We start from the raw sequence: 1,093,780 nt of genomic DNA, 5'->3' as shown, positions 1-1,093,780 counted from the left end.
TCTCGCCTTAATTATGGCCACATCTTTTGCTCGAAATTGCTGATTTAAGATACTAAATGCATTTAATCCTTCCTCTTCCATCAAGCAGGGTGTTCAGTCGGGTGAAGTGGGTAGAGCATGAGATATTGGCAGTTAATAATCTTGTCTATGGGGAAGACGCAGATCCAGTGGAAGCTTTCTTTTGGGGGCTCTGAGAAAACTAAACTGGGAACCCTAGGGGACTACTTTGGAGATGGCATGTTTATACCTTTTGTGTTGGTTCTTTTCTTATCTTCTAACTCAAGGCCATAATGGTAGAACTCTGTCCTCTCCAAGAAGAGGGTCCATATCCAAGCCTGTGTCTCCGCTGCCTCAAACAACCTGGCCGACCTCTTTAAAATCTGCAAGGAGGTTGTGAAACTCCACAAATCTATCTTTGGCCTAGCCCTGCGTGGGCAACATTTGTTGAAATGCAACTATCTACCCCAGGGGGAGGTGGACCAATCTGGCCCCCCTGCAAAGATATCTCCACTAATCTATCTCAGGGCAGTGTTCACTGTGCGCTGTTACTACAAAATATGTGACGTACACGACAAACCAAAACACTAAGAAATTACACGAAATGAAATCACAATAACATGAGGCAAAGAAAACACAGGAATCGATTCAACAATAAAAACAATTTTATTCATGCACAGCAGTGTGCAGGAATAAACAGTACTACCAAAGCATGGGTGCAATCTACTGGCTTCTATGCAAGGAATCTAATAAGAAGTATCCAGTCCTGCTGGATCTGCAATGCTAATAACAATGCATGCCTAGTAACAACAAATACGGCCTAGTAACAATTTGCAAGCGTCAGCATTTCTCTCTCTCTCGTCACCACACATCGGCTCTCTCTCATGAAACTGCGTGCGTGCGTGTGTGCGTGTGTGCGTGCGTGCGTGCGTGTGTGTGTGTGTGTGTGTGTGTGTGTGTGTGTGTGTGTGTGTGTGTGTGTGTGACTATCCTTGTGGGGACTTGGGTGTGTAAACATGCACACGCTGTGGGGACTTGATTTCACTGTGGGGACCTAAACCCAAGTCCCCACATGGTAATGCCTTCCAAATGACTTAAAACAACTTAAAAGACATCTGTGCCAATTTTTAGAACTTTTAAAAAAATGGCTTTGTGGGGACCTGTGTTTATTTTGGTGTGTTGATTTTTTACTCAGCTCTGCCCCCGCAGGCTGGGTGTGGTATTGCAGTCATCAACACACGGACAGGAATTTAAACACACTTGATAAATCAGATGCCCTACATGCTTAGGCAGCAGATTCATGGGAACCATTTATACACAAATTCAATTGTGTGTTAAATGGCCTGAACTCTGCGTTTAAATGTAAAAGAATGAAATTAAGCTGTTTTTTGTGTAGTTTGTATGTTTACAGAATTTAATATAATTGATACGCAATATAAGTCTTCCCTCATTGCACAACACACTTCCAGATTCATTTTAAGCATTGGCTACTTTGTAACAAACCAATCACAATGTGACTTACTTTAGTTCCTTATTTTTCTGTGATTTTGTTGAAGTCCCCATAGGGGTGGTGTGTGATGATATTGAATTCCACACTGTGAAGACAACACATTATGTGCACTGATGTCATCTTGCCTATAGTCTAATATGTGAATTAATTGAATGTTGGCATCACATTTTGTCTGATTACACAAACATATTCACAGGATTAATGTTTAATTGATACTAATTTGGTTTCATTACAAGTTCATCTCTAAGGGTCAAAGTGGCTGCAGTGGAATTGCCGCCACTTTGATCAGTCTGCTGATATACGGGTTATTGAAAATGGACGCTAATTCCTCTGGTGGAATTAACCCTGAAGAAATTAGCACTGGAGGAATAAGCAATGAAAACCAGTGATAATTCCCCCGGGGATACATCCTCCAGTGGAATTAGAGCTGGAAATAAAAATGCTAATTCCATCCCATCTTCAGGTTAAAATACTGAACGAAACACAGCCAAAAATAGTGGCCGATTTTAACCAAAAATACCCAAAAGGCGAAGGAAAATGCATTCAGGTGATGCAAATGAAGCCACAGATGCACCCAATTGGCCATACAAGGGTATGTGAATACGAATAGTATGGCATGATGCTGAAGTCCCCATAGAGCTGATATGATGGTACTGAGTCCACCAAAAGGATGGTGCGTGGTCATGTTCAGGTCCCCACTGGGATGTTGTTTGATGACAAAGAGGTCCTCACAGGGATGGTGTGTCATGGCATATTAGGCCCCATAAGAATAGTTTGAAATTATGCTCAAGGTCCCATAGAGATGGAATGCAATGATATTGAATCCTCCAACTGGATGGTGTGAGCTGATGTTGAGGTCCCCACAGGGTTGATATGTGATCATATTTAAGTCCTCAAATGGATGGTGTGTGCTAATGTTGAGGTTCCCACAGGGTTGATATGTGATGATATTGAAGTCCTCACATGGATGGTGTGTGCTGATGGTGAGGTCCCCACAGGGTTGATATGTGATGATATTGAAGTCCTCACATGGATGGTGTGTGCTGATGGTGAGGTCCCCACAGGGATGATATGTGATGATATTTAAGTCCTCACGTGGATGGTGTGTGCTGATGTTGAGGTCCCCACAGGGATGATATGTGATGATATTGAAGTCCTCACGTGGATGGTGTGTGCTGATGTTGAGGTCCCCACAGGGTTGATATGTGATGATATTGAAGTCCTCACATGGATAGTGTGTGATGATGTTGAAGTCTCCTTAATGAAGATGTATAATGATATTAAAGTTTTCATACGTGGGCTCTTTGACATTACATGCCTTACAGATATATTATGCTTCAAGGAAGAAAAAGAGAGATTTTGTGAAGATGTTGAATAATTTAAGAAAGTATTTATAGGCCCGAGTGTGTTTTATGTTAATTTGAACTCATGTAATGGTAACGTTACATCAAGCTCTGCTTAGTACATGACCAAATCAGCAATCAAACGAAATCTCACCTGACAATGGGGGTCATTACGAGTTGGGCGGTATTCTGTCTGTAAATCCACTGGACTTTCGGTTACTTCCACTTGGTCTGGCAGATTTACCGCTGGATTACACGTGGTGGTGTCGGAGTATGTTTCCATTTTTTCACATTGGACTCTATGGGGCATTTTTGGCAGAATTACTGCAGAAGTAATTCTGCCGCAGTAATTTCACTGAAAATGGGTAGAAAGTCATCAGAGTTAGCTCCAGTTCATAGCTGGAGGTGAATCCTTTACATTTCTGCCAAACTTCTGCCACATTTCACCTACTTCACTGTGCCCATTTATTTAACATGAAATTCACGACTGTCCTTCTTTACCGGCGAAGGAAAAGGCATTCAGGTGATGCAAATGAAGCCACAGATGCACCCAATTGGCCATACATGGGTATGTGAATACGAATAGTATGGCATGAAGCTGAAGTCTCCATAGAGCTGATATGATGGTACTGAGTTCACCAAAAGGATGGTGCGTGGTCATGTTCAGGTCCCCACTGGGATGTTGTTTGATGACATAGAGGTCCTCACAGGGATGGTGTGTCACGGCAAAGAAGGCCCCATAAGAATTGAATAAGAATTTGCATGGCATGGCAAAGAAGAATTGGCATATTCATAAGAATTGAATAAGAATTTGTATTGTCATGGCAAAGAAGGCCCCATAAGAATCTTTGCAGAGCTGAGCGGGTGTGAGCGGTCGCCGCTAGCCCAGACTGCCGTTTCCAGCCCAGCACGGGCCCCGGGCCTCCAGTGAGTGTTTTTTGACTATTTATTTATTTTTATATATTTTTTCAAGGCTTGCGCTCTTAGCGCGTTGTTTCTCCACCCTCCCTCCCCCCTGCAGCCACTTACTGGTCCTCCCTCCCTCCCGCCTACCGGCCCGCCCCCCCCCACTCTGATTGATGGCTTGTTGTGTCCCTCCTGGACTAGTCGACGGCTGCTCTCCCCGCTAGCTTCTTTGCAGAGCTGAGCAGGTGTGAGCGGTTGCCGCTAGCCCAGACTGCTGTTTCCAGCCCAGCACGGGCCCCGGGCCTCCAGTGAGTGTTTTTTGACTATTTATTTATTTTTATATATTTTTTCAAGGCCCGCGCTATGAGCGCACTGTCTCTCGACCCCCCCCTCCCCCCTGCACCCACTTCCTGGTCCTCCCTCCCTCCCTCCCGCCTACCTGCCCGCCCACCCCCCCTCCCCTCCCTCCCCTCCTATTGGGTGCTTCTCTGGTTTAAACTGTCCCTCCTGGGCAGCCCCCCTGCCTGACAGCCCCCTTGACTAAGGGCCCCTTAGGCAAAGGGCAGCTCCCTGACAGGCGGCTCCTGGTGGTGTCTGCAGGTGTCCGCAGGGGACGCCTGTTGCCTGTTGTCACCCTGCTCATTGGTCTGGTGCCCCCTGTCCACTGTGTCCACCTGGTTTGACCAACTAACTCAGCTGTGCTCTCACTGTTTCAACTATGCACTGTCACCGTATTTAAAGTTGCTCTGTGAAACCTAGGCCTTTTTCTCCCTCTTTAGGATTCTCAAATTTAGGTCTGTCTTCTTTCCTGTCTTAGAATGTCCTGTGCCTCTCTTGCGCTCGCCGCGTAAGTACCGTCGTCCTGTGCCACTCTCCTGCTCACTTGCCTCTCGCTGTCTTGTCTGCCTACCCCTTGGACCCCCTCCTCTCCCACCTACTCTATGGTGCTCTCTGTCTCCCCCATCTTTTCAAACTGTTTCACTATTGACTATCCTGCTCTTTTCACTAAGTCTGGTAGGAAAAAGTTTAAAAAGGACATCCTGGTCTCCAACCCAGGCCTCCCTATCGCTGACACCTACATCAGTGCCTCCTCCAAGGAAACTCTCACTGACATCCTCTTTGTCGTTCCTTCTCCAGATCTATGGACCCCACATATGGTCTCTGTTCTCTCGCCTTTCTCCTCTTCTCCCATTAATGGTGGTACTCGTTGGGATGCCCTCCTGGCCTCCTTCCTTTCCTCTAAGGTCATCATTAATGTCTACTCTAATGGAACCATCTTGGTCCAAGGCCCTCAGGCCAACCTTCATCTCTTTGATAGACGCTTTCCGCGCCTCATCAACTTCCTTTCTTCTCCTGCTGTCCCCTCCCCCCTTTCCTTGGCTACCTTGCCTTCCCCCTCTCTCTCTGCCCCCTCTCGGGAGCTTTCTACACCTCCGCAGGGCGTACCTCTGATCTGTACCCCTCCCCGGAAGTCCTTCAAGGAGGGCAACCTTCTCCACATTGCCACTCTTAACTCCTGCTCCGCTGTCAAACACTCCTCTGATATCTGCCGCCTTCTTGAAGAACTTGACCTCGATGTCCTCGGTCTCATTGAGACATGGTTTACGGCCAGCTCTGTCACTAGCTTTGACACGCTCCTACCTGATGGCTACAAGATCCTCTCCGCGCCCAGGCCCAACCGATCTGGTGGGGGCGTAGCCCTTATCTTCCCTGAGTGGATTCCTGCCTCTATCATTCCTACGCAGGCCTACTCCTCTTTTGAATGCCTCGTCTGTAGGCTCTCTCTCTCGCCTAGCCATTCCCTTACTGTGGCTACTATCTATCGGCCATCTGGTCAGGTTTCTTCCTTCCTCTCTGAGTGGGCAGACCTCTCCTCCTCACTCCTGGCCTCAACCACTCAACTCCTCCTTCTCGGAGACTTCAACATCCACCTGGATGCCTCCTGTCCCCCTTCTGAACTCTTTCGTGACCTCTGCGACTCTCACTCACTATTCTCCCCTCTGGCCCGACTCACTCTGCAGGGCACACTCTCGATGTTCTGATCTCTTCAGACCTTCCCCTCTCCATCCCTCTCTCCACTCCTCTCTCCTGGAGTGACCACTTTCTCCTATCCTCCCACCTCACCCTCCCTACCCCGCAGGCCAAGCCACCTCCGTCACTGCCACCCACCTTCTCGGTCACCCGACCCATGAATCGCGTGTCAGTTGAGGCTTTCGCTGCCACCTTCTCACCTCCTCCTCCCCCCCTGGCTGACTCTCACCCTGACACAGCCCTCTCCACTCTGCTATATCTGATACTCTTGACATCCTTGCCCCTGTCATGAGAATCCGCCTGAAGCCCAAAGCCAAGTGCAACTCCTGGTATGACTCAGACCTCATCAGCCTAAAACGCAAGTGCAGGGTTGCCGAGAGGAAATGCTGTGCTTCAAGTTCATCCTCTGACAAACTGGCCTGCCGCCTGCTGCAAAGGCAATACCGGCTCTCCGTCCTCATCAAGAAGAGAGCTCATATCCAAGCCTGCGTCTCTGCGGCATCTAACAACTCGCCTGAACTCTTTAAAATCTGCAAGGAACTGGCCAATCCTGCCGCAGTCTCTACCTCTCCTGTCCCTTCCCAGGCCCTCTGCACGGCATTGGCCTCACTTCATTTCTAAAACTCAGGACATCCTGTCCTCACTCTCCTCCTCTCATCCCCCTCCCGCTATTCCCTGCTCTTCCTCTGGCCCTTCTGCTGCCACCCTCTTCCCTCCTTCTCTACCTTTCCCCTTTTCTCTCCAGACAAGGTTTCTAGACAAGTCCGATCTATGAAAGTCTCGTCGAAACAGGTTCACCCCTGTTCCTCCAAAACTATCAAGGATCACATTGACTCCCTGGCTCCTGCCCTGGCGGATTTCTGCAATCACTCCTCCGCCACTGGAGTCTTCCCTTCCCCCCTGAAGCACTCCCTTGTGCACCCTCTTCTTAAGAAACCCTCTGCCGACCCCTCCTGCCCGGCTAACTATCGCCCAATCTCCATAACTCCCTTCCTGGGCAAGCTTCTGGAGAAACTGGCCATCTCACAACTGAATCTCCACACTGAATCTGTTAGTTGTCTTCATGACCATCAGTCTGGCCTCAGAGCTGCCAGAAGCACAGAAACTGCTCTCCTGAACATCCGTGAAGACCGGCTCTCCAACCTCGACTCTAACACCCCTTTCATTCTTATCCTGCTTGATCTCTCTTCTGCCTTTGACACTGTCAACCATGCCATCCTGCTCAACCGTCTCCGTGACAACCTGGGTATCACTGGTCAGGCTCTGGCGTGGCTGACTTCTTTCCTCTCCGACCGACTCTGCCCGGTCAAACTTGGGTCCTTCCTCTCCGACATCTTTTTCTCTACCTGTGGTGTCCCCCAGGGATCTAACCTCTCTCCCTGGCTGTTCAACCAATACCTGGCACTCCTTGCATACCGCATCACCGCTCTCTGTCCCAACTTTCAGTGCTATGCGGATGATACCCAGCTCATTTTCAGGCTACCCTCGGCCTCCTCCTCTCCTTCCCTCATCTCCGACTGTCTGTCTGCCATCCAGGATTGGTGTGCCGCCAACGACCTCTGCCTTAATGCCAGTAAGACTGAGATTCTACTCATCGGCACACCCACTCCCTCCTTCCCTGCAGCTCTCTGGCCGGCCTCTCTTGGCCCTCCTCCCTCTCCCACCTGCAAGGCAAAAAACCTTGGGGTCATCTTCGACTCTGCACTCTCCTTCTCCCCTCACATCTCTGACGTTTCTAAGAGGTCACACTACCAGCTGCACCTCCTTAGAGGTATTCTTCCTTTGCTATCCTGCCCCCAGAAGCTCACTGTCTCCAGAGCCCTGGTCCTCTCCAAGCTGGACTACTGTAACAGCCTCTATCTAAATCTTCCTGCCTCCACTCTCCGCCCTCTGCAACTTATCCAGAACAGGACTGCGAGACTTGTCCTTGGCCTCAAGCCCAGGGATCGTATCTCTCCAGGACTGAAATCTCTGCACTGGCTCCCAGTGGCTGCGAGGATTAAATTCAAAACCCTCTGCATTGTACACAAGGCCTTCTGGGGTCTGGGGCCGCAATACCTTCAACTCTCTCTTCCTAAATATCTTCCTTCTCGAACTCTTCGCTCATCTGCCTCCAACTCCTTCAGGGTCAGTCGCTTCTCCAAGCAACGAGTTGGTGGCAGATCACTCTCTTCGGCAGGGGCCTCTCTGGAACAGCCTTCCTGCCTCCCTGAAACTCGAGGAGAACCACCTCCGGTTCCGGAAACACCTCAAAACCTTCCTCTTTGCTTCTGCTTTCTCTCCTCCCCTCCCTTGCTGAATTCCTGACTGAAATTGCACTGGTTACCTGGCCACCCTTTCTGATCTCTGGCCCAGGCCCTGTCAACTGCCCACCTGAACTGCCTCCCTGGCAACCTCTGCACGTGGGGACCGTTTTCTGTATCCCTTCAGTCCCCTTTCCAGCACTTTGTCCGCACTTCCTTGCACTTGCCTGTTTTATGTGTTTTATTTATCTTATTTATTCCACTTCCCATGTACTGCACTTATCCCTCTCCCTTCCTCCCTCGCACTTTTCCTTTCCCCCCTTCCCATGCACGTGCGCGATCTGAATGACACCTGGCCTAGTAGGATCGCTGTCTGTCCTCCCTTTGTTCCCCCCCCCTTGCCTCGTTGCGCCTTGAAACACTTGTGTATAGGCGCGTTATAAATGCCATATCATATCAATAGTATGTAATTATGCTCAAGGTCCCATAGAGAAGGAATGCAATGATATTGAATCCTCCAACTGGATGGCGTGTGCTGATGTTGAGGTCTCCACAGGGTTGATATGTGATGATATTGAAGTCCTCACATGGATGGTGTGTGCTGATGGTGAGGTCCCCACAGGGATGATATGTGATGACATTGAAGTCCTCACATGGATGGTGTGTGCTGATGGTGAGGTCCCCACAGGGATGATATGTGATGATATTGAAGTCCTCACATGGATGGTGTGTGCTGATGGTGAGGTCCCCACAGGGATGATATGTGATGATATTGAAGTCCTCACATGGATGGTGTGTGCTGATGGTGAGGTCCCCACAGGGATGATATGTGATGATATTGAAGTCCTCAACTGGATGGTGTATGCTGATGGTGAGGTCCCCACAGGGATGATATGTGATGATATTGAAGTCCTCACATGGGTGGTGTGTGCTGATGGTGAGGTCCCCAGGGGGATGATATGTGATGATATTGAAGTCCTCACATGGATGGTGTATGCTGATGGTGAGGTCCCTAATGGGATGATATGGGATGATATTGAAGTCCTCACATGGATAGTGTGTATTGATGTTGAAGTCTCCTTAATGAAGATGTATAATGATATTAACATTTTCATATGTGGGCTCTTTGACATTACATGTCTTACAGATATATAATGCTTCAAGGAAGTAAAAGAGAATTTTTGTGAAGATGTTGAAATAATTTAAGAAAGTATTTATAGGCCCGAGTGTGTTTTATGTTAACTTGAACTCATGTAATGGTAACGTTACATCAAGCTCTGCTTAGTACATGACCAAATCAGAAATCGAACGAAATCTCACCTGACAATGGGGGTCATTACGAGTTGGGTGGTATTCTGTCTGTAAATCCATTGGACTTACCATTACTGCCACTTGGTCTGACAGATTTACCGCTGGATTACACGTGGTGGTGGCAGAGTATGTTCCCATTTTTTCAGAGTTCATTGGAATCTATGGGGCATTTTTGGCAGAATTACTGCAGCAGTAACTCTGCTGCAGTAGTTTTGTGGAAAATGGGTAGAAAGTCAGCAGATTTTCCTCCAGTTCATAGCTGGAGGTGAATCCTTTACATTTCTGCCCAACGTCTGTCACATTTCACCTACTTCACCGTGCCCATTTATTTGGCATGAAATTAACAACTGTCCTTCTTTACCCGCATGTTGAAGCTGTCCCTTACCTCTCCATTTAGGAGATTTCTTGTTGCTTCAGAGACCACAGCCCAAAATTCAAAAGATAACTTGGCCAAGGTGCAGGATGCATTTAGTGCTTTCAGAGGAAGGATGCCCGTAGTTAATATCTTGTTCCCGTAAGCATCCAGTCCCTTGCTCCCCCTGTCAGGAGACAAAAGGGGGAAAATTTGGTTTGGAAGCTAGCCATCATGACCTTCACCACCAAACATTATGGGGATGCATGGGTGGAGCGCGGCAAGACCAACCCACTTACATTTCTTGGAGGCACTGCTGAGCTCACCTCTGGTGTGCCTATACCTATCCTACCCTACCTACTGACCTAGCCATGCATACCTTTTCTCTTCTCGGGGTTAGTGTACATATTTCTAGTGTAAGTCCTCACATGGATGGTGTGTGCTGATGGTGAGGTCCGCACAGGGATGATATGTGATGATATTGAATTCCTCACATGGATAGTGTGTGATGATGTTGAATTCTCCTTAATGAAGATGTATAATTATATTAAAGTTTTCATATGTGGACTCTTTGACATTACATGCCTTACAGATATATAATGCTTCAAGGAAGTAAAAGAGAGGTTTTGTGAAGTTGTTGAAATAATTTAAAAAAATATTTATATGCCCGAGTGTGTTTTATGTTAACTTGAACTCATGTAATGGTAACGTTACATCAAAAAAAAGTCAAACTTCCTACTGCACCTCCTCAGAGGTACTTTGCCTTTCCTCTCCTTCCCTCAGAAGCTCACTGTCTCTCAAGCTCTGGTTCTCTCTTAGTTGGACTTTTGTAACAGCCTCTTTCTAAATCTACCTGCCTCTACTCTCCGCCCTCTGCAACTTATCCAGAACAGGACTGCGAGACTTGTCCTTGGCCTCAAGCCCTGGGATCGTATCTCTCCAGCTCTGAAATCTCTCCATTGGCTCCCGGTGGATGCAAGGATTAAATTCAAAACCCTCTGCATTGTCCACAATGCTTTCGGGGGCCTGGGTCTAAAATATCTTCAGCTATCCCTCCGCAAATACCTCCCCTCTCAAGCTCTTTGCTCCTCTACCTCTACCTCTAACTCCCTCCGGGTTAATCGTTTTTCACAGAAACAAGCTGGGGGTAGATCTCTATCTTCGGCTTGGGCCTCCCTCTGGAAAAGCCTCCCTGCCACTCTAAAACTTGAGGAGAACCATCTCCGGTTCCGGAAGCACCTAAAGACCTACCTCTTTGTTTCTGCCTTCTCTCCCCCTCTCCCCTGCTCACCCGCTCTCTCTTGGCACTGTGCACCTGGCCATCCTCTTTCCTCTGGGTCCAGGTACCACCCTCCTGCACTGCCTCCCGGCCACCCCTTGCACTGGATGGACTGTATCTGTACCCATACAGCCCCCCACCCCATTTTCTTCTTTTCTGCACTTATCAGACTTACCCAGTCTTTCGCCATAAACACAGCACTTGCCACATGCTGGCTCACTGTTTATTGCCTCCTTTCTATTTTTTTTAAATTATTTATTTATCTACTCTCCTCTGCTGTGCACTTTCTACTCCCCCCCCCCCCTTCCATGCACTTTCTCCCTTTTCCCCATCCCATGCACTTGCGCGTTCTCAATGTCACTGGGCCTCGTAAGATCGTTGTTGTTTTTGTGTTCTCCCTTGTTTCCCGTCCCTTGCCTAGTCGCGCTCTGAAACACCTGTGTAAGAGCGCGATACAAATAAAATATATCATATCAAGCTCTGCTTAGTACATGACCAAATCAGAAATCGAACGAAATCTCACCTGACAATGGGGGTCATTACGAGTTGGGCGGTATTCTGTCTGTAAATCCACTGGACTTACCGTTACTGCCACTTGGTCTGGCAGATTTACCACTGGATTACAAGTGGAGTTGGCGGAGTATGTTCCCATTTTTTCAGAGTCCATTGGACTCTATGGGGCATTTTTGGCAGAATTACTGCATCAGTAATTCCGCCGCAGTAATTTCACTGAAAATGGGTAGAAAGTCAGCAGATTTACCTCCAGTTGTTAGCTAGAGGTGAATCCTTTACATTTCTGCCAAACTTCTGCCACATTTCACCTACTTCTTGTGCCCATATATTTAGCATGAAATTCACGACTGTCCTTTACCGGCTGTTGAAGCTGTCCTTCAACTCTCCATTTAGGAGATTTGTTGTTGCTTCAGAGACTACAGCCTAAAATTCAAAATATAACTTGGCCAAGGTGCAGGATGCATTTAGTGCTTTCAGGGCAAGGATGCCCGTAGTTAATATCTTGTGCCCCTAAGCATCCAGTCCCTTGCTCCCCCTATCAGGAGACAAAGGGGGAAAATTTGGTTTGGAAGCTAGCCATTATGACCTTCACCACCAAACCTTATGGGGATACATGGGTGGAGCGCGGCAAGATCACCCCCCTTACATTTCTTGGAGGCACTGCTGAGGTCACCTCTTAGTGTACATATTTCTAGTGTACGTTTCCATTTTTCTTTCGTGCATATAGTTTTTTTGTGCACATTTGTGGATAGGGGTTTGTTTATATTGTTGTAATAATTGTGATTCGCCACCACAGCAGGTAGACAGGCACTATCTTCAGAAATCAGGTTCCACTAGCCAGCTGGGCTGAGCGTGAGGGGTTTAAGACTGACCATTAATTCATTATAGGTGATGTCGCATGCAGCACACCCCTACAACAGGTGCTCAAAATTGCGGTGTCCCTAGAGTCCCTTGAGTCCCTCACAGGCTAGGTCAAGTGCCTGGGTAAAGACCTTGGCCTAGCAGGGACCAGCATCCTGGTCTGCCATGGCCCTAAGAAAGTTGACCCTGAGACATTGCCCCTTACCATCCACAGGTGTGACTCAATAGTGTCCTATCCTCTTTGGGCATTAAACATCTGGCCAGTGTTAAAGGCTAGCCTATCATCCACACCAGCTATGCCTAGCTCAAGCCCTGCCCTGCCTTGACCAACACTGCATGCATTCACCCTGCAGTGACCACTGTAGGTGCCATCATAGCTGCACCCACAAGCAACCCTAGAACACCTGGGTGTAGCATGCACCAGTTCTACACCAGAGGAAAGAGGCACTATACTGAACGCTTCCTCCATGGCGAATGTTTTCAAGCATATGTTGAATGAGGTTATCATGATGCCAGCAGAACATGGACACTATATCTGCCTGAGACCCTTCTCAGGTGAGAAACCGACCCCGAGATGTGAAGAGGAATATCGGTTAAGGGTGAACCAGATCAACCAGATGATCCATGACTGGTGAGCTCCTGACAGGGAGACAAGGCATTGCACTCTTGAGAGTCTCTGATGTCTTGCCACACACCCAAACCCCACATCAAAGGACATTTTACATGCTGGATGGAGTCTTTGGAGCCACTGAGTCCGATGCAGAGCTGACATTTAAGTATTATACCAACCACCTCCAACACAGTGAGAGTCTTTCAGAATATCTGTCCAGAACTGAACCGATTCTGCGGCTGGCTTTCAAGCAGAAGGAGGTTGAGCCAAACAACCTGAAACTGGTCAGGCTGCAACACGTAATGTGTGTAGCAAGATCAGTGCTGCTGCTGCTTCTGCAGCTACGACTCTGAGAACGGATCCCGAAACCACCTTTCTTTGATGAACTGGCCCGGAAGGAGAGATCAAGGACACAGTGTATAGTCTACCTAGTCAACTAGTGTCTCCTTACACAGCCCCAGGATATGACCGGAGACATCAAGTGGTGAAATTGCATCAGACCCTCTTGGTGATGCAGCTGCAGAGGGCACCAGCCAGGATACTGCCTTTAGGGTCACCCATGCTACCAGAGCTTGGAAGAGACTCTACACTATCCTCCCAGGAGAGGAAATGCCAGCTCTTCAAGCTTAAGAGCCACGGCTGCCCCAAAAGTACCAACAGTGAACAGCACCGCTGCAGTCCGGGCAGTTCTGCCAAAGGTGTGGACAGCAGAGCAGCACTGTATGTGCACAAACCCACCAGATCACATCCGAGTTGCAGAGAAGTTCCAAGCCTTGAACATTCCAACATGTGCAATGGTGGGAAACACCAGTGAAGACCAGAAGGGGGAGCAGCTGAATCCTCACAATTATTATGCACTGACAGTGTAAAGACAGATAACTGTAAGTCTGTGCCACCAGACAGGTCCAAAGCTGCAGTGGCACCACTGGTGGGCAGGTCATCTGAGAACCAGCATCCACCCAGACTGGCTAGCCCACCTGAGAGGTAGATCACCTGTAATCTAACTACCATCAAAAGCAGCACTGGAACACTTTGGGGAGTACCTAAAGGGCTCACATGACCACCAGCCACTGTGACAGTTACCATTGATGGCTAGCAGGCACAAACGCTACTGCAAAGTGGCTCACATATGACCATTGTGTATGAATGGTTCTATAGAAAACCCCTAACTGATATCCCATTGGATCCCTTGACTGGACTGATCCTCCTCTGCAAGAGAGACCACCCCTGCAAATATCTGGCGAACCTCTGATGCAGGCTGAAATGTCCATGCAATGTAGCTGGAGTCAGCACCTCCATCATCTCCATGGTTTTGTTGTACAGCAACCAGAATGAGGAACCCACTCACTGGTGCTGATTAGAACCAATTCCTCGATGTTCAATGCATTGGCTGCACTATGCCGGGAGATGGCTGAACCACGACATGTCAGCACATTGTCCATGCACCCTATGTGCCAGTAGGCATGCTTGCAGATAGATATTCAGTCTAGAACTCTACCTGATGGACCCGTTGGAGATGTTGGCAACAACTGGTTCGGGTAGATCACAATCCTGGCACACATCACAGTGTGGGGTTCCTGCCAGAGTGTGACTCAGCGGGAAGAAACGCCCAAGATGTCGGCTGATGGAGGCACTGGAATGTGGGGAGATCCCAGTGGGTTTACTAGTACAGGAGACCCTGGTGACAATGGATAGCATGGACCTGTAGACCATCAAGGTATTGGTCATTAATGTGGCCAATAGGACCATTTGATTACCAGGGTGCACCATCATCATACAGTTACACCTGACCCCTTCCGTAGCCCCAGCAGGTGTTGCTACCAGCCCATCTGACACGGTACTGGATTTGAATACCTTGGACTTTAGATACTCCCTGATCTCAGAAAAGGACCAGAACCACCTGAGAGAACAGCTTGCCATGAGCTTCAAGGCTTTCTCCACCAGGGACATCGGCAAGGTCCAAACAGTGGAACACCGGATGAGTGTGAGCGACGAGACACCGTTCAGGGAGCGATCGTGATGCCTGGCACCAGGAGATGTGGAGGATGTACCACATCACCTGGACGATCGTCTGAAGGCAGGGATCATCCCACAAGTAGAGCACAGTATTATAATACAAAAGACAAGAGTGTAGATACAGAGCATGGAGATAGCATTTCAATTGGGGTTTTGCCGGTTCTGGGTCTGAGTCAGGTTTGGAAATATTTAGCCTTTTGGCTACAATCCTTTTTTGGAGGGTGTCTATTTTGTTTGACAGAGCATTTTGAATGTCGGTGCACCATATTTTATCTTTGGTACAAGGATCTTCAGTGGCTATGGGGTATTCCAGTTCCCTTAGGTTCGTGAAAAGATCCTTGGTGTTGAAACTGGCTTTGCTGGTCCGGTTGTTGTTAGTTTCTCTTTTAGTTTGAAAGATTTCAGTTTTGTATTTACTTGCTGATTCGTTTAAATTGAGTTTATTTTCTTTGGATGGGAGATTTCTCCATAAAACTTCGAGTTTTCTTTTTTCTGTGTGTATGATTTTTAACTGGGGGGTGGACCAGGTGTTGAGATGGGGTTTGGGTTTGCTTTTTCGCAGTTTGAGAGGCGCGATGGCATCTAGCGCAGAGGTCATGGTGGCGTTGTACATTTCAACTAGTTCGGCTGGGTCTGCTGATTCTGAAGTATCCTTCACTTCTTTTATTTTATTTATTTAATTTATTGCATTTGTTGTATGCCCAAACCCTAGGGTATCATGGCGTAGTTACAGACATCTTTCAGTTGATTCGGAGGCATTCGCAGTACATGCATAAACAAGGTAATGAAGCAGAAGATTACATAATGTTGAATATTGGTATTAGTTACTTAAGTCATATCTACTTATTTACATGGTTATCGTTAAAACAGGACATATTTACTTATTTATATCAAAGGGTAATGGTCTTCATTACGTTGGCATCTATATAGAGGGGAGGCTGGAGGAATTGTGTTGGCTACGTATCCGCAGGCTAATATTGGTTAAATAGCCACGTTTTTAGTGACTTTTTGAAACACTGCAAGTAATCTTCATTTTTAATGTATGACGGGAGTGTGTTCGAGTGTTTAGGGGCCATAACTGGGAAGCTGCTTCCCACTGCTCTGGAGCTTTTGAAACACGGGACCTGAAGGCCGAGTTTTGGTTGGATCTAAGCGTTCTATTAGATTCTTTAACTGTTGAATTATTGATGTATATGGGTGCTTTGTTTGCAAGGCATTTATGTGTAACACACAGTGCTTTGAAAATGATTCTAGCCTTGATGCGTAGCCAGTGGTTCTCTCTCCTGATGTTGGAAATGTGGTCTGACTTGTTTAGTCCTAAAGCTGCACGGAATGTTTTGTTTTGCATTAGTTGCAGTTTGGCCAGTTTGGAGTTGGAGGTACCTAGTAAAGGCACATTACAGTAATCTAGCCTGGAAAATATCAGTGCCCTGGCTAAGGTAGTGCAGTTTGTGGGCGTGAGGAACTGGAGACTTAGTGCAATTAGTTTGGAGGTGTATGAGGTCGCTGAGGATAAGGCACTTACATGTTTCATCATAGTTAGACTGGTGTCTAAACACCTGGGGTTTTTACCTGTTTAAGTACTGGAATAGAAGTACCATCAATGTTGATTGATGTGTAATCCGAGTGGAGGGTGTTCATTTTGGTTGGGGAGCCCACGATGAGGATCTCAGTTTTCCCATCGCTGAGGCATAGGCTGTTTATAGCCATCCAATTTTGTATTATTGCATACATTTTATTGATGAATAAGGTGTCCTGGTCATAGTTTCCTGAGATCGGGATGAGGCTCTGGGTGCCAACCGCAAAGTTAGTGTAGATGACACCCATGCCATCTAGTGCTGCAAATAGGAGCTTGGTATAAGCATTGTAGAGGGTAGGCGAGAGACCAGACCGGTGAGGTACCCCTGTAGGGACTGAAATGGGGTCTGCGGTCCGCTTACCAATGGATACTCTGGAGGGGCGCTCAGCTAAGAAGGATTTCACCGAGAGGGTGGCTTCCCTTGAGAATCTGAAATCATTCACTAGTGTAGCACAGAGTTTGTCATGATCCACTAAATCGAATGTGGCAAATAGATCAAGTCAAGGAGTGCTGTTTCGGTACTGTGGTTGGGCCAAAAACCCGATTGTCTAGCTCCCAGGAGCTGGTTTTGTTTGAGATGGTACTGAATTTGGGTGTAGGCTATTTTGTCTATAATCTTCAGTAAGAATGGGACCGTTGTTATAGGTCGGTAGTTTGTAGGTACTGTCGCGTCCAGGGATGTTTTTTTTTAGAAGTGGGGTCACCCAAGCTTTTTTTTATACTGACTGGGACCGTATTTGTGTTGAATGAGACATTAACAAAGTAAGTAAAGTTAGTAATGATGGGAGTGAGTGTGGGGGCACATCATTTAACTAGGTGTGCTGGGAAATTGTCACCTTTGCAATTAGAGGCAATTGGAGGCTTTTAGTTTTGCTATGGTGGCTAACACTAGATCTTGGGTCACCGGAGTAAAATGGAATAGCACTTTGGTAATGTCGTTGGTTGTGTTGAAGGTGGAGGATGGAGTGTTTTTGTCAGCTAATATCTTTCTTTTTGTGATAATCATTTTTGTAATAGTTCAATTTTGGAGGCTAGCGTGTTTTGGATGGTGGAACACCATGCTTTACTAGAATTAGTCGGAGTGGATGCTGGGATTGGATTTTCCAATTCTCTAAGAATGGTAAAGAGCTCCTTGGAGTTCGAAGCGGCGTTGCTAATGTGAGAGTCAAATGCTTTTGCTTATTGAGGTATGATGGCTGCTTTGTAAATTTTGTTGGCAGCTATGAATGCATTGGCTAAGTCTATTGTAAGGGTTTTCTTGTGGATATTTTTAAGGGATCTTTTAGTACGTCTGAGTGATACTAATTCTTCGCTGTAACCAGAAACTCGTACGTTTGTCAGCATGTCATGTTTTATTTATGATGGGTACAACAGAGTCAATAGAAGTTGTGAGACACTTATGGTAGACATCTGCGAGGTAACTGGGGTTGTGTGTTGGTTGAGAGGGCTTCACTTAGGATGGGGGAGAGGTTGTCTGCTGTTAGCTTCCGGATGTTTCTTGCTTCATATGTGTCCACTATCTTAGGCATAGGAGGGCATTTCTCATTGCTGATTAGTGTAAAATTGACAACGTGGTGATCAAATATTCTACACTTATTGTGGGTGGGGGCATTCACTAGTTGTGTGAAGTTCATATCTTTAAGTGCAGCATGGAGGGCGTCTGTTTTATGATATAGTTTATCATTGAATCCTAAATTAATGTCACCAATGATAATGAATCTGGTGTTAGGTTTGATGTAGGGGGTTAGTAGGAGAGGGATATCTAGATCCGGGTGGGTGTTATTATTGGGTGACCAAAATGTTGGTGGTAGTTTTTAGGTTGGATGAGATTTTGGCTATAAGAAGTTTGTATCCTTCTATTTCTTCGAGGGGGCAAGACCTAATTTGCACGTTGGTTTTGGCTATTATAGCCACGCCACCTCCCTGTGCATTAGATCTATCAGTCCTGAGGATATTAAAACCTGGTGGGATGGCAAGAGCTAGTAGTGGGCCAGATGCTTGGTGCAGCCAAGTTTCTGTGAGGACTAAAAGGTCCAGTTGTCGGTCAATGATGAGATCATGTATCTTGATGGCATGGGCTCCAAGTGACTGTGCATTAATGAGCGTGCCTTTAAAGTTAGGTAAGAGTTCTGGCGGAGGCAGGAGAGGTAGGGTTGTGGTCTGTGCTACTTTAGTACTGAAGGGTTGTTTGGCCGCAGCTGGAGGTGGTAACTTATTTTGTTGGGCGTCAATGAGAGGGTTGGGTCTGTACTGTTTTTGCATGGCCGGAGGAAGGTTAGACCTTAGATGGAGGTATTCGGTACGTGACCTTAATCTACTCCATCTAACATTCCCCTGAATGGGATTAGTGGCACAGGTGTCCATGTTGGTAGGTTTCTGTTCTCGTGTCGTCATCATAGTAGTGGTGATTGGCTCTAGATTATTGATGATCTCCATAGATTTTGAATGCTTTTAAGGTCCTGGATGGGCGGGAAGGGTGGGGTAGAGGGTAGGAATGGGGGGGGAAACAAGGGATGGGATGGTGGCAGTAACAGCCCATTCTGGCGAGGCTGTTTGCTTGGGTAATAAAGGAGCTACCTGTGCAGAGTAAGGAGTCTGTTACTATGCAGAATGGAAACATGATGGCAATAAGAAAACTTAGCATGATAATATAGTAGGAAGGAGTGGAGGTGTACCAAGGTGGGTCTCATAAATCAGAGAGGGCCTCTGGTTAAGGTGTACAATACACATGCATCATTATATTAGGCTAACACTGGGAATTTCATGTTGAGGAATAGGATGAGAAATTAGTACAGTACATAGCAAGTTGAAAATAAAATCAGGCTAGCACAATGCTTTCACTATTGATGAGTAGAATAACATTATTTTTTAATTTTCTATGACTTGGCCTATTTCCTCCCTGGTGCTGATGATTTAAGTCATGTACATTTCTTTTTAAGTTTGGTTTCTAGTTCCGTGTGACCCTTCCCTTCCTGGGTTGTTCTTTTTGACTGTTTTCTTCCCCGGGTCCACGTTGTAGGGGTTGCCCATTCTTGGTTACTTAAAATTATCACAACACATTTCTCGTTGGTATAAAGATCAGATTGATGTTGGATGATATGTGTCCACAGCTTGGGTCTGTATATTGATCCAGTGGTCTGTACACCACAATGTTTCAGCTTAGAATAAATCACATTGAGTGATTAATGGGATAGGTGCTGGAGACTGAGCAAAGCTCTGAGTAAGGCACTGGTAGGATCCTAGATAGCGATCCAGCCGACTATGCTGGGCACACTAATTACACTATCCAGGTGATGCAAATGGTACAATGGGTTGCGCACTACAGCGTGTTAGGGAGAGTGACTGGAATCATACAATCTCTCTAAATATAATACATCATGAGAGTAAGGAATGCGTTATTTGGTTTGGACAGTTTCAGCCGACGGGCAACACGCTAGTGAAGCGGTACAATGGTGCAACAAAGCTAATACCATTGGCCATAATGCCCTTCACTTAATCAAAGGCAGCGACATACATAGCCAAGTCATGTAAGCAGGCAGTGTGAATAGTGCAAGCTACGACGTACAAAATGGCAGAGCGAAGTACCATGGGCAGCGTGGCACTCTGCTTACATCACAGCAATACAGATATGAATCGATCCAAGCACGAAAGTCTGTGTGCTATGTTAAACAGCTATGCTCGTTATTGACGAATGCATTATAGGGTGCTGTTCAATACAGAATAGGGCTGAGCAAAGAGACGTGTGATTCGACAAAGTTCAGTAGATCATGGCGATGCATTCGGTGGCTGGGTTGGCTTCGGAACTATTGGTCTTTTCGTAGCGCACTAGTGCAAATTAGAATAGTATGGGGGTGTGAGATAATACAGTGGGCTGGGTGTGGGTCCGCACGGTCGGGGGCAATGTACTCGCAGTTTATAGAAGCAAGAGGAAAATGGCAGCATGTCTGGCCGACGGCCAACGGACCATCACGGACAGGCACAGACCGAAAGGGGCCTTGGGCTCTGTGGGCCTTAGGCAAGGGGGGCCAGCTTCCGCCTCTGGCTCACCCTACAAGCCTTAAGGCTTGTTGAGGGATAGGTTGCTAGACAACCAGAATACATAAAAACAGCTGTGCATGGTGGCGGCCATCTTAGGGATTGGATCCCCAGAGCAACAGCTCCACAAGGAGGGAATTGGGGCTGGGTGCACGGTGCTGCCTTATAGACAGGCCAGGGGGCCTTATCAGGAATGCTGTCTGTGTGGGTTGCAGTCAGGTGCAGGATCTGCTGGATCGTTGCCGCACAGTGCTGCTATAGCTGGTTGAACCAAGGTCAAGCAAACATGAGTATATTCCTATGCGGACTTCGCTGGCGAGCAGCTAGGCAGCTACTTGGTGTTGCAGCTCCTGCCCTGGTGTGGGGTGTGCGGAGGGCACATACAGGAAGGGGCCTTGGGCTCTGTGGGCATTAGGCAAGGGGGGCCTGCTTCCGCCTCCGGCTCGCTCTATGGCCTCAAGGCTCATTGATGGAGAGGTTGCTAGGCAACCAGAATACACATAATCAGCTGTGCACAGCAGCAGTCATTTTAGGGATCAGCTCCCAGAGCAATAGTTCCACGAGGAGGGGATTGGGGCAGGGTGCACAGTGCTGCCTTATAGACAGGGCAGGGGGCCTTATCAGGAATGCTGGCAGTGTGGGTTGCAGTCAGGTGCTGGATCTGCTGGATCGTTGCCGCACAGTGCTGCTACGGCTGGTTGAACCAAGGTCAAGCAAACATGAGTATATTCCTAAATGCCAATATTGGCATGTATAGGTGCAGCCAGCATGGAAATCTATGGGCGCAGCAAGTGTGAACATGCTTTTTGTGGCAACCTATATTGTGGGGACAGGCATCATGAAAATGCATTGGAAAATCCTCTTGTGTACTGTTCGTGACTTGCATCTATTGGATTTTTTCATGTGTTGGCCTATAAAAAACGATTGCAAACTGGCTTTTCACACAATTATTTACAGAAAGTGTGCTGTTTAATGCACCACTTTGAACATTCAAAAAAAGATTCTCAGGGGAGGGCCTCCCCACCAAACTCTATTGCTTGATTTGGGCTTCCTCCCTATGCTCGGTGGCTCATGCTTATTTGTGAAAAATATGTACACCCCTCAAAATAAAAAATTCACTAGCAGCAACTGGCCATAATTAGTATTATGTTCAGTTGCTCTGAAATAGAATGTAACTACCATTTTGTGCAATTCACTTCCTTTGTTACTACATAATCAGACCAATCATATGGCGTTCAACAGGAGCTTACAAATGCGGAGTGCCAAATATTTTAAAAATCACAAAGCAACCTGCCCAGTTCTGTGATTCAATACGCATAGTAAAACATTTTTTCAAAATAACCTAACAGAATATGGTTGACTTTCAATAGGACTGTATGAATTTTGAGATTGTGTTGAGCAAGCTGTCCACTTAGTTGCTTACATTTAACCACCATCATGTCACAAAAAGATGTCTAGATTTTGCTTTCAAAATAAATCCTGACTTGACCTTGCCAACTGCTTTTTCCTTCTAACTTGACTTAGTTTGGCTCGAAATAGGTTTGCCTTAGCACACCCCTGGTCTGAGCAGATCTGTTCAGTGAAAAAGAAACTCCTGCACTAATAAGATGCAAACACACTTTCCTCTTTCATTTTCTCTACAAATTGCTTAGGTTGCTAGGCACACACATTTGTCAGCATAAAACAGCGTTCTTTTAAGCTAACACGTGTGTATTTTGCGCTCTGTAAGAGTCATCCAAAGAATCATTAGTCCACTGGAAATAGCACATATTTATATAGCAAAATGAAAAGGTTTGTAATTTAAAAAAATATCACCACGTCTCTTAATTCCATCCTAATACTGTGTTTGTTTGCATTTTGAAACTGAAACTGTGCTTGCTTAAAATTTTAAAACATTCTACATTCAAGATTACCCTTTTTCAAGTGTTCAGTTTGTAAGCTAACGCATGAAAGTAGCTGAAGGCTTGGGCTCTGTGCTCACATTCCAGCAAGGTCACGGCTTTTGTTATGCATCCTCATTCGCCCTGAAGTGTTTAACACCTTGCCACGGGCAGCGCTCTGTTTCCCTGGTGATATAGGTGGAGGAGGGGAGATGCAACAGAGGCCTCTGGACTACGAAATTAAACACATTATCCTGTTCTGAAATACACATTTGTTGTCTTCAAACACACATGCAAACTCGATGTGTGTCATTTGACTTTCTATTTAAAGCTGGTCTTCTTTATTTTAGATCCGCACTGGATTAGAAAAGTATTGTTAAACTTGTTTTAAGGATAAGACATTGATTCTGCAGCAGAGCTACATTAATATGTGGCCTCTTAAAGCAGATTGTTGCTTATCACCCAAAAACTTCATGTTGTTTGACGTGATGTTTTAAATAATTATCTGTATGGGCTCTGAATCTGCGGGTCCTCGATAAATAAATAAACAGTGCTGTAAGTGATTAAATAGCCCTCATTGCTGCAGGAGTGCTCATGGGGAGAGAGTTTCACCTAAGATATAGGTGACACAAGCCTAGAGCATCAAGTCCTGCTAGGGGTGGATTCGCCCTTCTGCCTGCACTGTGAAAACTCAACTTTTCCATAGATGCCAACTTTTCACAGTGAGCTTGGTGGACATGTTTGTTACACCCTGACGACCCTCTGCACCCTACCAAAAATGTGAATTTTGGGAAACTTTGCATAACTCGGTCCACCAACCTAAAAGGGCATATTAAGAAACATCCCTCTCGCAAAACAATAGCAGAATCATGTCAAGATAAACTTTACACTTGACAGAAAACACAATATGAAAGCTGTTTATTTTCCCCCGAATCAAGACATCTGCATCAAGGACCCACCAGCATATTTCACCTTCATTGATCTTTTTTAAATAGTGTAAATACAAAATAGAACTGACTTTACTTACTTCATTCACATGCTGAAGTCCTAGAGAATTGTACACGCTGATGTACACACACAGCTGAATTACTGTTTCAAGCGTTCTGATTTACAATGGTAGGTCAGAGGCGCACTGCAGGAAAATGTTATTTCATCTTTTAAGCTTCAGCATGTAGCAACTGCTAGGTGGGGTGCCACAGAATAGCATGCAGGTTAAGTGTTGGCTATAGCAGCAGCACAACATTCACAAACAAGCACTGGCAAAGCCAACAGTGTTGACTTTAATGTTGGCATGGGAAAGGCATTTTGCAGACCCTACCATAATGGTGCTATTGGGCCATAGAATGACAACAGATGGCAAATGGTGTTGGCAATTTGGTATGGGAGGGCTGGCCTGAGTAACAACGGCTATAGAATTGTAGAGACAGACTAGCATGACATATGGACAGAGAGGCTTGGGACAGCTTTGTGTCATCCCGAAACAAGATCACTGTAAGGAAGACATTTATCTAAACCTTGGAAGACACACAAAACGAGTGTGCCTCTTTTCAGACAACAATGCTAATAACCAACCCTACTAAAACCTCACCCCTCTGCATACACATCTCAAACTCTAACTACACACAACCATACCTCTTAAACAACAGCATCCCACACGCACTTCACTACAACAACAAACAAAGCACACATAGCTTCACAACAGCACACAACGGATACCGACGCGATACCACACCAAAAAGCTCAGCGAACAGTGTTAACCGAACTGAATCTGCCAACAGCACATCAAAGCTCCCTGCTCTTTCTCCTAACTTTGTCCTACTAACGTATCCCAACTGAACCCCTTTTATATCCTCCAGAGTGCCAGAGGACCACTCCGGTGGTGATAGTGCGCGGTATAAATATCCTTTAACATATTATGACAGTGCCTGGTAAATGTCTATTTAATGCCCATACAAGAGCCAAAACGTTTGTCTTCACCAATGCTGGCCATCAACAGGACTTCAGTGTAAGGAACAGATGCAAGGACACACATATTGATTATGAAGGCACACTAGTTTAAGACATTTTTAATGATATCATGAGCTGATTTTCATTTGCCAATATGCATTTACCTTACAAAAGTTGGCTAAATAATAACATAGGCTTCGCCATAAAATCACAAAGCTAGTGGAATGAGATCCTGTGTGAAGAGTGTTTTAGATGGGGAGGGTAATGTAGTAGGTGAGAATGGTGATACGAACTAGCATGGGTATAGGTGGTCATTATGTGGATAAAAATCCAAACAATACCCACAGCATGTCTGTCCCCCTTCACATCCCATCTGTCTCCTGGGGTGTGCGGGAAGTTTCACACGCGAATGGGCTGGGTACGTGTATTTCAGGGGTGCGCGGGAAGTTTCACACGCGAATGGCCTGGGTACGTGTATTTCAGGGGTGCGCGGGAAGTTTCACACGCGAATGGGCTGGGTATGTGTATTTCAGGGGTGCGCGGGAAGTTACACACGCGAAAGGGCCTGGGCGAGTGGGGTACGTGTATTCCTGGGGTTCGCGTGAAGTTTCACACGCGATAGGCCATGGGCAAGTGGGGTACGTGTATTTCAGGGGTGCGCGGGAAGTCTCACACGTGAATGGGCTGGGTACGTGTATTTCAGGGGTGCGCGGGAAGTCTCACACGCGAATGGGCTGGGTACATGTATTTCAGGGGTGCGCGGGAAGTTACACACGCGAATGGCCTGGGTACGTGTATTACTGGGGTGCGCAGGAAGTTTCACACGCGAATGGGCTGGGTACGTGTATTTCAGGGGTGTGCGGGAAGTTTCACACGCGAATGGGCTGGGTACATGTATTTCAGGGGTGCGCAGGAAGTTCACACGCGAATGGCCTGGGTACGTGTATTACAGGAGTGGGCGGGAAGTTTCACACGCGAATGGGCTGGGTACGTGTATTTCAGGGGTGCGCGGGAAGTTTCACACGCGAATGGCCTGGGTACGTGTATTTCAGGGGTGCGCGGGAAGTTTCACACGCGAATGGGCTGGGTACGTGTATTTCAGGGGTGCGCAGGAAGTTACACACGCGAAAGGGCCTGGGCGAGTGGGGTACGTGTATTCCTGGGGTTCGCATGAAGTTTCACACGCGATAGGCCATGGGGGAGTGGGGTACGTGTATTTCAGGGGTGCGTGTGAAGTTTCACACGCAAATGGGCTGGCTACGTGTATTTCAGGGGTGCGCGGGAAGTTTCACACGCAAATGGGCTGGGTACGTGTATTAATGGGGTGCGCGGGAAGTCACACACGCAAATGGGCTGGGTATGTGTATTTCAGGGGTGCGCGGGAAGTTTTACACGTGAAAACGGCCTGGGCGAATGGGGTACGTGTATTCCTGGGGTTTGCGTGAAGTTTTAGACGCGAAAGGTCCTGGGCGAGTGGGGTACGTGTATTCCTGGGGTTCGCGTGAAGTTTCACATGCGTTAGGCCATGGGCGAGTGGGGTAGGTGTATTTCAGGGGTGCGCGTGAAGTTTTACACGTGAATGGCCTGGGTACGTGTATTACTGGGGTGCGCGGGAAGTTTCACACGCGAATGGGCTGGGTACGTGTATTTCAGGGGTGTGCGGGAAGTCACACACGCAAATGGGCTGGGTACGTGTATTTCAGGGGTGCGCGGGAAGTTTCACATGCGAATGGGCTGGGTACATGTATTTCAGGGGTGCCCCTGACTGCTGGGGGGTGGGGGTGCAGGGGGACGTGGGTGGGGGCCTGCTGGCAGGTGCCCCTGACTGCTCGGGGGTGGGGGTGCAGGGGGACATGTGTGGGGGCCTGCTGCCCCCCAACATGACATGAAGATGCACAATCATGGGCCTCATGTCCACCAAAATACCACAGAACGCCACCCCAGTCTTGACACGCAATGATCTTCCCAATCCACCCCACACTGACTTGGCCATCTCAAGACAGAAGTCAACTATTTACATCAACACATGTCCGTCACACACACACACACACCGGTTGCCATTGATACTGTAAAGCCACATTTTGACATGCATGAACCCAATGAGCAAATCACACACATGGAAGTAAAATATAAAAATGTATTATGACCAAAATCAATGTAATGAAATGAAATCATAAAAAAAGTCAAACATGAAATGAAAAGCAAGTAAAAAAAATAAGAAAATGAAAAGTATAAGCAATCCAAAGAAATCCTAATGATCCATTGTCCAAACTCTCCGTCCACCAAATCAAATCCAAAGGAAACGTAAAAAGTAAAATCCATTGCTCCATGGTGAAATCCAAATAATAAGTCCACATGAATCCAATGTCCAACTATTTACAAGCAATGTTCAAGGGTCCATGAGCCCAACGAAAGAAAAGAAACCTACCTAAGAAACTACCTACGAAAAAAACTATAGACAAAAAGGTGGGGCATTGTCCAAGCGCCCCAAATGAAATGAAAACCAAAAGGAAACCTAACACTAATTAACTATATACAATGGCAGCGGGCTAGTCCGACGGCTCACTTCCTGATTTCCCGGGCCAGGGCATCATCGAACTCCTGCTCGACGTCCCGGAGGCGGTCCACTTCCATGGCCCCGAGGGTTCGCAGGGACGATGACATCCGGACCCCCGGGTCCCTGTGAATGACCTCGAGGCACTCGGCCCGCCTCAGGGCCCTCCGCATGGAATTCTCCGCCCTGACCATCGTGAGCCGTGCCTCTTCCGCCTGCTGCCACTCCGCATCTATGGCGTGGCCCAACCGCTGCCACACGGAAGACACTTCCCGTCCTGGGTCCTCCTGCCCTCCGGCCGATGCCTGCCCCTCCGATGTCGAAGGCCCCGAGCCATCATGGCTCCCACCTTGTTGCCGCTGCTGCTGCTGCGCCTGTGCCTGTGCCCTGGCTCCTGCTGCCTGCACATCCTCCTCCAGCTGGGGTGCAGGTGTTGAGGTGGCCACCCCTGCTGGACGTCCGACTCCCGACTGTGGCAGGGATCTTTCCTCCACCAGCCTGGCCGCACGGTCAGAGGCAGCTCCACAGGGCACCCAGGTGATACATGGGTGGGAAGATGGCACGGAGGACGACTGGCGCATAGGGGGTTCAGGTGAGGAGGGGGTCGAAACAAGTTCCAGTAAACAGAGGAATCCGGCCTGGGTGACCTGTCCCAGTAGGCTGATGTGGTCAACGAGCCATTCGAGATGACATGCAGTCTCCCCATGAAAAGACTGCAGGTCACCTCGCATGGCCCGTTGACGCATCGCCACCCCACCCAGGACAGGCTCAACCCGGTCCCGGATAGCCACGTCCGCAGAGAGAGGAAGGCCAGTTGTTGTAAGCTCATCCCCTCCCTGAAAACGGGTCTGGACGGAGGCATCCCTGCTGGTGCGGGATGATGCAGTCACAGGATTGGGGACAGGATAACACACAGGCACCTCTGCGGCGGCCTGTGCTGCCTCCTGTCCCTGCGCTGCACCACTAGCACCAGTGGAATCCCCACCTCCAGACCCCGTCTCTGTCCCTTGCATGGCCTCCTCCTCCACCAAACCCCCCACCAACCTGGATGACTCTGTGCCATCTTCCGCCGTCGGACCCTGTGGGGTCTCAGCTGCCCCTTCTGCTGCCGAGGAGCCCAACTCCGACCTCCGCCTCTTGGACCTTCCCTCGGCAGCTGCGGCCTGGGACGCGGCACCGGACTCCTCACTCCCCGACAAGATGACAACATGGGAGGGGAGCCGGGCCTTGCGTCTCCGGCTGGTGGTGTGATCCCCGCCACTGTGCTCCACAGCACCCTCTCCGCCCTCTTCATCATTCGATGCTGCAGACAGGGAGAGATAGGAGACAGGCATCAGGACACTGTAAAACGGACTGATACACACATGACAGTTGCACATGAGTGGCAGTGTCAGACTTCAGACATGGCATCACAATCCCCAACACACATGGCATGTCAACTCACACACATGAGCAATTCCACAGCCATATGGCAACAGCCAGCAACATCCATACACATACAACAGCATGAGCAGCCAAAGGTGAGCCAGACATCACATGAAACACAGGGAGTGCACTAGACATGCACACACGCAACCACACCTACATGCATGTGTACACCTCCACCAACTGTCGCAGTGATGAGATTTGCACCCATGCCACATCAGGCAATCAGTCTTCTACATATCAGTGTCCCAAGCATCCATGTTGCATCACTGTTGCACCCTTGTGAAATACACACACATGCACATGTACACGGTGCAGATACATGCAGCTGGAACCGACATCCATGTGTGACTCCACAACCATGACAACTTACATACACAGTTATTCAAACATGTGTGCTCAGACATCTGCATTTGGCATGCAAGCTTACACACACATGCACCATCCATGTGTCTCACACAAGAGAGGACTCGCATGTGTTAGCCCCACGGCCTTGTACATACACATCCATACATGGCCCTCCAAAAACGCATGTGCAACCTGCACACTACATGCACACCACCACACGCACAGCTTACAATCAGTATGCATGTACACTTACCGCTCAACTCCAGACGGGACTGCCTCTCAAGGACCTGGACATGGAGCGCTGGGGATATGCGTTCCAGGACCCTCATCTGATGTTCCGACAGGTGGCCCCGGTGCCCCTTACCATCCACTGGCTTCATGAGTCGCCGGGCCTTGTTGAGGGTCCTAGACCTGAAGTCCTCCCAGCGCTTCTTGACATGTTCGAAGTCGCGGACTGCCACCCCCTCCGCGTTGATGGCAGTCACGATGTCCATCTAGATCCTGGTCCGTCCTTCCTTGTCAGCGCGCAAACTTCCGTAGAGGGCATCATACTGCCCCAGGACTTGCTCCACCAGGACACCAACTTCGGTGGCACTGAAGCTGGTGGCCCTCTGCCTCTCTGGCTGGGGGTTGCCAGTGCTGCCAGATGGTGTGGTGCCCGACATGGCAACCCCAGAGGCAGGAGTGGGTGAGCAACTGGGTCCTGGGGCTGGGTTGTGGAGCGATGTAATCCCAGTCGGGAGTCTTCAGTTCCAGCAGGGGTGGTCACAGCAACTGCACCCCTGGCTGATGTACAGGCAGCAAATAGCAGGGCACGTGGGCAGCAGGCAGTCAGGCAGCAGCAGATGGCAGGTGGGAGCGTGCTCGGGGCTCTGGGAGGCAGTAATTCGGCCTTCTGGGCAGGAGCGTGGTCTTCCGTGTGCTTACGCGTGGCCAGCTTGATACGGAGTGATTTGGCACGTGAAAATCTTGCACATCAGCGTGTAATTCGAGGAAAGGCCCTTAGCGCGTAAGCGCATCAGCACACGTACGCGATTTCATTGGACCAAAGGCCCTTAGCGCACAAGCGCGTCTGTGACATGCGCGCACGGGCGTTTCCCTGAACCCGGGTGCATGTTACACGTACAAGAACTGCACGTCCGAGTGTCAGCTCGTGTGATTGGAGGAGCGCATATACGCGGAAGTGACGTTGGATGTGGGCCGGTTCAAAAGGTACGTGTAGGACGTCATTTCCTTGTACGTGCTTTTCGTGGAGAGCGAGTGGGTGAATTCTGTACTTCTTGTCGGTTCACACACGATTTACTTCACAGCGTTCCTAGGTCGTACTCCCTGTTACCTCTGACAGCTTTTTTCTGATTTTCTGTTGGGCCTGTTTCCTCAAACAGCGTTCACTTCTTCATTTGTCCTGTCTCCTCAGACAGCGTACAATTCTTCTTTTGGCGGGGGTGTTGCCAACGCGCACACGCGCGTATTTTTCACGCTCTTTTCCCAGGCAGACGGTGAGTCGCGCACGTATTTAACAACTGTGCTTGCCCCGTGTGTCGCGTACCCCTTCAGAGGTCATTGTAGGCTGCGTGTAACACGCGTACGTTCATTTTTGTGTTTCTGGGTGCCACAGCGTAGTGCGGGTTATTTTTTCAACGCACGTGGTCTACGAGGGGTTGCGTGCACGTTATTTTCTGTATTTGGGGTGCCTGTGCGTTGCGTGACCGTCATCTTTCCCCAGGGTCACAGAGCCTTGCTAGAGCACTAGGGTACGAATTCCATCTAGTACCCTACCCCTTTGACCCCCAATTGCCCAGGACAATAGTTTACTGCAACTCCCATACGCACAACAACATCAGTGCCATGGTTGGGAGGCAACCAAGTGGTAAGGGTGGCAAAGGTGGCCGAGCCTCAAGAGGTGGGCGTGGTGGGCGCGGTAGGGGACGTGGCCAGGATTTGCAGGGTATCCCTAGCCCCCCATGTGTGGAGGGCCAGTCAGGGACACCCATGCTCCCCCCCCCCCCCCATGGTTGAGGGAAATGTGGCTGACACCATCTCTGCTCAGCCCTTGTTGGACCGGCCCATTGCGGCACGTGACCTGGCACAGGGTGACTCCCAGGCTGACTTCCAGGTCGCCAAGTCTAGGCCACGTGTGGCGGTGCAAGTTGGTGTCACCAGGCCACGTGAATCTGGGGCAGCTATGTCATCTGCTGCCCCGAGTAGGCAGGGTGGGGAGGCTGCAGGGGCAGCTGCAGCTCCATCCGCCCCAGCTCTGACTCTCCCAACCAGGACAGTGTTGGTCCCAGTCCATCTTGCTGACGTTCCCCCTGACTACATCACACTTCAGCCAATGCCTGCACCAAGTCCCTTGGTCAGTGTGCATTCCCACACTCCAAATACCCAGTCCACCGGTGCTCCTGCCCCTAGTGGCCAGAGCGGCGTAGGCCACTCAGGATCCCCACCACCTTCCAAAAGAAAAAGGAAGAGTGCTCGTCCAGTACAGGCTGAGGCCCCAGACACGGCTACGCAGTCCGGCACGCCAAGGAAGCCTAGCTTCAATGATGCCGAACGTGATGCACTTGTGAGGTATGTGTCCGCACATGACAGCGAAATGTTGATAACTGCAGGGTACAAGACCACACCTGCTCGACGTCAGGCACACTGGCAGACCGTCGCGGACCTCATAAGTGCCCTTGGATTTGTGAGGCGCACAGCTGGTGAGTGCTACAAGCGCTGGAATGACCTTAAGCGTAGGGCAAAGAAAAAGCTGGCCTCAAGTCATGCCGCTACTCTGGTGACTGGAGGTGGGTCTCCACAATAGGACATTGAACTCACTGTACATGAGTATGTTGCTGGGACCTAAGTCACAGAGGAACAGATCCAAGGTGTGGGAGAACTTCCAGATTATGAGGCATTGTCCGGTGAGTGCACATGCATGTGTGTGTGATCCATGTGTATGTTGTGTGTGTGAGGGGTTCTGATTGAGTGCCAGGTGAGGCTGTGTGTGCCTGAGTGGTTCGGGTCACCCATGTGCTTCATCCAAAACATTATGCGCCCCTGGATTTGGGTATTACAGTATCCCTTCTGCCCACAGTAGACATTTTGTGAAACATCACGCCAGTTGACCTTGAAGTGGCATCTTGCAACAACATTGTTCCGTATTCACCAGTGTTCATTCAGGCTGATTGTTTCAATTCCCCCACTTTTAGTACACATTTCTCAGCCCTATTGTCACATATGTGACATGCCTATGGTATATGCCATCTGTGTGATGGCATGTGTCATGTATGTGGATTGGACATGCCACTCACAGGCCAATGTGTGATGGCACTGCTAGCCAGCATGCAGCTAACGTGTTGCTCTTCCATCTTGGTGTCATCAGTCTCTGACATATTCCTCACCTTCAAACTCAGTGCATGCATGGGAGGGTTATAGTCATGTGGGACATGTGTCAATCAAGTACTGGTTCTGTAGCTTGTCAGGCCCAATTGTGTGCCATGGTGCTAATGCCTGTTTCCATTTTTTGTCTTTCATGTTTTTGCAGGGGATGACGCACTTGATGCTGTTGAGGGTGAGGAGATGGTGCAGAGCCTGGAGGGATCTCCGGCACGACCGGGTACCATTGGGGGACGGTGTGTGGTGGTGGGTGAGAACCCACTCTTGCTGCAGACCGTTCTCTCAAGGGGTGTCGCTGTGTGCACCTCCCCAGACATCTATTCAGGTGTTGATTCGGATGATGAGACCTATGTGGCTTCGCAGGTAGGTGTTTCTGTAAGGGATTCTGTTCTGTCCGACCCACCTGCACCAGGGGTACAGCCCACTATGGGGATGTCAGTGTTGGTAGGTCCGCCTTTGGTGGTTAAGGATGCAGGGCCACACTCCGCAACATCTGATCCTGTTCCTGGGCCAGCAGATCAGAGGGGGAATGCAGTCCTGCAGCCTCAGGCAGTGCCAACACAGCAAGGCGCAGTTCGCCTTGCCCCAGACAGGTGTGGTGCCCGCCAACGTGGTGGCCGTACGCCACCAGGCAATACCGCATGGGAGCAATCCATATACGGTATGGCAAACCAACAGGCAGCATCATCTGAGATGATGGCTCTGGCAATGGAGAGGGTGGCCACTTCCATTGTCCCCACAGAAAGGCAGACTACAGCAGGCAACAGACTCCATTTGCCAATCACTCAGGGAGGACATGTTGGCGTCCAACAGGGACAGATGGGCGGCACTGGAGAATCTACGCCAATCGATATCATTAGAGTCCCAGGGCCACAGGGAAGCCCTGAGGGTAGAAGTCCATCACCTCAGGGAGACTCTTGTTGACCTTGAGGCTTCCACTAACACGAGGACAGAACAGCTGCTGGAGCGGGTCACACTGACGCTCTCAGCAGAGATGCAGGCAACTCGGGAGGAGGTCCGGGCATCACGTTAGGTGGTGCATGGGGATCTCCGCACCATATTCCTCCAGAACAAGACCTTCCACACCCACATGCTTGCTGCCATGGAGGACCAGACTAGGGCTTTGCGTGGGCTGCCTCCTATAGCACCACCACCTCCTGTGGCGGCAGCAGCACAGGGTGATGAGAGCGACCACAGCGATTCTGATTCTCTCACGATAGCGTAGCCGTGCAGGCCATGAGACCATGGAGGTGTTTTTTTTTTTTGCAACATCCACACAGGTGGCTGTTGGTGTGCATCCTGGCCTCAGACCTCCTGGGTGGCCTCCCCCACCCCCCCTGGCTCCCACATGGCCATTTTTGATTTTTGATTTTTGGTACAGTGTGTTACCTTGTGTGGCTCCCGTGGGCATCCACTGTATTCCGGCTGGGCACATGCAGGCTTGTCCTGAGTTTGGGTTAAATGCTTGGGTTCGTGAGACACACACCCCTCCTGCTTCCCGTTTCCATGGGCTTGCAAAGGGTGTGCCCAAGTGACAGTGACTTACACAGTGACGTTGGACTCCCATGACATGTGTGGGCAGTCTGTAGTCAATACTGTGTATACATTCCTAGTGCTTATTGTTGTTGTATTGTACACTGCATGGTGTATTGATGTGTGCTTGTGCATCCATGTCTCCCTCCTAATTTGCAGGTTAATTCCTCATGTCTTCACAAGGCCGTCTACTTTGGAGATGGAGTTCATGTTGTAAGCAGTACACTTCCAGATTTGCGTGGCACCAACACTGTACAGTTGGAAGTGGTCGATGTGCTGGCATCACCAGGTTGTAAGACTACGTATCCTTTACCTTAGTACTGTCATGTTTATGCTATGTTTGGGGTTGGCTAGCTGCATTGTATTGTGGTAAGTATTTTGTCATGTGTGTTGTTAGTTATGCATTAATGGGAGCATATTGTGTGTGGCCAGTTTCCATTAGGGATACTGTACTTTGTGACACTTGAGTCATGTTTTGGGGATTACTTTGTTTGCTCTCACATAGCATGACATGCCATGGTGTGTTGGGTGGAGGTGCTGGGGAGGGGTTGGGTGACATGGCACAGTTGCCATGTTGTATCTTGCATGGGGGTAATGATTTTAGCAGCATAGAAGTGTGTCTTTTGATGACACAGCATTGGTGGTGTTTGTGTAGGTAGGGATGCACACAATGGAACACTGCCAGGTGAACAATCTCAGGCTGGTATGGTTGCGACAGTTGGCTGTCACTTGACTCATCATCATTGATTGTCAGCTGGTATGTGCCAGGGCTGTGTGCACTCCACAGGAGTGTGATTTTAGGTGAAGTAATTAGCCACCAGCTGCGTACGGGCTGCCTCCCCCCGTGCCCTTTCCCCTCCCATACGCAGCGGGCGTGCATGTGGTTGGGGATGTGGGGGCACCACCATGTCCACGGCCAGGCCCCGGCGTGTTGCAACGTTGTGCAGGAGACATGCTGCCACTATGATCCTGCACACTACTGGGGGAGCATATAACAGCTGCCCGCCAGAACGGTCAAGGGAGCGAAAGCGTGACTTGAGCACTCTGAATGTGCGCTCCACTATGCCCCGGGTTGCAATGTGGGCTGTGTTGTATCTTACCTGGGGTGGCGTGGTGGGGTTCCGAATTGGCGTCATCATGTGGGTGCTCAGAGGGTAGGCACTGTCCCCTGGGGAGGTGGTGATGGGTATCATTAGTGGTGTTGTGACATTACTCAGTATCTGACATGCATGCATGTGCAGTGGCATTTATACTCACCAAGCAGCCATGTATCGCCATGCCGCCCAGCTTCTAGGTCCCGGTTTAGGGTTGACATTCTGTAAATGAAACTGTCGTGGGTGGACCCTGGAGAGTTGGCATATACTGAGGTGATGATTCCCTTGGCATCACATACTACCTGGGCGTTGATGGAATGCCAGTGCTTGCGGTTTCTATAGATGTGCTCAGATGCCCTGGGGGGACGTAGAGCCACATGGGTGCAATCAATGGCACCTAGCACTTTGGGGAATTGTGCCACCCCGTAGAAATCCTGGGCGGCAGCCTGCCTTTCTGCAGGTGTTCTGGGCAGGTATATGTGCCTGCGGACTGATGGGCGTGTAGTGATGATGGCCAAGACCTGGTGTAGGCAGCATGACTGCGTGGCCTGTGACACCCCCCCCCCCCACTATGGCACTTGTTCGCTGAAATGATCCAGTGGCCAAGAAGTGCAGTACATTAAGGACCTTCTCCAGGGGGCTGAGTGCTTGGGAGCACAGGGTGGGTGATGTGAGGTCATCCTCCCACTTACTGACCAGGTCGAGTATTATGTGAGGTGGAAACCTGTACCTCCCATACACGTGGTCATCAGGCATCCCAAAAAGGCTGGTTCTGGGTGTAAAAATTCTGGCCCTGACTATCCTCCTCCTCCTCCTGCGGTATCCCACGGCCACTGCTGCTAGGAACGGTATCTGGCGTCTGAGCTTGTTTGTTGTTTGCGCGCACTTTTATGCTGCGCGGGTCGACGTACGCTTGCGTCCTGCTGGCGTACGTGTTTCCGGATTGGGCCATCTTTTTTGGCGCATGCCTTAGCCACGTTCGATTCCATGAGAACGTGTTGTAGGCGAGTGTGTGAATCTTCCCGCGCACCCCTGAAATACACGTAGCCAGGCCAATCGCGTGTGAAACTTCACGCGAACCCCTCAAATACACATACCCCGCTCCCCCAGACCCGATCGCGTGTAAGACTTCCTGCGCACCCCTGAAATACACGTACCCCGCTCCCCCAGGCCCGATCGCGTGTAAAACTTCCCGCGCACCCCTGCAATACACGTAGCCAGGCCAATCGCGTGTGAAACTTCACGCGAACCCCTCAAATACACATACCCCGCTCCCCCAGACCCGATCGCGTGTAAGACTTCCTGCGCACCCCTGAAATACACGTACCCCGCTCCCCAAGGCCCGATCGCGTGTAAAACTTTCCGCGCACCCCTGAAATACACGTACCCAGGCCAATCGTGTGTGAAATTTCACGCGAACCCCTGAAATACACGTACCCCGCTCCCCCAGGCCCGATCCCGTGTAAAACTTCCCGCGCACCCCTGAAATACACGTACCCCGCTCCCCCAGGCCCGATCGCGTGAAAAACTTCCCGCGCACCCCCGAAATACACGCACACGCTATTTTTCACACAGCGGGTGTCCGTGTTTGTCGCATACCCCTTTGCACGTCATTTGTCCTAGAGGGCCACAGTATGGGACATTCATCAGAGCTGTATATTCGTGCTTTTTGTTAGCGCACATTTTGGTGCACATTTTTCTCCTTTGCAGGGCCGCTACCGCCTGCCTTCGTGTGGCGGACAGGTTTGGGTCTGTGCGCGTCTTTGCCCATGCGCTGGTTTGCCCTATTCAATTCCATGAATACGTGTTGTAGGCGAGCGTGTGGGCGTTCCGCGCACTTGCCTCCTGTACTTCCCCCGTGACGCCCACATTTTCACGAGTTGTTCCCCATTCCGAGTGTTACGCCCCGTGTTCCGCCTACTTTTGTTATGTGCGCCGCGCTATGTGTGCTTTCGCTGTGGCCTTAGCGCACGCTGTTAGATGACCTGTGCGCCGGCATGCGCCGCGCACTTTTTCAGCGCACATCCCAGATTTTGCTCGCGCACGGACTTCCATGAATAGATGTGCGCTGGTTTCCCTGCGATATTCGCACTTGCCCTGCGATTTTCGCTCTTTCACTGAGAATCGCACGTTTTCGCACACTTGCGCCGTAATTTTCAGCGCACATTAATTCCATGAATCGGCCTGTCTATGTTCGGGCTGTGCCTGTTTCCCTTTAATGAATAGGGTCACTGCTGGCATAGTAGTAGTGTGGGGCTGAGTAGAAGCTTAGCCACTCATCATCCCTGTACTCCTGCAGAGCAGTAGTCATTTCATCACACGTATGACACTCCTAATGTTTTCTGTGATGTCACTTCTGATGATGTCAATATATATGGTTCAGAGCTTTCAAAACCTCAGACAGTCCTGAAGAATAATCTAACAGGCTAGTGCCCCATATGCATAACAGTCCTACAGTGTTATTTTTGAGTTGAGTGTATGTGTTTGCCATTAATATTACCATGAAAGCGGATGGCGGGAGAAGGGGCAATAACATTGCCATACCTAACCATGCAAGCCACAAACAGTTTCCTCCTTATCTGCTAGTGCTGGTGATATCAGATCAGAATTATGCTACTTATTTAGGCTATTGTCTGATAATATTGTCATGCTATGTGTAACTATGGTTCAATGAAATGTGTATGTATGAAACTTGTACGTAATGCTTTCCTCACCAGGCTGTATCATTTTGCTTTGTAAAATCAATTAAATGTAAGTTACAAAAAAGAATGATGCTCAGCATGTCTGGGGTACCCAACCGCCAAAGAGGATATCAATCCCAAATACAAAGAAAGGTGCTCCACAGCCCTATTCTGCACCTGATGCTGATTGTCACCACACCAGGTACAACACCTGTAAGCACTGGTGATCATGAACTAAGTACCAACTACTGCCAGGCTGTTACCAATGCCACAGGCCACTAAGGTGATCACTGTGCATAATAGTCTTTTATTCCTAACTTACTCAAAGCCCTAGAAACATCAGTATCAGTTGAAACACAACACTGAAGCTTGGCAGTGAGAAGCTGAGGCTAGCACTTTGAGAATGACAAGCGGATTCCACTGTGGCAAAATGCCAAGCTGTTCCCTGATACCCACACGGTCCTGCAGCATCAGACAACTTTGTCACAATTATCCCATTGATTAGCCTTGCTATGCTAGATATGTGTGAAATCTGGGAACCAAAATATAGGAATAACGAAAGGCCAAATGATCAGCCTAATTTTGTTGAAAATGTAAATTGCACCATCAACATAAGCATTTATGTGCTGTGGGGTCCCCAGCATGCAATTTAAAAAAAAATCACCAGCCGGAGGGAAGATGAAAAAATAAAAATGGAGGCAAACTCGGTTTTACTGGTTACATCTCGTGAAAACGTATACTCTGATTGCAAATATGCTTTGCAGGTGGTGTTTACCAATGGATTCCTATGGAATCTGCCTGTTTACTTCTAGGTGCAGAACCAGGGTGGATCTTGTAGGAATCTCTTTGTTTTGTGCCTGCATGAAAATGTCATACAGGCATAAAGCTAAGTGCTCACATAAAATGGAGGTGGTGAGCATGGCGAATATCTTATCTCCACTCTGTGCCCCTCTGTGGTTGTCTCAGAAGGTGAATGGGATAGAGCGGAAAGTGGAGGTGTAAATGTATTATGCCTCGTATTTACGTCTCCATTTCTCGTTCCAGCCCATTTAAAATGAGGGTGTATTTCTTAATGTCTGATTACTGCTATTTTATATATCATGTTTTGACTCATCAACTGCACCACAGCATTTTGGGATGCACAAGTGCATAAAATAATGACACCCTGTTTGCAAACTCTGCAATAACAACATTTACAGAATGCACATAATATTATACTCCATAATTGAAATATACTGACAATCTATTTTTAAAAATGTCCAGGTAAGAGATTGCTAAATCAAGGAATTCAAAATAAAACAGGAATAAGCATGGTTTTCAAACCAAACACTGTGCTTGCTGATGATGGCAATTGTGGGTCTGCTTGCTTTCATTCATTAAGCTGTGATACAAACTTTCATATGGATAATGTACCAAAGTTCTAAAACTATACTAGCTTATGCATATACACCCAGCACTCAAAACTGTGAAGATGCAAAATAGTTTTGACTTTCCCATTGTATTGCTGATTGTTGTTTTACCAGTAAATCTCAATTGGGATGGCACATTGGCCTAGACTGCCACTTACTAAACAAACATGCTGTTGCAAGGTATGTTTTAACATAGCTTTCAACTCACATGCTTTTGACGCGTGTCACCCACCATTCAATCAGTTCACTTACCTGCCAAGCCACTTCAATGGACTCTCAGGCACCAAAAACACTTGTGTGTAGGCGCGTTATAAATGTCATATCATAAGTGTTTTCACCTGCCAAGGATACTAAAAAGCTTGAGAGCTATGGCTTTCGTTTAAAAAAACATGCCTTTCTTAAGGAACATGTGAAGTGTGGGATTGCAAATTCAGAGTGTGGGCCTCATCACGAGCTGGGCGGTATCCCAAATGGAATACCGCCCAACTGTATTTGTGTTACCGCCCAACCCTCTGTCTGTAATACTCCCGGATCACGGGTTGGGCGGTAACTGTAATTCCCAATTTTCCGCGCAAATAGCGCAGCGCTAAATGTGCCTGAAATAGGAATTTTTTGGGCGCATTTACCCCCAGCTTATAGCTGGGGGTAAAAGCTGCCAGACTCATGTTTGTTTATGCCTAGTTATTTATTTATCATTTCACCACTGGATTGGATTACAACTTTAATGCTGCTGCTGGGAGATGATTATCTCTGAAAAGATGCAAAAAGATCAATTTCTTTTGCGTACCATAATGTATGTTATGTGAAATGTGGTTTTGTTTTGAATACTTTAAATACTGTACTTGACTTTTAATTAAATCATTGTTTTTAAACTCATGCCGTACATCGCAATCGTTTTACATCCTTTTCATGAAGTTCATTCATGGCGCTTTCTGGCTTGCAGAATCAGGAGAAGCTGGGGTGGGTGATGGGGCCGTGATATGCGCAAAGCTCAAAGCCTTTGTCATGTAGAACTTGACCGGCTACCATTCGAACCTCTCTGCCTGGTAACCATGACAATTTGAGTTTGTCTGCTGCCAAGGAGGCACACCCAGCAGATCAATCAAGGGCAGGAAGGGTCACTCTGAAGTGGCCTGCCAGTTTCAGTACTTGCAGATTTTACTAGACGTGAGGCATCTTGCTTTTGTTTGAAAACGGCCAATGTTTTCATTAGGTTTTCCGAAGTTTCAGAAGAGCATTTCTGAAATCTGACCTGCTTCAAAGGAAAAGCGCTGAATCGTAATGACACGCTTTTAGTTGCAGGGAGTAATCACACACAACTCTTTAGTTGTCATTTTTGTTTGTCTATTTGAAAACATTATACAAATGTATCTGGCATAGACTCCTTTCAGCATGCGTGGGATATCAGGAAGGGGAACACTATATGACGAGCTGCGTGCGTTGTTAGAGCTGTGTTTGTGTGTGCTCTCAGTGTCAAAATGTACAGATGCTGTAGGTAACAAACAGGACAAGTAGAAAAGATATGTTTTCAGAGAATTAGATGGCAAAGCTTTTCAAGGTTGAGGTGCATTGAAAGAGATGTGTGTGGTCCAAGCAATGGAATACATGAGTGCTGCCTGTCATAACAGAGTTACATTGTTACATTGGTGTGTGCATTTGTTGACTGCTTTGGTTACTTTGCCTTGTGACGATTGGACACATAGGGCCTCATTACGACCCCGGCGCTAAACCATGGTGCTATTAGCACCATGGTCCATGCCTGGGTCCGCCATGGTGAATGGCGGAATTACCGCCTCATTCCAAGGTTGGCGGGGCGGTAATTCCCCATTCACCATGGGCCCTTCCCCATTCCCATTTTTGCCCCATAGGGCTCAATGGGAATGGGGAAGGCGCCAAGTACGGTGCCGCAAATTGCGGCACCATACTTAGCACCAAGGTTCCTTTGCGGCACCCTACTTTAACGGCTGGTAAAACCAGCCGTTAAGGTCGGGTCCCGCAAAGGGACCTCGTAATTAGGCGCTAAGTGTTTAACGGCGCCGCAGCCTTTTACGGCGCCGTTAAACACTTAGCGTCTGGGTCATAATGAGGCCCATAGTGCAAGGGTAAGGCTCATGCCGGGTGCTGAGCGGCACCACAACGAGGCTGAACCTCGTTTTGATCCGAAAACATCCGCCGGCAGGCGGAGTCGCAGGCGGCCAGCCCGAAGACCATACAAAGGCCCTGTTTGCGCCGCAGGTCCCCCACTTCAGCCATCCTCATAGAGGGGTGAGGGCAGGAGCCCCCCCAGCCCAGAAGAGGATCCGTGCACCGAGCGTGCTGCAAGGCAAGTTGCTGCCTCGACGAGTAGGGCCTGCCTGACCCTGTCCCCATACTGTGCCTGACTTGCTCATGCCGGGCTCTGAGCGGCACCACAACGAGGCTGAACCTCGTTTTGATCCGAAAACATCCGCCGGCAGGCGCAGTCGCCGGCGGCCAGCCTAAAGGCCATACAAAGGCCCTGTTTAGCGCCCTGTTCGGCGCATGGGAGGCACGGCGTGGCCTGCTCCCTTGATCCTGCTCCCTGAAGTTTGCTGCAAGGTCCCTGCCCGCTGCCATGATGGACTCACATAACCATGCTCCGGCCCGTCGACCAATATCACTGGCAAAAAATCTGTGAGTACACTACCGTGTTCCGAACCCTTCCTCCTGAAGCTGCGATTACGCATTTAGTGCTGTACCCGCACCCTCATACTGCACCGGCACTCACCCGCTGCAAAAAAAATATAACACTCACTAATCTTCTCCCCCTGCTCCAACCCATCACTAATCACTCTAGCCAGTCCTCTTACCCTAACGATCTAGTCGACCTGTACAACAACACCATCAACTCGGCGATCGACGCCATTGCGCCGCTGAAACCCACTAAATCAAAACCTATTGCCCATCTGAACACCTGGTTCACCCCAGCCCTAAAAGCCTTACGCAAAGAGAAACGACATGCAGAAGCCTGTTGGAGAAAAAACCCCTCTCCCCATAACAAAGACCTTCTCACTGGGCTCACTAACAGCTACAAAAAACAAATCATTCAGGCTAAAGAAGAGACCTTTAATGACAGAATCAAAAAAAGCAAATTTGAATACCAGAGAAATCTTCTCCATTCTGAGAGTAGTTGGGATCAAGGTCAGGTTTCTTAAGGATGTGGATGACAGTTGCAGACTTGTACAAGTCTGGAAAGCTGGCATGGTTTAGAGAGGTGTTGTAGAGGGAAGGAAATAGTGGAGTAACATTTGGTGCTATGATTTTGACCAGATGGAGATGCAGGATGGATTAGACCTGAAGAGGAGGGTAGGAATTTCTTCTGCATTTGTGGGGGTGAAGAACAACAGGATGGCGGGAGAGGAGGGTAGGGGAGTAGAAGAGAAGTACATGTGGGGGAGGAGGCCAGATACGTAGTTAGGTAGTTTGAATGGTGGAAATTGTCTAGGCAAAGTAGGTCGCAAGATCAGTAGCAGATAGAGTAGATAGGATGAAGCAGGGCTTGGGAGGAGAGAGAATAGATGTTAGTGATCTCTGGGGCAGCTTAGGTTGAGCAGATTGGGATGAAATCAAGTTTGACCGTGATGAGAGTAGAGGTGAAGCTTTGGAGAGAGATGAGATAGAGTTGGAGATCAAATGGGATGCTAGTCTTTTGTCAAGTGTAAGGTTTTTTTTCTCATTGTTGTTTTCAAGATGCAAATGAAAGGTTTAATGCAAGGACGAGGAAGGGAGGCTTTAGGAGTAATTGTTGATAGAGGGAAGTGAGAGGAGAAGGGAGCATGGAGGGCCACGTTAAAATGATTGAAGGCTTTGTCAGTGGTCGGTGCCCTTAAAAGAGGAGAGAGAGTGTTGTAGGCCGGATAGGTATGATGAGAGTTTGGAGGAGGGAAACCTGTGCTTGGTAATCATAACAGTGGGTTGGGAGAGAGAGGAGAAGGTGGTAGTGAAGACAGAGGCAAAGACGATAGTGGTCAGAGATATTGGAGGCAGAGAGTTGGGAGGAGATGAGAATAAGGTTGAGGGAGTTGCCACTAGTGCAGGAAAGCTGTGGGGAGACACTAGTGCATGGCTGGAGAGGCCAAGGCTAAATTTCATGGACAGAGTAGTGGAGAGAGAGGATAGGTTGAAGTCACCAATGTTTGAGGTGGTGGTTAGGCGGAGGGAATCAATTAGCTAGGAGATGTGATCAAAGAATAGACCAGGTGAGCCAGGTGGCCAAAAAAGGGAGATAACATGAATTCCATAGGGGTAGTGGATAATGTGAATTCAAGAGAGGGAGAGACAGCAGACAATGGAGGAGTGGTGGAGATGGGTAGTTTGTAGGAAGAGAAAAGTCCTATGCCACCACCCTACCAGTAAGGCGAGGAGAATTGGTGAAGGTGTATGCAGCGTCATGAAGGGCAGAAAGTGTAGCAGAGTCAGAGGGAGAGATCCAGGTTTCAATGATGGGTAATAAGGTCAAGAGAGTGGGATTGAGAACGAAGGAAATCAGCGCTAAAGGAGGTTTTGTTGCAGACACATTGAGCATTTCAGAGAGGAATAGAAAGAGAGTGAGACATAGAACCATAGAGATGTTGAGATTGGGAGGTGAAGAGATGATGCCGGTAGATGGGGAAGGGGAGGGTACTTGGGATTAGGGAGGAGATGAGTGGTGGATAGGGAGAGCAGAGGAGAGAGAGGAGGGGGTGATGTCGAGCAAATGTGGCGATGGGAATCCGGAGGGAGGTAAACTGGTAATGGGCAGAGGAGAGAAGTAGGAAGCAGAGGAATGGGTAGGAAGAGCAGAACATGGTGATGGTAGGGTTAGGGGAGAGGTGCAGGTATAACCTATAGACCAGTTGGAGGGTAGAGTATAGCAATAGCCCGTAAGCAAAGAGGCTGCAGGAAGACTGGAATAATGTCCCTTAGATGTTGGACCTTTGCTGGAACACCCCAGGGCTAGGGTTGCCCCAAAGGTAGGAGGTAAAATGGTAGGAGTGATGGGGAGCCGCCAATGGGGATCTGGGTTTCCAGCAATAATGCGACCCTGGCGGTGCTGGAAGGCAGAAGCATCAGTCTGGAGTGACAGTGCAGGTGAGACTGGGAGATGGGGTCCTATGGAGTCCTATGGCGGCTCCCCTGCTCAAACTAATTGTGTTGCAGTTGGTGGTGGGAGTGGGTTGCTCTATGTGCAGTGCCAGCGGGGGATGGAGGTTGAGCGAGGTCACATAGGGGTAGAATGGGGAGAGCCCCACCACAGGGCTGGTTGTAGTTGGGGGGGGTCAGAGCAACAATGCAGCCAACAGGGAGCTGGGTTTGCCGGTGACAATGTAGCCAATGGTGGTGCTGGGGTTCCAGCTATGATGCGGCCAATGGCGGTGCTGGGAGTCAGGAGCAGCAGTCTGGTGTGATAGAGCAGGGGAGGCAGGGAGATGGATTGTTGTGGTGGCCGCCCTGCTCAAAGCTCACAAGGTTGCTGTCGGTGGTGGTTGCGGGCTACTGGATGGAAGATGCAGTACCCATGTGCTGGCAGGTGCCAGTGGGGGATGGAGGTCGAGTGAGGCCACTGAGGGGCAGAAAGGGGAGAGCCTCATGTCGGGGCTGGGGTAGTTGGTGGGGTCACAGCAACAATGTGGCCACTGGGAAGCTGGTTTTACGTCGATGATGCGGCCAACGGCAATACTGGGAGGCAGAAGCAGCTTTCTGGAACATTCCAGCAGGGGAGGCTTGGCGATGCAGTCCTGTGGCGGCCACCCTGATCAAAACTTAGTGTTGTGGTCGGTGGTGGGAGCGGGTTGCTGGATGGTAGATGCAGCGCTCGAATGCTGGTAGGTGCTAGTGGGGGATGGAGGTCGAGTGAGGCCACGGAGGGGCATAATGTGGAGGGACGCCTATTTAAATAGTGCACACAACATGATTTGTATCTTGATTCGACTTTGTCAAAGTGACATGTGAGCCATGGCCATCTCGTCTATAAAAAAAAGTGTAATATGGAATACATGGTATATTACACTGTTTAGTAAATTTTGTATACAGAATGTATTTACCATAGCTCTCAACCCACATGCTTTTGGTGGGTGACACGTCTTGCAATCAGCTGACTCAATTGCCAAGTTTCCTATACAGCCATTCACTCCAATGGTCGCTCACCAACCCAAAAAAAAAAATATTGGGTGTTTTTTACCACCTTAGCGACACAAAAGGTGGAGAGCTATGATTTACACTTAAAAACAAGCACCTGTCTTCAGCAACAGTTCTTATTGGCATGTGCCCCCACCACCACCCAACAGATTTCTTTGACTTCCTAATGTGTTCGACTAAACTTGATATACAAAGACAACCCGATGCAGTACATGCTCTCTGTATGTGCGCAGCGTTGTCATTGTTGATGTTGCATGTTGTGTACTTGATTTTTTTGAAGAAACAGTTGTTTAGCCATTGATGTCAGCAGATGTCCTACACTGATGGATTATACTCTGCAAGGAAAATAGTAACATATATTCCAAATAGATAAATAGATCCTAAATACACAGGTTGAATGGCTAATCTCAATTGCATAATGCATTTTACAATATGCCCGTTTTCACAGCATTCACTGGTGCACAGTAAATAACAGGGATTACAATCAGTCGCCAAAATTGCAATTTGTTTTGAAGGACCTGGAAAACTAAAACATAATTTGTTAAGCAGCTGGATTAACTTGATAAGATAGCTCGTTACATGCCATCATAGAAAAACATTTCTTTCTTCAAAGATGGTGCCAGGCGTCAATGGCAGAGTAATTGTCACGGCCCAAAAACACAGTGATCGTCTTGGATTTCTTAGTGACTGCACACTTTTCCTTTAAATGTATGTTTCTGGCCTAAAATGTTAGTGGTAGACTTTCTTAAGGATATGTCATATAATACACAGATATACACGTTATTTAAAAATAAAAAAACACCTCTGCAATTGTAATTCTAACTAAACTTTAACCTCTTGTAAATGCGTGGGACTGGAATTCTCTTTTGAATGCTGACCACGGAAAGAAACGGGTCATTTTATAATTCAAAGTGAGGGCAAAGTGAAAATAACTTTACATCTATGCTGTGCTGTTCCATAGACAAAAGTGGAATTGTTGGTCAAGTGATTTCCTGTTGATGAAACAAAGAGCCAGGCTTTCTACAAAGGACTCTGTTTACATGGCGTGGCTGCAGGCAACTTCCAGGAGACACATTTTCACACCTCCTTAACAAGCCATTCAAATTCAAAGCCACAGGAGCTGGTTGCAGAGCAACATGCACCAGTATTCCTGCATAAGAGCAGTAAATACTTTGGTAATTTACTCACAGATTGTGCAAAATCTGTTTAGGAAGTTTTTGTAAAATAAAATAAATAATAAATCACCAGTTAACGTATTACTAATGCTCAGCCACATGCACCTGAATCACTGTGGGCCTTGTGAACAATGCTCTGGGAAGGGCTCTTTCCCTCCCCCTGCTTCCCTCATGTTTAAAACGGCTTCAGCCCTACTCAGAAAAAGAGGCAGGTGAAGGGGGAAGGGAGCAGTATGGAGACACACAGCAGTATTGGTTCGTTTGAAAAGTGAACATTTTACAATTATTCTGAAGCGCTTTTGATAGTGTGATCATCTAAAACGGCGTACTGGTGTGCATGTAAATCCACCATAGTAAATCGTCTAATCTGACAGTTCTGCATTATATTTTATGCGAGGGGAGAGAGGCTTTGTTAGAAATGCTGCAAATTCTTTTTTTGTGAGAGGTTGCCTTAGCGGTGCCATACACGAATGCATTTTAGCATAAGCACAAGATTTTAAACTTGCTTCTGACGTCCATCCACCGAGTGCAGAGAGTCATTTTAGATATAATCCATTTGACCTGATGTGACCAGTGGTGCTGCTGAGTTCATTAACAGTTGTAGTTTCCTGGTTAATCATTGTAGCTGTCAAGATGGTGAGGTAAGTGCTCACTTAAATCACCTGCATTCAGCATGCCGATAGTTTGGAATTCTGGCAGGCCTGACTCAGTCCTTTATCCTTCTGAAATGGGTAAATTGAGTACATTTACAATCTGTTATTATAACACATGTTATTGGAGCACTCCTAAGTGGGAGGGACCCAGTATAAAGGCTATTTAAAAATGTGATATTATTATGTGCAAGACTGATCGTGAGTTCAGCAGTGAAAGCCCTGGGTGTCAGCCCCTTTGTTTTAGTCAGGGAACAGCACTAGATCTAATTGTGTTGGCCAAAGCTTATACTACTAAGAGCATCACTTTTACCACCTACCGTAATAACAACTAGGCGATGTCTATACTTCTGCTGAAGACATTTTCGGTGCTTGGTAAGCAATCCATGCTGCTCATACCACTGACCAACGATTGATGTACATGCTTTCAACTAAGACATATTAGGCGTGAATTCCCTCCTTGTGGATAATACATTCCTGAAACTGTTATTAATGTTAGGACAAAAATAAGTTCCCAACATAGGAACTTACGTCCCCTGCACACTATCTAGTATCTGGATGACCAGACCAACATTTATAGAAAGAGTAGTAAAGTAACTCTATGAAATAAAGTCTTAATAAAGGACGTGTTGGTATGAAAAAAATACAAATTCTTAAAAAAGGACAACATTCAATCGTTTAAGGTCACAAGAAACAATCTTCATTATTTATTCTTGATAGTGCAGCTGTGGTAGGCCCAACGCGTTTCGAGTGAAACAGACACTCTTCATCAGGGGCAAAAACAATGATTCTAGGAAAAAATATGCATAATATTTAGTATAGAATAATGTATAAATCCAAGTGAAAACTTTTTACCAAATGTCTTTTCTGACTCGACAAAGCAAGTGGTCCCATGATTTTGTACAGTAATTAAAAACCTTAGAACATTCAACATGTATGAGATTTGCTGGATACAGAAGAGTAACTGACAACAAGTAAATACTTATTCATATATTTTGGAAAAAACAGACATTAATTGTTTAGATAATATATAGTGTTAATGTGGATCACAAAACAGATAAGTCACAAAAGCATGAAGAAAAAAAAGGGGGAAAGAGAAAAATCTAACCTTGTATGTTTTATATAAAAAAAGGGGGACTGGACGGGGACTGTGACAGGAAACCCAGTCATTCATGTATGCAAGGAACCCTTTATCTGAAAAAGTAGAGCATAACAGAACTCAGTTCAGTCAGAAGTGAGTTAGAGGTCTGAAACAAGTCAAAACATGGAGATACACTTACATGCTTAATTGTTCATCCGGATGGGGGAAACCATCAATTGAAAAAATAAGCGGATAAGAAAGCAGAGGGTCTTGTAGTAGTGCAAGGGCTTGAACACTATGGATAAAAGTCCAAAGACAGAAAGTCAGGGTGAGGAAAACTATATGGAAGGAAAAAAAGCGGGTTCAGCAGAACCCAAAGGTAATATAACTTACCTAACTTACTACAGCGTTGCAGACAGAGGGCAGGAGACCGGCAGGTAATCCGATTCCACCTACAACTCCGCCGCCATTTATGTACTATTCGTTAGTATGACGTCACCATGCGCATGCGCGTGATCCGTCATTATTAGAGCTGCTGTGAAAGCGCAATAAAATTATGCGAAAATCGATGGCATTGCCCCGTATACGGAACGGATAGTGCCTTTGTCTAGAAAAAGCGAAAAATAGGTATAGATGTGTGACTACCAGTTTGGGAGTGTTGATACTCTGACGTCATCACGCAGACGCGTGCATGACGCCACTTGTAAACAACCAGTTGGTATAGGAAAAAACAGTTTAGAGAAGAGGAGGTGCTATGTTCAACAAGGCCTAGAAGTTGTCCAGGAAGTAGCATGAAACGATCAAATGTCAAAATACTAAGTTCAAGGAATCGCTAAAGATAAGGTATGAATAGAGCATTACCTAAGGAAGGGCAAAAGCCGAAGGAGGCGTAAAAGTGTACGTCGGGGAATTAAAGAGGAGCTCACTGCAATCTGATGACTTAGTAGAGACAGTTAATATTAGATGGTATAATAAAGGTGTTTCACAGGATTGACAAAGTCCAGAACTGCAGAAGGACATTAATTCAAAGAAGCATGGAAATGATGACAATAGAAGTATTAATCAAAAAATACAATTGTTATAAGGTGCCTAAATACATGTTCCATTAGGTAACATCTTAACAACATGTCTCAACATGTTAACATCTTACATTAGGTCACTTTTTAAAAAAGAGTGTCTCAAGCCCAAAAAGGCAATCTGAATGCACCACCAGCGCTATTGTCTAACTTTCTATGTAGTCAAAACATAGAAAAAAACACTGCCCACAAATGTGGTTCACATACTTATGATTAAGTTATAATCTATTTAACAGAGAAACCACATATATGGAAATGTCAGATGTGTCTACATGAAATCTTTAAACTGATAGACATTTTGGACAAGTGTACCCTACAGATGACTGCCAACAAGCTGCCCCTTGGAATGGTTCACAGTCTTTAGGTTAGGATCTGGTCTTCTCAACTATCATTAGTTGTGGAAGAATTTGCCTAATATTCACATGGAATAATCCAGGTAAAAGGAAGAGTAAGGAATAATATATGCTCAGATAAATGGGCCTAGGTAGTAGTCCTCATTGAGCCCAAGAGGGGCCATTGCATCTAGCCTATGTATCCAATACAGTTCCCTTTGTGCCAGTAGTTTTGGTAAGTCACCACCTCGTTGGAGGGGATGTACCACTTCTAGTACTGCAAATCTCAACTGTGAGATGTTGTGTTTATGGTCTCTAAAATGCCTGAAAACCGGTGATTTGACATTTTTAGTTCTGATTTGGGATTTATGTTCAGTCCACCTTTCCTTCGCTTTTCTACTGGTTTTCCCAACATAATATTTCCCACAAGGGCATCTGATGGTGTAGATGACATTTTTGGAATCGCAAGTAGCAAAGCTTTTTAAAGGGATCTTGTTGCCATTATTCGGGTGCCTAATATAATTGCCTTTAATGATGTTTGAGCAATGCTGACAATTTAAGCATGGAAAAGTGCCATTTTTTAATTTTGTCAATACCCTTTGGGTGGATTTTTTAGGTCTTTCTGCTCTGATTAACGTATCTCTGAAGTTTCTTCCCCTTTTATACGCTAACATTGGAGGATTTGGAAAAAGGCGGTTGAGATTGGGATCTGATTTGATCAGATCCCAATTCTTCATAATGATTTTTTTGACTTGATAACTCTGTGCAGAGTATTTCAATGTATAGATCAAATTCGATTTCTTCTGTGTGGGTTGTTTGTTAAGAAGTTGATCACGAGGATATGATTCAGTCCTCGTAATTGCTTGTGTCAACACTTCCTCCGGGAAGCCTCTTTCTAGGAATCTTGATCTCATAGTGTCAAATTCTGTCTGAAGTCTCTGTGTGTTGGAAGTAATCCTTTTCGCACGTAGCAGTTGACTGAATGGTAAATTTTCTTTTAAGTGTCTCGGATGGAAGCTATTGAAGTGTAGGGAGCTATTAACATCAGTCGGTTTTCTAAACATAGATGTAATCAAGACCGTGTCTTGCCATTCTACAGTTACATCCAAAAAATTCACACATGGTGAACCGATTTCCATAGTGAATTTGATCCGGGGGTTACACTGGTTGAGATATTGCCAAAAATCGGTCAGCTCTTGTTTTGTGCCTTTCCAAATCCCGAAGACATCATCAATGTATCTTAGCCAACAGTGTATTTTATCTTTCCAATGTGGGTGGTCTAGGACATGCGTCATCTCGAAATGGAACATAAAAATGTTCGCATATGAGGGGGCTACTGCTGAGCCCATAGAGGTGCCTGCGATTTGAAGGTAGTACTGTTCATTAAATCTGAAGTAGTTGTTATAGAGTATCAGATTAATAAGTTCAATGGCGAAGTTTTTTTGGATCTGGATTTCGTCATGTCTTAGAATGAACCATTCCAGGGCTGCTATGCCCTCATCGTGGGGGATTGAAGTGTAAAGACTACTAACATCCATGGAGAATATTAATGGATCATCAAAATTGATCTGAAGGTTCTTGATACTTTGAAGGAAATGTGTAGTGTCTTTCAAATATGTAGGTATTTTTTGTACCAGTGGTTGTAGAGCCGTATCAAGGTATACAGCCAAGGGTTGGAATATGCTGTCAGTGCCAGCAACAATCGGTCTAAATGGGGGGTCTTTGGAGTTTTTATGAATTTTGGGTAATCCATAGAACACAGGAATTATTGGATTGCTTTTAATCAAGAATTCTTCGGTTTTATCTGAAATCCAATCCATAGTACTAGCTTTCTCTACTGCTTGTTTGATAATAATGCTGATGTCATTTGTGGGGTCATGGTCCAATGGTAAGTAGGTCTGTCTGTCTTCCAAAAGTTTGAGACACCCAGTGTTGTAAAACATTGTGTCCATAAGTACAAGTGCACCCCCCTTGTCAGCTTGTTTAATCGTCAGGGAGGCGTCATCAGCAAGCTCCTTGATAATTTTTAGTTGATGTCGCCGAATATTGTGTTGGGTAGATGTGTCGTATTTAATTTTCCTCAGATCACGAGTAGTTTTAGTTTTGAATAGATTGATGAGTGGGTTGTTAATTTGTGGATGGAACGTGCTCGGATTCTTCATCTCTAGAAAGTCATGTTCTTTAGCTGGAGGTAATTGCCCCAGGTTATCAAAGAAGATCTTGAGTTCCATTTTGCGTATTAATTTGAACAGATTGACTTCTTCTTCGAATAGATTCGTTGAATTTGTAGGGATGAATGAAATCCCTAAACTCAGAGTGTCAATTTGAGCTTTAGAGAGTTGTCTAGAGGAAATATTGATAATCAGAGGAGAATCTACTTGTTCTTTTGGCGTGGTTTTCTTTTTCCCTCTTCTGGTCGGGCGTCTCCTAAAAAAGGCTGAACAGGAGTTGCAGGAATCAATATATCAGTTAACCTTGGAGTGGGTATGTCACTTTCTATTGTTATGGGTGTGGCAGTAGGATTAGATGAGCTTGTACTAGGTCGTTCTTCTAGTTCCCCACTTGTAATGTCACTGCTGTCAGTATTATTATTCAAGGATGGTTTCTTTAATACTCCAGATGGTCCAGGTCTTGATCTGTGGTTGCTATAGTATTCTTGCCACGTGTATACTATTTCTCTAGCGTAGTCTAATGTGTCTCTTCGAAATTTGCGTATCTTACGTTGTTCAATATCGCGTTTGTAACTGTCCAACTTGTTGTTGGAATCTTCTAAGATTGACTGTAGTTCAGATGCAGTTTTCAGCTTAAGAAGTTGCGTGGAGACCTCTTCAATCTCTTGGTTAATTGTATGGAGTGATTTTGCAAGTTCCTCTATGGTTAATAATATTAGATCAAGGGAACATTTGTTCAAAATATGTTCCCAACGTTTGACAAATTCTTTATTTTCCTTGCAAAGTGTCGGACGGAGATACACTCTAAGTCCCCTCGGGATTCTTTTGGCCTTGTAGTACTGCGTAAGCGTGGTAGCGTGGAGTTTCTGTGAAATCTCCCTCCGAATGAGTCTTTCTAATCGTTGAATAAGTATTTCCGGATTTTCTCTATTAGTAGTTTCTGTACTGGTGTCTTTGATAAGGCCTAAAATCCTAACAGCTTCCTCATCAGTGAAAGCTAGAGTGGTCGCTGCTTTGTCAGTTAAGCTGTTGATTTTTGAAAATGACATTTCTAATAGGACGGGGTGCTCTGGTCCAGGGTAAGGTGTCAACCCTTCACAGGGTAACAATACATGGAAAGAGGAGAATAGGACCCATAGGCACACCCTAGTAACAGGAGTGGTAAATTTGAGAAGATGGGGTAGGTTTCAAGTTTGTTAGGAAACTAAGTAAAAAGAGGTAAGAGGTGCAGAGGAGAGAAAGGCAACCTTGACACCTAGGTTGCACAAATAATAGGACAAAAGAGGCAGGTGAAGGGGGAAGGGAGCAGTATGGAGACACACAGCAGTATTGGTTCGTTTGAAAAGTGAACATTTTACAATTATTCTGAAGCGCTTTTGATAGTTTGATCATCTAAAACGGCGTAGGGTTCTAGGGTTTTAATTACTGTACAAAATCATGGGACCACTTGCTTTGTCGAGTCAGAAAAGACATTTGGTAAAAAGTTTTCACTTGGATTTATACATTATTCTATACTAAATATTGTGCATATTTTTTCCTAGAATCATTGTTTTTGCCCCTGATGAAGAGTGTCTGTTTCACTCGAAACGCGTTGGGCCTACCACAGCTGCACTATCAAGAATAAATAATGAAGATTGTTTCTTGTGACCTTAAACGATTGAATGTTGTCCTTTTTTAAGAATTTGTATTTTTTTCATACCAACACGTCCTTTATTAAGACTTTATTTCATAGAGTTACTTTACTACTCTTTCTATAAATGTTGGTCTGGTCATCCAGATACTAGATAGTGTGCAGGGGACGTAAGTTCCTATGTTGGGAACTTATTTTTGTCCTATTATTTGTGCAACCTAGGTGTCAAGGTTGCCTTTCTCTCCTCCGCACCTCTTACCTCTTTTTACTTAGTTTCCTAACAAACTTGAAACCTACCCCATCTTCTCAAATTTACCACTCCTGTTACTAGGGTGTGCCTATGGGTCCTATTCTCCTCTTTCCATGTATTGTTACCCTGTGAAGGGTTGACACCTTACCCTGGACCAGAGCACCCCGTCCTATTAGAAATGTCATTTTCAAAAATCAACAGCTTAACTGACAAAGCAGCGACCACTCTAGCTTTCACTGATGAGGAAGCTGTTAGGATTTTAGGCCTTATCAAAGACACCAGTACAGAAACTACTAATAGAGAAAATCCGGAAATACTTATTCAACGATTAGAAAGACTCATTCGGAGGGAGATTTCACAGAAACTCCACGCTACCACGCTTACGCAGTACTACAAGGCCAAAAGAATCCCGAGGGGACTTAGAGTGTATCTCCGTCCGACACTTTGCAAGGAAAATAAAGAATTTGTCAAACGTTGGGAACATATTTTGAACAAATGTTCCCTTGATCTAATATTATTAACCATAGAGGAACTTGCAAAATCACTCCATACAATTAACCAAGAGATTGAAGAGGTCTCCACGCAACTTCTTAAGCTGAAAACTGCATCTGAACTACAGTCAATCTTAGAAGTTTCCAACAACAAGTTGGACAGTTACAAACGCGATATTGAACAACGTAAGATACGCAAATTTCGAAGAGACACATTAGACTACGCTAGAGAAATAGTATACACGTGGCAAGAATACTATAGCAACCACAGATCAAGACCTGGACCATCTGGAGTATTAAAGAAACCATCCTTGAATAATAATACTGACAGCAGTGACATTACAAGTGGGGAACTAGAAGAACGACCTAGTACAAGCTCATCTAATCCTACTGCCACACCCATAACAATAGAAAGTGACATACCCACTCCAAGGTTAACTGATATATTGATTCCTGCAACTCCTGTTCAGCCTTTTTTAGGAGACGCCCGACCAGAAGAGGGAAAAAGAAAACCACGCCAAAAGAACAAGTAGATTCTCCTCTGATTATCAATATTTCCTCTAGACAACTCTCTAAAGCTCAAATTGACACTCTGAGTTTAGGGATTTCATTCATCCCTACAAATTCAACGAATCTATTCGAAGAAGAAGTCAATCTGTTCAAATTAATATGCAAAATGGAACTCAAGATCTTCTTTGATAACCTGGGGCAATTACCTCCAGCTAAAGAACATGACTTTCTAGAGATGAAGAATCCGAGCACGTTCCATCCACAAATTAACAACCCACTCATCAATCTATTCAAAACTAAAACTACTCGTGATCTGAGGAAAATTAAATACGACACATCTACCCAACACAATATTCGGCGACATCAACTAAAAATTATCAAGGAGCTTGCTGATGACGCCTCCCTGACGATTAAACAAGCTGACAAGGGGGGTGCACTTGTACTTATGGACACAATGTTTTACAACACTGGGTGTCTCAAACTTTTGGAAGACAGACAGACCTACTTACCATTGGACCATGACCCCACAAATGACATCAGCATTATTATCAAACAAGCAGTAGAGAAAGCTAGTACTATGGATTGGATTTCAGATAAAACCGAAGAATTCTTGATTAAAAGCAATCCAATAATTCCTGTGTTCTATGGATTACCCAAAATTCATAAAAACTCCAAAGACCCCCCATTTAGACCGATTGTTGCTGGCACTGACAGCATATTCCAACCCTTGGCTGTCTACCTTGATACGGCTCTACAACCACTGGTACAAAAAATACCTACATATTTGAAAGACACTACACATTTCCTTCAAAGTATCAAGAACCTTCAGATCAATTTTGATGATCCATTAATATTCTCCATGGATGTTAGTAGTCTTTACACTTCAATCCCCCACGATGAGGGCATAGCAGCCCTGGAATGGTTCATTCTAAGACATGACGAAATCCAGATCCAAAAAAACTTCGCCATTGAACTTATTAATCTGATACTCTATAACAACTACTTCAGATTTAATGAACAGTACTACCTTCAAATCGCAGGCACCTCTATGGGCTCAGCAGTAGCCCCCTCATATGCGAACATTTTTATGTTCCATTTCGAGATGACGCATGTCCTAGACCACCCACATTGGAAAGATAAAATACACTGTTGGCTAAGATACATTGATGATGTCTTCGGGATTTGGAAAGGCACAAAACAAGAGCTGACCGATTTTTGGCAATATCTCAACCAGTGTAACCCCCGGATCAAATTCACTATGGAAATCGGTTCACCATGTGTGAATTTTTTGGATGTAACTGTAGAATGGCAAGACACGGTCTTGATTACATCTATGTTTAGAAAACCGACTGATGTTAATAGCTCCCTACACTTCAATAGCTTCCATCCGAGACACTTAAAAGAAAATTTACCATTCAGTCAACTGCTACGTGCGAAAAGGATTACTTCCAACACACAGAGACTTCAGACAGAATTTGACACTATGAGATCAAGATTCCTGGAAAGAGGCTTCCCGGAGGAAGTGTTGACACAAGCAATTACGAGGACTGAATCATATCCTCGTGATCAACTTCTTAACAAACAACCCACACAGAAGAAATCGAATTTGATCTATACATTGAAATACTCTGCACAGAGTTATCAAGTCAAAAAAATCATTATGAAGAATTGGGATCTGATCAAATCAGATCCCAATCTCAACCGCCTTTTTCCAAATCCTCCAATGTTAGCGTATAAAAGGGGAAGAAACTTCAGAGATACGTTAATCAGAGCAGAAAGACCTAAAAAATCCACCCAAAGGGTATTGACAAAATTAAAAAATGGCACTTTTCCATGCTTAAATTGTCAGCATTGCTCAAACATCATTAAAGGCAATTATATTAGGCACCCGAATAATGGCAACAAGATCCCTTTAAAAAGCTTTGCTACTTGCGATTCCAAAAATGTCATCTACACCATCAGATGCCCTTGTGGGAAATATTATGTTGGGAAAACCAGTAGAAAAGCGAAGGAAAGGTGGACTGAACATAAATCCCAAATCAGAACTAAAAATGTCAAATCACCGGTTTTCAGGCATTTTAGAGACCATAAACACAACATCTCACAGTTGAGATTTGCAGTACTAGAAGTGGTACATCCCCTCCAACGAGGTGGTGACTTACCAAAACTACTGGCACAAAGGGAACTGTATTGGATACATAGGCTAGATGCAATGGCCCCTCTTGGGCTCAATGAGGACTACTACCGAGGCCCATTTATCTGAGCATATATTATTCCTTACTCTTCCTTTTACCTGGATTATTCCATGTGAATATTAGGCAAATTCTTCCACAACTAATGATAGTTGAGAAGACCAGATCCTAACCTAAAGACTGTGAACCATTCCAAGGGGCAGCTTGTTGGCAGTCATCTGTAGGGTACACTTGTCCAAAATGTCTATCAGTTTAAAGATTTCATGTAGACACATCTGACATTTCCATATATGTGGTTTCTCTGTTAAATAGATTATAACTTAATCATAAGTATGTGAACCACATTTGTGGGCAGTGTTTTTTTCTATGTTTTGACTACATAGAAAGTTAGACAATAGCGCTGGTGGTGCATTCAGATTGCCTTTTTGGGCTTGAGACACTCTTTTTTAAAAAGTGACCTAATGTAAGATGTTAACATGTTGAGACATGTTGTTAAGATGTTACCTAATGGAACATGTATTTAGGCACCTTATAACAATTGTATTTTTTGATTAATACTTCTATTGTCATCATTTCCATGCTTCTTTGAATTAATGTCCTTCTGCAGTTCTGGACTTTGTCAATCCTGTGAAACACCTTTATTATACCATCTAATATTAACTGTCTCTACTAAGTCATCAGATTGCAGTGAGCTCCTCTTTAATTCCCCGACATACACTTTTACGCCTCCTTCGGCTTTTGCCCTTCCTTAGGTAATGCTCTATTCATACCTTATCTTTAGCGATTCCTTGAACTTAGTATTTTGACATTTGATCGTTTCATGCTACTTCCTGGACAACTTCTAGGCCTTGTTGAACATAGCACCTCCTCTTCTCTAAACTGTTTTTTCCTATACCAACTGGTTGTTTACAAGTGGCGTCATGCACGCGTCTGCGTGATGACGTCAGAGTATCAACACTCCCAAACTGGTAGTCACACATCTATACCTATTTTTCGCTTTTTCTAGACAAAGGCACTATCCGTTCCGTATACGGGGCAATGCCATCGATTTTCGCATAATTTTATTGCGCTTTCACAGCAGCTCTAATAATGACGGATCACGCGCATGCGCATGGTGACGTCATACTAACGAATAGTACATAAATGGCGGCGGAGTTGTAGGTGGAATCGGATTACCTGCCGGTCTCCTGCCCTCTGTCTGCAACGCTGTAGTAAGTTAGGTAAGTTATATTACCTTTGGGTTCTGCTGAACCCGCTTTTTTTCCTTCCATATAGTTTTCCTCACCCTGACTTTCTGTCTTTGGACTTTTATCCATAGTGTTCAAGCCCTTGCACTACTACAAGACCCTCTGCTTTCTTATCCGCTTATTTTTTCAATTGATGGTTTCCCCCATCCGGATGAACAATTAAGCATGTAAGTGTATCTCCATGTTTTGACTTGTTTCAGACCTCTAACTCACTTCTGACTGAACTGAGTTCTGTTATGCTCTACTTTTTCAGATAAAGGGTTCCTTGCATACATGAATGACTGGGTTTCCTGTCACAGTCCCCGTCCAGTCCCCCTTTTTTTATATAAAACATACAAGGTTAGATTTTTCTCTTTCCCCCTTTTTTTTCTTCATGCTTTTGTGACTTATCTGTTTTGTGATCCACATTAACACTATATATTATCTAAACAATTAATGTCTGTTTTTTCCAAAATATATGAATAAGTATTTACTTGTTGTCAGTTACTCTTCTGTATCCAGCAAATCTCATACATGTTGAATGTTCTAGGGTTTTAATTACTGTACAAAATCATGGGACCACTTGCTTTGTCGAGTCAGAAAAGACATTTGGTAAAAAGTTTTCACTTGGATTTATACATTATTCTATACTAAATATTGTGCATATTTTTTCCTAGAATCATTGTTTTTGCCCCTGATGAAGAGTGTCTGTTTCACTCGAAACGCGTTGGGCCTACCACAGCTGCACTATCAAGAATAAATAATGAAGATTGTTTCTTGTGACCTTAAACGATTGAATGTTGTCCTTTTTTAAGAATTTGTATTTTTTTCATACCAACACGTCCTTTATTAAGACTTTATTTCATAGAGTTACTTTACTACTCTTTCTATAAATGTTGGTCTGGTCATCCAGATACTAGATAGTGTGCAGGGGACGTAAGTTCCTATGTTGGGAACTTATTTTTGTCCTATTATTTGTGCAACCTAGGTGTCAAGGTTGCCTTTCTCTCCTCTGCACCTCTTACCTCTTTTTACTTAGTTTCCTAACAAACTTGAAACCTACCCCATCTTCTCAAATTTACCACTCCTGTTACTAGGGTGTGCCTATGGGTCCTATTCTCCTCTTTCCACTGTTATTAATGTTACCATTGTCTGCCCCCAATGCTAGCACTTTTCCATATGGAAAGTGATCTTAAACTGGTGAGTTATTTTATTAAGTTGCAACCTATTTTATATTGGGCGGCATTATGGACCTCCCCAGGTTTAGCTTGTTGTAGAGATGCTCTTATGTATGCTATGACTCTCAAAAGCTCTTGTTCCCTTCAGTGGCTTAAACATGCGAAATCCTGGCTCCTGGCTTTGAATCTTTGGCACTTATGGAGGTCACCGGAATCCATGACCACTGAAAGCAAGGAAATGATCAAACGAGCGAGTGTTTCATCTTGTCTGTCTATGGAGGCAGCCTGTGCTAATCTTAGCACTGGACGTCTCTATTTGTTGATCAAGCACGATTTTGGTTATGAGGCCTATCTGGATGTGATAAGGCCTCACTTTGCACACTCCCTCTACCTGGAATTCCGTCTTGGCATTTTGAAATTGACATCATTCAAACAGAACTGGTTTGAATATAACAACTGAGTTTGCCCAGTCTGTGGGGCAAGTCCATCATTATTTTCTTGTTTTTTTGTGAGGGGTACAAGGACCTGCAAGAAAAATACCTAGTCCCCATTCTTAGGCTGGTTGGCATTAGTCAAGTTGACTTGGCAACAGTGAACTGTAGGAACACTTGTGACTTGACAGTAGTTCATTTTGTTGCAAAGTTTATACATGGAACTTGGTTGAAGAAGCCTAAAGTGTTAATGTTATGTTAATGTTAAAGGATATTTGTACCGCGCACTATCACCACCGGAGTGGTCCCCTGGTGTTCTGGCGGCTCTGAAAAAGGGAGGAGGGGGGTAAGTTAGTGGGAATTAGCTGGAAAAGTGCAAGAGAGCAGTGATGTGCTGTTGGCGCTATGTGCTGTTGGCGGCCTTGGGGTGTTTTATGGTCGGTAGTCATCATGTGCTGTTGTGCAAGTCTATGTGTGGTTTGTTTTGTTGTAGCAATGTCGTGACATTTGTGTGGATTGCTGTATTTAAGTTTGTGGTTGTGTTTGGTTAGAGTTTGAGAGGTGTGTGCAGAGGGATGAAATTGTTAGTGGATTGGTTAGTTGGCATTGCTGTCCTTGCAATTATGTCTAGGTGTGATGATTGCTATCATTCACCATTTCATCTGAGTGCAGCATTTGCTAATCTTCAACATCCTGTCTAGATGAGAGGCAGACCAGTGACCACGATTCCATCCCAGTGTGGCACTTGTCATTGTGCACAGTATCATTTAAGTGTGGTGCATGCCAACATTCCCATTTCTATCTAGATGTGGTGAAAGCTAAGGTTAAGAATTCCATCTAAGTGTGGAGCATGCTAACATTCATAATCATGTCTAGATGCGGCGAAAGCTAAGGTTAAGAATTCCATCTAAGTGTGGAGCATGCTAACATTCATAATCCTGTCTAGATGCGACGCAGGCTTCTCTTGACTGTTCTCTGTGGGTGTGGCACTAGTTAACATTGGCTAGTATGTGAATGTGTAGTGCAATGCAGCATTTACAGTCTAGCCAATAGTGGATTTTGGTTGGTGGTCACAAATCTCAAGTATGCATGGTGTAATTCTATGGCAGTCTACGTTATGGAAAGGTAAGATAGAGTGGCGAGGGCTTTCTGGAGTAGAGTAATTGCTCTACACCCCACCCATGCCACACTTAGTTTTGTTGGTGTCTGTTGTCTTCCTTTGCTTCCCCAGCGGACACCTGCAGACACGTCTTGGAGCCGCCAGTGTGGGAGCCGCCCTTTGCCTTGGGGCCCTTAGCCGCAGGGGCTGCCGGGCAGAGGGCTGCCCTGGGGGGGGGGATCACGATATGGAGAGGAGGGACCAATCATGGTGCGCGGATGGGGTGGTTTAATGTTAGTCCCCCAACTGTAATAGTGATGTTTAGTCACTAATTTTGGCAATTTGTGCATGGTTTATTAGCCCAATTGGAATTTTATGTAATGACTTTTATTTTTATATTTAATTGTTGATGTTTGTTTAATTGCTTGTTTTTACAATTTTATGTAGAGAATGTGTTGGGGCTTTCTTCTTTGAATCAATTTGAATTAACTGTTCTATTGTTAATTGTACGTGTTGGAAACATTTATAGCTAACGCCCCAATAAAGTTTGAAAATGATTGGAGCAAGTAGCACTCTATTCTTGACTACCCCATTCCTGACTCAAGTTTGGTAGTCACAGAATTAACCTTCTACAGTTTTACTTGAGGTACAACGTATAGAAAGACCCAGGAAAATAAGCCAGCAAACGTACAGGATTGCTGGAGCCGATTCTCAAACCTTTAATGCTTCCAATATTAAACTTTGTACTAACTTACAATTCTTTAAAATCCCATTAGAAACACAATCCAATAATCACAACAATGTAGGACCTATCTGCTTCCTCCCTTTTCTACAACTATGGGCATAACATGCACATATGCCATCTCGAAACATTGCTACCCTGCTGCATGCCTCCCTTTGAAAGATCTACTTCACACGTTCCCATCGTCTTTTCCTTGCCCGCTCTAATTTCCATTCCTCCAGGAGAATAAGGTCTGGATACCCCTGGTAGGGGCTCATTATGCCACTGCACAGTCAAGCCTATAGGCCTCATTACGAGGAAGGCGGTAGGGGGTTAACGGTGCCAGTAGAGCTGCCAGCGCCGTGAAAGATTTACCCATGGCACCTGGAGATGTGGAAAACTACCTGTTTATCAGGTAAAAACTACAGACCTTTTTATAAAGATTTTTGTGTCCTGACCGCCAGGCATCTTATGTCCTCCTATTTACTAGTAATTTCACACATAAAATCTATAGATGCATGACAAACGTATTGCTTCATAATATCTTTTCTATTCTCCAATTGCCTCTCCCTGTTTTGTTCTCCCAGAATCTCTTGTGCACTTTTGCTATTATTGCCACACTTTACTTGTCTTTGGTCCCAGGATTTTGTACCCTTCCCCCCAATCTACTTAGATACTTGGAATGTACAAATGACTGCAAATTGTTACATAGGACTTAATTACAATATTAGCAGTAATTATGGTGTTAATTCTTCCAAATGTAATTATTGTTACCACCCACCTAAGTGTCCAATGGAATTACCATTGTTTTACAGGCCCATGGGCATGCAACAATCGGCCTGGCAGTAACTTTAATTACTTCTTGAGGAATAAGTATCAATTGGAAGATTTACCGTTACCACTAGCTGTACATGGAGGAATTACTGAGTGGTAATTCCTCCAAGAACTTTCAACATTAACCCTTGGTATTCCTCCATTGGAAACGGGAAGCTGAGCAGCAAACATCTTTAAAAATAGAATCCATTGAATAACCACCCATTTTCTGATGCCATCTATGGGAGAAATCCACAGCAAACATGTCAGGGGACAAGACCAAATCCAAAATCTCAGAAATTGGGCTGAGGAAGCCAAAGTTTACTGAATGAGAGCTCACTGTAATGACTTAGGAAGATCTGGCTCATGTGCTAGAGGTATTTGTGGCACAAGGTGGAAAAGCACACACCAGAGGAAGTCTGCCATCTGAATATGGCTGCATGAAAAGGTGGTGGCAGTTGGGGCGGTGCCAAGGGGTGCAGAGTGTTAGGCAGAATCATATGCAGTACCCTTTGGGAACACCACACACAATTAAGACTACAAGTGACAGTACAAATTCACCTTTGGTACAAGCCTGTACTACACAGTAAAGTGGTAGCGATGGCTGAGCAGCCAGACTTATCTCAAGAGGAAAGTGAGCAGTATCAGAAGTTACACAAAGGACAGAGGTTACTATGGTTCAAGCAAATACTGACTCAAGGTTTCTGAGTAAAAGAATATACATTTATGTACACCTCATTTGTAAAACAGCTCACTAAAGTAAAGTAGTAGAAAATCACAATCTTAATACACTACACCACACTCAATGAATGCTGGACAAGTTAAGCTCAAAACGAAGTGTGAGCAAAATGGCACTCCAGTAATTTAAAAAGGGAGGGAAAGACAAGGTTATTCACAATTAAGCAGCACCAACAAGTGAGTAGGCAGGGCAATCTAGAAAAGGCTTACTACAATGAGGATTCAAATCAATAGGCCTGGGCCAATGTCTGTGGTTCAGGGTCTTTGCAGAGGATCACACAGTTCAGAGTAGTTTGCGGTTAAGTCTTTGCCAAAAGTTCGAAACGAAGTTGGTCAGAAGAAAAGTTACTTGAAAGAGTAGAGAAGGACAAGCCCTCGAATTGGCAAAAGATTTTAGACACTTTCACCGCGGTCGGATGAAACGTTGTAGCTGAGGCAGAAGTTCCTGGCAGATCCTGCAGGCTCACGGTTCCTGAAGCGACTGTCGGACTGACACGAAGAAGGAAGAATGGAGGGTCCTGCACTGCCCAGGGAAGAAACCAGCAGCAGGGCAAAGCAACAAATAAAAGGTGCGCTCTTTAAAACCCAAGCAGGGTCCGGTCCTCCTGGCTATCCGGTTCACTGTAGCTGTGCACAGAAAATTCGACCTGAGGAAGGAGGCCTGGCTTGGAGTTTGGTGAACTGGTTGGTCCCACCAGCTCAAGGGAAGAAGACAAGAGAAGAAGATTCATTGCAGATCTTCTCTGTCGTCGAAGTTTGACGATTCGGAACCGCATCGGGGCTTCACCGGGAGGTTCAGTCATGGTAGTGGTCCTCTTCCTTCAGCTTCTCTTCGGTTCTCTCGATCCAGTGGCGACTCTGCCTTTCAGTCCCAGAGACCTGGTTTTTATGCAGTTTTCCCCCATTCACACAGCCTGCCTGTCAATCACACAGCACGGTTGGTTTCCTGGTGGGACAGTCACCACAGCCAATCATACAGAATGCGACATGGGTTTCCAAGGAGACCCTGTGCAGGGAGTCGCAAACCCCTCCCTCACATCCTGTCCCCCTCAGACATTCAGAAGCCTAAGGAGGGCTTCTGTGCTGAAGCCCACCAAAGGACTGCGAACAAAGGAACCAAACCTGGTTTGGCGCGCAGAGTAAATGACCTTTACAAAAAGAAATGGTGAATAAACCCAGCTGGAACCAAAATAAAATAAAAGGGGTCCAGCGGATTTAAGTTTGAGGCTACTAACTTAGCCGAAAACAGTACCAAGGCTATTTACATAGAAAAATAGGGTAGATTCCACTGCCACCAGCCAAATCTTAAAGAAAGGGGAACGAAATAACGTTCCCTGAGAAACAGACAAAAAGGGATAACTATTAACCCTTTCCAGTACTCTATGTAAGATAGTTTGTACTGGGTCTGTGAATATAAAAAGACTAATAAAGTCAATGGCAACTTTACATGTTCTGGGAGACAGTAGTCAGTCCCAGAAAATGGAGTTTAGAGTGGGAAGTCTGAAAAAGACAACCCTGTGTCACTGCACTAAAGGTGCTGTGTGACACACAGTAAAAAGATGATGCCTATGGAGTAGGGGAGACTCCAGAGTCTATGAACACAAAAAACAAAAATGTAAAACACACAGCAAAACAAATGTATGAGTGGGAAAAAAGGCTCACACTCTGACCAGGTGAAAAAATGTATCCTAGAAATCCAGCAAAGCTGCTGAGGCACTCAACAGGTAAAGGAAATTAGCCGTTCTGGAGAATTCTCCCTAACACAGAGGAGATCAAGAAACAGTGAATTTATCTTAAGGCCATGGTCTGTGATCTCTTGGCACTCCACCACAAGGAGACCACTAAAGTGACTTACTGGGAGGAGACGTTCAGCAGTATCCTTAATACGGCTTACATGCGGGGTGAAGAATCTGACTACTGTAGGTTGGCAGCAACGTTCATGCTTATGAGTACATGATTGTTCATTTGCAGGTTGGACATCCCACAATGAATGTTACACTGCCTGTTTTCCTGTAGAATATGGCTGGCAATCACAAACACAATGGAAAAATCCAACTATCAAGGCCCACAGACCACGGTAGGTCATATTCAGGAAAGGAGTCAAGTGTAAAAAACACATCTACAAAGAACCTAATCTGTCACATTAAGGGTGTGTCATGTATCCCGCATTGCTCACATTAAATCAGCTCCTTCATCTCTGCTTCAGACATCAGCTACAAATTCCAGGCCCTAGTGCTCACCAACCTGGATGGTTGCCATGCCCCACCCCCACCCGTGTCGCAACCGCTATTCTGGCTCCAGAAAGCCGTCCAGCATGCTGCTGCTTGACTCATTGCAGGACAGAAGAAATTCAGCCACATTTACCCCACTCTAAAGGAACTACACTGGTCTACCCTGAAGCCTGCATCACCTGCAAGACAGCCTACATCACTTACAAAGCTGTAACCTCCAAAACAACATTATACTTCGCTACAAAGATCCCCCTCTCAGGGTGTCAATGTTAAACCAGAAGCCAAGATATCAGCAGACTGGAATACAAGAGGTGTAGGAACGAGAAGACCAGATAAGAAGAATTCTGTGCAATGCTACCACAGTCTGGAACAACTTTCTTGCTAACATAAGTCTGGCTCCCTCTCTCCTGCATTCCTGGATAAATCTAAAAATCCTATTCTTCAAGGAACACTTAACCAACCAATGAGTGCCATAGACTGACAAGATGATCCTATTCCACTATGCTCCACTCCCTAAAATAGGTACACACTATATTAATGACCTACATACATACATACAGGTCCAGATAAGGAAAGAATGACAGTTTATCATTTTTCTAAGGCTAATAAAAAAAGTACCCTTGACTTGGTATAACCTTCTAAAAAAACAGTTTAGTTCCTACTGACTGTGCGAGCTACAGACCTATCTTCAACTATTAATTTCTTGTGGAAATGATGAACAAGATTGCCTCCCTTCAGTTAAGAAAGCATTTAGCGCAGTTAAACTAGCCTGGAGATTGCCAGACAGGTTTACGTCCAGGACGAAGCACAGAAACAGCTCTCCTCGATGTCACCTATAGCCTTACTAAATTGATAGCTACTTCGTATAAGCAAGACTCTTCTATCTTTTGGAAGGAACTCAATATACTCAGCTCACAAAATGACATTCATCCTCTTTCAGTGTAGACCTCTAACTATGATAAGAGCTCTCATTATTTACTTTTCATCTTCCCCTCTTTGATTCTTTCTGAGGTATTTGGTACTTAGTGCTTTATAAACATCAATAATGCATATATTCAATGACTCTTAATGATAAATAGGGCAGCAGGTAAGTCTGAAGCAATAGCCAAAAGGACTGAATTAGGAAGCAAGCATTTAAATGTACTAAATTAAGCGGTCAAAATAAGACAATTGTCAGTTTATTACAAAGGACATTTTTTTTTCCAGAAAGGTCCATTTGGGAATGGGCACATGTGAAAAAAATGGGTTTATGAGAAACCTCCTAAAACCACTTCACAAAGAACATTGGGGTAATAGATATACGTGAGCAACTGTATTCAAAGAACAAAGGTCATTGATATGTATATCCAAATCCCAGTCTCATTCTGCTGCTAAAAACACTTCTTAGAAGCATCCATATTATATTCACAAACTTTGATTTATTATGTAAACTGGGAATAAAGGTCAGTGAATTAAGCACTCGTCTTTGAAATCTGTTTAAAATGTGCAGTCACTGGCTTGAATCCCACCAGGACAGATTTAACCTTTCATATTACTGCTGTTGATAAATTGAGCCCAATGGGATTGGGGTAAAATAATATCATCTGTTGGGCAGCACTCAGATGCTGGATTAACATGGTTGGAGGTGCTATTTCAAAATTAAATTATTGAAACATAGGGACAGAAAATGTGATCACTTTCTTTGGATCAAACCTCCCATGCTCTGATATTATCATCTTTCAGAATATGTTAAATAAGTACCTGGCACAAGAATAGTTACTATTTCTATGTTGCGAGAGATGTTTTAAATTTGGACTTAAGTATCTGCCAATATCTGTGGATAAATGTGAGAAACCAATCCCATTGATTGATTCTAATATCTAGATATAGAGATTTGAATCAGCATGCCAATCAGTACCGTCACAAACCATCTTTGGAGATACTTTTGTAATACATTTTACCCCATGTGATGCTAGCTGCACAAGGAACAAGGAGGCAGTGTGTTGCACAGTCCACAAGAGGTTATTTCTGTCACTCACAACCCTGAATATTACCAACAAACAATGTTTGATCTTATTCCAGCATTAGTACCTTCTCTTGTGTTTCAGGGTGGACACGGGACACGCAGGAAATATCACGGTATGCACACAATTCTCCCATCATTATACATATGTATATAAATAATTATGGACATCTTCGAGAAAGAAGTCATACAAAAGTATGCGAGTAATGGTATATTTAATTTAAATGCTTTTTAAAAAATTCTCTCTCTCTCTGGGACTACAAGTGCACAAATACTATATAGGAGTTAAAAGTTATTAGCAATATTATTTTTGCAAAGTGGATGGATCTTAGGGTTCACCATAACTGTATATATTTTATACAGCAATGTTTGTCACCCTAAGATAAGGGTGAACCCTAAGATCCATCGGCTTAGATTGCTAATAACGCTTGTCTCTTTTGATGTATCTGTGTGAAATTTTCCAAATATGTTTCCTACCACCATCCCCCTAAAGTTGTTTACAAATTCATCTAACGGTTTAAAAGATGTAAAGCATTGAAGAAAGGGGTGCTTTTCCTCTTTTGCATTAAACAGTCTCAGAACCCAAAGAGCTCCATGGATTTGCTTAAAATACAAAACAGGTTGGGCAGGAAGCAATGCAGTTGTACCTCGTGGTAGTTTGGTACAAATCCATCCAGTATTTTGTTTAAATATGGATATTGGGGTGCTCCTGTATCTGTACATATCTGTATAGAGCGCCTGAGTGTACAGAGCGGATGGGTGTACAGAGCGGATGGGTGTACAGAGCGGATGGATGTACAGAGCGCATGGGTGTACAGAGCGGATGAGTGTACAGAGCGGATGAGTATAAAAAACAAATGAAGGTATAGAGTGGATGAGTGTAGAGGGCAGACGAATAGATAGAACAGGATTACTGCCTACTAGCGAATGACTTTATAAGGCCGATGAGTGCATGTTGCTGTTGAATGCGCCGGGGAGCGGATGAGCGACGGGGAGCGGATGAGTGCTGGGGGGGGTGAGTGCCGGGTAGTGGATGAGTGCCGGGGAGTGGATGAGTGCCGGGGAGTGGATGAGTGCCGGGGAGTGGATGAGTGCGGGGAGCGGATAGCGGATGAGTGTTACAGAGCGGATGAGTGTACAGAGCAGATGAGTGTACAGAGCTAATGAATGTACAGAGCGGATGAGTGCACAGAGCGGATGAAGTATAGAGCAGATGAGTGTAGAGGGCAAACGAATGGATAGAACAGGATTACTGCGTACTAGCGAATGACTGTATAAGGCAGATGGGTGCATATTGCTATTGAATGCGTGGAGACCAGATGACCGCGGGGAGCGGATGAGTGCGGGGAGCGGATGAGTGTCGAGGGCGGACGCGCGTGGAGCGCAAATGTGCGTGGAGAGCTGGTGAGTTCCGGGAGCGAGCGAGTGCGAGGAGAACGTGATTGCGTCGGGTGGATGAATGCATAGAGCAGATGAAGGTATGGTGCATACGAGGGGATAAAGCGAACAAATGCCTAGAGCGGAGGAGTTACATAGACCATGTGAGTGCGCAGAACGGATAAGCATGTAGAACCGATGAGTGCGGAATGCATGCATAGTAGATGAGTATATAGAACAGATGAGTGCCGGGAACTGATGGATGAGCGTAGCGGGATGGATGAGCTGAGCGGAAGAACGTATAGAGTGGAGGACTCCATAGAACAGACTAGTATGTAGGGCTGACAAGTATATAGAGCAGACGAGTGCATATGATCGAAAGAGTGCATATGAAAAAGGGGTGCGTAGAAGGAGATGAGTGCGTAGAGCAGATGAATGCGCAGAGGGGCAGAGTGCGCAGAGAGGGCTGAGAGCGCAGAGAGGGCTGAGAGCGCAGAGAGGGCTGAGAGTGTAGAGGGGGCTGAGTGCGTAGAGGGGGCGAGTGCGTAGAAGGGACGAGTACGTAGAGGGGACGAGTGCGTAGAGCGGGTGAGTGAGCAAAACAGGTGAAAGCATAGTGCGTGTGACGGCATAAAGAGGACGAGTGCCTGGAGCGAACGGATGCCTAGAGCGAACGAGTGACTAGAGTGGAACGGACGTGTCGGATAGTGCGGAAGAGTTGCATTGAGCGGATGAGTACATAGAGCAGCCGAATGCGTGTGAGGGCATAAAGAGGACGAGTGCCTGGAGCGGACGGATGCCTAGAGCGAACGAGTGACTAGAGTGGAACGGATGTGTCGGATAGTGCGGACGAGTTGCGTTGAGCGGATGAGTACATAGAGCAGCCGAATGCACAGAGCGGATGGAACGAGTGAAGTGGAGTGCATGTGGCAGACAAGAATGAATGTGTGGGGCAGACAGGAGTGCATGCGTGGAGCAGACGAGTGCATGCGTGGGGCGGACTGGAGCGCGCGGGGCGGACTGGAGCACGCGGGCGGACTGGAGTGCATGAGTGCGTCGAGCGAACCAGAGTTCCTGGAGCAGATTAGGATGCATGGAGTGGATAGGAGTGCATGGAACAGACTGGAGCGCATAGAATTGCGTGACGTATATAGTATGGTTTGGAATGCAGAGATCGTTTTGAAAAAGCCTATAACCCATCATATCTCACCACCATGCTTACTCTCTTCTTTACACCACCACTCAACTAGAACACAGAGATACTATGACACCATTTGGTATAACTGTTTTCATACCAATATCCGCCGCTTACTACACATCATTCTAAGTAAACACTGCTGGTTACGCACCCCCCAGCCAGGCGTTCTCCTCAGGCCTAACGCAGCCACACTCGGTCTGGATAAATCCTGCCAGAACGATCACATATTCCTGATCTCTCAACCACCGCACCTACCGCTAAGAAGCAGCTACTACACGAATACCGCACCAGCTGCACAAATACCCGGTGCTCACACGCACCGTTGACTCTCTCTCTCTACTGATCTGAACTTCGGTTCCCAAGGGCGTTCAACCTACCAGCACCTTCAGACCATATCCATGGTATATAAGGCGCTATATAAATGCAAAATAACATAACATAACAGAATATCTCCCGTGGTGCGTTGAAGCAAGAAAGACTTTTCAGAAATGAAAAGTCACACATTTGTTCCTTCAGTGTGAGAAATTTTCGCAAGAATTCCTGCAAAGACAGAAAAAGAAATGTGCTTACAATGTTACTAGGAATGAAGTAAAGGAATGTATTCTTTCAGGGTGGATGAGGAAAGGGTGAAACCGGTCTAATTGGTGAGTTAGGAAATTAAGGAGGATTATGAAATATGTTTAGTTCCTAACTTTTTTGTTGCTTTGTATGTACTGTTTCCACTGCCACTTCACAAAAACTGCAGGGTTCTCACAGGAATTGGATGTGCATCACAAGATTAAACATTCTTAAAATGATATTGGCAGATAGCCTGGTGGCACTTTGCCTTCAGGATGGATCTGGGTAGACAATAAAAGAGGATGTGTGCACATGTAAAGTTTGAGGAGTCTTGTAAAAAAGTATAATTAAGCCAGGTTGTGGCAATTCTCATAGCAATCGGAAAACACAATTATAATCTTGATATTTACTTGTGGTTAAATTCCATGAGTAAATCTTGTCAGAATAAAAAAGCGGGACACAAGGAACTCTTTTCTAAATGTCTGCTAGAACACAGCCAGAGGAGCATACACATTAGTCCCAATCACTAATTGCTGCAAAGTGGCCACATTCCATGGCCAATGGACCATGGTGTCTTAATACCACAGGCCGAGTGAGATGTAGCATAACAACACCATTGGAATAAAGACGAACAACTTAACTGTCTCATAACTATAACATTTTAAACAGCAAGATCTGATTGAGGATGAAGCAAACACTTGCTCTTGGTCTGAAGTATGTTGTAATGAATCATGCCCCACACCCATCATGGCAAAATAAAAGGGGTGATGGCTGGAAGGTTTAGAACTAACCTTCACCTCTGGCATTGCTCTGAGCAACCCCCCAGACCATCTTTCTTCGCCTGCCAAGCCATTACAGAAGGGGAAAGACCATATGCAAAATCGGGGTTGGTGCCACCCCAAAGGGGGCAGTCCAGCCTTAACGGCTTGGTCACATCCCTTCTGCACGAGACCACGAGCATCTGCAAACATGTTTCAGCCGTGTTGGGTCTCATCAGCGAGGAGTTGTATGGGTCTCTAGGCCCAACAGGCACGAGACCCATGTCTGGGCGTACCTGTCCCACTCACGGTAACTATAGCAGAACAAAAGGGGTGATGGAAGGTTTAGAGTTAATCTTAACATCTGGCATTTCTCTGGGCAACCCTCCAGAACATCGTTCTTCGCCTGCCAAGCCATTACAAAAAGGGAAAGCCAAATGCAAAATCAGGCTTGGCCCCACACCAAAAGGGTCAGTCCAGCCTGAACTGCTTGGTCACAACCCTTCTGCATGAGACAAGCATCCTTCTATTCAAGGAAAGGACCTCATGCCATTAATAACGGACAATGGCATCCCTTTTCCAGAGAGGAACTTCTCTCATGTTCATGTGTGGTGATATCCAGATCGGAAAGGGCTCTTAGATGTTTGCCTCAAGCGCCAGAGTACTTTGTAGGCTCTGACATAGTGTGACAGGAAATAACACATGAAGGACCACAAGGTCTTGACACTATGCACTCAGTTCACAGACCAATAATGTAAACATTACAATATTGCAGTTCTCATTGACATGTGTCCAGAAAGCTTGTTCACTCAAGAGGCTCCACACATGGTTTCCTGCAACACAAAGTTGCCACAAGCTGACAGGAAACCAGTGCCATGCTCCAATGTTTTTTTTAGTCATTGTTTGCCATTGATATGCCTGTTCACTGCTCATAAACCTGGTCTCTGGAGAACAGCCACATCCAGGATGTCTGCAGTGTGGCACACAAAGCGAACGGGTTTTGAAGATGGGTATTGTGTAATATTCAAACTTTACCCAATCTCCCAGGTCCCCATTTGACTCAGGTCAATCATGTAACACCCAATCACAGGACTTCAGCCAATTACCCATTGGATAGTGTTTGGAAAAATTGGAGGAGGGAGAGCCACTAGAGGAGGAGAAATAACAGCATGTGTGGTTTGAGGTGAACAGCAGGAGTTGGCTCGAGGTGTACGGCATGAGATGGCTGGAGATGAACAAAAGAAAGCGGTTGAAGATGAAGAGCAAGAAGTGGTTGGAGGTGTACAACAGGAGATGGAGGAAGAAGTTGGTGATCAGGAGGAGGCAGAAGTGAAACATTGGAGGAGGTAACAAAGGGCATAGTTATACAGCCTATGAAGGACAGAGTGGGAGATCTTGGCCCAAGGCAGGAGGTAGGGGCAAATCCCAGTCTGAAGGGGTTAAACCCATGGTGAAAGGAGGAATGAGACCATTGCACAGTAATGAGGAGGTAATGGTTAAGCAGAGGAGTAACGATGAGGGGCAGGAGAATAAGGCTTGCCATCCGAGAGGTGCTCCAACCCAGTGTTTCTTGACCACATCTGATCTGAGACACTCCACATGTACCTGTTTACTTGGGCAACAATTACAGACAGAAGATCAGAGAACAAAATTGCCTACTGGCAGAATGTGGGAACCCCATTAAAGCCAGATGAATAAACCTTGGCATTGACCCTGTGGTAGGTGAAGAAGTGTGCTTGGAAACTCTTAAGCCCGAGACTGTGATTCAAGAGACTTAACTTATATGTTGTTATTTTCCTTATATTTTGGCTGTGTAAATAAACTTAGTTTAACTCAAGGTGTTGGTGCTTTCTCTTTGTGCATAATCCTTTCACATCACTAATATGACATAGTATATCTATTTTGAAATGTAACTAACATCAAACAAGTGCTGCAAATATGTGGTCTACTTTCTGTGGTAGAGATGGTTTATTTGCTCATTTGATGATAGTGGATCACTGAATCTTGACTTATACTACATTGTTCTCTTCTTTCCTGTTATTACGCTCCATACCTCTTGTGACACAGAACTCCTCAACTCGCTCAAAATCTCTGTTGAAAGTTTAACATCAAGATAATCACAAGCTATCAATGCAGAGAAATCAAAACTTAAAACACCATGTTTGCAATGATTTTGACATTACCATTATCACACACTATTCATTTGAGGACCTGATCACCATTACTATCACACACCATCTCAGAGGGAATTTTAACAATATTATTATCACATTCAAGGTATCTGGGGGGATATCAACATTGCCATTTTCAATCACACTGGCTCTGTGAGGGCCGATACACCCTCTCTGTGGGTTCCTTCACATCATCATAACCACATACCATCCCAACGTGGACTGTAACACCATTTTCATCACAAAGAATTACTGTGGGGATTTCAACATCCTTATTAACAAACACAATCTCGGTTGGGACTGCAACATAACCAAGAGAAAACATTTTTTGTCTAGGCTGTAACATCATCAATGTCATCATCACCCCTTTTCCAAACCCACACAATTCTATGGAGACTTGTATGTCCTATTTTTAACACACTACCTTTAAGGGAGACTTTAGAATCACCATTATCACACACCATCTCTGTGGGGACCTGAATATCAGTATAAGGACACAGAATCTCTATTGGGACTTTAACATCCCCAACTTCACACAATGTCTATGGGAACCTTAACATCATGAAAATAACACACTGTCTATGTGAGGAAACTAACATCATTATCACACACACCTTTGTGGGAACTTTAACATAAACCTCACACACCATCTATGTGAGGACCTGGACATCAGTATCATGACATACAATATATATTGGTACTTCAACATCACCAACATCAAACACCACATCTATGGAGACTTTAACATCAAGATAATCACACACCATCTCTGTGGGGACTTTAACATCAAGAAAATCAGACATCATTTGAGTGGGGACTTTAATATCATTATTACTACATACCATCACTGTGGGGACTTTAAAGTTATTATAAACACACACCAGCTCTGTGGGGACTTTAACGTAAATAACACACCATCTCTGTGAGCACCTGGAGATCAGAATCCTGGCATACAATATATATTGATACTTTAACATCACCAACATCAAACACAACATATCTGGAGACTTTAACATCAAGATAATCACACACCATCTCTGTGGGGACTTTAATATCATTATTATCACATTCCATCTCTGTGGGGACTTTAGCATCAAGATAATCACACACCATCTCTGTGGGGACGTTAACGTAAATATCACACACCATCTCTGTGAGCACCTGGAGATCAGTATCATGACATACAATATATATTGGTACTTCAACATCACCAACATCAAACACAACATATCTGGAGACTTTAACATCAAGATAATCACACACCATCTCTGTGGGGACTTAGCATCAAGATAATCACACACCATCTCTGTGGGGACTTTAATATCATTATTATCACATACCATCACTGTGGGGACTTTAAAGTTATTATAAACACACACCAGTTCTGTGGGGACTTTAACATAAATATCACAAACAGTCTTTGTGAGGACCTGGTTATCAGTATCATGACATACAATATATATTGGGACTTCAACATCACCAACATCAAATACCACATCCATAGAGACTTTAACATCAAGATAATCAGACACCATCGTTGTGGGGACTTTAACATCAAGATAATCACACACCATCTCTGTGGGGACTTTAGCACCAAGCTAATCACACACCATCTCTGTGGGGACTTTAATATCATTATTATCACATACCATCACTGTGGGGCCTTTAAAGTTATTATAAACACACACCAGTTCTGTGGGGACTTTAACATAAATATCACATACCATCTTTGTGAGGACCTGGATATCAGTATCACAAAATACAATCTCTGCTGGGACTTCACCATCACCAACATCAAACACCATGCGTATTAGTACTTTATCATCATGTTAATCACACACCAACTCTGTGTGGTCTTTAACAACAGTATTATAAAACAACATAGGAATGCCGTCTTAAACACGATTATTCGTACAAACCATCTCTGTGAGGATCTGAAATCAGTATCATGACAGACAATCTCTATTCAGACTTCAACATCACCAACATCAAACACCATTTTAATGGGGACTGTAACATATTCGTCATCAGACCAATCATAGAGAGATGTTTCAGTGGACAAGATGGTGACTGTGAAACAATGAAACCTGTATTCAAATCTCTGCTTCTCCACCTGACCACATTGTGTGATGCTGAGCCATTCACCTAATATTTCAGTTCCCCAGTTCTCCTTTCTGACACACTGAGTTTTTTGTAATATGGTCGCATGCCAGATTTAGGAAATGTTTAGTGAGGTTCTTATGGAAAATACACCACCATTACAATCCATCTATTGTGTATACCTACAGTGTGGGTAGGTACACATATGTAGAAATAGAATTGTGCAATTTACAAAGATGCCTATGAAACAAACATTTAGCTTTTGCATAGGGATACATTCAATTCCAAATAAGAATAATTAAGTCCTCACAAGGATGGTAACACGCGTTCAGGTCCCCACAGAGATGGTACCGGACATGCGATTAAAAATTAGCATTTTTGCACATTTGAAGCTGGATCCTATATTAGCATTTTTTTCTGAATATATTTCTGCTGTTAGCATATTTTTAAAACATTGGGAAAGGTTAGTCCCCACAAGGCTGGTTTCCACACATAGTCCCCACAAGGCGGGGGGGGGGTGTGTGTGTGTGTGTGTGTGTGTGTGTGTCTCCCCCAACAAACCAGTCAGTTGGCCCTAAACTCTCAGCAATACTCCCCGTTTGCATGATGTGATCAATCTGCGCCCAGCACGACTCGTCTGTCTCTTCTCCAGCTCCCTCGCAGCCAAGCTCCCTGCACAGCCTTGCGCTGGGCCTCTTTCTCTTGGCCTCTCAGTGGTCTGGTCTCCCCTTCGAACTGCTCACTCGAACTGCCGTGAGCCTCTGCAAAGCTCATCTGATCTCCCAAAACGCTCTCGAGCTCTGCTCTCATCTGCATCCCAAAATGCATCTCTGCCAAAGCTCATCTGATTCTACTGCAAAACCCTTCCCCTGGATATACTATGCAATGATGTACATACATCTCTATGGTAACATATCTCTTCCGCAAGCATTCACTCTTTCTGCATGCAAGCGAGCAGACAGTGCCTAAAGGTCTATCAATGTCAGTCATGTTCTCTCTAGCTCACTATGTTCTTTGTCATCGTGACATCTCAAAGCATAGTACATGTCCTATGGCCTTCTCTGTCTTGCAAAATCATGCTCTCCCTCATCAGCTAAAAGCTGGCTTTCACCGCAAACCTGAGCAAAAGTGCTCCATTCCCCCACCCTTCTCTGCACTCCCTGCCGCCCACCTTTCTGTCTGTCTTCCTTCTGCGAACAAGCCAAGGTCTGCATTCTTTCTGCTAGGCCAAAAGCTAGGGCCTTATCTGTCTGCCTTTCAGCCTTTGGTTACATTCCAATCCTTTTGCGCACAGAGTGGAGCGGCTAACTGTGCCTCTCAATGAAATGGGCTTCAGAATGGCACAGGCCTCCTGCATTCATTCTAGCACTTAGCGCATTCTCTCAAACCCAAGCGCTATATAATAGACTCAATGTGTTCATACCTAAGTGCACATACATGCGTGTCTAAGTGCATACATCACAACATGTGTCTAAGCAAGGCCTCTTTATGTGGCAGGCCTATTTCTCTTCAAATGCATACACAATGTGGCTTTCAAATGTGGCATACCAATGTGGATATAATGGATAACTTAATGTCACTAATATAAATGAATGATGGGTAAATGAATTACTAATGATAACATAACGGCAAGCATACATAATATCTGGTTTTACAAGGTGGCCAATCCTACTGCAATCTCCACCTCTCCTGTTCCCTGCCAGGCCCTCTGTATGGCTCTGGCCTCTCGTTTCACCACTAAAGCTCAGGACATCATGTCCTTGCTTTCCTCTTCCTCTCCCTCTCTCAGGCCACCTCACCCTCCTTTTTTCCTCCTCCTCTCTGACAACACCCAACAATGCCTTTAGACCAGTCCGATCTATGAAAGTGTTGTCCAAACAGGTACTCCCCTGCTCCCCCAGAACCACCAAGAACCACGTTGCCACCCTTGATCCAGCCCTGCCGATTTCTGCAATCACTCTTTCGCCACTGGATCTTTTCCCCGCCCTCCTCAAGCACTCTCTTGTGCACCCCCTCCTAAAGCATTCTGCCGATCCTACATGTCCGGAAAACTATTGCCTGATTTCCATCACTCCTTTCCTGGGCAAACTCCTGGAAAAGCTGCCCATCTCCCAGCTTACCATACACACAGAATCTGTTGGCTGCTTCCACGACCATCAGTCCGGCTTCAGAGCAGCCAGAGGCACAGAAACTGCTCTCCTGAACACCCGTGAAGATCTGCTCTCTAATCTTGACTCCAGCTCTCCCTCCGTCCTCATCCTCCTTGACCTTTCCTCTGCTTTCGACACGGTCAATCACGCCACCCTGATCAACAGACTGTGAGAACCTGGGCATCACGGATCAGGCCCTGCCATGGCTGACCACCTTCCTCCTGGACTCTCCCTCCCAAGTCCAACTTGGATCCTTTCTCTCCACCTCCTCGCTTTCCACATGTGGTGTCCGCCAGGGCTCTGTCCTCTCACCCTGGCTCTTCAAAGTCAATCTGGCCCCTTTGGCCATCTGATCTCCTCCTTCTCTTCTAACTTTTAGTCTTGTGCAGATGACACTCGGCTCTTTTTGAAGCTTCCCGCAGCCTGCTCTCCTCCCTCGCTCATTCCTGACTGTGTATCCGCGATTCAGGATTGGTGTGCCTCCAAAGATCTTTGCCTTAATGCCAACGAAGATCCTTCTCATTGGGACCCATGCTCCCGCTTTCACTCTCACTCTGGCCGCCCTCCTTGGGCCGTCTTCCCTTCGTCTTCCAGTGAGGCAAAAAACCCAGGTGTCATCTTCGATTCCACTCTCTCCTTCTCTCCTCACATCACAGACCTTGCCAAAAAGGCCCTCTTCCAGCTGCACCAATTCAAAAGTATTCTACCTTTTCTCCGTTTCTCCCAGAAGCTTGCTGTCTCCAGAGCCTTGGTTCTCTCCATGCAGAACTAGTGCAACAGCCTTTCTCAATCTGCCTCTCTCTGTCTGTCTGTCTGTCTGTCTCTCTCTCTCTCTCGTTCTCTCTCGTTCTCTCTCCTTTTCTTTCTCTCTTTTTCTCTTTCTCTTTCTCTCTCTCTCCTTTTCTCTTTCTCTCTTTTTCTTTCTCTTTCTCACTCTCTCCTTCTCTCTTTCTTTCTTTCTCTCTTTCTCTCTTTCTTTCTTTCTCTCTTTCTTTCTTTCTCTTTCTTTCTCTTTCTTTCTTTCTTTCTTTCTCTTTCTCTCTCTCTCATATGCATTGACTGGTTGATGGGTTCCCTCAGTGCTGCACTGGGTACCAGGCCCCCCTACATGACCTGTCTTTCTTTGCACTGCCTCCTGGCCTTCGCGCACTTGCACAATCCAAATTATACAACTTCAGACAATAATTCAGACTTACAAAGTCCGGGGGAGACAGCTTCCAGGTCCGAGCAGCCCAATTATGGAACTCTCTGCCTCACCACTTACGCGAGGAGCGGCCCTTTCTGAAATTCAGACACAACTACCTTAACTATCTGAAGGCTGCTAATGACTAACCCATTAGCTACTACCCTACTCCCTAGACCCCGGAGACACGCTATCGACCCGCCTATTTGCTGCCCTTGTATATATTGGCACCCTCCTCCCCTGCTAGGGATTCACGCCTTAATGGGGCCTGCACGTACGTACATATATTGTCCCTATGTATTCTGTTCATATTTTGCCTGTATGTTTTCTGTGTTAGATTGTCTATGCCCTGTATATATTTTGACCTGCCTGCCATCTGTTTTTCTGTAACTCAAGCCTTGCATAACCTGTACTGCTGCGCCCGGCTACCTTCGGGTTTGGTGCGCATTATAAGTGCATAAACAAACAAACAAGACCTAGTAGGATCGCTTGTCTTATCCTCCCTATGTCTTTCCTCCCTTGTCTTGTGGTGCCTAGGAACACATGTATACAGGCGCATTATACATGCCATATCATATAGTATCATCATAACAGCAGTCCAGTATGACCACTCTGGACCCACTTGTAATGTGGACAAACCTATAGGTCGGTCACATCAATCTAGGGGGTGGAGGGGTTACATTGATGAGGCCGTACAGCGAAAATCAGTGTTGTACTTGGGTCCAAAACCATGAATGCAGAGTTGATGTATATGAAGATGCTCCTCAAAAATAATTCTGCTGAATATGAGGACTTGGAAACCAGGCCGCAGAGTAATAATATCAGATGAGAGTGAATTGCTGAGTCCACTAACACCGGCAACATGAAAAAGTGTAGATGTCCGAAAAACCCTTTTTCGTGAAGATGCTCTTGCCTGTGTTTGCAGTAGAATTGCCCAACAGTCATACACACCAAGGCCGCTCCCGGGGCACCTCCAATGCCAATAATAGCTAGACTCCTGAACAAGTCTTTGCTTTGTCTCTAGTGGGGAAGAAGAGAGGTCTGTGCTACCAGGACGCAATGTTGTCAATCTGTCAGGACATTACATCCTCTATCCAAGCAGCACAAAATGAATAGTCTGAAGTTAAAAAGCTTTGTGGCAAGCAAATTAAATATGCCCTTCCAAACTGAGAATGATCATGGTAATACTCGATTCTTTTAATCTCCTGGACAGTTGGAGGGGGTTGTTCAGGATCTCGGCTGGCATCCGATCCTGAACAAAGCTCCAGTCACACTGGGGGGCGGGAGGGTGTTGCTTGGGCCTTTATGGTTTGGACGACCCTTGTTGATTCTTCAGACACTGCTGTAAGGTAAAGCCTTTAGTGACTTGGGTGGTCTTGAAGCCTTTATTCTGAAATGCAACAACGTTTTTTCTTTTGTAACTTCAGCTGTATATACCTTTTTTAGAAATGTATCTTTATTTTTTCCTTATTTGAGAGCGGATGTTCTGTTTGTGTTTTTTTTGTTTTGCATTAGCTGGGTGGTCTGCTTGCTGAGGATGTACTTCTACTAAATTATCTTGCTGGTTTTGAGGACTGGGAAAGATTAAGAAGTTTAGCGATGTGTTGAGATTGTTGCTTCAAATTGACCAACAACGGGCACATGCACAGAACCTTGTTGACTGGGCTGCAAATCAAGACGCTCTGGCTGAGATAGCACAGATCTGAGAATTATTTTAGTCTCGGGAGGACAGCTCAAGGGCAACGTGCTCGCCTTTGAAGACACAGAGCACCACAGGTTCAATCCCCGGATCCGCGCTTAGAAACTTCTTGGTATTAAGCGTGTTATCATATCGTAACGATAGGGGTTTGAAAAACCCCATTAAGGTGTCTAGGCACACACATAGATATAGCCCTCATACAGGAATTCCACCTTGCACAATCTAATCGTGCTTCCTTTGCCACAATATGTGGATTACATATTTACTTTCCCTCCTCATCACATTCTCAAGTCGCTAAAGTTTCGATTGCATAGGGCATTACAGGCCAGGGAGCAGAGAGCATTCATTGTCTCGGAAGCTATTGCACATCATATTACTTTTGTTAATTGTTATAGCCCAAGTACAGATTCCCCCCTGTATATGATTAGCTATGCACCACCGATTCTACAATTCAGTGACCCTACCTTGGCATGGGGTGCGATTTTAATACTATTCATGAAGTTCTAGGTCTACCACAGTGCCTCATCGCGCCAGATCGCAAGGAGAATCTGGGATATGATGAAGCTTTTTATTAGGGAATTTGACCGCTCTTCCAGAAGCAACAAAGCGCTTCACCAGAAGATTGATATTTGCCAAGAAGAACACAAACTAGACTGCAGCTTTACTTTCTATTCATAATTAAACTCTGCAGCTTATCTCAATGATTATATTTTGATATTACAATGATGTCCTCCTATTTCCTATGACTCCTTGGTCCAAGTCTGTCTCCCCTCCTCGTTACACCTCACACTGCAATGGGATTGAGCAGCATCTTTAACAGATTTGGCATTCAAGATATTGTTGAATTCTTCTCATTAAACGACAGCTCTTTCAATTCAGCTTGGTTTCTAGTACACTTTCAAGGTCTATATTTGTGGGAGGTGTAGTGCTAAAGAAGCAGGTGTGGGCTACACCATTAGGACTGATCTTAAGTGATTTGAAATAAACTTGGGGAGGCACATTCTGCCTACATGGAATATGCCCTGCTATCCTTGTGGAACTATGGAAACTACTCGATTAATTTAACGTAGTACCTTTGAGGGTTGTAACTTAGTTAGATTGCCTGCCAAATGCCTGTCCCAATGGGGAAGGCCTGGCAACACTGTCTTAGCTAATGAGAGGTAAACTCAGAACTACTGATATCCTGGAGGATGGTTCTTTACTGGCCGGATTCACTTAATGAGGCATTCCTTAAACAATACAAATTTTTACTCTTCACAAGTAGATTTCGATACCAGTGGAAACACTGCCTTCCTAGATACACTCCGACTCCTCGCAACATCTTGGTAGGCTGATTTCAGAAGGGGGGGTGATATGATTGGCAGTGGAAGATATGGTAGGAGATGACTAATTGAAGGAATTTGTCCCTTCTCCCCAAGGAGGAGCCCTCCCCTTGTGAGGCTAGGGAGGTGAGCCTCCTCCCCCCGCAACACTCCCTAGGGGTCGAGGCAAGTGGTACCTCGCTGGTAGAGACTCCCCCTTTTGGGGCAAGGCCTCCCGTTCCTGTGAGGAACTCCCTTCACCAGTAAGCCTAATGACATACCTACGATTACCAAATCTTGTCAAACATAGACTGCGCTGATGAAGATGCTGAATGATATTATTCTTCATGAGAAAAAAGAAAATATCGCTTTAATGAAAACTGACCAATCCACTGAGAGGGAAACACTTGTCATATAAGGAAGCGGAACGAGTTCAGAGAAGGAGAGCAGTACGTCTACATGCTGCGAAAGTACCCAGCTGACGTAAGCCTGAGAAGAGACGAGGGATCGCGTGAGGCGGAACCTGCAAAATCCAAACTTGCTATCGGGCAAGTGAACGAATGTTGAACTGTCAGCGTACTGAAAAGCTGGAGAGAAGAAGAATCTGTGGTGGCGTGACCCTGGAAGAATCGGGGTGGGCAACAGACCTGTGTGCAACAACACCCAGACCATTGTAGGGATGCTGCCAAAGAGGACGGCGGCACCCTGGTGAGATACCGAAGAGAATACTGCAGGTGAGGGACGCCGAGAATACCAGCTTGCAAGCACTGCAAAGAAGTGGAACTGCTCCCAGACCCGTAAAAGTCCCAGGACCATTTCTGAAGAAGAGGGAAAATCCTGGGGGACCACAGAGGCACGGGAATAGTAATGAGGGAAATAACATGGAACAAATAACTTCTCCCAGTACCAAAGAAGAGTTACGAACGTTGATGAAATAAATGTAATACTTAGTGAAGGAGAATTGGATACAAAAGAATAACCATTGTTAAAGGTGAAGAGGGATAGTTTATGGAAAGGAACACGATTATTCCCTGGATGGGAAGAAAGTAGAACTACAGTACATTTACTAAATCAGTCATTTATATAGCACAGGAAGACCTTCACCATTGGAATCGGAGAGCTAAAATGGGAAGGATTGAGAAAATCTAAGCAAACAAGTCTTTAGAAGTGTTTTAAGATTAAACTCCTGAATGTTTCAGAAGATGGAGGAAGAGAATTCCACAATTTTGGGCCTGCCCCTGATAACGCATGCCCGTCACATCGCTCCAGACGATAGTTTGAGACTAAAGAGATCAGGAGGCAGAGCGTAAGGGTTGGCCCAGACAGTAAATAACATTTCTTTCTTTTAATGCTTGGCGCCAGTGTATAATACAAAGAGGCTGGATCCGGACCACAACTGGCAACCATTGCAAATTATATTGGGCTGAGGAAACTGACATACCATAAGGAATGCCTTTTGCCTGGCAGACTGCTGGATTTCACAGCACTTGTAGCCGGCTAGTAGATATGCTAGTTGGGCTAGAAAAACAGCATTGCAGTAGTCCTGGCTTCCATTGATCATGGCAAAAACGGCCTCGGCATGAAAGCGAATGGGGATATAAGGTAATATCTTTTTAAATTGTTTCAATTTGAGGAAAACTGGTATGGCAGACAGAACTGATGTGGGCCTCCAAGGAAAGAGATGCAGAGATCTTCACCCGTAAGATTTGTACTACTTTCACTGGGTGGACAGAGGACCCAGGTCTGATGGCCAGTTTTTCCCCATTCAACTTTCACCAGTTTAGACCCACCCAGTTAATAACCACTTCCAGACAGGTTTTCAGCCGGTTAGCAGTACCGTCTTGTTTGAGATCTAACCAAAATATAATCTGTGTATCGTCTTCGTAACCAAAAGATTGAATAAGGCAAGCCAGTGGCTGAACATAAATATTAAAAAGAAGAGAAAGTGCTGAGCCCTGAGGAATCCCACAGGGACAGCCACTGGAGACTATCAAAACTTAGGAAGATAAGGAGGCAGATTGCCGGCACGCATCCAAGAAAGATTTAAACCATTCATAGAAGCTGCCGGCAATGCCAGTATTTTGCAAATCTGGACAAAAGAATAGCATGGTCAATAGTCTCAACGACAGCAGACAGGTCTAAGAAAATAAGACCTGCCACTCCGCCTTGATCCCTGATCCGATCTAAATCATATAAAACTGAAACCAGCAAAGATTCCGTGCCTATAAGCGGGCGAAAACAGAGTTGTGAGATTTATTTGTCTAGACCACCATCAGATATTGGACCCAAGCTCCAGCATTGTCATTCAAAAAAAGGAAGTAAGGAAAAGGAACGATAATTAGACAGTGGAGCAGCATCCAGAATCGGCTTCTTCAGCAGTGGAACGACCAATGCATGTTTTAAAGTTGCAGGAATTAAGCTGTACATGGGGGTTGAATTCCATGCTTCAGAAAAATGTCACCCATATCCTAAACTATCAATTTAAAATGAGAAAGGGGAATCTCATCTAGAGGAGAGGCTGATTTTAAGCATTTACTACTTCCGATGAACTAATAGGCTAGAAAGATTCAAACCTAATTAAGGCAGGAATGACCTCCGAAGAATGCGAAGATGTCTAATGGTCTTACTCTTTTTAACAAAATAAGCAGATAGATCATTACACAGCTTTTGGGAGGGTGATGCAGTGAAAGCCAATTTAGAAGAAAAAAGATTGAAATTATTGTTTTGAAGGGTTTGTAACAGATTGAATAGTTTGCGCGCTATTTACGCTCTGCTCTACGAACTACTGCCTGCAATATGCAGAGTTTTGAAGAGAACCAAGGGGCTGAAGGATGCGTAGATTTTTGTATCAGCTTTAAGGGTGCAGATACTCTGCATTGGCCCAGCAAGCTGCAGGAAGCCGGGTTGGTGTCATTGGCAGTGGTAGAGGACCACCTGTAAAGACCAGAGGGGGGGTCTGCACTTCCGCTCTCTATATGGAAGAGGGGAGGCACAGAGACCCCTGCCAAGATTCTCTATTATTGGTAGTTGTGGTCGAGCAATCAAGGTCTAGCTTCTCGGGAGGTGATGCGAGCTGGTTCTTAAGTACAGTGTAGTCCCCGAGCACCCACGAAGGAATGTCCACACACTGTATCGGTTAAAACACAGGCTTTATATAATTAATATTCAAGGTCATATACACGATCACGATAACTCACTTTGTACTCCGAAAATCAACAATGGTAAATATGTACAATTCCACGTTAGTAGATCTTATTCAAGTGCATACAGTCAGGATGATACACAGATCAAAATAAAGAGGAAACCAGCAGTAGAGAGAGGAAGGAAAGCAAGATGGTCAAGCAATTGGCAGAATACTGGCCCTGTACCACTAGACACAGTTCTGTGTGGAGATCCCCCCACCTGGGCAACCTGTAGAAGAAAGATACAAGCCCAGTCCATATATTGTTCACACTAGACTTTCCAATAGTTCTGCAACCCCAAAGTACTTGGCGTTGTAGCGTTCCTCGTTGGGGTAATCGACAACCCTTCTTGAGTGTCCTCCCTTTCAGGCAGGAGTCACGGGTCATCGAACGTCCTATGGAGAACAGGTCGAGCTACGACGGTGAAGTGGCTGCGTCGTTCCTAACGGTGCTCGTTGACTAGGAATCGTAAACATCCTGCAAGGAAGAGGCGTGCGGGGCACCTCGGTGTCAATGGTTCTGGACCGCAAAGAGTTGAAGAACTGTGGCCCAGCAAGGGCGTCGAGTCGTCGGCGTCTCTGTGGTCTTTGGGTGGCGGAAAACCCACCGGTGGATGCTCCTCGGTGCGTCGACGGTTAGGCCTTCTCCAGCAGGATACAGCGGCGACGATGCGGACGAGAACGTCCTTGGATCAGGAAGTTCTTAGGCAATGGGAGCACGGCGGCTCCAGTTGGCGACGGTGGTTGGCGACAGTGGCGGACAACAGTCCGTGCGCTTCTCCTTGGAGTTCCGCAGCAGTCCCTGTATCGGGTCGGCAGCCTGTCGAAGGTATGTCTACCAGGGAGCTTAGGCAAAGATCAGCTGTGCACAATGGTCCCTCATAGCTCGGGAAGAGGGCGCCTTACCAGGTCCTCTCTGGGTCAGTTCTTGAAGCACAGTAGCTTTCAGATTGCAAAGGAGAGCAACAGCAATTCTCCTCGTCCAGCAGGGCTTCAGGATGAAGCTTCAGTTACTCCAGTTACTCGTTGTAGTGGACTTCAGCTTCTGAACACGATTCCTAGCAGTGAGAGATCCCCAGATATACTGTTGATCTCCCATTCATTCCGCTGGGTCTCACTCAAGCATCCAATCACGACTATGGGCATTCATGCAGGCAGGTAGCCAATCAGGCACACAAGGTATTCAGGCCATTCACTTCTCTCCAGACACTCAACAAGTTATGTGTATTGGGACAAGTATCGAGCCATTCAACTCTCCAAGCTGCATTCATATCGGTTTCGGGCAGGGCTGTCTCAACCATTGTGTCAAACACCAGATACTAGACAGCCACAACATAGAATGTATATTCGTCACACACTCCATTCACCCAGGTCCCACCCACAGGCGTAACCACAACATACGGTCGTTGAGAAGGCTCCAGTCAGTCTGGTAGGCACTTCCCCACACTACCATATACAGAACTTCCACCCAACAGCCAGTCTGGGGAAAGGGACAGAGTCGGGGCTTCCCGGGACTTCGGAAAGATCAAGGTAACAGGTGATGGAAGGCAAGAGGCCATGGGGGCCTTTTTGTCTCAATCTGGAATCTACTGATTCCCAATGACAGGGCCTGGGCATCCCAAAATGGAGGACGCTCAGGGCACCAGTCATTTCAGCACGGAGCTGCCACCAGCCCGTACCCTGCTCTGTGGGTCACACACAGGTGCCCAAAAACATACACTAGGGGCACAGGGCTGTACCCCTACCCATGGGTGCCATAAGGGTATCCCACGGGCCTGTTCACCAAACCAAAAGAGAGAGAGCTGCACTGCCAGGAGTCCCACATGAACTCCTGCGCGGAAAACATGACAGACCACACGATAAAAAGCAGTAAAGGACAAGGATACGGAGGCCCTGTCCCTCTGATGCATTTCCAGCATCACACCATCCTTTTAAGATCTGGTAATTTAGAGTGATTTATCATCAAAATATTCTTTCGGTGTAGTGCGATGAAACACCATAAAAATAAATATACATGCAAACGGGTAAAATTGCATAATAATATCATGAATGAAATGTTAAAAATCAAAATGGATACTGGAAAGTCCATAAAAGCAGCAAATTAATTAACTTTAGAATATAGAGTAAAATCATGCTAAAAACAAGTCTGAGGCATGTTATAGCACCATTAAGTCAATCGCAGCCCCTTGCACAAGCAGGGGAGTCAATATGGTGAACTAGTGGGAAATTTCCGACCCTACATGGATTTGTTTCCATTAGGCCCACAGACCGGAGCAAAATGAGAGTAATAACTCGATTATGTGCAGAAATCCTACATCAAATCTTGAGTCTTTTGCACCATGCCTGATAAACTTAGCCACTGATGTAACAACATTCAGGTCTAGGGTGGAAGTAGGATAGCTCAGTGCGTCAGTGACAGTTGTTACGCCAGCCTCCATTAGGGTGGGCTTCATATAGAGGCACCTCAAACTCCTGAGACTGGTGCAGAAGAACCAAAAATGGCAGACTGTCTCAGCATCCGAATTTTAAGGGGCATACATCCTTTCTATTAGAGCGCAAGGTTTCGTGTATGAGCCTAGCCTCAATGTGCCGAAACAGAAGTTAACCTATAAGGCTTATGATGGTTCAATATAGTCTAAATATGCCTCAAAGCCACATTTTGAGCTTCCTCATAAGATATTTGTCTGCCAGCCTCAATTTATTACAATCGCTGATCATATTTTCTCTTTTGAGGGAGATTATGGCTTTCTTGACCCTGGTTAACGCGACTTTATTGATGAGCTTGGGATGTATCCAAAGATCTTGCTCATTCATAATAGCCAAAGTTTTCTTCATATGGGTGGCCCATGATAAATTAAGCAAATTAACAACATCATCGCAAAATAACTCCAACCCCGGGTTGAACCACAACTGTAGCCAATAAACCACTGGTTTCATCGTAATTGCATTGGCAATTGAAGCAAAACCGACCTCCATGCAAGATCATTAGGGCTCTCTCCGGATAACTGGTACAATATCTTCAGGAATGCATTCTCTGCAATAATCATGTTTGGCGTACTTGTGTAGCCCCAGATTGCTGCCCAGTAAGTGGCAGACAGCACAGTGTGCTTCCTATATAATTCAATAGCAGAGGAGGTGGCTCTCCTACCATGACAAGCGTGGAAACTCAGTATCCCACCACAGTATTTGGACAGATGAATACATGCTTTGTCCACTTGGGAAGACCTAAAACCATTTTCATTAAATCTGACCCCCTAATAATCATAAATTTCACCTGCTCGAGCAAGCTATAATAGCCAGGCCCTCAACACTGGCTATTATCCATTGTTGTTTGGCAAACCTAGGTCTGAATACCATGGATTTGGTATTCCCTGTGTTGAGGGAAAGCCCAAGCTTGCCACACCTCTTCACAAATGACGCCAAGATCACCCTGGGGAGAGGTCTATGGGAGAACTGCATCATCCACAAAGAGTGCCGGTAGTTTGTCTAAACCCAACTTGGGAGGGGGAGTTCCAGGCATTCCTCAAATAGGGTCTTAACAACTTCATCAATGAATATGCTGAACCAGAGGGGGGCAAGTATGCACCCCTGCTGAACCCCTCAGCCCCCTGGACACTTCAAATTGTGGGTGGTCTCATCTGCCAAGCCATATCGAAATATGCTTTATTGTTGTGGTAGAGTCTCTTTACTATCAACAGCACCTTGGCAGGTATATTTATTTGCTGCAAGGTCTGCCAAAGCAAGTCACGTGGTGCCCCATCCAATGCCGTTTTGAGGTTGACAAATATGGCGCATAGATTCATCCCCCTCAAAATGGCATACTTTTGCACCAAGACAGGCAAGGAGAAGCACTATTCTACGGTGCCCTTACTTTTCTGAAAGCCTGTCTGTATTCTGTGAATTATAATGTAATTGTCAACCCATGCTTGAATGGGATTTAAAATTGCCTTTACAAAGACTTTTATCATACTGTCCAGTAAAGAAATTGGGTGATAATTAGCCGTGTGTTCTTCCCGCCCTTTTGTAAATTGGAATTCCATAGGGCGGTTGCCCAAATCAATATTTCATCCTTAAAGATGTCAGCCAGAATGCACTCGAACCCTGAGGCTTTTCCCCATTTTCGGGTAACGATAGATGTAACATTTTCCTCGAGAGTTAAGTGAATGCCTTCCTCCCTAATGAGCATATCCTGCCTGAATTCAGATGCTTTAACTATCCTTGTACTTTGGGATTCTTCCCTGGTATGGAGGCTTGAGAAGTGTTCACGATATTCATCTGACAAAATCCTACTTTCTATATCTGGGGGCCCATTTGCCTCCGCTCCCACTAGCAATTTCCAAAAGGCGATTCTGTCCCCCTTTCCCAGGGCGATGTTAAACTCTGCCACTCCATATTTTATGGACTCTTCCTTGATACATTTTTTATATTTTGCCATGGAGGCTTGCTTTCTCAAACGGGGGACCACTGGTTATGCTGTCCTGCAATGCCTGCTTTGCAGAAGAGCAATCATGATCCTACCAAAATAATTGGCCACTGCATGATTTTTGTCCAAAGCTCTACTGCAGGTTACTAACTGTTGTATGATGCCCACTAGATTCCCAAACTCCCTTAGAACAAAATCATCTAATGCCCCCTCGGTTAGTATTTTGGTTACATTTGACAGCATTATCTCATAAAGTGGTGATTTTCCTTTGCGTTCCACCAGCCTAACCCATTTAACCGCTCTTGAGTGTGACCTGTGATGTGATAGAGATGGCCGGTCACTGCTAAAGCAGCCATTACATGCCCTTGGGTCCAATGAGTACAAGGCATGAGCCACATCAACCTCTAATTTGTGGGTCCTTAGTGGTCTGGAGGACATTAATCTGGAAATGTTGCAGGCTATAGCTTGCTCCTCCTACAAGTTGAAGTCCCCAACCACCAATGTGTGTACTTCATGGTTAACTCAACCATCACTTGCACCCGAGTCAACCAGAAAATAAATTGTAGCCATGGTGTTGGGTCTGTTGTACACGTTAAACATAAGGAAACAATAACCCTCAGGTGTTGTGGCCTCAATTGATTTTAAATCCAACAAGCCTGTATCTTGAACTGACAATCTCCAGTTCAATGAGAAATCAAACCATGCAGACAAACCTCCATACGATCTTCCCTTGGGTTCCTTACATGCTGGGATTTGAAAAGATTGGTATCCCTGGAGATCTATTAGTGATTTGTATTACAAGTACAGAGGATTCAATAAGATTCCAGCATCTCCGCAACATTTTTGGCTGAGCAGTCTTCCTAATACGGGAGGGAAGGAAATTCTTAGAAGGGATCAGATGATCTGTCCATGGTAAAATGTGACTCATAAAAGCACATAGCAACTGTGGCGAAGCAAACATTTTATTTAAAATGTGCCCTTTCGTATGCGTAGGTTCCATAATTAGTAAAGGCAGAGATGGACTGTCCATACAGAAGAGAATAGAAACTACTGGCATGCAGTCTTTGGAGTCGGCCCACAAATTAAAATCTCCTACAAAGTAGAGATTATTATGTGACAAAACTATGGCCGATCTAATCAGGAGGGGAGGGATATTTTCAAATAAAATCAAATTAAAGGAAGCAGGACGATATACTATCAAAAAGTGCAATTTTTAAAGGACGGAGTAACCGATACCCTTACTAACATAGATTCCATTTCTATATTGGGAGTCCATGGGAGAAGGAAACAAGTTAAAATGAACCTTTCCTAGAGAAGAACCCGTGTGAGAGAGAAACCTTAGAAATGTGAATACAAGAGGGAGAGAGCCTGAGAACCAAAAGAGCCTCAAAAAAGGCACAACCCATGAAACATATTTCGATTTGGGAAAGAAAGAAACTGAGATACCCAAAGCAAAAGGATGTCGCATAAAGGGAAGAGCATATCAAATGTTAAAGGCATACTTGGCATATACAAGCAAACAAGATAAAGAATTGCCTAAAGTGGGATATAAACTTTATACAATGAGTAAAAAACTGCCAAAGAAAAGAGCATAAATCAAGAGAACCAGTGCTGAGAGCATGAAGCAGGGAGAAGGGAGTCATTCTCTGGTCTTTATTTTTTTTAAATAAGTGATAGTGTCAGATAGTCGTTTTGCATGGTAGACTGATTCTTTTTGGACATTGAGAAACATGCGACTGATGAGCACCTTAGTTGTCCTTTAGGTAGGGAACACCCCATAGCTACAGGGATAACTAGGCCTTTCTGATTTAATGAAATCTGCCTACAAGTTGTTTAGAGTCAGCATCCTCCTTCTGACCCGTCACATATGGTGTTAGAGGTGGGATCTGGGCCACCTGATAAAAGTTGGGGACCCGTGCTGTTCACTAAACTAAGTCTCAAGGATCACACCCCTACAGTGGCTACAGCAGAGTCCATAGGATTTGACCTGCAAAGTATTTTTGAGATTCTAATACCCGCTGGTGAAAGATGCCTAATCCCTACAGGACTCATACTAACCACTTCTCAAGGAACCTATATTAGATTAGCCAACAAATCAAGCTTGGCTTGGAGACATGGGTTGAACATTATGGTGGAAATCATAGATCTGGATTTTCAGGGTAACGTTAAAGTACTCTTATATAATAGCAGAAATAATCCCTATTTTGTTAAGGAAGGAGAAAGGTGGCACAGGGGGTCCTCGAAAAGGCATTGTTCTCATCTCTATAAGAAGTAGAGGATCATACAGAAATGGCTAGAGGGGCAAACTAGTTTGGAGAAGCAGATCTCCCAAAAGATGTGAGAAGTCCAGAAGAAACCAAAGAGGTTGCGCCGTTTCCCGATCAAGCCTTTGCCCACAGGAATGATCCTGTTATTTCAGAGGCCTTTGGAAGAGTAACCACAGATGAGGCTGTGTATAATCTATCCTGTGCCTTCTTAAAAAGGATGCTATTTATCCGGGTGATAGATTGCCTGAAGAGGTATTTTGAATCAAACTAGTGATTCCTCGTAGTCATGGACTTACAGTACTGGGGCTCGCCCACTCATTTAACAGCAGCTCATCAGGGGGTGGGAAAGACTCAAACTCAATACTGAGATTTTATTAGCAAGGGACATTTGCAAATATCAAAAACCTTGTCCTGACATGCAAGATATGTCAGACTACCACCATTGCATGCCAAGAGCCCTATTACAACCCTTACCCATCATGGATGAACCTTTTTCGAGGATTGCAATGGATATAGTGGAACCATTGGAGGCATGTAGTTTAGCATCATCGCTTTATCCTGGTAATAGACTATGCCACTCGCTATCCTGGCGCTTTTGTTTTGCATAACACAACAAATCCATAAACGCATCCTGCCCTTTCTTCAAGATTAGGGTTTCCGAACAAAATCCTCACCGACCAAGGTACCACCGTTTATGTCTCTGTGTAGGAGGGGAAAGAGATGCTTAACATAAAGACCATAAAAACATTGGTGTATCATCCCCAAACCGATGGATTGGTTGAGCGCTTTAATCAAACATTGAACAAGATACTCCGGAAACTGGTAGAGACAGATTGGAAAAATGGGGACATACAGATGCCATGGGCCCTATTTGCTTTGAAGAAAACACCACAAACATCCCTGGTATATTCCCATTTGAACCTCTCTAAGAGGGAACCCCAGGATGTTCGACATGTTGAAGGAGAACTGGAAGAGGGAAGAAGCCATTTTGCCAATATCTCAAATCGCACAAAAGTTGAGCAACCACATGACAGCAGTACAAGTGGTTGTTAAACAACATCTAATGAATGCACAAGAACAGCAAAAGGTGGCATATAACAAACATGCTGTAACCTGCACGTTCTCCGTCTGGACAGCCTGTCTTCGATCATCTATCCACTTCAAAAATCAGAATGGTTTCCAGGTAGAATGGACCACAAAAAGTCTTGGAGAAAAAGGGACTTTTACATTACCTCATTTCCCCAACTTTATAAAAGGCAAAAGACTCAGGTTCACCATAATCAACCTGCTTAAAGAATGGATGACAGACCACACTAAAAACACACACAAACAGTAATTGTTCCACCTATTGAATGCGCTGCTAGCTCACAAAGTAAGAGCACAAAACTAGTAAGCAACTACGAATGTCACAATTAGTCCAAATAAATATGAAAGAGTGCTTCTCAAAGGAGACTCAAATGAGTATTAGATTGTATTTTTTTCTGTAGGTATTCCGTTCTCAGAGTGGTTTGCCAACACATGTTTCGACCTCCACAGGTCTTTTTTCAAGGCAAAGCTCTACACTCAACGAAAACAAAATTAAGTCATGTGAATACATAAAACAGTAATTTCATAAAGTGATCAATGCATACAATCATAAATACCCCAACATAGGGGAACGAGGGCATAGATTACAGGGAAAACATAAACCAGAAAAACAGAACATACATTACCAAGTCCCATAGTAAACAAGTAAACAGGAACATAATATCATGAACAACAGCCCCATCGCACATGAAAAAGAAAGGAAAACGTGTGCACATTAAGCAAGAAAAAGACCTGTGGAGGTCGAAACACGTGTTGGCAAACCACTCTGAGAACTGAATACGTACAGAATAAAATACAATCTAATCCTCATTTGAGGATTAGATTGTATTTCCGCACTCCGGAAAGAAAGACAACATTTTTTTTGCTTTGGTCCTATTGCATCTATCCAACCTAAGACCAGTGTCCATTAATTGGTGGATTATAAGAATTCCTGGTTGGTATTAATTCTCATAGAGCCTTGTGACCGGTCAGAAATGTGAGCTAGATGACTTTGTAAAGAGTTTTCAAAATTCGCCATTTTATTAAATCAAAAAGGTTGGATAAACGCCTCACTGTCCCTACCCTAACAAGGATTTCCCTACCTAAAGTAACTAACTGAAACTCTAACAAAGGATATCCATCCCTCACACTTAAACATTCAACAAATCAATAAGGAAATTCATGGCAGTTCAACACAACAAAATAACATCACTATTGAACCTATAATATGGCTACAGTTCTGGCTTATGATCTGGGTGAATCCCCCTTCTCCAGATTCAACCAGGGTTCTTGTTGTACAGTTCAAAAGAAAATAAAACAAGTCCTGGTTGGCAATAAAGTTCTAACAGTTCTTTGCAATGTCCACTGGTCAATAGAAAGTTCCAATACTTCAAAATAAAATGTTCTCTCTTCTTTGTATAAGAATGAACCTCAAAATAATCTTCACAAGGTAAAGATATCTTTGTCAGGATGATTTTTGCCATAACTGAATGCTTTTAAGAAATGTAACAGCAGGATTATACAATACCTCCTTCAGCACCATAAAGGATAGAACATAGAGTATCAGGACCACAGTTCAGCACTTTGTCATTTACTACCTGGCCTATTCCCATGCCAGGCCTGCTACCTCAAAGGTTTGCCATTTGGGTACACTCCCCTGCCCGAACAGCTGCAAAAATAGAGCTTGCTTCAGTGGTAACCTTTAAATTGAACAACTTTGCAACAACTTCACAATGTTCTTTGGTTAGCAGCATTAAACATTTATCAACCTTTCAGGGAAACAATATTCACCTTTTTGTTCTCTTTAAGATTCCTCTGCAAATGTATGCTTCTCTCCCTGTCAATAACCTTCTTCAGAAGGGCAGCCTCTTTGCCGCTTTTGTTTCCCCACTGCACCAGCAACCAAATATTGACAAGGATACAGATGTGTTCTGCTTCTTTCTTGGCTTTGGCAATGTGTGTTTATGTTGGAATAACAGACATCACAACCCTGGGGACTTATATTACTCACCTTTCGCCTCTGGCAATATTGTTTGGACTTGTATTGCTTAGGTTTTACATTCTCTTAGGTTGGTAATAGTTGTAGACATTAGCTTTTGATAATGTTGCCTCCCCGGGTTGCTGGACTTTACATAAGCTCACATGCCCAATTGTGCAGTTACTTCGCTCCTTAATATGCCACTTTGCTGTTTTTTAAGTTTGTTATTCAAAAGTATTGTTGAAACTTCTTTCACTCATCTGCGAGTGAAACTGCCTGCCTCCACCACGCGAGCAGTATCGGAGCGTCCCAGAGTCCCTTTCACACTGTGAACTAACCAGGTAGGTTGCACACCTCCCATCCTCTCTGCGGTTGCATGTATTCAGCTGCAGTGGCTCCCTACGACCCCTGGCGAATGCTCTTGTTCTGCCTTCGCCCACGCCACTTGTTGCTGGAGCCTTTCTGGCTCCTGAGAATTTCTGGTGCACGGCAGCCACCGGAGACTTTTCCAGAGGGAAAATGTCCCTCGCTGCTTTCACGTTCCGCTGCGCAGCCTCTGCAGAATGAGCCTCCAAAACGGCAGCGTTCCCTCATCACGCTTCCTGCTGCACAACCTCTGCACCTGGGACATCTGGAGACACAGACCCTCTCCAGACCAGCCACAGTCTTTGGATTTCCAATGGTCTCTGCATCTTTTCTCTCCAGTCTTGATCTCGGCTGCATACAAGGTCTGCATGGCCCCACCTGCTCACACTGCTCTCCTCCTGCTTTTTCCACTGTTTGCAGCTAAATGGGGCTTTTTAGGCCTCCCAGTCTCCCTCAGGTGTGGGTTATTTACATTCATTAGTTGCCCATTCATGCACTGCTCCGCTTCAGCCCTCTTCCTCGTCCCAGTACTTAGGTGACTATGGGGATTGAGGTCCCTAGTAACAGTTCATTTTTTTTTCTTCAGTTTTGCAATAAGCCATTAAATTATTGGGGTTTTGGGGAAAGTTAAATAAGGGGGCATCCCCCTCCTCCTGACCTGTTCCCCCTCCCCCATGTGATCCTCCCACAGAACACCACCCCCATGGTTGGCATCAGAAAGTACCTGCCTTTCCCTGGCCACATGAGAAGGGTCCCAGGCTAGGTTTTCTGGGGGAATGATTACTGAATGATTGCTGATTCATCACAACATCCACCACGTCTCCCCAGTATAAAACTATTCCAGAGACCGGCACCTCAGCAGCTGTGGCCTGTGAAAAGCAGACTCTCTGTCCTTAACGTGTTCTAGAAAGGGTGCCCACACACAGGTGTATTTAGGGACTGAGTTGGCCATCCATGCATAAATTCTTCCCATGGATAAAATCTCCCTTACCTTAGCCCACCAGTAGCCATGATGGGGCCCTCCTGCATTTTTTAGAATTTTGCTCAAGTTATCTTTGCCGCCATTAAAAGTTGAAAGGTTAGTTCAGCCCTCACGCTCAAGATAGGGAAAGGAGCCATCCTCCAGAGCGTCACCTACAATTACCACAGCTGGATCAAGAGGTAAAAGGTAACCCGTGATGTCTTTAGTTTCACCAGGATTTCCTTCCAGTAGTACTGTATTGTTGGGGAGAATTTTCAAAAATGTGCTCATTCCCTCCACCTTAGAGACCCCCAGCAACTTTGCTGGATTTTGAGGACTTGATTTTTTTTAACCTGGAGAGAGTGAGACCCTTTTTTTCCCCACTCTCTCATGTATTTCAATGTGATTTCTGAGCTTTGCGTTTCTTTTGGTTATGGAGCCCGACAAACTCCATAGGCATCATCTTTTACATCGTGTCACACAGCAGTGGCACAGGGGAGTCTTTCATATTCCCCCAAGGTTTAAATACCTTCTCTGGGATAAACTACTATTTCCCAGAGCAGTAAAGTGAAATTGACTTTACTTGCCTTTGTAACTTTCTAGACCCAGCACACACCATCTTACATAGAGTGCTGTAGGGGTTACATAGTATCCCCTTTGTCTAGCTTCTCGTGTAACAATTTTATGTTACCCTTTTCTCACTGAATGGCTGGTGACAGTGGTTTAATTTTAACTACTGTGGTGTGCCTTTACCGCGGGCTGCGTTCGCAGCTGCAGTAAAGCACCCAAGGGTGCAATTTTTGTCAAAATGGTCCCGGGCTTCTTTTTTCAACATTTCTTTGTGGAAAGGTCCTTCTTGAGATTTACTCTACGCGCCAAACCAGGTTTGGTCCCATTGTTCGCTTTGCCTTTGGCTGGATTCACGAGTTGAGCCCGCCTCTGCCTCCAGGGTGTCTGGGGTAGGCAGGAAGTGAGGGAGGTGCCTGAAACTCCCTGTGCTTAGTCTCCTGGGAGACCCAAATGCACTCTGTAGTGATTAGCCGGCTGACTGTCCGGCAAGGGCAGCCACCCTGCTGAGTGAGTGACAGCTAGGCTGGAATGAATGGGAGAGAACTGAATAAAAGGCAAGGTGTTTGGCTTGGAAGGCAGAGTCGCCCACTGGACGAAGGAACCGAAGAAGAACTTGAGAAGAGGATACTTGTTGCAACTCCTGGACCATTGGTTTGCCATCCCAAAAGGGTCTTTTCTGATTTAGAAGCTAAGAGTGTACAGTATTGAAGTGTATTTGTGTGTTACTGTTATATTGCTCCTTTCTGAGAAAGGCTTATTCTAACTGTCAAATTAATAATTGTTTATTCAAGAAACCTTGAGTGTAAGTGTTTATTTGAATACTTGTCACTGTGAATCTTTGTGTAACTCCTCTACAGCTCACATTGACCCCTCTTGAGATGAGCCTGGCTGCTCAACACGCTACCAAAACTGTGTAGTACAAGCTCATACCAGAGGTTGGGTTTCCTATACCTGTAGTCAGAGTTGTTTATAGTGTTTCCATAGGGTGCAGCATACAAACTTTGCCTAACAGACAGCCCTTCCACATATGCGCTATGTCCCCATCCTGGCCACATTCGTGCCAATAGCAGTCCGGGCAGGTCAGATATATTTTGTCTAGCTTCATGGGGGGCATATACCAATGGAAACAGTTTGATGGTCCCTTCTTTGATCAACGTGCACTTGGAGCAGTGATGAACTCTTGAGCAGATTCATTGCCAAGACTCCCATGGACTATCCTGTACCAGTTCTTGCTTCCATTTAAGCATGTAGGGCCGTTTCTCCTATTCTGTTACAGCTTCTAACAGTTTATCGGATTCCAAGATGTTTTTTGTTCTTCTACCTTTGTAGATCGTGAGTTCTAAATCCGTGGGGGTTCGTAGTATTCTCCCTTTTCGCTATTGCATTGGAGACCGTGTCTGATTTGATTGTATCTAAAGCGTACCATTTCTGGGAGCAAGAATTTGCCTTTGTATTCTGAAAAAGTTAAGGGCATCCCTTCCTTGTATAGCTCCCTTAACATTAATAGATTAATAGACCTCTACTTCCCAGTTTATGAAAGTCAGTTTGTCCATCTCTGGGGAGAACGCTGGGTTCTGGATAAGTGGCGAAAGGGGGCCCAGCTTTGTAGTAAACCCCAACCAGCGACTTGCTCTGTCCCAGTGTTTTAGGGTATACCCCGTTGTTGGAAGGAGTCCCTTCTGAGTTTGTCTAACGCCCTTTCCCAAGAAGGGGAGGAGGTGTAGCGGGAGATCCAGAGCAGCCACCTCAATCTCCTTCCATTTTGGATTCCTCATCGCTACTGGCCAGTCCAGCATCAGGGCTAATTACGCGCACAGAAAATATCTATTTAAGGAAGGGACATCCGCTCCCTTTGACCTAGTTGGTACCCTTCGGTGGACCTTACGGGGTTTATGGTACCAAATAAATTTCCCAATCGGTTTCTGAAAATCCTCCAGCTCTTTTGTTGTGATTTGGATCCGAAGGGCCTGGAAGACCAAGACATTTCGGGACATTTTCAGAGCCTGTATTCGGCCTAGCCAGGAACTTTCTTGAAGTGCTCAGCATGTTAATTGTTCCTTGGACTCCATCCAGAGGTCGAATATGTTCACTATGGTCTATGCCTCATATGTTTGAGTGATTTTTATTCCCAGGTATGTGATCTCTTTCTATTCCCAGGTATGTGATTTGGTACATTAGAGGTAGCTTTGTCTAATAATCTCTAGGTTCGCCTGGGTCTCTGATATATTAAGGCCAACCAATTTATCTGTATTCATCGAGAAGTCCGATATCGCCCCAAAATCATCGAGCATGGATGTTGGTTTCGGCAGGGAGCTAAGCAGATCTTTTAAGAAAGCAAAGGATATCTTATCATCCATGCATAATGCTATTTTGTGCCTGGAACTCTTGTATGTTATACTCTGGATCATAGGGTTCTATTGAATATGGTGGGCTAACGGCTCCATTGCCAGGGCGAATACAAGGGTGATAGTGGGCAGCCCCATCTCGTACCCCTTTCAAGCAAGAGTAGAGGCGTCCATTGACGTTGATTTTGGGCGCTTTAAAATTGGCCATGATATGAAAATCGGGCCAAAATGAAACTCTTCCAGTAGCGCTTTGAGGCATTCCCAGCTCATATTATCTAAAGCATTATGTGCGTCTAAAGATAATATCGCGAAGCACTCAGAATGCAATTAGGTCAACTACCTTCCTAATATCGTGCGCTCTATCCAATATGAAGCCTATGTGATTGCAGTCATTTAGTGTTGGGAGGACCCCCATCAGTCTTGATGCCACTATCTAACTACATATTTTTGCATCAGAATTAAGCAGTTCAATTGGTCTATATGCTGTGCAGTCCTCCCGATTTTTCCATGATTTCAGAATCTGCATCGTTGATGATTTAGCCATCGACTCCAAGACTGATCCTGTTCTCAAAAAGGAGTTATATAATTTAGTGAGGTGACGGCAGTGGTATACAGGTTTTGTAAAAAAGGTTGGAGAAGCCATCTGAACTGGGTGCTTTCCCTGTCGGCAGGGCTCACATTGCCTGTTGGACCTCTCATTCAGTTATAGGGGCTTCAAGAGGTTCCTGAGTTTCAGTGGTGAGTTTAGGGAGGTGAGCTGTGGTTATAAAGTTTGCCCTTGTCTCTGGGTAGTCAGGGATTCTTGGCCCTGCCTCTCAAATAGTCCCCCGATGCTGCCAGTTTCCCGCACTCTGAAGTACTCGAAGTCACTGTTTGTCTCCAAGCGCATGAATATAATTACGTGTGGAGAGTTTTTGCAATTTGGCAGCAAGCAGTCTGTTGGCCTTGTTGCCTTTTGCTTCGAAATGTTGCTTTGTGTTTAGGATTGCCTGGGAATCTTTCTCGGCCAAGTGGGCCTCAAGCACATTCCTTGCTAAATGAAGTTCTCTAAGTGATGTACTAGAGTTCTTGCATTTATGGGCCTGCAGTGCAAATATTGGGTACTTCCACTCATTTATATTTTTATCCGGGTGGCCAGACTCAATTGTGGAAGAGGTTATACAAATATCTGTGGGAGACTGGTTACCCCTCCCTTACTACTGAAGAACACAAATGCTCACACTTCCTGGATTGCACAGCCGTCAGCTATCACTTGTGCTTCCGGCTCAATAGAAAGAACATACCCCACCATCCCGGCCTTCTATCTTCTACCTCAGATCCATAAAGACAGCACACACCTTCCTGGAAGACCTATAGTATCAGCAATAGGCTCCATTCTTGAACCCCTGTCAGTCTATTCTGACTTTTTCTTGAAACCTTTTGTGTGAACAATGCAATATTTCGTTAGACACAACCGAGATGTTGAAAATGTTGGTGAAATTAGAGATCGGTACACATGATCTTTTAGTATCCCTCAACGTGGAAGCACTCTACACGAGTATACCACAGATGGACAGTGTCAACATCATGAAGAAATACCTTGATTGCCGATCGACTGATCAGGTCCCCACTGACTTTATACTGGAGTTTATCTGACTGGCACTTAGAGAGAACTACTTCTTTTTTAATGACTCCTTTTACAACCAAAAGCATGAGACAAGTTTGGGATCCACTTTCGCTCCAGATGTAGCCAATCTTTACATTCACCACTTCGAATCAATGACAATATACCACAGTGATAATCCTTTCACTGTACAGATCATCTTATGGCACAGATACATTGACAATATCTTCATGATCTGGTCAGCGAGCAAGCGAACCTCGACACTTTCCAGTTGGCTGAACACTCAAGATTGTAACATCAAATTCACTATAAGTTGTGATGCAAATCAAATGTCCTTCCTAGATTTTCTGATACAAAAAATCCCCTACAGGGACTCTGGAGACCTCTCTGTTCCGCTAAGCAACTGACTAAAATCCATTGCTCCAATTCGACAGTTTCCACCCACTGAGCCTAAGAAACAACCTTTCTGGCAGGCCAGTTCTTGTGAGTTAGAAGAAATTGCAGGTCCAGTTAGGAATTCGAGAAGCATACTATAGAACTGGGCTCTAGACTAAAACAAAGAGGCTAGCTACCTAAAGTAATGTGCACTGCCCTTAAGTGAGCCAAACATGCAGCAAGGGCTGATTGTCTAATTGCTCATGAGAGCTCCACATTGGACGGAAAAATGACATGCATTACCACCTTCAGCCCCATAAGTAACAATCTGCGGAGAACCATCCTTCAAGGAATGGTTTGGTCAAAAAATGTTATTGCCCCTACTGGTCGGCCATGTGTTTTTAAGCCTAAATCGCTCAATTTTAGAAAAAAATTTCATATGGACCTTACCCGAGTTTTCGTCCATTAAACGCACGCGAAAACAGGCAGTAGGGCGCCGCCGTTTTGTGATAATCCTATCACTTGCTGCATCGCCCTGGCTGACCTGCTTTTGCGGCACTAAATCATATCCCCCGCCCCTGAGCCTGTCATCAGCAGACGCGTACCGCCCATTTCACAACGCCAAAGCACGTCTCGTGTCAACATTCGCTGCGCTTCAGCAAATGACGTGTCGCCATGGAAATGGCAGGGCGCCTCTTTCCTCAATAAGTATAAACAGACCGTTTCACAACACACAGCAGCAGATTTTTGATTCCATTCCTCTCTCTGTGTTACTTTGAGTATTCTGTGACTCGTTTCTGTGCTCTGAACACACAATGGCTACAATAATGCCCTACATGTACGAGCCAGAGTATACCGAGCAGGAACTACTGGAAAGGGAAACACGCGAAAACGATGGGTCTTCGGACGGCAGTTGGGAGGACGATTCAACAGCTGAAGAGCCTGGACCTAGTTGCATGGACAGTGTTTCCACCTGGTGCACATGCAATCGGTGCAAGCTAATGCCAACCGAGGAGGAGAACTGCTGCTGCTGTGAAAACTCGGGATGCGTGGCCTACATTTCAGAAGGCGAGCCAGGACCGCAATGCATCACCAAGCTGCCAGACTTCATGGCAGCCTGACTCACATGGTCCGTGTTGAGGATAATGATGGTGCTTCTGCACGAACTTCGCGCAACTGTTCGTCCTCGTAATCCGAGTAACGAGTAAGTATACTCTGCTTGTCATGCCACTCTTATTTCATGGTCTTCTACTATATCCAAAATTACTTATACATATCATTGTAGCGCACGAAAGTCGTTCAATAGTGTGCAGTGTCTAGGTAGCGTTTGTCCGAGCAGAATGCCATTAGTTACAAGAATTGTCATTGACAACAAACGTTTATTAAACTTATCTTGGTCATTTAAAAACAGTTTGTTTCATTTCTTTTCACAGGTGGTACAGGCTGGTGGCCTATCGTTCCTTTACATGGTGGCCTCACGGGAGGCTTGGACACCGCGTTCGAAGAGTGCCGTTTGTGTCATAAGAGAAACGTTCCCGAGTGACAGCGGTCAGTGCAGGGGATTTTCTCTCGCTGTGCTGCAACCTGAACTGTACAATGTTTAAAGTCTTGTATTTTTGTGTCATCAAAATAAGATACAAAATAAAACACCACATATATTTTAACAACGTTTGTTTCGATTTTTTAAATTAATCAAGTGTGTCTGCATTCAAGGATGGACGTCAGACATCTGTGCTCGGAATGGGTGAAGTTCAGGCCGCTGTGAAGTGGGGTGGTCACTATCTAAGCTAACATAATATATTATCAATAATGCATGCACTAAATAACACTTGTTCAAAGTCTTTCAGTCGGTTATGTCTCTATAAAAGTCACACATATATCTATACTATCAATTAACATTGGATTCTACAGGCCTTAGGTCAAGGGTCTTGACCACTATAATACACTGTTTGAAGTGTGGGTCTGTGCTCACAAGAATCTCCGGTATGTGGCATTTGTTATTGATAGGCAACGATATACAGCAGTAGGGGTCAAATGTTAGTTGGGGATCTGCTAGGTGGGCATCATGGCGTGGTCAGTGGTCTGGCATATGAAGAGAATACCTTGCAGGGACACAGGGTCAGAATGGCAGTAAGTTTCCACTGGCGAGGGTGCATGGGCAAGGACACGTTTGTGAAGATGAACGAGCTATGTGTTTGGTTCAGGCTGATTCACATGCAGGACCGTGATCTCAGAGGAAGAGTGATGTGTTACATTTATTAGCTGTTGCAAATACCTCTAGAGTTTTCCAGTCAGAGTGGGAACGAGGGTGTGAGCCATGTGCTCTGCGCACTGTACTATCACAGTGAGGCCTGGTCACCAAGATGAGTGGAAAGGGGGTACAAAAATGGATGCCCCGTGTCCTGCTCAGTGTTCCCATCTACGCGAATGTCATCCAAAGTAAACATCACATAAGGGCAAGGGGCGAACCCACTACTGGAGGAACTTGGTACGAGTTTCTACTGAGAAGTAAAGGATGAGAGGGGCCTGATGGCCCCTCGCTCCCACACACTTGCCTGCACGCCCCAGGCCCATCCATCCATCCCACCCCCTTTATCAAAGGCGGTTCGCACCCGGGGATGAGCGCTGGCATGGGGGGCTGTCACGGGCGCAAACGGCCAAGGTGCCAAACAGCATGTACACTTCAAAAGGTATCCCACTCCCAGGGGCCATCGCTCACATGGCCTCCTCAGACCCCGTGTCTCCAGGCAGGCCTCCCCTGAGGCAGGCCGCCGCCCTGCAATCCACATAAGTGTGTCTCCATTCAGCAGTCTTCCTGTACCTTATCTGCACGCACCAGGCCCATCCATCCCACCCCCTCTATCAAAGACGGCTCGCACCCGGGGATGAGCGCTGGCTTGGGGGGCTGTCACGGGCGCAAACGGCCAAGGTGACAAACAGCATGTACACTTCAAAAGGTATCCCACGCCCAGGGGCCATCGCTCACATGGCCTCCTCAGACCCCGTGTCTCCAGGCAGGCCTCCCCTGAGGCAGGCCGCCCCCCTGCAATCCACATAAGTGTGTCTCCATTCAGCAGTCTTCCTGTACCTTATCTGCACGCCCCAGGCCCATCCATCCCACCCCCTCTATCAAAGACGGCTCGCACCCGGGGATGAGCGCTGGCATGGGGGGCTGTCACGGGCGCAAACGGCCAAGGTGCCAAACAGCATGTACACTTCAAAAGGTATCCCACGCCCAGGGGCCATCGCTCACATGGCCTCCTCAGACCCCGTGTCTCCAGACAGGCCTCCCCTGAGGCAGGCTGCCTCCCTGCAAACCACATAATACCACGACCTACACACATCATTCATTCACAAACACACCCGTTTCTAATACTTTATAAACCACTTGATATGTCTCATGAGAACATCTTTGTGCTTTGCAAGTCAACTCCTGAACCTTCTACCTGAAAAGCACTGAGATCTATGCTAATCTGCTCGTCATCGTGCTATCTGTGACCGCTTCGAGCAAACTCGTCAGTGGGCTACCTGTGGCCATCTACCTGTTCTCCTGCAACATACTGATCGGCCTGCTGAATCCAACTGTTTGTTGGTCGAGGTAAACGCGGAATTTGGCATAATATGTGTGGAACATTAAAAGTCCACCTTGAACCATTTAGGTTGTAAGGCGGTAACTACAGCTTTGCCGCATAAAACGACCAATTGAGACACATCGTGTTTTTTAAGTATACACCCCTGATGAATTTCCCCTGACTGCGTGTGTATGAAATGAGTGAGGAATGAAACATGTCGGGTTAAATGGGTGAGAAGTCGTGTGGTAGTTATTAGTTATTTCAGTTGTGTGATATATATTTTTTCTAACCCAATCACTGTGGTTAGGCTTAGTAGTAACATATTGATTTAAACATTTTTTATGCTTATTGTAATCTTTGACTGTGTGGTTTTTTAGGTTTACACGTACACCTCCGTCCCCTGGTGTACTTATATTGTCACTGATGCTTTATGGTTGTCTTTCTTGTTCTTTAGTTCATTCTGTACAAAAAGTTTTTAAAGATTATGCTATTTGTGTATTAAATGATGTATTATGCCATATTGGCATTTTTGTGATGTATTCTTGCCATTGAGGGTTAATAAAATCAATGTTTGTATACCTGGTTCTATCTTCCTTGTGTAGTACCAATAATGTTAAGCACTAATGTTTAGAGTTATGTTAAGTGGGCACTGTTTACCCCTTTCCCTGCCTTCTAATCAGTGAGGTTCGATACGTGACACCGTGAGACTATACTGTGGACCATTCTTTAGTTTATACTTTTTAGGTGTTCCTAAAGTTAGGGGGCGTTTTTGGTCCATAGTTTAATCCCCCTACCTCTTTTGTGTACAATGCTGGTCGAGGTAAGGCCATGTATCCTAGACATATTTCGGTCATTTTTACATTTCTATCGATTTGCGGTTACAGTACCCAATAGAGCTATGGTCATTGGTCTCATTGCTATTGACTTGAGTTTCAATTGTTATGCTATCAATAGATCTATTTATTTTCATCTGTGTCAATTGTCATCGAATTGCATCCTTCGGGGGTCCAGTCTATAATGTAAGCATGGTTCCTTGCAAGACCATAGCTCTCAACCATTTGTGTTGCAAAGGCGGGTGAAATCACCCGATTTTGTTTTTGCCGGGTGAGACGCCCATTGGAATGTATGGGCGTGCAGGAGGCTTGGCTGGTGAGTCAGCCCTTTACAAGGCGGGTGACACCCGCCAAAAGCGTGTGAGTTGAGAGCTATGCAAGACAGAACATCCAAGGGACGAGTCACATGTTCAGAGTTTAGTCACATAATTTAAAAAATGTCTGTAACTTATGCAAATACTAAGCCGCACCTGATGAACTGGTATAGTTCCGGCGACCAAAACAAACCTTGCATTGAGAAGGTATGTTTCATTTACTTTTTTATGACATTTTTATTCATCAAGATTTTATGATAATCTTGATATTTACTTTTCAGAATTTTCAACAATGCCTGCCTATTCGATTAGTGGTTGCCCATCGAAGACCCATGCTAAATCTGAAGGCACTACGATGCATGTATTCCCGAAAACTGTTGATCGAATAAGAGAATGGGTCAGACATTGCGGATATCCACTGGATGAGCGAGAAAGTAGAGTCCAACAAGTCTTTGAGGACAAGAGGGGTGATCGATACCGCATCTGCAGCCGGCACTTTCCCTCGAACATGTACACCACATCTTGTGTAACAAAGAAGAATAAACGGCGATCGACACGAAAATTGCCCGCAAACGCTATTCCCACTCTATTGTGTAGGTAGCCGAATGGATTCATTGATATTTTAGGTGTTGTTTCCAATTTGTAATACTTTCGACATTGATATGAGTGTATAGCTTTTTGAATAATGACATTTATCAATATATTATTTTTAGATTTCATAACCCACAAACAGAAATCTATATATGGGCACAGGGAACTGTGCTATATTGCGCATTAGTCAAGTATTCTGTCTCCTTACATGGCAATTTTAAAAGTTGGCTTTTCATTATCAAACAATTTACCTTTACAACTTCTTGACTATCCCTTGAATCTGAAGCAAGAACATTCTACTTCCATCACGTGCTCGCAGTTATCAACCACTTCTAGCGCGTATCAGGTTATCATACTTGGCTATTCCGCTACAGACTTGTTTTATGCATGTCAAGTAAGAGTTTGTATGTATCGTGTGATTATTTTACCAATTGTTTGGTTAGTGCTTTCCAATTGATATACACCTTAGTTGTAGTCCCCTGGTGTTTGTTTTCAGTTATAATTTGTGTTATCCATACTAATGCAAGTACTGTCTTTCAGAGAGATGCTGAAGCGTCCACCACATTGACAACAGCCCTAGATGTTGTTCAGCAGCACGAGGTATGGATACTGACCGCTCCATCGACCGTGATCATCAGGACTGGAACACTTGTCGTTTGATTGTTCTACACCATGTTTCATTCGTGGTTAGCCGTTGATCTGTACCTGTGCGGTCGACCGCAAGCGTGTGTTTCAATATTGTAATCCTTACTAATGCAAATACTATGTTTCAGGCAGTTGTTGAATCGTCAACCCACGCACTTGATGCGGAGCCTGACATTCAAGTAATTCCGGTGGAAGTGGGACCATGCGGATACGAATCGGCGCAACAGCTTTCGGAAGTGCGCACCACATTGACAACAGCCCTAGATATTCTTCAGCAGCACAAGGTATGGATACTGACAGCTCCATCGAACGTGATCATATAACGTGATTCTATTTGCTATACTTTCTCCCTATTAACGCAAGTACTGTGTTTCAGGGAGACAGTGGAGCTTCCACTACAATCACAAGATCCCATTTAGATGATGCAGATGTAAAGAAATCGGAGAAACAAGTCGATTAAATCTGATCATATTTAAATATTCCTTGATTCTTTTAGACAATGCAACATTTGCGGTTATCTCTTTATATGTACCTGTGCCGTCGACCCCAAGTGTGTATTATGTTTACAATATTGAAAACCATACTAACGCAAGTACTGTGTTTCAGGGAGTTGCTGATGCCTCCTCTTCAATACAATCATTCGTGGCAGTCCATGCAGAGCCAGAGGTATGGATACCAACAGCTCCATCGAACTAGGTCATCAGAGCTCGAATACTTGTCGTTTGATTGTTCCACACAATGTTTAAATCGTGTTTGGCTATTGAGATGTACATGTTTGTTCGTCCTCAAGTGTGTTTTATGCTAACAATATTTTGATACACAGTAATGAAAATACTATGTTTCAGGGAGTCGATGGAGCCTCATTCCGTGCTGTCTATGCGGATACAGAAAATATAGTCGTTGCAGCACAAGAGGAAGGGGAGACATGCGGATACGTATCCGAGCAACAGTGTGCAGATGTTGAAGGTCGAGTCAAAAAAGTTGCAAAGAAAAGAAACAAAAATAAGGTTAGTTACTAACCGTTCATAACTTTAGAACATTTTTTGTGCTGGGGACTATTTTATGTTTTTTTCAAGTCAATTGTACTATACTTGATCTTGTGTTTAAACTGAACATCCCTTTTCCAATCTGTCCTCTAGTTACCCGTGGGTCTACGAACTATACATACACAGACAGTGAAGCGAATGAGAGATGTTGCTTGCCAGACCATTTACACTATGGAGGAACTATTAATTCAGACACGGCGTGTTGAGACTCGGGATGCTCATGTCAAATGTACAGAAAATGAAATGAATGTGTCCGGAGAATCCAGAATCCAGTAAAGTTGTATTCGACCATTCCTACAGTGCGACCGCAACAACATGATACTGGATCTATTGAAGATAGCTCTGAAGTAGTCACAGATCAATTCACACAATCTACACCCGCCAAAAAATTGCCACCAAAAAAGCTGTCGACATTGTTGTGTTCTCCCATCAATGTTGAAGTAGCAGATGTTGAAATGACAGAGAAAGAACCACCAGCAGCAGCATTCACCGACGCATCAGAACTTGATAGCAGCGATATTTCTTTCAAATGTGGTGATATGTCCTCAACGGCACAGGCCGAAACAACTTTGACGCAGGATGACAGTCTAATGAAAGAGGGCAAATGCATAGTATTTGACAGTTGTTTGATGGATATTATAAGTATGCTGAAATGTGGGCATTGCGTCAGAGGGAAAGTATGTGGGAAGCCATTGATTCATGTGACTCGTCAAAAACAAGGCAGTAACTTCACAATACATGCCACCTGTAGATTACATCATACGTTTTCATGGTCTGCACAACCGATGCTGGGGAAACTGCCAGCAGGCAATCTTCTGTGTGCAGCTGCATCACTTTCTAGTGGCTCCAGTTTTAGAAAGTTAAAGTCTTTCTTTCAGTTTGTGGGACTCCATTTCATTTAAAAAACGCAGTACTACAAATACCAACATGATTATCTGTTTCCGGCCATTAGTGATGCTTGGAAAATTGAACAATTGCCTCTAGCAAGTACATTCGAAGGCAAACGATTCAGGCTAGCCGGTGATGGACAGTGCGACAGCCCTGGATTTTCTGCCAAGCACTGCACCTACCACTTTCAGGACATGGATAGTAAGAAAATTGGGAGTTCGGTGGTCGTGCAGGTAACACAATGTACATCCTCAGTGGCCATGGAGAAACTAGGATTTATAAAATCAGTGGAATATCTGCAATCGAGGGGAATGCAAATCGACCTCATAGCCACGGACAGACACGTTTCAATTGCCAAGACAATGAGAGAGCAGTTCCCACACATCAATTTGACGTATGGCATCTTGCTAAATCAATCAATAAGAAAATCTCGGCTGCAGGGAAAAAATAAGGTTTGGAAAGTATTTCAGAGTGGTCCCAGTCTATCAGCAACCATCTTTGGTGGAGCTCCAAAACTTGTGAAGAGTCAGTGGAAATACTACTTGAAAAATGGCGGTCACTGATGCACCACTGTACCAACGTGCACCGCTGGTCAGAAAACCTAAATTTCCACCAATGTGAACATGGCCCTTTGTCCCCAGTGGAGGCACGGAAGAAGTGGTGGTTGAATCCATATTCACCGACACACAAAGCCATTGAGAAGATTGTTTTCGATAAAACTCTATCAAGAGATTTGAGGGGACTGACAGAATTCTGTCACACAGGAGGTTTGGAGGTGTTCCACAATATGTGCCTAAAGTACAGGCCAAAGCGCTTGCATTTCAGCATACAGGGCATGAGACATAGGACTCTACTAGCGGTCTTGGTCCATAACGAGAATCTCGGCCGAGAACAATCTAGGACTAAGGGTAATGTAAGGATGCCTCGCTACACTAAGGTCTTTTCAAAAAGAAGTAAGCAATGGATGATCAAACCAGTCTATGAGGAAATGGAGTTCGACTTTGTCAAAAGCCTTATTGTTGCTGTATTAGAGAAGCATAGATATGGAATTTTGAACGTTTCTGTGCAGAGCACTGATCCATTGCCACCCAACATTGCCACTGTGCCATGTCCATCCAAAGGAGAGCTGGTTGTGAAGTACAAATCCCGGTTTAAATAATTGTAATACGATTGTCTTTTTGTAAATAAATGTTATTGTACAGTGTGCATACAAAGTACGCTAACCCTAACCCCTACCTTCACCATCCTTGGTGGCGAACAACCTGGGTGTCATCTTTGAATTCTCTCTATTCACCTCATATTGCTGACCTTGTCTATATGTGTATGTATATATTTTTGTTGATGTAACTAATTTTCGCAATCTCTTCTAAATGCTGGGCACTGTTAACCGAGGGGAGGCTTGCATATTGCAAATAATAAAACAAACAAACAATAAATCTCACTTTCAACTCAACTCCTCAGGTACTTTATACTTTCCCTGACCTTCCCCAAAAAATTTAAAGTCTCAATAGTTATGGTTCTTTGGGGCTTCAAAGCTCGCAGACAACAAGGACAAAATTGGGGGCCTTAGAACGCGCCAAGCGAGCCGTTGCAGATGGGAGGCAAGCCAGTTTGCATTTGCACATTGAGGCGCACTACATAGATGGATTCGAAACTTCAAGTTCTCACAGAAGGCTTTACTACGGGATGTTGCAAAGAAAGAATGTATGCTCATTTCTAGTGAAGGTCAACGGCTTTCATTTTCAGCTTGCACCCTGAAGAGGCCCACAACTCGCACTGGCAGTATAAGGTTCTATTGTTTTTTTACCTTGAGAGACAGGGACCATGCTGAAAGAACTTCATTTGAAGGGGGGGTGCGGGGTGCAATAATGTAAGACGATAAGGCAGAACATTCTGAAACTAGACCGAGTTTCATGTTCAGTATACGAAAAATCGTTGTCAAGAGCACAGTGGGATTTACGGACTGCATTACGCAGAGACACAATGGAAATTGCAAATATAATGTAAGTAACTCTTTAGACGCTTTTATACCGGAATGAAGAATTAATGAATGGATAAATGAATGAATGAAGAGCTTTGAAAAGGTTTGTGGGATCGTCCTTGTAGCGGGCACATGGGCATGGGCATGCAGGTCCACATTCCACACGCATGTAGACAAAAAGTCGTTTCTCATTGTGTACTAACCTCGATTTATTTTGTTAGTTTTCACATTGATTTTAGAGCCAAACATACTCCATTGCACTATCCTTGAAAGCAAATAGTTTCAGCTCGGCCGTAATAAATAAAATGAATAATATTAATAAAGATCGGCTGGCGAGACTAATTATGAATTTTCAAAACAGGTATATCCTTCCCTTTTGCCACTGCCACCAGTTTCAGACACCGGCAGATGGTTTTTTAACCGCCAGCTGCAGCTTAATGTAAACAACTGCACAATCCTGATGATCTTATGGGACGATCGCCAAGGGCCCATATGCCCTTACGCGGTACTAGCGGCTAGAAGCAACATATCAACCTTTACGCTGGCCTAGTGCCTACTTGATGGAACAGCCTTGCGGTTCAATGTGCGACAAAAGTGCTTCTTTGCACGAAAACCAACACCCTGTGTACCATAAAGGAACAGCGCGTAACTCACGATAAACTTTTACGGATTTGCGGATAGAGATAAAAAAAAAATGACTTTCGGAGTTCATATGGCAATTGCTGAATATTCTATAAACATTTAATGTCAAGTAAATGTACTTTACCAAATTTACTGTGCTGCTGTTTGATTTTAAAGTACAGTTTCATGTTCCGAATTGTGGCGCGCTGAGTTGTGAGTTGATCTGTGTTGGTTTCCGGGGTCTGTGTGAAGTCGCCTAGGAGACGACTGGGCGCGTTTGCCTACGCAGCACAGAAACGTCACGGAGAGAGGCGGGGAATATGAATGTTTTGATAAGGTCAGGCTCAGGGGCGGGGGATGTGATTTAGTGCCGCAAAAGCAGGTCAGCCAGGGCGATGCGGCAAGTGATAGGATTATCACAAAATGGCGGCGCCCTACTGCCTGCTTTCGCGTGCGTTTAATGGACGAAAACTCGGGTAAGGTCCATATGAAATTTTTCTAAAATCGAGCGATTTAGGCTTAAAAACACATGGCCGACCTGTAGGGGCAATACAAATTTTTGACCGAACCATTCCTTTAAGCACTGGAAAATGATACACGGAAGACTTCACACCAATGAAACCCAGGTACGGATACAAAAGACAGAGGAATCTAAAAGACATTCTAGTACATACTTACGATGACCAAAAGAAAAATAAAACTCAACAACAAACCATATGGTCCCTGCTGCCAGTGTTAGGGCCCCATAGATGTTGTGGGTGCTCTGTGTGCCCATTGACACAAAATATGAAAGAGGTGGACCTGAATGGACGCATGTGGCATTTGAAAGGTTTTACGAACTGCAAAAGCAAGTGGGCCAACTATGGTATCAAATGTCCATGTAACCTTTTATACACCGGAAAGACAAAAAGAAAAGTAAGACAGAGGACCTGCGAACACCGGTGGTCGTCTTTAAAAAATAAGGTTGCCGATAAACCCACGGTGGCACACGTCAACCAAAAAAAACGCAAACCAACTGACATGCTAGAGGAGGTGACAGATGCCCTACTTAGAAATTCAGAACACAAGTGGATTTTTAAGTTTGATGCAGTGACCCACGGTTTAAACACCAGAGTAGAATGGGCATTGTTCATGCATTAAAGGTAGGCTGTGCAGGATACTGTGATACATGCAAGCACATATCGGTTTGCTTCAGATCATAGTCTGTCCTCATCACCACATGAGGGTGAACCATATCAGCCTGGCCACTATCAGCCAGTGCAACGCCCCTGACAATGAGGAATCCAAGACCACCCTACGATGAATGTTATAGATATGGACATTTGGTCAGATGCCCCTTTTGCCAGTCCTCACTTAGATGTTTATCTTCACTGTGATGTTTATTTATCATCATGTTCATTTTTAATTGTTAAATTTCTTTTGGTGTGCCTAACATTAAGACAGGCGCGGATGCGGGCTCCCATATAATTCTCATATATACATATGAGGGTGTAACCCGTAACCCACACGTTCTCTCCTTCAGAAGGGTGTCCGCGCTGATTAGCATTGTACTACATACATTCATAGGACAAGAACCACATCCCCATGGCAACATCCGCACCCATGTTCTGTCCCGTTTCTAAAGCTTTGGTTTCATTACGAGGCTTGGCCGCCCTGTCTCTTTTGGTAACTTGTACAAGGAGACGCATACCACTGCCACGTAGACAACCCTGTAGTTTCACGGTCGACTACCATCTGTATACGTGATACGAAACAATGCAGTAAGCCCCCCAATCTTTTAATATCAATGTATTAGGGTTTACAATCACAATGCGCTGCACAGTCTTGTTGGCAGGATTATTGTACTGCCAGCATGACGATTACATGTATCTGCCGTAGTGAGCGCACTGACCTTGGTCCACGCATAGTGGCTGAGATTATACATCAGACTTTCTTAGAATATTATCTGAACACATCTGGTGTACGATACCCACGCGCCATACTGACATAGACAAGGCACTAAGCATGTTCGGTCTGCTTTAACACAGAGCAGATGCTGTTTTCATTGAATAAGTACACCAACACGGCGATTTTATAACTCTAGGAAATTGATATAATCTATGTCTGAGAATATACATCAGTATTTCTCAGAATAAATACGTTTTTCTTAGAATCATGTCTGAGAATATCTGTTTAGAAGATTATTTTATCATGTCTGGTGTACAATACTCGTGCACCGGCACCTGTTACCTAGACAAGGCAATAAGCATAGTTCTCTGTCTGTTTATTTAATACAGATTAGAAGCTGATTTGTCTGAATGTGAATAAGCACTCGAACAAGCCGATTCGATAACTCCAGGTAATTGGTATACCCTAGGACAAGACTACGGTTAGGATACATATGGTTTCTAGAAACTTTTTTTAAACAAAATGTTTTTGTAAATCTAAACACATTGGTGCAACAAGGAATGCTGATTAGTCCAGCGTACACACAGGAGGAACTAGATTCTTCTTTTGTTTTGCCCCTGCACAGAAGCAATTTGTTGCTCCGGTACAAATAAATAGAGCTCTTGAGTACTCTTACCCGGAAACGACTTCCCTAACAAGTTCCCTACTTTCCCTTCCTTAATTCAAAGTAGCACGTTTTCTTTGGATTACTATAACATAAAATGAAGCAACTAACAATGCAAGAGAATTTTGAAACCAGTATTTGTAATGTTTTTATAATATGTTTGTGTATTGTACATTTTGTGAACAGTTTGGTCGTTATCTGATTTATTCTGCACACAAAAGTGATTATATGTCCTGAAGATGGCTCTAATAACAAGACACTGTGTATACGTGGGTATAGTGTAACACGGGCTGAGAGCCGAAACACGTGTCGACAATGTGGATAAGAAAGCTGTAGAGGTTTACTTATTCTGTGCTCTTGTAAGCGGATAAAAAAGAAACACTGCTGTAACATTAAACATACAAGAGAAGACGGCTAGACAAAGTCTTTCCACATTTCTTCTCAAAGTGTCCGTCAATATGGTACAAATATCACCTGTATACTAACCCCTGGTCTCAAAAATATTTTGGTGTGTCCATAATTGTTGCATTTACAGTGTTATGCAACCACTGTGTATGTTCTCCTTAGTACTGTGTATGTACAAGTTTGTTTTATGTTAATTGGTTTAGCTGTTTCTTAAGGCTTTTAATGTACACTAAGTAAAAAATAAAAACTGTTCGGTAAAAACAAATGACTCACATGAGCCGAATAGGTTTCACTCTTACTCTTGAGCCGGAAGCACAAGTGATAGCTGACGGCTGTGCAATCCAAGAAGTGTGAGCATTTGTGCTCTTCAGTAGTAAGGGAGGGGTAACCAGGGGTCTCCCGCTCTGGTCTTCCACTATCAGGGGAGCATATTCCGCTCACCGAAGAGAAGCTTGGTGCTCCACAAGTCTCGGGGCTAGCTCAGGGCAAATTATGCTATTTTAACCATCTTTAGTCGGACACACATTGCCAATTCTCCTGGAGCACACGGAGCATACATCTGTTTGGTCCTTTGCATAGCAACGCCCCTCTTGTGCAATTTTCTGATGTCTTCTCTGAGCAACCAGGCAGGGTTAAGGATTTTGTTCATTACATCAGAACTCCGGCAAGGAGGACTGTCAACCTTAAACCGTACCAATAATTCCAGAAGCACGGAAGAAGATGAATTGCAACAGAAGTAGAGGAAATGCTCAAGGTGGATATCATCAAGCCTTCTGAGAGTCCATGGTCCTCTCCCATTGTCCTAGTTGCTAAAAGCGATCAGTTGTGGTGATTTTGCATAGACTTTAGAAAACTCAACTGTGTCTCGGTTGTAACGCTCACCTGATTCCCGCAGAGGCGCCGGTCTTGACTGGGTGAATGCCGTATCTTCAAAGGTGATGTGTAACACACGGTTGGCTCTTTGGGCTGGACCTCTGTGCACTGTATGTCTGACTTGAAGAGTAAGATGTCTTAGGTAAGTGAACGCCGAGCTCTCCATCTGCCTCGGGGCAGGGTGCCGTAACCAGTTTCTTCACTGGATAAGGGTGCAGGCCTCTTGACCTCAGAGGACTGCTGTCCGTCGTTAACTGCACGAACGGTAAGTTCTGGGCACTTCAAATGTCTTAAAAGTCTTTTGTAATGATATCTCTTGTTTTGCAGGGTTCCGGCGATGGCGGGCTGATGAGAGTTGAGGATCGAACCCGCGTGAGGAATAGAAGCGCCTGGAAGCACGTAAGTAAGCGCTTGTAGCCTGCTTCACGATGCGCACTAACTGTCCCTTTTATCTTGCAGGTACAAGTTCGGAGCTTTAGAGAAGCTGAAGGGTGCTGGAATACCCACTGGATTCGGCGTGGGAAGGAGTAATGGCACGTGAGTAATAAAGTTGCCCAATGTCTTTAAACGCACCTTCTTTTGTCTTTCAGATGCGGGATGCAGCGCCGAAGGCCTCCGGAGCGTGCGAAGAGCTGGTAAGCTTTTGTCTTTCAGATGCCGGAATGCAGTGCGAAGACCTCCGGAGCATGCGAAGAGTAGGTAAGCCTTTGTCTTTCAGATGCCGGAATGCAGCGCGAGGCGTTGGTGACAGCCGATGGACCAGGTAAGAGATGCGCTGCCACTGAAGACCGTAGTGCTAACCTGTTCTTTCTTTGTCTTTACAGGTGCTGCTGAAGACTGGATTCCAGGATGGTAAGCCTTTGTTCCCTTAGGCCCAGGATCAGAAGCAGAAGACACGATGAGCGTTCTGCTGCAGAGAATGCAGAATAACACAAAGCAAGATTCATCCATCGGGTGTGGTTTAAATAGCCTCCTGTAGTGCTTAGGTGTCTCCTTCCACAGCCACGCCTAGGTAAGAAAAGAGTTCCTGCTTTCCAGAAGAGTTCCAGTGTTCTGAACCTAGGGAGTGGCTCCTGCCCCACCCAACAGGAAAAGTAGTCCCAAACAGAAGAGGATCAGGGGTTCAACTGGCAGGTAAGTAAGCAGCATGGTCTGCTGCAGGTAAGTCCACCCAAGCATTATGAGCCCGGCGCTTCCAGCGCTGGGACTGGGCATCTTTATGAGCCTGGTGCCACTGGCGCCAGGACATGGTCCAAAAGGTCCCAGTTGGGACTGGCTGGCACTCGGAACCGGGGTTATGGGTCTGCTTCCAAGGAAGTCGGGCAAGTCCTGATCTTTTGGAAGCAGAGATCATGACAGTACCCCCCCTCAAGGCCCCTCCCAAACCGGGCTTCTCCGGGTGTTTGGGCTTGTTAGGAAATGTTCGATGAAATCTTTTGATTAGACAAGGCGCGTGGACATATTCTGCAGGTTCCCAGGATCTTTCTTGGGGACCGTAGCCTTTCCAGTCAATCAGGTAAAATAGTTTAGATTTGGAGATCTTGGAATCCAGGATGCTTTTGACTTCAAACTCGAGTTCTCCATCAACTAGAATAGGTTTTGGAGATGTAGTTAGTCGGGTTTGAGGTTGCACGGGTTTTAATAGAGAGACGTGGAAGACCGGATGTATCTTCATGTGAGGGGGCAAGTCCAACTTGACCGCTACTGGATTTACTATGGTAGTGATGGAATAGGGACCAAGGTATCTTGGGTTGAATGTGCGTGGTCCTTTTAGAGGTAGATATTTGGTGGATAACCAGACTTGATCTCCTACTTGATATTGGGGGGCTTCCTTCCGATGTTGGTCTGCTCCTTTCTTGTATTGTTCTTTAGCCCTTTGAAGGTGAGAAACGGCTTCCTTAAAGGCTTGGGTGATTGTAGAATGCAGGTGGTCTGCTGCTGGTGTTCCAAGATCTTGGAGTGGATCCAACTCCGAGGTTCGAGGGTGACTACCGTATAAAAGAAAAAACGGGGTCTTCCCAGTTCCCGAGTGGACAGAGTTATTGTAGGCATATTCGGCTATCCAAAGGATATCTTTCCAAGTTTTTTCAGTTTGTTGTAGCATGCAGCGCAAATACTGTTCCAGAGTTTGCTTGGTCCTCTCGGTTTGTCCGTCGGTTTGAGGGTGGTGGCTGGTCGAAAGTCTCACATCAATTTGAGCCGACCGACAGCAACTTCGCCAAAAATGAGAAATAAATTGACTACCTCGATCCGAAATTAGAACTGAAGGAAAACCGTGCAGTCGGACGATGTTTTCGAGAAATTCTCGGGCCAGAGTTGCTGCTGTTGGTAAGCCTTTGAGTGGAATGAAATGCGCCATTTTGGAGAATAGGTCCACGATTACTAGGATCGTATTGTATCCGGAGCATGGAGGTAGATCGGTGATGAAGTCCATAGAAAGCATATGCCAAGGGCGAGGCGGGATGTCAATAGGGCGTAAGAGGCCGGCTGGTTTTTCCTTTTGACTCTTGTTTTGGGCGCATACTCCACAGGACATTATAAAGTCTCTGATATCTTTTTTCCAAGACGGCCACCAGAAGTAGCGCTTGATCTTTTCCGAGGTCTTGGTCATACCGGGATGTCCTTCCATTAAAGAATCGTGATAACAAGAGATTACCTTTTTCTGTAAATCTGTGCTGGGCAGGTATAACCGTTCTTGGAAATATAATAGGTTGTCCTTCACCGTGAAGTCCTTTCCCTGCAGATGCCAATTCTGTATGTCTGCTGGAGTTACCAGTAGCCTGGCTTTATCCTTAACTTCCTCTATGGATTGTGTGGCGATTACACCTAGAATTCTTTGTTCGGGAATGATACATACAGGTTTAGGATTGATCAAATGTTCTTCCACTCCCATCTGAGAAAGGGCATCAGCGTTACCGTTTTTTGTACCAGGTCGATAGGTAATTATGAAGTCAAACTTGGCAAAGAATAGTGCCCAACGGAGTTGCCTAGAGGATTGAGCTTTTGCGGTTTTCAAATATTGCAGGTTTCGGTGATCTGTAATCACAGTAACGGTGTGTCGGGCCCCCAGAAGATAATGCCACCAAGCCTTAAAGGCGGACTTGATAGCTAGAAGTTCCTTATCAGTAATAGTGTAATTGATTTCAGGAGGCGAGAATTTGCGGGACCAAAATGCCACGGGATGCAACTGATTGGTTACTGGGTCCTTTTGTGATAGAACTGCCCCCATGGCAAGGCTCGAAGCATCAGTTTCAACGATGTAGGGGAGTTCTGGGCGAGGATGTTTTAAGATCGGTGCAGAGATAAATCTAGTCTTCAAATTCTGGAAAGCTTGTTCCGCCTCGGTAGACCATTCAAAACGTTTGTTTTTCTTTAACAAGGCGGTGATGGGCTGGACTATTCGAGAGAATTCGGGGATAAACCTGCGGTAAAAGTTAGCGAAGCCTAACATGCTTTCAACACCTTTTACGGAGGATGGCGATGGCCATTTGAGAATTGCATCGACCTTCTTTGAATCCATACGCACTCCGCTAGGTGATAATATGAATCCCAAGAATTCAACTTCAGTCACGTTGAAAACACATTTTTCCAACTTAGCGAAAAGTTTGTGTTGACGCAATCTCTCGAGGACCATTTTCACGTGTTTCCGATGTTCAGTTTCCGATGAAGAATAAACGAGGATGTCGTCAATGTAAACAACAACACACACATATATGAGCTCTCTGAGGACATCGTTCATAAAATATTGAAAGGCGGCCGGGGCATTGCAAAGTCCGAAGGGCATGACCTGATATTCAAATAGCCCATACTTGGTGCGGAAGGCCGTCTTCCATTCATCGCCCTCTTTTACTCGTACCAAGTGGTAGGCTCCTCTAAGATCCAGCTTTGTATATATGCGTGCTTTTCTGACTTGGTCCAGGAGTTCAGGGATCAAAGGTAACGGATATCTATTCTTAACGGTGATCTGGTTCAGGGCGCGATAATCTATACAAGTTCTAAGGTCCCCTTCTTTTTTGGAACGAAGAACAAAGCTGAGGAAGCAGGGGACTTGGAAGGACGAATAAACCCATTCGCTAGGTATTGATCCAGGTATTGTCGGAGGTGAAGATTCTCAGGCTCGGTGAGGGCCTAAATTCTACTACAAGGAGGAGTAGATCCAGGTATCAGGTCTATCTGGCAGTCATAAGACCTATGAGGAGGTAGAGAGTTAGCCTGATCCTTCCGGAAAACATCTTGGAATTCTAGGTATTCAGGAGGTAACTGGGGAGCCTCCGAGGAAATTGCTGCCTGTGCAACACCAGGTCGAGGGTGACAAGTAGAGACACATTCTGGAAACTGAACCGTTCTTGCTCGCCAATCGATCTGAGGATTGTGCTTCTCTAACCAAGGAATTCCTAGAATAATCTGGAACTGAGGGGCCTTGATCACATCGAACACGATCTTCTCATGGTGTCCATCTTGACTTACTAGCGTCACTTCTTGGGTGGTATGCGTTACTGGTCCGGAGGCTATCTCCGTACCATCCACCGTAGTAATGACGTCCTTTACAGCCTTTGGACAAAGAGTCAGATTCATCCTCAAAACCATTTCATGATCCACATAATTGCCGATGGCACCGCTGTCGACGTAAGCTTCAATCGCATGTAATCGATCCGGATGTTCAGGGCTAATGAGGACCATAGGTATCACGAAATGCGAGGTCACTGAACTGGTTTTAACGCTCGGCAAGAGGACCTCTATTCTTGTCGGGCAAGGTCGTTTCCCTGCTCAGAGTTTGTGACCCTGGTAACTGCAGCTCCTACTGCCTTCTTGGCTGGTTTCACCGGACAGTCTCGAAGAAAGTGCCCCGAGTTTCCGCAATAGAGGCATAATTGCAGCTGTTTTCTCCTTTCCCGCTCCTTTTGTGTTAATGGTCCTTTCAGGCCCCCTATTTGCATGGGTTCCCCGGAGTCTACTCCTTTGGTAGGAGTTGGTGGTTTGGAAAATACTCGAGCATCAAACTTGGAACGATCGGCCTTCCTGTTCTGCAGTCTGTGGTCAATTTGAACGACTAAGTCAATATAGTCCGAACAGTCTTGCGGGGGATTCACTACTTGGGCTAACACATCTTTGAGCTCTCCACGTAGACCTCTATAAAACAGCGTAATCCTTTTGTCCTCAGGCCATCGAGTTTCCACTATCAGTCTGTTGAAAGACGCAATATAAGCCAAAAGGTCTTGATTACCCTGTCGCAATGAAAGGAGCTCATTGTCCAAGGCCTGCTCCTGTGAATGTCTTGCAAACAGTTTTTCCATACTGAGCTGAAAAGCTTGAAAATCATGGAGAACCGGATCATCTTGATTAACTAGAGGGATCGACCAGTCTGCCGCATTGCCACTAAGGTACGAAAGCACGAAAGCTACCTTAGCTTGATCAGTTGGAAAGGCTGCTGGCCGGCATAAGAAGTGCAACCGGCACTGATTAATAAATACTGCAAACCTCTTGGGTCACCAGAAAATCGTTCGGGCGGAGCCAGAGGTACATTCCCAGGTAGGTTGATCTGCACTGGGTTCGTAGAGGATGTTGAAGGAAGATTTGCCCCTGATGCGGGTAACGGAGTTTGTCCGGCTTGTGACTGTAGCAATTGTCTAGCGAGATCGTCTGTTCGCTCCTTGGAAATAATCAGTTCCCTTCTTAGAGCATTTGTTTCCTGACAGGCTGCATGCACTTCTGCTCTTAGTTCCCCAAGTAACTGGGCTAGCTGGTCGGTATCCGAGGTTTCCATAGCGCCTGGGTGGGAGTTTTGCGGTAGGCTTTGTGTTCTGTAACGCTCACCTGATTCCCGCAGAGGCGCCGGTCTTGACTGGGTGAATGCCGTATCTTCAAAGGTGATGTGTAACACACGGTTGGCTCTTTGGGCTGGACCTCTGTGCACTGTATGTCTGACTTGAAGAGTAAGATGTCTTAGGTAAGTGAACGCCGAGCTCTCCATCTGCCTCGGGGCAGGGTGCCGTAACCAGTTTCTTCACTGGATAAGGGTGCAGGCCTCTTGACCTCAGAGGACTGCTGTCCGTCGTTAACTGCACGAACGGTAAGTTCTGGGCACTTCAAATGTCTTAAAAGTCTTAAGTAATGATATCTCTTGTTTTGCAGGGTTCCGGCGATGGCGGATGGCGGGCTGATAAGAGTTGAGGATCGAACCCGCGTGAGGAATAGAAGCGCCTGGAAGCACGTAAGTAAGCGCTTGTAGCCTGCTTCACGATGCGCACTAACTGTCCCTTTTATCTTGCAGGTACAAGTTCGGAGCTTTAGAGAAGCTGAAGGGTGCTGGAATACCCACTGGATTCGGCGTGGGAAGGAGTAATGGCACGTGAGTAATAAAGTTGCCCAATGTCTTTAAACGCACCTTCTTTTGTCTTTCAGATGCGGGATGCAGCGCCGAAGGCCTCCGGAGCGTGCGAAGAGCTGGTAAGCTTTTGTCTTTCAGATGCCGGAATGCAGTGCGAAGACCTCCGGAGCATGCGAAGAGTAGGTAAGCCTTTGTCTTTCAGATGCCGGAATGCAGCGCGAGGCGTTGGTGACAGCCGATGGACCAGGTAAGAGATGCGCTGCCACTGAAGACCGTAGTGCTAACCTGTTCTTTCTTTGTCTTTACAGGTGTTGCTGAAGACTGGATTCCAGGATGGTAAGCCTTTGTTCCCTTAGGCCCAGGATCAGAAGCAGAAGACACGATGAGCGTTCTGCTGCAGAGAATGCAGAATAACACAAAGCAAGATTCATCCATCGGGTGTGGTTTAAATAGCCTCCTGTAGTGCTTAGGTGTCTCCTTCCACAGCCACGCCTAGGTAAGAAAAGAGTTCCTGCTTTCCAGAAGAGTTCCAGTGTTCTGAACCTAGGGAGTGGCTCCTGCCCCACCCAACAGGAAAAGTAGTCCCAAACAGAAGAGGATCAGGGGTTCAACTGGCAGGTAAGTAAGCAGCATGGTCTGTTGCAGGTAAGTCCACCCAAGCATTATGAGCCCGGCGCTTCCAGTGCTGGGACTGGGCATCTTTATGAGCCTGGTGCCACTGGCGCCAGGACAGGGTCCAAAAGGTCCCAATTGGGACTGGCTGGCACTCGGAACCGGGGTTATGGGTCTGCTTCCAAGGGAGTCGGGCAAGTCCTGATCTTTTGGAAGCAGAGATCATGACATCGGTATTCGACAATTACCCAATGCCCAGAATTGACGAGCTGATGGAGAAGTTGACTCCTGCAAAAATATATCTTGTTGCTAGTCCTGACCAAGTGCTATCGGCAAGTCCTCTTGAATCCATCAGACCATGATAAAACAGCCTTCTAAACACCTCATGGTCTGTACCAATTTAAGGTTTTACCTTTCAGTCTTCATGGGGCTCCTGCTATGTTTCGGCAACTGATGGATTGCATGTTAAAATCATACTTGGCATTCTGTGGCACTTATTTAGATGACATTGTGGTGCATAGCAACAGCTGGGTCAAACACATGCACCATTTGTACGAGATCACTTGTGTTTTAAGAAAGATGGGCCTGACAGCCAATCCACAAAAATGGCTTCTTAAATGTTGAGGGGGGTGCTTGAGAGCCTGAGCAAATAGCTGCTGGGTGACCGAGCTCTGACTAAGACAAGCTCTGGCACGAAATAATATCCTGATACTGCTCATTGAGCGCAACGCTGAAGGTGTGCACCGACAGATGAGGTCCCTGAGAGGCTGCAGAGCAATCCTGAACTCTGTCTGACGTGTGATACGGGAGATCTGAGACCGGCACCTCACCCTGGGCCTAGGCGGGTTGAGATGTGGAGTGGCTGCTTCCCTACCATCGATCCCTGCCTGCAGCCGTGGGGGTCTGAGGATCGCCGGGTGGCTCCTCACTGTTGAATTCCCCACCGTCTGGTTGCTCATACCACAGCACTGAAGAGACCAGCTGTATGACTGGGGGCTGCCCGGTGACAACTTAGGCCCCCAGCGACGATCGCCTGGTGCTCAAAGCAGGCACCATGGTCCACTGCCCACGAGATCTGCTGAGGAGGAGGGGGCGAGTGGTGATTGTGATTGGAGCGGATGCCTGGCTTCCCCGATCACCACACTGGGCCTCCATTGCCAGCTGCTCGGCCGCTGCCTGGTCTGCGGTGCAAGCCTCACACGGACCCTTTACTACAATTTATGGGCCGCTGATGGTCCGTGAGCAGACATGGCGAACAATAGAGGGGATCGCTAAGCACCCATCAAATGCTGCCTACCGGCACACTAAGATCTTTACAGCAGCTGGGGAAGGAATGACTCAGGGGGGAGGATGGTGGGGCTGGCTAAGGGGGGATGGTGGCATATGCGATGTACAGGCATACAGGAAACCCCACGACAACATCAAATTACCGGGGCTAACAGACGTTGAGGGATTTCAGGTGAGTGCTGCTGCCCCAATGATCTAATTCCATGATGAGGCACACCCTTGACCCCTGGGGCACCCCTCCTGATGTCCCGCACCCCCTCTGGGGTCACATACCCACCTGGCTGCACACTGCCATATCAGCCTATGTCACAGGCCATATTAGAGCTGCTTGAGTGCTCCGCCTAGACTGGGAGCACCCCATTGCATGCTTAACCGTTGTGAATTGGTCAAACCACAAAATTCTGGACAATTGAACTTTGAGCCAAGTCCCCTGGGACAAACACTGACTATTCCTGGTCTTGTCCGCCCACTAATTCTAGCCACGTGGGGACATGTGACGAGCACAGCTGATCACTGAATCAGATAGCTGGGAGGATAACACTCCCACTTATATGCCCTTACATCGATCTGCCAGAAGATGGATATACAAATGCACTACAAGCGATTTTAAAGGAAATTAATCTTATATGTCGGCGGACACAGGAGTCTAACGCTACCATTCAGGACATTAAGAAAGAAATACAGGATGTGAATGCTCACCGATTAGTAGCCTGGAGGACAATTACAAAACTACTGCTACAGATCTCAACAGAGTCATCAGGGAGGTTCAACGTCTGGGTGGTAAGCTGGAGGACCAGGAGAATACTTCCAGATGCAACAATCTTCGCCTGGTTGGCCTCACAGAGAACACAGAGGGTGCTGACCTTGAGGGCTATATCTTACGGTCTCCCACAAGACAATCTATGCCTGGACAACCACCCGCTCCTACATCATTGAGAGGGTGCACATGGACCCCATGCCCAAGCCCACATCTGGGGACTGTCCACAAGCTATAACAATGCGGCTGCTAAACTTCCAGCACAAGCTAGCTATATTGATGGCCTACCGAGACACTGGGTCTATGCAGGTGGACCGCGCCACCACCCGTGTTTTTAATGTCTACTCCATGGAAGTCTCCAGAAGACAGCGGTCCTTCAGTTTTATATTTGAAGCACTGAAAGGCACGGTGCACAATCACTACCTTAAGTCTCCTGCAGTGTGGTACGTGCACTTGAATTGGCAGTCGCACTCTTTTGAGGATCCAGAGGAGGTATGGAGATTTCTCAAACATGAAATAGTAGCCGCTGACTTTGCCCCGGTCTCTGATAATGATGCTTATTCGGGTGGTCCAAGTTCGGTGTCACAGCCATAGCGCCTGCCTGAGGTGGGTGGAAGAAAGCCGGGAAAGGGCTCTGTGGCACAGAGCGCAGACAGAATGGGGCTGCAAACTCCCTGCTTACATATGTAATATATGCTCTGCTGCCAGGGTGTCCTAAGACAATGACACTGATATGCTATTTCAGGGCATAACTGGATCCACCGGCCATGCCGACAGCAGCCGGCTCTCAACCATGCTCACAGGGATTGACCGCAACATAATACTCATCATCTGGAACACACCATCACCCCTTCAAGCATTCTACTTCAATGCAATTGTTTTTAGAACCTTTGCCGGTGTATCCCCCTGGGAGATACTGGAATGCGGGAGCCAAGACTGGGGCTGTAGGGCTTTGTGCAACTGTACCCTCACATAGGTCTTGTTCACTCCTAGAGTGCGTATTGGAGCTAATGTTTGGAGCTCCAATGTTGATGTTCTTATTGTTGGGGAAATTATGGATGATTTGTGGGAACAATTGTCATTACAGAGTAGACTATGTTTATTGATGGATCTGGCTGCACTTTTTTGCACAAGGGATCGTGGGCGTAGGAGGCAGTGCTTTCCTGTTGAGGAGGATCCTGCCGCTAATAGTGCTCATGACGATGGGGGGGATGACCTCACTCATCTGCATCTCTCTTAATGTACAGGGGCTCAGCCATCCCATCAAACAGCGCTTTCTGCTAAATCTCTTAAACGACCGCGGGGTGACCTCTTCTTGCAAGAATCTCATTTAGATGCAGGGAAATTGGCCAAATTATGCATTGGGTGGGTAGGGGTTGCTGCCCACTCCCCATCACATTGGAAATGGGGCATCTCAATACTGGTACAACAGCGGGTCCCCCTTACAGTGCTAAACACAGAGGGCCTCATTATGAGAACGGAGGCAGCCATGGAGCTATTAGCCCCATGGCTGCCTCTGTTCCGGGCTCAATTACCAGGTTCCTTCAATGGGGACTTACCGGGTTACTCTGATATAGGAGGACCTGGTAAGTCCTCCATTCAGGAACCCATCCCCATTCCCATTTGAGCCCCCATAGGGCTCAATGGGAATGGGGAGGGAGGTAATAACGGGCAGATTACATTATTGCCTCCCTCTTCCCCTCGCGGACCCGGAAAGCATGCCTGGTTTTACCAGTTGTGCGATCCGGTCCTGCGATGGGAAGCTTGTAATCGGCGCTCCCGGAATGAAGGGGGCCGGTACAGCACTGGCCCCCTTCATTCCGGGAGCGCCACCCTTATAATGAGGCCCAGAGTCTGATAAGGAGGGGCGATTTGTGCTGCTACTGGGCCTTCTCTTCCAGCAACCTATCGCCCTTGTTAATATTTATGGCCCCACGACAAATACCCCAGGGTTTTATGTATGCCTTTTTTCCCTTATGTGCATCGCATATGGGGTGCCTCACTCTGATAGGTAGAGACCTCAATGTAACCTTAGAACCGGACATTAATTGGTATAACCCCACACAAGCACTGGGTGGGGCCCCACCTAAGAAATGACATGCTGGAGATAGCCACCAGGGGGCGCAGAGATGTTGTAACTGCTCTGTGCAGCTCCTCACCCACGGGCCATTTTGGGACTAGAGCCTCCCCCAGAGATCCCCAGTTTGTGTTTGATAGCGACCCCCCCCCCCCGGTGTGTCACGCTTCAGTGACTTCCTGAAGCCTTTCCCTGTACTCCGGTGCCAGGGGAGAGCTGAGATATGGCCTGAGACAGCCCACCGAGGCAGAGCCTTGCTCCAGGGCCGGCCCCGAGCACCACACAAAAGGGCCAGTGAGCCTGGTGAGGCCAGACATCTGATGCCCCTCCCCGGGGCAGAGAGGTGACCTGGGAGCGCTGGACCCGCAGGTGTGAAGTGAGGGACAGACATGTGGAGCCCTTGTCATCCCTCACCTCACACCACCCGCCCGGACCAGGGCACAGCATTGGTGGTGCGGCAGCTGCCGGCCTCGAGACTGGGGGAGAGGAGGAGGGTGCCCTCACTGAGGCAACGTGTCCTGGCCCCCTGTGAGGTCTGAACTGGTGCGGCCCCCAGGTTTACTACGCCTCAGGAAAGGAAACTCTAGCCGCTGCCGACCCTGACATGAGGCCCATTTAACTGCTGGACGGGTGCAGGGGTGAGGGTGGAGGAGGATTGGCCTCCCCGAGACCCTGCTACAGGAGGCCTTGTTCCTTAAAGGCGAGATTGCATCCACCTAAGATCCGTCTGACTGCAGAGCTCTGCCTATGTTAAGACATTGGACTTGATGGCTGACAAGAGAGAACAGAAGAGCATTGCATACCACCTTCCAATCCAAGGGTGGCACAGTCCAGTTGAAAGCCTGCAGGGTCCCCTAGCCTTCCAAGAAAGTCTTGTTGCTTGCTCCTGCGGAGGCCCGACACAAGGACGTGAGGTGCATTAGACACCAGGAGCCTCAGTAACATCCATTATCAAAGTACTGCAGCAGACAAGTAACGGTACAAGAATTAGTAGATGCCAAGGAATAACCCTTTCCTCAACTACGAAACAGAAAATTACTTCATTATTCTAACTGTGAAAGCAATGGTACATGATTGGGCATTATTTTCAGTATTGAGCTTTCACTTAACTTTGCGAGTATCCCAGCATAAGGATAAGTACGCCGCTCTGCCTATAAATGTCCATGAGAGATCCCTGAGCAAGAAGAAGCACCCATTGGGGGTCGCCCCCATGGCCCCTCCGCCTGCACAGGCTCTACAGGCCTGAACCCCCCCCTTTCAGGGGCACAAAGCCCATGGCGGATTTCCCCACCCACCAGCGGGGGCAAAGGGATCTGGGGCAAGAGCCTCCCCGAGTCCAGCATAAGACGCCATCTTGCTGCCTTCCCTGGAGAGCCCTACACCCATGAGTTGGTCATCTCTACAATACCCCGGCAACCCCAGGTGGCTACGCCCTCCCCACCGACAATGGTCATGGAGGACTCCAAAACAATGAGGAAGGACATGGCAGTGCTGCTGGAGGAAATAAGGGGCTTCACATCACACAAGGCTGGACGGGCTGGACAAGAAAGTAGACAATATGGACAACAGAATCCAGGGTCTGGAGGCAAACCAAACCTCGAACGACATTCTAGAGACCCAGATCAATATGAGAATCTCTGAATTGAAAAGGCGGGAAGAGCAGTGTGCCTTGAAAATGGATGACTTTGAAAACCGAGAACGTCAGAACAACCTCAGGTTTTTTGGCTTTCCAGAAAGGGATGGAGAATCGCAAGGCGACATAATCAATAGCCATAAACTACGTCATCAGAAAAGTCTTCAATGACAACAACACCACCGAACCCACCATTGATAGAGCACACAGAGCAGGAGGGGGTATTCCAGGACCTGTCGGCCTTCACCCTGTCCCAGAGAAGACCCTGCACCCCCTAACTAAAAGACTCGCCACGAAGTGAGTGCACTACAGATGGTGGTTCCCCTTCTCTCTCGCCTTAGAGTTTGAGGGGTACAAATATATAGGAGATCAACAAAGTAACACATGAGGTGCTTGGCAAGGGCTGCCCTCTGAGGACCGGAGGGGCCGCAGGGTACAGCCCCAAAAAGCAAGTGAACTATGGACAGACACTGTGTCAAGGGGCTTTGAAAATGTAAGAAGCTAAACCTGGCACTCCCCTCCCCCCCACAATCCTGAGGGGTCAGGTGCATTTTGGCAGATTTTAGTAGGAAACCAGGGAACAGTCCAAATGTTAGGAGACTAGCATGTGCTTTACCAGCTTTGAAAGTGCTGTGAGGGCTCACAAGTCTCACGCGATTGGCTGGTTATGCTCCCTGTGTTGTTTCTGCAATGTTATTGGCTGTGTTAATCATAATGGAGTGGGGTCTACTGAGGAGGTCTCAGAGGTGGCAGTGTGTTGTTAGAAGGCCCAGGAGTGGGGTAGCAAATGGTGGTCTGGCCCAACGGTGACCCAGATGATGTTGGGAACCCAGATTCCAGAAGGGGGGAGTTGGTGCTGGTTACAGAGGGGATGGGGGGCTTTACATTAAATGTCTTAGTTAAGACCACTCTCCAGAAGGTTGGGAAACCAAAACGCAGCAATGTTGGGTTTCAGACCCTAGCTTACAGTTCAGACAGCTCTAGCATGTAGTGGAACAATGGCCCAAACACAGACCTACATGGCTAAGGGGATTATACAATGGCACTGGGCTCACTGAATGTGTGAGGCTTAAACTCCCCGAATAAGAGATCTCGGACTATGCGTGAATTTAACCGGTCTAAGTTGCACATCATGTTTCTGCAGGAGACTCGCTGGAAGAGGGGGAATGAAACAGCCCTGAGAGCCAATGCTATAGATAATGTTTTCCACGCCTCCAACCAGTCCACCAAGAAGAAAGGGGTGGCAATTATGGTGGCCAGCAAGCTTAACTTTGTTCCGAAGGTGGAATCAAAGGACCCTTGTGGTAGATATATGATGGTCAAGGGGGGGGAGTAAAAGGCAATGCGATTACACTGGTCTCTGTATACTGCCCGAATGACAGGCAAGACCAATTTTGGGACACAACAAAGGGCAAGATCCAATCATTTGTGGAAGGGTCCTTGATTATAGGCAGTAATTTTGACATGGTCCTGGACCCTGACGTAAATAGGAAAAGGGCGGATCCGCACATACCCTCCCAAATGCAGTACAAGACGGCTCTCTGCTTTCAGCAGACCAATGAGGAATTGGGGGTGGTGGATTCTCTCTCCCAGTTGAGTAGGCGGGACACCCCCATTCACTTTCTACTCGAAGGTGCACGACACGTTCTCAAGGATAGACTACCTCCTAATTGAAAGCCCGTTAAAAACAGATATCTTGGAATCAACCACAGAGCCCATACTGTGGTCAGACCATGACTTGACTTGGTCAAAATCAGATTAGGGGAATGGTTCTCAGATAAACACAACTCAAGATGGTCCTGTAATTACCTGTTGCTTAAGCATAAAGAACTGGCCCAAACACTGTTGAAGTCTATCAGAGAATACTTTAACTTCAATGACATGGCGAGGTGGGGATTCCGGGAATATGGGAGGCATTGAAGGCGACTATCTGAGGGGTCTTGATAGGAATGGGAGCCAACAAAAAGAGAGAGAGAGCAGCAAAAGAGCTAGCCCTAAGGGGACAAATAGGAAAGCTGCAACTGGGGATAAATTGAAATCGTGAATGTTGCCTGGTGACCGGGAGAAACTCCAAAATACAGAGCTGAATTGAAAGCCCTCCTGATTTACCAAACGAAATGTAAGTTGGCGTTCCTGAAACAGAAATACATGGAGATGGGGGAATGAGCTGATAAAATCTTAGCCTGGAGGTTAAGGGAACAGAGAAACGCTAGAAGGGTAGCTGCAATTAGACCAGCGGAAGCAGAAAGACTCAACGATGATCGGGTAGCAGATGAATTTCGCAAATATTACAAAACCCTTTACACAACCGAATATAACAAAGAGGGTCCCCTTATTGACCCATCCGTGTCTGACTCTGGATAATGTCACGGCATTGGAAGCCCCAATTATCCGAGGAGGTTCTTGATACCATTAGTAAAATGAAGGGGGGCACAGTATCAGGGGAAGACGGCTTCACGGTCCGATTCTTTAAAACTTTCTGCTCCACTCTGGCCCCATTCATGACCAGAATGTTTAATAATGCCCTGGAAACTGGCCTACTCCTGAAATCGACGATCTCAGCCCTCATAATTGTCATCCCTAAGGAAGGCAAAGACCCATCCCTATGCCAATCCTACCGCCCTATCTCCTTGTTGAATACGGATGTAAAGATAATGGCAAAGGTGCTGGCTAATAGACTCAATCACGCAATGTCCTCCTTGGTTCATAGGGATCAGGTGGGGTTATTCCGGGCCGTCATGGTTCGGACAATATAAGAAAATCGATTAACTTAATGTACGAGGCGCAAAACAAGCGGACAAGTGTTCACTTGGTCTCAATAAACTCTGAGAAAGCCTTTGACCGAGTAGAATTGAGTTACATGGGAAAGGTCCTGCAAAAGATGGGGTTTGGTAGCAACTTTAGGCAATGGGGTTTGGCTCTCTATGACCCAGTAGCTAGGGTAGTAGTGAATGGCACTACATCAGCCCCTTTCCACCTGACTCGAGGAACCAGACAATGCTTTCCCATCTCCACCTTGATATACGTCCTCACTATGGAGCATCTGGTCATTGCAATCAGGGAGAACCGAAAGATTTCAGGGATTCGGTGTGGGGTCCTTGAATTTAAACTCTGTTTGCGGACGGCATCCTGTGTTATTTAACAGACATAGAAAAGTCACTATCAGACACGTAGCCCAGCAAATCCGCCTTCATCTGAAGATCCAGGGGTTTGAAGTCAGAGGGCAATGTCATAAAATTGTGTTGTACGCAGATGACGTGCTCTGCTTCCTTAGAGAGGCCCACAGCTCCCTTCCTGTCCTTATGGACTTATTGGCCCAATTTGCTACGATCTACGTGTTCAAGATAAATTCGGAAAAATCAATGGGAATGGGCCTGTCGGAACCTCCTTCCACTTTAGCGACACTACAGAACACATACCCCTTTCAATGGAGGTCAACGTAGATCATGTACCTGGGTGTACGCTTGACCCCAACATATGTGGGCCTGCTGAAGGCCAACATTCCCAATCTCCTAAAGAAAGCCAGAGATTCCTTGCAAAGATGGGCAACGCAGGAGATATCATGGCTCGGACGTATTAGCGCAATCAAAATGTCCCTACTTCCGAGACTCTTATACACATTTCATGCCCTACCGATACCAACCCCGGAACGAGATCTTCTCGAGCTGCAAAAAGAGATTGTCCGTTTCATATGGCTTGGGAAAAAACCGAGACTCCCACGCAAACTTCTTACGAGGGGGGAAGCGCTCGGGGGCTTGGGGCTTCCTTCTGTCCCGAGATACTTCCGAGCAGCTCAAGTAGCGGTAATGCTGGCCTAGTCTGATCCAAATGAACTGTCACCCAAATGGCATGACATTGAGCAGACCGCAGCTTCCGCTCCCCTGAATCTCCTGCCGTTCCTCCCAAGAAAAGCACGTAATTATCAAAGCTCCCTACTGCCCACTACAGTAACTGCTCTCCGATGCTGGGTTAAAGCCTGTGCACAACAAGGATTTACAACTGGACTAAGCCCTCTTTCTCCTATTACACAGAACCCAGCCTTCACCCCAGGTCTTCAACCTAACGCATATCGACTCTGGTCAGACGGGAAGCCATTAAGATTACGAGATCTCTATGATAACAATTTTCCCCTTACTTGTACAATGTAAAGAGAAATGTAAGCTCCCTGAAACAGAGAGATTTAAATACATACAGCTGCGCCATTGTGTAACGAATCCGAGCATAATTCGAGCAGCCACTAGACCCCCCACAGGGATAGAGCTAACAGTCCTGGAGGGCCAACGGTCCCATAGAATAGCCGCCTGTTACCGTCTTCTGGAGAGCGCCCAGATGGATGAGAAATTACCCTATATGTTAGCGTGGGAGAGGGAGCTGGGGATAACGATTTTCCAGGACTCCTGGCAAAAGATAGGGGGTAGAGCCCACAGGACCTCACGATGCATGGCAGTTAGGGAGGAAGCCCTCAAACTATGCTTTCGCTGGTACTTATCACCACATAAACTACATGCATGAACCCAGAATATCCAGACACATGCTGGCACGGGTGTGGCGAGAGAGGCAACCTGGTGCACCTATGGTGGCACTGCCCGATCATACAATCTTTCTGGGTAGATATAAGATTAAGGAGATCTGTGATACATTGCTTCCAATGGACCCACAAACATTGTTGCTGGTGGATGTCCCCGAAGGTGGATCCTAGCCGATGTTGGGCCGTAGAGCCGAACTAGTCTCTCAGCTACTTATGGCCGCTCGGCTCACGCGAGCCAGCTTCTGGAAAGATGTGGAGGGTCCTCATATAGCGTATTGTTGGGTAAAAGTTTGGGAACTACTAGGAATGGAAAAACTGACAGCCATGATCGAAGGGAAGCTCTCTAAACTTACTCGCATATGGGGGCCATTTCTAGAATATGTAGCCGAAAAGGAACACATGTTTTTTCAAGCAAGACTTGTGAAATACCTGCTGAACCCGTGACAATGGTTTTGATGTGCATGATCTAGACAAGAAGTACCGAAGGTGATATGATGAATATCTTCTATTGTTTATATCTTCTATTGTTTATGTATTTTTTTTTCCTTCTACCTCTGGCTTCCTCTCTTCTCTTTGCTTCTTTTATTGTTGGAAATCCCAGTTCATGATAACCAACCCTAGCCTGTATACAGGAGTGTGACAAAGATTTTAAGAGCAACAGGTATATTATTACTTAGTTAAAATGAAATTTCGGCACAAAGACATTAGCCAGTTGTTATTGCTATATTAATGGTCTACATATTGTGATGTACTTTATGCGGTCCGAGATTTCAATAAAAAATAATTTTGAAAAAAGAAAGAAAAGTCACCATCAGAACTTCTCTCTCAAATTAAACTGTTTGGCCTGTTCTCAGGGCTTAAAATAAACATCCCCAAATGTAACATAATGCCATTGGAGTCAACAACCCTGCAACCAGAGATAAGGGAACCATGAGTGGGATGAGATACAGCTACTACATACTTGGGACTAATTTTCCCCATGGACCTCCCATCGCTGGCAGAGTGCAATTTTACCCCCATGTTGGATAAACTTAGAGCAGACCTTACACAATGGGCCCCCCTAACTCTTTTGTCGTTTGGGAGAATGGTGACAGTTAAAATGAATGTACTACGCCGGCTGCTGTACCTGTTTACTGCCCTTCCGACCCCTCTCCTGGAAACCTTCTTTGGCAAACTAAAGCAAATGATAAACAAATTCATGTACAAAGGGAAGAGGCCTAGAGTTAAACTGTCGACTTTAACCCTCCCCAGAGATTTCGGGGGCTTTGGCCTCCCCGACTTCTGGTTGTACTATAAAGTGGTCCAGATACGTGTCTTGTTAGAGCGTCTTAGAGATTACCTAGGAACATACTGGACCTACATCAAAGACCTACACACCCACCCTAAGAAAGTTAGAGACTTGCTATGGTCTCCAACAAAAGCTATCCCCGACCATATTAGGAAACACCCAACTCTGACAATAGTGTGCAGGATATGGAAGAAGGGTAAATGCAATGACCACCTCTCTTCCTGGCCGTCTTTATTGACCTTAGTGTGGGGAACCCCGTTGGAGATTGCTGGGAGGGGCTTCCACCACGCACAAAAATGGTCCAACAACGGGTCTAGAAAGAGCTGGGCAACTGTTCACTGAGGGCCACTTCATTGAGTACATTCCACTGTCTGAGACCCTCGGAGCTGATTCACTGAGTGTTTTTTGAACACCCATGCCTGAAGGGCATTTTGTCCGACCCAAAATGGTTCTCCAAGATATCTCGACCACTCACTCCCTTTGAGAAATTCATTAGCGAAGCCACCTCACGAAAGGGAATCCTGTCCAAAATATACAAAGTGATGGTAACGTCGGAGCTAGAAGGGGGGCAGACCATCAAGCAGTTTTGGGCCAAAGAATCATGGAGGGCGATTTCTGAAGTGACCTGGGGTAAAATCTATACACTAATGTTCTCTGGCAACCTTTATACCTTGGCTTGGCGATGGAGCACAACCATAAAATACCGCACTGCTAGCACCTCCCTCCCCTGAGTATTTCCACAATGTTTCCGGGATCCTCCCCTCTCTGCCCTGATCACTGGGGTCAAACTGGTTCATGGTTCCACATGTGGTGGTCTTGTCCAAAGGTTAAGGTTTACTGGTCAGAAGTCCTTAGTTGGATTAAAGATTCAGTAGGAATAGCCCCTGACCTGCTCCCTCTGCAAGTGCTCCTGGGAGTCCCGTACGAGGACAGTAATGAGCAAAGAATTCCAAATCTTAGTGTCGATATGATGAGAGCTTGGAGGGTGGTCCTAGCCCAGAAATGGAAAGACAACTCTTTACCTTCTAAAGACGACCGAATGAACAACCTCTGGGATATATATATACGTATGAGAAACTGTCGGCTATGGTTTATGACTGTGTGGAGCCGTTTCATGTTGAATATGGAACTTTTATCTTGAAATGGGGTAGTGACAGGCCGCAACGTTGACTAATATGTTACTCGCTATGAGGTGAAAGGGCTGGCCCTAAACCAAGACAACAACCACAGGGGAAGAAAAAGGGGAATGCAATGACCCGGTTCCGCCACTGAATTTTGTTCTCTTGTTCTAATATAACTGACCTGTTGTCATGTCTGGTAGAATGGTCACAGTGTGTAACTTACTGTGGGGGTGGGTGGGGTTGGGGCTGGGTGGTCGGCCGGGGGACTTGTTTAAGGAAGTTTGACAATTTTTGTGCATTATTCCTGCGAATTGTAATTCTGAATTCTTTTTAATAAACATCTAAGTTTAAGAGAAATGACACGCTCCGCTTCCTCATGACAGACCTTTGGCTGGTTGACGTGTGGAGGCAGTTGCACAGTAACGAGAGAGACTACATGTTCTATTCTAATCACCAACAAAGCTACTCTTGACTAGACTATTGGCTAATCCCAAACACTATGCTACACATGGTCAAGACGTGCTCTTTTCTCCCCATGATGCTCTCAGATCATGCCTCACTACTCATGCGTATCACCCTCCCAAATAGCCGCCACACTGCTCCCTCATGGAAGCTGAACCTCATGGCGCCGCAGCACCCCAATATAGTAGATTTAGTGGCTCCAGATGTTGTCAATTTTTGGAATCTAGTGGAAGGCTACAATACTTTAAGATGCAGGGACTCCTTTAAGGCGTTCCTCAGAGGGCAGTTTATATCGAGATGGGCCTACAAGAAAATAATTTGTGCGGATAAAGAGACGCAATTGGCCTCCGAACTATGCATAGCCAAAAGTACCCATAAGAGCACTAGCGACCCCCAAACATATACCTGCATGATTAAACTGCAAGCCTACATCACTCGTATCACCACGCTGAGGGCACAAAAAGCCTTTTCTAAATGGGCGCTTGATCTCTATGCCGCCGTGCCATGGATAGGCCCCTTCGAATGATGGCTCTAGCCCTTAAGGATACACAGCAGGGACAATAGATTACATCAATCAAACATGCTGGAGGCAATATAATGATGAGTAATTAGGCTATAAACAAATGCTTTGCTGCTTCCTATCGGGACCTAAACGCAGCCCCTTCAGAGAGAGTTATAGCCCAGTTAGTACGCTTTTTGGACAAACTAACTCTTGCCACTATGACCCAGGATGACTTGGCCCTTCTGAATGCTCCCTTGGGGACTAGCCTTGGGCAAGGCGGTAAGACCTGATGGCCTGCCGATTGATGTATATAAGTAACTGCAAGACACCATACCCACACATGTAGGTCAGATGTTTCGAGAAGCGCTTGACTCCACCACCTCCCAGTCGCCCTACTCAAAGCTAATATAATGGTTTTCCACAAGAATGGACGCTACCCCATGCTCTGCGGTTCTTACCAGCCTATTTCCCTTATAAATGCTGATGCTAAAATACTGGCAAAGGGCCTGGCAGGCCTGCTTGTTCATCAGGACCAAACAGGCTTTATAATGAATCGCCACTCCTCTGACAACCTACGATGCCTCCTGAACCTGCTAGTAGGGAACTTCCACCCTGATGAGGTGATCCTATCACTTGATGCAGAGTAGGCGTTCAGCAAAGTGCTCTGGGACTACATGTTTGAGGTGCTTCACAAACTTGGCTTCACAGGGTACTTCCTGGAAAGGATACAGCTTCTATATACGGCCCCTTGCGCTACGGTGGTCACCAACGGTGTCACATCTGACCCCTTCCCACTACACACTGGAACTCGGCCCTCTTATATGCGCTTGCTATTGAGCCCCAGGCCACCAAGTTGAGAACTGACACTGGATGGTCCTGATTCTCCAAGGGAGCAGAGGAACACAGAATTTCACTATATGCTGATGACATCTTACTGTATGTCAGTCGATTTACTGCATCACTACCTCACGTTGCCACCATCCTACAAGAGTATGGACAAGTGGGCGGCTACAGTGTGAACAGGGACAAGTCGGAGTTCATGCCCCTATGCCAAAACATCCCCTGGGATCTGGGAGGAGAGGCCCCATTTAAGCTTCAGACACAACACATTAAACACTTGGGAACCCTGATTAGTCCAGACCTCTGAGATTTAGTTGATTTAAATTGCACACCTATGGTAGCCAAGATCAAACAAGATGATTTCCTAGGACAGGCTGCCACTATTGCTCACTGGTAAAATCAACGCTCTAAAAATGAACTCCCTTCCCAAGTTAATTTACCTAATCTTTATGCACCTGATGTCTCCCACAAGAGCAATGTTCAAGGACTTTGATAAACATGTTATGCAATTCATATGATTGATTTGTTTTTACTATGAGCCTATACAAAAGTGTTTCAAGGCGTAACAAGGCAAGGGAGGAGGAACAGAGGGAGGACAAGACAACGATCTTACTAGGCCCTGTAAGATTGTGCAAGTGTGCAAACAAGAAGTGCCCTGAGTTAAGTGCTGGGAGGCTGGGACTACAAGGGGCAATTCCAGCCCAGTAGTGCAAGGTTAGCCAGGAGGCAGTGCGAGTAGGGCCAGGCGGCAAGTGCAGGGGGACTGGTCGGGGAGTCGGGGGGACCTGGTGTCCTGTAAAACTCAGAGGACAACCAGGCAGCCAGTCAGCAGATGGTGCAGGAGCAAGAGAAGGTTAGCAGGGGAGAGGGAGAGAGAAGGAAGTGGAGAAAAGGTAGGTCTTGAGTTTTCAGAACTTAAGAAGGTCCGGCTCAAGGTGGAGAGAGGCAGGTAGGCCATTACAGAGGGAGGCACCTGCAGAGAAGAGAATTATACCCCCCAATCTCTGCTTGGAGAAGCGACTCACCTGCAGAGAGTTCGAGGTAGATGAGCGAAGAACTCTAGGAGTCAGGTCCTTAGGAAGAGAGAGTTGAAGGTAGTAGGGGCCACTGCCCCAAAAAGCCTTGTGGATGATGCAGAGGGTCTTAAACGTGTTCCTTGCAGCCACCGGGAGCCAGTGGAGGGATTTCAGGGCTGGAGAGATGCGGTCCCTGGGCTTGAGGCCAAAGATAAGTCTTGCTGTCCTGGTCTAGATGAGTTGAAGAGGGCGAACAGTAGAGGTAGGCAGATCGAGAAAGAGGCTGTTGCAGTAGTCCAGCCTAGAGAGAACCAGAGCTCTGGAGATAGTGAGCTTCTGGGGAAAGGTGAGAAAAGGGAGAATACTTTTGAGGAGGTACAGCTGGAAGTGGGCCTTCTAGGCAGGGTCTGTGATGTGAGGAGAGAAGGAGAGTGTGGAGTCGAAAATCACTCCAAGGTTTTTTGCCTCACCAGAGGGTGAGGGCAGTGGGCCCAAGGAGGGTGGCCAGAGTGAGAGAGGGAAAGCGGGAGCAGGGGTCCCAATGAGAAGGATCTCAGTTTTGCTGGCATTGAGGCAGAGATCGTTGGAGGCGCACTAGGACGGAATAGCAGATGGACAGGCGAGCAAGGAGGAGGCAGAGGGTAGCCTGAAATAGAGCTGTGCGTCATCCGCATAACACTGAAAGTTAGAGGTGACGGTAGAGATCAGGAGGGCCAAAGGGGCCAGGTAGACGTTGAAGAGCCAGGAGGAGAGAATAAAGCCCTGGAGAACACCACATGTAGAAAGAGAGGTGGTGGAGAGAAAGAAACCAAGTTGGACCTGGGAGGGTTGGTCCAGGAGGAAGGATAGCCAAGCCAGAGCCTGATCTGTGATGCCAAGGTTCTTGCAAATACGAGTAATCAGGATGTTGTGGTTGATCAGGTCAAAAGCAGAGGAACGGTCTAGGAGAATGAGGGAGAGCTAGAGTTGAGATTTGAGAGAAGATCTTCACGTGTGCTCAGGAGTGTTGTTTGCGTCCCTCTGGATGCTCTGAAGCCAGACTGATGGTCATGGAGACAACCAACAGATTCAGTATGGCGTGTTTGCTGGGAGAGCGCAATCTTTTCCAGGAGTTTGCCCAGGATAGGAGTGATAGAGATCGGGCGATAGTTTGCCAGAAAGGAGGGGTCGGCAGAAGACTTTTTTAGTAGGGGTGTGCACAAGGGAGTGCTTGAGAAGAGAAGGGAAAGTGTCAGTGGCAAAGGGGTAATTACAGAAATCGGCCAAGACTGGGACGAGAGAACCAATGTTGTCCTTGATGGTTCTGGAGGAGCAGGGGGTCACCTGTTTAGATGAGACTTTCATCGACCGGACTTGTCTGGAAACATCTTCAGGTGATCCAGGAGAAAAGGAGAGGAGGGGGGGTGGCCAAGGCAGGCCTGAGAGGGGTGGGATGAGAGAGAGGAGAAGTGGTGGAGAGTGCAGACAGGATGTCCTGGGTTTTAGTGGTGAAATGAGAAGCCAGAGCCGTGCAGAGGGCCTGGGTGGGTGTAGAAGATGAGGATACTGGAGTAGGATTGGCCAGCTCCTGGGAGATTTTGAAAAGTTTGGCCATGTTGTTAGAGGCCGCAGAGATGTGGGCTTCATGTGGACCCTCTTGTTGGAGAAGATGGACAGTCTGTATTGCCTTTGGAGCAGGTGACAGGCCAGTATATCAGAGGGTGCACCCAAATCTCCCCACTTGCAATTCAGAGCAGCCAAATCCGAGTCTTACCAAGAGTTGCACTTTGTGGCAGGCTTCAGACGGATCCTCATAACAGGGGCAAGGATATCCAGAGTGTTAGCGATGGAGAGGTGAAAGTTGGAAAAAGCTGTCAGGATGGGAGTCGGATCAGACACAGGAGTAGGTGGAGGGGAGAAGGAGGAGGAGGAGGAGGAGTTGGAGGAGGAGGAGGAGGAGGACGAGACAGCAAAGGGGGCCGCTGGCTCTCACTTCATAAGTCGCAAAGGGACAGGAAGTTTCAAGTGAGAAGAGAGAAGAAAGTGGTCGGTCCAGGAGAGAGGAATAGTGAGAGGATTTGAGAGGGGGGTGTCTGAAGAGATGAGAGCATCCAAGGTGTGGCCGGCAGAGTGAGTTGGACCAGAGGCAGGGTAGAATGGAAAGGGAAAGAGTCGCAGAGGTTTCAAAAGAGCACAAGGGAGTCCAGTTGGATGCTGAGATCACAAGGAGGAGAAACTGAGAGGTGGAGGATAGGAGAGATGAGGAGAGATCAGCCCATTCAGAGAGGAAGACGGTGACCAGGCCAGGTGGCCTGTAGATGGTGGCCAAGGTGAGATAGAGGCAGGAGAGACAGAGAGCCTGCAGACCAGGCATTTAAAGGAGGAGTACGTCTGAGTGGGGATGATGGAAGCAGGGATCCACTCAGGAAAGATCAGGGCTACTCCGCCACCGGGCTTGTTGGGCCTGGGATCGGAAAGGATCTTGTAGCCCTCAGGAAGGTGTGTGTCAAACCCTGGTACAGAGCTGGCCTTGAACCATGTCTCAGTAAGAGCGAGAACATCCAGGTCCAGAAGTTCAAGTAGGTGACAGATTTATAGGAGTGTTTGACAGCAGAGCGAGAATTGAGAGTAGCCACGTGGAGCAGGTTGCCACTTTTGAAAGACAGAGGGGGAAACGGGCTAGACTTAACAAGACGGTCCTGCAGGCTGCTATGGCTGACAGAGGACTTGCGCTACCCTCCTGGAAGATGTATTATGTGGCAGCCCAGGTTGGCTGGGTCAAGCGCTGGCTAAACACTGGGGACACTACCGGCTGGCGAGCAATGGAACTTCAAAATGTTTCACCGACTGACCCCACTTGAAGTATTGGCTTTCCCCCACCCCCAAAGTACCTTCCCAAAACAATCTCACAACACCCGATACTTGGCCCTACACACACACAGTGACATCTGTCTGGTACCGACACACGGGTCACCCCGGCATGGATCTCACTGCGAGCCCTCATGACTTATGGGTCCCATGACATGGCCTACGAACAACAGCAGAACCACTGGCAGGAGGTTAGGATAATGGACCTTTTTGAGGGCGACCAACCAGTTCCCTTCGCTAATACCAAAGATATCCTAGGTCTAACTGACTCTGGCTAGCTTCGATACAGGGTCATGCACTCATCATTAACACCTACACCATCAGGGAGTATGGGGCACAGGAGCATTTGCAGTGTGATCTAGAAGGGAGGATAGCTCAAGGGCAACATGCTCGCCTTGGAAGCAAGAGGGCACGGAGCGACATAGGTTCGATCCCCAGGTCTGTGCTTAGAAACCTCTGGGTATTAAGCGCGTTATAAATAACCTATCATATATATATATCATATATAACTGGCAAGGGACCCCACGGAATACCCTTGTGTCAAAGTATTTTATACCCTGAGCCTCCACAATAATTACAAGTGCAAGATGACCTTGGCAGATACATGGGGTGAGGATCTGGGTGTGGCAGTTACTGTGGGTGACGTCTGACTACTTAACTAATATCCCACGTACCTCCTGGAATTTGATGCACAGGGAGATGCAGTTTGTGCATAGGGCTTACTTTACTCCATCCAGATTATTTTGTATGGGTATTGCTGCGACTGCAGAATGCTGACGGGGATGTGGCAGTGTGGGCGCCATGGGTCACCTGATGTGGCTGTTCCCGAGGCTGACTCCCTTTTGGTCGGGGGTGTTATGTCCCTGATTCCGGCCGAGGCGTCGGCGGGAAGCAGGGAGGGTGGGCCCGGGCAGCTAGGCCTTGCTGCGCAGCTCCCGCGGGAGCAGTAAGGACACGGACACTCTCGTGTTGCTGTCCTGCCCCGGAACTGCCTTCGTGGAGCGGGGGCGGGGCTTTTATTAGGACGCCTTGCGTCACCGCGTAGAGGGACGCAAGGCGGATATAACAGGGGGTTACCCAATGCCAAAGGTTATAGCTGTAGAAGTGGAGCCCGCATCCCTGCAATTTGGGATAGGCATCGACGATTGGCACCCTGAAGCAACGGCCCGCAAATTGATCCATGTTGCAATTTCACGGCCCCGAAGGCCATCCTTATAGACTGGAAGAATACAATGACCTGGTGGACACTCCTGTCTAAGGTCTGCGCTGCTGAACGCTCATGCTACCACAGAACAGCAGGGCTGTTGCGAGCTGACACATTTTGAACACTGGCGGACACTTTCAATTAAAACTATGTCCACTTCAACATTACAATAGTTTCACTCTCACGGATCCACTTGGTTTATCGGTCAATATGTGACAGTTGAGGTTGGGAGGGTGGAAGGGGGATTAGGAGAGGTGGGGGAAGTTTGAGAGGGATCGGTTGTTTGATGTTGGGTTGCGCTGTAGGACGATGATGACTGGAAATAATGCAGATTGTTGCTGTATGTCTTGGAACAGATTTGCTTTACACCTTGAATGCACAGTATGTTTTACTGAGTTCTAAATGCAATAAAAAGAATTTTTAAAAAAGGACATGTTGATTTCTTAAGGCGCTGTCCTCTATACATTTCAGAATGCTTTATTTAGACAAAAGTGTCATAAAATCCAACAACATCATGTAGCAATTCATTTTAGCAAACGTTAAAACATTACAATAAAAAGATGACAAGATTGACAAGCAATAAATATGGCTCACAGTAGTAGTAAAACAACCTTTGTAAAAAGGAAATAAAATATCCCAACATTATCAATGGATCTGTACCTTTTTCCATCTTGCCCCCCAGCCCACACGAGATATTTACAAGTAGCATAAACTGCATAAACTGCTAGCACCTCACTGGAATTAGTGCAGACAAGCATGGCCTCGTCAATGGTCCGACAAGCTTGAGCCAAGAGGAACGCCTTCGATAATGTTTCCTCAATGGTAGTGTGGCCGAACACGTCATTAAAAGGTGAATCCTAGTTTCATTCGTGAAGCTACATAACGGACACTTAGAGGAGACATTGTTATGGCAGAGGCTTGCAATTGGTAGGATCCCATTACGCATCTTAATGAACAGCGCTCTTTCGTATTAACATCTAAATAATCCTCGCAACCATTGTTCACCTTAATACTCCAACAGCGTGCCAGGACTGATGAAGCCGCTGCCTTAATGCAGGTGTCACAGTGCGTCTTTGTCAGCGCTGCCTTTGCGAGATTGGTTATACTGCCTGGATTATCAGGTATCCTCAAAGCCCCATGGCATCTAACAACTCCTTGACATGCACAAACCAAGGTAACGAGGATCCCCCTGATTGGGTAAAAACATACATCACTGATTCTTTGTATTTGTAATAATAGACAGGCCGCACGCGGCAGATAAGTTCAATACCTTGCATCCTGGTTTCTAAGAATACAGGTACATTTGGTATTGATAGGGGAAGTCCCAAGATATTCTTAAGGTAATTGTTTTCTACGGAAGATAAGCTACTGATGCTTACCTGCCCCCCCACAGTTCAGGCCCATAAATATCAGCATGCCTAGCTTGGGATTTATAGGCCTCCAGGGAGACACGAACTGTGCTGTTCCCTTGCTCAGTAGTAAACCATGCAAGGGCACCCCTATACCTAGCTAGTGTCACTCCTAATAATAATAATAATAATTTAGCATTTATATAGCGCTACGAACCCTCAGGTATCTGAGCGCTGCTTATTATTACCCACGGTGTGTGGTGCTTTAGGCAGGTGCATGCTACAGGACGACATTACTGCTACGCCCAGGTAATCATAAAGTCCACCTGTTCGATAGGGCGCTCACCCAACTCTAGCCCTTGGGCTTACTCTTAGTTCTTGGGCTAAATACCATCGACTTTGTCTTTGAGACGTTTAAAGCCAGGCCATTATGCTTGCAGAAATCACATAGACCTATAACTGCTTTTGCGTACTAGTAGGTGTTAGTGATATTAAAACGGCGTCGTCAGCAAAGAGTAGGGCCGGGATCTTCGCTCCTGCTAGCGTGGGGCCATCGGACAGGGAGTCCAGGATCTCTTCAATGACTCGATTAATGAAAATACAGAATAGCTTGGGGGCCTGTACGCACCCCTGCCAAACCCCTGAAGGTTTCTGAGGTGATGCCGACAGTTCCCTGTCGGACAACTGCTAACTTGCAGGAAAACAGATTCTGAATAGCATCTAGCCATTGTAACAGAATATTTAATCCTCCGAGGACCTCCCACAGACAGCTCGTAGGCACTGTGTCGAATGCTGTCCAGAGGTCTACAAATATCATGCAGACACACATTTTCCTGAGGACAGCATACCTATTGCATTTTAGTCTCAGCCGATGGCTCTGATTGACTGTGCTCAACCCCCCACAGAACCCAGCTTGGCGATGGTTAATTTATTTGGTTATCAACAATCCAGGATTCGAGGTGAAAGAGAATCGCACTTGCATATATTCCCTCCCCCCGCATGCAATAGAGATCGGGCGGTAATTTGCAGGCACTTCTCGGTCTCCCTTTTTGTAAATTGGGGCGAGGGTTCAAGATGTAGGGACAGTATCATATTTCAAGACTGCATTAAAAGGCTTGGTCAGATAGGGGGAAAATTCCAGGCTTTGTGGCATATAGGTCTATTGGAACCCTATATGGATCGGGGCCTCACGCAATTTTTGTCTATGTAGAGCTCTGCCTACTTCCTCACATGTCGGGGTGAGTTATGAATACCCGCGCACCGTCCATGTCAATCCTTTATCACCATTTCCGCTGTTAGCCTGAGAGCGGAGCCCATCTTCCCTGTGAAACACTCGACCCAAGTTGATTCTGTAATGCAGCCTTGCTGCGTGTTGCCCCCATGATTGCGCCCAACCCCCATTATGCTCCAGAAGCCTCTAGAGTCACCTTTTCCTATTGCAATGAGAAACATGTCCCAGGTATTTCCACACCAGGCCTTTTTCTTATACATCAGTAGCTTCCTATACTCCTTTGTAGCTTCCCGCAGATCTGAGGAACCAGTTGTGTTGTTTGATCTAACCTCACTAATCAACAGGCCTTTAGCATGCCTGCACTCAGCATCGTACCAAGCAGTCCTAGTCTCTGAGGATTTAAGGACCAATTGCAGGGGTTTTTAAAACATGGGCCCCAGTTTCTCAGTCAATTTCTTGTAAAGAGTGACTAGCGCTTCACTATCCTGCGAGACCGTACTGGCAAATTCCTCCAGGAGCGGAATTATATCATGATATGCCACCAGCAGGATTTTACCCTGGTCGATATTGCCCCACTTGATATTCCGTCTAGCATGGCCAGTGATGACTGGTGGGACTCCAGTCCCCGATGCCCCAACTCATTCACCTCCAGAACCAATAGATGGTGATGATTTCCTACCCTGTACTGGATGCTGAAGCTATTCACGAGGTACCAGGCTTCAACATTAACAATATTTTACTTGTAGCCAACCCATTGTCAAAGGTTGGAGCTGCTGGAGCATCCACTGAACACCGACCATTGCAAGCCCTAAGCTTGTCCCAGAGCAGCAGAGTTGTATCTTCTTGGGCCTTCCTATGTTGCCTTCAGGATTTTGTAGAACTGCGACTGCCTATACCCCAGTGGCTCTCTTCCTCATCCATTATTTCGTCCATGGTATCCAGAGGCTCAAACTGGAGATTAAGGTCCTCCATAACCATCATCCTCAATGAGTTGCTCTCCAAACATTAAATGTGCTGAACCACTTCCAATATGAGGTCAGCACCTGCGGTAGGCCCCCATTGTAAATGATTTTTTAAAAATGTATTTTATTAATTTTCAATGCAACACATAACATACAGACATGTGTAGCATTGCCAATGACACATCAACTCGTTCGCCTGTTCACAACTCCCCCAACCCCTTCCATGCCCATTCCATCTGCTGTGCCTACCTATGATATGTATTACCTTACTTGAATGTCTACCATGTCTCTATCCTAAGATTGTGATGGTGTATGTGTCTGAACTTGGGTAACCTCCTGTGTATGGGGGGGGTCAGTTCCTGTATCAGCTGTCTCCAGGCAATCTATGTTTTATATCCACGCACCGATGGAACTTTTTGCCCTAGGTTTGTGCTGGCACAAAATTCGACTGTGTTCAATATTAATGACGACCAGAAAAATACAATCAGACCTAACACCAATATGCCAAACAAATGGAGAAGCCCTTTTAACAATTCCATTCCCATGTCATTACGGCAACATGGAAATGCAAGGCATGACTCAGTGACACTTAGTCAGCAATCATAATCGTCCCAGTCATCCCTACAGCACAATTTGTCTCTAATAAGTTGGAATACATGTGTCTTTTCTCATCTGTTAAGTGTTAGTGTCACCTTTCTTGCTACATTTGACATTGTAGTGATGCAGGAAACGTGGCTTACTATGAAACCGGTGTGGCATAATTACACTATCTTATTACATCCCGCAAAAACTTCTACTAGGGGAAGGCCAGTATCAGGGTTATTGGTTGCTATTAAAAATAGTATGAATCTACAAATCCTTCCATATAAAGCACCTACTTTCTACTTGCAGATGGTCAAAGTCATTTTTCCAGGAGGAGCGATTACCATAATCAACATCTATCGCAACAGGATGGGCCTAACAGATGAGACATTTTTCAAGGACCTTGAACATCTTCTAGATAATGCATCCCAAGCTCCATACATTAAGAACATCATATTGGCTGGAGACTTAAATATGCATCTATTAAGTCCACTGAAACATACAAATAACGTGTCAAATACGAAATGGATAACTTTGATGAATGACAGAAATCTTGTGATGTGTAATGGATCTCTCCTAGGAGACATACCACCACAAAATACCTGGCAAAGAGCTCAAAACAAGTCTATAATTGATTACGTTTTTGTCGATAGAAAGACATTCAATAGTGCTACTAAATTCAAAGTAAAAATATGATCATAATGTGCAACAAAAGAAAGCTTTCTTTCATAGGGAGAAAAATGCAGCTCTTGCATTGCCATTGATAGAACGAGATAGGACTAGCAGAGGTTTGAAGTGCCAATATAGAAAGTGGGTAAGATCATACCAATCTCAACTTCAACAAGCAGATGGTGAAGCAATGTTATGTTCTATTATGAACAAGAACACTACCCGAATCTGGACTTTAATTAATAAAGCCAATCATTCAAGTGAGATGCCAGTTCAGATAAATGGAGTCAGTGAAGCTGAGTGGATTACGCATTATACTGAGCTATATGCCCCACCCATAATGAACAAGCACGTTTGGAACCCAAAACCATCAAATTATCAGGGCCTACTTATTCTGGAAGAAGATATCTTATTTTATATCAACAAATCAAGTAGCTCGAGAGCTCCGGGCCTTGATGGGCTCAACAATTGCATGTTCAAAAGTCATCCTATTCTACGGGCAAACATTTTGTACAACGTTTTCACTCAGATCATTGAATCCAATACTATACCTGACTCATGGCAGCGCTCAGTTGTAGTTCCAATTCATAAGCGGGGTGACCGGTCTTGTGCTAATAACTACAGATCGATCGCGCTCTTGGACGCCCCGGGAAAAATCTTTTCAAGATTTATTTTACGAGACTTTAATAACTGGATATCCAATCATTCCCAACACGATCCTTATCAAACAGGTTTTATTTCAGGGTTGGGTACATCTATCAATTTACTAACATTAAACTACATCATCATAACACACCAAGCAGGCACCAAACAACCTCTATATCTAGTACTTGTCGATCTGAAAGCTGCTTTTGATTCAGTCTCTAGAGAACTACTCATTCAGAAATTAGTTGATCAAGGATGCCCATTCTATTTAGTCTCATTAATTGGAGATTTGCACTAAAAAAACACCATACAAGTTCGATTGTCGCTAGATGGCAACTTAACCTCACCAACGCATACTTACAGAGGGCTGAGGCAAGAGTGCACCCTTGCCTCCGCCCTATTTAATTTTTTCATATCTGACATTGGAAATGTATTTCAGGAAATCATTGCTGACTCTCTCAAACTAGCTAAAAAGTGTTTACCTTTTTGCTGTATGCTGATGATTTGATCATAATGTCCAAAACCCCTCGGGGTTGGCAAAGGTTACTAGATGCATTAGCGATTTATGTCCAAGATAACTACCTAACTATTAGCTTGGATTAAACGAAAGCTATGAGGTGCAACATAAATCGGAAGTCTGTGGGGAAAAACCATAGATGGTTAATTGAAGGGCAAGAACTAGAGTGTGTTCATCACTATACCTATCTAGGAGTTAATATTGCAGATCATGGTGATAACGTACAGTACATTCACAGTTTGAAGAACAAATTAGCTACTGGAATATCACAAGCCGTGCTTATCCAAGCTAAGTATGGTAAATGTACAACAACACCTGCAATCATATATTAGCTTAAAAAAATTATGCCCATTTTGCTACATGCTGCTGAAACCAAACCTATCATTTCAGAAATGGTTTGGACAGTCATGGAGGGTAAATATTGGCGACGACTTTTGCATCTACCAAACTGTGTACCAATAGCTTGGATTCGACATGAGCTTGGATTAACATCATTATATGCTCGCTATATATGGCAAATAATAGCCCTATTCAGGAAATGTATTCTTGCATTACAGTCCACTATGGTCACAGGAGCTTTGGCCAATTATATATTTTCCTCAAAAGATGAATGTATCTCAAAATGGCACAGATTGGTCATTCGGACCATGGCAAACATAGAGTTAACATTATTGATTTTGATTCAGATCCCAATGAGAGTCAAAACAAAATCCTTTCAATGGGACTGGTGTCAAGCCGTAATCAAATGCAAGTCCTATCGTGATTTCTCTGAAAACCCGTTCCAATGACGGAAGCTTATATTTTGAAGTATCCTGCTATCAATCATAGAGCAGAATTTTTACGGCTACAGTTTAACTTGTGGCCTACGAAATATGTCATAGCCAAAAGCAAAATTATTGCTCAATTGGAGACTGTTTGTAGATTTTGCAAGTTTTTTTTTTTTAAAACTTTATTTAATACTGGCATAACAAGTCACAGGGATTGTCACATTTTTATCGAGACAGTAAGGTTAGTATGCATGGAGCGGGTATAGATTGGGTTAGGGTTTGTTAGACACGGAGTATGGGAGGGGGGAGAGAGAAACAAGACACAGCGGGTTAATTGAACATTAGCTCAGTTTCTAAAGTCTTCTTATGTCTCTTCCACATTCAGTAGGTATGTTCTGAGGTCGCCCCAAATGCCTTTGGGTCTAGAGGTGGTTTGGATCACTCTTATGTAGGTCTCTTCACATTCTTGTGTATTGATCAGGTCCTGGAGCGAGCCTTCGTGTGTGGGAGGGGTTTTGGATTTCCATCTCCTGAGAATGTTCCACTTGGCCACGGCTCCCCCCTCTGCAAATAGTCTGCGGGTCTTAACAGATGCTTTCCCAATGTCTCCTAACAAGTATTTTAGTGGTGTAACTGGGATATTTGTATTCAATATATTGTTTATAGTTTCTGCCACCTCCTTCCAGAATTGCTTAATTGATGGGCACTCCCAGTACATGTGGATCGTGTTTGCGGCCTTTGCACCGCACTTGGGGCATGTCTTTGGCTTAGAGGGATCAAACTTGGAGATTTGGCTGGGGCTGATATGTAGATGGTTCAAAATTTTGAACTGGATGAGTCTGAAATTAGCGCATAGGGAGATGTTTTTAGTGTATCTACAGTAGTTCGTCCAGTGTTGCTCATCGATCTCAATGTTCAGATCTCCCTCTCACTTGGTTTTCATCCCATTCCTGGATGGGGTGTTACTCTGTACTGCTCTGTAGAGCGTAGAGACGCTGCCTGTGAAGCCATCCTGCGTCAGGATGTTGGATAGGAATTTGTGAACTGACGGTGCCATTGGGAAGGACGGCCATTTCTTGCTGCAGGATGCCTTTAGCCGTTGGTGTTGTAGTGTTGTGGATAGCCCCATTCCCGCCCTGTTCTGGATCTATGTGGCTGTGAGAAATCGGCCCTCAGGGAAGAGGTCTCCAATCCTGGCCTGTTTTTCCAGATCCCATTTCATTTGTATCGTTCGGTCCATAGTAGGTTCCAGATCTGGATACTGCCATGGGGGTAGGTGTGGCCAATACGGCATGTCACATCCCACTCTCTTGAGGATCTGTGTCCATGCCCGCACTGTCGATGACATTGGATTGGTCAGTATCCTTTCCTCTGCTACCTTGGCGAATATCATGCTCTTAAGGTTCAGAGGAGATGTTGCAAACTCTTCTACATGTATGTGCGCAAATTGTTCTGCAGTATTAGTCCAGTATTTAGCAAAGTGCGTCTGTGCAGAATAGTAGTATAGAAGGAAGTCTGGGGCAGCTAGACTACCAGTATCATAGCTTTCGCATAGTTTAGGCCAGCTGAATCTGGGCATGCGTCCTCCCCAGACAAAACGAGAGGTCAGCTTCTGTAGCGTGTCGAAGAATTTTCCACCTGGCCTGATCGGGATGCCGTTGAATAGGTACAGTAGCTTTGGTACCACCAGCATTTTCAATAGGGATATACGCCCATACAGGGATAGTGGTAACTTAACCCATGCATTAAGTTTGCATTCCAGTTGTGTCAAGTATGGAACGTAGTTATTAGCGTACAGAGTCCGCTTGTCTGGTGCCATTATGATGCCCAAGTATTGTGCCGAGGTGGGGGACCAACGAAGGCCATTCATGGGTGCAGTTTGCATTGTGGACTTGGTCAGAGGGATTATTTCAGACTTGGCTTGGTTGATTTTGTATCCTGAGTGTCTTGTGAATTCCGATATGTCCCGCAGCGCAGGAGGTAGGTGAGCCTCCGCTCTCTGATGTATAGCATCGTATCGTCCGCATAGAGAAAGATGAAATGTGGGGATCCCATGATACAAATCCCTCTCCATAACGTAGGTATGCTGCCATTCCTTCTATTGTTAATGCAAAAATTAGAGGGGAGAGTGGGCAGCCTTGCCTGGTGCCTCTCTGTAGATCAAAGCTGGATGACAGTGTTTTATTAGTCCGTACTCTGGCCACGGGATTACGGTACAGTAGTCTTATGAGTCGGAGGAATCCTGGACCGAATCCTGGACCGAATCCCATTTATCCCAGTATTGCGTACACGAACTTCCATGAGATGGGGCGGTATGGCCCGATTCCATTTCCAGAACTGTAGCTTCAGTAGTTACATGGGCCCTCATTACAACTCAGGCGTTAAAGGTTTAATGTCGCCATCGGCGCCGTTAACCCTTAACGCCTGATTACAAGTGTCCCTTTGCGGGTTGGTGTTTAACGCCTGCTTTTAGCAGGCGTTAAAAATCCAACCCGCAAAAGGACTTTGGAGCTAATTACAGCACCGTAATTTACGGTGCCGTAATTAGCGCCTTCCCCATTCCCATTATGCCCTATGGGGGCAAAAATGGGAATGGGGAAGGGCAAATGGTGAATGGGGAATTACCGCCCCACTCACCTTGGAATGGGGCGGTAATTCCGCCATCCACCATGGCGGAATCGTAACCTTAGCGGCATGGACCATGGTGCTTATAGCACCATGGTCCGCCGCCAAGGTTGTAATGAGGGCCAGGGACTGGTGTTTTGTTATTTCCTTACTAGTGTGAGATGTGAGCGCCTGTCTCGCGCCGAGTTCATTTGCGTGGATTGCGGGGTTCAGGACTCGTTTGGTGCAGCCGGGATATGTTGTTCAATATATGTCATGGCGTCTTCTGGTGTCTCGAAAAACTGTGTTCTGCCTGCGTGTTGAATGCGCAATCTGGCAGGGAACAGCATTGTGTATATTATTTTCCGTTCTCTCAATGCTCTCTTCACAGGGTCAAAGGATCCGTGGGCTGTCTGTACCCCTGTTGAGAAACCTGGGTAAATATGGATGCAATAAGATTCATGGGACAGGGGGCCTTGTTCACGGGCTAGACGGAGAATGAGATCCCGGTCACGGTAGCTGAGTAGTCCTGCTATGATTGTTCGTGGCGGTGCCCCTGGTTTAGGTGGGGGGGTTAGTGCCCTGTGTGCTCTCTCCACCAGGAATTGTTTTGAAAACTGCACATCTGGGAATAGGAAGTGGAGCATGTCTTCAAGGAAGTGTTCCATGGGAACATTAGTTTTGTTTTCCACCACCCTGGCCACCCTTATGTTGTTACGCCGTGATCGGGATTCTAAATCCTAGCATTTGTTCTGGAGCATTTTGACGTCTTTTTGGATCTTTTCCATGGCTTTGCTTTGTGTAGCCGATATATCCTCCAAGGTGGAGACCCTGTCCTCCGCCTCAGAGACTCTGGCATTAAATTTTTCTAATTTGTGCTCGGATAGAGGCTATGTTGTCGCCAATGTCGTCTAGTTTAGTGTTAATTGCTGCAAATCCTTTCTCCATGGCAGCCATGTATGGGACCATACCCTGTGCAGGGGGATCTGATGTGGGGGTTCTGGGAAAATCTGCGGGTTCTGTGTCGTGGATCCCTTTTTCTTGTTTTTAGCTCCTCCCGTCATGTCTGCACAGTGGTTTTTGCTTGATGTGCCCAGCTTGGGGGGGGGGGGTATGAGTAGTAGTGGAGGAGATCTGCGCCCTGCCTGTGATATGTATTCTTCCAATATAGTGCAGGGTGAAAGATATCAGTGCAGGTTCATTAGTGTGCCCATTAAGCCACAGTGTGTAGCAGATGCTTGTAGAGTAGATCAATGTTCCCTCTAATTATTTTTCTCTATGTGCGGAACTGGTTTGCTGTTGTGCGCACATTATTTTCCATGTGCGCAACCGACTAATGAGGTAAGCCACTTTGTGAGCATGCGTATTTAGTGAACTACCGTCGCAGTAGAGAGTTTGGAAAGAAATGTCCTCTTCCCAGCCACTGCAATTCTTGACATATCTTACACTTTTTCCAAACACATAGGCTAAAATAGAATGTCATATGTGATTAAACAGAAAACTCATCAACCAGTCCAAGACTTCAACATGTGCCACAGTACCTTGCAAACGTTTTATGCCACTGGAAAATCACTCATGTGCATTACAAAACACAAATATCTCTTGCCAAAAACGGATGTGGCTGTCAAGAAATTCAGACAGAATACAACACGTGCTGATGGATTAGTGGCAATTAAAAGCAATGTGTCAAACAACATGCTGATAGGAGTTCAAGTACCACTTTAATGAAGTAATTGAAGAACCAGGAGAACATGAGTCTAATAATTTGTGTAAGGATGATAATTGAATCAGAATAACTGCACCTCAGAATATGATGATTAAATATTCCTGTGCCTCTGCTTACTATCCACATTATGTTGTCCTTTGGGAAGTGATAAAACCGTCCTTATAGCTAAGAGACATATACACCATCAGTTTTTACTCCCTAAAAATGAAAATGTGCCCAACAAAAAACGAGAAACAATGAACATTTTGTTTCTTCAACCCACAAAGCTCTGATGATATTTTTCCCGAATTAGAGACCAGCAGCAGAGCAGTGACATAGGAAGGAATCTAATAATATGAATGCCTGATCTCAACAGGAATTTTAAGAGGAAGAACATCTTTTAATAAGCAGAAAGTATCCCTAGTGGCAACGCATATTACTTTTTTACTCCCCGAAAAATCATTTGACTACATGTAGGGAGCAAAATCTGATTAGAGCCTTGCTTGTAACCCTGACATAGAAAGTGGAATGACAGGGAACATAATATAGTCTGTAGTTTTGGTCACCATTCCACACCAGAGCCTAGACAAATTAAACAAGAGCGTTATTGAGGTTTATTGTGGATCTCTGTGTAATAAAATCACATATATACGCCTTTTAAGTTAATGGCATCAAATCTCAAGAGATACAACATTACAAGGGTGGCGCTCCCGTAATGAAGGGTGCCGGTACGGGACCGGCACCCTTCATTACGGGAGCGCCGATTAGGAGGTTCCCTTTGCGGGAACCTGTGAGGATGCCCGGTAAAACCAGGCGTCCTTTCCGGGTCCCGCGAGGAGAAGAGGGAGGTAATAACGGGCCAGTTGTAATGTGTCCATTATTACCTCTCTCCCCATTCCCATTGAGCCCTATCGGGGCTCAAATGGGAATGGGGAATGGTTCTTGCAAGGCGGTATTACCGGGTCCTCCTATGTCCGAATGACCCGGTAAGTCCTCATTGCAGGAACCCGGTAATGGAGCCCGGGTTGGAGGCAGCCATGGTGCTAAAAGCACCATGGCTGCCTCCAAACTCGTAACGAAGCCCATTAAGTCCCTTCTTCTGTAACTATGGATCCCTCTTCTGTAATACTTTGAGTTAAATAAGATGCAGGGAGATGCTAGAGACGATACAGAGCACATGGTTATATTGAAAAGCCCTCATCAGCTGAGCATAGAAAGAAAACGAAGGTGCTGTTGTCTAGACGGATGCTAGAATTTCCTATTCTTTAGCAAACAAGCAACACATTTCCTTCAGTATACTGCCGAAACGTCTGACTTGGTTTTTGAAATTTGCTGCTTTGTTCATCACCCGGAAGGAGTGATGACTTGTGCTCTTCCACCCATACCCTTCCCTGGCCCCTGTGCTCGCCTCCAATACTAGTTGATAGAGCACTGTAAAAAGTGAGGGATTGTAGCAGTAAACACTCACTGGGATATTTGCAGACCCAGTTTAGTTTAGTTTATTTGTACCGCGCACCGAACCCCGAGGTAACTGGGCGCTAGAACTGGAGCGAGTGTTACAGGCATATAGGAGAATTTACAACACCACAATAACAATAAATGCAGGTCGACTGATGGTTACAGACAGGTCGGAGGTTGAAACAGTACATGTAAGAAAGTTAGTCTAGTATAACAGAGATACATACAGAGAGAATGAGCAGGCACAACATTATTGACGGCGTGTTAGCAGACCCTTAGTGTTTCTTATCGAAGAGCCAGCTCTTCACTTTGGCTTTAAAGGTCCAAAACGAATCCATTCTGAGGCTGAGGGGGAGGACCCACAATACTTTGCAAGCAAGGCACATTTAATATTCAACATATTATGTGCATTTTAAGAATGTCATGACTCTGCATGTACGCCATTCTTTTGCAGTGCATACAGGATTGTTTGCAACATACCCTACCCTCATATCATTGTGTAGGATTACACAGTTCTCAGTGAAACTGTTTTACATAGCAGCAAGTTACCATATAATGTGTGACGGTCTATGCCCAAAGGAAGGCATTCTCCTGTCTGAATATCCGGTGCCCTGATACTATGGACGAGTAATCCCAGGCATAGTCCATACCCATTATCCCGTGTAGGCAAAGTAAATGATATTGCAATGTTGCTCTCCACCTATAGTGTAATGTTAGCAGTGCTAAAGTTGGAGATACTGAGCACCACATTTGTCTTCTCAAAATCCTCACAGGGCAAATAAATATTTTAGTTTTATAATGCGTTAACCCGCAAGGGGGCCGCTTCAAAGAACTTGCACGATGTATGTACTAAGAAGAGGAAGTATGGGATAAGGTTACACATCCAGGTAGCCTGCTTACTTAGTCAGTATCCAATATTTTAGCTGGTAGTTTGATTTTATTGTGTGGGTGACGCTTTTGGTAAGGCACAATGAGTAACAGAAATTCTGGCACGTGAAAATTATTCATATTACAACAAACATAAAACAAGTGGATGTACGTACACATCTGCTAACCTTTCGCAGAGCCAAGAGAGGAGGAGTCCAGGTTGTCTGGTACTATCCTAATCTGTTCTGGGGCAGAAGTTAGGAGTCATAATATCAAAGTTTGGTAGAATCAAGCTTAGGAGTCATGGGTGGGGAGGGAACATTATTTGGTTAATGTGTGCAGGTTAGATTCTTCTGTTCTTGGAGCCAGTTTTTCATATTATTTCTTTACCTCTTATGTGTGTATTTTGCTGTTAGGGATTTTAGGTGTTTACGGTCACCCTTGCATAGCAGTGTAATGCAAATTAGCAAAATATCAAGACTAGTTGCTTATTTTATGAGAAAGCTAATTTCAATTAATTGCTGTGGCTTGTGCCTCATTAAATATTTTTGAAGAGGTGAGAATTGTCTATGTGCGCTGCTAAAAATCTTCTGAGCGGCACCCAGAAGGAAGCTGGGCAAGCGCACATGCGCACAGCTTAGAGGGAACACTGGAGTAGATTAATATTCCAGCCTGGTGTTCTGGGCCCCGCCGGCATGGTTTTAAGGCAGTGGAGCACTTGGAAGGAAAAGGAGGACTATACAGGGTGCTCGTGGGTAGTATTGAATTCAGCCTTCATATGGGGCTTGTACCAAGCGGGGAACGAACTTGCTGCAGCTCCCGCTCGGCACTCCCCACAGTGTGGGAATCGGGTTGGTGGAGGCATGGATGTCATTTAGGGGTCGCAACTGCGACCTCTGTGGTCTCCCTTGCTACCCCTAAAAATTACATGGAGGCTCTTATGAGCTGGGGCCAGCATCATCATGAAGTTGCTGGTTTTCTGATGGCTATAGCCGGTAAGATAGCTCAGTGGTTTCAGCGCTGGCTGCTGGAATGTGTGTGTGATCTGCAGGTTGCAGGTTCGACTCCCAGCAAGGTCAGCTCAGCCTTTCATACTGCTGAGGTTGATAAATGAGTACCAACACGGGTTGGGTGATATTGTATGTATATTTGTTCTATATGCAGCGCTTAAGCGTAAGTGCTATATAATGACACATCATTGTCGTTTGACTTTGGACGTCTGCTTGCATTCACAGTGATTCGGTAATATGGGCCTATACGCACTGATATTAACGATGCATATGGTGATCCATTCTTGTATGAAATGTATATCACTTTACAGTGATATCGTAACCATATTTTTGTATTGTACTCAGAAACAATGTTACATGATGTCACTTCCTGTTTTGTCATGGGGTGAAAGGTCATGTTCCATCGCTTCCCGTGATGTCACTTTGGAGTGGGGTCAAATGACATCACTTCCTGTGATGTCATCCGAGGTCAAGGGTCGTGCGATGTCTCTTCTGCTACCCCTGGCATTTTGGTGAAATATCCCCTGGTGGAGACCGTTCCAGGATCGTCGGCGGCTTTGATGTATACCGCGTGTAGCGGTCTGGGGTGCCGCAGGGTGGCCGGGCCGGGCAGGGCGGCAGACTGTGTAGACTGTCGCGGCCCAATCGGCCAGAAGATCAGGTGAGAGGGGGTTGGGAGCAGCCGGGGAGCGGGGCGACCAGGGCGCATACACCATGCTCCGTCGCTCTGTGGACACGCTTCTACCCGGTGCAGGGATGTGCTCAGCTGCTTCTGGATACCTTTGTGCTCCAGGGAGGCTGTGGGCTAGGTCGCTCAGCTCATCGGGCAGCCCTGTCCAGGTGCTACGGGTGGTCAGGATATCGCTATTCCTAGGCAACGGGGGAGCGGCACGGCCTCCACCAAAGTCACCGTTTCCTCAGGGGGTTTCGGTAGCATTTGGCCAGATTGAAGGGTTTGGTAGGGCTATAATGTCCGAGATCCATCTGCAACAGCTCGGGTCGTGCTCCTCTCTCTGCCCGATACAGGGGCTCTGACCTCGGACCAGTTTTGGTGTGAAGCCGTGTAGCCGTTAGGCAGATTTCCTAACCTCTCAGGCGATGTCTCTCAGGATCAGAAGGTCGGTTTTCCACCAAACCGGCCCTACTCGTGCCAAGAGGCCTCAGACAAACACCCACATTTGCTGTACTCTCAACAACAGCGCCGTTCCGCAGGATTTTGCAATCAGGATATATCTAGCTACAGAGCTCTCAAGTCAGGCGGCCATCTTGTTGAGCGCACTACAGAGCCCCGTAGATTTCGCAAGTTACCATCTCAGAAAGAGACTCCAAAACATTTACTGCTTTACTTGGAAAAAATAATACGTTATTTAAAGCACACTATGAAAGAATATTGAGAGGTAGATGCTGACTTTTTGTGGTTAATGATATATTGTGGCTTTTTTACACAAATAAGAATTGCAGCAATTGGGTTTCTTCAAGAACTACAACTAAATGAAACTTGATTACATCCCTATAATATGCATTGATTTCAATGAATTAAACAAATTAGTAATGGATTTAGATTATATGATGTAACTACATTTTTTTTTAATTGATTTAGAAGTGGAAAGTGTTATATTTTTTATCTTAATCTTCTTTCAATTTTCTTTTTATTGTTTTAAATATTTTGAATATAAAACGTATTGTAAAGTTGTTAAATGTCAACTATATCAATAAAACAAAAAAGAAATCTATGTTTTGCTCTTCTTGGCCCCAGCAGGATGCTTCCTGCCATACAGCAGTTTCTGCTAGTGCCCATTTCTGAAGGTCTCTCAACCACACGCTCACTGGACCATGCTGGGCCTTCCACCCCATTGCTATCCGGCGCTTCGCCAGGATGTATGCTAGATCTCTTAGTTTACTCACATGTCTGGCTTGCTTCGGTCTCGGAAATATTGACAAGCCAACTCTAGTTAGGGTCCGGGCCACCCTACCCCAATATTGGTGTATTTCCACGCAGGACCAAAACATATGTATCAGGTCTACGTTAATCTGGACACATTTCGGGCAGGTTTGTTCAATTGCATTACCAAATTTTGAAATTTTCTCTGGTGTTAAGTATGCTCTGTGTGTGACATATAACTGGATCAACTGTAGTTTCGCATTTCTGGACACTTTCTTGTGGTACCACATAGTCCTACTCCAGGCAGTGTTCGACAGCTGCTCTTGTAAACCTACTTCCCAACGTTGTTGCATCTGTATTAGTTTGCTATCCAGACGCGTCATCAGTATCTCATATAATCTCGACACTGCGTGTCCACCTTCAGAAATATGATAGAGTGTTTCTATTGTTTCATCTTCTACCCCCCTTCCCTCCAATCTTGGCCATTTCAATTTTATAATATGGAGAAGCAAAGCATGGGTTATGTGTTTCCCTGTCCACACTCCCAATTCCGAAATGACTTCGTTAAAGGTAATTGGTCGTCTATCGTTTAGTATATCTCCCAACGTCGCCACTCCTCTGGTCTCCCAGTATTTCTGGACGTTTAGCCTCAGTTGCTCATCCTCTTTCCTCAGCGTCACCGATGGGATCTGGAGTGAGTAGGGTATCCCTTTACCTAGAAAACAACAGGCCTGTGCCATATCCTGATGCCTAGCTTCAGCAGCGAGGGAGACTGGGGGGTATGGGGTCGTGCGGCACAGTAGTCCATACCATCTCTTTAAACAAACAAAATAATAATAATGGGGTGCATGCTTGTTGCAGTAAACCCGTGTCTTGAGTCTGTTTTTCTGACAGCCAGTATGTAACAAACTGTAGTTTGCACGCCACAAAGTACCCCTCCAAGTCTGGCACTTTTATCCCTCCCTGTTCATATGGTCTTTGTAGTTTCTCCAGTGACAACCTACACTTCGAGTTGTGCCACAGGAAGCTCGGGCATATGGTGTTCAGTGTCTTAAAGAAGGCTTTGGGAATGTTAAATGGAACATTCGTAAAGTAATGAAGCAGCCTAGGAAAAACGACCATTTTTTTTTTAATGTGTTTATTTTAAACCAAGGCAGGGTGACAGCAGTACAGCAAAGTAAAAAGCAAGACATGTAAAACAAAACCACAGCTCCCCTCCACTCCTCCTGCCGCCTCCCCCCATGACCGTCAGTCTGGGGGCGCTACCCCCCGGTGTGTTTCCCCTTCTCAGGAGGTGTTTTGATTTTCCATGGTCCGCCGAATGATGATGGGCTTGTAGGTCAGTGCAGGGAATTTTTGATCATACTCCAGCACAGGGGCCCAAGTATTCTGGAAACGGTGGAGGGCTACCGGTCCTTGAGCACTACCATTTTTAATAATGCAGCCCTTCCCATCAATGACAGCGGCAGCTTGGCACAAATTTTCACGGAGTTCTCTATTTTATTCACCGCCTTTAACGCATTCTGCGCATGTTCTATCTTAGGGTCATGGAAAATTGTAAAGACCGGAGGGGGGTCTGCACTTCCGCTCTCTATATGGTAGAGGGGAGGCACAGAGACCCCTGCCAAGATTCTCTATTATTGGTAGTTGTGGTCAAGCAATCAAGGCCTAGCTTCACGGGAGGTGATGCGAGCTGGTTCTTAAGTACAGTGTAGTCCCTAAGCACCCACGAAGGAATGTCCACACACTGTATCGGTTAAAATACAGTCTTTATATAATTAATATTCAAAGTCATATACACGATCACGATAACTCACTTTGTGCTCCGAAAATCAACAATGGTAAATATGTACAATTCTAAAGTGGTACCACTAACGTTATTAGATCTTATTAAAGTGCATACGGTCAGAATGACACACAGATCAAAATAAAGAGGAAACCAGCAGTAGAGAGAGGAAGGAAAGCAAGATGGTTGAGCAATAGGCAGAATACTGGTAACTACTGTTAAACACAGCTCTGTGTGGAGATCCCCCCACCTGCGCAACCTGTAGAAGAAAGATACAAGCCCAGTCCATATATTGTTCACACTAAACTTTCCAATAGTTCTGCAACCCCAAAGTACCTGGCGCAGTAGCGTTCCTCGTCGGGGAAATCGACAACCCTTCTTTAGTGTCCTCCCTTTCAGGCAGGAGTCACGGGTCGTCGAATGTCCGACGGAGAACAGGTCGATTTACGACGGTGAAGTGGCCGCGTCATTCCTAGCGGTGCTCGTTCACGGGGAAGCGTAAACGTCCTGCTAGGAAGAGGCGTGCGGGGCACTTCGGTGTCGATAGTTCTGGACCGCAAAGGGTTGAAGAACTGTGGCCATGCAAGGGCGTTGAGTCATCGGCGTCTCTGTGGTCTTTGGGTGGCGGAAAACCCACCTGTGGATGCTCCTCGGCGCGTCGACGGTCAGGCCTTCTCCAGCAGGATACGGCGGCGACGATGCGGACGAGAGTGTCCTTGGATCAATGAAGTTCGTAGGCAACGGGAGCACGGCTGCTCCAGTCTGCGACAGCGGTCGGCGACAGTGGCGGACAACACTCTGGGCGCTTCTCCTTGGAGTTCCGCAGCAGTCCCCGTATCGGGTCGCAGCCTGTCGAAGGTCTGTCTACCAGGGAGCTTAGGCAAAGATCAGCTGTGCACGATGGTCCCTCGTAGCTCGGGAAGAGGGCGCCTTACCAGGTCCTCTCTGGGTCAGTTCTTGAAGCACAGCAGCTTTCAGATTGCGAAGGAGAGCAACAGCAATTCTTCTCGTCCAGCAGGGCTTCAGGATCAAGCTTCAGTTACTCCAGTTACTCGTCGTAGTGGACTTCAGCTTCTGAACACAATTCCTAGCAGTGAGAGGTCCCCAGATATACTGTTGATCTCCCATTCATTCCGCTGGGTCACACTCAAGCATCCAATCATGACTACGGGCATTCATGCCGGCAGGCAGCCAATCAGGCACACGAGGTATTCAGGCCATTCACTTCTCTCCAGACACTCACAAGTTATGTGTATTGGGACAAGTACCGAGCCATTCAACACTCCAAGCTGCATTCATACCGGTTTCGGGCAGGGCTGTCTCAACCATTGTGTCAAACACCAGATACTAGACAGCCACAACATAGAATGTATATTTATCACACACTCCATTCACCCAGGTCCCACCCACAGGCGTACCCACAACATACGGTCGTTGAGAAGGATCCAGCCAGTCTGGTCGGCACTTCCCCAAACTACCATATACGGAACTTCCACCCAACAGCCAGTCAGGGGGAAGGACAGAGGCAGGGCTTCCCGGGACTTCGGGAAGATCAAGGTAACAGGTGATGGAAGGCAAGAGGCCATGGGGGCCATTTTGTCTCCATCAGGAATCTACTGATTCCCATGGCAGGGCCTGGGAATCCCAAAATGGAGCACGCTCAGGGCACCAGTCATTTCAGCACAGAGCGGCCACCAGCCCGTACCCTGCTCTGTGGGTCACACACAGGTGCCCAAAAACATACACTAGGGGCACAGGGTTGTACCCCTACCCATGGGTGCCGTAAGGGTATCCCATGGGGCTGTTCACCAAACAAAAAGAGAGAGAGCTGCACCGCCAGGAGTCTCACATGAACTCCTGCGTGGAAAACGCAACAGAACACACGATAAAAAGGCAGTAAAGGACAAGGATACGAGGCCCTGTCCCTCCGATGCATTTCCAGCATCACAAAGATGTCTTCCCTGAGGTATCTCAATGTATCAATTTCCCATTTAATCGGTAGCTTAGGTAACTTGCCCTCAGTCCTCCCTCTGTACCCAGCTAGGGGGAACAAACTTGACTTCTGTGCATTTATTGTGATACCTGATAGGTCCGCAAAGCGATCAAACACTTCTAATATGTATTCCAAATTGGTCTCCAGCTGCTGTAGGTAAAGAAGCATGTCATCAGCATACAGGGAGATCAAGTGCGTGCTGCCCAGTATTCTTATGCATGCATCCTGATATTCTTTTCATAGATATACCCCCAGCGACTCCAGGGTCAATATAAATAGCGTAGGAGACCAGGGGCAGCCCTCCCTCCTGCCTTTGCTCAACCTCCATTGCTCTGATATAGTGGAGCCTGTCTTGACTCTCGCCATTGGGTTGCTATATAGTAGCTTTACACATTGAATGTATGTGGGGCCCATCCAAAACCCTTTCAACACCGCTAGCAGCCAAGGCCACTGGACCGAGTCGAATGTCTTGACTGCATCTAGCGAGGTCACTGCTAGAAGCTGGGCGCTGTCTTTGGTTTGGTCTATAACACGGTGCAGACATCTTAGATTACACGTGATGTTTCTATATGGGACATAACCTGATTGATCTAGATGTATGATTTTATGAATTACTGACTTCAACCTGTTAGCCAACAGAGCCGTCAGAATCTTCCCATCCTGGTTGAGCAGCGAGAGAGGTCGGTAAGAGCCGCAATCAGTCTCGGGTTTATTGGGCTTCAATAAGGGAACAATAATTGATTCTCCTAAAGACAGCGGCGAAATGCCTTTATCCAGTGCTTCATTTAGCATTGTTAACAATGAGGGTGTAATCTCTGCCGTGAACTCTTTGTAGAACTCGCTTGGCAAACCATCCGCCACTGAAGCTTTCCCCGATGGCAACACTCTTATAGTGTGTTCCTGCACTTCTCTGGTTATGGGGCCTCAAGCCGGTCTGCCTCTTCTGCGTCTAATTGTGGAAGATCTATCAACGCTAAAGCGTCATCTATTTCTGACTCTGGAATTTCAGATGTCTCTTCGTATAGTGTCTTATAGAAATCATAAAAACATTTGTTTATGTCCTGTTGCGTCTCACAGATCTCCCCATTCTTATCTGTAACTGTCCGAATCGCGCTCCGCTCTGATTCATTCTTATACAACGAGGCTAACAGGCAACCCGGTTTGTCGCCTTCGGTGTGTTGCCTTTCCACATATTTATTATAACTCAGTTTACTCAGTCTGTGACAGTGTGCTAAGCACTCCTGCTGGAGGGCAACAGTTTCTTGGGCATTCTCACTGGTTATATCACGCTGACCATCTATGGCTTCTAATTTTATCTCAGCCTTATGTAAATCATTGTCTATTGTGGCTTTTACCCCATTCGCTTTAGCAATCGCTATCCCCCTGATCACTACCTTGAAAGCCTCCCACAGCATGCTCGCTGATTCTACACTTCCAGTGTTATGCATAAAATACTCCTTCACCCCTTCCCTTAGATGTTCCCGGAATGCTTCGTCCCTCAGCTCTCACTTCTAAGTCTCCATGTCGGTATATGTGCTCTCGGGGGGGACCCTTGCTATCAAATCATCAATGGGGCATGATCAGTACTCGTGCTTTATATTCCGCCTCTTTGAATTCCCTCATGGTATCCTCTCCCGTAAAAAAGTAATCCATCCTAGTGTGCAAGTCCTGGGGCGCTGTGTAATGTGAGTAACCCCGGACTTGCGGGTGAAGAGACCGCCATACGTCTGTAAGTTTAAATGCTTGCAACAACGGAGGACAGAGGTTTAGCTGCAGGACCGGGTGCATACATTTGTCATCTGATCTGTCCAGTTTGGGGTTGAGCGTACAATTAAAGTCTCTGCCCCATATCAATTTACCTTCTATGTATGGACTTATTAGTGGGTATAACTTGCGAAAATAAGCCGCTGTGTCTTGATTTGGTCCGTACGTATTGATAATACAAAGTTCTTTGTGTTCAACTCGCCCTCGTATTACAACCATCCTGCCCTCTTTATCTCGGAAGGTCTCAAGCACCCTCAACGGTACCGACGGTGCCACCCATACCATCACCCCGCTAGCATAGGCAGAATATGACGAGCCTAGCATCATACCTCGCCATTTTCTGGCAAGAGTACTCTGTTTCTCCTTCAGAGGGTGAGTTTCTTGCAGGAGCGCAATGTCAATGTTCTGACGTCTTATGTAAGTCATAATTCTATTATGCTTAACATAACTGTTGAGACCTCTGACATTCAAGGATAGTATTCTAAGTTCCCCCATCACATTTAACCCCTCTACTATGTTTCAATGGTACTGTGTTCAAATACATTATATACAGTGTGGACTCATAGGCTAACTCCCAAATAACTACACCAAATCCCCTACCTGCCCCCCTCAACAATTGGCCAGCTCAATTTCTCATGCTCAGGCCTCCCAACTTCTCGCTCCACGGTCTCATCCTAGTGCATGGGCGCAGTAGGCGGATACAGAACTGTCCATGTCCAAACAAATCCACTCTCAGGTGTAGGACGCTCCTGCATGATGCGATCTTAAAGGGGTGCCACGTTGTTCACTCCTGCTTCCTCAACTCACGTTTTCCTGAGGCTTCCATATTGTGGGTCTTACTGTCACTGTTCCATGTACATGTAGCCCTTTGCTACCTGGCTGCGGGCTTGGTATCCGAAGTGCGTCTACTTGGCCTCGCTCGGACCAGCTTCTGCTCCATTTGGCAATTTATGCATATCCATCCACTCACTCGTGTCTTCTGGGTTATCAAAGAAAATTGCTCGACCTTTGTGAATCACCTTCAGTCCAGCCAGGTATAACAACATGTATTTCAGATTAACCCCACGTAGCCTTTTTTTCACTGCTATGAAGTTCATCCGCTGCTTCTGCACCTGTAGGGTATAGTCTGGGTATGCAGTTATTGTGGCAGATGCTCATTGGATCGTCCCTCCTATGCGGAAATATTTGAGGATCTTCTCCCTATCTCGGTACTTCAGAATCTGAGCTATTATTGGCCTCGGCGTGGCTCCTGGAGGTGGTCTCCTCATCAATGACCTATGCGCCCTTTCAACCCTGAAGCCCTGAGTGAGGGCGCCTGGACCAATTTCTTGCTGCAGCAGGGTCTCTATATAGTGTCGGGTCCATTCCATTAGCTGCTTCCCTTTGCCTCTTTGCATTGTAGATGCCATGATCTGCTGCCTTCACGTCCTTCAGTGCCCTCGTTAGCATTGCGTCCTCAGGGCATATCAATTTATTCACTTACCGGTACGTTTTACCGACAGTTCTTGCCGGTAACCTATCGAGTGCACACTAGAGTGTGCCGGCGTATTTGTTGGGTCCGGTTACTGCCTGTTGCTGGGGTGGTTCTCTGTAACTTGCCACCAGTCTGCCTTTTGCTTCCGCTGAAGGGGCTTAGGTCCTTTTAGGTGGGACCACAGTGTACTTCTCTGTCTCGCTGTGGTTCATAGTGATAATTTCGACTACAAAAATGTTGAAAGTCAAAATGTCGAAAAAAAAATGGCGACTTTTTTTTTCAATGCATTTTTTTTTCGAAATGGGGGGTTGCCCCCCAACCCCCTTTTTAAAAATTTTTTTAAAATTTTTCCTTTTTTTAACTCCCGAACCCCTAAAATAAATATATAATTTAAAAAAACGAAAGTCGACATTTTTTTTCGACATTTTTTTGTCGACATTTTTGTCTGTCGACATTTTTTTTTCGAAATTATGACTGCCCACCTCTCGCTGTAGCTTAGCAGGCAGCCAGCAAGGGATATAGCTCTTCACCAGAGTTTTCCTACAGGATCCTCCGGTCCATTCAGTACTTTGTTAATGGGCTCACCTCCTGGTGACTCTTACAGTACCTTGATATCAGGTATGTCCCGCACCAGGCCTCTGTAGGTCTGCAGTGTGCATGTTCAAGGTTGTAGGATTACTTCATGTTTATATTTAATGTCCTGGCCACTACCACAGCACCTGCGCACGCCTCTCACTGCGTTCATCAGCTGATCCTATGGTTCATTGTCTCCGTGTGCGGGATAGCCTTGTTGATAAGGCACTTTTTTTGTTTCCTTTTTTGCTAACAGCGCCTGCACTCTTAGCAACCGATAGGGCTGCAGCCTCTTGCCGGGCTTAGGACTTGGTTTTCCGTCTGGTTATTGGAGTTGCAACCCCGCTATTAGCGTAATGTGCTAGTAATTGCGTTGCTATTGTGTTTGCTCATCCTTGTAATCTTCCTCATGTATATTCGCATATATTGATGTTATAGTTGTGTCCGTGCACAATTCTCATTGCATTGTATATTATCATGAAGTTCTATCTGTTGCGCCCATATAATTATCCAAGGCTTTCCTCTGCGAGTCTCTCCCAGCTTATTGTGCTCAATAGGTCTGCCTCTATTCTGGTCCGCCTCCTCACTTCGGTCGAGGCCAACCTGCCACCTTGCAGTCCGCCTGTCATTCCGATGCACCTCACGGGCTGGTTCCCACTGTGGTCGGCCTTCTTTCAGCATCCAGGGGAAGCTCCCTTTCTGGTCGCCCTTTTCACGGCAAACAGAGTCCGCCACTATAGTCCGCTTTATTGTAGCAGCCGAGACCTGCTCCCTCTCTGGTCCGCGTCTCGCAACAACTGGAGCCTACTTCCACTGCGGTCCGCCCCTGCTATGTTATTGATGGAAATTTTGTGCGCTCCAGCAGCACCCTAAAATATTACTGGGTGAAGGGCGCGTTCCTTCCCGAACTCATGCCTAGAATTTTACTTCGCTGTTGCTGTCACTGGCCCCCTGCCTGCTCCACATATTCCTTACCGTGGCCCGACACACGGCAGCACATCGGTCGGCCCGGAGCGCCATCCCACAGCCATAGGCAGTAGATTCGGTACCCTTTTGGGGGGCAGTCCTCCTCTGTACGGCATGGGCAACTGACCATGCCAACCTCCTCAATTGGCCTCCATTGTCGCCACACTCTCCGCTGTTCCTCTCTGCCTCAGCTGCTTCGCTGACTTCTGCAACTGTTTCAGCCACACAGCGGGGCTTTCTTGCTGTACCCATGGCGGAGTCTGTTACTGGGCAGTAACCATTGCCAAATCCGTGGCTCTAGTGGCCATGCCGATCCATGCATGGCTGGATATCCATATCGCCTGTTCCGGTACCCCAAACACCATACTCTTCCAGCTTTTGGCATTCTGCCGTCCCATTTTAATCCCACCAAGCTGGGCAAACTCTAGTCTTCGTTGTTCCACACGGCAGCTGCATTCCGTGTCAGCTTCACTCGCTCACAGTCCTTTGTTCTCGGGGCACCGCCATCTTGCGTCCGTGCTGGTGGTCCCGGTCAGGAGCTTCGGTCAGCTCAAACCTTACCGCTGACCCCTCCACAATGATAAAAATTAGTGCCTGGTTATGCCCAGCACTTTCATAATGATTATGCTGTCTCGGCTGACATCTGCACTCGGTATAGCCTCTGTAAAGTCCAGGATCAATGATGGATCAGCAGGAGCAACTCGGGATGCGACCTACTGTATGGCTGCCAAGCCACGCCCCCCCTATTGTAAAAGTTAATAAGGATGATCTTAGAATCATCTTTGGGATTCAAATGTAACTCAAGTACATCAGCGGATTGGCAGTCCCACACCTGTATTGACTTGAACAGTGATACATCTACCCACGTCACCAACCCCTCTCTTGGGCGTCCCTTGCTTCCTTTGTTTGCTAGGATTGCAATGGTTTCCTACCCTTGTATGTGAGGGGCATCAAAGGCACAAGTTTCTTGGAAACTTAAGATCCTGTGCTCCCTTATATACTCCAGCTAGTAGTTGTCTTCTAAATATTTATTCACCCCAGCAATATTCCATGATGGGGCACGCACTCAGGCCTTGGCTGATGCAAGGTACTGAGAGGGTGCTGTGGTCCATTCGCCCTTGCCTCTACAGTCTCCAGCACTCCTGTTGGCAAAGCTGGTGTCTGCCCCTGGCCGGGGTGCCCAACCCATCAATCACTGATGTCCCAGTGGTGCCCTGACTTATTTCAGTCAGCCTCTGCTGCAGCCTAGACTGCCCCTCCATAATACACAGTGGACTACCAGTGGCCTGGATGTGTGCCTCGACACTAACTTCTTCCATGGGGCTCATCTCAGGGAGTTCAAAAAGTAATTTGCCACCGACCGCACCCTGCGGCCAATGAGGCAGCATCGGGCCGGCGAGCCCACTACCTCCCCTGTGGTTGCTACTATTAACTCACCCACTGGCCCGGTCTAAGTGCAATGATGGCAGAGTCATTTTGATTGATACATCAAGACTGCTCAGAGGTGATGACCGCTGCTCCATTGCCAATATTTTGTGCACCTTTGTGCAGCCGTTCATTTGTACTTTAATAAAATCTTTACCATATGGGCCTGTTGGTCTCATACACGCCACTATATCACTGCGGATGATCGAAAAGCAGCCCCTTTTAGCCCTAAACCAATGGGTGACCTTATTAATCAAACTGTCCACCGGTTCAAGGGTTTGGGCACATTCGCCAGGTAAAAAGATTGGGATAGGCGGTTACTACCATTTGTAGTTCTTAGTTTGGGGCCTCGTTTCATGCCCCCCGCCCTTGCAAATTCATAGGAGCGGAAGACTGCACTCCCATATTCTCCTGGAGTTGTCCTTTCTTCTTACCATCCTTACTAGTGTGTAGTACCCCTATTGACTCATCCCACATTCTCAGGGCCCTTATCTACCAGTTTGGCCTTTACTAATGGGTACTCTGGTGGTGGCTTTGAGTGCAACACCAACTCTTCCACAACCCTATGGAGCTTGCTGAACTTCAGTCTCAGCTCCTCATTGCCCTTTTGCATCTTTCCTCTATACACAGAAGGGGAAGACACAAAGCTTAGGGTAAGGGTATGTGATGAATCAATGGAATTCGTCCCTTCTCCCGAATGTGAGCCCCGTCTTGTGAGGCTAGGGAGGTGGACCCGCTGTGACAAATCAACTTCTGGGGCACCCGTGATCCAGGGATGAATATCAGTTTCTAAACCATCTATCAAGCCCACACCTCTAGTACACCAGAAGGGATCCGAACAGATTGGAATACACGTGAATTATAAGACCTCCTTGTCCAATTTTGGTAATGTGGACTGAACAGCAGGCTTATCTCCACTAGGTCGTGGATCGTTGTTAAGTTGCAACACAGCAAAAATACAATTATTACCCAATGATAAAAGGGACTGTCCAGTCAAGGTTGTATACAAATATCTACTTTATTATTACTACAACAGACAGTTCTAGCACTACAAAATACAACCCACACTGTAAAGGAACACAGAGGACAGACAGTTTTATAAAGGAAAGGGATGCACTCTGGATACTGACAGGAGGGTAGTTGGTAAAGTAATCAATCTTACTGTTCAAGGTTCAAGGTTATTCGGTTCCAACACCAATAGGGCAAAGGGTCATAACTGTCTCTTGGGGCCTTAGGAGAAGAGCCAGGGGGGTAGAACCACCATGTACCTGGTGCTGAATAAGTTCTTGGTACTCGACAGCATTGATGCAGTTCCAGGGCGCTTTGTTGCCCTTGAGAGAGAGTTAGTGGCGGGAGACAGTTGCTGGTATCATGCGGCAGGCAGTTCGGTAAGCGAGGCTGGACAGAGGTCTGCAGGTTGGCCGGTGTGATGGTTCGGGGCCAAGAATCATTGTCTCTGTGCTGATTGGCAGATCTGGAATGCTGGTCTAGGCAGCTCGGACGGCTCTGATGACTGCGGCATGACAACAGTCAGCGGTGCAGCCGGTGCAGTTCGAGGACTTAACGGTCTCAAAATTGTCCTTAAGAGATGGACGCTGGTTGATGCTTGTGTGGCACTCCTCCTAGCTTCTTCCCAGGGCTTGTGTCATCCTTTCAAGGCAGACGGCCCAAAGCTCAGGAGAGTGTTGCATGCAATGGCCTTGTCCTTAGTTCAGATACTGTCCGACACTTCCCACCTAGGGCGCTTGCTGACAGAACCTAGCAGGGCACGCTGTGTGCTGGCTGGGTACTGGTTCAGGAGCTGCTGGATGGGTCCTCTAAGTCCGGTATCTCCCGCTGTCCCGTGGGTGATGTTTAAGGAAGGGATCTTGCTTTCCTCTCCGAATACCTGGCCTTCCTTCACTGGCAGAAGATGTTAGGTAGACTGTAACTTCAGATCGAGTCCAAATGAGTCCTTCTTTTTACTCCTTTCATAGTTGTCGGATGATCTGCCAAGTGAGGGGTTCAGCCCTCTCTTAAAGCCAAATGGGCCCCAGTGATTGGTGCAGGCTAAGCCCACCTTAATGAACCAATCTTGGGTCCCCACCAAAAATCTTCTGTTATACATGAGGTCAGGACCAGAGTGCTCTGCAACAGGACAGACAAGGGGTGACAACATATACCCAAGTCCCACCCATCTTCCTGTCTGTTGTAGATCAAAGTGTCTTTCTGGTTAACTGAGCCCTCTGTGACTCTTGATTAAAGAGCAGGTCTCCCTTGAAGTTTGTGATGGGAGCAAACATCCTGGCTCCCCTAAATCACATCCTTCATCCCTCGGGGTCTGCTCTGCAGAGACACCTGCAGTAACTGATGGACCCAGACAGGCCATTCACTGCCTTTCATACCGAGAGGTGGGAACTAGCTTCAAGTTAACACATTGCATATCAAAGGGGTGTTGGCTCTGCCTTCATGTTGTCTGTTCGGCAACCACGCCTTTCCACTAGGCTTGCCTCAATTATCTCTCGTTAGTATGCACTGCCACCAGCTGAACTACCACAATAGGAATGCAGATCCATGGAGCCTTTGATATTTATATTAGGCTGCCCATGGCTGAAGGAAGGTGTGCCTTTACCCTTCTTCAGATGCCTTGATGTACCCGTGGCTGTCACATTCCAGCTGAACATGACAGGGGAAGACAGCGCCTGTAGGCTGTGTCTTCCCAGAGTACACGTGACTATGCGTTTTGTGCGGCAAGCAGAACAAATGTGTGCAGAAGGGCCTCGGAGGTTGATGATCTCCCATCATTCATTTTCATTTATCAAAAAGCCCAGGCGAGCGCACTCTCCCCGTGCAGATGGTCGAATTCCTCACACCTGCTCTGCAACACCCTCCCTACTGGTCAAGACAAGTGGAACCTCACCGGAGAGACTCCCCCTTTGGGGACAATGACTCTCGTTCCTGTGAGGAACTCCCTTCATCAGTAAGCCTAATGGCATGCCTGGGATTACCAAATCTTGTCAAACAAAGACTGCGGCAAAGAAGATGCTGAAGGATGTTCTTTACGAGAAAAAGAAATATCTATTCAATGAAACTGACCAATCTACTGAGACGAGTGGACTCAGAGGAAAACACTCATCTAAGGAAGGGGAACTAGTTTAGAGAGCGAGAAAGCTGTATGTCTCCACGCAGTTGCAAGTACCCTGCTGATGTAACCCTGAGAAGAGGCAAAACCAAATTTGCTGTCAGGGAAGTGAATGAACGCTGAACTGTCAGTGTACTGAAAAGCTGGGGAGAAGAGGAATTGGTGGTGGCATGACCACAGAAGAGTCAAGGTGGTCAGCAGACCTGGGAAACAATGCTGACACCATTGAAGTGACTCTGCCGCGCCTCCCTGGTGAGATACCGAAGAGAATACAAGAAGTGTGAGGACTGCAGATGAGGGATGCCGAGAACACCAGCTCACAAGCACAGCGAAGAACTGGAACTGCTGCCAGACCCATAAGAGTCCCAGGACCATTTCCGAAGAAGAGCGAAGGGACCGGGGAGGCACAGGAAGAATAATGAGTGAAGTAACACAGAACAAATAACTCGTTCCAGTACTAAAGAAGAGTTACGATTTGTGAACTGTGATGAAATAAGTGTAACGATCAGTGAAGGAGAATTTGATGCAAAAGAATTACCATTGTCAAAGGTGAAGAGTGATAGCTTATGGAAAAGAACAAGAGAATTTCCTGGAGGGTAGGAAAGTAGAAATACAGTACATTTACTAAATGCAAACTTTGATAAAATGAAGAAGGAAAGAACAACATTCCAGAGAGGGACCTGCATGAAAGACAGAAACCGTATGAATGTGGATTCAAGAGAGAGAGACCAAGAGATCCTCAAAGAAGTGGACAATCCATGGAACATTTTTATATCTGGGAAAGAAAGGAAAGCCTGTGAGATGCCCAAAGCAAAAGGGTGTGAAATAAAGGAAAGAGAATATCAAAAGATAAGAAGGTAACATTCCCAAAGGTGTATTCGTATAAAGTATTGTATGCAAATATATGAGGTACATGGTTAATCATAAATCATTCATGAAAGAAATTCTTGGCATTCAATTTTGTTGTCACAAAAACCACAATCTTTAATGTAAACAGAACCCAACGTGTTTCGAGAAACAATTCTCTTCAGGGGTATTTTCTTTAACACGTGTTAACACTGGTTATAAGTAATAACAAAAACCTGATGTAAGTAACTAATCATTCAGATATCACAGTGATATTATATTGTGTACAAACTGTCATAAATGCTAATACACCGTAGGCTTGACAAGTCACCTTATATGTGTGAAGTTCCAATCGGAACCTTGAAAGTGGGTGTAAGGGCACTAATGAATTCTTCCAGAGGCATTGCTAGGGGCATTGCTAGGAGGGGGCTATAGCCCCGGTATGTTTGTTGTAGCCCCGGATAGAAGCTTAGGGGCTACAACCAAAAGGCTAGCTAGCCTGCGTCCCGACAGTCTCGGCATTACCGTAGCCCCGGATCTTCTCCAGACCAAGCAACACCCCAGAATTAGTCTATCATTCTTGAGAAAAACTAAAAAAGTATCTATATAAAGAAGAGAGGAACCAATATCTAACTAACAAAAAAACTAAATAACTCCTTACCAATACTTGGAACTTCTAGTCTTGGTCCAAACAGTGACATAATGTTGCATGGGTACTTCAATGTGACAATCTAAACATCCCTATAGTAGAAAACAAACGTAGTTCTAAAACCACTTGGTCATGGTATAAGGACAATAAATGTTGCCAACAAAGGGAATAGTAATAGTAAAGTGGACAGTGTCATCACCTAAGAGTATGTCCAGTGAGGGATGATAGTAGGAAATGATGCCTCTGTGAGACTCCATCAGAGGTAAGAAATAAGCCTCAAGCTTCTGAATCAGGAGAAAGTAAAAAGGAGCTACGTACTAGATTGATCTCAATAGATAAGGTCATAGATAGTCATCCCCGTCATACAATATCATACAATGCTGCAACCTGGAAAACTCAATAGAGATTATCTGGACCCCACTCAGTGTTGAGCTGTCATAGCAATGTCATCACGTCACCTGTTGAGTGTGGTATTATAAGTAAAGTGGTGCACTTGCCCTGTTGGATGCAATGCAATGTAATGGGATGTGAAACAAAGGAAATGCTTAAAAACACTGAAGGCACTGAAGGATGAAGTGTGAATGAACATTTAAAAAAATAAATCAATAAGCTGTGATGCTAGGTAACACTTTCAAAGGGGAGTATTAGTGTAGTAATGAGAGGATACTGATGGCACAATACATTTTACTGAGATATAAGAAATGTGGATACAAAATCCCTGGCAGTCTTAATGCTACAGTACCCCTATGGAGTGTGAATATTAGTAAATGAATCAGTGGGGCTGGGTGGTATACTTAATGTTCTCCAGCATGGGGTCTGGCATGGATTCACATGCTCATGAATATTCTCTGTTGTCTCGGTAAAAAGAAAGACAGTTTCACTTTCACTTACTGCCCTCATCCAATGACAGCTCTCTCCATAAGCCCTTCCTCTGGAAGCCATCTTCAGATTTTTACTGCATGCTTCATTGCGAGCTACTTCTAAGTGTTTTGTGTTTTCTCGTGGAAAAGGGTTCTATTTTTGTTCCAAAAGATCCTGTGTGCTCTTATTCCATCTGCCGTCTGCGTGATCCGTTGTCGGTGAACTTCAGCACCCCTCAAGGGAGAAGATAGTCGAAGTTTCCAGAAGGCCATCAGGGCTTACTTTGCACCCTCTGACCATGACGCAGGAGAAGAAAGAAGGAAGATCCCTCTTCAGAACGTGCACCAAGTGCGGGCTACGGAACGTGTTTGTGGAAGACTAACACCTGCAATGCCTCTAGTGTCTTCATCCGGACCACAAGGAAGGAGAGTGCAAGCTCTGCACTCTCCAAGAAGATGACGAAGGATAAGCACAGTAGACTGGCGGCGTGGCTGAAGGCCAAGGCCTCTGCCCTGTGCTCCGAGCAGGGTCATGTCTCACCCAGGACCGGTCGGTACGAGGAGCGGGCTTCTAAGTCCTTTGAGGGTGCCTCATCTGTGGAGGACCAAGAAAAGGCCATGCACCGCAAGTCCGGTTCCATCGGAGTCATCGCGCAAATGGGTCCCGCGATGGACAGGGCATGATCGACATCACCATCCGCCTCCATTGCCAGCCAGCAATTGAGCTCCTCCTCAAAAAGGAAATCATCCAGCATGGCTAAACTGCGGGAGAAGCCCGAGACGACTGGGACGGATGAGAAGACGGCTGATCTGCCCAAGAAAGCCCAATTGGCTCAGGAGAAGTTTTCGTCAACGATAGAGTTAGTGGCGGCAGCTCTTATGAATGCTCAAGGGGCTGACCCCGTAAAGGTAACACCCATGGCGCAGAAGGATTCCCTGCCTCTGAGGTGGGAAATCACTGTAGTGACTGCCGGAGAAGAGAAGGCCGTCATTGAGCCCCGCTCCAACCCCTCACGGTGGAAAAAAGGGGGGGCAAGGAGGCCCCGACCAGCCCAAGGCCGTGTCACAGGCCATGGAAGCTTTGTCCATGGACAATGGGGGCCTGGAGTCCTTCCACATGGTCCACAAGGACGTGGAGGATGATGACGGTGGCGCAGGGCTTAGTGTTTCAATCACGCCAGCTCAGCCGAGGAATATATCTCTGGACTTCCTGACCACCCTCCACACTCTGGTGTCGGAGATCCAGAAGAGGATGCCAAAAGGGCCTGTTCCAATGGTTCCTGAGGCCCCCGACCAACCGCCGACAAAGAAAAGGAAGCGCCATCCAACACCTCCATTTCAACCTCCACATATGCGTCGGGCCCCTCTCCCCCAACAGGCCCAGACACGGGGATGGATATGGCCATGACGACGGGCGACGACGATATCGTCGGAGCAGGCAGCGGATCCCCACAGCCTAGGGCGTCCCCACCTGACGAAGTGGGGTTGTTCCATTCCATGATCGCCAAAGCCTCCGAGCTGTTTCAGCTTGTGCCAGAAGAAACCAGGAAGGAGGGTTTCCTTTACAAGAGGCGCAAGGCCAAGAGGAAGACAATCATGGCAGTGACCCTCCTGGACGACATGTGGTAGGACGGCCTGACCCTTTTGAAAAACCCTTGCACAGTTCTTGCCAAGCGGGATAGGCTGGAAAAGAAGTACTGGGTCGCAACCATCGAACAGATTCAGTGGTTTTCGGCGGCTGCAAAGAAACGGTCATCTAACCCATCGTCGTCGTCTTCAGTCCCTCTGGTTGCCATGGGGAGGAAAGTGATTTACGCTGTGGCGTCCACCATCAAGGCGGCCAACATACTGGCGATCCTAGCCAGGTACAACAGGGAGCTGTGGTACAAGCTGGGTCTGATTTTGGAGTTTCTCCCGGACGACTAGAGGATGGAGGCGAACCCCCTCTTCCAGGAGGGAGAGGTAGCATCGGATCACGCCATCACAGTGGCGTTGGACGTTACCGACACAGGATTCCGGCAGATGGGGAACTGTGTCTGCCTTCATCGCCAGGGCTGGTTGAAGGCCACAAATTTCCACTACGAGGTCCAAACGAAGGTACTGGATATGCCTTTCAACAGAGATAACCTTTTTGGGAAGGTCATTGATGAGTCCCTACAGGCCATTGTTAAGACGGATTTCTGAACTCTGTCCTGGTGGCGCAGAAGTTCAGAAGGCCAACCTAATTACTTGGAACAGGGTAACCTCTGGACGAGCCAGACCAATCAAGGTAGCGATCGCGGCGGTCAAGACTAGGTCTCAAGAGGGGTGAGGGTGACTGAAAGCCCGCAATGAGCACACAAAGCAAGATCACTTACAAACTACTCCAAACAGTTGTTATATTAAAAATATATACACATTTATTTCAAGGCCTTTAAAACAATGACCGTAGCGAGAAAATCACAATATAACGATAGTAAACCAACACATACCATATCAACACAATATATATACAAATACAACCAGTCTCAAGCGTTATATGCACGAAATGTGTAGTCCACCTAAAAGGGAGGGAAAACAGGCAGTGCGCAATAATGCTTAGACCCAGTTCACCTTCAGAGGCACCTAACTAGATGGAAGTCCGAGCCCTGCGAAGAGTGGAGCCTTGTGCTCAAAAGTACCTGCACGCGCTGGTGCCAACGGGCAAAAGGAGAAGCTCTTCGAGGGAAATCAGACAGTTCAGTTTAGTGCACAAAAGAAGAAGAACACGTTCCGCGACTCAAGCGCAGCCTCCACAGTGGGCAGAAGCAGAGCGCGAGTACGGAAAAGGGTGCTGTTTGACACAGCGGGGAAAAGCAATGGGCTCCTGCAGGAGGGCGACCAGATCCTAGCTATGCTACTCACCGGTCCCCGATGCAAGCAGACCCAGGCTTCTCCGCGTCCGTTTCAGTAGCTGGCAGGTTCAGAAGAGCAGGGAACGCCTCGTCGTCGTGTTGAGTAAAAAGACGTCCCAATCGAAGAAACCCGCACAGTTTGTTACCACAGCAGGACAACGGAGCGGCCGTGTGTATCTGAGCCAAATGTACACTACTCACTTCAGACCTGGGAACGCCAAGTGTACGAAGCGTGTGAGAGTGACAAGGACTCGAAATACTACACAACCTGGCGGCGGTTACAGAGCAAGACTCCCGTGTAAGCTGGTCAGTCAGCTGGATGGCCCAGAGACGCTTCCGAAGGCTTACTGGCAGGAGATGGTGAAGATGCCGAGAATAGCTGTTCCCGCTATTCCAAGGGTCGAAGTACCAGTACAGGCCTTCTGGTTCGATCAAAGGTGAAAAGGGTTTCACAAGGCGACAGCAGTGCAGAGGAGAAGTCCTTCAGCGGGTCACCAGCGATTCCTCGGTCCAACCTCTTGGTTGCAGGATACTTGGCTCCTGTATTCCTTCGTTCGTGAGAACTCAGGAGATCGACATGGTAGTGGTGTTTCCAGCCCCCTCTTATCCACGGTTCCCTTCGCGCCAAAACGGAGGGGACCCAATGGGAGATCCGCTCATCAACACTCACACCATTCGTGGACCAATCACGGACCACGGTGGTCCCAGGCATTCACACCACCCTAGAATCTCTGGCACCCAGGATGTGTATTGGGGCCAGACATCCCAGCCCACATCCTGGAGGCACACAGAAGACATGTAGAAGCCCGCGAAAGCATCCGTGTTTCGCGGGAAAGTACATGCCCAAATAAGGAAGGCCCCGGGTCGGCTCGACCTGGGGAAGGTGAAGGTAGCAAGACGGTCAGCGGACAGGACAAAGGAGCCTCGTGGTCTGGCCATTTTGGGAGCCAGGCCACCATTTTGGGTTAAGCGCGAGAAACGCGCTTAGAACGCCAAAAGGAGCTCAAAACACAAGAAACGATCGCTGCCACCATTTCCGTCCCTGAATCACTTGCACCGATCAGATACAATCCTAAACGAGTATCTAGGGCCTGTAGAAAGCTAGAGACCCAAGAGAGCTGTAACTTAGCTTACAGTGCCCTCTTGTGTCATGTTGCACGAAAGCCGCAACATGATAAAAGAAACTACGGGAAACAGCGTTCCCCGGTACTGACTGTCTTAAGGGCATGTCAGTTTCCCCATAAGAAAGGAGCGAAAGCCCAGAGGAGTGCGGCAGAAGGCTGCACTTCTCTGGCAAAGTCAAGAACAAGGTGAAAAACAACAGCAAAAAGTTTAGGGGTTGCCACATGGAAGGAAAATTACCTATAATTACGAAATCTTTCCTAACACTCGCCCCTCCCAGACTATGGACAGGGGGAACTAATCCACCCCTGGATGAGTCTCTTGTTCAGGTCGGTTAAACATTCTGGACAACCCATCAGCATTGCTATGTTGGACACCTGGCCTATGCTCAAAAGTGAAGTCGAAGCCTTGTAGACTTATGGACCACCTAAGCAACTTTGGATTCTCCCCCTTCATGTTCATTAGCCACTTTAAGGGCTTATGGTCAGTTTGCACAGTGAAGTGGGTCCCATAGAGGTAGGGCCTCAGCTTCCTTAGGGTCCACACAACAGAGAAACATTCTTTCTCTACCGTGGACCATCTGAGCTCTCTGTCCTTAAGCTGGCGGCTAATAAAACTAATAGGGTGTTCCTTACCCTTCTCATCTACTTGTGATAGTACAGCTCCTATCCCAGTGTCAGAGGCGTCCGTCTGCATGATAAAAGGTCTTTGATAATCAGGGGCCCTGAGGACAGGGGCCTGGCACAAGGAGTCTTTTAAGCCATTGAAGGCCTTCTCACACTCGTCGGTCCAAGTCACCTTCTTGGGTTTCTTCGGAGTTGTGAGGGCAGTCAGAGGGGCAGCTATGGTGCCATAGTCTGCCACAAAATTGCGGTAATACCCCGTGAGTCCTAAGAAGGCTCTCACTTGGGTTTGCGTTGTGGGGGTAGGCCAGTCTTGTACTGCTTGTACTTTACTGGGAAGAGGCTGTATCCTCCCTCCACCTACTTCATGTCCAAGGTAAACCACTGAGCCTTGTCCAATCTGGCATTTACTAGCCTTTATGGTCAGGTGTGCTTTCTGAAGCGCCTGGAACACAATCCCGAGGTGTTTCACATGGTCTTCCCAGGTGGCACTGAAAACTGCTATATCGTCCAGATATGCAAGACAGAATTCGTCCAACCCATTCAACACATGATTCACAAGCCTCTGGAAAGTGGCAGGTGCATTCTTCAACCCGATCGGCATTACCTGGAATTGGTAAAGGCTGTCTGGAGTAGAAAATGCTGTCTTCTCCTTGGCATGTTCTGCTAAAGCTATTTGCCAATAGCCAGCAGTGAGGTCAAACGTGCTGAGGTACTTGGAGGCACCCAAAGTATCCACCAGCTCATCTGTTCGAGGCAAGGGGTGTGCATCTGTCTTGGTGACAGCATTCAGAGCCCTGTAATCCACGCAGAACCTCAAATCAGAAGTGCCTGCCTTTGGAACCAAAACCACAGGGCTGGACCAAGGACTACTAGAGGGTTCAATCACCCCAAGGTCTAACATCTTGTTGACCTCGGTCTTAATATAAGACCGTACTTTGTCTGACATCCTGTATCCCCTACTTTTGGTAGGTACACTGTCTCCTGTGTCTATGTTATGTTTGCACCAAGGTGTCAAACCAGGTGACTGTGAAAACAGGGGGGAAAACTGCCTAAGCAAACTTTTCACCTCAGCCTGCTGATCAGAAGTCAGGTGAGGGGCCACTCGGACACCCTCAAAGGAGCTATCTGGAGGACCGCTTTGGAACAGGTCGGGGAGAGGTTCAGACTCCTCTTCCTCAACATCTGAAGCCAGTAGCAGTGCTGCGATTTCGACTCTTGGGACGAAAGCCTTCAGCCTATTCACGTGAAACACTTTTGGAGCCTGTCCAGGCCTTCCAAGGTCCACTAAATAGTTAGCCTCACCCAGGGGCTCCACCACTGTGTAAGGGCCTGACCATTTGTCCTGTAAAGCTCGAGGCCTTATGGGATTCATGATCAGGACTTGCTGACCAGGTGTAAAGTTGATGAGGGAAGCTTTCTGGTCGTACCAATGTTTCACCAGCGCTTGTCCTGCCTTCAATTTATCACTAGCCAAGCCCATCAGAAGTACCATCCGTTTTCTGAGCCCTAGCACATAATCAACTACGTTGGTAGTAACAGGGGGAGTGGGCATCTCCCATCACTCTTTGACGATGGCTAAGGGTCCCCGTACGGGATGACCGAACAGAAGTTCGAAGGGGCTGAAGCCAACACCCTCCTGTGGTACCTCTCGGTAGGCAAACAGTAAGCAGGGTAAAAGAAGATCCCATTTCCTTCTCTGAGGTTCCTCCAGAGCCCCAATCATGCTTTTTAATGTTCTGTTGAAACGTTCCACCAGACCATTGGTCTGGGGGTGGTATGCAGAAGACAACTTGTAGGTGACCCCACATTCTTTCCACATAGCCTGCATATACTTCGACATAAAGTTGCTGCCACGATCCGACACAACTTCTTTAGGGAAGCCAACCCTAGTAAATATGCCAAGTAAAGCTTTTGCAACTGACTTGGCAGTTACAGTTTTCAATGGGATGGCCTCAGGATATCTGGTTGCATGGTCGACCAGCACCAGGATAAACCTATTGCCCGAGGATGTTTGCGGGTCAAGGGGACCAACGATGTCGATCCCTACCCTTTCAAATAGTACCCCCACAACTGGGAGCGGTACCAACGGAGCTTGGATTGTCGCGCCAACCTTACCAGACAACTGGCAGGAGGCACAACTCCTGCAGTGACTTTCTACTTGCACCCCCATCTTGGGCCAGTAGAAGTGCAAGGATAACCTTTGCTTGGTCCTCTTCATACCAAGGTGACCAGCAAGGGGAACTTCATGCGCCAACTGCAGGAGGAAGGGCCTAACAGCAAGGGGAACCACCAACCTCCTATGGTCTCCTTCTGTAGACTCTGTGGGCTCACTATACAGGAGTCCACCTTCCCAATAAATCCTATGCGTCCCAGGAGGTTCACCCTCAAGCTGGGAGCAGGCCTGTCTCCTTAGGCCTTCCAGAGATGGGCACTCACGTTGGCCTTTACTGAATTCGTCCCTATCAGGACCTCCTTCAACTAACAAGTCTTTTAGTTCAGGATGATCGTTGGGGTCAAATACTTCAGGCATCGCCACCTCCTCGTCAGGCCCGGGCGATTGACCAACTTCCTCCACCGCAGTGGTAGGCGAGCTCGGGGGAATATTCTCTTTCCCTCGTCTTGACTTGTCGACTCCTTTCGCCTTGGGTTTCCCCTTCGGCTGGGGCGGCGTATTGGTCTTGGCCAATGCTGCCCGTGCTTGAGACCGTGTGTGGGGTCTTTCGGCAGTGTCTCCTACGAGCCCTAAAGCTCTGAGATCATTACCTAACAAGACCTTTCCCGGGACGTTTCTCTGAATGCTCACTGGAATCCTGACTGCTGTACCATTTAAAGTAAGATTTACAGGTATTACTGGGAACATACGGAGTGGGCCGTCAGCCAACTTAGTGGGCATCAGAGTAGCTCTGGCAACTTCCTCTGAGTCTACCAAGGTAGAATCCACTACAGTGCAACTGCACCCACTATCCCTAAGAGCTGGAGTATCTACTCCATTGATCAGCACACTGTCTTTAAAGTAGTGCTTGGTATTATCCGGAATCCTAGCATAAGCCTCTGCGACTTTAGGCTCCCAGGAACCCAGGGAAACTAAAACTACCTCAGCCTCTATCCCGCTGGGAAATGAGTCTGAGGAGAAGGATGCTCCTGTAATCTCTTCTTCCTCGTAGGAGGAGAAGGCCAGATTAGCGGGAGGCTTATTGTAACCAGAGTTCTGTTTCGGAGGCTGACCTCCACTACCCTGTGAGTTCTCTTGTGTCTTACCTTTATTTTTCTTTTTGTGGCCCTTATGAGAAGAAGATTTATCAGATTCTCCACCCTCCTTATCTTTGGACTTTTTCCCTTCCTCCTGCTTACCAGGATGAGTTTTGTCCTTATGGGACACTCAATGTGACACCCATAAGTCTGCTGCAATGGCCAGCTTCTTAGGATCTATCTCCTTCGAATCGGCCAAATGCTGCTTAAGCTCCGGGGAAGAAGATGCAAAAATGTGTTCCAGCATGACAAGATTTATCATGCCTTCGAAGGTAGAAACCTTATAACCTTCGACCCAGCCAGTTAAGTTTTTCAAGGACTCAGTGACATAAGATACCCAAGTACCACCTTCCTTTTTCTTATACTCTCTGAAACGTTTCAAATATTGGGCAGGAGTCTTCCCAAACTTTAAAATGAGAGTTTGCTTTAACATTGCGAAATCAGCTCGCTCAGCCTTCGACATTTCCATAATGGCACTACAGCCAGAATGGGGCAGACTGCTGAGTAACCAGGCAATCTTATCAGCATTGTCAACTTGTTGAACTTCTCATGCATACTCAAACGCATTCAGCCAGTCCATAATGTCATTCCTTTCCTCATACACACTGAGCAGATCTTTCGGAAACCGTGGATGAGAGGAGGCCCCAGACCCATGTCCAGGACCCTTGGACCCATTTGCAAACTGAAGCTTGGCCAGTTCCAACTGGTGATCCCTGTCTTTTTGTTTTTCTGCCTGTTCGATTTTTAGTTTGGCTATGCTGAATTCAAGCTCCTGCTGCCTAAACCGCAGCTCTTGCTTCTTGAATTCAAGCATAGCCTCCCCATCAGCACTGGCAGAGGAAACATTAGACATCTCGTCCTCCCTGTCCTCGTGGTCGCGATGTATCAGTGCAGCGGCAGAACCGTTGGTTCTACCAGTGAGAGCAGCCCCACCACCTTCCGCACTGTCCTCAGAAGTTATAGCGTCAAGCTGCGCTTCTTGCCACGCCACGATTCTTTGGATCATTTCCAATTTCGTGCCTTGAGAGGAAACACCTCTCTCGGCACACATCTTTTTCAATGTTTCTGATTTGGAAGCATTTAAAGTTAACAAGGTATTTGTTTCCATACTGTTAGATAGGACTATGGCCTTTTTAAAGTTATACTACAACAATTCACTACGTGTCCTGGTTGGAATAACCTGAAATGCCTTAGTTCGTGCGCAACACTGGATACCTTCAGTCGTATCCCACCGCTGTACACCAATTTGTTAAGACGGATTTCTGAACTCTGTCCTGGTGGCGCAGAAGTTCAGAAGGCCAACCTAATTACTTGGAACAGGGTAACCTCTGGACGAGCCAGACCAATCAAGGTAGCGATTGCGGCGGTCAAGACTAGGTCTCAAGAGGGGTGAGGGTGACTGAAAGCCCGCAATGAGCACACAAAGCAAGATCACTTACAAACTACTCCAAACAGTTGTTATATTAAAAATATATACACATTTATTTCAAGGCCTTTAAAACAATGACCGTAGCGAGAAAATCACAATATAACGATAGTAAACCAACACATACCATATCAACACAATATATATACAAATACAACCAGTCTCAAGCGTTATATGCACGAAATGTGTAGTCCACCTGAAAGGGAGGGAAAACAGGCAGTGCGCAATAATGCTTAGACCCAGTTCACCTTCAGAGGCACCTAACTAGATGGAAGTCCGAGCCCTGCGAAGAGTGGAGCCTTGTGCTCAAAAGTACCTGCACGCGCTGGTGCCAACGGGCAAAAGGAGAAGCTCTTTGAGGGAAATCAGGCAGTTCAGTTTAGTGCACAAAAGAAGACGAACACGTTCCGCGACTCAAGCGCAGCCTCCACAGTGGGCAGAAGCAGAGCGCGAGTACGGAAAAGGGTGCTGTTTGACACAGCGGGGAAAAGCAATGGGCTCCTGCAGGAGGGCGACCAGATCCTAGCTATGCTACTCACCGGTCCCCGATGCAAGCAGACCCAGGCTTCTCCGCGTCCGTTTCAGTAGCTGGCAGGTTCAGAAGAGCAGGGAACGCCTCGTCGTCGTGTTGAGTAAAAAGACGTCCCAATCGAAGAAACCCGCACAGTTTGTTACCACAGCAGGGCAACGGAGCGGCCGTGTGTATCTGAGCCAAATGTACACTACTCACTTCAGACCTGGGAACGCCAAGTGTACGAAGCGTGTGAGAGTGACAAGGACTCGAAATACTACACAACCTGGCGGCGGTTACAGAGCAAGACTCCCGTGTAAACTGGTCAGTCAGCTGGATGGCCCAGAGACGCTTCCGAAGGCTTACTGGCAGGAGATGGTGAAGATGCCGAGAATAGCTGTTCCCGCTATTCCAAGGGTCGAAGTACCAGTACAGGCCTTCTGGTTCGATCAAAGGTGAAAAGGGTTTCACAAGGCGACAGCAGTGCAGAGGAGAAGTCCTTCAGCGGGTCACCAGCGATTCCTCGGTCCAACCTCTTGGTTGCAGGATACTTGGCTCCTGTATTCCTTCGTTCGTGAGAACTCAGGAGATCGACATGGTAGTGGTGTTTCCAGCCCCCTCTTATCCACGGTTCCCTTCGCGCCAAAACAGAGGGGACCCAATGGGAGATCCGCTCATCAACACTCACACCATTCGTGGACCAATCACGGACCACGGTGGTCCCAGGCATTCACACCACCCTAGACTCTCTGGCACCCAGGATGTGTATTGGGACCAGACATCCCAGCCCACATCCTGGAGGCACACAGAAGACATGTAGAAGCCTGCGAAAGCATCCGTGTTTCGCGGGAAAGTACATGCCCAAATAAGGAAGGCCCCGGGTCGGCTCGACCTGGGGAAGGTGAAGGGAGCAAGACGGTCAGCGGACAGGACAAAGGAGCCTCGTGGTCTTGCCATTTTGGGAGCCAGGCCACCATTTTGGGTTAAGCGCGAGAAACGCGCTTAGAACGCCAAAAGGAGCTCAAAACACAAGAAACGATCGCTGCCACCATTCCCGTCTCTGAATCACTTGCACCGATCAGATACAATCCTAAACGAGTATCTAGGGCCTGTAGAAGGCTAGAGACCCAAGAGAGCTGTAACTTAGCTTACAGTGCCCTCTTGTGTCATGTTGCACGAAAGCCGCAACATGATAAAAGAAACTACGGGAAACAGCGTTCCCCGGTACTGACTGTCTTAAGGGCATGTCAGTTTCCCCATAAGAAAGGAGCGAAAGCCCAGAGGAGTGCGGCAGAAGGCTGCACTTCTCTGGCAAAGTCAAGAACAAGGTGAAAAACAACAGCAAAAAGTTTAGGGGTTGCCACATGGAAGGAAAATTACCTATAATTACGAAATCTTTCCTAACAGCCATCAAGGTGGATACAGAGACGGCCCGTTCCATGGGCACCCTCCAGCAACACCGCTCTTCCTTTCGCTCCTCCAGAGGAAAGTTGGACCTGTCTTTCAAAAGATTTCTCTTCCTCGTACCATCAGCCTTCCAGATCCACAACACAGGAAGCCCACAGAGGCTGTTCCCAGGCTTACGGTGGAGGAGGATGGCATTGCCCTCACCAGCAGGGCAAGATGCCAGCGCCAAAGCAAGCCTGAACTGGCCAAGACATCAGGCCCCCACCCGTGCACCCCGGTGGGAGGCCGGCTGGCGAGGTTTGTTAGCAAGTGGGAAATGATCACTACTGACAGATGGGTACTGGACACTCTCACCCAAGGACATACCCTGGAATTTCAGCACAGGTGCCCTCGGATCCCTCCGGTGGCCCGTCAGGAGCAGCACATCCTGCAGTTCTTGGAGGAGGTACGGGCCATGCTACGAAAAGGGGTGATAGAGCTGGTTCCCCAGCAACTCTGGGGCTCCAGAGTCTATTCCAGATACTTCTTGGTAAGAAAGAAGACAGGGGCTCGAGGCCCATTTAGACTTGCGACATCTCAACAAGTACCTCAAGTCTCAGTAATTCAGGACTGTCGCGTTGCAGCACGTGCTCAGCCAACTGGAAAGAGGGGATTTCTTGATGTCGCTGGACCTGTGGGTGCCTACTTCCCCATCCTCGTTCACAGAAAACCCCAGAAGATTCTGTGCTTCGTAGTGCAGGGACAGCACCCAGTTCAAGACCCTACCCTTCGGCTTGAAGTCAGCCCCGATGGTGTTCACGAAGTACCTGGCACCGGTGGCGGCCCATTTGCGTCCACGGGCGAGTCACGTATAGCCATACCTCGATGACTGGCTCTTCCGGGCCCGCTCGCAAGTGTTGGTCATCGGGCACACAGAGGCGGACGTCAAGCTCTGTTGGGCCTGGTATTCTCCATAAATTATCCAAAGTCCTGCTTGACACCATCGCAGAATGTGCTGTTCCTGGGAGCAAGACTCAATACAGTGTCCTGCCTAGCATCGCCCTGGGACGAGAGGGTAGCGGCCATTCAGGGGAAGGTGGCTGTTGTCGATTAAGACAGCCACGGTGCCGACCATCAAGCCGTTGCTCAGGATTATGTCGTCCTGCATCCACCTCATCCGGCTCTGCAGTTTACAGATGCGACCTCTTCAGGAGTTCCTGGACCGCCGCTGGGTACAAGTGTCCGGAAACTTTGCAGACAAGATCACTCTGGGCGACAAGTTCTGTCGGGCGATAAGCTGGTGGGGCGTGTGCTCCAACATCTCCCGGGGCATGGGATTTCAGAACCCTCCATTCCAGGAAGCGGTCACCACGGATGCTTCTCTGGAAGGCTGGGGTGCCCACACCAGATGCCTGCACCCCAGAGCCCTGTGGCTTTTGGAGGAGAAGCATCTCCATATCAACGTCCTGGAGCTACGGGCAGTGTTCTCAGTTTTCAAGTCATTTTTTGCGTCTCTGAAGGCCAAGATGGTGAGAATCTTCACAGACAACGCCACCACAATGTTCTACATCAGGAAACAAGAGGGCACTCGATCCCCAGTGCTCACCATGAAAGCGCAAGACTTGTCACGCTGGGCCATCGGACAAGAGACGTTCCTCGTTCCTCTTCACCTAGTGGGAGTCAAGAACACCATCGCAGGCTCCCTCAGCAGGGAATTGCGCTCCTGCCACTAGTGGGAACTTTGGCAGGACCAGGTGGACCACATCTTTGCTAAGTGGGGTTGGCCCCTGATCGATCTGTTTGCCACGGCGGCCAGTTCCAAATGCCGGAGGTTTGACAGCAGGTTCCACCAATTGTGAGGAAAGATTTCATTCTTGTGCAATTTTCCCTCCATTTATGGACCTCCCAAACTTTTTGCTTTTGTTTGCCTAGCCTAACCTGACTTTTTCCAGTGGAGCCCAGCCTTCAGCTGAACTCCCCTTGGCTTTTGCTAACTTGTTATGGGGAAACTGACAGATCCTTCGGACTGTCAGTGCTGGTAAACTATGTTTCCCTTAGTCTTGGACTATGTTGCCATTTCTTGGTAACTTTTTAACAGTGCACAATGTACCTTCCAGTACCATGCGCTGGGGTCCTTTTTTGTTTTATGGCCCTAGATGCCCTAGAAGGATTTTTTGGTGATTGGACAAGTGTGCCTGGGATGAGCTGGTGGCAGCAGTTACTTTTCATAATGTTTTATTTCTTTTTATTGTGTTTATCGCATTTGGCTCAAGACTGTGCCCAGGTCCAAAAATGGCCGAGCCACAAAGTCTTTTGTTCTGTCCCATGGCCATGTTGTCCCTGCTTTCACCTAGGTTGAGTAACCCGGGATTTCCTTTTTTGGGCATGCAGCCTCTCACGAAAACTGATCTCTTTCGCAGGCTTCTGCCTGTCACGTATGTGTGCCCAGGAAGAGGGCTGGGACTGTCTGGTCCCAATCCACACTTCTGGTGCCAGGATGTCTGGAGTGCCTGAATGACTGAGACCACTGTGGGCCGTGATTGATCCAAGTGTTGGTCATCGGGCACACAGAGGCGGACGTCAAGCTCTGTTGGGCCTGGTATTCTCCATAAATTATCCAAAGTCCTGCTTGACACCATCGCAGAATGTGCTGTTCCTGGGAGCAAGACTCAATACAGTGTCCTGCCTAGCATCGCCCTGGGACGAGAGGGTAGCGGCCATTCAGGGGAAGGTGGCTGTTGTCGATTAAGACAGCCACGGTGCCGACCATCAAGCCGTTGCTCAGGATTATGTCGTCCTGCATCCACCTCATCCGGCTCTGCAGTTTACAGATGCGACCTCTTCAGGAGTTCCTGGACCGCCGCTGGGTACAAGTGTCCGGAAACTTTGCAGACAAGATCACTCTGGGCGACAAGTTCTGTCGGGCGATAAGCTGGTGGGGCGTGTGCTCCAACATCTCCCGGGGCATGGGATTTCAGAACCCTCCATTCCAGGAAGCGGTCACCACGGATGCTTCTCTGGAAGGCTGGGGTGCCCACACCAGATGCCTGCACCCCAGAGCCCTGTGGCTTTTGGAGGAGAAGCATCTCCATATCAACGTCCTGGAGCTACGGGCAGTGTTCTCAGTTTTCAAGTCATTTTTTGCGTCTCTGAAGGCCAAGATGGTGAGAATCTTCACAGACAACGCCACCACAATGTTCTACATCAGGAAACAAGAGGGCACTCGATCCCCAGTGCTCACCATGAAAGCGCAAGACTTGTCACGCTGGGCCATCGGACAAGAGACGTTCCTCGTTCCTCTTCACCTAGTGGGAGTCAAAAACACCATCGCAGGCTCCCTCAGCAGGGAATTGCGCTCCTGCCACTAGTGGGAACTTTGGCAGGACCAGGTGGACCACATCTTTGCTAAGTGGGGTTGGCCCCTGATCGATCTGTTTGCCACGGCGGCCAGTTCCAAATGCCGGAGGTTTGACAGCAGGTTCCACCAATTGTGAGGAAAGATTTCATTCTTGTGCAATTTTCCCTCCATTTATGGACCTCCCAAACTTTTTGCTTTTGTTTGCCTAGCCTAACCTGACTTTTTCCAGTGGAGCCCAGCCTTCAGCTGAACTCCCCTTGGCTTTTGCTAACTTGTTATGGGGAAACTGACAGATCCTTCGGACTGTCAGTGCTGGTAAACTATGTTTCCCTTAGTCTTGGACTATGTTGCCATTTCTTGGTAACTTTTTAACAGTGCACAATGTACCTTCCAGTACCATGCGCTGGGGTCCTTTTTTGTTTTATGGCCCTAGATGCCCTAGAAGGATTTTTTGGTGATTGGACAAGTGTGCCTGGGATGAGCTGGTGGCAGCAGTTACTTTTCATAATGTTTTATTTCTTTTTATTGTGTTTATCGCATTTGGCTCAAGACTGTGCCCAGGTCCAAAAATGGCCGAGCCACAAAGTCTTTTGTTCTGTCCCATGGCCATGTTGTCCCTGCTTTCACCTAGGTTGAGTAACCCGGGATTTCCTTTTTTGGGCATGCAGCCTCTCACGAAAACTGATCTCTTTCGCAGGCTTCTGCCTGTCACGTATGTGTGCCCAGGAAGAGGGCTGGGACTGTCTGGTCCCAATCCACACTTCTGGTGCCAGGATGTCTGGAGTGCCTGAATGACTGAGACCACTGTGGGCCGTGATTGATCCAAGTTTGGGATGCCTGCAAGAGAGCAGATCTTCTATTGGAAGTCCTCAATTTTGGCGCAAAGCTAATCTTGGATAAGAGAAGGGGCTCTGTGACATTCCACTGCAACAGACTAACAACACATAACCTGGCACAACAGCACATGGGAACTCGCACCGCTTCGGTGGTCTTAATGCTTCAAAACAACAATGCAAGTTGAATGTTTTGGAAAAATTCAGGGGAACTGCTAGGCAATTCTGTCAATTGAGAATGCAAAAGAACAGGGATTACCTGCAGAGGACTCATGCCACGAAAGGTATGCATCTTTATATATAAAGCTGAATGTGTGTGTTTACATGTTTGCCCGGCTATACAAATCCACACTGTTGATCCGACGTCTACCAAACTTTGCATGGATTCCTCTTTTGTCTAGGGCAAGATTGTAGTCTATGTTTGGATGCAAAAAATGTACTCGGTAGACACCCGCATATACTGATGCTCACCCCGATTCACAAAAGGTAGGTAGTAGAAGGGGGCAATATTTGGAAATGTGCCTGAAGCAAAATGTTCCGTATGTTAGTTATTCCTTTAAAATGTATTACTACTGCATACAGTTCGAAAGTGTTTATTAGAGCAATTTAAATGAAATTAAACAAAAACAAATGTGTACATTATTTTTATCACGCCACTCCAAATATGGTAAATGGCAAGTTTACAGTTTACTTAAGTTCATTCACGAGAAGAGAGCACAATCAATCAATCTTTCTTGGACATTTTCTCAAATGTGCTGAAGCCATTAAGTGACTGAAACATGCTGCACAAAAACGATCATCACTTGGAAAAGCTCCATATGATGCAAAGCGAAAATCAATATCAAGAGCTTCTGAAACACAACAACAAACAGCAGCACGTCTTCCTGACCAGAGGAGAAGATCAACTTTCTCCAGGGCAAATGAGATGCTAGAGCAAAGTGAAGCAAGACTTTCTGACATGAGAACAAGAGCAATTCCTCCAGGGCACATAAGACACCAGAGCAAACTGAAGCGAGATTTGCCAACAAGAGGACAAATGCAACATCCTCTAGGGTACATGAGAAACCACTCGATCAGGACATGGGCAATGCCGGGTACCCCAGCTAGTTGTGTATAAATCCAATTTTGGAGCTAGGTGTTTAGAGGGAAAATAAACATGCACATGTCAATGTGATAATGAGACTGTCTATGATAGTATGGTAATACACCCTGAGTAGGGGAAGATACCAGGAGGATAAAGCTTGGTGTGTATGATAAAACTAGTGAGGTTAATGAGCAAGCCTGAACAATGTTCCCATCACCGGACAGTGTTTGCCAATGTAAGCAGACAAAGGAGTACATCCTAATTGTGTCCGTCATTTGCCATTGTGGACATACTCACATTTTCCATCATTTGCGTCACGCTCAAAGATATCATCCCAATGACAGCAGTGGCATGACCAGAGCTTAGTTATAAATGATCATAGTGAACACAGCTCAAGGGTTCATTCTTTCATTATCAAAACATTGAATCAAGTGAAATTAGCATATGGATGTTTCAAACAGTTTGCTAACAGCTGAAATGAATGCAAGTACACAAGAGGCCCTACTTAGATGGGTATATATAATGTTTGCTGCTCCTATCTAAATACTGAATCTTCAAAGTGGTCTCCAATATGTTGAAAGTGGATTATAAGAAGGGTCCTAAATAAAACTCTTTGTTCATGCGGAGAGGGCAAATGGCATCCATCTGGTATATCCCAAAGAATTCCCTTTGTGACTAATTATTCCACAGGTCCTCGCCCCGTGGAGGGGGGGGGGCACCTCTAGCACAACACAACGCATCACATTTGTGCAATTGTTTGTCTCATTTCCTTAATGTCTGTAGACTGGTGACTTGACGTTGGCTGTCCTGATGTTTCACTTATGTTCATTCCACCTCTCCTTCGCTCTTCTTATTGTTTGACCAAGATAGTATTTGCTGCAAGGGCATCTTAAGGCCTAGATGACACAACTGGTGTTGCAAGTAGCTAAGTGTCTGAGTGAGATTTTTCTGCCCGAGTTAGGGTGTTTTAAATGGTCTCCCTTAATGATGTTTGATAAATGCTGGCAGTTGTGGCAAGAGTATGTCCCTTATTTAGGTTTGCGTGGGTTTTTTGATCCTTTCAGCCTTGACTAAAGTATCCCTGAAGTTGTTACCTCTCTTTAAGGCCATTATAGGTGGATCTGAGAATAGCCGATTTAATTGAACTCCAGTTCTTTTTAATGATCCTTGTCACCTGATAACGCATATATTCCACTTTGAAAGCGTTACCTAGTATCCCAGCTTATCGATTTTTTTTTAAAACCTTCTTTTTCATTCATACTACATCCTATCAGTTTTTTTAAACATTGCCTTTGTTTCACATGTCATTACGTTGCATTGCATCCAAGAGGACAAGTACGCAGCTTTATTTTCAATAACGCACGTAATGGGTGACATGATGACATCATTCCATTGCCGTGCACACTAATTATAATGGCAGCAATTTTTTACAGCCGTGAATTGCCACTTGAAAGGGCCCCCTAGGGGTCCCTCGTGATATGGAAACAAGGCAATAACCATACACGAAAAGATGCGCCAGACACGAGGTTCAAATTCCCAATGCTAGGGTTTATTGCAAGCAAGAATAGTCCCAATTGGCCAATTCTGGTCTCACGCCCCGCGACGTGAGTTTCCTAGACCTCGAGGGACGCAAGAGAGCGAATTACGTACATCAGTTACATATATACAAAATGCATATCATACAATCAGCTATGTCATGTTTAACACCCTCCTTTATTAAGTTTCTTTGAACTCGGAATGACGATGGACATTTCCAACGGGTATGACAATTATGACACTTTTGATGTCTATTCTAGTAACAATGTGCAATCTAGAAAGTGCGGAGGCATCTTTTAGTTGTTGAACAGAACATGGTGGTTCTGCTCTTGGAAGGAAGCTGCACACAGGGGAAGAACCACATTCCATACTTTCCTATCTGTGAGGTGCTATTCGTGTCCTGGGAGCCGACACGCTCTACAGAGTTTTGCGAAGGGGGGCTGTAGGAAGAGCATAATTCAAGCCTTTAGCTGTTTTATTCTAACATATTCTACCATTGTACGAGACTGGCTGGCAGCTGTGAAGTGATTACATGCCCTGCAGCTCTCCCTCAAGGCTACAGAGAGGGAGCGTGGGCATTCCTTTCTGGGCTACACATGAGGAGTTTTCAACGAACTCCTCATTCCCGCGACCTTGTCCTTTCATATTCAGACAACAATGTTAACAGTTGAGCAGAGTAAGCAGAATTCGAGAGGATTGCAATCTGCAAAGCAGCTTAAACAAAAAGCAATGAGCAATAGTTAACAAGCAAAATGGCGATTCTTGCTACGTTTAAAATGGCCGCTCATTGGTCAAGCATGGCAGTCTATATTTCTATAATTCGGTGCATAAGACGGTTGGCCTACGGCCATCAAGCTGCGTCTGTCATTCAAATGAAGGGTATTCACTTTTCCAGATTGACAGTACCAGGGACAGAGCAACACAAAGTGGGGTCCAGATAACCTCTATTGGGTAAGTTATCCAGCTCGCAAAATTGTATGACAGGGATGACTTTATCTATGTCCTTATCTATGGAGATCAATCTAGTACATAGCTCCTTTTTACTTTCTCTTGATTCAGGCGCTTGACGCTTCTTTCTTACCTCTGGTGGAGTCCCTCAGAGGCATAATTTCATACTATCATCCCTCACCAGACATACACTTAGGTGAGGACACTGTCACTTTACTATTCCCTTTTTTGGCAACATTTATTGTCCTTATGCCATGACCAAGTGGTTTTAGAACTACTTTTGTTTTCTCCCATAGGAATGTTTAGATTGTCACATTGAAGTACCCGTGTGACATTATGTCACTATTTGAACCAAGACTCAAATTTCCAAGTATTGGTAAGGAGTTCTTTTTGTGGTTAGTTTTAAACTTTTTACTTGAGATGAACAATATACAGTTGGACACTAAGCAGATATTGGTTGCTCTCTTCTTTGTAGATACTTTTCCGTTTTCCCCAAGAATTATAGAATAATTCACTAGTGGCCTTACACCCACTTTCAAGATTCCGATTGGAACTTCACACATATGAGGTGACTTATCAAGCCTGCGGTGTATTAGCATTTACGACATTGTGTAAGTGAAGGGAGTTCCCACAACTTCTTGCATGTTATTGTACAGTCTATGTGCCAAGACAGCGTTTTTTCCACTGCATCTCTATACATTATCTACTATCTCTAATTCTTTTTTTCTACACCTTCTAGAGCTCCCTAAAGTACCAAATCATAGTGCTCTGCACTGTGACACTTCCTTTGTAATATCAAAAGTTAAGGCATACTTAGCCTAAACAACCAAACAAGCTTAACAAGATAAAGAATTGCCTAAAGTGCTATATAAACTGTCTACAGTGAGAAAAGTCCTTTTGGAACTGATAAAAAGAATTTCCAAAGAAAAGAGCATATATCAAGAGAGCCAGTGCTGAGAGCACAAAGCAGGAGAAGGGAAGTCATTCTCCTGCCTTTATTTTGTTAAGATAATTGATAGCATCAGATAGTAATAGTTTTTTACAGTAGACAGATTATTTTTGGACATTCAATAACAGGTGACTGGTGGGCACCTTAGTTATTATTTAGGGAGGGAACACCCCATAACCACAGGGATAGCTAGGCCTTTCTTACTGTCATTTAATAAAATGTGCCTAAAATATCTTCTGCGTCCTCCTCCTGACCCATCACAGTGATTAGACCTAATTAGGGCCTAAACATCTATCAGCTGAATATTTTAGACATTCTACTTGAATAGCTTACTTCTGTATCTAGTAATACCGTTTGAGGAATCTATTGACAGAGGTGTACTCCCATCTATGGCCTGCAACCTTATTAATCCTTGCTTTGAAAGCAGGTAGGACCCCCTCGAGGCCCTTATCATTGATTGACGTGGATAACAAAATTCTCAAATCGCTTACTTCTTCTGATAATGTTGGTGTTGCCAGACCAGTCTGTACTCATCCCAGAATGTTCTGCCAGATCTTGAGTTCACCACATGGACTCAAGCATGTAACTCCAATGGCAAGGCATTTGGTTCAGTTGAATAGGACTTTATTTTTGTTGTATTAAGGAGGTTGGGGTTCATGTTGCGGTTCCTATCTGCTGTCCAACTTCTCTATAAGGAGTAAGTAAGTCTGGTGTTTCCTTTGCAAGGGGTTACCCATCAGGGTTGCTCCCTATCACCACGCCTTGTTGCTCCAACTTTGTTTTCATAAACTGATCATCTCCCTGTATGCAGATGATTTAGTGTGCCTTAAAAACCCAGTTTGCAACCCAGTGCTCCCAAGAGTTACTCAATTTTGGGTAACTTTCAAGTCTTAAAATAAGTGTAAGTATGAGAATTTTCCGTTGATCTATGCCACTTCCACATGATAGGATGTATGTAATTCCAGCTCCCCTCACAACGCCTTTTTGGAGGCTTAAAACCATGTTTCTGACGTGCGTTTGGACAGGTATGAGTCTAGGACTTCCAGGGATGTTCTCATTGTTGCTTAAAGGGCATGGCTTGGCTTAGCTGCCCCATACTTATGGAATTATGGAATAATCCATATTATGGCTGAGCCCAGAGTCTATTTAGATTAGGGTTCTGGTTATTCAGCGATATTTTCAAGGCTGGCATATCATCTCGGCTCAACAGTTTGAGGTCTGGGTATGTCCCCTGTACACCTTTGTACTTGATTGTGAGGTGCACTCAGCTAGTTCTTTGCATCATTTCTATCCTAGCCTATGGATTTCAGTCTTTGACAAACATTACTAAACAAGCAGGGGTGGAGGGATGTTAATATCTAGACTGTATTTTGTGTTGGGAAATACCTGGAAAGGGGTGAGTGATAAAACAAGTTCCAGATGGGAAGTAGCTTTATGGATGAGTATAATGTATATCCAGTGGAAATAGATTTGCATGTATACTAAACTGGTATCCCTGAATAATACATTTAAGCTGTTATACTTAAGTTTCTGATGCGTGTTAATCTGCTTAGAATCACATGCTGTGCATATAGTCCAACATCCAGGGCCATCATCGGATCAAGACTTGACTACTGTAACGCCCTTCTCGTCGGGACTTCCAACAAAAACATCGCCAAACTTCAGCTAGCCCAAAACAATGCTCTAAGGGCAGCCACCGGCACCGCAAGGAGAGACCACATCTCCGAAATCAGAAGGCAAGTGCACTGGCTCCCTGTTAAAGAAAGAATTGTCTTTAAAACTCTTGCCATCACCCACAAATGCATTCACGAGCTTGCCCCCCCCTACCTGACGAACAGAATCACCAGGCACTCCGCCACAAGACCGCTTAGATCTTTCTACGCCAACACCATTGTCAGGCCTACCTCGCGGAAAGTGCGTGCTGGTGGCTCCAGTTTCCCCACCCTAGCAGCCACGCACTGGAATGCCCTGCCACCTCACCTCAGACTCATCGAGTCACACCTAGCCTTTCGCAAGGCTATCAAAACCAGACTCTTTGTATGACCTCAACCTGTTTCTGCCTATATGCCTGCTAACCTGTAACTAAGAGCCTCCTGCACCCGAATGTAATCTTAAACCTGTGTATCCTCTGTAACAGCGCCTCGATGCCTCATGGGCTGCAAGTGCGCTTAACAAATGCAAATAAATAAATAAATAAATCTAGTGGTAATCGCGAAGTATTGCATCTTTCTTTCGCGGATTGAAAGGGGACGTCGACATGGGCGTGCCTGTAACACTATATCTAACCCAAAATCCCTCATGCATCGAGGTCGCTCAGATGTTTTTTTTCCACCCAACTAGTTGTTCTTCTTATGCGGAGCTCGAAAGAGTTATATTGCTAATTCATAATTTCTTTGTCCCACGACCGGTGGTCATCTTACTCTTCAACTTTCATCTTCGACGGCTGCTTCGTGGAGCCCTGCGCCAAAGACATCTGTGTCTTTCGGCGACTGGTGCATCGGTCGACACTGTCGACCGCATGGCCTCGGCCCTCTGGCCAGGCCTACACAGTAAGGAGAGTGGGGCCCCAGGGTTTGATTCTCTGAGAATGCATTTCCTTTTCCCCTCTCTTTCCCTTTCTGGTCTGGCTGCCGCCCTTTACCTCTACTATGGAGAAGACGCCATTTAAATTTTGTCCGTCCTGTAATGGAAAATGCCTGTGGAAAGACACACATCGCAAGTGCAACAAGTGTCTCCCTCGTGATCCCGACGAGCGATCCTGCAAGTCTTACAAACTTTTCCGTCCAAACACACTAAAGGATAGGCGGACGAAACGGTGGGCCGCCTACGTGATACAGGCCGAATGTGGTTCTCCCGTAGGCGCAGTTGCCGACAGCGAGGACGCTACTGGCAGCCATGGCTCCGATGTGGATGCCATAGACCTTACCGCTGAACCATCCGGTTCTCAGTTGCCTATCCCTGGCCCCCACAGGCATGCCGCTGGCACTGCTATCGGGAGATCACACCCCGGCGACAGGGGCACACCTGCAACATCAAAGGCTAAGCATTCAACCCCACAGGCCCACTCGACGGATAAGTTGAGGAAGCAGCAGACACCAACAGGCCTGTCAAAAGTTTCGACAGCGCCTACAGATCATCACGATCGGCCGCCACCCCTGCATCCACCATCACGGCATGCATCTGGGCATTCCAGCCATAAGGGCTTCTCTTAAAAAAAACACTTGGGCGCTAACGCGCCATCTAAGAGCACGTCAGCCCCAAAGGTTTTGGCAGAGCCGAAAAGCACAACGACATATGGAAGCACATCGAAAACCTCAATGATGTCTGTAGGCTCGTCGAAATCTCCCTCTCACCCACCGGAGATCTGCGAGAGTCTCGCAAACATTGTTCCGCCAGGCAAATAGACCAAGAAGCACATCCTCTCGTTGAGAAGAGTATTCACAAGGGCCTCAGCCCCTCTCTAAGACTCTGTCTGACAAATCCCTTCCTTATAAGGACCCCTGTCCTCCTGGAGAGCCTTTCCCCCCTCCTGGCCCCTCTGGTTCATCTCTGTGGACCAGAGTGAGGTTTGAGAGTTACATGGCCAAACGATCTCAGTTTGTAGACTTTTCTGAAAAGTGTATTACCCCCAGGGCTTTAAGTGGGCCGGGGCCTGCCGGGGCTGGGCCCCGGCAGGCTCCGAAATTTCGTTTTGAGGCGGGGCCCTGCCGGGGCCCACTAATCTCCCCCGGCCACTACACGAAAAGGCATTTTTTTCTACAGCCTGAAGCTCTCGCTCGTGTGCGAGAGCTTCAGGCTTCAGAAAAAAAATGCCTTTCAGCTATAATGGTGGCGCCGCACCTGCGAGGCATCCCTTTAATCAAGGGATGCACGTGGCCCGGCGCCACCATTATGGAGAAACGTGAGGCCGCTGGAAGCAGAGGCCTTGCTTTCTAAATACTGAAGCTCCCGCGGATTCGCGGGAGTTTCAGTCTTTAGGAAAAAGGCCTCTGCTTCCAGTGGCCTCACCCTGTCAGCCTTAATGGTGACGAGGGGCAGCAACACCATTAAGGCTGAATAGGCGAGGCGCTGTCCCCTGCCAGGCAAGCCTATTCAAAATAAATGCCGAGATCAGCACCCTCTCCCCCATAGGGGAGAGGGTGCTAATCTCTACAAAAGGCTGCCTGGCAGGGGTGCCAGTAGCCCATTGAGCCGGGGCTCGTCAAGGGGGCGTGGCCTAACGGCCCATCAAGACCCCGATGTTAGGCCACGCCCCCTCGATGGGCCCCGGCTCGATTTGTAGTGCCACTTAATGCACTGCATACAGTCCTTAATTTCTGGGGATGTTTTCCGGTGCTGGAGCCCTGATAGATGTTCCTAAGCACTGATACCAATTGTGTCAGATTCAGTTCAATTATGATGAAGTGTTTTGGCAACTTAATTGCTTTTAACTGTCAGTCCGTCTTAGTTGCACTGTAAGCAACAACAGGGTGAGCCACACTGGGGCTGCTGTGCTTGTTATCCATCTTGACAAGTACAACGAACAAGAAGTGATACATTGGGCACCCATCCTGGCCTGCCAGCACAATTCTGCAGACAGCACACATGGCATTTGCACCACTCCACGACTGTAATAACTGGCAGCACTGCCAAAACGGGGTGGGTGGCTAGAGCTTTTGGTGCAGGCATCAGCCAGGCAGCTCACTGAGCATTCAGGCAAGCACACACGTTTTTAAGCTGATCACTACCCCTCATCCTTCTGGTATAAAGCCAGAATGGGATGCACCAATATAGAGGTGTATGCTGTGCTGCCAACTCACTGAGTGTAAAACAAAAACTGGCACATGATTGTGATCGGTGATACACATTTAACACTGCTGTTAACCTGGCAGAGGAGCATCTGGCATAGAGAGGACAACAATAGGCTAGGCCAGTCACCAGTCAACAGTGCCAGCAGAGCATCAAGCCCAGGGAAAAGGCCATTGCCAAGGAGGAGTGCCTGTGCTGAGTGGCGACCTACAGAGGATCTTGCACAGGTTTTTGACAAACAAATTCATCAGAACAATATTGATTCTGTCTGCATGTGGATGTGGACTTCAGTTCACCCTAGAAAGCAAGCCCTTTCATTCTATTTTATGTGGATAGACAGTGAAAATGTTCCACTTTCCACTCATAGAATCAGAGGAAACTGACAGCGAAGAGGATGAGTTCAAAGAGGCAGTTAAATAATTGGGGCCCGATTCATGGATTTTTTTTGCACGGTTCAAAGTGACTTTGCACTGCTGAAAAGTGACTTTGCACTGCCGACACAAGGGCCTGATATATGGAAATGTGCTAATTGTATTTTTGCAGTGCTAAGTCAGTGCAAAGTCATTTTGTACTGTAAAAATGACTTTGTACTGACTTTGCACTGCAGAAATATACTTTGCACAGTTCCATGTGTCGGTAGTGCAAAGTCACTTTCGAGCAGTGCAAAGTCACTTTGTATTGTGCAAAAAATTCCAAGAACCGTGCAAAAAATTCCATGATTCGGGCCCTTGGTGTCTCATTTCAGGACATAACTAGTAATTTATATTATGTTGACTGGTATTTGTAAATAGCGCATCTGCCAGAGGTGTGCACACACATAACCCTCAATGAGGGGGAGTTCCATCCACACCTCCAACTATGTTGTCACTATATGGCGACGTAGTGGAAGGGGACAGCAGCAAGTGGCAAACTTCTGACCAAACATTGGGCATAGGTGATAGAAAATATAGGGTCCTGGCATTTATTTGTTTACAAACTTGCCATTGATTCCATAAAAACTGTAATAAACCTGTTCCATTACAATAACCAGGGCTTTAAGTGGGCCGGGGCCTGGCGGGGCTGAGCCCCGGCAGTCTCCGAAATTTCGTTTTGAGGCGGGGCCCTGCCGGGGCCCAGTAATCTCCCCTGACAGCCCCGGCCACTACACGAAAAGGCATTTTTTTCTACAGCCTGAAGCTCTCGCTCGTGTGCGAGAGCTTCAGGCTACAGAAAAAAATGCCTTTCAGCCATAATCGTGGCGCCGCACCTGCGAGGCATCCCTTTAATCAAGAGATTCCCGTCGGCCGGCGCCACCATTATGGAGAAACGTGAGGCCGCTGGAAGCAGAGGTCTTGCTTTCTAAATACTGGAGCTCCCGCGGATTCGCGGGAGTTTCAGTATTTAGGAAAGACCTCTGATTCCAGTGGCCTCACCCTTTCAGCCTTAATGGTGGTGCTGCCCCTCCCCAGCTGGCGAGGGGCAGCACCACCATTAAGGCTGAATAGACAGGCGCTGTCCCCTGCCAGGCAAGCCTACACAAAATAAATGTAGAGATCAGCACCCTCTCCCCCATAGTGGAGAGGGTGCTAATCTCTACAAAAGGCTGCCTGGCAGGGGTGGCAGTAGCCCATTGAGCCGGGGCTCGTCAAGGGGGCGTGGCCTAACGGGCCATCAAGACCCCCGCTGTTAGGCCACGCCCCCTCGATGAGCCCCGGCTCGATTTGTAGTGCCACTTAAGGCACTGATTACCCCTAAGAGACCTAGGGAGGAGGATTCCTGCCCTAGTTTTCCAAAGGTACAGAAGCTTTCAAGTCAAACTCCCCAGGAAGAGGTCTTTGAGTTCTCGGAACCTGAAGAGGTCTACGAGGATCCCTATGGTCAGCAAGACAACCCATTTGGCCAGGACACACAGGATCAGTGCCCAGATTGGGGTCAAGATCAGCCTGTAGAGGAAACACCTTGGCTTTCCCCCACTCCAACCCCTGACCCAGACGCCATTTGTCTGGATCCTCCCTCCTCGCCCCCACAGAGGCAAGCGTCACCTAGTGATGATCAGATGGCCTTTAATGCAATCCTGAAAAGGGCTGCGGATCATTTCCAAATGGCCACACAGGAAGCTGTACATGACACTGACTTTGTAGAGAACATCCTAAAGGAAAAAACCCCACAAGTCAGGCAATCGCACTGCTAAACTCCATCAAGAAACGCTCCGCACCTTCTTTGCTGTCCCCTTCACTTACAAGGGCCATAAACAATTGGTTGAAAAGCTGTTTCGCCCCTCTCCCTCTGACCTGTTGTACATCCGGGGGCATGCTACTCCAGACTCCCTGGTCGTCATTACTACCAGGAAAAGGGCCGGTGGACCATTATCTACTGAAAAAGCGCCACCCGACAAAGACTGCAAAAAGTTGTACACCCTCGGCAAACGCATCATCACTTCAGTGGCTTAATAGACTAGAATCGCTAACAATACAACACTTCTTGCAAGTTCTAGTGATGTGCAGTGGAACCTACTTCAGGAGGGTCTCCAAGAATTCCCGGAACCGGTACGATCACGCCTATTGGTGAATGTCTTGGAAGTGAAACAGGTAACCCACAACATCCTAAAAAACACGTTGGATGCAGCAGAGATGGCGGTGCAGACTCTGGCTCATGGCACTCTTCCCAAAAGACACTCCTGGCTCAAGAACTCCCTAATTAACAAAACGGTGGAAGACACAAATTTGTTCGGAAAAGCTGTGGATGATGCCTTAGAGATGGTGAAAAAATAGCACAAGACTTTGAAATCTGTTAATCAGATCGCTGCTAGACCCTATCAACAACGTGGAGGCAACTCTTGCCGTTCCTTTCAGGGCCAGTCTTTTTTTTCCCATTCTCCACACAACCAGTATGGCAAAGGAGGTACACCAAGGTCCTCCGGACAAGGCGCAGCTGACAGCAGCCAGTACTAGCAGAGGGGACAGCGAAGAGGCAAAGGCAGGGGTAGAAACTCCACCCCTAGAAGCTCCGGCCTCTGCTCAGAAATGACTCGCCAGTCTGGGTTCCCCTCCCACCCCTTCCCAGTTGGGGGACGTTTAACATCTTTTTTTCACACATGGGAGGGGGTCACTTCAGACCAGTGGGTGCTCAAGACCGTTGCCCATGTTTATTGTATCGAGTTCCACCTGCCACCTCGATACCGTCAACCAAGAACCGGATGCCTATCACCAGCACACCTGCAGATTCTGCTGAAAGAGGTGCAGATCCTTCAGGAAAAGGGCGCCATAGAAGTCGCCCCCATTCATCAGGTAAACAAGGGTATTGATTCAGTGTACTTCCTTGTACCCAAAAAGGATCTCGCCACGCGCCCTGTGTTAGACTTGCGCCCAGTGAACAAATTTGTTAAGCCACAAAAGTTCAGAATGACAACATTGCAGGAAGTAATCCCTCTGTTGACGAAGGGGGATTACATGGCAACACTGGATATAAAAGATGCATACGTTCATATTTCAATGTTGCCAGCCCACAGAAAGTACCTAAGGTTCATGATCGAGAACAAGCACTATCAGTTGAAGGTTCTCCCCTTCGGCATTGCCTCAGCCCCAAGGGTGTTTACAAAGGTACTGGCGGTAGTAGCAGCTCACCTGTGCAAGCAGTCCATTCCAGTCTATCCTTACCTCGACGACTGGCTGATAACCGGGGATTTGTACGGAACATGCCTATCAAATACCCAGAAGACAATAGATCTCCTCTTCAGTCTGGGATTCTCGATCAACGAGAAAAAGTCCAGCTTAGACCCCAGCCAAGTCAAACAATTTCTGGGGGCTCTAATTCAGACCAAAGACGGCTTGTTTTCCCCTTCAACGAGAGGGTTCAAAACATGCTGTTCCAGATCCCTTACTATGTAGCCAATCGCGAGGTGACTGTACACAAAGCCATGCCACTGTTAGGAATGATGGCCTCCTGCATCTACCTAGTTCCTCATGCATGTATGCGCATGTGGCCCATGCAAGAGTGGCTCTCAAGCCAATGGTGTCAAGCCAGCGGACAATGGGATGATCTAGTGATTGTCTCGGCAGCCGTCGTTCAGTCTCTGCAGTGGTGGTCAAGGGAAAACCTCTTACAGGGGAAGACCTTCACGGCCCCGCAGTAGAATCCACTCTCACCATGGACGCATCTCTGACGGGGTGGGGGGCTCACCTCCTTCATCAGATGGCGCATGGCGTGTGGTCCCCAGCGGTAGCAACCAACCACATACACCTGTTGGAACTGCTAGCAGTGTTCAAAGCCCTGAAGGCGTTCCAAACAGACCTCCAAGGGAAGACGGTCCTAGTCCTCATGGAAAGTACAACGCCCATGTATTACCTGAACAAGCAAGGTGGCACGCACTCTCCAGGACTATCCAATCTGTCACAGAACATATGCAAATGGACTCTCAAACACAAGATGTTCCTCCTGTCACAACACGTTCCAGGGGAACTCAATCTTCTGGCGGACATGCTCAGCAGAGTCTTCCCACTACCCGTGGGAAGACATTGGGGGTCATTACGAGGTTGGAGGTAAGGGATTACCGGTACTGGTAAGGACACCGGTGCCAGTAATTCCTTACCACCCTATTCCGAGGTCCCTTAGCGGGTCCCTTCCTTAACGCCTGGTTTTACCAGGCGTTATGGAAGGGACCCGTTAAGGGACTTCAGAGCTAATAACGGTACCGCAAATTGCGGTACCGTTATTAGCTCCATCCCCATTCCCATTGAGCCCTATGGGGGCTCGAATGGGAATGGGGAATGGTTCCCGGAATGGGGATTTACCGGGTCCTCCAAGGTTGGAATGACCCGGTAAGTCCCTATTTCGGGAACCCGAAATGCAGTAAGGGGGTAGCCATGGTGCTAATAGCACCATGGCGACCTCCAACCTCGTAATGACCCCCATTGTTCTCAACGTCTTCGCAGACTGGGGCTTCCCAGAGATCGACTTGTTTGCAACTCTGGAGTACGCACAATGCCCTGATTACACCCCCAGGTACCCGCACAACCGCTCCAAGGGGAACAGTCTCTGGATAACATGGTTGGAGAAATTTGTCTCTGCACCCCCACCTCCCCCCAACTCACCTACTCAACAAGATAGTACACAAGATGCACCAGGAACCAGTCACTATGTGTGGGCCCACCAACTCTGGTTCTCTCACCTGATGGCAATGTCAGTCACACCTGCGAGGAAGCTGCCATGCCCGTACAACATTCTATCACAAGAGAGGGGGGGAACAATTCATCCATGTCCACAAACTCTCAATTTAGCAGCCTGGCTCCTGAGGTCATAGAGTTCTGCCCCCTCCAACTTCCTCAAAGAAGCATGGACATACTTAGAGAAGCACGAAAACCTAACACCAGACATTGCTACTCCAATAAATGGAAACGCTTCGTCATCTGGTGCAATACCAAGAGCATCAATCCTATTGACTGCTCACCAACACATATTGTCCTGTACCTGACTCACCTACTAGATTCAGGCCTAGTTTTTAATTCCTTAAAAGTCCACTTAGCTGCACTTTCAGCTTACATCACGTCCCAGAAGAAGGTTTCGTGAAGGAAAATTCCAGTGATCAAGGCTTTTATGGAGGGGGTTAAAAGACTTCATCCCCCTATCTCCAACCCAGCTCCGGGATGGGACCTGAATGCTGTACTGACTAGACTAATCGGACCTGCCTTTGAACCTATGCATAAGGCTAGCCATAAAGCACTCACACACAAGACTGCCTTCCTGGTGGCAGTTAAATCAATAAGGAGAGTTATTGAATTGCCGGCCTTTTCAGTTCAAGACCCATTTGTCATGATCCACAAGGGTAAGGTGGTCCTGCGCACTCACCCACAGTTTGCGCCTACATTTATTTCAAAGTTCCAATTGGATCAATCAATAGAACTACCCACCTTTTTCCAGAACCCCACTAACTTGGCAGAAAGAAGCCTCCGCACACTTGATGTGAGGAGAGCGTTATATATTATCTGGAGAAAACAAAACCACTGAGAAAGATAAACCAATGTTTCGTTTCAGTGGCAGCTGGTACAGACGGGGACTCTGTCTCTAAATCAGCCATTTCAAAGTGGATCGTAAGCTGCATCACATTGTGCTACACTCTTGCCAAGAGAGATCTGCCCTTCAAGCCTAGAGCACACTCTACTCAGGGCACTGGTGCTTCCATAGCATTCACTGCAACTGTTCCTCTTGAGTCCATTTGCAAAGTAGCAACCTGGAGTTCTTTACACACCTTTACACAACACTACTGCCTAGATACACACTCTAGGTCTGACTCTCAGGTGGGACAAGCGGTGCTAACACATTTCTTTGCTACTGTTCCTTCACATATCCCACCACCATCTCTGAGTACTGCTCACTAGTCTATGCACAGAATGTGATTCTAAGCAGATTAACAAGCATCAGAAGACATGCATCACTTACTGTAATAGCATTTCTGATGATTGTATCTTCTTAGATTCACATGCGCCCACCCTTCCTCCACTCTTGGAATAGAAGGATAATAGACATCTTACAACTCTGTACTCATGCATTGTTAGGCAGAATTATATGCAGTACCCTTTGGGAACACTACGCACAATTAAGACTACAAGGGACAGTACAATTTCACCTTTGGTACAAGCCTGTACTACACAGTGATAGTGGTAGCAGTAGCGGAGCAGCCAGACTTATCTCAAGTGTAAGTGAGCAGTACAAATAGTTACACAAAGGACAGCAGTTACTATGATTCAGGCAAACACTGACTCAAGGTTTCTAAGTAAAAGAATATATATTTATTTACTTATCAGTTGAATAACGGTTCACCCTTCTAAGCAAGTTAAAATCACAATCATAAATACACCACACCACTTCCATTAAATTATAGACAAGTTAGGCTCACAAAATGAAGTGGAAGCAAAAAAGCACTCTAGCAATTTAAAAGGGAGGGAAAGGCAAAGTTATTAGAACTTAGGCAACACCAACAGGTAAGTAATCAGAGCAATTGAACAAGAGAGGCTACAAGGTTAAAATCAGATAGAAAAGGCTCAGGGCCAAAGGCAATGATTCAAAAGTTTTTTTGCTCAAGATAATAGGTTCAATGTAGTTTGCAATAAAGTTTGTGGCACAGATTCTGGACGAGGTTGGTTGGTAGAAAAGATAGTTCAAAGAGAAGAGAAGGACAAGCCCTCAGATTGGAGAAAGATTTCAAACACTTTCACTGCGGCTGAGCGAAACTCACAACCTGATTTGCACAGTACCTTGAAACGGAGAGGGGGCGGTAGCTGAGGCAGACGTTAGCTGTAGTTCCTGCAGGCTCACGGTTCCTGAAGCGACTGTCCAACTGATCAGAATTAGGAAGACTGGAGGGTCCTGCACCACCCAGGGAAGAAAACAGCAGCAGCGCCAAGCAACGAATAAAAGGTGCGCTCCTTAAAACCCCAGCAGGGTCCGACCTTCCTGGCTATCCGGCCCAATGTAGCTCTGTACAGCGAATTCGACCAGAGGAGGGGTCCTGGCTTGTAGTTTGGGCGAACTGGTTGGTCCCACAGGCTCAAGGGAAGAGGTTTCCTGGAGGATCTTCTCTGTCATCGGATTTGGAGATTCGGACCTGCAGCAGGGCTTCACCGGGCGGTTCAGTCGTTGTAGGGGTCCTCTTCTTCCAGTTCCTTGTTGGCTCTTTCGTTCCAGTGGCGACTCTGTCTTTCCAGTCCCAGAGACCTGCTTTTTATGCAGTTTTCCCGCATTCATACAGCCTGGCTGTCAATCACACAGCAGGGTGGCTGGCCTGGCAAGGCCAGTCTCCTTAGCCAATCAGACAAGAGTGCGACTTGGGTTACTAAGGCAACCCATGGCAGGGGTCCGAATATCCCTCCCTCACATCCTGCCTACCTAGATTATCAGGCGCCTTAAGGAGGGCTTCTGTGCAGAAGGCCGCGAAAAGACAGCGAACAAAGGAGTCATCCCCTGTTTGGCGCGCAGAGTAAAACACGAGAAAGACTTTAACAAAAAGAAATGGCGACTAAACCCAGCCAGAGCCAAAATAAAATGTATTTGGTCAAGCGGGTTTATGTTCGAGGCTAATATAATAGTCTAAAACATTACCACGTTATATAATATAATCGCGGTAGAAAAGTTAGGGTAGATACCACTGCCACCAGCCAAGTCTTAATGTTAAGGGAGCGAAACAATGCCCCAAGAGGGGCAGACAAAAAGGGATAGGAGTTAACCCTTTCCAATACTCCATGTAAGATGGGTTGTACTGGGTCTGTGGTTTAATGTGACTATATAAAGTTAATAGCAACTTTACCTGTTTCTGGGGGACAGTAGTCAGCCCCAGAAGAATGGAGTCAGTGGGAAGTCTCAAAGACAACCCTGTGTCACTGCACTGAAGGTGCTGTGTAACACACACAAAAGTGGTGCACATGGAGTAGGTGAGTATCCATTGCCCAAGATCACACAAAAATTAGAAATACACATAGCAAAACACAAGTAAGAGTGGGGAAAAAAGGCTCACACTCTTACCAGGTGAAAAAAATACATCCTAGAAATCCAGCAAAGCTGCTGGGGGACTCTTTAGGTAAGGGAAATCAACCATTTATGATGATGAATTGGTGGTGACATCCTGCTCTGTGCTCAATGGGAAAATCAATCCCTTGTAGGCAGATTGACCATTTTAGCAGTTTTGGGTTTTCCCCTTTCATTTGCATTAACCATCTCAAGGGTTGGTGGTCAGTTTGAATCACAAAGGTAGATCCATACAAGTATGGTCTAAACTTCTTCAGACTCCACACAATGGCAACACATTCACGCTCTATGGTTGCCCACCTTGCTTCTGGTTCCTTCAGTTTTCTACTGATGAAGCAAATGGGGTGCTCCCTACCTTTCTCATCCAGTTGAATAAGGACTGCACCTATACCTATATTAGAGGCATCTGTCTGCACAATGAAGGGTTGGTGATAATCAGGAGCTCTTAGGACTGGAGCTTGACAAAGGGCTTTCTTCAGGCTTTCAAAGGCTTGAGTGCACTCCTCATTCCATCTAACCTTTTTAGGGAATTTTGGAGAGGAGATCACATTCAAAGGAGAAGCTATGGTCCCATAGTTCTCAATGAAATTCCTGTAGCACCCAGTGAGACCTAGGAAAGCTCTCACTTGGGTTTGAGTAGTAGGGGTGACCCAGTTTTGTACAGCCTGTACTTTGCTGGGCAATGTCCTTATCTCACCTCCTCCTACCTCATGACCAAGGTAGACCACTTTACTCTGACCAATTTGACATTTGCTTGCCTTTATGGTCGGATGGGCCTGCTCAAGAGCCTGCAAAACATATCCAAGGTGATCAATATGTTCTTTCCATGTAGTGCTGAACACTGCAATGTCATCCAAGTATGCCATGCAGAAGTCCTCCATCCCATTCAGAACTTGATTAACCATCCTTTGAAGAGTCGCAGGTGCATTCTTTAGTCCAAAAGGCATTACCTTAAACTGGTAGAGGCCTGCTGGGGTAGAAAATGCAATTTTCTCCTTGGCATGGTTTGTCAGTGCTATTTGCCAATAGCCTGAGGTCAGGTCAAATGTACTGAGGTACTTGGCTGAACCAAGTCTATCCACCAGCTCATCTGTCCTTGGCAAAGGATGGGCATCAGTCTTAGTGACTGCATTTAGAGCTCTATAGTCCACACAGAACCTCATCTCCTTGGATCCTGCCTTTGGTACTAGAACAACTGGACTGACCATGGACTTGTAGAGGGCTCTATAACCCCGAGATCAAGCATCTTGTTGACCTCTCCTTTGATGTGGGATCTCACATGTTCTGACATTCTGTAACCCCTGCTTTTGACAGGTAAACAGTCACCAGTGTGAATATCATGCTGGCCCCAAGGGATGAAGCCTGGTGCTAGAGAAAACAGGGAGGCAAACTGATTCAACAGAACTTTGGTAGAGGTTCACTCTCCTCTTCCTCTTGAGCTGAAGCTAGAAGCAAAGCTCCTACATCTGGTCTCGAGACATAAGCCTTTAAATGGTTGGTGTGAAAGACTCTGGGAGCCTCCTTAGGTCTGCCTAAGTCCACCAGATAGTTCACCTCTCCAAGTCTGCCCACAACCTTGAAGGGTCCTATCCACTTGCCTTGCAAGGCCCTCTGCCTTGTTGGCACCATAACTAGTACAAGCTGGTCTTGAGTAAACTCAACCATGTTGGCCTTCTGGTCATGCCAATGTTTGACCAGAGCCTGATCTGCTTTCAAGTTATCACTTGCTTCTGCCATCATGTTTGACATTCTCCTCCGGAGACCTATCACATAGTCAGTCACTCTGACTGGCTTGAGGGAAGGAGCACTCTCCAACCCCTCCTTGATCAGGGCCAATGGACCTCTGACTGGATGGCCATAGAGAAGCTCAAAGGGACTGCAATCCACTCCCTCCTGAGGGACTTCTCTATATGCAAAGAGAAGGCATGGCAGTAGAAGGTCACACTTTTTCTTAAGGGATTCCTCTAAAGCACCTATCATGCTCTTCATAGTACGATTAAACCTCTCTACCAATCCATTTTTGTTTGCGGATGGTAGGCTGTAGAGAACTTGTAAGTGACACCACAGCTTTTCCACATGGCTTGCATGTAGTGGGTCATAAAATTGGATCCCCTGTCGGATATCACTTCCTTAGGAAACCCTACTCTGGTAAATAATACCAAGTAGAGCCCTAGCCACAGCCTGAGCTGTAATAGTTCTCATAGGTATGGCTTCTGGGTATCTTGTAGCATGGGCTACTACAACCAGGATAAACAAAGTTTCCTGAAGATGTGGGAGGGTCAAGGAGACCGACATTGTCAATGCCCACCCTCTCAAAAGGAACTCCCACCACTGGAAGAGGCACCATGGGTGCCACATTCTTGGCCCCTCTCTTGCCAGAGGTTTGGCAATTGTGACCGCTTCTACAGAAATTGTCCCCTTCTGAACCCATCTTAGGCCAGTAGAAGTAGAGAGAGAGCCTTGGTCTTTTTGAAACTCAAGTGACCAGCCAAAGGTATCTCATGGGCTAACTGTAGGAACTGGAGTCTGTTAGCAAGAGGCACTACAATTCTTTTGCAGTCCCCAGGGGTCGTCTCAGTTGGTTCACTGTAGAAGTGTCCATCTTCCCAGCTTAACCTGTGCTTTCCAACTTCTTGCCCATCAAGTTGGTTAGCAGCCTGTTGTCGAAGACCTTCAAGAGTAGAACACTCTCTCTGTCCTTTGCTAAAGTCTGCCCTGTTGGGACCACCTTCTGCCAGTAAAGACTGCAGCTCAGGATGTTCACCAGGGTCAAGATCTCCAACTAAGACATTGTCTTCTTCCAGATCTCACTCCTCAGATACTGGCTCAACCACACAAGGTTGCACTTCACACTCTGCCTCAGCAGGTGGAGTAGTCAGAGGAGTGACTATGGACAATCTTGGTGATGTCCTTGTTGGTAGCACAGGGGTGCTGTCTGACTTTTTCCTGGAGGTTTTGGGTTTCCCCTTTGCCTCTGTTTTCCTAGAAATAGCAGTGAGCAACTCCTGTGGAGTGGGAGTGATATTTTCTTACATCATCTCCTCTGGAGAGCCTCTCAAGGTTCTCTCCCTTGCAGACCTTGTTAGCTCCTGTTTCCTTTTACTGGGAGACCTGGGGGTGCTTGACACAACTCCAAGAATTTTAAGGTCATTACCCAACACGACTCTCCCAGGCACTTCACTCTGCACACTAACAGGTATCTTGACAGTCATATCATTACACTGGATGAGAGCTGGTAACTGGGGAAGCATTTGCACAGGGCCTCCAGCTAACTTGGTGAGGTGTTTGGGTGCCTTAGCAACATCCTCCACCTTGAAAAATGATTCATCCACCATAGTTATGCTGGCTCCAGTGTCTCTGATGGCAGGGGTTTCCTGACCATTCACAAGAACACTATCTTTATAATACTCTTTAGTATTATCTGGGATGGAATTATAGACATCTAAATTCTGTTTAGTTTAGTTTAGTTTATTTATAAAGCGCGTCTGAACCCTCAGGTAGCTGGGCGCATAATCATGTGCACAGCAGAGTTACATATCGTTACACAAACACCTTAAAACACCAGTCAGAGCATACATTAGTCCAGGCTCTGAGTAGTTACATACAAGAATAAAGTATACAGAGAACAGTGTACAAGATAGTTACAATGGAGAGTGAGGACCGGGTTACAGGGTGGTCCTGAATCGGATAAAGCCAGGGTGAACATTACTACATGGTGGCGAACAGCGGCTGGCCGAACGTGTCATTGAGAGATTGGATGTTTAGACTAGTAACCATGATTTCACCATGGCTCTGAATGGCCAGAATGCGGCTTCCGATCTAATTGCAAGAGGGAGGTATTTCCAGCATTGTGCTGCGAGCACTGGGAAGCTTGAACCTCCTGCTGTTTTTAGGTTATAGTTGGGGATCTTTAGTTGGTGCAGGTAAGGGGTTCTGGTGGGTCTAGTGGAGCAATGTCTAGCAGATTTGTCTGAGAGGTAGCGAGGGGCGGTGCCTGACAGGCACTATGGGTGATGACCAGGGTTCTTAGCTTGATTCTGTCGCGGATCGGGAGCCAGTGGACTTCTTTGCTGGCCGTGGATATGTGAGCCTTGCGCGGGAGGTTAAGGGCACATCTTAGTGCATTATTTTGCAGGATCTGGAGCCTGTTCAAGTTTTTTGTGGTAGTGCCTAGGTAGAGTGTGTTGCAATAGTCTAATTTAGACAATATCAACGCTCTAGATAAGGTGAGGCAACTAGAGGTTCAGAGAAAAGGCCTACAGGCATTGATCAATTTATTGGTGTAGGTGGTGGCTGAGATGGTGGAGTTTATTTGTTTTTTTAGTGACAAGGTGGAGTCGAGGTGCACACCTAGTGTTTTGACCTCTTTGGAGACTTTTATGATGTTGCCGTCAATGGTAAAGGATTGATACCTTTGGTCTAGTTTGTTGAGGCGAGCCTGGGAGCCTACGATAAGCAGTTCTGTCTTATCGTCGTTGTTCCCAGAAGCCCAGGGACACTAAAGAAACACTAGCTGAGACTCTCATGGGTTCATCAGCCAGTAGGTGAAAGTTTCCACTTGCCATAGGGACTTCTTCCTCTAGGGCAGTGGTATTCAAACTGTGGGTCGCGACCCCCTAGGGGTCCGCGGGTGCATCCCAGGGGGGCCTGAGAGCTCAGCATGAAAAAAGATTTATTTATTTATTTATTATTTTTTTTTTTTAGATTGGAAGAAATGGGCAGGGGTGGCCCACATGGGCGGGCTGAAGCATGAAACTGTCTCAGGCAACAATGAAAAAGTGGCCCACAGTTGTAAATGGATATTCATTCCTTTAGTCACAGACTGGGCCTCATTACTATTATGGCGGACCAGTAACAACGGTGCTGGTAAGCTACCGGCACCGTTGCTACCGTTCCGCCATAGTAAGAGTTGTGCTCGTGGGTGCTTGACAGCCCCCGCCAGGTCTGACCTCAGCTCGTCGGATGCACCAGCACCGTTATTAACGGTGCCGGTGCATCCAAGCTCCCCCTTCCCATTTGAGCCATATGGGGCTCAAATGGGAATGGGGATCTACCGGCACCTTCGAAAGGGCAATTATCATGTCCGCCTAACTCGGCATGACCTAGTAATTGCCCATTCGCGGGTGCCAGACCCGGATGCAACTCCAGTGGCAGCCGTGCCGGTTTTACCGGCACAGCTACCGCCAGAGTAGTTATGAAGCCCACTGTTTCAATAGTACCCAAAGGGGTGCTTTGTGTTAAAATGTAAGTAAATTGTGATATATTCAGCAACAATGGTCAACATTACTAACTGCATAGTGGCCCCTCACCCATTATGGAGGAGCTAAGGAGCCAGCCCAGTGAAACAGTGAGCACTCCCTCAGCTGCTTTATCCAGCTAATGGAGTGCTCCTGGGCTGGCTGAACTGTCAAAGGGAAACACTGTTTCCCTTTGACAGTTCAGTTTAGTTCCCCAGCCGCACATGCTCACTGAGCCATGCAAGTGCTGGGGCGTTTTGCTTCGCCAGCATTGCATAGCTCATTGGAAATGCTGGCTGGGGCACTGCATGTCTGTATGTCCGAGGGGGAGCTCCTGCGCCTCCTCGCACATACGGACAGAGCAGCTGGAGCAGCACCCACACACAGGCCAATGCAGAAGGTACGTTTATGTTCATTGTTTTTATTTAAACATGTGTATGGATGCGTTATGAGTGAGTGTATGGTGATGGATGCTCATGTGAATGATAGAGTGATTGCTGTATGAATGTGCAGCGCCTTGCATATACATAATCATGTTCATTGTGTTAGGACCAGTGGGGCCCAGGGGACAGGGATGGTATCTTTTTACCGGACATCTATCATTCAAAACCCTCTGCCTTGTCCACAAGGCTTTCTGGGGCCTCGGTCCAAAATACCTTCAGCTATTCCTCCGCAAATACCTCCCCTCTCGAGCTCTTCACTCCTCTACCTCCAACTCCCTCAGGGTCAGTCGTTTATCAAAGAAACGAGCTGGGGGTAGATCTCCGTCTTCGGCTGGGGCCTCCCTCTGGAACAGCGCCCTGCCACTCTAAAACTTGAGGAGAACCATCTTTCTTCCTGCACTTATCAGACCTACCCTGTCTGCTGCCTTAAACGTAGCACTTGCAAATTGCTGGCTGCACTACCACTGTTTGTTGCCTTTATTATTTATTTATTGTTATTTATCTGTTTCTCCTCTGCTTCGCACTTTCCACTTCTCCCCCCTTCCATGCACTTTTCCCCTCACACTTGCGCGTTCTCAATGTCACTGGGCCTAGTAAGATCGCTGTTTTATTCTCCTCTGTTCCCCTCCCTTGCCTTGTCACGCTCTGAAACACTTGTGTACGAGCGCGATAGAAATAAAATATCAATGCCTGCCCCCTGGACTCCCAGCAACAATTGCAAACTGTTTGGCTATTTACCCATTTTTTGTTAAAAGTATGCTCTACAATGCAACATTTTAACCTATTATTTAAAAAAAAATTCACAGGGGGAAACCCCCCCGAACCTCCCCTTAATGCCCCTCCACTTAAAAAAGATTCACCAGCCGCCACTGGCCCTCAGACTGTGTTGGGAACGGGATGGGGGAACCGAGGGACTATGGTGGGAGCACAATGGGCGGGAACCATGGGATAGTGATGGGAGCAGAGTGGGGAGAGCCCTGGGTGTGTGATGGGGTGGGGAGAGACCAGCGACTGGGTAGGAGTGGGATGAGGGAGCCCAGCGACTTTGATGGGAGCAGGTGACGGCGCGCAATATATACTGTCCATTTGGCATTTCTGGGGGGTCCCGACCTGCCCAAATTTTGCTCAGGGGGGCCCTGGCCAAAAAAGTTTGAAGACCACTGCTCTAGGGAGAAGGCTAAGGAGACAGTGTGGACCCCTGAAGGTTTACCCTTACATCTGGGATCCCCTTTCAAATGGTCAGTTGACCCACAAACATAACATTTGCCGAATGTTTTAATGCAGGGGGGTTTCTTCTGACCTCCATCTGGTTTGGGTCCAGATGGTGCACTAGCCTGATTTGGTTTCCCTTGTTGTTTACCCTTATGTTGATGTTTGTGGCCCTCTTTTGGATTGGAGGTATTACAATTCTCTTTGTCGTCTTTCTTTGGTTGTTTCCCCTCATCCTTTTTCTAAGTAGCCCCAGAATCCTTCTGAGTAGCCCTGTTGGCAACCCACAAGTCAGCAGCCTTAGCTAGCTTCTTTGGATCTATCTCCTTAGAATCAGCCAAGCGCTGTCTGAGCTCAGGAGAGCAGACATCAAAAATAGACTCCAACATAACAAGATTTCTCATTCCTTCATAAGTTTTCACTCTGTACCCCAGTGCTTAAAGTGGGCCGGGGCCTGCCGGGGCCAGGCCCCGGCAGTCTCCAAAAAGTGGGGCTGAGCCGGGGCCCTACCGGGGCCCCGTCCCACCGCCCGCAACATCGGCAGGATGCATTATCCCGTCGCGGCCGCAGCCGCGACGGGAGATGCATGCGCCTGCCATGAAGTCAGGCGATCTGACAAAAGTGGCAGCCAACCACAGCGACGCTGTGACTGGCTGCCACTTCTGTCAGTCATAGTAACTGCATCTGGTGACCCCTCGCGCGAGAGGTCACCAGAGGCAGTTACTGTCCCTTTGTTTCCCCAGGTCGCCGAGGCGTCTTTAACCCTCGGCGAACCTGGGGATTCCTCGACATATTTCGAGGTTTATAAAAGATGGCTTTGAAAGTACACATTTCAAGCCATCTTTTATAAAGCTTTGCCGACGGACAATTTTGTCCTTAGTCAAAGCTTTATAAAAGACGGCTTGAATTGTGTACTTTCAAAGCCATCTTTTATAAACCCGAAATGTTTAAAAAAGATGGCCTGAAAACTAGGCAAACCGTAGGGTATGCACACAAATATATATAAATGTTATATTTGTGTGCGTACCTTACTATGGTGTGTGTACTGTGCAAGCCATCTTTTCTAAACATAGAAATATGTTACATATTTGTTACATATTTCTATGTTTAGAAAAGATGGCTTGCACAGTACACACACCATAGTAAGGTACGCACACAAATATAACATTTATATATATTTGTGTGTATACCCTACGGTTTGCGTACTTTTTAGGCCACGCCCCTCCCACAAGCCACGCCCCCAAATGAGGGCCCCCCCTCGATTTCTTACCCCACTTAAAGCCCTGCTGTAACCCTTAATCCAACCATCTAAGTTTTTCAAACATGCACATACCCAGGTAGCCCAAGGGGTACCATCATGCTTTTTGAGGGTCCTAAACCTCTTATGGTACTGGGAAGGGGTCTTCCCAAATCTAGCAATTAAAGCAAGCTTCACACACTCATAATCCATCCTATCCACCTCCCCCAACTCCATTACAACATCAGACGCAACAGTGGGTAGCCTATAGAAGAGCCAGGGAAGCAATTGATTCCCTGTGAGACCTTGAATACCATGGTTATATTCAAACATTGCCAACCAATCTAAAATATCAAGCTTAACCTCATACATACCCACAATTTCTTTAGGCATACAGGGTCTCTTAGGACTGGAAGACCTAGAAGACTCTGGGAGAGAAGCATTTTCCAGAGACAATCTTTTCATTTCAAGTTCATGATTCAACTCCATTTCTCTGAGCTTAATTTCTTGGTGTTTTTGTTCAGTTTGAGTATTTAAACGTTTGAATTCCAGTTCAAGCCTCATTTTCTCTAGAGCAATGAATTCAGGACTGAGTGCAGGACCTGTGGGGTTCCCAGTGGACAAGGGTTGAGGTTCCTGAGCAGGCAAGGGAGCAGAGAGACCTACATTAGGAGACATGTCTACTTCTTCCAAGTCATCAGTAACAGATACATTATCATCCTCAATACTTTCCACATTTGCGAAGGAGTCAGGTATTTCAGACCCACTCCCTAGACTTGGACTCTTTAACAACTTTTCAACTAATTCAATCTTTTTGCCTTTGGCAGAGAGTTTCCTTTCTTTACACATGTTTCTTAAATAATCAGCAGTGTAACTCAGGAGGGTCTCCTGACTGTGGCTTTCCATATCAGACATGATTATTGTTGCTTTTTAGTGATGTAAGCCTTGTGGTTACTTGATCCAAGGTAATAGCAGCACTCTAAGTGTAATTACTATACTTTTATCCTCACCGCTGTACACCAGTGTTAGGCAGAATTATATGCAGTACCCTTTGGGAACACCACACATAATTAAGACTACAAGTGACAGTACAATTTCACCTTTGGTACAAGCCTCTACTACACAGTTATAGTGGTAGCAGTAGCGAAGCAGCCAGACTTATCTCAAGTGTAAGTGAGCAGTACAAATAGTTACACAAAGGACAGCAATTACTATGATTCAGACAAACACTGACTCAAGGTTTCTAAGTAAAAGAATATATATTTATTTACTTATCAGTTGAATAACAGTTCACCTTTCTAAGCAAGTTAAAATCACAATTATAAATACACCACACCACTTCCATTAAATTATAGACAAGTTAGGCTCACAAAATGAAGTGGGAGCAAATAAGCACTCCAGCAATTTAAAAGGGAGGGAAAGACAAAGTTATTAGAACTTAGGCAACACCAACAGGTAAGTAATCAGAGCAATTGAACAAGAGAGGCTACAAGGTTAAAATCAGATAGAAAAGGCTCGGGCCAAAGTCAATGATTCAAAAGTCTTTTGCTCAAGATAATAGGTTCAATGTAGTTTGCGGTAAAGTTTGTGGCACAGATTCTGGACAAGGTTGGTTGGTAGAAAAGATAGCTCAAAGAGAAGAGAAGGACAAGCCCTCGGATTGGAGAAAGATTTCAAACACTTTCACCGCGGCTGAGTCACATCCGCACAACCAGATTTGCACAGTACCTTGAAATGGAGAGGGGGTTGTAGCTGAGGCAGACGTTCCTGGTAGTTCCTGCAGGCTCACGGTTCCTCAAGCAACTGTTGGACTGATCAGAAGTAGGAAGACTGGAGGGTATTGCACTACCCAGGGAAGAAACCAGCAGCAGCGCCAAACAACGAATAAAAAATGTGCTCCTTAAAACCCAAGCAGGGTCCGACCTTCCTGGCTATCAGGCCCACTGTAGCTCTGTACAGCGAATTCGACCAGAGGAGGGGTACTGGCTTGTAGTTTGGGTGAACCGGTTGGTCCCACCGGCTCAAGGGAAGAGGTTTCCTGGAGGATCTTCTCTGTCGTCGAATTTGGAGATTCGGACCTGCAGCAGAGCTTCACCAGGTGGTTCGGTCGTTGTAGGGGTCCTCTTCTTCCAGTTCCTCGTAGGTTCTTTTGTTCCATTGGCGACTCTGTCTTTCCAGTCCCAGAGACCTGGTTTTTATGCAGTTTTGCCCCATTCATACAGCCTGGCTGTCAATCACACAGCAGGATGGCTGGCCTGGCAAGGCAAGTCCCCTTAGCCAATCAGACAAGAGTGCGACTTGGGTTACTAAGGCAACCCATGACAGGGGTCCGAAGATCCCTCCCTCACATCTTACCTACCTAGACTATCAGGCGCCTTAAGGAGGGCTTCTGTGAAGAAGCCTGCGAAAAGACAGTGAACAAAGGAGTCATCCCCAGTTTGACGCGCAGAATAAAACACAAGAAAGAATTTAACAAAAAGAAATGGCAACTAAACCCAGCCGGAGCCAAAATAAAATGTATTTGGTCAAGCAGGTTTATGTTCGAGGCTAATATAATAGCCTAAAACATTACCACGTTATATAATATAATCGCGGTAGAAAAGTTAGGGTAGATACCACTGCCACCAGCCAAGTCTTAATGTTAAGGGAGCTAAACAATGCCCCAAGAGGGGCAGACAAAAAGGGATAGGAGTTAACCCTTTTCAATACTCCATGTAAGATGTACTGGGTCTGTGGTTTAAAGTGACTAGATAAAGTTAATGGCAACTTTACCTGTTTCTGGGGGACAGTAGTCAGCCCCAGAAGAATGGAGTCAGTGGGAAGTCTCAAAGACAACCCTGTGTCACTGCACTGAAGGTGTTGTGTAACACACACAAAAAGTGGTGCACATGGAGTAGGTGAGGCTCCAGTGCCCACGATCACACAAAAAGTAGAAATACACATAGCAAAACACATGTAAGAGTGGCAAAAAAGGTTCACACTCTTACCAGGTGAAAACAAATCCTAGAAATACAGTGAAGCTGCTGGGGGACTCTTTAGGTAAGGGAAATCAACCATTTATGAGAATTCTCCCTAACACTCATGGTAGTCATAGGGCTCCTTCACGGAAGAAAAAACACAATCAGAGGGACCATGACGTGTGAGGGATTTTGGGTACACTACCGTCACGTTAGGGATAGTGTTACAGGCAGCCCATGTCGACGTCCCCTTTCGATCCTCGAAAGAAAGATGCAATACTCCGGGATTACCACTAGATGTCGGACTATATGCACAGCATGTGAATCTAAGCAGATACAATCATCAGAAATGCTACTACAGTAATGCATGTCATATACATCAGGCATATTACATCCTACACAAGCTACACAGGTTTTATGGGGATGGGAAAGATTATTTTCTCCATCTCATTCGAGTGGTGTCTGGTAGCTCAATCGTGGCAAAAGATATTTATAATTTTAAGTGATGCATTGGGTTTGCCCTTGAAGCCAGTGCCTTACTAGTGTTATTGGAATATTCCAGTTCTCTTCCCAAAAAAACTTTGTGGTTTTCCCTTTTAGTTCTGCTGCTGCATACCGTTGTCTGAGGGGCATGGTTGAAGGGTGCTCACCCCGTAGCCCCTCAGGTAAATCTAGGTACCTTACGAACATTTTCCTTTTTTATGAGTTGGAGGACACCTACTGCGCTCAAATACCCTCTTCTTTGAGACCTAAGGACATTTGGGCCCCGTATAAAACATACCTGGCAGATAAAGATTCTAGCACAGACTGCTCAAGCATTAAACAAGAAGATGGTTAATACCATGCCACAGCTTAGGTTGGGGGTCAATGCAGCGAGTAATGAATCACTGGGATTTGTATTTTACTGCACTTTTGAGTTTGTCAAGTCAGAGTTTTCTTTCCTTTTTCTGACTTAGTTGCTCAATGTATTGGCCTTGTGTTAGATTTATTTTAATTTACTCTGATTTAATGGCTCAATGTTTGTTGTTTAAGACTCCATACAAAGAATTTAAGGACACCACAGCGTGAGGCTTTTTAGGGCCTCTGCAAAAAAAGCCCAAGAAATCTTTGCAGGATCTCCCCCAAAATCACTTGACTGAACTAGAGATTCCTCCATCGGAGCATTGATTGTGCTAATTGGAAAAGGGGAGAAAAACGATAGCGGGAACACCATTCCAGGAGGAAGTCCCCTTCCTTCATTGTGTAACCACTCCTGCTCCTCTTCAAGAAAGATGCCAGAGACATCATTTAAAGTTTAATGATTGAGAAACAGAAGAAATCTGGTACTACTTTATTTTCCCACCTTCTCAATTCCGGAGGAATGGGAGCCTTTTAGGCTGGTCATGCTCAAGGTTTTTGAGCAGGCACCTGAAAATGTGTGAAGAAATCCATCCATGCTTCTTGAAAGGATGACTCTGGGAAGTCTATAAGGCTCCTATATGTGTCAGGTGTTGGGTCCTGATTACAAGCAGAGAGCCAGTGGCACCTACACGTAAGGGCTGTATTGCACACTCTTTAATGCACTGGTGACTCCAGGGGCGATGCCATATTCATCTGAGCCCTCTGCTTCTGCCACAAGGAGAGACACACCTTCGGAGCAGAGGTCACTGATGGAGCCTCATAAGTTGCAGGAGTCTTATCAGATCCATTTTAGTAGCACTCAGTTTAAAGGTGTTATATTTGTTTTAATCATGTATTTAAAGTTCGGTTCATGTCACATTAGAATGCAATATTATTGGCCAGTGTACATGTTGGCAAGCAACAAACAAAATACGATACAATACTCTACCTTGACATTAAGCAAAACGGTTTAGACGGAGGGGGGAATAAAAGGACAATTATAAGACAAAAATATCAGCCAGACAAGTGGCACTTTGTAGAGCCAACTCTACACCATCCACCAGCATCTAGTGGGTCATAGAGCCAGGCTTCCCGTTCAATACCGGGGGATCCATCGATCACATTGTAAATGTAGAACGCCTACTCCGACTCACCAGCTCAGTTTGCCAAAAAAGAAACAAAATGTTTCCCAGATATTCCAGGGATGGAGGCAAAGATGTACCAACATGGAGTAATTCTGTTCCATGTCACAGCTCCACGTCAGATCCTTCATCCACTCATGGATAGTTGGGGAGCAGCGTTCGTCCAGCGCAAAAGTATACATCATTTAGCAACTATCATTCACATTGACAGCAGTGTCCAATGGTCTCTGCAGAGATCTTGTAGCCTACCAAAATAAACAGCACATGGGGCCACTAGCTATAGGAAGTGAGTATTTCAGATACCATATCTGTAGCACAAGCCCAGAATTGTGCTATAGTGGGGCATGACCAAAACATATGAGTAAAGTCGTCTTCTTCCCTGCAACATTTTGGACATTTCCCGTCAGTAGTTTTATCTAATTTCTTTTGACGAGCCAGGGTGATACATGCCTGGTGGAGGATCTTGTATTAATTTGAATCTGGTTCTCCTAGAACCACCTGAATTCGCAACATACTACAAAATGAGGTTGTTGGGGGGCTCTAATGGAAATGGAGGACCATGCCCTGAAATCCATACGCATCCTAAGGTATTGAAAGGTCAGATTAAAGTCCTGCCCACTCTGTGAATTTTTCCCTAGAGAAATATTTGCCATCAGGATACATGTCATAAATACAGCTCACCCCCAGTGTAGAGTAGTTCTGACCAATTGCTTAATCGCAGGTCGTGCCTAAAGTCTGCAAGCCACATATGCACAATTGGTGCAGGTTTGAAATTGTATACCCAGTTGCTGATGCAGCTTTTTCCTTGCACCCACCTTGCTTGATACAGGGTCAAACATACAGTTGTTTGTGACTACCATATTCAAAAGAGCATGCTACAGGGAATCTATTCGAACAGAATTTTTTTCAATCCTGACATGGGGTTGCTGTGGGGCTCCCTGCATCCAATACGAGGCAAAGTGTGGCTGTGCAGTTAAAAAGTGGCGTGCAAAATGTCAGAAGCACACAGACCTCCTTGGGTATAGGTACGAGTCCGAGTGTTCCACTTGATCAATGTTTCGGGTGCCAAGTCAGACCTACCAAAGGGGATCATAATTGTTTGAAGAACTTCGTTCCAGGCCAGACCAGAATATTAGGAAAGAAATAGGAGTAATTTAGGAACTACTATCACATTAATAGCTTGAAGATCAATGAGATCGGATCTACGTGAAATTTCGAATGCAGAATAACCCGAGACGGAAATATTCGCATGGGAAATGTACGCACTACAAAATGTTCGTACATTTCACATGCAAACATCCATTTCAAAATCCTACAAACGTACACCCCCATCCACACCCACAACACACCCCCAGCCACACCCCCACCCCCACCCACACCCTACTTACCTTTCTTAGATGCGCTGTGTCCCTGCGGCGCAGGGACCTTTATATATATATATATATATTTCTTTTTTTCATGTAGCTGCAGGGGTTTCCCCCGCAACCCCCACTCACTATATTGTGTAGTATAGTGAGTGGGATGTTGCGGGGGACACCCCACAGCCCCCGGCTTTTTCTTTTTGAATTTACCGACCCACCAAAACACATACCACAAAAAGTTGGAACGGTGTAAAACCCGGAACAGGCCGGAACGGTACCCTAATATATAAAACGGCAGCAAAACTCACCTGAAAATGATGCAAACACACATGAAGAACATTTTGGAAATGGGGAAGGTTGAACAATGTGATGTCATTAACCCATTTCTGCCCAAAATCTACATTTTCAAACGAAAAAGTACCCGGAACGGGCCGGAACGCTACCCTAATATATTAAATGACAGCAAAACTCACCTGAAAATGATGCAAACACACATGAAGAACATTTTGGAAATGGGGAAGGTTGAACAATGTGATGTCATTAACCCATTTCTGCCCAAAATCTACATTTTCACACGAAAAAGTACCCGGAACGGGCTGGAAGGGTACCCTAATATATAAAACGGCAGCAGAACTCACCTGAAAATGATGCAAACACACATGAAGTTGGAAATGTTATGTTATTTTGCATTTATATAGCGCCTTATGTACCATTGGTATGATCTCAAGGCACTGGTAGGTTGAACGCCCTCGGGAACCGAAGTTCAAGTCAGTAGAGAGAGAGAGAGAGTCATAGGGTGCGTGTGAGCACTGGATATGTGTGCAGCGGTGTTGCATTCTTGTGATAGCTGCTTCTTAGCGGTAGGTATGGTGGTTGGGAGATCAAGAATATGTGTTCGTTCTGGCAGGTTGTTATCCAGATCGATTCTGTCTGCGTTAGGCCTGAGGAGAACGCCTAGGCTGGAGTGTGTGTAGCCAGCTGTGTTTTAGATAGGATGATGGGGAGTATGAGGCAGGTGATGGTATGAGAACAGCTATACCGAATGGTGTCATAGTATCGCTGTGTTCTAGTTGAGTGGTGGTGTAAGGGAGAGAGTTAGCGTGGAGATGTGATAAGGTGGTTTATATCTTGAGATCGAGCACACTCCAGTAGTGGCATGCACTTCAGCCGTTCCATGCACTCCAAGCCGTTCCATGCACTCCAAACCGTTACATGCGCTCCCACCATTCTATGCCCTCCAACCATTCTATGCGCTCCAACCATTCTATGTACTTTGGTTGTTTTATGCACTACTTCACCCATTCCATCCACACACTTCACCCGTTCCATCCACACACTTCACCCGTTCCATCCACATACTTCACCCGTTCCACCCACATACTTCACCTGTTCCATCCACATACTTCACCCATTTCGTTCATCCATTTCCCTTGATTCATCCATACACTTCACCCATTCCGTACACCCACTTTCACTTGTTCATTCTACCTATTTCAACCGTTCCTTCCGCATACTTCACCTGTTCTTTTCACCCATTTTCTTTGTTACTTCCACACATTTCATAAGTTCCTGCCACACATTTCATCCGTTCCTTCCACATACTTCATCCATCTACATACTTCACCACCCGTTCCATCCATACATTTCACCCGTTCCATCCATACATTTCACCCATTCCATACATCCACTTTCTCTGTTCCATCTACCTTCTGCACCCGTTCCTTCCACATACTTCGCTATTCCATTCACCCACTTCCCCCGATTCTACCCACCCACTTGCCCGATCCATCCACATACTTCACCCGTTCCACCTACTTCACCCGTTCCACCTACTTCACCCTTTCCACATGCTTCACCCGTTACACATGCTTCACCCGTTCCACATACTTCAACTGTTCCACATACTTCACCCGTTCCACATACTTCATCTGCTCCACCCAGTTCATCTGCTCCACCCAGTTCCTCCGCTCCACCCAGTTCCTCCGCTCCACCCAGTTCATCCGTTCCACCCAGTTCATCGTTCCACTCAGTTCGTCCGTTCTACCCAGTTCGTCCATTCCACCCAGGTTATCCGTTCCAACCAGTTCATCCGTTGCACTCACATGCTTCATCAGTTCCAACCCTATACTTCATTTCTCCCACATACTTCACTTGGTCCATCCACTTCACCCGTTCCATCCACATACGTCACCCGTTCCGTCCACATACATCACCTGATCACTCCATACTCTACATGTGCTCCACACTCTACACCGTTCCAGTACCCGTTTCTTCCACCTACTTCACTCGTTCTGTCACATACATCACCCATTCCGTCACATACATCACCTGTTCCGTCACATACATCACCCGTTCCAACATATACATCACCCATACATCACCCGTTCATTCCACATACATCACCCGTTCACTCCATACTCTACAACTGCTCCACACTCTATATCTGTTCCATTCAACATATTCGACCCGTTCCTTCTACCTACATTATCCGTTCCGTCACATACATACATCACCCATACATCGCCCGTTCATTCCACATACATCACCCGTTCACTCCATACTCTACACCTGCTCCACACTCTATATCTGTTCCATTCAACATATTCGACCCGTTCCTTCTACCTACATCATCAGTTCCGTCACATACATCACCCGTTGCGACACATATATCACCCGCTTGCTACACACTCTACTCCCGCTCCACACTCTAAGCCCAATCCACACTCTACGCTCGCTCCACACACTAGATCCGCTATACGCTCTAGACCCATTACACACTCTACACTCGCTCCACACCTACTCCACACTCTACACCCGCTCCAGACACTACATTTGCTCCACACCTTACTTCCACTCCACACCCTACATCTGCTCATAACCCCCCACATCCTACATCCGCTCAACACCCTACGTCCGCTCCATGCTATCATCTACTCCATAGCCTACCTGCGCTCCACGCTCTCATCTACTCCACGCTCTCATGCATTCTGTGCTCTCATCCGCTAAACGCTCACATCCGCTAAACGCTATCATTTTCTATACGTACTTCATCCTCTCCACCGACAATCATCTGCTCTACCGACTTCATCTGCTCAACTCACTTCATCTATTCATCATGCATTATCGGTTCAACTCATGTCACTTGTCGCACGCACTCGATCCGTCCCAAGTTCTCCATCTGTCCCATGCACTACACTCGTTACATGCACTTGAATCGTCTAGTCTATTTGTTCCACTTGTACCATGCACTTTTGCCTTCCATGCCATATATCTGTTTCATGCACTCTACCAGTTCGGTGCACTCTGTGCACTCATCCTCTCCACTTTATTCTTCTTGTCCATTTTGTTCCTCTCGTCCATTACATTCATTTAATCAATTTCATTAATTTCAGCCATTTTACTGCTTTCATACAACTTATACTTTTATCCCCTTCACTGATTTGTTCCACTTTACTCATTCTATTTTGTTTGTCCTTTTTAGTTTACATTAGAGGTTAATAGTTTTCGATTTCTCGCTTGGAATCTTGATGTTAGAATGTTATTTATGTTATTGTTATTTATGATCTAGAAGTTTGGGCTAATCGATTTGCTGTTATCCACTTTATTCCTCTCGTCCACTTTGATCTTCTTGTCCTTTACATTTATTTCATCCACTTAATTAATGTCAACCACTTTACTGCTTTTGTACAACTAATTCTTTCTATCGACTTCACTGCTACAATCCTTTTTTCTCATTCTATTTTGTTTGTTCTTTTTAGTTTACCTTAGCTGTTATTATCTTTTGATTTCTTGCTCGGTTCATGATGCTGGATTGTTATTTAAGATCTAGCATTTTGGGTTAATGTCATTGAGTTGCTGTTATCCAGTTTGAGTCACGGGTCGGTTTTAGGGGAAGAGCCATGTTTTCAATAGTTTGCGGAAAGACATGAGGTCCTCGGTGAGTCGGATGTGGGGTGGGAGTGCGTTCCACAGAGTGGGGGCCAAGGCTGAGAATGATGATCCACCTAACCTAACTGAGTTTGTTTTTGGTGTGACTAGGAGGCCGGCTGAGCTTGATCTTAGGGTACGAGCCGGGTGATAGGGTTTTAGTTTGTCTTGAAGATATTGAGGTCCAGTTTTATGCAGTGCTCGTTGAGAAATGCATAAGGTTTTGAAGGTCACCCTTCGGGCAACCGGAAGCCAGTGCAGAGTTTTAAGGGCTGGGGATATGTGGTCTCTTGGGCCAAGCGCTAGTAGCAGTTTGGCTGCGACGTTTTGTGCTCTTTGTAGTTTGTTCAGTTGGTATGCGTGCACTCCGAGGTAGTGGGGGTTTGCATAGTCCAGTCTTGATATAACAAATGATTGGACAGCAGAGAGTCTGTTGGGAAAGGAGAGGTATGGAAAAATGTGCCTTAGAGTTTTAAGGTGGAAGTGGCAGGACTTTGAGACGTTGTTGACTTGGTGCGAGAGGGTTAGGTCAGAGTTAGGTTAGTTCAGAGTCTAGGGTGCATCCAATGTTTTTCACTGAATTAGATGGTGTTGGTGAGTTGCCCATGGTAGATGGCCAGGGTAGTGCAAGGTGCAAGGGAAGGTTGAACAATGTGCTGTCATTAACCCATTACTGCCCAAAATCTTCTGCAGTAAAAAGGTAGCAAATAAGTAAACTCAAAGAGGGACTTTGTGATGACATCTATATTGTACTAGAAAATCCTCATCTCCCTAAATATACTCTAGTCACATAAAGGTAGAATTGTAACACTTTTGATTTGATTGAAATGAAGGGAAATTATATATTTGAAAATATTACTACAGGGTGACTACAGCTTACTCAGCACTAGAGGGAGCAGTGACTGTTTAGTTGTGTTCAGAGTCAGGTTTTCCTTTATCACTTCCATATCCTTGTTTCAGCAAGTGGTAACATTTCACATGTTTCTTCTTCACTTAAATGTTGCAGCTTCATCTTGTCTGTGCTGATCACCTTTACTTTCGATACAGGTCAGATTTGTGTGGTTTTTCTCTCTGCAAGCCTTATAGTGCAACAATGCATTGCTTCATGCTGACCAGAACATTTCTTATAGAAAAGCTTGGCTGCAGCAACTTTGACAAATGTAGGACCACCCTGCCTTTTCAATTTCAGAGAACAGCCGCAGCCACTAAGAAAGCGCGTCCACCAATGCAGCTATACCTGACCGATGGAACAGTCAGCAAGCAAGCGTTAGCTGACTGCAGAGCTCGGCTCGGGATGTAGGGCGAGAAGTTCGCCATGAAGTATTCCACTCCCCGACCAAATAAAGCTCGGTGGACAAGGCAAAATGCCTTGAATTGAATATGTTGAGGGGGGGGGGGGGGGGACTTGGCAAGCAAGCAAACAATGAGGACGTGAATCCTCTGTGCTCCCGGGGCTGCCAGATGAATCCTGTCAAAATCCTGTATATTATGAAGATAATTTTCTGAAATAAGCACCTATTAGCAGCGGAACACCAGTGTGATGGTACACTGTGGTGTGGACCCTAACCGGAGTGCAAACAAGGAGATATTCGACGTGAATCAAGGAGGCACTCCGCGGCGTGTGCTAGCCAAAATGGGCGACAGATCGAAGAAGTGAGGAAGAACGACATGACGGCACCAGGTGTTACGCTCACCTGATATCCACGGGGATGCCACTCAGCCCTGGTTGGATGATATGCGCCTCAAACCCTCTCCCCGATCCCGTGTGGTGCCTCCGATGGAAGTTGAGCCTGAAATACAGGAGGGCTGGATTCAAGACTTAGCAGTCTCTGGTAGGGTGTCTTCCCACCTCCCTTGGATTCAAACCTTCCCTTGGCCCTCTCCTCACCTTGTTTCTTTAGAAGGCGTGCTCTCCGTCCTGCTCTTCATGGCAGGAGTGCGTAGTCTCGTGGGGGCGTGAGCGACTGAGTTACTTCACTGGTGCAAGCCCTTTCAAGTGTCCTTAAGGTAGGTCTTGCTGCCTTACAGTCTTTGTACTCAATACTGTTCCACACGTCGGCTGGATGGCAGCAAAACTTTGAGCATGCCCAGTCAGAACCCTGGCAAGAGCAGTGAAGGAGCGGGTAACCTGACGCCCGTTGAAGCGGTCTGCCTGAGCCCAACAGCAACAGATGAGAACACCGACAGAGCGGCACCACCCGGCGCCATGCCACAGCACACGGTCCGAAACAACCAGTGGAGGGAGGGATACATGTAACGGAGGCACTCCAGGAAAGTCAGACCAAGCACAGCATTCTTCCCACCGCTCCCTCTCCCCCCCCCCCGGGGACCCTATCAACAAGCAGGAGGCACTGACGGGTTGAGATAACAGGCCAAGAGGAGCTACCTAGATCGGTTGCTCTTGGTAAACTGGCCCGCCGACTACCACAAGAGGTGAAATAGCTTGCAATATCGGAAACTCGTTAGTGACATCTACAGTGGAAAAGGCGGACAAAAACAGAACAAGATCATGGAGACATCGGTCCCAGAGGACAGAAAGTGTTCCAACCATGCTGAACACAGAATAGACTCCAGCACCAGAGACCTACAGGCTTGGTGGAACTACGCGGAACACGCGGCAACATTAAGAGCAGGCATGGCGCGAGACCTGAAGGTAAGCAGTCAGCATTGACAAAATGCTCAGTGTGGTACCAGGGTGTTGAAACTATAAGCATTAAGATGGCAATGTAAGATCTGTGAGGCTGAGATGCTATTGGGGACTATATATAACCGACATTGGATATGACCAGCGGTAGTCAAATATAACCCTGGGAAAGCGTGATGTACTACAACACAAGCTGTTTTCCTGACTGAACGGAATCCAGAACACGCCCGGGTTGTGTCCTGCCTACAACCACGTCTCCCCTGTCCTGGTCAGGACAAACGGAAGCCCCCTGACCATTTACACGTGCAACTGTCTACCCACAAGCAAAGTGAAAGTCCATCACAAGCAGTTCCCTGATTGCTGCACATGAGACGGGGTGCATGGGCGTACATGAGTCACCCAGAACTGCTTTCTATACAGAACTAGCGGCGAATACAGATAGTCCCCCCTCGACAGATCCAAGGATAAAACAACTTGGGGGCACAAGCTCAGCGCTTGACACCATGACAAGGGAAGCTCACATGTGAGAGTGTGTGGATACACCCAACGGCCCGGGAGATTCATAGAAGTACTCAATAACGGCAGTAGTTTGAGAGACTGTGCGGTCAACCTGCATATCAGCAAGATCTGACTGTGGCAAAATCACACGCAGGAATAAAGACTGGTTGTAAAGCCGATATGTATCTCAGTACAACAGTGCCGCACCCACGGTAAATGTAGCAGTACACTGCAAATACCTCACACATATACTACGCGGGGTGGGCAGACCGGCTCCAGCACTAGAAGATAACAAAAGGTTAGTGCACAACAAGAGGGACAGATACTCTGCAACCACTGATTAGCCTGGGTAAAGACCGAGTCTAAAATGTTACCACACAGAGCAAAATGGAGCAATACACAACGCCCACCCCAACCCCTCCACCGGAACACGCTAAGTCCGGTGATGCACAAAGCACAGAAGACAACATTTCCCTCAAAGATGTAATGAGCGCCATAGCGGGCTCACAAACCTCCATGGAGACAAAAATGTATGGCATAAGTGCGGAGGGTCCCTACTATGCCATGATCTGCAGAAACTTAGCTCCCACACGGGAGAGACTGAAACTCGCATATCAGAAACAGAGGACGGTCTACAAACTGTAGGTCAACAAATGAACCGGAGTACTGGAACACCTCAAAACACTGGAGGAAGGGGAAGGGAGATCGAGACGCAACAATATCCGGATCCTTGGACTGCCTGAAAACACAGAAGGCCAGAGTATGGAACTATTCCTTGAGCAATGGCTATCGGATCTGTTCGCCCCCAAGACCTTCTCAAAATTCTTTTCCATTTAAAGGGCCCATCGAGTGCCAACTGGCAGACAAATTCTCAGAGTGCCCCCACGCACAATGATTGCCAAACTACTGAATTACAGGGATCGGGATGCTGTGCTTCAGATGGCCAGAACCAAGGGATCCATGATATATAATGGCTCCAGGATTGCATTCTTTCTGGACTCCACCAGAGAGGTCCAAAAGGCAAGGCAATCTTTTGATCCACTTAAAAAGCGCCTTCAGGTACTGATGATTAAATATGGGCTCCTATTCCCTGCACAACTGAAAATATACCATAATGGTACGACCGTACACGTTACTGAACCCAGGAAGGTGTGGAATTGGGCAGAGCGACACCTGGAAGGAGACTGGAGGCCGCAAAAAAGAAATGAGAATGACAGGGATAGACCACGACCAGATGCAGCAAGAGATGCCTCATGTGGATGATAATTAGAGAAAAAAACGAACCTAATACAGCCAGATTAGGTAAAATTAGCCAGATTTAGGCAACCCAGCTGACTCCTGTCCCATAGTCACTCAAATACTGATAGGATACAGATTATTCAGTGGATTGAGAGTAAACTGGAGTAAGTCAATACTGTTTTAGATCAAAGGGATAGGAGATATAGCTCCCGAACACCGCCCATACCGAATTGAATCGGAGTGGTTCTGATATACAGGTATTCAAATTACAGCTAATCTTGAAGAGTATGTGACCAGAAACCTGTACCCGATTATAAGTAGATTTGCAGAAGATGTGTGTCATTGGGTTGCGTTACCACTAACCTTAGTGGGAAGAGCAGCGCTGTTCAAGATGCTAGCCCTTCCTTGCTTCTTATATGTCCTACAAAATGCACCGTTACACATTTCCACGGCTGAATTCCGTAAAATTGACAGGACACTTCGTAATTTACTATGGGGAGGAGGACACCCGAGAATAGCACTGCGTACCCTCCAATGTTTCGTATGGGAAGGAGGTATTGGGCACCCCCACCTACAAACGTACTACTGGGCCAGCCAAATGATAAATGATGGGCTGCATGGGAATACAGAATTACCACACATTCGAGCAGACAAAATTGCGAGACAGGGAATACCCCCATTGGAGAGTCTCCATCAGACCGTAGGCCATCCACCTCCTTGCACAATTGCAATCCACACAACACAGATATGGGTGGAAACGCACAAACACATAGGATGGGACGGGAAAATCACTCTGGTACAAACACTGTGGAAGAATAGATATCTCCCGGAGCTTAATAAACTCCTGAGGTGGCCGAACTGGGAAATAGCGGGCATATCAAAAATTGGTGATGTAATAAAAGAAGGCAGACTTGTACCTTTTGAAGATCTAGGGACCCGCTTTGATCTCCCTGTAACTGAGCGCTACCATTACATGCAACTGTCTCATGCAATTCGTACACATATACCAGATCTCTCTAGCCTGCCAGAATGTACACCCATAGAAAGAAATATTGTGCTGGACCGCGTAGATGTCCAAACCACATCGATCATATATAATGTGATTTCCTCCTTTGCCACACCGGAGCTTTGCAGTTTGAAATCCAAATGGGAAAGAGATGTTGGCCCATTACTGCCTGAAGATTGGACCATGATCCTAATGTACCCCCGGGAAAACGCTATATCCGCTAGGATCAGGCTTATACAACTTAAAGTGCTACACAGAATGTACTATCCGCGAGTGGCACTCTACCGCTGGGGTAAAACCATGAACCCCAACTGCCTGCGCTGCCACCAAAATGAGGGCACCTTCTTTCATATACTACAGGAAGGCCTGCATATCCAACAGTTCTGGCAGGACTGCTGCGACAGACTATCTGCGGTTCTGGGCCGATCCATCCCTAGAGATCCTAAATTGATAATATTGGGGGTTGAGGAGGAAGGAGAAATGACCCGCTTTGAGAAATTATTGCTTTCAACGGCCACTGGACTAGCCAAAAGAAATATTGACAATTGTGGGGTTTGGATGCTGTTCTACATTATGATCAATGGGTGGCGGACGTGGATGCATGCATAGCAATGTAACACCGAATATACACAGCCAGAGGATGCCCTGGGAAATCCCATCAAATCTGGCAAAAATGGGAGCAATGTTAATGTCAATGTTAATGTTAAGTAGAAATGGTTCTCATTAGGGAACCTTGGGTACGACTGAGCTGTGAACGGCATATATAATGTAAGAGTTCATAATGTGCAAATAACTGGATCCAAAGGTTGTGAATCATGTGTAGGAACACGTAAATTATGTATGTATGTTGCCATGTAATGTTTGTTGATGTTTGAACCAATATGACAAAATCAATAAATTGTGTTATTAATTAATAAAAAAGAATATGTTTGGCCACCGGCAGCCAATGGAGTTTGTGGAGAACAGGGGAGATGTGACAGCCACGAGGAGTAGAAGTCACCAATTGGGCAGCAGCATTCTGGAGGACTTGCAGGCGATGAAGTATATGAGCAGGTTGGCCAAAGTACAGAGAGTTGCAATAGTACAATGAGGAGGTAACCAAAGCAGACATGACAAAGACACAGAGATGCTCTGGGATATAGGGGATGACCCAACACAAGAGCCTCTGCTGAAAATGGTCCCGCTGGCACACAGAGCTGACTTGTGACTCCATGGACAAGGACGCAGTGAGTTTAACCCCAAGGTCCTTGATCATTGAGACTGGCTGAGGAAAGGGGCCAAAAGAGTAGCAGCTGCGCGGGGTGGAGGGGAAAGCACCACCAAAACCACGGTTTTATCACTGTTCAGCTTAAGCCAGTTGGAATTCATCCATTCTCCCAAGGCCTCCAGACAGGCACGAAGTCTAGCATGTGACTCAGGGCTGGAGAGATCCAGACGAACCAGTATCTGCGTGTCGTCGGTGTAGGAATAAGAAAGGAAGCCGTGAGAGAGTATCAGTTTGGTCAAAGGCTGGACGTAGACGTTAAATATGACCGGGGCGACGGCGGACCCCTGAGGAACCCCACATGATCTAGCCATAGCCGCAGGAAAAAAAGGAGGGAATGTAGAAGTTGACAACGGTCGGTGAGGAAGGAAGAGAACCAATCAAGGACGGTGCCCGAGAGGCTGGCACCTGCCAGGTGGCCTAGCAGGACTCCACGATCGATGGTGTCAAAGGCGGCTGATGGGTCCAATGGAATCAAAGCATTGACACTGCCCCCGTCATGAGTCCCCACCAAGTCATCCATGACAGAGACCAGGACACTCTTGTTCCGACATCCTGGGCGAAACCCCAATTGTGAAGGGTGAAAGAAAGAGGATTCCTCAAGAAAAGTGGAGAGTAGTGGACAGACCACGGATTAACAGTGGGATCAAAGTGGCCAGTTTAAGGGAGGCCAGGATCACTGCCACAGAGAGGGATGTATTAAATGCTTCTGTCAACAAATGAGCAATGTGAGGAAGGATATCATTAATAAGATGAAGAGGAATAGGATCTAGAGGGGATGATGACCTGAGCTTAGTAACAGCAGTGATCACCTCCAGAACAGAGAAAGTAGGAAACACAGACCATGAAGCGGCCGGCGGAGGCTCACATGGCTAAATATAATTTGCTGATATTTAAAAGTTAGCTCTTAGTACCATTTGCTGCTATTTTAAAGTTAGCAATTAGTACCATTTGCTGCTTTTTTTTACCTTGGCTGCGCCCAGTGACTACCCTGTGCTACCCCCATCCTGCCTTTCCCCATCCTGTCCCCACCCCAACCCCCTCCGCTACTCACTCTTGTCTTCCCCCTCCTCTACTACACCTATGGCACTCTCTGTCTCTCCTATTTTTTCTAACGGTTTCTCCATTGACTATGCTACCCTTCACACTAAGTCTGGAAGGAAGAAGTTTAAAAAGGATATCTTGGCCTCCGACCCTGGTCTCCCTATCGCTGACATCTACTCCAGCGCTTCCCCCAGACAAACACTCACCAACATCCTCTTTGTCGTTCCTTCGCCAGACCTTTAGACTCCTCATATGGTCTCTGTACTCTCTCCCTTCTCTTCCTGACCCATTAATGGTGGCACCCGGTGGGAGGGACTCCTGGACCCCTTCCACTCCTCTAAGGTGATCGTTAATGTCTACTTTAATGGCACCGTCATGGTCCAAGGCCCTCATGCCAACCTGCTCCTCTTTGATAGACGCTTCCCACACCTCATCAATTTCCTTTCTTCTCCTGCTGTCCCGTCTATCCCTTCATCAGCTTCCTTGTCCCCCCCTCTGCCTCCTCCTTGGCTACCTTGCCCTCTCCTCCTTCCTCTTCTGCACCCCCCAGGCTCTTTCTACACCTCCGCAGTGCATACCTCTGATTTGTGCCCCTCCCCGAAAGTCATTCAAGGATGGCAACCTTCTCCATATTGCCACGGCCAGCTCTGTCACAGACATGCAGTACAAAAAAGAAGTTGGGTGAGGCGCGCACTCCCGGTCCTGGTCAATTGAACCTGTTGCAAAAAATATTAGTAGCTGGGTCAAATCCCAAAATGGACAAATATTCACAGGGTTAGATCCCTTCTGCTGCAAATCAGGTACTCAGTAATAACAGGGTTAGATCCCTTGCTGCAAATCAGGTACTCAGTAATAACAGGGTTAAATCCCTCAGCTGCAGTTCTGTGGTCTGTAGTTGTTCTCCTCCTAGCGCTTTCTTATCTCAAATAATCATCAGGGAGGCTGTTGAGCAGGTGTGTCTAATTAGACTCAAAGGATTCTGGTAGCTGTAGTGAAAACGTTTTTTTCTGTTCAGGTGACCAGCAACCGACACCCCTCCAAAGCACAAGTCCTTCCCAAATTTGGGGGAGGGGAGAGAACCATCTTTATGATTCTCCAAAGTGGGGCACAGTCACCCCGTGGCGCTGCCTCTGGAGCCCGGGACTCCCATAGCATTCAGTACAAAAAAGAAGGTGGGTGAGGCGCGCACTCCCGGTCCTGGTCAATTGAACCTGTTGCAAAAAATATATAATAAGTAGCTGGGTCAAATCCCAAAATGGACAAATATTCACAGGGTTAGATCCCTTCTGCTGCAAATCAGGTACTCAGTAATAACAGGGTTAGATCCCTTGCTGCAAATCAGGTACTCAGTAATAACAGGGTTAAATCCCTCAGCTGCAGTTCTGTGGTCTGTAGTTGTTCTCCTCCTAGCGCTTTCTTATCTCAAATAATCATCAGGGAGGCTGTTGAGCAGGTGTGTCAAATTAGACTCAAAGGATTCTGGTAGCTGTAGTGAAAACGTTTTTTTCTGTTCAGGTGACCAGCAACCGACACCCCTCCAAAGCACAAGTCCTTCCCAAATTTGGGGGAGGGGAGAGAACCATCTTTATGATTCTCCAAAGTGGGGCACAGTCACCCCGTGGCGCTGCCTCTGGAGCCTGGGACTCCCATAGCATTCATTACAAAAAAGAAGGTGGGTGAGGCGCGCACTCCCGGTCCTGGTCAATTGAACCTGTTGCAAAAAATATATAATAAGTAGCTGGGTCAAATCCCAAAATGGACAAATATTCACAGGGTTAGATCCCTTCTGCTGCAAATCAGGTACTCAGTAATAACAGGGTTAGATCCCTTGCTGCAAATCAGGTACTCAGTAATAACAGGGTTAAATCCCTCAGCTGCAGTTCTGTGGTCTGTAGTTGTTCTCCTCCTAGCGCTTTCTTATCTCAAATAATCATCAGGGAGGCTGTTGAGCAGGTGTGTCAAATTAGACTCAAAGGATTCTGGTAGCTGTAGTGAAAACGTTTTTTTCTGTACAGCTACCAGAATCCTTTGAGTCTAATTAGACACACCTGCTCAACAGCCTCCCTGATGATTATTTGAGATAAGAAAGCGCTAGGAGGAGAACAACTATAGACCACAGAACTGCAGCTGAGGGATCTAACCCTGTTATTACTGAGTACCTGATTTGCAGCAAGGGATCTAACCCTGTTAATACTGAGTACCTGATTTGCAGCAGAAGGGATCTAACCCTGTGAATATTTGTCCATATTGGGATGTGACCCAGCTACTTATTTTTTGCAACAGGTTCAATTGACCAGGACCGGGAGTGCGCGCCTCACCCACCTTCTTTTTTGTACTGAATGCTATGGGAGTCCCGGGCTCCAGAGGCAGCGCCACGGGGTGACTGTGCCCCACTTTGGAGAATCATAAAGATGGTTCTCTCCCCTCCCCCAAATTTGGGAAGGACTTGTGCTTTGGAGGGGTGTCGGTTGCTGGTCACCTGAACAGAAAAAAACGTTTTCACTACAGCTACCAGAATCCTTTGAGTCTAATTAGACACACCTGCTCAACAGCCTCCCTGATGATTATTTGAGATAAGAAAGCGCTATGAGGAGAACAACTATAGACCACAGAACTGCAGCTGAGGGATCTAACCCTGTTATTACTGAGTACCTGATTTGCAGCAAGGGATCTAACCCTGTTAATACTGAGTACCTGATTTGCAGCAGAAGGGATCTAACCCTGTGAATATTTGTCCATATTGGGATGTGACCCAGCTACTTATTTTTTGCAACAGGTTCAATTGACCAGGACCGGGAGTGCGCGCCTCACCCACCTTCTTTTTTGTACTGACTGTCACAGACATGGTTCACAGCCACCTCTGTCACAAGCTTTGACACTCTCCTCCCCGATGGCTGTAAGATCCTCTCTGCTCCCAGATCCAACCGTTCTGGAGGGGGTGTAGCCTTGATCTTCCCAGAGTAGATTCCTGCCTCTGTCATTCCTATGCAGGCCTACTCCTCTTTCAAATGCCTTGTGTGGGGCTATCTCTCTCTCCTGGCCACTCTCTTACCATGGCTATTATCTATTAGCCACCTGGTCAAATAACCTCCTTTCTCTCTGAGTGGGCGGACCTCACCTCCTCCCTCCTGGCCTCAACCACTCAACTCATCCTTCTTGGAGACTTCAACATCCATCTGGATGCTTACTGTCCCTCCTCTGGACTCTTTTGCGACCTCTGTAACTCTCTCTCTCTTTCTATTCTCCCCTCTGGCCCAACTCACTCTGCTGGGCACACTCGGGATGCTCTGATCTCTTCAGACCTCCCCCTCTTTATTCCTCTGACCACTCCTCTCTCCTGGAGTGATCACTCTCTCCTTTCCTCCCATCTCTCCCTCTCTACCCATCAGGCCAAGCCAACTCCAACACTGCCATGTACCTTCTCGGTCATCCAACCCATGAAGCGTGTGTCAGTTGAGGCTTTCACTTCCACTTTCTCTCCTCCTCCTCCTCCTCTGGCTGACTCACATCCTGACACAGCCCTTTCCATTCTCTACTCTTCTATCTCCGACACTCTTGATGTTCTTGCCCCTGTCATGAACATCCGCTTGAAGCCCAAAACCAAGTGCAACTCTTGGTATGACTCTGACCTAGTTACCCTTAAACGCAAGTGTAGGCTGGCTAAGAGGAAATGGCAGGATTCTTGTGCATCCTCTGACAAACTGGCCTGAGCCTGCTTCAAAGGCAACAGCAGCTCCTTGTCCGCACTAAGAAGGGAGCCCACATCCAAGCCTGCATCTTTGCGGCATCTAACAACTTGGCCGTACTCTTTAAAATCTGCAAGGAGCTGGCCAGCCCTGCTGCAGTCTCTACCTCTCCTGTCGCCTCCCAGGCCATGCATGGCCTTTGCCTTTCATTTCATCTAAAAAACCCAGGACATCCTGTCCACCCTCGTGTCCTCTCCTCCTCCTCCTGCTTCTCTCTCCACTACCTTTGGCCCCCCTGCAGCCACCTCTCCTCCCTCTTTCTCATTTTTTCCTCTGTTCTCGCTTGACGAGATTTCCAGAAAGTCCAATCTATGAAAGTATTATCAAAACAGGTTATTTCCTGTTCATCTAAAACCATCAAGGACCACATCGACACTCTTGCTCTCGCCGACTTCGGCAACCACTCCTTTGCCTCTGGAGCCTTCCCCTCCCCTCTGAAGCACTCTCTTGTGCACCCTCTTCTCAAGAAACCCATAGTCGACCCCTCTTGCCCGGCTAACTATCACCCGATCTCTATCACTCCTTTCCTGGGCAAACTCCTGGAAAAGCTGGCCATCTCCCAGCTTAATCTTCACTCCGATTCTGTTGGTTGTCTCCATGACCATCAGTCTGGCTTCAGAGCTGCCAGAAGCATGGAAAGTGCTCTCCTGAACATCCGTGAAGACCTGCTCTCCAACCTTCATTCTAATATCCCATCTGTCCTCATCCTACTCGATCTTTCTTCTGCCTTTCACACGGTCAACCATGTCATCCTGCTGAATCGCCTTTGTGATAACCTTGGTATCACTGATCAGGCCCTGGCCTGGCTGACCCCCTTTCTCTCCAACCGACCCTCCCAGGTACAACTTGGGTCCTTCCTTTCCTCTATCTCACTTTCTACCTGTGGTGTTCCCCGGGGTCTAACCTCTCTCCTTGGCTTTTCAACCAATACCTGGCACCGCTCGCCCACTGCATTGCTGCTCTCTGCTCAAACTTTCAGTGCTATGCGGATGACACCCAAATTGTTTTCAGGCTCCCCTCTGCCACCTCTTCTCCCTCTCTCATCTGTGACTGTGTGTCTGCAACCTCTGCCTTAATGCCTGTAAGACAGAGATCCTCCTCATCAGCACACCTGCACCTCCCATGGCCCTCTCCCTGCTCCCACTTGCAAGCTTAGAACCTCTGGGTTATCTTCAACTCCACGCTTTCCTTTTCTCCACACATCTCTGACGTCTCAACTGCACCTCCTCAGAGGTATTCTTCCTTGCTTCTCCTTCCCCCAGAAGCTCACTGTTTCCAGAGCTCTGGTTCTCTCTAGGCTGGACTATTGCAACAGCCTCTTTCTAAATCCGCCTGCAACCACTCTCCGCTCTCTGCAGCTCATCCAGAACAGGACTGCGAGACTTGTCCTTGGCCTCAAGCCCTCCGATCGTATCTCTCCAGCCCTGAAATCTCTTCATTGGCCCCCAGTGTCTGCAAGGATTAAATTCAAGACCCTTTGCATTGTCCACAAGGCTTTCTGGGGCCTGGTTCCGCAATACCTTGAACTCTCCCTCTGTAAATACCTTCCTACTTGAGCTCTTCGTTCCTTCACCTCCAACTCCCTCAGGGTCAGTCACTTCTCCAAGCAACTATTTGGGGGTAGATCCCTTTTTCTCTGCTAGAACAGCCTCCCTGCCTCTCTGAAACTTGAGGAGACCCATCTTTGGTTCCGGAAGCACCTCAAGACCTTCCTCTTTGCTTCTGCCTTCGCTCTTCCTCTCCCCTGCTAAACTGTCTTCTTTGGCACCGGTCACCTGGTTACCCTCTGATATCGGGCCCAGATCCCTGCCCTCCCAGCCACACACCCGCACTGCCTCCTGGCAACCCTTGCACTTGGGTCTGTATCTGCTACCCTACCGTACCCATCGAAAACTTATAATACAACCATTGTTTACACCTTATTTTCGCACTTACCACCTGCTGGCCGCACTACCTGTTGTTGTTCTACTATCACGTGTTCAGCACTTTCCACTCCTTCCCTGCCCCTCGCACTTCCCCCTTCCCTCTCCCCTGCACTTGCACATTCTTAATTTCACTGGGTCTAGTAAGATCGTTGTTTTGTCCTCCCTTGTTTCCCCTCCCTTGCCTCTTCGCGCTCTGAAACACTTGTGTATGGGAGTAATACAAATAAAATATCATATCATATAAATATCAGACTCAGAAGGAAGGTGAGTAACAGCAATATGCGATTGAATAGAAATGATTTCATCCATAAAACATGTGGCGAAGGAATTACAGAGGGCCTGAGAGGAGGGAACAGGAGCCGGTAAACTAGTAGAGAGATTACGAACCACTTTGAACAACTCCCTGGGGTGATTCACAGAAGTTTCAATAATAGATGCAACGTAGACACGTTTGGCACATGAAATGGCAAGGTGATACTGGGAGGTGACCAGAGACAAGGCAAGCGTTTCCCTGGGGGTATAAGAGCGCCTCCACTTTCACTCCATCTGCCTGCATTGTAGGCGAAGGGCACGCAGCTTGTCCATGAACCACTGCTGAGAGTGGCGTGAAGATGGCCTATATGTCTTGAGCAGAGAAGGCTGTCTGCAACTGCGGTCAGAGTAGGTAAAGGTAAAGAATTCATGTCCACAGGGGACAGCCCTGAAAGTCGGGCAAGTATAAAAGAGGTCATATCAGATTTAGATACTGAGCGCCATCCACGCCGCTGGACTAATTTGGCTGGTGGAGCAGATGGCGGGCCCTTAATGCCCCAGGTGAAGGGAACAAAGAAATGATCAGACCACAGGATTTGAAAGGCCGCAAAAAGAGTGATCTCAGCATCTGCTGAGAAAATCAGGTCCAAGGTGTTACCTAAGGAATGGGTCTGTTCATGAACCTGCTGGGGGAGGGAGAGTTCTTTCATAGAAAACAGAAAGCTTTGAATCTTAAAGTTCTCCACCTCATTGACCTTAAGATTAAAGTCACCCACAATTGTAATTGGTTATTTATAACGTGCTTAATACCCAGAGGTTTCTAAGCGCGGACCCGGGCATCGAACCCCTGTGCTGCTCTGCATCGTCTTGCTACCAAAGCGAGCATGTTGCCCCAGAGCTATGCTCCCGATACAATGGCATATCATCCTGACAAAGACATTTGTTATTTACTTGAAGGAGATGAATGAAAATCCTGTTCTTACTCCAGGAGGATTTGGAACCTATCACTTCTTTTTGTACATTGTTGATACAACTGAACTTTTTATTATCAAGTTTTGAATCCGAAAGAACTGTGTTGGAACTTTGGGAAAAACAGAATTTCCTGATTTTCTTTTAACTGTGGAGCAAAACCTTGCTCAAACCTAGGGAATGGGAATTAACCCAGGTTTTGAGAAGAGGCAGTTGCCACCTTGTGGATGTGGTTTTATGTGATATATAATTGTTGGATTAAACTGCCATACATTTCCTTGTTGATTTATTGAGTATACAAGTGTGAGGGACAGATATCCTTTTGTAAGAGTATTCTCTTTAGTTTATTCTAGGCAGGAAAATCCTTGTCAGGGTAGGGATAGAGTGGTGTTTATCCTACCTTTTTATTTAATAAAATGCTAAAGTTGAAAACTCTTTACAAAGTTGTCCGCCTCACATTTCTTACCCATCACACTAGGTTCTGAGATGCTGGATGGTTGGGGAAATCCAGGGTTCAAGGCACAGGCAAGAGGGATAATGGTACTTCTTGAGAGCACTAGGGCCCTCATTACGACCCCGGCGGTAAGCGAAAAACGATGCTGGTAAATGATTACCGGCATCGTTTTCCGCTAGTTCCGATCATGACCCGTGAAAGTGCTATTAGCGGCATCGTAGTTAACGGTGCTGCTAACAGCACCAAGTTCGCGCCCACACGACCTTCCACGCCGTAAATACCGGCATCGCGCAAAGGTAGGCAAATCACAAATCAAGCGGACATGCTCTTAACGCCATTGCAAAGACCGTTAAGTACCTTACCGCCATGGTGCTCATTCCGCCATCGCGGACCAACCGTAAATGGCCATGTGCAGTGTTCCCAGCTGCCACAGGTGCACAGAATCAGCACAGGTGGAGGCAATACAGACTTACCAAGTACAAAAAGAGCACACCCCACCCCTTCCCACACTCAGTCACACTCCACAATGATTCCAATACGACTAGCAATGTTGGGGCTGGAGGACCTGATTGCAATGCAAGTGCTACAAATACAACAACAACAACAGGCAGCACAGAGGAGACGCAGGAGGAGAAGGAGGGCAAGGCAGGGCCAGCAAGCCCCACCAGCACAGCCAGTGCCACCACGCAGGCAGTCCCCGATCCCACGCATCCAAGCCAGTCCATTCAACCTCACCACTGAGCAGATCCATACCTTGTACCGTTTGGACCGGGACACCATCATCACCATCGTTCACATGATACACAACGACATCGTCAGCATGATAGAAACACCCACCGCCATCCCCCCCTACTGAAGGTAGTGTCAGTGCTCCACTTCCTGGCCACAGGCACCTACCAGCACACAGTGGGGCACTTGCATGGCATTTCACAACCATTATTCTCACGTACACTGATCCAAGTGCTCGATGCCCTCCTCAAGCACACAGACGACCACATTTCCTTACCACGGTCTGCCCAGGAGATTGCAAACACCAAAGTGGGTTTCCATGCACTAGCCGGCATACCTGGTTGCATTGGTGCCATAGACTGCACCCATGTGGAATTGGTGGTCCCACATGCCATAGAGGTACCGTACCGCAACCATAAACTATTTCACTCAATCAACGTGCAAATGGTCTGTGACTCCAACAGGGTCATCACACATTGTTGTGCCCGATTCCCCGGATCAACCCATGATTCAATGGTCCTGAGGAACTCCACAATACCACGCTACATGGAGCGACATGCAGGGCCAAGATCCTGGCTACTCGGTGAGTCTCATGTCATGGCCATGGAAATGTGAAGTGGGTAGGTGATTGACGTACCAATGCATACTTTACCTGGCTGAAAGGGGGCGGGGAATGATGCATACTTTACCTGGCTGAAAGGGGGGGGGGAATGATGCATACTTTATATGGCTGAAAGGGGGGGGGGAATGAGGAATGATGCATACTTTACCTGGCTGAAAGGGGGCGGGGGGGAATGATGCATACTTTACCTGGCTGAAAGGGGGGGAGGATGATGCATACTTTACCTGGCTGGGAGTAGCAGAGGCAATGGAGCCAGCTCATACCCTAAAGCAGCACAAACGTCAGCTGACACCTGTACACATAATGCCCGATGTAAGCAGCCCTACCATGTGAATGAAGGTGTGTCCCAACCATGACACAACCATCTGCAAGTGCATTGTACCGATTCGGACCACATTGACTTCAACGAAATGCACCTACATGCAATGACTTTAGCCAATACACGGCACCAAACACCATCGACTGAAAGGCCTGTCCCCCATAACTGCGCACAAAGGAGGCACATGACGGACAAAAACATCAATACACCACTACACAGACACCGAGGCCCCAAAAATGTCCCTATCAACATTAGTAGTGCTCAGTGGAGTCATCATGAGGCTGACAGCAATGTTGCCATGATGAGAGCGTTGATATCACAGGCCACCTGCCAGGTCACCAAAACAAACGCCATGAACGAACACAGTGGATGGGAACTCACAAGGCACTTGACCCCCCTGCATACATTGGTTGATGGCATGCAAAACTGTCCATGAGAGGAATACACATATACCGGTCACATAGTGTGAATCCATTTGTGCATGTAAAATTGGTACAAAGTAACAGTTGAATGCATGCCATGGTGGCACGTCATGTTTGGAATTTGATGTCATGACTGACACATACATTGTTGCCCACATACAGGTGATGCAGGCTATCGCCTGAAGAGGTGGCTCCTTACACCAGTCCGTAACCCACAGAACCAGCACGAGGAGGACTTCAACCGTGCACATACACGTACCCGTGTGGTGATTGAGCAGGCATTCGGCCTACTGAAGGCACGGTTTCGCTGCCTCAGCAGGTCTGGTGGGGCACTCCTGTACCGCCATGAGAAGGTGGCAAAGATCGTCATGGCATGTGTCATGCTACACAATATGTGCATCAGACGAAATGTGCCCCTGCCCCCTGACACAGAACTGCAACCACCTGACGATGAGGATGAGGCGGGTGGGGATGGGGCAGCACCTCAGGGAGGCAGCGATGCACAGGAGGGACGTGAAATGCGTCGGACTCTGATCAACCAATGTTTCTAGCACACACGGATGGGGGTGTCACATGGAGATGGCAATTGGGGCACTGTGTATGTCTGGGATATGGACACTGTGGACTGTTCACCAATAAATCACACATACACAATGAGCAATGTCCACACATGTGACTTGTGATCAAGAAAAAATTGTATTATAAATGTGAATTCAATCAACACACCCACTCCCCCCCCCCTCAACTCCCCAACACACTCACTCCCACCTCCCCCCTCAACTCCCCAACACACCCACTCCCGCCTCCCCCCTCAACTCCCCAACACACCCACTTCCCCCTCCCCCCTCAACTCCCCAACACACCCACTCCCCCCTCAACTCCCCGAAAAAGTGCGTGGATCCCTGTGTCGAAGTGCCTAATGTGGAATTGATCCACTGGGTGGCCTCTACTGGCAGCCCCCTCTGCCGGCCCCCGGGGCACCCCTGCCTGTACTCCGCAGGTTCCTGGCCGACCTGCGGACGGGGCTGCTTGGGGTAGAACTGGCAGCGGAAGAGGTACTCGGCTGCTCGCTAGGACGCATGTCCCTCATTGTCTGTACGGGCTCAGTGAGCACGTGCCGCACAGCGGCAATTTCAGCACAGATGTCCTTGCTGGAGGATTGGATGGCTGCCTTCACAGTCTCGGCACATCTTTGCATTTCAGCACTGGCACCTCCACAATCAGCCACATGCTGCGTGAGGAGTGAGGACAGTTGGTGTTGCCTTGTCAATATTTGGTGCAGCGACTGTTGGTATTTTGGGGCATTGATTGATGCAATTGGTGGGGTCATTGGGCTACTCCCCTCCTCCACACCTCCCACTGGGCTGGGAGTAGCTGGCCAGGAGTTATCAGGGGATAGCCCCTGTGTGTTATCAGCGTGCAGGCTACATAGGGACAGGTGGGGGAATGAAGGTGGGCAGTGGGGGGACATTCTGTGTCATCCTCATCATTCCCCACATCACTATCAGAGCAGGCTGCAATGGCAGCAGTCTCCCCAATTGTACTGCTTCCTGCAGACACATTCCCTTCAGTGGCCACCAGTTGTTGCATGTCTTTTGCTGGTGGTACCATGCTGCTTGCCTTGTGGATCAGCGCTGCCCTGGGCTGTGTTGTGGCAGTCAATTTTGGCTGCTGTGGGTTTTATTTGGATCCAGCAGAGGTGGAGGGTTGGTGTGGTGTTGCCTCTGGCCTGGCCTTCTTGGCAGGTGTGGTGCCAGTCTCGTCCTCGCCGGGGTCCGAATGGGAGCCTGTGGTGGAGCAAAGGAGGGAAAGTGTTATTGATGGGTCAGCGAACATTGAGCAGACATTGTGATGACTGCCATGATTTGATGAATAGATGGTGCACTATGGAGGCTGTGACATACAGGTTGTCTCCCTTTTGGGTGGGTTGAGCATGCAGGAATGTGGGTGCCTACTGTGGAGTGTGCATACTGCATGTGTACAGGGTGTAGGTCAACGATGCCTGTTGGCAGTCTTCTACTGATGTGTTGCATTAACCCTATTTGGCAACATTGTGATTCCCATGTAAGTGGACTTCAGGGAGTTTAGCATGGCTTAATTTTAGGCACCTACCTGTGTCACCTGATGTCGGGGCTCCTCTCTCCATTCCGCCGACCCCCTCGATGCTCTCGATGCCGATCGTTGTGGCACATATCTCCTCCCACAGCTCCATTTTAATTGGAGAGTGTGCTCCTCCGCCAGTTGCCATGCCCATGTTGTGGTTGGCCGACAGTATGCTCCTAACACGGAGCTGGAGGTTGTCTCACCTTTTACGGCACTGTTTGGGGGTGCGTGGTGTTGTTCCTACGGCACTGACCCGTTGTGCAACTAGTTCCCATATGGCCTTTTTCCGTCCTATTGCCGGTCTGGTCATTTCGGTGGAGAATACGATGTCCGCGTTTTCCTGGAGCGTTTCCGCCAACATTGTAAGCTCTTTCCTACTGAAGCGCTCCTGCCGCTGCCGATCGCAAGATTTCTTTACAACTTTCGGCATTGTGGGGATGCGTGGATGTGGATGAAGTTTTGTGCCAGGTCTCGGGGTCAGATGTGCACTTGTTATGGAGGATTGCAATGGGTTGTGTTTTTAAAGATGGCCGGCGTGCTCTTTCCCGTTCCGGTGCGATGGCGTAAGTTCCGGATCCGCTTCTTTACGGTCACCGCTAATAGCGATCACCGCTAATAGCGGTCACCGCTATTTGCGGCGCTCGCTAATATCGGTGGGTAGGGTGGCGGTGGTGCAGTTTGCACGGCATACGATGCCGGTAGCTGACGTTTTTCAGACGTTACCGGCATGGCGCAGATTACATTACCGCCATGGCGCAATGCTCGTGCCCGAGAGGTCGTAATTTACCGCTTTTAACGGTTCAAGACCAGCACGGACACGTTTGTTGCGCCATGGCGGTAATGTCCATTACTTACCGCCGGGGTCGTAATGAGGGCCTAGTTCTAGGTTAAAATCTGGAAAGGCTTTCTCACTGGAGTTGGTAACAGATGGAAAGAGCACCAAAAGGAAGGGCCTGACTTTATTCAGATGAGGAGTTATTTAGTACAGTGAGTTTCAGCAAGATTGGGCCGACTGATTGTGAAGGGTGACCAGAAATTGGTCAGAGTATGAGGAGTCAGGTGAAGACAGTGGCTGTAGTCATGTTTACTGCAGGTTGAATTGACAGGAGTTCAGTGGCAGAGATTTGATTAAGAGGTCTAAGTCATTGGAAAAGAGAGATTGAAGACTCAAGGAGGTCAATAGATGAGAATTATGCAAGAGGATGTGGAGCAAGGAGCTGAATACAAACGTACTCAAAAGAAAATGAGATTAAGTAATTGGGGAGAGAGATTGATGGCGTGTCTTTACTGATCAGAGGACCTCCCATCCTGCCATCCTTCTAGGATAATCAGTGAGAGTAGGGAAAGTTAGAGGAATCAGTGTGAAGGGATTCTAGTGAGGCTGCTGAAGATATGGTGTTTACCCCATTGATACACACAGGTTACTGGTTATCAGCACATAGAGACCCATTTTCGTATATAGTGTGGAATTTAGGGCACAATTCTGATAGAGGTGTAACACACCCATGGCCCTCAGGGCCATATTGTGCCTGGGTGAATTCCCCATTCGGAATATAGATTTGCTTTTTACACCAGTTTTCTATCTTTATAATGGGCCCTATTCTGCTAGAGGTGGAACAACCCCATGGGGATTTTACACCTCTAGCAGAATATGCCCAATTATAAAGATAGGAAACAGGTGTAAAAAACAGGTGTACATTCCGAATGGGGAATTCACCCATGAATTACACCTCTAGTATAATTTCACCTCCACAAGAATAGGCCACTAAGTTCAGACACGCTTCCTTTATCACTATGTCCCGACATCATCCCTTATCACTGTGTCCATTCTTGAGTACCAAATGGTTAATGACAGTATATTGGTGCACCTTTCTCTTTTCAAAATGTTCTTCATGTGTGTTTGCATCATTTTCAGGTGAGTTTCACTGCCGTTTTATATATCAGGGTAGCGTTCTGGCCCGTTCCAGGTACTTTTTCGTGATAAAATGTAGATTTTGGGCAGTAATGGGTTAATGACAGCATATTGATGCACCTTTTCCATTTCAAAATGTTCTTCATGAGTGTTTGCATCATTTTCAGGTGAGTTTGGCTGCTGTTTTATATATTGGGGTACCGTTCGGGCCCGTTCCGGGTACTTTTTCGTGAAAAAATTTAGCGTTTGGGCAGTAATGGGTTAATGACAGCATATTGGTGCACCTTTCTCATTTCAAAATGGTCTGCATGTGTGTTAGCATCATTTTCAGGTGAGTTTCACTGCCGTTTTACATATTAGGTAACCGTTCCGGGCCGTTGCAGGTATTTTTTTCGTGATAAAATGTAGATTTTGGGCATTAATGGGTTAATGATAGCATATTGGTGCACCTTTCTCATTTCAAAATGTTCTACATGTGTGTTTGCATCATTTTTAGGGGAGTTTCACTGCCGTTTTATATATTGGGGAAGCGTTCCGGCCCATTCCGGGTACTTATTTGTGATAAAATGTAGATTTTGGGCAGTAATGGGTTAAGGACAGCATATTGGTGCACCTTTCTCATTTCAAAATGTTCTTCATGTGTGTTTGCATCATTTTCAGGTGAGTTTCACTGCCGTTTTATACATTAGGGAAGCGTTCCGGCCCATACAGAAATAGTCCCTAAGTGCAGGGGTTGCCAGGCAGGCAGTGCTGGTGTGCGTGAACTGGCAAGGGAGAGACTTGGCCCGAGAACAGCGGGTGGCCAGGTCACCAGTGCAGATTCAGTTTCGGCCAGGAGGTCAGCAGGGGAGAGGAGGAGAAAAGGCCAAAGCAAAGAGAAAGGTTTTGAGATGCTTCCGGAACAGTAGATGATTCTCCTCAAGTTTCAGGGAGGCAGGGAGGCTGTTCCAGAGGGAGGCCCCAGCCGAAGAAAGAGATCTACCACCCACTTGTTGCTTGAAGAAGCGACTGACCCTAAGGGAGTTGGAGGCGGATGAGCGAAGAGCTCGAGAGGGAAGATATTTAGGAAGAGAGAGTTGAAGGTATTACGGCTCCAGGCCACAGAAGGCCTTGTGGACAATGCAAAGGGTTTTGAACTTGATCCTCGCAGCCACTGGGAGCCAGTGCAGAGATTTGAGTCCTGGAGAGACACGATCCCTGGGCTTAAGGCCAAGGACAAGTCTCACCGTCCTGTTCTGGATGAGTTGCAGTGGGCGGAGAGTAGAGGCAGGCAGATTTAGAAAGAGGCTGTTGCAGTAGTCCTGCCTAGAGAGAACCCGAGCTCTGGAGACAGTGAGCTTCTGCTCTAGAGGCAGGTAGATTTAGAAAGAGGCTGTTACAATAGTCCAACCTAGAGAGAACCAGAGCTTGGGAGACAGTGAGCTTCTGGGGGAAGGAGAGGAAAGGCAGAGTACCTCTGATGAGGTGCAGTAGGAACTTAGATAGTAAATAAAAAAAATAATAATAGACATGTGGCATCATCTAATTTTTTCCTTGGACATCTGGCCCTAGGAACACCCATACATGCTGTATGTTGCTCCCATGTTCTTTGGGAGGCTCGAAATGCAGCTGGTAATCATCTCTCTGCTGATTTGCAGAATTCCTTTAGGTAGCTTGTGCAAGAAGAAAATGAGCCTGCAAGAATCAATTTTGAAGCTGGCCTGGTTACGTGTGCTAGGCTGTGGGCACTGCAGCTGTTCTATGACAACACTCGTAGATGCATATAGGTAAATTTACTTAGGACATCTAGGCAAAATGATTAGATATGCCATTAGACAGGTCAGACCATTTTGAAACAAAAGCAGTCACAGGTTTGCAAACATTTAGTAAGATCCTAACGGCTGTCTTGGTGAACCATTTAAAGCAAGTGATCCACACGATTGTCCACCCAGACCAGACCGGGTATGTCCCAGGTAGAAACATGTCCTGGAACCTACTTACGTTGCACCTTGTCATTGATCACACAGAGTCTTGGGCGACCCCATGTGCGACAGCAATGCTGGATGTGGTCAAGGTATTTGACTCGTTGAGGTGGGACTGGCTTTATGTAGCAATGGCCAGGTTGGGCTTTGGGCAGGCGTACTTGAGATGGGCGAGGCTGATTTATACCCAGCCAATGGCTAGGGTAAAAACTGGTAGACACATTTCAGACTCTTGGGAACTTGAAAAGGGGACCAGACAAGGATGTCTGCTGTTCCCGCTGCTGTACATCCTTGCCATGGAACCGATAGCTCAATATTTGAGGCCCGAGTACCTTGAGGCGGCATTGCCATAGATGGTGTTAGCCACCTCATATCACTGTACATTGATGACACCTAGCTGTACATCCAGAATCTAGAAGACAATCTGAAATTGGTTATCGAGGGTTTGATGCTGTTTGAAGAGCTATCTGGGATAAAGATTAGTATGGATAAGTCCTCCCTGTTCACATTAGCCAGTTCAGTGGGTAGGAGTGAGCATACACTCCCGGTCTTGGCACTGAACTGGTCAGTAGACACGTTCCGATATCTGGGAGTTAATATATACCACAACACAGCAATAGAACATAAGAACATCACTGGGTGTACCTTGGGATAGATACAAAATTCCATGCGGTTTTGGAGCAGATTGCCCCTGTCGGTAATGGACTAGAGCGGCTTTATCGAAAATGGTGGTCCTGCCACGGCTGTTACAGTTTTGTAAACGCCCCTCATTACGTACCGAAGTTCTTTGTTAGGGTACTAGATGTGTTATGTGTGGGTTTCCTGTGGAAGGGAGGTAGTTCCAGGGTAGCGCTTACCTCCCTTTGTAGATCTTAGGAGGAATTAGTGTCCTGCACTCCGAGTTGTATTGCCTAGCGGGACAGCTGCAATTTGTAGTAGACTGGCTGGCTGATGACCCTAACCCTGCAACGTGGATGCTTATGAGCACTGTGCCGCACTATTACTTGAAGGAATGGCTCTGGGCCAGGAGGCCGAGAGCTCATATTGGATCACTCCTGGTGTCCTTAGGGGTGCGCTTGTGGGATCGGGTGCTCAAAATGATAGGTTTGCTGGATCCGATTTCTGCTCAGACCCCCCTGGTGTCAGTGGTATCGACCTCCAGGCAGGCGCCGCTGGAAATACGTGCCGCCTTGGAACCCTGTGAGGTGGTCATGCTAGTGGACTTATTACGGGAAACTGATTTCATACCATTTGGCAAACTAGTTGATGACACTGGGTTGCCTAGGTGCCAATATTTAGTATACTGCACAATTAAGAGGGAGTTAATGGGATTTTGGCCTGCGTGGAAGGAGTCACTGGAAAAGCATGCAGTAGTGGACACCTTCTATGACATCTCTGAGGGGGGACACTCCATATCGAGGATATATGAGTAATTGCTTATGGGAGGCCCCCCAACCCATTGCTAGTTAGACGCAAAAGGGAGGAGGACTTGGGTGCCCCTTTTTCGGATGCACAATGGAAGGATGTTCTGAGTTATCACAATAGAGTGTGCAAAGTGCTAGATTGCAATTGATTCTGCTGTTTGTGACACATAGGGCCTCATTACGACCCAGGCGGTAAGGGGTTAACGGCAGCGTTAACAGCGCCGACCCTTACCGCCTGAGAACGAGGTCCCTTAGCGCCATGGCGCTTTTAACACCTGCTTTTAGCAGGTGTTAAAATCCATGGCGCTAAGGGACCATGGAGTTAATTACGCCACCGTAATTTACGGTGGCGTAATTAACGCCTTCCCCACTCCCATTATACCCTATGGGGCAAAAATGGGAATGGGGAAGGGTAAATGGGGATTGGGGACTTACCGCCCCGCCAAGGTCGGAATGGGGCGGTAAGTCCGCCAACCACCATGGCGTAAACGTAGTTTACGCCATGGTGGTAAAGTCACGGCCCAGGCGGTAACTTACCGCCTGGGTCGTAATGAGGCCCATAGAGCCTACCTGACCCCCTTACAGATTTTGCAATTTCCGGGCACAGGCACCAGATTATGCCCGAAGAGGCGGGTATACTACATATGTTCTGGGAGTGCCCACAGTGCATAGGTATTGGGGTGATGCTGCAGCCAGACTGGAAAGGTGAGGGCTGACACTAGATGTTCTCTCGCCGGGGGTGTGCTTGCTGGGTCATTTCCCGTCCCTGAGGGGAGTGAGGCACATTCTTAAGATGAAGTATTTGGCATATATTTTGGCCAAACAATTAATAGCTATGGCATGGAAAACGCTGAGGGGCCCTAATGTGGAAGACTGGTGGAGGGACTTGACGAAATGGGTGCCGTTGTATGCTATGTATCAAAAGGAAACTAGTAAAAATTGTTTTTAAAAAAGTTTGCAAACATTTAAGGATTTTGGCAGGCAATAAACTCTTTGGGGCTACCAAATCCACCCACTCCTTTCTCCTTATAGAGGGAGATCCAAACAGTAGTCTTCCAGGAGGAGGGACAGGTGCAGCTCACAGCATCAACCACATCATCAGGGTATTTACTGCCTCGCTCTCTTATGGGCAGAGGTGCTCTGAAAAAGAAAACGCCTACTGTAGTGCTTTCGGGCCAACCAGCACCAAAACCACTTGCAATTTTTGGCTCCCATCTTTGGTTCCCTTTGGATTCAGGGAGCTTCAAAATTGTGTATTGTGAATTGTGGACCAAGGATACAATGTGCCTTTCTTGTCAAAGCTCTCCAAAAATCCCCCTAGTTTGCCTTCACCTTCTCCAGAATTGCTTCCTGCGGAATACCTATCCCCTCTTCTGTAGACCCAATAAAAGATCCTGGCATCAGGGGTGTATAATGGAAATGAATGTTATGGGGCATGTAGACAGGCTCAAGATTACCGTGAGGCTTTTGGTTTTACCTGGTATAAGAGAAGCTAAATGTGTGTTTCTCAGTGGACATTTTCATATCAACATCTCAGCTTGTGCCCTATGTTTTGGATTTAAACCACTTAAAAGTGACGAGAGAGAGAGAGAGAAAGTGAAACATAGAGATAGAGAGAGAGAGAGAGAGAGAGAGAGAGAGAGAGAGAGAGACGCAACTTCAGTTGGGATGATCATTGAATGCAAATACGTTCTTTATACACCGCTTTGGCGAAATCGCTATATAAATAACAAATCATTATCACAATTATTATTTTAGTTTGGATATAAAAGCCATACTGAACCCAAGATGGCAAAAGAACAAAAGAACTACAATAAACCCTTCGCCAAAGCACAAACCTGTACCTGTCATTCTACATCGTCAACTTCGACGGTCTCCCCGACACCGATGGCGTCAGAGCGTCGACGTCAGTGTTGAAGTTGACACCAACAAATTCAAAGTCTATGACACCAATCTAAGTCATTTTCGACGATTTCTTCAAATCTGTTGAAGCCCCCAATAACACAAGATAAGAATTTCAAACCCTTACCAAAAAAGGATTTTTACAAATGTTTAACTTCGATTTATGAAGATAATGAACCCTCAGATGAGAATACACCACCATTTAGCTTACAGTCTGGTACCGCAAAGACTTTTATGAAAACTTGTAGACAGCAACTGGTATAGCTACCACTCCAAAATTGGAACTTGATGAGCCAGATGCTTCTGACCATGATGACTCTTCATACAGACAACTGATGAGCAAGGTGGTTGAATTTTTGTGTTGGAGTAGGCCTGCTCCATCATTTGGGCAGGATGATCTAACTGATAGCATAATCTGCCACTCTCTCTCCACAGACTGGGCTTCTCCCTCAATCACAAGAAGTCCCACATGATACCATCACAAAGACTACAATTTATTGGAGCAATGCTGGATACAACCTTGGGAAAAGCCTCGCCACCCAAGGTTAGGGCTCAACACATTCTGAAGATGGTCACCAAACTCAAGAGTGCCCAGCGTCTCCTGGCATTGAATTTCTTGAGGTTGCTCAGCCTCATGGCATCCTGCATTTTCCTAGTGCCAGAGGCTTGCCTGAGAATGAGTACTCTCCAATGGGCTCTCAGGACTTAATGGTCCCATTTCTTCAGACCTTCTTCCAGTACCAAGCAGAGTCACACAGGATCTTCGGTGGTGGGCCTGAGAGGACAACATTCTGAAGGGATAATCCTTTTGGCAACCATGGCCAGAGATAGGAGTGCTTACGGATGCCTCACTCACGGGATGGGGAGCCAACGCCAACGATCTGACAATCAGCGGTCATTGATCTCCATCAGAGTCCAAACTACACATCAACCTATTGGAGCAGAGGGCAATCAGACTGGCGCTGAAGGCTGCCCTCTGTATGGGGCAAGAATGTCCTGATAATGACGGAAAACACAGTGGCTATGCACTACCTCAACAAGAGAGGCGGCATAGGGTCACTACCACTCTGCAGAGAGACAATGCTGCTCTGGTTCTTGGCAATTCAAAAAGGAATCTCCCTGTCGGCAGTTAACCGAGCCAGAGAAAACACTGTGGCGGACGCTCTGAGCCAGCAGAGCATGGTCTCCCAAGAGTGGGAACTAGCTCAGGAAGTGGGTCTGTTCGTGACCAGTGTCAACCAGAAGTGCAAACTGTTCTGCTCCAGGGAATTTCCCCCAAGAGGAGCTCTAGGGGATACAATCATAGAGGACTTGGAGTTTCCACTCGTGTACGCATTTCTTCCAGTCTCCAACATTCCTCACATGATCAGGAGGTTGAGAAAGTTCAGGAAATCAATTATTCTAATTGCCCCGGATTGGGCCAGGGGGACGTGGTACCCGGACCTTCTGGACATGTCCATCTGCCCTCCAATGTGTCTTCCACAAAGAGAGAACCTTCTCTAGCGAGAGGAGGGTCTGGTTCTCCATCCAGAGGCCAAGACACTCAACCTTCATGCATGGTTTCTGAGAGGTTGAGGTATAAGGATTGGGACTTCCCAGATGACATAATGGAGATCTTACTTTCGGCCTGAAGGCCAGCAAAAAAAATCTTTGAACCGCTGTCGTTGGAAGATGTTCAGCAGCTGGTGCAGGAATAAGAATGTGGATCCTTTTCTATGTGATACACCTATGGTGCTATCCTTTTTGTTACATTTAGTAAATCTGAGGCTCCAGATTGGAACAATTAAAGGTTATCTGGCAGCATTTTCAATTTTTAAGTGCTCTTCGGAGGAGTCATATTTTAAAATCGCGCCGATTACTCAATTTCTAAAGGGTCTTACTAATGTATTTCCACCAATTCCATTCCAAGTCCCTATATGGGATCTCAATTTGGTGTTCACATTTCTAACAGGCATTCCTTTTGAACCTATTCATTCATGCTCTTTAAGACTTAACTTTAAAAACGGTCTGGCTAATAGCAATGACATCAGCCCACAGGGTAAGCGAGTTGCAGGCACTTTTCTGTAAACCCCCATACACTGTTTTCTATCAAGACACGGTTGTTCTTAAGGTGAAACCTTCTTTTCTACCAAACGTAGTCTCTGACTTCCACTTGTCACAAAAAATGATTTGGCCATCTTTCTACCAACCTCCTCATCCAGGTAAGGAGGAGGAAAGATTACATAGGCTGGACCCAAAAAGGTCTCTCAGTTTTTATATATCAAGAATGTCCAAAATACATCAGATGACCAATTATTCATTGGCTATACAGGTTCTAAATTGGGTTTAGCTGTGACAAAACTGACCTTATCCAGATGGATTATTCTGCTATTGGGGAATGTTACAGGTTAGCCGGAAGGTTTAAGAGCACATTCTACAAGGGGCATGGCAACCTCTGCTGCTCTTCCGAGAGGTGTTCCAGTAAAAAACATATGTGCAACAGCCACTTGGTCGTCTATTCACACTTTTATGAAACACTACTTCCTGGATTCATCTTCCAGTCAACAAGGACAATTTGGGAAGGCAATCCTTCATTCAATCCATGATAACATTTAAGGACAAAATAGAATTCATACTCCCACCACCAAAGTTATTACTGCTTTGGGAGTCTATCAAAAGATAAGGAATACGTGGACGGAAACAATCCATTCAAAGAACAACTTACTTACCCATGGTAATGTTCTTAAGATTGGATGTTCTTCTCACGTATTCCTCATCGCCCCCCGTCCCCCAGTCTACACCACTGTAGAATGCATGTGTCTTTACAATTTATGCTTTCTTGAACCCTACGGTCATACCTGCCTAACCTCTGGATTTTTCCCGGAGACTCAGGAATTTTAACCATTTCTTCGGATCTCTGGGAAAGACCCTCGAATCTCAGGAATTTTGGTGGGGGATAGATTTCACGAATTGCTTTTTTTTGTTTTTTTGTTATGCTTGCAGGATTTCGCCGCCACGGACTCCCTGCCCGAGTGTGGCTATGTCTCTGCAGCAATGACTGTAACGCTTCCAGCACATTGGCAAAAAGAATGCAGGTGAAGCAAAATAACATGCGTTTATTTTGCTTCACCTTTCATTCTTTTTTGCCGACTTTGAATGCAAATATGCGTTTCTTTTGCTTTCGTTCTTTTTGCCCAGGTTAGGGTGGACTCAGCCCCATTGAACCACAGCCATCAGGTTTGCAGTTTGGACAACTCACCACTGCACTACATAACATGATGAAAAACAACTAAAGTGAAATGTCCAATTTCGGTACTGCAAAATTCAGGGGAAACCTTTCTATTGGTTCTTGGAGTTTACATGTGCACATTTTAACGTGTTGATTTTGTGGAAGGCGAATGCCTTTTGTCCTATGCAATTTGGGTGGTTGTGAAAAGGCAATTTGATGAAATATGAATATTTCAATTGGAACTGCAAATTTCTGACGTTGATTACAACAGAGTTTACCTTTTTAACATGTGGGCGCGGAGGCAAGTGAAAATGGGCGGAGTTTTTTGTGACTGTGGGTGGGGCATACATCTCAGGACTTTTGATTTTCAAATGTAGGCAGGTATGCCTACGGTCTATGGTACGCCTTGTAATTCCTCCACAGGAGGGGGGAAAACAGAACTGAAGCCAACGGGCGCTGCTTGTGCTACTTATAATGAGAACGTCGACAGTCGAACAGAGGCCCTCGAGGGACATTGTCTCAATGAGACAGCACACAGTGCCCTCTGTCGAGAAAGGTTTTCTGAAGCTGGAAAGATATTATCAAAAGATGAGGAATACGTGGGAGGAACATCCAATCCAAAGAACGGTACCACTAGTAAGTAACTGGTTCATCTTTAATCCCAAGTTTAGCAAATAGGGCCCATTGAAGTAAAATCATCTTCCGTGGATCACACATTGTAGAACAACAGTGACGCCTGGAAATTAACCCAATCTCCACTTTAGAAACTTGAAAAACATAGCTCCTCTGCTCTAGCAATACAGCTATGTGTTAATGTTTGAATTTAAAGAGCTAAAATAATACTGTTTTCATCGGATTCCTGATATTCCGGACCCTACTAAATAGCTGTGGCTGTTTAAAAAGTATATTTAATATTGTTGTTGTTCTTCTTCTTCTTAATTATTGTATGTGTGGGCGGACCCACGCAGACGCTTCCCCATCCTAAAGGATGATGTGCACCAGACCCACCAATCAATACTTGTCTCACATAAACTCACAACTCCTCCCACCGCCCCGTCTGCCTCACAAAATCCAACATCACACTGTTCCTGCTCCTGCCTCTCACCCCCGTCACTGCTCTCTTTGGGTAGAAGGGTCATCATACACTGCACACTTGTGACATAGTGCAACATTTCATTCAGCCTCTAAGTTCTAGTAATCTTGGGAATTGCTTCTTAGCATACTGCGTCTTAGTGGCATTCTCAGTGTTTAGAACATAAATGGACCATAGCAAAATACAGCAGCTGTCACTGATGTCCAGTAAAAAATACCAGGCCTCCCCCATGACCGTCCAGTGCCAATTGCAAACTGTTTGGCTTTTTACCCAATTTCTTTTTTAAAGAGTGTGATCTAAAATGCAGTATTTTTTCAAACAAATTCCAAGGGGGTAAGCCCCCCCGAACACCCATTGATTGGTTCGGGCTCCCTCGCTACACTCGGTCACTATGGCATATGTGGGGGAAATATTTATGCCCCTCCACTTAAAAAATTCACCAGCCAACACTGGCCCTGGGACTGTGCTGAGAGCAGGGTGGGGGGAACCCAGGGACTGTGGTGGGAGCAGTGGGGGGGGTAGCGGGGGAGCCATGGGATAGTGGTTGGAGCAGGGTGGGGAGAGCCCATGGATTTTGGTGGGAGCAGGGTAAGGAGATTCCATGCTCTCAGGTGGGGCAGGGGGAGCCCAGGGACTGTGCTAGGAGTGGGATGAGGGAGTCCAGAGACTGTGATGGGAATAGGTGGCGAGCCCAGATACTATGCTGGGAGCAGGGTGCGGCAACAGCGAGCGATAGTTCATAGTCATTTGGACCTACTGTCCATTTGGCATCAATTTGGCATTTTTGTGGGGTGCCCGGCCTGACTACATCTTGCTCAGGGGGAGCATTGGCCACAAGAGTTTGAAAATCACTGCATTAGAGGAAGTCTTCAAAAGGCTGGTATTCCTGTTACTTCCTGATTTCAAAGACTGACGGAGGTCTTTTTTTTTTTTTTTTTTTTTTTTTTTAAATGTTTTGTTTGACTTATCAAACTTTTCATTTGTATTTTTCCTTCTACTCTTCTTACCACTAGTTTTCATTCTGGTTTTTCTTTTACGGTTCTTTGTTGATTTCATTCCAAAACTTGATCACTGTAATGATCAACCATTGGTTGTTTCCTTGGAGCAGCATTGCCCATCGCTCTTCGGTTGTCATTCGGCGATTTGATATTTTAAAAAAATCTCTGAATAAGTCACGTTTGTTTTTTAGCCCTGGGCACACCATGATTAGATGAAATAATGTTTCTGGTTCTGTAGGGTCTTTACAGTAACGACAGATTGCCGAAATACTACGTGTTCGATCTATTAGTGACAGATATTCACGCGTAGGTAGGATGTTCAAACGAAATCGCAAAAATAAGTCACGAATTTTCGCACAAGGGAATTGAAGTAAATACGCAGGCAACACGTTAATAGCTCTTACTTCCATGTCGGCCTTCAGATGTCTTTTAAATTTTTTCTGGTCTTCTATTGTTCTTATCCAGTCGTTTTTCTGAATTTTTCGTTTAGCATATTGAGGTCTGTTTCTTAGCATTTCCTCGGTGATTTCCTCTTGTTCCATTTTTAGTTTGATTTCGCTTGTCCACTTTGTTAAAGCTGTGACTTGAAATGCCTGTTTTTTATCTTTTAAGATTTCCAGTGTTGGGATTTTTTCCTCCGAGATAATTTTTCTATATAGGTCCATTTGTTTCCACAGTACATTGGATTGAATAGATTGGAGGGCAAGTTCATAACGAATTCTAGAGATTGGAAAGGATTTTGGCAGAGCAAGGGTTTTTCTCCAGAATATAGCTTCATATCTTGGCCATTTCAATAGTTGTTGATTTATCAAAGATTCGCTCGCGTACGTCAGAATAGGAATGATTTTTTGTTTATACAGTAGGGTTGTAGGTTTTACCGTATATGCACCATATTTGCAGTGAAAGAAGCGGCCTTGTCTTGACAACGATATTGCTTTTTCTTCAATATTTTCTTGCCATTCTTTTTCATTCTTAGATGGGTTAATTATTGCACCTAGATATTTTATGGATTTGGTTGCCGCGATGTTTTTCTGATCCAGATAGAATTTTGGCGACCATTGTTTCTTTGAGTTTTCTGTGATGAGTTTCATCATTTTGGTTTTATCTCTGTTAATTTGTAAATCATTTGCCTTCATGAAAGTTTGCGTTTTATTCAGTGTTATTTGTAGACCTTTCACCGTTTTGTCCATGATGATAATGTCATCAGCGAAAATTAAGGTTTGAATAGATTCGCTATTTATCTTCGGTGGACTTGCCATAGTGTGTTTAATTTTTCGTTCAAACTCGTGGGTGAAAAGGTTGTAGAGGCATGCAGCTAAGGGACAACCCTGTTTCAGCCCATTCCATGTACGAATTGGTGCTGTTGCCTTTCCATCAGTTGAAAGTCGAACTCTAATTGACGTGTTCGAGTATAGCTGTTGAATTGGGTTCAGAATGGTTGATGGGCAACCCCAAGCAGCCAATTTGGACCATAGAAGTTGTCGATTGACTGAATCAAAGGCCATTTTTAAATCTATAAAGATTGCATATACCTGCTGTACTTTTGTGAACGCTTCATATTTTATCATATTCAGCAACAGAAGATTAACGTTGGTACTTATTTTTTTCACAAAGCCGGTCTGTCTTTTTGCTTGTTTACCATGGTGTATAGCCCAAACAGTTAGTTTTTTCTCAAGGTAGCCTGCAAATAGTTTCCCCAACGGATCTAGTAAGGCTATTGGTCTGTAATTGGCTGGGTTTTTTCTATCTCCTGCCTTGTAGATTGGTATTACAATGGCTACTGACCATGTGCGAGGAATCTCTTTCGTCTTTTCTATCAAATGTAAGAGATGTAAGAGGAATTTAGCCCAGTGTTCTGGATTTGCTTTAAGGTTGCTGTTTGCCAGCCCATCAGGACCAGGTGCCCTAGATGAATTCAGCTTCCTCATAGTGTTGGTAATATCATCTATATCCCATTTTAGGGTCCAGGGGTCAGCATCTTCTTGCAGAATTGATGTTGGTTCGAATACTGGTTTCTTATATAGGGTTTGGAAGTGTTTAACCCAGATATGTGATTCTACTTCTTGGATCAGAGTTTGATTTTTCACTGTTGTATTCATCAAGGACCACAACTGCCGCGTGTTTTTCCCATTTAGCGCCTTCAAAAGTTCTTCTGCATCGTGTTGCTTCATTGTCATTTTGTATGATTTCATTATGTTGGAGAATTTTTGTTTTTCCTTTTTTATTTCAATTTGATAGTCTCCTTTATTTTTCTTTATTTGTCCTTTATTTTTCTTTATTTGTCGAAGTCGTTTGTAGTGTTTCTTTTTTTCTAGAAAGATTTGTAAATTGAAATAATGAGTATGTGGCTGTTTGACTCTTTGTTGATTTCTTGGTGTAGAGTGTTGGTACTTCTCCAAGATCCAGCCATAGTTTAATTTAACTTGGTCCTTCAGCACTGTGTCTTCAAATAGAGTAGTTAAATCTTGTATTTGGTGATCTTTAATGCGAAGCCGGTTCAACCCGTTGTTTATTTCAAGTTCAGGGAGGTTCAAACATTGCTCGGTTGAGGGTTCAGCTGGCCAGGAGATAAAAATTTGTCGATGATCACTATCTGGGTTTGGGGAACTCGCAGTGAAGGTTGTGATTTTCCGAATACCTTCTATGGCGAAGATATAATCGATTATTGTATTGGAGTTCTCCCGTGACCAGGTCGGCAATGGGGTGCCTTTATCGTTCGTGGGTTGGACGCTTAGGCAAATGTTGCGTAACGTTGTTTCTTTAATCCATTTTCTCGCTCTGGATGACAATTCATTAAGTGCCAATTTGTTTCCTCTTTTATCAAAGAGATGGAAGTTAAAATCTCCTGCCAAGATGATTTCGTTTGTACTATTTCTGATGTTCAGTATGTCGATTTCCTCTAATATAGAATCGATAAATTTGTTGTCAGACATAGCTGTAGGGTTCCAATATATGTTAAAGATTGATAAATAAGTGTATTTTGAAGGATCAGGTGGATTGAGTTTCAGTATTGACGGAATGCTGATGGATAGGAGTTGTGCCCACGGATGGATTATTTTAGTTTCCAATATTCGCCATGTAGGTTTAATTTTTGTTAGTAAGAGCATTCCTGATGCTGGTCTCCCCTGTTGCGAGGATATGGCTGGATTCATGAATGAGCTATAGCCATCACATACTACTTCCTCTTTCAACCAGGTTTCTTGGAAGCAGATGATATCGACTTGTTCGAGTATAGATGTTTTATTTTCAAAAAGATGTCTATGTCCCCTTGTATTCCAAGAACATAGGGTTGTGTGGGATTTCGGTGGGTCTTTTCGTTGTTATAGATATGTTTTCTTTGTTCTCTGATTCACGTCTGGTCTAGAGAAGTGTCTTAAAGTTTCTCGTGACATCTTATTTTGGTCGTTTGGTCTTAGACATAAATCATTACATTTTTTTCCAGAATCTTGGCTGTAACTTTGTCCAATCCGATTTTTGGTTAAATTTTTGGAAAAAATGTCTAAGGTTCTTGTTTTCTTTTCCGCCATCAAACGAGATACCATTATTTCTTCTGTTTGAAATCCCAAAGTCAATAGATGATGTTTGTTGTCAATGACACATTGCATTGTGTCATAGTTTGAGAAATCAACATGGGCTTCTTCCATATATTTCTTATTTGGAAATATAATTAACTCAATGTCTTCTGTTTTTATGTGAGCCAATTGTGGAATTGCCTTAAACAGTCGTAAAGTATTGGATCTATTTAAGATGACCGGCTCTTCAGTGCTCGAGTTCCTCGGATATATGGCTAGTCGATATGCACACGAGGAATTTAACGGATTTTTGAAGATTGGTCTGAGGAGTTTAGGGGTTACCTGAATTGTCATGTTGCCATTGGTTTCAATGGGTCTTTCTGATTCATCAGTAGGCCATATTTCTTCAATGGAGACTGCTGAATATGCCAATGAGATGTTGATTTGGTGTACATTTTCGATGATTTCACTATGGGTGCAGTTAAAAAACGAGTCTTCATATTCATCTATTACAATGAGAGATTCGTCTTGAGAGTTTATAGAAATGGAATTATGGGCACTTATATCATCATCTGTCTCAGTCTCTGGCAGATTTGCTGGATTTGAAGCTTTGATTCGCTTTTCCTGATTGATTACCTCTTTGGGTATACCTTGAGGTTCGGCCGTTGTGTGTTTACCGTGTGCCATAACTTTCGGAGCTCTATCTCTTTTACCTGAGTTCAGAGGGGTTTGTTGATTGATTGCATCTATAAGTATATCTAGTGGTTCCGGCGTTGACTGATTACCTTGAGATGTAGGATTTAGGACTCTATCTACTTTTCCAGTGCTCAGAATAGTTCGTGGAGGAGTAGTCTGGTTATTCACGAGTGATTTTCTGTTGGTCTTTGTCTTTTCATTATTCGTTTTCTGCGCATTTAGTACCTTTCGGAGAAATGCACGTGACCCATTTTTTATGATTTTTTTGGGCTTTGATTTAATCGATGTATCCTGCCCTACTAATCCTCGTTTTGAAAGATCAAAAATATCGAATGGGGTGCACACAGATGGTTCAGTGGTGTTTTGCCACGCAGACGTCAGGGCTTGTGGAACTGGATAGGGTTGATGATCACATTGGGTTGTTTGATCTGAATTCTTCATCATCGTATTCGGTTGATTTTCTGTCTGAGTTTGTTTAGTCGTACATTGTAAGTTCGTTGTTGCTTGTGCAGATTTTTTTACTTTGTCATCCACCATTTTTTTGGTGATTGTTGAGAAAGTGTCCATTAAGTTTAGTTTATCCGCTCTATCAGCTCTCGCCACTTCCGCTAGTCTATTTTGCCATGTTCTTGACGATTCAGCTTCATATTTTAATCTTTCTTGAATGGAGCTTATTAGAGATTCGAACTGTGTTTGCTTGGTCAAGATCATTGCCAGCAATGTCGCTTGGTCTTTAATGGAATCAACCATTGCTTCTTCAATTTTTAGAAACGGTATCATAGCTGTTGATAACACTGCTACCAAAGTATTTTGTAGATCTAGCATTGTCGTAGGTAATCTTTGTTGGTATTCTGGAGAGTTACTTATATTCCCAGGGTTCACACGGTTGGAAGAATTTGTGTCATCCGGATTGGTTTTCCAAGTTTTCTTCACTGGCGAATCGGTTTTTAAGAAACCTCTCGGGGTAGATGACTCAAATTTCCCAATTTGTTTAGGCGTAGACACACCGCTGAAAACCTCGTTTTTTTTCCCTTGTAGATCCATAATTGTATCTATTTCTGTAATGTCCAGTGAAAGGCGAGCAGTTCGTGCTATGAGTGGATTTGTGGGATCGTCGTTTCTCATAACAGTCGGCAGATGCGTTGTTTGCCATTGCTGTTTAGCTGCCCTCGCACAATCTTGCAGAGGCGTTTGATAGGAGTCTTCACGTCTCGGATTGTGTCCCAGCATATCTGGAAATGTAAAAGACTTAGTAGCGTCGCGTATAAGACAAACGTGATCAGTTTGAGATATCGAAGCTGTGGCAGAACATGTGGTTCTTGTATCTAATTTGCCATGAGCAAGAGTGTGTGCTACAAAATCTGCGATGACCAGGGAAGCCTGATCCACAGATTTCGCTTTGATTGTGGTGTGTGTGATTGGTGTTTTTGAATTATTAGATACTGTTCCATCGAGGTCGCGGTTGCTGTTCATATTATGTGTAGGCGCTAACGATTCCTCTCGTTTGCCCTGGAGCCTTGTACGGGGTTTAGTGGGTTCCATATGGACTTCCGAGTCTTGTCGCCGATCCAGCCGCAAACAGCACAAAACAGCCTCGCCCTTTTCTCCACCTCGGGCTTCTCGCCACAAGGGCGCCGGAGTGCTGGTTATGAAGGCACTTCCTGTGGGCGTGTCGCACAGCTGTCAGGTGACGCGTGTCACGTGATGGGGAAGCGATGGGGAAGCACACCGCACGCTTCAACTGCTATCGGCTCCTGCCGATAGACTGATGCGAGTTGGAGCGGCGCTTCGCCTTTCCTTATTCCTGCAGGTATAGTAGTGAATCGGATAGTCTCTCAGCCGCACAGCACAAAACAGCCTCGCCCTTTTCTCCACCTCGGGCTTCTCGCCACAAGGGCGCCGGAGTGCTGGTTATGAAGGCACTTCCTGTGGGCGTGTCGCACAGCTGTCAGGTGACGCGTGTCACGTGATGGGGAAGCGATGGGGAAGCACACCGCACGCTTCAACTGCTATCGGCTCCTGCCGATAGACTGATGCGAGTTGGAGCGGGGCTTCGCCTTTCCTTATTCCTGCAGGTATAGTAGTGAATCGGATAGTCTCTCAGCCGCACAGCACAAAACAGCCTCGCCCTTTTCTCCACCTCGGGCTTGTCGCCACAAGGGCGCCGGAGTGCTGGTTATGAAGGCACTTCCTGTGGGCGTGTCGCACAGCTGTCAGGTGACGCGTGTCACGTGATGGGGAAGCGATGGGGAAGCACACCGCACGCTTCAACTGCTATCGGCTCCTGCCGATAGACTGATGCGAGTTGGAGCGGCGCTTCGCCTTTCCTTATTCCTGCAGGTATAGTAGTGAATCGGATAGTCTCTCAGCCGCACAGCACAAAACAGCCTCGCCCTTTTCTCCACCTCGGGCTTCTCGCCACAAGGGCGCCGGAGTGCTGGTTATGAAGGCACTTCCTGTGGGCGTGTCGCACAGCTGTCAGGTGACGCGTGTCACGTGATGGGGAAGCGATGGGGAAGCACACCGCACGCTTCAACTGCTATCGGCTCCTGCCGATAGACTGATGCGAGTTGGAGCGGCGCTTCGCCTTTCCTTATTCCTGCAGGTATAGTAGTGAATCGGATAGTCTCTCAGCCGCACAGCACAAAACAGCCTCGCCCTTTTCTCCACCTCGGGCTTCTCGCCACAAGGGCGCCGGAGTGCTGGTTATGAAGGCACTTCCTGTGGGCGTGTCGCACAGCTGTCAGGTGACGCGTGTCACGTGATGGGGAAGCGATGGGGAAGCACACCGCACGCTTCAACTGCTATCGGCTCCTGCCGATAGACTGATGCGAGTTGGAGCGGCGCTTCGCCTTTCCTTATTCCTGCAGGTATAGTAGTGAATCGGATAGTCTCTCAGCCGCACAGCACAAAACAGCCTCGCCCTTTTCTCCACCTCGGGCTTCTCGCCACAAGGGCGCCGGAGTGCTGGTTATGAAGGCACTTCCTGTGGGCGTGTCGCACAGCTGTCAGGTGACGCGTGTCACGTGATGGGGAAGCGATGGGGAAGCACACCGCACGCTTCAACTGCTATCGGCTCCTGCCGATAGACTGATGCGAGTTGGAGCGGCGCTTCGCCTTTCCTTATTCCTGCAGGTATAGTAGTGAATCGGATAGTCTCTCAGCCGCACAGCACAAAACAGCCTCGCCCTTTTCTCCACCTCGGGCTTCTCGCCACAAGGGCGCCGGAGTGCTGGTTATGAAGGCACTTCCTGTGGGCGTGTCGCACAGCTGTCAGGTGACGCGTGTCACGTGATGGGGAAGCACACCGCACGCTTCAACTGCTATCGGCTCCTGCCGATAGACTGATGCGAGATGGAGCGGCGCTTCGCCTTTCCTTATTCCTGCAGGTATAGTAGTGAATCGGATAGTCTCTCAGCCGCACAGCACAAAACAGCCTCGCCCTTTTCTCCACCTCGGGCTTCTCGCCACAAGGGCGCCGGAGTGCTGGTTATGAAGGCACTTCCTGTGGGCGTGTCGCACAGCTGTCAGGTGACGCGTGTCACGTGATGGGGAAGCGATGGGGAAGCACACCGCACGCTTCAACTGCTATCGGCTCCTGCCGATAGACTGATGCGAGTTGGAGCGGCGCTTCGCCTTTCCTTATTCCTGCAGGTATAGTAGTGAATCGGATAGTCTCTCAGCCGCACAGCACAAAACAGCCTCGCCCTTTTCTCCACCTCGGGCTTCTGACGGAGGTCTCTGAACCATCATTGATCTGAGACTCCTTAAAAAGCTCTGCAAAAAGGCCCATATCATATCCTCCGGGCTTGGAGCTGCATGTCTGGCTCGTGTCTGTAGATCTACAGAACACAAACTGTCCCCTATCTTTCCACCCCAGAAATCCAAAATACTCTTAGCAAGGGCTTCCCATGACAAAATAAGAGTTTGCAATGCTACCATTTGACCTCACATTGGCCCCAAGTTATTCACAAAGGTCAGCACATTGATAGTGGCTATTCTGCATAGGAGGAAAGTGCATGTCTTTCCCTACCTTTATGAATGGCTCCTGTGGGCGAGATCAAAATCACCATTCAGGTCGACATGCATTCCTCCACTAATTAGGCTTCTCCATCAACTTGAAGTATTTTCTGACCCCTCTCCAAACGCTCACAGTCAGGGATATGGAGGCAGGTATGGCCTTATCTCCCCTCAGAGAGAGTGGCCAGCAAATAGACCACAATAGCCCTCTCCCATCCAAATGAGGGCCCCTTGGCTGGGGCTTTCTGGAGTATGCTAGGGCTCATGGCATCCTGCATCATCATAGCCTCGGAAGCAAGACTGAATGCTGTCATCGGAGTGGTCAAAAGGGGCCAGTTCAAAAGGTACACTATTCTGGTCCCCCCACAAGTCTCCAAGGATATGCTTTGATGGGTGACAGGGATACTTTACAAAGCCCTCTGGTGGGGGATGTGAAATAGAGAACCAACCAGAAGGAAAGACAGACCCCTATATACTGGTAGTTGTGGCAAGGCAATGAGGCATAACCTGACGGGGGGAAGTCTAGTTGTGAGGAACAGTTAATCCCTACAGTTCTCCACAAAGACTAAACTACACTGGTATACCAAAAAATATATCAATTCTCTTTTAGGTAAGATAAGTACTTTGGGTTAAACATAGCAGAGACAACCAAGTGTATGTATGAAAACAATAATGGTCAGCTAAGACCTAACCCATTCCCAAACTACATGCGTGGTCCACTAACTGGTAGTAGACACAATAAAAGGCTAAGGAGTGGGAAGAAAATGGAACCCTAGACATACTAGAAAAATACCTTCACCTAGACATATTCAGGATCCAAAATGCCAACAGAAATCACAATAATTGCGAACCCTCTCGTACACAAAAAACAAGGGGGGTCCTGGAAGTCCCTCTGACGGACATTAGTCCCAGTTACAAGAGCCTTACCCAGAGTCTTTAGCTCACTGTCTTTCACAGAGGAGAAATATCCAAGACATAGCAGTCTTCGTCCTGCCCTGCACCAACTATTTTTGTCTGCTATGATATTATTAGACACTGATGTATTGAACAATTACTTACCCAGCACATGTGATAAGGGCTAACTAATTCAGAATTGTGGCAACCTTACTTGAGAAGGAAGGGCACCATTTCACATGAACCCCCCCACACACACAGCAGGGCCTACACAGTTCCCCACTCTCCCCCTTTTTGACCAGCGCAGTGGTCCATTCATTTTAGTGGCCTAACATTGGTTTGGCCAGGCTAGGGACAGTCTGAACCCGTCCAAACCACTATTGAGGGTGCAGGGCTGGACTCTCAGCGAGCCCATGTTTGCGCAACAGCCATTTTAGGCCTGCCTCATGATGTCCTCAAACAATGGAATGGCCAAAAAACAAAATGGTTCTAGTAGGACTTATAGTTGGTTATGTATAACGTGCTTAATACCGAAGAGGTTTTGGACCCAGGATTCGAACCTGTGTTCCTCTGGTATTGCTTCCAAGACAAGTGTGTTGCCACTGAGCTATACTACCTGTGCCTTAGAAAAATACTTAAGTGCTCCAAGAGCTACCAAATAGGCTTATTGGCTACTAATGTAGGAAATGGACATACACTCCTGGTGAAGCCAAAAGAAATGATAGCTGCCACCAGCCTACTCCCTAAACCCAAAGTAGGGTGGTAGCTGTATGTGCTACCGTAGAAACATATACTCAAAAAAGGGTTGCAGGGGGATTTCTACTTAAATCACTATGACCAGAAAAAGAGGTCCGATATCATAAAACCTAAGTGGGGGGAACAAAAAGTTTAGGGGTCCCACAAACAGGCCAGCAGAGACACCCCCACCACCTACCCATCCCACCCCACCCCCTGCCCCCCACACACAAAAATTGAATGTGGACCCTAGCATGGGCATCCACAATGGTCTCCCTTTGATAGGATGGCGAGCATATATGCATTATCTTTTAATGAGAGTTCTGTGGGACGGCCAGGACAGGGTCTTTTGCATGAACCTAATTGGAACTCAAGTAAGTTGGTCTGGCATTATGATCAGTCTTACCGTTGGAGGACCTTGTATCCAATCATGCTGGAAATGCTGCTGTGCCCCTACTGATGCAAGCAGCAGGGTGCTTCACCCTAGTGCCAAGAAACTGAACATTAGGGTTCATTGTCATAACATCGAAAAAAAAGTAGAGTCATAATATCGAAAAAAAACGTTGAATTTCTTTTTTAATACGTTTTTTATTCGAAATGGGTGTGACCCCCCCAAGCCCCCTTTTTAAAAAAAAAATGTTTACCTTTTTTTATATACGAGAGCCAAAAAATAAATATAAATAAAAAAAAAATAATTCGACTTTTTTTTTCGACGTTTTTCTTTCGATTTTTTGGTCTTTTGACATTTTTTTTCGATATTTTGACTACACACCGAACATTAGTGTCTGGCTAGTGAGAGGTTCAGGTGCAAGGATTGGGATATCTCGGAGGAGCTTCTTGGTGTGGTGCTCTCAGTGAGGCACCTGCCATCAAGTCCATCTACACTGGTCGATGATGCGAGCTCATGAGTTGGTGCTAGGATATAGAGCTTGACTAGCTGTGCTCCACCAATACAGTTTTGGAGTTCTCTTTAATCAAGGCTTGTCTCTGTGTTAGCAATTTGTCTCATTTCATTTTTAAGACAAGACGCAGACAAGGGTCCTATTTCGATTTTAGATGTATTGAATCCCTTCTTACTCCATGCTTGTATTTTCCATTTTAACCCTCATTCCCTATTACAAGCTTTTAACTAAACTGCACTTCTTGGTTATTTATTTCCCTTTACATTTTGATTTTTGGCCCAAAATGCTGTTACACTAGTTAGGTCATGCGGGTTAGGTTCCATGTGTGTTCCTACAGGTCTCCAGCCTAATGCTGTTACTTCACATGGAAATGGGGGTCGTTTTTGTTGTCACCTTTGCCCACCTGCTCCTTCACCACCTGTTTCAAGGGATATTTCCTCACCCTTGTTTCTGCAGCACCTCCACCTGTCCAATGTTATCCCGTTCAATGGACCATCTCTCCCCACAATTTCCATGACCCCTTCCAACATGCTGCACTTTCCCTGCCCCCTCCCCCCCCCAACCAGACATGGCTTAGAGACAAGTCTCCTTAAGCTTGGTAAACACCCTTGCTGTAGATGGTGACATGTTTAATACCTGTACTGCCAGGGGTGTTGCTAGGTCTGAAAAAGACCCGGGGCTACGCTAATGTCGGAACTGTCGAGACTGGGGGCTAGCAGGACTTTTGGCTGTAGCTCCTGAGATTCTATCCAGGGCTACAACCAAAAGACCAGGGGTATAGCCCCCTTAGCGCCCCCCTAGCAGCGCCTCTGTGTACTGCTAATGGCAACGTGGAAAAACGGCACCCTCCTTTTACATTAGGTCATGTTTTTTCATGTTGCACATGAATGTCATGTTGTTCTAGTGTTTTGAAGCAGCTGCATAACACCCAAAAGATAAATGATTCGGTAAGTGGAACACAGTTCATGAAGAGGACCATGATCCCACCCCCAAAGTAGACCTTCAAATTAAGCTGGCAGTAGGCTCTATATACCCGTTAGATCAAAGATCCCCTAACTGCAGCCCAGGTCAAGAAGGGCAGACAAGGCAGGATTATGCTGATCAACTCCCAGAAGAGTCTAGCCTCAGCCCAAGAGCAGTCATGTCCCGACACCGCTGCAAGCATCCCCATAAAGTTCCTAGCAGGTGTCGAGATCTTCCAGGAAGCCTGGTCCAGCACCTTGCTCCCAGAGGAGCCATAGATCAAAACTCCCGACACTTAAAAGTACTCAAGCGTTCCACCAAACCTTCCTGTCTGTAGAACCTGGTGTTCGGGGTCCAGGTAAGTGAGTAGAAGGACTTTGCTCTCCTATTCGCTTGTGTATGGCTTTCAACATGCCCATACTCCCAATGACAGCCTGGCACTATGGAAGGCTTGAATGCCTAACAACAGCTTGAGCCAAAGACTTGCGTTTGTCCTTAAAACATTTCACACAAAACGGTGCCAGACTGTCATTTGATACAGAAAGATAGACATCTCGCCTGTTTGTTGCCATCCACAGTCACCTATTCACCTTTCAGTGAATGTATGAAATGTCTACTTATGGTAGTCACAGAATAACTATTTTGGAGTTCGTTTTGTGTAAGAAATTAAACATACTCTTGTGCAATGAAAGTCAACATTCTTAAAGGGGTCATTTGGGCACATCACAAACCCATAACATAAAAATATGTAGTAGTCTGTATAAACCCCCCCCTCAAGGACATTCTCCCTACAGACCCATTTAAAATCACGCTTAACAGTTCTTTCATGTTCCAGGCTTATGGGTCCCAAACATTACCTCTCTCTATTTTACCTACTAGTTTGTCTTTTCCTTTTTGTCACCCGCTTTTTCTCTTTCTGTTGCAGACTATGATCCACAGACACCTGGTGGGGGAGCAATATACCACTTCCTGGATACGCTTGGGTGCTCGGATACTACTATGTTGGTGATTTAGAAGGGGAGGATTGCCTCACCCTCCCTAATTTGAAGTTCTCGTATTGGAAATCTTTCCTAAAGTGACTTGATTGATTTCCCTTTTTGTAATGGTTCTGTTGTTGCGAGGGTAACCAAACAGAGGGATGATGGTGCCAGTGTCCCAAAGTACAAGTTGAGTACATGAGGAGATGACATCACTTCTAGAAGGGGTGTTCGTTGAGTTGAGGGCCTGTCCTCTGAGCTACAACCTGGTGGCTATGTAAACATTTTCTGGAGCTGTCAGCATCAGGAGTGATGTCAGATCTGGACTGAGAAGGTTTACTCAGAGGAGGTTGATTCGCAGAGTGGGAAGAAGTTTATTTATTTTATTTATTTATTTTTTATTTGTAAAGCATGCAAAGCCCAAAGGCAACTAGTCGCTGGCACTTAAGGAGATGGTTACAGTTTTTCAGTCTTACAAAGCAATTACATTTACATACAGTTCACAGAGTACGATTCGTTACACCTGCAGGCACACATTCAGAAGATGGATACATTTACAATGGTTAAGTATGTGAAGAGTTTGTGTTGGTGGCCATGGGTGTGTTTATAGCAGCGGTCATAGTGTCTTTGAAGGAAGACCTGACCTAAAACGTAGGGTTTTTAGGTTTTTCCTAAAAGACCAGAAAGATGTCATTTCTTAGTTGTGTGGGGAGGGCGTTCCATAGTTTGGGTGTGATCACCGGAAAGCTTGAACCTCCCGCTTTCTGTCTTCTAAATCTAGGGATGGTGAGCAGGTTGGTGTAATAGGACCGGGTAGATCTGCTGGACTGAGTTTTGCTGATCAGGTTACTGAGATAGGCCGGCGCTTTATTGGAGACACGTTTGTGTGTGAGAATTTTCAATTTGATCCTGTCATGGACTGGGAGCCAATGGCTGTTCCTCCTAGTGGACGAGATGTGTTCGTTGATGGGGATAGTCAGTGCCACTCTGATGGCGTTGTTTTGCACGATTTGTAGCTTTTTAATATTTCTATTGCTAGTTCCAGCAAATAATGAGTTGCAATAGTCAATCATGGGAATATTAGTGCTCTGGCCAAGGTGATGGTGTTGTTAGGGGTGAGGAATGGTCTGCTGGCTCTAATCAATTTGGCTGTGTAGGCAGTAGAGGAGACTATAGGGTTGACCTGTTTATTTAAGGTAAGGGACGAGTCAATGTAGACTCCAAGGGTTTTTATTTCATTGGCGGCCATGATGATATTGCCATCAATGTTGAATGATTTATATTCTTGTGGGAGGTTGCATAATTTCGTTTTGTTTCCAATTGGAATCAGCTCTGTTTTATCTTCATTGAGACACAATTCATTCTGTGCCATCCGTGCCTGGATGGCAAGGTAGATTATGTTTAGGTTTTTTGAGTCTGTGTCCTAGCATCCGGTGATTGGGATGAGTATTTGTGTATCATCCGCGTACTTTGTGTACGTGATACCCATTTTGTCCAGTTTATCGAATAAAAGTGAAAAGCGTTGTATAGTGTTGGTGACACGCAGGATCCTTGCGGGATGCTGCAGGTCCTGGATACCGGGGGTAGGAGGTGCTGAGGTGTCCTAGAACACCCTCATAGTCTGATTAGAGAGAAAAGATTTGATCCCATTGATGGCATCTGGAGAAAAGTGTGCAGAAGTTTCAATGTGTTGGCATAGAATATCATGATTGACCAGATCAAAGGCTGCAGAGCGGTCTAGTAGGAGGAGGATGCATAAGTCACCTTTTTCTTTGTACTGGTCCATTTGCATTTTCAGGCCAAGGAGAGCTGTTTCCGTTCCATGACCTGGTCTAAATCCTGATTGTCTTAGGCCCAGGAGATTATCTTCCAAAAAATTTGGATCTGCAGAATTACTTATAAGAACACAAGTGTAGTGATGCAGAGGAAATTAGTGGGGATGGTGGGATCTAATGTGGGTTTTTTAAGTAATGGTAGTGCTAGGCTATAAAGACCGCATATGGAAACTAAGGCACAATAACCATATACTAAAATGACTCGTCAGACGCGAGGTTCGTTCTCCAAACAAGTCTGGTTTATTTCAAAGTATTCTCAATCGGCCGACTGGGTCTCACTGCCTCACGACGTGTGTTCCCAAACACTGTGAGATGCGAGAGAGAGCGAACAGTGCTCAAGCAGCAATATATATACATTAGACATAACCTTTGCTAAGGCAACTCAACCCGCCCACGTACATGTCATACAGGCTAGGGTTCAGTGATCGACAATTATGACAATTATGGCACGTTATGGCAAGTTATGGCAAGTCTTCATTCAGCCTAAACATAGTTATTTTAGCAAAGGCAACAGAGACAGCTTTCTGTTATGGGGAACATGGATCTCTGGCTCGACATGGATATTGTGTTCTTAGCAGGGAAGCATCCTTACTACCTTATCTGTGTGTTTCGGCTCATGAGCTAAGGGTCAGATAGTTCTGAAGCAGAAAATACCACTCTCCGCAAAGGAGCACCGCTCGAAGAATATAATTCATGTTTAACTGCCTTTTAGAACAGCGCTTGCAAGACAAGCCGGCACCTGGACTACTGATTAGATGCGGCTTCTGCTTGACTTCAAGGACTTAGTGAGAGAGAAAAACAATGTATTTCTGCACAGTTTGACATTCCTGTCTGTGTTAGTATTTCAGCGTTCAAGCCATGGCCTTGCACGGTGTACAAGTCTAAAGCATAGAATACATTTGCAAAGCATTTTGACAGAAAAGAAAAAAGCAAATGGCCGATATTTCAACAAATGGACACCCTTTAGGTACATTGACGATTCTAGGATTGCAATGTTTGTCACATGATGCGATTGGCTTCTGGCCAACATATTATACATATCCTTCGACTACAGGGTTGCTTTTCTGGTCTAACAGTAGGACGCACGCTGTTTTTAAATCTTCCGGGATGGTGTTAGAAGCAAAAGAGCTGTTGATAAGGTTGGTGCTGAGAGGTGCAAGTTCAGTTGCACATTCTTTTACCAAGATTGCGGGGCAAATGTCGCCCTTGCATCTAGAGGCTTTTAAGCCTGCAAATGTATTGTCCCTGTGGGGTTCTGTCAATGGATGTGTGGGGGGGAGGGAGTCTAGAGGGGATTGAGTTTAGATTTTTTTTAGAGCTATTTTTTTTGTAGCAAATAAACTTTGTCTGCTAGGGCATTTTGAATATTGGAACACCCTTGTTAATTTTTGATAGTGTAGTCAGGGGTGGGTGCTGGTGACTCCAGTGCACAGAGAATTGTAAATGGTTTCCTGGTGTTGGATTGGGCATTCGAAATTTTAAGGTTATAGACTTCACTTTTGGCTTTAATGATTTATTTTTTATAGTTGTTTGCTAAAGTCTGGAAGAGTGCTTTATTTGTCTGAGTTGGTGATTTGAGACAGTTACTTTCTGCTTTTCTTTTGGTAGTACGCATGGTAAGAAGTTCAGAGGTGAACCAGCAGTTAATATGTGCAGTAGGTTTGGCTTTTTTATTTTTCATTGGCGCTACTTTTTCAATAGCTGAGAGCATGACTTTATTTTAGTTCCTGACCAGTATTGAGGGGTCATTGTCAGACAGCGGCAGGTCCAGTAGGGGCGCTAGGAAAGGTAACATGCTGTCTAGGTTAATATTTCTCATACTTCTGGATGGTGCTGTGGGTGTAGGTATGGGATTTTTGGTCGTTCTGGTGGTGATGGTAGTGGTGAATATTATAGTGTTGTGGTGAGACCAGGGTATAGGGGTGTTAGAGAGGATGGTGGTGCAGCAATTAGTGTCTGCTGTCCAATCTAGGATGTGTCCTTTTTCATGGGTAGGTGCGCAGATTCTTTGGGTAAAGCCTTGCGCCATCATGGAGTTAGCTAAGAGGTCGGTATGGGTGTCCAGTGGGTCGTTCCAACCTAAGTTGAAGTCGCCCATAATGATGACTTTAGATTGGGGTTTCATGTGTGCCAAAAGGGATGTGATGTCTTCAAATGTAGATAAGGTGCCTGGTAGCTCGTAGATGATGTGTAATGTGAGCGTACAAGTTTGTGTAAGGGAGATTTCTAACGTGATTATTTCACCTGCAGTGAATAGGGCGGGGGGGGGGGCGGTTCAGTCGAGATTCTTATATTCAAAGCTTTTTTGGCTAGAAGGGCTACTCCCCCTCCCTTTGAGGTTGTTCTGTCCTTCCTGAATATGGAATACCCCTCCGGGATGGCTAGGGAAAGGTGAGGGCCTGAGGCATTATGTAGCCACTTTTCAGTGACTGCTAGGAAATCAAGGTAGTTAGTTTTGATGACATCTGCAATGTCAAGGGAATGGGCAGTGATAGATCTGGCATTTATAAGTGCACCTATTAGTACAGTCTCATTGATATTGTCTGTGGCCTTGGAGACCAGAGGGGTCTTTGAGAGGTGCTTTAGATCATCTGGCATGTTAGACATAAATTGGGTTGTGGTGAAGGTAGGTGATTCTTTGTCGATAACTGGATTGTAAGGGTGTAAGGCTGCTACTGCACTGAGGTACCAGTGAGTCTTCCGTATTTTAGGATTGTGGATGTCTAACATTTGTGGTCTGATGTGGCGTTGGTAGGAGCGTGAGGATAGTCTACGTTTTCTGATAGTTCCCATAACAGGACGAGAGGCAGGTGGTAGGCATGTAGCTTGAGAGTGATTTACTGCAGTTTTATGTCTAGGGCTGGCAGGTGTGGCAGCTGAGGTGTGGTGGTGTCTCAGTGCAGTTTATGCTGATAGACAATGTAATCTTGCCCGTCTGTCTGGGGGAAAGGTGGTTGGGGTACAGATAAGGGATTAAGGGTCTGGCCTTAATGCGATCTTTGTGCAGGACAGGTTTTTAGTTGTTGAGGGGGGTGTCTGGGAATGGTGCCATTGTGTTTAGGAAGGGAGTGGGGAAAGGGATAGGATGGTGATGTTCACATCGTAAGCGGGCTAATCCAGGCCTAGATGTATATAGGTGCCTGCTGAGCAAGACATACTCTTTCTAATTGAGCTGTCCATGGCATGAATACAGTCTGGACGTTTCTCCTGATGGGGACTGGAGGTGGCTATCAGTTATAGTGTAGGAAGCAACAGTATTAGTATAAAGCTAGTGAGGCCTGTCATAGTAAAACATGATAAGTGTATCTGGGCATGAATGAAAGGGCAAAGTCAGGAACAAATCGGCCAGTCCCATTCCAAGATGGTGGAGGCTTATCACAAAACAGATTGGTAGCTGCGAGATAGAATGAACGCTTGGCAGAATTTTAAACTGTCTTGTATCCAAGACTTAGATTAGGAAGGTCACAGATTTTCTGAGCTGAAGAAACCGTGAGAAAAAATCTGAAGAAAGAGGACAGAAAAAGTGATGAATCAAAGAAACTCAGAAGGAACTTGAGCAGTCCTGGAGCTAAATGTATTGTTAAATATTCTTCGCAATTTAATTTTGATATACATAGTTATTTAAAGACAGCTTTCAAAGTTCTGCACTTGGGAGCATTAAGTGCAGTAATTCATCTCAACTACTGTACATATTGTTATTGTTTGACCCGAGCAGCTAAGGGTAGTGGTATCCCTAGACGACTGCAGGCACAAGGACAGCTTTGGCACTGGAGCTTGAAGCAAAAGGAAAAAGCTCTGTTGTAACTTAAGCCCCTCCTGGGCTTCTGCAGTGTCACTTGTTAAGCACACACCATGTGATGCCTTCAATAGAAGGAGTGCACGGCTTCCCGTGCACCAGTTGACCACCAAACTCACTGACTCATGTGTGCATGCAAAGCCAGTATACAGGAAGGGGTCCGCCTCCCATAACAACTAGCGATGCCGGAGCACACCGTGAGGGAGTGCCCGCCATGCATAGGTGCAACAGCCCAAACTGGTCCCCCGTCCCCATTTGTGTACCACTTCCCTCCAGTCTTTGCTGGTCCTGCTCTTACTTCCCCCGCCCCTCCTCCTCTGCCCCCTGCAATAATGTCAACAGGACTCGTATTGTGGCTGCAGCTGCTTTATTAAGCAGCAGGTAACTTACAGGTGTTCCGTTTTAGCAGTACAGCCACAGGATTCTGCTCTGAGCTGGTGCCCTTGTACTTTTACACTTTCCCTAGGTTGTCGCCTCCTGCGACTAGCAGGTTGCTAACAATTCCAACCCATTTGTACATTGCCCCGGTGCTTTGTCCTCTTTCTTGGATCTTCCTTTCCCTGATCTCCTGTCTACTAACCCAATTTCCCCATTGCCCAGTGTCTTGCACGCTTACACCTCCTACTCCTCTCCCCGGGAACCTAACCTCTTCCTCGTCCTCCAGGCTCCGACCTTCCACCCATTCCCTGATCCTAGATGCTCTTTTCTTCTCGTTCCTATCTCCCAGGTGCTTCGACCCATTGCTCCTTCCCTGTTTCTGGACCTCTTCCGCCATTCCCCATTACCTAGGCACCTTGTTATCCTCCCAGTGCCCCTTTCCCCCGGATTCTTGTCATGTTCCCCAGTTGCTCCTGCCCTGCAGTTCCCCATGTATCCTGCCCTTGCCCCTTGTCTCTTCTCCAGTGGCTTGTAATGGTTTATGGTTTTTCCATTGAATTTTTTCCATCGAAATATGTTCCAGCGAATTCCCATACATAAAATGCAAAGTGTTTTTCCATTGAAACCGTTTTATCGAAAAAGACTTTACATTTTTTTTGCATGGAAATTCGATAGAACATAACATTACAGGGAGCTAGACAGCTCCCCGTAACTTACAATATTTATTTTTTATTGGGCGGTCTCCCCCCTTACTCCCCTCTATGGCCCAGGGTGAAAGGGGCCCCTACGGGTCCCTCGTGCTATGGAAACAAGGCAATGACCATACATGAAAAGATGCGCCAGACACGAGGTTTCAAATTCCCAGTGCTAGGGTTTATTGCAAGCAAAAGATAGTATCAATTGGCCAATTCTGATCTCCCGCCCCGCGACGTGAGTTTCCTAGACCTCGAGGGACGCAAGAGAGCGAATTACGTAAATCAGTTACATATATACAGAATGCATATCATACAATCAGCAAAGTCATGTTCAACACCCCTCTGTATTAAGTTCCTTTGAACTCGGGATGATGATGGACATATCCGACGAGTATGACGATTATAATGCTTTCGATGTCTATTCTAGTAACAATGTGCAATTTAGAAAGTGCGGAGGCATCTTTTAGAACACAGTGGTTCTGTTCTTGGAAGCAATTGTACACGGGGGAAGAGCCACATTCCAAGCTTTGCTATCTATGAGGTACTATTCGTGTCCTGGGAGCCGACGCATTCTAAAGGGTTTTGGGAAGGGGGGCCGTAAGAGAAGCATAATTCAAGCCTTTAAATGTATTATTCTAACATATTCTACCATCGTACGAGACTGGGTGGCAGCTGTGAAGTGATTAAATGCCCTGCAGCTTCCTCCCAAGGCTACAGAGAGGGAGCGTAGGCATTCCTCTCTGGGCTACTTATGAGGAGTTTTCAGCAAACTCTTCAGTCCCGCGATCTTGTCCTTTCATATTCAGACAACAATGTTAACAGTTGAGCAGAGTAAGCAGAATCCGCAATAATTGCAAGCGGCAAAGCAGTTTTCAGACAGAAAGCAATGAGCAATGGTTAACAAGCAAAATGGCGATTCTTACTATTTTTAAAATGGCCGCTCGTCGCTCAAGCATAGCAGTTCATATTTCTCCAATTCGGTGCATAAGACGGTTGGCCCACGGCCATCAAGTTACGTCTATCATTCAAATTAAGGATATTCATTTTTCCAGATTGACAAACCCTCCTTTTGGCCGTGTGCCAAACGTCTTATTTATTCATTGTATCCTCCTCTTCTGAGGAGGAGTCTGGGGTATCTGCATCTGAATCATCTCCATCATTAATGTCTATCGCCATGAATTGTTTTACTATTTTTGTTTCCTCAGTGTCTCTGTTATTCCGGCCATGCGTTTGTTTTCCTCTCAACACCATGTGCATACATCCCTTAGTACATCCATCAGTATATTATTGGTAAGCATTGTATGCAACAGCAACATGTTATGAATATCCTGAGTACCATCATTAGTATCGAAATTAACTTCCTTCCCCAAGACCGCAATAATCCCCATAACCAGGATTCTATCCCCCAAGCCCCTGCTTCAGTAGAGAGTGTGGATCTTATGACATGTAATTTCCGGATCGCTTTAAATATCGTAGGGGAGTAGTCATCTATATACACACAGCATGCAGTTTTTACGAGCTTGCAAACTCCCCCACGATCAACTAATATTATATCGAGAGCCATCCTGTTTTGGAGTGCCATCAGTCTTATTCCTTTTTCTTCTAACGTCGTATTCAATAAAATATCCGTTGTGGAATCGATTGTTTTTTGTAATATTCCAGACAGTTTTCTTATATTGTAAGAGTTTTCTATTTGGGACAAGAACGGTATAAATGATTTGGCTATATCCATTGCTATCATTCCATCCTCACTACTCCTTTGAGTTCTACCTTTTGTTTGTCTGGCTACTTCTGCTGTCTCCAAGAGGAACACTCCTGGAAACAGTAGACCTAGGTAGCATGTACCTCCCCAGTTCCTAGGTAACCATGGATATGCTTTTTCTCCACATATAAAATAAACAGGGTCTCCCACGTACACGGGTCGTATTTCATGTTTTAAAACGACTATGTTCAGGCAGTTGCTAAACGTTCCTACTTTATAGGAACCCTTTTTCTGTAGACATAGGGGAGCAGTTTTGGGGCTGTGATCCACTGCATACGCAGTGGGCACAGCATCTTTGTTCCATTCATCCCTCATCCGAAATGTCATTATTGATGTTCTTTCTGCTGGCGGGGTTGGTCTATTCTGCCTATGTAATCTATCTAGTCTTGTTATTTTTCATGTATTCTTTCTCACGGGTTCTAGTGCAAATACGCAAGTTTTTTGGAATATGGAACAACCCACAGGTCTCATGATTACTTCCTCAAATTCATTCATATTGGTCTCATCTAGCTGACCCGTATTACTCTTGTTCCATTTCCCAAAGAACATTGCACTTAACGTTACTTCACAGGAATAAATCAATGGCAATGGTTGTGCATACCAGCCTATCCCTTTCCCACCGTGCTGTGGTAAATGGGCGCAAACCCAGCAATCTTTTTTCTTTAACACCGCACGGGTCATGTTCATGATGAGCAACAATGTATTGTTTCCGTAACCTTCTCTATGTCTTTCTTCCATTGGGGGCAAAGTACCAGTGATTACATGAACCGGGCTTTCAGTAGCTGTTTTTGGCAAAAGTGTTTCTAATGGGTGTACGTACTCCAGGAACCATAGTGTAATAGCTGTTACTGTTGGTACTATCATACTTAAGAAACATAGGACCAATGTCCAAATCAGTACCATATTCCTTTTTCCATGCTTTTTCCCTAAATTTACAGTCTCTAAATCTATTATCTTTTCAGCAGGGGTGCAGGAGGAGGCTGAAACCGGTCTTGGCTTGTTCTTCATCTTCCTTCTTCTTGCTGGCGAAGTTCGTCGTGAATGTCTCTTGTTCTTGATGCCAGAAAAGTTCAACGAAAAATGTCACAGTTCAATTCTCCCAGCCTTTTCACAGCCTGGATCATTTATCCACTCCCGAGCAAGATTAGTTGTTCTTTCTCCCACTGCTCAGACGATTTCTGAACAGTTCTTTATTGATAGAGTACCATGTGCATCCAGCTTGTCCCGCTCTGGCTTAGGACACATGTACTCTATCAGCCTTAGTACTTTTGTACGTCCAGCTTGTCCTGCTCTGGCTCCTGACACATGTACTTTCTAAGCGCACTGAGGAGCCGTGAGTTTTGAATTGTCCAAGTTGCACAATTCTCACACTTCTCTCCTCTACGCCCCTGGTTCCTACTCCGTCCGTGAGTAGAACCAAAGGCCAAAAAGAAAAGCACCAAAGATCTGTGGATCACTTTGCCAGTCGAGGCCGCAGATTATATCGATTCACTCCTGCTATTGTATGATCCGTGAATAGTGCCCTTGCATTTCCAGTATCAGGCTCAGTGTCAGCCTGTGGCACAATGATGGGCAGCGATGGGCGTCGTGGCAATGATGTAGTTTCTTTCTCTGGCTTTGGTGCATTCGCGAGAACTAGTGGGCACCAAAGGGGTGCACGCGTTGTTTCTGCTCGTGTTTGCAATGCAGGGTTTGTGTCGTTCGGCAGTGAAGTTGTTTCCGCTGAGCTACGTTGGGGCACTTTTCGCCCTTCCCCCTTACTGGCAGCCTCCTCAGGCTCTGTTTCGAGTTTCACTTCTCGTTTGCGCTTTGTTTCAACTTTCACTTCTCGCTCAGGCTGATGCTGTGGCACTGGACTGGCAACAGTTTCTTTCATTTCTGAGACCGTTGTCTTTTTCTCGTCGTCTGGATCAGGCAAAGTTTTCAGTGACGCTGGGAACCTTTTGGCATGGGTAGCATGGATCCATGCCTTGCGTCCGTCCACTCGGATGGCCGTCTGTGTTGCCAAAAGTACTTGATAGGGGCCACGCCACCTGGGTGCTAATGCTGTCTTCCGTTCAAAATTTTTGATTAGCACCCAGCTCCCAGGCTCCAGTGAGTGCCCCGGTCCTGTATATCTCATCGGCAACGCCTCCTGCACCTGCTGATGAATCAAACGCAACTTTTGTATTAAAAGTCCACAGTAAGTGCTTAACATAGGATGCTCAACCTCACATAATTTTCTGGGCTGCGGTGCGCACCATACATTTGCTGGTCTCCCCATTATAATCTCATAAGGGGAGAGCCCAGTCTTAGCCTGCACAGATGTGCGCATACACAACAGCGCTAGGGGTAATGCATCCACCCAACTCAACTTGCTCCCAGCGCAAATTTTCACTATCTTTGACTTCAGGATTCTGTTATGTCTCTCCACAAGCCCGGCAGAACTGGGATGCCTGGAACTGTGGAATCGCTTCTCTATTTGCAGACCTGCACAGATCTGTGGCACTACTGCGCCCACAAAGTGGGGGCCGTTGTCTGACCACAGGACACGAGGCAATTCAAACCGGGAGAAATACTCCTTCAGCATTACTTTTGCTGTGGACATGGCAGTACAGTCTTTTAAAGGATATGCCTCCACCCACTTGCTGAATGCACAGATTACCACTAACACGTACTTGTAGTTCTGGCACCTTTCCATTTCTATGAAATCAAAATGGACCACCTCAAACGGCATAGAGGGTGGGCCGAAACTACCTGCTGGAGTCACGGTTCCCTTTCCTACATTGTGTTGCAGGCACGTGATACAATTCTGCACGAGCCTTTCTGCATTCTTTTTTATGTGCTCATTCTTCCATACTGTGGCTAAATGCTGTACCATTTTCTTTGCGCAAATGTGGGTAGGGCTATGCGCCATTATAACCATTGCAGTTACGTAACAATTTGGCAACATCCAGTTCTTTGTTTCCTTGTCCACCCAGCATCCTTCCAAATCTAACTCAACAGAGCCCTTAGCCCACCCCTGAATCTCTTCGGTCGTGGCCTCAGCCTGCATTTCTTTGACTGTGGCAACTCCATTCTCTATCAGACAAGGTACTTCCTCAGTCTGTACTGTCATAATTTTATTCCCCAAATCTGTGGCTGTTTGCTTCGCAATCCTGTCTGCAAACGCGTTTCCCTCTCCCACTCTGCATGTTACTTTCTTATGCGCCTCGCACTTTACTATAGCTAGGCGCTTTGGAAACGTGAGCGCAGACAACAATCGCACAATCAAAGGGCCATGCTGAATCCTGGCTCCATGTGATGTCAAGAAACCCCTCTCAGCCCAAAGTCGGCCAAAATTGTGAACCACGCCAAAGGCGTACTGGCTGTCAGTATAAATATTTACGTTCAGATTCTCAGAGAGTTCACAGGCTCGGGTCAGTGCTATTATTTCTGCGGCTTGTGCCGAATTGTAGGGGATCCTTCTGCTCTCTACAACTCTCTTTAGGGTAGTAATTGCATATGCAGCCGTTGATGTGCCATCAGGTAATTTAAAACAAGAGCCATCGCAAAATAACTCCCCATCTGGCTCTTTTTGTGGGATATCGCTCAAATCAATCCTTCCCTTTGTTTCTTCTTCAGTAATCATTAAACAATCATGGGGTGGTGATTCGTTGTCACCAATTTCTGCTATGGGCAGTGGCATTAATTCTTCAGGATTCAATGCGCTACACCTCATAATTTGGATGTGGGGTGCAAACAAGATGAGCTCATATCTTGTCAGTCTAGCTGAGGTGAGGTGTTGCGTCTGCGTCCTATTTAATAGAACGTCTATAGCATGTGGCACCATAAGAATTAAAGTGTGCCCCAATACCATTCCTTCCGTTTGTTTCACTGACGCAGCAGCTGCTGCGACGGATCGCAAACATTGTGGTAGTGCGTGTGCTACAGGGTCCAACGCGCAAGAAAAATAGCCGCACGGCCTATTTCTTCCACCTTGTTCCTGTGTCAAAACCGCCAATGTGCATCCTTCACTCTCACTCACAAATAGTCTGAAGATCTTTTTATAGTTGGGAGTGCCTAAAACTGGCGCAGCACACAATGCAACTTTCAATTGCTCAAACGCTTTCTGACATTCCTCATCCCACTGCAAAGGCATCTCTGCATCCTTTTTAGTCAATTTTATCATCGGCTTCACAATCAACGCAAAATTACTGATCCACTGCCGACAATAAGAGGCCATGCCTATTACTGCTCTCACTCCTTTTCGAGTTTTTGGAATAGACATACAAGAAATACTTTTTATGCGTTCTGGTGTTAATCTTCTCCCTTCTTTCGCAAGTAGGTATCCCAAATAAGAGACCTCCTTTTGATTATACTGGAATTTCTTCAAACTTGCCTTATGACCATGGGTCGCTAAAGGTGTCAAGAGTAATACAGTACTTTCTTTGCAGATCTCTTTCGTGTCAGCAGCTAATAACAAGTCATCTATGTACTGCAAGAGTACGCAACCTCTGGGTAGTTCTAGCATGTCTAGCTGCTCTTTTAGCGCTCTGCTGTAAATGCTCGGGCTTACTGTATATCCTTGTGGAATGCGTGTGAATGTGAATGATCGACCTCCTAGAGTGAACGCGAACAGATATCTACAGCTTTTATCCACTGGGATGCTAAAGAATGCGTTCTTCAAATCAACTACACTATTCTGCAGTGGCTGGTATCATTGTCAGTATTGTTGTGACATCTGGGACCAAAGGGAATTGTGAGTCTACCACTTTGTTTAATGCGCGCAGATCAATTATGAAACGATAGGGTACTTCATTGTCTCCGTTCTTGTAAACTGGAAGAATTGGGTTGTTGCACGTGCTCCCTGCAATTTCCTCAACCACCCCCAATCTCACCAGGTCAGTAACAATGCTTTTCAATCCCTTCTCACCTTCAACAGAAATTTTATACTGGGGAATTCGTGGTAGTGTTACACCTTCTTTCAAAGTTATTTTTGCTGGCTCTATTTTCAAGCATCCTACATCATTATCATGCATTGCCCACAGACAGGTTGGTACTCCACTTAACTCTTCTGGCAACTCTTTTGACATGAATTCCGTCACCGGTGCATCGTGAGGCCACATCGTGAGGAACACCCCGTCTGCCGTACAATGTATGACTGCCCCCAATTTTCTCAACAAATTTAATCCTAGCAAGTTCTCTCCACAATTTTCTGTCAAAAGAAATGGACACTGTTCCGTAAATGGTCCTATTGTAATTGGGACAGCTTCGGACATGGGGTTAATTACTGGTGTACCTGCGAACCCTACAGAAACATTCTTCTGCCCCGACAGTGGGATCTCCGGAACCAAGTGGTGGTCTATCAAACACTTCTGTGCCCCTGTATCTACAAGGAAACGGTGCTCTTTATTCCCGACTCATTTCTACGTAGGGTCCTCTCTGATTCACGGGAATAGACACTGGTTCCGACCCCTGTCGTGGGCTGTCCTATCGCGAAAATAACACATTGTCTGATGTGTACTCACCGCTACTGCTATAAAACGTGTTTGGTTGTGTATCAAAAATATTCCCATTTCCCCCTCCATGTCCTCCACTCTGATCATTTCTCTGTTGGCCCTGCCCGCCCTGATTTTGGTTCGAAACACTTTGGTTCAATGTCTGGTTTTGTTGTGTTTGGTTTTGGCCATATGATTGGGTTTGAGTACCTCCATTGGTATAGCCCTGCTGCTGCTGCATGTTACTTCTGCTTGGGCCGTTTGACCCCTGATGCCCTCTATGAGGCCTTCTCTGACCAAACCCACCTCTATTCTGTAGGAGCGGGAATTGCGCTTGCCAGTGTCCTTCCTCCTTGCAGTACGCACATTGATTTAATCCCAATGACACCCCATTCATATTATTCAAATTTCCCCGGCCTTGTGCATTACCTCTACCTCTATTGTATCCAATGACATGCTGCAGTAACACCCCTACTATCGTTTGCATCGCTTCCTTTCTCATCTCCAATGGGTAGCCATTACATATCTCACTTACTTCTTTTACTGACGTTCTTTTGTTCGACATCCATCACATTGTTTCCCCAACCCATACCTGCAATCTTTGTTTATCGCCTATCTGTCCCGGTACCGGCAAATGCTTTGTACCACCTGGAAAAACTCTCGGCCATGATTTTTTTATATTCAACCTTGACGCCTCCTTCCTACCTTTCTTAATAAACTCTCTACTATACTCAGGTGTAGCAAACATTTCAGCATATCTGTCTTCCATTTCATTTTTTACTTCAATCAGTTTGTGTACATGTTTTCTTACATCCTCATCTCTTTGCTCACTGCGTGCTAACTTATTCAAATCTAACAACCGCTGTGGCTGTAAATTCCCAAGTATCTTTTTGCATTCTCCCACCAGAATTTCCCCCATGCATTCCAACACTACCTGTCTCTCGTCTCTTCTTCGGTACCCATACAATGAGGCCAATGCTGCAGTCTCATCATTTCCTTCTATGTACATTTCTGCCTCTTGCCGTAATTCAATCTTTCTCTCATTGCTGATCGCGCTTCTAGTTACCCGTCCAAATCCTGTTCCTTCAGCCCCACCTCTTGCCTCCCCAGTCTCAATCTCGACTTCGGGAGGGGCGATGGTGCTGAATCTGTCTCTAGAGTGGGAGGTGCGGATGGGACAAGTGACACAAGTGGCATCTGTGAAGGGCCTTGCTTGGTGCTGGGAAATTGTGTGTCCGCGGTCTGCGCTTGTGGGAGTGCTTGTGCTGTGGGCAGGGCTTGGGTTAACACTTGCATGAGGGGAAGTGCTCGGGCTGCGAGAGGGGGTATGAGAGCTATTGGTTGGGCCCGCGCAGTCACTGCTGGCGTGTTTGGTTTCGATTCAGGTTTTGGGCCTTGACCCGTGTCAGTTAACAAATGTTCCATTAATTCATCTGCTATGTGTAGTTCCCGCTGCGGGTATATTCTGTCTGTGTTCATCTGGTCCCGTCTCCCTTTCCGTCTTAGACTCTCAGTCCACTCCTCCTCTTCCTTCTCTTCTGCTATCTCAAGCTTCATTTTATGCCTATGCGCATGCTTCTCTCTACTCCTTAGTCGGAGCATCGCTTCCCTCCTCCAATCTTTGACGGTCTCAAAAGCTGCAGGTTGCGCTTTCTTTCTAATCAGCACCCTCTCTAGGTTATCAATCCTCCCCATCTCAAAACTACCATTAATCGGCCACTGATGGTCGGGTTGCTTTCTAGTTTGCCTATGCCAAATTTCACAAAATATTATCGCACCCACACCATATTTCGCATACATATCATAAGCCGGCATTCCCCCAGGCGGTGCACTTTGGCCATATTCCAAGCACTGTCTACCACAGCTGAAAAGCCCCGCTAAAGTGGACAGTACTCCAGGCATGTTTCTTTAACCTTCCCCTTTGGTTAGCCACTTTTACCTGGACGTTTGAGTTTGCAAAATCAACACTCTACCAAAAATCAGGTTTCTCTTATAATCGGGGAATGACTCACCTGATAAAACAAGTCGCGTGTTCTAACGCAACCTCTCCCCACGTCGTGTCTGCGCTTCTCTGGCTTCTGCCTCGTCTCGGGACCCTCACCTCCTTTGCCCTCTGGCCTGGTACGTCGATCAGGGATCAGATGTGTGCAGATCTGCGGTAGGAATCTCTCCTCTCTTCTACAGGGCGCCCCGTACACTTCTTGATCCCGGCTTGACCGTCCCGTCCTCGCCGTTCTTCCGCCTTTACAACGTATACGATGGGGCAAGTGGGGGAGGGTCCCTATTCGGCCGCCATCTTGAAAGGGGCCCCTAGGGGTCCCTCGTGCTATGGAAACAAGGCCATGACCATACAGGAAAAGATGCGCCAGACACAAGGTTTCAAATTCCCAATGCTAGGGTTTATTGCAAGCAAAAGATAGTATCAATTGGCCAATTCTGATCTCACGCCCCGCGACGTGAGTTTCCTAGACCTCGAGGGACGCAAGAGAGCGAATTACGCACATCAGTTACATATATACAGAATGCATATCATACAATCAGCAAAGTCATGTTCAACACCCCTCTGTATTAAGTTCCTTTGAACTCGGGATGACGATGGACATATCCGACGAGTATGACGATTATAATGCTTTCGATGTCTATTCTAGTAACAATGTGCAATTTAGAAAGTGCGGAGGCATCTTTTAGAACACGGTGGTTCTGTTCTTCGAAGCAATCTTTACACGGGGGAAGAGCCACATTCCAAGCTTTGCTATCTATGAGGTACTATTCATGTCCTGGGAGCATAGGTCAAGCATAGCAGTTCATATTTCTCCAATTCGGTGCATAAGACGGTTGGCCCACGGCCATCAAGTTACGTCTATCATTCAAATGAAGGGTATTCATTTTTCACGATTGACAAGGGGTCCTCCCTCTCTAACTCCCATTTTCAAAATATAACCCTTGTCCAGTGCTGAAATCTTTAATGTATTTCAGCAGTGGACAACTCCCTATAAACTTGTAATATTTTTTGTTTATTGGGGGGTCTCCCCCCAGACCCCCCCTCTACACCCAGAGGTCCTCCCTTTCTAACCCCCACACAAACCCCCATTTTCAAAATGTAACCCTTGTCCAGTGCTGAAATCTTTAATGTATTTCAACACTGGACAGCTCCCTGTAACGTCTTGTATTTATTGTTTATTTGGAGTGGTCACCCCTAACCCTTACCCTTGCCCTAACCCTGACCCTAAAATCCATCGAAATGCATTCAATGAATACACTTTTCGATGGAAAAGCATTTCGATGAATACACTTCAATGGATTTACATTTGATGGATACATTTTCGTTGGAAAGACCAGATACCACTTGTAATCTTCCCTCTTGCTTGGTCCCCCCCAATGGTGTTGCCTTCATCCCCCTTGTTCCCCCGAACCGTTGTCCTCCTCTCTGCTTTCCTTATCTGTACGTCTCCCCTGATGCTTGGGTGCTGTCCTTTCATCCCTCTTCCTGCCGCCTCCCTGGGATTCCCCTGTTCTCCCTTTCTCCCTTTCCAACTTATTTTGCCTCTACAGCCTCCCCGAGCTGTTGTAGCCTTTTTCCGTGCCTCTTGGACCCCTGCCCCTTCCCAACCTAACTTGTTTCCTTGCCCATTTCTACCTTTTGCTTGGTAGCTACTTCCGCCCCCTGATCTACATCTGCCACTTTACCTTTATGTCCTTTGTGGTTTCTGACAGCCCTGTCAGCCTGGATGCACCATGTACCTCCACTGCGACTGTTCCCCTGTAAATTAAACAGACAATTCAACAATGGTCAAACAATCATTTCTGGTGTGGGCGGGCATACAATCACCTCTGCTGTAGTTGTCCTGGCAGAGAGGGTGCTTCCCTGTGTGTGCTGCGTTTTTTTTTTTTTAAACTCTTTTTTATTGACTTGACAGCACAAAAAAGGACCAGAGGAAGACCACAAGGCACCAGCGCAATTTACAAACAGTATGAGGAAGAAACATATACAATTGCATGAATGTAGCATGTCAATAATCGGGAATATTCAGAGAGTAATATACATGCCCCAGGATAGTATGCTATTTAGGGGGAAGCATCTGGGGATGTAGAAGAAGAGGTGGAGGGTGAGGTCATGGCAGAGATATAGTCACGGAATCTCGGCCAGATGTCCCTTGGTCTGGAGTGGGGATGTTGTATAGCACTCCAGGACTGCTCAGTATCATGAGCCCAGGTGACCGATCTGAGCCACTGGGCGTAGGTAGGCGCTCTAGGTCGAAGCCAGCAGCGAAATATACAGCGAACGGCCAGTAGCATGCAGAGGCCTGCCAATTTCTTAGCATCGCGGGGGAGCTGTGGGAAATCGTGGAATAAGCAATGCAGTGGGGTGGGGGTGATTGGATGATCTAGAATGTCTGATAATGTCTAGCCAGAATTGGGACAAATGGGGGCATAGCCACAGCATGTGTATATAGGAGGCCTGATCTGCGCCGCACCTAGGACAGGTAGGGGGGTTGGCATGAAACATGCGTTGGAGTCTCACGGGTGTATGATGGTACCTGTGTAAGACTTTGAACTGAATGAGCTTAAATTTAATATTGTAGGATACCTCGTGAGTCCGGGCGCACATCCGAGCCCACCTCTCGTCAGTTATTTCGGGATCAAGGTCCTCCCCCCGTCTGCGTCTCAGCTCGGCAAAGTGGGGGGCCGCTCTGGTCTGCAGTAAGGAGTAGAGCCGCAACACTTTACCCCTGAAGGAGAGATAGGAGCAGAGCTCCTCCACTATAGGTTAATCAGTGGGCAAGGTGCGGAAGTCTGGATAAGTGGACTTGAGATGTGCTCGAAGTGAAGAGTACTGTAGCCACACCGAAGTTTGGCGCCTGAGTAGGGGGGGGAGGTCAGACCATTCTATGAAGTTCCCCTGTTCAAAGGCATCGCGTAAAGTCAGGAAGCCAGCAGTGGCCCAGCGAGTGACTACCGAGAGTGGGATGTGTGGAACATCAGGAAGGAAATTCCACAGAGGCAGGTCCCCGTGTAACGGACGGTTTGAGCCGACCATGGACCAGAGTTTAGTCAACGCCAGAGACGTACAAGCCACCGGGTTCGCAGAGTTTAAGGAAGGGGAGATTGGGCGGAGGACCAGGGACCCGATCACTCGGTCACAGACAGCCAGCTTCTCAAGGCGAACATGAGGGGGAGGATCAGTAGTGTTGAACCAGAATGCAGCAAACTTGCTGCGTTTTTATAGACCTCTTGGAGGTGTGGGGGGCAAGTCTACCTTTCCTACCCCCTTTCATGCCCCCGCCACTAGGGGTCCCTTCGCCCCTCTGTCTGCATCTGCAGCCACTTGGCTGCTTGGGGAGCAGGGATCATTAGGGGCCCGTCGGCCACCATGGTTAATGAAGGGACCACCCAGCACTCCCTTCTCTCTGCGCGTTCCCTGGCAGAACTCTCACTTTTCATGTCGGATCATGTCTGATGACCATGAGCAAAGCTGACTGGGTCCCGCGGTGCACGGGACGCACATTCACTGGAGTCCCTAGTGCGGACTTACAAGCACCACACTGCCACACAAAGCATGTCAGGGGCTGTCCTAACAACCGCATGTCTGACGGCAAGGAACACGCACGTAGGAAAGCCCAGAGTTCCTGCCTGGGGTAGAATGAATGCAGCTGTGTCTGCAGAGGAATAAATCAATCCCTGCCTGGGGAGTGTAGATGTATTACGGCACAGACACCCTTCACCAGTGTCTCGCTGCCTACCGCCAACCCCTTACCGTAATGATGCAGTGCCATCCAGAGTCATACAGAATGCTGCCAACATGGGAGCTGCCAGAAGGTCCATCCCGAAGACCTCTTACCACTTCCTGAAGGACACTGTCTGGCCTTGCTCAGTAAAGGACAAACAGTGCTCCGGGTAGCAGATGTGGCCCTCCATGATGCTGAGTGCAGCTTTTCCTGCACATAGACAGAAAGGAGCCTCTTCCTAGAGTGTGAACTATGGACAAGGTATTGACCAAGTGTGTTGGGTCCAGTGAACTGTCTTGTGCCGTTTGAAGCTGGGATCCCGCAAGTGCCAAATGATTAAAAATGGGCACATTGAAAAGTTGGGATCCTGCGTGTTCAACATGCTTAAAGAGGGCACAGCAAAAGCTGTGTTTCCATTTATTCCAAAAATGCTTAAAATTGATCCAATATAAGCGCATGTCTGGTGTGCTCCACCTATCCAAAACTAATAAAATGTGTTGTATGTGTGTAACGGCCAGAGCCCCACTGGCTGGGTTTACAATGTATGTGATTTGTGTCTGACATCCTGCGACCATCTGCCTGGTCATAATGAGTTCACAATTGTAAGTAATGGAATGCTTTGCAATACATGTGATCAAAACTGCACCAAGTTCAAATTATGTTGTTGATTGAACATTTAAGCTTGGCTTGGTATTTTGTAACCTAAGTCCCTCCTGGGCTTTTGCAGTGTCAAGTGTTAGGCACACGTGGCACACACCGTGTGATGCCTTCAATAAAAGGTGCGCACGGCTTCCTGTGCGCCGGTTGACCACTAAATTCACTGACTCCTGTGTGCATGCAAAGCCAGTATTAGCCGTAGTCTAGGAAAGAAGATTAAGCCAGCTGGTCAGTCATAGCGTTTAAACAAAGCCTTAGTGATCGGGTGATCATCTTGATCATTTTCTTTTGTGATGCAGAGTTTCCTCTTAAACGGGCTCGGTCAGAGAAAAGCACCTGGTGACATCAGCGAGCATGCTGAAGCGTATTTCCCTGACACGATCAATGGTAGTGGATGCGTTGCCTAGCAACGCAAATCTTGAGCAGCATGGTGAGTGCAGTGTTAACAAAAGCCAAGATTTCTAATTTAATAGCGCTGGAGAGCTGTGCTAGTTTTTTGAGTAGGTGCAAGAGCACATTGAAGGCAACACACTGAATTATGATAAGCAGTGAAAAGAAAAAGACTTTAGTATAGAGAGAAGTGCAGGGAGCACGGTGATGAAAGAAGAGGCATTGTACTAACAAGCGCGAGTGACTGAGCAATTTGCAAGGAAACGAAAAATGAAGGTGTTTTAACCCTCAGTTCAACTAATCTTAGGAAAGAATAAAGTGAAAGCAATGAGAAAATGTTCGGCTTTTTAAAATCATCAGACAGTGAAGATAATACCCTTGAAGCTGATAGATGAGGCAATCAAGTCCAAGCAAATTAAACATACTTCGGATTAATCCACTTTATAGGCAACAGAATATTTTGTAAATCTAAATGCCTCCTTGTGTTTGCTTATAGATAGACAGCAGAGCCAGGGAACTCACAAAGACAGAATCAGTGAGCCTGGATCGGATGGTTTATTATTTTATCCACTTTTCCTTTCCCCTTGGAGGTGTCTAATCTACTTATGTAGATCAGAGATCACAGACGCGACATTTACGAAGGGGCTCGTGGGATTCACCATCAACCCCCACAGGACAGGTAAGCTAGGACCTCATAAGGATTTTTCAAAAGATGAAGAATCTTTGGGAGGAATACCATATCCATTAAGAAGAGAATCACAAATTGGAGTGGCTGGCTATTTATTATTGTAAAAAGTGAGGGTTCTTTTCCTTCCGCTCACCTTCATAATGTATGGGCATCTTCTTTTGGTCAGGACATATTGGAGTGCTAAGGCTGTATGTACATCTGAAGTTATATGACTTAGTATATTTATAGATATGTGTCAGAAGTCTCTTTAAGGGTGGATGGCTATCTTATTGCTTGCCCAAAGCATACGGTCAGGCATGGGTGCCTCTTCCCCCATCTGGCTTCTTTAAAGTTATCACCCAAAGCACAGTCTCTGGCCTGCTCCTCCTAAGGGTAAACTAAAGTAGCTGAGCAACAATTAATGGCCATGCTAGTAGTACTCTTGATTCTCTATCATGAAGCACATCCTGCCAGATGCTAATATCACTATCCCTCAAAAGAAACATCAGTGCCCTAGAGGCGAATCCTTTCAGATGAGGTGGTGCTGTGAAATTAGCTGCCTGTGCAGATCTAGTTGACAGTGATTTCATTATTTATTTTTTGAGCGCACTCAAAGGGTAGGATTTGGAAAAACAATTTCATTCCGGAACACAGTAACTCGCACAAGGTTCTCTTCTCAAACCTAACCCATGTAACATTTGTTAAACCACTACATTGATTTGGTTTAAATCAAATACATTTGAATCATAATTTAAAACACATTCAAGATTTTAACTGGAACTCAAACCATAACATTATATAGCACTCCCAATTTCATACAGGACACTAAAGGATTGCTCAACAAACTTCAGGCCACTGGGCCTCTACCAGAAGGAGCCATCTTGGCAACTATGGATATTGTTAAAGACTGCAATCAAGCATTCCCACTAGGTCAGTGCCTTGTCTGGGATTGCTCAAGGGAAGCCCTTATTTATATATTTTTATGACAAGTTATAATCTGGATGATGAACCCTTGTATCACGCCCCTCTCTAAGAATCCCCCTGACCCCACTGAGCCAAGAAGTAGGTTTGTTTTGCAAATTGAAAAGGTTTATTTGAAAAATTAAACAATAGATATATATCACACTTTTATAATAAATTAATATTTGATATCACACTTAGACATGACAGTGATCAACAATGGATGATGTTATACTAGCACACTGGTTTAATTACTTAGGAGTAGTATAGAGGATAAGGTAGCTGAGAATGCTTTATATGGTACAAGGAAATGCAAGGTGGAAAAGAAGCAACACAGGAATAAACTTGATATGATTTCAGCAAAAGGTAATAGAATCACTTTTCCCCTTTTGGGCAATTCACCCCCCCTTTAGCCAATTTAAGGAGGTGGAAGTAACACACACAATCTTCAGGAATACAACCACAGTACAATACAAATTCAGTTCCCCCCAGCGAGCTTAGAGGAAAACAGGTATGATTTTAAACACAGGCAAAATCCTTTTAAATGTGGTGGCAATGAAGTGAAAAATATACTCAAATTGCTTTTAATTCCCTATAGGAGGTTCAGGGTGAGTGAGAGATACTTTAAATCAGTTCAGGCCATCCCTATCAATGATTCAGGGATGGTTACCAGGTTGAAAACGGAATTCCGTAATGAAAGCAAAAGACAAATATTTTTACACGTAGTTGGAATGAAGCAAAATGTCAAATCGCGCCAATTTAGTCACGTGCGTCGAGCGCAATTACGGAGGAAGTATAAGGAGTAGCAAGTCAGAATCAGAAGCTCAGAATCTCAACTTTAAAATAAAAGTTAAATCACGCTTCTATCACAAACGGTTCAAGAGATACGGACGATTTTGTGAAAGTAGTTTTTCAGAAATGGAATTTTAAAGTTTCAAAATGACAGATGACAGTTTTGCAGCTTTGAATCAAAAGAAGGGACATGATTTCTATGATGCAGTTCTCAATAGGTTAAAATAGTTTGAATTAGATTATTTTAAACTAAGAGATTGGTTTTGCACAGTTCTGGCTGAGTACTCACACTATATTTTGGACAGGAATGCGACTTTGTCACGGATCGGGTCAGGATTAGCTACGGTTCTCTCGCCACTTGGTACTGGTTCTGCGCACAGCGATCTGGGTCAGCTCTCAGCACTGCACAGTTCTGGTCTCTCTGGATCTCTGGTCTCTCTGGATCTCTGGTCTGTGGAGATTGATGGATTTGAAGTCTGGAGTCTCCCGGCAAAGCGTCCTGCAAGAAAGTGGAAAGTGAATCTCCCTACTTGTCCTGCACAGTCTCCTTTTATGTGTTTAGAAAGTGGGTGGGTCGGCTCATTCTGCATGCCCAACCCTCTCAACTTATCATTGGCCAGTTCCTCCTCTCTCCCTTGATTGGGGTAACTGAGTTGTGAGTCAGGGTGATGCTGCCATTTACAATCTATTGAAGAAACACCCCTTTGCTTTTGCTTTAGAAAATCATTCTCATAACTAAACATATTTCCCAAACGCACAAGTGGTTGACATTACATGTACAGATTGCAGATGACTTAAGGTACATTCTGGCCCAACTCTGATCTTCCTGGGGGCTTGCATTCAAAAATGGCAACTTATTTTCGTTTTTAGTTGGTTTACCAATGTTACATCTTTACCCAAAATTACACAAATGTACACCCCCCTTCTACACATATTCCAGTAATTTACTAGGTCTCTAGCATAAGCACAGTGTCTGCAGTATTAATAATTAGCGGGGTTCGGTCCTAGGACACCGCACAAATTGGAGTTTGGTCTCAAATCGTGAGGTCCTTTTATCATTTTGTGGACCCCCAAATTGCACATTTCTGCGAGCTTAATACAAGATTTTATAAGCAATTTAATCAAACATACATTTGCTGCAATATGAATTCACACTCCAGTCTGGCCCGCCCCTAGGAACTGGGAGAGTCAGGGATCACATGTCTCTCCTACCAGGCAGAGCTCTGTTTACAGTCAACACCCAAATCAGCATATCCTATTCAATGGAAAGAGTCTATTGTGTCGGCTGAGGTCAGCAGGCCAGGGGCCACTCTGCATTTGGTTAGCATTCCCATGTGATCTCCTGGCTTCTTGTGTGGAGTTCTGAGGTGAGAAGGTTTCCCAGCCTCTTGGACTGTTAATTGAATCAGCCTGTCTTCTGTGAACAACAGGTGTTTATGAATTTTAATTAACCAAAAGGCTTTGAAGTTTCCAGCTGGCTCAGGATCCTTTGGCAACTCCTGAAGTACAGTTCTACTGTCAGAGTTTAGACCGCTAGTGCCGGTTAGTGGAAAATGCCGGTACTGCACCCATTTTTGGGATCTGTCTTGAATTAATGCATTTCAAAAAGGGGATTTTGCTTGATAGTATATGATCCTTGCTTAACATTGTTTTGATGGGAATCCTTACAGGAGAATAAAGTAGAACACTCAACCAGGGTTGAATTTTTGTTTGGTGGTTTCGTGCCCATGATTTTAGCAAATTTTTGACATCAAGAAAATGAATTCCCAATAGTTCTGGGTTGCTTTTGGCAATCAGCATTGCCATTCCCAATGGTTTCAGGCTACTGTATGTGTAGTCCAATGGTGGTTTTAGGCAGTGCCCTCCTGTGCTCACAAACATAGGCAAACATGGGTGGCAGCCTATTCTTCATGTTTTCCCTGTGTACTTTCTGGGGAGTTCTGGCCATCATGATGTTTTCAATGCCAGTAATGCACAGTTTTGTGGTAGGGCTTGGATGCATGGGTAAAAACATCCCACAATATTGAGTCACTATTTTCCAACATTCCCCTTCCATATGGAGTGGCCGCCTGCATGACATTTCCGGTACAATAAAGATGTAGACACAGTACCCAAACCTACACTGACACAAATCTACTTCAAATTTTGTAGGGTCGGAAATAATGAAAAGACATTTTAAAAAGAAATAAAAAGGAATGGCATGGGTGCTAATAGGGCACTGCAATATGCTAATAATTGTATGGCACAACACAAGTTCCTCCCCACCTGCTGTATAAAACCTCTTATCTAACTACACTACACTGATGGCATTCTTCTGATTTGGACATCCAGTGAACAGGGCCTCAAACAATTTCACAACCACTTTAACCAATAGCATCCAAATATGAACCTTAAACCCATGCACACCTCAATAGCAATTAACATTTTAGATGCCACCATCAACATGAAGGGTCAAAAAATACAGACCTCAATATTCTGCAAACCTACAGACTGCAGAGTAAAAGCTTTCACACGACACGCACACAAAGCATGCAACCAACTAAGTTACTACAAAAAGCTGACAGGGACCAAAACAATGTCCCCAGGAGAGAATTCATAAATTGTGGTTACACCCAAAGAATTGTGGAAGCCCAGCCACATAGACAAAGTGCAATAGCCTCAATACACTGCTGGACTACAAATAGAAAGAATGCAATGGCTCGGTCCCCATTGTTATCTACCATCCACAACTGGAAGCACTCCACCAGGAAGCTACCACCCATTGGCCAAGAAGCAGAAAGGTTGAGAGAATTCCCAGAAACCTCATTGCTAGTCTTTAGACAACCTAACAATTTGACACACATTAATGTCAAAAGTAGACCTGCCCATCGAACAGAATGAGAGACACAAAACGGCTAAGAAACAATGCAACACAGCCATAAATTGCATTACATGAACAGGTCTAAACTCCAAGCCAGGCTACCTGTGGCACCAAATGAAACATTCCTCTTAAATTTGACAAAGATGTATTTCATAAATATCCATTCAGAACTATTGATTTTGACAGCCTTATCTTCTCAAGCACTATTGTAAATGTACAGCATATTACTGAACCCTCTCAGAATGCATTATAGGGTTAATATGTTCACTTTAAATCAACGAAGCTTGGTACATTTACAAAAGGTATTTCTTTCTAAATGGAAAGCACAAGATAAGAGATGTTGCTCATTTTCTATCCTTGTCCAATATTCAAAATGTGTTCCATAAGAAATTATCTGCTTTGTTATTTTTAGCAAATAGCAACTTGCTTGCTTTATTATTAAAACAGAAGCAGATAGTACAAAGAATTCAAAAACACATTTGTTAAACTAAATATTTTTTGGGAAAAGATTCAATTGCAAGCGGCTAACATATCCGATGTTAATGTAAACGAAAAAAGGAAACGTTATGCACCTTACTGTACTCCTAAATCCTATGTCCCCATTCCTCCATATTTATGGAAGTTAAAGGGGACGTAGGAGTACAGTAGTCACTAAATTGAGCAACCTTTCTATCTACGTCCTATCATCTTTCCTCCATACTAATGGCAGAGTACCAAGCACTTCTCTTTACCCTGGGAGGATAGCATTAAGCTGGAGTCAAAATGTTTGTTACTACTGCCCGTCCGAATTGCGTAATTCGCTCTGGAGCTCGAGTCCAGCACATAATGCTTGCAAAAAGCAGAAGGTGATGCCGAAGTGGCAGCTTTGCAGATAGCCTCCAAGGGCACGTGGTGCTGAAAGGGTAATGCTGTGCTCTGATCTGTAACAGCACGGCAGGGAGCAAAGGTTAGAAGACAACCAGTAGGAAGTTAAAGAAATAGCCCACCTGTTGGACTACAAAAATGAGTAGACAACGATGCCGCGAGATTGGAATGCAGCAAGAAGAAATGAAAACATGCTCTAATTATAAAATAAGAATAAAGTCACTTCATTGGGTTAGAGAAGACTTTGGATCTCAATTGAATCAAACTTTACTGTCTTGACAAAGGCCGACGAGATAAAACATTCTTTCGGGATCGTACGGATGAGTGAATCCCCATGAAAAGGCTGAAACGCTGAGTGTCGACATTATATCATGATTACACCCTGTAATAATAAAGATGAGGGATATAGAACAATCAGAATCCTTTAGGCAAGTTAATAGTTAATGTGTGTCATAACAAGCATTGACAGAATAGTCTGGTGAAAACAGAAATGTTATGGACTGAGTAGTCCAGTGAGACCTCACTGTACTACCTGAAAATATTTAAAAACATTACGATTGTCAAGACCATGGCACTCCCCGAGATTAATGTTCGTTAAACGTTTGAACATTTGTGTACAGGAGCATTATAAATGACATAGCATAACATTGTATTGTGATTTGCACAACTTTCTGTGGCACTTTAAATGCATTTTCCTGCGCTTTAAAATGTGATATGTGATACATGTTGTGTGTTTTTGAAAATGTTTTTAGAGTTTTGAAATAAAAAGGTGAACGTAAGTCACCAGGAAGACAAAATGGTCCTCGACATGTTGGTGTACTAAAAGTGCTGGAGTTTGTAGTAGAATAAACTATTTAGCTGCTCAATAGAGTATTTATAGGCAAATTACAGAAACGGGAGGAGGGTGTTTTTTTTGTAAATACTTCAGTTGCGGAAAGAATACAGGCAATGTGATCTCCTGGCTCATGTGGAAATCAGACACGACTTTAGGCTAGGGCAGATGCCATCATACCAAACAAGTCGAGGTAATCCCAAACATTTAAATGAATGTCTATTGAGAACCAAAAACCATCACAATATAAGGATTGATTATTCTGCAAATATCTCTAGAGAGACAACTCTGTGCGCATTATTCACCTATCACCAGAACACTAATTTCAAGACTGTCCCCATGTTTATAAAAAGATGCATTTAATCATTTTATGTAGAAAAATATTTCATACAAAACCTATATCTAAATTACAAAATTCAAATGAACATCATAGATGCCTCCAGTAAGACTGAGAACCCTACTCTCATCCTACCAAACACACACTACTTACAATACACAAAGGAGTGTACAAAAGACATACATTTTATGTGCAAATGTTATATGGTCCACAAATAAGTATAAACCAGAGACCTGGAATTTTAACATGTTGCATAAATGTTAAAAGACGCATGTGACCTTAGGAGCACTTTGTCGTGATGAAATACCAAATATGGCTCTTCCATCAATAGGGCCCGAAGCTTGCTAATTCAGCAGGCATAAGTAATTGCCACTAAGAACGCAGTCTTCCAAGGCATGAGCTCGAAAGGCTTGTAAGTCAGTGCTGCCAAGACAATGTTGCGGTCCCATGTTGCAATGGGGTGTCTGATAGGAGAGAACAGTTGGTGAAGTAGGCCCCTAAAACACAGGGCAGAAATTCAATACTGCCTCATAGGTCCTGGTGCATGCGTTCCTGGAATTTGTTAAAAAATGGGTTTTAGGCCAATGAACCTGGAGTGGAGGGATCTGGCGAGGCTCTACGGACCCAATTGCTGAAAGGCACCGAGATTGGCTGCGCCGTTTATCCTCCGACAATGGGTGGCAACTCGACCCAAGGAGAAAAGGGCAGGAGTCCAAAGGAGCCCGGCGGCAGTGGAGGCAGAAATCTATCTGCTTCTCCCGGCATGTGTTCTGGCGTGACTGGCGATGCATCATCAGGTTTATGGCCAGTGACTGGTTCAGCAAATGCAACAGAGGATTTGCATTGAGCCATGGCCTACTATGGATACAAGATGGCGTGCCACGTTTGAGCTCTGCATCGAGTGGGGGACTAGCATCTGTTTTATACTGTTTGCATGGACGAAAGGGGTTGTATAATTAGGCATCCGTTAATGAACGGTGGGGGCACACTCTGATCAAGTCCTGGAGGTATTTACACATTCTACACCGACATATACACCGCGGTTTGCAGCCGCCAACGTGAGCAGATCGGGAAGCCGGGCCTCTGCTGTGACCCCGCCCAGCAGCAATACAGAGCGCCAACAGGAAGAACAAACACAGACATGCAGCCGGTGACTGCAGCAGAGGTGTCGTACAACACACAACAGCGCTACCTGATAACCATCTGACCTTTCACCACCGGCGGCAGAGAGGGTGCAAGAAGTAAGTGCAACATACTGGTGGGGTGCCAGTCACTGGCGGGAGTGTGCAAACGTGATTTGCTGGTGATTGGCGCGACCTGGCCATAGGAACTCATTATATTCAATGAGGCTGCTCCCCCACGGGCCCAGATCACACAGGCAGCTCAATTTGTAAGAACAGGGGTTATTCTCCTGTTCTAGATTTAGTAAGAGACAACTTGCTTAGCGTGGATAGCATCACGCACCCTCTATCCCACCCAGCCAGGACTCTGTTAAGTAAATTTGGTGGCGCATCTAGGGCACTGACTATTGATGAGATCAGACAGAGCTGGAGTTATACAGTGGCACAGATTCACAGAACAGCAATTACTCCAACATCGGAGGTACACTGTTCAACTTACATAGTTGATTAGAAGTCTCTACTGGGCCTGTGAAGTGGAACCGCCCCCAACCTCAAACAGAATCTAAACAGGCACTACCTCCTATATATCTGTAGTAAAAGTGACCACAAACACGAACTGCAGGCGCCATGACGAAAAGCAGCTTGATCGACAAGTTTACAAAACCCACCCTTAAACCCATAGAAATGGCCAAGGAGGGCTCCAGTGGCCAGGCGCTGATGGAGGGAAACCAACCCTCAGCCCCTATCAACCTGCAGGGCGTGATGACTCAATGCAGTGAGGCTTTGCAGCAATAAATAATAAGCTAGATGGGATAACATCCAACATCACGTCAATCTGTACCCAACTGCAAAAAGCAACCCAACATATAACAGAAGCCGAGAACCGCATCAGCAGCTCCGAAGATGCGTTAACAGCACCGCAGGGTAACGCAACAGCATTATTTAAAGAATGGAGTCTTGTGAAAGCTAAGTGCGAGGATCTAGAATCGAGATCACGGCGGAACAAAGTACGTATTATAGGAGTACCAGAAAACGCCTTATAGGGCCCATGGAGAAAGCAGTGCAAGAACTGCTACGAGAACTTTTGGGCAATCCCCAGTGGTCCTCACTCTTTGTAACTGAACGTGCGCACAGGGCACTAGCAGCAAGACCTAGGCCTTCTGGCTATCCAAGACCAATAATAGCCGCCTGATGAACTAATGCAACAGGGATCTGTTATTACAGGCAGCACGTGAGAAACCGGAACTAAAAATGAGATCCAGTATTGTGCACACCTTCCCGGATTACACCTCCGCTGTGCAACAAGAAAGGCGCACCTTTTCTGAAGTCAAAAAGCTCCTAAAGGATTGTGACATTGCTTACGCAATGCTCTACCCAGCTAGGTTGTGCATGCAGTTTTAAAATAAAACCTACTTCTTTACATTCCCCGAGGAGGCAACTGCATTCATAGAGACTCATATTTCACTACCGCCCGGATCAAGAACCACAGAGACTTCATAATTTAGTTGGCAACAGCCACCCGCTTTGATTCAGTTAAATGTGTTAATGGCAGCGATTTAGCTCTTTCCACGTGCCATAGACCCAACGCCCGTAACTGGGCACCTATATGGTCCTCCACTCGTAGCGGTGACTGTTGCCCCCGATGCGAGTGCAAACAAATGTTGGGTTAGTTTGGGGGATGAGGTTTGGGGGAGGGGAAGGCACATAGTCCAAATTTTGGGGACTGTGAGGGAGGGGGTGTGGGAGACGAGGGCAGAGTTGGGGAGTAAATGTTATAAAATGCACTTGGTGAAATGGTTCAAACCTAAGGTTACATGGTGGGGCACAATGTCAGGAATAAACAAAGCAACAGACACAGGATGACATCCATTGGGAAAGTGGGCTCCACTGTAAAGATGGTAAGATGGAATGTCTGGTGTCTGGGGTCACCAATAAAGACACAAAGTTATTGCATATGCGAATAGGTTAGGAGTTAAGACCCTATATCCCCAAGAAACCCACATGATTGAACGTCAAATAAATGTGGCACCGGGCTGGGGCAATCAAAAATATTAATATTATACTCCACTAGAGCTCAAGGGGTAATGATATTAATACATCGCTCCCTCGCTTTCTTACACTATAAAACAAATTGATGAACAGGGAAGGTTTGTATTTGTACATGGGAAGTTGGGTAATCACAAAGTTGTATTACTTAATGTATACGGCCTTAACATAGATGAACCAGATTTTTAATGAAATATTGTGCCAAATGCCAAACAGGATTTGTTATTTGCGGCAGGGACTTTCATACTATACTGTTTAGACCCACCCGTCCCCCCGGAAACCGCTTCACTGGCCTACATTGCCATCTCGGGGGACTGTAGACATATTCTTTCCACATTATATAAAATACTAATGGACATTACACCCCCATATCCCCCGAGCCCGTCAGAGTTGGTCCCGAGAACTAGGCTCCGAAATTATAGATAACCAATGAACTCGCATGTGTATCCATTCCCAAAAAATCTCACTGAATTCTCGTTTCAAATGTATTCAGTTCAAGCTTCTGAATAGATTATACTACACAGTGGCTAGACTGTCCAAGATGGCGCATACGCATCCCCAGGCTTGTCGAAGATGGCAACACTCTCCTGCAGACTACCTGCACATGCTCTGGGTGTGCCCTCGTTTAGAGGAATATTGGGACTATATACTGAATACAATCTCACAGGTACTGGACCATTCCACTCGAACGAGACCCCCTAAGTACACTCTTTGGCATATGGCCGACTATCACTAGCAAAACACATTGCACGTTTGTATACATGGCATGCATGATTGCGAAAAGAGCTATTCTACTGAAATGGAAAGACAAGAACCCCCCCAGTGTAAAAGAATGGCTGATTGCACTGACTTGGGCTCAGGAATGTCAGGACCTGTAGGTTTCCTCTCTTCCCCACCACTCTAGACCTCGAGATGCCTGGGCGGCCTTCCCTCTTACCTTTGTGATCTTAATGTGCCCAAACCAAATTGATACGTGTTATTTTTTACAAACTGTAACTCTGTAATGCATCCGTGTTCCTTGAGCTGTCTTGTATGCATAGTCGCCTGAACAGAATGTACCCCTACTGCCCTGTACCTGTTAGCCAGTAATAAAACAGGGTTTTTTAAAAAAAATAGTATACTGGACCCGCATCTGGACCAAACATGTATGTCAGCTAGGTATCAGACCAATGCAGCTCGCACTATTCAGACCTTGGCCGAGGATATGGGGCTTATAGATGTATGCCGAGCATTGAACACAAATCAGCGTGGCTACACAATTTATTCATCTGTACATGACATGCATTCTCACCTAGCGTTATGGTTAGTTACCCAAAGGTTGCTTAATTGGGTATTGGATAGTAAGATGCTCCCTATAACACTATCAGATCGGGTTATCCTTACACATTCCAGGTAATGTCGAAAGGAGAACACAATGGCGCTTTAAACCAGTGGCACTTGAAGACATGGGGCCTCATTACACGGAAGGCGGTAATGGTAACGGTGAGCGTTAACCATTACCGCCTTACTACGAGGTCCCTTAGCGGGTTGGTGCTTTAACGCCTGCTTTTTGCAGGCGTTAAAAACCAACCCGCTAAGGGACCTCGGAGCTAATTACGGCACCGCAAAATTGCGGTGCCGTAATTAGCGCCTTCCCCATTCCCATAGATCCCTATGGGGCAGCAATGGGAATGGGGAAGGGCAATGGCGGAAGGGGGATTTACCGCCCCTCCAACCTTGGAATGGGGCGGTAAATCCCCTTTCCGCCAAGGCAGTGCCGGTATTTTACCGGCATGAGCCATGGCGCTAATAGCGCCATGGCTCACCGCCTTCCGTGTAATGAGGCCCATGGTATTCAAGCTACAGTTAAAAAGAACATATCGCATGTCACTACGATACTAATGAAGGCTGAGTTATCACATAAGCCATATTGTAGCAAGCATTTAAGGTTTACATTAGAGGCATAGCTATTTCCACAGAACACGGGGTTCTGCAGCCTGGGCGTAATTTTAGGGGGGGATCGGGGTGATTTTGATAGGCCAGCAGCTGTGCAGCATTACAGAGAAGTAGATAGACCAGGAAAGTTGTAAGCACGTAGTCCGCTCTGATAAGGGTAGTTCTAATATCCCCTGCATAACTCGACCTGACGGCTCAGTGGCAAACGTCGACAAAGATGTAAGCGCAGTATTTTTTTTGGACGATTTCTATTCTGCACTATACACCCCGAAGGGAGAGGCCACGACTAAAGAAATTGATGAGTATCTGGCACGGAGTCCCATGACTCTTCTATCTGCAGAGGCACGCGAGTTATTAGAAGACCTCCCGAAAGGGAAAGCTCCTGAGTCTGATGGTCTAGGTGCAGAATTCTACAAAGAGTTCAAAGACGAGATCGCCCACCGCCTAATGCTGGTATGGATTGAAGCTTTGGAGGTTGGGATTTTACCTGAATCAATGCGCGAAGCTATAATTATCTTATTACTAAAACCAGGCAAAGCTGTAAACGAATGTGGGTCGTATAGCCCACTGTCATTGGTAAACACATTCGCTAAAATATTTGCAAAAATCCTTGCTTCACGCCGAATCCCACTGATGCCACACATGGTACATGAGGATCAGGCAGGTTTTATACCAGGGAGGTCAAAGGCATTAAATATATGCCGGATGTTTAACATCGTCTCACAAATACCACAAGACAGCCAGGGTGTTGCGGTCGCATTGGACATGCAGAAGGCATTAGATGCAGTGTCTTGGCCCATCCTGTTTAGAGTATTAAACAATTATGGATGTGGGCCTAACTTCATACACTGGGTAAAGTTGCTGGATTCCCAACGATATGCAAGAGTATACACTAACGGCATACTCTCCCCCACACTATTGCTAGAGGTGGGAAATAGACAGGGGTGCCCACTATTGCCTATGTTATTCGCTATAATTATTGAACCGCTAGCATACTTGACGCGCGCCCTCTTCAGCAAAGCTGGTGTTCATATAAGTGGCCAAACTGAACTCATCACATTATATGCAGATGACATTATATGTGGGAGACCTGAGCGTCATCTAGATAAAATACTAACAGCGGTGGGGGAGAATATTCAGGCTTGCACCTAAACAGCAGTAAGTCTGAAATATCTCTTTTAACTGGAGACACTCGAGAACCTAGGAACACCTGCGGCCTACACTGGTCACCTTCAAGCGTCAGATACCTAGCAATAGAAATAGTAAGCACGCCTGCCCTGACCAGAACCCTCAATTACGACACCCATATGATAAAAATAGCTACAAAACTGGAAAGATGGAAGCATCTTCCCATATCACTAGTGGGAAGGGTTGCACTATTAAAAATGATTATCTTACCCAAGTTACTGTACCTTTTCAGTAACATAACATTGTGGCCAGGGTGATCTTTTTTAACAAAATAGCTAGGTTGTGCTCTTCATTTGTGTGAAAAGGCCAAGTAAAAGTGAAATGGCAACGTCCCACACAACCATAGGAAACAGGCAGGCTCTCTGCCCCTGACCTTAAATTGTATTACTTAACAGTGCAACCATACTTTGCGACATACTGGATAGAGCAGGATTCAGGACCACTGCATGTAAAGTTAGAGAGACATAACGCCCCCCATACCCGCCCGATGGTACATTTGATTATAGGCAATAGATATCAAAGAACACACCGGTTAGACCCAGTGGAGGCTACACGCTAAGCCTGGAATAAGCTAATGTATCGCTCCAAGAATACAGTACTGTACGATAAAGCAGTGCCCATCTGGGGCCTGTCAGCCTGAACCCTCTTTGCGATAAGTCAATAGCGGCATACTGGAGCAATGTTGGTATAAGAGCGCTGGGTGACCTGTTGACAAAAGGCTACTTCATTACATGGGACATGATTAAGGCACGCATTGGAGATACATCACTTCAATGATTCCACTATTACCGGGTCTGTTCTGCGTTAACAACGTGGACGTCATTTCCGTCAGAACCCAAATCACACCCGTGCCTCACCTACTACATAATGTCGCAAAAAATGGGGAAGACATCTATATCGTTGATATACAGAATTGTGCAGACATCTCGAATACCGCAGTCTGTTAACACCAGGGACAAGTGGGAAAGATACCTGGGCACTCACATCACAGATACGTGTTGGACACAAATATGTAAACTGACGAAACAGGTATCTCTGAATTCCAGGTACAGGTTCATACACTTTAAAATTCTCAACAGAACGTACTACACACCTGCAAGATTTAAAAAGTTGTTTCCCACCCTAGAGAGCATATGCCCCAGATGTAATAGCCTGGATGCTGATATATTACACATGTGGAACTGTTCTGTGCTGGCGGAATATTGGGAAGTAATATGTTATACACTTGATGACATAATTGGTAAATCTTTAACATGGGCGCCATCAGTCTGTATATTGGGATATACTAAAAAATGGAATGTGAAGCAGCGTAAAATTGTCAAGTTGGGGCTTGTATTAGCTAAAAGAGCCATCCTCAGGCGATGGAAAGATGCTCCTTCATTAAAAGATTGGATTCAAGATATGATATAGGCCAACAATATGGAGGAAATCTATATAAATATGCAGGTATCAACGAGTCGTCCTAGAGAGATTTGGGCTGACTTCACTTGTACCTTACACGTAAAAGCAAGGGGGATAGCGGTATGGGATAATCGCAAAGTCTGGATTGTCAATATAAGATTCCTAACCATGTATACAAATATTGGTGTTATATGCAGTTAAAATGTACTGTTACCATGTGCAATAAATAAAATAATATTTTTTTAGAAGGTATGGCTGTCACCACGTGTTGACTCCTGAGGAGATCTGAGGTGCGGGGTCTACCAGAACTGCAGACCTTTGCCAGCCCTCAGGACTTAGCCTGGTATTTAGAGATGAGGAGGCCTCAGAATGGGTTCTGGTACAAAGCAAAATGCCCTCAGAGACAAGGTCCCCGGTACCAGCCATCCAGAAGGAGGCCTCGGAATGATGTCTGGTAGAAGGCAAAACACCCTCTGGAACACTGACCCTGCTAGAGGCCTTTTCAGAAACAGAGGTTCCCTCAGGCCAAAGCCCAGTTTCAGAACCTAGTGGGTCCTCGGTGATGGAGCCAGTAGGAGTCTCCACAGAGACCTTGGCGCGAACCCCTCTTGGATTTGACATAGAACTTGAGTTGCTGCGGGGGATCGTCTGGAAGATGTCCTCCCACCGCATCAGTCGACTCCTGAGAGACTTGAAGGAAAGTGCATCACAGAGCGCACAGGTATCCCAGCAATGAAGTGGGCCCAAACACTGTAGACAAAGAATGTGAAGGTCCGCTGCCCAGAATGACCTAGGACATCCAGTGCACACCCTGAAACCCACTTTACCCGGCATAAAACTGGAAGGATGCGGGGGAAGAAGGAACGAAACCAAAAATTTAAGCTGCCACAGAGAAGCACCTGAAGAAAAAGAAAAAGGAGGAAAGCTGCATCAGGCGTCCGACCCATACGATGTGAAGAGGGACGGAGGGGAAAGAGCGTGACAGGCAGGGCTGTGAGCATGGTTGAGCTACGCATATGTGGTCTGCCACTGTGCTTTCTAAAATGTAAAGGTGACGTGTGCTATGCTTGCCGAAGGCTCCAGCCCATGCTGCGCGAGAACTCCCATAAGTATGGAAGAAACGGGAGATCAGAGTACAAGTACAGGCTATTATGGATAAAAAACTAACCACGGTTGAATGCTCAACGCTGATAGTAGAAAATGTTATGGATAAAGCACTAGTCCGATCACAATGGGTCTTGGCCAAATAATAAAACACGCCAGTTCATCCTATGTGACAGATCATGACAATATTGGCCTAATTTCAAATGTAAAAACACCTAAATGTTAGGTTCTGTTTCTACTGATTACATGAATGACATTATTTGTTAGAATTTGATTGGCTAAGAGGGACGCAAGGGTGGGACTAACCCTTTATAAACCAGCTGTTTCCGTTGCCTGAGAGGAGTTTGGCATTTCATCGAAGACTACACCACTGTGGATCATGAAGAAGCAGAGCCTGGGGGACACTGCTGACCCACAAGATTTTGACCTGCCTTGGTAAGGAAACAAGTAGAAACGTTAATTTCTAGACCAAGACTACTTCTAGTCTGTGGACATAAGCAATTGGCACTTTGCCAATGGATCCAAATTCTGATTTTTAATGTTTGCTTCAATAATTTGGGGGCAGAGCTAAATTACAAAGCTGAACTGCCTTGGAGCCAGCAGCAAACCGCTATCAAATAAAGCCGGTCAAGAGGCACAGTGAGTAGAGCGCTCGCTTTGACATCGGATCCCGGCAGGGCCAAACTCCGCCTTTCATCCTTCCGAGCTCGATAAATGAGCACCACACACCGTGGGTAATAATAAGCAGCGCTCAGGTTCGTAGCGCTATATAAATGCCAAATTATTATTATTATTTTTATTTAAATACATTGTCTGAGGCGGTAAACGTTATTTTCCTAAATTTAACTTTTTTGACTGCTCCAATATTTTGGGGACTGAAATAAGAAATTTTGACCCATTATTTCATTGTATATTTTTCTTTTTTCATGGGAGGACCGTTAAAAAACACCATGATGTATTTTTGTTAGGTTAGCCCTTTCAGTGCTCCCTGTGTTGATATCCACTAAGTTTAGGTTGGTTCTGAGTGTCGACAGTGTCCGTATACAACCTGTTTTGGCCCTCATACTTATTAGCCCAATAGCCCAGGATAAGTAGATCCATCAAACGCTGGAAGGGTGAGAGGAATCCTTTGCAGGGGGATTTAAAATGTTTTACCTGTAATCTTTTTGACCTATAGCTGTAGGCTGTACCACTTGAAACCAGCTCCAGTTGATTAATCCTTTATACCCAAAAGAGAACTTTTTTCATCTTGAACAACATAGACAGATGGCAAGAAATGGTGGCGGGGGTCAATGATGGTGACTAAATAAGAAACATCCAATTTCGGGTATCTAATTGAAACATTAACAGAGTAGTTTCCAGACCCAAAGAAATAAACCTCTTTTTAACATACAACCACCAGCCAGTTCTATGAGAGAAAATGGAAGGTCAGTTTTAGGGCAATAGCTCCATTTTATTTTTTACTGTGGATGGGCCTCACCATCTTTACATTTGTTTTAACGCCTGGAAACTTTTGAAACGGCAGCAACACATCATTCTAGCAGTCCAGTTAATTGGATATCAGCCTACACACATTTGCTTCACAAGAGGGATGTAGAGGATAGAGTCCATGCAAACCGAAGCATTGACCCACCTACGTTGGGACAGTTCTGGATAAACAATAGAGAACATATAGTGGATCTACCATGCAATTAAGGTGAGAGTAGTCGGGAATCGTTTCTCCTAGTGTTCCTGTTTCGGAAGTATATAAGAGTATATTAAAGGCTAGAATTGAGAATTTTAGCCAAGGAACTCTTTTAAAACCTGAAGATGACCTGGAAGTATTACAGGTCAGTACTGAACAGGTCTGTTTTGTTATATAGTTTGATATATTTTCATTTTACAAACATTTCCCCATACAGTGGATTAACAAGGCCTAATGGGAACATTATGCAGTTCCATTTTCAGATTCACCCTCTGAATTTAACACCCATTTTTTTAAAATGACACTGGGATTACATCAAATGTGTGTATACAACTAACAACGAACACAATTTCACTGCACCACCAAACGAGGACACTGTCTCGGGAGGATAGCCCAGAGGCAACGTGCTCGCCTTGGAAGCAACATGCTAGGGAGCAACACAGGTTCGATCCCCGCTCTGGCTTAGAAACCTCTGGGCATTGCGTTATAAATAACCTATCGTACAAACATGGTAGTATTTGAGAGAATGTTTTATGCTGACATGACAGAAGATTCCTTGGAGGAAGTGAGAGTGCATACAGGTTGGCCATGCAGTGGCCGCAAAAGGCTGGGTAGTGGACGGATAGCCCAACAAAAACAGTCTATCTAAATACTCGAACATGACTGGGATATTAGGAATGGGTTGAGTGTTTAGGGCAGACTCCTGTATTGTTCTGTGGACCGAAGAGAGAAACTCAGGGATTGCTCACTCTGGCCACATGGACATCTCCAGCACAAAAGCCCTGCTCAGACCACACTATTGGCAGCCCGGATTTGATAGAGCCTAATGGAATGCTGGAAGTGCACAAGTTCAGGAAAGGGGGTTTAGCAGTTTATACACAGCCGCTGCAGTATCATGGCCTGCTGAAAGATTGTGGAAGGAGTTGGCAATGGATATCCTTGGTCCTATAAGCATGGGAAGGGGTGCTTTATAATTGTGCTGGTTGCCTGGACTCCATGTGGCTGGAGCTGCACGTGGTGCAAAAGATGGGTACTTCAACAATTAGCACATTTCTGGGGGTAATTTTCAGTTGTGCAGGTTATGCGAGTATCCTTACCGATTGCGGTCCCATTGTTAGCAAAGACATTAGCTATTATTTTGAATGATGAGCAGGGGAAGAACAAAAGGACAGCACTCCACCACCCGAATGGATTAGTCGAGAGAGTGCATAGATGGTTGATGGATGCAATATGCATGTCTGTCGAATGTTGCATGAGCAGGGAGGAAGGAGTCTTTGCTAGGGTCTAGGCTCAAAGATTTTTGCATATTGGCATCATTAGTTTGGCCTTTTGAGGTTAGAGGTGATGAGAAGGAGGACAGGCAATACCAACATGTCCCCATTGTAGGGGTGCATAAAAAGGATTATAATCTATCAATAAACAGGTATTTGACTAAAAGTATAGAAGTTGCGCCAAAGCACACTATGACAGGGGGAGGGGGTTGGTGGTGGTGTGTGTGTGTATGTGTGTGTGTGTGTGTGACTTACAATAACACATTTACAGATGGTGGAGGCATTCCCACGAAGGGTGCCTGCGCAATAAACACAAAGATGAGAAAAAGTTGTGAGGGTGTTAAAAAGGTGGACATATACCAGGGACTAAACAAATTCCGAGGTGACTTACAAAGGTAACCTAAGGGGGCAGGTGCTTAAAACTAAAGAGGAGGATGATTTAAATATACAAAATTACACTATTGGTGGGGCGTGGCTTGAAGTGCTGGCAATGCGGTCGCTTCTCTGAGAGCCTCAGTGTGGAGCCTGTGTAAGCACGCGTATGGCATTAAAAAGGGAGCCAACGCCACCATAAAAAGTAGCGGAACCGAAAGCAGAATGGACAGGGGGCATCTGGAGACAGCGGCGAAGAGATCATGTGCCCGCAAAGGGTATATTATCGAGCACGCAGGGGATCTAAGCGAGATGGCGCTGGCCCCAGAGGACAGGGGGTGAAAGCAAACGCCACCTGAACACTCGCTCAGGTAAAGCGCAAGTATGAGATCGGAAAACGGCACAGCCTCCCTATCCACAGCATGCTGACAAGGAAGTGAACCAGTGAGGCATTCAGAAGCCATCCCAGGTACTAAAAGGGAAGAGACTGAGAAATGGCTGAAGGAAAACTCTGGCAGGGCACATCCAGAGAGGGAAGAGCCTGGAGCCTAACCAGTAATTGCTGCCATATTCACAGGGGAGGAGTGGGACACGGCTGAAACGTGTTCACATCCAGCAGCCTGCAGGTGCTTCCACCCCACCACCGCCTTCTTTTGGTGGTCCAGAGTCCCCAGTGCGGAGAGGCTGAGAAAGGAATCTGAGGCACACTATTACGCCCCATCTGGCAAACGCGGCTGTGCACAGTCCATCTGTCCATCTCGCCTGGGACAGAATACATAAACAGCAACCAGGATGGCAAAAGTCGCACAAATCCATGGACAGCCACCCTGCTACAACCACATGACAAAGGGAGGAAACAAGAAGGGGGACACTCCTTGATTCAATCACCAGAAAAATCCCAAGGATCAAATGGGCTACAAAAGATGATATCCAATCGCTGCTGGCAGACATCAAATCAGAATTTCGTAACTGCATGTCAGAGATCTCCTGTAGAGCGGATGGACTGGACAACCGGATGGAGGAGATGGAACACTGGGTAAGTGAGGCGGAAGATCAATCCCTGGACCAAACAACTCAACTAACAGAGCTCCTCAGGAAAGTCCAGATTTTGGAAAAGAAGAAAAAGCCATAATGCTCAAGCAGGAGAATATTGAGAACAGGGCCCGGAGAAATAATGTAAGGATCAGAGGGGTCCCCGCCTCGATCACGTATCAAGCGTTACAGGACTATGTGAGTAACCTTCTTCAGTCTCTCCTCTCAGAACGAGATAAAGCAATGCTGCTATTAGATCAAACCCACAAGATACGTAGTCACAGAGGAGCCCCCACAGAATACCCACCAGATGTGTTTAACTGCATCAATTTCTTCTCCACTAAACAAGAGTTTATGGCTGCAAACCGCCTACAGGGCTAACTAACCTTTCAAGGAGCACCGATACAGATCTACCAAGACCTGACAGCGGCAGCGGTGCAGAAAGGCAGAGCGCTGAGACCCCCCCACCCCCCCCCCCCCGACAACTCAGATAGAGCTGGCTCTTCCCTGCAACCCTCCAGTTCACTTACGAAAGCCTGACACAGACAATCAGCCCTTTGGAAGAAGCTGAGCGCATCCTAACAGGGGGGCCCTCGACCACTGAAGAAGACCTTACAGCGCCATCACCTAGAGTGGGAGAAGATGGAGCCCCCAAGCAAAAACGCAACACCTCAGCGAGGGTAGCACAGGGTCTGAAAACGGTAAGCTCCCTGTTACATCCGCCTCACATCCCGCATGAGTGGTGACGTGTGGCTTTTGGAATAAAGTACCCGCCCTGCCGGAAGCCCGGCAGTTCGGAGACCCAACGAGCAATGGGTGTGTCGCATCTCTTACTTGCTGCTGGCACTGGGCATTACCATCTCGAGCACATCCCCCTCTGGCTATCACAGGAGGGCACTCAACACTCCACTCAACAGACATGAGCCATACTCGCAGACACTCCCAAAGACACCTCCCGCTTGCACACATCCATGAAGCACCAAACTCGACTCCCTATAACAAGGCACCGAAAGCTCCCAGGCTCCACAAGGCATACACCAGCCTAGAGGAGTGCAGACTCTCATTGACCACCAGGCCTCTAGCCCAATTTTTTTGGGGTTTCTCAGTTCAGTTATGTTTGTTTAAAAAAGTTAAAATCCTGGTTGCGGCTCCAACAGACATGGATAAGGGAACCAGATGGCATCTGAACACCACTCTGACTCTCCCCTCCCGAATGGCTTGACGGATCAACCCCTCCCCCCTCACCACATCAGAAGCTGCGGTTTGTAACCCTCAATATACAAAGCCTAAACTATCCTAACAAACGCAGAACTGCCCTACGACGTTTAAGTGACTTGGAGAGCTCTGTGGTATTCCTTCAAGAAACTCACCTGATTGAGGCAGACTTCCTACGTTTACGCTGCAGAGCTTTCCCAAAACAATACCTGATGACTAGCGGATCTAAAAAAGGGGGGACAGCAATCCTACTGGCTAGAGGAGTTCTATTCACAGACCTGGAAGTACTACATGGTCCCAAGGGGCGATACATGGGCGTCAAAGGTAAGCTGTACGGCCTGTTATACACTTTGGTACCGGTATATGCCCCTAACGAAAGACAGGAGTCCTTCTTAGCAGACTTGTAGGCTAACTTAATTGTCTTCCTAGAGGGTCAAGTGATGGTAGGGGGAGACTTCAATGGGGTCGCAAAACCCCATGGTGATAAATCCCATCAACCAACTCACAGAGACTTTAGAATTGCCCTGAGCTTGCTTCATTTTTTTAAATCCCTGGGAGTGGTAGACTCATAGAGGGTCCTACACCCAGAGACAAAAGACTTCATTTTTCTCACACGTACCACACCTTCTCTCGCATTGACCTGCTACTAACTAGTCCCCAACTCATGCCTTACATGGAGGAAGTGTCTAGTGGAACTAAGGTGATCTCGGATAACGCACCAATAATCCTCACAGCCCGGATTCACAACCCAGCTCCCCCCCCAGCCCCCGAGGGCCAGATTGAATTTCTACGACTTGATGCTGAACAATATGGCACTTAGGGATAACCTAACTAAAGCCATTCATAATTACTTCCAAGAAAACCCTGCTGGGCTCACACATCGACAGCCACGATATGGGAGGCAATGAAAGCGGTCATTAGAGGGAATTGATAGCCCATGCAGTGGCCTATAAAAAATGGCAATTAAAAACCAAAGAGTGGCTAGTGAGCGAAGTAGCAGCAGCTAAACAGAAGCATAAGAAAGGATGGTCACCAAAAGCTTCCCGAGCATTACGTATCGCCGAAACAAACTGGAAGCCCACTATGCAGAGGAAATCGCACACACCCTGCGGCGGACAAAACAAGGATATTATGCTAAGGGCAATACAGCAAACAGAATACTGGTGAGAAAACTGGCAAAATCCCAGCGAAGGAACCAGATTATAAGCTTAAAAGACTCGAGGGGTGCAGAGCAATATGCGGAAGAAGCCAAGTTACAGTTGGCTACATCACACTTAATTGACACTATGTCAGCCACCCCTGCACTCTGGCCCAGCAAGAACGTTATATCAGTGGAGGCTCCCTTTCTAGCATATCAGAGGTAGACAGGATACTCTGGAAGCACCAATCACCACAGAAGAGGTTGACTCAGAAATTAAATCTTTAAAACAGAGAGCCCCAGGCCCTGATGGATTCTCCCCCAAGTTCGAAACACTTTTCAAGGCTCTCCTCATGGGTTCCCTGACTGAGTTCTTTAACACTTTTTCGGGAGACCGGCACCACAACTCCCTCTATGCAGGTATCCTCAACCATCCGATTATTAAAACCTGTCAAAGACTTTAGAGAGTGTGCATCATATAGGCGATTTCTTTGCTCAACATTGATGCAAACATTTACTCCAAAGTCCTGGTAAATAGACTAGCGAATGTTCTCCCTAAAATTGTTAATGCAGACCAGACAGGATTTATATTGGGAAGGTGCACCGGGGACATTATCCGGAGGGCCCTCAATTTAGTGGAGGAAGCAAAATCAGAACACCGTGAACTAGCCTTACTAACATTAGACGCAACTAAATCCTTCGACAGAGTAGATTGGACGTCTGGTCCTTGAGGCATTTCATTTTGGCCCCCTGTTTTGCTAATGCTTTTAGCAAACTATAGCTCCCAAGAACAGTCCTGAGGGTGAACAAGACATTTTAGGCCCCCATACCGCTCTCATCCAGAACTCGTCAAGGTGCCCACTCTCCCCGTTGATCTTTCCCCTATCATGGAACCATTTGCCCAACGAATCTGCAGTAACACCTCCATTGCAGGGATGATAGTAAAGGGCGATCATTATAAAATCTCTCTCTGTGGACGATATAATGCTCTCTCTTACTGCCAGTCCTCCTTACCGGAGGCTCTGGTGGAGTTGGAATGCTTTGAAAAAGTGGCGAGCTTCACAGTTAACTATGCTGAATCTGGAGCCCTCGGGTGGGATTAACTGTAGAAGTGATACATTGTTTTTTTTAAACTTTATTTCTCACTGACCGTTACATCATATCTATGCAATTTGCATTCAATCAATTACAGAGTGACTTAAAATGGTTTATGAACACAGTACCATGGATGGCATCATTGGCATGTATCAAGAGCATCAGTCCCTGTCATTGCCGAGGGCTCTTTGTGGATGTCCGCTAGATAGCAGCGGAATGGGGCCCATATGTCTTTTGTCCTGCTCGTGGCCCCGACCCCCGCAACATTGCTTTCTTCACACTCATAGAAATACATCGAGTCCTTAAGCCATGCCTGGATCTTGGGCGCCACTCTCGCCTTCCAGGTCCTGAGAATGTTTCGTTTAGCCACCGCCACAGAAAAGAGCCTATGCATCTTGATTGGTACTCTACCTATATCCCCTAGTAGATATTTCAGTGGGGTGGCAGGAATGTGGGTATCCAGTATCTCACTGAGTGTGTTGGCCACCTCCTCCCAGAAGTGACGGATGGCAGGCCAGTACCAATACATAAGTATGGAGTTGGCATTCAGGGTTTTACACTTGGGGCATAATTCCTGTTTAGCCAGATTAAATTTCTTGACTTTCCCAGGGGTGATGTGTAGATGGTTTAAGATTTTGAATTGTACTAATCGGAAATTAGCATTGAGGGAAATTGATTTAGTGAGCAGGCAATATTTAGCCCATTCCGTATCATCTATTGTTATATCTAGGTCTCTTTCCCATTTTGTTTTCATCGCGTTTGAGGAAGGGGGAGTGGGATTGTACCATATTGTATATCATCGATATGCCCCCCTTGAACCTTTTTTGTGTCATAATGCTAAGTATGAATGGACGGGGGGGGCGGTTCGGCCGGGAATGTGGGCCATCTGCGTCTGCATACCGCTTTAAGGCAGTGATATTGTAGAGTTATGGTGAGTCCAGACCAAACTGTTCCTTGTACCTCCTCCAGTTTTACAAACGTACCGCCCAGTAACATATCTCCCATTGCCAGTTACTTTGCGGGATCCCATACTCTTTGCAGCATTGTATCCAATGTGGGTGCAATATCAGGGTAGTGCCAGAGAGGGCAGCTGGCACTTTATGGCTCTGTACATCCTATTTTACGGAACAGTGTGGCCCAGGCCCGTACCATGCAGACCATTGGTTCAACTTCCCCTGCGCTCCTACACGTCTTTGTGAATATCATAGAGCGTAAGTTAATGAGGGCGGCGGTGTGTTTCTCAGCCTGTATGTGGATGTAATTTTCTGTGTTCTGGAACCAGTATTTAGTGAATTGTGTTTGTGTGTCATGATAATAAAGTTCAAAATCTGGGGCAGCTAAGCCGCCTGTGTCGTATTCTTCACATATTTTAGGCCAGTTCATTCTTACTGCCCACCCCCATACAAAATTAGAGGAGAGCCTCTGTACCCCATCAAAGAACATTCGTCCAGGCCATATCGGGATGTTATTAAACAGGTATAGGAGTTTCGGTACTACGACCATCTTCAACATGGCAATGCGGCCATACATTGAAATCGGGAGTTTGTTCCACAGTTTTAGGTTGGTCTCAAGCTGTACTATGTATGTTTCGTAATTGGTGGTATACAGGGTCTGTCTGTCAGTGGCCACTATAACCCCCAGGTATCGGGCTGAGCATGGGGACCACCGGAGGTCTGTCATGGCGTTTGACTGTATGGTCCCTTGTGTCAGTGGGATGATTTCAGACTTAGCCTGGTTGATTTTGTACCCAAAGTATTTAGCAAATTCTTTTACGTCTTGCATTACCGGAGCCAGGTTAATTTCAGGGTTTCTAATGTATAGTAGGGTGTCATCTGCATAAAGCGAGATTTATTGGGGGGACCACGAATCCACACCCCTCGACATGTGTGTCTGTGTCTGAGGAGCACTGCCATACCCTCGATGGTGAGGGCCAAGATGAGGGGGGATAATGGACATCACTGACGTGTGCCTCTGTGTAGCGGGAACCCAGGTGATATGGTGTGATTTGTTCTTATTCTAGCACTGGGATCTTAATATAGTAAACAAATAAAGCCAAGGAACCCTGGCCCGAAGACCAGTCGCTCCAGTATTGCATAAATGTATTTCCAGGATACAGAGTCAAATACTTTTTCAGCATCAAGTGAAATCGCTATCACCTTTGCTTTGGGATCTATCTGGGATATTATAGCCAACAGCCTGCGTAAATGTAGGGAGGTGGATCTCGTGGGTATGAAACCAGACTGTTTGGTGTGTACCAGTTTATTCAAATGAACTAACAATCTATTCGCAATGGCTTTCATGAAAATGTTGGTGTCTGTGTTTATTAAAGATAAGGGGCGGTATGATGTGCGTTCGTGTGGGGGTTTATGTGGCTTGAGCCTGACTGTTATAATCACTTCCCTCATGGACATGGGTAGTGTGCCGATTGATAAAACCTCCTCCCAGATCTCCATGAATCTAGGGGCCATATACCATTTATACAAGTCTGCCGGGAGACCATCGGGTCCGGGAGCTTTCCCTGCTACCAGGTCCTTTATTGCCTGTCCGACTTACTCCAATGTGAGGGGGAGAACCAAAATTTCTCTTTCTTCTCATTCTAGTGTGGGGAGCGGGAATTAATCCATGTACTGTTCAAGCTCACTTATTGACACCTGGTCTGAGTTTTCTACTGTGTAGAAGTCTAAGAAAACTCTTTTAATCTTTTCGGCGTCCATATAAACTGACTTGTCGGCTCCCACAATACTTGATATTGGTCTATACCCGTGTTCTGGCTTGATTAGCGGGGCCAGGGTCTTACTCACCTTATTACCCTCTCCATACCGCCTGGCCCTCATTGGGTGTGTGATGTATAACATTTCTCAGTCTGCAAGGTCCCTGTATTTCTTTAGCTGCTCTTGTAGCGGCTTGAGAGTTTCAGCCCCCAGTGATTGTGCATGTGCATTTTCAAGGGAACGCAGGTTGAGCTCTGTAGGGGGTAGTTAAAATATTCCCATACGGTGGTCACAGATCCCACTGAACCCATGTTGCGGTCAAGGTATTCTGTGATATCCACCCTCAGGGGTTCAATGATGGCCTCGTCACGCAGCACGGCTGGTGGCATTTGCCACAGCCTTGGGTCCTGTTCTGGGTCGGCCATGGCCAGTTCCAACAGTACGGGTGAATGGTCCGACAGTGTTCGTGGGAGGATGGTGCATTCCTTTACCTGAGGTATGTATTCTGGGGAGCATAGCCAGTAGTCTATACGTGAGCTATAATTATGTAGCAGGGAGTGGAAAGTGTACTCCTCCAGGTTGGGATGCAGTTCTCGCCATGCGTCCATAAGAGGCAATATGGACATAGCCTGCAGTATTGTCAATGCCGCTTTGGTGTGCGCCCTGGGGTTTCTGGTTGTTCTGTCTATCTGCAGGTTCAGGGTTGTGTTCAGGCCCCCCGCCCCACATAACTTTGCCGTCGCCCACTGGTGATATCTGTATGATGATGTGGAGGTAAAAGTCAGGGTCGTCTGTATTTGGGCCATATGTATTGGCCAGTATTACCTCTTGGTTCCGCAGAGAGCCCCATATAATTACGTAGCGTCCCCCAGAGTCCACCATGGATCTAGTGAGTTGGAACCCTATATGTTAGTGTATGAGGGTCAGCACCCCCCCTGGACTGTGTAGAGTATTCTGTACCCACTTGTAATGGGCCCCATTCCCGAGCAAATGATTCTACTACCTCTGTATGGCATACATTTCCTGTAGCAATAGGATATCAATCTTATGCATCTAAGTATATGCCAGAATTTTCCGTGCTTTAATAGGATTGGCTAGCCCTCTAATGTTCCAGGTGAAGAGCTTAACCGTACAGTTCAGCCCGGCCACTGCCATCTAATGAATGTAGGTGCATATTTATTCATCCTGTTAAACACTCTTCACATTTTGTATTCTACCCACCGTCAGCTTTTTCAATTAACCAACCAACCCCCAATCCTCCTTATCCTCCCCTCCCACCCTCACCATCTCCCCAACTGGACAGTATATCCCCTCAACTTCCTTGTCTGCAACAGTGCGTGGCTCTGTGTGGACACAACAGGTAGCAACAAAACTCTGCCTGCAGGAGCAGCATCATATGGCTCAGGCGGAATGAAAGACCCTCATGTTGCGTTTGCCCTAAGGGCTATGCGAGTTTGAGCTCTATAATTTATTGTAGCAATTAGAAGCAACTGTCAGCCGTTATTCGGTAAAGCCGGGATGTTCTGTTCGATGTACGACATGGCCTCCTCCGGTGTTTCAAAGAAATGGGCCCTACCCGCGTGTTGCAAACAGAGCTTAGCTGGAAACAGCATGGCATATGGTAACTTCCTATCTCCGAGCACCTTCTTGACGTGATCATATGTGCGCCAGGCTGCCGCCGCCCCATTCGAGAAGTCAGGCTAGATGTGGATTTGGATCGAATCATAAGACAAGGAGCCCTTTTCTCATGACTAATGGAATATTAAGTCCCGGTCGCGTTAATTAGGCGAGCGATGATTGGGACGTTTATGGGTTTCTTGGCCATGCCCCTACTCGGATATTGTTGCGGCGTGACCTGGATTCTAGGTCCTCCCATTTGACCTGCACCGCTTTTAGACTTTTTTTAATGTCCTCAATGTCTTTGCTGTGTGTGGCAGCTGTGTCCTCCAGCGCACTCACCCTAGTCTCTGCCTCCGTGACCCTGGCATTCACCTTCTGCAAGTCGGCTCTGATGAGACTATGTTGCTGCCAATGTCGCCAAGCTTTGTTGTTCACTGCTGAAAAGCCTGCCTGTAGTACTGCCATGTATGAATCCATGTTCATTTCTGTGTGGGCTTGGCTGGTCGTTGGGGTGGTCCATTGGGTCCCCTCAGTTTCCTCCTGGGTATGCCTACTTGTGTAGGCATTCATGGGGCTCGTCTTGTTTTCCTTTGTACCCTGTCTCATGTCAACTCAAGGTGGTCCGGCTGTCTTTTATGGTAGTACATAGTGTGTGCCTGCTTGCTGCTGATCTACCTATCACTTCACCACTGTGCATTGGATGGGGGCGGTCTGTTGGCCCTGCTTTGTTCCTCCACTGGGGGCTTATGTTACTATAGAAGCAGTCCCCCCTCCGCATTCCAATAGTGGCAGTATCCTAATGTGTTAAGTCCTCTTGTGCACTTGCAGCTATGCCCTGCGCCCACTCCTTGCGGGCCTGTGATCTGGACCTGTAGTAAAGTGCTGCTACTCGTGTTAGTGCCGACTGTGCCTGCCTGGTGCCACCATGCAGGCTCCTTATGCCGTCTCCATCCTGCTTTCAGGCCGGGTGCCCAAATGTTGTAGGGCCTGTCCCTTGCTGTGTCGAGCTGTTACCAGTGTGTTTTTTAAGGCAGATTCCTTCTTGCTGTTAATGCTGCGTCCCGTGCTTTTGTCGGATGAGGCTTTCACTCTGGTGACAGAGGGGGTGAGTTGTTGCGCTCCCCGGTGTCTGTATCACTCCACCAGCAGTCTCTCTGCTGCACTGCCCCGGACCTCGAATGGTCTCTGTGAGGACCCGAGGGGGCCGGTGTTTTCAGGCTTTGGTTTTCTCCCAGGCAACACAGGTCAATGTTTTAAACGGCAAGCCCAAGTTCTGTTTAGTGAATGACGCTCAAAGTTTGCCTCGTCTGCTAGCGTATTATCCCTGCCAGGGATCCCGCTCCAGTTTCCCGGGTATTTAAGCTGTTAGTTTATGGTCCACATCCCCCTGCCCGACTGTCTTCACTCTGTGGGTGGGTTCTCCCGCCCCGATTATCGTTCACAGTGCCCGGTTGCTTCAGATGGGGCTGTGGCCAACACGCACTTTTTGCAGCCGGAGTTCGGGCGTTGCTTTGCCTGCTGTCAGTTGCCTCGTATTTCTGCCCGCAGCTGCTCGTTTCTCAGGGTGTGCGTTAAACGACCATGAGCTCCTCTCTACTTGGGTCGGGACCTCTGTGTGCCTTGTGCTGCCCTGCTTGACATTTGCCTTTGTACGGCGATCCACGGTCGCGTTGGGTTCTAGGCAATGCAGTTCAGCACCAAATGTGTCCACTAATGCACCCAGTGTTGTTGATTCATAATCTGTGCTTCAGTTCTGCAGAGGCTCATTCATTCTGCAGAATGTTGCTGGAGGATTTAGGACATGCGGAGCTCGGAACTTAAGCGGCCATCTTTGTCGGCTTACCACAGCGCCCCCAGAAGTGATCAATTCTCTCTGAAGCACTTGCCCATTGGAATGGAGTACCAAGTCAACTAAATACCTGCGGGTCTGCATAGTAGTAAACCCAAAAGACGTATGTGTGGCTAATTTCCCCAGTCTCTTTGGTGACTTGGAAACCAACCTTAAGAGATGAACAGCCCAAGAGATCTCTTATGTGGAGGATCATGGCGTGTGAAATTCATATGCTTCCCAGATTCCTGTATCTTTGCTCGGGACTCCCAGTGGAAATCCCCCTGAAATCACTCCGCCAATTACAAAGACAGGTCTCCCGGTTCGTTTGGAAAGGGGGGAAGACGCGAATACCAAAGAAGGGGATAATGGGTGATGCCAAATGGAGAGGGATGGGAGTACCTAATCTCCGTAACTACTATGCCACAACACAATTGGCAAATATGCTTGCTTGGGGCACTCACGCAACCCCACAAAAAGGGTGACTATCGGGCAATCTAGGCTTCATCCCACCCCTCAGCTCTCTGCCACATACTGCACAGTCAGCGCGTAAAAGCTGGGCAAATCTCATCTCCTCCACCAAAATCTCTGAGAATTTGCGATTGGGCATTAAAAAGAAAAGGGACCCCCAAGGGCATAAGCCCTCTCTCACCAGTTATTCAGAACCCAGACTTTACCCCAGGTATAAGTCTGACTAATTTTAGGAACTGGATCCGGGGAGGGTTACTCAAGTTCTCACAACTCTTTGATAATGGCTCGGCACTTACCTTCGAAAGGTGCAAAGAAAGGGTCACCCTGATGGAATCGGACAGATTTTCTTACACACAAATCTGCCACTGGATTACCCACCCACTCATTAAGCAAGGGGCCACATGGGAATTTAACTCTGTAGAACTCACGCTGCAGGGGGGCTCTCACGGAGGGAACATCTCAAGGCTATATAAGCTGCTGCAGGATGATATGCTGACCACCCGAACCTAAATACATGGCACTCTGGGAAGCCAACATAAGTCATCCCATAGAAGACCAAACATGGGTGGCTATTAGGTGCAGAAACAAAGCTTCCTCCAGATGCGTGACTAAGAGAATGCGCCCTCAAACTAACATGCCGTGGTACTTTCCTCCAGTACGCCTGCACCACTTTGTCAAGTAACTGGACCCCATGTGTTGGAGGAAATGCAGGATGCGTGGTTCCTACTTCCACATGTGGTGGGACTGCCCGGTGGCGGGATCTTTCGGGGAAGCAATATTCAAGGCCATTGAGGTCATTACCCATGTAGCCCTGCCAATGGAACCGCAGGTAATACTGTTAGGGAACCCACGCCGGGAGAGTCTCTCAAAAATTGGAACCACAGCTAAGCTAATCACTCATTTCCATCTAGCTATGAAAATCACACTCCCCCGCAGATGGAAATCACAAGAGGGTCCACTGTTACAACTCTGGTGGATTAAGATCTGGGACATCTTAGTAGTGGAACAGGTCACAGCAGCTAAGGAGGGAACCCTTCACCGCTTCCCAAATATTTGGGCACCAATCCTGGACTATGAGCAACACTGCCCGACCCAGACTCATCGACCACAGATAGTGAAACTCTTCCTATGGACAGCCTAGCATGGGCTACCCGTCCCTATCCCCCTTCTCCCATCCACCACCATACCTCCCTTCTCATCCCCCAAGTCCGCAACGGAACGCTCTCGCCCAGTGATGGAGTCTGGAGGAGCAGTGAACGGGTAAGATTAAGCGGGAGGGTGTAGACTCCTAGCTACCATATAGCGAAATTGATGCCAAGGTTCACCACCATCATTGATGTATAATGCAACCCTTTAAATAAAGGTTTGGAGGCAGTGGTGGGGTCAGGTTGGACGGCTAGGGTAGAGGGTAAGGGGAGCACCCTCTTTAGCAAATAAGTACAGTTTAAGCAGTGATTTGAAGCAATCCACTGTTGGGTTGGCTTTGATTGTTATGGGCAGCGGGTTCCAGTGGAGCGGGGCAAGAAGGGAGAAAGAGTTTAAGCGAGAGGAGGCACACACATAGTACGAGTGCAGAGGAAGATGGGAGGGAACAAGATGGTGAGTAAACTGAGGTACATTTGAGCAAGACCATTGGCAGCTTTGTAGACTAGGAGAAGGAACTTGACAAGGAAGTAGTTGTGCATGGAGAGCCAACCAGCATATTGCTGGTGGGTGGAAGGTGAGAAGGATATGGGTAGGCTGTAGGGAGCGTGGATAGCAGAGCTGAAGACTTTGTCTAGATGGAGTAAGGAGTAGATAGGAAGGCCAAGGGGTAGGATTGAGCAATAGCCAAGTTTGCTGAGCATAAGAGTGATTACCGTTTGTGTAGAGTAGTTTGTAAGAAAAGGACAACTTTTCTGAATGTTGAGGATGTTAATACGAGCAGCAGAGGCAGTGGATCGCAAGCCTTGGGTGAGGGAGCAAGAAGATCAGGTAGGAAGGAGGTAGATGAGGGGAGGGCAGGGATGGCATTGGAAGCTGGGAGAAAAATAACTTCTGTTTTTTGAAGAGTTCAGCATGAGGCAGCGGAGACCCATCCAGTGACAAATTACAATGGGACAGTTCATAATCGGTCTCAGAGGTTCTATGCAAAAATGTCCCCAGAAAAATGTGGTCCTGTGAAAATGTAGCCGCAAAAAGTAGTTTTTAAACAATTTAGTAATTCTATACAATCAACGCAAAGTGTAAAAATGTTGTTAGTAATAAGGTCGCCAAAAAACTATTTTTAAATACACAAAAGTACAAGACTGTAACCGTAACAGTGAGGAGGGTTGGTAGTGTCAAAAGTGGGAGAAAGTCCCAAACGGATGAGTATAAAAGAGAGTTTGGAGTGGTAAGGATTTGAGAAAAAGTTGGAGACATACACGGGTACAGGTTCGGTGGAGTATTTAACTACAGAAGTCAGATTGAAGTGAATCTTCAATGCCAATATCCTCAAGGTACCTAGTGATCAGGTCAGAGGGGGACAGAGGGAGGGCTTAGGAGGGAGAGAGCAGAGGGCTGCAAGAGTCACAAGTTTTGGAGATTTAAGAGGAAAGTAGTGAGCAAAGTCCTTAGCAGAAAGGGAGGAGGCAAGGAATATTGGCTTTGGCGGTGTGAGAAAAGATTGGAGGGTAGATGCTAGTTTGCAGGATTAATTGCGAAGGGAGGAGGTTAGATTTGTGAAGTAATTAATAATTACAATTGTTCTTTTATACCATGCTTAATACCAGCGAGTGGTTTCTAAGCACGGGATCGGGATTCAAACCTGTGTTGCGCTACGTTGTCTTGCTTCCAAGATAAACGCGTTGCCCCGAGCTATCCTTCCTCCCTGGTAGAATGGTTGGGCAGAGTTCAGTGCAGAGGTTAGGGCAGCAAGGGAATTGTAGAGTAGGATCAGGATAGGTATTTGTAATTTGCACCAGTGTCGTAGGTCTCAGCACATATTTGTTTTGAGGGTCGGTCTCAGAGGCTGCTTATTTTGGTCTGCAGAAGAATCAGAAGTTGTACTGTAGTAACAAAAAAGGGGTGGCTGTGCTGTATGGACTTCAAGCAAAAGGGAGATTTGCTGACACCTGGATGAGGTGGAATCTAGAATGGGAAGGTACTCATTTTGCAAGATGTTCTTTAGCATGTACAGCGTGAAGGAATTCTAAAAAGGACAGTTGCTGGAATTTAAGTCTCTGGGTGGCTGACGCATGGTTTAGCTCTGTACTACCAATTCTCTCTATAAAACCTGATGCCAACCAATTTACTAAGCTGGGGAGCTTTCTTCACAACAACCACAAGGCAACCAATTCTTCAAAATACGGGCTTCTTCAGTAGGACATCCACCAATGTGGTGCATCTAACTGCATGCACAAAATGTCTGCCTGGGATTTTCTATGTTGGTGAAATAAGGCTGACACTCAGGCAAAGGAATAGTGACATTTTTCCACCCCATAACATGACATCAAGTATATAAGCGCCAGGCTATTATTGAAGTCTATGTAAAAAGGATGAGTATACTCGTCCTTGGCACTTAAGGGGTTAATGGAAACCTCAAACACATTTACAGAAAAACATTTTAATGTAAGATGATGCTAGTCTTCCGTACACTACAAACTGGATAGAGTATTGGGATTTTATGTCACACTATCAAACACGGATTTATATTTTTTCTGACTGCCCACCAAACTTGAGACGTCACAAAATAAACTGGGGGAAAACGGTACCTCCTTGCCTCATATTCCCAGGTAACTACTTTTTCCTGCTCTAAATCGATCAAACATCACTCTCCCCCACAATAAGAGCAGACTTATTATTATGCACATTCTCAACAACAGGACAAGTCACATCCCACTAGCACCCGATTGTGGGTAGCTTGACTACAGCATTTCACACCTATGTGTAACTAATCTAAAACCAAAGGTTCCTCCAACACACACTGAAATGCCGCCGAAATGAAAGGATAAAAAAACATTTAACAGTATCCCTCCTTCTGCCCCCCAAATTTCGACTCCCTCTTAGATTCCATGAAGTGCTAGGCTGCCTCTTCTCCCCATGTTAACTTGTAAATCAACCTGCTAGTCCCCATGTAGATCAATTGTCCATCGCTTGTTCTCTCTTGTATATAATTATGTCTGCAAGGCAGCTGCATTTTACACCCCGTTGTAAATATAAACTATACCTACGGCTTCTTCACACATGTAAAATGCTATTGCGATTAATGAGTAAACAAGAAACTAAACCGTACTATTTATTGTTTTTAACAAATTCATATTTCCCTCTTACATACTATAACATGCAACATGACAACATTTGCACCGTTCCTATGTTCTTTTGTACTAAAACTGTTTGGCCATAAAATGAAAGGGTTTGTTTCAATTCTACCTTTGCTGCCTGGGACTATACCCTGGAGTTCTAGAAAGCTAGCCGACAGAAATATATAGAGTGAACCTAAGAAAGTTGTCATTTCTGCAAGAGCCTGTGTTTATTGCTTTTTTTCCATTACAAAAAAAACCTCAATCTTGAAACAAAACAGTACTTGGCATCACATAACATTGTACACTACGAAAAATATGGTTACGATATCACTATAATGTTATGTACATTTCATACAAGAATGGATCGCCTTATGTACATTTCATACAAGAATGGATCGCCATATGCATCGTTAAGATCAGTGTGCATAGGTCAATATTACCGAATTACTGTGAATGCATGCAGACGTCCATGACCAAATGATAATGATGTGTTATTATATAGCACTTATGCTTAAGCGCTGTATATAGATAAAATATACACCGAATATCACCCAACCTGTGTTGGTACTCATTTATCGACCTCAGAAGGATGAAAGGCTGAGTTCAGGTGTTTAAGAACAGACTAAATCAGTGACTCACCCCTGAAGTGTGCCTGAAATAAACCTTCAATGAGTCTAGCAATTATTGTGTAGAATTCCAGAAAGACACATGATTTGGTATTCCTATTCCTTCTTATTTAGGGTCAGTGCTGAAAGTGTTAGACTTGTGGCACTCCTGTTCTTATTTTTCTTCTTCTTTTTAAGGGGCCTGAACAAGAAAGCCAGCCACGAGCCACATGGTGCTGGTCACAGCGCAGGAGCTTGCATTACTGAGGTCGCAAAGGAGAACACAGAGGTCGTAAGGGAGACCTCAGAAGTCGCAGTTGCGACCTCTGGCGACCCCTAAATGACATACCTGCCTGTAGCGGGTCAGGTTGTTGTACGAAAGACCTATAGCTAAGGTCTGGTTCAAGAGTAGGACATCTAAGCCCTTTCTGCTGAGAGGTATGCGACAGGGCTGTTATCTTTCTCCATCACTGTTTATGTTGGCCATCAAACCCCTGGTATTGTGGATTCTGGGAGACCTTCTCATGAAGGGATTAGTGTGGCCGCCAGGGCAGGAAGTTTGTGTGTCACTATATGCGGACGACCTGTTGAATGTGAGAGAACCCCATAGGTCAATACCCAGGATAATGGAGATTTTACAAATATATGGACAACATGGTGGTCTTCTGGTTAACTGGAACAAATCCATTCTTTTTCCAGTGCAAGGGAGGCATTTGGCAGTCCCCAGCACCTATCCACTTAGGGTAACGTCGAATTGTTAAAATATCTGGGCATTCAGATCTGTCGGGACTCCACGACTTTCCTGGAACATAATCTGAAACCAGTGACTGATCGGTTCACAGCGGATACCAAATTATGGTCTGCTCTGTCTGTGTCCCTGATTGGAAGGCCCGGGAGAGATCAGAGCAGCTCCTATTCCATGTCAGCCCGACCCATGTCCCAGCCCTAAGAGAGGAACATACGGCAGGACCGACAGACCACAAGAACAGGGGCCGACCCATACTCAAGAAATCCAGGGCTCTTTCACAGGAAAACCTGAAACACCACTGCGTCCAGAGCCGGACTGCACTCATTGGCGGTGCTCCAGGATCAGGACAGGGAATCCCCCCAACCACACTAATACACACGCCATTGTCAGCTGGTACGGTGAGAATTATAAAATCTGTTTGGAGCAGTGCCAGAGGACCTGAGCCTCCTAGAGAACCATCACACTGAGGAAGGCCACTGTCAAGAACCTCCCCTTTGCCTCGCTCTGTGCTGTTCGGAGTCACAATTGCTCTACTCGTGCCGATTCTAGTGCCTCCTCTAATTCCTTCTATCCTGCCCATTCCCGAGACAGAGTGTTTGCTGGAGTGGGTATATATGGGGGTTGAGGGACTGTGGCTCATGTGGACACATAGGTTGGGTTAGTGTACCCCATACCTGGGAGCGCTGTCAATGGATATATCCCCTTGTATTCTGTTCATGTTCCATCTGCTCCTGCTGGTTTGTCCCCTTCATGAGTGTTCTGTGTCCCTCTCTCATTGGAGTCTTCCACGTCCTCAATCATCTTCCCTAAATCTGTAACGGTTTACGCTTGCACTTTGCTGCTAGAAATATAGTCATATGCTTACTATGGGTGCCCTGCTGTTAGGCTCACCTGGTTCCATGGGGGCGCCATCCAGCAGTTGGGGTTCAGATGTCCCTCCTTGCGATGCCCAGATGCGACTAGCGGAAGAGTTCTGCCTAGGATACAGGTAAGGTCTGTTCAGGACTGGGCAACCAGGGTAAACAGCCTCCCACCTCCCTGTAGGTCTGCGACCCTTCTGGACTTCTCCTCACCTTGTTTTAGATGTTGGCAGGTTCTCCGTCCTGCTGTCTTGGCAGGGGCGCTTTGTGTTTGGTGGGCAATGGCGATCGAGTTGCTTCACTGATGCCGGCCCGTCTTGAGTCTTTCAGGTAGGTCTTATTGCTGTGAATATTGCTGTTCTTGCATGCCTTTTAAACAATGTCTTTTTCTTCCTAGGTACGTGGAAGTCCAATATGTGGCAAGGCGGAATCTGTGTTTCGCCGGTAAGTATGGACGTTTTTGGAGCGCCTTGATGCAGTGAGTCGGCGCTATGCGCTGCACTTAAGATGCCTTGCCTTTGCTAACCTGTTATCTTTTCCTCTCCACAGGTCATGGTACTCGGCCGGAGTATGGAATTCCCCTAGTGATGCTGATTAGGGAGCGGCTGGCGAGGTAAGCCTTTCGGCATAGTTCGTTAATTGCACAATGTCTAATGCCTTGTTTCTTCTCTTTTACAGGTCCGTCGATCCGAAGCAGCGCTGGATGATGGTCGGGAGAGCTGCGGACCACTGACGATGAAGTTCAGGTAAGCTGCTGCCTTTTCTCACAATGTCTTCTCCTTTCCTTTGCAGGTGCTGTTCTCCCGAGGTTCGTGGCTGAAACTGAACACGGTGAGCGTTACGTTGCAGAAATGCAAACTAACGCGAAGCTTGTCAGTCTATTCGGGTGTGGTTTAAATAGCTTCAAGAAAGAATTCCAGGTAAAATAGTCCCCATGGTACACACTCAAAAACACTACACTGCAAGCCTGGTTTCAAGGAGCCAGGTTATGAGGGTGCCTCCACATGACTGGCATTAATGAAAAGTAGTTCCCAAGCACAAGTCCATATTCAAACATGAGCCTGGCGCCAAAGGTGCCAGGACTGGCCCCAAGAAGGCCTAGGCTGCAATTTCTTGGGTTTAGTGGGGACTGGAATCAAGACTCTCCCTGGCCCATAGGTTGGTCAGGGGGTCTACAGAGTGTGGGTCGTGGCACCCGCTCTGGCCATAAGCGGGGCATCCCCCCTCGTGTTTGTCACCCACTGCTTATGGTATTTCTCAATGTTCTCCCGGTACAAGAGCAAGGCCTTGTACATGTACCTTAGAGGTATCTCCCCTCCGATTGCAGCAATGTAGGCGCTGTAAAGCATCCCTACGCTTCTAATTGTGCGCTGCGCACGTTGCAAATGTCACATCCAAAGAATCACTTTAGTCGTTCCCTCCTCCCCGTCAGCCCACGTTACTCCCCCCCCCTCTCCTTGACTCCAGGCACTCAAAACAAGCCGCTATTCACACAACGCCCCTCCTTGGGCCTACATAACAAAAACACGAAAACAATAAGCTAAAATAACAACCACTACTGTATCCAAGCCCACTAATTATGTGGGGCTCCTTTGTATTTACTTTTCCCCCATTACACAATATAAGTGATACCACCTTCTCCCATCACCTGGGGAGGCTCCCTACACTCCTGTTTTCATTTCTGTAATATACTCCTTAAAAAATCAATAATAGATTCCAAGATGGCGGCCGGCAGAGGACGACGTGTGTGTTCGTCTCACCCACCGGGCTGCAATAAAAGCATTAAATAAAGCAACGTGGAACAGAATGAAGAAAATCCCCTCTGCCCCAGAAAAAAGAGGTGGACTGGGGCTCAATCAGGCATTCAGCGATAGCAAACGCACAGAAGGAAAATCGCTAAGATCCCAGCGGAAGTTTGGGCAATCAAGCCTCGTAATAAGGAAGTCCCGGGCAGGAGAAAAGAGAAAACACCCTAGCCCAGGGTAGCAGAGAAGACACCCCCCTTGTCATGATGCCCGCTCCCGGGGAGCCGGTTCAAGCCCGGCGTCCCGGAAAGCGGACATCCAGTCCCCAAGGAAGGACCCAGCAACCCCATATAGGGGCCCTTTGGACAGTGTCCAGGCGCCTATGGCGCCAGGCTCATAAAAGACATCAGTCCTGGCGCCATAGGTGCCAGGCTCATTATGGGAATGCTTGGGTGCACTTACCTGATGCAGACCATGCTGCAGGATCCCGGCCTCCTTGAGGCCTGAAAGGAACTACTTTACCTGTGGGACTACTTTAGCATCCGGGCGTGGTCGGGGAAGGATACATACCTGATTGGAGGAAGGATACATACCTGGAACTTCTTCCAAGGCTATTTAAACCCCACCCGAACAGCCACACGTGCTTCGCGTTGTTCTGCATCTAGCAGCTGGACGCTCACTGTGTCTGCTCCTGCATCCTGACTTCTGCCACGCCTGCCAGCATCCTGGATCACCTGCAAAGGAAGAGAAGAAGAGAACAGAAGAAGGAAAAGTCCTTACCTGCTAAATCCGCATCCCGGAGACATCTCGCCGACAATTCTGAAAAGGAAGACTTTAATTTAAAAGCTCATCGCGTCGATCGCTGCAGCGCCGCATTCCACTCACCTTCACAGGGCGCCTCCATGTTCAGCAGCGATCATCCGGATTCGCATTCACGCCCCAGCGCCTAGGGAGAAAAACACCAGAACAAAAGGTGAGAGAGAGAAGGGAATAAGGAAAGCTAAATCTCCATGTTAAGACTTACCTGTTGATTCATTCCCTCTTCATTTCGGGTCCGCGCCGCATCCTGGCATTTCCGGACCCCGGCCCCTAAGGGGAAAAAAAGACATCAGCATTAATGAGCGAATGAAAAGACATTACCAAAAAACACTCATTAAAGACTTACCTGATTTCTACAAGGATTTCACCTCTCATCTCGGGTCGGTGCCTGTTCCCCGGCATTCCGTACCCCAGCCCCTATGGGGAAAAAGACACTAGCATTAGTACATTAATGCATGGACACAAGGGGAACCTCTTATCAAAAAACTTACCTGGAAGCCAAGCAAGTTTGGTTCTCACCAATCCGAAAATCCAGTGAAGTAACTGGATACCAACGTGCCCCTGCATCAGAAGCAGGATGGAGAGCTTGTCCTTCCAGACCCTAAGGTGAGACGCTACAAGAAATCACAGAAGGGTTTCAAGGAGGGTGAGAGGGGAAAGTGGGAGGCCGATTGCATTACCCCGCAGACAGTTAATCCCCTATTTTCGCCAACAGAAGGATACTTCTGCGAGCCTGACAAGCCAGATTTGGGGGCCCGGTCCAGTCCGTCTTCCGAACCCTGCGCATCACCTTAGAAGAGGTCACAGCAGCGCGAACCAGGCCAGCGCCTCCGTGGGAGTCAGGTGAGCGTAACAGAACGCGAAGCCTTCCTACAAATTCCCACCCAGGCGCTATGGAAAGTTCTGAGACTGATCAGTTGGTCCAATTACTGGGGGAATTACGGGCCGAAGTACATGCCGCTCGTCAAGAGACTATTGCCCTCAGGAGGGAATTAATAATATCAAAGGAAAGAACTGATGACCTGGCCAGACAGCTTTTGCTAGGTCAAGCTGGGCAAACTCCTCTACCCGGTTCCGGAGGGAACCCCGCTCCTGTGGTTTCCAGTAACCCTGTGCAGATTAATCTACCTGGAAATATGCCGCTGGCCCCACCCGAATGCTTTGCTGGGGACCCCAAACGATTCGCCGTATTCATGAATCAGTGTCGTTTGTACTTCCTATGCAGACCTGGGGCCTTCCCTAATGATCAGACCAAGGTAGCCTTTGTATTGTCATATCTCAGCGGCTGCGCTGCCGATTGGTCAGTTCCACTGGTTACTCAAGATGACCCGATTCTCCGCGATTTTCAAAGGTTTCAAGCAAGCTTGGAAAGGTTATTTGCTCGACACTCTCAGGGGCAGGCTCTGGATGACGAACTTCTATCCCTGCGACAGGGCAATCAGGACCTCCTATCCTATATTGCAACCTTGAATAGACTAATTGTGGAAACGGGATGGCCTGAGGATAAAAGAGTCACGTTGTTTTATCGAGGCCTTCACGGAGAACTTAAAGATGTCTTGGCCCAAGTTGTAAATCCGCCCCAAGAATGCACAGAGTATATAGAATTAGTGGTCCAATTGGATCACAGACTTCAAAACAGAAAAGCAGATCGGTCCAGGTTTGAGACCCGGGTGTTGGTTAAGACCCATGCTAATCCCAAGGGAGTTGATGTCTCTGAGCCTATGCAAATTGGAGGGGTTAAAGGACCCTTAACTCAAAAGGAACGTGAAAGGAGGTGGCAGTTAAAATGATGTCTTTATTGTGGGAATTCTAGACACTTTCTACGAGATTGCCTGGCAAAACCGCCCCGAAAGGCGGTAGGAGCCGCTGATAAAAACCATGAAGACTGTTTTGGGAAACGACTCCGCCCGACAAGTGTAGGGGTCCGCTTGCAGAGCTTGAAAACTAACTCTCAGACCTCGCATTTCATTGTGCCAATGGTTCTCGTAGATCCAGAACAGCCAATGCGGTTGCATGCAATAAAGGCATACATCGATAGTGGGGCTATTGGAAACTATGTGGATCGTGAATTGGTCTCTAGGATTAACCTCCCTCTCCGTCCTAAAACCAGCTAAGATGTCATCACCACAGTCGATGGAACTGAAATTGCCTCTGGACCGGTAACACATTCCACTACTGAGGTGACTCTTATTGGTCCCGACGGCCATCGGGAGGGTGTTGTGTTTGATGTAATCAAGGCTCCACAGTTTCAGGTTATTCTTGGAATCCCTTGGTTAGAGACACATAATCCTCGAATTAATTGTCGAGCTAAGAGAATAACCTTCCCGGATTGTACACAAACCTGCTACCCAGAAAACCTGAAGATTAATCTAGCATCTGTAATCTCTGCCTCCATGCAACTACCTCCGGAATACCAAGACTTTCAGGACGTCTTCCAAAAGGAACAGGCCAACACGTTACCTCCTCACAGATCGTACGAATGCCAAATCGATCTGGTGCCCGGTGCACAACCCCCTTGTAGCAGGATTTATGCCCTTACCGAACCTGAGAATCTGCATTTGAGACAATATTTGGATCAATACCTAGCTAATGGTTTTATTCGACCGTCAAAGTCCCCGGCATCCTCGGCTTTGTTCTTCGTGCCCAAAAAAGAAGACGACCTTAGAACTTTTATCGAAAACCGCGCATTGAACCAGATAACGGTTAAAAACCGTTATCCTCTGCCTTTGATCCCTGAACTCCTTGACCAGGTAAAGGACGCTTGCATATACACCAAGTTAGATCTCCGGGGGGCTTATCATCTGGTACGAGTTAAAGAAGGCGACGAATGGAAAACTGCCTTCCGTACTAAATATGGATTATTCGAGTACCAGGTGATGCCTTTCGGATTGTGTAACGCGCCGGCTGCCTTCCAATACTTCATGAATGATGTCCTTCGGGAACTCATCGATGTTTGTGTTGTCGTATATATCGATGACATTCTGGTGTACTCCTCTTCGGAATCTGATCACAGAAAACACGTCAGGGCAGTACTTGAAAAACTGCGCCAACACAAACTATTTGCTAAATTGGAGGAATGTGTTTTCCATACCACAGAAGTCGAGTTTCTAGGTTTCATCCTGACACCCAAAGGAGTCCGAATGGACTCAAGAAAAGTGGATGCCATCCTCAAATGGCCATCACCTAGCTCAGTAAAAGGGGTTCAAAGCATGCTCGGCTTTGCCAATTTCTATTGCAGGTTTATCCCGGAATTTTCACGCGTGGTACAACCCATTACTGCACTCTTGAGGAAAAATAAACGTTTTGAATGGTCTGAAGAAGCCAAGCAGGCCTTTCAGGATTTAAAAGCTAAGTTTACCTCTGCACCTATATTGAAACACCCGCGTCCAGATCTCCCTTATGTCGTCGAGACTGACGCATCCAGCCTAGCCATGGGAGCTGTCCTGTCCCAAAGAGATCCCGAAACCAACCAACTGCATCCCGTAGCATTTTGGTCCAGAAAATTCTCGGCACCCGAGGTTAATTATGCAATCACGGACAAAGAACTGTTAGCCATTAAGTCCGCTTTTAAAGCCTGGCGGCATTATCTGCTTGGCGCTCGACATACCATCACAGTGATAACTGATCACCGGAATTTACAGTATTTGAAAACCGCCAAGGCTCAGTCATCACGGCAGCTCCGATGGGCTTTGTTTTTCGCTGAATTTGATTTTGTGATTACCTATCGACCTGGCTGCAAGAATGGCAAAGCAGACGCCTTATCCCGAATTGGAATGGGAGAATCTGATACAAACTCAGAACCAGTACCAATAATTCCCGAACAGAGGATTCTAGGCATGACTTCGTTACAGACGCTTGAAGACATTCAAGCCAGAGTGAAACAACTCCTGGACCCTACAACCTTACAGGAATGGATACAAAAGGGATCAGACTTTACCATAGATAATGGTTTACCTTATTACCAAGGACGCTTATTCCTGCCACATAAGGAATTACACAAACTAGTTATTTCCGGTTATCATGATACATTAATAGAGGGACACCCCGGTATTGCCAAGACAGAGGAAAAGGTGAAACGACAATTTTGGTGGCCCTCTTGGCGAAAAGATGTTAAATCTTTTGTGATGTCCTGTGGTGTTTGCGCCCAAAATAAAAGTCAAAAGAAAAGACCAGCCGGTCTCCTTCAACCTCTAGACATACCACCAGCACCCTGGCACACCCTATCAATGGACTTTATTACGGACCTGCCTCCTTGTTCGGGGTACAATACTATTCTGGTAATTGTGGATTTGTTTTCCAAAATGGCTCACTTTATTCCTTTGAAAGGTTTACCTTCAGCTTCTGTCTTAGGCAAAGAATTCCTCGAAAATATTGTTCGGCTACATGGATTCCCATCTATACTAATCTCTGACCGGGGAAGCCAATTCATTTCCCACTTCTGGCGCAAATGTTGTCAAATGGCGCAGATCGACGTAAGATTATCGACCAGTCACCACCCTCAGACCGATGGTCAGACCGAGAGGACAAATCAGACCCTTGAACAGTACTTACGGTGTACGTTACAGCAATCTGAAAGCAACTGGAAAGACATTCTTTGGATAGCCGAATACGCATATAATAATTCGATACACTCTGGAACTGGCCACAGTCCTTTTTATACTTTGTTTGGGCATCACCCTCGAACCTCAAACCTTGACTCACCTCAGAACCTCGGAATGCCTGCAGTAGAACATCTGCATTCTACAATTACCCAAGCCTTCAAAGAGGCAACTACGCATTTACAACAAGCCAAGAGAAAATACAAGGAGAATGCTGATCTACATCGGAGTGAAGCACCTCCGTATCAGATTGGGGATCAAGTGTGGTTAGCTACCAGACATTTACCACTCAAAGGGCCTCGAACTTTTAACCCAAAATATCTGGGACCTTATTCTATTACGGCAATAATTAACCCAGTGGCTGTTAAACTTGATTTACCAGCTAGTATGCGAATTCACCCTGTTTTTCATGTGTCACTTCTGAAACCAGTGGTACCCGGAAACCGACTACTCAAACCTCCAGAACCTATTCTAATAGATGGGGAGCCCGAATTCGAAGTGAAGAACATTTTAGACTCAAAAATGTTTAGGTCAAAACTGTTCTACCTAATTGATTGGAAGGGGTACGGACCTCAAGAGAGGTCGTGGGAACCCAGCGACCATGTGCATGCACCTCGATTAGTCAGGAAATTCCACCGACTCTTCCCAGACAAACCAAAACCCCCGGAGGGAACAACCTTGGGAGGGGCCTTGGGAGGAGTGCTGTCATGATGCCCGCTCCCGGGGAGCCGGTCGTCCCCGAAAGCGGACATCCAGTCCCCAAGGAAGGACCCAGCAACCCCATATAGGGGCCCTTTGGACAGGCTCATAAAAGACATCAGTCCTGGTGCCATAGGCGCCAGGCTCATTATGGGAATGCTTGGGTGCACTTACCTGATGCAGACCATGCTGCAGGATCCCGGCCTCCTTGAGGCCTGAAAGGAACTACTTTACCTGTGGGACTAATTTACCATCCGGGCGTGGTCGGGGAAGGATACATACCTGATTGGAGGAAGGATACATACCTGGAACTTCTTCCAAGGCTATTTAAACCCCACCCGAACAGCCACACGTGCTTCGCGTTGTTCTGCATCTAGCAGCTGGACGCTCACTGTGTCTGCTCCTGCATCCTGACTTCTGCCACGCCTGCCAGCATCCTGGATCACCTGCAAAGGAAGAGAAGAAGAGAACAGAAGAAGGAAAAGTCCTTACCTGCTAAATCCGCATCCCGGAGACATCTTGCCGACAATCCTGAAAAGGAAGACTTTAATTTAAAAGCTCATCGCGTCGATCGCTGCAGCGCCGCATTCCACTCACCTTCACAGGCGCCTCCATGTTCAGCAGCGATCATCCGGATTCGCAGTCACGCCCCAGCGCCTAGGGAGAAAAACACCAGAACAAAAGGTGAGAGAGAGAAGGGAATAAGGAAAGCTAAATCTCCATGTTAAGACTTACCTGTTGATTCATTCCCTCTTCATTTCGGGTCCTCGCCGCATCCTGGCATTTCCGGACCCCGGCCCCTAAGGGGAAAAAAAAGACATTAGCGTTAATGAGCGAATGAAAAGACATTACCAAAAAACGCTCATTAAAGACTTACCTGATTTCTACAAGGATTTCACCTCTCATCTCGGGTCGGTGCCTGTTCCCCGGCATTCCGTACCCCGGCCCCTATGGGGAAAAAGACACTAGCATTAGTACATTAATGCATGGACACAAGGGGAACCTCTTATCAAAAAACTTACCTGGAAGCCAAGCAAGTTTGGTTCTCACCAATCCGAAAATCCAGTGAAGTAACTGGATACCAACGCGCCCCTGCATCAGAAGCAGGATGGAGAGCTTGTCCTTCCAGACCCTAAGGTGAGACGCTACAAGAAATCACAGAAGGGTTTCAAGGAGGGTGAGAGGGGAAAGTGGGAGGCTGATTGCATTACCCCGCAGACAGTTAATCCCCTATTTTCGCCAACAGAAGGATACTTCTGCGAGCCAGACAAGCCAGATTTGGGGGCCCGGTCCAGTCCGTCTTCCGAACCCTGCGCATCACCTTAGAAGAGGTCACAGCAGCACGAACCAGGCCAGCGCCTCCGTGGGAGTCAGGTGAGCGTAACACCCCTAAAGTGGAGTGTGACGAGCCATGTGCCCAGGGGAATAATTAGTGAGGCAGTGGCACCCAACGAAGAAGGAAGAGGGGAAGGTGGCCCAGGAGGGGGAATCCACGGACAAGGCCTGGAGGACACAGGACCAGCAGACAGAGCGGAACCCCGCTGAACAACAGCGGGGCCCGGCAGCTGGAAAAGGCCCACAGATTGGAGGTGAGAACAAAGAGAAGGGGGACCCCACGCAAGGAGCAAAACCAGGGAAGCCCTGGGAAACCTAGGACCATCCGGAAATTGGAAAAGGGCCCCTCCTCAGAGGAGTAGGGATCACTGAGGGGCCAGGCTTCAAAAAGGACTGGTGACACCCTGACAAAATTAAATGTCCCGAAGAAGTTGAAGGGTGACGCAAGCAAGACAGCTACGCAAGCTAGCAACGGGGGGTAGCCAAAGGGAGAGACCCTAACGCGAGACAAAACAGCAGATCACGCTGGTGACCCAACAGACCCCTCAAACAAGGCAAGAACCGAGTATTAAGCAGCTGTGGAGCATGGACAATACAACACACTCGAAGAGTGGAGAGACCAGTCACAACGCACAGACACTAGGGACAAGACCAGAAGGAGCAATGGCGTTACACAAAGAGCTAGTTCAAAGAGTTCCAAGACCAATTCATGGCCTCCTTCCAAACACAATTTGAGACTCTTGAAGAAATTAAACAGTTGGTGCAGGAACTGAGAATTGATATGGCCAAGCTGGAAGAAAGGACTGCCACATTAGAAAAGGTGGTCTAAAATATGGATGACGCACAAAAGAACGAGGAAGCCCTGGAACATCCATCTCATCTTTCACACCATATGGAGATCCAGTGCGAGGACATAGAAAATCGTTTATAAAGATCCAACATCAGGATAAAAAACCTAGCAGAAATTCTGGAAGATAAAAGAGCTGAAAAGCACAGCCCAACAACTGTCAAATGACGCAGAATAAGCGATGCAAATAGATTGCGTGCATCGAGTAGGCCCATGTAGAGCAGAGTCGTGCGCACGTCCAAGGGATGTACTAGTGGCTATAACCTCCTACAGCCAGAAACAACATTCTGTGGAAAGCAAGGACGTCGGGTCAAGTTCGAATAAATGGGGAGGAAGTACAAATATACCAAGACCTTGCACAGTCCACGCTGCAAAAGAAGAGGCGAATGGGCCAAGTGGTGGCATTTTTGGTGATTAATCAAGTAAGATAGAAATTGACGTTTCCGTTCACATGGGAAGGACAGCATCGAATCAGGACATGCAATGAAGGAATGCAGATTCTAAATTTACAAGAGGAAAACTAAGAGGGCAGAGAGAAACAAAGGAGGAGAAAGAGGACGCAGAAAACTGTGACAATGGAAAACAGTGTCAAAAAGGGGAAACGTGGAATCAAGAGGTGAACACGAAACGAGAGCCCATGACCAAGAACACAAACAGAATGATCAAAGGGGAGAACAGACACAAACTACACACCAGGCAGGGGGTAAGACTAGCACATTTTCATAAGCATGAAGGGGGATGAAAATTGGAACCTTCAGTGGGGTTTAGTACTCCCCACAATGCCTTCTCTAGGATGTGTTGAGGGCCAGGCGCGGCGGACACATCGTCCGAGCGGTCACAGGAACCTGGGTCTTCCTCAGGGAATGGAAGGGGGGGTCTCTAAGTGGGGGGTTGTTTGGGATGTTGGGGGAAGAGGGAGCAGGGATGTGTAGGGGAATCAGGGGTGACGCCAGAAGGGAAAATGGAAGGGGTGAAGAACTGAGAGGTGGGGGGGGTCGGATGGGGAGCACTCGGATGGGAGACCATAAGGTTCTTTTACATACAATGTAAGGGGTCTGAATACCTTGGTTAAGAGTAAAAAAGTGGAAAACTATTTGCGGGGGAAAATTCGACATTCTCATGTTTCAGGAGACATATATGCAAAAAAGACAAAGGGAAGTTACGAATTAGAGGTTTCACCCAAATCTATTAAGCGAATTTGGGAGAAAAGAGGGCGGGTGTGCGGATAGCATTCCGGGACAGATTAGGGGCACAAGTCCAGGATCTAATGGTGGACAAAGAGGGGAGATATTTGCTCATGAACGTAGATATGGGTGGCATTACAATCACACTGGCCCTCAGCCTACGCCCTGAATATAGTTCAAGATGGGTTTTTGAGAGAAATCCAATCAAAATTAGAGGGCTTCCGCAGGGTGTATATTATACTAGCGGGGGACCTTAACACGGCGTGGGTCCCCAAACAAGATAGGAGTGGGACTACGAGTGAGGGAATGCGGGCCCCATCCAAAGCACCGTGGAGAATGTTTGACGCTTTAGCCCTTCATGACATCTGGAGAGTAGTGAGGAGACAAGAGCAGGGTTATACACACTATACCCATGTTCACTCCTCCCTGTCCAGGATAGATTACATTCGGGCCTCGACAGGGCTAATAGGGAAGGTGAGGGATATAGAATTGGGACCTATCTCACTGTCAGACCATGCCCCACTATGGCTGCACATAGCTACGAAAAACAAGAAAATGGGGCTATGGAAGTGGACGTTCCCCTCAGAGCTCCTTCAAGACCCGATCCAGGTAGAATCCATTAGAGAAAAGATTGAGCAATACTTCAGAGAGAACAATATAGCGAAGTGCCACAAGAAACGGTATGGGATGCATTAGAGCAGTAATGAGTGGGCCCATGATAGTGCTCAAAGCAAGGAGGGATAAACAGACACCCATGTGGGAGGAGGAACTAGAAGGGAAGCTGAGGGAGATTTAGGGGGAAATCTCAAAAAACCCAAATAACAAACTAAGAAGGGCAGTAAGACATATCCAGGGTCAACTGGAGGCACTCAGAACAAAATGGGGTGAGAAGGGATTACTATATATGAAACAATGGCACTATGTGAAAGCCAATAAAGCGGATAGACCCCAGCAAGGCAGTTAAGGGACAAAAAATTCCACAGACGATCATACAACTACAAAATAACCAAGGACAGGTAAAGACAGCAAAGCGCTTTACACATCAGACAATCCATCAGAACACGACCAGGAGGAATATCTAACGAAGCTCTCACTTCCGCAGATATCGGAAGAATAGAGGGGTTTACTTGAAGAGATCAGGGAAGAAGAGGTTAAAAAAAGGTCCTTTCTGATCTATCACTAAACAAAGCCCCAGGCCCGGATGGATACCCAGCAACACTTTATAGAAAATATCGGGATATCCTGGCTCCCAGTCTTACGAAATTATTTAATACATTTAGGATCAAAGGGGCCATTACTGCATCAATGAACTAAGCCAAACTGGTAGTGTTTCACTAGCATGGCAAAGATCCCATACTTTCAGGGTCATATCAACCAATAGCATTAATAAACCTTGATGAAAAACTATACACAAAAATATTAACAAATAGACTAATGGGCTTGCTACAAAAACTAATAGGACACGACTAATCAAGCTTTATACCATTGAGACAAACATTTGATAGTATTCGCAGAATATGCCACCTAATAGAGAAGATTGGGGTAACGCAACACTCAGCAATTTTAGTGTCACTGGATGCAGAAAAAGCATTAGACAGGGTCGAATGGTCCCTGTGGTATGTGCTATTCCGCATACTACAATACATGTGGTTCAAGGAGAAATTCATTCAGATGGTGCGGGACAATTATAATTCACCGGCGATCCGCATCACCGTCATAGGGAAGGTAACATTGGGCCGGGGTTCTAAACAAGGCTGACCCCTATTCCTGTTGCTTTATGCCATTTACTTAGCAAGCTCTACTAGCTAAGATTAGGGAGACAGACCAGCTCTGGGGAATAACAATGACGGAAGAATCACATAAAGCAATAGCATTCGCAGACGACATGCTAGTAACACTGATGGACCCGGAACAATCACTTCTGATATTAATGCAGGAAATTGACAGATATGGGGAAATATCTGGGCTAAAAATGAATAGATAAAGATTGGAAATGCTGAATCTATCGGTAGGCCCCAAAGTGATAGATAGGCTGGGAGCAAGAACGCAACAGAGAATTGCAGAAAAAGGTATAGCATACTTGGGAATAACCCTTACAAAAAAGATCAATTATATGGTGCAAGCTACCCGCAGCTGCTAGACAGAATTAAACTATCTGATGAAATGGAACACCCTCACAACATCATGTTGGTGAAGATTGACAGCAGTATAAATGATGGTCCTACCAAAGCTGTTATATAACTTTCAGGCACTGCCTATCAGAGTCCTGAAGACCACCTTTAAAGCTCTCAAAAGGGCTATATTGTCATATATCTGGAAGAAAAGACCCTCCAGAGTAGCAGTGTCCACACTAACAGCTCCAATGAATAAGGGGGGGGCCTAGCCCTCCACACACTTTTATAGATACTATGAGCCAGCTCAACTACGGATAATAAGAGAATGGTCAGCCAAAAGGCCACATAAAATATGGGCACAACAAGAAAGGGAGGTGGCAGGAACACCCCTCTAAGGGCTCCTGTGGTTAAAGAAGCAAAACAGACACACCAATGTTAAGAAACACTTGTGTATAGGCGCGTTATAATGCCATATCATATCATATTATAAAAGCATGATAATCGGGGTAGGGATAGAAAAGTGTGACTCAGCAATCGAACAAGGGATGCTCACAGTGAAACCATCCCCATTCTATCCAATGTTCGGGAATCCAGAATTTCGGCCAGGGATGGAAACGGGGGCTGCCAAAATATAAGGGATATGTACCAGGGACAGACCCTCAAAACCTTCGGGGACTGTCTGCAAGACTTGGGTTTGACGGGAAATGACCGTTCAAAGATAACCAACTGAAACACTGGCTAACTACCCAAACTATTAAGGAGGTAGCTACGAGACAGCTGAAACCATTCGAAAAATATATAACGACCCATACGGGATCAAAAGGCCTAGTGTCAAATCTCTAAAGATTTTTGAATGATTAGGAAGTACCTATTCAATGGAACTACATGAAGAAATGGGTAAACACCTTCGGGGGAGACAATTTCCAGAAAGCAACGGGAGTAACTATGGGGAGCTAGTCCAAAACTAACTTGCTCAATTCAGGTCAGAGAAATGTGAATCAAAATCCTCCTGCAATGGCACTACATGCCCGAGAAGATCCATGCAATGTTTCCCCCAGGGATCTGATCAATGTTTGAGGGGATGCAAGGCAGCAGGGGGCTGCGCACATATTTGGAGGAATTGTCCAAAGCTACAACCATTCTCGGTGGGGGTGAAAGCCCATATGCAGGGCATGTTCCAGGGAGTGGAGAAGTTGGGGGATAAGATTTTGATGTGTGGGATGTGGGAACCAGGCTCGAAAACACCCACAAAAGGTGCAAAAATTGGGGATTTATGATTTTACTAATAGCGGCATGGCTGGTGATAGCGCAACGGTGGACACAGCAAACTTCGCCCATGCCCCAAGAATGGCTACAGAAAATGTGGAACTTTGTATCACTAGAATGGGTAACATACAGGATCCAAGGAGATCAAGAAAGATTTAAATAAGACTAGGGGCTGGTACTGAGCTACCTACAAATCGACTACATGATGCAATGGCGCCCACACAAAATCAGGATACTGGACATATTGGGAATCTAAAAGAAAGACTTTACTTCTGGCGGGGGCGGGAGATGTGGTGAGGTGGGAGTTCAATGTTCCTCTTGTGGTGCACAGTAAGAAAATAAAAATATGTAAAAAAAATATCAATAATAATGAAAGCAACGGGGGCGTGGCTAAACAGCCATGGAATAGGCTGCTCTTGCCGTGTGCTCCTGCATATCCGAAATTGATCCTGAAGCATACGAAGAAACAAGATATCAGAAATAACAAATAAATAGACGTGCAGCTTTCGGAATGTGAGGGGCGTACGCTGAGCGCCTGGTGGAGCAGAACTGATGAGCGAAACTGAAGTTATGGAACCGTAAAGAAAAGGCTTGGTTCCCCGAAGTCATAAACAAAATGGCAGACGCATACAGACAAAGGAATATATGGTAGCAGTGAACTGGACACGAACAGTGGCTGCTGAACGACATGGAAAGTTTAGGAACAACCAGCGTGAGAAAATACATTGTATCTGCAGCGAGGAAACACATTGCCTCTGGCTGTCCTCCGTAACGCGCACACCACAGCGACACATTGTTTCATGCAACACACAGCGCTCCAGGAGTGCAGAGCATGAACCAACTGAAGTTCTCGCAACATTGCGCTCAGGGTCACTTTGCTAGGTGGCCCTGATGTGTGCTGCATCGACACAGTACAGTACGAGTTAAATGTATGCCAGACAGATCGTTGTGGAGACACATGCAGTGGGCAGGCGGTTCACTGCATTCAAGCAACGAGCAATTGAATTGAGCACGGCGGGCGCTGCAGTGAATCTCGAACAGTGGTGGCAGAGAACGATTGAGATACAAATAACAATTGGCTCATGGGAGGACACAGTATCGAGGGAGGCACATATGCTTGCCTGCATTACAACATAAGTAATGTGAATAAACCAAAAGGAGGACTGCCAGATACTGAAGAGCTCTCTCTAGATGGGAGGGGCACAATTGCAGGCGTGCTGGGCGCTGCCAAGGGGTGTATAGCTCCAATCAGACCTGTGGAGGAACGACCTGACCGGTGGCAAGGCGCCCGAAATGGCAGCGTAGCAGAATAGCCTGGTGAGGTGCAGAAACAACAGAGCTGGTCACTGCTCTGAGCGACGGTGGGCAATTGCAGTGACCTGGTGAGAAATCAGTGCATGGTCCAGGCACAAGACAGGACGCGCCATCTTGAATAAGAAACATGCAGAGCTGGCACTGTTGCGTGTGCAGCTGCATAACGAGGAGAGGGCGGTAGAACCCAGAAAATAGTGCATGGATCTGATATACTGCAGAAGCGGGATTAACCACTATCTCTGAGGGTGAGATTGCACCTGGATAATACTCCTCCCATCCCCCCCCCTTTGCTGGGCTCCATAATTAAGCCCACCAGTGATAAGCTGCAGGAACCAAACTGCCCTGCTGTAGCACTGTACGAGACACACAGTGCGAACTCAGGTCCAGAAGGCACGGCTCAGAAACAAGGCCCAAGAACACTGCATAGACACCAGTGCAGGACATGAACCATGCTAACCATAACAGCCAGACGCTGATGCAAGGGGCAGGTACAGAGAAATGTGGGATAATGCACGGAAGTCAATATATGAGAAGATAAGGCCAGCAACAAAAAAACAAGCTACAGCTGCTGCGGCCAGTAGGTAGTCTAATTGAGCGTAAGATACAAGGCTCCACAAGGGTGAACAGACACTCGTATGGCCGCTTGCAATACTGATGGGGAAAGACACTGGAGCACGTAACCCAAAGCTGTGACACTGCAACAGACGTACGCATGGTTCGCCCACCTCCAACCAGTATATAAAGCCCCCGAAGGGAAGTAAGCACCTAAGACAGAGGCAGGCATCTGCAGGGTTTGGGGGGAGGCAGAAGAACATACTATTAACCGCCAGTCTGCGCAGGGCAGATATATCTACCATAAAGAAGCTCCCGGTCAATCAGCGGACAGAAACCCGAGATGCAAGGGAAAAACATAGCACTGTGAAGGCCAGTGGTACAACGAGAGAGATGGCGTTCAAAAACAACAAGGTTAAAGGGAAACAACATACAATGGATATTTACACCAAACCGCCGCAGTCGCCGGAGGCGTCCACACATGCAAAAGGAGACACACAAGCGATAACCACCCCACTACGTGATGATCACCAGATCCTAGAGGCCATAGCATAGCTGAAATCCTCATGGGGGAGCAAGTTCGACACGGCTATGCCGGAATTAAAATCTGCACTGGAATTCAAAATTGACACGGTCAGTGTTGATGTGAACCTATTAAGACAGGATGTAAGAACGCTGGCAGAGCGCACGAGTGGCCTACAAAGTAAAGTGAAAACTAACACAGGAGGTCAGCACGGCCAATGCCAAGGAGGTGCATATACTGCAACAACAGGTGTTCAACCTGGAAAGCCGAGCAGAGGAGGCAGAAGGGCGAGCACGGCGTAACAACATACGGGTGGTGGGTCTGCCAGAGGGTGAAGAAGGCATGGACCCAACAAACTACATGGAAAACATGCTGATACAAGAGATAGGAGCAGGTGTGCTCAGCCAAGGGTTCACGGTCGAGAGAGAGCACAGAGCCCTACTTAGCGGGCCCCAACCGGAGCCCCTCCCCGAGTGATCATTGCTAAGATACTGAACTATAAAGATAGCGAAACGATCCTAGAACATTTCTGCAAGGGTGGAACAATAAGCAGAGTGTCAACGACTGTTACAGCATATCCGGCTACACCATGTTGGTACAAAGGCAAAGTCTACACTATGTGGCTGTTAAAAAACAGCTGCAGGAATCTGGTTTTAAATACATGCTCTGTATCCTATGAAATTGAAAGTCTTACACAAGGGCAAGGCGTTCTTCTTTGAGACATCTGAGGAAGCAGCAAGCTGGTTGGACGCACAGGGTTGCCTGGCTGAGGCAGATGGCCATGACCGGAATGGACAGGATAAGTGAACCAGCTTCCTACTGTTGTTTAGCTAGGCCAATGTTAAGTTGGTGGCTCCAACATTGACATGATCATGGGGTGGTTTTGACATCCAAAAGGGCTCACTGAGCATATAAAATAGAATGTAGATATTGGCCACTAGGTGTGCTCAGTGTGTGGACCCCTGGGCTTGAATATAATATATGATAAATGTAATGCACAGGTGGGTGCGAGATAGAGGCATGCATAGTAAACTGTAGCATTAGTGCGGGAGAGGCAGAGGTAGCGTGTTCTCACCCCAGTAGTTAGTTTAGTTGGAATACCAGTAGGGTGGTATCCCTCGCTGTGTTCCAGGGAAGGACTAGATGCGGGGTAGCCTGAGATCCAGGGATGGAGCTTATACCTATTCACCACTGCGCATGGAGCGGAGGATAAGGGAAGACAGGGGCAGAACAGGGTACGGATAAAATGGGAGACCTCAAGATAGCGACCTGGCATGTGAGGGGGCTCAATAGTCATTTGAAAAGGAATAAGGTCATGATGTATTTAAAGAGACAAAGAATTGACATTGCTTTACTACAGGAAACTCACCTGACAAAAGAAAAGTAGGAAGTGGTGGGGAGGAAATGGAGAGGGACTACCATAGGAGCAACATATCCGGTGTACGCCAGAGGGGTTATTACGTGGATAGCACCACATGTCCCGTTCAAGTTGTTACCGTCTACCATAGAGCCAGATGGGAGGATGGTGCTAATAAGAGGATTAGTGGAAAACAGAGAGCTGAGTATTATTAACATGTATACCCCGAACCAAGATGCTACAGGCTATTTCAGGACCTTATACAACAAGATCAGCCCATATATTGAAGGGGCAGTCATATGTGGAGGGGACTTTAATTGCACGTTAGATCCCAGAGTTAATAGATCAGATGAGAAGATGGAAAAGCCTACCCCAGCAGCTAAAGCCCTGAGGACCCTATTGAGTGACTTTCGTCTAGTGGACATATGGAGGATGCAACACCCACAGGATAGGCACTATTCTCACTATTCAGCCCCACAAAACCTGCACACGCGGCTACACAATATATTTGCTGCACCGGAGTTGACAGGGGAACTAGTGCGCTCAGAATACAAAGAGAGTCCTCTCAGACCACTCGCCACTGATTATAGAATGACAATAATCGCCACCCAGAGCACAGATCCCGACATGGAGACTTAGGGCCGAAGCTTTGAAAGATAGTGTTCAGGGAGGACCTGAAGAAAGAAATAGTGGAATATTTTGAACACAACACCGGGAGCGTAGAATTGGCTGGAACATTGTGGGAGGCATTTCAAGTGGTGGTGAGGGGAGCGGCAATATCTAAATCTAAACGTCTACAAGGTGGAATAACGCATGAGCTACACGAAGCAGAAAAGAAACTAGAGACAATAATGCGTAAGGGTGGACATTCCCCAGAGGAGGCTGGAACCATAAGACAATTACAACAGGATTGCAGGGAGTATTGGGAGAGGTCATGCAACCTGAACTATAGAAAATATGTGGAAAGGCAGCACGCGGGGGGAGATAAGCCGGACAGGCTGCTAGCCTTGCGATATAAGAACGAGACACCCAGACAAACAATTAGAGCAGTACGGGGGATGGATGGACAAATACTGGATACCCAAGAAGGAGTGAACAAAGGCTTTTTGGAGTTCTACCAGCAACTGTATAGGGATGTTGAAGAGGGTGAAGAGATTGAGGTGATGGAAACATTGAAGTATATTGGCCTTCCGAAACTGGGGGCATCGGAGAGGGAGAACTCAAAGGTCCCAATTACGTTAGAGGAATTAGAAGCAGTGATCAAGTTTTTACCTACTAGTAAGGCTCCAGGGGCGGATGGACGTCCTAACGAGTTCTACAAAACATACAAGGCGGAGTTGCTCCCCCCGCTACTAGCAATGTTTATTTATTTATATTATATGCATATAACAATTAAGTTTTAGATATTTTATCGCTTCATCACATAAATATTTCCATCTAAAATACATTTCATAAGAATCATCACACATCTAATAATATAAAATATCTTTCGATAGATCTTTTAAAATTTCTAAAATCATCACATAAAGAGGCCGATTCATGGAATTAATGTGCGCTGAAATTTTCAGCGCAAGCGTGTGAAAGTGTGCGAATCGCAGTGCCAGTGCGAAAATCGCAGCGAAACCCGCGCACAGCAATTCATGGAAGTCCGTGCGCGTGGAAATCCATGGATGTGCGCTGAAATCCTGTTCGACACACGCTGGCGCACACGCCTTCAAACAGCGTGCGCTAAGCGCACAGCGAAAGCGCACATAGCGCGGCGCACACAACAAAAGTAGGCGTAACACGGGGTGTGACAGGCGGAATGGGGAACAACGCATGAAAATGTGGGCGTCACGGGGGAAGTACAGGAGGCAAGTGTGCGGAACGCACACACACTCGCCTACAACACGTATTCATGGAATCGAATAGGGAAAACCAGCCCACGGGCAAAGACTCGCACAGGCCTAAACACGTCCGCCACACGAAGGCAGGCGGTAGCGTTTCTGCGCATGAATAAAATGTGCGCTAACAAAAGCACGTACATACAGCTATGATGAATGTCCCATACTGTGACGTGCAAAGGGGTATGCGACAAACACGGACACCCGCTGTGTGAAAAATAGCGTGTGCATGTATTTCGGTGGTGCGCGGGAAATTTCACACGCGATAGGCCTTGGGCGAGCAGGGTACTTGTATAACTGGAGTTTGCGTGAAGTCTCACACGCGATTGGATCCGGGTACGTGTATTTCTGGGGTGCAAGGGAAGTTTCACACGCAATAGGCCCTGTGCGAGTGGGGTACGTGTATAACTGGGGTTCGCACGGAGTTTCATACGCGATTGGCCCTGTGCGAGTGGGGTATGTGTATTCATGGGGTTCACGGGAAGTCTCACACGCGATTTCAGCAGGGTACGTGTATTTCGGGGGTGCTGGGTAGTCCTACACGTGAATTGGCAGTGTGGGTCCTCGCAGGTGTGCCCTCTACACCCTCCACGGCCCCTGCAGGCAGCCCACACCACACAGGACTACCCTGCACCCCTGGTCATGTCCCGCAGGCAGCCCATCCACCATGGGCATGCCCCCCAGCCAAGCCACATGTCACCTTGCACTACTGATCACCAACGCATGACCCCCCGCACCCTCACCCCCCAGCAGTGCAGGGCACCTGCCAGCAGGCCCCCACTCATGTCCCCCTTGCAACCCCACCCCTCAGCAGTGCAGGGCACCTGCCAGCAGGCCCCCACACATGTCCCCCAGCAACCCCACCCCCCAGCAGTGCAGGGCACCTGCCAGCAGGCCCCCACACATGTCCCCCAGCCAACACGTCATCACAATCCAGATCCCTGGCTCTTATGGCCACCCAAATCCCACCCCACGCCACCCCAGTCCAAACACCCAACCAAGCTTTACATCCACTCCAAATTGAAATCCCCATTACATGATAGATCACAAATAAGCAGTATGCGCATGAGTACAAGTCTGTCAGACCCACACAATGGCAACACATGACTGAGAAAACCCACATTGTGACATGCTTGAAACCAATAAGAGAAGACCACACATTGAAGTAAGAAACTAAAATGTATTCAAGTCAAAATGAAGGGAATGAAATCAAAACACAGAATAATGCCAATAATAATCAAAATGCAGCATGTCCCAAAAAATGAGAAATAAATAAAATGAGAATCCAAATTAATCCAAATGAAAATCTGTCCAAAGTCACCGTCCAACAAAGCAAATCCAAAGGGAAAGAAAAGCGTAATATCCATTGCTCCATGGTGAAAAAAAAAGATGAAGGAGAAAAATCCACTGTAAAACTATGTACAAATAGCAAATCCAAGGTCCATGAGCCCAACGACATAAATGAAACCTACAATGAAACCTACCTAAGTACTAACTATATACAAAAATGTGGGGCATAGTCCATGTGCCCCAAATGAAAGAAAAAAGAAATGAAACTTAACACTAATGAACTATATACAATGGCAGCGGGCAAGTCCAAAAGCTCACTTGTTGATGTCATGGGCCAGGGCATCATCGAACTCCTGTTCAATGTCTTGGAGGCGGGCCTGTTCTCTGGCCCCGAGGTCTCGCAGGGATAACGCCATGTCCACCTCCAACTCCCTGCGAATTCCCTCGAGGCACTCAGCCCACCTCAGCGCCCTGCGCATGGAGTTCTCCGCCCTGACCATTGTGAGCCGTGCCTCCTCCGCCCGCCGCCGCTCCGTACCTATCTTCTGGCCCAACCGCTGCCACACGGAAGACACTCCCATTCCAGGGTCCTCCTGCCCTCTGGCCGATGCCTGCCCCTCTGATGTAGATGGCCCGAGCCATGATGCCTCCCACGTTGAGCCTGCCGCTGCCTCCGACGCAACTGCCTCTGCCAGTACGACGGCATCCAGGCTGATGGAATCCACCGATGCCGTCGTGCACGTGCCCTGCCCGATGATGCCGGCACATCCTCCATCTGCTGGGGTCCAGTTGCTGGGGTGTCCACCCCTGCTGGACCTCCGACTCCTGACTGTGGCAGGGATGGGATCCCCACCGAACTGGGCCGTTGGTCAGGGCAGGTCCACAGGGGGCCATGGTGGCATCTGGGCCGGAAGACGACATCGAGAACCACTGGCGCATAGTGTCCACAGAGGAGGAGAGGGCCGCCAGAGTGGCCGACATATGTACAAAACCCCCGACCATGGACACTCCCAACTGGGCCACGTTGGCACGCTGCTCTTCGTGATGACGTGCGTGCTCCCCCCTGGAAGCACGCACGTCATCACAAATGTGACGCGTGCGCAACGCGACACCAATCAGGAACTTCTCCATACGGCCAGGGGTCCCCTCGTCCGCAGGTAGAGGAGTGTCAGATGACATGGACATCACCCCTACCTGCGGACGGGCATGGGATGGGGCATCCCTGCTGGTGCATGGTGGTGCAGTCACAGTGTCAGGGACAATGACATGCACAGGCCCCTCCACGGCGACCTGTGCTGCCTCCTGCCCCTGCCCCTGGACTGCACCACTTGCACCAGTGGTACCACCCCCACCAGGTCCCATGCGTGGCTCAGTAGCGGCCTCCTCCTCCTCTGTGGAAACCACCAACCTGGATGGCTCCACACCATCTTCCGCCGTTGCAAGCCCCTGTGGGGACTCACCCACCCCTTCCGCTGCAGCCGTAGTGGCAGATGCAGCACCAGTCCCCTCACTTCCGGACGATGGTAATTTCTGGGAGGGTGACTGGGCCTTGCGTCGCCGGCCGGTGGGGGCATCCCCGCCGCTTTGCTCCACAGCGCCGTCTCCGCCCTCTTCATCACTTGCCGCTGTGTAGAGGGAGACATAGAACACAAGCATCAGGGTACTGTACAATGGTCCCCTAGACAGGAAGCAATAGCAGATGAGTGGCACTGTCAAACATCACTTCCATCATGTCCCTCCACAACACATGGGTCAGTGCAGGCAAAACACATGCAGTAACAGGCATGGCGCATACTATGAACATTAGCATACATGTCCAAGGGACTCTTGAAACATACAATGCTGGTCTGAAACTCACATGCATCATGGGTCATGCCTATCACATGCACACACTTCACCGTAGTTTCATCCATCTGGTCTCGTACACCCCAGACACCGTGAATACAAGGATGAGTAGGCTGCATCAGTGAATCTGAACATTGTCACAGACATGTGTCATGCATCCATGGCATTTATAAGTCACAGACACGCAAGTCAGACACACAGGCATGGACACCAGACATGTCCATGATAGCAGCACCTATCTCTCACACTCCATCCATGTCCAATAACAGAGACAGGCATGCATTAATGTGTGCATTCCGCATGCTGCTCCGCATGTTGCATTGTAACACATGCACCAACCACGTGGTTCACACATTACTGGTCTCACATGCATGACCATGATGTCCCAGCACACACACATATGTACATGGCCTATGTCACACGTACAGGAAAGTATCAGACAACCAGCACCCTGCAACATGCCCTGTGTCACACAGCAATGCTTGGCCACTTACCGCTCAACTCCAGACGGGTCTGCCTCTGAAGGATCTGGGCGTGGAGCGCTGGGCCTACGCGTTCCGCGTTCCAGGACCCTCATCTGGATGGTACTCATGCCGCCCCGGCCCCCCTCCACGATACGCCGGGTCTTTATGAGGGTCCTGGACCTCAAGTCCTCCCAGCGCTTCTTGACTTGCTTGATGTTGCGGGTTGCCACCCCCTCCGCGTTGATGGCAACCACAAAGTCGTCCCAGATCCTATCCCGTCCTTCACTGTTGGCGCGTGATGTTCCGAAGAGGGCATCATAATGCCCCAGGACATGCTCCACCAGGACACCAACTTCCTTCTGACTGAAGCTGGTGGCCCTCTGCCCCTCTGGCTGGGGGTCGCCAGTGTTCTCAGATGGTGTTTGCCCCGACATGGCGACCCCCGAGGCAGGCGTGGGTGGGCAACTGTGTCCTGGGGCTGGGCTGTGGAGCGATGGTATCCCAGTCGGGCCTTTCCTCGAATTACACACTGACGTGCAATTTTTTCACGTGCCAAATCACTCAATATCAAGCTGGCCAAGTGAAAACACACGGAAGACCATGCTCCTGCCCTGAAGGCCATTTTCCTGCCCCCATGAGCCCCGATCACGCTCCCAGCTGCTATCTGCTGCTGCCTGCCTGCCTACTGCCCACGTGCCCTGCTATTTGCTGACTGCACATCAGCCAGGGGTGCAGTTGCTGTGACCACCCCTGCTGGAACTGAAGACTCCCGACTGGGATACCATCGATCCACAGCCCAGCCCCAGGACCCAGTTGCCCACCCACACCTGCCTCTGGGGTTGCCATGTCGGACACACCACCATCTGGCACCACTGGCAACCCCAGCCAGAGAGGCAGAGGGCCACCAGCTTCACTGCCAGCGAAGTTGGTGTCCTGGTGGAGCAAGTCCTGGGGCAGTATGATACCCTCTTTGGAAGTTCGCGCGCCGACAAGGAAGGACGGACCAGGATCTGGACGGACATTGTGACTGCCATCAACGCGGAGGAGGTGGCAGTCTGCAAATTCAAACATGTCAAGAAGCGCTGGGAGGACTTCAGGTCCAGGACTCTCAACAAGGCCCGGTGCCTCTTGAAGGCAGCGGATGCTAAGGGGCGCTGCGGCCACCTGTTGGAACATCAAATGAGGGTCCTGGAACGCATATCCCCAGCGCTCCACGTCCAGGTCCTTGAGAGGCAGACCCGTCTGGAGTCGAGCGGTAAGTGTACATGCATACTGATTGTAAGCTGCGCGTGTGGTGGTGTGCCAGTAGTGTCTAGGTTGCACATGTGGTTTTGTAGGGCCATGTATGGATGTGTATGTGAGGCTAACACATGCAAGTCCTCTCATGTGTGAGACACAGGGATGGTGCATGTGTGTGTAAGCTTGCATGCCAAAATGCAGATGTGTGAGCACACATGTTTGAATAACTGTGTATGTAAATTGGCATGGTTGTGGTTTCACACATGGATGTCGGTTCCAGCTGCATGTATCTGCACCGTGTACATGTGCATGTGTGTGTATTTCACAAGGGTGCAACAGTGATGCAACATGGATGCTGGGGACACTGATATGTAGAAGACTGATTGCCAGATGTGACATGGCTGCCGTTCTCATCACTGCGACAGTTGGTGGAGGTGTACACATGCCGGTAAGTGTGGTGGCATGTGTGCATGTCTAGTGCACTCCTTGTGTTTCATGTGATGTCTGGCTCACCTTTGGCTGCTCATGCTAATGTATGTGTATGGATGGTTCTGGCTGTTGCCATATGGCTGTGGAATTGCTCATGTGTGTGAGTTGACATGCCATGTGTGTTGGGGATTGTGATGCCATGTCTGAAGTTTGACACTGCCACTCATATGCAACTGGCATATGTGTATCAGTCCATTGTACAGTGTCCTGATGCCTGTCTCCTATCTCTCCCTGTCTGCAGCGTCAACTGATGAAGAGGGCGGAGAGGGTGCTGTGGAGCACAGCCGCGGGGATCACACCACCAGCCGGAGACGCAAGGCCCGGCTCCCCTCCCAGGTTGTGATCTCGTCAGGGAGTGGGGAGTCCGGTGCCGCGTCCCAGGCTGCAGCTGCCGAGGGCAGGTCCAAGAGGCGGAGGTCGGTGTTGGACTCCTCGGCAGCAGAAGGGGCAGCTGAGACCCCACGGGGTCCGATGAAGGAAGATGACATGGAGTCATCCAGGTTGGTGGGGGGTTTGGTGGAGGAGAAGGCCGCGCAAGGGACAGAGACGGGGCCTGGAGGTGGGGATTCCACTGGTGCCAGTGGTGTAGTGCAGGGGCAAGGACAGGAGGCAGCACAGGCCGCTGCGGAGGTGCCTGTGTGTAATCCTGTCCCCGATCCTGTGACTGCATCATCCCGCACCAGCAGGGATGCCTACGTCCAGACCCATTTTCAGGGAGGGGATCCGCTTACAACAACTGGCCTTCCTCTCCCTGCAGACGTGGCTATCCGGGACCGGGTTGAGCCTGTCCTGGGTGGGGTGGCGTTGTGTCGACGGGCCATGCGAGGTGACCTGCAGTCTTTTCATGGGGGACTGCACGTCATCTCGAATGGCTCGTTGACCACGTCAGCCTACTGGGACAGGTCACCCAGGCCAGATTCCTCCGTTTGCTGAACCTTTTCTCGACCCCTTCCTCACCTGAACTCCCTATGCGCCAGTCGTCCTCCGTGCCATCTTCCCACCCATGTATCACCTGGGTACCCTGTGGAGCTGCCTCTGACCGTGCGGCCAGGCTGGTGGAGGACACATTCCTGCCACAGTCGGGAGTCGGACGTCCAGCAGGGGTGGCCACCTCAACAACTGCACCCCAGCCGGAGGAGGATGTGCAGACAGCAGGAGCCAGGGCACGGGCACAGCGCAGCAGCAGCAACAAGATGGGATCCATGATGGCTCGGGGCCTTCGACATCGGAGGGGCAGGCATCGGCCGGAGGGCAAGAGGACCCAGGACGGGAAGTGTCTTCCGTGTGGCAGTGGTTAGGCCATGCTATAGATGCGGAGCGGCAGCGGGCGGAAGAGGCACGGCTCACGATGGTCAGGGCGGAGAACTCCATGCAAACGGCTCTGAGGCGGGCCGAGTGCCTCGAGGCAATTCGCAGGGACCTGGAGGTCCGGATGTCATCGTCCCTGCGAACCCTCGGGCCATGTAAGAGGACCGCCTAAGGGACATCGAGCAGGAGTTCGATGATGCCCTGGCCCAGGAAATCAGGAAGTGAGACGTCGGACTAGCCCGCTGCTATTGTATATAGTTAAATAAGTGTTAGGTTTCCTTTTGGTTTTCATTTCATTTGGGGCGCTTGGACAATGCCCCACCTTTTTGTATATAGTTGTTCATTAGGTAGGGTTTTTGTAGGTTTCCTTTCAATGGTTGGGCTCATGGACCCTGGATTTGTACTTTGTATATAGTTCAACACTGGATTTCACTTCATTTAAGTTTCTTTTTTACCATGGATCAATGGATGTGTCTTATTTTTACACTTTGGATTTGGTTGGACGGACAGACTCTTTGGACCCATTTGCATTTGGATTGATTTGGATTCTGCTTTCACACATTTGTTTTAAATATTTTGGACATGCAGTTTTTTCTTCATTATTTCCATTATTGTGTGATTTTGTTTTATTCATTTGGTTAATTATTGAATACACATTTATTATATACTTTACTGATGTGGTTTTATATCATTTGTTTTGTGCATGTCACAATGTTGATCTTTTCACAGTCATGTGTCACCATTGCGTGGGTCTGAGGGACATTGATTCATGGCCATGCTGATTATGTATTTTCTATCATGACTTTGGGAATTCAATGTGGGGTGTTTGGACTGGGGTGGGATTTGGGTGGCCATGAGGGGCATGGGTCTGGAGTGTGATGACCTGTCGGGGGGACATGTGTGGGGGCCTGCTGGCAGGTACCCCTGACTACTGTGGGGTGGGGGTGCAGGGGGACATGTGTGGGGGCCTGCTGGCAGGTGCCCCTGACTGCTGGGGGTGGGGGTGCAGGGGGACATGTGTGGGTCATGAGTGGGGGCCTGCTGGCAGGTGCCCCTGACTCCTGTGGGGTGGAGGTGCAGGGGGACATGTGTGGGGGCCTGCTGGCAGGTGCCCCTGACTGCTGGGGGTGGGGGTACAGGGGGACATGTGTGGGTCATGAGTGGGGGCCTGCTGGCAGGTGCCCCTGACTGCTGGAGGGTGGGGGTGCAGGGGGACATGTGTGGGACATGAGTGGGGGCCTGCTGGCAGGTGCCCCTGACTGCTGGGGGGTGGGGTGCAGGGGGACATGAGTGGGGGCCTGCTGGCAGGTGCCCCTGACTGCTGTGGGGTGGGGGTGCAGGGGGACATGTGTGGGGGCCTGCTGGCAGGTGCCCCTGACTGCTGGGGGGTTGGGGTGCAGGGGGACATGTGTGGGACATGAGTAGGGGCCTGCTGGCAGGTGCCCCGGACTGCTGGGGGGTGGGGGTGCAGGGGGACATGTGTGGGGGCCTGCTGGCAGGTGCCCCTGACTGCTGGGGGTGGAGGTGCAGGGGGACATGTGTGGGACATGAGTGGGGGCCTACTGGCAGGTGCCCCTGACTGCTGGGGGTGGGGGTGCAGGGGGACATGTGTGGGGGCCTGCTGGCAGGTGCCCCTGACTGCTGGGGGGTGGGGGTACAGGGGGACATGTGTGGGGTCCTGCTGGCAGGTGCCCCTGACTGCTGGGGGGTGGGGGTGCAGGGGGACATGTGTGGGACATGAGTGGGGGCCTGCTGTCAGGTGCCCCTGACTGCTGTGGGGTGGGGGTGCAGGGGGACATGTGTGGGGGCCTGCTGGCAGGTGCCCCTGACTGCTGGGGGGTGGGGGTGCAGGGGGACATGTGTGGGACATGAGTGGGGGCCTGCTGGCAGGTGCCCCTGACTGCTGGGGGGTGGGGGTACAGGGGGACATGTGTGGGACATGAGTGGGGGCCTGCTGGCAGGTGCCCCTGACTGCTGTGGGGTGGGGGTGCAGGGGGACATGTGTGGGGGCCTGCTGGCAGGTGCCCCTGACTGCTGGGGGGTGGGGGTGCAGGGGGACATGTGTGGGACATGAGTGGGGGCCTGATGGCAGGTGCCCCTGACTGCTGGGGGATGGGGGTGCAGGGGGACATGTGTGGGGGCCTGCTGGCAGGTGCCCCTGACTGCTGGGGGATGGGGGTGCAAGCTGACATGTGGCTTGGCTGGGGGGCATGCCCATGGTGGATGGGCTGCCTGCGGGACATGACCAGGGGTGGGGGTAATCCCCTGTGGTGTGGGCTGCCTGCAGGTGCCGTGGGGGGTGTAGAGGGAACACCTGGGAGGACCCACACTGCCAATTCACGTGTAGGACTCACCGCGCACCCCTGAAATTCATGTACCCCGCTGACAGCAAAATCGCGTGTGAAACTTCCCGCGAACCTCAGAAATACACGTACCCTGCTCCAATCGCGTGTGAAACTTCCCGCGAACCCCAGTTATACATGTACCCTGCTCCAATTGCGTGTGAAACTTCACGCGTACCCCAGAAATACACGTACCCTGCTCCAATCGCGTGTGAAACTTCCCGCGAACCCCAGTTATACACGTACCCTGCTGAAATCGCGTGTGAAACTTCCCGCAAACCCCAGTTATACACGTACCCTGCTGAAATCGCGTGTGAAACTTCCCGCGAAGCCCAGTTATACAGGTACCGCACTCGCACAGGCCCTTTCGTGTGTGAAACTTCCCGCGAACCCCTGTAATACACGTACCCTGCTGAAATTGCGTGTGAAACTTCCCGCGAACCCCAGTTATACACTTACCCAACTCGCACAGGCCCTTTCGCATGTGAAACTTCCCGCGAACCCCAGTTATACACGTACCCCACTCGCACAGGCCCTTTCGCGTGTGAAACTTCCTGCGAACCCCAGTTATACACGTACCCCACTCGCACAGGCCCTTTCACGTGTGAAACTTCCCGCAAACCCCAATTATACACGTACCCCACTCGCACAGGCCCTTTCGCGTGTGAAACTTCCCGCGAACCCCAATTATACACGTACCCCACTCGCACAGGCCCTTTCGCGTGTGAAACTTCCCGCGAACCCCCGTAATACACGTACCCTGCTGAAATCGCATGTGAAACTTCCCGCGAACCCCAGTTATACACGTACCCTGCTCGCACAGGCCCTTTTGCGTGTGAAACTTCCCACGAACCCCAGTTATACACGTACCCTGCTGAAATCGTGTGTGAAACTTCCCGCGAACCCCAGTTATACACGTACCCCACTCGCACAGGCCCTTTCGCGTGTGAAACTTCCTGCGAACCCCAGTTATACACGTACCCCACTCGCACAGACCCTTTCACGTGTGAATCTTCCTGCGAACCCCCGTAATACATGTACCCTGCTGAAATTGCGTGTGAAACTTCCCGCGAACCCCAGTTATACACGTACCCCACTCGCACAGGCCCTTTCGCATGTGAAACTTCCCGCGAACCCCAGTTATACATGTACCCCACTCGCACAGGCCCTTTCGCGTGTGAAACTTCCCGCGAACCCCAGTTATACACGTACCCCACTCGCACAGGCCCTTTCGCGTGTGAAACTTCCAGCGAACCCCCGTAATACACGTACCCTGCTGAATTCGCGTGTGAAACTTCCCGCGACCCCCAGTTATACACGTACCCCACTCGCACAGACCCTTTCACGTGTGAATCTTCCTGCGAACCCCCGTAATACATGTACCCTGCTGAAATTGCGTGTGAAACTTCCCGCGAACCCCAGTTATACACGTACCCCACTCGCACAGGCCCTTTCGCGTGTGAAACTTCCTGTGAACCCCAGTTATACACGTACCCCACTCGCACAGGCCCTTTCGCGTGTGAAACTTCCAGCGAACCCCCGTAATACACGTACCCTGCTGAATTTGCGTGTGAAACTTCCCGCAACCCCCAGTTATACATGTACTCCACTCAAACAGGCCCTTTCACGTGTGAAACTTCACGCGAACCCCAGTTATACACGTACCCTGCTCGCACAGGCCCTTTTGCGTGTGAAACTTCCCGCGAAACCCAGTTATACACGTACCCTGCTGAAATCGTGTGTGAAACTTCCCGCGAACCCCAGTTATACACGTACCCTGCTCGCACAGGCCCTTTTGCGTGTGAAACTTCCCGCGAAACCCAGTTATACACGTACCCTGCTGAAATCGTGTGTGAAACTTCCCGCGAACCCCAGTTATACACGTACCCCACTCGCACAGGCCCTTTCGCGTGTGAAACTTCCTGCGAACCCCAGTTATACACGTACCCCACTCGCACAGGCCCTTTCGCATGTGAAACTTCCTGCGAACCCCAGTTATACACGTACCCCACTCGCACAGGCCCTTTCGCGTGTGAATCTTCCTGCGAACCCCCGTAATACATGTACCCTGCTGAAAATGCGTGTGAAACTTCCCGCGAACCCCAGTTATACACGTACCCCACTCGCACAGGCCCTTTCGCGTGTGAAACTTCCCGCGAACCCCAGTTATACACGTACCCCACTCGCACAGGCCCTTTCGCGTGTGAAACTTCCAGCGAACCCCCGTAATACACGTACCCTGCTGAATTCGCGTGTGAAACTTCCCGCGACCCCCAGTTATACATGTACTCCACTCGCACAGGCCCTTTCGCGTGTGAAACTTCTCGCGAACCCTCGTAATACACGTACCCTGCTCCAATCGCGTGTGAAACTTCACGCAAACCCCAGTCATATACATACCCCACTCGCACAGGCCCTTTCACGTGTGAAACTTCACGCGAACCCTAGTTATAAACATACCCTACTCGCACAGGCCCTTTCGCTTGTGAAACTTCACGCGAACCCCCGAAATACACGTACCCTGCTGAAATCGCGTGTGAAACTTCCCGCGAACCCCAGTTATACACGTACCCTGCTCGCACAGGCCCTTTTGCGTGTGAAACTTCCCGCGAACCCCAGTTATACACGTACCCTGCTGAAATCGTGTGTGAAACTTCCCGCGAACCCCAGTTATACACGTACCCCACTCGCACAGGCCCTTTCGCGTGTGAAACTTCCTGCGAACCCCAGTTATACACGTACCCCACTCGCACAGGCCCTTTCGCGTGTGAATCTTCCTGCGAACCCCCGTAATACATGTACCCTGCTGAAATTGCGTGTGAAACTTCCCGCGAACCCCAGTTATACACGTACCCCACTCGCACAGGCCCTTTCGCGTGTGAAACTTCCCGCGAACCCCAGTTATACACGTACGCCACTCGCACAGGCCCTTTCGCGTGTGAAACTTCCTGCGAACCCCAGTTATACACGTACCCCACTCGCACAGGCCCTTTCGCGTGTGAATCTTCCTGCGAACCCCAGTTATACACGTACCCCACTCGCACAGGCCCTTTCGCGTGTGAATCTTCCTGCGAACCCCCGTAATACATGTACCCTGCTGAAAATGCGTGTGAAACTTCCCGCGAACCCCAGTTATACACGTACCCCACTCGCACTGGCCCTTTCGCGTGTGAAACTTCCCGCGAACCCCAGTTATACACGTACCCCACTCGCACAGGCCCTTTCGCGTGTGAAACTTCCAGCGAACCCCCGTAATACACGTACCCTGCTGAATTCGCGTGTGAAACTTCCCGCGACCCCCAGTTATACATGTACTCCACTCGCACAGGCCCTTTCGCGTGTGAAACTTCTCGCGAACCCTCGTAATACACGTACCCTGCTCCAATCGCGTGTGAAACTTCACGCAAACCCTAGTTATAAACATACCCTACTCGCACAGGCCCTTTCGCTTGTGAAACTTCACGCGAACCCCCGAAATACACGTACCCTGCTGAAATCGCGTGTGAAACTTCCCGCGAACCCCAGTTATACACGTACCCTGCTCGCACAGGCCCTTTTGCGTGTGAAACTTCCCGCGAACCCCAGTTATACACGTACCCTGCTGAAATCGTGTGTGAAACTTCCCGCGAACCCCAGTTATACACGTACCCCACTCGCACAGGCCCTTTCGCGTGTGAAACTTCCTGCGAACCCCAGTTATACACGTACCCCACTCGCACAGGCCCTTTCGCGTGTGAATCTTCCTGCGAACCCCCGTAATACATGTACCCTGCTGAAATTGCGTGTGAAACTTCCCGCGAACCCCAGTTATACACGTACCCCACTCGCACAGGCCCTTTCGCGTGTGAAACTTCCCGCGAACCCCAGTTATACACGTACGCCACTCGCACAGGCCCTTTCGCGTGTGAAACTTCCAGCGAACCCCCGTAATACACGTACCCTGCTGAATTTGCGTGTGAAACTTCCCGCGACCCCCAGTTATACATGTACTCCACTCGCACAGGCCCTTTCGCGTGTGAAACTTCTCGCGAACCCCCGTAATACACGTACCCTGCTCCAATCGCGTGTGAAACTTCACGCAAACCCCAGTTATACACGTACCCCCACTCGCACAGGCCCTTTCACATGTGAAACTTCACGCGAACCCCAGTTATAAACATACCCCACTCGCACAGGCCCTTTCGCGTGTGAAACTTCACGCGAACCCCCGAAATACACGTACCCTGCTGAAATCGCGTGTGAAACTTCACGCGAACCCCCGGAATACACGTACCCCACTCGCACAGGCCCTTTCGCATGTGAAACTTCACGCAAACCCCAATAATACACGTTCCCCGCTTGGCGTTTGCTCTTTGGCAGCCCTGTAAACTGGTCCAGGGTTAGCGCAGCCCTTTGCGCTGGATTGGGGATTTTGATGGCTTTTCCTCTCGCTAGGGGCTTTCTTGGGGGCGTAACTGGCGCTGCTGCAGGGTCGCTGTGCCACTCTTCGCCACGGCTGGTTTTGGAGGCGAAAATCCATGAATACACTGTGCGCGGAAATCGATTTTAGCGCACGCGGCTGGCGCAGACATTCGCACACGCACACTGTGCACCAGCCGCGTGTGCCACTTTTGTCCGAAATTCTATGAATTACCCTGAAAGTTTCATCATATAAAACATTAGATTCAAATCATTTCCTTCTACTAGCTTTTCCCACACAGTATGTATATTACAAGTATACATTGAATTGTCATATGTCATCAGAGATTGTCTCCGTATTTTAACTAGACTTTCACACACACATATGTGGTGTGCTGATTCTAAAACATTTATTCCGCAAAGGCGACAAAACCTAGTTTCTCGGGGAATACCCACTCTGGCGCCTAATATTTCTAAAATATCACAAGAATTCAATTTGAACAGCAAATATCAACGAATGGTAGAGCAATTAGGGTATGCCATCTGATATTTAGGTTTCGTCACTCTTAATGTCAAGTGTTCTACAAATACCCCACTGTTGGATTTGGTTGCCAGATTCACTATTCTTTGTTTTCGTCAATTTTGCATATTAGTTTTTTCAGTTTACGTTTTATCTGGGCAACAGAATATAACAGCCAACAGTGACTCTCATTGTTTATCAATTTGAGATAAGTTAATCTCCATCTATCTATTGTTTCGAAATCAGTTTTAGTATCAATCACCTCATATTGCTCGATCATTTGCACCATAAATGTATTATTAGCTAGCCGTGTTAGTTTCACATAGAGCATGGCTGTAGACAATTGCACTCTACTTCTTACACTGGATATCTCACATTCTAGCATTATATACTCATAGGGCAGTGTTTTTGGCATTCCCATCAATATCCTCAGCATTTTTGCCTCAAATTTGTCAAGGTCATTTCCGAATTTGTTTCCCCAGATTTCAGCTCCATAAGTCAAACATGAGACAATTTTAGCCTAGTACAATTTAACAACTGTTGCGACTGAATAAGTGCCCTGATTGCTTATGAATTTGCTTAGAGCCATGGTTGTGATCATACATTTTCTTTTAATTTCAAACCAATGTTTTTTCCACGTGATTTTAGCATCTATAATGACTCCTAGATATTTGTTTTCATTAACCACTTCAAGCAGTTGTTGGTTTAACGTCCACCCACCATTATATCTTTTCTTATGAGACGGGTGCATTTCAAACCTCATGAATTTGGTTTTTCCAATGTTCACAACAAGGTTATTAACCATAGCGAACCTTTCAAGCTCATCTAATTTTTCTTGTAAACCTTTAGGCGTGTAGTCAAGTAGTATGAGGTTGTCTGCATATCCCCGCCACCTTAACATAAGATTACCTAACTTAATGTCATTCATATGTGCATTACTAACATTTTTAAGGAAATCTGATAGATATAAATTAACAGGGTAGCAGCTAGGGTGCACCCCTGTTTTACGCCACGTGACGTCTGGATATTCTCCGATAATTGCCCCTCACCATCTAACCGTATTCTAACCAAAGTATCTTGGTAGAGCAGCTGAATCATGTATAGCACTCTAGTTTGGCCCACAGTTTGCTACGAGCAGTCGTATCAAAGGCTGCTGAGAAATCGATATAGGCTACATACACTGGCAGCCTTCGATTTTTCCAAGAATATTCAATTGCATTGACTAAAATGACTATATTATGGGTAGTAGCAGACCCGCATCTAAATCCAGATTGGTACTCCGGTAAGATCCTAAAGCTGGTTATCCACTGATTTAGTTCACCCAGTAAGACTTTGCCAAACATTTTTGCTGGGATATCCAGCATTGCTAGCATCCTATAGTTGGTTGGATCTTTACGGTCGCCTTTTTTTATAGATAGGGAGTATAATACTCTTCTTCCACGTAGCAGGAATCATCCCATATGCTCCTATCCATTGAAAAACAATATAAAGGACTTTAGCCCATTTTTCGGGAGACTGGTGTAATAGAGCATTGCAGGTGCTATCAGGGCCGGCAGCTCTGGACTTAGTTTTCTTATTATATTGGTTAGCGAGTCCACCGTATAGTTGCCCCTCCATTTAGTTCTTAATGGTTGGTATTTGATTTCGTCATTCCCTAAGGTGCCAATTGTACTGGTGACATGGGTGATCCAACTATTTTCTAACACACAATTAATTGGGATCGTCTTTTATTTTTTCTCATTAATAATATCCCACATCATTTGACTATTCTTGTTATTTGATGCATGGGCCAGCAAACACCATGTTTCTTCCTTTTGCTTCCTTAAGTGGTATTTCAGCCATCTTCGATACTCAGTTTTATAACTGCATATCTTATTTATAGCTTGCTCATCATTCTCTTTGATACAGTTTCGGATATCCTTCCAGAGGGTTTTTATTTTAAATTGTATCATTTTGGCAAATTTCTTTTGATGTTCTATGTTCCATCTTTCATTTGTTGATTTATATCTTCATTTAATGCCAATGGCTTCTCTTATCTGCTCTGTTAGTTGTTCGAACATACTTAATGTACTATTTGTATCATGCATTTCACTTGTGTCAAATGTCTCAATAAACTGTCCCCAACAGGGGTTGGGCAATAACACTGCCTTTCTCTATAGTTTTTGGATTCCATTTTATTCTATTCCCTGCTGAGTTTACTCCAATATCTAAATTTCTTTTATATTTGTCATTCTGAGATGTCTTACTAGCCAGCAGTAGATATAATGGGAGATGATCATTTTCATCTCTGCGTCCTACAGCCATGTCGTTTACCCATGAGCATGCTCTTTTGTTCACAATCATATAGTCTATGGTACTCATGCTAGTTCCAGATATCCGTGTCACATTCATCTCCCAGTCACCCGGGGTATTTCCATTCAAAACTGTCAACTCAAATTTATTTAACAGCTTTATCCATTCTTTGGCACTTTTATTGTCAACGTTTTGGGATATAGGTTCGGATAAATTTTCCTCTGAGACTACCTCGGACCTGAAGTTTATTCTTACATTAAAATCGCCTACGATGATCAGCGGCAGGGTATTACCAGTTTCAGCAGGAATTTTAGTTAGCGTAGCAATATTTTCTTTGCTGCATTTGGCATCGGAAGGATTATATTTATTTACAAGAACAAATGTACTAGCATGGTTAAATGAAGCATTGGATAGGGGGACCCTGCCGGAACTCTGAGGGAGGCAATCATCCCCATGCTTCTTAAGCCTAATAAACCATGCACAGACTGTTATCCATGCTTAATCAAGATAGCAAGATTCTTACGGCAGTGCTGGTGAATAGACTGAGACCGGTTATCAATAAACGTATACATCCCGATCAGACCGGTATGTTCCGCGCAGAAGCATATCTGACAATCTTAGAAGGCTCCATCCTGTTATAGAACAAATGAAAAAGGACCCCCAGGAGGTGGCAATAATTTTATTAGATGCAGTGAAAGCCTTCGACTTCGTCAAATACCCTTGGTTGATGGCGGCCTTGAAGGAATATCGGGTCGGCCCACGTACTTGGGGTGGGTCCAACTGCTGTACAGTACACCACTGGCTCGAGTTAGGACGGGAGCGATCATCTCAGATCAATGGCAACTCAGTAGTGGGACCAGACAGGGATGCCTGTGTCCCCGATGCTGTTTATTTTAGCACTGGAACCCCTTGCGATATATATAAGGCAACAATATGGAGAGGTAGGGATCAGCACGAGGGGAGGGCAACACCTGACATCAATGTATGCTGATGATATGCTGTTGTATTCGAGATATCCCGAGGAGAACCTACAATACATTCTGGAAGTAATGGGGCAATATGCGATGCTGTCTGGCATAACAGTGAACCCCAAGAAATCATGTATTTTTCCCCATGGTAGATATAGAGGGATACCACAAGAGGAACATCCGGGTTTACAAATACAATGGGAGACTGGGACCTTTAGACAGCTGGGGATTGACGAATATCACACTGTCAAGGCTGAATACAAACAAAACACAGAAAAGGCAGTGGCTAATATTGAAAACAGTATGAGGTTCTGGGCCAAGTTCCCTTTGACCATGATGGGGAGAATGGCATTGTTAAAGATGGTGGTGCTGCCTAGGTTGTTGCACTTCTTTGGGACTATACCATATATGATACCCAAGCAATTCTTTGTTAAACTCCAAGGTATATGCAGAGGGTTCATATGGCACAACACTAGAAATAGAATAGCACTATGGAAACTGCAAAACACGTATGACCAAGGGGGCATTAAATTGCCCAACTTTGAGATTTACTATCTGAGCAGCCAACTACAATATGTGGCTTGGTGGTTATCGGAAGACTGTACATAAGAGTCCAGATTGTTGAGGGCTGAATGTGTCCGTTTTTTCCTAAAAGAGTGTTCCCCACAAATGCCGCTAGTGGCACTGAATGGAGAGGACCAGCAATTGAGGAAGATAGTCCAGAGGCATTGTGAACCGATTGGTATAGCAACGCTGGGGGATGTGTGGCAAGATGGGAAGGCAGTGGAGTTTGACACACTGGTGGAAGACACTGGTCTACACCGGGGACAGTATATCACTTATACTAGGTTGGTGCGGAAGATAAAAGACACTTAGTCACCAATAGTGCTGGAGGGTCAGCCCGAACATTTTATGATGTATCAAATGGAGGCCATGAGGTCTCCCGAATTTACGAATTTCTGATGTCAAAAGTGGGTAAGGAGGTGCTCCAGTTGAAGCAGGACTGGGAAGAGGAAGGCATGGATTTCATGAGTGATGGGTTGTGGCTAAGGGTTCAGGGATACCTCAAAAAAGTGTCTAGGAACGTGAGGTTGCAAAAAATCCAGTTATATGTTACTCATAGACCTTATATGAACCCTCAGAAGATAGCACGGTTTAAGAATGCAGGAACACAAACATGTCCTAAATGTGGGGAGGTCAACGCGGGACAGATACATATGTTCTGGGCGTGCCCAGAAATAAAGAGATTCTGGAGGAGGTGACCCACCTTTTGACTGAGAAAGGGATTAAGCTGGAGGTGGAATCTTTGTGGGCGTGCATGGTGGGGGGGATTTTCTAGGCCACATAAGTTGAAACATGTGAGTAAACTCAAAGACTTGGCTTATATACTTGTCAAGCGCAGAAGTGCCATAGGCTGGAAAGCAAGCAATAGACCAAAAGTAGAGGTTTGGTGGCACGACCTTCAGAAATGGGTGGATGCAGAAATGGTGGTGCGGAGTGAAGCGGTTAATAGAGGGGGAGATGAAGAAGTGGAGACATTGATAGCCTGGATGCACTTAGTAGCTACACTGTCTGGGTCTACCCAGAAGAATATGATTCCTTAGGAAGAGCGGAGGGGAGAGTACCCCCAGATAGACGGGCGGAAGGTGGTGAGGTGGAGTAGGCTCGGGAGAAGGTGGGGGTTAACGGGGAGGCAGTGGACATATCATGATACTGTACTTAATACTGGAAAGCTATGATAGTTGTTCACTGTCTGGTTTCTTTTGGTTGTTTGTTAAAATCAATAAAAATTGTTTAAAAAAAAATAATAAAAGCAACAAATCACACCCACACCACACAAACCACCTCATTCTCCACTTGCTCACAATCCACACTATTTCCCATATGCCCTTCCCCTACTTGTTATCACTTGCAAGGGCATACACTCCTCCATCACAGGGTTCCAACAACGGCCTGCACTCTCTCTGGAGCCACGCACTGCTTTAAAGAGCAGACAGGAATTCTGTAAAAATGGCTCCTGCTTACCTCTGGGATTGACGCCTCAGGGACTGATCGCGGCAGGTGGCCACGGCCCCTTGGAGGAAGCAGCCTGGAAGCGTCCATCAGTGCGGGGGTCACTGGGATCAGACCGGGGTCACCAAAATTAAGGCACGCCCCTGCATGCTCATACCAGAAAAAATACAGCCCGCTCCGTAAAAAGGCCCAAGACACGCTTGCAAGGATAACAAGTATTTATTCCTACAAAATAGAAATGTATCAGCAAAGAACTCTGCTGCCGCCAAACGTTCTGAGCCCCGTAGACATGTGCTGAACATTATAAACACAAACTACGTCACTGATGGTGTAATATGGATTGGAGGAGCCCTATACATGTAGGGTCTGCTACATATGGGATGCCAGGCCATTGGTCTCTTCATCTGTCCATCTCTTTCCATGTGGGCGCTGCTGGGCTCGTCATTCGCGGCGAAGCTGACCTGACAGTTAGATACTCTGACAATGTAATTCTATCGTAACAATGTACCTGGCAGATACAGGGATAGGCTCGGGGGGAGAGCAGAGGTCACACTCACTCACATGCTTCACTCGCTCCCAGACAGATCAGCAACTCCCAAAGTTCTCCACCTTAGCTTTAGGCTATAATTCTGATGCTACTGTGCACCTCGCTGCACAAATCACGTGACCCATTTCTGAAGGCACAGTAGCCTTGCCTTCTGATCTTAGTGATCGATCGAGGGGTGCAAAGGTTTTATGGTTGGTGGTCTGGGTGGTGCTGTGGCATGCGGGTGTCATGGGATGAAAGCATGGCAAATCTGTATTTCTCATGTGGGGATCGTTGGGGCAACAGGGCCTTGCTATCTGTTTTGGGGGATGGTACTGCCAAGAGGCTCTCTGCTGCCTTCTCATGACCTGGCAGGGTTCATTCTTTCCAGGGTGCGAGGGCCTGCAACCTTCTGAACAATAGAGTATGTTGTGGATCTCTGAAACCTGTCCAGGGTGGGGCTGGTGTTCACGCTCATGCAAGGGGTCTAATACTAACACACAAAATGCTGTTTGCTGCGTTTGGGCCTAACTTCTAAGATGGCTGCAGCTTGCTAAGATGGTGTTCACACCCGCTTCTACCATAAAGCTTGCAATGCAGGCACTAGGGTGATCGTGCACCCTCTTCTATGTGCTCCCTCCACCTGGATATGCTCTCTTAGTGTTTGTTTCTCATTCGATATCGCCTGGGGTGGTGGGAAGACCTTCCGCTTTCCAACACAACACACAAGGATAAAGCCTACAACCCAACACAAGGGAAAGCTCAGGAAATCCCTGGCTGAACGAGCACGAGCTAGCGCATCAGGCCAAAAGAGCAGAGTCAGGGAGATTCTCCCAAGACTGAGGGAAAACCTTGAACCACATCAACCAGCAAGAACCTACCCTGGCAAAGCAACTAAGCTCCCTTATCTTAAATAACGCACAGCAACACCAAAAGCGGGTGAAACAACTAGAAGAATCATACCCTTGCAACAAAGAAGTTCAACAAACCAAGGTAACCGAATAGCCCACTCCCGAAATAAAGTCCACCTCGGGACAGCTACATAGGAAGAGTATGACGGCATACACAGCCGCCCAAATGACCAAACAAGGCAAAGCGAGCAAGAATGCAGATATTGCAACACTAAATCCCGCCAATCAAGACCGCACCAGGAATAATGTACACATGGTAATAGCCCAGGTCCATGAAACGCCAAACCAAACACAGAATCTAGAAGCTCTAGGCACAAAGCTTGACATGCAAAATCTTCTTGCAGACTTGAATGAGATCCTGGGGAATCTTGCGAAGCTGACAAAGTCTTGTCGCTGGATTCTCTGTTTCTGGCAGTTGAAAGAAGAATAAGTGAGGAGAAGGACATTTCCTGCAAATTCTCATATTACCTATCAGAACTGACACAGTGGGTAGAGGCACTTGAAACATGGAGCGAAACTCTGCTAACAGAACAGGAAGATCAAGAGAACAGAGCCTGGAAAAATAAAATCTGTATAAGGGGGATGCCAACATGAAGAGCAAATTGAGAACTAGAAGGATATGCCACTGCACTTTTAAAATAAATTCTACCCACTGCAGAACAGGAACAGCTCATGTTAGACCGCACAGATTGCCTGCACACCTGTCCTACCAATGAGTGAATGGCCTGATCCCAGACACCCTTATAAGGGTTCACTTCCACAAGACTAAGAGAAAATCTTAAGTGAGGCCAGACACGGAGGGGACAAATCCTACAAGGGAGTAAAATGACAGCTGTTTCAGGACCACCCATCTGGCACTCTGGTCCATCGCCGGACGTTGCACGGAGTAACTGGCAAGCTCAAATCCAAGGACATAAAATAAAAATGGGACTTCCCATGTTTGCTGCAATTTACACACCCAGAAAAGAAATGGTCAATCAGCACCCCGCAAGAGTTGGAGATCCTGATAGACTCGGACTCAACTTCACTGATGATGCACAATGATACAGAAGTACAACATTTTAAAATAAAGAAAGCGACATCAGGATCGAACTGGGCTTGAAAATCCCAGCCACTCCGAATGAACCGCGATCCAACTGCTACAATCGGGCAGGGCTGAAGCGACAGAGGAGAGTCACCTTTCCTCTGATGAATCTGGAAACTTCATCCCATCTTCCCTAGGGATGCCACCCCCCATTGCAGCTAGGGAGGTGAGCTGGCTAAGCAGAACCCTCGCTAGGGGATTGGGAAAGAGGGACCTGAATGGAATGACTCCCCTTAAGGGAACAAGTCCTCCGATTTTCACTGGGAACTCCCTATACCAAAGAAACAATCTGCCTACATGGGAAAAAGAGACTAACAGTACATCTGGATGTTAGACTCAAAACAACCCTGACATTACCTCTATCTGTTTGTCTCAAGGAAATTCTGAAATCTCCATAGGCTCTACAGCTGACAGTGAACAATACGCCCCATTTGAGGTAGCAAAGCACAAATAAAGGGCCAACAACCCTTGAATTGAGGAAGAGAAACCATATGCAAATGCAAGCCTCTGATATGTGGATACCAGTGAGGGGAGGATCTATGCTGAACAGCGTAGCCGGCTGTGGCGGAAACGGAGGCGGACAGCAACAGGAAACACTGCCAGCTCGGCCGCACAAACCAAAGCTCACCTGGAGGCGCAACCACGCCGAGGACGTGGTGGATCTGGTCCCTGCAAACTGACACAGAAAACAAACTGAGGGAGTAGTGAATCCTCCGATCTGAATGTGAGAGCACAAACACGGGAGAATGCAGAGACGAGTGCAACCTGAGAACCGCTCATGTCCAATCTGTAGGAGCAGCAGCCGTGTAGAACGCAAGTGCTGCCAAAGAGATGCACCCTCCATGGAGCGAACCCAGCAATATTGAAGGTACGCGGGATGCCCAGGTCGGAGGGAGGTGAGAGAGTGGTGAAGGAAGGAAGGAAGGAAGGATTGCGCTAACCCCATACCAGCGTCAAAGAGGCTGAGAGAAAACATGTGAGAAGGAGGATTAGGGGAGCTATAGAAACCAGCGTAGTATAGCAAGGAAATATTTCCATCTATGTGTAATTTTCCCTCCAGTTGTGAACCCCCAACTTTTTGCTGTTGTCTGACCATCCTAGCCTGAATTTTCGCAGTGGAGCATAGCCTTCTGCTGGACTCCGCTGGGTTTTCGCTCACGTCGTTAGGGGGAAACCAACATGCCCTTTAAGACTGTGAGTACTGAGAGACTTTGTTTCTCTTAGTCTTTCACTCTTGCAAGTTCTTGGCAACATTTTTACCAGTGTACAAAGTACCTTTCAGTATAGAGCGCTGGGGTCTTCCTTTCGTTTCTAAAGGCCCTAGACACCCTCAAACGATTTTTTGGTAGAAGTACAGATTTGCCTTGGATAGAGCTGGTGGCAGCTGTTATTTCTCTCATATTTTAAACCCTTTCTTTCGGTCCATATCGCGTTTACCGCGTTTGGCCCTGGATAGTGGATTGGCCCCAAAATGTCCATTCCACAAGGTCCTTTGTTCTGTTATTTGGCCATCTTGTCCCTCACTTTGCCTTCTCCAGGTTGAGCCGACCCGGTCAGTCCTTATTTGGTCATGCATGCCTTGTGTGTGTGCCTCCCTCCAGGATGTGGGCTGGGCTGTCTTGTTCCAATACACATCCTGGGTGCCAGAGAGTCTGGTGTGCAGGGAATGACTGGGACCACCGTGATCCGCGATTGGTCCACCTCTGGCATGGCTGTATGTGAGCAGGTCTCTCATTAGGTCCTCTTCATTTTGGTGCAAAGGAGATTCTGGATAAGAGAAGGGCCCAAACAACCATACCAGGGCAATCTATTGAGTTTTCACTGAAACTAGAATAGAAGCCAAGCATCCTGAAAATAAGACGCCGAGTCGAGGAACGGCTGGTTACCCACTGGAAGGTTTGGCATCCCGAGCCCGCTGTTGTTCCGCAGGACCCCCTGCTTCTTATCGAACTAGAAGGTCTGCAAAGGCTCTTCGCCCCATTTGAACAGTGGGAACAACTATTGATGGCACTGCCACCTTAACCTGCAAGTGAGCCGTTTCGGAAGGGTTTCTGGGCCAACCAGTGAATTGACCAGCTTGCGCAGGACCTTTGCTCGGGAACCGCCGCCATCTCAAGTTAACTCTTGAGACTTTGGAGATCCTAAGTACTGGGTCCAAGCCACTCTCCCGCCGAGCTGGAATTAGAAGAGTACACCTGAACCCGAGTACACACAATCACTGTGTCGCCCAGCCGTGGTGACACACTTCGTGGGTGCGCTGCGACTGTGCCCCCCACTGCCCTGAGATAAGCTGCAGTGAAATCGAGTTGATCCCATCACAGGGAGAGGAGAAATTGCCACTGTCCTGCCACAGGATCATCCCTGGAACTCAGCTGCTGAAAGTCACAGAGCTGCACTTTTGCAGCATTTGAACCCGCAACCGAAGTGGACTCGACTGGAGAAGTTCGGTCAGAGTGCGCCTTCGGTCGGTGAGTACTTGCAACCCTTACCGGTGGCCCCTGGTACATCCATCCATTTTTACGCACAAGTGTCCCGAGGGCCACTCACCTTTATTGAGGTAGCCTTTGCTACCGAGCTATTCCCAATTCTTGGAGTCTGTTCTGCCATCTTGGGGAGACCCTCCTCAAATAGTGGGAACCTATTCTTCACTGCCTCATCTGCCTTCCTGGGCTGCTACAGCCCCTGCAAGAGACCCCGGTTTTGCCCAAATGCACAATTGCGTGCATCTGCATCCGAATAGTACATTTGAGCATAAGGCTCCAAGGGACTGGACTGCCTTTCAGTTGGGGTTATTAAAGTGAAGGACTGCCTAAAGTATATTCGCACTGTTTGCTCCTTTCCCTTACACGTTGTGGACCCTTATTGTGTGCCATTCCTTTAGGCCATTGGTTCTGTATATATGTTCTATAGTAGTGTGGTTTTGGTTTAAGTATCACTGTTGATCTTTGCTTGTGTTTGATTTAAAAGGCCTTTAATAAATGTATTTACATTTTTGCTATACACCTGACAGAGTAATTTGTAGTGTCCTTCACTGTGTGTGCTCATTGTGGGCTTGCGATCACCCTCACCCCTCCTGAGACCTAGTCTTGACTGCCACCAATGCTACCTTGATTGGTCTGGCTTGTCCAGAGGATTACCCTGTTCCAAGAAACTAGGCTGGCCTTCTGCACCTCTGCCCACCAGGTCAGAGTTCAGAAATCCATCTTAACAAGTATCAACCTCCATAAAGGTCACAGGAACCCACAAGAGCAAAGAGCCATGGGGAAAGAGGGGTTACCAATAACCCAGAGTGTTATATGAGCCATTGGGACACAGACAATCCAGGGAACCAAAAGGGGCTTAATAAACAAAGCAAAGCTCTAACATGAGGGGAGCAGGGAGGAGCTCAACATCTGAACCAAGAGTTGAAAGAAACAAATAGAAAAGGAGGTCACCAATACCCCAGAAAGATAGGGGAAAGAGCAAGCCAGGGAAAAAGAAAGGACTGCCCTAAAACCCCACCAGAGTCACAGGTTCGACATGAATGAAAACACAAGATAAGGGAAAGGTTTGTGAAGACCAGAGAAACCCCAACAGTAGAAAGCTCAAGAAGAGTCAAAGAGGCCACAGAGAACTAAAAGTACTAGATGGAAAGAGAGGTCACCCCTATACCAGAGAGAAAACGGGAGACATTTGGGACAGAGAAACCGGAATCACCAGGGCCCATAAGATCAGCAAACATCAGAGGCGGCTGCTTGCTCTAGGCAGCAGTGCAGCTCAACGTCTGTAGCATGGTGGTGGGCCCTTTCCTCTAGCTCATCCTGTTTGTGAGCTTGACGGAGCTTGACGGAGGTGAGGCAGCCGCGGCAGGAACCGAGACGGTGTCAGCGGTCATTGTGCTTCTATATTACCCACATGGTGTTGGTGGGCCGAGGTAAGTCAATCAAGTGTGAGGCTTGAAGAGGGCCGAGGGGTCCTGCCTTCACTCCTTTGATTTGGATGTCCTCGCTAGTCCTGCCTTCCGGTAATTCCTAGAATCCTGGCGGCAATTTGTTGTTTTGTTTCAGGTGCTCTTCTTGTTTGAGAGTCTGCCCCGCGTGTCTGCTTTTTGGGTACAGTATGCCTGGGGGAAGAAAAGGAAAAAATGAGAATAAGAAAAAAAACTGCATACAGAATAAGTAAGAATTGTCCCCACCACAACCGACGTTGGTTACTTTAACTAGTACCCCCAAATCCTCTTCTCCAGTTGCTAGTATGGTGTTGTTGAACTCAGTGGGCTCAGCTGGGGTTACACCCTCAACCCCCCTGGATTCTGGGAGGGGTATCTATCCGAGGTCCTTGGATTAAGTACACGCGGAAGGCAAAGGCTGCACCTAGAAAGGGTGCGCTGGTCCCAGGAGGTATGTAATATGGCTGTTCTAAAAACAGCTGAGATGGCTAAAGTTGAACACTCCAAGTTAAATGCTGGGGAGACCTTTGTGCCCCCCTTGGCTATTGCAATCCCCTCCCATACAGAGGGGGCTGAAATTATCCTTGATCCACAAGTACCTTCTGCTGTGACAGATCCCTCTGTCTTGGACGATAATGTCCAAAAGAAGATTACTCCTGGCAAATGGGGGTTGGTAAAGGACAACATTAGAGAACTGAACTTGTGTAAGAACTTTAAAGACTGCTGTACTAGGATGGACTCTCTTGACAATTGTGTTGGGAATTACCACATAATTAAAATGGATAAAACATGCCAAAGAGATTAAACTTTTTCTATCATGAATAAACACTCTGGTCAATTGAATACTGGGGGTCGGGTAGCCGCACCACTGGGGAGAATGAATCAGGCCTCACACTCTGAGCAGCTGCCATTTGATGTTTTGTAGCTGGGTACTCGCTCTCACATAAGGGAGGGACCGGTTGGTGTTACAATGGAAACTGGCATAACACCAGGAGACCCAAAATCTGGGGTGGATATGCAGAAACCCAAGGAGGGGCCCTTACGGCTCCAATGTGGAAGTAGGTGCAAAACTGAGTTTCTAATTCTTCAATTGAGGGGGATGCAAGGAATCCCAAGAAAAGCCCGTGAGGCAGATCCACCCGTGAAAGGTAGTTTTTCCTCATCCATTAAAAAAATCATGTAAAAAAATCATCTATGCCGGTACTTAAGGACAAGGCCATACGACACTGTTATGCATGATAGTAATTTCATCAAAACTGATAGAGAAACCATGGGGGAAAGAACCAAGAGAGGCATTGAGGAATAAGGTCTTGGCCTGGCTTTGGCAAAGAACAGGGCTGGGAGTGATCAGATGTTCAGATGGGAAAATCCTACAAAGGCTGAAGATCAACGAGTGATGCACTAGAGAAAACAGGGTTTGCGTATTGGTGGGATGTGGGGCTACTAATCTCCCTGTTTTTCTTAGCAAATGCAATTATTTGCCCAAAGGCTCATTGAACTTGAACTGATTGCGAACTAGCCTGACAATTCAATGCTATGTTTGCAATGTTCATACCAATGATAATTGTTACTGTGCTTTTAGCCTCTCTCAATTGTTGGCCTGTTATTTATGTTTTATGTTGTAAGTAATATTTTGTTACAGCGCTCTGATGCCTGTGGGCTATAGCGTTGTATAAATATATAAACAAAAATAAAGAAATAAGCAAAGTGAGAGCAGACTGAAGGTGAACCCGGGGACACCCAACACTTGTAATAGGAAAGCGTTAGAGAGGGATCAGGGACATTTCCCTACACCTACAGAAATTTGGACAGTTTGTTTTTGCAGGAATTTAAGACTTTTTATTGTAGAGGAAAATTGAAGAACTTTGACAGACTGCCAAGAACTGTTAAATATGGAAAATGGTTAATTATGGATGATAAGTGAATCCGGGTCCAGGAAAAACTCCTGGGACACTAGATTGTGGTGAATATCCCTGTCTGTAGGACAATCTAGCTAATTTTCTTTTAATTTTCTCTAAGTGGCAGGGACAGTTTAGTGGATAGGTTTGGACCGAGGACAATTTTTCTTTTGACGATTGATGAGCACTTTAGTTCCGATAGGAAGGGAATTCCCCTTTAGCAGTAGCGTTAGTGAGGTATTTTCTTTTCAGTTAAATAAAGTTACGTGGAAACCATGTCCTCTGGCCATAGTCTTCATTCTGGCTTGCCACCCTCCTAAACACACCTCGGCCCGGAACATGAAGTTGCTGAATGCGCACTCAAGGGACAGACTAGCCCATCACAAAACCACAGACTCCGTTAAGCTGACTCCTGCACTCGTTGCGAGCCTCACTGGAAAAACACCCCTAAGAACTCTACATTCGGCATCTTGCTGCGTTGCTCACAAAGAGGGCATTAGCACTAGGTTGTGATGATAAAACTGGGGAATACTCAGGAAATTGGGTTGTACCTAGTTATAGAGCTATTACATTATCTCAGGAGACACAGGCAAAACATGGCTCCAGGCCGGCATCTCCTTCAGTACTTCGCCTTTAGTGACATCAAAAAAAGAAGGGTGTTAATTCTAGTGGCCAAATGCGTCCCATTCAGTAAGCAGAAGATTAAAAAAGATCCACAGAGCCCCTTTATAATGCTAAGAGGCCACCAGATAATGCGGATATCCCTGCATGGCCCCACTGACAGCCAAGAGGTATTCCTTAAACGAGATCTGCCCCTGAAAACATTTGTAGCTGGGTTCGTGGTCATCAGAGGCAACCTCAACACTGCACTGGATCCCCGTAATGATCAGAAACCCCCCCCTCATCCCTACTCGCCAAGACAACAAAAACGCCCAGGCACTCCTTAGTGGTCGGTATAGGGCGAATGAAACACTCAGGCGAGGTCTACACCTTCTACTCTTATGTCCACCACAGACGCTCACACATAGATCGCATGCTCATCTTGCCCACCCTAGTGCCTTATGTCCCACAGTCTGAGATAGGCACACAAACCTTCTCTGATCATTCACTGGTCATGTTACACATTTCAATCAAAGGGCTCAAACCCTCCACAAAACCCACGTGGAGGTTAAAAGCCATCCTATGGGATAGAGTCCACAGAAGCGAAATCGCTTCACTAATTGATAACTACTTTGTGACAAGCATCTCCCCAGAGGTCAGCTGGATCTTGACACGCGTTGACGGGTCCTTCTTGGACTAAACAGTGACGGGACTGGGTCCAAACTTTAAAGCATGGATATCAGCGACATTTGCAGTCCCACACAGGAAAATCCTGGTGAATGGAAACCTCACAGAACACATCAGACTCACTAGAGGCATAAAACAGGCATGCCCTCTGTCCCAGTTGCTCTTCATGCTCTTGGCGGAGACATTGTCAAGGCACATCCAGGCCAACCAGTCCATTCAGAAAGTGAGGTGGGGGGATAAAGAACATAAGATGGCATTATTTGCAGAGGACATGCTCTTTCTACAAAACGCAGCTAAATCATTGGCCCCACTGAAACCCTTCGAGGAGGTGGCAGGCTTTCAGATTAACCTAAACAAATCATTGGGATTAAACATCACAGATTCGAAAGAAACATTAGACCTCCTGACCCATCTACACCAGATTAGATGGTGCAACTCATCTCTGGAATACTTGAGCATTACACTGGGCCCAAGCATTGAAGACCTACTCAAGCTTAATATTCTCCCATGGATCTGATGCAGGACCTGGAGAAGTGAAACTCACTCGAAAAATATCTTAACTTGTTAGAATAAACACGCCGAAGATGAACACAGTCCCCAGTCTGCTATATGTTTTCAGCAGCCTCCCGATACTCATTCCAAGCTATTATATGCATACATTGCTAAATATTTTCCACACCTTCATATGGTCCAAGAAGTCACCAATGAGATCTAAAAAGGTTCTTGGAAGATCAGTACACGAGGGTGGACTGGGCATCCCCAACATGAACATATGTTTAAAACTTCACAGATTGGACACATTTAGGTGGCTGGACTTGGGATCCCTACCAAACTGGGCTAAGATCGAATAAGCCGCGGCTGCACTTCCACTAGCATAAGTGCCACTCCTAAGCAAAAGGGCCTATAACGCCAGTGACAGTCTTCCATTGATGCACAACCCGCTCACGTACTGGGACAACACAAAGGTGCAGATGCCGACACCAGGACTTGGGGTCCCAACACACCTTTCCATGATAACGCAGACTTCGCCCTAGCCAAGGCACAGGGGTTTCACAAATGGAGGGCGGTATACAAACCATGGAAGATTGTTCTAAAGGGGGGCATGCCTACTGTTTGAAGAATTCAAACAGAAAGGGGGTCTCCCTGAAACCGAGAGGTAGAGGTACTCCCAACTATGCCACTGGACCACAAGCCCCCACAATGCACCAAGCCAGAGGTAGGAAACCCACTGCGATATAACTCACGATCAGAGAGGACCCAGGTAGAGGAAGAATCTCGACGGTCCACAAATTGCCAGAGGGAAATCACAGGGGTGAGAAACTACCACAAATGACAAAATGGGAGAGAGAAATAGCGATGGGCATGTCAGAAGATTCTTGATTCCACATATGGGCACAAGCCCAGAAACATTACCGATGCATAACAGTAAAAGAGTGCACATACAAAATCCTAATGAGATGGTATTACACCACACAATGCCTTAACCACTTCACCCCTACACATGCTCCACTTTGCTGGACAAATTGCATCACCACAGGGACACTAGGACACATGTGGTGGACTTGTCCCACAGTGCAATTTTAGTAGAAGTAATTACTTCTAAGAATTAGGGGCATCACAAAGATTCAAATCCCAACAGACTCGTCAATTGTGAAATTGGGCAAAGTGGATCAGAAAGAGGGATGCGGCCAAAGTGGCGCTACCGCTGCCCTTAGTACTCAGCTTCTAAACGTAGCCAGAATATCTCTAGCCCAGGCTTAGAAGAACCCAGAGGGCCTGAGGGTTGTGGTTTGGTGGGGCAAGATGTGGGAAATATGGGTCATGGAGAAGAAATTTGCCTGTTCGAATAATGCAACTGCGTAATTCACCACTATTTGGACCCATTTCATACCCAATGTCAGAGCACGCTAGCCAGCATGTACAGGCTCCAGATACTGAAATAAACTTCTATGTATAAAAAAAAAGGTCCCATGTTTAATATCCCCGCAAAAATATTGCAATACAAAAATAACGCCATATTTTTGCAGCGATATTGAGCCATGGACATTTTTAAATGTGCAGGGAACACCACCGCAACTCCCGCTCCCACAAATTACCCCCTCTCCCCAAAAATATCACCTATGGCGAGACAGACAACCATACGCACAGCGATATTTTTGGTGGGGATAATATATAGGGATACCTACAAAAACCTACCTGGACTGCTTGTAGAGTCAATAGATTATACACAAGAGAAAGTACATTCACTAGATATTTATTCATGAGTTCCTAGATCGCCCATCAGTTCTCTCCTGAAGGTATGGTTGCAAACGTTCCATACAAAAATACATATGTATATATATATATATATATATATATATATATATATATATATATATATTCTATGAAAAAAATTTGTTCAAAGGAACGTTATGGTCACAAGTAAAACGGAAAAACCACAGAAATTCACCAGTTATGGTAAGCTAAGCAACCATAACTCGCGCCACCACCATGCACTGCTAAAACTAACACCCAGGACATCAAAGATGACATCACAAATGTACTTGGAAATTTCATCAAATATTTGGGCACTATGTTCAAAGATCTATTGTTGTTTTTCGCCAGGGACCCCAGTTTGGTGGTTCCCATGGATCTTTCCGTGCGGGTCCAATCTGCGCACCACAGTTTTTGCTTCACCTTTCCTGGGTCGGTCTTAAGTTGTTGATCACAAGAGTCGATGTCATTTAAGATTTGCCTGCAGTTTACAGATCAGATTCTCAGTACCTCTTCCTGTGTAAATCCTGGCTTCTCCTTCAGGATCTCAAATTGTGCCGGGCTGTCTTCCATAATTATTTTCCTGTAGAGGCAAAGGGAGATCCACAAAAACCTCCCATACATAAAGACCAGTCTCATTTTCCATTTTATGGCAGTGATAGGGAGTGAGTTGGGAAGAACTAGTAGCCTTTTCCAGAATAGCCCTTCTAGCCGGTCATATATCTCCAAAGATGTAGTAAGGGCCATCTCTGCACCATAGGTCATCATGGGGATAACCTTCTGCTTATAGATTAGGATAGTCGGTTATAGAGCGAATTTCCTGTACCTCTTGTTGATTGATAGTGCTTGTGCCCCCAGTGTCTTTGTTTTCCTCCGTAGTTCCACGGTTTGTCAGCTCTGTTCGAGTTGATAAACATGCCGAGCTATTTCATAACCCTCACTACTCGCATCAACTCCTCTCCCAAGCACCAGCGGAACAGCTTTTTCTTTCCGCTGAAATTTTGTAGCACTAAAAATTCAGATTTCCCTACATTGATTTTTAAGTTGTTTTGATCTGTGTATTCCTGCAGGTTTCCAAACTTCATTTTAAACCAACTGGTGTTTGTGCCAGAAGGACTAAATCATCCAACCCAAGGGAGCATCGTTCAAACTCGGAGGGCAGGTTCATGGGGTGTTTAGAGCATGCTTCAAGTCGGATATATAAAGGCTGAACAGGGGCCAACGAACATCCCTGCTTCAGCCCCTTATGTGTGGCAATCTTCAAAGACAAATGGCCGGCACTATCTAGCCTTATTTGTATCATTGTGTCCGTATGTAAAGTCATAATTGGTGCAAAAAGCTCCTCAGGATACTTGCAGTCCACAATTTATTCCATAAGATGTTCCGGTCAACACTATCGAATGCCTGTTTTATGTCAATAAATGCTAGATATAATTGTTTTCCTGATTTCAGTGCTCTGATTTTTAAGGGGTTGAGTAGTAACAGATTGAAGTCACATCCTACTCCTTTGGCAAATCCCGCTGTCTTTTATCGAACTTGCCCGATTTTAGTGCCCAACTGTTCAGTTGTTTCAATAAGGTTGCTGCAAAGAGTTGTCCCAAGATTTTCAGTAAAGCGATTGGGCGGTAGTTAGTAAGGTCCAATTGCTCCTCCTTCTTAAATATTAGGACCAAAATTGCACAATTCCAGTTAGGAGGGATTTTTGCCTCCTTCAAAACATCTTTAAATATGGCGAGACAAAATTCTGCCCATTATTCTGTGTTACGCTCACCTGGTCTCTGTGCAGGCGTTGGGGCACTGTTGAAGCCCTCCGGGGATCAGGTTGTTCGGTCCAACTTCGCCCTCTGGGCTTATGTGGTGACTGGTGGTAATAGGTAATGCTGCTTGGGACTGCTCCTGCGTGGAGAATCGGGGGCGTGAGTATGCCAGCTTGTGCGCCTATTCCCCTTCCAGACCCCTTCTCCCAAACCAGGGGTACCCGTGGTATGCACTGTCCCTGGAAAGCTCACCTGTTGATTAGTTTTGGTGAGCACTCTGTCCTGCTGCTTCTGGCAGGGGCGCTTGTATGATCTGGACTGAGTTCCTTCACTCGTCCCTTGCACGTGGTAGTCCAGTCCTGCTGTGACTAAGCCACTATACTTCAGGTAAGTGTTGCTGTTTGCCTTTGTCTTTCTTCATCTGTTTTTGTTGTATTGTAAAGTTCGTTGTCTTGTATTGCTGTCCGTTCCACTTTTGATGTTTGTTCTTTTGCTTTCTTCTCTTGCAGGTGATGTTGCCGGCCCGGCAGAAGCTGCAGAGCTTGAGGCGACAGCCGGAGGGAATGAGGAACGAAGCTGCAGGGGTACAGTAGCTGGTAAATTGTTAACGAGCGGACCCGCACGGTTCAAATGCGGCACGGCCCTAGGACGGATGTTCTTACCTTGTCTTTCTTCTTCTTCACGGGGTTCGAGTTTGTGGATGTAGAGTGCGGTGCTGCGGCGTCGGGATCAAGATCACTGGATGTCAGGAGATGAGTCGGCAGATGAAGCACCGGTTTCCTGGAGGTGAGTATGCAGGAGAACGCCTGGTTTCAAAGATAAGTAAACTGGTCCAAGCGGCGGTGAGCGTCACGTTGCACGCAAGTGCACAGTAACGTGAAGCACCGACCTTAAGGATGGAGCAGCTTATATAGCTGAGCTTCTGAAGCCACGCCCACCAGGTTCAGCCTGCCTGCCACACCTGATGAGTCAGCACATCATGAAGACCAGGCCTAGGGAGCCACAACCAATGAGTCAGCACATGGGGATGTTCTCTGGAATAAAGGCTTTCAGCTCCTGGAAAGTTCTTGTAAATAAAAGCACTCCTGCACTGAAATAAAGTGTTCCTGCTCACATCTCTATATGAGCCTGGCCCGGGCCCCTGTGTTTACAGGATCCAAAGCGACATAAGTGAGTCAAATGACCCATTGCCCCCATCACTAGATGGTGTGGTTTTTGTGTTCTGGGGCCTGTGGCCATGACATCACTCCCCCTCGAGGCCCCTTTCATGGGTGGTTTCCCCCCTGGCCCTGGTTTAGTGGGGTTATTGTGGTGGAACTGCCTGATTAATCGTGGAGCGTGGACATGCTCACTGGGTTCCCAGGTCCCATCTTGGGGTCCATAACCTTTCCAGTCTATAAGGTAGTATAACTCGGACCGGACCATCTTAGAGTCTAAGATCCTTTTAACTTCGTATTCTGGTTCTCCTTCAACTATTTCGGGATCCGGTGGAGTATCGATCCACGTACCTGGTCTCAATGGTTTTAGGAGGAGACATGAAACACCGGGTGGATCCGCATGTGGGCCGGTAATTCTAATTTCATGGCCGCAGGGTTGATCACAGCCTTGATAGTGTAGGGTCCCAGATATCTGGGACGGAATGCCCGTGGTCCTTTCAGGGGGATGTTTTTAGATGCTAACCAAACCTGGCCTCTGACTTGGTAGTTGGGAGCTTCCCTTCGGTGTCGATCCGCAAACTGCTTCTGTTTCTCTTTGGCTCTGGCAAGATACGCTGCTACTTCCTTACAAACCTGGGTGATGGTTTTGTGTAAGGTTGTTATAGCGGGCATTTCTAATGATTTGAGTGGGTCAAAAATGGATGTCTGTGGATGTGTCATGGCCACTTGCCCAGGATCACAGGAGTGGCACCATCAAGTGGAGGGAGCAGGGAGCATCATGGGTCACGCACGTCCCTTTGGGACGTTTATACATGGGGGGCCTGGTTGGACACAGTCCTGGCGCCTTTGGCGCCATGCTCATGGAAGAACTTAAACAAGACACTTTCATTATGGGCAGAAGTGCTTAGAATGGAACAGGAACTCTTATTATGGGCAGGAATACTCTCAAGAACTCTCATTTGAGTAACTAGTCTGGGTGTGGTCTCCATCTTCATCTGCACGTGCAGATTCTAGGAGTGGCAGGGTGCGGCATGCAGGACTGTGCCAGGAGGCGTGGCCTTAAGAGCTCAGCTATAAAAGCCAGACCAACCCCAAGGCACACGCTTCACATTATTCTGCACCTCCGTGCAGCGTAACGCTCACCATCGCCTGGTATTCAACTTACCTGAAGAGATCCTGCCATCTACATTCATACTCACCATCTGGAGGATCCTGCTCTCATCCGAACGCTTCTTTCTGGCACCGCAGCTCACCTGCAAACATCGCAGAGCGCAGACAGCATGATCTGGGCACCGCGGCACGACGCGCTTCATCCGAATTCACGAAAGAAAGGCAAAAGACGAGATTGGACACATAACAGACATTTGTTACAGGTGCGCTGCCATTTAACCTCGCGCCTTTCTTAAGCCATCACTCACCTGCTGCCGGACATTTGCGGTCGCATCCATCTTCCGCTCCGCGTCTCCACCGCCGTAGTTAGGCTGCATTTCCATCATTGGGAGAAAACAGAGAGGAACGTTATTCAGGGGAAAACAACAACGCTGAGAGCAAAAAACATCAACGCATCGAGAGAAAGCAGAAAAAGGGGAAAGACAAGAGACATTGAGAGAAAGAAGAAAGAGGAGCTTAGTCGCAGCTGGACTGGACTAATACTCTGGAATCAGTGAAGGAACTCGATTCCATTAACAAGCACCCCTGCCAGAAGTAGCAGAACGGAGAACTCATCATTCACACTTACCAGGTGAGCCTTATGGGCCGGTACGTGCCCACTGAAATTGCACCTTGGGTCGAAGGGTAGGGAGATACCACAGTCACCTATCAGTGCACTCACATTTCCCCATATCCACATAGTACCAGTGCACCAATTGTCGCCGCCCACAGCTGATCCGCAGGGGACGAAATCAGAAGAGGGTGATCTAATTCCAGGGAGGGCTGTAAGTGTGCCCCAACACCTCCGCAGAGACCAGGTGAGCGTAACAGAACGCGAAGCCTCAACAACTCTCTGCCTGGGCGTTATGGAAACTTCTGAGACAGATCTGTTGGTCCAACTACTATGGGAGTTATGGACGAAGTACACGCCTCATGACAAGAGACCAGTGCATTAAGGCGGGATTTTATGGTAACTCGGGAAAGAATTTATGATTTAGCCAGACCGGTGCTACAGGCACAAGCAGGACAGGCTCCCTTGCCTGGGATAAGCCACGCTGCTCCGCCACAACAATCCACACCAGTTCAAGTAGTCCTTCCTGGGGCAGTGCACTTAGCCTCACCTGAACGCTTCAATTGCGACCCAACCAATATTTATATAAATTCATGAACCAATGTTGCCTACATTTCTTATGCCGACCGGGAGCCTTTCAAAAATAATCAAGCCCAAGTGGCATTTGTACTCTCATACCTAGGGGATAATGCGGCGGACTGGTCAATACCATTAGTAACCCAAGATGATCCTTTGCTTCGGAACTTTGAGGGTTTCCAACACGAGATGGAGAAATTGTGTGCCCGACATGCTCAGGGACAAGCCCTGGACAATGTGCTACTGTCATTCAGACAGGGCAATCAAGATCTATTAACCTACATTGCAGCTTTCAATCGTCTCATAGCTCAAACCAACTGGCCAGAAGAGAAAAGGACTACACTCTTCTATCGAGGGCTATGTGGGGAATTTAAGGATGTATTGGCTCAAGTTGTGAATCCACCTGAGGGATGTGCAGACTACATAGACCTCACAGTGCAACTCGACCATAGGTTACAGAATAGGAAAAGGGATAGAGCCAGGACAGAAGGTAGGACAGTTTTTGTGTGACCCCGCGAGACCCACACCAAGCCACACGAATACTCAGAACCAATGCAAATCGGTGGGTTACGGAGCCCTCTGACCAAGGCAGAAAGAGAAAAAAGAAGACAACAACCCTGTCTATATTGTGGGAAAGCAGGCCATTTCCTCTGAGATTGCCCAGTGAAACCTCCCAAGAAATAGCCGGGGTAACAAATAAAAACAACAAAGAAGAAGAAGAAGCACCGACTCAGGGAACTCCAACACCTGGCAAATGTAGGGGTCCACTTGTCGAGCGAGAGAAAGGAATGCGTGCAGACCTCACATCTAGTCCTTCCGGTACTTTTGGTAAATCACAAGCAGCCATTAAAGATACATGCCTTGGAGGCATACATTGACAGTGAGGCAGTAGGAAATTACATTGACCAAGATCTGGCAACACAAATAGGCTTTCTTCTTCAACAAAAGCAGAGATCGGAAAATGGCACTGCAGTGGATGGATCACAGTTATCACCCGGCCCGGTGACAATCTACCGAGAAAGTCAAGCTTCTGTTGCAGGATGGGCATCAAGAATACATCACCTTTGATCTCATCGGTGCTCCTCAGTTCCAGATGATATTGGGAATGCCCTGGCTTGAGACCCATAATCCTAAAACAGACTGGCGAAAACGGGTTCTGACCTTTTCGCAAGACTGCGCCAACACCTGCAACAACAGAGACATTAACCAAAAAGCCAAGAAAAGTATTGTGCTGGGCCTCACTGGCACTTTACCACCTGAATATAATTGTTACCGGGATGTCTTCCAAAAGGAACAAGCTAACATTTTTCCCCCTGCATAGACCCTACGATTGCCAAATAGACCTCATGCCCGGATCCCAAATACCCTGCAGCCGGATTTACGCCTTAGCGCAGCAAGAAAACCAACATCTTAAAACTTACTTGGATCAGAATCTGGCAAATGGCTTTATCCGCCCATCCAACTCTCCTGCCTCCTCGCCCCTCTTCTTCGTACCTAAGGAGGAGGGGGACTTGAGGACCTGAATTGATTATAGAGCAATCAACCAGATGACTGTTAAAAACCGATACCCTTTGCCACTTATGCCCAAGCTCCTGGGCCAAGTGAAACACGCCCAGATTTACACCAAGTTGGATTTGCGAGGGGCCTACCACCTTGTGAGAGTAAAAAGGGAGACGAATGGAAGACGGCATTTAGTGTGGCCTCTTCGAATACCAAGTCATGCCTTTTGGTTTATGTAACGCCCCTGCGACGTTTCAATTCTTTATGAATGACGTACTCCATGAGTTGTTGGACATTTATGCACTTATCTACATAGATGACATTCTCATCTACTCCAATTCCAAGGAAGAACATGTCGGTCATGTCCAATCAGTTTTGGAAAAACTTTGAGAACAACAATTATATGCCAAGCTGAAAAAATGTTTCTTCGATGTGACTGAAGTCGAATTTCTCGGTTTCATGCTCTCATCGCAGGGAGTGCATATGGACACACGGAAAGTTGACGCAATCCATCAGTAGCCCTCACCAAACTCCACGAAAGGAGTAAAAAGTGTGCTTGGCTTGGCTAATGTCTACCATCGATTAATTCCTGGATTCTCGCAAATTGTTCCTCCAATCACTTCTTAGCTAAGGAAGAACAAAACATTCCATTGGTCAACAGAAGCTGAAGAAGCCTTCCAGAAAATGAAGCTAGCATTTACCACAGCACCGGTTCTTCGACATGCCCGTCCAGACCAACCATATGTAGTGGAAACAGATGCTTCAAACATAGCCATGGGAGCAGTGTTGTCGCAAAGAGACCCGGAAACAGGACAGTTACACCCGTCGCATTCTGGTCCCGCAAATTCTCTACCCCCGAACTGAACTATGCAATCATGGATAAGGAACTGCTGGCAATTAAAGCTGCATTTAAAGCATGGAGACATTACCTTCTTGGGGCATAACACACGGTCACCGTCATCACAGATCATCATAACTTACAGTATTTAAAGACCGCCAAGGTGCAATCCTCACGCCAGCTTTGTTGGGCGCTCTTTTTCGCAGAATACGGCTTTACTATTACTTATAGACCTGGCGTGCGGAATGGAAAAACAGACGCATTATCACGTATGAGTGAGGAAAAAGACGCCTTTACAGCATCCGATCCCGTGGCCATCATTCCTGTAGAACGAATTCAAACCACGATTGCTGTTGCCACATGTTTAGATGACTTAAAAACCAGTTTACAGTCCCAGATGAATCAGGTAAAACAACAGGAATGGCTTTTAAGGGGAGACCGGTACACCATCTAGAACAACCTACCATATTTCCAAGGACGGTTGTATGTCCAGGACAAGAAACTGCAAACTCAAATCATCGCAAACTACCATGGCTCATTAGTAGAAGGACATCCCGGTATAGCCAAGACACAGGCTAAGGTAAAACAAAACAAAACTATTGGTGGCCCACTTGGAGGAAAGACATTGCCCGATTTGTTACAACCTGTGGCGTCTGTGCTCAGCACAAATCTCAGAAGCAAAACCCTGCTGGATTACTATATCCGTTAATGGTTCCACCAGCACCTTGGCATACACTATCAATTGACTTTATCACAGATCTTTCTCCCTGCAATGGTAACACCATCTTAATCATTGTAGATTTATTCTCCAGAATGGCCCATTTTATCCCTCTGTAAGGACTTCCAACTGCATCAACTCTTGCCACTTTGTTCTTGGAACAAATTGTCCGGTTAAATGGATTTCCATCAATCTTCATATCGGATTGTGGAACTCAATTTGTTTCCACCTTTTGGAGAAGGTGTTGTGCAACTGCCAAAATTGACCTCTGGTTGTCCACTAGCCACCACCCTCAAACCGATGGACAAACCGAATGAACCAATTAGACGCTAGAACAGTATTTAAGATGTATGTTTCAACACTCCGAAGACTCCTGGAAGAACATACTTTGGGTAGCTGAGTATGCATATAATATACATCAAGCACTGGACAAACTCCATTCTATACTCTACATAGTAGAGGAAATCGGTCATTTCACACTGTGTCCTGTTTTTCACTATTCGTTGTCCTGTCTTTTTGTCAGCGCTCTGATGCCCGCAGGCTTTCAGCGCTTTACAAACAAATAAAAAATAAAAAAAATAAAAAAACACGGAACTCGCCCACAGACATCAGTGTTTGATTCACCCGATACTTTGGAAATGCCAGCAATAAAAACTCTGCATGAATCCATCACCCAGGTTCTTAGGGGAAGCAGCAGAGCACTTGAACAAGGCCAAAGAAAGACAAAAACTGTTTGCTGACCGGCACCGAAAAGAAGCTCCCAATTACCAGACTGGAAATAAAGTTTGGTTAGCGTCTAGACACATTGCTTTGAAAGGACCACGGGCCTTCCGCCCCAGATATCTGGGCGATGATCAACCCTGCTGCCATGAAATTGGAGTTACCATCGCACATGAAAATCCACCCGGTATTTCATGTCTCGCTCCTTAAACCCATGAAACCAAATACACTAATTGATTCTCTGCCAGAGCCTGAATTACTAAATGGGGAACCCAAATATGAAGTTAAGTCTATCTTGGATTCCAAGGTGGTTCTATCAAAACTGTATTACCTAATAGACTGGAAAGGATACGGACCTCAAGACCGAACCTGTGAACCCAGCGAATATGTTCATGCCCCTCGATTGGTCAGACAATTCCATCGTAATAGCCCAATAGACCAAACCAGGGCTGGGAGGAGGATCACCCTTGAGAGGGGACTTGAGTGGGGAGTGCTGTCATGGCCACTTGCCCAGGATCACAGGAGTGGCACCATCAAGTGGAAGGAGCAGGGAGCATCATGGCTCACGCACGTCCCTTTGGGACATTTATACATTGGGGGGGGGCCCTGTTGATAGCTGAGATCCATCAACTGCTGTGATGTTTTTCAAAACCTGCTTCTGTCGGAGAGGAAGGCCTATCCGGGTAGCCAGATCTTGGTCAATGTAATTTCCCACAGACCCACTGTCAATGTATGCCTCCAAGCCATGTATTTCCGACGGTTGCTTGTGGTTTACCAGGAGCACAGGGATGACTAGATGTGAGGTCTGTATAGTTTCCTTTTCACCGCTCGACAAGTGGACCCCTACGCTTACCGGGCGTTGGAGTTTCCAGAGCCCTGTTCTTCTTCACCCTTGTCAGTTACTCTAACTGCTTTCCTGGGTGGTTTCACTGGGCATTCTCAGAGATAGTGACCTGCCTTACCACAGTACAAACAAAGCTGCTGCTGTCTCCTTTTCTCCCTTTCTGCCTTGGTGAGTGGGCTCCACAAGCCTCCGATTTGTATTGGCTCAGACTGATTATGAGATTTGGTTTGATTCTCACGGAGTTGCAAGTAGACCCACCGTCCCTCGGATCGCCTGTGAAGCGTATTGGTGGCGCCAGGGGAACCTCCCCCCCCGGAAAAACCACCTGCACTGGCGTGGGCTGTGGAGGCACAGCAAGAGGGGCATACCCCGGCAGTGAGACCTGGCCTGCCTGTGCCTGGAACATTTGCCTTGCTAGTTCATCTGTCCGCTGCCGGTTCACAATTAGATCCCTCCTTAGGGCATTGGTCTCTTGTCTTGAGGCATGAACTTCAGCCCGTAACTCTCCCAGTAATCAGGCCAATTGGTCAGTTTTAGAAGTTTCCATAACACCCAGGCAGAGATTCAAAGAGGCTTTGCATTCTGTTGCACTCACCTGGTCTCTGCGGAGGCGTTGGGGCACGGTTGCAGCCCTCCCGGAGTGAGGTCACTTGGTTCCGACTTCGCCCTCTGAACTTATGTGTTGACTGCTGGTAATAGGTGATGCTGCTCGAGACTGCTCCTATGTGGAGAATAGGCGACGTGAGTATGCCAGCTTGTGCGCCTGATCCCGTTCCAGACCCCTTCTCCCAAACCGTGGCACCTGTGGGATGTGCTGTCCCTGGAAAGCTCACCTGTTGATTAGTTTTGGTGAGCATTGTATGATCTGGACCGAGTTCCTTCACTGGTCCCTTGCACGTGGTAGTCCAGTCCTGCTGGGACTAAGCCACTATACTTCAGGTAAGTATTCCTGTTGGCCTTTGTCTTTCCTCGTCTGTTTTTGCTGTATTGTAAAGTTTGTTGTCTTGTAATGCTGTCCGTTCCGCTTTTGATATTTGCTCTTTTGCTTTCTTCCCTTGCAGGTGATGTTGCCGGCCCGGCAGAAGCTGTGGAGCTCGAGGCGACAGCCGGAGGGAATGAGGAACAAAGCTGCAGCGGTACAGTAGCTGGTAAATTGTTAACTTGTGGGCGCGCGGGTTCAAATCCAGCACAGCCCTAGGACGGATGTTCTAACCTTGTCTTCTTCACAGGGTCCGAGTTTGTGGATGCGGAGTGCGGTGCTGCAGCGTCAGGATCAAGATCACTGGATGTTAGGAGATGAGTCTGCAGATGAAGCGATGAAGCACTGGTTTCCTGGAGGTGAGTATGCAGGAGAATGCCTGGTTTCAAAGGTAAGTAAACTGGTCCAAGCGGCGGCGAGCCTCACGTTGCACGCGAGTGCACAATAACGCAAAGCAACGGCCTTAGAGATGGAGCAGCTTATATAGCGGAGCTTCTGAAACCACACCCAACAGGTTCAGCCTGCCTGCCACACCGTGCCACCCCAGATGAGTCAGCACATGAGGATGTTCTCGGGAATAAAGGCTTTCAGCTCCTGGAAAGCTCTTGTAAAATAAAAGCACTCCTGCACTGAAATAAAGTAAAAGCACTCCTGCACTGAAATAAAGTGTTCCTGATCACATCTCTATATGAGCCTGGCACCAAAGTTGCCAGGACTGAGTCCAGCCAGGGACCCTGTGTTTATAGGTCGCAAAGGGACATAAGTGAGTCAAGTGACCCATTGCCCCCATCACTAGATGGCGTGGTTGTGTTCTGGGACCTGTGGCCATGACATTCTGGGTCCGCTTTCAGTACAGTGTTTGAAAGGCCATCTGGATAGATGCACGTGAGGCACTTGCATTTTTAGAAGGCCAAGCAGTTCGTCTCGGTCTATTCGTGCACTGTGGTCTAATAATAGGGATTTACTCTTGCAACCTCGCACCAGACAAAGGTTTTGGAGATCTGAGTTTCAATGGCTGGGGTCCAGGAGCCTTTAACAATCTACCCCTATCAATCAGACAACTGCCTTCATTGGCACAGTTTAAAAAAGCCCTCAAAACTCACCTATGCTCCATCCCTACCTGCTTCTCACGTTAACACGGTCTCAGCGCCTCTTACTGCACCTTTTTATGTCTTTTATGTTTGTGTGTTCTGTCAGCACTCTGAGGCCAGAGCTTTATGAAGATTCTATAGAATAGAATTCCATGTCGTGCCACTTACTGATTTTACTCTTAGGTTTTGGGTGCCTGAAGAACTAGAGTTGAGTGTAGTAGTGAACTCAGACATCCTCCGTGATGGGATTGCATTGCAGTGCTTTCACCTGGGAACCTAGATCATTTATAACTTCCCAGACATTTCTAGAGTTCTTCCCTAGCACCAATTGTAGCATTAAGCCTCCATCGTTCTGGATGAGGGTGGATTTATGAACTTTCAGCCAGTTGCAGTATCTTTGTTTTCTTTTCCTTATCAATTCCATTTGTGTCCATTTTGGCAGGTCTCTCATGGCTTTTAGGTCTTTCCTGAATGCTTTCCTTTGTGCTACAATTGTGGGGTTGTATTTATTCTTACTCCTTATCCATTAACAATCCAGTACAGAGCACAAACTTGGAAAAAAAATACCAAAACTGCTATTTATCTTAATGGCATCAGCTATTGCCATCCCTTCTCCCCAAGAGCCACTACCACCAGCTGGAGGACCTACACAACAAAAGAAAAACGATTACTTCCAAAGACAATGAAGAGGATCAAGAAGATGAGGTAGAGGAATTGCATATCTCTATCACCAAGAGAAAATCATGGTTTTGGCAGTTCTTTAGCACTGTTGGGAATGTACCAAAGGCTAAAGCTACAAAAATGAAATGCACCGAGCGCAACACTGTACTCAATCATTGACTACCTTGACAGTACTCCTACGGGACCACCTCCATGCGACTGCACATCCATTCCAACCACTGCAATGCTCTCATAAAGACTGTTCCTTCCTTAGCAAGTAGTAGGCTGTCTTCTTCCACCTCATCTTCCTCAACCAATACTATAACTACACAGCCTACCTCTGTGGGACAAAATCACACCAGCTACCTTGCAAGCAATAAAAGAGGCTGTTCATCCATATCTTTCGAAGACAACAGTCCTCTGTATATACTGCAACACCACTATGCAGAGAGGAGCAATTTCAAAGTGCTTTTGAAGCGGTAATCAAGGAGCATGAGAAACACATCACTCTACCTTAGATGTAACACACGTAGGTAGGAATAGGTGCAGTCAGTCTGTGTGAGACTACACAAGACTTATCTGCTTGGTATCAGGTAGCTCACATTTTGGTATAGGTGTGTACCACAAGTTGGTAGTGTAACTGAGCAGCCAGGCCTATCTCAAGAGGGGTAAATGTGCGCTGTAGAGCTGTACAGATGAAATCAGTCTATACAAGTTACCAAGTAACACTTAGGTTTCAGTTATAAATATATATTTACACAAGTTTTAGTTGAGCACTCTTTAAAAAGGCAGTTGTTTGTAACAGTCAAGCAAACTTTGGAATCACTTTACAAAGTCAATAAAATTGGTGAATACTCTTTGGATATGTGAATACATTTCTCCTACACCCTGAAGGGACTTCAATAACAAGGATATTATTGCATTTATCATAAACACCAATATGCCTTTTAGACTCTGGGATGCAGGAAGGAAGGGTTAAGGAATAGAAAGGTTAGAACATACTTTCTTATAACAGGAAGACAGTTTGAATCCTCTAATGAAATCTAGGTAAGCCTTTCCCAGCAGTAAAAGTGTTCAACAAATTACAACCTATGAAGGGACATGCCGTGCCAAAGTTAATAGATCAGGGTGCCTTTAAGGTGCTAGGACAGCCAACGTCAATTGGATAGTCTATAGTTCTGATGAACTTCTTGGATAAAAGTCTCTCACAAAGTCAGATAGTTCAAGAAAATCATTGAAGGAACACAAGGGGAGTTGAAATCAACTCAGAAAAGGTAAGCCAGTGCACTTCTCAAGTGGAAAAACACGGCTTAAGGCAGTAAGGTAAGTACCCCGCGCCCATAAAAGTACCTCTGGTTTGAAGAAAGTGGCCCTGCTGGAATTCAGTCTTGCTACAGCCAAGCAGACCCTTGTTCCTGAGCCTCAGTCATGGTGACAAGAGGGAGGACGTCTGGCGGGCTCCTGCTGCAGTACTCGGGAAAGGACTTTGGCAGATATGGGCTCTTCGATTCAGCGGCTCTTTGCAGAGTCAGCGCCTAACAAACAGCACTGATGCAGAACGAATATCTCTGGTTGGACTTTCCTTGCTCCCTCGGTCCTGGACTCTGGTGGGGGGACTGTCGATCGGGATTTCCTGCTACTGGAGTGTTCTTAGGAGGCTCCTAGAGCTTTTGGCCAGATTCGTTCCATAGATGTTGCACACGGTTATGAACACGACTCCTGGCATTGGGCTGCTGCAGCACTGTAGAGGCACAGCAAGTCGAAGATTGCGTCAAAGTGGAATTCGTCACTGAGCTAGTTGGTCTCACCAGCCCAAGGGGAGAAGTCGTTGCATCCGGAGCATCTCTGTCGATGTGACAAAGGAGGTCAACAAAGCAGCAGGGCTTCACTGGGAAATTCGAGGTGCAGGAGGTTGCAGCAGGCCTTTCTTCATGGTTTCTTCTTCAGACGTTTCGTCCAGTGGTCGACTCTGCATGTAGTCCCAAGAACCTCGCCTTTTAAGCTCGTTCTCACTCATTTACTGCCCTAGGCTGTCAATCACACAGCAGGGTGGCTGTCCTTCCCGGACACACAACTGTCCAATCAGGACTGGCTGCGGTCAGGCACACCTAGAGACAAAGCACAGGGGAGTTTTGGGTCCCTCCCTCACTTCCTGTCCTTTCAGAGACACTAGAGCCAGGGGCAGACTTCAGGGATGAAGCCCGCCAAAGGCAAAACACACAAAGCTGTGTCAACTTAGAGTAAAAACCAAGAAAGACCTCACAAACAAAATGGTGAAAAAAAGACGGGGGCCATTTTGACAAAATGGTCACCCATGGGTGCTGTACTGCAGCCGAGGGTTCAGCCTGTGGTAAAAATGCACACTGGTAGTATAAAGTAAACCACTGCCACCAGCCATTTAAAGTAGTGAGGGTAACACATTTTTACATGAGAAAGTAGGAAAAGGGGCTACTAGGTAACCCCCAGCCCTCCACATAAGATGGTGTGTGCTGGACCTACAAAGTAAAAAGGTAAGTAAGCTCAATTTCACCTTACTATTCTTGGGAACAGTTCACCGAAGAAAAGGTATTTAAACCTTAAGAGAAATCCAAAGGATTTCTCAATGACACTGCACTGAGGGTGTTGTGTGTCACTATGCACAAAGCAGATGGCTATGGATTTTGTCAGACTTAAAAAACTGTGAAAACATAAAATACTAATCAGGAAAAAAACACATGAGGGAATGAGAAAAAGGTCCCAGTCACCCAGGAGTTAAAATTAAAAAGTCTCAACTCCAGCAAAAGCATTGGAGGTGGGAGGAAATTAGCACAGAAAGGAACATATTCTCTAACTATTAGTGCTTGGTGCATCTTCCCTCATTTCCCTCTCCAACTTACGTTCTAATCTCTCCTGCAAAAAAAAAAAAGGTTCCTTTAGGAACCACTTTTCACCGTTAAAAAAATAGAACAAAAACAAAACCTTAGACTCCATCTACTTTACATTTCTAAGTAAAGTATATGGACTCAATGAGATTTTCCAACATTCCCATGAGCATTTTGTGTTACAATAATGGGAATAATGTGGCGTTCATTCCCCGGGATAACTACCCGCCAGCCCAAGTTATCAGGCCAAGCAAAGCGAGGGCGGATAACGAGGGCTCCGGACCGTTATCCCCCGTTCAGGCCCCTGCAATGGGGGATGAAGGCCATTAGCAGCCTGAGTTGCCAAAGCGGTAACCCGGGGTGCTGGGAAAACAAATTATGGATATTTCTTCCTACAGTGGGACGCGCGCGGTGTCACGCTGTAGGAAAGAAAATCCTTTTCCAAGATGGCAACCATAGAAAGGGAAGGCAGGGCTCCATCCAGAGCCCCTCTTCGTTTTACATGCCGGCCTGCAGAAGGTGAAGAGAGAACCCTATGACCATATTAGCACAGCCACATTTGTATTCCCTTTCAAACCTATCCGAATTTCGAAAACCTTTACCACATAGCCGGTTCCTGGTGGACATGGCCACTTTATCCCCATTGGTCGTCCCTCGCGGTCATGGCCAGTAGCCAGATTGACCTTATGCCATGACCCGGACAATCTGGCCACTGCCCATGGCCGCAGGCTATAACTCAGTCACCAAAAGGTAGATCACAATTTTTTGTACCTACATTATGACACTTGTCAACAAAAAAAAAGAAAGATGGACACATTTGCAAAACCATTCTGCTTTCAGGTTCTTGCCAATGCTTTTACACATGTTTGCTGGAAATCCGCCCATATTTTATTTTTTCAAAAGTGTCAAAATGTATGCACATACAATAGTCATAACTTCGCCCCCACTTAATATTCAGATTTTGCACAAATGTTCAAGTTTGGACCTCTGATCTTTCTGAAAACATTTGTCCACATTCAAACAGCAACAAAGTTATAAACCATCTAAAAATGTTGCAACCCGCCTCCAATTTAGCCCCCTCTTGACAGAATCCCACCAAACCTTACAAAAACATTTATATATAGATCTAAAATTTCTTTGTAAACTTTTGGGCAGAGTCGTCAAATGGCACCACATTTATAAGCCTTTACAATATCCCATCCTCATCGCCCCTCACCACCCCAAAGATTTTTTGAAAAGTTTGACAAGTGCAATGTGTTTTTTTTATATGTTTCAACCGCGGTGTTCGCAGACACCGACTGATGACAGTAAATCCAACATGACGTGCATTTCCAAAAATCTTACGCACTTCACCATACAATCAGCAGGCGCGGCTGATGTCCGCGGACCTCATGTCGGCCCCTGGACCAATCAGAGGCTCGTCCATGGACCAAATAGGGAAGGAGGTCCACGGACCGAACCCACATATCACCAATTCCTTTTTAGCAACTTTTTGGTCATTTTAAAAAAAACTTCTGGACAGATTTACACCAAATTTACAAAAGCACGCTTTCGTGACCAAGTCGCCGTTCCTGCCGCAAATTTGGTGTAAATCTGTCCAGCAGTTGGGGCTGTAGGCGCAAGCAAATTTGGTTTACATTGCATCTATGGGAAAAGCACATATTTTGGGACCCCCTATAACTTTACCCTACTTGATGAACCCTCACCAAACTTCGCAGGACCAATCGGACTTGGCCATATACTTTTTTTGCAAAGTTTAATGGGGGATTCCTTTGGGGAAGGGCGGGCTGGGCGAAGTTATAAGCCACCCAAAACATGCTCTTCCTATGGGTTGAGCAACTTAACCATAGCTACAAAGCTGCTACCACAGGCCCCGTTTTATATATATATAATATATATATTCCAACAAGCTGTTGCAAAACACGTAATTATTGGCTTCTTAGGTCCCTGCTGAGGGATCCACAAGGATTGTATGCAGCCACGAGGATGGTCTTCCTTTGGCTTTGTGAAACATGGGGTGGAGGAATGCATTTGCTACATGCTTTGCACAATTTGTGTTTTTTCATACATATATATATATATATTCACTAACAAAAACTTTGTTAAAGGGCTGTTATGGTTATGTTGGACTAATAAAAACCTATGAAATTCAAAGAAAAAACTTTGTTAAAGGGACATTATGGTTCCAAGTAAAACCGAAAACCCCCTGAAATTCGCTAGTTATGGTAAGCTAAGCAGCCATACCTCGCGCCACCATCGTGCACTGCTAAGACTAACACCCAGGACATCAAAGATGACATCACACATTTCAAAGGTTTTTATTAGTGCAACTTCACCATAACATCCCCTTAAAGTTTTTTCATTGAATTTCATAGGTTTTTTTTAGTGCAACTTAACCATAACGTCCCTTTAACAAAGTTTTTTCATTGGATTTCATAGGTTTTTATTAGTCCAACTGAACCATAACGCCCCCTTTAACAAGTTTTTTCAGTGAATTTCATAGTTTTTACCAGTGTGTGCTATTTTCCTACAATTTACTAATATCATACTTATCCATTATAGCAATATTTGTGTCCCATTTACAAAGTGTCCTTTTAAACTCTGCCATTTCCCACCTTCTGGAATCATTTTTAACACGTCTATACACTTTTTGCAACTAATTCAACTAGTTTTTCATCCGTAGCCATCTACGAACATCTGACTTCATAGCAGACCTTCCGGACAGTGCCACATGACCATATGCTGGCACACAACATGATGACGTGTCCGAGAACCCGTCTGCACTTCACGATAAGATCTCTGCTTCGTGGACAGTTCAGAACTGCATTTTCTAATGATCTAGGAACTTTCAACTTCAAAATTACACTTGCACAACTCCAACACCTATTCCTACTCATTATCCATTAACAATCTAGTACATAAACTGCTATTTATCTTAAAATGGCATCAGCTAAGGCCATCCCTCCTCCCCCCCAAGAGACACCACCACTGCTGTAATCAAGGAGCATGAGAAACACTCCCCCCCCTACGTTATAAATAACACAAGCGCAACATTTTCCCCTGCCCACCTGCCCCTCCATATTAGTGTTTGGTGCCTCTTTCCTCATTTCCCTCCCCACCTTTCGTTCTAAGCTCTCCTGCCAAAAAAAATCCATCCAAAAACAAAATAAATGTTCCTTTAGGAACCACCTTTCACAGTTAAAAACAGAACTAAAAAAAAAACACAGACTCCATCTACTTTATATTTCTCAGTAAAGTACATAGACTCAATAAGATTTTCCAAAATTTACATTTGCATTTTGTGTTATACTAATGGAAATATTGGGGCGTTCATCCTCCGTTCCAGGGACTGGAACGTTGGATACCGGCCCAGCAGCCCAAGTTATCAGCCCAAGCGAAGCAAGGGTGGATAACGAGGTCTCTGGACCATTATCCCCCCATTCCACCCCTGAAATGAAGGATGAAGGCCATTAGCAGTCTAGGTTCTCAAAGCGGGAACTCGGGATACTGAAAAAGAGGATTTTTCGTCCTACACTGGGACACCTGTGGCGTCCCGGTTTAGGAAGAAAAATCCTTTTCCAAGATGGCCACCATGGAAAGGGAAGATGAGGGTTCCATACAGGGCCCCTCTTCGCTTTCCATGGCAGCCTGCAGAAGGCAAAAAGAGAACCCTATGACCCTATTACCACAAGCACATTTTTCTTCCCTTTCAAATCTATCCTAATTTCGACTAACTTTACCACAAAGCCAGTCCCAGGTGGACATTGCCACTTTAATCCTATGTTTTTTCCCCTTCTGGTCATGGCCAGTAGCCAGATTGTCCGGATCATGACCTTATTCCATGACCCGGACAATCTAGCCACTGCCCATGGCCACATGCTACCCCACAGTCACTAAAGTTATACCGCAATTTTTTTAACTACATTATGACACTTGTCAAATACGAAAACACTGCCACATTTGCAAAACCATGCTTTTAGATCATTGCTAATGCACCTTACGTAAGTTTGCTGGAAATCCTCCCACGTTTTATTTTTTCAAAACTGTCAAATGAATGCACATAGAATCGTCATATAAGCTCTGCACAAAATCCCACCAAACTTTGTAAACTCATTAGCAATCACGTCAGAAATATCCCACCCATCATCATCACCCCTCACCTCCCCAGAGATTATTTCATAAGTTTCACAAGTGCAATGCTCAGAAAATATTATTGTCCTGAGGGTTCGGCCATGTATTTTTATACATACGTTGATCTATCGCAAACATTTCCAATTCACCTTACTTCATTTTTCCTCTTTTAAAAACACACACAATCTGGCAGCAGGGCGCGTCCTTATCCATTGCTGCATCTGCCCAAGGTAAACTGCCCTGACGTCACTAAATCATATGCCCCGCCCAACCCTCACATCACCAACCCTAGTGATATTCTACAGCTTTCTAGGTGACGTTCCTCTTCAGCATAGCCAAACGCGCCCATAATCACCTACGTCACGTGACGCAGAACCCGAAAATCAACACACATCCACTAACAACAAAGCATGTCACAATTCGGAATATTAAACCGTACTTTAAAAGAAAACAATAACACAGTACAATTTGTAAAGTACTTTTATTTCACACTAAAACGCTCTGAGAACATCTGACTATTGCCATACTCAATCAAATTGCAAAAATGTTTATCGTGAGGCACACGTTGTTCTTTTTGCGTACACAAAGTGTTTGTTTTCGATAAAAGAACCGCTTGGGTCGCACAGTGAATTCCAGGGCTTCTGCATCAACTTGGGCCTAGACCACCATAAAAGATGTTATGTTACTCCTAATCGCTAGTACAGCGTACGGGCACATTGGCCCTGGGCGATCGTCACAAAAAACAGTCACTGTGATTCAGGCGTTGACAACTATGTGCATCTGCCGATTAAAGAAGCCGTCAGTTGGCATCTGGAATCTATGACAATAGCAGAAAGGCAGGATGTAGCTATTTCAAAAACATAACAGAAAATGTGTCTCAATACCCGAAGTTTATTACAATGTATCTATTGACTTTTTAATTCGGCATAGAGTTTAAACTAACGATTAGCACACACATCAAACAATCTCAACAAAGAGAAAATAATGTGGAAACTGATACACAATTTGATATGGTCATACATGACATTTTAATTAAATATTAGCATCGAACCTGGGTGAACCTAGTGATGGTCTACATGCAGCTCGATGCTGGACTCCCCATAACCATGTAAAAAAGACAACTACACAGAAAGATAGTACTAGCGTTTCATTGCAATAAGCAACACAGAACAGACAAATAGAATATAACCCAAAAATCATCTTCAGATAATAATAAGTTAATGCTCGTTCCGGTATGCAATCGTCAAAATCAAACTTACATTATATTCACCATTTCCATTCTCTTGGCGTAAGTCAGACCATAACGCTCACTGCGTTCGCACCAAAGATTCTTCATGAACTGAATTTACATGTCCCTTACACACTTTTGGAAAGCATAACCTTATCAAATCTTCATTATTAAAAACCTCCTCTCATTGCATTCGTTACAGAATGGTCCCTTTCTCTCAAGGTCAAAAAACAATTGAACCTTATACTGTGTGTCCCATGCGTGGGCTTCCTTAGCTTGCAACCAAAAATTCAAAGCTGGTGACCTTCACTCAGAATCTAAATACATTCTCACTTTGCAAAAACTTTCCTCACCGCCGCCATCAGAATTGTTATTCTCATACACGTGCAAGGCTGCTCTTTGCATCAGACACTGCAGGTGGCTGCCTCAGATTCCAGACTCTAGGGGGCGGCAGTCTGACTCCATTATTATTTTAAATACATTTTAACACAGACACATTAGTCCTTCGCCTGTACTTCACACACATTATATTGTGGAACACCTCCAAATGTACTGTATGACTTTTGTGACAAAAAACACTATTTTTTTGCTTCTTGCTGCCATATCCCATCCCATCCTCATCAACCCTCACCTCCCAAGACAGTATTTGATAAATTTAACAAGTACAATGTTGTGTTTTTTAATATGTTTTTGCGGCGATGTCCACGGACACCAAACACGGATCCAACATGGCGGGCGCATCGGAACAATCTGACGCACTTCACGCTCTTCACCATCCAATCAGTGAACACGTCACATGTCCGCGGACATGACCCAACCAATTAGCCAATCGATACCTTGCCCACGGAGCAAACAGGGAAGTGTGTCCGCGGAGCGGACATAGATATCACTAATTTTTTTAGACCTACTTTTTGATCATTTTTTAAAAAACTACTGGACGGATTTTCACCAAATTTACAAAAGCACGCTTTCGGGACCAAGCCGCTGCTCCTGCAGCAAATTTGGTGAACATCCGTCCAGCGGTTTGGGCTGAAGGCGTGCGCAAAGTTTTTCCACCATTCAGTCTATGGGAAAAAAATAAATGTTGGGACCCCCCCATATAACTTTTCCCCCCCTGGACCAAATCTCACCAAACCTGGCCAAAATATTCAGAGTGCACCATATACTTTTTTTTGCAAAGTTTGGTGTGCATTCGTCTAGGGGGAGCGAAGTTATAAGCCGCCCAAAAAGTGCTCTTCCTATGGGATTAGCAAATTAACCATAACTACACAGCCACTACAGTGGCTGTGTAATACATATACACACATTGAAAAACACATTACGATAAAACCAAGCATAAAGTGCAAACATGTCCCGTGCTGCGTGGCCATAGGATTATAAACACCACCTATTACAATGTGAAAATATTGTGACTAGCTCGTAGATCCCATAGAGACTTACTTTCCCTTTATCAGCCCAGATATTGAAATATCTATCAATGAACTAAGACACCACAACCTGATGAAGGACTCAAAGAATTACATACAGAAAAGCGACAAGGGATGAATAAGGGCATAACAGATTAAATGCAAGGGGGGTAATCAAATTTTTGCCTGCATTTACTTGATCAGGTTTCTTTTTATAATCTTTTCAACTTAATTGCAATGTGATGACAGACTTAAATGAACTTACACCTTAATGTTACAGGCTCACAAATTCTATTGCAAACTGCTGTAATGCTGTAATAAATATTAAGTTATGTTGGACAATTAAAAATAAAGGAGAGTTAAAAAAAAAGGATGCAGACACCAAACAATTTATGTTTTTTATTGCGATTTGGTTTATAATTTAAACCTTTCATGTTTATACAAAATGAATACATTCAAAACAAAAAGGAACACTACAGATAATTATGACATTCAATATATATATAGTGTATCCTTCAGATCAAGTAAAAATTAATTTAAAACAAAATAACTAAAATCATTCATATAATCACAACACATTATCAAATGCCTTAAGCATTCATATATTTAAATCATCCTTAAAATACTACCTACTTAGGAACCTTAAGAGGCATTTGGATAACTAAATCATTGATAAAGTGCTACATGCATCAGAAAACAAATGGCCTAGTGACCACTGCCTCATACTTGCATAACATTTGTATATGCATATTTATTAAACCACATTTCCTAGCTTATCAAATCGCTTAGAATTCCACTTAAGCCACCCAGGGTTATCATATAAAATAAATGTATCTGGGTCATTTAAATGATCCTCACTTTATTTCATAAAAGTGTTAATATCTTATACTTTTCCATAAGATGCTATGAGCATAATTTCTGAGAATAGGTTCCCTTTCATTGTGTGCAATTTCATATTAAAGTTCAGTGTGTTACACACTTTAATGGAATGCCATGATTGTAGTCTTAATTCACATCCGATAGCCGATATAGGTAAAGAGAGGGGAAGCTTCAATACTGACCTCCAAAAACTGCTTTCATATACTTTTAACCAGTCCCAATTTGCTATGTCCAGTAATTCAAGACCATACAACATGCATGGGTTGACTTTTGTCTTATGAAAGTCCATCAGTGGTTGTAATTTAACTATATTTAACAAGGATAATTCTTGCTTGTATAATTAAGGACCCCAACGTCAAACTAAATTGGTTCTTAATTGGATTCATATAGTGTTTGTTAGTAATTAAGTAACCTAAACATTTAAGCTGGTTCACTTCAAGATAATCATTGTGGATTCTCCACTTAAAACCTATTTTGTCTGTCTGAAATTAACTTTCTTTGTTTTAGCCACGTTTATTTTCAAATTATTCTAATGCATAGTTTGCAAAAGCAAGTAGACTTCTCTGGAGGCCTATTGGTGTAATATTAAAAAAGTATACATTATTTTACGAAGGCCATCCAACCTATTTTCTATGGTCCTAATTTTGGTGGAAAGCCATTATACTTACCCAAGATATCTTGTACATCTGCAACATAAATAATTAATTAGGCACAAGGCCAGGACACAGCCTTTTTTGAAACCTCTCCTTTGAAAGGGAATCCTTACGCATTTGTTAAGGAGGATCGTTTATCAAACATTAGTAATATGTGTTTTATAGACCTGTAGGTATTTTCCTTGAGTCAAGTTTCCTCCACAATCGATATCCATGACCTCCATCAAAGGCCACTGTGAGGTCCAGAAACACTGTGTAAAGCGAGCGCTCCTTTTCTCTGAACGCATCCCACTGGAGAAGATGGTAAATTAACCGGTTACGGGAAGTGCCCATATTTTCACAAAAAAAACCCTGTTTGGTACATGCTAAATCTCCCTATTGACTATTTAGTAAGCTCTTTTAATACAAAGGCTGATAACACTTTACAGCTAGTGTAAATCAAAGACATTGGACCAATTTATAATGTCCATTCTCCCTTTTTATATATGGTGACAACAATATCTTTGGACCATGATCGTGACATTATCCCACTTTTTGCCATTTCCAAATATAATAATTATAAGTTTTCCTCACAATTCTACATCAGATTTAACTACCACATTTGACAGGCCTTCCAGCCCACAGGCCCTAGAGTTCTTTAGTCCTGCCAAACCTAATTCAAGATCATCCTTATCAATGTTTATTGGCCATGTAGCCAGACTATTCCCTGGGTTATATGGATCTTGGCATATACCTTCTCAAAATGTTGGACCCATGCATTTTCTGGGGTGCAATTAGTTTGCTTAATTGTCTGATGTACCAGTTTGTTATTTAATAAGACCCGTATACATGCAATAGAACATCGCCTGACATCTCATTTTTATATTTATATTATGCTATTAAACCCAGTTTTTATACTTTGTTTCACCAATATTCGAAGTCATATAGCTTCTTCTGTATATGTCCCTCGCTGCCTATTAATTGATTTTAAATTCCTTCTCATTTCTCCTTTCTTACTTCTAATTTCAAATTCTATGAAATTATATTTAGCATTTAGAAGTGGCTTTAAGTGATTTCCATTTTCATTTAATAGCCCTTGAGACCACTTACTGATGGTGCCTGCTTTGTTTTTACTAAGTTACCTTCTGCATACTCACCCTCAGGGGACCTATTAAAAGTAAGATGTGATTTTAGCCTCAACTTAGAATGGTTGCAAGAGTAGTTTCTTCTATGTCAAAATAAAGATGGAATCAATAGTGGATTATTAGTTCAGCCTTGAAAGAATAGCTAGTCTAGGGTTATCGCCTTTTAAGTAACTGTTTAATTTTATGATGTTCCAGTGAGCCATTGCTTCCACCCAGCACAGCCCTCTTGATCTACCATGTATACTAGTATCAGAGGCTGGTAAGTTAATAGTTTATCTATGTTCACTTCTGGGCAGACACAAAGTCCCCTGCACAGATCAAATTACGGTTACCGCCATAGTCAACCCACCATTAAGCAATGTATCAATGTTTTGTCTCAGCTGTTCACCTTCCACTCTCGGATTACAGTACAAATTATAAGTTACTCACTGTAGTGAATAACATACTCTTAGTCCTTAGTCCTTAGTCCCCTTTCCTCCATACTGCATAGGTGTCCCTTCCAAGGAACGGGGGACGGGAGACAGAACCTTTTTCACCAGAAAAAACCTTTGCCTTTAAACTTAGAGGCGAGCAGGGGTGCAGCCCTGGGAGCATGCAATGCCCTGACTCCGCCCTCTGGCGCCATACCTCAGTCCCCATAGACGCGTCGACAATAGATTAACATTGTCTAATGACACCAGTATAATAAAGGGGGTGGGGATGGTGGGACGCATGGAGGAAAGGGGACTAAGGACTACGTTGAGTAACTTATAATTACTCTTAAGTCCCGTCCCCTTTCCTCCATGCTGCATGGGCGATTACAACTGAATGTAGCCCCACGGTGGAGAGGAGAACCTCCTTAAGCAAATAGTTTCCTGAGAACCGCCTGTCCGAAACCCCCATCAGCTCTAGAGCCGGCATCCAAACAGTAATGTTTGCAGAAAGCCGAGGGAGTGACACATGTAGCTGCCCTGTTTATGACTTGCCAAGGGACAAGGCGCTGGAATGCGATGGCTGTTGCCTTGGCCCTGACTGCGTGGGCATGCACGTTTGCCGGAAGAGGCTTGTGCTGACCCTTGTATGCTTCTTTGATGGTAGAGACCAATGAGCGAGATATGGAGGCCTTATAACCTGGTCTTGCACCTCCAAACGTGACAAATAGGGCGTCTGATCTGCGGAAGCCCTTGGTCCTGTCCAGGTTGAATTTCAGGGCACACATGACATCCAGGCAATGCAGAACTCTGTGCCTCATCCTTAGGATCGGCAAAAAACATAGGAAAGACTATTTCCTTGTTTAAATGGAAAGCAGACGGCACCTTAGCCAGAAATGCTGGGTGTGTCCGCAGGACTACTTTGTCCCTGTGAAAGGTAGTATATGGTTTTGAGACGACCAGTGCCTGGATTTCGCTGACTCTGCGATCTGAGTTGAGGCCGACTAGTAAGCCCGTCTTAATGGTGACCAGCCAGATGTCCGCGGACACTATAGGCTCGAATGGATTGTTCGCCATGGCGACCAAGACTATATTTCGATCCCACAAGGGGTGTGGCCTCTTGATGGGCGGGTAGAGTCTTGCGAGCCCCGTCAAATGTTTCTTGACAATCGGATTAGAGGAGAAGAACCCCTCCTCAGAGTTCCTGTATGCCCCGATGGCTGTGAGGTAAGTGCGGCAGGTGTCCACCTGCACGCCTGAGTGGGCGAGGTGCGCCGAGAAGGAGAGCACGTCGTCCAGAGTACATGCCAGGGCGTCGATTTCCTTGGAGACTGTCCAGTGGCAGGACCTGGTCCATTTACTTTTATACTGGGCCCTGGTAGCCTTGCTCCTTGCGCCCTGTATGATCTCAAGATTAGCCTGGGAGAGGCTGAGGTCCGTCACCTGTTCAGGAACCACGCTTTGAGTGCTTGCTTCTGTGTCGCGGGGTGGATGACCCTGCCCCCCTGCTGGGCCTGTCAGAAGGTGAATCGGTGGCATCTCCAAGAGGCTGAGCAGCTCCGAGAACCATGGCGTGGCTGGCCACCATGGAGCTATTAGAATGATGTTGAGCTGGCGAGACGCCTTGATCTTGCAAATCGCTGTGAATGAGCGGAGTGGATGGGAAGGCGTAAGCTGTCATGCCATTCCACTGAATGCGAAATGTGTTGCCCAGGGAGCCGGGACCTTGCCCCTGCCAGGAGGCGAACAGAGGGCACTTCTTTTTGTGCTAGGTGGCAAAGCGATCCACCTGGGTACCACCCCACCTGCTGAAGATCTCCTGAGTAACTAGGTCGTTTAGCTGCCACTCGTAGTTGTCTGCTCCCAACCTGCTGAGCCTGTCCGCCTCCAGGTTGGATTCCCCCGGAAGGTGAACTGCCGTGAGGTAGATGCGGTTTTCCAGGGCCCACGCCCACATGCGGATTGCCAGTCTGCACAGTGGAGGGGATCTGGTGCCTCCCTCATTGTAGACATAGTACATGCTGGTTGAGTTGTCTGGATGAGGACAACTTTTCCACTGATACATGGGAGGAATGCTCTGAGTGCTAGCCAAATGGCGTTCAGCTCCAACCAATTGTTGTGCTAATCCGGTTCGTGTCAGGTCCAGGTACCATGGATCGAGAGATCATCCAGCGTGGCTCCCCATCCCCCGAGAGAGGAGTCCATGGTGATGGTGACCTGCGGGGTGGGAGGTCGGAAGTGTTTGCCGTCCGTAGGTTGCAGTCCATGGACCACCATGTGAGGTCCTGGTGGAGAGATGGAGGAATGTTGATCATCTCGGATTGAGAGCCCCGCTCCTGGTTCCATGACACCGCGAAGTGCAGTTGTATCCGCCTCATCCTGAGTCTCGTGTGCGGGATGGCTAATTGGACCACTGCCAAGAGACCCAGGCGGTGCTGGTACCACCAGGCCGAGGTCACCTCTCTGCTGAGGAAGTGAGTAATGGCCCTCTTGATGGCCATTACTCACTGATCTTGTCCTCTGACGGAAACACCTTCTCGGCTCACGTGTCCCAGATGAGGCCCAAGAATGTCAGTCTGCATGGGTTGCAGCTGCAACTCCTTTTGATTGAGCGAAAAGCCCATATCATGCAGTGTATTCATAAGAGCCTGGGAAGTGTGGTGAACTGCTTCCAGCGATGTAGCCCTGACACGCAAGTCGTCGAGGTATGGGTAGATGTGGAGGCCCTGAGGATGGCAGCCACGGTATTCATGAGTCTGGTAAAGACCCTGGGGGTCAAGTTGAGGCCAAACAGAAGGACCTTGTATTGGAAATGGTAGCCCATGATCCTGAGCCATAGGAAAGAACGATGGGGCTGCCATATCGAGACGTGTAGATACATGTCCTTCAGATTCAGTGAGCACATCCAGTCTCCCTTGCACAATATCTCTGCTATAAAAGCTGGTGTAACCATCTTAAAACTTTGTAGCGGCAAGGAGAGGTTGAGGGTGGAAAGAACCAGCACAACTGTCAGGCCTGTCTGGTTCTTTTTCTGAATGGCGAAAATCCTGGAGCAGAAGCCCAGGCCTCGCTGGGAGGCTGAGACTTCCTCCACAGCCTGGCTCTCTACGAGTGATCGAATCGCCGCCAGAAGAGTTGCTGTCACAACTTGAGGGAGTGGAGGGAAGGAGAGGCTGGGATGGGTAGGGAGTGACCTGTGGATACTACGGCGAGGATCCAGGGGTCTGCAAAATTCTGGCACCAGAAATATGCTTGGAGAGCAAACCGCCCCCCCCCTCCCGGAGACACGTGGACCTAGAGGGGGCGTGTCATGCCTTCTATCTCTCAGAGGCTGTTGCAGAGGAGGGGGACTGGAAAAAGCCCTTTCCCTCCACCCTCTTTTGTTGCTTGCGCAGATATGGAGTCGGCAAGAGTGGTGCGGCTGCCTGGACCTCCGTTCTTGGAAGCCGCGGAACCCCTGTATGTGCCCCCTTTGTCGGAGCGCTGCTGTGACTGGGTGTACGATTTGGGTGTGGTCTTTGTCAGGATGGATAAAGACTTGGTCGTTTGTGAGCTGGTTTTCTTCTTGTCCACCTCCTCGTCCATGGTGGAGTGGAACGGCAGGTCCAATATGCATTCCTGGACGTCCGGGTTAAATTTAGTTACACAGAGCCAGGCTGTTCTTCTCATGTCTGTGGCGATGCAGATGGCCCGGCCAGAGGTGCCAATGTGGGCCACAGTGGGCTCCATGATGTCCTGCGCCACCAGCTTGGCCTCAGCCAGTCCCGCCTTGAAACGTGATTGGCTCTGCATAGGAAGCTCTGGGAGGAAAGCCGCAATTTCCCACCCCAACCTCTGGTTAGTAGCTGCCAGCATGGCATCGGCGTAGGCCTGACAAAGATGCAAGGACGCGTTGGAATAGAGTTTCTTCCCGTACGCCTCCAAGATCTTCTCCTTGCCTAGCAGTCCCGCAGAGGAGGAGGCTGAGGACGACTGAGGCTTGGAGTATAGTGATGCTGCAGTGATCACCGAGGAGAGTGGTTGAGGATGGGCCGATAGCAACAGTGTGTCCCCCTCCATCTGCTTGTACTTGGCGTCCAGGCCTCAACTGACTGGCTGGACAAAGTGGGGTTTGAGCCAACCCTTCTTGGCCAGGGCGACTGAAGGAATTTGCTGAAAAATAATGAGAATTCTTGCTCTATTAAAAGGGTATACCCTCCTGCTCCAGTACTACTTCCAGAGTCATACTCTGCTGATCTTTTCCCCCTGATCCGTTCAGTATTTCTTTTGCGGTTTACTTAGGATCCCTTGGACTTTTTCTCCCAAATCAGTTAGGTCTTTTCATCATTTACTTAATTCCCTTGGTCCGAAGCCTCACTGACTGATGCTTTTAAACCTACATTCGGCCTCTCGCTGATATGGTTAAATGTTGTTTCTTCAACATTACCAGTGACAGAGTTTAGCTCCATTACTAACTCCAAAACGTTCAATGTGTGGATCATTTAAGTTCTCTGGGTCAGACTTCCCTTGATCGTTCACAACTTCGGCTATTGAGGCCACAGAAAAGAAAATTCATATATCCCTTTGAGCTCTCAATTTTTTTTTCAACATTTTCATTTTATTTCTGGTATTACCAGTTATTGGGAAGATTTCCACATCAGCAGGAGATGGAACAACTCTTTGATTCTTTTCATCCTTATTTTGGTTACGTTCCTGGTTTTAGATTTATTTTCCTACATACCTGCGAGACCTTTTGCTGGTATACCAATGATTCCTCCTCCTTCTCTAGGTCACGTGGTCTGCTGGTATCACCATTCAAAGGCTCTCCATCTTCCACTGGTGAAGCAATCAAACTGTTATGCATACTTCAAAGTCTACTAAAATCTGACGCTCCTTTTTTGCCCGGGTGTAATACCAAAGGAGAATCAGGGGTTCATAGTCGATGACTATATCAACTGTCTTTTTAAAGTGCTTATTTTCTCAGATCTCATTTAGTTGTTTTGTGTGGGACCTTACCCCACAACAGCCTATATTATCATTGAGTCTTAGATTGTAAGGCTAAAACTTTAAGGCTGAAATCGAAGAAGATCCCGGTGTTGCACCCTCAGTCACTGTGGGAAACCCAAAATTATCCTCTCCGAACTGGGTCTTAGCAAGATCTTTTCATATGTTGGAATATTACTATTATTTAGGAGATCACCTCCTCCTGTGAATTAGACGGACTTGGTGAGCTGTTATTTCCAGAATATACATCGAGACACGGTGAAGCACTCAGGTTTGTTGCTGAAATGTCCAAATTGGCACTCCTTTTCCACTGAAACATATATCCATCAATGAAGCAGTCCCTGAATTTGGAGGCTGCGAGAGCTAGGAGTCTAGAGTATGATTATCACTTATTGGTATTGTAGTGGTAGGTGGGGTGAAGATTTCCCCACCACTGCCCGATTGTACGTTTTATGTTCTTGATGACGGCAATGGGCAGTGATCTTAGATCTGGGCTTGTGTATGGGTATTTCTACTATGCCCGGGGCAGCACATCTGTTAATAATGCAAGTAACATGTGTTTTTATCTCACCCCATTTTTGTTCCACAATTTATATTGTCTTTTGGGCCCCCTAGTGGCCATTACTGCATGTAGTTTGTTCACTGCTTATCAGTATAAAAGCTGTATTTATGGGTAATACAACGTCCAACCCCCCTTGACTTTCTGCTCCTCATAAATACGAGCAGAAACTCAGCACACTGCTTAAGCAGTCCACCGCAGGGATCCAACAGACTGAGCCCTCCACGACCGTGCGCACACATGTGGGAAATGCCAGCTTCCGCTGATGCTTGGCTTCTTGTCTGTGTTGGAACAGACGTTGCACTGGTTCCTCCTCCTCGTCGGTTCACCACACGCCTCTCCATATTCCTCACTGGAATTATCAGAATGAAGAACTTAAACTGCAGGAACTGCCCGCTGACGCTTGGCTCCAGCTTCTCGTCTGTCTCAGCAGGGACAGCAGCGTTGCACTGGTTCCTTCTGGCCCATTCACCACACTCCACTCCATATTCCTCACTTTGTAAGCCATCAATCCTCCAGCTCTCACTCCCCTTCTCTCATCCCCTTCCTGTCTGGCCAGCTCTGGTCCCACCTCAGCCTCGTTTTGAATCACCCATGGCTTTCGGTGTTTGTTACATCATTATTTTGAAAAAGAAAGCATTTGCCAGTGGGCAGGTTCTACTTTGAGCTATTTTAGCCAATCTTCAGCATTTTTATGTGACCATGAATTCCCGCACCCTCAAAAATAAATATATACAAATTTGACTATTACTCAAAATAGCCCCACCCCCCGGATTAATGATGCATACTTTTAATTTCAAATAAACAAGGATGAAACAGATTTTGCAGCATACATATTTGTGCCCCGAGGCAGTCTTTGTGGCTAATCCAATAACTGAAGTGTTAGAATAAGACACGGACAGGCACTACTAAATCGGTTAAATATTTTATTTTTACAAAAAAAGATGTGTCAGTGGACAGGGTGGTTTTGAGAAATTGTAGCAAACCTTTAACCATTTTTACCACCACACATTCAAAGGGCCTCAAAAATAAAACGTTGACATCTGTTGCCAACTTTCTCAGCAGAAGTGTGTTGGATATCCTTTTGAGAGATTGTTCCCCCAATAGCCTGCCCTTTGAGAACATGGTGTAGCCCATGATATTTCTACTCCAAAAAGTATGTATGTTAATAAACACAGGTTTTTCATATACACTGGAAGAACACTGCTGCACTCCATTATTTTCTGCAAAAAATATATAAACACTAATATACACAGGTTTTTAAATGGTCAAAAACTGTGCAAGCACCACTGAAATTGACAAAACAAACACTGAAAACAAGAAACCCTAACAATCCATCTTCATTCAGTGATGTTTTGCCTTCCATTGTGTAGCTAAAAAATTGTCAATACCTGACACTATTAAAAAAATTGGTGGGACAGTGGACTTCTGTGGGGTTGGGGTTTGTAGCACTACTGAAGATGGACCTTATAACAAGTGTTAGGGGACAATTACAACTGGAAGGAAGCTATTAGGAGATGGAAATGGAATTGGCACCCAGCGAGGGAGGGGATAGAGGGACATTATCCTTTTGAAGTTGTAGCAGGGCAAACAAGTAAAGTTAGACGCAGTGGGGACAGAGCTCAAGGGATCACTTCATTTGCTGCATAACAATGTATGTAAATGGCTTTTCCAATATGATTTGAAGGGGAGTTGCAAGACACTTTTTAGGAAGAGATACATATGAACTAGTGCTCCTTCAGGAGACTGATCTTTCAGGCACTAAATGCTGGTTCCGGGTTAGGCCAGATATTGCCAGGTTTACCATGCAAGGATTGATAGAGGGTCAAATGTGGTGAAGCCATAATCATAAAGAGGTCACTCCCTTTCAGAGTCCTAGAGACAGTAATATCCAGGAGGAAGGTACCTTAGGGTATTTTGGATTCCTTGAAAGGGGATGTCTTGACTTTGATAAAAGCCACCAAACCTTATAGCACTCCCTGCTTGGAAGTATACACAGGGTGGTTGTAGGGAATGCACCTGAACTACTAATATATTGTGTGTTTTAAATTGGCACCATTTGCAGATTCTAGGACTAAAAGATGTTAAGACGACACACAATATTGCACTACACAAGATTATCGTTTTCTCACCGTTTCTCTGTCTGGTCCTATGTCAAACCTGATGCTTAAAAAGGGGTGGGGACGGGAGTGCAAATGTGCTAACATTATTTCATGTTCACTCACACTATCATTCGTACATTCAACATCACTCATTCAACTTCAATCATAAATATAATCTCTCCTGTAAAAGTGCTAATGCTTTACCACAATACAGAACAAATATAAAGTGCTTGAAAATCAGACATTGATTGAAGCGATATGTGGATTATTTGTTCAACCCACATATGTAAATGAAACATGCAGTCACTGTTTCATTCCACATATAGGATCAATATATCGCTTTAATCAATGTCTGATGATTTTCAAGCATTCAGGCATTTTATATTTGTTCTGTATTGTCGTAAAGCCCTAGCACTTTGACAGAACAGATTATAGGTTTGATTGAAGTTGAATTCGTGATGTTGGATGCGAGAATGATAGTGTGAGTGAAAATGTCATAATGTTAGCACATATGCACATTGTTTCCTGTTTGATAAACATGCCATTATCATATTTAATTGTGTTGCATGAAAATAGTAATTAAAAATATCTTATATAAATAAATGAGTTGATTAAAAGTTGTTTTCAAATTTCATGAGCTTTGAGCGGGTGCATCAATGGGTGAGGAGTATGATTGATGGCTGACCCATTGCTATTTTTGAAAATTACGGTATGTCCATCAGTCCTCATTTGACACCAGTCCGTAGTTGGTCTATGTTTAGTTCCCCAAATGTCGGTGAGTTAAGGGGATTTACCGTCCTTTGTGTCCAAATTGGAACTGCAGGCAAAGTGTAAGGTGTGGAAAAATCTACATTACTAGCTCGATTCCATAGGTCTCTGGAGCAGTTTGTAAGAGATGTGGGGGAGCTGGAATTAGAGGGGAGTAGAGGAGCATTAAAACACCCCAGGGAGATCGCTACGAGCGGCCAACTGCAATCTATCCAATTTAAATACCTGTAGAAATACTTTAGGGAGCTTCTACCAGAGTTAAAAGGCAAGGAGGATGGGATGTGGCTATGAAGCATAGGGCGGTTTTCTGGGTTCTTGGATCAAACAAGACGCATGAGTTACACCAAGAGCTTACTGGCTGCAGGGTTGGCATTGCTAATTATGGAAATGGGGTATGAATAGAATAAAACCTTTCAACAATGTTATCTATAAAAAGAATGTCCCTTTAAGTATGGGACAATATAAGGACCATGAAATCAATACTAAAGGAGTTAAAGAACACACGTAAAAAAGTAGTAACTGGGTTGATTCAGGTATTGTTTATGGTCTTGGACTGTTGCATGTGAGGCGCGTTATGCAGGGTAAGAGAGGTGGTAGTTAATCTGTTGGTATGGATGTTTTGACTGTTTGTATTATTCGTCAGGAATGGAAAATCTGCAGGCCATAGGTTAAGAAAACCCTGTTTTAAATAAATATCAGGTAACCTATTGTATATCTAAGGGTTGAAAAGAGATTTAGTAAGTAATTCTCTATATCAAGATGTAGGACAAACTTCAATAGAATTTTAAGAAAAAAAACTAAAATAAATTCCTGAAGAACAAATGCAGATTCAACTGCGAATGAAAAAGTATGAGATAATTACAAGGAACCAACCAATCTTTATTGAACACTTTGGATTTACTGGAGTTTAATTGTCTCCCAAATATTAACTACTATTCCTTTGTGTTGGAACACATGTTTATGGTTTATTTTGTTATCAGTTTGAATATCACTGGCAGATGTAATTGAAATTTCCAAATCTTGTTCACTCTATGACATAGCTTTAGAAGAAGAGGTTAGGTTTTGGGTGTGGCGCTTTATCCAACCAACTGTAAAACCTTTTGAATTGATTGACAAACATGTCCCAAATAAATGTGTGCAATTATGTCTGCAAAAGTTCCCCTTAATAGGTGTAAGGCAATTTGCTGAAATCCTAAGCAGCATACCGATCTCAAAATCATATTTTATTTGAGTAATTTAAATGTCAATTTGTCGGTCATTGATGGTTGACATTTCCAAGGATGCTTTAATTGAAGACCACTTGCAACTTAATAACAAACTCCACCATAACCAAGCATAGTGTAGGTTTTAACATTATATGTAAGTCAGGCAGGAGTTACTTTACTTGAAAATGTTCGCTATATATTACTGCATGCATAGTTAAATTTACCTGTTTTTTCAAATGTGCTTCAAGTTGTTTTGCCAACGAAGAAAATTATTTGTGGTCTTCTAAAAGAACATGTTTCTTTATCAAGTAATTCATGAAAGGAATTCTTTGCATCACAAACTGAAGACCTTAGATGCAGTATTTCTGCTCTTTTAATCACAAAGTTTCTGTTTCAACGCAAACATGTTAAGGGTTTCTCCACGATTCAGTGGGCGTCCAATATGAAGCACTACTGCAAGTCTATGAGGTGTAAGGCATTTCTGTATGCCTTCTTATTTACTAGGTACGCTTTGTGTAAAAATGGTTCTTTAGTAAGTTACATATTTTCCATTTGTTTGATAATCTAAAGCACCGGATGAAAAGGCATTTCTTTCCCCAAAAGACTGGTCTGTTACAGGTGGACATGAATGAATAGCATTTTAATTAATTACAACAATCTCGAATCAGTCTGGAGTCTATGTTTGATTCTTTTGAGGAATTTTCAATGTTTATGGAAAAGAGCTTAATGTGGACTTACCCTTAGTTTATTGGATTTTTTTGATGTACTAGTGCAGTAAAAAAAATACAACACGTTCATTTTTCATTTAAAACATCACTTCTTTTGCCGGCAGTTATAGAGTGCAACCCAGAAACTGCTACAAGGAGCCTAATAAATTGTACTACTCATTCCCAAAGTAGTGGGTTCGCACTACAATAAAACACCTTCAGCTTTAATTAATCCTTTGAGTACCTATGGCGATTTTGTTATCTCTGCCAGTATATTTTTGTCACTCTTTCAAATACATGTTGTATGCTAGGTTTTTTATGTTGTACTATTTAGTCCCTAAAAATCTGCCTTACAATGGAACATAAACCTGCTCCAAACCCACCTTTGTAGGGTGGGGGGCTTTCACAGTGCAATATGGGGTCACTTTAAATTTGTCAGGGCCTCATTGTTCCAATTCCATCCTTGTACTGGACACAGTGCACATCGCAGTCTTTATGAAATAAAGATAACAGAGAACCCCCATACGACAATGCAGTGTCACTAGAGTAATTCCGTGTGTTTGCAGTGATGGATACCTTTGTATACAATGAACACTCACAATCTGCTGGGAAGGGCTGTTCAATGTTAGAATGAAGTTTTGTTTGTCAGAAAAAGATTGACAGCTGAAGTTGCAGCGATAGAAAAATCATTGAAAAATGAACAGGCTAGGTGATAAACAGACTAAAACGCTCATAAGTGTTCACAGCACGGTATCACTATTGCTCCTGAGAACTTTAACTATTTCATGTGCGCACATTACATTTAATAGCTACCACTTCTTTTAGCATCAATGAATAAAAGGAGACTAGCAAAAATAGTGACATGCTTTTCTGTTTTTGAAGATTAAAAGAATAAAACGTCAGATAAATTATTGGTTTAAAACTAATTGGCTGGCTCTATTGCAGAGACGTTTATTGTTTTGAAATGAGTCCCACGAACCTACCAATGCGCAGACCTGTTTTGGTGTTCATGAGTAATTATGTATACACTATGATGAACATAGGAACAGATGACCAGAAACATCTCTAGTAGAGAGTGACCAGACATCAATAAGCTGCCTTTCCAAAATTCCTTTATATGACAAAAAATAAAGATAGGTAGCAAAATAGACATTTACATATAAACAAGCACGGTCTGTTGCAGACAGGAGTATTTGCACTATAGAAACTTCGAAATTTCAGCGTATCTAAATTCGCCTTTTCAGCTCGGCAATTTTCTTATTTCTGTTGGCTGCGCGGTCTTCTTTTGCCCGAGTGAGACTATCGTGATACTTTTCCAAGCCAGCTTTGAAACCTGTAATGATTCCCTAAGGAAAGAAAAATGAACATTAATGGTGTTACGGATTTAATGTTCAATGATTTGTCAGTTATGTATTTGAACATTTTTAATACGCAAGTACAATTTTTTTTAACTGTTCGTGAAGACTTCAGTAAAATAGGATCGGTCAGAAGTACCCCTTCCCTCTGCATCTTTGTAGAAATATACGAACCTGAGGCCACTTCAGTTTCAACCAACAAGAATGTAGAAGGCGGCAAAAGCTTCTGAAGGAATACGGAAAGGTTGCAAATGGGTACAATGCCAGAAGATTAATTCAGCCAACTAAATGTTCAGAACATGTTGCAAAAACGACTTGATGGCAATATAAAGTGTACAATGCCACAGAAATTGTGGCCAAAGAGCCAACTTGTCCTCCCATGCACTGTCAATATCAAAACGGTCAACTAGGACAATTCTGGGAACCTGCGGCGTTCCTGCTGCAGCATAATAAGAGGGTAATGGCTCAGTGCACAGCCAACACATGTGCTCTTTTAAAACCCAGTCAAAATATCAACTGGAGCGGATTAACTGCTGTTGTAGGGGGACTGTGTTTAAAAGGAAAGACAATGGCGTTGAAAGCAAACAGCAGCAAAACGAAAAGCTCAGAGGGTGAAATCAAAAGCAAGAATGAAGGTCTAAGTGTACACACCATTTAGACTGTAAAATAACTTCTATACTCCCAGGTTAAATTCCAAAACAGAAGGAAGGTTGCATCTAATTGGGATTGGTAGTGTTGGACATTCAGAGGTTTCTGGCGCTGAAGATCTTGGCAGATATGAGAGATGCGGTAAGTCAGACTTAGGAGGCGAACAAGAGGTCATTGGTACAAGGTGCCTTCAAATAGAAAGACTATTCTATCCCCAACTCTAAGGTGTGACTTGGTGTTATCTAAGAAAAGAAGGATAAATGGTGCCAGTCATTAGATCTTACTGTCACGGCTCGCTCCCTTCGCTCCCATTCCCGCCACTTGGGGGCATGTTTTGGGGTTTAATCCCTACTGGACTTTTCCTCCGAACCTTATGCTACAGTGTCCTGATGAATTGGGAGCGCTAAAACCTTATTTTCCAAATTACTTCCCTTCCGGATCCATTCCAGGTTTTTGGCAGCCAGCATGCTACTTTAATCAAATGACTATGCTTCCCAGAATGCCTGGCTCACTGCTTCACCTCCTCCCTTGCAGGACAAGGCTGGGTGGAGGATAGGCAACACCTGTGGCTGCAGGTGCAGCAGGCGGCACGCCTGAGGGGTGTGCTCGATAAGCAGCTTTAAAAGCCTCAGTTTGCTTCAGTGCAGCGCTGGTCATTGTTGCTGTGTTCCTGTTGTGACTGGTCCCTTGTTCCTTGTTCCTAGCTTTTGTGCCTAGTACCTAGTTCTTGTTCCTTGTTCCTAGCTTTTGTGCCTAGTGCCCAGTTCCTGTTTCTTGTTCCTCTGCCCTGGATTTCGGATTCTTGTGCTTAATTGATTTCTGCTCACTGGATTTCCCTTTCTGTCTTCCTCTGTCTGCAGGCAGCCTGTCTCTGTGCTTTACCCTTTGATGCTGCCCAATTCGCCTGTGTTTTCTGTTTCTTTGTTGCTGTCCTTTGCTACTGAAAAACCTGATGCTTTAGTCTTTCCCTTTATAGATTTAGCTTCCTGCCTCAAGGTTTCCTTTTGTGATATCATTTTCCCTGCTCCTGATCCTTACTTTCTATTGGGATCCATTCCATGTTTTCCATCTCACTTCTGCATTCATTTCCCATGGATTATTAGGTGTGGGTGTTATTGTAACTAGTCCCAGTGTAATGCCCTTTTGTTTCCTCACTATTTTATATCACTATTTCTACTCGCCCCTTGACTAGGGTCTTATGTATTTAGTTTCCTCCACCCATTGCTGTTATAGCCTTCAGGGTTCCTGTTTGATCAACTGGGTTCGTGAGTTTACTGACATTCAAGTGGTCTTTCTGGTCCTCGTGAGTACAGTTTCTAAGTTCCTTATTCTGTATCATCCAGAGTGTCAGCTCACAGATCCTGTCCTTGCTTGCCCTCTACGTGGGTTTAGCGCTGTCAGTATCTGTAATAGCATAGTGGGTAAGGAGTTTGCCGACTTTCCTTTCAGTCATAAGGAGGTTCTAAATGCTTACCCCACATTCCTTTTCATATATAGGTATTATTGTTTCTCCTGGGTTTTAGTAAACACAAGTCTTGGGTTTTGTATGCACATATTTAGATTCAAAGTTGTACACTGAGATTCCGTGCACATTGCCTTCTTCCTTTCTTAACAGAATGACCAGCCGTTATTCCCGTTTGAATATGGCCAGTTTAAGAAAGAAAGGCAGCAAGGTCACTAACAAGTTAGTACAGAAAGTTTCGCCTAAGTCTACCTGTGACAATCAAATCATTGATCCCGACTTAAAAGAACTCCTTGATACAAATGGGTATTTACGTGCTGAGTATTTTACCCACAGGATGGCCCATCGTACATTGCCTGATCCTAGTTCTGTCTTTAAAGGATAGTTCCGGGACTTTTTTTTTATTGTTCCTACGGTTCGGCCATGTGTTTTTAAGCATAAATCGGTAGATCGTAGAAAACTTTCCTATGGACCTTACCCGACTTTTCGTCCATTAACGCACTCGAAATCAGCCGCCATTTTGTGATAATCCTATCATTTCCCCCCATCGACCTGGCTCACCTGCGTTTGCGGCACTAAATCATATCCCCCGACCCTGAGCCTGACATCAGCAGACGCGTACCACCCATTTCCCAACGCCAAAGCACGTTTCGTGTCAACAATCGCTGCGCCTCAGCTAATGAAGTGTCGCCATGGAAATGGCAGGACGCCTCTTTCCTCAATAAGTATAAACACACCGTTTCACAACACACAGCAGCAGATTTTCGATTCCTTACTCTCTCTGTGTTACTTTGAGTATTCTGTGACTCGTTTCTGTGCTCTGGTCAGCTACCTTCGCCGCTTCTAGGCCTTGTGAACACCTGTACCATCTCTGTAAATTATTTTACTTTCTTTACCACACAATGGCTACAATAATGCCGTATATGTACGAGCCCGAGTACACCGAGGAGGAACTACTGGAAAGGCAAGCACGCGAAAACGATGGGGATTCGGACGGCAGTTGGGAGGACCAGTCAACGGATGAAGAGCCTGGACCATGTCGCATGGACGGCGTCTCCACCTGGTGCACGTGCAATCGGTGCGAGCTAATGCCAACTGAAGAGGAGAACTGCTGCTGCCGTGAAAATTCCGGGTGCTTGGCCTACATTTCAGAAGGCGAGCCAAGTCCGCAATGCATCACCGAGCTGCCAGAGTTCAGGGAAGCCTGCCTCTCACGGACCGTGTTGAGGATGATGATGGTGCTTATGCACGAACTTCGCGGCACTGTTCGTCCGCGTAATCCGAGTAAGTATACTCTGGTTGTGATGTCAGTGATGCCACTACTATTTCATGGTCGTCTCCCACATATAAAATTGCATCTACATATCATTCGAACGCATGTAAATTGGTTCCATATTGTGCATTTTCTAGATAGAATTTTTTTCAAAGCAGAATGACATTTTTTACCTCAATCGACATTGATAAGAAAGTTTTGTCATTTTAATACAGTTTGCATCTTTCTTTTTCACAGGTGGTACAGGCTGGTGGCCTATCGTTGCTTCACTTGGTGGCTTCACGGGAGGCTCGGACACCGCGTTCGGAGAGTAATACCTGCCTGTGCGGTACTTGCCATTAGACAACATTTCCCCAGCGACAGTGGACAATACCGCAGATTTTCCCTGGATATGCTGCAACCGGAACTTTACAATGTGTAATGTTTATTATTTATGTTCAATTGAAATTAAGATCTAAAATAAAACCCAACATATATTTTAACAATGGTTGTTTTGATTTTTTAAATGAATCTAGTGTGTCTCCATTGAATAGTCTTCCTGTGCCTTGTCTTGTCACACCACATGTCTCCGGCCAGCATCCTCCCTCACGCTGGCCGCCCACCTTCAATCCACATAACCGTTGAACCCATATGCAGCAGACATACATATGTTATTTTGCGTGTTGGCATCAAGCCTCCCGGCCTTGCCTCCTCCCCCAAAAATACTTACCACACCACTTTGTTCAAGCGTTGGCAATAAAAGGCCGTTGGATTTTATTGATACAAAACATGGTTATAGGTAAATAATCAATATGGTTGATCATAATAAATCATCCTTTTGGGCACCGGGTACAGAGATGACCCCCCTCTGGCCCGTGCCGCCTTGCCACCACAGGCCAGCCTGCTGCTGACTAACTGCCTAGGCATCCAGGGTCTCCAAGGTGAACTGCACCCATATATTCTCCTGGGAGGGTGAGCTATTTATAAACTCACCCCCCTGCCTTCCATGTAGTAGATCCTGCAGCCTGCCTCTTACATGCAGTTAGATGGCCTCTCCTTGGTGAGGCCCTGCGGCAAACGAGTCTTGTCTGCACGACCACCGCCCCAATCCACCCCCCGCCCCATCAAAGGCAGTTCGCACCGGGATACTTGCGCTGGCAAGTGGAGCTGTTAGCGAGCGATAAAGGCCAAGAGGTGCCAAAGACCATGTACACTTCAAAGTGGTCTATAGAGCATGGGTTGTTGTTCCCATGTCTACCTCCAGACCCCGTGTCTCCTGCCAAGCATCCCCCCTCACGCTGGACGCCCCCCTGTAAACCGCATAATGCCACGACATATTCACGTCATTCATTCACAAACACACCCCTGTTTCGAATTCTTTATAACCCACTTCATATTTCTAATGAGAACTTCTTTGCGCTTTGCTAGTCAACCCGTGAAGGTGCTGGTTATCTGCTCTTCGTCTCTGTGAACTTCCGTGACCACTTCGAGCAAACTCGTCAGTTTGCAACCTGTGAACTGCTCCCTGTTCTACGACAAGAAACTACTCTGATCCCTGCATCTAACTGTTTGTTCGTCAAGGTAAGGCCATGTACCATAATCATTTTGCGTCCAATTTTTTAATTTATATCTATTTGCTAGTAGTCAACAAATTGCATCCATGTTTTCTTTTCGTTCAAGACAGTACATGCAAGGAACTAGTCACATGTTCTGAGTTTAGTCAAATTATTTTTCTATTTTTTTAAAGTCATTCAAATACTTATCCGCATGTGAATAACGTGTATAGTTCCAAGAACCAAAACGAACCTTGCATTGAACCTTTTATGTGTCATTTAATTTTTTAACACATTGGTATTCATAGAGAATTGTTGATCTTTACTTTTCAGAACTTTCCACAATGCCTGCCTGTTCCATTGGCGGTTGCCCTTCGAAGACCCATAAAAAATCTGAAGGTACTATAATGCATGTTTTCCCTAAGACAATAGATCAGATAAGAGAATGGGTCCGATATTGCGGATATCCACCGTCTGAGCTTGAAAGTAGAGTCCTAGAAGTCTTTGCGGACAAGAGGGGTGATCGATACCGCATCTGCAGCAGGCACTTTAGCTCAGACATGTACTCCACATCATTGCTAACAAAGAAGAACACACCGCGAGCGAAGCGAAAATTGCTCTCAACCGCTATTCCCACTCTATTCGTCCACATCCCTCCACTGGTGAGTCAAGTTTACGGATTTAGCTCTCGGCCTTGCGGTAGTGTGTAGCATTAGCTAACAATAATTTCCCCATTTATGTATCCACTCAATATGAAGGCGGAAGATTCTCCATCCGTGTCGTTATTGCAGTCATCAAACACTTCGAGCGCCTATCGGGTAATCTTACTTAGCTATTCTGCCACTGACTTGTTTTAGGCATGTAAATCAATAGTTTTAATTTATCGTGTAATTATTTTACCTAATGGTACACCCTAGTACTCGTCCTCTAGTCTTTGTTTTCAGTTATAATTATTGTTATCCAAAATAATGCAAGTACTGTCTTTCAGGGAGATGCTGAGGAGTCCAACGCATTGACGACAACTGTTGATGTCACTCAGATGCTCGAGGTACGTTTCCGGACAGTTCCATCGATGGAGATCATCAGATCTTGCATTCTTGTAGTGTGATTGTTACACACAATGTTTCTTTCGTTTTTAGCCATTGATATGTCCTTCTGTCGTCGCCCTCCTATGTGTCTTCTTTTTTCAATATTGTGTTCATTACTAATGAAAGTCCTATGTTTCAGGGAGTCGATGGAGCATTAGTCCAAGAAGAAGGGGGAGCATGCAGTTACGGGTCGGCGCAATGTTCTACAAGAACATCACCCCTAGTAGTTGATGCAGATCTCTGGGTGGTGACACTTCCAACGATCGAGCAAATCGAATCATATTTAGATATCCATTACTTATTTTAGACAACTGATCATTTGTGCAGGTCTATTTAGATGAGCCGTTGACGCCTGCACAAAGTTTGTTATTTTTAACAAAATAGAAAACCATACTAATGCAATTACTGTGTTTCAGGGAGTTGCTGAAGCGTCATCTTCAATAATATCATCAATGGAAGTCTATGCGGAGCCCGAGGTATGGATCTTGACAGTTCCATCTAACTAGATCAACAATGCGTGAATAATTGTCGTTTGAATGTTCTACACAATGCGTTCATTCGTGTTTTGCTATTGAGATGTACGTGGGTATTGGTCCCCAAGTACATTTTGTGTTTTCAATATTATTATACATACTAATGAAAGTTCTATGTTTCAAAGAGTCGATGGAGCGTCAGTGCGTGATGGATGTGCTTATCATGAAAATATAGTCGTTGCAGCGCAAGAGGAAGTGGAGACATGCACACACGAGTCGGAGCAACAGCGTCCTGATGTTGAAGTTTGAGGCAAGAAAGTTTCAAAGAAAAGAAAGCAAAAGAAGGTTAGTGTCCTGGTCACTATATTATGTTGTTTTTCACTGTTAATAGTTCAATACTGTAAGTTGTGTTTAAACTGAACATCCCTTTTCCAATCTGTCCTCTAGTTGCGAGTGGGTGTACGAACTAGATCTACACAGACAGTGAAGCGAACGAGAGATGTTGCTTGTCAAACCTTTTGGCAGGGACTTGAGACTGGAGATGCATCGTGCCAATGGGAAGAATATGAAGTGATTGACAACGGAGCTATACCACCACCAGCCATTGATAGTGAATGTCCTCCTGGTAGTTCGGATGCAGTCGGAGATCAATTCACAGAATCCACACCCGCAAAAACTAAGACCGCGAGAAAGTTGAAGAAATTGTTTTATTCACCCATCGCCAAAGAAGGAACAGATGTTGCAATGGAAGAGAATGAAGTGGACGACAATGAAACACCATCAATATCACTGAACATAGCGGAAGACGATATCAGAGATGAACAAGTTACTTTCTTACCTGGTAACGTTCTTTCGATGGGATGGTCCGACGACGTATTCCATATCTATGACAGTAATCACCACAGCTGTGCTGCTTCGGAAACTTTTTCGGCGTCTGCGTCCTGCGTCGATGACGTCGATGCGCCGCCGTCGAGGACCTCCTCCGACGTCCGACGTCATCCGATGTGATAAGTAGGACGCACGACGCCAGTAGCCTCAGTTGTAGTTTTTTCCCCCAGAACGTGTGACAATAGTCAACTGCCAGTCCGACACAAAGCCTTGCGGAACGTAAGCTGCAAACGCAACAGAAATTCTGCAGCGGGGAAGGCAGGGCGGGAGCGATATGGAATACGTCGTCGGACCATCCCATCGAAAGAACGTTACCAGGTAAGAAAGTAACTTGTTCTTCGAGGGGATTGGGTCCTCCGACGTATTCCATATCTATGACAGACTCCCAAAGCAGTACCAAATCAAGGAGGAGGGAAAGAATTTAGAAACAATATTTAGAATAGCCAATCAAATAGCAGAGCAAAGGACCGCCTTGCCAAAGGCCAGATCCTGCCCTCTGATGGAATCGAGGGAATAATGCCGCACAAATGTATGCACTGAAGCCCAGGTGGCAGCATCACAGATGTTGCGAATAGGAACACCCCTCTGCAGGGCAGTAGATGCAGCCAAGCCCCTGGTAGAATGGGCCCGCAAGCCAGCCGGAGGGTCCTTGCCCGCCAAGCGGTAACACTCCGAGATGGCCAAAATAATCCAGCGGGACAAAGTCTGTTTCGTCACAGCTTGCCCCAAGCGCTTACCAGCGTAACCAATAAAGAGTTGATCGTCCACTCTGACCCGGGACATGCGAGAAACATAAAAGCTCAAAGCTCTCCTAGGATCAAGCCTATGGAGCCTCTCCTCTTCCTTACCAGGATGCGGAGGAGGATAGAATGCCGGAAGAACAATCTTCTGGGCCAAATGAAATTCCGTCACTACCTTCGGAAGAAAAGAAGGACGAACTCGAAGGACAACCCTGTCCTTGTGAAATACAGTGAAGGGTGGCTTAACAGAAAGTGCCTGTAACTCACTCACTCTGCGAGCGGAAGTAACCGCAACTAAAAACACAGTTTTCAAAGTCAACAGCCTCAAAGGGCAAGAATGTAACGGCTCAAACGGAGCACCCATAAGAAACCTAAGAACAAGGTTCAAATCCCAACCGGGCACCAGGAAAGGCGACGGAGGGAACACATTAGTGAGCCCTTTCAGAAACTGTGAAATTAAAGGGATTTTAAAGTAAGAACATTCTTCAGATGAGCGCTTAAAGATGGACAGCGCCGCCAGGTAACCCTTAACGGTACCCACTTGCAAGCCCCTGTGGGCCAAAGAAAGCAAAAAGGACAGAACCATGGGGATGTCACATGCAAAAGGATCCACATTCTGAACTCTGCACCAGTCGCAGAACTTACGCCAACGGCAACGGTACAGAGACTTAGTTGCGGGCCTTCGGGCCGAAAGCAACACCTCCATCACGTCTTCAGGGAGGTCCCAATCCTTATACCTCAACCTTTCAGAAGCCAAGCGTGAAGGTTGAGGGATCCGACCTCTGGATGGAGAACCTGACCCCCCTCCCGTGAGAGCAGATCGTCTCGGTAGGGAAGACGACGTGGAGGGCAGATGGACAAGTCGAGAAGGTCCGGGTACCACGTCCTCCGAGCCCACGCCGGAGCAATGAGGATCATCCGGGAACCGAACTTCCGTAACCTCCGCAGCACTTGCGGGATGACGGGGACCGGAGGAAACGCGTACAGCAGCGGGAACGACCACTCCACCACGAACGCGTCTCCTAAGGCTCCTTTTGGAGGAAATTCCCGCGAGCAAAACCTTTCGCACTTCCGGTTGACACTGGAGGCAAAGAGATCCACTTGAGGGGTCCCCCAAAGGGCGAAGATCTCCAGGAGAATCTCCTGAGCCAACTCCCACTCGTGAGAGATCGTGCTCTGCCTGCTCAGAGCGTCCGCCGTCACGTTCTCGACTCCGGCCAGATGAACTGCCGAGATCGAAACTTCCTGCTGGATGGCCCAGAACTCGAGCTGCATCGCCTCCCTGCACAGAGGAAGTGACCCTGCCCCCCCCTTTTTGTTGAGGTAGTGCATGGCCACTGTGTTGTCCGTCAGGATCAGGACATTCTTCCCTCGCACAGTCGGCAGAAAAGCCCTCAGGGCTAGCCTGACGGCCCTCAGCTCCAACAGATTGATATGGAGTCTGGACTCCGACGGAGACCAACGACCGCTGACTGTCAGCCCGTTGGCATGAGCTCCCCATCCCGTGAGGGATGCATCCGACACAATCGTCACCTCCGGCCAGGGAAGCCAAAACTGAGCCCCCTTCATCAAGTTGCCTTCGACGGCCCACCACAGAAGGTCCCGGGCGACCGAGGGCGGCACCTGAATCGGGTCCGACATCCTGCCGGAGGACTGCGACCATTGCATCTTGAGTGCCCACTGCAAAGATCTCATTCGCAGGCGAGCCTCTGGCACCAGAAGAATGCAGGATGCCATGAGGCCGAGCAACCTCAAGAACTCGAACGCTGGGAGCGTCTGGGCATGCTGAAACTTGCGCACCATCTGCTGAATGTGAAGAGCCCTCACCTGGGGAGGAAAACACTGCCCCAGGGAAGTGTCGAGCACTGCTCCGATGTACTGGAGCCTCTGCGTTGGCGTCAAATGGGACTTCTTTAAATTGAGGGAGAAGCCCAGCCTGTGAAGGGAGTGGCAGGCGACGGACAGATGATCCAGGACCTGCTCGGGAGAGCTCCCCCTGATCAACCAATCGTCCAGGTAGGGGTAGACGTGAATCCCCCCTTGCCTGAGATGCGCTGCCACCACCACCATGAGCTTGGTGAAAACCCTCGGGGCGGAGGTCAAACCGAACGGCAGGACCCGAAACTGAAAGTGCGAGTCGCCAACCGCGAACCTCAGGTACTTCTTGTGCTTGGGATGGATCGGCACATGGAAGTAAGCATCCTTGAGGTCGAGTGACACCAACCAGTCCTGAAGCTGAAGGGCCTGGAGGACTTGAGAGAGAGTAACCATCTTGAACTTGTCCTTCCTGAGGAGTTTGTTCAAACCGCGCAAGTCCATGATGGGTCTCAATCCCCCGTCTTTCTTGGAAATCAAAAAATAAGGGGAATACCATCCCTTGTTCCTCTCCGCTACAGGCACCAGTTCTATGGCGCCTTTCTCCAGCAGGGCTTGAATTTCCTGCGCAAGGAGCGGATCCGGACACTTCAAAGAGAGGTTCCCCGGTGGATTGTCGCGAGGCCTGTGCCGAAAGGGAAGACAGTAGCCGTGGGTTATGATCTCCAGAACCCACACATCCGAAGTAATGGCACGCCACTCTACAAGATGCTGCGCCAGCCTTCCCCCAACCGGCGAACCATGGGACAAGGCCTCATGACCGAGTAGGAGCGGCTGCGGCGTTACCTGAGGGCAAAGAGGCAACTGCCCGAGCGGCCTTGGCACCACGGGTACCCTGTCGTCCACCTCTGGTACCCCTGCGTTGGCCCCTTTGACTGCCAGCTCCTCTCGCTCTACCAAAGGACGAGTAATAGCGAAAGGAGCCACCCCTCCACTGCTGTCCCCTAGGACGAAAAGGCGGAGGTTGGCGAACTGCAGCGCCCAACGACTTCGCTGCAGCTTTTGAGGTCTGCAACCTCTCAAGGCTCTCGTCAGCCTTGCTGCCAAAAAGATGTTCACCATCAAAGGGCATGTTGAGGAGCCGGGACTGCACATCAGGAGCAAACCCCGACTTCCGCAACCACGCAAACCTGCGTATCACGGTGCTCGCCGCCATGGACCTACTGACGCATTCAGCTAAGTCCAAACCCGACTGAACGGACTCACACATGGCATCCTTACCATCCTGGACCAAAGCAAGGAAACCAACCCGTTCGTCCCCTTCGGGAATATGTTCAGCCGCTAACGCAACACAGTTCCACAGAGTGTGCGTGAAACGTGACAAGGCACAAATGGAGTTGGCCGCCTGAAGCGCCATACCACCAGAAGAAAACACCTTCTTCGCCCAGCCATCAAAACGTTTGTCGTCCCTATCAGGAGGGATGGTAGGGTACGACGCCTGCTTTGCCGGGGCCGTGGCCGCCTGCACCACCAAACTTTCCGGAGTGGGGTGCCTGGTCAAGTAGCAGGGGTCGCCACTGGCTGGACGGTATTTCCGCGACAAGGATCTGCCCACTGCCGGGAGACTCTCCGGAGCAGTCCAAGCCGCCGCCACCCTACGCTGTAAAGCCATATGGAATGGCAGAACCGGGTCAGATGGGGGACCAACATCAAGGATGTCCGTCAGATCATCCTGCACAAACTCCCCTGGGGGAGCAGACCATCCCAGATACTCAGACACCCTAGCCATAAGGCGCCGGTATGAGGAATCGGCATGGGAGCCAGGCTCAGGCCGACCAAATTCCACCTCCGGAGAGGTGTCCAGACCACTAGCATCATGCAGCGACTGCCTCAAATCGTCAAATTGACTATGGCCCGAGACAATGTCATCCGGCACCTGATCAGGAACCAGGCCAACCGAATCCTCATCCGCCTCCGAAATATAATCCAAGTGGTGGAAAGGCACCTGAGAGTGCCTGCTCTTAGCCAGAGCCTTCCTAGGGGGTACACCCGAGACACGGGGCACCTCCGACACGAAAGGCGTCGATGGCGTCGAGCGAATCGGCGCCGCCGTCGAGAAAACCGGCAACGGCGCCGAGAGGATCGGCGTCGACGTCGAGGAAATCGGCGTCGACGTCAGATGCAGCGCCTCCAATATCGGCGGCGTCGACACAGCCCTCGAAGCCGGAGCCCCGAGCGTGTCCCTCGACGACCTGAACGTCGACGGCTTCGACGACTTCCTCGGAGCCGGAGCTTCGAGAAAGCCTGTCGACGCCCTCGACGCCTCAGACGTCGATGTCTTCCTCGAAGACATCACAGGTGCACACGGTCTCGATCGCGTCGAGGACCGGGACCTGGAACGGGTACGGCGAGAACGAGCCTCCTTGTCCGAACGGGACCTCTCCCGTGACTCGTGCCGACCACTCTTGCGAGCGGCGTCTCTCGACCTCACACGGCCGACCCCACTCGGGGGCGCGGACGGTTGAGTACCCTGCGACTCAAGAATCGCCAACATTTTCTTCCCGAAGGAAGCCCATTCCTCCGGCGTCGCACGGCTGGTGGGATAACCGACGTGCCGGGCAGAGTCCTCGGAAGAGGACCTGGAAGGCGACCGGTGACGGCGCTTCCGAGAACGCCTCGAAGAGGCAGAGGAGTGGCGAGACCGACTCCTAGAAGAAGACCGACGAGACCTCCGACGATGACGCGGAGAGTCACCCCTCGAATCATCCGTCGAAAGCCCCGCCGACTTCGACTTCCGGGGCTTGGACACCCGACCTACCGACAATTTCTTCTTACGTTCGCGTAAGGCCTTGGAAGTGAGCGACAGGCAGTCGACACAGTCATCCGTGTCGTGGGCCTCCCCGAGGCACCAGAGGCAGGCGTCGTGCGAGTCAGTCACCGACATCTTGGACCCACACACCCCGCACTTCTTGAAGCCCGGACGCGGGGTTGAAGACGAAGTGGAAGACATCGCTGCGAAGGAATATTCACAAACGAACAGGCTCGAAGAACCAGAAAGAACAGAACTCCAAAGAGTCGAGGCTAGAACCGAGAAACACGAAGCAACATGTTCGCGGAAAAAACGGAACTGAGGCTACTGGCGTCGTGCGTCCTACTTATCACATCGGATGACGTCGGACGTCGGAGGAGGTCCTCGACGGCGGCGCATCGACGTCATCGACGCAGGACGCAGACGCCGAAAAAGTTTCCGAAGCAGCACAGCTGTGGTGATTACTGTCATAGATATGGAATACGTCGGAGGACCCAATCCCCTCGAATCTACCTTTCATGTGAGTGACATGTCCTCAACGTTACAGGCCGAACCAGCTGGGATGCAGAGTGACAGTATAAGGAAAGAGGCCAAATTCATTGTATTCGATAGTTGTTTGATATTATTATTAGGATGAAATGGGGGCATTCGGTTGGTGGGGAAGTATGTGTGGAGCCATTGATTAATGTGACTCGTGCAATTCGAGGCACAAACCTTAAAATACATGCCACCTCTACCAAATATCATCCTTTGTCATGGTCTGCACAACCCATGCTGGGGCAACTGCCAGCAGGCAATCTACTATGTGCAGCGGCCGCACTTTTTAGTGGTTCAAGTTTTAAAAAGTTAGAGTATTTCTTTCAGTTTGTGGGAATCCATTTCATTGCGAAAACTCAGTTCTACAAATACCAAATCGATTATCTATTTCCAGCCATTAGCGAAGCTTGGAGAATGGAAAAAATGTCTATTGATAGTACATTCGCGGGCAAACGGTTCAGGCTAGACGGTGATGGACAGTGCGACAGCCCAGGATTTTCAGCCAAGTACTGCACCTACCACTTTCAGGACAAGGAAAGTAAGAAAATTGTGAGTTCGGTGGTCGTGCAGGTGTCACAAAGTACATCCTCAGTGGCCATGGAGAAAGTTGGCTTTGTAGCATCATTGCAAGAACTACAATCGCGGGGAATGGTGATCGACCTGATAGCCACGGACAGACACGTTTCAATTGCCAAGACAATGAGAGAAGAGTACAAAAATATAAATCACCAATTTGACGTATGGCATCTTGCAAAAACAATCAATAAAAAAATGTCGGCTGCAGGTAAAAAAAAAAGATATGCAAGGTATTTCACAGTGGTCCAAGTCAATCAGCAACCATCTTTGGTGGAGCTCAAAAACATGTGGAGGGTCGTTGGAAATTCTACTGGAAAAATGGCGGTCAGTAATGCTACACTGTAGCAACGTTCACCACTGGACCACAAACCAACATTTCCACAATTGTGAACATGGCCATTTGTCCACAGAGGAGGCACGGAAGAAGAAGTGGTTGATTCCTTCATCACCCACTCACAAAGCCATTGAAAAGATTGTATTTGATAAAACTATAACAAGAGATTTGAGGGGACTCACGGAATTCTGCCACACAGGAGATTTGGAGGTGTTCCACAATATGTGCCTAAAGTACAGGCCAAAACGATTGCATTTTGGCATGAGGGCATGATAAATCGGACTCTTCTAGCGGTCTTGGCACATAACCATAATGTTGGCCGTCAACAAAGTAGGACGACCGGAACTTTAGGGACGCTTCGCTACAATAAGGCCTTCACTAAAAGAAGTAAACAATGGGTGATCAAACCAGTGTTTCAGGATATGCAATATGAGTTTATTGAGAGACTTATTGTTGATGTCCTAGATAGGCACATACATGGAGTTGTGAATGAACCTGTGCAGGGGACAACTGCATTGCCACCCAACATTGCCTCTGTTCCATGTCCACCTAAAGCAGAGCTCATTGAGAAATACACATCACGGTTTAAATGATTGTAATTTGATTGTCTGTTCTCTCGAGTCTCCTCATGTTGCAGGCCCATTGAATATGTGCATCTATGTAATGTGTAAATAAAAGTGATTGCTCAGTGTACATGCAATGTGTCTCTCCACCGTTGTCCCTCCCTTCACCGTGCAGTTGTGCGAACCACCCGGGTGTCACCTGTGACTTTGCTCTGGAGTCTCCTCATGTCGCAGGCCCATTGAATATGTGTAGCTATGTATTGTGTAAATAAAAGTGATTGCTCAATGTACATGCAATGTGTCTATCCAACCTTGTTGATTTGCGCATTAAATTAAACCAAACAGTAATATAAATCATTTTTCAAAAAATATAGAATGTCTCCGTATTTATGGTTCTCTGGGGCTGCAAATGCACGCAGACAAAATGCAAAGATGGAGTGTAAATTTCAAGTCCTGTGAGATGGCCTTACACTGAATGTAGCTAACTAGGAATGTGTGCTCGTTCAAAGTGAAGGTCAGCTGCTTTGATTTTTTGCTCGGGTGCCGGAATGGCCCACGACTCAGTATAAGGTTCTATTGTTATTTGACCTTGACAGGCCGGGACCATCCCGAAAGACTTCTTTTTGGGGGTGTGGTGCAATAACGTAAACGATAATGAATATAATTTCAGAAACGAAAGCCATTTAATGTTCGTTCATTAGAAGAAATAACGTCGGCATAGAAGGAGGTGGTATTTCGGGGCTGCCCTACGCACAGACACAATGGAAAATGCAAATATAATGTAAGTAACTCTTTAGATGAGTTTATACCGCAATTTAATTACTATACAGTAGCTTTAAAGACCGGTTAAGTTGTACTTGTTCGTTCTATGTGGCATATTGTTTTGTACCGCGCACTATCTTGAGGAGAACCATCTCCTTTTACGGAAGCACCTCAAAACCTTCCTCTTTGCTTCTGCTTTCTCTCTCCCCTGCTACAACTGGTCCACTGTCTGCGACCTCGGTCCTGGGCCCTTCCACTCTCCACCTGCACTGCCTCCCTGTCAACCCCTGCACTGGGGGACTGTCTCAGTATCCTACAGCCCCCCCTTCCCAGAACTTGTTCTGCACTTACCTTGCACTCGCCACCAGCTGGCCTTATGTATTTATTATTTTATGCTACTTACCTTGTACTCCACTTCCCCCCCTTCCCCTTACACTTTTACCTTCCCCCTACCCCTGCACTTGCGCAATCTGAATGACACCTGGCCTAGTAGGATCGTTGTCTGTCTTCTCCTTGTTCCCCCCCCTCCCTGCCTCGCCACGCCTTGAAACACTTGTGTATAGGCGCGTTGAAAATGCCATATTATATCATATCAGTGACGAAGTGGTCCACTGGCGCTCAGGCGGCTCTGAAAAAGGCGGAGGAGAGGGGGTGGGTTACTGGAAATGACGTATAATACCCAGTTGCACTGTCCTAGCTATGAAATAATTTCCCGACCTAATATATAAAATGAATAATTTTAATAAAGATCTGATGGTGAGACTAATTTCATTTTTTATGTTTTTAAAACAGGTACATCCTTCATTATTGTATGTGTCACGAGTACCAGACACCGGCGGATGGCTTTTACAACCGCCAGTTGCTTCTCCGCGTGAACAACGTTACCACCCTGACCATTTTATGGGACGATCGCCAAGTACAAGTATGCCCTAACGCGGTACTAATGGCTAGATGCAACATACATACCGTTGTGGTGGCCTAGTGCCTCGTTGTTGGAACAGCCATGCGATTATCAGTGCGACCGAAGAGCTTATTTTATCGTAAACCAACACCCTGTGTACTGCACACGAACATCGCTTGCCTCAAGACGAACTATTTTGGATCGAGAGCAAAGAAAAATGCAAATCGCTGAATATTCTCTAAACATTTGATGTCAAATAAATGTACTTTACCAAATTTACAATCTTGCGGTTTGATTTAAAAGTACAGTTTCATATTCCGAATTGTGGCGCGCTGTGTTGTGAGCTGATCTGTGTTGGTTTCCGGGTTCTGTGTGGAGTCGCGTAGAAGACGCCTGGGCGCGTTTGCCTATGCAGCACAGTCACGTCACAGATAGAGGCGGGGAATATGAATGTTTTGATAAAGTCTGTTTCGGGGGCGGGGGATATGATTTAGTGCCGCAAACGCAGGTGAGCCAGGTCGATGGGGGGAAATGATAGGATTATCACAAAATGGCGGCTGATTTCGAGTGCGTTAATGGACGAAAAGTCAGGTAAGGTCCATAGGAAAGTTTTCTACGATCTACCGATTTATGCTTAAAAACACATGGCCGAACCGTAGGAACAATAAAAAAAAAAGTCCCGGAACTATCCTTTAATTTTGATCCAGATTCTATGTCCGCACAAGCCTTAGCAGCGGAAAACAACACACTGTTAGATTTATTGCACACGAGAACGTCTGTTGTTGAACCCCATGATTCCGGTTGTGCTCTACCTCAGATTGAACAGTTTCATGATTCAAACAAAGCATGGAGGGGTTCATTGCATATCTTCTGTTTTCAGCCCTCAGTCAACTGCTTACTCCTCTGCACAAGTACTTACTGTAGTCCCTAATGTCAAGAGGTCTGATGTCAGTAGTCTGCTTAAGGGTAACACAGACCAAGTCGGTAAGAGTGAGTATAGATCACAAAACCTGCAACCAGCAAATGGCAATGTACAATCAGTGCACACCCAGATGGTTAGGGCAGAATCCAGCCCTGATGCCACCATGCCTTCCCCTGTGCCTACTGATAGGGATGTACAGTTAAGGCGGGGCATGCTAAAAGCTGAACTTGAGGAGTTAAAACAAGAATACATTACTTTACTAGAGGAGAATAAGACTTTACGTTCTTTTCTGAATACACCTCAAACTTTATCCGTTGATGAAGTGAATACTGTTCAATCCCTGAGTGCGGAGGTTTTTGTAGGTCATGATACTGGTCAATATGAAGATTCTATTGGGAGTGAAAGTTCTCTTTCTAGCACAACACTTATTCAGGGCACAGGTTCTGACAATTGTTCTACCGTTTGTCAGGAATTGCCGTTAACTGAAGATTTACAAGCCACTCCTTTACCTAAGATTTCCTGTTTAGCAGTCAGTCATAATTCTGAGCTTGAACACATACATGCTTCTGATTCCCAAACACAATCCACAATGGTGGCATACACAGAATCAGTCACTACTGTAGGCTTAGGTTCAGCCCTTGATCTAGTTGCTGAGACTGAAGTAGACATTCAAGCTGATGTGGAAAACGATGCTACCTCTGTGTTCGCTCCTTCTTCTGCCAATTTTTGTCTCAATGAACAGTCAAAGACAGTACAAAATTCATGTTTTGATGGACTCATTCCACAGTATACTGAACCAAAGACCCGGCAGGCAATTCCTGAACTGTTGATTGTTAATATGCCACTTTCAGAAGCTAAGTCAGAGGAATGGACATTTGACGAAATCCTGATTAACAGAGACTTTACGATGGTGATTCCGCTGGTTGATTTTGACTTTTACAAAGGAAGAGACTCTGTGTCATCCACTAAGGAGAGGGACGGCATGGTTACAGCTCAGTCTTTGGTTACTGGTGCCAAGGAGTCAACCGCCCTAAAGGTGCATTCCATTCCTGAGCCACAAATGTGTCTGTCGACTTCTGGGACTTCTGTTTGTCCTCTTACAACCATTGACTCTTCGATTATCCAGTCCACGTCTCTGCAGTCATCATTGTCTAACGTGTCTTCAATCAATGAACAATTGCTATGTCTGCCAATCACTCAAGAGCCTTTACCATGTACGTGGTCAGAGTCAAAGACCTTGACAAGTTTGTCATCAGCTAACGAGACGGCTCCAGCTTGCATGCCCTCAGCCTCTGAATTTCCTCTGGCATGCCTGTTTTCGGCTACAGTGACTCATCCAGCGGATTATCCTTCAGCCATGGAGCCTCCGGTAGCACATCCTGAGTGCCTTTCTTCGGTCCCAGAGCCTACTGCTAGTTTGGCTTCAGTTCATGAAAGACCTGTATCCTGCTCAGCCTCGCTGCCAATATCGGAGGTGCACTTGTCTGCTCTGTTTGATCGTGTTGCAGATTCATCTACTTCAGAGCTACCTTCTAAATCACAACCATTTATTACGGATGAACGTCCAATCTGCCCTTCTTATGCTTCAGGAGGATCACCAGAAGGCCTGCCTCTTACACAAGTTAATTCTCCCAACTGCTTGACTGTAGAATCAGCACCTCCCGCATATGCTACATCTGAGTCTGAGACTTCTGCCAGAAACATCAAGCTGGATCACGACTCGGGAGGACCTTACATGCAAGGCCGTTGGACTTGCCTGGAGTGTTACAAGAGGGAGACGGATACCATCCGCCATGGCCCAGACATCGAACAAGTAGCCAACCAGGATAATGGGCTGGACGGTTCACATTTGGGGGCCGGTTTGGATCAGCCGCTTGACAGCCCTTTTGTTGCCGGATCCCACATGAGCCTGAAGGAAGGGACGGGCACGGCCCCCCAACTGCTGCACCATTCGGGTGCTAGTAGCCAAAGTAAGGATATGACTGCTGCAGTTCAAAATGCGCCCGTTATTGCTCCTGCTGCGAGTGTGCCTGATGTACCAAGTACTGCGTCTATCACTCCTATCGGTATGCCAAACGTTCCTGCGGTTGTATTCCATGTGCAACAAGGTGGCTACATGACTGACACCAGGAGTGCCAACCTCGTACAACCCATTGGACTTCCAGGCCCCCCAAGGCGTGGGACAGATGCAGTCGAACCTTGGTCACCCTCAACCACAGGCCTTTAATCAAATGGATGATGAGAGAAGATCCGAACCTCTACCTCGGCCGCCACCTTCTTTGTCTGAACATGAACATTTCCTGAAACCTGCTGATTTCTCACCTCCTGTGTGCCCGCTCTCAGCAGGGGGGCTACCAGAGCATCAATCATTGTCCAAATCATGTTGCACCAGCCTGCCTCCCTCCTCAATGATGTATGAGTGTTCGCTCCCAGAGACTGAGCTTCCTGGACCTTCCAACTCTGCTTCAGGTCCTGCAAGTCCTTCATGCCTTTCTTCGACCCATGAGTCTCTTCCTCACCGAAAACCTGCCTATGGCTCTTATAGACTGCGGCCTGATTCTATTCATTCCAGTCCTTCTGCTTCTTCCCGTGGGTCATTGTTTCCGTCAGTGCCACTTCTAAAGACAAGGCGCTCCTGTCATGGAAAGAAGATGTTTTGTGCGAGTAACGGCCGCCTGGAGTCGGCCGTGGGAGGGGGTATAGTGTCACGGCTCGCTCCCTTCCCCGCCACTTGGGAGCATGTTTTGGGGTTTATTCCCTACTGGACATTTCCTCCGAACCTTATGCTACAGTGTCCTGATGAATTGGGAGCGCTAAAACCTTATTTTCCAAATTACTTCCCTTCCGGATCCATTCCAGGTTTTTGGCAGCCAGCATGCTACTTTAATCAAATGACTATGCTTCCCAGAATGCCTGGCTCACTGCTTCACCTCCTCCCTTGCAGGACAAGGCTGGGTGGAGGATAGGCAACACCTGTGTCTGCAGGTGCAGCAGGCGGCACGCCTGAGGGGTGTGCTCGTTAAGCAGCTTTAAAAGCCTCAGTTTGCTTCAGTCCAGCGCTGGTCATTGTTGCTGTGTTCCTGTTGTGACTGGTCCCTTGTTCCTTGTTCCTAGCCTTTGTGCCTAGTACCTAGTTCTTGTTGCTTGTTCCTAGCTTTTGTGCCTAGTGCCCAGTTCCTGTTTCTTGTTCCTCTGCCCTGGATTTCGGATTCTTGTGCTTAATTGATTTCTGCTCACTGGATTTCCTTTTCTGTCTTCCTCTGTCTGCAGGCAGCCTGTCTCTGTGCTTTACCCTTTGATGCTGCCCAATTCGCCTGTGTTTTCTGTTTCTTTGTTGCTGTCCTTTGCTACTGAAAAACCTGATGCTTTAGTCTTTCCCTTTATAGATTTAGCTTCCTGCCTCAAGGTTTCCTTTTGTGATATCATTTTCCCTGCTCCTGATCCTTACTTTCTATTGGGATCCATTCCATGTTTTCCATCTCACTTCTGCATTCATTTCCCATGGATTATTAGGTGTGGGTGTTATTGTAACTAGTCCCAGTGTAATGCCCTTTTGTTTCCTCACTATTTTATATCATTATTTCTACTCGCCCCTTGACTAAGGTCTTATGTATTTAGTTTCCTCCACCCATTGCTGTTATAGCCTTCAGGGTTCCTGTTTGATCAACTGGGTTCGTGAGTTTACTGACATTCAAGTGGTCTTTCCGGTCCTTGTGAGTACAGTTTCTAAGTTCCTTATTCTGTATCATCCAGAGTGTCAGCTCACAGATCCTGTCCTTGCTTGCCCTCTACGTGGGTTTAGCGCTGTCAGTATCTGTAATAGCATAGTGGGTAAGGAGTTTGCCGACTTTCCTTTCAGTCATAAGGAGGTTCTAAATGCTTACCCCACATTCCTTTTCATATATAGGCATTATTGTTTCTCCTGGGTTTTAGTATACACAAGTCTTGGGTTTTGTATGCACATATTTAGATTCAAAGTTGTACACTGTGAGATTCCGTGCACATTGCCTTCTTCCTTTCTTAACACTTACCAAGGATAGTCCTTTGTCCCAAAAGTCTAATTTATCCTGCGTGCTGGCCGTACCACTTATAAAACAAACTAACACGGTTGACCTGACTCCCACCCGATTGTCCATCTAAATGTTTCCAGGTGTTGTGACTCACTGTATAGTTCAAAGGTCTGATAAGATCCTTTGAGTCTCTCGTGTTTTCTAGTATAATGGTCTATGATTTTTTCAACACTGTGTTCTTGGATTTGTGTGTCCTTCGCTCTTTCTTGGGGTAGTTTGGCATTCTCCCTGCCAATGGCTTTCCGGTTGCTCACCACACTGTGGGTTATGGTATCCCTCACCCCTTCTTGGGCCAAATTGGTGTTCTCCGAGCCAAGTGATCTCTGGTTGCTCACCCTGCAGTGATTTATGGTAACTCTCACCACTTCTTGTTGTTTTTTCCCCTACACCCGACCAAGGGTTCCTTCAGTTACTCACCCCGCCGTGGGGTATAGTATCTCTAACCACTTTCTTGGGGTAATTTGGCCCAAATTTAGCCAAGTATTCCCGGGTTGATCACCCAATTGTGAGATATGGCATCTCTCGCCCCTTCTTGGTATCACTTGGCCTCACCCGGCCGTGGATTCTTGAGTTGGTCACCCAACCGTGGGGTATGATTTCTCTCACCTCATCTTGGGGTCATTTGGCCTTTACCGGCAGCGTGTTTTCGGTTTGATCACTGTAACGACTGGATGAGGTATCTGTAGTCCTGCTCTCTATATGGTAGAGTAGAAGCACAGAGCATCCCAGCCAAGATGATCTATATGGTAACGTTGGATGAGCAATCAAGGCCTAAGCTCTCAGGAGGTGATGCAGGCTGGTTCTTAAGTACAGTGTAGTCCCCAAGCCCCCACAAAGGAATGTCCACACACTAGGTTAGTGATAACATTTTTAGTAAACTTTTTTCCCCGACTCCCAGCACGGTCTAACCAGCTCCATCCCTCTGCCCAGCCTGCCCATCAGTACCTCGTATATTCGAGACCTCGTGCCGCCCTCAGAGAGGTCATAAAGTGTCTCTAGCCTTTCATCCTCTTGTAAACCTTCTACTACTGTTGGCCATACTTGTCTAATATGAGTCAGCAGGCGGTTGAATGTGAGATGTTGTCCCAGGTGCAAACACGTATTCGCCGCCAGTTTGCTAAACTATGGGCATCCCTCCCTTCAGCATGTCTCCCACTGTTGCCACTCCCCTGGGTTCTCAATACTTCCTCACATTTAAACAAATCTGCTGCTCCTCTCAATATAGTGTTACCAGTGGGATCTGTGGAGAATATGGTTCCACCTGCCCCAATAACCGGGAAGCCTGTCGCCGCATTGCCTTTCCCAACCTCAATAGTAGATGCAGGCTAGATTTGCAGGGTGCAGTTGTCCTTATCAATTCCTTAAGAAACTACGGGGCTGCCGCCACCTGCAGCTATCGCCTGTTAATCCGATAGCCATTTGGTCACAAATTGTAGTTGGCTGGCAACAAAATATACCTCTAAATTAGACACTTTAATCCCTCCCTGCTTGTACGGGTTCTGGAGCTTCTGCAATCCCACCCTGCATCTCGAGTCATGCCATAGACGGCTCCTACATTTTCAGTTCAGAAGAACAGTTTTGGAATATCGTACGGGACATTAGCAAACCAATGCAGTAACCTTGGTAGCACTACCATCTTTAGCAGGGCTGCTCTCCCCATCATCGACACTAGCAGCTTGGCCCAGAAAGCCATGGAATTTTCTATTTTGTCCACAGCTTTCTGTGTAGTCTGTGTGTGCTCAGTCTTCGGGTCATGGTATATATCCACCCATAAGTACCTGAACGTATCCATCTCCCATCTAATCGGCAGCACGGGCAATGTGCGCTCAGGTTGTGCCATATATCCTCCCAACGGGAACAGGCTAGACTTCTGCACATTAATTGTGATACCCGATAGGGCTGCATAGAGTTTTAGCACCTCTAGGATATATTGCAGGTTATCATCTGGGTGGTGCAAGTACAGAAGCTTGCCGTCTGCGGACAACGAGAGCAGATGCATACCCCCAGGTGTAGAGATACCCTCCTCTATATATTCTTCTGGGAGGTAGAGCACCAATGGCTCCAATGCCAGGATAAAGAGCCTTGGGGACAATGGCCAACCTTGCCTTGTGCCTTTACTCAACTGCCAATGTTCTGAGATAATCATGCCCATCTTAACTCTCGCTATCAGCTCGTTATAGAGCAGTTGCACCCACCTGACATACGTGGGGCCCATACCAACCCTTTCTAACACTGCTTTCAGCCAGGGCCACCTGACCGAGTCAAATGCCTTGACCGCGCCCAGCGAGGCTGCTGCCAAGTGATGCGTACTGCTCCGGGTGTGATCCATTATGGGTGTAGTCTTCTCAGACTACTAGTGATTTGTCTATGCGGGGAAATCTGCAGTCTGGTCCGGGTGTATTAGGTTTGAGCCTGTTAGCCAATAAAGCTCTGAGGATCTTACCGTCCTGATTCAGCAGCGACAGGGGCCTATATGAGCCACAGTCCATAGCTGGCTTGCCGGGTTTTAAGAGGGGAATTATTATCGACTCTCTAAGTGACCCAGGCAGTCGTCCTATGTTCAATGCCTCGTTGAACATCGCCAGCATTGGGGCAATGACCTCCTCTCTATACTCTTTTTAGAATTTGCCGGGCAGTCCATCTGCTCCCAGGACTTTACCTTTTGGTAGCTCTTTTATCACCTGTTCCAGCTCCTCAGTGACTATGGGGGCCTCCAATGTGCTTACATCTGCATCTAGCTTGGGAAGATTCATCTCTGACGCCGCCTCCTCAATTTCAGACCTCTGGTATTCTCAGGTTTCCTCATATAACTGCTAATATTCGTAAAAGCAATGATTCACACCTTCCTGAGTCTCACACAATGTCCCATCACTCCCCACTAGTGCCTTTATCATTTCCCCTCGCAATCTCACTCTTGTGCAGCCAGGCGAAGAGACGCCCGGGCTTGTCTCCTTTCACCGGTTGACGTTCCACATATTTCCTATAGCTTAGCTTACCCAGCCTGTCCCAGTGTACCAATCATTCCTTCTGCAGGCAGGCCACCACTTGTGCACTCTCCTGGGTCCTGTCCACTACAGACTGAGCGGCTTCTAATTCGCCTCTGCTTTGCCCAGGTCTCTTTCGATCACATCTTGCATCCTTTTTGATGTAGCCACAGCCGCCCCGTGCGCCACAACTTTGAAGGCCCCCGCACAGCGTCCAAGCTGACTCCACACTCCCAGTGTTGTGTATAAAATATTCCTTCACCTCCCCCCTCAGGGACTCGCGAAATCCTGTATCCTTGAGTGCCTCCCCCCTCATCCTCCATGTAGGGGTTCTAGCCCTGGCGGGAAGAAGCTGCCACATAACCTCCAAGGGTGCATGATCCGAAAGCACTCTCGCCTAGTGATAACACAGTTCTTTATATAAATAAGGTTCAAGTTATATACATAATCACAATAACACACTTTGTGCTCAGGCAATACTATAATGATAAATATATACAGTCTCTATGTAGCACCACAATTACTCTTGCATACAAATCAATAGCAAAAGGTATCAACAATATACTTGGGAGGAAAACAAGTTGGTTAAACAATTGGCAGAATGCTGGGCCCCTACCACTAGGCACAGTTAGGGGTGAGGATCCCCCCCACCTGGGCAAACTGTAAATAAAGTATATTGACAAGCCCAGTCCATATATTGTTTGATATAGTCTTGGTTCCTTCTAAAAAGGTTCTACTACCCCAATGTACCTAGTTTAGCAGAGGACGTCGACGGGTCGCCGACGGATCCTTCTTGAGTGAACTCCCTTTAAGGCAGGTGCCACGAATCGTTGAGATTCCTCGAAGAAAAGGGTGAACAATGTTGTCGAGGCAGCAGCTTTGGTCCTTGCAGTGCTCGTCGACGATCGGACGCGGACGTCCTGCGAAGATGAGGCGTGCAGTGCACCTCGACGACAATCGTTTGTTGCCGGAAAGCAGATAAATGAAGATCGTAGGCCCAGCAAGGGAGTTGGGTCATTGGCGACTCGACTACGGCTGGCTTTCGGATCTTCGTCTGTGTCTTTGAGGACTTTTGGTGGCGGGAAACCCACTGGCAGATTCTACATGGTTCGTCTGCGACTTTGACTTTCTCTGATGGGACAAAGTGGTCAAGGGTGATGAGCAAGGGAGTCCTTGATACAAATGTCTTAGGCAATGGAACGTCACAGCTCCGGTCGACGAGGTTACATCGGTCCTCCGAACATCGGTCAACGACGATGGATGCCAATCATTCAGAAGGGCATTCAGCACCATTGTGTCATACACCGGAAACCAGACACCCATAACATGAAATGAATATTGCCCACACACTCCATTCACCCAGGTCCCACCCCAAGGGTGTACCGACAACATACAGTCACTGGGAAGGCTCCACCCAGTCTGGCCTGGACTTCCCCACAATACCAAATATGGAACTTTCACCCAACAGCCAGCCAGGGGAAGGGACAGAGTCAGGGCCGCCCAGGACTTTGGAAAAACAAGGTAACAGGCAATAGAAAGCATGAGGCCACAGGGGCCATCTTGTCTTCTATCAGGAATCAACTGATTCCAATGGCAGGGCCTGGGTATCCCAAAATGGAGGATACTCAGAGAACCTGTCAAATTCAGCATAGAGCTGCCACCAGCCCATACTGTGCTCTGTGGGCCACACAGGTGCCCAAAAACATACACTAGGGGTACAGGGTTGTACCTCCACTCATGGGTGCCATAAGGGTATCCCAAGGGTCTGTTCATCACAACCAAAAAGAGGAAGGGCTGCACTGCCAGGAGTCCCACATGCACTCCTGTGCAGAAAATAACACAGAACACACATGATAAAAGGAGTACAGGACAAGGACATGGAGGCCCTGTTTCTCCGATGCATTTCCAGCATCACAATCACCCCACCATGGGGTATGGGATCTCTAACCCCTTTTTGTGGTCGTTTGGCTGTTACCCTGGTTAGGGTCTTCATAACACAAACCCCACCCTGGTGTGTTGTGGGTTCTTTCCAATCTCCTCTCAGGAGTATCTTCTACATTGCTGTGTTCGCTGGAGGCAGCGGTCTCTTAGTCTGTTGCGGGCTGACCTCTTCCTGATCTTCCTGTGTTGGTCCCTCATGTCGGGCTCCTCTTTGGCCCTCAACTCATGGGTTTGGTGGCACGGCACACTGCTGGTGCCGGTTCCTTGCCTCTGGTTTAGGCGTTGAATCTCAGTTTTCTCGGTCGAGAACAACTAGCTCTAAACCAGGTTGGAGCTAGTAGCGTTCCACAGGCTCTTCGGTTCCTCCGCACCCAGCGCCTTCTGAGTCTTTCTGCTGCTGGACTCCACCCTCCAGGAGGATGTCCCTGCTTGCTGCACAGGACTTCCTCTGTTTGTTGCTCCTCATCAGATGTCGCTCTGGCCTCGTTTTTTAAGTTCAAGTTTAAACGAGATTGGATGTTCCATTGTCCGTTTCTCTAAATGATTTGTGAATGCAGAGGTCAGAAACCACGCCAGCCGTTTCTAAAGGATCATAGGCACAAAAAGCCCAATACCTATATAGCCAAACACACACATGGGACCTTTTATATGAGAGAGAATTAATACAAATCCCTTTCTGGGGATTCCGAGTTCACCAAGGGTGAGTCGCCCCCAGTAGGATCCTACTTGCCCTGTTCCCTAGAGGACGTTAAGCTTTGTGGGCTCACTGTGGCTCCCTCTTGGGGAGTAGGGATGAATTCCCTGGATTCACAGAGGTAACCAAAAGAAGATCTTTCATGCCCACAAAATCTGGAGCCACTGGCTCCTCAGCGACAAGTGACCCTCTGCAGTGAGCACATCTGCAATCTGGCCTCTGTGATCTGAAATATGAAAACAGCCACGAGGTCTAGCTATTGCAGAAGGATTTCAGAGTTTGGTTGAAATTGTTTGGGAGTAGTCTGTATGGATTCCATTCTTTCCAGAGGGGTAAGAAGCCATGCTCAACTCTGTCTCTAGAACCACTGTATAACTATGAACTGGGGGAATTTGAAGTGGGTAAGCATTTCCTCCTCAGACTGAGGGAAGATTACCAAGGATATGAGAAGAGAGCAGGTCATCCTGGGATCCTGAACGGCTTTGTCCTCCAACCTAGCTCTCAGGAGTAAGTTGTTGCAGCACAGACACGCACACATGCTTCCTGAGAAAAAAGGCTGGCACCAAGCAATAACATTCATGAACACCTGGAGGGAGGTGGATTGGGAAAGGGTAGAACTGCAACGCTGTAGTGAATACTCTCTGTCGGGAAAACATTCCTATTAATGGAAATTGTAGAGCCACTTTTTTATGGACCCTCAATTTTTTTAACCCCACCCACCCACCCCGCCATCTTATTTATGGTGGCCGGCACGTCTTTTCCTGAATTGCCCTTACTATTACAACCCTGTTACCTTGGTTAAGATATATGGTATTAGGTCACCCCTTGGGTATATTACCCTAAATTGGTTTTATAGAGTAAATTTGTGGTAGCTGGGGGTGGAAGCCATTTTACAACATTAGCAGCACAATGTACCCATTGGGACACCAATGGCTAGCACAATGGCTATTGAATCCTGCTCTCTATCTTTTTGTATTATAGGGATCTTTTAGTTCAGGGTAACCATGCGGAAGGCACAACATGGCAGTTTTGAACATGTGGGTGCTTTGCGAGCCAAACTGGAAGCCCCCAAATTGGTTTAAACTGGTGTAGATAGACCAGTGTAGGGGCCTGGGCTCCCCCAATCACCAGTTCCTGTGGGGATGGTCTAAGCTAAGTAGCAGTCCTGTGATCTTTTTCTGTTGGGTTGCCACTGTCTACTGAGATGCCGGGAGCCATCTTCACAGGTTTCCTCCTCTACACAGCCTTCCTTGCTGAATACTTCACTCCTGGTTTGAAGATAGCTATTGTGCGAAGGCTGTTTGTTTCTCTTCTTGGTCATGAGGGTCATTGTTGGTTCAGGGTGCAAGCCCCTGGGCATTGTTATTGAATACGTTTTCACCAAAACTGCCAACGCGAGTACTTGCATCTGGGTCCTGGGTTGGCCGATTATTAAAGAAACGTATCGTTAGGGGTCCATCAGGTCTGGAGTCAAAATTATTTGGAGGCGAGTCCACTGCATTTCCACCCGATTTACATTGGTGGTCCTCCTACTGCATCTTCCTGCTGGGCTTCTAGTTTGTCCATAGCCCTCTGGATTTTTTATTTGGGGTCTCTTCTGGCCTTTCCTAGGGTTGTTTGCCACAAACTCCCAACCTGTAGGGTAGAACGGCCTTCCCTCTATCAAAAGCAGATAGCCCACTGACTGTAATCCCATTGATTCCTATAGGAATAGCAACCTGTCCTGGAACTATCCTTAAGTGACTCTTGGGGTACATGCATGCTCCTCGACATTTTATCGCATACTCAACAAGAGGTTCTGTGAGCTTTGGGCCAAGAAAAATAAATGTTAGTTCTTGCCTCCAATTTGTATTGCATTTTTAGAGTCATGTTCTGCATTTCTCCATTGGTGAATGTAATTTAAAACCAGCTTAATTTTTGCTAACTAAATATTTTCCCTGAATTGTATTGTTAGGGGAACCTTTGCTAAAATGTATGTTTAATTATTCGAAGCCTAATGGTCTAAAGTGTTTCTTACCCTGTATTGCTATGCTCGAGAACGATGTGTACATTTGTGTTATTTTAATATATGTTAACAAGGGTCAAAATTAATATGGAAAAATGGTATAGGCTTTAGGGATTTTTAGACTTTGATAGGTAAACAGGTTTGTTTCCTTTTCCTGCCTCTATCTATCTGTTAGCTATTGGCTACCAAGTCTAGGGCCTTCCACATATATCAGGGGGTAGTTGTGTTTTTAGGCTGCTGTATTTAACTGTTTAGGACTGTAGGGGATTTTACCCGATTGTTATGTTGTGTGGTTGCCTTATTTCCCCCAAACGGTTTTAATTTATTTTGCTGCCTACCTGTGGTAGTGGACCCAAATATAGGCAGTGAGCCAAGGAGAGTCCTTTAACACCATCACTGTCTTTTCGGATATCTTTTTTAATACTGTGTTTTGCAGAGTCAAGGGTGAAGTGAGCTTTCCCAGAGGAAGAGCAGTTTTTACTTTCCATATGCGACTTAATAAAGTATCTATTTGCTAGGTTTCAGTGTAATGTATTTTCAAAAGCCCAAGGGAAATGCTGCAGAGCCCTAAAGAAACTTGACCCCCGGACCATAGAATCCCCTGAAAGGGACGTGCTGCAGAGCCCTAAAGAAACTTGACCCCCGGACCATAGAATCCCCTGAAAGGGACGAACGTGAATAATCGCCCATCGTAGGACCCACGGCGAAACAACCTAGTGAAACAACCCAAGTAAATTGGGCTTATTTACCTAGGTGTGGTTTACAGGATCATTTGCCCAGGGGTTTACATTGTGAGCCAGCAATGACTCAGACGATCCAGAAAAGGAACAAAGGACTATCCCTCAAGCCTGAAGTGAACATTTCGGCAATTAAGACTCTGGGAAGGTGAGGGAACCTGTGAAGATGGCACCTGGCAGCTTGGTGAACAAAGGAAGGAAGGTAGCTCAGCAAAAAACGGTCCCAGAATGGGGACACGTGCTGGAGGCACCTTCGGACATCCCAAGCAGAAGTTCAAGTGGGGTGTTGAATCCTCAGCACTCTTCTGGACTTCACAGCCAAGTGGAAGATCCTACCGGGTAACAGCTGGCTGTGGCAGGAAACCGCCCCAAAACATTCCTGGCACCGAAGGCCTTGACCCAGCACATATTAAGAGGCAGCAGGAGTCTTCAGGATACCCAGACTGGAATTTGAGGCAAAAACCCAACCCAGGATATGCCCAAGTCACTGTACCAAACCAGTATGTGTAAATAAGGGCTTTACACCGAAAGACAGTGGGAATCGACAGGTAAAAAGTCCTTAAGCTGGTCGGCAGACCAGATTCATAAAAAGCAGCAGAATAGGACCAAGAGACAGTGGCAGGGATCGGCCAGGCCTCGAGACAACCACATAGAATGGCTGGCTAAAGCCCACCCCAATAATCGCTAGAGGGGGCTGGAGGAAAAGGATCAGATGACAACCAGGATGACATTTAAAAACCGAGGAATCTGTAAGAGGAATGTCTCCATTAGAAGAACAAGTTACTTACCAACTGGTAACGTTCTTTCGATTGGATGTTCCTCCAACGTATTCCACATCTTTGACATGTAATGTCCACAGCTGTGTACTTCGGAAACCTTTTCGGCAGAGGGCGTCCTGCGTCGAGTTGATGTCCCTCGAAGGCCTCCGCCGAGGGCGACGCCACCGGATGTTATAAATAGGACGCACGGCGCCCGTAGCCTCAGTTTATCCTTTTTCCTCCATAATAACGTGTGGCCCCTATCCAATGCCTGCTTGACTGCACATAGCCTTACGGAAACTTAAGATACAATCGCATAGGAAATTCTCCAGAGGGGCAGGCTAGGAAGGCGATGTGGAATACGTTGGAGGAACCTCCAATCAAAAGAATGTTACCAGTTGGTAAGTAACTTGTTCTTCGAATGGATTGTGTCCTCCAACGTATTCCACATCTTTGACAGACTTCCAAAGCAGTACCAGAAAATGGAGGAGGGAAAAGAATTTAGAGTACCCAATCAGATGGCGGAATAAAGAACCGGCTTACCAAAGGCCATATCTTGACCATGGATCATATCCAGTGAGTAATGTTTAACAAAGGTGTGGATAGAAGCCCATGAGATCGTGCTCTGCCTGCTCAGAGCGTCTGCCGCTGTATTATCCTCTCCGGCCAGATGAGCTGCCGAGAGCGAAATTCCTTGCTGGATTGCCCAGAACCAGAACTGCATTGCCTCTCTGCACAACGGGAATGACCCTACCCCCCCACCTTTTTTGTTGAGGTAATGCATGGCCACTGATGTCCGTCATGATCAGGACACTCTTCCCCTGCACAGCCACAGAAAAGCCTTCAGGGCCAGCCTGATGGCCCTCAGCTCTAACAGGTTGATGTAGAGTTTGGACTCCGACAGAGAACACCGACCGCTGGCTGTCAAGTCATCGGCATGAGCTCCCCATCCTGTGAGGGAAGCGTCTGTCACTGCAGTCACCTCCGGCCACGGTTGCCAAAACGGCTTCCCCTTCTTCAGGTTTCCCTCGTTGGCCGACCACAGAAGATCCTGGGAGACCGAGGTTGGAATCTGAACAGGATCCGACATCTTGCCTGAGAACTGCGACCACTGCATCTTGAGGACCCATTAAAGGGATCTGAAAATGCAGGATGCCATGTTGCCGAGCAACCTTAAGTATTCAAAAGCTGGGAGACACTGGGCATGTTGAAACTTGTCCACCATCTGCACAATGTGATGAGCCCTCACCTTGGGAGGCGAGCACTTCCAAGGACGTGTCCAACACAGCCCCGATGTACTAGAGCTGTTGGGAAGGTGTCAGATGAGACTTCTTGAAATTGAGGGAGAAGCCCAGCTTGTGGAGATGCGGCAGGTGAGACCGAGGTGATCCAATGGTTGCTCGGGAAAACACGCACGGATCAGCCAGTCGTCAGGTAGGGGTAGACGTGAATCCCCCTTCACCTGAGATACGCTGCCACCACCACCATGAGCTTGGTGAAGACCCATGGGCGGAGGTCTATCCGAATGGCAGGACCCGAAACAAAGTGCGAGTCGCCAGCCTTAAATCTCAGGTACTTTCTGTGCTTGGGATGAATCGCCACATGAAAGTAAGCATCCTGTAGGACCAGAGACACCAACCAATCCTGAAGTTGAAGGGCCTGGAGGACTTGAGAAGGAGCTACTGTCTTGAAATTGTCCTTCCTGAGAAGTTTGTTCAACAATGCAAGTCCAAGATGGGTCTCAATCCCCGTCTTTCTTTGGAATAAAAAAATATGGGGAATACCATCCCTTGTTCCTCTCTGCTACAGGCACCAGTTCTATAGCGCCTTTCTCTAGCAGGGTCAAGATTTCCTGCACAAGGAGCGGATCCGGAAGCTTCAAAGAGATTCCCTGGTGGATTGTCATGAGGCCGCTGTAGCCGCGGTATCCAGAACCCACGCATTCGAAGTAATGGCTCGCCATTCTTCAAAATGCTGAGGCAGTTTGCCCCCAACCGGCAAACCATGGGACATGGCCTCATGACTGTTTTGGAGCAGCTGCGGCAGCACCTGAAGGCAAAGAGGTAGCTGCCTGAGCGGCTTTGGCACCTCTATTTCCCCGACCACCACAGGTACTTTTACGCTTACACCTTTAACTGGCGGCTCCTCTCGTTCTACCAAAGGAGGACTAGTAACGAAAAGAGATACAAAATTCCACAGTGTGTGTGAAAATCTTGCCAAGGCACAAGTGGAGTTGGCCGATTTCAGCGCCATACTCCCCGCAGAAAACACCTTTCGTGCCCAACTGCCGAAGCGTTTGTCGCCCCTATCCGGAGGGATGGTAGGGTACACCGCCTGCCTCGAGGTGACTGTAGCTGCCTGAACCACCAAACTCTTGGGAGTGGGGTGAGAAGAAAGGTAGCTGGGGTCGCTACTGGTAGGCCGTTATTTTGTAGTTAACGATTTGTTAACTGCCAGAAGAGATTCTGGGGTCTGTCAAGCAGCTGCCACCCTTTTCTGAAAGGTCAAATGAAAAGGTAACACCGGGTCAGAGGACAGATCTTGATCCAGAATATCAGTCAAGTCAGCCTGAACAAAATCCTCAGCAGGAGTTAACCTACCAAGATATTCTGTGACTCTAGCCATCAGTCTCCTGTAGGAAGACTCAGCATGAGCCCCAGGCTCAGGCCTGCCGAATTCCACCTCAGGAGAAGTGTCTAGACCACTAGCATCCTGAAGAGATTGCCTTAACTCTTCCAATTGACTATCCCCCGAAAAGACAGGAGCCACATGGGTCAAAATATAAATCTGACCTCTCCTCCTCCTCTTCCTCCTCATAGATGTCATCCAGAGGGAGGTAAAAATCCTGTCTCGGGACAGCCGAGGGTCTGTAGTCCTTAACAGGCCTTACAGACTTGGAAGCATCCTTCCTTGGAGGATCCACCGATGGCAAATCCCGGCTAAAAGGCCCCGAAGGCTTCGGCGTTGACAATGGTGCCAACAGCGCCGGGGGCTAGTACGAAGGCAAAGCTTTGACCTTCATATCTGACAGACAAAGAGCCGACGGAATCCACCCCGACCTCTAGCCCTTAGCAGGTTTCTGCGGTCTCGCTGGGGACAAGGACCGAGACCTGGAAGCACGTCTCTTGCAACCATCCTCAGCCTTGTCCGAACGGGACCTCGAAGGTTCCCGATGAGGATCGTGCCGAGGACCCGAGCCCGAAGGCGCACGAGCCACATATGGAGTCCGTTCCTTGCCGGCTTCGTTAGAAGGCGTGGACGGAACTGTGCCCTGCGATTGGTAATTCGCCAACATTTGGCTCCTGAACGCAGCCCATTCCTCCGTAGTCGAGGACTTAGTTGGACAAGCCACTTTCCTCGTGGCTCCATCCTCTGAGGACGACGGGGAAGGCGACCGGTGAGGTGCCGAGATGAGGATGATGAATGGCTTGAACCACTCCAGGATAGAGACCACCGGGACTCCTTCCGACGCAGAGATTCGCCCCTCGAGTCGTCCGTGGACATACCCTTGGACTTCGATGTACGAGACTTAATGGGCTTAGAACCCCTACCTACCTGAAGCTTTCCCATACGCTCCCGCAAGGCCTTAGCAGTCACCGACTGACATTTGGAACAATCGTCAGTGTCGTGAATCTCGCCCAAGCACCACAAACAAATGCGATGTGGATAAATAATCGACATCTTAGACTTGCAGTCTCTGCAAGTCTTGAAGGTGGACCACTGAGTCGGTGTCATGATGCCTGCCCCCGGGAAACCAGACCAGGCCCAGCAGCCCCGGAAGCAGGCATCACGCCATTTGGAGCATGCCCAAAAGTCCCAGTTAGGGGCTGTTTGGATGCAGTCCTGGCGCCTTTGGCGCAAGGCTCATAAGGACAAAGTTAGTCCTGACTTACCTAAAGCAGACCATGCTGCTTGCTTACTCACCTGATGCAGACCATGCTGCATGAAGACCTAAGCCAAATGAGGCTTAGGAGGGACTATTTTAATGCAGGGACTATTTTCTTACCTGGGTGGGGCAGTGGAAGAATACTTACCTGGGACTTCTTCCAAAGCTATTTAAGCCACGCCCGGACAGCCACACGTGCTTCGCGTTATTCTGCAGTAGCAGCGTAACGCTCACCGTGCTTGCAGCAGCTTCCAGTCTTCAGCCACGCCCGTCTACACTCCGGAGCTCCTGAACCCTGCAAGGAAAGCAGAAGGAAAGGTTAGAGCAAGAGTTTTATTCATACTCACCTGAATCCTGCATCTTCCCGACTTGGAAGAAAGAATCCATTAGACGCTCTTGCCGCGCCTCCTGCAACGCCGCGCTGAACTCACCCGTTGCCATTTTCAGCATTCCTTCACGCGCATCTTCAGTTCGCAGACGCTCTTCATCACCTATGGACATAATAACAACAAGGTGAGCAACAGAGAGTTATCTAAGACAACAAAGGCAAATATTAAGACTTACTTGAGATCACCGGGGATACTCACCTAATTTCGGGTCGGTGCGACCTCTTCCGCATCTCCGCCGCACCCCGGCCCCTATGGGGAAACATTCCGCTACAGACTTACCCGGTTGCGGTAAACGCTTCAATCCACGGATCTTCCTCCGAATGGATGCCTGAAAAGGAAAAGACCACAGGTTAGAGCAAGCTTCCCTCTTTATTCCGAAACAGCTTTTATAAACACTTACCTGCGCATCTTTGGTTGCATGTGAACTCTTTCCAGATCCATAAGGGCAACCTAGGGGAATTGGACAGAGTGAATTCCAGACGTTTTGAACTCTTTATAACTATTACCTCTACGGAGTCAACACCGTCTGCAACTCGCCAACTTCCCACACCAGTGAGGCAACTGGTCATCTACGCGCCCCTGCACTTGAAGCAGGATGGAGAGTTCATCTTTCCAGATTATCAGGTGAGAATCTAAAGGAGTCCCAAAGTAATTCATGGGGAGAAGGTGGGGTTAAGCTTAAACCTCACAGGTGGTTAATTCCCCCTTTCTGCATTACAGAAGAGTATTCATACGAGCCACACAGACCAAGCTGGGTGGCCCGGTCCACTCCGTCATCTCGGCGCTCCGTGTATCACTGGAAGAAGTAACATCAGGCCGGTCCAGATCAACGCCCCAGTGGACACCAGGTGAGCCTAACAGTCGGAGGGGTTGAAGAACATTCACAAGGAATACATGAGGCGCGCCGAGACTCCGAAGCAAACACGTTTGCGGAAAAAAGTAGTGAGGCTTCAGGCATCGTGCATCCTATTTATAACATCCGGTGAAGTCGCTCTCGATACGCCATCGACGCATGACACCCTCTGCCGAAAAAGTTTCCGAAGTACACAGCTGTCGACATTGCATGTTAAAGATGTGGAATATGTTGGAGGACACAATCCATTCGAATGAAGATTGTTCATACTCATTATACAAATGCGCGCACAAAGAAAGATTAACCAAAACATGCATTTTTCAGCTGAAAATGAAAAAGGAGAGACAGTAACAGTGAGATGATGCAGAGTAGTAATTGCAGATTACAGATTAAAGAACCTACAGGTCTAGGGGAAATGTAGACATTAATGATAAAGGAGGCAGAGTTGAATTGATTTTGATAGGGAATCCGCTTAAAAACACAGGCACGTTATAAATGACTTGTCATACCATTTATCAATCCTAGAAACCATAAACGTTTCATCCACTCTAGGGCAATCGATATGGCGCATTTGTATATGCTGTTGTATAGTTTGTGTCTCATGTCTGTTTGGTATACCTTTTCTTTGACTTCATCTATGTCATGGTTTGTCATTCCCGCTTTGTCCATCCAGAGGGGACAGTCTGCTGTCAGGTTTGCATTCCCACAATTGTTCGAAGGTGCTGATCCCCACTGTGAACAAGCGTGGTGTGAATCTGTGATCCATGAAAATCTCCATCACTGCAGCCCTCCAGTTTTGCCCCGAGCTGAATGCTTTCTGAATACATTCCATGATCAGGCTGTTGTATCTTTCTATTATATGGTTTGTCTCTTGGGGATGAAATGTGCAGTACTTCTGATCCATGCCAAAATGTTTCGCCAAGTTGTCCTGCATTTCTTTGCACTTGTACTGGACCCAGTTATTTTATATGACGGTGGTTAGATATCTTTCAAATACTTCATCCACAAATTTGGTCACAACCAAAATGCAGACATTCTGCGTGTGTTACGACCTCAGCCCAGTGGCAAAAATAGTCTTCGATTACTATGCAATATTTTTCTGTACCTCCATGCCTTACTGGGCCCAGGATGTCCAGGCCCACTGTCCAAATAAATCAAGGGAATTTGAGTGCTGGTCAGTGGGGTTGCGCCAGTAGTGTATGCCTCATCTCCTCTTTCGTGAATGATACATTCCCTTACTGAGCGTTGAACATTTGTTTGCACTGCAGCTACTAGTTGTCAGATCGGCCTTGCTTGGATTTTGCAACACTGTAGTTTAGATCATGGCTTATGTCGATGATCCTCTGCCTTACTCATATAGGGGGAACCAGCCTGTCTCCCCCTCCATACTGTTTCTTTGCTCCCATGTAGTTCTTCCTTGATTTGATAGCACTCTCTGCCTAGTTTGGTTTTACTCGTCCTGCCCGGGACAATTGCTTCCTGAAATTGCTAAAATTCCTAGTCTTCCTTCATTGTTACTACTAGAAAACATCTCAAAGCTAAATAGCAGAACATTGAATTAGGAGACTACAGAGAGCCCTGTGTAAGGGTGTTGAAGAAGGAAGCCAACACAAAGGTGGCATGGATTTGGTTACAGACTTATTTCCCTGCCTCAAAACAAACGCTAAAGGGTCCGGCAGAATATCCCTCAAATTAATCTCCACTGCCCTGTGTCACAACCTATTTCTATCCCTCGCACCACAACTAAAGGATAAACTAACAAAGTTCCTTCTTCAAGGAGAACGGCTCCCTTCTCCAGCTTCTCGGATAATATACAAAAGAACGTTCTCCCACAACAAAAATACCAGGGAAAAGGACTCCCTTCCCCTGGCTAGTGGGTTTCACTCAGTCTATATTCAATGTCACCTCCAGGAGAATGACTCCCTTCCCCTGGTGTCTAATACAACTCCTGGTTTGATACCAGGAGAATGACTCTTCTCCTGGTATTGCTTAGTACAGTTCTTAGACCCTGCTTTCAGCTTGATGCACACTTTGCCACTCTGGTTTGTTTTTAGCATAGTCCTAAATCTCGTTGATGTCCCAGACCCTTCTCTGGTGGTCAGTGGTTCTCTTTTTCCCACTGCAAGGAGGAAGATTTCCTCTCCTGCTCTTAGTATCTGCTTTTGGGTCCTAGACCCTTCTCTGCCTCTTATTATGGTCCCCTGGCCCTTCACTGGTGGTCAGTGGGTTTCTGTCTGCCATTGCCACAAGGAATATGGAGTTGGGGGGACAACCGACACTGGCTAGGCCCAATAACTGGTTCAGTTTCACTGAGCATCCGATTGTCCTTTGTTGCATTTTATACTTTGCATCCAGTTCCTCCCATGTGGATTGCAATAGTCCTTGGACTCTGTTGATGATTGAATCCTCATGCCTCCATAGGGCCACCTCGTACCAGTAAGAACGCAGTCAATGATCTCTCCTGTGTGCTTTCTCATCCTAGTATGTTGGGCTTCATTTCCTCGCTTACAATAATTCGTAGGTTTGACTTCCATGTAGTGGCTTCTGAACATTGGGGAAGGTTAGGGAATGTAGGGGAGTGACAGCATTTAATGGGCTGTACGCCAGTTGAGTGTGCTTGTCCCCACAGGGGTTTTGGGGGTGGGGGGGGAGAGTCCTTCTCCATGAGCTCCTCCTGCATTAAACCACCTCTGTGGGGACTATTGGGTAGAAGCCACACCTCCCTAACCTGTGACATCTTGTGAATCGTCACACCTCAGTTTCATATTGGTGCTCCAAACAAGAAACACTTGGGAGATCCTGATCAACTTACTGCAATACACTTTTAGGGAGAAATAATAGAGCCAAGGGTTTAACAAAGAGCATTATCAAGCATTGTTGAGACCAGATTTGTACTAAATAACCAGACACAAGATGGGGACTAAAACCTGCCATTGATAAGTGAAGACAATTTGAAGTATTTTTCTTTATTAATTACTGTGCACAATTAAAGAGAATGAGTGGGATGAAGAACAGGTTACTTGCCTCTCAGTAGTGTTCTTTCTGATGAATGTTCCTCCCAGGGTTTTCTCATCTTTGATAGACTCCCATAGCAGTACATATATCTGCATGAGGACACCACTTAAACTAGAAAACTCTGAAAGACAGCTCTACTTACAGAGCAACCTTTCCAGACTAAGAATCCAAGCAGTAATGCTTGGCAAACATGTGCAAAGAAACACACATAGCTGCCTGGCAAATGCCCACAACATGGACACCAAGTTGCAGAGCCAATGTGGCAGCCAGTCATCTCTTGGAATGTCCCCCGAGACCCGCAGGCACATCCTTATTAGCCAGATCATATCATATTGCGAGATGCAGAGGATGGCTTACTTTGACAGGGTCCATTTGGTAACAGCCCTGCCAGCACAAGAAATTGGTCATCGTTCCTGGACTCTCTCCTTTAAGAGACATAACAACTGAGGTCCTGCACTGGGACCAGCCGATTGAATCGTTCCTCTGCCTTGGAAAGGTGAGTTGAAGGAATAAAAGACAAGATGATGGCTCTTTTGAGAGAGATGGAATTCGGAGACCACTTTCAGGAAGGAAGGGTGGGCCTCTCATTTTCCTTGGAGAAAATCTATTAGCGAGCTTTAACTGACAATGCCTGGAACTCACTCACCAGTCTAGGTAAAGTGATGGAGACCAGGAAAATCACCTTCATGGTGAATAATCTCAAAGAGCAAGAGGGGATCAAATGGAGCGCCCATAAGAAATGTTAACACAAATCTTAAGCCCTAGGCTGAAACAACAAACTGCCATGGGGGAAACCGATTACTGTGATGAATCAATGGTATTTTCCCCTTCTCCCCAAGGTGGAGCCATCCCCTTTGAGTCTAGGGAGGTGAGGCCGTGTCGCGATACCCTGCCTAGGAGTATGGGCAAGTGGGACCTCACAGTGAGCGATTGCCCCACAGCCCCTTCAAAGGGACAAGGACATGTGTTCTGATTTAGAACTCCCTAGATTGCCCAACATATCAGTGTATATGGACTGCCCGATTAGAAGAATGTAAAATCTTTATAGTTGGATGCAGGCAATGCTGGAGTGAATCGATCAGAAAGAGGAAAAGACAACGTATCTAAGACGAGACACATATTTAACTGAGACGAGTGGAGGAAGGAGGAGGACAGTATGGTATGCAGGGGAAGCCCCCTGATGTGATTGGGCCTTGGAGGGGTGGAGTAGAACCAAGCCGTGGAGCCCAAGACTTACAAATCAGCAAGGAATGCCACAGAGACGATGTGAGGCTGGCGAGAACTTAGACAGGGGAAAAAGCAGTATCTGGGAGCTGGTGGTGGGGTGACAATGATTGCCTTGTGGTGGGTGAGACTCCCACTGAACAAGGCCGAGACACCCACTGAACAAGGCCGAGACCAGCACAGATGGGAGCATGAGAAGCTCCCTGTTGCCAATGTCTGCAGATGGCTGCAACCGAGGGGAAGCCGAGAACGAGATGCCGCTGAAAAGCCATAACAAGAGAACTTGAAACAGAGCAGAATACCTGAGCGGGTGCTGAACTCTGCAACGTTCCCCCTAAGCAGATGAAGCTACAGAGGAGAACAGGAAAAGTGGGAGGCTACTGAGGCAAGAGTATATGAAGAATGCAACTCATCCCAGTCATAAAGACGAGAAATAAAGGACTGATTGCCAATGTGAAAGGCTCATGAAGCAAGTTACAGATAACCCTGTGAGAAGAATAAAGAGGTACTGGAGACAATTACTATGGGAAGAAGGGAACGGTCTTGTGAGCAAAGAGACAGACTGGTTAAAGCAAAATCCGAGCATGGCTTCTAAGGAATATGAGATAAGACTACCAGGATAGCCAGATGATAAAAGAGTACAAAAGAATGATCCCTGAGTGGGGGAATGTAAAAGAGGACCAAGTCCCATGCAAAGGAGCCAAGGATACATTGAGAGACTGAAAGAGTGAGGGACTATCTGAAAACAAGCTGTAAGCAGCATAAGCTTAAAGTGAGCACCAATGCCAGAAGGGTTTTACAAGAGCTCATGGAGGAGATATCCAGAGCTTACCAAAGATTATATAAAGAAACTCAAGTATAAGACACATTTCCATTCAGAGACTATCAGGAACTACGAGACATCCAGGGGAAGAAAGACCTTCAATGGATTGCCTTTCTTCCACAGATAAATCATCAGGTAGATATCCCTTCCAGCATCAGCTACTCTGAAAACGTTGACAGGGGGCGTAGTGCACCTTGACTTGGCCATCGATCCATCTTGCCTCAGTCGTCTGTTCCAGATGTGGCGTCGGTCGTCGTACATATACTGCGTCATTACTTACTGCTTCAGTTCCTTCCAGCTCCTTGCCCACCCGCACTGGAACTCCTTACCACTCTTATCCGCATTATTCCTTCCTTCTCCTCATTCCACACATCCCTTAAAACTCTCCTTCTCCATTCTCCGCCATGAAACCCCTTCCCCCTCCTACACCCCCCTTTCCTTCCTTCCACTCTCCCTCCCCTTGATCATCTCCTTCCTCTCTCCCTCCGCCCCACTCCTCTTTTTCCCCTTCCCTCCCCCTTTCCCTCCTCCCCCCTCCCTCTCAGGTCTACTGCTAAGTTTCCCCTCTTACCTCCAGTTTAATTGCTCTTCTCACTGTTTTGTTGGACTGATTCATTACTGTATGTTGCTTCCACTGTTATTGTTTTATGTATCTTGTTGTTTTGATGTACAGCGCCTTGGCGTAAGGTGCTTTATAAATAAAATAAAATACAAATACAAAATACAAATTACGCCCCCTGTACCTTGGTTCCTTTTTTCCGCACGCTCAGCACGTTGCTTGAGGAACACTGCTAATATTTCGATTGTCACTAAATGTTTTGTAATTTTTGTTCAAAGTTTGACCATGTCCGCGCCCAGATTCTCCCGATTCAAATGCTGCAGCGACTGCCGCTCTAAAATGTCAATGACGGGCTCGCACAACATCTGCAACAAAGAGGGCTGTAGGTCATGTGGCAAGATGAATCTGAAATCCTGATGGGAACATGCGGCAAAGCTCGCGGTAGGCCGACCTCCCTCTAAATCCCCAGGGCAGTCGACAGTTAGGTCGTCAGAAGCAGAGGTAGAGGGGCCAACTCCAGAAAAGGAAGAGAGGCATTGGAAAAAGACCAAAAAGAGGGCACAGTCCCGTAGTCATGCGTCCTCTTCCTCCTCCCACAAGAATAAATGATGCCACCGACACAAATCCTCTTCTTCAAGTGACCGAGGTAAGTCGCCGGTGGGCTGACATCCTGAGCCGAGAGGGAGGAATTTAAAACTCAGATGTTGGAGATGTTTCGCAAGGCAGCTGCGGGTACGGGCAAGCTCCCCATGCATCAGGCCCCGGTGGCTCCACTGACCTCAGAGTCAACACCCATGACACCAGCGGCATCAGCAGAGCAGTCTGGCTTGGTGCAAGGTCAGGCTGCCTTTGGTGCCGGTACTTGCCACTGCACCTCAGGCAATGGTCTCTTCCGACGCGCCCTCCGAAAAACCTGTCTGCCCAGATTGCAAAGCCGCAATCAAGCAGACTTTCGCTCCCAAGTCCATGGCCACTTTTTTCGGTTCCATGGCTGATATTTTTGGCACTGCGGATCATGAGGATGGCTTTGATTCCACATAATCGGAGGCTTTAGGGCCTGACTTTTTCCATTGACCACGCAGATCTGGTGGCACTGGCTGAAGGGGCCTGGGTCCATTATACCTTCAACTATCCCTCTGTAAATACCTCCCCTCTCGAGCCCTTCGCTCCTCTACTTCTAACTCCCTCAGGGTTAGTCGTTTTGCAAAAAAACGAGCTGTGGGTAGATCCCTGTCTTCGGCTGGTGCTTCCCTTTGGAACAGCCTCCCGGCCACCTTGAAACTTGAGTAAAAACATCTTCGGTTCCGGAAACTTCTCAAGACCTTCCTCTTTGCCTCTGCCTTTGCCCCCCTTCTCCCCTGTTGATCTGTTTCTTCTCATGGCATTGTGCACCTGGCCACCTTCTGTTCTTTCGGGCCCAGGTATCTGCTCACCCTGCCACACACCTGCACTGCCTCCAGGCCACCATCTGCACTAGGGTTCTGTATCTGTACCCATACAGTCCCCCTCCCACGTTTCATCTGCACTTATCAGATATATCTTTCTGACTAACTTTCACCTGCCACTTACTGGCTGCACTACCATGTTTTAAAGCCCTTATTTATTCTATTTAATATTTATTTAGGTTTTCTCTCCTCTGCTTTGCACTTTCCACTCCCTCCAACCCCCTTCCTTGCACTTTTCCACCCATTTTCCTTTCCCATGCACTTGCGCTTGCGCTTTCTTTAATGTCACTGGGCCTAGTAAGATTGCTGTTTTTTCTCTCCCTTGTTCCCCTCCCTTTTTGCCTGGTCGCGCTGTGAAACACTTGTGTACGAAGGAAGGCAAAACACATAAGCAGAGGAGAGAAGAGTTATTCGGGGAGCCTAGGCTAGCCAATGTTAAGTTAGCAAAAGTCAAGGTGAGCTGAAGCACTTCTGGCAGGCAAATAGAAAGTCTCTTCCACTGTTTAAAAAGTCTTTGTAGTATAGAAGCAATCAAAGTAGGGCTACAAGCTGATTAGGCTTGTCAAGTAAAGAAGCTGGCAGCAGCTCTACACATGCAACCAAGCAAGTCGCCAACAAGGGCAAGTGGCTACACAACAAGAGGTAAGTTCTTAGACTTAACAGTACCTTTAGGTTGAAGAAAAAGTGCAGCAGATGACTTCTGTTCCTGTGCAGCTCTGCAGATCTCGTTGTTACTGGGCCTCAGTCGTGGGGACAAGAGGGAGGACTTCTGGGGACTCCCGCACTGCAATGGGACGGTCACCGCTTGCAAGTGGCAAACTTCAAACAAGTTGCTGTTCGGTGTTGCTCCTCACATCTACCGCAAATAGCAACACTGCGGTTCCTGGCTGTCGATATGGGCTTTCCTTGCATCTGGGATCCTGCACTCTGTTGAGGGGGGCTCAGGCTCGCTCAGTCCTGCTTCCTGGGAGTCCAGAGGATCTTCCTGGAGCTCTTGCTAGCTTAAAAGCAATGCACATGAACTGGTGTTCCTCTGCCTGGCTATCTGGTTCCAGCACCGACTGCAGTGGAGACTCAACCAGCGTTTAGAGGATGTCCAGGTGGCTTACTCTGGAGTTGATTGGTCCCACCAACTCAAAAGGGAGAAGTTGTGCTTGCAGGAGCTTCTCTGTCGATACAAAGTTGAAGTTTCAGCACAGCAGCAGGGCTTCACCGGGCAAACCAACGGTCCAGGAGTTGCAGCAGGCGTCTTCTTCAAGTTCTTCTTCGTCCAGTGGTCGACTCTGCCTTCCAAGCCAAAAAGCCTTGCCTTTTATGCAGCTTGCTCCCATTCATTCCAGCCTAGCTGTCAGTCACCCGGCAGGGTGGCTGTCCTTGCCAGACAGCCAGCCAGCCAATCACCTAAGAGTGCATTCCTGTCTCCTAGGAGACTAAGCACAGGGAGTTTCTGGCACCTCCCTCGCTTCCTGCCCCTGCCAGATACCCAAGGGTTTCACTTGTGAAGTCCGCGAAAGACAAAACGAACAAAGGGACCAAACCTGGTTTGGCGTGCAGAGTAAATCTCAAGAAGGACCTTTCCACAAAGAAATGGTGAAAAAAAGAATACAGAAGAAGAAGAGGAATGGTAAAGCACCCGCGGTAAAATCCCACAATGGTAGTAAAAAGTAAACCACTGCCACCAGCCATTCATTGAGGAAAGGGTAACATCAATTGTCGCATGAGAAGCTACACAAGGGGAATACCAAGTAACCCCTCCAGCACCCTATGGTAACATAGTGTGTGCTGGGTCTAGAAAGTTACAAAAGAAAATAAAGTCAATTTCACTTTACTGCTCTGGGAATCAGTAGTTTATCCCAGAGAAGTTATTTAAACCTTTGGGAAATCTGGAAGACTTCCCTGTGTCATTGCACTGAAGGTGCTGTGTGACACAATGTAAAAGGAGTATGCCTATGGAGTTTGTCAGACTCCACAACCAAAAGAAACAGAGTAACAAATCACATTAAAAATACATGAGAAACTGGGAAAAAGGCTCTCACTCTCTGCAGGTTAAAAAAATCAAGTCCTCAAAATCCAGCAAAGTTGCTGGGGGTCTCTAAGGTAGAGGGAATTGGCACATTTCTGAGAATTCTCCCTAACAGACGGCCATTGGGAAGGCTGTTCAGTATATCCCAAAAGGGGAGATGTGGGAGGTCTTCCAGAGGTTGGCTAACAGCAAGGAGGTGGATCGTCAGTCTCTGCAGTTGCGTCTGGACGTCGCAGACTGTCTCAAGATCTATGGGGTTGGCCACAGTGCTCAAGAGGCAGGTTTACCTGCATACTTCGGGATTCTCTCCTAATGTTCAAAATAAACTCCTGGAGATTGCTTTAGATGGTAAGAATCTTTTGGGCCCCAAGGCCAACGACTCTGGAGAAAATCAAAGCTAGCCGCAAAGTCACTGGTCCTAACTGTGCAACAGCCAGCCAAGCCTGCCATTAATTTGTCATCAAGGGGTAGAGAATTTCCCGGTTGGAGGGAGGATAACCGAGCACTGGGCCCAATGGCGAATGATTACCTCGGATGCCTGGGCTCTTCAGCTAGTGCGGTGGGGTTACTATCTGCCTTTCTTAAAAAGTCAGCTGGACAGACCACCACAACTTCAACAGCCAGAACAGGAGTTCCAGGAAGATTTGCAAGCCCTGCTTTTGAAGGGTGCCATGGAAGAGGTGCCTTCCGAGCAGAGCGGATCGGGTTGGTATTTCTGGTATTTTCTGGTACCCAAGAAGGGGGTGGGCGCTCGGTCCCATCTTGGACCTCTGGACCTTGAGCAAGTTCCTGAGGTAAGACAAATTCAAGAAGGGGACGTTGAGAGAAATTCTCCCGCTCTCGAGTTGCAAGACTTGCAGGTGTCAATAGATATCCAGGACACATACCTCTATGTGTCAATCCACCAGAAGTACAGGAAGTTCCTGAGATTTCTCATAGGGGACAGGCACTACAAATTCAAGGTGCTCCTCTTTGCATTGACCTCCACTCCAGGAGTCGCGGCTCAGCCCAGACGATCCGGTGTCCATGTGTTCCTGTACCTGGACAAGTGGCTAATCCGAGGAAGGTCGACAGAGCAGGTTTTGTCCTATCTTGAGGGCATCTGCTTGCTACTCCACAGGCTGGGCCTCTTCCTGAACTTGCAGAAGTCCCATACAACACCAGCACAAAGGCTCCAGTTCATTGGACCAGCCAGGGAAGGATATTGCTCCCGAAGAGAAACTTGCCGGCATCGGACAGATGGTCCAGCAGCTTCCAGAACCACGCCACCTTACCAGCGGCTTCCTTTGCCTCTTAGGTTTCTTGGCCTCCTACATTTTTCTGTGCCAGAAGCCAGACTGCGGATGCAGTATTTGCAATGACTCCTGTTGGTCACGGACGGAGCGGCCTTTAGTCAACGATGGAGGACCGGTGGCACAGACTGGAGTTGCGAGCCATCAGGTTAGCCCTGAAGGCGTTTGGTACCCTCCCAGAATAGGAAGCATGTCCTGGTTTTGACTGACAACACAGTGTCCATACACTACCGGAACAAGCAGGTGGCATATGCCCACTCCCCCTCTGCAGAGAGGCGATGCAGATGTGGTTCTGGTTGTTGGAGAATCAGATCTCGGTCTCTGCAGTCCATCTGGCGGAGACAGAACGGGTTGGCAGATGCTCTGAGCAGGCAAAGTACTGTCTTCTCTCTCTGAGGTACCCCAGCAGTGGATCTGTTTGCCATAGAGCCCAACAGGAAGTGCAGACAGTTTTGCTTGAGGGAATTCCCAGCAAACAGCACGTTAGGGGATGTGTTTCTAGTGGACTGGACCTTCACCCTCCACTATGCCTTCTCTGAGATTCCTGTCATTCCGTGGGTTCTCAGGAGTTTGAGCTACCCTGATCTTGATGCCACGTATTGGGGGCGAGGAGGACATGATACCTTCTGGACTTGACCATCTGCCCACCTCTACGATTGCCTCATCGTCCTCATTGTCTCCTATCCCAGTCAGAAGGTCGGGTGTCCGAACCCGGAATCCTTCAACCTACATGCGTGACGATATGACGACTGGGGTTTCTCCGAGGAGGTACTCTAGGTGCTGCTGGCTGCACGCAGGCCATCAAAAAGATCACTGTATGTGTGAAGGTCGAGAAGATTCGAGGCATGGTGGGACTGGGACATTAATTTGGTCGTCACTTTTCTTATGGCGGCTCCGTTTGAGCCTTTACGTTGTTGATCTTTGCAGTTGCTCACCTTGAAAAACACTTTCCTAGTGGCCATCACATCGGCCAGACAGGTCAGCAGGCCTAATCTGGCAAGCCACCTTTCCTTCGTTTCTTTCGAGAGAAAGTTTCCCTGAAGGTGCGTCCTAGATTCCTGGCCAAGGTGTCAAATTTCACTTGTCTAATGCCACTGACCCTCGTGTTTATTTATCCGCCTCCACACCACTCTAAGGAGGAGGAACGGTTTCAAAGGCCCGACCCGAAGAGGGCCCTGAGTTTTTATGTGGCAAAAACTGTGGAATTCGGGAAGGTGGACCAGTTATTTGTGGTATTCTCTGTGGCTAGGAAAGGCTTGGATGTTTCGAAACAGCCCATCTCACAGTGGTTCACCCTGTGCATCAACGAATGCTATCACAACGCAGGGAAAGAGTTGCTTCTGGGCCCAATCAACCAGAGGGGCATCTACCTCAACAGCACTGCAAAGACGAGTACCAGTAAAGGACATTTGCCGGACAGTAACCTGGCCCTCACTACATAAAACTATTATAAAAGAACAATTATAAATGGGGACCCACGTGCAACTTGGCAGGATGGTTTTGCAGAATCTTCTGCTGTAAAGGGACTTTCATCCTGCCTGCAACACAAATACTGCTTTGGGAGTAATATTCTTTCTATGGATTCTTCTCCCACATATTCCTCATCATCCCTACCATGTATCCCTGCTATGAAAGTGTCTGTAGTCAGTAGCTTTCTTTCTCTTAGGAGGAAAGAGGTGAGCTATGGTTTCAGGGACTACGGTCCTCTTTTGGTTTGGTGCCGCATTCCTTCTGCGGTGTCCATTTGCCTCAAACAAAAAGAAAGTCTGTTGGGGTTTGAATATTCTTTTCACTTTCGGCGGGTTTCATTTTTCTCTAAACTGGCTGTGCTCGGGGCAAAAAGGTGGGATCTGGGGTACAGGGGTGTAGTGAAGAAGTTTATGTACAACCATCGACACCCAGAACCGACGGCCGAGTCAAGGTGCACTATGCCCCCCGTCAAAATGTTTTCGGAGCAGCCGACACTGGAAGGTATATCTATCTGATGAGGAATCTGCAGGAGAAGAACGAAACAAGTTACTTAGCTGTAACTCCTGTTCTCTAGCATGGGTCTGGAATGGGTTCACATGCTCAAATATTCCCTGTCAGGCTTGGAAAGCAGTTTCACTTTAGCCTGAAAGCTGCATTTCTCCAGCATGGGGTCTGGCATGGATTCACATGCTCATGAATACGATTACACAGTAGTACATATCCATAACCATGGGAGATGGCAAGGCTCAACAGAAGCAACACATGTACCCTTGGACCCTTGGAACACTCACCTCAAGCAAACCGGTTTAGTAGCATCACTTGGCCGACCCGGGACTCCTCCCTGGAATCCCCGTCAACACAGTAGAACCTTGTGAAGGTGTGCGTGGACTTTCAAGTAGCAGCCCTGCAGATGTTGAGCAGAAGAGAAACGCCATTGTTGCTGTGATGGCTCTGGTGGAATGGGCTCTCGACTGGCCTGGTAGTGGGTCTGTTGGGCAGACGAAGACAGTGCATGATGCAGTCGGAGAGCCACCAGGATATAGAAGCCTTAGACAGGGCCTTTCCGTGATTCACAGGACCAAAGTTCACAAAGAGTTAAGACGTCTTCTGAAAATCCTTTGTGTGGGCCACATAAAACGTCAAGGCACGTGCAACGTCCAGCAAATGCAATGCCCTTTCAGTGGGCGAATAAGGGTTGGAGAAGAAGACTGGCAGAACCATAGGCTCATTGAGATGGAATTCAGATGGAGCCTTCCGCATAAAGGTGTGGTCGGTTCGTAGCACCACCTTCGCGTGTGGAATGACAAAATCAGGTTGCTTGCAGGAGAGGGTCTGAATATCCCCCGACTTGCCTGGCTGAAGTGATGGCCACTAGGAAAGGAGTCTTCCACAAGAGGAACTTCAGCGGGGCCTGATGCAACAGCGCAAATGTGAGTGCAATAAGGCTAGCCTTATTCATTGGTTCAAAGGGAGGCCCCCATTCGTCTGGTAAGAACCACATTCAGGTCCTTGCCAGGACCTGGGTTGGAAATCGGGGGATGAAGTCTCTTTACCCCTTCCATAAAGGCTTTATTTATTTATTTAAATTTGTATAGCGCACATGCAGCCCTCGGGCATTGTGGCACTGTTACTTGTAGGGACCATAGTTAAAGGGAGGAGTAACAGGGATACACGACAACAATACTGTTTTGGTTACATCGCATGAATGAATACTTTTTTAGTTAAATGACAGGAATACTTTTCTTTTACGTTATGATAATAGTTAGTTTGTTACAATTACAAGAATACTTTCGTAAATGCACGGCCGACATACTTTCTTAGTTACATCATAGGACAGCTTACTTAGTTACATTATGGTAGCACATTTTAGCTAAATCACAGGAATCATGGTAACGTTACAAGAACATTGGTGGTTTGCAAGGCGGCGGCCTTACCGGAGCAACATGTACATGATGGAGAAAGGAGGAGGGTGATCCTGAGAGAGGGTGGCTACATCCTCTCAGGCGGTTGTAGAGTTAAATCCCGTAGTGGGAGAGTTAGACATTGGTAAAACAAGTGGTAGTATAGTGAGGAATTGCATAGTGTTTGTGGTATGTCGCTATAGCACACGCTAGTGTAGCAGTAGGGCAGAGTTGTTTAGTCCTTTTAGGGTTTGTTCGGGTTCCGAGGTGGACCTTACTGTTGTGTTTCGAGTCCTCTGTAGTTTGGACTGATGTTGTGAAATTGTTGATCGTTCCCGAGGTCGGAGGGTCAGAGGGACTCTGGTGGGCTCACAATGGCGAACAGGGGCAAACAGGGGGTGATGGCCTTTATCCTGGCCTTGTTCCGCCGCCGGCTTCCGCCTGCCGGTGGGGCGGTCCTGCAGATGTTGATTCAGGTTGCCTAGCAACCGAGAGCCTCGCTCTCATGCCGCTTTGCGCCAGCCATTTTGGAAGGTCAGGCAGCAACACGGTCTGCGATCGGGTGCCTGGGGGTGATTGCCAGCACGGAAGAGGTTTGCAATTCAATTCGAATCTGCTTGGGCAGATAGGTGGCACGGGCTGCTGGGGCTGTAAGTGTAGATCCAGGTGGATCTTCGTCGTAGCTGCAGTCGTCGTGGCCTCGTGTTGTGGGATATGTCTGTAGGGGCACACGAGGGAGATGGGCTCCTGCGGGGGGCTCACTGGGGCAAACAGGGGTTGATGACCTTTATCCTGGCCTTGTTCCGCCGCCTTTGTTATGTTAGGTCAAGTTAAAGGTACTTATATAGCGCACCGTCACCAACCAAATTGGTCCCCAGGCGCTCTGGCGGATCTGTAAACAAGAAGGACGACGGGTCGGGTGGAGGGGGAGTAGGAGAGTGGGAGAGGTGGTGTGCTGTTGGCGGCTTCAGTTCGGCATACACCATGCGCTGAGCTTTTATTCCAGTATCGGACAGGGGGAGACCTTGTGGGTTGTAGGTGCCGTTTAAATGTGCTTTGTATGTTGTTGATGCAGTGTGGTGAAGTGCGTGCGGGTTGCTGGGTGAGAGATGGTTGTGAGTTTTTGGTGCTTTGGGTATGCAGAGATTTGAAGGATGGGTTAGTGGGGTCTGTATCTTGGTTCTGATGCTTCTTGTTCCATTCGAATTGTATTCCAATGGGTGGGGTTGTTGCTGATTCCTTATAGGCCGCCGGCCTGTAGTTTGTGATGTGCGGTGCAGACCCAGCTGTATCCTGATCAGCATTGTATGGTATGATAGGTTGTGCCTGGTTTCTCTCTCGCTTGTGAGGCAGCTGAGGGTGGGTGCTCCTATTCCCTTGCTATCTATAGCGACATTGGTCTGGTGGAGCTTGGTGTGGTTCAGGGCCATGGTGTTTTGATGAGTCATCCTAGCCCATCCGTCTTGGTCAGCCTATGTGCTTGGTGTATAGTCATGGCTATCCTTCAGTTAATCATTCTGTATGTCGTGGAGTGTCTTCTTTAAAGAAATAGGTCTTGTTTGGTTGTGATGGTGCGGCGCGCTCCCATCTGTATCCTAGTGATCTTTGTATAGTGTGATTGATATATCTGTTTCGCACCCTCTGGTTTCGGAGCTGAGGAGAGTGTTCCCTATTCCCTTGCTATCTATCGTGACATGGGGCTGTTGGGCTTGGGAGTCGTTTAGGGCCAGGGTGCTATAGATGATTCATCCTAGTACTTCCGTCTTGGTATTGCTATGTATTCGGTTTTTAGTGTCCTATCATGGCTATCTCTCGGATAGTCGTTCAGTATGACGTGGAGTGTCTTTGTTAGAATATTTTCCCAGTCGATTGCTTAGTGTGAAACAGGATCTGTCTCTTCTTTCATCGTTGTTTTAGTTGTGTGTGTGTGTGTCCCAGTGGGCAGTCTTCTAATTATGAAGTGAATAGCAAGGTTTTGAGCAGTTTCCTGAATAGTAGGTGCTTCATTTGTGTTGTGTATGTTCTTTGGTAGGTTGTTCCAAGTTTTCGGCGCCTGGTGAGAGAAAGAAGATCCTCATAGTTTTCTTTTATTTAGGGTTTTGGTTCCAGGCAGATATCGTTGCTTGATCTGAGCATTCTTGTTGGTTGATGTAGGCGTAATTTGTCTCTCAGGAACTCCTGAGCGCCTTGTTCGAGTACTGCTCTGTGCGTGATGCAAATTGTTTTGAATTGTATTTGCTGTTTTATTGGTAGCCAATGTAGTGTTTTTAGCGTGGGGTGATGTGTTCTCTTCGGGGTAGTTTGAGAAACAATCTGGCTGCTGCGTTTTGTATGCGTTGTAGTTTTTGTTGGATGTCGTTCAGGCATACCCAAGTATAGGCTATTGGCGTAATTTACGCTGGACATTATGAGAGTGATGATGATGGTTGTTATGTTGGCAAATGATAGGAACGGTAGGATCCTTTTGCCGCTTGCAGGAAAAAGAAGCATTCCTTGAGTAGAGTGTTTACTTGTGGCTCTAAGGTGAGATTAGGGTCCATCAAGACCCATAGGTTTTTTTTGTGTCGGTGAAGGTGCTGGTGTTGTCCCAAGTTCCCTTGTCCAAGGGATGAAGTGGTTTACTCCTCCAATTTTTGTAACAATCATTATTTCTGTTTTGCCTGGGTTGATTTTGAGGTAGAGTTCATCCAGTTGAATATATCACAAAGGCAGTTTTCTAGCGTTGAGTTTATTTCTAGGTTGTCTTGTATTTTGAAGATTATTTGTGTATTGTCGGTGTAGTGTAGCAGGTGAGGCCGTGACTTTTGATGATTTTCATTAGCAGAGATAGGTAGATGTTGAATAGTAGCGGGGAGAAGGAAGATCCTGGTAGTACTCCACATGTGGAGTCTTGGGTTGTATTTGAAAGGTTTCATCCAGATGGTTTCCGTTCTGTTTGTTAGAAAGGATTTGATCCACATCAGGGCGTGTCTGTTATTCCGAGTCGTTTTAATCTCGTTATGAGGATGTTGTGATTAACTGTGTCGAATGCTGCAGATAGGTCTAGAAGTATCAAGGCAGTACTGTTGTTCGAGTCTGCATTCATTTTAAGGTTGTACCATATTGAGAGGAGAGCTGTTCCTCTCATTGGTCTGAAATTAACTTGTGCCTGGTCTAGTAGGCAGTGCGCTTCTATGAATTCTTGGGTAGTTTTGTAAATGTACGTTTCAAGCAGCTTGGATGTAGTTGGAGAGGTCCTCTACGGTTCCCGCTTTATTTTTGAGTAGTGGCCTAATGTACGCTGATTTGAAGGCTTGTGGGACTTTCCCTGTCGTGATTGAAAGGTTGAGGACGTTCCTGTGATATTACATGGGAGTTCCTTGTTTGAGAATTGATTTCTATAACTCCGGGGGGCAAGGGTCCTCAGGAGAGCCCGAGTTGCTGCTTTGATTTACAAGTTTGATGAAAGCCTCCCCTGATATTATGGGAAAGCTTTGTAGTTTGTTTGGCTGTTCTTCTTGAGGATAGGTGGGGATAGTTGTATGATCGGGTGGTCTGCTTTGTTTAGTTTGTTGGATGCTGCTGATTTTGTTTTTGAAGTGGTCTGCTAGGTCATTGCAAAGTTTTGTTGAAGAAATTGGTGTATTGTTGCAGCCCAGTGTATTTTTTAAAATTACATTTATGATTTTGAACAGTTTTTTTGGGTGTTTGGTGCTTCAAAGATTCAGTTGTCGTATGCGTTTCCTCTTTGCTTTTTGTATTTTCTTTTTGTATGCGCGGTTATGTTGCAGGAATTTCAGCTTATTCGCAGCGTCATTTTTTGTTCTCCAATCTAGTTCTAGTCTTCTGTTTTCCCTTTTCATGGTGCCGAGTAGTGGGGTGAACCATTTTGCCATTGCTCTTTTATGAGAAGGAGTGAAAGGTTTTTCTTTGGCGATGTTGTCGATGGTTGTAACAATCCAGGTGTGGAGCAGGGCTACTTTTTTGACCAGGTCTGCTTCTTCCATAAATGTTGGGTGCGCTTTGCTGAGCTCCAGGAGTTCAATTAGGTTGGGGTTTTTGATGGTTCTCCAGTTTCTTTTCATGGTGGTCGCTGGTTTGTCTAGTTGCCCATTTACTGGAGTGGTCATTTTGATTACGAAGGGAATGATGAGGTGGTCGGTCCAGAGTATTTGCATTGGTGGTGCTATGGTTAAGGAGCTCTTTGTTTGCAAAGAGTGCGTCAAGAGTATGCCCTGCCGACTGTGTAGCTCCATTAACTAGTTGTTGTAGATTCATTGCCGCTATTTGGCTGGTGAGAGATTTTTGTGTGGTTGTGGTTTCTTCTTTGAACCAGATGTTGAAATCTTCGAGGATGATCAAGTGATTGTGTTTGATGGCAAGGACGGTGAGTGCTTCTGCGAAGGCATCTGCAAAGGTTGCACCATAGGTTGGTGGTCTGAATATCAGAATGAATTTCAGGTTTGTATGGGAGTTTACTGATAGGCGTATGATTAAGGATTTGCATTTATCGAAGTTTAGTGGGACTTCCAATTTGATAGCTAGGTGTTCCTTGTGGATGATTGACAGTCTTCCCCCCCCACCCCCTGGTGTTTGTTTGGACCCATTTGAAGTTTTCAGGCAGGCAGTTGAGGGTGATCTTGTAGTTGTCGTCTAGCCATGTTTCTGTTTACAAATAGGATGACGATCCCTCTGTCGCAAAGGAGATCGTATATTTCGGTGGCATGTTTGGACATTAGACTTGCATTGATTAAATTGCAGTGGATCTTTTTGGTGTGGTTTTGCTTATTAGATGTTCCTTATTTTGGTTTGCAGTTGTTGTTCGGGGGTGACGGAGATAGTGTCCCACGTGCTCAGTCGCGCTCTGCTTTATATGTCCCTCTGGCTGTGTTGTTTCTCTCTGTACTTCCTGCTATTGTATTCAGTGGGATATTCCTCTTTTTTCCTTTTTTTGGGACAGTGGCACTGGGGGCTCTTTGGGGGGCTACTGTGATGATAGATCTGCCCCTCTCGGGTCGGTGTCTCTCTCAGCGATTTTTTTTTGCCGCTCCGGGTGGATCTGGTAGAGTGTGTTCTATTATGTCCCAGGGAGGTGGCGGGGGGGTCCCTCTCTGGGTGATATGGCAGGGTTAGTTGTGGCGTGATTGTCCCCAGGGGGCCCTTTCTGAGCTGCCTCCTCACCTTGAATGGTCCCTCAGGGATATCGCTGGCCTGGCACTCCGGTCCGGTCTTTTGAGGGTCTGGGGCAGGCCTGCCTTTATCCTGCTCCATAGTCCTTGGTTGGTCCGCCGTATTCTGGGCTTCCTGGTGTAGCTGTCCACGTCTCTGGACTTTGCCTTGCGGTGGCCTGTTCCCTGCGTGCGGCCAATGTCCTGGAGGGGGTTGGGGCTAGCTCTGCGTTCCGACTCTTTTGCCTCTTGGCCGTCCGCCCGTTCTGCTCTTTATGGTCTCTGAGGGGGCCGGATTGCCTTGTGTTTCTTTCTCTTCCCGGGTGTCGGGAGCTCTGTGTTGAGCGTTTGGGCTCTATGTGCCCCGCTCTCCTCAGCCCGGGGTGCCGTTCTGTTTCTTCTTGCCGTCAGTTGGATTTCCTTGGAGCCTGGCCTTCGTGTTCTTGCTGAGTTTACCCAAAAGCTTATGCAGGCGTTTTTCCTCGCCTTGGTCTGCCCTTTCCTCCTGGGCAACTTCGCTTCTCGGGTTGCGGGTCTGTCTACGTCTGCGGGGAGAGCGGCTGCTTGATGCGTCTGCTCGGGAGGGGACCTCTCCACTTCACCGGACCTCGCACCCGCTCCTGTGTCTGTTTGACTCTGCGTGACCTCCCCCGGTCCTCGTCTCTGCGGGTTGTACGCTCTACTCGCCGTATGTCTGCGGCCTGGGTGGGCCTTCGCAGATCCTCTGAAGTCGCGTTGGCTGCAATATTCTCCCTCTGGTTCTCGGATCTTTTCTCTTCTCCTAATCTCGTCCGCCAGGGATCCGATATCTCCTGGGGCCATGGCAGCTTTATTTATTGTGCTTTTTTATTGCGTCCTCGAGCTGGGGGACGGAGCGCTGCTCACGCACGTCCTCCCTGCTCGGCGGCCATCTTGGATTGGAACAGCATGTTTTGAACCCTCTTGTTGGAGGGAAAGACGAGGCCGTCTTTGGTCCGAATTAGAGTCCCCAGACTTGATTGGGGCTTAGACTGGATTATTTTTTCGTTGATAGAGAAACCTAGGTTGAAGAGAAGATCTACCGTCTTCTGCGTATTTGTTTGGCAGTTTCCATATGAACCTGCTGTTATGAGCCAGTACCTTTGTAAATAACTGTGGTGCTGAGGCAATGCAGACAGGGAGAACCGTGAACTGATAGTGGGTATCCTCTATCATGAACCTGAGGTACTTTCTGTGCGCTGGCAACACTAAAATATAAAGTATACATCTTTTATGTCCAATGTGGCCATGTAATCCCCCTGTTGCAGCAGTGGGATTACCTCCTGCACTGTTGTCATTCAAAATATTTGAGGTTTGACATACTTGTTCGCCGGGTGCAGGTCTAAAACAGGGTGCATGGTGAGATCCTTTTTGGGTACAAGAAAGTACACTGAATAAATACCCTTGTTTACCTGGAGAATGGGGACAACTTCTATGGCGCCCTTTTCCAGCTGGACCTGAACTACTCCCAGCAGGAGGTGTTCTGGCGATAGGCATTGTTAGACAGAATTGTATGCAGTACCCTCTGGGACCACTACACACAATTAGGACTACAGGTGTTAGCCAAACCAACCTTTGGTATAAGTCTGTACCACACAGTTTTTGGTAGCGACCTGAGCAGCCAGGCTTATCTCAAGAGTGAATGTGAGCAGTACAAGTAGTTACACAGAGGACCTTCAATCACAGTAGCTCAACTAAGCTCTTATACTCAATGTTTCTTGGTAAAAAAAAACCTTCGTAATTTATTACACAATCATTTCGAAAACATTTCACTAGCAGAAGGCAACTTAATATTATATACCCATACACTTCAATACAAAACTAAGCTTTTGAGACAGTTTGAGCTCCCTGAAATAGGAGCCAAATGGCAGTTCAGTTACTTAGCAGTGAGCAAAAAGGACAAAAGTAAGTAGAATAGATCATATACTTTCTAGGCACTGCAAATAGTGTCAGTTCACCAGAAGAGTTCAATTGAAGTCAATAGGCCAGACCAAAGTCAATGGGCTAGTGTTATGGAGAGGAAGGAGCAATTCTGGGATCAAATGGTAAAGTCTTTGCGAAAGTTCTTCGAAGTAGTTTAGGCGAAAAAGAATCATATATGTCTGGTCACAAGCTGATTAGGACCGGAAGTTGGGAAAGTTTCATTAACTTTCACCGCGAGAGTGGCGTTCTCTCAATCGGGTTGGCACAGAAGAAACAAATGCTGCTGAAGTCGTGGTTCCTGGCAGGTCCTGCAGATCTCGCTGTCCCTGAGCCTCAGTCGTGGGGATAAGAGGGAGGACGCCGGTGGACTCCTGTACTGCACGGGATTGTTGAAGAAAGCAAACAAGATGGAGTCAATTCAGTTCCAGTAGCTGTAGATTCAAGAACACAAACTGGTGTCCCTCTCCCTGGTTAATCCTAACCAGCCTTGAGAATGGTATCCAGGTGCCTTATGAGTTGATTGGTCCCACCAACTCCAAGGAAGAAGCCGTCCTTGAAGCAGCTTCTCTGTCAAATGGAGTTTGGCAATTCGGACCTGCAGCAGGGCTGCACTGGGCAAACCAATGGTCCAGGAGTTGCAGCAGCCGTTCTCTTCCATCTAGTCTTCGGTTCTTTCGTTCCAGTGGTCAACTCTGCCTTCCAGTCCTGGAGACTCGCTTTTTAAAACAGTTTTCTCCCTTTCATTCCAGCCTAGCCGTCACTCATCCAGCAGGGTGGCTGTCCTTGCCAGACAGTCAGCCAGACAATCATGCCAGAGTGCATTTTGGTCTCCGAGGAGACTAAGCACAGGGAGTTTCGAGCACCTCCCTCATTTCCTGCCCACCCTAGACACTCAGATGCCAGAGGCGGTCTTCAGTCCTGAAGCCCGCCAAAAGGCACACGAACCAAGGGACCAAACCTGGTTTAGCGCACAGAGACAAACACTAGAAGGACCTTTCCAAAAGAAATTGCGAAAAAAGAAGACCGGGACCGGTTTAAACAAAGGGGTTTAAGGCGCCATCTTGAAAAACATGGCTGCTGTGATTTTTAGCTACCGCTGTTCGCGGTCGGAAATAAATCATGGTAGTTCGTTGTAAAACCACTGCCACCAGCCTTTTGAATAGGAAAGGGTAACATTTGACTGCTACATGAGTATTTAGACACAGGGGATACTATGTAATCCCTCCAGCACTCCATTGGAAGATGGTGTGTGCTGGGTCTATGAATTTGGAAAGACTAGTAAAGTCAATTTCACTTTACATTCTCTGGGAAACAGTAGTTTATCCCAGAGAAGGTATTTAAACCTGTGAGAAGTCTAAAAAGAAACCCCGGTGTCACTGCCCAGAAGGTGCTGGGTAACACACATGAAAATATGATGCCTATGGAGTTATCTAAAACTCCATAATCAAAGAACACAAATGTAAAACACATCAAAATACATGAGTGAGTGGGAAAAAAAGGCTCACACTCTTTCCAGGTAAAAATAATAAAGTCCTCAAAATACAGCAAAGTTGTTGGGGGTCTCTACCGTGAAGGGAATTAGCACATTTATGAGAAATCTCCCTAACAGGCATCTGCTTTTCGGCGGTTGGTATCGAAGTGGCCGGTGAAACTCGATGCAATAGCCGTGGGCAACTGTCTTTAACACCCACTGGTCTGATGTGATCCCTGGCGAGTCACTTTGAGGTGCAGGCCGGGTAGCCTCTAGGCGTAGAGTTCCTGCCTCTACGAGGGCCTCTTTGTTGATATTGGTGGTTACTAGAAGAGCCTTGGCCGGAGGACCCGGGGGTACTCCCTGAGCCGTGTTGTCCATGGGGAGAGCTGGAAAAAGATTGCCCACGAAAGGGCCTGCGTGAGTTAGAGCCTCCACGCTGGTGGAAGGGTTTAGCCATGGTCTGGCTGAGCGACTTCAGTGTTTCGTGTTCTTTTTTCGCATTCTCCAGGGCGTCATCAACAGCCTTGGAGTCCTCAACTGGTTCGTTGATAAGAGGCCCGAGTTAACCAGGCGTGTCTTAAGTAAAGTGCCCTGGGCTAGGGTGCGTCCAGCAGTCTCAGCAGAGTCCAGAGTGTTCAATATGTTACGGGTAACCTGTCTGCCTTCAGCCACGATCGCCAGCAGGCGTGATCGGGTGGGCTCTGGGACATCTGGAAGGCTATCCTGGACTAGGCCCCATTGGACATCGCTGTAGCTAGCCAGGAGAGCGGTCTTGTTTGCGACCTAGTAGAGTAGGCTTCAGAGGCAGTGACCAGTTTGCCCAGAGCATAAAGCTTTTTACAGTCTTTTTCTGGAGGGCTTTCCGCCGAGGACAGTGGAACCCCCACCCTTTCAGAGTGGTAGTAACCACTAGGGAGTCCAGTGTAGCCTGAGCCCTTATGTAGAGTGGGTCGGAAGGTGATGGGCAGAATAATTGACCACCCGTGTGAGAGGGCGATAGTAAGGAAGGGGCCAGGCGCCTCTCTATAGAGTTAAGTAAGGGGAAGGCTCGACTAGCCTGAGGCTTCTCCTTGAGGATATCCTCAAAGTCTTAATATGGAGCTGCCTCATGTGTTGCAATCTGACAACTATCGGCTGCTCTTTTTAAAATAGCCTTGGTCGTCAACAGGTGCCGAATCCCTCTGTGGAGGCGGAGAAGGGGGATCTAGACAGATGATGTCCAGGTCAGGGGTATGTGTAGGTGATAGCCAAGGGCCCTGATCCCCCGCCTGATCTTAATCCCAGTATGGGTCCTGATCAACTGTGTCTTCTGCAAAGGGATTAATGTCCTCATAGGTATCTTCCTATCCTCTGGGACATCCAAGATATCCTCCTGGTGTCCCTGTGCAGAGATGGTGAATTTCTGCAGTTTATAAGGTTTGGGGCAGGAGTCCTCTTCCCTGGGTCTTTTGGGTGTAATGTGCCTGTCCGAAAAGTCAATAAACTGTGCCATTTTGTCCATGTATTGTTCAAATCTCTCCCTAGTCCATAGGGAAGAGGTAGAAGGGCCTGGAGGTGGAAAAGGTTGCCCAGAAGGGGGAGATTTTCCAAATAAGGCCTTAGAGAGGCCAGGGGCTTCAGAATACTCTCTCGGCAAGAGGGGGTGCCATTGTGCTCTGTGGCTGCTGAAATAATAACCGCAAGGCTTCCGCGGATTTTCGGCGGTTGAATCTAAAGCCTTGACGCACCTGACGGCGCTGCCGCGGTCAGTGACTCCACCAAGGCCTTAGTCGCATGATATATGGCATTTATAACGCGCCTATACACAAGTGTTTGAAGGCGCGAAAGCAGTTGCATGGAGGACGCCGAAAGTGGTTGTTTGGAGGGGTCCGAACCGCAAGGTTCAAAAGGCATCGTAAATATTTACAGCGGCCCTGTTGGCGTGGTGCGCTTCAACGACTTAGGGGTTGTGTGTTTTTGTATTTGTGGTGCGTGGGTGTCCTTGTTGCTGGGGTGTGAACTCCCAATAACAGAGCCGGTGGCCTGTCTGTCAGGCCAGGCATTTGGGAGCGTGTAGGCTCCGCCAAGAGGTCGATGGCTCCCAGTTCCGAGCCATAGCTGCCGACGGACTCCTCGTTGTCCGAAGCTGTTGTATGGCGCCAACGGGGGAGAAGGCTTTCAGCATGTATAGCATAGGCCACCCACCGTTAAGAATGCCTGTCTCAACATATCAGTCGAAAGAGCTTACAGGACATGCATGAGCGCTCGTGGTCTCAAGGAAGACACTGATTGCATCGGAGATGGGTGTCCTTCCAAGGAAACTTGCAGTTACACGACTGGCAAAATCTAAAGGGCATCCGCTCTATACAGAGGTTAGAAGCAGCCAGACGAAGAAGAGAGAGAGGGGTAAAATACATTCTTAGAGAAGAATAAACCCAGGGCCCCACTTTCCCTACTGCAAGGTCCTGGCCGGAAGGCCGAGGCCACGCGGCCGACAGTCGTCGAACAGTTGAACATTAGTCGCTGAGCAGGTGTAGATGTCTTCGGTGGCAGGAAACCCATGAGGCAGTCATCGAGAAGATAAGTCGGGAGACTCGATGACCAAACATTGTTAGCAATATAAAACTCTTGCGAGCTCTGCATAGGCGACCAACTAGGTTGGTGGAAAAAACCAATTGGAGGGACTTCGACGCGTGAAGGATTTTGGGTACAATACACGTCACGTTAGGGATAGTGTTACAGTCACGCCCATGTCGACGTCCCCTTTCGATCTTCGAAAGAATGATACAATACTCTGGGGGGCAAGGCTTATGGGCCATGGAATAGGATGGGATTCTGTGTGCTCCTGCGGATCGTCAATGATTCTAAGCAAAAGCTATATCTATAAGAAGAAACCCACATATAAAAATGAAGATGCAGGCATGAGAATGGACAAGGTGAAAGAATATTTTGAGTACAACACTGGCAGCGTAAACTCAGCCGGTACACTGTGGGAGGCCTTTAAAGTAGTGGTGAGAGGAGCGGCTTTAGCTAAATCCAAAGGATTGCAAGGTGTTCTTTGGAGGGATCTACAAAAGACAGAAAGTAAACTAGAAACTATAATGCGAGCAGGAAAGAGATCCCTAGAAGAGGCTCAGAAAGTGTCTCGCCTATAACAGGAATGTAGGGAACACTGGGAAGGTTAGGTAAATTGAGCTACAAAAAATACATCGAGAGACAACATGCAGAGGGAGACAACCCGGGGAGGCTGTTGGCCTGGTTGTATAAAAGTGAGACCACACAGCAGATAATTAGAGCAGTGAAAGGAATGGATGGAAAGTTGCAGGAGACCCAAGAAGAGGTGAACAAGTGTTTTCAAGATTATTACACACACCTGTATAAGGAAAGCACAGAGTGGGAGGTGGCGGATATACAAGAGGCACTGACTGAGATCAGTTTTCCCAAACTAAATAAAGAAGAGAGAGACAGCCTAGAGATACCCATCACTATAAAAGAACTAGAGAATGCGATAAAGGAACTACCGACCAGTAAAGTCCCAGGGGCAGATGGGCTCCCCAGAGAATTTCCTAAAAGATATAGGGCTGATATCCTTTCCTCACTACTAGCAATGTTAAACAAGGTGCTAGACCTAGGTAAATTGCCTGGGTCCCTGAAAGAGTCGATAATTATCCCCCTCCTCAAACCAAATAAGCCAGATACGGATATGGAATGCAGCTCGTATAGGCCCCCCTCGTTGCTGAACCAGGATGAGAAGATTCTCTCAGCAGTCTTGGCAAAGAGGATCAGAGCGGTCATAAGTAAGCTTGTACACCCAGATCAGAAAGGATATGTCCCACACAGAAACATTACCAACAACCTGAGGAGATTGCATCACATAATTATACCCAGAGAGAGACACAGGAAGTAGCAGTAGTGTCACTTGATGCAGTAAAAGCGCTTGACTCAGTCAGATGGCGGTGGATGCTTGCAGTCCTGAAATTATTAGTATCGGGCCCACATACATCAAATGGGTGCAGCTGATGTACAATGAACAGATAGCAAGGGTCAAAACGGGCTCCAGTATCTAAGAGCAGTGGCAGCTGAGTAAGGGTAGGAGGCAGGGATGTCCTTGGTCTCTGATGCTCTTTATACCAGCGTTGGAGCCACTAACGGTCTACTTAAGGGAAGAATATCGAAAGGCGGGTAGAAGTACCTGGGGAGGGAGGCATCTGATTTAGTTATATGCAGATGACATGCTCCTGTACCTGCAGCACCCTGAGCAGAATTTACAACATGTCCTGGATGTGATGGAACGTTATGCTACAATGTCGGGTATAACTTAACACCCAGAAATAAATCGGGTTTGTACCCCTTAAGAGAGTATGTTGGGAAGCCTATACACAAACTGCCGGTGTTACCAATTAAGTGGGAAATAGATACGTTTCGTTATTGGGGGCGGACAAATACCACGACCCTTAAATACAACATATACATAACACAGTGAAAGGCGTTAGCAAAATTGAAAACAGCATACCACTTTGGACTAGGTTACCATTGTCCATGATGGGGCGCGCATCATTACTGAAGATGGTGGTGATGCCTAGACTCCTACATTACTTTACAAATATCCCATTTGCAATACCTAAAATGTTCTTTAGGAAATTACATAGCATATGCAGGAGCTTCATATGGCACAATTCAAGGTGCATAGTGGCATTGTGGAAGCTCCAGAACCCATACGAGCAAGGAGGAATAAAACTGCCCAATTTCGAGGTATATTTTATGGCTAGCCAACTGCAATTTGTGGCCAAATGGCTGTCAGATGAACAAACAGCTGAATCAAGGTTACTACGAGCGGAAAGCACTCTGTTCTTGTTGAACTAAGTTATATGGCTACCCGATCAGAGCATGAACCGCGCACACCTACTGTTGTGCCTGGGGTGCACAATGTGGCGCTGGGCCTGTCTGTTAACGGGGAACACAACACCATATTCTCTGCAGATCCCGCTAGTGGTGCTGGATGGGGTAGATGAACAAGTGAGGCTAAACGTGAGGAGGAGTTGGGTACCTATAGGGGAAAGCAACCATGGGAGATGTGTTGAAGGAGGGGAGGCCCAAGGATTTTGAGGAACTGATAGGCGATACGGGGGTACATCGTGGCAACACATCACACAAATATCCGACTCTTGAAGAGCCTAAGGTGTAGATGGCCAGAGACTGAGATGCCCTTACTGCCAGACGAGATGATAGAGACATTTTACGATGGAATTAAGAGATACGAGGCAAAAGTGGGAAGCAGATTTACAAGAGCCAGTGTCGGACGAGATATGGAGTAGAGCCATAGGGTATCACAAAAAGGTGCTGAGGAATGCAAGACTTCAACAGATCCAAATTATACGTGACCCATAGAGCATATTTGACCCCGAACAAAATAGCCAAGTTTAATCACACAGAAATACAGACATGCCCGAAGCAGAATGCAGATCTGGTGCATATGTTTTGGGCATGCGCAGAGATTAGCAGATTTTGGGGAGAGGTAGCCCAAACATTGGCAAAAGCAGAAATCACTGTGGATGTTGGATCCCCAATAGCTTGTCTGTTAGGGGGCTTCCCAAGACCCAAACGTGCTAGACATTTGAGCAAGCTCAGGGATACATACTGGCAAAACGCAGAATAGCCGTAGAAGTCATACAATTGAATGTGAAATGTTTGTAATGATTAAAAGTTTGCAAGTTTAAACATCAATAAACATTGTTAAAAAAAAACAAAGAAAGATGCAATACTCCGTGATTTCCACTAGATGTCGTACTATATGCACAGCATGTAAATCTAAGCAGATTCAAAAGCATCAGAAATATATGATACATTACTCACCGTAATCGCATTTCTGATGCTTGTATCTGCTTAGATTCACATGGGCACATAGGCCGACATCTAGTGGTAGTCAGAGTATTACATTATTTGTTTTGAAAACTCAAAAAGGGATGTCGACAGGGCGTTCCAGTTATACTATCCCTATCGTGACGTCCACTGTACCCATGGTCCTTCACGCGTTGAGGTCCCTTACATTGTTTTGTGTCATGAGGTAGCATAAAATGTAGCCGGAATAAAGATGTAATAAAGCAGATAAGAAGCAATAAAGCCAGAAAACCATCTATGCACCTTCTACTCCATGAGGGGGGTGGGGGAGTGGGCACATGTGAATCTAAGCAGATACAAGTATCAGAAATACGATTACAGTGAGTAATGCGGATTCTTGTGGATCTGCTTAGATCACATTTTATGCATAGACTAGCGAGCAGTATCAGGAGAAGGAGGTGGGTTGTGAGAAGGTACGGCAGCAAATAAATGTTTTAGTACCACTTGTCCCACCGGTGAATCTGCTTTATAATGTGCGTCAATGCAGTAATGGGGAGTAAAAGGTATATATGAAACTACATGTAGCTGCTTTGCAAATGGCGTCTAGTGGGACGTTTGCAATAAAAGCAAAAGTAGCTTGTGTACCTCTGGTAGAGTGAGCTCTTGGTGTGAAAGGCAGAGTTTTCTTTGATAGGGAATAGCAAAGCTGTATGCATTTCACTATCCATCTGGGGATGGCGTTCTTTGAAACGTGATCAACTTCCCTGCCCGGTGCTATGGAGAAACAGTTGATCTGTTTTTCTTAGCGGTTTCCTTTTGTTTACATAGTACAAAACTGCCCGCTTACATCCAGTGTACAGAGTTTTTTCTCAGCTGAGCTTGATGGATTTGGAAAGAAAGCGGGTAGTTCACTGGATTGGTTAACATGGAACTTGGATATGAATTTGGGTGAAAACCTAGGGTGTGTAACCTAGGTTGTGTACCAAGGACCATTTTGTCTTTGTGGATAAATAACAAAGACAGGGTCTTGCACTGATAAATCTTGTAGCTTGCTAACCCTTCTTGTAGAGGTGATGGCTACCAGAAAATCTGTTTTGTATGTTAGGCGTTGAGGCTGGATTTGTGCACAGGCTCGAAGGGAGGACCCATAAGCTTTGAGAGTACAACATTAAGATCCCAACCTGGAGGTGGGTTGGAAATGAGGGGAGGGGGTAAAGTCTCTTTACTCCTTACATGAAAGCCTTAACCGTTCCTACAGGACACCTTGTTTTGTGAAGTGGTGTGCACAAACAAAGCTGTTAGGTGAACCTTGATGGAGTTAAATACTAGGACAGAGTCTAATAAGTGGAGTATGTAGTGAAGAATGTGTGAAGGAGTACATTCAATAGGGTTCACATCCTTTGATTGGCACCATAGTACAAATATTTTCCATGTATTGAAGAAGAAGTGCCTGGTGTTAGGTTTGCGTGCCTCCTTGAGGATTTCCATACACCTTTGAGGTCATATTAAATGTCCAAACTCTGACTTCAGGAGCCAAGCTGCCAAGTTCATAGACTGAAGATGAGGGTGTAATGTTGACCCCCGGTGCTGGGACAGCATGTTGTAGGGGCAAGGGAGCCTGATTGGTTTGCATTTGCCAGTTTGAGTAGATGTGGAAACCAAGGTTGTCTCGCCCACATAGGAGCAACCAGGATTAGAGTCACTTGTTCCTGGTGCATTTTGTGCAATATCCTGCTAAGGAGCAGTGTCGTTGGAAAAACCAAAGCAATTTTCCCCACCAGCTAATCCACAGGGCGTTTCCCTTGGATCTGGATTGGGTAAACCTGGATGCAAAGTCTGGGCATTGTGCATTTAGACTTGTGGCAAACAAGTCTAAATGAGGATAACCCCAGAGGGAGAAGATATCGTCTAGGATTCCTCAGAGTTGCCACTCGTATTCTTCGGGTAGAGGATCTCTGCTTAGGGAGTCTGCTAGAGAATTGAGTTCCCCAGGAACATGTTGAGACACTAGGAGCAAGTTCCGCTTGAGTGCCACTTCCAAATGTTATAGCCTGGGCAGACTTGGAGAGTGTGCCTCCCTGCTTGTTTATGTAGAACATGGCAGTGGGGCTGTCTGTGAGGACTTGCACCGTTTGTCCTGTTAGATACAGTTGGAAAGCTTGCAAGGGTTTGAGTACCGCCAGTAGTTCTAGAAGGTTGATGTGGTTTTGGGCTGTCATCTGTGTTCATAGGCCATGCGCTGTGTGGGGAATGTAATGGGCTACCCATCCAGAGAGGGAGGAGTCTGTTGTAATTATTGTTTGTATTGGAGGATTGTGAAAGTGTTTGCCTTGTAACAGATTGTCCTTTGACCACCAGCGAAGTGCTTGTACTAGGGTTAGTGAAACAACCGCTTGATCGTCCCAATGACCGCTTGCCTGAGACCACTGTTCGCCAATCACTCCTGCATTGGACGCATGCGCAACCGTGCATGTGGAACTAGATAAATGCATGAAGCCATCATCCCGGCAGGCACATTGCTGTGCGTACAGTTATTTGGCAAGCCACTAGATAATGAGGTATTTGCAGCAGTATGTTTTGAACTCTTTCGTTTGAGGGGAAGACTAGCCCCTTTTTTGTCTTTATGATAGCTCCTAGGAACCGCTTGGTTTGGCTTGGAACAAGGCTTCATTTTTTTCTTGTTGATTGAAAGCCCCAATTAGAACAGAAGGTTGATTGTTTTTTGGGCATTTTGCTTGCAAATTTGGGGGGTGTCCCCGTTATCAGCCAGTTGACCAGATAAGGGTACACTGGGATTGTCTGCGTAAGTGTGCCACCACTACCGCCAATACCTTGGTGAATACCCTTGGAACTGAGGCTATGCCGAAGGGGAGCACCTTGAATTGATAGTGGTGATTTGCTATCTTGAAGCGCAGGAATTTTGTGTGCGCTGGGAACATTGAAATATGAAAGTACAAATAGGTACTGAGGGTTCATTAGTCTTTGAATAAGGGGATTTTGGGAGTAGGGACATTGAAGATTTTGAGGAGAGTGCTGGGACATGTTTTTTAATGAGTTCCCTCATTTTTTAATTATTGGAAAGGGCAATGGAAGCGTCTTTCAACACATGTTCGCAGGTACCCGAGGAATTTGTCCGATTTGTTCGCCGTGTCAGAAACAGACTTTGGCGTCTGTTTTAGGGGCCTGTCATGTGGCGAAACCGATGGCCCAGAGGACAGGGATTTTTCGGACCGTCCCTTCAACTCTGCGTGTGGCTTTTCGGTCAACAAAGTGGTTGGCTGTCGGCCATGTGGTGTATGTTTTGTGTGGCGTGCAGTGTGGGAGCTTGAGCTGCCGGGTGTCGTCTCCGTAGAAGAATTGCCAGCCTGCCTGATGGAGTCAGGGACCTGCACGCGGGAAACCTTCAGGTCCCAATCGCCCTCATCATCACTTAGGATAATGGCACTGCCATCGCTGGAGGCTCTTGTCACGTCCATAGCGACGTCTGCCTAAATGCCGTGATTGGCCCAGTGCTTAGTCTCCCGGTCCCTTAGTGCCTTGGGTCAAAAAAGTTTGCAATGCTTTTCGGAATGGTCTCTGGGGAGGCAGAGGTTACACACTGTTAATACTTTCATGGAAACATTCCTGTAACCTGGAAGGGCAAAATTTAAATGGTGTGTTCTCCATGGTATGGAAAGATGGCAGCTCGGCGATGAAAAAGGAAGTATGGGGAAAAAGGCATTCTTAAACGGACCCACTCCCTACTGTGAAGGGCCGAGGCCTAAGTAGGTTGCAGTCAAAGTTCATAATCAATGGCGTTCACCAGAATGAAAGGAACTCCGCAACTTGCGCCCGACTATGATGGCCGAAAAAAACGGAGGGACTGACGCATGATGGATTGATCAACTGCCAAATTTCTCTTCAAAAACATCTTCCTTCTCGAACTCTCCACTCATCCACCTCCAACTCTGAGGGTCAGACGCTTCGCCCAGCAGAGTTGGGGGCAGATCTATGTCATCGGCTGGGGCCGCTTTCAAACTTGAGCAGAACCACCTCCGGTTCCGGAGGCAACTCAAGACTTTCATTTTCGCTTCCGCTTTCTCTCTTCCCCTCCCCTGCTGATGCACCCGACTGCTCCGTGCACTGGTCACCCTTTGCACTCGGGCCCAGCCTCCTGCATGTCCAGGCTCTCCAGCATTTAAGGGTCTGTATCTGCAACCCTACAGTCCCCTCTCTGCACTTATGAGCCACCCGCTGGCTGCACTTGCGAGTTAAATGCACTTCCCTCTTCCCCTCCCCTGGCACTTCTTCCCTTCCCTGCACTTGTGCGATCTGAATGAGAAGGCCTACTAAGATCGTCATTTTGTCCTCCCTCTGTTTCCCCCTCATCTTGTCGCACCTAGAAACACTGGTGTCCAGGCGGGTTATACATCATATCATATCATGGGTACAGTGGACGTCACACTAGGGATCGCACTGGCACACCCAGTCAACGTCCCTTTGAGTTTCGAAAACAAATTATGTAATACTCTGCGACTACCACTAGATTTCAGCCTATGCATAGCATGTGATCTAAGCAGATCCACAAGCCTCAGAAAAAGAAAAAATATATATTTATTTATATATACATATACACACACACATAGACACACACCCACACACTGTGTGAATAACTGCTTATGATTGTAAAGTAGTGTGTAACCCATAGTGCGTTACCCAACTGTGTTGTATATATGTACTAATTATTTGTACTTACCTTAAGAGATTTATAGCATGCCATAGTGTAATAAATTATGGTTATAACTTACCTGTGTGGAACTTATTATTATCAATTCTAAGTGTGAACTGTTTTACAGAACAGGGCCCTGCTGTCTTTGGTTCACACTTGCTGCTTGGCCAATATTACAAGAGTAGCTATGCTTAACTAGGGTTGTGAATAATCTTGCTAACCCTAGGTTGGCTTTTCCAAGTCCTACCCCAGGCAGTGACTTTGAAAAGTCCTCCCAACAGAAAGCCTGAGCTTCCCGAATGATCTTGGTCAAGTCAACGCCCTCTCACTCAAACCTGAGAGGATGCTTCCTGGAAGGAGCGGAGTCCATCCAGGAGCACGATTTTTATTTCCATCTTCAAACTTCTTCTCTGGCCTCAAAGACCAGTCGCGAGAGGGTTGGCACTCAAAAGGACCTCATGAGTGCCCCTCCTGCTCATTACTAAGAGCAGCGTAGCAACCAAATCCGTGATGGCCTTGGAATGCATAGAGTTGTAGGAGCTGCATTTCTCAGTATTATTGTATATGCCAAGGCACACAACACACTAAGCAAGGGTATAAGACTGGGCCCAAAATAAAACCAATCTTTGTTTTTCATCTGGAAATAGGTCTTCAATCTAAAGTGGCAAACTGTGAAAAAACATTCCAGCACTGTTAAGACTGTTGAAAGAAACTGGAAGGTGGTGCAGGCAGCTCCAGGTATTCATAAACGGATGGCAGCATCAAGGAGTCATGGTATTATTGCGAAACCCCATAACGATGCCTGGCGGCAAGCTGAAAATCTTTCCGGAGCAAATCGCTTCTGAAGGAGATTTCCCAGATGAGGAATTCAAACTATTAGACCTAGACAACAAACATGGTGCTAGCATCATTGCTAAGATTATTTGTTTTGGCTGAAGATGCTAAAAGAGCATCAGAACGTGGGAGAATTGTATGCTCTCATACAAAGATGTCTCCCAACAGGTATTTCTGTGCACAGAGATTGTGCCCAACCCGATGCAAATGATTTGTTTTGCAGCATTCTGTCCAATCTGCAATAAATCACAAGAAGAGTGGTTTCATGCCAAGGTGCATGTGATTGAAGCCTGCTTTGTGACAAATCACAGAGTGATAATACTACTATAAAAATGTACTTTTTTGTAAGCTTTCTTTTCTGCAATTATTTTTTTGCCAATGACTAGCTTTGAGAATAGAGATTCAACTAAATTCAAGAAGGTTGGGGAAACTCTCAGGTAACTTGCATGCAGAGCAGATACTGCTCATAACTAGATCTGAAAGTTTAGCGAAACTACTCTGAATATGTTTGACTGGTTGTCCAATGAGCAGTTAGGTGAGTTGTAGAGCCTGTATCTGTAATTCCTTTTTCTCATTGGGTAAAACTGCAGATGTGCAGTTATAGCAGATAGGTGTGACTGCATTATTCAGTTAGTGCAGCACTTTTCTGCCTTGCCGGTCATTTATAGTTTAACTGGTTTTATCATGAAGCACGTGCTGCAAGGTGGCAGCTTCACTTTGAAACAGAAGGCTTTGGTGAGTTGTGGCTGTTGAAGGTGGGGGCCCAGGGGGAAATTTCATTTGGACTGTGAGAGAGTTTGGGGTTTGAGGGAGACAGCAGGGTAGCGCTCTAGGTGAAACAAGCAGAGATTCTGGCCCCTGCGCCGACCAACAGCTGACACATGCCTTGCTCTCAAAGGGCAAACTTCACAGCAGGCCATTGAGCATAGCACTTGAGCATGTTGGAGTGAGATCTGAAGCACCATTCAGCCTGCCAACCAACATACTAAGCAAGGTTAAATGGGTGCCCGAGGTCCTCCAATTTCAAGCAGCGCTTCCTCTGAACCAAACGTTCTTGCTTCCTATAACCCTTAGCTGGTAGTCCCTGCAGAGGATGGTTATGTTTCTGATGGGATACAATGCATCTATTTGAGACTGTGAGAAAGCAAGAGGCAGATTAGTGGGATTAAAAGGTGGCATTGTGAGTTAGAGAAGTGAGGGCCGGTCGTTAAATGGCCAGGGATAGGTGTTCAGGGTGTTTTTCTTACTGCTCTCCCCTTGCCCCAACTAACCAATTGCCCTCTAAGATCTTCTAGTACCACACCTCTTGCAATTCCCCCCAACAGAAACACACATCTAGCCATTAACACCTGAACACAAACGGGCCACGGTTAAGCTCTCCTCTTTCACCCTAGCCCACTCTCCCACATCAATGGCTGAAAAGACCAATAGCGCTGCAGTCTATCAGATCTTGGACTCTTCCACATGGATAACATACTCCCAAGTTTCCCCGCCAAACCCAGAGAAAGCAGATTGGCACTCAGGAACGGATACTTCCGACCTGCACCCATCCATACCACAGGTTTTACATCTGCCTTGCCGATTGTACCACTACAGAATCCCATAACCATTTTCGTCTTGCAAAGTCACCTGCAGCAAGGTCACATGTAGTGGAAAAGGGCACTACACAAGACCACTTCCATTACATAGACTAATGCAGTGTGTGATTGGTTTTATTTGGCATTAAAGGAAAGCTGGACAGCTCATTTGACCTAGCTTTACAAATTGCTAGCGGATAAGCCCATTAGGTTCATGTTTGTGACTTACATCTAAAGGGGCACTTTAGTGCAGGGACGCAGAGGTCCAGTAAGTCCACTAAACCAGGTCTACAATAAACAGATCATAAGGGAAAGTGTTTGCAGAGCAAATATTAAATATTGCACAAAAATACATTTATTTTGCCCACCTGGACTTCAGCCTTTTGTTCTTCTGTGTACTCAAGAAGTTTTTTCTTCTGTAAGCGAGCATGTTGGATTTCTCTCTCCTTCTGATCTAGCCTCCCATGAGCTGCTTCTCTTTTTTCACGGATGCGATTACATGCTCTGAAATATAACAATCAAACGGCTTTATTTTTAATGGAACGTCATTAAATTACAGATCAATAAAATCATGGCATTATAATATAATCACATCATAGGTAATAAACATGTAGCCAATAACAGTGTATAAGATGGTTAAATAATACATATTATTTCACATAACTCCCATCTACTCCCTAAATAAAACAAGCGATAAAAAATCTTGCAGTACCTATACTACAAGCCAGAAAAGGAAAAAAAAAAAAAGTTTCCTACATAATGATTGGGACTATTACATGACGTTCGCTCGTTAAAGCAATAAACCTTTAGTCCCTACGGAGCCATGCCTAACAAATAAAGGTAGCTGAAGTTGTACAATCAGATGATAATCTACAAAAAAAAGCAAGGCCTCCCCAACACCTTTTTTTTTTTTAGCAAGGGCATAACGTAAGCCGCTCTAAGATCCCTATGTAACGGGCAAAAGCATAAAAAGGGGCGGGTTGATTCCAAAACACCCACACAGTTCAAACAGCATTTGATGGACGGGTTCCAGCTTTTCAAAAAGCCCAAACCTTAAATAGAACAACTTTGCATATTGTGAATACAGGAGATCTAGGTATGCCTCGAATGAAAGCTTACTTAACCAATATGCCTGAGAAAGCCCAATCTGTTGGCATTCTAGAATAGTGCAATCACCAACAGGTTAGGTTGATTTAAACAATTTTCAGCCATCATTAAAACAACTGGATTATTCCACAGGTCTATATGATCCAAGTTTAACAATGTGGACTTGACATGGCCACCATGGCAGTGTAAACCCCCTCCTTGGGACAATACATCCACTAAAGCGTCCTTATATTTAGCCAAGAATGGGGACAACCATATCCTAGTCCAGTAGATTATTGGCTTCAACTTCACATCATGTATAAGATGATTCTAGTCCAGTTCCATCGTTAAAGGTATATTAGGGGTTCCCTTGGGGAGGCATAGCAATAATAAAAAAAATTCTCTAAAGCAGTAAGGTTAAAAAAAAAAAAAAAACCCCTCGCCCCCCCCCCCCCCCCCCACAAACCAGCACCAAAAAAAATAAAAAATAACATGCAGATTTTGCCTCGGCTTTATACATTTGCAGGGAGGTTCATACTGCACCGTTACCATGCACATTTGCAAATTTAACAATAGCATTGCTAGATCTCGCAAGGGTTGATTCATCTTTATCAATTTGTCTAGCCCAAGAACACTTATTCATGAATCCCATCCCAAAATAATTAAAATCTTCGGTGCCCTCTTCTGTTGTTGGCTGTAATTATCATGGTCTTGGTCAAGTTGATTTCCAGACCATTTTCCAGGCTGAAGGAATGGTTCAAACGGCACAGACACCAGCTGTGTTATCCGCAAAAATAAGTGGGATTGTGTCAAAGCCTAAAATGGGTGCATCTTGCAGCACATTATCAATGATTCCAAATAAAGTATTTCTGAACAAACAGAAAACTGTGAGTGCCAGGACGCACCCCTGGTGCAGGTCACCGGCAAGGCTCCATCTTACTGTTGCCTCATTGTTGCTATATTTTAGGAGAGTTTTCCTAAAGTCCCACTGACAGTAAGACTTTAGTAAGCGATCCCAGTAGTTTGTAGATCCCAAACTCTTAATATCAGTCTGAACTAGCTCATGACCTTTGTAGTTTGGCAGAGTAGTCAGGCTTATCTTAAGAGGAAGATGTGAGCTGTAGGAAAGTACTCTGAATCTTAGACAGCCACAGCAAAGAAGCACTTAAATATATATCTTTTATATAAATATATGTGTATTACATCTACACCAGAATCACTTAAAACTTCAGACGTTTACGAAGAACACTTAGGAAAAGGGGAAAAGACAAGGTGATTGTATTATCGGTAATTGCGCACTCATGCGGTTTTCAACAGGTCATACAGTAATGCATTTACTCTGCAAACACATATAGAAAAGTCACTTAAAGGGAGGAAAATAAGTGATTAGTGCAGCATGAGCTTAGTTCAAGGTTCTAGAGATGTTTTTTTCGCCTGGCAAGTCTTTAAAGTCCAAAAATGTACCACTAGCTAAAGGCAGTTCGGAGAGGGCTTGACGTCTTGGCAAACAGCAAATAATGAAGCGTTCCTGCAGATTTCTTCCAGTGTCTGAAGTTATTGAAGCAGCAAGTTAGCAACTAATAAAGGAGACCTAAAAACGCACTCGAGAAGGGAACACAAGCAGCTGCTTGGGTCAGAGGTAAGAGCAGGTTGATCTGGACACCTTATGTGCACTCAATCCCTCTGGAGCGACTTCTTAGAATAAGGTAAGCAATACCTTTTTCCCCACAGTACCTTTGGTTTGAAGAAAGTGTTTGTGTTGGCTCCTCCGGTATGTGGCAGCTCTGGACCAGACCTCCGGATTCCTTGGTCTAGTGACGAAAGGCAGGACAACGGATGGCGTCTCTCAGCAGCAGTCTCCAGGGAGGACCTGTAGCACGACTTTCATCAACTTCTTGGTTCACTCTGCGGGTTTGGAGCCTTTTCAGCAGCATCAACAAAGGACGCGGATTGCCCGGTCTTCGCTTCCTGTAGTCCCACACTTTGGTGAGGTGATCTGGGCGAGTTGGATTCGATCTCTGGAGTGTCCTAATGGGATCAGCACAGATTTTGGACGGATTCAGCCTTTCCACGATGATGCACTCGAAATGGGCAGCAGATTGTCTCCTGGTATTGGGGTTCCGCAGCTCCGGAGGCTCCTAGGACCTCGGGAGATGGCTCGTTTTAAAGTTAGTCTTGGGACTATTTATTCCCACAAGCCAAACGTTAGTAGTAGTCTTCTTCGGAGCTCCTCTGTCGCATCGAAAACAGGTTCAGGACAGCAGTGGTCCCTTCATGGTCTTGCAAAGGGTCTGCAGGCGTCTCTGGTCGTCTTTGAGTTACTTCCGTTTCCAGTGGTCGACTTGCTTTACACTCCAGAAACCTCACCATTTATACAGTTTCAGCACACACTCCTCTGCAATCTCATCATTTTACAGAAAGGTGGCGTTTGGCTGTCCAATCAGGACAGCTAGACCCCCTATGGGAGCTGGTCGTATTCAGGCGCTCTGGCAGACAAAGGACAGAGGTTCGGGGGGGGGGGGGAGGAGACTCCTCCCCCACTTCCTGCCTGCCCAGATAACCCCTGGATATATATATATATATATATATATATATATATATATATATATACACACACACACAATTGTAGAAGAGCTAACAAAGAACAACCACGCTAGTTAAGGCGAAAAAAGAAGGGAGGCCCTAAATTGGTACTTGGGAGTTCCTAGTGTGCATAACCGAGGCTATGGACATAACCTGCAGTATAAAAGCATACACAATAGTTGGCAGAACACGTCCACTACCATCAGCCATAACTAGGTGATGGTCTGTGTGACTAGAAATTCACAGGCGCTGAGAGAAGGGGGGTGCAAAGTATCCCTTTGGCACTCCACTGAAGGTGGTGGGTGCTAATCTCTCAGACTATTGAGTTTTGGGGGAGACACTAAGTATCTCTCTATTCTGTACATAGCCCATAAGAACGAATGAGTGGAAAAAGGATCCACTCATTCAGGTTTAAAAGAAAAAGCTCCAGAAGTCCAGCAAAAAGCACTGGGGGTCTCACTAGAAGTGATGAAGCACAATAATAAATCTCCCCAACACTATACAACGAGATAATCGATCTAACCAATATGATAAATCATTTATAACACGCCTGTACACAATTGTTTCTAGGAGCGACAAGACAAGGGAGGGGAGGGAAGACGGAGGAAGACAAGACCAACTATCTTAGTAGGCCTTGTGTCATTCAGATCGTGCAAGTGCGAGATAACGAGAAGTTCAAGGAGAAAGGAAGGGGGTGCAAGGGAGAGGGGTGGGGAAAACAGGGCAGCAATGATCTGAGTAAGTGCAGCCAGGGCAGTGCGGCTCTGGGTAGTGCAAGGAGAACAAGGGACTGTAGGGTTACAGTTAGAGCACCTAAGTACGTGGTAGGGTGACTGCTCAAGAAAGAGCCTGGTACCCAGTGAGACTGAGGGTAGCCAAGCAACCAGTGGGTACAGCAGACAGGTAGTTCAGCAGGGGAGGTAGAGAGAGAAAGAGGAGAAGAGGAAGGTTTTGAGCTGCATCCAGAACTTCAGGTGGTCGGGCTCCGGTTTGAGAGAGGCAGGGATGCCATTCCAGAGGGAGGCACCTGCAGAGGAGAGGAAGAGATCTACCCCCCACTATCTGCCTAGAGAAGCATCTAACCCTTAGAGAGTTGGAGGTAGCTGAGTGAAGTGCTTGAGAAAGAAGGTATTTTGGAAGAGAGCAGAATGTAGTCCGGACCCGGCCCCAGAAAGCCTTGTGGACAATGCAAGGGGTCTTGAACTTGATCCTTGCAGCAAGCGGGAGCCAGTGGAGAGATTTCAGGGCTGTAGAGATACAGTCCCTGGACTTCAGGACAAGGATACGTTGTGCAGTCCTGTTATGGATGAGTTGCAGAGGGCTGAGAGTAGAGGAAGGTAGATTGAGAAAAAGGGCTGTTGCAGTAGTCCAGCCTAGAGAGAACCAGGGCTCTGGAGACAGCAAGCTTCTGGGAGAAAGGGACGAGTCCCTTTGAGGAGGTGTGGCCGGTAGTGGGACTCTTGGCAACGTCCGAGATCTGAGGAGAGAAAGTGTGGAGTCAAAGATGACACCAAGTTTTTTTGCCGCGAAGGAAGAGGGCCCAGGACGGGGGGCCAGAGTGAGAGAGGGAAAGCAGGGGCAGGGGTCCCAATGAGAAGGCATTACGGCAGAGATCATTGGATGCACACCAATCAGGTAGTCCGGAATGAGCGAGAGAGAGGGGAGGAGCCCGAGGGGAGGAGGCCGAGGGGAGGAGGCCGAGGGGAGCCTAAAAGGAAAGCTGAGCATCATCCGCATAACACAAAGTTAGAGGAGAAGGTAGAGATCAGGTGGGCCAAAGGGGAAAAACCAGGGTGAGTGGATAGAGCCCTGGGGAACGCCACAGGTAGAGAGGTGGCAGAGAGAAAGGGACCAAGTTGGACCTGGGCGGGGTAGTCCAAGGGGAAGGAGGTCAGCCACCCCAGGGCCTGATCCGTGATTCCCAGGTTCTCAGTGTCTATTGATCAGGATGGCATGGCTGACTGTGACGAAAGCAGAGTAAAGATCAAGGAGGATGAGGGCAGGAGGAATGCTGGAATCAAGGTTGGAGAGCAGATCCCCCACAGGTGTTCTGGAGAGCAGTTTCCGTGCCTCTGGCAGCTCTGAAGTCAGACTGATGGTCATGGAGACAACCAACAGATTCAAAGTGGGGAGAAAGCTGGGAGATGACCAGCTTTTCCAAGAGTTTGCCCAGGAAAGGGGTGATGGAGATTGGGCGATAGTTTGCCGGGCAGGTAGGATCGACAGACGGCTTCTTGAGGAAGGGGTGCACAAGGGAGTAGTTAAGGGGAGAGGGGTGTCAAAAAGGTCCAGGATGGTTCTGGAGGAGCAGGGAGCACCTGTTTGGATGACCCTTTCATAGATAGGACGTGTCTAGAAACCTTGTCAGGTGTTGTTAGAGAAAAAGGAGAAAGGAGGAGGAGAGGGAGAGATGGCCAAAGGGGGGCTGAGAGAGGAAGAGGAGATCGAGAACAGGATGTCCTGATTTTTAGCAGAGAGGTGAGAGGCCAGAGCCGTACAGAGGGCCTGGGAGGGAACAGGAGAGGAAGAGACTGCAACAGAATTGGCCAGTTCCTTGCAGATATTAAAGAGTTTGGCTGTGTTGGTCAAGGCTGCAGAGACGCAGGCTTGAATGTGTGCTCTCTTCTTGGACAGGACAGAGTCTGTATTGCCTTTGGAGCAGGCGGCAGGCCAGTTTCTCAGAGGATGCGCCCAAAGCCCTCCACTTCCTCTCCGCCACCCTGCACTTGCATTTAAGGACGGCGAGATCGGAATCATAACAAGAATTCCACTTGTAGCTAGGCTTCAGCCAGATTCTCATGACAGGGGCAATGATGTCCAGGGCGTTGGAAATAGAAGATGCAGATTAGAAAGGGCTGTGTCAGGGTGCAAGATAGGCGCAGGAGTAGGAGGAGCAGAGAAGAACAAGTTACTCTCTTACCTGGTAAATTTCTTTCAATGGGATGGTCCGATGACGTATTTCATATCTATGACAGTAATCACCACAGCTGTGCTGCTTCGGAAAATCTTCGGCATCTGTGTCCTGCGTCGATGACGTCGATACGCCGCCCTCGAGGACCTCCTCCGACGGCCGTCGTCACTGGATGTTTTAAGTAGGACGCACGACGCCCATAGCCTCAGTTGTAGTTTTTTCCCAGAACGTGTGCCACCAGTCTTCTGCCAGTCTGACACACAAAGCCTTGCGGAAACGTAAGCTGCAATCGCATAAGAAATTCTGTAGCGGGGAAGGTAGGGAGGGAGCGATATGGAATAAGTCGTCGGACCATCCCATCGAAAGAACGTTACCAGGTAAGAGAGTAACTTGTTCTTCGAGGGGATTGGGTCCTCCGACGTATTCCATATCTATGACAGACTCCCAAAGCCGTACCAATGCAAAGAGGTGAGAAAAAAATTTAGAAAACAGAAATTTAGCATGCCCAATCAAATTGCGGAGTAAAGGACCACCTTGCCAAAGGCCAGATCCTGCCCCTGGATGGAATCGAGGGAGTAGTGACGTACAAAAGTATGTACCGAAGCCCAGGTGGCTGCAAAACAGATGTTGGGAATAGGAACACCCCTCTGCAGGGCAGTAGAGGCAGCCATACCCCTGGTAGAATGGGTCCGTAAGGCGACCGGTGGGTCCTTACCCGCCAAGCGGTAACACTCAGAGATAGCCAAAATAATCCAGCGAGACAAAGTCTGTTTCGTCACAGCCTGTCCCAAACGCTTTCCAGCGTAACCAATAAAGAGCTGATCGTCCACTCTGACCCGGGGTATGCGTCAAATATAAAAGCTTAACGTTCTCCTAGAATCAAGCCTATGGAGTCTCTCCTCTTCCTTACCAGGATGTGGAGGAGGATAAAATGCCGGAAGAAAAACCTTCTGGCCTAAAGGAAATTCCGACACCACCTTCGGAAGAAAAGAAGGACGAACTCTAAGGACAACCCTGTCCTTATGAAACACAGTGAAGGGTGGCTTAACTGAAAGTGCCTGTAACTCACTCGCTCTGCGAGCGGAAGTGACCTCAACTAAAAATACTGTTTTCAGAGTTAACAGTCTCAAAGGGCATGAATGCAAAGGCTCAAACGGAGCAACCATCAGAAACTTGAGAACGAGGTTCAAATCCCAACTGGGCACCAGGAAAGGTGACGGAGGGAACACATTAGTGAGCCCTTTCAGAAACTGAGAAATTAAAGGAATTTTAAAATAGGAACACTCTTCAAACGAGCGCTTAAACATGGACAGCGCCACCAGGTAACCTTTAATGGTACCCACTTGAAGGCCCCCGTTTCTTTCACATGCAAAAGGATCCACATTCTTAACCCTCCACCAGTCGCAGAACTTCCTCCAACGGCAACGGTACAGGGACTTTGTTGCAGGCCTTCTGGCCGAAAGCAACACCTCCATCACGTCTTCAGGGAGGTCCCAATCCTTGTACCTCAACCTTTCAGAAACCAAGCGTGAAGGTTGAGGGACGTGACCTTTAGTTGGAGAACCTGACCCCCCCTCCCGTGAGAGCAGATCGTCTCGGTAGGGAAGACGACGTGGAGGGCAGATGGACAAGTCGAGAAGGTCTGGGTACCACGTCCTCCGGGCCCACGCCAGAGCAATGAGGATCATCCGGGAACCAAACCTCCGCAGTACTTGCGGGATGACGGGGACTGGAGGAAACGCGTACAGCAGTGGGAATGACCACTCCACCACGAACGCATCTCCTAAGGCTCCGTTTGGAGGAAATTCCCACGAGCAGAACCTCTCGCACTTCCGGTTGACACTGGAGGCGAAGAGATCCACTTGAGGGGTCCGCCAAAGGGCGATGATCTCCAGGAGAATCTCCTGAGCCAACTCCCACTCGTGAGAGATCGCGCTCTGCCTGCTCAGAGCGTCCACTGTCTTGTTTTCGTCTCCTGCCAGATGAACTGCCGAGATCGAAACTTCCTGCTGGATTGCCCAGAACCAGATCTGCATCGCCTCCCTGCACAAAGGAAGTGACCCTGCCCCCCCCTTTTTGTTGAGGTAGTGCATGGCCACTGTGTTGTCCGTCAGGATCAGGACATTCTTTCCTCGCACAGTTGGCAGAAAAGCCTTCAGGGCCAGCCTGACGGCCCTCAGCTCCAACAGATTGATTTGGAGTCTGGACTCCGATGGAGACCAACGAATGCGGACTGTCAACTCGTTGGCATGAGCTCCCCATCCCGTGAGGGATGCGTCCGTCACGATCGTTACCTCCGGCCAGGGCAGCCAAAATGGAGCCCCCCTCATCAGATTGCCTTCGTCGGCCCACCACAGAAGGTCCTGGGCGACCGAAGACGGCACCTGAACAGGGTCTGACATCCTGCCGGAGGACTGAGACCACTGGAGCTTGAGTGCCCATTGCAAAGATCTCATCCGCAACCTGGCCTCTGGCACCAGAAGAATGCAGGATGCCATGAGGCCAAGCAATCTCAAGAACTCGAACGCTGGGAGAGTCTGGGCAAGTTGAAACTTGTGCACCATCTGCTGAATGTGATGAGCCCTCACCTGGGGAGGAAAACACTGCCCGGGGACGTGTTGAGCACTGCTCCGATGTACTGGAGCCTCTGAGTTGGTGTCAAATGGGACTTCTTTAAGTTGAAGGAGAACCCCAGCTTGTGGAGGGAGTGGCAGGTGACTGACAGGTGATCCAGGACTTGCTCGGGAGAGTGCGCCCTGATCAACCAATCGCCCAGGTAGGGGTAGACATGAATCCCCCCTTTCCTGAGGTGCGCTACCACCACTACCATGAGCTTGGTGAAGACCCTCGGGGTTGAGGTCAATCCGAACGGCAGGACCCGAAACTGAAAGTGTGAGTCGCCAACCGCAAACCTCAGGTACTTTTTGTGCTTCGGATGGATCGGCACATGAAAATAAGCGTCCTTGAGGTCGAGAGACACCAACCAGTCCTGAAGTTGAAGGGCCTGGAGGACTTGAGAAAGAGTAACCATCTTGAACTTGTCCTTCCTGAGGAGTTTGTTCAAACCGCGCAAGTCCATGATGGGTCTCAATCCCCCGTCTTTCTTGGAAATCAAAAATTAAGGGGAATACCATCCCTTGTTCCTCTCCGCTACAGGCACCAGTTCTATGGCGCCTTTCTCCAGCAGGGATTGAATTTCCTGCGCAAGGAGCGGATCCGGACTCTTCAAAGAGAGATTCCCCGGTGGATTGTCTTGAGGCCTCTGCCGGAAAGGAAGACAGTAGCCGTGGGTTATGATCTCCAGAACCCACACATCTGAAGTAATGGCGCGCCACTCTGCAAGATGCTGCGCCAGCCTTCCCCCAACCGGCGAACCAGGGGACATGGCCTCATGACTGAGCTGAAGCAGCTGCTGCGTTGCCTGAGGGCAAAGAGGCAACAGCCCGAGCGGCCTTGGCACCTTGAGTACCTGGTTTTCCACCTCTGGCACTCCTACGGTGGCCCCTTTGACTGGCAGCTCCACTCGCTTTACCAAAGGATGAGTAATAACGAAAGGAACATCCCTTCCATTGCTGTCCCCTAGGACGAAAAGGCGGAGGTTGTCGAACTGCAGCGCCCAATGACTTCACTGCAGCTTTGGAGGTCTGCAACCTCTCAAGGCTCTCGCCAGTCTTGATGCCAAAAAATGTTCCCCGTCAAAGGGCATGTTGAGGAGCCGGGCCTGCACATCAGGAGCAAACCCAGACTTCCACAACCACGCAAACCTGCGTATCATGGTTTTCGCCGCCATGGACCGGCTGATGCAATCTGCCATGTCCAAACCCGACTGAACGGCCTCACACATAGCATCCTTGCCATCCTGAACCATGGCAAGGAAACCATCCCGTTCATCTCCTTCGGGAATATGTTCAGCCGCCAAGGAAACAGTTCCACAGAGTGTGCGTGAAACGAGACAAGACACAAATGGAGTTGGCCGTCTGAAGCGCCATACCCCCCTGCAGAAAACACTTTCTTCGCCCAGCCGTCAAAACGCTTGTCGTCCCTATTCGGAGGGATGATAGGGTACGACGCCTGCTTTGCCGGGGCCATAGCCGCCTGCTTTGCCGGGGTCATAGCCGCCTGCACCACCAAACTCTCCGGAGTAGGATGCTTGGACAAGTAGCAGGGGTCACTACTGGCTGGGCGGTATATTCGCGGCAAAGACTTGCTCACTGCCGGGAGACTCTCCGGAGCAGTCCAAGCCGCTGCCACCCTTCTTTGCAGAGACATATGTAATGGCAGTACCGGGTCAGTTGGTGGACCAATGTCGAGGATATCCATAAGGTCATCCTGAACAAACTCCCCTGGTGGAGCAGACCATCCTAAGTACTCGTGACCATGACATAAGTCGCCGTTACGAAGAACCGGCATGAGTGCCAGGCTCAGGCATACAAAACTCCACCTGCTGAGAGGTGTCCAGCCCACTAGCATCATGCAGGGACTGCCTCAGGTCCTCAAACTGGCTACGGCCCGAGAGAAGCCCGAGAGAAACGTCAGGCACCATGCCATCATCAGAGCCTTCATCCACCTCTGAAATGAATTCCAGATGGCGGTAAGAAGGCACAGAACTGGAACCAAAGCCATGCTTGACCTTGGCCAGAGCCTTCATAGGTGGTTCCCCCGAGCCACGGGGTACACCCGTCGACACAGCCCCGAAAGGCGTCGAGGGCGTCGAGAGAATCGGCATCGACGACAGACGCGGCGCCGACAGCATCAACGGCGTCGACACAGGCCTCGAAGGCAGAGCCCCGAGCGTGTCCCTCGACAACCTGGGCGCCGAAGGAGTCGATGACTTCCTCAGAGGTGGAGCCTCGAGAGAGTCTGTCGACGACCTCGGCGCCACAGGCGTCGATGTCTTCCTCGAAGACTTCACAGGTTCACACGGTCTCGAGCGCATCGAGGACCGGGACCTGGCATGCCAAGAACGATTCCTCTTGTCCAAGCGGGACCTTTCCCGCAAATCATGATGACCACTCGAGCCCAAAGGCGTGCGAGCGGCATCTCTCGGCTGATCACGACCGACCCCACTCGGAGGCGCGGGCAGACCAGTGCCCTGCGATTCGAGAATTGCCAACATTTTCTTCCCGAAGGAAGCCCATTCCTCCGGTGTTGCATGCTTGGTGGGGTAAGCGACCCGCCGACGGGCGGAGTCCTCGGATGAGCACGGGGAAGGCGACCGATGACGGCGCTTCCAGGAGTGCCTCGAAGAGGCAGAGGACTGGCGAGACAGATTCCGGGACCGAGACCCACTGGACTTCCGACGACGACGCGGAGAGTCGCCCCTCAAGGCGTCCGTCGAAAGCCCCGCAGACCTCTACTTCCGGGGCTTGGACACCTTACCTACCGATAACTTCTTCTTGCGCTCCCGCAAGGCTTTCGATGTAAGCGACTGGCAGTCGGCACAGTCATCTGTGTCATGGACCTCCCCGAGGCACCAGAGGCAGGCGTCGTGCAAGTCCGTGACCGACATCTTGGACCCACAGTTCCAGCACTTCTTAAAGCCCGGACGCGGTGTGGAAGACGTCTTCACGAAGAATAACTTCGCAAACTAACAGGTTCGAAGAACCGAGATGAACAACAGAAACTCCAAAGAGTCGAGGCGTACCGAGATTCACGAAGCAAACACGTTCGCGGAAAAAACGGAACTGAGGCTACGGGCGTCGTGCGTCCGACTTATAACATCCAGTGACGTCAGTCGTCGGAGGAGGTCCTCGTGGGCGGCGTATCGACGTCATCGACGCAGGACGCCGAAGATTTTCCGAAGCAGCACAGCTGTGGTGATTACAGTCATAGATATGGAATATGTCCGAGGACCCAATCCCCTCGAAATTATAAGTTACCGTAGTGACTACTTAGTCCCCTTTCCTCCATACTGCATGGGCGTCTTCTTCACCTTTAAATTTAGAGGCGTGCTGGGGTGAGGACCAGGGAGCATGCGCTGCCCTGACCCCGCCGCCACACCTCAGTCCCCATTGATGCGTCGACAATAGATTTAACATTGCCTAATGACACCAGTATAATTAGGGGGGAGGTTGGTGGGACGTATGGCGGAAAGGGGACTAAAGCCTAAGAGTATGTTAGTCACTACGGTGAGTAACTTATAATTATTCTTAAGTCCCATCCCCTTTCCTCCATACTGCATGGGCGATTACAACTGAATCTAGCCCCAGGGTGGAGAGGAGACCCTCCTTAAGCAAATAGGTTCCTGAGAACCGCCTGACCCAATGCCGCACCAGATCTAGAGCCGGCATCCAAACAGTAATGCTTGCAGAAAGCCGAAGGAGTGGCCCAAGTGGCCGCCCTGCTTATGACTTGCCAAGGTACATGGCGTTGTAATGCGATGGCCATTGCCCTGGCCCTGACTGCGTGGGCATGCATGTTGGCCGGGGGCGGCTTGTGCTGCCCCTCGTATGCTTCTTTGATGGCGGAGACCATCCAGCGGGATATGAAGGCCTTGGAGGCCTGATAGCCTGGTCTTGAGCCTCCGAACGTGACAGACCGGGCGTCCGATTTGCAGAAGCCCTTGGTCCTGTCCAAGTAAAATTTCAGGGCACGCCTGACATCCAGGCAGTGCAGTACCCTCTGTGCTTCATCCTTGGGATCGGGAAAGAATGTGGGAAGGACTATTTCCTTTTTCAAGTGAAAAGCAGACAGCACCTTGGGCAGAAATGCCAGGTGTGTCCGCAGGACCACTTTGTCCCTGTGAAATGTGGTATATGGCTCCGAGTAGACAAATGCCTGTATTTAGCTGACTCTACAAGCCAAAGTGAGGCCGACTAGCAGGACTGTCTTGATGGTGACTAGCCTGATGTCCGCGGATGCCAATGGCTCAAACGGTTTGTGCGCCAGAGCGCCCAAAACTAGGTTGATGTCCCACACATGGTACAGCATCTTGACAGGCAGATAGAGCCTTGCGAGCCCTGTCAGATGTTTGACGATAGGATTGGAGGAGAAGATCCCCTCCTCTGAGTTCCTGTAAGACCCAATGGCTGCGAGGTATGTACGGCAGGTGTCCACATGCTCCCCAGAGTGGGCGAGGTGCGCCGAGAAGGAGAGCACGTCGTCCAAAGAACATACCAGGGGGTAGATTTCCTTGGAGTCTGCCCAGTGGCAGAATCTGGTCCATTTACTCTTATACTGGGCCCCGGTAGCCTTGCTCTTGCGCCCTGTGTGATTTCCAGATTAGCCTGTGAGAAGCTGAGGTGCTGCAGCATTACCCGCTCAGGTACCACGCTGTGAGGGCTAGTTTCTGTGGGGCAGGGTGGATGACCATTACCCCCTGTTGAGCCAGAAGATGTGCTGGGCTCGTCAATAGGTGAATTGGAGGCACCTCCGATAGGCTGAGCAGCTCTGAAAACCATGGCCTGGCCGGCCACAATGGAGCTATTAGAATGTTGAGTTGGCGAGACTCCTTGATCTTGCAAATCACTCTGAATCAGCAGAGTGGGCGGGAAGGCATAAGCGCTCATGCCGTTCCGCTGAAGCCAAAATGCGTCGCACAGGGAGCCGGGGCACTGTCCCTGCCAGGAGGCGAACTGAGGGCACTGCTTGTTGTGCCAGGTGGCAAAGAGATCCGCCTGGGGATGACCCCACCTGCTGAAGATCTCCTGAATGACGAGGTAGTTTAGCTGCCACTCGTAATTGCCCGCTCCCCACCTGCTGAGCCTGTCTGCCTCCAGGTTGGCTTCCCCAGGGAGGTGGACTGCCGTGAGGTATAAGTCATTTTCCAGGGCCCACTCCCACATGCTGATTGCCAGTCTGCATAGAAGAGGGGATCTGGTGCCTCCCTGCTTGTTGACTTAGTACATGCTGGTCGAGTTGTCTGTCTGGATGAGGACAACCTTGCCCCCGAGAAGTGGTAGGAATGCTCTGAGCGCTAGCCAGATGGTGTTCAGCTCTAACCAAGTCGAGTCCAGGTGCTGTGGATGGAGAGATCGTCCAGGGTGGCTCCCCAGCCCTCGAGCGAGAAGTCTGTGGTGATAGTGGCCTGCGGGGAGGGCGGCCGAAAGGGCTTGCCCGTCCGTAGGTTGCAGTCCCTGGACCACCATGTTAGGTCTGGGTGGAGAGATGGAGGAACGTTGAGCATTTCGGATTGGGAGCCCCGCTCCTGGTTCCATGATGTTGCGAAGTGCAGCTGAATCTTCATCATCCTCAATGTTGTGTGCGGAACAGTTACAGGACCGCCGCCAAGAGACTCAGGAGATGCTGGTACCGCCAAGCGGAGGTCACCTCTCTGCCGAGGAAGTGGGAGGTGGCCCTCTTGATGGTCGAGATCTTGTCCCAGATGAGGCCCAATAATGTCAGAGTCTGCGTGGGCTGTAGCTGTGACTTCTTCAGATTGAACGAGAAGCCCAGATCGTGCAGTTTGTTCATTAAGGCATGGGAGGAGTGGAGAACCGCTTCTGGAGATGTAGCCCTGATGAGCCAGTCGTCGAGGTATGGGTAGAGGTGGAGGCCCTGCTCTCTCAGGAGGGCAGCCACTGTATTCATTAGCCTGGTAAAGACCCTGGGGGCCGAGTTGAGGCCAAAAGGGAGGACCTTGTATTGAAAATGGTAGCCCATGATCCTGAACCGTAGGAAAGAACGATGGGGCTGCCAAATCGGGACATGCAGGTACGCGTCCTTCAGTTCCAGGGAGCACACCCAGTTTCCCTTGCACAATGTCTCGGCTATAAAAGCTGGCGTAACCATCTTGAATTTTTGTAGGGGTAAGGAGAGGTTGGAAAGGTGCAGCACAACTCTCAGGCCAGCCTGCTTTTTCTTCTGAATGGTGAAAATCCTGGAGTAAAAGCCCAAGCCTTGCTTAGAGGCTGGTACTTCCTCCACTGCCTGGCTCTCTACCAGCGACCGTATCTCCGCCAGAAGAGTTGCTGTCCCAACCTGAGGGAGCGGAGGAGAGGAGAGGATGGGTAAGCGGTACCTGTGGATACTACAGAGAGGATCCAGGGGATCACGAAATTCTGGCACCAGAAATGTGCATGAGAGCAAGCCTGCCCCACCACTGGAGACACGTGGACCCGGAGGGGCGTGTTATGCCTTCTTTCCCTCAGAGGCTGTCGCAGAGTAGGGGGACTTGAAAAAGCCCTACCCCCCCCACTCCCCTTTTTGTTGTTTGCGCCAGTTCTGAAACGGCGAGCGGTCCGGCTGCCAGGATCTCTGTTCCTGGAAGCCACGGAACCCTCCATACGTATGCCCCCTGTCGGAGCGCTGCTGTGACTGTGTGTACGACTTGGGCGTGGCCTTTGTCAAGTTGGATAAAGACTTGGCTGTTTGTGAGCTGTTTTTCTTCTTGTCCAGCTCTTCGTCCGTGGTGGAGTGGAAGAGGCCCCCCCCCCCCCCTCGAACGATAGATTTAATATGCGTTCTTGGACGTCCGGGTTGAATTTTGTCGCCCGGAGCCAGGCTGTCCTTCTCATGTCCGTGGTGATACAGATGGCAAGGCCAGAGGTGTCAATATGGGCAACAGTGGATTCCATGAGGTCCTGTGCCACCAGCTTGGCCTCAGCCAGCCTCGCCTTAAAACGTAATTGGCTCTGCGTAGGGAGTTCCGGGAGGAAGTCAGCAATTTCCCACCATAACCTTTGGTTAGCGGTAGCCACCATGGCATCGGCGTTGGCCTGACGAAGATGCAAGGACGCGTTGGAATAGAGTTTCTTCCCGTACGCCTCCAAGATGTTCTCCTCCTTGCCTAGCAGCGCCGCAGAGGAGGAGGCTGAGGACGACTGACGCTTGGAGTATAGTGATGCTGCAGCGATCACCGAGGAGTGTGGCTGAGGATGGGCCGAGAACAAAAGTGTAACCCCCTCCATCTGCCTGTACTTGGCGTCCAGGCGTTGATTGACCGGTTGGACCGAGTGGGGCTTGAGCCAACACTTCTTGGCCAGGGAGACTACATCGGTTTGCAGTGGGATCCCCGTTTTGGCAGAGGGGCGTCACGCGAGGACTTCAGCCAGAATACCCTCTGCCAGATGCTCAACCTCAGGTTGGGGTAGGCCCAGGTACTCCGCCAGCCCAGCAAGACGTTCGTGGAAAGCTGAGGATGGCTTGTCCGGATCCTCTTCCTCCTCCTCATTCGTATCCTGTGGAACAGGAGGATCCCACAGAGGTGGAGGAGTAGCTGGAGCCTGGGGTACAGTGACCACGGCTGGAGGCTGAGGCTGGTAAGGAACCGCCTGAGGAATCAGCTGGGGAGCCAGCGGCTTTGTCGGGGGTCGCTTGTGGTGCCACTAGCATAGACGGGAGGACTTCCCAGATTGCGTCCTTGAGGATAACCCCCATCCGAGGTGACTTCATGAGCCCGAGGAACTTCTCGAAGAACCCCTCTTCACTGGCCGGAGAGGTGGTAGGGGGTACTGACGGGGTAGCCGGGAGCTGCTGGAGCCGCTGCATACCCTGCCCGTATGGACGCAGTGGGAAGCTGCCCTGCGCATAAGAAGGATAGGCTGTAGGCCACGTATCTGGTTGAGGCCAGTCCCACCTTGACACTCATTCTTCGCCGAACTCCTGGGATGGCCGAAGCCAAACCCAGGAGCGCTGGTTAATTCGGCCCGTTCCCGTTGACGCAGAAAAGGGGACGGAGTTGTGGCGCCAGAGGGCGGAGTCAGGACAGCGCATGATCCCTGGGCCCCACCCCCGCATGCCTCTAAATTTAAAGGTGAAGAAGGTTTTTTCTGGTGAAAAAGGTTCTGTCTCCTGTCCCTTGGAAGGGACACCCACGCAGTATGGAGGAAAGGGGACTGGGCGTAAAGAGTAAGTAGAGGAAAAGGCATCCACTGAGACAAGCTTCATGGGCCGAATGTCAGAGTAAGGTAGGTGTTAGTGCTAGGGTTTGGGAGGGCTTTGCCTGAGGGATAGAGAGGTTGAGATGAGAGAAGATAAGAAAGTGGTCAGTCCAAGAGAGGAGTGGTGAGAGGGTTAAAGAGCTGGATGTCCGAGGTGATGAGAACATCCAAAGTATGTCACACAGAGTGTGTCGGGCCAGAGGGCAGAATGGAAAGTGTGTCACAGAGGTTGCAGAAAAGACCAGAGGAGGGATTAGAGCATCCAGGTTGATGTTGAGATCTCAGAGGAGGAGAAGTTTAGAAGTAGAGGCAAGGAGAGAAGAGGAGGGGTCGGCACATTCAGAGAGGAAGAGGGCGACCTGGCCAGGTGGCCTGTAGATGGTGGCCACAGTTAGGGATCAGGAGAGATAGAGAGCCTGCAGACCAGGCATTCAAAGGAGGAGTAGGCCTGCGTAGGGATGACAGAGGCTGGGACCCACTCTGGAAAGATCAGGGCTACACTCCACGACCGGGACAGTTTCAGGGTTCGGAGAGGATTTTGTAGCCCGCAGGGAGGAGAGTGTCAAAACTCGTGACAGAACTGGCCTTAAACCATGTCTCGTTGAGAGCAAGGACATCTAGGTTGAGCTATTCGAGGAGGTGACAGATGTCAGAGAAGTGTGACAGCAGAAAGAGAGAGGAGAGTAGCGACGTGGAGGAGGCTGCCACATTTGAAAGACTTCTGTGGAGGGGTACAGGCTTGAGGTACACCCTGCAGAGGTGGTAGAGGGGCCCGAAGGGGGAACGAGGGGGGCAGAGGAGGAAGATGAGAGTGCCAGAGAAGTGGCAGAAGGTGCAGCAGGAGAAGGGAGGAAGTTGGGGAGTGCCCGAGAATACAAATCTGTCCCATAATCTAGAGCATGCGGCACCGTCAAAAGCAGATTTTAAGTCCAAGAATAGCACATAAAGGTTGATCTTCTTTAACAATATATATTTTTTTCAATAGTAAGTAAAATCTAAAACATTTGTCAACGATACTCAAACCCCACTGGAATCCCACCTGGTGATGATCAATAAAGATGTCCTCATTGATGAAATGTATTAAAATCGACCAAGGAACACTCTGGATTACATTTTCCCATCTGAATCCAATAAAGATATGGGCCTATGGAGCAGTAACTTCATCTCTACCACCATTTTTTGGCCTTCCTCCAAGATGTAGGAACAATGGCAGAGTCTACTATTGTGTTAAACTTAGAAAAAAAAGGGGCGTATATAAAGAGCTCTTTCTGTGAGAAACCTGAGGGTATTCTCACTCCTACTCCTCTTGGATCCTCTTCTCAGGTGACCAGGGAAAGCATATCGCTTTTGGATCCTGACCCTGAGGGTGGAGAAGCGAGGGAGGATCAACTGGGTGGAGGGTCATTGGGGATTGAGAGTGGTGCGCGTACAGGTGAGAAATGGTATACCCCCTCCTTTCCGATTGATGACCAACCTACTCCTCCCCCAGCCTTTATGGGTTACTGCAAAACCTCTCCTTTTTCCCCCCACTTTAATCTCTGAAAGTACGGGGAAGAGGACATTAATCCTACATTTTATCACTCCGGTACTGGGACAAAGAAGATGCCTGCAGAATACGTTGAGAGTCGGGCATGTCCCCTAAATCACAGTCAGGCAAACCCAATTGAGGATCTACACCTGCAACCTGTTAAGTGGTTGGAGGTGTATAAAGAGAGGGCCAGAGAACAGCTGTGAGCAAGAGAGAGGCCTGTGGGGAAGAGACCAGCAGGGGGCCCTTTTCCTAGGGAGGCATCCATGGCGGGAATAGTGGAGGAGCCAGGGTGCCGGCCAACATCCAAAGGTGAGTCAGGCCGTTGGGCTGTTACAGGTGTGGGAGCCTCTCAGGCGAGGAATCAGCAGCATGAGCAGGAGGAAGAATGATGCTGTCCGCGTCCATCCAAAAGCAGCGGAGCTACGGGTGGGTGCAAGACAGCCCGGTATGAGAGCGGAGCTCGCAGCAGCTTGCCCACCAACCTATGTATTAAAAGGAGCCGTTGAGGAATAATGTCAGGGCCCGGCGAATGTCAGCGCAAGATACTCGACAGCCAAGGCATTCCTAGCGGGCTGTAAATGCATATTGAATACCGAACTGAAAAGAAACTTTAAATTAAGCATATTAAATATATGTTGAATGCCGAACTGAATTAAACCTTGCAATTAAGCTTATTAAATACAGAATCAAGTAACACTTTATGGGCAAAGCAAGTAGCAGAGGACAGTCAAAGCGAAAAGTGCCCATATGAAAGCAATTTATGGAAAAGAGTGCAATTGTGAAAGAGTGCCATTGAAAAGTGGGACAGGAACATGGTCATGACAAAGGGAACTTAATGAATAAATGCAGTGCGGCTAGGCCAAAGACTGACAAGAAGTGTGCGACACATTATGGCAGAGCCAAGAGGCTAACCAGGAGAAGCCAAAAGAGTGTAAACAATGCACATAAAGCCAAGAGGCCTGCAAAGAGAAACTAAGGGAAATTGACTCATAACAGAACCCATGTGGGCTGAAAAGCATAGGGAGCCTGTGGTAGGTGGACTGTCGTCTGAAAACTGTGCCTAGACCAGTGAGCCCTGAATCATGATAACCAAGGACAATGAAATATACCAAGGAGAAACACTACAAGTGACCTGGTGATATAACCCAGAAAGGTGGTGGGGGGGAGTGGGCGTCAGGCTGACCTCGAGTTGTGTTAAACATTTTGAAAAAACTGAAACAATTACAAGTGGCTAAGTTAAAGTCTTGAGGAAGGGAGCCCTGAGACTTGAGGAGCTACAAGTATTGTCTTGAGAAACAAAGCCTCAAGACCCCTTTTCTTTTGAACTGTGTTGCCTTGAACTTTGGGAAGGGACCCCAAGGATTTTGTGGAAGTGTATTGCTTTAACCTTGAGAAAGGTAACATTGAGACTTTGGTGGAGCTTTCTTGAACTTGGGGGAGGGGAGCTGAGAAGGACGCTGGGAGCATTCGTTTTGGACAGAGATGGACTTTTAAGTTGAACTCCGACTCAGAATTTCCTTAGTTTTGTTCAGGTAGGGAAATGCCAACTTAGCATAGGGCATCCTGACATTTGATTTAATAAAGTATTTTAGTTTGAACTTTGAATAGGTTGCCTGTCTTGCTTCATGAAGCCTTCACATTTCTTAAAACATCAACCAGGATTTAATCAGGCCTGGACGGCTAAGCAGATTTCTGTGATTTATTAGCATCATGTATTTCTTTCAAAGGAAAGATAAGTGGGTAAAAAGATACCCCCTTTTCTAGCATGCAATGAACAGTGCCCATGCAAAATAAAGATCTAGCCTTCTCATATGGGACCCTAAAATGGTTAAACCACTCATCTTTACTAATTTTGGCTATTATAAGGGAATTCCATTTGTTCTTCACAAAGGATTTATTTTTATCTTGGATTGAGTTTTTTATAACTCTGAGCCGGCATACAATACGATTATAGTTAAATGTATTTTTCACATTTGTAATCAAAGCGGTCGTAGCTAGTCGGCATTCTTTGTCATCCTAATGACTCAATTTCAATGCTTTTTTTCACAAGTTTACAAGGTTTAGTCAGAAACTGATTGATTGCATTAATGCTTTCATCAGATAGTTACAGTACATCTTCAACAGCGATATGACAATGTGAAGCCTTTTACCAAAAATGGAATACAGTCATACATTTGAGGAACCATTTTAGCTTGATCTATATGTTCCCATTTCACAGTTTGCCTAGTGTGGTCCTGCAAGCTAATATTACTTCTTGTGGATCAATTATAACACTCTTATTTGCAGAAAAAGTTAATTCTATTATCAAGGGGCTATGGTATCTCTCAGTACGTAAAATGACAGAAGTTCTTAAAATATTGCCAATTGCAGATATTAATTGGAATGTAATCGGTTAGGTACATTTTTCATTTGTATGCCATATCTCCTTCACCTGTGAGACCCCAAGCAATTTTTGCTGGGCTTGTTGATTTTGTGTCTCTGTTCTGAGTGAGTGGGGACTTTTTTCCCCCCACTCACCCATTCTTTTACTCTTGCTCTGGGAGTCACTTGTGTCTCTCTATACATTATATTTGGAGTCATGCTTTCATCCAACTTTATAGGCATCTGTAATTGACTTTTGCAGCACACAGCACTTTCTGTGCAGTGTTGCTGGGGAGCCCCTTGGGCGTCCCTTTTTCTTGCGAGAAAACATGTTCCCAAGGGTAGGGAGATACTTTATCATTTCTACATTTTATATTGTGAGGTTGGCACACACCACCTTATGTGGAGTGCTGAGGGAGAATTCTCAGAAATGTGCCAATTCCCTTCTACCTTAGAGACCCTCAGCTTGGTCACTTAGCACAAGCTACCTTTTCAACGTTACCACCAGCGTCAAGGCACCTGGAGAACACAATATGCTGCATGTGGGATTGTTCATGACTGTTAGGGGAAATGTGCTAATTCCCTTTTACCTTCGAGACCCCCAGCTCTTTTACTGGACTTTAGGACTTTTAATTTTCATCCTGGAGAGAGAGAACCTTTTTCCCACTCTCTCATATATTTTCCTTTGATTTTAACACCGTTTCTCTTTTGGTTTTGGAGTCTGACAAACTCCATAGGCATCATCTTTTTACGTTGTGACACACGGCACCTTCAGTGCAGTGGCACAGGGAAGTCTTTCAGATTTCCCAAAGGTTTAAATACCTTCTCTTGGTTAAACTACTATTTCCAAGAGCAGTAAAGTGAAAGTGACTTTGCTTACCTTTTGTAACTTTGTAGACCTAGCACACACTATCTTCCATAGAGTCCTGGAGGGGTTACTTAGTAACCCCTTTGTCTACTTTCTAATGTTACATTTTTATGTTACCCTTTCTACAATTAATGGCTGATGGCAGTGGTTTACTTTTTACTACCATTGTGTGTTTTTACTGCGGGCTGTAATTGCAGCTGCAGTATAGCACCCATGGCTTCCCATTTTGTCAAAATAGCCCCGGTCCTCTTTTCTCGCCATTTCTTGCTGTAAAGGTCTTTCTTGAGACTTACTCTGCGCGCCAAACCGGGCTTGGTCCCTTTGTTAGTTTTGTCTTTGGCGGGGTTCACTGCTAAAGCCCGGAACTGGCTCCAGCTGTCTAGCAGGGCAGGAAGAGAGGGAGGTGCCCAAAACTCCCTGTGCTTAGTCTCCTTGGTTACAGGAATGCACCCAAAGGTGATTGGCTGGCTGGCTGTCCTTGGAGGACAGATACCCTGCTGTGAGTGACAGCTAGGCTGCAAATGAATGAGAGAAACCTGCATAAAAAGATGAGGTCTTTTAGAAAGAAGGCAGAGTCGACCACTGGACGAAGGATTCAAAAGAAGAACTTGGAAGAGACGCTTGCTGCAACTCCTGATCGTTTGCTTTGCCCGGTGAAGCCCTGCTGCAATGCTGAAGCTCTGAATTCGCCTCGACTAGAGAAGCCCTGCAAAGGACGACGTCTCCCCTTGGGTTGGTGGGACCAATCGACCCCAAGATGAAATCATCTGGAAATCCTCTCGTTGCTGGTTCTACTTCCATTGCTTCTTCAGGAATCGAGTGCCAGGGAGAGGAACACCAGAATGGAGTGCATCATCTTTAAGCCAGACCTGAGCTCCAGGAAGATCCTCTGGACTACTTCAAAGCAGGAATAACCAAGCCAAAGCCATCTCAACAGGGTGCTGGACCCCAGAAGCAAGGAAAGTCTACAAGGTGTCCAAGAACCACGGTGGTGCTATTCACGAGAAGCTGAAACCGTGCAGTGCAGCTGATCAAAACTTTGCCTGTTGCTGCCGCCAACCTTCGAATCATAGTGCAGGAGTCTCCAGACGTCCTCCCTCTTGTCCTCATGGCTGAGGCCCAGGAACAACAGGACCTGCCATACAACAACAGGAACAGAAGCCAGCTGGAACTAATTTCTTCAGACCTAAGGCACTGTGAACTAAGGGGTACTTACCGCTTGTTGGGTAACTTGCTTGCTCTCAGTTGAGACTTGCAATTGTTGCCTTTTGCAGAGTTGCTTGCAGCTTTGCCCTCCACAAGCCTCCTAGCTTGTGGCCCAACAGTGATTTCTTTTTCTACAAAGCCCTCTATAACATTGTGCAAAAATGTGTACTTAACCTTCAAAGAAGTGCCTCAGCTCCCCTAGACTTGGCTATCCTGGCTGCCTGAAGACTCTTCTACCCTTTGACTTTGTGTTTTGATCTGTCCCTCCAAAAAGTCATACATTCTTTACTTGTATAGCTGGAAAAGGGTTAATTACATTGCATTGGGGGTTTAAAAGTGCTTACCTGTTTGATAAACTTGTTGACCGTTGTTTCCTTTTGACACCAAACTCATTATTGCTCTAAATGTACCAGTGATATATCAATGTCCACAGTGTCCTAGTTATCAAAGTCACCTCAGGTTGTAGGAAGTGTGTGCGCCATCCCAAAAGGGCATCTACCGATTTATTGAAACTGAGGGTGTGGATTTTTGAACTATATTTAAGTGTTACATATTTGCTCCCTTTTAAAGAAGGCTTATTCAAACCGACTGTTAAATTAATAAATAAATGTTTAATCAAGAAACCTTGAGTGTAAGTGTTATTTCGATACTTGTCACAGTGAAACTATGTCGGAACCCTACAGCTCACATTGACCCCTCTTGAGATAAGCCTGGCTGCTCAGTCACTCTACCAACGTCTGTAGTACAAACTTATAGCAAAGGTTGGGTTAACCATTGCCAAGAGGACAAGGCAGTGCAGTCCCCAGAGGGTACTGCATACAATCTTGCCGAACACACGGTATCCCCCTTTTCACCCCCATTTATGTTACAGTGACATGCATACCGGAATGGCTGGTGGCAGTGGCAATGTCCTACCGACTTTTGTAATTTTTACTGGCAGGCTGTACTCATAGCCGCGGTAATACACAGAAGGGTCAACATTGACCCAAAATGGTGACCGTTTACTTTTTTCGTCATTTCTTGGTTGCTTGTCCTTTTCTTGGTCCTTCTGCCTTGAAGGGTTGGGGGAAGAGGGGGGAATTCTTGTACTTTTGTATTGGGCCGGTGTCCTGGGGAAAGCCAACCAAGGTGGCAGTCTGTCTGAGGATAGGAAGCAGGTGAGGTTCTCGAAACTTTGCTGTTCTTTGTCTTCTAGCATGTCTGCCTGGAACCAGTTCCAACTCGGACGCTGGCTGCCATAGAAAGGACAGCCACCCTCCCTCAATGTTTGCATGTGGCGTGAATACAGATTGGCTGGGTTCCTGGATAAGAGTCTGGATCCCTTGTGCACAGAGTAGAAGACATTTGTAGCTACTTCCAGTGACCGGAGAAGCTTGCTCAGTGACTGCTGCAGTGCTTACCATTTCTTCCATGCGACAGAGGAGCTTCGAAGAGGACGACTCATTCCCTTGAGTTGGTAGGCACATATCAGCCTTGCGACGACATGCATTTTGAGCCAGGCCACGACAAGCTGTGACCTTCCAGGGCTGAAAACCACCAATACCTTGGGACCTGCGACCATCGTGCAGTGCATTTTCTTGCGAGAATTGAATCTTCCCGAAACTTTGGTGGACTCCATCCGTACCTCTAGAGGCAACATTCCACTCACTGAAGTCCCCTTCTCGAAGTGCGGTACAGAGAGCATCCTGAATCAACTGGGCGACAACCGTTCATCTGGTATCCTGTAGAGGGTGTCAAAACCACAGAGGTCAGTTTTCCTGCCATTGGTTACGCTCGAAGAAGCCCAGGAGCTGAGGGTGCAAGAAGAGTACAGGTACAGGAGCTGTGTGCAAACTTCTCGTGGAACAACGCAGCAGGCACAGGTGCAGGACTCTTCAGAATCCTCAACTAGATACAGGAAATCCGGTTGCAACGACGGTCACCAATGCATGGTGATAGCAGGAGTTGCAGATGTCACAGTTGAAGAAAGCCTTCTATATTGGGACCCTTGGATGCTGGGATGCCGAAATGTTGCAGGAAGGCTACTTACAGGACAAGCTGAAGACCCCTGAAGTTCAGAGTCAAAATGCAGAAAGGTGACGCTTCTACCGCGGTAGCTCAAACTTGAATCCGTCCACCGGATGGCCCAACACTCGAAATTGCAGGGCACCAAGATGACATCGACAATGGTTGGTCCAACCACTCCAAAGGGTCGAAGCACCGACCAGGGTCTTCGAAGATCAGTAGCCAGACATGGCTCCACTGGGACTGCAACAAATGTTGGTAGCCAGATCTTCTCTGGCTATGCAGGATACTTGGCTCCTCTTCAGATCTCTGGGGAATGACTGCAGGATATCTAGTTCAGCCCAACCAATGAAAGATCTGCCCTTCACACAGACCCCAGCAGTGGTCCAATCAGTGGCCACTGTTGGTGAAACGCATGCGTACACGCCAGACATACAGGAATCAGTTTGTGGATTGTGACCAACCAGTCCCAGTCCACTTCCTGGCTTGCAACTCACATGGAATGCACGAGTCTGCGAAAAGCACAGATTTCCCAGGCAAATGCATGACCACAAAAGGATTTTCCTGGCAAGGCAGGAAGAAGGCAAAAAGGCAAGATGGCCAAGGATCAACAGAAAAAAACGTGTGGCACGGCCATGTTAGGACACTAGTCACAGTTAATAGCCAAACACAGTAAACAATTTAAAGCTACACATAAGTACAGTCAAAATAGTGAAAAGTAACTGCTTCCACAAGCTTGTCCTTAGGCACATCTGCAAGTAACCAAAAATCCCTTCGAGATTAGTCTATGGTGATACAAAAGTATCCCCATTGCACGCACTGTAAGGTGATGTGTACAATATAAAAAAGTTAGCCAAAATAGATAACATGTAAAAAGAAAAAGGGAAACAGTTTCTCAGTACTGAGTCTGAAGGACTAGTCCGTTTCTCCAATAACAAGCAAAAGGCCAGTGGAGTGAAGCCAAGGGGCTTCACTTCACTGCAAAAACGAAACCAAAAACAGTAAAATGTTGGGGGTGGGGGAGGGGTCTTGTGAATGCCATACATCTTTTTGAGTATTATATCCAGCACCCATTCAGGGCCAGACTTGGCCATAGTGCCAATCCTCCAACTGAGAGAGGGTTTTAAATGACAAAGGGAGTGGAGATGTGGAGAGGCGGGCTGACGGTCCGAGTCTGGTTTCATTTGCAACGCAGAAACAAGACTGTCCTGCACACCCTTACTGCCTTTTTAGGGCGTTTCCATGTACCACATCTGATGTTGACATAGGCATATGATGATTAATACTGGGCGGTTTAGGACCTTTTGGGTGTTCCAGCTCATTTAAGAAACACAACAGCATATACTAGTGTATTACCCTCTTTGTCTGGAGGGGCTCAGTTGTGAATCTGGCGTGGTAGAAGCCCTTCCAACGGCTTCTATAATCAGAGAATCAGGCTTAGGATGTCCCCTTAAACAAAGGGGTGCACTGCCAGGAGCTGCATACGCTGTGTTGCATAGAAGAGTGACAAAAGTGTCAGGTTGGGGTGATCCTGTGGTTTATTCAATTTCTTACAGAAGAAAGAGCTGGAAGCCAACCTGGTGGCATTCTTGTACATGTGGCAGCACATGAACATCCATCGGTGGATTTTGTGGCCCATGTTGTTAAAGTAGAATGTCATCAGGAGGAGACAATAGTGAGTGAGGTCCCCTTCCTTTGGGGACCACATTCTCCCATTCCTATTTGTGAGGCTGCTGAGGTGCTTTCGCACCTTCATGCACCACTTCCAGATCATCCTCTACCTCATGGTAGGGGGCGTTAATGGATTCCTTCCACCCACAGATTCTTCATCTATAATATACATCTCACAGTGCAGCTGCACCTCAGAAACCTTTCCTCCAATGAGTGGTTGCAGGGCAGTTCTGTGTCAGCTTAGCTCGACAGGACGGTGGGATCAGTATATTTTGACGGCAGTTCCTTTTTTCTGTGCAGTCTGCTTGCTTCAGGAACCCTGCTTCATTAGACCTATGGTTTCAAGACTTGTGTCAACTGTGAGGGTCGGAAACAGACATCTGGCATTCACAATTCAGTCAACTGCGAATGCCAGATGTCGGTTTCCGACCCCCACAGGATTTGTCTGTCTTGGGGAGGAATATGACATGAAAGACTGGGTGTTGTGTCAGTCGATGCAATCCAAGACACTTCAAGAGCGGGCCACAAAGCCATTTACCCTTTTCCATACAGCAAAGCAGGCCAAACCGACCTGTTTGAGGGCACTGGGTAGGGAGCAATTCCCCTATCCAGTAAGATAAAAAGAAAAAACAATGCAAGAGGTCCTGCTCACCCAGCAGTTCCTCTTCCTCTAGGCATCATTCATATTCTAAGAGGAATCCATGCTCTGCATCCTCTGAAGATATGGCGCCATAGGTACCATTCCTAAACCAAACTTCCAACCCAGAAGGCATTTCGGTTTAAGACGCTTAACATCTTTGCCGATGGCTTTGGCCTCGGTGGTGCCTTTAGTACCCACTGCACTTGCATTAGCCAGCACAGAACTAGCAAGGGACAAAGACTGTACACCTTCGGGCTCGGTCACAACTCCAATGGGCGAAGACACAACTACTCCAATCCATTCGGTCTTCCGACATCGGTCACTCAGCACAAGCTACCTTTTCCACGTTACCACTAGCGTCAAGGCACCTGGAGAACACAATATGCTGCCTGTGGGATTGTTCAAGACTTAAGGGAAATGTGCTAATTCCTTTCTACCTTAGAGACCCCCAGCTCTTTTACTGGACCCCCAGCTCTTTTACTGGACTTTAGGACGTTTAATTTTCATCCTGGAGAGAGAGAGAGAGAGAGACACTTTTCCCACCCTCTCATGCATTTTTATTTGATTTGAACCCTGTGTTTCTTTTGGTTTTGGAGTCTGAAACTCCATAGGCATCTTTTTATATTATGACGTGCATCACCCTCAGTGCAGTGGCACAGATAAATCCTTTGGATGTCTGCTATGGTTTAAATACCTTCTCTGGGATAAACTACTGTTTCCAAGAATAGTAAAGTGAAATTTACTTTACTTACTTTTTCCCTTTGTGGATCCAGCACACACTATCTTACATAGAGGGGTTATTTAGTAACACCTTTGTCTACCTTCTCATGTAACATGTTGATGTTACCCTTTCTACCCTTTCTACAATTAATAGCTGGTGGCAGTGGTTCACTTTTTCCTACCATTATGTGTATTTACCACAGACTGAATCCTCAGCTGCAGTATCGCATAGTTGGGTGCCCATTTTGTCAAAAGGTCCCTGGTCGTCTTTTTTCGCCATTTCTTGTTGGCAAGGTCCTTCTTGAGATTTACTCTGCGTGCCACACCAGGTTTGGTCCCTTTGTTCGTTTGGTCTTTGGCGGGGTTCACTGCTGAAGCATGCCTCTGGCTCCAGCGCGTCTGGCAGGAAGCGAGGGAGGTTCCCAAAACTCCCTGTGCTTAGTCTCCTTGGTTACAGGAATGCACCCAAAAGGTGATTGGCTGTCTGGCTGTCCTTGTAGGACAGCCACCCTGCTGTGTGAGTGGCAGCTACGCTGCGAATTAATGGAAAAGACTTGCATAAAAGGCGAGGTCTTTTGCAGGGAAGGCAGAGTCGACCACTGGACGAAGGAACCGAAGAAGAAACGGAAGAAGAAGCTTGCTGTAACCTCCTGGACCGTTGGTTTGCCAGGTGACACCCTGCTGCATTGCTGAAGCTCTGAATTTCTAATCGACTAGAGAAGCCCGGCAAGGACGACTTCTACCCTTAGGTTGGTGGGACCAATCAGCCCCAAGACAAACTCGACTGGAACCACTCTCCCGGCTGGCTGTACTTCATTGCTGCTGCAGGAACTGAGTGTCAGGGGACAGGAACACCAGAATCAAGTGCATCGCCTTTAAGCCGGACTCGTGCTCCAGGAAGATCCTCCGGACTCCCTCGAAGCAGGCCTAACCAAGCTTGAGCCACCTCTACCAAGTGCTGGGCCCCAGAAGAAAGGAAAGTCCACAAGGTGTCCAAGAACCGCAGTGGTGCTATTTGTGAGTACCTGAAACCGCGAATACTTTTGTGCTAATCTTCACGAAGTACCTCAGCTCCCCTTGACTTTGCTCAAGTGACATTGGCTGTCCTGGCTCCCTGAAGACTCTTCTTACCCTGTGACTTTGTGTTTAACTGTCCCTCCAAAATGTCATACATACCTTAATTGTATAGCTGGGCAAGGGTTAACCTACATTGCATTGGGGGATTCTAAAGTGCTTACCTGTTTGAGAAACTTGTCAACCATTGTTTCCTTCCCTAATCTTTTCCTTTTTGCCACAACTTCAGTATTACCATTTAAGTGTGAAAAGGGATTATATTAAGGTCCATAGTGTCCTAATTATTGAAGTCATCTCAGGGTGTAGGATTATCTGTGTGCCATCCCAAAAGGGTATCTACTTACTTTATTGAACTGAAGGAGTGTGTTGTTTTGAAGGGTATTTTAAGTGTTGCATATTGCTCCCTTCTAAAGAAGGTTGATTTTAAAACCGACTGTTAAATGAATAAATAATTATTTCATCAAGAAGCCTTCAGTATAAATGTTATTTGGATACATGTCACTGTGAATCTCTTATGTTGCAACCCTACAGCTCACATTGACCCCTCTTGAGATAAGCTTGGCTGCTCAGTCACAATACCAACTTGTGTAGTACAGGCCTATACCAAAGGTTGGGTTACCTATTGCCAAGAGGACAAGGCTGGTGTAGTCTCCCACAGGGTTACTACATACAATCTTGCCTAACAATGACTAAGGCGGGGGAACATATTTCATGAGGATGGCGATTCCCATCCCATTTGGGGTGGAACCTTTATGTTCTAGGGAGGTCAGGGATTTCCCTGAGGAGTTTCATGGGGAAGGTGGTGATTTGGTGGGCCTTGCCTCATATCTGCAAGAGGCAAGTGGGTTAGACATTGGTACCTACACAAGTTCCAGCAAAACCTCAGGTTTGCTTCAAAAGCCTGATGGTAAAGGACGTTAAGATTGTTGGAACCTTCCAGACCAAAGGCCCTATTTGAACTTCTAGACATTTTAGACAGAGGTCTACAGAAGGTGACCTTACTGCCCAGTTAACCCAGCAGTGGACACCCCAATATTGAAGTTGTGGACAAAACCATCTTCAGTCCCAACTGTTAACTGGGGGTCCTAGTGAAGAAACAGGCCGGCACTCTCAAATCCAGCATTTCTTTCGTCACACACCTCGTTTGGGAGTCTCGTGGTTCAGGCTGCCACGATGAACTTGGGAACACCCTCTTTCTCACTTTGCATCTTGACAGAGTAAGAGGCCAAAAGCCTTGGGTACAAAGCTTACTGGTTCGGATAGTCTGGGCATGAGGACTATAAATGCTTTCTGTACCCTGGCAAAATGTGCTTTTGGCCTCAGTTAATATGGATTTCTAGAATCTGGCCTGGTGGACAGATTATAGGAGCGCACCCGAGTTATAGTGAACAGGAAACTCTGAGCGGCTAGACAAACCCCAAATCAAGAAAGCAATGGAGAGCAGTTGAGGTTTATTCTCAGGAGAGAATGAGTGGGGTCAGGGTCCCTCTGAGTCCACACAGTATGGCACACAATTCAATAAGGGTAGCAAATATAAAACATATTTAATTATGAACCAAGTCCCGGAGTCTGGCAGTTCAGCAGCCCACACAGGCAGAGGCCTGGGATGAGATTTTGACCCTTTCACTCCTATGCCCAACGAGGCTAGCAAAAGCAACGCCAAGTGAGGGGTAGAAGCTGGCGTGTTCTGAGAAGAAGTTTGTCTGCCTCAGCTGTACTCAGCATGCCCAGATGCGAAGCCCCTTTGAAGGAGACTTAGATCAAACAAACGCTTTGGGAGGGGAGGCTTTTGCCACGTCTGGCACAGAATGGTGTCTCAACACATCCAATGTCTGGGCCTTACAGGTCGTTAACCAGGTATATTGCCTCCCTTTTGCTCAACACCCTCGAAACCATCCTCCCTCCGGCCAGTGCTTGCCTCCGGAGACTCTCCTGGTTGGAGGAGGTTCGACAGCTTCTGGTTAAAGACTATAGAGCATGTGCGCCCTGCTTGGAATGAGGAAATGGCTGTTACTCAGTTCATTTTCTGATACCGAAGAAAGGTGGGGGGCTTGCATATTATATACTGGATCTGCGGTTCTTTAACCTGTACCTGTGCAAGGACAAGCTCAAGATGGTGACTCTGGTCCTGATCCTTCAAGCCCTCAAGGATCTCCAGGATGCTGACTGCCATGTGCCGATTAATCGAAAATTAATCTAAAAAACACAGAACGTTCTGGAGACTTGTGGTGGGCCATTGCCATTACCAATTCAGGGCCCTACCATTTAGCCTGTCTTAGGCGCCCAGGGTCTTCACTCAGCTGCTGGCAGTGGTAGCAGCTCACCTTAGGAGAGAAGGAATTCATTTCTTCCCCCACTTCAGCGACTGGCTCATCCAAGCTCCAGCCCCAGAGCAGGCATTGGCGCATCCGTTCATGTACAGCCTGCTGCACAGTTAGGGCTTCTTTCTGAATTTCAGGAAGTCTCAGGTTTTGCTGTGCCGGTCCCTCAGATTTATCAGTGCTGTCTTGGGCACTCACCTCGGTAGGGCCTTTTCTCCCAAGGACAGAGTGGCAAAGAAAAAACCTCCAAGATGGTTCATGTCTTCCAATCACAATGGAAAGCTCTGGCCTCGGCCTTCCAGCGCTTGCTGGTTCTGATGTCCTCCTGCATTAGCGTAGTACCGGAAATCTGGCTGCACAGGAGGTCGCTTCAAAAGACAAGTGAAGTCTTTGTAAAAAATCAACGATTCAAACATATTTTACTGTTGCCCATTCTGGCCCAAGCAGTATCCTCAGCTAAGACGATCAAATAAAGTGTTACAGGTGTTATATAGTGGGCACATACGTACTCAATTACGGATTGCTTGTAGAGATCATTATCCTCATGTTTCTTTTTGATCTTCATGGTCAACTTGACCATTTTCTCCTTTTTCAGATTCAGATTCCTTTTGGCCATAGGCTCCTCGGTCGACAGGCTCTTCAACTCCATGTTGCCAGCTGCAACCTGGTCCTCTACATTGGCTATCTTGAAAGAGAAGTGGAAAGAAGGCCAAAGTTAATATAGTATTTGTGAAATCAAATTAGTAAAACATGTACGTGGATTGAATTTTGAAGTGAGTAAAATTTCCGTCCCACATTGCCAGTAAACTAGGGCAATTTAAAGTCCGTCAACCTTGGTTTAATTTAAAGTGAAAGGACAACTGCATTGGATTTAAGAGCATCAGAAACCTCACATCAATTACTCTCAAACGTTACGTTGGAAAGCAAGAATTACACCAATTTCCAATTTTAAATAAATGACCAATAACCAATGGGAGTGCAACAGTACCATACAGAGTACCAGACTATATGTACAGATAAGGGTACCATTGTTAGCGCAGTCGGCACAACATGAAACGGACGACAAGAAACTATATTGTCTGTGGCAGTGGAGTTTCCAACTTAGTAAAACATTTTTTAAAAAACTTGATAGGAGCAATTCACAAAATGCTTGAAAAACAAATAATTTAATTGCCTTTCTAAAGCAGAATACTTTTTTATTTAAAATAAGGCACCAACTTCTGTCAAAACGTGTGACTTTTTTTCCATGCTGGTTTCAATAGCTTGGAATTTCTTGAGGTACGATTGAATCTCCGTTTGCCACAAGGAACCAATGACAACTCGTTCTCGATAATGTTCGCAATTTTCATTTGTCTCTTGCTAAAAAATTCAATAAAAAAAATAATACACAAGAAGATTAATTTGATAAATAATACAACAAAACGACAAAAAGTACAAATAAGTCTTCAAAAGCCTTACTGCTCAATTCCGACAGGGCCTACAGGAGCAAACCACATTTCATACATCAATGAAACAAATCATTAAGACTGCTTAGTTCAACAGTGTTAAAGGATAGGAATCTGAATAGGGAAAGTTATCTGCATGATGGGAGAACTTACTTACCAGTAATGTTCCTTCTATGAATATTTTTCTCCGGCAGATTGCTCATCTGATATATATCCCTTTCAGCGTCAGCTGCTCGGAAACCTTTTCGACCGGGGGTACAGTGAGGCTCAACTTCTACCCATCTTGCCTCAGCAGTGCCACTCCTAGACTCTGGACGTGACGTCGGAAGTACATGTACCACAACGTACCATACCTCAGTTCCCCACCTTTTGTTCCCGATCCTAGCAGGAGCAGAGGAAGAATCCAACAGGCTTCGGCTTACCAGAAGCCAAAAAATGCTCCCTCCTGCCCCCTTATTGTGAAGAACAGTCACCGTACTGTGAGCAACAGGCTGACCATATTCAACCAAGAAAGCACAGAAACGTGCCTATCATTCCAAATGTTCACAAACTTCATGTGTCGTCCCACCAGCGAAAAGAAACTAGAAGCAGCAACAGACTACTTTCATAGCAGTGGCTCACTGTACAGTATACGGACCCATCTCAGACATTTGTGTTCCTCCAAAACTGCCAATAGCCAAGGCCATTTGACTGAGTTGAAAGCTTTCACCGGATCCAGTGAGATTATCGCCGCCTCTTGGGAGCTCCCCTGGGCACAATCTAACGTGATGGAGTCTCTGCAGGTTGTCGGATATATTCCTACGTGGGACATACCCTGTTTGGTCCGAGTGTATGAGTTTATCTAGGACTGCTCTTAACCTATTCGCCATCACTGCCCTCAGGATCTTACTGTCCTGATTGAGTAGCGAGAGCAGTCTGTAGGACCCACACTCTGTGTCTGGTTTGTTGGGTTTAAGGAGCAGAATAATTATCGCCTCCCGTAGAGACTCGGGCAACGTGCCTGTACTAAACGCCTCATTGACCATTGCCAACATTGGGGGGTGTGGGGGGGGGGGGGGAGTATTTCTGTTTTATAAGCTTTATAGAATTCACTTAGGAGTCCGTCTGTACCTGGGGCCTTGCTGGTAGGCAGTAGCTTGATTACTTGTTCTAGCTCCTCTAACTTTATTGGGACTTCTAGGTTCTCCCCTTCTGTCTCCCCAAGTTTGGGGGAGTGTGATCTCCGTTAATGCTTGCAGTGCGTCCATCTCTTCTCCTTTGTTGGAGTCTGCATATAATCTCTTGTAATATTTAAAAAAACAGTTTACTCTTCGGGTTTCTCATACTCGACCATCCCTTGCATTGCTCCGATTGTCTAGGGGTCTCACTTTTGTATAACCAGGCCAGTAATCTGCCTGGCTGGTCACCTTCAGCATGCTGCCTTTCAACATATTTCCTATAACTTAGGTTGCTTGGCCTATCCTAGTGGTCCCTACACTCTTGTTGTAGTGTGTTTATGGTCTCAGCTTCCTCTGGGGATCCAGTGCCCTCCTGCATCCTTGTTTCCAATTCCCGTTCTGCATTATGTATTTTCCCGTGTTATCTCACCTTGCAACCCCTTTGATTTAGCCATTGCTGCTCCCCTCACCACCAACTTAAATGCCTCCCACAATGTCCCAGCCGAATCTACACTGCCATTGTTGTGTTCGAAATACTCCACTATCTCTCTTCTCAGGTCCTCTCTGAACACTATCTTTTAAGGATTCGGCCCGAGTCTCCATGTCGGTATTCTAGCTCTGGGTGGTAGAATCTGCCACGTTACCACCAGCGGGGCATGGGCTGAGAGGACCATGACTTTGTATTCCGCTTGTGTCACTTCATTTGTTAACTCTGTTCCAATAAATACGTAATCTAGCCTTGTGTGCAGGTTCTGTGGGGCAAAGTAGTGCGAGTATCCCCTGTCCTGTGGCTGTTGCAGCCTCCATACATCTACTAGCCGAAAAGCTTTTAACAAGATGCTTAGGGCCATCGCTGCCGGGGTCTGTTGTGTGACCTTTGCATACGAGCTATCCAACACCAGATCTAAGGTACAGTTAAAGTTCCCTCCCCACACCACTGCTCCCTCCATATAAAGACTTATCTTAGTATGCAGGGTTCTAAAGTAGGCTGTAGTATCTTGATTCAGGGCATAAACGATGATACACACTTCTTTATTTTCCACCAGCCCCCGTATCAATACCATCTTTGTCTATGGTGGACTGTAGTAACTTGAATGGGACACATGCCGCTAGCCATGTCATGACCCCTCTAGCGTATGCTGAATATGTAGCTCCTAGGGTTATCCCTTTCCATTTCCTTGTTATAAAATCTTGCTTTTCCTTGGTCAGATGAGTTTCCTGCAACATGGCTACATCTATTTTCTGTCTCCAAGTATATCATAACCCTATTACGTTTAATGCAGTTATTGAGCTCGCTAACATTCCAGGTTGCCATCTTCGTTCCACCCATCCTATCCGTTTTCCACTCCTCCCATCTCCCCTCCCACCTCCCCAAAATCGCACTTTTTGGCTTGTGTCTGTAGGCTTGTCCCCGTATAACTTCCCCAATTCCCCCCTATCCGCCTCTTCTAACTACCACAACTACCCCCCCCCAACCTGTCCCCAACTGTCGCCCAGCTTCATCCCTGGATCTTAGGCTACCACGCATCTAGTCCCTTTCTCGGTCAATTGCCGATACTCAGAGCTCAGCAGGAGGATACTGCACTACCGGTATCCTGACTAAACTAACTACTGGGGGTGATAGCATGTTCCCTAGTGCTGCATACTCCAAAGCAGCACTTCTGCATGAAGCGAACAGTATACTGCACCACTTTTGTATATTTAAATCCCCATGTGCACATTTCACCCTATTCCCGACATATTCTACATTATATCCTAGTCCCAAAGTCACTGTCATCGCTTAACCATTATCCCACCGCATCTTCTCTATCCAAAAGTACATCTCAGGGAAAACGCAGGTTTACTTATCCATTCTGCTCTGTCTGGTTGTCCGCTCCTGCCGGGCAGTTCTGCGTATCCAACCAAGCTGTCGCATCCTCTGGAGTGTCAAAGCAGCGTACCTTGTTTTCGTGCATAGCTTTCAGTTTCGCTGGGTACAACAACATATATTTATAGCCAGCCTCATGTAGCCTCCTTTTAACCGACACATAGTTCAGATGCTGTTTCTGTACAGAGAAGGTGTAATCCGTGTATGCTATGATGGTCGCAGACACTCTACTTTTCGTTCCCCCTTCACGAAAGATCTTCTCCCTGTCTTTGTAGTTCAATAACCTGGCGATGATCGGCCGGGGAGGGGCTCCTGGTGGGGGCCTTCTGGCCCCGTCTCTATGCGCTCTTTCCACTGTGAACCCCTGGGTGAGTGATCCACCGCCTATCTCTTGTAGCAGCATATTTTTGACATAATTTATTGGGCCCAATTCTTCTCCCTCTGGGAGCCCCACAATACGCATACTATTCCTGCGCGTTCGCCCTTCCGCGCTTCCTCCACCCTGCTCTCCAGGTTGTGCACTTGTTGCTGCAATATGTGGACGTCCTCGGCGTTAGCGGTGCAGATATTTGTGTTAGTCTTCACCTCTTTTTCCAGTCTTCCTGTGCGTTCTGCCAGCGCCCCATCATCTTCCCGCAGGAGGTTTACATCCACACTGACAGCGGCAATTTTGCAATCTAACGAGGTCTTCAATTCTGCGATAGCGATGTCAAACTTGCATTCCCATGATGACTTCAGCCCTGCGATGGCTTTCAAAATCTGTTGATCATTACGTATTGGGGTAACATCTCTGTGCATGCTCTGCTGTGATGTTTTTGCGACTTTGACTGTTTGAGTTGGTTTGGTGAAAATGTCTATTGATGATTTTCACCTTGGGTTTACTGGGTTTGGACGCCATTCTTGCTTTCTTATACTGCGCACTCATGTTGTCGTGACCAGCAATGTAGCCTCTACGGCCTTTGCGTTCTTGTGTGGAGCACCTCCAACATTAACCAATGTGGCCTCCTTCAATCTTCCATTGTGTCATGATGCCTGCCCCCGGAAGACCAGACCAGGCCCAGCAGCCCCGGAAGCAGGCATCATGCCACTTGGAGCAGGCCAAAAACCCCAGTTAGGGGCTGTTTGGGTACAGTCCGGGCGCCTATGGCGCCAGGCTCATAAAGATAAAGTCAGTCCTGGCGCCATGGGCGCCAGGCTCATTATTGATAACTTACCTGAAGCAGACCATGCTGCATACTCACCTGAGGCAGACCATGCTGCATGAAGACTCAAGCTAAATGAGGCTTAAGAGGGACTATTTTACTGAAGGGACTATTTTGTTACTTGGGTGGGGCTGTAGAAGAATGCTTACCTGGATCTTCTTCCAAGGCTATTTAAACCACGCCCGGACAGCCACACGTGCTTCGCGTTATTCTGCTTGCTGCGGCGTAACGCTCACCGTGTTTTCAGCAGCTCCAGTCTTCAGCCACGCCCGCTTCAGTCCTGGGACTCCTGAAACAAGAAAACAAAAAGGATAAAGGTTAGAACAGGAGTTTTAACTTAAATCCTTACCTGAATCCTGATCCATTTCGCCAAGGAACTGAAAGACAGAAGTCTTTGAAGCATCGCTTCGCATTTCTACGGCGCCGCGCTGAACTCACCTGCTTGGCGGTACTTCAGCATTCCATCACGCTCTCTCCATCTCGCGGCCGCCCTCCGACACCTAAGGAGACAAAGACAGCAAGGTGAGCAAGGGGACTCTCTAAGGCCATACAAGCTACCCCCAAGGACTTACCTGATTTACCACGGGAGGTACTCACCTCATTTCGGGTCGGCGCAGTCAACTCTGCTTCATCGCCATACCCCGGCCCCTAAGGGGAGAAAGCAAGGACAATACCAGTTACCCCCCACAAAACTTACCTGATTTACCACAGGGGTCTCACCTCATCTCGAGTCGGCACAGTCAACTCTGCTTCATCGCCGTACCCCGGCCCCTAAGGGGAAAAACACAATAGACTTACTTGAATCTTACTGAGTGCCATTTGGAAATCTTCGAGTGGATTAATCGGCAACCTGCAAGGAATCGGACAGAGTCAAGAGCAGACATTTGAACTCTTATGAACAATTAGACTTTAGAGTCAATACTGGAACTCACCAATTCCTCTACGCCAGTTAAGTAACTGGTCATCAACGCGCCCCTGCGTTCGACGCAGGTTGGAGAGCTCATCCTTCCAAACCATCAGGTGAGACTAAGGAGGGGACATCAAGAGTGATCAGTGGGAAGACAACGGGAGTGGGGAAGGTGGGTTGTCACTCAATTCCACGGGTGGTTAATTCCTCTTCTCCTTTGCAGAAGAATATTCTTGCGAGCCAGACAAACTAGGCTGAGCGGGCCAGTCCAGTCAGTCATCTCGGCGCTACACGTCACGCTGGTGGAAATAACAGCGGCCCAGTTCCGGTCGACACCCCCGTGGGAACCAGGTGAGCATAACACATTGGTGGCTTCATCAAGGTCCCGACCTTGTGTGTCAGCGCTGCTTCGCCGCAGTAGTTGGCCCCCGCTCTTACCGCTGCAATCCTAGCTATCTTCCCTAACCACGGGTGCTGATTGTGGGCCTCGCCTACTGTCTTGTGTTGGTTCTGGTCATGTGGCTGGGCCCCGTGTGTTTTCCCCACTGTCAGAACCGTAGGCTTCCTGAAGGGGCTGAGTTGTACCCACAGTTGTGTGGCACTGGCTCTGTATCACTGTTCTGTCAGCTTGCTGGGGTCCTTTGTTATTACTTTTTACATTGTGGTGCCTTGTAGTGTCCGATTCCTGCGCCCCCCCCTTGTCAATGTCATCGCTGACTTCAGCTGCGATGCCCCCTCTCACCTTTCGTCACTGGTGCTGGGAAGTTCCTTCTCGTTCTGTTCCGGTTCGAGCACCCACGCTATCTGCCTTGCATCTACAGTATTTATGTTGTTTCCGTTTTCTGGGTTTGAATTTGCTGGTTGTTGTTCTGCCCAAGCTATTGGGTTGAGCTCACGTGCCGTTGCACTGCCATTACTATTGCCAGGTCTTATTGGCCTGTGTTGGCTCCCAATTCTTGAGTCGTTTCCATAAGTACCCCTCTCCATTGTTTGGATACTGTCTGCTGAGTCTGAGAGTGCCTTCATGCAAAACTACTCCAGTTCACAGGCCCTCGCAGGTCTATTTTCTTCATTTTCTTATCCTGACCGGTGCTATGTTCAAACTGGGTGCCCTTTTGTTTCGGATCCACCCGTTCGGTCTCTTCGTCAGTTTCTTCACCGCTGAAGGCTCAGGTCACTGTTCTGCACTCCCTACTGACACAGTTTAGCGGGGCCCTTGTATTTCTTCGTGTGTTGGCAGATCTAAAGTCCCATTTATCATTGCGCTACAGCGGATTCAATGGATCGCTGTTTCACCGTTGGATCAGCTGATGTTCAGCAATGTTCTTTGTCTGAGGCAGAGTCTGCCCTTCTCTGTACTGTCTACTATAGCGTTCTGGAGTGTTATTTACTGAAGCCCCATTCGTGCTGACCCCTGTGTTGGTTTCAGCTACCCTGTACTCTGCATGGCCGCCGCACAAATCCGTTCCGTTGGCAGTGTCCACCCACAACGGCGCCGCACGGTAGCTCGTACCAATCCTTTCGTTAGCCTCCTTCTACTGTATTATGGCCTTAAGGTGTGTCGTGAATGTTAGTGTGCCGCCTGTTACTCCACGTTCCATATCAAGCAATAATTTCTTACTGAGGTTCCGATCACTGCGATCAGCGGGTCTTCGATCTACTTCACCGCCCACCGGGAAACAACGTCCTTTCCGCTAATAAGCATGTCTCGTTGCTGGGGTACGAATTTCAGTACCTTTCTCCCTCCTTCGGCATCTCCCGGTGGCATCGGGGCTGCAAAGGGTCATGCGACCGCTGCTTCAGTGATTATGCAGCATTTTCAGCCGTCAGTTGTACTCCTCCGGCTCAGTCTCATTGCAGTCCCGCTCAGACGTTCTTTTCGTTCATAGCCCTTCCCTTTGTTCCGAAGCAGGCGCCATTTTAGTTATTTCCCTCTGGGTTCTTCCGCGTCTGTTCTTGGTCGCAGCTGCAGTTACACACCTCAGATCTTCACGACAGAATTAACATCCTGTTCCTCACATATTCCCACATCAGAAACTTTGTTTACAGTTCAAGTGCACCATTCTCAATATTTGTGCACAGCAAGACGTTGTAGGATCGGCAGGAGACACACAGACACGTCTTGCCCCATGGCTCCTTAGCCACACCTGCCCACCTTGAGTACGTCTTTCATGCTGTGAAGTACTGGGACCATTGATCCCTCAAAAGCCACTAAAGGGATCACATCTGCAGCCTGGCCTCTGGAACCAGAAAAATGCATGAGGCCATGAAGCCTAAGAGGCATGGGATGGAAGCCGCTGGTAAGTAGCCGTGGTTCCGGAAAAGTCTGACCATCTGACACTGGTGACCCTTTCTTCAAGGGGCCGGGGAAGCCTTCTGCCCCGGGTGTCCACAACTGCTCTTATGAATTGCAGCTTCTGTGTTGGTGTGACATGGGACTACTGGAACTTCAGGGAGAAGCCCAAACTGTGAAGCAGAGAAAAAGTTTCCTTGAGCTGCCTCGATACCTGCTCCCGAGAACTTCCACAGATCAACCAGTCGTCCCAGTAAGGGACTACATGGATGCCAGATCGCCTGAGGTGAACCACCACCATCTTGGTGAAAATCCTGGGCGCAGAGGTTAAGCTTAAAGGGAGCAGGCTGAACGGATAGTGTCCCAGGTGAGAAATCTCAGGATCCGCTTGTGCTTTTGATGCATCGGTACATGAAAATAAGCATCCTGAAGATCCAATGACATCAATCAGTCCTGGAGGTGTAGAGCCTGGAGAATTTTCTTCAATGTCACCATCCTGAACTTGTCCTTCCTCAGGAACTCGAAGGCCCTCAAGTCCAGGAAGCCCCCTCCCCTGCTAAATTCTTGACTGAAACTGCACTGAATCTGCAACTGGGCCACTCTCACCGATCTCGGTCCTTGGCCCAGCCACTCTTCACTTGCACTGCCTCCCTGGCAACCCCTGCACTGCGAGACTGTATGTATCCCTTCAGCCCCCCTTCCCAGCACTTGTCTGCACTTACCTTGCACTTGCCACCAGCTGGCTCTAGTATTTATTTGTTGCTCTACTTACACTGTACTGCACTCCCCCCTCCCCTTCCCCTTGCATTTTTCCCTTCGCTCCACCCATGCACTTGCGCGATCTGAATGACACCTGGCCTAGAAGGATCGTTGGCCGTCTTCCCTTTGTTCCCCCCTCCCTGCCTTGTCGCGCCTTGAAACACTTGTGTATAGGCGCGTTACAAATGCCATATCATATCACAAGTCCTCCCCCTTTCTTGGGTAGCAGAAAATAGCGAGAATACCACTCAGAACCTATCCCTCAGGTGATACCTCTTCCACTTGCACCCTTCATCAGCAGGGCTCCCAGTTCTTGCTGGAGCTCCTGCTCCAGCTGTTGGGGAAAGGAGGCCATTTTAAGAAAGGCAGACAATATCGCCATCTGACAAGCTGCAAGGCCCATGCGTCTAAGGTTATCTCCTTCGACCTCTCCCAGTGCTCGGAGATCTTCCCTTTAACCATTGAAACATGTGGGGCAAGCTCAAAGTGGCTTAGTGCGCACCACCGCCTCGGAACTCTGCTGGTCCTTGGAGGCCCCTCTGCCCAGTCTAGAGTGTGTGAAACACCTCAGACCCTGCTTGGCTTGCCGCAGTTGTGCTTTCCTTCCAAAAGGAATGCACCACCTGTAGCCCCTTGCTCAAGAGGCGATGCTGAAGTACTGTTTGGCAGGCTATTGCAACGCTAGCTATAAAAACTTTGTAGCCAGTTTTGAATCCTTACATTTTCTAGAGACTCATCCCCTTCAGCCCAAACAGATGTTCGATTTGAAATGCCATGTCCAGGAGCTAGGAAGAACATTTTATGAAAAACCTCAGCTGTCAATGTATGCTACCCTCCTCAGTACTGTGGACGTTACCCTGTTACGACCTATGCAGTCAGTGGTGTAAAAACGTGCCCTAAGAGCCTGACAGGCCACTTCCTTGCCGTCATTGACCATAGCTAGAAAGCCATCTCTCACCTCTCCTGCCCTGCTGGGAGATGATCTGCCGCCTCACTGATTGTTCTTGTTTGAACATGAGAATATTTAGTCAAGGCACAGTTGGCATGGATTGCCTTCAGAGCAATGCTCCCTGAAGCAAAGATCTTCTTCACGAGTCTTCTTGGACTCTGTCCGTAGGCAGGTTGGGGGTGGATGTGGCTGGCCGCGAGCTTACTGTGGCAACTTGTACCACCAACCCTTCTGGGGTAGGGTGAGCCGACAAAAAGGGAAAGTCTCCTCTGGCTGGCTTATATTCTTTGGTCAGTTCGGGATCCACTGCTGGCATGGACCATGACTTATGGAACAATGGGCCAACAAATTCCAAGATGTCGCCACTGCTTCCATGGGGTAAGCCCATTCTCAGGCCCATTCCCAGGCGGCCAGGGACATGAGGTCGCTATCAGATAGTCCCCCACCGACCCCCATGGGAGGTGTGAAGGCATCATGAAGCAAGACACAGACAACAGATTCAAAATTCAAAAAGACATGTTTTATTAACTCAAATGTTGTGATGGATGAATGCGTAACTTGCCCTATACTAAGGTGGGATTTCCCTACCTAAATAAACTAAGGAAACTCTGAGGCAGAAAGTTCAACTTAAAAGTCTGTCTCCAAAACCTAGATTTGCCCTCACAACTAAAGCTAAACAATGTGTAGGGATGTCAACAATAAACAAAATAGTGTTCCAAATATAGTTGAGCTTCTTCCAGGTCCTAGCTTACTTTTCAGCTACCCTTCCCCAAGTTCAAGTTAGTTCCACATTAATCTCAGGGATCCCTTCCCCAAGTTCAAGACAACAGTTCCAAAAAGGGTCTCGAGGTTCCCTTCCTCAAGAAAGCAGCAAAGTTCTTATTGTCTCAGCTTTCCTTTCCCCAAGACTGCAGCTTGCCAACTTGTACTTCTTCTCAATCTTCCAATGTTCGAACAACTCCAAAACAATTTTATACTCCTGGTTTCTTAACAGTTCAAATCAGACTGCTCTCTCCCGTTTGACACAAGCAACCTCTTTGGCTTTCAGAGTTGGGGTTTCCCTGGTCTAGGCACAGTTGTCAGACCACACAGTCCGCTCATCACAGGTCACACAACCAGGAACCCTAGCCTCCTTAATCCACACAGGTTCTTCTGTATATGTACCTGTGTGATGATTCACACTCACTTGGCTTTTCCTGGTCAGCCTCTTGGCTTTGCCACAATGTATTGTTTCCATTGCCAGTCTCTTGCAGTGTTTCTGTTCCTTCACCACCTTGCTTTCATACTTTCTAGTACTTTTTCATACTTGCTTTTAATTGCCTTTCATACGGCTCGTGCCTTGCTTTCAATAGACGGTACTTTAATTTCACACAGACTTATCAGGTCATAACTTTGCCAAAAGCCTTAATTTAGTTCGATATTCAATAACTGTGCTGCTTGCATTTTATATTATCCTTATATTTCCCCTCAACCCGTTCTTTTGGGTTCTTTTGCATGCTTTTTCGTTCATTCTGCATCTATTCTGACTTCCCCCACAGCCGCAGGAGCGCCTCGGTTCGAGTGCTCTTCCCTTTTCACTCACCGATCCTTGTCCTCTCACCCGGGCAGCTGCATTTGGCTTTTGGTCCGCGACATGCTTTCCTTTGACTGCGAGCCCAGCACCCACTTCACCTTCTCTTCGTATCTCACCGGGAGATCTGCTTTCTCTCCGCAGATGCTGTCAGTAACTTTGCTCCTTTCTTCTGTGTCCGCATCTTTGGCTGCGGACCTCTGACCAGTGGGAATCCTGTGGCCTTCTCGTGGCACACCTGGCCCTTGGCTCCACAGCTTCTTGGGATAGTCTGCCGGCACCTCGGCTCTCCTGCAGGACCAACCGCAGCGGTCTCCTGGCATGCAGGATTCTCCCTAAAGGCCTGCAACGATCGGACTCTGCCCTCTCTCCTGCTGCCCTCGCTCCCTTTAATACAGCTGTAACCACTTGAGAGGTTGCAGATATAAGTCTATAATTGTAATAATACAAAAAACGGTAGCAGGCGCCTCGCTCTAGAAAGAACATGGCATGATGATCTGTTCCTTGTTTTTTCCCCCACTTTGAGAGTCTGCAGCCATCACTTTTAGCTCACTGTACTTTTCACAAAGGAGGAATAACCATTTGCATCCAATATCTATTTGCATATCAGTCTTTGTCCCGCCCACAAAGACTGATGTGGACAGCTCCACCTCACTGCTGAGGCCCAACAAGGCTGAAACACGTGAATGGGATTGCTGTTGGTGCTCTTATTCAAAGGTTTGCCTGGCATTTCGGTGCTGTACTGCCCTTGTGAGCAGGACAAAGACTGATATGCAAATTGATATTCCTCCTTTGTGAAAAGTACAGTGAGCTAAAAGCGATGGCTGTGGACTCTCTCAGTGGGTAAAAACCACAGAACAGATTATCATGCCATGTTCTCGGGAGAGGGGCACCTGCTACCCTTTTCACATTTTTGTAAGGAACTTGGGGTTGGTCACCCCAAGTTACCTGGGGGAACCCAGACATGGACTCCTTGCTCACTGTGCTCAGAGAGGCATAGCTCCACCTCACTGATGAGGCCCAACAAGGCTGAAACACGTGTATGAGGTTGCTGTTGGTATTCTTATTCAAAAGTTTGCTTGGAATTTCGGTGCTGGAGTGCTCTTGTGGGCAGGACGAAGGCTGATATGCAAATGGATATTCCTCCTTTGCGAAGTCTTACAGTGGGTAAAAACGCCTGGTACCTTTTTCGTATAATTGCAATTGCCTGGTCTTAATTAGTTGAGACTTGGGACATGCCTGACCTTTACAACACTCTACAGGCTTCATCCTTTTCACAGTACTAGAGTAGTGAAATGACTTACTAGTGCCTCTTCCTCGTCCCAGTACTATAGTGGGTTGAATGAGGGAAATGGTTTGCAACAACCCACAAAGGCTGGGTGAGGATGGTTCTCATAAGGTAAAGAAGGATACTCTGTCTTGCCTGCGGACCTCCTCTTCTTCACCCTCCTCCTAGTGTTCCCGTATTGATGTTTTAGTGTTTTTCCGGGTAGAGGGCAAAAGGCCACCAATATCTTACAAATGCTGATGGGATCAAGGGTTCACCATGGAATGGAAATGGGGGATACTGCGTCTCACCCAAGGACATTCCCCCCGCCCCCTGCAAGTCTACTCTACCCAGATGACCCTCCCTTGCTTCTCCATCCCCACGGTTGCGATCCAAGAATGTTGGCCCTCCCCTGGCCACATCAGCAGAGGATGATGGGGAAAAAGTGAGGACGCCCTATAGTATGGGGACGAAGAAAATGCAGAGTAATGTGGAATAATCCAAACCACTACAAACGCATTAGTCAATTTACGTTAAGCAAATCGAAACTGAATATAAAAAGGTAAGAAGGCATTGCTGATGGTAGAAGCCCTCCCAGGAGCAATTGGGAGATTTGAATCCTGGCATCAGTAGAGGAGCCTGGATGCAGACAGTACCAGGAGCGGGACGCTTACCTGCTGGTAGAGACGTTCCTGAGGCATCCATCACAGACAAACACCAGAAAGGAGCAGAAGCCTGAACCCCCAGACAGACGTGAAGCCCGAAGCGTGTTGAGAAGCTGAGGCATGCAGATAAGAAGCCGGGAGCCAACGCTGAGCCCCCGGAGTCCCAGGAAACCACTGAGAGAAGCCGAGAAGGCCTGAAGCACTCACAAACAACCGAAGACTACCAGTAAGTTCTCTAGAGAGGTCGGGGAGACCCGGACGGTTGGAAGGATGGCTAAAAGCAGGGAGAATCACAAAGGTGAATCTGGGACATGCACACACAAACCTAATCAAGGCCTCCAAAAGCGATCTTTCTAGTCACATTACATGGCAGGATAGTGTACCAGGTTGACTGTGACCAAAGAAGAAGTAGTAAAACCACAATTAAAAGTAAAGAAAAGTCAAAGGCATGGGACTCACTCACATATGAAGCGAGGCAAAGCACTCTCCATAGGCGCAGTATCTGGCAGGACGATGTACCAGGTTGGTTGTGAAGCAAAGGAGAAGACAAGAGGCATCTTCATAGTCACAGTACCTGGGAGAAACAAGAGCCAGGCTGACGGTGAAATATAATGGGAAGAAACTATGGGAAGGAAGCACCCCCCTAGTAATTTGTACATACAAGACAAAAGACAAGAAAGGGAGATATTCCCTCAACATTTGGAAGAGGCAGGCGAGGAAACCAAGGGGAAGGGAAGCAAAGTCCCCCTTGTTTTGTGGACATTTTTTGGAACACAAAGAAGGAAGACTCATTTAACATCCGGAGGATGAGAACTGGGGAGTAAGGTTGTCCTTCCTCTATAAGTTTATTTGTTACACCATTTTGGAACTTAGTTTTGTAAGCTGTAAAAGAAATTTGAGACTTAAGAAGATCGCCTTTTCACATTAGTTTGAGTTCTTAGCGTGAGGGCTGGAAATATATTTTTTGACACAAAGGTGGATTTATTTCTTTGGACTAGCCTGACAGACTTCTTGGGATATTCTTTGAAGGTAGGGAAACCTCTCTTAGTATTACAACCGTCAGTTATAATAAAAGTCTTTGATAACAATCACGCCACCTGTGCGTCAGTCTCCTCCTTACACACCCTTACACTACATTAAAGGACAATGCTCTCATTCTTTGGGCATTTATCCAAAATGTCCATAATCTCACAGGCCATGAGTGCTTGGCTGGGGTATCCAGCCCCAAATGCAAAACAAAAGAGGTGATGGCTGTAAGGTTTGGAATTAATCCTAACCTCTGGCATTGCTCTGGGCAACCCTCTAGACATTTGTTCTTCGCCTGCCAAGGCATTACAAAAGGGGAAACGCCACATGAAAATCACGCTTGGTCCCACACCATAAAGGAGCAGGCCAGCCTGAACTGCTTGATCAAATCCCTTCTGCACAAGACCAGAAGCCTCCCCAAAAAAATGTCGGCCTTGTTGGGCCTCATCGGTGATTAGTAGCTGGGGTCTCCAGTACATAGCGTTATGCAAATCTTTCACATAAAATGAAAACGCATAATTGTATCCATTGTGTACTAGTGCCTCGTTCCTCAGTGGTAGCTCCTAGTTACTGCTGGATACCGAGGAGCGGCTTGTAGCTTCTGCTCTTCCAATCCTAATTTTGAGCCCTGTACTAACATCACATACAGAGTAGACGAGCGGTGCGGCAAGAGACAAGATGGAGTTGACGTCGAGCCGTACTATGCCCCTTGCCAAAAAAAGTTTCCAAGCAGCTGATGCTGGAAGGGATATCTATCAGACGATGAACCTGCGGGAGAATATAGCCCAATGCAGTGGCATTCAAACTTTTTGATGCTGAGCCACCACCCACCCCCATGATTAAAATATTCTCGCTGAACCCCTCTTGAATAAAAATAGTGTTGCAGTCTATTGAAAGCAGTCACAGCATACCATTTATGAAGAGCCTCATGCCCTCCCTTGCCATCTTCCAACCCCCCCAGGCCCTAGGGGGGAAGCCCCACAGTTAGAAGACCGCCAGCCTAATGTGTGCTGTACTCAACATCTGCTGTGTTCACCACTTCCTTTTCTAATTTATGCCTTTATAATTCTCTTACTCCAATCAAACATTTAATACTGCCAGTAATTGGTGAGCAAACAATTTTACAAGGGCAAATGAATAGATACATATGACTTCTAGAAAGAAAAATAATAATTTACAAAAAAGAAACCAAGATCAAATAGTTTCTCAGAAATATCCATAGAACATACTGCCAGAAATTGGTTTAACAGTTCTGGCACGGCAAGGGTATCCTTTTACAGTTCACAAGATATCAAGGCACACGCCAGTCACACAGTTTCTGGTTTTCTTTCTCAAAAACTCTTTCATCCATCTACCCACTGATATTTCAATTGATGCACCTCCTGCGGTCTCCCCCCCAACAGTTCATGATACCGTTCTCCAACCACCCCATTTCTTCTCCCATGCCTTCACCACTCCTTCGTATCTCTCAAAACTCCTTCCACTGATTTCTTCCTGAATCACCAGCGTGCTCCAAAATCCTGCCACTTCTTTGGCCATTCCTTATATATTGTAATAGACTGTTCCCTGATCCAACGTTGTAGGGCCTAGACGGGTGTATTCTTACTATTTCGTCCATGTGATTGGTACGACAGACTGCCTTTTTACCCAAGTTGTAATGCATTTTTTCTCAATGTGTGCTTGTTTCGGTGGCGGGCCGTGACTGAAGGAAGCCAGCCTGCCAACTTGGTTTTCCTGTCTGTATATCTCTACACCAGATTGCAGAAGGCCGTGTAGAACAGGGGAGATGCATCTATTGTGGGACACTTGGCAAGCGTAGTCGGAGCCTCTGCATTGGAATGAAAACATCTGATGGAACTTGTGTTCAGTTGCCCATGGGTTGGGCAGTGGGTGCCTTGCTCTGGGTGCAGTTGCTGGCCTCATGAGTAAACTCTTAAGGGGGCAGTATCACTTTTTTGTATCATGTGATGGGCCCCTGATCTGTTCGTAGTGGCTTGTGAAGGTCAAGGGAGGAGCCTCCCCAGGGAGCATCGTACACTTCTTCAGTAATGACGCTAGCCCCCGCTGGTCTCCACACTAGAAGTCCACAAAATAAAAGCCAGGTACTGAATCACATAAGATATACAATAATCAAGTAACAAATTGGTTAAGGATGCAATGGAATGCAAACAAGCCTGGTACAGTGAACATTTGCCATTTTGGCAGCCTTATTGCATGTAGTCTCGCAAGCTTGGGGGAGGGCAGTAATCGGTGTTGGGTGGATTTCTAGATGATAGTGGGTGGGGCAGCTGTGAATTGTGAGATGTGAGTCAGAAGTACCGATTCCTGACTATCTGTATGAAGTTACATGTTTGTTGTCGGGGACCCTTGGGTGTTTTAAATCATGCTCTCAGCTATTTTTTATATCAGGGATTTCCTTTCTCTAGGTGATGCAAAGGTAGGCTTAAAATGGCCATTCCAACCATATGGGCTCTATCAGTCCATAATGGCAGCCTACATATTGGTACCAGTATTGTTGGTCATCTAACCCTCAGTCCCCAGCCCGTTTAAGTGTGTTCAATCCCTAAAATGTACTGGGGACTGAGGATCAGAGGGAGAACAGCCCAGGCGAGTCTGCCAAGGAAATGTACGGTTTGTCCTGCCCCGGTTGCACTCTTGATTTCCTGTTCTGTAATGAGGAGGAAGCAGGTCTGCTGACCTGCCGATAGAGATTTTTGCCAAGAGTACTGCCATTTTGAACCCTCCACTTGCTATCATAGCTAGGTAAAGTGGTTTGGGTTTTTAGCCACTGGAGTTCAGTTTGGAACCCCCGAGGTCTTCTGCAGTCTAACATTTTCTGGACCGAGCTCTTCATGCCAGAACTGTTTCTGGACCATGTCACTACCACCTGCTGTTTACTGTCAGAATCTTCTGATTGGCTGGGGGTTCCTGGTGAAGTGCAGATGTTCAGTTGAGAGGTCTGAGGGTGCCACCAGCCGTCGTCTCTATCCTGGGTCCGGGTGCTGCTGCCATCTTTCATTCACTCTGCTGGAAGCCTTTTTGTTGTGTTTCCTCTTCTCCCTGAAGTCTACTTCACTGGATTTTTCACTCCTGGCTTGAAGGTAGAGATCCTCGTAGAACCTTGTTTTTTCCTGGTTTGCTGGGGCCTTCGTTGGCTGAGGGTTTAGTCCTAGAGAACCAAATCCTGAAAACCGCACCTGTGTGAAAAACGAGGTTACCAACAGGTTATTTGTGCTGCTATAGCCGTTTCTGCCGAAACTACCAATAGGAGTTCTTCCTGTGGGTCCCGGAGTGGGGGTTTGTTTGAGAAACTCACATCCGGGTGTTCCCCTGGTCCGTGGTACATTCCTTGGAGGCGAGTCTTTATTGCATTTTCCGTAGAGTTCTATTGCAGGTCCTGCCATTCTGCTGCTTATTTCTCTTGGTACGAAGTCCATTTTACGACCTATGGAAGACTTCTTTTGGGTCTCATGTGGCCTTCGCTAGGGTTGCCCATTGCAGAATCCGCTCATGCAGGGTCAAACAGACTTACCTCCACTACAGTATTCCAAACCCTGTGCCCCGCTTGCAGCGACCTGCACCAGTAAGCTAAATACTTGCAAACCCACAATTCATCCGACCGTGCTATAATCGTGTGAGGCCATTCCAAAATGGCTGCATGATTCTCTGTGTCGGACCCAAGCCCAGGAATCTTCAATGGCTACCTGCTTGGCCCCTCCCTGCCTACTTCACCTATCCTGGGGCACCGGCAGGCGTGAGCAAGCCCCCAACAAGGCGCACACTAAGGCACCTGTCCTGTGCCTGTCCAGTGACCATTGCCAAGACTCTCTGCCCGTCTGATCCCAGATCATACAAAGTTGCGCATCATCCCAACCAGGCTTTGAGCCTATGGGACCTCCTACCAGCCTATTTCCAGCAAAAAGGTGAGACCCAACGCCCATTGCGGCATTGCCCAGTGAACCATCAAGGGCTGACCCACATCATTGACTTCAGGTCATCTTACCTGCAGCAGAAGACTTCGCCCACCGCTTGTGAGTACCATCTGGTCCACGCGACACTCATTGTAAGTCACCACCTGATCCAGACCCCACAGACCGTGCCTTCTACAGGGACCTGCAGCATAATACCTGTAATCTGCCTGACCTGTATGTTAGAATGCCTAGCGACCTATCTACACAACATGCTATATTCAGTTAACCTGCTCCCCCTTCGGCACAAGACTCCTCGTTATAATATCTAGCCTGTCACGTCCCCACTCGTCTGCATTCTGTGAGGTGCTACTGCACTTACCACCTGCTAATTCCAACACGCAGCGCCTAGCCTGCCCATCTCCCACTGTGCCATAGACCGCCAAGCCATTCCCTTCCAGCCATAATTCAGCTGTGCTCATTTGCTTATAACTGTATTCCTATATATGTACTCAATCTAACATTTTGTCTCTGCCACGCTGTCTCAATTTTCTGTGATCGATATGTCTTGTCCTGCTGAGCCTAATCATTCCTCTTTGTAAACTTGAGGCTCTACCCCTAGCCCAAAGACCATTGTTGCTGTGTATGATTATTTTAGCTTTGCCATTGCTAAATTCATATACAAATGTTATACTGTGCCTAGCTTAGCCCGCTACCTATTACTTGCCAACCTCGAGACCCATTCCAAGCCTAACGGGTTCCATCAGCCCAAACCTGCTATATGCAACTGCTCGCACCACCTCGGTCACATACTACTCAGGCTGACAGTTCAGCGCTATTTTGTTCGACAACTCTTGCCGTATGAGCCCTATGTTAATTAAACTCTGCAGCACCCAAACCCACCACACCGCCCCTATGATCTCTCTCTTGTGCACCCCTTAGCAAGACAAACTACTCACGCTTTAGCACCTGGCCAGCCCAAAGGCCTTCACTAACGCCAGCTCGTCCCCTCCTCATGGCACCTCTTATCAGAATCACCCTCATCATGGCCTCAATTCTCCCATTCATCTATCCCACCACTCCCGCCAATTCCTTCCCACCACCCCAATCCAACAATTGCCTCACTCCTTCCCTCAACTCTCACGAAAGGGACTATTCAAGCAACCCACTCAGCCCACTGAATGGATCCATCGCTACGCCACACCCCCTACACCTTTAGTTCCATGCCCTGTCAACATAAGGAACTGGAGACTAGGTTCACGCTTCACCACCCATAAACAGCCCCCTAGGCTGCCTCCCCACCACTCAAAATGCACCACTAAACCTATGATGCACACTACCACCAATTAATTTACAGTATCCTCAAGGATACGTGCACAGCCCGGCACCACCACCACCACCACTCACATCTCAGACTCTAATGCACCAAGCCAAACTGTGCAGCAAAGCCCCCCTCCATCAAAGGAGCGTTGATCAATGCACGCTCGCTAGTGGCCCATGCCGCCAACTTTGCAGACCTCATCATTGAAAACAGCCTTGACTTCCTTGCCATCACAGAAACATGGCTCCACCAGGCGGCAGGCCCTGCCCTCGCCCTGCAGGGCTACACCATTGTCAGATCCGACAGAACCTCAGGTAGAAGAGGAGGCCTCGCCATTATAGCCAGAACTACCCTGGGCCTTAGAGACACCACCCTTACCAGCCTACCATCAGCAGAACTTCTATCGGCAAAAATCCCACTTATTGCAACCCAAACTATCCTCCTTCACCTAGTCTACCGACCCCCGGGCCCCATCTCCTCCTTTGAGGAAGATATCACAAGCCTCCTTTCTTCAAATACAAAACCAGGGTCCTGCATCATATTCCTTGGAGATCTCAACCTCGGGTTCAAGGACCCCAATGATGCCAACGCTCTAGCTCTCGAAAACACCCTCTTCCAACTTGAATTCAAATACAGAATTTCAGAGCCCACTCATTCCAAAGGACACACACTAGGTTGGCTCTCGGATCTGACTGGTCAATAAAAATTCTTCAGAACAAGCCCATCGCTTTGTCAGACTACCATTACATATCCTTTGCTATTCAGGGTACCACTTCACCCAACCCCACCATCGCGCCCCCCTCGCTCTCTAGGGATACCCGCAACATAACCCCACCCAATCTATACCCACTAATCAACAACATCTTGGACGACACCATCTACAAAAATCTAGAACCTACTGAACTGGTAGATCTCTACAACACAACCTTGGAAACTGCCATGGACACCATCGCCCCAGTCAAACTAAAAAAAGTCAAAGCAGCCGCCCACCTCAATAACTGGTTCACACCAGAATTAAAAAATTTGAGAAACCTAAAAAGAACAGCAGAATCCACCTGGTGTAAGGTACCCTCCCCACTCACAACAAGGTACTTTTTTCTACGGCAGCAGCGACCTACAAATCTGCCATCCATACCACCAAAAAGGAAATCTATAACAATAGAATACTCGACGCAAAATCAAGATCTAAAGAACTATTCAGTATCCTAAGAGAACTGGACTCCCCGCTCCACCTGCCTCAGACTGCACTAAGGATACTGCTTGGTGTTCCAAAATTCAACAAGCTTTAGCTGATAAAATAGCGTCCCTCCAAACTAAAATAGAAGCCAAAAGAAATAGCCTGGCTAACAGCTCTCCAGATAAATCACCATCCAACCCCCAATGTCCACAATGCCCGCAATTCTCCTTCACCGTGGTCACACCCAGGGAAGTGGAAGACGTCATTAAAGGCCTTAAGCCTTCAAGATGCCAAGGAGACACATGTCCAGCCCCCTCGATCAAGGACTGTGCCAAGGAACTATCTTCATTCATCGCCACAATGATAAATGCCTCTTTCAACAATAATCTCGTCCCCAAAAACCTCAAGGAGGCCTGGGTCATGCCGCTCCTAAGAAAACCAAATCTAGACCCAAACATATCAACGAATTACAGACCAATCACTACCGTCCCTTTCCTCTTAAAAATCCTGGACAGAGTTGCCTACCTGCAAATCCAGAAACACCTAGATGACAACAACCTACGTGGACTACGACAATCAGGTTTTCGGCCCAGGCATGCACTGAGACCGCCCTCCTGGACTTGAAAATACAGATGGATGAGACAAGAGACAAAGGCAAATTGGCCATGCTCCTGTTGCTAGACCTATCCGCTGCATTTGACCTGGTCGATCACCAGACCCTTACTGATCACCTAACCTCTGCTGCAGCCTTTTCCACAAACGCATCTTCCTGGATTAAATCATTCCTAGCCAATCGTGCCACTAGAGTATTCTTGCCCTCTGCATCCGCAGATCCAATCCCTATCCCCAAGGATCTTGTATATCTCCAACATTATACAACATCTTTCCAAAGCTCCTATTCGACCGACTTGACAACTTGGGTGTCACCTACACAAATTACGCTGATGACACCCAGGTTCTCATGACGCTGTCAGGACACTACGCCAACAATATCAAACTAATTAACAGCATCTATTTGGAAATACAGGCATGGATGGTGACACAGCCTCTGCCTCGATGAAAAAACAGAGCTCCTGATTGTAGGCAACCAAGCCCGTCTCAATAAACTTGAGCCACAGTACTCATCCTTCATCAATGATGGAAATACAAATAAAGTGGCAAAAGAAATAAAAACGCTAGGAGTCTATCTCGATTACACCTCGCCACTAAAAAATCAAGTGAGCGCCATCGCCTCTTCAACAGTTTACACTAACAAGCTTATCAATGCCTGCAAGTCCTACCTATCTCCCACCAGCTGCATGACATTAGCAAGAGCCCTAGCACTCTCCAAATTAGACTATTGCAACACTTCGTAGGAACCTCTGAATTGACTCTCAGTTCTGCAAAACAACTCCTTAAAATCCGCTCTAAATATTCCCAGATCCAACTACATCTCTATCCACAGACAAAACTCCAATTGGCTCCCATTGCGGGACAGAATCTCATTCCGCACCTTGGCTATCACCCACAAATGTGTCTCCAACATTGCACCGAAATACCTCTCTGACAAATTCGCCCTACACCAAGCAGCCCGACCTACTAGATCATCCCACACTCACCTTCTGACAATCCCCAGATTCAAACTCAAAACTGCAGGCGGTGCCAGCTTCCCTGTTCAAGCTGCAAACCTTTGGAACTCCTTACCACCTAACATTAGACTAGAACTGTCATTCGAGGCTTTCAAATCCAGTGTCAAACTCTGGTTAAAGAACACTACAACTAATTATAAGGCCAAACATCATTCATCATGACCGCTCTGCTTGCCTAGTATTTCTTAGTTTTCCACTGCTCTTTCACCCTATCTGCTCCCTCAGCCTACTAGTACTCACCTGAGGGCCAGACCAATGCAACCCAGGTCGACCCTCGCTCACTTCCATGTATATTATGTATATAATATTCCATTGTATTATGTATCCATGCGTTATCTGTAACATGTTAAGTTCTCCAGCGCCCAGTTACCTCCAGGTTAGGTGCGCGATACAAATAATAAACCAATTACAAATAGCAGATGGACCTTTAACGTTCTCCTAGCCATTTCAATGGAACTGTGAACTTAGCTAGAAGTCTCTTAAAATTGACTCCCGGGTACTTATATGCCTGTCATTTTTCCTGGAGCCTTTAGGGGTTCAGTGAACTCTGGGCAAAGTTTGGTATTTGTGTCCTTACTTTTGACTCTAAACTCTTCATGTGCATTCCTTCCATGGAACTGTAAATGTAAGATTGTGACTATTCCTAGTAACGGTTACTATTTTTTCCTTGAAATGTATGACTCAGGAAAACTGTTGCTAAAATGTTTTACTAACTCTTGGAAGCCTTTAGCTAGGGCTAACAATGTTTCTATTCTCCCTCTACTTACAATATATTAATGTATGTGCCTGAATACTTGCATAATGACCTAGTTAGTCAACATTAATATGGAGTACCGTTTTAGGCCTTCGAGATTTATAAAATGTGTAACGTTGGGTAAAACAGTCTACCCATTTTCCCATACTCTACCTTTATGTGGTCAGTGGTGACGACTAGGTCTAGGGCCTTCCACATATACCAGGGCTGACATGTGTCTATAGAACACTGAACTGTATGGTGCAGGCCGATGGGGGAAATGACCGGCTGGCTAGGTTGTATGGTTTCCTGGGTTTCCCCACCACCCTGTTAATTTATGTTGGGTACTCAACTCAGTAGACGGTCCACATTTAGAGATCTGGGTTAGGATAGTCCTTGAATAGACATTGTTTTATAAAATGCTGTTATTATTTGAATACTGGGTAGTTATTTGACCTGATAGTATTATATATGTTACTTTATTGAAAGATGTATTTTTCAATACAGCATAGTGTTTTTTCAAGAGTTATGTTTGTGGACTAACTGCACTTCTATGTCGACCTACTTACCTGAGAGATAAGCCTCGCCACAAGACCAGGTTACCTACACGAAGAGGTTTGGCTTCCCTTTATCAGGTGTGTTAGTTCTCTCCCATGATCCAGATTAAGGTTAGTGGTTGTAGCATCCTTAACAGAGGGTGGTACAAAAACCACGATCATGGCACGTCCGTACAGGGATGAGCAGCAAGCCATCTCTGGAAACCAGGGATCCTTGAGGCTTCCAACCCAGCTCTGTCCCCTCGGATGGGAAAGGGAGCGCAACATCTCAGGTTCCACTGCTCACTGTGAAGTCCAGTATCTGAAGACCCCAGCAGGGCTTTGCCATCAGACAGGCCTTTGCAAGATGCAGCAGCAGAGCACGTCCTCCTTGGTTTGGCAACTTCAGTTCCTGGACAGCCTTGCAGACAATCTTCAACTCCAGGTACAGCTTCTATAGAGAATGGCTGAAGCTTCCCAGGTTAATCCGAAAAATTTGGAGCTAAACAAATTCATTTTCCAATCACAAGGGTGATTCATTTCAAACTTGTGTCTGTCACAAAATCCTTTGGGGTGGCCAATTTAAATCTCTCCGTACTACAATCCTGAGCCTTTACTCAAGATGTGGATTCGCCTCTAAAGTGCAAGCACCCATTCAGGTAACCAGACATATCCATTAATTGATCTACTATTGTACGTTTTGTAAGGTAGACAGAAGCCATGACCATATACAGCACCATCTAGATCTCCGTCACTGATAAGGAACAGTTTAGCCATGTGGATCAATACTCTATCTGGACATGGGGTGCCCTGTAAAGCATCCTTCAGAGTACAGCAAGCTGAATAAAACTAGTCTCCAATTTGGTAATGTGTGGCACCAACCAGTTGAGCATACAGTTAAAAGCATGAGAATACCTGCGTAGGGAGCAGGGCGACTTTGGGTTACTCCAAGTCAGAGATGTAGGACCTGTGTACTTATCCAAGGGACAGGACCATAAATTAGTCAGGGAAAAATCTAAATATTGATGATTCTCATTAGAAGTACGGTTTGGGACTTGTGAAGCTCATTGGTGACAAAACCACTGTCCTGCTTTGCCTATACCTTGGCCTCTAGGTGCGAGAATTATAGTAAGTAATGTATTATGCCCTATTTCTGTGCTCAGATACCCCACAAATACATACATATGGGGTCATATTCTTGTGTAAAAACAAAACTCACCTAAAAAAACTTCATGATATTCGGTTGAATTAATGGTCGTTCAAAGACGGAAACTCGGATCTTTGAGGTGCCCTTAGACCTTTGATGCACAAACCCAAAAAGGAGGGGATTAAATAGAGATACTTAGCTAGTAATCTACAGTATGGAATTAAATTAGGTTACACCTGCTAGTGATGCAATCTATTCTAGGTTTCTACTAGTGAACTATGGAGAAGTAGGAATAGTTTCTTACTCCCATGCACGTTTGCCAGCATTCCACAAACTTGTACTAGTACAGTAACCTTTACAAATGTGGTTTACACTCAATGTCTCCTCGAGTGAGACACACAGGCCTGTTCAGGGATGTATTAGGCATAGCACTGAAGTTGCCCCACTCCCCACACTCTCCACACCAGCCTATTAATGTGGGGACACAAGATTACTTGCAATGCATCAAGAAATTACGATGCACCACCATTCAGACATAAATGTGAATTTTACGTTAGCATCCAACTTTCAGATGGAGCCATCCCTCCTGATAATCTTGAGCACCTTTTATATCCATATAGGGAGACGTGTATACCAATAAGGAAAAGAAAGTAGGACCACCGTACCGCTTCCCTAGCTATGTTGGTGTTAGTCGATTTGCAAATGGCCTTTGACACTGTTCCAAGAGACCTCTTATGAGCTACCCTAGAGGAGCTACATTTCTTAAAAAGCTCCTATGCCTACCTTTAAGTACGCCTTCTACTCCAGTGGTCTGCGAAGTGTGGCTAACTCCGAATAAATATACTATCAAGCTCCAACCAGTATTGTATTGGTTGAGGATCTGGAATTCGGAGGCCCTTGTATTATACATGGAAGGGTTGAATCAGGTTTTATCTATGGGGGAAAGCAAGCAGATACTAAGGTTCAAGTACATGAAAAAGATGATTGCAAATATTGGGCTTGCAGATCTATGGGCAAACCCTACCAAATGTGGCTCTAGCTACAAAAGTCATGTTAAGACTTGTTTCAAGCATTGGGCATGAGGTAGGATGATAGACAAAGCTAGCAGCTAATTATCTGTATGTAAAAGATGTGGGGTCTGGAGCCGTATTTGGATTACCAGTTAACTCGAAAGTGAAGAGCACCTATGCTAAATTTCGACTTGGTATTCTGCCACTTGTACATTACACTTGCAACTGGGGTGAGAGTAAGTCATCTTTGTGTCCGTCTTGTCTTGCTACGACTGAGGTTGAAATGCACTTCTTTTGCTTCTGCCCTGCATACACTAGGGAGAGATTTCATTGGCTCAAGCCAATCTGGCTACGCTTAAATGTGAGATCTTCCCATGTTGCTCTTGAATCTGTGAAATGCTATGCCACCCCTACAGATATAATAGCGATTGTAGCTATTTCAAATTTTGTTTTTATTTGTATTTATTTAGATTTATATAGCGCTTAAAGCCAAAGCGCTTTACATGAGCAACAAGAAATTACAACAAGCAATACATAACATTGAATCAAACCAGAAAACAGTACAGGGAACAATTTACATTATTGTTGAGGTTAAGTGCATATGAGGGGGACTAAGTGAGAGAGAAGGGTTAGAAGGTGAAGGAGGAGGAGGATTCAATGGAGGAGGAAGCGGAGAGAGCTAGGGGGTGAATGGAAGAGGTAGGATTTTAGAGAGGTGCGAAATGAGGGGTAGGTGGTAGTAGAGCGGATTGGGAGGGGAAGGCGGTTCCAATGGTAAGGAGCAAGAAGTTGGAAGGAGCGGAAGCGGGAAGGGGAACAGGGTGCAGGAGGGGGAGAATGAAGGAAGAGATCTGATCTGTAGAACGGAGAGAGCGAGGAGGGATGTAGAAAGTGAGGAGGGAGGATAGGTAGGGAGGAGCAAGACAATAGAGGGCTTTGAAGACAAGACAGAGGAAGTTGAATTTAAGCTGGGAGTGAAAAGGGAGCCATCCTAATGAGTCGAGGGAAGAGGAGATAGAGTCGTGAGGTGAAAGAAGGCAGAGGGAGCGGATAGCGGAGTGGTAGATGGATTTCAGGGGCGAGAGGTGGGAGGAGGGGTGTCCAAAGAAGAGAGTAGAGCACCACTAGGATAGTCTGGAGCAGATGAGGGAGGAGATTAGGAGTTTAGTAACATGGAAGGTTATGAGAGGATGAATTTTACGGATATTGTAGAGGTGGAAGCGGCAAGATCAGGCAGTGAGAGATGTGGTGAGAAAGAGAGAGGTGGGGGTCGATGTGGAGACCAACGGGAGAAGGGGAGTTGGGAGTGGGGGAAGGAAATGAGGGGAGGAGGAGAGGGAGGAGGAAAAGTACTGACAGGGAAGAAGAGGAGCTCAGTTTTTTTCAGAGTTGAGAGGACATCCAGGATTTAATGGCAGAGAGGCAAGAAGAGAGCTTAAGGTGGATGTCAGGTGTGAAGGAGGAGAAGGAAAGGAAGAGCTGGGTGTCACCAGCATAGAAATGGTGTGATACACCAAAGGAGGATATAATGGGGGCAAGGGCATAATTATGTATCTGGTATTTGTGTTTCTTGTTTCTGATGTTTTATTTTGATGTGTCAACACTTAGTTTTAAGATTGTATTTTACGATTGTATTGTGTATTTCTTTTATGGTGCAACTACACCGAATTTCACAACGGAAAGCTTGACACAAGACACAAAGAACAACCTTTTGAAAATTACTGTTGTTTTTGAAAGGTATTGTTGAAAATTATTGTTGTTTATGAAACGGTGTTAAAAGAAAAGTATTGTTTCAAATTGTTTATTTATAAATCACTGCTCCTGAAGAAGAGAGTCATACTCTCGAAACGCGTAGAGCTCTTGGATATTGGTTTAATTTGGAAAATGTGTTTGATTTATGGTGAAGTATTACCATTAAGCATATGTTGAATAAGGAGTGAACAGAACTCCGGTATGCTATGCAAATATTTTCTGCAAATTCTAATTACATATACATTTCAACAAATTAAAAATCTCTTTGGAGTAAAATTTCTCTCTTTTTGACTTAATTGTTTTTTGAAATTATAATTTTCTTCATTCTTGGTTGGGATCTGGGAAATTAATACATTAATAGTACGAAGTATTGTGGTGCATAGAAACTAACTTTTGAAACCTTGTTGGGACAAGTTAAGTAAACTGACAGAAAATTGTTTGGATATATTCCAATACCTAAAAGTGTGCAGGGGACGGGAGTTCCTATTATCAATAGGAACTCCATTCTCTTCATTATATAGTTGACTTGTTGATACCAGAGTCATTTTCTCTCTCCCCGGCACCTGTAAAAAAGTGACCAGATCCGACGAGCCATTAATAGCTCGAAATCATTTAAACCTATGGGAAAGATTTTATTGAAAGAAGGGTGTGTTGCTTCTTTTTTGTAGTTTTCTAATGTGGTCTGAATCCGGATTGGCACGATCTTAGTGGAAGGTTGGCCTCGATATAGCTTTCGATTTGGAGGTAGGCTACTCTATCAATGATTTGGAGGAGGAATGGGACCGTTGTAATGGGTCTGTAGTTGGTGGGGATGGCTGGATCTAGGGTCTGTTTCTTGAGGAGGGGTAGTACCCAAGATTCTTTGAGGTTATTTGGGACAATGCATGACTTAAATGAGTTGTTGATTAGCTTGGAGATGAAGGGTGCTAAATCTCTGGCTGTATCTCTGATTATTTGTGCTGGTCAGCTATCACCCTGACAGTTAGAAGGCTTGAGGGATAGTGTAACCTTTTCGGTTTCCCGTATGGAGATATTAGTGAATCTGAAGGGGGTAGCAATGTTAGGGGTAGCAATGGGTGAAGTGGGATGCGTCTCAGTGGAGTGCAAGGATGCTTTTTTGTTGGCAATTTTAGTCTGCAGTGTAGCTATTTTGTTGGCTAAGACATTTTGGATGAGAGTACACCATTGTTTATCTTTTGGATATTGTCTGTGGGCGGAATGGGGTTTTCCATTTCACGCAAGATGTTGAAGAGATCCTTGCTATTGGAGTTAGCCTTAGTGATTCTTTCATTGAACGTGTTCTATTTGGTGAGGATTATTTCTTTCTTGTACATGTTTGCGAGATAGGTTAGAAGGCTTTTGTTCTTGGCTGTACGGGAGTGTCGCCAAATAGCTTGGAGTTTCCTTATTTGTAGGCGTAATTCTTTTAAGCTGGGGAGTGAACAAGGTATTAAGGTGTGATTTTGGTTTGCCTTTGCATAATTTGATTGGCACAATCATGTCAAGGGCATTGGTTATGGTAACATTAAAGGTCTCTACAAGTGCGTTTGGGTTGGTATTATTAGAGATGGACGAAAGGGTAGGTAGGAGGAGGGGAAGTAGCTTTTCAACAGTGATATCTTTTTTACTTCTAGTTGGGAGCGGTGGTGCGATTTCACTGTTTTTCTGCTTTTAGGGTTCCATTGAGGACGAGAAACCAATAAGGTGGTGGTCTGTCCAGTGTTGAGTGGTTATTTTGGTGATAGTGATAGAACAGTTCAGGTTGGCTACCCAGTCGAATATCCGTCCTTTTGTGTGGGTAGGAGCAAGGACTTTTTGGGTCAGGCCATGTTCAGTCAAGATGGTTGCAATCGATAGGGCAGGTCTATCCTCTGAGTCGTTGAAGCCCAGGTTGAAGTCTCCTAGCAGTAGGAGCTGCGAGGTGTCCTTAATGTTATTGGTGAGGAGGCTAGAGAGGTCATCCTCAAAGGTGCCTATAGGACCAGGAGGTCTATATACTAGGAAGATGGATAGTGTGCTATTATTAGGGAGTTTAGCTGAGAGTAGTTCGCAAGATTTGATTGGGGAGTGCTATGCCTTAATGCTAGTTTCGTTTTGGCTATGATAGCTAGGCCGCCCCCTCTGGTATTGGGCCTGTCAACCCTGAATATTTGGCAATTATCTGGTATGGCTAACATGAGGGCTGGGCCTGCTGCGTCATGTAGCCAGGATTCTGTAATAGCCAAGATGTCCAAGTCATCAGTGGAAAGTAAGTCTGCAATTTCGGTGGTATGTGCCATGGGTGATCTGGCATTGATGAGGGCTCCTGAAATAGTTGTCGTTTTATTCTGCCTTTGGAGAGGGGATGGTCGCTGTTTAGTGTGGTTGGTTCTAGCGTGATTGCAAGGAGAGAGGGCGATGAAGTGGGTCTGAGTTTCTAAGGTGGGTGTAAGTGGATTGTAGTCTGCGGAGAGGGCATTAAGGCTGATCTGGGAGTTGTGGACCTGATTCTATTAGTTATAGGTTTGTAGATCCAGGGTAGTCTTGCTCGCAGTCTCAGGTTTCTTTCCTGCAAGGTGCAGGGTGCGAGATTGATGCATGCCATTTTACTGAGGGCACAGAGAAGTATCAGTCGTGTGTAGGTCAGTTGAATCTTTATGGTGTGCATAATTCTATTTGACTAAGAACAGTTGGTCTTATGGCTCTGGCTAAGGCTAGTGAGCAGATATTACAGTATTCAGGCAAATATGCTAGTGGGCAAATATCACAGTATTCAGGTAAGTAGGCTAGTCCCATTTATGGCAAGGTGCTAATCAGGGCTAGTGGGCAAATATCACGATGTCATAGTATTCAGGTAAGTAGGCTAGTCCCATTTATGGCAAGGTGCTTATCAGGGCTAGTGGGCAAATATCACAATGTCACAGTATTCAGGTAAGTAGCTAGTCCCCTTTATTTATGTGCTGTCCAGATCTCACTGTGGTTTTTTCGCTAAATTGCTTGTCCCTGTGAAATACCTGCCGCATTAACTAAACTCAGCTTTATTGATTTAAGTTTAATCTGAAACCAGCCATGAGTGGACACAGAACTTCCACTTTGTGTATCTAGCGCTCGAGCAGAAAAGTAAGGCAGTTGTCCTCATGACCCATTGATTATTCCACTGCTAAATAGTCAAGAACATTGCATCATGGAGGCCCCAGTCACTAAAATGTGAGCTCTGCAATGCCTCACAAAGAAGGAAATTGCCCAATAAATATTTGAGTGCGCTGAAGGAATGATTCATGCACTGACAAGTCTCTGACCCCAATGGTGGCTTTGAACATCCAATGCTGCCAAACTAGATTGCGGGTCAGTGTTGTGCAATTAGAAGTCACACTTTTGCAAGACAGAAAGATGGAGCTCCATATATTGCTCCCCCCACCCACTATCCTTCCTCCCAAACACTTGGCCAAGAAATCTAGCACGATCAAGGGCAGTACTGCAAACAGCGTGAAGATAGCTGTGGCTCCACTATGGAAGCACTTAGCTCGCTCTCCATACACCAACACCCGAGGCGCCAGAGTATCACACCCTAGGTGTGTAATAGCCAAATCCCCCCCCCCTCCTACTCTAGCAGCTGTTTCCATGCAGGGCTTTTAATTATAGTGAGCATTGTGAGAGCTGAGGGTATCCTCACAACTGATCCCCTTGGATCCTCTTCTTGGGTGGCCAAGGAAAGGCCACTGCTTTTGGATCCTGATCCTGGGGTGGAGAAGCGAGGGAGGATCACCTGGGTGGAGAGTCCTTGTGGGATTGGGAGTGTGGTACCCCACAGGCGAGGCAAGGTATCTATTTTCCTATTGAAAACCACCCTTTTCCTATTGAAAACCAACATAACCGTCCCCAGCCTTTATGGGCTACTTTAAGACATCTGCCCTCATTTCCCCACATTTGACCTATTACAATACTGTGACAAGGAAGAAGCACCTAGGAGTAGTAAACACAAATGGGTATTTTCACCACTCGGGTACTGAGATGAAGAAGCAGACTGCGCAAGAGTACCATTGGGGAGGTCAGGCATGTCCCACAAATAGGTTGCCTAAAGGTCAGGTAATCTACGGAGTATAGGAGGTGGAACTGCACACCAGGGAGAGAAACCTGTGAGAGAGCCAAGAGAAGGCAACGAGAAATGTGTTGCAGCGGCAGGTGTGAGCAATCTGAAGCAGAGGAGGCGTGGTAGCAGTGAGGCCTGTGGCAGACCGAGGAAGCCGTCTGGAGCAGAGCGTGCAGGGAATGAGGATGCTTGAATCCTACCTCATGAGTGTCCAAGCAGCTTGCACTCCATGTGACAGAGGTCCCGCAGCGGAAAGCAGTGAAGTGTGAAACACTGTTGTAGATTCCGACACGACATGCAGAGGGTCGAAAGGGCAGTTTGAAGCCCCAGTGGGAAGCCAGAAGCAGCAGTAGTTTGCACTGAGGTTCGTCGTGCAACCCACCCACTTCAAAGAGGCCAGTGAGTTTCTCTGAGCCCCGAAATACCAGACCTCTATGCATGCGACCACTGAAAAGTAAAGCTGCAGTATTGGTAAAGCGATTCCCATAGTCTGAACTGACACCCAAGCTGAAACTAAGTAGCAGACCATTGCACAAACGTTTACTTCACACGGCAATTGAAAGACAAGATGAGTGTGAGAACTTCCAAAACTAGGAAACGTTTTTGTATCCCTTGCCAAGGAAAGTGCTATTTAGCAAATTGAAGGGAATGGCAGAAAACGCTCTTTACAAAAACCAAAAGACAGATCGCAATATTGAAGACCGGACTAAATGAAATCTTTGTGAGCAAGGCTACGAGCTGATTAAAACTAAAGGGAAAGTGCCCATGTAAAGCAAACACATGAAATAAGAGTGCAAGTGTTAAAGAGCATGACAGAAAGGTGGGAGATGAATAAAACCACCACAAAGTGAACTTTACGAAGGAATGCAATGCGGCAAAGCCAAAGACTGGCAGAGGATGTGTGACACATTGTGGCAAAGCCAAGAGGCAAACTAGAAAAAACCAGGAGTGTGAGAACCTGCACATAAAGCCAAGCGGCCGACGAGGAGAAGCTAAGTAAAGGTGAAGGTGAATCTGAAGAACCTGCGTGGGCTGAAGAGCCTGGAGTTCCTGGTTGCGCAACCTGTGATGGCTGGACCGTGTGGTATGACAACTGCTCCTAGACCAGGGAACCCTCAATTGTGAAAGCTGAAGACATTGTGAAACAAAGCAAGAAGAAGCACTTTAAGTTAACTGTTAATGCAACCCTGAATGAATGTAAAGTTGACCTGAGATGGTGTGGAACATTGAAAGACAAACCAAGTATAAGTTGATACGTTGGAGTCTTGGGGAAGGGAACCCAGAGGCTTGATGAACTGCAATATTGTCTGGAGGACGGAGCCTTCAAGACCCTTTTCTTGGGAACTGTGTTGCCTTGACCTTGGGGGAAGGGAACCCCAAGGATTTGTGGAACTGTTTGAACTTGGGAAAGGTAAATGGGACTTGGATGGTATTTTCTTGAACTTGGGGAAGGGGAGCTGAAAAGGAAGCTAGAAGCTGCAAGAAGCTCAGAACTTTGTGTTAATCATTTATGTTATTATTGACATCCCTACACATTGTTTAGCCTTAGTAGTGAGGGCAAGGACAGGTTTTGGACACATACAGACTTAAGTTGATCTTTCTGACTCAGACTTTCCTTTGTTTCGTTCAGGTAGGAAAATCCCACCTTAGCAAAGAACAAGTTAGGCCTTTAACCATCCTGACATTTGATTTAATAAACCATTTCATTTTCAAACCAGAATCAGTTATCTGTGTATTGCTTCATGGTGCCTTCACAGCATACCAGTATGGTGCCATGGCTGAGGTGCCCTGCCCTGCCCTCCACTAGTGCAGTAAGAGTTATATCAGGATGCATCGTCACTCTGCTACTTACCATTAAACCTCTATATTCGTGTGGTCGTGGGCACCCTGTCAGATGGCCAGGATGTTCCTACAGTGGCCAAGAGACTTCTTTTATTAATTCTCTTTGCAGAAAACAAGGTCGTTCTAGCTAGCCTCGGAGTGAACTGGCTGACCTGTAGTGCCCTTCGAGGAATTTCATGATATGTGCTTCTCTATTACTTGTATACCATCTTGATAAATGCCACCCCCTCGCCTTTGAAAAACTGGCCAAAACTCAACTTTTTGACAACTTTTATTGGAACAAATGACCCTCCTACTCCTCTGGCCATTTCACCCTTGTAGCCGTTTCTTCAGATTTTCACTTTACAAGACTCTTACCTGGCCCCATTCCATGCTAAGGGCGACGGGCAATTCATTAAAAAAAATAAATAATAAAACTGTTGTCAGTATGGGTTTGACATTTATTTCCATAAAGATTATTGAATGTGAACACCATTAATCTGCTGAAATTAAAATTCATGGTGCTTGGAAGTAAAGGGAGGAAGGACGATGTGCCCAATGCAGAAGGAAAGGCACTAGACTACTCGAGAGTCCTCTTTTAGAGCATTTGGGGCTTCTGGAGGGCAAAGGTAGCCAGGACCGGCAGTGCTCGAGTTGTCCTTTAGCAACTTGGGTGGAATGCTATGTTTTAGGAAGAATGCTTCTTTTTTAAACTTTATTTCCCATTGACCTTAATGTAATCAGCAGATATCTGCAATGGCTTGAACCCCGTTATGACTTTTGGTGGGAAGTGAAGTCGTTTTGCTTTGCTGTCCATGCTTTACTCACTTATTTTGGTCAGCCCAGATGGTTACCTGTGCAGGGGGACTCTGTCCCCTGTGCGAGATTCCTGTATCGTTTTACTGTAGTACACATCACCCTACAGGAGTACTATGTATCCCTTTTTTATTTTGTTATATTATTATTATTATTACATTTATTCTGTGCCTATCATGGGCTGGTGGCAGCAGATGGAGCTCTACCAATATGTTTTCGATTAGCTTGTTTGCATGTTTATTTTTTACAGCATGTCATTTTAAGTACCATATACACAAAATAACCATGCCATTTAGTTTTTGCCCTATCCTCTGCCTAGCTTCTTTGGCATTCGTCCCACTTTCTCAGGCCATGAAATGCCACATAAAAGGTATGTACTTCTGCATTTGGATTCCCAGGGCAAAATGTGTGTCGCCGTATATGGGGTGTGGCGTGACAGACGAAGAACTCGGACCAGATGACATAATTTACTACAGGATGTTTAAGTGAAAGAAAACACCTTACTGACCCTACTACCAACAAGGATGTTCCCTACCTAACAAACTAAACTAAGGGTGCACATCAAAATTAGTCAATAAATCGTGTGCTCTATCCAAATCCTAACTTCTAAATTGGCCCTACCACTTAGAGAAAACAACATAAAAGAGAAAGCGGCCAATATGGGTTGGCCTTAATGTTTTTTACTCTGCTGGCTCCCAGTATTTCCAGGAATATCTCCTAGTTTCAAGTTCTGCGCCTATTTACAGGCCTCCTCACTTTATCAGTTTGTGTCCATTTTGTCAGAGTTCCTAATAGACAAAAGATTTTCCTCTGATATACATCATAAACTCACAAGTTCCTAAAAAAGTACATTCCCTCAGTGGTCGATTTCTTTATCCTCCATCAACTACATGGGTCTTTCCCAACAAGATTCCACTTGTTTGGTTCGGGTTTTCCCTTGGGAGGATTCCTTACGGGTTTTATAGGGCCCTCCTTGCTCCCCTGGTTCTCATGCTCCCAGTTTCCCACTTGATTCATAGGCATAGGGATATCCCCTCCTAATATATCCTTCTCTTGATTTTTTTGCATGGTTTGATGGTGATTTCAAAGCTTGGGACTACAGGGCTCCTGTAACCCCTATGGTTATGTATGTCCGTCTCTCGCTGGATCTGGTTGTCCTTCATAGCGATCTAGCTCCTTTGTTTCTTCTATCGGCCTGGTCTCTGTGTGCCTCTCTCTCACAGTGAGCACCCTGCGCATCTTCTCTGTAGCAGACCCCGCTCCAGCGAGGTGGCTTTAACCTGGCGTAGCTGGCGTTCTCACCAGCTCCTGGGCATCCTCTCCTTAACACAAGCGATAGTGTGTTTTTTGCTCGCCTCTAGGTTGCTCTTTCCCTGGTTTTGCATAATTTGTGTGGGGGACTTGTTCCTCTCTCTCGCCCGGTTCGACATGGTTTCTCTGGCTCCAGGCCCACCACGTCCTCTGCTTGGTCATGCCTTCCCTGTGGGCCGGCTCAGCTGGGCCTCACCGACTCCACATAGCCCTGTGCCTGGTTTCTCTCTCGCAGGCTTCTTTTCCAGTATTTCTCCGAACCTCCTCCGCACCACAGCCAGCTCAGATCGGCAGCCCAGCCACCAAATGACTTTAGGATGCCGGAGACTCGCCGCTGTATATCACTTCTGCGGAACGCCTTTTATTCGGTATGACGTCCTTTCATCGTCAGGCATTTCAAAGCCTGCAATTTAAACATGTAAAAAGTTAATCGAATTGATTTTTGGGGGATGGGGAGGGGGGGTGGGAAAGGGCAGATAAGTGGTTTTCGCGGTCAGGTATAGTTAAAATGTAGGGGCGGGGGGGGGTAAAGGGGACCCCCCCAAAAAAAAAAAAAAATCTATAAAAAAAATAATAAAAAATAAAATCTATGAACTTTCATGCACGTTTAAATTGCAGGCTTTGAAATGCCTGACGATGAAAGCAGATAGAACCTTGTATTCTTGTTACCAGATACAAAAGAGGTGAGTTTAACTGTCAATCCCATTGAGAGGCCAGCCTTGCCTTGAGCCAACGGTTCAAATGCATTTTCTACATTATTTTGAGTACCACAGCCAGCAGACAGATCCACTTCTGGTATTTCCATGTACGCAAACAATGTCTCAGTTGTATGGAGTTCCTTGCCGGAATGGGATTCCCTGTCTCCTGGTGGGGAGTTACTCCCAGTGAGGTCCCACTTTCCACAAACCCCTTGGGAGGGTTTTGCTTCCCAGGCTCACTTCCCTACCCTCAAAAGGGGTGGCTCGCCACAAGGAAGAACAAAAGAAACCTCCAGATAATCACATAGGGAATGGACTGTCTTATCCAAATCCCCATCCCAGCCAGGGGATGACGATTGCTGGGCAGATGTGTCAATTGATGGGAGAGCCCTTACATGTTTGAATTGTGCATACCCATTGGTGGGCTTGGGAAGCATATAGCCCACATATGGGATAAGAAGAGCCCTGCAGCCGTTTCTCAGATTAGCCACTGGAGCAAAGACCCCAAAGAAAATTAGCCTTGTGCTGAGACCCGGCTGAGGCTGCCCAGCATTGCCAGAGCTAAGTCCCAGTGAAATCCTGTCTCTTGCTGGGTTCCTAGAAGATCATTGTTAGTGAATCAGCCCTTGAACTGATGGGACCAACCAGTCCAGACCCTTGCACGAGAAGCTCACCAAAAGAAGTTCACTGGGAAATTCCTGTGGGCTTTCCATACTTTGCAAATACCTCCATGCTGCACCGGTCAACGTCCTGGAGCTCCGAACTCTGCATGTCAACAACTTGTGGCTAAGGGTCTCCTTCCAGCTACTACTCAACTGAATGAAGAGGGGCCTTCCTGCAGCCAGGCCCATCTGGCTGACACGCCTTGTCTGCTGCCCCTTGATCTGGGTGAACTTTGCCTGCTGCCTTTCTCTGCTGCGTCCTGGCGGTCTCCTACTGTTGTGAGACCTGCTCTGGCTGCTGTCCTCAAGAGCATAGGTCATCATGCTAGAAGACCTTCAGAACCATCCCAGCAGAGCACAGAAACCCCATATAGCCCCACACCAGATGTAGTCTTCAGCAACTACATCCACTGCTCAGAACCCCCGGCAAATTGACTAACAGCAGAAGAGGCCCCAGCAATTCTGTGTAAGAAATATTTTGAGATGTCCTGCTCCCTACTCAGGTACTTAACTGGAACTTTGACTCTCTTGAGGCATTAGGCCTACTTAACAGGCAGGGAATGACAGCCTAAGCTATAGGGGTCTTGCAGAGTTTATGCTTTCGCATTTAAATACATTTCTTCACTTTACTTCACGGTTTCTCTGGTTTCATTAATTTGAACTGCTTTTACTTTTTTTTAAATTTCATATAATTTTCCAAAATACAGTACATTGACATTTGCTCTCTGTAACTTCAAAAAAACAAGCGACTGTACCAACCCCCACGTCCCCTCACTAATCCTTCAGAGTGCAGGTGCTGCATATTACAATAGGGCGGTAGAAAGGCCAGCAATCCCCATATTTGCAACCCCAATAGGTACTTGTCACCAATTATCCTCCATGTTGTGTGGCCCAAAATCGTGTTTTCAAATAAGAAAGAGGAGAATTTCCCATCGTTTCCAACCCCTCGGCCTTCCCAAAGGCCCCTCTACGAGTACTAATATCTTTCCTATCCTTATATTTGTGCAAAACCTATAACCGTTCCCCTCATCTGTAGTGTAGCTGTAATATTCACCATCAAGTATAATTCCTTGGCCTTAATCACCCATTCCCTCTCAAATAGCAAATGTTTCATTTTCCATCACCAAACAGGTTCTAGCGGCCAACAACAACAAGTGAACCATGTGTGGAAGCCACCTCCCCATCCCCACGTCTTCCTCCAACACAAACAACAATAACAGGTCCATTTGCCGCTTGAACCCTTCCACTCTCCTAATCCTCCCCAACGCTTCCTTTCACAAAGCATGCACCTCACTACAGGACTATCACATGTGCCAATAAGAGGCTCTATGCCCACAGCCCTGACAACACTTCGGATCAACCATCGGAAACATTCTAGACAGACACTGGATTGTACTGCCATCTGTGCAGGAGCTTTAGCCCATGAATCTTGTGCGGACACGCTATAGATGTCTTATATGTCCCCTTAGATATTGCTCACCACAGGTTCGCATCCATTTCCCTCCCTGTATCCTGTTCTGTTCCGAAAATATCAAGACCAAATGGGAACTTCTGCCACTTGACGTCAACAAAGCCCCAAAGAGGGCTCAGATGAATCCTCGGTAACCCAATAACCTCCCTCTCACCCCCAAGACACATATCCAACATTCCAAGATTGTTTCAACATGTGTCAAATCCTGCTGGGTCTTGACCCTCCACTTCTCTGCCATCACCACTCCTTTCAGTTGCAAGTACAAAAATAAAGAGCTAACCAATCGCCAAGGCGGTCTCTAAATCTTGTATCGAAATATACTCCCCATTTACCCAAAGTTGACCCACCATCTCCAACCCTGCCTCGTACCTTTTGTGAAATCTCAGCGGGTCTGGCAACTCATCCGCCAACAGGGGCGCCCACAAATGGCTCAAAGGAGAAGGCCATATTCGAACCCCCTTCATCCAGGGTGCTTTCTCCAAATATCCCACAGCACCCCCAAAATACCATGCTCCCTAATCAGTTTTGGGATTTTAATCTGTGGGACCTACAACCACTCCCCTACTGTAACTAGTCTCAATCTAACATTTTCCAGAAAACCTCATTGCTTCTGCAAGTCCATCCAAGTGTGGGACCAATCCCCTCAACTGTGCTGCACTATAATATGTACCCAGATCTGGGAGGCTGACCCCGCCCTTTTATTTGCGCAAAATGAATGTACTATAAACCACCCTCTGCTTTTTGCCCTGCCATAAAAAGCGCAACATCTTTCCCCTCGATTCCGCCAACATCTGCTCCGGTATGCTAATTGGCAGAATATAGAACAAATATAGGACACTTGGAAGAAAGTTAATCTTCAAGGAATTTAGTCGCCCCATTCAGGAGAGTTTTTGCCCCACAGGTCCATTTCCCTGTACAGCAACTCAAACAGAGGAGTTTTTGCTACCAGTAGTTCGTCCAGTGACCAGGTCACCTTGACCCAAAACATATGCAATTCCCTGGAGACAGATCTCTAGCCCCAGAGACTCCAATGCCTTTGTGTCCCTTTCCGAGTCCTCATTGAATGGAGAACTGACTTTGTTCATTTTAATCCTGAAAATTCCCTGTATTGTTCAGTTATTTTAAACCCCACTGGGACCGACCTGCAAGGGTTCAGCAGATTTAAGAGAATATCATCCGTGTACAGTTTGTTTATACTCCTTACTGCCCACCCACAAACCCTCCACTTGAGAAGCATGTAGAGAATAGTATTCTATACATGTGATGAGCCGCGCGCAGCGTCACGCGAAACACTGTCTCATAGTTACCAAGGGAGACGGGTGTTCGCGAGGCAAGAGCGACGGTTGACCGAGAGGTAGAAGGAGTGATTGTGCCGGCGGGCTCTGTTACAATAAACAAGCAAAACCTTACTTTCATTTTTGTCTGCCTCATCACGACAATTGGCGACGAGGGAGAAGACCCCACGCAGAGCCCGCGACGGAGCACGATCCGCTTCAAGGCCACAAGTTGTGAGTCTCGGCGCCTCCCATGCCTCTGACTGGGAGGGAGCACGGTGCGAGGTGCCGGCAGAGCCGGTGACGGCTCACTCAATAGGGCGGCAACTTCGGGAACCCTACCCCGCTCCTCGGCCTCCGTAAGTCTGACAGGTGAGGAGGGGTACTGAGGGAGCGGGGAGGTGAGCGATCCGCACGACAGGACAGTGATAGAGGCGCCGCTGTCCATACTAAGCCTCCTAAGTCTTACCTCTTGGGATACGCCCATTACCAGAGACAAGTCATACTCTATTGCAACCCAGAAAAGAAAAAGTAAACAAACGGAGACTGCTTTCTTATTGGAGCCAAGAGAAATAGAGAAGGAGTTGAAATATATCTCTGTATTGTCTCCAATGCTACAAAGTTAACATTACATATTGAGTGAGATCGAATACACCAGAGATTCTCAACATGGCAGCAGCTAGCATGGCCCCACCTCCACCCTTCTTGATGGAACCTGGTGTCCCTCGAATAAGATGGGACAGATGGAAGAAATTATTTGACACTTACTTAGTGGCAATGGGAGGGGAAAAATTTGCTGCGTCCAGAAAAGAAGTAATACTTTTACATAATTTGGGCACAGAGGGTCGCAGTGTATACGATGGTCTCCCTCAGCCTCCGCTAGAAGGCCAAGGTGAAGTAGATCATTACACCTTGGCAGAAAGAAAACTAGAAATTCACTTTGAAGCAAAGAAAAACATAACGTTTGAGAGACAAGTTTTTCCAGAGAATGCAGGATCCCAGTGAACCAGTGGAGAATTTTATTGCAGCATTGAGGTCTCTCAGTCACACATGTGAATTTGGACAATTAACTGACTCGTTGATACGAGATCAATTAGTGAGATGCACTAGCAACTTGAAAATACAGGAGAGATGCATCTCTGGAGGTGGCGGTAGAAACTGCCAGAGGGATGGAGCAAACACAAATACATGGCGACCATGAAGGGAGAAAAACAAGAAGGAGAAATAGCAGCTGTGAGAGGAATCCGAAAAACCAGTATGAATAAAGAAACCAAGTGCTACAAGTGTGGCAGCAATCGACACATCTCTATGAGCGCATTTTGCCTTGCAAGAAATGCTTTGTGTTTAAAGTGCAATAAGAAGGGGCATTTTGCTAGAGTATGCAGAGGAGCTAACCAAGTGAACTATATTGAACCAGGGATGAGAGTGCCGGAACAGAAAGAAAGTGAAAATCTACTTCAAAACCAACAAATCAAACATGTGTTGGAGATAGCGGACTTATCAAACAAAGGGAAATCTCCCAGAGATGTTTGGTGTCCAAAAAGACTTATGAGAACTGTCTGCATGGCTCAATCAATGATCTTAGACAGCACAGCATAGAACCATACCCTGTTAGGATGGAGTGAGCAACATAAACTGGGTATACGTATACAGGCAAATGCAGAGGAGCCAGTAACAGTTGCGGAAGTTAATGACAAGTGGGAAAATAACTTTCCTGAGGTGTTCCGACCAGAGTTGGGAATGCTTAGAGGGTTTGAGCACGAAATACGAATGAAGGCTCGTGCAATACACGAGTACATAAAGTAAGGCCTGTACCCCATGACGTAAGAGGAAAATTGAAGGCGGAAATTGAAACTCTGTTACAGAAGGGTATCATAGAACAAAGTGAGAATTCAGAGTGGTTGTCTCCTATTGTGGTGGCTATGAAGCCCAATGGACAATTGAGACTTTGTGTAGACATGAGAGACATCAATAGGAACATTTTAATCGACAGACATCCTTTACCGATAATTGGAGATGCCTTATCCACACTCAAGGGGGCTAAAGTTTTTTTCGGTGATCGACTTATCTCAGGCATATCATCAGATTCCTTTGAAAGAAGACTGCCAGCATCTCACAGCATTCATTACGCCCTTTGAATGCCATTTGGACTAGCTTCCGCAGCCTCCGTGTTTCAAAGAGTGATGGACATCATATTGGAAGGGATAGAGAATATTGTGAAATTCCAGGATGACGTTCTTATATATGCAAATTCTGTAACAGAACATGATGAGGTGCTGTCGAGAGTGTTGAGCAGAATGTCTGAAGTGGGTTTGACTGTAAAGAGAGAAATGTAAAATAAAGTTGAAAGGGTGGAGTATTTGGGACACAAAATCGACAAATGTGGTGTGAAACCTAAAAAGAGTTTGGTTGAAGCAGTAAATAACGCACCGGAACCTTCCAACAAGGATCAAGTGAGGTCCTTTTTGGGCCTTGCGGAATATTATCAAATTTGTTAAAGTTTTCACGATAGCCTCTAGCCCATTAAGAATGTTGTTGAAGAAGGGTGCCAGATTTGAATGGTCATCGGAGTGTTGGGCCTCATTTCAAAGCATTAAGGATGCAATTAGCGCAGCCCCCTCGATTGGAAAATTCGACCCTTTAGATAAGACCGTATTGGTAGTAGATACCAGTGTGATGGGACTAGGAGCAACATTAATTCAATATGGTGTAGGAAATGATGAGAGGGTAATTGTTTTTGCATCCAGAGCGTTGAAGGCACCAGAGAGTAAATACTCTGTCATCGAAAGAGAGACGTTAGCTATGTTCTGGGCCATCACGCACTTTAAATACTTTTTGTGGGGCAGACGTTTTACAGTCAGATCTGACCACAAACCTTTAGTGCAGTTGTTTGAGAGTGGAAGGTGGGCCTTAGGCTCTCCTAGGATAAGCAAGTGGGGATTAGGATTACAGGCATATAATTTTGAGATGAGTTTTCTGCCAGGGAAGAAAAATGTTGTGGCAGACTGCCTTTCCAGGCTGCCCATTGAGAATAATACTGTTAATGTCGAGGAGAGTGAAGTTCAGGAATCTGTTGTGGCTGAAGTGTTGGATGCTATTAGCGAGGAAATGTGGTCAAAAGGAGAGGGATCTGATTCGGAGTTAAAGTTAGTCAAGGAATGGACTGTGAAGGGATGGCCTCAAAATAGGGATTTGGAGAGGAAGTTTGATGTTTGGTGGGAACTAAAAGAGGAATTGAACATGTATGAGAATAAACTAAGGAAAGGGAGGTGGTTTGTCCCTCCAGAGTCAGTCAGACGTAGTCTATTGGAACTAGCTCATGAGGGTCACCCTGGTGAAGGCGCCATGAAAAGGAAATTGCGAAAGGATTATTGGCGGCCTAAAATTGACAAAATGACTGAGGGGTGGGTGAAGGATTGTGTGTTATGCCAAACGAGTGACAAGACCAAGGTAGTACGAGAGACCCCATTAGTTCCCAATTCTGTTCCCAGTCAACCTTGGTCATAGGTTGCAGTGGATATCATGGGGCCTATAAAAGGGTTAGGAGGAGGTCTAAGGTTTATATTTGTACTTGTGGATTACCATTCAAAATGGGTTGAGTGGGAAGCGGTCAGAGAAGTCACTGCAAGAGAGTTAATAGCATTTCTGGAAAGGATATTTCTTAGAGAAGGAGTTCCAACCGAACTGGTATCGGACAATGGAGTTCAATTTGTGTCAGAAGCTATGAAAAAATATCTTAGTAGTTACAGTAAAAAACACATCAAAACAGCATTGTATCATCCCAGAGCGAATGGGCTGGTGGAGAGGGTGAACCGTTGGCTGAAGGATGGTTTACAGTTGGCTATGAGAGGAAATCAACCATGGAGAGAGGTTTTGAATGTAATGACATGGAGTTATGTAACAACGCCACATTCAGTGACAGGAGTGTCACCGTTTGTATCCCTCAAAGGGAGGGAACCAGGACGAGATTGTGTCCGGGTTGGTTAGGGGTCGCCAAGGTGGTTCATGTAGATAGAGCACACATAATGAGACTCATAAAGGTCAACCAAGAGAAGAATATAGCAAGTTTCAATAATCGGGAGAAAGTGAAAGAACGTGAGTGGAAAGTAGGGGAGAGAGTATATGTGAAGAACCCCAGGGTGGTGAACAAATGCGTAGAGAGTAAATATTTGGGGCCCAAGAAAATTTCTGCAGTAAAGAAGTCTGTTGTAATTCTGGAAGGAGGAGAAGTATGGTCTAAAGGAAGGATTGCGAAAGTGAGCGGAGTGAATGAAAGTGAAGTGGAGTGGAAGGAGGACGAAGTAAAGAATACAGCCAGGTTGAGGTCAAAACCCATCTGGTTGAGAGACTATGTCAAATAAAGCATTGAACAGTGGTGTTTATTAAATACATTTTCTTAGGTTTTTAGTATACTTTACAGTGCAGTTATGTATTGATAGTTTCCCATTTGGAAAATTAATGTAACATATTCTGTTTTAAGTTTGATGTGTGAAATGTTTAGTTTCTTCCAAAAGGGGAAGATATGTAGAGAATAGTATTCTATACATGTGATGACCGCACGCAGCTTCACGCCAAACCCTTTCTCATAGTTACCAAGGGAGACGGGTGTTCTCGGTCAACCATCGCTCTTGCCTCGCGAGGTAGAAGGAGTGGTTGTGCTGGCGGGCTCTGTTACAATAAACAAGCAAAACCTTACTTTCATTTGTGTCCGCCTCATCACTACAAAGCACTAATCCGTTCTGCTAATGGTTCCCGCGTGAGTCCAAACATCGGAGACAGTGGACAGCCTTGTCTCGTCCCCCTATGTATGACATGCAAGTCATTTATGACACGCCTCTACAGAAGCATTTCAAGGTGCGATAAGACAAGGTAGGGGAGACAGAGGGAGGACAGAACAATATTACTACTAGGTCTTGTGTCATTCAGATCGTGCAGGAGGCAGGGGACTCTAGGGTTACAGATGCAGGCGTCTGGAGCCCTTCCGGGGAGGGGGTAAGAGGAGGGAGAGGAGAGGAGAGGAGAGAGAAAAATAAAAAAATAGCAAGGTCTTCAGCAGGGAGGACATTCCAGAGGGAGGCACCTGAACAGGAGAGAGATCTACCACCCACTCTCTGCCTGGAGAAGTATCCGACCATCAGAGTTGGCCGAGCGAAGGGCTCAAGAAGTAAGGCATTTAGGAAGAGAGTTGGATGCAGTGTGGGCCCAACAAGCCTTGTGGACGATGCAGAGGGTCTTGAACTATATAAAGGAGAACCGTCTAGAAACCTTACCATTTACTGCCACTCTCTCACTGGGGCTGCTCTTATCCCCTTTATAATTCTATTCCCAAACGCATATTTCTCCATGACAGTTTACATAAATGCCCACCCTGCCCCATCAAATGCCTCATCAGCGCCCAAGGCGATGAGCACTGGGTTCCCCCTTCCCTCTCTCCAAATATATGAGATTCTGTGTCTTGCGCATCGTATCAGCCCCTGGCCAATTGGGGCATGATCTGTTCAAATCTATATGCTATCGTCCTGGGGAAAATGTTGGCGTCCACATTGGGCAACAATATGGGCCTGTAAGATGCTAATTTTTTTAGGGTCCTTTCCCACTTTTGGAATAACTTAAATTAAAGTTTGTCCAAATGTAGGGGGGAGCCCTCCATCCTCCAGGGCGTTTTGAAATAGTATATTCTTATCATATAAGCGCCAAATAAAATGTTTTGTTAAGAACGGGGAGGGGAGGGAGGAGTCTAGGACGTGAATCTGTTGTTGCCTTTCTGGAGGGCATTTTAGATATGGCTCTGAACTTGAGTAAAATGGGCTTCTAAGAATTGTAGCCTCTCTAAACTCAACCCTGGAAAGGGTGGTGTCCCTCAAATATTCTTCCATGAGCCCCCCCATCTGACTCCTTAGCTTTACCAAAGCACCTCATAGAATGCTGCAAACCTCTCTGATATCTCACAAGGATTAGAGCTCAAGACCCTCTCTGGCATATCCATTTCTCCCACCCATCTCTCCGCTCTCTGTGTCCTAAGCCTGGTCGCCAACAAGGAATCGGCCTGTTCTCCTTTTTCATAAAACTTTTGTTTCAAGAAAAGCAGTTTGCAAGCCACTTCTCCAATCCCTAGCTCCTAGAGTGCTTACCTTCTCCCCCCTATCTCAGCAAGAAGACCTTCCTCTACCACTTCCAAACTATGTATTCTTTCTTCTAAGAGCTCCAATTCCCTGCGTAACTATCTCCCATTAATAGTCTGTCCCTCTTTCTCACCCATTCCCTTATGAACAGGCCCCTCCATGTCGCCTTCACTACATCGCATACAGTACATATATCCACTTCTCCAGTGTCCCCAATCTCAAAATATTTGACTATTATTCGCTGCATTTCTTCTTCAAAAGCTTTGTCCCTCCAAAGGGAATCATTGCACCTCTGTGTCTAGCGGGGAGTCTAGCCCCACTGTGCAATCTCCATGGTCACTATATCATGATCAAACCATCCAATCGGAACATCGCACAACCTTACCCTTCCCAGAAGTCCTGGGCCCAAGGATTCAATCCTGGCATATGTTCCATGTGGAGGAGAGAACCATGTATAACCACCTGACCCTGCGTGCTTCCATCGCCACATGTCCCGCAATCCCTGTGAGCCAAACAACCCTCACAGTGTGTTTCTACCTTGTGATTTTCTGGAGGCCACCTCCTCTGATCGCCTTCCTATCCAACCACGCTTCCGCCCACATAGTGAAATCTTCCCCAAGCCCCCCCATCAACAGTAGCCGTGTCTCTTTCAGGACCATATCCAGAGCCTCTGCGCAGAAGGCTGCTGGTCCTCGATTAGGGCTGCATATTTTGCTACCGTCATGTTGATCCCACCTATACAGCCTTTAACCACCAATACCATGCGCTCCCTTGCCCTCAATCTGTAAGGGTTGGATAATCTCAACCTTTCATGAAATAGGGGGCATGGCTAACTAGCTATGTGAGCGGTCGAGTCGCTCTGGGGCTCCTGCAGATCCGGAAAATATCCTTGACCGCCCGCAAGAACCACAGCATACTGGCCCCAAACAAAGGTGTATCTGTAGGAAAGCAGGCTGCAACAAACGAGCTAAGCTGGGACTGGAACCACGCCAAGAAGGAGAAGATATTTGTAAAAAAACAGATGCGGGCTCCGAGAAAATGCCCAGACAAGATGGCCGCCGGAGCAACAAAGGACCTGGGCAGAACGAACTCTGTGCGGACTGAGGGGAGCAGCTCTACGCCGACAACAGGAAGAAATGTAACTGGGAAGTGCCCGGCAGAGGAACGAGACGGGCTCCGGAGGAAGCACATGCTGCAAGCCAGGTGTGCTGGCCCCAGTCACACGCAGTGCAAGGACTGGAGAAAACACGCACAGAGCCACAATCACAGGCTCCGGCGGCACAGAGACATACCACGGACCATCCGGAACTGCATGGGACGGAGCACATGAAAGCGGGCCCCTTTGACGAGGGAAGACTGCATTGACCCTACGTTGCCGCCCGTAATACATGGACCACCAAGACTTTATCAATGGCAGCTGCAACACTCATAACACTGCGCTGGGGATCTGGCCACGAACACCGAGGATAAATACAGAGCCTACAAGCAAAGGCCACATGAGGCGAACCAAATGGAATGGGACCTGTAGCATAAATCAGGTACCATAGAACGCACGCTGCGAAGTAAGAGCAGGAAGGAAGACGCAGCAAAACTGTGCGCCGGCTCCTCCCGGCGCATCGCTAAGACAGACGCTCCATGAGGCACAGGATAGCAGTACGTGCGTCTGCAAGACCAGCAGAAGAGGCCCCAAGTAAGGCATTCACGATATAAGAGCCAGTTTGGGACACAAAGCACAAAATCAAGAGGCTAACGGAGAAAAGCCATCTTGAACACTAAGGAATACAGGACTAGAAAGATAAGACACAGCCAGAGACTCGCACAGGAGGAAGAATGCAGCTGGTGCACAGGGGACAGGGCACCATGGAATAACATAAGGGACTGTAGCTGGCACAGGCACATGAGGAGGTCGCACAGAATACCGCCCTGTATACAAACAAAGAAACCCCTGACACGGGCAGGGAAGGACTACCCTCCCCCCGGGAAATTAGGGGCACGGGTCGTAACCGGACCCAGGAAGTGCGGCCATTGTGTCGCAGCCTGAGTGAGGACAAAAGGCAGAGGACTCTAGAACCGACAATGACCATCCAAGAGTTATACACCTAAGAAGCCGCACCCTACTCCCGGCCAATATAGTGGACAGCCCCCAAAGGCACCTAGCATCGGACAGGCGGGCACGTGTACACGTACAGGATACCTTGACCCTGGCCACCTCAGGCTGCGACACCTGGACATATAACAATGGCATCTAAGCTACCCAAGACAGAGGGGAAGGAGTCCACGATGGAGGAATTCACAAAAATGGCACAAATAACGGAAGGAGCCAGGAGCAAAGAGAGGATCTCGCAGATGGATACATCACCAGCACGTAACTACCAGCAGATTCTAGAGCCGATTGCAGACTTGAAGGTGACATGGGAAACTAAACTGTAAGCAGCAATGACTACACTCAGTCGTTAGAGTTCAAAATGGATGCAGTACAACTTACTAAAGACAAGATGTAAGGTCAATAGTGGAGCGCACCGGCGAACTAGAGAAAGAAGTGAAATCGAACACAGCCGCCTGCGCGTCGCACGCCCCAGAGATCCACGCACTGCGGCAACAAGTGAGCAACCCGGAAAACAGGGCTGAGGAGGCCGAAGAACGCGCACGAAGGAACAATATACGTATTGTGGGACTCCTGGAGGGGGAGGAAGGATCGAACCCCACTGACTATATCGAGACCATGCTGCTGCAAGAAATAGGAGGGGCACTCACCCAAGGATTTGCGGTGGAGAGAGCACAGAGCCCTGGTAAGGAGGCCCCCGCCAGGAGCCCCCCCTCCTAGGCCGATCATCGCCAAGATACTAAATTACCGGGACAGGGAAAGGATCCTGGAATATTTTCGCAAAGGATGAATGATACAAAGGGCATCCGCGTCCATCACAGCGTACCCGGACTACACACTGAAGGTACAAAGGCGGCGACAACATTTTGGAACTGTGAAGAGGAGATTGGAGGATGCGGGCTACAAATACATGGCGATGTACCCGGCGAAGCTGAAGGTATTCCACAGGAATCGAGCAATATTTTTTGAGACCCCGGAAGATGCGAGGAGTGGCTGGACGCATAGAATTGTCCGGCGGGAACAGATGATCAGAAGGAGAGCGGCACGGATATGTGAGGCATGGGTTCCTGAGGCAGAGGTGCTGTATAAACTATGACTTTGGGACTTGATTATAGATCTGTGATGCAGGAGAAGGGCGGGCAGAACATAATGTGGCATAGAAGCAGGAGGCACAGAGAACTCCCACTCATACCCCATTAGATAGATTAGTTGAGTTACTGGTATTTCGGTAACCCCCTGCTGGGTCCCTAGTACTGGCGTAGCCAGGATAGGACCAAATGCGGGATTGCCTGCTGGGCAACAGTTGGGGTGGGGAAGGGGAGTTTGCAGTGGAATTGTTGTGGAACGAGTTTACACTCAATCTCTACTGCGCACGATACGAGAAGATAGAGGTGGGACAAGGTACGGCTGAAAGATGAGAGACCTTAAGTTAGTAACGTGGAATGTTAGGGGGCTCAACAGTTATTTGAAGAGGATTAAGATTATGATGTACCTGAGAAGACAGAAGATAGATATTGCCCTATTACAAGAAAACCACCTCACAAAGGACAAACAGGAGGTGATACAGGGAAAATGGAAGGGGACCACTATAGGGGCAACATATTTGGCCTATGCCAGGGGGGTAATCACTTGGATTGCACCCCACGTACCTTTTCAGTTAATACAGTCCACAGTGGAATCAGATGGGAGGATGGTGGCGATAAGAGGATTGATAGAAAATAAAGCGGTGTGTATCATTAATACATATGCCCCCAACCAAGATGCTGTAGCCTATTACAAGACCCCTATATAACAAAGTTAGCCCATACATGGGGGGCACGGTTATATGGGGAGGTGATTTAAACTGCACGATAGACCCAGGGGTGGATAGATCAGATGGGAAACTGGCCAAACCCACTCCCGCAGCTAGAACCTTGAAGACCTTGCTGGGAGAACTTCAGCTCGAAGACATATGGAGATTACAACACCCGCATGAGAGACATTACTCGCACTATTCAGCCCCACAAAACTCGTACATACGGTTAGATTACATATTTGTTGCTTCGGAGATGGCGCAGTTGGAATACAAAGCGAGGGTCCTTTCGGACCACTTCCCACTGATCCCAATATGGCAATACCTGCCCCCAAGAGCGAAGATCCCTACTTGGCGGCTCAGGGCTGAGGCACTGAAAGACACAGCGTTCAGAGATGACTTGAGGGAAGAGATTACTGAATCGGCAGGCACTCTGTGGGAGGCATTTAAGGTGGGGGTGATGGGATCGGCCATATCCAAATCTAGATGGCTGCAAGGAAGTATAACCCGGGAACTACAAAAAGCTGAGGCCGAAATAGAAACAATCATGAAGAAGGGGAACAACTCCCCGGGGGCCGCAAAAGCCATGAGCAAACTACAACAAGAGTGTGGGGAGCACTGGGAGAGACTATGCAACTTAAACTATAAAAAATATACGGAAAGGCAACATGCAGGCGGGGACAAGCTGGGGAGGCTGCTGGCATGGCTATACAAAAACGAGACACCAAGACCAGCCATCAAAGCAATAAAGGGGGAGAATGGCCAAATACTAGATACCCAAGAGGGAGTAAATGATGGATTCCTTAAATACTACCAACAATTGTATTGAGATATAGAAGGGGGAGAATGGAACAAGATAATGGACACATTAGCAGATATAGGTTTACCTAAGTTGAGCGCTGAGGAGAGGGAGAATTTAGATGCCCCGCTTACACTGGAGGAACTGGAAGCAGTGGTTAAGCAATTACCTACTAGTAAGGCCCCGGGAGCCGACGGACTACCCAGTGAGTTTTAAAAAAGTACAAGACGGATGTGCTCCCCCCCTATTACTGGCCACGCTGAACGAGGCGCTAGAGGTGGGTGGGTTACCAGAATCCCTGAGGGAGGCAATCATTCTGCTTCTCAAGCCCAATAAGCATGGCACGGAGTGTGGGTTGTACAGACCGTTATCCATGCTGAACCAGGACAGCAAGAGCCTCACGGCTGCGCTGACAAACACACAGACAGGTCATAGGCAAACTCATACATCCAGACCAGACCGGATACGTGCCGCATAGAAGCATATCCAACAACCTCAGACAGCGCCACCGTGTTATAGAACAAACAGAGGGGGATACGCAAGAAGTAGCGATTGTCTCACTAGATGCAGTAAAGGCCTTTGACTCAGTCAGATGGCCTTGGCTGATGGCTGCCCTAAAAGAATTTGGAATAGGGCCCGGGTATCTGAAATAGGTAAAACTGCTGTACAGCTCGCCACTAGCCAGAGTTAAGAAGGTGCGACTATCTCGGACAAGTGGCAACTGAATAGGGGTACCAGACAAGGTTACCCTTGGTCCCCGATGCTATACATCCTCGCATTAGAACCCCTGGCGATATACCCAAGACAACAATACGAAGTGGTGGGAGTCTACACGAAAGGAGGACCGCATCTAATATCATTATATGCCGATGATATATTACTATATCTGAGATATCTAGAGGAAAACTTGCAATACATCCTAGAAGTGATGGAGCGATTTGCATCGCTCTCCGGCATAGCAGTTAATCCCATGAAGTTGAGCTTGTTCCCCCTGGGTATATATAAAAAGATTCCGCTGGAGAACCTACCAGTATTGCAGATACCCTGGGAGATTAGAACTTTTAGATACTTGGGTATTGATATTTACCACGAGATGGAAGATGAACACACACACACACCAACACAGAAAGGGCGGTGGCAAACGTGGAGAAAAGCATGAGATTCTGGGAAAAAAAACTCCCCTTTGCCATGGTAGGGAGGGTGGCACTGCTGAAGATGGTTGTACTGCCCAGGTTGCTGTACTTCTTTGTGAACATGCCTATATGATACCCAAGCGATTCTTTGGTAAACTACAGAGCTTATGCAGAGGTTTCATCTGGCACAATACTAGGAATAGGATAGCCTTGTGGAAACTGCAGAACTCTTACGGTAAAGGGCACATAAAATTACCTAGCTTCGAGATGTACCACTTGGCCAGCCAACTATAGTATGTAGCAAACTGGCTGACCGAGGACCCCACCAGAGTCCAGATTGCTGAGGTCTGAGTGCGCCCGTTTTTTCTGAAAGAGTTGATATGGGTGCCTAAATCAGAACAAAAGGAGCCATCAAGGCTGTTGGAACTGGGATGGAGGGCATGGCGGAAGGCTTGCCAGGCCATGAAGAACCCGACCCGTGCTCTCCGCAGGTGCCGCTAGTAGCATTGGAGGGAGTGGATGAGCAAATGCGGAAGACGATTCGCAAGTATTGGGAATCAGTGGGAATTGTATCACTGGGGGACCTATGGCAGGAGGGGAAGATAACAGAATATAATGTACTAGCAGACGAAATGGGGATACATCCAGGACAATATATTACCTACACTAGAGTGGTACGGAAGGTGAGAGAATCATGGCCCGGAATGGTGCTTGAGGATCAACCAACGAGGCAAGAGAAACAATCTATGACGTCTCAGAAGGGGGACACAAGGTCTCTCGAATTTACGAACTCTTGATGTCTAGGGTGGGAAAGGAGGTGACCCAGCTGAGACGGGATTGGGAGGAGGAAGCGGGGATACCCATGCATGATGGCCTGTGGCAGAGGGTCCAGAGATGCTACAAAAAAGTGTCCAGGAATGCGAGATTGCAGCAAATCCAACTATACGTAACTCATAGGGCATATATGACCTCCCAGAGGATTGCCAGATTCAAGTGCACAGAAACACAAACATGCCCCAAATGCGGGGCAGTGAATGCCGGGATGGTACACATGTTCTGGGCATGCCCGGAGATTAGGAAATTCTGGGGAGAAGTCCTCCACTGGTTAACAGAGAAAGGAATCCGGCTAGATGTGGATTCTGTATGGGCATGTATGCTGGGAGGCTTCACAAGACCTTGCAACCTGAGACACTTGAGCAAACCTAAGGACCTAGCCTACATACTGGCCAAGCGGAGAATTGCTATGAGCTGGAAAGCATGCTACAGACCCAATAAATAAGCGTGGTGGCATGACCTCCAGAAATGGGCGGAGGCAGAGACGGTGGCATGGTATGAAACGGCCAATAGGGGTGGGGGGGATGGAGAAACAGAGACCCTGATGGCCTGGAGACACAGAGTAGCCACACTATATGAGTCTACCCAGGTGTGTTTAAACGAACACGACTCCTCCCGAGATACAGTGGAGGAACCTCTAGAAGAGGCTAGGGCGGAGAGTGGAGGAAAGTGAGCTCGAGTTAAGGGGGAGGGTTAAGGGAAAACAGTGGCCACCTCATGTTAAATGTGCTCAATGTTTGATCTACTATATGCACTGTTGGGTTTGTTTTTGTTGATGGTTGTAAAAATAAAACAAAAATTATTTAAAATAACACTTATGAATTAGGGCCCCCATGCCTCCCTTTTTTTACCTCTACAGAAGCCCAATAAGACTCCCCTATTAGTGCACATGGGATGCACCTTTCTTCCCCCACAAGTAGCTTGTTTCCTGCACCATCAATATGTCTAGACCCAGCCTCTGGAATTCCCGAGCCACCAAGGACCGTTTAGTCTTTCACGTTGCTTTTACTGTTTGTAGTGTAAAGTGTAGGTAACCTCACTTTGAGATTATATATATACATACATACATACATACACACACACATATACATACATACACACACACATATACATACATACATACACACACACATACACACACACACACACACACACACACTCTACTTACACAGTAACTATATTTCTGTGGCTTGTATCAGCTTAGAATCACGTGTTGCATAGGCCAATATCTAGAAGTTGGTGTGGAGTATTACATGGTATTTTGTTTTTGATGTTGAAAATGGACATCAACAGGGGTGTTCCTGTTACACTATTCCCATGTGGAAACAATTTATGGGATCTCATCACTTCTCCCCAGTTAGGCTAGGGATCTTAGGCCGCTACTCGATAATCCCCCTTGGGGTGGTAAAAAGCGGGGGGACCTCAAAGTGAGAGACTCCCTCATGGGGATAAGAACTCATATTCTGAAGAGGACCTCCATAACCCCTTTAGAATTTACATCCATGAAGTTCCTGGAGTCTACCGAGAGTACAACTATGTGTTACTACAACACTTCCTCTTCTCAGTTGACTCAAGTTTCAAAGGGAGGACGAACAAGAATGATGGCCTATCCTTTCTTAAAAGTACTGAGAAGATGTGGTCCCAAGGAGGAATAAAGATCACTAAAAGAAAAAAGGACTAACTTTCTGCTGTGGAGGAGCCAGCTACCAACAATAAAAAGTGAGAAGGGACAGACAGAGCCATCGCCGAAGTCACAAGTACGTGAGGGAAGTCTGGGAATTTCAATCGGGGCTTTCTGAAGTTGCAGCTGAGCAGTTTCTCAGAAGAGAGGGATCGAATAGCAGGACACCACTGACGTGTCTTGCAAGTCGGCACAGAGCCGACACAAGTGTGGCTTAGGAAGGACTATGGTGTTTACTTGACCCATAGTGGGTGGACTGTGAAGTTAATAAATGCTGCCTTGAACGCCAACAGCAATCTGCAGCGAAGCCAACAGGACAACCGAAAGGAGAGAAGAATAATAAAGAAAGAGACTCAACCCAGAGACGAACCAGTGAAGCATTCCTGCGGCAGAGGTAACAGGAAAGATATTAAGTCCGAGTGGGAGGTCGGGATAAGTAGAATTAATTCAAGATAACGCAAAATGAATGGGCGCTGTGGAGCAGCCATGCAAGATGGCCGCTTGGTTGTAGAGCTCTGACACGTGGAGACATATCCTGTACTAGGATTCAGCCCGAAATTGAATAAACTTCATTTTGATGTGAACCAGATAGCAGGGTGGGACAAGGGGCACTAATTGAATCTACTCTGACCCTCCAGTGACATCCAAGATCAAGGCGATTTACTAGTGAGGCCTGGATGCAGCGCGCATCTGAGCGGTGGTGCTCGGCCGCTGTGACACTGATGATAAAGCCGCCGGGCCACGACTGGAAGGTGGTGCCTTGGGATTGGGGGCTCCCGGCCTAAAGGCGGTGACACTAGAGGCAGGCCAGATGGCAGTGGTGGGCACCGGCGGGTGCTCCGTGCTAGCAGCAGGCCCAGGAGGTAATAGGAGACACCACTTCTAAATATTGTGTGCACAGTTAGACTACTCCTGAGAGTGTATTCCGCCTTGTTTATGGATGTAAAACAGCTATTGTGTTGTCTCTTGCAATGAGAATGCTTTTCCCCAGCACCCGTTTTTGAAAAGAGTACTGTGCCTTCTTGACTGCAAGAGTTCTAAAAGGAAGTAAGGGGGCTAAAGAACAAGATGGCCAAGGGACAGGACAAAAACCACATGGCACAGTAATTTCAGTATATGGCATTAATAATGGCATTAGAAGGTAAAAAATAAACATATGAGTACAAACAAAATAACGGCAGCCCTGTAGCACTTCACTATAAGGCAGTGTTCTTCAAACTGTGGGGCGTGTCCAGGGCACGGCACCATGCCTGGGGGGAGGAGGGGCAGGGTTCGAATCCCACGGCGTGTAGAACAATTAAATGCTGATAAGCATTTATCTGCAGTGACGCGGCAAGTGCTGCCTTTCCTTCAGCCTTTCAGTAAGATGCCACTTTCAAGAAGTAACACAGCAGGACTCTTTCATCCTGTGTCTACTTCAAAGGCAGGTTGAAAAGTCTGTTTGCTGCAACACCGCTGCTTTTCAGTAAGATGCTTTCAAGAAATAAACTCGGTGTGGACTCTTCCATGCTTCCATTACTTCATGAAAGGAGCGCCTTTCAGAAAGGCAGAATGTAAAGATAGCACTTGCCAGTACACAGTTGCATTGACAGTATTACGGCAAGTGCTGCCTTTGCATTCCTCCCTTCAGTAAAATGCTACTTTCAAGAAGTAAACTTGCTGTGGACTTTGCCATGCTGTGCTCACTTCATGAAAGGAGCACCGGATTGAAAGGCAGAATGCAAAGTTAACGCTTGCTACAGCACAGTCACTTAGACTGTGTAACACAGCCAGGCTTTGCATTATGCCTTTCAGCATGGAGGTACTTTCATTGATGATAAGGTGAACTGAAACAGGAAAGGAAGAAGAGACAGAATGAGAGACAATAGGAGGAAGAGGTTTAGACAGAATGGGAGTTCAACAGAACTGAAGTGGGCGGGAGGGAGACCGCAGGAGTGAAGGAGGAAGAAAGAGCAGGAGTGAATGGAGTGAGATAGAACAGGGGGCAGGAGAGACAGAATAGGAGGGAGACAGAGTGCCGGAAGGGGAATGGAAAGAATACAGATATGTGAAAGAGGAGGGGAGAGAGAATGGGGAGAGAACTTAAAGGGTTTGAGGGCAGAAGATTGAAAGTTGAGAGAATATGGAAATGGGAACCCGATATAGAACAGTAAGAAGAGAGAACAGGAAAAGAGAAGCAGAATAGGAGAAAAACCAGGAGACAGAAAGCAAGGGGAAAAAGAATTGTAAGAAGCCGAGAGAGAAAGCAGAAACTGCAGGAGGGAGAGAAAGAAAAGACACAAATCAAGAATGAAATGACAAGATAAAGATTGAAAGGTTTAGAGAGCCAACAGACCAAGTGGGTGCAGGGTTAGAGAAATAAGAGCCAGACTGAGGAAGAGGAAAGAGGGTTGAAGGGGTAGTGGGAAGTGTGCAAGGTGGAGCGATAAGAGACTGAATTTGAGGGTGTTAAGCAAGATTGTATGTAGTAACCCTGTGGGAGACTAAACCAGCCTTGCCCTCTTGGCAATCGATACCCAACTATTGGTAAAGGTCTGTACTACACAAGTTGTTAGATTGACTGAGCAGCCAGACTTCTCTGATGAAGGGTAATTGTGAGCTGTAGACGTGCAGAGATTCACAGTATAAGTATCCAAATAACACTTATACTCAAGGTTATGTAGTAAACGAATTGTCAGTTTTTAGTAAGCCTTCTTTAGAAAGGGCAATATGCAACAATATAAAATACACTTCAAAAACACTTCCTCAGATTTAATTTAAGCAAGTAGATACCCTTTTGGGGTGTCACACACTCACGTCCGTTTTAGGTAGAAACCTGTGCATTTGCCTTAGGGACCACTGCAAAAGATTTAAGACTACAGGTGTTTGGCAGTAAACCCACTTAGTAGCAGTCTATACCACACAGATTCACTTGGTAGCTGTGGCTGAGCAGTCAGACTTCCCTCAAGAAGAGTTAGGCAGTATGCAGAGTATACGCAATAGGTACAGGGACAGAGTAGTACAAACAAACACTGACCAGAGCTTTGGTGTAAAAGTATATAATTATTTATTTAAAAACACACTTGTAATTTACACTAGAAAAAACGAGGTGAGTAAATTCAGCACACAGTCACTATCATATATATACAACCCTATTCACTTATTAGACAAGTCTTAGTGAGAAACACCATTTATTTTCAGACAGAGGTGAGCGCTTAACATAAGATGACACTCTAATAAGTTGTAAAGAAAGGGAGGAAAAAGGCAGGGTTAAGGAAGCACACACGTTTCAATACTTTTACAAAGAACCACAGTAAGGCAGGATAGGCAGAGTTCTACTGGAGAGCAAGGAAGTCAATTGCAAGGCACACTCTTGGAGAGAGCAAGCAGAAGGGGCCCAGGTTCACACAGTGGGGTTATGTCCAAAGAGTCTTGTAGATAGATAGCACAAAAAGGATGAAATTCAAGTCAGGAAAAGTTAACTAGGTTGTCCCAGGCTAGCCCAGGTTAGAAAGTCGAGGCTTTACTGTCACCCCGAACAATCTGTCGCAAGGGAAGCCAGGCGGGACACATTACCTTAAGTGTGAAGGAAGCTCCAGCAGGGCCAGTTGTTCCTGGCAGCAGGTGCACGTCAGTGTTTCCCAGGGCATGTAAAGTCACCATCGGGAATAACTCTAGTTTTGCCTCGTTCATAGAGGGTGTGATGTTCCCCCCGAGACTTGAAGGTATTGCATAGCGCCGTAAGTCTGGGGACCAGCGAGGTTCGGAACTTTTTGCAGAACGCCTCAGTGTAGCCATCTGGTCCCGGTGCTTTGTTCTTTGGGAGTTGTTTGATGGTCTGTAGAAGTTTCTCCTGTTTGATGTCTTGATCTAGTGTCTCACGGGCTCCCCCCCCCCCCGATAGTTGGGGCAGGGGTACGTTCTCCAGCAATTCCTTCTGCTCTCCCTCTTTTGGGTTACCAGTGCGATACAGGTCTTGGAAGAAAGTTCTCATAATCTCCCCCATTTCATCATCGGTAGTTTTCCAGTTACCAATGGAATCCGGCAGTGCTAGAATTGTCCTCTCTCTAACAGTCTCCCGGAGCTGCCGAGCGAGTAGTTTGTCCGCCTTGTTGGCAAGTATTTAATACCTTTGTTTTGTCCTTGGGAGCGATTTTTCAACTTTCCGAGTTTGGAGGAGTTCCAATTGACCCTGAATATGTTGCATAGCCCGCTTCTTGGCCCTACTAGGGGTTAGCCGACGCCTCTTTCTGGCCTTCTCGCAATTGAGTCTCCAGATCTTGTTCCCACTGCGCCATTTGTTTGTCTCTCCTAGCTTTCAGAGCAATCAATTCGCCTCTTAGGACCGCCTTGAAGGCATCCACACAGTCTCTTGCGGGGTCTCCCCTGTGTCGTTTTCGGCGAAGTACATATCAATTTTCCCTTGAATTTCCTCTACTATTGCAGTATCTTGCAGTAGTTCGGTCGGGAATCGCCAGGACCACACCCGATTTCCACTATTTCTGAGAGCTATAGACGTTACAATTGGGGCATGGTCTGAGAGGGAAATGGGGTCTACCTCCACCTCCTTGATTTTTCCTATCAGATCTGTAGATGCCCATGTATAGTCTATTCTCGAGAGTGAGTTATATATGTGGGAGTAGTGCGTGAAGCCTTGTCTTTCCCCATTCTTTGCCCGCCATATGTCATGCAAGGAGAGGGATTCAAACGCTTTCCTCAATGCCTCCGAGGGGGCTTTAAATCGTTATTGATTTTGGTGCTCCTATCACGAGTGGGGTTCCATGCTAGGTTCAGGTCCCCCCCCCCGCCAGCACTCCCAGCATGTTTAGTATGAAGGATTCCTGTCCTACATTCGGGGCGTAAACAGATGCTAGGGTTACCAGTCTCCCTTCTAGTGTAATGTTCAAGAAAACAAACCTCCTTTCCTTATCGACTCTGGTCGTGGATCTGAGCTTTCAGTGTGTCCTTCATGGCCACAAGGACCTTCGTGCTCCTTCCCTCCGCAATAGCCTGAAAGACATGCTTCGCCCCCTTTATCCTGATCCGTGTTTTCTCACTTCTTTTTATGCGCGTTTCTTGGTACAATAAAATGTCTGCCTTCTGTTTCCAGGCTTGTCTTTCCAGTTTGGCCCTTTTCATGGGGGTATTCATGCCCCTGACGCTCTGTGAAAGTACTGTCACTAGATCCATGTTTGTTCCATCCACGGCTAGGATGTTGATTGAGCACCTTGTGTCGCCCTCGTTCCTTTTCAGTGTACTCGTTGCCCTACCTGTATGCCGTCCTGCAGTTCTATTCCTGTATGTCCTCCTGATTTTTCCCCCCTTGATACCGTGAGGTCGGTGCCGGGTTACTACTTGCCCTGGTACGAATTGTCCAGCGCTCCCGGTCCATATTTCCCCTCGTTAACCCTTCATGGGGAGTCCTAAACCCCACTGTAGATTCCATTTGTGTCTTTCTAACCCTTCTCCTAGGCCTGCTGAAGGCCCATCGTGCGAGTCCGTCTTTTCGTTTCCCTCCGGTTGATATTTGAGGTGTGATCCACCTGCTCAATCCAAGCTCGGGGGAGCTTGATGAGTCACGTATTCTATTTGGTCTTCCTCTCTCTGCCTTTCTTGTGCACCGTTGACCAGCCGTTCTGCTGGTTCGGGCCCCGGATCTTCCTCTGGGGCTTAGGTTGTGTACCCTCCACTCCATATTCCTAGAATCTTTTCACCTTCACAGGTTGTGATCCTGTGCTTTGACCCCCTCCCAGGTGAGCAGGAGGCCGAAATGAAATGTCCACTTGTATTTCCACCTGGACTGATGACAAATGGCGGACCACTGGGCCCATCCTCCGTCTCTTGAGAAGGATGGAATGAGGTTCTGGAATAACTGCACCTCCTGGCCATTCACTCTCATATGGGGGTCTTGCCTGGCCTTTTGAAGTAACTGTTCCTTCTGTACGTAGGATGTTACAGCTGCTAGTACATCCCGGGGTCTCGTTCCTGGTTCAGCCGCTCTTTTAAGGCCCACCCTATGAAGTCTATCAATCCCCACCCTTGGTTCCACATCGTCAGCCAAGACCTCGGCGAACAATTGAGTCACCGTCGCCATCAGGTCTGCATCTTCTATAGACTCCGGCAGGTTTTTAATCCTAATGTTGGATCTCCTCGGCCCGTTTTCCAGGTCCTCACATTGCTGCTCCAGGTACATGGTTGTCTGGGCTAACCTGTACAAAGTTTCATGCGATTTTAGGGAGTCGTCCTCTACCTGCTGAAGCTTTCTCTCCACTGTGTCAGTCCTCTCCTCCAATTTGGCTACATCCTGCTTGATTTCACGAATGGTCTGTTTAATTTCGCCCCTAAGGATTTTGAATTGTTCTTGTACAGAACCGATTGCGACTGTAGCTCTTTGAAGCAGGTCTGTATGTCCTCTTTACTCATCCCACCCCCTCCACGTTGTTTTGGGGTGGGTTGTGGCTGAGCGGGGGTAACTCCTCCGACTTGTGCACCCCAAAGTTGCCTTAAATTCCTGCCTTGTTTTCTCTGCGGGGGGGGGGACTTTGCAGGAGTCTTCTCCCTCGATTAAGACATTAATGCAACCTGGTGTAGCTAAGTTGTGGGGGGCCCAAAGGGGCCGAGTGAAAATTCTGTAGAGGATTCCCCGATATAGCTTAGGCAGTTCATATAGGAAACAGCTTGTACCCTGGGAGGGTATATTCAGAGAGCTCACTGTGCAGGTTTTGGCCTCTCTCAGGGATTCAGTGTGTTGGCTCCAGGAAATGGCGCCTTTGAGTAGTGGTCGCTGGATGTGGCCATGGCATAAGATGGGTGAAGGGGCCCCTGGTTTTATGATGTGGGGGGAAGTCCTGCTACTTGGGTGCCAGCCGTCTTTCAGTTGATATAAGGATTCCCCCCTCCGAGAAGTCTTGTTGCTAGTACATGCAGTGTGCTCTCTCACCTGTTGTACGGAGAGTCAGTCGGGCCGCCGTGGGGATGTCCTTGAGGGCGTGCGCCCGTTCCCTGGGGGTTGATGGCAGTGCACACGGGCGCCCGCATGGGGACCGCTGCGGACCCAAGTGGTGAGTGATTCCGTGCCTCTGGTGTGTTACTTTTCCCCACGCAGCCCTTCCTCCACGGCCATTGAATGTGAATTTGCCATCTTTTAATGGAAGTCGTTGAATGTGGACGTGGCACCGGATGAAAGAGGGTCCCCCTGGTTTTATGATGTGGGGACAGCCCTGATGTGTAGCTGTTTGCCGTTTTTTAATAGATATGATGACCGCTCCCCTCCCGGAGGCCTCGCTGCTAGCTCATAGGGGTTGCTAGCAGTGCCCGTGGGCGCCTGGGTGGAGACCGTTGCGGGCTCAGGTGGAAAGTCTGTGCCTATGTTACAATGCTTTCCCCCACGCAGCCCTGCCGCCTAGTCCGTTGACTGTCCTGTTCGAGTATGTGGCCCCAGTGCATTCGCAGGACCGCAGGCTTTCGTACCGGCACACTCCGGGTCTCAGTGTATCTCGCAACGTGGGCAGCCCGTGCAGGGGAGAGGACCAACCGGCTTCCCGAGCAGCACCCCTGCGCCGAGATCGTTTAATGCGTTGATATGGGCACCGCGGCCGGGGGGAAGCTGACCAGGGAGTGAGGCGAACCCCGGTCCAGCACTCCCAACGGCGTCTTGTCCTGCCCCCACACAGGGGCCCTCCACGTGGGCGATTCCCGCCGCACAGCCCAGGTGTTCACGACCATGGTCTCTGGCTCAATGGGTCCACGCCGCGAGGGTCTGACTGTGCGCGGCTGTCCCGCTGCGTTGCACTCTCCATTGCCTGGGCTTCCACCCTCAGTTCAGCGCTTCGGAGGTGCACAATGTCTCGTTCTACCCTCTGTGGTTGGAACACCAATAAGTTTCACAATATTTGGGCACAGACTCGCCCGATCCGCATTACTGATGGGCTTGCGTGGCGTGGCTCGCTGGGGAGAGACAGACACGTCCTCCTATGCCGGACGCCATCTTGGAATCCCGATATATCACTTTTTAACACTTAAATGCAATACTTAGGTTGTGGGAAAGGAAAAGGTTGGGGAAGGAAATAATGGTTAATAAGTTCTCTGAACAGTCAAGTACTTTACAATCCCCCAATGAAGTATAGGTTAACCCTTTCCCAGCAATACAAGTAACTTCTGTACCACCTATGAGGGACAGTTAAAACACAAAGTCAATGAGTCAGAGGAGTCTGCAGGGTGCCAGGACAGCCAATGTCAATTGAAACAATGTATAGGGAGCTGAGGCACTTCTAGTAGATAGACCAAAAGTCATGCACATGTTATATAGAGAGTTTGTAGAAAAAGAATCACTGTTGGGCCACAAGCTGTAAGGCTTGTAAAAACAAAGCTGCAAGTAAGTCTGCAGAAAAAGCAGCTACTGTAAGTCTCGAGTGCGACAGACACTACAGACCAAAAAGATAAGTACCCCTTCAGTCAAGACAGTACCTTAGGTTGGAAGAAGAGGGTCCAGCTGGTTTCTGTTCCTGTTGCAGTCCTGCAGATCCTGTGTTCCTGGGCCTCAGTCATGGGGACAAGAGGGAGGACGTCTGGGGACTCATGCACTGCGGTTTGAATGTCGGTAGCAGCAAGGGGCTCTTTCCAAATCAGTGGCAATTTGCGATTTCAGCAACCGGTCAATAGCACTACTGCGGTTCTTGGACACCTTATGGGCGCCCCTTGCTTCTGGGGTCCAGCACTCTGTTGAGGTGGGTCAGGCTTGGGTCGTCCTGCTTCGAGAGGGTCCTGAGGAACTTCCTAGAGCACTGGTCCGGCTTAAAGACTATGCACTCGTTACTAGTGTTCCTGTCCCCTGGCCCTCATTTCCAGCAGCAGCAAAGAAGCACAGCCAGCAGGGAGAGGGTTTCCAGTCAAGTTCGTCTAGGGGTGGATTGGTCATCCGTTCCGGGTTTCTCTAGTCGATACGAAATGTGGAGCTTCAGGACTGCAGCAGGACTTCACCAGGCAAACCAAAGGCCAATGAGGGTGCAGCAAGCTTCTCTTCCGGTTTTTTTCTTTGGATTCTTCGTCCAGTGGTCGACTCAGTCTTCTGTCTGAGGGATCTCGCCTTTTATGCAGGTTTCTCCTATTCATTTGCAGCCTAGCTGTCACTCACACAGCAGGGTGGCTGTCCTCGAAGGACAGCCAGCCGGCAAATCACCTTTAGGTGCATTCAGGTAACCAAGGAGACTAAGCACAGGGAGCTTCGGGCACCTCCCTCACTTCCTGCCCTGCCAGATTCACTGGAGCTAGAGGCGGGCTTCATTAGTGAATTCCGCCAAAGACAAAATGAACAAAGAACCCAAACCTGGTTTGGCGCGCAAGGAGTAAAACCCAAGGAAGACTTCACAAGCAAGAAATGGCGAAAAAAGAAGACCGGGCCATTTTGACCATGGGAATACTGTAGCTGAGGATTCAGTCTGCTGTAAAAATGCACCATGGTAGGAAAATTAAACGACTGCCACCAAACATTAACTGTAGTGAGGGTAACATAAAACATGATACATGAGTATTAGACAAAGGGGATACTAAGTAACCCCCTCCTCCCCCAGCACTCCACATAAGATGGTGTGTGCTGGGTCTACGAAGAGAAAAAGGTAAGCAAAGTCAATTTCACTTTACTGTAGTTTATCCAAGAGAAGGTATTTAAATCTTAAGAGAAATCCAAAGGACTTCTCTGTGACACTTGTTAGGCAGAATCCTGTGCAGTTCCCTTGGGGAACACTGCAAAAAGATTAAGACTACAGGAGCAACAGTAAACCCAATTGGTAGCAGTTTGCACCATCCAGATTTACCTGGTAGCTGTGGCTGAGCAGTCAGACCGCTCTCAAGAAGAGTAGGGCAGTATGCAGAGTATACACAATAGGGCCAAAACATAGTAGAGCAAACAAACACTGACCAGAGCTTTGTATAAAAAAAAGAATATAGTTATTTATTTAAAACACACTTTAGGTAATACACTAGCACTCCCAATGAAACAATCTAAAACACAGTCAGGAAAGTATATACACCTCCCTTGATAACTATCAGAAAAGTCAGGGTTAAAGCACAACTATTTGTTAAGACAGAAGTAAGCGCTTAACCTAGATGGCACTCCAATAGTTTAGGTTAAAAAGGGAGAGAAAAGGCAGCGCATAAAATCAAACAGTTCCCAACACTTTTGAGTTCAGAGCAAGGGGAGAAAGGCAGGTTATACTGTAGAGCCAAAGTTCATAGGCCAGGCCCAAAAGGGAGCAAGCGAAATGTGCCCAGGATCACACAGTTTAAAGTGCACTGAAAGTCTTTGCAGAGTGTTCAAAAGAGGTTGGTGTGATTCAAAAAGATATAGTTGGAGGCCTTGAGCCAACCCAGTATAGAAGCCAAGGATTTAAGGGTCACCTTTAGCAATCTGTGGAAAGGGAGGCCAGGCAGGACACAGTACCTTAAAGAGAAAGGAAGCTCCAGCGGGGGCAGTTGTTCCTGGCAGTGATTGCAGTTCGTTGTTCCGACCAGGGGAAGAGAGGATCTCGTTGAGGAGGAAACTTGGAGTCGTTGCACTGCACAGGGATGAAACCAGCTGCAGAGTTCCCGATTAAAAGGTGCGGTCCTTTTATTTGCGGTCAAAAGTGGTGAGCTTGGCTATCCGGCTGCCGGGGTGCTTGGCATGGGCGATTCGACCAAGGGCCATCCTTGGAAGGCGAAAAAGGGTGAACTGGTTGGTCCCACCAGCTCAGAGGAAGAAGACTCATCCAGCAGAAGATCTTCTCTTGTTGTCGGGAAAGCTTCGTCCCTCTTCGATTCTTAGGTCGTGTGGCGACTTCTGAAGTTCCAGTCCCAAAGGCCCTGCTTTAATGCAGAAAACCGCCCATTCATCAGCCTAGCTGTTAATCACACATGCTAAGTGCTGAGCCGGGCGGCTCACCACTGGGCCAATCAGAGTGGAGTGCGACTTGTGTTTCTAAGGCAACGCAGTCCAGGGTGCCAATTCCCCCCTCCACCCTTCCTGTGGAACCCAGACAGAGTGGCACCACTTGGAGGGCTTCTGTGGAGAAGCCTGCCAAAATAGTGGAACAAAGGGCTCGACCTTGGTCAGAGTTACAGAGACGGACACAAACGCCATTTTAGAATCGAGTTCTGGCAAAAAGACCCAACCGGTGATTTAATATTAAACAAATAAACCAGCGGTATCTTTAACATTGCACCAAAAAGTGGTGCGTTTAAAATGAATGGGAAAATCCCATAGAGAATATTCCGGTGGAATATTTCGCGTGGTAACCACTGCCACCAGCCAGAAACTCGACGAGGGGGGACGGGACAGTGCCCCCTCGAAGACAGACCCAGGGGCAATAGAATTACCCCTTACCAGTACTTCCACAATATGATGGTTTGTACTGGTTCTGTTCACAATTTTGGACTAGTAAAGCCAATTGTGACTTTACATGCCCTGGGAGACAGTAGTCAGTGCCAGGGTGTGGAGTCTATGATTTGGGGTCACTGTGACACCCCTGTGGTACTGCACTGAGGGTGCTGTGTACCACACATACAGAAAAACAGATGATACCCTATAGAGTAAAAGGAAACCCCATAGGCCATAAGCACATAAGTCAAAGACATACTTCAAATCATGCCTAAGAGTGGGAGAAAAAAAAATCCAGCAAAGCTGCTGGCGGACTCACTAGGTTTGGGAAATTAGCCTTATAAGAGAATTCTCCCTAACACTGCTCCCCCCCTTAGCCCCCAGACTAAGGGACAGGAAGATTGAATCCACTCCTGGATGAATCTCATACCTCTAGTCGGTTACAAACATCCTAGAGAGACCATCAGCATTTTGGTGGTGACCCCCTGACCTGTGCTCAATGGTGAAATCAAACCGTTGAAGGCAGATTGACCATCTCAATCATTTTGGGTTTTCCCCTTGCATTTGCATTAACCATCTCAAGGGTTGGTGGTCAGTCTGGATAACAAAAGTAGAACCATACAAGTATGGCCTAAACTACTTCAGAGCCCACATAATAGCAAAACACTCTCTTTCAATGGTTGCCCACCTTGTTTCAGGATCCTTCAGTTTTCTACTGATGAAGCAAATGGGGTGTTCCCTATCTTTCTCATCCAGTTGGCTAAGGACTGCACCTATACCTGCATTAGAAGCATCAGTTTGTACAATGAAAGTTTGGTGATAGTCAGGAGCTCTGAGTACTGTAGCTTGACAAAGGGTTTTCTTCAGGTTTTCAAAGGCCTGATTGCACTCCTCATTCCATTAGACCTTTTTAGGGAACTTAGGAAAGGAGATCACATTCAGTGGAGAAGCTATGGTCCCATAGTTCTCTATGAAATTCCTGTAGTACCGAGTGAGGCCTAGGAAGGCTCTCACCTGGGCCTGAGTAGTAGGTGTTGTCCAATTTTGCACAGCTTCAATATTACTGGGCAAATGCCTTATTTCACCACCTCCTACCTCATGTACAAGGTAGACCACTTTACTCTGCCCAATCTGGCATTTACTTGCCTTTATGGTCAGATTGGCCTTTTCCAGAGCTTGCAAAGCCTGTCCTAGGTGGTCAACATGCTCTCCCCGGAGCGGCTGAACACTGCAATGTCATCCAAGTATGCCATGCAGAAGTCCTCCATCCCAGTCAGAACCTGATTTACCATCCATTGGAAGGTAGCAGGTGCATTCTTCAGTCCAAAAGGCATAAACTTAAATTGGTATAAGCCAACTGGGGTAGAAAATGCAGTTTTCTCCTTGGCATGGTCTGTCAGAGCTATTTGCCAATAGCCTGACGTCAGATCAAATGTGCTGAGGAACTTGGTTGCACCAAGTTTATCCACCAACTCATCTGTCCTTGGCAAAGGATGGGCATCAGTCTTGGTGACTGCATTAAGAGCTCTATAGTCCATGCAAAATCCCAGTTCTTTGGATCCTGCCTTTGGTACTAACACAAATGGGCTAGACCATGGACCAGTAGAGGGCTCTATTACCCCCTAGGTCAAGCATCTTGCTGACCTCTCCCTTGATGTGGTTTCTTAAATTCTCTGACATTCTGTCTCCTCTGCTTTTTACTGGCAGACAGTCACCAGTGAGTACATCATGCTGTCCCCAAGGGGTCAAGCCTGGTGAAAGTGAGAACAGGGGGGCAAACTGATTTACAATGGATTTGCACTCCCCTTGTTGCTCAGGTGTCAGATTTGAAGAGTGATTAACTCCTTCAATCTTTTCATCCAAAGGTAAGCCTCAGAGGAGATCAGGGAGAGGTTCACTCTCTTCTTCCTCTGCTGCTGAAGCTAGAAGCAAAGCTCCTACTTCAGGCCTAGAGACATAAGCCTTTAGTCTGTTGGTGTGGAAGACTCTGGGAGCCTCCTTGGGATTGCCCAAGTCCACCAGATAGTTGACCTCTCCTAGTTTTCCCACAATCTTGAAGGGTCCCATCCATTTGTCTTGCAAGGCCCTCTGCCTTGTTGGGATCATAACAAGAACTGGCTGGTCTTGAGCGAACTCAACCATGTTAGCCTTTTGGTCATGCCAGCGCTTGGCCAAAGCTTGACCACCCTTCAAGTTATCACTAGCTTGAGCCATCATCTGTGACATTCTCCTCCAGAGTCCTATCACGTAGTCAGTCACTATGACTGTTGGGGGAAGGAGCACTCTCCAACCCCTCCTTAATCAGGGCCAATGGACCTCTGACGTGATGGCCATAGAGAAGTTCAAAGGAACTATAGCCTACTCCCTCCTGAGGGACTTCTCTATAAGCAAAGAGAAGGCATGGCACTAGAAGGTCCCACTTTCTTCTAAGGGGTTCTTCTAAAGCACCTATCATGCTCTTCATTGTTCTATTAAACCTTTCAACCAACCCATTTGTCTGTGGGTGGTAGGCGGTAGAGAACTTGTAGGTAACTCCACAGTTTTTCCACATGGCCTTCATGTAGTGGGACATAAAATTTGACCCCCTGTCAGAGATTGCCTCCTTAGGAAACCCAACCCTGGTAAAAAATACCAAGGAGGGCCTTAGCCACAGCCTGAGCTGTACCAGTCCTCATAGGAATTGCCTCAGGGTATCTAGTAGCATGGTCTACTACAACAAGGATAAACCTGTTGCCCGAGGAGGTTGGAGGATCAAGGGGACCAACAATGTCAATCCCTACCCTCTCAAATGGGACTCCCACCACTGGAAGAGGCACTAAAGGTTCCACATTCTTGGAACCACTCTTGCCATAGGTTTGGCTGGTGTGACAGCTCTTGCAGAACTTATCTACCTCAGCCCCCATTTTCGGCCAATAAAAGTAGAATGAGAGCCTTTCCTTGGTCTTCTTGAAACTCAAGTGACCAGCCAAAGGAATCTCATGGGCTAGATGCAAGAACTGAAGTCTGTTTTCTTGAGGGACTACAAGTCGTTTGTAGTATCCAGGTGCAGACTCAGTCGGTTCGCTGTAGAAGAGGCCATCTTCCCATTGTAACCTATACTTCCCAGGCACTTTCCCATCAGCCTGAGAAGCTGCCTGGTGGCGGAGACCTTCCAGAGTTGGAAATTCTCTTTGGGCCTTACGGAAAGCTGATCTGCTGGGCCCACCTTCTGCCAGTAAAGCCTGCAGCTCAGAATGGTCAGCAGGGTCCAGATCTCCAACAAGTTCTTGGCCTCCAACTAGCTCTTCTTTAGAGTCTAGTTCAACCACACAGGGTCGTACCACCCTCTCAGCCTCAGCTGGAGGTGGAGTTACGGGTATAACTTTGGACAACCTAGGGGAAGTCCTTGTTGGAAGCACTGGAGTGCTTGTTTCTTTTTAGAAGCCTTGGGTTGCCCCTTTGCTTCTGGTTGCCTGGAGATTGCAGTAAGTAGCTCCAGTGGAGTAGGAGTGATTTCTTCTTCCATCATCTCCTGCGGAGAACCTCTCAAGTTTTTCTCCCTTGCAGGTCTGGTTAGTTCCTGTAACCTTTTACGAGGTGGTCTGGGGGTATGTGACAACTCCAAGAGCTTTCAGGTAATTTCCCAACAGAACTCTTCCTGGTACCTCACATTGTACACTGACAGGTATCTTCACAGTCATATCATTGCACTGGATGAGAGCTGGTAACTGGGGACACATCTGCACAGACCCTCCAGCTAACTTGGTGAGGCATTTGGATGCCCTAGCAACCTCCTCTGCCTTGAAAAAAGATTCATCCACCACAGTTATGCTGGCCCCAGTGTCCCTAATGGCAGGAGTCTCCTGACCATTCACCTGGACACTGTCCTTATAATACTCTTTAGTATTGTCTGGGATAGAATTATAGACATCTATATTCTGTTGTTCCCACAACCCCAGGGACACTAAAGAAACACTGGCTGAGACCCCAATGGGATCATCAGCCAGTAGTAGAAAGTGTCCACTTGTCATTGGTACTTCCTCCTCTGGAGCGAAGGCTAGGGAGACAAGCTGGACCCCTGAAGGTTTACCCTTACATCTGGAATCGCCTTTCACAAGGTCAGTTGAACCACAAACATAGCATTTCCAAATGCTTTCTGGAATGGAGGCTTGCTCTGACCTCCTTCTGGTCTGGGACCAGAAGGTACACTAGTCTGATTTGGTTTCCCGTGTGGCTTACCCTTAGAGTTTTGTTTGGGGCCCTCTTTGGAATTAGAATTATTTGAATTCTCTTTGTAGTCCTTTTTAGGCTGTTTCCCCTCATCCTTTTTCTGAGTTGCCCCAGAATCCTTGTGAGTAGCCCTGTTGGCCACCCACAATTCAGCAGCCGTAGCTAGTTTCTTGGAATCTAATTCCTTTGAATCAGCCAAGTGCTGTCTGAGCTCAGGAGAGCGGGCATCATAAATTGACTCCAACATAAGATTTCATATTCCCTCATAAGTGTTCACTCTGTAACCCTTAATCCATCTCTCCAAGTTTTTCAAACTTTCACTCACCCAGGTAGCCCAAGGGGTACCATCATGCTTTTTGAGGGTCCTAAACCCCTTAAGGTACTGGGAAGGGGTCTTCCCAAATCTAGCTATTAAAGCTACTTCAACGCACTAACATTGCGGCGCAACGCTTAGATACAGGTCCTCATTGTCTTCTACTACCACGCTTGCCTGTGGTACAGCAGAAAACGGCACATAGAGTGCAAAAACTTTGCTCACCGTTGGACTGTTCATCTAAAAGCTGCCATTAGAATGCATACCAACCAAACTGTATTCAGATTGTTTGAAAATGTCCTGATTAATGGTCACTTTAGTGACTTGTATTCAAAGTACCTTTGATTTTGCCTGACTGCTCTCACTATTGCACCTAGAGTGCCTCCCAAGGAACTGTATTTAGATTGCTACCAACTTGCACGTAGAGTATCCCAGACTTAGCTTTCCAAATCTAGGTGCTCTCTGCTGTATCCATTTTAGTCGCTGCTAAATTTTGAAAATCTGATGGTCAATGCAATTTAGTTCGAAAAGTATCTCAGCTGTCTACTTGATTTTGAATTCAGGTGAATCTCTTCCCCACTTAGTCAATGCAATTCAATGTGTTTCAGCTGTCTACTTGATTTTTTGAATCTAGGTGAATCCTTGACCCATTTAGTCATTGCAATTTAGTGTGTTTAGCTGTCTACCTGCCTGATTTCTGAACGTAGGTGAATCTTTGCCCCACTTAGTCAATGTAATTTAGTGTGTTTCAACTGCCTACTTGATTTCTGAACTTAGGTGAACGCTGGCCCCACTTAGTCAACACAATCCAGTGTGACATTAGATACTTTATGACTCTCCTACTCATCTGAAGCCCCGCCACACCTAATATATGCAATCCAAGGTGATTCCTGATGCCCTTGTGATTCGAAGTCTACTGCCCAGCCCCTAGGAACCTAACAACTCAGGAACTAGCTGATACTAGACACATGCCCACTGTTCACAGCTCCTTCCACCAAAAATGTACCTACCAGGTATATATTAAGTACTGCTGAGAGTCATCCTCCACCTTATCCACGCATCTAGTCATCTCAGCCCCCCCCGGGCCCGACGAGCATGGTTACCACCTCACCACTCACCATGTACTTCTCTACACCGTGCAACCTCTCTGCTAGAAAAATCCAAACTACGCGCCAGACTCCCCAAAATATATGACCCCAGAGCTAGGGATACTACCCATACTAAACCATCAAATTGGCCCCAGCCTTACATCATGGCTATCCCCTCCAACAAATGCACAAACCTACCCAAGCCCAGCCAAACCAATACTACGACCAAACATAAGGCTCGATCATCAACCTCTACACCTACTACTAGTAAACCTGCCACTGCCCCCATAAGAGGTGCCTTAATCAATGCGAGATCTGTAGTAGCCCACGCGACAGACATAGCAGACCTCACCCTAACGGAAGAACTAGACTTCTTAGCCATCTCGGAGATCTGGCTTCATGCAGCAGCTGGCCCAGCCCTTGCGCTAGCCATCCCTGAGAATTTCTCCATCCTCCGAGCAAACAGAACTGATTCCAGAGGCGGTGGCCTTGCTATAATCGCCAAAGCCCACCTCAACCTTAAACCTGGCATTACCGATCACTACTCATCATGTGAATTCCTCATAGCCAAACTCCCCACCACTAACTCCCAAACCATCACCATCCACCTACTATACAGACCCCCAGGACCCCTAGGCTCCTTCGAGGAAGACCTTAACTCCATCCTCTGTAACAACTTAAAAAATACTTCCCAATGCCTTCTCTTAGGAGACTTTAACCTTGACTACAATGACCCTAAAGACACCCAAGCATCCGCCATTAATAACTCACTGTCAGAACTAGGCTTCAGCCCAAAGAGTGTCCGCCCCACTGATAACAAAGGGAGAACTCTTGATTGGATAGCAGACCACAACTGCGTGATTTCCATCACTGCCATCACCCCGCAACCTTGGTCAGACCACCACCTCCTCTCCTTCACACTTGAAGCGTCCAGCCCTATCGCTAATATCTCCCTAGCCACAGCTATCCCGACTAGAAGCAAGAAAAATATAACTGTGGAAAAACTCATCCCTCTCATTCTACCTACACTGAACCAACTCCCAGCCAATGCCAACCCCCCACCATCTGGTTGAACGTTACAACACTAGCATGCGCCTAGCTCTAGATGCCATTGCACCACTAAAGTTGAGAAAACCCAAGCCGATAAAACACTTGAATACCTGGTTCACGGCCCACCTAAAAGCCCTCAGATTAGAGAAAAGCAAAAAGGAACAAATTTGGAGACAAGCTCCCACAGACAGCAACAAGCTGATCCTCAACAAAATAGTTTCTACCTATAAAAAAGAAATCCTCCTCGCCAAACAAGAATCTTACAACCTGAGAGCACTAAAGAATTGCTCACCATATTAAAAGAGCTAGAGACAGCCATCCCGGCCCCAGGCACCTGTAAGAAAGACAAAATGGTGCACCAGCATCCAAAATGCCCTATCCAATAAAGTTGCAGGCCTCCAAATCAAAATTAACAACAAGAAAGAGACTTTATCCAACTCCAAACCTAACAACACCCCCCCACGCACTGGCCCTCAACACCCTCCCCCCAATCCCCTCACTCGCTTCAGCTTTTCCAAAGTTTCCACGCTAGAAGTGGAAAAAATCATACTCGGCCTCAAACCATCTAACTGCCAAGGCGACCTATGCCCACCTCAAATCGTCAAAGACGCAGCCACAGACCTATCTCCATTCATTACCAAACTCATCAACGCCTCCTTCTCTTCAGGTACTATCCCTAACAACCTCAAAGAATCCTGGGTCCTCCCCCTACTAAAAAAACCACACTCGACCCAGCCGTACCCACTAACTACAGACCCATCACCACCGTCCCCTTCCTACTAAAAATCCTCGAGAAGACAGCCTACCTACAAATTCAAAAACTCCTAGTGGTCCGGCAATCAGGATTTAGACCCCAACACGGCACAGAAACCGCACTCATTGACCTCAAGGCCCAAATTGACACTCTGGGAGATAATGGGAACACTGCCTTATTGCTCCTCTTAGACCTCTCGGCAGCTTTTGATCTTGTTGATCATAAAATCTTATGTAGCCACTTAGACTCGGCTGCCCACTTTTCCCAAGAAGATATTGGCTGGATCACATAATTCCTAAGCAACAGATCCATGCGCGTCTTCACCACCACGGGCTCCGCTGACCCCATTCCCATCACACGTGGGGTCCCTCAGGGGTCATGTGTCTCCCCGTCACTGTACGTGTTCACTAAGCCCCTGTTTGATGATCTCGACGGTTTGGGTATCACCTACACTAACTATGCTGATGATACCAAATCCTCATCCCATTGACGGGAGATTACAACACGGATTTGGCCTTGATGAACAAGGTGTACCTCATCATCCAGGCATGGATGGCCTCCCACAGTCTATGCCTGAATGATGACAAGACCGAACTCATCATCCTGGGATCAGCCACGAACCTAAACAAACTGGACCTCAACTACTCCAGTTTCACCATAGACAGCAACTCTATAAAGGTTGCAAAGGAAGTGAAAACCCTTGGCATCTACCTCGATTCCACCCTTTCCTTCCATAAACAGGTTAGCGCCATGGCATCCACCACAGCCTACACATGCAAGCTTATACGTTAGGCCAAACCCTTCCTCTCCACCCAAAGCTGCATTACTCTAGCCAGAGCTCTCATACTATCAAAACCGGACTATTGTAACGCCCTCTTTTTATTATTTTTTTTTATTTCATTTAGTTTTTACAAACTTTTTGAAAACGTTTACTTTTACCATTCTTAAATCCTAATTTCCATGGTGACAGAAAAAAAACAGGAAAAAAAAACGCTCAAATAACTAAAAAGCGACTGATTGGTCGTGAATTTGCACTTGACTCATCTCATTTAGTTCCTGTCTTATGGCAGTTGAGAAAGTTCATTTGCACACTTTCTTTAGTTGCAGTATTGTTTGTTTGCTGAGTGTGTCTTTTCTGGCTTACTAGATGTGGCATCTATTGGGGTCACTCATTCTCCCCATACGGTGTTGTCGCCTCTAGTCGTGTTTGCATTTGGTCAAGGAATCTCGTTGTTGCAATCACCAGTGATCGGCTCTCGCCAATGTGAAGGTGCTTCCACCATTCCTCTAGATCATAAGTTTGAACTCTGTATCTATCCTTTCCAAGGCATTTTTCGTGTTGGACTTTAAATTTGGTGCACTGCAAGACCAGATGTTTTAGATCTTCTGTTTCAATTGCACAAAACCTGCATTTCGAATTGTTCATAGGAATCTTCCTGCGATGAATTAGGATTTCCTTGGTTTCATAGATGTTCAAACAAAATTTCAGGTATAGCCTTCTTAGGCGTTTACAGGGTGACAATATTAAATAGGACGGAAGCGTATTGCGTCTTTTAGCTTCTGGAGGAATATACTTCATAGCTTTTTGTGATGACCTTTTGTCATTGATTTCAATCCAGTCCCAGTCGAGCAGTTTCCTCTTGACCAGGTCTGGATTCCACCACAAAGTTTTTTCGTCTGTGCCCAATTGTGCTAGCATCTCTCTGCACTGATGTTTCCAAATATGCAAAGCCGATTTTTCATGTCCTTTTTCCTCCGACAAGAATTTTACAGATGGGAGGTTTGCCTCCACGTGTGTCTTCCTGAATAACGCCAGCTTATTCCAGGTGATACTTGAATTGAGGGTAGAGACTCCCACTTCATACAATACACAGGTTGTAGGTGTACTTAAGGGAATCTGGAGAATCTTTTTCCAAAAGAGACTTTCACATCGGGCCCATACTTTATAATCACATCCGAACATGATCTCGGCGCCGTAGACGAGAATTGGGGTCACTTTACCTTGATAACTGTAACTCCCTCTATGTAGGTGCTAACAAAAAGGTTACCAATAAAACCCAGATGCTACAAAACAATGCTCTCAGAGCAGCACTTAGCTTCCCTAAAAGAGAACACATCTCGAATACTAGGAGAACTCACAACTGGCTCACTACCTCAGACAAAATCTGGCTTAAGGTAGCCTCCCTCACCCACAAATGCCTTAACGACGCAGCTCCCCGTTATCTAACGGACAGAATAACTAGATACACGCCCAACAGACACACCAGAAATAGCAATGCTAACCTGCTCGCTATTCCCAGATTCAAGCGAACGAAAATGGGCGGCAATAGCTTCCAGTGAAAGCAGCTCAAAACTGGAACACATTACCACCCTCCGTTAGAGCACCACAAACCTACCACCAATTTAGGCGTAACTACATCCAGTGGCTTAAGAACAAAGACCAATAACCGACACCCTGTAAATACTACAAATGTTTTCAACCTGAAACAAACAAAGCTAGCTTCACACATTCATAATCCATCCTATCCACCTCCCCCAACTCCATTACCACATCAGATGCAACAGGGGGGAGCCTAGAGAACAGCCAAGGAAGCAACTGATTCCCTGTGATGTCCTGGAGCCCATGATTATACTCAAACATAGCCAACCAATCTAACACATCCAACTTAGGTTCATACATACCCACAATCTCTTTAGGCATCTGGGGTCTTTTGGGACTGCAACTCCTAGAGGATCTGGGGAGAGAAGTATTTTCAACAGACAATTTCTTCATCTCTAGCTCATGCTTGATCTCAATTTTTCTGAGCCTTAGTTCTTGGTGCTTTTGTTCAGATTGGGCACTAATTCTTTTGAACTCTAATTCAAGCCTCATTTTTTCTAGTTCAATGAATTCAGGATTTATGTGGGACCTGACACAGGTCCGGTAGACATAGCTTGAGGTGCTAGAGCAGGCAGAGAGGGGCAGTGGGGACAGTTACATTAGTCTCACTTTCCTCTTCTGAATCTACAACAATATTATCAATACTTTGATCCATATTACCATCATTATTATTGTCTACATTTGCTGGGGAGGTAGGTTCCTCTGAACCACGAACCAGACTTTGGTTTTCTAACAATCTTTCTATTAGTTCCATTTTCTTGCCTTTAACAGGAAGATCCTATGTCTACAAAGAACTCTTAAACAATCAGCAGTTTTTGCAGAAAGGGACTCCTGGCTATAACTTTCCATAGTTTGACTTGTTAAAAATTAACTTTTTCAGTGCTAAGCTTTGTTGCTAGTTGCACTAAGGTATTTTAGACATTCTAAAATGTATACTCAATACAAATCCCACCGCTGTACACCAGGGTTAGGCAGAATCCTGTGCAGTTCCCTTTGGGAACACGGCAAAAAGATTAAGACTACAGTAGCAGCAGTAACCCAATTGGTAGCAGTCTGCACCACACAGATTTACCTGGTAGCTGTGGCTGAGCAGTCAGACCTCTCTCAAGAAGAGTAGGGCAGTATGCAGAGTATACACAATAGGGCCCAAACACAGTAGAGCAAACAAACACTGACCAGAGCTTTGTATAAAAAAAGTATATAGTACACACTTTAGGTATGATATGAGGAAGATATTTGGGAAGAGAGAGTTGAAGGTATTTAGGACCCAGGCCCCAGAAGGCCTTGTGGACAATGCAGAGGGTTTTGAACTTTATCCTCGCAGCCACTGGGAGCCAGTGTAGAGATTTCAGTCCTGGAGAGATACGGTCCCTGGGCTTGAGGCCAAGGACAAGTCTCGCAGTTCTGTTCTGGATGAGTTGCAGAGGGCGGAGAGTGGAGGCAGGCAGATTAAGATAGAGGCTGTTACAGTAATCCAGCTTCGAGAGAACCAGGGCTCGGGAGACAGTGAGCTTCTGGGGGAAGGAGAGGAAGGGAAGAATACCTCTGAGGAGGTGCAGCTGGTAGTGTGACCTCTTGGCGACGTCAGAAGTATGAGGAGAGAAGGAGAGTGTGGAGTCGAAGATGACCCCAAGGTTTTTTGCCTTGCAGGTAGGAGCAGGGAGGGGGCCAAGGGAGGCAGGCCAGAGAGCTGCAGGGAAGGAGGGAGTGGGAGTACCGATGAGTAGAATTTCAGTCTTACTGGCATTAAGGCAGAGGTCATTGGCGGCACACCATTCTTGGATAGCAGACAGCAGATAATACACTAGCACTCTCAATGAAACATAATCTAAAACAGTCAGGTAAGTATATACACCTCCCTTGATAACTATCAGACAAGTCAGGGTTAAAGCACAACTATTTGTTAAGACAGAAGTGAGCGCTTAACCTAGATGGCACTCCAATAGTTTAGGTTAAAAAGGGAGAGAAAAGGCAGTGCATAAAATGAAACCATTCCCAACACTTTTAAGAGTTCAGAGCAAGGGGAGAAAGGCAGGTTATACTGTAGAGCCAAAGTTCATAGGCCAGGCCCAAAAGGGAGCAAGCGAAATGTGCCCAGGAGCACACAGTTCAAAGTGCACTGAAAGTCTTTGCAGAGTGTTCAAAAGAGGTTGGGGTGATTCAAAAAGATATAATTAGAGGCCTTGAGCCAACCCAGTATAGAAGCCAAGGATTCAAGGGACACCTTTAGCAATCTGTAGAAAGGGAAGCCAGGCAGGACACAGTACCATAAAGAGAAAGGAAGCTCCAGTGGGGGCAGTTCCTGGCAGTGATTGCAGTTCATTGTTCCGACCAGGGGAAGAGAGGATCTCGTCGAGGAGGAAACTTGGAGTCGTTGCACTGCACAGGGATGAAACCAGCCGCGGAGTTCCCGATTAAAAGGAGCGGTCCTTTTATTCGCGGTCAAAAGTGGTGAGCTTGGCTATCCGGCTGCCGGGGTGCTTGGCACGGGCAATTCGACCAAGGGCCGTCTTTGGAAGGCGAAAAAGGGTGAACTGGTTGGTCTCACCAGCTCAGAGGAAGAAGACTCGTCCAGCAGAAGATCTTCTCTTGTCATCGGGAAAGTGGTGAGGTAGCTGCAGCAGGGCTAATCCGGTGGTGTCGTCGTTGCAGATGGCTCAGCTTTGTCCCTCTTCGGATTCTTAGGTCTGAAGTTCCAGTCCCACAGGCCCTGCTTTTATGCAGAAAAACCCCCATTCATCAGCCTAGCTGTCAATCACACATGCTAAGTGGTGAGCCGGGCGGCTCACCACTGGGCCAATCAGAGTAGAGTGCGACTTGGGTTGCTAAGGCAACGCAGTCCAGGGTGCCAATTCCCCCCTCCACTCTTCCTGTGGAACCCAGACAGAGTGTCACCACTTGGAGGGCTTCTGTGGAGAAGCCCGCCAAAATAGTGGAACAAAGGACTCGACCTTGTTCAGAGTTACAGAGACGGACACAAACGCCATTTTAGAACAGAGTTCTGGCAAAAAAGACCCAACCAGTGATTTAATATTAAATAAATAAACCAGCGGTATCTTTAACATTGCACCACAAAGTGGTGCGTTTAAAATGAATGGGAAAATCCCATAGAGAATATTCCGGTGGAATATTTCGCGTGGTAACCACTGCCACCAGCCAGAAACTAGACAAAGGGGGACGGGACAGTGCCCCCTCGAAAACAGACCCAGGGGCAATCGAATTACCCCTTACCAGTACTTCCACAATATGATGCTTTGTACTGGTTCTGTTCACAATTTTGGACTAGTAAAGCCAATGGTGACTTTACATGCCCTGGGAGACAGTAGTCAGTCCCAGTGTGCGGCGTCTATATTTGGGGGTCACTGTGACACCCCTGTGGTACTGCACTGAGGGTGCTGTGTACCACACATACAGAAAAACAGATGATAGCCTATGGAGTAAAAAGAAACCCCATAGCTCATAAGCACATAACAAGTCAAAGACATACCTCAAATCATGCCTAAGAGTGGGAGAAAGAGAGTCTCACTCTTAGCAGGAGTAAAGAAAAAAAACCAAAAATCCAGGAAAGCTGCTGGGGGACTCACTAGGTTTGGGAAATTAGCCTTATAAGATAATTCTCCCTAGCAACACTGCACTGAGGTTTTGTCAGAATACAAAAGGTGATGCCTTTGGAGTTTGTCAGACTCCAAAACCAAAAGAAACACAGAGTACAGATTAGATAAAAAATACATGAGGATGAGAAAAAGGTCTCACTCACTCCAGGATACAAAATCAAAAAGTCCCAAAGTCCAGCAAAAGAGCTGGAGTTCTCTAAGGTTGAAGGGAATTAGCAGAGAAATTAGAATTTTCCTTAACAGAGGGGATGAAAAGTATATTGCAAATGGGAAGGTGACAGAATAAGAGAATGGCAGTAAAGCCCAGAGTGGAAGAAGGGAGAAAGAGCGGTTGCAGTAAAGAGAAAACAGCACAGAGTTTAGGATGGGAGAGACTGTATAAGGAAGAAGTGTGATACAGAAGGAAGTAACAGAGACAGAGTCAAAGACAAGGAATTTTAAAAAGTAGCAATGTCAGGGAGTCTGCTTCTGCTAAAACATACTGTGTAAATCTAACCCGTAGGAGTTAAAGTTATTATGCTGTCCACAATCTCAATGTCCTGCCGGAGCCACCCCCTCTCTGCCCCCGACTCTCAAACATTTCGCAAAGGAGGGTTTGGGATAGAAAAGTTTGAAGACCAATGCTTTGAGGTGATGGGTGCAACAGTAACAATGCAAGAATCTCACACAGGGGTCACAGCCCCCTTGCACTGGTGTCAATGTGGGCTGACCAGTACCCCAAATATGCGACATGAGCAAGGGGTGTTAAGCAAAATGACTTTACTTACCTCCAAAACATCAGCACAGGGTTCAAGCCAAAGCAAATAGCGGGGGGCTCCATTGAAGTCAATGAAGGGAAAGTTGCAAAACTAAAATATCATTCTAACACTGCGCATGAACAGATGTTCGAACATCAGCATCAGGTTAATCCAACTGTAACAGAATATCTATATGCAGAAAATTCTACTAAATCTGAAACTACTAGAAACAAAAAAGGGTTGCTCTCTCTTCCTGGGTAAATCAACCCCAAGTACAACTATCTTTACCCTAACAGTTTAGGAGTAAGTTCCCGACCTTCATCCCCCTAACCAATTATGTCAATGCATATGTACGTACAATAGCACTGAAAGACATGGTCAATAGTAGAGCCCACACAGTTACCCGAGAGCCTTCCACGGTGGTTCAGCTTTAACCATATGATAAAGTCTGAGGCTAGCTACTAGGACAGCAAAGTCTGTTGTCGCCTTTAATTCATATCTATACGTGTTCCTCGTTAGGACTTTGCGTCGTTGTCCCTCTGTTTTATTAAGGATACCATCATCTTGTTGAGTACCAGTGCTTTGTTTCGGATATCGGAATCTGCTCCATCTGTGCACTCTAGACCAATAGAGAGTAGATTCTGTGCCACATTAGCAGGAGGGTGATCAATAATGGAGGACATCCCGGAAGTGTACATTGTGTCATCTATTTGGCGGTCACAGAAATCTAGCAATATCTACTGGTTGCATGAATTCTTTGGTTGTCCCAGTGAAGTCAGTAATGATCATTTCAGCTTAGCCCAAGAGAATGTTGTAGAGTCCCCTCTCTGAGTTTCAGGCTAAGTTCGAGAAAGCATTTCCTCTTTTCCATTGTTGGCTTGGAGTAAACTGCTGCGATTTTATGAGCCTGGTATGCATGTAGCGATATCCTTTTCACCTCTTGTATGATCGTATGTGATGTCGTAAAAGACATACAATAAAAGGTCTGGGCCCTAGTCTGTGGGAATCGTCTAGAAGTCTAATCCTTTGGGTATGTTGGCTCTCCAGTAGAAGATCAAATGTGAGTTGAAGGCTTTCTGGAATCCATGACTCTATAAACATAATCTTTTCCTACCCTCTTTGCCTGAATTCCGAAGAAGCAGATGATGTTCCTTCTACTTCTATCTTTTCAAATCAATGGCACCTTGCTCAAGTTCCAAAACTCTAAACTGAAGGTGTTCCACCCCATTCATGCGATCTTCCTGGCTGGTTACAAGCTCTTCTGCGTCTAATACTCTTTTGCTTATACATTTTTTCCCCACCTAAATCACCTCATTATGGATGTCTACTGTGCGCTGATCAACTGAGACGGTAGAGTGAATGGTTATGCAGAGGCCTGCCAATACATTGGCTAGATCATCTTGAAGCTGATTACCTGGTCTCACATTGTTAGGTGGGACCATCTCATTGTGACCCATGTACTTTATTTTCTAAACATTCAGACAAATTAATGTACTGCAGGGAAATTCCCTTCTCTGCCGCCTTCCTTTCAACGTGAGGGTCTTCACATGCGCAGTTTGAAAGAAGTAGTGTGGACATACCATTAGCCAACATGAACCCAAAAGAAAAATCTGGGTATTTTTCACTTGCGCTCAAGGAAGCATAACAATTCTATTCCCGTGTAGTTCCTTAAGGACATTCCAGGTTGTCTATAACAAGGAATCTTTGTAAGCCACTGTAAATTGGTTAACGTGAACATATGTAAATCTGCAGATTATAAAGTATACAGTAGTATATAGGGGTGGACTGAACCGAAAGGGCAGCTGTGTTAATGAGTAAAAGACTATGCTTATTTTGCTCAGTCTCCATGAGCAGTGATTGCTAACGTTGTGGTCCTGCCAGTCATTACGATTGTCGACGAGAATGCAGCTTTGGTACCCACACACTGGCAACTTCCAAGGAAGGAGTAAGGTAGAATGCACAGCTACAGTTTAACCAATGCCATCTCTCCCATTAGACTTGTCAGAAGGGTTCAAAAATAACAGGAAAAAGAATCTTACATGGCCAGTCTGTTTTTTTATGTCAGCCTTTTTGCAGGACACTATCATGTACACCCATATTGTAACTAGCATCTGCACCTCGTCAAACAATCCAAGAAGTCAGACGTGACTGGATGTATTCCGCCTCTTCTCAGTATATTTAAGGTCACAGAATGTTACTTCACCCCCCTGAAAATGACATTTCGGAGGATACTAGGCAGGGAGATCTACGTCAAGCAGTCATTTTCCAGGCAGCTAGCAACGCCATCCTCCCCAAATTCCATTTTCTATTTCGACAATCCTTGCAACATATGCACTAGGGTTGATTTATTTTAATTTATCTCCATAGATTGCTGGTAGGTGGGTCACTTCTGAATCAACCACAGCTTATCTGCTTAGCAAAGGATTTCCAACTTGCTGATATCCAGACCTATGTATCCACTGTCCTCTGTTTTATGGCTAGTTTCTCGAGGGCCAGACCAAAGAGCAGTGGGGAGCGAGAGGCAGCCCTTTCTCGCCTCAGTTTCTATGTCCTCAGAGAGATAGCCATTTAACTTCACCTTTGAGCCATGGTAAAGCCTCTGGATAGCATTTGTTAATTTTTAGCCTAAATCCATCTTGAGACATACTGCGAACAGGAAGTACCAGTCTAAGTTGTTGAAAGGCCTTCTGTGTAGCAACCTTCAGCAGGGTGCCATTCATGTTTCTGCTACAGAAAACATGTACAGCATTGGTCATAAAGAGTTGTGTTGCACATTCAGATCTTGAATGGAACCCTTTGATCCAGGGGCATTAGCAAAGGTATAATCTTTTCTAGTCTTCTCGTCAGGATCACGCAGTCAACATTGATAGGTGCCATAGATATTTACCTTCCTGCAATTGCTGGGCCTCAGCCAGGCTTGCAGATCTCGTTAATGATGTACCACTTAAAGTGTTAATGAAAGGAGCTGGTTACCCTGCTGCAACTGTAGAGGCAGCACAGTATCGGCACCAGGTCACTTCTGAAGTGCATATAGGATTCAATCGGGTAGTCTTCGGGGCCTAAACAATTGCAACACACCTTTATGTTGACAGCCAGGTCATCTGAGTCCAAGTTCAGGGTTGCAACGCACACTTTCCTTCAGAAATTGTGGGAGTGCGATATCATGGAGGAAATCTAAACAAACGAGTTGCAAATATTTGCCAACATAACATATAGTTTTTCCATTTAATCATTTAGAAGCTTCTGGGAGCCTTACATGTCTCTCAGGGATATGATTCTATGTGTGCCTTCCCACTTCTGGAGAGTGCCAAAAGAAGACCATACTGGTCCCCATAAATCTGTCAAAAAACACACATCTTTCTGTCTTTTCCATGTGGTACTTGTTAATCTTGTATCTACAGTGTGAGGGGACAGAGGGGGAAACTTGGTAAAGTTTTTTGACAAGATGCCATTTTATTAACTCAAAAAGGTTTGATAAACGGCTCACTATCCCTACTCAAAAGAGGATTTCCCTGCCTATCAAAAATAAACTAAAGGAAGCACTAACAAAAGGAATCTGTCCCTCAAACTTATACATACGACAAACCCATAAAGGGAATATATAGCAATTCAAATAACAGAAATAAAAGTTATGTTCAACATAAACCTAATAACTAGTTCTCTTTGGAAACTGGGTGAGATCCCCTTCTCCAGATTCAAAACAGGATTTTCAACCAACAGTTCAAATTTAGGAAAGCTGTGTCTTGCAACAAAGTTCTAATAATAAAGTTCTTCTTGCTCCAAAAGTCTCTAACTTGGACTTTGACACACAGTTCAAAATATATGACAAGTCTTTGTCTCTCCACTTTTAGAAAAAAATTGAACAAAACTTCTTAGAGAACCAAGACACTTCTATAGTTTATCTGTATCAACATTATTGATTTGCCAGGATGATTCCACAACAGTTCACAAGGTATTTTGGTGATCTTGCCACACCTTCACAGTCTTTACCACAACACAGTACTTCAATGACTCCTACCAGGGCCACGTACCGGCCATGTCTACGACTATAAAGTCCCTGCCCTGGTATACTCGCCTGCCAGGACTAATGAAACTCCTAATACTACTACAGGTACATATGTGGAAAAGTTTGCTTGAAACTAATTAGTGAAGTCTTTTGACTTCCAACTTCTTCAATGAAGACTACTTCTTCAGGGAAAACATGAAACACATTGGTGTGTTTGTCCCACACTTGCGATTGTCACATGCAATGAAGGTTATGCTCCTCTCCTCCTGAATGTTTTCTATAAGAAGGGCCGCTCTCCTACCACTCTTGAGTTCCCACTAATACATCAACCAAATGCTGAAAATGTCTCTCACACTTGCTCTTCTTAGGCTTAGAATGCTTGTTCAGTGATTTTCCAACTATTGCCCCTTTCTCACTCTGGCCATAGGGTTTACAATCAGCTTGCTTCTTTATTGCCCTCTCTTGGCTTGGGCAAGGGTGATTCCTGTTCGTTTTTTTAGTAGTTCTCTTTTGGCTTTGGCAATAATAGTTCTGATTAGCTTGTATTACTATTGTCTGCTCTTGGCTTTGGCAATAACCTTCTTGCAATATTGCCCTCTTGACTTTGGCAATTATTCAGCCCTTTACAAATATAATTATAATCTTCTTGTCTGCTACCACAGTTCTTACTCTGCCACTTTAGCTTCTCTGTATAAGTTTGGTATTCAGAATTAGTATTATTCTGCTGCTCTAATCAGTTCAGTATTCAAAGTGATAGTCTATGGCTAGCGGGCGATTACGTAGCGTTCCGGGGTCACACAATACCAGTGAACTCCCCTGGTGCTGCATACGCGTCTGCTCGCTCGGCTGCCACAGTGCCTCCTGCTTCCTTCGCTTCGCTCTGCAGGTTAAAGTGCTTCTCTTCACCTCCCGCGGCTCGCGCTGATTGGGAGGGGCGCGTTCCTCGCTCCACAAACACTCCGGTGCTTGCCTGGCACTGGAGCACATGTTACAATGGGGAAGGATATTCAAACTCATGCTTCCTGCAATGCAACCTCTGCATTCAGGGCCATCACAAACGGTCAAAACTACTAGCCGCATGGTTAGTTAACTCATCAAACTGGCCCACATTGGACAAACAAGTGGGCCACTTTGACAAACAAATAAAACCTGGCCCACACTAGCATTTTTGGTTCACGCATTGTCCCATTAACAGTCCGGGCCTGGCTACCCTCATGAACGAGGAAAGCACCCTTCAAACACCCCCAGGCAGTATCCTGAAAACATTACAGCAATACTTTGTGGGGTTAATGGAACAGTGCGCTCAAAAATGTCATTGTCTCGAGCGTTCGGGCATGTGGTTTTAAGCAAACTGTGATCGATCGTAAAAACATTTCCTATGCACCTTACCTTAGTTTTCCTCACTTTTACACATGTGAAATGATCGAGTCAGGCACGGCCATCTCGTGCTAATCTTATCTGTTGATCGATCACCCCAAGTTCAAGTGCCCCTGCGGCACAAAATCATCTCACCCGCCCCTGAAGCTGACATCACTAGACGTGTACGGCCCATTTTTACAACACAAATGCACATCTCGTGTCAACATTCTCTGTGCATTGCTCAGACGCTGTACGGATGTTCACAGATGGGCCGCGCATAGGAGATTACAGACCAACACTGAAGAACATACAATTGGAAATTCCTTGTGGATTCAAAAACAAGGAAGATTGATGAGGATCTAGATACCCATACATACCCAATGTAAACAAGAGACTGATATCGCAGCACACAGTAAAAGACACACTGAAAGTGCGAGAGGGGGTCATTCCTACCTTTGAGCAAGAGGACAATAACCCTTAAGAGTCTACTGAAGAAGGGTCGGATTTAACCATTATATCTTTACTGCCTCTGTCAGGAATACTGGAGATGGTGTGGCTCAACCTGATATGTATGCAAGAAAATTGGTTGTTTTGTCCTGAAGAAGGTTGCGATATCAAGAGAGCACTACTGATGATGCTCGACCATAGCAACTGAAACACAACAGAGCCCAGGTAAGGGACTATCAACAAACTAAAACTCTAAAAGTGCCTGCAGATTAGCACATCAGGTACAACATCAGTTTAATAATATGAAGCAGTAAACAATTACAGTGGTTTACGAGACAAAATCGGGTGAATACATGTGACTAACAGAAAGCTACTCTAACAATATTGATTGGTAACCAAGTGAGGAAAAGAAATAAAGATACACAATTTTATTTAACAGCAACACTAAATAAGATACGCTAATGAATACAATTAGAATAAGTCCGCAAAACTAAACGGGTGGATTTTACACAATATTAAGATTTCTAAATACAATTTAAGAATACAGAGGGCATTAACATATGCGTGAACATGGACGCACGGGAAATTAACAGTGTTACCAAAAAAGTATGGAACATACTGAGTTGATAAGAATGCTTAAAGAATTAACATAGGGCCTCATTACACAGTAGGCGGTAAGGGTTTACCGGTACCGGTATTTTACCGGTAAATCCTTACCGCCTTACTTTGAGGTCCCTTTGCGGGTTGGGGATTTTAACGCCTGCTTTTTGCAGGTGTTAAAAACCAACCCGCAAAGGGACCCAGGGAGCTAATTACGGTACCGCAATTTGCGGTGCCGTAATTAGCGCCTTCCCCATTCCCATTATGCCCTATGGGGCAAAAATGGGAATGGGGAAGGGCAATGGTGGAAGGGGGAATTACCGCCCCTCCAACCTTGGAATGGGGCTGTAATTCCCCTTTCCACCAAGGCGTGCCGGTATTTTACCGGCATGAACCATGACGTTAATTGCACCATGGTTCACCGCCTACCGTGTAATGAGGCCCATAGTCCTTTGAATGAAAGGGATACCGATGTACTAAAATAATTTTAATTTGGTGTGCTAAAAGAATACATTTAATTTTGAAGGGATTGAACCCAACTATTGAAAAAAGGCAACTTGACATTACATGCATACCCTCGGGTCTGGTGCGCAATACAAATGAATAAACTAAACTAAACTAAACATACGGGGACAAGCTTCCATATGGTAATTGAAATGGCTAATATACAAATGATATCATAAGAAAGTTCTATGCAACTTTAAACCTTTCAAAAACTTGCAACTAATACTGTTTTTATTTTTTTATTATTTTATTATTTTTTCTTTATTATTTTTCAAACCTGTTCTTATACGTATATCATATACTGTCAAGTTTTTTTTGTTACCTTTTACAATTGTTATAGCTGATAATTTCATGTGAAAGCCATGAATCCTCCCCTTCTCCAACCCCAATCTCTCTGTGATTTGACATTTGAAATATATGTTCAATGTGATATTAAATTATTATTTGAAAATGTGAATAATAATGTTTTTCTAATACTTTAAATCTGGCTTTGATAACAAAAGAGCAACAGTAAACAATGCCCTGATTTGAAAAAGGCTGGTTTAAGAGCCGAAACGCGTGTAATCAACAAGGGCAACTACAAATAAAACTAACTTTTGGTTTTGGAAAGTACCATTTGGCGCTGTCTCCTGAGTATTCCTTGCAACATTTTCAATTTTGGAGTGGTTTTAAGTGGCTTTTTAAACCACAGCTCGGAGAGACGCGACACACCAAGCACTACTGGTTATTCGTGATATAGGAATCTTAATTTTTTCATATATTTGTCGTCTTGACAAACCTTACCCACTAAGCCACAACTGTTTATCTTTTATAATAGTTTCAATTTATCAGTGAATCAAGGACTCGCTCACTTGTCTATATGATATATGGCATTTATAACACGCCTATACACAAGAGTTTCAAGGCGCGACGAGGCAAGAGAGGGAAGACAGCGAAAACGATTTTACTAGGCCAGGTGACATTGAGATTGTGCAAGTGCAGGGGAGGAGGGTGGAGGGAAATGTGCAGAGCAGTGCAGTACATAGGATAACAATAAAATAAATAATACATAAGATAAAGAATAAGTAAGAGACAAATAAATGTTCGGCTAGCTGGTGGCAAGTCTATGAGGGACATGAAAGAATGGTTGGTGCCCAGTTACGCTCACCTACTCCACAATAATCCATCTCCCCTCCATTATAACCCAATACAGAACTGGGTGGGTGGGAACGGCCAAGGTGCCAAAAACCATGTACACTTCAAAGGTATCTTCCGCATAGGGGCCATTGTTCACATGGCCTCCCCAGACCCAGTGTCTCCAGGCTCCCCTCTCGCGCAGTTCCCGCCCACGCAATCCACATAAGTGTGTCTCCCTTCAGCAGTGTTCTGGGCCTCGTCTGGAAGCCTCATGCCCATCCATTCCCCCTCCAGTTTCAACAGCAGTTCGCACCTGTGGCCCTGCGCTCCCAAGGAGGCTGGCAGGGTGGGAACACAAAAAAAAAAAAAAAAAAACTTGTCAGGCTGTCTGAGGCAGCTAAAACTCTTGTTGCAGTGCAGCTTGACTGCTGAGGTAGTCTCGACCTTAGTGGGTCCTTTACTCTAATGTTCCCTTTCAGTATGGCATGTGGGTCACAGGCTGCCGTCGGAGCTCGGTAGCCACCCTCGTTGAAGCGTCCTCCTATCCGGCGGTACATTGATGCTCACTGCCTTTCAGGTCGCCAGGCGCAAACGCTTTCCACACGGCACTTGAAGCCCCTGAATCAATCTCAGTGCGGAGCCGGAACGTGCTGCTAGCGTTCACTGCTTTGCATTACATGGCCCGGTACTGAGTGGGTAAGCTCCGACTTCCTCCATGTACTTGTTGCTTCAGCACTTGACTTGTTTTTGTATTTAAACTTGAACCGCCCTCACTTTCTGAGAAGTTTTAAGCTCGAGCTAGCTTTGTATTGTAATGTGACTATCGGCAAAGATTTTGCATGAACAGATTTTAACAGTGAAGGACATCATTAATAGTAGCGTGGTGTGTTCTTCCCACGCCCGCTCCTAGAAATTCCTTGAGCCTCTTCATGGATGTCTGTAACAGGCAGGGCTATCTAAACCCACAGCCTAGTAGTCAGGCAATAATTAATCTCACATCTGGGCCCAGGGATGTTATCTCGTGGTCAGGACTGGGATTGGCAGCCGCATCTCCCCTGTCTAATAGGGAACGTGTGACAGACGTCCGTGACCTAAGCTCTCACAGGAGACAGAGGTTGCACGGGGGCAATCTCAGCATGGTCCCGAACCCTAAGGCACAAGATTCCACATGCAAGAGTCTTAACAGCGACTTGGGCAGTTCGTCATCAAGGCCCAATACTACAATACTTGTCACCCCACAACGCTCATTGGGAAGGGACATGATTGACTCCAGCTCGTCAGCTTCTCACCAGCAGTGACTTCACTATTGGGAGGGCTAAAGAAATATGCCAAGAGGGATCCTGGCTTCGTGACATCTCCATCATTAATCCCAGCAAAGGGCCCCAGGCTATCTGCCATTCAAACGGACTACACCTCATCCCAGTTTGTGAACCTTAAAGTGAGTATCTTGAAAGAGCTTAACCTGTGTCATAGTCTCCAGGACTTCCGTGCACTTATGGTCATCTTGAATGAGTTTGTCTCAACCATATGTCCTCACAGAGAAAGTACAGCAACACAGATTATTTTACAATCTTCTACAGTTGTACAGAACCAGCTGAATAAAACGGATACTGCTGCCAAGTCAACCTTCTAGTGGAAAGCGCCATCAAGCCTGCCAAGCCAACATAATAGTGGAAACTTTGGTTCAAGACAACCAATCCAATCTTATTAGAGACACTCCTTTGGTACTTCCTATGATCTTACCTTCCCTTAATGAACAGGCCAACCGTACCAGCATTATTGCTTGGGGTCCAGACACGGAATTACCGTCTGTAATTCTGGTACAGGATTACAATCATGACCATAAGCCCAATGTTCGAGATACAGAAGTCTATGCTGTTCCAAAGCAGGCACCCATGCAGAATGTGCGATTAAAAAAATGCCAAATGCCAAGAATCAAAGATGCGAGTACCCATGACTTTGTTATGGATAATCAAAACTTTGTCATTTCTAACATTGGTAAAGTAGCTGGAACTGAAACTAGAGCAGCCCAATGCAATAAAGTTTTAGCATGGTTGCGCCAACGCACAGGCCCAGGTGTTAGATCGTCCGATCTGAAAGTCACACGCCGAATTAACTTGAGTGAGTGGTGCGCCTCACCGAATAATGACCGTCATCGTGGGCTGCGGGTCTAGCACACTACCATTCTTTCTCGGCATGTTTAATTATTTCCCAAAAGGGGTTACAAACTGTAAAATAATACTCTAACTGCACAGCAAGTTGTAAAACTTTTTTATATCTTAGTTCCATTATTTGTATTTCTACATTACAGGTTGAACAATTCTCCACTGGGTTCATCTGGTTTTTAGTTTCTATATTTTATCTTGTTTTATGTTTCATATTTGTTTTTTTTAACTCATCGTTTGTATGCGCCATCATGCCTGAGGGTCTATTGTGCGCGATATAAATCAATAAATGTAAATGTATCTTCCGCACAGGGGCCATTGTTCACATGGCCTTCCCAGACCCAGTGTCTTCAAGCTCCCTTCTTGAAGACCCCGCGAGAAAACTGTCACACGTTCACATACACACCGGCGTTTCTAAAACTTTACAAACCCCTTGATATTTAGCCGGAGAACACCTCTGCACATCGGAAGTCAACTCTTGATCATGCTACCTGTTCTCCTGCTACAACTCCCCTGCCTGCTGAATCTAATTGTTTGTTAGTCAAGGTAAGGGCAGGTCACCTATTAACTTCTCTATATTCATCTATTTCGGATCTCAAATTTTCTATCTATTTCGACCGAATGTACCCAGTAGTGTAATGTTCGTTCATCTCAATGACTTTACCATTGTCCAATGTTTCAAGAGTTTTGATCTCGATGTAGAACATTTCATCAGTGTCCATTGTAATAGAATCGCATCTTTCTTGGACAAAGACTATAAGCATGTTTCCTTTGATTGCATGAAAGTACATTCAATGAACGAGTAACACGTTACGATTTGCGTTATATCAATCAATTCAGTATGAAAGTTATCCCAGTGTATACTCGACTATGCTACACAGGTTTTGCTTCTTTGACCAAAAAGAAACATTTCATAGAAAGATGTGATATAATCTCTTCAATCTCATGCATACAGTACACATTTTTTGTAATTATTTATACTTTTTTATACAGATCTTCTAAATTTTTCAAGAATGCCTGCTTGTATGGTTTTGGGTTGCTGTTCTAAGAGCCATGTCAAAAGGTCAGGGCACAGTCCTGCATTCATTACCGAAGGATATTGATTTAATAAGAAGATGGGTTCGATATTGTGGTTTTGCGGTGGATGAGATTGAAAGTAGAGCATAGAATGTCTTGATGGACCTGCGGGCCAATCAATTCTGCATATGCAGCCTGCACTTTACAAACGATATGTATGACCAATCGAAGTACACAAAAAAGCGTCGACCCAGAATTTTCCGTAAATTGCTGCACACGCTGCCTCAGGTGAGTCCCAGATGATGAATTCGCTGTAGGCGGTGGGGTACTGAAAAGGTAACTTCATGAACAAATTATAGCTTTCGGTGTAAATGTGTCTTACTAAAGTTTGCATATTTATCAGATTGCATTACATTTTAACTACACCACATTTTGCTATAGATCTGTCACTGGTTTATGAAGCCTCAAATGAAGTAATTATGACCATAGAAAACAATGCCATACTGCACTTCAAAAGAAGCATAATGTTTTCGTAATCAATCGGTTGCTTGACATGTCAATTTCTTTAGGAAAGCATACTGACGGAAGCACAGACCCTCGCAAGTGACGAAACCACCGACACGACCAGTATACCAATGGTGAGCCCTACAGACTTGCAGAAGTTCATATTCTTGACAGTCGGATCTTCCCACATATCTAATGAAAATCTAATTTTCTTTTGTACCACTTTATGACAATGCATTGAATGGGAGCCACAAGATTCTCTAGTTTGGAAACTGAAAATGAAGGCGCAACATTCTGCATCCATTTATTTTCCGGAGTCAACAACAACTTTAAGTGCCTATCAGGTAATTTTATTTCATTTTCATTTACGGGAATGTATTATGCTCTGAAATTCAAATAATATGAAATAGTTTATGTATCCTGTTGGTTGTTTACACTAGGTGTCATGTATGGGTTTCTCTTTATATGTACCATTGTATGCATCCCATTGTCTCAGTTCCATTTCGCTGTTTTCATCCGTACTAAAACAAGTACTGTGTTACAGGGGGATGCTGGTACTTCGACTACAATTAAATTGTTGTTTGCAGCTGGTCCAGATTATGTGGTATGCATGCTTGCAGTTCCCTTGTATGAAAGAAAGTTAATCCTACATAGGTTAGACAGTGACATTCATATAAATGTGCAGTGTTTCAAACTATCTCAGTTCCAACGTTACACTTCCTCCCTGATGCAGAATACATTGCAAGATGTTTGAGGGCAACATTACAATCAGTATGTTTTGCACAGTGATCTCTGATCAAGTACACTTGCCATCGATCAAGTGAAATTTGAAATGTATATTTTGACTAAATGACGTACACTGTTTGCGAGGGTATGTGTGTACGCGCTGTGTGCGATGAAAGATTTTAATTTCCAATACGATTGACTTGTTTTTTTGTAATGAATATTCTATTCAAGGAATGTACACAAGGTGTGGAATTAGAAGTGGAGGCACATGGATGAGAGGTGGTGGATCAGCTTGCTGGTGCGGTGGTTACAGAGAAGACCGCAGATAATCAAGAAAACAAGGGTAACTAACAAAAGATTTGTTTTCTAGAAGTGTTTTGCGCTGGTGTTTTCTTCATACCATGCGTTTTTGTATTTTAAAGTGCTATCTGCTGTATGTGTACTATACATTGAACCTGTTTTTACAACACATCTCCTAGAGGCCCAGAAGGAAGTATAAAGACACAGACAACAAACGAAACCAAAGATGTCAATTGTCAAACAGATTTCACCATGGAGCAACTACTATTTGAGGCGCAGCGTGGTCCAGTCAATAAGCAGACTTGTGATGTTTATGCCCAATAGTCTGAAACTGAATGGAACGTGACCGGCAAAGCCAGCAAAGTGTTCTTGGGCCATTGCTACAATGTGAGAACTCGACAAGATGAAACTGAATATAAAGAAGATGCATTTGAATTCCTCGCAGATCACTTGACACAATCTATAACCACAAAAAACAGTCCACCCAATAAACATTTGATGTTGACAGTTTCTCCAATTCGTGTGCAAATAACACAAGCTGAACTAACAGACTGAAGCTTCAATGCAAATGACCAAGGAACTTGCCAAAGATCTGGACTACAGTTTGCGTGATTTGTCCACCACAGTTGAGTCACAAGCCACATTCATGCAGGACGATTAGTTAATAAAGGAGTCAAAATACACTGTATTCGACAGCTGCCTGGTAGAGATTATATTGATGCTGAAATGTGTTCATACATTGAAGGGGAAAATAAACTGGGAGTCAACGATGAATGTGTCTCAGGTATTACAAGGCACTAACCGAAAATCCAAGCCAGCTGTGTCCACCTCCATGATATATTTTCATGGTCCGCTCAACCAATGCTGGGCAAAGTGCAAGCTGGAAATCTGCTACGTTCAGTAGTTTTACTTTTCAGTGGCTCGACTTTCATAAGATGTCCAGTTTCTGTCAATTTGAGGGAGTTCAGTTACTTGCTAAAACCTAGTACTACAAATATCAAATGGAATTCTTATTCCCCGCTATCAGTCAAGCCTGTAAAATTGAACAGATGTCAATTGAAAGCACATTCTCTGGCAAACGTTTCTGGCTAGCTGGCGATGCACAGTGTGACAGCCCTGATTTTCAGCAAAGTACTACACATACCACTTTCAAGACATGGAAAGTAATAAAAAAAAATTGAGTTCTGAGATTGTGCAGGTGTCCGAATGTACATCTTCTGAGGCCATGGAGAAACATGGTTTATTAAATCCCTCGAACATCTTCAATCGAGGGGAATGCAAATAGAGCTCATAGCCACTGACAGACAAGTTTCAATAGCCAAGGCCATGCGAGAGCAGTTTCCAAACATTCATCATCAATTTGATGTATGGCATGTTGCCAAATCAGTCAAAATAAATTACAGATGCTGGTTGAAAAAAAAAAAAAAAAAAAAAAAACAAGGTTCGAAAAATATTTTGCAGTGGTCAGTCTTTCAGCAACCATCTTTGCTGGAGCTCCAAAAATTGTGATGGATCTGGAAATTCTACTTGAAAAATAGTGTTTATTTATGCACCACAGTTCCAACGTTCACTCATGGACAGAAAACCAACATTTTCACGAATGTGCACATGGACCTTTATCTGAGGAGCAGGAATGCAAGAAGTGGTTGGTGCGATGTTCACCTTCACACAAAGCTCTTGAGAAGATCGTGTATGATAAAGCTCTTTCAAGAGACCTAAAGGGACTCACATAATTCTGTCACAACAGAGATTTGGAGGCGTTCCACACTATGTGCTTAAAAGTACAGGCCCAAAAGGTTGCATTTCGACAGACGGTATGCAGGCTTGAACATTACTAGCTGTATTAGCGCACAATGAGAATTTAGGGAGAGAACAATCGAGAACTGCTGGAAACTTTGGGATGCTTCGTTACACCTTGGCATTTGCAAAACAAAGCAAAACATGGGCAGTCAAGCCAATATACCAGTAATTGCAATTCGATTTTGTGCAAGATCTCACTTTGACTGTGTTGGCCATGCATACTCATGGAATCAATCCTAACTTTGTTCCTAGGACATATACAATGCCACAAAACATTGCAAACTATCCCTGTCCATGTAAAGCTGAACTTGTTGAACAGTTGACTTCCCGGTATAAATGATTTGATACGTTCCCCAATGTTTGTACATTGTACATCAACAATCGAATGCTATTAAATTCGAATTTCAAGGTTATAAAAAGTATTGAGAAGTATTTCATTAAGCTGATTTAATCCGGTGTATGATTCATTTATGTATATCTTTTGCCTTCCCTTCATTTATATTACTGGTCCTCGATCGATAAGACATGTCTGTGGTTGCTATTGGTGATACATTTCAAAATAGAATTGCCCTAGCACATCTGTGCAACACTGCCCATTTGGGTTTCTGAATTATTGCTAGGCAAATGGATATTTGCCATCAGGCAAAGGTACACTGAGGCTTGGTGTCTGTAAATCCCAAAGACCCAAACCACATCCACACATGCAGTTCATGGCACTGGTGTTAATGGCCTATTGGGGTAAGATTTTCATAGCAATGATCATCGCCTGACCTATGTCAACCACATAACATAACTGGGCTTTGCTTTTCATGAGCCTCTCCCTGTGTCTTTCCCTGTGTCCCCACCTACTCCCTCCACCACCCTTCCTCTTCTCTCCACAACCTACCTACTGTATGGTGCTCTGTCTCTCCTATCGTTTCTAAATGCTTCTCTGTCGAATATTCTGAACTCATCACTAAATCAGGTAGCAAGAAGTTTAAAAAGGACATCCTGTTCTCCAATCCTGGCCTCCCTATCGCCTATACCAGTGCTTCCTTCCAGGCAAACCCCAACTGACACCCTTTTTGTCATTCCTTCGCCAGAACTATGGAATCTACATATGGTATCTGTGCTCTCTCCTTTCTCGTCTTCTTCGTCGCTCTTGGCATATGTGGGTCAGCTGGGCTCTACGCGGTGTGAAGGTCAGGGCAAGGAAGCAATGCATCTATCCAACTAAACTAAACAACAGAAACTGATAATGCATAAATAATGGCAGACACACAATCTTCAATGAATAGGGGTACTTCGGTGACATGAGCTAATATATTGCCATTCTAACCTCTACCCTTTGGAATATATTTTATACCACAAAATCTTTACCCAGGTTCACACCCTAAAAGTTTAATCTGACATCTGCACTGCTTGGGTCCTCAGGCTATATGTAGACGTGTGTTGCTTTTTGGGAGAATATATTACTGCATAGGATTAGGGCTGTGATGTGGGTCCTTGACTGTTAGGAAAGATTCTCTTTACTGCACCTTTCCTTCCATTTTTATGGAACCCCCAAACTTTTTGCTTATATTTTTCAATCTGACCTGTACTTTTTGCAGGGCAGTGAAGCCTTAAGCTTCACTGTACTGGCCTTTGCTCACATGTTATGGGGAAACTGATATGTCCTTAAGGCTATCAGTACTGGGAAACAGTGTTTCCCTTAGTCGTGTGACTCTGTTGCTACTTATGGTTACTTTTGTATCACATGTGGTAACTTTTTATCATTGCACACAGCAGTTTACACTGCAGTGCAATGAGGTTCATTTTTGTTTTGCCCTAGACTAACACTCAAAGGATTGTTTGGTTATTCTGAGGTGCTTAAAAAAATGGGCTAGTGGCAGCAGTGACTTTTCCCCACTTTTTGGGGAATTTCGTGTTAGCTTAAACGCGTTTACCGCTTTTGGCTACTTACTGTGGCTACTGGCCAAACATGGCCGTGCCACGAGGTTTTTCGTCCATTCTTTTTGCATCTTGTTGTTTAGCCTTCTTCCTGGCCTCAGAGGTCAGAAAGATCCTTATAAGGACTTCCAGTGCCCAGGAAAGCAGGAGCTTTTGGTGGGCTACTGGAGGGCTTTGAGTGTTTGAAGGCAGGATGTGGGCTGGGTCAGTCTGACCCCAAACCACATCCTGGTTTCTGTGTGTCTGAGTGGTATGCATGAGTGTTCCCGCCAGTGGACCTGATTGGACCACTGTGGAGTAGGTCTGTGTGTGGGCCAGTTCTGTCATTGGCTAGTGGGAGTTTCGACTCCTACCTGGCTTTTAGGATAAGAAGAGGGCCCCTGCATGCAATTCTCAGAGATCCTGGAAGAACCTGAAGGAGCCAAGAATCCGTCCAGCTGAGAAGACCCGCAAAGAAACCTGTAACCTGTTTAAAGGAGGCCTGGCAACCAACTTCTGCTGCAGTCCTGGTGGAGCCTTGTCTATCTCTTGATCTCCAGTAGGCCTGCAAAGGTGCTACTACCCCTGGATTACACCCTCTGTGAAATTTCGGCGTCCTAGCACCAAGGGGACCCGAGAAATAGTGCAAAGTCCGACCGCGGCTACCGAGTCCTGCTGCATCGCTGTGCGCGGCGTGCACGGTCTGAAAACCTGCTTTTCTGACCCGCCTCCAGTCCCAAGAAGGGCGCTGCACCGTTTGTTCTGCATTTCTTCACCAAGAGTCCTTGCACCAGCAAAAGATCCTAACCGGATAATCATTCGAACCTGCAACCCGTGAAAATCGTGGACTGCGGAATTTGGCGGGAAACGCAAGCCAAGACACCCTTCCTTTGTTCTGGAAAGTCTTGGGAAGATTCGGAGTGAGGGGGGTAAGTTATTGAGCTTTTAACATACCCCTACACCCCCCATTTTAAATCAATGGATTTATAATACTCTATCTTAAACCTATTGGCTTTGCCAATACTTGCCTTGGCAAGACTTCTAACTGTTGGGGGGAATTTTGGACACTGTCTATCTTGAACCCTGGCTCTAAGAATCCATCACTGGACCCCAGAGACCCTACCTACATTTTCTCCTGCCTCCTGAGTGCTGTATCTTTGTATCCTGAACAATAGGGCACAAGGCCCCAAGCAACTTAGGGTTTGACAATATTAGTGAGGGGTTCATTCTCTGTGGACCTTTTCGTGTGTAATACTTGCCTATTCATTCCCTTGCAGGAGTATTCTGATTTGTATTATGCACTTGAACCTGTGATTGTATATATGTATTTTAGTTTGATGGCATTAGTTGATAAGTCTACATGCTTGTGTTCATTTTTCTTATAGTGCATTTGGCCATAATTAAATAAATGTATTTTTATACATCCTCTCTAAGGGTCATTTGTGACTCCCATTGTGTGACCTCATTGTGGACCCTTTACAAACTCACCCCTCTGAAGATCTTAGCCTAGACCGCCTGTCACTGCTACTTTAAACTGGTTTGGCTACAGCTTCCCAGAGTTGCCCCTGTCACAATATAGGTTGGCCTTCTATACATCTGTCCACCAGGCCAGAGTATAGGAAAGGAGTCTTAACATTGACTAATCGGGGCACGGGAGGGTCAGATGGATATCAGCATAAAAGGAACTGCTGGGTCTGAGCTGGTGGGCTCTGGCCTGGCGGGGTGGAGGCTGTGAGTGCACGGGAAGTTTAGTGGAGATGAATGGGCACTTGGGCTGATCACTTGTCAGTGTCGCACGTTCTCCACCGAGCACATTCCTCCATGAGAACAGGGCGCGCGCAGAGGTGACAATGGTGCGGGCTGGCTGAACTAGGCGCTGGGGATGCGAGAGCTGCATTTGTACAGAGAGATGGATTTTCGGGCCTAGTCGAAAGATGTCATTCAGGCTATTTCGAAATGGTTTCCTGCTGGTGCGGGGCTAGAAACTATAGTGTATGTGTTTTTTACAACGGGGTGTGGTGTAACAGAATGTTGCGGGGCTCGGCTATGCCTCCCCCCTTGGTTATTACATATGTTATGTTTCGAGAGTGACAAGAGAGGGGATGGGGGGCAAGGATCGTCTATTTCTCAATACTAGTAAGATCGCTGTCTGTCTTCCCTCTGTTCCCCCTGCATTGCCTCGTCGTGCCTTGAAGCACTTGTGCATATGCACGTTATAAATGCAATATCATATCATCATATAATTACATTACCTTCAGTGTAACTGTTGTCCAAAAAACACTAAATTACTAGCACTATTGATGGTTAAAGTATTCATGATCGTGCGACTGTTAGGGTTGCTATATTTAGGTCATATAGTTTTACATCTGGCAAGGTGGTTGGTTAGAAAAAGGGTTAAGATAATGTTTTCTCTGAATTTTACCTTTTAATGCAGGTTGGGCCTTAACTTGGTTGTTTAGAGTATTGACAAGTGCCCAAGCCAAGATGGTTTTGCAGAGCTAATAAGGAAAAGATTTTGTTTATATTTCCATTTATATTCCGAGCGGGAGCCCAATGAACTGTGTTGTCAGGACTTAACGCTAGGGAGGTAAACGCTTCAATTCTTGTAAATAATACAGACGGCTATCAGCTGTAGTTTTAAGAGCACTGCAAGTTTGTTGCAACCGGTGTCCCAGGATTTAATTTTTACTTTGCGGTCGCAGGCTGCACTAATTTTTCATTCTTCCTTTTAACAATGAATAAGGAAGGAAGCTTTTAAAAAAAGGTTAAAGCATATCATTTAAATGTTCTTAAATTGCTGCATTAGTTTTCGGGAACCGTTTTAAAATATGTCAGATTCGCTGCAGTGATCTGGGGCAGTAGTAAGGCAATATTTGTGGAGTACAAAGTAAGCAGCTGACCCATATGAAAGCGCAGTGGCATTTTCCATACGGTGGAGACAGGAGCGCAGTGATCTTACAGGAACAAAGAAGCACAGAGTCAGTTTTGGAACTCATGCTCTTTCCTAAATAAATTACATAAAGAAAGTGTATTCCGACACATTGGACATAAGGTTTTCTGAAAGATAAGCAGTGCGCATCTAAAGAGTCGAGCACCAGTTAAATGATTCTTTTGGCTTGCCATCTTCAAAGTACAGTTAAAAAAACAAGGCCAAGAAGAAAATATCTGCAACTCTGGAGAAATTGGTTTAACACAAGCAACACAGCAAACTTAGTAGGAATTGTCCAGAGTTGTTGCAGATAGAAGTCATAGTTTCCTCTGGTCTTGGGGTATAGGAATAACAGGTACTAAAGTTAAATGTAAATGTTTAGTTACAACAAGGAACTTAGAGACTGTGATACATTTCATAACTTTGCTTTCCTTCCTTGCTGCAGATCTTCCTGAGTGTCCAGAAGGAGACTTACTTTATTTTCTTTACTTTCCCCCAGAGGTGTGGAGGGCTTAGCTGTAATTGAAGTAGTTGAGTGTTCCACGCATTTGATTGTCTGTTGGGGTTCAGCAGCTTCCGCTGACCTACGATCAATATTCAGCCCGACAGAGGCATTGGTGGCTGCCAGCAATCAATTAGTTTATTTTTCGTGCATTTTCAAATGCCACGTTGGTCGGCCGGGCTCATTGCTCCCATGGAGTGAAGGTCACTTTGTGTGATGTTGCTTGTGGGGAGTTCACACCAACGCATCTTGAACAGATTTTGTTTTTGTGGCTTTCCTTTACAGAAACGAAAGCTACCAGGCATACACGCTCTAAACAAGGTTGAATGGTTATTCAACCTTGGACGAAAGAAAGGAATCGCCATGGCTTGAAGGTGTTGAATACCGGCAGAAACAATAACATTCACTATTTTGAAACTGGACATTGTAACATTTACTTTCATTCTATGCAAACCGTTGTTCTGAGCGGACACTCTGCCTTATCCCAAGAGGATGGAACTACCAAATATAATGTAAGTTGAACGTTTCAACTTTTTTTTGCGATTCGAAAAAGCATTTAGGCTGTATGCATATGGAACAATATCTACTAATAATTTATATGTGTGTACAGTTTAAAGACGAATGGGTAAAGGTTTCATTTTCTGACCGGTATTGCTTGCTTACATTGTTATGGGTTGTTAGTTGGAGCATATTGTGACAATTATTCATTAATGACCCGCTAACACAACCGGTATGCAGGCTAGTGATATCTAAATCACTTTGTCCCATAGCATATCAGTGTCCGCTATGAACGTTGTATTATTGGATGTAGCAAAACAGATAGGTGATGGCTGGAAGGTTTTGGATTAATCATAACCACGGGCAAAGCTCTGGGCAACCCTCCAGACCATCGTTTTTTAGCGTGCCAAGCCATTACAGAAGGGGAAAACCATATGCAAATCAGGCTTGGTCCTATGTGAGAGAGGGTATGCCCAGACGTGGGTCCCTTGCTCGCTGCGCCACAGGGACCCAAGCTGCACCTCACTGAGGAGGCCCAACAAGGCTGAAACATGTCTGGGGTTGCTTGTGTTTCTGTGCAGAGGGGACCTGGCCTAGAAGTTCAAGCTGGGCTGCTACCATTGGTGACAGTACCAGACTGATTTGCATGTGGCTGGACCCCTTTTGCAATGGCGCAGACGGGCTAAAAAACGGTGGTGTGGAAGGTTGCCCAGAGCAACACCAGTGGTACAGATTCATTCAAAACCTTCCACCCATCACTTTTGTGGTCACACGTATTATTGGATGTGCCAGGTGCAGAATATTTTCCAAGCTTCCGTTACATTTTTAAACAAGGTAGCAGGCGCCCCTCTCTAGAAAGAACATGGCATAATAACCTGTTATGTGTTTTTTTTCACACTGAGTTTTCGCAGCCATTGCCTTTTGCTCAATGTACCTTTTACAGATGGGAAATATCCATTTGCATATCAGCCTTTGTCCCGCCCACATGGGCACTCTAGCACTGAAATGCTATGGTAATTCCCTTCTGAACAAGAGTACCTACAGCAACCCCATACACGAGTTTCAGCCTTGTTGGGCCTCACCAGTGAGGTGGAGCTGTGCCTCTGAGGACACTGAGCATGCAGTCTACGTCTGGGTCTGGGTTTCCCCAGGGAACTTAGGGTCACCAACCTCACGTTCCTTGCAAATAATCTGATATAATGCCGTCTATGTGTTGTTAAATTTTTCCGTCGGCTTCCGCATCCCATTGGGAGCTATCCATACTCCACAGCGCTAAATCCTCAAGCATATCGTAGACTCAAACTTTCCCCAATGTTTTCTGTGTGTTTCAATGGTTTGTGGTTTGTGTTCGTTATTAGGTTTCACCCGGTGCAGAATTACAGGGTAAATGGATACATTTGAATAAAGAACGGTTACTAAAATGCATCTTTATTATGTTTTCTACATGCCTACATTCTGCCGTTCTGCGAATGCCATAGTTTCCAGATACCGACAGATGGGTTCTTCAGCCAACAGTGGCAGATACGCCTAACGGATGGATTTCCATTACACTGATGTGGGACGATCGCCCGGGACTGATATGCCCTTTGGCGGTACCAGCGACAAGGAGCAACCCGTCATCGTTTACGATCTAGCAAGAAGCTGAAGCCTTGCGATTCAAGGTGCTAGGAATAGTGATGTCAGCTTCAGGGGCGGGTGATAGGATTTAGTGCCGCACGCAGGGGCACTTGAACTTAAGGCGATCGATCCACGGATAAGATTAGCACAAAATGGCCGCCCGATTCGTTGATTTTGCATGTGTAAAAGTGAGGAAAACTAAGGTAAGGTGCATAGGAAATGTTTCTACGATCGAACACAGTTTGCTTAAAGCCACATGCCCGAACGCTCGGGACAATTACATTTTTGAGTGCACTATTCCTTTAAGCTAAGCTAGCAATTACTTGCCAACCCTACGGATTTAGGCCTACTGCTTTTCAGGCAGACCTACCGCCTATAGATTGTACTATGGTATCCTACAGCAATTTTTAAACTGGTGCAGGTTGTGACACTCATCACATGACATGAGAACATTAGCCTCTAGTTTCTGTGAACTACAGCTATTGATTGATGGTGCCACACGTCTCGCAGACTCAGACTACAGCAACAGAGGCATTGTCATGTATGCACAGAAGCACTGCGGCCCCTCTTGCTCTCACGTGCTGGCCGGCTCATCTCACATCCGTAGGAATGAAAACCTCATGTCTGCGTTTGCTGAGCGACATTGGTTTAAATGGCAAGCACTTCTTTCAACAAGCTAACCTATCCATGTTATTAGAATGGAATTGCTCTATCCAGTATCCTGCAAGAAACCAAAGTTACCCTGACACTATCCTCAGTGAAAACATTTGTGGCTGATTAATAGCACTACACTACGTCTAACTAAATATACTGATGTTTGTTTTGCTTAAACTTCTGGTAGTCTCATTTTCTTTTCTTACCTACTTATCTTTGGGTATTTATTCTCTCTGCTTTTAAGGTTTGTGATGTGTATCATTTTAGGCTGCTCGAGTAGTTAGATAAAGCAGCATGTGGTTACATTCTTTTTTTGTGCTTATATTTCAATTCCCTACCGAATAATCTTTTTTTTTTAAAGCAATGTAAAAGCCAAATGTTTTGTCTTTTTTGTAGACCGGTGATATTTGCTTTTCAAGCACTGCCATAATGTTACTACCTCCCATAATGCACCAACAGTTGGAAAATGGTAATACCGTGGCACATTATGGCTGCGCCTGGCAAATGCCTATTGAAATGCCAAAACTGTTAGGATTATAAGCAAATGTGTGTCCTAGAACATCTGTTCATTGTACGACATTCCTGTCAACAAGCATGGCAAAGCTAATCGTTTTGGCTGTTCTGTATGCATGCCATAGGCACTTTCCAGGCTTTTACATATTGGTACTACTACCTGCCATTAAACGTTAAACACGGAAAATGGTTTTAGTAACTGGGCACATTATGGTCATGCCTGGTAAATGCCTAAAGTCTATAAAAGATACATACAAGCACTGGTTTGGAACAGTAATGTAGTACAAGGAACAGATGCAAGGACACATTTCCTTATAAATCAAGTGGCTGAAGGCAGACTTGGTCAAGCCATGTTTCTCACGCTAGGAGCTGGTTTACTGCTGCAATTAAGCCATTGCCTTTCAATAGACTGCTTATTAATCTTTTTGGAAACCTTAAAAAAGAACAAAGCTTGCTCATACAAATCCCATTGATATGCGTTTTGCACAGGGAGGAGCATGAGTGGGAATGGACATCTGGACTGGCGTGATCAATGGGTGGGTAAAAAGTCAGATACTCACCCGCAGGCTGCATTTCCGTCTCCATAGCCCATGTGTCTCTCCTAGTTATCTCACTTTCCTTTCCAATGGTTGACTTACTGGAAGCGCTCACAACAACGTAAATAGCCTGGCGCCCAGGATGTGTATTGGGAAGCCACCCCAACCCACATCCTGGAGGCACACACAGGGCATAAAGAAGCCTGCCACTACCTGGGCCTCCATTCCCCCGCCCCCAGACCTCCCAGCTAGTGTGATTGGTGCCCTACACCGATGGTAAACACAGGTCTACTGACCTGGGGTGTGCACGCCGCACCAGCACCATTATTGAGGAATCCACAGGGCAGGCGAGTGCTGCACAACCACCAGCTCCCCATTTTGCAAAAAAAAAAAAGTGTGCTTTGGAAAGCACGTGGCAGGAGGCCGTAGCGGGCTCTCCCCCATGGCCCTGCCGCTTCCTGGGCCTCCATTCCCTCTCCCCCAGACCTCCAAGCTGGCGTGATTGGTGCCCTGCACCTTCATTAAGTTCACCTCAGGGCAGCCCTCTGCCCGGCAGCCCCAGCGGCTAAGAACCCCAAGGCCGTCACTCCGTTGGTGACGGTGCACGGTATAAATACCTTTAACATTTTAACATTTAAAACTAAAAAGGCATACCGCAATTCTCACAGGTGACTCATTAGTTATGTGATTTCTCAAGAAATCTGAAGATCCCAGTTAGACATGTGACATCCGATCAGGGGCACATTTTGTGTGATGTCATGTTGTGCGATGATAACCATGTTGATAATTTCTATTTTTGAAACTTAAAAAATCCTCCCCCTTTTTGGGCACAGAATGTTGGCAAGTATGAACTAGCCGACGCAGCCAGAGCCGCAAAAGGACTTGTCTGTGGCTCACCCCACAGTTGCATGAGGCACTGGGAACTATGCATACACCACTTACAGTAACTGAGGCAATAACTGCGATTGGAGACCTCAGAACTACAAACTCGCCTGGCTCAGACAGCCTTGGCGCTTAATTTTACAGAGTATATGTCACCAAGCTAGCTCCAAATATAGTTGCAGTAAGGTAAGATTTGTTCATGGTCGGGATACAGCCCCAGTCAATGAACAAAGTGCTGTTTACATTAATCCTAAAACCTAATAAAGACCCAACACTTTGTGCCTCCTACAGGCCCATTTCACTCCTGAACGTAGATGCTATAGTCTTCGCTAAGGTCCTGGCCACATGCCTGCTTAGACATATCGCAACTCTGATAAACCTGTACTAGGCAATATTTTATTCGTTTTTTTAATTAAATTAATTGGTTTAAATAACCTTACAGTATACATCATAGTAAAAATGCATTCAGTCATGTGTTAAAATGTATACAATCATCTGACCTCAGCTGCCCATTTCTCTGCAGAAGCCACTGCCTGCATACTATCTTTCTTGGAGAATCAAACCATCAGGGGTTTTTCTCCAACCGAATCCGCTGAGCCTGCACCAATTACCTGCGGGATACTACAGGGATCGTGTGTCTCTCCCACGATGTATAATATTTGTACTAAGCCTCTTTTCGTCGACCTCCAGAATCTGGGTGTCACCTACACTAACTATGCAGATGACATTCAGATTCTCATTCCCATTACTTCTCATTCCTTTTGGTGGCAATCATGACACCGACTCAACCTTGCTCAACAAAATGTACCTTATTAGCCAAGTTTGGATGGCCACTTTGTCTTAATGATGAAAAGGCACAGCTTCTTCTCATTGGCTCCACAGCAAGACTAAACAATTTAAGTAACCAGTTTGAATCATTTACCATTTATGGCATCAATATTAAGGTTTCCAAGGAGATAAAAACTTCAGGCTTTTTTACTCAGCCTTAAATCGGAACAGACAACTGAATGCCACAGCCTCTGCTATGGCATAAACTTGTAAATCAATTAATGCTTGCAAACCATTCCTTTCAACAGTAAGCTGCACCACCCTGGCCAGAGCATTAATTTAATAAAAATTAGACTATTGTAACGCCCTACACCTAGGATCGAGCAAAATGAATATAAACAAATTACAAGTATTGCAAAATAACGCATTAAGAACTGCGTTAAACATTACCAGAATGCAGCACATCTCAGCTGTCAGAAGTAGCACCAATTGGCTTTCAGTTAAGGACAGAATTTACTTCAGATCACTAACCCTTAAACATAAATGCATCTCCAACGCAGCACCTAAATATTTAGCAGACACATTTTCCGAAAATACGTCAGCAAGACCTACTAGAACCTTACACTCAAACTGCCTTAAGGTTCCTAGATACAAACTTCAGAAAGCAGGTGGAAATAGTTTTCCAGTGCTGGCAGCCAAACTTTGGAATTCCCTGCCTGTCAACCTAAGAGCGGAACCATCCTACTACAGTTTTAGAAAAAAATATATAAATATATGGCTCCTCTCTCACGATGTATAATAGGGTATCAACCTATCATCTTTGTAAATATTTGTAATGTAATCCGTGTAAATATGAATAATTAAAGTAAATTATCCCGTGTATGTGTTTCATCTGTAATGCTTTACGCTTTTATGTACCCTTGAACTGTGGGATGTATTAACCCACTTATGCTCTGCCCTGCGGCATCACTGTGTGCGGATGGTGCCAGTTGGAGGAAGTTCATTGTCCTCTGCCTACAGCAGCCCAAATTCTACCCCCACCCCTTAATCATCACAAGGGTGTGAGTTCTTGGACTTGGTGTGAAGCAGAAGGGAGATGCCTTTTGTGGGGGGAAGCCGTGGAACTGGTCTGGCTTTGAGTCAAGCTAAAATTCAAATGTCATTTTGTTACATTTTTTTCATGGTTTAAAATAAATTTGCAATTTCAAAACAAGCAGCTAGAACACTTATTCCAGCTTCTAAACCATGGGATTTAAATAGTTACAACTTAGGTTACTCTTAATAACAGGTCACTACCATGTCATTCAAACATGGATGGCCCAACATGAGCTCTGTCTCAATGACGACAAGACAGAGCTCCTCATCCTAGGTACTCAGCAAAGACTAAACAAGCTGAACCCTATGTTCAGCTCCTTTAACATCGATGGAAATATAATAAAAGTCTCCAAAGACACAAAAACGCTTGGAATTTACCTCGACTCCCCCTCTCCCTTCACAGACAAACTAATGCAGTTGCGGCCGCCGCCGCCTATACCTGCAAGCTGATCACAGCTAGTCGCCCTTTCCTCTCCTCGCACAACTGTACTACCCTTGCTAGGACCCTTGTCATGTCCAAACTAGACTATTGCAATGCATTGTACCAGGGCACTAATCAGGGTAACCTAGACAAGCTCCAAATCATACAAAATAACGCCATCAGGGCAGCCCTCAATATCCCCAGATCCGCACACATTTCGGATACCAGAAAGAACCTTCATTGGTTGTCAGTCACCCAAAGGATCTCACTAAAATCGCTTGCCCTTACCTACAAATGCATGAACAACCTGGCCCCCACTTATCTCTCCTCACGATTCACGCTGTACACTCCAGTTCGCTCACTTAGATCTACCCTCAACCAGAGCCTACGGATACCTAGATACAAGCTCCAAACAGCTGGTGGTTCTAGCTTCCCAGTCCTGGCAGCCAAACTGTGGAATGCTGTCCCCTTGACTATCAGAAACCTCCCCTCCCTCAACCTTTTCAAACATAGAGCCAAACGTTGGCTTGCCTCTTCCAATGCCTAAGCTACACTCTGAAAACGTGTTCCAATAACCTATGTAGGGATGTACTACTTGACAAACCATGTATCGTTGTACTACCTACCTATGTCTATCTCTATGCCATACTTATTGTTTGATATATTATCATTGTATGCAACTTATGTAACCATTGCCTTAAGAAATGCGCCCGGTAGCCTCCGGGCCTGGTCTGCGCTATACAAATAAAATAAATACAAATACTTAGTTTTCAGACATTAGATTTCAGTTAAGTTTAAACCTTATGATGCATTCTACCGACAGCTGTCATACAGGCAGCCGCTGGTACAGCACCCAGATTTTGACAGATTTCACAGACAGGCCCATTTTTGCTGTGAATGTTCTGATGACAAATTCAGCTTTTCTGGACATTGTCTGTTCATAATGATTTCTTGAATGAAGTGACTTGTAACACCCAGCAAGAATATTGGATGTTTTGTGGTGTTTTGGACCGGCATTCTGCAGTTTCAGCAACCAAGAAAAAGATTTGAAAACAAAATTCTTGGTTCCTTTCAGCAAAACACTGCTTTTTATGCAGTCTCCATTTTTACTTGTTGTGAAGCCCTGTGACATGTTTAAGGAGTGAGGTCTCCACTCCACCACTGACAACATGCATGGTAGATTTGGCAGCCATCTTTTCGCGTTGTAAGGGCGTGATTTCCATAGGTTTTGGCGCGCCCAGGGATTTTGCGGCCATTTTGATAATTCTGGCACCATCAGCACACAGTGATGCTGCAGGGCAGAGCATAAGTGGGTTAATACATCCCACATAACGCGCCCAGATACCTAGGGGTTTGGTGCGCTATATAAGAAATTCATTACTTACCGTAGTAGCATTTCTAATGATTGTATCTGATTAGATTCACATGATGAGCATATAGTACGACATCTAGTCATAACCACAGAATATTGCATCTTGTCTTTCGCGGATCGAAAGAGGACGTCGACATGGGCGTGCCTGTAACACTATCCCGAACGTGATGTGTAGTGTACCCAAAACCCCTCATGCGTCGAGGTCCCTCTGATTGTATTTCATCTTCTGCGAGGGAGCCTTACGACTATCGTGAGCGAGTACAAAAAGAGAGAAAAAAGTAGTAAGAGGTTTATGTTCCTTCCATACGAGCAAGGAGGAAGGTTGGGCCGCATGTGAATGAAAGCCGATAAATTATCAGAAATGCTATTACGGTAAGTAATGCATGTCTTCTGATGCTTGTGAATCTGCTTAGAATCACATGCTGTGCATAGACTAGTGATCAGTACCCGGAGTTGGTGGTGGGATTTGAGAAGGAACAGTAGTGAAAAGATGTCCGAGTACTGCTTGTCCCAGCTGAGAATCAGACCTAGAGTGAGTATCTAGGCAATAGTGTTTTGTAAAGGTGTGCACAGAACTCCAGGTTACCGTTTTGCAAATGGACCGAGAGGGACATTTGCAATGAATGATATGGAAGCCCGAGTGCCTCAAGTAGAGTGTGCTAAATTGAGAGTCTATGGGCATGGATGAAGTGTTTCCCCCTTGTCTTGAGATAGCATGTTGTATGAGGAACGTAGTTTCATCGGGGGAGAGAGAGAGATATCTCCATCAGATGGGAGAACCAGGGTTGGCGGGCCCACAAATATGATGGTGACTGGTTCCTGGTGCATCTTGTGCACAATCTTGTTGAGTAGGGGAGTCAGGGGAAAAGCATAAACAAATAACCCTGACAATGTTATCCAGAGACCGTACTCCTTGGGTCCTCCTTCTGAGGGTACCTGGAGGTGTAATCTGGGCATTGTGAGTTCTCCAGAGTTGTGAACAAGTCAATCTCTGGGAAGCCCCATTCTGCGAAAACATTGGAGACGATGTCTTTGTGTAGTCACCATTTGTACTCTAAGGGCAGAGGGAAGTCTCTGCTGAGCATGTCTGCCAGAATATTGAGTTCCCCCGGAACGTGCTGCTGTCCGTGAGGATCAGTACTGTCTTTCCCTGCAACCGTGTCTGAAAGGCCTTCAGTGCTTTGAACACCGCTAACTGCTCCAACAGGTTTATGTGGTTGGAAGTTACTGCTGGGGACCAAACACAGTGCGCTGTCTGCTGAAGGAGGGGAACCCCCCACCCCATGAGAGATGTGTCCGTTGTGAGAGTGGCTTGTACTGCAGGGGTGGTGAAGGTTTTCCCTTTCAAGAGGTTTTCCCTCGACCACCACTGCAGAGAGAACGAGGGCTGCCGAGCCAACCACTAGATCATCCCATTGTCCCCTGGCCTCACACCACTGGCTGTTGAGTCACTCTTGCATGGGGCGCATGCGCAAAAGTGCGTGAGGAACCAAGTAAATGCAGGATGCCATAATTCCCAACAATCGCATAGCCTTGCGTACTGTCACCTCTTGACTAGCTACATACTGAGGGATCTGAAACAGCAGGTTTTGAACCCCCTCGTTGGAGGGGAAGACAAGGCCATCTTTTGTCTGAATTGGAGCCCCCAGAAACAGCTAAACTTGGCTGGGGTTGAGGCTGGATTTCTTCTCGTTTATGGAGAATCCCAGACTGAATAATAGGTCTATCGTCCTTTGGGTGTTTGACAGGCATGTTCCATAGGAGTCCCCGGTTATGAGCCAGTCGTCGAGGTAAGGATAAACTGTGATGGATTGCCTGTGCTTTTGAGCTGCTGCAACTGCCAGCACCTTTGTAAATACTCTTGGGGCTGAGGCAATGCCGAAGGGAAGGACCTTGAACTGATTGTGTTTGTACTCAAACATGAACCTTTGGTATTTTTTGTGTGCCAGCAACATTGAAATATGAAAGTATGCATCTTTCATGTCCAATGTTGCCATGTAATCCCCCCGCACAAGTAGAGGGATTACTTCTTGCAGCGTTACCATACAAAATTTGAGGTTTGACAAATTTGTTCGCTGGGCGCAAGTCTAGCACAGGGCGCATGGTGAGATCCTTTTGATTGCGCCCTTATCCTGCAGGATCTCGACCTCTTGCAGCAGGATCTTCAGGTGCTCTGGTGTTAGACGCCTAGACTCTGGAGGTCTGAATCGAGGTGGCCGGCTGAACTCTATGCAATAACCATGGGTGACTGTCTTGAGCACCCACTGGTCTGTGGTGATCCCCGCATGGGAGGGGACCCGGATCAGTAAGTCATTTCTGACTGGAGGCTGGGGAGCCTCTAGGGGTGGCATTGCGACCCCTTCCTTTCCCACAGCGCTGTCCTCTAGGTACATACTGATTGGAGACAGCAGACCCTTGACCTGAGGACCAAGTGTTACCCGTTCCATATTGGGTATGTGGGGAACGTGAGTAGGACTGTCCGCGAAAGGAGCAGCGATAACTCCCACCCTGCTGCTCAAAGGGCCTTTGAGTGATTTGATTTAACGATTTCAAAGTCTCATGCTCTTTTTTTGCAGTTTCCAGCACCTCATCTACAGCTTTGCCAAACAGGTTGGACTCTTCAACCAGTTTGTTGATGAGAGGCGCTGGTGTCTCGAGTTTGAACCCAGAGTTATTTAGCCAGGTGTGTCATTTCAAAAGGGTACCCTGGGCCAGAGTCCTCCCTGCCGTCTCTGCAGTGTCTAGGGTGTTTTTAAATTTACTTGTCTACACAACAGTGAGCAGACATGAATGGACTGGTTTGGGGACTTCCTGTAGGCCCTCTTGTAGTAGGTTCCACTGCACATCACAATAACTGGCCAACAGCGTGGTATTGTTGACAATCCTGGTGGAATACGCTGTCGCAGTAGTGACTCGTTTTCTTGGGCATACAGTTTTTTCCAGTCTTTGTCCGGTGGTGTCTCTCCATGAACAAGGGTACCCCCCGCTATCTTTCTTGTCATAGTGACCAGGAGAGAATCTGGGGTGGCATGTCCCCGAATATAGAGGGGGTGTGTAGGGGTTGACGAAAAAGCTTCTCCACCCGAGGGTTTACTGCCCTTGTCTGTGAAGGTGTCAGTAAAGAAGGACAATGCGCCTTTTAATGGAGTTTAGTAAAGGGATAGCCTGACTGGCAGGTGGCTTCTGTTTTAAAATATCCTCCACGAAGTCAGAGTCCTGCACTGCTTCCTGCGTGGCTATTTGAAAACATTCTGCTGCCTTTTTCAGAATGGCATTAAATGCCATCTGGTCATCTATGGGAGATGCCTGGCGCAGAGGTAGAGAGGCAGGAGGATCCATGCATATCGTGTCAGGATCTAGGGTATTGGTAGTTGACAAGCAAGGTGGTTTATCCATTGTGGTTCGTCTCCCCAATCAGGGGCCTGTCAGTGTGATCCTCAAAAGGATCATCCTCTTGTAAAAAGGGGTCTCGAGGAATCTCATCCTGCTGTGTCAGGTCAAAGACCTCCTCATGCAGAGGGCAGGAGGTCTTTTAGAGAATGAAGGGTAAAGCTCCTCCTCACTAGGCCTCTTGGGAGTGGTACATTTTTCTGAGAAGTCTACAAACTTTGCAAGCCTATCCATACACCATCAAACCTATCCCTGGTCCATAATGAGGAGCTAGAGGTGTACAGGAGGGGGTGGGGGTGGCTGCTCCTGGGGCTCTTCCTGCCTAGAGCGTCGAGATTTATCTGAGAGTGTTTTGGACAAGGACCGGGGGCTCTCAGCCTAGTCTTCTTGTTGATCCCGATGTGTGGACGTGTCTTTTGACCTATCCTTAGTCTTATTGGCCGCCGAAACAGTGTCTCCGGGAGGGGTTTTGAGGGTTCAAATCGCTGTAAATTTTAACATAGCCGGAACCTCATGCGTTGGCACGATTTTAGGAGACGTCTTGACGGCCTTTTGACTTTTGGTGTTGATGCCCTTGTCTGCGGAATGCCCAGACACATGTTGCTTACGCGGTTGCGGAGAGGGCTGCCGACTGCGTGGATCGGCGGGTGCCGTCGAGGAGCTCGACGTACACGTTGGCGCTTTAGACTGCCGACAAAATCTGTTGAGACAGTACTGGAGGTTGTGTGCTTACTCTCATGTGTAGCGGGTGCGTCCCTGTCGCCGGAATGTACATTCCCCATAGCAGAACCATTGTCCCACCTGCCGGGGCCGGACGATTCGGTGTGTAACTGATGAAAGGTTGATGGCATCCGTATCGGAGCCAAGGCCGTCGCTTAACTCGTCACTCAAGATGCCTGCATCATGGCGTAGGCCATCCACTGTTTCACTCGACGCTCCTTGATAGTCTTATGACGCAAGAACTGACAAGACCGAGAGGACGCCTCGTGGTGATCGCGAGGGAGACACCACTTATTGCACCCTCAAGAAGGGCAAAATTTAAAGGGTGTCCTGTCCGTAGCTCAGGTGTATTGTAGCGACGACAAAACCAAAAGGGGCAAAAAGAGGGGAAAGGGAAATACATTCTTGAAAGAAATGGAAACCCCTGGACTCCACTCTCCCTTCTGTATAGGCCGGCCGAAGGCCCAGCCACGTGGTCAACAGCGTTGACCGAAGTATCAGCCGTCGAAGTACGGTGATGTCTTCTGATGTCTTTGGCAGTTGTCAAGAAGTAGTCGTCCATGAGGGGATGACTATAAATAAACGACTGGAGGTCGCGGGGAAGAATATATTTTGCAATATGCAAGAGCTCTGAATAAGGCGACCAGGTAGCTGGGCGGAAAAAAAAAACAATCTGAGGGACCTCGACGTGTGAGGGATTTTGGGTACACTACACGTCACGTTAGGGAGAGTGTTACAGGCACGCCCAAGTCGACGTCCCCTTTCGATCCTCGAAAGACAAGATGCAATACTCTGCGGTTACCACTAGATGTCGGACTATACGCACAGCATATGATTCTAAGAAAATTCACAAGCATCAGAAAGAAATAAAAGTTTAAAGAAGAAAATTTGTAAAAACTGTCAGAAGTTAATGGATAGGACACAAAACTAAGAAGGGTCCCAAAACATCAAAAACGTTCTATCATAAAAAACTACATAGCATAAATAGCTGACAGTTCATTAAATGTGAAGCATAATAAAGTGCATGATAATTCTTAAATACAGGAACAGTACTACATTCTATTTCAGTGCTATGAAATTTACACAGCAACTGAAAGAGCAGTCTCATGGGCAGATGACAAACGGAATCAGAATTCATTAGTGGATAGCCAAACATCAACATGTACAAATCTTGCAAACAACAAACATCAAGGAACTTAAAGTTGGTAATCCTGGCGAGCAGGTCGACTGCCCTGAATCTTCGCCGATTGTTTGCGGTGATGCGCCAGATTGACCCAAAATTCCATGCAGTAGCGGCTCTACTGGATGCTGAGAAGTCTTTCGACTTCTTATCGTGGACATTTTTATTTTCTGTTTAAGGCAATGGGGTTATCAGGCCATTATCTAAACTGTATTTGCCTCCTCTACTCACACCCATCTGCAAGAGCTCTGGCTGCGGGGGAAGACAGACTTTTTCCGTTTGGGTAGACGCACTAAACAGGGATGTCCCTTCTCACCACTCCTCTTCACAATAGCTATGGACACCCTCGCTATATAAATTAGACAATGCCACACAGAGGGGCTTGGAGATGGAGGCAGAAGGGAAATAATCTCACTGTATGTGGACATTGTCCTGTTTTACATTAAAGATCCCCAATGTCAACCTAGAGCCCTTCACTCACAAATTAAAACATTTTGGTTTGTACTCCGGACTGAGAGTCAATTGAATAAATCATTGCTCTTTCCACTTACCCAAGCCACCCCCCATCCGCCAGACAAGAATATAAATGGGAACCAACTTCTGTCAGATACCTGAGCAGTAATGTTAGCAGGACTCTTACAAAAATCGCTTGAGCATAATCATAAACATCCCGGTCTGTGTTTTCATTAACCAATTAAGGTCCCTTTTCATTTACTTAACTTGGTACGGCAAGGGTCCACAGGTGTGCTGGGATACGAGACGTCCATTTCAAAAGGGAGGCATAGTGCTCCTGATATGAAATTAGACAATGTAGCAGCCTTGGCTCAGTTTGCATCCTACTGGATGCTGGACAACCTCTGTATATAACGTAGGTTCCACCATGCAGCTCCACACCTTCACAAACACCAGGTGCGAAAGTCCACACTTAACACCGATCAAGAGCTGCCATATTTCATTTAGACAGAGAAAGTGCTAAAAAATGTACATATTTTAATCTTTATACACCAAATATATATTAAAAAACATAAAATACCTTAAAAAACAATGCATGATTTGACATTTCCAACGAGCATCAATTATTTAGAAAATGATGATAGGACAAAAAATATGTCTGAATTGGATTTAAACATCTTATCCAATATGTGAGGTTAGTAAGGACGTGAGTGATATAATTAATAAAGAAAAACCCTCTATATTATTTTTCCTTAAATTGGTCAGGGCAACCTCCTACACCTGCGAGAAGAACGCACCTCTGTATAACACCTACAGTCCTTATTAATCTCCAACCGGGGACTAGACGGATTAGCACTTTAGATGCTTGGCAGAAACTGTACCAGCGTACAAATGCTACTGTTCCGTATGCACCAGAATTCACTCTGAGGGATCTAGACATTAGCGCCAACATGTGACAAATTAATGGATTGCCAGCTCCTGGAAAAGGATGGGCATAGACAGACTCAAAGACAAACCCTGCTGGCACCTTTGTAACCAAATGTGTGGCCAAGGTGGGTGGGAATTCTTGCTCTGTTTTTCAATCTCATCCAATGCGTGAAACATTTCATGCCTGGGACCAAAGTTACCGTACAAGCCCCCACCCTGCCCTCTTAAATACATTATAGTCTCTGCATAGTGCAAACTAATTGTATCTATGCTTTAGAAGTTAACACAGGGTCAGGTGCCGTCATTTCACATAGGCAAAATGAAATGGGAGCAGAGCCTGGGGACGCCGCTTGGCAATGCAGCCTGGAAAATGATATGCAACTACAGCCCGTAAAGTATCACTGAGTGCTAGACACAAGCTGCTGCATTTCAAAGTGCTGCATCAGGTGTACATTACCCTGGGGAAGCAGGCCAAATTCGAGCCAACGCAGTGGTGAATACCCCAAATGCCAGTCTCATAATGCAGACTTCTCATTTGATGTGGACTTGTGCCCGAATTCAGAGTTTCTGGTCTGAAATACATGTCACAGTAAACAAGATCCTGGACTTTGGGATCCAGCTCGCTCCGTTTGATTACTTACTAAGGCAAACTAGAGGTCTGTTGAAAGAAACTGTTGGCAGCGTTTCTTCTCCTGTGTTAGCGCTGTATACTCTTCTCCTAAATGAACAAGCTCCCCCCAACAGACGACAACTGGATAAAGGACCTCATTTGGAGCTGTTACAGAAATGAGTTTTGTAAAAAATGACATCCCAACGCACATATCCCAGAGACATAGGCAATACTTAACAGCCCTGTCATCCCTGATGAGGTAGACTGATCCAGCTTGAGTAGGACTCAATTTAACTACCTACCTTGAGCCCTCCCGGCTAGTTCTGGCACACCAATACGATTATACAACTTTAATTCCATTGCCGTTACACTTTGTGGTTGGTTCCCCTGAACCCTTGTGTTGAAGATGTCGCTTTAGTAGATGTCTTTGTACAAGTTCTCTGAAGTCTACATTATAAAGTGAAGATTTCTTGATTTCTTTTAAATACATTTATTTTTATTTTTGAAAGGATAAGATATGGAACATGGCAGTGCCGGTTTAAAAAATGTAGTTTGGAAAACAAAGAAAGGCCTGAAAGCATGCTGGGACACACACGGATCGTGCACAGCGACCACCTTAGCTTGAACCCAAATCATTGCTTTACTCTCTGGGTATAGTCCACATTGTGTGCGTTGTAGTACCTGTAAAAAGTGTTTTTTTGTCCAATAACCCTTTCTCTCTCAGGACTATAACTTGTATCTGTTGTATGTATGGACTGTTTTGTAAACTATAACAAGTTTATGAAATATTAAAGACATTGATCCCATTACATTGCAGTACAACACCACCAGCCAGCAAGCAAACTCTACAGTACACATTCTGACTAGTGTGGATTATACCTCAGCCACTTTATTCCAGAACAAAAGGCACATTTTAAATCTTACCCTTTCCACCTTCAGTTTCTTCACAGTTGCCTTCAAGTTTTCGGTTTTACTCTTTCGTGCCTCTGGGGACTCCACAATTTGAGATCTCATCCTTTCATGCTCTTCCCTCATGTTTGCCATGGCCAATTTCAGCTCACTCTGGAACAAAAACACACAGTTAGAACACATCATTAAGTGGGGGTATTCACATGCATGTTGCAAGATAAAAATCAGCTTTTATTCAAATTTTCTGTGGCTCAATGCTGATGTTACTGTTTTTTTTTTAACTGTCAGTTTAACATTAGCTAAACATTTTACAACTTTCTTGTAAGTTATTGTTACATCATAACGTTCTCGCTGTAAGAGATGAAGTTACTTACCCATGGTAACCTTCTTTCAACTGGATGTTCCTCCCACGTATGCCTTATCTTTGATATTCCCATATCCAGCGTGCTGCTTTGGAAATCTTGTTTCAGTAGAGGTTGCTGTGCATCGACATCTGCTGAGTCGATGTCCCTCGGAGCCCTCCATCTCGATGACGTCATCAGTAGTAGCGCGCAGCGTCCGTTGCTCAGTTCTGTTTTGAAGTGTTAGACCTTGTCCAGGATGAGGCGGATACTAATCTTGAGGGAGCGCAGACTGCAATTACAAGGTAAGTTTTACCACGGGGAAGGATGGGAGGGGCGTTAAGGAACATCCAGTCGAAAGAACGTTACCATGGGTAAGTAACTTGTTCTTCGAATGGATTGTGTCCTCCCATGTATTATCTTTGAAGCACTTCCAAAGCAGTAATATGGGATACATTACTCACCGTTATCATATTTCTGATGCTTGTATCTGCTTAGATTCACATGCTGTGCATAGGCCGACATCTAGTGGAAGCTGCGGTGTATTACAGTTTGTTTTTCGAAACTCGAAAATGGGCGTCGACATAGGGCGTGCCAGTAATACTATCCCTAGTGTGACGTCCACTGTACCCATGATCCCTCACGCGAGTAGGACCCTCAGATTGTATTTTTTCTGACATGAGGTAGCATGAGGAGTAGCGCGAGTACAGAGTATGCAAGCAGATAAGATAGATAAGACTACAAGCATCCATGCGCCTTCTCTCAGAGGAGAGGAAAGGGGGGCGCATGTGAATCTAAGCAGATACAAGCATCAAAAATACGATTACGGTGAGTAATGTATCTCTTCTGAGTCTTGTGGAATCTGCTTAGATCACATGCTGTACATAGATTAGCGAGCAGTGTTAGAAGGAGGTGGGATGTGAGAAGGGTCATGAGCAAATAAAGGTCTTAGAACCGCTTGTCCCACTTGAGTATCTGTCTTGGAATGAGTGTCAATGCAGTAGTGCTGAGTAAAGGTGTGAATAGAGCTCCATGTAGCTGCTTTGCAAATGGTGTCAAGGGTAACATTTGCAATGAAAGCCAGAGTGGCCCCAGTGCCTCTAGTAGAGTGGGCCCTTGGCGTAAAAGGCAGAGTTTTATCTGAAAGGGAGTAACAGCTGGATACATTTAACTATCCATTTTGAGATGGCGCCTTTAGAGACCCAATCTCCTCCGCTGCCTGTAGCTACAGAGATGAACAGTTGATCTGTCTTTCTTAGCGGTCTGGTCTTGTCTACGTGGTAGAGGACCGCTCTTTGCACATATAGTGTGTTTAGTTTCACTTCAGCAGAGCTTTTGGGTTCTTGGAAGAAGGCCGGTAGCTCAATGGACTGGTGTACATGGAATTTTTAAATGAACTTAGGTGAAAACCTAGGGTGAGTTCGTAGAACCAGTTTATCCTTATGAACCGTAAAGAAAGGATCCTGCACTGACAGAGCCTGAATTTCACTTACCCTTCTTATGGATGTAATGGCTACTAAGAATGCAGTTTTATAGGTCAGGTGTTTGAGACTAGCTTTATGCATGGGTTCAAAGGGGAGGCCCATGAGTTTAGCAAGCACCACATTAAGGTCCCATCCTGGTGGTGGGTTAGAAATTGGAGCGTGGAGTCTCTTTACCCCTTCCATAAGGGCTTTAACCGCTGGTACTTTCCACCACGACACCTTGTTGTGGGAAGTGGTGTAGGCTGACAGCACCACCATGTGTAGCTTGAGTGAATTAAATACCAACCCTGCGTCCAGCAGGTGGAGCATGTAGGTGACAATATTGGAAGGAGTGCAATCAACTGGGTTGATTTGTTTATTCTGGAACCAAATAACAAATCTCTTCCATTTATCAAAGTAACAGTGCCTTGTGTTTGGCTTCCTTGATTCTTTTAAGATATCCATGCACCTCTGTGGTAGATTGAGATGGCCAGACTCTGACCTCAGGAGCCATGCTGTCAAGTTCATCGAGCTGGGTTGAGGATGCACTGTTTGTCCTTCGTGCTGGGATAGTAGGTTGTGCCAGCACGGGAGTCTGATGGGCTCGCACACTGCCAGTTTGCGCAAGTGCGGGAACCACGGTTGTCTCACCCACATGGGAGCAACTAGGATGAGCGTCATTGATTCCCTGTGCATCTTGTTGACCACCTTCCTCATCAGTGGGGTTGGTGGAAAAGCGTAGGCAAACATCCCTGACCAGTTCATCCATAGGGCGTTCCCCATGGAGCCTGGCTGGGGGAACCTAGATGTGAATCCGGGGCATTGTCTGTTTTTGCTTATTTGATCCCCTGGAATATGTTGAGATGACAGGTAAATGTTCCATCTGAGTGCCCATATCCAAATTTTCTGGGCAAGCCTGGACAGATTTGGCGAACAAGTGCCCCCTTGTTTGTTTATGTAAAACATTGCAGTTGTACTGTCCATTAGGATCTGTACTGACAGGTTCAACAGGTGGGGTTCGAAAGCTCAAAGCGCTCTGAAGACTGCTAGGAGTTCTAGCAGGTTGATGCAATTCTTGGCCACTGTGTGAGACCAGAGACCCTGAGCTGTGTGGTGAAGGAGGTGTGCTCCCCACCCTGACAGGGACGCATCTGTAGTGACTGCAGCCTGTATTTCTGGATCGTAAAAGGGTTTCCCCTTTGACAGGTTCTCTCTTGTCCACCAGCGAAGACTCTATACTAGTGTTGGCGAAACGACCACTAGATCGTCCCACTGACCACTTGCCTGAGACCACTGTTTCGCCAACCATGCCTGCTCGGTCGCATGCGCAGGCGTGCGTGTGGAACCAGGTAAATACATGACGCCATCATGCCTAGCAAACATCGCTTTGCGAACCCTTATCTGACGACCGGACGGATATTGAGGAAAAAGCTGTAATAGATTCAGAATTCTTTCCTCTGATGGAAAGGCCAACCCCTCTTGAGTGTTTAGGACAGCTCCTAGGAACTGTTTGGAGGTGCTTGGCACCAGGCTTGATTTTTTCTCGTTGATTGAGAATCCCAATTCGAAGAGGAGGTCGATTGTTCTTTGGATGTTGGATCTGCAAATTACTGGGGTCTCCCCCGTGATGAGCCAGTCGTCCAGGTAAGGGTACACTGGGATTGCCTCCCTGCGTAGGTGCACCGCCACCACCGCCAGTACCTTGGTGAGGCTATACCTTGAACTGGTAGTGCTGACCGTCCACCTTGAAGCGCAAGAATCTTCTGTGCGCTGGGAACATGAAAATAAGCATCTTTCATGTCCAATGTTGCCATGTAATCTCCTCTCTTTAGGAGGGGGATTACCTCTTGGAGTGTAGTCATGCAAAATGTGTGGGGCTTGACATACTTGTTTGCATGGCATAAGTCTAATACTGGGCGCATTGTGAGATCTTTTTTTGGCACAAGGAAGTAAGTTTAATAAATACCCTTGTTGACCTGGTTGCCCGGGACGAGTTCTATCGCGTCCTTTGCGAGAAGATTGACGATTTCCTCGATGAGGATCTTTTGGTGGTCCAGGGAGTGTATTTTTTGTCTTGGGGGGTGGTTGCGGGGACGCTCCAACATTTCGATGCAGTATCCCGCAAACACTGTGGACAGCACCCATCTGTCCGAGGTGATCCCTTCCCATGCCTGGGTGAAGGTGGAAATGCGCCCCCCTACTGGGGATGCATGGGAAGGGACCCTGAGCGGAGCATCACTGTTTGCTGGGAGGCGCACCGCCTCTACTGGGCTGCCTCTCCCTCTACCACGGCCCCTTTTGTTACCTCTAGGGTAATTCTGGGTAGTCTGTTGGTTGGCACCCCACGATGTACTGTGCCACTGTGAGTAATTAGAACCCCTCTGGGAATTTTGGCCGCGTGAGCGACAAAAAATATGATTCCCTCTTTGGTTTGTGGGTTTTGTTAGTTAATTGTCCCAGGGACTTTAGGGTATTGTATTCTTCTTTGGTGGTTTTGAGTGCCTCCTCTACTGCTTTCCCAAACAAGACATTCGGTTCCACCGGCATGTCGATAAGAGTAGTGGGTCTCGGGTATGAACTCTGACTGTCTCAGCCAAGCGTGTCTCTTGATGACAGTGCTCTCTGCGATGAGCCGGCCTGCATTGTCTGCCGAGTCAAACGTCGCTTTCAGAATGCACCCGGACACCGATCTACCCTCCGACGCAATTTGGGCTAACTGGCCCTTTAGTGGTTCTGGTGCGGAGGCAATGAGGGCAGCTACTTGCTCCCATTGGTGACAATCATAACTTGCCAGCAGAGTAGTGGTATTCGCTATTCTTGCCTGGTAAGCGGAAGTGGAGGCCACTTTCCTTCCTAGACTATACATCTTCTTGCTCTCCTTGTCTGGGGGAGCTTCCAATGATGCTAGAGGTGTCCCCCTCTTTTCCTGGTGGTAGTAACTACCAATGAGTCGAGCTTAAGCTGTAAAGCGAGTCGGAAGGGGCGGCCCTGAATAATGTTTCAATTCTGGGGTCGACTGCCCGGGTGAGATTAGGAGCGAGTAGGGAGGGATCATTTCTCCGTTGGATAGACTTCAGAATTGGTATGGCTTGGGCAATGTACGTCTTGTCCCCTATGATTTCCTCTGCAAAGTCGCTCTCTTCTTGAGCCCCTTGAGTGTCTATGTTAAAGTGCACTGCAGCTTTAGCTAAGACCTCATTTAGTAGTGGCTGATTTTCCACAGGGGAGTCATTGACCGGTGGTTCTTTAGAGATAGGCGAGTCTAAACTATAGGCCACTGCCTCATCTTCCTCCTCCTCACCCTGGTCCTCGTCGTCTCCGTAATAATCGACCCCAGCTTGGTCATCCAGTATTTGTATGTCTGGATCTTCAGCATACTGATGGTAAGGTTGAGTAGAGCGTGGGTCTGAAATCAGGCCCTGAGCTGGAGTCTCATTCCGAGGTCTCTTACTAGGAGGCTGAGGGTCTGCGGATCCTGAAGGAGTAGAGATGTCAGGGGTATTCTGATAGCTCAGAAAATAGTCAGGGTTTTTCTCATAGAAACTAGCCATAAAAGACATTCTTCTCATCAGCCTGTCTATGTCATCAGAGCTCCATTCCCTGGAACTGGGAATGACCACCTCTTGCTGAGGTTCCTCTGCTATTCCCCTACCCTGTGGAGGGGGAGGGGCAACCTTGGGCCTAGTGACAGGGTCAGGGGTCTTAGATTTGCCTTGATCGGAAGATCTATGCTTGTCCTTCTGTCCCTGGGGTACAGAAGTTTACCCTGATGACTTCCTTCTGCTGTTTTTCCCCCTTCACCCTGAGTAGAGATAGGTTTCCCTGATTTTTGGGCCTTCTCTGAATCTTTCGACGCCTGGCGCCGAGATTCGGGGGTGGTTTGGCTAGGTTGTGTAGCTTTAGAGTGCGCATCGAGACTCAGGGCAGACGTGGAAAGGGCTGCCGGAGTCAACTTTAAGCGTGCTGCTTGGGGGTAGAGGTCGGATTGGTCTTCTGACAACCCTACCTCCGTAACTTTGGGGAGCGAGGCACCCTTGGCAATCGTGGAGGGTTGCCTTGTGTCGTGCAGCGATCTCGACCTGAAACACCCAGAGGACACAGATTCTGTGGACCGCTCTCTTTGTGCCTCTTTCTTCCGATGACTCGACACGCGTGTCGAGTCTCCGCTGGGTTTAGTGTCCTTAGATGCAGTAGTGTGGGTAGCGCTCGTGTCGCCAGGTGTATTCCCCATAACTGTCCCGCTGGACAATCCTCCGAGGCCGGGGACTGACGCTTGGGTGTCTTTCGACGCCCCTGTGCCCTCGCCGTCCGAAACGTTGGCATTGCTGCCATCACTGAAGGAACCCACCGCTTACATGGCCTCGAGCTGCCTGGCGTAATGGGCCCAACGTTTAGTGGAGCGGTCCTTTAGTGTCTTCGCTTTAAAGAGCTTACACGCTCTGCAATTAGCTTAGGGATGATCACTAGGCAGACAGTGATTACAAGTGTTATGTTTATCTACCCAAGGAAACATACGGTTGCACTTGGGGCAGAATTTAAATGGAGTACTCTCCATATGTTACTTTATGGCAGCGGGCGAGTATATGTAGGAAATAACGAGTGCGAGTATGTCCACCCCCCACACTCCCTACTTGCAGTGCTGAGGCCAGAGGCCTTCCGAGGCCAGCGGCCTTCCGAGGCCCAAAGTCCATTGTGCAGTCTTGACGGCTGTTCGTTCTTCAGACCGGCGTCTATCTCCGGAATCTCGACGTGAGATTTAAAGAACAGGGAATTTAAATGAATTATGACAAAATGGCTGAAAGCCAGGGAACTCCGCAACTATGCTTCCGACAAGTATGGCGGAAAAAACAATCTGAGGGTCCTAGACGCGTGAGGGATCATGGGTACAGTGGACGTCACACTAGGGATAGTATTACTGGCACGCCCTATGTCGACGCACATTTTCGAGTTTCGAAAAACAAACTGTAATACTCCGCAGCTTCCACTAGATGTCGGCCTATGCACAGCATGTGATCTAAGATTCCACAAGCCTCAGAAATTATATATGAATGAGGAGGGAATAAAAATGTAATTCTTTAAGTATGCAATACTGCCTTCCCGAATTTAGTTTCTTGGCTAGTGGAGGAATCCAAGCTAGAGAATTTTGTAAAGGTTTGTGCAGACATCCATGTGGCAGCTGCGCAAATGTCTTTTACTGGAACTCCCCTTTGAAGAGCTGGCGAACCTGCGATACCCCTGGTTGCATGACCCCTCATATGCTCTCGGGGGTCTTTACCTGCACATTTGTAACATTCTACAATAGTTAGACTGATCCATCTAGAAATTGTTTGTTTGGTGATGGCTAGGCCCAGCTTATGACCTGTGTATCCCACAAAAAATTGGTCAGTTTGCCTTAGTTTTGCAAGTCTGCTAATATAGAAACTCAAAGCACACTTTGGGTCCAGGTTGTGCAGACTTTCTTCCTTTTTCCCCCCCGGAGGAGGGTAAAAGGAAGGCAAGGTTGTTTTTTGAGTGTTTCAAAAATGTAGCAGGCGCTCCTCTCCAGAAAGAACATGGCATGATAACCTGTTCTGAGATGAGAGTTTGCAGCACACGCTTTTTGCTCACTGTACCTTTCACAGATAGGAAATATCCATTTGCATATCAGTCTTTGTCCAGCCCACATGGGCAGTCCAGCACCAAAATACTATGGCAATTCCTCTCTGAACAAGAACAAGAGTACCAACAGCAACCCCATACACGTGTTTCAGCCTTGTTGGGCCTCATCACTGAGGTGAAGCTGTGCCTCTCTGAGCACAGTGAGCAGGGAGTCCACGTCTGGTTGCCCCCAGGTAACTCAGGGTGACCAACCCAAAGTTCCTTGCAAATATTTCAAAAAAGGTAGCAGGCGCTCTTCTACAGAAAGAACATGGCATGATAACCTGTTCTGAGATGAGAGCAGCACACGCGTTTTGCTTTTTTTTTTAGTGACATGAAATTCCAAAACACCTTTGGGAGGAAATTAGGCTTCACTTGAAGAACGACTTTGTCCTTATGAAAGAGTGAGGAGGTTTGCAGGATAAAGCCTGTAACTCACCCTTCGGGCTGAAGTTATTGCCACCAGAAATACAGTTTTGAGGGTAAGAAATCTCAACCAGCACAAATTAAGGGGTTCAAAAGGAGTACCCATTGGAAATTTTAAGACTAAATTTAAGTCCCACCAGAGAACTTGAAAAGGAGTTGGGGGGCAAACATTGGTCAACCCATTCAAAAATGGAATTACTGATCGTCCCAGATCTCTTAAACTGCTCACCTGGAACGTGAACCAAATGGGCTCTGGGATCAAAAGGCACCTTGTTACGCAACTTCTGAATAGACACTCCCCTGATATGGCTCTGATAACCGAGACGCACCTGACGGGGTCAAACTGCGCCTTCTTTCAAAGAACTTCTTACCGTACCGCGTTTCACATGGGATACACAATGAGATCCAGAGGTACACTTATCCTGATACATAAACGCGTCCCGTTTGTCCCACAAACTGTAGAGCAAGACCCCAGGGGTCGCTATGTGTTAATCTTGGGAACACTTTGGGGTGAGAAGCTGGCTATTGCTTCAGTGTACTCTCCACCAGGACTGGGGCAAGAATTGCTAGACGAGCTGACCACTCTTATGGGAAAACATCAACCCGACATGTGGATTCTGGGGGAAGATTTCAATATCGTCATGTGTAATATCATGGATCGCACCCACCTTAGGCACTGAACCCCAGACACCCCCACGAAGTAGGCCAACTTTATATCTGCCTTGGGCCTCTGGGATGTGTGGCAGGGACTAAGGGGTATTCGTTCCACTCGGGAGCCCAAAGCTCCCTGTCCAGCTTGGACTACTTTTTCCTTCCGAACACCGACCTGCACAGGGCAATGTCTGCGGAGCTGCTTCCCCGTGGTATCTCGGACCATTCACCAATGATGGTGCAATTGCAAATGCATGGTATAATCCCCCCTAGAACATGGAGATTGAACAACTATTACCTTTGGTTCCCCTGATCGCCTCACTGAAGTAACTAATGAATACTTTGAGATCAATGAAGCTGCAGTGGATAGCCCAGTGACAATATGGGAGGCCTATAAAACTGTGCTGAGGGGAGAGAATCTCCTGGACAGCGAATAGAAGGAAAGAATGGCTCCACATGATAGTAGAAGCGGAAGGGGAGATGAATAGTTGGGAAAATAAATACATTCTCGACCCAACCCCCGAGATTCACGGGTCCCTTAAGCGCGCCAAAGAGTGCCTTCGGAATATGGTGCTGGAAAATGCCAAACAGGCCCACTGAAATTCCAGAGCAAGGATATACGAATTTGGGGACAAGGCGGGCAAAACGCTAGCCTGGCTTGAAAAAAGAGACAAGGAACGACGCCATGTCTGGGAAATTGTCACTCCACACAACGAGTGGTGCCAATATCGGAAGCTTTTGCTGAATTCTATGCTGACTTATATCGGGCTCCAGCTCTCTCGCTGGACTCCTCCCTTTTAGACGATATTACACTGCCATCTCTCTCAGCACAACAGAAGGAGCAATTGGACTCCGACCTGTCGGATGCAGAAATTGCTGAGGCTATAACACAATTGCAAGTGGGGAAAACACCGGCCCCTAATGGATTTCCGGTTGAAACATGGCGAAAGTTGGGTGGGGACAAAATAGCGTCCCCCCCTCCATAAAATGCTTCTTCGTGCCTGTGAACAGGGCACCCTTCCATCAGACTTGTGTAAGGCGACCATTGTGGTTATTCCCAAATCGGACAAACCCCCTGAAAGATGCGCTTCCTATAGGTCCATATCGCTAATTAATAGTGAAGCCAAGGTTCTTGCTAAACTCTTAGCTAACCGATTACAATCGGTCGCTCCCACCCTGGTCCACACGGACCAATGTGGCTTTATGCCACATAAGTCGACCCGAATGAATCTGCGATGCCCCCATCTGGCACTAGAACGAGCTCCCATTATAAATACACCACTTGCTTTATTGGCAATAGATTTTGAGAACACGTTTGATTCGATCCAGTGGGACACCCTTTGGGAAATTATGCGACGCATGGGGTCTGGAGATACCTTTTTGGGATGGGTACAATTATTCTATACAAATACCCAGGCAGAAGTCAGGGTGAATGGGTGGCACTCTCGACCCTTTCCTCTCGGCAGGGGTACGCAGCAGGGATGCCCCCTCTCTCCTTTTCTTCGCCCTCGCGATTGAGCCGCTTGTTTTGTGGCTTCGCAGGGGGCAGCACGGACAGGATTTAGATGGCCGGAGGGGCATGAAGACTGGACTTCTCTATATGCAGATGATCTTCTGATATATCTGGGGGACCCAGCCCGGTATTGCCCTATAGTGACGCAGATGCTCATCCTCTTTGGTGAGTTTAGCAGACTGAGAATTAATTGGGGGAAATCTATTCTTTTTCCGGTAAAGGGTGGAGCGCAGTCTACCCCCCCAGGACTGACCGTATCGAGTGGAGTGGCATGGCTTTCGATATTTGGGAATTTGGATATCCGGGGACCTGGCAAGTTATGCAACACACAACTTCCAGCCGATCGTTGACCGATTCGTCAGCGATGTTCAACACTGGAAACTCCTCCCCCTGACACTTCTGGGTAGAGTCGCACTCTTCAAGATGATGACTCTCCCAAGATTCCTATATGTCTTGCAGAGTGCTCTGCTCAAGATCTCAGACTCTGATTTTGATCGGGTAGAGACTCTTCTTAGAGAACTCATATGGGGTGGAGGTCAACCCCACATTGCGTTAACTACGCTCCAAAGATGGATTTGGGAAGGTGGGATAGGAATGCCCCACCTCCAAACCTATTACTGGGCTTCACAGCTGGCAGTGGTCAATTGTCCCACATAAGGGCCGAGATAGCAGCCATTCATGACAGACCCACTTCGCCTGCTGTACCAACCTCCTCCAAGATCCCTTCTGCTTACAACCGCAGCGCACATTATTTCCGTTTGGAGACAAGCGCATCATTTTGTAGGATGGAAAAACAAAATAACCGCTGCGCAACCCTGTGGCAAAATAGCAATCTGACCGAGATTGGGAAATTTGAGCCATGGCCTAGATGGATGGGGCGGGGATTCTGAAAGTTGTGGATGTCCTTGTGGATGGGGAAACTGGCCTCATTTGATGCTCTGCAACAGAAATTGCGGATTCCGGGTACCGAGCGATACCATTATATACAGCTGGCCATGCCCTGAAAACCCACATACCAACAGATGCCACTGTACTTAACTATACACCCATAGTACGCAATATGCTGCCGGCACACATCCCTAGCAGATGCACTTCCATCTTATGTAGCGCTATGTAATCCTTTGCCACTCCTGAACTGAATAGTTTAAAAGCTAAATGGGAAATAGATGTAGGAGGAATAGACCCATAAAACTGGATCCAGGTGCTCATGCATACTTGCCGTCTCTTCTAGGCTTCGTCTGGTACAGTTAAACATTTTGCATCGAATATATTACCCTAGGACAAGCTTATATGGTTGGAAACGGGCCCCAAACCCGAATTGTCTCCAATGTGGAGAGGAAGAGGGAACTTTCATACACATTCTGTGGGCATGCCCACGGATCCAAACCTTTTGAAATGCATGCTGCAATGAGCTTGCTAGAGTCCTGGCCCGTACCATACCGTTAGATCCAAAAGGTCCTACTCTTAGGCATACCCAACGAGATTGATGTTAAGTGGTAAAGGCTGCTTCTGAACACAGCAATGCGGCTGATGAAACGTAACTTTGCGCAGAAATGGGGAACCCCAGAGTCCCAGACGCTGGATCAATGGATAATAGATATGGACACATGCGCTATGGTGGAACTTAGGGTCTACAATGCGAGAGGCTGCCCTAACAAAGCTTCCAAAATATGGGGGAGGTGGGAAGAAGGGGTGACCTAGGACCCCCTGGCATAAATTGTGAGACTTTGAATAATATACAAATGTATTTACGTAAAAAGCTTCTTTGTGATTGGTACCATATGAAGTATCATTTGATTATGAATGGACATTCTAGTCCTCATGTTTTTGTGGTTGTTGCTTAAAACAATAAAAAATGATTTATCAACAAAAAATAAATAATGGAATTACTAAGGGCATTTTAAAGTATGAGGGTTCCTCAGCAGTGCGCTTGAAGATTGGCAGTGCTGCTAGGTAACCCTCAAATTGTGCCGACGTGGAGTCCCAAATTTGCCAAGTGCAAAAGGAAAGATAACACCATTGGTGCATTACATGAAACGGTTAACATTATTGTCCCTACACCAGCAGCAGAATTTGATCCAACGGAAGTGGTGTACAGATTTGATTGCTGGCCTTCTGGCCGAAAGCAACACCTCCATTTTGTCGTCCGGGAGGTCCCAATCTTTGTAACTCAGCCTTTCAGAAAGCATGCGTGAAGGCTGAGAGTCCGGATATCCGGATGGAGAACCTGACCCTCGTCTCGCGAGAGTAGATTCTGTCTATGTGGAAGACAAATCAGAGGACATATGGACATGTCTAGAAGGTCCGGGTACCACGTTCTCCTGGCCCAATCCAGGGCAATTGGGATCATGGTTTTCCTGAACCTCCTACGCCTCCTTATAACATGAAAATGACAGGGACTGAAGGAAACGCGTAGAGGAGTGGAAATTCCCAGTCCACCACAAACGCATCCCCTAGAGCTGCTCTCGGGGAAATTCCCTGGAGCTGTACAGTTCACACTTCCTGTTGGCATTCGTTGTGAACAGATCCACTTGAGGGGTTCCCCAAAGGGCGAAGATCTCTTGAAGGACTTCCCGAGGTAGTTCCCACTTGTGGGAGACTGCACTCAGCCTGCTCAGAGCGTCCGCCGTCATGTTCTTCTCGCCGGCTAGGTGCACTCCTTGTATTGCCCAAAAACCAGAGCTGCATTACCTCTCTGCACAGTAGTAGTGACCCTACAGCTCCTCTCTTGTTGAGGTAGTACATGGCCACCGCGTTGGTCGTCATTATTAAGACATTGTTTCCCCGTACAGACAACAGGAAAACCTTCAGTGCCAGTCTGATTGCTCTCAGCTCCAAAAGGTTGATATGTAGTTTGGACTCCGATGGAGACCAACGACCGCTGATGGTCAAATCGCTGGTATGAGCTCCCCCCACCCCATGAGTGAGGCATCTGTAACTACTGTTATCTCGGGCCATGGTTGCCAAAAAAGGTTCTCCTTTCAAGATGTTTTCCCGACAGGCCCACCCCTTGAGGTCCAGTGAGACACTGTTCGAAAGCTGAAGGAGATCTGACATCTTTCCTGAGAACTGGGACCACTGGGTCTTGAGAGCCCACTGGAGAGATCTCATTCTCAGACGGGCCTGTGGCACCAAAAAGATGCAGGATGCCATCAGGCCGAGCAACCTCAGAAAATCGAAGGCTGGAAGATATTGGGCATTTTGGAATTTTGTCACCATCTAAAGAATGTTTTGAGCCTTCTCCTCTGGTGAAAAGGCCTTTCCCAGGGATGTGTCCAGAACTGCTCCAATAAATTGGGAGTTTGTGTGATGGTATCATGTGGGACGTCTTGAAGTTGAGGGAGAAGCCCAGCTTGTGGATGGAGTGGCAAACAGTTTAGATGATCCAGAGCTTGTTTCGGGGAACCCGCCCTGATCAACCAATCGTCTAGGTAGGGGTAGACGTGAATCTCCCCTCAACTGAGATTCGCTGCCACAACCGCCATTAGCTTGGTGAAAACCCTCAGGCGGAGGTTAGCCCAAATGGCAGAACCCGAAACTGATAGTGTGAGTTGCCAATGGGGAACCTCAGGTACTTTCTGTGCTCGAGATGTATTGGCACATGAAAGTAAGCATCCTCAAGGTCCAGAGATACCAGCCGATCCTATAGTTGAAGAGCCTGAAGGATCTGAGAAAGTGTAACCATCTTGAACTTGTCTTTCCTGAGGAACTTGTTCAATTCTCGCAAGTCCAAGATATGTCTCATTCATCTGTCCTTTTTTGGAATTAGAAAATATGGGGAGTACAATCCTTGTTCCTTTCTGCTACAGGTACTGGTTCTATAGCACCTTTCTCTAGCAGGTCCAGGATCTCCTGCATAAGAAAGAAAGTCTCACTCCTCTTCAACACCAATAATCCCAGTGAGTCGAGCAGCAGTAGCGCTGTGAGGTTTAGGACAGAGAAATATGTACAAACAGAAAACCACCCTAACACAGGCTTCTTGGATTTGTCAGTGCTTGTTGACAGTAAAAGTTAAGATGGACTTTCAGAATCAACCCTGTGGACAGATTCGGATAGGCCACCTTATTCTGACGAACATCTAGCCAAACCTTTAGACTTGGGAGGCGTGAGTGGTGAAGGGTTCATTTAAGCACACACTGAACATTGTTGATGATACAAGTTAGGCATAATGTACAAAAATACATTTATATAGGCCTTAGAACACTACTATAAATTAAAAACCAAAGGTAACCCATTAAAACACTCACTACTAATATATTTATACAAAGAATTGTCCAATATAATATATAGGGCAACAAACCTTGTTCCAAATAACTTCTTTCTATTTAACAGATACATATAAACAATGTAGAAGCATAGCGATGGGAGCTAAATGCTGCCCTTCGATAGCCATCTTGTGATGGGTTTTCTGGGAAAAACATAATGCACATCAACCACACGGATTATCAAATGGCCAAGATACATTGATCTTTTACTCATTTGAAATGGCAACTGTGATAAAAAGTTTGTAGAACAGATAAATATATCAATTTCACTTTAACATAGGATAAAGTTGAAATATTATTTCTGGATTTACACATTTTGGTTGGTAATGAGCAAATGATCAGTCCATTGTTATTTTCGAATATGGGTTCAACATATGAATAGACCTCAAAATGGCACTGGGCTATCTTACAGGATCACAAGATAACAGCAGACAACTGCAGACAACAACGCTACAGTCTAATCTTTGTATAGATGAATGCCTGAACTAAGAAAGTTGGTAGAATACCCTAAAACAAGCAATGTAATTTTTCAAGCACAACACTAAGAGTAGTACTTACAGATGGATATACTTATTTTGCAAAATTGGGGTGCGGGAGATGGGGAAGCGAAGTTTTTTACCCATTAAAATTGAATCAATAATGATTTATCATGAGCTGACCGAGCAGTTAACATTTACATATGTTATTTTCTAAATCTAGCACATTTGGGGATTTTGGTTCTAGCTACAAACCATGTTGGCCTGAACCAAGAACACAATAGGATTAAAAAAAATAAAAAATCAACTAACACCATCAATGTATCCAGCGAAGTAAAAACACTAGGCATCTATCTGGACTCATCACTGACCATAACGAAATAAGTAAATGCTACCACCTCAGCCACTAGCATACACCTGTAAACTCATCAACGCTTGCAGACAATTCTTATCACCAGACAGCTCCATCACTCTGGCTAGAGCCCTAGTCCTGTCCCGACTCGATTATTGAAACGCGGTGTACGCTGGCACCCAGATCTACAACATCCGTAGACTCCAAGTCCTACAAAACAATGCCATCAGAGCTGCGCTTAACATTCAAAGATCAGAGCACATCTCTTCCAACGAGACAAAAACTCCATTGGCTACTGGTAAAAGACAGAATCATGTTCAAAACACTAACCTTGACGCACAAATGTCTCCACCGGGTGGCCCCTGCCTACTTGTTTGACAAAATCACAATACTGCACACAACCCACTGAAACAGCCTACCTACATCTCCTTACAACTCCTAGATTCAGGCTCCCAAAAGCGGGTAACAGTAGCTTCCCCATGATCGACAGCAAACAATGGAACACCCTACCAGCCCGCCTAAGAGCACAAGAAACATTCTGGGTATTCCGTTAAACAGCACAAAATTCATCTTTTCACTCTAAGCCTGAGTAAATAATGCTCCCCACCCTTTGCTACCATCTCTCGGTCCCCGACAAGCCATCCTGACCCTCTTAAAGGTAACAATGTAAATACTGTAACTATTTAATGCATTTGAACGGTCCATCTATATATGTAACCTTTGCAACAACTTTATCAGTTTATATGTAACCTGAGCAACAATTGTAACTTTTCTCTGTAAGATTGCACACTGATACCTTTGGCCTTGGCGCGCGATATAAGCAACAAAAATAAATGAACTAATACTGACTCAACAGAGGACACTGTGGGATCTTAATTCGTTATTAGTATTACAGGTGAGTATTATATTTAACAACTGTGGTTCAATATAACTTATTTGGAATTGAACAGGTTTGATCAGTAAACTCAAATTTTATGTCAAGACCGCAGGCAAGCATTATGCTTCAAGCTATTTGCTCTTCAGCAGTTTTAACAAAATACAACAGAAAATGCTTTTCCTTTACATTTCCCTGTTCCTAGTCTCTTCTGTAGTCCATCTCACTTCCTGTTTGTGGCTACCTGCCCCTTCCTGTCTCCATGTTCCACCTCTTTTTTCCCCTGCTCGTCTGCAAGATAAGTACTATTCTTACTGCAGAGCTTTCTACAAGCGTACTTGATTGTACGATTGAGACAAGAGAGCGCAGTGAATAAGTAGCTGCGAGTTTAGTGAAGTAGTTAAAGCATGATGACAGCGTTTGGGAGCTGGGGTAGGGAGGGGGACTGGGGCGGAGGGGGTCTCGAATTAGCAACGTTTGCCTCCAGCGGTGAGCGGGTGGAACCCGGTGCATGTCGAGCAGGACTGGGGTTCTGCTCCAGTTCAACAGGTTTGGAGCGAACAGCGGCCCCCTCCCCCGAGGGGATGACAAGGCGATAGCATGGGGGGGGTACGGGGGTGTTAGGGAGAATTCTCTTGTAAGGCTAATTTCCCAAACCTAGTGAGTCTTCCAGCATTTTTTGGGGTTATTTTTTTCTCTCCTGCTAAGAGTGAGATTATTTTGCTCCCACTCTTAGACATGATTTGAGGTGTTCCTTTAACTTTACATGTGTTTTATGGGCTATAGGGTCTTTTACTCCATAGGGTCTGGTGTTTTTTTTATGTGGGTTACACAGCACCCGCCGTGCCGTAACCCAGGGGTGTCGTAGTGACCCCCCCCCCAACAGAGACTCCATACCCTGGGACTGACTACTGTCTCCCAGGGCATGTAAAGTCACCATTGGCTTTGCTAGCCCCAAATTATGAACAGAAACCAGTCCAAACCATCATATTGTGGACGTACTGGTCGGGGAAATTTGATTGCCCCGGGGTCTGTTGTTCGAGGGGGCACGTCTCCGTCCCCCCTGTTCGAGTTTTGGCTGGTGGCAGTGGATACTACTTTTTATATTCACAACGAATATATCTCTATGGGATTTTCCCATTGTTCAAGGCTACCAACTTTATTTAATTCTGATAGCCTCGAACATACCGCTGGTTTATTTATTTAATATTAATTCACCAGTTGGTATTTTTTGCCAGAACTCGATTCTAAAATGGCGTTTGTGTTCTCTTCTGTGACTGCAACCCAAGTCGAGCCCTTTGTTCTACTTTTTGGCGGGCTTCTCCACAGAAGCCTCCAAAAGTGGTGCCACTCTGTCTGGGTACCACAGGGGGTGTGGGAGGGGATTTAGGCACCCTGGACTGAGTTACCTTGGTAACTCAAGTCGCACTCTTGTGTCACTGGCCCAAGTGGTGAGCCGGCCGGCATGTTTGATTGACAGCGAGGCTGAGTGAATGGGGGTATGCTGCATAAAAGCAGGGCTTTGGGGACTGGAACTTCAGAAGTCGCCACAGGACCTAAGAATCCGAGGAGGGAGAAGCTGAGCCGGCCTGCAACGACAACACCACCGGTGGAGCACTGCTGAACCGTCTTCACCACTTTTCCCAACGACAGAGGAGATCTCCAGCCCGGAGAGTCTTCTTCCTTCGACTGGTGGGGATAACCAGTCTACCTTCTTTTCACCTTCCTGGAGCATCTCGTGGCTGCCTTGACTGTGCGCCAAGCACCCCGGCAACCGGGATACCACTTTTTCACCACTACCGCGAACCGAAAGGGTAGTACCTTTGTACCAGAGGACTCCGCGGCTGGTTTCTTCCCCGGCAGTGCAACGACCTTCATCCTTCCTCCACGACGAGATCTTCTCTTCCTCTGGACGACGCTGCGACTTGCACCCGCTGCCAGGAACAACTGCCCCCGCTGGAGGATCCTCTCCATTCAAGGTACCGTGTTCCGCCTGGCTTCCCTTGCAACCGTTTGAATGGGGTGTATTAAATCCTCGTCTCTCGAACCTGGGTTAGCCTGCGACACCTTAACTAACTTTTCTGCACTGAACTAAACCTTTTTCGAACTACCTCCATAAACTTTGAAGACTCTGTGTAACTGTCTGATCTTGGGCATCTTCCGCCTGGCTGCCTTGAAAGTGGGCCTGGCACCTAAACTTCCTTGCTCACCAGTAGACTGTGCCTTCCTAACTTGCTGTGGTCCTTTAAAAAGTGTTTAGTGTGTATGCTTCCATAATTCTGCTTTTCCCTCCCTTTTTATTTAACTTGTTCGAGCGCCATCGAACGTTAAGCGCTCACCTCTGTCTGGAAATAAGTGGTGTTAACTAAGACTTGTCCAACAAGTAATCAGGGATGTACATATGATCATATTGATTGTGTTTTGAACTTATTTTACCAATTTAGTGCTAGTGTGTTTTATAAGTGTGTGTTAAAAAAATAATTATATACTTTTACACCCAAGCTCTGGTCAGCGTTTGCTTGTGCTACTGTATTTCTGTACCTATTTTGTATGCTCTGTATACTGCCTAACTCTTCTTGAGGGAAGTCTGACTGCTCAGCCACAGCTACCAGTGAATCTGTGTGGTACAGACTGCTACCAAGTGGGTTTACCTCCAAACACCTGTAGTCTTAAATCTTTTGCAGTGGTCCCTAAGGGAACTGCACAGGTTTCTGCCTAACAGGGGGGGGGGCATAGTAGCCGTAGTAGCCGAGATGCTGCAGATTATCGCACACGGCTCCAGAGAAGCTCTCAGAGCATCAGGAAAATGTGCGAAAGGCAAGAGCACAGCACGGCAGCCCGCAATCTGTAGTTTAAAGTGGAAAGTTGCCTCACAGAGGGAATGGCACCAGTATCAAGCAGAAGCATTAAAAAAAAGTAGGCATCTCACCACCAGCTACAAGGTGATCCATGGGGATACCTTCCAGTCAACTGAGCAGTGGATGTGCAGGAGAGCCTGTTGATTCAGGTACTTTGGCACACAGCACACTACTACCCATAATGTCATATTACGAGTGGGGAGAGGAAAAGCAACCGCAGGACTTGGTGCTTAGCTTCAAGACAGTGCTGTGAAGCTCTTTGGTGGAAGCAATAGCAGAAGGGTGAGACCCATCCAAGAGAGACTGGCCACACTGGAATTCTTCATAGGGCAGACCCAGAGGGGAATCGCACCCAGGCCAGAATGCACGTCCACAAGGGCAACTAAGAGACCACAAAGGAGTAACAAGACCTGCAAGAGGAAAGCCTTGCGGACTCCCTGAGGTCAGAATAATGGGGTAGAAAGTAAGACCCCCTGAGGTAGCCGACGCGTTTGGGAAGCTGAAAGAAGCCTTCCTCCAAAGGGCAGCAGTGCCATACCTCAAGACCCTCGACCCAGGGGAAGACAATATGGGAGACACTGACGCAGAGTCGGAAGAAGAGTCACAAGCATCAGCCTCCTTGCAGGAACAGGAGAGTAAGCCAAAAGAGGAGTGGCTAGCTCATAAGAGCGGCAAAAGGGCACAAAAAGAGAAGCATCTAGAAATGCCAGACTTGGAAATAGCGGACATGTTCAGTCCAGAGGACATTACCAATCCAAAATCATCAGCCTGACAGCCACCTCGCCAAGTGGCGATGTACATGGCGCAAAGGATGCGCCAGGCTCTAGACAAAGAGACCAGACAGTGCTTGAGGGCAGAATGCCAACGACCAGTCCTGACGGGTAAGGTGGCAGAGGTACCGAGCTCGACCCAAAAATGTTGGCATTCATCACCAAGTCGGCAAAGGACCCATAGAAGGATGTGGACAGGGCCTGGAGAAGTTGCCAGGAAAAAAGTTCGAGACCTCACAGGACCCTTAGCTAAAATTATGGATCTGGAGGAGCACGGCAAAGACACAGGAGAAGAGACAGACGCTGACACTCTGGCAAACTGGCTGCAGCGATCCGTTTGCCTAGTAGGGAACACAAACCGTGTGATATCATAGAGGAGGAGAGGGCTCCTGTAAAAAATGGACACTAAACTGAGCGACCTGTCCTCCTATGAGGCGGGAGAAGCAGCACAAGGGCTGTTATTCGGAGAGACCTTCAGTAAAGAGATGGGGAGATTTGTGGAGACATATACATCTGTAGAGAAGGAGCAGGCCTCAATCAGGAAGATATTCCCTAGCTGTGTTTTTGCTGGGACCAGCTGATCAAGGTCAATCGACCAGTCGGTTCCCATCTAACCGCAGACCTCAGGGCCCAAGAACCCACTACTGGGAGTCTCGACAACAAGACTCTTTCCGTCTAGAGGAACCTTCCCCAGAGGAAGAGTAGCAGGGTGACCCAACACTGCAAACAGAGGTGAGACCCGGGGTCTATCCACCAGTTGGGAGGAGGACACAAATGTTTTGGCACAATTGGCACGCGCTGTCCCGCGATGCATGGGTACTACAGACAGTCCGAGGACTGCAGCTGGAATTCATGTCACATCTAGTTCAGGAGAGACATCCAAGCCCCATTCTCATGTCAACAGCGGAGTGCCCTCTAGCCCTGCGGCCAAGAACTGAGGTTAATCAGCAACATGTTTCTAGTTCACAGGAAAGAGAAAGGGAAACCAGTCATAAATCTCACAGAATTAAACAGCTGGGTAGTGTACAGACATTTCAAGATTGAAGGTATCCATCAGTTGAGAGATACCCTAAGGAAAGACGACTGGCTCACAAGGAAAAATCTTAAGAATGCATATCTAACGGTTCCCGTAGCCAGGAAATACAGATCCTTCCTAGCCTTCTGCTGGCAAGGGCGATACTCTCAGTTCAGAATAATGACTTTTGGGCTTGTGTCTGCGCCTTGGGCGTTTACCAAACTCATGAGACAGTAGCAATCAGAGAGAAAGAAATTTGAATTATAATATATCTCAACGACATTCTACTACTGGCAAGCGACAGAGAAACTCTGCAGTACCAGACAGAGTGGGTGAAGAACCTACTTACATCCCTAGGTTTCTTAGTGAACAGAGAAAAATCTGATAGGTCACCAGCAAGAAGGATTGACTTCCTAGGATTTGTGGTAGACACAAGAAAGGTGACGGAGCTCCCAGTAAGGAAGCTATGGGACATCAAGAGGGAGATAAGGGTTCCGTCTCTCTTCGGACACTGGCTAGAGTAGTGGGCCTGTTAGCAGCAGCCACACAGGCCATCGCTCCCAGGCCCTTACATTACAGAGCCCTTGAGAGACTGAAAATAAGAGACCTGCAGCAGGGTTTAAAGGTATCACCAATCAATTGCACTACATCAAGAATCCAAGACAGAATTATGGTGGTGGCTACAGAACTTGGACGCATGGAATGGACGAGCCATCTTTGGAGACAGCCCAGACTTAAATCGTAGAGTCAGACGCCAGCAGAGCAGGCTTGAGGGCAAGTTGCGGCAGGCTACAGAAAGGGTGGAAATGGAGCGTAGAAGAACTACAGCTGGGTCGCTATAAAGGCATTTACCAAAGAGAGTAAGCTGTTACATTCTACTAAAGATGTACAACATCTCAGTAATCAGATATAGAAATCACCTGGGAGGGACGAAGTCCGGGCTACTGGCAGAATTAGCGAAGTACTTCTGGCATTACTGCCTCGAAGCATAGATTTCAGTCACAGCCGTGTATCTCCCAGCGACCGTGAAAGCAGATTGGAACTCACACCATCTAATGGACTCCACACCATCTGATGGACTCCATCGACTGGAAGCTCGACAGAGCGGTGTTCCAACGACTAGACCAGTTGTGGGGACCGATTTACACAGACCTATTTGCATTCAGGCTGAACACGCACGTGGAGCGATTCTTCAGCTGGAGACAAGACCCAGGCGTGCAGGGAACAGACGCATTCCTTCTGAACTGGAGCTGGGAGTTTTATGCCTTCCCTCCCTACATAATGCTGAGCAGAGTTCCAGCGAAAGTGCGCAGAGAGAGCGACCGTAGCGATAGTAGCACCCACTTGCCGGTCACCAGAGCCACAAGAGTGCAGGGAGATGGTCGCCGAACAGCAGATAAAGCACGCAGAAGGTCGGCGAGGACACCAGAAATCCCAGGAAGCTGTCGAAGCCCCTGTAAAACCCACGAGCAATGCCAAGAGGGACGCCCCAATTCCTACAGGTACATGGGTGGCTGTTCCCAAGGTTGGGGAAACCCAGAGGGTGCTGGAGGCAAGACGCACGAGATACCAACGAGGCAGAATAATTACACGAAGGGGGTCTGCGACCCGTGGTGGGAAAATAAACACTGGACAGTGAGAAATAGGAACTTTGCATATTTAAGCAGCACTCAGACCTTGGCAGGTGAGTAAACCAAGAATGTGGTCTGTAAAGCAAGAGAACCTGTGAAAACAGATAACTGAAGGGTGTCTGGGACCCACACTGGGAAATAACCCCCAACCAATAACAGGAATAGAAACTACACACGCAAGAGATTACCAGACCTTAGCCAGAGAGTGAATCAAGGTTGTGGCTCGGAGAGAGAGCTTGAAAACTAACCAAGTGAAGGGGGTCTGGGACCCATACAGGGACAAATACCCCAAACCATAATAACTAATACCAAGCTTGCATATTCAAGGCCGTTGCGGCTCTGAAGAGTCTGGAAAGGACAGTCTGCTCCCGACTATTGGCATCTGTATTCTTTAGGCCGCCTGGTGAGTTCGCCATACTTTGTGCAGTTCTCAGTTCTCTCCCCCCCATTTCTTTCCATCTCTCTGTTCTCTCCCTCGATCCATCCATCCATGGTGCTCGCCATCTCACCCATTTACTCTAATTGCTACTTTATCACCTATCCTACCTCCCTCTCGAAGCCTGAAAGGAAAACGTTCAAAAAGGATCTCCTGGTCTCAAATCCAGGCCTGCCCATTGCCATCACCTACATCAATGGTTTTTCCAGGCAGATTATCACAGACATCCCTTGTCTCTCCCTCCCCGGACCTATGGACTCCACATATGGTCTTTGTTCTCCCTTTCTCATAGTGTCCCATTAATGGAGGCACCAGATGGGAAGTTCTCTTGGCAGGCTTCTCTTCCAGGTGCATCATTCCCATCCTCTGGTGGCTTCCCCTCCTGCCCCTTGTCCACCTCCAATGGGTGTACCACGTCCCTGTACTCCCCACTCCCATCTCGGAAGACCTACAAAAGGTGGTAACCAGGTCCACCTAGAAACTGTCATGATTCCAGTAAATGAGCACAGTTCCCATTCAGGTATACAGGAGAAGCAAGGGACATCACATCAGTCAGCAGGTCAACAGTGGGTACAAGCCTGGTCACAAAGTCGGATTCAATCTTAAGTAAAATGATGCTAAAACACCTGCAAATGTCTGAAAGTTATGTTGTGTTTCCAGGTCATGAAGAACTAGCAACTGAGGTACACATCAGAGTCTGTGTTGTTGAGGGCGATGTTGCAGGGTTAATGATTTTCTAATTAAAAAAAAAATTAAAAAAAAGAAAAAAGAAATGGTTAAGAAAAGAAGGTCCTTGCAAAGTTGATTAAATGTGCCGTAGGCATTTCCAAATGCCTTTAAGTCAATACGTTTGTGAGGCGTTTTCTATTGTCCAGTGGAATGGGCTGTAGACTCTGGGGTAAGCTAGGAATCAGCAACATTGTGTAGAGCTTGTATTTGTCCTATTGGAAGCCTCACCCGAGGACCTTACATACCATTTTGTCCAATTCTATTTACTGGAATTTTTACAACTGTCTTTCCAGGCTGCTCGCTTCTACTGCATAACTCTAGGATTCACCACTTGCAAACTGTGCTTATTGTAGTTTATCCCTCCATATCCATCAAGGGTTAGACAATAGAGAACATAATGTTCACCGAATCTTGTGTTTTTTAGGCTGTCAAGTTGTATAATTTGAGTGAAGATGGGAAAAACCCTTCTAAAAAAGTGAGCAAAACTCCCTTGGCACCAGAAGAGTCTTTGGATTTAATGAACAAAATAGCCACACAAACTCAGAAAGTGATTAAATGAGATAGGCTAGATGGAAGGGCATACATAGGGTGAGGTACTGGATGAGTTTAACTGGGGCAGAACTCATAACAGGGGTAAAACACACTTACAAAAGGAGCAGGCTTATTTTTGTGCAATGGATTGTACAATAAGCTGAATTGGAGGTTATCAATGTATAAAATGTGTCACTATTAATTTTACAAACTGTGACTGATGGGCGGTCTTTCATTTTACCTAGCATTTTGTAACGTTGTTGTAATCTTAGCAAGGACATTTGTATTTTTGTATTTATTGAAGGTTAGGCGGTAACTTCGACCAGAAATGACACCTTGGAGAGCATACAGGAGACTGAGGCAGTCCTGAGGTAGGATCCCTTTGCAATATCATTAAGGTGTGTGGGGATGGGTATATGATAGGTTATTTATAACACGCTTAATACCCAGAGGTTTCTAAGCGCGTAACTGGGGCTCGAACCTGTGGTGCTTCGTGCCGTCTTGCTTCCAAGGCAAGCACGTTGCCCCTGAGCTATCCTCCCGAGCCTCAGGGTAGCCACTTTTTGGGGGGCAGAGGGAGGGAGAATGGGATACAATGACAGTGTAACCCATAATAGTGTCACAATTTATCTTATAATACATATTCACGTATATAAAGTTGAAAATAGGATTGGAGTGACGTGGCCGGGCTAGAATGGTGTCACTTGAGGAGGGGAGTATCTTCACAGGGCTGAGTCTGGGTAAGTATTCAAGAGAAGATGGTTCTGATATCTGGAGGGAGGGGGGTGGGCAGTGGGCACAGCAGGCCAACAAAAGAGAAGCAATAATGGGTGCACATGGTGCTGGCGACAATGACGCCAAGGAGGCAGGAGGAACGTAGGGGTTTGAGAGGGAGGGTGAAAGGGAATGCAAGGAAAAGATGTGGTGGGCAAAGAGTTGATGAATTTAAAAATAAGGAGGAGGAATTTGAAAGTGATTCTGCATTGAGAGATCGCCAGCATGGTTGCAGTGTGCAGTGGTGGGGGATGAACAGAGGACTTTGTTAAAAGGAACGAGGGGGCGGTCAAGGAGTAAACTTCAGCAGTGATCAAGTTTACTGAGTACAAGATTGGAGATTACCATTTTGGCTGAGGGGGGAGTGAGGTGGGGGCACATTTTTCTGATGTTGAGGAGATGGATACAATTATTTCCACAGCTGCTAGAATCAAACTGGAGTGTAAGGTTGCTGTGAAAGAAGACCCCAAAAGGTTGCGAGCCTTGGGTGCAGGAGTGAGAATGTTCAGTGGCAAAGAGGCAGCATAATGCCATCCAGAGACGGATGCTGTTAGGGAGTTGGTAATGTTCCTCATGGGTGGTATGGGTGAAGGATAGGAAGGAGGAGAAGATCTGGGCATCAACAAAGAGGTGGTAATGGAGGCTGAAAAAGATGAGCCTGCCCATAGTGACACTGTAGAACGTGAACAGGAGTGGGCTAGTGACAGATCTTTGGGGGACCCACGAGAAGGGAAGCAGGGGTTAGCGGTATTCACATTCCAAGAGATGGCGAATGAGCAGCTGGAGGAGAGTATGACTTTGACTGGAGTGACATTAAAGACAAAGGAGGACATGGCTTGGAGGAGAGGGGTAGTTGACAGTGTCTAAAAGGTTGCAGCAAGATCAAGCAGAATTCAAATGGAGGCGAGGTGGGAGCGGTGGAGCAAAAGACGAGTGCTGTTGTGGTGGAGCATTTACCAACTGAATCCATATTGAAGGGGGGTAGGGCGGGTCGCATGATCTTCAAAATAGTTGACAATGTGATTGAAAATGACTTGTTCAAGGGTTTTGGAGTGGAAGGACACAAGAGAGACAAGTCTGTAGAAGGGAGGGAGGGTTGGGGTCAGCAGCGGATTTCTTAAGAATGTGGATGAATGACGTGGTTGTTTCATAACAGACAGTGAAGATGCTGGAAAAGAGTGAAGAGCGAGATGTATGAGGAGGTGGTCAGTGCAAGTGCTTTGATTATTATGGATATCAATGGGTGTGCAGCAAAATTGGCAGTGCAGGGCTAAGAATTTTCATTGGGGGACATGAGATAAAGATGAGGCAGAGGGTGATCACAGGTGGAAAGAAGGAAGGAGGTGGGCAGGGAAATTGGGTCTTAAAGTATCACGTTTAAGTGTATTTGGATGAGAAACAAGAGGCAAAGCATTCGGCTGCAAGAGGATTGAGAGCGGCATTTAGGAGGAGAGAGCAATACCTAGAGTGTCACTGTTAAGGAGAATTGTCTGTTAAGGCTAATTTCCCAAACCTAGTGAGTCCCCCAGCAGCTTTGCTGGATTTTTTGGGGTTTATTTTTTTTCTCCTGCTAAGAGTGAGACTCTTTTTCTCCCACTCTTAGACATGATTTGAGATATCCTTTGACTTGTAATACGTTTAATGGGCTATGGGGTCTTTTACTCCATAGGGCTTCATGTGTTTTTGATATGTGTGTTTCACAGCACCCTCCGTGCCGTAACACAGGGGTGTCACAGTGACCCCCAAACATAGACTCCGTACCCTGGGACTGACTACTGTCTCCCAGGGCATGTAAAGTCACCATTGGCTTTACTAGTCCTAAATTGTGAACAAAACCAGTACAAACCATCATATTGTGGGCGTACTGGTAGGGGCAATTCGATTGCCCCTGGGTCTGTTGTTCGAGGGGGCACTGTCCAGTCCCTCCAGAGCAAGTTTTGGCTGGTGGCAGTGGATACTACTTTTTATATTCGACCGCGAATATATTCCTATGGGATTTTCCCATTGTTCGAGGCTAGTACTTTTTAATATAGCCTCAAACATACCGCTGGTTTATTTATTTAATTTTAATTCACCGGTTGGTATTTTTTGCCAGAACTCGGTTCCAAAATGGCGTTTGTGTTCGCTTCTGTGACTCCAACCCAAGTCGAGCCCTTTGTTCCACTTTTTGGCGGGCTTCTCCACAGAAGCCTCCAAAAGTGGTGCCACTCTGTCTGGGTACCACAGGGAGTGTGAGAGGGGGTTTAGGTACCCTGGACTGAGTTGCCTCGGCAACTCAAGTTGCACTCTTGTGTGATTGGCCCAGTGGTGAGCCGCCCGGCTACCACTTAGCATGTTTGACTGACAGCTAGGACTGATGAATGGGGGTTTGCTGCATAAAAGCAGGGCTTTGGGGACTGGAACTTCAGAAGTCGCCACAAGACCAAAGAATCCAAAGAGGGAGAATCTGAGCTGACCAGCAACGACGACACCACCGGTGGAGCCCTGCTGAACCGTCTCACCACTTCTTCCAAGGACAGAGGAGATCTTCATCCCGGAGAGTCATCTTCCTTTGACTGGTGGGGATAACCAGTTTGCCTGCCTTTTCGCCTTCCCGGATCATCTCGTGGCCGCCTTGCCTGTGCCAAGCACCCCGGCAACTGGGATACCACGTTTTACCACTACCGCAAATAAAAGGGTAGTACCTTTTAACTGGAGAACTCCGCAGCTGGTTTCTTCCCTGGCAGTGCAACGACCTTCAGCTTTCCTCCACGTCGAGACCATCTCTTCCGCTGGACGACGCCGTGACTTGCACCCGCTGCCAGGAACAACTGCCCCCGCTGGAGGATCCTCTCCACTTTCAACGTACTGTGTCCGCCTGGCCTCCCTCGCAACGGTGTGTGTGGGGTGACTCTTAAAGCCTCCACTTACCACTTGGGTTGGCCCTAGGCTGGCTAACTGAGCTTTTCTGAGCTGAACTAATTCTTTTCTGAACTCCCTGCAAGACTTTAAGACTTTTAAACTGTGTGATCTTGGGCGCATTGGTGCTCTGTGCTCTCTAAGAGGGAGCCTGGCCTCTGAACTTTTTGCTCACAAGTAGACTTTGACTTTCCTGCCTTGCTGGGTGCTTCTAAAGTATTGTGTTGTGTGCTTTTCCTAATTTCTGCCTTTTCCCTCCCTTTTTCTTAACTTATTGGAGTGCCATCTTTAGTTAAGCGCTCACCTCTGTCTGGAAATAAGTGGTGTTAACGAAGACTTGTCTAATAAAGAATAAGGGATGTACATATAGTAATAGTGACTGTTTGAACTTGCTTGCCTTATTAGTGTTAGTGTATTTTATAAAGTGTGTCTTTAAATAAATAATTATATACTTTGATACTAAAGCTCTGGTCAGTGTTTGCTTGTGCTACTGTATTTTGGTACCTATCTTGTATACTCTATATACTGTCTAACTCTTCTTGAGAGAAGTCTGGCTGCTCAGCCCACAGCTACCAGGTAAATCTGGGTGGTACAGACTGCTACCAATTCGGTTTACTGCCAACACCTGTAGTCTTAAGCCTTTTGCAGTGGCCGCTAAGGGAACTTCACAGGTTTCTGCCTAACAGTCAGAGAGAGTTAAGGAAGGTGCGAGAAGAGAAAAAGTCGGAATAGCAGGATTTGGAGGAGTCTAGAGCACGTATAAAGGCAAGGAGTGTCTTCCTGAGACTCAGCCACCCACTGCTGGCAGTGACTGTGGCAAAGTCTAGCCTCAGTATCGTGGGGTCAGACTCCAATCTACCCCGATCCATTAAAATCTGGTAAAGTCTGACATAGGCATGGCAGCATCTGAATCAGGATGCCACCCCCCTCTCCTCCTTGGCTACCTTGCGCTTTCCTGCTTCCTCTTCTGCCCCCGTCCTCGGGCTCCTTCTACACCTCCACAGGGCGTACCTCTGATTTATACCTATCCCCAGAAGTCCTTCAAAGATGGCAACCTTCTCCATATAGCCACTCTCAACTCTCGCTCAGCTGTCAAACACTACTCTGACATCTGCTGCCTCCTGGAATAACTTGATCTCAATGTCCTAGGTCCTACCGAGACATGGTTCACGGCCAGCTCTGTCACTAGCTTTGACACTCTCCTCCCTGATGGCTACAAGATCCACTCCGTGCCCAGACCCAACCGTTCCAGAGGTGGTGTAGCCTTGATCTTCCCGGAGTGGATTTCTGCCTCTGTCATTCCTATGCAGGCATACTCCTCTTTTGAATGCCTTGCCTGCAGGCACTCTCTCTTCTGGCCACTCTCTTACCGTGGCTACTATCCATCGGCCACCTGGTCAGATGATCTCCTTCGTCTGAGTGGGCAGACCTCTCCTCCTCCCTCCAGGCGTCACCTCTCCTCCTCCCTCCTGGCCTCAACCACTCAACACCTACTTCTTCTAGGAGACTTCCACATCCATCTCGATGCTTCCTGTCCCTCCTCAGGACTTGTTTTCGCAACCTCTGTGACTCTCCCTATTCTCCCCTCTGGCCCGACTCACACTGCAGGACACACTCTGGACATTCTGATCTCTTCAGACATCCCCCTCTCCATCCCTCTAACCACTCCTCTCTCTTGGAGTGATCACTCTCTCCTTTCCTCCCATCTCTGCCTCCCTACCCCTCAGGCCAAGCCAACTCCAACACTGCCACCTACCTTCTCGGTCATCCGACCCATAAAGCGTGTGTCAGTTGAGGCTTTCGCTACCACTTTCTCTCCCCCTCCTCCAACTCTGGCTGACTCACATCCTGACACGGTCCTTTCCATGCTCTACTCTTCCATCTATGATACTCTTGATGTTCTTGCCCCTGTCATGAGTATCGACTTGAAGCCCAAAACCAAGTGCAACTCTTGGTACGACTCTGACCTAGTTACCCTTAAACACAAATGGCTGAGAGGAAATGGCAGGCTGCTTGTGCATCCTCTGACAAACTGGCCTGCCACCTGCTCTAAAGGCAATACCGGCTCCTTGTCAGCACTAAGAAGAGAGCCCATATCCAGGCACGCGTCTCTGCGGCATCTAACAACTCGGCCGAACTCGTTAAAATCTGCAAGGAGCTGGCCAACCCTGCTGCAGTCTCTACCTCCCCTGTCGCCTCCCAGGCCCTCTGCACGGGCCTTGCCTCTCATTTCATCTAAAAAACCCAGGACATCCTGTCCAGCCTCTCATCCTCTCCTCCTGCTCCTCCTCCTCCTCTATGTTCTCCCTCCGATACCTCCGGCCCCCCTGCAGCCGCCTCTCCTCCCCCTCGCTCATCTTTTCCTCTTTTCTCCCAGACGAGATTTCCAGACAAGTCTGATCTATGACAGTCTTGTCAAAACAGAAAGGACCACATTGACACCCTTGCTCCTGCTCTGGCTGACTTCTGCAACCACCCCTTCGCCTCTGGAGCCTTCCCTTCCGCTCTGAAACACTCTTGTGCACCCTATTCTCAAAAAAAAAAAAACACAGTTGACCCCTCCTGCCTGGCTAACTATCACCCAATCCCTATCACTCCTTTCCTGGGAGAACTCCTGGAAAAGCTGCCCATCTCCCAGCTTAATCTTCACATCAATTCTGTTGGTTGTCTGCATGAGCATCAGTCTGGCTTCAGAGCTGCCAGAAGCACAGAGGCTGCTCTCCTGAACATCCGTGAAGACCTGCTCTCCAACCTTGATTCCAATATCCCCATCTGACCTCATCCTACTTCTTTTCTTCTGCCTTTGATACAGTCAACCATGTCATCCTGCTCAATCGCCTCCGTGATAATCTGGCCATCACTGACCAGGCCCTGGCCTGGGTGACCTCCTTCCTCTCCAACCGACCCTCCGAGGTCCAACTAGGGTCCTTCCTTTCCTCTATCTCACCTTCTACCTGTGGTGTCCCCAAGGGGTCCAACCTCTCTCCCTGGCTCTTCAACCAATACCTGGTACCGCTCGCCCTCTGCATTGCTGTTCTCATCCCAAACTTTCTATGCTATGCGGGCGACACCCAACTTGTTTTCAGGCTCCCCTCTGCAACCTCTTCTCCCTCTCTCATCTCAGACTGTCTGCAATCCAGGAGTGGTGCGCCGCCAACGACCTCTGCTTTAATGCCAGTAAGACAGAAATTCTCATTAGCACACCTGCACCTTCCTTACCTGTCACTCTCTGGCCGGCCTCCCTTGGCCCACTCCCTGCTCCCACTTGCGAGGCTAAGAACCTCGGGGTCATCTTTGACTCCACCCTTTCCTTTTCTCCTCACATCTCCGACGTCTCAAACAAGTCTAACTACCAACTGCACCTCCTTAGAGGTATTTTTCCTTTCCTCTCCTTCCCCTAGAACAGAGGTCTGCAAACTGTGAGGCGCGGCCGCATCCCGGGGGGTGGGGGGCGGTGGGGGGGGGGGGCCAGAGCCCAGCATGAAATGTAAAAAAAAAAAGTTTTTATTTTATTTATTTTTTTAGATTGGAGGAAATGGGAAGGGGCAGCTCACATGGTCAGACTGGACCACAAAACGGTCTTAGGCACCAATGAAAAAAATGTCCAGCAGTTGCAAATGGATATTCAGTCCTTTAGTCACACAGTTTGAATAGTACCAAGGGGTTGTTTTTTGTTGAAATGTAAACAAATTGTGATATTTAAAGAATATTTATTCAGCAACAATGGTCAAAACTACTAGCTGCATAGTGAAGTAACTCCTCAAACTGGCCCACAATGGCCAAAAAAGTGGCCCATTTTGACTGGCCTACACTAGCATTTTTGGTACGGTCATCACCCTATTGCCCTATAGGCCAGTCCAAGCCTGCCGGCTCATCCATAATGGGTGAGGGGGCGTCCACGAACTGGCCACCTCACCCATTATGGAGGAGACGAGGAGCCAGCCCAGTGAAACACTGAGCACTCCCTCAGCTGCTTTTTCCAGCTGAGGGAGTGCTCCTGGGCTGGCTGAACTGTCAAAGGGAAACACTGTTTGCCTTTGACAGTTCATTTCTCCAGCCGCACATGATCACTGAGCCATGCAACGCTTGGCGTGTTTTGCTTCGCCAGCCTTGCATAGCTCATTGGATATGCTAGCTGGGGCACTGCATGTATGTATGTACGAGGGGGTGCTCCTGCGCCTCCTCGCACATAGGGTCAGAGCAACCTGGAGCGGAGCATTTTAGCAACCATGCGCAGGGCCCTGCAGAAGGTACGTTTATGGCGATTTATTTTTTATTTAAATGTGTATGCTTGCGTTATGGGACTGTGTTGGGAGCAGGATGGGTGGCAGCACTGGAATAGTGGTGGGAGTAGGGTGGGGAGTGCCCATGGTCTGTACTGGGAGTAGGGTGTGGTGACGACACGCAAAAGTTGATAGCGATTTCTACATACTGTCCATCTGGCAGTGTTGGGGTGGGCCCCGCCTGCCCAAACCTTGCTCATGGGGGGACCCAGGCCAAAAAAGTTTGAAGACTACTATCCTAGAAGCTCACTGTCTCCAGAGCTCTGGTTCTCTCTAGGCTGGACTATTACAACAGCCTCTTTCTAAATCTGCCTGCAACCACTCTCGTCCTCTGCCGCTCATCCAGAACAGGACTGTGAGACTTGTCCTTGGCCTCAAGCCCTCGGATCGTTTCTCTCGAGCCCTGAAATCTCTTAATTGGCTCTCAGTAATTGCAAGGATTAAATTCAAGATCCTTTGCATTGTCCACAAGCCTTCCTGGGGCCTGGGTCCACAATACCTTCAACTCTCCCTACGTAAATACATTTCAACTCTAGCTCTTCGCTCCTTCACCTCCAACTCCCTCAGGGCCAGTCGCTTCTCCAAGCAACGAGTTGGGGGTAGATCCCTTTCCTCGACCGGTGCCTCCCTCTGGAACAGCCTCCCTTCCTCTCTGAACCTTGAGGAGAACAATCTTCGGTTTCGCAAGCACCTCAAGACCTTCCTCTTTGCTTCTGCCTTCGCTCTTCCACTCCCCTGCTAATCTGTGTGCTTTGCACCAGGCACCTGGTTACCTTCTGATTTTGTGCACAGATCCCTGCCCTCCCAGCCGCACACTTGCACTGGCTCCTGGCAACCCCTGCAATTGGGTCTGTATCTGCAACCCTACAGTCCCCTTTCAGCACTTATCAGACACCTGTTGTCTACACCTTATTCACGAACATACCACCTGCTGGGCGCACTACCTGTTCTATCACGTGTTCAGCAATTTCCACTCCCCCCTGCCCCTCACACTTTCCCCCTTCCTTTCCCCTGCACTTGCACGTTCTCAATGTCACTGGGCCTAGTATGATCGATTTGTCCTCCCTTGCCTTGTCGCGCTCTGAAACACTTGTGCATGGGCGCCATACAAATACAATATATTATATCATAAGGTCTGGCCACTCCATCATAGAAGGTGGAAGGGTCCACCTAAGATCTCAGTAGGCAACAAGGATAGCGGTAGTGTGAGGTTTGTGTGTTGGTGGAGTCACATGGATATCCTTAGATGTTGGATGGCTCGGGTTGTCCATGGTTGAGGGCTAGTGGAAGGGGGCAAAATAGTGATTAGGGTAGTGATAATCAAAGGGGGCAAGGTGAGGGGGGCGCAAGAGTGTCTTCAAACTCTGAGAAGGCCAGTTTAAGTGAGTGGGCCAGAAAATGGGTGGTATGATTTAACTTGGGCCCGGTAGGAAGCCAGTGAGTCTGTTAAGTCTTTAAGGGATTGGTAAATAGTAGTGGGGCAGGTACTGAAATGGTGAGTTATGGCAGAGGAGTGATGGGTTGGGGGATAAGAAGGTAAGATCGAAAGAGTTCCACAGGTGTGGGTTGTGAGGCTATCAAATGTTTTATTTGGCATAATATCACTTGCATGTAAACCAAATACAAATATGCAATAGCAATTCATCGTGGATAAAAAAATACGATGGTTAAAAGCAAGCAAAAGCATACAATCCCTAAAAGAACAAGTCACAGAATTAAATATAAAAATACATTCTCAAGTACAATGAGGGAAAGTGTGGTCTTCACTTACATTTGTGTAATTAAATTTAATTAAATAGCTGCCATAACTTGTTCTACAGTTGTAATACAGGCCTTAAACAGGCTGTCCCCGCGCAACCTAGCCAATGAATATATTTGGATACCAGGTTCACCACCAACGGTTCGAATGTACATCTACAACAAAGCATCGCCTCTGCAATAGTGGCGATGCCTCTTGCACTAAAAATAGGCTTCAAATATTGCAATCCAAGGGATTGTAATTTGTCATAAAAAACTGTTAGGAAGGAATGGATTAGTAGGTTTAGGCCAGGTGGGAGAAAGATGAAGATGGGGAGGGGTGTATAGGGAGAGGTTGGGGGGGGGGGCGAGAGCAAGCATTTTAACAGCTTTGTGCTTGAAGGAGTAGGGAGTAACATCAGGTGTAAGAGGGAGTGAAGGTGTGGTCCTGCTCATCATGCGACCCAGACCTCTGCCTTCGAGTCAAGGGGTGTGGTAGAAAGTAGCCAAATCATTGTGCAGTGCAGTGAAGGTTGCTGTTTAACTGGGAGATGGGGGAGGAGATCCAAGTTTCAGTGATTGCCATTGCCGTAGAGCTTTGAATGGTAGATGAGGACTGATGGGCTAAATAAGGTTAAAGGAGGTAGAGTGTGAAAGAGAAGGCCGGCCAGGGAGCATTTTAGAGAAGGAATGGAGGATAGGCTTGGGGATATTAAGCAAAGGGATTTGCGGCTGGGGTGGAATGATGCAGTGGTGAAGTGGAGGGCCTGAGAAAGAGGTACTTGGAGGAGTGTAAGAAGAAGGGCAATGCTCGATAGGTGTATGAAAGGGGGATGGGGATTTGACATATCCAGGTTTATATTTGGATGTCCAGCTCATGTGCATCCATGTTGCGTGTTAAAATTAAGTTGAGTGCAATAACTGCTGGTAGAGGCTTCACCATACTCCGCGCTGGCATGCACTACCACTATGTATAGGCTGTTTATCAAGAAGGGGTTTGCATGTCCAACCACAAAATGTAGCCTCTAGTGGCAAATGTTTTGTGGGCAGGTTGTCTGGAGGCACAGAGTAAGGTTGTTTACTGGTTCCAACAACAGTACTGATGTCAAAGTAAAAGCAAACCTCAAGTAGTCCCTAGTATATCAGATGGTGTGATGTGTCTAGCATTAAGGTTGTATTTTAGTGCAGGTGTGTTGGTTTTTGTTAGGAATTCACAGGAGTCAAATTAAAGGCTGGCTAATTGTAAACACAACTTTGTGACATTACTATTTGAACCATAACTCTTGACAGTCCATTAGCACGGAGTATGTAGCAATTCTACCTGGTTCACAATTAACGGTCATTGGGTAACCTCTATTTAATATGGTTGGTCATTGACTAGTAAGGATTCCATAACAGAAATGTGTACCTTATGCCATTAGCAGTAGCACTCTTCAACTTGTGTTGTTATGGGACTTAGAGGTACAAAAGTAGAAATTTGACAAACCGTGCTTTAGATAGTATTTGGCACTTAGTCTATACATTGTCCCTTAAGTTATTTTTTAAAAAAAAACTTGACGCATTTGCATTTGAGAACTGAGATGAAGAAAAAAAGACATTCATGGCACATTTTTGCCAACAACTTGCTAATCTGTATATTGTACTTTAAATTGCTGTCTCTTTTCAACCTTTTCCTCACAAACATTTCAAGTGTAAATTTCCATTTCACATTGCAAACCTTACCAGCCGCTTAGCTTGTGCAGCATAATCTGCTTTCTTTTGTGCAAACTTTTCTTGCAAAGATGCCTGCAAAGAAAACATTACATATTAATTTAACAGTTATCAATTTAGAGATTTCAAAAATAACTTATGTAAAATTGAAGCTGAAGCGTTGTAATTTCTCTTTGGGTTTCTGCACCTCGCACGACAATTGCATGAAATCCATGCTAAATTTCAGGCTTTGAAACAGTCGGGCATAACAGTTTCTCTTTGTCAACTTGCGAGGACCACAAGGACAAGCAAGTAACTTAGTTTTGGTCCCCAGTAAGACTGACCATCAAGCCACAGGTCAGGTCAACATATGAAGCCATCTGTGCCCCCAATTTCCATCCAATTGCACCTGAAACACCGGGAAACAGTAGAACTCCCAAACAACTAACATCATTGGTTTCAATCAGTTACTTAAATATCTAGAGATGAGAAGGGAGGGCAATGAGGAATTCATTGTTCAACGAAAGACAGTTACAGATTAGTAACTGTGTCAAATGGCTCCCTCTTACAGACTCAATCTTTGACATTTCTGGTGCAGTATAACATACAGGATGGCGAATGCGTGAGTAAATGTTATTCTTCATCAAAAACTAGGTAGTTTGTTCTTATAAAAAAAAAAGTGTAGCTTTGTCAATTCCCACTGCAGTCATGTCTACCTTGTAATCAATCTTGTGTGTTAGTTGTTATTAAATTAATTAGACCAGGTTCTTATTCAAGTGGCTCCTAGTGCGTTATGATGTAAAATAATAGTACCAAGCAATTGTATATCTGCTAATGAAAATGTGTTTCAGCATGGCAATTAGGAAACACATAATCCCACATACAAGGCTCAACTATGTATTCTATTCCTCCTTATAAAGGATACCCAGTGTATCCTTTGCCAACAACTCTTATGTTCAAGGTTAAAACTAGATAAAGTCTCAATTAAGTAACATTTGGGCCTACATGTGTTTCACACTGCTTGCGCCAAATAATCACACAGAGCGAGTGTTTCATCAGTGACTTATAAATCCATGTTTTGTATGTAAACTGCTGACTTTACATGTCCTGCAGACAAATATTTCCTCTTGCACAATAATGGCGTATGCCTCTTATTACACCTGGCAGAGGTGTCAGAATCCCCACCAACAGCACAGTGTTGCTGGAACAGCTTCAACGACAGAAGCCTGCAGCAGATGTCTCCATTCTGTAAGCAAAAGTGGAAAGCTAAGGTGGGGGATAAGGCAAGTCATCAAATTTGGGTTTGGCTCATTTTAATCGACCAATGTATCACTATATCTAGCTTTTAAGATTATGTGGTTTTACCTTTACTTAAGCACTGCCCTTGGATTCACTGTGCCTGGTTTAAAAAGGAACAGTAGCGCTATCACCAGATTGATGAGGTGACCAGTTCGCTGAGGGACATGTGTTTTCCATCATATGGACTCCAATTTTTATTTCATAAAAGGTCTGTGCTGATTTTTAGAATAACTTCCTTTGTGGATATGCCATCGACAAACCCTTTGCAGGCCACCTTCCTGGTGCGTTTAAGAGTATACCTTACACTCTGTACACTGCTATCACTTTTGCAGCAGGTTTGCCAAACAAAAAGGGTTTAGCAAGGGCACTTTAAAATGTTTAGGCCCATTACTGCTAAAAATGAATTCGAATTTATTTTCAGCAGATGGTTTGTAGATCGGTACCATACATTTCCTCATTCTAGAATACTTGATTAATATGGTGAGATGTTTAACGTAAAGGTGCAGAAGGAGGAGACTGACAAGGTAGGATAATGATTACTTTTACATTAAATTAGGTCTATAAGAAAAAGAAAACCTATCTTTTCCTAGATCTATGAAGGGTTTCCCTGCCTCAACTAAAGTGCTAATGGGTCTGTCAGAAGAGTCCACCGTCCTGTATCAAAATGTCCCCATCTCTGTCCCTTACACTTACAACTAAACTGAAAGGTTGCACCAATGGTCCAGGTCCAGGGGAATGACTCACTCCTCCTGATTGGGTGGCACAGTTCTGGTCGCAAGTTCCGGTTACCAGACATTTGGTCGAATGCATTTGATCGAATTACAATATGGTCGAATCAATTTGGTCGAAAAAATGGGTGAATTTTTTTTTTGGGGGGGGGGGGGGGGGGGTTCCCCCCCAACCCCTGTTTTTGGTGTTAAAACAACTTTTTTTACCTATACTAGAGCAAAAAAAAATATATACTTTAAAAAAAAAATTCGACCTTTTTTTTTCGACCAAATTGATTCGACCAATTTGTCATTCGATCAAATATATTCGACCATTTGACTGGACAGCGCAAGTTCCTCACCAGGTGGAATGACTCCCTTCCACTGATTTCAGTACTTCACAAAGAAAATGATTGCTGATGCTCCAACACTATGCGTCAGAAAGTTCACCATTTCTTTATCTCAGGGGGAATTACACCTTTCCCCATGATCACTGGTTTGATCCTCCTTGCGAGCACCACTTCCAGGAGAAGGACTCCCTTTCTCAGTCCTTCCCAGGCTTTATTTCACAGTTCACAACACCATAGGGGAATGTCGCCCTTCCCCTGGCTTCTTGTATATTTACTTTTACAGTTCAACCCTTTACTGGGTTGTGCATGGTTCACTCTCCTGCCAGACCAGGGATGCTTTCTTGCCATGTATTGCCACAAAGAAGATGACTTCAGTTACGTTTCTGGTTTTGGGTCCTCGACCCTTCCCTGGTGTGCAGTGACTGTACTTGACCCCCGGCACGAGAGAGACTCCTTCCGACTTTCTCTGCGACTCCCAGACCCTTCACTGGTAGTCAGTAGTATCTCCGTTTCCACTGTCGCAAGGGATTTTGTCCCCAAGGCTATGCTTGGCTTTCCACTCCACCCCACAGGGTCGCCCACGTTCCGTATTAGCTGCTTTCAAACAGCACATGTCACCGGCTCTTCCAGGGTTCATGGTTCTTCTCGCCAGCCTCTCTGGTCCTCTTATTCCAACTGGCTTTCTAGCAGCTCCTAGAGATCCTGGGTGTCCTTTGTCGTGACCTGGAGAAGGTCCATCATTCTGCTGGAGAATTGAGAGCACTTGGATCCGAGAGCCCACTGAAGGGATCTAATTCGCAGACAGGAATCTGGCAACAGTAAAATGCAAGATGGCATTACGAAGAGCAACCTTAGGAAGTCGAAGGCCAGGAGATGTTGGGCACTCAATTTCTGGACCATTTGCGAGAGCTGTTGAGCCCTCAACTGTGGTGGCGAGGCTTTTTCCGAGGTTGAATCCAGGACTGCTCCAATAAATTGAAGCTTCTGTGATGGTGCCAAATAGGACTGCGTGAAGTTTAGGGAGAAGTCCAGCTCGTGGAGGAAGTGGCAAGTGCGAATGAGGCGACAGCCTGCTCCGGAGAACAAGCCCTGATCAACCAGTCATCTAGGTAGGGGTAGATGTGAAACCTGTCACTGCTTAGACTTGCTGCCACCACTGCCATAAACTTGGTGAAAACCCTCCGGCAGAGGGGAGCCTGAATGGCAGAACTCGAAACGGATAGTGAAAACCGCCAACTGTGAACCTCAGACACGTTCTGTGCTTCTGACGTATGGGCACATTTATTTATTGTTAAATATTTATTGTTTGCTTGTTAGGCACTTATACAATAAGAATATACTGTTTCAAAGCGCCCACCCACTGGGCAGGAAGGGAAAATGGGAAATACATTACAACATTACACACAATGTTTAAGAGCAGCGGGAAAAGGGATGGGGACAAATCTACTATGCAGAAAGGAAGAGGGGGTAAGTGCTGGAGAGTCCGAGCCTGTGGGTGAGCCATGGACAAAGTGGTAGAAAGGCGAGTGCTACACAGCCTGGGCCGCGGGAGGAGTAAGTGCGAATCCAGGGCGCAGGGTATACGGATGCATGAAGTGCTGTGGCAAGAAAGGAGCTGGGAAGAATTGGTGTGCGAGGTCAAGGCCCCAAAGATGCATAAGGGCCAAGGACATGGATTCAGCAACTGTGAGATTAGCAGAAGAGAGAAGTAGGGAAGGAGGAGAAAACAAGGAAGGTCTTGAGGAGCTTCCAGAATTTGAAAAGATCCTTCTGAAGGCGCAGGGAGAGGCTATTCCAAAGGATGGAGCCTGCAGAGGAAAGCGAGCGACCCCCTGACCTCTGCTTAGCAAAAAAAACACTTTACACACAAAGAATTGGTGCCAGAGGAGCAAAGTGGTCTAGGGCGAAGAGTATTTAGAGAGGTAAAGTTGAAGATAGTGTGGTCCCCGGGCCGAGACAGCCTTGTGGGTGATGCAGATTTGAATTTAACCAGTGCAGCAACCGGGAGCTAGGGAAGACTTTAGTGCAGGAGAGATGCAGTCCATGGGCTTAAGGCCAAGATGAATCTTGCTGCCCTACTCTGGAGAAGCTGGAGGGGTCGCAGAGTGTAAGAAGGAAGGTTCAGGAGGAGGCCGTTACAGTAGTCAAGTCTAGAGAGAACAAGGGCTTCACTACTGAGTCCCATTGAGCCTCTAGGGGAAAGTGAGAAAAGGTAAAATTCCTTTGAGAAGGAAGAGCTGATGGTTGGACTTCTTGGTAATGTCCTGAGTGTGAGGGAGGAAGGAAGGAAGGAAAGAGAGGAGTCAAAGATGACTTCAAGGTTTCTGGCTTCAGTTGAAGGCAAATTGGAAAAGACCAAGGAGGAAGGCCTGAGTGAAGGGAAGAAGGAGGGAGCAGGGGACCCAATGGGAAGGATGAACAAGTTAATTTCTTACCTGGTAACGTTCTTTCGATGGGATGGTCCGACGACGTATTCCATATCTATGACAGGTAATCACCACAGCTGTGCTGCTTCGGAAACTTTTTTCGGCGTCTGCGTCTTGCGTCGATGACGTCAATGCGCCGTCGTCGAGGACCTCCTCCGACGTCCGACGTCATCCGATGTGATAAGTAGGACGCACGACGCCCGTAGCCTCAGTTGTAGTTTTTTCCCCCAGAACGTGTGACATTAGTCTACTGCCAGTCAGACACAAAGCCTTGTGGAACGTAAGCTGCAATCGCAAAAGAAATTCTGCAGCGGGGAAGGTAGGGAGGGAGCGATATGGAATACGTCGTCGGACCATCCCATCGAAAGAACGTAACCAGGTAAGAAAGTAACTTGTTCTTCGAGGGGATTGGGTCCTCCGACGTATTTCATATCTATGACAGACTCCCAAAGCAGTACCAGAGCAAGGAGGAGGGAAAGAATTTAGAATCAGAAATTAGAATTGCCAATCAAATAGCAGAGCAGAGGACCGCCTTGCCAAAGGCCGGATCCTGTCCTCGGATGGAAACGAGGGAATAGTGACGTACAAATGTATGTACTGAAGCCCAGGTGGCTGCATCACAGATGTTGCGAATAGAAACACCCCTCTGCAGGGCAGTAGATGCAGCCATACCCCTGGTAGAATGGGCCCGCAAGCCAGCCGGTGGGTCCTTACCCGCCAAGCGGTAACACTCTGAGATGGCCAAAATAATCCAGCAAGACAAAGTCTGTTTCGTCACAGCTTGTCCCAAACGCTTTCCAGCGTAACCAATAAAGAGTTGATCGTCCACTCTGACCCGGGACATGCGTGAAACATAAAAGCTTAAAGCTCTCCTAGGATCAAGCCTATGGAGCCTCTACTCTTCCTTACCAGGATGTGGAGGAGGATAGAACGCCGGAAGAACAACCTTCTGGCTCAAATGAAATTCCGAAACCACCTTCGGAAGAAAAGAAGGACGAACTCTAAGGACAACCCTGTCCTTGTGAAATACAGTGAAGGGTGGCTTAACTGAAAGTGCCTGCAACTCACTCACTCTGCATGCGGAAGTAACCGCAACTAAAAACACAGTTTTCAGAGTTAACAGCCTCAAAGGGCAAGAATGCAAAGGCTCAAACGGAGCACCCATAAGAAACTTAAGAACAAGGTTTAAATCCCAACCGGGCACCAGCAAAGGTGACGGAGGGAACACATTAGTGAGCCCTTTCAGAAACTGTGAAATTAAAGGGATTTTAAAGTAGGAACACTCTTCAGACGAGCGCTTAAAGATGGACAACGCCGCCAGGTAACCTTTAATGGTACCCACTTGCAAGCCCCTGTGAGCCAAAGAAAGTAAAAAGGGCAGAACCATGGGGATGTCGCATGCAAAAGGATCCACATTCTGAACTCTGCACCAGTCGCAGAACTTACGCCAACGGCAACGGTACAGAGACTTTGTTGCTGGCCTTCAGGCCGAGAGCAACACCTCCATCACGTCTTCAGGGAGGTCCCAATCCTAATACCTCAACCTTTCGGAAGCCAAGCGTGAAGGTTGAGGGATCTGACCTCTGGATGGAGAACCTGACCCCCCCTCCCGTGAGAGCAGATCGTCTCGGTAGGGAAGACGACGTGGAGGACAGATGGACAAGTCGAGAAGGTCCGGGTACCACGTCCTCCGAGCCTACGCCGGAGCAATGAGGATCATCCGGGAACCGAACTTCCGTAACACGACGCAGCACTTGCGGGATGACGGGGACTGGAGGAAACGCGTACAGGAGTGGGAATGACCACTCCACCAGGAACGCGTCTCCTAAGGCTCCTTTTGGAGGAAATTCCCGCGAGCAGAACCTCTTGCACTTCCGGTTGACACTGGAGGCGAAGAGATCCACTTGAGGGGTCCCCCAAAGGGCGAAGATCTCCAGGAGAATCTCCTGAGCCAACTCCCACTCGTGAGAGATCGTGCTCTGCCTGCTCAGAGCGTCCGCTGTCACGTTTTCGTCTCTGGCCAGATGAACTGCCGAGATCGAAACTTCCTGCTGGGTGGCCCAGAACTCGAGCTGCATCGCCTCCCTGCACAGAGGATGACCCTGCCCCCCACCCCTTTTTGTTGAGGTAGTGCATGGCCACTGTGTTGTCCGTCAGGTCAGGGCATTCTTTCCTCGCACAGTCGGCAGAAAAGCCTTCAGGGCTAGCCTGACGGCCCTCGGCTCCAACAGATTGATATGGAGTCTGGACTCCGTCAGAGACCAACGACCGCTGACTGTCAGCTCGTTGGCATGAGCTCCCCATCCCGTGAGGGATGCATCCGTCACAATCGTCACCTCCGGCCAGGGAAACCAAAACGGAGCCCCCTTCATCAAGTTGCCTTCGACGGCCCACCACAGAAGGTCCTGGCCGACCGAGGGCGGCACCTGAACCAGGTCCGACATCCTGCCGGAGGACTGCGACCTTTGCATCTTGAGTGCCCACTGCAAAGATCTCATCGGCAGGCGAGCCTCTGGCACCAGAAGAATGCAGGATGCCATGAGGCCGAGCAACCTCAAGAACTCGAACGCTAGGAGCGTCTGGGCATGCTGAAACTTGTGCACCAACTGCTGAATGTGAAGAGCCCTCACCTGGGGAGGAAAACACTGCCCAAGGGAAGTGTCAAGCACTGCTCCGATGTACTGGAGCCGCTGTGTTGGCGTCAAATGGGACTTCTTTAAATTGAGGGAAAGCCCAGCTTGTGAAGGGAGTGGCAGGTGACAGACAGATGATCCAGGACTTGCTCGGGAGAGCTCCCCCTGATCAACCAATCGTCCAGGTAGGGGTAGACGTGAATCCCCCCTTGCCTGAGATGCGCTGCCACCACCACCATTAGCTTGGTGAAAACCCTCGGGCGGAGGTAAATCCGAACGGCAGGACCCGAAACTGAAAATGTGAGTCGCCAACCGCGAACCTCAGGTACTTCTTGTGCTTGGGATGGATCGGCACATGGAAGTAAGCATCCTTGAGGTCGAGAGACACCAACCAGTCCTGAAGCTGAAGGGCCTGGAGGACTTGAGAGAGAGTAACCATCTTGAAATTGTCCTTCCTGAGGAGTTTGTTCAAACCGCGCAAGTCCATGATGGGTCTCAATCCCCCGTCTTTCTTCGAAATCAAAAAAATAAGGGGAATACCATCCCTTGTTCCTCTCCGCTACAGGCACCAGTTCTATGGCGCCTTTCTCCAGCAGGGCTTGAATTTCCTGTGCAAGGAGCGGATCTGGACTCTTCAAAGAGAGGTTCCCTGGTGGATTGTCGTGAGGCCTCTGCCGAAAGGGAAGACTGTAGCCGTGGGTTATGATCTCCAGAACCCACACATCTGAAGTAATGGCACGCCACTCTACAAGATGCTCCGCCAGCCTTCCCCCAACCGGCGTACCATGGGACCTGGCCTCATGACTGAGTGGTAGAGGCTGCAGCATTGCCTGAGGGCACAGAAGCAACTGCCTGAGCGGCCTTGGCACCAGGGGTACCAGGTCGTCCACCTCTGGTACCCCTGCGTTGGCCTCTTTGACTGCTAGCTCCACTCGCTTTACTGAAGGAGTAATAGCGAAAGGAACCACCCCTCCATTGCTGTCCCCTAGGATGAAAAGGTGGAGGTTGGCAAACTGCAGCGCCCAACGACTTCGCTGCAGCTTTGGAGGTCTGCAACCTCTCAAGGCTCTCGTCAGCCTTGCTGCCAAAAAGGTGTTCACCGTCAAAGGGCATGTTGAGGAGCCGGGACTGCACATCAGGAGCAAACCCCGACTTCCACAACCACGCAAACCTGTGTATCACGGTGCTCGCCGCCATGGACCTGCTGACGCATTCAGCCATGTCCAAACCCGACTGAACAGACTCACACATGGCATCCTTACCATCCTGGACCATAGCAAGGAAACCATCCCGTTCGTCCCCTTCGGGAATATGTTCAGCCGCTAACGCAACATAGTTCCACAGAGTGTGTGTGAAATGAGACAAGGCACATATGGAGTTGGCCGCCTGAAGCGCCATACCCCCAGAAGAAAACACTTTCTTCGCCCAGCCGTCAAAATGTTTGTCGTCCCTATCAGGAGGGATGGTAGGGTACGACGCCTGCTTTGCCGGGGCCGTGGCCGCCTGCACCACCAAACTCTCCGGAGTGGGGTGCCTGGTCAAGTAGCAGGGGTCGCTACTGGCTGGACGGTATTTTCGCGCCAAGGACCTGCCTACCGCCGGGAGACTCTCCAGAGCAGTCCAAGCCGCCGCCACCCTTCTCTGTAGAGCCATGTGAAACGGCAGTACCGGGTCAGTTGGGGGACCAACATCAAGGATGTCCGTGAGATCATCCTGCACAAACTCCCCTGGGGGAGCAGACCATCCCAAGTACTCGGAGACCCTAGCCATAAGGCGCTGGTACGAGGAATCGGCATGAGAACCAGGCTCAGGCCTACAAAACTCCACCTCCGGAGAGGTGTCCAGTCCACTGGCATCATGCAGTGACTGCCTCAAATCATCAAATTGGCTATGGCCCGAGACCATCTCATCTGGAACCTGACTAGGAACCAGGCCATCAGAATCCTCATCCACCTCCGAAATATATTCCAGGTGGTGAAAAGAAGGCACCCGAGAGTGCTTGCTCTTAACCAGAGCCTTTCTAGGGGGTTCCCCCTATGCCACGGGGTACCTCCGACACCCCGGCCTCGAAAGGCGTCGAGTGAATCGGCGCCGGCGTCGAGAGAACAGGCATCGGCGCCGAGAGGATCGGCGTCGAGTAAATAGACGTCGACGTCAGATGCAGCGCCGCCAGCATCGACGGCTTCGACGACTTCCTCGGAGCCGGAGCCTCGAGAAAGCCTGTCGACGCCCTTGACGCCTCAGGCGTCGATGTCTTCCTCGAAGACATCACAGCTGCACACGGTCTCGAACGCGTCGAGGACCGGGACCTGGAACGGGTACGTCGAGAACGAGTCCCCTTGTCCGAACGGGACCTCTCCTGTGACTCGTGCCGACCACTCTTGCGAGCGGTGTCTCTCGACCTCTCACGGCCGACCCCACTCGGCGCGGACATCTTAGTACCCTGCGACTCGAGAATCGCCAGCATTTTCTTCCCGAAGGCAGCCCATTCCTCCGGCGTCGCACGGCTGGTGGGGTAAGCGACGTGCCAGGCAGAGTCCTCAGAAGAGGTCTTCTAGCAGTGGCGAGACCGACTCCTAGAAGGAGACCCACGAGACTTCAGACGACGACGCGGAGAGTCACCTCTCGAATCATCCGTCGAAAGCCCCGCAGACTTCGACTTCCGGGGCTAGGACACCCGACCTACCGACAACTACTTCTTACGTTCCCGTAAGGCTTTGGACGTGAGCGACTGGCAGTCGATACAGTCATCCATGTCGTGGGCCTCCCTGAGGCACCAGAGGCAGGCGTTGTGCGAGTCCGTCACCGACATCTTGGACCCACACTCCCCGCAGTTCTTGAAGCCCGGACGCGGGGTCGAAGACGAAGTAGAAGACATCTTCTTACGAAGGATTTTCGCACAAAAACGAACAGGTTCGAAGAACCGAGAAGAACAGAACTCCAAAGAATCGAGGCGTAACGGAGATTCACGAAGCAACACATTCGCGGAAAAAACAGAACTGAGGCTACGGGCATCGTGCGTCCTACTTATCTCATTGGATGACGTCGGACGAGGTCCTCGACGACGGCGCATCGACGCAGAAAAAAGTTTCCGAAGCAGCACAGCTGTGGTGATTACCTGTCATAGATATGGAATACGTCGGAGGACCCAATCCCCTCGAACTCAGTTTTACAGGTGTTGAGGCAGAGATCATTGGAGGCGCTCCAGGACTGGATGGCAGATAGGCAGTCAGGTATGATGGAGGGTGCAAGAGGGTCAGCAGGGAGTCTGAAGAAGAGCTGTGTGTCTGCATAACACTGGAATTTGGAGTAAAAAGAGGAGATGAGGCCTGCAAGGAGAGCAAGGAAGATGTTAAAGAGTCAGGGGAGAGTATAGAACCCTGCGGGACACCACAAGTGGAGATGGAAGTAGGAGAGAAGAGGCCCAGGATGACTTGGGAAGAGCGGTTAGTGAGGATAGTCAACCCAGTGCTCGTTCCGAGATACCAAGTGTATCGTGGAGCCTTTGTATGAGGATGGAATGGTTAACTGTCAAATGCAGAGGAGAGATCGAGAAGGATAAGGACAGCTGGGGAGTTGGAGTCCAGAGATGCAAGCAGTTCTTCATGGGTGTTCAGAAGAGAGGTTTCCGGGCCTCTGGATGCTCAGAATCCAGATTGATGGTCGTTTAGACCGTCAACATGTTCAGTGTAAGAGTTAAGTTGGGGCAAAGCCAGCTTCTTAAGTATATTCCCCAGGAAGGGTGTGATGGAGATAGGATGATAGCTTGCAGGGCAGTTAGGGTCAGAGGATGGTTTTTGAGAAGTGGGCACACAAGGGTGTGCTTAAGGAAGGAGGGGAAGAGCCAGTGATAAAGGAGTGATTGCAGGAATCAACAAGAGCCGGGGCAAGGGAGCCAATGTTATCCTTGATGGTCCTGGATGAGCAAGGGGAGACATGTTTAGAAGAGACCTTCATGGAGCGGACAACACTGGTAACTTCTTCAGGTGTGACAGGAGAGGAGGAGGAAAAGGAGGAAGGAGGAGGGGGGCGTGGTAGGGGAGTGGGATGGCTCGGAGGGAGTGTAGAAAGGGTGGTCAGAATGTCTTGAGTTTTGGTGGCAAAGTGTGAGGCCAGTGCATTGCAGAGAGCCTGGGAAGGAGAAGGGGGGAGGATACTGCGGAGGGGATGGCTAGTTCCCTGTAGATTTTGAAAAGTTCAGCCATGTTACTGGATAGGCCGGAGACTTGTGCCTGAATGTGGGCTCCTTTCTTTGTACGGATGGACAGTCTATATTGCCTTTGCAGCAAGCGGCAGGCCAGTTTGTCAAAAGATGAGCCTGAGATTTGCCACTTCCTTTCTGCTGTTCTGCACTTTCATTTCACGGCTGAAAGTTCGGTGTCGTACCAAGTGTTACGCTTTGAGGCAGGTTTCAGACGGATCCTCATGACTGGGGGAAGAATGTCTAGAGTGTTGGTGATGGAAAATGGAGGTTGCTGAGGGCACAGTTAGACGTAGAGTCAGAAGTGGGGGGTGAGTAAAGGTGGAGGTGAAGCCAGCCGCAGTCACTCGTTGCATCGGGCGGGTGTAAGTGAACGAGGTTGGTTTGACTTTGGTCAGGGGGCCAATAGGACTCAGATGGGAGGAGAGGTCTGACCAGGAGAAGGGTGACTAGTGAAGGGGAGAGAGAGAGAGATTCGAGTGTATGAGGCCATCCAGAGTGTCCAGCTGTGTGGGTTCGGCCCGAAGGGAGAATGGATAGGGAAAGCGAGGAGCAGAGGTTAGTGAATAGAGTGGATGCAGAGCCAGGGAAATCCAGTTGAATGTTGAAGTCACCCAGGAGGAGAAGGTTAGAGGTGGAGGAAAGTAAAGACAAGCAGAAGTCAGCGCATTTAGAGAGGAAAAGGGAGGTGGCGCCTGGAGGCCGGTAGATGGTCAAGATGGAGGAGGGAGAGGTGATCAACTTGCAAACCAGGCTTTCAACAAGGAATAGGTCTGGGTAAGTAAGATGGAAGCACAAACCCACTTTGGGAAGATCAAGGCAACCCCCCACCCCGTGCCAGTGTGGGGAGATCGAGTCTTGGAGATATGTTATTTATAACGTGCTTAATACCCAGAGGTTTCTAAGCGCGAACCTGTTTGTTTGTTTATTTATTTATAATGCGCTCCAGACCCAAAGGATACCGGGCGCAGCAGAAAGTATATGCGAAGCTTACATGGTTACATGAGTAATATTTACAATGTATAAAATTTACAGTAATGAGTAAAATAAAATTTACAAGATTACATATATGTACAGTTACAAGCTTACAGTGTGTTGAGGTGGTTACCAGGAGAACTCAGAAGTGTGCGAGAGTGTACATACAGTATAAACGCAGTTATAGGCCTAAAGAGTCAGCTGATAATCTTCATGTACAATTGAGAGAGGTTGAGCGTACAGTGGAATGGTCAGTGTTTAGGCATTGTTAGCCTTGATGTGTTTGATGAAATTCCTTCTGAAGTGTAAGAAAGGTTGGTCAGCTCTTGGGTTGGGTGGCAGAGCGTTCCACAGGTTGGCAGCTCTCACAGGGAAGCTGGTACCACCAATTTTGGCAAGTCTGAATCTGGGTACTAACAGGCAGTTTGAATTAGCAATTCCCGTGGGTCTATTGGACATTTTTCTTTTTATTTTGTCCGTCAAGTAATAAGGGGCAGCATTATTGAGAGCCTTATGAGTTAAGGAGATCATTTTTCGATTCATTTTGTTGTCGGTAGAGTGCCATTTATGTTGCTGCCTAATAGAGGAGATATGCTCCCTTTTCTTTATGCCGAGTGCAGCTTGAAGAGCATTATTTTGTAATGTTTGGAGTCTTTGAATAGTGGCTTTGTTGGCACCACTATAGAGGACATTGCAGTAGTCGAGTCGGGAAAGTATTAGGGCTCTCGCTAGGATTAGACAGCTGTCATTGGATAAGAAGGGTTTACCGGCTCTTATCAGTTTGCAGGTGTAGGCTGTCGTAGAGGCCAGGGAATTAACCTGTTTAGTGAAAGACATGGTACAGTCGAGGTAAAAAACAAGTGTTTTTACTTCCCTCGAGACTTTGATCACATTTCCATCAATACTGAAGGCAGAGTAGTCCGGGCCCAGTTTGTTGATGTTCGCTTGTGTGCCCAGAATGATCAGCTCTGTCTTATCATTCAGGCAGAGACCATGGGTTGCCATCCATGCCTGAATGATAAGATACACTCTGTTCACCAACTCCATGTCCTTACTATGATCCCCAGAAAGCGGGAAGAGAATCTGTGTATCATCTGCATAGTTAGTGTAGGTGATATCTAGATTATCCAGATCATCGAACAGAGGTTTGGTGAAAATGTTGTATAGAGTAGGCGAGACGCAGGATCCCTGAGGGACTCCGCATGTGATAGGTATAGGGTCTGCTGCCGCCGATGGGGAAAAGACTCATGGTTCTCTCACTCAGAAAGGATTCTATCCAACTGGTGGCTTGGGTGGAGAAATGAGCGGCAATGTCCAGGTGTCTACAAAGGACCTTGTGGCCGACAAGATCGAAGGCGGCTGAGAGATCCAATAAGAGGAGGAGAGCTGTCTTGCCTTGATCACTCAGTTAGTCTATTTGGGTCTTTAAGTCGATAAGGGCAGTTTCCGTTCCGTGTAATGGGCGGAAGCCAGATTGTCTAACTCCTACTAACTTATGCAGTTCAAGGTGTTTTTGAATCTGCGTATAGGCCACTTTAGCCAAGATCTTCAGAAGGAATGGAACCATGGTAATTTGGACGGTAATTACTGGGGATAAGAGAGTCTAATGTCTGCTTTTTGAGCAGCGGGAGCACCCGTGATTGTTTTAGGTTGGCAGGGATGGTGCCTGTGGAGAAGGACGCGTTAACAAGTTTGGAGATAAAAGGTGATAAATCTTTGGCAGCATCTTTTATTAACTGTGCTGGGCAGATGTCACCTTTGCAATTGGATGGTTATAGGGTGAGGATGATTTTCTCTACCTCTAATGTTGTGGTTTTGGTGAAGGAGAATTTAATAGTTTGGGGATTATGGGTGACATTAGTTGGTGGCATATGGGTAGCATTAGTTAGTGCCATAGGCAAATAAGTGATATTGAGCGAGTCTTTTTTAGTTGGATTTTGTTTTGGAGGGTATTTATTTTGTTAGCTAGGGCATGTTGAATATCTGTGCACCAGGTCTGGTCCTTGGTGCAGGTGTCTGGTATGGCTATAGGTGATTCAAGTTCCTGCAATATGGAGAAGAGTTCCTTCATGCTTGAATTAGAATTGGCAATGCGATCGCTATAAGAGTTCCTCTTTGCCAGGCAAACTTCCTTTTTGTATTGGCGTGAGATGGATGCTAGGGTAGCCTTGTTCTCTTTGGTTGGGCATAGTTTCCAGTTAGATTCACATTTTCTCTTAGTAAGACGTAGGGTCTTAAGTTCAGGTGTAAACCATTTGTTTAGGTGGGCTTTCGGTTTACTTGTACGCATTTTAAGAGGGGCAATTTTGTCCATGGTTTCAGTCATTATTCTGTTATACTCATGAACGAGAGTGTTGTGGTCCGAGTTGTCAGGTAATGCATTTAGTGGTGGGAGGATAGCAGGTATGACCTTGTCTATTGTCATGTTCTTCTTATTTCTAGTCAGGCATGGTGGGGCCGTGGGAATGGCTGTGGGGGATGGTCGGGAAGTTAAGAGGTTGAAGGACACTAGTGAGTGGTCGGTCCATGATAAAGGCGAGATAGACGAGATGGCTGCTGTGCAGTTAGAGTCAGCGACCCAATCTAGTATTCTGCCCTTCGAGTGGGTGGGGTTGTTGACTTTTTGGGAGAGTCCTAGGGCGTTAATGGCATTGGCATTGGTCAAGGTGTGCACGTCCATTTGGTCGTTAAATCCTAAATTGAAGTCCCCTAGTACCAGCACTTGTGAATTAGTTTTAGCATTGATAGTTAGTATTGTGTGCAGATCCTCTTCAAAGGTCCCAAGTGGGCCTGGGAATGGTTAATGGTTGAGTCTTATTTATGAGTTTTGTAGTGAGGGCTTCACAAGATTGATAGGTTTGGGAGGGGGCTAGCCTTAACGATAGATTCGATTTGGAAATAATGGCAATTCCACCTCCTCGGGTGCCCTCTTGGTCTTGTCTGCATATAGTATAGCCGTTAGGGATGGCCAACATGAGTGACGGGCCTGCTGCCTTGTGCAGTCAGGTCTCGGTTATTGCAATGAAGTCCAGATTCGCCTCGGTAATTAAATCCGCTATGTCGAGGGCATGGGCGACTAATGATCTAGCATTGAGGAGTGCTCGTTTGTAGGGGTGATCCTTAGTTTCTGCTTTAGGATATGTAGAATTTGGAGTACTTTTAGCACTGGATTTTGTCTTGGATTTAGGTATTTGTAAGTTCATTGTAGCTGAGGTGGTATTGGAAAGATTACAAACCTTATCAGTGTAGTATTTCTTCTCACGTATTGTAAGGGGGAGGAGTCGTCTCGGTATATCGTGAAGTTTGTTGAGTCTAGCTCGTAATTTATTATTTCTATCATATGTAGAGCTAGGCTGGGAGTCGTAGGCTGGCATAGCCTGGTGTTTCGGATCAGAGTTGACAGAAGTATTAGTGGTTGTGTCGGTTGATAGGAGTTGGAAGGGTACTGGACCAAGTAGGGGGGCCCCTATATGGCTGATCTGATTACTAATGACATGGAGTATTGCAGTGGCCATGATGCAGTAGATGCTAAGTAGACTTGACATTATTCAGGCTATCACTTAATTGGTGGGTGGGAGACACGGTTAAGGTGGGTAAGTTCTGTGGTGGGGAGACATAACCTAGCTGCTAGGTTAGGCTATGTGGGCAGGTAGAGAGGTTGACAGGTAATGTCTGTCTGCTAGTTCCCATCTGATGCGCACATAAGGTGATCACAGGACAGCGGTCAGGCAAATACGTGTCATTATTCTATCCTCAGTGACACACAGTGTAATTGCATGCATGCTTGATCAAACTGAAATCTTTTCGGCTTGCAGCGTTCATAGTCAGGCGATGAACTGTGGTGGACAGTGATTGCGGGAGCTTTCAGATAGTTAGGTGCAACCATAGGTTAAACAACAAACTGAATGGCATACATATCAATAGTCACAACACTTGCGGTGCTCCGTTTACAGCACATCATGCTGTGTGGTACATTATGTCATGCACTGCAATAATGTATGGTAGACCAAAGTCTTGGGAGGTTAGCAGATGGGTTGAGTGCTGCGCCAATTGGCACGTAAGGGGCAGAACTGGATGACGCAACTCATACAGCATAAATCAGGTGCAAATGAAACGTTATGGGTGTACACGCTAGTGGTTACTTAGGTATTGAACGTAGACAAGGGCATAACGCAATGGCAACATTACATGGAGTACATATTTGCACGGGAATATGCGCATGCATGAGATTTAGCGGTGACGCGAAAGGTTCGTAAATCTAGTGGTATGGGTGCCCAGATGGGTGTCCTGCAGAGTTTAAGTAGCTGTAGTGTTACTTTGATTTTAGGTGTCGGGACTGGCTGTGGACGGCCAGGGGTTATGGCGGACGGCGTAGACGGCTATGACAGGCTCAGGACAGGAGTTAGCCTTGTGTTTGTGCGCCTTGGAGTGGATGGGCCGGCTTACGCCTGCCGGCAAACGATTGGTGCTGAAGTTGGGTGCTGCAGCCAATCGGGATTCAGGCAGTGTGGGCTGGGCCTGGCTGGGCTCGGAGGGCCAAAATAGAACGTTGGGCGGCCATATTTGAAGGTGCTACCATCCTCATGGTAGCTAATGGCGGATATTTTTGTAGAAAGAACACGGCGTTGCAGGGAGTCGATGCTGGTTGCAAAATAGATTTTCATGTAGCGAGCATCAATGGCAGCTCGCGGATAAATAAAGCACAGAGATGCAAGTAGATTTGGGTAATTCGGCGCCAATGCAGGTGCGCTTATCACAGATAAGGCGAGCTGAAGCAGGCTCTCCTTAGTTGACCACTGCTCCTGCAGGGTCAGGAGGAGCTCCTGGGGATCGAACCTGTGGTGCTCTGTGTAGTCTTGCTTCCAAGGCGAGTACGTTGCCCCTGAGCTATCCTCCCGATGACCTTGACGCCGGCAGGGAGAGAGAAAGAGAATATATATATTTTTTACACAGCCCGCGGTAACGCCCGTGTAGTTTTGGTTAAGTTGCTAAACCCATAGGAAGACCACTTTTTGGGCGGCTTATAACTTTGCTTCCCCTGGAGCATGCCTCACCAAACTTTGCAAAAAAAGTAGATGGCCCGCTCTGAATTTCTTTGGAAAGTTGGGAGAGGTTTCGTTGGGGGGGGGGTGGGGGGGGTGGAGGGGGGGGTGTGGCGGTCGGGGATGTCCCAAATTTATTTATTTTTTCCATAGACTTAATGGGCAAAAACTTTGCACTTGCCTACATGCCTACAGGCTGAACGTATTTTAACCAAATTTGTGGCAGAAGCGAGGGCTTGGTTCCGAAAGCGTACTTTTGGTGGAAATTTGACCTGTACTGTCACAAACAACTGAAATGTATGTATAAAAAAACTAGTGATATCTGCCTCCGCTCCGCTGACCCATTTCCCTGTTCACCCAGCGGACAAAAGTCTCATTGGCTTGCAGTACGCTGTGATGTCGGCGAACATTGGACGTGGCCGGTGGCTGGAGGGAAGCGAGCTGTGCGTCTACATTTGATATATTTGTTTAGGTCGAAGAGGACAGTGGTATGCGAGTGGTGTCCACAAGCAGTGCAGCAATTTGCGGGTACCTCCTCGGGCGACTACCTTCTGTGGTGACTGCATGGATGCTCCACTGGGAATGAGGACTGCTTTGCAGAGGATACGAAGATATTGACAAAGTGTTGGCTAGAGGTGCTGGTGGTTATGTTGCTTTGTGGGTTCCCATTGTGTTGTGGCTTGGGTAGGGGTTCCGGTGGCTGTGGTACGTTTGTCAGTTACGGTACGTGGCCACATGTTCGCATGCATGCCTCCATTGCCTTGTAGTGGTTGTGGGCAAGGCCTAGGCTTTCGGGAGCACGGGTGGAGGCCATAGGCTTCTGCATGCACCCAAGAGCCTAGGCCTTGGGCACAACCCCCGCAACGCAATGCAGCCATGTATGGGAGCAGTGTGATATTGGTATGTGGATTGCACACATATGTATACAGAGTGCAGTTCAGTTGGGTAAGTTATTATAACCATACCTTGTTCCATCTCACACACTTTTAAATATGTAAGTCTCCTAAGGTACTCACCTTTGCAGAATCATTGTGGAGGACATGTTAAACTTGCTACAGCAGCAGTGGTGAGACATGCCACCATTTGCGTTTGGAAAGGTGTGGCCGTGACCAGAGCCTGGCTTCAGGGAGTGCAGTAAGACATTGCGACATGAAAGTATTTTTTTACCATCACACTTTTGCGATATGGTCGATTTACGCAACTACTCACATATACTTCATTGGCGTGTAGCTGCACACGCGACTACCTTCTGTGATGAGTGCAGGCAGAGCCCATTGGGGATGGGGAGTGCATTGCAGATGATATCTGGATATTTCCATTTGGTGTACCATGTTGTGTTCTGAGTGGCAAGCCCCTACTGCCTTGTGTGCATGGCTAGGGCCCTTGGACCCAACAGCCTGGCCACTGGTTGGAGGAAGGCTTCAGAATGTTACCTTCTTTGGGTCAGTTCCTATACTCATACGTAACTCCACAATATACTGTTGGAAATATGCATCTCTCCTGTGGGTGGTCACGATTACAGAATGGTTGTGAAGACATTTTAGACTTGGTACATCACCAGAGGTGGCGTGAAGTGCCTGGACTTGCATATGGTGTACGTCATTGGACTTGTTGCCGTTCACGGACTGACATGCCACCATTTGTGTTTGGTATGGTGTGCCCTTGATAATACCGTTTGCTTTGAGAGTGAAGGAAGATATTGCAACATGACACGAGTTACTTAGCATCGCATATTTGAAATATGGATCATGTACAGACCGACCCACATACATTTGCACCACACAAAACCATCTACGTTGTGAAGTCTCGCCATAAACAGGATGGCAGGCCATATGACTGTTGGCTTTATTTTGAATTCTTTTTAAGATGGCCAACGAACGCGGTTGGCGTTCCTATGATGTGCAATTGTTGTGTGCATCGCTTGCATTACCTTTACGCGTGGGCGCGACACACCATCGCAACACTCACTTGAATAGCGGACATTAGTTGTGGACAGTCATTGCTCACGGCGCGCACTCCAGGTACGTTCCTAACGTGCATGCCCAGAGTAGCCCACTCTGCCATGTGAGCACCTAGGTCTGGAAACCAACAACAAACAAAAGCAAAAGCAGACATGCGCACACACTGTACGGATCCAGAACATTTCCATAGTTTACCAACAACACTGAATTGTTGCAAGTGCTTTATTTTGCAGCATAATGTTCACGAGAACATGTAAGGTGGCTGCAACCACCGCTCTTATTTTGCAAACAAATTCCAGTGCCCAATGCCGTTTGTGCACTTCTGTACTTTTGTCGTCTGGCAAAGTGGGAAAAGGATTACTTTGTGGTCTTTGGTGGGCTGTGTGGAAAAAACACATTTTCTTAGTAAGGTAGGAAAGGTACCAGCTGTTGCCTCTATGATGCCTTATAGCATAAAGGTTTGCAGGTTGGTTCTTATTGCCGGAACCGCAAATGGATGTAGAGGCCCATATCGTTCGTCCAAGATAACGGCGGAAAAGACATTGCTTATGGTAATCATGCAAAGATTTGTCCACCACCAGTCTGTTGGAATGTGGAAGTGTGACACGTGCAGTGAGGTGCAAGGTATCTGAGAAGAAACAGGAATAAGAATACATGTAAGTAGCCGTTATTAGTGGTAGCGTACAGGACAGCAGTTAATGGGAAGGATGTCGTAAATGGGCTGTAGGTGGCTGCCTCATGGACGTTTGGGTGATCTGCTGATGAGTAGCAGGTGATACTGTCTTTCTACGGCTCCAAATATGCAAAATGTCTTTCAAACATTGGCAACAGACCCTCCTTTCATGCGTTTCCTTTTTACAAAAAATGACAGTGCTAGCGAATGTTATTAGACCCACAGCACAATCTCTGTGTGTGTCCAAAGAAACATAAAACAAAAAAAACATACCTCTTGGGGGTCCCCTCCAATTGCAGGAGAATGCAGGAGCTGTTTTGCTAAAAAAAATGCAACACTAAAATATCACCTGTCGACATTTGTGTGCCAGTCGAGTGCTACGTGCACCTCTAGCAGTTATTACTTTCAATACAATGAGGGTGCGTAGAACTGGTAACTGTTTGAAAGAGCTTAGGAAGGATAAAACAGGCAATTTAGCAGTACACGATTGAGCATAAGGTGTGCTGTTTCACTGCACGAGATGCGTTCCCTTTCCGTTTTGTCCTTTATGTCTGGATTTGCAGGGGCTGGAGAAGCATGCCAACAAAACGACATACAATTAAAGCTGCCATTTACACGGAATGGCGGAGACATGGCACTGTAATGGTGCGTGACTACTGCCATTACAAACCCCCGTACAACGCACACAGAGAAAGTGTGCGGTAAAGTAACTTCATAATTATGCATGGAGAACTGCAACCTAATAAATGTTAATCCTAATACACATGTATTGTAAAGTTGTACTTACCTAACCTCAGCAAATTCCATGCTTCTATTGGGTGGATGACAAATTGCTGTGTATGGTGTATTGAATCGTTGCAGACTACCTTTGGGGCACATGGGCAAGTCTTTCCTTTTTTTCTACAATTCCATACAATGTCTGCCCTTGGAGCTAATCATGCTTCCCACTCAAGGCTGTTTTACAATGAGCATTTGTCCTGTTGAAGGAGAGGTATGTTAGGTTTCGCTTTCTGGAGACCATGCCGGAAAACAAGGATCCAGGCGGCAACGTGTTTCGATTTGACCATGCGTTTCCGAATACTAGTAGGACCGTTACGGTGAAGTTAGTATGACCTGTAAGGAGAGATGATGGTGCCGTACACATGCTGCACTGAATACACTGATGGCAACATATATTAAAAGTGCATTTACATGCCCTAAGGAACATTTACATGTGCAGTGTGTTACGAGGCAACGGTGTATGATGGCAGACTGTGTGCGATGGGTCAGCATACGTGGGTGGCTGGGCCATCGTACCCAGTTTGGTGTCTTGCAGCATGAAGATGGTTGGGGGGCTCTCGATCAAAGAAAATGAATTACTTCATACCTCCTTCAAACACTCTAAGGAGGGGGTATGGTTTTCAAATGGTGTTTGCATTACACATTAAGAAAGGGAACCAACACAATAAACAAATAAAAATAAAGAAAATAAAAAGCTTACCTTAATCCTGCCGCCAAACCTGAATATAAATAATGATCGCTTCTGAAAGCTGAACGCGGAAATGAAGCGAAAACCAAACGAATAGCCGCGAAACGCTGAAAAGAAAGTAACGCGAGCACAATTAATGAACTTCCTGAAAGGAAATAAACGGACTGTTCACTCAACGCGCATGCTCCAAATCCTAACTTCACAATACTAGCCTAAATATACAAAAGCACAGAGAATCTAGAACCTAAAAACTAAAATGAATTATAATGAAGTTTATAAATGTAGGGAGCTATTTAGTTCTAATTATTTTCTCTTTTTATTGAAATCAAATGCACTTATCTGAAAAGAAGATGGTACGGTCCAAAACTTCCAGCTGCTTGTCTTCCAACTGCTTGCTTGTCACTTTCTTCATTAAAAACAACTGGAATGAAGTTTTCTAAAAGTCGTATTTCTTCAAAGATAGGATATTACTCAACAGGAAATATATACAGGACCAGTCTTTTGAACAAATCTTGATGAAAGGCAGTTTAGAATGTTCTGCCTTCCCCTTTGTTATAATCACAACCAATCAAGACCTCTGACTACCGCCACTATCTTGGCTTGGGAACTCCACCTCACTCTGAATGGACCGAGTTAAGGACTAATTAAAATGAAACTAAAACTGGAACCAAAAAAATAATCTACCTTAAAAAACATACACAAGGATTTGCAAAGGTTATTAATCATTCCCAGCCAAAGACCTGACATGTATACCTTCTTAAACGGTGCCAGTGGCATGCAAGGAGGCAAATGTTGCAGCACATGGGACAGTTACGTAAGCCATATGGATGCATTGTTCAGTTTGCATTGTTGTCATTGTGCAGATTATCTGCTAGGTTACTGTTCTATAGTGCATTCAATGTGTCCACTTATTATAGGCTTAGGTGAATAATGTATGTAGGAAAGAGGTTATCCATTGTGTGGAAGAAATGTCATGCAATGTAAACTGCACTGGCTAAGGGGTAGGTGGATAGATGTTTGTATGCATGGTTGTACTGTGCGGCGGTAGTTGTGGGCAGGGTCTACAATATGGAGTGCATGGCTGGAGCCCCTACACTGTATGGGGTGTAGTGAAGCGTGTAGGGCGTAGGCACAAGCCGCACACTGTAATATAAGTGTACATTGTAAATCGTGGCATTTCTATTTGGATTGCAGAAATATGTGCACACATTGCACTGTGGACATTACAGAGAAGTAGGATACCAATAATTTCAGACTTCTTGTTTGGATTGTGGAGGGACTGTGCTGTTTTATGTGTATGGAATGTGAAATGTTGTACTAATCGTTGCTGCATTATCTGTGGGAAAAGAGAACATAATATGTTAGAGCAGGTATTTCATTACTTTGCAGATCACTACATTGCATATATTTACTTTGTGGACCCTCATAACTATTACTTCATAAGTACTATGCTTTGAACAAGTGTACTGTGCAATGTGCACAGTTCCTGTGTTTCTTTGCATAATCATTGGGTCTGTGGGACAAAGCAAATCCATGCTCTATAAAAAGAAATACTTTTGAATTTTTTTGCTGCTATGGTGCACAATGAATAACAGTAACATTTGCATTGGTTATAGCAATTTTTAAGATGTGCTCTTGAAGTTGGAGGAAATGCAATGGTTTACAATTTCTGGTCTATACATGTTGGTAGTATGGGTAGCGTTGTATAACCGTTGGTGTTTTAGAAATGTTTACCTGCTTCCTTTTTGTAGCACTGTTTCTTTATGCGTTTGGTTGCTGCTGGTGTTTTGCAAGTATTGTGCCATTGTACTTTGCTATTGCAGAATTGTGAGGGTAGTTACGTACATGTTGGCCTACTGTAACTGTTCATACTTTGGAAGTGTTTGAGGATATGTTTGTCGCAACATGGTTGTTAAAGGTTGAGTTGGATTGTTTTAATGCTGCAAGTAACATTGTAGTATTCTGGTTGCAGCTAGATACCAGGTGGCATATTGTAACTGTTTACATTGTCCCATTCCTATAGGGTACGTTTACAAGCTCTTGCATTCCTTTTGCCACTTTCACATTTGTGTACATTCAGAAGTGGTGGTGTACCATTATGGGTTTACGTAGTGACCGTTGCATATGTATTGCATTTGTATGAGTATTCTTCGACGGGTGGTGACTCATTTGCGTACTTGCTGGTTTTAGAGGTTACTGAGGATAGGTTTGAACCCTCATACGGAGTACTTTCCCTTTTACGTATGAGGTGGAAAATACTGCTAGTGTCATTTCTGTAGACATTGTTTGCCTGAGTGTACTCAATGGGTTCATTAGGAATACAATTGTCCAACACACACTTTAATGCATTTATTGAATACTTGCCGTATGCAAAGTTGATTTAGGTCCACAGTGTGGAAATGAATTCTTTTTTTGTGCACTTACGAAGGTACTGGTGGGTGCTGGGGAGTAGGGTATAGCAGGTTTGTACATCAATGACTACATTTTGGCTTCAAGAATATTAAGTAGGCATTTGCAAGAATTGCAGGTAATCTCTGCTTTGGAATGATTGAAGTATCATTGCATTCCCGCCATGACCATTGCTTTCTAATGTATAAGGTATAGTGGACTGCACTGGTTGTGTCGCCTGTGTGGTAGATTATGGCTACTGTTGTGAAGGTTTTCTTGCCAAGTGATAGCTGCCCATGTGTGAAGGCAGTCAATTTGTAGTTGTGTGTGGTTCTATCTGCATTGTATTTTAGGAGCATTACAATTACATATTGGCTAGGTGAGTGAATATGTAGCATCGAATGATTATCATAATTGTACGACGTACACAATATGCTATGGTTAGCATCTTGCACCAGTTGCTGGAATGGAGTCACAGTTAGGTATCGATACATACACAAAGCATTTGTTAGGGACTTGTTCCTGAATGACATGTTTACAGATACTGCATGTATGTTTCCACATGTAGGAAATCTGAAATATTTAAATTATGAGTATGTTTTTCCTTTTCAGTATTTGTAGTAAGTACATTAGAAATTCCTGTGGATCTTCTTGTCTGTTTAACATGAAATTACCATGCCAGCACAGTAGTCCAATTCTTGCCTTACTCCTGAGACACTGTAAATGTTGTCAGGATTACTTACTGCATTTCTGTGAAGGACGAGCATTTGGAAACATAACTGGTCTGCACCATTTACATAAATGTTTCCAACAATTGCTGGCAATTGGAATAGAACATTCATTGTTACATTTGCATAGCAATTAACACCTGTTGTATTAGAAAATTTGAATGGACTAGGTACTTCTGTGTCTGAGTACTTTGATGGAAGGGCACGTGGTTTGTTTGAAGAGGCAATTTTTTTGGTGTGTGGAGTTGGGTATGTCTTGTCCTTTTTACTCTTTTTGTCTTTGCTTTATGGTTGATGGAGTATGAGCCGATTTCAATTTCTTTGGTGGTACTGTTGCTAAATCATTTAGAACTTCTGATTGAATGATCTTTCTTTTGAAACCTTTGGGTTGCTGAGGAACAGGGTACATGTTCAGATGGGGTATGTAGAGTGCACCTGGCTATTGTACTCTATGATGCAAGAAATGTCTGCGCTAACTGAAGTTGCATCCAAATTCACTAGATCTAGTCCTTTCAGTGTACGTAGCCGTGACAGTGCTACGTATCTCATGCCTTCTTTAAAGACTGTGCTGCCAATATCAATAAATGCTTGATCTTGCGATTTATCAATAGTTACTGATAAGCTGGCGACAGAGAAAACTGTTCTCGGCGTACATACTGGTCTTTGAAAAGAAGTAATCGAGCCGTTGTGCGTCCTATCTTTTTAACTTCTGAAAGTTCGTCATACTGGATGTTGACAAATTGAATGCTGTTGTCCCGTGGGTATGTCTGGAAGCCAACAACTGTACTAAGTGCTCCATTAACTAAACCTTGCTCTATGTCAATGTTACGCTTTAGCATTACTCTACAGTTCACACATAATGTTGACATTATTTCCAAACCAGCTGTGTTGGAGATAGAGTTTTCTAAGGTATTTAGTCGTGCTACGACTTGTTGACACATGGGTATTGTCACACCGTGCACGTCCAGAGTGTCTGTGGTGTGAATTTCCACTAATGGTTGTTTTTCTTTTTTCAGCATTGTTGCATTGAATTGTGCACAGCTTGCTAGAGTTGGTATTAAGGATATACAGGTGAAATCTTTGTGCGCTAATTGTTCCATGACATCAGTCGCACATGTGTTACGCCCGTAAAGCTCATGGACGCGTCTAGTATTGAGGGAATACTGCACCTCCTTTGACAGTCCACTAATCCGTATGTTTTTTAAAATGTTGGCGTTGGTGAGGTCTGCAGACTGACATGTTTTGAGTTAGTTCTCTGTACTGGAAATGTTGCCAGAGATTTACATTCCCAATGCTTATAAGACCTTTACGGCACACTTTGTGTCCTAAGGTTTTGAAGATAGGTTCACTTTCACTGGTGTTAATTGAAGGAGATCTCCAAAAACAAGGACATGTTTTCCTCCAAATAGTTCTTCGTAGTCTGTTTTGAAGACCTCTTGCAATCGGAGGTGAATCAAAGCTAACATTAGGTTACAAACCATGCTCACCTCATCTATTAGGAGCATTTTCATTTGTTCCAAAACTCTGTGTAGCTCCATAACAGCTTCTGCCGAAAGTTTATAGTACTCTTAATTTCTTTTGGTGTTCTACTGGAAGGAGTAGCAATCAGTGTAGAGTGACTCAACCTATGTTGTAGGCAGCAAAACTTGTGGGGACAGTTACAACAGCTGAAAGGTTGTTGTTTGTTAATTGTTGTAGGTATTTACTGATAAGTATTATTAAGAATGTTTTCCCTGACCCAGTTTCACCACTGACATACAGCAGTACAGGTGTGTATCGGTCACAGGTACAAGTTTTACTTTCGTGATGTATACCATGTTCAATTTTTTCACTTCTAGAAAAATGGTACACTACCGATTGTTTAGTTGGGATTTCAGTACAGCCAACTCTTCTGTTGCTCATACTGAAACATGGTGGTGGTTACTTCCGTCATGGCTAATTCTGCCTCATTTGCTATGAGTGGCTGTCCAAGTGGTTCTTGGCTGCCTGTTAAGAGAAGGTTCACTGCTCTCGGACATTTCTACATTTAGTTGTGCTTGAAGTTCTTGTTGGCGTTCATTGTTAAATATGGTTTTGTAAAGTTTCGATCTGTAATTGTACTTTTTTATTTGCATTGAAAGCATCTTCATAGGAGGCGTGGGTGGCTAATAAATCTTTTCTCCATGGTTTGAAAAGTTGCAGTAGAGCCATGTAGTACAGTTCTTTGTGTTGAGGAGTTTTCAATGGCAATTTCATATGATTAATTAGGCTGTGTTTGGTAAGTTTCACCAGGCTGCCTTGACAACTTTCCACTCTGTACCTAGCTTTTTTCTCATCTGGTTTAATGTTATTTTTGTATGTATGAGAAGTTTTGGACCATCTGGTACAGGCACATGGCTTCTACAGTAATACTCCTTTTCGGGTAGTATGTGTCCAATAAGTTGTTCTTCAAACTGTCCTGGCTGTTGGGATCGTTTTTGGCTATTGTTTGTATTTCTTCGTACGATTTCTGTACTCTTTCTGGATGCAGCAGGACCAAGCCTTAGCCACACTAGGTTTTCAGATTTCCCATATAAGGCGGTGCCGGTTGAACGGTCTGCGGCTTTGTAGCAGCCACATTCTCTATGGAACAGCATTTTTATGTCAAAGCTATAACATTTGTATGCCAGTGTTTTGTCAGATGATATGTCATCTCAGAGGTCTTTAAGCTGTTTCTCTGCTTTGGTTAAGTAGGCTGTGACATATCGTGCAACTGCAGTGGAATTGTCCGCAATGTACTGTACACGAACATTAGCATTCAATAGGAGGGCAATTATTGCATTGTAATCATTGATGGAATTTGATGCTTAGCTCCTCGCTCCTTTTTAAGCAGTATGTGTTCTTAGAAGAATTCCCTTTCACACTGTCGAACCAAAGACATGAATCGGTTTACTTGCCCTGTTTCAGAAACTGGTCTAGGGAAACCAAAGCGGCATTTGTTGTAGTATTTGCCTCTGTTCTTATATTTACGCTGACAATACTTGCCACACTTGTGTCTTTAGAACTGCAAAATGTGTGCTTGTAGGTCACTATGTGTACTCTCTGAAGGGATTTTGCAAGTGACATATTCGTGAATGAACTGCAAAACAGTTTCATCACTCTCGTCACCAAATTTCAGAGCATTTTTAATCCACAAAAGCATGTGGATGTGTCATGCTCTTCTGGCTTGATATTCTTTTCTCCAAGAGAAGTGTTCCACTTCTACAAGGGAAGGTAGTGCTTTATTGCAAATTAAGTGTTGCATGGCAAGGAAGTGATGATGGAAGTACCGTGAAACATTTACAGGATCAAGAGAGCTAAGTTCTCCGCTTGATTTCATGTCTATACCGGTTTTGGTTTTGTTTGCTATGCGTAGGAAAGTGTGCAAGTCTTCCCATGCATACTCTACAAAACTTAAAGTGACAAACCATGTGGGTGGGCCAAGGATGCATAGCATACATCGTACATCTGCGTGCCCTCGGAAATGGTACTCTTTGGTACCACGCATGTTTGCCAAGAGATTTGTAATACTTGACTGTAAAACTTCGTCCTTGTCTTGCACCTTTTGAAGTAGCTATGTAGTGGACATGTTTTGAAAATGTGAACCTGTTTTCAATGTGTGTGCAACTCCACAACATAGCGTTGCCAGTTCACTTTCAAAGAGAAGGTGGAATATGTACTCCATGTTCTGTCTAAATCTAGGGTCTTCAGAAAACATTCATAAACAGTGGTATTCTGATGCTGTTATTTGTGTGCATCATTCATCATATCTTCCACCTTTTCCAGTCGGGAAGCGTAGAGGAAAGGCTTGTGCTTCTACATTTTTCCCCCCCAAATACTGATTGGCGCACCTTTGGCTTGCTGCATTTGATATGTTTCTAATGCATTGTCTATGGTATCTTTGGAGTGCAGTGGGTGAATTGTATAGTGATCTAAAATATTGGAGGCTGCAGTAGGATCTAGACGTTGAATTGGCCAGTTGAGTCCTGAATTATTTTGGTGGTTTCTCGCAGGTTTTCTTCAACGTTTTTTTCCTTGCAGTATTCATTGTTTTTTTTAAGGTATTGCAAGGCTTCCCTAACTTTGTTTAAGTCAACTAGTTGCTGCCAAATTTGTTTGTCTTTTGTAGGTACACCATTTCCCAGGATAATCAAAGATTCTTGTATTGCCCTAGTTCTAATGGTAAATAAACTACTTTCCCACAAATGCCTCTCAGTAATTAGGTGGGAGGCAATTTTGCAGTTTTCGGTTGAAGGCGTATTATTGCTTGAAATGGGTGAATTGTTTGGATCATAATGCGCTCATACAAATTAAGCTGCTGCAGTGCGTTTGGCACTGGAAATACTTCCAAATTATTACTGATCGCCCGTGAAGGCATTTGTTTATTGTCCAGTTTTTCAGTGCAGTATGTGCACAGTCTGGAGGGGTTAGTAATTTCGTATTTGTTTTCAGCTATAAAGTACAGAGCTAATTGAAACCATTGGGATGCCTCATTGTCTTGTATTTTCTGCATTATATCTATAGCTTTGGTGCTCTTTCTATAGAAAGTTCTACAACAACACACATACATGGTTTGGCATTTCAGCAGATGTGCTTTTGAACTTCTGTATTTCTTTTTTGTATGTGTGACATAAAAAGTTGACATCTTCAATGTAGTCAGTACTGTTGTCTAAAAATGCTGGAGTTTGTAAGTGCTCTTCAGTTCTACAATATATCCTTTGGATGTGCTCTATTTCTTCAAGCACTTATTTGGCTGTACTATGTAGGGGAATATCATTTAAATGTTCCAGTGCTAAAGCTGGACTTTTTGCATGGTAGTTTGTAAACTACATGTCTGACAGTTGAATGGTGGGTTGCTAACATTATGATACAGTGGAAGGTGCTTTTGCAAGCAGGTCCAGAAATACAGGCTAAGGAATGTCCTCGTATTCCTGTGTGGTTGCGCACTGGACAGGAGTCCATAGTTTAGTATTTAAATGTTTCTTTTGTCTTTGGCTTTCACATAGTGACTGAGGAACTGCTGCAAAGATTTGATTAAGCATTGGCGAATGTTACACAATGATGTGCAAGGCTATTTGTAGGTGAGGCGTGTTGGTTTGGTGGAATGGGGTGTGACATCCAAGTTTGATGGGGGATATTTCTGAAAGCAGTGTTTCTTCTTCCATTATGTATTGTGCATCTTTTCATACCCTCGTCCGATGTAAGGCAATTTGGTTTGTTTGCTCTTGTTTTTATGATTCTTCATTGAAGTATGTGTGTTGGTGGCGTGAATCCACTCGCCTGTACAGATGTGGCCAAAGGTATCTATGCTGATATTGCCTTTGTTTCAAAGTACTGCTTGTAGTTTAACAATTAATGTTGTTAGTTGTTTCATTCTGTTTAAAATTACTATAAACAATTTCCGTTTAATGATCATTGCACGGTCTACAATAGCTTCCAGGATTACTTTTCTGCGTTAAGCTTTGAGGGTTGAGCCTGATTTCTCCCCTCCATGTATAAGGTTCTGAAGGACTCTGTGGTGTATTTTTTTTGTAAAATGCATTTTTTCGAATCCTTGCTTGTGGTTACATAACCATTTGTACGTACTCGGTTAGCAGTAGTGCGAGTTGCACTCTTTTTGGTGCTTTTCTTTTCATTGTCACATTTTGACAGTTTAATTACACTAGTATTAGCTCTTCTCTTTCAACTTTCTGTAGAAGTTCTGCTTGCAGTGGATGGCTACTTTCTATGCTTTTAGGTTGTGCAGCTCTGTTTCTGTGTTGTTTCCAAAGGAGTTGCAGTTTGGTAGGTATTGTGTAGTAGCCGTTCAAGAAGAAAGCGAAGTGTGGGTGTGCAGATTTTCAAATGTATATGTGTACAATGTGCATGAGTGGTTGACTAAGAGGGTATGCATATAAATGGAAGTGTGTCACTGTGTAATGGCATCTAACTTTCAGTTGATGACAGCATCGTACTATGTGGGGATTAGTCTAACGTTGGAGACATAATAAACACTGAGCACCTGTAGAGGTGTCATGAGTAACAATGAAGTACATGCTGGTGGGTTGCCACAAATCTATATTCTAAAATACAAGAATAGTGCACTCTCCCAGTAAGACGTAAAACACTACGATGATATTGTACATACTTTGTTGCTTGGTGAGAGTAGGTTTATCGCAGGTTGTATTTCGAAGTGCACACGCCAGTGGCTTTCAGGAGAGAGGTGGGTACTGCACCTGTATAAGAAGATGGTAAAACAATATGTTGGCTAATGGCATAGCGATTGCATTTGTACAATACATTCTTTAAACGTGTAGGGGGATGTCTTGGCAGGAAGAGACAGTGTGTGTATAAATGGATGGCTTACTATATGAATGGGGACTAGGGAGCAAAAGGATGTTTGGTAAGGAGGTAGGTGGGTTATTTGCAAGTGTATTGTATGACATCCTATTTAGCAAGTGTGTGTAATAGTGTAGGAGTATTCATTTTGAAAATGGAGTACTTCTCATTGTGGAAGGATGAAAAAAAGGTTTGGAAAGATGTACAGACTGCAAAGCAGAATGTTTTTGTGTGTGCATTTGCATGTACTTTTCTACATATATATGCTTGCTACATGAGTGGAGGCATTGTTTACGTTCTTTAATTTCGTTATGTGCATTTATGAATGGTATTGTTGTCAATGCACACATACATTTTTTTCTCTTTTTTAAGTTATGTTGCAATCTATAAAGTGTGAAAGGTAAGTGGCAGGAAACATATGCATGCAATGTATGTACTTGGCTTAGTTTGGTGGGATACGCTGACTGATCCTTTTCTGTGTGATTTTTACAAATTTCATAGGAGGTGCGTTAATGGGGGAAAGCATCGTAAAATTGATGGAACAAAAGAACAGAGTAACCGTTTGCATAGAACAATGGCTGCTATGGGCAACTGACAACTTTGCCAGCACCTACCACTGTACGAGCCATTTCATGGTAGGTGATGGGAGACAGAACAGTATGCATTTTCAGTACGTTATAGAGATTTAGTACCAAGTATCCTGTTGCAACGGACTTATAAAACAGTTGCAAATGTACTGTACAAAAAGGAGTGATACCTGCAGGGCGTGGTGATGGGTAGAGATGCCGATGAATGTGGATGCAGAACTCGTAGATCGTTTTACAGCACTTTCCAGTGCAGGTGCTTTTGATTCACAGGACACTTGAACTCTGCGTGTTGAACGGTTAGTATGGACTGTTCAACAGAGATGATAGCGTTTGATGCAGAAATCTTCGATGTAATTGGTGGATGCGTGTGTGACCATTTAACAGCAGCCAATGAGGGAGTGCTGGAAAAAGACTACTGGAAAGGGAAGAAGGACTGCCCCTGTTTTACTGGGGCGCGGTCCTCGCGGTAGTTGGGAAAGCGCACATGCTGCATGCTGTCCTTCTTAATATGCTTGGCATGGAAATGGGACTACGGATTGTCAAATCAGGTGTATGTCTGCTTTTCTGTTCCATGCTGGGATGTTCTTCTGTGCCCATGAGAAGCTTTGTGCTTCTAATGTGACGTTTGTCAGTGGAGCGGATTTTGTTTTCATCCCTATTGAAAATAGTCTTGTGTTCCACAATGTAAAATGTAGTTGGCAGAAGCTTGTGTAATAATGTACGGAGGAAAAGCAGAGAGCAATCACCAAGAAATACCAAAGAAAAAGGTGTTTCTGTACACGTCGCTTTAAAAAAATAAAAAGCACTTTTCACAACTACTAACAAAGAGGGGATCCTCTATCCTGCTTTAAATGTGTTTGCACACCCACCCACATATGACAATATGTTTGCAAAAGCCGCGGCATTTGGAGGTGTGCACGTGTTAAATCCGGGTCTTTCAGGGAAGCTGGCATGAAAATGGGACTGTGCAGGATTTGCGATTGGTCAATAAGATTTCCTGGGTGTGGTGTCTAACAACTGATTGTGCCAGAAGGTGCGTTTACAAATAGGAGTGCACATGGCTACGGGTACGGTTGTGCCGTTTACTAGGCAGACTATATGAATTTTGGGCGATTCCTGGATACTTTGGTTAAAAGTTTATGCCGAACGCTGTGCACTGGCCGGACACCTCGGGTTCTATAAGTCGATGTCCACTGGTAAGGAATACGTGGGATGAAGTGGCTGCATGTGGGTCCTCTTTGTGCCAGTTTGGTGACGTTCAATTATCCAGACATCATTATTGTTCATTGTGGAGGGAACAGTTTAGGACATTTTAGCGGCATCTCACTGCAGTTTGCGATGAAGGAGACATTTCGCCAACTCATGGCAATGTTTCCAAAATCGCACATAATTTTTTCTCACATTGCCCAGAGACAGATGTGGCTGCGGTCTTCCTCGTGTGGGCCACAAATGGAGAAAGCACGTCTCAATGTAAACAAGGCTGTTTACGCCTTTTTGCGAGACGTTTACATGTTCTCCTTCCACAATGATAACATTACGTTTCGTAGTAGCAACATTTTTTTGTTCCAATGGAGTTCATCTGACTGATGTTGGCAATGAGCTGTTTCTGGGTAATATCCAAAATGTTTAGCAAGCATTTCCCCCTGTGGGCGTTCACCACTTCCAACCTTCGAAACACTAACAGCACCAAAAGGGTCTTTTCAGAGCCACCACTGCGTTTTGGGAATGCATACAATGTTTTTGACGGAGTCGCGCCGCCCATTGTTCACCACCCTGTACGTGGCGATTATAGGCTGCGGGACCGCCTGCATGCTTTTATTGAAATTCTATTTTTAAACAGTGCAAGGTGGCTCTGAAAAGAGACTTTGTCTCCCCCTGCACCTCCTTCTGGTTGTGTTGCATTTTTCCTGTTATTCTAAGCCACGCCACAGAAGGAAATGAATGGAAGGGAGGTTTGGCAAAGGGTACCAACCACAGGGATAAGAAACTGCAAGTGGAGAGCAGAAGTTGTTGGGTGGACCTTACTTGGGTAGGGTGTACTCTTTATCATGCTCCCGGACCGAAGCCTCGAAAGCACTGCTGCGGTGCGTATGGCCTGCAAGGCTGGTTTCAGGATGCGCTGGCCCCTTAAGTGTCCCTAGCGGGTGCAGGAGCAGATGCAGAGGATGCTGCAGAGGAAATTAACCTACTGCCTTGATCAAAGGGGACAACCCTCCGAACAGCTGCTTTGTGGTTCGATTTCAGGTGCCACCGCATGAGGTAGTGCCGTAGCTGTACAAGCCAGGTTTTCCGCGACTGAGTGCATTTCACCTGGTTAGCATGAGATTTGGGCACATCTCCTACGATGGTAAATTGCTTCCACACCAACGACACACGCTGGCTGTAGGCAATCGCTCCACTTCATTCTCGTTTCCTTCTTGATCTTCATCTACATTATTACGCCTGTTCCCTTGTTCAGGCCCTTCAGAAAGAGGTGGTGGTGGTGGTAGTGGTGGTAGTGAGGGTGTGGGTGCTGCTGAGTCAGAGGTAGAAGCAGCAGCTCTGGTGGCCATTACTTGGAAAGGTAGTTTCAAGGCACAGAATTGGTCACACAGCAATTTCTGCACCAAGCAATGTGCACCGCTGCCCTGTTCTGGAAAGCCAAACACGGATTGCAGCGCAGCTGTTGGGTGTGGCCTTTTATAGGACTGTTGTGGAGCACCTGCAACTGGAAAGTGGCCCTAAATCCTTCCCAAAAATAAGTACATGCAGAAGGGAGAGCGAAGGACCTCTGTAAGGGTGGACTTTCACAGAAACAATGCATACACTGCAGAAAATAGTACTTTTTCTATGTGCACGGGCCCGGATCGTGTCCGCCAAATATGGGCCCACGCGCAGCGTGGTTCTGTTCCCATGGTGACGTGCCGATTGTTCTCCATCGGGACAGCTGTCCACGGGACGCATATTGGCCGGAATACTTTTGCCCATGTGCACAGGTTTTCTACGGATACCCTTGGGATCCCCGGACTACTTAAAAGTATGGCACACGTGCCCCGAAGATTTCTAAACAAGCTGGATGTGTGAATGGTACAGTAGGTGGGATATTCACATGCAAAGGTACCCGCAGGACGTGGGTGAGCAATTCCACCTACTAAAAGTACATCACACGTTTCTTTGCACATCTTGGCCAGGGGCAGTGTTACCAGGCATCACAGGAAGAGATCTGCACGTGCAAAGTTGTGCAACTGACAAACGTATGGTCCAACAGCTACTTACAGACAGTTTTGTGGATGCAGACATGTGGCCAGTAGTGGCGTCCTACGGGTGCTTCCATTGTGATTGCGCATAGGCCAGCCCGGTGCGGCGGTCATAGGACTCCTCCATTTTCCTCACTTGCGATCATCCCCACCAGTACTGTGCCCCTCAGCGTTATAATGGGCTTCTTAAAACAAAGGAGAAGGCACATATAAATTCAGCAACAATGTACTTAACCTTTATGTCCACACATTTATAGCCACTATTAGGAAATGGAAGGGGGACCAGAAACGGATACAAATACCAGGGATTTCAGCATTTCTACAAGTTGGTTGTGCAGGGAGGAAGGGATTGAGATGTCATCGAAGCATCTCTCATGAAACGGAATTAGCGGGGATGGCGGGCTGGAAAATGGGGAAGGGGGGCAGGTGGGGCAGTGGTATCTTATTTTTCTCCACAATATGTCCTTGTACGAAATCTTTCAAGGCGGCAATATTGTTCAGCAATTCATCCATTTTGGCGTCCAGTTTGCCATTTACAGCGCTTCCTTCAATTCCTGTGGCCGTATGTTGCTGAGGAAGAGGTGCCGCTTGTGGTGTACTCCTTTCTATTCCCGTATGTTCTGTTAAAGAAAATGAAATGTGTGGTATACAATCTATTGTAATTGTGTTACTTTTCACACTGCATTCCCTACCTATGGGGTTACTATGGTCACTCCTTTCGTCATGCGGGAAATTCTCTGCCGGCCATTCTAGGGTGCTTGCGATTGCAGTAATTCTTTTACTTTTTACACTGCAGTGCCTCCCAATGGGGTTATCGTCCTCACTCATTTCGTCATGCGGGAAATTTTGCCATTGCTGCACACAAAAAGAAAACATCATGCTTTCCTACTATTGTACACTGCAGGACCTGTGCAATTATAAGGTAAACTTTGGTGCACTTACCACGTTGCAGTGACGTTCTGCTCTCAGTAGTTTGCGGGTCTAACTCTGCCTCTTCGTTCTTTGTTCCTATATAAAGCAGCTGTGCGGTACAATTTTTGAAGGCAGACGTTACGTCTCTTGTTGGTGCATTCCATTATGCTGCATACTCTATGCGTTTGCGCGGTTTGTTTCAAAAGTACAGAGTTTGTACACCTACTGCATTTTCCCTTCCAATTCACGTATTTGCTGCTGTTTGTATGCGTTTGTCTTTGCTGCATGGTACCACTATGTACGACCATCCCTCCATTTCTCGGCAGGTTGGACGCCACCCGATGTCGCGAACATACGCACTGTTCGCAACCACTGTGGCTATTACTGTGGAGCCACCGGTTTCAGCATGCTGTACAGTACATCTATACAAACGAAGAGTATCCTGGTAAAAACCTGTGAAATTCACTGAAAAAAACAGTTATGGTCAAGTTTCGGTACTAAAACCCTATCACCTTCAATGAAAAAACTATGATAAAAAGGAACGTTATGGTTAAACTGCCCTACTAAAAACCTATGAAATTCACTGACAAAACACATTGTTAAAGAAACGTTATGGTTCAGGTGCCCCAAGAAAAACCTATCAACTTCAGTGCAACAACTATTTGAAAGGGACATTTTAGTTACTTTGCACTAATAACAACCTATCCATATTATGGTTACAAGTAAGACCGAAAAACCACCGAAATTTGGCAGTTATGGTAAGCTAAGCAACCGCAACTCACCAAACTTTGCAAAAAATGTAGATGGTCGGCTCTGAATCTCTTCTCCATGTTGGGTGAGGTTTCGTGCAGGGGGGGGGGGGCAAAGTTATACGGGGGTCCCAAAAATAATTTCCCCCCCCATAGACTGAATGTCAAAACGTTGCGCACGACAACAGGTCGAACGGCTGGACGGATTTTCACTACATTTGCGACAGGAGCTTCGGAGCTTCAGAGCTTGGGCCAGAAAGCATGTTTTTGTGTGTTGGAAAGGACTGAAATCCACGTCCAAAAACATTAGTGCTATCTAGGTCCACTCGGCGGACCCATTTCCCTGTTCGCTCCACGGACCGAAGTCTCATTGGCCTGCCTTACACCGTGCTGGTGGAGAACTTTGGCTGCGGGCGGTGATTGGCTGGAGGGAAGCGTGCTTTGCGTCAACATTCTTCGGGGAAACGCTGCCATGGTGTATCGGAGGACAGTGCGGCGGCGGAAGGGTCGGAAAAAAATGTACCGTACGCCATGTGTTGGCGGCAAGAAGGGAGGGAACGGGTGGGGAGTGAAAAGTGGTTCATGAGACACATGTACATAGGTGGAAGAAGACGGAGGAGTGCCTGCAGTATTCGTGCAAATTGCGCCAATTCGCAGGTACCTAGACAGACAAGTACTTTGCATTGTGATTGGAGGCAGCTGTCGTAACGGCCCGATAGCTTCTGCCGCAACCTGTTTGCGGTGACTTCTTTTCGTGGTGAGTAGTGGCCGGTGAATTTGAGAAGGGGAGTGAATTGCACATGACATAGGTTGGCTAGGAGCACGGGCGGCTGTGCTCTGTGGATGGAATGCGGTAGTTGTGCACATGGCATGCATGGGTGAATGAAGTAGCGGTGGGTGACTATTGGGTGCATGGCCAAAGGCCGTAGGGCATGCACTCAAGAGCGTAGGGCTTCAGCAAACCCACCGCAGCAATGCATGTCTGACTCTGCATCCGGTAGAGGGTGGTGCTTGCATAGTGTGGTGTGTGCAGCTTCGTTGGAGTAGGACCACTGTTGCGAACAGAATGTGGGTCGGTTGGTAGTGACAATACTTTGTGAATGGAAGTGAGTACGCCCATACTATGTGAATGAAAGTGCACAGGAGTGCAGGATAGTGTGTTTTTCTACATTAAGGTAACTGTTGCAATGTGTTGCTGCATAGCTTCATGGCGGTGCACAGGTTGGGTAGGAGTGTTGGTAGCAGTGGTGTGTATGTGGATTGTCGTAGTTGGTTACATGGTGATATGCAGGGTGGCATTACATTGCGGTGGGGGTGTTCAAGGTCTAGACTATTGGGTGCATGGCTGAAGGCCGTAGGCCATGCACTCAAGAGCCTAGGACTTGAGGACACCCACGGCAGTAATGCATTTTTGACTATGCATCAGTTAGAGGGTGGTGACCTGTAAGAAATGGTTGGGGAGCACATTTCAGACACCATAGAGCAGCAGAAGTGAGTTGCCATGCGTGTATGTTTTGTTTCGCAGGTGAGGTCACTGTTACAGCATGGTAAAGTTTTTGATGTGTGGTTGGAGATGGTGCAGTGAAAAGTCATGCAGTGTGGGCACAGGGTGCACGGTTTCAATACTGTCAGTATGGAAGAGGGTATGGTTTAAGTGCAGCTTATATGTGCTTGGTTACTATGCTGTGTGCAGATTTGTTGAAGTAGGCCCAATGTTGTGAAAATGTGGGTAGTTTGGCAGTGACACAATACTTTGGTGAATGGCTGTGGGTAGGGGTGGTGGAGGCCATGGTATGTTTGTGGATTCTGCTAATTGCAACCTGTTTTCGTGAATGGTCGTTTTATGGTTTGTGGGAGTTGGGGTGAAGTGCTGCTACCTACGTATGTTACGTTTGTGCATAATGTTAGCTGCCCACATGGTTGCATGCATGGATCCATAGTGTTGTGCTGGATGTGGGCAAGGGTGTTAGTCCTTGCAGTACACAGTGGTAGCGCAAGTTATGGTTGCGTACCTTAACATAACTGACAAATTTCTGGGGGTTTTCGGTTTTACCTGTAACCGTAGCGTCCCTGTAGGAACGTTTTTTCAATGAATTTCATAGTTTTTTTAGTAGTGCAACTTAACCATAACGTCCCTTTAACAACATCTTTTGTTAGTTAATTTCATAGTTTTTTAGTAGGGCACTTTAACCTTAACGTTACTTTAGGCTAGTTGTTTCAATAAAGGGGAAATGTTTGTAGTAGCGCCATAACGTCCCTTTAACAAGGTTTTTCCAGTGATATTGATAGGTGTTTAGTAGGGCACTGTGAGCAGAACCTTGCTGTAGCATCGTTTTTCAGTAAAGGCGATATGTTTTTAGTAGCGCAATTTAACCAGAACGTCCCTTTAACAATGTTTTTTGGTAGTGAGATATATATATATATATATATATATACACACACATACATACATATACATATATACACACACACACACACACACACACACACACACGAAGGAAGTTAATGAGAGAAGGCAAGATGCGGTCAAAGAGAAGGCGGTTGGGTTGTGGATCCTGAACCAGAATGGCACCAGTGTGATAGACATTAACAAAGCAACGAGAAGATGCAAAGCCAGCCAAGAGGACTTCCCACTGGCACCGTTAATAGAGGAGTGTGAGGAGGGAGACAGAGTGGAGATGAGATTGGGGGGAAAGGGGGTGGGTCCGGAGATCAGCAGGGACAGAGAAAAGGATATCAATGAATTCTTCTCTAGAGGATGCACGGACATAAGTGTCTGCAATGGGAAGTCCAGGGCTTGCACTCAGGATGTCTTTTTTGTGCTTCTTCCTGTCGGATCTTGAGAGGGAAGGTGATAGTGTAGCAGTTAGAGAATATAGGAGAGATGAAGAGAGCCATAGAAAGGCAGAGGATTAGAAAAGGACTGAGGGAAGAGTGCCAGCACTGCACAGTTCTGGCTGAACTCACTAGTAGGCCTAGTAGAATGAGGTTGGAGAGAATAAGAGAAACCCACAGGAAGTGGTACAGAGAGTTGAATAAACTATACACACCCAAATTCGTTTTTTAATTGAGGTAGCCAACAGTGCAAGGCAGATGGTACACAATAAGGAGGAAAGGCAGTGAGGAATGAAGTTAGATAAGGTGAGGATGGTGAAACAGAAGACGACTCAGGAGCATTAGTGATGGGAGTCGGTCGGGCTCACTTTCATGGCAGCAGGGGTTCTGGCAGTCCTTCGGAGCAGATGCAGTGAAATCAGTCCAGTAGCTTGTCCAGTGGACGGATCATCATTAGAGATGTGGGGCTGTGGCTGTCCAGGCCCGGACAGGCTCAGAAAGGAGCCCTAGGAGTTGGCCTTTGGGAGGGGGGTGGGGGCAGGTGGCGTTCGCCTGCCGGCTTGCTGATTGGCTGGTGAAAAGTACAAAGGAGCCAATCATAGCATCAGAGTGCTACATCAGACCAGGCTGCCATTTGGGAGATGCAAATAAAGATGTCCAAGTTTATGGCCCAGGTTGGTTAAGGGTACTGAAATGCACGGTGCCCACATGCTTAACAGGAAATAAATAAATCGAATTCCATTAATTGCCTGTGAAGTGTACAATCTGCTGGACAAAATAAACGCCTTTTGCGCTTCTTCCTTCTTGCTGCTCACACGTTTCCTACCTGCAGGCCAATGCTGCTGTGTGCCGGTGAGCTTGTGTTGTTGTGGCAAGGCTCACAGGAGGCTTTCAGGGAGGAGCGCCCTGCTTCAGTTGTGGTCACGCAGGAAGAATAAAGTATGAATGTAAAAGTAACCAGCCTGAAGGTCCAAGGACACCAACCAATCCTGGAGTGGAAGGGCCTGAAAGTTCTGAGAAAGTTACCATCTTGAACTTGTCCTTCCTGAGGAACTTGTTCAACCATCTCAAGTCCAAGATGGGTCACACTCCTCCGTCCTTCTTGGGGATTAGGAAATAGGGAGAGTACCAACCCTGGTTTCTCTCCGCTGCAGGTACCAATTCTACAGCACCTTTCTCAAAAAGGATGAAAACTTGATGTTGGAGGAGCGGATCTGGATCCAATGAAGATTGGTCTCTTGGGGGACAATCCGGGGGCTTCTTTATGAATGGGAGCCAGTAACCGTAGGCCACCATTTGTAGCACTGATGCAGCCTAGGTTATGCCGCACCAACTCAAGAGCTGTTGCAACAGCCCGCCTCCTACCACAGACTTGTGGGTGAGGAAGTGAAAGATTGTGCAGACCCAGCTGCAGCTGAGGGCAAATCAGAGGATGTTTTGTCGTGGGGAGTTCTACCCCCTTCTACCTCTGGACCCACTTGGGCCCTCCTCGAACCTCTCACAGTATTATCCTCTCCCTCTCGACATCGCAGAGTAAAAGCAAAAAGGACACATTCTCCATCCTTGTGCAGAGGTTTGCCTTATTGAAGCCCCGAGAGTTTGCTGCTAGACTAGAAGCCTGCAGCTTCTCCAAGCTGCTATCAGCCTTTACACCAAACAATTGATCACCATCAAAGGACATTTCCAGCAAATTTGCCTGGACATCTGGCACAAAACCTGATTTCCTAAGCCATGCCAGACATCTTAGCACCTTATTGCGAACCATTGCCCTGCTTATGGCATCTGTGTCAAAGCTCCATTGTAATGACTGCCTCATAGCTTCTTTACCATCTTGAATTACTTTAAAAATCCATCCCTCTTCACCTTCTGGTATATGTTACACTGCCAAGGCAGCCACTCCCCAAAAGGGTATGTGTATATTTGCCAAGAGCACTAGTGGCATTAGCAGATTTCCGTGCCATACTACCTGCACTGAACATTCCTTTTCTTATGGCATCTATTTTCCTGTCATCTTTGTCAGCTGGAGCAGAAGGAGACACGGACGCCATAGATGAAGATGTTGCATCCTGAACTACCAGACTTTCTGGCGTAGGTGTTTCATGAGAAAAGATGGATCTATGGAAGCTGGTCTATAGTTTTTTGTTAATGTCTTATTCACTGGCGGGATAGAATCCGGCCTAAGTCAATTCTCCATGACCCAGACCCTCAATGTGGTTATGATTTACTGTAAAACATATGAATTGTGAGAATTTGACCTTCGGTCATTCAACTGGTCCCTCTCTAGAACTGGAAATCATCTCTTGAAGGATTGCATTTAATATTCTATACAACTAGCACTTGAAAATTAGAGGAGTGCCCGTAAGACAGATTTTCGCTTTTTAACTTTTTGCACTCTTGTATAGGCCAAGAAGAAGGCCCACTGGCTATTTTTAATACTTATGGGTTACAATTGTCATTTTGTTTCCCCTTCAAATTATTGGGCATTACATTTGAGGGACGCATGAACCTTGATATATACCACCAGAAGACTTCTGGATTCTTTTATTGATAAGGACATTTTTTATCAAGCTTATGGTGAATTACACAGTACATATATTTGAAGAAGGCATGCATTTAAGTTACTCAAGTGTTTTCATTAGCGTTTTATTTTCTTTAAATCATAATCTGAAGACATGAGTGTTGGGAATTGTGTTCAAGAAGAGCATTTGATTTAATCTAATTTATACATTTGTAATATTTCTTTGAGCCCCATGTTTATAAAACATACAGGAACACTTGTCAGATTTTTGGCCCATGATAGTGTGCAAGGGACGGGAGTTCCCACATCTTTGGGAACGTAAATTTTTGTGTTTCATACAGTCTATACGCCAAGACTGGGTTTTCTTCCCTGCACAAGTTTCATTTCATATTGTTGATATTTTCTACTGAATAGTTGAATAATTGTAACAACATCCAAGTCAAGGTGTGCGTTGGTGAATCTCTTGCTTGCGGTATATGCAAAAGGTCATTTCTTTCCACCATGGCAGCTGGTTTAGCCCAACCAATATACTCCGACACCTTACTTATCACTGATATACATGATGGGTCAGAGTAGTCTGCCACCGCTGGATTACCAAAATCTGCATCGGGTGAAGTCTCCAAACTGCTAGTCTCTCAAGTAGTCAACAAGATTCTCTGGCACGTTGGGAGTCCCACATTTGTACTCAAAGGGAGCTTCCTCTTCCTGGAAAAAAAGAACCCATGGACTTAAAGAAATCCACTATAGGGAAGGGTTTATATGACTTTGTACAGTCAATCGAGATCTTCGTAAGTTTTGAGGGCACTGAAGGCACAGATGGCATAGAGGGTTCCGACGGCTTCGGAGAAGCAGACGGTGAATGCCTAGATGTTTAGGTAAATGGGTTTCGATGGCTTAGGAGAAAGCCTCGAGACCATTGCCGAAGAACCTGAACCTTTGGTCTTAGAGGAGCAAGATTGCGATTTTACTCTGTGTGTCGAAGAAGGCTCCTTCGATTTGCGTCGAGGACCCTCTCTTCCCGGGCTCTTAGGCGCGTGTGAAGGAAATGCATCAGACACCCTGCTGGTCTTTAGAGATGTGGAGGGGTAGGCAGATTTCTTTGACTCAATATATCAAGCATCTTCAAACGGAAATGTTCTCATTCCACGGAGGTTGAGGACTTAGCTGGAAAGGACACCGTCATGAGAGAAGAAAGACTAGACCTGCGGCATTGCTTCTTGCGGGAGGATGACTAGCGTTGTGACCGCGATCTCAAGCGCTTTCTTCCCTAGAGTCGGAGGAAGATTTTCTTTTCAAAGGGGCAATAGAGGGGGATTTAGGAGAGCGCTTACCTGCTTCAAGTTTCTCCTTCCTTTCATGCAAGGCATTGACCGTCATGGACTGACCAGAGCCGCAGTCATCAACCTTGTGGACTACCTCCAGGCACCAGAGAACGACAATCGGCGCACTGCTTAAAACCGCTCTTTGGTGTCGAGGGCATGTTGAGTAGTTGAAAGTAGCACATATTCACAACGATTCGCTGAGGTGATGCTGCTCCGAAGAACGCTAGCATGCAGGAAAAACAGAACTGTGGCAACAGTCACTGCAAGTGCTTCTTATACTTGCATCAACCTCACAGCCGAAGACCGGATGGAGGCCGCCGAGGGCCAGTTCTCGACATCGCACGACGCTATACTATGAAAATAAATGTCCAAAGCAAGCTGCAAGCATACTTGGAGTATCAAAGATGAGGAATATGTGGGAGGACACAGTCCATTCGAATAGGGAAGGACTACAAGAGAAAAGGCTTCCGTCTTGAAAAGCGTACTTCTAGTTACAATACAAATTCATTTACAAGTATCTCTGGAAGAGAATAAGTTACCAAGTGTTACAAAAGTAAGTTGCTGGTTGCTCCTTTAAAAACTTTGAATAGTGTTCCACTCTTCTTAAAGTAATTGTGTTGGTACGGTTTTATTATTCTTCACTGAATGAGTCTAAAAGCGTACTAATAGGGTTTACCTACCTTGAATAAAGTGTACTATTGGGGATTGCTTTCCCTGAGCTGCCTTGTGCATTTCTAAATAAATAAATAGTTAATACTGGCCTATGAATTGCTGAATGCCCTTTTTAAAATTATAGGTTCCTTACCTACCTTGAATAACTGATTGGCATTCTTAAAGTGTAGCATTCACTTTCCCTGATCTGCTTAGCGCAGTTCTAAAACAGTCTTGGAGTTAATACTTATCTTGGAGTTGCTTGTACACCCTCTGAAAAAGTATATAGGTCCCAACTTAACTTGAACTGCTGACTGCCCTTCTTAAAAGTCTGCTAGAGTTCTTATTTACCTTAGAATTGTATAATACACTTCTGAAAAGTATCATTGGTCCAACTATCTATTCCTGGATTAGTAATAGTGTAAAAGTTATGTACCAATAGGTTATACGGACCTTGAATATCTGATGCTCTTCTAAAACTAATACTGGGTTGTGCTTTACCTGAACTGTTCTAGGGCTCCTCTAAAATAGAGTGACTTTATAACCAAATGTTATCCAGTCTTGGAGCCGGAAGTCGAGCCGGCACACTGAGCCAAGGCCCCTGGCGAGGCCCAGTGTATTTCCTGATCGGCCTAATTTCTGCTCTCCTCGTGGTCGGAGGAGACCACGCTCGCTCCGGCTGATCTTTCTACCAAGCAGGTGAGCGCTCCCAGAAGACATGAGCCCGCCATTGAGGACAGCTCTCCTTTGCAACATGGTCGCCAGCATTTCCAGGCACTAAAGTGCCTGTGAGCTCCACCAGAGCCCGCATACTGCCTTACGATTGGCCCACCTTCATACTAGAGGCCAATCACAGAACCTGTCCTGGCCGGGGCTCGAGGGCTCAAAGACCCCCCTCATTCTTGGTGATCAAGTGTTTCTATTGCATCTTTACGTCAAATTGACTACTAGGCCACCTGGTGAGTTTGTTGGTGCTGTGCAGTCCCTCTAGCTTCTATCCTCATCTGTCCACCACCCCTATGGCACGCGCCATCTCCCCATCTATTTTAACTGCTATACCATCACCTATCCTCCTCAGTTTTTAGACATCTTGACCACCAACCCTGGTCTACCCATTGCAGACACCTACGTCAGCACAACGTCCAGACAGATTTTTAATGAAATCTTTTCTGTCCCCCTCTCCAGATCTTTGGACTCATCTAATCTCTACTCTCTCTCCTCACACATCTGCATCCATTAAATGGTGGCACTAGATGGCAAGTACTCTTAGCGGGCTTCTCATTATCCAGGTGCATCATTAAGGTCTATTGAAATGGCACCATCACGGCTCAGGGACCTCAACCCAACCTCCTCCTCGACCGGCGCTTGCCGACCCTCAACTTCCTTCCTACACCTGCTACTACTTCCTCTCTGGCACCCCTCCTCCGACTGGTGTACCACGCCCCTGTAACCCTCATCGGAAAACCTTCAAAAGGCAGTTTGTTTGTTTGTTTGTTTGTTTATTTGGTATAGCGCAAAAAAACCAAACCCGGAAGGTTAGCTGGGCGCAGGCAGCACAAGGATACTTGAGAACTTGGTTACAAGACAAAAGCGGTTATACAGATAAGATGAACGCATATACAGGCAGTACAGAAATACAGATAGAGCAGGTTGCCTAGAAACCACTAATCTAGTTATACTCATCCGAAGTCTCTAGAATAAGTGGCGGTAAGGTGGTCAGGCTAAGTGACAAAGTGCATCTAGCCACGCTTAATGCTCGCTCTGCTATCAAACACTCTGCCGGCATCTACCTCCTTGAAGACCTTGACCTCCATACCCTCACTCTGACCAAGATGTGGTTCAAGGCCAGCTTAGTCACTGCTTTTGACTCCCTTCTCCCTGATGGCTACAGGATCATCTCCAAGCCTCACCTTAACCGTGCTGGTGGTGGGGTTGCCCTCGTCTTCCCTGAGTGGGTACCTTCTTCCCTCATACCCAACCCAGTCATACACCTCCTTCAAAAACCTGGTCTGCAAGCAGGCCATCTCTCTCACTACCTCCCTGACCATTGCCACTATCTACAGGCCACCTGGCTCAATCACCATGATCCTCTCCGAAAGGGCAGATTTCTCGTCCTCTCTCATCACATCCACCTCTAAACTCCTCCTCCTGTGTGAACATCCATCTCGACTCATTCACAGCGTGAACTCTGCACCTCGCACTCCATATACCTCCTCCCCTCTCGTCCTATACACTCGGCGGGACACTCTTGATGCCTTGATCCACACTGATCTTTTGCTCTCCACCCACACTCACCACCGCACTCTCTTGATCAGACCATGCCCTCCTATCACCTGGGTTCTCTCTGCCACTGACCACACCTCCCCCAGCTCTGCCAACCTTGTTCATGGTCATCTGTCCGGTGAAATGAGTGTCAGCTGCTACCTTCGCAGCCACCTTCAACCTTGTTGCCCCACCAAAGACTGACTCCGCTCTCAGCAACCACCATCACCAACACTCAACATTTTTTCCCCCAGTCATGAGGATCTGCCTGAAACATGCCACCAAGCTGGTACGACGCTGAACTTGCAGCCCTGAAACGCAAGTGCAAAGCTGCGGAACGGAAGTGACAGAACTCAGGCTCACCCTCAGACAAAGTGGCCTGTTGCCTGCTCCAAAGGCAATACAGACTCTGCATTCGCTCTAACAAAAGGGCCCACATCCAGGCGCGACTCCCTGGTGCTTCCAACAACACAGCTGAACTCCTTCAAATCTGCAAAAAGCTAGCCAACCCTTCCGCAGTCTCCACCTTGCCACCGCCCTCTCAGACCTTTTGCAATGCGCTGGCCACTCACTTCACTGCACTGCAAAAACTCAGAACATTCTGAGCACTCTTCCTTCTCCCCCTCCCACCCTCCCATTCCCCAGCCACCTATTGCCTCCCCTTCTCCCTCTACCTTTCCCTCCTCCTTCTCTCCTATCACATCCGAAAAGGTCACTAGAGTGGTCAGCTCTTTGAAGGTCGCCCCAAAACAGGTCTCCCTCTGTTCTTCCAGAACTATTAATGACAACATCGGCTCCCATGCCCCTGTCAATTTCTGCAATTACTCTCTTGCTACTGGGTCTTTGCCCTCTTCACTCAAGAACTGGTGTGCCCCCTCCTGAAAAAAACCTTCTGCCAGCCCCTCATGTCCAGCTAACTACTGCACCATCTCTATGACCCCCTTCCTTGGGAAAATCTTGGGGAAGCTGGTCTACCCCCAACTGACCCAGCATACCGAGCTTGTTGGTTGTCTGCACAATCTGGATTCAGAGCATCCAGAGGCACAGAAACTGCTCTTCTAAACACCCGTGACTGCTCGCATCTTTTGATTCTAACTCGCCAGCTGTTCTCTTTCTACTTTATCGCTCCTCTGCATTTGATACGGTCAACCACTCCATCCTCATAAAACGGCTCCATGATACCCTAGGTATCTCAAAGCGGGCACTGGACTGGCTGACCTTCCTCACAGACCGTCACTCCCAGGTCATCCTGGGCTCTTTCTCCTCTCCCACAGCTCTTACCACCTGTGGCGTTCCCCAGGGCTTCAGCCTCTGTCCCTGGCTCTTTCACATCCATCTTACTTCCAGTGTTATGCAGATGAGCCACAACTCTTCAAACGTCCCTCTGATCCTCTCCTTACTTGCTCCATCATCCCAACTGCCTTGCTGCCATTCAGTCATGCTGTGCCACCAATTATCTCTGCCTCAGCGCCAGCAAGACTGAGATCCTTTCCACTGGGACTCCTGCTCCCTCTTTCTTCCCTTCACTCTGGCCTCCCTCTATGAGCTCCCCCCTTCTCCTTCAGCCGAAACCAGAAAACTTGGGAGTCATCTTCGACTCCTCTTTCTTTCCTCCCTCACATCCAGGACCTGCCCAAAGAGGCCCACTTTCAACTCCACCTCCTCAAAGGTATCCTTCCTTTCCTCCAGAAGCTGAATGTCTCTAGCGGTGTAGTACTCTCTAGGCTAGACTATTGCAACAGCCTCTTCCTTAACTTAACCTAACCTGTCCCCTCTAGCTTATCCAGAATAGGGCTACAAGACTTATCCAGGGACTGCATCTCTCCAGCCCTAAAATCTCTCCACTGGCTCCCGGTTGCTGCAATGATCCAATTCAAATCCCTCTGCATCATCCACAAAGCTGTCTAGGGCCGGGGGTCACGCTATCTACAACTTGCTATCACCAAATACTCTCCCTCCAGACCTTTACACTCCTCTGGCGCCAATTCTCTGCATATCAAGCGCTTCTCAAAACTGAGCTAGGGTTTCCTCGGCTGGATTCCTCCTCTGAAACAGCCTCCTCCTTCCTCTGTGTCTTGAGCTGGATCTCTTCAAATTCCAGAAGCTCCTCAAGACTTTCCTTTTCACCTCCTCCTTCCCCCCCCCCTCTCCCTCCCTTGCAAAACACTATATCGGCTGAGAATTGTGACCAGGGCCCTCATTTATCCTCTAGTTACTGTCCACTCCCTGCCCCCAATCGCCTCTAGCCTCTTCCCACTCCCAGCACTTGGCCTTTGGGCATCTACTGGTCTGTGCTGTGTCACAGGCCTGCACTTATTATTGGCAGTTGACCACTTTCATCAAGTGATCTCTGCCAGACACTTAAAAAATGCTTGTAACTTACCTCCTAGCACTTCCTCAGTGGAACTAGCACATACCCCTTCCCTCGTGCCTTCTCCCTCTCAGCACTTGCATGTTCTGAATGCTCAAGGTCTAGAAGGTACGCGCCTCTTTCTTTCTCTTCATTGTTAGTACATTTGCCTTTCGTTCCCATGTTCCCTCCCTGATGCCCTGTAGGTGCTTTGAACACAATTTTCTTGATGTATAAACACCTTACAAATGCACAATAAATAAAATACTATGCTAATTGTTTGTGCAAGGCACGACTAGCTAAACAGTGCAGCTGTCATTACTGTCATTTCTATGACAATTGTGGGTGTGAGCCACTATTTAAGCAGTCACCTGAAAAAGTGTATCTTATGTTTTTATAATTGTGTTTATATGATCTTATAGTGCTTACCCAAGTTTTATCTTGGCCTATTTGCATTTAAATAAACCATCTTTTTACAATACATAGTGTGTGTTTTCTTTTGACCACATGTATGCAATGATTTTCTCCTCTCCGACATAATTCTCCACCGGCTGTGTCCCCCAAGGCTCTATCCCCTCGCCTTGGCTCTTTAACATCTACTCAGCTGGCATTCATCTCTTCCATTTCCCGCAGCTTCCTGTCTTATGCTGATGACAACTCTTGTTCAAACTTCCTGCTGACCCTCTTGCACCTCCCATCATCCCCCAACTGTCTTTCTGCCATCCAGGCCTGGTGCACTTCCAATGATCTCTGCCCCAATGCCAGCAAAACAGAGAGCCTTCCCATTTGGACCCCTGCTCCCGACTTCTTCCCCTCACTTTGACCTTCTTCCATGGGCTCTCCCCTGGGTGCCTCTTCTGAAACCAGAAACCTCAGAGTGATCTTCGACACCCCTCTCTTCTTCCTCCCTCACACGCAGGACATTACCAAGAAGTCCAACTTTCAGCTCTTCCTTCTGAAAGGAATTCTAACTTTTCTCACCTTACCCCAGAATCTCAATGTTACCCGAGCCCTCGTTTTCTATAGGCTTGACTATTGCAATAGCCTCCTCCTGAATCTACCTTCTTCCACTCTGCGACCCTTCCAGCTAATCCAAAATAGGGCAGCAAGTCTTATCCTTGGCCGTATGCCCAGGGACCGCATCTCTCTGCACTAAAAAGTCTTCACTGGCTTCCAGTTGCTTCACAGATTAAATTCAAATCCCTCTGCATCATCCTCAAGGCTATCTGGGGACAGGGACCACACTATCTGCTACTCTCTCTTACTATATTTTCCCCTTCTAGACCTCTGCGCTCTTCTGGCACCAACTCTGTGTGTAAAATGTTTCGATAAACAGAGGGCAGGAGGTCGATCGCTTTCCTCAGTTGGCTCCCTTCTATGGAACGGCCTCCCCGTCCATCTTCGTCTTGAGCAGGACTTTCTTAAATTACAGAAAATCCTCAAGACTTTACTCTTTACCTCCTTCCCTTGCTCCTCTGCTAATCTCACAGTTGCTTGTTTGGTGTTAGGGCCGTTATGCATCCTTGCAGCCCTGACCTCCCACACTGAATAGCTGCCAGCTTCTGTCTATCCTCTGCACTTGCCTCGGCTCACCCACCAGGCTCGCACTTAACTTACATGGCACGTCACCTGATGTGCTCCCATGAGAACTACAGCACCTATCCCATTCCTCGTCCCTTCTGCACTTGCGCATACTGAACACTCACAAGGCATAGAAGGTACGTCCATCCCCACCTCCACTGTATTTCATATTTTTTGTTTAATGTATTTTGATAGTTTCTCATCTCCATGTGCCTGCCCTGTCGCCCTGTAGGCGATTTGAAACAGTATTTACTTCCTGTATAAGTGCCTAACAATCGAACAATAAAAAAATAAAAAAAACCCAAGCTACAGCCGTCTCTCCCGCCTAAGATAAGCCTGGCTGCTCTGTCTACGCTACAAAACATTCTCGGGTGGTACAGCCTTACACTAAGAGTGGAGTTTTGTACTGCCTCATATATGGTTTTGTTAACCACTTTAGAAAATCTGTCCCATCAGTGCCAGTTTCATATGTCAAGATTTCAAATTGTTTACGTCTGATGCTTTATGATTAGAACAACTTGTGTTTTTTAAGTGAATGTCCTATGTTACAGATATCAATGTGCTCTTGACGACTGATCTTTTCCTGAAGCATGTAGCGCTTCCTATAATGGTGTTGCCCAAATGGGCCCATACAAACTTGACTTTAGGGAGTATATTTACCTAAAATCCTAAATAAGATCGTACTATTGTTAGAACCATTTCAATTGTGGAAATAAAAGCTATTAAAATGTTCTGAGTAATGTGCCTTCCGAGATTCAGAAGCGTTACACAAAGGCCTTTATTTTGCATTCTTGCATTCTTACTTTCTCACACGTGCCCATGAGCATTTCTGTATGCAGCTTCAAAAACCCTCATTTTGTTCATACAGTTTTGAAATATTCACAAATCTTTGCCAGGTACACCTTTCTGAACATTTACTAGTTACCATTAAACTGAAGGAAGCATTTTAGGTCGGTGAGCAGTAATGAGGTGTCCATGCAGGAGGAAAAACACCAAACTGCATAAACCAATTAGAAATTAACATTTACAAAATCAAGGAACATTACCTTGGTTTTTAAATAGACCACTTCAGTCAGATGTTTGTTGTGGTTGATCCAGAAAATTAAATCTCATATTATTGCAAGTATTTCTTAATTATACTTACATCTTCTGTACGGTATTTCTGATGCAAGGTTTGCTTTAGGTCATTAATTTCAGAGGAAAGCATGTTGAACTCTGCTTGTTGCTCTGGTGGTACTGTGCTGTAGTCATGAGGAAGCAAATATCAGTATTAGACCCAATGCAGTAGCATATTTATTTCTGAAACTATACCTCAAAAGAAATGGCCAAAGTTACAATCCCATTCAAAAAGCAACATTTTTTAGTCTGCCATCGAATCTGTACGATCAAATTCAGATTCTGAGCAGGAGCAACTATGTAGAAAATGGTGTCAAATCCTTCTTGGCTCCTTTTTACAAATAAGGAATACATGATATTCACAAATTTGTCAAGTCTACAACAACTTTCAGAATCCCAGAACATCTAGGAACTTACTACTTTTTACTTACTCCTGGGTGAGATTTAGGGTACACAGGGGATAGAAGGAGGCATCTATGGAACAAATGGGGCAATCAACTTCAGTAAAAGAGTCACCACAGTGAGCAATCTAGTTACTGACTATACTTATAGGAAGAATTCCAAGCATTCTTGAAGAAAGTAAATGACAACCGAAATATAACACTAGTTCAACCAGACAGGTTATCGCTTGGAAGTTTGAATATTAATGGTCTAAATTAGTCTGTTAGGTAGTTTCATTTTTTAGGCAAAACCCCCTTCACATGCGCAGAGACATTATTTCGCCAAAATGCCAGGGGTAGCGGAAGTGACATAACACAACCTTTGACATCACTTCCTGTGATAATTTGACTCCACCCCAAAGTGACATCACGGGAAGCGATGGAACAACCATTCACCCTTGAAAAAACAGCAAGTGGCATCACATAGCATTGTTCCTAAGTACACTACGAAAAATATGGCTACGATATCACTGTAATGTGATATACATTTCATACAAAAATGGATCACCATATGTATCGTTAATATCAGTGGGTATAGGCCTATAATTGTTTTGATTTATAATCGGATATCTATAAGGTACTTAATACCGAAGAGGTTTTTAAAAACGAGCACCCGGGATTTAAACCTGTTACTCTGCATCGTCTTGCTTCAAAGACGAGCGAACAAATATGCATACAATATCACCCAAACTGTGTTGGTACTCATTTATCAACCTCAGAATGATGAAAGGCTAAATTGGCATTGCCGGGATTCGAACCTGCAGATCAAACACACACATCGAGCAGCAAGCGTTCAAAGTACTAAACTATTTTACTGGCTATAGTAAAATGAGCAATTACATGTCTGAATGTTCTCAAAGTCAGAAAGCAAATTACACTCTGTAGCGTATACCATTAAACTGGTACAAGAGACTTTCAGCAGGCCAGTTCATCTGCAGGTCTGGTGCAAGGTTGGCCACATGTCAAGCCTGCGTGGATCTACTTTTCGGGCTTCAGAGGCTGGTAAAATACATACCATTGGGAAGGTTTGTTAGGGAGAATTTTCAGTTTAATGCTAAATTCCTCCCACCTTAGAGACCACCAGCTCTTTTTCTGAACTTTGGGACTTTGTACTTTTAATTCAATGTGTTTGCTGTGCTTCTTTTTGGTTTTGGAGTCTGGCAAACTCCATAGGCATCATCTTTTTACATTGTGACACAAAGCACCTTCAGTGCAGTGGCACAGGGATGTCTTATAGATTTCCCAAAGGTTTAAATACCTTCTCTTGGTGAAACTACTGTTTCCAAGAGCAGTGAGGTGAAATTGACTTTAATTACATTTTGTAACTTCCTAGACCCAGCACACACTATCTTACCATAGGGAGTTGGGGGATGGGGGGTTACTTAGTATCCACATTGTCTAGTGTCTCATGTAACATTTCTATGTTACCCTTTCTACAATTAATGGCTGGTGGCAGTGGTTTACTTTTTACTACCATTATATGTTTTTACTGCGAGCTGCGTTCGCAGCCACAGTAAGGCACCCATATCGTCAAAATGGCCACCGTCTTCTTTTTTCTTGCTGGAAAGGTCCTTCTTAAGATTTACTCTGCGCGCCAAACGAGGTTTGGTCCCTTTGTTCATTTTGTCTTTGGCGGGATTCACGAGTTAAGCCTGCCCGAAACTCCCTGTGCTTAATCACCTTGGTTACAGGAATGCACCCAAAATATGGTTGGCTGGCTGTCCGGCAAGGACAGCCACAATGCTTTGTGATTGACAGCTAGGCTCGAATTAATGTCCGGCAAGGACAGCCACAATGCTTTGTGATTGACAGCTAGGCTCGAATTAATGGGAGAAACCTGGATAAAATGTGAGGCTTTTTGGATTGGAAGGCAGAGTCGACCACTGGACGAAGGAATCCAAAGAAGAAATTGGAAGAGACGCCTGCTGCAACTCCTGAACCGTTGATTTGCCTGGTGAAGCCCTGCTGCTGTATTGAAGCTCTGAATTTGCCTCGACTAGAGAAACCCTGCAAGGATAACTTCTCACTTTGAGTTGGTGGGACCAATCGACTCCAAAGTAAGCCCGTCTGGACATCCTCTCGGAGCTGGCTGTACTTCCACTGCTGCTGCTGGAAACGAAGCGCCAGAGAGAGGAAGACCAGATTGTGTGCATTGCTTTAAAGTCAGACCTGAGCGCTAGGAAGATTCTCTGGACTTCTCTGATGCAGGACTGACCAAGCCTGAGCAACCTCAACAGAATGCTGGACCCCAGAAGCAAGGAAAATCTGAAGTGGTATCCCAGAACCGCAGTGTTGCTATTTGCTGACAAAGGCAAGAAGCTGAAACACAGAAGAACCGCTGAATTGAAGTTTGCCCATTGCTGGCGCGGACCTTCCCATTGTAGAGCAAGAGTACCCAGACGTCCTCCCTCTCGTCCCCACGAATGAGGGTCAGGAACAACAGGATCTGCAGAGCTGTACAGGAACAGAAGCCAGCTGGAACCATTTCTTCTAACCAGAGGTACAGTAAATTCTAAGAGAACTTACTTCTTGTGGTGTAGCCTTACTTGCTCTCAGTTGAGACCTGTCTTGGTTACCCTTGCAGAGTTGCTAAAGCTTTGCCCCTCACAAGCCTCCCAGCTTGTGGCCCTTCAAGTGTTCCATTTTCTAAAAACATTTCTAAAAACATTGTGCAAGAAGTTTTACCTACCTGCAAGATGATCTTCAGCTCCCCTTGACATTGTGCAATTAACATTGGCTGTCCTGGGTCCCTGAGAGACTCTTCTTTACCTCTGACTGCTTTATGCTTTCCCCAGGAAAGGTTCATTTACTGAACATTTGGAGTTTTCAAAAGTACTTATCAGTTTAAGAATTATTTGTTAACCTTTGTTTTATTTCTCTATTCTATCTTTTACACCAAACTCAGTATTGCTCTAAATGTACCAGTGATAAATCAATGTCCACAGTGTCCTAGCTATTTAAGTCACCTCAGGGTGTAGGAAGTGTCTGTGTACCATCCCCAATGGGTATCATCTGATTTAGAGAAAACAAGTGTTTTGAAGTGTATTTTTATTGTTACATATATTGCTCCCTTCTGAAGAAGGCTTATACAACGGACTGTGAAGTCAATTAATAGTTCTTTTATCAAGAAACCTTGAGTGTAAGTGTTTACTTGACTAACTGCTACTGAGAAACTCAGTGTTAACATTACGGCTCACATTGACCCCTCTTGAGATAAGTCTGGCTGCTCAGACACTACCAACCTGTGTAGTTCAGACTTATACCAAAGGTTGGGTCCCTATTGCCAGGAGGTCAGGGTTATTGTAGTGCACCCAAAGGGTACTCCATACAATCCTGCCTAACAAGGTTTATAACTGTGTATTAAAGAATTTAGAGTAGCACAGTGTAAGCAGCGCACTCACACGGCATCCCATACTCTGGGCCCTCATTACCTCAAACACAAACAAACATCCTGAACAGCATGCCATGTAGATCGGAAAGAGACATTACAAAAAAAGCATTCATTGTGGCACAATGAAATCAAAGGCCACTTTTCGTGCTATGGTCAAACATTTCTACACTGTCCACAAGCTTTTAGGCACAAGGATTTTGTCAAGTGACTTTGGACACCGAGATGGAATGTCTGATGATCATAACTTTCGAAAAGCAAAATACATAGTCCGAAATGGATGCTTATTCTACTCTACATGTTTTTTGGAAGTTTTTCTGCATTGTGAATTTGAGCGGTTTAAGAACAGAATAAAATCAGTGACTCACTCCCTGAGGTGTGGATGAAATAAACCTTTGATGAGTCTAACAATTATAGTATAGAATTCCAGAAAGACAAATTCTTTGTTATTCCAATTTGATCTCATTTAGGGTCACTGCTCGAAGTGTTACACGTGTGAAGCCACAAGGTACTGGCCCCAGCCTGGGAACTTCATTTTATGTATTTTTGTATTGGTAGCAAGGGAAACCACAGGGGTAGCAAGGGAGACCCTGGTGACCCCCAAATGACGTCCCTGCACATGCAAGTCCCCCAGCACATTTTGATGGACTTGTGGATTTTTTGTCAGTTCTCCTGAGCGAGTGGGAACCTTTTTCCACACAATTTTACCTGTTCACGGATAATTTTGTATTTCTTTTGATACCATTTTTGGAGAAATGCTTTCCTCCAAGTTTTATGGCATCAGTCTTTGACTTTTGCTACACACAGCACTCTGCATTGTGGCCGGTAGCCCCTTGGACTTCCTTTTATTTTCTGGTACTTTTCTTGTGAGGCAAGGGGGATATTTAGTATCCTTCCTATTGTGAGATCAGCACATCCCACCTTATCTGAAGTACTGAGGGGTTGCACTCTATCCCCTTTCTCACTGCTCCTATAAGTTTTTGGTTACAGTGACAACATAATCTGAAGGCAAGTGGCAGTGGTTTTATCCTGCCTACTTTTGTGCAATTTTTACTCCCAGGCGGTATTCACAAACATACACAGAAGGGTCACCATTGACCCAAAATGGTGACTGTTATTTGTATGCCATTTCAAGATGACTTGTCCCTTAATGGTCTTTCTGCCGTGTAAGTGAGGGAGGGTTGGGGGTGGGAGGGGGAGCTCCTGGTTTGACTTTTGTCTTCGGGGGGGGGATTCCTTTGTGAATCCCGACAAGGCTCCAGACAAGAAATGGGGGGAGGACTCTGAAAAGCAGCTTCTCTTGGTCTTCTGCTGCAACTGCCTTGAACCAGTTCTAACTGGGGGCTGGCTGTCCTAAAAGGACCACCGCCACCCAGAGTTTGAATGGTGCATGGGTGCTGATTGGCTGTGTTCCTGCATAAAAGGCTTGTATCTGGAGGCTGAAGAAAATCTGACCACTAGAACTAAAGAAATGACAAGGAAGAAGAGAGAGACACCCACTGCCCCTTCCAGACCAACGAGATGCCTTCTCTGTGGAACGGTTGCTGTGCAACACCTCCTTCAAAGCATTAGGATAACTTCAAAGAGGATCTATCCCTTAGACTGGTGAGACCAATCAGGCCTGAGACAACCTGCATTTCGAGCCATTGCATGACCATCACGGTCTGCAAACCGCCAATACCCTCCCTCGGACCTGTGGCCACCGTGCCGTGCATACTCTTCCGAAGATCGAATCGTCCCGAAACTGTGGTGGACTGCTTCGCACTACCAGAGGCAATATTCCACTCCTTAAAGCCCCCATCACCATAGTGCGGGACCGAGAAAACGATACTTAATCGACCGGGCAGTAACCATTCTTCATAGGAGCATGAAAAATCCTTTCCTGAGAGCCTCTCCACTAGACTGCTGCTGCCAAGATCCATTCAGTGACCCTTCTTCAATCTACCTGACCAAGAAGCCGGTGACCGGTTCTGCTGCTACTGCTGCATCGTGTGGCATCAGCTTCATGCTTAAGGTACTGTGAGACTCTTGATAGAACTTACCTAGAGTTGGTTTGCTGCTCCTGTGTTGCTGTAGTGCCAATTTGTACGTTTGGTAGTTTGCCCATGCACGTTTGCCCAGACCCAATGCCTGTATGCCTACAGGGAGTCTTCTCTGATGCCCCGGACCCTTTTTCCCCCCAACAAATTTCATCTCTAGAACTCAGGACCTCCTGTCCTCTCTTTCTTCCTCTCCCCTCCTCCCTCTACTGTCAGGTAAATCGACTTCAATCTCTGAATAGTTTGGCTCACTCTCTTCCTCACCTGAAGAGGGTGTGGGTGAAACCTTCTTTTGTCCCACTGTTGATTTCTTTTTATACAGGTATGGCCGATCGCGGAACAAAGCCAGAATGGTTACCGGAAAAATATCCGGAAACCAGAGGCCTCGGATCCGCAGCCGCCAGAAGGTGAAAAAGCAGTGAAGGCAAAAAACCTGAAGAGTACTCCAGACACACAGGTAAGCAATACATCCACAAACAAATTGCTCCACTCCGTTAATGAGACATGTAACATGAGAGAGGAGAAAAGAGTGGAAATCCAAGTAAGCAAGGAAGGGCCGGGGAAGAGCCAGACCATAAAGCCAGATAGCGCGAGCACCGCAGAGAAAAGCCAAGGTATAAGGAAAAGCCCCCGAAACACGGGGTTAGCGAAAAGAGGCAAGAAAGGGGGAAAAGGCGAGGATGCCAGAAAAGGGGGGCTGATGAGCCAAGAGGAAAACTCACAGGAGCGCTGGCAATGAAGGAGAAAGCAAACAGTTGCAACGCGACCGCCGCCGGGAGGAAACTGCTGAAAAGCCAGCAGCGGCGGCCATGACAGAAGGAAAGACTAGACCGCTGAACACAGTGCGGCACAACATGGTGGAGCAATTCTATGGCGGCTGCGTCACCATCGGTCCCATACCCTCACATAGAAGGGGCGCATGACATCTATTCCCTGCTCTTCCTCTAAACCTTCTTCGGCCACCTCTCCTCCCTCCTTCTCTGCCTTTCCCCTGTTCTCCCCAGAAGAGGTTTCTAGACGAGTCCGATCTATGAAAGTATCGTCAAAACAGGTTTAAGCCAGTTCCTCCAAAACCATCAAGGACCACATTGACACCCTGGCTCCTGCTCTGGCTAACCACTGCTTTGCCACTGGAGTCTCCCTTTCCCCCCTGAAGCACTCCCATGTGCACCCTCTTCTTAAGAAACCCTCTGCTGACCCTTTGCGCCCATCTAACTATCGCCCAATGTCCATCACTCCTTTCCTAGGCAAACTCCTGGAAAGGCTGGCCATCTCCCAGCTTAATCTTCACACCGAATCTGGTGGTTGTCTCCATGACCATCAGTCTGGTTTCAGAGCTGCCAGAAGCACAGAAACTGCTCTCCTGAAAAAACGTGAAGACCTGCTCTCCAACCTTGACTCCAACACCCCTGTGTCCTCATCTTACTTGATCCCTCTTCTGCCTTTGACACAGTCAACCATGCCATTCTGCTCAACCGTTTCTGTGATAACCTGGGTATTACCGATCAGGCCATGGCTTGGCCGATTTCTTTCCTCTGCGATCGGCCCTCGCAGGTCCAACTTGGGTCCTTCCTCTCATCTATCTGTATTTGTATTCGAGCTCTGTTTTTTTCTAGGCTGGACTACTGCAACAGCCTCTTTCTAAATCTGCCTGCCTCTACTCTCTGCCCTCTGCAACTCATCCAAAACAGGACTGCAAGACTTATCCTTGGCCTCGGGCCCAGGGATCGTATCTCTCCAGGACTGAAATATCTGCACTGGCTCGCAGTGGCTGCAAGGATCGAGTTCAAAACCCCCTGCATTGTCCACAAGGCCTTCTCGGGGTTGAGGTCTCAATACCTTAAACTCTCTCTTCCTAAATATCTTCCTTCTCAAGCTCTTCGCTCATCGCCTCCAACTCCCTCAGGGTCAGTTGCTTCTCCAAGCAACGAGTTGGTGGTAGATCCCATTTTTCGACTGGGGCCTCCCCTCTGGAACAGCCTCCCTGCCTCTCTGAAACTTGGAGAACCATCTCCAGTTCCGGAAGCTCCTCAAGACCTTCCTCTTTGCTTCTGCTTTCTCTCCTCTCTCCCCTGCTGATCTCCTGGCTGAAACTGCACTGGTTACCTGGCTACCCTCTGATCCCAGGCCCAGGTCCCCTCCACGGCAATTGCAAACCTGCACTGCCCCCCCTGGCAGCCCTTGCACTTGGGGACTGTTTCTGTATCCCTACCGCCCCCCACCAGCACTTAACACCTGATGTCTGCACTTACCCTTGCACTTGCACTTGCCACCAGCTGGCCGCACTTTTTAATTTATTGTCTTATTTATTTTGACTGTTTATCCTCTGCACTGCACTGCCCCCTCCACCTCCACTTTTCCATTCCCCCTCCCCTGCACTTGGGCGATCTCAGTGTCACCTGGCCTAATAAGATCACTCTCTCTGTCCTCCCTCTGTTCGCCATCCCTTGCCTCATCACGCCTTGAAACACTTGTGTATAGGCGCGTTATAAATGCCATATCATATCAATGGCAAGTGTGTGTCTTCTTGACTGTATGTGGTCAAAGTTCTTTGTACTCTACTACAGCTCTTCTCTCCCCTAAAATAAGCCTGGCTGCCCAGCCATATCTACCAAACTTTTTGGGAAGTTCAGGCCTAAACTAAGAGTTGGACCCCGGTTCACTAAAAGTTGAGTCTTCCATAGTCCTTCCTTATGTGGGCTTTAACTCCCTAACAGTCTCTTAATTGGATCAGACAAGCCCAAACAGTGTCACTGTGAAAGCAAGGAACATAGGTTACATATGTATATTGCCAAAACAAGATCCCAGCATCAGATGTTAAGATATTGGGGTCTGCCATTTGAAACCCAATTTGCTACAGCGTAGGAGCGCCACAATCAGGTTGGGAAGGGGAAAGGCAATAGAAAACCTGTTGAAAGAGCCTCACGAACAACACTACTACAAAGCCAGATCCAGAGTTGCCTGGGGTTTCTCCATCCCTACCCTTCTGAAAATTCCCAGGGGAGCAGCCCCTATTACAGACCCAACTTGTTGGGTTCATCCGCCTACCGGTTCTCCAGCGATTCCATGCCCTTTGCCAGAGAAAGTTGCAAAGCTGGCTGCTAAAAACATCAGTGTGAAAATGGCTTGCAGCGGTTTCTTTTTGCAAATGTTCCCCTTACTTCCTTTGATTGCTCGGTACCACAGCTGAGCTGTCTGGATTCTTTCATTGACTTTTTAGGCAAACAATGTTTTTCGACCTCACTTCTCTGCTGCATTCCTTTTTTGCTGTGGGACATTCGGTCACACTTTTGGGTTACCAGTACTGGAAGGCATCTATATTTTCTTTATATAGCACACCTCACCTTCGGCGAAGTGCTGCCAATGCCAATACCACCTTTGACATGTCATTTCTTTTCTTAATTTTCTTCATTTACAAGATTTACTTACACTAGTCATTTTTACAAGAAAGTAGTGGAAATGGAAAAAAGTTAATGTCTGTTTGGAGTTATTTAAAACCACTCCAATCTGAAAACGACTGTAGTAAAAAAAAATGTCTTAGTCTATACAGACAGAACTGAAGACCGAAAAACGGTTGTTTTGTCCGAGTAGAAAATGTGTTCTAAAGTCTTGACTGTTGCAATTGTCCAGGAAGTCTTTCCGCACCAATAAGGCGGGTCCAAAGTTCTCCATCGTGGATTCGTGATGCAGCCAAATGTTCTTTCAAGTAAGGGGCTCTAAAACTACTTGTGCTCTGGCACGACAAAAGGAGGTGATGTAATGTTTCAGTCTCGAAGGCGTTTCCACAGAATCTGATTTTTAAGATTTCATTAGAGGGCAAGAGATTCAGCCTTGCTCTAAGTAAGATGTCACGAAAATCGCCTGCTTGGATGTTTCTTCAGAAAGGGTTGGAAATCATTTATTTTTCTAGCTACTACCGGTAGATGTAATCTGAGCTTGTATTTTATTGCTTCATCTAAAGTAGTAATCCAGTCAAACTCGTTCAGCCTTTTTGTGTCTTGGTGGGATTGTGGACTAATTCTTCAGTCAAACTCCCGATCGACGCTGGTTTATCTTTGCAGACTTTTCCCCCAACGATTCAGCATTGTACAGCAGCTGTTTGTCATCTCCATCCGTATCATGGTAAATATCACAGGACTAGATGGATCAACTATTTTCCTGTAGAGCATAATTGTTGCTGTTGTAACCCGATAGCTGTCCGGTCAAGCTGAATCAGGTAATCCGCATATAAAACAGTCTCAGGATTTTTTCCAGACCGATGGATGGAGGAAAACATCTTGTTGAAGGGTTTGCATCTTTATAATCCCCAAAGTATGACAGAAAATGTGCTGGTGCCGGGGGGCATCCTCGTTTTACTCCCCTAGAAGTATGGATGCCAGCTGAAAGTAGGCTTTGTTGGTTTAACCGTACATAAACGTTAGTATCGTTGTGCAAAGCTTTTAATGCTCATAAGATTCCTGGCGGGCACTTCCAGTTTTGCAACTTCTGCCACAGTTTGACTCGAGTCAAACGCTTGGGTGAGATCTATAAAAGCCAAAAACACTTATGGCACTCCTTCGAAGATCTTCGCCTTTATGATGCTCAAAATCATGATGTTAGCGCTTGTCGCAGTGATCTTCTTAAAACCTGTGTGCAAGGGGTCAGCATATGGTGCATTACTTGCCCATATTTGAAATGTGCTCAAAAGTAGTGAGCTGTAGGCCTTCCCAATAACATCCCATAGGATGACTGCTCGAAAGTTACGGGGGTCGTCCTGGCTGCCTTTTTTTAAATATCGGCACTATGATCGATGCAGTGGAATTTTCTTAAGGTCCTCACATCTCTTGAAAACAAGGCTTATAAAAGGATGACCATTCTTCACGTGAATTCTTTAGATCAATATTAGAAATCCCATTGGGGCCAGGTGCTCTCGAGTTCTTTAATTTAGAAATTGTCAATCTAATAGATTCCTTATCATCCAGATCTACCCAGGGCGAGATTGAGTCATCAATTCCGTTCTGAATTTGAGTTGAAGGCGATTGGAACAAGTTCGAGTAAAAGGTGACCCAAGTATATTCAGGAATAACGTTTGTCCAGGCGTTGTTCACTTGTTTGCCCGTAGATCTTATTTGTGACCAAAAATCTCAAGGGTTCTGATTATTGACATGTTTCAGCATTTCTTCAGAATCACGTTGGTATAAAATCAGCCGATGGGACTTAAGCCAACACTTATAGGTTTTCACAATTTCAGAGACTGCTTCTCCATTTGATATAGTGTCATCTCGGGCAGATCTTCTCGCTTTTTGTACTTAGTTTTGTTTGGCCACCAAAAGCAGGTCAAATCTATGCAAATGTTTCCCGTTTTCCGGTTTTTTGTTGCTGTTCTTATTTGGGTGACTTCCATTCAGGTTTAGAAGCAGTATAATCCACTTGCAGAGCAGTTTTGGTTATTGCTTTAGCCCAGTTTACTCTTTTGTAATGATTTGATAGCTCCAAGATGTTTTGTGCCGTCAACTTCAAACGGTTGCCCTGGTTGTTGGATTCTAAATTTGACGTAAACGCTGGCTTTGCGTGGTTCACTGAGGCCCATTTGATAGATAGCAAATTGTGATCACTTTCTGATGTACTTGTAACTTGTGCTTTTTTCAAGTCTGGAATTAATGACTGAGAAACAAATATGTAATCGATCAAGGCAGATGAAACTCCTCTCTCCCACGTAGGTAAGGCCTTGTGTCCAAAAGACTTCCTGATGTCCTCAAGTCAAGCCAAGCTTTTCCTCGTTTCACTAAAAGAGCAGCATTTGATGATACTTTATTTTGTGGGTCAGCAGGTCTACAGCTAGCGTTTAAGTCACCACACAGATCATCATCAGGTGGGCATCTTGATGGTCCAAGTAGACTATCAATTTGGTCGGCAACCTTTTCTAGTAGGGCTTCCTCTTGTATGTCACAAGGATTCCTGTAGATGATGATGATTACGATTGGTGTAGACGAACAAGTTACTCTCTTACCTGGTAACGTTCTTTCGATGGGATGGTAAGATGACATATTCCATATCTATGATAGTAATCGCCACAGCTGTGCTGCTTCGGAAAATCTTTCAGGGTCTGCGTCCTGCGTCGATGGCATTGATACGCCGCCCTCGAGGACCTCCTCCGACGGCCGACGTCACCGGATGTTGTAAGTAGGACGTACGACGCCCGTAGCCCGAGTTGTAGTTTTTTCCCAGAACGTGTGGCACCAGTCTTCTGCCAGTCTGACCACACAAAGCCTAACGGAACCGTAAGCTGCAATCGCATAAGAAATTCTGTAGCAGGGAAGGCAGGGAGGGAGCGATATGGAATACGTCGGACCATCCCATCGAAAGAATGTTACCAGATAAAAGAGTAACTTGTTCTTCGAGGGGATTGGGTCCTCCGACGTATTCCATATCTATGACAGACTCCCCAAGCAGTACCAACGCAAGGAGGTGGGAAAATAATTTAGAATACAGAAATTTAGAATGCCCAATCAAATTGCAGAGTAAAGGACTGCCTTGCCAAAGGCCAGATCCTGCCCCCGGATATAATCAAGGGAGTATTGACGTACAAAAGTATGGACCGAAGCCCAGGTGGCTGCATCACAGATGTTACGAATAGGACAGTAGGGCAGACTGTAGGGCAGTAGAGGCAGCCATACCCCTGGTAGAATGGGCCCGTAAGCCAACCGGTGGGTCCTTACCCGCCAAGCGGTAACATTCGGAAATTGCCAGAATAATCCAGGGAGACAAAGTCTGCTTAGTCACAGATTGTCCCAAACGCTTTCCAGCGTAACCAATGAAGAGTTGATTGTCCACTCTGACCTGGGACATGCGTGAAATATAAAAGCTTAAAAATCTCCTAGGATCGAGCCTACGGAGCCTCTCCTCTTCCTTAACAGGATGCGGAGGAGGATAAAATGCCGGAAGAATAACCGTCTGGCCTAAATGAAATTCGGACACCACCTTCGGAAGAAAGGAAGGACGAACTCTAAGGGCAACCCTGTCCTTACGAAACACAGTGAAAGGTGGCTTAACTGAAAGTGCCTGTAACTCACTAACTCTGCGAGCGGAAGTGACCGCAACTAAAAACACAGTTTTAAGGGTTAACAGTCTCAAAGGACAAGAATGCAAAGGCTCAAACGGAGCACCCATTAGAAACTTGAGAACAAGGTTCAGATCCCACCTGGAAAGGTGACAGAGGAAACACATTAGTGAGCCCTTTCAAAAAGCCCTTTCAAAAACTGAGAAATTAAAAGGGATTTTAAAATAAGAACCCTCCTTAGACGAGCGCTTAAAAATAGACAGCGCCGTTTTTTTTTGGCCACCAGGGGGCGCATTGACGATGACTCCCTCTGTGTGAGCTCCCAGCCCACGGGCCCCAAAAGTGCCTTGAGCCCCCCCTTTTGCCCCCTCCCCTGTGCCCAAACACAGTGGCTTAACCTGAGAGGACTGCCTCCCCTCCCCCGAGCGAAAACCCGATCGAAATCAGACCTCCGGAGACGGAGAAAAGCCTGCGAGAATCCGCCTTCCCCTCGCTCACGAGGACGCCGGCTCGGGAGGAGGCCGCGGCTCGCGGCACCCGACTCCGCCTCCCGCGCTCCCTGCAGAGGACCTGAGCCGCGCCGCGGGAACTTTGGAAGAGGCCGTGGATGTTTCACCGCCCCTGCGAACTTCGGAGGCCGCTCCCCCACCCCCCGGGCTCAGGTCGCAGAACGCCGACCCTGCGGTGAGTGCCCGCCCGCGGTGCTCTGCATCGCCGTGTTGAGACGGGGACCTGCTTCTCCCCCCCCCCGGCCTTCGGCAGCCAAGCTGAGGTGGCCGAGGCAGCCCCTCCTCCCCCCGCTCTCTTGGAGGACCGAACAAAGCTTCATTCCGGGGGGGGCCTGCCGGCTGCCCAATTCCCCCGGCGCTCCCCTCTTGACACCCCCGGGGACCCCCCTTGAGTGGAGCACCCAATCACAAATTGAGGAGGCCCTGGCACAGGAACGGAGTTGCATGCTTCATGCACTCCTGTATCGGCAGCTATGTTGTATCCCGCATCATTACACATTAATGCTGAGGGACCAAATTATTCGAATCTGGCCTCAAACTGCAGGGTCTTGTTCAATCACTGAAGTAATGCTCCCACCCGAGCCTACACTGCCTTTCCCCAGACCCGCCGAAGTACCTCCTGCGGACTTCTCTGCCCGGGGCCTCTCCCCATACAGTGACGAATGACAGTACACACGAGGGGACAGCAGAGGGTTGGGCCCTCACTCATGAGGCGTGTGCCCTCCTCTGGCAAGGCCCTCATCTGGAGCCTGATTGAAACACGGGCAAGTAGCACAGCATCCGGAAAAGCAGCAGATTACTCAGGGGTGCCTACCCCCCTGCCGTATTTGCATCAGGGGCCCTCTCCCGGAGACAGGACCCCGCATACTCTCTCCTGATTCCCACTATGTGCTGGTATCGGGACTCCGACCCCCCTGGACATCTCACCCACAGGGAGACACGGACCAAGGTGGAGCGTAGAGCCCCTGGTGACAGGGCGTGTGCCTCCTCCCACTCCCCCCTCCAAAAGAGCTCTGCAACAAGGAACAACATGCCTGGACTCTCCCCACGTGCCTTTCAACACATTGGGCTCGAGGGTACGGCCCCCGATTCCTGGGCGTGTGCCTCCTCGCAGGCCGGTGCTACATGAACGTTCCAAGTAAAGTCGCCAAGTACGCCTACATTCCACCGCCACAGACTCCTGACTCCAGGCCTACGATGTCAATAGAAGCCTCTGAGACGGGCGCAGCGGCCACCAAGGGAGACATTGCCGCCCTCCTTAGTGAAATTCGAAATATGGGGGCCAACCTTGGTGGTAAAATGGATAAGATGACCCAGAGGGTAGATAACATTGAGGAGAGGCTAGAGGGAGTCGAGAACAACCAGGCCTCGATCGACACTTTGGAAGCCCAAATGGAGCTTAGAATACGGAACATGGAGAAGAAGGAGGATGAGATTCGCCTTAAGATTGATGACTTGGAAAATAGGGAGAGGAGGAATAACCTATGCTTTTTTGGAATTCCAAAAGAGAGAGAAGGGGAGACGGAGGAACACCTTAAACAGACGATACATGATATCGTCAAAATCCTGACCGCAGATGAGGACATTGATGAACTCAAGATTGAGAGAATTCACAGAGCTGGAGGACCTCCAGGTGGCCCGAGATCGGTCCTTGCCAGATTCCACAGCTATCAGGATAGAACAAGGATACTCGCTAAAGCCAGGTCCGGGGGTACCCTTACCCTTGGGGGAGCCCAGATTACTATTTTTCAGCATCTCTCATCGCTAACGTTAGCCTTACACCGCCTGTGCGGCCCTCTCACGAGATGGCTAAAAGATCAAGGCACGAGGTATAGATGGGGATACCCCTTCTCCCTTTTGTTTGAATACGGGAGCAGGAAGTTTCTACTCCGCTCTGAAGAGGAAATCCGTGACTGCACTGCTGACCTTCTCGGAACAGCCTCGGGAGAGGGAAACACCCCCGCGCAGGACGGATCACGTTGGGAACTTCAGGGCCCGAGACGAAAAAGGGTGAAGGGATCGGGGAAATACAGGCAGCCCAACGACACACCAGACAACAATAAGTGACGTAGCGACTCCAAGTTCTTCATCCTGGCGTATTATGCTTCTTGATTAGAATACGAGATCTGCCGTAGAATGAAGATTCCGGAAAACGCATGTATCATAATCTCATAGTTAAGATTGTTGTATGTTGACATACTACCGTTTGTTAAATGATCTTATGAAAAGGGGTGCGGGGGCTCAAAAACGTTATTTTGATGTTATTATTCGACAGGGTCGTGCTGTTATGACCCTCACTGGTGGTCCGACAGTGGACTGGTTGTTCGCATCCAGCCCGACTAAGACGCCATCACAAACACCCACAGATCCTCGTCAAAAAAAATCATAGAACAATGCGATTGGACAAGAGGACACAGGGTATGATATTCAATACCCGGCAGGGGCAGATGGAGGGATGGTCAATGGGAATGACACACCCTCAGAAACAGCCCCTGTTAAGGAGAGGCAGCTGCAACAACACTTCCGACATGGCCAGCTCTAATACTGGGCAGAGTGACTTAGTGAATAATTCCCACAAATACATCGATGTCCTACAGACATAATGAATCAAGTGACAGGCAGGGTACACTGAAAATTGGAACGCTGAACGTAAAGGGACTCAACTCCCCTACCAAGAGATCGCTTGTGACAAGGGAGCTCAAGAGGGCCAACTTGGACATTCTCTTTTTACAGGAAACACGATATAGCAAGGGAGAAGAGAGGAAGGTTCTGTACACCAAACTAGGGTCTGATTATTGGGGTTCTGGTCCGCTGAAGAAGGCCGGAGTCGGCATATTAATCAATAGGGCGATTCAATTTGAACTCTTGAAGTCATGGATGGACGTCAGTGGCAGAGCGCTAGTTCTTGTGGGCAGAATATAAGGCAGGGTCGTCACCCTTGGGGCAATATACGCCCCCAATACAGGACAAGACAGATTCCTACAAAAGATAATCCCAAAGGTTATGAGCGAGGCAGAAGGAGATGTAATACTTGGAGGGGATCTGAACACATGGATGGACCCAGAACAAGATAGACAATCGGGTCGCATCTCTGCGACCCCTTCCGCAGGTGTCAGACGCCCTCCCACCGCAGACATGATGACTGCCTACAATCTTACCGATGCGTGGATACATGCCAACCCCACCCGGACGGGCTTTACCTTCTTCTCAGCCCCGCATGCGACCTATTCCAGAATAGACTATATATACCTAACCGCGGACCTCATTACGGCAATGACTGAGGCCAGTATAACTCCTGTCTCGTGGTCAGACCACGACATGGTCACGGTCACCCTCGATCAAATGGCTCTTCCTCGAAGATGCTCTAAATGGCACTGCAACAAATCCCTTTTCAAGGACCCAATCTTTCGGGCGCAACTAGAGCAGGACATTACCCAATACTTCGAAATCAACAATACGGGCGAAACTTCCATGAACACAATTTGGGAAGCGGGCAAGGCGACCTGGAGAGGACTACTAATTAGAGAGGGAGCAGCCAAAAAAAGAGAAAGATTATTGATAGAAAATAGGCTCCGGAACGAAATTGCGCAGTTAGACCTTGCTGCACAGTTTGCTGACCAAGATAGACCGCAAAAGATCAAAGAGGCCAACAACAAGAGGAATGAACTGCGACAACTGGAGACGGATGGCGTTGCACGCAAGCTCCAATATCTTAAGCAGAAACACTATGAACATGGGGACAAAGCAGGCGCCTTACTAGCCGCAAGACTGTGAGGCCAACGCCAAGAGAGATGGGTGCCCACGATCCAAACAGAAGGGGATTCAGACGAACCACCTCCCCCTAGTGTCCCCGAGGCTTTTGCTGACTTTTATGAGGAGTTATACAAGTCACGTGCTACCTCGCATCCGGAAGCGATAAATGAATACATGGATCGAATACCCTTGCCCACTATCCCGCCTGACACAGCACTTACCTTGGAAGGCCCCATCACAGGAGAAGAAATTGCAGAAGCGATCAAAAGACTTCCAATGGGGAAGGCCCACGGAAATGACGGATACACGGCTGGGTTCTATAAAACATTCAAAGACTCACTTCTCCCGTTCATGGTCGACTTATTTAACAATATCCTGCAATCCGGCGTGGCACCCGAGTCATTTTCTGAAGCACTGATAACAGTCATCCCCAAGGAGGGGAAGGACCTGAAGCTGTGCGCCTCCTACCGCCCAATATCCCTTTTAAACATTGATGCCAAAATTTACACAAGAATCCTTACTGCGAGGCTGGAGTCACATATGCCCGCAATAATTCACAATGATCAAGTGGGCTTCATCCTGGGCAAACAAGGAGCGGACTCCACCAGGAAAACCCTGCACCTGATCCATGAAGCCCAAACCTCATTGAACAAACCGGCACTCTCTCCATTTAAAGCCGAAAAGGCGTTCGACAGAGTTGAATGGCACTTCCTTGAGGCCACGCTACTGAAGATAGGCCTAGGTCCCACACTCCGTCGAGGGATTAAGGCAATCTACACTTCCCCGAGAGCATCGGTTGCGGTGAACGCCCAGTTCTCCCGTTGGTTCCCTCTCGGCAGGGGTACGAGACAAGGTTGCCCCCTCTCGGCAATACTGTTTGCACTGTCCCTAGAACCTCTCGCCGTGATGCTCCGAGCAGATCCAGCAGTGGAAGGGATTACGGTGAATGCCAAAGAATACAAATTAGCCTTGTATGCGGATGACATTCTGCTCCATGTTTCAAATCCAACGTCTTCCATTCCACGAGCGATCTAGCTGATAGAAGATTACGGCATGCTCTCGGGATTCAAGATCAACAAATCTAAATCCATTCTATTCCCACTCCACGAACCATCCCCGGAACACCAAATCACCCTCGAACACCTTGGGCTGATCATTGGAGGCCCAACTCTGAGATATTTGGGGATTAATTTGATGCGACATCTTGACAACCTTTACAAAGCTACTTCCCCCACCTCCTTGAGGCCCTTAAGGTCGATCTCAAAAAATGGAAACCATTGACAATCTCCTGGATGGGACGCCTAAACGCAATCAAAATGGTTACCCTCCCACGCTTCCTGTACCCCTTTCAGGTCCTGCCCATCACAATTCCGACGCATTTCTTCAGACAAGTCAAAAAGGCGATATTAGAATTTTTGTGGAATGGAAAGAAACCCAGGATCCCCTATGAGGTTCTCATATTACCAAAGGACCTGGGAGGAGTGGGCTTGCCGGACATAGAACGCTACTATCAGGCCACGCAGCTCAGAATTTTAATCCCGCACCTGCGAGACAGGAAAGACCTCCAATGGGTCCAACTGGACAATAACATTTTCTTCAACGTAACGCTAGCAGAATGGTTATGGGTCCCCAGAAACAAATTATCGAGGAAGTTGCGCACCCATCCGATACTGAGCACACTCTGGAACATATGGAGGAAGGGGAAGGCGATGTTAGGAGTCACCACGTGGCCCTCGCCACTGAGCCATCTCTGGTCCCCCGGGATCAGAGAAGAAATCCTGCAACACGCTAGATATCAAGCTTGGTTTGATGCTGGTCTCGAGAGATTCGGCCAGCTGTGGAGAAAAGGGAAATTCATATCAATAAGTGAATTGGAAGAAGCCCTCCAAATTCACCCGATACCAGTTTTCCTGTACCTGCGATTGAAAGGAGTCATTTCCAGAAAGGAGTGGAAGGCCACCACACAGAGAGAGCTCACGCCTTTTGAGACGATCTTGGATACCACTACCGCCTCCAAAGGCCTCATAGCACGAATGTACAGGGCCCTAATTACCAAAGATGACGCCCCAAAACATCGTCTCAAAGCGAGATGGGAGCAAGACTTTGCTAGAGAGTTTGATCAGAAGGCCTGGGACAAAATCTGTGAGACACCATCGAAGATATCAATTGCGGCCCAGTATAAACTGCACGCCATAAAATTACTCCACAGATGGCAGTACGATCCATACAGGTTGTCCAAAATGTTCCAGACCTCCAGCCCGAGATGCTGGCATCAATGCAGTATGAATGCCGACTACTGGCATATGTGGTGGACCTGCCCCAAAGTCCGCATTTACTGGCAGGAGGACCTGGGATGGCTCAAACAGGTGGACGGCATTGAGAGGGAAATGTCACCCCTCCTGATTCTCTTTGGCCTCGAAGGAGAAGATGACGAAATGGTCCGGGTGAAAGGTTTAACATCCTCCTTGTTACTAGAATCGAGAGCAGCTCCGTGACGAAATGGAAAGCCCCACGCCTCCCCAATGAAAAGGACTGGATACAGATCGCCACAAACATCTACATGATGGAAAAGATAACGGCTATACTACACGACAAAGCAGCACGTCAAGAAGAAGCCTGGTATGACTTCACCATACGGTACATCACACGTTCAGCAACAGACGACCCAACACAGCAAGAAAACTAGCACCGATCTAGCGCCATTACTGGCGAAAAGCCGAAAAGCTCATTGTCAATAACGCTTGCCTGTTACAGACCACAATAGGGACCTACGTCTTTAAAATGTTCAATCTCGAACGTCACTCAGCCAACTACGATTCAGAATGGCAATGCCTCGAAGGAAGTGGACTCGCAACTCGGAAAATGGGAGGGGGAGGGGTGTTTATTTTTTCTTTCTCCTTTCCCTGGTTTTCTTTTTTCCTACTTCCTTTTTGGATTAACGAACAATAATGTTAACAAACGTTGTTAAGGTGGACTGGAATACCCTCATGAAACAATTGGCAATGCATAACATGTACCTACCTGCAAGTTCGCATCCAATGTTAAAATTAATAAAAATTCAAGTTTAAAAAAAAAAATAGACAGTGCCGCCAGGTAACCTTTGATGGTACCCACTTGCAGGCCCCTGTGGGCCAAAGAAAGCAAAAAAAGACAGAACCATAGGAATGTCACATGAAAAAGGATCCACATTCTTAACCCTGCACCAGTCGCAGAACTTTCTCCAACGGCAACGGTACAGGGACTTTGTTGCGGGCCTTCTGGCCGAAAGCAACACCTCCATCATGTCTTCAGGGAGGTCCCAATCCTTATACCTCAACCTTTCAGAAACCAAGTGTGAAGGTTGAGGGATCTGACCTCTGGGTGGAGAACCTGACCCCCCCTCCCGTGAGAGCAGATTGTCTCGGTAGGGAAGACGACGTGGAGGGCAGATGGACAAGTCCAGAAGGTCCGGGTACCACGTCCTCCGGGCCCATGCCGGAGAAATGAGGATCACCTGTGAACCGAACCTCCATGACCTCTGCAGCACTTGCGGAATGACGGGGACTGGAGGAAACGCTTACAGCAGTGGGAATGACCACTCCACCATGAACGTGTCTCCTAAGGCTCCTCTTGGAGGAAATTCCCGCAAGCAGAACCTTTCGCACTTCCGGTTGACACTGGAGGCGAAGAGATCCACTTGAGGGGTCCCCCAAAGGGCAAAGATCTCCAGGAGAATCTACTGAGCCAGCTCCCACTCGTGAGAGATCATGCTCCGCCTGCTCAGAGCGTCCGCCGTCTCGTTTTTGTCTCCGGCCAGATGAACTGCCGAGATCGAAATTTCCTGCTGGATGGCCCAGAACCAGAGCTGCATCGCCTCCCTGCACAGAGGAAGTGACCCTGCCCCCCCTTTTTGTTGAGGTACTGCATAGCCACTGTGTTGTCTGTCAGAATCAGGACATGCTTTCCTCGCACAGTCGGCAGAAAAGCCTTCAGGGCAAGCCTGACAACCCTCAGCTCCATCATATTGATATGAAGTCTGGACTCCGACGGAGACCAACGACCGCTGACTGTCAACTCGTTGGCATGAGCTCCCCATCCTGTGAAGGATGCGTCCGTCACGATCGTCACCTCCGGCCAGGGTAGCCAAAATGGAGCCCCCTTCATCAGATTGCCTTTGACGGCCCACCACAGAAGGTCCTGGGCGACCGAGGGCGGCACCTGAACGGGGTCTGACATCCTGCCAGAGGACTGAGGAAACTGGAGCTTGAGTGCCCATTGCAAAGATCTCATCCGCAACCTGGCCTCTGGCACCAGATTAATGCAGGATGCCATGAGGCCGAGCAATCTCAAGAACTCGAACGCAGGGAGACTCTGGGCATGTTGGAACTTTTGCACCATCTGCTGAATGTGATGAGCCCTCACCTGGGGAGGAAAACACTGCCCCAGGGACGTGTTGAGCACTGCTCCGATGTACTGGAGCCTCTGAGTTGGCGTCAAGTGGGACTTCTATAAGTTGAGGGAGAAGCCCAGCCTGTGGAGGGAGTGTTAGGTGACAGACAGATGATCCAGGACTTGATCGGGAGAGCGCGCCCTGATCAACCAATCGTCCAGGTAGGGGTAGAAGTGAATTCCCCCCTTTCCTGAGATACGCTGCCACCACCACCATGAGCTTGGTGAAAACCCTCGGGTGAAGGTCAATCCGAACGGCAGGACCCGAAACTGAAAGTGCGAGTCGCCAACCTCGAACCTCAGGTACTTCTTGTGCTTGAGATGGATGGGCACATGAAAATAAGCACCCTTGAGGTCGAGAGACACCAACCAGTCCTGAAGTTGAAGGGCCTGGAGGACTTGAGAGAAAATAACCATCTTGAACTTCTCCCTCCTGAGGAGTTTGTTCAAACCGCGCAAGTCCATGATGGGTCTCAAAATAAAAAAGTAAGGGGAATGCCATCCCTTGTTCCTCTCCGCTACAGGCACCAGTTCTATGGTGCCTTTCTCCAGCAGGGATTGAATTTCCTGCGCAAGGAGAGGATCCGGACTCGTCAAAGAGAGATTCCCAGGTGGATTGTCGTGAGGCCTCTGCCGGATCGGAAGACAGTAGCCCTGGGCTATGATCTCCAGAACCCACACATCTGAAGTAATGACACGCCATTCTACAAGATGCTGCGCCAGCCTTCCCCCAACCGGTGAAACATGGGCCTCATGACTGAGCAGAAGTGGCTGCAGCGTTGCCTGAGGGCAAAGAGGCAACTGCTCGCGCGGCGTTGGCACCTTGAGTACCTTGTTTTCCACCTCTGGCACTCCTACGGTTGCCCCTTTGACCTGAAGCTCCTCTCGCTTTACTAAAGGATGAGTAATAACGAAAGGAACCTCCCCTCCATTGCTGTCCCCTAGGACGAAAAGGTGGAGGTTGGCGGACTGCAGCGCCCAACGACTTCGCTGCAGCTTTGGAGGTCTGCAACCTCTCAAGGCTCTTGTCAGCCTTGCTGCCAAAAAGATGTTCACCATCAAAGGGCATATTGAGGAGCCTGGCTTGCACATCAGGAGCAAACCTGCGTATTACGGTGCTCGGCGCCATGGACTGGCTGACACAGTCTGCCATGGGATTTAGAGGAAATAGTCAACGGCTACCCAGGCCTAGGGCGTGACAGGGGGGGGGGGGGTCGCACTGTTCCTTGCAGTGGAGCTAGGAGAATACTAGCGGAGAAAAAGGATCACTGTGGGGTATAATAAACAGGAGGGTTTATTTTAACAGGAAGACATGTTTACACAATTCTTTATGTGCCGTGGCACATAGTGTATGCATACTTGAAGTACATTTACAGGTTGCATATCGATGAGTTAGTAATCATAAAATAGTGACCAGATATTCCATGTATTGTTTACATTCACAATACATTTAAAATTGTCGACACATAGGTTGGTGTTTCTGGATCGGTAGGTTACAAAAGGCAGTGGCTGGATGAAATGAGGCAACGCTGCAAGGTAGTACCGAACTGTCTTCAGGACATCAAGTCGTGGTCGGACTTGGTTAAGTAAGAAGAGCGTCATCCTGTAGTTTAAAGGTGGAGAACGCTTTTAGAAACGGTGATGCAAGATTTGAAACATAGTAAAAGTAAGGCTGCAAGGAGTGGACCTATCATGTGTAAGTAAGTTGACGCCATGGCAGTGGTCTTGTTTGTCCAGCTGTCGGTAAATACGGCTGGGGTGGGCAGTCTGCGTTAGTCGGATGCCCAAATCTAGTTGGAAGGGGGTCAAAAGATGACAGTGCGGTGGTTTGTGGTTGGCTAAGACAAATTGGGGCACAGGTAAGATCTTGTCGTGCAAGGTAATAGTGATTGGTTTTCGAGAAAGGTGCATCAAGTGAATGCCATTCATGTCCAACCCCGACTGAACGTACTCACACATGGCATCCTTGCCATCCTGAATAATAGCAAGAAAACCATCCCGTTCGTCCCTTTCGGGAATATGTTCAGCCGCTAAGGAAATACAGTTCCACAGTGTGCGTGAAACGTGACAAGGCACATACGGAGTTGGCTGCCTGAAGAGCCATACCCCCTGAAGAAAACACTTTCTTCGCCCAGCCATCAAAACACTTGTCGTCCCCATCAGGAGCGATGGTAGGATACGACGCCTGCTTAGCTGGGGCCGTAGCCGCCTGCACCACCAAACTCTCCGGAGTGGGGTGCGTGGTCAAGTGGCAGGGGTCACAACTGGCTGGGCGGTATTTTCAAGGCAAAGACTTGCCCACTGCTGGGAGACTCTCCGGATCAGTCCAAGCCGCTGCCACCCTTATCTGCAGAGCCATATGGAATGGCAGTACCAGGTCAGTGGGTGGACCTTGGTCGAGGATATCCATCAGGTCATCCCGCACAAAATCAACTGGGGGCGCCGACCACCCCAAGTAGTCGGTGACCCTCGACATAAGGTGCCAGTACGATGACTCGGCATGGGTGCCAGGCTCAGGCCTACAGAACGCCACCTCTGGAGAGGTGTCCAGACCACTGGTGTCATGCAGTGACTGACGCAGGTCCTCAATCTGGCTATGACCAGAAAGAATCTCATCTGGTACCGTGTCAGGAACCAACCCATCTTCAGAACCCTCTTCCACCTCGTAAATATAATCCATAGGCTGGAAAGTGGGCACTGAATAAGGGAGAAAGACATGTTTTGCCTTGGACAGAGCCTTCCTAGGGGGTTCCCCCATGCTACGGGGTACCTCTGACACCACAGCCTCGAAAGGCGTTGAGTGAATCGGCGTCGACAGAGCGCGGCGCCAACAGCATCGACGGCTTTGACACAGTCCTCGAGGGCGGAGCCCCGAGCGTGCCCTTCGACAGCCTGGGCGCCGACGACTTCGTCGGAGGCGGAGCCTCGAGAGAGTCCGTCGACGACCTCAGCGCCACCGGCGTCGACGTCTTCTTCGAAGACTTCACAGGTGCACAAGGGCTTGAGCGCGTCGAGGACCGGGACCTGGAACGGGCATGACTAGAACGATTCCCCTTGTCAGAGCGGGACCTCTCCCGCGAATCGTGCAGACCACCCGAGCCCGAAGGGGTACGAGCGGTGTCTCTAGTCCGATCACGACCAACCCCATTCGGAGGCGCGGACGGACCCGTGCCCTGCGATTCGAGAATCGCTAGCATTTTCTTACCGAAGGAAGCCCATTCCTCCGGTGTCGCATGCTTGGTGGGAAAAGCGACCCGCCGACGGGCGGAGTCCTCGGATGAGGACGGGGAAGGCGACCGATGACGGAGCTTCCGGGAGTGCCTCGAAGAGGCAGAGGAGTGGCGGGACCCACTCCGGGACCGAGACCCCCTAGACTTACGACCACGATGCAAAGAGTCACCCCTCGAATCGTCCGTCGAAAGCCCAGTGGACCTCACCTTCTGGGGCTTGGACACCTTACCGACCGACAGCTTCTTCTTACGTTCCCGCAAGGCCTTGGACGTAAGCGACTGGCAGTCGACACAATCATCCGAGGCACCAGAGGCAGGCGTCATGCGAGTCCGTCACCAACATCTTGGACCCGCAGTCCCCATACTTCTTGAAGCCCGGACACGGGGTGGAAGAAGAGGAAGACATCCCGATAATACTTCACAAACTAACAGGTTCGAAGAACGGAAAGAACAGAAACTCCAAAGTGTCGCGACGTGCCGAGCTCTCCGAAGCGAACACGTCCGCGGAACTGATGCTACGGGCGTCGTGCGTCCTACTTATAACATCCAGTGCCATCGGCCGTCAGAGGAGGTCCTCGAGGGCGGCATATCGACGCAGAAAGATTTTCCGAAGCAGCACAGCTGTGGTGATTACTGTCATAGATATGGAATATGTCGGAGGACCCAATCCCCTCGAAGGCAGATTACCAGTCGTGCTTTCAATACGTGACCAAGAGAGGAGAACTGTTAAAAGTGAAAGATCCGCCAACAATATCGCTTCTAACTGTAGACGACTGCCGTCAGTAGACGGGAGGAAGGACGTCCTTTCGTTCCTCTAGACGCCAGAGAGAAAGCCAAGGAAAAACCATCCAGACTTGGTTTGTCGGTCATCCATAACTGCTGTAGACACAAGAGGTCATATGATCCGAGGTCAATTGTGCCTGATACTGTTAAGTGCAGAAAACCTTGGGTATTCCAGGAACCCAAGGTCAAGGTCATCACTGGAGGACTTGAGGTTTGAGGTCCCAAGGTAGCAAATTACTACTTTGGAAGCTGTGCCGATAGGACCTTTGGAAGCCAAGACCATAGTTGAAATTTAGGAGATGTTTCTGGCTTTTCTTCAGATGACGAAGGTCTTCTCTCTACATCCTGGGTAATAGTTCTCCTTACCATTAGTAGTGGTCCACTAGGGCGTCTCTCTGGATCTAACTGCTCTGCAAGGGCTGGAGCACCTTTTGCTCTAGAATCAGAAAAGCGTCTTACGTCTCCATGCAAGGATTGATTAATTGGTTCTGGTTTTGCTGGACTATGCCGTCTCATGTCTTGTCTCTTATTTGGAGGGGGGAATTCAAATCTGAAGAGTCGATTTTGACCTGGTGAAGTGAGTGATCCGACTCACGTGGTCGATTAAGGTCTCTTTTGGTGAAAGGTTTTGAGTTCTTAGATGGTAAAGGATCAGCGCAGATTTTTAATTCCATCAGTTCGAAGCCTTGTCTTTAAAGCTGTTTGGGCGAATCTCTTAGCATGGTATTTACCACTTTTGAGAAAGTGTAAATGTGGGAGATTCCTTTCTTCGCTTCGTGACTTCGATCAATGATTTTAAAGTCATCTGATTTTAAAGAACGAAGAGATGTTAAATTTTGAAGTAATTTCAAAAAAGTCCTTCTGTTCAAGACGATATATTTAATATTGTCTGCACGTTGTCCTAGCTTTAAAGTATGTGAGATTTTCATTGTGGTTTGTGAGTGCTAATGGATCTTTCCCCTGCCGTTCTGGCGGACAAAATCACGTCTTGAAGAAAGGGTTTGATCTTTCTGGTAAGAAGATCTTTGCTGTCTTTGAGGCGATCTTGCTGCTGAAGTCGTAGGGATATGACTTGACATTTCGAAGTTTTTCCTTGGTGATCGACGGAATGGTTGAGTTAGTTTGTCGCTCCTTAATTGTTCAGGATGAAGATCCACTTTGGTGGAATCCGACTTTGCGTGGAGCAAATTTTTAAAGTGATCATTTAGAGTTGGGGGGCTTGAGTCGTCTACTGAAGATCGTTGTCCTTTAACCCGTCGAGTGCTAGTTGACAGACCTTGTTCCAAGGGAGAAGTCTCTTCTGAGGTTTCGTTGTGTTGCCTAAGCTCCATTAGTTCACTTGACTCAAGAAAGTCTTCGACTGTTCTTGGTGATGACAGCGGCTTTGCCAATTGGTTTGATGTTGTAATAAAGGCCTCAACGGCCCTTCCGACAGGCCCTTAGTTTCTGGAGGAGTACTCGTGCCTGACGGTAAAGTGGCTAGTGTAGTAGAAGTATGCGATGGATTAAGACACAAGACTAAATCTATCTCAGTTGTCAAATTTGCTTTAGGTTGAACATTAAGTTGGTCAAAGATCGCAAAGTCTTTCTCGCCCCCCTCCTGGGTCAAGGTGTTCGACTTTTGCTGGTTTCCTGCTCTATAAAAATAATATTGTCTTCAGAGGTCGCTGTGGTTTGTTTACCTCTTGGTCTTGAAGACCACGCTTGGTTTGAACTAGCCAAATGTTTCTTTACAGTTAAGGTTTGACTACTTTTTTAGTTTCATCCCCGTTTGTGCGGGGAGACTGCTCAAGATTGCATGTTGTACCCACTTGGCTTAATCTGACTGGAGGGCTTGTGGATATATTGTACGTCTGGGTTCCCATTTCATTTGTGGTCTGCACTGGTAAATGAGGTGCTATCCGAGCGTTCTCAACTACTGAGAAAGACGTACAGTCCCGTTTCATAGAGTAGTTGGTGTTAAGTCTCTGTTCCATTGCATTTATGTAATCTTCCAAGAATATGACAATCAAATGCATAATTGCAAAGATAGATGTATGATCTTTGAGGGTCTCATTTATAGACTCGTAGAGTTTGCCAAACTGAGCCAGGGCTATGGTGACTGATGACATAATTGAAAAGAATTCTGTTTTTTTCGCTGGTGTCTCCCCTGAACTGCTGTGTAGCCTGTCACTCTGGCCTCTGCTCTGTGGGAGGGGTGCAGGAGGGTTCGGGGTGATAGAAATGGGGTAACAGACCCCCTTCTAGATTGTAAATCCCTTAGTGGTCAAATCCCTTAGTGGTAAACTCTCCAGATGCTTTGGAGGATCAAAAAGATCTGGAAGAGCTGTGGTGTTTTCAGTGGTTTTTAAATGAGGGACCCAGATAATTGGGTTCCATAGATCGGCAATGTTTGATGTAAAAGAACTTCGGTAGACTTTAGTTGATCATCCTCTTCAGATTATAATTTTACCGAAGAATTTGTTGTTTCTAGTAGCTTACTTGCAGCTCCTGCTATTTGGGGGCAAACTGGCGTCTGAAGTGAGAGTTCCATACCATCTTTGGAGGTAATTTTGTGAGGAAGTGTTGCCACCAAGGGGCTCATTTCATCAGGAGTAGCATGGCAAGCCTGGTAGGGGGGCATGCCTTTAATCCTACTCAATTCGTCTTCACTTTTCTCAAGGTCAAATAATATAAGATGAGGTCAGGAGTTCTTTGGATATCATCTATTTCTTTGATCCAACCTAAGACCTCGTCCCAAAACACTCTTATTCGGGAACAGCCCCACCACATATGCCAATAGTCAGCGACCTCCCCACATTCTCGCCAGCATCTTGGGAGATTGTTTGGAACATTTTAGAAAGCATGAGAGGGTCGTATTGCCATCCATGTAACAGTTTGATAGCATGTTATTTGTATTAGCTTGATATGGATGTCTGCAAAGCCGCCTTGCACATCCTTCCCCACGTGTCTGGGATCGTTGAAATAAATGTAAGGACAACAGGAACAGAATAGACGAGAGGAATAAAATGTGAGGTTAGAAAAGATGAATACATGATACGGATGAATGCACGGAATAGGGAGAGTACATGGAACAGAGAGATGGCATGGAATATCTGAGGTATTAGTTCCATGGTATAAATTGAACTATTCGAATAGACGATTCAAATGCATGAGACAGGTGTAGTGCATGGGACAGATCGAATACACGGATGGATCGAGTACATGCGACAAGTGGCATAGGATGAACCGATAATGCAAGATGAATGGACGCATCGAGTGAGCAGACGAAATTGGTGGAGCGGATGAAGCCGGGGAGCAGACGAATTTCGGTGGAACGGACGAATGCGGATGGAGCGGATGAAGTGCGTACAACAGCATGAGAGCAGATCTGAGCAAAGAGCAGATGAAAGCGTAGAGCGGATGAGAGCGTTAGCGGATGAGAGCGTAGAGAAAATGAGAACAGAGATTGAATGGAACGTGGAGCAAATGAGCGTGGAACGTAGGAGAGCACGAAACGGATGTAGGGTCTGGTGCGGATGTAAGGTGTGGAGTGGTTGATAGCATGGAGCAGATGTAGAGGGTTGAGAGGATGTAATGTGTAGTGGTGTTGAACGGATGTGTGGTGTGGAGCGGATGTAAGGTGTGGAGCGTATGTAAGGTGTGGAGCGGATGTAAGGTGTGGAGCGGATGTAAGGTGTGGAGCGGATGTAAGGTGTGGAGCGAGTGCAGACAGCGTGGAGCGAGTGCAGATAGCGTGGACGGAACGGGTGACGTATTGTGGACAAAACGGGTGATGTATTGTGGACAAAACGGGTGACGTACTTGGACAAAACGGGTGACGTCCACGGGTGACGTACTGTGGACAAAACGCGTGACATACTGTGGACAAAACGGGTGATGTACTGTGGACAAAACGGGTGACAACGGGTGGTGAACTGTGGAAGGAATGGGTGGTGAACTGTGTAAGGTGGAATGAACAGCTGAAGTATGTGGTAGGAACGGGTGATGTATGTGGAATGAACAGGAGAAGTGGATGGATCAAGTGAAGTGTATGGCTGGAATGGAGGATGTATGGATTCGGAACAGATTAACTGAGTGGAATAGATTAACTGGGTGGAATGGATGAGCTGGGTGGAATGGATGTACTAGATGGACTGGGTGGAATGAGTGAAATATGTGGATGGATCGGGCGAAGTGGGTGGATGGAATCGGGGGGAAGTAGGCGATTAGAACAGGGGAAGTATATAGAAGGAACGAGTGAAGTAGGTAGATGGAACAGAGAAAGTAGGTGGATGAAACTGGCGAAACGTGTGTATAAAATGGGTGAAGTATATGGATGGAACGGATGATGTATGTAGATGGAAGGGGTGAAGTATGTGGAAGGAACGGATGAAGTATGTGGAAGGAACAGGTGAATATGTGGATGGAACTGAGAAAGTGGGAGGATGGAACGGGTGAAGCTAGTGGTTGGATCGGGTCAAGTATGTGGATGGAACGGATCTAGTATGTGGATGGAACGCGCGGGTCAAGTACGTAGTTGGAACGGACGAGTTGGATGGCTAGAACGGATGTTGTAGTTAGATTGAACGGATGAAGTATATAGAAGGACAGCTGAAGTATGTGGAAGGATGGCTGAAATATGTAGATGGAACGGGAGAAGTATGTGGATGGAACGGGAGAAGTATGTGTATGCAAAGAATGGGTGGAGTCCATAGAATGATTGTAATGCATAAAATGGAGTGAATAGAACGCTGTAGAGTGAATAGAACAACTTGAGTGAATGGAACAGCTTAGAGTGCCTGGAACAGTTTGGAGTGCCTGGAACAGTTTGGAGTGCCTGGAACAGTTTGGAGTGCCTGGAACAGTTTGGAGTGCCTGGAACAGTTTGGAGTGCCTAGAATGGACAGGGTACAGGGAATGGTTGAGTGCATAGAACTATTCGAATGTGCTCGATCTCGAGCACCTAAGGTAAACCACCATATCACATCTCCACACTTACTCTGTTCTTTATACCACCACTCAACTAGAACACAGCGATACTATGACGCCATTCGGTATAGCTGTTCTCATACCATCACTTGCCTCTTACTCCACATCATCCTAACTAAAACACAGCTGGTTACACACCCTCCAGCCTAGGCGTTCTCCTCAGGCCTAACGCAGCCAGAATCGGTCTGGATAACAAACTGCCAGAACGAACACATATTCCAGATATCCCAATCACCACACCTACCGCTAAAAAGCAGCTATCACACAAATACCACACCTGCTGCACACATATCCGGTGCTCACATGCACCTTATGACTCTCCCTCTCTCTCGCTCTGACTAGAACTTTGGTTCCCAAGGGCATTCAACCTACCAGCGCCTTGAGATTATACCAATGGTACATAAGGCGCTATATAAATGCAAAATAACATAACATAACATAATATGCTCACCTAGGTCTCTCTCCCATCTACATCTCAGTGGGTCTGTTCTCCCGTCCCCTGCTTCAACCAATTCCTTGTACATAGCTGATATCAGGCCCTTCATCTCTGTCCTAGAGTCTAAACTTTTCAAAGGGGTTAAGGTCCGACATCAACTTGTCCCTCCAAGCTGGTTTCGTTAGAATGCCTTCGATTTGTATGTATTGAAAGGTGGACAGTGTGCCTATCCCCAGGGCTTCAGTCAGTTCCGGGAGTGTGATAACAGAATCTTTTTTCTGTAGTTGCCCCCACCCTCTCTAGGCCAGCCTCATACCAGGTTTGGAATCTCTCTACATTGGGGATATGATCATTTATTCCCGGGGACCATAAGTGACTCAGTGGGGATAGCCATGTAGAGATCTTTTGCATCCTCTGACCTTTTCTCCAAATTCCCCATATGGTGCTCATGATTGGGGGGTCTTCGAGTCTATTATGAAGATTTTTCCTTGGGGCCCAGAGCCACTCCGAGACCGTTGCCGGTGATAAATACTGATTGTCCATAAGTATCCATTGAGGTACTTTGTGGTTCCGGAAGTGGGAAATTAGAATACGTAGTTGGGCTGCTTCGTAATATTTTCTGAGATCAGGGAGTCCCACCCCACCTTTGTCTTTGGGAAGTGTTAGGATGTTGTATGAGATCCTTGCCTTCTGTCCCTCCCAAAGGAATTTCACCATGGCTTTCTTTGCCTCGAGGAAGAATTTATTGGGTATCTCTATGGGTAGCATTTGAAAGGGGTACAAGAACTGTGGGAGGCAAACCATTTTGATAGCGTTAAGGCACCCTAGCCAAGAGATCGTCAACTTGCTCCATTTACTAAGGTTGGTGTAAAATTTTTGGGGGAGAAGGGGGAAGTTGGCTTCATATAAGTCAGCCAGGTCTTTAGTGACCTGTATTCCCAAGTATTTCAACTTAGAGTGTTCGGTCTTGAGCCCAAGTGGGGAATACCTGGTTTCATTTGTCTCTGCCGGTCCCTGTAGTGGAAACAGAATGGATTTGGTCTTGGTCACCTTAAACCCAGAGAGTCGCCATATTCTTCTAGTAGATAGAGAGCCCAAGCAATGGCCGACATGGGGTTGGTCATATGCAAGAGTATATCATTGGCGTAGAGGGCCACCTTATATTCCACCGCTCCAAGTAGAGGTTCAAGGGAGAGTGCAAAAAGGATTGCGGAGAGGGGGCATCCCTGTCAAGTGTTGCATCCTAGTTCGAACCATCTAGAGTATTCCCCGTTCACAAATATCGATGCTTTGGGGGCTGTATACACCACCTGTATTCCCCTTCTGAACCCCACTCCACCCTATCAAAGGCTTTCTCTGCGTCAATTGAAAGGAGGACGGGTTCCTTGGACATGTTCTGGGATGCATGAATAAGATGGAGGGTTTTACGGATTGTATCCGCGCCTTGTCTTCCCAGTATGAATCCGACCTGGTCGGGGTGTACAATTTGTGCTATTAGTGTCACTAGTCTAGCAGCGAGAACCCTCGTGTAAATGTACGCATCTAAATTGAGTAGGGAGATAGAGCGGTACGATCCACATTTTTGCAGTCTCTTCCATCTTTGGGGATCCATCCTCGGTTATTTCTAATACTTTCCGCACAGCTCTCGGATCCCTTAGTCTCGTAGCTAGTAGTGCGTCAGCCTTATCTCCTTTTTCATAAAATTTCAGTTTTAAGAGTCGAAGCTTGCGCACTATCTCCTTGGGTTCCAACAGTCTCAGTTCCTCTCTTTTGCCTTTTACTTCATTAATTTTGTTGGGATCATTTATCTCATCTCTCATACATTCTGCCTCCAGCTGACAGATTTCGGTTCTGAGCCTGTGTACAATGATCTTTCTTTCCCTCTTCTTGCATGCCCCTTCTTCTATTAAAATACCTCTCCAGGTGGCTTTCCCTGCTTCCCAGACTACTTACTTGGATACCTCCCCAGTATTATTTAGTTTGAGGTATTCGTTAATCTCAGTCTCCATTGCTACCCTGAAGACAGGATCCTTCCATAAACTTTCATTACATCGTCATTTTCCTCCAATCACTGGCAGATTCTCCCACCGAATATCTAATACCACCATGTCATGGTCTGACCACATAACTGGGATTATCTCTGCAAGTGTTGTGATGTCAGAAAGATCCTTGGATATGTAGTCGATTCGGGTAAATGTATAATGAGGGTTAGAGTAGAAGGTGTAGCCTTGTTCATTTGGGTGCATGACTCTCCACACATCTCATTCCATATGTGTCCACACCATAAATTCTGTGTGGTCACCCCTAGTTTGGCCTCTCATGTCGAGATTACCAGGTTTCCAGTCTTTAGTTGGGTATGCCCATTGATTGAAGTCTCCCCCTAGAATGATATGGCCTGAGGCCTCTAGCATAATTTTAGGGATCGTTTTAGCCAGAAACCTAGTCTGTCCAGTGTTGGGGGAGTAGAGTGTGGCATTCGTGACTTTCACTTTTGCAATGTTTCCCGTCACCAATAGAGCCCGCCCTGCTACATCGGACCAGATCTTGGTTACCTCAAATTCTATACCCTTCCTGATGAGGATCCCCACTCCTCCTTTTCTTAGTGGTCCAGATGCCCAGAACTCCATCCCGACCTGCCTCCCTAAGATTTGCCGTTCTTCCCCCCCCTTGGCATACTTTGTATCTTCTAACAGGAGAACATCCATCCTGCCCCTACGGAGTTCTCTGGATACCAGTGATCTTAGTGGGCGAGTTGAGCCCTTTTACATCGAGTGTCCCAATTCTTAGGGAATTCCCCTTCCTTGCTTCAATAGTCAGTGCCATTGGATATTTTCATGGGGAAATAGCTTACAATCTGTGACCAGTATTTTATTTGCCCATCAAGTTTGCCACTATATCGGGCGTTTTGGACAAATAAAGATGCCGCTTCAACCCCATACCCTTGTCTGTTCCTCCTCCCTCCCCCTCACTTCCTTTACCCAGTTGGTGGTGTCCAAATCGAGCCCATTCAAAGGAAAGGGAGAAGGGGTAGCTCCATCTGCATCGAATGGTCTTCTGCTTCAACCATTTTTTGAGGACCCACACATGCGCTGAGGGCCAATGTCAGCGAGGATAGGTCTTGTTATATTGATATTTGGGCACCTCCTAGAATAATTGCCTCACTGCCTCTAGCTTTCTCGAGAACTCTGGCTTTGTCTTGGAAGTGATCGAAACAGGCAAGGACCGATCTTGGTCCACCTGGGGGCCCCCCAGCTCTGTGGATTATTTCTGTTTTGGTTATCTATTGCATCGTCCGCAACTAATAGCTTTATGTCGTGAAAAGTTTTCCTAAGAATGTTTTCAGTTTCTCATGCTCGTTCTGGAATCCCAAAAATGCGTTAATTGTTTCGTCTTTCCCGGTTTTCTAAGTCGTCCATTTTGAGCTTGAAGTCCTCCGCTCGTTGCTCCAAGTCGGTTATCCTCTGCTCGAGCTGTGCTTCAAGGGTCTCTATGGACTCTTGGTTGTTCTCTACTCCGTCAAGCCTTTCTTCCATGTTGTCTAGCATTTGTGTGATCTTGTCTATTTTGCCACCTATGTTGGCTCCCATGTTCTTGATTTCACCTAACAAGGCTGCAATGTCCCCTTTTGTGGCTGCGAAATCATTTTGTGTGGTGTCCATCGCTGTCATGGTGGAGTTGCCAGACCAAGTTGGTGTGGCAAGCAGGCAAATGGGGCTAGTTTCTGTCTCACACTCATGTAACCCTGGGGGGGGGTAGGGTTGGCGGCGCGCAGTGCTCCCGGTGAGGGTGAATTGGTCCAAACGTTAGGTGTAGACCTTGAGTGGATATCGCTAGGTCTTCTTGAACACTGGGAGGTGGAACGTTTATCTAGGTCTTTTTCAAAGGCTCATTAGTGTTGCCGTTTATGGGGGTTCCGTTGTGTGCGGAAGTGCGCTGCGAGAGGGGAGGATCAATAGTATTTCCCCAGCGTGTGACTTAATGTCCAGTTTTCCTGCACTGCTCTCTCCCTTTAGCTGTTTGTATGGCGTGTTAGGTTAGTTCCCTTATTGCTTACACAAAGAGATGTCAAACCGTGTAGTTGCGATGCTTCAGACCCGTAGGAGGGTGTCTTCAGAATGATTCCAGTAGTGAGCTGCGATGGTGGGCGGCTGCCAGGTTCACTCCTATTGTATTTACACCAGCTCGTGTGATTGACTGCAGCATGCTGCCCACCTAGGGGGGAAGAGGGGGGTGGTGGAGCTCTCGATCCCTGAGGTGTGCCCTCTCTCCGTTTCGTCCGTAGGGTTGGAGCGGGGGGGGGGGGTGCATGGTGTTCGCTGTGCGCTCCTCTTACTGTAATGGGGTATCCAGCGCGTTTGCAGATATGCTGTAATTGGGTTTGGCCAAGGTCTGATGGTATTCCAGGGTATAGCATTGTCAGGGCTCACTGGTTTTTTTCTCCACTGGTTTTCTCTCGCCTTATGCTGTTGGGATGAGAGCAGCAGTTATGTACTGCAATGTCGTTGCCTCTATGGATGTCCTGTGGGGCCGGTCCTCGCTCTGTGTAATTAGGCTGTGCGTTTCCTACTTGCCCCCTGTTCCACTCCCTGGGCAGCACTGCATGGGTAGTCAGGGTTTGTAGTGACTTGTGTGGCTACGGCGGGTCCAGGGTCTCCTCTGGCCGCGCAGAGCTCCAGTAGGTGGTGCGGGAGCGTTCGGGCTCTTTGAGGTTGTGTCCTATGGGGCTCAGTGGGGCTGCAGGAGTTTGGAGGCAAGGAGGTTCCAATGCGCCTATTTACCACCCGATGGATCAGCAGCCTCTGGGTTCGCGAGGCCCGGCCCGTGTTTGAGGAGTGGTCTCCAGATCACTGGCGTCGCAACGGAAGGTGAGAGGTGCCCGAGGGCACAGGGAGCATCGCACAGGCCCACACCACAGGTCCTCATTGGGGAGGAGGCCTCCGGCAGTTTCTACCGCTCAACCCGGGTCCGCGCCTCACAACCCGCCCCCCAGGGGGATCGGGCAGAGCGGAGCGCGGCCGAGGATGACCCAGCAGCAGTCCCCCAGCACAAGTCCAACAGGGTGCTAGTTCCAAGCCGCAGTGTGTTTAACGCCACGTAGTCGGAGACACCCACTATCTCAGCCTGTTTGTCTTCCGGGGGCCTCCGCTGCAATTCCCTCGCCATCCAGGACTAGGACTGTGTGTTGGTCTTTGGGGGCTCGTTCACGGCACTGTGGAGTCGTTCCTCTGGGCCGGAGTGTCCTTCAGCACATTTGTGCCTGGATGGTTTCACTTTCGCTTATCCAGGTCCGGCAGGCCGTAACTTCTAGTGTTGATTTCAGAGGGTTTCCTGCACTGATTTTCTTCGAGATTTCTCCTTCTTAGAGGGGGGGGATATTCCCACAGTAGTCACTCACTTTTCTTCTGTGGGGGGTGGGGTCCGAGAAGTGGGGGCTCAATCCACCTTTCGGGGCCGTAGCAATGGAGCTCACGCAGAGAGCATGGTTGCCTTTGCGCCCCCTGTGTTATGATTCCTGCCCTTCATGTCCCCAGCCCTCCAAGATGTCAGGCTGGAGCCAGGCCACGATCACCTACATGGCCCTCAAGGGCCTCTCCATCCCTCCAAAGACCCACTTGGAGTGAGACTTGGCGCTTGTGGCACCAGACTCACTCACTCCCATAGGAGAACATTGGGGATTGGACTTGGAATGCATTGATGGGGACAAGATGGATGCCCCCACATATTTCGGTTCCCAGAACTGCATGTGCCGTTTAGTCTTTTGGGTATGGTTCAGCCCAGAGACACCTGGGATACCCAGAGACTATTTAAGCCACGCCAAGGCTGAGAAACATGCTTTGTGTTTTCTGCACCTGCAGCGTGACACTCACTGTGTTCGGATCGGTCTCCAGTAGGCCTGCATCTTTCTTCTGCGCTCAACTCCTGCAAGAACAAGAACACTGTTAGGAACAGCCTTACCTTGCAGCGTTTCTGCCCATCATTCATCGCTCCTTCTGTTCTGCGGGCATCTTCGTCGGTGTCATTCCCATCCCGGCACGCCGCTTCCTAATGAAAAGGGAAAAGAACAGAAAAAAGGCATTAGTAAGCATTCAGCAAATCTTCGCTTATTTTTTAAAGACTGTACGAGCTTCAAACGCTTACCTGAATCCCAGCCTCTCTGGGGGGTGGGGGAACGGTCTCCGGAACTCCTCATCCATCTGCAAGAGGGAAAAGACTCTCCAGGTTAGCGTGAAAACATCTAGAGGCGCCGCATACTGCGCTTACTCACCGCATTTCTTCTTCATAACCGGCATCCACGCTGAAAACGTCGCGGCACCTAAAAGACACAGAAAAAGAACTCAGTTCAATACAAATACAAAAGGGTCGCATCGCGCTCTCACTCACCTTCAGCGCTACTCATCTCAGCAGCACGTCGCCATCCCCGGGCGCCGGCCATCATCTAAGGAGGGAAAGGAACGAAGTTAGAGAACTGTTCAAAAGACTCATACTTACCTGTCGGGCTCTTGCCAATGAAGTAACTAGGCAGCAACGAGCCCGCATCAATCAACGCACCCCTTTCCAAGAAAACAAGGTGAGCTGTGGATCAAAGGGAAGGGTTGGAGCCCCAGGGAAGAAGGGGTTCAAGCACACAGAGACAATAGGGAGTTAAACTCTACCAATCCTATGTTTCAGGCCCAGTCACCAGTCAAGTAGACTCCAGGGAAGGGTTTGAGGTCGTAAGAGGTCAGAACAGGGTGAGTGACGTCCCCGTGGATACCAGGTGAGCGTTACACCCTGGTGGCCAGTCGATTTTTTGGTTTTTGATCTTATTTTTGGTTTTGGCACGTGTCTGGTAGTCCGGTGTTTTCCCCCTGGTGATGGTGGTACACCCCTCTTTTTGCAGGGCGTGTAGATCAAGAGTCGCTGCGGTCGATGGGGAAACTGGAGTCTGTTTCGTTCAGGCCGTCTTCCAAAAACAATCCAGACTGGACTCCAGAGTGGAGTCCATGAACCTGCGCACTCACGCGCATCTCCGTTCGGGGATTTAACAGCAACTCAGACTTGTATTCTGAGCCCCTCTAGCCCACAGCTTTCGCCCCGGAACAGGACGGGACGGGACCACACCCAACCCCCGCTCGCTGGGGTGCACCGCAGCCCCACCCGCCTCACCCCCAAGACCGGCCGTCCTGCTATCCAAACTTAGCAAAAGGAGTGAGGGAGTTGCCGGAGAGACACCCCGCGTCGGGCCCATCTCCCCTCCGAGAGGCAACGCCAGATCGCCACTTACGGGTAGGTCATTTGGGGATTGAATGGTGGCATGCTCCGGATTTATGGCAGGGAACAAGGCTTTTTGAAACGAAAAAAAAACCAAAAAGGGTTTAATGGCTATCGACCGTGAGTGCATATCATGCCTGTTTAGGACGTGGGCTTGGTCAACGATGTTTGCCGAATCATTTGAATAAAAGGCGCTTTCATCTTCGTGGGAATGAGTTGTGAACTTAGCGTTGTGTTTAATGTTTGTGTATCAGCGTTCATTATTAGGATTAAGCTGACCATTTTCGCCAGCCAAGGAACCCATTGTAACAGCTGGCAGACTCAATTCCTTCAAAGGTTTCCACATAGGGGGGATGGAAGTCTTCATTGTCGAGTGGCAGGGGTCGTTTTCAAGGGCTTCCTCGGTTCGACGGACGCTTCGCAGATGCCTGCAGTCATCCTCCTGAATTATGGACGATAGGACATTTGTGGCCTTGAGCGGGGGGCAGCCATAGACTGCCTAGGACTGCCACTCGCCGTTGCTCCGTCACTGTTCACACAAAACAAATGTAAATGTGTCTATGGAAGTACCTGGTTGTAGCTTTCTTTCACGTCACCAAATGGGCAAAGCACAGCGGGCACAACGGGAACACACAGCGCGCTCCGTGTGGGTCAAGCTTTTTAAGCCCCGCCTCCTGCAGTTCCAACAATGGCAACAGAAAGCAGACTAGCGACGTTGAGTGTCCCAAATAATTGCCTCAGCTCTCACCAGTACGGAAACCCATGTCATTTTGGTTGCATTGTGTAGCCATGTTCCAACCAGTGCAGGGGATGTTATCCCCTTTTTACTACCCATGTATTTTCCCTGGGCAGCACAAGCCATCTTCCATGGAGTTCTTGCACTGACTCACCATAGGAGGAGCCTGCCAGGAGCCCAAAGTCCAAACGCCTAGCTACAGAGGGCCTGCAGGCCCATTTGGGGGTAAATGCAAGACATGCATCAGTTCAGTCATCATTCAGGGTCTCTGCTATGTCGTGGGACCGATACAGGGTGCTTCCACCACTGTATAAGGTATTCAGGGGAGCCATACAGAACTGCATTGAACCCGTGAACTGACAAGCCTGCAGGGCTAGCACAACCATGAGGAACATATTCTCAAGCAATTAGTGATCAACTGGAGGAGTCCCTACCATTTGGAGGATCTCCAAGGGGCTAACATTTCTGGAACTCCCCTACTCCCATGAGGTTTGCATTTGGTGAAAAGTCCTGCTTAGCTCAGCGCTATCCAGGGCTGACACAGGTTAGTGGTGGCCCCGGCAAGTACTTCTAGGTTAAGTCTTCTGGGACCGTAGGGACGGCAGCTACTCCCTACAATATCTACAATTTGACTTAAATCATGCAACATTCTAATGTCACAAGGCCACTATGCTGGCCTTGTCAAAATGGAATGGGGTGGCGTCTGCCACAAAACAATCACAAGTCAGTCCTAACGCTGCAGTAGACAATGGTCACCGGGACGGCCCCAATTCCTATCTCCTCCCCTAGCATGCTTTTGTGCCGATTGCCTTCTACTCATGCTGTACCTCAGTTACAATATACTTACCAGCGTCTCTTACTCTTCCAGGATCGCATCCCATACCTGTGGCGACTCTAAACAAGCAGCCCGCATTCGCGAGGGAAGAAAACAGCATCACCCAGGAGCAGTCAAGGCCCTCAACATGAAAGAAACCAAGTGGAGATCGAGACCTCACCTACGAGGCCTGTTGCTGCAAGCAGACACCCGCGAGCAGAGAAGAACAAGTTACTTACCCGTGGTAAAGTTCTTTTGACTGGATGTTCCTCTCACATATTGCTCATCTTTGATATAGAATATCCAGCTTCAGCTGCTTTGGAAATTTATTTTTGGCAGAGGGCGATGTGCGTCGATTCAGTCAACTCGATGTCCCTCGAGGGCCTCCGTCTCGAGGATGATGTAATCGAAGGCATATATAGCACGTGCAGCGCCTGTTGGCTTCAGTTCTGTTTTTTTGTGTCATTCTCAAGTAGAACTACCCGCATCAACACTGGTTCAACCGTACTAGGTTCTGAAGGAGCGAAAGCTGTAATAGCGCAGGAAATTCTACTGTGGGGTAGGCTGGGAGGGTGATGAGGAATATGTAAGGACCATCCATTCAAAAGAACGTTACCAGGGGTAAGTAACTTATTCTTCAAATGGATTGTGTCCTCCACGTATTCCTCATCGTTGATATACTCCCAAAGCAGTGTTAGTTTTGGTGGAGGGAGTAAGAATTTTGTCATCAATGGTTTCCATGAACAGAATGGAGGACAGCTTTTCTAAAGCTTCCATCCTGACTTAGGGAAAAATCAAGGCAGTAATGCTTAGCGAAAATGTGTATTGTGGACAATGTAGCTGCCTCACAAATGTTTAACAGAACACCTCTTTGCAAAGCAGAGAAAGTAGCCATGCCCTAGTGTAATGGGCCCGCAAGCCTTCTGGATCCTTGCACGCCAGCTTGAAGCATTCAGAAATCGCTAGAATAGTCCATCTGGAAAAGGTTTGCTTCGTCACAGCCTGATCCAGTCTATGACCTGTATAACCTATGAATAGTTGGTCATCCAGACACAGACATTTCGACAACCTTGAAATGTAGCAGCTCAGAGCCCTAGGTGGCTTGAGCTTGTGCAACCTCGCCTCCTTGCCAGGATGAGGTGGAGGATAGAAAGTGGGTAACACAATCTTTTGTCCTAAGTGAAAGTCTGAAATGACCTTTGCTAGAAATCAAGGCTTAACCCCAAGGACGACCCTGTCCTTGTGAAACACAGTCAATGGTGGTTTAGAGGATTGTGCTTGCAACTCACTCACTCTATGGGCTGATGTTAGTGCTACCAAATGGTCTTGACAGTTAGTAACCTAAATGGACATGAATGGAGAGGTACAAATGGTGCACACAAAACATTTTAACACCAGATTGAGGACCCAAACGGGAACCTGAAAAGGAGATGGAGGGAACACATTGGTGAGTCCCTTCAGAAATAGCATCACCAAAGGGTTCTTGAAATATTAGTTTCCGCAGACGAGCACTTGAAGATGGATAGTACTGCTAAATAACCTTTAATGGTCCGAACCCCAGATTGACAAGGTACAGTAGAAAGGATAACACCACTGGTGTTTTGCATAGCAAAGGGTCTACATTCTTGTCCCTGCATCGACTGCAGAATTTGTTCCAACTGCAGTGGTACAAAGACTTTGTTGCTGGCTTTCTGGCCGAAAGCAAAATCTCCCTTACGTCATCTGGGAGATCCCAATCCTTGTATCTCAGCCTCTCAGAAACCATGTGCGACGGCTGAGTGTCTTGACCTCTGGATGGAGAACCGGACCGTCCTCTCGCGAGAGAAGGCCCTCTCTTTGTGGAAGACGTATTGGAGGGCAGATGGACATGTCCAGAAGGTCCGGGTACCACGTCCTCCTGGTCCAATCCAATCCAGGGAAATTAGGTTCATGCGTGTCCCGAAGTTTCTCAACCTCTTGATCATGTGCGGAATGACGGGGATTGGAAGAAACGCGTACAGGAGTGGAAACTCCAAGTCTACCACAAACACGTCTCCTAGAGATTCTCTTGGGGGAAATTCCCTGGAGCAGTACAGTTTGCACTTCCCCTTGACACTGGTCACAAACAGGTTCACTTGTGGGAGGGGGGGGGTCTCCAAAGGGTGAAGATCTCTTCAAGGACTTCCTGAGCTAGTTCCCACTCTTGGGAGACTGCTCTGCCTGCCCAGAGTATCCGTCGTCGAGTTCTCTCCGGCTAGGTGAATGGCCGACAGAGATTCCTTCCTGAATTGCCCAGTACCAGAGCTGCATTGCCTCTCTGCACAGTGGCAGTGAATCTACACCACCTCTGATGTTTAAGTAGTACAAGGCCACTGTGTTGTCTGTCATTATCGGGACATTCTTTCCCCGAACAGAGGGCAGAAAAGACTTCAGCACAAGTCTGATTGGTCTCAGCTGCAAATGATTGATATTTAGTTTGGACTCCGATGGAGACCAACAACCGCTGATTGTCAAATTGTTGGTGTGGGCTCCCCACCCCATGAGTGAGGCGTCCGTCACTGCCGTCATCTCCGACCATGGTTGCCAAAAGGGTTCTTCCCTCAGAATTATGTCCTCACAGTCCTACCACAGAAGATCATGTGCGACCCTGCTTGGAACCTTAAGTAGGTCTGACAAGTTTCCCAAGAACTGAGACCACTGTGTCCCGAGACCCCACTGAAGGGATCACATTCTCAGGCGAGCCTCTGGCACCAGAAAAATGCAGGATGCCATGAGGCCGAGCAACTTAAAAAGAAATTTTAAAAAAAGAAAAAAATAAAATAAATCGAATGCCAGGAGATGCTGGGCAATGGACCATCTGCGGAATGTCTTGTGCCCTCACCTCGGGTGGCAAGCTCTTTAAGGATGTATCCATTACAGCCCCGATGAACTGGAGCTTTTCATATGGGACTTCTTGTAATTGAGGGAGAAGCCCAGTATGTGAAGAGAGTGGCAGGTGACGTTGAGATGATCAAAGACTTGTTTGGGAGAACGCGCCCTGATCAGCCAATTGTCCAGGTAGGGGTAGACGTGACTCCCTCCCCCCTCTCCTGAGACACACTGCCACCACCGCCTCACGGCGGAGCTCAGCCCAAATGGTAGATTTCGAAACTGATCATGAGAACCGCCAACGGCAAACCTCAGGTACTTTCTGTGCTTGAGATGGATAGGCACATCAAAATAAGCATCCTGAAAGTCCAATGACACCATCCAATCCTGGAGTTGGAGGGCCTGAAGGATCTGAGAAAGTATGACCATCTTGAACTAGTCCTTCCTGAGGAACCTGTTCAAGTATTGCACGTCCAAGATGGGTCTCAGTCCTCCGTCCTTCTTGGGGATTAGGAAATATGGAGTGTATCTTCTTTTGTTCCACTCCGCTACAGGTACCGGTTCTATAGCACCTTTCTCTAGCAGGGTCAAAATTTCCTGCACAAGGAGCGGATCTGGATCTTTCAAAGAATGGGTCTCCGATGGAAGGTTCTGAGGTTTCTGAATGAAGGGAGGGCAGTTTGGGCCGTTTTCGAATGCCCAAGCATCCAAAGTAATGTCTTGCCATTCTTTCAGATGCTAAGACAGTCTGCCTCCTATCGGGGTGACGTGACTCAAGACCTCACAGAGGTTTTGAGGCGGCCGGAGCAGTGGCTATTGGTAAAGATGCCCCTGCTTGAGCGGGCTTTGCCCCTCTCCCTCGTCCGCCACGAGGGAATCTTCTTTGGCCTCTTTGACCAGCCATTCCTCTTGTTCTTCCAACTGAGGAGTAGAAGCGAAAGGATCTACCCCTCCAAGACATTCTACTGGGGTGAAAAGGCTGAGGCTGCCTAATAGCGGCAACCAAAGGTTTGGCTACCGCCTTCGAGGTCAGCAGCTTCTCAAGGCTTTCGTCAGCCTTGCTGCCAAAAAAGGTGACACCCGTCAAAAGGCATGCTAAGGAGTCTAGATCGCACATCCAGTGCAAATCCAGACTTCCTTAACTACGCAAATCTGCAAATGATGGTGCTTGCCACCATGGCTCTGCTGATGCGGTCAGCAGAATCCACACCCGCCTGAAGAGACTCGCACATTGCTTCCTTGCCATCGTTAACAATGACTAAGAAACTGTCTCTTTCCTCCCCTCCGGGAATATGCTCAGCAGCCATAGAAATGCAGTCCCATAGTGTGTATGACACCGTTGCCAAGGCATATGGGGGGGGTTGGCGGATTTAAGAGCCATTCACCCAGCAGAAAATATCTTTCCTCGACCAGGCATCTACCATTTTATCATCCTTATCCGGTGGGATGGTCGGATAGGCTGCCTGTTTTGATGTACGATATGATATTTTATTTGTATCGCGCTCGTACACAAGTGTTTCAGAGCGTGACTAATAGCAAGGGAGGGGAACAAGGGAGAACACAGCACAACATAAAAACGATCTTACTAGGCCCATTGACAACGCACAAGTGCATGCGAAAGGGAAAAAAGGGGAAAAGTGCATGGAAGGGGGAGAGTGGAAAGTGTAGAAGCCGAGGAGCGCAGATAAATATAATAAATAGAAAATTGAGGCAAACTGTGGTAGTGCAGCCAGCAAGTGGCAAGTGCTGTGTTTAAGGCAGCAGACTGGGTAAGTCTGAATAAGGGCAGAAAAAGAAGAAACATGCAGGGGGAGGCTGTATGGGTACAGATGCAGTCCCCAGTGCAGGAAAGTGGCAGGGTGAGCAGGTACCTGGGCCCAGGGAACAGAGGTTGGCCAGGTGCACAGTGCCAAGAGAGCAGATCAGCAGGGGAGAAGGGGAGCGAAGGCAGAAGCAAAGAGGAAGGTTTTGAGGTGCTTCCGGAACCGGAGATGGTACTCCTCAGGTTTTAGAGTGGCAGGGAGGCTGTTCCAGAGGGAGGCCCCAGCTGAAGATAGAGATCTACCCCCAGCTCGTGTAGTGGTTGCTGCCTGCACCACCTGACTTTCTGGGGTAGGGTGTTTTCATATGTAGCTGGGGTCACTACTTGATGGATGATATTTTCTTGTCAAGTTCTTATTTACTGCGGGAATTGACTCTGGTGCTTCCCAATTGGCACTTACTCTCTTCTAAGAGCAATGTGAAAAGGTAAAATGGGATCCTTTTGAAGACCTTTATAAAGGATGTCTGTAAGGTCATCTTGTTCGAAAGGGAGGGCAGTCATGCTCCATCCCAGGTAATCCACTACCCTGGTCATCAACTGCTTGTAAGAGGCATCGGCATGTTCACCTGACTCAGGCTTTCCAAACTCTAATTCCGGTGAAGTGTCTATGCCACTGGCTGTCTGCAAATTTTCATATAAATATTTCAGTCTGGCCTCCTCTGAAATTAAGCTATTGGGAACATTTGGTGTTCCATACTGTAACTCAATGGGTGCATCATTATAGATAAATAGATATAGAGGCCACAGAGTTAAAGAAATCCTTTCTTGGTAAAGGAGTAAAGGTTTTTTCAGGTAAAGGCGTCGATGCCCGAGGAGTCGATGTCTTTGAGGAAGAGGTTTTTGATTTTGATGGCACCGAAGATTGAGATGGCACCACTGGTGTTGATGGCGCAGCTGGCATCAATGGTGCTGACAACCTCAACTTGTCTTTCAATTTATGACTCGAAGGATCCTTCAATGATTTCTCATCGTGTCAAGGCCTCGATTGCTCTCAATGTGGATCTGGCCTTCGTCCAGCTTTAGAGGTTTAGTTTAGTTTCTGTATTTATACAGCGCGCCGAACCCCAAGGTAACTGGGTGCCAGAGACTTGGAGCAGGTTACAACAGATTATAGACATACATGATAATAACAATAAGTGCAGATGACTGGGGTACATTGTGGTCGGAGGGCCGATACTGGAAAAAATACAGTGGTGGAAAGGAAAGCGGTAGGAGCATGGCTTGTCGAGGGTTTCTGGTTCTCAAATTTTTTAAGCATTTCTAGCCTGAATGCTTCCCACTGGAGGCCTTAGCGGGACAGGATATAGCTCTCTCAGGAGAGGAGTTGGACAAGGACGTCTAAGTAGACAACTTATGGTGCCTCCTCTTCGACGAGTGGTAGGAGCCACGTTCTTGACCTGGACCTTTTTGCCTTCTTTCTTCGAGGAGAGTCGCCTCTCGCATAGGCAGAAAAAAGTTTCTTTGACGGAGTAGTTGATGGGGATTTCTTAGGAAATCTACCTAGTGCCAATTTCCCCTTATGCTCCTTCAGAGCTTTTACGGTCATCGATTGATACTTTCAGCAGGCCGAGGTCTTGTGTTCCACACCGAGATACCACAAGTATACTGGATGAGGATTGGTCAGCGACATCTTGGCATCGCAGTCTTGACACTTTTTTTTTCTTCTTTTTTTTCAAATTTATTTTTATTGGTTTTAACATTAGAAGTGAACGTCTGGGTGGATGCATTTTTAAACATACATAGTTACATCTCAAGAATACTTTGTTCCACCCGCACAATGTTCTAACAATAACAGCATGTCCCATTCTAATGGGTGAACATTTGAAATCCCTGCCCCCCCTCCCTCCCCTTGTCCTTGCTCATAAGGCGGGTGTGGTGTTTATTATAGTAAGCCATAATGGGCGGTGTGATGTTTATCTCTGGTCTTCACTGACATCATGAGTCAAAGATAACGTTTGTGACAGGCATGGTTAATAGACACTGCAAGATTGGGTGCTCAGTCTCTGGTGGGGCAAATCAACAGCCGCTTTCATTGGCGTGGTGAGTCGCTTGTGGCAGGGCCATTGATGTGGAGCTCCGTAAAGTCGCTCCATGCTTCCTCATGACGTGCAGGCTTATCGTGCAGGGTTGCCGTTATTTTTTCCATCGTGTATATATTCGTGGCAATTTGTAACCAGTCCTTTTTGTTTGGCAGGCACGGGGATTTCCACTTGATAACTAGGCCGGCTCTTGCTGCCAGTAGCAGGGGGGAAGTAGTCCCTTTGCCCTAACCAATTTGTCGTCTTCTTCGAGACGGAAAAGAATCAAGAGGGGGGAAATATCCCTCTCTATGCCATCTAACTGCTTAATCCATCCCAGGACCTCTTGCCAGTAAATGCAGACTTTGGGGCATGTCCACCAGATATGCCAATAGTCGGCGTCCATACCACATTGTCGCCAACATCTCGGACTGGAAGTTTGGAACATATTAGACAGTCTTTGTGGATCGTATTGCCACCTGTGGAGTAATTTTATAGCGTGCAGTTTATACTGGGCAGCAATCGATATCCTCGCCGGCGTTTCACAGGTTTTGTCCCAGGCTCGCTGGTCAAAGTCTCTGTCAAAGTCTCTTTCCCATCTCTCCTTGAGACGAAGACTCGGGTATGGTCTTTAGTGATTAGGGCCTTGTACATGCGGGCTATTAAGCCTTTAGATGAGTTGGTTGTATCCAAGATCGCCTCAAAAGGTGTATGCTCTCTCTGCGTGGTGGCCTTCCATTCTCTTCTCGGTAGCACCCCTTTTAAGCGCAGGTACAGGAAGATCGGGAGAATTTGGAGATCTTCTTCTAGTTCCGAGATCATAATGAATTTCTCTTTTCTCTACAGCTGCCAACTCTCTCTAGTCCGGCATCAAACTAGGTTTGGTATCTGGCGTGTTCGGGGATTTCTTCTCGGATCCCGGGGGACCAGAGATGGCTCAGGGGAGAAGGCCACGTGGCGACTCCAGACATTCCCTTCCCTTTCTTCCAGATGTTCCATAGAGTTCTGAGTATTGGGTGATCTCGCAAGCGTCTTGTGAGCTTCGACCTGGGGACCCATAGCCATTCTGCGAGGGTCACATGGACCAAGTTGTCGTTATCCAGCTGGACCCATTGTAGATCCTTTCTATCGCGGAGGTGTGGGATCAGGATTCTAAGTTGTGTTGCCTGGTAGTATCGTTCTATATCCGGTAGCCCTACTCCTCCGAGCTCCTTTGGGAGTATTAAAATGTTTTATGGTATCTGGCGTTTTTTCCCGTCCCACAAGAATTCTAGTATGACCTTTTTGACCTGTCTGAAGAAGTGGTCTGGGATTGTGATGGGTACAACCTGAAAGGGGTATAGAAAGCGTGGGAGGCTCACCATCTTGATTGCATTTAGGCGCCCCATCCAAGAGATTGTGAGCGATTTCCATTTTGTGAGATCGACTTTGAGGGCGCCGAGAAGCTGTGGGAAATGTGCTTCATAGAGCTGTGCTAGGTCTCTCGTTAGGTTGATCCCCAAATATTTCAGTGTAGGGCCCCCCCTTTGACACTTTTTAAACCCGGTCTTCTGGGTAGTTGGTGACTAAGACATTTTCGTATATTTGGCAAAGGAAATACTGAAGCGCGCTGTAGTTCTCGAAGCGCAAGCTTATTCGGAAAAATTTAACAGACAGATAATTTCCTTGTATTCCGACGACACCTTATTATACTTGACGAACCCCGGGACAAACATCAAACCAGTCATGGAAGAAGTAGCCAGGTTCACACATTATTCAGGATACAAGATTAACACCACAGAATCGGAGCTGTTCCCATTAACTGAAGGCACAGTCGAACAGGAAGAACTATGCGGATTCTGGTGGGCTAAAACTAGTTTAAAATATCTAGGGGGTTATGGTTTCCTGTTGTCACTATACGGTAGGATCTCGCTGCTCAACATGGCAGTGGTGCCTAAACTACTATATTATTTTAACACTATCCCAATATGGCCAGGGCATACATTCTTCGTTAAAGTCCGATCATTGGCAACACAATTTGTCTAGGAGGGTGGGACGGCCTGCATGAATTGGAGACATTGACCGAGCCCTATGACCAGGTGATGGGAGGCGCGTGGGGTACTAGCAGCCCTGGATTTTGAACTGTAGTAGCGCAGCCTCACTATGCAGGATTTAGGTACCGAATGGATACCAGCACTCGACACATAGGCCTGGAGCACTATGCAGCAGCCCCAAAAGACCTTAAAGCGGATTCATGCGAGTTTGATTCGGTGCATGTGACAGTAAATGCATGGCACAGAATATTTCAACGCTTAGGTGTAACCGCCCCCTATAGTGGCAAAGTTCACCCTGTGTACCTGTCCGGCTCTCCCCCCCCTAGATTCGATATAGATGTTCAAATCTCGTGGGACTCAGGGACGGTAATGAAGCTGGCAGATCTATACCCAGAGGACAGATTTGTAACTGAGGAGGAATACAAATTAAAATTGGCAGATAACCTGTGACATTGCAATATTATAGAATGTGAGCACCAGTGTGGAAGAGGTGGCCGTTGTTTCCACAGGAGCCAGAGCCCTGGGAGAGGGACATTTCAGCAAATATAGATGAGACTAAGTGGCAGAGATACTGCAGTCTAAGGATGTTTCACTCAATGCCCGCTTACAGCTTATACAGTTTAAAGTACTAAATAGACTACAGTACAGCCCAGCAAAGGTACCACGATATTTTCCAGGGAGGTGTCAGACAAATGTATGAAATGTGAGACAAGAGGGAGCAGACACAATCCATATGTTTTGGAGCGGTCCAAAAGGGATACTATTCTGGTAGGAAGTTGCTGAGGCACTACAAGCAATGACGAAGATCCCTCCCACCCTCCTTCCCCTTAAATATTTGTTGGGAGATATTGGAAAGGTTAAGTGTTATAGCAAAGAAGTGTATATTATTGCAGTGGAAATCCAAATCAGCACAAACACTACGTGAATGGCTCAGAGAATTGACCTATATACACGAAAGGGAGGAGGGATATGTCGTAACAGTAGCGACAATGAGAAAACCTAAGGATATTTGGGGACCATTCCGGCAATATGTGAAAGCCACACAGCAGTAAAATGTAATAAAATGTAACCGAATAACTGGATTTGCAAAAGAATCTTGTATCTGTAAGAACACTAACAATTGTATTAATGAGTAAGACGGAACATCATGTACTACCGGTCTGCCTGTTACCTAAATACAGTTTTTTAAATCCTTTGACCACATATAAAATGGACGATTATATTAACTAATTAACTAATAGTTTAAAGCTCCTTCACAGTTTGTGTGGGATGGGGGATGAGGTGCAAAGGAAGAAGAGGCAGTTTCCTTTTAAAATGGAATTCTTGGGAAGTACGAACAATTGCTTAATAGGATTTTAAAATACTGCACTTACGTAAGTTTCTTTATTTTCATCTCTACTTCCTTGTTTGCATTCTGGACCTGTTGCAAATTTTCTAAGGATGATTTCTATAAAACAAGACAATTTATTAAATGGTTAGTATTCACAAAGTGTTGAATGTGAATGATCATCATGACTTTCAAACTGTAAGTAGGCCAAGTGTAAGTGGCACGGCAATCGACATGTTGAATCTCTGCATCTGATGGTCAGCATTCACATAGGCAAACTCACAAAACAGTTAACTCATTGGCCCTCCAGATTCTTCATTCACTAGTCCGATATTGTTTTTTTCTATACAGTTTATTACAAACATTTAACAAATCAATCCATCACTTACATTGATCCATCATTCCATAAATAAGCAGCGAATACATCATCCAAGAAACAAAGAGACAATGCTTCTCTGTTTCCAATGAAGAAAAGAAAAAAGAAATAGGTCCCAACAGTTTTAAAAACAACCATTGTCTTCGCTACATCTTAAAAACATTTTGTGTCCCGTCCCCCTCTATTTTCCACTAGATCCATTCTTCATTAACACATATGTCTTCTTTAAGAATTTTGTTTAGGAATCTTGTAAGAGCACACTTCAACCTAAAATCTGTGCCCCGGCGTAACACTTCCCACACATTCTTCATCACTCTGATCTATGCTTCCCCATCTACACTCACCCAAACATATTGATGTCCAGTCCCTCAACCTGGGGCAGTCCATGATTGGAGGTTTCAGTGATTCTACATACTTCATGCAGAATCGACATATGCTGTCGATGATCATCCCTCGATTCCTGCAACTAAGGATTTCCCTGGTGGGTAGCAGTTTAATTTGAAACCGAATAAATCTCTCACAGTGGCATTTACTGGGGAATTTTTGCAAATATGTTGGCAGTCTTAAGATGTTTGACGTCCCCCTCAGATGCTGAAACAGTTTGTAATTGTTTTTTTTCTCCCACTTTTCTGTCCAGTCGTTTGCCCATGAAATTGTTTTCACAGAGTCAGGATTTTTACTTATTGCTCTGTTGCACCCATCTTTGTTAACATTTTTAATTCACAGAACCACAGCTTCATCGTCCCATCCTTTTCCCACCCAGCTTTTAATATTTCGAAATGAGCTGGGCTGTCTTCAAAGATCATCTTCCGGAAAAGGGATAAAGAGTTTCAAACTCCCCTTACATGCAATGATACGAGACCAAGTTCATACCTGATAACTGCCATTGGTACACAGTTTGGGAAGCCTAGTACTTTTAGCCAAACATTCCTTCCAGAGCTTCACAAATCTTCCATGACACACCCAACAATGCCTCTGCACCATTGGTGCTGCCTTTTGGTTATAAATTATCAGTGGGACCATCAAAAATCTCCCATGTTTAGTGTGAATCTTCCTGCCTTGATTCGCCAATTTTTTTTATTTCCAGTATTAATTCCCTCATTCTCAATGTCCCTAGGATTCACGTTCACATTTATTCCCAAAAACATATCTTCCGTTGGGTGGATTACAGCTTCTCCCAATGTCCATACTCGGAGCCTTTTTCTTTTTGCCCTCATTGGCTGAAAGATTCATACCTCCGACTTTGTTGCATTTATCTTGCGGCCATTGCAATCTACATACAACTGCAACATTGTTAGCTTTCATTGCAGGCCAATTAGGGTCTGGTCAATGACAAGGTCATCAGCATAATGTAACCATCCTTTCGGTGCAATTGCTATTCTTGGTGGAAATGTTCCTATAGTCCGAAATAAGCAAGTTAAATGGTGCTGTTGCTAATGGGCAGCCTTGCTTTAAGCCTCCGATTGTACCAGATTTCTTTTGTCAGAAGGCCTGCTTGGCTTCATCTCACTTGAATAGATGCATTTGAAGGTATCCAGTTAATATGTCAAAATAATAATTTCGAATGACAAAAATGTCAAAAAAATGATACCTACATTTCTTTTTCGAATGTCTTATTTTTTAATTTACATGTTTTTTTTCCTTTTGCGAGTTAAAAAAAAAAAGGTTAAAAAAGGGGTTGGGGGATTGGGAGGGGAATCCCCCCATTTAAAAAAAATTTTTAAAAAAATTATAATTTTTTCTACATTTTGGCATTCGAAATTATTTAATTCGAAATCGTCACTATAAACCGCATTTGAATACAGTTCCTCCATTGCGCAGATTGGTCCAATTGGGCATCCCCAAGCTGCTACCCTTTACCCACAGGAGGTCGACTTATTCCAGCTAACGCCCGTTCTAGGTCGATGAAGGCAAGGTAGAATGGTGTCCCCCTCCCGGAGAGCTTTAATTTTTAATAAAGAAAACCAAAAATAGCTTTACAGAGCATCCAACTCCTTTAACAAATTCCGTCTGTCGTTGGTCAGGTTTCATAGCCCAGGTCTGTAATTTTTTTAATAGACCCATTGCAAACAATTTTCCCAGTACATCTAATAACGCAGGTACGGGGGCGCGTGAGCTACTGGCCTTCCCATCAGATCCACCACCTCCTCCCAAGTAATTGTTACATTCCAATCCGTACAATCAGGGATATCTGCCTTATCATCTGGTTTGGGAAACAGGCCTCCCAAGTGTTCAATCCACTTTGTTTCCGGGACTGTTTGGGCTGCCTGCTGGTGGAGTTTACTTTCATTTAGGATATGCCAGTCATCTAGTATCATTTAACGAGGCTAATCTAAGCATAGTCTCTGCATCTCTTTGCATCATCACTCCTCTATGGGACATCAGCCAATTTTTGTATTGCCGTTTCCTATTTCGCCAGCATTTCGTGTGTATTAGAGCAGGCAGGTTTTTCATTTCGGCAATATCTTTACTCATTTTCTTTTTTTGTTCAACAATCTCATTGCCATAAGAATGATTAGGCTTAAAATTGAGGAGCCCATTTCCCACAAAGCTTAACAGTAAGAGAGTGTAGTCGGATATCTTTTTCGTTCACTCCGTTCACATATTTTTTGGTCAGCTGTGTAACTTCAGCTGATAGTCTGTGTCGCTTTGTCTCCACCTCTCTATTTACTGGCTAACTTTCTGTATCTATCTCCCATGGCTCATTCCAAATTAATTTTACAAGGTCGTAGTCACTGTTTTGCGTTTTGGATTACTTCCATTGATAATGCCTTGTCAGACATTCTGCAAGTCAAGGAAATAGTCCAAGATTGAATTCTGGTCACCTCTGTGCCAAGTTTAGGCACTTGGGATGTCTCCGGTTATTTGGCCAGTTAGCATATATAGATTTCCAGCTTAAGTTTCCTCTGCCCACCACTTAGCTCCCTCTTTCTTCCCATTTTGTGCTAGTCTGATATACAATCCAAATATATTGGCAGGGACTCAGCAGATGGTTTTGAAATAATTACCCCCATCTACATGCCCACTGACACTTCAAGCTACGGAAAGAGACCCGTCTAGGATGCAGAGTAGACAAAGCCTGGAGGATTCAAAAGATTGAAGAGACGAAGTACTAAATACAGAAACATTCTGGGAGTAAGAGGCTATTATGTTCAGAAAAGCCTTGAGCGGAACCGATACAGCCGCTCTAGAGGACAAACATGGGGACAGTGTGGTGGGCACCCTTAACTTATTAAGCCTTGAGGACTCCAGTGGCATTCCAATGGGACAACTCCTTGGAAGCAACTTTGCTAGAGAAATGTCTACCACCTACGGTATTAAAAATCCAACCATAAACAAGAGTCTGCTCATACGATGGGCATGTATTTGTTTATTTATTACATTTATTATATGCCCAGGACCCAGAGGTATCGCGGCATAGTTACAGACAATGGCAAGGTACAGTCTTGAGATCAGGCACAGAGATGCATGCATACATTTATAACACACTTATATACAATTATATACAATAGCGCAGGGATTCAGACCTGGATGGTCAAGTAATATGAGTATGTTAGAACTGGTTGAATAACCAGATTTTGAGTAATTTTTTGAGTTGTGCGAAGGAAGTTTCCTTCTTAATGTTGACGGGGAGGGCGTTCCAGTGCCTGGGTGCGAGTACTTTGAAGCTGCTCCAGCCTGCTTTTTCTCTTTTATATATCGTGGGACTTCTAGATTTTCGCTATTGTTCGATCTGAGGAGTCTGGTATGATTTGTCTTGGTGACTGTGTTGAGGAGGTATTTAGGCGCTTTGTTGGTGATAAATTTGTGGGTGATACTGAGGGTTTTGAAGAGTATTCTGGCTTTGATGGGGAGCCAATGGTTTTCTCTTCTGATATTGGCAATGTGGTTGGATTTCTTTATGCCGAGTGCCGCTCCGCTGCATAATTTGGAGTTTAGCTAAGTTTGTGTTGGAGGTGCGTAGGAAGAGGACATTACAATAATCAAGCTTCGAGAGTATAAGTGCTCTAGCTAAGGTAACGCAGTTTTTGGCAGTAAGGAATTTGCGGCTGAGGGAGATGAGTTTGGACGTGTAGGACGTGGAGGATGCTAAAGTTCTGATTTGTTTGGTCATTGTTAAAGAGGTGTCTAAATAAACGCAGTGTGTCTTCACCTGTTTAAGTACTGGGATTGTAGTGCCATCAATGGTGAAGGCAGAGTAGGCAGACTCTAAGGAGGCGATTTTAGATGGTGATCCTAGTATTAGTAACTCTGTTTTGTCATCATTGAGACAGAGGCGGTTGTTAGCCATCCAATTTTGTATTAGTGAGTATATATTGTTGATAGACACTGTCTTGCTCATGGTTTCCTGTTAGGGGGATGAGGATTTGGGTGTCATCTGCGAAGTTGGTGTAGATGACACCCATAGCATCCAGTACTGCGAAGAGAAGCTTGGAGTAAGCGTTATAGGGAGTAGGTGATAGGCAGGAGCCTTGTGGGACGCCCAATGGGACCAGTAAAGGGTCGGCTGATTCTTTACCAATGGCCACTCTTGAGGTCCTATCTGCGAGGAAGGATTTGATCCAGTCTGTGGCATCATTAGACAGGTTGAAGTTATTGGCTAATGTGGCACAGAGTTTATCATGGTCGACCAAGTCGACGGCCACTGATAGGTCTAGTAGCATAATTAGACATAGGTTACCTGACTCTCTGGAAGCATCCATTTGGATCTTCAGGTCGAGTAGAGCTGTTTCGGTACTATGGTTCGGTCGGAACCCTGTCGTTCCCCCAAAAGTAGGTTGTGTTCTAAGTGGTTTTGGATCTGGGAATATGCGATTTTATCTATGATTTTTAGAAGAAATGGGACAGTGGTTATGGGCCCGGTAATTGGTGGGCATAGATGGGTCCAATGTTGGTTTCTCGAGGAGGGGTGTACCCCATGCTTTTTTAATACTGGCCGGGACTAGGTTGGAACTAAAAGAGGCATTGACAAATCGGTAATGATGGGAGCTAAAGTGGGAGCACATAGTTTAACTAAGTGGGATGGAAAAGTATCTTCTTTGCAGTTGGAGGCTTTGAGTTTGGCAATAGTATCTAATACTTCTTTATTGGTGACTGGGGTGAAGTGAAATGGGGCATATGAGGGGGTGGTTGGAGTGATGGTTGCTAACTTAGGAGAAGATTTTTCGGCAAGCAGTATTTTTTTACTGTCAATTTTCTTTTGTAGGAGCGTTATTTTAGAAGCAAATGCATCTTGTATTGTGGTGCACCAAGCTTTACTGTTATTGTGTGGTGCTGAGGTTTGGCCGGGGTTATCTAGTTCTCTGAGGATGGCGAATAGTTCTTTACTATCAGAATTGGCGTTGGTGATGCGCTGGTTGAACGTGTTGGCTTTATGAGCGATTATAGCCGACATATCTTTTGTTGGATGCTTCAAAGGCTAGTGCTGATTCTGGGCTATTGGTTTTTCTGTGTCTGTGTTCGAGTGATCTTTTCACGCGCCTGAGAGAAACTAGTTCTTCATCAAACCAGAAACAGGAACGTTTTTCCGGTTTACGTGTTTTTGTGGTAACAGGGGCAAGTGAGTCGATGGTTTGGGAGAGGCATTGTTGGTAACAATCCGCTAGGTAGCTTGGTTTCTTTGTATTTGGTGTGACCATGTTCAGTATGGAGCTCAGGAGCAGGGATAGATTGTCAGCCGAGAGCTTTTTAATATTTCTGGTTTCGAAGGTGTTTGGGACTAGTGGGGTCGGTACTACTAGTCTCATTTGTGAAACTGATGACAGAGTGGTCAGACCACTCTACAGGGTGGATAGAATCTCTGGTGATTTGGGAATTAAAGGTGAGAATCCAGTCCAGCGTTCTGCCTTTAGGGTGAGTGGGTTCATTAATCATCTGCACAAAATTCATGTCCGTCATAGCTGTGTGGAAGGCGGTAGCTTCCGTGTCAGAGAGGTCTCCGAATCCTAAATTAATATCCCCTAGGATGACACATTTAGTTTTGGGCTTGATGATGGGTGTGAGCAATAGTGGGATGTCTAGGCTAGGGTGTGTGTTTTTATTAGGAGATCTATATACCACTAAGAAATGTGTGGTGGTTTTAGGGTTGGACGTGAATTTGACTAACAGGAGTTCATAGCCCTGTATTTGTTCCAATGGGCATGCTCTATATTGTAACGCGGTTCTGGCTATTATGGCAACTCCTCCTCCTCCTTGGATGTTGTTTCTGTCTGTTCTAAGGATACGGTATCCTTGTGGGATGGCAATGGTCAGTAGTGGAACTGCAGCTGGGTCTAACCAGGTTTCTGTGATCGCTAGCATATAAAGTTGTTGATCTATGATGAGGTCATGGATTTCTATGGCGTGAGCTCCGAGTGATCGGGCATTGATAAGTGCGCCTTTTATATTGTGAGCGAGGACCTGTGGTGGTGTGGTTTTAGGATTATGGCACTGTGTAGGGCTGTTTAACTTAGTAGTAGGTTTGCTTTGTTGATGGGGGTGGGTAATGCTTTGGCAGTCAATGGGCGAAGTAGTTCTTGAGATTGGCCTAATTGTGGTTCTATTGGGCTTAGTCGTTGGTCTTTGGTAGTTGGCACTAGTTCTGACTCGGGAGTCTGTTGAGTCTGGTGGTGCCGAATGATGGTATGGTTTTGTTGTTGGTCCTAGAGTCAGGGGGGGTTGTAGTGAGGTGGTGGGTCAAACTCGGGCTGGTGTGGTTTGATGGGGTGATGATCATGGTCCTGTCGTTATGGTTGTGAACAGTGGTGGAGGGGAGAGGGGCTAGGGAGGGCAGGAAGTGGGGGGACATGGTACTGGGTGGTGCCGCTGGCATCCTAGCCTTGCTAACCCATTATTGACTTTGATGAAGTGGCCTCCTGTGCAGGGCATGGAGTGGGGCATTATGCAGAACAGGAACATTATAACGATAGGATTGTTAACATTCTGGCTATGGATGAGGGGTCGGATAGTGGTGGTGCGCGCTGGCAGGCAGGCTGGGCAGCTTGTGGTGGTTAGGTTGTAGGAGAGACCAGCTAAAACAGCTTGCCCCGCAGGTAATATTTAATCATAGGAGGCAGCAGTTAACCGACTTTACCCGCAATCAATATTAACTCATGAGAAACAGCCGTTAAATTGGCTTTCTCAGCAAGCGCAATTGAATGTAAGGCAATATTTGCTAAAGGTAAATTCTCAGCAATGGGCTTGTTTGACGTAAATACAGTAGGCAACTAGCACATAACAAATGATAATGTTAGGGAGAATTCTCTGTATAGGCTAATTTACCAAACCTAGTGTGTCCCCCAGCAGCTTTGCTGGATTTTTGAGGGTTTAATTTTTTCTCCTGCTAAGAGTGAGACTCTTTTTCTCCCACTCTTAGACATGATTTGAGAATGTCCTTTGACTTTGTAATGTGTTTTATGGGCTATGGGGTCTTTTACTCCATAGGGCTTCATGTGTTTTTGGTAAGTGTGTTACACAGCACCCTCAGTGCAGTAACACAGGGGTGTCATAGTGACCCCCAAACACAGACTCCATACCCTGGGACTGACTACTGTCTCGCAGGGAATGTAAAGTCACCATTGACTTGACTAGTCTTAATTGGGAACAGAACCAGTACAAGCCATCATATTGTGGAAGTACTGGTAGGGGTAATTAGATTGCCCCTGGGTCTGTTTTTCGAGGGGGCACTGTGCAGTCCCCCCCCTTGTCGAGTTTCTGGCTGGTGGCAGTGGTTACCACGCGAAATATTCCACCGGAATATTTACTATGGAATTTTCCCATTCATTTTAAACGCACCACTTTTTGGTGCAATGTTAAAGATACCGCCGGGTTATTTATTTAATATTTATTCCCCGGTTGGGTCTTTGTCAGGACTCGGTTTTAAAATGGCGTTTGTGTTCGCCTTTGTAACTCCAACCAAAGTCGAGCCCTTTGTTCCACTTTTGGCAGGCTTCTGCAGAGGCTGCGCGGAGGAGGAAAAAACATTTCTTCACTGTTGCATTTATTTGTGGTTCTAAGGTTAGGGTGTTGTCCATCAGGACTCCTAGATCTTTTTACTACCTTAGATGGGGTCGGTGTGGTTCCCATTTTCGTTGGCCACGGGATGGCGGTTTTGTTCTCTTGGTCTTTGGTTATGATCATGATTTCTGTCTTTCCTGGGTTGATTTTCAGGTTGCTGGCATTCATCCAGTTGAGGACTTCTTTCAGACAGTCAATTAGAGCTGAATGATCTGCTTCGGTGTCTTTGATTTTGTAGATGATTTGAGTGTCATCAGCGTAGTTGTAGCAAGTAATGTTGTATTTTTTGAAGATTCTGATGAACGGAGTCTGGTAGAGGTTGAAGTATAGTGGCGAATGTGAGGATCCTTGTGGCACGCCACAGTTGTTAACTCTTGGAGTGGATTTGAAGGGTTTAATCCATACGGTTTCTGTTCTGTCTGTTAGGAATGATTTAGTCCAGAGTAGTGCTGTGTCTGCTATGCCTGTGTCTTATAGTCTTTTGGTCAGGGTGTCATGGCTAACTCTGTCAAAGGCTTCAGAGAGGTCTAGCAGAATAAGGGCTGAGGTTGTGTTAGAGTCTGCGTTCGTTTTTAGGTCGTCCCAGATGGATAGTAGTCCAGTTTCGGTTCCTCTTTCTGGTCTGAAGCAGACTTGAGCTTGGTCTAGCAGGTGGTGTTTTTCTACGTGTTCTTGGGTAACTTTATAAACATAGGTTTCCAGGAGTTTTGCCGGGTAGGGAATGTTTGAGATCGGCCTGTAGTTGGAGCGGTCTTCTACGTTGCTACTGGTGTTTTTTCGAAGTGGCTTGCTATATGCTGTTTTGAAGATCCTTGGTACGGACCCTGTTGCTAATGATCGATTTAGAAGGTTTCTGTAATATTCTGCTGGCGTTCCTTGTGCAAAGATTGATTTGTAGATGTCCGGGGGACAAGGATCCATGGGTGATCCAGCTTTCTTGCTGCGTTTTACCAGCATTGCGAATGCCTCAGCTGATATTTGAGGATAATTTTTGAGTTGGTTATGTGGCTCTGTGTTTGGTTCGTTTGGTTGTATGTTGTGGTTGGTTGGTCTCTTTTTGTATGGTTTCTCGGATGTCATTGATTTTTTTTTTTAAGTGGTCTGCCAGGTCATTGCATAGTTTCTCTGAGGGGTTTGGGGTGTTATCGCAGCCTGGTGGGTTTCTCATCTCTTTAATGATGTTAAACATTTCTTTTTGTGTGTTGGTGGCATTGGCGATTCGGTCATCAATGCCTTCTCTTCGCCTTTTGAATTTCCTTCTTATATGCACGGATTTGTTTTTGAATAGTGTTTTTTTGTCTGGGTTGTATCCTTTCCGCCATTCCAGTTCCATCTTTTTGTTTTCCTTTTTCATGGTGTTTAATAATGCGTGAACCATTTTGCCATTGCTCTTTTTTTTTTGATGGGGTGAATGGTTTCTCTGGTGCGATCTCATCTATTGTATCTGCAGTCCATTTGTGTAGTAGTCCGCTTTCCCGTCTAGGTCAGATAGCTCTAGTTCTGTAATTGAGGGTTTTGTTAGTTACAGTTGTTCGAATAGGTTGCTTTCTTTGACGTGTTTCCAGTTTCTTTTTGTGGTGGTTGTGATCTTAGGAGGTTGGATGTATATTTGGGTAGGCATAGTGATCACGAATGGAATGGTGAGGTGGCCGCTCCACAGTATTTGTATTGGTGGTGCCGTGGTGATGAGGTTTTCATTGGTGAAAATTGCGTCGAGGGTGTGTCCTGCCGAGTGCGTTGCCCCTTTCACTAGTTGTCATAGTTTCATGGTAGCAAGCTGTTCAGTCAGTGAGTTATGGGAGTTGACGGGATTGTCTTCAATCCAGATGTTGATGTCCCACAGGATGATTAGGTGTTTGTGGTTGATGGCTAAGTTGGTGATGGCTTCTATGAAGTTGTCGACGAAGGTTGCATCATATGTCGGTCGTCTATACATCAGGATGAAAGTGATGTCGGTTTTTGGGCTCGTTGTTAGGTGTACTACCATGGGTTCGCAGTTGAGGATGTTGAGTGGTTCATCCATTTTTATTCTTAGGTGTTCTTTGAATGCTATTGCGATGCCTCCTCCTTTTTTGTTTTTTTCTGTTTATTTGAAGTCAGTTGGTAGGCAGCCTTGGAGCGTGATTTTGTAGTTGTCATCCAGCCATGTTTCTGTCACGAACAGGATGTTCATGCCGTTCTTGTCGAGTAGATTGAAGATCTCTGTTGAGTGTTTTGACATGGATTTTGCGTTTATTAGATTGCAGTGGAGTTTGGAGGCGTTGTTTGGTTTGGACTTTCTTGATGAGGTCGTCTTCTGATCAGTGTTGAGGATTCCTTCCTGGTCGATCTCTTGTTGTGCTATGGGCTTCGGGGTGTCAGCGTTTTCGAAGAGTTCCTCTGGGTTCTGTCTTGGGTTTTTTTCCTCATCGGGTTTGTCTTCTGGGAGTTGTGGTTGTCAATTGGAAGTTCCTCTTGCTTTGGTGATGTAGGGTGTTATGGCATCGGTCGTGTGTTTGTTGTTTTTTGTGTTCATCCTTCTTCTGCGTGCTTGTGTTAGGTTGGTTGGTGTTGCTGCTTCCAGCGTTGGGTTGATTTGCTGTAGTGACCAGTTGTCAGCGAAGTATGGCGTTAAGTAGAGGGATTTTTCTCTTCTCTCAGTGCTGGTTCTATTTTTGTTCCCATCTGTGGGGGTGTGTTCTGTAGTGGTCTTTCTTTGTTGCTGTTCCGGAGTGTTTGTTCTTTTTTTCCTTCTCTTGTTCTTACCCTAGAAATGGGTCGTTTGCGCGGCATTATAAGATTGAGAGGTGTTTCGTTTTTGTTTGTGATGTCCAGCTGAAATCGGCTTTGGTCAGGGTGTCTTGTGGTGTAGTAGTGGGTATGGGCTGTCCGCTACTGGTTTGCGCTTTGTCTTTGGGTGGTATTCCGGCGGTTCTATGTTATTTCGCCGCGGTATTTGTCATCGCAGGTTTTTTCATCGCCGTTTTTTTATTCTTGAAAAACTCATCTTTTTTTGGGGGGTAACCCCCCCTCCCGAATCCCCCCCTTTTCTTTTTTATTCCCTTAGAGCCACAACCATATATTTAATTTTTTAACACCCCCCCCAAAAAAAACCAAGTTTTTTTTCAAAATAAAAACGGTGATGAAAAAACAGGCGATGAAAAATACTGCAGTGAAATGCGTGAATACCATTCCGGTTAATGTTGCCGACTCGATTTGTTTGCCGTCTTGAGAGGGGATGGGGAGGGTAGTTATATAGTTGGTGTTATCGGAGTCTCACTTTGGTGAACGTCTCCTTGGACGTGGTTAAATGCGGTGAGCTGGCTATGTGGGTTTGAGACGGATATCTACTAGTTGGAAAGTGGCTTGGAGGTTGCAGCTAGGATATACGCCTTAGGAGTGTCACTTCAGTAGTTTACTGGTGGGATCCATTTCACTTTGGGGTGAGTAGGTTAGCGAAATTGTGGAGACCTGTGTAGCGGGGGAGGCGCCTATCAATGCAATCCGATTTCAAGTTTTGCAATAGGAGACAGAACCCCAGCTAGACTTGAGAGATCTGTACAGTAGGAGCAGCTAATCAATGCAAGCTAAATATCATACAGTGCAGTTTGGAGGCCCATCAATGCAATCTATGTATCATGCAGTGCAATAGGAGACAAAACCCCTGCTGGGTTTGAGAGACCTGTATAGTGGGAGAGAGGCCCATCAATGCAATCTACACATCACACAGTGCAATAAGAGACAGAACCTGAGCTAGACCCGAGAGACCTGCATAGTGGGAGGCCTTTGAGGGAAATCGGGCCCGACGCCATCAATGCAGGACACCCTACGCCGAAAAAGTTTCGGAAGTACACAGCTGTGGACATTACATGTCAAAGATGTGGAATATGTTGGAGGACACAATCCATTGGAAAAGTTAATTACATTTTGTTAGGAAAAACATTGTTGCTTTCCCACCACAGATATCTAAACATAACATGGGAACAAGTCCTTTAGTCTCCTCTGGAGGACAGGGGGGATGAGGGTCAAGTACACTGTTGCTTACTTACCCATCCACCCGGGGACACTTCCAAAGGCTATGAACCACGGGCAAGTGCATAACCGTATACAGACTTTACTGAGAAGGCAGGAGGGAGGCCAAACTACAATATGGCCACAGAACAAGCAACAATCTTGTGGCAAGTCCATTTTAGTAGCCTTATGCAGTAAACGCAAAGGTGGACACCAGAAATAATGGAAAAACAGTAAAACTGTCACTGCTCCCACAAGCTTGTCCTTAAGCACATATAAAAGTAACAAAAATTACTACGTATAAAAAGCTTGGGTTACAAATGTATCCCCATTGAACGGTACTGGATTCCCAGTACAGATAGTGTGAAAGACTGATCAGTATCCCCATAAAAGTGAGCAACAGAAAGTTTACTTCCCTTCAAAAGTCAGGACTGGGAGACCACTAGAGGCACAGATAAAATGGCAATGTGAGCTGCAAGCTCTCGAAAATCATGCTGTAAAAAGGGCATTGCCGCACTCACATGGCAAGCTCCCGAAAATGATGCTGTAACAAGGGCATTGCTGCACCGATACATGCCTTGTATGGTACCCCGTCCCCGACTACAGGCAACGATCCTCAAATTAAATATTTTATTTATATCACGCTCATAGACAAGTATTTCAGGGCGCAACCAGGCAAAAGGAAGGTGAACAACGGAGAACAAAAAGAAAACAGCGGTCTTACTAGGCCCAGTGACATTTAAGAAAGTGCAAGTGCATGGAAAAGGGAAGATGGGAAAAGTGCCTGGAAGGGGAGCATTGGGGGGGTTGTAGTGGAAAGTGTGGAACAGAGGAGAGAACAGAATAAATAAGTAAATAAATAAGGGCAATAAACCATGTTAGTGCGGCCAGCAAGTGGCAGGTGAAAGTTGGTTAGATAAGGGATATCTGATAAGTGCAGAAGAGATGTTGGGAGTAGACTGTATGGGTACAGCTACAGAACCCCAGTGCAGGGGGTGGCCTGGAGGCAGTGCAGCAGGGTGAGCAGGTACCTGGGCCCGAATGACAGAGGGTGGCCAGGTGCACGATGCCAAGAGAGGAAATGGATCAACAGGGGAACAGAGGGGCAAAGGCAGAGGCAAAGGGGAAGGACTGGAGGTGCTTCCGGAACCGGAGTGGACAGTGCGGCCCAGAGGCGCCCATGAGAGCACACAAGGCTTGAATGGGAAGGAGCAGGATGCACCACGAGCTGGGCCTGGAAGGCTGCCTGAGCAGAGGTCCATCAACCGTAAGTGTAGTGGTGGAGGAGCAGAGGTGGCTTTCTCACTGAAGATGGTGAGAGGCTAATTGGCAAGAGAAGCGTGCCACCACTTTCTTTGCTATTACAAAGAGCGTCGTTCTGATGGCCTGTGAGGGGACGCCCCGGAGGAAGGAGGGGCGGCGTAGCAGCGGCTGTGTGCCAGAGGTTCCCAGAGTCTCTGGGCAGAGGCATTCTCGAACAGGGAAGCCCTGAGGGAGACCCCCCAGGTCCTGTGTGGCTTACAATTGGGTGAAGGTGGTACCTGAAGTTGGCCCACCACTTGGCTGCCGCTGTTGAGCTGCATTTGGGCCCCGGTATTGAGGGATGATTTCAACAAGACCCTGACATTTTTGGGATGGTACACAGCATGTTTGGATAAAGCAGGACAGGTGTGGCATAAAGGGCAACTACAGGAACGTCTTAATATAGGTCAAATATCAGTCTTTCGCTATGTGCAGCTAAAAGGGGCGCGGTTACGGATCCAAGATGGGGCAATTTGCAGATGGAACGGACTTCCTTTGAGAGGATTTTGATTCAGAAGAATGGGTCTAAGGGTTTCGTTGACTAGCCTTTACAAAGAACTGTTAACTGCTGAGCTTCACGAGGAAAACAGAGCTAGGACAAATTGGGGAAAAGATCTCAGGAGGGTTATTTCGGACTAATTGGGGGACGTTCGGAGTCGCAAGGGGTTTCAACCACTGTTTCACTGTAATATAGGTGGGAGGCCACCACCCCCTTACTAAATTGACAAAGATGTACCAGGGGTTAATCCACAGTGCTGGAAATGTGGTGCAGGGAAGGCAGACTACCGGCACATGTGGTGGTTGTGTGTGGAGATACAGAGGCTTTCTCTTAGATCCAGGAGCGGGATAGGGTCTCTAGGCTTCACTGCCCGTTAGCACTACTGGAGGTGGAGGAAAAGGATAGGGAAAGGCCTGGGCCTTGATTATATGACCCAAACGTTATTAGTGGCAGCTAGGAGTTGAGTTGTGTTGCACAACAGTGGAAAAGATCTGCAGTGCTCACAACAACAGAATGGTTACTGAAGGCGAGGGAAATGTACTCCATGGAATATCTTACTCACTTGTTGGACAAACCAAGGCTAATTTGGAGATAAAGCGGATCACTTTGTTTGACAAATATGGAAGATAGACATGTGTGTGCATTGCTGCAATGCACTTTGCTCAGCTTTGTAAAAAAAAACGCATGGCCTAGGGAAGGGGCCTATGGCAGGTGATCAGCATCATTATTGTGAAAGGTTATGGCCTACACTGTTTGATGATCGATTAAAATGTCTGCGGTTCTCGTGCTATAAGGAAATTGCAATAACATTTTAATTTTGGGGGTGAACCAAATAAAATCAGGACTGGGGTTCCATAGGCAACTATTGAGGGAAAGTTGCCAACCTTTCCTAACACTTAAGACCAGCCCTGAGATTGGATGGTGCCCAGCACCCACCGTAGAGCTTTTAGTTCAAAACTTCTCCGGTAGGTATGTGATTGGACGATGCCAGTGGTTATGATTAAGAGTTCCAAAACGTTTAGGAAAGTTCAGGTAAGTAACTATCTCAATCCCGTTACACTAGAAAAGGCCCAGGAGGAGAACTTGAATAGACCACCACCTATAGAAGTCAGGAAAGAGATAGGGACAGGATTTTACACCCATGTAACCCTATGGAGGGGGAAAGGGGCGAAACAGGTATGTTAATTTTCCTTCCTAACTCTGATATTTCGAGAGACCATTTCAGAGGTTGCACATTTCATTGGGGACAAGTCCTTCGGTGGTTGGTGCGGTCAAGGAAGGCTCAGAGGTTGGGCTGCGGGTGCAGAAGTCTGCTTCGGGCACAGGATTTAGTCAGTCGTGGTACCTCAACTACAGTTCCAGGAACTGCCCAGCTGATCACCCTTGCACCGAAAAGGAGAAGACTTCTGCAGAGCAGGCGACCCCAGGAGACCTCCAGGGACCAAAGACGTGGGTTGCAACGGAAGTCATCATGATCAAGCAGTGACAGGTGATCTTCTGTTAGCAAACAAGCAGGCCTGTCTGGCTTTCAGTAAGACTAGAAGGCTGAAAATCCATGAGCTGGCGTCTTGTAGCACAAGTTGAAGATCCTCAAAGTCACTATGATGCACTTGGAACGGGGCTGACTGCAGAGGGGTAGCCAGGAGAGAGCAGGTTAGTCCAAGGACACTTCCAAAGGCTCATCAGGCATGGATTCTCAAGCAGGGGTTGAGACTGGTGTTCCCAAAGGTTCAGGGGTTGAAGCACTGATCATTGCTTTCTTGAGATCAGGACAGAGGAGCAGGGCATTTTTCAGAATTTAGCTGGAGGCGATGCTGGTCAGCAGTCGTTCTCGGGTTGTCAGCAGGCTGCACACCTCTTCAAAGGGCTCTGGGCTCCAACGATCATCTGTCCTCTAAAGGTTTGGACTGGAACCGCACTCAGGTCAACCAATGGCAATGACCTGCACCATACAAGCTCGCAGTGGCTATACAATATTAGGATAGCAACTGGCCAAACATTCTGTCCAGCAACGGACATTCAGAGACTCAGATGTGGACTGGGGCAAAACAGTCTAGGGCAATTCCAGACCAGAGAATGCAGGATGAGACCAGCGAAAATCTCATGTCACGTCCATTTTTAGAGTATGTGGTACTCCATCTCATTATGTGGTAAAATGCAAAAGTGCACAAGTATAAAAAAAGCCAAAAACACAGTAGAAAAATATCCTTTACCACCAGTCCATCCAGTACACATTGCATTTGTAACCACAAAGTTCCAAAAGAAAAATATTATGAAGGATACAAAAAGTATCCTAATCGCACTTCACCTTAGTGTGATGTGTGCAGCAATACAAATATAAGAACTCCACTAAGGGAGACAGTCTCCTAGTACTGATAGTCTTAGGGACTAATCAGTTTCCCCATAAACATGAGCACAACGCAAGGGAAGTAAAGTCAGGTCAGCAGTCAAATCAAGCTAAAACAAAGATTGTCCCACAGAAGTGTATTGAAGTACAGCAGCAAAAGAAAAATCTTTCCTAGCAGCCTAACTTGTCTGATCCAGCCGTCACAAGCCGGTTGTCCAGGTAAGGGTATATGTAGCTGACCCAGATGATGGCTCCAATGGGAATCCGCCACCTTGAATACGATCCTTGTGAATGTACTAAGGCCAAAGGGAAGCACCCTTTAACTGAAGGTACAAGGGACACATGGAGATCCTCTGGTACTTGCAATGCGGAGGTCAAATGGGGATATGTATGTAGGCATCCTACAGGTTTACCGTGCAGATCCAATCTCCCTTCTACAGAGGGGCCTAATATACAGGGGGAGGGCATTAGGGGGTTACCATAATGAATTGCTCAGTGAGAAAACATCACTGGTGGAGAAACATTACTACTCCCCCACACCACTGCTCACTCCTCCACCATTTTATCCTCCACTATATTATCCTCCATTCTACTTTTACTCTTTCACCCACTTCTAACTCAAACACCCCTCTTACACTCACTTCCTACTCTTTTTCCTAACCACAAGCATACTCACAATGTAGTACCACTTTCACTCCCTAACCAATACCTTATCTCAAAATCACCTCTGCACTCCTGCTCTTTCCTCCATCCTGCTGGTCTCTTGGTCTTCCACCTCCTCTTCTGACCTCACCCAAATAGCACACTACTTCCCGTTGTCCTCTTTATACTCCCCTTGCCCATTCCTCCATTGGGTCCCTGACCATTTTGGCCCAGTTGTCCTTACTCAGGATGTGCTAAAGGAAGCAGAGAATACAGGCAGCAGGATAAGCCCCACCCACTTACTTCCCACAGGCCCACCACGGAATGGCAATGGCTGACCAGGAAGGTGACTGTCCTCGTTCATGTAAGGGGGCCTTGTTCCTCGCGTCCCCAATATAAATCCAATGGTTGTAAGGGTTTGTGACTGCGAGCGTTTGCTGTGCTTGGCATGGCTTCTATGTACGCAGCAAAGGGCTGATGTGGCGGTTGGTCTGAGGCATGGTGCGAGACAAAGCTGTACTGGCACAAAGGGAGAGCATTAACTGAACCCCCTCAGGAGTAGGACTGGCTTTGGACTCCTGCATAGTAGGTCTCAAAACCCTGGCAGAAGGATTTCCATCCCCTCTTGACAAGGTACTGGCTTTGACACAAGATGCTTGCCAGCTCTTTTGCAATCAGGTTTTTCACAAACCTGTTTTCAAACCGCAATGCAACCGATAGACATGGCTGCTGTCAGGTACATCAACAAACTGGGGGGAGGGGGTTCACTCCCGCCCTCTGGCAGACCTAAAGAAGAACTTTTGGGATTTTTGCCTTTGGTTCAGCATCCAAGTTTAGGCCAAACACTTGGCAGGTTCCATGTATCTGGTGGCCAACTGGTGCTACCCTAAGTGGGTCGACTAACGGGATTGGAAACTTCATCGATATCTGATCCTTAGGCTTAAAGGGCTGTGGGTGCCTTTCCAGTTGGATCTGTTCTTGTCCCATTTGAACACACATACTGCCCTGGAGACTGGGTCCTTGCGCAACAACGCTTTTCCTCAATCATCCCCGGTAGCAAGCACCCTCCGCTAGAAAAAATTACAGGGCACAAGGCTGGCATTGGTGACTCAGTTCTGGCAGCCACAGCCATGGCACCCATTGGCCCTGGAAAGGACTGTGGAAGCCCAGATTCTGCTCCCCTGGTTTACAGACTTGTTACTGGACCCTTTTCTTTGGCCTCATCCCATGGACCTCGACGGGACCCTACAGCGGATGACCTGGCTGTTTTCAGGGAACATGGGTCCTGAGGGCATTTCAGATAGGGCTTTGTTGATCATCAAGCAATCTTGGCAAGCACTACAGTCGAGGCATATGAGGCAGCTTGGAGGGTCTGGGCTGGGCTGGGCTGTGCTGCTGCATATGCTGCATACAGAAGTGTTTTGATCCCTCCCAGGTGTAATTCATTTGGGTGGTAGATTTTTTTGGCACACTCCCAATTGTTTTATCGTACTGTCAATACTTGCAGGTTGGATATTTCAGGTAGTCATGCTCTTAGGGACATCAGGATTTCTCAACCCTCCCCTCTTCTCTAAAATATACCAGTCTGAGATGTTAATTGTTTTGTCTTTATTTAAGAAAAGGACCAAAGAAATCGTGTCAATCCCTTCAGGCACTTTTGGCCAAATTGCTTCGGTTGATATAGGTCTCAATTAGAAGGGCGGTAGAAGTCAGGGCTTTGGATTTATCTGCAAAAATGTTCTTGCCAGATGATGTTAAGTTCCATGTTGACCGTAGAACGAGGGGCTGCGCAGTTATTGAATTTGGCTTTGTGGATTTATCTAAGCTATGTAATTTCAGTCTATGCAGTGGTCCAAGTGTACGAAAAGAAGTAGAGGAACTATGTTCGCTGGTAGTCCTCCCCCGCTCCTTCAGAAAACCCCATCATCACGACCCGTTCCAAACGCAATACAAACCCCATAAACCTGGTCCACCGTTCCTCCATGCCACTGCCACCACTCAAAGGCTGAAAGAAACAGTGAAAGAAAACAAAATGCATTTTTAAAATCCCCATTACCTTTATTCATTGTCCCCAAAGTAAGCAGATTTACGCACACTCCCTTTCTAATACCCACTATTTCCACCTCTCAAGGGGCATGCTAAAGATTAAAGCCATCTACCCATTAATTGCACGTACAGCTAAGCCTGCCGTATTTTCAGGTTAAGTTGCTTAAATGCAAAAGTAACAATCTGATTACTGTGGGAGCAGGGCTTTAAATGGGACTTGGGAATGGGCTTTAGCCCAAGCAGGCCAATGAAAAATAACACAAGCAGTTCTATGATCACGCAACGCGATGGGAGCTTGGAGCTGATCCAGCAGGTCCCAGGTTCGAATCCCCAGAATGGCAAAAACAAATGTGCATGCTGTTTCAGTAACGGCTCACTGTTATTTTAAATCTAAACCATTCCAGAACGGTTTATTTTTAAAAGTATAGGAACGGTAAAGTAGAGGTGCACTGCTACGGCCTGCTTCAACCACTGAGCTTGTGTGTTCTTACGAAGCCACGTCAGCTGGCTTAAGTTTCACTTTTCACCTCCTTCCACAAACCTTTCCTCCCAGTGTCTTCTCCCACTTAGACCACAGATGAGTCTGTTGGGTTATGATGAGGTTTCCATCTTTGGGGCCCATTCAGCTAGATGTGTAATGGATTCCAAGGTGTGTTGGTCAGGCTGACTGGCCCAATGATATGACGTTTCATAGGTGTTAGGCAGAAACCTGTGCAGTTCCCTCTGGGACCACTGCAAAAGATTTAAGACTACAGGTGTTTGGCAGTAAACCCACTTGGTAGCAGTCTGACCCACACAGATTCACTTGGTAGCTGTGGCTGAGCAGTCAGACTTCCCTCAAGAAGAGTTAGGCAGTATACAGAGTATTCACAATAGGTCAAGAGAACACAATAGAACAAGTAAACACTGACCAGGGCTTGGTGTAAAAGAGATATAATTATTTATTTAAAACCACATCTAGAAAAACACACAGGCACCAATAGTAAGCAATTCAAAAACACGGTCACTAAAAGATACACACTCCCATAAAAGAATTAGACAAGTCTTAAGTAAAGCCCCACTTATATTCAGACAGTGGTGAGCGCTTAACGTAGATGGCACTCTAATAGTTCGTTTTTAAAAGGGAGAGAAAAGCAGAGAACAAGTTGAAACAGATCCCAACACTTTTACAAGAACATAACAAGAGAGGAAGGCAAAGTAAAACCGTTAAGTTAGAGTCCAATAGGCCGGATCCACTTTCAGGGGATCAAACGAAAAGTGTCCAAGGTCACACGGTTGCAGAGCACAAAAGTCTTATAATGGTTCCAAAAGGAGTTGGACCAAAGAAAGGGACCAGTTAGAGGGTCAAGGCGGCCAGCCCAGTCCAGAAGGTTAAGGAGTTATTACCTTGTAGCAATCTTTAGAAAGGGAGGCCTGGCAGACACGGTACCTTAAAGTGGTGAGAAGACTCCAGCGGGGGCAGTTGTTCCTGGCAGCGGATGCAAGTCGGTGCTTCGTCCGGGGGAAGAGAGGATCTCGTCGTGGAGGAAGACAGGAGTCCGTTGCACTGCCAGGGAAGAAACCAGCCGCGGAGTTTCTCAGGTACAAGGAGCGGTCCGTTGATTCGTGGTTCAGTGGTAAGTGGCTATCCGGCCGCCGGGGTGCTTGGCACGGGCAGTTCGACCACAAACCGGTCTGAGGTGCGAAGAAGGAAGGTAAAAACTGGTTGTGCCCACCAGTCAGGGGAAGAAGCCTCTCCAGCCGGGAGATGATCTCTGTCGTCGGGCAGTGGTGAGTCGGTTCCGCAGGGCTCCACCGGTGGTGTTGTCGTGGTAGGTCGGCTCAGCTTCTCCCTCGTCGGATTCCCAGGTCCTGTGGCGACTTCTGAAGTTCCAGTCCCCAAAGCCCTGCTTTTATGCAGCATACCCCCATTCACTCAGCCTAGCTGTCAATCAAACATGCTAAGTTGTGGGCCGGCCGGCTCACCACTTGGGCCAATCACACAAGAGTAACCAAGGTAACTCAGTCCAGGGTGCCTAAACCCCCTCCCACACCCCCTGTGGTACCCAGACACAGTGGCACCACTTTTGGAGGCTTCTGTGGAGAAGCCCGCCAAAAAGTGGAACAAAGGGCTCGACTTGAGTTGGAGTCACAGAAGAGAACACAAAAGCCATTTTAGAATCGAGTCCTGGCAAAAAATACCAACCGGCGAATTAATATTAAATAAACTGGCGGTATGTTCGAGGCTATGAGAATTAAATAATTAAAGTTGGTAGCCTCGAACAATGGGAAAATCCCATAGGAAAATATTTGCGGTCGAATATAAAAAGTAGTTTCCACTGCCACCAGCCAAAACTCGATCAGGGGGGACGGAGACGTGCCCCCTCGACTAACAGACCCCGGGGGCAATCGAATTGCCCCGACCAGTACGTCCACAATATGATGGTTTGTACTGGTTTCTGTTAATAATTTGGGACTAGTAAAGCCAATGGTGACTTTACATGCCCTGGGAGACAGTAGTCAGTCCCAGGGTATGGAGTCTATGGTGGAGGGTCACTATGACACCCCTGTGTTACTGCACGGAGGGTGCTGTGTAACACACATAATAAAAACACATGAGAGTAAAGGACCCCATAGCCCATAAAACACATTAACAGTCAAAGGAACACCATATATCGTGTCCAAGAGTGGGAGAAAGAGAGTCTCACTCTTGGCAGGAGGAAAAAAACAAACTCCAGAAATCCAGCAAAGCTGCTGGGGGACTCACTAGGTTAGGAAATTCAGCCTAAACAGAGAATTCTCCCTAACACTAGGTTCTATTGTAAACCCACTATGCATGCTTCTAGGTCTACCCTGGAAGGGCAATAAAGGTGCATGATAGGAAGCCTCTTTGTCATACGATCAAATTGTGAGTTTCCCTAGCTAGACACAGAGAAGTTATAGCCACACAGGAAAAAGGGGATTGGCTTGAGAGGTGTGATCAATACGGAAGATGGTAGTGTGGGAGTAGCAGTGTGATTTTCTTATTGCCAACTGAAAAGACTAAGCACAATACTCGTCTCCATGCCATTAATAAATTCCAAACTCTCAAAAGCTATGAATAATCGACATAAGAGAACCAAAGACGGGTTCATCACAGGGATATGATAGTTGGTTTAACAGAGAATTGACGAGTAAAATCCAATGAGAATGGACAAAGGCAATGTCTAACTTTTCAAAGGTTAAGTTATTTATACAAAAAAAGAAGCAAATTAAAATGAAATGTAAGTTAAATGTAATGACACTTGTAGTGCACAAGGTACGGTGCAATACATTTTGAATTCAGACACAAATATCAAGCAGCAGGAAAAAAGAATCATGGGAGAGAAACAAATAGTTGAGAAAAGGTATGATTTTCTGCAACCCTTAGGAATACAAAGGAAAACGGACTAAAACATTGCTTAATACAACATACTGGCTATAAATATAATTTGAATTAATCCAACAAGGCATGAAGAAATGAAAGAAGCTAAAGTCTCGATTGCCACAGTGAAATGTCTCATGAGATGTACATAGTTCCATTGTAATTATCTTTTCAAACTACTAGCACCATTTTGCAAATGATATGCACACAGAAATCAGATGAAAACCGGCAGTAACTGGGTGTGATGAGGTGATTGCCATATCAGCAAGTCAATACACCGAGATAAATTAATAAATGTTAACTACTCACAAAGCTGCTGGACCACTGCAAGAACTCTTTACGACGGTCGTATCGAAACACAAGAAAGTTCAGCACACCACTTAGGCAATAACTAGTTCTCTTCCCCTCTAAAATGGAAAAGCATCGTTAGGGTTTCATTTTCTAACAATGAAGATGCACTTCCTATTTGTGTACATAACAGGTTACTGAAAAACAGTTTAAAGCAGAGTCTTCAGAAAATACAGAATACATTTCACACGTATATGCTTAATGACAAAACTTTAGACTGGGTTACGATACACCGATTTATCGTAAACAAACTATGAAATTGAGGCAACGTGGAAAGTAACGAGAGACTTAACTGGAGTCCACGCGTGGAGGTCACTCTGGATGTAATTTTTAATCTTGCTCGTCCTTGCTATGATCTCATGTATGCACTCATGGGCAGGACTCAAAGGTTCGGATTACTTCCCACACAAGTCGAATTTCATGGGTTTTTCTGCAATACATCTCATCTCTGTCTTAACTAAAGCTTTTCACTGAATTTCAAGGGTTTTGTCTATGACCGACAGGCCACACTGCAACAATCTGGATAAAAGACAATGACTCATCTCCACCTCACTGGTAAATAACTAGGTCCCTGTGACTGTGGCTAATGTCCAAATTGCACCGATAATCGGAGCCCATGGCCAGGAATAGGAAATGGCCAGGTCCCACTGACCAGAGCATTCTGCACAGCCACTGTCCATGTTGCAGAAATGTAAATAAAATTAAAAGACCATAAAACAATTTCCCCCTCACAATAACCAGATGACACTAGTTACAGCCTTTGTCCTTGGCCAATGTCTGCACTCTAACAATTTAGCTAAAAGTCTGCAGCCCATTGGCCATGGCCAATGACCACACCCTACAGCAGTTTACCATATACCTCTCTTTAGTAAACAATCCAATCCCACTGGCCAGTACTTTTACCCATTACCACTGCCCATGTTGCAACCCTTAGACTAAAAGATCGCCTGGCTCCTCTTCCTCTCCCTTTCCTTCATTCCGGGGATCCTTTTGTGCTGTATCATATTCCTGTTTAATGCGTCATGGCCTTGAATTTCCACGAGAATCGTTCCCACAGATGAGCAACATTTTCGGATTACCACAGTAATCTCAACGATTAAAAAGTCTTCTCCATCCCCACTGCCACTCTACATGTGCCTCACTGCTCATTTGTGCACCCCTCATGCCCGCACCTGTGCAAATCCCCCTGGCCATCCCTTCATACCCACGCTCATTCACATGACAGACTTTTGTTTGACCGTGTCTACTTCTTACCCCGTTGGATACCAGTGATTAGATGACAGCTATGTGCCTCAAAACGGACTTTCCAGCCCCTCCACCCCAAAATGCCCAACTACTGGGTCCTTTTCTCCCTCCCAAAACTGATGTGGAACCACCCATTTCCCACCTCTTAATATAATGGAACACTTTTCTTTACCCAGAAACCGTTCGCATCAAGCAAAACAAAGTATTTTGGCTTTTCATTTCTGAAAAGTCTGAGTGCAGCAATGCACCCTAGGAGAGATGGGTACTGGGTAAACCTGCTTATCCCCCCCAAAAAATTGTAAACTACTGGATGGGTTTACACCGAACTACGAAAGGAATTTAAGTGACTATGTGTTCCCAACTGGTTTAATGTGTGGAACAATTCCGTTGAGTGTTTTTATAAGTGCGAGTGCTCAACCAAAGCACCTTTTTCTCTATGGGAAAATGAATGGGAATAGTCTGAATAAAGTTTTTTTTCCCTTTGCTTATTAAACGTTAGACGAGTTTGCACCAAACTGTCCAATTTTGGAGGGGCCTATGCCAGACATTTCTGGAAAGATTTCATCTATATCTATCCAGCGAGTCCAAAGATATTAGCAAGAGAATTTTTGGAAAGGTTAACGCAAATTGGTTTTATATTAACAATAGGGCGATTATCCCAGCCATAATAATTGTATGCATCTTGTTTGCATAACAGCTTGTGTGTCTTTTGTATGCAGGCAGCTTCATAGATTGCATGAATGTGCATAGGAGGGTATACAAATGTAACAAACCTAAGAATGTTATTGAAGCAAGGATTTCCAAAGCTTGGATTTAAGGGTGAAACAGGAACGCACTGATGTGGAGATGAGGGGATGGGAGTAAGAAAGCAACACAATTCAGAGATTACAGAAACAAAAAGCTACTGGAGCAGCTGACATATTAGTTAGGTTAAATAAGGATAGAGGACAACAAAAGGCATTCGAAATTAAATGTGCAGAAGTGTAATTTGGAGTGCTGACATTGAACACTGCTTAAAAGGAAAAAAATAAATAAATCTAGCTAAGCACACTCAAGCAAAGGGATTGTAAAATGGGGCCGATGTTGTGTTAATTAAGAATCGATTGATACATTACATCACCTTGTATGTATATAGCTCTTTATACCATATTCGTCTAGTTTCCAAGCACTTTAATACTTGCTATCGCCCAATTTATCAACCTCAAAAGGACGCGTCTGCCTTGCAGGAATTCAAACTCGTCAAGTGCAGGGTCCCTCTACATGTGAGGTGAACGCTTAACACGTGATCTATCCCCTCTTGGGCACATGATGAGCGATATTGGTCGAAGGAAGAATCAATAAAAGGTTGGATCAAGTCAAGGACGAAGAGGTTCTGGAGGCTAATGGCAAGACCATGAAGGTTTTAATTCTTTTTTTTAGTACAACACGATCAGATATTTCAGTGAAATGATACAGGTGCTGCACCTGGGCTGAAGTTTGAGGAGTGGCGCTAGGGCCGTCCTCTCCTCCCTTGAAAGCCCGCCCAAGCGCCTGCAACCCCTGGGCTATGGTGCGCCGATAATCAGTAATCCCACCGGTCTAATCTTTGATCTTGTGCAGAGGTGGTTTCCCTGAATGCAGGCTCACTGACTCCCTCAAGCACTTACTAGCTGCCCCTACTTTACCCAGCTTACTGTTCTACAAGGAGTAGAGAAGGAACAAGTTACTGACCTGTAACTGTTGTTTTCCAGCATGGGTCTGGCATGGATTCACATGCTCATGAATATTCCCCGTCAGGCTGGGAATCCTCGTTAAAGAAAAAAAATCAGTTTCAGTTTCGTTTCTGAACTGTCTTTCTACTAATAACCAATCACTGGTCTCTGGGTCACTCTGCCCCCACCCAATGACTGCCCTCTACATAGGCCCCTCGTCTGGCAGCCATCTTCAGATTTGGTAGCACGTAAAGTGGCAGTAGGACCAAGAGAAGAGCCGTCGAGGGGTTGGAGGAAGGGTTTGCATGTGAATCCATGCCAGACCCATGCTGGAGAACAACAGTTACAGGTAAGTAACTTGTTCCTTCTCCAGCATGGGGTCTGACATGGATTCACATGCTCATGAATACAAGAATACATGGCAGTACACACATGCACAACCACAGGAGCGGGCAAGGCTCAACATTAAGCATTTCAACAACTCAACATTAAGTATCTCTTACCTCGTCACCAGGCTCACCTTCAAGCGAACAGGTTGCGCAGCACTGCCTGGCCGAATCTGGACTCCTCCCTGGAATCCCAGTCGACGCAGTAGAACCTCGTGAAGGTGTGCGTCGACCTCCATGTAGCAGCCCTGCAGCTGTCCAGCAGGGGCACACCAGAGAGGAACGCCGTAGTAGCAGCGATCACTCTGGTTGAATGTGCTCTTGGACGGCCGGGCAAAGGTCGGTCTGCCAACCGGTGACAGCCCATGATGCAGCCGGAGAGCCTTCTGGAAATGGAAGCCTCCGAGAGGGTCTTCGCTTGGTTCACAGGTCCAAAGTTCACAAACAGCTGTGATGTCTTCCGCAAACTCTTGGTGCGGTCCACGTAGAACTTCAGCGCTCTAGCCACATCCAGCGAGTGCAAAGTCCTCTCAGCCGGCGACAGGAAGAAAAACAGGCAACACCAAGGGCTTGTTGAGATGGAAGTCCGACGGCACTTTGGGCATGAAGGAGGGGCGAGTCCTCAGCACTACCCTAGTCTCGCGGAATGTCAGGTTTGGAGGTTTACAGGAGAGGGCCTGGATTTCTCCCACTCGTCATGCGGAGGTGATGGCCACAAAAAACGCGGTCTTCCACGATAGGAACTTCAGTGGTGCTGAATGGAAGGGCTCGAATGGGGGACCCATGAGCCTGGTCAGCACCACGTTGAGCTTCCACACCGGCGCTGGGGCCGGAGCCTTCACTGGTGGGAACGAGTGGAACAGTCCTTTCATGAACTCCTTCACCAGGCGGTGAGACCACAGCGACGACCGCCCCGGTGTCCTGGTGTAGTGGGAGATAACCACAAGGTGGATCTTGATGGAGGCATGTGCCAGCCCCGCCTTGGCCAGCAACAGCAAGTACGGCAGCACTTGAGGGGCCGTAATCCATAGAGGGTTGATCTTCTGTGCATGGCACCAGACAGAGAACCTCTTCCACTTATATCCATAGCACTTAAGAGTCGAGGACGCCCTGGCCTTTGCAAGTACCTCCTTGCAGTCCGCCGGGATATCATAGCCTCTGAACTCTAGTGCTGCAGGAGCCAGGCCTGCAGGTTCAGCGATCCCGGGTCGTGATGTAGGATGGCACCCCCTTCCCTGGCGAGAAGGCCCGCGTATGTCGGCAGTTTGACTGGGGGGGGGTGGGGGGGCGCTAACACGTCCTGAAGGTCCGGGAACAAGAGCTGCCTCGGCCGAAGCGGTGCGACGAGGATCATCCTGCACCGTCTGAGTTGACTGATAAGTCGCAGAAGCAGCGGCAACGGTGGGAACGCGTACAGGAACAGGCCGCCCCAGGGGAAGGAGAATGCATCGCCCATGCTCCCCGGCTGGGGAAACCTGCTGGCAAATCTCCGGCACTTAGTGTTCTCCACCGTCGCGAAGAGGTCGATCTGGGGACTGCCCCACTGTCGGAATAAGAGATCCACTTGATCCTGCCGAAGCTCCCACTCGTGGCAAGAGCGCAGCTCCCTGCTGAGTGAGTTGGCGACAGTGTTTTTCACTCCTGTCAGATGAAAAGGAACCAGGAACATCAGCTGGGTGACTGCCCAGTGCCACAAATCCTGCACTTCCTTGGATAGGGCTGTGGATCTGGTGCCCCCCTGCTTCCGGATGTAGAACATCGTGGTGGTGTTGTTGGTGAAGATCCGTACCACTTTGCCCTTGAGGGATGGAAGGAAAGACCTGAGGGCCCAGAACAAGGCCCAGAGCTCCAGGACGTTGATGTGCAGGGACCTCTCCTCTGGGAGCAAAAGGCCTCTTGCGTGGAGATCTCTGGTGTGTGCTCCCCATCCCTCCAGGGAGGCGTCCGCCGTCACCGTTTCCTGGTGCGTTGGGGTCTGGAAGTCCATGCCCGCCGCGAGATGCGCGCGGGTGCCCCACCACCGGATCGCATGACGGAAAGTCTCATTGGGGGCGGATCTTGTCCTCGAAGCTCCCCGCCACTTGCATCCAATGGGCGTCAAGGAACTCCTGCAGTGCTTGTGACATCATGCCGAGCAGGGACTTGAGGGACCTCACCCTGGCCACTTCCATGTTCAACAGCCGGTGTACCTTGCCCAGGATGGCCTTCGTCCTCTCCTCAGACAGTGCGGCCAACCGTGCCACTGTGTCGAGTCTGGCTCCCAGGAAGAGGGGGTCCTGCGACGGTACCAAAATTGATTGAGAATCCCAGCTCTGTGAGCAGGCGGACGGTCTTCGCTGTGTGGTCGACGGCAAGTTCTCTTGACTTTGTTCGGATGAACCAATCGTCCAGGTAGGGGTAAACATGGATCCCCTGCAGGCGCAGCCGCGCCGCCACAGGTGCCAGGCACTTGCTAAAGACCCTTGGGGCCAACTTCAACCCGAAGGGCAGGGCCTTGAACTGGTAGTGCCACACTTGGACCACGAAACGTAGGAACTTTCGCTATCCTTTGTGTATGGGGATGTAAAAGTAAGCATCCTACAAGTCCAGCGACGACAAAGTCATCTTCCTCCAGCTGTCGACAGCACGCGCTGAAGGGTAACCATCCGGAACTTCTGGACTTGATGCATTTGTTGAGGCGCCAAAGGTCCAGGATGGGTCGCCAGCCGCCGGTCTTTTTTCGGATGAGGAAGTACTGCTAGTATACTCTGGAGCCCCAGAGCCTCTTTGGGACGAGTTCTATTGCGCCCTTTCTCAGCATGGCTCGTACCTCCAGAAGCAGCTGTGGAACGTGGTTTTCTTTCCTGGCCACAGGAGGGAAATGAGGACACTTTCTTTGAAACTCCAACGGTCGGTGGAGATGGACTCCCACATGCTGATGAAGTTCGCCAGCCGGCCTCCCACCAGGGTGCTTAGGTGGGGGTCCGACGTCACGGCCGGTTCAATCCTGTTTCGCCGAGGCCTTGCTACCCTGGGCTCCTTGGCGACAACGGTATCCACCGGTCTTGCTGCGGTCTGTGTAAGTTTCCTGCGATGAGGAACGGGCAGATTGGCGGTACGACAATGAACTGCCGCCAAATCTTTTGGAGGTGCCTTCCGAAAGGACAGCCGTCGTTGATGAAGAGCGCGTAGGGCACGGGCCGTCTCAGTGTCCACTTTGATGGCCTGTAGCGACTCCTCCACCGCTTTCCCGAACAGGTTGTATCCGTCGAAGGGCATGTCCAGTACCCTGGTCTGCCCGTCCCGAAGGAAATCGCTGGCCTTCAGCCAACCGCGCCGGCACAGGCAAACGCTGTTGCCAATCTGGCGAAAGCCGCTGTGAGCGATCGATATCCGTGTCCACCGTGATGGCGTGGTCTGACGCCACCTGCCTTCCTGCAGGATCTTGTCGTCTGGGAGGAAGTCTAGGAGGGGAGCGATCTTGAACCACAACTCCCTGTCGTAGCGTGCCACGATCGCGAGGGCGTTGGCCGCCTTGATGGTCGTCGCTGCCAACGAGATGACCCGTCGTCCCATGGGGTTCAGCTTCTTCCCCTCGCCGTCCGGTGGGGAAGTGGAAGTTGATGCCGTCGCCTCAGCCGATTTCTTCTTGGCCGCCGCTGAGACAACCGAATCCAGGGACGGATGTGCTCTGAGGCACATAGGAGCGCAGTCTGGGACCCGGTACTTCTTCTCGTACCGGTCCCTCTTCGCAGGGGCCATGGACGGGTTCTTCAGCAGGGACAGCCCTTCGTCCCAGATGTCGTCCAGTAGCGGGACTGAGAGGACAGTCTTCCTCTTGGCCTCCCGTCGTTGGTAGAGGAAACCTTCCCTCTCCTGCTCTTCGGGGTATAGCTGGAAAAGCTCTGATGCCCTGGCGATCAGGTATATGCTGTTTCCAAGGCTGTTTCACTGACCCGTTTCTATTGAAGGAGAAGTCTAGGTAAAAAAACTATGTTTTTACCTCGTTAGCGACCTTAATATAGTTTCCATCTATGTTGAAGGAGCGGTAATGAACACCTAGTTTAGTAGTGATGATAGGAGTGGCTAGGAAGAGAAGCTCAGTTTTCTCATTATTCAGGTACAGACCATGTGTGGCCATCCAGGCCTGAATGATGAGATATATTCTGTTTATAAGAGCTAGGTATTTGTCATAATCACCTGTCAGAGGTATAAGGATCTGGTGTCATCTGCGTAATTATTGTAGGTGACACTCGGATGGTCCACATCATCAAACAATGGTTTGGTGAACACATTATACATGGTAGGCGATACACACGATCCCTGTGGAACTCCACAGGATAGGGGGGTAGGGTCAGCTGCAGCCGACGCAGAAAAGACTCATGGATCTATTGTTTAAGAAGGAATAGATCCATGTTGTTGCTTCTGTTGAGAAGTGAGCCGCTGTCGAGAGGTGCTTACATAAAACCTTGTGGTCAACCAAATCAAAGGCGGCGGACATATCCAACAGGAGCAAAAGGGCCGATTTCCCTTCGTCTTTCAGATCGTCAATCTGGATCTTTAGGTCAATCAAGGCTGTTTCTGTGCGTTGGGGCCTAAAGCCAGATTGACGGAGACCAAGTAGCTTATTGGTCGCCAGCTAATTTTATCTATAATGTTTAATAAGAAGGGGACTGTCGTAATTGCTCTAAAATTAGTGGCTATGCTAGGGTCCAGAACGTTTTTCTTTTTTTAGAAGTGGGAGCACCCATGAGTTCTTCAGATTAGTAGGGATGGTGCATGTGCGGAATGAGGCATTGATTAGCGAGGTGATGAAGGGAGTGAGTACACTCGCTGCTTCCTTTATGACAAAAGCTGGACATGCGTCACCCTGGCAGTTGGACGGTTTGAGCGAAAGTATGATTTTTTGCACCTCTGGGGAGATACTGGGATGAATTTGAATCGTTGAGTCGGTTTAGGGAGGGTGGGGCTCTGTTTCCCCAGTGTTCCCTTGAGGAGGCAAGTTATGTTTTTTGTCAGCTATTTTGTTTTGTAGCAACGCGATTGTTGGCAAGGGCATCTTGAATTTTGGTCCTTGATGCAATTGTCTGTGTGGGGGGGGGGGGGGAATAGGAGACTCGAGTTTGCTTAGGATGGTAAAGAGTTCTCTGGTACAAGAAATAGCTTTATCAATCCTATCGTTTATAGGTGTCACATTTAGATAGGATAATTTCTTCTTTGTAGTTAGCTGTGATTTTGAGAAGGATATCTTTATTGGCTGTAGAAGGGTTGTGTTTCCAGGTGGTTTCACATTTCCTTTTTTCATTTCTTAGGCCTTAGAATTTGGGAGTGAACCGTGTGTTCTGGTGAGCTGTAGGTTTACTTTTGCGCATTTTAAGAGGTGCAATAGAGTCTAGGGCTATGGTGAGGGTTTTGTTTTAAAGCTCCACTAACTCCGCTGGATTGGAAGAGGTGGGAAGAGGTTTAAGCAGAGGTTGGAGAAAAGGCTTGAGGTTATCTAACGTGATATTTTTCTTATTTCTGGTTGGGATGGAGGGAGCAATAGCATTCTTCCTGATAGGAGGTATGCAATCTTGCAGATTGAATGTCAATAGAAAGTGGTCAGTCCAGGATTTTGGTTCGATACAGGTTATGTTAGTTGCACAATTAAGGTCCGCTACCCAGTCTAGGATTCTTCCTTTATCATGTGTGGGTAGGAGGGCTCTCTGAGTGAGGCCTAGTTCAGACATTGAGTTCGCCAAAAGCAGTGCAGATTGATCTGTGGGGTCATTGAATCCAAGGTTAAAGTCACATAGTAACAGGATTTGCCAGGAGGGCTTTGTGTTGGTGGAGAGGAAGGTGTTGATTTCATCTTCAAAGGAGCCTATGGGTCCAGGGGGTCTATAGATTAAATGCATTGTTATAGTGCGCAAGGTGGTGAGGGGACGTTTCACGGTCAATAGTTCACATGACATGGTGGGGTCATGTGGGACGATTCGGAGTCCTAATGTGGCTATAGCGATAAAGGCAATGCCACCCCCTCTAGACGACTCTGTCGGATACGAGGACTGTGGTGTAATTGTCTGGATTAGCGATAAGGATGGACGGGCCTGCTGCTGCATGTAAGCAAGTCTCTGTGATTGCCAGGAAATCCATTTTTATCTATAATCAGGTCAGCAATGTCAGCTGCATGGGCTACAAAGGATCTGGCATTGATCAATGCCCCAAGGATAGCAGTAGGGCAATTACTATGGGCAGGTGGTTTAGTTGTGGTTGATGTCCGTCTTTTTTTTATTTTTTTAACGGCTTTATGGTTTTTTTTAAAGGGATTTTTGTTTTGGATTGTGGGGGACCATTTATGAGTATGGTGCCAGGAGAGAGTGTGTATGACTTGCCCAGTCTCGAGCCAAGTCTGGCGTTTCTTGCTATAGTTGGGCATGGGCGTTTCAGGGTGGGTAAGGTTTTAGGGGGTTCAGGACTAGTATCAGGGGTGCTAGACCTAGTGTTTTGGATGGTATCCAATGACAAGGTGTGAACATTAGGGGCATTCGTGTCTAGTGGTTGTGGCGAGGCTTTAATGGAAGCGCTAGTGTATATAGGCTTCATTGGTGGTAGGAAAGGAGTGGGCTTGATCCTGCAAGTCAGCGTCAAAGGAGGGAGGAAGATGGTGGGTTTGACACAGCCATCCGCATAAGGGTGCTTGGACATGGTGAGTGAGTTTCTTGGCTTGAGGGTGTGTGAACTGATGCTAGCAAGGGGAGATTTGGACTGGGTGATGGCATTTATAACGAAGACAATACTATGAAGGCACACCCAGGGTAAGGCATTATGGTATTTGCTACAGGCATGCATAATTACCCAGTCACAGTACGCAATGGCAGAATACAGGCATTAGTTACTCAGCAAACTGCCATAAATAGGGGTAAGCAGGCCTAGTATGCATCAATATAGAAGGCCGGACAAATCAAGCTGATAAAAGTCGTGTGGGGCATACCGTTGGGCAAGAAGGTGCAACCAAAAAATAGAGTCAAGCTAGTCAGGTCAGGCACGCAAGTTTGGCTACGGTTGGCAGCGAGTTAAGATAATTTACAGCTACACATTTCCAGTGACACGGCAATGAATAAACGATTTTATGCAGTTTATAAACCTATGGGGCACGTGACGACTAAGGTGCCACCGGAGGTATGCTCGCGATGGGGCCACCAGATCTAGACTTAAGTATAGAATCAAAGTAGACGGGTCAGACACATATGTTTGGATACGGTTGGCAGCGGCTCAAGACTATTTCAAATTACACATTTCTAGTGGCACAACAATAAATTATCAATTTCAGACAGTTTAAAAATGTATATGTAGCACGTTGGGGTATGGTACTACCAGAGGTATGAGCAGTATGGTCACTGTAGGGCACACAGGCTGGATGTGCAACTAACAACCGGTCATTCTGCTATGACGTCGGCAATGTACGTTACAGTAAATTCAGGCATTTCGCATTACATCATGTTTTACGAGACATACGTATGAACTTGGAAGGTAGACATTACATTACATTTATAAAGCGCTCTATGGGGCCGTAGGCATGAAGGCGCTAACAAAACAAAAATAGCAAATATACAACAAACATGCTCTCCTATACTAACCTACACAAGTACCATCTCCGGCGGTCATAGAAAAAAAACCAAACCTGTTGGCCGGATACTTGCAATATAGTGCTGCCCGAGATACCAGAGTATGAAAAGAAAAAGGTTTTAAGTTCTTTCTTGAAGCTGGCCAGGAGTTTATGTTTGCGCAAGTGATCTAGAAGTAAATTCCACAAGATGGGGCTTTAAAGGAAAAGGCCCCATTCTCTGCTTTTGAGGTTTTTGGTCTTAGTTGCTCCAGGAAATTGTGATCTCGAGATCTTAACGCTCTAGTGTTTACTTTATCCTTGATATAGCATTGAAGATAGAGGCATCATTAGCATTCTATATTTAAATGTTATAATCAATGTTCTAAATTTGATTCTAGCCTACACTGGAAGCCAGTGCAGACCCCCCTGGCTTCCGAAACATGTTCGCGTCTGGCAAGCCCCACTACAACTCACAGCCCAATTCTGAACCTGTTGCAGTTTCCGTAGAGCCAACTTGCTGATGCCTAGTAGGAGACGGCAACAATAATCTAATTTGGCCCCTATTATAGCTTTTTTTTCTGAGATATAAGAGGTCTCAGGTGTGATAACAGTTTAACATAATAGACTGATGAAGACACGACCGAGGACACATGTGCTTTCATATTGAGGGACTGGTCAAGGGTAACGCCCAGTATTTATGTTTTTGGAAGTGGGCATATATCAAATCAACCCCCAGCGTGAAGGAACTATAGGCATGATTTAGTAACTACAATGAATATGGAGAACCCACATTCATTAGCTCAGTCTTGGCTCTGTTAAAAGCCAAATAATTATTCAACATCCAGTTTTCAATTAGGCTGAAAATTCTATTCACTTCCAGCTCATCTAATTCATGGTAACCGATTAGGTGCACCACGCATTGGGTGTTTCGGCGTAATTTGAAAAAGTTACACCCTCCTGCTCCAGATCCAGCATATAGAAAAATTGAGCCATAAAAAGATTGTATATACATGGTGAGGTGCTAGCCCCCTGTGGAACTCCAAAGAGAACTGGGATTGGATCAGCTTCGGCAATGTCCGAACAAACACTACTGTGTCTTTGTTCAAGAAAAGAAGCGATCCAAGCAGCAGCTTAGTTAGAGAAATTAGCCACTTCCTTCAGCCTGTTATTCAATATGGTGTGTTCGATTAGATTGAAGGCTTCAGATTGATCCAGGGATATAATCAAAGAGAGGCCGTTCTTGTCCATTTGTGTTAATAACCTGGATTTTAATTCCAGAAGGGAGGTCTCAGTTCCGAATTGTTTTCTGAAGCCTGATTGATGAGTGCAGGATTGGATGTTGATTCAAATGTTCAGCAATCTGATAGTAAGCAACTCTATCAAGAATTTTCAACAAAAATTGAGTATTTGAGATTTGACGGAAATTTAAAGGTTTATCTCTTGACAAGCCTGGTTTCTTAATGATCGGGGTAACTTTAGCTTGTTTAAGTTCCGCAGGCGCTTTCCCTTCCTTAAGTGAAGCGTTAACAAATATACAAATTACTTTGACTAGGGACGGAGCAGATGATTTAATAATCGTGGAAGCACAAGTGTCGCCTCTACAATGAGAAGGTTTCATCTGACCGACAGTAACAATGTGTTAATTGCGGCGAGGTGGGCACATGAAGAGTGCGTAGGTGGCCACAATTCAAGATGAAATGGCGGCAGTGAAACAATGGAGCGAAATAACTAGTGATTGCTAGAGAATTGAGGAAGGGGGCAGACCTTGCGTTATACTAGGGGTACACGTCGGACTAAGATAGTTGAAGGCTGATTACCAGCGAATGTGTTCATTACAGTTAAAAGCAGGTCTAGTCAGTTTTCAAGGGTGCTAGGTAGGCGTCGGACACGGTTGGGCCGGATGATCCTATTCAGTTGGCTGTTAAGTATACTTAACATGTCACACAGTATGCTTGGAGAGGCTTGTAGTAGGGTTTCTCAGCCAGGGTGATGTGGACGGAGTTTGTGGTCACAGAGGGGGCAGAATAGTTCTTAGCCTGTGACAGAGTGGTTTTGTCGGTTGGTCAGGTGCGAGGAAACAGTGTACCGCCCAACGGCCTCGGTCGGCCCGGACAGACAGACAGGCAAGTGCCTTTAATAGCGTGCCTTCAGTAGGCGGGCCGGGTTGCGCCTTCCAACGGGGTCGGCTCACAGAAGTAGGCAAGGCACACCAATGAGCGTATGAGTGTATAAAAGCAACAACAACAAAAATAAAAAAGGCAATTGTAATAGTAGCTCTCAATCCTGTGTCTTCATTAATTTCATAAACATCGAATATATCTACCTGTATACACGATCCCAAACAGTTTAACAGAGAAAGCTTTTCAATTTAGTCAATTACAATTATTTTGTGGTGGCCTATTAGGCCTATTTTTAACTTTATTCCACAAATGATTTAAAATAACATTCCTCCTTTTCCAACACCAAAAAAAGGGAAAAATTAAGAGGCAGATAAGTGGTCATAACAGGATAGTAGAAAACAGACACTTTAGGTAGTCCGGCTGCGCTGGCATGCCAAGATGCATCACAATAATCTAATGTAAAGTGGTTTCATATAGCACAGGTTCTGCATATTGGTGGCCTAGGGTTGCATGGCTCTGCAACCTAGGGGTGCATGGAGAAAGGAGCAATGAAGGGTATGCCATGATGACCGAAGTCTGCCGTCATGTCAACAGTTCAGTGGGACCACAGTTAATACAAACGAAGGACAATAAAATTCAAAAAACGTTCCACTAGGGTCCCTGCAAGTCCCGGAGAGAGGGAAGTGTGTCTGATGAGCAGTGTAAGTCGACAGGTGACATGCCCTTGCTGTAACTGAGAAGGCCAAAGAAGCAGCACTGGCAAATAAGAGCTGATGTTGCTGAAGCTGAGAAGGCCAAACTATCAGTCCAAACCAAAAAGTAACGAGAACCTGCCGGACAAGAGGTAAGACATGCAGATACCCACTAAGATACCCGGAGGAATGGACCATAGACAAAAATGCCATATGATCAATTCTTCAGGATTAGGAGGAATTGTTCAGACAAAAGATTTTCGAACACATGCCGACCAACAGAAACATAGGTTGCCGGATAGAGGCTATCCATGGAAATTTGGGAGGACCGTTACAAAAGGGCAGCAAATACTGATATAGGAATGTATTTATTTATTTATTTGCATTTGTAAAGCACACTGCAGCCCTTAGGCATTAAGGCGCTATGAGAAGGCTTAGGGAGGCTTGATTCAGGGTTACAGGAATGCAGCCCCAGCAGAGACTTGAAAACAGAAGCTAGTTACGGTTAACAATGGACATTTTCATGACAGTTTCAAAACAGGCAAAAAAGCAGTACATTGTCAAAATCATGTTACAGTATACACAACATAGGTTGTTAGACAAAGAGTCTAGTTTTGATGGTCTTCCTGAAGGTTGCATGGGAGTCAATACCCCTGATGGAAGGGGGAAGGGAGTTCCACAGCGTGGGTGCCATGTTAGGGAAGCTTGTACCGCCCGCTTTCACTCTGCGGGTAGAAGGTACAAGGATTCTGTTGGTATAGGCCACTCTGGTGGGCCTAATGGGAGTGTGCAGGGTGATCCTTTGAGCTAGGTAAGGTGGAGCACGACCATGCAGGCACTTGTGCGCCAGGGCGAGTGTTTTGAATGTAATTCTCTCCTTGACGGGGAGCCAGTGGACCTTCCGCCTGACCTCAGAGATGTGGTCACGTCTTGAGATGCCTGTTGCGGCCCGGAGGGCATTATTCTGAGCTAGTTGTAGTGGCCAGGTTTTTTTGGGAGATGCCTACTAAGAGGGCATTGCAGTAGTCCAACCTCGACCCAATTATTGCCCTAGCTATGGTAAGGCAGTTTGGTTGGGAAAGGTAAGGTCTGGCTGCATTGAGGAGTTTAGAATCTTACTGTCATGATACCTGCCCCTCATGTCCCCAGCCCTCCAAGCTGTCAGGCTGGAGCCAGGCCATGATCACCTACATGGCCCTCAAGGGCCTCTCCATCCCTCCAAAGACCCACTTGGGAGTCAGACTTGGCTCTTGTGGCACAAGACTCACTCACTCCCATAGGATAACATTGGGGATTGGACTTGTAGTGCTTTGAGGGGGACAAGATGGATGCCCCCACGTATTTCAGTTCCCAGAACTGCATGTGCAGTCTAGTCTTTTGGGTGTGGTTCAGCCCAGAGACTATTTAAGCCACGCCCGGGCTCAGAAACATGCTGTGTGTTTTCTGCACCTGCAGCGTGACACTCATCGTGTTCGGATCGGTCTCCAGTAGGCCTGCATCTTTCTTCTGCGCTCAGCTCCTGCAAGAACAAGAACATCGTTAGGACAGCCTTACATTGCGACGCTTCTGCCCATCATTCATCGCTTCTTCTGTTCTGCGGGTATCTTTGGCGGTGTCATTCCCATCCCGGCACGCCGCTTCCTAAGGAAAAGGGAAAACAGAAAAAAAGACATTAGTAAGCATTCAGCAAATCTTCGCTTATTTTTAAACACTGTACGAGCTTCAAACGCTTATCTGAATCCCAGCTGCTCTGGGGGAACTCTGTCTCCGGAACTTCTCATCCATCTGCAAGAGGGAAAAGACACTCCAGGTTAGCATGGAAACATCTAGAGGCGCTGCATACCGCGCTTACTCGCGCATCGCGCTCTCACTCACCTTCAGCGCTATTCATCTCAGCAGCACGTCGCCATCCCCGGACGCCGGCCATCATCTAAGGAAGGAAAGGAACGAAGTTAGAGAACTGTTCAAAAGACTCATTATACTTACCTGTCGGACTCTTGCCAGTGAAGTAACTAGGCAGCAACAAACCCGCATCAATCAATGCGCCCCTGCGCTGAAAGCAGGACGGAGAGCACACTTTCCAAGAAAACAAGGTGAGCTGTGGATCAAACAGAAGGGTTGGACCCCGGGGAAGAAGGGGTTCAAGCACACAGAGACAATAGGGAGTTAAACTCAACCAATCCTGTGTTTCAGGCCCAGTCTCCAGTCGAGTAGACTCTAGGGAAGGGTTCGAGGTTGTAAGAGGTCAGAAGAGGCTGAGTGACGTCCCCGTGGATACCAGGTGAGCGTTACAGCTACGCTGCAGAGGAGGCAATTGCGTTGACCTGTCTATTCATGGATAGGTCAGGTTCAATGTATACGTCCAGCGTCTTGATGACATTGGTAACAGCGATAGGATGTTATCTACTGTGAAAGATTGGTATTGTTCATCTAGTTTCCTCAAGATGGAGGGGGGCCCCAATCAGCAGGAGTTCTGTTTTCTCGCTGTTGAGGCAAAGCCAGTTTTTGGCCATCCATGATTGGATTGTGGAGTAAATGGCATGGAGTGTTTTGAGGTCAGATATATAGTCACCAGAGAGGGCGATCAGCACCTGGGTGTCATCAGCATAATTAGTGTATGAGATGCCCAGTGCGTCAAGAATTTTGAATAGGGGCCTAGTGAATAAATTATAGAGTGTGGGAGCTATGCACGATCCCTGTGGGACCCCATACTTGATGAAGCTGGGGTTAGCGCATGAGGATTCTGAGAAAACCTTCATGACTCTATCCTCCAGGAAGGAGGTTATCCAAGCACAGGCCCTCGGGGAGAAGTTGGCTGCGGTGGAGAGGCGATGGCAGGTCGAGCAGAGCTGTTTCTGTGCCGTGTCTCGGTCGGAAACCGGACTGCCGAAGACCTAGGAGGTGATTGTCTTCGATACATTTTTGGACTTGCAGGTAGGCTGCTTTGTCCAGAATTATAAGCAGGAAGGGCACTGTGGTAATGGGCCTGTAATTTCCAGGGGGTCGAGACAGGGTTTTTTCAGGAGCGGTCCGACCCAAGCTTCTTTGAGTCCAGCTGGAACGTGTCCAGCCTGGAAGGATGAGTTAATGAATGCTGTGATGAGGGGGGACCAGAGGGGAGGCACAGTCTTTAATGATCTGCGCTGGGCAGGCGTCGCCCTTGCAATTGGAAGGTTTAGTGGAGTTAAGGAGGGCAGTGACTTCAAGTTCGCTCATGTCTTTGAAGTCGAACATGGGCGAGGGGGTGAAGGGGGCTTCCACCCTAGAGGTGCTGTTACAGTTGTCAAGAAGGTTGGAAAGGGCATTTTGGTGTGCTAGGATTTTGGTATGAATGGTTTCCAATTTGTCTAGCATGGCATTTTGAATTTTGTTGCACCAAATGTCATCTTTTAGGATAATCCTGGGGAGCGGGAGACTCCAGCTCTCGGAAGATAGCAAATATTTCCCTAGTTCCTGACTTGGCACCTTCAATCCTGGTGTTATAAGAGGAGGCTTTAGCCTGAATGATGGCTCTTTTGTAGTCTTTGGAGACAGCCTTAAAAACAGCTTTGGTAGTATTGTTTGAGCGTTTTTTCCAGTTAGCTAGAGCAGCCTTTTTTTTGGAGCAAAGCTTGAAGAGCTCCTCGGTGAACCAGGCGTTAGAGTGCTTAACTTTCTTAGCCTTTTTGAGGGTGAGCGGGGCTACTGTGTCCACTGCTGAGGTGATGACTTGATTGAAGGTGGATGCTAGGACTTCCGGGTCATTAGGGAACGGGTGCTTAAAACGTGGGAACTGCGAGGTAAGGTGCAATGTTTTCCATAGTGAGTTTACGTGAACTTCTCGCGGGAGCAGCTGGGAGTGGGCTAGTTGATTTCGGAGGGTCGACGTCACTGATATCTAGGACGCACAGCCTCAGTTGTAGTTTTTTCCCCAGAACGTATGGCACCAATCTCCTGCAAGTATGACTGCAGAAAGCCTTGCTGAAACGTAAGCTGCAATCGCTTAAGAAATTCTGTAGAGGGGCAGGCTGGGAGGGTGCGATGTGGAATACGTCGGAGGAACATCCCATCGAAAGAACGTTGCCAGGTAAGAAAATAACTTGTTCTTCGAGGGGATTGTGTCCTCCGACGTATTCCACATCTATGACAGACTCCGAAAGCAGTACCAACGTCTGGAGGTGGGAAAAAGAATTTAGAATGCCCAATCAAATTGCAGAATAGAGGACCGCCTTACTAAAGGCCAAATCTTGCCCGTGGATAGAGTCCAGGGAATAGCGTTTTACAAAAGTATGGACAGAGGCCCATGTGGCTGCTTCACAAATATTACGAATGGGAACACCCCTCTGCAGAGCAGTAGAGGCAGGCACACCCCTAGTAGAATGAGCCCGTAAGCCTACTGGAGGGTCCTTACCCGCCAAACAGTAACATTCAGAGATCTTCAAAAGGATCCATCTGGACAAGGTCTGCTTGGAAACAGCTTGACCTAAACGCCTTCCAGCATATCCTACAAATAGCCGATTGTCCACTCTGACCAGGGACATCCTTGAGAGATAGAAGCTCAAAGCTCTCCTCGGAACCAACCTATGGAGCCTCTCCTCTTCCTTACCAGGATGCGGAGGAGGATAGAACGCCGAAGAATTACCTTCTGGCTTAAATGAAATTCCGACACAACCTTCCGAAGAAAAGAAGGACAAACCCTAAGGACAACCCTGTCCTTATGGAACACCGTGAAAGGTGGCTTGGCGGAAAGTGCCTGCAACTCACTCACTCTGCGAGCAGAAGTAACCGCAACTAAAAATACAGTCTTAAAGGTCAACATTCTCAATGGACAAGAATGTAAGGGCTCAAACGGAGCTCCCATTAGGAATTTTAGAATTAAGTTCAAATCCCATCCCGCCACCTGGAAAGGTGACGGTGGAAAAACATTAGTTCGCCCTTTTAGAAACTGGGAAACCAAAGGAATCTTAAAAATAATAACACTCCTCAGATGAGCGCTTAAATATTGACAGCGCCGCCAGGTAACCCTTAATGGTACCCACTTGCAGGCCCTTGTGAGCTAATGAAAGCAAAAAAAGACAGAACCACAGGAATTGAACACTGAAAAGGATCCACATTCTGAACCCTGCACCAGTCGCAGAACTTTCTCCAACGGCAATGTTAGAGGGATTTTGTTGCTGGCCTTCTGGCCGAAAGCAACACCTCCATCACGTCTTCAGGGAGGTCCCAATCCGTATACCTCAACCTTTCAGATACCAAGCATGAAGGCTGAGAGACTTGACCTCTGGATGGAGAACCCGACCCCCCTTCCATGAGAGCAGATCGTCTCGATAGGGAAGACGGTTTGGAGGGCAGATGGACATGTCCAGAAGGTCCGGGTACCACGCTCTCCTGGCCCATGCCGGAGCAATGAGGATCATTCGGGAACCGAACCTCCACAACCTCCGCAACACTTGCGGAATGACGGGGACTGGAGGAAACGCATACAGCAGTGGAAAGGACCACTCTACTACGAACGCGTCCCCTAAGGCTCCTCTTAAGAGGAAATTCCCACAAGCAGAATCTTTCGCACTTCCGGTTGACACTGGTGGCGAAGAGATACACTTGTGGGGTCCCCCAAAGGGCAAAGATCTCCAAAAGAACTTCCTGAGCCAGCTCCCACTTGTGAGAGACCATGCTCTGCCTGCTCAGAGCATCCGCCACCGCATTTTCGTCGCCGGCCAGATGAAATGCCGCGATCGAAATTTCCTGCTGTATGGCCCAGAACCAGAGCTGCATCGCCTCTCTGCACAGTGGGAGTGGCCCTGCCCCCCCTTTTTGTTTAGGTAGTGCATGGCCACTGTATTGTCCGTCATAATCAGGACATTCTTCTCCCGTACAGATGGCAGAAAAGCCTTCAGGGTTAGCCTGACAGCCCGCAGCTCTAACAGATTGATGGAGTCTGGACTCCGACGGAGACCAACGACCGGTGACTGTCAACTCGTTCGCATGAGCTCCCCATCCCGTGAGGGATGCGTCCGTCACGATCGTCACCTCCGGCCAGGTTAGCCAAAATAGTACTCCCTTCATCAGATTGCCTTCGTCGGCCCACCACAGAAGATCCTGGGCAACCGAGGGCGGCACCTGAACGGGATCCAACATCCTGCCAGAGGACTGCGACCACTGCAGAGATCTCATCCGCAGCCTGGCCTCTGGCACCAATAGAATGCAGGATGCCATGAGGCCGAGCAACCTCAAGAAATCGAACGCCGGGAGACTCTGGGCATGTTGAAACTTGTCCATCTGCAGAATGTGATGAGCCCTCACGTGGGGAGGCGAACACTGCCCCAGGGATGTGTCGCGCATTGCTGCGATGTACTGGAGCCGCTGGGTAGGTGTCAATTGAGACTTCTTTAAGTTGAGGGAGAAGCCCAGCTTGTGAAGGGAGTGGCAGGTGACAGACAGATGATCCAGGACTTGCTCGGGAGAGCGCGCCCTGATCAACCAATCGTCCAGGTAGCGGTAGACATGAATCCCCCCTTTCCTGAGATACGCTGCCACCACCACCATTAGCTTGGTGAAGACCCTCGGGGCGGAGGTCAATCCGAACCGCAGGACCCGAAACTGAAAATGCGAGTCCCCAACCACGAACCTCAGGTACTTCTTGTGCTTGGGATGAATCAGCACATGAAAGTAAGCATCCTTGAGGTTGAGAGACACCTACCAGTCCTGAAGTTGAAAGGCCTGGAGGAATTGAGAAAGAGTAACCATCTTGAACTTGTCCTTCCTGAGGCACCTGTTCAAACCATGCAAGTCCATGATGGGTCTCAATCCCCTGTCTTTTTTCGGGATCAAAAAATATGGGGAATACCATCCTTTGTTCCTCTCCGCTACAGGCACCAGTTCTATGGCGCCTTTCTCCAGCAGTGATAGGATTTCCTGCGCCAGGAGCGGATCCGGGGTCTTCAAAGAGCTTCCCCGGTGGATTGTCATGAGGCCTCTGCCGGAAAGGAAGACAGTAGCCATGGACTATGATCTCCAGAACTCACATCTGAAATAATGGCACGCCATGCTACAGGATGCTGCTCCAGCCTTCCCCCAACCGGCGAACCATGGGCCATGGCCTCATTACTGAGTGGAAGCGGCTGTGGCAGTGCCTGAAGGCAAGGAGGCAACTGCCCGAGCGGTTTTGGCACCTCGGATACCTTGTTTTCCACCTCTGGTACTCCTACGTTGGCCCCTTTGACTGGCAACTCCCATCGATCTACCAGAGGAAGAGTAGTATCGAAAGGAACCTCCCCTCCATTGCTGTCCCCTACGATGAAAAGGGGGAGTTTGACGTACTGCAGCGCTCAACGACTTCGCTGCAGCTTTGGGGGTCTGCAACCTCTCAAGGCTCTCGTCAGCCTTGCTGCCAAAAAGATGTACACCATCAAAGGGCATGTTGAGAAGCCGGGACTGCACATCGGGAGCAAACCACGCAAACCTGCGCATCACGTTGCTCGCCGCCATGGACCGGCTGACAGTCTGCCACGTCCAGGCCAGACTGAACGGATTCACACATGGCATCCTTGCCATCCTGCACGAGGACTAGGAAGCCATCCCGTTCCTCCGCTTCGGGAATATGTTCAGCTGCCAAAGATACACAATTCCACAGAGTGTGAGTGAATCTTGCTAAGGCACAAACAGAGTTGGCTGCCTTTAAAGCCATACCCCCAGATGAAAATACTTTCTTTGCCCAGCCATCAAAGCGCTTGTCGCCACATCAGGAGGGATGGTAGGGTATGCAGCCTGCTTTGCTGAGGCCGTAGCCGCCTGCACCACCAAACTCTCCGGAGTGGGGTGCGTAGACAAGTAGCAGGGGTCACCACTGGCTGGACAGTATTTTTTCGGAAGCGACTTACCCACTGCCGGGAGACTCTTCAGAGATGTCCAAGCTGCCGCCAACCTTCTTTGTAAGGCCATATGAAATGGCAGCACCGGGTCAGTGGGCGGACCTTGGTCCAATATATCTGTCAGGTCATCCTGCAGAAAATCAACAGGTGGCCCAGACCACCCCAAGTACTCAGTCACCCTCGACTGTACGAGGACTCAGCATGTGTGACAGGCTCAAGCCTACCAAACTCAACCTGGTAGGTGAGAGGTGTCCAGACCACTGGCGTCATGTAAAGACTGACGTAGGTCTTCCATTTGGCAGTGACCAGACAACAGGTCATCGGGAGCCTCAGGAGGCACGACCCCATCCTCATTCGACCCTTTTTCCACCTCTGAAATGTAGTCCAAAGGCTGGAACAAATCAGGCTAGGGGGTTGGGGTGACCAGAGAAGGGCTCAAAGACAGGCGTCACTGACTTGCAGAGGGCCTTCCTCTGATTTTCCACCGCCCTCCGGGGCACCTCTGGTAAAGCCTCCTCAAAAAGGCGTTGAGGGCGCTGATGAAAGCGTCGATGTCGACAGAGGCGTCGACGACTTCGACAACTGCTTCGAGGCGGGAGCCCCAAGCGTGTCCTTCGACAGCCTCGGAGTCGACGACTTCCTCAGAGCCGGAGCATCGAGAGAGTCCCTCGACGGACATGGCACCGACGGCGTTGATGCCTTCTTAGAAGGCCTCAAAGGTTCCGACGGTCTCGAGGGCGTCGAGGACCTGGACCTGGCACGGCTATGGTGATCAACTGTGTCCGATCGGGACCTCGACTGCTCCAGATGATCGCGCCGACCGCCCAAGCCCAAAAGGTGTGCGAGCGGTGGCACTAGCTCGTTCCTTGCCGGCTTCTCTCGAAGGCACGGACGAAACAGTGCCCTGCAATTCGAAAATCGCTATCATCTCCTTGCGGAATGCGTCCCATTCCGCCGGTGATGAATGCTTGTTGGGGCAAGCCACCCGCCATCTGGTGGAGTCCTCTGATGAGGACGGGGAAGGCGACCGGTGACGGCGATTCCTAGAGTGCCTAGAAGAGGCAGAGGAATGGCGGGACCTACTCCGCGACCAAGACCCCCTGGATTTACGCCGACGCCGAGAGTCGCCTCTCGAGTCGTCGGTCGAAAGCCCAGCAGATTTCAACTAACGGGGTTTAGAAACCCTACCTACCATTAACTTCTTTTTCTGCTCCCGCAAGGCCTTCGAAGTCAGGGACTGGCAGTCATCGCAGTCATCGGTGGCGTGGATTTCACCCAGGCACCAGAGGCAGACGTCGTGTGGGCCCGTAAAGGACATTTTAGCACCGCAGTCCCGACACTTTTTGAAGCCTGACTTCGGGGTAGAAGAAGACGAAGACATATTCACAAACTTTATAAATCGAAGTAGAAGAATCGAGCGCGCCGAGATTCTGAGGTGAACACATTCGCGGGAAAAACAGAACTGAGGCTATGGGCGCCGTGCGTCCTAGATATAACATCCGGTGACGTCAACCCTCGACGGAGGCCCTCGAGGACAGTGTAGCGACGTCATCGACGCAGGACGCCAAAAACATTTCCGAGGCAGCACAGCTGTGGTGATTACGGTCATAGATGAGGAATACATCAGAGGACACAAGCCCCTCGAAAGAGGGCGTATTAAAAAGCTATTTTTTTTTTTAATTCAAGCTAGCATGCACTCTTCACTTGATGAGTCTGCGATCCCATTATGGCCCGATTATGAAAACATTTTGTTTACTCTCCAGGCAGCACCGATTAAATGCACAATATGTTTAATGTTTGATTGTGGAAAGATTTGGGAGACGAGCCCTAAACAGAACAAAGTAAAAAATAAACTTGATAGGCCCTCCACATTATGACACCCAACTGGGAGGAATTATAGAAAGTAAAAAACACTACTTGCAACAGGTGGTCTTCCCAACAGCAGCAGAGTGGAGAGGAAGGGTAGTCCTGGTCTGAATCAAAATCAGGAGAAAAGTCAAGTATTCCTTTGAGAAAGGAGTCCTCTGGGACGTCTTGATTTTTAGACATTTTCTAGCAGGGTTGGTGAATTTAATTGAAAATAAGGACATTTTTTTAAGGCTGTTTTGCCTAAGGAAGATTTCAGCCTCACCTTAAAATGCTCTGTAAAGGATTAAATATGTTCTTTGAATTAACCACTCAGTAGCAGCTAAAATAAGATTTCACTAGATTTGCTAGAATTTGTTCAGTTAGAATTAAAGTCAATGGGTCAGAAGAGTCTGCAGGGAGCCAGGACAGCCAAAGTCAATTTGAACAATGTATATGGAGCGGAGGCACTTCTAAAATAGTACAGAAGTCTTGCACAAAGTTAAAGAATGGTAATGAAAAGCACTGTTGGGCCACAAGCTGTTGGGCTTGTGAAAGAGAGCTGAGATCAACTCTGCAAAAAGCAGCTACTGCAAGTCTCAAGTGAGATAATGCAAGCTACCGGCAAAAGAGGCAAGTACCCCTTAGTCAAGACAGTACCTTAGGTTTTAAGAGAGGATCCAGCTGACTTCTTTACTGTCTGGAGGACTCTTGCACAGCAGTTTGAAGGTCGGTTGCAGCTATGGGCTCTCTTCAGTTCAGCAGCACTTTGCGGTTTCAGCTACCGTCAAATAGCACCACCGTGGATTTTGGACAGTTGATGGGCTTCCCTTGCTTCTGGAATCCAGCACTCTGGTGAGGTGACCTTGGGCTTAAGTTGTCCTGCTTCGGGAGGGTCCTCAGGATCTTCCTGGATGTCTGGTCCGGCTTAAAGACTATGCACTAGACTACGGATTTCTCGACCCCTGGCACTCGGTTCCAGCAGCAGCAAAGAAGTACAGCCAGTTGGGGAAGGTCCTCCAGCAAAGTTAGTCTTTGGGCTAGTTGGTCCAACTAACTCAAGGGAAGAAGTCGTCCGTTCCAGGGATTCTCTAGTCGATTTGATATTGGAGCTTCAGCACTGCAGCAGGGCTTCACCAGGCAGTTCAGCGGCAGGTCCTGGAGGGTGCAGCAAGCTTCTCTCACAGATTCCTTCATCGGATGTTGGTCGACTCTGCCTTCAGTACAAGAACCTCGCCTTTTATGCAGGTTTCTCCCATTCATGCAAGGACAGCCAGCCAATCAGCACTAGGTGCAATCAGGTTACCAAGGAGACTAAGGACAGGGAGTTTCAGGCACCTCCCTCGCTTCCTGCCCTGCCAGACAAACTGGAGCCAGAGGCGGGTTTCAGCATTGAAGCCCACCAAAGGCAAAACAAACAAAAGTGTTCAACCTGGTTTGGCGCGCGGAGTAAAACCCAAGAAATACCAGACAATCAAGAAATGGCGAAAGAAGACTGGGGCCATTCTGACAAAATGGGCACCCATAGGTGCAATATGGCAGCAGAGGATTCAGCCTGCGGTAAAAACGCACAATGGTAGGAGAATTAAACCACTGCCACCAGCCATTTAAAGTTGTGAAGGCAACATAAAAATGTTTACATGATTAAGTAGGAAAACGGGCTACTAAGTAAACCCCCAGTACTTCCACATACGATGGGTTGTACTGGACCTACATAGGAATAACAGGTAAGTAAAGTCAGTTTCACTTTACTACTCTTGGGAACAGTAGTTCACCCAAGAGAAGGTCTTTAAACCTTAAGAAAAATCCAAAGGACTTCTCTGCGACACTGCTGTGACACTACACTGAAGGTGCTGTGTTACCATACAAAAGTAGATGCCTATGGAGTTTATCACACTCCAAAACCAAAGAACACAGAATCTAAATCAGGTCAAATATACATGAGTGTGAGAAAAAGGTCTCCCTCAGTCCAGGATAAAAATGGAAAGTCCAAAAGTCCAGCAAAAGACTGGGGGTCTCTAAGGTTGAAGGGAATTAGCACAGAAATTAGAATTCTCCCCAACAGCAGCATACCCTCTTTCCAGTGCCATTTGCAGCCCTGCAGCCCTGCAGCCTCGCCACAATCCCTCTCAAAGCTCAGCACAAGATGTGCCCGCAACCAGAGGCGTAGCCAGGATTGTCTAAAAGTGGGGCCTCAAGCTAATGTAGTTGGGTCCACTGCAGTGACATTTACAGCTGTAAATGCCCACGCTAGCGCTGAGTGGGGATTTACAGATTTCGAGTGGGCCTTGCCCACTCAGGCCCTACCCGGTCTACGCTTCTGCCCGCAACTTGGACAATGGGCTATCTTAGGCTTGCGCTTTATACTACTTACTGTAGCCGAATGTCTCTTTGAAGCGGCCAGTGATTCAATCCAGCGGAGACAGGAGGAGGATTGCCAGCAATGATGCAATGTCACTTTACTTTCATGGTGGCATCGTCACACTCCTACGCCAACTTTTGCAGCACCTCCTGCTAATGTAAATAGTGACAAGCGCTTGCTGTGGCCAGTCGCTGACCTGTTGAACTCTTGCCAACAATAAGAAGTTCAAAACAAAGGCAACCCCACAGAATTATATACATAGGCAAATTAAAGAAATTCATTAACATTATGAACCGGCACTTCATTGTAAGGGCAGGCTGATGGGGGTATTAAGACTGCTCACAGAGCAGAATACTTGGTGCTTTAAGTTTGGGAAGCTTCACTCGAGTATTTTGCTAGTGTGAAGAGGCAGTATGCAGCACTGTTATACCATTTGTTAATGACACATTAACAGAGACTGCCTGGTTGCACAGGAAATATTTAGGAAATTATGTGTTGTTAACTTCCAGTAATTACTTGAAGACCAGAATAACGTCTGTACATTAGTGTTCACAGACCCTTCACAATAGCGCACATACGACAGTCCCCTTTCTATAGATCATTAATAAAGCTGCCTACATACATCCAAATACAATCATATTTAGAGACCAACAATCTACTAGGACCCCGACAATTTGGCTTCATACCCCAACATGACACTGAAACAGCCTTGATTGACCTGAAGAATCAGATCGATGACCTGAAAGACAAAGGGAAACCTGCCCTCTTGCTCCTCTTGGATCCATCAGCTGCTTTTGATCTGGTTGATCATAAGGTGCTGTGTAAACATCTATCAACAGCAGCTCATTTTTTCACGGAAGCAACAGCATGGATCCAATCTTTCCTAAACAGATCCATGCGAGTTTTCTCTCCTTCTACAGCATCTGAGCCCATTCCTACTACATGCGGAGTCCGACACGGTTCGTGTGTATCGCATACGGTGCATAATGTGTTTACCAAACCAATTTGATCACAAACTCTCTGGGCGTCACCTACACCAATTATGCAGATGACACCCAGATCCCCATACATCTAACAGGCGACGACGACAAAGATCAGGCACTGGTTAACAAAATCCATCTCATCATTCAGGCCTGGATGGCCTCACATGGGCCTTGCCTGAATGATGAGAAGACTGAGCTACTGCTCTTAGGTACACCAGCTAATCTGAAGAAACGTAATCTCTACCTCTCCTTTAACATCGACGGTAACAACATCAAGGCAGCTAAGGAGGTAAAAACCCTAGGTTTCTAGCTAGACTCTGCCTTGAGCTTGCATAAACAAGTCAGTGCTACGGCATCAGCGACAGCTTACACTTGCAAGCTGATCCACGCCTGTAAACCATTTCTTTCTACAGAACGTTGCATTTCGCTGGCTAGAGCTCGAATACTCTCCAAACTTGATTATTGCAATGCACTGCACCTAGGTGCCAAGCAATACATCGTCAATAATCTTCAAATACTGCAGAATAATGCCCTTAGAACATCCTTAAGCATCTCCAGAAGGCAACATATTTCAGTATTCAGATGGAACAATAATTGCTTTTCCCTCGAGGACAGAATTCAACTTAAAACAGTTTCCCTAAACTACAAATGTCTTAACAACGCAACCATGCAATACCCAACAGAAAAATGTATCAAAAACAACTCCACTCGACCCACGAGGACCACCGATTCCTGTTGCCTAAGAGTCCCTAGGTTCAAACTGAAAACAGCAGGCGGTAGCAGCTTTCCTATCATGGCTGCCCAACTTTGTAACTCTTTACCCACTACCTTAAGAGGAGATCAATCCTTTCACAATTTCAGAAAAAACGCAAAACATTGGCTCACCTCCAAAGACCTACCTCAACCTTAGCCACCATAACCAGAACCTTCGGAATCAGCATCTGTGCTGTTATCTGTATTTATGTAAATAACTCCTGCATACACTCCATGTCGACTTATGTACTGAATCACCACTTCGCACAATAGTGTAACCTTGTGTCTTATGTAACCTGAAATGCATGCAATGTACCCAAGGATCTGAAAATGCCTGTAATGCGCCCAGATACCTTCGGGTTTGGAGCGCTTTATAAATAAACATAGTAGAAAGACTTGCCTTTTTTCTAAAGAGGCATCTGCCTGGATCAAATCATTCCTCAACAATAGATCCATGAGAGTCTTTTCTCCATCTGACGCTGCAGACCCATTCCCTATTACAGGCAGAGTCCCACAAGGCTCTTGTGTCTCTCCGACGTTGTATAATATATTCACAAAGTCTCTCTTTGACGTTTTGGATCATCTGGGTGTCATCTACACGAACTACGCAGATGACACCCAGATACTTATAATCAGGTAACTATGACATGGCATTAGTCGACAAAATCTAACTCATTATTCAGGCATGGATGACAGTCCACAGCCTCTCCCTGAATGATAAGACCGAGATTCTGATCCTAGGTGCCTTCACTCACCTTTCTAAACTTGATGTCCAATACTCTTCATTTAACATAGACGGCATCATCATCAAAGCCGCCAAACTTTAGGTTTCTACCTCGATTCCACATTGAACTTGCGCAAACACGTCAACGCGACTGCTTCAGCTCCCTCGTATACATGCAAGCCAATACGTGTGTGCAAACCGTATCTATCGACAAATAGCTGCATCATACTAGCGAGAGCGCTTATCCTATCCAGACTCGATTACTGCAATGCACTATATACAGGAGCGAACTAACAAATCCTAGACAAACTACACATTTTACAAAGTAATGTCCTCAGAACAGGACAGCTTTGAGTATCCCCAGGAGAGAGCATATTTCCGAAGCCAGAAGAAAGTACACATGGCTCTCCATCAAGGATAGGATTTAGTTTAAAATAGTTTCCATTACATGCGGCTCTACAGTACAAGAGAGAAAAATCACTAAAAAACCAACATCAAGACCTACCAGGTCTACCAACTCCTTCTGCATCACTGTACCACGGTTCAAATTGACAAGGCCACCCAAACCTGGAATGCCCTCCCCATCCATCTGCGCTCCGATCAGGCTTTCCTAAACTTCAGAACTAACACTAAAAAGTGGTTAGCGTTGAACGACTCTGCACCACAGAATGTGCCTAGCTCTCAGAGGACCTAAGCTACTCCCATTGGTTATTGCTCCTCCTTCCACACAGTAGTACACGTCTCCTTTTCTGCCTGACAATATATAGTACCTGTATATGCTTATGCCACTTAGTACTTATAACCTTATATTAATGTCCACTTACAATGATTATATGTATGTAACTTCTGTATCTATGCTGTCTTGTAATGCGCCCAGATACCCGAGGGTGTGGTGCGCTTTATAAATCAATAAAACAGACAGCACCTTGCAGACATTTTTGATAGTTTTCAAGTCACCATTGGGTCTGTAGGGCATATTTATGTAATGCTTGTGCGGTTACTGCACGTTTTACAAATAGTCACATGACCATCTGAAAACGCACTGTAACGTTGCTATTAGTGCGTATGTGAGCCCTGAAAATCCCCAATAAGTACTTGGAATTGAAAGAAGAAAAAAAAAAGTCTGCAAGCTACACTAATAAACATAGTGAAAAGAGTTCCGCTTTTACGGTTTATTACGAATGTGATGGTTTAAAACACTACCTTTTAATTCTTTTTCAGGTACTGAGTATGTTTGGCATATTTAAGTCAGTGATGTAACTGACTAATTGAACGAAAGCTATAGCACAAAGGAGAGCTGGGGTCGGGGGTTGGGCGGGAATGGCCAGTGGAGGAGCAAAGCTTGAGGGCGTTAGTAACAACGCCCACAAGATGTGTAGCCCTTGAAGCATTCCACCTTCCGCATAGTCGCTTGCATGGCAATATTTCGGCTCATAGGTGGCAGCGGCACATGAAGGCCACCTAATCGCCAAACCGAAAAGGCAACCAAAAGCAAACAGTCAATGGACAATCTTGGAAGCAGAAATGTTTTTGGTCCAACGCCCGTTGTTTTGTAATAATTTGAGAGAATGCCGATCCCTTCTCCAGGAGGTGCTCAGAGCTAGGGCAGGTTGTTCTGTACCAAGGAAGAAAAATCAAACACGTACATAGCGTGAAAACATTCCTTTACAGTTATAGGTCAGACTTCGGTTTCTTGTAAAAGGAGCGCTCTACTCTTAAGAACCACCCGAAGATGGGTTTATGTCCTGTAGTCCTGCAAACAAAATACACTTTATTAGTCACAGGAAAAGTATCATTTGCCCGAGACTCAAAGGTAGTACGCAAACTCAGGAAAAACCTAACAGGTAATGCATTCCGGTGTACATGCATTTAAGTTCTAGTGACATCACGGTCAACATTTTGACATTTAGAAATACTTTGTATAGAAAATAAAACACCAGTGATAGGCAGAAAAGTTTAAAGTGAATTCACTCACTTGAACTGATGAGGTCTGCAAGTTGAAAGTCATACACACGACACATTGGCATAAGCTGTTCCCTATAATACAACAAAGTACACAAGAAGTGAAAAGGCTGCGTTAGAACAAAAACATCTCTCTACCGCACTGCTCAAACAGAATATTCTGGCAAATTAGTACAGACATTAAACTCTGATGTCAGGGTTTTAGGGGATGTTGCGCTTGGGGCCACCGGTTGCAACATGTTTCATTTTCACAAGGATAATCAACCTCAGAGATGCCCGTCCTTAGGGCCCCGAATACATTGCCAGAGACCCCCTCGCCCGCCAAATCAGAGACTCTATTTAAGCCCAGCCTTGGACTGTGCCGATTGCTGGTAATTGACACGCGTGGCACAGGCAAGACAGGCCGAAACATGTTTTGGGAGGCTTGTGGTCTCATGTTTTGGTAGGCTTGTGGTCTCGTCCACAAGGGATGTGGCCAAGCAGTTTGGACTGTACTGCCCCTTTTGGGGTGGGACCCAGCCCGATTTGCATATGGTCTTTCCCCTTTTGCAATGGCTTGGCAGGCGAAGAACGATGGACTGGGGGTTGCCCCGAGCAATGCCAGAGGTTAAGATTAATTCTAATCCTTCAAGCCATCATTCCTTTTGTTTTGCTCTCTTCACTTACTTACCTGGTCGCCCAGCAGCATGCTTTCGATACACAACGGCAGCAAGGTTACTTATGCACGCAGCTTTGGCGGCATTCCCTGATGCACTGCAGTGGTATAACTAATCTACACACCCTCTCGGCGGCCCGCACATGCTGTGCGGACAGACACTTATCCTCAAGCCCTAGGAACTCTCAATTGGGCTGCAGGGCCAGTGATAAGTGGAAGCATTTGAGTGGTTGTAGTTTGAGAGTGCAAATGCAAGAAACTAAAAACTACAAGTTGCAGCTTTCGCTTCTAAAAATGGGAACAGGAGCATTGTGACAGCTACTGAATTAGTCTGAAGAAACAGGCTACCACAACATTCGCCAAGAGCATGAACTCTGAACTATTGGCTTCCTTGTTTGTGAACTATGTAGCACATTGGTCCCAACAGCTGCTGTGTTACTGCTAAATGTTGCTCCTGCTACTGCTGTATGTCTGCAATATGTCGGCCTTCGCCACCTGTGCTGCTTATGTTACTTCTGTGACATTAGTAATGCACTATGATCGGTTGCAGGAGTTACCACTGCATTATGTGGTGTCTGTTTGCAGGTATTCGGGTTCAGGCTAGGGATTCTTGGCCACAATCCAGAGTGGACAGGATATTAGGTGTGGGGTTATGCCTCAAGGTTGTACGATATGTGAATGTGTTTTTCCTTGTTCTTCACCCATACCCATACATTACATTACATTTTCCTAACCCTCTGAACCAGTATCACTTAACTCACCTACACTATCCACAATCTCCGCCTTCACTCCCCCCGCACACTCATTGGCTGCTTCGTGGTGACAGTTATTTGTCAAAATCAGGAACCCATATCTGCGAAGGTGGGCGGGTCGTTCCCATTTGGCTTCCATGGTTGGGGGTCAGGGGGAGATTATTTTGGATTACTCCACACTACCCTATGTACTGACAACACTGATTTGGTTCTAGGGTTCATAGTAGCATGGCTCATTTAATTAGCGAGAAGACCAAGTCAGTTTTATTGATATTTGGAACTTTGTTTGTTCTTTATAAAAGAGGATTTGAAAATAACAAGTTGCGGAGCGCAAAGAATAAAGTAAGGACTGAAGATCCTTCTCATACAACATGGTGCCACCGACTTCTCTGCAGTATTGGATGCATTTAAAGCAGGTCATGGCATTGAGCTTCTGAGCTACTGGATAATAGGATTGTTTTATTGATACAATCAAGGGCTCATGACCAAAGGCCTGTGGGTGCATTTGACAATCCAGATTGCTGCATTTGGGGACTAGGAATTGCTTCATATCCCTAATTACGGTTGACAAATTGTGGAAAAAGCAGTATTTTCATGTTCACAGTAAGCTCATGGCGCAAGGCAATTCCTCCATCAGGGTAGCTTGCTGCATGCTGGCTGAGAGGACGCCAGGGTGGCTGTGCCTTATGAGGAACATAGTGGAATGAATATAGACTGGACACAAAATACTTTTTTCCAGTGACAGGCAGGGCTCCAGATGGCAACAAATTGTATTCTGCACACTCTTGAGAAGATGGGAGTAAAAATATAGTGGTCAAAGGTGACTGGTATTTTTAGACTGTTTATTTGTTTGCTTGTTAGGCGCTTATAAAAGCAAGTAAAATACTGTTTCAAAGCGCCCACGGGGTGAGGGAGGGAACAAGGGAGTGATAGGCAAAAAGGAGGAAGGAACAAGCCTACTATGCCTTGTGAGTATTCAGAACGTGCAAGTGCAGCAAGGAAAAGAGCAGAGGGCGTAAGCGCTGGGGTGTCCGGGCTAATGGGTGAATGCAGATGAAGTGCTTACGTTGTTGAGTGCTACATGACCAGAGGCCACGTTAGTAGTAACTGCGAACCTCCAAGGCAGAGAGTGTGCCAAGGCAAGTGCTGAGGGTAGACAGCAGCTGGGCAGATTGGGTTTGGGAGGTCAGGGACCAAGAGGATGCATAAGGCCCTCGGACACCAACCACAGAAACTGTGGGATTAGAAGAGAAAAAGGGAAAGAGGTGGTGAAGATTAAGGTCTTGAGGAGCAGCCAGATTTTAAGAACGTCCTGTTCCAGGCACAGAGGCAGGGGGAGGCTTTTCTATAGAAGGGAGTCAGCTGAGCAAAGTGATCGACCACCTACCCTCTTGTTTAGCCAAGCGATTTACACATAAAGAGTTGGTGACAGAGGAACAAAGTGGTCTAGCGGGAGAGTATTTAGTAAGAAAAAGTTGAAGATAGTGTGGTCCCCGGGCCCAGACAGCCTTGTGGATGATGCAGAGGGATTTGAATTTAATCCGTGCTACAAACGGGAGCCAATGAAGACCTTTTAAGGCAGGAGAGATGTGGTCCCTGGGCTAAGCTACCCATCATTTGTAGCACTAATGCTCGTACAAGAAAAACATTTTTAATATACAGACCATTCACAGTCACCTGCAGTCTGCACTCTCCAAGCATGTTCATTTTGTTCTACCGTTTCATATGCGGGTCTAGAGACAAGATTCACAGACCACGTGTCTTGGGTCTATACAGGCACACATAGTAATTCTGATCGCTGCCATGTTTCCTCAGAGATGGAGTAGAGTCATCTTATGCCTTTCATTTGGAGGCGAAAATGTGGTCATCCTGGGTTTCACTTACTAGGGAGATCTGGGGTCTCCCTGTGCACCGCCTTCAGAGCTCACATTACAGAGTGGGTGGGTGGGTTCTCTTGGCACCAAAAGGTCAACAAGGATCCTTCACGAGCATAAAACCATTGAATTCCTTTTATTGTGTAAAGCATCCAAACTGTGGCCATATGCTTAATATGCCACAGAACTCCCTGGTAACTCAATATCTTTCGGATTTGCAGTTGGCTATAATTTTTCCTAAACAACCCTCTGAACTTCCAGGTCATAACAATGTCAGTTATTCACTTAACAACTGTCACATAACCCCTTTTTCCGTAAAAAGTGCTGGTGTTTGGTTACAGAATTTATGATTCAAACAAAATCAATATGAAAGTCCCAATGATCAATCATAGCCTTACTGTTCCCTTTCCAAAATATGTATTTTGGCCACGTACTTACCACAATATGCATTGCCCTGATTTACAAAACACTACCAGCTAGAATCTAGGTAACACCCAATTTTATGGAATAAAACTGTCCGTATGGACAGTGGGCATCACCCACTCCCCCATGTTCGGTATTTTGGGGTTTCAGCAGTGAAGGTGTCCCCCCTGCATCCTTACAATTGGCGAAGGGGACGGGGAAAAACATTGCTCGGGCCCCCGTTTTCAATGAAAGTTCAAAACGGGGATCCGAGCAATTACACGGCGAGCAGTTTACCCACGTATAAACAACCCAGATCCAGAATCTAAAGTTGGACGGAACAAGTTACTTACCTGTAACTGTTGTTCTCCAGCATGGGTCTGGCATGGATTCACATGCTCATGAATATTCCCCGTCGTCAGGCTGGGAATCCTCGGTAAAGAAAAAACCAGTATCAGTTTCGTTTCTGATCTGTCTTTCGTAGTAATAACCAATCACTGGTCTCTGCGTCATACTGACCACAGCCAATGACTGCCCTCTACCTAAGCACCGCCTCTGGCAGCCATCTTCAGATTTGGAAGCACGTGAAGTGGCAGTATGACCAAGTGAAGAGCCGCAGAGGGGTAGGCGGGAGGGTTCGCATGTGAATCCATGCCAGACCCATGCTGGAGAACAACAGTTACAGGTAAGTAACTTGTTCCTTCTCCAGCATGGGGTCTGGCATGGATTCACATGCTCATGAATAAAGAATACATAGCAGTACACACATGCACAACCACGGGAGGTGGCAAAGGCTCAACATTAAGCATTACATCAAACTCAACATTAAGCATCTTACCTCCTCACGAGGCTCACCTCAGGCGAACAGGTTGCGCAGCACTGCTTGGCCGACCCTGGACTCCTCCCTGGAATCCCGATCGACGCAGTAGAATTTCGTGAAGGTGTGCGTCGACCTCCACGTAGCAGCCCTGCATATGTCCAGCAGGGGCACACCAGAAAGGAACGCCGTGGTAGCTGCGATCGCTCTGGTGGAATGGGCTCTCGGACGGCCAGGCAGCGGTCGGTTTGCCAACCGATGACAGTACATGATACAGCCGGAGAGCCATCTGGAAATGGAAGCCTTCGAGAGAGCCTTCCCCTGATTGACAGGTCCAAAGTTCACAAAGAGTTGTGACGTCTTCCGAAAACACTTCGTGCGGTCCACGTAGAACTTCAGCCCTCTAGCCACATCCAGCGAGTGCAAAGTCCTCTCAGCCGGCGACGAAGGCAACGGGAAGAACACAGGCAACACCAAGGGTTCGTTGAGATGGAAGTCCGACGGTACCTTGGGCATGAAGGAGGGGTGCGTCCTGAGCACTACCCTCGTGTCGTGAAAAGTCAAGTACGGGGCCTTGCAGGAAAGGGCCTGGATCTCTCCCACCCGTCGTGCGGAGGTGATGGCCACAAGATACGCTGTTTTCCACGACAGAAACTTCAACGGGGCCGAGTGCAGAGGCTCGAACGGAGGTCCCATGAGCTTGGTCAGCACCACGTTGAGCTCCCACGCCGGGGCCGGCGCCTTCACCGGCGGGAACGATCTGAACAGTCCCTTCATGAACTCTTTCACCAGACGGTGAGAGCACAGGGACGTCCGGCCCGTGGTTCTGGTGTATCGGGAGATCGCAGCAAGATGAATCTTGATGGACGCGTGTGCCAGTCCAGCTTTGGCCAGCGTCAGCAGGTACGGCAGTACCTGGGGAGCCGTAATCCGTAGAGGGTTAATCTTCTGTGCGTGGCACCAGACAGAGAACCTCTTCCATTTGTGTCCGTAGCATTTAAGAGTCGAGGACGCCCTGGCCTTTGCAAGAACCTCTCTGCAGTCGGCCGGTATGTCGTATCCTCCAAACTCTAGCGCTGCAGGAGCCAGGCCTGCAAGTTCAGCGATTTCGGGTCGTGGTGGAGGATGGCGCCTCCTTCCCTGGAGAGTAGATCCGCGTCCACCGGCAGCTTGATTGGCGGGGACGCTGACAAGTCCAGAAGGTCCGGGGACCATATCTGCCTCGGCCACGCAGGTGCGACGAGGATCATCCTGCACCGTGACCTCTTGAGCTGGTTGACGAGCCGGATTAGCAGTGGCAAAGGAGGGAACGCGTAGAGGAACAGGCCCTCCCAGGGGAACGAGAAAGCATCGCCCATGCTCCTCGCCTGGGGAAACCTGCTGGCGAACCTCCGGCACTTGGAGTTCGTCGCCGTCGCGAACAGGTCGATCTGGGGTGTGCCCCACCGTCGGAAGAGGCGATCCACTAGATCCTGCCGTAGTTCCCACTCGTGGCACGAGCGCAGCTCCCTGCTGAGTGAGTCGGCAAAGGTGTTTTTTATCCCTGCCAGATGAAACGGCACCAGAAACATCCTTTGGGCGACTGCCCAATGCCACAGGTCCTGCCCCTCCTTGGACAGTGCTGGGGACCTGGTTCCGCCCTGTTTCCTGATGTAAAACATGGTGGTGGTGTTGTCGGTGAAGATCCTCACCACCTTGCCCTTGAGGGACGGAAGGAAGGACCTGAGGGCCCAGAACACTGCACGGAGCTCCAGGACGTTGATATGGAGGGACTTCTCCGTCGGGAGCCAGAGGCCTCTCGCGTGCAGATTTTCGGTGTGCGCTCCCCACCCTTCCAGGGAGGCATCCGTGGTCACTGTCTCCTGGTGGTCTGGGGTCTGGAAGTCCATGCCCGCCGTCAGATGCGCGCGGGTGCCCCACCACCGGACCGCTCGGCGGAAACTCTCGTCGAGTGTGATCCTCTCTTCGAAGCCGCCCGTCGTTTGGATCCAGCGCGCGTCCAGGAACTCCTGCAACGGGCGCATCCGGAGCCTGCACATGGGAATGAGGTAGATGCAAGAGGACATCATTCCGAGGAGGGACTTGATGGACCTCACCGTGGCCGCGTCGGAAACCAACATCCGCTGTACCTTGCCCAGGATGGACCTGGTCCTTTCCTCCGACGGGGAGGCCAGAAGGGACACTGTGTCGAGCTTCGCTCCCAGAAACAGTGCGTTTTGCGCGGGTACCAGGTGGGACTTGGCGTAGTTCACGGAGAATCCCAGGTCCGTGAGAAGTTGGACGGTCCTTGCCGTGTGGTCCACGGCGAGCTCCCTCGTCTTGGCTCGGATGAGCCAATCGTCCAGGTAGGGGTAGACGTGGATCCCCTCGCGGCGCAGCTGCGCCGCCACCGGTGCAAGGCACTTGGTAAATACCCTGGGTGCCGACCGTAGTCCGAAGGGGAGGGCTTTGAACTGGTAGTGACGCCCTTGGACCACAAACCTGAGGAATTTTCGGTGCCCCTTTAGGATGGGAATATGGAAGTAGGCATCTTCCAAATCCAACGACGACAGGAAGTCTCCTTCCTCCAGCTGACCCAGGACGTGCTGGAGGGTGACCATCCGGAACTTCTGCGCCTTGATGAACTTGTTCAGATGTCGCAGGTCTAGGATGGGGCGCCATCCTCCCGTCTTCTTCTTCACGAGGAAGTATCTCGAGTAAACTCCGGAGCCCCGAAGCCTCTTTGGGACGAGTTCGATGGCGCCCTTCCTGAGCAACGCCTTTACCTCCAGGAGAAGCTGAGGGACGTGAAGCTCTCTCCTGGCCACGGGGGGGACGCGCGGGCACCTTCTTTGAAACTCGAGCGCGTGGCCCCGGGCCAAGGCGTCCAGCACCCAACGGTCGGTGGAGATGGACTCCCACACGCTGACGAAGCTCGCCAGCCGGCCTCCCACCGGGGTGCTTCGGTGGGGGCCCGACCCCACGGCCGGTTCAATCCTGTTTCGACGAGGCTTTGCCGCCTTGACCTCCTTGGCGACGACGGCGGGGTCCTCCAGAGTTGCCTCGTCCTCTGTAGGCCTCTTGAGATGACGAGCGGGCCGCTTGACGGTAGGTAGAGAAACCGCCGCCGGAACCTTTGGAGGCGCCCTTGCCTCCGCTGCTCCGAAAGGGCGTCCGTCGTTGCTGTAGAACCCCAAGGGCCCGGGCCGTCTCAGTGTCCGCTTTAATGGCCTGAAGGGAATCGTCCACTGTTTTCCCAAACAGGTTGTTCCCATCGAACGGCATGTCCAGGACTCTGGTCTGTACGTCTTGACGGAAGTCCGTAGCCTTGAGCCATCCACGCCTCCTAAGGCACACGCCGTTGCCCAACTGGCGAAATCCAGTGTCGGCGATGTCCGTCGCAATAGTGATGGCGTGGTCCGACGCCACCTCACCTTCCTGTAGGATCTCTAGGGCATCCGCCCTCTTGTCGTCCGGTAGGAAGTCCAGCAGGGGAGCCAGTTTGTACCATAGCTCCCTGTCGTAGCGGGCCACGATAGCCAAGGCGTTGGCCGCTTTAATCGTCGTCGCTGCAGACGAGATGACCCTGCGTCCCATAGCGTCCAATTTCTTTCCCTCGCCGTCCGTTGGGGAAGTCGATGTGGAGGCCGCACCCCCCCCCCCCGCTTTCTTCCTGGCCGCCGCGGAGACGACGGAGTCCGGGGTAGGCTGCGCCCGGAGGCACAGGGGGGCCGTGTCCGGGACCCGGTACTTCTTTTCGTACCGGTCTCTTCTAGCTGGCATCGTGGAAGGGTTCTTGAGGAGGACGAGGCCCTCATCCCAAATGTCGTCCAGTAGAGGCACCGCGAGGACCGTCTTCCTCTTGGCCTCGCGCCGTTGATAAAGGAATCCTTCCTTTTTCTTCTCCTCAGGGCAGAGTTGGAAAAGCTCGGATGCCCTGGCGATCATGGAGTGGAACGATCCAATCTCGTCGGGCGGAGAGGCCCTGGTGGGAGGTGACGACGGGAGATCCTCGTCGTATACCTCGTCGTCCGTACCCGTCGCTGCCGTGTCAGTCCCCGTATCATCCCCTCGGGTGGACGGGGAGGAGGGCTGGATGGGTCGCCACGGCTGAAAAGGAGGTGGAGGGTGAATCCTTCTTTTCTTGGGAGGGGGAACACCCGAAGGTCCCGGTTCAGGATCCCCCGACGGGAGAGGCTCCTCCGTCGGCAACGGTAGTCTCGTCCTTATCTCTGAGCATAAGGACTGTATAGCCAACAAAATGGCCGCCGAGTTGTCTTGCGGCGCTGGCAGAGGGGAATCCGACGGGCGATTCAGGCCCCGTCGGCACCCTCGACGCTGTCGTCGTCACCTGCGTCGGGATCCATCCCGACAGGCCGATCTTCATCCACGCCAAGGCCGTGGCTTAAGACCTCGATCAGCTCTTCCTCTGAAGCCGAATCTACGACGACGCCCTGCCCCCCCTTTTTCTTCCCCGCCGGGGATTTCACGGGGGTCCTATCGATGGGCACAAAAGAGGACTCCCTCCGAGGTGGCAGGGAGACTCTGAGCCCCGAGGTCGCCACCACTGGTGTAGCCTCCACAGGCTGAGCCAGGGCCGCCGCGACAGTATCGATAGAGGGCTTGGCCGGATGGATTAAGGCCTTCACCACCTTAGGTGCGCTCACCGCCTTATCCTTGAGGGGGGGGGGACACTGCCTCGCTCCCCCTCCGATGGGGCCTTCGAGCTCGACCGGGGCCTCTCCAGGAGCTTCGCCGGGTGCTCGCCCTTCCTCTTACCCGACCCAGAGCGTTGGCTCGTGGCTGAAGGTGCCGGGGAGGGTGCGCCCTGTCTGGCGCCCGTAGAGCCCGACCGTTCGGCGCTCCCGGTGCCAGCGGACTCGCGGTGCTTGGCCTTGTGTTGGACCCCCGTCGCCGGGGCGTCCTCAAAGGTCTTAGAAGACCGCTCGGATTTCTTCCTCTTCTTGTCGCCTAACGGGCTCTTCCCTTCCAGCCAGTTGGCGAGGCGTTGGTGGCGGTCCTTCATGGTCCGCTCCGACATATTGCCGCAAAACGCAGTGTCCTTCTCCACGTGCGTCTTGTCCTCATGTAAGCAGTAGAGACAAAAGGAGTGTTCGTCCTCCTTAAAGACGTTCTGCAGCTGGCATCCAGGGCAGACCCTGAACAGCTTTCCGGGCGTCGAGCTTCCCTTCTCCTGGGCCATGTCCGGGCCTGAGAAGCTTCTGGAGTCCTCCAAACGTAGCTCGACGAAATCTTCACCCTTGAGGGGCGCAGACGAATCCGACACGGGTCCCCGTTGATTGGATGGAGAGTCGGTGGAGCTTGAGGCTCTTTTGACCGGAAAAAACGAAGTTTTGAGAAAAAAACGTGAAAAAATAGCACTAACGCTCGAGAGCAATAGCACGAGGATCCCAACACATGAACGTGCGGTAAAAATCTGAAGATGGCTGCCAGAGGCGGTGCTTAGGTAGAGGGCAGTCATTGGCTGTGGTCAGTATGACGCAGAGACCAGTGATTGGTTATTACTACGAAAGACAGATCAGAAACGAAACCGATACTGGTTTTTTCTTTACCGAGGATTCCCAGCCTGACGACGGGGAATATTCATGAGCATGTGAATCCATGCCAGACCCCATGCTGGAGAAAGAGTGAAACACCCAATTAATGAAAAATAAAGATAAGTGTGCACTTTAATATTGACACAGTTTAGAGGTGAAGATAATCATTTTTCTGATGGCCAAAACACACTTTCTGCATTTGCTGGTACTTACACACAGGCAAGAACGTTCCCAATGGGTAAAAATCCTTCATATATGTTGAAATATTGAATGTCGATGTTCACTGGCCCCTAAAATTAAACAAAGCATACTCAGTCTAAATTCACAACAACATGCAAAGGCACACATGGTTGACAAACCTTAATCTCATAAGTGCCCAGAACTTGCATCATCAGGTGCAAGGCCTTTATTTAGAGAGCTTCCGTGTGTGCATTTAAACCTCAATAGCCGTTTTGAAGATTTGAGACGCCCAAAATAGCCATGTTATTTTTTTGCCACAATGATATGTAGTTGTATAGTTCTCCATCTCTTCCCAAAAAAATCCAAACTAGGCCAGTTTGAGGAGTTTTTCAATAAAAATTGCGTAAATTGAACCAACAAGGTTTTGCATCGTTTGTGTTTGCAATAGGTGACCATTATTCTTGGAGTACATGTGGGCAAGAGGATGGATACAAAGGAAAAACAATTTATGGAAACCTAGAAAGCATTATTTTAGCCATTTCTAAATTAATGAATGTGCCAATTAGTCCATTTCTGTCACCATGATTCGCATGATATTCAAACACTGTTGGAAATGAACATCAGGGTTAACTGTTGGCATACTGAGCATTCCCCTCATGCCACAAATTCTATTCACACAATTTTTCTGAGCAGACTTTCCTTTTATGGGTGCAGGCTGTACTCACCTGGAATACAGAAATAGTGACTGTATTAGACGACCCAAACATACATTGCTTTGCTTCCAACGAGACTCCAAGACAGCTCTCCAGCTATGCTAATTCAGTGCTTTGCGCACATTTCTCCCAATTTGGACTCCTTGCGTTGGTTAAATGTGGAAACCAAGATCACCTTCAGAACCTTGGGCATGGTACTCAAATCCTTCTTAGAAGAGTCCCATATAGTAATTTATGAAATATGTACCAACCCACAAGGTCCAATTCTTGGTATTACCTACATTTAAAAATAAACAATATGAACCTGGAGCAGCAGAATCATCTGCGTGCAGGTCACAAAAAAGGGAAAAGACATCTATCAAAGAGGCTTTGAGCGAGGTGTAGGATCCTAAACATTCTGAAAAGTAGGGCTTTGAAACGGAAAGGCAAAACACACCTGTCCTTTGTAGACTTAGTCCAAGCCTTTGATCGTGTGGACATGGATAAATTATGGAGTAAGTGGTCTGCTTGAAACTCTCCTGGGTCGCTACTAGAGCCTTCGAAAGCACTTCATAAAAAGGTACAAGCCTCAGTGTCAGATTGACCAGGGACAGCCTTTTATCAGAAGCGATGCCCACAAGGGCTGAAACAAGGCAGTCTACTAGCACTCACACTTTTAAAGCCTTTTCTGTCAGACTTAGATAAAACGTTAAGCCAGGCAAGTTACTTGCCTCCAAAACGGGTGGTAAAGTGGTCAGTAGGCTTCTATATGCTGATGACCTAATATTGCTGGATCAAACAGAGGTTGGGCTGCAACGTAAACTAAATATGTTGGAGGAGTACACCAAGACAAACAACCTTCTGCTAAAAACTAAGAAAAACAAAATACTAAATCTGCAAAATCCAAAAAGGGAAGAGAGTTTTACATGTATACTTGGGATATCGAATGTAGAATAAGTCAAGTCAAATACTTGAAATACTTGGGGGCTTGAGGGGGTGTACATGCGTGCGTGTGCGTACACAAAAGTAGCATAGAAGCTCAGACGGAAAAGCTCTTACTCAGTAGAACCCTAATGATGGCTAGCCAAGCAAAACTAATAGAAAGGACATTTGGGAGATTTTTCTTTACAGCCAGTATGGGAGTTCTATAAATCAAAGGTGCTAGCCATCTTGACATACAGAGCAGAATCGCTACTTTTTATAAAAGGAAAGTTTGTGGCCAATTTTAGAGGTGCAATTGGAAAAGACGTTGGAAGTCTGTCCCGATTCAAGTATTACATCAGGAGTTGGGTATGACATCTTTGTGGGCATCTGTGCAATGGAAAAGGTTATCTTTTTAGAGAAAATGCATAATAAACGACTCAGTGGTGATATTTGAGATCTTGAAAAAGAAGATGGAAACAAATAGTGACAGGAGGCTGGTGCAATGGGTCTCATTTAGAGAGTGGTTGGAAAGCTTATGTTTAACAGAGAGGGATTTAATAAGTAACCAGAAGTAAAAAAAGAGGTTGCAGGAACTTGATTGGATAACATCATAAGAAAAGACTGGATAATACAAATTGTTCTACCATTGCCGACACAAGATCAGGTTGGTGGGATCTGTATTTGACCAAGTACCCAAACCGCTATTACAGGGGGCAGTTTATGAGAATTTGTTTAAACCGGCTGCAGAGCAAGGAGATCATATGCGTTAGAAATTGGGAGGTTCTTGGAGACAGGAAATGCTGTTATTGCAAGAAAGACGATGTGATAGAATCCTTACAACACATTTTGCACATGGTTAACCAAGGAAAGAACACAGAATTTTAAGGAATTTTTAGACGGCACTAGCACTCTGACAACGGCTGAATGGTGGGAGGTTTTATTAGCTGCAGTACAATTCTTACAAATTGTAAGAGTGGATGGATCCTAGGGATCAAGGAGGACTTTGCAAGAAGTTATTAACATGAGAATATCGAGAAATATGAATTGTAGTGGTTTGGAGGACTGGATTTTATCTTGACAATTGTTTCTTTCCTTTTTCTGGATGAGTGTTTGATTTTGCTAAAGATATGTAATGAACCATAAAGCATAACACAAAAATAAGGGGGAAACGTTACTTACCTGTAACTCTAGCTCCCAGTGCTAATACCTTTTCTAGATTGAGATACTATGAAAGCCATGTATTAGGCCATGAGCCCCCCCCCCCACACCAATGAGGTGGCCACCCAAAGACCTTTTCTAAGGGGTCACACACGGAGAGCTTTTTGGAACAAGCAGGTGGAGCATAAACATCTACCATGCTTTGAAACTGAGGTGAGTGGGCGTATGTGCATCTATGCAACATACTAGCACTGTAGTGTTACAGGCAAGTTATTTTTCCTTTCTCCAGATTAGATTATCGGTTTATAAAAGATTAAACAAAACTAACAATACAGGGCAAATAGGAGAGGCAGTAGACTTAATACAACAGAGGCAACGGCCACTGTGGAAACTTGTGGTATTTTAGCTTCAGCATTTTGGCGTACATGAGCCTCAGACGGTGCAGAACAGCAGGCATCTGTGTAGCGATTACAGAAGCACCTCAGCCAGTCAAAGGGTTGCGGGTGTAGACTTAAGACTAATTGGCTGAAAAACAGAAGGGTGCACATAAAGCTGCGTCAGGATGAAGAAGGCCACTGTCTGATAGGCAGGTATGTCTACGGAACGTGGAGATAAATGCAGCAATGGATGATGACCTAAAATCGAGTGAATTTAAAAAGGCTTTCTTGAAGAAGCAAGGGAGAGGCACTAGTCTCCAATTATGACATTTTTTGGACATTTCTGCCTCTTGCTCAGTGGTATGACAAAAATGGCAACCCATTAATACAAAATACTGAATACAAACGTATATGCTGAACAACAACATAAATATTGTGAAAAAAATATTTGGATTGCAATCAATTTTGAGAGCGGACTTCACATGTAGCGCCAACAGTGTAGATTACATATTTCCTTTCTGCCTCTGTGTGACAATTCAAAAGGACAAGGCTGAGAACTAAACGAGAACTAGGCCTCATCTAAAAGATAGGGCCAAAACCTTTGAACGCATTTACTTCCAAAATAATTCAGTAGGCTCAGAAGGTTTGCGGAAGAAGGGGACAGATATTGGAAAGTCTGGTTTATTGTCACAAGTGCAATGATCTTCGATTCCCAGTAAAGAAAGGAAAGCAATTTGTATAATGGATAGGCCATGTGCAGAGAAAATTTGCCTGCATCTTTATTATAGGTTTGGTGTACACAAAGAAGATGCACACTGACTGTAAAGCCATATGCGATTTCCTTGGCCCCAGCCCTCTATTCGTATCCATTTGGAGGCTATTCTTAGCAGCTGGGCCGAGTCATGATCTGTTAGCTGTGTTGGTTATTTATTCTAGCAAATATTTTTAGAATCTGCAAAGTGTAACACTTAGAAATAAATTAGTGTGTGTTTTTTCACTTTCTTCAAATTATTTGATTTTCTGTGTTATAATGTTAAGAATTTTGCATCACTAATGTGCATTGCAAATTGCTTTGACACTTTAGGAAGTTTCATCAGAATTGGCATTTTTATTGAGCCTGATTTAGAAAATTGATGTAGTGCAGTGTAAACGTATATTCTAGCAAGTGCTGCTTTTGTGTGGCGTTTATCACCGCTGTTTTAATAGAGGCCGCTTTGCTGAAGAATATTTTTTTCAAGTTTGAGTGATTTGCATAGGAAATTCATACTAGGTTTTCTCCATCGTAAGCACATCAACAGCATTTAATGGCTTGAGGTTCTTGATGCATTTTAGTTTTATGAGAGCCTCCGAGCAAGCAGCTGTTTGGCATTTCTTATTATGAAAGGCTTTGGATGTTAAATTAGTACATATGTTTGTTATAGTTTTACCATATTGCAAGTGTTTGCATGTATGTGTCTGTGTGTGAGTGCATGCATTAAAGGGCACATTGACTTGTTAGTCCCAGCATAGCGAGCAAGGAAACTGCCGATCCGTGGTCTGAAGGTTACATTTATTACCCCCTGCCCCCCACCCCCATCCACCGGAGCAGGTATAATTCACACAGATGGGGAGGGTGCAAACCTACCAGCAATTCTTTGCTGGATTTTTATAATTTTAATTGGACATTAGCAGTCCTTCCCCCATCAGGACTAGGTATTAAGTGATTATTTAAATGAGACTAGGTCAACACTTCCCAACATTGCTGTATATATTTTTAGCAAGGTCGACTGCACTAGTACCTCAAGAGCTCTGCTATATGTTTAAGCACAGTACCCTAGCTGCTCAGCGCAGCTGACATACGGGACAATTAACTATTCACAGCAGGCCTAAAGCACATTTAGTGGCATCATAACCAGATTTATTAGCAGGCCTATATTTTGGAACAGTACCTGCATTTTTCAACAGTGGCATTGTAATGACGCAGTACCAACAGGTGTTTGCAGTTTAAGTATGTAGCCAAAGCACTGAAGAGAAACGGTCTCTAAGCCCTCCTCTCCATTCTCCTGAGGTGGTAGTACGCACACTGGTGGACAGTGAGAAACATTGCATTGCTTTGGTAGGCTTAAAGCCATCCTGCTCTCAGTATTGTGCTTTTCTAACCACAGATTCTCCTATGTCTGCCAAATCTCTAGTACTTCTATACATCTCCTGCTTCATATGTAGGATCGTTCATTGAAAGAGGCATGGAGCTTGGAACTAGTCAGTTATGTCAGGTAAGCCATGCATGGGACTGCCGCTCTCCCAACCCTACAAGCCTTTCAGACAAGTTAGTTTCCTGACTAAGCCTGTCAGGAAACTTAGTTCAATGGTTTGATAAACCTGCCACACAGGTCAATGTTTCACCTGCGATTTCCAAACCAGTTAATGGCTCGGTGAGCTCATGCGTCTGCATACACCGATATGTGTTTAAGATGGAGATAAAAGGTTTGAACTGTAGCAGAGCCGACTTAGCTTTCTGGAAGTTAAACGTTTGATGGTTCTGAAGGCATTTGCATGGAAACAAATTTAGCATCTGCTGAAGGGAAACTCAAAGGGGCCTCAATAATGGGTTGGGTGGTATCCCAAAGCAAATGGCGCCAACATAACACCCAACGCTATTAGCGTTACCGCAACTCGGTCTGGCGCAATTTGTGCCAGATCCCGAGTTGCGGTGGGGAGGTAAATCCCCATTCCCATTGGGTCCTTGGCGCCGCAAACGGGCAGAAGGGGAAGATTTTTACCTCCAGCAAAAAGCTGTAGGTAAAACTCCCTCTTTCTGCCCAACTCGAGATTGGGTGAAGCGATAAATGCAGCACTAATGGTGTTACCACCGCAGTTTACCACTCCACCCAAGCCCTGATGAGGCCCTAAATCTGCAATTTCCAGCCTAACTTTGAAAAGCAAGTTTGCATACATTTAAAAAGGAACCACCCACTAATTCTCCAACTGAAGAGTAATTATGGGAGGCAGAGCCAGAGTAATACAATGTGAGAGAAAACAGGAATTAAAATGAGCGAGAGGCACTGGTTTTTACAGCAATGGAGACAGCAAGACAGGAGAGAAACAGCAATAATAGTATTCCAAGACAGTATATGCAGAGCGATACAGCGCAAGAGAACACAACAAGCATGGAAATGCTCAATCGGGAGAGGTAGAGCAACAAAGTGGGAGACAGGGAAACAAAGTAGCAACAGTAAGGGTACAGCCAAACATGAGAAGAGGCCATGAAACTTATGTTAATGTTAAAGGATATTTGTACCGCGCACTATCACCAGCGGAGTGCTCCCCTGGCGCTCTGAAAAAGGGAGGGTGGGTGGGTTAGTGGGAATAAGATGGAAAAGTGTTAATGTTAAAGGATATTTGTACCGCGCACTATCACCAGCGGAGTGCTCCCCTGGCGCTCTGAAAAAGGGAGGGTGGGTGGGTTAGTGGGAATAAGATGGAAAAGTGCAAGAGTGTAGTGAGTGATGTGCTGTTGGCAGCCTCAGCCCGGTGGGTCCGCTGGCTGGGCTTGGGGTGTTTTACGGTCGGTAGTCGTCATGTGCTGTTGTGCAAGTCTATGTGTGGTTTGTTTTGTTGTTGCAGTGTGGTGAAGTTTGTGCGGATTGCTTTGTTTTAGGCTTGTGGTTGTGTTTGGTTAGAGTTTGAGAGGTGTATGCAGAGGGACGAAATTGTTAGTAGATTGGTTAGTTGGCATTGTGGTCCTTGCAATTATGTCTCGCTGTGATGTTTGCCATCATTCACTATTCCATCTGAGTGTGGTACTTGCTAATTTGCAATATTCGGTTCACAGTCAATGTTTCGAAAACAAAAGGCTCAAATGCCTTTTTTCTCGACAGTCAAAGGACCGAAAAAAAGTTCGATTTCTTTTTTTTATTGGGGGGGGGGGGTGTTCTCCCCCAGTCCCCAGTTTTCTTTTTATGAAAAACTTTTTTTACATTGTAAACTAAAATATATATATAAATAAAAATCAAACCTTTTTTTCGATCCTTTTACTTTCGAACAAAAGGTCATTCGATCCTTTGTATTCTAACATTTGACCGGAAACCGCAATTATTCTGTCTAGATGTGGGGCAGGCTAGTGATCACAATTCCATCCAAGTGTGGCACTTGTCATCCTTCCCAGTTTCATTTAAGTGTGGGCCATGGCAACACTCACATTTCTATTTGGATGTGACGCAGACCAAAGCTAAGAATTCCATCCAAGTGTGGCACGTGCCAACACTCACATTTCTATCTAGATGCGAGGGAGGCCAGGTTAAGGATTCCATCTAGGTGTGGTGCATGCTAACAATAACATTTCTATCAAGATGCTATGCAAGCTAAAGTTCAGAATTCTAAGTAACATAGGTAAAGAGACTGCAACAGTCAGAGGGGGAAAGGCATAGTAGCGATGCTGGTAGAGAAATTGACTTTATTTATGAATACCCAACTAGTGGGTATACGGTTCTGTAACTATAGTAAATTCTTGAGGGCGGGGGTGGGGTGGGGTCATGTGCCCCGATTTCATAAAGATGCAGCTGGATAGCACACACCTACAAGTTATTGCATGAGCATTTCCCACAAGTGTAATACGTTATTTGAATCCAGATAACATGAAATAAGACTATATTGTTTCTAGCATTTTCCAAAGGTTTTAACTTTATGCACACATTGGATGGCTGTCCAACACCTTTTACTCTCTTGCAAAGGTGAAACCATTTTTACTGTCTTCAATTTGGATTTACTCTTGAAGTCTCAAAATAGGGAGCAACATACTCCCACCTTAAAATCCTACCTGGAGCACTTCTTGGCCCCAGGTACTGAATCCTTGCATTTGACATTTCAAGTGACCTGCTTGAGATTGTAAGGGCAGTTTTAAAACTGTCTAACAGGGGAATTTGAGACCCTTCATATATGTATTTCCAGGCCTAACTGGATCAGGAATGAACAAAACATGAAAAGGCTACAAAAAGGGCCAATGGTCAAGTATAAACCGGTTCTGAAGGCCAGCTTGGGAAAATAACAGATGGCCGACAGCCATGTAGGATTCAAAGGGCTTGTCATAATATGTCAAAGTTAAGGACTGCCATAAACACTGCATTAGAAAAAGAGCCAAGAAAGGCTATGAACCAGATTCACAGCAAAAGACATCTGCTCTCAAACATTAATATATCAGGCAAAAGGAGTATATATGTGACACACTGCCAGAAGTATGAAAGCGTCAGAAACTGCACACTAGAAAATTGGATTCATTTCAACATTAGGGAAATCTTACATTTAATGTTTTTTTACTAAATGGATTGCTGTGTTGCAATGCAAGCTCGGATCGACACGGACATTTGACAGTTTGTAGAGAGAAGTTATAACTACCAAATGATGTAACAAAATATATACCCTACCATGTTTGGAATAGGCAGAAAAAGGGCAACACTTGTATCCAAATGTGCACATCGAAGTACAGAATCTTACATTAATTATTAATCTTGCATGTTCACATGCAGAGCTCTATCCGAAAAACAAAATCGGCTATTCTTCAATAGGAGTGGTTTTGACCCCCTCCATCCTGAATCATGGGAAAAACCACAGCTTCTTCACAAGGCAAGGGAAGATATAATTGCATGCACACAGGAAAAGGATTATGAAATATGGGGAGACTAACATGGAGGATTGGCCCCAAGCAGATGGGAGAAGAGTCCATTGTGAAAAGGATGATAAGTCTTAAAATGTGGGTTCCAAATAAGCCACCCGAAGGTGGGAGGGTTTGCTGAAGGAATTATTCCAGGCTATGTCCACAGCTGACTCTACAAAAATCAGAAGCCACATTCAAAAGGTAAACTGAACCCCCCTCCCTGCCCCCCAATCAACCCTCAAACTGTCCAGATGAATACTACCAATGTAAAATCTAAGCTCATAAGGGAAAAGGAACTGCAGGGGATACAATTGGAAAACATGGACACACGGGGGAACACACAGGGCATTGGAATATCAGCACACCATCATTGAACACAAAATGAGATGATGTTTCTTTAAGCCCAATCTACTTTATATCAAGAAAGGAAATTTAAAACAATGCATTTTTGTGCCACTTTCATGTGAAATTGCCTTTGTAAAATGAAGTACTTTTTCCAAATATAATTAGTGGCTTAAGTTAGTCTAGAGCCATCTTGGGTGATAGTGTAATTGCAAAGAACAAGTTACTTACCAACTGGTAATGTTCTTTCGACTGCATCGATGGCGTCAATGTCCCTCGAAGGCCTCCATTGATGGAGACGCCATAGGATGTTCTAAATAGGACGCATGGCGCCCATAGCCTCAATTTAAGTTTTTTCCCCCCAGAACGTGTGGCATCAGTCTCATGCCTGCTTGACTGCACTTAGCCTTGCAGAAACGGAAGCTGCAATCGCATAGGAAATTCTCCTGAGGGGCAGGCTGGAATGGCGATGTGGAATACGTTGGAGGAACATCCAGTCGAAAGAAGGTTACCAGCTGGTAAGTAACTTTTTCTTCAAATGGATTGTGTCCAACGTATTCCACATCTTTGACAGACTCCCAAAGCAGTACCAGTAAATGGAGGATGGAAAAGAATTTAGAGTACCCAATTAGATTGCAGAATAAAGAACCGCCTCCCCAAAGGCCATATCCTGACCATGGATTGTATCCAGGGAATAATGCTTAACAAAGGTGTGGATGGAAGCTCATGTAGCGGCATCACAAATATTCCTAATAGGCGAACCCCGCTGGAGTGCGGTGGAAGTAGCCACGCCCCAAGTGGAATGAGCTCTCATCCCTTCAGGAGGGTCCTTACCCGCCAATCGGTAACACTCCGTAATGGTAAGGATAATCCACCTGGACAGGTCTATTTGTTAACAGCCGGCCCAAACAGTGTCCAGCATATCCTACAAAGAGTTGATCAACCACTCTGACCCTGGACATCCTAGAAATGTAAAAGCTCAGGGCTCTCCTAGGATCCAACCGATGGAGCTGCTCCTCTTCCTTACCAGGAGGAGGAGAGTAGAAAGATGGAAGAAACCCCTTTTGACTCAAATGATATTCAGAAACTACCTTAGGTAAAAAAGAGGGACATACTCACAGTACAACCCTGTCCTTGTGAAACACAGTAAAGGGTGGCTTAGATGAAAGTGCCTGCAATTCACTTACTGTGCAAGTGGAAGTAACCACAACCAAGAACGCAGTCTTGAAGGACAGTAATCTCAAAGGACAAGAGTGCAACTGTTTAAACGAGCACCCCCGAGAAATTTCAAAACCAAATTCAAATCCCAAAACGGCACCTGGAAAGGGGACGGCTGGAATACATTTGTCAGTCCTTTAAGAAACTGAGAAATCAAAAGGAATCTTAAAGTAAGAGCATTCTTCGGACGAGCGCTTAAAGATAGACAGCAGCGCCAGGTAACCCTTAATGGTACCCACTTGAAGGCCCCTGTGGGCCAAAGAAAGTAAGAAAGACAAAACCATAGAAATGGAGCACTGAAAAGGATCAACATTGTGATCTCTGCACCAGTCACAGAACTTATGCCAACGGTACAGGGAATTTAGTTGCAAGCTGCCTGGCCAAAAGCAACACCTCCATCATGTCACGTTAGCCTATGTGTGTTTTTACATCTGACTAGCCTAGTTGGGCCTTGCGCCACAATTGCACTTGTGTTTTTTGCACTGCTTAGCCTAAAAGGGATCCAACCATAACTAGCATCAGTTAGGCATAGCATTGAAGCCCCTTTTACCCACATTAAACCAACCAGTAAGATGTTAGCATGACCTTCAGTATAGTCTCACAAGGACTTCTGCCCATCTGACTAAACTAAGTTGCTAAAGTTGCAACTATGTTGATTTTAAACTCATTTGCTGAAATCGCATTCAGACTGCCTGTAAATTTGCTCTGCATAGAACTGCATCTGAATTACTGCATTGACATCTTGTGTGAATATGTTGATCTTAACCTCACCTGCTAAGTGGCACCTAGATTGCCTGAAATCTGGTCAACCTCCAACTGTGTATCCATGCACTCCAGCCAATTTGCCTCATCTTGAATCTAGCTGTTTATCCATGCATTTTAGCCAAACTGCCCCATCTTGAATCTAGCTGTTTACCCATGCACTTTAGCCAAATTGCCTCATCTTGAATCTAGCAGCCTATCCATGCTTTCTAGACAAACTGCCATACTTCGAAGCTAGTTGTTTACTCAGGTACTGTGGCCAATCCGCTCTGCCTTAATCTAGGCGTCGCTCATTATATTTTAGCCAACCTACCACACTTCCACCTAGTTGTCGACCTAGGCACTGCAGCCATCCTGCCATATTTGTTCTACCTCCTGTGTGTTATTCAACATATTCTCAGTAACTCTGCCCTACACTTCAAACCCAGGCCACCCACGGCATCCCAGCCATATCAACTACCCATATCTAGGTGCTACGTAGACCATCCCAACCACTTGTGGTCACCTAAATTCAGGTCTTACTCAGCGCTTCACAACACTCTCGACCTCACCATTTAGCATGTGTCTATTCACCACTAACTTGTTTGCCCATTTCCTGATCAGCCTCAATACTGCATTACCGATCAAGATGGCTCAACACCTACCCAACATGCCAGCCCTATCCAGGCTTAACAACCAAGTACCATACTTAGATTTAAATGACCCTCAGGTACTGCTACCTTCCAGTCACCCTCGCACCACCATAGAAAGGAACTTAGGACTTAGAGCCAGACTAGCCAAAATCCATGAGCCCCCTGCCCGCTCATTGCCCACCACACAAAACTCTAGAACGTTGCCACTCCGACCAAATCCTTCCACACAAACCAGTAACCCATTACAAAACCGCTACCCTACACCCCTTCATAACTCCCTCAAACAGGGCACTCCTGAACCTACACAAGACAAGCGCCATACTACTACTTCAAAAAACATAGCCACTACTTCTAAAAACATAGTTAGCCCTAAAAGTAAGGGAGCTTTGATCAATGCCAGATCGCTAGTAGCTCATGCTACAGAAATTGCAGACTTAATCCTTACTGAAGACCTCGACTTCCTTGCCATCACTGAGACTTGGTTACACCCAGCAGCAGGCCCTATGCTCATGTTGGCAGTCCCAGATAACTACTCTACTTTGAGCCAAGACCGCCCCAATTCCAGAGGAGGTGGTGTCGCCTTCATCCATAAGTGCAGTCTTACCATGAGACTAGCTACTTCGACCAATGCCCTCTCTTGTGAATCACTAGCAGTCAAAATACCACTCACTAACACCCAAACTCTTAACATCTACTTGATCTACCGCCCGCCAGGCCCCATTGGCACCTTCGAAGAAGACCTTAACTCTATTCTATCTAGCAACCTCAAAAGCTCCACTCAAGTTCTCACCTTAGGAGACTTTAACTTGGGCTACAATGACCCAGAAGACCATCCCGCTAGCACCATAGCTAATACTCTGACTGAATTAGGCTTTGTGCAAAGATGCACAACAACCCACGCATACGAAAGGCAGAACACTTGACTGGGTGGTCGACTACAATTGCCTAGTGAATATCACAAATATCTCACCTCAAGTCTTGACTGACCACCACTTGGTATCATTCATGCTCTCCGACAGACCTCCATCCCCGCCTACCATTAAGGCCCCACCCACTCTCACTAGAAACAAGAAGAACATGACAGCAGAAAGACCTACCCTAACCTACTCCCCACACTCAACTCACTTCCTGACAACCTGGACCCTGAGTCTCTGGTTGAATATAACAAGATTATGGCCACCTCGCTGGACCGCATCGCCCCCCCTTAAACTTAGATCCAGTAAACCGAAAACGCACCTTAACAAATGGTACACACCATTCCTCAAAAACCTAAGGCAGAAAACAAGAAACTGCAAGGCCATCTGGAAAAAATCCCCCTCAGTCTCAAACAAACAAACTCTCCAAAGTAGCTGCACTTTACAAAAAAGAAGTCTACCTGGCCAAACAAGCCTCCTTTGACTCTCGTATATCCCAAGCTAAATCAAACATGAAAGAACTCTTCTCTATCCTCAAAGAAATAAAAACCCCCATAGCACCCCTTGACACGTGCACTAAAGATAAAAACTGGTGTTCAGAAATTCAAAGTGCCCTAGCAAACAAGATTGTGACTCTTCAAAGTAAAATCTCCAGCAAAAGAGCTTCCCTGAATGACACCCTCAACTCAAAAATTCCGGACAAGCCCATGCCCACAGATCTCACCCGTTTCCAGTTCTCCAAAGTCAACATACTGGAAGTTGAAAAAATTATCCTGTCACTGAAACCATCTAATTGCCAGGGAGATCTGTGCGCAGCACAGCTCATTAAAGATGCTGCCCGCGACCTCTCCCCTTTCATTACAAAATTGATTAATGCCTCCTTCGCCACTGGCTACATCCCTACTAACCTAAAACAATCCTGGGTACTTCCTCTACTGAAAAAACCTACACTTGACCCAGCCATACCCACAAACTACCGACCCATAACAACTGTTCCCTTTCTACTAAAAATTCTGGACAAGGTTGCCTATGTACAAATACAGAAGCACCTGGAAGAACACAACCTCTTAGGATCTAGACAATCTGGATTCCATCCCCAACACGGGACCGAAACCGCTCTTATTGACTTGAAAGCGCAGATCGATTCGCTCAGAGACAATGGGCAAGCCGCCCTACTCCTCCTCCTCGACCTATCTGCAGCTTTTGATCTGGTCGATCACTCTGTCCTATGTTCACACCTCCACACTTCAGCTCACTTTTCCAGCGAGGCCATCACCTGGATCACATCCTTTCTTAACGGCAGGACTATGAGGGTCTTTTCTCCCACGGCGGCAGCAGACCCTATACCCATCACCTGCGGTGTTCCTCAGGGCTCCTGTATCTCCCCCACACTATACAACATATTTACCAAGCCCCTTTTCGATGATTTGGATCATCTCGGTATCACCTGCACTAACTATGCAGATGATGCTCAGATCCTCCTTCCGCTTTCAGGAGATTATGGAAAGGATTTGTCCTTGCTAAATAGGGTGTACATCATCATACAGGCATGGATGGCCACTCATGGACTATGCCTCAATGATGATAAAACAGAACTCATCATCTTAGGTACTACATTCAGTATAAAGAAACTGGGCCCGGCCTATAACTCCTTCATGATTGACGGGAACAACATCAAAGTCGGACAGGAGGTCAAAACATTGGGATTCTATCTAGACTCCAATTTTTCCCTCAAAAGACAAGTGAGCTCCCTTGCATCCTCCACGGCTTATACGTGCATATTAATCCGCACAGCCAAACCTTTCCTGTCGGACACTAGCTGTCTGACACTCGCCAGAGCCCTCATATTGTCTCGCCTCGACTACTGCAATGCCCACTACCTGGGATCCACCAAGGCCACCACCAGTAAACGGCAAACCCTTCAGAACAACGCTCTCAGAGCAGCTCTGGGCATTTCCAGAAGAGAACACATCACAGGATTCAGCCAACAGAACAACTGGCTCTCCACCAGAGATAAAATTCTCTTAAAAACGGCATCACTCACCCACAAGTCTCTTAACAACGCAGCCCCAACCTACCTGATCAACAGATTCCACAGACAATCCTCCTTAAGACCTGTCAGAACGGCATACAAAGATTATTTATCTGCTCCCCACTACAAACGGGCCACCATAGGAGGCAACAGCTTCCCGGTAAAAGCTGCCAAGCTTTGGAATTCCCTGCCTCCAAACCTTAGAGTAAACTTGCCCTATCAGAACTTCCGTTCCAAGGTAGTCTCCTGGCTGAAACTGGAGACCCACTAAGACAAGGTAGTGCCCAGCGCTACACGCACACATTGTAACCACATGTGCCTTCTTGCCTACTTGTATTTAACGGCCTGCTGGCCTTACTGCTGATTTGTATATAACATTTGTGTACCTTATTTTTGTATTATGTATATTCTTTGTGTACTGTAACCAAGTTTTGAAAATTCTTGTAAAGGCTGCGCCCTGATACCCCCGGGTACGCCCACGCATTATAAATAATAAAAACAAACAAACAAACAAACGTCATCCGGGAGGTCCCAATCCTTATACCTCAAACTTTCAGATAACGAGCGTGAAGGTTGAGAGTCTTGGCCTCTGGATGGAGATCCCCCCCCCACGAAATCCCCTGTGCAGGAGAGCAGATCCTCTCGGTAGGGAAGACGGCGTGGAGGGCAGATGGACATTTCTAGAAGGTCTGGGTCCAACACTCTCCTGGCCCAATCTGGAGCAATGAGGATCATGTAAGAGCCGAACCTCCGTAACCTCTGCAAGACTTGAGGAATGACGGGACTGGAGGAAACGCGTACAACAGTAGGAATGACCAATCCACCACAAACGCGTCTCCAAAGGCTCCTCTTGGAGGAAATTCCCTTGAGCAGAACCTCTCGCACTTCCGGTTGACACTGGTGGCAAAGAGATCCATTTGTGGGGTTCCCCAAAGTGCGAAGATCTCCTGAAGGACTTGCCTGCTCAGAGCATCCGCCGCTGCTTTTTCGTCTCCGGCCAGATGAGCTGCCGAAATCGAAATTTCCTGCTGGATGGCCCTGAACCAGAGCTGCATTGCCTCTCTGCACAACGGGAGTGACCCTACCCCCCCCTTTTTTGTTGAGGTAATGCATGGCCACAGTGTTGTCCGTCAAGATCATGACACTCTTCCCCCACACAGAGGGCACAAACGCCTTCGGGGCTAGCCTGATGGCCCACAGCTCTAACAAATTGATATGGAGTCTGGACACCGACAGAGACCAACGACCGCTGGCGGTCAAGTCGTTGGCATGAGCGCCCCATCCTGTGAGGGAAGCATCCGTCACTACCGTCACCTCCGGCCACGGTTGCTAAAACTGTTGCCCCCTCATCGGGTTCCCTTCGTTGGCCCACCACAGAAGATCCTGGGAGGCCGAGAGTGGAATCTGCACGGGATCCGACATCCTGCTGGAGAACTGTGACCACTGCATCTTGAGGGCCCACTGCAGGGATCTCATCTGCAGCCTGGCCTCTGGCACCAGAAAAATGAAGGATGCCATGAAGCCGAGCAACCTTTGAAAGCCAGGAGACTCTGGGCATGTTGAAACTTGTCCACCATCTGCACAATGTGATGAGCCCTTACGTTGGGAGGCGAACACTTCCCAAAGGATGTGTCCAACACAGCCCCAATGTACTGGAGCTGTTGGGAAGGTGTCAGGTGCGACCTCTTGAAATTCATGGAGAAGCGCAGCCTGTGGAGGGTGCGGCAGGTGACAGATGATCCAACGCTAGCTCGGGAGAGCGCGCCCGGATCAGCCAGTCCAGGTAGGGGTAGACCTGAACACCCCCCTCCCCCTCACCTGAGGTACGCTGCCACCACCACCATGAGCTTGGTGAAGACCCTCGGGCGGAGGTCAATCCGAACGGCAGGTCCTGAAACTGAAAGTGCGAGTCGCCAGCCGCAAAACTCAGGTATTTCCTGTGCGCCGGATGGATCGGCACATGGAAGTAAGCATCCTTGAGGTCCAGAGACACCAACCAATCCTGAAGTTGAAGGGCCTGGAGGACTTGAGAAAGAGTGACCATCTTGAACTTGTCCTTCCGGAGAAGTTTGTTCAACCAACGCAAGTCCATGATGGGTCTCAATCCCCTTCTTTCTTTGCGATAAAAAAATAAGGGGAATACCATCCCTTGTTCCGCTCCGCTACAGGCACCAGTTCTATAGCGCCTTTCTCCAGCAGGGACAAGATTTCCAGTGCAAGGAGCGGATCCAGAAGCTTCAAAGAGAGTTTCTGTGGTGGATTGTCGTGAGGCCGCTGAAGAAAGGGAAGGCAGTAGCCGTGGGCTATGGTACCCAGAACCCACGCATCTGAAGTAATGGCCCGCTACTCTTCGAGATGCTGAGACAGTCTGCCCCCAACCGGCGAACCATGGGACATGGCCTCATGACTGTTGGAAGCGGCTGAGTCAGTGTCTGAAGGCAAAGAGGCAACTGCCTCAGCGGCTTTGGCACCACGATTTCCCCGACCACCACGGGTACTCACTGGCCCCTTTGACTGGCGGCCCCTCTCGTCCTACCAAAGGAGGAGTAGTAACGAAAATAACCTCCCATCCACTGCTGTCCCCTAGAGCAAAAAGGCAGAAGTTGCCGCACCGCTGCGCTCAAAGATTTCACCACAGCTTTTGAGGTCTGCAACCTATCAAGGCTCTCGTCAGCCTTGCTGCCAAACAAATGTGCGCAAGACGGGCCTGCACATCTGGAGCAAACCCCCGACTTCTGCAACCAAGCAAATCTGAGTATAACGTTGCTCGCAGCCATGGATCGGCTAACACTGTCGGACGTATCCAAACCCGACTGAAGGGATTCGCACATGGCATCCTTGCCGTCTTGCACGAGAGCAAGTAACCCATCCCTTTCTTCCCCCTCGGGAATATGTTCAGCCGCCAAAGAAACAATTCCACAGAGTGTGTGAAAACATTGCCAAGGCACACGTGGAGTTGCCCTATTTCAAGGCCATGCTCCCAGCAGAAAATACCTTCCTTCCAGGCCCAACCGTCGAAGCGCTTGTCGTCCCTATCCAGAGGGATGGTAGGGTACGCCGCCTGCCTCGAGGTGGCCGTAGCCACCTGAACCACCAAACTCTCGGGAGTGGAGCTAGTAGATAAATAGCTGGGGTGGCTATCGGAAGGGCTGTATTTCTTGGTCAAAGAAATATTAACAGCCGGAAGAGATTCTGGGGACTGCCAAGCAGCTGCCACCCTTTTCTGCAAGGTAAGATGAAATTGCAAAACATGGTCAAAGGACGAACCTTGATCTAAGATGTCCACTAGATCATCCTGCACAAAGTCTTCAGGAGGACTGGGCCAGCCCAGATACTCTGAGACCCCGCTCCATGAGCCTCCTGTATGAAGACTCTGCATGAGCCCCAGGCTCAGGTCTACCAAATTCCACTTCCGGGGAAGTGTCCAACCCACTGGCATCATGGAGGGTCTGTCTCAACTCCTCCAACTGACTGTCTCCAGAAAAATGTGGAGCTTCATCAGGTTCACCAGGGTCCTCAAACTCAGACCTTTCCTCCTCTTCATAAATGTCAGCCAGAGGGAGATGAAACCCAGGTCTGGTGACAGAAGAGGGACTGGAGTCCAGAACGGGCCTCACAGACTTCGCAGTTGCCTTCATTGGAGGATCCACGATATCTGGGTAATCCAAAGACAAATTTTGAGAAAGAAATCCCACAAGGGGCCGATAGTGCCGGAGGCTTCGACGTAGAGAGCATCGGCAAACTCGCCGTTGTGGTCGCTGAGGGCTTCGGCATCGACACAGGTGCTGAGGTGCTGTGGGCTGGTATGATGGTAAAGCATCAAAGTCTGAGTCGACACCGGCATCGAGCCCTCCGTAGGTAACTATTGTCTCACTGGGGACAAGCGCCGAGACCTAGAGACATGCCTCTTGTGACTTTGAGCCCTTGTAAATTCGGGACCTCGAAGACACCAGATGTGAGTGAGTCGCGTTGTGAACCCGAGCCCAAAGCCGTGCAATCCGCAGCTTCGTCAAAAGGCACGACTGGACCAGTGTCCAGCGATTGAAAAATTGCCTACATGGATTGTTTAAACGCCGCCCATTCCTACAGAGTCGAGGACTTCGTAAGGCGCGTAACCTTCCTCGAGGCACCATCCTCCGAGGAGGACGGGAAAGGCGCCCGGTGAAGGCGCTCCCTAAAGTGCCGGGACGAGGAAGACTAGTGGTGGGAACCACTCCGGGACCGCGATCCCCGGGACTCCTTCCGACGTGGAGATTCGCCCCTCGAGTCGTCGGTGGAAACCCCCTTGGACTTGGATTTGGATGTTCGGGACTTAACAGGCTTAGAGCCCCTACCTACCTGGAGCTTCTTCTTCCGCTCCTGCAAGGCCTTGGCCGTCAGTGATGGGCATTTCGAGCAGTTGTGGGTGTCGTACAACTTGCCCAGGCACCACAAACTAATGCGGTGGGTGTCGGTGAGTGACATTTTTCGACTTGCAGTCCTGGAAGGTCTTGAAGCCAGACCGCTGAGTCGGAGGGGTTGAAGAGAAGACATCGTAATGGTGAACACATGAGGCGCGCAAAGACACAACTGAGGCTACGGGCGCCATGCGTCCCATTTATAACATCCTGTGACATCGCCCTCGACTGAAGCCTTCAAGGGATATTGACCCGACGCCAACGATGCAGGGCGCCCTCTGCCGGAAAAGTTTCCGAAGTACACAGCTGTGGACTTTACATGTCAAAGATGTGGAATACGTTGGAGGACCCAATCGATTCGAACTAGGGTGATATTGTGCTTTAATGCAGCCGATGCTGGTGCAACAAAAAGGAGTTGCAAACCCCTGCATTCCCTCATCTTTAAAAGCACATAATGTATAAATCTCCAAGCAGAGAGTGGGCTGTAGATCCCTTTCTTCGGGAGGTTCCTCCCACTGGTACGGCCTCCCTGCCCCCCTTAGACTTGAGCCTGATCTTCTTAAGTTCCGGAAACTACTCAAGACTTTCCTTCCCTCTCCCCCTCCCGTGCTAATGTCCCTCTGTTGCTGCGACTGCTGCCTGGTCCCTTCGGAGTCATACAGTGGCCAGACTAGTCTCCACTAACATCCCTTACCAGCACTTGCCCTCTGGCACCCTTCCTCGGACTAAACCGATCCTGGTCCACCCTGTCCTCCCCAATTATCTACCCCCATCCTCCCTCTTCTCTCCTGGCACTTGCCGTCATTGGCCCTCCTCAGCACTTGCCCACCCCCTTTGGGCCCACCTATCCTGCCCTCTACTCCTCTCTCCCCTGCAATTATCACCTTTTCTTTGCACGGTAGGATTCCAACAAGGCCAATATAACCGCAATTGTTCGTTTATTTTTCTTATGTCCCCTGTTTTGTGTTGTGGCGCCTGGAAACACTTGTTTATAGGCGCCATACATGCCGAGTAAAATAAATAAATGTGGAAGGGATCGTTTTCTTTTTTAAGCTTTGTACATGTTCCTGGGGATTATCTTCTGTCTGAAAACACATGCAAGTTGAAAACAGATACATTAAAACTGTGCAAGCATACTTTAAGGGTGCAGAAGTAGGAGTCCGACACAATGGTGGCATGGTGATTGGCAAAGACCATTATTCAGGCAACAATAAAGGGGTAACCCATCTCTCCCTAACTCCAAGAGGAGTTTCCCTGCCTCTAATAAGGAACTAAGGAATCGGTCAGTGTGCAAATGAAAAAAGGGAGTCCACCGTCATGCCAAAATGTTTACTTCTTTCCCCTCACACTTGCAACTATCAAAAAAAGTGTAGTGGATCTTCTTGGTCCAGAGAATGACTCCCTTCTGGACAATGAGCCACAGTTGCAATCGTAGAGGGAATTTTGCCTGCGAGAATGAGTCCCTTCTCCAGGTCTCAGTTCCTTTCAGGCGGAACAAAGTTCCAGTTTGTGGTCCTGTAAGGGTGCAGTTCAAATGCAAAAGAAAAAGTTCCAACTTAAACATCACTCCTTATTGATCATAGTTTTGTTTCACTATTGGGTTCCTGGAGAATGCCTCCCTTCTGCAGGCTGCCTTTGGATTGGTTTCACGGTGTGCAATCCTCGTGGAAAACACCAGAAGGTATGGTTTCCTTCTCCTGAGGTCCATTGGCTTCACAGTTCACAAAGGCCAGGTGCAATGACTCCCTTCCCCCAAGCTTTAACACTTTTAGAATTCACAGTTGAATACTACCAGGGGGAATGCCTCCCTTCCCCAGGTTTGCTTTGCACTTCAACAAAATTCCCATGAGATCCCAATCCTATGCGTGTAGGTCCCAGACCTGTGTATTCCTCTCGACTTGGTACAGTAGTCCTGGTTCACCATCCTGCCAGGTACTGTGACTGGAAATAGGACTTGGGCTATTTTTCATAGAAGGATGCGTGTCCCAGACCCGTGGGATTTTCTCCTCTGTGTTGCAGTTCCTTTTCGCTAGGGGTCTCAGCTTTTCCCCCAGGGGCTTCCCTTCTGCCCTAGTATCATTGCTCCAGTGTCTGGCAGTGCCATCTGGTACCCCTTCCAGCTGTCCGGTAGCCCTGGTACCTTTAGGGTCTCTATCATCTCAGCTGGGTCAATCTCTGGCTTCTCCACTCTTTGGGCGTGCTGTGGCGCCTCTGCAGCACTTGCAGATTCTCAGCGGGTGCATCTTCTTGCGACCCTGCGGTCCTTTTAGCTTGCCTTGACGTTCGCTGCTCTGCTTCACCAGATGGTCCCTTCCACATCAGACCAGGTAAGAGCCTCTCTGCTTGCCCAGTAAGCTTTCCTGTAGCTGCTTCGGTTTTCTGCCAAGCAGAGCATTCCCCACATTCGGGGTTCCTCCAGGGAGGGCCTCTGTTCCATTCCTGCTTTCCCGCTTCAATTTTGAATAGGTTCTGCCCAATCAGGTTTCAGGAAAAACAAGACTGTTCATTCGTGTTCTCAGGAGTGGTCTCTATGCTTCCGCACTTCCTCGTCCCCAGTACTGATTTTTGGGTCTTCCAGTGAGTCAAATGTTCTCTCCCTCGTATCCGTACTTAAGGGATACATGTCCCTTGAGTCCACACTCTTCCACTTCCCAGTACTTCCTATATTGGTGCATTACATATGCACCTAAACATAGGACCACTAGGTAAAGTGTTGGTAGAGGAGGGGTGGGGGTGGGAGGAAGGTATATTAGGGTTAGGTGGACTATGGGCATACCATGTTTTCCCCAGGTCTTCACTAATCCCATAAGGGGCTTCCCTCCCCGCGAGATATCACACACACACACACGCACACGCACACGCACACACACACACACACCACCCCCCCCCCCTCCGGTTTGTTATGTTAAAGGACATTTATACCGTGCACCATCACCAACCGCAGTGGTGCTCTGGCGGATCTGAAAAGAAGAGAGGGCGGGAACGGTTAGTGACGTTGAGCAGAAAAAAAAGCAAGAGAGTTGTGATGTGCCGTTGGCAGCCTCAGTTTGGTGAGCTTAGGTGTGGTTTTCGTTCGGTGTGGTTTTCGTTTCGGTAGCTGTCATGTGTTGTTGTGCGGGGCTATGCGTGTTGGGTTTTGTTGTGATGTAGTGGAGTGTGTGCGGTTTGCAGTACTTTTGAGGTGTGGTTGTGTATGTGTGCCGTGTGAGAGGTGGTTGCAGATAGTTGAGGCTGATTAGTGTGGTTGTTTAGTGGCCTCGCTATTTAGACGCGTTGCATGTTAATCTTCATAATCCCGTCCAGATGTGGCACAATGCTAATCTTACAATTCTATCTAGATGCGACGCAGGCTGACATTCACAATTCTGTCTAGATGTGATGCGAGCTAATCTTTACAGTTCTATCTGGATGTGACGCAAGCCGGTAGTGCAATTCTGTCTAGATGTGGCGCAATGCTGATCTTCACAATTCTGTCAAGATATGACAGTGTTACAAATCTGTCTACAAGTGACACAATGCTAATCTTCACAATTCTGTCTAAATGTGACATGTGCACATTTTTACAATTCTATCTAGTTGTGATGCAATGATAACTTACATACTTCTGTATAGATGTGACGCGGGCTAGTATTAGAATTCTGTCTAGATGTAAAGCAACGACAGGCATCTCAATTGTATCTGAATCTTCGCAGTTTTGTCTAGACATGATGTAGTGCTAATTTTTCACAATTATTTTTCAATGCGACGCAATGTTAATCTTCATAATTGTATCTAGATTCGACGCAATGCCAATCTTAACAATTCTGTCGGGATACAACATGATACTAGACTTCACAATTCTGTTTGGCTGTGGCGCAAGCAAGTATGACAACTCTCTAGATCGGGTCTAGGTTCATCTTCACAATTCAGTCTGGGTATGACGCAGGCTAGTATTGCCATTCTGTCTAGATGTGACGCAGTGTTAATCTTCACAGTTGTCTAGATGTGGTGCAAGCTAACATTCACAAATCAGTCTAGAGGCGACACCAGCTAATCTTGACAGTCCTGTCTAGGTGTGGTGCAAGCTGACATTCCCAATTCTGTCTAGGTGTGACGCAAGCGGACATTCACAGTTGGTCTAGATAGGACTCAAGCTGGTGTTACACCTCTGGCTAAATAGGAAGCTGGTTAAGCATCACAATTTTGTCTAGATAGGACGCAAGCTAGTATTGCTGCAGTGGTAGTCAGAGTATATTTGTTTTTTGAAATTCGAAAAAAGGACGTCGACTGGGTGTGTTAGTAATACTATCCCTAGTGGGACGTCTCCTATACCCATGGTCCTTCAGGCGTCAAGGTCCCTCAGATTGTTTGTTTCCGACATTAGGTTGCATGAAGTGTAGCGCGAGTACAGATGTGATAAAGCAGAAAAACATCTATGCGTCTTCAACTCCAGAAGGGGAGGCGCATGTGAATCCAAGCATCAGAAATACGATTCAGGCGAGTAATGTATTCCTTCTGAGGCTTGTGGAACTGCATAGATCACATGCTCTGCATAGATTAGCAAGCAGTATTTTGAGAAAAAGGTGGGCTGTGAGAAGGTACAGCGGCAAATAGATGTTTCAGCACCGCTTGTCCAACCTGTGAATCTGCATTACAGTGAGTATCAATGAAATAATGCTGTGCGAAGGTATAAATGGTACTCCATGTAGCTGGTTTGCAAATGACGTCTAGGGGGACTTTGCAATGAAGGCCAAGATAGCGCCTGTACCTCTGCCCTGGGAGTGAAAGGTAAAGCTCTTTTGGATAGGGAATAGCAGGGTTGTATGCATTGGACTATCCATCTGGAGAAGGTGTTTTTAGAGATCAGATTGCCTTCTCTACCCGGTGCTATGGAGCAAAAGGTGTCAAAGCGCTTGCCCCATTGTCACCACAGCCCTGTCATCCGGCTCCAAGCAGTAGTGCTTTGGAACATGCGAGGAGTCCTATGCACTGCTGCTTGGCCTATGGCTTGAAATGCAGCCTTCGTTGCTTTGCTCCTTGAAGAATGTGCAAGTGTACAATGCTGGACGGGTCTACTGGCCACCCTGTGAGTACCTGATCCAGAGAATAAACCATCTAGTAATGCCTTGCTTGGATAAGGGACTCCCTTATTGGTGTTGCTGAATTCAATGAACAATTGGCCCAACCTTTCAAAGGCGGTATCTCTGGCAACTTAGTACCTGCTCCCATTCTGGCATCCAGCATGTGCCAATATCTTTCTGAAAGAATAAGAGTCCTGAAGAAGGATGGCAGAAACTGCCAGATTGATGTGGCAGACAAATGCTAGCTTGAAAAAGTATATGGGATGCATTAGAGCATCACCTATAACAGCGGAGTGCAATGAAAGTTCTTTAGAAGAAAATGTTTGGTAAGACCTTCCCCTTTGGTTCTGCCTTGGCACCCTCCCCCCCCCCCCCGTCTCCCCTGCTGATCTGTTTTCTCATCGGCACCGTGCACCTGGCCACCCTCTGTCTTCCGGGCCCAGGTACCTGCTCACCCTGCCATCCTCCGGGCCACCCCTTGCACTGGGGTCTGTATCTGTACCCATACAGTGCTCCCCGCTTTTTCTTCCTGCACTCATCAGACCTACCCTGTCTGCTGCCTCAAACCCAGCACTTGCCACTTGCTGGCTGCACTACCACTGTTTGTTGCCTTTATTATTTATTATTATTTATCGGTTCTACTTTGTGACGCACTTTCCATTTCTCCCCCCCCCCTTCCATGCACTTTTCCCCTCTCCCAGGCACTTGCCCGTTCTCAATGTCATTGGGCCTAGTAAGATCGTCGTTTTGTTCTCCCCTGTTCCCCTCCCTTGCCTTGTCCCACTCTGAAACACTTGTGTACGAGCACGATAGAAATAAAATATCAATTCAATTAAAAGCCAGACTCTTGGGGTGTATATTACAGCCCCTAGGAAAGCAGTTTGCCATGACAAATATTTCAAGTCCAACCTGTGCCTGGATTGAAGCTAAAAAGAAAGGGTACCCTTCCACGAACTCTACCCTTCACCCTCTCCTTTATCCTGGTGCTCTACCCCGATCAATCTTAGGCTGAGGTGCCATCATAAATGCAGACACAAAAGCTTGCTGCGATAGTTCAGCTGAATGGAGCATTCTGGCAGACAGATGTCTCACACTACCCTATACCTCGGAAATTCCCAGTCTTTCTGGAACGTTAGCTGTACTTAAACTCCAATCCAAATGTTGGAGTATCTTCATCGGAAGGTTCGTATTCCTCGAATTGAAGATAAAAACTTCTTAGGGGTTGGTTCCAAAAGTAACTCCTCTTTTTAACTCAGAGCAAAAGGGAGAATCACTTTTTCAACGAAGGAGGCCATGGTAGCGATACTTCCTAAACCTAAGAAGGATTGAACTTTATGCGGTTCAATCCACCCAATTGCATCAACACCGATGTCGAAATCTACACAAACGTCTTGGCCAATAGGTTAGACCTGCTGCTTCCAAAGCAGATTGTGCCTGACCAATCAGATTTTGTAAGGCAATGCCAATCTTGACCACGAGGAGGGCCGCACATCTGATCGTAAAAAAGTATCGAAGTCCAGGCTCCCAGCAATTCGATCACTGGATGTAGAGAAGGCCTCAGATGGGGTAGCGTAGTTGTTCCTCTTCAAAAACACTTGCAAGTATGGGCTTTGGGGAGACTTTTCTTAGTACGATAGGGGTAAACTATCAGGATCCGTCAATATGTCTATTGATCAATGAACACGTTTTTGATCGGGTTAGGCTCATGAACGCCCTTGTAGCCACTACTTTCCGCGATATACTTGGAGCCACTCCTTGATCATTTGCAATTAGGGGAGGCTATTTGAGGGATCACGTTTGGAGGAGTAATACAGAAGCCCTCAGTGTTTGTGGATGACATGTTGGCCCACGCTTACCAATCCAGCAGAGTCCTGCCAACAACTATATTGGTGTGGAAGCTTACAGGGAAGTGGTGGGATTAAACAAACTTGAGCAAGTCGGAGATGCTCAACATCTCTGTCTAGAGGGAGGCACTGAAGAGAGCCAAAGAGTCTTCTCCCTTTTGCCAACAAGGTCCTCTTACTTGGGTATTGCATTAACAAGGGATCTCAACTCCTTATACATGGCTAATTATGACCCATACTTAATAAAAGTGAAGGAGGACCTTGATGCGGGGCTGGGAAGAATAGCATCCATCAAAATGGTGACCGTACCTCGGATTTTATACCCATTTCAAGCATTGCCCATTAGGGATCAACCCACGTTCTTTAATGAATAGAATAAGCCAATTTCCGAATGTATATGTAAAAAGAAGAAACCTCGAATGACCCCTAGGAAGCTAATGGCGCCTAAGACCATGGGGGAGGCCTTGCACTTTCAAACTTTCAGAGGTACTACAAGGCAGCCCAGATTACGGAATGGTTTTCAATGGATACTGGGAGGATGTGGGAGAGGATGGATAAGGCAGTGCAGTACTGTGAGCACCATTGAATGAAGTCCTGCGGTTGCATGAGTCCCAAAGGCTGGAAAATATGCATCATAGTAATATCACAGGGTTGGTGGAGGAGACCTGAGACTTGCTGGTCAATAAGTATGTAACACTTTGTTCCCATCCCCATTCACCCCGATCCCCTGCAACTCTCACTTTAGGCCAGGAATTAAGAGGGGGCATTTAAGCTAGCAGATGTTGCAAGCTTAGGGTTCTCCTTCAGGGAGATGGGGGGCATTGAACATTTTTGACGTTTGTTGGGAGGAATTTGGGCTATCGTAGAGGGATAGATTTCATTAACAACTTTGGCACTGGCTGTCAGTACCGATGGGTCAAGCAGCTACTAGACCACTAACCCCATTAGAAGTCTTTGCGATATCATAATCGGCTGCTAGGAAGAGGATTTCCATGATGTATAAGATCAGAACATCCAGAGGTTGACAAGGGCAGTACATCTAAAGAAAATGTGGAGTAAAATCATGGTGCTATGGCATTGCACTACTGTTGGGCTGCAGAAGATATTCCCACAGGCTGACCCAAGGTATGGGAAGATGCAAGGGAAGGGGGGGGGGGGGTGGGAACATATATGGTGGTCCTGTCCGTGCGTGACTGCAGGGGTTCTGGTGCACAGTGAGGGCTCGTTTAGGTGCTGGATTTGGATGCCGCAGTGCGGCTTTGGGTCCAAGAGGAGGCGCCACATGATAAACCTCTTTTTAGGGAGTACACAGTGTTCCTCTTAGCAGCGAACCTGCGGATTGCACAAAGGTGGAAATCTAAGAAGGTCCCTCCCGAGCACGACTGGGTATGAAAGGTCTGGGAATTTGTGGCGATGGAGTGCGTCACATACTCCATCCAAATAAAATGGGACACATTTTGCCTACAGTGGGGTCCAGTTTTGGACTTTCTAGAAGATGTCTGCAAAATATGAGACTGTTGAATCTACAAATAGGGGGATATAGACCGGGGGTGTTGAAGGAAGCAGTGGGGCGTGCTTGTTACACTCGACCAGGGGTGCGGGGAGTTGGGTGGAGTCTTGAGGGATAAGTTTATGGTTTGCATTTGAAAATGGCAATAAATATACTTGCACTTAATTTTATCCAAACGCTACACACAACAAGCCATACAAGGAAACAAGATATACTTGAGAAGTGAAAGCACAACAGAGGCACTCAATGATACCTGCACAGAATTAAACTAAGAGATGGTGTTGCACCAGTCAAATAACAAGTGAGATCAGTACCAGTAATGGCAAGAGAAGAACTACAGGGGATTTTGAATAAGTTGTTAGAAGAGAATATAATTGAAATGGGTGAGGCAACAGAATAGCTTGGTCCCATAGTAATGATCAGCAAGAATGGGTCATACAAACTCAGACTGTGCACAGACCTTACAGCATTAAACCGAGAGGTAGTGAGTGACAATTATCCCTTACCAAATATATCAGATGATGCAATCCCTACAAGGGGCCCCAATATTTTTGAAAACTGGACATAACCAGTGCATAACACCATGTTAAACTACATCCAAAGTCGAAACAATTGACAGCATGATGCAGCCCAAGAAGAAGTACTAGGAAGATTAAAAGAAAAGGCATTCAGACAAAAAAATACTAATAATAATAGTGTGAATTGCATAACAAATTGAACTTTCTGGGGTACACCATTTCAGCAACAGAGATGGAATCCAAAGAGAGTCTAGTGAAAGCAATAGCTGAAGCTCCAGAACCACAAACCAAGGAGCAGGTGAAGTGCTTAATGGGGATGTCAGAATATTGGGCCAGGTTTGTGAGACATTCCCAACAAAACGGAGGATCTGAGAAAATTGTTGAAAAAGAGGAGAAATATTAGTGGACGGACCAGTGCAAGACAGCATTTAGGGAGGTAAAGAAAAATATATCAGAAGGCCCCAGCCTTAAGACATTTATCACAAAAGATGATACTACCATAGCAGTAGATGCAAGCGCATATGTAATTGGATCAGCACTAATGCAACATGCACAAAAGGAAACCGATACAGTATAATGTGCCTCTAAGCGCTCAACCAGTACAGAACAGCACTACTCCGTGATGGATAAGGAAATGCAGGGGCGCACAAGGTCTGTCCATTTCAGGATGTACCTATGGGGAAGAAGGTTCAAGTTACGGATGGATCATAAGTCCATAGTAAACATATTACGACCAAGAGATACAGGTAATTCCTACTCCTCACCAACAACACCCAACACCCAGACATACACACCTAGCTATCAACCATGAACCGCTTCAAACCCGAGCTCACCTCCTGCACCAAGTCAGTTGGGTTCCAGATCATGAAAAACCTCTCTTTCAAGACACATAGCTAAGTAAACTCAGAAAGCTTGGTATCAGCCCTCCCTTCTTCGTAAAAGTCAAGCCCTCCCTCCGGAGAGCTTTAGATCCACTGTTAAAGCACTGGTCCCAGACCACCTGATGGGAGCAATGCCCTCCTCGAAGGCCTCCCGTCATCCTCCCTTGCGCCCTGAAGAAATGTCCAACATGTGGCTGCATGCCGCATGTCAAGGGCCTACGCTGATACACCCACCACATCAATCCGGCCCTTATCCAACTTCACCGGCTCCCACTGCACACAGGAATCACCTTCAAGCTTGCTGCATCATCTACAATGGAGTCGCACTCAAGTCACCCAGCAACATTGCTGAGAAACTCAGCATCTCTGGTAGACGGCACACCACCAGAAGCCAGGAAACGTGCATACTTGAAATCTGCTGCTGCAAAAAGCAGAAAACAAGCCTTCTCTGCCTGTGACCAAAGACAATGGAACCTCCTCCCCAGTCAGCATCAGACTCGCCCTCACCCTGCAATTCAGAAAATAACTCAAGACCCACCTCTTCAAGGAGACTCTCTTTCTCAACACCGAGGCCATCACATCACACCACCTGACTCGCTAGACTCCATCTGCCACTCTCCTCCCTGCCACCATGTACAGCTGTACCCCCACTGTGCCCCTCTGTATCCTACCCCCGCTGTATATCTGTTACCTCTGAAAAGCTCTCCGTTATGTATCTGTACTGTTGTATACCTCTGTATAGCACTCTGTTGCTTCTCGAAGCTATGTCCGCGCTCAATAAATACAATAAACAATAAAAGGGAATCGTACTCCAAGTTTGGAGAGTGGCATAAAAATATACAGGAGTAGAATTTCAAGATCGAACATATACCCGGATGGAACAATCGACAAGCAGATTGTCTACCAAGATTACGCCAGACCAGGGATAAAGAAGAAAAAAATCTCTCAAGGAAAAGTGCATAGTAGCATCAGTGACAGAAAATCTAGAACATGGGTGCTAAATCAAAACAGAAGAGTGGTGCAGATAAACAAGAAAAGATAAGCACATACAGGGAACAACAGAATATACAAGGAAAGGATGGCCAGAAGAAAGAACACTAGTGGCAGAGTTACAAAGTGTGACTAATTGAGGGAATTCGTCAATTTTCCCCAAGGCGGAGACCCCCTCCCCCACCCCGTGAGGCTAGGGAGTTGAGCCCGCTCTGCAACATGGACCTCACCGGGAGAGAATCCACCTTAGAGGACAAGAACTCCTGTTTCTGTGAGGAACTTGCTAAGCCAATTCACTTGATGGCACACATGGGGCTAACATGTCAAGTACTTCCAAATGCGTAAAGAAAGTTAAAATGTGCCCTCGCCAGGAAGAAAGACAAGTTGTCTCTTTAAATGCAAATCACAATCCACTGCGATGAGTAGAATAAATAAGTACTCGTCAAACAAGAGGGAGTCATACTGAAACATGGGAGATCCTCTTGTAGCGTAACACCAGCAGGAGGCAGTCCTGCAAGGGAACGGGGAGCCCACTAGATCCAGAGTTGCTCCGGACCAGCAAAACAAACACTGCAAGCCCAGTGTGCATGAGAGACAGAAAGCAGAGACAACTGGAGTTTGAGAGTCAGTGGTGGCACGACCACGAGACAGTAGCGGTGGGCAGGCTGCCCATGCAAGATGCCGACACTGCCGCAGGGAAAACACAGCAAATGGCACAGCTCTCTGGCGAGATGCAGAGAAGCTGGGGGAAAAAAGTCATACACGGAGGATGGCGGTGAGAACAAGCCGAACGCAAGACAGAACAGGAGAGGATACCAAGCTCGTAAGAATGTTGCAGACGTTACCAAACAATACGGAAGGTAACGGGGACACTGGAGGAAAGGGAGACCAAAAGGGACTAATTATATGCTCCAAGAAACTCCTCTCAGTAGAAATAGTTTGGAAGTGAAGTTGATAAACCTGAACTGTCTTAATGAAAGAAAGAATAACAGACATCCCTGAGAGTGAGATCAATAAGACAGGGATACCACTACCCTGGGAGGAGGGGGATGTTAAACATGGGTCAAGAGACAAAGAGTGGACTATAACAAAGACTCTGATGAACTGAAGGCGAAAGAAGCCTCTAAAAAAAAAAAAAAAAAAAAACACAAGCGACCAGGCCAGGAAAAGGTGAATTAGAAAAGTGTTAAGGAAACAGCAATCCTACAGGAAACTTTACTTTACCAGCTTATGCAAAGCTCATTGGGATTGAGCTGAGGATTCGACAAGATTCAAGGGAAGCCATTTCTGCAGAGGAAAATGAAGCCCACAACCTCACGAGCGAGGTTACAGAACATAAGAAAAAAGTCACGAGAGGATATTTGCTAATTGCATATTAACAAGAAGCATAAAGACTAAGAAGAGAAGTGCATGAAGCACACATCAGGAGATGGGTGTAATTCTCCTGATGTTAGTTTGCCAAGTCAGTGGTAGGGTCAGTTAACATTAGCTTTTGGACAGCAGACATATTCCTTTTGGACAGTCACAGACAACCGACAAGCACCCTAGTTAATCATCTAGTTAAGGAATACCCCATAGCTATAGTTAGGCATTCATATGATTATTTAATAAATACACCTTGCAAACCTCATCCGAGAGTCCACATCGTCCTGATCCACCACTAAGCTACTGGAAAATACAGAATTTCAGGAACATGAAGAGGTTCTCATGAGGGGTTTGATAACACCATCCAGCCTCAGAAACAGGATAAATGGCTGGGTCATGAAGAGCACAAAGGAATGACTCTCACAAAAAGAAGAATTAGAGAATTTATACTGGTGACCTCAAACGGGCACCTAGACAGAATGGACACCAATAAACTGCACCCTCGGAAAAAGAGGAGGAGATGAGAAAAGATAAAAGAATGCCAACCAGAATGGTGTCACTAGGAACTGTGGCATGCCCTAAGGAAGTGTGTGATCAACTCGGAGTAGATGTCATAGAACCGATGGAACACTTCCCAGCTGAACAATAGTATGCTACTGTCTTAGTGGTTTATGGGACAAATTGGTCAGAAGTACATTTCATGCTAAAAAGAACCACCAAGTCAGCCATAGCATGTTTCGAAGAAGTATTCAGAAAAGAAGGATACCCAAAGTCTATAGTCATGGACAAGGGACCACAGTTCGTCTCAGAAGGGATGAAGGTATACTTTATAAGGAACAATGTGCATCACAAGAGATCAACGTTATGTCACCATCAAGTGAATGGACAAGTGGAGAGATGTAATAGATATGTGAAGGGAATAACCCAAGCAGCCTTCAGAGGGGGACAAGATTATCAAGAAGTAGTGAGTAAAAGCATAGCAGAACATCGGATGACTCCTAAAAGTATTACAGGAGTATCTCCATTTTGCATCAGAAAACGATTAGCAAATACATGATTATCCCCACAATGGATAAAGAAAAGTGAAGAGCCAGCGGAGAAGAAATTGAGGGAAGCAGAAAAGAGTGGAAGAAACCCAAAGAGGAGAAATACATGACACAAGAAAGGCATTAAAAAGATAACTGGACAATGTCTCGCAACAGTGCTCCTATTCAAGCATGGCAAGTACATGAGCACTATATACAGATCGCAGATGTAAACAAATGTAAGAGGGTCAGAATTGCACTATACATTTGAAAATAAACCCAAGACAACACAAGAAGTATAGGAACCAAGACCATAGAATAGGCAAGTCACAAGAACAGGAAGAGGAACAGCCAACACCCCAAGATCAGATGGTGTAGAATACTGTGGCAGAGGCTCCGGAGCAAAGGGAAAGTCTGAAGAGAAAGAGAAAGAGAAAGAGAAAGAGAAAGAGGGATGTGTGCAGCCGGTGTGACAGTTGCATGATAGCTGCTTTTTAGCGGTAGGTGTGGAGGTGGGGCAGTCAGTTGTATGTGTTCAATTCTGGAGGGTGGACTCCTAGTTTGATTTCTGGCTGCGTTAGGCCTGAGGAGACGCATAAGCTAGCGGTGTGTGCCAACTGTGTTTAAATTAGGATGATGAGGAGTATGTGGCAGGTGTTAGTATGAGAACAGCTATACCGAATGTGTCATAGTATCACTGTGTTCTAGTTGAGTGCTGGTGTAAAGGAGAGAGTAAGCATGGTAGTGTGATGTTGTCATGCCCGCGCCACTGGCGCACGCTTTGGCAACCATCATTGACTACTTGGTACTCATTTATCCTCCTAATACTCCTTGAACAACATCTTTTCACGCCTTGGTCTTTTATTTCCATTTGCTCAACTTTGGTTCTTTCTTATTTTATTCAATTAACTACATTTACCATAATGCACCTGGCTGCAGTCCTCAATCCCTGGCTATTCTCATTCGTCGTTATTGGGACCACAATTCCCAGAAGCCCTAGCGGCCAGTGCTGCTTCCACCTGCTCAGGACCAGAGAGGGAGGAGGCAGATTGTCTTCAGGTGTGCTGCTACAGGTGCTGTCAATTAGCCTGCCTCAGAACAGGGCAGGGCTGTATATAAGCAGCTGCCTGCAGGAGCACAGTGTCTTGCATCTTGAGTTCTCCCCGCTCCTGTTTGCCTTGACCCTTTACTTTGTATGCTGTTGCTGTATTATCCTGTTTTGTTCCAGTGCCCTTTCCGGGCTCCCTGCCTTGCAGCCGATCACGCTCCGCTGCCTTCTACCTACAGCCCTTGTCCTCTGGGCTTCCTGCCTTGCAGCCTATTACAGTCCTCTGCAGCCCTCTACAGTCAGCGGCCCTGCTCCTCTGGGCTCACTCCTTGCTGCCCTGCTCCTCTGGGCTCCTTGCCCTGCAGCCTGCCTCACTCCGGCTGCCTACAGTCCTTGTCCTCTGGGCTCCCTGCCCTGCAGCCTACCTCACTCCGGCTGCCTACAGTCCTAGTCCTTTGCAGCCTGCCTCACTCGGGCTGCCTACAATCCTTGTCCTCTGGGCTCCCTGCCCTGCAGCCTGCCTCACTCCAGCTGCCTACCGTCCTTGTCCTCTGGGCTCCCTGCTCTGCAGCCTGCTTCACTCCGGCTGTCTACAGTCCTAGTCCTCTGCTGCCCGCCTTGCAGCCTGCCTCACTCCGACTGCCTACAATTCTTGTCCTCTGGGCTCCCTGCCCTGCAGCCTGCCTCACTCCGGCTGCCTACCGTCCTTGTCCTCTGGGCACCCTGCCCTGCAGCCTGCCTCACTCCGGCTGCCTACAGCCCTTGTCCTCCCTACCGTGCAGCTTGCAACCTTCTGCTGTCTCCAAGCCCTTGTTCCCTGGGCTCCCTACCTTGCAGCCTGCACCTCTTCGTTGCCTACAGCCCTGCTCCTCTGGGCTCCCTACCTAGCGTCCCTATTCTTTTGGGCTCTCTGTCGCCTACTACTAATCTCTCTCTGTCCTGTTCTTCTGGACTCCCTGCCTTTCAGCCTACTACAGTCCTCCGCAGTCCAATACAGTTTGCCTGCACCTAGTGCCACTCTTGACTGCAGACCTGCTTCCTACTTTGCAGCCTTATGTTTTCCTGACTGCTGCTCCTTGTTCTCTTCCTTGAGTCCTCTGTACTCCACCTTAGGTTATCTATTTCAGTCTAACTGCCTTTCCTTCATTTCCTTCTGCTAGATTGCTCATTGACTTCCTTTTCGCTGGATATTTCTGTTCTTGTCTTATGTAATCCCTTTGTACAGAGCTTGCCTGTTGGTTTCCGGCAGGCAACCTCTGCCCCTTCCCTTGTCGCATTTTCAGTGTTACAGACACCCACTGCTGTTGTTCCCAGCCACAAGCATACAGCGTGGGCCTCTGTTATAGCAATCTGTGCAGAAGGCTGGAGTTTCCTAAGGTTCGTGGAACACTCTTTCCCATTTCAGCATACACCCCAAGAGGGAATCCAGTTTGTTTGTACCTTTGTATCTTTTGCCCCTTTTGGCTCACAGCTACAGTTTCCTACTCTTCTTTCTTGTTTAACTCCCTGATTTGTGTGCTTATCTGCTACCTTACTTCGGCACAGCCACCCAAAATCTACCTGGGTACCCTGTGCCACTCTTGACAGAGTGCCATTCCTGACAGATGTGGTGATTATCAGTAAAGCGCTTGAGATTGAGTAATCCATCAGTTCCATCCACTCCATCCGCTCTCTCCCTTCCATCCACTCTCTCCCTTCATACTCTCCATCTGTTCCCATCTGTTCCCATCTGTTCCCATCCGGTCTACTGTATCCGTTTCATCCACTGCATCCGTTCCATGTGAGCGTCGTGTCAGCACACGTTAAGTAGTGTGCGCTGGGTGGGGAAGGCGCGCAAGGAGAGGCGGAGCGGGAAGGAAGGAGCTCCGAGCAGGAATCCAGTAAAAAGTGCATGCCTGCGCATTTAGAGATATATGCATATTTATGTGGAAATAAATGCACGTGCCTGCACCTTCATGGGTCAGAGCAATTTATGAAGCTCAGATTCCACAAACTGCTGTTAAGCATTCTCAAAAGTGTGCCAATTCCATCTACCTTGGAGACCCCCAGCAAATTTACTGGATTTTAAGGACTTGATTTTTTTTAACCTGGAGAGAGTGAGACCCTTTTTCCCACTCCATGTATTTTACTGTTATTTCATACACTGTTTCTTTTTGGTTATGTCTCCATAGGTATCTTTTACAACTGTGTCACACAGCACCTTCAGTGCAGTGCCACAGGGAAGTCTTTCAGATTTCCCAAGGTTTAAATACCTTCTCTGGGATCAACTACTGTTTCCCAGAGCAGTGGAGTGAAATTGACTTCACTTAGTCCTATAAAATTCTAGACCCAGCACACCCTATTCTACAATGGAGTGCTGGAGGGGGTACTTGGTATCCCCTGTGTCTAGTTACTGTAGCATTCATATGTTACCCTTTCCTCTCAGAATGATGGTGACAGTGGTTTTGCAATGAACTACCATGAATTACCCCGACCGCAACTGTTCGCAGCTCCGGTAACGTTAAATCGCGGGAGCCATCTTTTTTAAAATGGCGCCGAGCCTCCTTTGTTAAAATTGTCCCCGTTTGCCATTTCTTTGTGGAAAGGTCCCTTGAGTTTTTCTCTGCGCGCCAAACCAGGTTTGGGGTCTTTGTTCATTCGCCTTTGGCGGGCTTCAGGCGTGAAACCTGCCTCTGGCTCCAGAGTGTCTGAGGTAGGCAGGAACTGAGAGAGGTGCCCATGTGCTTAGTCTCCTAGGAGACCCAAATGCACTTTGTGACGATTGGCTGGCTGACTGTCCGGCAAGGACAGCCACCCTGCTGGGTGAGTGGCAGCTAGGCTGGAATGTATGGGAGAGAACTGAATAAAAGGCGAGTCTCTTGACTTGGAAGGCACAGTCGACCCCTGGACGAGGGAACCGAAGAAGAGCTTGAAGAGGACAGCTGCTGCAACTCCTGAACCGTTGGTTTACTCAGTGAAGCCCTTCTGCAGGTCCGAATCGCCAAATTTGCATCGACAGAGAAGCCCAGCAAGGAAGACTTCTCACTTTGAGTTGGTGGGACCAATCAACTCCCAAGTAAGCCACCTGGACACCCATCTCGAAGCTGGTTGCATTTCCTCAGAGTGCTGCAGGAAACTCTAGAGCCAGGGAGAGGGACACCAGATTGTGAGCTTTGCTTGTAAGCTGGCCGAAAGCTTTTGGAAGATCCTCCGGACTCCCACAAATCAGGACTGACCAAGCCTGACTCCCCTCAGTTGAGTGCGGTGCCTCAGATGTGAGGACAGTCCACCTTGACAGCCAAGAACCGCGCATATTGCTATTTGCTGTACCGCAAGGAGCTGAAACGCAAAACAGCCACTGAAAGTAAAGTTTGCCGGTTGCCAGCTTTGACAGTGCCATTACAGTGCAGGAGTCCCCCAATGCCCACCCTCTTGTCCCCACGACCGATGCACAGGAACAGTGAGATCTGCAGAGCTGTACAGGAACAGAAGTCTTCAGCTGCACCTTTTTCTTCTTTACTAAGGTACTGTAAAACTAACCTAAGAGAACTAACCTTTTACTGTGGAAGTGCTTGTAACTTCTGCAACTCACAAGTCTAATCAGCTTGTGGCCCCACATTTGGTTCTTTTTATCAAAGACTCCTAACAACTTGTGCAAAGACTTTTCCATTACCTTACCTGAAGTGTTGCATCCTATACAAAGACTTTTGCCCATTGGCTTTGGCTTAGCCTATTGAATTGAATGACTCTTCTCTTGTTATCTGAAAGTATTTGCCCTGCTTAAGAATATTTGTAATTTCTTGTGTTCTAATAACCTTTGCCTTTTACAAACTACTGAGAGTATTCTGTATGCCAACAGTAAGGTATTAATGTCCCCAGCACCCTTGTTACGGAAGTCACCTGTGGGTGTAGGTTGTGTCTGTGGGCGAGTGTACAGTATTGAAGTATATTTGTGTGGTACTATTCTATTGCTCCCTTCTAAAGAAGGATTTATAACTGACTGATAAATACATTATTAATTGTTTATGCAAGAAACCTCGAGTGTAAGAGTTTATTTGAATACCTGTAACTGAATCTTTGTGTAACTCCACTACAGCTCACATTTCCACCCTTGAGATAAGCCTGGCTGCTCAACACGCTACCAAAACTGTGTAGTACAAGCTTATAACAAAGGTTGGGTTGCCTATACCTGTAGTCAGTTGTTTGTAGTGTTCCCAGAGGGTACTTTATTCAAACATTGCCCAACAACTGCCCCATGTTGGCAATCAGCAGTCTTGCGAAAAGGCAATACACTGCTTTCGTTTGCGCTTGTCGTGTGCACGCTAAAAGCTGAATTTTTCGAGCCTTTCAGACCATCACCTCCCCAGGCCCCTGCAGTATACCGACGTGTTCTTATCCCCTCTTTGCCTTTGTACTCCAGTTGCTCTACATTAGCCCTTTCCTGACAAAAGGCTATTAGAATTGTGTACAGTAGTCCAGGCCCTGGTCATCTCACACATTGACAGGGTTAACACCCTCTTTGCAGGGCTCCTAGCCACGTACCCGGCTCAGCCCTTCTTATCATGGGTGCCCGCAGATTCAACCACATTACCCCCATCCTACGTGATCGCCACTGGCTCCACATTCTCGCAAGGAATTGCTTCAAAACCAAGTGCATCACATACAAAGCAGTCTCCAACGTAACCCCATCTAACCTGGCAGCAAAACTCCATATCTCAGGAGGTCCCCGCAACTCTCGTAGCTCGACCATCAAAAGGTTAGAGTCCACGCTTATCCACAAGGAAAAGGACCAGAAAGTGGTTCTTCTGCTGTGCCCCCATCCCTCTCTAACTCACTCTCCTGGAGGCTTGTATTGCCCCTTCCATCATGCAGTGCCACAAAATCGTGACGACATGGCTCTTTCATCGCTTCATCCTCCAGGACTGAAACCCTGATAATCCCCCCACATTAATGTTAAAAACGCTAGCTCAACGCTAGCCTCTGGCTTCCCCTGAACTCTGTAAATATTGAAATGAGCCACGAAAAGCCGACATCTTCAGCCGGCCATGATGTGTGTCACCATGGACATGGCTGGGTAAAATGATCATAAAACAACAATACATGTAAAGCCCTTTACGTTAGGATAAATAAATGATAATGAGCTTGACAACCTTAACATAACTATATGCTCCACGACAGAGGTCCCACTGGGTTATGCTAGGGAAGTCTCCAATCCAATATGGCGATTCCATTTGCTGTAGTCAAACAAAAAGACTAAACTAAATTGCGTATGGCAAACTGAACCACCCAGGTGGATTGCAAGTAAGTTATACATTTACCATGTAAAAGTGTTCTTGACGATATCCAAACACGATCTGCAACACTCTCATGTAAATCTTCAATAGGACTTCGGGCTAAATAAAAAGAAATAAAAACGGTTACATGACCATCAAAGGAAACACTAGACAAAACCACTAAATTTCCTATATGCTTGAGAAAGTGAGTTTCCTTTGCGGGATCATTAGCTTCTAAGAGCAATGGCATGTAAGATGGTTATAGCTTCATTAAAAAGTTTAAGATACTGTCCCAAGATATACGTTATGGCAGAGCCAAGTGTTTCGGTTTGCTAAACGGAACATAATTCTGCCACACAGCTCTCCTCCTAGCTCCTAAGAAGCAGTGAGAGATAGTGGGGTCTGTATTTCCAAAGTTGCACTGCCACACTAGAGCAGTGTGGTATTCCCGAAATCCCTCAGCTCCACCCCCACTGGCCCAATTACCAGAATCTTTAAGTGTGCAGTCTAGAAATCTACATTGTGTCTTAGCTCTAAAGTCGAACCCCACAAGCCATGTAGCCTCCCCACTAGAGGGCACGTATGTATCACATATGAGCTAAATATAGGTTTTCTAGGGACATTGTCTGACTCCAAAATGTTTTTGCGCTTAAAGACCACTACAGTGGTGATGTGCGCAGTATAAAAAGCCAATTTAACATTGGCATCACTCAAGCGACAAAATAATTTTGCCTCACTTGGTGGCAGTTGCTACTTTTTAAACAGATTGAGCTGCAAACAATATTAAATTGATTGTCATTTCAGAAGGGATGAAGAGCATTCACAGGCGCCCTGATTTACCCGAGTGCTTGAGTTTTTGCACATATTTGTGACCGCCATTTCCAGTTCCACAATGATTTTATTGCATTCGGTTGATTCAGTGTGTCATGTTGTGCCCACAGAAAAATTATATACACCATTATCACATACTTCTTGCCCACACGCCTTCTGCTCCTATTAAAGTGGCTTGGCAGCAGTTTGCATCGCTTTACAAGCAACCAACATACCACTGGATACATTGAAAGGAAAATGGAAACAATTATTTTAAAGCAAAAAAAAATTGCTGCGTTTTTCACAAACCCTGAAGGGCAAAGTAGGACACTGCCCTGTGGCACAAAGGTGGTTGTCTGGACTGGCACCACAATATTGTGGTACTTTCTTCACCTAAACAAAACTATTTTTTTTTGTTACATACCGTACATGTCCTCTTTCAGCCACATACAGTGCTAACGAGTCCAGTTGAGGTTATCCCCACACTGCATTCTTTTGATGCAGTATTACTAGATCTTCTTGTGAGTGATGCCTCAGTGTCCATTTATTTTTCCATGATAATTGGATGAACTCAAAGCTTGGGTTGGCTCTGACCCATCTAGGATGGGCAGGTTGGCCCAGTAAAATACAAGTTACTCACCACAGTAACTTCTGTAGTTTATGTCCTCTTTACTAAAGACGCTCTACCGATATTGTAGCACTTCTTGCAAGGCATTAGAAAAGCAATGGGAGCCAGAAGCAGGCACAGCTCCATCAATGCCTAGGCCTTTCTTCCACTAACCACGCAACAGCTTCCAAAGCTCAGGTCTACTCCCCGAGAAGGTCACATAGAAATGGTGGATCGGGGGTTGCAGCCAAAGAGGTGACCTTTGTCCTAACTTGATTAATGGGTGTGCAGTCATAATGTCGAAAATAAAAAGTCGAATGACAAAAATGTCGAGAAAAAAAAAAGTCGAATCTATTATTTTTTTATTTATGTATTTTTTGGGTTTGGTAAGTATAATAAATGGGTAAAATAAAAAAGGGGGGGGTCGGGGGGACCCCCCCCCCCCCCCATTTCGAAAAAAAACGTATTGGAAAAAAAAGCGACATTATGACGTTCAACATTTTTGTTTTCGACCAAATGACTATAAACCTGATTAATGCTCATGTGGCAATTTACAGACCAGAGGTAACTAGGGGGATGGAAGCATGGGATTTGTGTATATGGTGTGAAGTCGGAGGAGATTTAGAAGAGTCATTTAGTTGAGGAAAAGAGGTGAGTGGAAAACATGGGGAAATCAACTGACCTCATCCCATCCGAGAACAAAGTCATTGGCACCATCAAGGCAGTTTTTGTTTTTACTAATGCTCGAGACATCTACAACCACTAACCCTAATAAGAGGCTAACACACTGACAGAAAAGGGAACCAAACTGTCTCTTTAAAGTATGTAGATGTGGACAATGTGTCCAATCTCAACTCTCCAGTAGGGGTAGCAGCCAGATATAGGTAAAATTAGTCCACATACTCTGTAGAAAATGCACCATACTGATATACTGAAAAAGATCTGCTTTAATTATGATATACAGAATCAGGTCAAATAAGCACAATATATGGTATTCAACAATAAATATTATATTATAAAAACTGTAATGTCTTTTAGGGATCTTCTGACCCCAATGATGATAATGTGGGTCCACCATCTCAGAAAGGCACCCAACATAAATTAACAGAGGAGGGACAACAAAGGACCCATGCAACCTAGCAAGTGGGTAAAATTCCCTATGGGCCTGCACATACAGACACCACCCATCACTATTATATATGCGAGGTCCAAGACCAGGAGTCAGGGCCTACAATATACAGGCAAGGTAGGGGTAGACAGAAAATTGAACCAGATATTTTTTTTAACTACAGGTAAAGGCCCCAAAATAACCATGACAACACATTGCTTCATGCCCCTATGAAATACCACTGAAAAAATACAAATGAGAAATCAAGCTGTTGAAAACAAATTTTTACACAGGGCACGGGTTTCCCCAAAAATTCGATTCCATTTTACTAACAATTACCAGTGTAGTTCACTCCCAGGAAAAATAGTCAGGGTTAGCAAAATTGGAGTGTGGCAATCATTCTTATTTACAGGAAAAAAGAGCAGGTCTTTAAAAGTCCCTGAGAATTACTAAACATTCAGCTCTTGGCCTAGTCTTTTCTTCAGCCCTTCTGGAAACAGGAAAAAAGTCCAGAGACAGGCAAGTACCCTTAAAGTTACTTGAAGAGAGTTCCAAGGCAGACAAGATAGGCATCAATGCGAGAAAGTCAATGGGCATGTGCTTGCAAGGGGAAAAGTAAGGTAAGATCCCATTTTACCCCACAGGTGTGAATTCCACAGAAAACGACCACAGACAAGAGCAGGGGACAAACCAGAAGCCCCAAAAGAAGATGCAGCAGAGCAGGATGTTATGTTATTGTGATGTAAACTGTGCACTGCTGCCATTTTCATGATCTCCAGGCGCTCTGGCAGATCTGAAAAAGACATGGGGCTGGGAGGGCTTAGTTAGTAGGATTGAGAGGTAAAAGCACAACAGAACTTTGATGTGCTGTTGGCAGCTTCAGTTCACAAAAAAAAAAAAACCACACCACACAGGAAGTGTGCCGATTTGTTTTTAGTTGGTAGAAGTTATGTGGTGTTGGGTACATCAGTGTGTATGAGGGCGATTTGGTTTAGTTTCCTGTTGGGTGTTTTGGGGTGTCCGTAGTTTTCAGTGTTTTTTTTTTGTCTCCCCCCCTACCCCCTCTAGGGCAGAGGTGTGTGTGTGATTTGTTCAGTGTTTGAGGCAAAGTATTAGAGAGGTTTTTAGTACGGTTAGTGGGGAGTCATACAAGTCCTTTGTGCAAGGTCAGGCCTTGCAAATTCTTAAAAATCCCACTAGACCCGCAGGGATAGTTCCTTAGTTTACATACCCGACCTAAGAGACATGCACTTGCCCCAAGGTGACTGGTGACAAAATATTTACCATTGCTGTTTGTAAAATGGTGCATGTCGCCACAAGAACACTACCTATTTCGTGCAATGCTTTCAAGCATGCACAGTGAAACTTGTATTTGCCATTTACTGCAAACATACAGCAAGGTAGAGTATTGTGCAAATGGTACTCGCCCTTCATAAAAACCAGCCCAATGCTGGTGAGCTATTAGATTTTGCGAGCCCTGAAGGCCGTGTTGATAAGTAGAGTTTTTTCATGGTGATTTGGGGTTTTATTTTTTTGGGCGGCCTTGCTTCGGTTCATCAGGTTTCTGTTTTATTTCAGCGTTTCTATTGTGACATGCTGGCGTTTTCCCTTAGATGAGGTTTCCTTTTTAGCTCAGTAAGTTAAAAAGCCACGATTTTAGTGATTGTCTGAACTTTAGTTGGTCTTCTGTTGTTCGTATTTCCTTTGGGAGAAAGTTCTAAAGTCTCCCTGCTATGCAGGAGAACGCGGTTACCCAAATGGACGCTTTGAGTATTGTTAAAGGCTCCAGGTGAATGTTGTTGCTAGACCTTCATGTTGGTTTGTAGAGGACATTTTCTCCTGTATGAATTCTGCTCCTTGGCTGTGGACTGCTCGGTTTGTTATGCATATTGCTTTGAAGATTTGTTTTTTGACCGTTAGCCAATGTTGTGTTCTCAGTGCTGGTGTGATGTGTTCTCTTAGTGAGACTGAGGGGTAGTCTTGCTGCTGTGTTCTGTATTCATTGTAGTGTTTTGATAAGGTCTCACCCCATTAATGCACGGCACAAACTGCAGAATCCGAAAACGTCAAGGGGCCAGATTCACAGAACGTTTTCCTATGGGATTGTGCCATTATAAAAAGCTTCCATGAATCAGGCCCCAGGTTTTTATTGCAGATTACGCCGCAAATATATGTGTGGGCTGGGTTAGGATAATATAACGTTGGGGTAGTATGGAGGTCTCTCCCTGCATATAATGGGGTGAAAGAAATAATGGCATTTTTATTTTGCAAGAATCACATTGATCCATTTCATAAGGTACTCTGGTATTCCAAGATGGATACTGTCGGCATAGTCCATCATTGACATGAGTGAGGACTGTGAATGTTCCATGTGGGAAGGTGAAGAGAACAATCTGCTTGATTGTGTTCAGGTGCAAGAAGCATTTCTTTAATACTGTGTCGACTTGTGGTTCAAGTGTTAAGTCGCTGTCCATTAATATTAGTGTTTTCACCACTCTGGATGGTTCTCCCCAATTCAGTGGCCATAGATGTGGTGGTGGTTCGACGGATCATTGGGCACAATCACGATTTCTTTTTGTCTGTGTGGAGTACAAGGCTGTTGATACCAATTGCCTCACAGAAATAAATCACTGAATGAGTAAGTGTTGGGTTTTGTTCTTCGCTAGTGTTGACTTTGTAAATGATTTGTGTGTCATCTTAATTGTAGCAGGTGAAATGATTTGTACGTCATCTGCGTAATTTTAGCAAGTGAGGCCATGTCTTTTGATGAGGTTTATTGGAGGAGGTCATGTAAAAGTTGAATATTAGCGGTGAGAGGGATGAGCCTTGTGGGACTCATCAAGTTGTTGTGCAAGGGGGTTGAGTTGAAGAGTGTAAGCCAGTTTGTTCCCGTTCTTTCTGTCATGAAGGCTTTTAGCCAGAGTAATGATATGGTGCCGATTCTTATTTCTTCGAGTCTTTGGCCGAGTATTTTGTGGATGGAGTCAAAGGCTGCTGATTCAAGTAGTATTAGTGCCGATTTGATGTTGGAGTCTGCGTTGGTTTTTAGATCATCCCATATCAATAGTAGTGCGTTTTCCACTCATCTCATGGGTCGGGAGCCAAATTGTGTATGATCTAGTGTCCGATTGTTTTCTACGTGTTCCAGGATTGATTTGTAGACCTACCTTTCGCCACGTATAGGATGTTTTGATTGGTCGGTAGTTGGTTAGGTCTTCAGTGTTTCCCAATGGGTCTTTAAAGAGAGGCTTGGTGTATGCCGATTTGAAGGCTTGTGGCACAGTTCCTGTTACTATCGGGTCGTTGAAGAGATTGAGAAGATATTCTGTTGGCGTTTTCTGGATGAGGATAGTCTTGTATTTGTCTGGTGAGCAGGGGTCTGCTGGAGAGCCATCTGTTGCTTTTTGCTTACTAGGGTCTTGAATTTTTCTGCCGAGATTGGTGGGAGTTATTGTGCATTTCTATAGCGCCTCATATACCATTTGTATGATCTCAAAGCGATGTGGGTTGAATGCCCGTGCAGACCGTGGTCCAGGTCAGTGGAGAGATTAGGTTAGTAAAGTGCTTGTGTGCAGCCAGTGCAGTGTGTAGCTGCATTCTAATGGTAGGTGTGGTGCAGTGGCTGTCTGAGGTCAGTAGACTGTGTGCAGCAAGGCAGATCTCTGGTCTGCATTCTGGCAGTGGTGGTGCTGGTCTTTGATCCTATGTATGCAGCTAGGCCGATTATTTTCGTGGGGTACAGCTGCATTCTAAAGACTGTTGAGGTCTTCATGGAAGTGAGTAGGCATGTGTGCAGCTAGGCAGAATTGATTGAGGGGTGTAGTTGCATTCGATTGTTGGTGAAGAGGAGAGAGTGAGCATATTGGTATGTGTGGTTTGTTTGGAGACCCCCATTTCTAATTTCCTTCCAGTGTTCGCTGAGCTGAACAGGTCTATTGTAGAGGTGCATTCGTTCTCAGAGAGAAATTCTCCATCAGATTCCTTGTCTGCTTCAGAGCGTATTCCCGTGAGGTGGGACATAGTCTGTTTCGGAAGCTCAGTTAAACGTTCTGGTGGACCCATTTTCCGGGTAACAGTATGTTATGTTATTTTGCATTTGTATAGCGCCTTATGTACCATTTGGTATGATCTCAAGGCACTGGTAGGTTGAACGCCCTCGGGAACCGCAGTTCATGGGGAGGGAGAGGGAGGACATCCAGACTGAGTTTTGGCTGTGTTAGGGCCGAGGAGACACCTGAGCTAGCCGATATGTGCTAGCTAGCTGTGTTTTATTAGGATGATGGGTAGTTTGACGAGTCATGTTAGTATGAGAACAGGTTTACCAAATGTGTCATAGTACTGCTGTGTTCTAGTTGAATGGTGGTGTATAGGAGAAGGTAAGCGTAGTAGTGTGATGTTGTGGTAATCAGTAAAGTGTATGCGACAAGCACATTCCATGATGTTGGGAATACCATCTTAATTCAACTCTAATACAGTGACGCTATTAGGGCATATTCTAAGTTCAACATTAGCACAGTGATGCTATTAGGGCAAGCTTTGGAAGTTCATTTTCAACACAGTGACGCTTATTAGGGCACACTCGATGTTGGGATTACCTTCTAGATTCGACTTTAACACAGTGATGCTTTAGGCACACATTCTTAATTCAACTTTCACACAGTGACGCTATTGGGCACACTCAATGATGATGGGAATACAGTCTAGATTCGATATTAGCACAGTGACATTATTAGGGCACACTTTCTGAGTTCAACTTTAACACAGTGATGCTATTAGGGCACATGCTATTGATCACAATTGTGTCTAAATGTGGTACATGCTATCTTTCGCGATTCCGTCTAAATGTGGTGCATGCTGTTTTTCACAATTCCAGATAAGAGTGGGACATGCTATCATTCACAATGCACCTACGCGACGGATATGCTACCAATCATAGTTCTATCTAGGAGAGGCATATCCTAACATTCACAATTCTGTCTGAGTGTGGCACATGCTATTTTCCACAATTCAGTTCAGGTGTGGCACATGCTAACATTCGCAATTCCAACTGGGAGTGGGACATGCTATCATTCACAATGCACCTGCGTGAGGGATATGCTACCAGTCATAATTTCATCTACGAGAGGCATATGCTAACATTTGCAATTCCGTCTGAGTGACACATGCTCTTTTCCACATTCAAGCTAAGAGTGGGACATGCTAACATTGTTACACCCATCTTAATGTGGCTGTAAATGTTATGCAGGATAACATTTACAGTCCAACGGAACTCTCTAGGTGTGCATGGTGAGATTCTTTGGCAGTTGCGTTATGGGAAAGTAAGAGAAGGTAGAGTGGCAGGGGCTTTCTGGCATATAGTACTTGCTCTACACCCCACCCATGCCACACTTACAGTTTTGCCGGTGTCTGTCCACTGCTGGCTTCCCTTGTTGACACCTGCAGACACTTTGTGGAGCCACTACTGTAGGAGTCGCCCTTTGCCTTGAGCTGCCTTAGGTGGGCGGTTTTGACGCTTAGGCTCGCCAATCATGGCACAGTGGCCGGGGGTGGGATGGGAGGCGGGATGAGGGAGGGAGGGAGGGGGAGAGGAGCAGAGATGCCAGGGACCGCGAGGGTCGCTGGCTGGATCTGGCCGGGAAATGGAGGCCAAAGTGGTGAAAAGCGGGCCCAGGAGGGTCTCAGGCATGGCACACTCACCTGGAAGCGCTCATGATGGAAACGAGCGTGCAGGGAGCAGCTGATGCATACACCAGGCAGGATGCTCAAGTCAGCCAATAAGGGTCCGGGGTGTGATGGGAGGCGGGATGAGGAGCAGAGATGCCAGGGACTGCGAGGGTCGCTGGCTGGATCTGGCCAGGAAATGGAGGCCAAAGTGGTGAAAAGCAGGCCCAGGAGAGTCTCAGGCACGGCACACTCACCTGCAAGCGCTCATGATGGCGGTATGTGGGAGGTGGGTCGTTATTCCTGTTATAGTTTTTGAATTGTGGAATTGTCTAGATTTATTGTCCATTCCAGGATATTTTCGTTGACGGGTGGATCACGAAGGGTATTATGAGGTGGTCACTGAAGGATTTGCATTGGAGGTGCAGTTATGACCAGGTTTTTGTTGCAGACGATCGCATCTGGGGTGTGGCCTGCTTTGTATGTTGCTCCCTTCATCAAATGTTGTAGATACATCGTTGCTAGCTGATTTGTTAGAATTTTGGGTGAATCAATGTTTTCTTCTTTTAACCAGATGTAGAAAACTTCCAGAATGATCAGGTGATCATGTTTAATGGTGATGGGATCCACAAATGCCTCAGTGAAAGTAGGGTTGTATTTCGGTGCCCTGTAGCCAAGTAGGAATGAAAGGTTGGTTTGGTGATCTAAGGCTAGGTGTAGGAGGAATGATTTGCAGGTTGGGATGTTTAGTGGTGGTGCTATCATCTTTAACTGGTCCTTGTATGCAAAAGCAAGACAATATTGCCTCCTCTTTTTCCTTCTCTGTTAGCTTGTTTAAGTTTTAAGATGCTGGGTAGTGTGACGATTGTTGGGGTAGATGGATTTTATCTCAATGGGAAGAAGAGGTTCACATTGAGCGCACCATGTTCATGTTATGATGAGACAAGAATGGATAAGATATTGTTACAATGTTGCAGTTTTGCATTATCGAGAATAGTGAATTAAGGTTTGTTAAAGTTTACCTTTAGTGTTACCCTGCGTCAGTATGAGATATTTAGATTTGCATACTTGTAGCAACATCACGAAGATTGTGTTAACATAATATGGCAGCACTCTGTGCAACTTGGTTTGAGATGTAAAGCACAGAGCTTCATACAAAGTAGAAAAAGGCTCTTGAATGGGAAACCATTATGAGGGGATGCAGTAGTTTTGAAGAAACCTAAGTGGAGGCCTGGGTTTGTGAAATCGATTTCTAGCTTGTTCGGAAAAGCTAAGGTAACAATTGGCAAAGTGAGAACTACATGGGAGCAGCTATTTGGAGCCAAAATGGGCCCAGCGTTTTTAGACTGGAAATTGTTGTTTGAGTGGCCGAAAGAAGCATCTGCCACCAGGCAGGGTCAATCAGCGGTTAGTGGCTAAAATTCTAAAAGGGTGACTGGAAGCGAAAATGACCGCAGGGCTATGACAAGGTCAGATAGATTAGCAAGGAAAAGTGTATAATGGGAGGAGGCCAGATGGATTGAAATGGTGGACTCATAATGAAAGGGTGCCATGAATAAATATATAGTGTGTCAAGGTTTGGAGAAACAAATGAGCCTTTTATTATCCCTCTATAGCCTCAAAGTGTCCATGCATAAACCATGTGTGTCAGATTTAGGTTTGCAGGTCTGTGACCAAGTGGATTGAGTACTAAATGTATTTTATGCCCATGTTAGGGTTGCATGTCTTGTAGGAAGGAACCCAACAAGCGGGTTGGACTTGTATTTGCAATGTCATGACACCGTATGTCTAACAGGATGGGGCCACAGTGAAGGAAGCCAATTAGATTGTGGTGACCAGATTTCCTTATATAGGGCTAAGCCATTTGTATTTTGGGTTATGACTTTCTAAGGCAACATGAGGACATGTGGAAGTGTTAAAGGTTCTGGAAATGTGTGTGTAGTAGCGGCCATGTAGTTATGGTTAAGTTGCTAAACCCACAGGAAGCGCACTTTTTGGGTGGCTTATAACTTTGCTCCCCATGGACGAATCCTCACCAAATTTTGCAAAAGAAGTATATGGCCCATTCCGAATTTGCAAAGTTTGGTTATGTTTGGTCAATGGGGGCAAAGTTATAGGGGGGGTCCCAATTTATTTTTTTTGCCATTGACATAATGGGAATACATTTCTGTCACGCCTACAGCCCAAACAGCCGGACGGATTTTCACCAAATTTGCAGCAGGAGCGGCGGTTTAGTCCCGAAAGCGTGCTTTTAATTTGGTGTAAATCCGTCCAGTCTTTTTTTTTCAACAACCAAAACTTAAGGCAATAATAATTGGTGATCTCTCTGTCCGCTCCGCTGACTCACTTTCCTGTTCGGTCCGCTGACTTTTCTTGGGGTCCGCGGACAGAGCAGTGAAAACATAAAAAAAAAAAAAAAAATGCAACATTGCACTTGTCAAACTCAACAAACAATCTCTAGGGATGTGGGGGGTGATGAGGATGGGATGGGATATGGCCATAAGAAGCCAAAAAACAGGTTGTTTCACCCTTGCATAATCCCCCCTCCCCGGCAGTCCGCGAACACTCCAGATGTCGTCCCCGGCAGTCCGCGAACACTCCAGATGTCCTGGGGCAGTCCTGTGGTGTCCGCGGACACTTCTATTTCTGCATTACAGGGTTGGGGAAAAGCAGTTTTTGGTTGGCTTATAACTTTTGTGTCCTCTAAGCTAAACATCTCTGACTCAGCACAGAAACGCAAGGATGTAGAAGTAAAAGAGGGCGCAAGGAGAAGAAGAAAAAAAAATCATCTAACCCAACTAGAGTTTCTTCACACACCGGCCATACTGCAAACCAGAAAACCACCCCTCTGCACAGCAATCCACACGCAGTTCACCACATTGCAACAACAGACTAACACAACAGCACATGGGGGTTCGCACAGACCTGTAAACCATGCTTAAGCTCAGCGAATGTGCACACCGAACTGAAGCTGCCATCACAACTGTCACTTTGCTATTCCCAACTACACCTCTACTAACCCCCCACCACCTCCCTTTTTTCACAATCTCCTTTTCGGATACGCCAGAGCGCTTGGGGACCACTTTGGTGGTGACAGTGTATGGTACCTTTAACATTATTTATATAGGCAGGGAACACTCTTATAGCAATAGAGAAAGTTAGTCCTTTTTCTTATCATATAAAAATGTCAATCTAGTGTCTGTGTTGTCCTTCTGACCCACAGCACCATGCATCAGTAGCATGTGTGTGTGCAAAGTGTGCTTCGGCTAACATGCCATCATGGTAAGAAAGCTGGAGTTCAAGGGATGGAGAAGCCTGGATATGTCCCACATTGCATACACTGAAATTTGAGAGAAAACACTGCCATTTCCCAAAGGAGGATGTGATGGACTACTACCACCAAATCTCCCAGAGGGGAGCAAGAAAATGTGATGTTAATGTTGTAGGTGGATGGCGAATTCTATACTGGGCTCATTTATCACTGGGTGGCTGGTATTTAGGTATTGTGTGCCCATGGGCTTGCAGGAGCTGAAGGAAAAGCCACATTTGCCTCACAAATCCAAGGTTCGTTCCGACTTAGCCTACCTCTACATAACGTGATATTTAAATTAAATGCTTTTATCTGGTTTGTGCAGACCATATCTTTTAAAGACATACTTTTTAAAAAGTAAACATTAGTATTTGCTAAATTTGGACACACGCCATGTATTTTGTCAACAGGCAATATGGCAATTCTAGAAATCTGCCAACGCCCAGATATCGCAGACCAAATCAAAAGATCATGCAAGTGAAGCTGCAAAGCACCTGGAAGAAATAAATTGCCCCAACAACAAACAAACATGTTTTGATCCAGGATTTTTTTTTTTAGAGGGTGACTGGACCACTGTACCATTTACATCCCTTGTGGGAATTTCCTGGAGTCTACATCAAAGGAAAACATTGTTTAGGTTTTTCTAGAGAGACCTTGCTCTCACACACATAGAATGAATACCACTCTCACATGCACTCTGCTGGCTATCACCAGCATGACAAAGCATAACATGCTTTGGATTGGCCCGTGCATCTCAGCATTGTTCCCTCATTGGTTTGAGATCATTGAACAGTTTGTGCTTCCTGAAGCACAATGAATTCCACATGTGAAAGAGACCGAGGGTAGCCGCGGGAGTTGAACTATATTTTTCTATTCCTTCTGGTCCCTGAAAGCAGATCGTTTAAGAAACGGTATGCGAAGGCACCCAGGACAGTGCCTCTGGGGGTGTGCAGAAAAAAGTGCCATGTAGGCAGATAGGTAGACTCCACTGGTCCCTCAGAGCTAGATCTTCCACCCAATCCCCATGCTCTGCCAGGCTACAGATGGCCCTGTCCGCTCAGCCTTCTAACACTTCCTCATGCTTGATTGCATAGGCAAGCAAGGGACCCATGGATGGGAATTCCCCGAAGAAATCCTCCAGACATTGTTCACTTGCACGCAGGGTCCAACATTGCTTGTCGTCCCATGCAGAAGGGATGGGGCCTGAAAAGAATGCAGATAGAAGATCTGCATTCTTTTAAAAAGGCACAGCTGAGACATTTGTGTGGTTTATATCCTGCAATGGCACAGATGGACGAGAAAGCAATGGAATAGAAAGATGCCCAAAGGAATTTTCAGTGTAGTCAGGTCTGTTGCTTGGTGAACTACATGCATCCAGTGGAGGGGTCCGTTTTGGCCACAAGTTGGGAAGATCCAAGGCCGGCAGGTCCATTTATACCATCATTCTTCCAAGGCAAGGGCTTACAAAATCTACTAGCCCACTCGCATTGGTGAGGAGATTTTGTGAATGTCGAGTACTAGTTGCAAAACAAATCAACCAAATGGATACCTAAGCAGATTTTGACCCCCTAATGTCTGTCATACGGTACTCTATGATGCTGGCTGTCTAACCTCCCTCAGGGACTTCTTACCTGTCCATACTCTAGCCAAGGGGTAGTCTAGTAATAGGAATTTGGATAGTGTCTTTTACTTGCCCCGAATATCCTTGCACAACCACTCTCCCTCTCTACTCCACACTCTCTCCTCACTTTTCTGGTGACCTGTCAACGTTTCACTACTCCCGATCTTACATCCAACCTTTGATGTTACATCTCCTCCCATCCCATTCCACTCCACTCCTCATTATTACTACTCCCCGTCCTCCACACTTCCTCTCCATCTCAAACACCCTCCTTTCACACTGTACCATTCACTCCTTACACTAATCCCTCTATGCACATTCAAACCCATTCACTTTGTAGAACCACTTACACGCCTAAGATGCTACAAGAATCTTGTACACCAGCCACTGTTCCAAACTTTCCCCTGCTGATTTCTTGGTCGTCCATCTCCGACCTTGTCTGAAAAGTCCAGCTTCCTGTGCCCGCTTAAATTCCCCTCTCCCTGTGAGGATTCGGCAACTTTCCCTGGACAGTCTGGACCAGTCTTCCTCGCTTGAGGCGAGTATGTGCAAGAAAAAAAAAATCATAACATGGTGGCTATGTCCTGCCCACTTTCTCAGCGCAGCCTAAACACACACCAAAGATACGGCATAGGCATAGTCACAGTGTTTTGGGGGCCCTTTCCTGGGGCGTTCCAGTAAGTTTGGGGAAAGTGTGTTCTGGTGGTTTAGGGGACATACGATTGTTGGCGCAAGCATGCCGGTGGACTCTGCTGGTCCCACGAAGCAGATTGGCAAGTTATATCTGTGCACAGCTGCAGGGGAGAGTCTCTCCATCTTAGCGGTGTGATGCTGCGATCGGTGTCAGTCTGTAGCTTCCCTTTGCAGCTCTTCCTTCCCGTTCTGCATGCAGGGCACAATGAGGATTTGCTTGGTTGACTTTCTCTGATGGTTTTTCCTTTACATCGATCTATAAAAATCAAAAGAGACACTGACCAGTTTGAGACATGAGGTAAGGCTGGAGACAAGGATGAGGTAAGGTTGAGACAAGGGTCTGCAAACAACCACCTCAGCGGTAGGGCTGGCACTGAACCTCTGCTTATCCCTCCCTCACTTAGCCGAGAGGTGTTTTCAGCCTCCCTTGACAAGGCCAGAATACAGGCCGTCACAAAGGCTAACCAAAAATGGTATATGTTAAAATGAACACCCCATGGAATCTACTGCTGGATAGCAGAACGCGGTCTAGGAAACCTGCATTTTGTGCGTTTACTCTTGAGGACAGATGGGCGATAACTATCGGGAATCCCACATCAGGTCCCCAGGTTATTACGCTCCCCTATAAAAAGGGGCACATATGCACCAACTGCCAGTTCCCATGTTCTTATACTAAGTCCCACCCTGGCCGGGAGGCAACGTGTTTCTCCTGGAATCAAGACTGCTCGGCAGCACTTGTTCGAATCCTGGTCCCACCTTAGAGACTGCTCTCCCACATGAAGCACGATCTAAAAGTTCAACTTTTAATTTAAGCAGTTGTGCAAAAGCACTCATATGCTGTGTACGTCACGTTCATTAATTCTTTTTGTAATGACTAGGTTTGACAAAATAATGTTTTCCTAAATTGCAAATCAGACAATTTTGCGCATCAATGTTTAAAGCGTGCATGATTATGAACAAGGAACCTGCAAGATGGGGTGCATTCGGGTTTTCTGGGGAGTGGACTGAAATAAAGGAAAGGCTTGGCAACTACTTGGTCGTTGTCTGTTTCTGCTCAAGGCAGTGCAGATGAGACAGGATCTCTATTAAGAACTTTAAAACTTTAATTTTTAATGAACACTGAAAACATTGGAATTTTTACACAGGAAATTCAAAAAACACTTTGGTCAACAAGAGAAACCCAGAATAGAATCCAGATGTTCTGGTTCCAAAAATCAGCAACTTGACTACATCTCCATTGCATCTCCTTGGCTGTCTTGATTAATGGATATAGCACTTCAAATTGGCATTCAGTTTATTTATAAGCATTCCCACATTTATGAGGGGAAAAAAGACGCAGGAGGAAAAATATACTTTCCCAAAACTGATTTTGTGCAATAGAGATTAGTATCAGCAGCGTAACTTCACCAAAGTCGTAAGCCTTTTAGGGAGACACCAGTATCCTCAATAACAGCAAAGGAAGGTACAACTCCGAATAAGATGACAGCTACTGCATGCTTTTAATCAATATTTATTGATAACCCGGGATTGCAAAATGTAATCAACATTGATAATGGGCACCAACGCCTATTAAAATGGCCAAATGCTAAAAGAATACTGACTTCACATATGAGTATTCGGATGGTTAAATTAGGGCGTTCAAAGTAATCTGCACAAGAGGGAAGCACAAACAGGGGTAGCATTTGTTACAGCGGAATGATGGCCAGAATTCAGATTTGGAACTAAATTCTCTGATTTAGCCATTAGATCAGACTGCTCTATAGCATTGATTTGGGGCAATATATTTTACTGGGGTTCAGAGATTTGATTTAAGTCAAACTGTTTTGGTTAAGTGGGAAAGCTTGCATTAGAATCTGATCTGGCAACAAGTTCAATAAAAGTCTGCATGTGTCGTCTTTCCTCTACGGTCCAATCTTTTTGATTTAATGTAGCTCATTTTACTGGCGTTTTAGTTATGCCGAAGCACGCCTATGTTTGGCAGATAAGGAAACTACACTACAGGGAACTTCAGCGATGTTTCCAAGATCCCACACTTTTTTTGAAGAGAAGAAGCCAGGATTAGAATTCACTTGTTCTGGTTCCAAAGTGTGCATCTTACCCACAAAAACCACATAGCATGTTTGTTGTCCGTTCTTTTTTATTTAATAAATAAATCAAAAACATTAGTGTTATTTCAAGAACTTCGACATTTACCAGATAAGCAACCCCGAGAACAGGAACATAAATGTGTTTGCCCAATCATTTCTCATGCCCTCTTCCATCTCCGCCCCTCTTATTTTCGCTCCTCCCCTGTGTCCAGGATCAGCGGGTCAGTATGCGAGGATGATTGATGAGCGCATGTGGGAGTGTGGATGGAAACCAGCACTGTGCCCTGGCAGATTGGGGTCTAGATGAATGGTAGGCATGAATAAGGGTGGATTTGGGATGCATCGGTGTGATAGATTATCGGTGTGCCAGTGGCGATGCGGCTAGGAAATGGTGCTAGAGAACAAGGGAAAACTAAAAGAAACAGACAAGATAAACCTGTGACCAGTTCAGTTTAAGATGTGTGCGACTATTGGACTTGGAACTGCATAGACAACCCTTTTTCTGTAGGCCCAAAAAATCAATTTCCACTTGAAACAGATGGTAAGTAGGAGCTTTTTCTCCTGGGGGTAGCAACAAAAGTTTCAAAATGCAGATAATTGAAAGTGAACAAGGAGATTGTAGAGCTGGTGCTGGAGGAAAAAAAATAAAAACACAGATGAAAGGGCACCTCCTGGAAACAAACGATTCAGGCAAGAGGTAGGTCAAGAAACTTCTAGAGTTCCAATAACACAGTTATTACAGATTAATAAGAAGTGTGTGCATACAGGCACCTTAATTAAGCTACCTTTTGAGTTATATTAGTGGGCACATTATGTTACCAACTCTGAGTGCTGTGTTTTAGTTAAAGTTACCTTGGGCGAAATTCAATTGCAAGTTCCTATGGATGCATAAGCACTCATGTATTACAAGTCCATTATTGAAGAGGGTTTTGTGTACATAGCAAATGTTTTTTTTTTTTTTTAAGCAGTTCTCCACATGCACTTAAAACGCCATTTCGTACTGGCCAGTAGCGTATAATTCGCCAATGGCTAATGTCACGCACATATTTTGTGAACAGATTTATTGATGTCTTGGTGAGGCATAGTTTGGGGTCAGTAAGCCATACAGAAAACATAAATGGCCTTTTAAAATTAAACCATTTTTCAAAGAAAGAAGCAAATGTTTGTAAGTAACTGTCGGTTTCGTTGAAGTGCATTGCATCATCAAATGGAGGTCATCTGCGACAAATGCGCTGACTGCCCTTTAAAGTGAGCCACACACTAACCGTAAACTACTTATCCTAGTGTTGCCATCCTGCAAGTTTTTTCCTGCCCCCAAAAGATGTAGAAGTTACAGGTTGAAGGGAACAATTTGGTAGTCTAAGTGACGTCCATCCACTACCCAACTAAAGATGCCTGTGGAAAAGGGAAGAGAAATACAAGTGTCTGCAAACCTATCCAGCCATTAACCTATAAGTGAATGAAATGGACATTAATTTGAGAAAACCTTTAATATTTTAGATTAAAAAATGGTTTACAATAAATGGTTTAGCTGAACATTTTACAGGGTTAATGGCTTTTCTTCAGCTATTTAGTTTCCTAGATTTCATTGCATTACACACAAGATTGGCCAAACGTTCATTGATCTGGTCTAGTAAAACATTCGGATACAGTTGGAAACGGAAGAATCAAGACTGTGGTTCAGCCGATACTTGTGCACCAAACTCATGCACTGTAAGAACTGGCGCATGAAGGGATTCCAAGATGGCCACCACTAGGTGAACTCGCACTGCCTCAGTACTCCGCCAGGGCGGGAAAATAAGGTGAAATAAGCAGTTTCCCCTTCACAGGGAACCCCGAAGTTGTTCCAATAAAAAGGGAAAAAGCAGTGCTGAAGGCGCACATTCGACCTTGCCGGGGGTGCACAGGCCGAGAGAACGTAGGGAGACCAGGAGTGCGACGGAGAAGAGAACCACACGGAGGCGGAGTGCAGCGCTGATCCTCACGTCGCCTACGGGCATTGGGGCGGCAGGGACAAAGGCCCTGAAGCCCGATGAGCGGCAAGGCACCAGAGTGCAAAGGGGAGCCGTGGCAGCACTCACCACCTGAGATCGGGACGCCAAAGGCCCTCAGAGTGATGAGCGGCTAACAGCAGCGGGGAGAGGTTGCAGCGCCGCGGTTGCCAGCGGCAGACCCGGTGGAGGGTGTGCGCAGTTTGAGGACTGGGTACGGCAGCATCAGGCGAGTGGGCCCCGTCCCCTCCCCAGCACAGAGGGGGTGAACCCCCCCCCTGCCAACAGTCCAAAGCGCGGCCTAAGGGGGGACCTGGATAAGGAGGAGCGACCTCAGCTCTTGGGTAGCCCTCCCCGCCCCATCTGCAGCACGTGCATCAGCGCGGGCTCCAGTCCGGAGCTCCCAGCATCACAGGAATAAAACACGCTCCCCAAGTGGGGCTTGGAAGTTCCAATTAACGGCCTGTGAACACTGACACTCCGCAGCCCGAGTGAGCCACAGAACATTAAGCAGGACCGTCTTTGCCTGGCAGGTCCTCTTCACCTCTGCACCACTGACAAAGGAACAGCCGCTGACAGGTTAGCATGAACTGTGATAGTTTGTCAAAAGAAATAATGGATGTTACTGGGCTGCCCCTACTATGAACTGCTTGCTGCCAAAACCTACAGCAATGCCATTTTATGCACCCATCTGAACATATGCAATCTCAAACTTTAGTGACAGCCCCTTAAAGCAGCAACTGGGTTTGGAGTCCTCCCCGATTTTTATCTCACCTGGAGATGAACTTTGCCACCTGTGTTATTATACCAGTTGCCTCATTTGCCGTACCATCGAGCGTTGGTTCCCTGTGACTGCCGGGGTTGGGTGCTTGAGGGGCATAGGAGAGGAAAAGGGAACCCAATTTGAACTCAGATAGGGAACTATGAAACAACACTAAAGCACAACGCAGTGGGGCGGTTCGCAGTGGAAATTACCCACCCCGAGGCTGCTTGGGCAGCGGACACGAATAAAGAGCCCATGCAGCAGACGCAGATACCCACGGCCTGACGAGTGATCCCCGCCGCTTCCCGTCCTTCTACAGGAGACCTGTACTCCAGCGGGGGCTAAAGAAGCGCCCTGTTCAGCCTCACGCCCCTACAGTCGGACCAATCCACCAGCGAAACTCGGGAGGTGAGGATTGGAAGGAAAATCCTATCAACGAATAGCCGTGGTACCCAACAATCTTAAGAGCCGAGCAAGCGATACAGATACCAGTTAACAGGCTCAACAATACTAGGCTTAGACCTAATTCCATACCCAAAGCATGCCGAGGCCAACTGGAGCACTGCTGGAAACTGCGGTTGGAGGCACACCAGACCCTAGACCCCACAGAACAAGAAACTGAGGAACACGCAGAGGCGCCTCGGACTATGGCGCTCAATAAAGAAGTACTCCAAGAATGCCTGAAAAGCATGGAATGCAGGATGATGTACGCCCTCCAGACCAAACTGAGTTCCATTAGAGAAGACCTGCGGACCTCTTTGCAGGAGGTGAGGAAGGAGATTACAGAGCTCAGGGAAAGAGTAGATACCACAGAGACAGGCCTTTCAGAGATCACAGAAGACGCAAAACAAAAAGTATCCTCCTAGAACAACTCGCCAGAGCAACGCACAACCTGGAACTTGAGGCTGAAGACCTGGAAAATAGATCTTGCAGATCTAACATTAGGGTCAAAGGCCTGGACGAATCGACTGAGGATAAGGATCTGAGAGAGACAATGCAACACTGCTTCAGCAGCCTCCTCCCAGGTACACAGCTGGAAGAAGTACTCAGACAGGGTCCACAGAGTCGGTCAGAAGAAAATCGACCTCGGAACGAGGCCAAGAGACATCCTGCTGGCGATGACCTCCTTCACAATGAAAGAGGAGATCCTACGGGCAGCCAGAAAGCAGCAGACGGTTACTATCAACGGAACACAAGTCCAGCCATTCCAAGATCTCACACTATCTAAGCTCCACAAGAGAAGGTTGATACAACCGGTAACTAAAGCTCTGATAGCTAAGAGGATAACATACAGATGGGCGTACCCCTTTGGTTTGACCTTCATGCAGGAAGGAAAGCAGCAACGGATCTCCACATGTGAGGAGGCTATGGACCTATTACAGATAGAGGAGAACCCGGCCAGCAGGGATAAGGAGGAAACACGCAACTAGAAAGGAGGAAGGCCGAATCAATGGGAATGGTCGTCGGTCCCCAGGAAAAGACGGGGCAGAGATTCCAACCTGCAAGGACACAGACCGAAGTGAGGAGCGGAGAGGGGCAACCAAGTAAGACAAGTGCGAATTTAGGGGCAAGGCTGATTCTTATGGGAAAGATTGGGAATCGTACACGCCCACCGTGGGCGGGTTGAGGTGTGGCGGACATGTTGGAATCAAACCTCAGGACATACACATGCCTTGGCAAGGAAGTTCTGGGGAGGTACCTAGGACCCAACGCCCCGAGAGGAATCCAGAGGTGGCACCAAGATGCCTCGGTTCAAAGTTGACGCTGGGGAAAATACAAGATTCAATGATCCGAAGGGAACTCGGAGAAGGCTCAACAGATTCTTGCCCCCAGAAGAAGGGAGGGGAGTACGTGGGAAGGACAAGACTCCTGTAGTTACTAATGTTGAAGTTCATTATGGGAGGAATGTTCAAGGTATGGTTCACGACAAAACAAAAGCTTAAGACTCACTGTGGGGGAAAACACGGTATACAACAAAGAACAATTGATACCGAGACCATGACTGAGTTGAATGTCATAACCCTAAATGTGCAGGGCCTAAATTCACCAGAGAAACGGCGCTCCATTCCAACACGACTACTAGAGCTCCGAGCAGCAATAGTCTTCTTACAGGAAACTCACCTACTCCCAATGGACGAATAAAAAGAATGGCCCAAGGAGCATTCCCCAGACAATACTTTGCTTCAGGGGGCAGAAAACTAAAGGAGTAGCGATCTTACTAAGCGCCAGTGTAGCATTTAAGAACCAGGCCTTACACAGAGACACGGAGGGTAGATTTCTCCTTCTCAAGGGTACGCTAAATGAACACATGTACACACTAATCGCAATATACGCTCCAAATGAAAGGCAGGACCTGTTCCTGGGAGAAATACTGCAAAAATTGAGGAGGTGGTGCGAAGGACAAATCATAATCGGGGCAGACTTCAATTGTGTAATGGACCCGGCCTTAGACAAAACCCTCACGCCCAACGCGGCTGACAGAAGAAATAGGCAGGCACTGGGTAAACTGTTCAGGGACTTAGAAGTCATGGAAACGTGGAGATTTTTCCACAAGGAAGAAACAATTCACCCACTACTCGGCAGTCCATAGAGGGTACTCACGAACAGATTCTGGTCTCGGCCACACTAATCCCACAAATTGACAAGGTACAAATAGGAATCCAATATCTGTCTGATCACGCCCCAGTCCTTCTGCAAATAATCCCTATAAAAGTGAGACCCTGAGCCGGTAAAAACTGGAGGCTGAATTAAACTATGCTCAGAGACATCGCCCTTAGAACACACATGGAGAAGGTGCTGAATAACTATTTCCAAGACAATGATAATGGGCAGACAAACTGGGGAGTAATTTGGGACTTTGGGAGTAAGGCGGTCGTCCGGGGAGAATTCATTTCACAGGCCACAGCATACTTACGAGAAAGAGGGCTCATCAAGCAGAAACTTCAGATAGAACCACGGGAGGCAGAAGCGTAGCACAAGGCTAAACAAACACCTAAAACTTTACGAACCCTCCTTAAAAGCTAGAGCTCAACTTGAAACCCACTTGGCGGCCCATACTGCACAATCACTGTACACACCAAGCAGACATATTACGTGCACGGGGGGGAGCTAACAAATTCCTAGTAGCTAAATTAAATGAACAGAGGTCCCGTAACTGCATAGTGTGGCTCAAAAACTCAAAGGGGAAACACGCACATCGGAGAAGAAGATATATATAATAGAGAAGTTTCACCAGGGCCTTAGAACCTCGCCCCACAGGCACAAATAGACTATATGTCGAAATTGACCTTGCCCCAAATAACCACTGAATATAACATTAACTTTCAAGCCCCCATTACAGCACAGGAGATAAGTGACGCCATAAAGCACCATCCTCCCAACAAAACCCCGGGACCAGATGGGTTAGGGAACGGATATTCCAAAATATTCCGGAACCAGCTGTTAGGCGAACTAACAAAACTTTTCAACCACATAAGGGAAAGCGGAACGGTTATGCCTGACATGGGAAACTCAACCACAGTCCGGATCCTCAAACCGGGGAAACATCCCACAGAATGTACATGTTAAAGACTGATCTCTTTGCTCAACAGCGATGCCAAACTTTATGCAAAAATCCTTGCAACCAGGCTGGCAAAAGTACTGCCCAAAATTATCCACAAGGACCAGGCAGGGTTTATCGTAGAAAGGCACACACAGGACAATGTTAGGCGGGCAGTGGACATCATAGACCTAGGGACTAGGACGGGACAGAAGTTTTCTATAGCAGCCCTAGACGCACAGCGGGCATTTGACAGCTTAGGCTGTGCATACTTAAACTTGGTCCTGGCTAAATATGGCTGTGACCCCATATTTGTTAAGACGGTGCTAGCGAACTTCCAGCTCCCCTCAACAACATTTATGGTCAATGCAAGACCTACAACAAGAATACAAATACGTAGGGGTACACGACAGGGCTGCCCGCTCTCCCCCCCTGATCTTTGCAATGGCAATGGAACCAGTAGCAGAAATTTTAAGACAGGATCCGGAAGTAAAGGGAGTTGTGGCTGGGGGAATAACACATTCAATTGCAATATATGCCGATGATATCCTGCTGTTTCTTAAAGATTCCATTGCAGGAATTCGCCATGGTATCTGTGTTCACCATCAATTACACCAAATCAAAGGCCCTGAATGTAACAGAGGAAGAGGGGGTGATTGAAGCACTACAGACGCAATACCCACTAATCTGGGAAGCCAAATCCATAGAATACCAGGGCATCTTATTAACAAAAGAATATAAACACCTATATGGAGCAAACGTACTGCCACTATGGAAAGAGAAGACTTACACAGATGGGACGCCCAGGAACTGTCTTGGTTTGCACGCATAGCAGCGCTTAAGATGGCGCTGTTACCCCGTGTATTGTACGTGGTTAGTTCCCTCCCAGTTGAAATTCTCCCCAAGATGAGTAAGGCCCTGCATAAAGAAGCGGTCGCTTTGTGTGGCATGGGGAAAACAATCTAGAATACAAAAATATTTCATGACCAGACCACCCTTACTGGGAGGACTTGGGGCCCATGATGGAGATATATATCCTGGCAGCCCAAATAGCACCGATGTTGAAATGGATGGGTGGGAAGCCCTAAATGGGTGGATTGGAATAGAGCAAGGAGTCACAAACATCTCACTAGGAACATTACACGCGCTATGGGCCGGGTAAGGGGGGGGGGGCCCAGCTACTGGAAGCTACCCAAGTATCACTGAGGGGATGGGATAAAACACTCGTGCCAGGTTTAGGACCCTTTACCCCAATGGCGCACAACCTACATTTTACCCCGGGCATGCAGGGTGGGTTCTGGGAAAACTGGGGACAAGCACAGTCGATCCATTTGAGGGATTTCTTTCAGGAGGGTACTCCTTTAGTATTCGAAGACTGTAAGCAGAAATTCGGAATAGGAAAAAAAGAAAGATATGCATACATACAAATAAGACATTGGATCTCTCAGAAGGAGGTAAAAAAAGCTGCCACCGGAGCCCCAGTGGGACTGGAACTCACCTTTCAGGACAGTGTACCCTCAAAAGCACTAGCAAAAATGTACAGATTAATAGATAGGGCACTAATCGAGGACAACATTTCAAAGAAGGACAACTGGGAGGGGGATTTGGGCACCCCCATCACAGAGGAGGAATGGGGACAAATATGAAAGAGGGCACAAAAAATCTCCAAGTGCACGCCGTCAAGGAGACTGCATACAAAATATGCACCAGGTGGTACCTAACCCCACACAGGCTCCACCAAATGAATCCCTCATATCCCCCCAACTGCTGGAGGCAAATTGGAAACAGGGGAGAGTTGTATCACATGTGGTGGACCTGTCCCAAGGCTGTGATGTATTGGAAAGAGGTTTTGGGACATATAAAAGAGATTACAGGGAGACAACTCCAATGGGACCCAAAGGTAATACTGTTGGCAGCTGAAGTAATATATGCCGCCCTCATGACTCACTTATTAAATGGCAGCCAGGATGACCCTGGCCCAAAGCTGGAAAAACCCAGAGAATCAGGTGACAGCATGCTGGTGAGCCAAAATATGGACCATATTAGCAATGGAAAAAGAGGGAGCCCTGAGAGAGGTTAAGCACCTGACATTTTTGGCAATATGGGACCCATTCATAGACTTAGTCAAAGACAGGGAAGCTTACTACTTCGGACCAAGACTAATGAGTGATCCTGAACTTAAGCATCTTAGGTGGGCAAAGTGAAGAACGGCCCTACAGATAACGCCAAGGTAATCAAGTAACCTAAAAGATTAACAAACCACAGACAAGATCAACTAACGACGCTGATGTCGGAACCATATCAGTTAAGGGGGCTCGAGGTGGACAGGGAGAAAAAAGTTCTTAATGTTATTATAATGGTTGCATACTGAGAAGCTAAGAGCAATCACAATCTCGGCTTGAAATAGCTATGGTGTAGTGAGCTACTGTGAACTGAGCCTGTGATATTCCGTAATCATGTAACCTTGACTGTCTGCGAAAATGAAAATAAAGTTTTGAAGAAATAAAAAACAGAAAAAAACTTGAGCATTAAATCCTCCATCATGTTAAAGCTTCTCTCGCCCAACACCGCCCAACACCAACATGCAGCAAGTCACCTAGGCAAGTGATAATTTAGCTAAGCAGGTACTACGTTTTCAATAACCATAAAGCATATCAACATCCCAGTCGCCAAACATTACCTTAGCAGTCGGGAACAAATCATTTTTGGTGATACTCCTGGTCTCAGAGGTAGTGAAAACCTTTTGTCGAAGCAAAACCATAATCTCATTGATGGGATGCAATGGAAATGTTAAAGCCATTTTGATGATCTGAAAGCAGAGAACATTTTATGAGCAAAAAATAATACTGTACTTTATTATGTATTGGTTAATACACAAGATATTACACAGTTTACAATTCATAAACCTTAACACATGCAAATGGAAGAACATGAATACATTTAGAGTACAATAAAAAAAGGTCAAATTCATCTCAGTCATCAGAAAGTTACTAACTATTAATTTCCTTAAAAATTGATCTCAAATCTCACCAGAACCACAATAATTGGTACTCGTCTACCCTCAGTTATTCTTTCCCACAAATTACATAGAATAACAGCCAAAGTCGAATGCACACATTTCTGAAAGTGTTAAATTTCTCTTCCGGATCACCCCAGGGAACTTCATAACAAGAAGTTACAGTGTCTTTAATTCGGGCATTTTAAACAACCTACAAGAACGGCAGGGTATGAAATTCAGGCAAGCTGGGAGCCTAGTTAACTTGATGCCAACAGCTACTAGGAGCTACGTTGGGCTCCCCAGGCCAATAGATGCTGAACAAACACGCCTATATGAATTTAACTCTGCATGTGGGAAATCAATAAACATTAAGACACATCTATATGACATTTAACGCAAGAATAATGGACAAAATGATAGATTTACATCTTATGTGAAAGTCACATTTGCGGGTACGCTCTATACTAGCTCCTCATTTCCCAGTGGTAGCTCCTGGTCACTGGTTAATGCTGGATACCCACAAGCGGCTTTTAGCTCCTGCTTATTCAATCTTAATTTCAAACCCTGTATGGTCACCTTTGGATATACCCAACTGTGGCCCAAAAACTTCTAATGTGTACCAGCAGTTAACACGAAATCTGATAAAACAGCTCAAATTGTTTCTGCCTAAAATTGAATTACATAGGGTCCTAAATCAGTTGACTTAGCAAACAAGTCATACATTTTCTTGTATAGTGCTAATTTTTGTAAGTCTATTTCGTCTCGGATCCTATCCCAATACTTTATACCCTTTTTTATTTTTGCCGGCGATATATCACGCAAAATATTTGCTTCCGATAGGACAGAACTCGCACTCAACTTTAAACTGATAATAGTCTGTTACATTACGTTTTTTTAATGCACCAAACAGGGTGCTGTCCAGGCCATCCCTTACTTTTAAATAAAGAGCCACTCTTCCAAGCTTATACGTGACCCACCAAGATTGTAGGCAAAACTCAACGTTTGACAGAAATCCAAACAGAGACAGGCAAACCCCAATACCTCTCTCCAAATAATACCCTTGTGACGATCAAACCACTTTCTATTGTTAAAATTAAGTAGTTGAACTGCATATAACACTGTGGGAGGGATCTTAACTTTATAAAAACTCGATTAAAGGTCAAAGAAAATAGGTAAAGTTTCTTCTCTTAATCTTCATAAGTGATCAATGTTAAGTCAATATTCACCAATATTGCCATACTTCATATTATAGCAAAATGAAATCGGGGGACCCAGGGTATGGAATTGAGGAGTGCTGGGAGCTATTTAGCTCCTGCTTCTGGCACAGCAGAGCCTGATTTGCTTGAAACCAACAACAACCAGGGCCTACTTTTGGCTTCAAGGTCAACTGGTGCTTTCCAAAAATAGAAATGGGACATTAACTGAGTATTTGAAAACGTCAATAAAGAATTCGAACACATAATATACATTTAAACACAATGGTTCATGTAAAATGGACAAAACATTAAAGGAGTATATCCGATAGCTATGAAGCAAGGATTGAGTATACAGCAACCCCTCCCTCTAGTGTCCAGAAAATGTGTCACCTATAACGTAAGTGCAGATGTGGAATAAATGCTGCACTGAGTGTCAAATGTCCTGTTACATGAATAAATCTTTAAATTTATTTTTCAATATTTCACAATACACAATAAACAATTTGCAATGACGGAAAACAATCTCACATATACATAACATTTAACATAGCCTTTTGTTCAAGGAGCCGGGTACATTGTTCCCAGCTAAGTGCATGTGGGCTTAGTAAAAAAAAGGTGTGTTTTGTATGCAAGCGAACCAATCGAGATACAATCTGAATAAGAACGAAAGAGGCTATACACCAACTGAACACCACCCACCGATTTCTTAATAAAACCAGCTGATAAAGGGCAGGGTAGACTTGTGGAAACAGACTACAGAGAGGCGCTTAGACTGTTGGATAACAAAGGCCACTATAAGCAACTAGAGACAAACCAGACTAACTACAAGAAGAAATCCTGAGCTTCATGCAACATGCACTGTTGGAAGGGTGAATCGATGAAGACCAGAACAGAAACAATTCCTTAACAAATCTCACCCAGTGATTCCGGCATTCTACCAAAAGTAGCATACAAATATGTTACAGCCTCCAAGCAGACCTATTGTTTCAGGGATTGGCTCAGTACTAGAACCACTCACAATACTCACATTTATTTTCCTGAAACCTTTCGCCATGAAAATGAATCGTACATCTGTGATTCCGCACAAATCAATGTGCTGACAACCCAAAACATCGAAAAGGACGATATCTTAGTAACATCCGATGTGGTAGCACTCTATACAAGCATCCCTCAAGACGCAAGTGTAGAAGTCATGCATATATAGCTGGACCAATGCAGAGAGACCAAAAAGTTCTGACAGACTTCATATTGGAATGTATAATATTAGCTCTTGCAGAAAGCTTTTTTCTTTTTGAAGACAACCTGTTCAAACAGACACACGGAACAAGCATGGGAGCCACCTTTGCTCAGCACACCTGTATATAGACAATTTTGAAAATCAGTTCCTGTATCAACATTCCTATCCATTGTTGACACATTTGGAGGAGTTACATCAACAACATGATTAGTTGGAACAGCACCCTCACAGCCCTAAACTTCTTTTTGAAATGGCTGAATGAATGTGACCAGTTTCTGAAATTCACAATGACTTACACATAGTTCCCTTTATAGACATGCTGGTTATGCAAACTGAACAGGGCACCACCGAAACCACTATTCCGTAAACCAACAGGTAAAAATACCTTACTTCACTGAAAACCAACCTCCCTTTGGGACAATTCCTCAAAATCAGAAGAAATTGCTCTCAGACAGGGGAATTTGTCAAACGTATGGACATTTTGGAAAAAAAGATTAACACAAGGCTATTCCTGCACAGCGATAAGTTCAGCAAGGAAAAGAGCAAGGCATATAACAAGAGAATCCTGTTTAGCCACATGACATTGAGAACCAGAAAAACGCATCAACGCATCACAAGTGTCTCCACCTACAGTCTGATTAGCAATGCACTAAAGAAAGTCATTCTCAAAAACTGGGACATAGTACACCCCAGACTTTGCTTCACCTAAACCACGGTTTGCATTCAAACCTTTGGAACCTGAAACAAATGCTAGTGCACACCTCGGAGCAGAAACACCCACAAACTACAGTGTTTAACTCATGGGGTCTACCACCAATTGTAGGCCACCACAAATGTGGCAATTGCTCTGTTACCATAGATTTCTTCGAATACCATTTCACCTAATGAGACTTCACAGAAAATGGTAGGGGAATGGTATATGCGTAATGCATAATAGGTGGAGTGTGGGGTAAGGGTATAAGAGGGGTGAGTGGGAGCTGCGGCGAAGGGGTTTGCTATGTGTTTACAGCAGAGCCATAAACCAATGTCGTTGAAAGCACATATCAACAGTAACTGACAGTTTGGGAAGACCGTACTGTTGATGTGCATGTCTCTTTAGAGCCAGGTCCGGCCACAGTAATGGGGTTACTTGGGCAATGCGCGTACAAGTCAGCAGCTTTGTGTAGAGTATGCCGCGCTCAGCTCACCATCATGAAACAGAATGTAGTTCAACATGAACATGTCTTTCCTGCTAGTGCAGGTTAAAAGATATGCATACCAATACTCAGTAGTTAAATACAAGACATCGGGTTTCACTGAAACACATGTGAAAAATTGCATGCAGTTGTTGCGCTATAATGTGGCGATGTGCACACAAGATTTTCAGCATTTAGCCGTAGACAACGCTATTACAGTGCACGCAAAAATAATCACATTTATTGATAAGCAACACTGTGCTATAACAATCACTTATATTGTACTTATGGGATTCAGGGCTTTGTAAGAGACGACCCCCCCTGGCAATGCGTGCAAGGAAAAACTCCTACCGTGGTTTGAGTAGCGCACTGCATAGAATTTTGGCATAACGCTCCATCCCACTCACAACATTAAGTTCTTGCTTGTACAATAGATACACAAGGTACTTAGTAAAGTTTACAAAGCCTTGATGGTGCGCATATAGAAACAACCACAAAGCCTTGATGGTGTGTATAATGAAAAAACCACAACCAAGCCCTCATTTTCTAAACTATATCGCTCTACAACGAGCGTTTCGATCAATGTGACATTCAGGCCATTTACACCATTTTGTAGCAATTGGCTGCCTGCTATCAGTGTGAGTAATATCCCGATTTGGCGTTATTAGCAGCACATTGCATTTAATTATGAAATAACGCCATATCTCCTCGATGTAAAGTAGCTAAACAATGAATTTACTAAACAACAGGACTATAATCATTACCTACCCTGTGCGCACTGACATACACCTTTTTAAAAAAACTTTTTATTATCATTTTCCAATAAGAACTTAAAGTCTGTATTACAAAAACTGTTGCAAAAAAAAAAAAGAAAACAGAAATCTCCCCTGCCCTCCCCAACAACACTTCTAGTACAGTGATACAGTACATTACTCTTTTCACTTGGCTCGTGCCCCTTCTGTAGGGTATGGGCTGTTTGCCTGTTACTGTCTTGACGAACCGGGTCATTGTGGTGGTCTGATCAAGAAAGAGGCTGTAAGGCAGTCTCAGTTGCTATCTCTGTCCTGGCAAGCTCGTATGATGAGGCATCATGAATGTAGTCCCCAGATGTCTTCAGGTCTTGACTGTGGGTGCGCCAATGGTCCATATTCTGTCTCCATTTCGTTCCAGCCGACTTCCTGGTGAATTTGGGGATGTCTAGTGTACCCCAGCAGTGCGATCAGTGGTGTCTGCTCCACATCCTCCCCTACTATTTCACCCATTGTCTCGAATACCTGTGCGGTGCCCAGAACTGTCTAAACCTTGGGAATCCCCATGCCATATGTATGAAGTCGGCAGGAGACGTGGAGCATCGCGGGCAGTTTTGGGAGGTCTCCAGGAAGAACTTGTGTTGCATCGAAAGTGTGTAGTAGCACTGATGTAGATATTTAAAGTGGATCAGCTTTTATCTGGAGTTGAGGGCCACCCTCCTCATTTCCCTACAGCAATAGGACCATGTCTCGTCTGTTATCGCATGCCCTAGTGATCGTTCCCATTTTGCTCAAGACGCGTCTTCCCTCGTGCTTCTGGTATCAATACTCATCTTATACAGCCTGGACACTACAAGGCATAAATTAGTCTTGCGAAATTGATTAGTCGAGACTGCTAAATACAAATATTTTGATTAGCAATTCAATGTATATGATTAGCAAATTTGTATATCCCTACTTCAATCCGGGTCAATGCAAGACACGTTTCACCTGAACGGCAGCAGAGGGCCTAGGGACCTCAGGCTCATTTCACCCCTGGTGCTATAATTAGGATGCCCTTTGTTGTACATGTGACCGGACACCGCTACCCTTGCTAATTCAACAGGGCTTCCCACTAGAGCCTCGCAAATAGTCAATTCTCAGAGCTGCCTACCCCAACCGCATCACTCCACCTAAATTCAAGAGGACCAAAGCTGGAGGCTCTAGCTTCCCAGCCACAGCTGTCAAACACTGGAACCTCCTCCCTCCCACCCTACATGCTGAACTCTCCTACTGGACTTTCGAAGAACTCTAAAAACACTACTGTTTGCCTGAATGCTGGACACAGGCCCTTACCTGGTCTGAACTTCCAAACTACAGTCACTTTTACTGAATAACTATTACACTGTGCTTATCCCAATGTCTGTACATTTCTGAGTAACTGGTCATGCAAGTGTCTTAATGCTCTTTGGCTTAGTGCGCTATACAAATGTAAAAATAAAATAAACACACATATATCTATCGGCAGAGCCTTTCAATGGCACGCTCCTTATTTGTGGTGGTTCATTGATGAACTATTGTTTCCGACAAGTTCACTTTCCCATCACATGATATGCAGTAGCAAGCTTGATTCTGTAAAACAATGACTACAAGAAGGTGACCTTCTCAGACACACATAAAGGTATTGTATAAGTCTTAAACATACATTTACCAAACTCATAGGATATTTTTTAGCTTAACATTACTTTGCGTTCTTGTAATTTTCCATTCAAGAATTAGTAACTAAAGCTACGAGCATAGTGTTTGTTCTCAACATGGATTTATATATGTTTTAGCTTGGATGATGATTGTTTTGTAAGTTTCAAAGCATCTCTACAAAACAGAGTATTATTTAAAACCAAATCACTATTTCTACCAACTAAAGCAGGGAAGATATTTGGGAAGATATTTGGTTATGGGCCTTATGTTGCAGACTGGTCTCAAATTCCGGCTTCACAATTAAATAACGTGTGTGATCCTTGGCAAACCATTAGATCTCACAGAAGTGCCCACAAGCCATTCAGTTGAGATGTGTATGCTACTCAAAAAAGCTCACAAGGTACTGCTTCATATATAATAATGATAATGCCATTTAATCTGCACAGCAAAGTTATTTGTCTGCTGGCTTACTTATAAAAACGATTTGTAATGCATTTTACCATCATCACATTTAGTATCCAAGGCTACATATGCACTCAGCTTCTGTACTATTGCTCTGGCGATGTCAATACATATGCAAATTAGGGGAGGCCTCATGTATTGCACAGCCACTTAAATTATAAACCTGGCAACTTTCAATGGAAAGGAAAGTTCAAACTTTCAATGGGAAGGGAAGGAAAGGAAAGTTAATGTTTGTCATGAGTTTAATGCCAGCATGCATATCAGGTTTCCATCACATGGCATGTGCATTCATAAAAAAAAAAAAACTAACAAAAAAACTAAAAAAAAAACGACTAGTCTACGCTTTGCAGGCTTGGTTTGGACTATAGAACCTGGTAATAGATGGGTTAACCATATTCTTAGCTTTTGGTGCAGTCATTGAATTAAGATGGTGTCCAAATGGTAACACATACAATACACACAGCAACACATACCATGGCACTGAAACTTCGTATGAGCAATGTGCACATGTACACAGACCTAGCCTTTCATAAGCAGCATAGCTTTTCAGGCACAAACAACTGTAGCCTTTCACATGCATGCACACATGCCCACTAAGCCTTTCACATCCTTTCAGATGCATGACAAAATAGCCTTTTGCATGCGCACATGAAGGCCTATCAGGTTTAAGGCCATTGCAGTCTGAGTGGAATATAGAGCTCAGCAAAGAGAAGGGAATTAGACAATTGATTTAGGAAGCAAGATGTTTGCGAAAGAAATAGATGAAAGAAGAGCCTCTCAGAAGTGATGAGGGGAGATGGGCAAGAGAGAAAGTTATAGGGTCGGTGGATACATGAGAGAAAAAGTGAACATAAAAAAGGGGTAGACCTTTTAAGGGGGCAAAAGAGAGCAAACAAATTATGAAATAGAAATATGCTGGGGTACAGAGGTGGAAGCAATGACAGATCAGAGAGAAAGAGCCAAATTGTTTAGTGCCATCCTGCGTCCCTCCCAATATTTACAGTAGAAGACGAACAAGCTCCCACACAGTCACACTGATCTGCAGTTTCCATCAGCCAAAGTGCTAATTAAAAATGAACTTTGGGGGGGGGCATCACACCGCAATTTGCAGGATTAAAACTCGAGGAATGAAGCGAGCATTGGCACCATGTTCTTATACACCAGCTCCTAACGATTGCGGTCACGTGACCCCCCCCTGCCTCCGCACACCACCTACCACCCCCTTGTGCACTGGACAAGAGGGGTTGGGACTGAGGGTAGGGCCCCCGGAACAGGGGCGTGTACCTCCTCAGGTGCCCAGTATTGTCTGGAATCGGTACCAGGTGGACGCTCCGCAATCCCTCCTCTTCATTAGAGACCCTGCGAATCGTGAACTCTCTCCACTGGAGGACCTGACCTGGGGACCTACCTCTGCCCCCTTGCAATCCCATTGGGGGTGGCAGCGCACAGAGGCGACAGACAAGCAATCAGCCTATTGGGATAAGGGCAAGTCGGTGATTCGATCCAGTGGCCCGTGGAGATCTCTAATCTCGGTCCACTGGCAGCAAAAGGTGCATTCCAGGGTGGCCGTAACTTTTTTGAACTTCAGCAACGCACGTAGTCACACGATAAACGGGAATGCAAGGATCAGTGTGAAAGCTAACAGCACTCAGGCCTCCACCAGCTCCCACTCTTTGCGAACACACAGCCCCACAAGCTTCGCGTCCATCTTTCAGGAGGTGAGCAGTACAATAATGTGCATACGAACGGCAAAGCATTCGGGGAGCACGCGGCGTGACCCGAGAGCGAGGCCCCTTCATCCTACCTGATCCATACCTGATCTGGACACCGAGGCACGGTTCCCAATTATATGCAGGCCAAGACAAGACTAGCTACGGATGCTTACACTCCATCCAACCGTACAATCACCACTCCCACGATGGCGACCGAATCTGTGGCACTCGGAGAAACAGTGGCCACAAAAGGCGACATAGAAGCTCTCCTCACGGAGATAAAGAATATGGGAGCCAACATAGGTGGGAAGATTGACAAAATCACTCAACGCATAGATAAGATTGAAGATAGACTGGAGGGAGTGAAAAACAACCAAGCTTCCATAGATACTCTTGAAACACAACTCGAACACAGAATCACGGATCTTGAACAATGAGAGGAGGAGTACAGGCTAAAAATGGACGATTTGGAAAGTCGAGAGAGACGAAACAACCTACGATTTTTCGGGATTCCGGAACAAGAAGGGGAGACAGAAGACGGCCTAAAAGCAACGCTTCATGATATTATCAAAATCTTGGCAGCCGACGACGAGATTGATGAACCAAGAACTGAACGGATTCATAGAGCGGCTGGTCCACCTGGAGGCCCAAGATCGGTCCTTGCCTGCTTCCCCAGATAGCAGGACAAGGCGAAGATTCTCTAGAAGGCGAGACGTGGGGGCGTAATCACCCTTAACGGAGCCCAGGTAACTATATATCAAGACCTATCCGCTATGACTTTGGTGCTGCAAAGGATGTGTGGACCTCTGACGAAATGGTTGAAAGAACGGGACACCCGGTATAGGTGGGGAAACCCTTTCTCGCTTTCTTTTGAACACGAGGGCACAAGAGTCAGGTTACAATCAGAGAGGGAAATAAAAGGCATGCATATCCGACCTGGTTGATCCCCGTGAACGAAGGGAAGAGAGAGACGCCCCCGGGGTTGAGGGGCGAGAGTGGAAACTTCAAGGGCCTAAGAGGTGAAGGGTCAAGGGGTCGAGAAAATTTCGGCGAGGCAACAATTCCCCAGAGGGGGACAAGTGAACTGGTTCAGCTACAACCATCTTGACACTATGGGGGGATTCTTATCAGAGACCGCCGTTGGTCCAATGTCAAAAGTAATGTTCAATGGCTGAATGTTGAGGCTGAAGGGGGGGGGTGGGGTCGGGGCTCAGACTAATGTGGTGTCTATTGTGGACAAATGGACCGCGTGAAGATGGTCCCTACTGGTGGTTTGTTGCTAGTTCAGTGAGGCTAACTGGACCTGCTTGGACACCGTCATATAGGGGTGGGGGAGCGAGGGAGGGAGAGGGAAGGGAACACAAGACAGGAGGGAGGGTATATTGGAAATGGAGGAGGGAAAGACCAGAATGAGCCTCTTAATTCCTGCCGGGGAAAAGAAAACGTCGATGTTGGTTAGGGGTATAACTCACAGGGAAGAGCTGCTTACTATGATGGATATTCAAATGTCAAATAGATGGCTACCCCTGAAGTCAGCACACGGGACCCCCTTGAGAGTGGGGACGCTTAATGTTAAGGGGCTTAATTCACCTACCAAGAGGTCGTTAGTGTTAAGAGAATTCCAGAGAGCCAAAATGGACATCCTATTCCTGCAGGAAACCAGGTATATGAAGGGAGAGGAGAGGCCTATCCTAGGGAAACGTCTCGGCTTGGAGTTTTGGGGCTCTGGTCCATTGCGCAAAGGGGGTGTGGGAATCCTGATAAGAAAGGGAATCGAATTTCAAGTCACAAAATCCTGGACAGATACAGAAGGGAGAGCATTATTGGTGGTGGGAACCATTGGAAAATTGGAGGTAACGTTAGCCACAATCTATTCCCCCAACGTAGGACTACTCCGGTTCCTCTCCAGAACCATCCCCAAAATAATGTTGGAGGCTACGGGACATATTGTGCTGGGGGGGGGGACTTTAATCTATGGGCTGACCTTAGCTTGGATCGTAGAGCGGGCAATCTAACCACCAACAACAAAAGGAGAGGGGACCATAATGACTATGGGAACATGATGCAAATGTACACATTAGTTGATGCATGGAGGGAAATGCACCCCGACGCAAGAGGTTACACATTTTATTCCCCCCGCACAACACCTTCATTCGAATAGATTATATTTACCTTTCACGAGAACTGTACGACATCACATCACACTCCGAGATCTCCCCAATAACGTGGTCCGATCATGACATGGTCATTGTCACCATACAGTGGGACCACTTACCAATCAGAGGTGGGAAATGGAGGTGCAATGAGACCATGTGAAAGGATTCTGTCTTCAAAGAGGAGTTTGAGACAGAGATTAGGGAGTACTTCAAATTAACAACACGGGGGAGATCTCCAAACGGGGAGTGTGGGAAGCGGCCAAAGCAACTTGGAGGGGCGTCCTTATGCAGGAGGGGGCACGGACGAAAAGGGAGAGAACCCTCATTGAAAATAGGCTACGGAGCGAAATATGCCGATTGGACAGGGAGGCCAGGGAAGGTGATACCACGGACCTTGATAAGATCCAAGAAGCTAGAAAGAAACGGGAGGAACGTTGCCACCTGGAACAGGGCCAGATAACACGCTAATTACATTTATTAAAACAAAAGTTTTATGAAAAGGGGGATAATGCTGATGCTCTGCTGGCTGCTAGACTTAGGACGCAACGGGCAGAGCGAAGGGTAAAGGAAATAACACAGGACACTCCTGTCCAAGGGCAACACAAACCATCCATCCCTGACCTGTTCGCAAATTTTTATGAATCCCTATACTCTTCTGAAACTGATTCAAACTTGCAAGAGCTAAATAACTATCTTGCTGACACTGATCTTCCCAGAATAGCTGAGGAAGACTCGGCCCACCTCGAGTCCCCTATAATGGAAGAAGTACATAACGCAATCAAACTGCTGACATTGGGTAAAGCCCCAGGGGAGGATGGATATACAGCCGGCTTCTATAGACCTTCAGTGCCCTCCTCGTCCCATTTCTGACAGACTTATTTAATGAAGTACTGGATTCGGGAACCACCCCTGACTCCTTTGTCCAGGCACTCTGTCATCCCCAAGGAGAGTAGGGATCCCAAATGTTGCGGGTCATTTCGCCCCATATCTCTGCTGAATTTCGACGCCAGTATCTACACAAGGGTACTGGCTGCCAGGCTCGAGATTCACATGCCCCACCTCATTCACCCCGACCAGGTCGTATTTATACTTGGGCGACAAGGGGCAGACACCATGAGGAAAACTCTTCATTTGGTCGCAGCTTCCCAATCTATGAATGACGAGCCCGCGTTGCTCTCCATTGATGCTGAGAAAGCATTCGATAGAGTTGAATGGGAATTTCTTGCTGCAACCCTCGGTGCTGTGGGTGTAGGACCGAGATTTAGAAAAGGGATAAAAGCGGTGTACACAGCGCCTAAAGCAGCAGTGGCAGTCAACGGGGAGTATTCGAGATGGTTCGAGTTAAAACGTGGTACGCAACAGGGATGCCCCCTTTCAGCCATACTCTTTGCCCTTTCGGTAGAACCTCTAGACCAGAAAATTAGGAAGGACACCCAAATTGAGGGAATGAGATTGGGACGGTGGAATATAAGGTGGCGCTGTACGCCAATGACTTACTCCTCCATGTGACAAAACCCCAATACTTCCATCCCCAGGGCGTTAAGCTTAATAGACGCATGCGGCCAAATATCGGTCTTTAAAATTAACAGAGCTAAGTCGATACTCTTCCCTTTACAAGGATCAGTGGAACTGAACAATGAAAGATATTCTTCCCTGGGCCTCACGATAGAGCATGAGACATTACAATACTTAGGGATATATGTCACGAGATCTCTTCAAGATCTATATGGAGCCAACTTCCCGGCCCTCTTTCAAGAATTTCACACGCACCTCACAAGGTGGGATAAATTAACCATATCCTGGCTGGGACGCCTAAACGCAATTAAAATGACCTGTCTCCCGAGATTTTTGTACCCCTTTCAAAAGCTCCCCATCCAAATGCCGTGCCGATTTTTTACAGAAGTCAACAAAGCGATCGTAAAGTTCTTGTGGCAGGGGAAAAAACCTAGAATCGCGTATACCAACCTGACGCTGCCCAAAGATAAAGGTGGGGTGGGCCTCCCAGATATTCAAAAATATTATGAAGCGACCCAGCTACGAGTCCTCATTCCCCATCTACGTGATAAAAAAAAACACCCCAATGGAGTGCCATGGACAATCACTACCTGTCTCCGGCGACAGTTTCCGAGAGGCTATCCCCCAGAAGGAGAGTACTAAAGAAAACTAAAGCACACCCGATGTTTGAAACCATATGGGATATATGGCGGGAGGGTAGAGACATGGAAAATATTACCACGTGGCCATAACCACTAAGTCACCTGTGGTCCCCTGGCATCAATGACCAGATCCCTAACGTAGAGAGATTTCAATCCTGGTATGAGGCGGGCCTGCAGAGTGTGGGGCAACTTCTAGAAAAGGATTCATTTATCACACTGCCAGACCTGGAAGAAGCGCTTGGAATTGGCAAACTGTCTGTATTTCACTTCTTGCAAATTAAAGTGGTCCTGACAAAACCTGAATGGAAGGATAAGTTCGAAAGGGACCTCACCCCATTCGAGTCGATATTGGACTCTAGAACCGAAACAAAGGGACTGATTTCGATTTTATACAGAACACTCATTGAGGCGGGGGAGGGATAAACAGAACCTCTTAGACTGAAATGGGAGAGCGATATTGGGCACAGTATCGATACAGAGATGTAGGACATAATATGCCGGGCTGCACCCAAAGCTTCGATCTCATGCCAATTTAAGCTACACGCAATTAAATTGCTCAACAGATGGCAATACGATCCGCATGGGCTCTCCAAAACGTACCAGTCATCCAGCCCATTATGTTGGAGGGGTTGTGGATTCAAAGCGGACTATTGGCACATGTGGTGGAGCTGCCCCCGAATCCAAGTGTATTGGAACGAAGTCCTGGGTTGGATCAGGGACCTGGACGGGATCCAGAGGATAGCGGACCCCCTCCTAATACTTTTTGGCTTTGAAAAAATTGAAGATGAATGGAGGAGGGTCATAGATATAGCTGCGCTGCTGTTACTAGCCGCGAGAGCGCTCCTGGCCACGAAATGGAAATGTCCCTCAGTCCCAACCAAAAAAGAATGGGTCAATGTAGCCTCCAATATGTGCAACATGGAAATGATCATGTCGTCCATACATGGGAGATCCACACAACGTGATATCCTATGGATGGAGTTCCTTAAAGGGATGGTTCCCCCAAAATGTTTTATTTCAAAAATAGATGGGCAATATTAAAAAAAAAAAAAAGAAATCGATAGGGACTTGAAAAAAAAAATTGCCAATGTAAAATTTTGAGCAAATCAAGCTCAAAGAAAGCACATGGGGGCATCAATTTTGTGAAATGGATGCCCGCCGCTGTGCTCGCTTTGGCTTTTGTGGCACTAATGAAGGAAAAGCCAGCCAGCTGTAGTAAACAAAAGCTACCACTGGGTGGCTTTTCCTTCATTGGTGCTGTAGGCGGAGGATGAGGACCGGAGACTACAGGCAGAAAAGCTGCAGCTGCATCTCGGCAAGTGCTATTTTTTTAATAAAAATAAACACTAGCTGCGTTTTTTTTCTAAGTTTTCCGGGCTGGAGGAGCCAGGAAAACGTAGAAATAAAACCGCAGCTTTAAAAACTTATTTATGTTTGCGGTAGCTCTTGAAGCGACCGCAAACATAAATACAACGTTATTGTGTTTGAAAACGCTGCGGTTTTTCTTAAATTTTCTTGAATTGCTCAAAATTTTACATAGGGACTTGAAAAAAATAAATGCCAACTTTTTTTTTTATATTGCCTATCTACTTTTCAAATAAAAAATGTTGGGCGAACCATCCCTTTAAAAATTACATGCCGGAAGGGACGCATTGACGCCCTCAAGTCCACCAGCCCCATGGCCTCACATTGAGAGACAACACCTGTAAACAGTACGCACGAGGCAAGACAACGTGAATCTATGCTGACTCCCCAAACAAGGTGGTCCCCAACACTTACCACATCTGTTATGCAACTCACCACATTAGAAAGCACATTCCTCTACGGCAGTTGATAGAGTCTTGTAGGGGGGCTGGAGGGGAAACAGGTAATATTTTTAACTTTTCATATAAATTGTCATTAATTGTCATGTGCTTGGTGACGACAACCTTCTTTTTCTTTTTTTTCTCATGCTTTTCTGACGATTGTTTAATTCTGGTGGTACTGTTGTAACTTGTTTGACATAAAACCAAATAAAAACGAATTAAAAAAAAAAATGAACTTTGGGGTCAGCCTGCAGCTTGGATCTCTGCTTTCCTCTGTATAGGCCCTGCACGGTCCTAGAGCTTGGTACAAAGAATAATAAACCTGCTCACCTTCGCTGAAATTTCATGACAGTTAGTGGTACCGGATTTATAAAATGAAAAGCAATTAATCATTCTTGTCTAGTGAATTGCGATGCGATACCAGTTTTATGCCTTGCACTACTTTCGTTTCTCGAGATCATTTGGGCTAGTATAGGGGCCATTATGGGTTCAGTGGGGAAATTGGGAAAAATCTGTTTAAAGCAGCCCCTTAACATCACATCTAGTGGCGCAAGTTCCCCACTCCCCCCCCCCCCCACCCCTGCCCCCCCGTTGTATCTCCTCCATCGACAATTGCCAGTCTGGAAATAGTTCCCCAAAGCTGGATATATTCAAACATCTCATGAGGCTGACATAACCTTTTTCTCAAGTCAGCGGCACTCCAGGTATGTAGGTGACCGGGACGTTCGCAGAGTAAAGAATTTCACCCTTTGCCTTGTGCTCTAAACAGGCCCACGATTTGCAAGTCAATTCTACCATGTTTGGCACTCTCTGGGCTCTGTTGGTAGATGTCAATATGGTCGCCCTTAGAAGGAATGGGGCCGCTGGTGTCCTCCCCACTCAACATGCCTTCTGTCTATTTGACCCCCAAACCAGTACAGTAGAAACCCCGCCTGTGCTGCCTCATAGTATACCTCGAAATCAGGAAGTGGTAGGCCCCCTTTTTCCATGGAGACTGCCAGTTTCTCTCAAGACACACGTTCCTGCTTCCCGGCCCATATAAACTGCAGTATCTGCAGTATTATTCCCTAGGGGGTAAGATCGGTACATGGAGAAATACATAGAGAAAACGCAGGAGTAGCATCATTTTAACCACTGATCTTCTCCCGTACAAATTGATCGGCAATTCCATCCATCTATTCACTGACTCTTTAGTTTGATCTAGCACCCTGCGGTAGTTCAGTTTGTATAGTTCTTGCGCAGATCTAGCTACATTATTGCGCAGATCTAGCTACATATACACCCAGGTATCTGGTGGGAGTATTGTGCCATTGGAATGCCAACTCATCAGCAAACTGTGTGGTGTTCACTGTGAGTGGGAACAGTATGGATTTTGTGGCATTGATCTTTAGCCAGAGTAGTCCCCAAAAGTCACCACGTCTGTGATTACGGGGACCAGATAGCACTGGGTCCTTAAGGTAAAGCACCATATCGTTCACATAGAGCGAAATAACCGCCCTATGTTTGTATAATTGTCGGTCCCTGATCCCCTCCACCAGTGGTTCGATTGCCAATGCGAATAGTAGCAGGGAGAGCAGACACCCCTGTCGCGTGCCTCTCCCAAATGGCATTTCCGGTGTCAGTAGACCATTCACCCGGTCTTTAGCACTAGGTCTAGGTGAGGTGTACAGTAGTTGGACTACAGCATTGAATTCCTCCCCCAGACCCATTCTGCAGAGTACCGTGAACAGGAAGGGCCATTCCACCGAGTCAAACGATTTCATAGCATCCAGTAGAGCCGCCACCATGGGTTCATCCTGCTGGACAGCTAACATTAAGCTGAACATCCGGAGAAACCCATAAGAGGTGGATCTTCCATGGATAAACCCAGATTGGTCTGCCTTGACGCACCTGTGCGTCAATGGGGCCAACCTAGTTGTCAGGATTTTCACCAAAACGTTTTTGTCCATATTTATAAGGGATATTGGGGCGGCAAGAAGAACAGTCGTCTGGCGTTTGTCTGGTTCCAAGGGTACCACTACAACTGCCTCTCGCATTGAGTCTGTTAGAAGACCGGCCTCTAGACTGTCAGCATACCTCTAGGAAACGTGGGGCAAGTTTGGCAGCATAGCATTTGTAAAATTCAGCTGTATAGCTGTCTGGGCTCGGGGATTTCCCGGATGGTAACTACTTAATTGCAGATAGAACCTCTTCCAGGGCCAAGGGGTGGCCAAGCCATCCTCCTCTATACATCAGTATAACGCCACTCAGTTATGTTATTTCCATACCTCCTGCTTTGTTACTTGAATGTGTGAGGAGTACAGTCGACTGTAAAAGACACAGAATTCTCCCCGTCCCCGAATTTCACTTCCCCTGCATGTCTTTGTTATGTTATGTGGCATTTATATAGCGCTCTATTATTAGTGGAATTATCTCAAAGCGCTTGTAGGTTGAACGCCCTTTGGGACTGCAGTCCAGGTCAGTCGAGAGAGGAGGGTAGCACAGGGTGCACTCAATATATGGGCAGCTGATGCGATTGCCTGATGGTAGCTGCATCCTAACATTAGATACAGTGGTATTGAAAGATCAGTTGAATGTGTGCAGTCTGGTGGTTGGTCTCCGAGACAGCATTCTGGTGGCATTAGGCCAGTGTAGGACACGTATGTGTGCAGCAAGGCCAATTTTTTCTTCGTGTGGTATAGCTGCGGTCTAGCAGGATGCTGATGTGTTCATAGAGTACTGTTCATATGTGAGCAGCTAGACTGAAATTGATCAAGGGATATAGCTGCTCTCTATTGTTTGTTGGTGTAAAGAAGAGCGTGATCATGGCTATAGGAGAGGTGAGTGTCTGGAGTGGATGTTTTATTCTTAAAAGCCCACTGCTCCAGGATTACAGTCTCGTGTTTCACGGTAGCTGCACTCAGGTAGATTCACAGGTAGGAGCCGAGTAAGATATGTTTGCTCGGAGAGAGGGTCTTTATTTTTAGGCTCAGCACTATGCATTTCAGTGGCCCGGTTTCACTGGTTGTGGTTTATGGTGGGTTACAGGATAGGATTAAGCAGGATAATTGGTTATAGGGCAGGAGCTATCTCACACCAATGTAGTCATAACAAGCTCAATTTTCCGGTCTCTGGTTGGCGTTAATGGTGGGTTGCTGGGTAGATCTAGGCAGGATAGTTGATTATAGGACAGGAGTTATTTTGCACCAATGTAGTAACATAGAGGCAGGTTTACAGAAAGATGTTTTTAGGGCTTTGTGGAAGGCCATGTAGGCTTTGTTGTGTCGAATGTGTGGAGGGAACGAGTTGCACAGAGTTGGAGTCATGGTTGAGAAGGCGGACCCTCCAATCCTGGCTGAATTGGAGTCTGGAATCAATAGTAAGAGGGCAGTGCTTGATCTTAGTGTGCGTGATAGAAGGTATGGTTTAATCTTCTCTTGAAGGTACGTTGGACCGGTCTTGTGCACTGCTCGGTGGGCAATGCATTGGGTTTTGAAAGAGGCCCTTCGTCCCACAGGGAGCCAGCGAAGGGTGCAGAGAGCAGGGGAAGGGCGAGAGGATGTGATCCCTGTGTCCCAGAGATAGAAGGAGTTTGGCAGCAGAGTTTTGGGCTCTTTGGAGTTTGTTAAGCTGGTATGCTGGTGGTCCCAGGTATAAGGAGTTGGTATAGTCTAGTCTCGACATAAATAGCAGCAAGTCTGTTGGGATAGATGAGGTAAGGGAAAATGCATTTTAGGAGTCAGGTGGTAGTGACAGGATTATACATTATTGATCTGACGGGAGAGGGTTAGGCCTGAGTCCATAGTGCAGCCAAGGTTTGACTATTTTGGAGGGGGGATGCCAAGCCAAGGGAGGGGGCCATGGGAGTGGTTGCGGGAGAAGGGCAGTATTGCCGCACACCAGGAGCTCAGTTTTATCTGTGTTCAGAAGGAGGTGGATTCTTGTCATCCATAGGTCAATATCACTGAGGCAAGCTTCAAGGTTGGGATGTGGGTTGGAACTTTTGTGAATTCTTAGGATAATTTGGGTATCGTCTGCGTAGTTGTAGCAGGTGAGGCTGTGTGCGCGGATGTTTCCTGGTAGAGTGGTCAGATAGAGGTTGAAAATGAGAGCAGAGAGGCAAGCGCCTTGGGGTATACCAGTATTCACAGTACAAGCAGTTGAGGCAAAAGGGGGAGGAAAGAGATTTGTTTCCTGTTGAGGAAGCAGGCAATGCATCGGAGTGCTGAGCCTTGGATTCCTAGGGAGTGGAGACAGTCAAGGAGGATAGAATGGTTAACAGTGTCCAAGGTTGCGGACAGATCAAAGCGAATCAGTGCTGCACAACCCTCTGAGTCTGCTGCGACCTTGAGATCGTCCGAGATCAGAGTGGTTTCTGTTCCATGGCGCGGACTGAAGCCTGATTGAGCAGGGGTCGAGTAGTTTGTTGGATTCTATGAAGCCGTTGAGCTGAGTACGCATCACGCTCAATGAGTTTCGTGAGAAATCTAGTGTTGGACATCGGCCTGTAATTCTTAGGGTCAAAGGATGCCTTTTTTTAGAAGCGGTTTGACATGTACTATTTTAAAAGGCCTCTGGAAAGATGCCAGAGGTGAAGCAGTAGTTTAGTATGGACCTTGTTTGTCCTCCTGCGCAAATAGAGGAGAATACTTCTTTCAGAAGAGAGGTGGGACATGGGTCAAGGGCAGGTCCGGAGGGTCTGCTGCCAGATAGTAGGATCTAGGAACTAGTCCCTCAAGATGGGGTGGAAAGAGTCAAAGGCTAGCATTGCAGTCATCTGGGCAACCGAATCGAGCAAGGTAGATGTGAGGGTGGAGAGTTTGGTATTAAGGGTTGCCATCCTGTCAAGTGCTGTGTTGTAGAAATGCAGCGAGAGGGAGTCGCAGAGCATTTGCGTGGGTGTGGTTTGGGCAGAGGTGCAGGTGGGTTTCACAAATTGAGAGATGATCTTGTGGATTTCGTTGCTGCTGCGACAGTCCAGGATTAGTTTATAGTAATAGGCCCGTTTGGCCTTTTGGTTCTTAGATTTGTAATGACAGTGGTGGTGGGCAAACATAGATCTGCTGAGAGTGGTTTTAGACGTTCGACATTTGTGCTCAAGAGACTTATTTTGACTTTTTAAAGTCTTTAGGTGGGGCGTGAACCATTTGGGGGACGGTCCGTTGCGAGAGGCTGCAGGCCATGAGTGGGTGAGAGGAATTAGCGATTATTTACACCAGGAGTCAAAGGGTTTGATGGTTAAGGGTCTATCAGAGGACAGCGGTACTGGGAGACAAAGTAGCAGGGCTTTGGCTAGGTCGGGGAGTACCTTGACTTTGTTCCAGCAATTGTGATCAAATGTGAGGGCAGAGAGAGCCATGTATGGAGGGGCTGGTGTGTGGATAGAGAAAGGGATGGCAGAGTGGTCATTCCAGATAAGCGGTTTGGGACTAGATATAGAGACGAGATCATAGGAGCTGAAGATCGCATCAAGGGGGTGACCACCAGAGTGGGTTGCACCTGTGGTATGTCGGGAGAGATTGAGGGCCTCAAGACTGTTGACCATGGGCTGGGTCATGGGGTTGTTGGGCACATCGAACCAGATATTTAAATCTCCTAGACTCTGCCTTTCTGTGTTTCTAATTTGACCGCCCTCGCTAGTACCCTACCGGGGCTGCTGCATATATAGGACAACTTTACGACACTTGGACGGACAGATCAGGCCCTTAACATTCCATGTCATACTATCGAGTGAGTTTGCCATTCTGTGTTAAATCCTTGGACATCTCGACTGTTCCCCAGCTTGTGAGCAGCAGCGTCACTCCGTTCTTGTGACGAATAAGAAGAGGTAGTACCGACGGCCACTGCAAGTTACAAACACCCCAACCAATCACCAACCCCCTCCCAGCAGCAGCCTCAACCTGCAGTTACCCCCGTCTCTCCTGCCCTTCATAACAAACAGTTGCTCATGTATGAGAAGCACTAGGGGACCAGCCACCCTAACAACCCCATGCAACTTACATTGCTCAATTGCCAATGGTCTCGTCTATCCTCAGATCTGTGCTCTAAGGGAGAGCAACACCGTGTCCATTATTCTCCCTGCAGCTCGGTGCCGCGGCCAGCGAATCCCAGAACGTTAGCTTCCTCCGGTGTATGCAAGAACTGAGCACGGCCGTTGTGCTCCACCCTTAGTTTAGCCCGAAATAGCATTGAATACGTGATGTCCCTTGCACTGAGTCTTTTCTTGACATCAATGAAGGTCCTCCAGGATGATTGCACTTTATCTGAGAAGTCCGGGAAGTAGTGGATTGGCGCATTCTGGTATGTTATTTTTCTTAATTCTCTAGCCCTCCTGATGGCCCGATCTCTATCTTGATAGTTCAATAGGTGAGCCATTATCGATTTTGCCGGGCACCTGGAGCTTCCCGCTAGGAATATAGAGGGCCCTCTCTACAATGAAGGCCTCCCGAGAAGCCTTTGCGTCCAAGGGTCTGTCCCAGCAAGTGTTTCACCATAATTTCCATGTTTCGTAGGTCGCTGGCTCCGGGTATCCCAATACATCTCAGATTATTCCTACAGAATCCAGATAAGGTCATCTTGTTTGTCTGAGATTTCCTTGAGGGTACTCTTAACTAGGACAATGTCTGTTGTGGTGGCGCGAGATTCATCCTCGACCGTAGATACCTCTGCCCTTCACCTTATCTAAGCATCCCCATGTTTATCCAGGCATACCTGTGTATGGTCTACTTTCCATTTCAAAGGGTCACATTTTCCATCCAGGGACTGGATACTCACCTGCACTTGCCCCAGCATTTTCTTAATGTCATTGAGTCCCTCCCGCAGGCGATGGGGTGGTGCCCCCAGGGAGTCCTCACCGTAGGGTAAGGTTTTGGACGTGGCTGGTTGTTCAAAATGTATTTTGGTTGAGGCTTATTGGATTTTTGGGATTTCGACATAGTGACGTTTGCTGGTTCTCACTCCCAACCCCATTTTTAGTTTTTTCCCCCCAATTTCATTCTTTCCATGGTTTTGCATTCGTTGTAATTGCATTAGTAATTTTGGAATTCCATATAATCACTGCATACCTTATCCTCAAATACCCAATACAGTTTGATCAGGTGACAGACACCAAGATTCCTCATGCATATGCCATTGTAATTACTGAAGACAGAAATTAGTATGGTACTGTGAAGAGTAAGAGTGCCGGAGTAATAAAGAATGACTGTCAACCACTGAGACAAAGACACCATCCAGAGTTAGAAAGAACACAAGCCAAAATAAAGAAAGGACTATGTTGAGAGGCTGGGGAAACCCCAACATTGCGTGATCAAAGTGGACCAATCCAGAGAACCAGAAATAGAAAGCCGGGACATTCAAACCGGCTGGCTGAGAGAAGCCGGTGACTCGGGCAGAACGCTGGTTTGCACAGTGGTAAACCGAATGAGACAAGCAGTGCCCGAAGAGCACTACGGAGTGACCAACCAGCAGAAGGAGTGTCCAGAGGCTGCTAGTCCCAGGATGGACATGTGCTGACAGAGAACCCCAACTTGTCCCGTGGATAAAGCATGCTGACTGCAGACCACACCTGCAGACTACCAGACTGAAGCATATCCCAGGACAGAAACAATTGCGAAAGGTGGTGGCCAACAGAGAGGGAGAAAGAAGAACTGTGACAGAGCTGATGCCACTTTCAGAGACCGGAGCAAGTCTCCAGAGAAAGCATAAAAGCCAGCCTGAAGAACAGTGAAACCGAAGCAAGGAAGAAAACCAAACCGGTGACACACCCCCATTGCATTCCAGTTAAAGGGGAGAGCGGGGGACCTGGGAAAACTGGCGTGAATAATATCTACATGTTGTGAAACCAAACAAAGAGTGGAGTAATCATACTCGTCCGAGTGAGTGGAAAACTTGTAAGAAGAGCGAGAACTACAGTGGGACTAAATCATACTTGTCCCAGTGAAGGGCAAAATTGTGAGAAGAGTGAGAATCTACAAAGACTGATGAGAGCAATTAAGGTTTAAGAAGGACTCAACCTGTATGGTTTAGTGAGAAGAAGAATATAGAAAGGAGATATAATTATTCAGAGAAAGAAAAGAAACCCAAATATAAAGCCTGGAGGAGCCCCTTTCAAGAACTAGAAGACTTGCTACAATTCTTACCCCTTACACAAACTGAGTTACTGTACCCAAGGTCCTTAGGTCACGTGCTGGAGGCTCCAGCTTTCCTTTCATTGCTGCTGCCCATTGGAATTCTCTACCACCGCACCTCAGACAGATAACTTTAATCTTAGCCTTCCGCAAAGCAATCAAGACCATACTCTTCACATGAAGCTGCTATTCCTCCCTTCTGTCTACCCACCATTTACTAGATCTTATCACCATTATTGTTGATGTACTCACCCCTAAGCTACACCCTCGTGTAACCAGTAGCTGCAACGTGCAACTATGACTTTTCTCCTGGACCAGTGCCTGTATGCCTTTGGGCTGCTAGTGTGCTCTATAAATTCAAATAAATAAATACAAAAACGTCAAGGGACTATCTGAAGCGTTCCTATTAACAAGAACTGTGAACTGTGCTGAAAAGCAACCCAGGAGAAGGGAGTCATTCGCCTGGTCTTTTCTGTTATTCTTTTTTATAATTGTATATGGTTAACATTAACCTTTTACAAACAGTTCACATTATTTCCAAACTTTACATAAATAAAACAAAGAATACATCATTTGAAACCTAGTAAAATCATAAATAAAATCAACTTTGAATGATACAACCTTTCAAACCTGAAACAGGATAAATCATACCCGTAACAGCACACACCCTCAAAGCAGTGGGGGCAGAACAGAACATTGACATTAGTCTTAACCGGGGCTCTTTGCAATTTAAAACAAAAAATAAATGGGCCCAACTATACTAGGGTACGGTTGATTGGTTTCGTATACACGCCCCTACTCCACAGACTAGAGCTACATTTTACAGCTCTCCAACATTTGAATCACTGCAATTGTCATTTATTGCGATTGCCCACCGATCAATCTTTCCCACAATGAGTCTTGCATATGGTATAACGCAGAGTGTGCGAATTTGCTAAGGAAATGTTGCCTGGCCAGTGTTGTGCCTTCGCAAACCAATAACAAATGTTTAATTGATTGCAATTCTGGGTTTTCACAGATCTGACACAGCTTTAATGCCAGATCACCCATTCCTCTTTTTGCTAAAACTTCTCCTGCATGGGTAACGTTCAACCTTAATCTTAAAAATCTGTTCCTGATTCTCCAATCAGGAAACTTTACCAGATACTTGCTCAAGAGGCCCAATTTCCGATCGACAACCTGTAGGTGATTTGGATTGCGGCCTGATCTTTCCCCAATAGTGTGAATCCATTCAATTTCATCCCATTTCGTTTTTGGCCTTCATCGGATCATCTGTTAATAATTTACTTTCTATATCAGCATTCAACAATAGCTTTTCCACCTGGAGATTTAGATTACTCAGTAATGTTGATTTGCCTATTTCCATGTGGGCTTTTATAACGGAGTACAATGAATCTTCCTGTGCAGTGATGATCCTTTGCCGGAGTGATATCAATTTCCACCCTGCCTGGTAATTAAGAGACCTGAGGCACAATTCAAACCAGAGATTATCCATTGACAGGCTCCGTGGCAGCCCAAGTGCACGTTTCCATAGGAGACCTTCCCATTTTTGCCACTGGGTGTTCCACAGCAGAGGTTCTGCCTCCAAACCTTAGAGTAGTATGGGGAAAACTTTTGCGTGGCAGAAGTTTATTACTGGGATGATGGAGAATCTTCCATATCTCCCGAGTATTTTCTTCATCTGGGCCATCAGGGGTTTTAATTTCATAAGATCTCATACTCCACTTTATATAATGTTGGGGTAGCATATATTTTGTAACCGAGGTATACCAGTTCTTCTACTCTCGTTATTCTTCCCTCCCCCATTGACCATTGCTGAAATGCAACCTGCTTATTTTTCTGCCTGAAGACCAATATTTTCGATTTTATAGGATTTAGTGAGAGCCCATTTTTACACGCATATTGGTGAAGACCATTCAGCAGTCGTTGCAAACCTATTGCCGTTCTGTCTAGGACTACCACGTTGTCTGCATAAGCAAGTCAGTGGAGTTTTACCCCATTCAGTACTGGACTTGCTGATGCATAGGGCGCCAGGAAGTCCCCTATATCAGCTGTGTAAAGATAACAAAAATAAATAAATAAATAAATAAAATTAAAAAAAAGTGCCCCTAAGCATCCCTGCCCCACCCCCAAATTCACCCTCACGGGTTCCGACAAATGGCCCTCCTCATCTAACCGTACCCTGATGTCATACTCTCGGTCTATCTTTTGTTATTTAATGTAAGTTGTAGAGTCAGGCTAGGTTAGTTTGGTACAGAGGACAGATTTCACTACTGATGACGAGCACCTTAGTCTAGTTGTGTTAGGTAGGGAAACCCTTAGGTTAAAGAAAGTTAACAGTTTTCTTCATTATTTCAGAATACATCTCGGGGAAAGAGACATCCATTGGTCTGTCTCCTCCTTCTGACCTATCAAAGCATACAAAGAAGTACGAGTCCCAGAGATAACAATCCACCAGTGCCCACCACCAAGGCATATCACCAACTGACAGTGGTGGAACTTTAGCAACTCAAATATGCACATACATTCTAAGAATGACCACACTCACTCAATAGCAACACAAAAGCAAGACAACAGCTCCCCCTTTCTGGAAAACAACGGAAAAGAAGTGACACTTGCCCACACACCATAGCCTTGGGCATAAGTACACACCTTCCACAGCACAGGACGCCACAACACGCCCCTGCTTTACACAGGCAGAACATACACTCCACAACTCAGCCGGAACGACCAGGTATCTGCACCTGGACACTTCAGGACTCAGTTAACCACTAGAGAACCGGGGTCATGGCTAATCAGCCACGCAGAAGGAACGCTTTTATTGCAGCTCCTGCCGACCTGATATGATCCTGGCCTATAGCACCACACCCAGCGCGAGGAGATTCCTATCAGGGCTCGACCAAATGAGGGAATAGTATGGTCATAATCCTGTGCAAATAGAACGTTGGTGGTGCGCAGATCGCAGAATATGGACGCGCGAAGAAGAGACCCGAATGGCGGCAGTGAAAACAAGATGACAAGAGCAAGGCAGAAACCTGCGTACGCAGAGAACAAAAGGAAGATAGCGTGGCGGCTAGAGATAATTGAAACCCTGATGACTGGCTGGATCCCGCTCTTAGTCCGAGGCGTGATCTGGTCGGTCAGGCGGGGGTTGGAGGCAGGCGGAGCAGCAGCCACAGAGCGAGCGGCTGTACCGCACTCAGGAGAGCAGAGGACGAAACCATGAAGATCGGCAGCCGCTGAGGCTGCCGGAGGTCCCACAAGCTGAGATGTAGGTCGGGCGGGGGCAGTGACCGCTTGAGGGGCATAATGACAGCTGCACAGCGGCGGGCACTCTTAAAATACCGAGCAGGCCATGGAGTATACGTATAGTGCGGCAGCCCGTGATTACATTCACCCCGCCACGAGATTCCGCACATGGATGCAAGCGTAGGTGGCAATAGCCAACCGCGACATAACACCGCCAGCGAGCAGAAGCCGGCCTGGCTCACAGCAGAAGAAGTGACAGCCACTCTCTGAACAAGCCGCTGGGATCGTGCAATCGACATCCATTGAGGCACAGCCCAGAAGTGGGGTCAAGGCATGAGACTCATACCGGAATACAAAGCATATTCCAACAAATATAATAAAAGGTAGACAAGGCCGACACGTATCCACACCATTTAAGTCAGTGAGACCCAAAAACAGGGGCAAACTGCAAATAAAGACCGTCTACCCAGGCACATAAGGCCCAGCTGGGTGCATAAGCCAGTAGTATAGTGTGAAGGTGCACACATATACAGCTGAGATACATAATAAAGGAACAACATCTTTAAAGAGAAGCCCAGGCAGAGTCATCAAAAGCAGTTTGTGTGGTGCAAACCAACCTCAAACCGGCACTAAGGACCCCAAAGGGGGCCCCAGTACTGTTATGTGCCCCGGGAACATATATACAAAGGGAAGTTTACTGGTAATTGCCAACCTGCCTGGGGAGGACCACGGCAAGCAATATCACGGGTGCAACACGTGTGGGTGCCAGCGGCTGCCTCTTGAAGCAGCACAGGGACACTCATTATGGCAAAATAGATAAAGCTAGCCATTAGTGGAGTACATCGGAGGCATTTGAAAGATGGCTTAGCTGCCCTTGAACTTAACAGACTACCCCCATCTAACACCAAGTGGCGACCTGTAGAACACACTAGAAGCAAGCGTGATATTAAAAGGGGAGCAAAAGTACTGGCACTGAGAGAACCATCCATCGATGGCATCCAAGTCCCCAAAAATGTTCAAGCAGCCCACATTGGCCACTTTTACTAAATCCACATACTTGGTTGAGAGCACCATACCAGGGACCCCATCTCCACAGGGAGAGCACATCAAACCAAAAGGAGACCACAGGTCCTTGACGCTATAGCTGCCTTGAAGATTGCACTGCAATCCAAAATGGACGTCATTAGCCTGGATGTGAACCTACTGAGGTAGGGTGTTCGGGCTCTCACAGAACGCAAAGGGACTCTGGAAAAAGAAGTTGCAGTGAACGTAGCTAGCCAGAAGGACACCTCCCTCAAGGGACGTACCAATACTGCAGCAGCAAATGCGGAGTCTGGAGGGTAGAGCTGAAGATGCAGAATGACAGGCCAGATGCAATAATGTAAGAATCATTGGACTCCCTGAAGTTTAAGAGGATGCAAACCGCACCAATTTTATAGAGAATTTGCCATTACAAGAAATCGGTCCAGGCACCCTCACCCAAGGCTTCACAGTGGAAAGGGCACACAGGTCCCCGATAAGGAAACCACCACCAGGAGCCCCACCCCATAATTGCCCGGATTTTCAATTATAAAAGACAGAGAAAAGATCCTGGAACCTTTCCGCAGAGGAGGCATGATGCAGCAAGCATCAGCCACTATCACTGCATACCTGGTCTACAATTTGCAGGTGCAGAAACAGAGGATGCATTTCACATCGGTAAAGAGAAGGCTCCGGGTGGTGAATTTTAAGTAAATGCTGCTGTAGCCAGCACAGATGAAAATATTAAGCAAAGGGAGAGCCATCTTCTTTCCCCCAGACGATGCCTATAAATGGATGGAAAACTTGCCAACTGGAGTGGTCAATAGGATGACAGAAGAGGGAGACTGGCTGGAAATCTAAGGACAAACAGTGAGGATTTGGCTGGACCCAGCAGACTGGGCGCAGTGTGGGAGACCTGTTTATAAGAAACTCGGCCATTAACAAATTTGCAGATTGCAGGAGCCAGCCGTACAGTTTCCATCCAGGACCGCACAGAGGGGGAGTGTTCTTCACCTAAGCGTGTATTTGTTTATGGATACTAAGTATCCGCCTGCTGCACCCCAGGCACCGGGAAAAGCTACTGGGGTGGGGAGGGGGGAGAAGCAAGGATGCCTGAGCACAAGCTGTTGGGCTGGGAAACTGTTGGGGAGGGGAGGCAAATGGGAGTTGGGGTAGTTAGCAGGGAGTTTGCCTATATATCCACACAAGAAATGCAGAATGCGTGCATTGGACTGTTGAGACATGCACAAACATCAATTTATGATGGGGGAACTTAGAATTGCTTCATGGAATGTTAGGGGGCTGCACAGTTATATTAAACTAAATAGGATCACAACATACCTGCAGTGCCAAAAAATTGACATAGCACTCCTTCAGGAGACATCTTACAGGGGGGGGGGGGGACTCCCTGGCTCAGAAGTGGAGTGGCACAACTCTGGGCTCATCATATTCTGCATATGAAAGGGGTTCCCTGATATGGGTGTCACCTGATGTGCCATTCAACGTCCTTAAGACTTTTAAAGACGAAGAAGGGAGGTTCATTATAGTACAGGGTCTTGTGGGACAGAGGGGGCTTTGTATTATCAACACTTATGAACCGAATCATGATACGGCAGCCTACTACCGCTCGTTGTATCCACAAATTTCAACCATAGGGACGGTACATTGATATCGAGAGGAGATTTTAATTGTACGCTGAACCCGGATCTTGACAGATCAGATGATAAATTAACTCATCCATGCCCTTGAGCTAAAGCCTTGATTACACTGCTGCAAGCATTCAATTTGTCTGACATATGGAGGGCCCTACACCCGCATGCAAGGGGTTGTTCTCACTACACGGCTTCAATGATCTATACACAAGACTGGACTAGGTTTTCACAGGGGCCGAGACTCTAGGAGAATTCAAACATGCTGAATACAAAGCACGTTTGTTATCAGACCATGCTCCCCAAGTAGTCACATGGCAGACTTCCCCCCTGCCCCCCAGACGCCCCTCCTCCAGGGCATGTATCCCGACCTGGAAGCTTAGAAGTGAATCCCTAGGAGAGGGGGTGGAAGACTATTTCAAAAACAATATGGGAGGTGTAAAAATCTACAGGCACGCTGTGGGAGGCCTTTGAGGTAATGATCAGATGGATGGCGACAGCTAAAGCAAAGGGAATGCAAGCTAGAATAGGAAAGGAGTTACATAAGGCTGACATCAAATTAGAAGTCAGACTGCGCAGGGGACACATCTAAAGATAATGACCAAGAAGTCACCCGCCTGCAACTAGAGTGTTTGGAGCACTGGGACAGATTAGGCAAACTGAGCTATAAAAAAATACATAGAAAGGCAACACGCTGAAGGCGACAATCCGGAAAGCTTGCTGGCCTGGCTGTACAAAAGTGAGTCTAAACGAGACATATGCGAGATCGAGAGACAATGGGGAGGTTTGTAGGATGCAAGAAGGCATAAACAAGGGCTTTCAGGAGTATTACAAGGCGTTATATGCGGAAACATGAGTAACACAAGTGGCAGACATAGATGAAGCCCTGGAACAGATAGATCTCCCCGACCTGGATGCAGAGGCAGCAAGTAAGCTGGAGGCTGCCATAACCAGGGATGAACTGGAATCTACTATTAGAGGGTTGCTGACAGGGAAAGACCTGGGGACAGATGGTTTACCCAGCAAATTTTATAAAGAATGGCCGATGTTGTACCCCCGATACTAGCGAAGCTAAATGAGGCGAAGGAAACAGGCATGCTACTAATGACATTACGAGAGTCTATCATTGTCCCACTTTTGTAAGCCAAACAAGCCAGGCAATGACTGCAGATCTTCTAGACCCCCGTCGCCGCTTAACCAGGACGGGAAAATACTGACAGCTTTGCTGGCCAATAGGCTTAAACCAGCAATATCTAAGCTTATACACCTGGACCAATTGGGATATGTCCCGGACAGAAATATCACATGCAACCTGAGGAGGTTACACCATATTATCGATCAAACTCATAACAGCTCACACGTGTATGCTGTGGCCTCGCTCGACGCGGTCAACGCATTCGACTCGGTCAGATGGCCATGGCCGCTGGCGGTCCTGGAGAGATCCGGCATGGAACCCACATACATAAAAGGGGTACGGCTGCTATATAGCAACCCAATGGCGAGGGTCGAGACAGTCACCCACATTTCAGAACGATGGCAGTTAGAGAAAGACACGAGGCAGGGTTGCCCATGGTCTATGTTATTTATACTGGCTTTGGAGCCATTAGCGGCGTAATTAAGCAAGGAATACCAAGAGGCAGGCATAGCAGTACGAGCTGTAGATAATTTGATTTCTCTATATGCTGATGATATGCTACTACACCTCCAGTATATTTTAGATGTACTTGAGCGCTATGCAGATCTATGGGGTATTACAATTAATGCACAGAAATCGTGCAGGTTTCCCTTAGCTGGGTATAGAGGGAAAACCCATGTCAGTGCTACCAATTAAGTGGGCCGTAGACACATTTAGATACCTAGGGGTGGATATCACCTAGGGGTGGATATCTTTCATTATCCAAAGACAGAACCTTTGCAGAACACATTGAAAGCGGTAAATAAAATAGAGACGTCTATGAATTTCTGGGCCAGACTGCTGCTCTCAGTTATGGGGAGGGCAGCATTGCTAAAGATGGTGCTGCTCCAAAGGCACCTGCATTTCTTCACTAATGTCCCATACAACATACCCAGAGGCTTTTTTAAGAGACTCAACGCAATATGTCATAGTTTCCTATGACATAACACAAGATGAAGGATAGCACTAGCAAAATTGCTTTATGACCAAGGAGGTTTAAAAGTGCCCAACTTTGAGACATACTTTATGGCGTGCCAGCTGCAATTTGTCAGAAATTGGCTGACGGATGAGCAGACCCAGGACACGCGGTTGCTGCAGCCAGCATGCGCCCCGTTCTTCCTGAGGGAGGTGATATGGACTGAGACACTGCGAGTCCCGAAACACCCACTGCTGTTGATGTTAGATAGGAAGATGTGGCATAGGGCTTGTCGCTTTCTAGAGAAGGAATCACACTACTCCCCCAGATCTCACTGGTGACAGTAAAAGCTGAGGACCCACAACTCAGACTGAACGTAAGGAAGTATTGGGAACCCATGGGGGTAGTGACGGCGAGAGACTTACTACGAGAGGATAAACCAATGGATTTTGGGGCACTCACTTCAGAAATAGGCATACACGAGGGACAACATATAATACACGCCTCACTCCTCACCAAGCTAAAGCTGAAATGGACGGGAACTGACAGGGTATTACAGGAAGATGAACAAATAGAAACATTCTATGATATTTCCGAAGGTGGGAATGCAGGGTTGAGAATATATTAGGTATTGATGTCAGGGCAGGAGGATATGCTGGAGCAGACTAGGCAGGGCTGGGAAGCAGAATTGCAGGAGCAACTGAGAGGCAGTATGGAAGAGAGCATTAGTTTATCATTAAAAAAGTGTCTAGAAATGCAAGGCTCTAGTTGATTCAGTTGTACGCAACACACAGGGCGTATCTAACCCCGAAGAAGATAGTTAAATTTAACAATGTGACAGCCTCCCCACAATGTGGATAGATCAACGCAGACCTGATGCACATGTTCTGGGCTTGTAGCATGATCCGACAATATTGGGCAAAGATAGCCCATGCCTTAGCCAAGGCAGGTATAATATTAGACATGGGATCTCCCACAGCCTGTATGCTTGGCACCTTTGCGCACCCAAAGCGGGCAACAAATGCGAGTAAGCTGAAAGATCTGGCATACATTTTGGCGAAATGTAGGATAGCAATGGGTTGGAAAGCACACAAGGGTCCTGATGTACACCAGTGGTGGAGGGATCTCCAAAAATGGTTGCTGGCAGAAATCTCATTGTGGCAAGAGGTCATGAAGAACAAAACGTAGATTTAGACTTGTGGAAGCATATGGTACAGGAATTGATTGCCTCTGCGCAGATTGGGTCCCAAGGGGCAACAAATGCCCCGTCACAACTGGCGGATTAGAGATCATGTATATGTGTAGCACAGTTCAATGTGGCGTGGTAGAACAATTTAGGTGGTATAGACTGGGGGGTGACCGAGGGGAGTTGGGAACATACAGAAATAATCTGTAGCATATTGTAATGCAACATGTATAAGAGTCTGTTAGTAATACTGTGTTAATAAAACAAGAATGTTTATAAAAAAACAAAAACACTAGAGAACCTAGAACTGCACCGATTGGCCACATGGGATACAGTTTAAGGCAGAAAGAGGACACCCTACAAGCGCAAGGAAAGAATCGTGAGTAAACGAAACAAGAATATGACTATGGAGACAATCAACTCTTAATGTCACCCAGCTATACTGCACAACTTGTTCAGGCCATCGCAAGAAAGATGACTACCCACTGACAGCCCCAGACAATACAGTCGAATGCCCAAATGTAGTTGAACCACACCAAAATTATGTAATCACTCCATTCTTGCACCATTCTGGTCGCATGTTGAATGAATTGGTAAAGGCAATACCTAAACCTTTGCAACAAAACAATGCATGCAATTTCTCCATGCTGCACAACTGCAGCCGCATGTTCAAATTGATCGTTACAATACCAATATAAGAAAAACGCTAATGCTGCAATACCACATTTGTTTGTAAAAATAATATAAAGGATATATACATTTTGAAGTATGTGTTTTTTTTTATTGTTATTTGGTTAAAATAACCTTTAACAAAATCACACACAAAAAATGCAATAATTTGCAGTTCATATACATAAAACCTTAAAACAGCAACATATTAAGAAACAACAATCACTAGAACATTTTAATTCATACAAATTAATTTAAACAGGACCCAATACAGGATTTCATTAGAAAGTGTTGTACCACACGTTCATCAATCCCTATAAGTATTTCTATATCTAAGTACATTCATAACGTATTAACAATGTATGACAATCATGATATTTCAATTTAATATTCTCCTAAAATATAAATGTCCCTGGCCGATATCATCAATGGGTAGAGCTAGAAATGGATATCGAGAACTGAGTAGTGCAAAAAAATAAGATGGCATGCAAATAGTGGCAATAAAGTACTCAATCAAATAAAACTGAGTGGCAACCAGGCAGTTGGCCAGTCGCTCACAACACCCTGGTGGGGTTACCATAGATTTGTGAAAAAGTAAGCGTAGGAAATATCACTTCTGCATATTTCTCAATAGCTTATACTTGAAGTAAAATTAATTTTTCAAACCAAAGTCATGAATTATTTACTGCAAAAAGACGAACATTTAATTTTCAACAGAAAGGGAGGCCAGCTGTTGCCTCAAAAAAGGAAGAGCTCTAGTGCCAATGCATTTCGGAGTGAGATACTCTATCATCAGGGCTACGCCCTACAGAATGTTATAGTGAGCAAGTTAATCAGAATTCACAAATTCAGCACTGTTAAAATATCACAATCTGTGCATACAGTAGTGAAAATGTCAAACAGAAAAATATGCAAAGTAAAGAAAACCATACATACCGCGTTGTAAATATGCAGAGATGCGAGGAAAATAAAAGACAAAAAGCAAAATGAGGTTACAATACTGTAGGGCTTAAATCCACAAGCGTGCAGTGATCGAGAAAATAGTGGGTACCTTAGTTTTGTGACCAGGCGGTCAATTACTCAATTCTCTCTTGTGAGAGAAATATATGGGTGATGTTCCCTCAGTTCCACGCTCTAAAATCAAAAGAAACTGGTACATCCGTGTATTCTGAAGTGCACACCGTGGTGTGCATTGAGGGTTTGTACAATCAATGGAGTTGTACAGTTCACGCAGCAGCGTCTAAAGCTACCGCTTACCTGCTGCTTGTGCACAACAGTCCGTGTCAGGAGAATGCGCTTGCGCTTGAATGAGTTAAAAAGAGTTGCTATGGCGACTGATAGGACGACTGATAGGTGTGGCCACGCCCACGGCGCTGCGCTTTCCGCTCCCTCCCATACACCCCCCCCCCCCCCCCCCCAAGATTGGAGAGATTAGGACAAGTCAGCCCACCTATGCATGTTTTAACAAAAATACAATCTTAAAATGTCAAATAAACATCACATAGCTGTATACAAAAAAATAGAAATGGTACGTGCCAACTTGGAATGGCTCCTGGTGACTGAGACCAATATGGTTGCGCCAAGCGGCACACCACTGTGTGTGGCTCCGCCTGTCGTTTTTAAGTGTCTCGACATCTGCATGGGAACGGAGAGATTGGTCCGTGTCTAAATTGAAAGGCATGGTAGTAAACCATGAATGTTTACTTGAGTCGAAGGGTATCCTGCGTGGGAGGTGAGGGGTGGGGGCAAGCTGCCCCCCATGGCTCCTATAAGAGCCAGAACGGGACATTTGTCAGTGGGACACCTCTCCTGTTGTCCAATGGGTAAGGTGTCCCGCTGGCAGGACAATGTGTGCCGAGCAATTACTGCTCAGTGTTATGGAGAATTTTCATTTTAGTGCTGAATTCCTCCCACCTTACAGACCCCCAGCTCTTTAGCTGGACTTAAGACTTTAATTTTAACCCTGGGGTGACAGATCCTTTTTCTCACGCTCTCATATGTTTTGTCCTGATTTGGGTTGTGCGTTTTCACTGTTTTTGGAGTCTGGCCAACTCGATAGGCACCTACTTTTTGTATGTTGACACATAGCACCTTCAGTACAGTATCACAGAGGATTCCCTTCAGATTTCTCAAAAGGTTTAAATACCTTTTCTTGGGTGAACTACAGTTCCCAAGTAGAGTAAAGTGAAATTGACATTACTTACCTTTTCTCTATGTAAGTCCAGCACACCCCACTTATGAGGAGTGCTGGGGGGTTACCTAGTAGCCCCTTATCCTACATTCTCATCTAACATTTTGATGTTACCCTCACTGCTTTAAAATGGCTGGTGGCAGTGGTTTAATGTTTCCTACCATTGTTCTTTTCTACCACAGGCTGAACCCTCCGCTGCAGTACAGCACCCATTGGTGACCATTTTGTCAATATGGCCCCTGTCTTCTTTTTTTTCCCCATTTTCGGTTTGTGAAGTCTTTCTTGGCTTGTACTTTGTGCGTCAAGACAGAGTCAAGCTCTTTGTCTTGCCTTTGGCCGGCTTTAGCCCTGAAGCCCGCCTCTGGCTCCAGTGTGTCTGGAAGGACAGGATGTGAGGGAGAGACCCTCAACTCCCATGTCCTTTGTCTCTAGGAATGCAACCAGTCCTGTTTTGCTGGTGTCCCTGCTGTGTGATTGACAGACTAGGCTGTGTATAAATGGGAGGAACCTGCCTAAAAAGGCGAGAGTTTTGAAACTAAGAGGCAAAGTCGACCACTGGTAGAAACACCAGACGAAGAAACAGTGAACAAAGCTTGCTGCATCCTCCTGGACCTTTAAATTGCCCGGCGAAGCCTTGCTGCTGTGCTTAAACTCCTTTTTCAATTCGTCAGAGAAGCTCCGGAAGGGGCGACTTCTTCCCTTGGGTTAGTGGGACCAACTAACCACGAGATGAACTCCAATGGACCATCTTCCCTGACTTTCTGCACTTCTTCATTGCTGCAAGAACCAAGTGCCAGGGATTGAGTAATCCGTAGTTGAGTGAAACGTCTGATGCAGTAACGAATGCGGCTAGAAGCTCCAGGAGTCTCCTAAGGACCCTCCAGCAGCAGGACGACCAGATCCCGAGTTCCCACACTAGAGTGCAGGACCCAAGGAGTGAAGGGAGCCCAGCTGGTATCTGAGATCTGCGACGGTGCTGTTTGCTAAGCGCTGAAACGGCGAAGTGCTGCTGAACCGACACAAGCCTGTAGCTGCAGACGACCTCCCAAGTACCGCCACAGGAGCCCTCCAAATGTCCTCCCTCTTGTCTTGCAAGACAGAATCCAGCTGGACCACTCTTCTTCAACCAGAGGTACTGTTTAGGCTTCGGGTACTTACCTCATCCTGTTTTAGCTGTGATTTTCTCAGTTGGGAATTGCATTGGTTACTTTTAGAGTGGAGTCCAACTCTTTCTGACAGGCTTAACAGCGTGTGACCCTACAAGTGATTTTCTACAAACTCTCTTACTTTGTGCAAGACTTTTTCTGATCTAAGTAGTGCCTAATGGCGACATAGACTGTGTTCCAATTGACTTTGGGTGTTCTGGCTCCCTGGAGACGGTTCTAGTCCATTGACTATGATATTGTTTGTCCCTCATAGGCGGTAACTTGTAGACTGCAACTGCTGGGAAAGGCTTGTCTACATTTAATTGTCCTCACATTTACTGAGAACCTGTTTAATCTTTTCCTTCCCTAAAACGTTCCTTTCTGAAACCTCGGAATCTGCAAAAGTATAACTAGTGCACTATATAAATGCCATTACTGTCCTTGTGATTGAAGTCACCCCAGGGCGTAGGAATTGTGTAAGAAGCATATCCAAAGATTATCCACGAACCTGTTCTGAAAAGTAATTTGCCAATACCAAGCAGATACGTGTTGTGTAGTCTCACACAGTGTGACTGCACCTATTCTTACCTAACACTCAGCACGCTCATTACCTCATTCCCAATACCTGGCAACTCTCGCCTATTGCATTTCCACTTTCTGTTCAAATTTCCAGTGCTATGCTGATGACACCCAGCTAATTTTCAGGCTTTTTTCGGCCACCTCCTCTCCTTCCCTCATCTCCGATTGCCTAATCGCCATTCAAAATTGGTGTGCTGCTAACAATCTTTGTCTAAAATGCCAACAAGACTGAGATCCTCCTCATTGGTACACCTTCACCATCCTTTCCCTTCACTCTCTGGCCAGCCTCCCTGGGCCCTCCTCCTACCCCTACCTGCAAGACTAGGAACCTTGGGGTCATCTTTGATTCCACACTTTCTTTCCTTCCTTCCTTTCCCTTCCTTCTCCGCACACATCTCGGATGTCTCTAAAAAGTCCCATTTCTTACTGCATCTCATTAGAGGTACTCTGCCTTTCCTCTCCTTCCCTCAGAAGCTCACTGTCTCCCAAGCCTGGTTCTCTCTAGGTTGGACTACTGTTAACAGCCTCTTTCTCAAACTACCTACCTACCTCCACTCTTTACAACTAATCCAGAACAGGACTGCAAGATGTGTCCTTGGCCTCGAGCCCTGGGGTCGTATCTCTCCAGCTCTGAGATCCCTTCATTGGCTCCCAGTGGATGCAGGGATTAAGTTTAAAACCCTCTGCATTGTCCAAAATACCTTCAACTATCCCTCTGTAAATACCTCCCCTCTCGAACCCTTCGCTCCTCTACCGCCAACTTCCACAGGGTCAGTCATTTTTCATATAAACAAGCTGGGGGTAGATCTCCGTCTTCGGCTGGGGACTCCCTTTGGAACAGCCTCCCTGCCACCTTGAAACCTGAGAAGAACCATCTCCGGTTCCGGAAGCAGCTCAAGATCTTCCTCTTCGCTTCTGCCTTTGCCCCTTTTCTCCCCTCCTGATCTGCTCTTTCGAGACACTGTGTACCTGGCTCCTCTCTGTCCGTCTGACCCAGGTACCTGCTCACCCTGCCACCCTCCACAGGTACCTGCTCACCCTGCCACCCTCCCGCACGGCCTCCTGGCCACCCCTTGTACTGGAGTCTGTATCTGTACCCATACAGTCCCGAACCCGCTTTTCTTCTGCACTTATCAGATTCCCCCTATCTGACTAACCTAGCAACTTGCCATTTGCTGGCTGCACTACTACTGCCTTTATTTATTAATTGTATTCTTTATTATTTATTATGTTCTCCTCTGTTCCGCACTTTGCCACTTCTCCCCCTTCCATGCACTTTCTCCCTTTTCCCTTTCTCTTGCGCACTCTTAATGTCACTGTGCCTAGTAAGATCATTGTTTTTTTTGTTCTCCCATGTTCCCTTCCCTTTTGCCGGGTCGCGCTCTGAAACACTTGTGCACGAGCGTGATATAAATAAAATATATCATATCATTGTCATGGCAGCAGGACACCTTACCTTTTCCGAATGGAAGAGGTGTCCTGCTGCCAGGACAATGTCCCAAGGAGCTCCAGGCAGCAGAGGGGCTCTGCCGTTGCTCTGTGTCAACGAAGCAATACAATGTGAGCCATTAGGCACTGATGGGGTGGTGAGACTATTAGCAGGGACTTTTTTCCCTTTAGAGATGTGAATGGGAGGGAGTGATCAGAAGTGAGAAGGGTACATAATATTGCATGCTTAATGAAATAAGGACTATGGCTTTAAAACCCACTGGGATTTGTTAGGCTCACATTTATCTGCATGATGCTACTGTGACTTTGCACGCAAGATGGAAAGAATAAAGCTATACTCTTATTGCTTAACACATTTCTATGACAATGTTTATAGTGTATAGTTAGTTTTTAAACACTAACCAACCACTAGCTATAGCCTTTGGTGCTGTCCAGTGACTCCAGCCTTTGTCATAACAAGTCCACGGCCTACATTGTTAATAAGGTCATCAAAGGTTTCATGAGCTAATTTAGAAACGAGATTATGTCTAATTCCATTATTGATGTAATCAGTTATGTACAATGTAATTAGTGTTGTCACCAGAGATATCAGTGATGTGATCTGTGATGTCATCATTGTGGTCATAGGCTGCAAAACAGGAGCGATGAAGTTAAGGGCGTTTTAGCTGAATTTCAAGGGTTTTGTTGCATTAAATTCTCAATTTAACATCCCTGCAACTAAAGCTTTTTCCTTTAATTTCAAGGGTTTTGTTATTCCATAGATTTTTAGAATGCTTGCAGACCACTAGCACAGTCTTCGGCCATGGTCAGTGGGCATGGTCTTTGGTCGTACCCACTGTCCATTTTAAAATGTCTCCACGGCTCTAGCCATGTCCTTCGGATGCAGACTTTGAGAGCTCACAATGTTTTTAGGCAATGTGCAGCGAGATCAAATGATTTGCCATGGAGTACACACTTTGGTTAAGCAGCGAGCTCCAAGCAGTACACCCTTTTTCAGTGCAATCATTTTGTGCGGGCCGATTTGGCACGGCCATACCGCCGCAGCACCCATTTTGGTGCTCCCTTTTTGGCACAAAAGCCATTCCAGTGCTGTTTGGCGCAAGGGATGTTTGGATTTAGCTGACATTGCAGCCACATCTAAACTCACTCATGTCAAATAAGATTGCAGGACTGCACTGCAAAAACCTTGTCACCTCCAAGTTGCGTTGCTTTTCTTTTAATTTAATAAATGTTTAAAAACATGCAGCATTGAACGCTGTTCTGCCAGAGTTGTAGGCCTAGCATTCAACCACTAGGCCACAATGGCTTGGTACTTCATGGGGCATACATTTCATACTTAACAAATATGTTCAATGATGAAAAGGCTAGGTAGGAAACTTGTGAAAATCCAAACAATAACATAATTGTGGTATAATGGTTAAGTGCTGCGTCTCAAACTCCTCCATGCCAGAGTTCTCCAATTTCAGCATAAATGTGATTTTTTCCGTTTTATAATGTTGCCCAGAGACGGTGTAATCCTCTTTAAATATATGTGCAGTGTAAGGGGGAAATGTGTGGTGTGAGGGTGTCCATGTCACCTGACAGGGTGTGCATGCAAAATATGTGTGTTTGATGCGAGCTTGAGTGTATGCACATGGTGTGAAGTGGTTTGTGAGAAAGTATGCATTTGCTCGGTGGAGAAGACTGTTAGTGGGTGCACACGAGTGTGCACTCGTGTATGTATGCGAGCAGTGCGACAGGGCGAGTGTGGGTTTTCAGTGTCGGTGTGTGTGGGGGGTCTCCATGTAATTCGTAAGATGCCCATCCAGTTCTGTTTTTTTTTCATTTTGTGACTTGTAGTTTGTTTGGTCCATCAAGTGTCCTGTACTACAAGTCCCAAAATACAAAGCAAAAAGAAAATCTGAATGATCATCTTACAAATAACAAGGGGTGCGTGGCATATAATATATACAAGACATGTACATGCCTATATTCATGATTTCACCTGCACCTCTATTTGTTTGCATTGAATGGCAGTAGGGGATCTGTAAGTTATTGAAGGAGGAGGTAGGTAGTGTAGAATTAGAGGGGGGGGGGAGATTTCAGCTGGGGAAAGTGAGAATAAGGGGCTGGAGCGCAGTGATGTCTACTTGTCCCCGCCATTTTCACCGTCTAACAGTAGCGCAATAGGTTAAGGAAATAATGGGACTGTAAAGAAAGTCTTGTTTGCGCTGGCTCACGTGCAACTAATATAAACCCACTGGTGGTGCAGCTCAAAAGATATTCTTAAAATCATGCAGCAATTCCATAAAGGAGAACACATGGATCAAAGGCATGCCTGTTACACTACATAGTCCAGAATACAGAGTGTTTACCAAAATATAGTTTTAAATAAAACAATTGTTTTTTTTTTTAAGTCTTGATCCCTGGTCAACCAGAGTTCAAGGACCAGCATTCAACCACTAGACCACAATGGCTTAGTGATTCAAGGTGCATACATTTCGTACTTAATTTGTGCAATTGTAAAAGGCCAAGTATGAAACTTGTGAGAATTCAAACAATAATATCATTGTAGCATAATGGTCAAGTGCTGCACTTCAAATCCTGCAAGCCAGGATTCTCGAAAGCAGCTTTCAGCATGTGTTTTTATTTCGTTTTTTCAGTTATATAATGTTGCCCAGAGACTGTGTAATGCATGTTTCATTCTGTTTTATAATGTTGCAGTAAATAAATGTTTTTCACGTTTAATTCATATTACAGAATGCAAAGTGCCTGCATGCCAGGCTAACTGCGACCTCACACGGCGAAACATCTCTGCGCTAAGAGGTCCCTGCGCCCAACTGGCTGCGTCTAACGGGACCTGCAGCAAAACAGTCATGCCATGACAGCGTGTACCTAACTGGCTGTGTCGAATGTCCTATCCTGTGCTCCAAGCCCCATGTTTTATGGCCGGTCACATCGTGACTGTTGTAATACATTGCACAACCCAAACTAGCCACATTTAAGCTGCAGGGAAATGGGGGAAAAAAATAACTGACTGCAAGAACATATGCCCACGTACTTCTACACCCATAGCAAAAATCAAAAGCGGGCACCCATAAATATACACACAGTGAGTGCTTAGCTTCAAAGTGAGGAAGGGGCCAGCCCGCTCAAGCCATGTTGCTCTAAGTGGTCTTGTAACATTTCCTCACTTATTAGGCACCATGGCATTAGGGGACTGGCCTTTTCCTCACTTTGAAGCCAAGCAGGGTCTGTCCTTGTTAATGCATGGATGGGAGAACAGGGTAACCAGAGATTTTTCACCCTCAATGTCAATGTAGCTGTAAAAATATCTTTTTTTAAAATTATGTATAAAAGATTGCAGCCTTTCAGAACTCTCATTGTTTTTAGTTAATTTAGTTGTGTGAATACATTATTTGCAGAGGCTCACACAGGTTGATTAAACAGCGTGCTACAAGCCCCTTGTTTTATGGCCGGTCTCTTGGTGACTGTTGTGATACATCGCGTGACCCCAACTAACCGCATTCAAGCAGCACGGAAAAGGGTAAAAAGAAAAGAAATGATCGGCTGCAAGAATAACATATGCTGGTACTTTTGCCCCATAGTGAAAATCAAAGGCACCCAAGTATATACGCAAGTGACCATATATTTTAAAGTGAAAAATACTAGTTCAATTGACCTTCTCCTTAAAGTGTGTAACACAAAGTAGCATTAGACTTAAGTAATGAAAACCAGACACATAGCCTGAGAGAGGAAATCTTCCAATAAATATGCTGTCAAAGTATAAAAGTTGCTCACCTTATAAACCCAGCAATCTGTAGTGAAATATTCCATGGAAAACAAAATCCCAATATGAAGCAAATGCTTTTGGTCTTGTGGGTAAGCGTCTGCACTGCGAACATGACAACCTGAGTAAAATCCTATTATCCAAATACTTGAGCAAGCTTACAAACCTAAAAAAACCCAAGGGGTTGCATCCACCCTCTGAAAAAAAGTTATGCTGTCCACCCAGATGTGTCCATTACTGGTGCTCTGAAAAACAGCCACAATCAGGGGAATATAACTGCACCAGTGTCTACGATTGCAAACTCTCTTGCCACATCGTGGGCAAATACTCATGACTTACTTGCCCTCTCATCATTTCCCCTCCTCACTCCCCATGTCTGGCTTTCAACAATACTCTACTTTATAAATTAGATTAATCTCCCCTGAAAAGGCGTTGTTACATCTATTCTCTCCTAGACAAAGGAACTGTTTGAGAGGGATAAGAATTGTTGTTGGCACCTCGAATTATAGCAAGATTTGATGGTTTGATGCATATACACTAATAATGAAATGGTGTTTTGAAAAGAATGATTTGTTGTGTGTGAACCACTTGTACAATCATTTTTTATAAGCATTTTTATCATGAATATGTTTTACAAATTAATAAATATTAAAATATGTATGTTATTTTTGATAAACAAAAGCCGTCTTTGGAATGGAGTTGAATAGAAAATGTGTGGGTAGATGGCAGGTGGATATCAGGCACATCCCTCTAGCTTAAAGGGTGGAAGCCGTTGTGGGATTTTTTGTATACATGTTATATTGGTCCTCACCCACACGGTCCCTAAAAAGAGGACACATACAACATCTGCCACTAATGTTAATAAAAAAGTGGATTGGGGGCGTGAATGAGAATGTATGGACTTAAGCGCACTGCATTTGGATATACTCCCCTGGTTCCAAGTAAACTTTGATTTAGTTGTCAAGACCAGGGATAATAAGTATACAAAGAAGTATAAGTCCCAGAGAATCAAATACACTGGTGCCCACCACCAACTGACACCAGTGAAAGTTTAGCAACTCAAAACACACACATACGTTCTATGGATGACCACTCACAACAGTGAAAGCACACAAGCAAGACAACAGCTCACCACACAATGCTTTGTTGTTCGCAACAATTCATCGAAGATGTTAAATTCCTTGTAATAAAAATACTCACCTGGCACCTCTGACCTTGAACTGTTACAATGCCCCCTCAGGAGTCACTGCCCTCCTGGCACCAAAAGCTTTATTTACCACGCATGCCCATAATTATGTTACTGGTCACACACGGTGGCGGCTGATACATCCGAGGGTCAGAGCACCCCTCTGCCCCCCTGTTTATACACTAGGTGAAAGATGTTAAGTTTGAATAAAAAATGTACTTGCACCTTTCACCTAGAACTGCATTAGCTGTGCCACTGCATTAGCATGATCATCATGCACCTTGCTGACGCAAGGGGCCGCCCAATCTGTACCGCAGTTTACGCTTTTTGAGGCGCATGACAGGGTGGTGGTGTAGGGGTGCGAGGAAAGGGACCTCTGCAGAGGGAGGGCGCATGTTGTGATAGGTCACAACATCATCGATGAACCGTTCTTTAAGTTTAAAGCAATCCCGTTGAATGGGTTACTGATGCGTCACTGTCAAAAGTTGGTGCCCTATACATTCGTCTGGATGTAACGTTAAATGGTAGACTTAATCCATATACACCACCGATCCCACAGCATTTTCATCGTAAATCCTCTCCGCTTAATCGCATTGCATATTCACCACATTGTTGTCATGCATCTATTACAGGCGGTGGGGCAACGACCACTGGGCAGATTGTGCTTCAGTGACCATTACCCCCAAATGATGGTTTATGTTTATTTGACCTGGCTGATCTACAAAGCCGTGGCAGGACACAGCAAATAAACGGTGTCTAAAAATGGCCCAGCATGCAACAATGTAAAGCCTTCTACTATTAGGAGCTGCATTCGTTTCTAGGCATTTGAAATACTCATGATTGGGTACTACTACTACCATAGCTCCCAACCTTTTTTGTCACCAAGACGGGTGAATGGGCGTATGAGAGATTTAGCGGGTGAGGGTGATTCATCTGCTTACAAGGCGGGTGAGTTGCGACCTATGCTACTACTTGCATGTAAAGAGAGTGACTGGAAGCATAGGTGCAGGGCTCATTCTCACAGCAGTCCTCAAGTTTCAGATGTGAACGGGAGAGTTAACCTTTTGTAACATTGAAGCTGTAACATTGAAGTTGCACCAGAAATAGTCTCTTAACAACGTGAAAAGAAGTTAGTTAGATTCTGCTGTCTCCCCATCCCAAGTAAATGTGTCCCTCACGTACAGTCTCTGATGTTAGTTCGTCTCCCGAAATTTTAAAATGTTATGCCCCTCAAAATATTAGTTTTGTTGAACCCATGCTTACCTGCAAAAATGTTTGCTACTTCTCTTTAATCAGCTGCTCTAGACAACTGGTTGAAATTTAAATTGTCGCGCCTACATGACAAGGGTAGTGTCTAATTCCCATCAGAGAAAAGGACCTTAGCGACGCTCTTTCTCCTCTTCGTCACGTGAGTGGCACGTTCGGGCTTGTTTGAGAAGTCACGTGCCTCAGGTTTCGTACTTCATACATCTGTTGTCTTTGTGAGGGGTAGCAGCAGGAGCGGAGAGGTTGGATTATAATGGACTATAATGAAGCGGGGCGATCCCTGCCCGGAGGAGGGTGTATTCGTATTTTGCGGAGTCGTTATGTTCTACGTGTTATAATGATATGTAGTGGGGCTGATAACAGCCCCTCCGTTCTCAATAGAATTTCCATTATATTAGTTTACAGTAATGCGGATAATAAATATTTTTTTTCTCGTGGAGAGAATTTCTTTTGTCCTGCTTGCTGGAGAGTATCATTTTGCCGACTTGTTAAGAGCAGCAGAGAGGGTAGATCGTTTTTTGGACAGCTGGACATACATGACTATTCTGTGCAGAGGGGCACACATTTCCAGCATAAGTTTGCAGTAAAGTGGATAGTTATTTTTTTGATTGTTTTCTCATGCAGAGGGTAGGGTGACCAGATTTTCAAGATAAAAAGCTGGAATGGCCAGAAACTTAAAGGACTACCAAGGCAGACACTCAAAACACCCCATCACATAGACCTAGGACTGGACTACTACCCTCCATACACAATGTGTGAGCATGCCATTCATAAAGGAGCTTTTGCTGTGATTGCTCCAATTAATATTGTAGGCCTTCCTATGTATTTGTTTTGTAATCCGGCTTTATGGCACAATCGGGTAATGCGTCGGATGGGTACCTGGTGATCTGAAAGGTTGGCAGTTTGAGCCATGCGATGTCAGAGATCTGGTTAATGTCACACAGGAAAATACGTAAAGTATTCTGGTGCTTGTTTGATTTATAAGTGTTGCCCCGTATCAATATTAAATCATTTTGTGATGGGACTGTCAGTGAGTGGTCACCTTCCCTTTGCCTAAAACGGAGACTGGCTTTTTAAAAAAAATTTAGCGGAGAGGCTATTTTGGCCTGCCTGGGGCAGGGGGTTATTTGTGGATCTCTTATGTGCAGCAGAGGTGGGTGATTCTATGACAAGACCGGAGGCAAGCATTATGCTTAACTCTTTATTGCTACTTCAAATAGCAACCACCTTTCAAAACACACACTCATTTTCTTTTTTTTTAACTCAGAAAAACATCAAAAAACAGAATCAGAAACTACTCCGACCTGGGACTACCACTACCCACAAGTCCCCAGTGTCCTGGTAGTTTCCCACAAAGTCCTGGACACCAATCCCGTGTCAGCTCAGTCCATGCCTCACTTCCTGCCTTCATCTCTTCCTCTTCCTTTGCTGCTTCATCTACAGATAAGTCACCTTTCCCCTATGCTCCATGTAGAGTGACTTTGTCTTGAGTATAGAGCAGTGTGAGGTTTGCATGTGTGGCTGTTTAGCGTATATAGTTGTGCACATAGTTGCGTGTGCTATTACATTAGTAGGAACTTTGGGTATTACCGTGATCTGGTAACAGATTATTCGCGTAGCGGGCCGGCGGTGCGCGCACGTGAAAGGAGCGCGCGGTAGCAGATAAGGGTGAGCTTCGGGGCCGCAAGTCATCTCGCTCGCGTCGGGCGACCTGAGCGGTTTCCCTTTTTTAGTGTGGTGTTCAGTTTAGTTGTCACAGCCGTATTCAGGTTAGAGGAAAGGACCCACGGTGTATTGTGGTCACATGGGATGGTGACGCGGCGTGCATGCGCAGTGGTCCGCGGTCATTCCGAAAAGCCTCAGTGAATGTTTCCGCGCGCGTAGAGTGCGTCTGCTTCTCCTTTTATCCTCCAAAGTTCTTTTTGCAGCGCTCAGAGCCTCTCGATTGTGCCCGCTGCGTGGCATTGGCAATATCAGGCACTGAACCTCCATTAAAAAAAACAAACAAAAAAAGACATTTGTGCAGAAGTCAACAGGGTGTTCAGAGGGACCTCAGAGTTACCTCCCTATGAGTATGGAGGAGGGCAGCACCACTCCTGATTCCAGCGAGGAGGAGTGGGAAGGAGACAGGGACCTGTCCCTAAATTTTAAAAGAGTATTAGGGGACTCACTGTGAGTAGCAGTGTCCCAAGGGGTCAGGCCCATTGAAGAGCGGCTAGAAGTGCTTGAGTCCCTTCTGGCAAATAAAGCTGCACTGAAAAGACAGAGAGCTCAGCCCCGGGGAGGGCACTTCGCAAGGCCCTCATAGGAAGCTGGGGCCAGCGCAGAAGGGGGTGGTTAAGACCCGGAAGAGCCCCCATTCTTTTACCCCCCCCCCCGGGTCATACGTCAGGGGCCCAGTCCAAGCCCCGAGAGGTTGTCGGCCCTTTCGATAAGCTAAAGGCAGCATTTCTGGGAAGGGCGACAGTGCCGAACCTCGAACCCCCTACCCCAGGGGTGGTAAATACAGGGGACGCCGAAGAAGGTGAGGAGTATTCACAGGAGGAAGATGAGGTTGAGGGGGACCTCCTGGAGGAGGAGAGAGCGGACGCGGAGAGTAAAGACCCGATAGACGACCTGGACGACATATTTGACCCAGATGGCATCAAACACCCGAGATCTTCAGTGTGGGTGCCTTCCCCCAGAGTGGCCCATTAAATGGCTCAGAGAATTCGCAAGCCTCTGGAGTGAGAAGTGAGTTTTAGGATGCGAGCGGAGTGTCCTAGACCGGATTTGCCAGGGAAAGTGATGGAGACCCCGGAGCTAGATGTCAAAATGGTCACTTTTGTTACTAAAGCCTCGAAAGACATCCGCAGGGGCGTAGACAGCGTGGAAAGCCTGTCAAGATAAGGTTTTAGATATAGCGGGTCCCATTGCTAAAATAATGGATTTAGCAGAAAGGGCTAGAGACACCGGCGAGCCGGTGGATCCTCAGACGCTGGCCAATTGGGCTCGGAGGGCTGTCTGTTTCTTGGGAAACGCTAGCTGCGCCCTTTCAGCTGAGAGACGTCGCAGCTTGCTCGTGAAGATTGATAACAAGTTAGGGGATCTCGCAGGTACAAGGCTGCCAAGGGTATGCGGTTTGGTGAGGCGTTTGCCAAAGAAATGTCTCGATTTGTCGGAACGTATAAAGTCTTGGAAAAAGCGCAATCGTCTATTCGCAAAATTTTTCCCGGACGGGTTTTTGCTGGGACCGGCCGCCAGAGAGGTCGAGCAGCCGGTCGAGGTTTTACAAGGCGACCTCAAGGACCCAGGGCAATGTATTGGGAAAATCGTCAGCAAGACTCCTTCCCGGCCAGGGGGATAGGATTCCGTGGCAAGAGGGGTCGAGGAAAATGTTCAACAACAAAGTGCACCAGTCGGTAAGTGCGCTGAACGAAGGTTACCCCAGAGTAGGGGGGAGGTTGGCTTTGCGTTTGAATGCTTGGCGTGCAATACCAGGCCATGTCTGGGTTTTGCAAACAGTGGTAGGTTTAAGACTAGAGTTTGCAGCTATTCCGTATCAGGAGCAGATTCCGATGAGTCTGAGGATGTCAGCAGAGGAGGACTCCCTCCTCGAGAAAGAGTTACGAGTGCTGGTGGAGAAAGGGGCGATAGAGGAGTGTCCCAGGGGAACCTTGGGTTTCTACAGCAATATGTTCCTGGTTCACAGGAAAGGGAAGTCAAGGCAAGTTATCAATCTAAAGGAGCTGAACGGATGGTTAGTTTACAGACATTTCAAGATGGAAGGTATTTATCTTCTGAGGGATCTGTTACGCAAAGGAGATTGTTATATCCGAGAGGGCCGTCCTGCCCTCAAACAGGAGACCTGTTTAACCTTGGCCCCAGAAGAAGGCTCCACAATCACCCAGCCGAACGTCCGAGGTCACTCAGTTCCTGCAATTACAACTGTGAACACTGACCACAAGAACCATCTTTACTTCTAGTTTTGACATCGGACCAGTCATCTGGTTATCCCTTTCTAAGCCAGGCTACAACAGACCCTACTTTTTTAGTCCCATTCTCCACTCTAAAGTGGACCAGCCCACCAGTCCTTTGGACGTCATTTTGCCATCACCTAAACAATATGTCTTTGTTTCTCTAAAAAACTTGTCGTTTTGGAGGACATTCACATACCCCTAAAACCAAAGATACATTGTGGACTATATATGGTTTGAAGAGTGGGTGCATTTGTAACACTCACTGAATTTGATGAATGCATTGAATATGAAAGTGTTTTGCTCACCGTTGTTTATACACCTGTTTACACATTGTTGCAATTGTTTATGACAGAACACTTGAGAAAACTGTGACCTACTTGATTTAAAGTGTTTTCTGTTCATTTTGTTTATACCCTCTGATTACAAATCTACATGTGTAGCCAAATTCAAAATGGCCACTATAGTGTAAGTCCAGCGTTTGGATTATTCCTTTCTCAGTAAATGCATAATTTGCAATGTCTTACTGACCGAACCTTGGAGGATTTGAAATTTTCACTGCATTTAAATCATTGCAGTTACAAATGTTTGAGGACAGGACGACCCTCTCGTATATGACCGTATGCCAGCCTTTTTGTCCTGCCCGACCTGAGGCTGTCCCTCCTGTTACAAAAAACGCAAAGGAGATTGTCTAGCAAGGTTAGATCTGAAGGATGCGTACCTAACTATTCCAGTGGCGCAGGAGTTCAGGGACTACCTCAGGTTTTGGTGGAAAGGTCAAAGTTGGCGTTTCGCATGCCTGCCCTTCGGTCTGGCATCAGCGCCGTGGGCGTACACAAACGTGATGAGGCCGGTTGCGGAGGCTATCAGGAACAGAGGCATAAGTATTATCATTTATCTGGACGATATTCTAGTCCTAGCTCAAAGCAAGTCGGTCCTGCAGAGTCGAGTGACTTGGGTGTGCGATCTAATTTCATCCCTCGGGTTTCTGATCAATTGGGAGAAATCGGAGCTCAATCCGCAGCAGCGGATAGAGTTTCTGGGATTTATAGTGGATACCAGGAAGGCCACACTAGAGTTAACACAGCAAAAGATAAAGAGTGTGAAGAAAGAGTTGAGGATAGCATTAGAGAAGTCTTATATTTCGCTTCGGAGTCTGGCACGCATTGTAGGTCTGTTGGCCGCGTCAATTCAGGCAATCTTTCCCGGGCCGCTTCATTACACAGAGATTAAAGATCAGGCACCTCCAAGGAGGGGTGAGATATCACCAGTTAGTGCTGCTGGACGAAGAAGGGAGAGTAGAGTTGCAGTGGTGGCTACAGAACATGGAAGCCTGGAACGGCAGGGCTATCATTGGGGATGTACCAGGATTAGTAATAGAGTCGGACGCCAGCAGGCTGGGCTGGGGAGCCAGGTGTGGTCAGCTTCAGACAGGAGGCCGATGGTCGGAAGAAGAGTTAAAGCTTCATATAAATTGTCTGGAGCTTCTAGCAGGGTCCTTTGCCGTGCAAGTGTTCGCCAAGGATCGAGTGAATTGTTCTATTCTGCTGAAGATGGACAATATATCAGCAGTAAGGTATATAAACAAATTGGGGGGGGGACGAGATCCAAAATGTTGGCAGAGATTGCGAAAGACTTTTGGCATTATTGCCTGCAGAGAAAGTTGATGATAGCAGCGGAGTATTTCCCAGGGAAGCAGAATGTGATTGCGGATTGGAACCCCAGGTTTCTAGCGGATTCCAGCGATTGGATGCTGGTCAGGCGTGTATTCTCTTGCCTGCAGGAGCTGTGGGGTCAGATAGAGATAGATCTGTTTGCTTCCAGATTGAATGCGCAGGTGCCGAAGTATTACAGTTGGAGGATATACCCCGGAGCATTAGAGACGGATGCTTTTCTGCACAACTGGGCGGGAGCCCTTCAGTATGCTTTTCCCCCATTCATCATGTTGATGAGGACGCTGGCGAAGGTACGTCGAGAGCGAGCGGAATTGGTTTCGGTTGCACCGCTCTGGAAATCGCAAGCATGGTTTCTGACTCTGATGGAAATTTCTTTGGATTTTCTGAGACTGATTCCGTGGGAAGCGGACCTGCTTTGCGATCTGCGAGGTCAGTGACACCCGTTAGTGCAGTCAGGGGTCCTGCAGCTGCTGGCATGCAGGATTTCAGGAGACAATGGGATTTTCCAGGCCTTTCGAGAGAAGCTGCGTATTGTATCAGAGACTCATGGGCCCCCACCACTATTAGGAGCTATGACGCCGCTTGGGCGAAGTGGGAAGGATGGTGTGAGCGAAAACGTGTTCATCCCGTTTTGGCATCTGTAGTTCATGTATTGAATTTCTTGGCGGAAATGTCCTCTGAAGGGAAGGCTTTTCGTACGCTGGGAGTGTACAGGTTGGCAATTTCAGCAGGGCATGAAAGGTTGGAGGGTAGGCCTATTGGGGAGCACCTGTCAGTTGTTAGATTGTTGAAAGGAGTTAAGATGCGTAAGCCACCGGTCCCTAGATATTCAGTGATGTGGGATGTATAAGTGGTTTTTCGTTTGTTTAAACAATGGCCGGACAATGAGTTGCTGTCAAAGCAGCGTTTGTCAGGCAAGTTAGCAATGTTATTGTGTTTAGTATCTTGTAGGAGAGTATCAGATGTAAAAGCGCTGGAGATTGACAGGAAAGTGTTTTACCCAGAGGGAATAGCTTTTCAAGTGGTTCAAAGAACGAAGAGTGCATCCAGGGTCATTTCATACCCTTACTTTCCAGAAGAACCCAAATTGTGTGTGGCGCGGTGTATTAAAGAGTATGAGAGAGTGACTGAGAGTGTGAGACCTGCAGGCGTGCATCAGTTGTTGATTGCGCGGAGGAAACCCTTTCATGCTATAGCGACAGCCACCATAGCTAGGTGGGTTAGAGAAGTTATGTGTTGGGCTGGTATAGACTTGAAAGCTTTTGGAGCGCATTCAGTTAGAGGAGCAATGGCGTCCAAGGCTTTTGCGGCATGTGCTTCGTTGCAAGATATATTAAAGGCCGCAGATTGGTCATCAGAATCCACATTTAAAACTTTTTATTTTAAGCCTGTGGCTTCTGTGGCTAAAGTAGTTTTGGAAAGCTTTGAACAAGCATAATGCTCGCCTCCGGTCTTGTCATAGAATGAAGATTACCCAGGCTAATTGCGCTGGTAGTCTTGATTCTATTAAAGACTTGAAGGCAAGCATTATCCCTCCTCAGTACGCAAGAAAAGAGGGATGTCGATTGCATATTTTCATTGTGCATCATGTTATTTATATGATTATGTTGCCCGCTGCTTACTCCCACCCTATTTACTAATGTGTCTGTGAGGAGGTCAAAGAGGCAATGGAGATAAAAGACAGCCCCATTCTAACTTTCAGACCCAGCACCCAAAATGTTACATCAGCAGGACAGAACAAAACTACATGTCCCATAAACCACCACGGGAAATGGAGACAAGGTGGGGGAAAAGATAAAATGAACAAAAGGAAGTGGTATAGATACAGCCCTGTCATGCGGTACAGTGACAGATGCCCCCATAGCAGTACAGGTTGGGATGGACAAACAGTGCATGGAGCAGGGTGGAGGTATGAAGGCAAGCTGGCTGTAGGTGTGGGACAAACAGTGCATGGAGCAGGGTGGAGGAGTGAAGGCAAACTGACTGCAGGTGTGGGAAGTGGGCAGGAAAAGCGGGTGGAAGCTGAGGGGAGGGGAGGAGCAAAGTATGAGTTAAGAGAAGCCCCAGGAAACTCATCAGGTGTCTCTCATTACAGCAACAGCCCTGGCCGGAGACCACAGAGAAGTGGGAGGAATCCCCAGGTGATGTACACTGGGCGTACTAGGAGGCTGAAGGCTCGGCACCGCAGAGATCCTTATCAAGAGACAGACCCTCCGCCAGAAGAGGCTCGAAGAGCGGCAGCGCTGGGAACACTACCGAAGCGGATTCACTGACAAGGAAAGTCTGGCCGTAAAACGTTTTCAAAGGACAGTGTTTCCGTGGGTTTACCCTCTGTTTGTTTTTTCGTTTTCTTTAAAACCCAATTTGGACAGCTGGCGAAGGAATGGAAAGCTAGTGTCCGGGGAAAGGAATTTATGTGACCGGATAATTTTGTTTTCAAAGAGGAGCCAAGCTTAAGAGGACATTCATCCAAACTCTGAATTGATTCACCCATTTTCCGAACAAGCCTGCTGAACCACATTTAAGCATGTTTTGTTGTTTATAATGAGAGGCTGTTTGAAAGTTTAACTCAGCAATAAATCATTCATTGTGAACCCTGCATTCCGACTACCGTCTACTACTTTACAGTGTCTTTCGGTTTGAATTTTTAGGCGACGAGGCTAAGAACAGTTGAAGATGTTAAAGTTTGAATCTAGCAGAGCCGAAGAGTTGGAATCGGCAAGAAGTTTGGTCGAGTTCGGAGAGAATTCAGTTTCGTTGAAGAGGTTGATCGGAGTTGTCGGTTGTTTTTTCATCTTCTGAACATCAAAGAAAGAGGAAGAGATGAAGGCAGGAAGTGAGGCATGGACTGAGCTGACACGGGATTGGTGTCCAGGACTTTGTGGGAAACTACCTGGACACTGGCGATTTGTGGGTAGTGGTAGTCCCAGGTCGGTGTAATTTCTGATTCTGTTTTTTGTTGATGTTTTTTGATGATGTTCTGAGTTAAAAAAAAAAAAATGATCAGAGTGTGTTTTGAAAGGTGGCTGCTATTGGAAGTAGCAATAAAGAGTTAAGCATAATGCTCGCCTCCGAGTCTTTAATAGAATCAAGACTACCAGCGCAATTATCCTGGGTAATCTTCATTGTCTTGAGCATTGCAACGGCCTTAGTTTGGCACCTTGTCATCATTGCACCAGTGGAAGGCAGGACCTTAAGACAGCATCGTGGTCGAGAGCAGGAGGATTTATCCTGTGGGTAGTGAAGAATGTTAGACTACTTGAGTTCCAGTATGAAGGAGAAGTTTGACCCGTGCAGAGGGTGTATTTGGCCATTTGCAGTGGCAGACTTTGGTATTTGTCTTTTACAGGGAACCGGGGGAGTATAGATTTTCTTTTTTTGTATTCACATGTTTATTAATTTATTTACAATAAAACCACACAAACACATAGGCCAGGTACAAAGCATAGTTAAAATAATGTCACACCACCTCCAAAAACCTCCCCCATATTCCTTCATACAGATTCATTTTGTTTTGCCTAAACTTTTTCCAACAATGACATTTTGCGTAAATCCTCAAACCATGCTGACTTAGTTGGAAACAAAACACTTTTCCAGCCTCTCAGTATGATTGTTTTAGCTGAAAAGGCCACCCTAAAAAAAACAACACTTTTGTGGATAGTCCAGATCCTCCAAACGGACATCCTCCCCCAAAATCAGTTTGAAAATCAAAATCTGTTAGTAAGACCCTGTTCATAGTCTCAGTGACCTCCTGCCGGAATGACCTCACTTTTGAGCATTTCCACACCATGTGTACAAAGGAGCCTACCCTGTGGCCAGAACCCCAACAGACGGCATCAGTCAACCAGCCCTCTCGCACACATTTTAGCAGGTGTCCAATAGACATTATTTACAATTTTGATTTGGTATACCCTCTCTCTAAGAGAGGTCAAGGCCACATTAACGCACAGACTCTCCCACCTCCCCACTGTCATTTCCATGCCGAGTGAATCCGACCGAGACTCTTTATTGGATCGCCTATTGTCAGAATGCACCAAAGTATCAACTGAAAAGGATACGATATTCAAAAGGATACAGGAGGTAGGGTCTTCCGGATCCCTGTTCACCCGACTTGATAGTCGTGAAGTCAACAAAGACCTTCCAAATGATACAACCCTCTGGCTGATAAAACAGGCAGAGCGATGGATCACTGGAAAGGGCGTGGGTAAGGTATAGTAATCCAGCCTAGGACAAATTAAAGTATCATGAATAACTGCTCCAACCTGAGTATGATGAGTTAGATAATGACAGGAATGATCACACTGACCTGTATCTCTGGGTAGAACAATCCAGAAGCCTCTTGATGGATTTGAATTGAAGAACAAAACGACAGGGAAGGGAAAATTAGTAAGGGAGACTTATCCCGGACGGAACGAGGCTCACGCTAGATACGGGTTGAATTCACCACAGGATAGCGTCCAAAGTTCAGTTCAAAGTCACTTCCAATAATCCTTGAAAGGCTTCCTTCCCACTTAGGGATCAATCCTTCTGTTAATGCCACAGATGCAGGAGTTAGAAGAAAATAGCGTTTGAAGACAACGTGAGCGTGTGGATTTACACGCGGGCAGGAATCACGCAGCCTGGGCCAGCCGCGTGTGAAGACAGCGTGCGCGTGTGGATTTACACGCGGGCAGGGTTCGCGCAGCCTTGGCCAGCCGCACTTGAAGACGAAGAGCGCGTGTGGATTTTACACGCGGGCAGGATTCACGCAGCCTGGGCCGGCCGCACTTGAAGACGAAGAGCGCGTGTGGATGTTACACGCGGGCAGGATTCACACAGCCTTGGCCAGCCGCGTATGAAGACAAAGAGCGCGTGTGGATTTTACACGCGGGCAGGATTCACGCAGCCTGGGCCGGCCGCGTATGAAGACAAAGAGCGCGTGTGGATTTTACACGCGGGCAGGATTCACGCAGCCTTGGCCAGCCGCGTATGAAGACAAAGAGCGCGTGTGGATTTTACACGCGGGCAGGATTCACGCAGCCTTGGCCAGCCGCGTATGAAGACAAAGAGCGCGTGTGGATTTTACACGCGGGCAGGATTCACGCAGCCTTGGCCAGCCGCGTGTGAAGACAAGGAGCGCGTGTGGATTATCACGCGAAGGGATAGCTCCAGGAATCAGCGTGTGGCGGAACACACGCTATCGAAGGCCCAAAAGTAGCTGTAGGAATATACCAGGATGTAGATCAGAGGTTCAGCTACACGACGCCAATAGAGACGATCAGAAGCAGCGAGTGAAGTTTCTACGCTGCTTAAATACGTGATACCGTATTTCACGTGACGAAGCAAAAGTCACGTGAAGTTAGCGACGTGAAAAGTGTAAACGTCGTTTTCCCGGTAACGTATCGAATAGCCTCCATTTGGAGTAGAACGGTCTAGCTGTTCTACGAGCGTAGCGTCCAGCATGCATGACACCTATACGTCATCAAGAACTGGTGCTTGTTTGAAGCAAAATTAACTGCAGACTCAAAATCGATGTTCTCATAACATCCCCTTCCACCACATCCATGCCTTCAGGTGCCATTCTCAGAGAGGGAGCAGGAGCTGCTGTAACTATGGGATTTGTTGTCTTGCACAGCAGGGGGTATTTGAGCAGGGGACAGGTGTACTTCACAAAGGTACAGCATTTGGGATTAAGTCTATGCAGAGAGAGGGATAAGATTTCCCTGCCCAGAAGGGATCATTTGAGATTTGCCCTGTGCAGCAGAAGTGCAGGATGGATGTTATTTGCTCTGTGCAGAGAAAGAGACATATTTCGGCATAGCATTTTTCTTATCCTGTGCAGAGTGGGGGATTTTCCTTGTACAGACGGGCAGATTCTTTTTTTTTACTTTCGTTATTAGCACTTTTGGAAGCACTTGTCACATTACATCAAGATAATAGCAATATCGCAGCAGATAACACAGAGGGAACATGACGATTACGGGGGATGGGTTTCAGGGGTTTGCTGGGTCTTGTCATAGTCCGTAATAGGTATAGTCCCAGTGGGGCCCATATGTCCTTGTTTCGGGAATTGAACAGTTGCATACATATCCATTGCTCTTCTTTGTCGTTTGCCCACACTACATCCTTCACCCAGTGGCCCTTATTGGGGGGCCTGTGCGCATGTCCACAGAATACGTTTTGCCAACAATAGACATAACTGCACAAATGTATTTGTGGCGGATGTAGGCGGGTCAAGGATGTGGAATAGGCACAGTAGGGGGGGTGGGTTTGACAGGTTCACATAACATCTCAGATAACATTGCACATACGTCAGACCAAAAAGGTTATCATGGGGGCAGGCCCAGATCATATGGAAATATTTAGCATTTGGGAATCTACAGCGCGGGGATGCCCCTATCTCCTCATTGGAGAATAAATATAGCCGGCACGGTATAGTGGTACCGGTGCAACAGCTTTAATTGGATCAAGAGGAACTGTGAGTTATACGACACCCTAGGTGTCTGTGAACACATGTCATTGCTAATCTCTAGCTGGAGGTCTGATGCCCACTTGTCCTGTGCTTTACAGAGAGGAGTGTCGGAGCGGGCTTGGATCGGTCAGTATACGGTTGACACTCGGCTACGGGTGTTCTGTGCGGACAGGACGAACCCAAGGTTAAAAAATTTAAAAAAACCTTCGCTCGACCCTCTCGAGCCCAAAAACTACCGCCCCATCTCAAACACCAAGTTCCTTGCCAAACTCATTGACCAAACTAAATGCCTTTGTTGAAGCCAACAATCTACTGGACTCCGCCCAATCAGGATTCAGAACCCGTCATGGAACTGAAACCACCCTAACCTCGATCTGGGATGACCTTAAAATGACAGCTGACTCCGCGGGATGCGCCGCACTAATCCTTCTCGACCTATCGGCCGCCTTTGACACCACTCAACCACTCAATCCTCCTGGACCGCCTCCACTCCCTAGGGATACGTGGAACCACCCTTAAATGGATAGCTTCGTTCCTCAAAGACAGGCACCAAATAACGACACTCTCCGACTTTACCTCCCAAGCCCGACCAGTCGACACAGGAGTCCCACAAGGAGCATGTCTATCCGCCCTCCTGTTCAATCTCTACCTGATCACCCTCCCACCAATAATTCGTTCACACAACATCCTGTGTTACAATTACGCCGACGACACTCAACTAATTCTAAAAATCCTGAACGCAAAACCCAACTCCCGACCTGATATTGCATCCTGCCTCCTGAACATAGAACGCTGGATGACCCAAAGCCACCTCTTGTTAAACCCATCCAAAACAGAAATCATGGTTTGCGGCAACTCTGATCTTCTACCGCACCCACTACCCTGGCCACCCGCCATGGGCAACTCACCGACACCCTCCAACACAGTGAAAAATCTTGGATGCACCCTTGACTCTGACCTAACACCCTCGCGCCAAGTCAACAATGTCTCAAAGTCCTGCCACTACCAACTCAAAAACCTTAGGCGCATCTTTCCATATCTCTCATTTCCCAACAGAGTTTCCGCGGTCCAATCAATCGTCATATCAAGACTGGACTACGGAAACCCCCTATACCTCGGAATTCATGCCTACCACCTGAATAAACTCCAAAGAGCACAAAACGCGGCGGCCAAAGTGCTACTCGCGCTCGGTCCAAGAGACCACGTATCCCCAGCCCTCAAGACACTGCACTGGCTTCCAGTAGCCCGTAGAGTGGCCTTCAAAACCTTATGCCTCACCCATCGAGCACTACATAAAACTGGACCGCAATATCTTCAAGAAAAGTTAATACCTTATCACCCCACTCCCACCCTTAGATCAAGCTCAGCCGGCCTCCTAGTAATTCCCAAGACAAACTCAGTCAGGTTAGGCGGAGCATCATTCTCAGCCCTGGCCCCAACCCTATGGAACTCGCTCCCTCCCCACATCCGCCTAACTAAGGACTTAACGGCATTCCGCAAACTACTAAAAACCTGGCTCTTTCCCTAAAACCAACCGGTTCCAAACCAGCAACATCAATCATCACAATAACACCGACCCAGCAAACCACAAAATAAATAAATAAATAAAGTACAGCTAAACTAACCAGACTGTAACCTACAAAGACAAACAGAACTAAAACGAGTAATGTAGTTCTAAAACAGTGAAGTGGACAATAGGAATAAATCACTGGGAATGTAGAAAGTGCAGAGAGCGGATGAATGTGGAGACCGGACGAGCGTGGAGAGCAGAAGAGTGTGGATGGCGTGATTGGACGAGTGGGGAGTACGAATGACTGAGTATAGATGAGTGTGGAGGATGAATGCTGTTGGCGGATGAGTGTGGAGGGCAGTTGAGTGTGTAGGACGGTTGGTGATTGGACGAGTGGGGAGTACGAATGACTGTGATGAGTATAGATGAGTGTGGATGACTGTGGAGGATGAATGCTGTTGGCGGATGAGTGTGGAGGGCAGTTGAGTGTGTATGACGGTTGGGTGTAAAGAGCGGACGAATATGAAGAGTAAATGAATGTGGAAGACGGATGAATGTGGAGAGCTCATGAATGTACAGAGCGGTTGAGTGTAGAGAGCGGAGGAGCGTGGAGAGCGGATGAGCGTGGAGACCCGATAAGCGTGGAGAGCGGCTGACTGTGGAGAGCGGATGAGTGTGGAGGACGTGAGCGGATGAGTGGGGAGAGCGAATGAGTAAGGATGAGTGTGGATAAGTATAGATGAGTTGTGGATGAGTGTTAGAGGATGAATACTATTGGCGGATGAGTGTGGAGAGCGGATGAATTTGAAGAGCAAATGAATGTGGAGGAGGAAGAGTGTGGAGAGCCGTCGAGTGTGGAGAGCGGCTATGTGCAGAGAGCGGAGGCACGTGGAGAACGGAAGAGCGTGCTGAGCGGAGGAACGTGCAGAGTGAAGGAGCGTAGATAGCGGAGGCGCGTGGAGAGCAGAGAAGCATGAGAGCGACTGAATGGGGGGAACGACTGAGTGGGGGGAGCGACTGAGTGAGGAGAGCGACTGAGTGGGGAGAGCGACTGAGTGGGGAGAGCGGTTGAGTGTGCAGAGCGGTGGGGGGAGTGACTGAGTGGGGGGAACGGATGAGTGTGGAGAGCGGATGAGTGTCGAGGGCGGATGAGTGTCGAGAGCGGATGAGTGTCGAGAGCGGATGAGTGTCGAGAACAGATGAATGAGGAGGGCGGATGAGTGCGGAGGATGAGAGAGCTGAATAGGAGACCGAATGAATATAGATGAGTGTAGATGAGCGTGGAGGAGGAGCGCTGCTGGCGGACGAATGTGGAGCGCGGATGAGTGTGGAGGTTGGTTGAGAGTAAAGAGCGGACGAATATGAAGAGCAAATGAATGTGGAAGACAGATGAATGTGGAGAGCACATGAGTGTAGAGAGAGGTTGAGTGCAGAGAGAGGTTGAGTGCAGAGAGGGGAGGAGCGTGGAGAGCTGAAGAGCGTCCAGAGCGGAGGAGCGTGGAGAGCGAAGGAGCATGGAGAGCGAAGGAGTGTGGAGAGCGAAGGAGCGTGGAGAACGAAGGAGCGTGGAGAGCGAAGGAGCGTGGGAGCGGCCGAGTGTGGAGAGCGGCCGAGTGTGGAAAGCGGCTGAGAGTGGAGAGCGCCTGAGAGTGGAGAGCGGCTGAGAGTGGAGAGCGGCTGAGAGTGGAGAGCGGCTGAGTGTGCGGAGAGCGGCTGAGTGTGCGGAGAGCGGCTGAGTGTGCGGAGAGCGGATTAGTGCGGTGAGCGGCCGGGTGTGCGGAGAGCGGCTGAGCGTACGGAGAGCGGCCGAGCGTGCGGAGAGCGAACGAGGGTGTGGAGAGCGAACGAGGGTGTGGAGAGCGAACGAGGGTGTGGAGAGCGAACGAGGGTGCGGAGAGCGAACGAGGGTGCAGAGAACGAACGAGGCTACGGAGAGCGGACGAGTGTGTGGAGAGCAGACGAGTGTGTGGAGAGCGGACGAGTGTGGAGAGCGAACAAGTGTGTGGAGAGCGAACAAACTTGTGGAGAGCGAACGAACGTGTGGAGAGTGAACGAGTGTGTGGAGAGCGAACGAGTGTATGGAACGAACGAACGTTGTGGAGCAGACGAACGCATGGAACAAATGAGTGTATGGGTGAATAGTGCATAGAGCGGATGTGAACCAAAACACATAGAACGGACCTGACCACTCAGAATTGCGCGACGTGCATATTTTGTTTTGGAATGCAAGGAATCTTTGAAAGAGCATACTGCATATCACACCCCACGCTTACTCTCTCCTTACACCACCATTCAACTAGAACACAGAGATACTATGACACCATTCGGTATAACTGTTCTCATATCAACATCTGCCGCTCACCCCCCATCACTCTAAATAAACATGGCTGGTCTCACACCCCCAGCCAGGCGTTTCTCCTCAGGCCTAACGCCGCCACACTCGGTCTAGATAATTCCAGCCAGACCGAACACATATCCCTGATCTCTCAACCACCACACCTACCGCTAAGAAGCAGCTACCACATGAATTCCGCACCAGCTGCACACATACTGGTGTGCACACGCACCTTTGGACTCTCTCTAATCTTTCCACTGACCCGAACTTCGGTTCCCAAGGGCGTTCAACCTACCAGCGCCTTCAGACCATACCAATGGTATATAAGGCGCTATACAAATGCAAAATAACAATAACAATAACAATAACTGTCGGGTGCCACCGGAAAGGTGTGCCAGTTTCTTGCATGCTTTACGTAAGCCGGCATAGTGCAGCCATTGTGAGGATCTCCCGCGCCTCAAGTCTGGTATCTTGGCGGTGTGGATGAAGTTACCCCCAGAGTATAGCGATCCCACCGTATGGTATACTTGTTGAATCCAGACTTTTGTGAACCAGTGTCTAAATGCGAAAGTGAGGGGAACGTTTTCATGATCAGGACTTGGGACGCCCACCTCTGCCCATATTTTAAGCCATGCCAATGCTGTGACACTAGCAGGGTCAAATCTGCAATCATCCGCGGATCCTGTTGGGAAAACTAATGCTCGGAGATCCCTGTCTGCCGCTGAGTGTCTCTCCAGTTGTACATGGAGAGGAGGGGTGCCATCTCCAAACCAAGCAGTTGCAAATTGTGCCTGTGCAGCCCTCCAATATTGACGGAAATTCAGCGCTGTGAGCCCCCCTCCCTCTCGTGTGGCTGGGTTAATGTATCCCATTTCAGTTGTACTGCCCCAGAGTGCCAACGAATTTGGAAATTTTGCTGTTCAACTCTTGAAAAAAAGATTCCCCCAGGCCATGGGGGTATATTACGAAAAAGATATAGGAGCTTAGGCAGTACGATCATTTTTATTAGCGCTATTTTACCTGCAATTGTGATAGGTAGATTTGACCATGTTGCCAGCTTGCGTCGGAGTTGGGTCATGTATGCGGTGTAATTGTAGTCATGAAACGTGGGACAGTAATGCGCCACTGTCACCCCCAAGTAACGTATGGACTCAGGGGCCCACTTAAAGCCTGGTACCAACATGGTTGCACTGGCTTCTGTGAGCACCATGGCCTCAAAACTGCGGCCTCAACAAAAAGATAGCTGCCCCATCTTGCCAAGCATCCATTGGGCAGGATGGAACAAGGGGACACATTGAGGGAGCGTGCCACTTTATTCTGAGATATACAGATAGAATGAAGTGAAAAAGCAGCGTTGCCTTGCTGCAAGCCCAAAATCCCCATTCAAAGGGAAACTTTTTCACCTTAAAAAAATTATGCTGCTGACGCTATTTCCATATGTTGTTCCTTAAACCACTATGATTCATAAGGCCTTGCCATGCCCAGTATATCTCATTGTGCTGCATCAAAACCAGGCATGATTTCTGAATGACAGGCCCTGTCAAATCAACTCTGAGAAAAATCAACAAGGAACTTCACTTTTACCCGCACAGGAAAACGCGTACATTTTCTTCACAAAGTATCAAAGCTCAGTAGTTCAAAGAAACTCTGCTATCTGAGCCATGTCAATTTCAAGTCATCTCTGCTTCAAACAAAACTCCTGCATACAAGGAAATAACTATAGCTGCAAGATAGTGTGGGAATCCAGAGGGAGATGCAAAACCGAATTAAAAAATATATGTCAGCTTTTCACCACAGCGGTAAAATGGGCTTTGCAAACTCAAGGAGAGAAAGGCCCATTTTAAAAGTAAACTGTTGAATTAAAGCCTGCTATTATCTAGCAATGTAAAGGGGGTTGTTGCTGGGGAAAATACACACATGGGTTATTTTATTCAATTGGCTTGTTTAATTCAGGACCAAGTATAAGAAAGTAAAACTGTTAAACCATATTGGCTGGATTTTGCAAGTTCCAAAAGAAAAATAGGGTTCTGCTTGGGGGGGATGCTACCAACAGGAAGGCCTCTCTTAGCAGATACTAACACCCCAGTGATAATTATTAGGTTGGACAGACTCTAGTCTAGGCTGAACCCACTGAAAATGGAATTTCCAGGACAAGGAAGTGGGGATGGGGCAATAAACCTTCAATCCAGTGGGGAAACCCCCACCTTGCTCTGGAGGAAATGATAGTTGCTGGCAGCTGAAGAAAGAAAAACAAATCCAGTGACAGACAAAGGACTGCCATTTGCTTCCAAAGACTATTTATGAATAAAAATGTAAATACTTTTATCTCTTGCGCACGAGTAAAAAGTATAATAGTAATAATAGTAAAAATGTAAACATTTTGCAGTTTAAAAGTGATTTTATGGGCTTTCATTTAAGACATAGTAGAATTCACTTACTCCTTAGGAATATAAATGGCAAAGAATCAGGGATTACAAAGAAAGTATTCATGATGCCAATTCAAATTTTTATACTTGCATCCCTTATGATAATCCACACATGTGTATAAAGTATTACCCACAAGCCCCGCCAAAGACCCACATGGGAGAAGGGTCCCCAAGGCCAGGGACATTACAGCTGAATTTGAACTTGAATTTGCTGGAGCTCTGGCTGGCCTGCGTTACAGCTTCTCCCCACCAGGGAGTCCCAGCAGTGTGCTAATACCTCCCCGAAGGGAAAAGCTTTAATGCAGCCCAGCCACAACTCCAGGACGGTTCGAGGTGATGTCCCTGGCCTTGGACATCCATGTACCATGTGGGTGTACCGTCACCTAAGCACAGCGGCAGCTTCAGGGAGCACCGGCACGATCCCCATTCCTCCCCGGAGGTAACATCTGTAACGTAGCACAGCCAGAGGTGCAGCCTGGGCTTGCAGACAGACAACCCACATGGGAGACATCCGCTCCCAGGGAAACACCATTGTTCTGCTAGCCTGGGGGGCATTTGTGGCCTGCCCCTGCAATTGTGTCCCAGCCCACCAAAATATCTGCCCAGATGGCCCATTCCCACCCACACCACCAACAATCCAGCCCCAGTCTCACTCACCCCACTGACAGTGTGGTCCCTAACCATAGAATAATAAAAAAACGTACTCACATAAAGTTGCAGCTGCTCGCGTAGAAAAAGCTGTAAACAAAACAAAAAACATTTGTTACCTACGGTCACCCCAGCAAATACAAATCTACACTCATACTTTCCAATCATGCCCCCCCTTGCAAGCCACCCCTGGTGGTCTACTGAACCTCACCCCCCCAATAAAACACATTTGCCCCTTCATAGGGGTAGAAATCTGCCCTTAGGGAGGGCTGTATGAGGTTCCCCCCACACTCCATTTGGGGTGGGGGAGAGGCCCACCCCAAGACATCAGACAGGCCCCCCAATGTATGGGGCAGTAGGGTTTGGTTACCCTGGGGGCAGATTGGCACACCAATGTGCCTATCTGCGCCAAGGGGAGGTGGGTAAACAAAGTAAAAAATTGAAAATGGCAGGCTGCCCTTTAGGGGGGCTGAGGGGCACCCTAAACTGTTGGGGAATTTTTTAATGTAAAGGGGGTGCACCTCTCCACCCCCCCCAAATGGAGGGGTGGAGCATCTCATGCAGCCCTCCCTGGGGGCATGTGTCCCTTCCTAGGAGCAGATATCTGCCCTCAGGGAGCGCCGCATGACATGGCCCACACTTCATTGAGGGTGGGGGGAGAGAGCCACCACCCCTTCACATTAGAAAATTCCCCGGCGGTTTGGGGTGTCCCACAGCCCCACTAAAATGCAGTCTACCATTTTCACTTTTTTCCTTTGTTTACCCAACTCCCCTTGGCGCAGATGGGCACATTAGTGTGCCATTCTGCCCCCAGGGTGCCCAAAACCTACTGCCCCACCCATTGGGGGGCCTGTCCAACATTTTGTGGTGCCCTCCCCCCACCCCAAATGGGCGGGATGGGCACCTCATACAGGCCTCCCTGGGCCTCCTACGAACGGCTGCGTGAGGTACACTGCCCCCATTTGGGGTGGGGGGGGCCACCACAAAATGTGGGACAGGCTCTCCAGTGGGTGGGGCAGTAAGGTTTGGGCACCCTGCGGGAAGATTGCCACACAGTGTACCCATCTGCGCCAAGGCACGTTTGGTAAACAAAGACAAAAATTGAAAATGGCTGGCTGCACTTTAGGCGGGGCGAGGGGCACCCTAAACTGCCAGGAATTTTGTAATATAAAAGGGTTTGCACCTCTCCACCCCCCCCCAATGGAGGAGTGGGGCATCTCATGTAGCCCTCCCTGGGGGCAGATAATGGGGGGGCTGTCATGCACTCCTCCCTGGGGTCAGGTGTCCCTTCCTAGGAGCAGATATCTGCCCCCAGGAAGTGCTGCATGACATGGCCCCCCACTCCATTGTGGGTGGAGAGGGCAGAGGCCACCACCCCTTCCCATTAGAAAATGCCCCAGCGGTTTGGGGTGCCCCACAGCCCCCACTAAAATGCGGTCTACCATTTTCACTTTTTTCCTTTGTTTACCCAACTCCCCTTGGCTCAGATGGGCAAAATAGTGTGCCATTCTGCCCCCAGGGTGCTCAAAATCTACTGCCCCACCCATTGGGGGCCTGTCAGACTTTTTGTGGTGGCCTTCTCCCCCCCCCACCCCAAATGGGTTGGGGGCCACCTCATGCAGGCCTCCCTGGGCCTCCTACAAACAGCTGTGTGAGGCACATTGTGGGTGGGGCACTAAGGTTTGGGCACCCTGGGGGAAGATTGGCACACCAATGTGCCCATCTGCGCCAAGGCAAGTTTGGTAAACAAAGAAAAAAATGGCAGGGTGCACTTTGGGGTGTGGGGGGCTGAGGGGCACCCTAAACCGCTGGGGAATTTTGTAATGTGAAGGGGGGTGCACCCCCACAAATGGAGGGGCGGGCCATCTCATGTAGCCCTCCCTGGGGGCAAATGGGGGGGCTGTCATGCACTCCTCCCTGGGGTCAGGTGTCCATTCCTAGGAGCACATATCTGCCCCCAGGGAGCGCCACATGACATGGCCCACACTCCATTGTGAGTGGGGGGGGGGCACTGCCCCTTCCCATTAGAAAATTCCCTGGCAGTTTGGGGTGCCCTACAGCCCCCCCCCCTAAAATGCTGTCTACCATTTTCACTTTTTTCCATTCTGCCCCCAGGGTGCCCAAAACCTACTGCCCCACCCATTGGGGGGCCTGTGCAACATTTTGTGGTGGCCCTCTCAGCCCCCCAGCCCAAACGGGTGGAAGGGGTGTCATGGTCACAGGCCCAGGACACACAAACCACACCATCTAGTGATGGGGGTAGTGGGCCACTTGTCTCACTCATGTCCCTTTGGGACTCATAGACACAGGGCCCTGGCTGAACTAAGTCCTGGCTCCTTTTGCGCCAGGCTCATATAAAGAAGTGAGCAGGAACACTTTACTTCAGTGCAGGAGTGCTTTTAATTCACAAACTTTCCAGGTGCTGAAAGCCTATATTCTAGAACGTGCACTTCACTGGGGTGTGGCTCCCTAGGCTTGGTCTCCACGTGCTGACTTCATGTGCTAACTCAGGGAGTGGCAAGGTGTGGCAGGCAGGCTGAATCTGGTGGGCGTGGCTTCTGAAGCTCAGCTATATAAGCCGCTCTATGCTTCAGTCCAGTGCTTCGTGTTACATTGCACCTCCGTGCAACAAGACGCTCACTGCCGCCTGGACCAGCAATAGGCTTACCTCGTTGAATCCTGTGCTACAGCTGCTTGCTAACGTGGACTCCGGCGCTCATCCACACGGCAGCAGACCAGTTTATAGTCATAAAATCTAATACAATAATGTCGAAAGTCAAAAAATCAAAAAAAAAATGTCAAAATAAAAGTCGAATTTCTTTTTTATTACTTTTTTTATTCGAAATGTGTTTTTTTTTGTTTTGACCTTTTTATTTACATGTGGAACCCAAAAAAAGAATATAAATAAAAAAATAAAACATTCGACTTTTTTTTTTCGACATTATTTTTCCGATTTTTTTTGTAATTCAACATTATTTCTTCGATTTTATGACTGCACACCCAGCAGACCATCTTCCTGGCAAAACGCAGCGCTCGATTCCGACGCCGCAGCAACCGTGGTCTTCATCCCCATGAAGCCGCATTCCTGAAAAGACAAGACAAGGTTAGAACAGCTACCAACACGCAAGAGGTTACTTACCAGTTACCGGACCATCGTAGCTTCTCTCCTCCTTATCTCTGGTACTGCTTCAACCTCTGCAGCGACCGCCGGAACCGCAACATCACCTGCATAGGGAAAGAGCATACCGCTCATCTTCCGCAGAGACCACCGAAACCGCAACATCACCTGCCTGGGGAAAGAGCAGAGAAAGAGAAATTACACACTGAACGGACACAATATCAAGAGCAAATTTTAGCAATACAATTACGAAAAGACAAAAGACTAGTGAAAACAAGGGAAACACTTACCAGCAAGAGAAGTTGACTAGCGCAGCCAGCCTGGGCTACCACAACAAGGGACCAGTGAAGGAACTCTAAGGAAGTAGCAGGGCGGAGAGCTTGCCATTATCATTCAACAGGTGAGCCTTCCAGCCTTAGTGCATCCCCTGGGAAGGCACGTCTTAGGAGAAGAGGTCTTGAGAGGGGTCGGCACCTCAGACTGCATACTTACACCCCCCTTATATTCACACAGGACACGCTCTCCACATAGGCTCAGAGGGAGAGGCCGGACAAGAGAGGTGTCACACCTGGTAGGGCTGCGACCGTGCCCCAACGCCTCCGCAGAGACCAGGTGAGCGTAACAGAGGGGCACCTCATGCAGGCTTCCCTGGGGCTCCTACAAATGGCTGCGTGAGGTACACCCCGCCTCCATTTCGGGTGGGGGGAGAGGGCCACCAACAAATGTTGGACAGGCCCCCCAGTGGGTTGGGCAGTAAGGTTTGGGCACTCAGGGTGCAAAAAAAAGATTGCCACACAATGTACCCATCTGTGCCAAGGGAAGTTTGGTAAACAAAGAAAAAAATTGAAAATTGCAGGCTGCACTTTAGGGGGTGTGAGGGGCACCCTAAACCGCCGGAGAATTTTGTAATGTGAAGGGGGGTGCACTTCTCCACCCCCCAATGGAGGGGCGGGGCGTCTCATGTAGCCCTCCCATTGGGAGGCCTGTCCGACATTTTGTGGTGGCCCTCTCCCCCCGACCCTAAATGGGTTGGGGGGCACCTCATGCGGGCCTCCCTGGGGCTCCTATGAACGGCTGCATGAGGTGCCCCCCCTCCGTTTGGGGTGGGGGGAGAGGGCCACCAAAAATGTGGGACAGGCCATGGTTTGGGCGGCATGGGGGCAGATGGAATTTTCTGATGTAAAGAGGGGTGGCCCTCTCCCCCCACGCCAAATGAAGGGGGAGCATCTCATTCAGACCTCCATGGGGGCAGATAAGAGGGTGGCATCTCATGCATCTCTCCCTGGGGTCAGATGCCCCTTCCTAGGAGCAGGTAACTGCCCCCAGAGGGGGCTGCATGACATGACCCCTTGTCCCCCTTTCCATAAAAACAATTCCCTGGTGGTCTAGTGGGGGTGCACTTCCTCCAAAACCATCAATTATTTTTTTTGTTTTCCCCTTGGGCCCATTCCCTAACCTGCAGGCCCCATCCTTTGGGGGGCCTGCCCACACTTTCCTGGTGCCCCCCCCAATTGGATGGGGGGCCAACTCATGTACTCCTGCCTGGGGGCAGAAATCTGCCCCTGGGGAGGGCTACAAGGGATGCCCCCCTTTCTCCTTCGGGTGAGAGGGAGAGAGCCACCCCCCTTTTGTGCAAAAAAACCCCACCCAAATCTCCATTTATTTTTGTTATTGTTTTTTTTAATGTGCCCCCTTCCCTGGGGGCAGATGATCAGCCATCTGCCCCCAGGGCTATCCATATATGTGCCTCCAGGCTTTGGGGGCGAGAGGGAGAGGGCTGCTTACTGTAAGCAGCCCTCTCCTCCCCCCGCTTTGAAAACATATCCCTAGTGGTCCAGTGGCATTGCTGGCCACGGATCGAGCACTCTGCGCCCGAACCGTGACCAGCAATGCTGTCACAAAAGGTGTTGTTGGAAAGGGGAGAATCTCACCTTTCCAACGACACCTGCCTTGATCTCCGGCTTGAAATACAGCCGGAGATCGAGGCAGAGCAGGTGGACACTAACCTTGTGTTTTCACTGCGGCAGCCGAAAATGCATGCACCTTTCTGGTAGATTCTAATTTATGTCCAATACCTATTCTATGCAATAATATGTGTACTTTACTTGTTGCTTCCAATCTGTCTCCATGCTTGAGCACTGTTACATTATGTGAGAATTCTGTATCTATTCTGGGCTATGTGTACCTTCTTCATACAGCTACTGATCTGTGTTCTGCTTCGAAGACTACACCCTCCTGGTGGCCACTGTTTTTAAAATGTGTACTGTACCCTCTTCATGGACTGCTAATTTTGCTCTTGAAGTGCCACATGTTTATTATTCTGATTCCAGCAATTGTGAAGACGGTAACAGGACTGGAAGAGATTAACAGGTATGTGTTAATTGCTGCAGGGTAGACTATCCTGCTATGGTTTGTGATCGCATTGAGGCAGAAGGGTAAATCAGAGATTCTGGATCCCCTTGCTGGGCACCAAAATTCCTTAGGATGGCCCTGCTGTGGTCATTTTGTGCTGCACAGGCCTTGAAAAGTCTTCAATATCATCCCAACAAGATGGTTAAACCTTGCAGGGTATCTGATTTTAAGAGCTGGGCCCCTTTGATGATACCATGCACACAATATATACTGACATTTGACTGAAAATACATTTCATCATGTGCCCTCCCTCCCCCACTCATTATACTTGTGTGCACCCCACACACACACAGACTGTTTCTGACAAAATTAAGTCCAACCGACAATTGAAACAATATAGCCTTGTAAAGTGTAAAAACATTATGGACTTAAAATCCCATAACACCTATGGTAATGAGACAAGGAAGAGAATTCAAGAGTCAACGTGGAACAGGAATAAGCTTAAGCTAAAGATGCAGACTAGTTGTTCTAAGGATTGTCAGCTGTGTTGGAGATTTAAAAATGGCGCGTCTTACTATGCAAGAGAGTGTGGCAGGAGAGAAGGAGGTGGTCGCTGTCTGAAAGAAGAAGTAGAAAGCCAGTAGTTGAACCATTCATGCCAGGCAAGTAGACCAAGAAAGGGGCAGTTGGTTTAAAGGAGAAATCTTTGTTGTTCTAAAGAGTGTTGTGCAGAGAAAGGATTTGCTTATCATTCTGACAAACTATTGTACAAAAAAGTATTCTACGGAAAAGACTGGTGGTACATTTTTTCTAACTAATAATTTTGACATCGTGAAAACTTTGGAAGGAAACAGTTGCTTTGGCTTTGAACAAGTGTTCTGTGGAAGAGACATTTACTTTTCCAATTTGAGGGACCTATTGGATGAAAGAGACCCTTTCCATTGAACAGAATAGAACATTGTGGACACAAAACTCTTTCAAAAGTCTTCCTGAATTGATTAAGGGGAAGGGAATCAAACCCTGGACACAAGGATTACTTTATAGGAGTTATAATTTTAAACTTTTGTTGAAGAGGAAACAGATACATTTACCTTGCACACCTTGGTAGTATATTTTAGTATGAGGGTCAGATATATTTGGACATAAGGTCAATTTTCATTAGTTTTAGTTTGCTAGGTAGGAACATTCGAGTTAGGATAGGGACAGATAGGCCTTACCCCATTCCCACTTTCATTTTTAATAAACACTGCAAATGTTGAGAACATTACAACTTTGTGTCCGTCTCTGAATTCCGACCCCTCACAACACAGACAGACTCATTCACACGCACACCTACACACAGTCACACATATCATTCCATTCACATGGCCGTTGCACGCATACAAACCTTTTTACAACGTACCTGCTTGATGGTCATCATTTGTTGCTTGCGTCTTATGCGTGAGGTAGCAGCACATGGAAAGAATGGATTAAAGCGCAGATTTTCCCTGGTGCATCATCGGGACCTCAGCTTGGATGCCTAGCAGCCTGGAGGAAGACTAGTGTGTGTAGCACACATTGCTGCAAGCATGTATTTTTTTTTATCTTGAACAAAAACGAAAATATTCATCCGAGATAAGGCTTTTATAGTCCCTGTCATGTTGTTCCAATGGGCATACCGCCCGTCCACGGGAAGTGACGTTGGGGTGTGGGAGGGGGTTGAGGGGTTTCGGCAGTTAATGAAGCAGGTTATCTCTACAACGTCTCCCGCGTGATATGTGCCTCTGTCGGTTCGAGGACCGAGCAAAACCTCACAACTGGTGACGAAGGTGTGTATTACACCCAACCGTGCCAGGCAGGCCCGCAGTCGAGCGGTGTACAGCGCGTCGGTGCACCTCCAACCCTGAGGCCCAAAGACCCGGGAAGGCACGCAGAGGACCGCGGTCGAGCGGCACGGCACGTCGGCGCTCCTCTCCGGGAAGAGGCCTCGGCGGAGGAACTCACTACAATGCCGCAGACAAAGCGAGCGCCGGCCCCAGCAGACACTGAGCACAGCAGTGCCCGGTTAGCCAGGGGCGGCTCCCAGCACGCCGACCCAGCCGTACCCCCCCATCCATCCATCACACGCTGCCTGCGACAGCGAGGGAACCAGGAAACAGCGGGAAACCCTACAAAGGAGGAAAGTCCGTCACGAACGACAGCCACACTCTGCACGTGAGTGCAGGCTGAAGCGTATCAGCACCTTAAGATATCACTGGGCAAAGACAAGCCCCGGACAGTACGCAAGCATCGGCCTGAATCAAGCAAGCCATCCACACCATGTCGTCTCCTACAAGTCCTGCGGCATCGTCATCAGGAGGTGCAGGAGCCATCGCGGATGATCCTCAGCAGGCACAAGGATTAGGTAACAACTCACAAAATCTGCCTATACCCGGCCCATTTGATGTCAGGGATACCTCCAATCTGGGACCCAGATGGATCATATGGCTGAGGGACTTTAAGTTCTATGCAGAGGCAATTGGTCTAATTGATGACGCAAGGCTAAAAAACACCCTATTCATGACGGTAGGCCCAGAGGTCAGGGACATAGCAGGAGAGCTGATGAACGTAGACACAGTCACATATGATGAACTCCATGGAAAACTCTCCGAATACTTCACCCCCCACACCAATATTGACTATGAGCGGGGGGCGTGGCCAGCAACGGAACAATGAGGACGTGAGCTCCTGGCGCTCTGACGGCCGCAGCAAACAGCCTGAATATATAGCCTGCTACGAGTGGCAAATCCTTCCAAAAAACATACCCTCCTGAAGGCAAGTGCCCCTGGCACATGGAGGGAAAGTTCCAGGCCGAAACGCATCACTTTGAGCGAGCTCGGAGCGGCGGAAAGGTGGCGCCGCGCACGCGGCATCGCACGATCAAAATGGCCGCCCTCACCGGAGCGAGGCGGAACGGCGGGAAGGCGTTCTGAGGGAGTGCCGCGACTATCCACCACAAACCGCACAGCAAAACGCCCTATACGCTATATATAACAACAATCTGCTGGACGGCTCTGGACAGCGAGGGCGAGAAACTTACCGCACGCCCCGAGCGGCACAACAGGGCCAGGGTCAGTGGAGAGGAGCCCGAGAACTGGTCGAGGAGGTGAACTGGTTGCCCGCCACACATCGCGGCGAACGAGGAGAAACGGCCCCGCCGAGTGGAGCATAGAGGACTACCCCGGTGTCGAGACCGGTGGAAAGTGTTGCCGCCACCCCTTTACAGCAGTCTGGACTGCAATACATATCGGCATTCGGCATGGGCAAAGACAAATCCAGAAGATTGATATCCCAGAGCAGGATCGATCAATTTACTACGCCAACAACTAACGGCCAGCCAGAACAAGAGCATGACCAAACGGACGCCATGGCGGAAACAGAGAGCACGATCTCCCTAAAGGACATCATGGCGGCCATAGCCGACTCGCGCGCTTCCATGGAGCAGAAAATGGACGGCATCAGCATGGACGTTTCCCTCCTGCGACACGACCTCCAGAAGCTGACATCGCGCACCGGCGAGGCAGAACAACGTATTTCGGGTGCGGAGGATGGAATAAGGAACATAGAACAGCAGCTGGCTAGAGTTACAACACGATTGAAAACCATGGAGGAGCGGGTGGATGAGAGTGAGGGCAGATCCAGGCGAAATAACGTAAGGATCCTGGGGCTGCCGGAAAAAGCGGAAGGCCCACATATGGAGCTGTTTCTGGAACAGTGGCTTACAGACATTTTTGAAGACAATACGTTCTCCAATTTCTTTTCCATTGAACGAGCCCACCGAGTGCCGACGGGTTGTCCAATTCCGGGCGCCCCGCCTCGCACAGTGATCGCCAAACTTTTGAACTATCGTGATGCGCTGATCCAGTCCGCAAGGGCGAAAGGCACCCTCACCTATAACGGATCCAAAATAGCATTCTTCCCAGATTACACCAGGGAAGTGCAAAAGGCTAGACAATCGTTTGACCCATTAAAAAAACAACTACAAGCCCTCAAAGTGAAATATGGCCTGATGTTCCCTGCCCAACTTAAAATCTACCATCGAGGCACAACAGTCCACTTCACCGACCCCGGAGAGGCGAGGAGATGGGCGGAACAACACATCGAGGGAGACTGGCAGGCAGCGAGGGGCAACAGACAGAGAAACAGAGCACCCCGCGCCCGACCGGGTCCTGAGCCGCCAGACCTACAACCGCCTGCACCGGGAATCGCACCACAACTGCAGGGATAACAGCACCGACTCCCAGAAAAGATGCGAACAGAAACTCTCGAGACCTGACCGTGCGGGGCCTAAGGTACTGTACAAGAACCTTATACTGACCATGTTTATGGACTAGCTGCGAGGAGACACACAGCTAAGCAGCCAGCCCAGATGGGAGAGACCCCCCCTTTCCTCTGGTGCGACTGGAGCCTACACAACTCCGAATAATTTATTTGTTCATTTGTTAGCGGGCGCACTCAGCCACGGTTAGCTGAGGTTTGTTTCGTTGAATGTTCGGGCGACAGATGCTTCGAGTTAGAAGGAGTATAGGGTGGGGGATGGGAAGTTTGTTTAATTATGGTTTTGTTCAGAAAAGGGTCCAAAGCTCAAACCTAGAACGCTATGCCACAACACTATCCGCAAATGGCATGTGCACATGGTGCTATCAGCCGGTGATTAACCTGCACTCTTTACCAGATGGCCTCCATTGACACTGATGCCAGGACCCTACGACTCCTAACCTGGAATGTTAATGGGATGGGAGCAGGAATCAAGAGACGACTTATCACACAACTCCTAAATCGCCACACACCAGACATAGCCTTCCTTACAGAAACCCACCTAGCAGGCACTACATGTACCCTATTTAAACGTACCAACTATAGAATTGCAATACATGCTGGGTTCACCACGGGCTCCCGTGGGGTGCTTATCTTAACACACCCCTGACCATGACACGGGTGACTCAAGATACCGGCGGCAGGTACACACTTATTACTGGAACACTATGGAACCAGACGATAGCTTTACTCGGGGTCTACTCGCCACCGACACTGCTCACCACCCTACTACAGGACATTTCACCTCTGATCTCGGGAGATAACTCAGACCTACTAGTAGTTGGGGGTGACTTCAACGAAGTCATGGAGGTGGGGATGGACCGCTCACACTTGAGAGGAAGAAATCCCACTGTTCGCACCAAATTAGCGGCGTTTACCACAGCCATGGGACTGCAGGACGTGTGGCGCGACCTGCACCCAGACGCAAGGGAATACTCCTTCCACTCAGGGGCACACGCCTCATTATTGCGATTAGACTACTTCTTTCTGCCCGGGCCAGAGGCTCACAGGGCCACAAAGGCAACTCTGCTGCCGCGCGGCATATCAGATCACTCCCCCTTGCTAATTGAGCTTAACATGGCTAGGCGACGTCCGCCCCCCTCCTGGCGCTTAAACAACTACTACTTGGGCTTCCCAGATTTTCTGGAGCAAATACAACGAACGACAAAAACCTATTTTGAGTTAAACACAGGATCAGTAGATGATCCGGAGACCCTGTGGGAGGCACTTAAACCAGTGCTGAGGGGTGAGATCTTAGCATGGTCCGCTGCACACCGAAAGAAACACCAACAGAAATTGGTGGAAGCCGAAGCACAAGTGACCCAGGCCGAACTTAACCACCTAGCACTAGATCAGCCAGAAACAAATCGAGCACTAACACTTGCTCAAAAACGTTTACAGAATATTGCGCTAGATAACGCTAGGCAGGCACACATGACGACGAGAGTGAGAATATATGAGACCAGCGATAAAGCCGGCAAAATGCTGGCATGGTTAGAGAAACGTGAGACAGGCAGCGGCCAGGTCAGGGCGCTAAAATCAGAAGGAGCTGAACCCTTACGGACCGACCGCGATATAGCCGAAGGCTTCGCGGCTTACTATACGGAACTTTACAGGTCACCCACATCGCCCATCAATAAATCGGTGCTAGATGACAAAGCCCTGCCCACTCTAAGCGCTGAGCAGTGAGCTCTACTTGAGGAAGATATCACAGAGGAGGAACTGATAGCGGCCATGTCAGAACTCCAGACGGGAAAGACACCAGGGCCAAATGGCTTCCCGATTGAGTTGTGGCGCAAACTCGGAACAAATCTGATTGCCCCCCAACTACTGCAAATGTTCCTACAGTGCAAGGAGAGAGGACGCCTACCGGCAGACCTCCGGAAGGCCACAGTGATAGTGATTCCCAAAGCAGACAAACCGCTGGACCTCTGTAGCTCATACCGACCAATCTCACTCATCAATAGTGAGACCAAAATACTAGCGAAAGTACTGGCCAACCGATTACAAAAGGTCATCACAACACTAATTCATCCTGACCAGTGCGGTTTCATGCCGAAACGGTCGACCCGCATGAACATTCACAGGCTACACACTGTAATAGAGAACGCGCACTCCACCCGAGGCCCCCTGGCTGTACTAGCGATTGACTTCGAAAAAGCTTTCGACTCGGTGTACTGGGAGGCAATTTGGGAAATAATGGGCCGGATGGGGTTTGGTCCCCAGTTTCTGAGCTGGGTGCAACTCCTATATGAATCCCCCGAGGCGCAAATGAGAGTGAATGGGTGGCCATCGCACACCTTTAAGCTCGGGAAGGGAACTAGACAGGGATGACCATTATCCGCCATGATATTTGCCCTGGCTGTCGAACCGCTAGCTGAGGCATTGAGAATGTCACCGGCTTGGTGTGGTATCCAGTGGGAAGATGGGCGGGAGGATAGGGTCTCCCTATACGCGGACGACTTGCTTCTCTACTTAAAAGACCCACACCAGGCCTGCTCCACGATACTAGACAACTACGGTACTTTCAGCGGGCTAAGAGTAAACTGGCCCAAATCAATACTATTCCCAATAGGCACCACTACTTTTACTCCACCAGCTAACTGTCCCTTCCGCCTAGAAACCGAACAGTTTAAATACCTTGGCATACAAATTACTAACGACCTGAGCAGGTACGTGGCCAATAATCTTCACCCGATAACGACCAGGTTCATAGAAGATGCTAGGCACTGGGTCTCCCTCCCACTGACCCTACTGGGAAGAGCTGCATTGTTTAAAATGATGGCTCTCCCACGCTTCCTATACATTCTACAAAATGCCCCGCTACACGTCCCGGCGGAGGAATTTAAAAAGATAGATAATACACTGAGGAAGCTCCTGTGGAACAACTGACATCCACGTATTGCGCTGGGTACTCTACAACGCTCCGTCTGGGAGGGAGGGATAGGGCTCCCCCGCCTACAGTCCTACTACTGGGCTAGTCAAATGGCAGTGGTCAACGACTTGCTGCACGGGGACACTACTTTGCCGCACAATAGACTGGGGAGGGCCAGTGAACGCGCTAGACCACAAACTGAACTCCTTTACAAAGCGTCTCGTAACTCAGCCCCACAAACAATGCTCTCACACATCGCCCGAGTATGGACAGACACGCACAAGTTCCTGGGATGGGAGGGGAAGATCACTCCACTACAGCCCCTGTGGAACAACAGAAACCTACCCGAGATAAACAAACTGCCGAGATGGCGTACATGGTTACAGTGTGATATCAGCACGGTGGGTGATATCGTAGAAGGGGGCAAATTGGTGTCCTTCGAAACCCTAGAGTCCAGGTTCCACCTCCCAGACACTGAACGGTTTCAATATACACAGATGCAACATGCCCTACAAGCCCATCTCCCGGCACTTAAAGACATGGCCGAAAGCACTCCCCTCGAAAGAAACATAGTGGAGGCAAGCATAGAGGCCAAAGTAACGTCCACCATGTATACTGCCATCACTTCCTTTGCCACCACTGAACTAAACAGCCTAAGGGGCAAATGGGAAAGGGACCTAGGACTCATACAGCCAGAAGACTGGGTGGGGGCCCTCATGTACCCCCGGGAGGTGGCCATTTCGGCCAGACTTAGACTTGTACAACTGAAAATTCTGCATAGAATTTACTACCCCAGGGTGGCATTATATCGTTGGGGGAAGACATCCGACCCACACTGTCTCCGATGCAAGAGGGAAGAGGGAACCTTTTTTCACATACTATGGGACTGCACCCATATAAGATAGTTCTGGCAAAAATGCTGCGATGAACTCTCATGGGTACTGGGGAGAACGATACACAGAGATCCAAAGCTACTCCTGCTCGGGATAGAGGAAGAGGGAGAGGCATTCAAATATGTCCCAGACAATCGACGGCCTCGGCAATTATTAAAAGGAACATTGCACAATTATGGGGTTCGGAAACTACGCCACAGTACGAACAATGGGTGACGGACGTCAACATATGCATTGCGATGGAAAGGAGAGTATATGCGGCCAGGGGATGCCCGAAGAAAGTAGATAAGATATGGAACAAGTGGGAGGAGGCCCAGTGACTGCAACAACCGGAACAATGGACGGTAGGGCACAATGTGCATTGTGCAAGAGTACTCTGATCTGGCACGTAGCGTGAGAAACAACGGACACCACAAGACCCTTTTCTCCTCTTTCCTTCTTTTTCTTCCTTACTTTCACGTTTTCGTTTTGCCTGGCCAAGGACTGTTCCACTGGTCATACAGGTTGTATGTTTATAAGAAGAATGTATGTTTTATGATGTTAAACCGAAAATACAATAAAATGTGTTATCAAAAAAAAAAAATATTGACTATGAGCGACACGTATTCCACACTACCAGACAGGAAAAAGGAGAATCGCTGGACAACTTTGTGATGCGTTTACGCATCAAGCTGAAATACTGTGAATTTCATAAATATTCCAATGAAGAGGCGTTGAGATCCCAGGTCATAGCCGGCTGCGTGTCACAATCAGTCAGGAAACAACTGCTCCAAAAGCAAAGATCCCTAGAGGAAATCCTCGCATTAGCCAGAATGGAGGCGGCTGTAGAGTCGCAGCTGGATAGTGTAGGCAAGGTCGCCATCCAACAACCATCTTCCAATCCGGACACCATCAACAAACTCTTTGATGCCCCCTCACAGAGCGGCAAACGCACCAACGCCACGTGCTATCGATGCGGATACGAATATCCACACATGGGCGAGTGCCCCGCCATTGGACAGAAATGTGCCGTCTGCGGCGGAATAGACCACTACAGAGCCACCTGCAAAAATGCGCCGGGACCTGTAACCAACAGACCACGACAACATGAAAGAAGGAGAAGCTCACGACTCAGCCCTCCCATGGAAAGGGGGGAAGAAGAACAAATAGGACCAAAATGAGAAGACAGGACCTGAAGGAACTCGTACGCAAGAGAAGACAGAAAATCATCAGACGGGTCCAGAAGATCTCAGAGGAGAAGATTTGTCCGGTACATTGAAATGAGATCCCCGTCCGGCAGTGAATCTCAGTCATCAGAGGAAGACCAACGGAAGAAGGGGTATGTGTGGGCGCTCAACAAAACCACGGCCACCCAACACAGTCCCACACTCACATTACAAGTTAACAACACCCCACTTGAATTCCTCATCGACACGGGGGCAACAGTCAACATTATCAGTGAACAGGCATACAACTCGCTGGTCAGCCCCCCGAAAATCAGAAAAGCCACAGTGGACATCTACCCATACAGCGCCACCACCCCGTTACCCTGCCGAAATCACACGCGGCAAAGATTCCCCTACACATCCTAAAGACTGAAGCCAACTGTCGGTGCATTCTCAGTTTCAAGACGGCCGTCGAAATGGGTTTGGTGCACATACTGTATCAACTCATCGCCCACAAATACTTTGCCAGACCTGAGGCGATAGAACAAACATTTCCAAACCTATTCAAAGGACTGGGCAAACTGAAACACAGGAAGGTACAACTGCACATAAATCCGGACATACCACCAGTTGCCCAACATTATCGAGGGATACCCCTGAACATTCAACGCCAAGTTGAAGAGGAACTAAACAAGCTCATCCAACTCAACGTCATCGAACCAGTATCAGGTCCCACGCCATGGGTATCCCCCATTGTTCCCGTCCCCAAAAAGTCACCCGACGGATCTAGTCGCTTGTGCATAGACATGAGGAGGGCAAACAAAGCTATTGAGAGGGAGAGATATCAGGCGCCCCGGATAACTGATATGATCCACCTCCTCCATGGGGCTCAAGTCTTCTCCAAATTGGATCTCACAAAAGGATACCAGCAGATTGAAATTGCACCCGAATCCAGATACATAACGACGTTCGTCACACACCTGGACTTATTCCAGTACAAAAGGCTCCGTTTTGGGATATCCTCTGCAGCCAAAATTTTTCAAGAAGAAATACACAGAGTCATCAGGCACGTACTGAACTGCCTAACTACTCCGATGATGTTCTGGTCTATGGAAAGATGAAGGAAGAGCATGACACCGCTCTTCATAGAGTGTGCGAAGCGCTAGAAGCGGCGGGATTAACGCTGAATAAGGCCAAATGCGAATTTGGGAAAGGCTTGTTACGTTTTTTCGGTCACATATTCTCCAGCAAGGGAATGCGGCCGGACCCGGACAAAGTGGCTGCCCTCAACTGAGCCGCACCCCCAACCACCGCGACCAAGCTCAGGTCGTTCCTTGGACTGGCCAGCTACTGCTGCAGGTACCTTAAGGACTATGCTACGATCAGCAACCCCCTGCGTCTACTAACGAGAAAGGACCAACCCTACACGTGGTCCACAGACTGTCAGAGGGCATTCGAAGCAATACGGGACGCCATCACAAGAGCGGAGGACATGGCTTACTTTGATGCCAAACGACACATGGAAGTAATCGTCGACGCCAGCCCCGTTGGCCTGGGTGCCATACTAACACAAATTGACCCTCAGGCGCCCACGAACGTATACTTTGTGGCATACGCCAGCAGGAGCCTAACCCCCACAGAACAAGCGTACTCACAAGCTGAAAAGGAAAGCTTGGCGGTGGTATGGGCATGTGAGTACTTCCACCTCTTCCTGTATGGCAAGGAGTTCACCGTAATAACGGATCATCAGGCCCTACTCACAATCTACGGAGATCCAAAATCAAGAATGCCCCCGAGAATAGCCAGATGGGGCCTACGTCTACAAGATTACAAATTCACCATCAAGCACCGCCCGGGCAAAAAAAGACAACCCGGCGGACTATCTGTCGCGACACCCCACTGGACCCGCCAGTCCTCAACCATCCATTGCAGATGAATATCTCAACTACGTTGTCCATCACCTGCAACCGCTGCCCGTGGGATGGGCAGACGTAATCACACAATCGGAGCAGGACCCAGCGCTACGCATCATACGCCACTGCATACAAGAAAGGAGAGCACAGATGCGGCAGCAAGCGAGGCAGGAATCGGAGGATGTCCAAGATGACGTCAAACACATACACCAAGTCCGAGACGAACTCTCCATAGTTGATGAACACGTAGTACTAAAAGGATGCAAAGTACTCCTCCCGAAATCGCTACGAGCCAGGACGATACACGTCGCGCACGAAAGTCACCGGGGGTGGTAGCCACCAAAAGACTACTAAGGCAGAAAGTGTGGTTCCCCAGACTGGATGCAATGGTGGAAGACATAGTGGGCAAATGCCCGACGTGCGCACAAGTGGCACCACCCCCACATCCAAATCCGCTACACATGTCACCCCTAAAAGGACACGTGTGGGAGGAACTAGCGGTAGACTTCTTCGGGCCGATGAGAGATATGTACTGGTGCTAATAGATGAACACTCAAGATTCCCAGAGGCTCAAATTGTCAACAGCACCTCTGCCTCGAGCGTCATCCCAGCACTAGACCACATGTTGTCCACATATGGAATACCCAAGATCATAAAGTCGGACAACGGAGCGCCATTCATGAGTCAGGACTTCGAGAACTTTTCAAAGTATATGGGGTTCCAACACCGTAAGATATTGCCCCGATGGCCTCAGGCGAATGGCATGGTTGAAAGATTCATGTCCAACATCAAACGAACTCTACAAATAGCAGCCATACTCAATAAACCTTTTGAACAAGCACTTTATCAGTTCCTCAGAGATTATCGACACACCCCTCATAGCACGACGGGAATATGCCGGGCTGACTTGATGTTCAGGCAACCGGTCCAAACAAGGCTACCGGAAGACAACCACTCAGCAGAGGCCACACCGCTAGAACAGGAGGCCCGAACCAAAGATGACACAGCAAAAGCAAAAATGAAAGAGACAGCTGACCATAAGAGGAATGCTCAAGAGTCAAACATCGAACCAGGGGACCAAGTGTGGATGCGACAGCCAAAGCAAAGAAAGGAGGATGCCACGTTCGCAAAAGAATCGCTCACTGTCACACAGAGGAAAGGAACGATGATCACAGCACAAAGGATGGCAAATCCTCAGTAACGCAGAACGTATCACACATCAAGCCTCGGACAACACACCCACAAGTCGTGCAGGACAGAGCTGAAGACAGTGGCGATGACAGAGGGCGGGACGCCCCCTATCTGGGAGATGGTGATGCCTCCGACAGCGAAGACAGCACAATACAACATGAAGAGATGGGGTGGATCCCGCGAAGGTCAGGCCGGCCACAGAGAAGCCGGATAAAACCTCACAGACTCATTGAGGAAATGGAGTGAAAAGGGACAAGCACCTCGCACGCTAAAAAGGGGGGAGATGTCATGTTGTTCCAATGGGCATACCGCCCGTCCACCTCGTTCGGTGGGTGGACCGCCGTTGCGGTCCTTCTTCCTGCCACATGGGAAAAGACGTTGGGGTGTGGGAGGGGTTGAAGGGTTTCGGCAGTTCATGTCTGGCAGTTAATAAAGCAGGTTATCTCTACAACGTCTCCCGCGTGATATGTGCCTCTGTCGGTTCGAGGACCGAGCAAAACTTTACAGTCCCGTTTTTTTTTCTCGAATTGGGCTGCCGGACCAAATGTGAAAAATCAGAACTATCCTGAGAAATGTGTAATGGGTGTCAACAGACGGCTGCTGTCTTTGTACGACTTGCTTCTGATTCATATAAAAGGTAAAGCAACAGACTTGTTGATATAAGGCAAGTACCTATACCAGCGGAGCATGTGCCTGAGAATATACTGCCATGAGAAGGCCCTTCCGTTAGTACACGCTAATTTGGGAGACATTCTACTCAGAAGAAGTGGGAAATAAAAGGATTGATATCCTCATCCAGTTCTGCTGAATCATCATGGCGTGTTTACAAGTGCTGGAAATGCTGAATGTAATGGAGCAAAACAGTGAGCAACACATAACAAGAGGCAGGGAAGCAAAACATGCGTTTAAAAGCATGTTTCTCAAAGATCTCATCTCCTTAAACAGCTCCACTGTCTCTTTAAAAATGGCTTCTTTTGGAACTGAGCTTTCAGCAGAATACACACATATTGTTTCACTGAGCAGCGTGCCCCACCTGCAGTAGGATGGCAGAGAAAAAGCTCTCTTTCTCTCGCTCTCTCTCGCCAGACCTAAAAGTACAGACTATTTATAGGGGGTTCCTCTTGGTGTCCCCCTGTTGTTTAACCTGTATATAAATTAACCATTATGTGTCCTGACAAAGAACAGCACAGATCCCCAAAAAACGAACAACTCAACAGTGTATGTTTTAATCCAGATAGTTCAGTTATTTTAGCTCAAAGCCCTACACAAATGGTTACATGGCCAGAAATATACTGTGAAGAAAACATAAAAACAAATAATCCAAAAACAAAGGTGATGGTCTGGGTCAAGAAACCACTATTTTCATTGAGGATGACTTTCCATCTGGAGAACAAATCAAGTGAAGAAGGTGCACTTGTTTATGCCTAAAAATTGCATTCTCTGAACTAAACTGTGAATGCACACATCAAGAGAGCAGACCGCATTGGCATCTTGCAATTTACAAACCTATTTTGGGATAATTTTCTAGCTCGCATCCCAAAAACCGTAAAGGAAAACACTGGTGCCCGGCAATGGGGACTACTTACTGGGGCATTACAGCCCCGGCGGTCCCAGTAATTCCCTGTTGCCGGGCGCCAGAACAAATGACTCCCCATTCCCATTCGAGTCCCATTGTGGGGAAGTAAATAGATATACATGTATTAAGGCGTAGCGTGGATAGGTAGGGTAGGATGGGTGGTGAGCTGGTTTGATAGTGGGAGCACGGGGGAGGGGGATCCCCCATTTAACAAAAAAAGGAATTAAAATGAAGTCGTTATGGCAAAAGTAAAGTATCACAAATTATTGTACTTTGGCAAAATAACATAGAACCAGAGACAGCTGCTACAGCTGCTACAGAAAGTGTGAAAATACCAGAGACCCTTTTCATTGTAGAATTTGGCCTGGTTGTTCAGCCTAATATCCACTTCAGGCAGCATCTCCACAGGGCAGGAGCCCCGCTCGCATCAGGAGGATCCATCCGTTGATGCCTCCCCCACCCCAATCGACCGCCTACCTTGCACATGGTCTGCAGGAGCAGCCGTGCTCATCTGTACAGCGTTGCTGGAGCAGTCGCTGTGAAGCACCCCCTGTGCTTCCTTAGATGCCCCTCACCTATGAGTGCGCAATGAATCCCAGGCAGCCCAGGCACCCGAAGCCCACTGCCCGCACCACGCCGCCGACAGAGCCTCCTAAAATGGCCGCTGCCATTATTGTTTATTGCGTTGCCTAGCAACGCGTCTCCCTCTTCTGTGAGCCACCCCGCCGGCAGGCGGAAGCCAGCCCATCTCGAGGAAGGCACAGAGAGAAAGGCCATTCCTGTTTGCCTCTGGAGCCACGGGACCAACACTCTCTCACAGAGATTCACCCGGGACTCAAAAGATACGTGAGTAGAATTCCTCACTCCAAGACTTTCACACCTTACCATTGCAAAGGCCCCTAGACCCTGAATTGCATAAATCATAATATGATTCCATCCTGTAAGCATGTCTTTTGTACCAGTACCTTGCCTACTATGCACATGTCGCAATGCAATGCTAAATCTCGTATTCATGATTTCAAATGTCTATTCACGCACTTGTATACAGTGAATGCTCTATACACATTTATGCCATCTGATATTCTCTAGCCAGTTGGTCACTTCGCACCATCAGAACTACCACTGCTCCATCCCGCCTCCCTGCACACGCACAACAAGTTACCAGGGCTTCACCACCAGATTAACACGCTACTACTCTTAGGCACACTACTCGCTACCGCAATTTATGGACAACAGTATCTACACTTCCGCCTACCAAGCTCCAGCATCATGGCACTGTCCCTCACAAACTCCACACCTCCTCACCCAGGCCCGACATCACGCATCCTCACACCTCTACACCCAATAGTTGCACCAGACTGTGCAGACTGAGGATGCGTACGCTACCCAGGTCCCTCTCCTCTCACCACATTCCAACATCCAACATCTCACAGAAACTGCAGACTAGGTTCCCGTACATCCGTCTCTCACCACCTTTCGTCCAGCATTACTCACGTCTTCACACCGTGTACCAGCCTCAAACCTAATCCTAAATCATCCATCCCTTCTAAATCCAAGCAGAAAAAACAAACCAAATAACAGCATTCAAACACAAGTCAGGCAGCGCCTATACTCAAATGCGCATTACTTAACACTCGATCGCTCGCTGCCTATGCCTTAGAAATCAATGAGCTCATCTCCAGCTTCGACCTAGACCTGCTAGCCATCACAGAGACCTGGCTGCATGAAGCTTCGGGCCCCGCCATTCCTTTAGCCATGCCAGGAGGCTACTCCATTCTTAGGCAAGACAGACCAACAATATCAGGAGGGGGGTTGCCTTAATCTATAAAGACATCCACCATATCAGACCCACACCCCACACATGGGAAGGGAATGCAGATATACTTTCTGCCAAGTTACCTCTCTCTCCCAACAACACCATAAACATCCACGTCATCTACCGGCTCCCAGGACTCCCAGCCGACTTTCAAGGGCAAATCACTCCCATTCTCAGCGAAAATTTAAAAAAATCCACCACAATCTTACTCATAGGTGATCTCAATCTAGGCTTTAACGATCCCAAGGACAAAACTGCAACTTCCTTCCTTAAGGATCTCTCCAAATTAGACTTCACCCAAAAAATTGTGTCGCCCACCCACACCAAAGGCAGAACTATAGATTGGCTGGCCGATCATAACTGCAACTTCTCTATCACATCTAATACATTCCTCCCATGGACAGACCACAGCTGCATACAATTCTCTATCCCCACGATACCAACTAAAAAAACATTAGTACATAAATCTACCACCGTATCCAAAAGCTCTAAAAAACGAACTGCATACAACTTACACCCCCTTCTCAACACCCCATGCCTCGCCCCACCTTTCTCACAAGATCCTAACATTCTAGCAGACATTCTGAAGGACACGCTCACTAATGCTATAAATTCCATTGCTCCTCTGGAGGAAAAAAAAGAAAAAATATCCTTCCATTCCAATGCATGGTTCACAGAGGACCTCCAAGCGCTGCGTAACAAATGCCAAGCACTCAAAAACTGGCAGGCCAACCCATGCGACATTACCAAAGATTTATTCAAAGACATCGCAAAAAAATACAAAACTGCCATCTTCAATGCCAAATCTGAGTCATTCAACCGTCGAATAGCAGAATCCAAGTCCCACTCAAGGGAACTCTTCTCTATCTTCAAAGAGCTTACAGTGCCTCCCACCTCCAATGACGAGATCATTAAGGACGAAGCCTGGTGCAACAGTATCCAAGCCGCCATGCTTAACAAAATAGACCTCTTACAAAACAAAATCCTTAACCATTACAATACCCTGCCGAAACAGAGTCAGCACTCACAACCTCAATCCTCTAGCAAAACCTTTAACATCCCTAAATTTGCCTTCAACAAAGTCTCCGAACAAGAAGTCCTGGACATTCTGAAACATCTGAAACCATCGACCTGCAAAGGCGAAAGATGCCCCCCTAAATTAATCAAGGACTGCGCTTTACAACTTGCCCCACTCATTACCGCATTCATTAATTCCTCTTTCATGACCTGCTGTTCCCAGACAATCTCAAAGAAGGTTGGGTGCGCCCACTTCTAAAAAAGCCAACTCTTGACCCTACGATGCCCAACAACTACAGACCCATAACGACAGTCCCTTTCCTCCTCAAGATTTTAGATAAAGTGGCACACAGCCAAATCCAACTATACCTTGAAACAAACTCCATCCTAGGCACCAGACAGTCAGGTTTCCGCAAAGGTCATGGAACAGAGACTGCCCTGCTGGATCTAAAAAACCAAATAACTAAGATTCTGGACACAGGTAAACCTGCCCTTCTACTTCTCCTTGACCTTTCAACGGCATCGACCTAGTGGACCATAAGACCCTCACCTCACACCTCTCCCACCATGCACATTTCTCTGACCAAGCCACCTCCTGGATAACATCATTTCTAGAAGGGAGGGCCATGAAAGTCTTTTCTAACACCTCCAACGCTACACCTTCCACAATAGACTGTGGTGTCCCACAAGGCTCTTGTACAGCACCTACACTGTACAACCTATTCACTAAACCCTTGTTCGATAAGCTGGATGCACTTGGAATTGCCTACACCAACGACACAGACGACACCCAAGTGCTCCTCCCTCTAACTGGCTCAAACCACTCAGACGCCTTGGCTCTAAAACATATATACGCCACCATTCAAGCCTGGATGGCCACTAACGGGATAAGACTGAGATCCTGATACTCGGCCAAAAAACTACACTGGCTAAACTAGTCTCTATGCCAACTTCAACATCAACAACTGCATTATTCCAGTCCTATCTTCCGTGAAAACGCTAGGGGTCTACATTGATGCATCCTTGTCCATGGACAAAGAAGTCAGTGCCATTGTCTCCACATCTGCACTAAGCACCAAATTCATCAACGCCACCAAACCATTCCTCACCAAATAAAACTGTCTTTCAATAGCAAGAGCTACCATAGGCGCTAAACTTGATTATTGTAACGCACTCCTAGCCGGCACCTCTGAGAAAAACCTAAACAAACTACAGGTCACTCAAAACAACGCCCTGAGAGCAGCCTTAAGCATCTCCAAAAGGGAACACATCTCAATTGCAAGACAATCCGTTCATTTGCTCCCTGTCAAAGAACGCATCACCTTCAAGGTTCTGACTACTACCCACAAATGTATCCATCATACCTCTCAGACACTATCCTCAGACCGACCAGACTGTGCTACACCAACCAACTCACTGTACCCCGCATCAACAAGACCATAGCAGGTGGGTGGGGTTTCCCCTACATAGCACCCAGACTCTGGAACACTCTCACCCACGCTCTAAGAGCAGAATGCTCCCTGTTGGCATTTAGAAAAAAACTCAAAACCTCTCTCTTTAACTAAACCTCCTCTACCTACAGCCAACTTACACACATTGCAAATGATGCTTTTGTCTGACCCTCTATGCTGTGTTCCTATGTTGTAACTAAGTTGCGCTATTTCTGCAACCAGCGCTATCTCTGTAACCAGCGCCACGATGCCTCAGGGCTGATTCTGTGCGCTTAACAAATACGAATAAATTAATAAATAAATTGCTCCTGCAGGTTGAGGCCATGCTCTAGATTTGCCTATGCATTATTGATTACATTGACAACTATTGTTGCAGCTAGTGACATCTTTAATATCCAATTTATACTGTAATAATCCAACTCAATGTCACCTTTGTTTGGTATTTGTCATGTGTTGAATTGAACATTTTCCAGTCATGACTTATCAGTCTGGCCATCTTTTTGCTTAATGGACTCTAAGTGGTGTTGCATGTAATGCTGTAATATTTTTTATTGTTGAGTGAATTGACTTTCAATTAAAGTACCAGCCCCTGTACTTGCTTCAAAAATCCATTTTGCAGAGCTTCTTCACCTCGGCTATGTCAACAGCCCAGAATCATGTAGTTTACATTGTGCTTGTTTCATTTACTTGTGATTGAGCCCCAGAAACTGTCCAGTAAAGAGGTTTTAGATAACACATACAGCAACATTTCTAACTAAACTCAATGATTTACTTAATGGTTCCAAATTGTGCCATCACAGATTAGCCCTGAGGCATGGCGTCAAAAGAATTCAGTTTAAGTGGGTGTCACTCAGTTCCACAACCTCTGTTTCGTACTCATTCGGTTATTTTAGAGCTATTCATAAAACTCATCTTTTTCAAGAGTGCACAATTTTTTTTCATGGAAAAGATTGTGTAATGCAGTTCAATTAAATCCACAATTTCGGGAACTTGTTTAAATTCAAGTACAAGCAGTATGCTACTTCTTTACTCACATATGTTGTGTCCTGTGCCATCAACAGTCCATATAGAGCGCAGTATGTGGGGGCGACCAAAGAACCCACTGGGCAAGAGTCAGACATTAGTGAAGGGCCCACGAAATCATCAGCTGAAACCTTTTAACTGCGCTGAGCCTGCACTTGCATAATTAAGCTGTAGAGTACCGGAAGTAATCACACAATGGGGATGATGGAGAGCAAACCCTTAAACAAAGAGAAACCTTTTGCATCCGGTTTCTGTGAAGACAATTTTCCCAGGTGTTTAATTAAAATATGGACTGGAACACTGGTTTAGAAAATTCCACTGCAGTACTTTGTGGAAACAATGTGTTGCTGCTGTCCGTGAACTTGATAGGCAATTAAGCTTCTGTTTCTACAAGTAGGTGTGATGTCTTCAGTTGAACCAAAAGGAGAGATGCTAAAGGCTTTGATGTTCTAAGCGTCAATTCATCTGTATTGACAAATTGATTGATTTTGTAGAGAGGCTGTTACATTTGTTGGAATACAAATATTTGTGCTTTTGTACATGACATAATTACAGGCCACGTGATAAAAGGATACAACGATCGGAAACATACAGATTGAATAGAAGTGGATCCTGTTAAATAATTTTCATTACTGTGAAGATAACATAGTGAAGTATTTAAAAAGATGAGTATCATGCATTTTGAATGGATTGTGTCCTCCCACATATTCCTTATCTTTGATATATTCCTAAGTCAGCTTGCAATTTAGGAAACATTTTTCCATATGAGCTGGTGCCATGCACCGTCCACTCGTGACCCTCAACGGCCTCTGTCCTGTCTTCGGTAATGACGGCGAAGCTGGTATAAGTAGCTTGGGCAATACCCCATTGCTGCAGTTCTGTTTTTCCGCATGCTCCACATGTTTCGGACGGTTCATCGCCTCTGCGATTTTTCACTGCATTATTCAGTTTCTCAAAGGTTTTCGATGTCTACACTGAAAACTGGTTTTAAAAGGTGTTCCGAGACTTCCAAGATGGCCGCCTGTGGCCCCCACAACTACAACTGAAGAAAATTCTAGCTAAACCCCCCTCCCAGACATGGTATAGCGTGGAAAAGAACCGGGGAAGAATCCGTGTATCCAGGAGGGAGCAGAAAAAAAGGGAATTCCAGGATGCGGTGCGCAAAACCACAGGCCAGCAGGGATAGGGAGACTGCCTGGAATGGAGCAGAGAGGGCGGGAAGTGCACCCACCAGTAGCTGGACCGGGAAGGTCAATGCAACGGGGGTCTGCACCAGAGAAGGGGAGATGACATCCTGGTGTTAAGCGGTCCGGCCGGTGAAGTAGAGGAGGAACCAGGCCGTGGTCAGCGGGTGGTCCGGGTGAGGAGTGAGCCCCACTGCCGGTGCAGAGAGGAAACGGGAGGAAGACCGCTGGAGCGGAGCAGCTTGAGTGAGGGCTAGTTTCACAGAGGTCACGAACAACAGAGAAAAGAGAGGGAGAGAGGCAGCAACTAGCCAAAGACTGGACTGTGTTTATGTTGGCGCCCCAATGCCTGCAGGCTTACGGCGCAGTAAAAATAAATAAATAAATAAATACAAAGTAATAGACATAACTATTACAGTGACAACGGTGCCTCATCTCAGATTCTGCAGGGTGGGAAACCGGGTGACAATGGTATTGGTTGAGGGAAGGTTCGGGGTGGTGGGTGGAGATACAGGGGACTCACAGTTAAACCTAATGAACACAATGAGCAGGTAATGGGGTGTTCACAGTGGTTTGTCGTCTGATGGGTGGAACATATTGAAGACAAGCATTTTCCAAGATTCATAGGTGTCCCCAAGGGTTTCATCCAAACAGTGTAGTGATCTAGCCCACATCCTAGACTCAGCTTCACTCCAGATTTCAAATTTGCGGTATCACGGTTTGTATTGTGGTCCCCCGCCGACTTCCAGGACATGGCAATGCAATGTTTGGCGAGAATGGAAGCAAAATCCATAAATCTAATAATATGCTTATATTTTCTATTTCTGGGATATGCGCCAAGGAGGCATTGAATCGGGCCCCAGCTATATCTAATTATGCCCGCCACTTTGCAAGCGTGTTCGATTCGGGTCCAAAAGCCCTGTACTTTTGCACATTTCCAAAACATTGGGTCAGGCAGAGTCAGGCAGTCACGTTCACTTCCGGCTCACGTGACAAGGAGATCCCGATCACGTGATTCTGTTTCGGGTCATGTGACTAGGAACCAAACGGTATAAAAGCAGAGTTCCCGCGACCACACATCGCTTCACAGCTGTTCTTCATGACTCTATTTGGCGTTTGCTCTTCAATCTTGATTCTTGGATTACTCGAACTCGGACCTCGAACTACAGACTCCTTTTGGCTTTCCCTTTGGATTTGGCGCTTTTTTCTTGTGGCTATCTGGCTGTTTTGGCCTCAGGACTTTCATACCGGACTTCTTTTGGTTCTTCCCTGGATTGATTTTTACTTCTCAAAAACGTACGTATAACCACGTCTTCCACGTCAACAACTGCAGGTGGGCTCAGCAACTGGTGACTACTCGGACCACAATCCCAAGTCACCATTACCATCATCTGATGGTGCTGCTCACGCGCCCCCACGTAACTGTATCTCAGGCCCTTGTGTGGTTAGCACCGACCTTACCACTACACTTTGGTAAGCTTCTTCCTGGACAGTGCTAGTCCGTTCTGTATACTGCAACTGTGATTGTTGGTACTAATAATTGTTTGCCTTACAGCGGCCTTGGGGTTTCCAGTGCTACTTGGTTCCGGGGTTCCAGCATCTCCCACCTGTGGCCTCAAGGATCGCATACAGAGTCATATTATCGCTCCCTGTGTGGTACTTGGGGACGGAGGCCCCTCTAATCTTCACGACAATCAAGTCTCGACAGGCACCATGCTGAAATGGTGCTGGTGTTTCCACGTAGATGTGCGGCCACTGGTATTACGCCCGCCAAGTCAGACCTGGCTGGTGTAACACCACACAGCCACATAACTCAGAGCTAGGCGGTCCAGAAAACGGTGCCATTACAGTTTTACCGGCACCATTAAATCCGGTCGGGCTAACTTGTAATGAGGCCCACTGCCTCCTAAATAGCACCCGAACTTTGTTTCCCAAACTTAATCAACTTCAGATAGCATCTATGTTCCACGTAGTGGCAATCACACTAGGGTTTTCTTCTGGGCAAATAATAAGGCCTCGTTATCCTGTCTAATCCTTCATGAGGTACTGTCTCCAAATGCTGGATCTAGGATTTAATGCATTAAATGTATAGGGACATAATTGTTTATCCTGGTTCTTTTATTATACCAACACTATAACAAGTGGTTGTAATAAACGGGTCAGTGAAGCATTCTATGTCGATTAGGACAAGCAATGTTATGAACTGCCACAATTGACTGTTAAAGCATATTTGCCTTTACAGCCCTTTGATCAGGAATTGGAATTTTATCATTCTGCCCCTTTTCCTTATCCTAGAAAGCAGATCACTGGTTTCCATTTTCACCAAGTAGATCTAGCTCAGAGCAAGGCCAAAGGTCATCAATGGAAGATAAGTGCATGCATGATCGTGTTTCTAGCAGAAATAATGTGAATTTCCTTTTTTTGTGGATGATATAGGGCTTCACAATTGGGGAACCAGATTCCATTACTTAGAATTTGGAAATGTAGCTAATGCCAAGTGGCTTATTAATGCATTATACTTGCCAATGACTAGAGGATATCTTGACATGTAGAGCATTTTTGACAACATTAAGGGTTAGGTCAATTAAGGTATTGCATGTAAGCATTTTTAGCTACAATTCGATGAAACTGACATTCTCTTTGTTATATCAAATGACACAACTGTAAATTGTATGCAAATTAACTATTGTTTTATGGATTGTATTAGCAGAAAAAGTTTACTGCTATTCATACCACCATCATTTCATCCCCTCAGCCACTCTACCCCTCTCTCCCTCTCCCTGGCAAAATGTTAATCATCCCCCTAGCTGTTCTCCTCCTCCAGCCAGCTGTGATGATTCACCAAGTCTTGTCACTTCTCCCCACAGGGGAGCCCTTTGCTATAAGGCTAAGGAGGTGAGGCTGCTACTCAATAGCCCCTCTAGGGCTCTAGGGGTGGTAATAAGCAGGAGGACCTCATAGTAGGGGACTCCCCTCCTGGGGGTAAAACCGTCCACCTGAGGAAAGGCCTCCCTAAAACTCTCTCACAGAACCCCCCCACGCCCTCAAACCTCATGGTCACTGTTTTTGCTCACCATTGCTAGCGGAACCATGTGTTATTGTAAAGCCATGACTGACAAATGTAGATCATACTGGGACGAAGAACAACATGAGATGCCATATGCAAAACCAACCAAACACCACTGTCCAAGCAGAGTTTATCAGGAACCATCTGTCATGATCTCTGCTTCCAAAAGATCAGGACTTGCCCGACTCCCTTGGAAGCAGACCCATAACCCTGGTTCCGAGTGCCAGCCAGTCCCAATTGGGACCTTTTGGACCCTGTCCTGGCGCCAGTGGCACCAGGCTCATAAAGATGCCCAGTCCCAGCGCTGGAAGCGCCGGGCTCATAATGCTTGGGTGGACTTACCTGCAGCAGACCATGCTGCTTACTTACCTGCCAGTTGAACCCCGGATCCTCTTCTGTTTGGGACTACTTTTCCTGTTGGGTGGGGCAGGAGCCACTCCCTAGGTTCAGAACACTGGAACTCTTCTGGAAAGCAGGAACTCTTTTCTTACCTAGGCGTGGCTGTGGAAGGAGACACCTAAGCACTACAGGAGGCTATTTAAACCACACCCGATGGATGAATCTTGCTTTGTGTTATTCTGCATTCTCTGCAGCAGAACGCTCATCGTGTCTTCTGCTTCTGATCCTGGGCCTAAGGAAACAAAGGCTTACCATCCTGGAATCCAGTCTTCAGCAGCACCTGTAAAGACAAAGAAAGAACAGGTTAGCACTACGGTCTTCAGTGGCAGCGCATCTCTTACCTGGTCCATCAGCTGTCACCAACGCCTCGCGCTGCATTCCGGCATCTGAAAGACAAAGGCTTACCTACTCTTCGCATGTTCCGCAGGTCTTCGCACTGCATTCCGGCATCTGAAAGACAAAAGCTTACCAGCTCTTCGCACGCTCCGGAGGCCTTCGGCGCTGCATCCCGCATCTGAAAGACAAAAGAAGGTGCGTTTAAAGACATTGGGCAACTTTATTACTCACGTGCCATTACTCCTTCCCACGCCGAATCCAGTGGGTATTCCAGCACCCTTCAGCTTCTCTAAAGCTCCGAACTTGTACCTGCAAGATAAAAGGGATAGTTAGTGCGCATCGTGAAGCAGGCTACAAGCGCTTACCTACGTGCTTCCAGGCGCTTCTATTCCTCACGCGGGTTCGATCCTCAACTCTCATCAGCCCGCCATCCGCCATCGCCGGAACTCTGCAAAACAAGAGATATCATTACAAAAGACTTTTAAGACATTTGAAGCGCCCAGAACTTACCGTTCGTGCAGTTAACGACGGACAGCAGTCCTCTGAGGTCAAGAGGCCTGCACCCTTATCCAGTGAAGGAACTGGTTACGGCACCCTGCCCCGAGGCAGATGGAGAGCTCGGCGTTCACTTACCTAAGGTGAGGGCGTTAACCTTTGGGGTTCTACAGGAGAAGAGAAAGGGAAGAGGAGAGAGGCACCCAATAACCCCAGTTCATTAATCCCATATTTTCTATCTGCAGACATCTTACTCTTCGAGCCAGACATACAGTGCACAGAGGTCCAGCTCAAAGAGCCAACCGTGTGTTACACATCACCTTTGAAGATACGGCATTCACCCAGTCAAGACCGGCGCCTCTGCGGGAATCAGGTGAGCGTTACAGAACACAAAGCCTACTGCAAAACTCCCACCCAGGCGCTATGGAAACCTCGGATACCGACCAACTAGCCCAGTTACTTGGGGAACTAAGAGCAGAAGTGCATGCAGCCCGTCAGGAAACGAATGCTCTAAGAAGGGAACTGATTATTTCCAAGGAGCGAACAGACGATCTCGCTAGACAATTGCTACAGTCACAAGACGGACAAACTCCGTTACCCGCATCAGGGGCAAATCTTCCTTCAACATCCTCTACGAACCCAGTGCAGATCAACCTACCTGGGAATGTACCTCTGGCTCCGCCCGAACGATTTTCTGGTGACCCAAAGAGGTTTGCAGTATTCATTAATCAGTGCCGGTTGCACTTCTTATGCCGGCCAGCAGCCTTTCCAACTGATCAAGCTAAGGTAGCTTTCGTGCTTTCGTACCTTAGTGGCAATGCGGCAGACTGGTCGATCCCTCTAGTTAATCAAGATGATCCGGTTCTCCATGATTTTCAAGCTTTTCAGCTCAGTATGGAAAAACTGTTTGCAAGACATTCACAGGGGCAGGCCTTGGACAATGAGCTCCTTTCATTGCAACAGGGTAATCAAGACCTTTTGGCTTATATTGCGTCTTTCAACAGACTGATAGTGGAAACTCGATGGCCTGAGGACAAAAGGATTACGCTGTTTTATAGAGGTCTACGTGGAGAGCTCAAAGATGTGTTAGCCCAAGTAGTGAATCCCCCGCAAGACTGTTCGGACTATATTGACTTAGTCGTTCAAATTGACCACAGACTGCAGAACAGGAAGGCTGATCGTTCCAAGTTTGATGCTCGAGTATTTTCCAAACCACCAACTCCTACCAAAGGAGTAGACTCCGGGGAACCCATGCAAATAGGGCGCCTGAAAGGACCACTAACACAAAAGGAGCGGGAAAGGAGAAAACAGCTGCAATTATGCCTCTATTGCGGAAACTCGGGGCACTTTCTTCGAGACTGTCCGGTGAAACCAGCCAAGAAGGCAGTAGGAGCTGCAGTTACCAGGGTCACAAACTCTGAGCAGGGAAACGACCTCGCCCGACAAGAATAGAGGTCCTCTTGCCGAGCGTTAAAACCAGTTCCGTGACCTCGCATTTCGTGATACCTATGGTCCTCATTAGCCCTGAACATCCGGATTGATTACATGCGATTGAAGCTTACGTCGACAGCGGTGCCATTGGCAATTATGTGGATCATGAAATGGTTTTGAGGATGAATCTGACTCTTTGTCCAAAGGCTGTAAAGGACGTCATTACTACGGTGGATGGTACGGAGATAGCCTCCGGACCAGTAACGCATACCACCCAAGAAGTGACGCTAGTAAGTCAAGATGGACACCATGAGAAGATCGTGTTCGATGTGATCAAGGCCCCTCAGTTCCAGATTATTCTAGGAATTCCTTGGTTAGAGAAGCACAATCCTCAGATCGATTGGCGAGCAAGAACGGTTCAGTTTCCAGAATGTGTCTCTACTTGTCACCCTCAACCTGGTGTTGCACTGGCAGCAATTTCCTCGGAGGCTCCCCAGTTACCTCCTGAATACCTAGAATTCCAAGATGTTTTCCGGAAGGATCAGGCTAACTCTCTACCTCCTCATAGGTCTTATGACTGCCAGATAGACCTGATACCTGGATCTACTCCTCCTTGTAGTAGAATTTATGCCCTCACCGAGCCTGAGAATCTTCACCTCCGACAATACCTGGATCAATACCTAGCAAATGGGTTTATTCGTCCTTCCAAGTCCCCTGCTTCCTCAGCTTTGTTCTTCATTGCAAAAAAAGAAGGGGACCTTAGAACTTGTATAGATTATCGCGCCCTGAACCAGATCACCGTTAAGAATAGATATCCGTTACCTTTGATCCCTGAACTCCTGGACCAAGTCAGAAAAGCATGCATATATACAAAGCTGGATCTTAGAGGAGCCTACCACTTGGTACGAGTAAAAGAGGGCGATGAATGGAAGACGGCCTTCCGCACCAAGTATGGGCTATTTGAATATCAGGTCATGCCCTTCGGACTTTGCAATGCCCCGGCCGCCTTTCAATATTTTATGAACGATGTCCTCAGAGAGCTCATAGATGTGTGTGTTGTTGTTTACATTGACGACATCCTCGTTTATTCTTCATCGGAAACTGAACATCGGAAACACGTGAAAATGGTCCTCGAGAGATTGCGTCAACACAAACTTTTCGCTAAGTTGGAAAAATGTGTTTTCAACGTGACTGAAGTTGAATTCTTGGGATTCATATTATCACCTAGCGGAGTGCGTATGGATTCAAAGAAGGTCGATGCAATTCTCAAATGGCCATCGCCATCCTCCGTAAAAGGTGTTCAAAGCATGTTAGGCTTCGCTAACTTTTACCGCAGGTTTATCCCCGAATTCTCTCGAATAGTCCAGCCCATCACCGCCTTGTTAAAGAAAAACAAACGTTTTGAATGGTCTACCGAGGCGGAACAAGCTTTCCAGAATTTGAAGACTAGATTTATCTCTGCACCGATCTTAAAACATCCTCGCCCAGAACTCCCCTACATCGTTGAAACTGATGCTTCGAGCCTTGCCATGGGGGCAGTTCTATCACAAAAGGACCCAGTAACCAATCAGTTGCATCCCGTGGCATTTTGGTCCCGCAAATTCTCGCCTCCTGAAATCAATTACACTATTACTGATAAGGAACTTCTAGCTATCAAGTCCGCCTTTAAGGCTTGGCGGCATTATCTTCTGGGGGCCCGACACACCGTTACTGTGATTACAGATCACCGAAACCTGCAATATTTGAAAACCGCAAAAGCTCAATCCTCTAGGCAACTCCGTTGGGCACTATTCTTTGCCGAGTTTGACTTCATAATTACCTATCGACCTGGTACAAAAAACGGTAAAGCTGATGCCCTTTCTCGGATGGGAGTGGAAGAACATTTGATCAATCCTAAACCTGTACCTATCATTCCCGAACAAAGAATTCTAGGTGTAATCGCCACACAATCCATAGAGGAAGTTAAGGATAAAGCCAGGCTACTGGTAACTCCAGCAGACATACAGAATTGGCATCTGCAGGGAAAGGACTTTACGGTGAAGGACAACCTATTATATTTCCAAGAACGGTTATACCTGCCCAGCACAGATTTACAGAAAAAGGTAATCTCTTGTTATCACGATTCTTTAATGGAAGGACATCCCGGTATGACCAAGACCTCGGAAAAGATCAAGCGCTACTTCTGGTGGCCGTCTTGGAAAAATGATATCAGAGACTTTATAATGTCCTGTGGAGTATGCGCCCAAAACAAGAGTCAAAAGGAAAAACCAGCCAGCCTCTTACGCCCTATTGACACCCCGCCTCGCCCTTGGCATACGCTTTCTATGGACTTCATCACCGATCTACCTCCATGCTCCGGATACAATACGATCCTAGTAATCGTGGACCTATTCTCCAAGATGGCGCATTTCATTCCACTCAAAGGCTTACCAACAGCAGCAACTGTGGCCCGAGAATTTCTCGAAAACATCGTCCGACTGCACGGTTTTCCTTCAGTTCTAATTTCGGATCGAGGTAGTCAATTTATTTCTCATTTTTGGCGAAGTTGCTGTCGGTCGGCGCAAATTGATGTGAGACTTTCGACCAGCCACCACCCTCAAACCGACGGACAAACCGAGAGGACCAATCAAACTCTGGAACAGTATTTGCGCTGCATGCTACAACAAACTGAAAAAACTTGGAAAGATATCCTTTGGATAGCCGAATATGCCTACAATAACTCTGTCCACTCGGGAACTGGGAAGACCCCGTTTTTTCTTTTATACGGTAGTCACCCTCGAACCTCGGAGTTGGATCCACTCCAAGATCTTGGAACACCAGCAGTAGACCACCTGCATTCTACAATCACTCAAGCCTTTAAGGAAGCCGTTTCTCACCTTCAAAGGGCTAAAGAACAATACAAGAAAGGAGCAGACCAACATCGGAAGGGAGCCCCCCAATATCAAGTAGGAGATCAAGTCTGGTTATCCACCAAATATCTACCTCTAAAAGGACCACGCACATTCAACCCAAGATACCTTGGTCCCTATTCCATCACTACCATAGTAAATCCAGTAGCGGTCAAGTTGGACTTGCCCCCTCACATGAAGATACATCCGGTCTTCCACGTCTCTCTATTAAAACCCGTGCAACCTCAAACCCGACTAACTACATCTCCAAAACCTATTCTAGTTGATGGAGAACTCGAGTTTGACGTCAAAAGCATCCTGGATTCCAAGATCTCCAAATCTAAACTATTTTACCTGATTGACTGGAAAGGCTACGGTCCCCAAGAAAGATCCTGGGAACCTACAGAATATGTCCACGCGCCTCGTCTAATCAAAAGATTTCATCGAACATTTCCTAACAAGCCCAAACCCCCGGAGAAGCCCGGTTTGGGAGGGGCCTTGAGGGGGGGTGCTGTCATGATCTCTGCTTCCAAAAGATCAGGACTTGCCCGACTCCCTTGGAAGCAGACCCATAACCCCGGTTCCGAGTGCCAGCCAGTCCCAATTGGGACCTTTTGGACCCTGTCCTGGCGCCAGTGGCACCAGGCTCATAAAGATGCCCAGTCCCAGCGCTGGAAGCGCCGGGCTCATAATGCTTGGGTGGACTTACCTGCAGCAGACCATGCTGCTTACTTACCTGCCAGTTGAACCCCGGATCCTCTTCTGTTTGGGACTACTTTTCCTGTTGGGTGGGGCAGGAGCCACTCCCTAGGTTCAGAACACTGGAACTCTTCTGGAAAGCAGGAACTCTTTTCTTACCTAGGCGTGGCTGTGGAAGGAGACACCTAAGCACTACAGGAGGCTATTTAAACCACACCCGATGGATGAATCTTGCTTTGTGTTATTCTGCATTCTCTGCAGCAGAACGCTCATCGTGTCTTCTGCTTCTGATCCTGGGCCTAAGGAAACAAAGGCTTACCATCCTGGAATCCAGTTTTCAGCAGCACCTGTAAAGACAAAGAAAGAACAGGTTAGCACTACGGTCTTCAGTGGCAGCGCATCTCTTACCTGGTCCATCAGCTGTCACCAACGCCTCGCGCTGCATTCCGGCATCTGAAAGACAAAGGCTTACCTACTCTTCGCATGTTCCGGAGGTCTTCGCACTGCATTCCGGCATCTGAAAGACAAAAGCTTACCAGCTCTTCGCACGCTCCGGAGGCCTTCGGCGCTGCATCCCGCATCTGAAAGACAAAAGAAGGTGCGTTTAAAGACATTGGGCAACTTTATTACTCACGTGCCATTACTCCTTCCCACGCCGAATCCAGTGGGTATTCCAGCACCCTTCAGCTTCTCTAAAGCTCCGAACTTGTACCTGCAAGATAAAAGGGATAGTTAGTGCGCATCGTGAAGCAGGCTACAAGCGCTTACCTACGTGCTTCCAGGCGCTTCTATTCCTCACGCGGGTTCGATCCTCAACTCTCATCAGCCCACCATCCGCCATCGCCGGAACTCTGCAAAACAAGAGATATCATTACAAAAGACTTTTAAGACATTTGAAGCGCCCAGAACTTACCGTTCGTGCAGTTAACGACGGACAGCAGTCCTCTGAGGTCAAGAGGCCTGCACCCTTATCCAGTGAAGGAACTGGTTACGGCACCCTGCCCCGAGGCAGATGGAGAGCTCGGCGTTCACTTACCTAAGGTGAGGGCGTTAACCTTTGGTGTTCTACAGGAGAAGAGAAAGGGAAGAGGAGAGAGGCACCCAATAACCCCAGTTCATTAATCCCATATTTTCTATCTGCAGACATCTTACTCTTCGAGCCAGACATACAGTGCACAGAGGTCCAGCTCAAAGAGCCAACCGTGTGTTACACATCACCTTTGAAGATACGGCATTCACCCAGTCAAGACCGGCGCCTCTGCGGGAATCAGGTGAGCGTTACACCATCTCCCTCATCGCAGTGGTCAACCCAATACCACCGAGCAAGCAGACTGTCGGAGTAATCTCCCTCATTGCAGTAGTCTACCCAAAACTGCTGCCCAAGTAGACTGGAACGGGAGCCATCACCCTCATCAGAGTGGTAAATGAAAGTCAAATAATACTAGAAGTTTTCTACTTCTGGAAAGAAGGAGTTAAAGAGACTAATCAAAGTTTTCTGCAAGATTGCTTAAAGACCACCGTGGAGAACTGTTATGGAAGGACCAGGAGAAGGGAGCCATTCCCCTAGCCCTTTGGGATGTAACATTGAAGGAGTTACTTCTACTATAAGAAGGAAGCAAGACAACAGCAGAAGGTCGTCCTTCTCCTGGTGAAGGAAACACACATTTCACTTTAGTTAAAGACTCATGTTCATAGTGGTAGGGTTAGATTAGTTGGTTTCTGATAGAGAACATTTAATTTTGATTGATATTCTGACAACTTTCCAAAGTTTTCCTAGGTTGAAGCAGGGCAAGCACCTTGTAAGTAGGGAGAGATAGGTTTCTTTATTGATTTAATACAAGTTTGTAGCTCACAAGATGACCCCTTCTTGTCAGTCTCCTTCACCCTCACAAAACCACCCAACTTCATCCACACCTACTGCATCTCACCCCATCCTAAGCCACTTTCATCTCAATTCCAAACACCTCTTCTTGCACCCTCCCTTTATTTACTCCTTCCCTCCTTGCAGCCACCTCCTGCCCCCTCTCTACCTCCTTATGACACATATTGCAACATTGCTTAGAGGCAGCAGTAATCTGACATAGATCCTTTAATAAAAATGTGACATTATGCGGCACACTATTTTACCCCAACACACATCTCCATTTCCATACCCAGCACATAATAATAATCATCCCCTCTCTTTATAAGCCTGCCACTGAGTCCTCACCATCTTACTACCCTCTCCCACACCCCTTTGAGAATGGTCCATCCAAAATAGCCATGGAATGTTCAGGTACCCCAACCCAATGTTCATACCTTGTACCCACTCAAATCCTTGCTGGATTTTCCCTTAAGTGAACCTACCAGTACGCCCCCCCCAAAGGCCTTTCCGCACCTCATGCTCACTCTCCTCTGGAATGGACCGGTTTGCCTCTTCCTCCTTTTCTCCACCTTAATGTTTTCACACCTCCACCCTACCATTCTGTTTCCCCAACCAATGCCCTTGTCACTTGCAGGGCACCCTCTCTTCATATCATTGCATGCCCATTGGGCATAGAATTCTAGGGTATTATTTACCTTGTTCTGCATAATGGAGATTGGCATGGATTCACATGCTCGTTAATATTCCCTTGTCAGGCTGGGTATCCTCGGTAAAAGAAAAAAACAGTTTCACTTTCACTTACAAACTCTATTTCTTCTTTAACCAATCACTGTCCTCTGAGTCATACTGCCCTCAATCAATGATAATCCTCTCTCTAAGCACCTCCTCTGGCAGCCATCTTCAGATTGTTACCGCACGCTTCAGTGTTGGGAGTCCTCGAGTTTGCTCTGCAAGCTACTCATACTTTGTGTGTTTTCGACGGAAAAAGGTTCCATTTAGCCCATGTACTCTCTTCTCCATCTGCTGATGGCAGGGATCTGTTGTCAGTGAATTTCAGCACCCCTCAAGGGTGAAGATCGTCAAAGTTTCCAGAAGGCCATCAGGCCTACTTTAGGCCCTTAGACCATGATGGAGGAGAAGGAAGATTCCTCTTCAAGCCCTGCACCAAGTGCGCGTTACTGAATTTGTTTGGTGAAGACAAGCACCTGCAGTGCCTCTACTGCCTGCATCCAGACCACAAGGAAGGAAAATCCAAGATATGCCTCAGTTTCTCCAAGAAGATGACGAAGGATAGGCACAGTAGACTTATGGCATGGCTCAACGCCAAGGCCTCTGCCCTGTGCTCCGAGCAGGTCATGCCTCACCCAGATTCGGCGGTCTGAGGAGCGGTCTTCTAAGTCCTTTGAGGGCGTCTCATCCGTGGGGGCCCAACACAAGGCCAAGAACCACATGTCTGGGTCCACTGGGGTCGCTGCGGAAGCGGGTTCCACGGTGTACAGGGCGCAATCGACTTCACCCTCTGCCTCCATTGCCAGCCGGCAATCTAGCTCCTCCTCGAAAAGGACTCAGAACCCAGTTCCGTCCCTTCAGGGTGGAAAAAGGGGGGTGGGCAAGGAGGCCCCAGATCAGTCCCAGGCCATGGCCCAGACCATGGAAGTTCCATCCACGGATGACGAGAACCTAAAGTCCTTACACACGTCCACAAGGATGTGGAAGAGGAGGACGATGGCAACCACAGCGCATGGCCTAGTGTTCCCATCATGCCAGCTCAGTCGAAGGATGTGTCTGGATATCCTGTCGACACTCCACACCCTGGTGTCGGAGATCCACAATAGGATGCCACAGGGTCTGGTTCCAATGTTCCCCCAGGCCTCCGATCAGCCACCAGCAAAGAGAAAGCATCATCCAACCACCCCATTTTAGCCTCCACATCCGCGTTGGGCCCCTCTCCCCCAGCAGACCCAACCACGGGTACCAGGATGGATACGGCCACAACGACTACGGATAAAGACATTTGACCTCATTGCGAGTTTGGAGGTAGCCATGCCCTTAATAAGGGCTGTATAGTCAATACCTATGGTATCGGAAGATTAGACTGTTTGCCCGAACGAATTGGGAAAATTGGCCAGAGGAACCAGACATGAACCCCTTTATAGCGCTGCTTTATAGCTTGGGAGAGGGTGGAAGAGTGGTGTCTCAAATATATGGCCATCTAAGTGATACACCTAACCCCCGAAGCGCAGAACTACGGACCACATGGGAAACTGATATAGGGCGGGAACTAACAGATAGCGAATGGGACAGGGCACTGTCATTCTCTGGAGAGGTCTCTAGAAATCACAGATTTCGACTGATCCAGATCAACGTGTTATACCGCACCTATCTGACCCCGAGTAGATTGGCCAAATTCAACAACAATGTGCCGCCAAACTGCACTTGGTGCGGAGCTGATAACGCGGACTTAATCCACATGCTATGGACCTGCCCCAAGACCCAGACTTTCTGGTCCAAAATAAAACAAATGTGCGAGGAGGCGGGTCACACCAGGTACGAATGGACACCACATGAGTGTCTCCTGGACACCTATCCTAGGTTAGCTAAACTCAAACATTCAGTCAAACTAATGGATTTGGCATGCATAATGGCGAAAAGGACTATGGCTATGTCATGGAAAAAACCTGCAGGTCCGATTTTCACAGTGTGGCGTAAAGAACTTGAGAAATGGGCAAACGCCGAAACAAAGGCTTGGGAAGAGAGCGTAACGAGGTCTACTGAAGACTCGAGTATGGCGCTGGTTGCATGGAAAGATACCATTCCACTCCCCTGATGATAAACCTCCTTGAATAACCCGCAGGAAGCACACCCGACCACTGCGGAAAAAAGACACCAGCTTCAATAGGTCCATCGTGAGACACAATGACCCCCTGGTCTGGTCCATGTCCCCCCCCTTCCCACGACAGGAGCATCCGCCCTATCGGTCATCATCAGTGAAACTGGACTTGGCTTGACACCAGAGACAGTTACTGTTCATTGTTGTTTGAACTTATTGTTTAACATGTTGCTGTATAAGTATGCAGACTTGTTTGATACTGAAGCTGGCACCAGAAAGAGGTGCAGTGTTTGTGAATATAACAAAATGCCAATAAACAAATTTTTTTTTTAAAAAAAAATCACAGTGGCGCTGGACATTGCCGACACAGGGTTCCATCAGATTTGGAATGGTGTCTGCCTTCGTCGCTGATGCTGGATGAAGGCCACGAATTTCCACCAGGAGGTCCAAGGGAAGGTACTGGACATGTCTTTCGACTGAGACAATGTTTTCGGGACGTCGTCGACGAGTCCCTACAGGCCATCAAGGCAGATACTGAGACGGCCCGTTCCATGGAAACCCTGCAGCAGCAGCACCGCTCTTCTTTATTGTTCCTCTAGCTGGAGGAAAGTCAAGCAGATCTTCAAAAGGTTTCTCCTCATCGTACCGTCAGCCTTCCAGATCCACAACTCAGGAGCCTACAGAGGCCGCTCGCAGGCTTACGGTGGCAGAGGACAGCGTCGCCTGCAGGGCAGGATGCAGACGCCAGCGCCGAAGCAAGCCTCAACTGACTAGGACGTCTGACCTCCACCCATGCACCCCGGTGGGAGGCCGGCGGACGAGGTTCGTCAGCGAATGTAAATAAATCAAGCACAGATGGGTGCGGGACGCTCTCGCCCAAGTATATACACCTTGGAGTTTCAGCACAGTTGTCCGTGGATCCCTCTGGTGACCCGCCAGGAACAACACATCCCTCATCTTGGAGGAGGTACGGGCCATGCTACGTAAAGGGGCGATAGAGCTAGTTCCCCAGCAACTCCAGGGCTGCAGAGTCTATTCCAGATACTGTTTGGTCAGAAAGAAGACCGAGGGCTGGAGGCCCATTCTAGACCTGCAATGTCTGAACAAATTCCTCAAGTCCCTAAAATTCAGGATGGTCACGTTGCAACACGTGCTCGACCAACTGGAAAAAGGAAACTTCCTGATGTCACTGGGCCTAGAAGACGCCGCTTACTTCCACGTCGCCATTCACAGTAAACACTGAATGTGTGTTTGCTTCTTAGTGCAGGGAAAGCACTACCAGTTCAAGGCCCTACCTTTCGGTTTGAAGTTGGCCCCCAGCGTGTTCACGAAGTGCCTGGCACCGGTGACGCCCCATCTTCGTCTATGGGGTATACACGTATACCCATACCTCGACGACTGCCTGCTCGCGTGAGTGGGCCATCTGACACACGGAAGCGATCATCCAGCTGCTGCCAGATCTGGGATTCTCCATCAACTATCCAAAGTCCTGCTTGACACCATCGCAGAATGTGCTGTTCCCAGGACCCAGACTCAATACAGTGTTCTGCCTGCCGTCACCCTTGGAGGAGAGGGTAGCGAGCATTCAAGGGAAGGTGCGGCGGCTGTTGTCGATGAAGAGCACCATGGAGCGAACCATCAAGTCATTGCTTGGCATGATGTCATCCTGCATCTACCTTATTCGGCTCTGCAGGTTACAGATGCTACCTCTTCAGGAGTTCCTGGACGCTCGCTGGATACAGGTGTCCGGAAAGCTTCACAGACATGATCCCGCTCAACAAGGAGTTCCGTCGGGCGATAAGGTTGTGGGGCATCCGTGTTGCAATCATCACCACAGATTATATATACTCATAGACAGAGTATAGCAGAGGCTGGTATTCTATGTTGGCTCTGCCTCAAAGCCTGAGATGCCGCGGTCTCCTGAATACAGGGTGGCCTTTTTCTCTCTACACCACTCGATCTGTTTAGGTTACAGACAGAACTGTGATTAGAGTGAAAGAGCGATTTGTACCACCTTCGTTTGCGCCAGGCTGTAAAGAAGAAGGAAGGGATTCATTATCTAAAGGAAGATTAGGATATTTTGTTAATTAGGGCTAATGGGACAAACCATATAGTGTGGGCGCCCGGACCTTTATCCTATTCCTAGGTGGTGTGGCTCTATTTTACTCCCTTCTAATAGTAGAGAACCGAATCCCCAAATAGGTCAATGCATAAACAGTAGGCAGGACTATCCGTTAAACACGTGGAGGAAAAAAAGAATAAAAAGGAAGGTTAGTAAGGACCTACCCCGAACGGCATGAGGATGCTCTAGCGACTCTACAGCAAGCACCAGAATACTGCAAAGCATCTCTTTCTGGGGCGTGCTTCTTCAAGTGTTTATAAATGTCTGCCGGAATTTAAAAAAAAAAAAAACAAATAATCAAGGTCCATAAATCCAAATCCAAGGGAAATCCGATGCAATCCGGTGTTCAATCCGAGGTCAGTTCAAGGTGGGAGTGGGGTGGGGGAGGCGTCCGCGGGACAAAGCGTGTTCGTTTGCCGTTCGAGTAGCAGTAGAGGCGATGTTATATCCTAATTCAAGATCGAACGTCAACGAAGACGCAAGATCAAGGAGGATCTACGGGACAAACTTAGTTAGTTTGCCGCGTGACAGATTGGTAGAAGAATAGATGGCAATTCCTGAGTTGGGATTAAAACGCCAATGAAGAAACAACTCCAATAAAGTGTACAGCTCCCCTAGTAGAAGAAATACTCTGAACTCCTCCCCAATAAGTAACAACTGAGACATACCAATTGATCAGGAGACGATCCATATGAAAATAAGAAAACTCAACGGCTCCCGGGGCGCCGGCCCCGATGGACTAACCAACTTTGACATAAAGCAACACGCAGTACCTTGGTCCATCTTCATCAAGGAAGTGTTTAAAAAATGCATCGAGACCGCAGTAATTCCTCCGTCATGGAAAAAGGCGAAAGTGGTCCCAATCTTCAAGAAGGGCGCTAGGGACAACCCTAACCACTATCGTCCCATCGCCCTCCTAGATTCAATAGGGGAACTATTCGGCTCCCTGAATGTGGACAATTTACAGCAATGGACCAAAACCTCCAAAACGGTGGATCCGCTCCAAGCGGGCTTTGTCAAAAACTTGGGGACGACAGCGAACATACTGGCATTGAGCACACTAAAAGCCAAGGTCTTGGAAGGTCGTCTGAAAATGTACATGGCATTCATCGACCTGGTACAAGCTTTCAACAAGGTCGATAGAGCCCTGCTATGGGAAAAATTGGAACATCGAGCTTGTCCACCTCAGATCCTGAACCCAATTAAGGCATTATACTCAGGAACTTCAATGTGTGTTCGCCTTAACCAAGTGGGCTTGCTATCATCGTAGATTAAAACAGGCTGTGGAGTTAAACAAGGCTGTCTGCTGGCCCTGTACAATGCTTACATTGCCGACTACGGGGACTTCGAGAATAGAGTTCGCTCCTTCCCCCCGACCCTTGGTGAAGCAAAAATATCGCGTCTGCTGTACGCAGATGACATTATCCTTATGGATCTCACGCCAATAAGCCTGCAGCGACAAATTACCAATCTGGCCGTATACCTGAAAGATAACAACCTTCAGATGAACAGAGAGAAAACGAAGATCATGGTTTTTGAAAAGTACAAGAGGAAAGCAGAGAGCTTCACCTGGATGATCTATAACCAACCACTAGAATTAGTGAACGACTTCAAATACTTGGGAGTAATACTGAACAAAAACAGCAAAGAAGCCCCGATGCAAGAGTGCCTAACGGCAAAGACGCGACTCCTGATCACCCAGTCAAGAGCCATTAACAAGAAATACGGACGCTTTACGCTGTCCCCGATATTGACATTTTACAAATCCAAAGTCACTCCCAGCCTCACCTACGGAACGGAAGCCATGCCTTACCATCCAGAGAAATTTTGGCTGAAGCTGGAAGGACTATATTGGAGGAAGGTCCTCAATCTGCCATCATCCCTGACGATCTCCTTAATAAGGAGAGAACTAACGCTTCAACCCTTAAGTTCAATTGTGGCCAGGAATGAACTGTTATACAGGAAAACCTTGCTGCCTCGCCCCCCTTGATTCTAATGGCCATCAGTAAGGAAATACATGCTAGGAGTTGTAAAATGCTAGAAAACTGGGCTTTCAAGAACAGATTACTCCTGGAAAGGGTAGGCAGCTCTGAATCCGAGCTTATCAGTAACCCCCAAAAAGTAAAAAAACGGATTCTCGAAAGAGACTGGATCCAAACATTGGAAGAAGCGAGCTCCGCTAAATCGACGCAAGACCTACCAATCAATACAATGAAAGTGAGCGTAACTAGAACCTACCTCGGAAAATGTCCAGACAGGAAGTTACGTGAAAACTTCATGAGAATTCACTTGAACATTCTCCATGCAAATGAGATCCTAGCAAGATGGAACCAAAGTGACTCAAATGGCTGTCGCTTCTGTTTACAGAGGGAAATGAAAGAAACTATTAAACATCTTCTAATTTGTCCGGGGCTGACCGCTGCACGTTCACGCCACCTGGGTCACCTATTCAAAAACCTGCAGTTTTATGATGAAGAAGAATGGTGGAGCAGGTTAATGAGTGGGAAAAAAACGCCTGGGTAATAGCTGTAGTTGGTCTTTTTCAAAACATTGGACTACTAAACAGACGAACAACCAAAGCGATCGACAAAAATAACGAATCAGTTGAGACAAACGGAAACTCAAGCACCATGTACACCAAACACCAGGGGCCAGGAGCAAGTTTGGACTACTTAGTAAGACGAAGGACCCACAGGATAATCCTTGTAAAAATAGTTTAAATTTCAATTTAAACAAGTAATAAAAAATAAAAAAAAGTGTTTCAGGGAGAAAGGAACAGAGCGAACGTTGCGGGATCAATTTCAATCAGAAGCGTCGAGACCCAGAAGGAGTCTTTCTTTATGGAATCCCAGAAGTCCTCTGGCATTGCAGTGGTTCCTCGCGTCGGTTAACCATGGCAGCGAGTGATTCCATCCGACTTGAGTGTTCAGCTGTAGAGACGGTGTGCAGTCATAAAATCGAATAAATAATGTCAAATTACAAAAAATTCGAAAAAATAATGTTGAAAATAAAAAGTCGAATGTTTTATTTTTTTATTTATATATTGTTTTTGGGTTCCACACGTAGAAAACAAGGTCAAAACAAAAAAGAAATTTTAAAAAAGGGGGTTGGGAGGGAACCCCCCCCATGGGAGGGAACCCCCCCATTTCGAATAAAAAACATAATAAAAAAGAAATGCGACTTTTATTTTTTCGACATCATTTTTTCGATTTTTTGACTTTCGACATTATTGTATTCAATTTTATGACTATAAACCGTAGAGACAGCTCACCTACGCTTGCGGTGTTGCCATAGGCGCCATTGTAGCCGCCACCTGTGTAGTAGTGAAAAGGGATGCCGAAGCCACCCGCCATGCATGCATTGCCTTACTCAGCGAACAGTGACAGTCCGCTCCAACATCACCCAGGGCACAGGGTTTCAAAACCCTCCATACAAGGAGACGGTCACCACGGATGCTTCCCTGGAAGGCTGGGTAGCCTACCCCGGACCTCTGCCCACCAGAGGCCTGTGGCTGCCGGTGGAGAAGGATCTCCATATCAACATCCTGGAGCTACGGCAGTGTACTAGGCCCTCAAGTCGTTCCTTCCATCTCTGAAGGGCATGGTGGTGAGGATCTTCACGGACAACACCACCACAATGTTCTACATTAGGAAACAGGGGGGCACTTTATTCCCAGCGCTCTCCAAGGAAGCGCAGGACTTGTGGCACTGGGCCATCAGACAAGAGATGTTCCTCTTCACCTAGCGAGAGTCAAGGACACCATTGCAGACTCCCTCAGGGAGTTGCGCTCCTGCTACAAGTGGGAACTTTGCCAGGACCAAGTGGACCGCATCTTCGTCAATCGAGGCAGGCCCCAGATCGATCTGTCACACTCAGACAGTGCCAATTCAGGATGGCCGAGGCAGATATGGTATCTGGACCTTCTCAGTCTGTCTGCGTCACGCCCAGTAGTTCCGGATCTTCTCACTAGAGAGGAAGGCGCAATCATGCATCACAACCCAGGGTCGCTGAACCCGAGGGCTTGGCTCCTGCAGTCCTAGAGGTTGGTGGATACGAGTTGCCTGCGGACTGCAGCAAGATCCTCACCACGGTCAGGGCGTCGTCGACTTTGAAGTGCTACGGTCGCAAGTGGAAACCTTTCAATATGTGGTGTCGGTCGCAGAAGATTACCCCGCTGATGGTCACAGCCCTGCAAATTCTTCTACTTGCTCTCCTTGGCCAAGGCCGGCCTGGCACACGCTTCTATCAAGATGCATCTGCCGGCTATCTCCCGCTACACCAGGTCTCCAGGAATATCTTCACTGTGGTCTCACCGACTCATCAAGGAGTTCCTCAAAGGACTTTTTTTGGATCTTTCCCGCCAGTGAAGGCGCCTGCCGCGGCGTGGAAACTCAACATGGTTCTGACAAAGCTCATGGAGGGCCCGCTTCGAGTCGATGCATCAGGTTCATCTCAAGTTCCTCTTGTGGAAAACGGTTTTCCTTGTAGCCATCACCTCTGCCAGGAGGGTGGGTGAGATCCAGGCCCTATCCTGCAAGCAACCATACCTGACTTTCCACGAATTGAGGGTGGTGCTGCGGATGTACCCCTCTTTCATGCTGAAGGTTCCATCGGAATTCCACCTCAACAAGCCTTTGGATTTACCTGTTTTTTTTCCAAAACCTTTGTCACCGGCTGAAAGGGCCTTGCACTCGCTGGACAGTGCTCGTGCCTTGAAGTTCTAGGTGATGAGCGCAAACTTTCTTTCTGAAGACTTTACAACTGTTTGTGAACTTTGGTCCTGTGAACCATGGGAAGGCCTTGTTCAAGGCTTCCATTTCAAGGTGGCTCTCCGGCTGCATCATGCAATGTGATTGGTTGGAGAACTGACTGCTGCCCGGCCGTTCGAGAGCCCACTCCACCAGAGCAATCGCTGTGACAACGGCGTTCCTGTCTGGTGTGCCCCTGCTGGACACCTGCAGGGTGGCTAGGTGGAGGTCCATGCACACCTTTACGAGGTTCTACTGCATCGATAGGGATTCCAGCGAGGAGTCCATAGTCAGCCAAGCAGTGTTATGCAACCTATTCGCTTGCGGTGACTCTGTTCTGATGGTAAGAGTTAATTGCTTCTGTTGAGCCTTGCCACCTCCCGTGGTTGTGTAATGTTGTACTGCTGTGTATTCGTTATTCATGAGCATGTGAATCCATGCCAGACCCCTTGCTGGAGAAGGGACAAGTTACTTACCTGTAACTATTGTTCTCCAGCATGGGTCTGGCATGGATTCACACGCGAACCCTCCGTCCGACCCCGCTGCGGCTCTTCTTGGTCATACTGCCACTTTACGTGCTTACCAAATTTGAAGATGGCTGCCAGCGGAAGGGCTTATGGAGAGGACTGTCATTGTATGGGGGCAGTATGACCCAGAGGACAGTGTCTAGTTAAAGGAGAAATACAGTTTGTAAGTGAAAGTGAAGCAGTTTTTTTCTTTTACTGAGGATTCCCAGCCTGATGACAAGGAATATTCATGAGCATGTGAATCCATGCCAGACCCATGCTGGAGAAAAATAGTTATAGGTAAATAACTTGTTCCTTCTTGACAATTGACCAGAATTCTCTACGCTATTCACCACAAAGGAATTCCTTCAGGCTACAAAATCCCCCCCAGTAATATTGCAGGTGGTATAGACCTGATGTACTAGAACAACAATGTACTGTGTGGCTCTTCTTTTGAAGAACAATATTACTGAACACATCTGCCACTTTCCTACACATCTGCCACCATGTCACTACTTTAGCAACTGGATCTGTATATTGCTTTCTGTGACTCAGTTACAATCATCAGTCCTAATCTCCCTGACTCCTCATCCTTAGGGAGTTCAATACTAGGCTTGTCAAACTTGCATCTCCAACCAACAGAAACCTGAAGTCCAGCATGGAAGAACATGAGCACAACTTGGTAAAGCCACCACTTATTCAGCTGAACAAACACTCATTGCCTCCTCTCCATTCTCGGTGTCCTAGAGGGACCTATTGTAATTACTATGGACCAACAACACTGCCATTTCCATAAAGATCTTAGCCTCCCACTCAATCAAGACCTCTTCACTGCTGCATCTTGTTCACAAACCTGGAAGAACATCAAGTTGTCTTTTGCTACTACTCTAGACTGTCCCTGTGATCCCTCTTCAACTTCTCTTTATTGACATGCTTATCTAACTGTGACGCTGGGGGTTCACCTATCTTTTAGGACCCTGCTCCCTTCTAAGTATTGTACCGCTCACTATCTAGGGGGGGCAAAAGCCAATTAATTTAACCTACAGCCCATTGTTTTCAGATCCTCCAGCAAGTCACTGGAATGTAAATGGTGCATTGGCTTGCACCCAGCTGAATTACAGCGCCATTTCAGATTTTTCTAAGCAGCCATCCAGAAATCAAAGAAAGCCCCATGCTCCAATCACATAACCAAGGTACAGTGTCCATATGAGGAGATTTTCAGGCTTATTTTAGAATTCAGGAACCCTAAAGTATTTGTCAGCAAAATCACTACATCTCAAGCTCTGTACCACTTCTTCGCCAACCACTTTAAGAAGACATCTCAAGACGTGGAGTCCCATGTTGCAACCAAGCTATCCATCTCCTTCCTTACCCTCTTAACCATGCCTGCATGGCAGACCTGAAACTGCACTATGTGCTTTCCCCCACTTCACACTCTCCACCAGATTGCAGGGTCTACTCATGATTAGTAACCTAGGCTCATCTGCAAAACCATGGTCTTATCTCGAAATTCATTCAATGCATTACAAAAGCACATTTGTACAACATTAGGAACTCCATCCTCTTTACCAAACCCCTACTCATGAAACCTGTACTTGATCACAATTTGCCCAATAACTTCACAACAATAGCCAACTGCTGTTTCTTTTCCAAATTGACATAGTGAACAGCCTATCTACTGCAATTTTCATAACAGCAGCACCTTAGGTGCTCCTGCTCAAAACAGGGCACCAAATCATTATTGAGATATCATCAAGAATCAATTGAACATTGATGGAGAATATGCCCTCCTCCTTCTGGAGCTTTCTGCTACCTTTGAAACGGTAGACATGCAATCTGTATCAACCAACTTGTACAAACCTGGACCAAGGCCAACCTTGGCACTCCCTGTTGCTCAGAGATCAAAGTCATCAGCCCACCGCTTTTACTACACACCTCACTCCATTTCCTTGGATGTTTCCCAGGGAACCACCCTCTCTGCTTCTGTTCAGCCTCGTCCAAAGCCCTCATCTCTTACAAATTTAATTCTTTCGCCTTACAATCTAAAATGATGACAAGGGCATCCAAATGAACCTAAGACTCTACACCTGTAATGGCTGAGATGCCAGCAACCTCAATTAGTGTCTACTTGAAAATTATTACTGGATGATCCTAAATCACCAGACCGACGCAGAACATAGAAGTTGATCTGTGCCATCTGGAACGTCATCTTGCCACTCTTGTGGCCAACTGAGCGTGGTTCTCCCACCCCTTAAGGCTACTAAGGTAGTGATAACGCTAGGCGTACTCGTTGACTTGGATCACTCCATAGCACCTCAAATGAACTTGATGTTTGTAAAATTGAAAGTCCAAAGCTGAAACTATGTTTTAGTGTCCCGTTCAGTTTTTGTCCTTTCTGATTCATGAACCTTGCTGCAGTGATTTGACTCCAGAGTCCAACAGAGGCAAATCCTAATGTGCCTCCTTCAGGATCATAGGTTCTCAAGGGTAACTATGACATTTTACTCCTGAGTTCCCTATGTGCACTCTTTGGCTTCACCATCTGCGCTAGCCCTCTCCTGTTGCTGGAAGCCCCTTTTCATCAATTGTAGGGAGCATAGCATGACTGTACTGAGCAGTAGTGCCAACAGTCCCAATTACTTCTTAAATCCAGCGTTGTGTAGTCTCTGTTCTTACAAGGTGTATATGGGATATGTATGTACATTACTCCACTAGAATAGGATTTCCAGGATGCACAGTGAGCCAAGACTAGTTCATTTGTTCAAATTACAGCTAGTACCTTGTGTTCATTGTGCCAAACAGAATGTTAGTAGAAACAAATATATCCATGTACGACTAGAAAACGTTTTCTTTGAACGTTTTATTAGAGAATTAGTGTGTAAGGTGTTCTCCGCCCTCCCTAAAAACACCTCCTGTAAACGTTCAAAATTAGCATGAAGAAATTAGAACGTATGGGGACCTTTTATGCGGTTTATTGCTCAGACCTAGTTTGTTCCATTGTTCTCAAACAGTCATATTAAACTAAAAAGACAATAACATTGATCAATACAATCTTTCATAATACTTAATTTATTCAGAGAATAAGTTAACTGTGGATACATTACTGCAACATGATAACTAAGAGAACGGCCAACACGTGTTTCACATTTCTTAAATTAAAGTTATTTGACTCAAGGTGCATACTTCTACAGGGCCTGGAAACTTTCAGCATAACGAGCTTTAGTAAATTCAATAATAAAAACAGAATAGTGGAAGAAACAGGAAACAAAAAAGACCACCAGGTTTTTTCATGTATATTAAATAAGATAAGAATACTAGATTTCAAATCATTGCCAGGTGCACTCAAATGTGGTCTCATAATGCCACATGCTATGGTTGTTGCTCCTCCAAGTTTTGCTGGTTGCTATGGTTTCTATGTTTATTTTTAAAATGTTTTGGAATAGAACCGTATGGTGCAATCAAATTGGATACATTAATGATACTGTTCCAATGTGGTGCTAACCATTGTATACACTGATGCGCCTTTAAAATCCAATATGGCTCCCGCTTGCAGACGAACGCCTAAAGCACAGTCTATAGACTGACACCAAGCAGTGACATGCTTTTGAGTCTTTTTAACATAAAGTAGGGGAGTCAAAATAGCATACAACAGCTTAAGATGAGCTACAAATGTATTACCTGTTGGGATGGCGCTCCCTTTGTAATATGTTCTTCTATAGATTGCCTCTATTTTAGCAATTAAAATAGAAAATAATAGGAATCTGTAACAGTCATATATCCAATTTGCTTGCAGGATACAGCTATATGCCACACACGTAAGAAATACTAAGTAAGTGGCCCTCACCACTCGTTATATGGGGCAGGCCCAGTCACAGAAGACTGGGGTGATCCAGCCAATACCCAACATGTCAACCAGAGGGTAGATGACAGAGGGCCCACCGGCTTGCTATCCCAAAAGAGGTACCAGTAACATGGCCTCAAAAACAGCCCTGTGCAAGCTCTCATCCATAAACTCCATTCCTCTATCTGAACAGCTGACGGGTCTTCTGCTTACCAGCATAGGTCATAAAAGACCTAAAGAACTGCAGCTCCAGTATATGCAGGGTTGAACCTGTGTGCAGTACAGTGCAAAAAACCCACATCTCTCCTAAACAACAATATGTGTCCTGTATCCATTACTGGTGCAATCACAATTCCACAGAGCAGTATCTACCCTGTATTTGTGTTATGGAAAAAACCCTGTAGACCACATCTCTGTGGCCTCCAACACTACTGGAGACCCAGAGCTGTAACTGCAACAGTCCTTAACCTAGGAACCCCACCACTTGATTGCTTTGGGCCAAGAGCCTACAGAAGCAGGCAACTGATTGTACCTACATGAAGACTTGGCACCTGAACTGGCCAACAGTTAAAGGATCCTGACTATGTGGTGCTAAATGCATCATTAGTTTGCATTTTGCCCTGACCTTTTTATTTTTCGAATTAAGATGCTGGTCTCACCTGTCCAGTTTCTCCGACTTTCCCCATACCAGCTTCAAGGTACTCCATAGCCATCAATCATGATTGCATACCACGGATCTAACTATTGGGACCACATTCCACATCAAGACTGTCTCACACCAAACCAACCAGACATTTCTTGGCAAAAACCTTGCTTCATGTGCTAGGTCACTACATCTGTTGACCTAAAAACCCTGCATTGAATGTGTGGTCTTTCCCTTTTAAGGAATAGAACATCCAGGAAGGCCTGAAGTACTGCAACCTCAATGTTAGTGTGGGCCACCGGTGGACTTGGCCCACTTGGTCCAGATGCTGGGTCTCGGGGTGAGGACTGGCCAACATCTGGCCCCCCTATTCTGACACACCACTGCCACCCAATCAAATCTCACTCATACAAAGGAGAAAATATTGACCTTGAAAACTGTGGCAAGTGAGCTTTATTACAAGATATTACCAGAGCACAGTTGTCAGATCATGGGATGCCCTGACTGTGCTATTTGCCAGCACAACCCTCATACAGTATAGAAGACACTCCTCTAACCACACCCAACTATTATCCTTGCCATGACTGGGTCTCTCGATCATCTGTTCCTAACCTATGCTTCACAACACCTCCATGTCCCTAGGAATCCATGGGGTACCTGGTCCGGGAGTCTGTCAATGTCCTAACAAGAATTACCAGGGTAAATGCCGGAAACAATGCAGTAACAATAGGTTATTCTCTTGAAACCAGGGTTAGCCTGAGCTTACCAATCGCATGGCTATATGATTTAGTGTGTCCCTTTCACCCAACTCCAAAGAGCATCCGCTCATCTAATAGACTCCTGGCCAGGAGACAGGTTATTTGCTGGAATGAGTTGAAAAAAGAATAAGAGCATTAATCATCATGTTAGCCTAGAATGCCTGGACATATGTAAAACCAGTTCTGACTTTATTCCCCCCTCCCTGGATGCAGCAGACTTTATTCCCTGCAATAAGCTCTTCCCTTTGAAAGCGTAGTCATAGATGCTGAAGCTCCTGTATTGAACAAATAATAAATCACCACTAAGCCAGTTCCTCAGCCTTCACCATTGGCCTCCACCATAGATATTTATTAAGTTCCCGGTTCTATGGTATCTGTAAGGGGTATTGGCTTGTGGTTTGTCCTTGTCCAAAACTTAACTTGTCGTCCTCATCTGACGTAGCTACCAGGGATGCATTTGATGGGGCTCTGGGGCGATGCCATGATCACTAGCTGATCTCTCAATTTGGTTGCTCCTTTAAGCTCCTTTTGCACATTCACATTGGACATCCTTCACCAATTTGTGCACCTATCCATTACTCTCTTGGTTAATAAATGTTTCCATATTTTGGGTCAACCCAACTTACCATTATCTAGCTTTTTCACAGGCTCATGTCCATCTCTGCTTCCTTTTAACTCTTCACTCCAACCTTGCCCTCTGGTAGCTTTACAATGCCATTGGCTGTTTCCACGGCCTCTATCCTACAGCCCTCACTTGACTTATTGGGTTAGTATTGCTTACGCTTCCCTATCTCTCCCTGTTGCCATGTTATGGTCCTTTGTAATAGCCGCGTGATCCCTCACTTCCAATAGCATCTTCAAATACATCTGTAATCTACTATACATGTCGCTTTTGCGAAACCCCCCCCCACTACCCCCAAAACAGAGGGTGCCCAGGCATCTTCAGTTCTAGCGTTACACTCACTGGGGCCCTTCCAAGGTTCTTGAAAACTGTTAACTCATCTAAACCAGCCAATATCTGCATTTATCTCAACAGTATGCTTGTAAACTTTCTGCCTTGATGCAACACTTAGTACCATTTACATCACTCATTACAGTCGCCCACCTCAGCTCTCCTTTCCCTCTTTAGCACTTATCTGGATTCATAGAGGTTAGGGAGTTTTTCTTTTTGCAAATCTTACCCTCTCTGTCCTGAGCCTCCCAGCACTAATCCTGGACTCACTGGAATTTTATTCAGTGACTTTGGAGGGGAGTTACTTTTTTTTTTGTTCATCTCATCTCCTGCCTTACTTTTTTATGGAGTCACTGGAGCCTTTTCCTAAGGTTCCAATGTGGGCGGACCTCACCCCATTTTTTTGGCTTTCCTATGGCAGCACCCCACACATTATGTGGTGTGTTGCAGGGACCCCCCTCGGGGACCTTTTGCAATGTCGTTTCGGGTTCACTAGTTAGCCCATAGGCATACCAGTACAGGAGTTGTCATCTCCTTTTTATGATATGCGTGTTTTTACCTTTGCAGCACAAACCATACTACATGGAGTGCTGTTGGGAGACTTGTATTTGTTCCAAGTAGCCTTTTTGCTACTTTCCAGGCATCCTGTGAACAGAAAGGTGGCAGCAATTACATTTTTACCTTTTTTGCATTATCCCGGGCAACCTTTTTAGCCATGATAATGCACTTAATGGGACCATATACTCAAAAAGGCCTCTCCACGTGTTTTAAGTAGTGTTCAAGATGGCCGGGTCTTTGTTTGTCATCCTTCTACCTTGCCGGGTGGGGGAGGGTCTCCTTTCTTTATGCACCTTGGTGGGCCTTTTACAAGAATCCTGTGAAAGCTCTCCTTTGTGTGTGGGCACTGCCACTAAGTGGGAAGGGGGTCAGCCTGCCCACAATTCACATGCTTCCAAGGAATTGGATGTTGCTGGGAAGATTCTGGGAGGTTGGCTGTCCACTATTGAATAGCCACCTTCAAGTTTGAATGTTGCAAGTGTCCTTCTTGGATGGCTGGGGCTGCCCCCAGCCCAGATTCAGGATATAAGCAGATGAGCTGAAACCAGGAACCAAGCTGACCACTGGAGCTGAAGAAGTTCCGAAGACGAGGATGCAGGAGGACTGCTGCAGAAACTAGCACTGGCTCAGCCAATACCACCACATCGTGAACCTCTATCTTCTAATCGATGGAGAAGCCCTTCACGAGGTACCTTCCTCCCACTGACTAGTGGAACCCACCCAGTCACCTGGGTTCGAGGGAAAATCGCCAGTTTACGGTCATTTAAGCGTATATCTTTGCATTTCGTCTGCAAGGCGCGGATCCAGCTGTACATCATTGCAAATACTTCTTGGTGGCCAAACAGATGGAACTCTTCATGGACATCGTTGAGGCTCAGCTGGGACAATGGAAATCCACTGTGCTGCCCTCCATGATGTGATAAGCCTGCTGGAAGACCAACGTTCTGCCAGCGAGTTGCAGAGAGCCTCCTGCCTGCGCCTGGGATTTGCATCTTGCATTGACCCGTGAACACCTCTGTGAGAGTCTTTCAATCATGGGACTAAAGCCGAGTGTCTTCCCCCCACAGCCCAAGGTCTCCACAGGAACGTAGAGATTAACTATCACCTGGGACTGTTCTTACCTTTCTAGGGGTTCGTATGTCTTCTAGACCGCATCTAGACAGGACTGTGAATGTTAACATGTGCCACACTTAGATGGAATTATGAAGGTTAACAAGCACCACACTTAGACAGAACTGTGAACTTCAGGCTGCGTCGCATCTAGACAGGATCGTGAATGTTGGCACATGCCACACATAGATAGTATTGTGAAAGTCAGCATGTGCCACACTTAGATGGATCTTGAATGTTAGCATGTCTCACACTCAGAATTGTGAACATTAGCCTACATTGCATCTTGATAGGACTGTGAACATTAGCATCTGCCACACTTAGATAAAATTTGAATGTTAGCATGTCCAACACTTAGATGGAATGGTGAACAGTAGCCTGCGTCGCAGCTAGACAGGATTGTGAATGTTAGCATCTGCCACACTTAGATGGAATTGTGAAGGTTAGCAAGTGCCACTCCTAGAATTGGGAACACTAGCCTGCGCCACATCTAGACAGGATTGTGAATGTTAGCATATGCCACACTTAGATGGAATTGTGAAGGTTAGCAAGTGCCACTCCTAGAATTGGGAACACTAGCCTGCGCCACATCTAGACAGGATTGTGAATGTTAGCATATGCCACACTTAGACAGAATTGTGAATATTAGCATGTTAAATATCATATAACCCACTAACCAACAATACTTAACACCTTTACATACTTATCTCACTCAAAAAACTCACACAACCATCTCTCGCACAACTATCTGCATGCACTTCACAACACTGCAACAACACATAAGCCGCACCAACAGCACACGCGGACTGACATCGATCCGATACACGCACCAAAGCTCAGCACCCAGTGTATACTGAGTTGAAGCTGCCAACAGAACACCACTCCTCTCACTATCCTACTCCCTCTTCACCTTACTAACCCATCCCACCTTCTCAATTGCAGATCCGCCAGAGCACCTGGGGACCAACTCCGTTGGTGATGGTGCGCGGTACAAATACCTTTACCATTTAACATGTCTTCAAGCACCCGTTCCCCATTGGGTTTGCATTTGGCACACAGTCCTGCATACCTTAGCGTTATCAGGGTCTGGCCCTGGACAGTGGTGTCCAGGTCAGTACTTCTGTGGATCTTCCTTTGGGACCTCAAGTGTGGTAGCTGCTCCTCCCTTCACTACAAAATGACTTAAGATCTGCAAGTCCCCATCTCGTTTGTTGCATCTGCTCTGCACTAAATAACTTCAGTACTTTTCCTTCACTCACAGAATGGGCCTTCCGGACTACTCACATCTTTCCTCAGGAAACTTTTGGGACACTTAAAAGGCTACCAGAGACTTGGTACAGGTTAGATCTGGACCTGTATATGGTGCTGGGTGCCTTATAATTATAAGGCCTATGTCTTGATGTTTCCTTAATATCTGTTCTCCCTTCATTGTTGTATGCATTTATTGTTTGTATAACTGCTTTTGATTCTGAAGTAGTGTGTAACCCATAGTGTGTTCCTAATTGTTAGATATATATATATATATATATAAATATATATATATATATATATATATATATTTATATATATATATATATATATAGATATATATTTCTGAGGCTTGTGGAATCTGCTTAGATCACATGCTGTGCATAGGCCGAAATCTATCGGAAGCTGCAGAGTATTACAGTTGTTGTTTTCGAAACTCGAAAAGGGACGTGCCAGTAATACTATCCCTAGTGTGACGTCCACTGTACCCATGATCCCTCACGCATCGAGGTCCCTCAGATTGTTTTTTTCCTCCATGCAAGACAGACGCGTACAGCGGAGTTCCTTTCGGCGATAAGCCATTGACTTTGTAGAATTACGATAGTTTTTCTTTCTATCCTTTCATGACTGCCGTAACACCACACTGAGGAAAGAGAAAGAACACTGCCCGTCGGAGACCATCGCGACGGACCATACGACCTTGGAAGGCTGCCCCAGGCCTCGGCCCAGACAGTAGGGAGAGAGGGGAGAGGCCATTTTTAGGAGGCCATTTTGGAATGCATATTCTCCCCTTCCTACACTTTGTTCGCATAGCTGCCATTTCCATAACCCATAAGTATGGAAAATACTCCATTTAAGTTTTGCCCCAAGTGTAACCGTAAATTCCCCTGGGTAGACAAACACTTAGTTTGCAATTTGTGTCTCCCGAGAGACCATGTCGAAACGTCTTGTCAAACATGCAGGCTCTTCAAGCCTAAGACGTTGAAGGACCGTTCAACAAAACGGTGGGCCCACTACGCCAGGCAACTCGATGCCATGGAAGTAGAGGGAGCCTTCTGCGATGGCAGCAACGCTGTACTTTCAGACAGCGAGAACACTGGAGTAACTTCGGCTACTCAAGCACAGGCCCCCGACCCCATAGGACAGGCCGGCGGCCATGTTGTGGGGACTACACCCGGCGGCGGAAGCGCGACAAAAGCACACACCACCAAGCACATAAGCCCCAGTTGACATTCGACAAATGAGTCGGATACTCGACAATGTTCGACACCCCGTGAACAGTCCACAGAGTCCCGGTCCTCTGGGCAATCTTGTTCAAGATTGCCACACGATAGGGTTCAGACGTCAAAAGACAGCAAGGGTGTCGCATGAAAAACACCTTCCGAAGGCCGTTCTTCCGCGGACGAAGCGTCGGCCCCCACACAAGAAGTTCGATGTTCTTCATCTGGTAAGGCATCAGGCCCCAAAATGTCTGTTACACACTCCTGTGGGCCCCAGGGTGGAGAAAAACACCATGAAAAATCCTCCAAGACCCCTCATAGCGACAAGAGTCCTACTAGGGACAGGTCTTCACAAAAGGGAATTTTGTCCAAGTCTATAGAGAAACCTAAGGACTCTAGGCTAAAGCTTATACCTCCTACTAATGAAGACATGGATATTGCCAACATTGTAATCCCAAATTCAAAGGAATGGTTTTTGCAAGATATCGAGAGAGTTATGCGAAGAATGACCTTTATGGCGAATTTCTTTGCGAAAAATCCAGATTACCTTCAAAGTTTTCAATCCACTCCTCCCACCTCAGCCCTTTCTGGCTCTAAACCCTCTGCGTCTCGACCCCCTGCTAAGAGGGCTCGCTCTGATGTCCCCGCACAGGGCAGAATTATAGCTCTGTATGACCCTGAAATAGATCCAGAAGACCAGGAGGATGTTTCATTTGTGGAAACATCTGACCCTCAACTTATTGAAGAGGACACAGACAAACTTTGTTATGGGGACGATGAGGACCCAGACGCAGAGCAGGAGGCGAACATGTATTCCTTAGATTCTCCTATTAATCAGGACCCTCCAGTGGTAGATTCCCCTGTAGACAATCAACCCCTACTCAAAGAAGTCTTAGCCAAAGCAGCGGAACACTTCCGTATTGACACACAGGAGGTACAGGAAGTCAGAGACTTCGCCGAACAATTATTGGGAGACAAAAAGACAGTAGGGCAGTTTATCCCACTGCTAAAATTGGTGCAACGTAGAATTCAACCTTCTTTGGAGGCACCTAATCTCACACGTGCCGTTAACCCGCGTGTGGAAAAACTGTTCAGGCCTGCACTGTCAAAACTAGCAAAGGGATGATAGGGGTCTCGACCCCCTCTCCCGAACCACAGAAGCCGAATAGATCGACCCTCCCACCTTGGTTAGCACGGGCGCCTGAACTGAGTAACACAGGAAGCCATGTGGCAGCCAATGGGGGGAAGACGGAGTTAAGGAAATGGGGTGGAATGACAAAGGAAAGGAGGGGAAAACATAACATGCAAATGTAACAATAGCTACCTCCCACGCAATACTCATAGACCTAGTCCTACCTCCTAAAACCTGACCGAACCTGACCTGACCTGTCCTACACAAACCTGAACCTATTGTAAAGCAATCAAATGTATTCTCATACTCTTAACATTCCCATAAGTGTGGCAACAAAACACTACTTAAAGCACACTGAACATGGTGTTAGAAACTCGTACATAACATGATATGAAAGCAAACAGATTTTGTGGCACACAAGCATGATGGCACAAACTGGGTTGAAAACAATGGACTCATGGCCCATTGGGCACAGTGAAGCGACAAAGACAATATGGCACACTGAATACACAACACATATCTTTTCCAAAGAGAGGCACTGTGGAATTACTTCCAAAACACTTTAAACTAGAATAGGATTCCTGACCCTTCCTGAAACACTCCTGGTTTTTAAAGCAGGGCCTGACAAGTAATCTAGCATAGTTCTTGCCCACATATAAGTTCAAATGCGTGTTTCCTCACACGCGCAACCAAATCAAACTGCTTCAAGGATGAATGCACTTATTTTATGGTCTGGGCGCCTCACGAGGACACCCGGACCCTGAAGACTGAAGCCCCAAACGAACGCCAAAGCCGCTCGTAATTCACCGCTGCAGCCCGGTGCCTGCTACTTCATGCTTGACTGCTTCTCAATCACCGCCGCAGCCCAACAGTCCTCTGGCGTCCGAAATACTGCTTGACTCCTCGCGTCCTCCAACACTGCCCCCATGCATATAATCAGTAATTATCTGCACTGAGGCACAGGCGGTTGAGGACTTTAAACAGTTCTTAATTGAAAGTTGTAGAGCCGCGCGAAACCATAGAACTACACCATTCCCAAAGCATGCTGGGAAGTGTAGTTTTTACAATGGCAGCTTCATTTCTTGAATACAAAGCGCTGTTTTTTGCCCCAAAACTGTATTCCTGACATGCACCTTCAGACCCCTTATACATAAGAGGCCAGTGAAAACCACACTCTTGGTTGTTACCACCACAAGAAAGATAGCAGGCACACGCCTTCTTCCTCCGAGGCTCCACCAGATAAGGAGAGCAAGAAGATATATGCAATGGGCAGATAAGTCTCCTCTTCTGCAGCCTACCAAACAAGAATTGCTAACAATGCTACACTTTTGGCAAGTTACAACTGCCATAAGAGGGAGGAGGTTTCTGAGTTACTCTCATCCGCACCTGAGCCACTTAAATCTCAACTAGCTCAGGTGGCAGCAGACGGAAGAGCTGTATCTACTTGTCTCCTCAAGTCAAATTTTGATGCGGCTGACAATGCAGGGAGAGTCATTGCAGAGGGCACTATTATAAAGAGGCACGCATGGCTTCGCCAGTCAGGCTTCAGGCCAGAAACACAGGCCACCCTAATAAATATGCCAGTGGAACCTGATGTGCTCTTGGGCAAAGCTGTAGAAGACGCACTAAAGACAGCAAAGGATGAGCATGACACTCTAAAATCTTTAGGTCAGCTCACAAACAAGCCCACAGGGCAAAGAGGTAACAGTAATTTTCACCGCTTTCGGGGCCAAAATTCTCAGAGAGGATCAGGATACAACCAAGGCCAAGGTTCCTATGGCAACACCCAAGGACAAGCCTTTCAGTGCTATCCACGAGGACAACGTAGAGGTCGTGGTAATCGGGGCAGGGGCCCAGCTCGAGGTGGCACCCCACCTCAGAGCAAGTGACATTCCGCTCCAGGTACCCTCCCATGCATCTCCAGTAGGAGGACGCATTTCCAACTTCACCCACGCATGGGAGGGTACCACCTCGGACAGATGGGTGCTGTCCACAGTAGCAGGGGGCTACTGCATAGAACTACTTCAACATCCTCACGACCACCCCCCCCCCCCCGAGACAAAAAGTCCACTCAGAGGAACATCAGCGGATCCTTCTAGAAGAAATAACAGCGCTTCTATTAAAGGACACCATAGAAGTGGTCCCAGCCAACCAGGTAAACAGGAGCATTTATTCAACTTACTTCCTTGTGCCAAAAAAAGATCTAACTATGCACCCTGTATTAGATTTGTGGCCTGCAACCAAGTATGACAAGCCACAAAAGTTCTGCATGACGACGCTACAAGAGGTGATTCCACTTCTAAAAAAGGGGGATTACATGGCAACACTGGATATGAAAGATGCCTGTTTTCATATTTCAATGTTCCCACCACACAGAAGATTCTTGCGTTTCAAGATAGCGAACCAGCACTACCAATTCAAGGTGCTGCCCTTCGGAATAGCCTCAGCTCCAAGGGTATTCACCAAGGTACTGGCGGTGGAGGCAGCGCACCTGTGCAAGGAGGCAATCCCAGTGTACCCTTACATGGACGACTAGCTCATAACAGGGAAATCACCTGTGATTTGCAGACAAAACATCCAAACAACTATCAACCTCCTCTTTCAATTGGGCTTAATTGGGCATCTCAATCAACGAGAAATAAATCAAGCCTGGTGCCAAGCACCTCCAAACAGTTCCTAGGAGCTATCCTACAAACAGAGGAAGGATTGGTCTTTTCCTCAAAGGAGAGAATAAGACATTTGTTACTGCAACTACCACATTATCAGGCCGCCGCCAGATAAGGGTGCGCAAAGCGATGCGTTTAATAGGCATGATGGCATCTTGCATATACCCGGTTCCTCACGCGCGCATGCGTCCCATACAGGAGTGGTTGGCGAAACAATGGTCTCCGGCAAGCGGTCAGTGGGATGATCTAGTGGTCGTTTCGCCAACACTGGTACAAAACCTTCGCTGGTGGATGAGAGAAAACCCTTCTACAACCCTCAGATACAGGCAGTGGTCACAACGGATGCCTCACTGGCAGGGTAGGGGGCTCACTACCTTCACCACACAGCTCAGGGTCTGTGGTCTCACACTGTAGCTCAGAACCACATCAATGTTCTGGAACATCTGGCAGTATGGTTCGAACCCCATTTAACAAACCTGTTGGTGCAGATCCTGACTGACAGCACAACAGCAATGTTTCATATCAACAAACAGGGGGGAACACGCTCTCCAAATCTATCCAGACTTTAACAGAAAATCCGGAAATGGGCACTCAGACGGAAAATGTTCCTGTCATCACAACATGTTCCAGGGGAACTCAACGCTGTAGCAGGCTCATTGAGCAGAGATCCCCTACCAGAGGAACACGAGTGGCATCTACACGAAGAAGTCGTAGAACACCTCTTCTCTCAATGGGGTTTCCCCAACTATAGACCTATTCACCACAAGCGAAAGTAGTCAATGCCCAGACTTCGCGTCCAGGTTCCCCCAACCAGGCTCCAAGGGGAACACCCTAGGGATGAACTGGTCAGGGAAGTTTGCTTATGCTTTTCCCCCCAACTCCTCTCATGAGGAAGGTGGTGAACAAGTTACACAAGGAACCGATGATGCTGATCCTTGTTGTTCCTACGTGGGCAAGACAACCGTGCACTGTTGATGTGCGATCCCATCAAACTACCATGCCCTTAAAACCTTCTGAACCAACACGGAGGACTTACAGTGCACCCAAAGCCACACTCTATGAACTTGGAAGCATGGCTCCTGAAGTCATAGAGTTTGGACATCTCAATCTATCACAGAGATGTATGGATATCTTGAAGGAATCAAGAAAACCAAACACTGGGCACTGTGACTATGATAAATGGAAACAATTCCTAATTTGGTGCCAGAATAAACAAATCAACCCCATTGATTGTACTCCGTCCAACATTCTAACGTATATGCTCCACTAATAGATGCAGGGTTAGTGTTTATCTCCCTAAAAGTACACCTGGCGGCTTTATCAGCCTACACCACTTCCCATAACAAGGTCTCATGGTGGAAGGTACCAGTCATCAAAGCATTTATGGAAGGGGTAAAGAGATTCCACCCTCCAATTTCTAACCCACCGTCAGGCTGTGACCTTAATGTGGTACTCGCTAAGCTCATGGGACCCCCCCTTTGAGCCTATGCACAAGTCTAGTCTCAAATACCTGACTTATAAGACTGCCTTCTGAGTAGCCATCACTTCCATTAGAAGGGTCAGCGAAATCCAAGCTCTGTCAGTGCAGGATCCTTTCTTTACAATACATAAGGACAAACTCACCCTAGGTTCTCACCTAAATTCATCTCCAAATTCCATGTAAACCAGTTTATTGAGCTACCAGCCTTCTTCCAGGAACCCAAAAGCTCTGCTGAGGTAAAACTTCACACACTAGATGTGAGGAGGGCGGTCCTCTATTACGTAGACAAGACCAGACTGCTAAGAAAGACAGATCAACTGTTTGTCTCCATAGCGCCAGGCAGAGAAGGAGATCGCATCTTAAGAATGCTATTTCTAGGTGGATAGTCAGATGTATCCAACTGTGCTATTCCCTATCAAATAAGACACTGCCTTTTACGCGAAGGGCCCACTCCACAAGAGGTACTGGAGCCACTCTGGCTTTCATTGCAAATGTCCCCTTAGAGAGTATTTGCAAAGCAGTTACATTGAGCTCTATACATACTTTCACTCAGCACTACTGCATTGACACTCATTCCAAGACAGATAAACAAGTGGGACAAGCAGTTCTAAGACATTTATTCACCCATGAACCTTCTCACATCCCACCTCCTTCTTCCACTGCTCGCTAATCTATGCACAGCATGTGATCTAAGCAGACTTCACAAGCCTCAGCGGGGATACATTACTCACCGTAATCGTATTTCTGATGCTTGTATCTGCTTAGATTCACATGCGACCCACCCTTCCTCCCCTTGGAGAGAAGGTGCATGGATGCTTATGAGCTTGTCTGATACGTATCTGCTTGGATACAACTGTACTCACGCTACACCTCATGCTACCTCATGTCAGAAAAATAACAATCTGAGGGACCTCGACGTGTGAGGGATCATGGGTACAGTGGACGTCACACTAGGGATAGTATTACTGGCATGCCCTGTCGACGTCCCTTTTCAAGTTTCGAAAACAACAACTGTAATACTCTGCAGCTTCCACTAGATGTGAGCCTATGCACAGCATGTGAATCTAAGCAGATACAAGTATCAGAAATATGATTACGGTGAGTAATGTATCATATATATATATATATATATATATATATATATATTCAGTGAAAAAACTTTGTTAAAGGGACGTTATGGTTAAGTTGCACTACGAAAAACCTATGAAATTCAGTAAAAAAAATTTGTTAAAGGGACGTTATGGTTCAAAGTAAAACCGAAAACCCCCTGAAATTCGGCAGTTATGGTAAGGTAAGCAACCATAACTCGCGCCACCGTGCACTGCTAACACTAACACCGATGACATCAAAGATGACATCACAAATGTCATTGATGACATCACTGATGACATCACATGTGCATTTACTTTTCATGAAAACTCTGGACAAGGGATTCTTATAATGCTGACCAAAAACTGTCAAGCATCATTGGGATAAATATCATGAGCTAATCAGTGCATTAAGCAATGCATTGATATAAATAGCATTCTGTTATGAAGTTCTATACAGTATACTAAGCTACTCATGCAGAAACATAGGCAGTATGTGCAGCATACATAATGAAGGTGCAATATTCATAATCTTGTCATGTTGAATAGTGAAATGATAACTGCTTTCTTATTAGAGTTTCCCGTACTGTGAAACATGTAATAAGTATATAATAAAACCCACTTAATACATAATTATTACAGACAAAACACAAAGAGACAACAACACATACAAATATGAGTATATACAGGGACAGTGAAGTAAACAAAAAAACAGAAGTAGTAGCAGAAAGAGTTCATAACCTAACTGATTGTCTTTATGCAGAGAAACTATTGCTCTGTTTCAAAGCTGCTACTTACCATATGTATTTGTATCACATGATGTGACTGCACCCAAAGGAAAGGAGAGTGAGTACAATGTATACAAATATGAACATATACAGGGAAGGTAGAGTAATAAAAATAAAACTATAAGAAAGTGCTGATAACCCTAATGATTATCTTCATGCACAGAAAGGATTGCTCTCTTTCAAGCCTGTGTCTTCCGCTATGTATATGTTTCATATGATGTGACTTGACCCTAAGTCCACAAATATAGTACCTTTTCAATTTTTACTTCCTGACTGTTACTGAAGAAAACTATGTGGCCTAGATATGTCAGTAAAGGGAAAAAGGGAGAGCCAGACATGTGATGTCATCAGTGATGTCATCAATGACATTTGTGATGTCATCTTTGATGTCCTGGGTGTTAGTGTTAGCAGTGCACGGTGGCGCGAGTTATGGTTGCTTATCTTACCATAACTGCCGAATTTCAGGGGTTTTTCGGTTTTACTTTGAACCATAACGTCCCTTTAACAATGTTTTTTTACTGAATTTCATAGGTTTTACGTAGTGCAACTTAACCATAACGTCCCTTTAACAAAGTTTTTTTACTGAATTTCATAGGTTTTTAGAAGCACAACTTAACCATAATATCCCTGACTTCATATACATGTAACATAGAACACACTGAACCCCCACGTAGTGATTTTGATGTCCGCGGACTACCGCCATGTCCGCGGACATATCGAGAATCTGAGCGTGGTGAATATAAATTTAAATAGTGTGCCCCATTTCCCCTTTGAAATTGGCTCTGAAAAGAGCCTTTTTTTTTTTTTTTTTACAGATGCTTGACAGACACCTGTTATTTTGAATTTTTCTTCTTGTTTTTTTTTCTTACTTTACTCCTAAAATCTTCACATAACCTTCTCCAAAGCAACCCTTACATTCCAAAATAGAAAGGCATTTCCCGTAAAAGATAAAGAGATGCCATCTTCTTTAAAATTAACAGTATTACTGGCATCAATATTCTCATTATTACAGAAGAACATACCAGCTCTAAGCATGAAGGCACACATGCCTCGGTTGATGACACACCTAGCAATGTTTTGCTGAGGACAAAAAACGGAACTATTGTCCCATATTGCCCTAGATAGTAATCCAGAAAAAATTACTTTCACATTTGGAAGGATCTTCATTACGGCTTGAACCAAGCGTTCCAAATCAGCCAACAAAGTAGGGGTACTGACGTTGCCCAAATGGAAAGCATCATAGTGCAAAACTACCACATGCGGACTGTTCATCGTGGCCATATCCTCACAAACTTGTACAATTCCCTGTACATTGCAATCAGGCACAGTGCTCCACACCACCTCCACTCCTTTCACATCAAAGTTCTTTTCAACATGCCTGCATCGAGCGTACTGTTGTAAATCATGCACAAACATATCTCCAAGCACCAACACCCTGACTTTCTCTACTTCTGCCATCTTCACCACACACAGTTTCTTTCAACACAAATCCACAACCTCGACATCCGATTGGCTAATCCGTACAGTCTTCTTTCCATGTTGGATTTGCTGGAAAACCCCGGATGTAGCACGCCCTGTCCACGGACAGCCGCGGTGTCCGCGTACCGCATAACTCTTCGACACCTCTTCTACCATTTCCAGTTTACTCTCTGTGTCATTCCCTCATTGAATACAGCTAAGCAGTCACACAATACGAAGAACGTCCTCAGAACACCCCCATTTTGTTTATTTTCGAACATTTCAGGACAATTATCATTTCATTATTCAACATATTAACATTACAAATATTATACTTTCATCTTGTAAGCTGCACACAATGCTATGTTTCTCCATTAGTAGCTCAGTATACTAGATAGAACCCCATAATACAATGCTATTTATATCAATGCATCGTTCAAAGCAATAATTACGGTATGATATTTATTGCACTGATCCTTGACACTTTTTTCGCAACATTATAATAAAAATCCCAGTACACAAATTTCATGAAAAGTAAATGCACATGTGATGTCATCAGTGATGTCATCAATGACATTTGTGATGTCATCTTTGATGTCCTGGGTGTTAGTCTTAGCAGTGCACGGTGGTGGCGCGAGTTATGGTTGCTTAGCTTACCATAACTGGCGAATTTCAGGGGTTTTTCGGCTTTACTTGGAACCATAACGTCCCTTAATCAAACTTTTTTTATTAGCACGCAAACAATATACAAAGATGTAGTGTGAACAGCAAATTCTGACAGATGGCTTTACACAGAATGTTGCAAAGTAAGCATTTATGCTCGTTCACAGTGAAGGTCAGCTGCTTCCATTTTTTTCTCACGGCCCGGAGAGGCCCACGACTCCCAGTTTAAGGTTCTATTTTGTTTTTACCTTGACAGACAGAGATTGTGCTGAAAGACTTCTTTTGAAGAAGTGTAGCAAAAACGTAAGACACGATAAAGATGAAATTTCTGAAACGAAACCACTTTTGTATATTATATCACCTTGAGAAAGATCGTTGGCACACGCAGAGTCGTATTTTGGGACTGCACTACACTTGGACAATGGAAAATGCAATTATAATGTAAGTAACCCTTTAGATTATTTTATACCGGAATATAATAACAATAGCGTGGCATTAAAGCCCGGTCAAGTTGTACTTGTTAGTTCAATGTGGCATATTGTTTTCTACCGCGCACTATCACCACCGAATTGATCCCCTGTCGTTTAGAGGGCTCTGAAAAAGGCAGACGACACAGGGTGGGTTAATAGAAATAATTTAACCGGTCTGTAGCCGGTCAAGCGCTCTACTCGCTGTGCCACTTCACTGTAGCCGGTCAAGAGGCACAGCGAGTAGAGCGCTCGCTTTGACATCTGTGCACAGCTTCCTAACGCAGGTCCGAATCCCGGCACGGCCAAACTCAGCCTTTCATCCTTCTGTGGTCGATAAATGAGCACCACACACCGTGGTAACAATAAGCAGCGCTGAGATACCTGACGGTTCTTAGTGCTATATAAATGCGAAAATATTATTATTTTATTATTAACATACTCTGTTGCACTATCTTCTCTGGCAAATAGTTTCACGCCCTAATAAATAAAATGAATATTTTTAATAAAGTTCGGCTGGTGAGACTAATTTATGTTTTTTAAAACAGGTATGTTGCCCCATTTTGCCAATGTCACGATTTTCAGACTCCAGCGGATGGATTTTTCAACTGCCAGGTGCAGCTCCATGTAAGCAACTTCATGACCCTCACCATTTCATGGGACAATCGCCAAGGACCAATATGCCCTTACGCAGTATTAGCGGCTAGAAGCAACATACCAACCATTATGGTGGTCTAATGCCTCGTTGTTGGAGGAACCTTCCGATTATCAGTGCGACCATTTACTGCTTTTATCATAAACCAAAAGCCTATCTACCGCAAAGGAACAGCGCGTGGCTCAAAATAAACTTTTGCTGATCGACAGCAGAGACAATTGCAAATCGCTGAATATTCACTAAACATTTCATGTGAAATAAATGTACTTTACCAAATGTACAATCCTGCTGTTTACTTTTAAACCACAGTTTCATATTCTGAATTGTGGCGCACTGTGTTCTAAGCTGATCTAACACCCTCTGTACCGCAAAGGAACATCGCATGGCTCAACATGAACTTTTGCGGATCGACAACAAAGATAAATGCAAATCGCTGAATATTCTCTAAACATTTGATGTCAAATAAATGTACTTTACAAAATTTACAATCTTGCTGTTTGCTTTTAAATCACAGTTTCATATTCTGAATTGTGGTGCACTGTGTTGTGACATAATGTGTGTTGTCTTCCGGGTTCTGTATAAAGTCGCGTAGGACTGGAGACGACTGGGCACATTTGATGACGCACCCTGTAACGTCATGGAGAGATGCGGGGAATATGAATGCTTTCATAATGTCAGGCTTAGGGGCGGGAGATATGATTTAGTGTCGCAAAAGCAAGTCAGCCAGGTCAATAGCGCCAGTCATAGGATTATCACATAATGTCGGCGCACACCAGCCTGATTTATCGTTTCTTTAGTGGACAAAAAGTCGGGTGAGGCCCATAGGAAATTGTACTATCAGCGGACAAAAGGAGGGTTCGTAGAACACTTTCAACCTGACAACGAACAATACAAACAACGTTCTCAGAACACCCCCATTTTGTGTAATTGCAACCATTTCGGGACACCGCGAGTGTTCTTAGAACACATTCAACTTGACAGATTACAATACGGACAGCGTCCTCAGGACACCCCCAGTTTGTGTACTTACGAACATTTAAATACACAGCAAGTGTTTTTAGCTCAATTTTACCTTCCTTGCGAACAAAAAGGACACATACTCCGTCCTCTGAACACCCCACCATTTAGTTTATTTACAAAATGTCAGAACAGCCGTGTTCTCCGCTGACAAATCGAACACAACAAAAGCGTATAGCACATAAAAAAACAAAACATTGAACCTATTTCATACTCCCCACCCTCCCCAAACACTCTTACACACCAACACACTCCAGTAAATACAATTTTTAATCCAAGTTTCACCGTGCTGTACGCGGTCGACGGCAAATACAAGATGGCGGGCGCCACAGAAAATCTGACGCGCTCCACGTCCCACGCCGTCCAATCAGCAAACACGTTGCATGTCCGCGGACATGACGCAAGCCCATGGGCCAATCGGGGCGCTGTCCGCGGAGCGAACAGGGAAGTCCCACAGATATCACTAATTTTTTTGCCTTACATTTTGGTCATTTTTAAAAAAACGACTAGACGGATTTACACCAAATTTGCAAAACCATGCTTTCAAGACCAAGCCGACGCTCCTGCCACAAATTTGGTGTAAATCCGTCCAGCGGTTCGGGCTGTAGCCGTGCACAAAGTTTTTTCTCATTATGTCTATAGGAAAAAACAAAAGCTTTGGGACCCCCCCTATAACTTTGCCCCCCCTGGACCAAACCTCTCCAAACTTTGCAAAAAAATTTTGGTGAGGATTTGTCCAGAGGGAGCGAAGCTATAAGCCACCCAAAAAGTGCTCTTCCTGTGGAAACACCAACTTAACCATAACTACATGGACGCTACCGCGTCCATGTGATATATATATATACATATATATATATATATATATATATATATTAATTACATGGTTAAATTGCTGTTTCCATAGGAAGAGCACTTTTTGGGTGGCTTGGGTTGGCCTTTTTAACTCCGCTCCCCCTGGACGAATCCTCACCAAACTTTGCAAAAAAAGTATATTGGCCACTCTGAATTTTTTTGCAAAGTTCGGTGATGTTTGGTCCAGAGGGGGAAAATTTATAGGGGGGTTCCAAAACATCTTTTTTTCCCATAGACTGAATGGGGGAAAAAACTTTGCGCACGGCTACAGGTCAAACCGCTGGATGGATTTTCACGAAATATGCGGCAGGTATAGGGGCTTGGTCCAGAAAGCGTGCTTTCGTAAATTTGGTGACAATCCATGCAGTATTTTTCTTTAAAACAATCAAACAGTATGTCTCAAAAAATTAATGATATTTATGTCCGCTGTGCAGTCACACTTCCCTGTTCGTTCCGCGGACAAGATAAGGATTGGCTAATGGGCTTGCATCATGACCGCGGACACGCGACGTCTCTGCCGATTGGCTGCTGTGAGACGTGTTCTGCGTCAGATTGTTTGGCTGCACCCGATATCTTGGATCCACCAGCGTACACATGCTATATTTATAAAACTCTTTTGCTGTGTCATAGAACGTTGGGACAGGTTCAGACAGTAAGACATGGGTGATCAATGCATTTGTTCTGGGGGGTCGGTCTTCACGATGTATTTTCTATGGCCACCTTGTACGTACAGAAAATGAGGGGTGTAATAAGGGTAGCATTTCAGTCCATGCAGTGCACAGGAAACTTGTTACTGTTGTAAGGAGACGCGTAGTGGTAGCGAACATTGAAATTGACAACATGCCATAATTGCAATACTTTTTCTATGGGTATTATTATATTCATTAGTATGCCGCCATGGGTGTGACATGCTACAGTGGTTGTGGCCAGGGCCTAGAGTCTTGGATGCATGGCTGTTGGCTGAAGGCCGAAGGCCTTACTTCCAAGACTGTAGGCCCTGGCCACAACTACTGCAGCATGTCACACCCATGGATACACCCATAGTATTGCATATCGATTGCCTGGTTGTGGGGAGTTTGTGCAGTCTTCAGTGCATGGCCGAAGAACAACAAAGCTATAACCTCTTCACTTACAAGCCCACATGGGTTCTTATCTAGTGCAGTGGTTTTGGCCAATATGTGTACTTTTGGGTGCATGGTTGCAGGCTGTATGCCATCCACCCAAGCATGCACCCAAAAGGAAACTTGTAAGCACTGCAGTTATAAGCCACTTCACAACCATATATTGAAATGTATGAACATACACCTAAGATTTTAGGCCCTGCCCACAAACAGTGAAGCATTTCAGAGCTACAGAGACACCCCTAGTATTCAACATCAGTCCGGTGGCTGTGGGGAGGGTCTGCAGTCATGAGGGCATGGCCACAGGCTATGCACCAAACCGAACAGTTGTATGTAGTGTACTTACAAGGCATAATGGGTGTGATATGGTGTGGTAGTGCATCACTCAGGCGGCTGTGGGGAGGGGCTGCAATCATGGGTATATGGCCGAAGGCTATTCCCCAAAAAGCACATTTGTATGTAGTGTACTTATATGCCACAATGGATGTCATATGGTGTGGTAGTAGTGGCCAGGATGCAGAGTATTTTAACAAAGTAATAAGAACTGCAGTTGTAAGCAACTGAACTGTGCATTTTATATACTGTACACTCATACATTGATAATTCTATGGCCTCAAACTCACTTCTGTAGCCTGTGGCTACAAACTACTGCAACATATCACAGCTATTGGTACACTTGTACTATGCAACATCATTAAGATGGTTGTGGGGAGGGCGTAGCATTTTGGGAGCATGGCCAAAGGCCATGCTCCCAAAACCAACTTTGTATATAGTGAAATGAGAAGGCACAATGGTTCCGATATGCTGTGGTGTTTCTGGCCAGGACCCAGAGTCTTGACTGCATGCCCAAAGGCCATGCACCCAAGTCTGAAGTCATAAGCAGTGCAGTTATAAGTGAATATGGGAGTGGTGTAATGCACTACTTGTGTGCACACCCTAATGTCTTGACTGCATGGCTGCAGACGATGGTCCCAACAGTAAATTTATAAGTAGCTAATTTACAAGGACCATGGTTTCGATATGCAGCAATGGTTGTGGCTAGGAAGTATACTCTTTGTACTTTGGTCATAAGGTGTAGGTCGTAGATTAGACACTGAAGATGCAAGGGCCAGCCTCCAGCCACTGCAGCATATTACTACCATAGATTAGACATGTAGATTTGCATGTGTAGAAAATGACTGCCAATATACTTACTCCTTACTTTGTTCAGAATCCACATATCTTTTTGAAATGCTTTTCGTACTTCACGGAAGTATCCCTTTGTTAATTTCTGTGATAAAAGAAAAAGGTATGTTAGTCTTTGCATTTTATGAAAACTTACTACATTGCATAATTGACTGTTTACCTTTTTTTTTTACCCTCATATTTAGTTTACAAACCAGTGTACTGTGCATTGTGCTCAGTTTCTGTGTTTGCTTTTCTAATCCTTGCGTCTGGGGAAAAAAAATCCTTGTCGGATAAAAAAAAAAAACTTCTTTTGCTATGGTACTAACTACTTCCTTGTTTCCTTTGAGTGTTTCCTTCATCTTTCTGATTAATGTTATGTTTGTTGCCTTCCTGACGATTTTTAACAACAGTTAGATACCTGTAGGTGTATTCTAACTGTGCATTTGTTCCTACAAATTTGTGATATCCATTTATTTGTGTCATTGTTATATCCTCTTGGGCAGTTAGATACCTATTGGCGTATTCTACCTGTTTGTAGTCTTTCACATAATTTTTTGGCAATCTTGAAGTACACATTATTTATTAAATTTTGGCTTTAAGAAGATTAAATACGCATTTGTAAGATTATCTGGCAATCTTTGCTTTAGAGTAATGGTGCTATCATTACATTCGAACCATCCACATTTCTTTTTAATGTATGCAGTGTAGTGACCTGCATTGGTTGTAGTTCCTGCATGGTAGATTATACCTTTTGTTGTAAAGTTTTTCTTTCCAAGTGACACTTGACCAGTTTGCAGTTGTTTTTGGTACCATCTGCATTATACCGTAGAAGCATAAGTATTATGTAGGCACTATGTGATTGTATCAGTAAGGTGGAGCGATTGTCTGAATTGCAAATAGTACATAATCTGCCATGGTTTGCATTCTGTACAAGTTGCTGAAATGGAATGCAATTTGGTATGGAAACATACACAAATCGCTCATTTGGGATTTCTTCCTGTATCACATTTCTACAGAGAGTGCATGTATGTTTCCATATGTACTAAATCTGGAAGATTTCATTTAAAGGTATGCTTTTGTTTTCCAATACTAATAGTAAGTACATTAGAAATTCTTGTGGATCTTCTTGTGAGTTCAGAGTGAATCTCACCATTCCAGCAGTCGTCCAATTCTTGCTGTATTCCATGAACACTGTATGTGTTGTCAGGATTGCTTGTTGCATTTCTATGAAGCACTAACATTTGCAAACACAATTGGTCTGTACTGTGCAAGTAAATATTGCTAACAATTGGTGGCAATTGAAATTGAATATTCATTGCTGCATTTGCATAGCAACTTACCCCACTTTCATTTGCAAATTTGAATGGACCAGCTAGTTCTGTATCTGAGTGCATTTTTTGGAATTTCTGTTTCTTCTATGCCGACGGCCCTGGTTTACATTCCCTAATAGGTTCTTCTTTGTGGTAATTGCTGAAACTTTAGCTTCTTTTCTTTTCTTTGAGGAATTTGCTGTTGGATGCTGTTGCATTTCTATTTCCTTTAGTTTTCTTTTACCATGTTTTACTTTATCTGGAACAGGATATTGTTTCAGATGAGGGGTGTACAGTGAACGCAGTCTATTGTATTCTAGAATGCAAGGAATAGCAGCTTTCACTTTATTTGCATCAAAGTTCATTAGCAATAGACCGTCAAGTGTATGTAAGCGTGATAATGCTACGTAGCTCATGCCTTCTTTAAAGACTGTTTCCTACATCTATCAATGCTTTGTCTAGGGTAAGACCTTGGGATGTATGAATGGTAACTGCATATGCAAGACTTAGAAAAAATTGCTCTCTACGTACATACATGTCTTTGAAGAGAAGGAATCGAGCAATTGAGCGCCCTATCCTGTTCACTTCTGAAGCTTTATCAAAGTGAATATTGACAAACTGAATGTTGCTGTCACGTGGGTATGATTGAAAGCCAACAACTGTACCTAGTGCTCCATTAACTACCCCGTGCTCGACGTCAAAGTTCCGTTTAAGCATTACTCTACAATTTAAGCATATTTTTAATATTTTTTCCAACCCAGCTGTGTTGGAGATTTAATTTTCTAAACTATTTAGTCTTGTTGTGGCTTGCTCACACATGGGTACTGTCATACAATGTACGTCTAGTTTGTCTGTGGCGCTAATTTCCAATATTGGTTGCATTTCTTTATTTAACATTGTTTCATTGAATTTGAAACAGCTTGCAAGAGTTGGCATTAAGGCCATACAATTAACATTTTTGTGCCCTATTTGTTCTATAACATCAGTTGCGCGTGCTTTATCACCATAACATGCATGAATGTGCCGGTTTTTCAATACAACTTGTGCTTCTTGCGATAGTACACCAACTCTAATACTTTTTAAGATGTTGGCATAAGTGAGATCTGCAGATTGCCGCATGTTCTCAGTTAATTCTCTGTATTGGAAATGTTGCCAAAGGTTGACATTACCTATGCTACCAACAGTTCTCCGTCAGAGTTTGTGGCCTAAGGTTTTAAAAACAGGTTCACCTTTCACTGGTGTCAATTGTAGAAGATCTCCGAAAACTATAATGTGTTTCCCTGCAAAGACTTCTTTGTTGTTAGTTTTAACTACTTCTTGTAATCTGAAGTGAATCAAAGCCAACATTAAGTTGGAGACCATGCTCACTTCATCTATTAGTAGCATTTTCATTTGTTTTAATACTCTGCGTAATTCCATTGCAGCTTCTGCAGAAAGTTTGTAATAATCTGATTTATTTTGATGCTCTACTGGAAGCAGTAGTAATCAGTGTAAAGTGACACTGCCTATGTTGTAGGCAGCTAAACCTGTGGGGGCCGTTACAACAGCTGACAGTTTGTTGTTTGTCAATTGTTGAAGGAACTTTCTGATGATTTTGATTAAGAATGTTTTCCCTGATCCAGCTTCACCACTCGTACAGCAGTATAGGTTTGTAATTTTGGCAGGTACATTCTTTATTTTCGTGTTGTACACCATGTACAATTTGTTTTGTTACGTTTTTAAAAATGGTGCGCTGATCTTTGTTAAGTTTTGCTTGTTGTACATTTAAGTCTTCTGTATCTTCTTGATACTGATACATGGTGTTTTCTACTTCTGCCATAGCTACTTCAACCTCATTTGCTATTAGTGGTTGTCCTAGTGGTTCTTGACTTCCTGTTACAGAAGGTTGACTACTGTCGGAAGAGTCCTTATCTAGTTGGGCCTGAAGTAGTTCTTCCTGTTGCTGCTCATTGTGTAACATTGTTTTGTACTGTGTAAAGTTCACATCGGTGATAGCGCTTTCATTTGCTTTGAAAGCATCTTCATAGCAGTCATAGTTTTCTAGTATGTCTGCCTCTTTTCCCATGGTTTGAAAAGTTGTAACAGAGACATGTAATATAGTTCTTTCTGTTGAGTTTTTCATGACAATTTTACATGATTAATTAAGCTTTGTTTGGTAAATTTCACTAAGCTCTCTTCACAATCGGTCACTCTATATCTACGTTTGCTTTCATCGGGTTTTACATTATTTTTGTATGCAAAGTTTTGAGCTATGTGGTTTAGACACATGCTTTCCAAAGTCCTACTCCTGTTAGGATAGTATGTGTCCAGTAAAAAGTCTTTTAGAATATCTTGGCTGTTAGGATCATTTCTGGCAATTGTTTCTATGTCCTCATATGATTTCAGCACTCTTTTTCTATATTTTGCAGGACCAAGACTTAGCCATACTATGTTGTCTGATTTACCATACAAAGCAGTACCGGTTAAACGATCTGCTACTTCATAGGCACCACATTCTCTATGAGAGAGCATTTTTATGCCTAGGCTGTACAATTTCTGTGATAATATTTTGTCTGATGCTAGGTCATCCCAGAGGTCTTGAAGCTCTGTTTTTTCTGCTTTTGTTAAGTAGGCTGTAACATATCGTGCAACAGCAGTTGAATTGTCTGAAATGTACTGCACATCTATGTTTGCATTCCATAAGAGGGCAATGATTGCATTGTAATCATTGATATATTTTGATTCTTCCCTTCTTTTTATGTAATACGTGTTCTTAGGTGATTTACCTTTAACACTACGTCCAACTGAAGACATGAAGCTGTTTACTTCACCTGTTTCTGTAACTGGTCTAGGGAAACCAAAGCAGCATTTGGTGTATTATTTACCTTTGTTTTTTTATTTGCGCCAACAATATTTGCCACATTTGTGTCTTTGAAATTGTAAAATCTGCCCATGCAGCTCACTGTCTTTTGTGAAGGGATTTCACAAGTGACATATTTTTGGATAAACTGCAAAACAGTGCTATCACTGTCGTGACCAAATTTCGGTGCACCTTTGATCCATAACAGCATTTGAATAAGTGGTGCTCCTCTCGCTAGATATTCTTTTCTCCAAAAGAAGTGTTGCACTTCTCCAAGGGGAGGAACATTTTTATTGCAAATAAAGTGTAGCATGGCAATGAAACGATGATGGAAATATCTTGACACATTAACTGGATCTAGAGAGCAAGGTTCTCCAGGTGGTAATAGAGCTATGTTGTTTTTGTTGCTGTTTGCTATGCGTAGGAACTCATGTAAATCTTCCCATGCATATTCTGCACAACTTAGCATAACAAACCAAGTCGGTGGTCCAAGGTTTCTGATCATACAACGCACATCTCTATTGCCGTCGGAACCAGTATTCCTTTGTACCACGCATGTTTGCAAACAAATTTGTTATACTTGCTTGTAAAACCTCATCTTTTTCCTGTACTTTTTGTATTAACTGCGCAGCTGACATATTTTGAAAGTGGGTTCCAGGTTACAAAATGTGTGCAACTCCATAACATAGTGTTGCTAATTCACTTTCATAGAGTAGGTGGAATATGTATTCCACATTTTGTCTAAATCTGGGCTCTTGCGAATACATTCGTAAAGAGCGGTATTCTGATGCTCCAATCTGAGTGGGTCTATCAACGTATCTTCCACCTTTGCCAGAAGGAAATAGCAGTGGAAAAGCACGTGCTTCTATACTTTTTTTCCAGATACTCATTGGTGACCCTTTGGTTTGTCGCATTTGGTAAGTTTCTAGTGCATCATCTATGCTTTCATTGGAATGCAATGGATGAATTGTGTAATGGTCCAAAAGAGTGGATACTGTAGCAGGATCCAAAAGTTCAAATTGTCCAGTTTTTGATCGCTCTTCAATTATTTCAGTTGTTTCCCTTAGGCTTTCATCAATATTTATTTCCTTGTAGTGCTCGTTATTGTCTTTTAGATATTGCAATGCTTATCTAACTTTATGTAAATCCACCAGTTGTTGCCAAATTTGTTGGTCCTTTGTTGGTACACCATTTACCAAGACTATTAAAGAATGCTCTATTGAACGTTGCACTCCTAGAGTGTGTACATTTTCCGTTAGATCTAATGGCAAATAAACTACTTTGCCACAAATGCCTTTCACTAATTCAGAGGAAGGTAATTTTGCTGTTTTTGGATGAAGGCGTATAATTGCTTGAAATGGGTGAACTGTTTGAATTATTATGCTCTCATACAAATTGAGTTGTTGCAGGATTTTGGTAGTGGGAACAATTCCAAATTATTTGTAATAGCACGTGAAGGAGTGTGGTTATTGTCTAATTTGGTAATACAGTAACTGCAACATATTAGGCGTTCAGTTAGTTCATATTTGTTTTCTGCTAAAAGGCAGAGAGCTAATTCAAACCATTTAGAGTCTTCATTGTCTTCTATTTTGTATACTAGGTCTAGATTTTTTGTGTTCCTTTTGTAAAAGGTTCTGCGGCAACACACACACACACATGGTTTGGTACTTCAGCCGATGACCTTTTAAATTGTACTATTTCTTTTCTGTATGTGTGTAATAGAAAGTTGCTATGTGCAGAATTGTTGCTACTATGTTCTAAAACTATTGCATTGTGTAAGTGGCTTTCACTTCCAAAATACTTTCTCTGAATATGGTCAATTTCTTCTTGTAAGTATTTGGGTGTACCATGCAGAAGAGTGTTGTTTAAATTGCCTAATTCTGAAGCTGGAGTTTTTGCATAGTATATTTTATACACTAGATTTCTTACACTTGAATGATGTAATGATATCCTTTTGATAACATGGAAGGTGCTTTTGCAAATAGGCCCAGAAATGCAGGCTAATGAATGTCCTTGTAGTCCTGTGTATTTGCGCACTGGACACATATCCATATTTTGCAGCACTTTCATTTTACTTTTGTCTTTACCTTTTACATACTGATTGAGGCACTAACGTAAAGATTTGAAAGCTTTGTTTGGAATGGTACACATTGATGTGCATGGCCATTTGTATACTGGACGGTGTAGTTCTGCTGAACCGAGAGGTAATTCTGAGTTTCCAGAGGATACTTTTGTAAGCAGTATTTGTTGTTCCATGATGGTAGTATTGATTTTCTCATACCCTCGTCCACTGCTATGGATGGCAATTGTGTTTGTTTGATTTTGTTTGTATGCTTCTTCATTAAAATATGGTTCTGTGGTTGTTGTGTGATTCCATTCACCAGCACAAACATTTAAAAAAATAATTTTTGTTCACATTCCGTTTATTGCTGAGTTTCTTTTGTAGTTTGGTACTTAGTTTTGTTAGTGCTTTCATCCTATTTAACACTAATATAAACAACGTCCTTTTCAGAAGGATTGCACTGTCCACGAGAGCTTGTAGGATTAACTTTCTACGGTAGGTTTTAAGGGGTGAGGATGATTTCGGTCCTCTTCTTAGTCGATTCTGAAGGACTCTGTGATGAAACATTTTTGATAAAATACTTTTTTTTGCTATGGGTTCTTGTTAAACTATCAGGATTGGTAGGAGCATTGTTAGCTGTACTGGTAGCCGATTGTTTGCCAACATTTTTGTGTTTTGTGACACATTTTGATGGAGGACGTTGTCAAGAATGGCACTCTGTCAAGAGTGGCACAGGGTACCCAGGTAGGTTTTGAGTGGCTGTGCTGAAGTAAGGTAGCAGATAAGCACACACAGCAGGAAGTTCAACAAGAAAGAAGAGTAGGAAACTGTAGCTGTGAGCCAAAAGGGGCAAAAGATACAAAAGGTACAAACAAACTGGATTCCCTCTTGGGGTGTATGCTGAAATGGGAAAGAGTGTTCCACGAACCTTAGGAAACTCCAGCCTTCTGCACAGATTGCTATAACAGAGGCCCACGCTGTATGCTCATGGCTGGGAACAACAGCAGTGGGTGTCTGTAACACTGAAAACGCGACAAGGGAAGGGGCAGAGGTTGCCTGCCGGAAACCAACAGGCAAGCTCTGTACAAGGGATTACATAAGACACATGGGAAGACAAGAACAGATATATCCAGCGAAAAGGAAGTCAATGAGAAATCTAGCAGAAGGAAAGACAGACTGAAGTAGATAACCAAAGGTGGAGTACAGAGGACTCAAGGAAGAGAACAAGGGAGCAGCATTCAGGAAAACAGAAGGACTGCAAAGTAGGAAGCAGGTCTGCAGTCAAGAGTGACACTAGGTGCAGGCAAACTGTAGTGGACTGCGGAGGACTGTAGTAGGCTGCAAGGCAGGGAGTCCAGAAGAACAGGACAGAGAGAGATAAGTAGTAGGCGACAGACAGAGAGCCCAAAAGAATAGGGCCGCGAGGTAGGGAGCCCAGAGGAGCAGGGCCATAGGCAGCTAAGTGTAAAACAGGCTGTAAGGCAGAGGAGTGTAGCAAGCCGCAAGGCAGGGAGCCCAGAGGACAAGGGCTGTAGGCAGCGGAGGGAGGCAGGCTGCAGGGCTGGGAGCCCAGAGGACAAGGACTGTAGGCAGCCGGAGTGAGGCAGGCTGCAGAGCAGGGAGCCCAGAGGACAAGGGCTGTAGGCAGTGAAGAGGTGCAGGCTGCAAGGTAGGGAGCCCAGAGGACAAGGGCTTGGAGACAGCAGAGGGTTGCAAGCGGCAAGGTAGGGAGCCCAGAGGACAAGGGCTGTAGGCAGCCGGAGTGAGGCAGGCTGTAGGCAGGGAGCCCAGAGGACAAGGACTGTAGGCAGCCTGAGTGAGGCAGGCTGCAGGGCAGGGAGCCCAGAGGACAAGGACTGTAGGCAGGCGGAGTGAGGCAGGCTGCAGGGCTGGGAGCCCAGAGGACAAGGACTGTAGACTGCCGGAGTGAGGCAGGCTGCAGAGCAGGGAGCCCTGAGGACAAGGACTGTAGGCAGCTGGAGTGAGGCAGGCTGCAAGGCAAGGAGCCCAGATGATAAGGACTGTAGGCAGCCGGAGTGAGGCAGGCTGCAAGGCAGGGAGCCCGGAAAGGGCACTGGATCAAAACAGGATAATGTAGCAGGAACAGCATACAAAGTAGAGGGTCAAGGCAAACAGGAGCGGGGAGATCTCAAGATGCAAGACACTGTGCTCCTGCAGGCAGCTGCTTATATACAGCCCTGTCCTGTTCTGAGGCAGGCTAATTAACAGCACCTGGACCAGCACACCTGAAGACAATCTGTCTCCTACCGCTCTGGTCCTGAGCAGGGGGAATCAGCACTGGCCGCTAGGGCTTCTGGGGTTTGTGGTCCCAATAACGATGAATGAGAAGAGCCAGGAATTGAGGACTGTAGCCATGTGCATTATGGTAAATGTAGTTAATTGAATAAAATACGAAAGAACCAAAGTTGAGCAAATGGAAATAAAAGACCAAGGCGTGAATAGGAGTTGTTCAAAGAGTATTACAAGGATCAATGAGTACCAAGTAGTCCATGATGTTTGCCAATGCGTGTGCCAGCGGCGTGGGCATGACAGACGTAAAGTTTCGGTAGTTGAAGCTTCTTTTATTTTGCTAACCGACTGCATTAGCTGGTTTCTTCCAACACTCTCTACAAACTCTACAACAGATGGATGCTTAGATTGGGCACTTTTATTTGTATTTGCTCTACTTCGGCGTTCCTTTCTACAGAGTTGCTTTTTGGTAGGCATTCTTTGGTATATGTTAAAAAAAGAAGGCATACTTTGGTCTGTTGTGTAATGTATGTGTGCTGTGTGCAGGCGTGCATGAGTCTGATGGGGAAGCTCTTTGTTATGGTGTGTGGATGTGTATTGGACTCTTGCAATGATTTGGTAAGGCTATTTTACTGTTTGTATACTAATACAATGTGCTTCGGATGAGACTATAAAGTGGTCTAGTGGTGACGAGAAGCATTATTAATAAACGAAATGCCATAAACTTGCAACAGTAACTACTTTTCTAAATCTAACCTTCTAAGGATTACGTACGTTATTTGAGTTCCAAACACACAGGGATTTGTGAGCCATTCTGCCTGTTATTCTTTGTTCAATAAATGGATATTTGTAGGTAGAATGGTTCAGAAATCAATGTTTGCTTTGGTGCCCAAATTAAACAAATACCCCATGCAGCCTCTTTGAGGAGTATTTACAATATAAAGGTAGTACTGTACTTACTTTTTTTTGCAAAATGACCAGGTTTCTTCAGATATGTCGTTTCCAGTGTAGATGCTGTTGATTCTCAGGCGAGTAGTTTTCACTGCGAATCAAAAAAACAAAATTGATTACTTTATGTGTTTACAGCAGTGCTGATACTGCACACATTAACAGGGTAATTCATAGAAATTCGCACAAAAGTGGCGCACGCGACTGGCGCACAGCGTGCCCGTGCGAATGTCTGCGCCAGCCGCGTGCGCTAAAATCGATTTCCGCGCACAGAGTATTCATGGATTTTCGCATCCAAAACCAGCCATGGCGCAGTGTGGCGCAGCGACCCTGCAGCAGTGCCAGTTATGCCCCCAAGAACACCCTCGCGCAAGGAAAAGCCTTCAAAATCCCCAAATAATCGCAAAGGGCTGAGCTAACCCTGGACCAGTTCACAGGGCTGGCAAACAGCAAACGCCAAGCGGGGAACGTGTATTTCAGTGGTTCGTGGGAAGTTCCACACGCGATTGTCCTGTGTACGTGTGCGTCAGGGGTGCACGGGAAGTATCACACGCAAAATCAGCAGGGTACGTGTATTTGCAGGGGTGCGTGGGAAGTATCACACGCGATTCCAGCAGGGTACGTGTATTTCAGGGGTGCGCGGGAAGTATCATACGCGATTCCAGCACGGTACGTGTATTACAGGGGTGCCCGTGAAGTTCCACACGCGATTTCAGCAGGGTACGTATATTACAGGGCTGCGCGGGAAGTTCCACACGCGATTTCAGCAGGGTACGTGTATTTCAGGGGTGCGCAGGAATTTCCACACGCGATTGGCCCCGTGCGAGCAGGGTACGTGTATTTCAGGGGTGCGCGGGAAGATCCACACGCGATTGGCCCCGTGCGAGCAGGGTACGTGTATTACAGGGGTGCGCGGGAAGTTCCACACGCAATTTCAGCAGGGTACGTGTATTTCAGGGGTGCGCGGGAAGTTCCACACGCGATTGGCCCCGTGCGAGCAGGGTACGTGTATTTCAGGGGTGCGCGGGAAGTTCCACACGCGATTGGCCCCGTGCGAGCAGGGTATGTGTATTTCAGGGGTGCGTGGGAAGTTCCACACGCAATTTCAGCAGGGTATGTGTATTTCAGGGGTGCGCGGGAAGTTCCACACGTGATTGGCCCCGTGCGAGCAGGGTACGTGTATTTCTGGGTTGCGCGGGAAGTTCCACACGCGATTTCAGCAGGGTACGTGTATTTCAGGGGTGCGTGGGAAGTTCCACACGCGATTGGCCCCGTGCGAGCAGGGTACGTGTATTCCAGGGGTGCGCGGGAAGTTCCACACGCGATTTCAGCAGGGTACATGTATTGCAGGGGTGCGCAGGAAGTTCCACACGCGATTTCAGCAGGGTACGTGTATTTCAGGGGTGCGCGGGAAGTTCCACACGCAATTTCAGCAGGGTACGTGTATTTCAGGGGTGCGCGGGAAGTTCCACACGCGATTCCAGCAGGGTACGTGTATTTCAGGGGTTCTGGGGAATACTACACGTGAATTGGCCATGTGGGTCCTCCCAGGTGTTCGCTCTACAATCTCCATGGCCCCTGCAGGCAGCCCACACCACGGGGGACTACCCTGCACCCCTGCTCATGTCCCGCAGGCAGCCCATCCACCATGGGCATGCCCCCCAGCCAACCCACATGTCACCTTGCACTACTGATCAACAATGATTGTCTCCCACCACCCCCACCCCCCAACAGTGCAGGGGCAGCCTCCACCAGGCCCAAACCCATGTCTACCACAACCCCCACCCCCCAGCCACCAGGGGCAGCCTCCACCAGGCCCCCACTCATGTCTCCCACCAGCCCCAGCCCCCAGCAGTGCAGGGGCAGTCTCCACCAGGCCCTCACTCATGTCCCCCTGCACCTCCACCCCCCAGCAGTGCAGGGGCAGCCTCCACCAGGCCCCCACCCATGTCTACCCCCACCCCCACCCCCCCAGCCACCAGGGGCAGCCTCCACCACCCCCACCCCCCAGCCAGCAGGGGCAGCCTCCACCAGGCCCCAGCTCATGTCTCCCACCACCCCCACCCCCCAGCAGTGCAGGGGCAGCCTCCACCAGGCCCCCACTCATGTCTACCACCACCCCCACCCCTCAGCCACCAGGGGCAGCCTCCACCAGGCCCCCACTCATGTCTCCCACCACCTCCACCCCCCAGCAGTGCAGGGGCAGCCTCCACCAGGCCCCCACTCATGTCCTCCTGCATCCCCACCCCCCAGCAGTGCAGGGGCAGCCTCCACCAGGCCCCCACTCATGTCTCCCACCACCCCCTACCCCCCAGCAGTGCAGGGGCACCCTCCACCAGGCCCCCACTCATGTCCAACTCATGTCTCCCACCACCCTCACCCCCCAGCCACCAGGGGCAGCCTCCACCAAGCTCCCACTCATGTCTCCCACCACCCCCACCCCCCAGCAGTGCAGGGGCAGCCTCCACCAGGCCCCCACTCATGTCTCCCACCACCCCCACCCCCCAGCAGTGCAGGGGCAGCCTCCACCAGGCCACCACTCATGTCTCCCACCACCCCCACCCCCCAGCAGTGCAGGGGTAGCCTCCACCAGGCCCCCACTCATGTCCCCCTGCACCCCATCCCCCAGCAGTGCAGGGGCAGCCTCCACCAGGCCCCCACCCATGTCTACCCCCACCCCCCAGCCACCAGGGGCAGCCTCCACCAGGCCCCCACCCATGTCTACCCCCACCCTCACCCCCCAGCCACCAGGGGCAGCCTCCACCAGGCCCCCACTCATGTCTACCACCACCCCCACCCCTCAGCCACCAGGGGCAGCCTCCACCAGGCCCCCACACATGTCTCCCACCACCTCCACCCCCCAGCAGTGCAGGGGCAGCCTCCACCAGGCCCCCACTCATGTCTCCCACCACCTCCACCCCCCAGCAGTGCAGGGGCAGCCTCCACCAGGCCCCCACTCATGTCTCCCCACCACCCCCTACCCCCCAGCAGTCAGGGGCACCCTCCACCAGGCCCCCACTCATGTCCAACTCATGTCTCCCACCACCCTCACCCCCCAGCCACCAGGGGCAGCCTCCACCAAGCCCCCACTCATGTCTCCCACCACCCCCACCCCCAGCAGTGCAGGGGCAGCCTCCACCAGGCCCCCACTCATGTCTCCCACCACCCCCACCCCCCAGCAGTGCAGGGGCAGCCTCCACCAGGCCACCACTCATGTCTCCCACCACCCCCACCCCCCAGCAGTGCAGGGGCAGCCTCCACCAGGCCCCCACTCATGTCTCCCCACCACCCCCTACCCCCCAGCAGTCAGGGGCACCCTCCACCAGGCCCCCACTCATGTCCAACTCATGTCTCCCACCACCCTCACCCCCCAGCCACCAGGGGCAGCCTCCACCAAGCCCCCACTCATGTCTCCCACCACCCCCAACCCCAGCAGTGCAGGGGCAGCCTCCACCAGGCCCCCACTCATGTCTCCCACCACCCCCACCCCCCAGCAGTGCAGGGGCAGCCTCCACCAGGCCACCACTCATGTCTCCCACCACCCCCACCCCCCAGCAGTGCAGGGGCAGCCTCCACCAGGCCCCCACTCATGTTCCCCTGCACCCCCATCCCCCAGCAGTGCAGGGGCAGCCTCCACCAGGCCCCCACCCATGTCTACCCCCACCCCCACCCCCCAGCCAGCAGGGGCAGCCTCCACCAGGCCCCCACTCATGTCTCCCACCACCCCCACCCCCAGCCACCAAGGGCAGCCTCCACCAGGCCCCCACTCATGTCCCCCTGCACCCCCACCCCACAGCAGTGCAGGGGCACCCTCCACCAGGCCCCCACTCATGTCCAACTCATGACTCCCACCACCCTCACCCCCCAGCCACCAGGGGCAGCCTCCACCAAGCCCCCACTAATGTCTCCCACCACCCCCACCCCCACCCCCCCGGCAGTGCAGGGGCAGCCTCCACCAGGCCACCACTCATGTCTCCCACCACCCCCACCCCCCAGCAGTGCAGGGGCAGCCTCCACCAGGCCCCCACTCATGTTCCCCTGCACCCCCATCCCCCAGCAGTGCAGGGGCAGCCTCCACCAGGCCCCCACTCATGTCTCCCACCACCCCCACCCCCAGCCACCAAGGGCAGCCTCCACCAGGCCCCCACTCATGTCCCCCTGCACCCCCACCCAACAGCAGTGCAGGGGCACCCTCCACCAGGCCCCCACTCATGTCCAACTCATGACTCCCACCACCCTCACCCCCCAGCCACCAGGGGCAGCCTCCACCAAGCCCCCACTAATGTCTCCCACCACCCCCACCCCCACCCCCCCGGCAGTGCAGGGGCAGCCTCCACCAGGCCCCCACCCATGTCTACCCCCACCCCCACCCCCCAGCCAGCAGGGGCAGCCTCCACCAGGCCCCCACTCATGTCTCCCACCACCCCCACCCCCCAGCAGTGCAGGGGCAGCCTCCACCAGGCCCCCACTCATGTCTCCCACCACCCCCACCCCCAGCCACCAAGGGCAGCCTCCACCAGGCCCCCACTCATGTCCCCCTGCACCCCCACCCAACAGCAGTGCAGGGGCACCCTCCACCAGGCCCCCACTCATGTCCAACTCATGACTCCCACCACCCTCACCCCCCAGCCACCAGGGGCAGCCTCCACCAAGCCCCCACTAATGTCTCCCACCACCCCCACCCCCACCCCCCCGGCAGTGCAGGGGCAGCCTCCACCAGGCCCCCACTCATGTCTCCCACCACCCCCACCCCCCAGCAGTGCAGGGGCAGCCTCCACCAGGCCACCACTCATGTCTCCCACCACCCCCACCCCCCAGCAGTGCAGGGGCAGCCTCCACCAGGCCCCCACTCATGTCCCCCTGCACCCCCACCCCCCAGCAGTGCAGGGGCAGCCCCCACCAGGCCCCCACTCATGTCTCCCACCCCCCCTACCCCCCAGCAGTCAGGGGCACCCTCCACCAGGCCCCCACTCATGTCCAACTCATGTCTCCCACCACCCCCACCCCCCAGCAGTGCAGGGGCAGCCTCCACCAGGCCCCCACTCATGTCTACCACCACCACCCCCAGCCACCAGGGGCAGCCTCCACCAGGCCCCCACTCATGTCTCCCACCACCCCCACCCCCCAGCAGTGCAGGGGCAGCCTCCACCAGGCCCCCACTCATGTCTCCCACCACCCCCACCCCCCAGCAGTGCAGGGGCAGCCTCCACCAGGCCCCCACTCATGTCTACCACCATCCCCACCCACCAGCCACCAGGGGCAGTCTCCACCAGGCCCCCACTCATGTCTCCCACCACCCCCACCCCCAGCAGTGCAGGGGCAGCCTCCACCAGGCCCCCGCCCATGTCTACCACCACCCCCACCCCCCAGCCACCAGGGGCAGCCTCCACCAGGCCCCCACTCATGTCTCCACCACCCCCACCCCCCAGCAGTGCAGGGGCAGCCTCCACCAGGCCCCCACTCATGTCTACCACCACCCCCACCCCCAGCCACCAGGGGCAGATTCCACCAGGCCCCCACTCATGTCTCCCACCACCCCCATCCACCAGCAGTGCAGGGGCAGCCTCCACCAGGCCCCCACTCATGTCCCCCTGCACCCCCACCACCCAGCCTCCAGGGGCAGATTCCACCAGGCCCCCACTCATGTCTCCCACCACCCTCTACCCCCCCAGCAGTCAGGGGCACCCTCCACCAGGCCCCCACTCATGTCCCCCTGCACGCCCACCCCCCAGCCTCCAGGGGCAGATTCCACCAGGCCCCCACTCATGTCTCCCACCACCCCCATCCACCAGCAGTGCAGGGGCAGCCTCCACCAGGCCCCCACTCATGTCCCCCTGCACCCCCACCCACCAGCCTCCAGGGGCAGATACCACCAGGCCCCCACTCATGTCTCCCACCACCCTCACCCCCCATCACTGTGGGGCACCTGCCAGCAGGCCCCCACTCATGTCCAACTCATGTTCCCCAGCCAACATGTCATCACAATCTAGATCCCCGGTCCCTATGGTCAGCCTCCAAATGCAAAACACCCACCCGAGTATTGCATCCACCCACTCAGAAATGGCAATAACATGATAGAACTGCAATTGCAAGTTTGGAAACGAACACATGTCCCTCACATACACCCAATGGGTGTCAGTGAATCTCAAAACCCATATCATGATATACATGAAACCAATGAGATGATACTACACATTGAAGTTTGATAAAAAAAATATGTATTAAAGAAAACATGAATAGAATCAAAAATAAACTAACAGAAATGGGAATGTAAAAAAAGTAAAAAGAACAATGTCCATGAAAAATGCAAAACCAAAAATCAGAATCCCAAGGAATGGTGTCCAAAGTCACAGTCCAGAAAAGAAAATCCAATGGGAAATTATAATTGAAAGCCATTGCTCCATGGGTAAATTGTAAAAAGAAAAGAAAATCCAACAGTGAACTATGTACAGGTGAACAAGCCAGGGTCCATGATCCCAACAAAAGAAATGAAACCTATCTAACAACACTACCTAATAAAAAAATAACTATATACAAAAATGTGGCCCATTGTCCAAAAGGTCCAAAGAAAATGCAAAAACTAAGGAAACCTAACACTAACTACATAACTATTTACATGGGCAGCGGGCTAGTCCAACGGCTCACTGGATGTTGTCATGGGCCAGGGCATCATCGAACTCCTGTTCAATGGCTTGGAGGCGGGCATGTTCCCTGGCCCCGAGGTCTCGCAGGGATAAAGCAGTGTCCAGCTCCAACTCCCTGCAAAGACCCTCGAGGCACTCAGCCCGCCTCAGCGCCCTCTGCATGGAGTTCTCCGCCCTGACCATTGTGAGCCGTTCCTCCTCTGCCCGCTGCCGCTCCGCACCTATCTGCTGGCCCAACCGCTCCCACACGGAAGCCACTCCCATTCCAGGGTTCTCCTGCCCTCCGGCCGATGCCTGCACCCCTGATGTTGATGGCCCCGAGCCATGATGCCTCCCACGTCGAGCCTGCCGCTGCCTCCGACGCAACTGCCTGTGCCAGCACGAAGGCATCCAGGCTGATGGTATCCACCAACGCCGTCGTGCACGTGCCCTGCCCAATGATGCCGTCACATCCTCCATCTGCTGGGGTCCAGTTGCTGGTGTGTCCACCCCTGCTGGACCTCCGACTCCCGACTGGGATGGGATCCCCACCGAGCCGGCTGCATTGGTCGGGGCAGGTCCACAGGGGGCCCTGGTGGCATCTGGGCCGGAAGACGGCATGGAGAACGACTGGTGCATAGTCTCCACAGAGAAGGAGAGGGTCGCCAGATTGGCCGACACATGTAGGAAACCCCCGACCATGGCCGTTCCCAACTGGGCCACGTCGGCACGGTGCTCTCCGTGATGACGTGCATGCTCCTCCCGGGAAGCACGCACCTCATCACGAATTGCACCTGTGCGCAACGCGACACCAATCAGGACCTTCTCCATACGGCCAGGGGTCCCCTCGTACGCAGGTGGAGGGGAGTCAGATGACATGGACATCCCCCCTACCTGCGGACGGGCCTGGGATGGGGCATCCCTGCTGGTGCATGGTGGTGCAGTCACAGTGTCAGGGCCAGTGACATGCACAGGCCCCTCCACGGCGACCTGTGCTGCCTCCTGCCCCTGGACTGCAACACTTGCACCAGCAGGGATGCCCCCACCAGGCCCCATGTGCGCCTCAGTAGTGGCCTCCTCCTCCTCTGTGGAAACCACCAACCTGGATGGCTCCACCCCGTCTTCTGCCGTTGCAAGCCTCTGTGGGGGCTCAGCCACCCCTTCCGCTGCAGCCGTGGGGGCATCCCCGCCGCTTTGCTCCACAGAGCCGTCTCCGCCCTCTTCTTCACGTGGCGCTGTGTAGAGGGAGACATAGAACACAAGCATCAGGGTACTGTACAATGGTCCCCTAGACAGGAAGCAATAGCAGATGAGTGGCACTGTCAAAGATCACTTCCATCATGTCCCTCCACAACACAACTCAGTGCAGGTAAAACACATGCGGTAACAGGCATGGCGCATGCTATGGACATTAGCATAGATGTCCAAGTGATTCTTGAAAAATACACTGTTGTTTTGGAACTCACATGCATCACGTGCCATGCCTATCACATGCACACACTTCACCCTAGTTTCATCCATCTGGCCTCGTACACCACAGACACAGTGGATACAAGGATGACTAGGCTGCATCAGTGAACCTGAACATTGCGACAGATATGTGTCATGCATCCCTGGCATTCACAAGTCACAGACTTGCAGGTCAGACACACAGACATTGACAGCATACAAGTACATGGCATCAGCACCCATCCCTCATCCATGTCCAGGAACAGAGACTGGCATGCTTTCATGTGGCCATTCCGCATAGGGCAACCCATGTTGCATTTGAACACATGCACCAACCATGTGGTTCACACATTATTGGTCTCACATGCATGACGTCCCTGCACACACACATGCATACATGGCCTATGTCACACATACAGGCAAGTATCAGACAACCAGCACACTGCGACATGCCCTGTCTCACACAGCAATGCTTGGCCACTTATCGCTCAACTCCAGACGGGTCTGCCTCTCAAGGATCTGGGCGTGGAGCGCTGGGCCTATGCGTTCCAGGACCCTCATCTGGATGGTACTCATGCGGCCCCAGGCCCCCCGCCACGAGGCGCCGGGCCTTCAAGAGGGTCCTGGACCTGCAGTCATCCCAGCGCTTCTTGACATGTTGGTAGTCGCGGACTGCCACCCCCTCCGCGTTGATGGCAGTCACGATGTCTGTCCAGATCCAAGTCCGTCCTTCCTTGTTGGCTCGCTTACTTCCGAAGAGGGCATCATACTGCCCCATGACTTGCTCCACCAGGACACCAACTTCGGTGGCAGTGAAGCTGGTGCCCCTCTGCCTCTCTGGCCGGGGGTTGCAGTGGTGCCAGATGTTGCAGTCCCCGACATGGCAACCCCAGAGGCAGGAGTGGGTGGGCAACTGGGTCCTGGGGCTGGGCTGTGGAGCGATGGTATCCCAGTCGGGAGTCTTCTGTTCCAGCAGGGGTGGACACAGCAAATGGACCCCTGCAGATGCAGGTACCAAATGGCAGGGCACGGTGACAGCAAGCAGGCAGGCAGGCAGCAGCAGATGGCTCGTGGGAGGCTGCTCGGGGATCTGGGGGGCAGTAATTCGGCCTTTTGGGCAGGAGCGTGGTCTTCCGTGTGCTTACGCGTGGCCAGCTTGATACGGAGTGATTTGGCACATGAAAATCCTGCACGTCTGCGTGCAAATCGAGGAAAGGCCCTTAGCGCGTATGCACGTCAGCACGCATATGCGATTTCATTGGACCAAAGGGCCTTAGCGCGTGAGCGCGTCTGTGACGTGAGGCGCGCGGGTGTTTCCCTCATTACACGTGATGACAGAGCACACGTGGATTTCCACCAATCGCGTGTGGAACTTCCTGCGCACCCCGAAGTACACGTACCCAGGCAAATCGCACGGCTGGGAGGTGGGGGTGGTGGGAGACATGAGTGTGGGCCTGGTGGAGGCTGCCCCTGGTGGCTGGGGGGTGGAGGTGGTGGGAGACATGAGTGGGGGCCTGGTGGAGGCTGCCCCTGGTGGCTGGGGGGTGGGGGTGGTGGGAGACATGAGTGGGGGCCTGGTGGAGGGTGCCCCTGGTGGCGGGGGGTGGTGGGAGACATGAGTGGGGGCCTGGTGGAGGCTTCCCCTGCACTGCTGGGGGGTGAGGGTGGTGGAAGACATGAGTTGGACATGTGTGGGGGCCTGGTGGAGGGTGCCCCTGGTGGCTGGGGGGTGGGGGTGGTGGGAGACATGAATGGGGGCCTGGTGGAGGGTGCCCCTGCACTGCTGGGGGGTGGGGGTGATGGTAGACATGAGTGGGGGCCTGGTGGAGGCTGCCCCTGCACTGCTGGGGGGTGGGGGTGGTGGGAGACATGAGTGGGGGCCTGGTGGAGGCTGCCCATGGTGGCTGGGGGGTGGGGGTGGTGGTAGACATGGGTGGGGGCCTGGTGGAGGCTGCCCCTGCACTGCTGGGGGGTGAGGGTGCAAGGGGACATGAGTGGGGGCCTGGTGGAGGCTGCCCCTGCACTGCTGGGGGGTGGGGGTGGTGGTAGACATGAGTGGGGGCCTGGTAGAGGCTGCCCCTGGTGGCTGGGGGTGGTGGTAGACATGAGTGTGGGCCTGGTGGAGGCTGCCCCTGGTGGCTGGGGGGTGGGAGACATGAGTGGGGGCCTGGTGGAGGGTGCCCCTGCACTGCTGGGGGGTGGGGGTGGTGGTAGACATGAGTGGGGGCCTGGTGGAGGCTGCCCCTGCACTGCTGGGTGGCGGGGGTGGTGGAAGACATGAGTGGGGGCCTGGTGGAGGCTGCCCCTGGTGGCTGGGGGGTGGGGGTAATAGGGGACATGAGTGGGGGCCTGGTGGGGGCTGCCCCTGCACTGCTGGGGGGTGGGGGTGGTGGGAGACATGAGTGGGGGCTTGGTGGAGGCTACCCCTGCACTGCTGGGGGGTGGGGGTGGTGGGAGACATGTGTGGGGGCCTGGTGGAGGCTGCCCCTGGTGGCTGGGGGGTGGGGGTGGTGGTTGACATGAGTGGGGGCCTGGTGGAGGCTGCCCCTGCACTGCTGGGGGGTGGGGGTAATAGGGCACATGGGCAGGGGCCTGGTGGAGGCTGCCCCTGGTGGCTGGGGGGTGAGGGAGGTGGGAGACATGAGTGGGGGCCTGGTGGAGGGTGCCCCTGGTGGCTGGGGGGTGGGGGTGGTGGGAGACATGAGTGTGGGCCTGGTGGAGGCTGCCCCTGGTGGCTGGGGGGTGGAGGTGGTGGGAGACATGAGTGGGGGCCTGGTGGAGGCTGCCCCTGGTGGCTGGGGGGTGGGGGTGGTGGGAGACATGAGTGGGGGCCTGGTGGAGGCTGCCCCTGCACTGCTGGGGGGGTGGGGGTGGTGGGAGACATGAGTGGGGGCCTGGTGGAGGCTGCCCCTGGTGGCTGGGGGGTGTGGGTGGTGGTAGACATGAGTGGGGGCCTGGTGGAGGCTGCCCCTGCACTGCTGGGGGGTGGGGGTAATAGCGGACATGAGTGGGGGCCTGGTGGAGGCTGCCCCTGCACTGCTGGGGGGTGGGGGTGGTGGGAGACATGAGTGGGGGCCTGGTGGAGGCTGCCCCTGGTGGCTGGGGGGTGGGGGTGGTGGTAGACATGAGTGGGGGCCTGGTGGGGGCAGCCCCTGCACTGCTGGGGGGTGGGGGTGGTGGGAGACATGAGTGGGGGCCTGGTGGAGGCTGCCCCTGGTAGCTGGGGGTGGTGGTAGACATGAGTGGGGGCCTGGTGGAGGCTGCCCCTGCACTGCTGGGGGGTGGGGGTGGTGGGAGACATGAGTGGGGGCCTGGTGGAGGCTGCCCCTGGTGGCTGGGGGGTGGGGGTGGTGGGAGACATGAGTGGGGGCCTGGTGGAGGCTGCCCCTGCACTGCTGGGGGGTGGGGGTGGTGGGAGACATGAGTGGGGGCCTGGTGGAGGCTGCCCCTGGTGGCTGAGGGGTGGTGGTAGACATGAGTGGGGGCCTGGTGGAGGCTGCCCCTGCACTGCTGGGGGGTGGGGGGTGGGAGACGTGTGGGGGCCTGGTGGAGGCTGCCCCTGGTGGCTGGGGGGTGGGGGTGGTGGGAGACATGAGTGGGGGCCTGGTGGAGGCTGCCCCTGCACTGCTGGGGGGTGGTGGTGGTGGTAGACATGAGTGGGGGCCTGGTGGAGGCTGCCCCTGGTGGCTGGGGGGTAGGGGTGGTGGTAGACATGAGTGGGGGCCTGGTGGAGGCTGCCCCTGGTGGCTGGGGGGTGGGAGTAATAGGGGACATGAGTAGGGGCCTGGTGGGGGCTGCCCCTGCACTGCTGGGGGGTGGGGGTGGTGGGAGACATGAGTGGGGGCCTGGTGGAGGCTGCCCCTGCACTGCTGGGGGGTGGGGGTGGTGGGAGACATGAGTGGGGGCCTGGTGGAGGCTGCCCCTGGTGGCTGGGGATGGGGGTGGTGGGAGACATGAGTGGGGGCCTGGTGGAGGCTGCCCCTGCACTGCTGGGGGTGGGGGTAATAGGGGAGATGAGTGGGGGCCTGATGGAGGCTGCCCCTGCACTGCTGGGGGGTGGGGGTGGTGGGAGACATGAGTGGGGACCTGGTGGAGGCTGCCCCTGGTGGCTGGGGGGTGGGGGTGGTGGTAGACATGATTGGGGGCCTGGTGGGGGCTGCCCCTGCACTGCTGGGGGGTGGGGGTGGTGGGAGACATGAGTGGGGGCCTGGTGGAGGCTGCCCCTGGTGGCTGGGGGTGGTGTTAGACATGAGTGGGGGCCTGGTGGAGGCTGCCCCTGCACTGCTGGGGGGTGGGGGTGGTGGGAGACATGAGTGGGGGCCTGGTGGAGGCTGCCCATGGTGGCTGGGGGGTGGGGGTGGTGGGAGACATGAGTGGGGGCCTGGTGGAGGCTGCCCCTGCACTGCTGTGGGGTGCAGGTAATAGGGGACATGAGTGGGGACCTGGTGGAGGCTGCCCCTGGTGGCTGGGGGGTGGGGGTGGTGGGAGACATGAGTGGGGGCCTGGTGGAGGCTGCCCCTGCACTGCTGGGGGGTGAGGGTGGTGGGAGACATGAGTTGGACATCAGTGGGGGCCTGGTGGAGGCTGCCCCTGCACTGCTGGGGGGTGGGGGTGGTGGGAGACATGAGTGGGGGCCTGGTGGAGGCTGCGCCTGGTGGCTGGGGGTGGGGGTAGACATGAGTGGGGGCCTGGTGGAGGCTGCCCCTGCACTGCTGGGGGGTGGGGGTAATAGGGGACATGAGTGGGGGCCTGGTGGAGGCTACCCCTGCACTGCTGGGGGGTGGGGCTGGTGGGAGACATGAGTGGGGGCCTGGTGGAGGCTGCCCCTGGTGGCTGGGGGAGTGGGGGTGGTGGTAGACATGAGTGGGGGCCTGGTGGGGGCTGCCCCTGCACTGCTGGGGGGTGGGGGTGGTGGGAGACATGAGTGGGGGCCTGGTGGAGGCTGCCCCTGGTGGCTAGGGGGTGGGGGTGGTGGTAGACATGAGTGGGGGCCTGGTGGAGGCTGCCCCTGCACTGCTGAGGGATGGGGGTGGTGGGAGACATGAGTGGGGGCCTGGTGGAGGCTGCCCCTGGTGGCTGGGGGGTGGGGGTGGTGGGAGACATGAGTGGGGGCCTGGTGGAGGCTGCCCCTGCACTGCTGGGGGGTGGGGGTGGTGGTAGACATGAGTGGGGGGCTGCTGGAGGCTGCCCCTGGTGGCTGGGGGGTGGGAGTAATAGGGGACATGAGTAGGGGCCTGGTGGGGGCTGCCCCTGCACTGCTGGGGGGTGGGGGTGGTGGGAGACATGAGTGGGGGCCTGGTGGAGGCTGCCCCTGCACTGCTGGGGGGTGAGGGTGGTGGGAGACATGAGTTGGACATCAGTGGGGGCCTGGTGGAGGCTGCCCCTGCACTGCTGGGGTGTGGGGGTGGTGGGAGACATGAGTGGGGGCCTGGTGGAGGCTGCGCCTGGTGGCTGGGGGTGGGGGTAGACATGAGTGGGGGCCTGGTGGAGGCTGCCCCTGCACTGCTGGGGGGTGGGGGTAATAGGGGACATGAGTGGGGGCCTGGTGGAGGCTACCCCTGCACTGCTGGGGGGTGGGGGTGGTGGGAGACATGAGTGGGGGCCTGGTGGAGGCTGCCCCTGGTGGCTGGGGGAATGGGGGTGGTGGTAGACATGAGTGGGGGCCTGGTGGGGGCTGCCCCTGCACTGGTGGGGGTGGTGGGAGACATGAGTCGGGGCCTGGTGGAGGCTGCCCCTGGTGGCTGGGGGGTGGGGGTGGTGGTAGACATGAGTGGGGGCCTGGTGGAGGCTGCCCCTGCACTGCTGGGGGATGGGGGTGGTGGGAGACATGAGTGGGGGCCTGGTGGAGGCTGCCCCTGGTGGCTGGGGGGTGGGGGTGGTGGGAGACATGAGTGGGGGCCTGGTGGAGGCTGTCCCTGCACTGCTGGGGGGTGGGGGTGGTGGGAGACATGAGTGAGGGCCTGGTGGTGGCTGCCCCTGCACTGCTGGGAGGTGGGGGTAATAGGGGACATGAGTGGGGGCCTGGTGGAGGCTGCCCCTGGTGGCTGGGGGTGGTGGGAGACATGTGTTGGTGATCAGTAGTGCAAGGTGACATGTGGGTTGGCTGGTGGGCATGGCCATGGTGGATGGGTTGCCTGTGGGACATGAGCAGGGGTGCAGGGTAGTACCCTGTGGTGTGGGCTGCCTGCAGGGGCCGTGGAGGGTGTAGAGGGAACACCTAGGGGGACCCTCATGGCCAAATCACGTGTAGCATTCCCCGGCACCACCGAAATACACGTACCCTGCAGAAATCGCGTGTGAATCTTCCGCGCACATCAGAATACACGTACCCAGGCCAATCGCGTGCGGAACTTCCCGCGCACCCCCACCTAGCCAGGCCAATCGCATGTGGAACTTCCCGCACACCCCGTAGTGCACGTACCCAGGCCAATGGCGTGTGGAACTTCCCGCACACCCCGTAGTACACATACCCAGGCCAATCGCGTGTGGAACTTCCCACGCACCCCCACCTACCCAGGCCAATCGCGTGTGGAACTTCCCGCACACCCCGTAGTACACGTACCCAGGCTAATCGCGTGTGGAACTTCCCGCGCACCCAGGAACACGCGCACACGCTATTTTTCACACAGCGGGTGTCCGTGTTTGTCGGTGCCCCTTTGCACCTCATTTGTCCTAGAGGGCCACTGTATGGGCCATTCATCATGGCTGTATATGGGTGCTTTTTGTTAGCGCACATTTTGGCGCACATGTTTTTCAGTCACAGGGGCGCTACCGCCTGCTTTCTTGTGGCGTACTTGTTTGGCCCTGTGCGTGTCTTTGACCGTGCGCTGGTTTTCCCTATTCGATTCCATGAATACGGGTTGTAGGCGAGCGTGTGGGCGTTCCGCGCTCTTGCCTCCTGTACTTCCCCCGTGACGCCCATATTTTCACACGTTGTTCCCCATTCCGAGTGTTACGCCCCATGATCCGACTACTTTTGTGATGTGCGCCACGCTATGTGCGATTTCGCAGTGGCCGTGGCGCACGCTGTTGGATGACCTGTGCGCCGGCGTGCGCGGCGCACATTTTTAGCGCACATCCAATGTTTTTCTCGCGCACGGACTTCCATGAATCGCTGTGCGCTGGTTTTCCTGCGATTTTCACACTTTTCCTGCGATTCGCACGTTTTGGCACCTCTGCGCGGGAATTTTCGGCGCACATTAATTTCAGAAATCGACCCCTAAATGTTCATCATTCGTCAGAGCATTCTCCTTTCATACTTGAACCCAGTGCATGTGCGCATTTCACTTCGCTCTATGCAGGCTTTGCATGGTATTTGCAATATGTTACTTGCAAGTCCTTCAAAATTGCTAACATTTTTAAGGTGTCACCATAGCAATCGGGAGTGCTTACTTTTGTCATACGATCACATTGTAAGTAGTATTACTGTACGCCGTACACAGTATACAACTCCGACCTTTTCTAATACAAAAGCGACTTTTGCCCTAAATAGGCATCCTTGCAACGTTTGTATAGGTTATGCGGAAGACAGTAAGAAGTCGTAAGGTTTGTCAACGATAAATCAGACATCTTGCACTTAAAAGGGGGAGTGTTGGTATGTATTGCCTATGAACATTTAGCAGCATTAATTTGTTTTACATTAAATCATAAAGGTTGCACATGTTCTCCGATTGAAATATAAATACCTGTATTCTATACTCATGCATGTGCGCATGCATGGAGCTGTACGTAGAAATTCGCAACACTTGCTTAGTAGCTTCTGAAGTAGGTGCTTTGCAATGATATTCGACTTCCATTCAGAATTATCGACAGTAATTTTGAAGTGCGCAATGTTGATGACGGAGTTACATTTAGCGATTTTCAATGTAATTGGTGGATGGTTGTGTGACTGCTTAGTTGTGTCCAATGAGGGCCTCGATTTGCTATCGCTGTGGAAAGGGTGAAAGGACTGGGTAAGAGTTGCGTGCCGCACAGGCAACACTTGTCCGCAGGTAGGGCGTGTCACATACGGGTTTCTACAGCAAATCCTGCATGGAAAGGGGACTGTAGGCATCAGCCAATCAGATGTTCACATTACTCTTTTGTGTCCAAAGACGGTGCGTACACTGAAGATGGCAGCGGTGGAGAGGGTCAGGGTTTTGGTGCTTGGAGACATTTTTGTCCATGGCTTACAACATTATGCACAGAGTAGGCATGTGGCACACCATTTCGATGTGAGAGGAGTGGAGGTGGTGTGGAACGCTGAGACTGATGCCAATGTTGCGGCAATTCTGCAAGTTTGCAGACACATACATACAATGACCTCTCCTCATGTGGTCATTTTGCACTACAGTGCTTGCCATTTGGGCCACGTGACTGCACGTACTTTGTTGGCAGATTTGGGACAGTTGGTTGACGCACTCATGACCATCTTTCCAACTGCGAAAGTAAATTTTTTCTGGTTTACTCCCTGGAGTACAATGGGACAACAATTATTTTTTCTGTCCAAATCAAAGTATTGGGAGGTGTATCATTAATAGCGGCATGCGTGCGTTTATGTCATGCGCTGGTATGTTTTTCTGCAGCCACGAAAACATTGTTCCAAGTAATGCGGATTACTTTGAAGCAGATGGTGTTGCGCTATCTTCTTTGGGAAATGTGATGTTCTTTTGGAACGTAAGGCTTGCTTTAGAGAATGTTCTGTAATGGTTGTAGGAGTAAAGTAAGGACAAAAAATACAAAAAAAATAAACAAAATAACAGATGTCTGTAAGGTATCTGCCCAAAAATAAAAAAAACGCCTCTTTTCAGAGCCCACCTTAAAGGGGAAAAAGGGGAATACTACTTTAATGTCCCGTCATCACGCTCTGATCCTATACATGTCTGCGGACATGGCGGTAGTTTGCAGCCAGCGCATATCACCAACAGGAATTCTGGGGTGGAGGTGCATGCAAATGAAAATGAGCGGACCTAGGGATTGGTCAATAAAGTTCAGTGGGTGTGTTCTGAACAGCGAGATTTAGTAAGACCGTCTTCTCCCTGACAGGAGACCAGACAGCCATGGCTTTGCTTGCTCGCAAACAGATTATCTGGATTTTGGGAGACTCTTGGATACATTGGTTGAAGGAGCATGCAGAAAGCTGCAGTTTATCTGCAGATCTCGGATTTCCTCATGTGGAAGTGCACTGGCATGGCGTGCGTGGCATGAGGTGGCTGGACTTGGCACTAGGAGAGGAGGCCAAAGGAGGGTAAGGAAGGGACACCAGCCACGGGCATAAGAAAGGGCAAGTGGACAGAGAAAGATATAGGGTGAGCTTCACTTAGGTAAGGAGCAGATCTTCTGGTGCTCCGTGACCGTGGCCTCAAAAGCACTTCGAAAACTCTCCCCCCTGCAGAGTACTACGTCACAATACATACACACTATTGTCACCTTTGAAAGGTAACGGTCAACAGTATTGCGAATGGCTTGTGAGGCAGCTGGAGGGAGGCGCTCCCCCACAGGATTGTCTCTTGTGGTGGGAGGATCGGACTCGGAGGATGCTGTGGAGGAACTCAATCGACTACGCTCTTCACATGGCACCACATTGCGAATGTCCGCAGTGTGGAACGAAGTGAGGTGTCGCTTCATGGTTGTTGTACCAAAGCTGTACGCACCAGGTCTCCCGTGACTCAGCTCGCACTGGTTACACCTCAACAGGTTCGCACGTGCTTTTGGTACGTTCCCATAAACGGAAAACAACCGCCACACCCACGACTGCCGGCGAGTGCTCCTAGTGTGGAGTTCCTCCACTTCATTCTCTTCCTCCTCTTCTTCCTCGCTCTCTACATCCTCACCCATATATCTCTCTGCAGGCCCTTGGGGAGGTGGTGGTGGTGGTGCCGGGTTTGGGGGTGGTGCAGAGGCTAATGAACCAACAGCAGCCATGGAAGCCATGACGATTACTTTCCTTTTGGTCACTACAGCAGTAAAGGCAATACACCTCAATCTGCTGTAGATAGAAGGACAATGAAGATGCGCTTGGGGGTGTGGCCATTTAGAGGGGTGGAGGGGTGTGCCTCGTGACCGTCTTCATCCCTGCAAAGCGGTACGAAAATTTGACACAACAAGGCCTCAGGTAAGCTATTGTCTGGGATATGTGAAATTATATTTTTACACTCTACAACATTTTGCCTTGTGTCTACACGTTCTTTTGTACTGCTGCAGAAGCACACATACTGCGCAAATTAGTCCACTCGCTCAGCGTGGGTGCGGCCACATGATGACGTCCTGAACATAGAAATGGGAGTCTGCTGGACAACAAATGCAGAGTAACAAACGTGCGCATGCGCGCAAAAGTCCTACGGACAGTGTTCAGGTTCTCAAACTAATTCAAAGTGTGACACAAGTGAGACAGACAGTTATGGACATGCGCGATGTTCGCTATACTTATGGTTGTACTGCGCATGTGCATACATGATATGCTCACTGTACGGACAGGTCCATTGTCCTTAGGACAACTCCATTTTGTTTGACTTAGAACTTGCCGGCCACCGTGTTCTAGGGACGTCACCATTTTGGCTGCGGACGATACATACAGGTATACTGTCCATAACACTTTCCCAATTTGCTCATTTACAACCATCCCGGACACCTGGTGTGTTCGAAGAACATGTTTCATCTCGTTTGTAAGCGGCATGGCGAGGTATAATGTTCTTAGGACGCCCCTTTTTGTTTATGTGCGCACACATTGAACAGATGTTGCGGTCAAACATCAACTCCATCTTACTTGACATTAGTAAGGGTAGGTGTACTGCCTTTACAACACCCACATTCCATTCCTTGCGGATAGGTCGAACAGGCGCGCTGTTCGCGAACATTTTAAGTCTTTTAAAAAAAAAAGATTTCCACAGAACTCTATAACTACAACTACTATACAAAACATTACACACACACACACACACACACACACACACACACACACACACACACACACACACTTCAATCCAAAGAAATAGAGGGGGAAGCTGACACAAATATAGGGGAATTAGGATTCAACAAGGCTAGTTATGAGAAGATTTCTGAGGGGAAGAATGGATGGATATTTCGTCAAAACGTCTATTTTCTTCTTGAAGGTTTGGGGATGGTTCACTAGGGAATGGAGAAGCGGGGCAGGTACAGGTGGGACAATGGTAACATACATTTCCTCTCACACAGTCCTCCACAAACTCCCTTAAACTTTTAAAATTGTCATTCATTACATCCATTTTCTGCTCAATCCTTTTCATCCTGTCTTCTTCTGTCTCGTTTGTTGGCCTTCTTTTCTTTCCTGGTCTGTACAAAAAAATATACATATATTAAATGCCTATAAAATACTGATCAGTATTTTGCCTATGCAGAGCAGTGTGTACCATTATTGTCGCTGTCTTCAGACATTTCCTCATGCGGAAAATTCTCCTCCAACCCACCCAAAGTACTAGCCATTCCTGTGTCAAAACAACAGAAAGAAATTATTATTTCTGCACCACATACTAAAGAAATTACACACACATACAAAAAAATGACCTTCACTCACTAAATTGATGTGATTTCCCTTTGTCCTACTGCGTCCGTCCACTGTCGGTCCAGGCTGCAGAGTTTCTGTGAAGTGCTTACGATGGCGGCATCCTTTTTTATTTATGGTACCATCCATTTCATTCTACATGGTTATTAAATGTGTCGTTTTCATTTCACACCTTTAGGTTTCCATATTTACTTATTACTACTTATAATGTCTTTATATCCTTCTTCTACGTTGCAGAATTTTTGTGTAAGACAATAGTACATTTTCAGATACCCCGTGCATCTTTATCAGTGATGTCATCAATGATATTTGTGATGTCATATTTGATGTCCTGGGTGTTAGTCTTAGCAATGCACGTAGATGCTGCGAGTTATGGTTGCTGAGCTTACCATAATGGGGGAATGTGCACTGTTTTTTGTTTCACTGTGAAATATAACATCCCTTTAACAAAGTTTTTTTTACTGAATGTACATATATATATGTGGCAGGGAACAAAAACAAAGGGGCTAAACATGTGATGTCGTCAGTGATGTCATCAATAACATTTGTGATACCATCTTTCATGTTCTGGGTGTTAGTGTTAGCAGTGCACAGTGGTGATGGCAGGTCTGGGGGCTTAGTTTACCATAACTGGCGAATTTCAGGGGGTTTTCGGTTTTAATTTGAACCATAATGGGGAGGTAGATTTTTTTTAATGAAGTATACAGGTTTTTGGTAGGGCAACTTAACTATAACGTCCCCTCAGCAAACTTTATTTTGTAGTGAATATATATATATATATGTATACATATATATATATATATATATGCACTTAAGTATTTTTACTTATCTCGAAATATTTAAAGTGTGCCTTAGTTTATAGTGTTGTAATAGTTTTACTTTTATAAAAACGTACCTGTGTGGGTATTTTTCTTATCTCCGTTCTCCTAATTGTTTTTAATTGTACCACTCAACAGGCCCCTTCCTCCTTAGTTCAGCCTTGCTACTTGGTCAGTGCAACTAAAGAGAGAGGCTTTGCTCAGCTTGGGTTGTGACTAACCATGCTACCCATAGGTTGGCTTATCTAAGTCTTACCACAGGTAAACACTCTCATAACAATAGGCATAGGCAGTAGTCGCTTAGGCTCTTGCTGTTGCAATATACCTACACCCATGAGTTTGTATGTCCCTGTAAGGTGCCGCATACGGTTTTTGCAAAAACACTGTTACTAATTTACTTTTAACAGATCCTGGGCACATAATCCTCCCACTGCAAGAGCCAGGCTATTGCTTGTAGCGGGGTGTTTTACCAAAATTCAGAGCCTGATTCACAGGGGTTACCACTGTGTGCAAAGGGGCCAAGATTTCTACATGGGAAAGTGTTGTGTTATCTTTGGTGTCCACAACTGGTTTCAAACCCAGGGATGGTGATGGTTGTGAAACTATCTTCAATGCCTGACTTGCACTTGTCCAGCTCATGTAAATATGTCTGCTCTTTCTGCACTTATTCCTCTATCCATCTATTAAAGTGTGCAAAATCACCATCCTGGTCCCATAATTTGATTTCTCACTCAGTCACCCTTCTTCGTGCCCATAATTCTACCTCTTTAGGCACTATAGGAGATACTTTACTTTACAATATTTATATAGTGCACTGTAGACCCTGGGGCATGAAGGCGCTGACATTGTTACCTAGGGATTACAAAACAACGTACAGACAGTATGGCGAGGCTCTCGCCCTTGGGATGCTATATACAGCTAAGGGGCATCAGGCAAAGAGGAGTTTTCAAATCTTTTTAAAAAAATCTGCAATGAGCTTTGGAGTATCAGCACGAGGGGAAACTGATTCCAAAGTTTTGGGGCTACAAAATGGAAAGTTTCTTTCTCAGCCTTTGAGGTTCTGCTCCTAGGAATCTTAAGCTGATTCTGCACCGAAGGTCTTAGTTCTCTGCCCCCGTCTTTTCATTAACGACGTTCTGCAAATACGATGGCATACTGCCCTGTCTGTAGTTGAAGCCGATTGTTAGAATTCTATATTTAAAGCGTGCTTCTACTGGGAGCCAAGGAAGTGAGCGCCTTGCCTATGTTACATGGTTTCTTCGAGACAACCCCCAAAACCACTCTGACCACCCTGTTCTGCATTGTCTGTAATCTTTGGGTGCTCATTACTTTTGGTTTGCTTGTCAGCAGAGTCCTCCAACCCTCTTCCTCCCTCGGTGTAACTGCATGCCTCCCCAGCTGGGTGTGAATCGGGCCACCGTTGTGATTGGCGCTGGTACAGTGGAGGGGTGTCAGGTTAGGCTGTTGCATTAAACAGATTTACTGCAGGCATACACATCTATCCAGGGAATTCTTCAGTTATGGGGCATTATTCCTTACTTTATACCCACCCAACCTAATATGTCTTATCTGGATGCCTGTGTCTATATTTAGCAAAGCCATTCTAGAGTTCCTCCTTCATTCATCTTAATGATAATGATGTGTTATTTATATAGCGCCTTAATCCAAAGCCCTTCACTTATCGTACTTATCTACTTAACTTACCTCATTCATATTTTCTGCAGTCAAATCCATACAATTTAATGAATGCAGTTCCCTCTAAATCTTCAGCTCGTCACTGTCTGACAATGCTTGTGTGCAATGTCTCCTGCGTCTAAATTTTCATAACCTTTCATAATGTGTTATTAGTGGCTCATATAATCACAATATCTGCACCGTGCCAAGGGCAAGCCCACCAGTCTTGGCTATCCACTTACCAATAATCTTCCCCCAACTTCTGCTCATCTTTACCGGTGGGTGACTTGCAACAGGATCAGACATTTATCTGGATCCTGTTGCCCTGAATGGCTTTGGGCTATTGTCTTATTCAGGAGCGTACATACCTTGAAGTATTTTCGGTCCCTGTAAAATAAGCTAAAACAAGCATACCTGTGTGTTCACACTTACCTTTCTCTCACTGTGGGAGTTGGTATGGATTATGGCTCCTCAGTGGGCAACCTCTGTCACCACCAAGCCCTATGCTCTTGAGAGAACAGTGCCTTTTGTCTTTTTCTGAGGAGCACCTCCATCCATTTTGGGCTGGGCTTCTCTGAAAGAATGTGTCAATTCACACTGTACTGGGGATTTTCGCAACAGCAGCTAGCCCTTACACTCACAGTTCGGAATGCAGATCGGACCACTGCCACCAAATATCAATGCCAGCCGCAACTGGACAGGGGCAACCAGGCCAGGGTTCTGGGTCAAAGTGGCTGCTAGCTAGCCCTCTGTTTCATGCTACTCACCTGTCACCCATTCATATCTCACGCACACTTGGATCCAAAAAAGGAAACACCATTGACCAAGAATACTGCAGACAGTGAAGTTTATTAAAATATTCTACCAGAGCACAATTGTCCTATCGTGTGACGCCCTAACCGTTAATTATGCCCGCTTAACCCCTGTAATTACTGAATACAGTTATACCAGCAACTCTTCAAATTGAAGCCAAATCTTATCCTTGTCCATACTGGTCCTCTCAACCATCTGTCTTTAACTTGTGCCCCATGTTATGTCCACATCCCTAGGCACCCCTGGGAGTACATCGATCAAGCAGCATCTACTCTAAAAGGGGAAGGAGCAGAGCAATTCAGTAAATGTATGGTCTTTCCTGACTTCAAAGGTAGAGTGGTCTGACCAGTGGCATGCCTGTGTAGCTCAGTGGGTACCTTCCGTCCAAATTAAAGATCAGGTTGCTTGCATGACGGCCCAGCTACTAGTCCCCTCCATTTGGATACTAGAACACCAATTCCTCTGCCCAAATTGGCGTGACCTCCATAGAGCCCCATCTCCAACTCATGCTTTCCAGGGATGCATTAGGAGATGGGCATCTTATTTGAGTAGATTGATAAGAGACCAGGAGCAATGATCAGCAGAGGTCGGCCTTGAATCGCTTCAGATACTCTACACATGTTCTTATTGGCGCCCCCTTCTCCCTCCTATAGATGCACTTGCTTGGATTCCCTCCTGCAGTTCCTTTGTTCACTGATAGGGAATATAGGAGAGGCTTGTGTGCTCAGAAGAGGCTAGTACCTCGCTGCAGTCTGCTGATGTCAGCAACTTGCACAGACCCTAATGAAGAGATTAGAAAATAAAAAGATGGGAACGATCCCTTCTACATCCCATCTCTATTCAGTCGCTACTAGGAATACATTTGTCATGCCCTACAATCTTCTAGTCACAGGGCCAGGCCTTATCATGCACTCCAGCTCCTAACAGACGCCAACTCGAACAGTCAGGGTGCCTCATAATTCTGCCGTTCTGGAATTAACATGCTGTAATTCTGTTTACTGGCGCGTTTCCAGACTGGCAGAGTAAAATTTTGCTGGTGGGGTGGCCTGATTTACCTCCAGCCAAGAGCTGGAGGTAACTCAGGCCCTCCACTGGCAAAAAACAGCCGGTATTACCGGACTCCATGGAATGGGGATTTACCTACTGTTGCCTGCACCTGTAAAAACCAGCATTCTGGCACCGGTAACGGTAGGTCCGTTTGCCAGTATTCCGTCAGAAAACCGCAGGCATACCAGCAAACACATGAGGGCCAGTGACTCTTAAATGAACAAACCTAGAGACCTTGATATTTTACCCTACCATTCCCTGTGCATATCCATACTTAATGCACCTACTGTAGTGATTTAAAAACTACTTCCATCCAGATATTCAATGCATTTCTTAGGACAAAGTGCCATCATGTATCTTGAATCACCTACTCAATTCCTCATATCTAGACCAGACTTCAACACCTGTACTAATGGGCATGGAAAGGCAGCTGTTCGAGCCCAGTTTGCCTAGGTCGAAAAGAGTAACCAACCTCTATCCTAGAGCCTGGATTAACCTCTTGATAGTGGTCAAGTCTTCATTTTACCAGCTTAAGTACCTAAGGCACATTGCCTCTTCTTTCTTCTTTAGCTTCCCTTTCTGAGTTTGGGCCACATTGGTACTCAGCTTCTCCAACCATGACTAAGATAATGTACTTTTTAAGAGAGAGACCCAAACGTGGCCCTCATTACACCCATCCCACTCTCAGGCTAGCGACAGAGAATGAGAGGTGTACATCTCTTCTAGGCCCTTACTCACCATTATTGCTATATCACAGGTGCGAGAAGCGCTACTCACTCAGACAACCATTTAAATCCATCGAAGAGATACATCTTTCATCAATTAAGAAAGTCGATTGACTGTAACCTCGAAGAATGCAGATGGCGTCACAACTGACACCATGACAGATACGTTAGACATGAAGCACATAGGCATCCCTGCACAAAGATATACAAACACTTTGGTTTATTGCTGATAGACACGAAGCATATGCTTATGACTCAGAGGACTGAAACGTGTACATTTTGAAACGCGGGAACTGCAAGATGCATGAGAATACATATGAAAGGCTTGCGTACGCTTAACCGCAACTATGCCATGCAAATAAAGATGGAAGTTATAGGTACATTGGAGTGAATGGGAAAAGCAAGACAAACTTCAGAATACAGGGAAAGGCTGACCGACGGATCCTACTGAAGCATGCATACAAGGCTTCTAGCACAGACTCCATGTACATACTCTCCAAGGACAAGCAGGGAAGTAAGGTTTCCAGTGAACAGATGAGATAGGGCACCTGCGAGGGACACAGTAAAAATCCACTAATTACAAACAAGAGGGCTCCATTTCGTGAACCCTACACATGGGACCTGAATCTACAAGACCATGCCTATTCATTCGAGCTGTTCCCATCGAACTAAAGTCAGAAGGATACACAAGTTATACAGGTTCAAAGCTGAATATTCTGTCGCAGGGCCTAGGAGATCAGAATGGTAACTTATTGGGAACATGCAGCACCTTAAGGGTCGTTCCCACTACCATGAATAGTTGCACTTGGCCTGGTAACTGTCCAAAGCTCCAAGGCTAAAAAGAGCCTTTCTATGCAATCCCTAATCACCTTCCACGCTAAGCATACGTATGTTGCACCGGCCACTCGTCTTTATACTAAGCTGTAACTTAGTTTTTGAAGTTTGTGGAATCTGCTTAGATCACATGCTGTGCAATTCCTTATACATACATATGTAGTGCACTGCCTGCTGGCAACCCCCACATTTGGGGACTGTTTCTGTATCCCTACTGTCCCCCTACCTGCTGTCTGCAGTTACCCTTGCACTTGCCTCGTGCTGGCCACTACTCACTTATTGTTATCATCTTGTACTGCACTTGCCACCTGCTGGCTGTTTCTTACTTATTGTTATCTTCTTGTAGTGCACTGTCCCCCCCCCCCCCTTCCGACGAACTTGCGCGATCTGAATGACACCTGGCCTAGTATGACTGTTGTTTGTCCTCCCTTTGTTCCCCTTCCTTGCCTATTCGCACCTTGAAGCACTTGTGCATGGGTGTGTTATAAATGCCATATCATATCACCTCACTAGCCAATCCTCTCCCCGTTTGGTTTTTGTGACATCACTAGTCAACAAAATGGAACAACAGGCACCTGGAGAGCGAGAGCACTTTGAGAATTTTGCGTTGTTCATGTTGTGATTCCGGTCATTTTAATTGTTAATTAAGACAGCGAACTTTGTCCTATGGCTGGGTCTCCTGTGTCTGGGGCTGGGGATTTTCAGAGCTCAGTTCCTCTTGCACGTTGATGGGGAGACTGCTAATAGTTCCCCTGCCACTATATTACACTTTTTCTGAGCTACCCAGGATACCTGGTCTGCAAGACTCCGGTTTTGCAATCCTCCATCTCACCTTGTAGGGCCACACCTCACCTGGCCATTCTTCACTGGCTACCAGTTGCCCACGGCATCTCCTTCAGAACCTTGTGCATGAACACCGATCAGGCCAAAGTTCGTAACTGCACAATTACCCAAATTAAATGCAGTGATCACTCATATGTAAATGAATTCATAGTTCTGCTCTTAGCTATTACGTTACAAAATATCTTCAAAGTTAATGTATTTCATGCTGTATTTGTTCTTAGCTATTACATTACAGAATGTATTTCAATTATCTTAAAAGTTATTACATATAATTTTGATAGCTCATATATACTCAGGTTGTAATTGTTTATTCTGGTAGTAAATAATATAAAGCCTTTAAACTTAAAAAAAAGAAGCCAATCACATTTCCCAATCAAACAGTGAATACATGTCCAGAGGAAGCAGTTTGGCAGTGCAGCCTTTTGGTGGCCTAGGACTCTAATAGTGAACCCTGTTTCTTGAGTTTGGACTGCTTGGGGAGTATTCCATGTGGAAAGTCTCGTTTCCCGCCTTCTCCTGCCTTCCTTTCGTATGTGAGAGGGTGATTGGGGGGTGAGGGGATTGGGGTGTGGTGCTGTTTTATTCGCTGCCCCTGCTTCTTTGGTTCCCGGTTTACTGTGCATGGCATGGGTACTCAAACATTTTCTAGTGTGCAAAAATGTCCAGTGTGGTATTTATCCAGGGGCTGCACAAAACAAAGCCCACCAAAATATGAATACCTCCATTGTAATGATATTGAGGATTTCAAGTACTGAAAAATAATGTGCCCATTTGGCAAGTAACATTGATAAAACATGTAATGATCTAAAGGATGAGGTGTTTGGTGGTTTTACCTAAAGCTATTTGGTTCAGACTCGTGCCAAATGGTGCGGTGCAGTTTAAAGCGCAAAGGGAAAGCACATTAGCAATGCATGAAAGGATGCAGAGTTTGTTTGTTGGGAGGGTTGGGAGTTCTCCCACAAGCAATAATTGTGCAAAAGAAACTGTGCAAACATATAAAGCACTCGGAGCCAGGAACAGAGGCCAAACACGTAATAGCATTTTACCAAAAGAACCCATTTCCTCAGGGGCAGCACAACTTCACACAGACATTTTTAGAAAATTAATTTGAATATCTTGCATTTCAAGGCAAATTGGGATAGTTCCATGCACATGAGGAATTAACTGGCATTGACGGGCGTTACTGCGGAATTAGTTAGGGACTCTGCTTGGCATATGATGGTAACACATACACATCTGAGGCTGTACAGCACCTCACACACGATAGATATCTGAGCTGCCCTGCTGGGTAGCTCAAAACTAAAGTGCTCACCTTGTACATGGTGTCAGCCTGTCTTTTACAATTTGTGCAAATTGGATGGCTCAATGTTATTCAAAGACAAGTCGTTATAAAAAACGTGGCAGTGAGCACTTCCTGCTAAGTTAAGTGACTCTTTCCCATAAATCCTGGATTTCTTGCGTACATACCTAGATGTAACTTGGATGTTAGCATGTGCCACACTTAGAATTGAGAACATTAGCCTGTGCCGTAGCTAGACAGGGTTGTGAATGTTAGAGAGTGCCACACTTAGACGGTATTTCTTCCGGCATACTCGTCTAAAAAAAAAATTCACACAACCATCTCTCGCACAAGCTGCACGCACTTCGCCACACTGCAACAACACATAAGCCTCACCAACAGCACACCTGGACTGATACTGATATAATACTCCCTCCAAAGCTCAGCACCCGGTGTCTACCGAATTGAAGCTGCCAACAGTACAGTACACCACTCCTCTCACTATCCTACTCCCTCTTCTTACTAACCCATAGGACCTTCTCGTTTACAGATCCGCCTGAGGACCAATTCATTTGGTGACAGTGCGCTATATAAGTACCTTTAACATAACATAACATAACAATTTCACATCAGCGTCAGGGAAGAACTTGGGATATGATGGTAGCAACTAAACATGGCAGGGCCGCATTTTACAATTGGCGATTCAATGCTGCACGAGAGATATTCATTGACATTGGATGGCATTTCTGTGGCTTTTGAGGCTGTGCATGACATATGACGGCAGTAACTAGACATGTAATGCTGTGCCTTTAAAGAAGAAAGGGGTACCTAGGTGCAAACACACACAATAATGAAATAACAAACCCATATAATTTGTCAGAGCTTATTTTGTATTTATCTGCCTCCCACATGCCATATACACTTCTAATGTTAATTTGTTTTAACACATGGCTGTGACAGACTGACCATCTGCCTTGACCCTGAAGTCGAAGTTGATAGTACAGTAAATGCCACTTCAAGGTCGAGCAGAAAAGCTCTAAACTCATGAAGCAGGCCTGATCAGGTTCTTTGCCACAGTGCCTGGCTTTGCAGCCGAGGCAGAGCAAAGGTGAGACAAGTGTGGCCACAGCACATTGTTATTCTTGATTTATAACGCGCATATCCCAGGAACCGGGCAGGGGCTGCATCTGGGCGCAGATGGTAAAAGCAAGAAGCTAAGAAACAGTGAATCAGTGAATGGCTGTTGAAAGATACTTTTTTTTTTCTGAACAGTGGCAGCAAGTGGCCGAAGGGTCCTATAATGAGGATCCCTGATTTGTAGTGTGTAAACGTATCTGTTTGCTTGCAGCTGTAGGATTGCTTAGGTTGCAGCTGTTGTCCTAGTATCCACAACCCCCACCCCCTGCAACTAATCTAGAGTTTTCATGTATTAAGTTCTCCACTCTAATTTGTTACGACTATATATGCTCCTGTGTGATAACCAAGCTCTGTGGGTACAGCTGACGCCCCTGAAATTTGTTTTCATCTCTTGCCAGTATTGTAATGTAATTTGTCATTTGTATAGCGCCTTTTCCCATTGTTAGAACCTCAAAGCACTGGAGGCAAACACCCTCGGGACACCAAAGTCCAAGGTGTGGGAAATTCGTCAGAGAAGTTTAGGATGCGTGTGTGCATTTTGGCCAGTACGAAAATAAGTAGGGGTGGCCAGACCCCTGTTAGCTACCCATGGCGAACTGGCATGTGGATGGGTGCTGTGAAGTAGTCCAGAGAGGACCAGCTAGACCAAATTTTTGTCGTGGGACTTACTGCATTCTAATGGCAGAGGTGTTGTCTCTTAGAGAGGTGTATGGTAGCAGATGTGTGCGAGTAAGAGGACGTACCATCGGCTAAAATCCATAAAGCATGGAGTGCGATACGTAGAGTCCCTGCTGGATTCTTAGTCTTGTACATATGGTGTGGAATTTTGTCCAGTGGTCTGCTGGAAAGAATTCTCTACCTTGCTCAGAAGGGATCCTGAGCGATACAATACTGCTGGGAATCTTCTGTACATTAATAAAGCGGTTTGCCTGGCCTGCATTTCCATAACATTAGGGAAAATAAGCCCTGTAGATACAAAGCCAAGGGCCCCAGAACTGCAATAACCAGAGTCCTAGGCAGTGCTGCACTGAGCCAGGGAGTCTATGTCAATCCACGCCCTGCCTGTGCCAGTAATTGACGAATGCGGCAGGGGTAAGGCACATGAAACTCTGCCTCCAGAGTTTTGCTTTACAGTGCATATGTTTCTGGTACTGCTTCCCCACTGATCACAAACATGCTTGGCTGCCTGCCTGCCATCCTCTTTGCTGCAAACGCCTCCACTGTCACATTCAGCGGTGTTCGGCGCTACCGCACGCTCCAGTTCTTCAGAGTACATGGTCACCGGCACGCTATAGTGTTCTGTGCTACCAGCGCTCCATTGCTTAGCGCTGTTCAAACACAGTGCCTCATTACGGGTCTGGCAGTAAGCCTTCCAGTGAAATCGGCAGCTTGCCGCCAGACCCCAAAAAAACATATTGGCGCCCGACTTCCCTGTAACACCAGGGTATTACAACCCCGGCGCCCGGAAAGTCAGGCACCGGTAATTTTGTAAGTTCCCATTGAGTCAGAAAGGACTCAATGGGAATGGAGACCACGGAAGCACTGGGAAACTCTGCGGGCAGGTGCCGTTCCTCCCACCACGTCTGACCCTGGTGGGCGGGACGGCACCCGCCCGCAGAGTTGTACTGTGCTGGTCCGGTAACAACGGTACCGGTAGGCTTACCGGCAGTGTTGTTACCAGACCGGCACAGTCGTAATGAGGCCCCTGGTACCGCAGGATACCAGTGTGGGGCTGCACCACTAATATCACCTAAAGTGCTCTGTGGAAGAGGAGAGTAACCAACCACACCGATTACAGCCAGTCCTGGCAGTCCGCATTGTAGGTTTCAAGGACAAAGATGAGTAATGTTCTGTGTGATTCATTTGTGTGTGTACAGTAGCATGATAAATCCAATTTGAAAAAGTGTTTACTTTCCGTTTCTCGCCACTTCTGAAACACACATTACCTTGTTCACAGAAATAGCCTGTAAAAGGACCAGGCCATAGTTAAGAGACACAGGACAATGAATCCATTAAAAATATTAAAAACAAGTTATGAACAAACCAAAAGAACTGGCATACGCCATGTTGGGTTGTTGTTGCATGTTTTGAGTTCATCAAAGAAAACTACTTGCGTTGCCGATTGCATTTGCTATGTGTTGCCTACATGTCGTCATGGATCTTTGCAGGACTCCACAGGTGATTGGTAGAGTTGGTTATCTGGCGGAATCCATTTGAATGGGCTGTTGGCAATTAGCATGGTAGGATTTGAACCAGCTGCAGACTATGTGTACATGTTTTTTTATAACGAATGACTAAATAACAGAAACTTTTTCAATGAAAGTTAAATAACAAAAAAATTCGATTAGTTTCCTTCTCTTTTTTAATTGGGCGGGCAAACCCATTTCCCCAGCTTTTTTACCCCTCTCCAAACCCCCACCCTTTTTTTAATCCCTTACCCCACCCCATGTATACTTTTTCGTTATTTATTTTTCACTGAAAATGTAATTCGCTATTTATTTTTCGTTATTAACACTGTATACCGAGGACTATATCGCTGATCCCAATATGACGATGTAGACAGTTGCTGAGTGTCTGGTGGTCTACTCTGTCAAATGTTACTGAGGGGTCAAGGAGAACCAGGAGGCAAGGATGGCCATCATCAAGGATAATCGATCACCTTGATGGTAGCGGTTTCTGTGCTGCATCTGAGTCTGAAGTTAGATTGGTAGGACTGAAGGCGGTTATTGGCTTTGATGTGTTGGAGGATTGGTGTAGCTACTATTTTTTCAAGGATCTTACCTAGGAAGGGAAGATGGGTGATGGGACAGTAGTTGCTGAGGTCATCAGGGTCCAGTGTTGGTTTCTTGAGAAGTAGGCAGATTTGTACAGTCTTGAGGGTCGAGGGCAAGGTGCCTGGAGTTAGGGAGCGGTTGATTGTCAGTTAAGGGAGGAGTGCTTCAGTCGGAAGGGTCTTGAGTACGGAGGCAGGGAGGATGGCGTCTGCATACGATGTGGCCTTGAGCTAAGCTAGGGTGGCAGTGAGGTCTTCCATAGTTAGCGTCTTGAAAGTTTTTTTTTTTTTCAATTTCTTCATTGGTTTTAACAACATAAAACAAAACCATTATCATTTAACAAATGGTATGCTTATCAAAAATAAAGTCCCAACTCTTACCCTCCCTCCCCACCCACTCCCTAGACCACGGTCAATTCCCAGTTCTCGAGTCTGTGCCCTGGTCTGGGCCGCCCACGCTGCCTGAGTCGCTATCTGCTGTCCTGGGATGGAGCAGGGGCACTGTTAGCGCTACCCAACGGTGCACTTCCTCGCTGGAGTCCAGCCTCTGCACTTGAATTGCAGTTTCCCATGCTGCAGTTTCAGCAGTGATCCACTTCGTAAGATCCCCCCACCACAGGGTCTCGCTCAGGCCTCTGGGGCTTTTCCATCCCATGGCTATGCGTCTTTTTGCCGTTATATATATGAGGTCTCTGAGCTTGTTTAAAGGGCTTATTTTTCCTGTTGCGCCTATATCTGCCCAGGATACAGGCCGTGGGCTCGTGCACCTTCACTTCAATGTCTGCGTTAGCCACCTTGTCCTTCACCTGTGTCCAGAACTCCCTGATCACTGGGCAGCCCCAGAACATATGAGTCATTCCCGTCCTGGGCTCCCTGCATTTGGGGCATACTTTGATTTCAGCTCCCGTGAACCTCGATATGACTTCAGATGTGAGGTAAGCCCTGTTGGTGATATACAGTTGGATGAGCTGCAAGCGGGCGTTTCTGGAGACTTTTTTTTTATGGTAGTAAGTTATTTCACCCCAGTCTTTGTCTTCGAATACGAGGCCCAGTTCAATTTCCCACTTCTTCCTGCACTTAAGTTCATCCCTGGTCGTGCCCAGCATCAGGGCCTCAGATTCGTGAGGTCTCGTGGCCCCCCTCAGCGGTGTCTAGTATTGTTTCTATGCATTTGTTCTCCGAGGTCTGGTCAATAGCCTCCGGCCATCTATTGTTCATGGCCTGCACCACTACCCTGTGTAGCAAGAACTGCCCTATAGCTCAGTCCAGCTGCTTTCAGTCTGGCCTTCGTGTGTATGAACTGCGCTCTGTTCATTTGGACCTGAAAGGTGTAATCAAGGTAGATGGCAATTTTTGCAGAATTTCGTTGGATTTGACCTCCTGATCAAGAAAAAGCCAGAATAACCTCCTGGTCCCTGTAGTTGAGTACTTTCGCTATCACCGGCCTGGGTGGGGCCCCTGGCGGTGGTTTCTTCACCAGGGATCTAAAAGCCCTTTCGATTGTGAAGCCTTGAGAGAGTTTCTCTGCTCCGACTTCTTGCAGCAGGAGGTTCTCTATGTAGTTAGTACGGTCAGGGCCCTCAATGCCCTCCAGCAGCCCGAGGAGACGTATGTTGTTCCGACGAGCCCTCCCTTCTGCCTCCTCGGCTCTGTCCTCCAAGTTTTTGACCCTTTGTTGAAGCTCATCAACGTCTCGAAGGAGATGAGTTTTGGCTTCTGTGTTTTCCCGGACTCGAGTTTCGAGCACTTCAGTCCTGCCGGCCAGGGATCGGACGTCTTGGCGTAGGAGGCCTAGATCTGTGGCCACGGCATCAATTTTGTTCTCCATTGTTGCCTGGAACAACTTAATGGCCTCTAAAATCTGGGTATTGCTGGGTTCAGCTGCTGCTTCCGTGGGGACAGGATGAGTATCTGACACCACCATGTTTGAGCTCTCGGGGTTTGCAGGTCCGCTGGCCGTGAAAGTGTATCGTGGTCTGGCGTTGTTTGGACCTTGCATTTTTCCTGGACATTTTGTCAGGTGGAGACATCCCCTTGCTCCGGGCGCAGATCGTGGGCGGGAGGCCAATAGCGAGGGATGGGGTGCAGTGCTACGTATTCGCCACTGTAGAGCTGTCTGTGGTAACACTGCACGGGGCTGAGGTGGTGGTATGGGCCTAGCCAGGCACCCCAGGGAGCTCGTATTGAAAAGACTGGGGACTCTGGCACTGTCCTGGTAGTTAGCTGCACCGGCCTCGGGCAGTAGGGTGGGTTAATGTGTGATTGCTCAGCATTGAGGGCTATCTGTGGGAACAGGAGAGCATGTCTCCACTGCCCGCTGTACTGTATGCGATTACATCCGCTGTGAGGAGTATGTTGTGCGGGCCGAGCAGCGTTGTCTATTATTAATGGATGGAGCCCTGAGCATCCGCGGCGCCCAGCGTAGCGAGGCCGGGGAGGTGTGCAGGTCCTTCACCCCTGGTCCGCCAGAGTAAGCGTGTGTGAGGTTTCAATGCGTGGGCACAGGTCAGTACCAGGAAGCCCAGGATCCTGCATCTCTAGCAGGTGCACTGTGCGCCGGACGGCACTTCACCGATGTCGGTAGGAGTCCCCAAGGCGGTTCCGGGGTTAGGGGAGAGCGCGGGAGGTTCTTCAAGAGGGGCGCCTCACAGCCCAGTTGGACGTCAGCATGGCAGGCCGGCGTCTGTGGTCCTCGCGCCCTCCGCCTCTCCGAAGTGATCCGTGCAGGCGGAGGAGAGAAAACAAAGCCTCCGCACCCCCGGCAAAGCAGGTTAGTGCTCTTGCGTCGTTGCAGGCGGCGAAGGGTGGCACAGCTACGGGCCCTCCACGCCTAGCTATGTGTGTTAGTGTCCGGGCTGGTCCCCCCTCGTGCCCGCTTACCTCCGCAGCACTGGCTCGCCTCTGGTTTCGGCAGGAATCCCAACGGCTCTTCGGGGCCCTCTGCAGCCCTCGGGCGCACTCACGTCCTAGGCAGCCCGTTCGCCACAGGCTGGGCGCTGCTCGGCGGGGGTCTTGGGGGCAAGCCGTTCCGATTTATGAGCCAGGCAGGTCCGCTCACACTCTCCGGCACCAGCACCAAATCGGCAGCCTGAGTTCAGCTCTCCAGTCGGCAGGCAATATCTTCAATGATGTGTGTGCGCTCCAGCCCCTCCAGGGGATCGGCGCGTGGGAGCCACCATTTTGGAATACATTCCACCACTGTTCACTCGCAAAATTAAAGTGCTTGCCGGGCTCTCCTAGGCTTGGGAGACGGCACATGGAGCTGCTAGATGGGGTCCACAGCAGGTGGTGCGGCTTACAAGGTCTAGAGGCACCTCCGAGTCTCATAAAACAGCTTATTTTGGCACATCAAGCGGAGCTATCCAGAGACACGTTTTGATCTTATTGACAAAGAAAATAGTTCCCCATTAATCCCTTCCTACTCACAAGCTCTCCCTAACCTTTTTCCCACCATAGCTGCCTCGTGGTGACCTGTTGACGCATCAATCAGGAACCCATGGCAACCAAGATGGGAGGGCCATGTCCCATTAGGCTTCTGTGGTTAAGGCAAGTGTATGGATACTTTGATATCTCTCTTCCGGGCTCTGATGTGCAAGACCAGAAACTGTACTCACTTTAATGCTTTATCCAACCCATTTTTGGGCCATTTCCTCTTCAACATATAAATAGGCATTCCTCCCCTTGGTGCCACCTCTGTAGGCCAACTACATTTTCTTGTAATGCACAGTTTGAAGGCATCAAGAAGTAGACACAGAGAACGGAAATAAAGTTTGGGCTATAAACTTTTATTAAATCAAAAAGAGGGTTGGAAAAAGGTCCAACTTGCCCAATGTGGGATTTCCCTACCTAAATAAAACTGATATCTGTGTCAGGAAGATCAAAGGAAACGTCTGTCTGTGTCCAAAACCTATACTTGCCCTCACATCTATTTGTATACAATGTGTAGGGATGTCTGCATCAAAATGAGAAGTGTTCAAATAAAAGTTCAGAGCTTCTTTCAGCTCTTAGTTTGCAAAGGGTTTCCCTTCCCCAAGGTTCAAGCTAGGTCATAGTACAAAAAGGGGTTCCCTTCCCCAAGCTTAAAAGTCTTTCAACTTTTCCAAACACAGATCCTTGGGCTACTTCCCAGGTCTTCTAGTTTGGTTACCTTTGACCAATTTCATATAGTTCAGTTCCTTAAATTCAGATCACACAAGATTTCCTTTATATTCAATCACAAGCGTCTTTATGGGTGCTTTTCCATAGATGGGTGTACTCGGTCAAGGCACAGTTGTCAGACCACACGGTCCACCCATTACAGGTCACGCAACTGACACAGCTTATTTGCTTCAAAATATACGCTGCCACTGTTTCAGCTCTACAGTGGCATTTGATTTGTTTTCATTTCACATCCTCATGATGCTTTGCCATTGCCTGTTTTGCTACTATTCACTTGTTGCACTTTCATATATTCTTATGGCTCTTGCCTAAGCTTGTGCTCTCAAGTTACACAGGTCCTTTATGGCTTTTGCAAATGCCTGTTATCTCATACTACACAGTTCCTTTATCGTGTGATTCCACAAAACTGCTTTCAATCATAACATACTTGCTTTCATTCAGGTCGGTATTCAAAGTGCTTTATTTCATTTAAATCTGTATTCATTAACTTTCTTATGGTCTTACATGCTCGCCTGCCGTCCCCCTTCCTAAGTTGACGCACCGGTCTGTGCTGACTGCATTCCAGCAAGGTGTCCGGCTGCCACAAGCTACCTCTCTCTCTCTCTCTCTCTCTCTCTCTGTCTCTACAGCAGCTCTCTGTAGCTTCGCTCCCACCACTGATGCATGAATTTATGCGAAAATACAGAGAGGACGTATGTCTCTGGTTGGTCTCTTCTCGTCCCAGTACCTACTGGTATCCATTGGGGAATGTTTATTTGGACGAATGGGGAAGACATGTACAATAGCCCATAAAGTCCTGGGGGATGGTGAAAGGGAAATGGGGGATACCGTGTCTCACCCAAGGGTACCTCATCCTCACTCCCCAATGCTCCTCCACCCAGGTAGTCCTCCCTCACAAATCCACCCCCAGGATCAGGATTCGATAGTGACAGCCTTTCCCTGGCAACCTGGGAGGAGGATATATTGGGTAAAGAAATGATAATGCCCTCAGATTCCTCACAACGGACTGTGCCCCATAACAAGCCCCATGCTGGATTGGCAGGACATGTGAATCTATGAAAGATACCAATGCTGGAGTACAGTAGTTACAGGCAAGTAACCTTTTCCTTTTCCAGCATTGAATAATTCATAAATTGACATGTTTACAATAGATTGCAAAGCAGCAATAACACTTCAAAGCTGTACCCTGCAAGGCCGGAAGGGACAAACTAGGCTCCTATAAACTAAAAGGGTTCTGGGACACCCCTGTGCAGCCCTCTACTCCTCGTTGCCTCAATGCCCGTTAAGTGGCACTTTGGGACCTAGAGCTGTACTTTCCAACACAGCTCTCTGCATGTGTCTTCCAGGGCAACATTCAGACAATGCCATTGTGGCTACCATTGCCCTGGCAAAATAAACTTTGGCTCTTCTGGGAAGAGTCCTTCATGGCACATCTTTATGCATGCTGAAATCCAAGTGGCTATGCCACTAGATATTCCCTCACCAATGCCACTAAGGCAAAGGAAATCTAAGAAGACAGTCATTCTTGGGTCAGACTAGCACAGCTTTAGATCCCTTGTATCGGTACAGTAACACCTCCCACTCGACGAGGTAGACCGGTCAGGGAAAAATGGTAGGGCGACCAGTAGGTTAAACCAAACTTAGCGGTTGCTAAGTACACACACCTTGTTCTTATAAATCTGCGGCCATTTTCATTGCAGGAGCAATTGCTGCAGGAAAATATTCCCCAAGAACGAGATTGAGATATGCCATCCATTCAACTCATGCATACGCGTATCAGCCCGAAAAGATACCACTTTTTACTCCCAATGATACAACTGGAGGGAATTATCAGAACATTCTTTAGGGATCCCTTAATTTACCTTATCGAGTAAAAATGTGTGGCTCCACATATGTAGTTTAGGTTGAAATTGCTGAAAATACACCCCAATGGAGGTGTTATAGACTGCCCTTGCTATGCCTAACATAGAGGCAATATTCAATGTGGGAGACAACAAAACTGATTGAGATCATGCTGGAGAAACCAGAACTAAAACATCTGCCTATTCTAAAAGCTGTAGCTCTCCCTTTGCCGGTCCAGGAAAAATGCAGGTAAAAGTGCTGGCAATTCTGTGATCAGCACTTTTCCCTGACCAACAAACTACATGTTTTCTGGTGCGGGTTCCCCGATTTGCCTCCAGTCAAGAGCTGGAGGTATATCAGGCCCGCACTGGCACAAAACAGCCAATATTTCTGACACTGGTATTACCAGTGCCAGAAATACTAGCAATCCCATGCATGGAGTCCTGTAGGACTCCATGGAATGGGAATTTACTGCCCTTTGCGCCACCCATAATATCCAGGTATTTGCAGGATATTAGGTAGCGGAAAAGGTAGGTCAGTTTGTCAGTATCCCGCCGGAATTACCGTCAAACTTGTAATGAGGGCCAAAGTGTCTCTATAATAGTGAGGCACGTCCAACAGCCAAAATTCCCCAAACGCAGGAGCACTGCGCTAAGACTTAGCAAGGGATGCACCTTCAGATCAGATGTACCAGCTTTTCTCTTGAAAGGGAAAATGCACTGCCCTACTCGCTAATACAAAACCAAGTGGAGATATTGACAGGCCGATTCATGGAATCAACGTGCGCTGAAAAAACGGCGCACGTGTGCGAAAACGTGCGATTCGCAGAGAAACAGCGAAAATCGCAGTGCAAGTGCGATTATCGCACAGAAAACATCGCACATCAATTTATGGAAGTCCGTGCACGCGCGAAATGTGGGATGTGCGCTGAGAAAGTGCGCGGCGCACGCTGGCGCACAGGTCAACGAACGCCATGCGATAAGGCCACAGCGAATTCGCACATAGCGCGGCGCACATAACAAAAGTAGGCGTAACACGGGGCGTCACACGCAGAATGGGGAACAACTCGTGAAAATGTGGGCGTCACGGGGGAAGTACAGGAGGCAAGTGCGCAGAACGCCCACACGCTCGCCTACAACACGTATTCATGGAATCGAATAGGGAAAAACAGCGCACGGCCAAAGACGCGCACAGGCCCATACATGTCCGCCACACGAAAGCAGGCGGTAGCGTCCCTGCGCAGGAAAAAAATGTGCGCCAAAGTCCTACACGCGCGAGAAGGCCCACACGCGATCGGGCCTGGGGGAGCGTGTGCATGAATTTCAGGGGTGCGCGTGAAGTTCCACACGCGATTGGCCTGGGCGTGTGTATTTCAGGGGTGCGCGAGAAGCTTCTCACACGCGATTGGCCTGGGCGCGTGTATTTCAGGGGCTCGCGGGTGTTTTCACATGCGATCGGGCCTGGGGGAGCGTGTGCGTGAATTTCAGGGGTGCGCGTGAAGTTCCACACGCGATTGGCCTGGGCGCGTGTATTTCAGGGGTGCGCAAGAAGCTTCTCACACGCGATTGGCCTGGGCGCGTGTATTTCAGGGGCACGCGGGTGTTATCACACGCGATCGGGCCTGGGGGTGCGGGGTACGTGTATTCCAGGGGCTCGCGGGTGTTTTTACACGCGATCGGGCCTGGGGGAGCGGGGTACGTGTATTTCAGGGGCTTGCGGGTGTTTACACACGCGATCGGGCCTGGGGGAGCGTGTGCGTGTATTCCAGGGGTGCGCGAGAAGTTCCACACGCGATTGGCCTGTGTACGCAATTCCATTGGACCAAAGGCCCTGACAGCGCAGGCGCGTCTGTGACGTGACACGCGCGGGCGTGTCCCTGTACCCGGGGGAATGTTACAAGACCAAAAACTGCACGTCTGAGTGTCAGCCTGCGTGATTGGAGGATAGTGCCTCAGTGCGTATACGCGGAAGTGACATTGGACGTGTGGTGCGGTTTAAAAGGTGCGTGTAGTACGTCATTTCCTTGTACGTGCTTCCTGTGGAGAGCGAGTGGGTGAAATCTGTACTTCTTGTCGGTTCACACGCGATTTACTTCACAGCGTTTCCAGTTCGTACTCCCTGTTACCTCTGTCAGTATTTTTCTGATTTTCTTTTCGACCTGTTTCCTCAAACAGCGTTGACTTCTCCTTTTGTCCCGTCTCCTCAGACAGTGTACAATTCTTCTTTTGAAGGGGGTGTTGCCAACGCGCACACGCGCGTATTTTTCACGCTCTTTTCCCAGGCAGACGGTGAGTCGCGCACGTATTTACCAACTGTGCTAGCCCCGTGTGTAGCGTACCCCTTCAGAGGTCATTGTAGGCTGCGTGTGACACGCATACGTTCATTTTTGTGTTCCTGGGTGCCACAGCGTAGTGCAGGTTCCTTTTCCCACGCACGTGGTCTACGAGGGGTCGCGTGCACGTCATTTTCTGTTTTAGGGGTGCCTGTGCGTTGCATGACCCGTCATCTTTCCCCAGGGGTTACATACAGCCTTACTAGAATACTTGGGTACGAATTCCATCTAGTACCCTACCCCTTTGACCCCCAATTGCCCAGGACAATTGTCCACTGCAACTCCCATACGCACAACTCCATCAGTGCCATGGCTGGGAGGCGAGCAAGTGGTAAGGGTGGCAAAGGTGGCCGAGCCTCAAGAGGTGGGCGTGGTGGGCGCGGTAGGGGACGTGGCCAGGATTTTCAGACTCCCCCAAGCCCCCACGTGTGGAGGACCAGTCAGGGACACACATCCCCCCCCCCCATGGTTGAGGGAAACGTGGCTGACACCATCCCTGCTCAGCCCTTGTTGGACCGGCCCGTTGTGGCACCTGACCTAGCACAGGGTGACTCCCAGGCTGACTTCCAGGTCGCCAAGTCTAGGCCACGGGTGGCGGCGCAATCCAGGGTCACCAGGCCACGTGGTACAGGGGCAGCCATGTCATCTGCTGCCCCGAGTAGGCGGGGTGGGGAGGCTGCAGGGGAAGCTGCAGCTCCGTCCACCCCAGCTCTGACTCCCCCAGCAAGGACAGTGTTGGTCCCGGTACATCAGACTGAGGTTCCCCCTGCCATAATCACACTTCAGCTAATGCCTGCAGATAGTCATGTGGTCAGTGTGCCATCTCACACTACTACTACACAGTCCACCGGTGCTCCTGCCTCTAGTGTCCAGAGCGGCGTAGGGCACTCCGGATCCCCACCACCCACAAAAAGAAAGAGGAAGAGTGCTCGTCCAGTACAGGCTGATGACCCCGACACGGCTACACGGTCCGGCACGCCAAGGAAGCCTAGCTTCAATGATGCCGAACTGGATGCACTTGTGCAGTATGTGTCCGAACATGACGCCGAAATGTTGGTCACTTCAGGGTGTAGGATTACACCTGCTCGACGTCAGGCACACTGGCAGTCCATCGCGGATAGCATAAGTGCCCTTGGGTTCATGAGGCGCACAGCTGTTGAGTGCTACAAGCGCTGGAACGACCTTAAGCGTAGGGCAAAGAAAAAGCTGGCCTCAAGTCATGCCGCAACTCTGGTGACTGGAGGTGGGTCTCCACAAGAGGAAATAGAACTCACTCTACATGAGCATGTTGCTGGGACCTACGTCACAGAGGAGCAGATCCAAGGTGTGGGACAACTGCCAGATTACGAGGCATTGTCCGGTGAGTGCACATGCATGTGTGTGTGATCCATGTGTATGTAGTTTGTGGGAGGGGATTCGGTTGAGTGCCAGGTCAGGGTGTGTGTGTGTCTGAGTGTTTTGTCCCACCCATGTGCTTCATCCAATGCATTCTGTGCCCCGGGATTTGGGTATTACAGTGTCCCTTCTGGCCACAGTAGGCGTTTTGCACTACATTGCGCCAGTTGCCCTTGAAGTGGCATCTTGCTACCACATTGTTCCGTATTAAGCTGTGTTCATTCAGGCTGATTGTAGGAATTCACCTGGTTCTACTGCGCATCACTCTGCCCCATTGTCACATATATGTCATGCCCATGGTACATGCCATCTGTGTGATGGCATGTGTCATGTATGTGTATTGGACATGCCACTCACAGGCCAATGTGTGATGGCACTGCTAGCCAGCATGCAGCTGATGTGTTGCTCTCCCATCTTGGTGTCATCAGTGTCTGACATTTTCCTCCCCTTCCAACTCATGGACAGTGCATGCATGGGAGGGTCATAGTCATGTGGGACATGTGCAAATCAGGTACTGGTACTGTAGCTTGTCTGGCCTAATAGCGTGCCATGCTGCTAATGCCTGTTTCCATTTTTTGTCTTTCTTGTTTTTGCAGAGGATGACGCACCTGATGCTGTTGAGGGAGAGGAGATGGTGCAGGCCCAGGAGGGATCTGAAGCACGACCAGGCACCAGTGGGGGATGTGGTTTGGTGGTGGGGGAGAACCCTCTCTTGCTGCAGGCCATACTGTCCCGGGGTGTCCCTGGCTGCACCTCCCCAGAACTCTTTTCAGGTGTTGATTCGGATGAGGCCTATGTGGATTCGCAGGTATCTGTTCATGGAAGGGATACTGTTCTGTCCGACCCACCTGCACCAGGGGTAGAGCCCACTATGGGGATGTCAGTGTTGGTAGGTGCGCCTGTGGTGGTTACGGATGCAGGGTCACACTCCGCAACATCTGATCCTGTTCCTGGGCCAGCAGTTCAGAGGGGAAATGCAGTCCTGCAGCCTCAGGCAGTGCCGACACAGCAAGGCGCAGTTCGCCTTGCCCCAGACAGGTGTGGTGCCCGCCAACGCGGTGGCCGTCCGCCACCAGGCAATACCGCATGGGAGCAATCCATTTACGGTATGGCCAACCAACAGGCAGCATCATCCGAAATGATTGCTCAGGCCATGGAGAGGGTGGCCACTTCCATTGTCCCCCCAGAAAGGCAGATGGAGCTACTACAGCAGGCAACAGACTCCATTTGCCAATCAGTCAGGGAGGACATGTTGGCGTCCAACAGGGACAGACAGGCGGCCCTGGACAATCTGAGGGAATCAATTTCTATAGATGCCCAGGGACAGAGGGAAGCCCTGAGGGGAGAGGTCCGGCACCTCAGGCAGACTCTTGTGGACCTTGAGGCTTCCACTGTCACCAGGACGGAACAGCTGCTGGAGCGCGTCACCCGTACGCTCTCAGCAGAGATGCAGGCAACTCGGGCGGAGGTCCGGGCAACACGTCGGGTGTTGCATGGGGATCTCCGCACCATATCCCTCCAGAACGAGGCCTTCCAGGCCCGCATGCTTGCTGCCATGGAGGACCAAACTAGGGCATTGCGTGGGCTGCCTCCCATGGCACCACCACCTCCTGTGGCGGCAGCAGCAGCAGCAGAGGTTGAGGAGAGCGAATCCAGCAGTGAATCTCCCACTATTTAGTAGCCGTGCAGGCCATGAGCCCATGGAGGTGTTTTTTTTTCGCAACATTCACGCAGGTGACTGTTGGTGGGCACCCTGTCCTCGGACCTCCTGGGTGGCCTCCCCCACCCTCCCCTAGCCCACACATGGCCATTTTTGATTTTTGATTTTAGATTTTTGAATTTTTGTTGCAGTGTGTTGCCTTGTGTGGCTCCCGTGGGCATCCACTGTATTCCGGCTGGGCACATGCAGGCTTGTCCTGAGTTTGGGTTAGATGCTTGGGTCAGTGAGACACACACCCCTCCTACTTCCCGTTTCCATGGGCTTGCAAAGGGTGTGCCCAAGTGACAGTGAATTACACAGTGGCGTTGGACTCCCATGAGCTGTGTGGGCAGTCTGTAGTCAATACTGTGTATACATTCCTAGTGCATATTGTTGTTGTATTGTGCACTGCATGGTGTATTGATGTGTGCTTGTGCATCCATGTCTCCCTCCTGATTTGCAGGTTCATTCCTCATGTCTTCACAAGGCCGTCCACTTTGGAGATGGGGCTCATGTTGTGAGCAGTGGACTTCCAGATGTGCGTGGCAACAACACTGTACAGTTGGAGGTGGTGGATGTGCTGGCATTCTCATGTTGTAAGACTACGTATCCTTTGCCTTAGTACTGTCATGTTTATGCTATGTCGATTGTGTTGTGATAAGTATTTGGTCATGTGTGTTGTTGTTTCTACATTCATGTGGGCATATTGTGTGTGGCCAGTTTCCATTAGGGACACTGTACTTTGTGACACGTGTCATGTTTGGGGGATGACTTTGTTTGCTCTCACATGGCATGTCATGCCATGGTGTGTTGGGTGGCGGTGCTGGTGAGGGGTTGGGTGACATGGCACTGTTGTCATGTTGTGTCTTGCAAGGGGGTAATGATTTCAGCAGCATAGAAGTGTGTCTTTTGAACACAGCATTGGTGCCGTTTGTGTAGTTTGGGAAGCACACAATGGAACACTTCCAGATGTACAATCTCAGGCTGGTATGGTTGTGACAGTTGACTGTCCATTGACACATCATAATTGTCAGTAACAATCATCATTGATTGTCAGCTGGTATGTGCCAGGGCTGTGTGCACTCCACAGGGGTGTGATTTTATGTGAAGTAATTAGCCAAGAGCTGCGTACGGGCTGCCTCACCCCGTGCCCTTTCCCCTCCCATGCGCAGTGGGCATGCATGTGGTTGGGGATGTGGGGGCACCACCATGTCCACGGCCAGGCCCCGGCGTGTTGCAACGTTGTGCAGGACACATGCTGCCACTATGATCCTGCACACTACTGGGGGAGCGTATAACAGCTGCCCGCCAGAACGGTCAAGGGAGCGGAAGCGTGACTTGAGCACTCCGAATGTGCGCTCCACGATGCCCCGGGTTGCAATGTGGGCTGTGTTGTATCTTACCTGGGGCGGCGTGGTGGGGTTCCGAATTGGCGTAATCATGTGGGTGCTGAGAGGGTAGGCACTGTCCCCTGGGGAGGTGGTGATGGGTATCATCAGTGGGGTTGTGACATTACTCAGTATCTGACATGCATGCGCAGTGGCATTTATACTCACCGAGCAGCCATGTATCGCCATGCCGCCCAGCTTCTATGTCCCGGTTTAGGGTAGACATTCTGTAGATGAAACTGTCGTGGGTGGAGCCTGGATAGTTGGCGTATACTGAGGTGATGATTCCCTTGGCATCACATACTACCTGGGCGTTGATGGAATGCCAGTGCTTGCGGTTTCTATAGATGTGCTCAGTTGCCCTGGGGGGACGTAGAGCCACATGGGTGCAATCAATGGCACCTAGCACTTTGGGGAATTGTGCCACCCTGTAGAAGTCCTGGGCAACAGCCTGCCTTTCTGCAGGTGTTCTGGGCAGGTATATGTGCCTGCGGACTGATGGGCGTGCAGTGATGATGGCCAAGACCTGGTGTAGGCAGCGTGACTGCGTGGCCTGTGACACCCCCCCCACTATGGCACTTGTCCGCTGAAATGATCCAGTGGCCAGGAAGTGCAGTACATTGAGGACCTTCTCCAGGGGGCTGAGTGCTTGGGAGCACAGGGTGCTTGATGTGTGGTCATCCTCCCACTCACTGACCAGGTCGAGTATTATGTGAGGTGGAAACCTGTACCTCCCATACACATGGTCATCATGCATCCCAAAAAGGCTGGTTCTGGGTGTAAAAATTCTGGGCCGGACTATCCTCCTCCTTGTCACGCACTCACGGCTCCGTTCAAGTACGCCAGTCATACACCCCTCATCCTCACACAGCTCTCACACACGCTCTCATGTCCGGGGGGTGTCACGTGAGCAGGCTCATCTCTGGGGTCGGAAGCACCAAACAACCAGGTACAATAGGAGCTTTCCATACCTCCACTGGCGGCTTCCATGGCGCTTACGTGACAGCAACTACAGACAAACGCCTCGGCATTCGTCAACACAGTTCCAGCGTGCGCTTCCTGGTCCCGGGTCACGTGACACGCTCACCGGTCCCGCTCGCGAATCAGCTGACACAGGGACACACAGGATTTAAACGCTGGACTCCCGCGAAACAGCGCTTCACAGCTGTTCGCATCGGAGGACTCTGTTCAGCTATTCTGATTCTTGGATTCACGGCTTTTGACACGGATTTCGACTCTGGACCTTGCTCTGCTCTTCTGCCCCTCCTGACTACTTGTCTGCTTTGGAACGTTATTCGGAATTGCCTTTGGATTGCCCCTTACGGATTTTGTGTCTCGGATCTGGCTTCTCGCCATTCCAGCTTGCGCATATATCTCTGCAGGTTGGTTGGGTGGACCCTCGCACGACATTGGTCTTGATACTACTGGGAGGCCAGCTCACTTGATCACCCCCCCTCTCCACGAAGTACCCCAGCATAGGTATACGGCATACCAACTCTCCACATAGGTAAGACTCTGCCTTCTGTTTTCATCAGTGTGTTTTATTGTGCTCGCTTGGTAACTAATCAGACCTTTTTCTACAGCTGTCTGGGGTCAGCAGTTTCGTGGTATCAGACCGACGAGGGAAACCCACCTGTGGCCCCAATAACCGCAGAGGGAGTGCTTTTACTCTTCCTCTGTGGTGCTTGGGGACGGAGGTTCCATACTCTGCACGACAATCAAGAACAGAACACTCCTCCTCCTGCGGTATCCCACGGCCACTGCTGCTAGGAACGGTATGTTCATCCTGGCGTCTGAGCTTGTTTGTTGTTTGCGTGCACTTTTATGCTGTGCGGGTGGACGTACGCCTACTTCCTGCTGGCGTACGTGTTTCCGGATTGGCCACGTTCGTTTCCATGAATACGTGTTGTAGGCGAGCGTGTAAAACTTCCCGCGCAGCCCTGGAATACCCGCAGCCAGCCCAATCGCGTGTGGTACTTCTCACGCACCCCTGAAATACACGTACCCCGCTCCCGCAGGCCCGATCGCGTGTGAAACCACCCGCGCACCCCTGAAATACACGCACACGCTCCCCCAGGCCCGATCGCGTGTGAAACCACCCGCGAGCCCCTGAAATACACACACACGCTCCCCCAGGCCCGATCGCGTGTGAAACCACCCAAGAGCCCCTGAAATACACGCACACGCTCCCCCAGGCCCGATCGCGTGTGAAACCACCCAAGAGCCCCTGAAATACACGCACACGCTCCCCCAGGCCCGATCGCGCGTGAAACCACCCAAGAGCCCCTGAAATACACGCGCCCAGGCCAATCGCGTGTGGAACTTCTCGCGCACCCCTGGGATACACGCACACGCACCCCCAGGCCCGATCACGTGTGAAACCACCCGCGAGCCCCTGAAATACACGCACACGCTCCCCCAGGCCCGATCGCGTGTGAAACCACCCGCGAGCCCCTGAAATACACGCACACGCTCCCCCAGGCCCGTTCGCATGTGAAACCACCTGCGAGCCCCTGAAATACACGCACACGCTCCCCCAGGCCCGATCGCGTGTGAAACCACCCGCGAGCCCCTGAAATACATGCGCCCAGGCCAATCGCGTGTGGAACTTCTCGCGCACCCCTGGGATACACGCACACGCACCCCCAGGCCCGATTGCGTGTGAAACCACCCGCGAGCCCCTGAAATACACGCACACGCTCCCCCAGGCCCGATCGCGTGTGAAGCCACCCGCGAGCCCCTGAAATACACGCACACGCTCCCCCAGGCCCGATCGCGTGTGAAACCACCCGCAAGCCCCTGAAATACACGCGCACGCTCCCCCAGGCCCGATCGTGTGTGAAACCACCCGCGAGCCCCTGAAATACACGCGCCCAAGCCAATCGCGTGTGGAACTTCTCGCGCACCCCTGGAATACACGCACACGCTCCCCCAGGCCCGATCGTGTGTGAAACCACCCGCGAGCCCCTGAAATACACGCGCCCAAGCCAATCGCGTGTGGAACTTCTCGCGCACCCCCGGAATACACGCACACGCTCCCCCAGGGCCGATCGCGTGTGAAACCACCCGCGAGCCCCTGAACTACACGCGCCCAGGCCAATCACGTGTGGAACTTCTCGCGCACCCCCGGAATACACGCACACGCTCCCCCAGGCCCGATCGCGTGTGAAACCACCCGCGAGCCCCTGAAATACACGCGCCCAGGCCAATCGCGTGTGGAACTTCTCGCGCACCCCTGCAATACACGCACCCAGGCCATTCGCATGTAATACTTCTCGCGCACCCCTGAAATACACGCGCCCAGGCCATTCGCGTGTGGGACTTCTCGCGCACCCCTGAAATACACGCGCCCAGGCCATTCGCGTGTAATACTTCTCGCAGGCGCAGCCCTTTGCGATGGTTTTGCGATCTTGATGGCTTTTCCTTGCGCGAGGGCGTTCTTGGGGGCGTAACTGGCGCTGATGCAGGGTCGCTGCGCCACGTCTGCTTTTGGAGGTGGGAATCCATGAATACGCTGTGCGCGGAAATTGATTTTATCGCACGCGGCTGGCGCAGACATTCGCACGGGCACGCTGTGCGCCAGCCGCGTGCGACACTTTTGGGAGGAATTACATGAATCGGCCTGTGAATGTGACTATTCCCATCAAGTTTCCCAGTCAGTAGATTTATACAGACTAGAAAAATATACAGCTGCTATCAGTACCATAACATTTATGTAAAAAATATTCTCTGTTTACAACGTTTAAAGGTCTTAACAGAGGTTACTTTTTTTGGAGCTGGTTTCCATAACTTGGGCAACAGTTAAAACATGGGCCTAGCAGTGTGTTGTACTCTCCCATTAAAAGTGCAGGTGTGCAAGTGATGCAAGTTAGATTTGTGAAAGAGCATAGCTACTTAGCTTTTGTTGTAGTGTGCTCTCTGCAAACAGCCGTGAAAGGGTGTGAAATGACTGAATAAGAGCGTCAACAAATGGTCAGATCACATGTGTTGCATCTTCAAAGTTAAAAGTGCAAGGATGGGTGCCCCTCATTTTAAGACAGGACTATGTTTTGGAGAAGCCTGGGACCTAAAGCTAAGCCCCTTTACCAATTTCTTTTGAGGTACGGTTGTCCAAGAGCATAAAATGGACACTGTTGCTTGTGGCGCCCCAGGAAGATTGACACCGTGGCTATTAAAATAGGCCTGTGCGGATCACTGGCAGGGGGTGGGGGAGGGGGAGTGGGGTATTTTTGCATTGTGCTATGTTAATTTTGGTACAAATGCCTTGTTCAGGATCCAGGTTACTGGAAATATCGAGAGCACCCATGGGTATGCATGGGAGGTACAGAGGGAATTTTACTTTGATACTTGTGTAAATCCAGACTCTGATAGAAGTAGTGAAAGAAGGGATAGCGAAGCCCGAGACAACCGCCACAGCTCATTTCCTTTGTCTCCATAGAGGAATACAACCCCCATGCTGTAATCAAGTCAAGATGGCTGGTGAGCTTGCGATCTGTATCGATGTGACTACTGCCGCCAGTATTTGCTTTCCGTGCGCATTTTCATTTCATCTGGCATTTACTCGAGGGCTCAACTGCACTCATGCTCCAGATTTGAGGCTCCCTTTATATAGGTTTATGAACCTGCAGCAAAAGCATAGATGTTTAGACCACCTGGGTATACCTCCTTTGGAGCTACGCACTTAACCCATTGAACCTGTTCAGTTGAATACATAGAGGCCGTATGCCAAATAATACCTCTAGCACTTTGATGCAAGGCTTTAAGTTTAGTTTTTGAAGGAGGCCTTTGATTAGACTCCTCACTGATTAAACATTGTTTACCAGTTCAGTCGCATACAAGGCTTCTTGTACATGAGGCTCTTGTAAACCAGACCTCCCACACATTAATTTGTCATGAATGAGGCTCCTTGCAGATAAGGTCTTTCATAGTTGAGGCTGTATGAAGGAGGCCTCTCCTACACAAGGTCTGTCGATGATGAGGCCTTTTGCAGATTGGGCCTTCTAGCTATGAGCCTAAAGTCACCAAGAACAAGCTGCCTTGTGTTTGAATCTGTCATAGATGAGTCTGTCAAAAAAAGACCTTTAGCAAACTATGGGCCTCATTACAACCCTGGCGTTAAGGGGTTAACGGCGCCGTAAAAAGCTGCGGCGCCGTTAAACCCTTAACGCCCGATTCACACTTTAACGCCTGCTTTTTGCAGGCGTTAAAGTCCAACCCGCTAAGGGACCTTGGTGCTAATTACGGCACCGTAATTTACGGTTACGTAATTAGCGCCTTCCCCATTCCCATTGAGCCCTATGGGCCAAAAATGGGAATGGGGAAGGGGCCATGGTGAATGGGGATTTACCGCCCCGCCAACCTTGGAATGGGGCGGTAAATCCGCCATCCACCATGGCGGAATCCGGCATGGACCATGGTGCTAATAGCACCATGGTCCAACGCCAGGGTTGTAATGAGGCCCTATGTCTCTTGTAGAATAGGCATTGCATTCGTTAAATGGTCATGGACGAAACCCCTCACAGACAAGTTTTTTAAAGACCGGTTTCAGTTAAAGAATGTGCCTCCCATAGACTTAGACTGGGGCTTTTGTGGAGTCTAAAGTCGTTGATGAAGCGGAAACAAGGCCTCTTGCTAGACAATAGCCTCTCATAGAGAAAGACAAGCTTGTAGTAGACCAGGCCAATTAATAGATGAGAGTGGTTAGCCTAAGCCTCTGCCAAACATTAGGATTCGAATTGATGAGGCCCTCTGTAGACTAAGTTCACTCGCAGACAAGGTTCTTTGTAGCCTAGGTCACTCATAGGTGAGGCAGTCGTAGACTAGGCTCTCTAAAAGACTAGACTCCCCACGGACTAGCCTGCCAGACGAGCTCTTCCCATATACTAGGATCTCTCAAAGATTATCCCTTTCCATAGACAAGACTCTTCCATAGAGGAGCCTCTCTTATAGACTAGCCTCTCTCATAGACGAGGCTCTCCTGTAGACAAGGGCAGTCATTGACCAGGCTCTAACTGTCCAGTCTGTCAATGACAAGGCTTCTAGTGGACAAGACCTGGCTGTCTTTGGGAAAGGTGCCTCATAGTCCACGCTTATTGCCATTCACTTCAGAATACCTTTGAATAATAAAATAAAATGAAAGTAAACACACTAGCAAGAAGAAAATACAGATCTGACAAATGCCACTTCAATCAGAGATTCTGTAAACACCCTGTAGATTAGGTGAAGAAATACTGATGAAGTATTCAAGTTGTGGTCGGGACATTCTGCAATACATGTTTTTTAATCTGCAAGTAGAGTAAGTTTCATAATATAAAAGAAAGCCTGCCTTTCTCTACTCATGAAAAAGATCCTGTCCAAGCAATGATGGTAGGAACCCCGTTACTCATTCATTTTTATTCTAAAAATGTGATGGAACGTTGCTACAGCTTTCATTTGAAAAGCAAACGCTGTATTTTAATTGAGATTCCTGGGCAAATGGAGTGAATGATAATTAGTGAAGGCTAGCTGAAGTTTTAAGATGCCCTTCACGATTCAACTGTCCTTTAAATTGAACTCTACTACTTATAACAGAAGAGTACCTGACTTCTATGTTAGACTACACAATGCTATGTTGATGGAATATCACACACAGATAATCTATCTGAAAGAACTGCAGCCAGATCGCACTGGTGAGAGCTTGGCTTGGGAAAGAATGGCATATGAACACATTGACATTTTAGGTAGATGCCCATCAAATCACTAAATTTCACTATAGATACCGCCATACACATCTAAAGCGTCAGACACTGCTCCTGGGTTGAATAACATGAAAATGCGATCTTAAACTATCGAG

The 1,093,780-nt window shown here is 47.0% G+C and overlaps 1 protein-coding gene across 1 annotated transcript; it reads right to left on the bottom strand.

The window, feature by feature from the left end:
* Positions 1–413,639: 413,639 nt before the first annotated feature.
* LOC138535220 (kinetochore protein Nuf2-A-like) lies at positions 413,640–942,162 on the bottom strand. Its single transcript, XM_069641278.1, has 14 exons — positions 942,030–942,162; positions 897,837–897,965; positions 873,013–873,087; positions 834,431–834,507; positions 824,194–824,255; positions 793,962–794,059; positions 771,120–771,193; positions 721,238–721,334; positions 669,958–670,020; positions 634,591–634,728; positions 518,983–519,123; positions 518,274–518,449; positions 486,337–486,472; positions 413,640–415,069 (listed from the first exon to the last, which is right to left on the bottom strand). The coding sequence occupies exons 2-14, from the start codon at positions 897,954–897,956 to the stop codon at positions 414,950–414,952; spliced, it is 1,377 nt and encodes a 458-aa protein (XP_069497379.1). The 5' UTR covers positions 897,957–897,965; positions 942,030–942,162; the 3' UTR covers positions 413,640–414,949.
* Positions 942,163–1,093,780: the final 151,618 nt, after the last annotated feature.

This window comes from Ambystoma mexicanum, chromosome 1q (assembly GCF_040938575.1).
Source record: "Ambystoma mexicanum isolate Mex_15411 chromosome 1q, UKY_AmexF1_1, whole genome shotgun sequence".
Taxonomy (NCBI): Eukaryota; Metazoa; Chordata; class Amphibia; order Caudata; family Ambystomatidae; genus Ambystoma; species Ambystoma mexicanum.
This window is presented reverse-complemented; position numbering and strand designations above follow the sequence as displayed.

Bases quoted from the DNA above. Each gene is read 5' to 3' on its own strand.
- LOC138535220 (XM_069641278.1), bottom strand. From the start codon at position 897,956: ATGGCTTTAACATTTCCATTGCATCCCATCAATGAGATTATGGTTTTG. The intron at 834,508-873,012 runs GTAAATGTATAA...GTTTAATTTTAG, and splicing joins GTCAAGAACACTTTTACATG to GGGCCAGTGAACATCGACAT. The intron at 721,335-771,119 runs GTAAGTGCAGTA...TCATGACTACAG, and splicing joins ATGAAAATAAAGAAACTTAC to CACAGTACCACCAGAGCAAC.